Genomic DNA, 1153433 nt, shown 5'->3' with positions numbered 1-1153433 from the left:
TTTTTTTCATGTTTTAAGACTGCACTGAATTGTACACATGAAATAAAACTCAGAAGTGTGGCTTTTTGTTTGAGACCTTGCCTGCCAACTCATAATATTATTTCATGTCTCTGTTTTTGCACTTGAAGCGCAGGTAAGGGAAAAACTTCTGTAAGGTTCATCTTTAGATAGAAATGAAGAAACTTTTTTCTGTATCAGCACTAGTAGGCCATAGTATGAAATTAATACCGTCTGCAGGTTTTGAAACACAGAGCACACTCATTCCCTCTGGAGGGTGCAGAATTTTTTAAGTCTTTAAGGGGTTCTCAGGAAATGTTCACCCCAGTTCCACAACCCATAGAAACAGAAGAGGACATCAGCCATAAGGAGCTCATTATTTTGGGCTACTGGTATACTCTCAACTGCAGAGCTGACCTCTAGAAGGAAGGAAAGCTGAATCGTCTGGGAGCGGAGGATCGGGGCTGGGTAAGTTTCAGGAAAGAACTGATGTAAAGATTTCTCATCATTTCAAACAATTTTGGCTGAGATTTTATCTGATCTGAACATGGAAAACAACTAATAATAAGTTGTCTGTACCATTAATTCTCATTCCCCAAAAGGTTTTTCATCACTAATTTTAGAAAATAAAATTGTTTAAATTAGTTCATCTGTTTCCTTTGAGACAGAATGCTGAAATTTGAAGAAATCATAAGCACTATCAGAAGGAAAAAGTTATATTGTTTAAGTATACTATATAAAAAGACATATTCCATACTTTGCAAATATACATGCTTCAGTAACCATGTAAGGAGAAACACCAGTGTCCTGTCTCCCTCAGAGACCTGAAAACTAGGTAGGGTTTATTTTGCTCTATCTCAGGTGCAGCAGGGCAAGATAATATTGTCACACATACTTCAGAAACCTACACCACCCTGATGTTTTTACATTTGAGCTTCAAACTGAAGTTAATTTCTTTCCATTGTGCATTTAAGCAGCATTTGTCAATTGACTTTTTAAAAGATGCATTAATGGAATTTGGTAATAAAAATGGCACACAACAGGAAAACAAAATTTTAAACAAACCAATTGTACTCTATATTCTATGATAGAAGAAATGTAAACTTCAGAGAAGGTTACTCCTGAGAAGAGGCTCTCATTAATAAATCAAAAAAGAAGAGTAAGCAATACTGATGACATCTATACGTTTTTGTACAAATATACTTTTTCTTCACTTCTAACTGCTAAATAGCAAACTTGCATGCAACATTTCAGTTAGTTACAGAAATGTTTCTAGTTACTTTAGTATAAAGTAAAAGCAAATCACAATGCCTTTAAACTGAAAACCTGATCAGAGCCCATATCACATCTGTGTGATGCTGTGTGCTTTTTGCTGTCCTCTGGCCTTCCAGAATGAAAATGTAAAATCAAATTCTTCATAGCCTACAAGGAGCAAGACTTTCAAAGATGTGTAAGTCCTTTGAAGATTTTTAGTCAATAAAATTTGTATGCAATAACTGAACACGCATGGGTGTAAACAAGCATGTTTATGACCCTGCGTGACAGCCCAGACAAACACAAGTCAGATTCAGCCCAGAAGCCAGGTAGGTATATTCACACTACACTGCATTTGACCTAATATATCCTGTCAGCACAGGCAAGTAGCCTTGCCCCACAACAGCCCAACATAATGCATGTCTGTTCAGCCACACACACAGGCAGAGAAAGAAACTACCTGCCTACCTCTGTGTCAGCACGTACAATCGGCACATCTGAAAACCCTAGCTAAGGCTTACACAGCTCCCACTTATCTTTCAAAATGCACTCCCATGCGGTGCTTAAGTGCCTCCCCAGGCTCCTGTATGTCCTTTGGCCAGCACTGAAGTTATTCTGTAGGCACGAACTTACTCTTAGCTCACCCCAGACATGCCATCTGTAGGGAAGGAGGCCAGTGGCAGCTGTAGGTGGGCTGCGGACAATCCAGCATTAGACTCACCCACCGTGTTCCAAGTGTGGGGTTATACAAGGTTTCCATGTGTCCAAAAGAATCTTCAGTAGGTTGTTACCATAACAATTAACAATAATAATTTGTGAAAAGAACGTTGGCAAGTAACTTAGATATGTATCATAATTCATAAAAATGAAAAAAACCATGTAGATAATTCAGTAAAAGGATGGTTTTCTCACACAGCATTTGTCAAGAAAAAGACGTAAGACCATGAAACATGGGTTGCATTAGAGATCAATGTTCATCTCTGTTTGAATGGCTACTGAAAGACTTATATACCACACAGCAGTGAATGAAACCTTAGCAGAGGACTTCTAACTTCTGCCCTGCTCAAGAATTGTCCAGCCCTATGTTTAAAAACCGTTCAGCCATAAACAAAGTACTTCTTTCTGTTAAATCAATCTTCGCTCAAGACCTAAGATGAAGGCACAAGATGGTGCAGTGTAAATTGCTCTAGCATAAGGTGCTAAGTAGGGAAGTATGAATGTTACTCGTCGTGATTTTGTGGCCCCGCACAGATACCGTTCTATTGAACAGACCCGTTTCTCAGCTTACGGTTATTGTTCTGAGATAATATGATATGACAAGTCCAGATGTTTGAAACTGTTGCAGCAATTCACAGACTGGGAGCAATAAATTACGATAAAGGACAAATTTAATTCAATTTATAGAGGATTTGGCACTGTCAGAGGTATGGAATTTCTAGCTGAGTATAATACAGAAACCCTCACATGCTCTAGGGAACTTTGGAAGTGAACTAGTGCAAGGCAGAGGACATTGTTGTAAAGCTGGAGTCCTTTCTATCTGTTAATCAACAATCTCTGTATTGCATTGCTATCTCATGTTGTATTACTTTAGATTTGCCTAGTCTTGAAATAATTAGCAGAAAAATTCTTTATGAAAAATTCACCAGTCTTGTACAGACTCAAGCTCTTTTCATCCCATTCTGAATTTCAGAAATCCACATAGCATGAACCTTTGAGACCATGATGAGGACACAAGACCAAAGACATTATATGCTGCCCTAAACCCAACTTTTCTAAAGAATATGTTGTGCATCTGTTTCATATTCAGCCACCTTTTATGCCAAGTTAATCCATGAAGACCATCCATCCTTGTAACGATTGACCTAAGTATATTTTATATACCTGTGCACTATGGGACCAGAACACAACAGTTTAAGTTTCTTTGTTATTAAGGCTGTAGAGCCATAAAAGTAAGCTGATAACGTTTTCTCCTGATTAAGGGCAATTTAGAGTGCTACTGCTAGGACATATAACTATTCCTATACATACACCTGCGTGTGTGTGTATATATATGTCTGCTCTGAGGTCTGTCAGAAATAAGGGTTTATTGAAACACCTGAGCAACACGTGTGGCTGGAGATACGAGAAAGGAGTTGTATTTTTATGGTGATGATCTGCCAACAATCATATTCAGGATCTGCACTATTTTAGCTTCTTCATTCCCAACAGATGAAAGGCTCACTTCCATCGTACAGCTGGGACCGTTAGCAGCACTATCTTACAGACTTGTTTATATTATTCTTCCATGTGAAGGGATGAGTATTATTATAGAGTGAGACCAGACCTGTTCATTACCTTTTGAACTGAAAAAAAAATCTCATCAGACCACATCTCCCTGCCCTCGCCTCCTTCCTCCGTGTATGAAATAGTGTTTCCTCCTACAATTTATCCTTTCAATCACCAACTATAAAATACAAGAAAGGGAATTGCAGAATGGCGAATCCATTTTATTCTTCTACAAAACTTCTTAGCTGCAAACAGGTCTGCTGATATTTTTTAAGCACTGGTACATAAGGTGCAGACCATTCAGAAGAGTGTTGATATTTACCTGGCTCAGAATCAAACTGTTCTTTTTCCTTCAGGGATGAACAAGCCAGGCACCATCACAGGCCTTTGCCTTACCTCAGTTCCTTCAGTACCTTGTAAAAGGTTTGATGTCAAGGACTGTTTTAGCAACAGAGAAAGTACTTTTTGGTATTTGGAGTTATCCTAGAGGATGCATTCTCTATCAACATTTTCTCGGTAGGACAGCGCAAATATTCAAGTCAGCAGTGGCATTCATCCCCTAGCCACTATCAAAAGAGCCTAGCTTGAGTTCGGTTTCTATTCCAAAATTTGAATCATGACATTAAAATATTGCTTAAAAATGGAGACTGAAATATTCTCCCAGTTTGACAGTGAATCCTTAATAATTTCTCACTGAGGCAGTTGTGCAACAAAACTTGTGGGGAAAACATTATTCAGACCTGACTTCTCTAGCTTAATTCTGAGAATTGACGTGACAATACAGAACTTGTTCTAAGCTCAGGCTACATCATATCTACAGCTCCATTAGGCAATTTCCCTTTTAAAAAACAGAAAATAGATACATTTACTATAACTCATTTTTCACAAATTAATGTTGTTTATTCATTTATTATTCACCCTATTGTTACTAAGTAATAATTTTTTTCAGCATCTTTCTTGGAATCCGTGCTTACAAATGCCTGGCATTTCCTTTTTTAAATCATCCAGATTTTCAAAGATAATTATTCATGCTTCAGAGACTAGTTTTATTATTGACTTAAGTATGCTGCGCTAATTTTTATTAGGCCTGTCCAATGTGACCACATATATTTTAGCTAGGGATCCTTCAATCTGCTGCTTCTGTATTCAGAACTGTTGTTCTGTCTCTTTTTAAAAATACCTATACCATAAATTTTTAAACTACACACAATGCCCAAAAATTGAAACAGAGAAATCATTCACCAGTATCAGCTGCAGTTTGCGCTCCTACCCTTGTAAATAAGCACTCCTTTTTCTTCCTCTTACAATGACTTTCTAGAACTTTGCTACTTCCTTTGCTGTTCCTTATCTTTACTTTCTGTGGAAACAGTTTACTATTACACTGTTATGACAGCTGCTTTTGTTAGATGACAGTCCTTCTTCACTCCCTTCTCTGTCAGTTTGCCTTCCCAAAGACCTTTACGTATCAGCTTCTCATGTTTTCTGAAGGGTGATTTCTCAAGTAGTTTTTTCAGAGATACGTTTTCTTATAACTTCCTTACTTTGGAATAATAAACAATTTCACTGTATAACCACTTCCACTCAGACTATCATCAGTCCATTCCTAAAGGAGCGATCCCACTACTGGCATTATCATCATCTGCACTACTATGTAGCCCATGAAGTGCATCGTTAAGCTCCATGAGAGCTTCAATAGGGAAGAATAAAGTACCTCGTATCACCTTGAAGTTGTAAAAACAGCACCAGCCTAAAGTGCAATGTATTTCTATGAGCAGTTCGTATATCGCAGTCTTCTTACCAAACTGTGAAACTTGGTATTCCTCAGAAATTCAGCGTTAAACATAATGAACAAGATGAAGCTCAATCTCCCCTCTGATATCCCCTGACTTACACCTCAATGCAACTTCATGAGGAGTTTCCCTTCCCTTCTCAACCTTACTACTGCTTATGAACAGTATGCATAAAAAGAGAATTTTAAAAACAAAGACAGTCTACAGCCACCAAAGTGCTAATTTTTACAGAAAGGTATAACTAGGAACTCAGTGTCTGCTCGAGTTCCACAGCAAGGCTGGCTATTTTATCACCTTGCTATCTGTAGGGAATGGCATACTGTAGCCATAAGAGAAAACCAGAAGTCATACCCAAGTCCATATGCCATATGAAGAGCTACTGTTTCCTCTTTTACCAGGGAAAAGCCACCATCTGACTGACAGATCAATGATCGTAAATTCAGCAGCAAAAGATTTTCTTACTCTTTCCTCTACTCTTGGCTGCTCTCTCCCTGCTATCTCACATTGCCTTTAGCAGCAGTTCTGAGACACAGGCTGAGCAAAACTGTGAAAATAACACATCCCACTCAATGCCCCCATTTTGACCTAGGCTACAGGTTTTTCATATCTCTTTTCCTATTGGCAAACTAATTCCAACTGGAGATGTAACTATGCCCTTGATTAACCCTTTCTGGAGTGTGTGCATTGATGTGGGCATGTAAATAGATACCTACCTATCTCAATATGTGTGTACATAAAGAAAGGAGACTTATGCACCTTTTGTATTGCATAACTCTCCCTTGAATGCCAAAGTATTCTGCATTCTGAAATCAGCTTTACCACACAGCATTCACTGATTATAACCAGAAGGAGCCTTGTTTTGCTGTCCTTTGCTGTTTGTACAGTTATGTGGGGATGAGTTTTCATTCGGCTGCGTGAGGTTGTTTCTTTTGCAAAGCTCTACATAAGTTGTTGCCACTCTCGCGCTTCAATGTCATCACGTTGCATCTGTTATTCTTTTCTACTACTTCAGCATGAATGGTATCAGAAATTGATGTTTCAGGCATGAATTACAGAATATAATGGAAGCAAACCAAACAACACCACTCTCTTTAAACACTGCTAAACTGATATGATCTCTTATGGACTGAATTGTTACTGACAGGCTACTGTTAAATCTGTTTCTCTGTACCTCCCTGAAATCACAGTCTCTGTGATGGTAGGTATGTTTCCTTAGCTTGTAGACACATTTCCTAGCTTCTTTGTTTGCAAATGTGAATTCATTATTCATAACTCTAATGATTTCATTTCTCTTGCAGCTCAGCAACGTAAGATGCAGTCACCTGCATTTGCAACTGTCTTCCTTTGGGATGCAAAATGGATGTAATTCACCCTGTTCAGAATATACTTTTCTTCTTCCAGATGTGCACGTCATTACATAGTTTCATTAGGACTCTTTCAGACTTGAATAGACTTCCAGTTTCAAACCTTCTAATATCCTTGACAAGCATCCTTTCAGGCACCAATGACAGCCAGAGGAAACCCTGAGCAGGTTAAAGATGACTATTGAACTTTGGAGACAAAGCTGAGGGGTACAAGGGCTCACATGGTGTTATCTTTAGCCTTTCTGGTCAAGGTTAAGAGCCCAGGAAGGAGCAGAGGCGTTCAGTTGCCAACGAATGCACAGCTGCACAGCTCATGTCACCAGCAAAGACACGTCTTCTTTAATCACACTGCTATGTTTGAGAAAGGAGGAGGCTTTCCAAAGGTGTTTGTACACTAATGTGCAGAGCCCGGGCAACAAAGAAGAACTGCAAGTCCAGGCCAATTGTGGGACTACCACATGAGCGGAATCTGGTAGACCTGATGGGATAGTGCACAAACCGGGACAAGGTCACGGATAGGCAAAGGCTGAGAAGGACAGGAGAGCAAGAGGAGGAGGAGTCATGCTCTTGCGTCAAGGAATTCCAGTAAGAAACTGAAGATGTGTCTGTTGTGAGCCTCTTGGTCAAGATCAAGAGGAACAAGGAACAAAGGATCCCAGGGTCTGTTATAGATTACTTGGTCAAGAGGGAGAGCATGAAATTTTCTAAGAATAACTAGCAGAAGTCTCCCAGTCACAGACTCTCATCTTTATAGATGATTCCACCCATACAGCCATCTATTGGAAGAGCAGCAGCATTTTCTCAATGACATTCATTGCAATTTCACAACATAAATGCTAGAGGGAATAAGCTGGGTGATGCTCCATTTGTCCTGTTGCTCAAAACAGCAAAGAACCGGTGACAAATGTGAAGAGGAGGCTGAGAGGCATCTAAATGCAGTTTGTAGCTACTTGAAGGGAGTTACAAAGTGGATGGAGAGGAACTTTTCACTAGTCACAGCTGGTAAATCTCAGGAAAATCGGCACAAACTGTGATTTAGGAGGTTCAGACAGGATAGTAGAAACAATGTTTTCACCAGGAAGGTAATGCATCACTGGAACAATTAACCAGAGAGGTGATGAAATCCTCTGTCTTGGAGGTTTTCAAGACTTGAGTAGATAAAAGCCATGGCTGATCCAATTGCTTTAGCAATAGGCCTGCTCCTGTGGGATGTTGGAGTAGAGACCTCCAGTGGTCCTTTTTAACCTACATTTCTGTAACTCTATAACTCTATGAATCTTGCAAAACTTTGCAGGTTTATTCTGGAACTGTTGTATAAAAGTGTTTTCCTTTGTCCTTCAGCACATTCTATCCAAAAGAGGTCATTAAGCATATCTGATCATTCAATTTCTCAGCCAAAAGAATGAGAACTGATGAATTAATTTCTGCTAAATTAATACCTCATCATTGTTTACTTGGGTCAGAATAGATTTTTTTTTTATTCCTATTATTTTTTCTAGCTTTTTCAGAAAGTAGTTACATCATAACAAAATTAACTACACTATTAACACATTTTCCATGTACCAAACCCAAACATTTTGCTGCTGGGCTATACTAAGTCTAATTACATTAATGATTGATGTGAAAAGTGTATTTCTTTTTGGTGTTCCATTATAGTAAAGACTGTTTCTGCACAGATGTGTTGGACAGTACTTTTCCCTAGGGAAGCCAGTGTGATTTTATACTAGGCAAAATCAGAAATGTGTCTAGAAAATAAGACAGGATAAATATATGTGGATTTTATTGTGCAGAAAGGACAAGTCTGGAGCCTTTTTTCTGGCTTTACTTTACATCAAGGACTTAACACTGCAGAACAAGCCTCATTAGTAATCTTAAGAAAACAGAGGAGATGACTTATTCACAGTAAGCCAGTAGTACTGCCCTGAGAAGAATGTCATCTCACAGACGCATTTCCAAAATATAATTATGTGTATCTGTAACCTCAGGCTACTGCTAGAGACCAGGGACCTATCTTCTGAAGCAGAGGTGTTCATGAGGTTGAAGTGACAGCCTTTCAGGCATTTGGCTCCAAAAGAGCACGCTCCAGTCTGCCTATGACAGACTTATAGAGGACGTGTAACTGGTGTATATTCTGTTATGGAAGCAGCAGCTTTGAGAAAGTCTCTGGTTTATCTGGTGCTTTAACTAGCTGACGCTTCTGGTGTGGTATGTCCGCTATGCAGGAAATTCCAGCTCACTGAGGCTGATACCAACATCGTTATTGCATCAGATGTGTAAAAGGAGCAACTGTTTATGTGTTGCTTTGCATAGTAGAAAGTGGTCTACATGTCAAATAGCAGCATGGACAGATTGTTCAGAAATTAAGGAAATAGAGAGTGGGTTTTCTTGAAAGACAAACATAGGCATTGATTTAGAATCATCACTGAAGTGGGTCTCACATCTACAAAATTTGTGCAAAAATCAGGAAAGCACTGGAAAGTGGATAAAGCTGGTCCTTTAAATTACTTTCAACAAGAAACTCCAATCTTATTCATCCAATTATAAAGCGCACATTTCACCTGAAAAATATGAGAATAAACAAGGAGCACAGCAAATTAAATAAATGTGGAAGTGGCTTTCAGTTAAAGTTTATCATTCTCCGGTATTCCAGATACCTTCTGCAACACAACCTGAGAACAATATCTAGACAGCAAAATCTTACTGATAGTTTTCCTCCTTAACATCCACTTCACAAGAAAAGGGACAGCATTGGGTGGTGTACAGAGGATCACTATCAAACAGTGAAGCTGCAGAAATTATTCATATGGACAAATTTATTACAGTGGATTATGATTTTTCTTGCATGTACTAATTAGTCTCCACTTTCCTGCCACTGAACGCAGTTCATATCAAAGTTGATAACAACTGCAGATGTTCAGGCTCTTTAAAGCTCAGGTTGTCTTATCTTAGGTGTTTCTGTTTACCTCCGCTACAGTAATTAAGGGCAAGATCCTCAAAGATATTCAGGCACCAACATGAAACTGATGGAACGTCAATGTCTAAATATTTTTGCAGATTTTATTCTAAAGGTAAGCCCACATGTTTCAAGAACATCTGTGCTTCCAGCAGTCATTTGACTCCCCTCTTTCAGCCTACCAGCACTAATAGGCCATTCAAACATTGCTGGGAGGGAAAAAAGAACATCAAAGAATTCGTTTCTTGGAGGCCAGTACAGCCCAATGTTTTAATACTGCATTATTAGTCAGATAATATATTTCAGAACTTGGAAATTCCCTTGGGAAATTCTGATGCATTTACCTTAGCTTTTGGATTGAAACGGGTCTTGTCATTCATTAATACTTGCTGTCATATTTAATTTGAACACATTTGAAAGAACTTATCCCACCAACACCACTTACTGGCTTTAAAATGAGCGGATATGAGTACACCTAATTTATGATGGTCAGTGAGTTTCACCTAACTGGTTGGCACTCCTACATAAGGACCTCTAGGCTGGCGTGTACAATGCTGCAGGGGCAAATGCAGCTCACTGTTGCATGAACATGTGCTGCATTGACTTGTGTTAATAGGCAAAAGCTTGCTCTGCCTCTCCCAGTGAGTCTGTACTTGCATGACAGCCCCTCCTCAGAATATATTTCCCTCTGTTTGACAGTCCCACCTTCTCAACCATGCTACTCCAGCCTTTCTCATTCATTCACTGGTTCCACCACAGCAAAACACCTAGACGAGCAGGCTTTTCTGCTTTTTAAGGTCTCTATACAATTTCCATGTCTGTCCAGTACAGCTGAAGATAATGAAGAGTTACAAATTAAATGGCGATATATTGTGGTGGGTTTGACCTTGGCTGGGTGGCAGGTGCCCACCAAGCTTCTCTACCACTTCCCTTCCTCAGCTGGACAGGGGAGTGAAAATATAACAAAAGGCTCATGGGTGAAGATAAGGACAGGGAGAGATCACTCACCAATTACTGTCACGGGCAAAACAGACTTGCCTCAGGGAAATTAGTTTAATTTATTACCAATCAAATCAGAGTAGGATAATGAGAAATAAAACCAAATTTTAAAAACACCTTCTCCCCACCCCTGCCTTCTTCACAGGCTCAACTTCACCCCTTATTTTCTCTACCTCCTGCCCCCCTGACTGGCACAAGGGGATGGGGAGTAGGGTTTGCAGTCAGTTCATCACACGTTGTCTCTGCCACTCCTACCTTCTCAGGGGCAGGACTCCTCACACTCTTCCCCCGCTCCAGCATGGGGTCCCTCCCACAGGAGACAGTCCTCCACAAACTTCTCCAATGGGTCCTTCCCATGAGCTATAGTTCTTTACTAACTGCTCCAGCGTGGGTCCCTTCCCTGGGGTGCAGTCCTTCAGGCACAGGCTGCTCCAGCGTGGGTCCCCCACGGGTCACAAGTCCTGCCAGCAAACCTGCCCCAGCACAGGCTGCTCTTTCTGTGGGGCCACAGCTCCTGCCAGGAGCCTGCTCCAGTGCGGGCTTCCCATAGGGTCACAGCCCCCTTCAGGCATCCACCTGCTCTGGGGTGGGGTCCTCCATGGGCTGCAGGGGGATATCTGCTCCACCACAGACCGCCATGGGCTGCAGGGGGACAGCCTGCCTCACCATGGTCTTCACCACGGGCTGCAGGGAAATCTCTGCTCTGGCACCCAGAGCACCTCCTCCCGCTCCTTCTCCACTGACCTCGGTGTCTGCAGGGCTGTTTCTCTCACAAATTCACACTTCTTTCTCGCTGCTGCTCTGCAGAAGTTTTTCTCCTTCTTAAATAAGTTATCCCAGAGGTGCTTCCACCGTCGCTGATGGGCTCAGCCTTGGCCAGCAGCGGGTCCATCTTGGAGCCAGATGGCATTGGCTCTATCGGACATGGGGAAGCTTCTAGCAGCCTCTCACAGAAGCCACCCCTGTAGCCCCCCCGCCAACAAAACCTTGCCACACCAACCCAATACAGTACCAGTTGTGTAACTGGGCCAAATTCTGCAAGTTCTGACTTGGGCAGATCTCAGTGGGAAATTTGCCTCCATGGACTGTGGAATTTTACTCACAATAAACTCAAGGCTTCTTTAATTTACAAATAAAGGTATCTGACTCTTTTTAAAGTGATGACGTTTCACTTGGCCCATGGAGGGCATTTCTACAGCCATAAGCCTCTATGTTTGCCAGTCAGATGGCTCAAATCATCTCTGAGAACTGCATTCAGCTTATATTACTTTGAGACAAGCACTTATGGAAAAGCTGAGAAGGCCTAACTGAATACAGTTTTCTTAAAGATCTCTCACACTCGGTCTGCACACTTTCTTATCTCTTGAACCAGGATAGCAAACACTACAGAAGAAATTCTTTGTTGATGACAAAGGTGGAGTAGCTTCCCCATTTCCTGCACCTCCCCCACCATCCCTTATAGGTTGATCTTTACATCAGGACTAATACATTCATTTAGTCTCGCTTTAGCTCTGCTAACCTCACTGTTGCTTTTTTTTTTTTTTGGGGGGGGGACGAACTTAAGCAACTACAGCTGCTGCATTTTTGTATGTTTGGTTTTAAACATCCAAGTAGATTAATATTTCCTGGAAACTCTCTTAAGTGTCAGAAATTCTTAAATATTTGCGTAGTAAAAAGTGCTATCACTTATCACTACATAAGTTTTTGTTACCTGCCAAAGATTTCAGAACTTTGTGCAAGCTGGCAAGAATTCATGCGAAGACAGGAAATTATTAATAAAATATCACTGGGAATAATTAAAATATATTTCAAATACTCATCAGAAGATGTTTGATCATTCTTGTATTTTAGGGGTTTTCTGAGTCATATCCTTCCCTGTCCAGAAGATGACCTTTAAGTAGTCTTTTCTTGGATCGGTACAATCACAGCCAAGAATTTCATTACAGATAAGTATATTATACTCAGTTTCCACTGAGCATTGTTCTAAGTCAATGAGATAAATAGGATGACACAACATCATTTTCCTTAACTGAGCAACCGCTAAGCTGTGTATTGCTTTTATGATATGAAGGTATTTAATCAACACTTACATCCTACTAGATACAATTGTTACCACAAGAAATCTTATCTCAATACTTGGTGTCATCACGTGTGATGTCAGAAAGTATCAGGTGCAGAAAATATAGTAGTAGTATATATTATTACTAACTCGAATTGCATTACTCTGGGACTAAAATTCTGGGGCAAAAATGTTAATTTGATAGCTTTCATTCACCCTTTAGTATTTTTGCCCTCTCCTAAGATCACCAGGACTAGAATATCACTGAATGAAAGCTAAGAGTCTCCCATACACAGCATATTTTGATATGGCACTGCATCTAACATCTGTAAAAAGGATCAGAAATTAGGTGAGGTACATTCTAGGACAAAATATTGATTTTAAACTGGAAGAATAACCCCAGACCAGAACCACATTCCTAGTTGCTAGGTCATATCCTTATTAAGACAAAAACGTCATTGGTTTCCAGGTGACAATTTCTTATGAAAAGCAGAACCTGCTCCAAGCCTGGAATTTACTAAACAAATCCAGTGATAGCAAAGAACAGAATTAAACCTTAGCCCAGTTTCTTTCATAACTATCAGTAGTAAATAAAAACCTCAAAGCCCTGAGACAAGCCTTCAAAGAAGTCACTGCTTTGAGCTTAGCAAAATGTCAAGGTCCTATAATTTTGGCAGAAGCCTCCAAAGCTCCTTTCAACAGGAGAAGCACCATGAAATGAAGATCCCCTAGGTCTGCTGCTGTTATCAGACCATTCCACCTGTTGAATAGTATGCACAGAAAAGAGGGAATCACACAGCCCACCTCTCCTCACCTCACTATCCCACTTCCACTGCCCAGCACACTCACCTTTCCTCCTTTCCTACGGAATCCCATCTGCCCTTTTCTTCCCTGCTTCTGCTTTACTCCTATTCACTTTTCCCCACAAAGCAGTCAGTTCCCAAGTGTACTTTTGCCCATAGAAGATTTCAGACCCATTTCCTTCCAGATCCCTGGAATGCCATTCTCCCATTATGCAGACCAGGGATCTGCTGAAATACGGCCCTAAGTCTCTCCCAGCCTATGCACAGGATTCCATTTCCACAGAAATCAAGTGTAGGCACAGGGGGAAGGACTGGTGGACATATGGATCTGGCCTTGACATAAAGCTGGGAAATGGGAAAGGTCTCCACTCCTGGATCAGAGGACTAAAAAGTGTTCTCATAATTATGCATTTAGACATTATTTAGAACAGTTATGAGGACAAAGATCCACAATGCAAACTCAGTCTACATATTGTCCATCAAGCCTACAACATGCTATCTTCTACATACCTCCGCCTGGAGAATAACATTACTGGTGAAGGGACACATAAAGTTGCGATGACTGCCCAGCTGTTCTATCTGCAACTGAGAACATTTCTCAGTTTTGAAGTTTCCAGAACTGTCCACTAAAAATAAGACTGCAAAGTGTTCAACTACCTGCCATCATCCTGCCTCCCAGCTTGTATTCGGAAGTCAAGAGTAAAAAAGACTCCGTCTCTTTACATTTTTCATCTATTTCATAGCAAAACAATGTATACAAGACAAGTCCATGCTAAGAGAAAAGTTCACTGCTTGAGATCCCAGGTAAGTTCTGCTGTGTTCTTATTTTCTCTCTTGGTTTGCCATCACTAGCTGAGACACACAAAAATGAGCAAGCATGAATGAGCAAGTTCCTGGAATATGGAAAGTACAAAAAAGAGCAAATTTTACTATCTTCTCATGACACACACTTTGGAAATAATCTTGTTTTACCTCAACTGCCATGTTACTTACAGAATTTATGATAGAAAAGAACTCAAAACAACATGTCACGTGTTATTTGATGCCTATTTCCAGTAAGACTAAGAGATAATCATAACATTACCATATGTGTCTTGGCATAATGAATTTTGGCTCGGACCAGGACACAACTTCAGAGATGCACAAAATGAGGAAAATAAATCATGTGAGCAGCTGACAGCAATGGCTGCCAGCCTACCTCACGTGCATTCTGAAACAGATCCGTGATAAAATAACAGCTACTACAGTAAACAAAAGGATATATATCTACTACTTGCTATAAAAAGAGGCATTCAAGCCTAAAATTGTAAAGCAACAATGCACTTAGAAGTTCCCCCCCGCAAGGAAAATTTGGCATGAGGAATAAAAAAGCATTCCTATATAGGGATGGGTTTTAACAATAGACCTTGAAACACACAGATACCATTTACACAAATTCAGTGTTATCACACCAGTAAAACCTGGGCTCGAAGGATGACACACAGGTGGCAGGAGAACATTCATAACCTAAAGAGATAGTCAGCTATACACTGACTTGCCACCCCAAGCAGGAATGCTTAAAAAGCTGCTTCTTTTCTACCTTCTGTCTTGTATGGCAAATGCTGATTTATATTGGTCTTCTGGAAACAAGTGCAGAGAATAAACTCTGAGGCAAATACCAAAATTTCTTTCCATCAGGATGTCCTGAAAATTGGACTAAGAACCTACGCCAAAACTCTTAATTGAAATGAAGCATTTTCAGTTAATTCTGTTTTGTGATTAAATAAAAACACTGGCAACCCAAGGCAAACATGAGCAGTCTCCAACAGAGACACTACCGACTTCTCACTGTGAAAAATCTAGACTCTGTAGCTTTATTAATTTTTGCAAGCATATGTATGTGTAAACACACACACACAAAGACAGAACTCTGTGAAAAAGCTGGAGGACAACAACATATTAAATCTGTCATCGCAAATCATGCTAGTTCATTCCTAACCCATTCATGACTAACAGAAGAAAAACAAACAAACCAAATCCTAGCTTGATTACACAACCAGCATTTCAGCCAGAGCTCTATAATAAGGTGGCTTCAAAGGTCAGGCACATAAACTATGTTTTCAGAGGAGAATCCTACATAAGGATATCAGTTTTGAAAAGATTAATTCACCTTACAGATTGCTAGTTTTCCATGAAATACATAACTAGTATTTTGGAAATGAACACACGAGTTCAGCTCCTTTTACATCATTGCATTTGAATCTTTCTCAAGAGAAAAGCTCAATTTTAGAAACATTTGTTAGCTTTGTTTAACTCAGTGGTGACAGAATAAGAGCACGTTCACGTTAAAGCAGCTAAATCTTCTGTCTTCCCTAGGTCGCACACTGGAACATCTAAGCTGGAAGTCCAGTCTGAGAACCTTGAGTCTATGAAATCTGTGGGGAAAAGTAAGGAGATAGAAGTGGTCCTACCACTAGCATCTGTTGCTCAAAACTGAGAAAAATCTGGATCACAGCTGCGGAAAACAGCTCAGTCCCATTTCACATTATGACAGGTCTCCAGGGAATAAAAACCTGAAGGGTTATTCTGGCTATCTAAGTTAAGAAGGGGACTCAGACAGATTATACTAGAAACAATTTGAGATGAGGATATCTTATGAGTCATTTACTATAGCCCAATTCAAATTTTAAATTCAGTCCAAATTTATGGCCTTTTTGGCCATCTCTACTGTACTCCAATGCATCCTGGCGCCCACAATGCCTGCATGCAGTGTTGATATTGAGACCGTACATGGAACAGAAGAATTTTGAGTTCTAACTTAAAGGATAAATTCTCTCAGACCTCTCAGGTAGCATCTTGCAGGGGAGTCACTTTGCCAGACTGGAATCTAAATTTTATTGGTTTATGAGGTTTGTAATAATTTTACTTTATCCTTGCATGGCAATGGGGATTTATAGATCCACAGAAATAACACACAACAACTGGAAAAAGTTTACAGCTAGAGTTAGATGCGAGTCCCAGTCTGGATCTAAATTCACATGTTCCTCAAAATGAGATGCTACTGTTTGTTAGCTGGGTTTCACTGTCCCCTTCAGGCCTTCCTAGCTTCCATAACGCCCGAGTGCTGCAATACAGAAAATATTTTCAAACTTTGTCATGTATGAATTTGCACTACAGAAAAGAAGGATCTTCAAATAACTTGTCGCCAAGGTCTCTTCTGTCATCCTGGGAATTTTAAACAAAATTCCCTGGAGAACCTGTGAAAGTAAAACAAGTAGAAACAAAAATGTATTGGAAATTCCCTTACATTATGTTATTTTAAAGACTGACAAGTCCTGTGTTTGGTATGGCAGAATCTTCACTCGAAAACCCTAGAAATGAATGAACAAGCCCACCCACAACTTTTCCCACCCGTCTACTTTGTGGAGGTGCTTGTGACGAACAGCTGCATCAGCACACAGAACTAAAAGTCAGGGTATCAAATTCTGCGCATGGTTTTATCACATATAGCTGTGTAACACCTGCTACAAATGACACATTCTTCTGGGTTTTCTTGCCTGTAAAGAGGGGACTATAATATCTTGCAAACAGTGATACGATTCACCGCAATTAGATTCAAATTACAGAGTCAATGGCACCGTAAAGGAATAATGCCCAACTATTCCTTCTAATAAATATGATTAGAAAAGATTGCATTGGGATCACATCACTAAAGGACAATCTAGTGCTTATTACACGTAACTGCTAGCTTTGCAACGTGTGAGGGACGAATGTGAATATCAACACATCTATAAAAGTTCAGCAGGTTGGATCCTTCTTCCTTGTCAACATTTTTGAACATGACTTTTACTGAACGCAATCTGATCTGTTTGGAAGGTAAAAGCTAACTGTTACTGGGAAATAAATTGAAGATTAAAATCTTTATTGCCACCTCTGCTAGGAAGAGAGATGGAGCTTCTTCTGGGCAGAACTTCCTGAAGATCACTGCAGGTATTATTTAGTGGTGCTCCACCTCTGTCCTCTCCAGGAAGTGCCTGAAGGAGCTATTCCACCAACATAAGAGAGACTCCAAACATTAAAAGTCCAACTCCTCCACCAAATCACTGTTTCGGTCTGAATAACAGTTGCCTCTATCATTGTTAAGCTGAAAGGAATTTATTGTACCTGAAGGTGTACAGAGTAGAAAGAAGTGTTAACACATTTTCTCCTGCATCATCTTTGATAAAAATTCTGCATATTTAGAGGGTACTAGGACATACAAAGCTTTCTGATTTTGTATTATCAAGTAGAAAAGTACTATTATTAGAATGCTATAATTAGACTATAAGTATCTCAGCTGTAGACCTTTATCATTAATCAGGACACCATTTCTCCTGTGATTTATTTAAAGGACATTGTAGACCTTCTCCAGAAGGTACCTCACTCAGGACAGGGCTTCTATATAGTCAGATCCATCTTGGCTTTTCTCTTTCTTAAATCCAGCCTCTTTCTACTGTTATTTAAGTGTTGGATGTGACTAGGCAAAGGGAAGATCCTTCTCCACTGGCTCTGTTCATTGATTTTTTTTCTCACAATTTCTCAATGAATTGGTCAATAGAAAATGGAACTTTCTTAGAAATGCCTAAAAGAACTGTAGAGATAAATTCTTACCAGCACTTTTATACTGTAACATAAAATTGATAACTTGGTAAATTGCAACATTGGTACTTATTCAAAACTAGGTTCATCAGAATTCTTTTCCCCCCTAGAAACACTGCAATCAAAAAGCATTTTCAGCACTTCCTCTCTGCCATCTTCCTTCCTTAGCTTGAAATGTTATTGTTCGCTCTCAGCACAGCCCCTAACTTCTTCATTTTCAGGTCTGCAAAACACACACAAAAACATTTGCTTACGTGCTAAAATGTCCTGGTGGATAAGAGACTACTATGGACCCACCATTAATATTACTGCCTGGCTCATTGCATCCTCGTTTGTTCATCCGAAGAGCATTCCTCGCATTTACAACTAACATTTAAAATACACTTAATGGCCTTGTTAACAGACATATTCCATCTGACAGGATTTAGCCTGATTGAGTTTACCTACTGGCTGATGCTCTTAAACTTGTTCTAAGCACAGTCTGTGAGCCTACAATGCCTCATTGTTTGGCTCCTTATAGGTGATAATGAAATTGGCATTCAGTTCCCACTCCTGAATGGCTTCCATGAGACTCTGAAAAAGTTGTTTGCTACTCCTGGTATTATATAACCGTCTTAGTTTCAGCATGCATAAAGGCATGTCCTTGTCAAATACTTCATCTTCAGGTTGTATTAATAACTAAACATGAATCATGCCGGGTATTAGACAGGTTTGTGTTTATTCATGACGTACCGTCAGGAGTTATTCTAAAAACCAAAATTAAATCTGTTAGCTGAATACATTGTCAAGGCATTACCCCATGACACGGGCACCCCCTCATTTACTATGCAAGTGGCCCTGATGCACTTCTGTCTATACACAAGCTAACATTTCACTGCAAACTGAAGGCAGGATCACCAGCAGATTGCATTACCTCATAGATATCTTGCCTTGTCCAGCTGAGCTTTAAATTAAGATTTCAAAACTGCATGATCAGTGCTTAATAAACCAGGCTGCAAAGCACTGAGCTTCCTGACCCCAGTCCTGGAAAATACTGAATCACATCCTTAACCTTAAGGACACAAGTAGTCCCATCGATTTTAGTGGAACTGAGTACGCTGTTTAATGCCTACCTCTACCAGTAGCATCATTCAGCACTTTGCAAATTCAAGCTCATAAGCACTGAGCAAGGGATACAATGACCTTGAGTGTATATCTACCGTAAGAATAACAAGTAGCTACAACATACTACTCCTTATGTGAGACGTCAGTGGTTTGAAAATAACAGATAATAGTTTTTTAAATGCAGCTTAGTCAGAACTGTAATATTCTATAAGGAAAAAGGTAAGGAGCCTTGTACCGGTAAGCCAAAATAAGAGAAACAAATGTTCTGACAAACAACTTAAAATATAGATGCATACTTCACTGCAAAATATCAGAGATAATCACAAATCTATGCTGTTCCTGTGAACCTAACTGATAGAAGCTCTGTGTGTGGTCCCAGTGCACTGAACTGCAACTATTGCAACGTTCTGGACAATCACATTGATATTTTATTCCTCTTTTTGCTTACATTTATAAGCTGGAATTATTAAGAAATGCAAAGCAGCTCCTATGAACATATTCACCCACACAGAAAAATCTTTGCCAGATATTTCTACAGGTGATGAAATAAATTAAACCTTTGGCAACTTATTTCGATTTATTATGTTTGATACAATATCTTACCAGGAAAAAGGGATATAATGAGGCTTTTCTAATCAAGAAATATCTGGAACCATGAACAGTTTGTCTATCATCAGGCCTTCTCAAAAGGACCCTATTCTTCCATAGACTTCTGCAGTTCCTTCTTTTATTTTAATATGAAATTATTAAATGAAGCCCATGTATAAAATCATGACTTAAAACAGGATTTTAAGCTTTTAGGGCCAACAGCGCATTACAGACTATCCCAGACAGACATCCACCACATGTTCAAAGTGCCTGAAAACACTAGCACATCCCTCTTGGCTCGAAATGTACCTACATGGCTGTAGTCTTGTGTCATTTGCGTTCCTGAAATATTCTGGCCTGGGCAAGGGACGTTACTTAACCTGAGATCTCCAGAAAACCAGTGATTAGACCACCTGGCACCTAAATTCAATCGCTGAAATAAAAGTATGCTGAATGACAGTATTAGGCTCGCGGTGACTGACAGCACTCTTGTTAAGTGGCTGGGTGAGAAAGCATTCACATGGGGGTAGAAGGTTTGGGATCAGACCACTCGTGTCTGAACTCAGTGTCTTGACTCTGAATTCATCCGAATTCAGTCTCAGACTCGTGTCTGGATCAAGGACTCCTACCTTTCAGGCATCCTTTCAGGAATGACTGAGGCCAAGGCTCTTTCAGCCTCCTCTGCTAAAGCTCTTCTAATCTGTAAAGTAAAATAATTAGATTTTAGTCAGGATGGGGAGCAGAATTTGGGGCACTTCTCTTGTGGACAAGTCTCTAACCAGGCTTAGGAGCCATTCCCTACCTACATTCAATTAATGTTTTAAGTATCAAATAAAATTAACACCTTCAGCAGCACACACAGTTGTGCGTGTGTGTTGGGCGGCAGGTTTTCCATTGCCGCATGCTGTACCAAGACAAGGGATGCCCCTGAGGGGCTGCAGCACGTGGGCAGCCCACTTTTAGCCACAGACACCCCTGAGGGGCTGCAGTGCACAGGTAACCTACACAAGTGCAGGGGTACTAATTCAAAAAGCAGCAGCAGAAGACCAGCAGAAGCTTAGAGCGGCAGACCAAAATCTGCACCCACGACACCAGCCTCCCGCACCACTCCTTGCCTCACTAAAGGAATTTGTACGGACCAAGTGTCAATGTGAATGAGAGAATTTGAGACTAGGAAGTGTGGAGGATAGCTGTTTGGTTGAAGTTGAGCCTGGGGAAGGGGGAGGAAAGGTGTTTCTTTATCTAATTATGTTCTGACATGAGAACACGTGAGGCATGTAGGCTCACTGTGGGGTTCCTCTCGGGGTTTCCACACCATTGGCAACAGGATAAAAGTGTTGTGCTGCCAGAAGCATCTGTAAAGCAGGCAGGGCCACAGCACCTGAACTTGTCTATCTTGTGAATTCCTGCATCTGAATCCCACTTCTCTTCCAGAAAAGACCCTAATATTGGGTGACTTTAGCTTTTCTTGGCCTATAAAACTAATCAGGCTTCTTGATGAGATTCTCTAATTATGACATTCTCAGCCAGTTTCAACCTTTATTGGGCCCTTTATGTTTTCTATAAAACAGGAGTCAATTATGTTTACTAGTTCGTACTGACAATCATGGCCTGGTTTAGTTTATACTGCAGTCAGTATCTTTTTCTAAAAAAACTTAGCGTATCAAAATAAAAAAAATGAGTTCAGACAAATAGCTTTTTTACACTGATAGGAAAGCTTAAAGTCATTGAGGTCAAACAGTGCCCACCCCTGAGGTTTTTGGCTCCGGAAAGTGACTAACTCCTTCTGTGCAAATAAACAGACATCTATCTGTTCTTGCATCTATACCTTAATAAAATCTGTAAGCAGCACAGCTTAAAAGTTCCTATGAAGTGCAGCATAAAGCTGTGAAAAGCAACCTACTATTCCACTTTGTGCAGTAATTTCAACTGCAGACTGTAGAAGTCCAGCTGCATTACAATAAACAAACGAGCTGAAGGCTGCTCTGACTGTGCAGACAGTAGGCAGGCACACAGCTCGTCTTAACGCATATTAAAAATTCTTGGCACCCTAATGCAAACAATCTGCAATGAAAAAATACCAATATGAGCAATCCTCCGAGCCTTGCTTGAGATTCCCTTCTTTGCCCCATGATCCATCCTCCCTGCTCCTTCGGCTGAAATGCATACAGATGTTTATGTAGGTTTGAGACAAGGAAGAAAACAGAACTCTTTCTCACTGAGAATATTTTCAAGCAGTCTTTCAGAAGTGTAACACAAACACAGCACCAGCTCCCTTTGAACAACAATACTCATTATGTGCATCTGCAGCTGTTACACATGCTTTTGTATATCTTTGATGACTTCTAAGGAACAATTGCAGCAAACTCTGTTGGTAGCTACGTGTTCAGTATTAGAATTTGAGCTGTCATTTTAATGAATTAAATGGCCAGGCAGTCAAAACTGCCCTAGCTTGAATCTGCTAAGAGAAAACAGAGAGAATAACAGCCCTCGGGAGAAAACTTTCTTTTTATATAGAAATTCTGTTTCATCTAGGGGGTGATTTTAGCAATGTACCTTCTCCTTAAAGATCCACAGCTCTGAATGGCTCTGAGAACTGTAAATAATGCCAGAAATGCTTTTACATTTAAAGTTTAATTATGGACCTTATTTTTATCTTCTTATGCCAGACAAAACTTTTGGTAGTCAGCGGGTGTGCTGTACATCTAAAGTCACCTCCGCAAAAGAACACACAACCAATTAGAGATATACTGCCAAGCAGATTTGAAAAAGCACTTAAAACGTTTATATAATTGGAACTGGAAAGAAAATTTTAGCTATCTAAAATACAATTTCTATAAATGGTATTATGCTTCAAAAAAATGGTGTTAGCATCCTCAGTGTTGAAAATTATAGCAATAATTAGCTGGTAATTCCAGTTCACTCAAAATAGCATTTTTGCTGGCTATATAGCAAACCTGGCACTGAAGGCTCTGTTTCAGAAGTCAATATTCTAGGTTTTTCAATCTCATCCATTTAACTGATTATTAAGCTGCCACCCCATCAAGACTGATCTTTCCTTTCCTTCTCTTCAAATTCACTTAATTTATCAAGTTATAAAACCAGTATAATTTTATTCCTTAACTTTTTTATTCTCTGATCTTATGTGGTTAATCCAGCTAGCCTGGCTTCCCACAGGCAAGTGGATTGGATGACCTGTTGTGGCCCTGTCCAAATTAAATTATTTCTAGAATTCAATAATTTTGTCTTCCCTGGATGAAAATTTGATCAGAGACAAGCTTCCCTAAAATATACTCCAACTCTTCACAGTACATTTGTATAGTAGACATTCAGTTTTGAAAACTAAACACTCAGTTATTGTTGCAGTAAATGCAGACGGCAAGTGTGTTGCAGACAGCACTGGAGAGTACTCGTCTGTTGATTTTGCTCATATGTAACACTTTTTGCCATGAATTAAATCATGTTCTGTATCAAGTTTTTATTCTTTTCATGGAAGTTCCTAGAAATTTCATATTTACTTATGCATATAGCCTATAAATAAATATAGAGCCTTTTAAATAGTCTCGCATGTCTGAAACTGACTCTTTCCTATAGGTTTGTTTGGGGATAGGACTCCTCTGTAAAAGAATATAACAAATATTCCTATCTTGGAGCTTTCTTACATCAGTTTTCCTCTGACATTAAACCATGAGGATTTAAAATGCATAATGCATATATACAGTTACAGTGAAATAAACTTGGCGACTTTTAACCGTGTTTTGTTTTTATCTTGACTAATACATTTTTCTTGCCACTTCTTCAAAACTCCGTCTAGTGAAATATAACCTATTTCTCCTACAATATAAGTGTTACCATCATCATAAAGAATATTAAAAGTGAAGAAGAGAAAATGACATAATATTGCAGGAATTTTTTCATGTTGACAAAAGAGTAGATTTGGTGCAAACACGGAAAACTGAGTTGACTACTTAAAGATTCTTCATAAATAAAACACTTCCCTAAGAAACATTTAAGTTGCAACACCCAGAAAGTCCCAGAACTCCCAGGAAATGGATTGCTAACACCACACAATGACTAAGCTTTCTAAAACTGGTCTCAGAAGAATGAAGGTCAAAAGGAACTGAAAGACGACACTAATAGATTATGTGGTTTGCCTCTCCTCATCAATCAGTATAGCTATACAGGTACGTGGCTGTTACATGCCCTGTCCCATATCTCTCACTGTATCGGGACAAGTTATAGCTGCATCACTTTCTCACAGCCTTCTAATATCCTGTCTGACTTGTCATCCTTGCACTGTGTGACCTCTCAGGAAATCTCCATTCTACTCACCAAACATCCTCACTCCCATCCCCATGTCTGCATTTTTCCTGGTTCTTCTGCCAGGAAACCAATGCTTTTCCATGACCCAGCAGGCTGGATTTAGAGGGAGATCAGTTCAAATCTAGCACTGTTTATAAGGACAAATAATGATCTTTATACATTCAAAAACAATCTCTTGTAGCCTCTTAACCTTCTCCCAAAGTTCTAAACTGCATTTCTCCTCAGCAAGGCCAACTTAAAAAAACATGACCAAGTCATGTCAATGATGTTATAAGCCAAGAACACAACAAGAATTTTGAAAAAAATCGAACTGCAATGACATTTTCAAAATACCTAAATGTTTATTTTAATCTGGTTCTTGACCAGATTTCCCAGGCAAGTCTAAGACTGAAGTGACAGGAGGTGTACAAAGTCATTGGAAGTTTGCTTTCTTTTGGATGACATTGGGAATTGTTTGAAAATTCCTGCTATTCGATGAGAATTTCTCAAAGGACAGACTGAGAGCAGTCATGGGAGGAAGACTAGGCCTGAGGTTGAAGCAGTATAACGGGTCTATGGAAAACCAGGGTCACTTTTGCAACGTAGCATATATTTATATAAGGATATCATTTTTATGGATCATCCATCTTTCCAATCTGTACATCCACATCACTTCAGGTTTTGGCCCCTGTGGTTATTTTGTATCCCAGTTATGTCAAGCACAAGTCAAGCACAACCTCAGCTGAGACCTCCAGGACCTAGTGAAATACATACACACACCACACACATAAGAGAAGAAAAAGGTACTGCTAACTGCCCAAGTGAAAACTGAATTATCATACTGTGGTAATCATTTAACGAATGCGATTACTACGACAACCTTCTTTATGTCCTTTTAGGATTGTCAAAGTTTGAATTACTTCCTGAAATCAACATTCCCCAGTATTTCACACTTCTTTAATGCTTCCAGAATTAGGCAAATATTAACCTATTTTGGCTGAAATTTTGGAAGTTTGCTTGAGGACGATTAAATTATTACCTTCTAAGAGATTCTGACGTCTGCAAAACTTCATTTGAATAAGGCCAGTCTAAGCTCTGAAAAAATTTAATTCTCTGATGCTGAAGAGAGGATTGTAATAATACAACAGATCCTCTCTGCTAAGCATTCAGTCTGCACTGGGCATGCTCTCTCCCCACAGAGCGTTCACCTTTTACCTGAATTGCTGCACAGGCCAGTACACTCTATTTCATTTTCATTTGCTCTATTCCCCACACTTGCAGTCAGTTACCACGGGGGGGTGAGGACAAGCCAACCAAAGGCAATTAAATTTTCATAATACACTACTCAAATCTTGCCAATCCTAAAGCCAAGGAGACTTTATATCCCTTCTTCCTCCTATGTTTAAACCCATTTTCCTGTTTTTTAACAATCGTCTCTAGGACAAGATGGAGTGTGCCGAATTTCAGGAATGCCAAGATTTCTCTTTCAGCAGGATATTGTGGGTGCAGGGGAGGAGATGGTGACATAGTGTCAAAATTCAAATTTATAACAGAGTTGTGGACAACTTCAGTTCCTGAGTGATCATTGCCATTCCCTAGTAACCCACTTTCCTCCTCATGCTATGCCATTAACATTCTGGAATATTAATTAGTGGCTTTGAGGTCATCTCTAGCACCTCAACTATGTAAGGATTCCTCAAAATTTGGAAAGAAGAAAGATGAACCTTGTAAGATCCTGGGACCAGCTGCAGAAATAGATCTGTTTTGATGCAACCACATCTGCAAAAAATGTATTACATTATTTACACTTGAAATGTCTACATTTTTACCAAAGACTACAGCAAAATGTATGTTTATCTCTCAGGGGAAGGGAGTTAGAGAAGTGTCCTCTCTTGTAAAGAGACCATAATGTTCTCCACTTCACTGCGTGATCTTCAGGACAAGTATCAGATGGAGTAAGTATAGAAAAGCACAAACTGAAATACTCAACTCTAAGGATATGCTCCTTAGAATATCCTTCAGGCAGACAGAGAGCTGGAGCATGGAATGGGAGGGACGGACGCTCTCTGTAAATGATCCTTTGTGCCATCACTGGAAGAGCAACCCCTATGGCTGCTTCAGCCTTCTGGGCCTTACTGGACATGCAGATTTCTTCCTAAAAGGAAAGGCTTGGAATGCTCCTGAGAACTTCACAAAGATACCTCTCCCGGCGGTTACTGATGGTGTATTGCCACTCTGTGAGTTTGTGACATCTCCAAAGACCAGAATTACTCGAAGCCAGTTTTCTAGTAGCTGCTGCCTCCCATGAGGTGATGAGCTCCAGATATTATGACTCCACTAGTTCTGCTAATCACCCAAAAATCTGAGTTCTGTCTTTGGTACCTCTGCCAGAGGTTGCTTACCATTCAGTCCCAGACTGGGATCAGACATTTGACTTCCTCCCCTTATTTTTGATGCATATGAAAGATTAGTGCCTGATTTTTTTAAGTTTTTAGGGTTATATTTTAATTTTTTTTTTAATGTGACTAAAAGATTACCTGCTAAATGAACCAGAACAATGGAGGCATAGAAGAAAGGTCTTACTTGCTGTTGTGTGGAAGTACTACTTGCCACCACAGTAAAGTGATTATAGGGTAACTAATGAATGAGCTGTGGTGTGATAAACAAACCATTAAAAATGCTCGGATAAAAAGATTAAGGATAAATTCTGCCTTTGGAAACGATTATTTTTAAATATTGTAAATATTATTAATATTTTACCCTGAGAAGTACCTTAAGCAACAAGGGACAAATATCTAACTATTGCCAGTTACTTTATTTAAGTTACATTATTAAAAGAAACTACTGTTTTGAAAAAAGATAGCTCATTTGTAATTTTCGGAATTACAGGAATGGCCTGTCACCCAGTGTTTTCCAGCTGTATGCACAACGGTATACACAGATTCAAGGGCAGTAAGAGCGGTTTCCACTACACTAGAGTGAGCTGGAGCCAACTCCATTGTGTCCTTCTTTTTTTTTTAATCATTTTGGCATCTTATCTACCACACTTACGTTTCTGCTCTGTGATAAAATGTATGTTGCTAATGTTACTTTTGATCTTCCATTCACCTCAGGGGGCATCAGATGAAATCAAAGTTGAGAGATGTAACACCAACTTACAGGAAAGGCATGTGTAAAGGCATTATATAGATACTATTTACCTGATTTTGAATCATTTAAGTAACAAAAATAAGACTGTTTTTTCTTCCCAATCTTTATTTAAAAAATTTTAACAGCTTTACATTCTCTATAATCTGGAAGTATAAATTCAACCAGGACACTAAATCTGTATGCTTACTTTAAGTCTGAATAACCTTTTCAGATTAATAATAAACTGAATTTATTATTTTTTAAAAAAGGGGAAATATATATATATATATACGCACATCTATATGCATGATGAAGACTTCAGCACTTTCTGGAAATTAACATTTTCCTACCTGCAATTATTTGAGCAATTTCCCAGGAGACAGCCAAAATATGCATGGGTATTTAAAAAGAAGAATTAAAAATAAATTCCTTCTCAAAGAAAATTTTACTTTTAACCATTCTATTTACTCAGCCACAGCTTATCTGATCTAATTTGGTGAGATCTGAAAATGATTTCACTCTAGCATAATCTCAGCTGCTGAGTTACATATTAGATATTCTTCTGACAGGTTTAACCACTTATTTCATGACAATTATGTAAAGCGATCTGGTTTGCTGTAGCGTTGTAAAGCTAAGTTCTCTTTTTGCAGAAATTCATGGCAACACAGCACGAATATTACAAGAGTATAGCATACAATTAGAATTCTGCAGAATTGAAAAATATAAACTTAGTTTAAAAAGCAATCACAATCTGGGACAAATTGTTAATTGTAGTAACCTCTGGCACCTGTATAACAAGAAATGGCTGGAACCATGTATACTGATTTTAAATATAAAAAGGAAGAACTATTTCTCAGCAGGACGTTACAGAGAGATTTGTGACTAATTCAATCTATAAAAAAGCACAACAGAAATCATCCCCAGGTGAGAGAATAAGTTTGCATCTGGCTGGGAGTGAAAGGAATAACAGTTTCAAGCTCCTTTACCAACTACTGAGCACTTGCATAGCAGTGATAAAACTGTACTGGGGTTATCTCACAGCAAGCCACTCTTGATTCAGTGAACATGTACAGACATGCTTTATTTTTAGCATGGACTTAATCCACTCTGTTTCAATGAAAGCACTTGCATACACCCTTATCAGACTGAAGGACGGTGCCCTGCTGCATACTGATTCTGGTCCCTGTTAAGTCTGAATTTTAAATTACATGAAGGACATATACTGCTACTACAAACTAAGCCCACAATCCCTTCTCACCCCCTCTACCACACATTTTTAAAAACTTTTAAAAATGAAAGGTTTCATTGATGACCTATCAGCCTGCATCAAGATCCTCGAAGGAATTGCTTTCTTAACCGCTGGTTTGACTCAGATTCTGGCAGGAGGATGCAGCATCATATTTTTCAACCACCATTTTTTTCACTGAAGTATTTGAAATAAAAAATTCTCCTGAGCACAGAATAAAACTGAACCAGAGGTTATAAAGGAACAGGATGACCCAGCTAAAGAATCTGTTGGGCATTTTGGATTACACCTGGGTGCTAAGCATAAAAGCAAGGCATACAGCTCTCTAGAATGAAGAATTGTAGGGAAGCTGCCTTAAGGGGCAAGAACAAACATTTACCTATTTACAGGATCAGATCATGTGCCAGGAGGTTTGAAAGAGTTGGAGGAAGACTAGGATTCTCTGTGCAATGTTCTGCATCATCAACAGAATTATTTACTACGGAACGGATCCACAAAAGGGTTTAGCATCATTGTCACAGCACTTACCTTTCCACCACCCCAGGGAACTGACAGCTGTGAACAAGGCAATTCAGTTCCTGTTTCAAGGTGTTGCAGAGTTAAGCAACTAAAAAGGAGTTCCACAAAAGCAGCACATCATTTGGAAGGCATTTAAACCAACATGGAAATGCTTCCTTAAGCAACAACCCTTCTCCAGGACAGAGGCTTTTTTTTTTCTCCGAAGAGAAGAATACAATTCAGTTTTCCAAGATTTTTCTTGGAATTCCAAGGGTTCTTTCTTGGAATTCAAATGTACATTAATGGTTTCTCACAAACCACAGCTACAAGAGGCAGCAGAGTAGCATTGGGGATATTTTTTTTTACATGTTTGCACTTTGGGTGTCAAAATTTGGCTTTCCTACAGAACACGATGCATAAATTGCAGTTACAGTAATTCTCACAGTCCTGAATGAATTGACCTGTTTTTAGAGGGAAAGACTGTAAACTGAGCACACTCAAAAGGACAGGGCAGTGGAAAATATGGGTCCAATTATACAATTTTTACAGTCACTTTTTAAAGCAGAACCATATAATTTGAGAAAACCAGTGTGGCAGGTAGACAGCCTGAATATTTGGAAGGGAAAAGTTACTTCAGTAAGTGCACATTCTAGGAAAGGTTCTTTTTAACATTCTTCTAATCAATTAATTACTGTCAATTGCTTTTCACAGCATGCTGATTCTGGATTAGGACCAAGAATGTAGCTCTCAGTTACAATCAGACAGTCCCTTTCGTCAGTACATCAGACGTAATTTTAAAAATATGTCACCTTCAGGTTCCTGATTAAAAGTATTTTAGTAGTAACCCTCTCAAATTAAGACCTTAAGAATTATGGTTAGACAAGACGTGGAATTACACTGAAAAATAGTCAGACTGTCACTCCTCCTTCTGCATAGTCTGTGCAACTTTTACTGTATGTGATGAATCATCCAACTCGGGGTCCGGACACTTGCGGAGGGGTTGGGGGGGTGGAATCACTAAACAAACTAAAGACTGCAACTGTGTTATCTTTAAGATGAGACATTGTGCATAACTAGCTTGAGTGGCTGGAGTAATTCTGGCCCGCCACTCAACTACACATTGCATGCAACACTTGCTTCTATCTCAGTCAATGGAATTTGGCAGAGATCAAAATCAGGTCACCTTCAGCTTTGCTAAGCCTGGCCAGCTTGAGCAAGGAGTGACAAATTAACAAAGGAAAGTTAAAAAAAAAAATCATGTGTGTCTCACTCATCAGAAAAACAAACATCCTCTCCACTACCATTTCTTCGCAGACTGAGAGTACAATGATTCAGTAAATGACACATCAGGTAGAATGAAACTTTGGAGTATGTGTCAGCACACCAGGAAGAACGAAGGCTGTGGGGACACTTGGTTATTGTGTCCTCCTTGTAGCCTAGAGGCAGAATGAATAACCTTTAGACTAAACAGATTTTCATCAGGCTACCCAATAATATGAGCAAGGCTTGCTTGAAATTCTTTTGAGCATTTCATTATCCCAGTTACCCAGAATTTAAGGCCCTATAACTAGACATCATTTATGGCGGGTATTGTCACTATCTGGAGATTTTCATATTGCACAACAAAAGAAATACAATACAATCGTGAAGCAAGCATGATCCAACACTGCTGTTTAAGGCACTTATTTGAAGTAGAAAATTGTGCTGTAATCCTTTGGCATGGAAATCAGTCATCCCAGAGTCCCTGTCTCCTCCCATCTCTTTAAGCAGCTGTTTCAACAGCCTCTCCTATGGTCACTCATTTCATAGGGCAGGAGAGATGGGTTTAGAGTAAACAGTTCTCTTCCACAGGGAAATACTAAAAGGATAAGTAGTTAGTAGTTTACAATTAATACAAAGAAGAGTAAATATAATAATTTTATACAAGATACAGTCATTCACAAGATTAATAATCTTACCTAGATACTAAATTACTCCCACCTATCACTTAGGTATCCCACAGCATCGCAGTTTGCAACATCACAGAAGGCTATATATACAGAACTGGTATGATTGGGGTTACATCGGCAGAAGGTACAAGAGAAATACAAAACAATATTGAGTATTATTCAGTTTAAAAAACATCATCTTTTTCATGCATTCCCTAAAATACATGAAATTACTGGTAATTCCACTGGTTTCTGGCAGGTACCTAACACAAAGGAATGACCTTAGAGATGAAACACTGCAAAACTGATGGCCTTTCCAGATATCTTTCCTGTTGCCTACATATTTGAGCAAATAAAGATGCAAAAATAAGATCAGAGAATAAAAGAGATAGTAAATATAAAGTTATTCACATCCAGATTCCCCCACTTAGCTGCTTACACAGAATGGAGAACAATGGCAGCATCTCAGATACCAGGCTGGTTTGGAAAGGGTTTAAAAGGTGACTGGATATTTAACTTAGTCTCTCATTTTTGGGATTGTAGTAATATCCAAACAGATACAATCTACAAACTGCAAATTTCAGCATGAGAAGGTATTACCAGCTAGAGCTTTTGTCAGTGAGCTAACGATGTTATCTTCCCTCCTTTTTCCTAATAACAAAGTGGAAAAGAAATTACATTATCTGACCACACAATGTAGATTGTTTCAGATACCAAACTGCCTTTGAACTGAAATAGAGTCAGTTTGTGCTCATTTCAACAGAGCGACTGATGCTCCTTTTACTAAGCCAGGTCAACATTTCCTTGAAGTTTTCAAACAGTAAGAAATGTTGTGCACTTTGGTGCATGAATTTAGAAGGACCCAACGGTTCAGCCTATTCACACTACACACTGCTTCATTCCTATTTTCAAGCATCTGGGTCCCTCCACCATGCATAACGTGACATATTAAGAACCAACAGCGATTGAAATAAACTGTGGGATGGGACAAATTTGTACTGGTGAATTTGTTTGTTTCATGAGCTGAGGTCTAACGAAGAAGTATATTAGAAATGAGTCACTAGAGAAGTCATCAGGTCAGCTTCTACATGTGATTCATTCCAAAAGAAGCCACATGCCCGTATATGCCAAGGCCTCCTTTGAGAAAATAATGTATTTTGTGATTTATATTGTTTCTCTGTGTAAGTATTGGGCAATAGTCTAATATCAAACAGATCAGTTTTCCAGACTTTTAATTTATTAATAAAACATTAATAGGCAAAACCATGTAATTCAGAAAGCTGTCCACCACAGCACTTAACTTGAAACAGGAATGTAAGATTATCAAGTACTCACATGATTTGAGCAATACTGCTTCTTTTAAAGTGTATGTGAGTTATGGCTGTTGGAAGCATCTGTTTACTCAAATACAGTGTTTGGTAACCCTAGCAATAGTTTATTTATTTATTTAATGCCCCACAGGTCAAGCCCTCAAGCTTGTCAAACCGAGGGCAGTTTCTTAAACAGTAGTAGAGTCCAATAAAGAAAAATCGTTCTATATTGTTGAGTCTTGAATGGTGCTATGTATGTTCAATGATAAAGAACTTCGGTTTCTAAAATGCTGTTAATCTGGAAGATTTCAGCAGCACTTAAAAAACAAAACAAAACAAAAAGCCCTTGGAAACAAAATTAATTAGTCTGGTTGACTAACTGATTGATCTAGGAAATCCTTGCCAAACATTCGTGTCTTACTGTCTCTTCCAAATTTTAAGGGATTTTAATATTTTTAAATTACTCTGTAAAGAGACAAACACAGCATTATGCTGGATACCTCATCAACAGAAGTGTGTTTTAGGAACCATGAAATTTAAAACTGTTGTATGGCACTTTGCCCGTGACCTGTATCACTCAAAGCCAAGCATGCACACATGACCGAGAGGCCTGGCAGTAAAAGAAACACTGAGTAACATCTTGAAGAAGGATGTCACAATGCATGATTGATAAAAAGAGGACATCCAAGACTTCCTTCTCTTCTGAGATGCCTCCTAAAGCTCTTGCACATTGGTAATTCCTGAAGTTTGGTATCTTTCATCCACACACTGTGGGAAATGAAAATAACAGTTTATTGATTTGGTCTGCTTTCCTGATCAGAGAGTTGTTCTCCCCTTCCCTGCAGTTACTATCTAACTTCTGCTTTTTGAAGTTTTCTTCTCTTTATAACAACAAATTCAGAACCTCCTATAGTTTGAAAAATAGCAGTGCAAATGATGCTGCCATGGTTTAACTCTAGCCAGCAACCAAGCACCACACTGCCACTTGCTCACTCCCCCCTCAGTGGGATGGGGAGAGAACTGGAAGAGTAAAAGTGGAAAAACTTGTGGGTTGGGATAAGAGCAGTTTAATAATTGAAATAAAATAAAGTAAAACAGTAGCAGTAGTAATAATAATAAACAAAGCAAGTGATGCACAATACAATTGCTCACCACCCGCTGACTGACGGCCAGCCGGTCCCCGAGCAGCGATTGCTGCCCCCCAGCCAACTCCCCCCAGCTCTATAGGCTGAGCATGACATCATATGGTTTGGGATATCCCTTGGGTCAGTTGGGGTCAGCTGTCCCGGCTGTGTCCCCCGCCAGCTTCTTGTGCCCCCGGCAGAGCACGGGGAGCTGAAATGTCCTTGACTAGTGTAAGCACTGCTTAGCGACAACTAAAACGTCAGTGTGTTATCAACATTATTGTCATACTAAATCCAAAACACAGCACTATACCAGCTACTAGGAGGAAAATTAACTCTATCCCCACCAAAACCAGGACAGAGGCTTTTCTATTTTATTTAACACAAACTCTGACATCAGTTAATGACAGCTTGTGGAAAGGCTGTCCTCTGCAGGGGTGCCCTGGGGCAGCAGCACTGTTATTCCACCCCCGCTCTAGGGTCTGGAGAGCAAAGGGGTAGCACAGGGAGGGGAGAGGAGGCTAAAGAGCAGGGACAACGCCCTGGTGGGTGGGGTAGGCGTGACATGCTCCATCCCCTCCTGCCCGAACTGCACACCTCTCCCGACAGCTGACATGACTCTGCCATCCAGGACTTCCAAGGCAAAGGAGCAGAAACAGTGCTGGCTTAGCATGCAGACAGCTGAACAACCTGCAGTAGAGGCCTCTACCATGACAGGAAAAGCCAGGTCACTAACACTGCCACACTCCTCACAGACCTGTACCCCCTGCACAAGCCCTCGAAGGGCACTTCTCAGCACTCCTTATGGGACCTGACATTGCAAAGGTGGATAGTCACTGAACACCATCTGAATGCAAGCTGGCGAGAAAGGTCAACATTAAAATTGGGTGAGAAACCCAGGGCAAGAATTTGGAAGTGAGATTAAATTGACCTGAGTGGTTCAGAAGGAGATGATACATGACTAGGCAAGGGCCGGGACCAGAATAGAGATCTGGGTTTGCAGGAGAAATCTAGGACAAGACAACAATGAGAATGAGGCTGAAATGAAGAAACTGGAAAGCCAAGACTGGGACCAGACAAAGAATCAGAGTGGGGGAGAGACAGGACTGTAACAAAGACAGGCAAAAGGAGCTGAGCAGCAGAGTTAAGGCTAGCATAAAGTGGACACAAAAGCAAACATCTTCCCAAGGATGCTCCTGTACAAGGTGCAGACTGGGACCCCGGCCTCTGAATACCACTGTTTCTCTGATTTCTGAACATTCATCAGCAAAAACTCTGTAAACAGTGTATGTATCAAGATGATGGCAGGTGATGTTTCTGTATTTCCGCTCTGCTTCACAAAGAATCTACTTTCACCCATCCCTGTCAGATGAGGACTATGTCTACCTGTAGGAGAAATGAAAGCACAGGCCACATTCTCAAATCCTGTGCCCAAAATGAGTGGAAACTTCGGATCTTAATGCTTCTGCATTTCAGTTTCCTTTCTCTGATAATACCCTGCTCCCCTCTTACTGAAATATTGTGAAAAACAGTGAGGCATTCCAGGACATCAGAAGAAATCCACTCTGAATACAGGACAGGATTTTAATATTGTACATTAAAGTAACATGGGGCTACCCATTCAACCACAAAGCAACAGCAAAATTAATCTTCATGTTAAACGAGGCCACTTAGGTTTTTCTGTGAATTAGACAGAATGCTTCCGGAAAAAAAACAGCCTGTTTCCATACAATCAAAAATAATGGGCGTATGCCCACACGTAAGGAGGCTGAGGCTTAATTCAGGCATTCCCTAACTTTTGCAAGTATCATACTGCTCCTTTAACATCAGAAATCCTGCATATGCGTATGCATTTACTCTTAGATGGATGAGTGACTGTGAGAATCCATAGTGAACAACACAAAGATGAAACGTTAATCTTTCAAGGCCTTGTGAATAGCAACTTTATTACCTTCCCATTTGTGCTGGTTTTAGCTGAGAAGGGGTTAATTCTCTTCACTGTGGTGCCTGTGGTGGTCGGGGACCTTTCCAGCTTCTCGTGCTCTGCCACATCAGTGGGAGGCTGGGAGGGGCGGGGCCACGGCCGGGGCAGCTGACCCCGACTGGCCAATGGGATGTTCATTCCGTACCATGTGACGCCATGACCAGTATACTAATGGCGGCGGTTGCGGCTTGGGTTGGTGGGCAGTGAGCAATTGTGTTGTGTGTGGTTTGTTTTGGTGGTTCACTCACCTCCCCCTGGGTTTTGTGCCTCTTGTTGTTTTTCCTTTCCCTTGCCTTTTTGTTGTTGTTGGGTTTTTTAAAATTTCATTTTAATTATTAAACTGTTCTTATCTCAACCCACGAGCGTTACCCTTCTGATTCTCTCCCCCGTCCCACCAGTGGGGGAGTGAGCAAGCAGCTGTGTGGGGCTGAGCTGCCGGCTAAACCACAACACCATTTTTCAGAAAAATAAAAAAAAAAGAAAACTTACAAAAAGACCAAATGTTTGAAAGAGTCAAGAAAATACACAATGCTGAAAAGGTTATACTTCTAGTCAGACACTAATAATGTGTTTGATTGTTGTGGTTTTGCCCCAGTCTACAGTCAAGCACCATGCAACCACTTGCTCACTCCCCCCAGTGGGACGGGGGAGAGAATTGGAAGGGTAAAAGTGATGAAACTCATGGGTTGAGATAAAGACAGTTTAACAGGTAAAGCAAAAGCTGCGCACACAAGCAAAGCAAAACAAGGAATTCATTCGCCCCTTCCCACGGGCAGGCAGGTGCTCAGCCCTCCCCAGGAAAGCAGGGCTCCATCACGCGTAACGGTTACTTGGGAAGGGAAACACCATCAGTCCAAATGCCCCCCCCCTTCTTCCCCAGATTTACATACTGAGCATGACGTCACATGGTGTGGGATATCCCTTGGGTCAGCTGTGGTCAGCTGTCCCGGCTGTGCCCCCTCCCAGCTTCTTGTGCCCCCGGCAGAGCATGGGGAGCTGAAAAAGTCCCTGACCCGTGTAAGCGCTACTCAGCAACAACTAAAACACCTCCACATTATCACCGCTGTTTCCAGCAGAAATCCAAAACACAGCCCCATACTGGCTACTACAAAAAAATTTAACTCTACCCCAGCTGAAACCAGGACAATGATAGTTGTAGGAACCAAGTGACCTACATTTGCTAGAAAATAAGTAACCTTTAACCACAGGCACTTATGCTGGGCATTCAAACAATATGCAGTTTTAGCACGTGAAAATCATCTGCAGAGAGTTAGGAAAAAGTAATCTTGAAGACAAGGATTTATTTACCAAAGAAGGTATTATTAGTGAATAGCAAAAATATCTATAAGCCAGGAGTTATTTTTAGCTGAAAACAATTAATTTTAAGGAAGTGCGATCAGATGTGCATCAAGAATGATAAATGGAATGACGCTTTATGTACACATAAATGTGATGCAAGGATTGTAGTCTCATGTGATAACAAGGGAAGAACAAATGACTATGTTTAGCGGTACCAGTAAAACCAGTAGTTTCCTGTACATTAAACTCCAAAATATTCTAAGATCATCAACCTTGAAAAGACAAAGTGAGTATTTTAACATTTTCAGTAGATGAAAAAATAACATCTATTAAGGAAATTCTTGCACCTGGTATAAACATAACTCCTGCAATGCAACATTTTTGGCTCAGAACGTCCTGCGGAAGCTGTTCAGCCAGAACAGCATACGTAGTGTTCTAGATAGATCTGTGTAGCATCCTACAATGTTGATATAACATTGTTTTTAAATTGATTTGCATTGGTTATTCATGGTGCATTTGTTTAAACGCTTCAGCTCTAAAATGTCATATTCAAACAGAAAGCTTTTGACTACACTGGAGTGAAATACAAATTCCATAACTCTTGTAACAAAAGTGTGGCATGCACTTTCATTACAGGGATAGTCCTGTGAGGACTGCTATAACCATTTACAGATGAAGGACTTCAGGCACACTCCTGCAAGTCACCCAGGGAGGAAGGGATGGAGGTAAGCCCACATTCTTTCCAACCTTAACGATTCTGTGCTCTCATTTCTGAACAGCCCCATTAAAAAGAAACTGAATTAATTGAGCTCTTAATCTCTGTAAAACAGTTACTGTAAGGGCCTGGTTAAGGGCTGGGTTGTCCCAAAGCAGCTGCTCCAGCTGTGCCACAGCCATGTCCCACCCTGGCAGCATGTAGCTCACTGATGTACACCTCACCTCGCCCTCAGGCTAATGTCCTGTCCCCGGGGAAGTGCCCCCGCTGTCCCACTCCTGGCTGGGGCAGTGGGACAGCAATGAGATGGCCCTGGCTGCCAGGCCCTGCCACCCCCATGGGAATGCACTGTGGCTCCCAACTCACCAGCCCACAGGAAGCACCCGAAGAGCTACCATATAATCACCAGTTCCTCTCTATTTTGTTTTTTTGTTTGGTTGTTGTTTGTTTTTTTTTTTCAGGGCATTGTGAAGGTGGGTTCTTCCCAATACCAAGTTAATGAGACATGCCAAGCAAAACAGATTTTTTTTTTTTTTTCAGTGAAAGTCAATTTTGGTTCTAAACGAAAAGAAATATCCTTTTAAAAACGTTTTGTAGAAGATGCTGTTTCAGAACTCGTCCTCCCTTTCTCGTTTAAGGCCCCATTTATTCTGCTTCCACGATATAATCGGGATAAGAATATCCTTCCCCTGTATGAACACCAACTTGTAATGGGAACCAATAATTACAATCCATCATGGGAGATGCAGCTTCACAGGCAATTCTGGCCCAACAGAAAAAATGGGGAGATGAACCCTTAGACTTTGAAAAGAATTTGTCCCAGCCGCTGTAAATGTTGCATTTCTAGATGAATAATGACCAATTGGTGATCACGTAATCTGAATTCTGGAATGGCTTTCCAACTTTTTAAAGTATTTAAAGACCTTAACCCTTTTTTTTTCTGGTGTTGAAATAATTCAGGCTTAGTATGTAAACCCAGAGAGCAGGAATAGCTGCTCTGGTTAGCTGGAGTAAAAGTGCACCACATGTCCAAGGACAGTGAAAACTCTAGGAGACAGAACAGTAAAAATTTTAAAGAGCAAGTAAAAATAACTAACCGAACAAAGCAAGAAGTTGCCTACAGATACCCAGAATCACCTAAGGACTGCTGCAGCTGTTTCTCCTTCCCACATACAGAAGTTTTAGATAAACAAGTACGCCAGAAGAAAGTTTTGAAAGTGCAAAAAGTCGCAGAAGAGCAATTAGTCATAACCTAGTAACTACAAAGAAGGCAGTTTACAAGGAACAGCTGAATTTCCAGCTTTCTGCAAGTCAAAAATGTGGGTAGGACCTACTGAAATAACTTGTCTACGTGCTTTCTTGTGAAATCACAGGACTCGCTAGCCTTTGGTTCACCCTGAGAGGATTCCTTCAGGCTTCAATCACTAAAAGATTTTACTATTGCAATTGAAAGGTAAAGCAGGGCCTTCGACTTATCACAAAAAATGCAGCTGTTTTTCAAATGTTAGGTGACTATTTACATGCCGGAAGGTTCAGGGCAAAACACAAGTTAAAGGCATACTTATTGTCATAGCCAACATACAATTTTCTTTCCATTTATTATCAGTAAGTATATATCACAGTAATACCACCTCAGCTATTGATGATGATGATGGTAGTAGGAGCAACAATAATCCCCCACCCACATTTTGTGTCTCACTTTTTCCAGATTCCTATGCTTTATTTTTGTGGTTTTTTCAGAGGAGAGGGTTTAGGGGACTTTTTCCCTTCCATATCTCAGCCTCTAAAAATAAGGGTGAAAGGAAGAGTGGAAAAATGCTGGAATCGCTGATGGCTTCTGTGGTAAGATGGTGTTTGCATTTCTAGAAATTCCAACGTCACCTTAAAGAACTGCAACTCTTCAGCCAAGCCTTCCCTCAAAAGTACACCAAAATAGACCACGCATTTTTTTTCAAAATGTAAAGGGATTGCCATATGCCTTTCAAAATAATCTGATAGCAGAGATGTGAGAAAAAGAAACTTGATTTCTGCAGATTTTTTTTTTAATGCAACACCAGTTGTTGTTTTTTTTTTCCTATTTCAGTAGACATCTGCAGGGTTGGTTCGATTTTCCCCACCCCGCTGAAAGAGGGATTATCTAAACCAAAGTATTTCTTCAGAAAAAGATACTTTACTTTCCCTTTGAAAATGAGTCTTTTTTTTTTTTTTCTTAGAAAGCCTTTTATCTTTCTTTTTGCCAAACTTTGTAAAGAAACAAATTCAAACAAGATTGACTTACATTTCATATTACATACAATAAATACAAAGACTTTCCAGATATAGGCAGTGAGGTACCTGCAAAGTTCTGGTAACGCAAACTTTTGGCAGATAACGATGGATGATATATCAACTTCTTTTAGCACCACTAAATTGACTTTGTCAATCTTCAGCACCTTTGCCAATGTCTTTGTGCAAAATCTTAGAGGATTTTTTGTTTCAGTGGCATTATCACAGCTTTTACAGTAACCACGGTTCATCTTTACTTATTCTACACTACTTCTCTCCATAGAAATGCCGCCTCTTTCCATTTATCAATTGCTACTATTAGAATGCACTGATGACGGCAGTAGCGTTACCCCCTATATTCTTATCCTCTATATTTTTTTCTTGCTGAGAGATACCTTTATTTTCATTGTCTCTGAACAGCAGCTATACAGTATCAAGTATTTCCTTGGCTTTTAAGAGCATCTACCTTCTGGAAAACCAGAGTAAATTCTATTTATAGATGGATTTATTTTAGAGATAGCTATAATAATAATAAGCAATCCCTGACACCTGGTACCATCAATTAAGAAATTTTGGCCCTCTATTACTTACTAATGGATGAAGCATGAGATTAGTAAGTTCTTATCATTTTCTTGCCAGACTTATTAAATGTATTTTTCTTTAATTCCTTGAATTTCACTTAACATTTGTGATACTCAAATATCATCCTTCAAGTATTTATGTTGTCTACTTTATTTTTGCTATGTTTAAACTTCAGTCAAATTTTTACTTGTTTCATATTTTCTTTCATTTTAATAATAGTACTGCAGCAAACTGATTGCCACTACTGTTAGCAGTTAGAATCTTAATTTATGTCATTGTAATATCTTTGGATGTAATTTCTCAGCAAACTCTCTAGTTTTTATTGCTTTCTTTTGCTAAGCTTTTAAAAAATAAAATCTTGAAAATGCTCACATTCAAAGTTATAGTTGAGAATATATAAAAAACACAGGAGCAAACTTTATAAGAGAGATTTGTCTCTTCAGTCTGTTCTAATTGTATATCCCTTCTACTTCACATCAAACCTAGGTAAATTACACTTCCAAGAGTTCTTTCACATTCTACATGTCATATATAATTTTCCAAAGAACCATAAAGCAGTTAAGTCTCTGACAACAGATTTCACCAACAAAACATGAATCTGCTTCTGAAGGCAGCTACGTGGGATTGCAGCAGTCTAAGTGTTATTTGCCTAGTTTGTAAATTTGTTGTCCTGGGCAGTGACAGGTGTCAGCAGTCATTGGAGCAAAGACACATTTATTTATGGTGACATAAAAGAAAAACTTTCACTTCTAAAAATAGATTCACAAATCTGCTTTGGAGAGAAGCATTTTAAGAAATAAACAAACTCTAAATTTCTACCTCAGAAGTGAAAATACTGATTTCATTACAATTCCAAATCCTTCAAAAGATAAGGAGGACCTGATCCAAGCTGTTGCTCAGCAAAAATGAGGGAAACGGGCCTAGAAATATCAAGGGCCAAGAAACAGTAGCATCACCTTTTTCGGTTAGGAACTAAACCTGGCTCCAGTTTACCCCACTCAGCATTTTGACTAGTGAGTGGCACTGGTCCACTAACGTGCGGCTTAATTAAAGACATGCAAAATGCCACTAGTGACTTCCTGGAGAAAGACAGCTATAAAAGCCGTGTAAATGAAATCAAAGAGAAGTAACACCCAAGCGTTAGCGCGGATGGCCTACACTCTCAGTTGTGGTTTCTGCAGGGCAGGAACAGGTTGTTCCACAACCCACGGCTGTATTTCCTTAGTTCCGAAGGCTCGAGAGCTGGGCAACCCCTGCATATACGACAGCCTGATGTCGTGGTTTAGCGGCAGCTCAGCCCCACACAGCCGCTCGCTCCCTCCCCCACCGGTAGATGGGGGAGAGAATCAGAAGGGTAACGCTCATGGGTTGGGATAAGAACAGTTCAATAATGAAAATTAAAAGAAACAACAACAGAAATGCAATGTAAAGGAGAACAACGAGAGGCGCAAAGCCCCGGGGGAGGGGGGAAGGGAGGGGAGAGGGGGAACGAACCGCCCGCGCCGCAGCCGCTCGCCGCCCGCCGACCCGGCGCCGCAGCCGCCTCCCCGCTGCTGCTGCCCCCCCTCCATATACTGGTCATGGTGTCACGTGGTATGGAATGAACCTGCCATTGGCCAGTCGGGGTCGGCCGCCCCCACCACGGCCCCGCCCCTCCCAGCCCCCCCCTCCCGCCACGCGGCAGAGCGCGGGAAGCCGGAAAGGCAGCCGCCCCCCACGGTGAGGAGAATTAACCCCTTCTCAGCCAAAACCAGCACACCTGAGCACCACTTTGCTTCACAAGTGTTCATAGTGAATAATTTGCTTCTTCCTTACTGTATGCCACACACATGCCTGTTTCTGCCTGTCACCTAGTGAGAAAAACTGGATAATCAGAGAGGCAAAATAATGATAGTCTGGTTCTCCACAGCAGTATCGCGTTTCTTTGAGGACAGCAGCTGTACAAAGAAGGGACTGGCCAAGAAGATGACACAGCTAAGTTCTTTGCAAGTTAGCAAACAAGACTTGAGCATCCCTCAAGCCCTAGATGAGTAGATTCACGTTCTGCAACATTCATCCATCTACTCTGATGTAGCAGATGCCGGCTAACATAGCAGAGTGATCTGAAAAACATTTTTTTTGGTGTTTTTCATTTTCCAAGGGTCAATTTAAAACTTATTCCTGCTTCTCCAAAGATATCATCACATTTCCTGAACACTATTTTGAGTCTGAGATTCAAATTTAAAAGTATGACAAATAAAAAGCTATCTCTTTTTTTCTAAGTTTTACACATTTTCCACACAAAAACCATAAGCAGACATGATTCTGTTAAAAAAAAAAAGTCACAAATCCTTACCAGAACTCAGCTTGGAGCTTTTAATTATATCAAAAACAGGTTAAATCTCAGCTACTTTCAAAATTTGCATGGGATTGCTTTTCTCCTGTTTGATAGCAAACAACAAAGCAAAGATCTTCTTAAGCAATCTTACTTTTTACGCAAAGCACCATTCCAGTTATCTAACTGAAGAAGCCATCTGAGTGTTTTACCGAAGTGCCACGGTCTTCTCCCCTTACCAATAACCTTCTGGTTTGAAAGGCCAAGAATTTTTCTCAAACAGTTGAGGATTTGCTTGGACCTGTAAGTAAAAAACAAATTCCACTTGTCCAGTGCTGCCCTGAGGTAATTGTGGTTGGATTTTTACTTCTGCAATCTGGTTACACTTAGTATTATTCTTCCTATTTTCAAGTTTACATTTATGGAACTAATCTATTTCCAATAAGATCATTCACTGAAGCCCCACCAAGAATCCTGCAGGCTGGAACTTTCAGTGTTGTTTAAACTAGAGCCATTTTGTATATTATCCATTTCAAATCCCACAGTTTTTCATTGGGCACAAGAAGTTGGAAAAACATGTTGAAAAAGAATTCTGCAATTCAAGTTTACTGACAATTCAAAATTTCTGTTAGCCAGAAAGTTTTTTAATTCTTTTATAGATATGCTGATAATGTTACAGGAATTTAACATGTGGCTGCTGGCTATGACAGCGTACGTTTAAAATGTACAGTTTTTAAATTCTACAGCCTATGGAGACAACTTCATACTGTTGCACATTAACCAGATCCTCAGGTGCGCTTGTACTAGGTATAGGGCAAATCAAAAAGCCATGTCACAAAACACACATAGCACATAGCTTTGACCACTTTGTCTGCTTCCTGCCAACAAATCCATTTTCTTTCAGACTACTTCTGACATTCCAGTCCTCTGAGCAATTCTAAACAACCATTGTTTTCCAAACATCAGCATGCCACAAGAATGCTTTCTACTTTCCCCCTAAATACAAAATTTCTCTCAGGAAAATAACCCTGGCCTTATGTCGACACTGAACAATATTTAATCTTGAAGATCTAGAGGTCTACAGTCCTATTTTGTGATAGCAAAAACAGGAGGTTTAGATTATGAAAAAAAAATCAAGACATTGGATGTCAAATAATTTTTTTTTAATAGAAAAGCTTTTTTTGTGGGTTTTTATTTTAGTTAACTTATTTATCAGTCAGGTTTTTGTTTTCCTTCTATGGATCCTTAGGCTTGGACATACACCTCCAGAATACAAATAGTCTAAAAGGGAGCTTGGGGTGGGTTTTTTTGTCATTGTTGGGGTTTCTGTCTTTTGTTTCTTTGTGGGGGTGTTTTTTGTTTGTGGTGGGGTTTTTGGGGGTTTTTGTTGTGTTTTTTTTTTTTAAAGAGTGAATGTTCTAGTGCCTTGTCAAAGATGAAACTGGAGATTTTACCAGGAGTCCTTGATTTTATGTTCTCTCTAATTAGGTATAGTGAAGGCACGCCTAATCTGACTCAAATTTTCGTTACTCTGAAATGAGTTATCGCTTTCAGCAAAGCACAGCATTTTCTTTGTTTTGATACTCCTCATTCTGTAAAAAATATACTCCACAATTTTTTATTTTGATTTGTGCAGTGTTAGTCTTTATAACGTCCAGAATCCTTTACATCACTACAATGATACAAAGCCATTCAAGTGTAAATGACAATAAGGCCATAGTTTTCCAATCTAAGAAGAAGAAAACTGAGTTTTGTATTAGAGTTCAGTTCCATTAGAAAATTATAACAATTACTTCAAATGAAAACAAATTCTCTTTGGCTCCACTGGAGCTATTTTTCATTCAGGAGTTGCAGCCCATTAGAAAACAAACCTTATTAACAATGGTTTGAATAACAAACCTTTTCCACAATCTGAATTAACAAAGGATGTGGCAACTACTCAAGGGACTTTATCTACTGAAATAGTTCCTTCCCTGTGGCTCTAAACCTAGTTCTAGCTTAATTAAGTCTTGTTAGGCACATCTAGAGAAAGACACACAGTAAATGTATTTATCTAGCTGGAGAATAAAATAGATGGGTAGTCCATCACACTTTTTAAAAAATCTGTTGTTCAGGTGTAAATCTGTAAGTTTAGCATAGAAAAGACACCACAATTAGGAAATTCATGTCTGCCAGTTTTATTACACCCCGCAGTGTAAAATTTCAGACTATGGCACAGGGAAAGAACTAAGGTAAATGAATATGTTTTAAAGCATTTGTGAAAGACCTAGATGCTGAAAAAGCTCTATGACACAACATGAGAAAAAGAGAAAGATTAAGAACCATGAGAGATAAACAGGTTTTGCCAAGCAGGTATGGCACAATCTTAGGTAAAACAATTAGTAAGGGAGTAGCAAATACCTCATAGGATTGCTATTTGTATACTAACAAGGCTAGAAACATTCAAAAATACTTTGGGAATCAATTAGAATATTTTTGTTTCAGATTGTCAGAAAAAAACCATACTCAGGTTTGGAGTCCTGGCCAGAATGACAGCTCAATGTCAGGAATTTGGCAATAATAAATTCTCTAGGCAAAACAGTCCAAGGTAAAGCAAAGTACTTCTAATGAAATACTTTGCCCTGAAACACACATACAATATTCGGCAATGCTAGACCTTCAGTCTCTTAGTCTAATGACAATTGGCAAATAATAGTGTGAACATAACAAGAACTATTGAACATTATAGCCAGGCTAGTATTTATGTATTCCAGAGTGTCATGAATAAAAAATAATAATTTCAATAGCAGCACAGAGAGGTAACTTTCAAAATATACCATCGATTCAAACAAACGTAGTGAAAATGGATGTGATTTATTAGAAACATGCACTGATGGGAGAATGCCCTCCAAAAACTGTTAGTTCAGCATAGCAAGCATGAGGATATTCATTGGTCCACAAAGAGGAAAAGTAGATGTAAAATACTATAAAAATGTCAGGAGACACACTGCATAGGAGGTAGTGCAATGAGAAGGAGGAAAGTTATCTAGAAAGAATGTGCTTAATACATAGAAATTAAAACAATGAGATATTTTTGCTCACATTACTTACAAAGGTCACCCTGGAAAGCAAACTGAACATCAGTCAAATTCAAATACAAAAAGAAAAAAAAAAAAGGCAAGATTAGAAAGACAAGCATTTAACACAGACTGCAACCCATGGGATAGGTTGACTTCTTTTTATTTGTTGCAGGATAAGCACTAAGACCTCAATTTTCAGGGCTCAATAAAGTGTGGGCTTCAGCTGACTTTAGAGAAGGTCCAAAGACTTTTCAGAGTTGAGGAGTTATCCTGCCAACCAAAATTACTAGGGGCAGGATGGGTCTAAGTCCTTCCTAATAAAATCCTGTCTTTTTCACATAGAGTGACTGGTTAAAAGGGGTGAAAGAGTTACTGCTCTGTAAATTAATTAGATATATTAAAAATTATAAAACAGTCTAATAAAAATATTATTAAAGATAAGCCTATCTGTGGTATTAGTGTATGAAAACAATCACGCATTTAAGAGCATAGTACTCAAGAGATTTAAAGACTATCAATACAAAATAATGGATTAGACCCTGAAGATCCTACTCAGTCTTTCCTGAGGGAAAACTTTGAACAAATTTAATTAGAAAGTCTCTAAAATCCAACAGAGTTTAAGTAGTAAGATTAGATCCTGGCACTAGAGCGAAGCAGTATATTGACAAAGTTTTAATTTCAGAACAAGATGGAGTCCAAAAAGCAGAAACAGAAAAGATTCTATATTTCATTGCTTTCAGTTTCTGATTTGCCCCTCTGTAGTAAGGGCGTATACTTGCCTGCATTTTACTGATGAAAAACAGAGGCATATAGAGAAACACACCATTGTTTAACACCATTTAGATATTAAAAATGACTGGCATATAAATAATATTAAAATCTAGCTCTACGTGACTTGCTGTCAAACGGTTGTGAACATTGCAAGCACAGGACCACACTTACTTTCCAGGATCTCATATCTGAAAAGAAAGGAGAAGCAAGGGATAGTGACAGAGGCAGAAAGCAGATCTTAGCCTTTCTTTGATATTTTTTTTTTTTTGCAAGCAGGTGTTACATAGAACACCTGGAGTACTCCTCCTCTCCTTTTACACATATCAGTGTAGAAGATATCCTGATGATTCAGTGCTGGATTGTTAGACAGGAATCACAGATTTAGTAACTCTAAGTCCGTGAGCAGACAAACCAAGACATAAGTAGTTGTGCTAATAAATAAGTCACATGTCAATGGACTTGAGGGTCACCTAATCTGGGAACATCCCTTTGGTCTTCAGCAAAACAAGTGCCTTTAAAATTTCCACTGAATTTGTTTAGTACAGGTTTCAGCATTTTCTCACGTTCAACACTTTTTGGACATGAGCCAGCCATGCGCTCCTGCAGCAAAGGTGGCCAAGGCCTCCTGGGCTGGGTTAGGAACAGCACCTCCAGCAGGCTGACGGAGGTGACCCTTCCCCTCCAATCAGTACCGGTGAGACCACATCCGGAGTGCCTAGTCCAATATAAGAGAGACACTGAGCAAGTCCAACAAAGGGCCACAAAGGTCATTAAGAAACTGAAGCATCTCTCATACAGCATCTCACACACAAGGTGTGGTTGAGTGCTGCGACTGTCCAGCCTGGAAAAGAGCATGCTTAGTGGGGGGAATTGTGTTTCAGCGCAATCTGACAGCCTCACCAGCTAATACCTTTTGTTCTCAAATGACCAGCCTATTCATTTTAGATGCAGCATTATACTCATTGTTGGTTGCATAAGGACAAAGCCAATACTGGAGAAGATCTTTGGGTCATAACCACAGTCAACTCTGCAGTGAGAGCACTGCTGAACAAAAACAAAACAAAAGAAAAAAGCTTATACTGATGCTGAGGTGGTAATTTCATTATGAGAGCTGGATGTAGCAATTCTGTCTTAAGAACATTTTGGTCTTAAGAGCATTCCCACATCACAGCCTGCAACAACTTATGTAACTTTTTGTAGGTCATCCCTACAAACTGTTTGGAGAACATACCCAGTGAAGGACAACTGGCAAAAACTAGGTTAAGCTAATACTGGAGCTGGGTTTGCTGCACTGCACAGAATGGTTTCGGTCAGAAGCTAAAAATGTCACCACCAATACACACTAAAAGTTTTTCAGATACAAAGAGGTATTATGCTTTTTAACATGAACATTTTTATGACACTGAAAATGTCGTCTAGTGCCTTAAGGTTTAATTCTGCGCTTCCACTTTCTTTTTTTCCACCCCCCGCCCATAATTAAGATACTGTCCCCTTTTTTTCCTCCCTGCAGTGCATGGGTCCCATGGAAGAATTCCATAGAACTGAACAGAAAATAACAGAATTTTGTAAATATTTGGTGGCATCTTGTCAAATTTAAGAATCGTATCATTATACAGTACTTATAAATGGTGTAGGAAACAGAAGCTAACTCTTATTGCTGCAGCTGATGTATGTAAACCCCTTCCCATTAGTCAAAACACCTTTATCACAAAATATCAAAAGCTCTGGAGCTCAAGATAGCGAGGGTACCAAAAGAAAAATAGAAAGGAGACCTTAAATGAAAAAGCAAAGCTCCACATTTCAAGTCAAAGTTAATTCTGGCTGCCTAGTGATACACCCATGTACTTCTGACCAGCATGAGTTGAGTAAAGTTGCTCTGATTCAGTCACCCTATCTCAATTACTTAGCTTTTGTTAGTTTCGGTCAGAGCCCGTAATGCATTTTAAATTTTTAGAGTTTATTTTTGTTTAAAGAAAAAGCAAACTTTTTTTTTTTTGTCTAGACTATATTGTCTTTAACTAAAAGCTTCTGCTGAAATAACAGTAGCTGTGGGGGATGGATTCTGAAATCAGTCTTGTGTATAACTTCTTACATTTGACTTTTTGCTGAAAGCGCGATAAAAGAAATGAAGATAAAAATGATTTATGTATCAATGCCCAAGATGTTCAAACACTCTTACCTAGCACACGGAGCTGAAGCAAGTGAGCTCAGCTCACCAGGAAGAGCTGCCAAGTGAAAAGCGCTCCGTGCAATATTCCAAATCAATCAAAAAAAAAAAAAAAAATCAAAGCCACATACCCCGATTCAGTGGTTTGCAGAACTACTAGGATGCTGCAGCCTGGTGTGTTTGTAAGTGTTTTTGTGGGGTAATTGCATTGATTTAATCTCAGATCTGATACAATTTGAGGGTTAAGATAGTTGGCTCTAAGAAATAAACACAGTCCACCTACTAAGTATGTTTTCACTTTCACAGAACTGCCTGCTTTTGCAGCAAGAAGCCTCTGAGCAAAGCCCTGACATTTTCAATGTCGCTCTTTGAGTGGCAGCTTTGAAAGACTTACAGCTACCTCAACAGGTGGTCCAAGAGACTTGGCCAGGGACAAGCTAATGAAGATACATGATCATGGAAATATACTCCAAAGCAATTTACTCTAAGAATTGTATTAACACAGATTTAGTAACTCTAAGTCCATGAAGGCTCACATCCAGCCAGATAAGGCATGCTCTATTTTCAACTCTGCAAATTCATGGACTCTTCTTATGAGAAGATTTAGAATAGAATATATCTTTCTGTTTTTAATCAAAACCTCATTGTTTAATGAAAATAAACTTAGAATACTTGGGATGGAGTATCACGACCATCTGATAGAAAGACTAGGCGGTTATGTGAGGAAAAAAATTATCTTCATAATTTCACAGACATCAAACCAATTGAACTCAATTTAAAAGAAAAAATAGCTCACATTTGTTCTCCCCTTTAAAATCATAAGCATTAGATGATGGAGGCTCTGAACTCTGGAGTTCCCAAGCTCTGATGAACTTAGAGCACAAGGGAGCAGAAAATGGTGGATGGAGCCTTGGGTCTACTGACTGGACTAACTCAGAGGTAAAGGACTCTGATGATACTACTAACAGCAACTTAAAGATCCTCTTCTGTTACACTGTTTTAAAACATAGGTTTTAAAAAGCCTCACCCAAGAATAAGTGTTGCCTAGCTGCCCACTTAAACAAACAGATGATTTTTTTAAATTGGCTTAAATATCTATTTCCCCCCACAATTTCAGTTGTTTTCTGCAGTGCTAGCACTACAGGGAAAATCAGGACATTCCTGTCTTATATAAGTAACTTAAACATGGAAAAAGGTACCAAACTTCAGATTCCTACCCTGGGACTAGGTTTTTCATAATCCCTTCATAATTTAAAATCTTAGTTACGAATGAATGCAGTAAAGAGAAAAGAACCAATACCCAAAGGATTCTTGTATAACAGGCAAGCAAAAAGAACTACCATGAAGCAAAACGCAAGAAGGATATACATGAATAAAGCACAAGGCTCCTTTTAACAATATGCCATACCCCATTCAAGAATTTTGCACTTTCTGAGCTATATCTATTTCTGTTCAACACAAAGACACCCCTTACTTCAGTAGGAGTTGCATTAGGCTCTTAATCAGGAGCTCAGAGCCACATTAAAAATACCGGTGTGAGTTGGTTTTAAAAAAAGTATTTTTTATTGTGAAATGTTCCTTTGGACTTATTAAAGGAAAATGCTTTGTATTTTTTTTTCCTCCCAAAAGAATAGGCCCCAGACATTTGGAAAGTATCTGCTCTGAGTCACAGGCACAGGAGTCTGCAAAGTACCCCTTTATGCAATCAAAGGCACTCACCCTTCCAGTGTTATATGCACGTCAGTACATCAGACGCACTATTTTGGTTGTTCCACAGGCACTCCGAGTTCAGACACAGTCTTGACAAACTTTGCAAATCACAATAGCCTGACCTGACGCTTCAACCTCACGGGAAGTTGGAGCTTCTAAATGTTCCCGTGTCACTGAGCAGGGATCTCGGCACAGAGACTCAAACACATCAAGGAATCCTTTGAGTACTGAGTTATGAGGAGACTCCCTTCTTCTGAGTGAAGCGTCCAGGGGGAGAGACAACATATTTGCTGTGTTAGCTTTAGAAGTCATACGCTGTTTGCAGAAGGGGTTATCTTGTGTCTACACTCTCTGATCTAAGCTAATGTTTGTTTACGGAGACTGTAAAGCAGGAGAGCACGAATGTTTCACAGTATTACTTGTGGTCTCCTCTATAAAGGGGTCTTTGACACAACCTTTTGGGGCACTGGGGGGGGAGTAGTCACCTGTAACAGCCACATCAGGAGATGCCTATTTCCAGGAAAAAGTATAACTTTTGCAGGGTCTGAGCGATCATTTAGGTGTATATTTTGCTTCCAATGCTTTCATAGAAAGAGGAAAACAAGCCATGAATAGTATTATAGGTCAGTTCAATCATTTTTACAGCTGGTGAGCCCAATACCCAAAATCAAATACTCCAAACCATCTACTAGTTAAGTGGCTCCCAACTAATTTTTTTGCTTGCTACTACTCACCTTATGTGGTGTCTGGAATTTTTTGGCACATGTTTTCAGATAAAAATGACCCTCCAAATGTCTCAAATAAAAGGTGATACTTAATTAAAATGCTACTGGCAGAAATTACTTCTTGACCACAAAAAAATAGAACCCTCTGCATTGTGATACTCAGTATCTACTTCTCTAAAATGTTTTAAATTACTCATTCCAAAGGCTAAATTATATTTACTGGTAGCATGGACAGCGTTTAGCTGGTTCTTGTTACATTCTAATGTTTAAAGCATACTCCCAAAGCATAAGACTGCTCAGTCTCCCTTGGAGAGAGCCTTTGGATTGCTCTGAACTGTATATATAAAAATACATGTTGAGTTCCTCCAAAACTTATTGTTACTGTTAAACCCCCCGTTTGATACAGGAATTAGAAAAAGCCCTGAAAAAAATTCAGTATCAATAGCAGCTAGTCAAGAAGATCAAAGCAGATCTCCACTACACTAACAGGTAACAAAAATATTTTTGGTGTGGGGAGAGAGTGTTTTTGTAACTCTAGGCTACTTCCAGTTTCTGAGGTGTCTTCTGAGCATCCAGCAAATCTGTGATACGCATGGCCCATTCAGTTTGTCACCTGGAAAAGATAACCAGGAAATACTGCTCGTCTTGATTTATCAGTGTTCCTTTTACCCTGAAGTGTAGCCAGGAGTACAGGCCCAGTTGTGTACTGGGTGCATTAGGCCACGATGGAGTTCTCATGTACTTAGTTGCTTATCTTGCAAGTGTATAAATCACATTGACAGCCCTCAAAACCAAGGAAAGGCTACCATTTTTGCAGGCAATGCTTGCCTGCAATCAAGCCTTGGGGCTACCCTATTCATAAAATGTCAATCGACACCATTTCGTCCTACAATTCTTTACGTCTGACCACAGTGGTTTTGTGGGAGCACACTATGCTTCTCATACTACACTCTATTATTCAATGAGGCACAAATTTATAAAAAGAGCAGGGGGTCTCAGTACTATTTTAGCAATAGTATTATTAGCTGCTAACTGCTTTTCGCTATCTGGAATTTTTCTACGTTAGCTTCACTGGTTGGTTCACAAAATACTCCATGCACATTTTTTTTTCTTTTATTCATATTGTTTAAATTTCTCTGTGTAAATAGAAGAAGTCATGTTACAGTCTGTTGCATTTAATGATAATGAAACACAGGCTCTTTACTTTTAGCCCTCCATGCCTGCGAACACTGGGAAAGCACCCTTGCTTATAAAAAAATATTGCTCTGAGAAAATAATACTACCTGAACTACCCCGATGCTGTTGTACCATTTCCAGAAACACAGAGGAACAGGGTTTTTTTGAAGTGGTAGGGAAAGGCTGCTTTAAATTTGCTTTTACTTGTAATAATTTTATAAAGAAGTTATGAAAACATTTCAATAAAATCCCTCTAAAAACCATTATCAGGAGCTTCTACAGTGTCCTTTTCAAGGCCTATGCAGGCGCCATGCCTGATTTGGGTCTAACATACTTGCAAGTCACCGAAAGGTTGAGAATGCAGCCACATCCAAGAACACTTAATACACTATGTGATCTCTTGATACTTGAAGCAATGCTTTTGTGACAGCTCCAACTCCAAGAACTGCAGACCACTCAGAGCAGTGAGGTGTATGCCAGTATTTACAACAAATGGCTGATGTGTATGGAAACTGCCATCTCTGAGGACAGAGGGCTGAAGAGCTCCTCAGAAACTCCATCTCTGAAGCTGTAGCCTCTGATTGCTATTGACCTCAGGGCCTCTGCACAGCTGTACACTGTCAGTGCGTGATTTTAATCAACCCTTGTCCACAGGCGGTGCTAAAATTAAGCATGGTACTCAATTTTTTTACCAGAACAGGATGACTTCAGATCCTAGCATTTTGGAGGAAGAGAAAAGGAAGGGGGGGGGGGGGAGGGGAGAACAAAAAGCTCATCATATTTCCCCTTGGCAGTGCGCTTCAACTTTAATTATGCTATTAACATTTTGTACCACAGTTGTTCGAAGAGCCAGCTAGTATAGTGTGGAGTAAGTTTAGTGAAGTCGGTGGAGCTGTACCAGTTTATACCCATAACTCCAAGTTTCATCGTTTGTAAAGAATTTTTTCATTTGTTCCCTGCTGTCAGACGTAACACAATTTCTTGACGTACATTCAGATTCATGCACATTCTTTTGTTTTGCAATTTTTTCCCCCACTATTGTCAGTATTCAACTATATTTACATATTCCTCTGTCTCATCACTTTAGAGTCTAAATAACTTCTGTCCTGGATGTCCTGGGGGTTCATGGTGCCCGTGGTCTGAGTGTTGGTTACCATTGGGCTAGACTTTCTTTTACCGTAGCTTTTGGCTTTCTCAAAACACTAACCATCCACCTAATCTGAGAGTTGTGCCAAGGGCCCCACGAGTCCCCAAAGCTAAGGGCTGCTTGTGGAAAAATTCTAGAAGTAAACTTTTAAGAGATTGAGGAAAAGACTCCGGTAACCGATGTCAAGATGGGAGAAGACAGAAACATTAGGCATCAGGTTTCCACAAGATTCAAGGCCACCATTCTACAACTAGTTGCAGCTGGTTTTAGCAGTCCTTGCAACTCTGGTCCACATAAGAAGAATCCCTTCCTTAACATGAATATGGACAGCTAGATTACTTCTACTGTTTTTCTGGGTGAAAAACCACCTCTCCTGTACTCCCCTATTCCCCAAGGTTAAAATAACCTGCATCAGTTTGATGATGTGACGCTCCACACGCACATACAAAGACCTATGCAAGCACAATGGGGAGGCAGCACAGGCTCGGAACAGCTTACGTTAAGATGTGCAGCTGAATAGCCACAACTTGTGTCAGAGAGTTTGGTGAAGCAGGTGGGAGTTTCATTAGGCATATATTCAACAACAGATATCTTCACTGCTTTAAAGATTCATGGAGTGTGGGGGAGGAGGGCAGAGGGGAAGAAGTCCCATGTATACCTTAACCATTAACAGGTAATCCTGGCACAACTAAAATTTCAGCAAACCATGACAAAAGAATAGGCAAATGCCTAAATTTGTGCTCTCAAGAAACAATTTATCATTCTTGAACCACGTTTTACACAGAGATTTGGGATCTGGAGTGGAAAGTTCATAGTATATTCTTAATTCTAACATGCTTTGTGATGCCTTTCTTTCATCAACAGAACCCATGCCAGACTGAATGAAACATTCTTAATAAATGTTAATAATGAACTAACAGGCCCAGTTACCTAGCATCCTGTCCATCAGGCCTTCCCTCCTTTCAAAATGCAATCTTTAAACAAGATATTTAGCTCTTGTTTCCTCAAGCGCAGAGTGAAACCCTTTGTAAAGCAATGCTGAAGACCAAGTTGACTTGGATAGTTTCAAAACCATAATTCACAAAGGAAATAAAGAGTTTGTTCTCTTAAAAGGAAAGCCATGTTTTCCATCTGTGGGATAAAACATAAGCCCAATGTATCCTTTAGAAAAGTAATTCCTGAAAAATCCTCACAGAGTATCAGCATTTAATCCTGCCTTGAATATGTCCAGTTGGGTCACAGATATATATTCTTCCCCCCCAAAATCAAATGAATCATACTTAATATGATTCCAGAAGAAACATGCCTGATGCTGTTTCTATCACTGAAGATCAATTATCTATATTTAGTTTATAGTTCCCTTCCATTTTTCCAGTATGCTACTTGTTAAAGATTTAGTGTCATTCTAAGTGCAGGAAGAATTACACTGGTAAGCAAGTATAATTTTACATGCAGTGTAACATTTCAAAAAGGCTATATATTTGTTCACAGTTCTGGACCATTTACCCCAACCCTTTACTCTTTTCTTTTATGCTCAAGTATTCTTGCCTTTTCTGTATGAAGAAGCAAAGTGATTACATCCATGATGCATAAAGTAGTTCTGAGATGGGGGTTTCTCAAGGTTAAATAATATGATAATCAAATCAAGCTTTTGCTGGGTCCCTACAGAGCTTTGCAGCTAGGGCTGCTTCTCCCAACATTACACTTCCATTCCTGCAAAGCTTTTAAGCATGAGACCTGAAGAGATGTGTTAACTCCAGAGAGATGTCTGTATGTCTAATACTTTGCCCTTTTCTGTTAATGCAAATTCTTGTAAAATAACCGATTCTTATTTCTACTTTTCTTTCAGTCTTGCTTAGTTTCCATTTTTCACTTGCTAAAATTTCCATAAGAAAGCCTAGAACATGGCTTTAAAAGTTTTCTGCTTATTTGACTCCTAGACTAGCAAGAATTGGCTAGTACTCCAAATTCACTCCAAGTAATTGTTTTTCTACTGAAAACACTGGGACTTACCATAATCAAAACTTCAGATAAATTGTAAATACAGTTTAAATATACTAGGAGACCAAGCTACACCTCCACAATTTATCCTGACAAGACACAGGCAAAATATATAATGTTGATATTTAGTTCAGGTATATTTTACACAATTTCAAAAATATTCGGCCCTTACAATAACTTGGAAAAAAATCTTATACTGCATTTCTGTTGGATTTTTCAAAAATATTTGCAATTCCCTTTTTTTAAAAAAAACAAACAAACCACCAGAATTTTAACAGCATTTTCATTGTAAGTATTTTCTCTGTTTCTACAAAGTACAAAATACTTCCACACTAAATATTTCCTACTCAAAAGCAACTGGAACACTTACTGAGCCAATTTTGCCTATCCATATCTGCAAAGCAAGATGAAAAGTCTGACTGAGTTGTACCACATCGGTAGCCTTGCAGAACTATGCTGGCAAGATTATAGCCTAGAAAACCTAAACATGTAAGGAAGGTATTTTTGCCACGCGGCTGCTTTCTGACAGCATTTCTTAAAGTCAGCAATACAAGTTGTAGCTGAGCAATGCCATAGAGGTCATGCAAGAAGCAAAGGTTCAAAGCATAAAGTAGCGCTAGCACAGTCGTCTTGCCAAATGTGGGGGTACATTTAGTCCCACAGAGACGACTGTGGTGAAACCTGAAAGTCTTTTGTTCTTAAATCCATAATTTTGCTCAGAGGTTTTATTTTACACTACGTAAGACCTACTTTATTTAAGGACACAGTGTAAAACAGTGGCTTGGGTTCAACAAGCAAACTCTACAAAAATAATTAATGAACAGTTGTAGAAAAGTGTAGCTGTAACTGATGATGCCGTAAAATTAATAAGTGTTTTTCATGATCATACATTGTGATAAGTTGAAGATAATGTTAAATAAAGACAGCCACATGAGCTATTAACTGTATTCAAAAAAACAATGGGGAAGAGGTCATTTGTCAAAGAAAAATGACAAAAAAATTCCCATTCCTAAGAGTACTACAAGCTCAGGACAGTTTTAAAGTAAAGGAATCAAGAATAGTCTAAAGATGGCATCTGAATAATTTAAAACATTACAGACAAAAGGTGGACGGTGACAAATGTACTGATCACTTCTAAGAAGCATTGAAATGAATAGATGTTTTCAGAAGCAGAGAGAGTGGGTACTAGAAATGCATTAATGTATTCTGAAGCCACTGTACATGGATTTAAAGAACTGTTTAAACCTGCATTATTCATGCTCTCTTTGTTTAACTCAGTCACCTAGGATTGTACAAAAAATCCCCATGAGTAAAATATTTCAAAAGTTTGCACTGTTTGCAAGCAGGTAGTTATTAGAATTTGCTAGAACTAGAAAATTATTAGAAAATCTAACAAGTTCAGCTTTGTATAGACATCTCTGTAAAAGGTGTTTGGATTTATTTTGCCTTCATCAGTGATTCAAGTAAAGGCTTTCTCACAGTGTTTCAGCCATTTGTCATATTTATTTGCATTTTCATGACAGATCAGCTCTTAAAGGAAAGGCCTAGAAATCCTTATTTTTTAAGGAGATGAGACAGGTCTTCACAAGGTTTAAGTGAAATCGCAGTATTCAGAGATTTATCATTTCCATAACGAATTTAAGTTATTAATGTGCATTCTATTTTTCAAATATTTAAAATAATTTCCAAACAGACTTGCCCAAATTCTCTGAAAAAAGTTGATGTCTTTCCTGTTGGATCCTGTAGTACAGGGCATTCCTGGAAAGGAGGAAACTGGAGTAAAGAAAAAAAAAAAATTTAGTTCTCCTTAGTTCAAGGGACTAAGTTGGAAAGGAAAATTTGAGCTGCTCCTTAACTCTCCCAAACAAATTTGTTCATACTGTCTTTGTATTTTGTAGTAATTTATACTATCTTGGTGGAATATCTTTTTCCTTACCCCATTTCACAATTGGTACAGGTAGGTGGTCATAAATTACTCTTGCTATGACTAGGGTTAGCTCTCTCTACATCAGGAAGGAGCCAGATGTCTTCAATCGGCTTTTTTTAGGCTTTTGTTTAAAGCTATTTGAAAATGTCTTAAAATTTTTTACCCTTTACAGTGTGATACTACATATTCTGAAGCTGTGATTTAGGGATTTTGCCAAATCCAGATTAAAAGTCATCTGAAGTATTGCTGAGATCAGAAATGGAAAAGTAAAGTCTTAATTAAATTTATAAATTCATAATGTGTATGTATAATGTGTAAATTATACTTTAGTCTCCTTTTTGCTATCAGTATCTTCCTTTTTCAGTTTTTTGTTAGTGCTTTTTTCATCTTTTTACTGATATGATCAATAGTACGTTCTCAAAGGAGAACTGAAGACTCAGAGGCCTTTACACAAGTCATGGGAAACTGCTGCTACAGAGCCAAGGATCCATTACTTAAATGAGCAAATTGTGAGTCTCGTTTTTCAGCACACAGGGATAAGACCCACAGCAAAAACTTTACTTTGCTTCACTTCTTGGGTACATGCTCCTTTTCTCCTCTGCAGTACCTGGACCAAATTTCCTGTATTTTACCCTCAAGTAGCTGAGGGTGAGAGCGCTCCAGACCATCTAGCTGATGGCAATAAGAGTTTCTCAGAAAAGGGTTCGGGTTTATGCTGGATAGCAGCCAGGAACTGCTTCTCTTGCATTTCTCTCTAAAGGGCAACCTTCATGCTGTAATGTTGAAGCACCGTTAAATTGCAAACACTATTAAACCTCCTAAAGAAACATGTTAACATGCAGTTTAAAAAGTATGTAGAAACCCCATTTTTCCACAAAACTACGTTTTGCAGGCAGTAGAAAAGCAAGCCTCCATAAGCTACCACACTATTAGTATGACAACTGCTAATCTCCTACTGGACTAGGCCCTTTTCAGTGCCAGTGCAAGGCTAAAAACACCTTCTCTAAGGGAAAGCAGTCTACAGTCTATGCTCTTGTCCATTAAGTTTGTCAAGTATGCCAGCTGAAATGTTGGTACTTAGTATTGTACACTGTGGTGCTTGAAGGCTGGACAGAGAATATCGGCTTAACCATTTCAAGCTGAATTCAGAAGGTCATTTCAGCCACTCGGTTTGAAGTCAACATCGCCTACATGCCAAAAAGAATAAACGCAGCAGACTGTAAGGAACACTTCCAGAACCATTCATGGAAAAATATATGTTCAATGTTTGGGGATCCCAAGTCAAAAGCTTTTCCATATCTTCTGCATTGTGCAATGCTTGTTTAAAATACATTAGTTCAAAGTGTAGCACATGCAGATGGTTCAGAAGGGAGTATTCATACTACTATTTAATCTATGTTGATAGCTGCTTGAAATAGTTCAAACTGATCTCGGAGAAAGGGTTTTTGCAGATTTTGCTCAAAGTACAGAATGTACTGGGTAGATCTCAAGTTCCAGTGTGTCACCGACCCTCCACACAACCCTTAGCCAAAAATAGGGAATGGCTTATAAAGGCATGAGGTTTCTGAATGACAGCATTACGGAAATATGCATGCACTTTTTTACATCACAAAATCCAACTAAAATATAGCATATTAGATCAAGTCAAGCAAGGTCACAGCAGCAGCAAAATACTCCAATATTAGCTTAGATTTCGTATGAAAAACCAACTTATTCCAGGCCAAGTCTCTTTGGAAAACTGAGCCTGCAAGATTTTGTATGTATACTTTCATATGAATATACTATACCTCTTTTGCTCTTAAATCTTTTTCAGTTTCTAGAAACTTCAACTTTTTTTCAGCAAAGGCAAAAAGTTTACTGTTACAATAAATTTAAGTCTTCTAACAGCAGTTAAACAAGCTCAGTTACTAAACAAAGCTCTCACAGCATGAAGGACAATTTATAGGGACAAGGATTCACCCAGCATTACATAGGGCAACCACAGAAGTAGCAGCGAAACTCTTCACTTTATGGCTCCAGAGTTTATCCTCTGTATTCTCCAGACATCTGGTAAGCTCCACATGACATCATGTAGCACTGCCAAAATCATGAAAACTCTAAGTAGAGGGAAGTGGCACTGCTAACTTGTGAACTCCGGCTATGAATGTGCAGTTGTTCTGAGAATGTGACATTCACAGAGGCGACTGGATCCCAAACAACTGGGATATCATAGCTGACATATGGTGGTTTTTTTCCCCCAGCCCAGATTTTCACAGTATTTCTCTCACTGGAGTATCGCAGTTCTTTCTAGTATACCAGTGTTGACTTAGGCAAAATGAGATAAAGCTGAGCAAACGCAGCAAAACAGAAGTGAGCTGGGCCTGGATGTACATGTGACATGATGAAAGGTGAAAAAAGTGGGTGTGGGAAGTGTGAGGTAGCGACGTCTTTAGAGTCAAGCATTGGGTTCCCAAGGAAGCTCACTCCAGGCTTCAGAGGATTCTTCCCTAGAGTGCAAATGCACTTGACGAGCCAGGGTTGATTGGCTGCCTTCTACTTCAAGCAGGATGAGAAAGCTGGTCCAAGTTGCCCAGTTAGGCTTTATTATATGCCATCACATGCGTGATCCACATGAAAAGACTCAGAACAGACTTGTTCGAAATGTGACAGATTATTCAATTCCCACAAAGGTTTTCCCATTACTGCTGGACATTTAAGAATGCAAGACATGCACAACATCAATAAGATGCCCTTACTGTTAAAAAGCTACAAGCAAAGGACAGATTGCTTGTGCGGATGCTGCAGATTGAGAGAAAGGAGAAGTGGAATCTTTCTGGAGTGCCCTAAAGCTACTTCTGGCAATGGGAGAATGGTGACATTAGTAGAGATGTATATTTATTGGCATGCATATTCTTAGGGAACATTCGCCTCTGCAAACCAAGTACTGGGTAATAATAGATCTCATGCCCAGCCCTCCTTTTGGTACATCCACTATAGATGGGAAGAGAGAGCATAGCATCTCAAATTAAGAGCTTTATCATCAGTCAGTTTGTTGGTCAAAACCAAGCAGCGAAGCAGCCAAGGACCTAAACAGCCATTAAACCAAAGAAAACAAAAAAAAAGGAACAATTCATGCCCTGCATCTGTAGAGAATAAGAAGAAAGAAACATAAATTAACATTAACAAGGAACTGGTAAATCATAGTCTCATTGTCTTTTCTCCTTATGGTAATACCTTTTGGGCTTCCCAATACAGGAAAGACACCAATAAACTGCAGCAAGTTCAGCAGAGAGCCACCAGCATGCTTGGGGGCTGGAGCACTTACCCTGGGAGCAGAAGCTGAGGGAACCAGGCTTGTTCAGCCTGCACAAGAGACAGCTTTGGTGGGGACCCAAGAGCAGCCTGCCAGCACCTGGAGGGGGGAGCCAGCATCAGGAAGACAGAGCCTGTCTCTTCATACAACCATAGAGCCATTAAGCTTGGAAAGGTCTCTAGGATCATCAAGTGAGGACAAGAGACAAGAAGCATCATTTGAAACAAAAGAGGTCCAGACTGGATATAAGGAAGGTCTTCACCATGAGGACAGTTAGGCAGTGAAGCAGGTAAGGCCCGGAGCTACTTGGTTACTGACATCATAGTTGACCCTGCTTTGACCAAGAGATCAGACTAGAGACTTCTTGGGATCTTTTCCAACCTGAATTTTCCTACACATCCTTACAATACAAGGCTGCATTATTATGCATTTCAATTTGTGTATTATTGAACATCTATAGACAACACAGCTACCCATACTGTAGAAGCAAATTCTAAGATGGTTATGTTTGTACAAATATCTAAATATTCTTACATTAGTCAAGGATTCTACATTGTTGTTACATTTTTATAACACCTAAACGCCCCCAAAATAATTATAAGCACTATGTTTTCTGACATCTTTCTAAATATACATAGTAGCTACCTCTTATATTGGTATTTAATCTAGATTGAAATGTTCCCTCTAACTACTAGTCCTCCATAAGACTGACACTTCTTTCCATAAAAAAAAAAAAAAAAAAAAAAAAGACAGTCTCCATTCTGTTTTGGGGTTTGTTTTTCGTTTGGGTTTTTTTTCCCCAGCATTTGCTGTTTCTCTCAAGCTATGCCCCCAGGTTTCTCACTGCCCCACACTTTGCCTATCAAAATGCTGTTGAGCACATGGATGGAACTCAGGCTGCAAAAATGTGAAATTGAGTCAGATTTCCCCTTTGACAGCAGCTGGTTTTGGATACTAATGTAGGAAAAGTGAAACAAATTAGGCAAGCAGAACAGGAGACACTTTCTCCCATTAGCTTCTCTTCACATTAGAACCTCCCTTCCCAGATCTCTTCTGAATAAATACATTAATTAGCAAGATATTCTTGCTCAGCAACAAATAACCAGCAAATGGTATTAAAAAGAGAGAATGGCTAAAGCTTCAGCTTTAGATGGGGGATTCAAAATTGTCTCAAGACATTCTCTCAAGACAATGTCAAATGATCATCTAGCCCACTCACCCATCTCCCACACTGGACTGCAGCTTCCTTCAGTGCATTTCCTCCCATCCAACCACACACAGAGCAGTTTTGGTTCGACCCTCTATAGAGGGCTTGATATGAAAAAGACATAAAATTTACCTGCAATCCAGGTCCAGATTCCAATCTCACTGCCAAAAAAAAACCCAAACAACAAAAAAAACCCAAAACAACAAACCAGGGAAAAAAAGTAGTTCCTGGTTGGGACTCATGTCTCTAAAAATAAGCAGGACATAGACAGATTAAATTGCTTTTATAAGAAACCACAGGTTTAAAGACAAAACTTTGATAGGAAGGTTAATTGGCCAGCCTCTAGAAGGAAAGTATAAAAAAAAGCTCTAGATTTTTCCTCTTTATTTCAGATCACCTGTCAGGGCTTCTTTTCCCTGAAATTCCTCATAGCAGAGCAAGTGGCCAGATGCTACAAAACAGATTAAGCCACTAGAGATGCTATGCATGCAGTGTGGATGTTGATTTTGCAAGGAACAGACAAGGGAGACGGCTTATCAACTCCATTACTGTAATAGTTTCCATTTAACATCAGGGGCATAATGTGACCTTGAATACAAAAGCAAAGTTATCAGCCTAAATGAAGGAGAAACACCACCTAAGGCCTCAGTCAGGCCGTACTCATTTACATTTCTAGAAAATTAGGCCAATGGCATCCAGTTCTGAAGCTGCTGCCGGGTTTGCCAAGACCATATCCACCTTACAGAAGTTGAAGCACATTTGATCCTGCAAACACTGTCATAATGGGACCGCTCAGACTGGAAATGAGCACAGCTGGGCTTTTAATATATGGCCTTGAGCAAATCAGTTAACATCTGTGCCACGTACAATTTGTAGAATAGGAACAAAAATAGCAATCTACCTGGTAACAAATGTTGTAAAATGATCTCAGATCTGCAACACCAAGGAAAGCCAAAAGACTACTGAAATGCTTGGCTTTATCCACTGGAGCCAGCTGCTGATGTTACTTAAAAATGCTGGAGTTCCTCTTAGACTGATTATTTGAGGAACATTCCTTGTAGCACTTGGCCACGCAAAAAAACCTCACTGCATACTACAAAGTACTGGCTAAACAGAAGCCACGGATCATTTATTTGATGAATGCTCTGACATCTGTTAAATTGCACCTAAATTAAGCTGCTTCCTTTCACCTCCTTTTGTATGAAGATTTATATGCCCTTACTTCTTCAGTTAGGCAGTTACGGTATAGACAGAGATAGCTTCAAGAGATTGTCCCAAGCTATAACTGGCATAGAATCACGGAAGGCAATAACATACTGACAACATATATCCCCTGCTTTCTGGCCATCTTAAGTTACAAGCACAATTCTTAAGTTATTTACATTGGACAATGTTTTCAGACTGCGATTATCTTCGTTCGACAGCACTAGTACCCTGTCTACCTACAAGAGCCCCTGTACCGTCTGCACAAATACTGCTCAAAGTTTATACTCATTAATATTAACAATTAGGCAAAGTGCTTTTTTTTATTGGATAGTAAGATGATCAAATTTGAAAGACACCTATTCTGAGATGTTTAATTCCTGTCAAGGAATTAAGGCAATTTCATAACTAAAAAGAAACACCATTTAAATAATCAGCCAAACATCACTTTGATAGAGTTTTGTCAAAAGACCCAGATCTTCAATGCGATCGGAGATTTCATACTTACCCAAAAATGGGGCAAAAACCCAAGGACAACATGAGAAGAGGAAGACTTAAAAAGTGATGCAGTAGGCTTGTTGTTTGTTACCCGAGAAACGAAACGTTTAGAAAACAATAGAAAAGGTCATGCCAGTTGTAACAATGGTTGCCTTGAACGCTTCAGCTGTGCTTTGTGATGATACTGCAAGTATATAAAATGAAATTTAAAAGAAAAAAAAATAAAACCAACCACCCCACCACCAAATCTGATCTAGAAGAAAAGGAGACAAGCTCCTTTCATATATTTACAGTGGTATTTGCTCTTCATAGGATCTGTTTGTGATGTGCTGGTGTCCAGAGGTATCCAGTTCTGAAACACCTCTGCTAATGTGTCATTTTAATATCTCCCAAAGGAAAACTGAGAGTGATGGGAGAACCAAAATCTTTAAATCCTTTCCATATATTTTCGTTTTCCCAGTAAGACTAGTGGATGTGAAAAAATTAACCTTAGCAAACCAGAAGTTGAAAGGTTATCGGGGGCGGGGCAGGGAAGGGAAGGCAAGGTGAGGATGTCATGGAAAAACAGAGTCTGGTGGCCAGAACTGAAGGTGACCTTGATGATATTTATAGGACACTCCTCCCAGCTATGGGATGCAGGGCAACAGAAAGCTTGAAGAGCACTGTACTAGAAAAGAGTTTATTGCGTCAACTGACTTCTTTTCCAGGATACTATAACTAAGCCATACAAGAAGTGACAGAGGCACCTAATGCATTTCTGGCTGCTATCGTACTGCACCGGCAACACGTTCAGTATTGCCCGAATATGTATCTGGCATATGCGAGATCAATCAAAATCTTCTCTTAAATCTGCATTTAGGTCACGCTGATGGAAGGTTAAAGGGAAACAGTAATACGCCTCAGCTTTCTTTTTCTTATACTCATGTTCTTTTCCTGTGTGAGAATTATAAGAGGGTGAATACCTATACCCCAGTAAGATAAAATTTTGCACCAAATATCCTGCACAATTTCCACAACTGTCAAGAACGCAAACAAGCACTAAATCAGAGACTCTCTTGCTAGCCGACAGCAAGGTACTCAATTTTATCACTGAATTTAAAGAGAGCTAATGTCATTTCTTCTAAATACACAATGCAGTACAACACAAAAGATGCCTTTCTGCTTTCCTCAGATATTGGAACCTTCCTCCTTCCAGTTTTATGCTTTTCAAACACCAATTTCATCAAATTCATAGGCATATACGAAAAGAGACCGCAGCGGTTTCCCACCAGCCCAACATTTTTATTAATTTTTCAAGGTCCCTTAGATAGGAGGCAACATAAATCCTGCATATCGATATGGTTTTAGTAACAATCCTGGCAAAATGAAGACTTTTCCCCTCACACTGCAAAATGAGAAACACTTCAACACAACACAGCCAGGCCTGTTGCCGCCAAATGAAATAGGACTTTCATTACTCTTTTCAAAAGACTGGACTCTTTTACAAGAACAGTCCTCACATCACCTTCAGTCAAAACTCTTAATGCACAAGAACTAAACTCAAAGAAAAAGAAAGGAGTGAAGAAGGAGAGTTAAGATCAAAGTTTCAGAATCATTTTATTGAGTAAAATCTTTCCCCTAAAATCTCTCCAAATAATCCGTTTCACCAAATTATTTGTAAAGGCACATGAGAGAACATCTGACACAATCTCATATGGTGAGAGCATGTGTAAGGCATCTTTCAGATGTTTGGTCCACTCACCCTGCTTTGTCATTCTTTCTAGACTCTCTTGGCCTCCTTGGTGCCTATGTCTGACACAGCTCTGTGCCACACCATCTGCATGCCAGACTCCTCTAACCATGCTGAACCAGACAGCGAAGGACTGCAAGCTCTCCTGCGAGTGTGTAAGGCACTGTTCCTCTGGTGACCTTCTTTAATAAATTGCTCCTGGAATGTTTTTGTTTTGTTTTTAAACAAGGCAATTGAATCAACGTTCTTCACACAACTGGATTAAAGAACACAACTTCTGGGAAATAGCTGTTTTACTCTTTGGTTGAGCAAGAAAAAAGGAGGAGCTGGACACTGGAAAGAGCTTGACCTATTTATCACAGCCTGTTTACTACAGGCCACACACAGAAGACAGTGGTTTTAACCATCCCCCACCTGGTTAGAAAGGCTAATTTCCCATGTGATAAAAAAGAATTTCCAGTATACCAAAATTCCTGTAAGAACTTTGACATTAGTCTATACCTTAAGAATTTCTTTCAGTAAATCTTACCGACGGAAAATTAATCAGCAGACTAAACCCAAATACGTTCCGGTGCAAAGGCAAGAATAGCCAAAGGCAAGAGTCACCTCAGATGTCATTGCAACCATCTGTCACGATGTCAAGCCAAGCAAAATTGGTATAGTTAGGGGAGGGAGAGGTTACCAATAACCAAGCTGTGTGCTGTAAGTCAGCATGTGAGAGACTTCAGAGAAGGGAATGGAACACAGCATCTGTTACAGCATAAAGACATACAGACATAGCCGACTGCAGAACAAGTCAGCCACTTTCAATACCCATATTACCACACAAGGTCTTTCTGAAATATAAAAGTCAAACTAGTAACTTCGAAGTCTCACAAGTGTTTTTCTTATGCAAGAAGATAGCGATCCTGGAGTCTTGTGTACACTGCTAGCAGTTAATCTCACTAGAATAGAAGCGGTAACTGCAGCCTTTACTCATATGGCTTAGCACTAAGCCATCCTGGAGCAAGGAAGCAGTAGAAGGAATGGAACTGCTTTGAGAATATTAGTGTGAAATGGACTCTTCTGATGAATAAAAAGGAGCAAAGTTTCCCCAGATAACTTTGTTATTTATACTAAATTTTTATGGTGTGGACATTCACAGGTGAAGTCCAGGTCCTACAGACAATAACTGGGACATTTCCAGAGCTACAGCCTTCAGTTATGAAGAGTTCATCAATAATTATTCATGCATCAGGAATCCCAAATATACATCCATATATAACATGGATAAACCATGGCATGATGCATTTAACACAGGTAAGTCAACATATTCAACAGCTTAAACCATGTATGGGGGAAGTTCTTCCAGTTCATTAATGACTAACATTAGTCAGACCTAATAAGCAAGACCAAAGGGGCAGGGGGGAATCTTTGTGACAATTCACTGCCTTGTCTTTGTATTTATTAAACAAAGGTTTCTTGAGTTCCTGCTGTCTGCATAGCATTATTTTAGCCTCAGGTACAGGATTTCTTGAGGTTTGGGGGTTTGTTTCTTTAAAATCACAGCTGTAATATTCCAGACCCTGGAACTCACTAAGGCACGTTATACCTATCACTTAAAAAGAATATCCTACTAAAGAAAGCTGCAAGCAGAGAGACCTGATTTATCACAGCATTTTACTACAATTAAGTCGCACTTTAATAAACTGCTATGAACCTTTTTATCAAGCAGCTCCACATTAGCAACATTATGCGAATAAGAGATATTTTGTTATTTGGTGAACAAATTAGTAGATTCTGTTTACCACGCTACTCTTCCAAAATACAGAAATCTTAGGAATTGGATATAAGAGAACAAAAGATAAATGCAGTCTGAATATTGTAATTTTCAGTAGAAAAGTAGCTCTTCATCTCATAACTATATCACGGCAGCAGGTTTTGCTCAAATCAAGGTTGACAGAGAGACATTCTAAAACACCAAATGGTCAGTCAAAAGTTTTACTACATAAGGTCAAGCTACATCTTGAGCTGCTGTACATTTGTGCACAAGTTCTTTGAAGTCACGTTCAATTAATCAACTAAATTATATTTTAGGATGCTTGGTAACATTTCTATTTCAAGAAGGTAATTTCCCATCAAAGTTGCATTGTAAAACATCCATGAAACTCAAATGATGCAGCTACGCTACCCAGAAAAGAATTTTACTTTGGTTACTGGTATTACTAACATACAATGGTAAATTTTAGGCTCTGTGTCAGAAAAGCAATTAAGCCTGACTTTGATGAAATATACAATACCACCCAAACTGGCTCAAGCAGGATTGGGTACTAGGTGGAGTATCATTTTAATCAGGAGCGCTTAACACAGAATGACAGACATTCAAATAATCACAGTAAGGGTTTCTTAGTCTTAATACATGAACAGGTGAGCTCTGTCAACAGAGCTCCAGCCTCATGGCAGTACCCTTTCCACAGCAAGCAGTGGGACAGAACACAAGCACATGCTTTAGCCTTCCCAGTACAAAGTCTGGTTGTTTCCTCCAAGCTGCAGAACCGGGTCATTCTCTCTCACTGACCCTATTACGGAAACACCAAACTCCAGCAGGCAACAGGGGCACTAGGGCTTTAATTTTTCAAACCACCAAGCAAGATTTTCTGCAGCTCATCTGTCAACACACTTATTCCTGTGACATTTGGGGTGACAAATGTGGTGGCCAAGAATTTACCACAGCCTGTTTCCACTGCTAGTCCATTCACTTGGCTTCAGCTAAAACACTTAAATCCAAAGGACTCCACAACTAATATCTTCTCCTGTTTTAAATGAGTAATCTCTTACTTAATTGGTTGTTAATTAAAGGTTCTAGAACACCAACACTGCAGACTGAAGTCCTCTCTAGAGGCAGCATAGCAAGCCACAACACAGTTTTTCCTCAGGGCATCTTCTTGCATTTATCATGTCTAAGCAGACAGGTTTTGCCTCTGGGGTAAGAGCAGGGTTCAACAACTGCTTGGTCATCTCCTTTTTCTGAGCCTCACATGAAGAACAGCAATTACTTCCAGCTGAGAAGAGACTGAGAGCTAGGCAGCGGTCATCAGTGTATTAGCTCAGCTCTAAGAAAAAATCCTTTAAAATGACCAGACTACAGTAAGATACGATTTAACTAGTTCATCTGGAAAACAACACATATAACTGAAGGAAAAGGAAATGCAGCTGCTGCTTATAAATGACAAGCAGTCATCAAACCATTACGGTTCTCCTTTTAGTCTCGCCAGTTCCTCAGTTACTAACTGTTCCAATACAGTACAATAGCCGTAATATTGTATACAAATGCATTAATGCTCTAGGGAGATGTCCTGTTTGGAAGAACACACATTTTTACGTAGCTAACTTAAATAATCTCAGGTTTTCTTTTTGTTATCTCAGTACTGATGATTTACAGATTTCACAGGAAGCCGCCTATCAGCCAAGGCATGACTGCACAACCAAAGAATCTCCATATTTTAGGGAAACGTGTGGGCCAATTGTTTGTTGGAAAATGTACAGATGTAATCTGGGAATGCTCAAAGATTCAACGATGGGTTATTTTTTTTTTGCAGACACTCTGCTTCCACCGGAACTATGGCCTTATATGTAGAAACATGGGCTGTAACTTCCTCTGACGTGCAGCACGCTCCCATACATGCTTTCCCTCTAACTCATCAAGTTTTCCAGGCTGCTGCCCACTCTCTGATGAAAGGAATGGCACTACGCACACTACACTAATTCGTTCCAGTGCTCGAGACCTCACCAAATTTCACACCTACAAAGGCTAACACTTCAGTGTGTACTGCAGGACAAATATTGCCATGGATTTGGGCCAGGAGAAAGAATTTGTTTGGGTTTTTTGTTTGTTTGTTTGTTTATTTCTTCAAAAGAGCTGATGTCTTAATAAGATTTTTAAATTTGCTGTCCCAGAACGTGTGTGTCTCCTAAGGCGGCTTCTTGACTATGCTACACTTCAAATAACGAAGCAAGGAAGCTCAGGATACATCTATCATGACAATCAAATGATTCTAGAATGGAACAAGTGATAAGAAACACTCAAAAATAAAATCAAGAGTTTGCAATTTGTAACAAAAAGTCTATGATACAGCAAATAATTTTGACTCTGCTCGTTATCATAATAAATGCAACATTTCATCATATTCTGCATTGGTAAGTATTAGGAAGGACATTTTAATAATACGTTCCAGTGGCTTGCTCTTTTAATGCAATGAAGAAACAATCGATCCATGCTGAATATTCATCTACTATGCATGGGTTATTTATTTACTTTCTTTGTCTTTTGAAAAGTAAGTAACCCCCATAACACTTAATTATAGCATGATACCTAAGCTACTGAAAACAGCAGGGATGAACAGTACTGAGAAGTTATGGACTTCAAATCTGGGCAACCTCACTGGAATTTTAATATGCTAACTAGAATCATACTGGAAACCTGAACCTGTCAGAGAGACATTCACACGTAAGAAACAAGGTATGACAAATTCTACTAGTGAATTATACAACAGAACACAAATTTCATTGCTGGTTGTTCACACCATAAGCCTCTCAAACCAATACCCAAGTACACCCCTTCCTCTCCCATTTGTTTCCTCTCCAGACAGGATTCTTGCCAATTCTTCTTCTGTCTCTCAGTTATCTGTTTTCCTTTCCAGATTACCATGTCCAGACTACAGGTTTTATTTAAATCATAGTGCAGGGTAGTGGCAGTTCTCGAACTAATAGGTCAAGCAAACAATCTTTCACTATTCAGCTCCCCGGCTTACGTATTTTGGTAAATCAGTGTTCTGTAGTCTGATTTTTTTTTTCTCCTAGGACTTCTACTGGTTACTTTATTCCACATTAGCAAGACAAAACAAGAAGGCAGGTAGAATTTCATAATATCTTTGCCATTCTAAAGAGAGCGAACTACTGCAGCCTCTCGAGTGCTGGGAATGAACTGTGAAAACATAATGCCCAATAACTACTTCTGCACGTCTATGGCAGGTTCATTAAGCAGATTAGAGGAGGACAGTCCCTCTGATTACAAACAGGTGAAAAAAGGAAGAAAATACAGCTTTGGCTTTTTTTTCCTGAAAGTGAGGGAGGCACTAACCAATGCAACAAACCAATCCATCTCTCTTTGATCCTCAGTCATTTGTCAGAGGCAATGAAGGAAAAGTAAAGCAACAAAGTATCAAGACATATACTGTTCTACTGCAAATGTAAAAATTGCTTGTTAAGTAATAATTATTATCAAATAATAATAAAGAGTTACTAGTTACTGCTACAATCCTTTCTGTCCCCAGTGCCTCTGATACTGGTTGCATTTCAGGGTGAATCTCAGGGTGAAGGCTAGTTCAGCTGAACCCATAATTTCACAGAGGCGAAACAGCTGTTGCAGATTTAACCTATTAATACCACCACCACCACTTCACAGAGTTCTGGCCTTATTCCTTATAATAATAGTATTAGAATATTTGTTTTTCAAATCTGTTACAAGAGTAGGAGATCAAAGGGAAGCAATTAACAAGGTAAAACTTTGTTTACTGAGGCTTCTGTAAATAAATCGTATAAAATTTCACTCTCAAAATTAAACAAAACTTGGATCTGAATGCCATAACATGAAAAAATCTGCCTACAAATGAACTCTAAAGCAAGAGGTAACAAATAAGCTGTGGAGTAGAAAAGCAGGTAAATACCTAAAATTAATTGTTGATTGTAATTTTCTTTTCTCACCTTTAAGCCTGTCTGAACAACATTGTCACCCATCATTTGCATCCGCTATATGTTCAAGGTAAAGGTTTGAGTCTCAGCCAGTCCTAATGAGTGAAGCATTCCAACAGCAACGCGTCCACGCTGTTTGGACTCTCCCTCGTACCTTCACATTCAAGTAGCAGGGACCTGAAGCCAGGATCTCCTTTGCCTCCAAATCTATAATATATCTCCCTGGCTAATTTGATACAGGTAGACTTGGTGATTTTTAGGCAGGCCACAGGAAAGGCAATAATAAGAAGTCAATCATTAGTAACATTTTAAACTTTTTTCTTGCTGTTTTTCATAACATAATCCAAGATCTAAGCTTTTGCATTTATTGGCAATTAAAACATTTTTTTTTAAATAATGAAAATACTGATCATATTATGAAAATATTTCAGAGTTCATTTTTTAAAGAAAGAGAGAATGAACTTTTGGTTTAAAACCATTTTATTTCCAGAAGTATATAATATAATCTGTAGATAACAGCCACTGAAGACTGGCAGGTTACTTAGCATGCATATCCCAAACCTAGACAGATCATATATTTGTCCCTGAAGCACTTCCCTTTCTGCTGTTTAGCATTCCTCTTGCATGTTTTATGAGGGTTTAAATACATTAACTTCTGTTCATGCACTTTTCTGTGAAGCAAGAACCACCTTGTTTGGATGCCATTCAGTGTGCCTCCCTGTGCACTCTCTTTTATTTAGTGAATCAGTTTCAAGGCTTTATGTTGAGTGAAAAGAGAACCTTCCAAAAACTGTGAAGTGTCTATTTCCTTCACTTAACCTACATGATGTGAACCCGTGGAGGAAGTAAATCGGCACAGTTCAAACTCCCAGAAAACTATTTGGCAAGAAAGTGATTTCTTTCTGGTTAGCACATCACATTCCAGTCTAATAATGAACAGAAACAGGGTATCTAACCACAAAACTCAGCAGGTTATGGAATAGCATAAAGAAACTTCTCTTTCTCTTGCATGTACTTATATACCAGTTCCCTGAATATATTAAAACTTTATTTTACATGTTAAAGAGCAGTTATTTCCACTCTTTAAAAAAAAAAAAAAAAAGCTGTAAAACCATTGCTTTCAGAAGCACTCCAGCAAAATCTTGTCTAGCACTTGACACCACTTGTGCCCAAAATCCAAACTTTAAGGTTCTGTTCACAGCCTAGCACTATGAATGTGGGTAACGGGTTCATCAGTGTCTGCCTGGAGCTGCAGAAAGCCCAAAACAGCTCCCTACAGCATATTTATAACTTCATGAACAATTGTAACAGGAAAACCGTAACACCAAAAGTGACTGAACAGTTTAAAATACATGAAAAGCAGATTCTATCCTCTCATAGAATTGGCATAAAAATCCCTTCAGTTCCTTGAAGTGGGTGTTTCATGCAAGCAATGACTACTTCTACTTCTCAACAGGCAAAGGCATGGATTTACCAGTGGTGAATAATGTCCAGCTCATCTGATTGGATTTGCAGATGAGGGGGAGCAGGATATATCTGTTACTTCAACTTTAGCAAGGTTTTCAAGCACTCTCACAATATTCTCACGCCCAAGTAGGGACATCACTGTCTGAATAAGAGGATGGCTAGATGGGTGAACAGCAGATGCCTATCCTGGGATTATCTTGTTTAACATCTTCATCAACAATCTGGAGGACATGGTGGAACAAATGGGGTTTTGTCAAGTCTGCAGATGCCACCAAACTGGCAGAAACCAGACAACATGCTTGAGGGCAGGGCTGGCATCTAGAAAGACCTGAGCAGGCTGGAGGAAAGGACTCACAGAAAATTCATAAAATTCAACAAGGACAAGACCTGCAGCTGGAAAGGAAGAGGCTCTTGCACTGATGAAGGCAGAGACCAACTGACTGGGAACCAGCATTGCTCAAAAGGACCTGGTGGACAGGGAGGGGGTGAAGCAGCACACAAGGCAGCGGCAGCAGCGTGCCCAGCAGACAGAAGTGGCCAACAGCACCCCTGGGCTGTATTCACAGTAAGAGCCAGAAGATCGAGGGAAGTGATCACCCCCTCTACTCAGAGTACTTGTTAGACCATGTCTAGGTGCTGCACCCAGTTCTGGGCCCCCCAGTATATGAAAGACACGAATAAGCTGCAGCAAGTTCAGCAGAGAGCCACCAACATGGTTGGGGGCTGGAGCACTTGCCCTGGAAGGAGAGGCTGAGGGAACTGGCCTTGTTCAGCCTGCACAAGACAGCTTTGGGAGGACCAAACAGCGGCCTGCCAGGGGGAGGAAGATGAATTAAGAAGTGCTATTAGCTACCAACACATGTATATAAACATTTACAGTAAAAGTGAGAACCATGACCTCTCTCCAGAGGCAGCAATGCTTCTCTGCTGCACAGCCGTCATTCTGCTCTCTGCTGCATGAGTGAGATGGAATATCTAAGACAACAAGTCATACAGGAATGTCTTGGAAATACAGCTCAGCTTGGTTACACTCTCTGTGCTTATCTCCTGTGAAATCAAGCTCATAAAAGACTGGTGATAAAGACTCCAAAACAAGAAGCCATCCACAATTAACAGTAAGATTTATATTGGTCCTACAGAGAGCCACAAACATTCTCTGTATTCCAAGTACCAACTCCTAACACCCTGCTACACACCTATGGATTCACAGCCAAACACGCACTGGTTCACCCTCAAACAGGCCCCAAAGTTTATTACCAGAATTTTACCTTTTTCTTCTAAAGTAATTTGCTGTTCCACCCACACCCCACAGCTCCCAGCATCCAAGTTCAAACCAGGACTGGAACTTCTTGCCCCATACACCTACCTGAAAAAGCAGATACCAGTTGCTTTCAGCTCTACTAAGCCCCTAGCGGGGTATGTGGCAGAGCCTGAACTAGTTGTAACTGCAAGCAGTAACAGGTCAGACAGCCACTCCCCGATTACTACAGCTGTGAGACATGTAGCCTATGGTTACTGCAGCCCAGCTCCAGGGTAGTACCTGATGTAAGAGTCCCACAAGCATCCTGAAAAGCTGGGTGCTGTTCAATTACTTAGGCTGACTGCAACTGCTTGGATTCCTCCCTTCTACACAAAAGTACACCTTCCTCCTACTATGAAAGTCACATAGCAAATCTCACTTTTCCACAACCAGGGAACACAAGGGATGAGCAAAGCTACTCCAGTGTACCTATGGCTCAGTGAAAGCAACTCTACAGCTTTTCCACGCACTCTGTGCTGTGGTGGAGGACCTCAGAAGACACAGATGGTTTTGGAGACTTCCAGGCACGGCTAAGCTCCCTCTTTCCCACAGAAACAAGGTCCCACTTCAGCACACCCAGAGAGAGGCTTGCCTGAGCATTAGCTGCTCATGCTGCTGGAGAAGACAGTAACTCATCCCTCTAAGCACACCTGTACCTGCTCCCACCAGGCTGAGCTCTCTCCTGCCCCCCCAGCAATCACAGTAGCCAGTGGGGTACCCTCAGGGCTCACCGTTTAGCCCTTCTCTTGCCACTCACTGCACGCACAACACCTGTGCCACAAAAATTTAGTCAAAGACAGAAGCTCATGTGAAAACACCAGTATTTATTAAATTCTGCCATTTCTTTGGTATAGAAAGCCATAAATCAGGCAAAATTTTTCTCCCTGCTGTGATTTATCCTTACATATCATTTTATAGAGTAAAAAGAATACTTGGGCAAAATTTGGGAATCCTGGATGACAGAGGCATCTTTGATCTTTTTCTTGCTAATTCATTGGTTTACACAGAAGGAAAAATCTTCACTGCTGTTCTTCTTACAAAGTCTCTAACTTTGAAGAAACACTGTATCTTAACAATCTCAATAGACCTACTCATTCATTCTTTGTGCTTTCTACCATGTTTTTTTCTTCAGATTCATACAGTTCAGATAAAGGGTTTGGCTCTGCTTCCTATCAACAGAAATAAAATCAGAGATTTCCTTCCATTTGTATTTCCTCCTGAAGCATATTCTCAACACCTCTTTTACCTTAGCCCTTAACCGAGATATTTTGCATTCTTTTTATAAAGATTAAACAAAGAAACCAAACCCAAAACTAAAAAATCCCAAACCTTTTGTTCAACTCTGTAGACACCACTATTTTGATGTAACATAACACGGTTTCCTGGAATTCAACAGCTTTGCCATTCCTAGACATGCAATGATGTAACACCATGGACAACTCATTTTCAATCTCTCTTTCCCTTAACGGTTTCAGAACAGTCTGGCAGCTGTGACTAGCATGATCTGACATGAATAAACTTAAATGGAAGCTCTGTCACTCCCCTTCATATTTCTCTCCACTTCTTTGGTCAACAGGGTAAGGGCAAGGCACATGCTGTAAATGCTGAAGCTCCATTACCATACCTTACAGTTTTGCCAGCCAAACCTGCAAATCGTGTGGTAAATAGTGAATGAATAGCTGTTTGTAAACAGCTCCTAAACAACCCACGAGCTATGGGTGTCACATAAGTAGGTGAATACACAGCTGCAGCCTCTCTTTAGTACTGGATACAGTCTTTGTTCAGCAGCTGCAAACAGTTTACGAATTCAGAAAAAACAGCCTGTTCATTGCAAGCTGGCAAGCAGGAAACAGGAATAAAATAAGTACATGAAGAACCTATGTAAGGCTCACTGTTCACAGGATGAAATCACAGTCAGCAGAACGCTCCTCTGTGGTCCTGGCTGGTTTTGAGTAGTAGAGTTTAAGTTCTTAGCAATATCCAGTCACCTACTACATTTGTGCAAAGATACCATTTACCGCTGTTTTATCTCAGTTAACAGAAATGGGGTTGGAAGCAGTGGGAGACAAACTAAGGAAGACTGACAAGATCTGTGTCTTGTGTCTTTGACACGCTCTTTTCTGCCAACACAGGTGTCTCAGTGGAGCACGAGCATACGTGTAGGAAAGGGCCACATTACACACTTGTGCAATCAAGCTGTGTTGCACGCCAGGAAGAACCTCATCCGCACCAGCATAACCGCTTAGATTAGAAGGATCTTAACACATCTACTATTTAATTTCTCGGTGTTTGTAAAACACTTAATAGAGCAGAGACCCAAGTGGTGCCAGATTTTAGCAGTTTTGTGAAGCCTGTAGCATAGTAGTATGTTATATTCTTTGTTGTAATCAGTTTCATCCAACTGACTTTTTCTTTTCTTGAACACTATTATAAGAGTGCAGCACCAATCAATTAATATAAATAAGCTGAACAAGAGTTTTGAATATCTGCTGCTATATATTCAGTCCTAAGATATTAAAGTGTCCAACCTACAATACAAACAGGTTTTTTTAATATTCATGATTATGCCAATGGAAGCTTGGCTGTGATTACAGAGTGCTGCTGCACTAGAGGAAACTGTTCTCACCAGCGTGAACTATCTTTGGTGTCCCTTTTTATCAGTTCTGGCTCCAAATCCCCATCAAATTTGAGGATTATTTCCAGAAGAATCCAAAAACCTACAAAGTAAGTCATAATGAAATAAGGAATTATCCAGCAATTAGGGTTCTTGATAACTAATATTATCCCTTAAAACAGTAATTTCCTGTGTGAAAACAAACTGCTGAACTTTGCTTCCCTGAAGACTCAAAACAGGTTTTCTCCTAAGGTGATGATTTAAACTGTAGTTATCAGAGTAGTCAAAACAAACATACAGGAACCCTGGAGTCCTGTTCTCCTTTATAGCTGATCCACATTAAAAAATAAATAAATAGTCAATACAATATAGAGATGTTATCATTCTCATTTGCATGATCGTATACGTTTCAATGCAAGGACCCTTCTGTTATTTATCATCTATTAAAAAAGAACGACAACACTATATTCCAGTGAAAGTGTACAAACTTTGGGATATTTTGGTTATATTTGTGTTTTTTCATTTTAGTATCATCCTGGGACATTAGCTTTTAAAACTTAAAACTTCATCCTTTTTTTTTTTTTTTTTTCACATATAGCCAATTACATCACTGCAGAGGAGTCTCTGCACAGGAAGACTGCATCGATTTGTGGCCCAAAAATGATTGCTAGAATATTCAAACTCATTAGCAGTAACTACTGAAATTCCCTGTAATCCATGGTCAAGATCACCTGCAAATTTGGAATGTAAGTGAGATACAAGTAGGCTTAAGGTGCGACTGGGGGCCCCCTGTGTAGGACATAAGCATGGTGATTTTCACAGTCAGCAGAAGGAAAAAACACACCAAGAGTGATCACAGGAGACAGAGCTGGAAATCTAATCCAGAGCTCTTGGGTCCCTTCCAGCATCTTGTTCACTAGAACATGTTGCTTCCAACAAACATGGGCCAAGACGTGATTAACAAGCTATTAGCAAGGGAATTGTTGGGCATCTGTGGAAGCAAGCATAAGGTTCAATGCTATTTATCAAGAATAAGATTTACAATTCTGAGATTTAAACCAATCCATTGGTTTAATCTTCCCTAGTGTTTATGATAGGTTGATGAATGCTCATGAACTGTTTTCTATCGATAGCCACAGCTAACTAATAATCTCTAGAGTGAACAATAAACTGGCGTTATCTTTGATCTGGTTTTCTAGAGAAGGGACAACTAAGTGATCAAGATATTTCACTGTCTGTCTGCACTCTCCGCAGGAACTTTTGATCCTTCTGGCCATCTTCAGGCAAGTTTGAACATGGAGGGAATATCTTAAAGAGAGGTGAATTTTTACAAAAATCATTAAAATAGGTAGAAAAGAGAGGCTCACATTAGTGCCCTGGGAGAGACTGGCAAGCAGAATTCAGCTATTTTGTATCCTGGTTGGCAGCAGATAATGAGCCAGTCAGCAGAGGGTTCGAGACCAAAATATTCAGCGCACATGCTGTCACTACTCTGTGGGATGCTATAAGGAATGCAGGAGAATCTAAGATTATTTTGGTGTTGAGGATTAGGTTATGAATGTAAACTAGAACATAAACCTATATGAAACTGCACTTCCTTAATTTCACTGCTCGTATAGAGCTTTTATATTCCTTCCATAGTGGCAAGACTGTGCTAAACAATTTGTCCAGGAGGAAAAAAAAGAGAACGTCCCAACCTCAGAGATTTCCTAAGCTAGAAAATAACAGCAATGTCACAGATATTGCTGTCTGGGTTAGAATGAGATAACAAAAAAGTAAACGTTGCCAGGCGACAATTGTTAACTGCTATTTCTATTCCATCACTGTACATTCTAATTTTTTTTTTACCTTTCATTCTCTTTTCCACAAACTGTTTGAAAGCTTTCTAAAATAAAAGTAAATGTCAGCAAACTTTTCACTTCTCTTTTTCATTCTGTGTAAATAAACTTGAACTTTAGCCACAGCAGCTTTCACCTAATTTGGCCTTCAGATAACTCTCAGTTTCCCCAGCTCACTCCAAGATGACCTTTGCAGTCAGTCAGGAAATGTCTAGAGATTACAAGCAGTCAGTTGCTTTGATGCCCTGTAGAGCTGGTGCCAGTGGCAAAGAACACTAGTTTTTCTTTTCTTTTTAATCAGTTTTCAGGGAAAGAAAGTAAATTTTTTAAAGGGAGATTACATGCCCAGTCTTGCCTCTTTTAATGGGCTTGACTTCCAGTGACTACGACAGGATGCTGCATGACTACAGGACTGGATCCTTACATGTAATTCACACTACACAGGATTTTTTTCAACAGCTTCATACAGGAAACTCCTAAGACATGGATATGGACCAGACTGGAAATTAAGCAGTGTAAGTTACATATCATACCTCTCTTACCAGAGCAATGACAGAAACCACCTTTCCGAGCCTGTCTTTTCTCCCACATCTCACAGATCCACATTTATGTGCTCTTTGCCTTATGTTGCAACAGTTAGGGATTTGCAGAGTTAGGACAATGCCAGTTTTTCTCCAGGTAATAATAACCTTGCTGTTTTAAGATCTCCTTCACTATAGGCCTTGCATCCTACACATGGATTGTGCAGCTGATCCATGTGCAGAGCTCTCACTGGCATCACAGGGACTATCACACATAGTTCATACGCAGGATCAGCTTGTTGATCCTAAGGAAAATGAGAAGTAGTCTGTATCAATATGATTTTTCTTACTGTTGGACAACAGCCAAAATAAAAGTCTTGCTTCTGCTACTGTTTTATTTGATCTATTCAATCCTATTTCAGGGTATAAAAATCTGGAATATTTCAACAGCTCTACCAAAAGCAAGTTTTTGCTTCTGATGTGAGGAAGCCTTCTTTCTTACAGATGTGGCTGGTTAGTTTACCTAATGCACACCTTTAAATATAGAAGTGGTACAAATTCTGAAAACAATTTGTGGAGAAATCTCATGAATCAGCAGAAATGCTTTAAAGTTACCATTGGTATCCGGGTTCTGATAGTTTTGCTCTTGAACGAAAACAGCAGAGCTGTTGATAAAAACATCAGTCTTGATGGGGAATGAATAGCTTTTGGTATAAAGCATATGGCACACGTTCAGCTTTTTCAGGAAGTAAGGCAAGGGGACCACTAACATTATGAAAAGCCTGACCTTTCTCAGCTTCCACTTCTAGTCCTGACTACAGCAATTTGCTAAATCTCCCACCTGCATTTGAAATATTCTGCATCAGAGGCTTGTCCTCCTACCATTCCAGGGTTTTTCTGTTTATCAGGTTTGGGGTTTTTTGCTCTAACTTCTTACCAATACCCTGCCCTTCTTACCTAGGGCAGTCTGTTACTCTGTTTCATATAGCGAAGAAATGCCTGGCACGAGTCTGGAACTGACCCACGTATAAAGAAGCTCTTAGTCCTTATCTTTTATGCTGACATGCCCCTCTGCTGACACTCAGCTCTCTGCTCTATCCTCATGGGTGAGGCAGTACGGAAAGTCTTGACAGGAGGATTAGCTGATGAAAAAAAGCCCACTTAGCAGTTTGCAAGCATACAACGTTCATGCATACCACCAAGAAGGCTAGGTCCCTGGAAAGGGATCTATCTCACCTAGATATTGGTATCCCAAAGTAGACAACTTAGGCTAGTTTCGTCATCTAGGCTCCCTCTGTGTCAATGGGGAGATAAACAGAAGTCATCTGAGAGAGGGAAATCTGTCCACCTATCTTAGACGCCTGCCTTAGGAGGACATCTCATCCACCACCCTCCACGGACAATGGACGCCTGACGGTAAGATAGCTAAAATTAGTCACTACAGGGTTAAAAACAGAGAATTCCACACTTCCAAGAGGGAGAAGAATAAGCATCCCAGGAAAAGAGGAGGTTGCATTAAGGACTGTTCTTGCACTTAGTGTCAGTGATCGCCTCCCTAGCTCTAAACATTCAGAGCTGGACAGCAGAGGAAATAAACAACACATACTTCATTGGAACTGCATGGGGTGGGTGTACACACATTAAAAGAAACTGTAAAAACATATGGTCCATGGGAGCCAGGAAAGCCATCTGCAGAGGAAGTGTAGAAGAGAGCATGCGAAGCAGCAAGCGGCGAATGCTCCCGAAGAGCCGCGTGTGTCTCGCACAGCAGCACATGTGACACAAACCACATGAAAGAGGGCCGGCATTCTCTGCCGTCAAAACTGCCAAAACAAGCAGATGCAGGGCAAGCGGGCGCGACAGTATGGTCACAAGCACACATTACAGATGGAGTGGTAGAAGGAGAACATCTGAACTGCAACAAGCAGACAGAAGTAGAGCTTTGAACTCCAAAAGTAATTTTTGCTATCCGAAGCTGGGTCATTTTTGTCCTCTTCTATTTGCTGGTGTCTGAACTACATTGTGAGATCTTTGTGTTTAGTTCACGGCCGAGAGTTCCAAGCAGAGCCTAACAAATCAAATGTGATAATATGTCCTTTCTTGAGACAGGAACCTTGCAAACGCAAGCTAAATATAATGTTAGAAGCAACATTTTCATGCTAGCTCAGCACATCTGGTAGTTCCATTTGAAAAGAAAAAGGAAAACAAAAAGTTGGTAATGCTTTTGAAAGCCTAGGAAAAAAGCAGCAAGTCTGGGGCTTTTTTGTTGGGTTTGGTTTTTTTTTTTGTGGGGGTGGGAGGGGTGTCAGCTCTTATGTTGGATGCTGTTTCATCTGATCCTGCTCATCCATCTGAAAGTACTGCTGCTGTTGTTGCTTTGGTCTTTTCATGGAAGTAGAACCTGGTATCAAGGTGAGGTTTTAATCATTAAGGCTCAATAAGAACTTCTGAAATAAACTCAGAATAGTACAACCAGTTGGTATTTAGAAGAAACAGAACCTTTCTTCCCAAAGTCTTCAAACACTTTAGGGTTTGATATTAAAATCCCTATGTGTCTTGCCACTAAAATGATCTGCCAGAATACTCCAATTAAGTTCCAGCAGGAATAAATCTAGCACATCAAGTGTATTTAAGGATGCACCAACACTAGGGAAGAAAACTTATTTGCAACAGCCTCTACTACTATTTTTGTACACAATTGACTCCTGTCATTTCCTTCCCTGATGCTACATACTTTCATAAAAGAACAGAATTAGTTCACAGAAGTACTCAAGGAAAATCTCTGCCAAGATCCCACACCGTGAGCTGAGAGCACGTCCTTAGCCTGTCATTATGGAAAGTCCCTTGTAATTCATTCTGCTCAGGTTTTAGTAAGAGAAAAATTCAGTATTTAATAACCCCTCAACTGAACCTGGCTTTGTTTTGTGACATGATACAGGACAGGAAATTATACCTTTGCAAGTAATGAAAGAAATTCTAAAGATAACTGTACACTTGCTTTTGCGCTTATTTTACTAAGATACGTCATAAAGCTAAAAGAAAGGCTTAATTCGTGCTTTTCCTCAAAGCTTAATTTGTGAGACAAGTTTTCTCATTAGTAAGTCTCAAAAGAAATACTATACCAGTCCACCCAGTAACATTTCCCTCGGTTTGTGCTGCCTGAGCTTCCATTCATTGCATAGGCAGGGACCAGTGCATCCGGTACTCGGAGAAGGATGCCATCAAGTGTAGTTCAAGGGTTGTACTCAGACTGTAAATACAAGTAGCATTTAAAACTGAACGCAGAGCTTAAATGTAGGGCTTAGAACCCTCCAGAATATATTTCTTTCTTTTTGAGATCAAAGAAATAAGACATTATATTTACTTCTGTTGGCTGCCAAACTGAATAAATGGTGAGGTACCTGTTTCTCTCTCTTTTATGCAGTTAGGTACTCCTCAGTACGTACAAACACTCATGTTAATTACAGATCTTTCCAGCTCCTGAGTAAAATTCTTACCCCTTGCTATTTTGTTCTAATACCAAGCATGACACACTGTGGTGACAGCAGAGTGCTCCCCTCAGCACCCCAGCTCTGCCTCCACTGTACGATCCTCTCCGCAGCCTTGGCCCAGGCTTCAGGAGAGACTGCAAGGAGACTGGCCTCTGGCTCTGACTGCTACTGTAATGATTCCCCAGGAAAAAAAGTCCTTCCTTCTTTCTTTGGAATATTGTTCATTTGTCATAGAGGAATTCACTAAGCAGCACCAAAAATAGTAGGATCAGTACAAACATAGAAAAACCTTGGATCTCAAAAAAAAAATTCAGTACAAGTAAGAACAAACAATGACAGGGTTAAAAAGTAAAATGAGTTGGCGGGGAGGGATGTCAGAGAAATATAAAGAACATATTTCATTGACCAAAATATTGAGTAGCCATTGCTTGGCTTCCAATGCTTACAATGCACATCTGTCCTAAGAAGAGACTGTGAATCCTTGCCATGGCCTTATGCAGTAAGCTTGTTACGGGAGCGTATTAGTCGTCCTTTGTTTACTTTGCTGACTCTCAGAAATAGCCAAAAGTAACCCTAACTAATAAACAACCTTCCCCTCATCTTTGTAAACACAGTGATAAACACATATTTCAGTATCTCTTAGAATACACCATGAAGATAAAATCTGTACATGCACCTGATTTGGCCAGCCACTGCTCCTTTCACTGTTTATATGTATGTATCTTCTGGGGAAAGAGACCTTTCTTTTAAAGAACCTGGGCAGTCCCACGTCTGACTGACTGTCAGTAAATGTCTTCTTCTAGTCTCAAAAGTTAATAGATTTCAGAAGAAATATCTGCTCTTCAAATTAACACAAAAACACTCCAGAAAAACCCAAACCTCAACACAAAAAAAAAAAAAAACTCAAAAAGCAGCAAATCAGCATGGTTCTCAGGTCCTCAAATGAGTGCATGTCTATGGTCAGTGGGATAGGTATCACTAACATCTGAGTGGAGCCGTAAAACAGAAAAGGTCTTGTGTGCTGCAGACTGCGTGCACAGGAGAAGACTGTACACTGTAGACTGTAGGTCAGTTTAAACCATTTAACAACCTACCTCACACCTGTTATGTTTTTCTAATGAAGCACTATTATGAATTTTATTTAGACTTCCAGTTCCAGATTCCCCTCCTATAACATCACCTATCAGAGAGCCAAGCAGAACAAAATGGCCAATATGAAAGCATCATTCTACAAGGAGCTACTTCAGCATCTCGTGAATGATGAGGGGCTTATCAACTAAAGAGGAGAGTAAGCAACCAGTGAGAGCACAACAAAGGGGAAGTTTACACTCCTGAGAAACCTAACAGAGTTCCTGTTTCATGAGATGTTCTCTAGCATCATTACGCAGGAGTAGAGTAAAATTCAGGCCACTATAAATAGGACGCTGAACTACGATGAAACTGCATAGAACCACCACTGATGTATCTTTGCAACACTCCTTCCCCTTTTCCATCCATGGTAGCCAGATGCTGGACCCATATTTTCAACCAGCAAGCTATCTGGACTAAATATTGTCACAACCCATGCAGAAAATATTTCTTAGGCCAGTGATATTTTTTAGAATTGTTGGCCACTTCTGAAAACAGTGTAACGCCAGCACTAAGAAGCAGCAAGCATGCATGTATTTTCACAAATCCTCTTTTTTCCCCTTCCTCTTCCACAGCTGATGACAGAATTTAGTTTGCATCTTTGATACCAGTTTTCCATACATGCAGTAGACTACACTAATACCAGCTCCTGCATGCATGCTTGCATTCATTTGTTCCCGCGAGATATCCTTCCTAGCTTGCACCTAGGATGCAGCAACTGTTGTCTCACCCAATATAAGGTTGTTAATTCCTTTACAATGACCTAGATAATGCCAATTTGGTCTTGCTGACATACCAACAAGGTGTATCTCCCTAGATCTGTTTGTCTCCCCAGACAGTTCCTCCACCACTTCCCTAGACACTTAGAGTCAGGCTGGCTTTGCCCAGAATATGTCTACAGCCTCTGTGCTTCAGCTTTGATCTCCATGAACAGCGCCAGAGCTGGTCCTGCATTCTGCTCCTGCTCTGTGTTTACATATTTAACTCAATGCCTTTACAATGCTGTGGTAACAGCCAGCTCCCATCTCAGCCCATAGAGGAGCACCTCACAGAGCTACTGGATCCATTCCTTTGCGATAGGTGTACTTAAGCCTATATGGGTCATTTCCAGAGACATACCTTTGGGACAGGTACAGGGAAGGTTAGATGAGATTCAGACAGATTTTGGAGCTCCATAGAAGAGCTGGGCCTCTTCAGGTATGGATAAGAATCAACTGCAGTCAAGGATTTTTGCCCCAAATTCAGTCTTCCCCCTGTGTTTTGTAGCAGCTGACCTAAAGAAATGTCTCTTTATGCAATCTTATATTAAAAAATTAGTCCTGAGTGGTTAGAATAGTACCTATTACGTTTGCAGCAATGCATTGCATGCTGCTGTGAAAGATTAAAAATATACAAAATTTGAGTAAAACCTTTGAAAGCAAAATATCTGTGGAACACTAAGATTCTGCAGTGGAACAATAACCATTTTCATTGTCAGAAGTCCGCGTTCATGAAACAAACAGGGAATCTCCTTTTAGCTTTTGCCATTGGCAATGAAAAAATAGCATTTTTCAAATAAATATGCACAAAATCGCCACACTGTGGTCTGACCCAAAATCTGAGGCAGATTTGAATCTACATTTTTGAAAGACTTCCAGCTACATCTGAATTGATACTCCTAAAATATCCAGTTTGAAAAAAAAAAAAACAAAAAACCGCAGTTTCAAAGGACATGCTTTGTGTATGATTTAGTTCTAGAATAAAACAGTTTTTAAAACAGCAGTCATTGATGTTGGCCTAGTAGAGAAGAAATATAGTCAAGATAGCATTCATTATGACTTTTCATATGTGATTAATAGATCATATTTCTGCAATTATTTCTTTTGCATGTAGGTACTACAATCTTATACAGGACTATTGGGTTTCAGACTCTCCACAGAAACTTGAAGACAGCCAATACATTAGGCATCCTAATACCATAAAACGTTGCATCCCTGATATGATCCAGTAGCTACACAGTTCTGGGGAATCAGCCATAAAGCCCTGTCCCAGTGTCACCAGGTCAAAGTTTCTGAATTAAGGGGACTGAAATCTCAGTTGGGAATCTTAAATGAAGTTTAACTAACCTCTCACATTATTAAATGCACTATTATTTTTGGGGCCATGTTAAACATATATTTAGATCCCACAGATGAGGCTAAAACATATCTATAAAGCTACTTAGTGTTTGTTGAGCTAAGAAACATGAGAGGAAAAGAGGAAAAGGGAGAGAGAATCTGAGAGAGATGGAGAGGAAAATAATGAAAAGAAGGCACAGAGAAAGGAGGGAGAGAGACAAAGACAGAAAGACAGACCACGCTACTTCTTCAAGAGAGCAAAGTACTTCAGAAAGGGAAAGAGTGAGACATTATTTACAACAAGAAATTTTCACAGATAAGAGAAAATAAATGAGTCACAGTGACACAACATGATGGAATTTAATCCAGCTGTTTGTGTCCTATGGCAACCCTGGATAAGCAATATCAGAAAAATGAATTAGGAGATCCAGATGGCAATAAATATTATTCTCATCAATAAAGAACAGATGCCAAAACTGCTTTTGACATACAAATATTATTTTTCTGTGTTCCTATCCTTTGGCTATTACACTTTAAAGTGAAAGGTTGGACAAGACACTCTGGATCTCTTTAAGTTACTTCACATGCTACTCTTACTTTTTCGTATACTTGTGTTACTGTGTTAATCCCCTCCTGCAGATTAAGTACCATATGTAGGTACATCCTTTATTCTATAATGAATCCTTAAAACTAGTGGCTTTAAAATGCTACATAGGAGCAATTTTCAACAAATGCCATCTCTTTGTGGAGTGGTAATAGCATAGTAATTGTGTAGCACCATCCTGAAATCCAAACACTTTAATGGACATTCTGGTCATTTTTTGATCTCTTTGGAGCCCTCAAAACATCTGTGTGGAAATGATAATTTTCCTCAAAATTATGTGAGAAACTAAGGAAACATTTTCTGTTGTGAAAGCTAAAAAGTACAAACTAAATTAAAAAAAGAATGGCTCCCATTTAATCAAAATCAGAATTTATAGTTTTATAAAATTATATTTAATAAGCATTGTAATAAGAAAATAAAAAACAGCTCTGACCAAATTCAGAACTAACAATGCTGTTTTCCATTATGGAAAGGAGGAAAATTCCTTTCTTTATCAGCTACTGGAAAAGTATACCCTGAGCTAAGATAACATCTATTCGCATTTGCTTCAGAAATAGCACTGGATGTATTCTTCCCTGCGATGTTACTAAAGTACTTTTTATTTATTATTTTGTTAGCAGTAAAATTAAAGGATAATTAGAAATGTCAGAAATGCGTATTTAAAAAAAGCACAAATTAAGGCTAAAGAGGAAACCTAAGCTCTGATGTTTCCTAACAGGTGTTCAACTTCATCGTTCCAACAGGGTTGACATACGGGCAAGAAGGAGTTATGCATAAAAATCAGTAGATTAGTAGCTAACGTGCGGATGCGTCGTGTTCTTCCAGGCGTGCATAGAAACCACTTTCAGAATGCCTTCACTTCTCCATCATGTAAATCTTTATCTTAAGCCTTATTTTAAGGGGCAAGTGGCCATGAAGAGGTGCTGCATTTCAGCACCAAATGTAAAAATTCAGTCTAGGGGAAAACAGCTGCCAGTACCATCGATACCACTAGCGAAGGGGAAAGTACTGTCATTCCTAAATTCCAGCTCTTATAGCAGACATAGGTGTGCCTGGCAGTTATAGCAAAATATTGCTGTGGAAAGCTGAAAGAGACTCCGTGGAGGCTACCAAAGCTAGCATGCTGTACAAGTTAAAATGAAACAAGAGACCTCGCTGCTCCCAGTGGCAATGTGCTGGCATCCTTATTTAATGACAGGTGAAATAATAAATTGCAAACTGAGAAATTACACCTGCATGAGAAACACTTGTTTAAATAATAAATCAAAACAGAAATAATTGTAGGCTTGTTGTCTCTTCCCTACTGGAAATTCTCTAAAGGGAAGTACATACCTCTGAAATATGTACATAGGACTGAGAACTCTCCAGTGACAGCAAGCAGTGCGTTGCCATCTTTCCACAGCCATCTGCATGTAACTCTTTCTACTTTGAAATTCTGCCTAGCCGCCACATAGCTAAGAGATAAAAATTGAGGCATGCATCACGGAGATGTACCACAGAGGTGGCAGTTCAGATCCAGCTACAGAACATGCCACATGCTAGTATTTACCAAGTCCTGGTCTTCGCAGAAAAAAACATTAAGAAATGAGTTGAGGGGGAAGTGCACAGAACTAGTACAAGCTCGTCTTTCTTTTGGCTAGTCTATAGTAAAAGTGCTGACTGACAAACAGAGAGCTCTGTGTGGTACCTGGAGGTATAAGAGGTCCTTAGATGGCTTCCAGCAAACTGATCCAGCATTTAGGCTTCTGGATAAAACGAGTTGAGCTGAAGGATCCTCTCAAGAATGGGCCACGCCTGCTGTTGGTATGAATCCCTACTGTCCTGCTGAGGTCAGCTAAAGCATGCTGATATTCATAGAGGAAAATTTAGTTACATTCAGTCTGATACGTCTGTCACATCAGTATTTTCTCCATACTGACAAAACTGGTGTCTTAAAGCAATCTCCTTGGTGAAGGCCAAGCTTATAATGAACTTGACAGGAGGAAATGCAAAGTATTTTCTAGGGAAAGAATTGGTAACATGACGATGCATCACTGTAATTTCCTACCTTTCCCAGATGGATATTTTGTATTTCCCTTGACATTGGTGAGCTAATTGTATTTGGGATCATCTATTCCTTTTAAACTGGCATATATTTAATGCTATAATACTGGCCACCTGGATGTAACAAACTCTTTAAGTTTGTGTGGTATCTCCTGCAGTGCTTGCAAAGATACTTCAAATCATTCACCAAAATTAGCCTTAGTTTTACCTGAGAAATTTTACTTCCTATCTCAAATTCCTGCCTTTGCCAGCAGGAAACTTTATTTGCCTAAGCATAGCAGATAGTGTTTAATTCATATATGCCAATGGCAGAAGGATGTGTGGACAGGATTCTGTACACACAGAAATCTAAGTGCAAAATTACCAGTGCATATTTATCCACTGCCTTTCAATGCCTGTTCTAAGAACACAAGCAATCAAAATGAGGGAAAATGGTTTCCCTAGCTTAAACATAACGTAAAATATACAACACAGCTCAACCCCATTCCCAGAACATGACTGTGGACCAAGGAGATATATGCAAATGTAATAAAGACTGGTAGAGGTTTGAAGGTCGAAATACGTAGCTGAGCATTATTTCTTTGCATTTTGCATAATACCTTTGTAAGACAGGTTCTGAGTGCCATGGTGTTGTCAAGCCTTTCGACTGCACCAGGTCAATGCTGCTGTCGTTTTTAGGCAGCTATGATGGAGCAGATTCACCAGAAGCATATAAGAGGCCTATATACACACTGTAGTACTTTTTTGCTGAATTTAGATAGCTATCTGGAATATTTGGCAGCAAAGAAAGTATCAGTTAAAGCCAGGTCACTGTAGCATGAGTGAAACTGGCTCTGGCCAAAAGGGAACTGTTCCAACTTTTCTTTTTAATTGCTTCTGACATCTCATGAAGGAACTAAAACAACAGAGAAAAGCACTCTGGAAAAAGAAAAAAGTTGATTCTGTTTATATTTCAAATACTCTGGGGAGAAAGGGAGGGATGAATTTTCACCTGTTGCTTATTGCCAAGAAATATTACAAAGTCAAGAAAATCAGGCTTTTCAATATCCATCTTTTCTTGTTCCTTACACTCCAAAGCTGCACAAAGGCCTAGCACAAAGGCCTAAGTTCTTCATAAACGCCCTGTTTATTGAGACAACATTGTGGATAAGCCCTGAAGTTGATGATTTATGACGATTAGTGTCCACCAAGGGGACATGGGTCACAATATTACAAGCTCAACAAACATAAAATTCACAAAAGCATAACACAAAGGTATTGTAGGTAGTTTTAGAAATCAAGGTATCTCAAACTGTTAGTTAGTCTTAAAAGACATGTGACTGATTTTAACCATTACACTCATACAGCTGCCCGGCTCTGAGGAATTTTATGTGGTGTCGTGCTTTAGCCCCAGGCAGCAACCAAGCACCACACAGCCACTCGTCCACTCCCCCCTGGTGGGACGGGGGAGAGAATTGGAAGAGTAAAAGTGAGAAAGCTCGTGGGTTGAGATAAAGACAGTTTAACAGGTAAAGCAAAAGCTGCGCACACAAGCAAAGCAAAACAAGGAACTCATTCACGCCTTCCCACGGGCAGGCAGGTGCTCAGCCATCCCCAGGAAAGCAGGGCTCCATCACCCATACGGTTACTTGGGAAGGGAAACACCATCACTCTGAACATCCCCCCCTTCCTTCTTCTTCCCCCAGCTCTATATGCTGAGCATGACGTCACATGGTGTGGGACATCCCTTGGGTCAGTTGGGGTCAGCTGTCCTGGCTGTGCCCCCTCCCAGCTTCTTGTGCACCCGGCAGAGCATGGGGAGCTGAAAAAGTCCTTGACCAGTGTAAGCGCTACTCAGCAACAACTAAAACACCTCCACATTATCACCGCTGTTTCCAGCAAAACTCCAAAACACAGCCCCATACTGGCTACTACAAAGAAATATAACTCTATCCCAGCTGGAACCAGGACATGTGGTCAGATAATGTTCCTGTTGCGTAGACAGGAGTGTGTCTCATCCTATAGCATGACACTGTTTGCCTACCTGTTCTGACTTTTTAAGTGAAATACAGTGTCACACAAATGTTTAGATCACCACTCCTGAACTAGCTTTGTTCAAGTTAATACCTTCCACAGTATCTGTGTCAGCTGAGGCACTGCCTCTTCACACCGCAATGCAAAGAAAAATAGGGAGGCATTCAGGTCATCTAAAATCTAGGTGTCTAGCCCTTAATAGTTTTCCATGTTACCTTTATAACCACTGGAAAAAGACAGGACCACCCAGAAAGTGAATCCTTCCAGCTATCTTAGGCACTATCCTTTCAAAGAGATGAGTCAATTTCTGAAAGGGTCCATCCCTCTCTACTGTATCAAAGACATGCCCAGGCAACTAGACTAGATTAGACGCTTAACTTTCACAGTTGCCTAAAACTAGATGAATCCCACTTACAATGCAATACTGACAATTTCCTAACACACCAGTAGACTACCTGCTATTTTTTTGTATTTGAAGCTTTTCTCCAGAATTCAAACTATTTCCTCTCTGCGGTCGTGAGCAGATGGATACTTTGCCTAGCGAATGTAATTTTAAAGAGACCGTGCTGTCCTAGAAGGAGGGATGGTACCAGTGGTCTCTAAGCGCTAAACTTGTAGTATCAAAGTCAGATCTCCATCTGACTAAAAACACCAGGATTGTGTGTCCAATAAAGGATCTTTAAACTTTGTTTTTAGATGATGTTTTAATGTTTCCAAATAACTACCAGAAAGAACTTGTCTGAACTCAATCTGATCTTTCATATTACTGTACTGAGATTCTTTACTAAGACTGCTTCTTTGTGCTAGTAATGTTGTCCCTTTAGAAACTCCTGAGATATAGAAAGAAACTTCTTAGTTTGGTACCATCCACTGGGGAAAATCATGTTTGTGACTCCACTCTTCTGCAAAAGGGACTGTTTCATGAACAACCACAAACGTCTACGCATTAACATCCATCACACCCTTAACCTTTAGGAGGCTGCAAATAATTGTCGTTCTCTGGGCTTGGAGATTTCTGCACAGAATGCCCATTATTATTCAGACTTCTACTTCTGTTGTTTTCTGCTTTATACTACAGCAGGAACTCTCATCTCTCTAAAAACTCCAACAGAAGAAAAAGGAGAGCAAATGTCACATATTTGCTATATCAACTCATAAAACCACAACACAGACAAGAAATGGGTTTAAGCCAAAAAGGCTGTAGCCATATCCCAATCAGAGCCCTCCCACAGAATGAGCAGACTGAGATCCTCTGTTCTGGTCTGGATTAAATTCTGCTGTAGATGGAAACCATTTATACTGATTAAGAAAAGACTTGCCAGAAAAACACAACAACGCTGCTGAGTTCAAATTCACTATCTTCATGAATCTCCAAGTCCATAATGTGTCTAAGAACATGCAAAACTGACTGTACTCCTTGCAAGTAAATCTCTGGGGCAGAAGGCAGGAATGGGCAGACCTCCCTGTAAAACTCCTTAGCTATCCACTGAGTTGACAAATCAACACACAGACACCACTCTGTGCACTGCTTTTGCCCTAAACTTTGCTTTCTTGACCTTGTGCTACACCTGGTTCTCAAACTGGAGTTCTGGTTGCTGATGGTGTGATGGTGCTGATGTTACGGACTCTGATGGCTCCTTCTCCAGCCAGCCAGCCATTGGCTGCAGTTGAATTTTGCTCCTCTTAGACTTTGAATCTTGGGGGGGGAAAAGGATTTGTATTCGCCTGTTCAGCCTCTTATTCAATACATTTTCAACGGCTCCAGGCAGTTCAGAATTACATCACCTCCCAGCATGCTGTCCATTCAAATGAGGGCTTGTGCAGCCATCTTTAGAGAGATTGATGACTAGTCTCATTTCTACTGTTTGGTGATACCAGATCTACCCCAAGGGAAAAAACATTATTCATACCATAACGGCCATTAAATATCTTCCTTTATTTAAATTTACTTATGCTTATTTAGAGTTCTACATGTGACATCCCCCAAGACTGTCTTAGATGAAAGCCAATATTCTAGAAGATGCCCGAGTTAAAAGTTTTGTGTTTCTCCTGATGCTTTCTCTTCAGGCATCAATGTTTGCCTTAGGACAAGGAAAAGAGCTGGGTCAGGATACCTGAGGGAGCCCAGAACATACCCTGAATACTCTCACACCATCAGGTAAAATTCCACCTCTGACAGGCAGGTACTTTCCCATGGTATCAAGGGATTAGTAACAGCAAGGTCTGTGATACAGCAACCATCAAGACTACCAGACTCTAAGTCTTTGGCTCAAAACAGGCAAAAGTCAATGAGAACAAATGCAGGGGAATTTTTATTCAGCAAATATTTACTCACATGCTAAAACCAATGTTTGTTCTACCATTGTCTAGGTTCTCACCCTCTCAGTTTTTAAAGTTCTATGTATAGCTTTTTCATAGTTTTTAGTTTGTGGATGGGAGTATTTAATTAATGTAGATACAGACCTCTGGATCTGATTGGACCCCTAAAACATCTAGCATCACTATGAGGAATTTTCACAGAAAATTAAGATAAAACTAAGAGGCTCCAGCATCATCTAATATCAAATTTTAAATTACCTTAATCTTTCAAAATTGGAGAATCACAACGCAGTGCTTGGTCCCACAACTACTACTTCAGGGAACACAAAAAGCATCTCCTGCCTTAAGTAAGTTACCAACTCAGAAAAGACTGAATAGTCACATCACCCACCCTCCACATTAAGCCTCAAAATCAAATCCATATGCAAACACTGTAGTATTGGTGGTGTAGGTTTTACTCTAAACTGACTCAACTGGCATCTCAGTGGGAATTGCAGGAACCTAGGTCCACTACAAGGGAAAGAGTATCTTGACTTATTTATGTATATTAACATCTGATTAAAACAATTAAAATATTGAGTTATCCTGATTTAATAGAGCAAATTGTGACAAATATAGAAAATTGTGTCTGCACTTAATTTTTCTATACACCTGTGCTGATTTTGGCTGGGATAGAGTTAATTTGCTTCATAGTAGCTAGTATGGGGCCATGGTTTGGATTTGTGCTGAAAACAGTGTTGATAATGCAGAGATGCTTTTGTTACTGCTGAGCAGGGCTTACACAGAGTCAAGGCCTTTTCTGCCTCTCACCCCACCCCGGCAGCGAGGAGGCTGGGGGTGCACAAGGAGCTGGGAGGGGACACGGCCGGGACAGCTGACCCCAGCTAACCCAAGGGAAATCCCACATCATATGATGTCATGCTCAGCCTATAAAGCTGGGGGGAAGAAGGAAGGGGGGCACATTCGGAGTGATGGTGTTTCCCTTCCCAAGTAACCGTTATGCATGATGGAGCCCTGCTTTCCTGGGGAGGGCTGAGCACCCACCTGCCCGTGGGAAAGAGTGAAAGAATTCCTTGCTTTGCTTTGCTTGTGTGCGCAGCTTTTGCTTTACTTATTAAACTGTCTTTATCTCAACCCATGAGTTTTCTCACTTTTACTCTTCCAATTCTCTCCTCCGTCCCACCAGGGGGGAGTGAGCGAGCGGTTGGGTGGTTCTTAGTTGCTGACTGGGGTTAAACCACAACACCACCTATGAAAACAATTACAACATCTAAAATGTTATACTCCAGTCATACAAGTTTATCTGAAGTTCCTATACCTACTCTATTGAAATTATGTACCTTTCTGATGTTAACATACTGCGTGACAGACAGTGGGACCTCTCCAGTCTTCCTTCTGCTTTAGACATGGGATATATATGAAGAAGCCATAAAACAACAACCAGAAGTTCTTTACACAGAATAGGCACTGGTGCAAGCAGACGTTGTTCATTGATAGCTTTTCCTGAAACATGAGGCCTTAAAAATATTAGGTTGATTTAAGCACAAGTAGGAATTTACTGAGCCAGAAAAGGGTTGGGATTTCTTGAAATTCCTGTGGGAAATTTTCATGAGCCTCTTCACGTTGAATGTCCTCAAAGAAACCTGTAACCTCACCTCCTTTTTTATGATAATGCACATATTCTTGTCTGGGAAATGAAAGCTGACACAAGGGCTGAGGTTGAACTGCATATGCCAAAGCAGTACATGGAAACATTTACATGCCCTATTGATACTTATTTAAAAAAAAAAAAAGGGGGGGGGGGGGGAAGAAGGAAAAAAAGACACTACCAAGCCAAGTCTTTTAACATAAAAACAAGCAGCTACTATAGCAATTGGATTGAATCAAAACTGGGAATTGGCTTGTTTGTTTTCATCTTCTGCCTCCAACAAAGACAGCCCTACAGCCTCTTAGCACTGTAAAGGCTGGAAGTCAAATGCAGGTCTGATGAGAAGATCATCAACAAGCTGGCTATTGTTTTGCGCTGCCATATCCGGAATCAAACCCAGTTTGCCCAGACAGAGCTCCAACAGTTAGTCTGCTGCTACATTTTGCTTCTCTAAGGACTCTGAATCATACTATTCTTTTCTGTACTCCTCCCACATGCAAGGTCTCATATGAGGCAGCCCATCCTTCCTAGCAAGAAAGGCTGCACAGGATTCCCTCATGAGCATGTGTAATAATGCTGCTGAATTGGCTAAGGATGTAATGCGGAGCACCAAGAGACCGAGCACAAAGCCAGCCTGGGAGCAAAGAGCAGAGCCTTGAATTGCAGTTCCATCAAGCCCCATACGGTAGCATGGGACTAGGTCAGCTGTATATCAGATTACTGCCACGCTCTACAGATGATGGAATGCTAAGCAGGCAAACAGCCTCATTTTCTTGCATTATGTTTTTCTGTCCTTCAGGGAGAAAAAAAAAAATCTAGTTTAGCTCAAAAGATATTAGTTTTCCAATAGTATTTATCATGCCGATTTCAGTGATTTTTCGCTTGTCCAAATGATTCCGGATCACTTTTAGAAAATGTTTCTGAAATTATATCTTAGCTGAGTAGTAAGGAAGACCTACAGATAGTTTCTTTCAATTTTCTAAATGTAATTTTGTGCATATCAACCAATTATGACAAAATAACTGTTGATACTATCAATTTACATTTCTTCTAAGATGGCACAGGCTCTTCTATCTTTAAATCATTCAGGAATCAATTCATTAAGCTGTGAGAGGCAGACAAGGCAGTATGGAAGATGGTGGCACTGCCTAACAATGCACAGTAATAGCATTTTCCATGACACAGTAGTATTGAAAAATAATGCATTCTACTGAGCCTTAGCATTACACGCAGGGATTATGCTCAGAAGTTAGTCATGGTAAACTGTGGAAAAAACCCACCAGAATTATTACCATCTCCTTTTTAAGTGCAGAATAACATCTTTAAGAACTTGCCAAATAATTGAGATCATGCTTTTGTTTAAAATCAGAAGAAAAGATGTTTTAGCACTGAGGGAAAAACATGTGTTAGCCTTACAAGAGGCAATGTTATAAGGCAGTGTCAATGGATAGGGCAACACCCACTGGATTCCTACTCCATTTTGGTTTCATACCTGTGGTCTTCAACATTGCTAACTGAATCACTCATCTGGAATTGAAGGTCATTAACAGTTTTCAGAGGACAAAGTTAAATTATTTTTAGAATGTTTGCTTTAAACCATACCGTATTCAAAGGTGAAGTAATGCTTATGCGTTTTCAGTCCCAGGCTTATAATAAAAAAAGGTCCTGAATTTTCACATTTTATAGAATTAGGAAGTTTAAAAGTAACAACAGAAGCACGTAAGACTTTGCATTGTGCTGGGAAGTAGGCATTACAATCCCTTTAGCATCAATCTTTAATGAAAAACATATTCACATGTCCCTTCAAAAAACACTTCAATTGGAAGAGTATTCTGCAACATTTAAGTAAAACAGAAAAGTTTCTTATGGAAAAAAATTTTAAAATTATTTGCTACTTTAAGTTTGTGGGAAGCTGAGGTGGGAGGATTTCTGGCAGGCAGAAGGATCTTTGGGGGTTTAGGGAAGGTTCTTCTAGTCATCAGACTTGTTGAAAACCTCCTGTTTTAGGAAAGCTTAGTTTCGTTGTGTTCATTGGGTTTCCCAAAGGCTTTTCCCTACTCCAGGGAGTACCAAACTTCAGGGACACCTGTTGAGCTTCAGGGAACTCATAGTCTGATTTTTTTTTTTATATATATATACCATGTAGTGTCCTAAAGGGGAGAAAATTAATTATCTCACCATTATGGAGACCTGTTGAAGGATGATCTTTTGCCATGCTAATGGAAGAACTCTGAGATCTAGAAAGCCATTTCCATCTGTCATAGTTCTATGACTCTTGCATTTTCAGTGTGATGTAGTTCAAACGTTGTTGTCGTACAGAGAGAATGTAATCCAGAAATAAGTTTATTAGCTCTTTGAGGAGCAAGGATTCATGAATATGTACTGAAGACTTGCATTAATCCATTCTGGAAGGTCTTTTATAAGACACAAAAAGAAAACCATTTTTGTCCTCAGGATATAAAACAACGTTAGTTAAATTATATATATCAGAATGGAATAATATGAATTAATCTTTCTTAGATTTCTTTTACTTCTTATACCTGCAGAGATTTTGCAATGAGTTCATCATTCCCCAATAATCCTCTCTGTACCAAAGTACCTAGCTAATACTTGGGCACAACGCTACAGCTGAAGCATATGGTCCTTTCAGTTCTGAGTGAGACCGCAGGAATACAATAATCCCGTTTCATGTATGTCAAGGTATACACGTTTAACCTTAACAAGCCAAAGAGCCTGATACTGAAAGGAAATTAACTTTAAAATAGCTTCCATCTAAAATACTGCCAGGACAACATTTTTTCTGAGTCTTACTCAACACATCTGAATGCATTTAGGCTTTTAAAGTCTCACCAAGAAACAGCAGTAACAAACTATACGCTTCCTCAGTCCACTTAAAGTGACAACAGACAGAGAGAAAGGAATGGACATTTCAGGACTTTAACTTGTGCACTGGCATCTGATTGATCAGCTTTAGTACATATTTAAAACTAAGCAGACACATACCATAGACTGGGAAACAAAAGATATCCTGAGTGAGTAATCTAACCTGAAGAGTGCCATAAAAGCTGTGAAAGAAAAACATAAGAAACATTTCAGAGCAATGTGCTAGATTATTTAAACCTTCAGCCAGTGTTTGGTGTAGACACTAATTTACTGACGATTTGCAAGGGATCTGTCCTAGCTACATCTGGCTACAATGCATAAATGAAAAGCAAATGGGAAAAAAAATCTATCACATGCTATCATCAATAGCATCGCTTCTTGTCCCTGTACCACCTCAGCAACTAAACTACCAATGGACCATCATGCGCGAATGCTGTCTCCCAGCCCCTCTTCTTAGGGACGTGTGAGTTTGACTTTGTGAAAACTGATGAGCAAGGAAAGGGAAGCTGTGGGGAAGAGAGAAATTCCTGAAGCCAGAAAGAACTGGTTCCCTTCAGAGTCCAACTGAAGTGCCTGGAAGATGTTGATGGCTCACTGGAGGTTTACGAGACACTGTCTGTGGAAAGTTTTCTTTGGTTTTGTTTGGAAATCAAGCTTTTGCTTTGACTTTAGTAACCACATACAAAATTGGCACAGGAGACATGTCGGTGCAGATGGGCCAGGCTAGATTTCTGCCACTGAATGACTTAACTCAAAGGGACAATGTACCCTGATCCTGTCACACAGGAATTTTATCTCTTCCAGCTCTTCACAAATTCTGAGGCCAGTTTTCTGTTACTTTGCCAAGAAGCAAAATTAGCAGATTTTACTGAAATAAAATATGTGAGCTAATTGCTGATGATAAAAATGTTGATCTCACAGACAGAAATCGCAAACGACCAAGACATGAAGCAAGCCAGCTACACCTAAGGTCAGAAGAGTGCAAGAAGAGAGTGAGCTCTGTCAAATCTTTTGCAAAAGTTTAATACCAGTCTAAGGTTTGTTCACAGATGCCATATACTGTAGTAGCCGCTTACAAAAGGACAACACTGAATCCACACTGTTTATTAATATATACTTTATAACTTTTTCTTTTTCTTGTTCTTTCATAAACACATTGGCTGAGAATCATTATTTTGCAGCTGCCAGATGCACTAAATCTCCCAGCAAACTCACACTCCCAGCTTTAGCTTGTTCTCAAATAGAAGGCAAACGCTGTAAGAATTAATAAACAACTATCCTGCAAACTGAAAACGCCCGAGTCCTGCCTGGTAAAGTCACTCACACAGGATTGAAAATCAATTTGAGACAGCAGTTAATAATTACATTTTTTGACCAAGGGAGGAAGGAGTAAAGTGTGTTTTTCAGTTTCATTTTCTTGGGCAAAATTAAGACTTTTTAAAATATGACTTCTGAGTTTGTTAGCCTTCCCTGGGATATGCACAGTGGCCATCCTAGTCAATAGCATTGCTCCTCCAGAGGCAGAGGGGACAGATATGGTTATGGCAAAAGGGAAGGGATTTGGTGCAGCCACCAGACAGGAACACTCCTGAACTTTAGGAAAGGCTGACTCTGGATCTGGCATTTAAGATTTAGGCTCATTTCTGGAACAAACAGCTCTGCCGTAGACATTGCAACAAATGGATGAGTGATTCACTACAACATGCTGGCCTACAACAAAGTAATCGATTCTGTTTAGAAGCGGAGGTTCACACAGGAGCCTGCAGTAGGGTAGGGTCCCGATTAAAAGTTCATCAAAGCCAGTGGGAGAATTCCATTGGTTGTAAGTGGCTTTGAATCTAGATCAATTCCTCTCCATACTTCAAATACTCCTCACCCTCCCTCCAGACTTGCATATCAACAAGCAGACATGTTGGAGAAGCCCAGAGGAGCAGGTCGGGACTGGCAGGGCTCAGCAAAAGCTCTGAGAGAGCCCAGTCCCCTGCCTCATCTTGCTAGCAGCCTTCCTTTTGTTCCTCAGTGTTGATTTTCCCCCTTGTTTTCCACACTTTTATTTGGTCATGTTATTTGGATTTAAAACATTCTGGAAGTGCAATCCTTCCACATTTTTGCCTTGAAGACAATTATGAAGAAAGATATGTTAATAAGATTCATACTAAAATGGATTATATGGGGAAATCATGGGGGAAACTGTGACAGTGATGCAAAACCCACTGTGTGAAAATCCATTGGGTAAGATGACTTTCAGAATTTTCTACGAATACCCTGAAACTATTCTTTAAACTAACGCTTTCATCCAACAGCCGCTCACAACTGGGGAGTTTATAGGTCTATTACAAGCCTGCCAAGAGTACTGTGGTCACAGTCAAATCCAAACAGCCTCTCAGAAAAAAATCCACACTGGGACAAAATGAAATAAGTTTGGTTTCTATGACATTTGGAGGGAGAAGAGTGAAAGAAAATCCAGTGCATAATGAAAAATTGCCATCTGCCATGCTAGGAATGGGTATTTTCACTTCCCAAGACAAAAAACAATAGTCTGATATGAGGCTCTTAGTCATGACTGCAAGTGACTGTTTTGAGGGGGAGGTTGGCTGTGAATTTAAACATTAAAATCTAAATTAACTCACAAATCACAACTCTCAGAGCAAGTATTCAAGGACATTAGGGAGGGAAGATGCAAGATCCTGGCTCTGAACTGTAAGGCTCTTGCACAGTTCCCAGTGAAGGAAAAAAAAGAGAAGGAAAAAAATTAAAAAAAAAAAGTATCAAGAACCACACTATGAGTACAGGCAATGATTCAATGATTCAGCCCAAGGACAAATTTATACTGCAGCCCAGACCAGAAATGGGATAAATGTGCCAAACAGACATCTATATTTCAGCAGTTGCTATTGGAACTTAAAACATAAACCTCACTCTATACTGAGGTCTCCACAGTGAATACTATCCATGATCTAAATTTTCAGTGATGCCCCCTGGCCCAGGAGCTGGGAACTGGCAGAACAGGAAGGGGTTTGCCTAAGTGAAGAGCTTTACATTGATCTCTGTTGTGCTGAAGACAATTTCTCCTGTTATCTGTATCCACAGTTGGACAGTGCAAGTTGAAGAGCTATTTTCTTCTGCTCTTCAGAACCAATTGGACTAGACTTTGAGATCACTCTCAGTATCTATCACAGCATAGATGGACACAGTAGTTTCCTCAGGCAGGCCATTCTGATCTTTTGAAGAAATTGGTCTCTGCTGGTTTTTTGGCAGCAGCTCTCAATCTCTTGCCAGCCCAAATGACCTGCCAGCAGCATTTCACCATTGCCATTCTCTATGCCAGGCTCATAGCCCTGAGCTTTTCTGCCTACTGCTCATGCCAGGCCATTGTGCTCTGTGACACTGCTATGGGACTCGGCTCAGGCTCAATGATTCTTGCAAGGTAAACAAGGCCATAGACAATATGCTAAAGCGCTCAACTAATCCAGGAGTAACCCTGCTATTAGAGCTGTTTCTTCACAATGAAAATTAAAGGAGAAGGGGTGGGTAGAGGTCAGGAGCAAAAATGAAGAGCTAATGAACGTAATCCTGCCAGACTGATGTGACATGCTGTTTTGATTCTTCTGGAGGGTGTGGCTATGTGTGTGTGTGTGTGAGAGAGAATGCACACATCCTGAAGAATTCTGGAATACAGGAACTTTATGGCCCCAGAAATTTCACCATAAAGTCTGTATACATTGAAAACAGAACAAAATGCCACAGGACCAAATTTCACCTTTTTCTGGAAATCTCAGCCATGAGATCTTTGGCACCTCACCAAGAAAACCTTTACTTCGTGCATGGCATTTTGTGATCCTAATCCTTTAAACCTAATTTTGACCAGTGTGAGAACCTGCATCAGTCTTCCCTGTCAATGTAAATAACAAATACCTAGCTGAGGTCGTAGTTGTACTTCTTTTGAGTCTATCATCAGAATACATCACTTCCTTTAACAGGGACAAAAGCCAAGTTTCTTTGCTGGCCAATGACAGAAGCTGCACGTAATTTTCAGACACTTAAAGCATAAACGCTCAGCTTGTTCGGTGTCACATGTGCTCCTTCTCTAAAATCCAGTCTAGAAAAGAGATTAAGACATCCTGTCAATTCACATAAAGAAGATACTTACAAGGACCACTTGCTGGTGTTAACACATTAAGAAATTCCTGAGCGAGCAGCAGTTAGGAAGAGTCCTTTACTGCAAGGAGATCTTCCAGTGGCAACATGATGACTGAATTGAAGGATGGCGTTTTGACCATTGACTGTCCCATCACAAGGTTATCAAAAAGTACATGACTGGAGAAAAAATTAAAAGACCAGTTCTCTTTACCACGTTGAGTGATAAATCATATAATTTGAAATAATTATGAGTGTCAGTGTGTATTTGGCCATTTATTCCTAGCTAAGCAAGGTCAAAGATGATGTAAAAGACACGGCAAAGGTCTCCTTGGGGACAGTATACAAGTCTGATCATTTATACCCCCGATATACTAATAAGACATAAGAAAGCGTGGCACTCTAGACCACAGAGAACATTTGCCAAAACTACCTAGAAGGACTTCAGAGCCAAAATTTCCAACTCCAAAAAGTATTTTGACCTTCAGTTTCTACATGCTTTTGCAAGTCATTGGATTAAAGCTGTAACTCACATTAGACCATCAACGCTACAGCAAAACACCATCAAAAAACAAGACTGAGCAACGTTTGAAGTTTTCTCATACCAAGAGGTAGAGGTGAAAAAATCAGAGCAGGTTTCACTTACACAAACCCTTTGTGAGTCTAAGATGCTTCACACATTTTAAAGAATTTTACTTTTACTATCTTCCTTCATTTACTGTGTTCCCATCTCCTGTGAACAGATACCAACTTCTGACCCAAATGGAACTTCAAAACAGACTTCTATTTGGAAGAATTACCTTGCCTCAAAAAGCATAATACTATCTTGCTCAATTTAATAACAGCAACAAAACCCAATTAATGATTGAATCTGTGCCAAAAGCTGAGTTGGTTCAGGGTTTTAGCAGAAAAACCTGTGAAGGATTTCAGATAACTGCAAAGTCTTGCTCTTTGCAGCTATATTTACCCCTCAAACAAATTATCAGAGATATCACCAGATTCTAAACCGGACAGGGGAAAAAAAAATAAAAAAAACGACCACTACCAGATGAAAAATAACCAGTATTGTTCTCTAGCAACATAGCAACTGTTCATTATTCTGGCCATTGCAACACACAAGTAACCACTCTACTCTTCATATGATATGACACACTCATGCTGTCAGTGATACTCCTCCCATCTCAAGAGGATTACTTTGTATTTCTTTCTGAGTTCTTTTCAAAAACAAATATTTGTCCCCATGCTGTACATCCTGAGTGCTGATCCCAAACTCTTTTCCTAGGAAAGCATGTTCTAGTGTACGTTCTTTTGTACGAATAATTTCTACAGTAATCTACTTTCCTTTCCCCATGTGAATGGATTAAAGTTTTATCGGGCCCAGGGTAAAACCAAAGAGTAAGAATAATCTTACTGTCATCGTCACCAAGTTTCACAGCAATTCTGTATGCATGTTTTCCTCATTCCATCCTTTTCCTCCTCCCTTTTTTAGAAAATTAATTCCTCTACTTGCTGTCCCTCAGTCTGAAGTCTTCCCTGCTGCTCACATGAAAGAGTGTAAGTTACTGACTGTTGAAAACTTCAGCTGAAATGCAGCCAGGTCAAGATGAGGTTATATAAAAGTCTAAAGGCAATTTTTTTAGGTCACATTCTCAGCAGCGCAGATTCCAAATGTTTCAGTAAGCAGACTGCACTTAACACTCTAGCTGACGGTACTCATTAAATTAATGCTGTGTCTATAGACAGTCCTTAAGGTGCATTTCTACCATGCACACCCTATAAGCCCACATTGTACTTGTACCATTCCCAGACTACCTGTATGGCCAGGCGTTTATTTGTACTCATGCACAGAAAGGTAGAAACTATAAAGTAGTTGTTTTTCCCAAAATAATCTGATAACACAACTATGGCTTTTCATTATTTTTCCCCTCTCTGTATGGAGATTAGCTAATCTTTGAAATGATAAACAAAATGAAAAGCCTAGTCATTCTTAATACTTTATATTGTGCATGCTTCTTTTGCTTTCCTAACACCATTGCATGTGCCAGCTCTCATCACTGCAAGGAATCTCCCATACACAAAAGGAGTTTACTTTGTTTTCATCCTTAGTAAAATGTCCTCTACAGTATTTTAGTTAAGCATTCTTATGACTGGAGATATATCTGAACATTTTAGATGTGAAACCTCTTGGGAGCTCAGCAATACATTCAGTTTGGTAGCAAATCCTGATAAAACATGTATTTGCTCATAGGTTCAATAAATTAGATAGAGCCTATGACTGTAGGCACGAATGGGCCTGAAGAGAGCAACAATATAGATCTGACAGTAGTTGCAAAACTTACCCTTCAGAAAAAAATTACCACATTTTCCTTGTGCATTTCTTTACCTAATAAACTTATATAATACCGTACCATATGGCTGCAGATAATCTTTTTTACCTAGGGATCAGTATGCTCATGAGAATATTACAGCATTTTATGACTGTAGGGTGTACACTGTCTCAGTCCAGACCCCACCATGCATCACTCACTGTCCTGTGGTAGGTTTTTCAGATAAATTGGTCACACCAATGACTACAGTTTCGCATCATACATCTAGCCATACTCTTTGCTAGACTTTCAATGAGTTCTATCTCCAGCCAAAAACTAAGCTCTGAGGAACAAATGCTTTTCTTGCTGAAAACCTGGAAAGAGAACATAACCCAAAGCAAACTACAAATTACAGGAAAAAAAGTGAATTCTGTCACTTAGTCATCAGGCAAAAAAAGAGCGCTATACCCACACATATCTGCTTTCTGGTCTTACTAGATTAACACTCCAGTATCTTTCCCTGTGATTTTCTAAGCATCCCATCCTGTATGAACACTCCAAAAGGAGGAGATGATAACAAAGAGTACCGGTAAGCATGATTCAGACAGTCAGGATCAGAATCCAGGCTGCTGGAAACAGCTTGCTATTCCTGTTCTCATTAGTAACTCTCTATACCCCAAAATCTATACCTCAGGAGGGGCACGATTAGTAACCAGGCAGTTAGATCTAGGTTATAATGTTTAAATGGACCCTGGCAAGATGCTGAGCAGAGAATGCAGAATCAGAAGCCTCAAAAAGACCCAGGTAAATTCTGGACCAAGGATAGCAACTAATTTCTGCCTTAAAAATACCAAGCATGCAAAAAGCAGTAGGTCCGTCATTACTGTCAAATTCTTAATCAAAAGTATTTCTCTGCAAGGTTTTTTAGCAGGACATATAAAGCATTTCAAAGCACAAAAGAGCTTACATAGACACTAAAAAAAAAAAACCCCAAAGAAACCCCAACAGCTCTCTTCTACCTAGTCCTGCTCTCTGAGAGTCATCTTTACCTATCCCACCCTCCAGAAACCTCCCTGAGCCTCCAGTTCTTAGCCATGTCTCGTAACCTCACTCCAGATGCCTGCACAAGGTTTAAACTTTGTTAAGGCAGCTCAGCTGAAGCCTCCTCACCCCTTCCTGTGCCAACAGCATTGGTTTTTTAATGCAGTTTTGTAAAGAACTCATACAACTTATTACCCTCTTTTTCCCACTGGCTTTTTACTGAAATGAGTAAATAGACGTCTGGTGGAATCTGTAAAAGCAATGTGTTATTTGACAGACATACAAGATTTTCAAACTCTTCGAATTCATAACAGCATTATATCTTTTATAGGCTATATGTATTTCATGACTATCCTACTGTTTGTGCTATGGCTCTCACTGAAGAGGTGGGTGATCTGAGGTACGGTAAACTGATTTGGCTTGTCACATGGCAGGCAAAGCAAGTGAATGGCAATGCCCAGATGTGTAGGCTCTTCATCCTTTTTACTCCCACCAAATGTTCCCATATATGTTCCCTTCTCTTCCTTCTTCCCACTCAAGTTCAAATTTTTCAACTCCTACTTAACTCTATAGTTACTCTGTACTGGAAATTTCTGTGGTCATTTTGCTGCTAGACAAGTTTACATTTTAGTAATTGCCTGTGCAGAATTACACAAGCTGAGATGGCAAAGAATGAAGTACAAAACCAACATTCCAAAACAGGGTGAGCTTCCCACTGTAGAAATAACAATGGTAATTAAAGAGGGGTTTTGCAATTATAAAAATACTTTAAATATGAAAAGGAAATAAATTAATATACTCTTGGTGTCGCTAACACCCTTGCATGATGAAACAACTACAAGCTAGTGTTCTTAAAGTATCGTTTACAGGGAGAAAGTAATAAGCCCTGCTCTAAAAGCAGATGAATTCCCATACATGAATTAGCATTCCCCCCATAAATGTATCAATGCATGCATTATAAATGCTGTCAAAATTTCCCTTTTGTGGTTACAAGTGGTATGCCAATTAAAAACCCCATAACCTTTATATACATACTTTCTGCATTTCAGTTGTATGTATTCCGTTATACAGTCCTCTTTAACCTATTAATATACTCAGTATCTTGTTTATATATGAAGAAGTTCAAGACACAGAATGTCTTTTTTGAATGAAGAAAACTTCTCGTTTCTTTCCATCAGGATAAGAAGTGGCTAGCAATCTGTTCCCCTTAATAAGGATGTCATTCAAGACAAAAGAGTGTTTTGCTGACAATCCACTATGCATGAAAAACATGCAGCTTGTGATATAGTCAATAGCAGCTAGCACATTCAGGGTCGGGTCCCAAAATCATGGTCATAACTGGTACAGCAACATCTGACTACTATCACATTCTAGTTCGTTAAAGCTAATCCTCTCTCACAACCTTATGGTCATGCATGTTGGGGTGCAAAAAGGTGTGCAGAAATCCCTGTTTCCAGTTTAAGTTCATATATTTATTTGCTTGCTTCCAAAATTCAGAGACCTGAGCTGCTCAGAGAATTCCTCCACAAACATGCCTTTTGTATCATAGGCAATGGGGTTTGGATTTATGGGGTTTCCTCCTTCATCCTACATGGGCCACCTGACCTAAGATAACATCTTCCAAGAGAGAAAAAAGGAAGGCACAAAGGAGAATGCCTACTTTTTCATGCCAATCACACATTCCACTGCCTTTTTAGTTTCTGCCACCTGAAAGCTGTGATTAAACATGACTTCCTACTTGTTCGTAGAGGGGTTATTTTGTACGGCGTATCACTGGCTCAGAAACAAACTTCTTGTCAAACACAAAGCAACACAGACTGATTTATTCAGCAATACAGGGATGGTTTCTAGCATATGATGAACTGGAAAGCTACATGCAGATTTATTAACCCCAGAAACTAAATGTCTTCCTGATTTTAATTTTTTGCCTATTTTTATCTAAAAGCAGAAATACTCTGTTCATCTCTCCCTGAGGGTATATACTTCATTAAATGCAACAAGTACATACTTTACTTGCTTATGTTTCTGCAAGAGAATTGGAGGCTATACTTTATCTCTGGCTTGTGACTATTGTTCATGTTCTGAAATATGTTCCAGCAGTTCTGTTTTTCTTGCGTCTGTATGTTAAAGAATATTCTCTCTGCAGCATGGCAAAAAAAGTTGTTCACAGCCACAAAGCCAGCATTTGGTTTTGTTAGGGCTCTTAGCATATGGAGTATGTTTATAGAAAGGGCTGTAAGAGGAAAACATGTATGCTGGAATTCACACAGTGCCTACAGTTGTTTCTCAATAAGTTAATTCAGTGATGAGAGAGAAAAGCAGAAAGATAAATTAAAATTGTTCAAAAAGGATACGCGCTTTGGATCAAGAGTGATGCCTTTTAAATCTGTACATGCCTGAGAATGTGAGCAAGGATACAGATGTGCGCACATGCATGCAACAGTTAGCAATCTATAGGAGTATCTCTGCATTGACAAATCAGCTTTTTTAAAAAGTATATTTAGCACCAATCTGCAGAGGGAAACTTCGGGTAGGTAAAAGCTGCTAAGAGAAAATTGCAGTTGGTATTCTCAAATCTTGACATTTACTGCTTGTGAAAAATGTTAGGCTGCCAGTGTGAGGCAGTACAGTGCTTCATCTGCCCGCGGAGGATAATACTGAAAACAAAGAGTCAATGTTTGCCTAAATGGTCAATGGAGATTGTCTTGTGTTAACTCCAGCCATAAACTGAGCCAGCTAGACATGCACCAGCTGTGGTACAGAGACACTGCTGGTTAGTGCTGTGCCTGAGTTAATAAGCAGAGTTGCAAGGCTGTATATTTTACTTCAGACCTTTTTCCAAGACATAAGATAGTGTGTACTCATAGATACAGACACTTAAATTACGTTCCAATTTCTGCCTTGGCTTGATGTTTTCAGATAGGTTCCTTTGGTCAAAATTTTCCAAACAGCCTTAAAGTTTGGAAGCCTTCACCACTGCAGGAAATCAGGCTTATTCTTAGGAAGCAAATTGCTTACATTTGGCTGATACATCTAAAGCTGTTTTGCAGTAACACAAAGCTTGCACTGGCTGTTTTTGAAAATGTTACTGTCAAAACCTTCATGCCTCTAATTTCCACCCCTGCAACTGAGTTAATATAACTCTCTCCAAATATTTAAAGAATATTCTTGAATACTTCTGTAACAAATGCTGTAATACTGATAATAATTTCCAAACAGAAGATAAGCTTTCCTGGCTTGCTCTGTGCAGGTATATCAGATTCTTGGCCTTCACTTACCTTGGCAAAGTTGGCTAAACCCATGTTCAGATACAAAGAGTTCTACCCTATAAACAATCTCATATGCACAACAGCTAAAGTGACATTCAACACAGTGAAGACCAAGTCCTCTACCTAGGAACAAGAAATCAAATGCAATGTGAACACAACTGGCAAGACAACAAAAAACATTGACAGGACTTGAGGCTTGTACTAAACTAAAGGCAGAATACAGATTATTGATACAACACTGTTGCAAAACTAAAATTAAAGGAAAGAAAAAGTAGACCACTTTCATGCCAGCATATGCCACCAGGAATATTCTTTTATATAAGACAGTAATTGTTTTTCTTCACTAAGTCTTATTGAGGCTTCAGCTGCAGCATCGCATTGCATAAGCATTTTGGTTACCATGCTTTTCAAAAAGCTAATGAAAAGCTGGATAAAGTCCAAAGTGGAGAAGAAGAGGTTCAGAAAATATGACCTATGAAGAGAGATTGGAGAAATTGAGTTTGCTTAGTCTAGAAGACTGAGGGGAGTCATGATAGCAGGTTATCATCCATGAAAGCTTGCTTTTAAGGGGACAGTAACCAATCTCTCTATGTTCATTGAAGGAAAGACAAAAGGAATTAGAGCAATTTGCAATCAAGAAGACCATATTACGAAAGCACCTCTACAAGTAGAGAGGCGGAAGCAAATTGCATGGGGAAGCTGTGGAATTTTGTTGAACAAACGGTTTACGAAAACAGGTTGGGCAACTATCCCTTTGGGATGGTCTGCTATACTTAAGCCTGATTTATTGTAGAAGACTGGATTAGACAGACAGTCATCCAAGATCTCAATCCCATTTTTCCATTCTTTTTCCTCGCATTGCTGCTATCATTCTAGAGTATTGTCTGTAACACAGAACTTTTACAAAAACAAGTAGCAGTTTGGGTTCCTTCGTACTTGTATGCCATGTTGCATATCTTCTTACCTCACACAACCCTCTGTGCTCTGAGATGCCATTTGACAGCCCCAGTTCCTTCTCATACTGACAACCTCATCTATCCACTCTATGTCCTCAGTTCCCTGCTTACTTCACCTGTATATTGTCTGGGAATAACAAAGCAAACATTGGGGCTGGTTAAGAGTGCTTGCAAATAAGCATGGACGGAGGAGCTGACTGGCCATCTGGCAGCTGACACCCTCACCTGTGTAATTTGGGTTATCTTTCTTTACCCAGCTGCCCATTTTCATGTAACTTGTTAAAACTTCCTTAAGATTTCTGCTCCCCTGACAAATTTGTGTTTGAATGTGTCTGAAAACAGATTTAAAGTTACCAGGTGGGGAGGGAGAAAGCAGTCTGTTACACGGGTATAGCCAAACAGACATAGAGCATGATCACACACGCCTCATTTCCTTACAAAACTAGGCGAAAAAAACTACCCCTACTAACTCCATTCAAATCTAAGATAAAGTAATCTGGATGTCTATGTTCTCAGGTCCTTGCAACTATTTCCACTGACGTGTTCGTTACACTGAGGTGCTTGCTAACAAAGGAAGGCTATAAAAGAATATGCTAGGCTGTGAACTTAAGGCCCACATTTCCCACAGCCATTTCCTAGAGGATTTCGCTAATATTGAGTGAAAGCATCCCTAGGCAGAAAGGCTGTAGAGCAGTGCTTGTGCTCTAGTTCCTTTTTGTAGACCAAGCCTTTAGCCTCAAAAAGGCCATAAGAAGTTTTCCTCACTAAAGATTAAATTATTTGGTTTCTCTAATATTACTGGGAGTTGCCAGGTTGTCCTATTTCAGATATTCTAAGAAGTTTTGTTTCAGTGAACGTAGAGGTGGCTGGATAGTGGGAAAGATCAGGTTTATTTTTTCAGGGGAGGGAGGGAGGTATGTGCTAGATATCACACATATTTATCCCCTGGATGACTCTCTCCAGGACAGCTTACCCTACTCTACATGCTGTGCAACTAGGCTACACCATGGTATCAAACAAACTGCAAAGACAACTTTCTCAGAATTTTCTCCCAGTTCCCAAGAGTAATTAATGTGACACAGTTTGGGAGATGACTGTAATTGCTATAGGTATTATGCTACATGTGATTTGAATTTAGAAGGCATGAGTCACAGCCGGCTGCCCTGCTAATGAAAGATTGTAAGAACCTGATCCTGAAGAATTTTATTCACGCCAGTAGTCCTTATTCATATAAGCAAGTCAACGGGGCTAATGATGTATATCAAAATTACAGGAATGATAAAGGCTTTGCAGGATTCAACACTAGTGTTATGACCTCTGGGATAAAGAAAAAGCTAGACAGAATCTGAAATTGCAAGAAATGTCCCCATATTTTCTATACACTTTTCATCTTGTATGTACGTCATGCAGCTTGCAGTTCTGTTAAGTAGCACACTGCATGGGAGTTTCAACTGAGGAGAGTCAGGGATTCTTAGTCATAAACTTCATAGATCATTTTATTTGCTCAAAATAATCTCTTGGCAAGACATCTTACTTCCCTGCCCTCAAGGCATTGTTTGTAATAAAAGCCTGCAAATAACTATACCAGGCAATTCTGTTTTCAGTCTCCTTCCTCAACATGAAGCAGAATCTCTTCCAGTCTGCGTTCCTCCTAAAGTGTCTACTGTTCCTCTGTATGCGCGCTTTGTGCAGCAGCCACTGCATCAAACTGCTGCAGATACTTGTGCAGAACAAGGGAATGACTAAATGCCAGTATGTTTATTTTACAGCTCAACAGTGAAGTTCAACATTTGCCCTACCTTACTAACCTAGACCAAGCTCGTAACACAGTTAAACTGTAATATAAGATGCTCTATCAGTTTTCATAAAAGTAGAAAAAAGCAGACAGACACGTATGTTTTTACAACATGGAGATAACATGAAAGTCCTCTTTGGAAATTACAAAACAGGCTTTTTATTTTATATTTCAGTCCCTCCTAAACACTACTTTAAGCAACTGGCCTTTAAGAAACTCCCAGGCACATTACTTCCTAGCACAAAGCTGATCTTCCTTCTCAGGAGCTCATTACTGGTTATTTATCACCTCTCTTAGTTATTTTAAAGGCATGTCTTTCAAGTTGTGTAAAGGACAGCAGAGTCCTTTTTTAATATACATGTTATTCACTTTTTCTACCACATGACTGCCAGCAACACCCAGCTATGTATTGCACAGATCTTTCAATGCCTTTTTCCCTGACATTTGAAAGATACTATACAATATTAAATAATGGCATTATTAAGAGTGATCTACTGGACCTGTGAATAATTGATTCCTTCTGCCTAATTGAAAAAAGAAAAAGAACAGAGTAAAGGTTTGTATATGATATGGCATTCTGTTCAAATGTGGTTTCATGTAGTGGTAAAATGTATATGTTCTGTCTTGTATATAATCGGGTCTTGCCTGATCGTGTAAATCGAAGTCAATGCTAGAGATGAACGATGCTCTGTTTGAGAGGTGAACATAAACTTAAGTCTCTTTTTTACTTCTGTGCTTATCCTGAGAGGAATAAAAGCTCTGCAGCTGCTTGTTTACAACACACAAAAACACACTGGGACACAGACTGCTAATGGATGCAAATGAGCAGCTTTCATTCACTTCATGGGATCAAAGGTCCCAGTATATAAATGTACAAACATATACACTTATTCTCACCTCTGCTGAGCAAAACATCTGAAAACACAAGTCCACAAGTATGCTCTGAATTCTAATGAAAATCGAGGAAACTCTACCATGCGCTTGAATTTGAATACACGCTCTAGTGGTTCACTGACTAGAAATACTTCACCGAGGTAGAGACTAGGTGCCTATATCTAAGGTTACCTTTGATCCACTGCTGACAAAGGAAGTACATGAATAAGCCTTTTGTTAGGGAATACTAGGGTTTTTCCTCTTTATTCCTTCACAGACAAAGGAAACCCACTTGAACTGTGAAGTACAGTAAACGTTCTTAGTTTCAGGAATGGAAGGGGGGGGTATTTTTTCCTTCATACTGCAAAATCTATCTGTTTCTTAAAAAGGAATGCTTTTTCCTCCTAGGGAAAAAAGGCTTAAAAATTATTGAATGGCTTCACTTTTCCTCTGGTATTACAGTAGTACAAAACCGTATGCAACTCCTGTAAGAAAATTCTGTCCCTGCAGTTAATTCCTTTAAAGCGTATTCTTCTCATCAAACTGGAGCATCTTTTGCCAACCCCAAAATCTGACTAAGAGTAAACAACTATGCTGCACACCCATTGTAACTGAGAAGAAATTCAGCGACAAATATCTCTGCTTATTAAGAGGTTAAGGCTCAGATCAATAACCATTAATCAGACACTGCAATTTCCCACACATTTGTTGATACGGCAGCAGGTCTGCATTTGATGCAAGAACTTCAAAGACAAAAAATACCCAATCTGACTTGTGTTCGCAGGCAGCTTACAGCCGTGTTTTGCATAGGGAATACGCCTGCAAAGAAAGAACACTGATAAGCAGGGTATCCTTGTCACGCTCATAAGCACCAACATACTTTTTTTAACTGTCATTTACGTAGAGTGACTCTTTCGCAGACATGACATAGATTTGCCAAACAATGATGACCTGGATTCCACCCGGCAGGGAAGGGTTATGCCCTGCATTCAAATCTCAAAACGAAACTAGTTGGGTGTTTCTTTAGGAAACACAGAGCAACTCTAGGAGGGGATTCATATAGTCTTAAAATAAAAGAGATCTTCTGAAGACTCTGTTTAACAGAGGAAGGACCTAAGCAGCAAACCCGGACTAAAAGTCTGTCTTTCAGATGGTAGGCAAAATGGATTCCACCAAAAGTAAGCCAAAAGAATTTTGTGCATCATAAAAACTCTTTAGATCTTCGCTAAATTGCAAAATTCTTACAATAATAATAAACAACCCAACTCTCTGTATCTTCAAAGCTGTGCTATGAAGTTGATATATTTATATTCATATACTTTATAGGTTTATAAAAATGTATATTCTAGAGTTTTAAAGCTTTCCTTCTATGTGGCTAAATCATATCAGATAAACTCATGTGAATTGTTTTAATACCATGCACTGCAGTAGCATTGTTCCAATGTACATCATCTGTCCTATTACCCCTAAATTATAGTTTCAGCATAAGTTGTTATGATTCCTTTTTCTATTTATGTTACTTTAATTGGAAAAAAAATATTTCTGAGTGCTAGGCGATAACATTATAAAGAGATTCTAGATAGAAGGTCTTATCTAGAGAAAAGTTCACTTCTGTTACAGCAACTTTGTAGTTCTTTGTGGTTTGCCCTAGAACCAAACCATACTTGAAACCCCGCTGATTGATTCTTTTTTTTTTAATTTGCATATTATTATCATAGTGGATCTGCTATTCTTTCTTGTACCTTACTATTACGCTTATGGACATGAAACATGATACAATATGATATATGATACGATATGGCATTCACTTTGCTCATCAGCTTTCTGCTGAGGAGGAGGATACTGACTGCATAAGGGAGCAAAATAATCTCAACTAGTATGAAATGTGAGCTATTACAGAGCTCAGACAGGTTGAAAATCCAGCTCTATATTTCCTCCATTTTTGTTTCCAACATTGGCACTTCAGAAACCAGACTCTTATCAATACTCCGGCCCCACCCCTTCCACTGAAAATTAATCTGATTGCTCAAGTCAATAAAGGGCTTGCAAAAAGCTCTAACATTTTTCACTGAAGGCTTTATGAGTAAGCAAAATTACTCTGTGTACAATAACTTCAAGAGTCCAAAATAATTCTGCATATATCACCAATTAAATGAATGGTACTGCAGTAGAAATTAATAATTCAAATTTTGAGGGTATCATGAACATATTAACTAAGTCTGAGCCAATAACTGCAATGGAGCGAGACCACATTTACACTCACAGAAGCAAAACCATTACCAGTGTTCTCCCAAATACTTAACGTATATCCATTACTTTTTTCCAACTACTTTTCTTTACCGTCTCAAGTGAAGCAACGCTCAAAAGCTTTGGACTTGTAAATATTTTCTGTAATGAATAGTCAATGAAAATATAAAAGGACCCTGAACTCAAGAGAAAATAAGGAGAAGGATGTGACTCCAGGATTCACATCAAGAGAGTGAACTATGGATTAATCACATAAAATATCCATGCACTCCCAAGACCTGGCTACCAGTTTTAACAGAGCTCACATCCTTGAATACATCCAACTGACAACAAGTAAGTTCCACTAAAAGTGTTTCAACACGTCAGTCATCTCTTGCCTACTAGAGCAGAGCTCAGTGTCAACTTCTCGCATCAGCTGTAAGGGTGTAAATTGGTATTAGCTCCACAGAAGTTGATAAAGCTAGGTTTACGCACTGTGATAATAATTTGAACCTAGAAATGCAGGACATGCTGAAATTGTGGGTCAGAATTTGACCTCAGTCATTGTGGTGTATTTCTGGTGTAATCAGAAAGTTCAAAGTTGAATTCATGTTCTAAGGGCGTTCCTTAAAATTTAAAGTCGGGTCCAAATTACAAATCTCATAACAACCATAAAGCAGGAATATTCTGACAAAAAAATTACAAATTCATCCACACACCTTTGGATGAAATAAGAGATGAACTTTGGTCACTATTTTTCATTTTGAAGTGGATGGTTCCTGGTTGCCGGCCCCAGTGGTCTCACTTATTGTAAAAACAGTTTTGAGGTTCTCTCACTGCCTTTCAAATCTAGCCTCGTCTCGACTTACTGCCACATGAAGAAAAGCTCAACCATAACGGCCCAGACTCCAGGACACAAACTCACATGAGCAGCAGCCCCTTTGGCTTCCATGAGACAATCCATCAGAGAACCGCACCGGTATATAAAGGGCTCAGTGGGCTGACCACTAAAAATGACAACTACCCGTCAAACCCATCCAGGTAGGAGCAGTCAGTGCCCCCTTTCTTGCTGGCTCTCTCAATGATTTTTTTTCTTCCCTGGCAGAGCTCCCATCATCACCATCAGCTCTCTTCTGTCTCAGATTTTTGTCTTGAGACACTTGACCTTTTTCTTCTACGAATCATCATACAATAAAAAGGCCTACTTCTGATGGTATACTCTATCTCTTAAGTTCAAAGGACAGACAGTCATTTTGGCTTTACCCTAATATACACAGTTCTGCAGCTATCTCATTCTTCGGGTCAAGAATTTCCCAAGGCATTTCCTGGGATAATCCGTGGAGCAGCAATGCCTCCTCACACGTTAGCCAGTCCGACTGCCTGATGCATTTTACACAGTTGCGTTCAGAGGCCAGCTCAGTCACTGCTCAGGGTTGCCAAGCCCGCTCCAGTTTTCCCCCACGGCACACGCAATCGCCTGATGAGATCCTCCTCATTCACTGACACTCAGCTTTCCACAGGAGCACATGCCAAGCCTGCAGTGGCCGGGGAATGCAGAGGAATTAACCATTTTTGGAATTTGATTACTTCAGAGTCATTTCACATGCTCAAGTCACTTTTGGCCATAGAGTATGACACGACGTCGAGAACCTGCCTTTTTAGCCTGTAAAGCTTTCCTCTTACCTGAAACCTGGATTACCTGGGAAAGTCCTGGCCAAAATAGCGTTAGTCATGTTGATCATTAAACAAAGCGGCTACGGGAGATCCTCAGCTGCCGTACAGCGTTAGTCACCTCATCACCCCCTCAGCGAGGTCGGTAACCGAGGGTCCCCCCAGGCGCCCTTCTCCGGTGCCAGGGGGAAGCGGCGCGGGCCGGAGGCGCCGGGCTCCCCGCTCCCCCGGCCTGCCCCCCTCGCCCGCCAAGGCGCCCCTCTTCCCCCAGGGGCCCGGGCCGCGGCCTTGCAAGCGTGCACAGAAAGACCTAACAAGGGTTGTACGCGATTCCCCTTTTCGTGGACCCAATGTCCCGCGTGCCACCAGCGGGCAGGAAGAGCAGCTTTTAATTAAGCGTTAATTAAGGGAAAATTGCTTCCGTTAAGCGACGCGAGGCAGCCGGAGGCGGCGGTTTGGGCACACCTCCCCGCTCCGTCCCGCCGGCGGGCACCTACGGCGGGCTGCGGCCCCTGACAGCAGGGCCGGGACGCCCTCACCCCTCCGCGCCGGGCCGAGTCAAGGGGCCGGCGGGCAGGGCTGGGGCGTAGGGCGAGCAGCGGGACGGGCGCGGAGCGGCGGCGAAGGGGTGCCGGGGTGGTTCGCCTGCAGGCTCGGGGGACGAGTGGCCCCGCCGCGGCCCCCCGCTGCCGGCGGGGAAGGCGACAGGGAGCCGCCGGCGTCTCGCCCGGCGCAGGGCCTTGGGCGCCAAGCGCCGTACGAGCTCGTGGGGCGCCCCCAAGTGGCGCGGACGGGCGCGGCGCCGACCGGCGGCAGCCCTCTCCCCCGGCCGGCGGCTGCGGCTGCGGCTGCGGCTGCGGCTGCGGCGGCGGGCCCGTCCCCCTCCCCGCCCCCCGGGCGGCCCCTGAGGAGAGCTGCCCCCGGCCGCGGAGCCGCCCGCCTCCCGCTTCCTGCCCCGCCGCCGCTGATTGGCCCGCCGCGCCCCGAGGAATGCGAGCCGCCCTTTAAAGGCGAGCGCGGCGCCCGCCGCCCGCAGTGCCCTGGCAGCGCCGCCGCCGCCGCTAATCGCCGCCGCAGACCGGGACCCACCGCGCCGGTCGCTATCCGTCCCTCGCCGGGGCTGCCCGAGGATATTAGTCGCCGGTACCCGGAGGAGCGGGAGGCCGGCGCTGCCCGCCCGGATCGCTCTCCCCGCAGGTAAGTGCTGAAGCGGCGCCCGCCGTTGCCCCGGTCGGCGGGGGGCGCCTGCCCCGTCCCCGCTGCCTCCGTGGAGAGCCTTGGGAGCCGCCGGCGCGCCGGGCGGTGGGTCCTGGGTGCGACGGCAGCGCCGTGACTCTCCTCCCTTGTGCCCGTCCCCAGGCTGGTGCAGAGACAGACCTTGGCCATGGGGGAAGCGGCTGTTCTCCTCCTCCTCCTCTTCGTGCTCGGCGCCTCGGAGGCCAAGCGCACGGCAGGTAAGACCAGCTCTGTGCTGGTGCTCGGAGCAGTCGGGGAAGGGGGGGGGGGGTTTAAAAAAAAAAAAAACATGCAAACCTCCTCCTTGTTGTCTCTGTAGGCAGCTGAAATTGTGCTCGGTAGTGAAGAGCTCTAAAGCTTTCCGTGAACAAAAACTTTTTAACCTGAGCAGCAGGTAGTTGGGAACAGGAAACTTTCTCTCGTGGAATTTGTGTAACCTTCAGAATTAGACATGCAGAGACTCCAGGACTTGACTGTGTACCTGGTCGACCTCTGTGTGAGGCAGAGGACAGGAGGAGCATGATGTAGGAACTGGATGAAGGAAGGAATGGGGCCGTAGGCTGCCCTCGTGGTGCTACAGAGAGGCTGCTACCGTGCTTTCTGTCACCTAGCTGGGCTAAGCAAGCTCACTGTGGTAGCCTAGCATAGCAGTGTTGCATCTGGGCTTCTGCTGTTCATTTCTCCTCTGCCAGAGTCTAATGAGGTGCCAAACGGCCACTACCTTTGCGTGTCAACAGGTACCTGGCACTCCTGTGCTGACTGGCTCCTGCACAGGAATGCACACGTACTGCTGCGGGGCAGCTCCCGGTGGGACTGCATACCATCAGAGCCGCTGTCTGTGCTCTGATGTGGGGTGCTGTACCTCCTGTGAGATGCACTGTGAGCCGGTATGTTAAGCAATGCTGGGAGATATGTACCTACCCAGCCTCATCTTGTTCCCTGCTCATGATATGTGTTTGGATCTCTCTTCAGAGTCCAGGACCGATGATAACAGCGTCTTTGATCTCTTTGAACTCATTGGTTTCATTCGGAAGGGAGCTGGGCGTCGGGCACCTGGGGTGCACCTGGTGAAGGGACCAGAATCCTCCAGCCCTGCTTATCGCATTGAAGACGCCAGTCGCATCCCTCCTGTCCCTGACTCCAAGTTCCAAGACTTATTAGATGCCATCCATGCTGAGAAGGGCTTCATCCTCCTGGCCACTCTCCGGCAAGCCAAGAAGAGTAGAGGCACACTACTATCTGTGGAACAGAAAGATGGCTCTGGTCATGTCTTCAGTTTAGTATCAAATGGCAAGGCAGGCACCCTGGACCTGAGCCTTTCTGGTGATGGCAAGCAGCAGTTGGTGTCAGTAGAGGATGCCTTGCTAGCTACAGGACACTGGAAGAATATTACCCTGTTTGTACAGGAGGACCGGGCTCAGCTATATGTGGGGTGTGAGAAAATGGAGAATGCTGAACTAGACATCCCCATCCAGAACATCTTCACTAAGGACCTGGCCAGCAGTGCCAGGCTCCGTGTTGCCAAAGGGGGAGTCAATGACAATTTCCAGGTAAGACTTTCACTTATCTTTTTGCCTGGTATTTCCAGTCATGTGCCTTGAAGGTGCATAAGCTACTTGACCAGCCTAAATTGCTAAAAAGACATGGGTAATAGGGAGAAAGGGTTCTGCCACTGACTGGTTTGTGTACATCCAATATGGACCACCTCTCAATCCACTAAACTTTAACAATGGAGTTTGAAGGGTGAAGCATTAGACTTGCAGGGATAGAACTTTCTGCAGCAATAAAGCGGCACAGAAGCTTCTGACCAGGTAGTTGTAGCTTCATTGCCTAGCTGCTTATACGAGGTTCAGAAATTCATGGAGATTTTTTCTTCCTGCCTGGAGAGTTGCCAGTTTCCTTGTGGTCAAGGATGAGAATGTTAGGAAGCAGGGCTTGTTATTATTAAGGAGAATGAAGCAACATGTTTCACTTTGCCATCTGTCATGAAATTACTCTTAATGATCTTATATGACCTTAGGTGCCGACAGGCTCTCTCCATGTATATTGTACTTCTTTCCCTTGCAGTTGCTGCAAGTAGCTGTAATTCTTCCTCTGTCCACAGGGACTGCTGCAGAATGTGCGGTTTGTGTTTGGAACAACTCTGGAAACTATCCTGAGGAACAAAGGCTGCTCCAGCTGTAAGTTTGCAATCTTCTGAATCCAATGACCTATTAAAAATAAGATTCCTCATTACATTAGAAAGACAAGTTGAAACAGAACTCGGAAGTATGCTGAAATGCAGATCCGCATTGCATAAGAAATAAGATTATATTTCTGCAGGCACTCTAATGAATCTGGTGTCAGCTGTTTAGCAGGTGTTACCCTGGAATGATAAATGCACGTGGTAAAAAATGCATTCACTTCATGTGTGTTTTTGTCTCTTAGCCACTAGTGCAATCATTACTTTGGACAACCCCATCAATGGCTCCAGCCCAGCTATCCGCACTAATTATATCGGCCATAAAACAAAGGACATCCAAGCAGTCTGTGGTTTTTCCTGTGATGAACTAACAAATATGTTTGTGGAACTGCAAGGGCTCCGGTCCATGGTTACAACACTTCAAGACAGAGTTCGCAAAGTGGTGAGTGTTGGTTAAATTCATGGTACTTTTCATTAACTGGCACTTAGTGGATGAATTATAACCTGTCATTAGAGAGCCTGGATAAAAAGTAATAACTTTATGCCTTCCTTTTGTGGAAAAGTATGTTTTCTCTATTAACTTCTAAATATCTTCTCTCTGCTTCTCTCCCCTGCCTCCCCCTGCAAGACTGAAGAAAATGAACTCATTGCCAAAGTGGTCCAGATCACTCCTGGAGTATGCATTCATAATGGAATCTTGCACAAAAATAAAGAAGAGTGGACTATTGACAGCTGCACTGAATGTACCTGCCAGGTAATATTCTTCACATTCATAAATCCTCTGTATATAAATTCATGAGTTGAAATTAACAGATATTTCTAAATGACATTCTTTGTTTAGAAAGAGTGAATCCTACAGAACTGGACATACTAAAATAGCCAGCAGTATTCAGTTTATTTCATCCTTCTATAGACATCTGGTATAATGGAAGCTTTCATACAGTGTTACAATAGCAGTAGTTTAGAAAATTATACAAAACATGACTCTGATACAGCTGTTAGCACACTTTTAGTCCCTTAATTTGGGGAATGCCTGTGTTCTTTAAAAAAGCCAATGAGTAAACTAGTACTATAAATTTGTTCTATTGACACTGACTTCGATCAGCTTTGCTCTCTGGAATACTTTAGATCCACCTTCTGTTCTTGCTGAATGTCCTGTTGGCTCAGTAGGAAAAGACATTCTAGTACTCAGTAAAGGCTCTCGACAAACCTAGGGGTGTTTATCTAACAAATGCTTCTAGCTCTGTCCTATTAGCTGTTACAGATTAATGGAACAGCAATCCCTTCTGGATTTCAGTTTAGCTGTTTAAATCCCAGGATTACCTGGGAAGATATTTATGCTTTGTGTTCCCCCTTCTGTGGAATGTTGTAAAAGTACACCAAAACATACAGTTTCAGTTTCTCTAAACTCTTTGCTTGTTCCCTTTAACTGTATGTATACCTTAGCAAAAGCATCTTGGAGTACCAGTCTACCAAAGAGCAGGTTAACTAGCCTGCTGCTGTTTAGAAACTAAAGGCTGAGTATTTGTACACATGCAACCCAAGGCATCTCACCAAGTTCTACACCTGCTTCTACACATCTCTATATCTTTTGTCTTGTAGTCAGCAGATGATACTGTGACTTCGGCATTTGCCTCTTTTTACCAACCCTCTTACTCAATGTTAGCTGTAATTACCTTAATGTAGTAGTTTGCTCAGGGAGATTAAAAACAGCAATCATGAGAGCATTCTTCTGACCAAGCTGCTACCTTCAAGAAGCAAAACTACAGGCTGCCCTTTAGCTCTCATTGAGGTTGGGGGTGGGTGTTCTTACCCTGCCTGCTTGGCTTAAAGATCAAAGACCTCTAAGTACAAGTTATAGAGTTCATGGCTCTTGAGCAGAGTCCACTAAACTCATTTTATCTTTACCATATAATCAGCTTAAGTCCATATTAACTGAAAAGAAAGTTGGCTTCTCATTCTTGTTTCATTCCCTTGAAGTCTGGCCTTATACTTTAGGTATCACGTGGTAGTCTCTTACTGTAGCCAGAATCTGGTAGCTACTCTTGATCAGCTCCTGCAAAACCAAAATACTTCTGCTCGTGACTAAAAAATAACAGGTGAGAATGGGAACAAGATGAAATTTGACTAAAAATACCTGGGACTACCCTTAGGTTGTATTAGTTCTAAATGCAAGGGTCTTTGCTTTAGATGTGCTATTCAGTCTTTAAGTTCTGCAGGAAAGATCTCTTTAGGATTTAACCAGACTCAGACATTGTTTGTATTCCACTTGCTTATTGCAATTGTCACAATTCCTCATAGAACTCTGCCACTATATGTCGGAAAGTGTCCTGTCCTCTCATGCCTTGTTCCAATGCCACTGTGCCTGATGGGGAGTGCTGCCCCCGATGTTGGCGTAAGTACCTAACACCTTCAACTTCTGTTGTAGTTGGCTGCATCTAGCTAGATGCATACTGCTCTAAAGTATACCACAACTGGATAGAACACTGCACCACTGGAGTAAGGTTGACCTGATGCCTCTTTGAGGTTAATCACTTTGGTGATGCATGTGAGCACTGAAACATTTGAGTTTATGGCTCTTATCTTGTACAAGAAAGGAAGATGCATGCGGCTTTTGAGGACAGTTGTGTCCTTTTTTGTGGAGAGAGGGGTGGGAGAAAAGACTGTAAAAACCACATACCGGGAGTCTTATTTAGAGCTGTATCCCTCTGCAGCTAGCGACTATGCAGATGATGGATGGTCTCCTTGGTCTGAATGGACTTCATGTTCTGTGACCTGTGGGAATGGGATTCAGCAGAGAGGGCGGTCCTGTGACAGTCTCAATAACCGCTGTGAAGGATCTTCTGTACAGACTCGGACTTGCCACCTTCAAGAGTGTGATAAGAGATGTAAGTACTTAATCTACTCATACTGGTAATAAAACACAGACTGCTTTTATTGGCTTAATGTTAACAGCAAAGATTACCATGTAGCTCTTGCTGGGATGGATCACTGGCTTCTAGCTTTAAGGACTTAAGTGTATCAGGTAAAAGAGAGCAGGCGGTTAATGCAGTAAATAAGCATGTTTGGGCACTGCTCCCAGGGCAAAATTTGAGGCTGGTTTAGGTATGCAACTTCTCCAATGACAAACCAACTTGATCTGTGACGGTGCTGAGGCTATCCATGTATATGGAGTCTCTGGTACAGTTCTGGTACTGGCTGTGTCCGAAGTGCTGTGTAGCTGGAGTCTGTTCTTCAGAAAATCTAATAGACATCTCTTTCTTGTAGTTAAACAGGATGGTGGCTGGAGTCACTGGTCACCATGGTCATCGTGTTCTGTCACTTGTGGCACGGGCATCATCACTAGAATTCGTCTCTGCAATTCTCCAGTACCACAACTGAATGGCAAACCTTGTGAGGGTGAGGCAAGAGAAAACAAACCCTGCCAGAAAGATCCTTGCCCAAGTAAGTGTGTCCAGGTGGTAACTACTATTTGGTAGCTTAAATGGTGAACTTCTTGAGTAGTTGCTCTGTAATCTAGTTGAAGTAATCCCTTCTCTTTAAACTTAGAGGTGGGCTAGGTAAAATATCACAGGTTAGTTTTAGATGAAACTGAACTGTTTTCCATGGCTCTTCCATGGAGTCCATTAGTTCTGTCACTTATGTCTGAATAATTTCTGAAGTGCTGTCACTATGAAAGTCCTGAGTCAGGTAGAAACTAGTTCTACCACTGAATTTCAAGCTACACACTTCTAAATTCTGTCTCCCTTTAGTTAATGGCAATTGGGGACCATGGTCTCCATGGGATGCTTGCACAGTGACATGTGGAGGAGGACTTCAAAAACGTAGCCGTCTCTGCAATAATCCTGAGCCACAGTACGGTGGGAAGACTTGTGTAGGTGAAGCCAGAGGGACTCAGGTCTGCAATAAACAGGACTGTCCAATTGGTGAGTAACCATTCTCCCATAAACATCTGGAGGTTGCAGACAATCTTAAACACTGATTAAAAAATCTGACATAAGTCTGTACAACACAGGTGCTAGAAGTTTAAACCAGCATATCGGCCAAATACAGTACTGCAGCAGCATGGTAAGTGTCCCTTGTCTTAACTTGTCTTTCTGGTTTGTTTCTCAGATGGGTGCCTGTCTAATCCCTGCTTTGCAGGGACTACATGTACCAGCTCCCCTGATGGTTCCTGGAAGTGTGGCACCTGTCCTGCTGGCTACCATGGTGATGGTGTTCACTGCCAAGATATTGATGAGGTAAGAAGACTAGCATTTGCTCTTTGACAGGGAGTGACAGAAAATGGGAAGGGAGAATAAAATCCTGGTTGTTATAACACTAACTGTTGTTCTCCTCCATCTCAAACTCTTATTTCAGTGCAAAGAGGTTCAAGATGCCTGCTTTGTCTTCAATGGAGTGCACAGGTGTGAGAACACTGAACCCGGCTACAACTGTCTGCCATGTCCACCACGTTTCACTGGTTCACAGCCATTTGGTCGCAGTGTTGAGGATGCCATGGCTAACAAACAGGTATTGTCATCTTGAGAATTGTTCTGGGTTATGAAATCTCAGTTTTTAAACAACAAAAACCACCTATGCATTTTGGGGAAAAAGGATTTGTTACATTTAATAAAACATCCTTTTCTGATTTGGAACAAGAGGAGCATTCAGCAGTTTCTACTGGAGCTCAAAATGAGTTTTAAAAATCACTGTCCTCCTCAGCCATGGAGGGTTCAGACGCTATACATAATTTTAGGAGAGTAACTTAATCAGTGTTCATTTATGATCCAACAGTATGTGCCTTAGATATTTTAGTGCTTGGTTCCATTTGAAAATAAACAAGGCTTGAACAAGAAAAATAATTAGTGCTAAGACTGCTACTGCAGTTGGGGAGTAGAAGAAACTAATGTATGAGGCTTTTCTCTGTTTGAAAGATCTCTGATCAAAACAAGCATGTCCTCCCTATGTTTTATTTAAATCTCTGGGGAAAAATGGAGGGTAAAAAGATGTTTCCAGTGGATTTAATTTCTCCGTGGTCTCTAGGTCTGCAAGCCACGTAATCCCTGCACAGATGGAACACATGACTGCAACAAGAATGCCAAATGTAATTACCTTGGCCACTTCAGTGACCCCATGTATCGCTGTGAATGTAAACCAGGCTATGCTGGCAATGGCATAATCTGTGGAGAAGACACTGACTTGGATGGATGGCCAAATGAGAACCTTGTTTGTGTTGCCAATGCCACTTACCACTGTAAAAAAGTAAGTTTATCCTGTTTTCCCTTCTACTGTTGTAACAGCCTGTCTGTCTGAGAAATATACAAAACATGTTAGGTTTGAGGTATAAAGCAAACTTCTATCTAGTTAGAGCTATTAAACTATCCTGTCTGCAAAAAAAAGTGGTAAAAAAAATTTGTGTAGGGTTATCATTGCCAAGGTATTGCTAGGTTGCTTTTGCTGTTGCTTTAGATATTCCTGCAATATAGAGGGAAAAAATGAAGCCTGACACAATTATAAATGTTTGTTATAAATGTTCTAGGAAGACTCTAGTTTAGGCTACACCTAAATCAGCTTTGCTCTGACAAATATTTATCTCCAGGGGAAGAAAATGAGTAAGACTCTCAAAAGCAGCCAAATCATTTGTTTTAAAAAGTATTTGACCTCTAGCTTTCTAAGACTTACCCCCACAGTAATGACTAGCTAAAATGGAGAGAATTACAGTAAGATAACACCTACCTGATTGAGGTATTATAATTTTTGTCTAACGATTAGATCTTACCTGCTAAAACCTTTGTTGTAATCATGCCAGGAGTAAACAATCTATATACTTTTTCCTTCCTAGGATAACTGCCCTAATCTGCCCAACTCTGGGCAGGAAGACTATGACAAGGATGGGATTGGTGATGCCTGTGACAGCGATGATGATGATGATGGTATTCCTGATGACCGGGTAAGACAACACAAAAGAACAGCCTTTGAGAATGTAGCTCTGCTGTTCCCCTTCCAAAGGCTGGGGTCTAGCTTCTGACCTTAATCTTGAGGACCACAGGAAATTACTGGCACTGACAGCTATCCTAGGAACCTTTAAATATGCGTAACCATGCAGACAAACTTTCTGCAGCTGGCTGAGCTTTGGAAGTGAATCTTCACTTTTATTCAGCCATTCCCATACTCATGCAAGCAACGGGGTGTTTACAGATTGAAGCATTCCAGTTTTAACTGTTTCCCTGCCTTTCATTTTTGCCTTCATACAGCAGTACAAGCATAAGCAGAATCTGGTTAAAGCTTTAATTTGACTCTTTTTAAATCATGACTTTTCTTGCTCTTGCAGGACAACTGTCCATTCATCTACAACCCCCAGCAGTACGATTATGACAGGGATGATGTTGGAGACCGCTGTGATAACTGCCCCTATAATCACAATCCTGATCAAACTGACACTGACAACAATGGAGAAGGAGATGCATGTGCAGTGGATATTGATGGAGATGGTAGGTGGCTCCTTTAGATGGTTTTCTAGACACAGATTGATCGGATATACCCAATGTACCACTGACTACTAGATTTTCATCCCTGAACACACAAAAGTTCTCCTCTGGTTGTTTCAGGACATGAAGACTACTGAAGTAACTGTTACAGATAATGGGAATCTGCTTTGAAATACACACATTTTGGCACAGTTAAACTCTAGCTCTACTCTTGCAGGCAGTAAGAACAGAAGTGTGTGGCAGAGCTAGTGATGAGTCAAGTTTCAAAGCTTTCAAATGCTGCTCAAAATGCTTTCAGAAACACATAAAGAAGCATGTGGTGGCTTCATACGGTCCTTTGCAGCATTTACATGTCTGATTTTCATTCATGAACTCTCCTTAATTTTGCAGGGGTCCTTAATGAAAGGGACAACTGCCAATATGTCTACAATGTAGACCAGAGAGATACAGACTTGGATGGTGTTGGAGATCAGTGTGATAACTGTCCGCTGGAACACAATCCTGACCAGGTAGGGGACTTGCATTATATAAATAGAAGACTGGTATTATAAAAAAAGTATAGTATGTTGTGTATTGCAAAAAAATTCTCAAACAAGAAGTTACAGCTTAAATTTGGCTTGCCACAAACTATTCTTATTAATCTGCCAAATGGTGCCTTTATCAACATGCCCTCACAGTTCAAACAGCTGCTAGTAATTTCTGAAAAGAAACTCTAGTGAAGATCTGGGAGACTACTGTGTGTACTTGTCTCTTAGAAATGTTTACATTTTGTAGTTTTGTCAGTGGTCATCCTCATAGTGAGGACATGGAATTCCTGGGAGCACTGTATGAAATCTAGGCAGGTAGGAACTACCTTCTTTATAGCCGCTAGTGCTGTGGTCACTTAAACACAAAGTCACTCTTCAAACTTTGTCCTTAAGTTTGAAATGGCTGCATGTCAACAGTAACTTTTCTACCAGTAAGCTGAAGGCAGCACAGGTTGCTTTTCTTGAAGGAAAAAGTACCTTCTGACACTCTTTAAAATTGCCCTTAAAAATCTAGGTACATCCAGCCTCTCACACAACTTACTAGTTCCAGAATGTTTGAAGGCAGAAGTAAATAAAGCCTGTGCCATCCTGTCAAGTGTAAGTCTAAGTTGAATAGCTTCAGGGACATAACTGGAATGTCTGAAGGCTTAGAAAAGCTGTTGCAAATCAGTGGAATCTAGCATAGTATACTCATGTAGCCTAAAAGCAGGGTTACTTGAAGGATTCAAACAGATAATATAAAATGTCTTAGTCTTTGTTTGCTTTACTACTTTGCCACCTAAGGGTGGAAAACTGAAGATACTTTCAGGCAACGTTTTTCTTAACACTTTGAAACATATTAATATAAGACTCTAATGGTTTTTCAAATGCTTCTAATCAATTTTGTCAAGAAACCGTGTAGACTTCAAATGGCAGAATGAGTAGCTATTCAAACTGTGTGGTATGCTTTCTGTCTACATGAACACCAAGGTCACACACTGATGTTGACAAGACTAGACTAAACCTTGAGACAGCCTCATGGACGACTGGATTTTTTTTCCTTATTTCAAGAGCTGACTAAGCAAATTACTGGCTAAAATATGTGATCAGCAAGCACAGCAGTTCATGCAGTCTTTGAGCACTAAGGGAATAATAGTCTTGACTGAGTCAGAGGGCATGAAGAGTATTATAGGCTTTTATCATAAAAAAACCCTTATGATATGGTGTGGAAGCTGTAAAACTGAGACTTGTTAGGCTATGTTTTGATGTTACAATCTCTACTGGCTAGGTAGAGAGTATTCCCACACTTATCTGGCCCTTAGAACCAGGGACCTGCCAGAGAAGGTGGGAGGTAAAGGTGTTCAGTATGGTAGACTAGTGACAGAAGAGTCACGTGGAGAAAGGGAGAAGAGAAGCTGATGACCACACAGCTTTCTGCTGCTGTGGCTTCGAATTAAAACCAGGGCAACACTAAAGCAGCCCAAAAGCAGTTAGCACAGGCAGCTTTAAGCATATATTAATCCTAATACCTCACTACATCCATCTTTACTCCTGCTAAAGCAAACAGAAATCCCAGTTAATTCTAGCTATTAAGACTCCTATTTCAGCCTTTAAGTGGCTTTTTATAACATTCTTTTATTTTTTCCTTTTCTTAGGAAGATGCTGATTCTGACCGCATAGGTGATCAGTGTGACAACAACCAGGACATAGATGAAGACGGCCATCAAAATAATCTTGATAACTGCCCCTATGTGCCCAATGCCAATCAAGCAGACCATGACAAGGATGGAAAAGGTGACGCCTGTGACCACGATGATGATAATGATGGTATCCCTGATGACAAAGATAACTGCAGATTGGTTGCCAACCCTGATCAAGCTGATTCTGATGGTAAGATGGCCAGTATCATAGTATTACTTCAAGAGTATCTTCCAATAGTTTGGTGCTATATTTTTGGACAAAACCTCCAAGTAACAAAAAGATAGAATATCTGTACTGTTACAGTGCTCCTCAGGAGTAAGGAGCAATGTGAAAATGACCACGTGTCCAACTTATTCCTAAGTCACTGGGTGAAAAGGCATTTATACAGTAGCTGTTGTGGCTTCTGTAGTGTCTGACTGCTCAGGTACTGCTGGCAGACATCTGCAATTAAGATTTCAACCCAAGTTGTAAGACTTGAAAGCAAACACAATGGTGATATAATGGTGAAATTACTTCTCTCCTGCAGGTGATGGACGTGGAGATGCTTGCAAAGATGACTTTGACCAAGACAGTGTGCCAGACATTGATGATATCTGCCCTGAAAATGTGGACATCAGTGAGACTGACTTCCGAAAATTTCAGATGATTCCCCTGGATCCCAAAGGAACATCCCAAAATGATCCAAACTGGGTTGTTCGTCACCAGGGTAAAGAGCTGGTTCAGACAGTCAACTGTGACCCTGGCCTTGCAGTTGGTAAGGGAAAATGTTAACTGTAACAAGCATTATGCTGTTGGTTGTCTTGTGGTTGGGGGGTGTGGGGAGGAGGAGAGCCTGAGAAACTATTACGGAATTGTTCAAGAATTGTAAAAGAACAGTGCCTAAAACTTGCTCTTTTAATACCCGCATAGGTTTTGATGAATTCAATGCTGTGGACTTCAGTGGCACCTTCTTCATCAATACAGAAAGGGATGATGATTATGCTGGCTTTGTGTTTGGCTACCAATCTAGCAGTCGCTTCTATGTTGTCATGTGGAAACAGATCACCCAGTCCTACTGGGACTCAACGCCAACCAAAGCTCAAGGCTACTCAGGCCTCTCCATCAAAGTTGTGAATTCCACCACCGGTCCAGGAGAACACCTTCGTAATGCTCTGTGGCACACAGGCAACACTCCTGGCCAGGTAAGAGATGCACTTTGATAACTGCTCTTCTGCACTGTAAGGCAGGCTGTTCTTCCAACAAGTTGAACGCTTACAGGGGGGGTGTGTGCATGCTGATCAGAATAGCATAGTCTTCTTGGCAAAGACCAATAACTTTGTAATTATCCCCAATCATGCAAAATACTGTACAATAAAACAGGATTGCATGCTGCAGACAGGCTTTCCAGCAGCAGTGAATCTGTTGTTTCTGGAATTGGGGAGTAGTTTCCTATTTACATATTTAAAAGTAAATTTAAATGCAGTTGACTTCAAGAGCCTAATGATTTACTTTAAGGCTTAACTAGTCAAAATGATTAAGGCACCTTCATGTCAAAGTAATAGCTGTTATCTGAGGCCTTTGGTTAATAAAAAAAATATTCTTTCATAGGTGAGAACTTTGTGGCATGACCCTCGTCACATAGGCTGGAAAGACTTCACTGCATACAGATGGCGTCTTAGCCATAGACCAAAGACTGGTTACATCAGGTGAGCGTAATCCTTTTATCTTAAGCAATTATCACAAGAGAAGTGGATGTCTGTAAAGATGAGCCTAGCAGAAGCTTGTCAAAGATGGCTGACCTATTGTCCCTTTTAGGGTTGTAATGTATGAAGGGAAGAAAATCATGGCAGACTCAGGACCAATCTACGATAAAACCTATGCTGGCGGCCGGCTAGGATTATTTGTCTTCTCTCAAGAAATGGTGTTCTTCTCGGATCTTAAATATGAATGCAGAGGTAAGGAAGACATTGTGTATGTAACAGATCCTATATAAATGAACTGGTTCAAGAAAGCTGCTTTCAAGAAAAATAGAATGGGTGAAGAAACAAGATCTAAGAGGGAGAGTTCATCCATGATCTTTCATGGTTTGATCTCAAGTGAATACTGCAGGCAGAAACAGAAGAACTTCTTGATAAATTTTATACATTTAAAAGTTTTAACTGTGAAGAGTTTAAAGTGTGCTTATAGCCCGTTATTTCAAAGTATCAGAAATCCCTCTTAAGTTCCAGATATTAAAAGTATCTTGAATCTCCTCTAGAATGCTGACTAGAATGAATCAATATAACTGACAAAGTCCAATGTGAAAATGCAAAATATTGACTTTAGCAAGAAAGAGATTAGCCTCTGATGTGCAAAAAAAAAAAAGAAACCACAAACTGATTTGCTTAAAAGCAATCAAAGTAGAAGCTTGTCCATATATTGCAGTCTTACAGTTTAGTAGGGGTAAGCACCTATGACTAGTTCCAGGTGCACTAGTCTTAAATTGTGACTTCTTTATGTAATGGTTATATAGACTAGGTTCTGAAGTCTAACTCAGGAAAGTACCAAAGCACTTTCGGGTTTTTTTACAAATGTCTCTAGGGATTAATGTCTTAGACATAATCATATATAATACACAGAAATATTTAAATATCTTAATTTTTTATTTTTTCCACAGATCCATAATAACAAGGTTATTGGATCCAGAGACTATTTAAAAATGCTGGTATTGCACCTTCTGAAACATTTAGCCTTACAAATCCTGGGACCATTATATTATTCCTTCCTTTATTCTTTCTGTATAAATGTGGACTCAAAACGCATGACCTGCCTCAAGAGAATGCTTTTGAGAGAATGGCAGTGAGAACATACTTGGTATCTGACCTCTGCTGAAGTGGAAGGAAACAATGTGTCTTGCAAATGAGAATTGTCTTCACTGAACAAGAACACTTCTTTCAGTAGGAAAGGGATTTGTTTGCTGTTTATCACAGTGCAGTGTCACTGCCTCCCTAACTGGAGGTCCCATGGAGTAGCATTTTGTAAAACGAACATCTTTGGATGTGCTGTGGACTACTTAAACTGAAGACCTTTCATTGTGTGGGGAAAAAGGGTTTTGGGTGGGAGGGTGAGCTCTTAAGTCTCTATTTTTCTTTATGGGGGAGAGGAATTTTCTTAATGAGGGCTGTGCTACCTTGGTTTACATCCATTTACTCTTGGAGAAATTATTATTTTATATGTCTTATTTCAGATGGAAACACAGCTTTTTACTCTATTTGTGGTGAGCTAGATCAGCTGCTCTAATACACAGGACAAAACAGATATCCTAAAACTGATTTCCACGGTGGGAGAGGGAAGAGGATAAAAATGGCACACTGGATCACATCAGCTTTGGGGGAACTGGGATGTACAATTAGATTCAGTTTTTTCCTGATTAGATGCAGATCTTACCTTTTTTTAAAATGTTTTATTTCAGATATGGTGCCAGAAAGCACCGCTATCTCAGCTAGCACTGTGCTGTCCTTCAGAAAACCAGCATGTGCTTTCACTTTCTATGGTTAAAAAGGCACAAAAACAACAGTAATGAAAACATTCCTTTTCTACATGCCATAGATGCTTTAAACCCCTCACTGCTTGGGAGGGGAGGGGAAGGGGCCTGTAGATAAAATACTGAAATTGTAGACTATTTATTATTACATATTCTTGATGTTACGACTGAGGGGTTATTGATTAAAACAACAAGAAATGCGTCAAGACTATCTGCCTAATCATTGTTACAAGTCTTCGTGACTAAGATTGTAAATACAGATTATTTATTAACTCTGTTCTATACTGAAACTACAGGGGTTTAGTTGAGGGGGGGGAAAAAAAAATCTCGTCTGGAGCAGATAGTGGTGTTGTGTTTGTAACGAAGAGTGGTCTTGCCATAAAGGTTTCAAGGTTGCAGGGAAAAGTGGTGGGGTGGGGAATGGGATGTTTGTTTTTCTCAGTCTGAGCTCAATGTTGGCTTTTCCTTTCTTTGTGCAAGGCAGGTGGTAGCCTGGCAGGCAGCAGTTCTGCAGTACTAAAACTCAAGTACCTTTAGGTGGTAGCAGTTCCTGTCTCATCCATAGTGCTACAGATGAGAGAATGCCATTTACCATCTTAGGGGTTATTTAGTGCTGGGAAAACATCTGCAGTACTTGACCCACTGCCGTGGGCCTGCAGAAAACCAGAATACCTGCCCTGAGGAGATTGCAGAGAGGCACAGTGACTGCCATCGGCAACCATTCAAACCGGCTATTTGTGCTGCTGCACGCTAATTATTGTAACTAGTGATGAGCAGCCACAAAAGGAGGAATTCCTCGCAGACTAGACAGAATTTCAGGAGCTCCTTGCAAAAGAGGGAGAGGGCTTGATATACATTAAAAAACTGTTTTCCCCAGCAGAAGGGGCAGCATCCTTATACCTATAATATTTCCTTGTCTTTTCAAAAAAGGAAAAGCAATTAACACAGTGGAAGTTTTACGTACAAATATTACCTCATTGTTGTGTGACTGAGAAAAACCTTTGGATTAAGCAGAGTTCAAATGTCTAACAAACTTTAGAGCTACTGTAGTGCTAAAGTTAATGCTGTACATAGTCAAAATTTCTTTGCAGAAAATGTATTCCCAGTAAGGAAATGGCATTGGAAAAAAAATGTCAAATACGATTTCTAATGTTGTGTTATTTTTCCTGTCATCTTGTATACCATTGCTTGTATTTTTATAAATTATTTTTCTCATTGCCATTGTAATAGTTAATCACATAATTGTGTAGATATGCTATTTAAATAATTTATCATGAAATGCTACCTGTAGAGTTAGTATTTCTATTTTTATAAAATGTTTGCACACTGAACTGAAGATTTTTTTGCTTCCCTCCTCCCAATGTTTTTGCTAGCATAATTTTCGAAGAACATGCTTTTTTGTAAATGTTTTTTAACCATTTTCCATTTTAAAGTTGTAGAAGTTGTACAATAAAGCTTCTTACATACGAAGAACAATAAACCCACAAGGACATTTATATTTACACCTTTGTCCTCTAGTTTTTTCTTTTATAGTACTTCTGTGCATTGCTGGTAAGTTATTCATATCAAATCGCGCTTCAGTGCAAGACCGCCCTATACCCTTTGTCATAGTTTTAATGTAAAGGGCTGCACCTACACTTTCAGCCTGTGTATAACAGCTTCTCTACCTGAGCACATAGAGATTTGCCAGCTGTCCATCAGCCTCTACTAGTGTAGATACAGCCCTGGTGCCCTGATGCAGCCACAAGGCAAAACATTCTTTGAAGGGATTTCAATCACCCCAAGGCTGGCCTGTCCTGTATTTTTTTCGCATAAAAAGAGGCAGCATTATGGCTATTTGCTGGGGCAGATTAATATTTGTTAATGTTTCTTCTAGACTGAGATTGCTACTGTGATCAAAAAGCTGATGCTGCAGCACTATATCAAGTGCTGGAACATGCTGCTAAAAATAAGCAGTTAAGGCTAATTGCTCCATCCTTGCCTACAGCAGCAGTTTGTCTTGTGAGCCCTTTAGCAAAGCTAGGTGCTACATCAGGAGTGCTGGATAACCACGTGAGAAGTGTATCTAGGGGGTCGTGTGGGTATACAACATTAATCTTTGCATCTCCTTTTTCCGTGGACGAAGAGTCCTGCTTTATGAAGTTTTTTCCTATTTTTCGGTCACTAAACTTCTGAGGACAATGTGTATATCTTATTTTATCCCACTGAGAGCAAGGAGAAAAAAGACAAAGAATGCCTGATCTGTTACTTCCAAAACATGAGTGGTTGCTGAACTTCTGCCCTCACCAGTTACAGGATTGTCTGCTTCACTTCTCTGGAGTGAGATGTGGTGGTCTCTCATGGGAGTATAACCTGTCTAATCTTACCTGGGCCTGCTGTACTGTATCCTGCCGTTCTGGTCTCAAACTCTCTTCTTGCCTCCTGGGGTACCAAGAAGAGCAAGAGCTACATAAACCTAAGTTCCCACCTGGAGAAATCTTTTTACTGTACTTGCAGGAAGAATTAGATACTCTGGATTTAGAAAACCAATCAGTTAGTTATATAAACAGCTCGCTCTATATATGGATATATGTAGGTCTAACCAGAAGTTTAAAAAAGAGAACTGCTGCTGGTGTGGGGGAAGACAGCCTTGGCAGCCCATTCCAATAACCCCATCTGAGCCCAAGCCACACTTTCATACTAATTTATTGTATGCATTTATGTAGCTTGTATCAGTGTAGTATCGGAATTGGGGGCGATGCATGCTTTAGAATAGTAAAGGCAAGCCATATGCCTTGTATTAACCCATAGGTTGCTTGGGGAGTGTGAATGCAACAGGACACAAGAAAGAGCTATAGATGATGTAAGTTAGGCCTGTACCTGCCCAGAGAAACAACCTGGAAAGAAAAACTAAACAGGAGGAGCATGTAGAATGGACACACTCCACAGGGCAAAAACTCCGCAGGCGAAGTGGGACCCTGAGGTGTACCGCCACGTCTAGTGTTATTGGGTACTTGGCCAACTTTTCTGCAATAAAGCATCTTTGAATTTCATGCTCCTGCAGCAAGTGCAACGTTTTCTTACCACAGCACGCTCTTCTCCGAGCCCATGCAAATACAGTAGCTTAACTTTTCAAGTGGTCACCTGCATCAAACCTATGTTCACGAGGTGCAGTAAGTTAAACTGTAGTTATGAAGAACCTAAGGAGATAAAGACTGAGATAACCATAGGAAGATCTGCATCTTAACGCCAACAATGCACTTCTTAAGGATATTGCCATGATTTTGCAGTGAAGTCCATAGTATTGTAATTGGTTGATTTTTCAATATAAACTAATTTTGGAAAGGATTGCTGACACTATAGAAGACGAGAGCACCTTAGTATAACCACAAGGGGATTTCTAGCTCTTATTTCTTGTTTGTTCCACAAGAGAAAGAACAGGTGCACAAAGCTGTATGAATATGTAAGCAGAGTTAGGACGAGAGGAAGAGAACTCATTACAGAAAAGTGTTTTGCTTGCCAAAGTCTTAAAGATAAAATCTTCCATAGAAAATCCATAAAATTAGGCAAGTATCACAGAGAAACTTGGGTTTTCAAATTTAGAAAAATCCCAGGAAGCCCAGCCATCATTTGTCTCTAATTTTTCAACTGCTTTCCAATTCAAGAACTGCTAGCCTAGGCAGCACATACAAGAGCCAAACTGAGCGCTGCTTAGGTACTGTGTCAGTCTCCCTTGATGACTCCGCTCACAAAACTCATGTGGAGAGACCATTTTAGCATTATTGTAGAATGAGGGCAGAATGCCTCTGGCAATACCCTTCCCACCAGAACTATGCATACCAAATACACAAAGCAAACAATAGGAAAATAATGGCATAGAACAGTATTTCCGCAAGAAGACAGCAATTTTTTAAGTGGAAAAAATATTCCAAATACAAAATACCTGCCTGTAAATCAAAATCATTCATGCACTTGAGCACTCTAGAAATTAATACACGCTTGTGAGCATTCCAGTTTGCTTTTTTTTTTAAATGGATAAGGTACTGCAGATTCAATTGCAAGCAGTGAACTATTTCACATAGACTTAAATGACAGGGAGCCTTTTATTCTAACTACTGCACCTGGATTCCAGCCAGTCCCTCAATGAAACGTATAATTGGATAACTGTAGGTTATAGCATTAGTAGTATTCAAGTACCTCTATTCCATTTAAAAAGGAAACAGTTTTCCTGACCTTTAAATCTAGCTACAAATAAAAGAGCAATTATTTCTCAATAAATAAATCTGTTTAAAATTTTTTTTAAAAGGAAGAAAAAAATCAGTTATTATTTTCCTTAGATTTCAAAAACCTTGCTAATTTAACAACTTCCCAAACATCTGCCAAACCACCTTGTCTTCTGTGTCTACCCTTCAAACTGTGAGATTCCCAGAGATGGAGCTCTATTTTTGTAACGGGGGGAGGAAGCACTCTTGGAAGTGTCAACATTGGAGCAGATTTTGCACCTAAAAAGCAGAAGAGAGAGATCTCATTTAAACCTGTGGTTAGAAAGCCTTTCTAACAAGCAAAACAAAGCAAGTGGGTATATTCTCATATTACTTGCTGAAATTTTGTCTAGAGATGGTTTCAATAAAATATAAAAATTCTTATCATTATTGAAACTACAGAAATTGAGCTGGAAACAACACCCTGTCACCTATCCCTCCCTGACTGGGAGGTAATATTGCACCCTTTCTAGCCCATGAATTACTGGCATACCTTTTCCGCACTTCTAGACTAGTCCTTGCTGCTCCATCAGAGCATGTTCGAGCAGCCCCCTCCTCCCTGATCTATGCAGCAGATGATAATTTTTGTTTTCACTCTGTGCTCAGCATGTCCATTGACTCTGCAGGAGTTCAGCTCAGAAAGTGAGAGGGAAAACATGCACTACAGATCCTCAAAGTAGATACCAGCCATCGGCTGCCTTGGAAAAAAGCACTTGGCTGAGAACTTTTGTGGGGCATTTTCATCATCTTCTGTTTTTTTTTATGATGAAGCTGAAAGTTTTTTCACTCCTTGATAAAATCCCTTTAATTTAAACTTGAATTCTGGACACACAAGAATAACTTCACTCCTTTTATCACTGTTGTCTGTAGTCAACAAACTTTTTTTTTTTTTTAATCAGGATATTTAGTCTGTGTCTTCTTTTGAAATGGAAAAGACCCTCAACTGTTCTAAATCTGCGTAATACCTGTAACTCTGGACTGAACTTCTTGTACCTTTACAGTATACTGAAATCAACACTATAGTTCTTTAAATCATCCTACTCATATGTATTTATAGTCTATATTATATATATTAAATAAATATATAATTTCTATTTACTTATATATATACACATATCATTCATGAAGATGATTGAATCACCCTTATTTACCTCTTTCAGAGGAAAAGAGTATGGATTTTGTAATTTAAAAGGGCAAACCATGCAGCACCATAACATACCCACTAGAGTAAATCAATACCAACAAGCTGAGCGCCAGCCACCGTGAACACCAGCACGGTATGGGTATTACTGAGGAGTCTCAGTGACAATGGCAGAATGGTTTGGTCACATACGGTTTAGCAAATAGATGCAAGCACAGCAAAATTATGGGTATGTTGCTTTCAGCACTATTAAATAGTTGGAACAAAATTACCTGTCTTGCACTGTAAAGTCATAGTGGGAAATAAGATAAGGAGCACAAAACAGCACAAACCTACATGCACACACAAGATTTCTTATTCCTCAATACAAAACAGATCTCAAAGCCCAAAAGGCAGAGGGATAACTTTAAAAATTAGTCTCTTGTGCTCTGCTGTGTTTTGGGATGAACAGAACTAGGACAGACTGTAAAGAAGCCAGTTGTCAGAATTTTTTACCAAATACAACTGGCGCTGAATGAAGGTATGCGTTTTGGAAAACCTGTTTCTAAATTCTGAGTCAGGCAGCAAATGAAAATTCATTTGAATATCTTAATCATCACTGCTGCATCACTCCCCGTGGAGAAGCCACCGCATTCCAGGGCAGCTGGAATTCCAGTCGTAAGCTCGAGGGAGGGGTTATTGCAGGTCACAACTGAGAGACACTGGACAAAGGAAAACCCATGAATCCTCCTGGGCTCCACTTTCCTTTCACCCTGATATTGGTGATGTTTCAGCAAATGACCTTGCCACTATATTTTATATCATAACTCCATTATTCTGTACTGCATACCAGTAAACATGTTTTATCAAATTTATTTCCTCCAGTTTTACTTAAAACTGAAAATAAATAAATAAATGAGGGCTTGAACTGATATTTCACCTGTAACATCAGGCAAGAAATAAAATCTTCCCAAATGACCTGTTACTCAAGATAACGCAGTAGAAACCAAGCACAGATAAATATTAGGTCACTAATTTTTGACGCAGTCTCTGAGTTTGGGTACTGACCATAAGCACCTGTGGAATAGCATTTCATGAGCGCTAGGTCCCTGTGGTTTGCAGCAACTACAACTGGTGCAGGGTGCTCGGTGCTTCCCAAGACCTGAAGTGAAGTAATAGCGTTCCTGTCGGAATATACTCTTCAAGGCACTAGTTGTTCAAACTTGCCTGCTTACCCCTGAAACGCCAGATGTGAATAAAAGTTGGCTTCAGGAATATTTTAAGGCTTAGTCAGCAACAGGCTCTTCCTTGAGGGTGTTAGGAAAAGCTTTTTATAACAGTGAGATATTTAAGATAGCAAAATACACCAGAAAAGTAATAATTATTTATTATTTCTCTTAATATACTTTGTAGATATTCTACATACAAACTTGAAACAGATCTTAGTTTTTCTTCAAAAACTATCTGAGCACTTTAACACTGCTTTTGAGAAGGACTGTAAAACATGAATTCCATGTGAACATAACTGGACTGTGGTAAGATTACAGCCAGCGGACAGTCCTGCACACAGGCACAGAAAATACTCTCAAAAGAACTTTGTCACTATTGCTTTGATTACATTTATGTTAAAGAAATTATGACACAGACTTAAAACTTTTAAGGAAGATAAAAAATACATCTATGTGAGATTTGCAAAGCTCCATGAAATGTGCTTACAGCAATCCTATGAAGAGCAATGGGAACACCCAGTATCCACGGATCTGTTATTGCTGTTGCAAAACAAGTAAAAATATTATAAAATAAAACAATAACCAGCACTTGCTTGTCACAAATATAGTGTCCCATTTACATTTTAAATTTAAAGAAAGCAGGTTAGATTCTGATCTCTGTTATACCCACATGATTATCACGTCCTCAGGAGTGTACATCCACTCAGACTGGCAACTCCATAAATGAGATTAAAATCTGAGCCAATATGTGCATTAATTTAAACACTCAGATTAGTTCAGGTAAACCCTATGCGATAATGCAGCCATTGTATAGTTAACTTTGTATCCATACATCTTTTCTTATTGAATGTAAAATGGCTAGTATATTATCTGAGAAAGAATTTGTCCTTTTAGCTTGTGTCAAATGAGAGCTTGGCAGTGGGAAAATCTGTTGAGCTTCCTTTGCTAGAGACTCTCTCCCTTACCCCCAAATAAAAACCCTTTAAGAGGGAACCACTTTTTTTTTAATAATTTCTTCCTATTCTGACACTACAGTGCATGAAATGAAAAACTAACCATCAGCTCAGTAAATAAGTAGGAAATTCAGGAGAAATAGTAGTTAAAGAGTGGAAAAGCTAAAACTTGTCATGAATTTTTATTATTATCTCAAACACAAACCAGCTGTATTACCCTCCCCACAGCTAGCCATTACTATAGGGTTTCACAATCCAGTAACTGCTAGGGCAAACTTCTGCACTCCTTCACTTTTATTCACACCGAGCCTTCACAAGGGACTAAGATCTTTCATCACTTAGTTACACTTCTTAATCAGAGGATAAGGTTGCCTGCTCTATGGTCACACTCTTCGCAGGATCAAGAATCAGATGCAGCTGAGCAGACTGGTGCTGATGTTCTGATCCAGCAGAGGATTTGTGCAAGTCTTTACTGCCAATCAAACCAGCAGTCGAGCAGACAGCCCCAGGCAGAGGACTGAGTACGTATTTGGGTCCTTCACTGAGTCAGGGCTCAGCAGCCAGACAGGCTGCAAGCTCCAGCAAACCGACCTGGGATGACAGACGCCAGGTTTTAGCTAACTACATGAAGAAAGTAGATTGTGTGCAAAGGAGCAAAGATGAAATCATTATATACCTTTCACATGTTCTGTTGTAATGAAGTCTCATCAGTATAAACGGAACTTGCAAATTGCATTTTATATTTTTCATGAACAAAGACATGCACGTCTATCAGACACACAGCTATGCAAATGCGCATGTACATTTAGTTGTCAGATAGAACACTCCCAGGAAATTTAATGAAATGCAAGAGTTTATTTTGAAATCAAACTGCAACAATATATGATAATGATAATAAGTATCTCTTAAGAATAAATCACCTCACAGAAGTTTTCAGTGATGATAATTCATTGCCTTCAGAGTGTCCGAAAACCACACTTTTACAAAAACCGTTGTGTAAAAAAGCATATAATCACTCTCCCCTCAATTGTCAATCTTCACACCATCTGTAAAAAAGAAAAGAATCATATGCTGAACTGTTGTAAGCACAATATTATTTGCAAGAGGAAAAAGCAACAGCATTTCATGATACAACTTCTACTTAAAACTTAATATAGCCCCCCCCAAAAAAAGAACCTGTAAATAATTAGCAATTGACTCATACAACTGAGAAACAAAAGCCTTTTCATATCTGTATATGGGTAAGTCTGGCTTCTATTTATCTCCGTAAACATCACCTATACATACAGACATATAACCCTGATGCAAATTACTGCTTCTTTCAATAAGCAGGAATTACTTATCTCTGAAGGCATGTGAGAGCTTCCTTCAGATATATATATATACACACACAAATAGATATGAGTGTCATGTTTTGGCTGGCAACTCAGCCCCACACAGCCGCTCGCTCACTCCCCCACTGGTAGATGGGGGAGAGAATCAGAAGGGTAACGCTCATGGGTTGGGATAAGAACAATTTAATAATTTAAATTAAAAAAAAATAACAAAAATGCAATGGAAAGGAAAACGATGAGAGGCATGAAACCTGGGGGTGGGGAGGGGTGGAGATGTACCCCTGAAACAACCCGCCCGCGCCGCAGCCACTCGCCGCCCGCCGACCCACCGCCGCGCCGCTCCCGAGCCGCCAACTGCCCCCCTCCATAGACTGGTCATGGTGTCACGTGGTATGGAATGAACCTGCCATTGGCCAGTCGGGGTCAGCCGCCTCCGCCATGGCCCCGCCCCTCCCAGCCTCCTGCCCACATGGCAGAGCGCGGGAAGCTGGAAAGGTCCCCAGCCACCACGGTGAGGAGAATTAACCCCTTCTCAGCCAAAACCAGCACATTCTCCACCCCTTATTCCATACCATTTACACCATGCCCAGGTCCCATACGATCCAATACAACCTCACCAACCACCACCCCTGCCCTTCCCATCCTTTAACATAATACACAGACATCATTCCCTTAGTTCATGGACCTTCCCTGTAAAATGTCCATTAAAATGTCCATTGAGTTCACCCAGTCCATGACTCTGGGCTCCATCTGCCGTATCAGGCTTTCAGGGCGGGAGAGATGGTGTGTGTGCGTTGGGTTGCTGCATACCGAGTCAGTCATTGTTCCATCACTGCTGCACTTTGCTGTTTCATCTAAGTTGATCTTCCATGGCTTGGGAGGCTCGTACTCTGATATCATTGATACAACACAGAGGTGACACACAATATTATATAGCAGTTTGCATCGTGCCATTCAGTTCATTTCCTGTTCTTGTCCAAAATCAAACCCCCTTGAGGCACACATCGGACTCCTCCATCCTCCCGCATCACCCACCAAGTGCGCCCAGGTCCTCGAGCAAAAGCAATCCCACGAATGGCTTTGCCTTTGCCCAAGGCAGGAAGAACCCAGACTGTGTTGCCCAGCATACTTTTTGCGTGCGCTACAGGGACTCCATCCCCTTCCACAGTATGTAGGATTTCTGACTGGGCAGGGCCAGCTCGCCTGGCAGATCCCCTCGTGTTGACTAACCACATGGCTTTTGCTAAACGTGCACCCCAGTGCCTGAATGTCCCACCCCCCCTTGCTCTCAGTGTAGTTTTTAACAGTCCATTGTATCGTTCAATTTTCCCAGAGGCTGGTGTGTGACAGGGGGTGTGATACACCCACTCAATGCCGTGCTCTTTGGCCCAGGTGTCTATGAGGCTATTTCGGAAATGAGTCCCGTTGCCTGACTCAGTTCTCTCTGGGGTGCCATGTCGCCACAGGACTTGTTTCTCAAGACCCAGGAGAGCGTTCCGGGCAGTGGCGTGGGGGACAGGAGATGTTTCCAGCCAGCCAGTCGTTGTTTCTACCATTGTAAGCCCATGGCGCTTGCCTTGGCGGGTCTGTGGGAGTGTGATATAGTCAATTTGCCAGGCCTCCCCATATTTGTATTTCAGCCATCGTCCCCCACACCACAGAGGCTTTACCCACTTCGCTTGCTTGATTGCAGTGCACGTGTCACATTCGTGGATAGCCTGTACAATAACATCCATGGTCAAGTCCACCCCTCGATCACGAGCCCACCTGTATGTTGCATCTCTCCCTTGATGGCCTGAGGTGTCATGGGCCCACCGAGCTAGAAATAGTTCACCCTTTTGCTGCCAGTCCAGATCCACCTCAGCCACTTCAATCTTGGCAGCCTGATCCACCTGCTGGTTGTTTCGATGCTCTTCAGTGGCCCGACTCTTGGGGACGTGAGCATCCACATGCCGTACCTTTACAACCAGGTTCTCTACCCGGGCAGCAATATCTTGCCCCAATTTGACGGCCCAGATGGGTTTGCCTCTGCGCTGCCAGTTCTGCTTCCACTGCTGCAGCCAGCCCCACAGGGCATTTGCCATCATCCAGGAGTCAGTACAGAGATAGAGCACTGGCCACCTTTGCCATTCAGCAATGTCTAAGGCCAGCTGGATGGCCTTTACCTCTGCAAACTGGCTCGATTCACCTTCTCCTTCAGCAGTTTCTGCTACTTGTCGCGTAGGACTCCATACAGCAGCCTTCCGTCTCCGGTGCTTCCCCACAAGGCGACAGGACCCATCAGTGAACAGGGCATATTGCTTCTCATCTTCTGGCAGTTTGTTACACAGTGGGGCTTCTTCAGCACGTGTCACCTCCTCCTCTGGTGATAATCCAAAATCTTTGCCTTCTGGCCAGTCCATGATCACTTCCAAGATTCCTGGACGACTGGGGTTTCCTACTCAAGCCCGCTGGGTGATCAGTGCAACCCATCTACTCCACGTAGCATCAGTTGCATGGTGTGTGGAGGGGACGTTCCCTCTGAACATCCAGCCCAGCACTGGCAGTCGGGGTGCCAGGAGCAGCTGTGCCTCAGTACCAACCACTTCTGAAGCAGCTCAGACCCCTTCATATGCTGCCAATGTCTCTTTTTCAGTTGGAGTATAGCGGGCTTCAGACCCTCTGTATCCCCGACTCCAAAAACCTAGGGGTCGACCCCGGGTCTCCCCATGTGCTTTCTGCCAGAGGCTCCAGGTAGGGCCATTCTCCCCGGCTGCGGTGTAGAGCACATTTTTTACATCTTGTCCTGCCCGGACTGGCCCAAGGCCTACTGTGTGAACTGTCTCCTGTTTAATCTGTTCAAAGGCTTGTTGCTGCTCAGGGCCCCATTTGAAATCATTCTTTTTCCGGGTGACTGGATAGAGAGGGCTTACGATCAGACTGTAATTTGGAATATGCATCCTCCAAAAACCCACAACGCCCAAGAAAGCTTGTGTTCCCTTTTTGCTAGTTGGTGGAGACATGGCTGCTATTTTGTGGATCACATCGACTGGGATCTGACAGTGCCCATCTTGCCATTTGATTCCTAAGAACTGGATCTCTTGTGCGGGTCCCTTCTCCTTACTTTGTTTTATGGCAAAACCAGCTTTCAGAAGGATTTGGACTATTTTCTCTCCTTTCTCAAAAACTTCTTCTGCTGTGTTGCCCCATACGATGATGTCATCAATGTATTGAAGGTGTTCTGGAGCTTCTCCCTGTTCTAGTACAGTCTGAATCAGCCCATGGCAAATGGTAGGGCTGTGTTTCCACCCCTGGGGCAGTCGATTCCAGGTGTACTGGACGCCCCTCCATGTGAAAGCAAACTGTGTCCTGCACTCTGCTGCCAGAGGGATTGAGAAGAATGCATTAGCAATATCAATTGTGGCATACCACTTGGCTGCCTTGGACTCTAGTTCATATTGAAGTTCTAGCATGTCTGGCACAGAAGCACTCAACGGTGGAGTGACTTCGTTCAGGCCACGATAGTCTACTGTTAGCCTCCACTCTCCATTAGATTTCCACACTGGCCATATGGGACTGTTAAAGGGTGAGGGGGTCCTAACTGATGACTCCTTGGCTCTCCAGTTGGTCAGTGAGCTCATGGATGGGAATCAGAGAGTCTCGGTTGGTGCGATATTGCCGCCGGTGCACTGTTGTGGTGGCGATCGGCACCTGTTGTTCTTTGACCCTCAGCAACCCCACCACAGAAGGGTCCTTCGAGAGGCCAGGCAAGGTAGACAGCTGTTTAATTCCCTCCACCTCCAAGGCGGCTACACCAAAAGCCCATCTGTACCATTTTGGGTCCTTGAAATGCCCTCTCCTGAGTTAGTCTATGCCAAGGATGCACGGAGCCTCTGGGCCAGTCACAATAGGGTGCTTCTGCCACTCGTTCCCGGTTAGGCTCACTTCGGCCTCCAATACAGTTAGCTCTTGGGATCCCCCTGTCACTCCAGCAATGCTGATGGGTTCTGCCCCTATATAGTTTGATGGCATTAAGGTGCACTGTGCGCCGGTGCCCACTAAAGCTTTATACTCCTGTGGGTCGGACGTGCCAGGCCATCGGATCCACACAGTCCCGTAAGCCCGGTTATCCCATTCCTCCACCCGGCTGGAGGCAGGGCACTTCTAGTCCTGATCATGGCAGTCACAACTCACTTCCTGTAAATCTGAATCAAGAGTCTCTCTATTAAGCTCAGAAATAAAATCAGCACTTCTACTCCTCTGTCTGGGGACCTGCTCACTGGAAATTGGAGCAGCAGCTTTCCTGGAAGAACCTCCCTGAGTGATTGTTCTTCCTTGCAGCTCACGTACACGTGCCTCTAAGGTCGAGGTAGGCTTGCCATCCCACCTCATCATGTCCTCTCCGTGGTCATGCAGGTAGAACCATAGGGTGGCCTGTAGTGGGTATCCTCTCCTTTGAGCAAAGGGACACTTATTCCTAACAGCTGAGACACTACCCCATAGAGGTAGGGAGCAGGACATATCTTCTTTGAGTTGCTGGACCTCTCAGGACAGTTTCTCCAGAGCAGAGACTAGCGAGGAAGAGATATTTGCTTTATAATCCCAGAGTCTATCAGTCACCTCCACCACCATTGGTGCCTCGTCCCCTGTCCAGGACATCACTGCCAATGAGTTTGCATGTGAAGATGGTGCGCTCCGTACAAACTTCTGCCACACGGGTCATATGTGCTCAGCTTCATCTGGATCTTTGGATGACCGTTGATCATCCAGATCACCATAAATCACCTCAAACACAGCTAATTCCCTTAGATACTGGATGTCTTGCCCCATAGTTGTCCGTTTTCCTAGGCGATATGTAACATCTTCTTTAAAGGGCTACCTTTCCTTCACTCCGGACAGGAGTCGCCTCCAGAGGCTGAGGGCTTGTGTTTTTTTCCCAATTGCTTTGTCAACGCCCCCTTCCCCAGAAAGGGATCCCAATTGTTTGGCTTCTTTTCCCTCTAATTCCAGGCTACTGGCCCCGTTATCCCAGCACCGGAGCAGCCAGGTGACAATGTGCTCACCTGAACGACGGCTGAAATCTTTTCACGTATCTCGCAGCTCACTCAAGGACAGGGATCGGGTGGTCTCCGTTTCATTTATGACTTCTTCCTCCTCTCCCCGTGATGGCCCTGGTTCTTCATCATCCCGTTCTAAACGAGTTGACGTCCGCTTCCAATATTTCGTCTTGTGTATGGGGGTGACTGATACTGGCACGGGTTGATTCTCTGAGTCAGCTCCAGTACCTGTCGTGGGGGTTTGAGTGGCCGCGGTGCTTTTCCTGTGGGTTTGATTAGCTGCAGTGCCTGTCACTTTGTCTTTCAACCCAGAGACCTTCTCTTCCCCTTGGGAGCACTGAATACTGTTGAGCAGGGCTCGGTACGCGTGGGCCAGGCCCCGGCACGTTGCAGTTATCTGTGTCTCTCTGGAGTTCCCAGCGTAACAACATACTTTCTCCAAATATTCTACTAGTTTTTCAGGATTCTGCACTTGTTCAGGGGTGAAACTCCAAAACACTGGGGGTGCCCACTGCCCCAGGTATTTGCCCATGCTATCCCACGTGCCCTGCCTCTCGTAACTATCAAGCCTCGGGGCAGATTTCTGGGTGATATTCTCAAGTTGCTTAGTCAAAACCAAAACAACATGCCCAAAAACTAACAATAAGTGTTCCTTAACCACCCGAGGATGTTCAAGATACAAAAAGGTGGTTGTAATAAAGGCAGAGACATCATAGAATAAAGTTGCAAAGACACCATTCTGTATTTCCTCCATATAAGATCTCTCCGAGGAGGAGTTATAATTGCTAATTGCCTCAATGAGGTGGTATCCAAGGTACAGTAACGGTTTCAGCAAAAACCCCAAATACCAGATAAAGCTGAAAACCAGTGTTTGCATAACAAATCGCGTAGGCAAAACGTTACTAGTCACAGCAGAACAGAGCAGACTCAACAAACCAACACCAACCTTTAACACCAACTGCGAAAAGGACAACATGGTGCTGCGACCAGCATCTGTTGTTATCTCCAACCCTTGAGCCCCACGTTGGGCGCCAAAAAGACTGTCGTGGTGTAGCCGGCAGCTCAGCCCCACACAGCCGCTCGCTCACTCCCCCACCGGTAGATCGGGGAGAGAATCAGAAGGGTAACGCTCGTGGGTTGGGGTAAGAACAGTTTAATAATTAAAATAATAATAATAAAAAAAAACACAACAAAAATGCAATGGAAAGGGAAAACAACAAGAAGCATGAAACCCAGGGTGGGGGAGGGGAGGAGAGGGGGAACGAACCGCCAAAACAAACCGCCCGCGCCGCAGCCGCTCACCACCCGCCGAACCGACGCGCCGCTCCCAAGCCGCCAACTGCCCCCCCTTCATATCCTGGTCATGGTGTCACGTGGTATGGAATGAACCTGCCATTGGCCAGTCGGGGTCGGCTGCCCCCGCCATGGCCCCGCCCCTCCCACCCACCCCCACCCCCCGCCACGCGGCAGAGCGCGGGAAGCTGGAAAGGCAGCCGCCCCCCAAAGGCAGCCGCCCCCCACGGTGAGGAGAATTAACCCCTTCTCAGCCAAAACCAGCACGATGAGGTTAATAATTATGCTCTCCTTAAATAACGTATTACAGTAAACCTGTATCACAGACTACAGTACCATAATGACTGCGAAACCAAAATTCTGATAAACCAGTTTCACACCGTTTGCTTACACAGCACTACACAGTGTTTAAACCGCATGTAGCACATCAGAAAAATCAAACTGTTTGCAGAATATTATGCATATATGTTTAAATGTCCTTCAGAATTAAGACCATAACAAAGCGCAAATATGTCAATGTCTTTTAAAAATAAAAATACACCTGACACCTTCATCTGCAGATGTATTTGCCTTAAACTGGACTCCACTGGGAGCTCCATTTCTCCATAGAATTAGCACATCTAATCATGTCTGAACTAACAACAAGCCTACCTATAGAATACATTAGGCAACTTCACAAATTTGATAAAAATCACAACCTTTTGCTTAAAGCAGGGAATAATTGCTGAAGACAGAACTAAGTCACCTTTGTGGGAAACAAATTAGTTCCATGGAAAGGTATAAGGGTTTTCTGATTTATACTGTACATTTTCTCATAAGCAGTACATTGACAAAAATAATAAGAATGGACTGCTGCCTATTTAAATGCTAATTTTGGAGGTGTGTTTTAGCATTAGATTAATATTAACAGAATATAATAAATCTGAATGTAATTAAACTTACAGATAACTGCAAAACATTTGACACTAATGTAAAAACAATTACAATCCTCTGAAGTGGGTTTTATTTTGCACTTACTTTTACTGTGCCTAAAGATTACCTCTTCACATGATTTTTAAAAATCAGACACTGACACAAAGACTGATGAGGTGATAATCTGTGATAATGTCCTTGGTTTTGTTCTTATGTTTTTAGTAAAAATGAAAAGACTTAGAGACTCTGAAAACTCAGAACACTCCCCTCCCTGCCCCCCTAACAAAAATATTTGGAAAGCAAAATGACCATAAAACCAAGATGTTTATTAACCATACAGATTTGAGGTCTCTATGGTTGAACATTACTTAGCCACTACTGAAAAAAGATAATCGAAACACCCTACTGCATTGCTCTGACACAACACATAACAATGACTCAAAGATATTTAAATTATTATGCAATAATTGTTAACACATTCACTTTAAAGACTTTTAACACGTAATGTCCATATCGAAATCTACTTAACAGCTGAAATCTCCTTGTGCAATAAAATTACCTCATAGTGACTATCTCTACCACAACAGGTATGAACAGTTACCTGCCCACTTCACTACATATCAGCTACAGTGCAATTTATTATTATTTTAATATAGCCAGGTCACATTTGCTTCTATACTACTGCGTTTACATTATTAAAAACATTCAAGAAGCACTTGGATTTTTGTGTGAATTGTTATACCATCTATTGGGAGAATATCTGCTCTCCACAGAACAGTGAACATGACTTTCTACTATCAAAAAGATAATCCAGATGTGTTGTCAACACTGTTTTCCAGCTGACAGAATTAATCAACACCAGTATTATATTTTGTAAGAGTCCTAATCTTATAGTCAATTATGTCAGGGCAAAAATTTCAATAAACATTCTGTATTTTCTGTGTATTATTTTTGGCGCAGTTTTATAAGAGTACATCCTTGCCCCACCATAATAATCAGTGTGTACTGGTGCATACCTTTGGTGAGAACCTGCTTGGGTTTTTTTCATCATAATCAAAAGCCGATTCTAAAGGGTCGTTAAGAGTCTCACCTCCTTTGGTTTGCAGTGGTATGCTGAGAATGTCAGCCTCTGTGGATGGCTCATTGTTCAGGCTGATGCAATATAACGGTTCACCCAAGAAAGAAGGTTTCTTCAACCTTTTTGTGTTGAGTGCTCTTGACATAAAGTAACCTTCAGTAATACTCTTATCTCCCATCTTCTGTAAACTTTCTAGGTCATCAGATTCCTCTGTTTGGGCCAGTGAATCCTTTGATAAGTGACTATCAGCCAATGCTTTGCTGATATAGTAGCCAGGGATTTCACTTTCTGTGTTAACACATAAGCTTTTGTCTTCAAGTCCAGCCTTTTCCTGAGCTGTTAACATGCCTACAATATGGTCTTCAACTAACATTTTGGAAAGAGTAGTTGTGGAGTGAAGAGTGGAGTCTTGACTTGTGTAACAAGGGGGACTTAATCCACAAGAAAGAGATTCCTGAGACTTTGGCATGGTAACGTTGCTTATTGTTCTCTGAGGCTGCATACATTCTTCCAGAAGGGTCTTAAGCTGCTCTTCAGAGAGGCCCATTTGTTCTTCAGTCTGAAAAAAAAAAAGGGCAAGAATTTCTCTGTCAAAACATAATTAATGAAAAACAGTGCCATAAAACAGTTAGAGAGATACAAAAGCACTGGCAGAACTCTCAAATTGATACAAGTATTTTTCAATTCAAACTGAATTTAAATATGCATTTACATAATTACATCATTTATGTAGCATCCTCACTAGGTTCTAGATAGATTAGATGCTGAAAGTTAGGAAAGAAGTCTGATGTCCGCAGAGCACCGAGAGGCTTTGTTTAGTCTTCCACTAGATATCACTGCTTTTTCATTACCAAAGCACATACTTTTTCATATATCTTCGTTTGCTGTGTATACATACAGACACACACACACTTTTAGTTACTGAAAGCAATATAAGACATTGCTAAAAGACTTTCAGCTGTTGGGGCGATGCAACTGGGGTCAAAAATGGTTTTAGACCGCACCAGCCCCCAAAGGTGGTCACATATTGACTGAAGTATTCCCAGCTGCTCACTGTAGAAATGCAACATAGCCTCTCTCAACCGTGTGACAAAAAGCACATCAGCTACAGGATCCACCACATCAAGTATGTCCCATGGCATGTGACAGAAGAAAGCCCCATCTTCTCTACGACAGTTTTACTGCTTTCTACAAGCTGTCACTGCTTGAATAGCTCCAAGATGTATCTTTTCAGACTATTTCTTATTCAGACAGTGGCACACTCCCAATGTTTTAAACATGCAGGTTTCCTTTAGTGAGCCTTCCCTAAAATTTTATATTAAAGATAATGACTGATATTAGCTGGTAACGGTGAAGAATAGCAAAGTATATTTTGCTTAGAGAGGTTTGCAATGGGGAGTTACTTCTAGCCTTTGCAACGTTAATGCTGCTTGGTAATAGAGAAGCACAATATTCCCTGACAATTTAAAGATTATAATGAAAACTACAAGACGTATTTTAGATATGCATAATACATTTGCCCAAAAAATATGAGATACAGAACATATAATAATAATATGTTATAAATGTTACAGATACTATGCAGGATTTAATGGAAAAAGATGCTTTCTATGATCAAAACCTCGGTTTTATCCAACCTCCAAGAGACAAAGGGTCATCTGACAATCTGACGAACTCCCTAAGGCTGCAGTGATTCAGGTCAAACAACGATTTTATTCACTGTGTAATGACTATGACACAGAATTTACTTTACACTGTGCTAGACCATGGAGCTACTATCATTTCAGAGGAAAGATCAATATCAGATGTCTAGCTGATTTTTTTTTTCCCCTGAAGGTCTCTTATCCAACTACAGGAGTGATATAACCCTGTTTGATGTATATGACATGATGAGATCTCAGCCTAAGTAGCACAGGGTATACGGATTACGCCTGAAAACTGATTATTCATATTCATTAATGGGGACAGTTTTCCGTCAGGAGGGAAACAGTATTTCTCTGTAAAACTTCTTGTGGCTATTAAAAATTACAAGGTGACACTACAACGTGAATAACGAAGATATTTTAGGTTACTTTCAGTCACCATTCTGTAGGTACATGTTCAAAAATTAATAAAAGCTAATAAGTGCTACTATGGACTGATTACTTTGCAGTGCAGGCACTAGGTGATACACTTGAACTCAGGTTTATAGACTTATTCAACCACTAGTCTTTTCCTGCACAGACCAATTTCCTTCCCAAAGACACCTGGAGTTCACTCCCTACACATACAAAAGAAGACGACTGCATTAAAGAAATGGAGATGTTAAGGGCTTTTAAACAAACAAACAAAAAAAGCATGGACAGACTATCATTATATGTAGAGAACTTTATTTAGATGAACATAAAATCAGGTAATTATGTTAAGATTCAGTTAATCTTGGTATCAATTAATGTACTTTTGATAATATAACTGAAATCAAACTACAACTGTAATCACTTAGATAACAAATAAATTTAAATTTTAATCCTAGTGCAGAAAGTACTCACTGATGAAAAATAAGTCAGGCAGGGAAAAACAATTACGAGCAAAACACATAACAAATCAAAAATGAAGCATAGAATTTCTCAAATTTTCACTCTCAGTCTAATCTACTAGCCCATGCTGAATTCCTTACATTTCTTGAAGGAGTATTTTAACTTGCAGGACAATGTCTGTTTACAAGTAGTCGTTATTAGAATGGACTCACTATAAGAAACAAGACGCATTCACTCAAGCAGAGCAGCACAGTAACATAGTGGTACCACTACTGGAAGCACAGCTGCATCTAGAGGATATCCACAGAGCAGAATATTATGCTATGTAAACATATTTGTATTTGTATCACAGAAGATTGTCACATCTGGAAACCCTCATGGATTCCCACATGGTTTTGATTGTGCGGTTCTATACTAACATATTTCAAAGCTCTTGGCCAAGATCATTTGGAGCTAATTTTATGTTAATGACAGGGCAATTCACTCAGTCCAGAAAGGAATTCTGCATCTGGTGTAAATGAATGACTGAGTCAAAAATGAACTTAGTGAGGAAGATGATCTTGTCCTGTCTTTCTTCTGTCCTTTTATCCCCGCCAACCCCATCCCATTTATCTGCAATCTACTTCTCCTTGTCCAAATTTATTTTTTTCTTTTTTTCCTTTCACAAAAGTCAAATGGCTTGTATTGACAATTAGTTCACAAATTACCTTGATTATTACCAGAGGGCTAGGTGGGGAGAGTTAGAGCCTAAGGTGAATGGGGAGGGAAATGAGTATAATAGCTATAAAATGAAAAAGTTTGGTAACTTGTCGGCTTGTTTTCCTCCAGAGTGGCAGGCCTGAAGACAAAACACACGGCATAAAACGTTAGTTATTTTTGTTCTTTCTTTATCTCTTTCTCCCTTTGGATTGTTTTGTAAGACATGCTTGCAAGGATGCAAAATAAGGAAAGATAAGGTATTTAAAGTACCTCTCAAAAAATTACATTTTAAAATACTAAATGCTCACTGTTTGCAACTTTCTCGTGCCAAAGTCATTTTAGGGTTAAGGAAAAATATACAGTAGAGAGGATAGCTCTTAAATAGCCATCAGTCATCCACTCAGCAGCAGCAGCAGCAGCAGCAGCAGGAAATTTACATTGAAATGAAGGCAGAAAGGCTTGCTGCTGAAATCAGAAAACTGAGTTTAGAGAAACATGTAATACCCTAAGGGGAGACACCTCACACCAAAAAAGGCTGTGCATTTGCAACCAAATGAGCTTTTTAACTCATGCAATTGCATAATACAGCAACCTTAGGCATTTGCAAAGTATACATCTGCACACACCAGAAGAAATCCTGTCTCAGCTAACTGTACTAGCTTAGAGTCACAAGACCTGCAGTCAGTAATGCTGTCTTAGGGAAACACTAGATTCTACTTCTCCCAAGCTTTCGCTGCCCTCACTGTAAATAATTTACAACTCCTATACAGAAAAATACTTAAAGATATTTCCTTAAAAATACAAGGACATAAAATTAATGTAATTCAAAATGCAGAAACAGCCCACTAGACAAAGGAAAATGAGCTAGTAGGTCTGGTTCCCATTAGAAATTGGAAAACCTTTTAATTGTTCTGGCTAATTTTTAAGAGGACATTGAGTCCTATTCATCTCCTAGGCTTTTACCGTTAATGATCCAAAAAACTAATTCCTAGCCATGAGTTTAGGAGCCTGCTAATGACCTTTACAGTTTATGTGTGGCTAGTTTTTCACACCCTTGTGGCCCTTCTCTGACTGAAGATTTCTTTTTCATTGCTAAATTCCTCAGTGACATGGGTCTGTAGAGAAAACCTTACTACATGTGGTAGGAATGCAAACTTCTAGATCACCGTGGACAGACCTGCTGTGACTACAGGCTTGCAAGTCCAAAGCTTAAGGCTTGTTTTCCACATACACATAGTAACAGAAACAGACTAACGCTGAAAGGCCTGATCAGATTTCAGCATGGGGAGGAAGCTAGTATGTCAGGATTCTTTCTAATTATAGTAAATCATCATAAAATGACACACAGTAAATGAATACGCACTAGAAAGCCTGGACTATTTAAAGACTCACGTAGCTGGCATGTCTATAAATATGTATATTTTGTTGCTTAATCTGCAAGTATTACAATCAACAGTTCTCATGATACTTTATTTGCTTGAAACAATTTACTCTGATGCTCTAATATACTTACATTTTTACCGATGTGCAGGACTGTAACTGTCAATTCTAAAGTAACTACTCTCTTCCTGGTAAAAAGACTCCATTTTAAGAGTACACTGATCTATTGAGACAACATTCAGATTTTTGACATATCAGCACAGGAAAGTTTTATAAGTTTTAGTTATTTCATGACTCTTTAATAGTTTCTCAAACAGCTCTGTTCTGCTTTGAAAAGGCAATCCTTGCCTTGTATCTCTGCACTACTCAACTCAATGTGCACCATCAACTCCAAGGTCTCACCTTTATGCTTCACACTGAAGCACCATGCACTTGTCTATGAACAGCAGTGGGCAGTGCTACTGTGGAATGTTATTCATATGCTCTGCTCAAAAACATACACACCATGTCATTGTGGCAGAGCATCTTAAAATTTCCAGAAATGCTAAAAGCACAAAGTTCTTTTGCACCACAGAAGTCAGGATTGGTGTCCATAACTTGCAAACTAATTTAAATTGTGAGAATATGTCCTTATGAGACTGTTGTGGGTTAACCCCAGTAGGCAGCTAAGCACCACACAGCTGCTTGCTCGCTCCCCAACCCCCTACCCCAGTGGGACAGGGGAAGAGGAAAGGAACAGTAAAAGCAATAAAACTTGTGGATCGGGATAAAAATAGTTTAATAAGGAAAGGAGAAGGGAAATAAGGAAGAAAACAAAACAAGTGATGCAAAGGCAATCACTGACCATTTCCCATGGGCAGACCAATGTCCAGCCAGTTCCTGGGCAAAAGATGGGTAACTTTCTAGAATCCCCTCTTCCCTTTTTATTGCTGTGCATGATGTTATATGGCATGAAATATCTCCTTGGTTCGGTCAGGTTATCTGCCTCTCTGTGCCCCCTCCCAGCCTATTTTGCATCCCCAGTCTTCAATGCAGGGACAGAGCGAGAAACAGAGCACGCCCTGATGCTGTGCAAACACTGCTCAGCAACAGCTAAAACACAGGTGCGTCATCAGCATTATTTTGGTCACAAATCCAAAACATAGCACCAAACCAGCTGCTATGAAGAAAATTAATTCCATCACAGCCAGACCCAGTAGAGACCCATACACCCACTTTCACAAAGAAATCCTTCAGTGTCCTGCATGTCATGTTATGGCTTTCTATGCTTGCTTGTTTGTTTTAAAAACAACACATTATGAGAAAGAGCTTAAAGATTGTAAAAGAAGAAAGTTAACCTTTCCTCTGTAAGGCTATCTCAGAAGAGTTATTACAGAATGTAATGAGAGAACATGTAACCAGAGTAGATAAAAACATGCTAACAACTCAGTGAGCATGTTTCTGGGGAGGACAGTAATGTGTATGGATTTGGTGGTGGTAAAAATTTAGACTGGAAGCTAAATAATGGATTCAGAAATTAAGAGCTCCTTGTGCTACAATCATGGTTCACCATCTGGTGGTCTTGTGCTTACATCTAGTTTGGTTGCATTTGGGGAATTCTGTACTATTTCAGGAAAGACATAAATCTTTAAGAATGAACAGGATACCTGAGCCGTAGGAGAAAATCTCCTGCTTTTGCTCTTTTCCTGCTTCTGCTATCTTTCCTTCTGTTAGTTACATTTTCCCTTCTCTTATTTTTCCCACTGTTTCTGTTTGTGTAAGGGCAGAATGAAAAGGTCTGGTAATCAATTTTCTGTAGCTGCTGCTGCTAAGAGACAGAAAGCAGAGAGGACAGAAATATCTAGGCAAGAAAACCAGAGCACCAGAAAAAAAGAGGAAGAGATTAGTGGGCATCTGGTAACATCACCGTCTGAAAAGAAAATTCAACTTTTAACATCATAAGCCATCAGAACCACAACATCAAAGCCATTATCAGTCTCACAGAATCACATAAAATCTCCATTAAAAATAAATCTAAAAATAGTATAAAAATTCAGAAGATAAAATGAACTTTATTAATAAATTGGAAATAAAAAACCCTAACGGATTTTTTCCCCTTTCTCTGACAAAAAGAAATCTTAACAGACATCAAAAGGGTCCATAAGTTTATACAATTTTACTCTTATTTAGAGTAGCAAGAGACACAAAGAAAAGCAGGTGAAAATTGTGAAGGAGAGACATAGTAATTGCAGTGGTTCACTTCATTTAAGATAGTAAAAATAATTATGACAAGCTCTTGCAGGCAAAACTAATTTAAACATGCATATTTTAGTCATTACAAAGAGGCATAATACTTGTTTTTATTTTATCTTCGTCAAAAATATCCAGTCAATTGCTCGTGGTTTCAATGGGCAAATAATGAAAAACTGGCCTCCATCAGCTATGCCACACCCCGCAGACTTTAGAAAGAGAAAGCAACTGGTTGCCAGAGGTGACAGAAGAAGGAGGGAAAAAAAGGAAGCCAAAATATCTTTTACAATCATTTTCTTCTCAATTGATACCATAGATGCTAAGCTACATTACTTGCAGCCGCAGAGTTTCCATGGTACTACCCTAGGATATAATGAAGAGGCTTTGGTGGCTGTAAGTGTGAATTCCTTCTTGGAAGCGTATGGAAGCAATTTATAACTTTTGAAGATCCAAAAAGTTTTATTTCTGAATTTCTATAAGTTGTACTTTTTACCCTTCATTTTCTAAAGCTTACTTTCAATTTTAGTTTCATTTCATGGCAGCTTTAGATCTACAGATTGTAGAACACTTTCTAGGTGCCTGCATATTAGCAATTAAGTTTTCATGGACAACAAAATCTAAATTTATATGTCCTCACCGAAGTTGTAAGAAGATAACTTCAAGGAAACAAAATTTGAAAATTTCACACAGGTCTAAAGTTTCTAACATTCCTATCAGGCCTGTATTTATTAATAAAAAATATTTTTGAAGTAATGAAGATTACATCATTATTTTTCTCAGTTGTCTATATATGCATATATGTATTAGAGGAAGATTATGAATTTGAAGCTCCATTTTCATTAAGTGAACCAAATACAGTATTTATAAACTTTAGAACCTAAAAAGTACTGGATTCAAACCTAAGCAGTTAAAATATCAAATATAACTCATTAAAAACTCTATTTCCATTAGCATGCTGGCTTTTTCTGTCATTTTAGGAGCTAATGTAACATAAGACTTATGCATCATTGAAAGAGAGAGCTAAGTGAGTTTTGATTTACTGTTACAAAACAGTAAAACTGTTATAAATCTCCTATATTGTATTACCCAGATAACTTATGAATAGTAGGTTTTACACAACAAAACAAATGGTTGACAAAGGAATATCAAAGGAAATTCTGAATACATCGTGTATAATACCTGAATACAAAAGCAAGTAAAGGGTAATAGAAATTATTTTAAATTAAATTAGAAGTATTTTTCCTATTCAACTAATCTTTCCTAAAATACTGGTGAATGTGAAACTATGGCTAAATCTGGTAAAGTCTGACCTTCCTAAAACATAAACTATTACACATTAAATAAAAAATTATATTCAAACAAAAACAAGTTATAAAGAGTGTTTTATTAGTGGCTGGGAATTGTTACTACCTAAGCTGCTGAGTCTGCTGAGTTAAATGAATTGATAAGCCAAATTTTGATAATTACAGTGTCTTTCAGAGGTACTGAGAGATATTTTGTGCATTTGAATTTACTCTGTTTTCTTTAGTTCAATCCTGTTTCATGTGAATTTGAGAAACTGAACAGAAGCTGGAAGAGCAAGAAAATAGTTTTGATCTGATGATGAATAAAAACAAATGCAAGATGACATCTAGTATTATAAAATCATGGAGACTTTTCAAGCAATAGGATCAATCCACTAACTGCAGGTAATACATTCTATTAACAAGAAAGCAAGTAGCTTTAAACAGGGGTATTTTTTTAAAAACATTTCCAACTTCATAATGAAATCTGGTTCTGCCCAAGCGATATTCTAAAATGTTATAACATTATACTGTTCTCCCTTACTGCAACCAGTGTTTGTGGTGTTCTCATACCTCTTGCCCTAAGATCCAAATTCTGGCTGTAATTGTATAGCAATTTTGACTTATGTGTGTATTGTGTAATAGAAGTTTCATTAGTTAAGTTTCAATAGTTTTGAAATACTGTTGTCTTGCTACCGAATTATACTCCAACTTCCATCATAAGCAGCAGGGCACAAATTTCTAGTAAGCAGGAATCAACAAGGGAAGAGATTTTATATAAAAGGTAAGAACTACACTTCTAATTAAGCACACATTAAACTCTGTAGTTAAATGTGCATAGAGAATATTTCCCTGACTAGGACAAAGAGGTACTAACTTAATGTGATGGGTATATTTAATTGAAAATCAACATATCCTAACAGTCACTAAACAAAGAGAGTCAACTGTTCATTAGAAAAATAATTCTAAAGCTGCATAAACCCTGATGTAAACCCCCCTTGATTTAAATACTGAACTATGATAAAAGTCTCTGATTTAAATCACTTTGAATTGAAAATCCATCTACTCCAAGGTTGTCAACAGATGTTTTGCAAGAATTCAGCTCTTCTAACTTCAGAGTAGTTCAACGTTTAGCTCATCCACTCTACTGCATTTGTAGATAAACTAAGCACTGTACTATATGTGAGTCACTGTGTAATTTTTTCTCTCATTCCTAAAATCTTGCTCAACAAACGGATAGACGCCTAGTTTTAGAGAACTTCATTTCATACACTTTCAAGCATTCTTAGGTTAGAAAGCATGCTGTTTTTATTTGAACACACTGAACATATGTGTGAAATGGAAGACAAATTCCTGAACTGGTATTTACAATCCCTCATTCTGAACAAGACTCTCATTTTCTAGCCTCTACTGAAGAAGCAGAACTTCTGCAATCTAGGCTATTTAGCATTCAAAAACAGTTTCCTAAGCATCCTGGTTTGTGTTTTTAACTGTTTGTTATTAAGCATTTAACAGATTTCATTCCATAGAACTATATTCCTTGAATATTATTAAGTTGTGGCTTTAATTTTCAGCAAAGCCAGTAGAGTAGACAAAAATGCCTTGATGTGGTTGCAGCTGTTTTCTGTTACAAAAACCCATTTATTTTTCTTCTTTTGGTCATGTTGGCTTTTATTTTGCCAAGAAATAGATACAGTGTAGCATAATGGTACCACAGTATCTTATTATAGACACTTTAAAACCCTGCAACATGGTATCTTTTAAGATTTTAAGAATAATTACAGGTGGTGCATAATCTATTGGGGGAACAGAAAATGTAAATAGTAATAAAACTAAGGACCCGGATATTAGTTTCTTCGTATCGTAAGAAACTTCACTGCAAGTGCTAAAACACCACTAAAACTAACAAAATGCCTCCATCCAATAAGAAGGAAAAGAGGGAAGCCAAACACATGATCTAGATGACCTATGTAGTTAGGTGTAGTTTAGTCTCACTAAAAGTAAGGAGGACTGGCCCAAGGATCAGTACGCCACAAAGACCGACCAAAGCAACTACAGGCAGAAGCTTAAAAAAGAACACAATAGTTTGTGTATTCTAGGACTTCAGACTGTATTTCCTGAAATTCTTTAGGGGTGTCTTTTAAAGTGAATCTTATTAATTGGCCCTGTGTATCAACAGCAACATGCATCTCTGAATACTGACTTCTTCTATATAACATATATATGTATGTGGTAAACCTGACCTGTGATATATATTTTGGAGACTGAAATATTCCCTCCCAATAGTGGAAGATGTTATGCAGGAACCTCTGCTCTACGCAGAATAACAAGATACAGAAACCTGCAGTGTTCTCGAGTGAGGTAATACAGGTGGTGTACAATCCCAGTTATCCAAGTTAAGGGAAAAAGCACGCAGTTTCTTTACAAGTGTGGCTTTCTTACAGAGTTTTTGACTCTGCATTAAAATACAGATAACGGTATTTCTCTCTTTCACATTCTTGCCACCTAAATCAAGAGCCTCAGCCAAGTCCTAATGTTAACTGTAGTTCCCCAAGCTCCACACAGGCGCCAGAGAGACACCAGCACTTCAGATTGTAATTCAACCCAGGTAAAATGTAAAGAAAAGAATGCTTAGAGTTTTGCTTACAAATTATTGTTTTAAAACTGAAATCTTTCTGACACCACAATTCAAAGGACACTAGGTAGAAAGAGAATAAATGTGAAGGAGTAAAGATCAATATCACAACAGAAATTTGGTAAATCACAGAGAATTAGAAAAAGATAAGACACTACTTTTCAAAAACTTGTTTCCAAGAAATATGTCAAAGTACAGAATTGTAAAGTCACCTAGTTTTAAATAACAAGGCCCATAGTGTATCACACTGGCTTAGCTTTCATTGTCATCTTGTAGTTCATCCCACAAGCTCAATAAAAGCATGTACAATATTGCCGTGTATTTGGAAATGCAAGCACTCAAACACTGAGAGCCAGGACACCTCTTCAAAAATACTAGGTCTAGTACATCTGAAACTGTAATTTGTTCTTGTTTTGATCTTTTAATTGTTACAGTTTTAAAGAAAGGCTTGGTTTTGTCTCGTCTTTAATATGAGCAAAGATTCTAGTGCAATTATGGTAGTGCAAATATCTAGAGCTTTAACAGTACAAAAAAATTACACCGCTTGTGGGAAAAAGAAAGAGAAGCTGGCAATATTTGTAGTTACGTGAATTGCAAATACGGAATCCTACTTCAAAATGGCAGGACTATTATGTCTCTTAAAGAAAGAAAAAAATCAAGTTCCCATTTACTGTTCATGAAATGTTCCCTAAGGAACACTCCCTAAGGAACAGCCCATCGAAAAATTTATGAAACTGTCATTGCCTTCTAGAGAAAAATCACTGTACATGAGTATAGACAAACAAGTAAGGGTAGGAATAGTTTTGCCACATCACAGTCTCTGCTTATGGGAGGTCAGAGAAAAGAATAAAGAATTGGTTTGCTGGTAAAGAATTTTATTTTCTTTTTGTGTTTAGTGGGTTTTGTTGCTGCAGGGCAAGTGCAAAGTTTCTATAGGGAACATCGGGTTGCAGCTGTACTTGTCAATGTGGGCATATATTTCATGGAGTGCTGAAAAAACTTTTTAAAAAAATAAAGAATGATGAAGAATCTTTTTCTTTTCCAAAGAATGGAAGGGTATTTTGAAATGAGATACCTGCATCTGGCTCTTCCCTCTCCATTCAAAACGAAAACCCAAAAGCCTTTAGGAAGAATGTGATGAACAATATTGCCCCAGGGAAAACATTTTATCTGGAGTTTCAAGAATGCCTGCACCCGTTCTTGATTTCGAGGAAGAGGGGGCGGATCCTTTCAGTAAGTACAAGAACAGGAGTTAAACCTTGAAATATTAAAATATACATTACCAGAAAATTTACATTTACCACATAACAATAAGAAACGTTAAGACTGAGATAAAACAAGTTATTGTTAAAAGAATTAGTTACTTGATGTTTAACAGCTGTTTAAAAAAAATCAGAACCGTAAAATACTCATTAATTTTTTCTCTAACTACAAAGGTGACTTCAGTAGGTCTAGTTGTTAAAGTAAACCTTACTTTTGATCATTTACTAAAACCTTTATAGTTTTTCCTCAGGCTTGCCTAAGACATACAGGAAACGTGCAACAGTACCAATGACCATATTCCTGCTGGAACGATATTCTTCTATTATTATAACTAAAATCCATGTATTTTATGTCCTTGTCAGACTAGAAACAGTATAAGCATTATAAGACCAGGTAGGAGAGCCAGCCTCCTCCTTTCTCTTCTGGGGGGATGAGGAAAAACCTCACTGTTACTTTCGGTCACTAAATTTATGAGAGTTTTTAATTCTCTAGGCCTTAGAAATAAAAAACCCCTTTCAGCATCTTTTGCTGTTCTTTTTCTCAGTCACAGGTCCTTTCTCTTGTCCCAGAACAAAGACTTCTAGAAAAGTGCATGCATTGGAAATGTTGCACTTCCTTACTGCTATTATGCTGGTTTGTGTAATCAGCAGCACAGGTCTATATATCTGCATACAGACAAAAAGCAAGAAAGCCTTTACTCCCTTTACTGAGAGAGTAGGTTGATTTGTCTGTGGAGGCTATGAGCCAACAGGTACATAACACAACGTTGTGGTACGCACGTTCCCTTCCCTCCACTTACTCATTTCCTGGTAAACCCATGCCTGGTAAATAAGAGATGGCTACGTGCTTGTAACCAGAAGCAACGATGGCATTTAACAGGTCACACAACCACACTGGGTAGGCTCTCGTACTTACTCCTTGTCACCAAAGTGAATGCTACAAGCCAAGTGACAGATGTACAGGAAACCAGATGGCCCAGACAGGATCTACTAAGCATGAGCATACCAGCTTTCCTGCACCAGGGACAAAAAATTATTATGCTCATGCAGAAATCTAAAGGCTTTATAGTAAAAAGTCTCTGCTTAAAAAAGTAATGTCTTAATGATACAGGAACATTTTAGTGCTTGAATTTCTCACCCATTTTCTGCCAAACATGCTCATATGTAAAATTTATCTCAAAACATCTGTGTAAACACTGATTCTAAGAAACTTTACTTTTAGGGAAATTAACACAATTCTAGAAACAACAAACAAATTACCAAATGTAAAATGGTACAGCTGTGTGTAGCTCACAGAAAAGTCAATGTTTGCAGTTTGAAGTGTGTAATTACTATGGGAATAACTAAAATATATATTTAAATGAAGCTTGGGACAATCTCATTTGTACTCAATGATGTACACCACTGCACAAAAAGGAAAAAAAAAAGTCTAATATTTCCCCTAGTAAAAGACATGAAAGCACCAAAAGACTCATGTTCTTCAAAAGAAAGTTAGGTAAATTTATAATGCATTTGGGATACGGGTGACTCTACTGGAGCTGGAGTCTGTGTTGTGCCCATGAAGTCAAAGTTCATATGTCACTCATAAGATCTGAAAGATTAATTCACAAAAAGTCTGTGTGATCACATTACAAGGTCAATGGCTTAAACACAAAGCACTGTGCATCCCAGTTGCTTGGAACTTTCTTTACCGCGCATTGGAATGTTTTTGCCCAGTTGCTTTTGTTAAAAAAAACAACCAAAGCTCGTGGCTGTGCTTCTGATGAATTAATGATGACATTGTTGGTTTTACAGGACACTACACTACTCTCAGTTGTGTGGAATCTCAGCTACTGAATCAGTAGGCAATGACACAGCCAAGCGTTTTGTGTGCACCTTCCAGGCAGCTAGCAGAAAGCTACTTATTCATTAGGCTAATTAAGATAGAGAGTTCCTGTTGAAATACATTGAAAAAAAGAACAGATCATATCTTTTGAAACAAAAAGTAGAAGCTTAGGGTGGATGATAAATATTCAAAAGTTATAACTTCTTTATCCAAGGACACTCACTGCTTAGGTTAACATGCTTTTCCATTAGGCTTATTAGTATTTCAAAATTTTAAAGGAGTGTCAGGATAGACAGGCAAATTATTCAACTTAAATATACAAGGATCTGATTGAAACGCAGTTCATACATCAAGCTAAGACAAGTATAACAGATCTTCATAGAAAGATATGCACCGCTGAAACACATAGCTTAGCAGCAGTTTCTAGCATTATTGCACTGCATAAGATGCAGTAAGAGCATACTAGAAGAGACAGAAGCTCTAAGTATCTGATTTTTTATGCTAATGACAATAATAAAAGCATACATAAATATCTAACCTGTTGTTGTTAGAGACGTAAAAATCTACATAAATACCAAGACTGGACAAGCTGCAGTCTGGAAGGATGATGCTGTGTAGTAGTATAGCCTCTACAAGGTGATTACGTGTGTGCACACCAGCCTGGCTGGCACAACTGGAGAGCTCTGATTTGCTAAAATGCGTGAGTTTTAATTAAGAAAGAAACATCATAGTTCTGAGCCACACAATGATATTCTACCCTTTTCAGAGACATCAGAAATCCATTCCTTCTGGAATTTTAAGAATGAATTGTTGTGGATCTCACTGGTCTGCCTGGCAGGAGACGCAACCAACTTGTTCTTGCCTTGTGGAATCTGTTCATGCATGTATCCCCTTATGGAACTAAGCACCACTTGATACTGGAATTCTTTTAATGTGCCTGATGCATTTGTTGCAGTCTGTGTTTTACTTCATGCATTATTGGCAGTGTATTTCTTACATGGGTCATTCATTTCTAGTTTTATTTGAGCCAGTTTAATATTGGCTTGTGGGAGCAATAGGCTGTAAGTCCCCATACTAAAAAGCCATAAAATGGAGTATGGAGAGAATAACAAGGGCAGGGACAAGACATGGGTATTTTTGTACTTTATCCTCAAGTCACTCTTAGGAAAGGGGATTAAGGCACTTCAGCCTCCCTACTAAGAGCTGGATGTGCTAAGCACTAGGTCATAACATCTTGCACCTTTTCAGGGGTGCTCTCTTTGGCTTGGCTTTCCTCACGTAATAGAGCCGAGTTTCAACAACAGCCATGAATAATACTGCACTGAATGTGTTCTACAGCTTACTGAGGATGGATGGTTTTCTCTTCGAAGATCACAGATATAGTTTGAAACAGTGGGCTTACAAAGAACTAAATTTAGTTCTACCACTGCTAGGCAAATGTTTCAACCATCAGATATATGGAGTAATTAAAAGGGCTCTTCCTTGTTTGAAACAAAAATGTTTTAAGTGTGCCTAGCTTTACAAAAGTTCCTCTAGGCTTTAGATCTTAAGACACAGGCACCTGTCCGAAGCCCATATAAAATGCCTAAGCTACAGAAAAGGTCCAGACAGGTTTGGGTTTGTTTGGTTTTTTTTCTCTTTTCTCGTGTAAGTTAGCCATAGGCTGTTCCCAGCTCAGTAAACTGGCTGCTCTGAATATTATTCTAAACCACATAATCCTCATTCTGAACTGCAGAGAAAGCACAGGAATTAACATACATTCACTCAATAGAGTTTTAACTGACCTGCCCAAGGTGGGAGGGCAGAGAGTTAGCTGAGCTCCCATCTTTTACTCATGATACACCTTCTCTCAGGGTGCACTTGGTAGAAATTCACATCTTGTTTAAAAACAAACAAAAAATGTCTCACTAATGAAAAGGAACCAGTGATTTAAGTCTCTCTCACTTGTTTGATTTATATCTATATATGTGGAATGAGGGTATGCAAGTATGCATGCATATATCCACCATGCACCCTAATGAATTAATTTAATAATTTACTATCTTATTCACAAAAACAGAAGTATGAGGATGGGCATGGGAAGAGGCTACAAATGAAAACAGTACAAAATAATACAGCATTAAGAAGTTAGTAAGTGAAGTGGACACATATAATGCAAATTCCTATTCTGCAGTATTAGGTAGTCAATTACATAATTTTAAAAATCTCAATATTTGACTCTAGGACATGCAGAGAAAATCTGGATCACTGTATCTCCCAAAACCACAAAACAGGCCCATATGTTCATGAAACAAACCATATGGAAAAAATCCATCTTATAAAAATACCCAGGAATAACAAGACTCATCAAAGAATTCTAATAATTTCTATGAAGAGGAACTTAAGATTTATTTTCCTCATGACACAGGAAAAAAAGTTCATGCTGTAAACTTTAAAAGGTTACTCTGGAGGGAAAAAAAAAGTGTGGTGGATATTTGTTAATACAACAAATATAATAAGTTAAGAAAATAAAAGCACAGCTTCCCTTCTCTAAATGAAGCCTCCTTATTTCCAGCAAGCAGTACTTGGTTGAGAGTTCATAGAATCATAGAATGTCCTGAGTTGGCAGGGACCCACAAGGATCATCAAGTCCAACTCCTGTCCCTGCACAGGAAACCCCAAATTCACACCATGTCTCCGAGGGTGTTGTCCAAGCGCTCCTTGAATATCGCCAGGCTACCATGCCATGACTACCTCCCTGGGGAGCCTGTTCCAGGGCTCCACCGCCCTCTGGGGGAAGAACCTTTTCCTAATACCCTACCTAACCCTCCCCTGGCACATCTCCCTGCCATTCCCTCGGGTACTGTTATCAATCACCAGAGAGAAGAGATCAGCGCCTGCCCCTCCTCCTCCTCCCCCCCTTGTGAGGAAGCTGCAGACCACAACATCTCCCCTCAGTCTCCTCTTCTCTGGGCTGAACAAACCTAGTGACTTTAGCCACTCCTCATACAGTTTCTCCTCTAAACCCTTCACCAACTTCATGGCCCTTCTCTAGACACACTCTAGTGGCTTTATATCCTTAATGTCCTGTGGCGCCCCAGGACTCAGCTGGCCCACTTGGCTGCCAGGGCACGCTGGTGGCTCATGTTCAACTTGCCATTGACCAGAGCCCCCAGGTCCCTGCAGAGCTGCTCCCCAGCCTCTCATTCCCCAGCCTGTCTGTACAGCCAGGGCTGCCCTGCCCCAGGTGTAAAACGCAGCACTTGCTCTTGTTAAACTTCATATAGTTGGCGATTGCCCGGCTCTCCAGTCTGCCCAGATCCCTCTGCAGGGCCTCTCTGACCTCAAAACTGTCAACAGCTCCTCCCAATTTTGTGTCATCAGCAAACTTAATTAGTATTCCTTCCAGTCCTAAATCCAAGTCATTTACAGAGAGACTAAAGAGTACCAGCCCCCAGATGGGTCCCTGTGGAACCCCCCTAGTGACTGGCCACCAGCCTGATGTAACCCCATTTACTATAACCCTTTGAGCCCGACCCATCAGCCAATTCCTCACCCACTGCCATTACATGTTTATCCAGCTGTGTGCTGGGCATTTTGTCCAGTTCTACCAGGAGGGAATCTTCTGGATTTTGGCCAGCCCTGAGGGCCAAGTACTCTACTGCCTATGCAAAAAGGGGCATACTGTAACAAAGAGGGGAGAGAAAGGCTTGCCCTGCCCTGAGCGTTTACACCCGATTATAGCTCCAGTATAAAACCATGCCTGTCTTAAGTCAGAGCACTACATAAACGGTGCCAACAGTCCTTGGGACAATGACAGCTTGAGAGTCAGGGAACTAACAATCCATCTTATTTGATCTCTTGTCCTAACACAAAAATGAACCTGTTCCTAAATTCAAAAAACATCTCTGGCTATTCTGAAGCTGCTGCAAATTAAATAAGAGGAGTTTAACCTGCCAAACTTCAATTGCCACTAAAAGTTCTATACACAGTTGCTATCATTATTGAAATAAAGACCAAAGATACTTTACTCATAAAGGGGTAAATTATGCTTACCAGTTTCTATTCCTGGCTCTTCTATTTAAGTTTTTCTGTTCAGCCATTTACTGTATCTCAGTTTATCTATCTGAAAAAAATTACTATTTAAGGGACAAAATGGTTCAGTCAAAAAGCTTGACTGGAGAGCTCTGAGTTCCTTGAATAAAAAATACTAAATGATGGCAAGAAAGAATACCAGTATGGGTAAGCTATGTAATATTATATATGCTCAGACCTACAAATAACTTCGGACAATGCTGTGCTTTTATTCATACAAGTGATTGCAAAATTGAGATTACTGCAAAAAATTTAGAGCTTGAGAAAGGTAACCGCAAAAAATGTCAAAAAATTAAAAGTACATTCTATATTTCTTCTGAAAACAGAAACTAGAAAAAGTAGGACACCACAAGTGATTAAATGTTACTTTTTTTTAACATTAAAGTAAAATATTTTCTTGAGAATCATATGATGGTAAGATAAGTAAAAAAAAATTAAGGCAAGAGGAAAACATACTGATGAACAGAGCTAAAACAGAGAGGTGACATACATCACAAAAATGAAGGAATATTTAATTCAACCTCCTCAATTATTACTGCCTTCATAAAATATTTTGTATAATTTAGGACCATATACTTATACTACCATTTTCTCTTCACTTACACAAAGAAAAATAACAGAAGCAAATGGATTACAGCACACATCTAATCTCTCTATATGCATTAACACAGACTACAATCACATCTGATTAGTTAGTGCAGTTCAGTGAATCCTTTATTGCTACTTAATCCTGACTGCTATACAACCTATGATTGCCAACTATCTACACAGCCCCTATTGCACAGTATGTCCGACACCATAAAAGTATGGAACTGTAATTAAAATTACAGCATCACTAAACACACTAAAGCTATTCCTAAAGATCAGAGCCAAAGGTAGCTTTCTGAATGCAATTAGCTTGCACATTTTACAGTACTACCTGAAGAGAACATTACATTTTGAACATATGAACAATTCAGATGCTAGAAAATACCATGACGTAATGCCATGGCATATTGATATGCTCTTTACATCTGCATATTTCAGTATTCTTGTCATATAACTACAGGGAGCTTGAGTAAAGCCACAGAAGATATCTAGATGTGAGATTATATGATGGACCTTTTAACAGCATCAGGGAACTCACAGCCTCTGGAAGGTAAAGGGCAAAAGGTTTTAAAAAACTTCTTTTGCTTTCTAATTTTGGCTTGTTCAAGGTGTTGCTTGGAGGCAAGGTCCTTCAGAACCATTACAGAGTGGCCCACTGTAGTTTGACCCTCCTGCTCATCACCTCCCTTGGCATCTACAGATAAGATAAATTCTTGTAAAGCATACCTACTTGTATTTCCCTGCATGAGAGGACTTTTTTCTTGTAAGACTTAACCACTGTAAAACTTGAAGCCCTTTAGGGTTCCTATATATCCTGTAGCACTTTTACCTAGGGTATTCTCCCCAGAAAAGATAAATGTATCTAGACAGAATTCAACTCCTACAATTTTCAGACGTGCATCTTATCCCAACCTTGCCAAAAGTCAGGGATTACAATCATGAGACACTACCATGATGTAATTTGTAGAAATAAGATGTGAAGTATGATGGTCATATGCATGGTAATCAAAAGCTTTTAAAGCATTTCCTCCTTTCCTGAAAAACATTAAGAATACTGTGCTTGTTTGTTTTTATTCAGCATGAAACAGCCAACCAATATAGTATGTCCAATAAAATAATTAAAAAGTATTAAAAAAGAGAGAAATACAAAAACCATTTGTTTCAAAGAGGCTAATGTAAGTAGATATGAAATATTTAGGCAGATTTCTTCAAAGATATGAACACATTTTGTCAGATACAGAATCACAGAGTCACAGCATAGCTGAGGCTGGAAGGGTCCTCTGGGGACTGCCTAGTCCGAACACCCTGCTCAAAGTGGAGTCAGCTAGAGTAGGTTGCTCAGGACTGTGTGCAGTCAGGTTCTGTCTCTCTTTGAGGATGAAGACTCCAGAACCTCTTAACCACCTGTTCCAGTGTTCAGTCAGTCTTACAGGTTTGGGGTTCCCCCCCATCTTATGTTTAAAGGGAACGTCTTGTATTTTAATTGGTACCCATCTCTTTTTTTTCTGCAGGAAAAGATATCAAAATAATGCTTGTGAAGCATGATTTGTGAGCTAGTTTCCACCGATTGCATTCTGATTCTAGTCAAACTACAATAGACTTGAAATACTTACAAAGGAGCGTCTGAAAAAGAATCATACAATGCCGGGTATTTAATACTCTAAAGCAACACAAGATTTTAAAGCTCTTTCTTAAAAAAATTAAAACAATACATGCCACCATCAATAAGCTCAAGTAAGATTATCTCACATTTCATCTTGTAACACCAAGTTAATTAATCTTCCTTTAACAGTCTTGGTAAATCATAACATTTTAACGACACATTGTTCACAAACATTTACATCCTCTTCTGGGCTTGCTAAAGTTGCTATTTGCTCAACTACTCTAAAAAACCAAAATCGTCAAGCAGTTGTTGGGTTACATAAGATGGCTAGCAAAAACAAAGCTGCAAGAAAACCAGACAGACCTCCTAAACTGCAAGTGCATGAAAGAATGGATTAAAATAATCTGAGTTTTACACTGCAAATTGTTGTCAAGTTAAACGTTTACTTGAACTTTTTAGTACAAAACTGCTCTGTGTCAAATATATCGAATGCATACGCAAGTGTCAAGTTGTGTGTGGACTGCCATCCAACGGGATGGCTGCTGTTTGTCAAGCCATATACAAACTATCCTGAAAACAGCTATTAGCAGGAAAACCACGGCAACAGAGAACTCAACCCAGGCCAGCTATCATGGAATCTGTTCAGGATCTCCCAGACAGCATTTACAGTCCATGGTAAATCCACTCTAATGACAGCTCCATTATCAGTACTAGTACCACTGCTGCTTACAGACTCTCTGGAGTGAGAGATGGCACAGAGTGACACAACACTCATATTCCTCATGTTGCATTAATCCATACAGAAATTGGATACTTCTGCTTTATCTCCCAACCCTCTCAGGACCATGAGCCCTCTCTGCCAATCTTGCTGATCACTACCCTCAAATAAACTGTTTTTATTTTCTCCAGGTGGTTTTAAGGGCAGCTGATTTACCAAGCTCTTATGGATTCATGCTAAATATCATGTCTGTTCCCACAGCGTACAGGCAAGTGACTTAAGAGCCACAACCTCCTCCAGTTCACAGTGTTTCTTTCTTCAACCACAAAGAACAAGGCCCAGATTGCAAGTTCAGAAAAACTCAAGAGATTTCTAGTAAAAGAGTCTAGACATATGACATCTGCACAATAAAACTAAATTGATGCTTGCTATATCCCGTCATGAAATCCAAGTGAATCATATAGCTCAAAGTTTATTTTAAGCCTCTTAGCTGTGGCTGAAAGCTTTTATTTTATTATTTTAGTACTACCACTCAATTGACATATTCAAAGTCATTGTCCCTATTGCTTTTCTTTCTCTCTCCTTCTTAAAATATTAGTACAAAAATGAGAAGTTTGTCTCTCAGATCACTAATTCTACGAGTTTTCTTTGACAATGAGAAATTTACTAGACATGCCTTAGTAACCTAATAATTCCATATAATTAATCAGGAAATACTGTTCTGTAACAGGGTGGGGAAACACTGTTTTGTACCAGGGTTACATTTTTTCCTAAGTGATTCATTATTTAACAAGGTATTCACATTATGAAACCAACTTCAGGTCTCAGGTTAAATTAATACTGCATATCCTGAGATGCAATGAATTTTTAACTTCTATTGAGGCTTCAGGACTGCTCAGAGAATCAAATCCATACTTAATGCTTTCAGGTGCAACAGAATTTGAAATAGAATAAAAGATAAAGTACATCAAAGACAACATTTACTTGGCAATGTTATACAGACTGTTAAAACACTATGAAAAATAAATTACATTACACAGTACACATTGATCTATCTTCTTTTAGTAAAAGAATGTTTATCTTAATTCTCTTCTTTACTACCTGAGGATGTTTTACGCTCACTTCACAGATGACTGTTACTGGATTGCATTCAGATGTACAATCGTTTGTATTCAGCATTTTACAGGCACACATGGACTGACACTCTAAGGAAACTGTAGCCTCCCCATAACTCTTATGTGATGTACCCACTCCAGGCCTTGCAATAACAAATTCCTTTGAGGACTGCAGTTTCCCCTATTACTGCTGTCTGCCATGTTGTGAGTGCATCTAGCTCTAACTTGTAAGAAATTCTGTGACATCTTCTTTTGCCCTTATAGAAAATTAGGTATTTTGAAAAGAAATATGACAAATCACTGCAAGAAATCACATATTCCAAGCCTTCCAGAATTATTTAACTATCCTCATGCCATTTCCAATATAACTTTTGTCTAATGTCTTTTCAGGCCTCCAGTGGATGGAGGTTACATAAAAACCCTAGCTATTTATTGTTTCCTTAATACCTAATCTGGATTTTTTCTTCTTCAAATCAAGCACAATTACTCTTTTGTCTTTTCACTCTGGAAACAATTTCTTTCCTTCCACTTTGCCGAAGTGCATTCTTGAAGACTGTTACCACATCCTCCCAAGAGTTCTCTCACCCCAGTTATTTCCATATTGATTTAGGTATTTTCTAGGACTATGATCCAGGCACCTAGACATTGTTTGACACTCAAATCTGCACTCTCACCAAACGGTCCACAGCTCTTTTACTAAGGTTCACATGATGGAATGTGGGATTCCATCTGAGACCAAACCAACCTTTACAGAGCAGAACTATATCTTAAATTTTATATACCACAGTATGATGTTTCACATTTTTTGCAACGTGATATGAATCATGCAGTTCATGATCTGCTATAAACCTGAGCAGCTTTCCACCGAAACAGTTATTCTCCCTTGTATTTGTGCTGTTATTTCTAATCACAGCACCTTGCTGAACGGCATCTTAACTTTTTCTAGATCATTTCTATACAATCCTCATTTTTTCAGATATTGATACCTCTCTCAACTTTATGCCACCAAAAATGAATAAGCAGACTGCTCATTTCCATTTCCAGGTCATAAATGAAAATTTGGAATAAAACTAAGCCCAGGACAAATCCATCCAGAGCCACATTTCACTGACATTTTGACAGTGAACCATTAATATTTCTAGCCTGCTTGTGTAACTTACATTTACGCTAATTGTGTATAATAATAGATTATAATAGATTTGAACCCAACTTCAATCTATTTTTCTATCTAAATGGCCTCTGTCTGCTACCCTACCATAGGAAGCAGTCCTTTGTCTTGATACTATTTTTCTTGATGAATCTGCTGACTGTTGCATCCTTGTTATTTTTTCCTTATTTTAAAAAAATAAGCACTACTTTTGCCATATCCAGTCTCTCAGTAACCACTCTGGTGGCCATCTTTAATTTTAACTATAAGTTTGATGAGGTCCATCAAACAGATGATCTGAAAACACCCAGTCTACGTACAGGATCTACCCTGTTTTTTTAGTTATAGATAGAGATGTTAGTCCACTGATACTAGAAATAGCAAGGTTAGCACTGGTAGACAAATTTTTTAGCAGACTGATGAAAAAGAAAAGAGTTTTACAAGCTTTGTCCTAAGTGTGATTTATGAGATCTTTACTGAATGGCAGGTTTTAATCTTCCTTTTAGTACAGGAATTTCTAACATACCAGTTGCTTCCTTTGACATATCTTGCTCATTTTAGCTTATATAAAGCCTTAGCCTTAAAAAAATGTTCTCTCTAAATGGATGCTTTTTTCTTTTATATTTACTCATTACCTTATTAATGCAACATTATTAGCCCTTTTTATATGCCATCTTACTTGTTTACTTCAAACACACAGAGTCCCAATCCTTCCTTTGCAATTGGATTACCTTCACTTGTGACCTTTCCATTTTCAAATGAGTTTGCAAGTTAGGGAGGGTGGGAGGATTACTGTTTTTTAAAAAGCTTTCCTTTCAATCTGTATTCCCCTGAGATCTTTAGTTCTATTAGTTCTCAGAGTCTGCTTCTTGACATCCACTGTTTCTATTTTGATTTCTTTGCTAAACATTGTGAGTACCATCATTTCACTGTCACATCAATCAAGTTGCCTTTCACTTGGCCATGCCTAGCTGGTTTCTCGCTATTTAAAATTACATCTATAGAAACTTTCCAGCAAGTTGCTTTCTTTTTCCTTATCAAAAAAAAAAAGCACTGTGACATTACTAAAAGAAAAAAAAGTCACCAGTGAATGCTTGTTAAACTTGCTCTATTATACTTTTTTTCAAAGGATATCTGGCTAATTAAAAATTTCTTCATATCACCAAATTCTAGATTGTTTTGCTAACTGCTCACAAAATGCTGCAACATTTGTTCAACTTTTACTTTATCTTACTTTCCTTTCGGATTTTACCAGCTCATTCAGTAACTCCAGGTTGCTCTAAATTTTTGATACATATGCTGCTTCTTCCTGCTTCTTTGGCCTGCCTTTGAAAAGGCTATACCCCATTACAGTAATATTCCACTCATACGAGCTCTCACTAAAACACATCAACTCTATCACATACCTTAACCGGATATTAAGACTTCCAACTATATGATTTATTCAGCATAATTCTTGCAACATTACACTTACCTAACATCCACCTACCCATCTATGTTTTGCTCCTGCACCCCCCCACCCCAGCAATTCTCAAGAAACATATCCACTCTAGTTTCTAGACCAATTCCCGATTTGCCATTTCTGTTTACCTGCGGACTTCCATCGCTCATTCTGCCCCTCATTACTTTATTAATAGCTTGTAAAACATCATCCTATGGTCAAAAATTAATCCCTCTCTTGGCAACAGCAACCTACATGGATGAACACAGAGCAGGGGTCACCTGATGACTCTCAACAGCCTTTCAGCAACATCTCACATCAAAAATCCCAGAAAGCCACATGTTATGTGCCACACAAGTACTTTTGGCTAGTGAGTCTCCTCACTGCTCTCAGGGTGGAACCACCAACCATCACTACCTTTTGGTGCCTCATCAATGCAGATTCAAGAGCCTCACAGTGTTTGGTGAGATATAACTCCTCATTCTCAAATGCTGGGTTTTCATCTCCACTTCCTGCCTGGACAGCATACCTATTCTTAACCTCAACAGGTGGTTGGTTACAGGTGGAATACAATCTGCCTTCTCATTATATCAGAAATTGCAGTGGCTAGTTTCTCCTGTTAATGCCAATTTTACGGACTTTTCAAACCAGCTGGAATCTTTGTTCTTTGAATATACTGTGGCAGTGGATGTACTCATGAATATACTGTAACCTGACTAATCCCCCTTGTAGCTCTCTCACTAATTAGTGGGAATACATTAGAATTAATAAGAATATTTTAATAAATGTACCACTTCATCATGTTCAAAATGGCTTAAAATGTGGTAGTTTATTTTACACTTCTTTTTAAAACATCAGCCATACCTTGGCCTTTTCTATGCTAACACTCACATCACCTATTACTAATGAGAAAGATAACAAAATGGTTAGAAAGACTAAATAGTTGAACTGATAGTAAATTGCACAGGATTTTTTTTCCTAAAGTAAGTTAAAGACAGATATCACAAACCTGAGGATACTTTTAGAGGGAATACTAAAATTCAAAGATTTAATATTGCTTGACCTATATACAGCAGAAAAGAAACCTACCATCTGTGTGATCTTGCATGCTATAAGCAGAATCAGCTTCAACCCAGAATTTGTACAAGATTAACTGATTAACTCCTAGTTCATGACTCAGCTGACTTTTAAAATAAATAATGGATCTTTGTCTTACAGAGACGTGGAGGTTCTATAACATGATCAGCCTTATTTCAAGAGAGACCTAAAATTCCAGATTTTAGCTACCATGCTAGAGATGTCCCTTGGTGCTTTAAGCATATAGGTTTTACGTTTACCACCTAAAAAAGCCAAATTCCAGTTTGGGAATGTTCTTTCTATTTAAATTCTTCCCATAGTTTCCACTGGAAGAGATATTTGCCATAATTTCCTGCAGAAATTATAGCAACAGCTATATAGCAACATAGCAATATGAATATATAGAATACATAGAATATAGAATACATAGAATATATAGCAACAGCTGTTGCTATATGCTATAACCCTGCTAACATCTGTGAAAGGTTATGTTTAGTGGTTGGGTTTTTTTGTTAAATGTGGTAAAAGAGAGTAAATGTGATTCAGAAGTGCCAGGCATTAAGCCTAAGCAAAATGGAAGTCAGTATGGCTTAGTAGTATCATAAACTGGAGGAAGGGGGTAAACCTTTATATATTAAAAACATTGATAAACATATGAATGCAGTAATGTGAGGAAAGCCATTCCTATCCAGCTTGGCTCTCATTTGCTAGAAAAGTTTTCACCTTCATAATGCCCTAGGCTGACAGTCACTAGCAGGGCAACTAGCAATTTTGGTTTGAGTTTAAATAAGGTAAGAGTTGGTTATAATTGGAGAATACCCAATACAGGTTTCAAATACCTGTGCAATCTTTTACTTTTTTAAAAAAACACCTGAAGAGCATTGCAGCATTCCTCAAAACTACTTGCTGAGAAATAAATAGGCAAGCATTCAAACACGAAGCTTTTTCTTTGCAAAACACAAAATTAAGTCCATGGTGTAGCAACACCTTGTAAATACATCTCCTCTTAGTTTAAGATGTAGAAATTTAGAATAATAAGAATTATTTCTGGGAGAAAGGCAACAATTGCATGTGAAGTATTTCCAACTTCCGGTGAACATGCTGAAATGCAGCAACACATTTCATACATAAACAAGTTCGCCCTCAAAAAAGAAGCAAATTTGCCCAGAGTTGGAGAAGCAAAAATCTTAAAGTGGACAGTGACATACATGGTAGTAGACAATGCTCTCAGTGTTTATAAATACAAAATGAGGATAGAAAATTAAGATAAATAATTTAAACAAGAAAATATTAAGTAATCATATGCAGAGTATTTAACTATTATAAATGAACCTGATGTTAAAATAAATTTCATAACAAAGTAAACTTCCAGATCAGTAGTTAAAGAAATGAACTTTCATTTCAGAAATAAGTTGAAGAACATCAAATGTTTAGTTATTCAATGGATTTTAAGACTACCTTTTTATTCATATTCAGATGAGGTGAACATATGGAGAACTGAATACTCCAAAAGGCAAATCCAAGACAACTACAGAAGTGGTTGTTCAGTTCCTCAGCTGGGATTTAATACATACTCAGAGCCCTAACCTCTTGCTTCTGGTTTTAGCTTTGTCATATTAGAGGAGTGATCAATTTGACTTGATCCTCATCTACCTAGCAGAAGTGGTCTGCTAGCCCTCAGTTACTCCTCAGGATATCCAGAACAATCTGTCTTCTTTGCTCTTGATGAAATGGAAAGTTTGACTAGGTTACTCAGGGTTTTATGCAGTCAGGTCTTGAAACCCTCCAAGGATGGAGATGGAATGAGTTCTCTGGGCAACCTGTTCCACCACCTGGCTTACGTCATTGTGAGAAAGCTCGCTCTTTCATCCAGTTTGAATGTCGTGTTTCTCATTATGCCCAAGGTGTCTTTTTCTACCTCCATGGAGAGCCTGGACTCTCATAGGTGTTGGAAGGTTGCTGTCCGTAGCCATCTCTTCTCCAGGCTGAAGACCTCAGACTCCCCTCACAGGGGAAGGGCTCCAGCCTCTGGATTTCTCCCTGTTGCAGTTTAGTGATGCCTTTCTTGAACTGGGGCATCCAGAACTGTGCAGAAAATCTAGACGCAGTCTAACAAGTGTTGAGCTGAGATGCTAATCACTTCCCTCACTCTCCTGGCTCTGCTCCTGTGAATACAGTGGAGGATGCTGCTGGCTGCCTTTGCTGCCAAGGCACACTGCTGGGTCCCATGCAGCTTGACCCACTGTCCACCAGGACACCCAGGTCCTTTCCAGCGGAGCTGCTTCCCAGCCTGTAGGTCCCCAGCCTGTTCTGCTGTTGGCAGTTCTTCTTTCCCAGGTGAAGGATTTTGCTCTTACCCTTGCTGAATTTCATAAAGTTTCTGTTGGCCCATTCCTCCAGCTTGCTGAAGTTTCTCTGGATGGCAGCCCTGCCCTGAAGTGTATTGACTGGTGTTGCCCTGCCCCCCACAGCTTCAAACCTGACAAGAACACTTTTTATACTGTATTTTATAACCACTATGAACAAAAATAGGTCACCTATGTAAATAACGCTTCCCAGTTTCATCCTATTCTCTGGAAATACATTATCCAAGCTAAGAAGCCCATGACTAAGTAAAATCTAGACTCTCAGGCAAGTGTCCATATCCCCTTCCATCCCCAATTAGTAGCAAAATCATATTTAATCTTCTAAAATAATTGAATTTTATGCACTAGCCAAAGCTTTATATCCAGCTTAAACCAATTCTGACTATTATAACAAAAGAACCTGAAGTCACATGCCTCCTCTGCCTTGCTGGTTTTCTGCATTCATGCTTACTATACAACACAATACCATTAACTGATGTCACAGTAAAGGAATTTTCCTCCCCCAGAGCCATATATTCTAGAGAGGCGAGCATTCAGGACAAATACCAAATTCAGTACCCAATTGCAGGTTCATGCTGACAAAGACTAAAGAGAAGCAAGAAAAATTACAGCTATATTAATAATCACAGTAGCACTCCAAATAAAAAAAAAAATCTTTAGAGTTCATACTCACAATACTTCCCCACAATATGAAGCTAGAAGTGACAATGGGCCAAGCCTTTCTCATTGAAGGGAACTTGGGCAGAAATAACAATGTGTGGTACATTGACAGCAATAATGTAAGAAACAACAGGGGTTGAAGGATTAAAAGCAGTTTGAATTTAGACAATAAAGAAACAGACAAAGATACCAAAAGAATAACTTCACATTTTTTTTTTTAATATTTCTTAAAGCATTATTCAGTGTTCCACTGTGTGCTATTTAATTCTTATTCCCGTATGAAGAGAAGAATTTCATCAGGGTAGGTATTGTGATGTGCAATTCAACAAAGCATTGTTCACAGACATTGTCTATTCATCTCTGCCACCTGGTCTTCAACCCAGTCTTACTAATGGCAACTAAAAGCTTCTCAAGTTTAAAAGCTTTACAGGCTACAAGTGGAATAAATGTACACAGCCTCAGTGGAGCTTTAACCAAACAGGGATTTGTGCTGTGTTTTAAAGAAGCATGGAAAGTGGCATGCTTGGATTGACCTGAAGTGAAGATTTTAAATTTCAGGAATTGCAGAAAGAGTATTCTACTATTCTCAGATATCCAGTAGCAAAGTAATTATATAAAATACTGCTGTAATAGATAATGGCTCTGATTTATTAGATATGAATGCTTTTATACCTTGTTGAAGGATTCAGTAATCATAACTTCTATTTATAAACAGATTTTTCATTTCAAGCTGTCAGTTAACTCTCTCTTCCACTTTTTACCACACCCACAACAAATGTGTTGCCATTTACAATTTCAAATAAAGGTCTCCAGTGTCAATGACAATTAAGAAAATCATCCAGTCGAATGGCAGTAAGAAATGTTGAGAGCAATCTTTATAAAAATCATTTCACAAGCAAATATTTTCATAAAATAGATTATGATCTTCTGTTCCTGACTTATAAGTAATCTGCATATTGATTTGAAGATCCAGATCTTCAAAGCAGAATTCTAACACTCATTTTTTTAATGGCTTGGAAAAGATAATCAGGCCTGCTCATTTGGTCTGGGTACAGATTGTCAAGCTGTTCGCCTACGAGGGAAAAAAGTGCTTCTAAGAAGGTAGTGAGAATAGGGAAAGAATTTCCCATTCTGATTCTAACTCCTCTGCACAAAGGGAGAAAAAAAGCTCAAAGGAGATTTTAAGCTTTGCTCCTCTATTCTTACACTCTCCTCTCTATCTTCTCTACAAAGGCTAGTTTCTACAGTGACTAGAAACTAGAAATAAATTTCTTGCAGGAGACATGGAAGAGAAGGAGCATGCAGGGATCAGGGAGGGAGCTACATAAACTAAAGGAGACAACACAAAGCACGAGTGCTAATGATGGAAAGATATTTTAAGAAATTAAGGGATGAGTGGGTTGCAACCATCATAATGGTTTGGTGACAACACAAAAGAGACCATCGCTATTGTGGAGAAAGAAGAGAAAGAGAAGAGGAAAAGAATATGGCATCAGAACAGGGAAACAGAAGTTGATGTGGGAAATACTAAGAAATATAACACAACTCACATTTGAAAAACAAGGTGGGGGGACAGGACCAAAAACTATTTTCCACTTTATAAAAAGAGTTGATTTGCCCAAAATTTCCATCAAGAGCCATGAATCAGAAGCCACAGCTCTGCTCACCTTATCAATTGCTCTGCTATTTTACCACCTGAAATCACCTGTGGGAAAAAAGAAAAAGCATAAGAGGCAACCCTGCACTAAAAAAAAAAAAAAGGCAAGTCATCTAAAAACAAGCAGCAAAAAAAACCTTCCAGAAAACAGCATGAATGCTGAGTGTTCCCTATAACAGTGTCACCTATGCCAAATGAATGCTTTGAGCCTCTCGTTACTGGTATGCTCTGCCTAGGATAAGAAATAATATGACCAATGACAAACGGGTAGAGATGGATTTGCAACCCCTTTCACTCTGGCTAGTATTACAATGCTTTTAACATGATAATATTATATTTAATAATCAGAGTCAGCAGTATAACTGTGTCTATAATGGCTTCCTTTATGGCACAGTGTTACCTGGATGACTTCTAGTCACAAACTTCTCATAGACATTTCATACCTAGAATGACTTCTAAAATGTTAAGAGTCTGCCCTTAGCCACAGAGAGCTAGTCAACAGCGAATGTGGTGGCTTGTTTGGGTTTTTTTTCCCCCAATATGACAGCATTCTCTCCAGAATTCTCATTCTTTATTTAAGGCCACCTATGTAGTACTCCTCCTTCTGGACTTAACCACATGAAATTATTGAGCGTGATTTACTGACATGGTAATATACTCATGGTTTGAAGACAGAAATAAAGTAGTGCAATAAACTTATTTCCCTGAAATAGTCTAAAAAGCCAAAACCCAAAATCTATGGAAGCAATCAAAGGAGGATAAATCAAACTACAAAAAGGAGGCAAACTGGTAACGGTTAAGTACCCATGTTCTGACCTGAGTCGAGGGGTCTAGATGACTCAGTAAGTCAGTCCTAATAAAATCATCATTATCAATTACACAAAGAAACAGGTGTGGAAACTAAGTGTTTTAACCCTAGAAAATAAGATTTAGAAAAACTAATTAGGCAACCAAATTCCAATTACTTCAGTATGAACCGTGTATTTTAATTACTCTAAAAAATCTCCAGCCCCCAAAACCATATTTTTTCCTTTGAAACAGTCCATATGTCTCATTGCTACTTCTTCAGTCAGGAAGTGTTTGACTTTAGACATATAATTGGCATGAGTTAAGTGTTGTTCTCCCACACTTTTACTCCTGATGATTGTAAAAATTCCCATTGTTATTAAAAGAATTCCTTAAAAAGAGAAACAATAATAGAAGACAGAGGGTTTATGTACTCAAACGTTATTACAAATTTGACGCAATATGCACTGCAGTGTATCATAATCTTGTACCAGTACTTTGTACCCAGAGTTTACATGTAATAATATTGTAAATTTGAAAGTTCTCCTAACATGGAGAAAAAATGCATTGCTAACTATTTCTTAGAGACCTGGGATTTTTCCAACTGCTAGATGTCCTTTAGAGATTAGCACTGTGCTTTCTACAACGAGAGCACTGTAGACAACATGAGGGCAAGTATTCCCATGCTTATCCAAAACCTAAACTGCTTCTGAAGATTTCCTTCTAAATTTAAAATAATATCATTATGGACTGTGCATTTATATGGTGTACTTCTGAGCAGTAGTCAACAACTCGTCTGTCTTATTTTTTTGTCTCTATTTGTCATTAATATTAAAAAAACCAAGCAAGTGCTCAGAAGTATTTATATAGGACTTCATATTTAAAATCGGGTCTCTGATAACATAAAATGGTGTTCAATTAAATATTTTTAATGTTAGTAACATAAAACCTGGTCACATCACTTCATAAGCCAACCCAAGCATTTTACTAAAGAAGAAAATGAAGAGTTAAATTCATTATAAAAATGACAATGATTTGCTAAAATTTTCAAATCCTGGGTATGCAGTCACAGAGTTCATATTCATTTTATTCAAAATCCGCGACTTTGAAAACATGAGCAAGTATTAACTACAGAGTAATTGCTGTTCCATCACAGCATATCTGCTTCACACTGAATAATATCTTGACATTACTTTAAGGTATTATTTCCAACATCTTCATCTTACTACCATATTTTTCTTCTGAGAGAAGGCTGAAAACTACGACATAATACCGACAAATGCTATCAATGAGTAAGATATCAGGGATTTTTCTGGGTAAATATAAACTAGCATCTCCTTAAAATAATGATACATGTCTAGTTCATACGAAGAGCAGGTTATATGCACTGCTTATTTATATTACCGTTAGCGATGCAAGTGGACCTGCATTTTGGGCTCATTGCTGCTTTCATAAGTGCCTGATATTTTAAGTCTTAAGAATAATGTATTTAAATTTCTTAATAATATGATAAACTTACATCTTTCAACATGTTTCTGAGCATCTCCAGTTTCCACTATCACCAACATAAGCAAAACACATTCAGCAATGTGTTGCAATTTTATTTGCACTATGTACCTAACCTTGCTGAAGTCTAGGAATTACACATGCATGTAACGAACGCTTATAAACAACAACAAATAAATGAAATAAAAAATGCTAATAATAGGAGCAATTGACAGATTTAAATTATGACTTTTATTTCTTCCTTTCAGAAATTTAAGCTACATCTCGAAATTAATCCTGCAGCCAGATATACTCCTTATAGCTATGTAATTTAAGAAACAATATTAAATCTTAACAGTAAATCATCTTCAATATTTTGCGTGCCTTTGGTATTGAATTTTACATCTGCAGTTACGAAAAAAAAACCCACAACTGTCTTACTGTTACTCAGCAGGATAGACTCCTTTTTATAAGTGGAATTCTAGACATTCCATCTGTTTCCCATGAAAGTAGAAAATAGTTGGTCTTAAAGTAGTTCAGTAATAGTACATCTAAATTGTGTAGGTAGAAACCACATCCTGCCAAATATACCTGTAGCAAAAAAGTTTCTTATTCCTTTATACAAAATACATGCCCATGAATCATTGCTTAAGCAATTATATGATTTTCATATCAGAAGCCTGGTATTTCTTGACCAGTAAAGAGATAAACCAAACTTTTTAAAGTCAGATTTATAAAATGAGTGAATATAACAGACAACTACCAAATCAGAAACAAAGGAATATCTATCCTGTTTTCACTGTCTTTTCCACTGTTTTCACTGGCTGTTTTCACAGCCAGCCATCTCGGGGGCTATAGCTACCTTGCAATGTCTCATCTGGTCACGTAAAAACTCTTTGCACATGATTAGACTTATGCATCTGATTTATTATGTATACAGAATGGGCACTTTCCAATTGTGAAAGCAAATCTCCACGTTACTACGTTAAAACCAGTAACTACATATGCAAACATTAATTTGCATGCAAAAATGACTCTGCACACTGCGTATGTGTGCTATGCAGAGTTTAGTGATATGATAGTGTTTTGAAAATTCAGCCCTAGTTTCTGTTGCCTGACTAGGCAAGACAGCATTCTAAGCAAGAATACACATCTAAATACACACAAATGTGTACAAAGTTCATCTAATGATAAATTAAAAATCACCGAGAACTCAAACTTCATACACAGGACCATCCTAATAGTTCTGTCCAGTTTTCAGTGTAACAGGAGCAAGCTCATAATTAAGTTATTATCATACAGAAAATGTAAAAATCAAAGTATTCTAGTTACTATATGCAACCAGAAAATTGCCCTTTTATCCTAGAAGTATGGATTTTTGCTATGTTAAGAAATCTCTGCAATGCCCTAAACCTTTTGTTGAATTGCTTTTAAAAATTTTCTCCTAGGCATAGGGCACAATAAAGAATTCTGTTATTATTCTGTCACTTCCGTAATTTCCAGTAATGCAAATTACAGGCCTAATCCTAAATACACACAGGACAAAATTCAATCATAAATATTTGTTTGAATTCTTATTACAAACAGGGTCAGGCTTTATAATATCGATTTAAGCAGTGAAGACAGAACAACAAACCCTTATAAGTGAAGCTTTCTTTGTGTACTTGAACAATCTTAAGCATGTGCACATAATTACCACAAACAAAACCACCTGTTTTACCACTTCACAATAAATACAAGTATATCATGGAAATATCTATGAAACTTAATCTACACCACAGAAGCATCCAAATAAATATGTGGTCGGTATTTGTGTAAACAGAGCTATTACAGTTGTTCTGGAGAAGGAAAACAATTGAAAACAAAAGTAAAAAAACCCATTATGTATAGAAATATTATTATATGAATTATATGTCCTTCATACATGATATGAAAAAGAACTCTAATATTTCTCTAAAGCAGAACACTTCGAAATCCAGTATGAATTCTTAACACTTGATCACCTTTTCTTTTAAGCAACTTATAGTAGGTTTCCCATTTTATTAAAGACCGTGTTGTGTGGATGTATGTCAATAAACCATAGCCATAATTAAAGGATACCAAAAGCTAGAGATGAACTATTTGACATTTCAGACACACTAAGCCAAACTATCATCCTGCTTTTATAAACAATAACATAGGAGTTGGCTACTTGCATACATTGTTACCTCTTCCACAGAAAATAAGCCTACAACATTTCCTGCTAGTTTAGGTTTTTATATGAATAGTCCTGATAAGTCTGTCAGAATGAAGAGAGAATTGTGGTAACTCAAGAGGAAAACTCTTTCTAACATCCTCGATATAATAGCAGCTTTAACATCTTTGTGACCAATATTCCTTTTTCCCAACAAAACCAGTAACTTAACTCTGAAAAAATGAAAAGATAAAAAATAGATACTGTTCTGAGCTAAACATACATCATTGTTTTGTATCTGCTGTTTCAGCCTAATTATTATACTTTGAATGGCTGGTTCTTTTTCCTTGCTGCTTTGCACAATTGAGGTATTAATGTTCAAACACTACATACATCTTTTGACTTATCACAGTAAGTATTTTATTTTATTGATAACTTCACTATTTAAAAGAAGTCATTCAGAATCAAAGGACAGCAAAGCTGGTGAAGGGTCTGGAGAACAAGTCTTATGAGGAGAGGCTGAGGGAGCTGGGGTTGTTCAGTCTGGGGAAGAGGAGGCTGAGGGGAGACCTTATCGCTCTCTGCAACTACCTGAAAGGAGGCTGTAGCGAGGTGGCGGTCCGTCTCCTCTCCTAAGTAATACGTGATAGGACGAGAGGAAACAGCCTCAAGTTGCACCAGGGGATGTTTAGATAGGATATTACGAAATATTACTTCACTGAAAGGGTTGTTAAGCACTGGTCTAGGTTGCCCAGGTGGAATCACCATCCCTGGTGGTATTTAGAAGACATGTAGGTGTGGCACTTAAGGACATGGTTTAGTGGTGGACTTGGCAGTGTTAGGTTTGCAGTTGAACTCGATGATCGTAAGGGTCTTTTCCAACCTAAATGATTCTATGATTCTACAAAAACCTTCTTAGAGCCATACTATATGGAAGAGCCACCTTTTAAAAATTTATTTCAGTTTATTTCAAAACTATATATCTGATACATTCTATGTTGAACAAAAATATTTGTGATGTTTAGATAAATGTTTTGAACAGCTTGTACATTAGCAGCTCACTAGAGAAGTTCAAGATACAAGGCCACTGTTTCTATTATCACTAGTTTTCTTTTCCATAATTCATTGTGAAGACTACTGTGCTCAAACACAAAATATCTACGAAGAGGAAGATAAATGTTTTCAACAAATTTAATTTGGTTCAAAATCTTCTTTTTCAAATAATAACAAAATCATAACAAAGGATAAGGCTCTTGATTCTCCAACTTGAACATTTATGATAAACTCTGTTCTGAAACCCATAGGGATTATAACTCACTAAACAATTAGCTAGTTTACTTATAAAGATTATTATGCATTGCCATGGTTTCAGCTAAGATAGAATTAATTTTCTTCACTGCAGCTGGCACAATGCTGTGCTTTGGACTTAGTACAAAAATAATGTTGATAACGCACCGATGTTTTCGTTGTTGCTGGGCAGTGCTTGTACTAGTCAAGGACTTTTCCAGCTTCCCAGGCTCTGCCGGGGGCACAAGAAGCCGGGAGGGAGGGGGCACAGCTGAGAGAGGGGATTCAAACTGGCCAAAGGGATATTCCGTATCATGTAACGTCATGCCCAGTGTGTTACTGGGAGGGGCTGGCCAGGGGAGGGAGGCAGCAATTACAGCTCAGGGACCAGCAGCGTTGGTCAGCGGGTGGTGAGTGGTTGTATCATTTGTGTTTCTAGTTTTTTCCCTATTTCCCTTTTCCATTTTATTATATTATCATTATTATCATCATAATCATGATTATTATTTTAACTATTAAACTGTTCTTATCTCAACCCACAAGTTTTTTTTTTGCTTTTGCTCTTCCAATTCTCTCCCCCGTCCCACAGGCGTGGGGGCAGCGAGCAAGCGGCTGCGGGGTGTTTAGTTGCCAACTAGGGCTGAACCACGACAGTCCTTTTTGGTGCCCAGCATGTGGCAGGAAGGGTTTGAGATAACAACAGTTGCTGGTCACAGCATTGATTCATCTGCTCTCAATATTAGTATGTCCAATCTACACCACGCTGATTTTGAAGTACATGTTAAAAACTGCTGTTTGTTTTTGTAGTTTGCTGTGCTCTGCAGTGATTAGAGATGTTTTGCGTGGGAGACTTGTTATTAAAACACTGGCCTTGAGCATCATCGGTTCTTTGGATCTTGCATGGAAGCCGTTACTGTACTTCGGCTACCATCTCATGGAGACAATTAGCAATTATACCTCCTCCTCTGAGAGGTTTTTTAGGGAGGAAATACAGAATGACTCCTTAGCTACCATCTTATATAATGTCTCCTCCTTCATTACAACAACTTTTCAGTATCTTGAACATCCTTGGGTAGTTAAGATACATCTGGTGGTATTGCTTTGGCAGACGGGTTCAGTTCAAAGGTTAATAAGCAGTTTAAGAATATCATCCAGAGATCTGCCCCAAGGCTCAATAGCTATGCGTGGCAGGGTATGTGGGATAGTATGGGCAAATGCCTAAGACAGCGGGTGTCCCCAGTGTCATGGGACTTCACCCCTGAACAAGTGCAGAATCCAAAAAACTAGCAGAATATTTGAAGGGGCATCCAGTACACCTGGAATCGACTGCCCCAGGGGTGGAAACACAGCCCTACCATTTGCCATGGACTGATTCAGACTGTACTGGAACAGGGAGAAGCTCCAGAACACCTTCAATACATTGATGACATCATCGTATGGGGCAACACAGCAGAAGAAGTTTTTGAGAAAGGAGAGAAAATAGTCCAAATCCTTCTGAAAGCTGGTTTTGCCATAAAACAAAGTAAGGAGAAGGGACCCGCACAAGAGATCCAGTTCTTAGGAATCAAATGGCAAGATGGGCACTGTCAGATCCCAGTCGATGTGATCCACAAAATAGCAGCCATGTCTCCACCAACTAGCAAAAAGGGAACACAAGCTTTCTTGGGCGTTGTGGGTTTTTGGAGGATGCATATTCCAAATTACAGTCTGATCGTAAGCCCTCTCTATCCAGTCACCCGGAAAAAGAATGATTTCAAATGGGGCCCTGAGCAGCAACAAGCCTTTGAACAGATTAAACAGGAGACAGTTCACACAGTAGGCCTTGGGCCAGTCCGGGCAGGACAAGATGTAAAAAATGTGCTCTACACCGCAGCCGGGGAGAATGGCCCTACCTGGAGCCTCTGGCAGAAAGCACATGGGGAGACCCGGGGTCGACCCCTAGGTTTTTGGAGTCGGGGATACAGAGGGTCTGAAGCCCGCTATACTCCAACTGAAAAAGAGACATTGGCAGCATATGAAGGGGTCTGAGCTGCTTCAGAAGTGGTTGGTACTGAGGCACAGCTGCTCCTGGCACCCCGACTGCCAGTGCTGGGCTGGATGTTCAGAGGGAACGTCCCCTCCACACACCATGCAACTGATGCTACGTGGAGTAGATGGGTTGCACTGATCACCCAGCGGGCTCGAGTAGGAAACCCCAGTCGCCCAGGAATCTTGGAAGTGATCATGGACTGGCCAGAAGGCAAAGATTTTGGATTATCACCAGAGGAGGAGGTGACACGTGCTGAAGAAGCCCCACTGTGTAACAAACTGCCAGAAGATGAAAAGCAGTATGCCCTGTTCACTGATGGGTCCTGTCGCCTTGTGGGGAAGCACCGGAGACGGAAGGCTGCTGTATGGAGTCCTACGCGACAAGTAGCAGAAACTGCTGAAGGAGAAGGTGAATCGAGCCAGTTTGCAGAGGTAAAGGCCATCCAGCTGGCCTTAGACATTGCTGAATGGCAAAGGTGGCCAGTGCTCTATCTCTGTACTGACTCCTGGATGGGGGCAAATGCCCTGTGGGGCTGGCTGCAGCAGTGGAAGCAGAACTGGCAGCGCAGAGGCAAACCCATCTGGGCCGTCAAATTGGGGCAAAATATTGCTGCCCGGGTAGAGAACCTGGTTGTAAAGGTACGGCATGTGGATGCTCACGTTCCCAAGAGTCGGGCCACTGAAGAGCATCGAAACAACCAGCAGGTGGATCAGGCTGCCAAGATTGAAGTGGCTGATGTGGAACTGGACTGGCAGCAAAAGGGTGAACTATTTCTAGCTCGGTGGGCCCATGACACCTCAGGCCATCAAGGGAGAGATGCAACATACAGGTGGGCTCGTGATCGAGGGGTGGACTTGACCATGGATGTTATTGCACAGGTTATCCACGAATGTGACACGTGCGCTGTAATCAAGCAAGCGAAGTGGGTAAAGCCTCTGTGGTGTGGGGGACGATGGCTGAACTATAAATATGACGAAATCGAAAAGTTTTAAGACAACGTAAACAGCAGCAGAGTATCAGGCTATTCCCCTCCCCCCTCCTCCCACAAAGAGGTAATCAATGTAACTTGATTTTAAAATCTATGCCACAGGTCATAGATTCCATTTGATTCATTCAATATTTAGACAGGCAATAAATGCTGAAGGAAATTACCACATAAATAACATTCCTTAAAACTAGATGGGCCTAAGAATGAGTTATTTCATCCAAGCAATAACACTCATCCTGTACTCAAAATATAGAATAACAGTATTCTGCTCAAAATGAAAGGACAGCTCTCTACTTTATATATCTTCAGAAGGTAAATTGGTAAAAATCAGCCTAACAGACTTCTAAATGTTACTAATGGCAGTCATGAGCTATGAGATTATGACTCACTTTATCTTAGAACGTTACACTTACTGAGACTTTAGCAGGTCCCTTAAGCTTATTTCAAGTATAAGCTATGAAACTGCATGAGGTCTTTGGGTTTTTTTTTTAACCTTTTAGGCAACCTGATGCCCGAGCATAAACAGCATTCACAGACAGGACATGCATGCACATACAGGACCTACGCCTACATTAAACTAAATGAATTCCACTGTCTTGCATTGTGCACTTGTTTACATTACATCAAAATCTTCCTGCAATTTCAGTCAAACTTAATCTTTAAGTGTGATTTTTAATAAGTTCTTTCTCTTTTTTCTTGCAATAACAATTAACCAAGAATTGAATGTCTTGCTTCAAAGCAGAAACTACCTACAGTTTTCAGCTGTGGCTGACAACAGGCTGTTGTGTAGATGAAGCAAACTCATTGCATGGGGCATTCATTTCACAAAGTTGTGTTAATGATTAATTAGACTGCACTTGAAATGCTGTCCTATAGACAATGTTCAGCTAGTTCTGCCAGACCTATTGTTAAAATGACTAAATTCAAAATTTAGCTTGCTATACCATAAAACCCACAAGAACAGGCATAATTTCTCAATCTTGCATATTATATTGTTCTTACACTACATTGCCTACCCTCTTTTAAAACTTCCGTTAAAGACATCAGCAGTTTCATGGTATTAAAGAGCTCAAAGTCATTCCCATCCTTACTTCATACAGTTTTTTTCCTTTTGTCTTCATCAGATTTTGTCAAATTTAGAAAAGAAGTTTTTTTAAGGCAGCAATTTTTCTTGGGCAGTGAAAAATGACCTTCTAAGGCCTAAAGATGTATGGAGACAAATTAACACATAACTTGACTGTTCTCTCTAGCTTTCATCAAAACATAAAAGAGTTCACTGTATTTCTGTATGAGATTCTTGTACCCTGCACCAAAACTGTGTAATGACACTACTTATTTTAATCTAACCTTGAAGTTTATATAGTTAGTGAATTTGCACATCACCTGGCAGCTCATAGTTTCAAATAAGTTATTACTAGGTAAACCACAGAAATGGTTCAAAACAGAGAAGATTAAGAACAAACTGAATTAGAAAGTGTTTGCTGGATGCTGTGTTCTAGAAACAAAATGAGGGAAAGCTATAAATCAAGATTAAAATTGCCCATTAAAATCTATTATGTTCATAATAAAATTTGTTTTCAGTTATTTGCATGCTCAACTGAATTTATAAAGTAAACAATATTTCTCCATATTCAAAACTGAATAAACATCAAGGAACAGCACAAAACCACAGGTGGTAGCATCCTAATACTACAAGCAGGTGCTGAGATCTACCATTGCCCTGCTTAGTATGATTAGTCTACTTGCACAATACGAGATGCAAAGAGAAGAACTACAAATAATAATAAAAAGAATACAAACAGAAAGCCTGATAGACAATGGAGAAGGAAAAGCAACAGCTAAAGCTGTTCAGAGCACCTTCCAAGTAATCCATAAACTCTGGACTTACTCTAACAGATTCTACCAATGTCTTGGTTACCTGCATCAAATACTCGGTGTCACAGTGCCAGGTGTAATAAGTATTTTACTTGTATTTACAAGTATTTTTGGTAAAGGAATGACGAGTAAAGCTGAGAATTAATATCATTTAAGAGTGAAGGATGGTGGTGGAATGCAGTTTTTCCACAAGCAATATTAAGTTTGCCTCAAACACATTTTTCCCCATGAAGTATTATTTCCCATGTTTTTCAGGTTGGTTCGGTTTTTTAACATGGGATTACAGGAGTAATGTGAAAGTACAAGTAAGATTTAGCCTAATCACTTTCTACCTGGCAAAAGTCCAAATTAGTAGTATAATAAAATTAGTAGCTTGGAGTTGTTTTATCGTATGTATTTGCCTGTGAAACAAGCTCAATCGTGTATCAAACTAACTGCGACAGATCTCTAATGGTTAACCAAGGTCCTCCCTTCTATATTCCCAGCATCAATTAACAGTTTTTATCCACTGTTAGTTGTGTCCTCAGATAATTTCTGTCAACCACAGAAAATACTTTTGTGAAGGTCTTACCAAAGACCATTCCAAGCATGGCTGCTAAACTAAGCATTTACTGAAAGGTCTGAGTATCAAAACCAAGTAGTAACTTCAGCATTAAATTTTAAAATAACTCTGCCCAGACAGATCTCTATGACCACTCATACTCCCCTGTGAATTCCCTAAAGATACTGTGGGATTATGGCATGTCTTAACTGATTTACTCTCTAAGAAAATGCAAATACAAAAGAACCCTAATGAAAGTAGTTATATAGTAATTAATAAAAATATACAGACTAGATACACATACAGAAAATAATTATTTGAACAGTTTATCTAATTTTCTCCTCAGAAAGACCTTACAAATATGAGAAAAAGATAGGATTCTCCAAAACAGAAAAAGTCATTTAATGTCATGCACCATCTGTCTGGTAGATTGGAGGTGCCTTTTCCCCTTGTTTAACTATATCAAAATATACTCAATATGCTCACATAAAGATTACCCTACTATTTAACAATTCAAATATTTAACAATTCAAAATTCATCAATTCAAGTAACACCTTATTTTTATGTAGCACCTTTGTTTATAAAGGGCATTGAAGTGCTACATGAAGTGACCTAAATTGTCAGAAAAATAAGTCAACTGTTGAGCAATGCATAAGAGAGCGAGTGTGAAAGAGAATCCCCAACCAAACAACACACAACTGGCAGAAAAAGAAATACCTGACACTGAAGAGGAGTTTAAGTAGGAGTAATAAAATTAGTTGAGCTGGAATTGGTTCTGGCATTGGTGTTTATTTCTACTATAGTTTAATAAAATTCTGATATTTAAAAAATCTTTAAAATCCTATTATTTCAGTTTTGTTTCACTGTTTACACTGCCAGTTCCATGTCAAGAATGTTAAAGGAAATCCAAATTATATACTTGAAAAAAAAATTTAAAAAAAATCACCAAATCCAGAAAAACGTGTTTTATCCCCAAAGTACCTTGAAAATTGAGAAGATAGGAACTCCAATTTTATTGGCTTTAATATAATAAAGATACTTTTAATAAAGGTAATAGAGTCAAATAATACCTTGTAAGTTACTCCTCAAAGGTGAGACGTAAGCACAAGAATCAAAACCCTTAATTTTACTTCCCACCTTATTAAAAGATCAGAAGTTATCTCTGAAACAGCAGTTTGGCCGATTCACATTTTATCTATACAGAAAATAGTCTAGTAAAGCAAAAGATAACTAACTGTAGACTAACACTGATGGCAGGAGTTTATGGTCTAGTTCTTTTCCACGACACCAAATTTAAAAGAGGAATTGAAATCAAAATATTGCAGTTGATATTGCAGTTGTATTATCAGCTTTGTCACCAGCTCACCAAGATCCTGGCCATGTTTCTTTGTGTCCGCTATACCATTCATAACATATCCAGTTCTCTAAACTGCTTTGACTTCTGTAATGCAATACGAGGGGGAAAAAATTACATAATACTATTTTTCTTTTGAGGCTTTTATTCTCCAACACAATTTTTCTGATTTTAAAAAGCATCAGTCACATCATCTTTATTTTCCTTGCCCACTCTTGACACATGTAGTTACTTACCACATGGAGCAAAATGGCTGGTTTATCACTATCATCTGAGGAATTTGCATTTGGACTCTGTATTTAGAAATTTCCAAGGCTTCCCAAATGAGCAGAATTAACTGAATTAGGAAAAAAAAAACAACCACAAAACAAAAGAAAACAAATCCACTCATTTCAGCTCACTTTCCTACTCTTTCCATAGTAGTTTAATCCCATAAAATCCAAAGTAAAGCCTGTTAGATATAAAAGTGCAAAGCTCCCAATTTAAGGACTAGTTAGAACTAATTAAAGTAAGGACGCACATAATTTGACGCATTAGAATGTATGCTGAAATATAATTAGTGGCTATGAATCAAACCTGGATGGTTTAAACTAATTCGTGGAATGCTATTATGGAGACTACCTTGTGGGGAAAGAATGATCCTTCTGTTTGCACAGCAACTAAACAGCTTCAATTTACTTTTAAAATTGACATGAATAGAGATAAAGGCCCAGCATTTCAAAACGTGGCCTTCTAAATATAATCAGCCTGAATTATGCCTGTTTCACACTGCAGTACTTGCAACCTGGTTACAGGCAGCAGGGATAAGGCTGCACTCGGCTTTTTCACTGCTTAATTTATATGGTAATTATCACACCACAGCCAGAATGGAGAGCATCTGCCAAAACTGAAGGCCCCAGAATAATAAAACTGACATGTGCTGTGATATTGTTGAAGTGCTGACTAAGAAACTTCTTTTATCTGCTCTTGAAGCTATAAAATGGTATTCGTGTTATTATTAGCAGGGAATTTTAACAGGCTTGCATTGACAGCAATTATGTAACACATGCACAAAACAATGGAGTTTCACATCACTTAATAAATCCTTGAGCTCTCTTAGCTCCAGATCTCTCGCTGGCTGGATTTTATGGTCTGGTAGTTCTATCCGACCTTCAGAACACTGAAGTGTACAAACCACAAAAGCACTAGAAAATTATTAGAAACAACTGGCTTTTCTCCCTGTTAGATCTATTTAATGAAGAGGGCATGATGCATAATCATGGAGGTTAATTAAAAGATTTGCTCACTCACTTTTCTCTGTAGCTAAATGCTGCTGTGAACCCCTGGTATTAAAATAAGCAAGATATAGATATTACTTCTCCTACTAAGAACATCCTCTTATTAAGCAACACTTGCATTAAAAAAAATGCAACTCCTATAGCATGTAATAATTGAATTTGTTCTAATTTATTTTTTGTTAATTTTTATGAGCATAAAAACATGTCATTAACATAAGGAATCTACCTTTGCAGCTGATTTTCCTGCTGATGTTATCAATTCAGCTTCCAATATTATGCTTTATTTTTTCAGCTTTAATATATTGCACCTGAAACTCCTAGATTCAGTACTAAAGCTTTATAAACAAGCTAGAAACATTCTATTATAAAGGTTTAAAAAACAAATCGTCAGATATCAAAGTACAGGTAATTGGAAAATAATACAAAGAAGAGTTAAAAGGCCATTTCTGTATTGCAACTTATACTAAAAGATAAATTCCCATGGCACAAATTCTCCTTCCTCCTGTACAATAAAAAAATTATTCAATAGGTGTATCCATTCAAAAACAAGCAACGCTGTTCACCTTCAGAAATTAGACAGTCACTGAAAGTCACTTGGTAATGAGACAGAGAATAAATGAGCTAACAAAGTTATCTGTGCAATAATTTCAACCACTGAGAATTCAGTAATCTTTCTGTTTACAACTGGAAAGACATTTGTTTGCATAATGATTGTTTGCATTCATTCATAACGCTCCACTTATTTCTCTCTACACTTCATATCCTGATCTATTCACTCCTGATCTATTTACAGGTTACATTCTATGTGTATAGAGTTTGATTAATATGTGCATAATTTTTATTTCTAATCTTTCTCCACAAATCAGTCCATACTCTCTACATTCTACAGAAGACTTACTTTGGCTTTTCTTGAAATCACATTATTCAAGTTTATTTTTTATTATTATTATATAAGTTCAAGTTAGTGCCATGCCCTTCTGAGAAAGTACCCTGAATCCATTATCACACTGTACTTGAAATTACTTTTACAAACATAGGCCACAATTACTTCCTTTGTATACAATACCAAAAAGGTCACTGTTCTTTTGTTGCTTTACTACACTAAAAATTCTTAGCGCTTGTTGCTACCACTTTGAAGTCACTTCCCTCATTACTGCTTTCTAGCTTTGTCCCTAAAAATACTAGTAATAAAAACACTTGCCAGTATTTGCATTGGAATTTATTTCCCCAATCAACTACCTTAAATGAAAAATTAGTATAAGATATTGCATATGAGTGAAAATACTAGCAATAAGCAACTCTAATTACTTTCCCAGTTACTCAGGTATACCTGTTAGATATACGATAAATCCAAAAGCTTTTAAAGCGTGCTATATTTATATGCAAACCTTCTTATCCTAATATATGAATCTTTGTATTTTTTTTAATAGAAAGAGCACTAACTGCAAAAGCCTGCATTGGCAAAAGCTTCTTCTATAAGAAGATTCTATGAAATTGAGAAAGTTATACATATGGCTTCAACAAAAAGGGCAAAGTCCTGTAGACCTCTTACAAACCACAAGCTTCCAGCACACTCTCAATAAGATTCTATTACATGTAAGCAAATAGCAGAGGACAGGCACAAACTGTTTGTTTCCTATAGAATTAAGACTCTCTGCTGAGAGACACCAATTTTTCTTGAGATTTCTTTGAAGGAAAGCTTTGATTTACAATAAGAAAAGCAGCTAGGAAGAAAAAACGTCTGCTACAACCACATATTCATGTTTGTATAAGCAGTTACCCAGTTTTAATCTTTTTTTCCCCATGAACATCACAGAAAGTGATACCATCCAGAACAGTTAGAGTTAAATGCTCTTCTTAGCAACAGATACTGTTTGGTGTTCAATATATACATATATACACACGCACCTTCCCCACAGTATAATTACGCTTCTTTGCAATAAGGCATTAGAGAAGATAACTTTACTCAGAAGAAAAGAATATACCCTTTAACTGAAGACTATCAATAGTCCAGGCAGAAAATATTTGAGTGACGACTAGATCCCACCACAAAGGGATGGGAGCCCCCCGGCATGTCAGAAAATTAAGACAACCACGTGAAGAATGTGGAAGTGCTCTTAAAAAAGGGCAGTCACAGAGAGCACACAAAGGGAGACTCTTAGTATGGAGGTGTGTTTAATTTTGACTGCTTTTTGTATTTGGGAAAAAGAACTGACTACATTATTTGGTTTATTCTTGAAATTATTAAAAAAAGAAAAATTTTAAAAAACCAGAGCCTGTGAAGATATAGTACAAGCACTCTTGAAGGAATAATTGAAAAGTGTGGGACTCCTTCTATGGAAGGAATTAAAATAAACCTGTTCTTGCCTAAATATAATTATCAGTAGAAAAATAAAAATGGGTCATATTAAGAAGTAGAGGAAAACTAAATCAGACAACAGAAAAGAGCCAAAGAGAAGAACCTACAACCCTGCTTCTTTCAGAATCAGAGGACTGTGTTAAAGATTAGGATTTATCACAAAGTACGTAGCCATACCTCTTAGGTACACACAATCAGTGTAATGACAAATTACACTTGCCCAGAAAGTGATTTCTAAGTTTCAACCTACTTCCCCTTTTTAAGAGGGGAGACCTTGATGAGAAGGATATAGGCAAACCTGAAGAAAAACTCTCTTCACCACAGCCCTGAAACAAAGCACTAGATAAAACAAAATTCATGGTGTTAGAAACTATTAATCATATCAGCAATGAGATTGTCATCTGCAAAAAGGAGTTCATTTTGCATGAGAGAATCAAAGTATGTGCAAGCAGTGCTCAGAATGTTCTCTTCTTCCAGAGGACCATCCTGCCCATCACTGGGCTAGAGAAATATGCTCCTTCTCGTTTATGCTGGTTTTGCCCTGAATTTTGTGTTCCTGGATTAATATCTTAATTTCACCCCTGGAGAGATGATGTCCTTCCTCCTCTCAAACTTATAAAAAAAAATTATGTAGAGGTTGGGTCACTCTCTCATGTGAGAGTGTAACGTGCCGTGTCCTGCACTTGAGTCACAACAACCCCATGCAACACTACAGGCTTGGGGAGGAGTGGCTGGAGAGCTGCCTGGAGGAAAAGGACCTGGGGGTGCTGGCTGACAGCCACCCGAACAGGAGCCGGCAGTGTGCTCAGGCGGCCAAGAAGGCCAATGGCATCCTGGCTTGTATCAGGATTGAACAGTGGCCAGCAGGAGCAGGGAGGTGATCGTGCCCCTGTGCTCGGCACTGGTGAGGCCCCACCTCGAGTACTGTGTGCAGGTTTGGGCCCCTCACTGCAAGGAGGACATCGAGGTGCTGGAGCGTGTCCAGAGAAGGGCAACGAAGTTGAAGGGTCTAGAGAACAAGTCTTATGAGGAGCAGCTGAGGGAGCTGGGGTTGTTCAGTATGGAGAAGAGGAAGCTGAGGGGAGACCTTATCGCTCTCTGCAGCTGCCTGAAAGGAGGTTGTGGCGAGGCAGGGGTTGGTCTCTTCTCCCTAGTAACAAGCGATAGGACGAGAGGAAATGGCCTCAAGCTGTGCCAGGGGAAGTTTAGGTTGGACATTAGGAAAAACTTCTTCACTGAAAGGGTTGTCAAACATTGGAACAGGCTGCCCAGGGAGGTGGTGGAGTCTCCATTCCTGGAGGTATTTAAAAGAAGGGTAGACGTGGTGCTTGAGGATCTGGTTTAGTGGTGGCCTGGGCAGTGCTGGGTTAGCAGTTGGACTTGGTGATCTTAAGGGTCTTTTCCAACCTTAACAATTCTATGAAAGAAAATGGAGACAAAGCTACTGAGATGAAATTGTTGAAGGAGGTGGAGGAGTATAAGACAGATGCTAATTTCCTAGGTTGTGTTTCTGAAAGAAGATGGGCATAATCTTGATCATGACTGGTAACATGCTTTGTACTTATGGCTGCTTGGGTGCATTGGCATGCTTTGAGTATGTCTAGCACGCAGCGCCCATAGACAAAGGAACACTCAGTCTGGGAATTAGTAAAACTGACTTCGGCATGAGATAGGCAACCAGTATGAATACTCAGTAGCAGTATGTTAGATTATCTACGTAATTTTTCCATCAGAAGTTTATATGCCCTTAGCTCTTCTGATTCTAATAAGAGGGAATATTTTAAGTGAAGATTTTCTGGAAAAGGGACATCCCAACTTCCTAAGTAGTTTTTGATACTGGCCTGCACTGTGCAGCATAACTAAAAAATATGCAGTGTAATTAGACTATTCAGATCAACTTCCAAAGCTTTTCTCAAACCAATTTTGTTTGACTCTGTAAACAGGTTTACAGTGTTTCTCAGAAGAAAGTTATTGCATTCTTGCTAGAAATATTCTGTTGTCACCTCAGGAAACTGCTTCTAGAAGCCAAAAATCCATGAGAAATACTTCTAGCTTTCAACTAAACTTTGTCATAAACCCATGATTATCAGATTTATCACAGTATGCCATCAGTTTGTCCTAATATGTTAATTGCAATATCCATCTTATCTATAGATTTAATGGAATTTGTACACACCAAAAATAACTTTTTTCTTTAATACTATTGTAGGTGAAAATACATAAACTATTATATAGCTTAAACTGAAACATGAGATGTCAACACCAATGTTACAAATATTTACAATAAAAGTCACATCCTGCCAGGACATTTAAGATGTTTTTGGCTTAGGAGCCCCATGTGTCTGTCAAATAGTTTCATGCAGTTTACAAGAGTATCAGCACCCTGTGCATCTGCTATGTGCTTTACATCCTCAGCTTTCAGAGATGCTGTTTGATTACACATCCATCCTGGCCTAACAAGTTAAAGTCTCAAGAGAAGATTAAAGCTCCAGTACACAGTTTGTACCTGCAGACATACATTTATAAGACAAATATACAGCCAACAAATGTATATATTGACACTTACCATGGACTCTAGATTACATAATCGTCAACCCTAAGATGGAAAGATGCACTTCCATTACTTATCAAAAGATCAAGATGTTAATACTCACCCATAAAGGATAAGCTACACCTAAGTATATGTTGCAGAAGGTTTCCTCCATAGCAGCCCTGTTGTTTCTCTTTCATTTTGCATGTGACATCTAAGGGCAAAGTAGAAACAGCCTTCCCCTACCACACTTGCAGAGAAACAGAGGCTTTTCCCTGACTATTCTTCTTTAGTGCACAGGGTGTATGACAAAAAAAAAAAGGCATGAGGGAAGGAGGGCAACATTCAATTGTTTGAAAATATAACTGGGGGATGAAGGGCACTGGCCTGCTTTGAAGCCATGTGTTTATCTCAACCATGAACTGAAGACGACAGGTTGAGAGAAAGGGGAGTTACGAAGGAATGGAAAAGGGCCTTGCAAGTACGTACATGCAACCTGGTTTAGAGATGATGGTAGGAGAGGTCAGGGGACTGATAAAAGTATGCCACAGTGAAAAAAGTAATAAGCAAACACAAGAACACCATTACATCGTATTTGCTGAGGTCAGAGGGTGAGACAAAGTATATACTGAAAGAATAATGTAAGAGCATAGAAGCAAATCAGTTTTCATTAATTCTGTCATCTAAGACAAAACACATTTCCAATAAGCATCTGTCTGATGGCATCGAATTCCATTAATAAAGATAATTAAGTAGTGCAGTTACAGTTAAGTTAAATCATGTTAGAGACAGAAAACTGAAGGAGATCAAACGATTACTATAAATAGCGCTACATAAATTTAGAGGTAGGTGGCTAGTGAAAGATGGTTTGTTTGTTATTTTAAGATGGCAAACACCATAATACACAGAATAAAAAAAAGATGAGAAAGCTCAACTCTACAGAAGAAAATTAGATCATATGTAAGACATTGGGAAACAGAATGGGAACAAATGGGGGCAGGGAGGTTGGCGGGGGGAGACAGAAGTCTTCCTTTGCTCAAAATTAGGTGAAAGAAGTACAAGGAGGGAGATGCTTCTCAGTTTCCTCCTACATGTTCTGGTGCAAACAATTAGCAGAGTTGTCGTCTTACCTGGAAACCCTCTGCGTTTTGGGAGAAGGAGGATCAGTACATTGAATTGCCAGAGAACTTAACCATTCTTATCTAGAAGCCTATTAGGTTTAAAACAGGTCTCATTGCAGGTATCAAATTTCACTAGTGATTTCTCATACACAGTATCAATGCATAACAAATACTTATGATGCAAGCTGGCAGTGTTACCATCATATGCGTGTAGTTCAATTTAACTGGCTCCAGCATCTACATAAATATTATCTTAATAATTTTCCATATAAACTAGAGGCATCATTATAATTTTAACATATTAATATTTTAATATAATTTAGTACTAAAAATTTAACATGTCTACAAAAAGTTATTGAATTCTATTAAGTCTTAAAGCAATTTAGTTTTCAAATTATTTATTATACTTTTAGCAGCTGCTCCATTCTTGTTTACCGTACTGTGAAAAACAATAAATTGGAAATTTAATCATATGAGTGAAATATCTAAATGTTATCAATCTGCTATTAATCTTATTGCTTTCTTCATGTGTGTAGTAGCTGTTAAATGAAGAAAATAAGGTTTTCACACTAATATTTTCCCCCAGGTGGAAATGCTACCACATTTCATTCTGAAATAATTTTGTACAGTCACATAATGAGAACGAATTCTTGTAAAACTTTAATAAACAAGATCCATTCGAAGCTTGGCAACAACTTGGCAAGCAGCTTTAGGAGCTGGTAGACACTTTTTGAAGGAATAATGTAGAAAGTGGCACATCTCAACCTTACCTAAAGTTGTCCTTTTTCCCTTTATCTGGTGCAGTGAAATATGTGTTATGAAAATATTTTATTAAACAAGTTCTACTTTTATGGACAAACATATGCTTATTCAGAAACCATGATATTATGTGAATTGAAACGAAGATGTTTGCTATTTATATGTTACTGCACAGCATATCAGAAGAACCTAGAAGGACTACCAATGCACGAAGTAAAGTAGTCAAAAAATATGGCGATGTTTCTGTGGTCAAAAGTATTAGCAATTAATTTCTGCAGACACTGTGCTTGAAAATCGTATTACAGTTGACAAATTACCCTCCAAATATATGGTAGGACTTTATCTTGCCCTCTTCTTCCCTTTAAAGGGGAAGAAAGGAATTATGGTATAAGGAACAAATTATTATTTTCTGGAACTTGAGTAATATAGACTCAGGATGAGGTGCACTGAATCAATCAGTTTCACGGAAAAAGCTGGTATAAAATTTTGTATAACAAACCCCCTCATCATCCTGACGCAGAGTAAACCATGAAGTGGTTTGTGAGACTGTCTCCAGCACTAAACAATAATTAATTTTATCCTGAGGTTTCCTTCCCCACAGATATAGATTATTCTGCATCCAGAAGATATGAATCATGCTGTTTGGAGTAAGCTCCTGCAGGTAATCAAAGCTCTTGACAGCATTGATACATTTACTATTTCTCTGTTTTTGTTCTTCACCATCTACACCAATTTTTGTCTTCCTGCAAAGCTCAGCTATTCAGATAACAAAATATGTGTATTTCATATTATCTGATATTTAAAAGGATCTCTCTGGTTTACAACCACGTATTGCATTTGGCCACTAAATTGCATAAACTTGTGAAAAAATAAGTCCTAGAGATGTACGGACATCTGATGATAAATTTAAATTTAAGACCAGGCAAACTAGATTTAGCTTGTGTTTTAAAAGTACTTCCTGCGAGTAAGCAGATTTTTTTTTAAAGTAGCTATCAGTATCTCAGTCATGCTAAGACATAACACTATTTATACATGTATGCACACACACACAATTATATGCATATATATTCAATATGCATTTGAAATATTTTTGAATGTATATATTTAACCAAAACCCTACCGCAGGCATCTGTGGCTACATTTTGGCAGAAAAGGACCAGCTTCCAGTGTAAGGTATTTGAAATAAACACACATATAGCCAGCAAAGGTGAAACGATCTTCCTTAAGAGCTTACTTGGATGTGCATTTAAGCCTACTGTCTGCCATGAAGAAATTCAACACATCATCAACCATGCTACTGGAATATCACAAATGGCCAACTAGTAGAAGCCACAAGCGAAAATTAACTAAGTTTATTATTCTTTCTATATAAAATTCTTTTCATTAATGCTCAGCAACACGCATTTGGCAGCTGAACTTTTTTGTGAAGCAGCAGTTAACAATGCAATTCACAAAACAAAGATAAGCTCAACGGTTTCCAGGAAACTGAAAGATGAAAGAATGTGGAGAGAGTCAGCCGTGGTTTCAAATGAAGAATAAGTGAACTAAGGTCAAACTAAAACCTAAAAGAAATCCAGCAAGGGCCCAGAAATCACAGTACAGATACATTTCAGCTGGACTGAAATTTCACAATGCACTTCAACAATGCATACAATACAGTCTTTGGTATATTAATTCACTGGGGACAATTTTTTTCAAAATAAAGGAGGAACTCTAATTCCAAAGTCCTTAGTTTCATTACTTCAAGCATACTACTTAGCAGATTTTCTGGTTTTTGTATCGATTGTAAAGTACGTTAAAGTCTTACCTTCTGCCTTGTTTTGTGTGCCCAGTCCCAGACTTAGCTGAAACCATGAAGTGTCACAGCACACGAGGTAAGCACCTACTAAATAGCCTGCTCCAGAAATGATGAATGTATTCCTCCCCAAAAAGAGAAGGTGAGAGTAAAGCTACCATTACACAACTCCATTTGGGTAATTCATTTTGCAGTAGTAGAAGAAATACAGCATTCTACCATACACAAAATCGTATTAATAAAGTTACCTTTATACTACTCCAAGTTACTCACTAACACACAGAGCTGAATTCTGCTTAGTTAACCTATCCATAATTTCCACCTAGGATACAAAAACAAACAAACAAAAGAAAAAATAACAAAAACAACAAAAGATTTTACCCCAGGAATTGTTTAAAATACATTTTTTAAAGTTACCTTTCAGACATTAAATTTGTAAAATACTGTATTTTAAAATTATAAAGCCCAGTATAACCATGCATTCAGAAAAAACATTTCTAAGTGCTGACAAATCACATCCTCTGCTCAGAGAATTTATTTCCAAGTTTACACACAGAGAGTTAGTGGTTTAAGAAAGAGAAAAGGAGAAATTTAAATGCAATATGAATTTTAAACAGACAATTTAATTAGATAAGCTAGAAAAGTAACTGAATGTTACTTTTCTGCACACCTGGAATCTTGCCAAAAGTGAGAGGCAATCTCTCACAACCTGTATTTTATACCACAGAAATTTCATTTTCACCAGTAATAATGTCCCCTAGAACCATGCCTAGGCATTCTTCCTCTAACATACAGTAAAGAGTGCCACCTATTGAATAGCAAACAGTATTTCCAGAAATAATTCAATTATTCTGGAAACACGCCATCTACCTACTTCCCTGCCTCAACCCAAGCGTTCAGTTTAGCTTTTCATCACATAGTTTCCTGGTGGAAAGCAGGTTTGCTGCTAACGTCGTTACAGAATTGATGGCCATAGTATCCCTTTGTATAGGAACAAGGCACCCAATCCACACTGCGTAAGGGTTACCTGATTTTTAGACATTTTCACACTGAATAAGGAAAATTGTATTCAATTATGTATGTTGCATCAGAAGGAGATGCCATGCTGTATTGTCCGATCTTCTCTACTAATAACTGTATTTTCCAGAAATAAGATTAGAAGCTATCAAGGACACAAAACTAAAAAAAGCAGTATTTTATGAAGGCTGTTCTTTGTTCACACACACAAAAATGTACATTTTCTATATATTTTACTTTACTATTAGAAGGAAAAAACCTACTTTCATTCAGAGTTGAATACTACTTTATTCACCCTGGCAACCAAAGTACCTCGCAGAGGACCTAATACACAAATATTTGATATCCACATGCTATGATCTCAGAGTCATGCTACAGAGCAAAAACGGATAAGACGACGCAGTATGTCCCCTGAAAGAAGGTGACATACCAGGTGTTGCATAGCACATTGCAATGCTAGTCTGGCCCCGAGTTACACATTGATACAGAGGACATAGTCTATGTTTAGAAAAGCTGTTTATAAAGGCTATAAATGGTCTATCCATTTAGAGTTCTAAATACACACAATCTAGCCAAGGAAAAATGTGTGGTATGTTGCAAGTCTGCGTGTAATGCGATACCAAACAATACTGCTATAATCCAACGAAGACTTGGAAACGACCCATTTTTATACAAAATATTTGAATGAGTCAGCAGCCTACTGCATTTCCCAGGCCTGCTGTAGACTGTCATACAGTTAGTTCCCAGACGCACTTCCTCAGATTGTGTCTGCCTCATGAACAAGGTCAGTAGTGACAAAAAGCGATATAAAGGTCAATGACTAGGAAAAGATGACCGTATGCAGACTTATCTGTTTCCCATTAACCTATCCAATATACTGAAGTTCCACAGAATTCCACCAGTTATTTGCCTCCCAACTTTCAACTAACATAACAGTGTATTAAAATTACAGTCTACTGTTGTTTTGGTACTGTGAACTGACAAGATGCTGCCTTACTGTAGCCACACACACGTAGTGAACAGCCTTTAAAACAACCACTGCCTCCTTGGCTGAAGCCTTTGATCCCATACTCCATAAGTATGTAAAATTAACTGGCGTCAGGAAGAATGAGTCAATTAGCCTGTTTTTTTTTCCCCAACCCAAAGACTGGACTGCATGTAGTTGTATCCAAATTAGTTTTAAACCTGCTGGAAGTCTAATCATATTGGCTGTGCAGTTCCAGCACTGCCACCATAAACCCTGCATATGTAAATAGTGGCTGAAGTTTTTGCAACTGTAGCAACAGCGCCACCAGCAATTGAGATCATACCACAGTGGTTAGGCTGCTGTCTGAATCACAAAGTTTTTGATCCATGCTGAAGATCCCTTTTCGAGGGCCATAAAAGATAACTGGAACAGTATTTGTCCTAACTGATTACTGCAGAAGGTAAGCCTACTGCTGTAAAGACCTCCACAAGCCAAAGGTAGACTGCATGGATTTTTGGACTGACACAACAAACTCATATATTAATGCTTTTATGATTACTTGAAAAACACTGAAGTCAGCTACACACCAGAAACAAATTTCTACAACGCACAGTCATGAAAAATTACTATTTCCTTCAATGTCATGAAAATAAAGAAATATTACCACCTGAGAAATGCATAGAGATTTGTGATCCTTTTCCTTGTAGGATCAAAAAATCATCAGACCTGGTGCAGGGGGTGTGGGTGGGGTGTCAGAAGGACTCTAGTCCAACCTCTTGTTCAAAGCAGGGTCAGTTATGAGATCAGATCAAACACCTTACAGCTTTGTCCAGCCAGATCTGTAAAATTTTCAAAGATTGAGATTTCACAGACTCTCCACGCAACCTGCTTCCAATTCTTAATTACCCTCAGAGGTTTGGGGTGGGTTTTGTTTTTGTTTCCGGTTTTTTTTGGTTTTTTTTTCTTTAAATCTAGGTGGAACCTCCTGTTTCAATTTATGAATATTGTCTCTTGTTCTCCCACCATGTAACTCAGTAAAGATAACTACAGCTCTGTCTTCTCTGTAACATCCTCTTTGCTATTGGAAAGCTACTGTTAGGTCCACCTGAGTCATCTCTTCTCCAGATTAAACAAACCAAATCTCCTCAGCCTCAAAAGTTAAGTGCTTTAGCCCTAAATCATCTTGGTGGCCCTCTGCTCAACTTGCTCAGGTGTGTCAATACCTTTCTTTACTGGGGAGCCCAAAACACTAGACACAGTTTAATGAGTAACAGGTGGAGAGGAGTAATGACTTCCCCTAATCGATTGGCTATGCTCATGTTGATACAGCCAAGTATGCTGTTAACCTTCATCACTGCAGGGCACAGTGCTGGCTCACGTGTAGTCTATCGTCCAGAATGATGCCGGGGCCTTTTCAGCAGGGCTGCTTCCCTGTCCAGCCAGGCTCCACCTTGCGCTGTTAGAGGGAGTTATTCCTCTCTGATGCAGACCTCTGCATTTGTCCTTGACGAATTTCATACGGTTCCCGTCAGGCCACTCTGCCTGCCTAACTCCCAGTGAGTGACAGCCCTGCCCGCTGGCTTACAAAGCAGATCTAGTCATTTCATCAAAGGTGGCAATCAGGTTGGTCAAGCATGACTTACCCTGGGTAAATCCATGCTCACTATTCCCAGTCACCACCTTCTCCATTTGCACACCTCTTTTATGCCAATTACCTATACTGACGCCTTGATAATGTACCAAATACTTGGTGTTTCCTAGTAAAAATCCACCTTCATCAGATTACTCATGCCAGCTGCCATCTCACTTCAGTCTCTTGACACTACTGTACTACTTTGTCTTCTCCACATAGCACTTTCTATGGAGAAACAAAAGCTTTCTCACCTCAAAGCAGGAAAATAACACTAAACAAAGATGTTAATATCTTTAAAATATATGTATATCTCCAGGTTTTAACTGCTACTGCCAGCTCAGTAACGCAGTAACGTTCTTTTTAGGCTTCAGCAGTTTCATTCCGGCCTTCACCTGAGCAAGGCAAATTTTCAAAGTTTTGTACAAAGTTATTAAAAAATAAAATGTAATGAGATTTTCTTCCTGTTCCCTTAAGATGCTCTGTGATAGATTCAACATAAAAACAAATACTAACATTGGCTTTCAGAACAAACAACTGTATCATCTTAGGACTCTCCTTTCGAATTAATCTAATTTTTAATGTTTTATGTATATTTTCCCTAATTCTCTTCCATTTAGGCTGCTTTGTAGCTCTTTCACAATGGATCAAACAGCATGTTTACAATGTGTATTTGAAAAGAAGTAAAATGATTCCTGAAGTCCTTGAAGCTCCCCTGTCGTTAGTTTTTAGTTACATTTCCTCATTGTAACTTGAGAGTAATGTAATGAATTACACTCACCAAAAGAGAAAATAATAGTAACATATTACTTGAGGGAGGCACGTATGTTTTGGTTTGTCAGTCCTGGCTCTGTGACTTAAAAATAAACATAATTTCTGTTACTAGGTTGACAATAGGATCCTCTTGGATTTTAAATTGCCTTTTCTCTTTAAATTGCCTTTTACTCAAAGCAGGAATAAGGACGAGATGTGATGTACTTATTCTAAAACAGCAATGACTTTTTACTACCATTTTACTTAAATGCTGTGGTCCTAGTTTAAAGGCCCTTGCATCTATGAAATTCATGTATTAAATGAAAATTAAGTTACAAAAATACACTAGAACTAAATCACACAATAACTTAGTGTATACAACATTCCCACCAGATCTGGTCCTTCAAGGAATGCTGAATTATATGAGCCATAAAAAAATCTTTTTAGGATGTATTTATACATGATTCTTCATGCTATCCCCCTCTGGGGAGGAAGAGAGGAGAATAATTTCTTTCACTTTGAAAGACACTATATTAATGGGGAACATGCATTACAACTGAAAAATATGTTTCCCAGATTAAGAAAAACTATTTGAGACTTACACTTGTATATTTCTTTGGGGATTCCTTCAGGAATTTACATAAGGTTGCAGAATTTTGTTTTGTTTTAAGACATATGGACTGATAAACCCCAAAGTTTTCAAACTGAGGGGAAAAAATGCAACAAAAATAGGAGACTTACAAGATTTCTCTCTAGGGTTTTCAGTTGGTGATCTATTTCTTTCAGACGGTTTTGTTGATCACGTTGTTCCTTATTGTCTCGCAGAACTTTTTCACCTGGAAGTGCTTCTAGGCTTCTGTTTGCATAAACCAGAGACTCCTGACAAAAGGAAGAATAAACAGAAATGAAACATATGACTTCATATTGCTTCAAAGCCAGCTGAGTGTTCTTTTGATTTCCATCAGGAAAACATTGAAATGTTTAGAATAATGTGTCAATTTCAAATTTGGAAAATGCGTAATTTTTATTATGCACATTTTCAAACACAATAGCTAAACGTCAGGCTGGACTTACTTCAGTAAAGGAATTCTTCCCCTTCACATTTTAAGAGGAATTCCTTAGCTTCCAGAGCTAACACTTTGATGCTTAAATTCTACTACAACTATCACATTGCACTGAGAATCAGGGAGACTGAATGAGGGGTTCAAAGCTCGCTCCTGTTAACCATGCTGGAATCAGAATTAGGCCAGAAGCAAAAGGAAGAACTGAACTGACATGGCTATAGGTTTGGTCACTAGATATCATGGTAAGTGAGAAATAACCCTCTCTCTGTAGGTTGGAGTTAGATGCACAACCATTATTAAAGATTCGGGTTACACATTCTCACATCCTTAAGTAGCTTTGGATCAGGTTCTGAAGTTTGTATCGGTCCTGAATACATTCAAGGTTCAATATTACATGTAATTTAGATCACTAAGAATGACAAGTATTGGCAAAACAGCAAAGTTATGTTGCAATTTGAAGAAAATAGAGCTTTCTCTTGCAAACCAAAGATCCTATAGAAGAACCCAAAGAACCCAAATAATGGCAGAGGGAAAAAAAAACAACCAAAAAAACTCCTGTTAGTCAATTCAACCCAAAGGAACGTCAGCAACTATTTAATAAAAACACTCTATTCATTCTTATTTTCAGAAGCAGCTCAAGCAATCTTAATAAACACACACAAGGAAAAAAATTTCAAGTAGCATGTCTGATTGGAAAGAAAAACCACCATTGCAATTAAACGTTCAATGGAAAATTTCTCAACTATAATATACGAAAAGTTGTGAGCATCTGTAAACAACTTTTTCTAAACATCAAACAAATCTATGAGTTCTGACATTTAAACCAAACTATTAGCTACCGGAAAATAAACCTATTCGAACACACTACAAATCTTTGAATATATATTTACAACCAGCAATAGTTGGCAGTACCACAATGCTTGCAAATTTTCCTGTAACAGACAGAGATATAAAAAGCACCATCTATTAATGACTAGAATCTCTCCAAACTGGACTGGAGTTTAATGTGGGTGAACTAAAGCCAAATTCTTCATTTTGAGTGTCTAAAGCTAGGCTTCTAAATAAAGAGAGAGGTTTTTTAATTAAATATGATGCTAAGTGGCAAGAAATCTGCGTGACTGACATCTATACAGCACATAAAAAAACCAAAGGACTTATTTAAACTGGAGTTTATTAATACATGAAACAAGGATATGACCTTTAGAACTGCAATATAAATACAGAGTTGGCAAAGCAGCTCCAAGTATAACAACTGAAACTCCCTCTAATAAGAGGAATTGCTTTTACATGGCTTTGCTCTTCTGGTGATTTTAGTACAAGTGAAATTGTGAATGGAAGGGCAGGGAGGAAGATAATGGCATCATATATCTTTTTTCCTTTTTTTTTTTCAAAAAAATAACTTATAGCTATTTCTGTAATTACATTTCTAAATCCAATCTTTTGATCTGTGCATATATGCTCACATGGCAATGTCTCTAGTTAGTGCTCACCATGGATCAGAGCTGCAGTTATGATTTGCTTAAAAAGCAATGTTATGCGTACACCTATAAGAATATGCAACTATGTCATGGTACTGAGAAGGCACTAACTACTATACCATCCTTCCCAGTATTTTATTTTGGGAGCTGTATGCCTGGACTCCTGGTTGATATTTTTATATGAACTCAGCCTTCAATGAAGAACAGAGCTCAAAGTGCAAACAGCATCTCTGAAATTATTATTACTGAAATACCAGATAGATTTAAAAAGGTGACAGTGAGAGGAATTACAAAAATCAGAAAAGTTACTACCTTCACATTTTTTAATTTCTTTTCCACACCCATTTCTGGAGCCTAGCTTTATGCAGATCTTTGTCCTCATCTTTCAGATAGTTTCAGGCATACATGTTTCATTTTAGACAGCTCAACTGCTGCAAGCACTTATAAGCAACCTCTTGAACCTTTAGGTATCATAAGTTATTTTTCCTATCTATCTGATTTTAAACCTGGTTGCTTCTCTAGCAAGACAATATCGTTCTATCAAAAGAAATTCATAACTGAGATAAACACGACAAATTTTTCTCCATAAACTTTTCTTGAATATCGATCTCTGCCATGATGCCTAACCAATCCTTATCAAGAGAGTGCTGGATAAAACTTGAACTATGAACATTTACCAGAAAACAGAAGTATTCTTCATTCTACCATTTTCCTTTCTCTTCCAGGATTACATTCAACTTATTTGTTCTTCCCCAAAAACCTTAAGTAAGACAGAGCAATTTTAAATAATTAATTAAGTCGGCACCAGAACAAAGAAATGTTTCAGGGAGAAATACAGTTCTGATGGGAAACATTTCCATGTAAAAGAGAACATTAGTCATGGAAAAGCATTCCGAATCCAGCTGGACTCATTGCACAAAAAGATGAATCTGTACACCCCTCTGTAACAGCTCAGCTATGGTACTGTAGGATAATTAAAGCCAGTTGTTAAAGATTTCAGAGTCAGAGCATAGATCCCATATCCTGCCAAAAATCATCTACCAGTGGCAGAAAGCAGCTCTCCCACTGAGCCAGTGGTGATTAAGTGTTTGCATTTTGGAAGTCATACCTAATGCAATTCTTGGAAGAAAAGAATGTGCAGCTTTTATGATATGCAACTCTTAAGTGAATTTTGTTTTAATTACTTCTAAAATTCTGAATGAAAATCCAAACAGATGATTTACACACTAACAATTTTTCCCAACATTCCCCATCACTAATGCATTATACCCTACTCAACCACAACACTTGAAATCCACATCTCATGGAAACTAGAAAGAATTTCAGCACTGATTTTTAGAAGAAAGATTAATGTCACTGAGACCAGTCTCCTCTCCAAAGGAAAGGAAATTCATGTTCCAAAACAGACTTGCATCCTGTAACAAGTAGACTCATTCAAAACAAATTCTGTACATTCAGGAGTTTCTTCTTATCCCTCTCCTGGCACCTTAATTTAAAAAGCCAAACTTTAAAACCCCAAACTCCTAAGACAAATATTGCAATGCATTTGAATTTGCATTCCACAGCATCTGTGACAACATCTATCTAGCAAATACATTTACAGATTGACCTCAGTTATGGGAGAAGTACTGATACAATCTAAGCTGAAACTCAGAATAAAAGAAATCAATAGAAACTTATGAGACTTCAATAATACCAGATTATCACTATCAGTTTTGAATACTACAGAACCCCAGTCTCATCAACAAGACATTTTGTCTTTCACAATGTTTAGAGAATGTATGTGAGGGTTAATAAATAAGGTAATTCCAGCATACTTAATTCACTCTATTAGTAAGTTAAATGTGTCCCACTTTTAACTGGCTAGAGGATAACAGTCTTCCAGTGCTGACCTACTTCCTTATGTAGTTGCTGTGGTCAACTGAAGAAGCAATTGAAAATCTTGTCATCAAAACCTTGAAATTAAACCCAGCAAGGGGCAGACAACCAGAACTCCTACTGCCTTTGTCTTGCATGTGTCATTCATGCTGACATATCACAAAACAAGATCATCTTTTAGCAAAAACATCATTCAATTAGTTTCTTCAGACCCTCTCTGGGTAGGTATCATTGCCTTTGATCAGGCTCCAAAAGACATTCAATACAAAGACATCTGATATTGCTCTGTGATCCACCTATTTTCTGATATCAGAACAGATGGTTCAAGAATAACAAGTTTTTCAAAAAGCAAATTCATTAAAACTTACAGTTTATAACAATATTAGGGGATATTATGACTGTTTTAAAAAGACCATGAGCAGCAATGAACTTAGAACAACTACTTATAAAAATGAAATATGTCAATTTTCATCCCTGTTGACAGGAAGCTCTCTAAACTCAAAATAGTCACAAATTTCTCAGCTACTGCCACATGTTACTCCCTGTTTTTTTTGAAAAAGCAACTGTTAAAGGAATTTGAAAACAAAAGGTGTTGAGAACAAACTCGCATAACCAAATTCAGAACTTGACCTGTTGTTAATGCTCTGTGTATGAATTGAAGAGTGATTATTTACCTACCCGGGAACACAAGACTAAAAGCTAGACCTGGTACGAAGCTTCCACTGTAAGCAGTCAAGTTCCTGAAAGCTGAGACAACTATTTTGTCCTCCACTTAACCATAAAAAAAATTAGCAGCTGAAATTCTATGTAAATATAAACAAGCCCGGTCACATCATAGGGCCAGATACAATCAGGCTGCACCTATCAAATCAGGCGTCATGCAGAACTCAGCACTGACTTGCCTAAAGTCGGGATCACAATGCAACTAAGGCAGCCACTAGACCCCCTGCCCTCTGCTGAGAGCAGCAGCTCTGGACATGCAGAGAAGCAGGAATTAAGGCACCTAGGGGATTTTGGAGTCAATTGGGAAGGCACCTGGAAATCAAGACACTCCTGGAATTAGCTGCACAGTGGGTGGTTTGCTTTGGTTGGTTGTTTGGGGTGGGGTTTTTTTAAAATTAGTTTTGGATTTATGCAATTAGTGTCCTTCTAAGTTCAGTTTTAAATAACTACAGCCTGGTACTCATTTCAACTTATATTTATTCTGTTTAGCTCTTTTTCTAAATAGCCCCATGCTTTGGTAGCTTTCCTTGAAATGACTCACCTGTTTATCTGAATAAAACAGAAAATTACAAACAGAATCTTGTGTCTCCCGGAACTACAACGTCTAAAAACCTTTTATATTCTGCAAAACAAAGCTGAAGGGCAGCTGCTTTTCACTAATGAGGAGCAATTTACGGAATGAACTATCTCTTTTTAGTTGTTAAGTTTAATGTTGCAATAATGCATTACTCTTCAATAAGCATACACATAAACACAAGTTTCTGTTCAAATACTCCCAGGTTTTTACTTGAAAAGGAAACAGCAACAACCACGTTCCCACACAGAGTGTTCATTACCACAGACAGTCTCGCTAACTTCAAGCTGATGCCTCACAACAGCGAACACAAGATCCAGCAATCATTGGCAAACTCAGGTCCCTGAACCCGAGTTACTGGGTAACTACATTTGCATACGTGATTACCCACTAGAGGGAGTTGCTGTTTCACACATTAAACCCTAGTTGGTAAATTATCAACCTCAAAATGCCACCCACTCTCACAGCAACAGAAAATATTACTGTAGGTAAAACAAAACCTAAAGTTCAGAAATAAGTCAATACAAAAAATGACATTAAAGTGCTCTCTAGAAAAAAAAACAAAACAAAAAACTACACAAAGACACAAAACAACCACCCCATGGTTATTTTAACCATTCAAAGTAATGTTTCTCATACACTGGTAACCGAAAACAGTTTTGCCAGTGTACACTCCTACAAAACCTCTGATATGCCTGTTCTGGCTATAAACTGTAAGTTTTACAGAAGCAAACAGGTTTTGTGCAAATTAGTGCAAAAGAGGAACTACGGTATTTTATGTTGTATTCCCATTACATCAGGGGCAACATTACTGGGGCATAGAATAAATTGGAGCCTCTATGCACAAAATCAAACAATAATTTCTCAAAGCTCAGACCCAAAAGGTTCTTATAACTGCTGGCAAGGGAAAAAGAGAAAGGCCATTGAAAACAAGGGACATACAATTTCAGTCAATTTTCTACAATCTTTAACATTGTGTATTGGTAATTGCTCTTTCAGATCATAAATGAAGAGTCACTTTTGGAATCCTGAGATAAGAAGAAACCTAAATCTAATTCCCAAAGATGAATTATCATGGGTAATGTGTAATTGCACTGACAAAACCACTGAGGCCCTCACGCAGTTAAAAACATCTGAGTTACTAATTCTTGCATATGAAATTTCTTGTTGAAAGTATGGAATCAACAAATGTTAAAAACAAGACAGTTCTTGGATTATACACCACTCAAAATAGCAATATACTATTTTTCCGTATGATTTCTATAGCCAAAGATTTCACCTCATTCTTTGACACATATACTTTGAGAACAAATAGAAGATAACTAAATAGAAGTCCAAAAAATACAAATACAGATGCATGTGGTATTTTTATTTACATCAGACCTCAACACACACTTCAAACAAGAAACCTGCAACATAAGCCCTGTTCTGTAATATACCTGATAAATCTGGCTTGGAGGTTTTGAGCAAGAGCTGGAAGCAGCAGAAAAATCCCCATCAGATAGTAGTACTTGAAGCTTAATATCGATCTCATTTAGGTGATGAAATTCCATCGGTTCAGGTGTGTACCCTTCTCCTGGTGCTAGCCAGCCAAATACATCCTCCTGTTGAAAGATACAGAAAATATTTAATCTTCATTCCCAAAGGAAATAGACTTAAAAGGCAATTACACATCAAGTGTAGTTATTTTTCAAGTAAACTGTACTTAAGAATAAAATGTACGTTTTCATCCATCTCAGTATATAGCTGAAATCTGCCAATATTCATGTATCAAGCACACACAAAAGCAGGTATGGACAGAACAATTAGAGGCATACATTTTTCATTTTTAAATAACCAAGCAGTGACTTAAATGGACTTAAAAATACATATTTAATTTTATTTTTAGAAAGCATATGCATCTACATGCATTTTAAAAATGTAATAGTAAAAAAGGTGTTGTGTTAACCTAAACAGACTTCTGCTATTATTTTACTTGTTTCTGTGAAAGTCCAAAGCCTGTGTCCTCACTGACTCGCCAATCAGAAGCCCTGAAATAAAATTGCTTAAAGCCAGATGGCTCATCTCCATGCCAGCTGGCCAAAGAGCAATCAGACAGCTCCCAGGTTCCCCGTCCATTCTTCTGAAGGTTATACAACTCCCCTGGTCAAGTTCTCTTTATGCCTAAAAGAAGCACTTTGGACAGCTAACTCCTTTTCCTTCACTTTATAGCCTCTTAGCCAAGTTAGTCAAACCTTTAACAGTCTTATGCCATGCCATGCCTGTCATGGCTCCCTTCCATGGATGCAAATCCTTCCCTTGTTGCAGTTTCTGTATGTGTTCAATATAGCAGTCCCAGCTCCCTTTTAAAGGAATAACTGCTTGTCATGGTCTAACTTGCATACAGACCTTGCTGTCCAGTGCTGCACAGTAAGCATCACTTTATGATGCCACTGACATGAAAATCAATTTTAGGAGTGCTGTGCTCCTTTGCAAGATAGTGCGAGGATAGAGGTGAAGAGGAAAGTGTCTGGCAGATGTAGATCCACCAGTCCTAAGAGAGAAAACACCAAAGAACATACTCTAAGCTGACATTTTCAATGCTAATATTGAACTGGAAATGCACTGCCCTCAGAAACTGCACTGGAACTGTCCAACATCATCCTAAATCATTTCTGTTACGCCTTGCATGTCAGCACTCATCATTTGCACACTTGTTCTTGAGACACCATGTTACAGCTTAAGTCCAAGGAACTGTACATTGAGTTGAACATATAGCAAACTTGAGACAGCAAGATATTTTTTGCTTTTAAGAAAGACTAATGCAAGTAAACAGAATAAAAAAGTGAGATATTCTCAACTACATATCTCAGACTCCCCCAATGAACTTGCATGTCAAAGTCTGGCGGCAAATGCAGAGAGACATCTATTCTGGTACACACTCAATCACACCTGCACAGCAGCACACTAGAAATCCAAATGAAGTGGAACATAATCCACTACTTTCTGTTGCCTTCTGAAGGAAGTGGAAGCAATAGACTCCTGTGCAAGCCAAAGGAGGAAATACAATCAGTACCTATGTCTAAAAGGACAACCACTTTCCATCTAATAAGGAGTCAAAAAGAGAGAAAACCTGACCAAAACCAGGCTTGGAATGAAACTGCAGAGGCTGATGCTACGGCAGAAGCCACCAGGAGCCAAATCTCAAAATGAGGGTATGAGATGTAATGTGACACTTGCAATGCATCACCAAAGAAGAAAACAAGGCATCCATAGGAAAGCAAAGGAACTGCTCCAAGATGACTAGATGCTGCTCTTCTAGAGCCCCAGTATGTTATCACAGAAACACTGGGAGAGTCAGAAAGCAGAGTTGTTTCTCCTGATCATGATTCACATTAATCTTCCCTCTTGATAGCAGTAACAGGTGACTAACCAATACAATATGTGCTCCTAGTATAGACAGTTGCATATAATGAGTGAGCTTAGCCCACTTAACCCAAACAAACGAGCTCATATTCACAAACAGATGCAGCTTCTACACAGCAACCTGGCACTCCTGTTCCAGGAGTGTTTGTCCAGTCCAGACATTCCTGTCCAACACTTAGGGAAGCAAGTCTGCACAACCACCATTCACTGGGAATGAGACCAACAGATTACAGCTCTGTCCTGACCCCAAAGAAACACCAGGCAGGATCTTAGAAGGGCAGGGCAGGGATGCAGGGGAGGACATGAGTGTATTGCTGGTTTTCTTTCTTCTTCCTAACAGAAGAGGTCCAGCACCTTGCCCTAAGACTTCAACATCTGTCTTGCAAGCGATTCACGTCCACCACACCTTTACAGTTTTAAGATTAGTCCTCCAGCTATTCAAGCAGCCACATCCACACAAGAGGAAGAAATATCAGCTTCCAATTACAGTAGCGCTGCTATAAGGTCATCCCTGGTTCATCCCCAGTTCATCCCCATCACCCTACAGCACACTGGTTGCAAAAAGAAAAAAGCATACCCCAGACACCTGTCATAAATTACCTCCACACTAAATTTAAAATTTAAAAAAAAAAATTTTAAAAAACCCCAAAACACAAAACAACAAAACGCCGGGAAAAAAGTGTCATCTCTTTTATGAAACAAAAGCTGTTCTTCTAATGCTTTCTCATACAAGTATGATGACACAACTTGTAAGCCTGACCAGACATGACCTGACTCCAGAAGAGCCACTCAGAAATGTCTCCAGAAGCTTGCCCACTTCATGGAAGCATCCGTTCAGGTGAGACAGTGATCATCTTAAGTACCCGATGTGGCACTACGCTTGTGCCATGTTAATCACCCCCTAATCAGACACTGAAGAGCAAGCGCAGCACAAACGCACAGAAATGACTCTACAGGAGTCAGTTAAGCTGCAGCTGGGCTCATTAGCTACAGCTCAGTGTCTATATCCCATGCTCTCATATCCCATGCTCCAAGTATCCAAATTACTCCAGTAGTCACTTTACTCCAGGGTTAAATGGACTCACACATTCTCTTTTGTATTTTCAAGATGGATTTGCTTGGAAAATAAGCTTCTGTCCTCTCAATGTTTCCTGTGCGTTAACTCAGAACAATACTTTCATAACAGCACAGTCAGTGCTTATTACTGTGGAACATCTGAAACGAATTATACCCCTGCAGCTTTGACAATTAGATTAGCATGAATACGTACTTCTACAATATTTTAAATACTCATAAAACACTTTTTTAAAGAAGTGAGAAGTGCTGTTTGGATATTCTACATACTTAGTAGTACAAGTCAAATGAAGTTATCTAATCCATACTACACTATACAGAAGAATTAATACAGCATATCCAGCTCTGCTTTGATTGATAACCTCCAAAACCTTACTTTAGCCAATGTGGTTGCACCAGCTTTTTAGAAGTCAGAATGAAATAAGATTAAAGTAGCCATTAACTGGACAGTTACCTGGGACAACTTGAAGCAGTTGATTACTCAGTAGCTGACAATTTCCTCATGGTCTTTGTTATAAAGCAGCTACAGGAAATGCCTCACCCATAATATAATTCAAATGTGGGAGAGGAAGAATCCATCTCCAGACTAGACAGGTTTAACTAAGTAGTATCCTTTCTTTTATTGTACTTTGGCAATAGTTTTAGGAGCTGTTTGCTTTAAAGAGATCTAGTACAAACTAGCCTAATCCACAAATTACCATTCCCATTCTTGTCTATTGAATCAAGAACATAGAGCAACGCACGTCCTGTGTAGTGATCTATTTAATATCTGATATAAATAGTAAAATCTCTACAGACACATGCCCACATGATAGTGACATGTGCCAAATACAAGATTTGGAAAAATGTTATACTTTTCCATTGCCTTGATGCCTTGAGAATTGGTCAAAAAGGGTACACATTGCTAGTCAGTATTTGCATTAGCTATTCTGCATAAATGCCTCTAAATTTTGTGAAGGACACTAGCTTAAAGAAAAAGAAAATCCAGTAACTACATATTGTGAGAGATTACTTTTGCAATCAGTAAAATACATTAAAAAAAGCGCCACTATTCTCTAGGTCAGAAGGTTATGATATTTACTAACAGAAGGCTGTTTAAAACATCTTCACATTTTTAAATGCTGAGGTTTATCAAACGAAGGACCATCCCCTCATATTGAAACACATCCTTGATCAGGAAAGAAGAACAGAAAAGACGGTATTGCTGATCTAACACTAACCTTTCCAACAAGAGGAGGAAAACAAAAACAAACAAAAGCCCCACAGCCCTCTCCCTACAGTTTCTTCCTATTCAAAGGCTGGATGAAGTACTGTTTCAGTGGAACATTTTGTCACCCTTACATGGGATTACAATGCCAAACCTGTTGCAAGCATATCTAACAGAATACCTTGAACCTTTTCCTAAATGCACAGACAAAAGATTAATTAATGATACAGTGAGATTTAACTTGGTCCTTCTAATATAAAAACAAATTAAAAGGACAATAAAAGTCTACTCTCCTAACCAAAAGAACATTAGACTAAAGAGTCTTCCAGTGCATTTTTTAATGCCAAACTATGTCAGCTTAGTTAAACATCTATGTGCAATGTCATTAACTGATGAATATTTTACACAGATAAATAAGTCAATCTGCAAGCTTGGTGTTCATGTCCAAAAAATTAAATAAGTTCTCTATGTCAAACGAGGGAACAAATGTCAGGTCAACAGGAAGACTGGTGCAATTTTACAGAAGCCAAAGCTTTTCATCGCAAACACAAGCACTGAGCATAGCTGACAGTTTTAAAGCTTTGCATACCAATGATCAGCAAATGTTATGGTTTCTGCGCTTCTGCTTTAGCTTACTAACTGTGAAAGAACAGTTACTGTTAAAATGCTGCGCATTTATATAATCTTAGTCATTTGTCCATCAGATTTACCCGACTAATATGGACTACTTTACTTATATTTGCCCCACAAAGCTCTGAAAATGCCAAAACACAGTGTATATTTACTAGTTTCCCTAGAGTAAAGTTTTGTACGATGGACTGAAAGAGTTTTTACCTAGAAATCACAGTGAAGTTGGGTAAATCACAGATTTGTTTAATGTCACAAACCATGGGTAGGGTAGTTCTTTGTTTCCATAACCAGTTTGGATTCAGATGAAGAAAATCCTGAGCTTACCTCCTTACCCAATATCCTGAAACAGTAATTTATAAAGAAAGATGGATCCTAGACACATTTTAGAAAAAGTGTAATGAAGAACATCACCACCTTATTAAAAAATAACTCAAAGTAAAATAAGGGAAGAGAGAATAAAAAAAAAAAACATTGCATTAGCTTTTGTTTCTTTCTCTCACACACAAGCTGTTATTTAACCTACTGAAAAATAATTTACTCCAGATCATTTTTAGCTGTATGAATTAAACAGAAACTGGATCTTGGATATATTTCATTCATTCTACACAAAGTTCACATCTTTCTTCTTAGGTACTGTCATTCAGTATGTACTTCAAAAATGTTGTGAAAAAGTTAATAACATTACTACAGACTTAACATGATGTAAATAAATTAGAAAGGTCAACTAAGTTCTTTACACAAAGCAAGCATTCTCCCAATTTTCCTTCTTATTTATTGAAATGCAGTTTTCTCAAAGTGTTATATCAAGTTTACGTAGTTTGATGGTCATTCTATGAAAACACATATCTTTACCAAGTTTAATACTATATATAGTTTAAAAGTACTTTAAGTTCCTAGTATGATTCATTTTTTCAAACCAAATTTTTTCTTCCCATCCTAGCGGCCTTATGGTTACTTCCATAAAACAACAGAGACCCCAAGAACTCCTTCACTGTGACATTCCCCTCAAAGCAGTAAGAAATAACAGCCACCACCTAGTAACTGGGACATCAAACGACTATTTGACAGCTTCACATTACCGGGAATCATTTTGTGGCACAGACTCTCCTAGAAGCAGTGATTGAGGGGACAATCAAACACTTTTACTCTCCATGAGGAAAGGTATTTCCACCTACTTCAGCTCTTGCTATCCACTGCAGTATACTTAAGCAGACTTTGGCTGTTCACTTTTCAGACAGAATGAGTTGGATGCCACACAAAGATGTCATGTTATCTTTCTAAATGGGCACACTGGCTTCATCAACTTATATTTCCCCAATTGCCACACATTTTGAAGTTCATGTCCTCAAAAAACTCTTGGAGGTTTTTTGAAGTAGTTGCTGGCCTGTCGACCAAAGCCCACAGCACCAGCCACTCAGACTGATAGGCAGCCACCTCACATGTTATGCACAGAAAACAGGTCACCACCTTCTCTGCGTGTGCTCCTAAGGCTCCTCGCACCTGCGTCTACATCTTCTTTTAAGTTCTGCTGTTTTCTGAGGCCAGCACATCCATGTGTTAGTAAAACTAATGAAGAAGCCGAAGAAAAATTGCCCTTGGAGACAAAGCCAGTTGGATTTGTCCAGCTTTTCTCTCATATCTCAGTAGGTTAGTTCATGGTAAGACTAAAACAATCAAATTTAGATTTACTGTACAAATAAGCCAAATACAACAGGGCAGTACAAATTAAAGTCGCCATACCTCAAGACCTTGTAATTCAATTCCATCTTCTGCATCTTTCAATAGTTCAGCTAACCTTTTCCTTTCTCCCTCAAGCAAAACAATCTGGTTTCCTGAATTCTTTGCTAGCTGAAATATTTTTACAAAAAGAAAAAAATAATCAAACTTTAGAACACCATTAGCTCAAACACCACCAAAACAAAGTTTTCAAACTCTGTGAAATTGACATCCCAGCCTTGTTTATTGCCATAATATAAGTCTTCACTCTGACAGAAATACCTAGCAGCCTACATTTAACAAATTGATAATTTCCTAACAGTCTTTGACACTGTGGGGGGTGCGGTATTTGTCACTGGGTGAAAAAATCATTACAGGTGCTAGGTCTTTGCAGAAAAAAAAAAAAAAGGTGTGAAAATCCAGGCATCTATTTTCTGACAGAAAGCTATGCTTTGGAAATATGGATCCCATGCAGGCTATGCATGAACAACCTGCATACCTATTCCTTATCTATGCATGAGAACATCTTCCATTAACTTAACAATAAATACATTTAAAGAAAGTCTTAGGAAATATTTGCCCTCAAAACAAGCTATGTCCAGGCACAAACAGAACAATTCCCTTTCCAGTACTCTTCAGTAAATACATAGAAGGATTATTATTCCCACCAATATGAGAATCCAAGATGAGAACTATCTTATACAGTACTCTGCCATAAACAACAATTTCTAACAGCAAGATTTTTTTTCAGTTATGCCTCATTAGCTTTTAAGGTTCCTGATAAAGAAACCCAACTGTCTTCAGAAGTACTTATATACTATTTTTAGTTAACATTTAACAAAACGTTAATGATGTCACGCTTTAATGCTTACCTCAATGTTCTTTTTAATGAAATCCTGATTGTTTTTAGTTTTGCTATGCATTTTTTCTGCTTGATTAAGAAATTCATTTGTTGGATAATCTGAAGTTTGAGGAAGAAAAGTTGCTAAGTTATGATCATTCCTTTTCTGATTCAATGAGAGCTGTAATAACAGCAATCCCATTTAAACCTTTAGCAAACATAGAAAGTGGATTGACAAACTTTTGTTTTAATTATTTATATAAACTAAATTGCTATATATATAAAACATAGCTATTGTCAAAACCTAATCTCATTTTTAACCTTTTATTATATGAGATCATTCTATGTTGGGAAGGCTAAAATACTTTTGGATTTCTGACCTCAAAAATGTTAAACATGGTAGCTTTAAAAGCCACGGCATTCCTTCAAACCCTATCATTGTTTTAGTTTTATCACCAGTACAAAACCAGACAATTTTTTTGAAAACCACAGAACTATTTGGAGACATATCAAGTACATTTTTTTAAATAAAACAGCTGAAGAACAGATGATATAGTCAATATTATTATAACACAGCTTACAAAACAAATTTTGTTTAAAAATAAAACTTGTCATAGAGCTCTAAAGCTATTAAATAAACAGCCACATGATATTCTGACAGCATTGCATGTACATTTTTTGACAATGGGTTTCTACCCATCATGCAAAAATGGGCACATATTCTGTTTTTCAGAGACTTCTACCAGTTTTAAAACAGCCATTCCTTTATGAACAGCAAACATTTATCACATCAAATAATAATTCTAAGGAAATACAACCAACCTCTAAGTCTAAAAAACTACTTCAAAAGTAGCCACAGTACTTTTGACTTTTCTGGGAAATAAAGATTTGAAAAATGGGTGGGCTATTTGCCTACAAAACCCCCCTGAATTTAACATGTTAGATAATAGGCGGCTATGGAAGTTTACAGGGAAGTAACTTTTTCTGAGTAAGTAGACTGAAAGCAAACTCCCAACGATATGAAATAAATTCTATGCATCCTTTTACATACTACGGACAAAAAACCGTGCAACATTGTCACCAATCAGACTTACTCTCAAAATGGCAAGTAAACCTTAAGGACTGAGGTGTTGGATCTGACCAAGAAAACCCTGTCACTTACTGAAAGCATCCCAAACTATCTTTAACATTATTAGGTAATATCTTGAATCTGTCAAGGAACTGGATCATATAGGAATTTACCAACATAAATATGACAAGTTGTATCCTGAAATGAGCAAAACACACTGAACACCAATATAACATGTAAAATATATAAAACATTACTTTTAAGCTACATCTTTAGCTGTAGAAAATAAGCATTTTTGAGAGGGAGACATCATACAGAACATCTCAGAACATTTGAGTAAAGAAGGGACAGACATGGATCACCGGGACAAGGAATACACTGAAGATTACCGTGGGTAGGCAAAAGAGATTGCAGCTCAACAGATTTTGCATACAAGTTTTGGTAGATTTGGTACAAATCTCGATAAGATTGCTGAAGTAATATTATAAGACTAATACATACATTCTTCTTCACAAGTTAAGCTCCTCTTGTTCAATGGCTGCTTTTATGACAACTGTTACACAGAAATCCAAAAGCAACCAAAACATTAAGTCCCAGCTATTCAGCAACTGCATCAAAGCCTCCAGCAGAAATAGTAATTTATTTATTGTTCGTAAGTTGCAAGTGATCTCTATTTCATGTGTTCCCAAACTAAAATAATGCAGAACATCTCAAAATAGCGCAAACAACAACTCCCAGCCACGCCTGTACTGGGAGCCTTAGAAGTCACTACTGTCCTGAATACTGGTAATGAAAACAGCCATTGCTATTCAAGGACACTCCAGCACAACTGAGAAAGTGTGAAGGTGGAAGCTTTATTCTAAGGGAGGAATGAAGACACAGGGTAGGAAGACAAAAAAAAAAAAAAAAAAAAAAATCAAAAGCACAGCACTGTTCCAACCCAGTGTGAAGAAACATTTAGCAACACAAAATTAAGGTGACATACTGGTAGACTAAGACAAGTGATAATATGATAAGGGAGATGAGATTCAGGTTTGAAAAGGTAGAAATGCAGTCACATTCAAAAAAAGTGCAGAGATTTTGCTGCCATCAACAGTCCAACCTTGAGGAACACCTGTTTATCATATCCGTGTCATCTTAGGCAGTCACCAGGAAGATAGAATGGTAGATGACAAAGAAATAAACAATTGTAGCTGATATGAAGAATAGCTTCAGCTGCCTTTGCTATGTCACGACACATGGGAGAAGTTACTCAATCATACAAATTTAAATTTTAAATAAGAACAGAGGCACAAAAGCACAATTCCATTTATTTTGAAGCGTTGGACATGCTACACTACTACCAGCATCTGATACCTCTATTCAGTGCACATAAACAAGTGATGTCTAAAAGCATCAGCACAGATGTTTGATTTCTGCCAGAAAGCACTTAGTCATAAAAGCAATACAGCCTTTACAATAATCAGCATGACAAAACATAAAATGAGTTGTCTGAAGATGTAGGTTTGTCACAACATCCACACAATTTATCCAGAAAACATTAAAATTACAGAACAGCTGAAACTGTATACAGCACTGTTCTTAATTTTTAGACTCTTTCTTGAATATAACCCTAAAATGAAAGTTACAGTACCTTAGAATAACAGCAAAGACAAGTTTTTAAAGAATTTCCATGAAGAACCAGTGATACATTTTACAATGAATCAGTTACACACTCATCATTTTGCCATGAAAGAAAAATGGTTTTATAAACCTGAAAGTAAATTTTCTTAGCACGTTGAGTAAAATGTTTTAGATAAGTCACAAACAAAATTATTCTCCTTTATAATTTTTTAAAAAATAAGAATTGTTGCCATTCCACTAAGCAACCTTGCTTTTTCTGATTTCATTGGCCTAGCCACAAACGCCAAGCCTTCATTGCACATGTTGTTTTGCCATATCTAGAAATACAAACTATACAATTAATAAAGCTTACCCTGATTATGCTGGGTTTTATGGCAATCATAATCTTCTGGATTAATTTGTGTGTGAAATACCGAAGTACATATTTCCTCTTTAGCATGGGATGGATCTGCAAATAATTTTTTCAGTAAAATTTAAATGAAATGTATTTAAAGATGATCTAGTTTCATGTGTATCACACTATAAGATCTCACACATGAAAGTTAAAAACATTTAGTTGGATTAATTACATCACCACCATATTTCTCAAGAAATAAATACGGATGAAAAGTGTAAGGTGTGTCTCATGAATAATTATGCTGTTTCATATGGCTGTGGTTTTGTTTTTAACAACTACTCGCCATACAAGAGAAATAATTACATTCTAGAAGATACAGCCCAAGGCCGTAAAGTTCAAAAGCCTCTGCAGACACCATGTGGCAAGTCATCTAGAAGTTTAAATGAGAATAAAGTATCCAGATTTTCACAGTTGGTATCTGCCTGTGCACGAATTCCAAGTGGCTTAGGTCCAGGGTATAGTCTAGAAAAAGTGTTCAAACACCCTAGCATGCAAGAGTTATTTCAGTTACTCAAAAAAAATTCAGTCATGGTACTGATATATATCAACTGGAAGTACAAGTTAGAGCACTAACTCGCAGTCTATACTCTTGGCACTTACAGAAAAGGACTCATGCTGCAAGGAATCATACATATCACATATGAAAAATGTGTTTTTCATTGCGAAAAACACATCCAACATCCTGCAATAATGAAGTTTAATGGACTCAACTGAAAGCATGATTTTGTTACACAGAGCACAGGAGAATGAATTTAAGGCCATTTAATTAAATCCTGATTTACATTTCTGCCACGAGCGTGTCAGAGGTTTTCTTGTGCCCAACAGGCTGGGACACATAAGTTATTAGCCATTTTGTACCGAGATCTTGTGTTTGATTTCACAGCCACATTAAAAGCTATAATTAAATAGCTCCCCTATACAATTTATTTAATAATGCTCTTTATCAAATTCAAGCTCTGAAAAGCAAAATATACAAATTGCATTGCATTTCAGTATCAATCAGGGCAGCTATAAGAGCACTCAAATAAATAAGTAAATAAGATCTGAGAAGTAAGGCACTAGCATGTCACAGAAAATTCAAGATAAAGATCAAGTTAGAGGAAAAACAGAAATCTAAACTATGCAGTTCTGCCTGCATGGTACACCAGAACTCACATGATACACATGATCTCTACAGCAAGGAGTTACCTTTGAAGTAAAAGGGGAATTAAAGCATGGAGTTCATGAACAACCATATAGTCTTGCTTGTCTACTTTTTTTTTTTTACTGTATCATGACATCTACTGGAGACTTTTAAAATATCACCCATATCAAATTCTGTGTTCTTCCCTTAATAACCCAAACTTTAGCACAAAAATAAAAGCAGGTTACCTTGTAAGAATTAGATTTGTTGACATGTTTTAGCCAGAAATTGCTACTATTTATATTGCATGTGCATATTACATACATACTTCCAACATTCAAGCTCAGATTTTTACTCAGCAATAACGATTCAGACCTCAAATCCTTGTCTCCCCAACAAGAAAAAAAAGACAGGATGCACTACAATTCTGTTTCCATTCAACCAAGGTATACAGATGAAGGTCAAGATGCAAAATGTGCGTATGACTAACATTTCTGAGAACTCCAGCACTGAAACAGAGTTTTCAAACAGGAAATTTTTTTGAATCACTCTCGAGCAGTTTTGACGTGGTATATTCTTCACAAATTCAGTCTGGTTTTGTTCCCCCTGTCCCTCCCAATAAAAATGTTGTAAGCAGAATGGCCACGGTTTGTTCCAGCATCTCTGTGAGTAAGAGTCTAGTCACAGAAAGAAAAAAAGAGGACATTTTGAAATACCCAATATTTTCTTTTTCCAGGTCCATGAGAGCATGCACATCCCCTGTGCATTCCTGAAGAAAACTACCAATACTTCAGAACATGAATCAGTCTCTTGCTTTAGAACTCCAACGGAATCGTGTCCTCCTGACTTAGCAGAGAAAACATTCCGAAATAGTATTTTAAGTTTTCTTTACCTATTCTATCTATAGTTCTACATTCTCGGTATTCACTGTGATTTTGATTATAGTTAGGCTTTTTTTGTTAGGTATTACAGTCCACATTTCTCTGTGTCACTACTTGTTTACCTTTCCTGTTAAAGAACTCAATCCTTCTTTAGTAATTTGTCTACTTTTAATGCAGCTATAGGATGTGGTTTTTTTCCACTAATGTGTTTTTGTTCCACTAAGATGGAAGTGATTTGTACTAAAACACTAAAATGCAAGCATTTGTTCTTATCAGTGTGTTTATTCCCACTTTGAACATTTTTATTTCGATTGTCATATCATTATGAAACTCAGAAATTATCTTATCAGACTTCCTGGTCTTTTCTTCCTGAGAATAGTCTGCTAGCATGTTTTTAACATAGTTTCACTTTTTTAAACAGCCATCTATCCTAAAGTTTCTTCCCTAGAATTCTCAGAAAAAGAGCCAATTAAAAAAAAATAAGTTCATGTTTCATATTCATGCCTTTTGCTTAGAATCACACTCTATATCGTTTGATGATCCCTTTGACTCAAGTCTCTCTCACATTCAAAATCTTAAATTCTATTAGAAGTTAATTAAACATAACACAATCAATGTAAATGACCCATACTCCCTTTTGGACCATGTTCCAAGACCTGAGCTGTGCAAGCATCTTCCTGTTTTGTTTTCCAACCTATAACTCATTAGGTAGTATCATAATTTAGTCCCATTCTTCTGGTTCTTCTGTTAACAACTCCTAAAAAGGCTGAGGATATCCCTCCCTGTGGACCCGTTTTATTATGAGATCCTTACCATGGCACTGCCATTGCTTCCTTCTCACTCTCTCTCCGTGAAAATTTTCTCCAAGATACAAGTGTGGCAGGGCCCACATCCCTAGGTGTTACTTGGAAAAGTAACATTTTTAGGCCTGATATTTTTTAACTGCTTGCCCTTTGTACACCAAGTACTCCAGCCTGGCAAACTCTCACTAAGACCACCAGTAACCCCACATCAGTAACTTCATCATTTTGTTTGTTTACCAAAGCAATGTTGAATTCCTTGCTTACTGCCCAGGTGTTCCAAAATGGTAAAGACATCCAAGTTTTTTCAGCAGGTTTCCACTCTTCATTTTCCCTATACCTGCTATCATTACTTTAATTTACCAGTGTTATCAGTCATACATCCTTTCTGAAATCATCTGTGTTTGCCATTACCTTGAAAAACGCAAGCCTTACTTATCCTGGTTTTCTACACTTCTAGAGTAGCCAGTTCTTTGAAAAAATACAGTTTCTATAAACAAAATTAATGTTAAAGTACAACTTCTGCATTTGTGATAATGCAAAAATTACTTCAGTTAATTTTTCAAATATTCCCTTGATGTACTTTTACATGCAAATATTATTTTATTGTAAAGGTTTGAAAGCTTTATTTTTATTGTATCCAACAAAAATATTAATATTAACCAAAATACAGGATAATTATGTCAGGGTATTTACTTCTTTCTTACTTACCAGCTGTATCCTGCCATGATGAGATTAAAGCTAAAAACACTTTTGTGTTTTCTATCTCCTCGTGGCTTGCAGTGGTACTGATAGACTATTCAAAAGAAACGAAGCATAAATATACAGATACATGCGTACATTTACTTTAAAGTAAATACCTTAAAGCAAAATACATTGTCTGTTTCTCAGGTTTAATGAACTTCAGATCCTATTAAAAATTCCTTGCTCAGTGGCCACATTTACTTACTGCTTTGTTTTCTTTTGAGGCTATCTGAACATCTCCTAAAGTTATGATAAAGTCATGGTGGAACTTTAAAGCCTATATTATATCTTGTCTCTTACATGGAGACACATTTCACAAAACAAAGAAGTTCTGTATTCTATATATGGTTCTTGAGCCAAACCCATAGAAACTATGAGGTGCAGTCAAACCAACTGCAATCACGTCTTCTTCACAACTGACATTTATATTCATGTAAATTATACAATACTTAACCTCAGAGGAAACAATAAATCTTACATTTCGAGGCTTAAAGTGACATTTAACTGCTAGAGACCATGATAAGAATAATGTGAAGGAATTTGTGCTGTAGTGTTCTCGTGCCTTCTTCAGGGGCATCTCTAATTTCTTCAATGATAGACAGTACTAAAATAGATGGCCCTAAGAACAGTCGCACTAGAGCAGAATAAACGCTTTTAGCTGTGCGCTCACAGACATTACCTCTTGTCATACCTGCAAGTAGCAAGCTCAAGCATAGGACTGCTAGTAAACCACACCTAGACAGCTGTATATTTGGCTATTGGTCATACCAATTTTTAAGGACCACAGCCTTCTTTCAAAGCCTGCCTAGCCAGTATACATTAAAACCTATCCAAGACTACTTTTTAAGGTTAATTTCTTCACTTTAATCAGCCAACTGTGAGTTATTTCATTTTAAAATGCCTCTGAAATATGATAATTCTGTAATACAGTACTCTTAAAATATACTATTTACAAAATAAGCAGAATACTTCTAACCTGAAGCTCTTCCCAGAGCTTTGCCCTCATTTTTTTGCCTTGTTTTTTAATTGCTCTCTCCTTAAAATGTTTTTTTGCCAGTATTGCATCAAGTTTATTCATTTTCTTTATAGCTGCTTGAATCTGAGGATCTACATCTGTTTCTTCAGAATCTTCCACGTTGGAAGAGTTTGCTGTAGAAGAGATTTAAAATTAATGTTAGCTTGAAGCATTTCAACTTAAAAAAAAAAACCACTTAAATAACAACCATAGACAAGAGTACAATTATTCTCAAGCATATGTATCATGTTCACTTCTAAACCTGTTTGTAGCAGTGAAAAATATAAAAGTATTTGTAACAGAAGACTGAATCAAACTCCTAGCTGTAGCAGTCGGATATGCAGGTGTGGGGGAAGAAAAGCCCCCCATTTTGGGCAAGTGATTCGATTCAAATTTATAACAGAAGAGTGACAACACCTCCAAGGTATCAGCAAAGTCACAGATAAATAAGTTTAAAAATAAAAAATAATTCCTTCAGGCTGAATAGTAGAATACATGTTGAAATGTCATTCATTAAAATGCATAATTCTGGGGTTAAGAGACACTCTGTAATATCTCTACTTCTAAATGTTATAAAAGTTTCAGTCTTGACATCTCTCAGCCAAACCAGATTCTGATATTGGTTCCAGAAAAATGATCTTTTGAAAAATAGAAATGGTGAAACATTATGGAAACTACCATTATTTAATTAAGATAGATTTCTGTATTGCTTCTTTTTTTCCTAAACAGGCAGATTACAATTTCTGATCACTTTTAGCTTTTCCCCTTCTTATAGCATCCTCATGCTCTGCCCTCTTTTCTGGTCTAACTTAGCTTCCATAGCAAGAGTAGAGGAAACACTTGTAGCACTGTCCCTGTCCCACAGACTTCCAAGTTTTGGAGTCCTGCAATACTTTTTCATTTTCTAATCTTCGGAAGGTCAAATCCTTTACGTTCACTGATCGCAAGCATTTACTGTGATGAATTCGTCTACTTTATGCCATAAAAAGAGATGAGTGATTCAACAAGTGGAGAGCTATAAAAATCTAACTGAGCTCCAGGGAAGTCCCAAGGATGGAAGATAAAAAAGAGGACTTATTTCAACTGGCCTGAACCCAGCAGATGCATCTGGACCTAAAAGTACTGAGTGAAGCTTTGAAGTTGAGTTCAATCCAATTTCTGTTCTGAAGAAATTAATATTCTGTTAGATGACCAGCACTGCTGCACTAGGTATAATCACCACCAGGTTCTGTCTGATTAGATTTACCAGTCCATGTAAAACTTAAATACCATCATACCATTAAAGTGAATACCCTGTAACAAAATAACCTTTAAATAAAGAATTCATCCAACACCTCTTGAATATCACGACACAAATATATTTTCCATTTGTAATATCTCTTTATAACTCCGTAATATACACACAAACACACTATGATCCCAAACTCTCCTAGAAACATTAAGAAGAAAAAAGTTTTATTGCACTGTTCACTTTATACACCTACAAAGTAATACCTGCTTTTGCATTACTTAGTTTTCCTTGGGAGGGTTCACAGAATTTCGAAGTCTGTGTTTCAGTGCTATCATCTCCAGAATCTGAATTCAAGATACATCCTGAAAAACACAGGAAAAGGTCTTCACAATACAATGGATGTGAAATTAACTTTGAAAGATACTGTTTGAAATGTTAACAATTTAGAGACCAAAGCACATTTTTGTCAGTTAGGGATCCTCACAGAACCTCTGCAGTGGATTACTGTTTAAAAATTGAATGTACTAGTACACCAGGACTCATGTTAAACACAGGAGCAGGAATCAAGGGATTCCTTTTGACCTCAGTTCTGTCATGAAATCTATCTAATCTTGAAGGTATCCAAACTTCCTGCTTCACATACTGGCCTTCGATTCTTTATTTTTCAATAGTCAGAAGCTCTAGAAAGTTAATTTATTACCATTTATAGAATGCCAAAATAATGTCATCTGAAGCACTTTTACAAGCGCTTTCATTAAAATGAGATATTGCTTATTTATATTTAAACCATGTTATTAGTATTAGCACTGTTCAGTTGTTAAATACTATAACTTAGAACCATAATTTCCAGGTTTTTGGACTTGTGGACCATTAGCATGATAAAAAGATTCTAACAAATGATCACGATCTCTCTGAAAAGTTTGATAAAAAACACTTTACTGAAAACACTTTCTAACATGGTTCCACGGAACACATGCAGATGGCTTCTCCCGATCTTTTAGGCCATCACCAAGGTGCAGGTCACAGCTTAGATGCCACAAGACATACCCTGTGGAATCACTGCCAGTACCACTGTGTTTCCTTCAAAGAGGGATTCACACTAGTGAAGAGAAGTGAAGGTACGAATTTCAACACCTCCTTCTCTTCTAGAATTTTACCTATTTGCACCCTCTTTTCCCTCCACCAAATGAATTTTACCCAAACTATAAAAACATGATATTTGGTCTAGCTACAACACTAGAAGGCATTAGTCATTCCCACACCTGACAACTTATAGGGATTCAGTATACACTTCTGAAGAAAGAAGGTTGTCCTCTCCACTGTGGTTTGCTGATCTGTTCTTACTTTGTTGACATCAGATTTCTCGCTGTCATCACCTTTGTTTTCTTCTGGACAGCAGTCTTCTAGACTGCCTCTTTGATGACTACCAGCAAAACTGACAGGTGACTCAACCTACAAAATGCAAATTAATTACTACCATAAAAATAGAAATCTTTAGGAGGAAGAAAAAAGATAATCACAATAATCACATAGTATCACAAAGGCTAACAAGAATCATTTACTAGACTGCAGAGTACTACTTAAATATTGGATACCACATTAATTCACAAGCTCATCATTCCACAGACTGCCAGATTTGGGATTGCCAGTCTAGGAAATTATTCCAAAGGTTTATGCCATTTCTGCTGCAGCAGAGGGTACAGCCAACCAGTTAAGAGTCTGTGTGTACAACAGCCTCATCCATTGCCTGACATGGAGGGTGCTCTGCACCAAGTGGCATGCCAATCTCTTGCTCATACCATAGAGTTTTTTATAGTCTTTGAAGGGCTGAAAAGCTTATGCTCAATTCCTTAATCTAAAGAGATCACAACTTTCATACAATAGCCTATGAAGTTTAGGTCAGAACTTGGATTCAGAGTTATCTGATGTTAACCTTAATACCTGATTGTTATCCTATAAAAAAACCCATTTAATATTTCTGTGAAGCATCAAGGTATGATCCCATTCTACAGACAGGTGAACAGAGGTATCATACAATTGGTCTAATCTAAGTAAATCAATCTAAGTCTCTAACTCCCGAGTCCCAGTTCCTACATCCTAACAACCATATCTCATATCCCAGTCCCAAAATGAAGTTAACCCCAGATATTAGTTTTCTCAGAGGATGAAGGAACACATATATACTTCCAACAGACTTTGTTGAAAGCTCCCTGCAGCTGACATATTTCTTGGAATACTAAGAATTTATTTTTTTAAACTTTGATTCAAACATATCCTGAGAGAGCCCTGTAGTCAAAAATTCAACTTGTGAGGATTGCTCAAATGCTTTATTTTAATAAGCAAAATATTTTTTTTATGCCAATTTAAAAGCACAAAGGTGATGGAAGAGAAAATTACGCACATACTGGCTGAAGCATCAATAGCCTATAGCTGTGTATCTACACATTATTGCCAGAATTTCAAATGTTTTTCCTTAAAATAGAGTTTATTTAATAATCTGATTAAAGAGGAAGACAACCAAGCTTCCCAGGTGCTGAACAGCCCTTTTTGTAGCAAATATAAAAGTAACATGTATCTGGAAAAACAAACTTAAACATCATTGCACACGAGCATGTGGAGTAGCCCACATTCATCAACTTTCACATGACCCCTTAGCACACCTACAGAGCCCTGAACTCTGTATGAAGATAAAAAAGCAGAATCTTATTTCTTCAGCATTCTGCTAAGAGGAATCAAGCATAGACTTTCTAACCCGCTGAAGGCGAAAAGAATTACCTTTGGCAAACATGGCTCTGGTGTTAATAACTCCATAGATGTACTTAAAGACCTAAAATTAGGATAAGCTCTTGAGCTAGATGCAGGCCTTGACATTTTAACCAAGCTTCTATCCATTGTGACCTAGAATTGGGAAAAACCCAAAAATAATCTTCTAATCTACCAGTTTCATAATAAAGCAACATAAGCCCAGTAATATTCCAGATGTAGACTAAACAAGTTTAAAACCCTTTCTAGCAATTCAATGCTGAGAGGTCTTTCCAGTACAGCCTAGCTTGCCACTCATGTATACACTTTTTATGTATTTGTATATATATTATTTATATCATCAAGCCAACTAAAGTATTCAGATGTGCTTACTGTCAAAGAAACTTCAAGTGGATTAAATTTTAAAAGTAATCTTACAACAAAGGACATGTCATGGCTCTTTTTTTTGTTTGTTTTTAAAAACACCGGACTGGCAAAGTTAGCATCAACAAAAGAATGGGGGTATTTTACAGACACCTAGGACACATCAACTAAAGCAGCTAAGAGCTTTTTACATTCAATAGTTCCAAACGGGGCGAGCTCCCAGATCCAAATAATCCCATTCCCACTCCCAGTTCAAAGGTGAGTTTAACCAACAGAAACGCACGGTTCTCTGCAAAAACTGCATGAATTCACAGGAATTGTACCTCTGAGTACGTGACATGTGCTGGTAATTTTCGGGAGACCCAAGCGAACGCAACTTTTTATTTCACTACAAGAAACAGGACGAACTGAGTCGTGTGTACAGGTCCATAACATCACGATGCAGTATAAAGAAGTGGGCAGAAAAGAAAAAGAGAAACTCGTGTTTCTTCATTTCAGCTCCTGCCCCCCAGGCTCATTCACTGAGGAAGCCCCGCCGGCACAAGCCTGGGCGCCCGGTGGTTTTCCACAACCCAAGCACACCGAGCCAAGAAACTACTGGGTATTTACACTGTTAAATGCATTAGTAATCAGCTAATATTCACACCCCCAAGTAAGCATTGGTTAGACTCTTTCTTACTTCATCTTAAAGGTACAGCTCCTTTTAAATTCACTACACATGCTCAGGTTAAGAGGCTTATTTGAGTAGGGGGCTTTCTGACCCATGGGCGTGAGTTTTAATTATTATGATGAGGATAGTTCACCCAAAGGACACTTAGTGCTTACCAGGTCGGCCACACGCGTACAATATCCGATTAGGTGTTCTAATTGCCCCGAACGTCCTCGATGGAAGCACCGACTTCACGCTTTCTCACCCAGCCGAGGCGGGAGTTTTCCCTTTTGTCAGTTCCTCAGCCCTTCTTTAAGAATATTGAATGTCTATTCTTTTAATTAAAGATAGTTTAGTGTCCTCTTGGCTTTAACATGTACGAAGCCGAGTTTCTCTCAACGCTTCCGCGGGTCCTAGCGTCCCCGGGCCTCCGCCGAGGGCGGGCGTCCCCCGGCTCCGGGGTCTTTGTAACGGCTTCCTCCACGTTCCCGGGGCGGGTGAGGAAGCCAAAGATAAGCAATAGCTGAGACCCAAAGGATTCCGGAACAAAAAACGAAACATACAAACATAAAATAACCTCACAAGAGGTTTCAACAGACAGACAGACAGACAGACAGACAGACCGACCGACCGACCGACCGACCGACCGACCGACCGACAGGAGGAGCCTCGGCTCCAGGCGCTGCCCTGACAGGACAGCTGCCTGGCAGAGCTGCAGCTCCAGCAGCCCCGACTCCCACGCGCCGCGCCGCGCCGCACGGCTCCCCACACAGAGCCCGGCGCCCGCGCGGTCGCCCCGCCCTTCCCGCGGGAGGGGGGCAGCGCGGGACTCAACCGCCGTTCCCATGACGACCAACTCGCCGAACTCTCGCGAGAATTCCTGGATAAGGCTCCTTGCATTGGGGCCGTACCATTGTCGGGATGGGGGTAACGGCGGAGGCGCCGCTCTTAGCCCGCTCCCAGGGACGCAAATATGATCAAGCTCCCACTTGCTTACGAAGTCCGAACGGCGAGACAACCCCACTTACGTCTGTCTTCTCCGCCCTGACAGAAAGAAACGCTGTACGGGGGCGTCCTGCTCCTCCCTTCCCCCCGCGGGGAGCTGGGCTGTGCCGGGCCCGTTGCCGGGGCGGCGGGACGGCGGCACCGCCGCCGGGGTGTGGGAGCGCGGGGCGGGGAGCGGCTCCCGTGTCAGAGCTCCCGTCAGGGGCGGTTGCGGTGTCCTGGGGACGCTCCTCCTTCCCTGCGCCGATGCCCGCGGGCGCCGAGGTGCTCAGCTGCGGGGGGGGGGGGGCGGGCCAGCGCCAGTAACGGGAGCGGCGTCTTAAACCGCAGGTCGCTCCTAGCGAGCGTGTGCTGCCCGCGGAGTGAGTGGCGCGCGGGGACGGAGCTCCAGACCGGGCTTCAACAAAGATCTCGGTGAGAAGCGGTGGGCGGCGGTGCCCCCGGCCAGGGGTGAGGGCGGCCGGGGTCGGGGGGCGCCGTGCGGGGAGGCTCTGCCTCCATTCAACCTTAAAACGTGCGCCCCCGGGTGCTGGAGGCCTGAGCTGCGGCCCTTCGCAGGACAGCACGGCTCCCATCGCCGCGGTCTTTCCGCGTCAGTAAAAGAACAGTTTTTGAAGTGTTTAATCCAACAGAAAAAAAGTGCCTCTGTTGAGCATCTTAAACAATCCGTGTTGCGAGTTGTCGCTGTGTCATTTGGCGGTATGTTTGTCTCGTCTCCTGCATAAATTGTTACGTTTACTTGTAAACAAGGGTAGGTGAATTACTTTTAAATAAACTCGTTAAAACTAATACTGGGTTCACCATTTTTTTACCTGAATATTCACTGTTAATAAGGGATTTAATTAATAAGGGGAATGTAATTCCCTTCCTCATCCCACTCCTTTTCATTTCTTTTCTACATTTAAATAGGATGTGAGGTTTAATTCCTGTCTTCTGATTAACTTATGAAAACTGTAGAGACAGTTACTGCTGCCTACAGCCTCCTTCGATACCCATGTATATGTTAAAATCAGGTTTTCACTGGTGGCAAAACTTTACAAGAAACAGTTTGAAGAAACAAACTGCGTCTTGTTCAAAGTAAGGTTTTGACTGCCAATTTCCTTCTGCCAAAATAAATCTTGCTTTGCTGGGGGCACGTGTTTGCTGTCTGCAGTAGGGTTTTTATTGATGCTTACAGTATATGGCATTTTACTGTTGCATTCCCAGAAGTGCCAGTAAGAGAAGGACAATTTTTTCCTGGTATTTTGTGTAGTAATCGTGCGGTGTGGTTTACACTTAAGAGCTGAAGACAAATACAGAAAATACGCTAGCGAACCACATGTATTTTAGCCTCCTTTCTAAGCGTGCTGAGCTCCAGGTCTGTTAAAATTCTAACATAAATCTGCAATGGCTAATGCAGTACTGCAGTGGTGCCTGGAATGTGTGGTCCTTCCCAGATGGTGCAGGTCATGATTTGAAACAGAAAGAGAAGATTGAATACTTACATCCACAAGTTGAGTCATTAAGACCAGTACTGACAATGAGAAAGCAGTAGGATGGACAATATAGTTCAGAACTGGCTCAACTAAAATCTGGCTTTTGCTCTATTAGGAATTATATTAGGTATGAATAATGAGGTATGGAAAGCAGCTCGGTATAACTGCCCCAATATTTATTTATTTTTACAGTAGAGTGTATCTGCTTAACAGCTGACAGAGTTTGACTTGCTATCAGCTTCCCCTACTACAGACAGCCCACAACCTCAGAAGAGCCCAAGAGAGTGTCCAGCTCTGCATTTGATAACAAACGGACATAAAACTCCTTTGAAAGTGGAGCAGGAATAGGGTTCTTACTGCTGCTTGTCCACAGAGAATCAATGAAGCTTTTCAATGAGGCTGTCAATCCCAAGTTACAGATGGCTTAGCAGGGATATCTCAAATCACAGTCGATCTTATGACTTGTGAATGTTAGGTGTCCTAGAGAACCCAGAGAGGAAAAGTAGTTCATAGAATTCATCTCAGATCCTGCAGATTGGGCCACAAGAGTCTTCACTGCCAATAAGAGGACTGAACTTTGTAAATGTCATTAAATATTACAGAATCTCAAGTATTGTTCCAGGTGGCAGGTGTATTTGTAACGAAGCTTGAATTAGAAAAGGAGAACAAAGGGTGTGATTTCCTTTTTTGCCTTTCTGGGAATACATCAGTTTTGTTCCATGATAAACTAGATACCTCTCTGAAGTGTGGTGATCAAATAAAAAAAGGCCAAATAGAGAAAACCCTTGTGTCTAGGCAGGGCACAGCAAGAAAAGCACTCCAAGATGTGCTTTTTGTCCTAAAAGAGAGGTTATAACATGATCAAGACACATTTAGACAAGCTGTTTTGATTCTCAGAACACAGTCACCATAGTAACCAAACTAATTTATCCTTTTCTCCCTAATCCAATCAAGAAGAAACACAAATGAGGCGGGGATATATAGGGACCTTGTTCTGTTACTACTGCTTATCGTCATACTGCGGTGCTGAACAGCGTTTTAATACACAAATAGGCAGCCAAAACACTTTTACTGTCTCATACAGGTTGTAGGGCAAATTATCAAGACTTTGTTTAATGCTTATTAGTTATTTGTCCTTATATCTTTAATATTCTTTTGTGTACTCACCTGAAGTAGCTTTTCTTTACCACAGGCAATATTTTTAAGGTAGACTGTAACAGTTCTAGTACTCGGATCAGGACAAGCACAGCTAATTTTCATTACATTAATTCCCCTAAATGCTAGGGGAATAAACAGACCCTTTTCTTGCAAAGGCCAAATAGATTATGTATTAATATCTTTTGATGGGCCTGTGCCAGGTCAAGGGCAAAGAGCCAGGAATTTTGGGCCATATTCCAACTTTTCCAGGAGCCCTCGGTGAGGATGAGTAGAGTTCTGCAGTGTGCTCCATCAGCTATAGTGATCCAGCACAGTCACCTGTCGGCCAGGGAGAGGCTAAACTAAAATGTGAAGTCTAGAGTCAATGGTAAAACTTCCATGGTGTTTAATAAAGCCACGTTTTCATTCTTGGACTTGCATTGGGAAAGGTCCTGCCTTGACAAGATTGTCTTCCTCACTGCCACACCTTCTTTTGCTGGAAAACAGCAGAGTTCAGGAAGCAGGAGCTCAAAATGGATTGTGTTGTGCTGAAATGTCTCGGTGCCATGAGGTGGAATTTGCTACTGGCAGGTGCAAGGGGACCAAAGAATGAGATCCTACAAGTGGCTGAGGTCCTTCTTCCATGGCTTAGGATACGATCCAGGCAAAAATGAGAGGGTTAGTTTTACAGAAAATGGAGGCAAAGAAGATAGAATACTGCTTAGTTAAGTACTGTGCAGAAAGGAGTTTTTGGAGTAAGTCACCATCTCAGTGCATAATGTTTAGCCATAGGGAACCTCAGGATGCAGAACAGCTGTGTAGAGAAACCCTGGTTTGCGTTAACAAATGTGTGTTCAGGAACTGGATCAGACTTGTTATTTCTTATGCTTTCTTTAAAAAACAGTCCACTTTCTCCTCACAAAGAAACAAGAGAACTGCTCCTACGTAAGTGCAGAGAGGTTTTCAGTGAGGTGAAGAACGCTTCTGCGTCCCCCTCCTATATTGTTGTCCCAGAAGAAAGCAATCCCAAGAATCAGCCTCTGCGTACTCTTCACCACCTCTGACTGGTTTAGCAGCTTAAAAACAAAGATAACTTTGGGCTGGTCCCTGCTGTTCCCCCTCTGTGTCCTCCAGGAAGGGGAGGAATCAACTTGCTCATGAGTGCAACAATCTGCATCTGGACAAGATGTGTTTTGTTTTGTTGTGTTTTCCTGACCTGTCCACAAATTACAAATGGCTGAAGATTGCAGTGACTAACTTTGCGGTCCCAGGCTGATAGTTAAAGACAGCGTTATAACTTGTTTAGAAATCCTGCTAATATCCCTGCTTTGCACAGAGCAAGTCACTTCAACCAAAATAAGCAGCAGTCTTTTGAAGAGGTAAGAATGCTTAAAGTTTGAAAGCAGTAACTTCAACCACATCTTTTGAGGGGGTGAGTCCTTTATGGCCAAAAAAAAGAAGAACCTAAAACCACTGATTATCTCATACTGACTCCTACATGTTGGACACCTTCAAGAGTCGTCTGGACAGGGTGCTGGGCCGTCTTGGCTAGACTCTGCTCTTCCTAGGGAGGTTAGGCTAGATGATCCCTGAGGTCCCTTCCAACCTGGGATTCTGTGATAGGTGAAAGCACAATTACACAGTAATATATCAAATAAGATTAAAAGGCAGAGATTTTGCTTTTATTTATGTTTGCATTCTTTACCAAATTATGCAGTGCAGGGTCAGGTGACATGAATGAGAGGAGCTACCTGAGTTCTGTGGGACATGTGGTCACCTCCAGAGCTGGTTACTTTCACCGCAGCTCATGGGACAGCTCCCATTTAGCTGGAACCAGCTGCTAAATCCCAGTCCTGTTGATCTGGAACCACAGCCTGACTTTCCGTTCTTCAAGATACAGCCCACTGGCTCAGGAATATTTTCCCAGGAAACAGGGAGCAGAGTAGAAGAAAACTCACTACAGAAACCCAGTCAGCCTGTTCTGCAAAACATTATCTAGAGGTGTATTTTAAAGTATGTTTTAAAACCAGAACCAATGCATTCATTAAATTGCCACAGCTTAATAACAATTGGATCTGTTATGTAGTAGAAAGCTTGGGGAGTTCCTAGAAAACAACTGCTTTTCTCTGGAAGCTTACCCTAGTGTGCAAAATACATCGATGCCAAGTAGCCAATCAATAAAACATGATTTGGTGCTGAAGGACTGTGCGGGGTTTTTCTTTTTTTTAATTTGTACATGTCTGTTTGAATTTAACAGTATTTCTTGAGGATATCTAGGAACAATAAATTGGCATTGTCCCCATAGTCTTTTCATCCTTTTTAAAGGATGTCTTCGTTTAATATGAGCTCCATTCCCTGTTTCTCTCCCCTAAGTGCAAGAATAATGGGTTTTAACGTTCCTTCCTCCAAGTTTATTCTCCAGCAGTAAGATTTAGCCTTTAAATCTATTTGCAGAGCCCAAAGTACCCCAGGCTTTCATTTCCTCAGTTCCCACGGTTTTGCTTTGTACTTCACTTTCTTTCACCAATAATCTGGAGAGAAAAAATTATTTTACCAACACCTGTGATGGTTAAAAACAACCATTGTAACAAAAAAACCACTTCTGCTTATCTTTAATGTGATGATAAAGAAAAAAACAAATTTTTTTTTCATTTTGGATGCTGGAGAACATTTTGTCCAGTAGAAATCATTTGAACAAGCCAACAGACAGCAGTAATGACTCAAAGGTACAGTTGTCTTAGACGAAGTTAAAAGTCAAACTCTACAAGTCAAATATTCCACCTTGCATAAAAAGCCTCCTGAATTACTGTTTTCTGATGACAATTCTAGCACAGAGGCTGTATTATTAATTTTACACAGATTATTTTTTCTATGCAAAGATGTACTTTTGTGTATTTCTTCCACTTCCCTTAAACATTCACATTGATAAACTGTTGAAAAAGGGACTAAAATAAAACATTCCCAAATACTTCTTCAGGTATGGAAAATCACCTTATTTAATGTCTTGGTGAAACGTTTCAGTGTCTTCAGATATAACCTGCTAAGTACAAGCAAGTGTTTATACATATGTCATCTTTGAAAGAAAACGATATTTTTGTCTCAACAGTCAAAAACCACCACAAATCCCTTGCTTCCCAGCTACGATAAAAGTAAATTCTATGCAGTTTGGCTCTTCAGATTTATTGGCATTTTGTTCAACATGAGGGTTGAACGGGGCGAAATTAAGTTTGCTTTCCTCAAAGGGAGTTCAGATCTGAGCAACCATTTATCCACATGCATTAATCACAGATACTTTGACCTGTACCTACATCTAAGTGGGCCATAAATATTAAATTTAAACAACATATGTAAGGAAACTATTACTCATACTTTGCTTTTGAGGTTTGGGGGATTTTTTGAATCACATCTGTTCTTTCACTAACTTTGGAAAAAAACCCACTTGATTAAATTACTTTTAATCAACACTTTTTAAAAAAGTTTGCTATGGTGGTACTTCTGTTTGATTTCAGGCAAGATCTGTCTGCCTTCTCATCTCTGTATCTAAGGAGGAGGGCAGCCACCACCCATCTGGACCACTGAAGAGTGCTCCTCACTCCCAAGCTTGAGAGGTTCGTGAACTAGCACTGAAACCAAGAAGGAAATGGAGAAAAACATAATTTACACAGTAATTTATAAACTTTTTAAAATACATTTTTATTAAAACATTTGCTTTTAATGCCTTGTAGAAATCCACCACCTTGGAGCTATCAGAAGCTGCTAACTTTCTTCAAACATGTCAAAGGAGAAACAGGTACATCTCCAAATTCTGCTTAAGCAAAATTTTTTCTCACTTTTAACATTAACCGGTTGGATTTAGTAAGTTACTGTGAACTTGGCAAGATTCTTCACCTTGTCTTTCTAAAAGTGTGTGTTAAAGAAAACTACTTTCATAAACAGGTAGTAACTAGAGGTAAAGCTTCAGCATGCACCAAAGGGCTCAAGTACAGGAGAACCACACAGAGTACACCGATCTTACTAGATTGTGCTTTTAAGAAACTACCCACAGAGACAACAGTGAATGCATATAAGGAAGGAGGAAAGACTACTTGCAACTGAACAAGGATTTAAATGCCAGGGTTACAATAGCTTCAGGTCATCTAACAGACTGGTAAGAGTTTAAAATTCACACTCCACATAAACAAGACAATATGCCTGTGATGATGCTGGGGTGGGGTGGGGAAGCTGCAATACCATGCCTGAACTCTCATAGAAAGGCTGCTGTGCAGAGACCAGGGATGGCATGACTTTGATTGACTCAGGAGTTAGGCACCAGATTTGAAAGTCTCATGTTCATACATGGGTTGGTCCAGTCTGAGACGAGTGGAGAAGGGTGGTTGGTCTCTGTATCTGAGAAGGTAGAAGGAAAACCTCCCTACCTCTGATAATAGTAGAGCAACAGCATTAACAAACCTTGCCTTTTGCGGTCTGTTATCAGCTTCCTCACTCCGCAGTTCAATACAAGGCCACTAGCATTTCTGACCCTTTTCTTTCATTTGCTATCTTTCCCATAAGAAAATGGCAGAGTGCACCAGCAGATGAGTATTTTAAGGTTGACCCCTTGGTTACTTAACAACCCATACACCACACTGTTGGGACATTTGTATATGCCCTTTATCACAGGATCAAAGTGTTCTGTTTATGCCCTTGGCACATACATACTTGTTTACTGGAGTCAGGATTTGTCCTGCATGGTCTCCAATCCAGTTTTTACTTAAAACTACAAGAATACATGTGTTTCAAAAAACAGGTCTTTCTCAGGCTTGACACACACGATGATTTGCGTATCCTTGGCTTTGCTGAAGTTTTAAGCCAAAAATAGTGGTTTAGGTTTTAAAAAAGTTTTGATGTTTGGCAGACACTTGGTAATTAATTTGTGCAAAAAAGGCAAGTTTTATGTTTAACACTGATTTAAGAAATGGGCTTAACAGAAAACAGATGTATTTAACAGTCCATCTTACTTCATTAATGAAATGTGCAATACCTTGCTGTGTCCATTTACAGGAGGTTAGGACTTACCCATTTTGCATCTGACTTCTGCTCCCTATGGCCTTTACTGTGAAGTTACTTTGATACCCAGTCCATTTTAATACAACATGAGGTTTCCCGGCAAACTGACTGTCGTATTTCCATACTTCAGCCATTCAAGGTGTTGCCAAAGCCATGTGTACTTTCTGAAAGTTAATCAGGCAGGTATCATTGTAGGGATTGCACAGATAAAATTAAAGAGTCACCATCTTTTGATATATTATTTTCATGAAAACAAATTAATAAGGAACACATATATATGTTTCCCTTTTGTTTGTTTGTTTGTTTAAATTACATTTGGCACAAAAAAATCAGCCTGTAACAGATTTCAGCGTAACAAAGATCCATGGGATCACACATATAATAGAAGGTAACCTTCCTCTGTCACTTAAAGCTCCTGCTCTTACTAAGAATCCACCTTGGGAAAGATACTGACTTTATTGTTTTTGCTGATTTTTCTTTCCGCTTTGCACTTATTAGGCTGTTTCGTCTGGATTAGCTCTTCAGGGGTATTCCCCAAAGGAGGCAGGAGTCGCTTCTTACTGTTTCGGTTTTCTGAGAGCCACTGTGGAGGCAGCTCAAAGGGTCCAAAACCAAACTGCATGGAATACTTCTCATTTACCATATCAGCTTCTGTGGGCACAGCTGGTGCCACCTGAGCTGCAGAGTCTGCAATCGTCTGCGGTATAAATTTGTGAACCAAAGTCTCTCCTACCTCTAAACTGGTGGTAGGAATTTCTTTCTGCTGAAAGTCAGCAGAGCCAATGGATTTGGTCTCGTTCTCCTCATCTTCCATCGGTTTGAAGATTTGTTGTTGCCCAATATGAAACATCTCCAGAAGCTGGCTTCCCGAACGGACACTGGGCTCCAGATTAGCATCTGCAACACCACCTGAGGTGACAATGTTTCTCCTGCTGAACCTTCGGTGCAGCTGTACTATTGTCCCCACTAAGCACTTCCGTACAGATTTGTTAACAGTTAAAAATAACAATGGATTGGCCAGCAAAGAGACCTTGGGCAGCCAAATGGCAGTGAGGAGCAAGAAGACTGAAATATCTGAAATATTCAGTATGGTGCGGTAAATCACCAAAGTCACGTAGGGGACACTGCAGAAAATAAATATCATAACCATGGAAAGCAGCATGGCATGAAGCTCAGCTTCTCGCTGGGAGGCATAAGGGATAGAAATTGTATTCTGAGGGGTCCTTAAGGCAGCTATGATGACTTTTTTCTTCTGGCTGGCACTCAGTGCCCTGCGAATAAGAATCATAAAGAGAAAAGCCACAGCCACTGGTACAATCACAGTGGTGATGTTATAGATGATGACGTAGATCAGGTGGCCAAGGGAGTAACTCCAAGATTCAGAACAGGTGGACATGGCATAAATATCAGACACATTGGTCACAGCAAATGCTGGAATGCTGGCCACTACTGCATGGGCCCAGATATAGATAACCAGGTCTCGGGATTTTGCATCAGATATTTTCCTTTCCAAAGGATATAGAACAGAGTAGTACCTGTCAAAAAAAAACAACAACAAAACCAGCTGATACAGCGCAAAGGGTGAAGTCTATAACAAGCATAGTGCTTATGAGAAGCCTCTCAGGAGCTGTCCAAGCATGATGTCCCCAGATCCCTAACTGGGTTGCCAACTACCTGCTTATGAGAGAAAAAAAATCCCAAGCGTCTGCCTTTGCAGGTCTATCTGTAGAAAAAAAAATTGAATATTCAAACTTCAGGATCACATTACTAGTAGTGAACAATTCTTTTAATAATTGGGACTGTATCACTTTGGCTGATGTGCATGAGCATAATTTTGAAGATTTCACCATTTACTTGTACATTGGGCAGTATATTGCACACAGCACAAAATTTCAGAAAACACGATGGAGGCATAGACATGTCCCATTGAAAGGCCAGACTCATCGTTAATTTGAAAGCCTGCTTTATGATAAATTTTCTCGCTAGATATTTGGGAAAAGCTGCTGGTCACAAATTACATGTACCCACCTACTGGAAGTACAGTGGGGGTTTGTTTCGCATAAGCTCTGGTTGGGAAGGCCCTGAGCAGAAGAGTAGTCAAACACTGAATATTCTATGTGCATTTAAAAAAAAGGGCATCTCTGACATTCACTTCAGATTTCAGGCACTGATTCATGGTTTGTTTATTACTGTGGACTTCTAGGCTCACAGGCTTTTCATGAGAGACCTATCCTTTTACACTTATCATTTTAAGTGGTAGCAGTTCATGCTTTTTGTGAGGAAGATCACAAATTTTACTGGTAAAGGGCAAATGATATGCTGATATGCTGTTCCAGCAGCAACACGGGTGTGCATTATAGATATTGCATTTAGCAATACATTAAAATTGAAGTAAGAGACATTATCACTTTATGAGGGATTCAGTTTGGTTCTGTACAGCTAATGTATTCTGTGGTGAGACACAATAACAGACTAACAATAATTTTATCCAGCATCTATAAATCCACTCTTTTAGTAAGGTAAACTGTATTAAACCAGTACCTACCCTTCCTGAAAAATACCTAACTTACAGTCACTGTCAAGATGACAGAGCTGTCCATTTAGGTGAGATCAGTGACTGCTAATAATAATAAGCAAAATGAATGGAATTTTAAAACTTAGACGGTCCAAAGGGCCTCTTTTGTTTTAGACTGATCTTCTACATAAAAACCTCTCTGAACTAATTCTGGTTGTACTAATATTTAATTAAACATTAATATAAATGTTTGGGCTTTTTAAAAACAAATCTACATTTGAAATTTGAAATTGATGGACAATCTATGTCAGGCATTGTTAAATTCTTCTAACAGGCAACGTGTTTCAACTTCCACAGTTAAAAATTAGCACCTTGCCTATAGTCAGACATTGTCGGGCTTCAAGTTCCATTACTGAACAAGAATCATTAACAAGAAGAAAGAAAGGATAAAAACTTCTCTGAAGACAAATCTATTAAGTCCTTTATAAATGTCCAGAGATATCAGAGTAAACTGAAAAATAAAGGTTTTCAATGTTACAGAGAAGAATATTAATCCCAGTACATTCTGGAAAGAAGCTGTACACTGTGAGCAAAGCACTGGAACAAGAGCAGTTCATGTAATGGCACAAGACAACACTAAATAACATTTACAAGATTGATATGAAAGGAAGAAAAGGGTTTCAAAGGGAGAAAGAAGAAAGAAAAATCAAGGATGCTGGCAAATTTGATCTCTTACCTGTCAAGAGCAATGGCTGGAAAACTAAGGATGGTCACTGAGCAGAAGACTTTATGCAGAAACTTGGCAATTCTGCAGAAGAGCATCGTATAGATCCACCAGCAGCAGTGTGGGCTGGCACTGAGAGCAATGTCAAAAGGCACACAGACTAGGCTGGCACAGATCCCCGAGCAGGCCAAATTCTTAATGAAGCGGTTTGTTACAGATTTAAGTACTGATGTTCTGCAAGTTGACCACAGCACCATAATGTTACCTGTGGGTAGAGACAGGAAGGATGAACAAAGCAAAGGAAAAAAAAAAAAACCAAAACAACCAAGCAAGCAACCAACCACCCAAAACCCAACAACAATGATTTTACCAGATTTTAATGTTCCCTAGTACCGCAAATAAAAATATTTGTTTGGAGTTTGCATTTGCCAGGAGTCACTGATTTGAACCATCACACTGCCCAAACTAAAAAGTCTGTGTAATGGCTACCAGTTTTATAAATCAGATGACTGAAAACAATTACTCCCCAGCTATCTTTTCACGGCATCTAGTAATGAATAAATTAGGGAATTTGAGAAGTAACCACCTAAGCAGGATATCCAAACCATGTTTTTAGATGCTTACGTTGATTCCTGCATTAAATGAGCATTCCTGAGTATCCAAATATAAAAATTTGCTAAAGTGCTCATATTTTAATAACTAGTGGGTAATTGTTTTTTTAAACATAAAAATACACTGTAAGTAAACATAAACATATAGTTTTAATTGGTTTTTGTGTAAATGGATCACAGCAGCTTGATTTTTTTCCCACTAGCCACTTCATTGGCACAGACGGGCCCGTGTGATGCCACATCCAGAAGAAATTTGTCTATTTTTTTCAAGAGATTCTATACACAGATAATAACATGTAATTAAACAAATGAGACAGGCAAAAAAAAGAAAGTCTTGATGCACATAACTTCAGAAAAATGCACACAGAATGCAATCCACTGTGTCAGGTACTCAAGCCCTACATGCTTGTTTTAAATATGGTGAATGGATGGCAGTGGAGCAGAAGTACGGAGGGAAACTACCCTTAGCTCAGACACTATTTTTCCCTTATTATTGTATCTTACTCTGCCCAGATCTCAGGAAGAAATGACATATCACAGAAACAAATTTTCCACTGCGAATTTCCCAATGATTCTAAGTCACACAGCAACAGCACAAGAGTAAGTGAAGCAACCTGTTCTTACTGCATGCAGCTCTGGGCTCCTGCTTGCGCACACCAAGATGTCAGAAAACTCAAACTCAGAATATAGGATTTGATCTCTCATTTAAAAACCTGTCTTTAGCAAGATATTTGCTTTCTTTTTTTTAATTATGAAAAAAACAAAAAATTGCTACCAGGAAAAGAAAAGGCTTACTAGGACTGTGCAAAAATGAAGATGAATTAAATATTAAAGCCTTATCTTGAATGTCATAAAACACCCACAATCCTCAACGCTTTGGCCAATACTACAGGTGAAAGAAATGCAGACACCTGCTATGCGACCACAGAAATGCTTACTTGCTCAAAGTGCATTTTCAGCACAGAAGGACACCCAAAGACAGATCGGCCCAGGATGATTGCTGGTAGAAATCACACATCTTAACCACTTGCTGCAAACCTCCTGGAGTGCACTGAGCTCCACAGACCTGACATACATGGAACTACACCACACCTTGGCTCAGCAAAAGCTCTTTCTTGTTCTACCTTGGTCTGCTCAGACTGACATGTCCCCAGTCTTTACGGGCAGAGGGGAGTGATGTTGAGGGAGAGGGTGGTGAGAAGCAGACACCCCACTCTGGTTTCTTTGCTCCCTGTCTTCCTGGCTCTGGCTTTACTCTCCCAGGGCAGGTGATACACAAGTGGCAGCAAGCTCTTACACTGATCAGACTCTGTGGAAGACACTTTCTGTGGCACCCAAGCAGATGGAGATGTACTAGTGCAGAGCTAAGGAGGCAGGAGGATCTCTGCTAGCACAGCCAAGCGGGGCACGCACTTTCTATGTCATGTAACCTGGTCCCAGCTTTCCATCCATGCCTGCACCGACATCGTTTTGGTTCAGGCTCCAGCACCTACCTCTTGAACTTTTTAGAGCCGTCTTCAGACAGAGCTTTTGAAGATTCACTGACAGCAATAGGAAATAGAAACTTTCAAAGTGTGTTAGAACTGGAAGGCAGAAGATGAATGTGCAAGGTGACCAGAGCAAGTAGAAGGACACATTTTTAAAGATATGTGCAGATCATGTATTTCTAAGCAAGTTGTCCAACTGAAACTGAAAGGTGCCTCATGTTTCAGCTAAATGTCACATAAACATCATATCATAAAAACAGCACAAAAACATGCAAAGTTTTCTCAGGGTTTTCACAAGCGTTCTTGGTAAACTTACAAGGCATCAGAGCTACTTTCAGAAACCATTCGCCCTTTTATGAAATGATCTGACAAAGAAATGATGGACTCGGCAGTGATAGGTTAGTGGTTAGACTCAATGATCTTAAGGGTCTTTTCCAGCCTTAACGATTCTATGATTCTATGAAAGCAAGCATACTTGATATGACTCTCCCTAGCAATTCTTCACAGTGGTTTTAATGGAGAAAAATCTCTAGTGGAGCACCTATCTCTTGATGATACTATCCCCTAGCTAATCAATTTGAATGATTAAACACTTCTCTTTCCATAAGACACTAAGCTACAGACAGCCATTAATCACCTTACTACATGGCAAATCCAAGACAAAAATAAAATGTAATAGCTCTGTGCATGAGACTGATTAAACTATGTTCAAATTTTCATACTGAAGAATTACTGCAATCATTCTTTGTCATCCAGTTCGCTGTGCACCAGGCAAAAATTGTCCTGAATGACTGGTATTAGTGAATTAGTAAAAATCTCAGCATTGGCCGAATTATGCAGCTGTGCTCAGTGCATAGCTCATGTGAGAGCTAGTTGTTTTGCACTAACAGTAACTACATGGTAAGGGCTAGTGTCATCTTAATGAAATGTGATTCTCTCTTATTTCTCCTGGAGACGTACTGTGCAGTACCACCAGATCAACCAAAGCATAGCTACCAGCATAAAAATACTGCATGACAAGTCAACTCCATTTACTCTGCTGCAGCTGGACAGCATGCAGAGCTTAGCTTCCTATCTCCAAAAAAAGTTAAGTTGTTCTTACTGCATTAACAACTGCATGTTGTTAATACTGTATGTTGTTGACACCTACCAGAAGCTCTTTTGAGTGGATTTGATTTACGAGGCAGTCAGATTTTTTAGTGTTTTGGTAGAGTACCTACAAATATACACAATTAGAGAAAACAGCATCTTAAACTGTTGATTGAGATATGAAAAAGCAGCTGCAGTCCCCCACACTTATCTATGTTGACACTACCATTCTTTGGCTTGCTTTTTGCTCTAACCAATTAAAAAACCCCCAAGCTTTTATTGCCAAGTAGAGTTTTCCTTTGGTTGCCCACATAATATTGCCAGCAAGATCATATTCTTGTTCATATGGCCCATGTGTATCCCAAGTGGCAAGTACCAAGAAATACCAGAAAGTCAAGTTTAGCTTCTTGATAAAACAGTGTACTGTTTCAAGAGAAGCATGCAGTATTAACTTTAAAATCTACCTCACTGTCCTGGTTTCACCTGGGATAAAGTTAATTTTCTTCATAGTAGCTAGTATGGGGCTATGTTTTGGATTTGTGCTAAAAACAGTGTTGATAATATGGAAATGTTTTGGCTGTTGCTGAGTAGCGCTTACACTGGTCAAGGACTTTTTCAGCTCCCCATGCTCTGCCGGGTACACAAGAAGCTGGGAGGGGGCACAGCCGGGACAGCTGACCCCAACTGACCCAAGGGATGTCCCACACCATATGACGTCATGCTCAGCATATAGAGCTGGGGAAGAAGAAGGAAGGGGGGGATGTTTGGAGTGATGGTGTTTGTCTTCCCAAGTAACTGTTACACGTGATGGAGCCCTGCTTTCCTGGGGAGGGCTGAGCACCTGCCTGCCCGTGGGAAGGAGTGAAAGAATTCCTTGTTTTCCTTTGCTTGCGGCACACAGAGCTTTTGCTTTACCTATTAAACTGTTCTTATCTTAACCCACAAGTTTTCTCACTTTTACTCTTCTAATTCTCTCCCCTGTCCCACCAGGGGGGAGTGAGCGAGCAGCTGCATGGTGCTTAGTTACTGACTGGGTCTAAACCACGACAGTCCTTTTTGGTACCCAACATGGGGTTTGAAGGGTTTGAGATAATAACAGATTTGATTGGAATGCGCTAGATCAAATTTATAGCTGCTGTTTTTTAGCTTTTAATCGGCTGGCTTCTGTGCTTGCCACGGGGCTTGCTTGCCTTACTGTATATCAAAGTCTAGTGCTCATTAGTGGCTGTTTTTTGCTTTCACTGCTTGCTGTACTGCTTATCATCTGACCCTGCTTTCTATATATTGTGTCAAGCGTCTTATGCAAGTAACTTTTTGGTAGCTGACAAAATATTGAGTTACGTATTTACTATTTGATGTGTTTTAAAGAATGGAATCATCATATGGTTTTGGCAGGTGCTTAAGGCTTGACAATATATTCCAGAGGCAGTATTCCATCAGTTGTATTAAAAGCTTCCTAAGTTGCTAGGAGATATTCAGTCAATCGAACCACTTGCTTTCAAAAATATCTCTAACTCCTCAGTTATTACCAAAGTGCTTCTCATGAAATAATAATAAATTATTACAATGCCCTAGAGTAGGGGAGAAGCTAGGGGGTGTTTTGGGGGGAATTTTTTTTTTTGTGGGTTCGTTGGTTTGGTTTTGGGTTTTTTTGTTTTAATTTCTTTCATCTAGTTTGAATTGCATTGGTTTTATAACCTTATTTCCAAAGATAGTTTCACCTCCATTACAATTCATGTAAGTGAAAAATGGAAAAATAAAAGAAATCAGAGGGTTCCGGTTGGTGGAAAGAATAAAGTGTAAAAACAATATTGGTTCTAAGATGAGGAAGAACTCTTTAGACAGACAAAATAGTCAGAGCCTGAAAAGGGAAAAAAGGATAAGCAGACAGAAATGTCTACTTGGGACACTGCAAAATTAGTAAGTGAATATAACTCAGGGAAACATTCTTCTTCCACTTGCAATTATGAGTAACTTGTGTATCAATAAGCTGCTCTGATGAACCAGATCAGTTTCAGTATAGATAGGTAGCTCTTTCTGCTGATGCCTTCAAATCTAGTATTTCCCTTCATGCATCTCAAAGGATGCCCACTCAGAGAAGAAATTAAAACAGAAACTTTGCACGGTGTTAAATATTAACAAGCTTCAGAACAAAACTGCATGCATTTCGCATTTCACATTTCACTACCACTCACCATTTCCCAGCAACTCCTTTCCATGGAAGAGGATAACAACATTCCAGGCAACAACGTAATTCAACAAGCATTACAGCAGTTGCACTCTGAATCTTTTCACAATGTCTAGATGCACTTTTGTGTTCTGTATGTATTAGTCATTCACTGTTGTAACTTGTTAAAGATGTTAGTCTAACACCAGTATTCTCCTTGGCTTACAACTGTACTAGGCTGTTGCACATCCTCACAGGGGGCAAAGCTGTCATTTTCTACCACGGGTTAGTTTCTGAGGTGTTTTTGCTGGATAACCAGCTAAGGGATACATAACCTTGGATTCGAACTTCGTAATGGCATTGTACTGGTTAGCTGGGAGGCATCCAGGGAAAGTTGGAGTGAACAAGGAGCCGGAAAGCATCAATACTGCCTGGGACATGAGTGTCACTTAGAAACAACCACATGTGACAAAGCATACCCCATACGGGTTGCACAGAATTCCACTACTAAAAGAAAAAGACTAAGTACTTTTCATTTAAAAAGGAAAAGCGTATCATTGCCTCTCTCAGAGAATGAGCTATGTCTACATATAACCCTTACTACACCTGACATTAGTTAATAACCTTGTGAGTACACAAACTGAATGAGCAGGAGGTAAGTATCCAGTTTGTCTCTGCCTTTGAAAATTTCTCCAAGTAAAAAAGAGGAATAGGAAATATTAAAGGTAATATTGCATGAGAAGCAGCTCTTTTCATGTTAGAAACAAGCACATGTATAAAGCCTGCCAAAGAATGTCAGTTTGTTTTATTCTCTTATATTATCAATACTACCAATAATAAAATCAATAAAATTCAATAAAATATCTATGTATACCAATTCTAATGTATTCAGATCGAAAGGATAGTTGTTTCCAGTCATCCCCTACAATTTTTTTTTAATTGAGAAATACCACAGATAAGCGTCCACAGATTACAGGAAGTTGTACAGAAGTACATTGAGTAAGTAAATATAACAGCCCAACGTAGCATGCTGCCCAGACATCCTTCAAGCCTTTATAGTGTTTCAAGTTCACTGTATCTGTTAGGAGTAACATTCTCTGAGCATGAAACGTTATCAGAGTGCATTAGTCTGATTCAAAGCAGCAAAAAATATTTTTTCTCCTCTTCCGAGGTGTACCCTCCTCGATTTCACTGCCAGACACAAAGTGTTGATGAAGGCATCAACAGCTGAGAGTTTTGGAATACTAGCTCTTAGCAATAATTCAAATAATGAGAAAGATTCTTAATAGTACCTTTAACAAGCAGAAGGGCGATCCCCATGGAAACCAGCCTGTTATCTAAAACAAATGCATTTGCCATGCAGTCATCCAGAAAAAGAAGAAATCTTGATCTTTGCCGATTAACTCATGGAACCAATCCATTAGCTGGGTATGACATTCATCCTACATTTTTGTTAACATTAATCAGTACATAACTGAATCAAAACACTGACCACAATCTAGCAAATTCATCCTCCTCACAGCTTCCCTTCCTCTGCCTGCTGATTCCGCCCCCCATCCAAAGCGGGGTTCTCAGGATCCAGCCATCCTTCCCAGTCATGAGCCCCTGCACACCCCACCCACGCTCCGTGCAGTGTTACAGGTAAGGAGCCTGCAGCCCTCTTTAGGAAAAAAACAAAGCCGGAAGCAACAAAAAAGGTTGGAAACTGGGCTCTAGCCTTTAAGACCCTCCATTGAAAACAATTAACTGAAAAGGTCACAGGTTCTGTCAATGTGATGAACAGAAAAAACTTCTCTTGTTGAAACACCAGGATGATTACATTCCCAACCCTCAAACTCTCTTTTTTATTATTTTCTGAGGTATTTCAAATAAGGTGTTTTCCACAGAACTTGTTCTGTTGAAAGACAAACCTCACTCAAAAAGCATTTCACTGGAAACATTTTTGGCAACCCATGATAGGTAGCTATCAAATCCCCTTCTTATGTTAAAATGTATGTTTACTTATTCACCTCCAGAGGGAACAGGGGTGTATCAGGATACGTGTTGGCTTACATAGCCTGAAGAAATGCATAACTTTATCAGAGAATCACAGAATGGTTGAGGCTGGAAGGGACCTCTGAAGATCATCTGGACCAAACTGCTGCTCAAGCAGGGCCAAATTCTTGTACCACTTTATAATTCCTGTATATTTTAGTTTTTAAAGGTATAGTCATCAGACTGACGAAATTGCCTTTATAGATTGAAAAAAAAACCCCAAAGCAAAAAGTAAACTTCCTGAAACCAAATCCAACCTATTTTAACATTCTAGCTACCAACTTCAAAATTCAGTGATAAAATAACAATTGCACTCCAGTTTAAAAGTGTGGGTAATAGCTTAATTTGTTTTTTTAACGTATTTCTCATATTTTCAGTTTGTGTACATATGCAACCAAATGGTTTATACGCAAGATGAAGTGTCTGCTGCAAGAGAACTACCCTGGAACAAGGCTTGCTGTATACCGAACCTTTTTTTTCCTTCATAAAACCTGTGATCTCCTTAATTTTAAGATAATGTTTCTCATTCCTATTCTTATAATTCTCATTCACATGTTCCTACTTACATCATAAATATTGATTTAGAAGTACAATTATGTAAGAGATTTATCAGCATGGAGCTCTGGTCACTAAACTCAGCTCAACTGAACTACATCAAGCATGGCTTTGCCCAATGCAGAGTAGTTACCTGCAGAGCATTCCAGCACAGATGTAAATTGTATTGGAAGCCCTTTCATTTAGAGTCTGATACTGATCTACATGGTTTCTGTTCCCCCAAAAAAAGTGTATAGTTACAAGGCAGAAAAGATTTTAGGGAAGGAGGTAGTTCACAGCAGCCTAGTCCCAGAAAGCAAACATAAGATTTCCTTGCAGCAACAGGCAAGTCATTGACTTTTGTTGCAGAATTGCCTAGGGATAGTCCAAAGCCAACACCTGCCTACAAAATCCACTGGCAGCAGCTACTGTGACTTGTGAGGTGAAGATGGAGTAAAGTTAGAAAACATATGAAAAAATTTAAAATTGTTCTTACAGCAATCATAACTTGTGTGATATGATGGTATTTGTAATGTCAAAATCACTATGGCAAATGATCATTAATATAATTCCATTTGTGACTTTTCTTACTGTTGTCCTCAGTATTTTATAAATGTATTGTCTGTCTAAAGTAACTGTGTCATGCTGAAGGTCTTCAATACCCACTTGTATTTCTTTCAGATAAGGATATCTGAAGGGAGGTACGAAAGTGCTGCGCTAATAATTCTCCAGTTCTCCATACCCACTGCCACTTTTTCCCACCTCACTTTTTGTACTTACTGTCCTGTTAAATGGACAGAATTTCTGGGCAGAACAATCATTTTCTCCCTTTTGATAAACTACAGTCCTTCAACAGCCACCACAATCATTTCAGTCCCACTTATTTTGCTGAAGTACACTTGACTTGTCTGAATTCCTTGCCTCTATTTTAAAGCTGATGTCCTCAAAGAACCTGAAACTCTTCAAGCTCCTTGAAAGGAAAAAAGTTTAGAGTATTGCATCTGCAAATTCAGGGCCTTGGATTGTTCCCACGTCAGGAAAATAGGACAAATGTATAGCATTACCTTTGAAACCTAAGCTAGGAAATGAAAAACCTGAAAAAGAACGTCCAGATTTACTGCTCTAACCATAACAGGAATATAAGAAGTTATTAACTTTTTGAATCACAGTGCCTAAGGGACCAGCTTGTTTTACTTATTGCAAAAATATAACCAAAAGGTTTTAAACCCAAGGACTTTACATGCCCTTCCTGAGAGTCCCCCATGACATGGGGACCAACGTTTTTACCTCCTCTATAGAGGAGGGAAATAGAAATAAAAGAAATAAATATAGAAGAGGTAAAAATATTGGATGTCCACATCAACATACATTAAATCCTTAGCAGAAGTACGGGATCCTACATCTCCTTCACCAACCAAGTATCACATCTAGTGAACCATCTGGCCTCTCTTACACCAGGATTTGTGCCAGTCGCCCTCAGAGAGCAAATCAGATGTTGCTACTGAAACACTACAAGGCCTGGGATGCAAATGAAGCAGGTAATTTTCCTGAACAACCTGTCTGTCGATTCATCATCATCCTTGGTATAAGAATAGCTTTTGTTCCTTTGTTTTATAAAAAATGCAGAAAGGGGCCATTTTGAACCTGTATGTCATGAAACGACTGAGAGGATGCAACAGGAGCACTTCTTATGCAAGGTGATGTCAAGCAACACTGCAATTTACTTGAGCCCCCCTGACCACTGCGCTGAATCTAATTGTAAATAGCAGTCTTAACACAGGGAGCAAGTACATTTAAGATTTGTTTTTAAATGCTATCTGTCAGTACCTCTTTGTTTGTAGAGAGCCAGTAGCCCCGCTATGTATGTCCAGACACACCTCTTCAGACGCTCCTTTCTTCTCTGACCTCACCCACATGCACCTGCAATTCATATGCAGGCATGTTGGTGCTGTTAAGGAGACGTGGTCACTTAGATGTGACTTTTCACATCGCAGATGTGGCTCAACTTTGCTTCATATACCTGGCCAGCCCCAGTCCCTACTAGGTTCTTCCAGGAGAAGCCTGCAGGACCCTGCCCTCTCTGCGCAACAGGCCAAGGTCAGATCCAGGAGGAGACTGACAGTTCTGCACTTCTGAGGCTGTGGAAGAACTTAGGTCTTTTAGAGCAACTCCAGGCTTTGGCCCGCACTGTAAGCTGCTCCAGCATCCACAGCAGACAGGAACAACTTTCCATCTGGCACTCAGGACCTGACGACCTCCTGTGTCATTCAGAGCCTTACTCCCTCCTGCCTTCACCTTGATATCTGTACAAAATGCTACCAGACCACAACGCAACGTGGACATGGTCCAACAACATCGTGCTTATGCAAAATTATTTTTTCTGTATCTAATACTTTTCCAGTTGTCCACTCAAGATATTAAGGCAAAACTTATAAAATAAATTAGTTGCTGTGCCATATTGTAGTGGGGTGGATATGTGAGATCTGTACTAATACTATACAACCAACTGGACAATTTGACTAAATTACTGGTTAGCTGTTTTTCCCTGGCTTATTTATTGAGGAAAAAAGCAGAAGTACACACAATTTAAAATGGATTATACTTAACAGAGGAGCAGAGTTTAAAAAGCCTGTGGTAATCACTAGCAGTTGGAAGACAGACTTTCTATTTTCCTTGGTAATTGAGGCCATCTTGCATTCTTGATTAAAAAAAAAAATAATTCCTACCCATTAGCATCAATTTTCATCCTCTGTTGCAGCTGAAATTATAGAGTTTGTAGCTGAAAGACACCATAGTAACAGCTATATCATAGAGCAGAAATTAATTTCTGGCCTACCCCAGGGTCTCATGACCCTTTTTTTTTCTTTATGCAACTAAGAAAGATCTGCTGTTGTTTCTGCATCAGTTTGACTGTGCTTTCCTTTCTCCGAAGTGCCAGGTTATCAGAAACAAAATTTTATTCTTTATATAGCTTTGCCATGCAGCCATTCACCAGGTCACCAGATGGGCATATTTGCTCTTGCTTCTTTATACAAATGTGTCTTCAGATAGAAATTACATATGCTTAATACGTCCTGTGCAGTGGGATTAATTTACATTATATTTAGAAACAAGGTTTCTTCCCTCCCTCCACAGCTGACTCTGTAATGAATGGTTCTCTTGGCTCCTCTCAGCTCTGGGAATAGACTCAGACAATACTTGCTGGGAACGAGAAGGTAGAGCTGGGGACCCTGACACACATCTTAAGCACTGTGAGTTATAAACTGAAAAAAATCAGTATAACCCTGGAAAAGGAAGATAACATAGTCATTTTTACTGTAAGTCTCCTTTTCTTCCCTAGTGTTAGAAATACAACTAGCCATCTATATTTGGACTTCATAAGTTGCTGGGCACAGAAGAAGATACTCTACTCTGAAACCTGCCATAACACTGCCAAAACTTTGCCATATGTTTCCTTGCGCTAGTGGGGGCTTATGGCGTAGCACAGACTGATGACACAAACTCCCTCCTCAATCATCCATACACACTATAAGATTTTAAACTTGTGCTTTGCTGATAGATGCAGCTGAAGAGAATCTTTTTGCTGACATGGAATTTTCAGGTCTATTAGCGTATTAAAATCAAACAGATTTCAATAAGATTTTTCAGTATAAAAAAAAATATTTAAAGCTGGAACAACATAACCTAAAATTAGTTTCTAGTTTTATTTTCTGAAACTAAGAAATTATTTCATTGTCTTGCTACATATATGTAACCTGATAAGGTCTACCATGTATTAGCCATATGCATGTAAAAATTACATGAACCTAAGCCACATGTAGAATACAACTAACCCTATAAAAGACAGCAGCCACCATCAGAAAAGAGAAGAACCGTATATGCACATCCTACTTCTTCCACCAAAGAGCACTGCACACAGGCAGTGACTTGTTTGACTGGGGAGAATCAGCAAGTGGGTGTATCATATCACTTACAGCCTGCTGTGTTTTCCTATACACATATACAAATACATGCTCATTAGCAAAGCTTTCCAGGGTTCCTGCATCTGTTCTCTGCAGTCATCTGTAAAACAACATTTCTTGTTGTGACGCAGGCAGTAAATCCACAAATAACCAAGATGTTAGTTGCTGTATCGTTGACCTCTGCTTATTAAACATTCAGCCCACCTATTGCTACTAACCCAGGCATGTATTATTTCTATTTCAGCAGTTGGCTTTTGTATTCTTGTATTTCTCACCCACTTCTTCCCTTTTTCTTTCTTACAAAAATTACCATGTCACAATGGTTGGGAATGCTTGCATGATGCATTTGTGTAATTGCTCCTCTCTTGTACTGAATCATCCACTGTCAGCAGGTAAAAAATATTTCAGATCTCTCTATACCATATGCAAACAAACAAATAGAAAATAAAAATAATCCAGCAATTTCTCTAGGCTTCTGCAGATGAAGTAGCAACAAAAATGTATGGCAAAAATCTGTAGCGATTTCTGCTCTTCCATGAAGGAACTGAAAGGTGTCCATTTACAGATGAAACCCCTTCAGCTTTGTAACTCAGCTGCCTGATGCAAAAGTTTCAGTTTTAAGTAACAGCTATATAGTCTTGTTACCTTGAAAAGAAACATGGGCACATTTCACACTTTTCAGGGTCAATCTGGAGAGCAAGATTAAGTCTGCATATTTTACTAGTCCCTGGAAAACTGCCATGGCAAAACTAAAACGTCTTCCAAGATTGCAGAGCCAAAGGAAAAGCTCTTTTTAATTTATCCACAGGTGTCTGGCATACTTAACCAGTGACCTACATAAAAAAAACCAAAACTGTGGATCCTTTCCTGAGGCATTTAGAGTTTTGCCTGTAGAGATTTGCAACAGAAATACTAGGATCAGTCTGAATGAAACATGAATGGAAGCAAATGTGTGTTCATGCATCAAAAGAACCAATAAAGCAAGGGTTAAAAGAATGTCATGTATTCATAAAACAAGGACACCGCTGACCACAATAAAACCGGTAAATAGGGAGGAACGTGCTGTTTGCATCAGGACCAGGAGGCCTGTGCTCTGAAACGGCCACAGCAGGGATGACTAGTCAGCAGAGGACTCGTGCCGTAATATAGGAGGATAGCAAGGAGGCTGTAGCACGGCAGTCAGCCACCGCTCTCCTGCCTGTTCCAGCAGGAAGACAGGCTGCAACTAAGATTTCCAGAATGATGGAATGAAGACAAGGGGCAGCAACCTTGCCAAGAAATTAGAGGGGCTAATTAAGATCACATTAAGCAGGATTCTGAGGTAGAAGATCCTCCCATAGTAAACGTTGAGTCCTAGCAAGTTTAAAAGACCCATTCAAAAACCATTTCACTGTCATCCTCCCAATTCCACACAGGCAATCCAGACCGCTTGAACACACATGTGTTGGTGCTTGTGAGCGTGTGCGAGAGAATAATGGCTGAAACCAGTGTTGTTTAAAAAATAAAATCGTATTTCCCTTTTGTAAGATTTCACATCTGGTTTTGCTACACTAAATTCTTGTCGAATTTAAGATACCAGTTTAAATTTAGTTTTGCTTTTTTATTTTGTTAAACAGGAACCTCCTTCTACGTAATACTGGTAATACCCAACACCAATCCCAAAACATGTCAATGCCTTGAAATTTGGACATAATTCCCACTGATGGAGTTTGAATGACGAAAAAAGCTTAAATGATCTGAACTTTTACTCACAAAGTCTCAGTTACATAGTCTCAGCAACTGTTTGCAGCCATACATGCCCAGAGCCCAGTGCAGGCAGCAGGAATTAACCAGGGAACAGAATCCAGGCTACAATTAAAGCACCCTAAAAGAAAAACTCATCTTGGCTCCAAGGGCACCACAGTATTATGTTACTAGGGTTTTTTAATTTCACAGTACCCAATTTTACAGTTCTTTTGTCTGCTTCTCACCTATGTAGCTGCTCTTTTCCAGCTACACCCCTCGGTAGGATAAAATACATTATTCCTCCTCAGAAACCTTACCTTGTTTACATCCTTAGACCACTGTAACAATACTGCATCAGACAGAGGCCGTCCGAAGCAGTTCTGCATCTTTTCCTGGCCTTAGTCAATTTCATCTGTTGCACATGAAAAACTAAATTCTTCCTTACTGAAGTGTTTTTGCTAACTTCCAGAAGCAACCTTTAAGAAGCTATCAGAAGATTTAGGCTTTTTTAACCACACATTATTATTTTTGATATAGACAAAATTTTGATTGCTTCAAAACATGTCTTTTTGGTTAATTTATGAGGAGATTATTTTAATTTTTAGATAGCTTTTATTTCACTAATTATACTCGTTTGTATCAGCAATGACCGCAAAAACAAATTAATAAATACATTTGCAAATACAAATGCAAAATCATTCCACAATTAAAAAACCCAGAGTCACATTGTTTAGATTTGGAATGTATTTGGGTTGCTTTATTAATGTAAGTAACCAGACATAAAACTAGCACTGGAAACAAGCAAATCTCATTAAAAATATATTCTAAATGAATTGTGGAAGAAAAAAACCAGGACTGGTTAAAAAAACCCGATCAACAGTATTGTACATGGTGCGCAATGTCATGTAACAGTAAAAATACTCACAAGTACGTTATCAAACTGTCATTAAAGTTCCAAAAGCAAGCCATCAGTGTGCTTACACTAAGAATAAACTATAAAAGAATCTCAAATACAAACTAATGAATATGTATATGAGTTGCTTTCCTCGTGTCAATTCAACCTGCGTAGGGTGTTTTATTAAAAAAACAAATTAAGAAAAAGATGTTACAGAAATTCTCTTTTTCTAAGAGGCATTGTACTAAGCCATCCAGGTGTTAAAGTGCCAATGCAAGCCTAAGTAATGCTTAATGAGGAGGCCCTCAGAGAGCATATCGAGGTTACCTCAACTCTTTCTGATTTCCCAGTAGGAGACAACTTAGCAGCAGCAACTATTTCAAACAGTTTGGTACCAGATGTGTACTGGGGAAAACCACAACAGAATCACTCTGTACGCTTTAGAGACAAGTTTAATATAAGCAAACAGAGGGCTTCACAGTGACGGTCATTTTAGATTACATAACTGGTATAACCTCTCTTTCGTACTTTGAAAATTATATAAATATAGCAGGAAAAATAGCCACTTGTGTTCCAAAGTGCCTTCATTAAGATGTCTTCATTTTAGCAAGCTAGCATATGGACTTCTTTCAGATTCTGCTGAGGTGATCCCATTTTTGGGTTGTTTTTTGTTTGGGTTTTTTTTTTTTAATTATAATTATTACTGACAGACTGCAACACTCCAGTGCTCCCCTAGAAAAAGAAAAACACACAGCGCAGGGAGCTATATGACAATCCTCTGCCCTGTCCTGCCAACACGCTCCTGTGTATGGAGAAACCTGTATATGCTCTATATCCATGATCCATTTCGATCTTTGTGCTAACAACATAACTATATATATATATAACATATATATATTATATATAACATATATGTATAACAAACTATGACACTGCTTTAAAAGATTTAATTTATGAGAAGTGCTTTCAGAAGCACTTCTCTTCTAAAAGCATAGTAGAGGAAGACTCAAAGTAACAAACCTGGAATTAAAACAGTACATGTTCTAGACTGAAAGTAAAGAAAGAAAAAACAAAAAGCCTACAGCATTTTATTAAGAATCTACAATCACCTCTGGAGCCTACTCAATAAAACTTTAACTTCCAAAATTAGCAGAATGATGAAAAAAAAAATCATTACATAGGAACTCAAAGACAGTTGTTAAAAAAGGTTATTGTTAAACCCTGACTCATTCTACCATTGCCTGTGTGAGAAGCTCAACAGACCATTGCAGAACCTACACACTGAGGAGAGCAAAGGTGTCCCACCTGTATCCTAAAGCAGAACTTAAATGACTTAGCACTTCCCTGATTCCTAGAAAATTATTTTTAGTGGAGATTATTCATTTTTTGTTCATGCCTCAGTGGTCCAACAGCAAATAAATCAAAAACTCCTGGTATTTCAAGGATGGAAAAGTTAATTTACCATTTCAAGCTTTATTGGTAAAATATACTAATAGAGACATGTAACTGACAACTATGCTCATCTGGCAACTATAATGGTTAGATAAATATTTCATAAAGCACCTAGTGTATACATAAATGCAAAAACCAATGCAATTTTAATGTTTGAGTTTTATATAGAATCATAGAATCGTTAAGGTTGGAAAAGACCCTTAAGATCATGGAGTCCAACCGCTAACCTATCACTGCCAAGTCCACCACTAAACCAGATCCTCAAGCACCATGTCTACCCTTCTTTTAAATACCTCCAGGGATATACATTAATAATTTCTGTTACTGAACTGCTGTTTAATAGCCTACTTATAAGTCTTAATGTGGCAGCAGAGTAGCAAATACTGCCAGCACGTCAATAGCTTTTTCTGAGTTTAAATGGTTAAACTGAACAGTGCATCAATTAGTTTGTATCTAATTTGCAACATGTCTGGGTTTGGTTTTATTTAAAAAGAAAAGCAACCCTCTCCCAGGCCAAGTACTTGGCCAGTGATTTCTGCCACATGGCTCATTAGAGTATTAATGGCAGTCATGTAGCTTTATCTTCTGCAATGTTTTGAAACCACATACCACGGATGTGCCTGCTAGTGCACAGAGAGCTCCCTTACAAATGTCAGTGGAAGGCACTACTCTCTCAAGGCTGTATGTGGTTTTTTTATGATAATGATAGTCTGCAAAGAAAATATAAATTAAAAATAAATTTTATACCACCATATACTAAGAGATCTGTGCAATGACCCAAAGGACTATTTCCATTCCTTGGAAATGGGCAGACTTAATTGGGAAGCATTTTTATACTTTTTTTTTTTTTTGTCATTCCATTGATCTCAGGCTGCCTGATTTATGAATTAGTTGTAAAATATTTCATAACTAGCTTTCCGTTGCTGACATAATGGAGTCTCTGTAGGACACACAAGGAGACTTACATTATAAATAAACCTACTTAGAAAATCTAAAACCAAAACAAAATGCAGAACTGAGACCTGAAGCCACTTTTCATCATTCAAGCAATCCACTGTCAATGAATTTGGCTGTCCCAATACTTATTTAGAAGAACATGATCATAAAGCTACCTGACTGCCTTCTCAACCCTGCTAAGATTGTGACACAAGCACTGACAAGAAAGCAGGACTTGCAGGTCATTTCTAACTCTCGCTGCTATCGACAACTGAATGAGAGGAGACGATGGACAGTTTTTCCTCTACTCTTTCAACCCTTTCATCAGGTTAATAAGTAAGAATAAGTAAGAATAATGTCACCCATAAAAGAGGGGGGCAGGTTCTTTCTCTGAAATACTATCATGGTTTCAGCTGGGATAGAGTCAATTTTCCTCCTAGTAGCTGGTATAGTGCTGTGTTTTGGATTTGAATAATGTTGATAACACACTGACGTTTTAGTTGTCGCTAAGCAGTGCTTACACTAGTCAAGGACATTTCAGCTCCCCGTGCTCTGCCGGGGGCACAAGAAGCTGGCGGAGGACACAGCCGGGACAGCTGACCCCAACTGACCCAAGGGATATCCCACACCATATGACGCCACGCTCAGTACATAAAGCTGGGGGGAGTTGGCTGGGGGGCCGCAATCGCTGCTCAGGGACTGGCTGGGCATTGGTTGGCGGGTGGTGAGCAACTGCATTGTGCATTGCTTGCCTTGTATATTCTGGGTTTTTTTTCTACTTTATTTCGATTATTAAACTGCTTTTATCTCAACTCACGAGTTTTCTCACTTTTACTCTTCCAGTTCTCTTCCCCAACCCACCGGGCAGGGAGCGGGGAGCGAGCAAGCAGCTGCATGGTGCTTAGTAGCTGGCTGGGGTTAAACCATGACAAATATAAAGGGGGGGAAAAAAGAAGAGAGGAAGAGACTACACCCTGTGTGCATATCACACATGCCAAGTTCAAATTCTACTGGGAGTATAGCTTTAGCCTCCCAGAGGCACAAACTCAGAGATTTATCTGTATCATTCAGGTCACCATTTTTCATTCTCTCTGCAACAAAGGACCCAGGCCAAGCTGCCCGCAGACCCTTCTTGTGTTGACAGTTCATTCCTCACCTCATCTAACATCACTTTAGCATGATCAGCGTTAACATATGCCAGTGTCCCTCTCCGCAGCCTACCAGACGAACCAGAAGGCGTTATCTGGTTAAATCCTTATTTCCTTCAAACATCACATTTAGATGAACACTGATAATACAATTACTGGGTCCGCACTGCTCTGAAAATACATAAAAACTGTAATTCAGTGCAACTGGCACTAAAATTATTCCCTTTCCTCTATTCTAAGTTTTGTTAACTTAGTAATTGTTTTACCAATTTCATGTTGCTGGGAAACCAGAACAAATGTTGAAGAAGAAATGCGTGCCTCCTCTTCTTTGTCCACATATATACTCTTAGGGTAATTTTTTGTTTCTAAGAATTCTTTATCACATTTGAAAACATTAAGATTTACAAAGAATGCTTTCATGCTGTGTTGGGTGGCTACAATAGATATTTGTGGGTAATTTTCTCTCAATGTATCCTCTTTCTGCCAAATGTTCTGTTGTGAACATTATTAATTCAATTTACTTATTAATTTTCCATTTTCACCCTGTTTGAATTGTTCTTGGTTGGCTTTTTTTTCTAAATACATTTTCAATACCTATTACTAAAGCTATATTGGTGGAGTCATGTACATTTCATGGAATTGCTCTACAGCTGAGGCCTTTGCATCTTTTCAGAGGATGAAGCAGAAAAATAAAATCTCAAGTTACCACTGCAGTAAAACAAACACCCAGAAGAACCATGGCTCTGCAAAGTAATGAGAGGCAAAGATGGTATAGGAGGCAGTATCTTTTATTAAACCAACTGCAAAATATTGGGGGGAAGAGAAAGAGAGGCTTTCTTGGACATGAGAGTTGTTCAGTGATCTTTGATCAATATTATTATTTACAAGAGCTGTTTATTTGTTTTAGCACAAACCTGGTAGGGCATTTCTTACATTTACTGAAATGCAAGGAAACAAAATAAAGCAGAGTTTATGAAAAATGTGTATACTAAGTAGTCTTCAAAGCTAAGTTTTGTGACTCTAATGATGCTGTCATTGAGACAAAAACTGCATTAACACTGCACTGTGTACACTGCTCACCTGTTCGTTTGGATGGAGTTAACAGTACTTAGCTATTTTCATAGGCACTTTCCAGCATATTTACCTAAAAACCTTTACTCATGTGCCTTTAAACTTAATTTTATTTATTTGGATTATCATTGCACCTGCTCCACACAGTATCACACAGCCTGCAATCAGAGCAGGTGGAGGTAAAACTCCAGCGTAGTTGCATTTTTGGTTTTTTTTGTTTGGTACCAGTGGCAGGATCATCTGGAGTCCCTCTATTTTGCTTTTTGTGGAAAGTAGTGATTTATACTTTTGTGATCTTTAGCAAAAAATACTTTCAAAAAAACACAGGAGAACATGTAACAAATATATTAGGGAAATCTCTTACCTTCTTCACTATCTTGCTGTATTTACTGGGCCAAGAGAGGCTTAGTTCTAACCATGCTAGCTCAGTTGATTTAAGGATAGGACAATGAAAATTAACTTAATTAAAGACAATCTCTTTTTTACCCTGGAGAGGTTGGAAATTTACAAAAATCACAGCTTTAATAATGTTTTCTAAAGAACAACATTTCCTTTACTATTAAAAACTTACATAAAAGCAGAAAAATGTTTTAACAACACTGGAAAGGCAGGCCAACATTTCTTTTTTTAGAAGCTTTACGTGACCCCAAACTTCATTAATCTGCTGGAAACAAAAGAGCCTTACAAAATCAGCCTCTCAGTACTGCAACGTGCCACAAAGATTTTTGTTTTGCAAGAAAGAGCCATGAGGAGTCTGAATGCTTGTTTCTTAAGCACAAATCACTTCCATGACTTCATACCTTTGGATGCAAAGGATGACAAATACTTCACCCTACCTTGAGTCCATGCAGATGGGACAGAGCAGTCCCATTGCTCCAGGCATGACACTGAGCTTCCTGACACCTACTCGTCTGTGCAAGGAAAACCAAAGCAAACTCCTATACTTATAGTTCTGAGGTCCAAGTTTGACCCATGAAGGAAAATTCAGATCTGCCAACAGTTCCTGAACTCAGATGTTACAAAAAATATACGCTGCTGTCCTTGTTAGCAGCAGTAAACAAATAAAAGGTTAGCCAGCTCTAAAAGTCACATTTGTAACTTTTGAACACCTTTTCTATTCTAGTTTGAAACATTTTGCTCCAATGACTGACTTCCCTGTAAATCTTCCTATGAAAACTTCCATGAAAGGTAACCAAGGGCATTAGCATGAACTAGATCAACAGACACAGGAACATATGACCTGGTATAACATCCCATAAAACAGGAAGACGAGCAGCATTATCTACCTAAAACAGTGATTCACGGTAAGAGCTGACAGTAAATCAGCAAAATGTTTCTTCTCCAGACAGAACAAAATGCAGAAATCTCCCTCCTTCCTACTGAAACATCACCAATGCACCAGGGCTCTGAGTAACAACCCCATCTGCTTTTCTCCTATGCGTACATCTATGCAGAAGGAGCCTCTTTGACTCCAACACCCCTTTCTCTCTGCACCTCACTATAACTGCTTTTCTGTGTCACTTTTTACCTGCTCTAAGATTTTGCTTCTTAGGTAACAGAGCACAGAAATATCTCTTACCCCTCACCGTGATAAAGAGTGAGAAAGCAAGCCAGGCAGCAAGTGCCGATTTCCTCACCCATGCACAGGGGATTCAGCACCCACATCACCTTTCCAGCTCCCCGGGCGCAGCAGTGCAGCTTGTGCTAACCGCCACACCGAGCTTGCCGTTGCTTTCTCTTACCAGCTACCAGAGGGTGCAAGATGCTGCAGACAGCAGAGTATACTTTTTAACCTGTACTGTGCCTGAGTGACCAGAGCAGGGAGAGGGAAGCATATTACAGATGTGGTTGCACTGCCTGACGGGTTTTCAGCAAGCTACCGTGCTTACCACTTCTCTTAGCTTTTTAACTGGGGGCATAGATTGGGCAAGAAAGGCAGAAAGCAGGCCATCCTCTATCTGACAGAAAGGTGTTCGGAGAAGCACTAACCACTGCCACTAACACTCAGTAGGGTTACAGACATACCTTCACATATACTTAATGTCAGGTATTAACATTAATCCTGCATGCATGCTTTTTACAGTTATGTACAAAGCAAATTTCAAACAGGCTGATGATAAGGACCTTAGCAGCCCCGACACACCTCACCTGGGGCCACCAGCCCCTGCCCATGGCTCCAGCAGCTGCGTTCAAGCTCTGATCTGAGCACACAGCCCTGACATCAGGTAGGCTACAGGTGTGCCTGCCTCATGCCCTGTGTCTTGGGTGGATCTCAGACCTACGTCACTTCATTTTCCAGCGTTTAAAGAGATTAAACACTGTGTGCTGCCACCTTCCTCCTCCCTAAGAGAGAGAACATTAAAAAGATGGCAAATATCTCACACAGGACCTACTCTTAACATGTATGTAGCTTCTCTTTTTCATTTTGACCAGAGAAGCTCCTCCTCTATTCCAGCTGGGGTAGCTATCTCTATGGCTGGTTTCCTAACATGAAAGTAAGTTAAATACAAAAAATCAAAAGCTCTCATTTATACTTAAGATCAAACCAAGGTTCCCCACTGCTTCACTGAAAGCTATGGCATCTTCTAGTGTGTGTTTCTTTGGTAAGTATTGCTGCAGTACAGGTCTATAATTTAATACTCCCTGCTGACTACTAACACACTACCGGTATCTGTACCTGCTGTTACATGCTGCTGTTGCAGTAGTTACCATGCCAAAAAGACAATTCTCAAAAAAAAATATCTCTGATTGCACTCAAGAGGTTATGCAACAAAACAGAGTCAAAAGCTTACAGGAAAAAGGAGATGTGAGGGAACTCTTCAGTCTGACTGCTATCATCTTCTCCATAGACCACAATAATTTCCTGTAACCCACCTCCATATCTACAGTCAGATTTCAGTCCTTATTCCAGTTCTTTACGTGCTTTGCAACTATCAGAGTTAAAAAAGCACAGAATTATTTTTTTTAATGCATGCTCCTGTGATGGTCTCAGTTTATAATCAGTCTTTTGGGAACCCCTGAGCAGCAGCAAATTGTTCAAAAGACTCCCCAAGTCGTGGCAGAATTACTCCATACAGAGGTAGCATCCAATTAATCAGAACAACTGAAAGCACTCAATAGCCAGCAGGGATTTTCTAATTAAGACTCTTCCAATGTAGTGAATCACTTTGCAAATCGAAATTTATTTCAAAAATAACCTAGCTGAAACAAAAGGGGTGGGGGGGGGAGGGGCATAGGTGTTGTGTGTGGTTTGTTTTTCTTAAATCAAAAGTATATGAAAAATTTTATTTCTAGAGCTTCCAAAGGTACAGCCTGGCCACTGCCTAGAATGAGAGGCCAGAAATAGCTTCAGAAACTGTGATCACAGGGTTCCCTAAGTAGTCACATTACCTTTGGAAGTCACTTATGGCCCAATTTTGCAAGAGCAGATAATAATTCTGCTGGGTGACGTCCCAGCCTGATATTCAGGAGATGATGAACATCCATCTGTATGGCTTCTCAGGACAAGAGAGTCAAAACTGACTCATAATGTCTGACAATTTCAGCTGCATGGACACATATGCACATCACAACCGTTGCTCCTTCTGCTATTACCTTCACATACTCTAGCTTATTTTAGTGTTTCCTCTGCTCTTTGCACTTTAGATATCTACATTATAAGCTCTTCAGAAAACTTCAGGCAAAATGAAGAGTGATTTATACAGACATGCTGAAGGCTTCCAAACGCTGGGGAAGCACAGTTCTATGATGCACAATACAAGCTCATCTCAAGTTTAAAACTTAACTAAAATTATTAAGTCGGGGAAGAAGAAAAGAATAGAAATTAGTTCAAGACATAGCTAAGGAAACCATTCTAGAAATTAGAAGTCTTATAGATACAAAGTAAATTGTTACAGCAAAAAGCAAAGTTACATAGTCTTGACTAGTCTGAGCCTGGCCGCTGCCTAGAATGAGAGCCCAGAAATAGCTTCAGAAACTTTGTGGTGTCTGAGAACTTTCCATTCATTGCCCAAAGGATGTTGACACTGGCTTAAATGCACAAAAGCTTATTCATGAGGTCCATAACTGATGACAGGGAGGAGAAGCAAAGGGGTCTCAAGAAAAATACCCTCCCCTTGGTGTCCTTACCAGTGCAGCACATGATGATGGTGAAGATGATGTGGCCGATGATGACTTTCACTATGCTTTTCATAAGATGTAAGAACAGTACTTTCCATCAGGACCCACTCAAATGCCCCCATCCACACACACACTTCTGACGCTGAGCATTGCTTGAAGCACACCTCATCAGCTCTAAGAGCTGCACATCACTTGTTGCAAAGCTTTGTGTACCTATATAATTGGGAGATGCTTATTGGATATTTAAACAGCTATTACCTACTTTGATATTCTCAAAGCCTTGTTCTTCCACCTGTATTAAACTAAAGGTTACAAAACAAGAGGTTGGAGAAAGCAGGGGAAAGAAGAGATTTTTTTCCATTGGTGGCAATCACTTGTGTGTGTGAAATTAAAGATGTTAAACAAGTTTAATAGTAAAAGTATCAGAGCTCAAGAGAAATGATTGTGCTATCAGATTAAACTAAGTCGTTAAAGCACCTGTCACTTAATAAGGCCAGGCACCAGAAAACCTCAGCACGGTATGCCAATATGCTTGTCCTAAGGATGTGGTAGTTCAAGTCATGTGTCACTCCGGCACACCATGGCTGGTACTCCATTACCAGGTGCAAAAGACCATATGAACATTAATTTCATTTTAATCTGAATAGAGGTGCTGACACTGAATAACAGTGATCATTTAAAGCAGGTTTATATAAATGAACGCAAGTTTGTGTGTAAACATGGCTTACAAACGTTAACATATAAATTAGCTAGTATATTGCCTGAATAAGGAGAGACACCAGATAAAAGCTTTGCTCTTAGACATGAGAGATAATGTATTAGGTAAGTAATCTCAGCTATTACGTAGCAAAGCAAAAAATGTCTACAAGGATGGATAATGCTTTTTTTAAAAAAAAAACAGGAAGGCTGGCCTTTTGGGATCGTTTGCTATCTCTCCCAGAAAATCCATATTTAAAAGATGGCTATATAAACAGATTTCATTTGTTGTACAGCAAAAGTAGGTTCTTTAGCATGCTTGGATAAGTCAGTGGTAAAGCCAAACACATCAAGTCCATTTATAAAATAAAACAAAGGTATTTGAGAAATTCTATTCCGTAAAAGCAAACAATTAAACAAAAACCAGTGTCTTTAAAGAGCTGCTGCTACCTTTTACTGATCACAGAATTATAGAATGTAATCTATGTTGATCATGCTGTACCTTATATACTAGCAACCAAGAATATATGGAAATGGAACAGCTTTTTCACCACCTGAGGCCCCAGCACAGACTGCATAGAGCCATTTACTTTCAGTATGATATGTGTAGAATCAGTTCATGTTCAGGCTATCCTTAATGCTTGGGTCTACATGTTCTTTCTACCCTGCAGCAACATAAGACAGCCATCGTACCCCAAGCTGCCACACCAGCCTCAGAGATAATCTATTTTTGCATTAGAGCTGGATATACAGCACGGAAAGCCTACAGAGTCAGTTTTCAACAATTTAAAAAAGGAGTGGTCTCATTTTCCAGAGCAGTATTATGGGATAGATATGACCATACAACATATGAAGATGGCCTTGACTGAAGGCTGAAGCAGACTCAAAGCCTGCCTGTCTCCCAGTCCACAGGGAAGCCTTGCAGACAGCCTGCACGCAGCCTCACTCAGCCTAATTCACTTAGAAACTGACCTGACCCAGCTCTCCCTCTATTGCTCCAAACAAAAATCAAAGAAATTCTCTTTCAGATATAAGATTCTTAGGACTGTGAAGCTACCCACTTCTCTGAAAATAGTAGAATGTATGGACAGAGACTGTTAACAACACTTCATCAGTGATGCTAAGATACATGTAATCGTAACATTATTAACAGACCACTATGCAAATAGCTACCTTCTTTGTTAGCTCTCTACACGATATTAAATGAAGACCAGTTACTAGCAGCGTATATGGACACCAGTGCTCTAGAGCTCTATTTGGCCTTCCTAGACATTTCCACATATAATTTGTTTTAGACACTATCACACAGAAATGTCTTTGACCATGTAACCTGCATTTTTGGTCACAGAGCAATCACCTCTGACCATTGGATTAGCCCCAGAAAATATAAGGTATTCTGAAACAGCTACTTGTTCACAACTGTCCACATTACGCTGTAAGAAATTACTGCAGAAACAGAATCCAGAGAGTATTTCGGTGGTTTTCAGCTTCTTTGGAACCTTAAGTGCAATTTTACTTTCTTAAATGCTTAAAATAATCAAAATAAGTCCCCAGAGGCTGGTACCATACCACGCAGTATCAGCCTTTGCCAACTGCAAAGTACCTCCTTTAATCAGATTCTTTACTTCTGCTGACTGTGTTTTAACAACTGAACAAAACAAAAGGGTGTCTTTGCTGTCCTATTACAGAGGCTTGCTACAGTGAGAAAAATTGTAGTGTGCTGGCAATTTATTTCTTTTTTCAAATTAAACTGCAGATATAGAATACTGAACTTAGCCAAATCTAGCAAGAATCCTAGAGAACTGTACTGGATGAAAATAAGGATAATAGATAAAAATTTTTATAAGTGAAGTAAAAGAACATTCTGTAATACACTATTGAGCTCTACAGCTTTTTCTGTGAGTATTATAGTAATTCTGCCGACCTGTACATGATGTTCTTGCAATGTTCCCTTTTTCTATTAACGCATCAATGTTTGAGTGAAGTGGGCAAAATAAGAACTGCGTCTTTTAAAACACATGCTCCAAAAAATACAGACATGTTAAAGAGCATTATATGTGGCAACATCCCACTATAATTTCCCGATGATTAGTAGTCATATACACAGTGTTACTATACACACATGTGCAGTTTCCCGGACTTAACCTACACAAGATGGAGACACAATCTATCTGCAAAAAACAGATGGATGCTATGTCCAGCCATCAGAGGGTATTGGCGCACTCCAAATAAAATAGGATGTATGCTTATCTCTCTGTGGTGGGAGCACATGTAGCAAACAAAGGGCAATCAAACAGGGCAGGTGGCACAGCTGTTTTGCCCAGGAAAGTCAGGAACAGTGGGAAGGCAAGCAAGACTTCTTTTCATGGCCACGTGGTTTGGGGGAGTTTGCTGAGGGTGCTGAGTGTTTGTCAAGTGACTGCTGTGGAGGATGCGAGAGGCTGGGATGCCAAGAGGTCTACAAGATGATCCCTTGATCCTGAGAAGGGGCTGCGCATACCTGGGGCAGAGGCGACAACAGGACAAAAGGCTGAATAGCCGGAGGAGCACAGTGAACAGGGGCAGTCAAAACGGAAGAGAGCACTGGGAGCCTGCACTGGCAAAGGCACAGATGAGCTACTTCTCCACACACGCACGCACTCACACACGCACGCACTCACTCCTCAGTTTATCTCATACAGGCTACATCTTCCTTCACTGCTAAGCATCTTAAAAAGGGTGAAGTAGGAGGACAGCAATCTTAATCACTGAAGGAAAAGACAAGCTAAACTAATAAAACTTTTAAAAGCTAACATGTTAAGCTCAACATGCCAGTCAAAGTCCAGGAACAGATAGTGCTGCTGGCTGGAGAGCAGCACATGCAATTACCTATTCAGGGGCAAGCGTTTTGTATGCCTGTGTGTATACAGTACAAGGAGTTCTCAACCCTCATCCTCTTCAGACGGGAATGGCTAAACTGGAAGAGCTAAGAGAAATAAAAAGGTCCCAGACGAGGTCTACAGGGATGCTGTCGCATAGTCTCACCTCCACTGCAGCAGCCCTTGTGCTGGGGACACAAATCTCATGGAAGTACAGTATCCACCTGGGCAAGAGTGTCCTCTTGCACCCTGGGGGCGCCTGCAGTAGACAGGACCCCAAGGACGGGAAGCAGCAGTGGCCGGAGGTTGCTTTCCTAGGCACAGAGCTAGATGGCTTTGAGACATCGGAGAGGGAGGACTGCGCAGTAACCTGCTGTCAGGTGCAAAGGGAGCGGACCTCCTGCAATCTCCCAATAGCTCACAAAGAAGAACAGGGTCAATGGTCAGTCTGTATCAGTACCAGCGACACAGAGAAGTGTCAAAGGGACGTTCTGGAGGCTCAGTTCAGGTGATCAGCCAGGATACTGAAGCCCAGGACCTTCATAACCACTGTCATTAAGAGTCTCATTAAGAGCTTTATATGCTAAGGGCAAGGAGAGGTCTGGAGTCTCAATGCATGAATGAGATGGTGGTACTGAGAAGGAGGTTTTAGATATATTAAGAAATGGGGTACCTTTTGGGACAAGACAGACCTGTAACAGAAGGACAGGCTGGCTGTACCTTAACCAAACTGGAGTCAGGCTGAAAACCGCAGGAAGACATTTAAACTACAAGCTGGGGAAAGCCAAAAGCACAAAAGAGCACCTGATTCAGGCTGACACAGTCCCGAAGGCACTATAGCTAATGCTCCTCTGAAAAGTCTAAGGGAAATAAACAGCCTAATACAACAAATAGAAAAGGCAAATCAGACTACCCTCTCTGTTCTAGATACCCCTTAAAACAACAAGTATTAAATTGAAACAACAATAAAAACCACCCTACTTCAATATTTTCCACTTTTTCCAATTAATTCAGGCAAAAGCAGCAGAAAATGTATTTTAGCCCCTTCTATTACTGAATTTGTTGTTTGCACTACAGTATCAGAGAAATGATCCAGTTATGCCACAAGAAATACAGATACACAACAGAAGTCAGGCCTGCTGGAATCTGAACACAAGCCAAGTGACACAAGGTATGTAGGGAAAGATACAAGAGGTTGCACGAGAAGCAAGATAGCTTCACGTTTTATCAATCTTCTGGAAGAAATTGTTGAGTTCTTGCATGGAATTGCTTTGACAGACAAGAGAGTAAGTCAAAGGTGGTAGGGGAAAAAAAAAGCAGATTAGAACTAGAGTCTCTGTCCACCAAAAAAATTACAGGCTTCTTTTTCCCCCAAGAGAATTGGCAGAACAGAAGGAAGCACCGTATTTGTCAGGAACTAAGCCAGACTATTCATGATGGAGAAGAATGTAAATTACAGAGTTGAATATCATAACTAGTAAAGCATTTAAAAAGGCAGCAGTCAACAGCAATCTCCCAGCAATCCCCAACAACAGCAAAAGACTATGAGCAGAGAATAAGACAGACAGAGCTCTCCCTGCCATCACCATTTCAGCTTCACTACTGCTTCTGTTATTACCATAAGTGCCATTTGCATTGTCTGGCTGATCTAATGCCTTATCAAGAGAGGTTATGTGATTTCTTATCCAGCCAGCCTTCCAATCCAGGATATTCTCCTTATTGCAATGTTTCTATGGAAGCTGGGTGACTACAAGGCACCAGTTCTTGTCCCTGCTAAATCTAATTTAAAGATGCTAAAAATAAAAAAAAGGCTTACATGTAACTGTACTCTCTGGAAAGCAAGAGGTTGTACTTCCTATAGGGATAACATTTAATCAGCAGTGAAATGAAGAGAGGTGCAATAGAATAATTGTTTCACTGGTATTTCTGCCATTTGCAAACTTTATAGCAATACCTAGCCCACTCTCTGAACATTTTGAGAGCTCTTGCCATCTTAGATATTGAGACAGCAAGTATAGGAACCATAACACAGTGACATCCCAAGCCTTTGGACTCCCAGTTCAGCCATTGCCCCAGTGACCACCTACACTGGACACCCAAGAATGCAGTGTCATTTACAAATTCTGTGATGGTCCAGGGGGGTGCAGGGCAGGGATCAAAAGAAGTACTGCATGAAAACAAAACATTATTCTTGATCACTTGGAATTTTTCCTTAAATAGATACAGGATGTATATAAAATCCACTTTTGTTTTTCTCTGCAAATCACTTCACAATGATATTCCCACTAGTACACATACAATCTACTGTATGATCTTCAGAGCCTCATCACACCCAAATTATCAAAAAGAAGCGCCGTTTGTAGCTTACATTAGCAAATGTGATTACAGGCTCGCCTCCATGAAGACAAAGGAGTAGAGCCACACAACAGCAGGCAGGGGAACCCCAATAACCTCCTCAGAGAAGGGAGCCCCTGCACCAACGCCTCCCCAGGCTGTCGCAGGGGAGAGCCTCTGCCCCGTGGGGCAGGGGTGGCCCCCATCCATCAGTGTGTGGGAGACTCTCCAGGTCTCCTTTCAGACTGAGGTAGTTTAGCCCAGGTGTATGGGAGTCATTGTGGGATACACGGAATGAGCATTCTGGGATTGTACAAAACTTATTATGGGCTGTTTATGGTAAGGGGAAAAAGGTATGTAAAGGCAGAGTTCAGGGTAGTTTGGGGAGAAACAAGAGTAGGAAATTAGAGGGGAAAGGGGATAAAAGCCATCTATAAACTGGCATTTGGTCAGTACGCTTGTCTGACCATGCCCTGCACCTGATCCACACAGTCTATCCCATCTTCTCATTAAACTCCATTTCCAACTCTCCTCATGGCTCTCTGCTCCATGGGTCTGTGTGCATACTGAGGTCCAAGAGCAGTAACTGGAGTCAGACCATGGGACATCAGGGCCCACACATCAGAGCAGCAACAACCGGAGAGCATACGTTTGTGTGGGTGTGTATGTTAGTGTTTAATCACCACTGAACACCAAGCCAGACTAGCCAGCAAGTAAGATAAGATGCTTAGGAGGCGGTGTAGCCATAAGTCTGGGCCAGATAACCAGGGGACACAAGAGGGCTCTGAAAGTTGGCTAGCAGAGGACTAGAACATCCAAGCCAGCTACTGGAGAGACCCTGAGATTTGAAGGTCAGCAACTGGTGAGGTCATAGTTCCAGGCCAGCAACTGAAGACACCCATCTACATTTGTGTGTCTGTTTGAAGCAACTGGGAGGCCAGAAGATCCTGGGCCAGCTACTGGGTAGACTAGGTGTCTAAGACCAGCTACTATGGAGGGATCCATACTGATGTGCGCAGGTGTATATGCTTATGTATTTTATACTAATGGGCTCTCATCCTGAGCAGCCAGAAAGGGGAAGAAATGAGGACATTGGTGCTCTTTGTGTTTGCATGAGTGCTGCATTTTCTTTCTGTGTCAGTCTGTGTGGCTGCTCATGCATGTACCTACATATGTATTGTGTCCATGTGTGCCTCTTGGGAATGTGTGCTCAACCTTGCTATGGCTGGACGTGAGGACATGGAGCAATAGCACACACACCTCTGCTGGCCTATGGGATTCAGCAGCACCTAAACACTTACCAGCATTTTTCCTGAGGATGAGTGGGAGAAAAGTATACAATTTCCTAGACCTTTAAAAATGTTCCAAATAAGTGGCAAACTTACTTTTTCCAACACCGCACAAAAAACCAAATTGATTATTAAAGATGAACAGAAAAGAATAAAAACCTCATTTAAGTGCTCATGGCACCCGTTCAGTAGCAAGCGAATAAATGAGATCTGTAACAGAACTAACACCATTTGAAATTCTTCCTAAGCGCTTGGGTTCATTCATGCCTGAAATACTAACTTAATGCCCATAATATCCAATACAAAATCTTGATGTATCTGAACTTTCACTGAAGTTCAAAACAGTTAGGGATATACACACCAGCTGGCATTTGACCAATTATTACTCACAGTGAAAAGCAAAACATGACATCCAGACACTCAGTTAAACAGCTCTGGTTCACAGCTGTCATTGAAGTGTTCACACAGGGACTACAGACAGTAAAATGACTGGTATCAATCAGTTTCACCCTAAACAGGGATCAGTTTAATATCCTTGTCTCACACAATGTTTAAAGACATCGGCTAACTCCCCAGCACGTGCCTGAGGAACACTCTAGGATGCAGTATCCCCTGAGTACCAGGCATTTGCGTTTCAGGTGTCAATCACTGCACCTCACACATTTCCAGACCAGGTAAATTGTTATTTTCCCAACGCCTCTCTTGCAGTGCTACCTGAGTAGCCCCTCAGCCAAAGCCAGACAAGGCACCTCTGCTGAAGCACCGAAGAGAGGTCTCCATAGCAACACGGACCACAGAGGCTCTCACAACCCCTCTTCTTCACCTACTCCCCAAACTCAGTTTTTCTTCTGAAGAGAATTGCTTTGTAGTTCACCTGAAAACACATAAAAAGCAAAAGCAGAATATCTATTCCAGACAGACTTTATCAAAGGTGCAACCTGAACTGGGCTTACTTGCTGCGGGGTCCATTATTCCTGAGGCTTGGAACAACCCATGCACAAATGCAGGGTAAAATTACTACTGTAACATTATGATACTGTAATATGTTATTACTATGCAATTATTATTACATGCAAATACTACAACTCATATCATTACATTTGCCTGATGCTTCTTATTAGACTTGATTTTCAGTCACTTTTTGCTTTGCCAAACTTTACCTATTCCAGCTAATCAGCAACATTAATCTATGCAAAGTGCCTGGTTTAGATTATTTCATCTAGAACAATTCCAGTGTTCCTGACACCAGTAGAAATGAAACATCATCCTTCCCATCCCCAGACCTTCCCCCCCAGAGATGGTTCTACCCTTTTTGGCAGCAGGGCTACAATTTTTTGCTGGACCTATTGTAGACGTGCCCCTCATTCTTTAAAAGTTCTCTCAGTCTAGCCTTTAATCATGTACCTGCAATATTTTTACTGCAAGATTCCCTGCTTCCTTTTTTACAGAAGATGTCTGTGGCAAACTTCACCAGCAGCTACTCGAAGATACAAATATTTATTCCTTATGCTGGTATCATCTGCCTTTACAAACACATTAATCTCGACTGCCAGTTACTTGAGGATTGTACCCCAGAAGGGATCTATCCCTTTAGAAACCACGTGCTGTAATAATTCCATTTGACACCTCTGGGCATAGATGTCAAGACAGGGAGATGAAAATCAGTTTCAAGGGCAGGGAGAGGCTAGAGTCAAACAGCTCATGGGAAATTCTCAGGAAAAGGGGTGAGCCTGAAGCCTTGCCTCTTTTTGCTCTGCAGGACACTGGGAAGGCTCACTTTTCACTTCAAAATCTGTTATCTGTTTCAAAGTTTCAAAGACAAAAGAGAAAGTAACAAAGAGCCTCATTCCCCAAACCCCAATTAAGGCGCTGATCTACAAGGTCTGGGAAAGTTTCCTGGATTTGGGATTATTTGAGATACTTTCTGTGTATATTTTACTAACTGTAAGTTGCATGTTCAGTCTGGGGAGTAGACACTGGCACTGAGGGCATTGCTTTCTCATTATAATTTTCACCTATTGCCTAGTGTGGGTTTTTTTCCCTAAATGTCTGAAAAGAATAATTTTTTAAAAAGAAGAAATCTATGCAGTTTTATCTACATGGCTAACATGAAAACTGTGAACAGACTGAGATAACCTCAGGAGCACATGCAGACTCCCAGAGCTGGGAAATATGAAACTACAAACCATAATGGGATACAATCTTGCCTAAGCCTAACATGACACAAACATTCAGCTACACCCATGCTAAAATCAGTAAAACTACAACTCACATAAGCTCCTCCATTTAACTGCAGTTAATGATATGTAAATACGTGAACTGTGGAAAAAATCCATGTTAAGAGTGACAGTGCCTATATCTTGATCTCCCTCATAACTGTAATTTCTGGCCTTCCTTTCCCTTCTCCTGAGAATAACAGAAGGTGCTACTGTCCATTGCGTTTTGCCCATCAATTTTATCTCCATTTCAAGCTAAGCTCACTGTGCATGCTGGCTACAAGTGCTCTTTGGAGATCCTTCTCTTCATTTCCAAGATCCCATCCCACTGCTTGCACTCAACTGAAAGCAGCTGCAGCCACCTCCAGCGACCTCTCCCCCCCAACGCTCAGAAGTAATACTTCCTTCTGTCAAATGTTCGGTTGTTGTGCTAAAGTAATAATTTGTCTCTGCAGATTGATCTCTAATGGCAAGAGAAAAATATCCTTTGTAGAGCAATACTGCTCTATTGCCATATTCACTGCAAATCTGATCTCCAGACTTCTCTGATGAAAAGGAAGCTATTAAAAATTTACTCGCTTTAAAAGGGAGCCCTATGTCATCCCAAGCCTTAAAAAAAACAAGAAGCATCTTTGATTTGCCATTTATCAGTTAAATTTTCACCTGTTTAAAAGTCATTGTCCACATGTAGCCTTTTTCAAACTAGTGACAGCCACAAGAGTAAAAGCAGTAACTCCATACTCTTATTAATCAAATAGCTAATCTTTTTTCACAGTTTACATGTTCAAATACTCTATTTTTCATAAGCTGTTTATTCATAGGAGCCAAGAATATACTAGAGCTTTTTGCTGTTTTCTTTCCATGCTGGAGGAGAGGGTGGAGGGAAGAAAACATCTGAATTTAAAAAATACTATAAAATTCAGGTTACAAATTTAAATTCTTAAATCCAATGAAAAACAACCTATAAACTTTGCTCTACCCCTCTGACCTCACGCTGAAAGATCTGAAGCCTCTATTTCTTCTGACTGCGAGTGTGCGATGAGTAACGCCAATAGCATTGGTGATCCCCCTTTGCAGCCTAGCTGCTCTGCTTGCGTCACTGAAACATACTGCAGTGCTAGTTGCAGTCCCACCATGCTGCAGATAATCCTCACAGCATGCTCTGTATATTAGAAGCCCAAACAACCCGAGATATGCCCCAAAAAATGGAAGAGTGTGATCACTGCATGAGCTCCACCTCACAATATGGTCTTCACAATGAGAGAACAAACAAAAGAAAACCTAGAATGCACCCAGTTTACACAGGTCTCAGAAAGGGGAGAATGGAAAACAAAAACCAAGAACCACTTTCCTAGAGTAATATAACAGAATTGCTGTGCAGCATGCTTCTCAAATGGTGGCTTAGGGTCCTCTTATCTGTAAAGCCAATGCAGATACACCTGCACAGCCAGATGTTGCTCCCAGCCTTTTAGTCCCTATGGAAGAATCCAGGAAAGTCTCACTTTCCCGGCCCATTGATCAGAGTCAGTCAAATCATAGTCTTCTCTTCACCACAGTAGCAGGCAACAAAAACTGGCCTCCCCTTGAAAGGCTCCTGAACTTCCTGGTTTCTGTACTTGCCATACATGGTAGAAACAACCTAGCACAATGACAGGGTCATGGGCACAACCATCAGTGGCCTGCATTGCTCTGGGACATGCTGACCATTATGATAACAACAAATCCTACAAAAGCTGAAGCCTAGCTATTCTCTACCAAGAGGAACCAACTTCCACAAGCATGGGAACACAACAAATTTTCCTCTCTACCATTCCAATGGGACTTGTCAGTCCTCTTCCAAATAAATCCTTTCGCAATCAGCCAAACTCATCAAATCTCTTTTTTTGATTTAAATAAGAAAAAAAATCCCAAGCAGAACTTTACTCCTGCTCAAAGAGGCGCAACTTTAGAAACTGCATGAAAAATTGTGCTTTTGTTACGAATTTGTATCGCTGATGGCACTCTGCTACTACAGCAATAGGTGGCAGAACAACATTGTGAAGTGGACAGACTCAGAAGACAGACTGAAACAAGAGCCCAGAGGCAGACAAACAGGGTAACATGCCAAAAAAATCATCAGAATGGAGAATATAGTCGGTCTCCATCTTCAAAACTTCAGTAATTTGACAAGGCAATAGTTCTAAACCTAAATTTTATTTTATCCTTCCTTTTATCAACTTCACATGAACAACACCATGCCTTCGAGAGCAGCCATTTGAATTTGCCAGCTAAGGACCCTAGCCAGTATTACTGTGAGTGCAAATCATCACTCGCTTCCACAGGTAATCCTGACTTCATCATCTCAGCCGCATCCATTTGGTGGCATAGGTGAACTGGCCTGAAACACACGTTAGACAAAACAAAACAGTTCCTACGGTTCATACAAGGCAGTAAAAAAACCTAACCTGAGTCAGGCAGAACACACAGGACAGAACAGATAGATCTGTGCAGGATTAGTGGCAGTGAAGCGATCAATCTCAAAGTAAGCCTCTACCATTCTTCCATTGATGACTTCTACATTCCTTCAAAACAAGTTAGGACATGCAAAGCTTGAATCTCTTGACACCTTTTACCACACGGGATTAAGTGAACCGAAGGGAATTAGTACCGACAGCATGTGTTGCTTCTCATATCACGCCACTCCTGTCTGCATCATTCCACTGGCCAGAAAAATCAGCTTGGTGCCTTTCAGTTTCCCTCATATTTAAGGTAATGAAAGTTGCTGCATTACACACAGAAGTTCAACACATTAGCTTCCCTTTTGCTAAGCCAATTAGGGGCAGCTGAGGAGTCCAAAAACTAGTCATTCATATGACAGAGTTGACAGAAGCAGCAGAATTAGAGTGGCTTCTATTCTCCTACAGTAACTTTTTTTAGAAGCAACATATTTAATCATACTGTACCTGCCCAGCTATGGCCTAAGCAGACTACTGAGTACAACTCACCTGACCCCACACCAGAACCACATCTCTGCACATGCACTTGTCATTCCAGAGTTCCTGAGACACCCGCTCACTTGGTTTCAGGGAGTACCAAGTACACACGTGGATCAGAAAAGGAAAGTGGTAACAAGAGACATGGGTCTTTTCCTAGTTTTAATGCTGATGCTCAGCACGCCTGTATATTTTTCTGTAACGTCCTCCATACTCCCTGATCCAAGTACAGTTCAAACAGTAGAACAAGAAACAGCAGTGGCAAGCATTTTCACTGGTTTTTTTCTAGCCCTGCCCAGAGTTGACAGCTTACAGGCTAGGAAATGCCATTACTATGAGAACTGCCATTACTAGCAATAGAGCTGCAAAGGAAGACTGCATTAACAGGCGTTCTCGTCTCATACATACTTGCTACCTCACCTTGTGCATTTGGTAAATCATGCACTCAGCTAAGCATCACAGACAGAAATGGCTTGCAAGCCTTGAATACACTGCAAATCTTTCCTTCATAGAGGCAAACCAAGCTGCTGATCAGGGTAACTAAATAGGCCAAATTCCTCCCTCCAATGCCTCCTGTCTTGTGCTGAAACCTCGTGGTAGGCTACAGCCAACGGAGTGCACAATGGGTAACACCAGTTGGGTTCAAAGTACAGAGACACAGATTTACTTCATTTTATTCCTCAGGCCTTGAAAATTAAAATCGTAAGTAGTCTGCTAAGCAAAAACTTTTCCACAAGCAGTGGAAAAGCAACAGCAGGAAGTTTGTGCAAACAGACTCAAAGTCACATAAACAGCTATTTAAAACTGTAGCATTTAAGCACATTATGGCTTTATTACCTCAGTAACTCATGACCAAGTTATCTGAAGAACTCTCATCTCTAACTGCCCTAAATTATAAGTCAGTTTTAGAGTAATAATTTTGTTTTGTCCATTCCAAGCATGGAATAATCTGATTCTTTACAAAATCAGAAATTTTTAACAATGAAAACTTTCTACAAATTAGGAGAAAAAACAATAAGAAAAAAATCTGCCACTTAGCTGGCCTCTTCTTGACGCTTCTGGTCAGTTCTACCAGTTAGATCCTCTGATGTACATGCTAAGGTCACATCCAGGTTCAAGCTTTGGCAAGCATGTCACAACTACATAATCCCTTCTAAAGACAAACAAAAATTATAGAATCTAGTATCATTGTTTTTGCTACCCAAGATAAATAAATAAATTGAGGTTGTGCTTGTAAAGTAACCATAAAGAACAGTTTGACTCTTTCTTGTCCTTAGCAGGTATCATGAAATACTCACCACAGCACTGTCCTTTTACAACATACGGAAAACTAACACAAGAATTTCTCCTACCGTTACAAGTCTCCCCACACGTCTCAAATAAGCGTCTTAAAAGGGAGAGAAAAACACAGCGTACATCTCTTTCACAACTGACTATTGCTAACACATTTTTCTGCACAGTAGGAACCCAAAATAAATTCAGAACCCTGGCTGTGATTCTTCCTTCTTGGAGGACTTACACCTCTCCATGCTGTAGACTGCTGCTTATGTCAGACCCCAGTATTCATTATCAAGGCTGAGACATATACGTTTGTTCCCTTTCAAACTGGAAGCAGAAATCATTTCTCCCTTTTAAAAGGGTAATGCTATTTTATCCAATAGCAAAGTGGCTTGGGTGTTGACGTTGTAGGATGTACAAGTTGCACATCCTCCTAAATCAGAAGGGATTCAAACCCACACATCCTACCTCTGAGGAGAGTACCTCCCATCTCATGCTTTAAGAGGAAGGACGGTCCTAATTCCCCTCGAAGGGTTTCCCCTCTGCAAAGAGGAACCTGAGACTCACTGGACTGAAGAACTGCTCTTCCGTAGCTCAGCTGAGGAGCTTACCCGAGGGAGAAGTGAGCTGGATGCCACCCATGCTCTAAGGAACATGGCAGAGAACAAATGAAGAGGAAAACTTAATTAATGGCATTTGTGCAAGCATAAGTCTGAAGTGAATATCAAGTTGTTCTCCCCCGCTGATGCAGAGGTAGTATGCAGCACGTGCACAAGCAAAACTTCTGGTGGGTATGAGAGTCAAGCATGCAAGCACCGAAACCTTGAGACCTTCTGGAGATCAGGGCTTCAGCTTCTCTGTTGCTCGGTTTCCATTCAGTAAAGAGGGAGCAGCAGCACATTCACAGGGATGATATGGGAATACATTTTCAGAGACTCTGAAATTTTAGGCTGTTACAATAGTGTGTGCCATACCTGTTCTTAAAATACTCTTTCAGGCAGCAGGGAGACTGGAATAGGTGGCAATTTCAAAAAAATAGTTAAAATTGGTTTCCATCACTGTAAATTCACGAGGCCCACTGCTAAAATTTGACATTGGACTACTGCATTTTCATATTTAAAAAAAAAACACATTACTTCCTCTCCTGCTTTGCTCTTTGATAGGCCTGGAGAAGTTACTGATCTGGAAGCTTCATCAGACTCCCAGCCATCCAATCTGCACATAAACCCCTTACAACAGGTCCAAATCTTTTCACGGAGTCCGCCTCTTGAAATCGGACTGCAGGAGTACCAAACCATGACTTACAGTATCTGCAAAATTTATTGCTATGGTATTTTTTGGTTAGTTTTTAAAACTCTTAGCTGTTGAAGACATGATTACATGAAAGCGTCCATTTTCTTCTTCAAATAAAATTTGAGGATCCACGCTCATGAAAGTCAGTCTGGACATATGAGCCAAATGTATGCTCTTAAGACTCAAAACCCAAAAGATAAAGAACTAAAATTCTGACTTTTCTCATGCAAATTTTTTATTTTTAGGACACTATTTGGTGGTTATCAGTTTGTGCCAGGCATTATCCAACATACGGAAAAAGAGAGTCCTTTCCCCACACTACCTGTGCACTAACTAGAAAAAAAGCAAGAACCATGAGGATTACCCCCAGTGGATGGAGGAATGATTTAGGCCAAAAGATTCAGTGATTACAGTAATAACCAGTAAGTGTATTGCTGACCGAGCCCAGAGCTCAACCCCGTTCCAAGACTACGCTTACCATCTTCTTAGAAACTATTTAAGTGATATTGAGTATTACCAAGAAGAAATCAATATTAGAATTAATAACCATGACCACAGAAGAGGATTTTAGCTTTACTCAAGATCAGGAAAAACAAAAACAAATCCTTGATATTAAGTGCCAATGACCATCAGCAAAGTCCTATTGAACGCACCTAAAGAGGTGGAGAAAGTTCAGTCAAGCCTTGTGTGAAAAGCCTCATCATCATTTCCAATAACTATCTGTGAATGCCTTGGACAGTAGTGGCGTTTTACTGAAATCCAGCTTACTGATCTTCCAAACAGTGCTAAACTGACTCACCAAAAGGCTCATTTTTCCTTTTTTTTTTTTTTTGTGAGAAATTCACATGTATTCCTCACAAAACAATGTACTATAAGCACTTAGAAAGCAAATGTACACACATCTGTAGAGTTATACAGCCATATATATTATTCATTTACTACACACATCTAAAGTGCATGATTCGTAATTTAAGCGTAACAAGTAGGCAAGATCGCACATGGTTATGTACGTTTACAGCATACAATACTTCCAAAGGATTAATCTGAAATCTGCAGGATAAAATGCAGAATTACTGCTGTGTGAAACAGAAATTCAGTAAAACTTGTTTGAAACACTCCACAGCCTTCTCTGTGGTAAAGAGAACAGATCCCGTTACAGTTGAAAACAGGAGTATAATCAACCCATTGAATTTTTGCCCATTTAAACTCTGATAGGAAAGTTTACTATGTGAAACACAGAATGTACCAGTTCTCATCTGTGATGAATAGCTAACTTTTTATAGTAATAGCTTTTACACATCAGAAATCCACAAGGAACATAAAATCATACACCTGAGGACCTAAAACGCAAAAAAAAAAAAAGAACACTCACTAAGGCAGCAAATGATGCTAGTTACCGTTTGGTCTGCAGTCCCCGACCATAAGGACAAACAAACCACACCAACAAAAAACTCCAGCAACACCCACTCACCCAGCAAAGAGCCTACGAAGATGACAATTTGCACGGTGGTAGTGAAATGCCTGTAGGTCTGCTCCTCGCCGTGCTGCTCGCCCCCCGCGGCGCCAGCCTCGCTGCCGTTCCCGCCCTGCCACACCATCTGTCCAGCCGAGGCGTTCCTCATCTCCAGAGCTCTGGTGGCACCCGGGTACGGGCCATGCTCGCTTTCGTTCCTCGAGATCCAGCTTTTGTCGTACCCCATGGCGAAGTTCCTGCCTTCCTCGCTGCCACCTAATAACCACAGGTTATTGGGCCCCTCCCTTTAATGACTGAATGGAGCCCACAGGGAAAAAGGCGCTCCTGAGAATAAAGCCCCATCTCTGGCACTCGGAAGCACCGTCACCGCGTTTCTGTGTCCTGGAAATCAGGCTTGGTTTTTCACATTTCTGCCTTGTAAATCATGAGAGCCAGTTTAAAAAAAAAAAAAAAAAAAAAGCAGCAAATAAATCAGGCTCCTCCTTGCGATCAGCTGTCCCATATTTCTTGCTTCACAATACCAGTGTTTCCTCAGCGTGTTTTACAGCAACAAACGTGAATGAGAAAATTACAGTCCACACGGCAGCTCATCTTACCCCGCCAGGAGGTCACCTCGCGCCCGCCGCGTACGCGCTGGCACGCACACGGACTTACTATACATTAAAACCGGTTTGGAAAAGTTAATAGACCACAAGCTCTGTGCCCCCACTCCATGCTCAGCCTTGGTATTAGCTTCTCTCACAACCTTAAAAAAGACATCTCTTTCCCCGTGGCACATCCCCTAGCACCCTCTTCTCTCCTTCTGCCCACTCCTCCTGGGCTGAGACGTGGCTCCGTCCCGCGTCCCGCCTTGCTCGGCGCCACACTGGGCGCCCAAAAGACCATTAGACAGCGTCCAGAAAAGTAAATGACCGCTCAGTGGCTTCCACTGCACTCCTGCTATTTCTCGGGGAAAATTAATTTGGTTTTGGATCTCCAGGCAGGGGGCACTCGAGCCTCCAATCAACCGAAAAGCCTCCGTATGATCCTGCGTGACCCACTGTGAGCGCGCCCCGCAGCGAGCGCGGCCGGCGGTGACACCGCTGGTGGTACGTGCCCCAACATGCCAGATCGGGCGCCGCCGCTGCCGACCGCGCCGCCGCTCCACACGGCGGCCGCCCGCCAAGGCCTGCCGCTCGCGGCAGGCGGTGGCCCGGCGGGCGGAGCGGCACGGGACGGGGAGGGCCGCCGAGCTCCCGCGTCCGCCGCGCTCCCCCGTGGCGGCGGGCGCCGCCATCACGTGGCCGCGGCGCTTGCGGGGCCGCCATTTTGCTGGCGAGCGCGGCCGCGGGCGCTGTAGGGGGCGGGCGGGAAGCGCCTGTCCCGACAGCCCGAGCCCCAGCGGGGCCAGGCGGCACGGTGCCCGCCCGCAGCTCGCCCTCGGGAGGCAACAGCCGACTGGAAGCCAGAGTTTCTAAACCGGTATTTTAAAACAGTTCTGTAACTCTGAAGACAGAATTTCAAAAGAGAGCACTAACTTCTATATAAACATATTATTTGGTAAAACAGATACGTATATATTTCTAATACTTAATCTGCCAGGAAAGCTTCTTTATAGGCACAATAAGTTTGGGTTTTAATTGTGCAAAAAGTGTGCATCCATGTAGTAGATGCACATTTGCCTTTAATTCGAAGATTTTAGGAGGACAGCTAGTTAAAAGCCAAAAGGAGTTTTTCAGCCATTAGCCAGTGAATCTGGAAGTGCCCCCTGGAAGAACAGCTAGCCATGAGTCTAACCCCTGCGCAGCAAGACTTTTTCAGGGACCCCAAACTGGCAAAATGTGTTTCTGTGATATTGTAACCAGGGTGATGAAGTTAACCAACCATGGATGCTGCTGTACTATCCAACTGAACATTAAGTCTGGGGACAATCAGTGTATTCTTTAATCTGTATTTTAGTCATTAGTTAATCATTAATGCGAATCAAACAATAGACAATGTGTTTCTGTCAGAACCTCTCTTTTAAGGCTCAAAGCCTAATTTTTAGATCCCAAACCCTCGCTTTTAGGGTCCAAACCTCTGTTTTAAGGATTAAAGCCTCATTTTTTTAGGTAGCAATGATTCAGGGAATAAATGGTTGGGTGTTACTGATGCAAACTAGCGTAGCTTAACAAACGCTGGGGCCTGGAGCCAAAACTTAGCCAGGATAACGAGGTAACCTTAACAGGAACAGGATGAATAAAAATCGTTGCTTTGGGGGAGTCAGAAAGGCCTCAATATAAGAAGCGCCTAAACAAAGCTACGTTGACATTTGACCTTAAGAAAAGCAGATGTACAGAACCATAAAGATAAGGAACTGCAGAGCAAACACTAAACCAGAACAGACCATCCCTCAAGGACAGTATATACATGATCTCAGAACTGAGTTTGCGCAAAAGCAAGGGTTAACTAGCAGACACAGTGAGGAAGAGTATATCCTTCATCCAGAGACCCCTGACAACTACCCTAGATCTGACAGGGATGCACGTTAGGAGGAGCGATCCCCTGTGCATCCGCGCCATAAATAAAGAATGCCTGCCTTTTAACACTACATTGGTGTTACGAGGTTTATTCCCAATTTCGGTGGCAATACGTCATGTCTTCTGTGAATTGGATGGTACAGGAGAGAGCTGCGTGCTCTGCTGGGGTTCAGAGCTGTTCGCTCACCACAGGGAATCAGGACTGTCACCTCCCCATCCCACCACAGGCCCTGGAAACACTCAGTGCAGCCTATACTTCTGGCCTCCCAGCATTGAGGCCCTGCCCTTTGCTGCCTCCTCTCTGGGAGGGAGAGTCTGCAAACTCACTGCTTCAGGCTCTTTGCTAGTAATTCATGTCTCTTCCCCACTCCCAGCCTGGCCCCAGGCTCACTCACCTGCTTACCCTTTCCTCTCACACCTCACAGTTCATTCACCTTGTCCAGCCAGTCCCAGGTTTCCTTCACTTTCCCCAGGCAATAATCAGCAGATTCCACTATGCTTTCCCCTCATCTTTGTTTCCTGGGGCTCCTGTATCAGCTTTGTCCTCCTTGTGGTCCCACAACCGGGGCCAGTCTCTGGACCGGACTCAGACGTGCTCCCTTCCACCTCCAGCCACCAGCAAGGTGCCTTTCCTCAGCCAGCGCTCCGTTTCTTCAGCTCTTCCCTCTGGGACCCTTCCCTCCTCTCCTGCACTTCGCCTGGGGAGACTCACCTCCCCTCACCATGCACAGGGGGAAATGAAAGCACACTCTCACATTCCACATCATTAAATTTTAATGGCTAGATTTTGATGTTGCGGGATGTGAGAGCTTTAAATTTTGTCTTAAATGTTGGAAGGGAAGCTTCTGTCCAGATGCAGTCTGGCACGTGTGCAGGGCAGGTAGATTCTGCAGTCGTGTTCATTGTACTCTGCCAGTAAGTCTGTGCAGAGCATGTAAATACTGCCCCCCGCCACCACCCCAATACAATCTGGTTTACTTTATGCAGGTTTTCACAAAGCTAGCTAGCAAAGCCAGAGCACTGAAAAAGGTTGTCTCTTTCCCCTAACCCATCACATTTTCACACATCTGCTGGGGTACAGGGCTTCAAAAGAAATTCTTGGAATGTTTTTCTTATGATGTTATTTTTCACTGGCTTTCTTCTTGGAAACAATGAATCATTGTGGAAGAAATTAAGAGTAAAATAAAATATAGCCTGAGGTAGGCATCTGGTCTAGTAGATTTCATCCCAACTGGTTAAAATTTTGCCAAGTCATGAAGAACAGGTAACAGCTGGGCAGCTTTAATAATGCACGGTGTTACCTGACCCACCCATTGTTATGTAACTGCGGAGAAGATTCCCATGTGCTGGGCTGTGTGCCCCACACAAAGTGCCTGGAAAGTGTAAATCCATAGTTTCTGTTAAACAAAATTTTACTGAAGTTTCTTAATGACTTATTGCATCAATACTTCTTAATGACTTTTCATTACTTATTGCATCGTATCTATCCAGCTATCTGGCTGGAGAGCAGCTCTGTGGAAAGGAACCTGGGGGTCCTGGTGGGCAGAAAGCTCAACATGAGTGAACAGTGGCTGCTGCGGCCAAGAAGGCCAACAGGATGCTGGGTTGCATCAAAAAGGGCATCACCAGCAGGGAGAAAGAAGTCATTATCCCACTCTACTCAGCGCTGGCCAGGCCACACCTGGAGTGCTGTGTGCAGTTCTGGTCCCCGCTATACAAAAAGGATGTGGCCAGGCTGGAAGGGGTCCAGAGAAGGGCCACCAGGATGATCAGAGGACTGGGAAGCTGCCATACGAGGATAGGCTGGGAGAGCTGGGTTTGTTCAGCCTTGAGAAAAGGAGGCTTAGAGGGGATCTCATCACCATGTATCAGTACTTAGGGGGCAGCTACAAAGAAGACGGAGACTCCCTTTTTACAAGGAGTCCCATGGAGAGGACAAGGGGGAATGGACACAAGTTGCTCTTGGGGAGATTCCAACTGGACACCAGAGGAAAATTTTTCACAGTGAGGACAGTCACCATTGGAATGATATCCCCAGGGAAGTGGTTGACTCGGCCACGTTGGACACCTTTAAGAGTCGGCTGGACAGGGTGCTGGGCCATCTTGTCTAGGCTGTGCTCTTCCTAGAAAGGTTGGACTAGATGATCCCTGAGGTCCCTTCCCACCTGGGATTCTGTGATCTTAAAACTGGCAATTCTTGCTGTACCTTTGTGTGGGAAAGAAGATGAATCCTGGGGCTAGAAACTTTTGTTTCTAGTCTTTCTTTAACACAGACTGTAAGTCTGTGTTTATATGCATTGATAGATGAGCATACCCAACTGCACCAGGGGCTCAAATATAGCAGTTACTTCTAAGAAGTTAAAAGAAACTAGTGGACAATAACAGTGCTCCAGGTCACATTTGACTGTGCAAAAGGAGATCTTTCTTGTTAGGTAAACACTACGCAGCTTTGGTCATGCATTTCTCTCAAAAAAAAAAAAAAAGAGAGAGAGAGAAAAAAACTCTACCACTAAAGGCACATTCCAGGCATTCCCAGACATGGCAAGGAACAGAACAGCACCAGAACAGTGATACAGTTTAAGATTTGGTTTTGGTTAGATACTAATGACATTATGAAACTACCAGTTATTAAATTATAATCCAAGCTGGGACCATAAGAATTATGGAAAGATAAACAAAAATATTCACATAAGTCTTCAATTGCAGGACAAATTGCAGGCTATATAAACTATTCATTAGAGTAAGTCCCTCTGTAACAAAGGGTCTATTTATAACAAAAGGTCTGTATTCAAAGGTCAGAGAGTAAAGTGAAGATCACCAAAACTCAATTGATATAAACCCCATAAGTAGAAGAGGAGCATCAGAAGATTCTTCATGCAATTAGAAAAGCAAAGAAAAATTGAGTCCATTATACTGCAACAGTATAGAGATTTAAAATAATGCAAGTATGGCTCTGCAACTTATTTTACTTGTTTTCAATTAAGATGATGGAATTTGATCTTTAGAGGAAAGATAACTAATGGGGATCCTGGTATGAACATGACTAGTTCTGAGGCAGGAGAACTCAAGATTCAGTTCATTCAGTTCCAGTGGACCACACTTGTTTTCTACATTTCCTAACAAATGAAATCACAGAAGTATAGTGTATGAGTGCATGGTAGCAAGCTACAGGCTACTGTAGCATTTTTCTTTGCCCAGGGTTTACATACCAAATAGATGAGCTTGTATGTATGAATTTACTTGGGGGTTTTTCATTAAGATCCCAAAACTTTAAAGGCTACACACCTGGTGGCAATCCTTCTGTTCAGTAGTTACCACATGCAGTGACTGAAGAAAAGGGCATTTTCTTCTCTGCGTACCACTGCTCCTGACAAACCCCAACTGCCTCTCTCTGCAAGTCCCACGAGGGAGACCCTGGGGTCGAGGGGTGTGTTCGGAGCTCAACTGAGCCAGAGGGTCTTGCTGCTTGCTCATGCTCCGAGCAATGCTCAATGCAAGCATTCTTTTAGTTTCCACGTAGATTTGTATCCTGGCTCTGCCCTACATAAAATCCATTGTGAATTTTGTAGGGGTTTTTCCCCTTTGCAAATAATTCTCAAGGTCTAGAAAAAACAAATCCGCACAGTAACTACTCGTATTCGGTGCGTGTGTCTGTATTTGCAGATAAACCTGGAGGCACATCTTGGGGAAGCTCAGACTGGTGGGCATTAGGAAGAAGGTTCTTCACTGCGAGGTGGTCGGTCCCTAGAACAAGCTCCCCAGGTAAGTGGCCACGGCACCAAGCCTGTCAGAGTTCAAGGAGCATCTGGACAACACTTGTAGTCGTCCATGGTTTAGTTTTAGGGAGCCCTGTGAGGAGTAGGGGGTTGGGCTCCGTGATCCTTACGAGTCCCTTCCAGCCCGAGATACTCCGTGATTCTGTGAGGACGGGGCGTTCGGGACGGGCCAGGCGGGACCACGAGTGGCGACAGGGCTTGAGGAGGGCACGGGGGCTGCGGCGGGCAACGCGCCTCGGTCCCTCACGGGGTGGCAGAGCCCCAGAAAGGCCACCGAGAGCCGTCGGCTCCGCGTCCCCGCACAGCCCGAGGCTACCGCGGCGCCAGGGCGGCCGCCAGCCCGCCACTCCCAGGCGGACAGACCCAGCGAGGGCTGCGGCGCTGGTCCCGGCCTTGCTCGCCGCCGCCGTCACCGGCCGCGCCGCCAGGCCCCGATCCCGGTCCCCCGGCTCCTCCTCCTCCTCCTGCCGCCGAGGAGGCGGTGCCGAGCGCGGCCGCCGCTTGGGCCAGCGCCACTTGCAGTGTGGCAGCGTGGGGGCGGCCGCCCGCGATGGCTGCCGCCCGCCCCCGCCCGGCTAGCTAACATGGCCCGGGCGAGCGGCGCGCAGCAGCGGCCGCCGGAGGTAGCCGGGGAGCCGCCGGAGAGCTACCAGCTGCGGCAGGAGAACGAGCTCCAGGTGCTGGAGTCCATCTACGGGCAGGACTTTCAGGATCTGCGGCAGAGCCGGGCCTGGAAGGTAGCGAGGGGTGACTCCCGCGGCCGGCCCCGCTGCCTGCGCGGCGGCCTCGTTCGCCGCTCTCTCTTAGCGCCTCCCGCGCCTGCTGATCGCTCGGGAGGCAGAGCCGCTCTTTCCCCGTCCTCTCGGGCGAATAGGGAGCAGCAGCGGCCCAGCGGCTCCTCGTCGGTCGGGGGCGGGTGGGGGGGCGGCGCGACGCTCGCCACTGCTGCGGGAGGGCGGTGGGTAGGTGGCTGGGAAGGGGCGCGGGTGCCTCGCCGGTGTCGGGCTCTCGTGCGCCTTGGGCGGCGCGCCTTGCCCCTCCGGCCCGCTCGGGTCGGCCCCCGTCGCTGACTGCCGGGGCAATTAAGCCTCTAATGCGTTCGCGCTATAATTAATGCTGCGCATATAACTTGCCTTTTAATTAATCGTCACAGTTTTTTAAAATAGCCTCTTAATTCATCCCTTAACCGACTAATTACATACCTACTTAATTAATCTCATCTGTATACATGTTGCTGGTCTCTGCGTATTATATACCGTGGTTTACTCAAAACTGTGCTGTTTTCCACGATACTACCGTAACTTTCATTTTTATACTTTTTTTTTAAATTACAACTAATTAGTGCTCAAGTCTAGTACTCGCACCTCTCTTCCGTTTCTCTCGTGTCCACAGTGTCTAATCGGTAATTTTTTTCCAGCTGCATCTGTGGCACTGCTTTGCTATACCTGGAGGTACTGGTCGCTCTTCTTCACTTCCCCAAGTCGTTTCTTTTTACATTCTTTTGTATTTAGTTTCTACAAAATACACCATAGCCCCAGCTGTCTTTTTTCTGCCATTAAACCTGAACTTAAAATTCTTGCAGCAACCTACGACTTTTTTTTTTTTACATGGAGTTTCCTGTGAACGGTGTTAGTAATTCCTGGGTTTTCAAAAGTATTGCAGACCTCACTGCTTATTAAATGCATACCTCGACTCTTAACGTGTTCCTTTTCCTGCTGGAAATGCAAAGAGGGAAATAGAGGGGGTAGCGACTATCTTCTAAATTGTTTCCGTATTGGTTGGTCCGTGTGGTTTTATTTTCCTACCCGGTTGTCATATTACTGCGGTCTGGGGTGTTTTGGGGGTGGGAATGGTGTGTGTTTGTTTGGTGTTTTGGGTTGTTTTTTTTTAATTATAATTGAAAAAGTTTAGAATGTTTATATGGGCATGTTTGCTCTGATTTTGAGTAGGCAATTTGAACAGGATATGGGGGAAGGGCAATGCTTGTTAAAATTCTGTTCTATGCCAAAACCAAAAATATAAATACAAAAAAAATTACTATCCATTTGTTTGGCCATGCAAGGTTAATATAGTTGTGATGTTATAGTCTGTTGTCATGTCAGAAAATAAAATACTGGTGTTTATTAGTGATCTAAAACAAACACAAAAGCAACAACATAGTTCTTGTAACGAATGCTTTGATTTGTGATAGCCCATAAATACCTTGTATTATATTTATTTAATTTTTATCTACTACTAGCCCACAGTAAGCACAATACAAGGGTTTTATTATAAAACCTCCTTTTTGCCTAGTCTGAATCATCTTCCTGATAATTGTAACTACACTTATCTGAAGAATTTCTAATATACTGGATAGAGTGTCATAACCAGTGAACCAGTTCACTCTCATTGAGCCATGTCAATACATTAATATATTTTTTTTTATCGTTTGGATAGTCTAACCTGAATTCTGACATAATATAAGTTGTGAGAGTTATGTGCTTTCATTAAAACAAACCCAAAAAACCCTATTAAATCAGAAGTTTTGTTTTCCGTTTTAGGTACGACAACCTCCTGAAATCAATCTAGTTCTTCGTCCTCAGGGATTGACTGGTGCTAATGAAGTATATGCCAAAGTTGATCTGTGGGTCAAGTGTCCGCATACTTACCCTGATACGTGAGTGAATGTTAAAATATAACTTTTTTTCTCTGAAAATTTTTTCTGTTTTCCATAGTAAAGTGTAAGTTGAAAAAATGTGTAGTTTTATTTATCGCTGTCATTCTTGCTTTCTGCATGTCAGTATTTGTTAAGCCTGTGATACTTTATAATAGGCAACTATAAAATTCAGCACCTGAATTACATGTGGTCCTTTTGTGCGATGGAGAATAAGAGGGATGCATTTGTCGGTGCAAAACTGCACCTCCAGTGTGTAGCATGGCGAGATGTAAACACAGGTATACCTGCTAGCATCTTAGTACCTTTTTTAAACTTTTTTCAGCCCGTGGCCTGCTGAGAGACGGACTGAATCTTCATTTTTAAATCAGTCTGCTGTCTTAGTTGTATCTCCTGTTCCTGTTTTCTGCTGGATTGCCCTTCTGCAAGAGTTCTCCATAGTGAATTGTAAAATAAATTGCAATGGATCAACCCCACCCAGCATTTTGCATTAGCAAGTAGTTTCTGGCTCTGTGTTGCCCTGTGCCCCATTTCGTTTAGTCCTTACACCACTGGCTCTGTCCAAAGCATAACTTCCTCTAGCCCGTGCGTTTGTGCTGTGGCATGAGCAGCGCACAAGGGAAGTGCTCTTCCTTACCAAGTGGTAGCTCAGTTATACCCCGTAACATGGGACATAACAGCCACTCTAATTTCTTCAAATTTAAGATAGCATAGCTACAGACATTTTACTTGTCTTTATTTTATTATAAATACTTTTTAAATTTAGCTGTTCTTTATTTATAGCATATGTTTCTTCAGGTTTGTGTAACCTGTATAGTGGTGACAAATAAATTTTAAACACCTAAACATTATGTTAGTAATATTTTTAAAGGACTGTTATGTAAATTGCTGGTTAAGAGCTGAATTATAAGAGCCTGCAGGGTTTCTGTGGTAGTTCTTCTGTTAAGTATAACTGACAGGTAATCTGCAGCCAGAAAATTTGATTCTAAGGGATATAAAACAGTATTTCTGGCTTTAATCTATGTTGTGGATGTAACATGTATGTACTGCTTATTTGAGCATTGACTAATTGCCAAGTGACTATGAACTCCATTCCTTTTCCCTCACCCACCGTTCTTAGCAACATTCTGTTGCTTTTTGCACTCAGTTTTTCTAATGGGGACTTTTTTATCTTTTGTTGCTGTCCCACAGTGTCCCTGAAATACAACTAAAAAATTCAAAAGGCTTGTCAAATGAGAAAATAAATGAATTAAAATCCAGACTAGCTGAACTGGCAAAACAGCGCTGCGGAGAGGTAAGAGCTTTTCGCTTCCTCGAGAAATATACCCTGGGCCTCAGCAGTTGTAAAAACATGTGGTATATTATAATGCAATATGTCCACGTTAGAAATATAAGTTGTGTTGCTCCTAAGGAGGGAGAGGCTTACTTGCTTTCTTAAGTAATGAAATCTCAGCACGTGCATGCTCTTAAAATTCAGTCCATATGTAAACAGGGCAAGCTTTATCCCTATTTAAAGGCAGATTTAAAGGTTCGTGTTATTCTTGGAGTTACTTCACAGTATGAAAAGCAATACTGACTCTAAAATTGTGAGCTCTCTGCACTTTTCAGTTTTAATTTGTAGTAAGTAATAATGAGTTTAATTTGAATATTGTAAGTGACTATAACTGTTTAAGCAAACAGTGATTATGTGGGGAGTTTCTCAGTGTGATCTTGTTTATCTAATGCTGAACTGAAGGGCAAGAGACCTTAATTGTAACACCAGCCCAACAGTTGACTTCTGTGGTTGTATCACAGTGACACCATGCCATTGTGCCTGCCTTTCTGCTGAGTTTAGGAATAGTGAGACTTGACTTCTCCCCAAATAAAAAGAGAAAGACAGAGAGACATGTGAAACTTAGAACTTGTGTCCATTTTCAGGGATTGTATAAGTCTCCAGGTAGGTTTGGCATTAACGGTACCTTTCTATTGTTGCTGGGGACTGAAATGATTCAAAGAATTAGTAGCAAACATTGAATTCTTAGTGAAAACAGGATTTACAGTATGTTTCTTATCACTACTTAGAAATGTTAGAGATGCATACCTTTGATTTACTCAGTTTGCCTTTTTGAAATGAGAAATACACAGCTGTGGAAGTTGTTACGTGCTGAAATGGGGTAATACTCTGCTTTCAGTTTCCTAAGCCTGTCAGCTTTACAGGTTTGGCGGGAGTTGCCTGTGGTTCAGTCTTGTCACATCAAGCCTTTTTTCCACTTGCATACTGTACTTCTGTTTTGATTGTCACATTTTCTGCAGATGCTTTCAAAGGAACTGTTTTAGCCAGATACTTTTTTGTCCATTCTGTTCTATACCCAAGAATTTCCTCAATTTTTTTCAGTATCTTCGGAAATTAGCAGTTCAACAGTGTATTCTGGAATTTTTTTTTCTCGTAATGGCTGTGCTGTGGACAATTGATAGGAAATACAAGGTTCAAATTCTCTTAAGTAACCACTAAACCCTGCGATATATACTCAGTCTGCTCACAGCTGACCCCAGGAGAGCTACTGGTCTGGCCTGTAGGGATTTAAATCATAGTTCGATTTCAGATCTCATTGAAAGGAGCTACAAATGTGTCATGGGTTTTCCTAATGTTAGTTTTCCAAAGCAAGAATTGCGCTTGCTCCAGCAATGTGTGGGTACAGTTGTGAGTTACATGTCTGATACACATTTTTGATGAATGATATACACAGTGCAGTCCTAAATTATTTTCTCTGCAGGGAAAGGGAGATAACTGTTCTCTCTGCCTTGACAGGTGTTCTTTATTAAAGTGTATTCTGCAATATGGAAAATTTGAAAATACTTCAGTTACCTGTCAAACTGAAAAGCAGATTGTTTGTGGTTTTTAGTTATTGAGATTCATTTTCTTTTTCATACATGTGTGTGCATGCATGATCACCTTGACTTTTAGATAGTAACCTGGGAAAGGTATTTCAGTTTGTGCATGTCAAATATATGCATATTGTGCTATTCTTTCTATTCTGAATTGCCTCCTGGGTTCATTCTTACTTTCAAGCAGGGGATTCAGTGTTTGAGAATCTTCTAAATGTCAGCCTGTTGCAGGCTGAAGGTACACTTCAGTTTGGCTGTTCTCCCATCTGTACGTGCAAATCCTGCTTAGCGATGCTGCTGACTGCTGGGATGCATCTTTCTGATGTATTTTTCTTTAATTTTGGAGATATGGTGTTCTATTAGCACTATGGATTGCTTGATTTAATAAAGGGATGCTACTAGACTGATGAAAGCTGAAGCTCTGACAGGTCAATAGATCATCAGTGCATACCCAGTTCAAGTAAACAGTAGCTGAAAATTGATACCAACCTTGCAAACCATGTAGCAGAATTCAGCTATGTTTTCACTGCAGTTCTTATTTTAGTAGTTCTGGTTATATGGATGTGGAATGCCTTAAGTGTCTTTACAGCACTAACTGGGGGAGGGGCTAGTTTGCAGAGGAAGGATTGGATTTTGTGTTAGCAGTTGCAGTTTATTAATAAATAGTTCTGACAAAAAGTACTGAAATCTGATAAATTCTCCCTGGTAAGTAACAAAATCGGCAGTCACGCTGCTTCCGTATTGCTTTTTCAATTTGGGTATCATTTTACAATGTGATCTACTTGTTCTTTGAACTCTGCACATTATTCATATTTAATTTTTTTCAGGTGATGATATTTGAACTTGCTGACCATGTACAATCATTTCTCAGTGAGTATAATAAACCACCTTCCAAGTCTTTTCATGAAGAAATGCTAAAAAATCATCAAAAAGAACAAGAAAGACTGGCTCAGGAGGAATTGCGTAGGGCGCAAGAAGTTAAGAGAAGAGAGGAGCAGGAGGTAAGAGAAGTGTGAATAACCCTGTATTCTTAAAATCATATAAACAATCAGGTTTTTGTCAATCATCCTGCATAGCAGTGGGTTTTAGTGAATTAGTAACTTGTCAGACCTGTCAGTATGATTTGATCAGTATGTACTCTATGAACTATTTGCTGTCGCAGTTGCAATGTTTTAATGATGTCATTTTAACCCTGAGAAATTCTTATGCCTAAAAAAAACCTAGATGTTGATTCCTGATCCTATGAAAATCACTTATAAAGAGGACCTTATCCAAAAGTGTAAGCAATTGTATGTATTAAGTGCGCTCCATCTTAAACTATGAAGTATTAGCTAGGCAGATACGGAATTGTACCTTCTTTCACTCATAGCGTGACTGGAATGTTCACCATGACAGACTTTTCTAGAGCACAACAAATTTAATCTGAAGAGACCTTGGACCCACATACATTCTTCACTAGAAATGAGGGGATTCATCTAAGTCTCACAGAAGCTAGTAGTGTGGAGTCTCCATACTGTGGGAATATGGATAGAATAGCTCTTCTTTAAAAATAATGTTTTGGCTTATTCTTCTTACCTTTCCTGTGTATGAAACTTTATTGTTGGGTCTGTCAGTAGAAGTAATTTTCTTTTGTCTACAACTCCATTCTCCTATATCATACAATTGATGCTGTTAACTTCCTCAGGAGAGCTAATTTGACTTCTCTATTTTTTTATTCTTGTGAGGTCTGCAAGTCCTCTTTAACACTTGAAAAATCAGCATCATGCTGCCTTTTTTTTTTTTTTTTTTTTTTTAACCAGGGTAAGAGTGGCAGTTGCATTATATGTACTGTTGCATCTCTAACAATACAATTCATTTCAGCAACGTGAAATCCTCAACGAGATTCAGAGACGGGAGGAAGAGAAAAGAGAAGAAAGAAAAAAGAAAGAGATTGCCAAACAGGTATTCTTTCTAAGCAGGTGTGCAAGAACCATTACAATAACTTCTTCCCAGTACTGTAGCCTATGCTGATAAAAATTTGAGAGATTTACATGACCAAATTGTCCTGGACTTTTTTTTTTCATCTAGTGCTTCTAATAGATCTAGGTTCTTGATTATATGGGGATTATCTCTGGAATAAAATCAACTGTAAGGAAAAAAAGTTTAATATATTAGCATCTTAAGTGTACGGTCATGGATATTTTCAAACAGACATAGAAAAAAGCTAGTAGGTTAATGTTTCCAGTTTCATTGTAAAGAATCTTTACGTTCTTGCCTGTGGACAGTACTGAAATGTACTTTCTGAATCTCAGTACTTCTTCCTCAGTCTCATATGTACATTTATTATGAAAACCTATTTCTTCTGTGATCTGGGTGACTTCATAGAATAATAGTCAAGTACTCGTGTATCTTGAAGATAGGAGCAGCTTCTGTATTTATTTGGTGGTTTTCCTGATTTATAGGAACGTTTGGAAATAGCTGCTCTGACAAGTCAAGAAGATTCTCACAGGAGAGATCCTGCAGGACATAGAGTTGCTTCCAGTTTAAACGGGAGTTGTTTGGAACATGGAATAATAAATAATAAACACCGACCAAATTCTGCTGGACGTTCAAAGTAAGTATGTCAGTTTGCATGTGGATTTTTTTTTTCCCTTCAAACATTAGATTTCAAAGTGAAATTTGAAGGTGAGAGTCATGTGCCGTGTTGCTCAGCTCTTCATTTTGGTCTTCCCCCTCCATTCGTCCCCCTCTTCATTTGGCGTGGTTTAACTAACTTGTGCTGTGGAGAACTTGGGAACTTTCCAATTAAGAGAGTCAGCTTGGCCCTTAGTTTAACTTAGAAAGTATTTGGCAATCATTGGAAGGTATATTCAAGGCTTACCTAGTTTCTTAAAAGTATGCAATATGTTGGCAATTGCAGAAGAAAATTACTTTAAATCAGTTAATGAAGGTTTTGGAATAGCACAGTAAATTAAAGCTTATGTTCATCTCAAAACATCTGCTGTAAAGGTACACCGATATAAAGTTCTCTGTTGGAGGATTGGATAATGCTGATGGCATTTGCAGAACAACTTATTGGAAGGAAGATAGGGTTATTGGAGGGTTCTTTTGCTGGCACATAACTCATCTCTGTTAGGATTGGTGATATAAGTAGGTTGGGGTGTTTGTTTTTTTATTCATTTTCTTCTTTTTTTTTTTTCCCCCTTTCCTGTGTTCGTAGCTGATACAGCTGTCAAGGACAGTGGCGATATCCTGGTACTAATTTTCCTAGTTGTGATTCAGATTGTGCCAAAGACTTGTTATTTGGACTGTTGTTTTAATGGAAATCCTGGTATATTCCTGGTTTTTTCATGTGAAAACAATTTTGGAGTCTATAGATATTTATCAGCAACACTAGATACCTGAAGCAGTTGTTCTTTGATCTGTCCTGCTTTGACTCTTGCTGCCATCTCTTCCCTTTGCCTATCCCAAGTCATATTTGGCATTTGTTTCTGTATAGTGTTTGACAGTCCATAAATCTCAATTCCTACTTTCTTGCTAATCTTAGTATAACAAAATGAGACACTGTCTGTGCTTGTGGAACAAGCAGGTGTCTCCAAGTTTGTCACTACGCTTTAATGCATAACACATGCAATGGACTTATATTAACTTTCCACACAAATTCTTACATTATACATTCATATTTAAACAAAAAAAAAGGCAGAGTTAATTATTTTAACGATGGTGAAAATAATAAAAAAGGATTTTGAAAATTCTGTGTTGGTAGAGTTAAACAAAAGCTAGACATGTTTAGTTTTCTGAGGTCTCTTTTCATAAGAAGAGTGGTGCCATATTTTTATGTTTATGAAGCCTGAAGTTTTGGCTATTAGGATACAGACTTTCAGAAGATTAAAATCTAAAATAATTTCATTTATAAAATATATTTGAATTCAGAAAACCAGATGCTTGCTTTGTATATTTTTCTTTATACAGCACTTGTAAGAAGTTCCCTGTGGCATCTCCTTTCTATGTTTTACCTGTTTTGTGGGTTGTGTTTGGTTTGGGTTCTTTTTTTCTTTTGTTTTGTTTAATAAACTCAGTATTTCAGAAGAGCTTCCTCATTACCCTTCATATACTCCTGTGATTTCTGTATGTGACTGCATTTATTTGGAGGATGCTCTTGCAGTGGTGATATTTCTATTAATTTTGAAATAGATTGTACCAGGAAGTAATGGGGGTTGTTTTGGGTTCTTTCTGATCTTACGTGCAGCTCCATACATACATGTGAGGAGAAACACCCTAACCATACTTGCTTTGGAATTTTTTGCAAAGCTTCCCTTTCTTAAAGGAGGAGTTTAGAGTAGTAAAGGAAGCAAATGGGAAACCCATTTTAAGTTAGGAGAAAGAATTAAGGTAAAGCTAGAATGAACTTCCAAAATTGCATATATTTGCTTTTTGTAGTGTTTTGAAAGAGAATGCAAATTAAGTCAAATTTACCTATTTTTCAGAGCTGTAGTATGTTCACTTTTTAAAAAATTTTATTTAATCACTCCCCCTCCCTCCCCCCACCCCAACTAGGAGTGTCATACTAAGATGCGGAAGTTTTAAGGTTTGGATTCTGCTCCTGGCTTTGAGTATAGAGACCCAGTGCGGGATGATGTTGCCGCTAAAATGCTCGTTTTCCAATCAGACATATATCTTTGCACTAACTCAGTATCTTTGAAATTAATGGATATTATCATTGGATGCAGAAGTCTCTGGAACCTAATCCTCCTGCAGAATTGATATCTTTAGGGACTAGGGACTGCAACACTACTACCTTCTGAATTGGAAAAAAAATGTTCTGTTCACATTGCAGACGAGAACGCCAGCTTTCTGTTAGTAATAATGAAGAGTCCCCTGGAAATTACGAAGTTTTGAACTTCAGCACAAGTGGTGCCGGACAACTAATTGTCCATAAAGGAAAATGTCTAGGTAAGCTTAATTACAATTGCAGCTTCAAATCTGAGTTCTGTTTTTTCGGTTTGTCTTTTCTTTTTTGAGAGGGGGAACTTAAACAGTGTTAATAGGTGCAAGCAGCAAGTATGGAGAGAATATTGTTGTGGATGATGAAATGTCACAGTCAAGAGTGGGAGACAGTAATAGGGAAAAATGACGTTGTGATAAATATTCTGTATTTTCTTAGGACTGTTTAAAGGAAAACTTTGCTTCTCCAGATACAATGACATAACTGAATAACCTTACCAAAACGCCCCTACCTTCTCAACATTTTATATTCTCTACGTAACTAAAATAATACTGAAAACTATTTGCTTTTAAATAGCTAGCTTGTCAGAAACGGATGGCTACCAAGCAAGAAGTCATTTAGCTTTCAATAACGTGAAACCACAGGGTTAGAAATGCATACTTACTGTCTTTCTGTTGCTGCTGATAGCAATGGCATAAAAGCAGCGGTTTTAGCAAAAACATAAATACAGGCAACGATAGGAAACTTTCAGAGCTGAAAAGCCTCCTTGAAGCGCCCATATGAATGGACCATCAAATGTTTTAATTGTTCGTTTTCAACATAGCACTTCCTGAGTTGCAGGATGAACAGCCTCAAAATCTCTGGAGCAAAGAGAATGTTGTTATTATTCAGTTCAAGGATACACGATTATGTTACTCTGTGTAGAGTTCGGCATCTGCTCAGCAGGTAGAGCATTCATTTATTAGAACCTGATATTCTTTAAAACATGCAGAAGAGTTTTTTGCCAATGTGCTGTTGCTTTTATTTGCTGCTACATAGCAGTTTCATCAGACCTGATGTTTTCCATACCTACCGTGTAGGTATAGATCTTGTTCAGTTGTAAGTAGGTTTGTGTTTCTGAAATCATAGAAAGCAGGCTTACTGGTGTTTGTTCAGCATTTGCAGAAGCTCTTGTCAAGTCGTATAAACAAATGAAGCCGTGTTCCTCCTCTTTATGTATAGGCAAGGATGAACAGCTTGGTAAATCCGTCTACAATGCCTTGGAAATTCGCAGTGGAGACTTTGTTTTAATATACGAGTGGGTTCTGCACTGGCAAAAAAAGATCGGAAGGTTTCTTACAACGCATGAAACAGAAAAGCTTGAGAAGTGCAAGAAACAGGTAATGCCCATATAGTGCATTTGGCTTAATAAAGGTTAGGTGGGGTTCACGACTTTTCTTGAGTCTGCTAGTTTATGTTAAACCTGAGAGGGTGGTGATGAGCTTGAAAAATGCAAGTGTTTATAGTATCTGCACCGCAGAAGAAGATGCGTGTATTAGGGTAGTCAGTTCATTTACAGTAAAATAAATGGAAGGAGGTATATTGGCAAGTATGCATAAATAAAATGTTAAAATTCTGAAAAAAGAGGGAATCAAGCTTACTTGGCAGAAACCAAAGTTGTTCTTGCCCCTTGTATACAATACTTCCTTTTCAGAAAAGGATTAGAATGTAATGTATTTTTTATGTATTTTCTATATGTTATATATTTTAGTAGTGGTGTGTTCATGAGATATGACACAATGCATATAACGTTTTGTTTCTCTGACAGCTTCAGGGTGCAGAAACAGAGTTCAGCTCACTGACGAAGCTAAGTCACCCAAACATAGTACATTATAAATGTATGAACCTTAAAGAACGGAACGATTCAATTGTGGTGGACATTCTAGTGGAGCACATAAGTGGTTGCAGCCTTTCTACATACTTAGACAAAGAGACTCCCATTCCAGTTGAGCAGTTGCGCCATTATGTGGCCCAGATCTTGTCAGCTCTTGACTACTTGCACAATAATTCAGTAGTGCACAAAGTTCTTTGTGCTTCCAGTATCGTGGTAGATGCTGAAGGAAACGTCAAGGTGACAGACTACAGCATTTCCAAGCGCTTAGCTGATATCTGCAAAGCAGATGTTTTTGAGCAAACCAAAGTTCATTTTAGTGAGGATCGTCTTCCCAGCAAACCTGGAAAAAAAGGAGATGTATGGAGTCTGGGCTTGCTTCTGCTTTCACTCAGCCAGGGCCAAGTAACCAAGGACTATCCAGTTGCTGTTCCTACCAGTTTACCTGCTGACTTCCAAGACTTTCTGGAAAAGTATGTTTGTTGTGTTCCTGTATCTTTTTCTTTCATTTTTTAAAATTTTTTTAAAAGACTTGAACAGTTTTTTGAAAGAACAGCTAAATCCCTGTGTGTTGCTAGTTATAGTTTTAAGAGAAGAGGTGATTGCTCCCTCACAGCTCTGGCTGCTAATCTGGGATTCGGGAGAACAGGTCTGGTGCCCTCTGCCTCTCTGCCCTGCCACCAATTTTGTGTCACTGTGGATAAGCCATTTAGTCTGTCTTTTCTTCTGATTCCCATCTGAATGATAAAGGTGATAATTTCTTAAACATAAGGAGGCCTCTTTGAACATTTGGGCCTAATATGGAATAGATCTTTGAACAGTTCTCTTCTTCGTTTGCTATCAGATGTGTTTGCTTGGAAGATAAGGAAAGATGGACTCCTCAGCAGTTGTTACAACATAGTTTTATAAACATTCCACGAATGAAAACCCCTGTAGCTGAAGAAAATCTAGATGGTAAGAAACTTTGTTCTTCCTGGTTTCTGCTAAAAAAGTGGACTATGTCCCTGCAATAAAAGAAAAAAGCTAGAGCTTCACCAGACTGCGCAAGTGTTCTACAGTAACTAACTTAAAAGCTGGTACGGCCTTTAAGTTTTACATCCATGACTAGCTGGGGTGGACTGACGGCTGTTGTCTCATCAGTAGAAGAAGCAGATGCTTTAATTAACCTGTAAATTCATCCACGTCCTGCATGGTGTAAACATCAGACTTAACTTTGTCCTTGGAAGATGCTGTTCCAGTGAGACATCTTCTCTCACAGTGTGCTTGTGAGAATCAGTTCTGTTGTCCAGCATAATTAATATTAGTAATTAAAAACTGTATTTTAGGTTTATGCTTGTACCAGAGCTTAACTGTACACAGCAGAGCACTTCTGTATTTTAGGTTTTAGTCGCACTTGAAGTTACTTAGGTTTTATCTTCTTCCTGATACTTATTTGACAATCCCTTGTGCCTTATCCCCATACCCCCATTCTGCTATCGGTGGTAATTCTGATATCCTTGTTACAGATTCAGCAGGTATAGATTGCATCGAGACAGTTGTACCCAGCAGTCAGATGTCCAGCGCTTCATTCTTCACAGAAACACAGAGACAATTTTCGCGCTACTACAATGAGTTTGAAGAGCTAAAATTACTTGGCAAGGGGGCTTTTGGAGCAGTCATCAAGGTATGGTATAAAAATTATTCCCCTCTGTAGAATCCTTTTTGGGGATGTGTTTGTGTTCTCTGAAGGAAAACAATATATTCATTGTTTGCATGATTTTATTTATTATCTTCTAGAGTGCTGTGCCTGTCTTGTGGTTTTTACCTGGAATTGAATAGGCTGATAAGTTTTTTGTGAGAGGTTGCTGGGAGTCTGGTGAGAAGCCTGTCAGTATGGGGAAGCTTGCATTTGAATTGTAGGGATTTGCCAGGTGGAAGGAAAACTTCCTTCTCCATTAAATTATTCTAAGTCTGTCTCTACTTGGTAAGGCATTTATGAGCATTTGACTTTAGATTTATTTGAATTTTGCAGGTGAGAAATAAGCTTGATGGTTGCTATTATGCTGTGAAACGTATCCGCATAAACCCTGCCAGCAAGCAATTTCGGAGGATTAAGGGGGAAGTAACCTTACTTTCCCGCTTGAACCATGAGAATATTGTGAGGTATTACAACGCTTGGATAGAAAAGCATGAAAGTCCTGTTCCCACTGTGTCATCATCTGAAACAACTGAAGAGAAAAAATTGCCCACTAAAGCCGCTCTCTTCATCCTTACCACTGAGGAGACGAATGATGTGGAAGCTAATGCTCCTCCTCCTGTTTTGACAAGTTCAGTTGAGTGGAGTACTTCGTGTGAAAGATCCTCCAGCAACAAATTCAGCGGAGATGATCAGGAGTCAAGTGATGATGATGATGGTGATGGGGTGTTCTCGCATTCACTTTTGTAAGTAGGCTTCAATATTGGCACTGTAGGGAACATGAACAGAATTGGTCTTTTCCAAGTTTGTCTCTTATCATTCTCACTTCTTTTGTCAGAAGTAGTTCGCTGCATTTTAGTTGTGTTTACCAGCAGTCAGATATCCAGGGAGAGGAAAATTTGTAGCTAAAAATTGTCAGTGTATAAGGAGAATTTTGGGTTAGGCTCCTAGAAGTTTCTCAGCATTTGTGTCAGAATGCATGACTGCTTGCTTCATGTTGGACTGTCTTTTCCAACCTTGAGAGTAAAGTTTTAATAAACAGGAACAGAGGAAGGTGGCAAATCCTGAAAAATACTTGTCCTTTCTTTTTTGTTTTGATTCTTATTAACATATTCCATATTGTGTATGGACTGGTTCTTTCACTCATAGTTTTGTTGTTTGGGTTTTTTTTGTTGTTTAAGCAAGTAAGTAAACTTATCTCAGTTTTGCTTATTGAATACAGAAATTAAATTTTACTGATGCAAATATATACTTTCCCTTTAAGAGACTCGGCCATCAAAGGAAGTGTTGCTTTGCAAGTAGGATACTTTTATGGGTTTTGTTTTGTTTTGCATCTTTGTTTAAGGCATATGGAAGGTCTTCAAGAGAAGCCTAGATATTCCTTTTTCTCTGCAAATAGATTCCAGATTTCTTAATATTTCTTGGTACCCAAAACTTGTTTTTTTTCTTTCTTTTTTTTAAACAGGCCAACCACAGATTCTGAAAGCGAAATAATTTTTGATAATGAGGATGAAAACAGTAAAGGTCATCCTCCAGTAAGTATAAAGCCAGTGAAAATAAAAAGATGATTAAATAGTCTTTGGCAAGCAAACACGTCAGTTGGGAAGTTTTGTTTCATTTCTGGTGTTAAGTACAGAACCATATAAGGTTATGTACCATCAGAGTAAATGTCGTGCCATCATGAGCTGCATTCCATAGATATCAGTCTGATGCAGCTGATCTTGGTTCTGTTTCCCATAGTGCTCATTGAGCTAGATGTGAGTTGCACTTTATAGTCATGAGCCTGGTTGTTGCAGGTGCAACACTTCAGTACGTACATGATTTATCAGTTAACCACACAGATTGCCTTACATAATCTGAAAGTTGAAATTCTGTTCCACTTTTAGATAATATAAACCAATAAATTTTCTCATACTAGCCACTTCTTGGAAGTGGTGACAATACATGCTGCTAGCAGTCAAAAAGAGATGGGAAGTCAGAATAATGTGTAAGTTAATTTTAAGATTTTCGTATTGCAGCACTTGCTGTGAAGAGTCAGTACACTGTACTATGGTTCTACATCTGCAGCGTCTAGAATCTGTCATTGCCAAGCCTGGTGATCTGTCAGATGCTCTTATTACAACTTCATCCCCTTCCTCTTTCTGATGTAATGTACATTGACATGAAAAAGCTTTCAATATATAATTTAATAATATGACAGTGCATTTTTTGTCACTATATCTATAGATAACAATATGTCAAAATCGTTGGTTGGGGATGAAGGTTGCATTATTAATTCTGTTAAGTAAACTTCGTATATTATAGTTCCAGTTGTTTTTTTCTAATGTGACACACTTTGAGATTTAAGTCTCATCCAGGTCTTCTGGAATGTTTTTCCTGCTGTGTCTAATGATGGCAAAATGTTACTCATTCTCACTTTGAAAATGAGACTTGGGTCACACCTGTTCTTCTAGTTTATTTAGAAGCAGTGGCATTACAAAAATGTCAGTATATTATTTTGCTCTTATTCAAACCTATCCATAGAAGGTGAGTTCTCATCAGTGTGTTCCAGCTGTTAAAAAATAGTAGTATACATTAAGAAACCCTAGACGGCTTCCTATAGCTAACTGTTCAGTTACTTCTATTGTGATAAAGGATGAAGAAGGCAATGAAAAGAATAGCCATGGAGAAGAAGACAGGACACCAATCATTCAGACAGTGCATTACCTGTACATTCAGGTACAAATATGTTTGCGTTTTCAGATAAAAGGATACTGTTTATTCCAACCTGCAGAGATTAATTGCTGGTTTTCTTAAGAAAAGTAGTGACCTTTAAAAAATGCAAATGAGACTAAGTTCAATGTTGTTTTTGCCATCGACTGGTTTTCTGAAGGGCTTGGCTGATGGAAGACACTGTGCAGCACACACGGCTCGTTAGGCCTTCCGAGGCTCTCTAGTTGTGCCTGGAGAGAGCACAGTTTTGTAATGCCATAGTGTGTAATGGGATCGCTGGTGCTGCTTGTGTACGAGTAAAACTTGGCAACTCCTGACCTAACCTCAGAACAACCCAACCAACCAATCTACCAACCTTTCCACATCCGTGGCTTCCAAAGCATTGTTTTGCCTTGTTCTTATTACTTGTCCAGAATACCCATCCCAACCCCCTAACCGCTGTAGCTGATGTTCTTCAGTTTGGTTATGGTGTTAATTCCCCATGTGGAGTTGAAGTGCAGGGATGAATGTCACGGACTCCTGACAGATGTTCTGCAGAAGACCTTCATTGTCAGCTTTTCACTGCTTATATATCTTTTTGACACATTCCTCATGCAATCAGGCGCACAAACAATTTCTGTTATTCGTCAGCTAGCTCTAAGCACGCGCCTTATGCTACATTCTTATAGGCTGTTCTATTTGTGCTACTTCATTTGTATTTGCTTACTTAAATTCTTCTTGGCATTTCCCATGCTCCTGTCTGTTTTTTACTGCTGCATTGCTTCAGTTGAAGGACGTGTCAAACAATGCTAAGTTACTTGCAAATTCATCCCCCACATCTCCCCCTTTTTTATTTTGTATTAGCCACACATTTTTTACTGTTCTCTCTATTAATCGCTGCAAGCACTGACAAAAGAATGGCAAAATTAAAAGCAAAATTAGGAATATTATTAGAAATACTATAGCTGTTTTTACTATTTCGTTGAACCATCCTGTGATTCCCCATCGAGTCAACCATGAGTACCCACGAGACATGTTGTAAAGGCATTATACGCGCTGGCTGAGGACAGGCATGTCGACTCCGGTCCCATTAAGTTTGCGAGGGTAACCCAGACATTTTTTCGTGCTTGGACGGAGACCCACAAATGGCAGAGGCTGATGATGGCGAGGAAGGTGGTGAGGCCGCAAGCCATGGTTTCACTCCTTTTGCCGGAATCCATCGGGGAGCACAACCTGTGGAGACACAAGCATACCCTCTCCCCCCAAGTTATTAGCGGATGAGGGCCTTCCCACAGGCCCGCATTTAGATTTTTTATCATTACTAAGGGCTGTTCTGAATGTTCAGTAGACGTTAGAGCTTTGCTCATGGATTTATAGTGTTTTACTATAGGTGGGGTATCATCATTTTGGAATGGTAGTGACAAATGGTTCATCACGTATAATATTTTTGCTAATCAGTTGTGTGGGGTTTCTTGGCTATCTCCCCGTTTTTGTTTCTGGAGCAGTTGTTTGACTGTGCAGTGGGTTCGTTCTACTATAGCTTGACCAGTAGGGGAGTGGGGAATGCCAGTAACATGGCAAATACCCCGTTTGTGAAAAAAGGTTTTAAGTGATCCACTGCTGTAGGCTGGGCCATTGTCAGTTTTAACTTCACTTGGGATTCCGAGTGCAGCAAAAGCGGGTCGGAAATGGGCCTGTACATGTCTGCTAGTTTCGCCAGTGGCGGCCGTTGCCCATATTGCATGAGAGAACATGTCAACAGATACGTGAACATATTTAAGTCATCCAAACTCAGGAATGTGAGTGACATCTGTTTGCCACAGGTGGAGGGAATGTAAACCTCGAGGGTTCACTGCTTAGGTGGGTGTAGACGCACAGGCTTGATAGTCTGGGCAAGTTTGCACGATTAACTTGGCATCAGCAATGGTGATACACAATTGTTTCGCTAAAGCCTTTGCTGATTGGTGGAAAAAATTGTGAGAGAGTCGTGCTTGCACCAATACATTTGGTATGGGAGCGGCAAGGGTTACATTAGTTAAAATGTCAGCACGGGCATTACCATGTGTAAGAAAATCCGGTAATTGTGTGTGACTTCAAATATGAATTATACAATAGGGATATTTCCGCTGTTCGATTAAAAAAAGTAGTTCTTTAAATTTTAAAAATAGGGTTTGCTTTGTTATATGTTTAAGATGAGCTCTTTCTATTCGTTGAACCATGCCCACCACGTATTGGGAGTCAGAAATTATATTAAGAGGGGCGGTAGGCCAGAACTGAAAGGCCATTATGACTGCGTGCAGCTCCACTATTTGTGGTGAGCCATGGAGAATCTCGACTTCATGCTTCTGGACTCCGTTCTCTTCTAATGTTACCACTGCTTTGCCTGACTTCCCTGATCCATCGGTAAATACCGTACAGCCATCGACCAGCTGTCTATGGCACAATGGTCGGTTTTCTATTTTAACATTATAATAAAAGGTAAACATCTTGTGGGGGGGAAGATGGGTATCTAGCTTTCCACTAAAGCCTGCTAAGGCTAACTGTAGTTCAAGGCTATTTTGAATACTCCAAGTCAGATAAGTTTTTACAGTAGGTAACACAATAAGTGTTGGTTCTTCCCCTGCAAGCTCTACTATTCTCTCCCCTCCCTTTTTCATAAAGTTGGCAAACATTTATATTCATGTGGCAATGGTCTTGATAGGTTGGTGGGGTAAGAAGACCCATTCTAGGATAACGAGAGGGTCATTACGTCATGGATCCCACTGTCCAGTTATAGCAAGAGGCTGCTCCTCTTGGTTACAGACAAACAGTGTGAGTGGGACATCTTCACTGCGATGATGGCATTATTGTTTCGACAGTTTGTTGTTGATTATCTGTCGTGCTTGTTGTGCCTCTGGTGTCCAACTTCGTGGTGCGTTTATATTGGTGTCTCCTTTTAACAGGTCAAACAGGAGTAAGAGTGGCATTGTCAATGCCGCATTGGGTTCGAATCCAGTTAATATTACCTAATAGCTTCTGTACATGATTTAAGGTTCAAATATTGGCGGTTATTCCCACGTTTTGAGGCTGGATGGTTTGTTCCAAAATTTTCCATCCTAAATACCTCCACGGAGGTTCTGTCTGTATCTTTTCATGGGCTATCTGATGTCCTGCATCCTGCAGTGCTTGCGTTAAGGCCTGAAGGGCCTCTTCGAGCACAGTACGAGTTGGCCCCGCTAACAGTAGATCGTCCATGTAATAGTACATGTAAATATTTGGATAACATTGTCTAATTGGCTGAATTGCCATTGCAACATATGACTGACACGTTGTTGGGGAGTTTTTCATTCCCTGAGGGAGTATAGTCCAGTGATAACGATCCATTGGCTCCCCCTTATTAAGTTTTGGCACTGAAAAGGCAAATTTTGGAGGATCGTCTGGGTGCAGCGGGATGGTAAAGAAACAGTCTTTCAGATCGACAATGATTATATTCCAATGGGATGGAATTGGATGGAATTGTAGGTGATGGTAGGCAAGTCGTATTACTGCCGCATTGCTTCAGTTCAAGGACGTGTCAAACAGTGCTAAGTTACTTGCAAATTCATCCCCACATTGAAGTGTATTGCGTTAACTTTCAGAGGGGACATTGTATTTCACAGGAATGAAAACTTCCTCATTCTCTTCAAAGGCACTATATTGCGTATGCACTTTCTTTTAACAGAAAACAGTAACCTGCAAAGACATTCTATGGCCGTAACAGTAGGCACAAAATAAAATTCCTGCAGGTTTGCAACTTCAGGCTTTACTACTGACAGTATCTCCTTTGTGTTAGGAGTTAGACTGTTTCTCAGAAAAGTCAACTATCATAACTAACTCTTCTGTGGTGATGTGCAGATTTTTATAATGCACATAATGCTAGAGCTTGTCTGGAAGGAAGATGCGATTGGGTGGAATTAGATTTTAATAAGCTTGTTTGCATCTGTTAGGTTTATTCATAATACAAGCAGTTAAGATGCCAAGTAAAATAAAGCCAGAGATTCTTTGAAGTTTGGCTTAAACATACATTATGGCTTGGCTGGTTTCACCTTCGTTTTAACCTTTATGTTAGAAAATACACTACTCTACAAACTTGTACTGTTGTCCCAGAAAATGGGATAGGACCCATAAGTGAGTGCATGTTTTCTAGCTAAAAGACAACTCTCAGGAAAATTCCGAACAGCCAGATGTTTTGGTGATATTATTTGTTACTGAACTGTGTGTTACAGAACCAGGTGTTGATAGGCACACACATACAAGTTTCTGATGGTCTCTTGTCTTGACAAACTGCTTTTTCTTTCCTCTGTCCCCTACATATGCACAATGAAGATGGAGTATTGTGAAAAGAGCACCTTAAGGGATACTATTGACCAAGGATTATATGAAGACACCAGTCGGCTTTGGAGGCTTTTCCGAGAAATTTTAGATGGGTTAGCTTACATCCACGAAAAGGTTAGTAAATATGAGAGTTATGACCTGTCCATAATATCTCTGTTATCCCTCTTTCGGTATGGGTTTCTTCACATTCTGTTCACTTCTGGGCATTTATTAACAAGGTTTGTTCCTTGCCCTTTCCATTATTAGTCTGTTCTAAGGATTTAGAATATTTTATCATAAACTTGAAGTTTATTATGGACGACTACAGATTTTTTGCTTTGTCACAAAAATTTGACCACCTTTAAAAACGTTTTGTTAGGTATCTGGTAGCACTGAAAATTGTTTCTAGCTTCTGGACTACAGACTATAGTCTTACTTCAAAATTAATTATCAGTGACTTAACACAGTAGATTTCCCACTGTAATAAAAGATTGCAATACAATTTTCCAGTCTATTATAAAAAGAGTTTTATTCTTAATTGTGTTTATTGTTTAATATTCTGTGGGTCTTTTTTTTGTTGTTGTTCTCCTGCTGTAACAGGGAATGATCCACAGAGACTTGAAACCTGTGAACATTTTTTTAGATTCAGATGATCATGTCAAAATTGGTGATTTTGGTTTAGCTACAGATCATCCAGCAAATGCAGTAAGTACAGCTGAAGGTGAATGAAAAAAAAAAACCAACTTGAATTTGGTGTTCTAATAACATGAAAGATTAAAATGAAATGTAAAAACATAGTGCTCATTGGGCTTCATATTGTGAATGCCAGAAACTTCTGTATTTCTAAGGTGCTAGGATTAAACCATGTATCGCTAGCCAAAGCAGCAAGAAAAGCCAATATAAGCATTTCAAGTGGCATTTACAATATGTCTGTTTACCTGATTTCAGGTGGTCTCTAAACAAGAAGAAAATCACTCAGGTAGTTCTGCTACATCTGACTCATCAGGTTAGTTTACATAGTAAGTAAGTAAACTTAGGTTACATAGCAAGTAAACTTGTTCTGAATCATTTTAAACAAACGCTTATATTCCGCAGTCTTGCATCCTCTGCTACAACTTCCATTCATTATTTGAAAATAAAACTTTTTACTGGGGGGGTGTGGGGGGGTGTGGGTGCAGGGAACCAACCATCAGCTTCTGGGTGGGCAGATGTGTTACCTTTAATCTGGCAGTTTTGACTTACCTGAAAATGAATTTGCTTCCACTGCTGGCCTTCTGCCATAGGTCAGTGCTTTTCTCATGGTGAGGTATATAGAGATCCTGTATATCTGTTCCATCTGCACTTCTGCTCTCTCACCTGTATAGGATAATTTCAGGACTTCTGGGTTTTTTGTTTGGTGGGTTTAGGTTTTGTTTGTTTGTTTGATCCCTTCCATAACAGGCTAAACTTTGTGTTTTGAGATAACTTTAGTACATTGTGTGTCTTAAGATTAGTGTAATGGAAGTGAAATTTAGTTGTATCATTTGTGTGCTGACCTAATAATATTCTGTAAAGCAACAGATAGGTTTAGCTACTAGAGACAGACACAGATACTTGATATGTGAAGGTAAGAACTGTCTGTTAAGCAAACTGTTCTCAGCTGGGTCTCTTTCAGTAAGGGCTGCATTCCAGCCTGAGAGAAATGAGGACAGATGATGAGTGAGTTTTTTCTTTACTTTGATGCTGCATCTCTCTCCCGCTTTCTTGAAAGTAGTACTCTCCTCTTTTGCCCCATAGGTAATTTGACAGGGATGGTTGGCACTGCACTGTACGTCAGCCCAGAGGTCCAAGGAAGCACTAAGTCTACATATAATCAGGTATGGTTAGAGTAGACTTAATAAAAAGGTAGCATGGAATCTAAGGTACCAGGTACAATTTAGGTCATTCCTGCTCAACAAAGGTGAATTCAAAGTGGAAGAGGGTACGGTGGGACTGCTGCAATAAGCAAGGGAATGAGAAATATTCCTTTGAGAGGAGACCAAAGGTAGAAGGAGGTGGGCAAGTCAGTTTTTCTGCCTGTGCTGCAGTTGCGTGTTATACCATGACTAGGTGCAAGCGACTTCAAGTTGAAAGCAGATAATCATGGAGGACCTTTATAAATTAATAGGATATAAATCTTTCAGTCTTCAGTTACAGCAAAATGTCATCATAAGTGTATATTACTGTTCTGGACTCGTAGACTGATTTTGGGGAGGTAGGAGTGCATTTTGTCATCAGAGGGTCTTGTTTATATGCAGAGGCAAGCTGAATTTAAAGCAAGAATGTTTTCTTTTCAAGGTCCTTTATGTCATGGCAGTGCTGTGATGATAGAAGGCATTGAAGTGTACTGAATCTTAATGGATTGTGTCATTTAACAGAGAGTTAAAAAAAAAAAAAAAACAAAAAAACCCGCAAAAACAAAACCACAAAAAACCCCACCCCTTTCTTCAGCTGTAATATACTGTGAAATTTAATCAAAAGGGATGATTGAATTCTCCGCTATCATCTGCAGAGAATTCACAAGTATTATGTCTAAGTTTCCATTTTTTTCTTCCTTAGAAAGTGGACCTGTTTAGTCTGGGTATAATATTCTTTGAAATGTCTTACCATCCCATGAGTACTGCATCAGAAAGGATCTTTGTCCTTGGTCAACTAAGACTGGTAAGTACACAGATATAAAAGGTACTAATTCTGTGTATCAGTGAGTTTGTTAAGAGAAGTAAAAGGATGCGAAACATAGCAAAAATGTTTCCACAGGGAATGCTTAAAAAAGAGTTTATATAATAAAAAGAAGTGAAGAATAAAATTGGAGTGGGTACGGACATTCCCTTAATGCACCGTGGATTCCCTAATGTTACCATCAGTCAGTGTTCTATCTGTGAAATTAATTTTTATAGTGCAAAACATAAGAGGTGTAAATGTCAGATAAAGCTATCATGGCTTTAGTATGCCTAGGTTTAGACCTGGTGCGTCTCTCTCAGGAACCAGTTGGTAACTGTAGTTGGTAGATGCTTATGATTATGGGTTGTATCTTCATTGTACAAAATGTCATAAAAGCATTTCAGTGGCATTCTTACTCCTTCTAGCTCCGCAAGCTGAATTTGCCATGTGGGATTTTTTCTGCTTGTGCGGTGGTTTTTTTTTCCCATGGGTAATAAAAATGCTTCGTTTCTCTGTTTAAATATGTAGAACTTAAAAAAAAGACTGGTGTGAGCAAGCTGGACTGCCTGTTATAATTCAAATGTGGTTTTTGTTTTTTTTTATAGCCCACTATTGTATTTCCTAAAGACTTTGATGAAATCAAGCATGCAAAGCAGGTAATTTTGAAGCTGTTTTAACTATTAGGTATTCCCTATCAAGATACGTTAATTATCGTTTTTCCCACTTAATTTTAAATTAGTAATCTCTGCCAAGTTCTTAGTACGTGACATTAGAACAAAGTAAGGAAAAAAGTTCTCAGAAGAATATACTACGTTGACATAGAATTATACTTACCCACAAAATTCCCTGAGCAATCATGAAGAAATGCAGAGTTCGCAGGCATACCTTTTAAGCTCTGAGGGACAATTTTGACTTTTTACGCTCAGAAAATGGCAGCTATATTGCTTAACTCTAAACTTCTGAAAGAAATACGTGTCACAGAACAGAAAGAGGTATGCAAGCTAAATCGACTGCTCTGACTTCGAAAAGAGCTACCAAGGGCTGTTCTGGATCCTTCCACAGCAGAGAAATGAAGTGATAAGGAGCAGCGTAATCTTTTCTGGACCATCTAGACAACTTTTTCCTTGTGCTAGTGGACTCTTGTGGACCATTAGCATTAGCTTTTTGTCTGTTACACCTGTAAAGCAGCAATCTGCCTGTTACTAGTACCATAAAAATGTTTCTATCCTGTACAGTTTACTGAAATGTGCCAGGAAGATTCCCCCTTCTTTAATACCTGTATCTCTAAGATCTTTGTTGTTATGCATGTGATTCTGCTTTCTCTTAACTTTGTGCATAAGGAGATGCCAGATCTAGCATAACCCAGAACAGCAAAGGATGATACATATTTTGTCATCCCAGGAGGCACACTTCTAATGATTTGTGCTTTAGTAAATTTTATTCAGATTATAACACAATAAAAGTTATTTAGAATTTAATAAGCAAAGAATATCTACCTCAAAGATTCAGATCCTGCTTTTTTTTGTCCCCTGTAGAGTGTCATAATTTTTTTTTAATGTGATGTTACTAAGAAGTTTGTTGTAAATACTGCTAATACATACAGTTTTTCTAAACTATAAAATTTTGTTTTAATTTTTAGAGACTGGTTATTACATGGCTTCTGAACCATGATCCTGCAGCACGACCAACAGCTGTGGAACTGTTAAAAAGTGAACACCTTCCACCACCACAAATGGAAGAGTCTGAACTCCATGAAGTACTCCACCATACCTTAGCAAACGTGGATGGAAAGGCCTACCGGACTATGATGAATCAGATATTTTCACAGCGTATATCTCCAGCTATAGACTATACCTATGACAGTGATACGCTGAAGGTTTGTAGGTGTTTAGGGGATGCGGGGGGTGTTTCCCTTGTGTTGTATTTAAAAAAAATGTTTATACGGGTAAACTGTAACATGTTTGAGAATTGCGTTGTCTCTTAAGATTAACCTTCGCATTAGTTCCTATTTAAAGCTACAGTCTGTACTATATGGGCTTGAATAACCGCTTCCCATTTGAACCCTACATTCATTCTTCAGTGAAGCAACAAGCAGTGTTTGATTGCAGCAGCTAAAGCTTTAAGCTTATGTCCAGATGATTACTTTCTTTACCCTGAATTTCTGTCAAACCAACGGTAGTTGCATCTGATTGCCAAGAGAATGTGTTACCTCTGACTGTTTTCTTGCCCTTCTAATCATGGCAATCAAAGTAATCCTTTTTGGTTTCTCAACTTTTAAATCCTTCTAAATCTAAAGAAGTACAAGGTAACACAGTACAATAATACTTTGTATAGCCGTAGTTATTTATTATTAGGTAAGCAGCCCCATTTATTATAGTGGGACAAGATAGCAGAATGCTACTGCCTATATTACATGGAATGATTGCCTATATTACATGGAGTGTTCATGGCATATGAATTCATATATGTACTTTTTATTTGTGATGGTTTCAGGGTAGTTTTTCTATTTGGGCAGCCAAGATACAGCAGCATGTATGTGAGATTGTCAGCCGGATATTTAAAAGACACGGTGGGTGTGTTTACAAAAGTCATTCATTTCCTTTCTTGTGATTGAGTGGATTTAAGAGAATGGAATGGTTTTACTGTTACCACATGAGTCAGAAAGTATGTTCAGTAGTTGAATATCTTTTTGAAATTTAGAATTGTTTCTTGCTGTTATTTTGGCATCCTAGTAATAGCTGTTAACTTCAAATTTGAATGATTTAAATTTTCTACAGAAAGAACAGTGAAAAATCTTAATTATATCTTTGGTTGTTCTGATGAGTCTGAATGAGCTTTTAGAGGTAGGGAGTGTTATGTAAAATCTGGATCTGAATATAAGGCTAGCTCTATAGTGAAAGACCAACCAACCATCCATGTAGCACAGTAACCTCTCTTTGAACATAGCCAGAATGGGAATGGCCTAAGACAGAACATGGAAACGGAACAAGTGTATAGTGGTACTTTCAGTAATCATTGCTATGATTTGCTGCTCAGGAGCTTCCTAAGCCAGAGCCAGTGTCATGCTGTTTTGTAGTCTCTAATGGTTTTTCTTTCCAGGACTCTATCTAGTCATCAATAATAGTATTTGCTTAAAATCTAATTTTTAAGAGAGGAGGAAAATTTATGCACATGCTGTGACATTTGAGATGGTATAAATTGTACTGTTTTATAGGTGTTCATGATACTATTTTATATAAAAATAGAGAATTCTAAAACAGAAGCTGGGAGATTTCCTAATATATCATACCCTGATTAAGCATGATTAGGGTTTGGCAATACAAAAGAATGAGAAACTGAGAAATGCAAAGTCAGATAAGGAGAAGTCAAGTACAATTTTGAGACTCGGGATGCAACATGTCTCACCAATATTTTTTCTCTCTGGAAGCGCTTCTAGACCAAAGCAGTACTACTGGTATGTGTAGAGTTTCTAATCTGTTCCGTATGCACGCTGTTGTGAAAGCTGGTGTTTAAAGAGGGAGGGCAAGATGAGGATTCTCTGGGGCTGTGGAATTGGCAGTTCTCCTTCGTCTCTCTGGGCTGCCTGCTGAGCCCAAGTGTGCAGGGTAGAACATCAAAGTTTGTTTGATGGCTTTCTTTAAACGGTGGAAGAGGAAGGTCTATTAAGGGCACTTAAAATAATGTAATGGTATTGGTTGAGATTATCATGCCCTGCAAGGTTGTTCATGCACTTATAAAAAGCAGATGTTACTTCAGAAATGAGAGATAATAGTATTTTACTGGTTCTGTGCAGGAGCCATCAAGCTGCATACTCCACTGCTAATGCCCAGAAATAAAAAAGTATATGAACATAACGAAGCCTCGTATTTCATGGATCACAGTGGGATGTTGGTAATGCTTCCTTATGACCTCAGAGTAAGTAGTATCATCTCTCAGGCAAAGCTGGGTTTGAAGAGTGCTGTGGTGTTTGTAGATACCTTTGATTCACTAATCACAAACTTTGTTTAGGCTTACAGTCCTGACTGCTGAAGTAGTGTATCATCCAGTGTCTGTATACCTTAATGCTGTCCCCTTGGTCTTGACAGCTGGAGCCCTGACCACACAGGGAAGAAATAGACTTCTCTCTTTTTTCTTTTTTTTTTTGTTTGTTTGTTTTACATAGGTGAAAATAGTGCCATATTATAAATATGATAGATGTTGCTGCTGGTTTGTGGGTTTTGTTTTTTTTTTCTTGCACATATGAGAGACAAGACTTTCCCAATGACCAGTGAAAATTCTAATATTTCTGTCCCTTCCTTATTTATATGTCTTTATAGAGAATGCAGGTATCAGTCTGTCCAATTTTTTATGTTCCTCAAACAGATGTTGCCAAGGATCATTCTACTCTTGAGAGGAATTGCTATTTCTGCAGTTCAAATCTCACTGTCTGGGATTCCTCTCTCAGTAATACCCAGTTATATGCAATGCTGGCCTAATTAATTACCTTGCAGTAATTCATCTCCATTTTCATAGCCTAGTCAGATTGTTTTGTTTCAACAATTTTCATGTGTTTTGTTTTTCAGATTCCTTTTGCAAGATTCGTAGCTAGAAATAATATATCAAACTTGAAAAGGTAAGGGACATAGAGGTGGAGTTTTGCACAGATGCCATGCTTTATGACAACGACCACTGAATATGCTCATTCGTTCTTTAATGTTTCCTTTAGATACTGTATCGAGCGAGTTTTCAGACCTCGGAAGTTAGACCGCTGTCATCCCAAAGAACTCCTAGAATGTGCATTTGACATCATTACATCTTCTGGAAATAGCTTTTTGCCTATAGCAGAAACAATTTATGCCATTTCAGAAATCATTCAAGAGTTTTCAGTGCTACAGGTAGATTCTCTGATCATCCCCTTTGCTCTCTTCTCCATCCAAAATTTTAATCTAAGTAAATATTTAGTCTAATGTGTTTAAAAGGATAGTTCCTTTAAACTTAACAAGTACAGAACTGTTTTCACATTTTATCAACAGCCAGTTATAGAACACTGTAATTTAAGTCAAAAATATGTTTTGTATGTAATCTTAAAATGAAGCATAGGTTTGCATGCAAAGGAAATATTAATTGAATCCTTAAAGTGCCATTGAAATTCTGACAGGCAAGTGATTATTGTAGAATGGGACAAGCCTTGCCATTCTTTAGATGGAAGGTAAGGTGGTGGAAGGAGAGGTCTCAAGTTAGTGTACTAAATGTTCAGGAAACCTCTTTTCTTTCTTTTTTCTTTCTTCTATTTTTTTTTGTGTAAAGCAAAATGGAAAGCAAGTAAATTCTTTTCTTTTTTCTTCCTTCCTTTCTTTTTTCTTACCCTTCGTTAGGAAAGAAATTACAGTATTTACTTGAACCACACTGCCTTACTGAAAGCTATACTTTTGCACTGTGGGATACCAGAGGATAAACTCAATCAAGTCTACATCATTCTGTATGATGCTGTGGTAAGATACTGGTTATTAATCTAGTCTCTGTGATCATCACTGTAGAGTATCTTCTTTTGTGGAGTTATGTCTGAAAATGAGTAACAGCCCATTGCCAGCATAACAAGGAATATCCTGTTGATATATAAAAAGGCTGGATATCTTTGGGCTGTAAACTTATCTAATTACTCTTCTGTTACTTCTGGATTGGGATGTTTTAAGGTGATTTTTAAATGTGTATTTATGAGAGAATTATTCACTTATGTAATTAAGAACTGGTAGTCTATTCAATAAAAACTTTAAAATATATCTTAATATCATGTTGGTCTTTTCTACCTTATAAGCAGAGAAAATAGATGAAAGTAATTTGCATAATCATGGTAGCATTTTAAAATGGCATTTTGTTGGGATCTATTTCCTTTCATTTTATTCTTTTTTGTTGTTTATTCATTTACATAAGCATTTCAGTATTTATGCAGAAGCACTTTTCAACAAAGTTGGTATTTTTATACTTTTTTCCCTCCTTGAAACCAAGCCGAATACAGCCTCGCTACAAGATTGGTGGAAAATCTGTTACTTATTGCTTTTGTTCTTTTTCAATATTATTGCAGTTTGTAAATGCAACCTTTAATTAAAGGTATTGGAAAGTTGTGGGTTGGTGCTTCTCAGCAACAGTAATTATTTTTTTTGGTAACTCAGTTGATGAATATGTTTGAATCTGTTTCTCTTGTAGACTGAAAAACTAACTAAAAGAGAAGTAGAAGCCAAATTCTGTAATCTTTCTCTGACATCAAATAGCGTAAGTAATTTTAATTCAGTGTTACTTTGCAACTTAATCAACCGGAGTAAGAGAAATAAACTGTTATATCTCCTGTTCAGTATAGATTTGGAAGTGGTCTGGTTTTGTTCTCTGTTCTCTCTGGAAGTCAGTATTGCAAGTGTTGAAGTTTGTTTCTTATTTTAAATGTATTTTTCAGACTGTGGAAACAAAGGGTAAATGGAGTACTGTACAGTGATATTTAGTAAAACTAACTGAGAGAAACTTTAAAAAAAAATTGTCTGCAAATATTGATGAATGTGCATAAAGAGTTGGTGTTAGCCCTGACGAGACTTGTGCCTGTCCATCCCTTTCCTCAACTCACTAGGTAAAAACAGGCTGCTGGCAAAACAAGCAAAAAAGGCAGATATTTTACTCACACCAAGACAAATATTTTTCTTTTTTTTTTTTCAATGTGACCTATTACGAGCACTGTCAGTGGTACAACATATGTTTTTTATTTGATTTTTGTTTTTAGCTTTCTCGACTCTACAGATTCATTGAGCAGAAGGGAGAAGCAAGCCATGTATTTCCATTTTTGAACACAATGATAAAACAAAAGCCAGGTGTCACTCAGCTATTGAAGCATGGCATGAAGGATTTAGAGGAAATCATTGGTCTGTTAAAGCAACTTGGAATAAAACTTCAGGTCTGTAAAATACTCTGCTAATAAATGAATGGATTTATAGGCTGCTGGGCCTTGTAACTTGCCAGGAAACAAAGTAATGATATTTTAGGATAGAAAAAGCACGTCAAAGTGTCTTTCGATGTCAAGTAAGAATGCTGGCATTGATGATTTCTGCACCTTCCTCTTTAAAAGAAAGATGCATTTTCAGAATAAGACCTTTTCTGGTCAGAAGTCTCTGGCTTAATTTCTATCTAATGACACAGAGACTTTTTTTTTTTCTCTTTTTTTTTTTTTTTTTTTTGCCAACCAAAATTGAAGGCATTACCTAGAGTGTAAAGGAAATTTTTAAATTTTGAAACACACTGTAAATATTTCTAAAACTCAGAAAGCTGATGAATACGAAAGGCCTCCCCTCCTCCACCTTCCTTGAGGCTTGCTGATTGGGTTTTGTACTATGGGTCCCTTGAAATGCTTGAAGATTAAAGCATCGTATTTTTAATTGTATTTTAAATTTTTGGAGATCAGGAGTTTTCCTGTATGTCTTCCTTCGGTGAGAAAAATGTTTTCAATCTATACCGCTAATAGGAAATTAATTGTATTAACCAGTAATATTGGTAAAGGTCTTGTATACATATTCATTTTTATTTTACAGATTTCTATAAATCTGGGACTAGTTTACAAAATACAGCAGCACAATGGTATTATCTTTCAGTTTATAGCGTATATCAAAAGACGACAAAGAACTGTGCCTGAAATTCTTGCTGCAGGGGGCAGATACGATCATCTGGTATGTACTCATCTCTTTTTTTAATGAATTCAGATTTTCTTTAAAACTGTGAAAAAACTTTTTGACATTTTGCTAACTATTTTGGTCTTCCATTTTGTTTTTGTCTTGTTTTGAGATTCCACAATTTAGAGGGCCACAGATGGTAGGACCAGTTCCTTCAGCTGTTGGAGTCAGCATAGCTATAGATAAAATAACTGCTGCTGTTTCCAGTGTGGAAGATTCTGTAAGTCTGCTTTTTGGGCGGTGGGGGTTTTGTTCGTTTGTTTATTCCTAACAGTTCAGTAACCTAATTCAGTAGCCACAGGTGGGCAAAAAATAAGATGATCAGATGTGTTCCAAAGTAATACCATACTGAAATAGACAGCAGAAATCAAGATGACCTGTTCTCTTCTGTGTTTCTCAACATAGAATTATTTAGTAAAGTAAGAATTAGGGGAAGAGAGGATCTTCAGGCTTTACACCCTTCTATTTTTAATCTAAATGGAACATTTTTCTCAGCCTATGGATTGTTTCGGATGGAAGAGTACAACTGTAAATATTTAGGTAATAAGTATTACTTTGCCCCTGCCACTTCTCCCTTTATAAAAATATAGAAGGAAGGAAACTTAAGAAAATGGAATACTTTGTACAATGTCATGCAATTTCACTTGGCTGTGGAATGTGTATTTTATTACTTTTCTTTGTAAGAATAAACTAATATTGCTAAGCAGAGTGGGAAGGAAAGAACAGAATAGTTTAGGATACTTTGCAAGCTGAGGCTCTGCCAATGCTTTTTGTCAAAGATTAAGCTTCAGTAACTTTCAAACATGCTTAGGTAGATTTTGGCTCTAAAGGTGGATCTAACCCCTTTTTTTCAGCTTGATGCATTTTGAAAAACACGAGAATTTTTATTCTCCTTTGTTACTCTAACTGCCTTATGAAAGGAAAAGGTGGTCTTGTGGCTAATACTGTCCCCCTTGTTTTTACTTCCCCTTCAGGTTTCTGTCAGCTCGTGTGACCTGCTGGTTGTAAGTGTTGGTCAGCTGTCAATGGGTAGAGCTATCAGTATTGTTCAGAAACTCTGGACTGCAGGAATTCCAGCTGAAATAATGTATGACTGGTCCCAGGTAAAATTTCCATCTCCATGTGTTAACTATATTGTTGTTCTCTAAGATTAGTGCAGCCTGAGACCATCCTTTTTTCAATTTTTTCCTAGTTTTTATTGAGTTACAGACTTCTAAAACTGAGCATGTAGGGTGCTATTCAGGTGCAATAATGTTAACAAAGTCTCACTGGCATTGCAGCATTCTTCCTCTCTACCTCCCAGAGTATTCAGAAGTGTGATGGGGGATCTTTATGCGCCCCTCAGAGCACAGAGGAATTAAGTTACCTTCCCCGCTTATACACCAAGTGTGGAGAACAAGACCTGTTGAAAGCAAGGCAGAAAGTCGCATAATGAACTTAAAATTAGTCCAGTTAGCTCAAATTTGGACCTCCAATTAGGCCAGTTATGAGCTATGAGTAATGAGTCCATTTAGCTCCAATTTTTGGTTTTTCTAACCCCTACCATTCTGTGATTCTGCAGAAGATGTTCTCCAGAGGTCCCTTCCAACCCCTGCCAATTAAGTGAAGTGAGGATGCTTCAAAGCAGAAGTATATTTTGTACCAGCGAAGGCAATAAATTTTCCTTTCAATGAGGGCTGCAAGTAGGATCCCTGAATTAATGAGTTAATCTGGAACACAACAGTAGCATTTTAAATATATCATGATGGCTGAAGACTATCTGGTATAGAGGGGAATATTGATGTCATTCTACTGTTAGAAAAATGGTTTAGTAAACTAAGCTACTAGATATGCTGTGGGGTCCCCATGTAGTCCTGGAGAGATGTGTGGTAGGAGGGAGAAAGTGGCAAGCTGAGTTGTGCCCTTTTTTCTTCTCCAGTTGAAACCAAGCAGACCTTTAGCCACTGTTGCCTCACTGGAGTAGTGAGCTACATGGCAATGCTGCAGTCCCTTTTAACAGTGGTGGCAGTTACCTGAGGATTATGAGTCTGGTTCACCTTCAAGTGTGTCAGTTGGTGACTAACTAAAGAAACACTGTGCAGTTGCCCATTCTGAGGCCTGTGCTGCAGAGCAGTTTTGAGCTCACTCAATTGCCTGACTTTTTTGTAGTCTTTTGCCATAATATTTCTGACAGTTTCAATCCGTCAGAATTGAAAAAAAAATCCAGATCGTTATGCTGTTCCTACAATTACCCTGGGTTCTCTTCTTTTTTGTGATTCTGAAGGAATGAAGATTTGGGTAGCTCTTGCCTCTCTCTAATGCTGACATGCAACCTGCTGCCAAGTCAGCATAGCAATCCCTTCAGTAAGCTCAGCACTAAGAATGGTGTAAGTCAGCCCCAGGTTTACATGAAACCCAGCTGGAGTCAGCTTTCATGACAGAGTACCAGTCAGGCAGGACTGAGCTATTAACTGAAAGCTGCAGGCAGTGGGGTGGTAACTGTTTGATTGATGTTAAATTGCACATTTTTAATTATCTAGACCGTGCGCTTCTAGATCCAGCTAGCCCTTCCATGTGGGAACCAGGACTGCAAGGCCTAGGTGTTCCTCTCTGTCTAGTGTAGACTTTGACAGATTTCAATATTTAAGGAGTATTAGGTGTACAGATATACATATAATGAAGTTTCACCTCCTGGACTTGTCAATAAAGCTTTCCTCTTTCATAAGCATATTATATAATCAATGTGACGGCTGCATCTGAAGTTACTTTAATTAAGGACTTTGATTAGTTAAGTGATCATTTTATAATCTGTCAAATTTTTGTCCCATTCCCCTTCCCGTTTCCCTTTTAGTCCCAGGAAGAACTGCAGGAATATTGCAGATGCTCTGGGATTACATATGCGGCTCTTGTGTCAGATAAAGAAGGAAGTCATGTGAAGGTAAGTTTGGGACCAGAGGGTGCTTGGTGGTGTTTCAGATTTATAATCTGTCGTTCTACACTTTTTATTTAAGTAGATAGAATTCAGGTAAATACAGCTTCAGTTGCTAAGTAGCAGCTGAAGAAGCCTGCTTTTTATCCCTCCATAACACTGTTATTCACAGACCTCCTTTCCTCTAGGCAAGTCCAAAAATAGGTGGAAACATTGCTTGATTTTGAGTCATCAGTGTACTTAGGTGGAAGAAGTTTCTGTTATCTCTGATTTCTTTGAATCTACAAAACGAATTCGTTGACTCAGAGATCTTTCTAGCTGGCAGCTTTCCATGTTACAAAATGAATATAACTAAAACTTAAAGCTAAAAAAAAGCCATGTAGTTCAAACGGGCAGAGTCTGCAGTGCACTGCTCATCTCTAAGATAAGGTTAAGATGGAAAGACTGGACTGTGTCACAACATGAATTATCACCTTCTGTGCTCTGCTGCCTGTGGCCTGGGTACCTTTTTAGAAGTTAAAATATTCTTGTGAATCATTAGGAAAAAGATGATTATTCTTTGAATAAAGATTCATTCTTTGACTGAAAAAAGTAACCATTTGACAGCATCAGGCGTGACCATGTTACCTAGCCAATGTGCCTTACTAAAATATTGTTCCCTTATTATTCACTCTCCTTGTCATTGTAACAGAGATAGCAAATAACTGCAATAACTGTATGAACAAATAGATTTTTATTATAAAAATGCAATATATCAATGTCTTTCACAAGACTATTAGAGAGCATTCTTTTAAATATGGCTCTATTGAAGCAAAACTAACAAAGAACATGCTAATGAGGTGAATGGTGTGTTACTGATTAATCTCTTCCCAGGAAAGATGGAGCAGGTAATCTGAGTTTTGAATGCTTGAGTCTAACTCCTGCAAACTGAAAGGCAAGCCTTATTCTAACATAATTCCTTAACAAAAGAAAAAAAAGCCCAAAACCAAATATGCTATTATTAAAATGGTATTTACCCCTATAAACCATTCTGTTAAAAAAACTAAATAATCACATATTAAATACAAGTAGCCAAGCTAGTTTAAGCTTTGGGAATGCAGAGGAAATCAGTTGGGTGGAAAAAAAAAAATCTAATCAGAGAATTAATTGGTAGTGATTGATTGGTAATGATGGTAGCTTAGTACGTTTGACTGCTTCACCTTTAACGGGTGAATAATCCAGTTTGGTTTTGATTAAATTTGTTAAGCTTATTCATATGCCATTTTAAGAATCAACAATCTTAAGAACCACTGAACTACATCACAGGTGAAATCCTTTGAGAAAGAGAGACAGACGGAGAAAAGGATTTTAGAATCTGACTTAGTAGATCACCTGATCCAGAAACTGAAAACTAAAACCTGTGACGAAAGATGTAGTAGGTAAGTAGCATAACATGTCAACGTGAATGGTCAAAATCAGAAGTGAATGTATGTTTGCTTTAATGAAATAATTATAAGATATGTTCAGTTAAATATTTTATTTGATAAAGAGCTTTGCTGAATTCCTTTTGAGGGGAAAAGAAAACAAAAGGCTTGGTTATAGAATTTTATTGAGATTAAGAAAGAGACTGATCTCCCTAGCTGCTGTTACATGCAGACATCCATAATACTTCGTAAATCAAACGGCCATGTGGTTATCCAGCTCAGATGCTACCAGAACACCAGTACTGTCTGTATAGCAGGACTGCCTGTGAGTCCCTGTCACTGGCGAGAAGTCCATTACGTTCATGTACTGTGTAATCAAAGAATTAAAGCAGCAAATCCCTTTCATTCTGAGGCAGCATTGATGTGGTAAAAACGAAGGTGTAATAGTAGCACACGTGTACGCTTTGGCTGGCCCAAGCGAAAGTAACACCTGGCAAAGACTCAAGGTACAGAGCAACACCCCATCATCCCATCTTTGTTGAAATTACTATTTGTTGTCACCAGTAGAAGTTAGTACAGAAGTCACAGGAGAGGCCACAGTCACACCTGTGTGCATATGCAGTATAGCTGTTATTCACACATATCCCTTTGTAAATACATAATTATGCACACATCTAGATAATATATGTGTACATAGATATAGGTATGTACTGGCAGCAGGAACAGACATGATTTAGTCACACAAACTAGAATTCAGAAACCAACGGATTTGACATCACAGTATTTCTGAATAGACTTAATGATAAGAGAAATCATTAAGCTGGGAAATGCTTAACTCAAGCAGTAGTTTGTGCAGGTGGCTGACGTCTCCTGCTGCCCACCTCTTCATTCTCCTTTTTCTGGCCTCAGCCAGAGCCCTCGGCACTTCACAACTAACCTGATTCTCATGTTTGACAGATCTATAGCATCTGTTAGAAGCTGTGAAAGAAATTCATTCGTTCTAAGTTACCTTATTTCTAGATCCTGAGAACAGAATATAGAAAAACCTGTATTTGGTAATACTAAACAGAGGAATGCAATAACTATGATTGTAGTAACACTGCCAAATTTCTTTGTTAATGAATCCTGAATGTGGAAAGTAAAGGGATCCAAATTAATTATTGAAAGCTTCCTTGAATATGTGTGATCTTACTTCAATACTTTAGTATTATCTCACAGAAGCCTGTAAGAAGTGGTAAATTAAACTAATAATTCAGAGAGAATATTCTCATAATATATCCTAGTATTAAGATCTAAATCACTCTTGCATGATGGGGAGCCCATTTTTTCTTATCAATAGGAAGCATAAAGATTGCTTCCAGATCTGATTTTGTAATGCAATTTTGTATAATTTCCTGTCTGTTCCAGAATAGAATTTAATCTGCAGGTGTGTGCTGGGAAAAATAGCCATAAATTTCTTTATCTGTTGGAATGAAATAAGTATGTTCGTATTATAATCTGAAACGATGTCTTATTACAGTATTGCTTCATTAGTGTAAATTTGTTTCCCTAACTGTCTTTGTTTATTTTTAGAGAAACCTCAGATAATGTTTCAGTACCAAATCAAAAGGGATCATTTACAAATATTTCAGGTATTCAGTCTCCAGTTACAGAACATACAAACTGTTTCTCTTTCTGCTTAAAAACTGTTTTATAAGAAAATATTGCTGGAACATACATTGTAAAAGTATTACCAAAGTCAGAGCAAGAAAATGTTTTCAGCAGTGCCTCTGGTTAGAGACACTTCCTCTTAATCTCAAATGTTGTTCCAAGTGATCTAATCCTGAAATCTTCTCCAAACTAACAAAGTGCGGGCTCAGGCCAACAGACAGAATACGCCCGTACAAGCATTCATTAATGCAGTGATTTGGGGGAGGGGTGGGGGGAGCCAAAAACCATTAACATTTCCTAGCTGAGGAGAAGTTAAACATCATCCTGATGAAAAGTGGCATGACCTCTGATTGTTAAGTGTTGAGACACATGTACATTGACCTACTGTTCTATTAAGTTTTTTTCAAATGAAAATGCCTTTACATTTTTAGCTACAGATTTGCACTCCTTACTCTGATAATAGAAGTTTGTATATAAAGAGTAATATTAACTACTTGTTGTGTGGATAAAGTTTGGCACTTCTGATAATTATTAAGTACAGATATAGTGTGTGGTAACGGTGTTTTTTTTTAAAGAAACACTTTTTTTTCCCCTCTTTGCATAACAGTGAGGGAGAGGCATGGCCATGCTTAACTTCGGGGTTTTTTTGTGTGTTTATGTGGTTACCATATGTGGCAATTTGGATTTCAAAATAAGCCATTTCAAATTATAGTTATGTTATCTGGGGGAGCTGGGGACTGGGGTTTATTGTTTGTTTTCCCATTGACTCTGCTAGGGGACTGAGCATTAAACAGTGGGCCTCATTCTTGTAATAGCTTTTCTTGTTTTGATGCTAGGTATGCTACATTCCTCCGTAAAATTCTGCAAGCCATTTGGATTGTTTTATTAGTTTCGGGGAACACTGATGTAAAATACCAAATTTCTTAGTCTTACCAACCAGTCCTTCAAAGTCATAAGTGAGCATTTGAGAATTTGGACGCACATTTTTCACTGTCCTAGCTACTGACTAACACTGGGGGGGTTTAGCAGCTTTCAAACCCTATACCCTACAGATCTTAGCTTACTAATATTTGTGAATTTTCTGTTTCTTGCTACTCCTTGTATAAAGAATGAACATAATCTGAAACTGTGTGTTTGTATTTTAGGTGTATTTGAATCACATGGAACTCTTGTAGTGCCTAATGTTAGTGTTATAGCTCCTGAAAAATTATCTGCCAGTGCCAGGCGTCGTCAAGAAATTCAGGTACACACATATCAAATAAGTATTAAGAAGTAATCCTTGAAAGTTAAAGAATGGAAGCATTCATATTTTCACTATAACCTAACTTACACAAATACATCCTGCTTATTCTCTGTTCATAAAATAGACTATGAACAACACACAAGTTTGAAGGCAAAGATCACCTTTTTTTAAAATTTTGCATCTTGGGGATTATCTGTGATGTTGTGGCTCAGCCATCATTGCACATACACATTAGATATCTTACTTTAGTAGGAACAATGGTTCTGGAATTTTCCTGTTTTTTTTTTTTTTTAAATAAATGCTGAAGCATGTTAAAGGTGCAAGTGCAGCAGACTCTTTAATACTCTTACGTGTTTCATTATGTTGTCTCAAACTAAAGGCCTAAGAAAAAATTGCAAATTAAAAAAAACCTGCCTAAAATGTGATATTATAATAATGTAGAAAAGATTAAATGATGCTAGAAACAAATGCCAGAGTTTGCTCCTTTAGGATTATTGGCTTCAAGATATTTAGAGTACATGGTAAAACAGAACTGTAATTTTAGCCCATTTTCAGTCCAAATTTGGGTGTGCAACAAAAAAATCCTCCCTATAAGTAGTTCTCAGGACCCAAATAAAGAAGCAGATGTTATTTTCTGAGCTTTGAGCTAAACTGTGCTGTTTTCAGGTTTTTAATATATAAGAGCATTTTTCCAAGGTACAAAAGACAACCTAGTGCAAGGCTGCAACTGCATTTGTAAAGTGCTGCCTTAGCAGGATAACTAGCTTGCTCTGGAAAAAAGTGTTACAAGGCATGACCCATACTTTGGTTTGGCTTTCAAATTGGTCATCCTTCTTCAGCTAGAGATGAATCACTGTATCTAGTCATGGTTTCTCATGTTCCTCTGAAAAGTTATCTAACACCCAGAAACAGGCAGTCTTACTACATATGCAAGAATTCACGTTGTAATGTGCAGCCCTGTCTGCTTTAGTACAGTACCAGTATTAGCAAGTCTTTACCATTGCTGCAAGAGCGGCTCAGCCCCAGTCTCCTTCCTGTCTAGGATTATTGTGGAATTGTTACTAAAAATTATATTAAATGTGAATTTTAGTTGAAATATGATGTAGTTGTACAGTGTGTGTAGAAGCAGCCTCTTCTGTTCTCATCATCTATGAAATAGAAAATATGGTCCCAACCTGTGTCACACAAGCAGTGTATTTTACTTTTGCCCATCTTTTGTTGCCAGGTGCAAACAAGACTTCAGACATTCATTTCTAGCCTGCAGCAGAAAACAAGTGAGATTGAGATTTTAGCAGTAAGTATTTGGCAGAAGCCTGAATTAATTTCAAATTCTTAATTGAACTGGATGATCTGGAACAAACTACTGCCAATAGCTTCGCTTTAGAGACAGCAAATGAACCAAACTTATGGCTAAATAAGACCCATCACATGTTTCTCTAATACTTGACAATTATCTCGAATTGTATATATTGGACAGTTCCATAGAACAAATTTAACAAGTATTTAGTTATAAATTCTTAAGCTGTACCTATGCTAACTACCATGGTAGACTTGATAACTTGTTCCTGCTAGATTTGCTCTTACGGTTAGACCAACATAGCTTTTGTTTGTATATAGGTTTTAGACGTTGCTGCCCATGTCACAGAGGACGCTAAAACGGTGTATGCTTTCCAGGGAACATACTGCCTACTTGGAACTTTCCATAATGGAATCTGTCATGAACAGTTTGTTTAAAATGCTTAAAACCATGGTAAATTTCCAGTCCTATCAGCATGAGTGTTTATTTAGACATCAAAAAGTCTGACTCTCTTCAGTATAGCTAATCTCGAGTTGGCAAACTGATAACAGAAGATGGTTAAGCATTGATTTCTTGATGATGTTTTTACAGGTAGATCTGCCAAAAGCAACTGTGATACACTTCTTATCATTAGAGGTAAGCAATTAAGTATCAGCGTTAAAACTCTAATTCAGCAATAGATGATAAATTCTGTTCCTAATGAAGTGGAATGTAAAATTCAAAAGTCATTTTTTCCTTCAAGAAGTTTGAATCAGGTTTTAAAACTTGAAAGGATTTTTTTTTTTAACCCAAGGAGCTTGGCTGAGGCTAGAAAAATCTTTTTGTCAAATGCCAAAGTTATGCAAGCACCATTGGGACGTCCTAATCCAAAGCTCTGGTGTTTTTCCCAAGAAGAGTTAACAGAAGTTAAGTCTTACTGCTCATTTTCAGAAACCAATAGCCTTAACAGCAGTTTCAGCAAAGGTGTTTGTTGAAGCTGTTAATGAAGGAGGACTGAAAATACAGAGGCATTTGTTTTGAGTGCAGTTGCTGAAACATCTTAGTGCAGCCAAGATAAAAAGGGGATGTATAAGTATTATACTGACACCTTTAACAACTCAGAAACAGCTCAGTGAGGGAAAAAAAACGCTAAGGACAAAGCTCTTCTTTCCTCCAATGACAGCAGTAGCTTTGAAGTGAGAAGTTCTTACTAGAGAGATGGATGCCTCCCCACCCCTCTGAAAAACAAACTGAAGAATGGCATCCTGCCTGGATGGGTTTAGTGGGTTTAGTACTTCCATACCTTTCATCCTCTGCTCTGAAGCAATGCTTGTCTGGTGATCAGAACCCAGTGAAACATTTGAAAATATCTTCAAAATACTTACTTCAACCAGTCTATCCAAATCATGGAGATAGTTTATCACCTTCTACTTCAATTAAAAAAATAAAAACATACAATCAGCTTGCATTATTCACTTTTGACCACCCTTGCACCAGTTCTTATATTCTATCCAACACTGCAAAACTGATACAGCCCTCTTCATTGCTCACACCTCTTCATCACTAAACTATCTGTGTAAAGAAACCAATCGCTAAATTCTTAATACATTTTCCTAAAAAAAATTTTTTTAAATCAAGTTACACATGTTGTTTATATGAATTTTGTTTGAAACCTGTTTAATTAAGAAGCACTGACGTTACACAATGTTGAGAAGACTGAAACCCGTCAGAAGTATTTCTTCCACCAGACAACGTAAGACTCTATCATAGTTCCTTGTCAATTTTTTTTCTTAGTTTGATGGATCTAGACAAGCCTTTGACGCTACTGTGAGACAACTGATGTCACGATGGCCAAAACAGAGATGTTCATACTTACAAGCCATTTGTGATGAAATTTACAGTATCAAAATGGAAAAGAGGTAAGTTTGTTAAGCTCTTACCGGTATGTAAAAACATCTCAATTATTTCTGCATGAAAACTTCAGTAATTAAGCTGCTCTTAATTTGTTGTCCTCTTTCCCTCTCCCTGAGAAAAAAAGAAATATTCAGGAATTGTGTATAGTTCCTTCAGTACTACAGGAAGAATTTACTGGTCGTCTAATCCTCACTTGTAAAATATAAATTCTTGGCCATTTAAAGTTTTCATTTTTATAAGCCTCTTCAAGAAACTCTAAAATGTGTTCTCATTTACTGCTTTGTTCATAAAACTGAATAGCAAGCAGCGATATACATTCAGGTATACTGCTATTCTACTACGTAGTAACCCTCTTTCCTCACGGGAGGAACTCAGCTCATCTTTTAAAACTCAGGAGCACACTTAATTCCTCCTGCTTTGAAGGAATACAATGGGAATCCAGCACAGCTGACAGACTGTTCAACTTTAAGGAAACACAATGCATGCTCTCCCAAAAAGTACAGTGAAGCCCATTTCTGTTTTCTAAATGTTTTCACATTTATGTTCAACTAATAGTATCCTTGTTGGATTCTGGCAAGGCTGAAACAGATAGTCTGGGCACATCCAGTTTTAAGTCTCAAATTTTAAATTGTTGCATGTACTGGTACAGTTAAGTGAGACCTGGGGATTTATGTCCTATTGTGAGTTTAATTTATAGTAGTTTCTTAAACCTATGTTCAACTTGAAGGTACTACTTAACCTTTAAATTACACTAGAAAGTGACTTTGATTCCTTTTTCTTAGAGATGCACCAAAATTGCCTCAGGTTTACTAAGGCAACTAAATATGAAACATTTTCCTCCCTGTGGCTTGCAAGGCTGTGAGCAACAGAACTCAATCACTACATGTGAATGATATTCCATAGAACGTTGGGTGTGAGCATAATGCAGGCCCTGACGAAGTCTTCCTTGCAGCTGATGCGTGCACACAGAACGCTGCTTGGCCGTAAGCCTTCAGATTGCTCAACAAAAACTGAACAGGCTAGATAAATGGAAAGAGAATAAAGAGGAGAACTGCAGCCACAGCCAAAGGAACTAAAACTTACTGCTTTTCTAATGAATCTCTGCTGTTAGCTTATTGCTAAGATTTGTCACAGGTACTGTAGCTCTTGATCCTGCAGTTTCAAAGTTTTAAAATTCTCTTTTCCTTCCCCCTGCAGGGTTCCTGCACTTATCCTGTACAGTTACCGAGATGAATACAAGGTTTTGTTTTAGTGCTTAAAATGTATTTTATGGGCTGCTTTTACAAAGATAAGTGTTTTGTCCAAAGGAATTTCAAAAAGCTGTAATAATGCAAGCCTAGAAACAAACACCTTTTTATGTGTCCAGATTGAATTTCATGTGTAAGATAAAACTGTAAATTTATGTCAAAAAGTGCAAATAAACGTTTTATAGGCAATTAAGGAACAAGTCTGACTACAGCCACAGATGTGTATTGCCATGTAATTCTTGCCTCTTATGCCACAAATGAGTCAGCTGTCCAGGTGTAAAACTACTTTTACATAGTTTCAGAATGCCTTTTATGTCAGCACGCAACAGTAGGACCAAAATGAGAAACTCAGTTTGAGGATGAGAGAGGAGGAATTAGCTTCCAACTTTTAACTTTCAAACTTTTTTGAAGAAGGTTGTTTTATGTAATGAAAGGTTTGCCTACTGAGCCTTCTTGACATACGTATTACAAGCAATACGTATGTATTTTTCTGTTTAAACCTACTGTTTTAATTTCTATACAGAAGACGGTAGATTTCAAGCTGAAAGTTATTGCAAGCCTGGCTGCTTACGCTTGTCCTGCCTGTACTTTTGTGTTCAGATCAAGCGGCAGCTTCCCAGGAGATGAAATAAGACCTAATACAGGAAAAAACTTCTTTCAGACCTAAACCTAAGGTGTTTAAGAGAAACAGGTGTAATGAAATTTTGAACTAGCTTTCTCCACATGAGTTGTTGGATTAAGTTTGAAGTTAAAAGTCATAGCAATGACGGAAATCTTCTAATTCTGCAAGCTAAATTGTAACTTGACCCCCATTAGGACCAGCAAAGTGAGCAAAACTGAAGATGAGTTACAGCAGCCATAGTTAACTATGCGTTATATTTAAAGGTTGGACTAGATAATCTGGGATATTTCACAAACTACTTAATATACTGGAGTGAATAAGCAGAAAAATTAGGGATGTTTGGAACTAGACTGTTGTTTAGTTTACCCTCCATCCCCACCCTGTACCTTCTGTTTAAACAGCTTACTGTTGTAATGCTCAAGTGACGGCCTTCAGCACTGCAGGCTCACTGCACTAAGAAATACCTACTTACTTCTCCCCGTTTCTTGTAATAAAGAGGAAGGCAAAGTTAAAATATGTAAAGAGGTAACTTTAAAGACAAACCCAGTAACTTCTGAGAACTGTGAAAGTTGTACCAGGAACACACAAAGTAGCATCAGGGGAGTTAGTCCTAAAAGCACAGCTAACTGTACCATTCCGACCACTTCTCCAACAAAAGTCACATCAGTCATTACAACCAAATCCATTTCTCATTGCATTTAATATGAACAATTAAGTATTCACCTTTTACATCTGCTCATATGAATGAGCTAATTTAAGATGTGAAGTATGAAGAAATTCAGATCCCTGAATATACTGAAGGATGAAGCTTTTAAAAAAAACTTTAGGTGACATGAGCATTTTTTTAAGCCATGTCTGAAGGGAACATGATGCACAGTCCTGTCCTTCCTCCACCCTGAGCCAGGGTCAGCACAGCTGGATCAGCATGGAGCAAAGGCACAACTGCCTGGCTCTGCAAGAGCTCAGGCACTGTGCTGGCTGCCCTAGGGACACCTGCACTGCATCATGTACACGTCCCTCAAAATAAGACAAACAGGAAAGCTGCTGTTCCTGGTAATGCATTGGCACCCACTTTCCCTAGTACTACTGAGGCTTATCTTTAAAACTGGGTTATCTGTCACCAAGACGCCTGCTCCAGTCTTACTTTGCTCCTGGTACAGTGCATTTCTCTTCACCCTGTGTTACCCCCCAAACAGGTTTTACAGTGCCCACTTGTATAATATAATACAAAACAAACAGCAGTATAAGTACAAAACTAGTTGGCAGCTGAGTGTAAAGCTATTTCAGTATAACCCCGTAAATACTCCTGCTGTACAATTCACAGAAAGCACCTTCTGTTCTCAGTTTAAACAAAAGTACTGATCACATCCCAGTATCCTTCTCGAAGGAAAGCCAAGGACAAGTGGTAACCCAAAAAGAAATGGACTTTGCTTTCAGCAAGGGTCAAGTCTGTTATGGTAGGACATCGTTCCATCACTGGGTTGCTTTACTCTTCTTGTTTTTGCTTTTCTTGTCTTTTTTCTTCAAGCCATCCATGTTAGCTCTCAGCAAATTTGAATATGCCTGAAACAAGAATTGGAACCATTAAAAGCAAATATTAAGTGACAAGATGTGAGAGGTGACATTTTACATATTGCTAATGGATAGGTGTCTGCATTTTCTCAGTTAGAGAATCATGCTCTTACACCCTACACTGGGAAACTATTGTTTCTAAACCAGTGCAGAAAGTTCGATAAAACAAAACGGGATTTTTTTTTTTTTAAACAAATGCAGATGGATGGGTAGTCTAAGGTTAATCTGTATGCCTATTCAGCACTGGATCAACCTGTTCACAGCTGTCCAGTGTCTCCTACTAGCCTGTCCCCAACACCTACAGAAAAGGAAGATAAAATGCATACAGCACTTACCATCTGGAATTTATTTACTTCCTTTGAGCTCACCTGCAAAAGTAATACTGGAGGTTAACCAAGAAAACACTAGCTTTACTACAAACCAAGTATCAGTACGTCTTTACCCACCAGTGACCACCTGGTCTTTTTAACAGCAGTTGGATCGACTCATCACATTCAGTGGTAGGAGGCTGTACTGACATGTCATAGGACTTCACTGATGTAGAAAACTGAAAACATTCCTTACTCAAATAACAAAATCCTCTGGAGTCCATTCCTCCCAAATCCGTGTGTTTTCAAATGGGAAAAATGTAAAGAAACATTCTAAGGAAGGTTTTATTTACTTGTAGGGCCATGAAAACATGTTGCCGCCCAGATTCTCTCAACTATTTCTGAAAGTAACATTTTTCCGTGGGTTACATCACAGAGGAGAGCTAGTCAGCTAAAGACTTTTGCAATCTCTCATTCAAAGTGAAGACACAATAGGTTTTCAACTGCTAGTTAACATTTCCTGAAATGCAAATAGCTCTGTAAATGAGGAAAAAAAAATAGGTATGCTAAGCAAGATTAAGGCTTAGAAGAGTCTACCCCTGCCCACACATTCTCACCAGGACACAAGGATCCCTTTCCTACTGTTTCACAGTCCGGGAACATTCAGTTCTTTCCTAGGTTGTAAGAACCTTTGGTGATGCCATCAAGGTCTACAGGAAACTACCTCTCTGTCACCTGAGGCCTGAGCGTGGGTGTGCAGGACCCTTCTTCGCCTTGGATCCACACCATTTATCCTCATACTGCAGGTTCCATACCTGCCCTGTCTCCTTCTGCCTGTGTCTCTAGAAGCAGTTTCCCCCTTCCCTCCAAGTTCACTTGACTCAAAACACAATGGTCAAGGTTGCTGAAAACAGGCAGAGCCCCTTTCTGCTGTCCTGCCGTACCATTCTGAAGCAAAATCCAGCACAGAGAGCAAAACTATAAACTATGCATCTGTAATGCATTAAGACTTCAGGTAAGCGTACCACTTCAGGTTCCTGACTTCAGCTGTGTGTTGAGCTACCATATGGTTTCTCTGGAATTAAGAGAGTAGCTCTCATAATTTCATGTAAAGACTTAAAATATGGAGCATTAAATAAGAGACAAGTATGGCCACTAATCTTTCTAACCCAAAGCTGTCACTCACCACTGTGCTAATTTTCTTCTTTCCATCAGTTGCTCTTAGAAGACATTTGTTGTCTGCTGGTTCAAAACTTTCTACGTGGCCTTTGCGCGGGACTGGTTTTGTTCGGCCATCATCTGTATTGAAAGACAGAGAGCATGTATTCGTATTTCACTAAAATCACTGAATGCCTCCTGATATGTTAAAAATTATTCACGAGGGGATCTGTAAAACGTCTTGCAATTTAAGGCCATCTGAACTGACATTGCTGTCAAATTGTTCACAGACGCTTTCCTCCGTAACCCCATAAACTACATCTGCTAGGAAAAAAAGTAAATCCTTGCCCTGACACGTTGTATGAACTGCCTGCTTCAGCAGTATGTTGTAAATGCACGTCAAACTGCAGCCTAGGACACTCGACTTCTCAAGCAGTGCGAGCTAGCCAGAAACCAGACAAAAACAAGCACACAAAAGCAGCACTGACACTCTCCTTTTGTAGAAATCTAAGGATTTCCAATTATTGTTTAGGAATTGCTAAGTCCCAGTATTTCCTGCAGTTTGAAATACGTCTTCCTTCAAGGTTATTAGCACTGCAGCTGATTTGGCCATGTGACTACTCTTGTTTCTCAGAGACTCTGCATCACAACTGTTTCTTTTAAAATCCGTGCCAACAATACTAAGCTTGATTTAGATTAACACCTCTTTAATCCAGTAACATATTTAAAACTTACACTTCTTCAGCGTTATGAAAACACTCCCTGAAGTTCTGCACTTTTGGAAGAGCCTGGTAAGCTCTGTCAGGAACTGCAAGAGAAAGAGACCCCATCGCTGGCTGGAGGCCGCCACCACGGCGGTGGTTTATTTCTTCTCCCTGCAGAGCCCAGGGCTCGGCTGCCGGGGAGCAGCCCCGGCCTCGCCACTACCGCAGGCCGGGCTCTCCCCGCGCTGCAGCGGTAAGCGCCAAGGCAAGGCGACGCCCAGCCCTCCCCGCGCTGGAGCCGCAGGACGGGAGGGACCGGCCGCGGCCGGCCCAGCCCGAGGTTCTGACTCCGGAAAACGAGGTCTAACCCCCGCCCCCCTCGCCCAGACCTACCCCGGCCCCCGCGTGCCTTCCCGCCCTCCCTCGCCGAAGGCACCGGGGACGGCCGTGTCGCTCCCACGCCGCCGCGGCAGCCGAGGGGGCGGCTCCACGCGGGCCCGGCGCACCCGGGGCTCTGCGGCGCCCCCCTCCCTCTCTCCCGGCGCCCCCCGCGGGCCCGGCGCCCCCCGCGGCTCCCCGCCGGGCAGCCCTACCTGCTCGCTCTCCAGCAACACCATCCTGCACCACCGGCCGGAAGCGCCGCGCACGCGCGCGCACGCGCACCACAGCACGAGGCGGGCCCGCACGGGCGGCACCGCCCCCCCCGAGCCGCTCGCGCCGCTGGGAGAACAGAGCGGGCGGAGAGAGCCTCGCGGTGAGGGGAGCGCCACGTCAGCCCCGCGCGGCCACGCCACGCCCCGGCCCTGCCTCCCTTGGGGGCGGGATGGTGATGGTGACGACGGCTGCAGAGCCGGGCAATCGCCAACTATATGAAGTTTAACAAGAGCAAGTGCTGCGTTTTACACCTGGGGCAGGGCAGCCCTGGCTGTACAGACAGGCTGGGGAGCGAGAGGCTGGGGAGCAGCTCTGCAGGGACCTGGGGGCTCTGGTCAATGGCAAGTTGAACATGAGCCACCAGCGTGCCCTGGCAGCCAAGTGGGCCAGCTGAGTCCTGGGGGGCATCAAGCCCTGCATCGCAGCCGGGCGAGGGGGGGGATTGTCCCGCTCTGCTCCGCGCTGGGGCGGCCTCGCCTCGAGGGCTGTGTGCATCTTTGGGTGCCACAGGACATTAAGGATATAAAGCTACTGGAGAGTGTCCAGAGGAGGGCCACAAAGTTGGTGAAGGGTTTAGAGGGGAAACCGTACGAGAAGTGGCTAAAGTCTGCAGCTTCCTCACAAGGGGAGGAGGAGGGACAGGCGCTGATCTCTTCTCTCTGGTGATTGATAACAGTACCCGAGGGAATGGCAGGGAGATGTGCCAGGGGAGGGTTAGGTAGGGTATTAGGAAAAGGTTCTTCCCCCAGAGGGTGGTGGAGCCCTGGAACAGGCTCCCCAGGGAGGTAGTCATGGCATGGTAGCCTGGCGATATTCAAGGAGCGCTTGGACAACACCCTTGGAGACATGGTGTGAATTTGGGGTTTCCTGTGCAGGGACAGGAGTTGGACTTGATGATCCTGCAGGTCCCTGCCAACTCAGGACACTGTTATGACGATGGTGATGATGGTGATGTGGCTTAGGCCGGCAGGAAGGACCAGCCCTGCGGGGCCATGCTCTGGCCAGCACCACAGCCACCACAGCCGTACACCCCCCTGCCCTGCTGTACCCCCGCAGCTGCGCGGTCCCAGCCGCAGCGCAGGTTCCTCTCAGGCACGCTGCCGGCACTGGCAGCCCAGAAGAGCGGCACCAAGGCTTCAGCTCCTCCAACACTGCAGCAGCGCAGCCAGCCCACAGCGGGCTGCCTCACCCGGCGGCAACGTCCCGCTGGCCTCGCCTCGCCTCACCCACTGGCCATGGCTTGGGGTTGGAACAACAGCCCGCGCATAGGCCTCAGGGTGGCTACCGTTGGCAGTGCTCAGCTGCACAAGTCGCAGGGGTGGAAGGGTGTAAACCAGCTACAATTCCCTACTTCCCCTTCACTGGAGTGAGTGAGTGAGTGGAGTCAGACCACTGGAGTCAGTGTCCCCAGGCACCAGGAACAGCTTGCAAGCTGCCACATTAGCTTCCTGTGAAAACAGATTGGCAGCTGGCCGTCGTTTCCAGTGAAGTGCTGAAATGGCTGGTGCGAGGGGTCCTGGCGAGCGTGACTGGCTGAAGGCTTGGAGGGCGAAGGGTGTGACCTCAGACTCGATGAACAAGACCCCTAGATTTGTACAAGAAACAGCCAGCTAAGAGGAAATCAGCATGTGGGTGGGGTGAGAGGGCACTTCATACCCAAAATACTCAGAGCGCTTGAGGGGCAGATTCTGGGAAGGGGCAGTTTTCTGTCAGGCCCAGGTTAGTTGGTCTGGGAACATGTAGAAGCAGCATTTGATCTAGTGCCTTTTCATGTTTCTCACTAGGAAAATTGATTTCATTTTCCTCCATGGACCTAACAAAAGTGAAAGATAATGCCTCACATGCAGATAAAAGGGGAAAAGTGTTCTCAGGACTGATAGGTACTTGAGCCCCTGAAGAACTCATACTGTTCACTTAGGAGCTCAGGACCGCGTTCTAGACAGAACTGAAATACCTTCTTGCGTTATCATTCTCATAGTGGGGTGTTGTTTCATATATAAAGCAACACTTCATAATCAGAGAGACTAGCCACTCCAAAAGTCCTTTTTAGAGTTTGCAATCATTTGTTGTCCTTTTGCAGGTTAAGCAAGAGGCAGTAGAGGGTGCTGTGATTGCACACACAGAAATGAAACTGCCTAGAGAACAAGGAAACAAATACCCAAGAAGCACGTCATCACAACACGGCCATGGTTTATCAAAATCTGTCAGTTTATTAAATTAACTCCATTATGTTGGAGTCAAAGGAAGTGTAGCGATCCAACACTGACTTTCCCTAACTGTCCATGGTGTTATCCTCCTGATGTTTTTGCACTTGTATTATTTACAGTTGAGGAGGAAATGCTTCAGAAAAGTAGATTTAATTGTTTCTCATAGCATTAAAAATCTCATAAAAACTGATGCGAGGAACATATGTTAAGTCTTCTGAAAACGGACATTCTAACCGGACATGATCAGTGCTTTGGTCAGAAGTACTGACAGGCCAAAGCCTTGTACTGTTGTAGAAAGTGATGGTCCCTACCCCTAAAAGCTTACAGTCAGTGTCCACAGCAAGTGAAGACAGGTGGATGCAAGGACTCATTGCTGACATGTACTTCCTTTAGCCCTGCCCGGTTGCAGGAGCAGTCATAACAAACTCCTAATTACAAGAGGTTGTTTTGTCAGAAATCAGAGTAGGGTTCTGTTTTCAAGGGAGCTCTGAATGAGGACGATGCAATAGTGCTGCAGATTTTTATAGGCAACTTGTGAAAGAAGAGCAGAAATGGAAAAACTAAAACAATTGCAACATACTCCCCCTTGGAAGCTACCACGGTCACAGACACTGGAAGGCAGAAGTAGTGCATTTCTACTCATGCTTGCCAAAGAGAAGATGGGTGATCTCATAGCTGAAATGGGGGGACTACAACTCCCACCTGAATTCTGACTCTTGGGTTCACCAGAGGAGTCTTGTGTTGCCTTGAAACCTGTCTCCTATCGTCTCTGTACCACAGCTTTTCTTTCACAAAGGTGGAGAAGGATATGTAGTTATCCTCTGTACCTTTTACACAACAAAAATCCTCAATGCCTGCGGGATGAGCACCCTGGAGATTTTTTTTTTCCCCTTTTGCCCAAAAACCTCATCCCCCTACTAGGAGCTGCTTCTGTTGCTGAGGTGTGCCTTCGGTACGCTGTGGACACAGCTGTGCCCGCCTTAACATAGCTGAGGTACCAGTAGCAGTGCAGCTGCGGCATCAGAGACGGTACAAAGATGCTGGGCATTGACCTGTCTGGGTAGATTCTTTGCAGGAACCTGTAACACCAAAGCTGCTGGTTCTGCTGTATGCTGGAGGAAGGGACAAGGGAGAAGGGACCACTGTGAAGAACTTGAGAGAGTTGCATAAAGTTTACACTTTGCAAATCTGTTGTTTTATCAGACATTTTTCTGAAAATATATTTGTCTCACTACTAATAAAAGAAGTGGCTCCACTGAATTGCTGCATTTCTTCCTGTAAAAAAGAAAGATTTTGTGTGTGTGAGTTTATCTTCCTGATATTTGAAGTTGTTTTTCAAGCCAGAATGTCACAGTTTAATTGGGGGAGAAGTCTTCATCACAACTTGCAAGCAAGGTGAAAATGGAATATTTTTAGCGATTCTTTTCCAAAAAAATAAATGGAACGGGGAATGCTGACATTGCTTTACTTTTGCCAAAGGCTGCCAACACTCCAAGGGAATAAGCTATTCAGCTGGCAAAAAAGTGCTGAACAAACACTGAAGGAGCTAAAGGGATACTCCCAATCATGATATACTTGCTTTTCATGCTATCTCCTGCCCCAGTCTAGTGCCTTCCCCTTCACCCCCTGCCCTCAGAAAAAAAAAAAAAAAAAAGAAAAAGAAAAAAAGAAAAGACAGGTTGGATGAAAACAGTAGCAAGAGGAATTGGTGGATCCTGAGAGTTGGCAGGGGTATTAGTATTTTGTAATCTGATCTGTCATGTGACTAGAGCCAGGCAATAAAAATAAGTCTCCCACCAGCCCTCCTGTTTGCTCAACTTTATTATATGGTGTCAGTAGAGAACTACTTTTTTTTGGCAAAAATTTAGCAAATGAAGCCACCTGAATCATTAAATCCTGAAGGAAATCTGGCAGAGAACTGGAGGCGGTCATTGCTGCGCTTCCAAGTTTTCCTGGAAGCAAGCATGTGCTGAAGAGAAACAGAGAAGGTGAAACCCTCTCCTCTCCTAAATGTAGTGGGAGGGGCAGGAAGCAGACAACAAAATTATTAGAAGTAAATTAAATTCTTGTTCAGCCTTAGTAGAGGTTGGCAAAGATCTATTTGAATTAGCTAGAAAAGATTGCTTCTCGTTATGGGCTATCACACACACACAGATTCAGCTGCTGCACACCGCAGTGAGCAGAAATGTAATAACACACTGTAAATTACGGTTTGCTTACCACAGTGCTCAAGATGAGTTAATAACAGACAATGGCCCGCAATTCACAAGTGGATCATTTTGGTAATTCTCTTTGATCTGGAAGTTCAAGCATACCACGTCAAAGTATAGCTATGCACAGGAGAAAGAGTCAGTGTCACAGCAAAACCCCGGTAACAGCCTCCCCCTGTCCCTTACAAGTCTATCATTAGCACTGCAAAAATAGAGATGCACACCTCACTGCCTTGATGGCCTCACCAGATCTAAGATTAATGGGCAAAGGAAAAGCCTTCGAGAGCCAACATTTAACAGCTGCTGGTTGGGCAGAAAGACAATTAACCCTGGAATAGCTACCAAAACATCCCCAAGCCCTCTGCCAGGGAAATAAAGAAGAGACGTTCTAACTACAGCAGTGAACAGTTACTCTTTTTTTCTAGTGGTAGGTAGATTTCCAACACAGCAATTAGCAGGTGACATGGGTACAGGTGAATGTCAATCCCCAGATCAGGTCTTAACCTTCTTTATAAGTGTCCCTTGTGAAAAGAAAGAAAGGACATGCAAGGGAATGATTATCAGAGAGCTGTTGAACTAGATAGATATACGTGCACAAAGCGGTATTCTTTGCCTGATCAGCCGGTAACCACCAAAAAGAGAGATATTCTGAATACCTTACAGATTCAGACAGAGAACTAAACAAGGCATTTTTGAAAGCTCTTTCTGAGACCAGGATATGCCACCAGAAAGCTGCTGAGCCCCTTTTGAGAAGGCCAGCTTCCAAAGAGAAGCTCTCCACGAGAAACAGGGGGTGTCCTCTCCTGTCTTAGGAACCAGTTCATGTACCCTGAGCTCTTTCCCAAACGTTTCTGTTCATCTTAGTGAAATTTTCCTATTTTATTTAAAACTATGGTTTATTTACACAAAATGAGTTTCAAAGATAGGTTAAGTATAACCTTGAGTTCAACAGGCACTGACTTTCGTTGTGTAATAGCAATGTTAACGGTGATTTATAGTTTGTGAGAGAGACCAGGAAATAGGTAGAGATACGTTTCTTAAAACTCTAATGAACAACTTTACTGTTGTAGTGAAAACAAAAGCCTATCTAGGGTGAGACACAAAAAGATTGTTGGAAAAGGGCTTCATGGTTTTGAAGTACTGTCCAGATTTTAGAAAGCTTCTCTGTCAGGGAAGATAAGAGATGTATATTCACCGTATTGTTAAGTGTCTCACACATGCTCAAAATCGTTTTGTGACAAGCCCCTGTCTCACAAAAAAATGGGGGAAAAAAAGGCCAGAAGAAAGGCAGCCCAGATGCGGAATCGGTCGTCTGTACAACTGATGGTGTCGTCTGTGCTTCTCTAGGGAAACCCTGAGGCACAGCTCACCCTGGGGATAACGCAGCAGCAGGAGTGCATCCCTGCAGCGACATGTACATTATGAATCCATGGAAAATGCCATAGTGCACAACACACCTCTGGGAACAGTGAAATTAAAGAGGCAATTCAGTTAACTCCCTGAATATGACGAAGGGCCTAAGGGAAAGAAGCAACATGTCACCAGATGTGTTTACTTTTGAAGGGCATAGCAAAGAAAACAGTGTCACAGACCTCAAAAACCAAGGTGAAACACTGCAGTAAAACAGTCAGATTAAAAAAAAAAAGAGATGTGCAGGATGGGCATCCACACTGTGTTCTGAAGGTACATTTGTCCCCGTAACTTTCAGCTGCAAGCAGAGCAGAGGGAAGTGCAAGAACAGCCTGTTCTGAAGGAGTGCACCTGCGAGGTGACGCAGCTGAGCTGCCCTGACCCCGCTGCTGCTCTCCTCCAGCAGCCTGTCCAGTCGGCGGCTGCCTACTGCCACCGCTGGGAAGAAACCCCACACTGTGCACACATACGTGACCTGGAGACTGTGTGGCCGAGAGCGCTGTACCACATGGCAGAATAAGTCTTTAGAAGAGGCCTAACAATAGCATCAGTTTTGAGTCCAGATGAATGAGTCACTCATATAGAAACAAATAAAAATGTGCCAGAATATGCTCATATCCTTACAACACTGAGATGTATACTGTGGTTGAACTCCCAGTTTATCTTCTGCATGGACCAAATTATAATAGCTTGGTAGTTATACCTCATATTATTTGTTACTCTTAAAACTAATGTATTTTAAATTATTAGGGATGTGAAATTAATTTCCAGTGTACACCTCACTTATATTTTTTGAGGGTTACAGGGCTACTCAAATGGCAGACCTTGGTCTGTGTTTGAACCTGGAGTGAGTTTTAGAAGGTGTTCAGACGTGTCCCCTCCACCTTGGGGTATGAACTTTCACACAGTGGACTCAAAGGCTTTCTGCAAATAAACCAACAGATTCTTCTTCCTTGCAGTCCCCCTGGCATTAGTACAGCCCTAGCGGTGTTCAGGAGGTCAGAATTTGGGAGCTGTTAATATAACTCTGTCTTTGGAGCTGTAAACTATAAACCACAAATTCATTGGGGTTAAAACTTTGATATTATCTTTAAACCAACTTTGTGATATGAGCTTTCAGCGTGGTTTCAGTGGGTCTTTGTAAATCATCTGTGAACTCCAGTGGTGCAGGATCAGGCCTGTACAATACAATGCACCTTCTGGGTGCTCTAGAAATTATATTTACCAAACCTCACAGCTCATCTCTCTAGCAGGAAGAGGGTATATAGCCATCACTTCATTTTGTATGGCAGATTTCTAACCAGACACAGAATGTCTGGTTAAGAGCTGTGCAAAGCATCAGGAAGGTAATTAAGTTGGAGCTCAAGAGTAATGAGGTGACAGAGATCGGGTTGAGCATCATTTCTTTCACATCTATGTGTCCTACTTTCTGTGTTCAGAAACACAGAAATGCAGTTGTGAAAAATTTCTACCAGGCACTCCCAGTGAGGTTACAGGATTTTTTTTCTATGTGTGTATTTGAGAGATAGAATGAAGAATATCACACCAGGTAAAAAAAAAAAAACAACAAAAACCCAAACAAAAACCGACCAAGTCAACGGCAATTCTAGGTCAGCAGAATGTCACCAGGGAGGACAACATTGTCTTTGATATCAGAGAACACCAGGGGATGTGTAATTAGAAAAGGAGCCACAAGGTCTTTGCTGTCCTCCATTTGCAGTCTCCTCAGAAGGCCAGAAACCCAAGCGCTGTATATTCCCTTGATACCATGGGCTGTTGCTTTCTCAGGAAGAAAAGGGTCACCTACTGCCTCACCAGCGCCGTTTCCTGCCTCTGCTGAGGCCGCCCAGCGAAGCGAGACCTGGCTGGACTTCTGAGATTTAAGGATCACAACACAAGCTGCAATGCCTGTAAAACAATGGTTTCTTCACAGCCTGAGTGAGGATGTCTGACACAAGAGCAGCACGGCACAACAAAGAGACAATTAAGTTAGTTACCAGATGAGTGAGGTGACAGGGATTGGCTTAGACATTATTGCTCTCACTTCCATAAGCCCTAATTTTGGAAAAACAGAGACAGTTTTGTCAGTTACCGCTAGACATTTCCAGTATGACTACCTCCTTGTAAGAGCTGCCAAGCGTACCTTCTTATTCAAGCTTTACTGGTGTTCTTGCTCTTCCCTAGGGCACCTCCAAATGTCCAGACACTTTCTAGGAACAGGGTGGCCTGAGGAGGCCACTGTGTGAAGCCAGCAGCTGCCCTGGGCTTGCTGGGTCAGCGGCTGGAGGAAGCGGTTTCCTGTTTTGCTGGTGCTCAATGCCACTTAACAATAGGGGGAAAGAAAAACTGCGGGATCTAAGCACAGCAAAACTGTTTTCTACATGAGCTGTCCGCCTGCCTCCCTGCTCTGCCCTGGCTGCCCCCCACCTCACGCACCCACCCCAGCCAGTGGACAACAGGAGAGGAGAGGAGGCAGAGGCATTCGGGGCTGAGGCAATAAGGGCTCGAAGGCACCTCTGCCATATAAATGTCCTGGACCCCTTGGCAGCGGGTCTGAAATAGCAGCTGAATATTACTAGTTTGTATCTTTCCTCTTGTCTCCTATGAGAGAGAAAATGAGACCCATGTGCAGTACTTCTGGAGCATCAGTGTCAGCAAGAGTCACTCCTGCCTTCTTACAACACCTAAAAAAATCTCGTCCATCCCAGTAGATGGTTTTCAGTACCGTCCTGTGATAACCATTTCCAGCCACGGTCAGTTCATTAGGGCGGGAACAGCATTGGCAGAGATTCCTTGCTCTGCCTTTCTGGAAAACATCCCTCTCTAATGGTTTGCTCGGTGCCAAATCCTTAATCCACTCGTATCAGCTCACAGAGTGCCCTTACTCTCCTACTCTCCTCCTACTGCCTACACACTCAGGCAGCATCCCTCGCCACCATGCCAGAGTTCTGCTCTCAGGATCCCCATATCCAAATCCTGCCTCACTTACCGGCCTTGTTTTTCAAATGCATCTTCTGAGATTAAGGGTTGCAGGGGGTAGCTCTGTAAAGCAGGTTAAACTAAGCATTGTAACTGCAAGTGGAGTCACTCAGAAACAGGAAACACAGGTACCCAAACTGTAATCTGAGACTGTTGCTATCCCAGTCCCTTTATTTCTGCCTCCCCCTCTCTGTTTCTGAATACATGTTGTCTTCAAACGCACACAGAGCAGCAGACAGGAGCCCCAGGCAGATTGGAAGTCACCGGCTCTTTGTTAGTGCTCAGGCTATAGAAATCCCAGATGAGTCACCCCTGCTTGCAGTAGCAGGTAACCCAGCCATTGTCAATCAAGCTCATGGCACCTTAAATGCAACCCTGCCAAGGAAATTCTCAGAAGCAATGCAGGTATTATAAATGCAATTCCTCTGTTATTGCCTGTAGCCTTAAAAAAACCTGTAACAATAGAATCCTACAGCTTTTAAAGTTCAGGAGTGGCATTGCTTGAAGCTACAGCATGCAAGCATCGCACTAAGTTTACAGAATAGTGTGCCAGAAACCTCCACATGGAAGGATTTCTTTTGGGTGTTTTTTTTGTTAAGGGTTTCTTTTATATATATATATATTTTTTTTTTTTTTAAGGGAAAATTCACCTAAGAATCGCATCTGTTGGTTTGGGTTTGGGGTTTTTTTTTCCACACAAGTTGTGATTGGGTTATAGTGCCAGTAAAAAGGAGGAAAATTTCCAGGACTTAACAGTCAAGCACACAGTGAGGTTCTGCAAAGAGCTCAGTCAGTGAGACATAGTAATGTAGGGCATCAATCATGCTTAAACCTTATGATGACCCAACAGTGTTTTATCATCACCTGAACACAGCAGGAGAGCTAGAATTCCACTGAACTCCATTGGAGGAAGAGTGCTCTAGGTCTTTATGAAGAACATCACAAAAAAGATATGTTCAAGACCAAAAAAACCCTCCCACAAATCCTAGGATGAAACTAGCTTTGTCTATACTAAAGGTTTACCTAACATTATTTTGCAATCAGGGTATGATGTTCTCTGACCTTCCTCTTTGTTTTCCTAGACAAGATAGAAGAGTATCATTAATGCAAGTTTCTCAGAAGCGTCTCTCCCCTGTCATACATATTTATATATCCGTGCCTACTGTGTGCAGCCTGGGAGAATCCCATAGTGCTCTTGAGGGAGGATAAAGAGAACAGGGGTAAGCAGTGGCATGACACCAGCTACACACGGTGGAGTGGTGTCTTGAATGTTGTGTTGCACTCGGTGCTATTAGGACAAGTTAATTACCAGGTTAGGGAAAGACAATGAACATAGGAAACAACATCATTATTCAGCAAGACATCAAATTTTATCTCAGGTGCCTGTTACTCTTGCTCGACCAGTTCAGTTGTTACCAGTGTATTAGTCATCTGACCACACTGAACATCAATCTTTCACTCCTCATTACGCACTCAACTACAAGCTACAGAATAGGCTTGCTCTATCCTGTAATTACAATATATAGCTGTGCTATAAAATCTATTATGCCTGGAGGTCAGACTCAGAAACAAATTAATTAATTGCACTTTCTCCACTTCTAGGCTAAGATAAGATATTTTTTTTGCTACTTTTCAGTAAAAGGCTCTGCTTTTTCCATAACACAAATGGTTTGCCATAATAAGCAGCTTGTCAGCAAGAGACAAGGCAAGCAACAGGCATTTTATCATCACAGGGCGCCTGATTATCAGTATTATAAAGTTATCTTTTGGCAGAGAAGTCTTGGCAGTGAATGACTTCTTCAATCTGGGATTAGCAGTTCTGCACCAGGCTGGTGCCGAAGTGACAAGTCAGCCTCCTGGTGCGTGCCGTGGTGGAGCGCTGCGCGGGGGACGGGCCCCTCTGCACAAGGCGAGCGCTTTTCCATTCAGCTTGGCGACAAGGGTAGCATTTCATGCCTTTCAAAGGCGTACAAATTGAAATGCCGGATTTAAATCAGAGGCCATGATTTGTTGGATGGTGCATATCGGGGTGGCCTTTAGACTGTTTGAACACAAGAGTCTGGAAAAAGCTAGTATTCCAGTGGCTCTGTAAATAAGGATTCCCCTGCTCTGTGGAGGACAGGCTTCCAAACCTGGTTCCCCAAATTCTCACTGCTTGGGGATCAATAGTGTGACTGCAGCATGTCAGAAGAATGCATCCTGGGACAGATCTTGTCCTTGTGGCTGCTCTGGTTAGACAGTGTGGGTTCAGAGAGGTGCCAGAGAGACAACCCTGCCCCAGCTGAGAAAGATGCTTGTTCTCCCAAGAATGATTTTGCCTTTTCTTTTTCTGTTTTCCCACATACACTTTTTGGGAGTGTGTTTCAATTCCTTTTTAACTTCCATTTTTTCCCCTTTTGTTCCCCTCTCTTGTCCCTCTCCTGCCCATCAGTCACTCCTCTGTCACCAGTTGCCATTCTTCACCACCCCCTGCAGTGACTTCACTGAGACAGTGACTCGCCTGCCCCTGCTCTCGGTGCAGGCTGTCGCACTAATGCCAGAGCTGGGGTAGCCATGGCGCAGTTGAGCTCGAGAGGTAAATCCTTTTGTGCTTTTGCTATTCAGGACAGGACAGTTCTTACACCGTAGTGATGTGAGAAGAAACGGCGGTTGCTGAAGGGAGAGCTGCTGTGCTGCTTGTGGTGCAGCGTGGTGTTTTGGGGCAATGGGCCCAGGTTACTGTAGGAGCTAGGCGCTCCTATATAAAACAATGGTTGCCTTCCCAAAGCACTCACAGTTTAAGTGACTTTCATAAGCTAAGCATGCTCAAAATCTCTAGTGAAAGCTGCCACACATTCAAAGAGCAAGTTGGGGAAGTCACGCTCCCTGCAGAATGAAAGTCCCATCTCCCACGTGAGAAAGAAGACATGTACCACTTTCTCTCCTTTTCTCCACTGTTTTGCTGCTGGTTGTAAGCTACAAAACAAACACAGGATTTCAGGGAACGTTCAATCTGCAGCTTGTTCTCAGCTGATCCTGTTGCAGGGAGCAAGTTCCTGGCTGATTCACGAGCAGTAAAAATAAACACAGTCTGGGGAAGGCCGGGAGGAGGGAGGGAGACTGGAGGGTACAGAGGAAAAAGAAGGAGCTGCAACAGCTGGTGTTTTCTTTGCTGGTTCTTTTCAGAGGATTTAGGCAGGTTGGAGATGTAAGTGATTAATGAAGAATGATAACACCTCACCCCCCTCCTCCTCCTGGAAGGAACATGAGCCTTTATGCATATCGCTGGTTTCTCAGCTTTAACCTTTCCAAGATTTACACACTCCATCCACTCCAGTGCAGTGCTGTGGGGCTGACAGCACATCTGGGTGTATTAACTGTATGCTCTGCAGTTTTTACAAATGCTTAGGGTTTGTTCTCAAAGTTTGGAAACTCTGCACTCAAAGCCCCGAGACTTCCCCCGTGGAGCTGACCAGACTGAAGAAGATGAACGACCACACAAACTCAAGACTAGGGGTTTTTTTCTAGCTTCTTCTGTGCTTTGAGTAAAGAGCACAGCTAGATATTGCTGAACCCCAGTAAAACATGCCTCCATAACAACTCCCAGAGCGCTCTGGGGTAAAGCACATCTGGGAATAGCGTACAAGTAGCAGAAGTCCTTTTCTGTTGCCTTCCATGGGTATGTCAGCTGCTTTGCCAAGTACATCTAGGAATCCCGCCCTTGGCTCTGCTCAAGGGTGACCACATCACGGTGTGCTTCTGCTCTCTGCTGTGTGGTTAAGAAGTTGGCTTTCCTCTTGCCTTCCTTGCCCTGGAGAAAAATGTCCAGCAGAAACAGATGGGGAAAGGTGGATGCATAATTTCTGCCACTGATGAAAAGGAGTTGCGGCAGGAAGTTTAGTGTTATAACTTAAGGAATGAGGTTCCCACTAGGAACAGCATAAGACAAAAGTTAAGGAGCTTTTATTATCATTTGTCTTAAGCAGGGTTGATAGAGGCATAAAAATAATAATAATAATGTGCTAATGAAATTTACTGAAGATGAGGTGTCTCATCAACAGAGAGGACAAGCAGAATATCAGGGAAAAAATCTGATGACTTCAGAAAATCACAGCACGAAAGGTCATACACCTAGGCAGCAGGAATTCCTGCTGTAAAGACAAGGACATAGCTTTTGGAAGAAACAGTGGTGAAGAAAGACAAGGGTATTGTCATCCCTTACAGAGTAACTGAGCCACCAGCATGACAGAATCATGGAAGAGGTAAATGCAGTCACAGGATGTGTTAGACAAGGTATTTTAACTAATTAGAAAAGCATTGCTGCCATTGTGTAAGGCTGTATCAAAACATCATCCAGAACAACACATACAGTACTTTTCACCCATATTTACAAAGAAGATCAGAACAACTGATGATCAGGGAAATGAAGAGTCTGCCTTAGAAGACTATAAAAGAAACTGATTTTTACAACAACGAAACAACAAGAATGGATGAGCAGGGACAGGAGCCTTTAAATACATCAGAGGAGAAAACAACAGGGAGAGAACAGTAATTATTTAAACTAAAGCATGACCTTAGTTTGCTAGGTCGAGAGCAATACCAAGAATAAGATGGTATAAAATAATGACTAGAGGAACAAGCTTGTATAAAAATTTTCCATTAAATTTCACAAGGGGAAAATAGAGAACAAGCTTAGGATGAAGCTTCACAAATTATTAAGAGTGTTTTATGATGTGGAAGGCCCAGTTGGTCCCCTTCCACCTGAAGTCCTGGTGTGGACTTTATAGATGCATATGCATCAAGAACAGCATGGGTGTTTACTCACGGGCAATTTAATTTTTAATGATGAGGACAAGACACCGTTAGGTACTGGGGATGAGAACTGAAACCTGTCATATCTCGGTCCCTGGTTGAAATCCAGACCAGGCTGCATGTTGAAGGAGAGTTAGTGCTATATCGCCCAACTATTGGTTGGCAGCTTCTTTGGAAAATGAGCTGCTGTGCAGCTCCTCATGGGTGGTTTTCTGTGTCATGAAATCACAACCGCCAAAAGCAGTGATGGTGTTAAGTTTTGCAGGCAGTCTTTCTAGAAAGACCACAGATTGCCTGGGCAGGGAGAGCAACCAAGCCACTAGCTGGGTGCATTGTAGTGGAGGATGGTAGGTGGAAATCACGCAGCCATCAGCTGATGTAACCTGCCTTGAGTACAGAGAAGGACCCAGGTCCCTACTACTAATGACAAAGTGCTTGTTCATTTGACTTCACTGAAAACACAGACCAAGACTGAATGGCCATGCCCTGTTGTTGTCCCACTGCTGGTGCAGTCTGCCACAGCCTGCGAGGCACGTGCATTTACATACACTTTGCACACGTGTATTTCGCACATGCATTTACACACATTGCAAAGCCCCGATTTATGAGAGCACAAGCTATGCATTTGCCAGGCAGCCACATGGTGCTGGGTGCAGACATCCATCTCCTGCAGCTCCCCAGAGCACACCCGCACCACGTACTCATCTCTTGGGGCAGGAGGAGAGGAGGCCTGGTAAAGGCTGAGCTAGTCACAAACACTCTGGAGGTTCCTTCAGCTTAAGATCCAAGACTGGCTTTTGCCAAGACAAGTGCTGGCACATCCTGCAGCAAACAGGAGGGGGAGTGCGAGGGAGATGAGGGAGCAGGCTGGAGAGGGAGACCAAGAGACACAACCAGTTATAATTTTTCCTACTCTGCTGGCCCTGTAAGAGAGGAGGAATTTATAATGCACATACATACTCCAGGTTTTTCAAAGGCTGTCTTTAGTTGTATATCATATTTCCAGGGGTCAAGTGTTTATGCATTTTGTCTACAAGAGTAAAAGATGTGTATTTTTAATAGGGAGTGACTGATCACGAGTGAGCCGGAGTGCAATACACTGAAACAGAGGCAAGACTCTTTGCTTCGGCTGTGAGGTTAGCTAAACGGTGTAGGCTTTGTACCCCACCTTGACCAGAACTGGTTTATCAGTCAGACCACAACACCTTGACTGCATTGCATTCTTACTTCCGAACAAAACCAAACTGCCTTGAACAACACCTGATGAGACTTATTATGTTTATACCAGTTTTGAGAATTCTTACATCTTTTGATATGTAAATGCTTGCCTGTCTCAGTCTGCCCACATCACTTGTTTAACCCACAAGACGCTGCAGTTGCAGCGGCACACCACGTATCCATACAACATACGAGCCAATGATGCTGTAGCTTACCAGAATGGTGAGCTCTGTCATGACGGGCACTCTGCAGAGAAGGTCTCGAACACAACTGAACTTACTGGCTATCCGTAAAAAGTGATGTAGCTTTTATGAATGAGATTTGAAGGAGTAATGTAGTCAGATCTTTAATGTTGAGAGGAAGAGGTAAAATTAGAAGGCAATCACTGCATAGAGCGCTCTTTATTTACTTTTAGAAAATGAGAAATCCCAAGCACTGTTTGGATGCACACCACTGTGAGACTACAACTACAAGCCACTGAACACAATGTATTATCCAAACAGGTTTTTCTGTAGTTCCTTTTCAGGAGTCACCCTGACATGCCTACAAAGGGTGAAGAAAGGATCACTGCTTCAGAACATGGAAATTGCTTATGACTCATCTTTATTGAGCAAGTTTTAGGGAACAATGTGGGATTTCTTCTGCTAAAGCCAAAAGTCCTATTAACAGCCTACAGGGAAAACCAATAAACATTTCTCACAGAGTAAACTAACTGCTTCTCTCTCCCTCTGCTTTAGTCACCTCCTCTGAGGTATATAAAGACAATTTTGGTTTTGTTGATTAACAGCCTGTCTCAGCATTGATGGGGAGATGCTTCCCATAGGACAGCGAGCCCTGTAGTCCTTCAGGCTGCTTGGTTGGTTGGTCTGCACTGATCAAGCACATAGCAGACCCAACAAGCCTTGTAGCATTGCTGGTGCTGGCTCAGCTCTGTCTCCTCCAGACCCCCAAGTTGCCTAGTGCTAGGTGCTTGTTTTCCTCAGCCAGTTCAAGCTCTCTCCACTGAGAGCTGCAGTACATGGGGACTTTTTGTAGCCCCCTTAAAATAGACTCATACGGCCTGTCCCATCTTCGCCTCAAGTATCCTTCTGGGTAACCTACTGCATGCTACACGAACACAGGAACTTGCCGAATTACCAATTCAGTAAAGAGCAGGCCGAGGTGCAGGCTGTTAAATACAGACGATTTGCAAGAGCTGACAACGTGGTTGGCACAGCACAAGGCCCTAAGGAAGATGAAGCCCAACCTCAGTGTGAAACTGTGCCTGACTCCCGTGTTTGTTTGTATAAGGCAGGCAGCTCTTGAAGACAGTGTCATGCTTTCATGTGTGTTTATACAGGCCTAGCACAACAGAGTCCTAATCCAAACCGGAGCTCTTAAGTATCAGAGTAACGCAAATTAAATAACACTAATAATATGCTTTCCCTCTGTGCTCACCAGGTCAGGCATGAGGGAAGGACCCTTCTTGTCCTTGTTGGGAAGGACCAGGGCTTCACACCAAGCTGAGACACATCTTCAGGCTAACCTCAGCTTAGCGAATTACTGCCCGTCAGCCGAGCTGTGCTGCCTGACCTGCAATCATGTCTCCTGCTGTGAGGTGAAACATGTTAGTTTATACCGGAGAGAAAAGTTAATGTCATTTATCTTGTGTTTGCCCCAGCTAAAAGCACGTGTTTGTACAATTACCAGGGTTCAGCTAACACTGGTATTTTAGCAAGGCACAGCGACTTCGCTGTGTCAGAGTCTGTAGGGCCTTTTTTTATAAAACAGATAAAACTGAGTTGGTAGAAAAAAAAAAGCTTTCTGCAGACATTTGCTGAAAGCGTTTTCCCTAGTACTTTACAAAATAGCATAAGTTGCTGTCAAAGTTTAATGAAAATTTTAGAACTTCTAGCAAAATATTTCTGACTCCAAAAGAAAATGTTTCAGTCATTTCCATCTATTCTTTAATCCAGCATTATTATTGGCCCGCTTCCCACAAACAGAGTGCAGCAGGTAATCCTACAGACACAGAGCTTGTAACAGGGTTCACCTCCTGCCATGGGAATCTATTAGAGTGCGTGAAAGCTAAGGATCTGCGGGTCAGTGTGCATTTCACCTCTTCTAGTTCCAGGAGGCTGGGAAGAATTACTAAAATAATTAAAAATACACATCTACATCAATAATCAATAACAAAACGTTACTAGAAATTTGACAAACCATATTTGACCACTCACTGAACTTGGTTGACAGTAGAAAAACCACCTTCACAAATAAATATCCCTGTCAGAGAAACATAGTTAGATATATTATCCCCAAGTAATATAGAAAATATGTATAAAACACGTGCAGCATTCAGATAATTGCATCCAACAGATGTGTTCAGTTCGCTGCTCACATAAGGGGGATATCATTTAAGAGGAGACTCCAGACACTATACAAGATCAGCATTGTACCTTTTAGCACTGTTCTAAATAGGTAAAAGAAGGGAAGCAAGATTGTCACTTTGCTTATCAGCAACAGCTTTTTTTGAAGGTAAATGTTGAGAAAGATGAGCAATACTAGGAAAAGATTAAAAGTATGTCTCTTGGTAGGACATTTGTTGATCAGTTCTGTAGGTAAATGCACTGAGTTAATGGCCTCTTTCATATTGTAACAGTACCCTCAGTGCTATTTGCTTCCTCGGCGGCTCTCGGTCCCCTCCCCCAGTGCTGTGAAATGAGAAATGCGGTGTTTTTAATGACTGGAGCAGGAGGGATCTTGTTTTTGTGGCTGCGTCACCCCTCCAGGACACAGCTCAGAAGAAGTTTGTCATGTGGCTGAGCAGAAGCGATGAATGCAGGTTTTATGAAGTTCATTCCCCAAATACAAAGGAACAGGGGGAAAAAACCCACCACATTCATGGCTACAGGCTGCGAGAGTACACAGTTCACAGCACAAGCTCTACATTGATCACTGTCAAGCTCCTGGACTGCAGTGCACCTGCGAGCTCTCCCCCGCTCCCTGAGCAGCAAGCCTTTACCTGCACTCCCACCTCCACCCACAGCATCTCCCCCCTTACACATCTTCTTTCTCACCCTCTCCTATCCTAGCTGGGGGCATTCAGTGCTTTAGTATCCCTCTGATACGTAGCTTGGATCTGGAGAGAACTAAATCACCCCTCTGCATAGAGGCTTGTGAATATTCACCAGTCAATATCTGCCTGCCGCCCCCCCTTGTTTCCTCGCAGCCCTACTGCCTCCCTCACCTCGGGCATTGCTTCATTTCCTGTTTGCTTCCAGCAGCCGTCTCCTTTGCTTTAACTCTGTGCCATTATGCAGGCTAATATCAAACAGGTGGAAGAGGTAAACATTAAAAAAAAAAAACACAACTCAACATGCCCTTCCTCTCCTCAATAGGCACGATGATATTGTCAGGAAACGGGTAACAGCTGCAGGTGCTAGAAATGAACTACATGTATAGGAACGGCTGGAGTTTGTGTGTTGAAAACACATAGGCAGATATTATTTACTCTGAAGAGGGTATTTTAAATGGGTAAGCACTAATACAAGGTCTCCTTAAGAAACCACCCTGTGCACACTCCTGCTGTAACAGCAGCCGCCTTGCACTGACCGAGTGCCCCGAAATGAGGGTCTCAGGTCAGCCAGGCTGGCTCCCTAGCGATGGGGGGCTGCAGCAGGAAGGAGGCAGCCGGCACAGCCCCCCAGCACACATCATCACAGGGCTGAAACCTGGAACAGGAGCTGCCACACCACTGCCTCCCTGGCTGCGACCTTATCCCGGTCTCTCCCTAGCATGGGACTTTGGGGCTTCGTTGCAGGAAGGAGATGGCAGTACTGGGGAAAAGCAAGTGCTGTCCTGCTGTGCTGGGTCCATACACAAGTCTACACGTACCTACGTCTGCACACACCAGTCCTATCTGACCATTTAGGTTTTGTGAAAGCATCAGATGCTGGGCTTCATAGGTTAGGTGCTTGGCTTAACGATTTCACTACATGAGGTGGATCATTTAGTTTATTGACATCTATGTGACAATAACTGAAGGCACTTTCTTCCCTAGGAGGAAGGCGAGCAGGGCATGGTGATCTCAGGAGTCGCTCCCTTGGCTTCACTTGTTCACTCCAGACTGGGAAACCATATCCCTGAGCCCATTTCACCAGCTTTCTTTTAGAAATCAGTATCATCGTCAGCTGTCAATAACTCATTCCATTTACTGCTCTCAGCTGCTCAGGAGGACACAGCAGAGCCTAAGCTGGGTAAGGTTACTGTGTGATAACAGCGATTCTTAAGTCAAAGGATACAATGAGGCTCTCCCCAGACAGTGACGAGCTTTGGATTTCCTGTAGAAATGGGTGATTGTTTGTGCCTGTGTCTGTTTGTGCCTGCTGCTTGCGGACTCCCCCGCTCTTCTCCTCAGGTCGGTCTCCCCAGCCCCAGCCCCAGCCCCAGCCCCCAGCCCCCAGCCCCAGCCCAGCAGTGGTGGAGCTGCGCGGCTGTGGGCACTTGACGCTGATTAAATTCTGCTGACTGAGGAAGATGTCAAATTCTACCCAAAGCAGAGAGCCGCCAAGGAAAAGCTGCTTTTCTTTGCTTTTGACAGCTGGAGCCATGAATTTAAGCAGAGGTCTCACCTTCAGGCAAGTCAACAGCTGGGCAAGGAGCAGTCTTTCTTAAAGAGAAAGTGTGCTGTATTTTCTGGAGTCAGTGTTGCCAGGAGGTGAACGAGTTGAAGCACAAGAGAACATTTATGTAAAAACCCAGGTGCAGCTGGGTTTTTTGTTGTCAGCTTTTTTTTTTTTCTTTTTACTAGAGAAGGACCAAGTAACAAACAAGAAAGAGGAAATGAAAACACAGTCTTAATTCCCACCCTTGGTGTTTCTCTTCTTCCATTTCCCCTGCGGTATGTACAAGAAGGAGACACAGCCCATGTCTGCACGGGAAGTTCCTGAAGCCCTTTCCCTAAGAAGACCGCAGACTGTGTCACATTTACTTTTATATTTGTGTTATGGCCATGCTTCAGGAATCAGCGGCTCTGTTGACCAGCAGTGGGGTCTGTAAGACCTTTCCCTGTTTTTAAACCTGTCTGTGCACAACAACCATCCAAATCTCTTACTGCTGAGGAACTGTTCACTTGCCTTTGCAATGTCACACCTGTGGGCTCAGTTCAGTGGGCAGTGGATGGGAGTTCCCATAACAAAGTATCAGTGCCATAACTAAGTGCCCACCACTGCCAGTTATTACTGGCAGTATCACCTAAAAGAACAAGGAGTGAATGGTATCAAACTATAATTAGGCTTCACTCTCACTCTATACTTGCCGGGTCCAAAAGAGTAACTTTGTCACTGCAGGGTCAGGCTTTGCAATACCAGATTTTCAGCCCCACGGAGCAGAATCCAGGCCCCTGAGGAGGTTCAGACCTCCTAGGAGGCAGGGACAGACACAGCTCTGATCTAAGTCCAGAGGGAAATTCATGAGTGTGTGGTACCTTAGCAGGTGCAATTGGCCAAAATGTGAAATGCAGCAAAGCCCTGCTATTGCCCTTTCCTACCTCTCTGCCCCCCATAAACCCACAGCTGCTTAGAGTACTCAGGCTACTACACAAGAGATTTGGGGGTACTCCCAAGCTGTCTTGTTGGAAGGAACTTGAGGAAAGAATTAGAAATGAGTTTGACCAGAAGGAAAGTATGTAACTGTTCAGTTTGCACTCAGGTGGTAAGGGGCGTCCTGGGTTCCACATGCTGAACTCAGAGGTGTGTAATGCAAAATGCAGAAGCAATCCTGATGCAGGGTGAGGAAGCCAAGGCTGTGGCTAGGTGAGTACCCTAGCCAGTAGCATCATAGCTATGACCACTCTTCTTTCTGGCATAGTGAATCCAATCTTCTTTCCTTTCCCTGCTGGAAGACTTACAGGAGGAAAAATGTCCCACCACGGTCTCTCCCCTGATCATTATTACACTTTCTAGGGAGGTGGGAAATGTGAATTTCAAGCCCTTTGGAAGGGAATTATGTCTATCTCCCCAGTACCTTGGAAATACAAAATGAGAACAGGACAGCACTCCCCTTGGTTAGGATGGAAGAAGTCCTAATGGACTTTTAACAATGTTTAAGACTGCTGCTTACTTTGTGGCACCTAATGTATATCCTGGGAAGACTGCTGCAACTGCCAAGCTCTTGCGTGAAAACACAGGATCATCATCATCACTGTTGTTTTGAGGGGAAAAATGAACAAAAAAAAGCAGTAGGCATCATCATCTGGCCCAACAGCGAAAAGGAGGGAAGAGTTGAGAGAAGAAATGGTTTGTGTCTGGATCTCCATTGAACTTCAGTGTGGGGTAGAAGTCACACTTCTCTGACTTATGAACACTGAAGTGCTAGTAAGCATGTGTAGATATAGAACTTTAAGAGTGCTTAAATTGGATTTTTTGATGCTAAGAGTTGAAGCACCTATTGAAAGTAGGTATTTGCAGAGTTAAGCAGTAGCTGAGGTTATCGAAGTTAAAATTTAGGGTATAGGCACCAAATCTCCATCCAGACTCCAAACTAAATACAGGCAGGCAGACCTTCTTTGGATTTAGCCTGATCTATTCAAGCAATTTTTCCTAAATTTTTTCATCTTTACTTCAGCTCCACCAGTGGTAGGAAAAGTGGAAGCTCTTGAAGGTAAGTGATTGTGAATGTGTTGTCTTATTTATCAAACAGACAAGAAGCCAAACATAAAAAAAAATGTTTTCATAACTATTTTGTTATCACGACATCCAGGGAAGATAAAATTCTGCTTCTGCCATCATTCCAACTTCCACCCTAAACCTTCATTGAAACTTGTGCCAAATCTAAGCTTTCATATGTGTGTAAGCTCAAAGGTATTTGGGAAACCTGCAGAAGTTATATTTCAAGTAGAATAGAAAGACAGAGGCTACTTTCTTCTCTGCTTGAAAGCAAGAAGGCATGGAAATCTGGTGCCAGACTTCTTTCTGCCTAGTTTTACAGCCTCCTACTGTTCAGGTGGTGCTTTGTAAGAGTGGAAACTTGGATGGCTAAGTATTTTTCTGAATCTCATTTTTAAATGCTTAAGGAGCATCCACCATCACCATCTCAAGTAAGAAAGATCCTGGGTACAGCTGAAACCGGCCAAAGACATGAAATGAAAAAGAACAGTTTGTTGTGAGCGTTGCAGCTGGAACTGCCAGCTTTGTGATTTTAGAAGAGAAACTTAACCATCAGCACATCGTGACATTTTGGTGTGATGCATGATGAGGCGTGGGTGGGTAGCAATGCCACGTGTTGTTATTTCAATGCATTATCATCATCAGGGTTTACTGAAGTGTTGCTGTGTTTCAGCAGAACATCATTATCTCCTGCAGGAGCTTCAGCTCAGCCAATCCTACTAGGTTCACAGATTTTAAGTGTCTAAAAAAAAATCTACTTTGCCTAGATTTGCATCTTAATATTCCAGCAAACCAGATAGCTGGAAGCAATTTCATAGAAAATTGTTTTAAAAGGTAGTTTCTGTATACATTCATACTGGAGGCCTGATTCTCACTTCAGTCTTTTCAGAGGAGGGAAACATGCCTTGTTACTTTTGCAAATAATTATGCAGTTTCCATTTCAGACAATAATTGTAATTAAAGAATATATTAGAGAGAATCAAAACGGACTATTTTCTTCCAAAAAGGCAAAATGCTTCTAAAAAACTATCGGTTATGAATTATTCTTCTAACTCCCAGGTACCTTACAGGTGCAAAGGATGATCCTGCTACAGCTTTTTGTCAAGGAGAGATGCAAATAATACAATTAGCTTGTTTAAGACAATGCATCTAATCTTGAAATAGTGTGGTAAATACCACCTATGCCTTCCAGACACAAAGGTTTAAATTAACAGTAATGGAAATAGCCACTTTCCCTGCCACAATGAAAATATGGGGCACACAATGCACAAACTGAGCTGAATTTGAAAGAGAATCCAGAATATTTAGTCTGTAGTCATTTAAACTAGCATCTGTTAAACACAGTTGAGTATTCATTTGGATAGTAACTTCCCACACAGGCTGTGTCCTGGAACTGTGCTGAGATTATTTTATCTGTGTGAAGGACCCCTGTGTCCCTATTACCAGGAAATAGTTAATATTCTTTCCCACTGGGGCCCACATGCACCTGCACAACTGTGGTGTGTGGTTTCTTCTTGCAGCTGCATCTGTGACTCTGCTGCTGCCTGCGTAGAGGTTTTAAAGTGTAAATGGAGAGTTGGTGAGGCTACCCTTCAGCGGTAATGCAGCCTCAAGGGCTGCTGCAGAAGCAGTGAAACCACTCTTAGTAAAGAAGCACTTTCAGTAAAGCATGTTGCTCAGCTGTTAATATTACATCCTACCTCACTCTGGAAAATTCAAAGCATGTTATAAATGCCAGTTAATAATGTATCCTCACAATGCCATTCTGGAGATGCTGTCTGTTATTATCTTGATATTTCCAGAGGAAGAAAATTACACTGTGAGACCTAAACTATTTTTCCCTAAGGTCACTGGGAGCAAGCCTGTGGCAGAGCCAGATACACAATGCAGGTCTTTCCCAGCTCTGTAGTTTAGCTGCTCAGCCATTCTGCAGCTCCCTTAGTTTGCTATCTGAATTCCTCAAGCAAAAGGAGGACTGGTTTTGTCCCAATTGCTAAAACCTATCGTTCACAATGGCTGTTCCTTCTCAGGAATGAGAAGACTATGGGGGTCAGTAGTCAGAAGAAAGAGTTATCAGCTAGCCCTGGGCTCCAGGAGCGGTGATTAGGATCATCTGTTATTAACTGCAGACGCATGCTCTAGAGCAGAAATGCTCAATTCTCCACTGCATTCAAGATCTGTCTGGTGTGAGGGTGATATATGGGAGGGAAGAGATTGTGTTTGCTGATTCTACAAGGTGATGTGATTTAGGGGAGCTAGATGGTTGTTTTACTCTATCCCTTAAGGGGTCATATACCACTGAAGGATTGCCAGAACCAAAGGACTGCTTGCCCTTCACACTCCTTTTTTGCACCGTTCCTTCCCCAGCATGTTCCCCTGGTGTGGTGGGAGAGTGACAGTTGGCACATGAGCCAAATCTGCTGCTTTTGGGCTGATGGAGATTTTTGTCCTCCAGGCAACACTTTTAAGCCAAGGATTTAAGTGTCAACCTCACTTTTAAGAGAGTGCGTGCTGTTTTCTTCAGGTTCACAGTTTTCTGAAAAGGAGATTTATAGGAAGAAAATGAGAGTGCATATGTGTACCTTATCATGTAAGACAGGCAGACAAACATAGCTACACAAAGAATTACTGCATGCGGTTGTTGGTGCATGGTTGCGCAGGGAGTTCTAGTTCATGCATGCACAAAGCTGCTCCTTTCAAGCAAAAAGACTACTGGGGTGAGAGATCATGTAGGTGGAAAGAGACGTTGGCTGTGTTTTCTGTGTGTACCTTATGGTATAAAAATTCTCCCTGTCTGCTCTAACAGTAGCTGTATTTAGGTTAAAAACACAAAATGTCTTAGCATAAATCACTGAGGTTTTTCTTTCTTTCAGAGACTTGATTTCCCCCCTCCCCCCTTGCTTCTTGGCTTTGTTTTATTTAACCTGAAGTAAAAGTCTCCTGAATTTTTTGTGATTAGGAAAAACCTATCCCTCTGTTGCACAGCAAGTGACCTCACTTTATCTGGTTTAGAAGAACAGAAGTTTAAGGAAAGATTCCTGGGAAGTGTCTTATTACTACCATAGCCCTAAGCCTTGATAAGAACCCCATTGAGCTGATATACCCACACATATATATGTAACAGGTGGCCCCTGCTCCCAAACAACCTGATCCCAAGGAGAACGAGGCATTTTCTCACCATATTTAGATGCTATAAAGATTTTTAAACTCCTGCTCATAGTCTTCATGCACACAGTCAAGCCTCTGCTCAGCATCAGCTCCCACCACCACCTATGCTGTCTGAATGGCCAGGCCACACTACAGCAAGTTTAAGTTGAAGGAAAGAAAACTGAGGAAAAAGGCTTCATGGTCACCTGCCCTTTATCACACCCAGCATTCAAACATTAGAGCTTCCCTTAAGGAAATGACGGATCCACCTCTGAATTTCTGTTCTGGTACCTGGCACCTCTGAGGAGAGCGGCTTCATCATTAAGATACTAGATGTCCTGGGCAAGTCACTCGTCTGTGGAAGCTTTTCCACTTGTTTTAACTTATGCATAGGCACTCAACACTCTTGCAGCTCTCTTGCAAATAAATACCCTCTGCAGGAGGCAAGAAAACAGGGGAAGTGTTCTTTTTTATTCTATGTCTGGTCCATTTTAGGCAGAAGGCAAGGGCATCATCAGGAAAGGAAATGCTAGTGAACCTTTTGCTTCAACTGAGGAGCACTGGGATCCAACACCTCTTACTAGCCAGGCTGAAAAAAGGAGAAAGATTGCACTACTGATGAGTCAAATCATGGTGGGAGACACCCAGCTTGGACACCGACCTCAAGGAGAGCCTCACAGCTGCGAGCAGCAAGGGAACAGCAATCTCTTCCACTGCTCCGGCACTAAGGCACGTGGATACTTTTGCGAGTCTTGAGGCTAAAGGTTGCTTGTTGCCTGGCTTGGTGGCTCCTCAGGCCATTGCTGGAGTCTGAGATTCCTCCTCTCTAGCAAGGAGAAGCAGCTCTCCCGTTGCCTGGTAGGGAAAGTCTCAATGCTGGAAGGTTGTGCCTCATCCTGGGCCACTGCTGAGCTCTGCCTGGAGGTCAGGTGCTGCAGCATAGCAGCCTTCATCCTTTGTATCTGCAGATTGGCAGCCACAGGCTTGCTCCCCCGGACCTCAGCCGGTGTCACTTTTTATCTGTGCCCCATGCATTTAAAATCTGATATTAAATGCAATGAAACTGTCTGCCTCTGGTCCTATTGAAGAAATTCATACTACTACCAATAACACCAAATAAGGCAATAAAAGACATTGCTTAGTTTGCACAACCTTTTATTTTCCTCCCTAGAACTATTTTTAGTTAAACAATTTTCTGCCAAAAAAGCTCTGTCTGTGTCCAGAACTGCCCTGGTCATCGGCGCTGTTACCAGGGACTCAAGCTTTATGGCCCTCATAACTCAGGAGGGCGAAAGGTCGAGCTGTGGAGCCTTTGTGTCAGCTCCACATTTCTCTTTAAACACATGTGAGAGACAAAGCTCCCCTGAGACCCCCATGGAAACTACCTCCGGGGGAGGGGAGAGGGTGAGAGAGCACTGGCCTGGCAGATAAAAGCAACATCAAAAGGAGCAGGGAGCAGCTGTCCATCTGGAGAAGCAAACTTTTTTTTTCTTCTTCTTCTTTTAGGAGAAAGAGACTGTCTCAAAGGATAGTCTCAAAAAATTTTGCATGGAAGGAGGAAAAAAAAGAAAAAAAAAAACAACAACAACCAACCCACCGGCAAGGGGGAGGGCAGAAAAGCCCCTGCAGCAAACAGAAGGAGGTGCTGCTTGGCAAAAATCCCAGGCTGAATAATTTAAATCACTTTTAGTGCCTCCAAATGCAAGTCACTGCCTCTGTTTATAGAGTCACAGCGAGAGACCTGAAGAGAATACATTTCCCAAAGCAACATCTGAGCCTGGGAATGAATCAAAACTCACTGCATGCGCTGCAAACCCCCTTCCCTCTGACCAAGCTTTTGTTCTGTTGTTGGTTTGGTGTCAGCCTCCATCCTTGCAAGGAAAAAACCCACAGCTTCCTGACCAGATAGCTGAGCGTGTTTACGATAGGGAGGGTTTCACTGCACAGGGTTTCCAGTAGGTGTAATTGCCAATAATAAACAGTCTGCATATAGGTAATGGTTGACCAACACACCAACACAGGTGTAGTCCTTCAGTTTTCAAACTGACAAATTCCACACGGTTATCATTTGGTTTACAGACAGAAAACACTTCTCCCAGGCTATAATTATTAAAATAGTTACTCAAACACAACACATACTCACCCCAAAATCCAAAGAAAACAGCAGTCAAACTCAACAAATTCAGCAGCAAATCCCAGTCTGCATCATAAACAGGGCGATGGGGCTCTGCCCTTATTCAAGGGCTTCCCATCAAGTTTACTTGCACCTGAAGACACTTAAAAAGATGCTGACAATATATTTTCCCTGTCAATACAGGTGGAAAATACCTTTTCAAAAACAGAGAGCAATATAAAAATCAAGAAAGTCTAATTCTCATTTTTCACCAATCCAACTCTTTCAGTATTGTAAATTTGAAGGTTTGAAATTATTTGAGTACCCGAGATGATGCCAGGCTGAAACTGTCAGAAACTTTTAACCTCTGCTTCAATAAGGTGAAGATGTTGGAAATGATCTGTAACACATTTATCTATCCTGTGTGATTTGTAACATGAAAATACCCTGGAGCACTCATCAGCATCTCTTCATGCCTACCACAGCCTCCTGCAGCGTCAGCCTGGGGTGCTCCCAAAAACCTGTGGTGGCACCCAAAGGACAAGTGAGTGTGCCTGAGCGTGTCCAGCACGCCCCACGCATGCAGCGTACTGCAGGCAGTGCTGCAGACCTTGCCAGCCTGGAAGAAAAGAGCAGGATCTGTGGGGGATCTCATGGGAATGAGATGTCCTCCTCAGTGCAGGGAGAGGGCGATGCTCCCAGCCTGTACTGGCAGGGATTAGTTTAGCTGACTTTGAACAACAGGCACCTGTGGCGCCCTGGTACACCTGGAGAAGATGGAGCTCTCCATCTGCAGCACCACGGCTCCTGCGACACCCTCCTGCTCCCAGCTCAGGCGCTCCCTGCGCCCAGGGCAGAGCCAGCCCCCGCGCTCCTCACAGGGCCGGCTCCCACCTCACGCCTCCCCGCTGCTGGGATAATAAATACCTCACGCCTGAGCGCAGCGCGCAGCCAGGCTGCTCTCCCGCTCCCCGGCGGCACGTCCAGGGGCGGCAGATTGGCAGGTTGCTGGAGGAGGCGAACCTCACGGGCTGGCGGGCGGCCAGGCCCTCGTGGCCTGCTGCCACAGCCCCTGCCTCTCGCAGGGCCAGCCTGCCAGACACGTCCCCCCATCGCGTGACAGGCCACTGGGTTGTCTCACACACTAGAAAAGATTTGAAAGGTCTGCCTCATCACTGAGAGGCCCGTGCAAGGGTCCCCTTCTCTCTCTTCACCCAGGCCAGGTTTTAGAGGGGCTGGTAGATGAGCTTCCTCCCGGTTTTGGTTCAGAATTAGTGCCCACAGTACTGCAGATGACTTCAGATGCTCTTAGTCTCCCCTTCTTTCAGATGGGGATAACCTGTTCTTACTTTTTCTTGTGTTTTGCAATCCCCTACCGAGGTTACCTGGGCAGAGTCGTTCCCCTCCTCAGTGCCAAAAGGCACGCAGCCCAGGAGAGCCCAGGACCCACACCAACCCGCTCCCCAGGATGTTGGTACGGGTGAGCTCTTCACAGATTTCCATGCAAAATGCTAGTGTTTCTTTCGCACCTGAGGTGCATCAGTAGTTGCTGGCTGGTACAGAAGTCTTCTAGCCAAAAGCTGGGTTGCATGTGAGTCCCCACATGTCAAACTGCTACTTCCAGCCCTGCTGTTCCGGTATGTCTCCAGTCCCAGCTTCCACAGTGGGAATAAGCACAGAGCCTCTCCTTCCAAGCGGCCCTGGCGCCTGGTCCTGCTCGCAGTCCCACAAACCCTGAAGTTGGCTCGGATGGTCTTGGTGAAGAGGAGAGTGCTGTTTTTTCCTCAAGAGTGGGCTATCTGCCATGAACCACAGATTAAAATTGTGGTGAAGGCAAGGGCTGCCCATACATCTACATTTTCAGATATGTCCTCTTTTTCCACACATAAATATCTCCAGTTGGATCTTTGGGGACTTTTTTTTTTGTTTGTTTAAGCTTTACAGATTTCTCGTGGTTTTCCAAATATCTGGTTGGCCCCTCAGGTCAAAAGCCCCTTGCCACTTTGCAGCACATCTTAGCATCTCAAGCAGGTGCCCAGGAACCACCCCAGGGTATCTGGGACAGCCAACACCCCAACCCACACTTTTTGCACATGCACTGTGCTAAAAGTGCCACACGATGTAAGTCGGATGCACAAACCTACTATGTGTGTGCTGCCCAATATATCTCAATATCAATCTATCTAAAATGCAAAGAATAACTGTACAGGGCACATACACACATCTGATACTTCCTGGAAGCACCAGACTGACTTACACCATGCGCTTACTGTGCATCTGTCTGCAGAATCTGGAACAGAAATATGAGAGCCCTAGAGGAGAATTTGCTGCAAATGTGTTACTCAAGCCTACTTGGTCTATTCTTAGCGACTTCCCATCCATAGTAATGGGTCACATTACCAGGTTGGTACTTGCATGACCTCTTTGATTCCTCACGCTTATCTCCCAGCTGTGTCTAGAGCAGCGGTTTCTGGTGTTACTCACTGCTCTTGCGGCCACTTCTGCTCATGTGGTGCACACCATACCAAGGCTACTCATCTAATTTCCCCATGAGCCCATGGCACAGGACTTGCACCCCACACCTCCAGTGTCATTGGCAGAATTATTCCAGACATAGCTGAATGTAATTTTCATCCGAATCTGGCCTTTATTTTAACTGCATTTAGCCTGTGACTGTGTTTCAATTATGTTTCCTCTTCTACAGATCTTTAAAATATTTTTGTATTTGCACACTGTTGTAATGAGTGCAGCCCAGGAGCTGCTCTGATCAGCTGGGCAGAACGTGTGGATGCAAGATGAGGTGTTTCTGATGGCTGGACTGAAGCTGAGACATGTGCTTCTACCAGATAGCCATCTGAGTCCAAATCTTGCTCTTTTTAGCAAGCTTCATTGGAGCATGTAAAAAATTGCTTGTAAAAACAACATCTGAAAAAAATGCTTCCAATTTTAAGGGTAACTGTCCAGAATGTTAATTTAGTAAAGAAAGTCCCACCAGACCACGCACAGGCTCTGAAGAAAAGGCCCAGAGGAGCAAAGTGGACTGAGAGGAAAGCCTGAGAGTTTGTCAGAGCTCTGGTAAAAGTAATTTTCTTGCTCTTTCCTCATTGAGCACCTCCTGTGCTCTGCAGGATTTGAAAGACCCTGAAGAAGATTTTGTGGCCTGGCTCTGCATAATGAAAGCTCTAGTGTTAATGTGGCACCCTCATCAAGCACGTGAGGCTTTCCCCAGGGCCTCAAGGAGCCCCTTCCCTGACTCTTTGTTTTGTTTCGCTAAAGCTTTGCCTGTACTGAAGGGGTTACTGTCTCGTACAATATAACAGTGGGGCTGACTTGGCTGGAACAGACATTAACTTCCACAGTAAATCTGGCAGGAGCTGGTAATTACAGAAAAAGCAGCCAGGGGTCATGGCCAGCCAATGCTCTGGAGTAACAGAGCAGAAAATCAAAACAGAGGGGGAAGGGAAATCATATTCATCATAGTCTTAGGGCTGAGGTCGGTCTCCTCCAAACTATCAGGAGCCTGTCGTCAGTTGTTATGTTTAGAGGGAGCCTCTGGAAGATGAGGTAATAATAATGTTAAACATTAACTTGTTAGTGCTCCCGCTGCACTGGAAATTCACCTCCACCCCAGCACAGCTGGGAAGGGGGAACGAATGCGCCCTGGAAACAGCCGGGAATACGGTTTGCTAATTGCACTCCTGCATTTGTCCTGTTTCTGGCAGGTTTCTAGTGCTAACGCGCAACCCACAGGTTCCTGCATTGTGGGTCCTGCGCTCTGTCCTCCAGTCCTGCGTTGCTTCAAAGTCCTCCACCATACGCTTCTCCCCTTGTTGCTCTGGAGCGCAGGCAGTGGGGTGAAGGAGGTCTGCCTGACTGCAGCGCTGCCTCCAAGCTGCCAGGCTCAGCACGCGTGCAGCTCCTTGACAGGGTGGCAAAGACTTGCCTACGGAGCAGCAGCATGCATCAAATCCTGCATGGTGATCTGATAAATCCTGGGAGAAAAGACGACTGGCTGTATTACTGCTGTCCTATAGCTCCTTACAGCTCTGCACTCCAACTTCTCTCCTTTCAGCCTGATTTAAATTAGTGGCTGCTCCGTAGCTGTGGCTGTAGGCAGGCGAATGCTACCTGAGAGCCCATCCATGAAGGAGTGAGGTCATGGTGGTATGGGAAAGGCTGTAAAATGCAGGGCAACTTACAGATAAAATAGTTACTTACTCTCCTCTGCCACTGGAGAAGCCCGCAGCATTTCAGCATTCATTTGGGCTTCTGCCTGGACTCTCACATGCACACAAACCGTCACGCTGTCCTGCTGGGAAACCCCATCCCTTGACAGTTGCCTGGACTAAACAGACAACATCTCATTGCATAAACAGGGAGGAAAATGAGGCTTTATCCCTGGCCGTGATAAAGAATGGCACATACCCTCCAACGGCTGCCTGGCTTCACCCAGCCCTTCTGTAAACAGGGGGTATAAAACCTGCCTGAAAGTTGTGCTGAGGCTTAAATAATCCACAATTACAGAGCACTGCTGACATGTCCAGAAGATGAGAGCCATTAAAATGGAAAATTCAACTATCAGTGGTAATTAAAACAAAAGAACTTGGGGTCTAATGCACGGAAAACATGCATTAACAGATGCAGGTTGAGCTGGCCTCTAGAAAAAGTCATTGGCACAGGTTGTCCCATGTGCTTTGTAGACAGTGGCAGCCCCATTCTTCTTCAAGGGAGAAGCCCCTCGCAAGCTCCTGTGGAGGGGGGCCAGGCCAAAAGCCCCTATTCTGCTAGGCTGGCGTCCCAGCTCAGGCTGGGTGATCCTGGATAACACTGAAGAAATGGTTTGTTTACTCATTAAATGACTAACGAGGTGGCCCCTATCTGCCTCTGCATGTCGGGCATTGCTCGGTGGAGCAGAGATTCAGCAGGCAAGCAGCCACTGCTGTTAGATGTGGTGGGCTACTGAGTGGCTCAGGGAAGAGGCCACAGGAGCTGCGCGTGATGGCCCAAGGCCAGCCGCTTGTCAGAGCAGCGATTCTTCTGCTGGCACTGACCCATTGGCTCTATCCCGATCCCGTTTACTCTCAGAGGAGTGCTGGTGTTGCAGTAATCCCACAGTCAGTGTGCAGGGTGGTAAAACAGGCACCTGTAAGCGGATGTAACAGAGCAAAGTGTAAATTGTGGCTTTTTCAGATGCACGCTGTCTTATACCCGCCCTGCTGCATCTCATCTTTGTATTAATAAAAACCTATAAAAAAAGGACACGAAAGGATACCAGGCTCAGACCCAGAGCTACTGCCAGTAGCCACTCACTGCTGTGCTGCACCCACCACCTTCCAGGTCACCCTGTCTCAGCGTTCGCATTTACTTTAGCCATCTGACACACAAACAAGTTAGTTCAATTCGTGACTGTGTATGGAGGGAGCCTTGGTAGCTGCCTGTCGCTAGATGATGGGTAACCAGTGTGTGGCTTCGCTTACAGCGGTTGTGTTTCAGCCACTGGCACGTAGCTTACGGTGAGGAGCGTGGGCGAGAGGTAGCCCTCGCACTGGTGGCCTGGGGTTGCAGCCAGGTAATAACCAGGCTGTGGGCCCAGGCCATGCCGTCCCTGTGTTTCAGGCTGCTTGGTGGGCTGTGGTGCATGCCTGGGGCTGGAGTGCTGGCTCCTTTTCCTGTCAAGTAAGAACTGGGAATTACAAATATCTTTTTTCAGAAGATTTCTAGCCCATTTTTAGCAAGTCCAAGGTGTTAACTTAAGCTTCAGGTGTTCGCACAAACTCTGGAGTGCTTCTCTGAATTGCAGCCTGCTTCTGTTCTGGGGCACACCACGCCGCTCACAGACGATGTGACCCCATGCAGCTGCAGCCTGGGACCCAGCAGTGCTCTGCCACCCAGACTCCAGGAGGGCAGCTGGCAGCAGCGCCGGAGGACGCTCTGGGGCAGTCTGAGGGAAGCCAGCGCCGTGGCTGCCCACGCAGCTCTCTGTTGCCTAGGCACAGTTCCTCCCACGTAGCATTAGCAGGCATTGTTTGCTAGAATTAAATGTCTCTGAGGTAAAAGGTCCAGGTTTGGGCCTCTCTGAGGAGGGCCAAACCAAGTGCCACTTGAAATTTTTTAAACCGTAAAACGTAAGGACCCGCAAAAATAATGGTCCAGGAATCTTCAGAAGTTGTGGGAACAATTCTTACTTTAAATACAAGTGCAATTTTCTCTAACCTCAGTGTCATGATTCAGCATTTCTAAAGTAAATAATTTACAATAACAAAAGCAAGAAACTAAGAGGTTTGTGTGGGATCAAGGTAAAAACGAATTTTGCAATGTGAGAGAGATGAAAGGTAGATTATCATGAAAACAGGACATCCTGATCCTACCACTAAGGAAAAGCTGAATCCTCCACCACAAAACCTACTCTGAGTCATTGTTTAATGAACCGATCATTGCTTGCAAAAACTCAGCTCTGAGCTCTTTTTTTCAGATAATAAAAACAGTGCTGATATTTTTATATTGAGTTAATGGTCTTGAAGAAGAGCCACAAAATTGTACTTTGTTGTACAAACTCCTACTGAAGAGAAGTAAATCTGGAGGGTAACAAAAAGATTCTGGATGCACTGTTTACTTAACCACCCACCCCACCCCCAAACCTCTTCTTTCCCTCCCACGCGAGCACCTAAACCCACTTGTGTGCTTGTTGGGAATTACGAAGTCTGTTCTCAGGGTTGTGGGGTTTTTACAGTATGATTCAAAGAAAAGTAGAAACCGTCCTGCGCTCTCCTTGTGTCTGCCAGCTCAACCGACACTGAGAAGGATGCCAACATAGCTTAAATCTCAGCAGACCTTTACAGAGCTGGCTCAGTGTTTCTATCCACATTTTACAGCTGGAGAAACATGTTCAAAGGCAAGACGTCGACAGTACCAGGGTGCTTTTACAAAACTGATTTAGCTGCCCCAGAGTTAGCAAGATGAGCCCTGGCAACGACAGGTCTCCTTTTCTGGCAGCAGAGTCTCAAAAGATGGCTGAAAGCCCCCTGCCCACAGCTATCTCCCAGCCCTGCTAATGCTGCTGCTCCAGTATCAGCAAGAAGGGATTTCTATGAAAATTTTGTCTGGGTCAGGTAAACCTTAAGCGATTTGTCCAGGATCAGCATACAGGTTAGTGTCAGAACCAGGAAAGGTAGCTGAATCTCTGGCTCCCTGCAGTTAAGGATGTGTGTAGACAATTGGGCTGGGAGCTTGTCATCACCTCTTATGAGGAAAGTGAAAGGGGGAGGCCTCTTGGAGAGCATTAGTGCTTTTATTGCAGAGAGATATTACAAAAGATTGCACAGTGGAACATGTTCCAGAATCAGGAGGGAACTCAACCCTAAATCTTTTGATTCCTTTTGCAGCTGGAAACATGTCACAGCAGGATCCACTGCAGGTCCTAGTGCTGGAAAACAAATGGAAATGAACGGTACAAGAAGGTTTTTCTTATATAAAAACAGCACTTTTTTTTCTGACATGAAATTGTTTTCACACCAAGCCTCTACCTGACACTAGGAGAAGGACTGCAACAGGCTGAGGGATGGGTGGATGGATGTGGCATATGACATCAAGGTGGAGTTCAACACTCTATTGAAGAGATGTTGAGCTAAATGATACTGTTGATCTAAATTATATAAATCAGTATAATCTAAATTATACTAATTTACCGCTGTGTGACCCTTTTTCTCTCCCTTCGACTGGGCCTTCTGAATGCTTCCGACACAGATTTCCATACTTGAACCGCAATATTTCAGATACCTGCAACTGTAAAACTCGGTGAGGAACAGCCTGAGAGCTTGACTCCCTCACCTTGAACCTCCTTGAATGTGGTCAGGGCGTAGCCAGCCACTGATGTGTGAAAGCCAGCATTTGCTTGCTCACTCATTTGCTTTCAACCCCCACCCCCCATAGCCATTGAAATGTTGCTTTTGGCAAGAACTGGGGCACAGGGGAGGGACAATTACCACGAGCACTCATTGTTTGCAGAATGTTTTTCTTAATGCCTTAGAAAAAAAAGAGAAGGGTCAGGTTGAAAGGTCAGCCGACCTCTTTGTTTTCTTTGGAATGAGAGATTCAAACCCTTCAGAAAATGTTTTATTAGCTCTTCTGAATTTCACTTTCCGCAGAGGTTTTCTCTCCAGGCAATGTTTGGAGGCACCAGCAAGGAGTGCCCACGCTCATCAAGCTGAAGGTGATTTAGGGAGAAGAACAAAATCTGTGCCTTGGCAATGGAAAGCAAAATTCGCTTCAAATTTTGTTAGGAAAGGAAAAAACCACTCGCTCGCCGAGGAAGAAGGAGCTTGGGGAGCGAGCAAAGGGCTGCAGAGTCACTTTTACCTTAGCCTCCGGTGAGCATTAATGGGAAGACGCCTCCGTTTGACCCAACCATCAGCTACTCGCCGGGAGCATTTGCAGTCCCACGCATAGATAACGAATGGTTACGGGACAAGTCCCCACAGGCTTCATTCAGCATCTGGGCCTCCGCGGAGCCGGGCTGGCTGGCGAGGGCGCAGCCGCGTCCCGGGGGGCTGCGTGGCAGCCGGCGGGCACTGAGCAGAGTGGGGCTCGGGCTATGCCTGCGGGACCCCCTTTCTCCCGGTGGAAAAACACAGAAAATGAGATTCCTCTCCTTTGTGAAGGGCTTTCAAACCTGATGACAAAAGGCAGTATTCAGAGCTGGAAACTATTATTGTTGTTCTTGGGGAGCATTCAGTCCAGGACAGGTTGGGGATTCAGCAGCAAATAAGGGTAAGAAATGCCATTTATTATAGCATATATGTGAAATAAAAGACTTAATTCCCCTCATTTTGGTAACTTTACTGACCACCATATATTTGGTAAACTACTTTCTTTTAAACAATCCAGGTAGTTCCATTCACAGTAATGGCACTAAGAAAGACTGATTTCTTCCTCTTTTTCATTTCCAGGGTTGCACTCATTGAGGTGTAAAAGACATGGCCTCCAAACAGAGATGTTGCTGCAGTTAGGGCCATCAAAATGGTGTGCGACCCTTAGGGGTGGAGATCAGACCACAGTCTTCTCACCATGTGTGAGTGAGAAGAGAGTGGTTTAGCATACAGCCTCCCTTCTTCAGCAGACGCTGAAAAAGCTTGAGTTTTTCATTCATACTTCTCAAAATGCAGGAGTAGGCATCACTTCACCCTCCACCTATACTCTAGCACACAAGTGCCAAGCCCACCTGACATTGCTAACATGTTTATAGCTTATTGTGGGGATGTGAGTTGCAAACACAGGCATGCCTGTACACGGCAATGAGCAGACCCATGTCAGAGATCCAAGAAATAGGTTTAAATAAACCAGTACAACACTGGGTGAGGAAAATAGCTCAGGTCTTGGAAGCAGGACAGCTGCGTCAGCAGTGTATCCACACTGGAGGTAGCCCAGCTGATAAACCTGCTACTTGAAGTAGCTGCAGCGCTCATTCAGTGTGGCTGCTGGGCTTCCAGGCTCCAAGGTGATGGTGGGTCTGGTTTGGAAGAGACCTTGGGGGCTACTGCACCACAGTCCACAAAGCAACACAAACACCATTTCTTTGGATGTGGGAACTGGGGGGATGACTTTTACCAGCCATCCACAGTCCCTTCCTATTTACACCTCCTTCCTTAATGCTTCTGAGTGACAACTTCCATCCAGCTCAGGAAAAAGCTGGCTTAGCAGTGGTGCCCCACAGATGCCAGCCCACCCGCAGTGCAAGCCATTAGGAGGGCTTTCCTTCCTCAGCAGACCTGCCGCTGGATTCAACACCCAGCTGAGAAGACAAGCCCAGATAAGGCTTTTCTTTACAGAAGCAACCTTACTCCCTCACCCAGAACAGGACGGCCCAGCTGCATGGCCTGCCTGTCCGATTTGCAGTACCACCAAGCCCTGTTTCACCCAAGGACACCAGAGTCTCTGGGTGGTGGAGAGGACAGGGATGGTGCTCGCTCATCCTCTGTAGTTTCACCAGACAGGCATTTTGGTTGACTACCTCTGTTTGGAATGCCAGTTTGATCCCACAGAATAAATCTATGGCTTACAAACTGGAGCAGTGTGAGTTTTAGAGATAGGCACCCTACGTGAATACAAGCTATAAAAACAGAGTCCTTCCTGACCCTCTCCTCAGGCAGGGTGACCAACGCCCTGGCAACTCCATGAGCGCTTTGACTCTGTTACCTAATCTCCAGCTGTGGGCTCCGCGCCGTGCCAAGTCTCCTTTGGCTCTGTCTAGTAATAATCGTTTCTGGAGTCCTGCCAGGGCCTCCTGCCAGTTCCAGTCACACTCTGCTAATGCAAGAGGCAGAGTTTATTAATTCATCGCCAAGGCCCATTGTCTGAGACACTGCCTGGCTGTTTATTTACTCCAATATGGTCTGTATTTACTCAGACAGAGCAAGCGAGGGGACTTTGTTTAACTTTGCAAGACCTTCTGCTGGAGGAGACATGTGACCTTATGCAGAACTTCACATAAATGTTCAGAGCTCGGGAAGGACCTTTTTTTTTTTTAAAGTGTGGCCTTAAATAACACCGGTAGCCAGTATTGACAAACTGTAGCAAAGTGTAATCAAAGAAGGAAAACATAATAGAGTTCTCATTTCAAATACATTTGTGAGTGTTTTGAAGATAAAGGGAGAAAAACAAGCGCATACCCTAGGACTGAGGCCACGAGGTAGGGATTTGCAGCAAAAGGAAAGGGCTTTGCTTAAAGAAAGGGACAAGTCAAGACATGTTAACCTGAGGCCACCCCCCCTCCTTTCCACTGACCTCCAGCAGTGTGTGCCTGTGATGGGAGGTGGGAAGAGGCTTCTGCAGAGGGCACATAATATCACCTGGTGGCAGCATGCTGGCTGTGATATGAAAGGGCATACAAGGAGACCAGTTGTAAAGCCCAGTAAAGCTTCGTCCATCAGGAGGGTATTTTGTTCCGGGCAATGCTGCTGTATTGGCTTAACCCTCAGTGTACATTTCTGTTGGAGTAAAGGTGTCTTCTGCTAATGCAATTGAAGCTGCGGATTAAATATTGTGTTTTCTTCAGAAATTAAACCTATTTAAGGAACTTCTCCCTTCTTGTCCTTACTCTCACCTTTGCACTGCTCTCAGATGCACCTTCATTTGTTGCGAAATTGTGCTGTAGACTGGATTTTTCCAAGGATCTCAGTTTAGGAAAGAAAAAAAAACCCCAAACTTTTTCCTCCATGATGTATGATATTTGCAGTCCTTGGTAAAGCACCTTCATGTACATGTGCACTGGCTAAGCTCAGTTCAGAGAAAGGCTACTGTATTCTTTTAATTCTACTGGTTTATTTAATGTGATAAAAATTGTGCCTGCATGCATGTGTGTATACAAACATACACTACTTACATACGTGTGTATTTATAGACAATCCCCCTGGGAGATGAGGTAGGGAAAAATACAGCAATCTGAACAGGGCATGCTCTTGTCTGGCTTGTTTTAAGTCTGATCCTCCATGCTATTGTAACATGGTTTTGTATTTAATTTCCTGTGTTTGTAACTCAAGCCAACTTCCAGTGTTGCTTGTTGTGAGTGTTTGGGTTTCTCTGAGGGCCTTTCTTTTGTTGGAAAGTGTGAGCATTTTAACATAGCTGTTAACACTACACTAAAAAGCCTGCTCTTGTTTTCACTGGGGCAACTGCTGAAACACCCTTCTGCTCGCAGTGGAGTGAGTGGCGCTGGTTCCCAAGCCCAGCATCAGCATATCTGCACACCGGCCACCCCTCTGTCTGGGGACACTGTACAGCCAGCCCCTGGGGGGTGTGAAGTTTTGTATACACTGTGCACAAGTATGAAAGACCCATATGTATTCAGGGCAGCAGCAAGCCCGGGCTGTGACCGACAGAGCAGGTGGATTTAGTTCCTGCAGCTGCAGAAGTTTTCTTGCCGTCGCTGGATGTGCCCCCACCTCTGCAGGGAGGTGAGCAGGGCACGTTGTGCCGACTGCCCCATGCCACCGCTTCATGTGTTCATGCAAACCAACTAAATTTGCCCAGTTGTCAAGCCAGCGCGTTAAAGCCTGCGGTCTGTGTGCTCTTCTCTTTGGCCTGGCCAGCCAGGCATCTCTGAGCATGATCGAGGGTACTGCCTCCTCCCTACTGCCTCAAGCCACCCCCTAGCCTGGGCACATGCTTTATGCGGGGACAATCGACCTCCTAGCATCGGCAGCACCAGCCGCGGGACACTGCCTTTGCTGGGGGGTGCGTGGGTGCGGTATCGGTGGCTGCCAGCTGACTGCCTCAACGGCTCCGCTTCGGGTGATGCACCAGCTTGGTCCCGCTGCCCTGCCGTACCACAGGCGGCTGAGCCAGGCGGTGGCATGGCCACCCCTTCAGCCTCCTGCCAGAGGGGCTGTTTTTACACTGCGCTCCCTCCCGAAGTCTGCTGCTCCTGCCCGTCCTCCACAAGCCAGAGCTGCCTCTCCAAATACGCACGGTGGCTGATACCACTTGTTTGTTTACTGGAGAAGTTTTGCAATGGAGTGTGAAGAGAGGGGTGTAACTGTCAGGGCACCACGCGAGGGGCAGTGCCAAAACACTGGGGGGGAGCTGATGGGTGGCTTTATGCCTCTGTGCAGAACAGCACATGCTGCCTCCCACTGGTTTCCCTTTTCAACGGGAACCAGCAACCTCTATGGAAGGTGCCACAGAAGTTTGGGACCCTCTGGTCTGCTGACCTGTGTTGTGTGGAGCACATTATACTTATTAACCTTGAGCTGCGTTCTCCCAAAACGCCTGGTAGTGAGAGGATCAGTTCTTGGGAGGTGGACACCTGGGCTGGGCGGAGGCTGGCATTTTTCTGCCATACCCTACCAACACCATCACTCCTTCCGAGGGCTCTATCGGAAGAAGAGTAGCCCAGTGCTGTCAGTGAAGGATGCCCATATATATTTTCTATACCAGTGCATCTCAGTCCAGATTAGTGAATTTTCCATGCCTGGGCTGGTATTCCCCACTGGTTTATTTGGAGTAGCATGCAAATCCTAGAGGATGTGTAATCTTATGTTGACCATTGGGCCTCATTTGTGTATTTTATTAGTTAATTTTTAAACACTGACCTAGAGCTCTGGATCCATTTTAAAATAATCCAAATTATAAATAAACAGACTGCCTAGCATGGGCTTGGAACAATAAATCAGGAGAAAAACAATTAAACACAACAGAAAAAAATTGACCTTGAGAGAAAACAGACACTGAAAGAAGAAAAGGCACACCAACACATATTCTAGAGGGAGAGGCAGAAATAGTACAAGAGTGAAAGAGAAAGAAAGAAAGGTAAAGAAACTTCACATGCTTTTTTACAAAAAGGGTTTCATTCAGGCAATAAATAACACAGCATTAGCCCATACATCTCTGATAGGCTTAATTAAAACAGATTCGTCTCAATGAAAAAGCAGTCCTCTAAGCAGCTCTTCATAGTCACCTTCACTGGTTGTACCTGCTAACTCAGCCCAAGAGTAACAAGAAGAGCCTGTATGCATATCACATTAAAGATAATACACAGCTGAGCTTATCCCTCCCCGCCTGGGCGAAGGCAGCCCCGAGGTGGAAGGCAACCTGGGGAGCAAGGGTAGCCGGGGGGGGAGCAGGTAGCCACAGAGGGGAGCAGGGGCCATGCTGCCCTCCTGTGCAGGTAGCCCAGGCTCTTTGCTGCAGATAGGGGAGTGAAAAAGCAAGGGTGGCTTTCACATGGCCGGTTGATCTTCGTTACCTCTGAGTTTGGTGATACAGGCAAGGGTATTTTGTTCTCACTTGAGGAAATATGCTTAGCGGTGCAGTGGGTGATAACAATTTGTTGCCACTGTGGCCCGTTCACTCATGGACCTGAAATGTCATACCTACCGACAGTCTGTTTATTCTGGTACTGTCTCTCTGGCAGCAGCCAATATTTCATTTTCCAGAAGATGCAAGAAATCTTTTGTAATAATCTGTCCTGGGGAAAACTGCTTCTCTGTTGCCAATAGCAACAGTTTGATTTATGTTCTTCATATCTTTAATTTAATGTTGAAAGTCAACATTCTTGCACAGAAACATCTAGCTTCATTTACCCACTCTTAGACAAAGTAATGTGGCAGTGAGTCCCACAGATTAATTACATACTGCATCTGAAAAATAAAGGCAGGGCTTAGGTGGCCTAGCATATAACTGGACTAGTAGCGGTGTGGTGAAAATGGACTGCCACCAACAGTACCGAAGGGAGAGAAGTCACCACCAAGCCTCCCGATACATGTGCACTCACCGCAGATCTGCAGACAAAACGCCAAACCCTAGATATTTTGCTAGATCAGCTGGGTCAGAAAAAACAGGGCATCCCTCGTGTCCCCACCAGGACTGGTGTTTTCAAAGCATCCATCAAGCTCCTTGTAAAAGAGCACAGAGGCCTTCTCTTGAGCAAGGCGTGCTTGGAGTGTGCTGCCGCTGCAGTTGTGCAGTAAAACTTGCTCTGCTGAGACAAGAAGGGGAACTGGTGGTTGTATTGGTCCTTAATACACTAAGTTTATGAATACTGTGATTTAAGTGGGCTACCACAGTGGGTATTCCCTCAGTTGTCCATCCCTTCCCCTCCTACAAGCAGCAAGGCTGACACATGCAGCTGTGCTAAGCCCCAGGGATGAGTCCAACTCTTCAGAGGCACACAGCAGCTCCAGCACACCCTGTCCCAAAGCTTCAGGCTTCTGTCAGGGAACAGTTTAAACCTTCACAGGGCACACAGTGGGTACAGTACATAACATTAAGACTTTGCCCAGGATCCTAAAACAAATACTCCTTCCCCTTGATAGCACAATATGTAGACCTTGTAAAGACTAATGAGTATCACCAGGACGAGCCCACCTTGGCTCCTCTGCGCTGCAGAACAAGCTTCAACCTGGGCTCAGGAAGGAGGAGGTGGTCCAGGTCTTTTTTCCTGCCATTCACAGCTTGTCCTATGAGTTGCAGAGCCTTTCTGTATGCTGGTCCCACAGCTACACATGCTCTGAAGCTTGTTCCTGTCTTTCTGACTAATTTTTGTGACCTTTCTGCGTGGGCCAGTGGGTTTACCTGGCCCAGGCTCATCCCCGTGGCTTCCCACAGCAGCACCTCTCAGCTGAGCAAACCCACGTCCTGGGGTGTTTCCAGCTCTAAGAATGGCCATTTCAGGGGAACACACACTATTGTGCATCAGACCACACCTGACAGGGACACAACACCGTCAAGGCCAGCAAACAGAGGGGTTTCCCCATATCCCAGGCACTCCATGAGACAACACCTCCCTCTCCACCCACCCTGCTGCAAGCAAGGGAATTCCCAGTGGAACAAAGATGGACACCTCCAGGCCCCCAGCATCTTCACACAGGATGGAGGTGGTGTTTCAGGCTGGGGAAGCAGCACTCTAGTAGTAGGTAAGGGATTGCTAGGAGCTAGACAACTCCTGGATGACAGGGACTAAGCTGAAGTGCCAAAGCTTCAGTTTAAGTATTCCACCTTAAATTAGATGGGATGAATCGTGAGTTAAATACCAATTGTAAACCACTTTGGGATCCTTCCTGCATTGCAGTGAGCTGCACGGTATGGCTTTCCCAAATGTTTAACTAACAGGACTGATAGGAGCAAACATTCAAACATTTGCTCACATGATGTCTGCAGTTGTGAGGCTACCAAAGCACTTGGCAGGTTGAAGGGCAAAAGAAAGGGACGAACTGTGTGTATGGTGCATTCATGGTTGCTTCCTTCTGGGAAGCAATGGTTCGCCTATACCAGCACAGTGCAGCATCTCAGAGCATAACATCCCAAAGCATGAATAGCAGCAATTTGCATCAAGGCGTGCTCTCCACCATTTCCACAGGGATATTTACGTCCAATTAAATATCCCTGAACCCCACCACACAATGCATGTAGCACATTAAAGAATTACAAAGGGGGGCTTGAGCGCAGAAGCAGATGTTCTCAAACACCCAAGGTATACCCACACTGCAACCTAAAGGCGTGACCAAAGATTTTGTAGCTATGCAAGAGCTAGCTTTAATTACCTAGCTCAGGTACTGACAATGTAGCACAGATTAGCTGCTCAAATATTTACAGTTCTCTCGGGCCAGTTTTCCATCCTAGGCTGAGTCCCACAGTCTATGCGTAGACTGCTAGTTCTGGCAGACCCTACCTAAACCATCTTCCTAAACAGAAATGTGTGCTCAGCTTTTCACTTGTAAATCAGTGATTGGAAGCTGGTATGCTATGGCAACGTGTACAAAGCGATCTGAAAGTCCCAATCTATGTGCCACCAAGCTCTTCCCATCGGCCGCTTTTTTCCTGAGCACAGTCCATAAGAACCTTGGGCGAAGAGTCGCGAAAGGCAACCACGGACAGACTGCCCTTTCCGTCCTTGGCCTTGTGGATAATTTGATGCCTCTGGTGTGACGCATCCGATGCCTTCCATGGGTGCTGCATTTATGGCCAGCAAGTTGTTTGCAGATGCATGCGCAGGCTATGGGGTTGTGGACCCAGCACCATCTGGCTGAAAGAATTGCTGAAGCTGCTCTTGCACAAGGACCGGGGCGTTGCGGGTGGCAAAGGCAGAGGGTGCAGCTCTGCAGCGGGACAGTTGGTGAGGAAAAAACTGCTGCTTCAGCATTCACAGAGCAAACCAGAGTAATAAATAACTACTATAAATGGTTAAACTGGGGATTCCAAGTACCTGTAACATGATAATGTTTGGAAATGAACGGCCTCTGGAAGCACTGAGTAAACAGGTCAGAAGGTTCGGTGACTTCATGTATTGGAGAGACCAAAAATTACACATTACAGAATGAGGAGGAGCCAGATACTGCTCCTTGCTGACAACCTAACAAAGGCCAACATGGCAGTGCAAGCTTAATTTTAGTCAGAATTCAACACCAGGCTTTTCACAGTGGCCTCTGAGCACCTGCTATTGCTTTGTTATCTTCTTAGAGGAAAAGTTCAGGGGTTATTTTTCTGTTTCCAGCTACCTTTGCTGAGGATCCAGCTGCCTCAGTCTTCTTGCATAGGCAGTGAGAAGCAGTTATTTGCTGGGTCAGCTTTAGATCCCTGGCTTCTCTATGAATCTCTCACTGGGCTACTTCTATTCTCAAAGAGCCTTCTAAATAACATATACAGTTTCAAGCCAAAAGGGAATTATGCTGTCCAGGCAGCTGTGGTTTATTTGTGTCAAGGTGGGGGCACTAATGTGTATTTGGCCATTCGGAATCACAATTCTTTCAACGTCTTCTAAATCTCAGCTTCATCATTCCTACAGAAACAGTGTCTGGTAACTATTCCAACACCTTAACTATTAAATTGCTGGAATTGGTTTCCTCTTTCCCTGTCTTTGTGTATGCATTCTTTTTCTCCCAACAGGTTAAAAAAACCCCCATATACATAATTTCCCACTGCAGGATTAATATGACAAAATTTACCATTTTCATGCAGTGAAGAACTTTGATGTTAAAAACTTGGGTGCAAAATTATATCTTTGAAAAGTTGATGTTTCTATGCTGCTATCATTTCTCCAACTAATATTTCCTTCTGTTCTCTAAATTTTCTTTCCTTAAGGCTTTCATTTTGTGGCCTTGCCAAGCTGTCTATATTTTCTTAAATTCTCATTTCCTCTGGCACACGTTTCTTGCTCAGTTACAGTAACTAAAAAAAAAAAACCACTCAGAGAAAAAAAGATTTTGCACTGAGCCCAATTTCCAGTCTGTAATCTTCTTTTTTAATATTGCTTTACCACCCTCTTTATTCTCATGTTTCTGCTTGCTGCAAACTTACCTGCTAGGTTTGGAAACTATTAATTCACTTCATTTTCAGGGTTGTTCAAAAAGAACTAAAGAAGCAGCCTCCTGGTCCGACGCCTTTTATAAATTTCTGTTTGCTGTACAAAGGCTTAATTTGTGCTTTGTCCTTGCTGGTTACTCAGGGTGCCGCATCTCCCCTCTTACGCCTCACACTCTTTTTCACAGCACCAGCGTTTTTGTGTAACTCTGTCTCTTACTTCCTTCCCTCCTCCCCAATATAAGTGTGTGTGTGTGTGTGTGTGTCTCATCAACACTTAAGGCTAATTTCTGAAATGGATGCTGAGTTTTCTGGGCAAACCGATCACCACCCAGCTCAGTGCTGAATTCGGTATTCAGTGTGCCAGGTTAGACACAAAGATGTTTTGTATCTCAAGATTTTTTTGAGCTACATGAGTATTCCCTGCTTATGCAGGAAATGGCAGAAAAACAGTATTGGGGAAAAAAGCAATGAAAGTAGCACTCCTTTCTTATGGAGCGTTAACACCATAAATGAGGTGAATGACCAAAGATTTAATTTATAAAGTACCAGGACCAGCAATTTCCCCCAAAATACTTTCTGAAGTATTCTGAATCTTCACAATACTATGAAGAAATAAGTACTTTTCAGCCGTTATTTACAGAGATAAAGCAAGTCATCAAGATATTATTGCCCAGACTTTCAAAACAAGGAGTTCCCTCTTTGTGCATTAAGTTCTCTATGTGCTTACCATAACTGCAGACTTAATCACAGTACGGATGCAAACACATACATGGGAGGCATAGTCAGACACTCCCATTTCCCTGAAAACACTGCGCCTGTGCCGGTGGTGGAGGTGGGAAGGATGTCACTAATGCAATCTACAGCCAGGACTTGTAGAAGACTTTGTCAACAGTGGCAAGACAACATTGTTTTCCTAGGAATAGGAGGAGGAGGAACTGGCTGCACTGAATTGGGATTACCTGTGACAGAGCTGGCAGCAGAGGAGGACACCTCCTCAAAGGGGAGCAGGGAGACGAGCAATAGGAGGAGAAAGAGATCATCTTTTTTACACTTCATCTAAAATTGTAATTCTCCCTCTCCTTTAACATCAAAAAAATCTGGCATCCATCACCCACTTCCTTCAGACAAGGCAGCTTTCACTTGCTGATGCCCTTCTGCGAGGTCCACTGTGAAAGGTACCAAATCACTGAGGCAGCTCCAGGGAAACTCAGATTTGGGGCACAGAAAGGTGGAAGAATTGGAACTGGGTGAGCAAGCAACCAAGGGGAACTGAAAGACTGGTTTCCTAGGACCATCCAGAGTGCCTGGGGAAAGCAAGGTGCAGGCAGTGACCAAGGTGTAAATGCAGAGATCTCAGTACAAGAAAGAGCAGGTGGCAAGAGACTGCAGAGTGCTGCAGGCAAAATGAGGCCTTGCTGCCCCTTTGAAACCAGAGCATGCAAGGAGCAACTCTTTGCTCCTGGTATCTTTTAGATGTACATCACAGCTTGTTCTGGCAACTGAAACTTCAGAGCTGCTGGCTTTCGGCTGTTGGCTCTTCAGTCCTGGTGGGAGGAGTGGTGCTCATAAAGCTGGCTCCAGGCTTGTTTACTTTCTGTCAGAAAAAGCTGCTTCTGTTAGGAAAGTCTCTCTCCACCAGCCATCTCAAGTATTTTCAATAAGCTTTTCTGATCAAGAAATATTAGGAAACATGTCCAAAAGCCAGCGGTAAATCAAACTGCTCTACCTAAAAGCAAAGGACATCTGTTTTTGTCTCCATTTTAATATCTTTTGCTCTGGTGATGAAGGAGCTGATTCTGTTTTCAATTTTATGTATACTTATCATCTCGCTGACTTGAACTGCTGCAGAGAGGAGATGCTAAGCTCCAAGACGGGAATTACTTAGCAATAGCATCTCCTTTCAGAGACAAAGCAGGAAATCCCTTTAGGGCTGGGTTGGAAAAAAGGTGCTAAAGCATAAAGAGAAGGCAAACATACCCAGCAAAGCCCCTGAAGGTGAATCCTCCTTGGCTACAAGCCTACAATGAAAAGCTGTGCTCTGATGAAATCTATTACTTTATGAATGTAGTACCTGTAAAGTTTTCTGAGCCAAGCATCCTTAAGTAATTTTCTTGTAACTTCATTATTTTTCTGTATATATTCAATGCATTTCAAAGAAAGACCAAAATCCTAGTATCTAAGAGGTTTCTGAGGGCACTTACAAGCAGATCTTGGGAGACACCACCAGCAGCTGAGGTGCACGCTCTCTGACAGAAATGTTTTGGTGGCTCTTGCAGGAAGAGCTATAGTGACTATTCAGAGCTCTTCTTGAGAAGACCAGGTTTCTGGTATATTCAGAGATCTTGATGGGGAGTGAAAGCTTTTGATAACTCTATAGGAACTTGGCGTCTGTGCATTTTTCTCTCTCTCTCTGGATAAAGACTTGGCAGCTGCTCTGAGTCTATTTTAAACAAAGCCAGTGATTTCTGGAAAGATGGAAAACACATGAAGGGCACAATGGAAAACAAGCAGGAAACCTGACTGCGGGACAGAGGGAAACCAAAGTGATAAAGAACACTAGTTCCTCCAATGGCAGGCAGGACAAAGTCCCCTTCCCAGCACACTGCTGCCCTAGGCCTTCTCACTACACTGCTGTCACAGGCCCTGCTCAAAACTCGGAGCTTTTCCCTGCTGAGCTCCCCTCCCTTGCTGATGACCCATGCTGTGTGTCCCTTGTCCTGAGCACCCAGATGCTGCTGGCGGCAGGAGGTAGCAATCATGGTAGAAAAAGGGAGCAGGAGACACAAACAGCAATGCAAAGGCCAGGTCCATTACAAAAACTTTGGTACCCAAAACAAAAATAAGTTATTTACAAAGAATGTAATTATGGTCAAAGCCATACATCTGACCTAGGGCCAAGAAAGAACTGTTTATAACTGTTAGTACGTAGAGAGATGAACCTGTAATTTATGTATGCTGAAACATTATAATTTTTGATCCAGAAGCCTTCGTTCCTGTTGAAAATCTTAGTAACTCAGCCTTGGTCACTTGGATCATGTGGGATATCCATGCAAATCCTTTTACTAAGCTCAGTTTAAAACTTTACATATGTGTATAGTGCAACCAGCGGGACATGTCTTGGCTCGGTGACCTGTCCTGGGCTGCATCCCTCCTGCCCCTGACATGAAGGGCTTCGCAAGGCCATGCACTGGGAACTCCAACAGGACAATAACATAGACAAGCAACTAATATGTCCTCACATCTGTCTTTAGTTCCTGCCTACACAATCCGTATGATAAACTGCCTCTGTTGATTCCCATATACACGGAAGATTGCTATTACATGCTGGATAGTCTCTGTTTGCACTGTAACCTCTCTGGGACAGAGAGGCTATCTTTGCTTTGTTTTGGAAGGCGCCCAACTTGCTCTCAAGCATTCAACAAGCAGTCAAGAAATTATTCAGATGGAGAAGCAGAAATGTAACTTGCCTGGGCTTGATAGCATTTCTTTATCAGTTCCCCGTTCAAATCAACTTAGGCTGGCAATGACCAAAACTAGTGACTGTCTGGAGGATGTTTGGTAGCCCCCAAAAGCTGTTGCTCTTTTGTTATTTTGGTGCAATTCTTTCAGGAGATATCCACACTACAAAAAAAAAATGCTATCACATCTGCTACTGGTCGGTATCCTTAGAAGCCATCCCAAAAGATAGATCAAGGACTGAATAAGCATGAAAACTTTGGAGAGAGGATTAGATGAAGGATAAGATATATTATGTTTGGCAACACTAAAACCTACCACAAATTTAAAAATTGTGAGTCAGACTCAAGACAAACCCAGACAAAACCTACACTAAAAAACAAGGCTAGAGAATGCTTTTAAAAATCCTTTTTCTTTTTTGTCCTGCCTTTCCATTTCCAGTTCTACCTGCCCACTCTTAGGGTCCCTGTCAGTTTACTAGCATTGCCAACACTCAAAAATGTCTTGCAAGTGAGACAGCTTTGCTGCAAGTCAAACATCAGAAATCTTCCTGCTATTCTTGGCTCTGGGAGCAGATTGTGGTCTAGTGGTTACAAGCATCATGTCCAGCTGAAACACACCCATGTTTGGGTCATCTGCAAGACATGAACCATGGATGTCTGGCTGCAAGAGCATGAATTTCCAACCTTAGGGCTAATGAATCAGATGCTAACCCAAAAGTAGGAACAAGGTCAAATTGCTTCATGAAGTTCTCTTGTAGAAGGGTGAGAACATGGATTGTAGAAGGTCCTAATGTGGGATTTCCTTTTAAAAGTCTATGTAGCAAGTGGCTGAGACATAGCTCTTTGAATTAGAGATCTGTGTCCCGTTCCAAGTTTTGCTCGAAGTGTTCTCAAGCCTTCTAGCTGTGAAGTGGACCGTTAACCTACAAAGCCTTGGTATATGCCTCATCATGCTGAAAGACATCTTGGGCAGCATAGGTACTGTAACTGAAACTACAGCTGACAAGGGTCTGCCCAGGCCAACATCTTTTAATAATTTTTTCCCCGTTAACTGTCAGGAGGTAAAAATTGTTTAATCATCATGGAAATTCCTGCAGCAAGGGACAAAACCACATTCTTTGTGGCAGCTGACAACACTGGGGTAGGATAAGGAGGTTTGTGCTTGAGCTGTCTGTACTGTGTTTACCTGAAGATAAACAGAAGTCTCCAAACTTCCCACTGAGATTCCCACACATAAGATAAAAAAAGGTGGTACCAAAAAGGTAGGGCACCTTTCTTTGTGTGTTTTAAGGGCACAGATTCTAAAATGAGGAAGTGATGACCCATTTCTAAAACCAGTTAGGGTATGCTTTTACTCTATATAGAGCACACATTCCTTTACCTCCTCTGGTAAACGTACAGTGAAGTGTTGAACCTTTCAGTACAGCCAATTAATCACTAGCTGGCAAGATGAAGAAGTGCTCTGGACAAGTACCAACTCAAAAAAAAAAAAAAAAAAGAGGCATTAGAAACCATATCTTATCGCAGACAAAGAAGTGCAATGCACAGAAGTAATGTCCCATTATAGAACTGTGTCTATTCTGAGATTAACAAATGCACTACCCTATTTTGCACAGTGATGAGTAAGTAGGAGCACAAAGACAAAGGGAAGTTAACAGGCTAACTTTGAACTCTGCAACACTGAACTTTTAGGTGCCTACCTGCTCCATTGGCTCCACCGCCCCAAACCGGGCACCTGAGCAACCTAAGAACCTCAGGCAACCTAAGAAGCAGTAGGTGTCTAAGAGCAGAGGCCACCCAGGCTGGTGTCCTCAGTGGGGTGACAGCTGGGAGGACCACTGAGGCACAAAGAAAATAAGGGGAACGGTCAATAAAACACTGCTCTTTAGACTTCAAATACCTCACAGGGCAGCGTCCCTCAATATGAGTTCAAAGACTTGAACCATCAAATTCACTTGATTGTAAACAGGAACACAGATTTTTTACATTCATGCCATGCTTTTGCTAGCCCTATGATTGTTGCATTCATGCTCTTTCCCTGCTCTCTGGCCCAAAAAATACCTAAGCGATATAGCTCCAGCAGGAGAGGTTCAGAACAACCTAGCCTGACCAGACACGTGTGTAGGGCACTCCTCTGGGAGCAGAGAGCACCAGGCTCGGAGCCAGCCTGGCAGCAGATGATGACTCTGGATGAATGCTCAAATCTAAGATATTGGCTGACAGCAGATAAAGAATGACCTTTCCCTACATCTTTTGTGAACCCTGCTTTGGTGGTGTGCTCTCAAACAGGCTGCCTCAACAGATATCTCAAATGAGAGAGGCGGAAAGGCACCGTCTTACTAGATAACATGGGACTTCACAATGAGATTGGTCCTGAGACATTCAGTGCCTCTGGCAGAATTTTAGGCTTTTGGGGAACTTGAATGCGAAAAACCCTTCCAGGGTTAGGCAGCAAGCTAGATGAGACTGTGGGCGTGGACTTCAATACCGAAAGGGACAGGAAAGCACCTATGTCCCTTGCAGGGTCTTATTCTGTGTTTTATGTTACAAGAACACTTAACAACAATAATGCCTTTGTGTGGCAAGTTGGTTGACCGACTCCCAGCACCTTTAAATAAAGACCCAACTCAGTGGGGTATTACGAATTGCAAGCTGCATCTACCAGTGTAGGTAGGTCAAGGAGAGACCTGCTCTAGATGTGGGCTGTGATAACCCCCCTCCAGCGAGGCAGACTCACCCAAGCCAACTTCATGGGTGGTTGCTGCAAAGCCAGGTGTGCTGCTTTGGTTCTTCTTTTCCAAAGGGCAAGTGAACTACTACGATGGGAGTGAGGATGGTTTTGTTTCTGTGGGTGAGGCTACCTGAAAGAAAAGTGCCTAGTTCAGGTGGAGGCATAAGGACCACAAGTGTCAGCTCCAAATAACAGCTTACATCATTAAACGTGTATTTTTCTGATAAATCCCTGATTGATTAGGTATTTGTTCATGTTTGGGCACAACTCGAGGCACTGTTTGGTTTCCCCTGTTATCTCTTCCCAAGAACCGTGACTCACAATCATATTGGGAAGGAAATTAAGGGAAATGCTTTACTACACCCAACTTTGCAACAACCAATGTCATGTTGTTGCTACTAGTGTAACCCCAGACGGGGGTACTGCCACGCAGGGACACAGCCATGGCTGCCGGACTCGTGGCACTTGGGTGGTGGAGCCACATTGCTGCTCCCAGGACATATGTGCCAAACCATCCTGCTGGAGCCTCGGCCCCAAATCCCACAGGCTGCCTGCTCAGGGAGCAGCCTGGGGGGACTGCTGGGGGAGCCAGTGCCAGCAGGCAGGGGTGCTGGGCACCTCTGAAAGCCTGACAAATATCCTGGGTTAATACAGCTTGTTTTGCATGCTTGGACCCTCACTGAAGTCTTTGGCGGACTCAGTCAGAAAGGGGACGAGGGCAGCAGTCAAAGAGCTGGGCGGCAGCACTAACCAAGTCTTGCTGTGCTGCACCATGGCGGCTCCACGGATATAGGATTGTGCTGAGGGGAAAGGCAGGGCTTTCCCTGAAAGCTAGCTGCAAGTATGTTGAAGTCAGCAGGAGCTTTTGCCAAGGAGTTCAATGAGCTCTGGGGTGCACTAGTTATAGAAATGACTTTGGTAAGGTTGCCTTGAAAAGTGACACAAGGACATACAACTAGGGCGTTGGAATATAATGAAGAGAGAAAGAAGTTAGGATAGATATTGGGGAAAACCCTTTGTCAGTGAGATTTGTTAGTAGGTACAGCAGTCTCCCGTGGGAAATAGTAGAAAGGCATTCACTTGGGATGTTTAAAATTAGACTAATGAAAGTGCCAGGAAATATTCTATGGGATGCGTGCTCACATTGACAGGTAAAATGAGCCCTGTAACCCCGTCCTGTCCAAGGAGGGCTGTGTGCGAGCCCCAAGGAGGCTGAGCGAGCTGACTGCTGGCTGTGGAGCCCCGGGCTTCTTGGCATCAAGGGGAGCAGTGCGGGGAGTGCCAGCAAGCTGCCACCCCAGCACTGGACAAAATGGGCAGGGAAGACCCATCAGGAAGACACTGCAACCTTTTTTATAACAACAGCATCTCAGCACGTTCTTTCCAAATGATGAAAGGGAAGGGGGAGTGCAGCAGGTAACCATGGGTGGGGGGTCAGAGTAGCCGCCCTCCCCCAGGACTGCTCGGCCTCCAGTGGCACCCCCAGGAGAGCAGGACCCAGCCAGGAGAGCAGCAGCCCTTCATGGAGAGCTGCACCTTGCTTCCAGCACACTCTTCAGCCGGTTGTGCTTGCAGAGAAGTAAACCTGGCTCCAGCTTGATAGCCTGTTTCAGCCACCTGCAAAAACAGCTGTCCTACACTGTGAATTAACAGTATTCCTGCCCCTTTCCCTTGTGTTCCCAAACCCATCGCTGCTCACCGTTTCCTACGTGTTGGTGGTGTCCTTAGGAAGAGTCATTTTTCTCAAGCAGCCCCCTGCTTAGCAGTTGTGGCAGTAAGGCTGGTGCAAAGATGTCCAAAAAAGCGAATTTCTCGGTGGTGTGGGTGACCCTGCTGTCCTACACTTACTGCTGGCACAGCAGAGAGTCATGGTCCAGGACAATCACCATGACATAAGCCCCACTCCCCTACCTGTGCCCTTGCTGCCTTGGATTGAGTTGGCATGTCCCAATACCACAATGGACTGCTACAACAAATCATCTACAGTAATTTAAAAGGGTGGTGAAGTAAAATTAATGAAACAAGCCATTTCTCTATGGATTCCATTAGCTTTTCCCAGTTTTTTTATTTCTGTTGAAATTTTTGCAAAAACTTGTACTGCTATAAGAAGTCAAGCCTCATTGTTCTCTTATTAAGAACTAACTGTCTCAATTAAAACATAGTTTCATGATTGTTGCTGTCGTGATTTGAGCAGCAGACGTAAACAGGGTCATCTCCAGCCATAGTGGGTGGATGTTTAGTTTATAGCGCTGAGGTTAAGAGTGAAAGCGTGTGACTAAGAGCAGAAAACAGAGGAGCCTTTGTATACATCAAGAGCCCTGAGGCAAAACACAGAGAAGGAGAATGCTGACACAGACTTTAATGGAGAAAGAAAAGAGTCCATTATGAACGTTACAGAGAACATAATTCATTTAAGAGAAATCAAGATTTAAAGGACTTATAGAGGGGAATATGAATGCTGACGTCAGTGCATCTTGCCTGGTGGTTTGTTTTTGGACCCTACGTGTGTTAGGGTACCACGCATTGTGTCAGGTGGAAGACAACTCACTGCCAGAAATTATCATCCGCTCTTTGTTAGATTCCTGTTGGAAACAAGTTTCTTTTTATTCACACCTTGCAACAGGAACCAGCGATACGCACAATGAAGCAACTGCACCTCTTGCATTTTAACGCCAATCTCCCAAAACTGTCAAAAATTGCTTTCAGGATGCTTTTTCCTTCCCAAACCCCACCTTTCCATAAATAGGAGGTGGGGGGGGGGGGAGTGCAAAAGGTGGAAATGGAGCTGGATTATTTCTGAATTACTCAGGTGTGACAGCACAGAGAGAAGGCTGGTGAGCAGAGCTGCATCCAAACTTACATATACATTGCAGAGACTGCGGACGGGCACATTTACTGCACTGTAAAACAATGGTATGAGTGATTGGAAAATATTCCCCAATCCATATACTACAGTGGCTTCTAAACTTCAGCAGCCAGAGCCATGAAAATAGAGTGCTTTGTGCAGTAGCTTGCGCAACCAAAGAACTTTCTCGTCCTCAGAGTGCTTTATTATTTTTAACGAGACAGGCTGAGCACTTCCTGATAAACATTTTTTCCTTGAAGCAGTAATCCTACTTAAACTTCTTACCTTGTCCCTACAGCATACCGCTAGGAAGTTAATAACAAAACTCATTTTCCCTTAAAGTGCTAGTCATGCCAGTACATAAAATGAGAGACATGTTGTGATTGTCATGAAAGGGGCCATGGCTGGAAATAAATTGAAAGTGCCCTGTTAGTATGCAGGCTTAGTATTTTAAGCGGAAAGCTTTTCTGAAGTACATTTTCTAGGATATCCAGTTTTTTTCAAACTACAAAAAAAAAAAGAAAAAATGTATTAATGGCTGTTGTAATAGAAATGTTCCAGCTCCTAGTGTTTGGCCCTGATGCCCAACCCGACAATGTTTCCATGCACCCTGAATCTACTTGCCACAGCTGGGTGACAGACAGCAGGTCACAATAGAGCCAAACCAAAGAGCCACGATTAATCCAGGAGACCTCAGGGAAAGGGAGGCCATCCGTACATCTGTGCACTTGCCTTTGCTTTGAGCAAGGTGCTGTGCGTCCTGCTGCTTTGGCAAATGCTTCTGGGGTAGCCTTACAAACTGTTCATTTTTAAAAGCCATTCTTCTCTTTGATACAAGAAGTATTAAAGCTTTTAAGAGCAACAGTTTAACTAATGGTGAGAATTTAACCACATGAGAATGAGGAAATTCAGAGCCAACCCTCCCATCTAAGTCCATCTCACTTCTGTCCCCTCGTATCAGTGTATTACAACAGGCTCTTTCACGGTCACATGAGGCTGGCCAGGGGACACACTTCTCACTAGATCTAATACAATGAAAAGAAAAACTGTCTTTTTCCCCCTGTGGTCTTAGATGCACATGTGGCTTTTCATACCACACACATCATGTGTTCTTGGAATGAAAGGCCCTTTTGTAACACGCACACACCAGCCGAGGCAACTTAACATCGGGCAGGATTGTTAAGCGGGTTCCCTAAAGCCTCCCATGAACACTGGACCAGCAGCATCGCACTGGGGGAGGAATGTGGTTGAAGGAATTTGACCAGCTATATTATAAATAATTTGCGATACGTCGCCATTTCTGCTCCACCCAAGTTAACTACCATTACTTAATGGAGGGAGTTTTTCCCCTATAGAAACAGGTTAAAACTTAAGGACAGGTCTGATGATTACCAAAACATATCTTGCTGTCACTCGGGATGGCCAAGACAGTCTCGTGTCTGTGTTTGAGGACATCATTACCACTTTACAAGCCCTCTCAAAGCGACGGCCACCTTCCTCCACTGCCTTTAGTCTCCTGATGTAGTGAGAACCATATTTCCCTAGTAGGATTACCAAGCAATGAGTTTTTAGTCTCAGGTCCCGAGTGCCTTTGAATGTACTTGCGCAGGCAGTAGGTGAGCAGCCATCAATCAAAGGTTACATTTTGCCAACTTGGAGGATGCATCTCACGTATGCCTTAAGAGATCTTCCAGATTTGAAGCAGCAAGTTAGCCACGCAGCTCTAAGTAGCAGGAGTTCTCTATCCAGGTGTGGGAACATACCTCCTTGAAAGACTATTTCAAAAATTAAATTAGCCCAAGGAGAGCAATCCAATCTGGAAAGAAGAGTCTTTGTTGCAAGGCGTGGTATTAGGGTGCACATAAAATGATCTACCAGATACTTTCAAAGTTGAACAACCCAAATTGTATTGCTGATTTGGGTAACCCCAGAACGGGCCAGCTGTGTAAATGCCCTCCATCCCTTAAAAAATAAAGCAAAGACCACAGACAAAGAATTTAACAATTTTATTAAAAATTGTACCAGTTATTAGAAAAACAATCCAAGTATTAAAGTATTAAAAAGCACCAAAGAAAGAAAGCACAAAGCAAATATACTGCACAGATGAAAAAAAAAAAAAAAAAAAAAAAAAAGGAGTTTTGCCCAGTCACCACTGGTACAGGCAGGAGTCCTGGAGGCACACAACCAGGATAAACAAAATGCTACATTCTCACTGGGTCTCAGTCCATGGCAATGAAGGTGTGTGCACTTCAGGACTAATCAGGCAGAAATCTCACAGGAGAGCATCGGCTTTACTTCTGCAGCAGGACAGTATCATACTCTGGTGAATATCAGAAGTCAGAAATCATGGGGAAACCCTCCATTGAGGGAAAGTTTATTAAGTATATTGCAAATTCTAGCTCACCTTACCCTTTTTGTTTCCCAGATGAAGGACTCTGAAGTTTTAAAAAAGGGAAAAAAGAAAAAAAGTATCCCACCAAAGTAGAAAAGTTGTGCAGGAAGGGGAGGGAGAAAATGTGAATCCACATTTCACAGTACTCTCATCAGTGACTTTTACCTATAAACAAGGGAGACTGTACTACATGTCATTGAAGAGAACAGAAAAGATACATGATTAGTTTTACCAAAAAAACCCAACAGTCTAGACACCCAAACTCAAATTTGGTGGCAGGATTTTCAAATGCACGCAGTGGAAACAAGATATACGAATCCCTTGGGCTGTTTTGAAACTTCCCTTTTGCAAGCTTAACTTCTGACATTTGTTTAAGGAGATACAATGTTGTCTTTCCATCACACCAATCTCTCCCCCTTTTGTCATCAAATTTTCCTTTCAGAATAGTCTGATCAAAACCAGAGCTGAGGAATCTGTGACGATGCTCTCCTGGAGCTGCGTCCACAAACTGGGAAGACTCCTTTAGATTTAAGAATAACTTTATACATGCAAAATTTCCATAATAGATTTTAAAAACAGTTTAAGAATCTACCCTTCCCACCCCTCCATTCCCCAAAGGCAGCAAAGAGTCTGAAGACAGAACTGAAACATGGCTTTAAAAAACAGTCCACAGACATTAGGTTTCGCTTCCCAGAAACCAACTTCCAGCATGGGATTCACAGGAAGAGACCCTCCTTTCTGTGGCTAAGGGGAAAGGTGAGGCACGTGGAAGAAAGAAGGGGTAGGGGATGTCAGACTGCATTCAGTTTAAGAACACCCATGCGCACGCGCGCGCGCGCACACACACACACACACACACACACACACACACACACACAATTACATTCCAGTGCATTTGATGTGTTTGGTCTTTTCTGCTTTTCCTGGTGGAGAAGAACTGAGCTGTGTAACACCTGTGTGAACACATGCAAACCAAAGAAACAGAGACCACTGAAGTCTTTAGGAACTGTAAAAGATTGTCCTAGGATCTTTTATCAATTCCTTGAGGTATTTCTTCTTGCTAAAGCAAAGGCAACAGGTAGGCATTTTTGCAAATGATCACAAATGCCAGTTTGAAAGGCAGACTCTTTTGAAAGACATTACTAAAAACCTTTGTTGTCAATTTATGTTAATACTTGATAGCGCTTGGTCCATGTGCAGAGCTGCCATGAATATGAATGGCATTCCATGGTCCTTTTACTTACAATGCCACAGTAAATATTGCTGGTAAAACAAGGCAAGACCTCCACATACCTGCATTCTGTTTTTATCCTCGCACATACGCTGAGTGCTCTCCCTATTTTTCCCTTTAAAAATACCCTCAGTAGCACACCATTCAGCATGTCACAGTCTCACCATTCCCACAGCTTCAGCAGATATATGGGCAAGGACCAGTAGTGGTAGGGTGGAATTCATTGTAGAGTTGATGGGGTCACATTGCAACAACTGCCTCAAGTAATTTCGCTTTTCTTTAAAAAAACGAACCCCCTCCCTAGTCCAGTAATGGGCAGAATCTGCAGTCTCCCAGAAGAGTGCCAAGCCCCACGCTGAATGAAGTTCAACCTTGGGTACAGCTCCAGTGACTGCTATGGAGCAACTTGAGGACTGTAGTAACCTCACATGTGCACATCGCTCTACCTTTAATCCAGGCTTGGGAAGACAAAGTAAACATCCAGTAGAAAGAAAGATGTGCTTTTGCAATCACCCTTTCTACATCAAGAAGGATGGGGTTCCTTGCCTCTGTTCCCTTGTTGATACGCAGCTCCAAAGCAAAGGCTGATAAGGAAGTTAATTTCAAGACTCCTCTAATGAGAGTTTAGCCAACAAACATTTAATAACAACCAGCTATTTAAACTGAGATGTGTGATCAGTTATGCAGATTCAGTGCTACCAGGGATTATCAGGACCGTGGGAGAAGGCCACAGTCCCACACACAGATCTAACAGCAACCCTTTCCATGCAAATTCATCCTCTGCCCTGCCTGTGTTGTATCCTATTTACGGCAGTTTGCAGCTCTCCCTGGGCAGTCACTTTGTGATTACTGGCTCAGCTTTCAAGAATTGCAGGAGACAAAAGTAAAACTAACTATTCCCTAATAGCACCAGGCTTGCTGGATCCAGGAATGGGCAGGTCACAAAATATTTGAAAGGGTGGGAATTTGGGAAGGGATAGGAAGAACTCCATCCCTTGAGGAAAGAAAGCTGAGGTCTGAAGTCATTTTGGAGATCTGGGGAAGGCAAGAAAGATACTCAAGGCTACTGGTACCATCAGCAGCAGTTCAAGCTCTTCCTAAGAACTGCTCATTAAAAACAGGAATTTGTTTTAGGAGAAAGATCCAACTGTTCTTTCTAAATTGTTAGACTGTAGTTTTACAACACAGAAAGAAAGTGTTCCATTCCTTTCACCAAGACAAACTAGTATCTAAAAACCCGAGCATACTCCTTCGCCAACAGGACTTAAACCACGTTCCTTGGAACTGTTTCCTCAATCGACATATGTCCATGGCCACACTGCAACAGCTACTCTGTGGGGAAGTTCTCTGCAGTGTGTGCTCAAGGGGCCTTACTAACATGGAATGGGTGACAAATACATGGGTGCTGTGCATCTATGTATTTGTTGATAAACATATGAAATCTTTGGAGCACTAAAGCAAGCTTCTGGCCAACAGAACTTGGTCCTGATGGGTGATTTCAACTACCCAGACATTTGCTGGAGGAACACTACGGCAGCTCGCATGTCATCCACCAAGTTCCTGGAATGTATAGAGGACTGTTCCCTGGTACAAATGTTAGATGTGCCAACCAGGAATGAGGCGCTGCTGGACTTGCTATTCACAAACCGAGAAAGCCTGCTTTGTAATATCTCAGTTAGTGAGAGCCTTGGCTGCAGTGACCACAACATTGTGGAGTTCGGGATCCTGCTGAGTGTGCTGAAGGTCAGCTCTAAGACAAGGGTTCTGGATTTTAGAAGAGCAAACTTCAGTTCACTCAGGGCTCAGCTGGGAGGGATTTGAAAGGAAGACAAAGGAGCTAGTGAGTGCTGGGAACTCTTCAGGAACTTTCTATTGGAAGCACAAAGGCAATTTATCCCCTGCAAAGGAAAGGGAAGTAAGCAGAGCAAGAGGCCCCCTTGGCTCAACCATGACCTCCTGGGTCTACTCAAATCCAAAAGGGAAGCACACCAGAGATGGAGAAGTGGTGGACTATCCGTTGAGGGCTACAAGGGCATTGCCAGGGTGTGCAGAGGTGCAGTTAGAAAAGCAAAAGCCCAATTCGAATCAAAACTGGCTGTAGATGTCAACAATAACAAGAAAGGTTTCTTCAGACATGTCAACCATAAGCAGAAAAAGAAGGAAAACATAGGCCCACTGTTAAACAGAAAAGGAGAGTCAATCACCAATGATGCAGAAAAGGCAGAGGTCCTCAACAGTGTCTTCACCTCTGTCTTTACCAGCACTGTTGGGTCCCAGGCTTTGGGAAGGAAATTGCCGGTTGATCCAAACACTGACCCACCATCAGTGAAGGAAGAGTTAGTACATGAATTACTACAGGAGCTTGACCCCTACAAATCAATGGGCTCTGATGCCATCCACCTGAGGGTGGTGACAGAGATGGCTGACATCCTTGCACGGCCACTCTCCATTATCTTTGAGAAGTCGTGGAGAACGGGGGATGTCCCAGAGGACTGGGGGAAGACAAATGTTACCTACAAGAAGGGCTTGAGGGAGGATCCGGGTAACTATAGGCCCATCAGCCTTACTTCAATCCCTGGGAAAGTTATGGAACGAATCCTCCTGAGGGCCATCACAAGTCAAATGAAGCACGTGATTGGGAAAAGCCAACATGGCTTCACTAAAGGCAGATCGTGCTAGACAAACCTGGTGGCCTCCTACGACAAAGTGACTTGCCTGGTTGACATGGGGTGGGCGGCAGACATGGTCTACCTGGACTTCTCCAAGGCCTTTGATACAGTCCCCCACAGTCTCCTCCTGGAGAAATGAATGCGTTATGGCCTAGACAAGTGGTCTGTGCAGTGGGTGGGGACCTGGCTGACAGGCCGCACCCAAAGGGTGGTGGTAAATAGCTCCTTTTCCAAGGGGCAACCTGTCACAAGTGGAGTCCTCCAGGGATCAGTATTGGGCCCAATGTTATTCAACATCTTTGTAAGTGATCTGGATAACATCAAGTGTAGCCTGATGACACTTGTAGGCGACACCAAGTTGAGTGGGGAAGTAGACACTCCAGAAGGGAGAGCTGCTCTGCAGGAAGATCTGGATAGGCTGGAAGAGTGGGCAAGCAAGAACCTTATGAAGTTCAACAAGGAGAAGCATAAGGTCACGCACCTGGGAAAACATAACGCGGGAGTGCAGCACAGCCTGGGATGCACCTGGCTGGAGAGCAGCTCTGTGGGAAGGGACCTGGGGGTCCTGGTGGGCAGGAAGCTCAACATGAGTGAACAGTGGCTGCTGCGGCCAAGAAGGCAAACAGGATGCTGGGTTGCATCAAAAGGGCATCACCAGCAGAGACAGAGAAGTCATTATCCCACTCTACTCAGCGCTGGCCAGGCCACACCTGGACTACTGTGTACAGTTCTGGTTCCCTCTATACAAAAAGGATGTGGCCAGGCTGGAAGGGGTCCAGAGAAGGGCCACGAAGATGATCAGAGGACTGGGAAGCTGCCATATGAGGATAGGCTGGGACAGCTGGGTTTGTTCAGCCTTGAGAAAAGGAGGCTCAGAGGGGATCTCATCACCATGTACCAGTACTTAATGGGGAGCTACAAAGAAGATGGAGACTCCCTTTTTACAGGGAGTCCCATGGAGAGGACAAGGGGGAATGGACACAAGTTGCTCTTGGGGAGATTCCGATTGGACACCAGAGGGAAATTTTTCACAGTGAGGACACTCACCATTGGAATAATCTCCCGAGGGAAGGGGTTGACTCGGCCACATTGGACACCTTCAAGAGTCGTCTGGACAGGGTGCTGGGCCATCTTGTCTAGACTGTGCTCTTCCTGGAGAGGTTGGGCTAGATGATCCCTGAGGTCCCTTCCAACCTGGGATTCTGTGATTCCCACTATTTCCTCAAGTAGGTGAGACTGTAAGTATGAAGTAGCTGCTCTTCCCTAAGTGAATAACCAGCCTGCTTCTCCAAATCTACATGAAGCAAAATAAGACTTTTGGGTTGACAGAGCATATTTCCTTTCTCCAAGATATGCAGATATGGAATATAATTAAAATATATTATCAGTGGTTGTAAATCTCTGGCACCAGTAACCAACACGCATATTGCAGGAAGTCAGCCTTTGTCTAGCATTAGCTCTATGTCTCCAATGAAGTATTGTTGTTCAAGGAGATTTTAACTTGCGACCCTGGCATGACCAATTTTGATAAGCCTGTTGTTACAGCGGGAAATATGGACTGGCAAAGATGTGTCTTTCTCTGGGCCAAATGACTCTACCAAGGCAGGCAGCCCAACTGAGGAACAGTTTCAGATACTTGTTTCTCCATGTTAAGGAGAGTCTTACCCTAGATAAACTGGTTGGGTCCCAAGACCAGAAAGCGCCAGTACCAGATTTATCTTTCCAGCATCCAGAGAACAGGCCTTGTTGGCTTGTTTGGCAGTCAAGCCAATGCAGAGGGGAAGGGGAAAGCTCACGATTGTTTTTAAGTGTTAGATGCACTCATTGAATTTTTCATAGTTTGTAGAGCTGTTATGATGTAGCTTTGACTGTTCCTGATAAAGGGCTCCTGGCAACCAGTGGGAAAACGCAAGCGTCAAATCCCAGAGCATGCCGTATGGGCAAGGCGGCATTGTTGCATTGCTTCCTGAGCCTCAGCACTTCCACTCCTGCCTCTATAGGAGCTTCTGATTAGAGAGTCTTCTCCTTAACATCCAGCTTCTCAGGGGTCCCCAGCTCAATCTGTGCTTGCACTACCGCTCAGGCTTTCCCGCTCATTTAAGTCCTCGTTCAGCAATGACCAGCGTTTACTCCAAGCAGACTGTGCAAAGCAAGGTTTGGAAAGCCTCACCTCTGTCAACATGGGCAGAGTGGCTTCCCATACTGCTGCAGCATAGTCAGCAATAGCTATCACTTGTATCCCTCTGGGTAACTCTGTAGTGCACATGCTTAAAGAAACAACACAAAAGAAAAACCAATACCCCCTCCCAAAAAAACCCTCCCGCCCCCCTCTCCATAAAACCCACCCCCCAAAATATTGCTTGAGATTTTTATATGAATTATTAACCATCACGGACAAACATATTACTCTAGCTCTAGCTAGAAAAATAACATAGGAGGAGAAAAAAAGTTTTTCTCACATAAACTCTCCTTATGTTGAAAGAGAGTGACTGTGAAAATTTGGAAGTGAAAAAGGCTTGGGGACCTCTTTCAGGGAGCTAAAGCACATTTTGCCACAGTAAAGCAGGATGAAAATCAAGAGAACGGGGCTGGAAGAGAGGGAGAAAGTCCAAATTTAACTTGTGTTCAGCAAATTGTCACCAGACACTACAGTGCAATGATGAGATTATACAAATACCAGAGAAAGCATGAATTAGAGAAGGATATGCAGAGAGGGGTGGAGGAGAAAGCGTATGTGCAAGTAAACTACTCTTCCCGTACAGTAATGCTTATTTTTAAGAGTGGATCAAAAGCAGAAGAATTTCTCAACACCTGAAGTCGATGTTCGTAACAGGACTGAAGAGCAATTCTCTGGACAGCTCTCATATAACCTCATGCTGGTTATATAATCTGAGACCTACAACAAGGTGCAGTGGCAACATGGAAACAGTCTGAAGAAAATAAAGTCTGTATTGCTTTTCCATTTGTGTTTTACCCTAGCTGTCACTGGGTTTGTCAACTAACAATCTTTAAGGCTACAGAGAAGTAGCCATTGATATCTAAGGCTACTTCCTTTCTGCAGGGCAATTTACCTGTGCTGGGTAAATAGTGTCAGTCATATGGACAAACTTCTGAGTGCATACAAACTGGGAACTGTTAGAAGGTCTTCCCTGAAGTAATATTACTGCTGCTAGTCAATATATGCTTACAGCAGCCTCCAAACATTACATACAAAAGTAATGGACAGACTGCTTGTACGGTGTACTTGTCAGACGTTGTTAATTAATTTCCCTGTCACATCCTGAAGCAAAACTCTTGGATGCCTGGGACCTAAGCCTTCCTGACCCACCACATTATAGTAAGAGAAAAGAAAAACAAAACAAAAAACCACCCATCATAAACCTAATAAAAACATATACATTAACATTGTAGAAGAATGACGGTTGTGTCATATTACATGGTTTTTGGCTTCAAGCTGGCTCATGGGCACTGCAAACACTGAACTGGAAGCAAACAGTGGCAGAAACTTATAGCCACCAGCAGCCCCAGGAAGATTTAATTTTAAGACTGTTCTACTGAAACGATTTTGTCTGTTGATGGCAATGACAAAGAACAACTTCATGTGACAGAGCTGCAACTGGTGCCCGATAGAAAGATTTCAGAGATTTCTTTGTGATTATCTCTCACACAGGGTGCAAGGAAGTAAGCAGTAATCCATGCTTAAAACAAGTAACCTGAGGCATATAAGCTACTTGAATGTTTTCATTGCTAAAAAGAACTTTCTTTGTGGAGGAATTGAGCATCTCTGCTCTGGAAGATACCCAAAGTATATTTAGCGTCATCAATCCCAGACATCATTTTTAACTAGCAGCCAAAATGACACTCCTGCACTCTACCATGGACTAACACACAGGGCAGAGGAAGCCATTAGTCTAATACCTGCCTCCCTTGCACAGAGGTCACCGGCGTGGGGAACCAGCAGCAAGCTTTACCAAACACACCCACATTCTGGCTTTCCTTCGACAGTGTTGGACAAGAGCTCCCTGCCCCATGAGGCAGGCAGCAGCAAAGAAGAGTCCGTAAAAACCCCCAAACTTCAAGACCAGTATCAGAAATTCAGAGTCCTCACATCCGGCTGGCGGTGTGCAATGTCTCGCCCCCGAACCAGTGTTTGTTCAGTGCTCCCTGCAGACTGGATGCGACCTGAAACAGGCGGGCGAAGCTCACCTCTGCCCAGTGTGGTTCCTGTTTGCCTCCGTGTTTAAGGCCAAGTTGTGTAGAAAGAGAAAAAGCTGCCACCACACTTGATTTCTGTTCTGCTGATGCTGTAGAGGAGAACAGTTGAAGCAAGGTTATTTATATTTCTAAAATTGCAACATACCACTTCTCTTTTCCAGTAACAACTCAGTTACACTTTTCAAGAGCAGACACTTTAATCCCATCAGCATAACAAGGAGGTGCAGCAAGGGATGAGGGGAGAGAGCGAAATGATAAGTTCTCCAAAAATAATTGTAGCTCTAACATTACAAAAAGAAAAAAGCAGACCCTTTCTGCATTGTGCACAAGAGGATTAAACTTTTTTTTTTGCTTGTAGGATTTTGCAGAGTTTAGCCAAGTGCTGTTTTTAATCAGATTGGCTTCTGAGCCTTTCAAAAGCCCCAGCTGCATGAACAAACAACCTTTTTTTTTTTAAAAAAAAAGCCCCCCTTCACCCCAAAAGTTAAAAAAAAAAAAGAAAAAAATATAACTGGTGATCCATCTGTAAGTGATTTGACACCGTGAAGGTCAAAGGGTTAATCTTCAATTTAAACCACACTGCTGAGACAGCAAAACTCTGATTTCATCTAGTACAAGAAAACACATTCGTGCACACACACACTCCCCCACCCTCCCCCCCACCACATTTTCCTTCCCAGCATCTCCAAGATAATACTGCCCTTTTTATAGCCACTTTTGACAGTAAGCCATAAATAATCAGCCTTGGAGCCCTTTCCTACTGACTGGAGCCAATTAAACCTTAAGCAAGAACATACTTGAAAACACACAAAAAACCAAAACCAAGAGGTTATTTCAGGTCCCATTGTCAAGGAAGAAACATGGGAGTTGAGTTTCAGGGGGACACCAGACTATATAATGCAGCTTTGGAGCAGGAACACTGTTCCTTCTTTTGTTGTATGTAATCACCCCTGCAAAAGATTATACCCCCACCTTCCCACACTTTAATGGCATCTCATACAAACCGGTGGGTTTCTCTTTACATTGCCCAGCCTGAGATACTATTTCACCTCAATAACTGACCCCTCTATTAGAAGTCAGTCTTTGTTTTCTCATCCAGAATTCCATATTTGCTAAGCAGAACTGATCATTTCTGGAAAACAAAACAAACCAGCCCCAATCTTCCCCTCTCCCCCCTGCCACCCCATGCCCAGCAGACACAGAAACAGAAGACCAGCTTTGAACAACTTTGCCTCGGTACACAGGAGTTCATAAAAGAGCATTGAAGCACATTATATGAACAAGATGTTTCAACCCAGATTAGCCCAACAGGGCAGAAAAGCACAGTTGCAAGGCGTTCTTTACATAATCACAAATAAGAGAGAGTTGCAACCAGAGTTGGTGTATTGGACATGTGTCAACAGACAGCTATTCAAAGCCCTCTCAGACGGTCATTAAATTATGTTCATATTTCAGCGTGAGTAGATCTATGCCATTTGAATCACAAGCACACAAAAAACAGGCTTTGGAAAACCTGTGTTCATCTCACATCTTAGCAGTGGGCCATTCTTCTTACCCTCAAGACTTAACGGTTGTCTCCTGGATTTAGAAGAGTTCACACAGATCCCGTCACACATTTCAACACTACTATGTTTGGAACATAACCTACAGCCACTCTAGAACCTGGTATCATTTATTTCAGAGTAACCAACCCTGGGTTCAGTCCATACTGATTGCCCAGGCATTACTAGGTTTACAGGTGAAAACAATCTTTTATAAACGATCCCTAGGGCTGGGTTACAAAACCCTAATTTGGTGTCAAAAAGCAAGATGCTTTTTGTTTTGTTACTCACCTCTCAGTTTGACCAGACTTGTCCTTCCTCATCAAACTCCAGAGATTCTTCTTACCCTCCTCCACAGAACTACACTCCCAAACCTGCTCAAACATGCATGTGGAACCACAATGTCCCAATGACACCTAGATACCATGTTCTTATCAAGCTATTACAGCTTAAGCGGACTGCTCCTTAAACAGAGATCTTCAGGTAGCATGTCAATGAAGTGGCATGCAAGCACAATGCCTTCTGCATTTACCACAAGTAGGGATCTATGCTAGGAGAGCACCATGGACAAACATACTAGAGATGCTCTGAGGACAATCTGTTTTGGCAGATTATTTTATTCTACTGGCAGCCAAGAAGGTAAAGAAGTGTCTTACAGGAACTTAGCATAGGAAATGCAAAAGGATGTTTAAAAATTGGTATCAAAATCCTAAACTTGAAATACATCTCAGCCTCACTGGTGAACCCTCTTTAATGGAAGCTCTCATGAAATTTTACAAAACAGGTTAATTTGGGGGCAGACAAGAGGAGGTGTGGTGATCTGGTATGTGCAATTTCAGCTATTCCACACTGTCAGGAGGACAAATATATGTAAGAATCCCCATATTAATGCCCTGCTTCATGCAGGAGGCTGCTTTGGGCTCCTCATACACCATAACAAGTTTCTAAATATTCTGTCTCCTCTTTAAGTTTTAAATGCCACCTCAGAAGAAAAGGATTACTTGTCCTTTGCTGTGATAGGTAAAGGAGGCCATGCTCAGGAGGCCAGGGGAAGGATTGAGCTCATCTTCCTCCCTTTTTTTTTTTTTTTAAGGTGGGGGAACTTTTTGAGGAAGGTATCGGGTTTTGTTTTTATCTGGTAAATAAGAATTTTAGATCTCTACTTTCAGGAGGGCTACAGACCTGCAAGAGCACCAGTGGGATGTGGCATCACAAATCCTGAGAAAACTCTAATTTTTTTTTTTAGTTCATACTCTACGCTGTTTATTTCACTGCCTCTTGAAGCCACTTCTTTGGTACAGCATTTTTGTCCTTCTCAGTTAAAAATGTTTCTCACTATTTGCCTCAGATACTCAAGGAGACTTCCATGCAAGAGCAGAATAGGAATTATTTCACCCTGCTCCCTCCGCTTATAAAAAGCATAAGTTCTCAAATCACTTTATGAAGGACACTGACACCGTTAATTTTGTTTTGAAATTAAAAAATAGAGCACTAGGCCGAGGGCAGCTTTCCAAGTTTTAGTCCCAGACCTAGAGCTTGCATTTCCCTGGGTCTGCATTCAGCCAGCATTTCCTTCCATGGCGGTGTAGTCTCACACACACTTTCCCTGGCTTGCGAACTGAAACAGCCTGCTCACACTGTCCTCTCCTCACACTAGCGCAGGACAATGATCAAGGCCAGAAGTAATCTCATAAAGAAGTCATCTTTACTATTAATCAGGTCATCCTAATCCATCTGACCCATGGCATCATGCAGTCAAGCTGGTGCTTGTGCTGGCACAACAGAAAGGTCACCTGAGAAGAGGAGCAAGCTGGGGCTGCTTGCTTCAGTAGCAAGCCTAGCTAACAGGGTTTACAGAGTTATGGTTTCACTTCTGGGCTGATCTGCTTTCCATGGTACTAATTCAGCACAGGACAAGAGCCACAGAATGGAAATGGCTGATATTCTTTGCAATACAAATAGAGTAAACAATTTATGGGAAGAACTGTCCCAGTCTAAAAAATGTCCCTTTCACAAGTTTCAGTAGCTTTTCCTTAGATACGCCTGTGCCAAGACCAAAATAGTCAAATATCTCAGGACTGAGGGTTTTTGTGTGGTATAATTTACCTGCCAGGAAGGACAGAAAACCCAGGAGTGTGAGTCCATGAATTTGGCATCTCATTTTTTCAGATGTGATACGTTTCAAGTCAATTCTTATCGTCTCCTAAGACTCATAACCTTTGTGGCACAGGTTTATAATTTCCTAATCTTCCCTATGCTGATTTGTTCCTCATCATAACAATTTAATCCTCAGAGTCACTACCGCACAGAAGTGCAGGGATGAACACTTTGCCACCTCCATGTGGTAGCAACAGTATGAACATTTTAAGCTCCTTTCCCAAGACGGAAAGAAGCCCCTTTTGCCCTTTATACTAACTGTAAGTAAATAAGACCAGTCCTGTGAATACAGCAAGTCAACACAAAGCTGGAAACACACAAAACCATTTCCTATTGCAGCTGCTGCTTTTTAAAGGGGATATCCTTAAGAAACTGTCTGAGGCCTTAGCATGAATGCTTCAATGAGTCACAAGGAAAGGCCATTTTGCAGGAAAAGTGTCCTCTGCAGCAACAGTGAATTAGTGAAGTCTACTCCATAAACTCTGCTGAACCAAAACCCAGAATACTGGTAAACAAACACAAAAACCAGCAAGACTTTTACTGGAAGCAAATGAAAGAGGGACATGATTGACCCAACATTTATTCCCTCCCCAGAATTAATTCCTAATACATGTTCGCACCGTAAGCCTACAGATATATATCTGTCAAATAGCACCCCAGATGTCAAAAGCTTTTTACTCCTACCAAGCCCTTGCACAGGGTGATCAAGGGAAGATCAGGACAGGTAATACAGCTCAAAGACAATGTTGTCCCTCTGACACAGCTCCTTGAATCCTTGAGCATAAATGTTTAACAGATGAATAATAAGATTTACTTTTCCACCTGATATATACGTGCCATTAATATCCCTCCTTAAAAAAATGAAGAATACATTCATCACATACACATCGTATCTGGGTCTGGTACATTCCTATCACATATACAGAAGGGTACACCTGTCTACCCTCTTGACCTCATGGCCAACTTCTGACTTTGCTTCATGGCTTCCAGATGGTTAAGGGTCAAATTCTGATCCCATCTTAACTAGGATTAAAATATGGCCATAAATGGTACTGTTAGAGCAAAAGAAGAATAATGGTATATGTGTGCGTAAAAACATCATTCTTCCTTTAATGACTAATACAAGTATTAGCAATAAGTTGTTGGGACTTTATTTATTCACTGAAAACAAAAATACTTGCACACCGGGAGCAGTTGCTGACTCATCGCTGAAGGCTGTTTTGGCTGCCAGGTGGCTGGAGGCATTGTGCTACCACAAAATATGCTTTAGCTTAGAAAGACTAGAAAGTCACAGTCCCCAAGGCAACAGAGGTTACAGAAGGTGTCCCCTGCTGGAGCAAGAAATGCAGGCCAATGAAAGTCAAATACAAATCTTTCCAGCTGTGATTCCTAATGACCAAATAATAATGCATGTGTAAAAGCAGCAGGGAGAAAAAGGAGAGAGTAACAGAGAAAAACTGAAAGAGGAGCTTAGCGGCACGATTTCTCATGATGAGAGAGAGAGAAGGATGAGGATTGTCCTCAGGGATCTGCATCCTTCTGGCTTGCAAACCCCATGGCTCTGTTACACAGGGCTAAACTTGTCATAGAGGGAGGCATCATCTCAGGTACTGCTTCCTTTCTCAAAGCCTCCATCAGGCTTTGCGAAGCAAGATAAGCAACACATGTGTTTATGAAAAGAGGATGTACAGGCGCAGCAGGAGGGATGCGGGGTGCAGGAGACCCCCGAAACCCATTTAGAGGCTGCCCAGCCCAATCAAGGGGGGCAGCACTGACCCCTGCCGAGGCACTGGTCTGAGCAGCAAACGGCAACATTCATTGCCCCAAACCTGCTGCAGGCATAGCTGCGCAGGTGAGCCCTTTCTCAACTTTCTTGTAGTTCAAAAACAAACATGCAGCCACTCACGCCTTCCTCTCCAGAGCGGGCAGGAAGGGGAAGCAGACAGACACCATGGCAACAGCCAGCTGACGGCAACCTGGGAAGGGCAACCACCGGCCACTGTGTTCCCAGGCCCCCAGCCTTCCCCTCCTGCACCCCTGGGGGGCACACCGGCTTATTTTCCATAAATACAGTAAATAAGGGTCTTGCATTTCCATAGAGCAGCACCCGATACTGCTCTCTACCTGCCGCACAGGGTCTGGTGGGGTTTTGCCCCCATCCTGTGGGAGAGGATGAGGGTGCAGGAAGAGATGCCCAGACCTTGCCTCTGCACCCAGAAGACAACACCCTCTCCCACAGCCACAGCTGCAGGCAGCAAGTGCAGGCAGGTTTATTGACTCAGACCCCAAGCGTGAACTGAAAGCACTGTTTCACAGCTTACCCTGTTTATCACCTAATCAGCACAGGCCATGGGACAGACTGACCTTTATTTCGCATCAATTCCCTCACCACCAGAAGAAGGGAGGTGCTCCCAAAACTGCTTGGTGCATTGGCGACACGCCTTAGTCATTAAAGTGTACCTCAAGGTTTTGGTTAAAATAACACTTTGCAAGTTTTTGCAGGAAAATACCCTGGCAGGGGAAGGGGGCGAGGGGGGGAGCAGGGCCCTGGCTGGGGCACGGCACTGCCCCGCTGCGAGGGGAGCCCGCAGGCAGGCAGGCGGGTGGGCAGGTGCAGAGCTGGAGCCTGCGGGCAGAGCAGCCTCCCGTCAGCAGTTCTGATGACTCAGAGGCTAAATTTAGAGAGCAATATAAACACAGCGGCCGCAGCGCAAACACTGCCCGGCAGAGCCGCTCTCACGCACGGCCCCCTCGGCCTGCTCCTCCTCGCTGGCCGGGTCTGCGCGCCCTTCAGGGGCTCTCCTCGGTGGGTAGCTGCAGCCCCCATTGCCAGCGTCTCGTCAGGCGCTACATCAGGAAGAACCTAACCGGTGTTAATAGAAGTTGCCTCACTGCTTTTATTTTTAGACCACTATTCTTCCTGCTGTGGTACAGTGCTCAGAAAGATTCCTTTGCCATTGGCGAGGGTAGCTACCAAGGAGAAACAAACAAACAAAAAAAAAACCTAAAACCAAACAGAGCCTATAAAAGGCTAGCGGGACATTCCTCCTCAATGGCTTGAAACAAAGAAAGACTCTGCAGTTGGGCACTTGCTTTCCTGCCTTTCCACCATAAAATTTCATTGAGTAAAATACAAACATGCACACTCCTCCCTGTAAATAATCAGTCCAAACATCTCATCATCCCCCTCAGAGATGGCAGTATCTTAATAAGATTAACCAACCTAAGCCTAGGACTGGAGGCAGAATGACTGGGTTCCAATCAGCGATCCCTGCATGATCTCAGACAAGTTATAACCTGCATTTCCTAGCCTCCCACACTAAAAAAGAAGTGGGATATTACCGCAATTATTTCTTAATTGAAAAATAATTTCTCAGCTGTCACACTGCTACAAGCAGAAAGCACATTACCACTCACAGCCGGCATGGTGCTGCGAAAGCTGAGGAAATGCAGAAGAGCCTGCGGAGACCACTGGGGTTGTACAGGAAAAGCAGCAGCACTGAACACTATTTAAATCATACAGTGATACTGCAGGTAATGTTAGAAATACTGTAAAACAATTCACTTGTACTGTCCCAAATAATTATTGTGCTCTTTAATGTGGGCAACCTTGATATTTTGGGGTTATAGCCCCACTGCCTTAAGACACTGCAGTCCCATGTCCGGCAGGGTGAAGGATTCACAGCAGGACACTGCACAGAACTCGCAGTGCTTTGCTACCAGGCTCCCTTATCCTTCCACTTCCTCTACCAGAGCTAGGCAGGAAGTTTTGCTTTTTAACATTATCCCCTATTTTAAGCAGGAACAAAACCATAATATATTTGAACCTTTTGCCAGCTGAAAGCATAGAAAAGAAGGATAGATTAGGCTTCTGCGAGAGTTTTGTGGTTTTTATTAAACCGATACACAATGATTGTATATGACTGTTGCATCAAGAGTTCGCATAGCCCAGCCTCCAACAGCAGCCTTCTCTGGCTGCCTGAGGAAAAGCAAAGAGGGCAAGTACATGCAATAGCTCCCCCTAATACTCTTTCACCATCTAACTTGTTTGAGCTTAGAACTTCCGAGTCAGATCTGGTTTCTGTTTATTTAATGTCTCCTCCAATGGCCATAAAATTGTCCTGATTCCCCTTGAACCCAGATAATGCACTGGGATGCACAATATGCCTTGACAAGGAGTTCCATAGAGCTACCTATTGCATGGCAAATTATCTCATTTACTTCGAGCTGGCTCCTCCTAGCTTGACTTGATTTTGCCGAGTTCCTATACTGGGAGAAATTAAGTCTACCCATCTCCTTTATGTAACTTTTGATTTCTGGTTAATATTGCTACCCCCTTGCTTTGTGTCTTTTTCAGGCTTAGCAGTCCTAGTCCATTTTTTCATATGGAAGTTTCATCGTCCTTCTTGCCTTTCTCTGAACCTTTTCCAGCTCCACTGCATCATTTTTAGAAGATGGAAACCAGAACTGTATGTAGCATTCAAGACGTGAGAAACATGGATTTATACAGTGGCATAACTATGTCCTTGTTCTCAGCTTCCTTTCTTAACATACCAAAGAATATAATTTCAGATCAGATGTGAAAAGGGTCCAGCAAGTTTATGTTAACCTAAATATCAAGTAATCAGCTCCAGGTGGCGGGATTTCAGAACAGGTGCTAGGCAAGGAACAACAGGTTGCAGTATCATTTGTATGCATAGGGGAAGGTGCACTTCCAAGCACACCTCTTACTTTATTGCCATTTGTCAACATGGAAAAAAAAAAAAATCTAACATTAAGCAAAAAAAAAATTAAAGAAAAAAAAAATCTGCCTCCACTTCCTCATATCAAGTTCCTGACTCCACTGACTGTGGGAACTCGTCTTCCCCCCCATGGCACTCTCCTTTCCTCAAGCCTAGGATCCCAATTCCATAGCCCTGCAAGAATTCTGCTTTACATCTCAAGTCTTCGCAACCTCATAGCCACCCTATCCCTGCCCTCTAAACTGGGCTCACCCACTTCAGGAGTTCTCCACCTGGTACTCTCCCTCATCATGTTCCTGCATTCTCACCTGGAAATTCAAGTCCTGCACCGATGAGCAACCTACAGACAGCAGAGCTGAAGAGGAGACTCACTGCTTTGCACAGGAGCAGCAGTGACCAGCAAGCACTAGGCAGCAGAGAAGATCCTGAAATGTACTGACCTACCTGGGAAATGAATGAAAGCACTTACCCCAAGTCTCAAAGAGACTGCAGGTACAAGTAAAGTATGGAGCTGCCAGTGCTACACGCTCAGCTGCAGGACTGTTTGAGAGTCTCTGCTTTGCATTATTAGGAAGCTTCTCTGACCATTTTTCCTAAAATGTAAAGTCATTGTAAAGGACAGTTTCCTGCAAACAATTCCAGCTTAAAAAAGCAACTGTTAGAAAAATTCCCTGACTGTCCTCAATAAACGATGGAGAAAAGCCTGATGGAGTCTGGGATAAATGATGCACACATAGCGGTGCTTCCCGCTCTCTCATGCTGATAAGTTTCTGACAAGAGACATGGGCTCCCTGTTGCATAAGCAGAAGTGTCTCAGAGGAGGCCTTGATAACTCTCATGAGAGACAGAGGGGAAAAAATATGCAAAAGGTAACAAGTTTCACTTTCAAAGGAAAACAACATTTCCTCCTGGACATTTTCAGTGTCATTAACTTGAGGCAAACAGGTACGTGCCTAGCTGTCTGTCTACAGTCGGTATGGATGAAGGCATTCGGGCTCCACAGGTTGCTCGAGCCCTTTGCAGTGACAGTGAGAGAGTTACTTGCTGAACCAATTGGGGAATTTAGAGAAACAAAGTTCTCTATAGCTACATCCACAGAGGCTTTTTGAGCATGGTCAGCATATCTAAATCAATTGCAGGATTCCTGATGTGTTGGAAAAGGGCTTTGTTGTTGTTTGTAATGCACTTATTTACTCAAGAAAGCTCAGCTCTGATTCAGCATCTGGTTCTCATTGAGGCTCAGCTTTTTTTAAACTGAGCTTTCCACATGGGTTGACTGAAGCACAAGGAGGTCAAGAGACTTGTCTGAGGTCATACAGCAAGTCAGTGGCTCTGCTTGGACCAGAGCCCAGAACTGTTCAAGGCTACCACTCCTTGGCTCTTAAAGAGACAATTTTATCCCCTGTGAAGTGATCTTATCACCATGAAGAAGAGATGCAATAAAAGCAGTCACCCCTCAAAGCTGCAGCCTGCTTAGAAAGAGTTTTATTTGGAAAAGCCATAGTGTTCCAGTGTCTCAATGGAGCAAGTCAGACCAAAGGGGTGTGATACTGATATACAGTGTCATCTACTCCACTCTTGTATAAACCCGTGCTCCTATAGGGCAGCTTTACACTGCCGCTGCCGCCGCCATCCCTGGTTGTCTACTCCCATTCCCATCTAGCAGCGTGTCATGGCCTGAAATACACTGTTGGTTCAGCACAGGTTGAAGCCCCTTCTCAAGGGGAGGGACCTCAAGTGCACTCAGGACCTAAAGCAGAGCCCAAGCACTTGCTGCAGCCTGGACACATGGGATGCAAGCAGCACATCCCCACCAACCAACCAGCAGAACCCCTAAGCTCAGCTCTGTTCTCCATAACCTCAGAGTGCCCTCTTCAACCTCAGCCACAGGCTGGGCTACAGCTGACAATTCACAGATCCCATGGCAAAGGCACACTTGCTCCAAACCAAGAAGGAGGTGGCAGGCACTGGGTTCTCCTGCAGAAAGCACAGGTTGGCTCTACCTTTGTTTTCCACGAGCAGGGTAAGAAAAGCACAACAGAGGGAACATTGCCAGAAGGTACACAGCCTCAGACAGGTAAGAGGTACTATAGAGCTGAAGAAAACATAGATGGGTCTTGCATGTAGTTCTGCAGAGCCCTTTGCAAACTGGGTCAACTTGTGGCAGGCTCTGCTACTTAGGAACACTGAGCATTGCTCAAGTCCTTCCTGTAATAAATTCAGCATCTTAAGGAGATGAAAGCTGCAGAGTGCTAGGGAATGTTGCGTTATTGCTCTAGCACCGTTCTAAGGATGAAACCCCCAGGTTTTAAACTACTGTATTCAGTATTAATAGGATATGAAACCCTGAAAATGGTGTACATGCCAAAAGCAAGCATAGGTGCGGCCAACTTACTTATTCTTAAGAGATGCATACCCAAAAATCTTTTGTGTAGCCAAGAACCACAGAATAAATACCCCATAGCTCTGAGAGCCCAGTGAAGAGATAACAGTGACTCTCCAGAGTTCCCAGTGTGGGATGGGGCTAGACGGTATGCACAGCTCAGTCCAGCGACAACTCAGTGACGTCAACCTCAGCAGCTATTGCCTGCTCAGTTCCTCTCCCTGCCAGAGATGTATATTAACCAGCAGCCTTTGTGTCAACATAGCCTTGCTGCTGTAGAGCAGAATGGGAGCCATACTTGAACTGTTGGAGAGCCTTGTGGAACTCAAGAGCTGTGAGAGGGCAAATCTTGAGGTAGCTGGATGCACTACTCTAATGCTGAAAGCCTTTCCTTACTCCCACTGAAAGGGCACATATGTTTATTTTTCACGTGTTCACAGATAATATGTTTTGTAGGCTCCGAAAAGAGGCACAGCTTGTTGAAAACCAGGCTTGCTTTCTCTCAGGACTTCACAAGACCACACTGGTGTGACTAACTTTGTGGTATTCTAAATATGATAAGACACCACTCTGGAAAGTTGGTTTTGACCAAATGTTTGAGACAAGCTGGAATAGGGCACCCAAATCAGGGATTAGTTTCACAGCAAGATAAATGACTGCCCAGTTTTCCATGTCTCAGAGACTGCCCCTTCCAAACCACAACACATTGTGAACCAGTTCATGTGTCTCCAGGGGCGGACTGCTTGCTTCTTCAGCAACAGGCTGGGAAGAGTCACTGCACACAGGACAGAGGGGCTTCTACACAGACGATCTGTGCCAAAAGCCAAAGGAAATCCTCCATGCAGGGCTGGGAGGGAAGGGATTGGGCATGACAACAAAACACTCCACAGGGAACAGTGCCTTGGACACCAATATGTGGCTCAGTACTCCGTTTTCCTGACAAACAAGAAAGAATCCCTTAACAGATCCAAATGCCAAGGCCTATCCTAGGGCCAGGCTGCGGAGAACCACTGGCTGAACTATTCAATCCTCGGGTTAAGATTTTGGGTTGGGTTTTTTTTTTCCTGTTTTGTTTTCAAAATTAAATGGCTGAACGTCTCTCCCCCCAGCTTTACAACTTGTTGCTCTTCCAGTTCAAAGACAGCAGAGCTCCTCCTCTGCTGGCTGCATAGTCGGGTAGTGCAGGCGGACGGTTTTGTTTACTAACTCTCCCACATGCTTGGCTGACAGGCAGCTCGCCTGGGCCGGCAGCCCTGGCTGCGGTCCTGTGCATGGCACAGGGAGCCCTCGCAGCACTGGCAGCTGGCAGCTCACCACAGGGCGGCAAAAAGCCCAACCCAGGGCAGCTTTGGCCTTTAGTGGGCCCAGAGCTGGCTTGGGTGGCCATTCCCAGATGCATTTGCAAGGCACAGACATCAGATAGGTGAGCTCCCCCACCAGAGATGAAAAGGGTCAAGTTACAACCAGTTCCACCACTTCACACCAGGGCTCCTCCAGAGATGGTTAACCTTCCCTTTCCTGTGAGAATCTGGCTGGAGGGAGTGGGGTCTTCAGCTATCACTGATGAAAAGATGGCACTGGGGAAAACCCTGTTCAACCACGCACAACACGTGTTAAAAAACTCGTAGTAGCTCCTGATTCGTCCAGTTTGCTAAATGACATTCATAGCCCCTTCTACATTTCTATAGGCTAATCTTCCTTTTACAGCTTCTTTAATCCTCCCGCTATCTGGAGATGAAGAGCCCCAGAATTCTCTCATCTCATGACACAGAGAGGACCAAACCTTTGCCCAGCCAAAAGCCACATTCTCTCGGACCAGGACAGAGATCCTCACTTACCTTTGACAAGAGTTGCAACAGATCCCACAGTTAAAAGAGCACCAACTCACTTGGAGCGAGATAAGCTTTCTGTCCCTCTCTAAAGTCAGCAAGAGTGTCAGCTTCTTCATATGCAAGCAGATACACACTCTCCTTGTTGAGTTTGCATAGAAGAGGCAAAGTGTTGCCTACTGCCACTCCTCTGCCAAATTCTGCATGGGCTGGGATTTCCATTTCACCCTCCTCAACAGGGGAAGGAGGACAAGGATGAAAGAATAAGGGGGTTTAGGGGTGCTGGGTTTATTGTGTTTCTTTGAAGAGCATGGTTTGTGTTTTGTTTTGTTTCGTTTTTAAAGAAAACAAAATCAAGATTCTTAAGTGTGGTTTTCAGACCTGATGGCATCTAACAGCTGTCTTTTCTTGTGAGGAAGTTAGTCAAGTCTGAGACACTAGCTAGGACTGTCTGACAGAGGCGTAGCTAGCAAGTCTAAATATACTCCACAACATTTCAGACAACTACCCCCAGACAACAAGGAGTGTCAGAACGGACTCCAGGCTTGTTGTCATCTCTGAGATGAGGAGCTAATGTAAGCCACAGATGGCCACTTATGCCACAGAAGAGAAGACACCGGTGGTGAGGACAGTGGAGTAAAAGCTGTTATTAAAAGCAAGGGGTAGATCTCTGGAGAAAGGCTCAGTGACCCTGTTGCTGTTGAACTGGAAGAGCTGGAATAGCAGCAGCTAACACAGAACAGCTACCTTCCCAGGCAGTAAATGCAATCCCACACATTCCCTTCCCTCCACCTGCCAATCTTGAGGAAGAGCCAGCTATCTAGCATAAGCAAAATCCATCAGGATACTCCTGCCATTTTATTGCTGCTGGCAGTCTGCTGCCTTAGACAACAGCCTGCTTAGCAGATGCCCGGAACCAGTCTTCTAGAGCACCACTCTTGGGTAGCTGAACCCACACCTTCCCCTCCAGACACCCTACCCTCTGTATGTGGAGCCGGTGGAACTGGTCGGCAATGCACTGCAACTTCCGTGCAATCTGCACCTCGGCTCGTGCTTCCCGCTGACCTTCCTGAGGCTCCTCTTGGAGGTGCGGATCCAATGCAAAGCCAACTGGAGGGACATGTAAACGGTAACCAGCATTCCCTACAAAACAGAGATCAGAAGAATCATTCTTCCAGCGCAAAGAACAGCTCTTCTACCTAGTACAGTTTATGGAGGAAAGAGCTGCACATAATCCTAAATTTTTGACTCATGTTAAAGTCCAGTTCCTGAAGCCCAGACAATGCCTGTGTACTGTAAGCCTGCACTAAAATACTTGCTCAGCTTTTAAGTAGATTTATATCAATTAAGCAGAGCATTGTGTTGCTTCCCACAGTCAAATGACTGGTAGGATCTTATACTTTGTTCCTTTTGCTTGTTTATTCTGCAGTCAAGTGCTGAATTTTTTTTTTAATGACAATTTTGCAGTTTTACAAGATCTCTGCCTCAAGTTGTCTCCCATTAAAGGTTGCTGTATCTTCGCTGTCAGACTTTTCTCAGTTCTCTGGCATTCAGTGGGACTAATCTGAATTTAAGCTGAATCAGATACACAAAACTGAATGGTGTCCTGTCAGTTACTAGTAAAATATTGGATGGACATGCTACTTATTCAACAACTTTAACTCCAGTAAAGAGCCTAAAAGCTGTCCCACTAAGTGTAAATTTTTGCATTTCCCTCTTTCCACTGAGAACTTCTAGGAGTCTTCCTATGTGGATGGGACAGTACTACAAGTTAAAAAATGTAGGCAAATAGGATATGAGGTATGGTGAGCACTTAAACATCTAGCAGTAGAGTAAAATGTGACAGAATAAAGCCAAGAAGAAAAAGAGTGGGAATATCAAGGACAGCAGAAGTAACGAGCAAGTGCCTGGTTCCTGCAGTGGACAAGCAAGGGTAAGAAAATACAAGCTGTCTTTCCGGAGGGAGTAGGACCAAAGCAAAATAATTTTCAGTCCTTTAATAAAACGTCCTAATGAAAGAAACCTTGCTTGATTGGGGAAGTGCTAAAGGGACAGTTTCCTTGCTGTAAAGCTGGTGACACTGGAGTGCTCTTACCATAGAAGAGTCTCCGGGGCTCTTCAGTGACTCCACAAGGCAACATAACATCCTGACTGGAAGAGGACGGGCTGAGTGTTTGAGTTGCCTTGTCCTGCTGCTCAGGATGCCTGATACCGGGGCCACAGCAGTGTGTGAGGGGGAATAGTTGAAACCTCCCCAGAAGGCAGCTGTAGGACTGGTTCTGTGTGAAAATGCCAGTTGCAGTCATCTCACCAGGCTGACCTGCAAGTCCAAAGTCATCAGAGTGAAACACGTCATCGTCCAGCCCATCCAGGCTAGAATAGTCCTCTTCCAGGTAGCTGGGGCGATCCATTGCTCCTGCAATAAAGGGACATTTGAGGAAACAGCTAAGACAGAAGAACGTTGTCCAGGAGAGAATGCCTTCCGCTCCAACAATAAAACACAGCTTGTTTTTCCACGACTGCCTGCCTCCCTCCCTCCCAAGGCTGCCCATCTGCATGGGCAGGAGAGGCGAGTGACTCAGTGGTGATGGTCAGGGCTTTGTGGAAAGTCTTCAGGTGCTGGGCCAGAGGGAGACAAAGTTCACACGTGTCTGAGAGTCCACCTACAGCTCCAATTCCACAACTGGTCACAAGGAGGGAGACAAACCCCAACCTCAGCACACAGAAACTGAAAAGACATTGTTTTAAAAAGCAACCCTAATCCTTCAAATTGCCCATGGCCAGTCAGCTTCTCTGGGGTCTGCTTTGCTTTGGCCTGCCTTATTTGAACTTTTCGGTATGCCCCATTCACTTTCTCCCATCTATTACTTACTGATGAAAAAAAGCTCTTGCAACTGCAAGGCCAGACTTATAAGAAACACCAGTGGTTGCAAACCTCAAGAGCTGGCAAAGCCATTTCTGTGAAGCTCTTTATACCTTCTCCCAACTTCCCTTTCACCTTCTCATTTCTTTTCTCAGCTCATTTTAAGACATGTCCCAAACTTGGCAACACAGTCACGTCATGACCCCTCTTACCCTAAAGCCTTCATGCACTGTCACTGCATTAGGTCACCCTACTACTAAAGAAAAAACATTGCTGGTGTCAGCGTTCAAAGCAGGACTTCTGTAGCTGCCACAGTAAACAGCCCTGAGCTCTGCTGCAGCACAAAGCTGGACAAAGATGGTGGGGAAAAAACCAAACCAAAACAAAAAACCAAACCCTAAACCACTATTTCAGAGATCTTTGCAAACATATAGCAATTAGAAGCAGATTTACAAAAAAAACCACGAGTCCCTTTACTGTTACCTGTGCATCTAACCCAATTGGAAGACAGTCTCCTAAGAGATCCATCTCCAGGATTTCCACCCAGATCCAAACAAGGCAGTGAAATTCAACTCTTCATGTCTCTTCCTTTGCTCTGGTTTGCGAAGCATTTAACAGAACAGAAGATTAGCAAGAGGAATTTCAGGCCTGAAGGAGACATTAATAATAATTTTGTGAGGATGTATTCAGTGCTCCCCTTGGTACTCCCATCTCCCCCCAGGTGAGCAGGGGTCACACCACCAGCAGGCTACAGCAGACAACGGGACCCAGCGGTGCAAGGACTATCTGTGCAGGGCTCTAACTCGCGGGCACTCCAGTCATTTAAGCTGTGGCATCTCAGCAGTTCACTCAGCCCAGCCACAACTCCCAAAGAAGAGTTTGCGGAGCAGAACAGGTCCCAGCCCTACAGCTGGTCCCGCTCTGCCGGATGACAGCAGCGCTATCTCGGCGTAACACTTGTGATAGTCTCATCTATGGCTTCAGACAGCACACCGAAAGGCGTGCCAGGCCCTGAGGCGCAGGCACGGGTGATCTCCTGCCGGCGCTGCTGCTGGATCGCCATCACCTGACAGAAAGGCACGGCGATAACGTATTTTGTCTCTGCAGCAAGGTTTGCCAGAGCTCACCGGTCGCAGCCCCCCTGGCACAGAGGCACAAAGCTAGCCGGCAGACCAAACCCTGAACAAAAGAGGATTTAGAGAGCAAGGAGTTTCACTCGACCTCTCGCAATATGGTCCAACGTTTTCTCCAGAGCTTTTAGAAAATGCTGAAGCGCGAATGCCGAATAGCATAAAGGATAACTCACCCCACAGCGCACTCAAGTTCCTGCCGCAGTCTTAAAAGGCGACTGGGGCTGGGAGCCACCGGCTCCGAGAGCCGCCGCGCCTCCTCCTCCGGGCCCCGGGGGCTCTGCCAGGCGGCGGACACGGAGCCCGCCCGCCTCTTCAGCGCGGCGTGTCCGACCCACGGCGCTTCCACGAGGGAGGCGCCAGCCCCCAGGTCCGAGGCCGCCCCCGCGCGGGGCGGCCGCTCTGACAGGCGGCGGGGCCGGGGGCCGGGCGGCGGGCGGGCGCCGCGCGCACGTGCGTGCCAGCTTCCCAAAACAAAGCTGGCCGGCCTCGCCTCGGCAACGCGACTGCTTTTAACCCTTCTCCTTCCCTTTCCCGGCCCCAGCCTCGCCGGTTTGCCCTCGGGCCCGGAGGTTTGAACGCGGCTTGCTCCGGGGACCGCCGGGGGGACGAGACACCCGCGCCCGGCGCCTCGCCGGCCATCAGCCACTGCTTACAGCGGCAAATCGCTGCCTTCGCCGTGCCCGCCAGCCTCGTTCCCGACCCGCCCGCTCCCTCTTCCTGCTCCTGCTCCCCCCGGACGCCGCCGGACTCCGGGCAGGAGCCGCTTCGCTTCGCGCCGCCCGGCCGCTCCGGGGCTGCCCGGGGACGGACCCCCTTTCCCTGTCAGGATGGTGCCCAGCCTCGGCGCCCCGCCGACCGGGCCCTGCTGGCGGAGGAGCTTCCCGGGCACTCACCGAGAAGCGGGCCGGGCGTCCCGCGGGGACGGCGCGTCCCGGGAACCGCCGCGCTGCACCGCACCGCCCCGCCGCCAAACTGCTGCCGCCGCCGCCGCCGGGCGGATCGCGAACAGCTGACGGTGGCCCCGCCCCCGCCGCGCCCCGCCCCCGCCCGCTGGCCAATGGCCGCAGGGGGGCGGGGCATGCCGTGACGGGCAGCCGCCGGCGCGCGGGAGGTGCGCCCGGCCCGGCCCGGCCCGGCCCTTCCCGCGGCGCGCCGCGGCCGAGGGCGAGGGGCGGTGGCGGCACCGGCACCGGCGTCTCCCGCCTCCGCCTCCTCTCCCCGACCCGGGGCGGGCTGAGGCCGGCCGGTCCGGCCCCCTCGGGGGCGCGGCCGCCGCTGCCGCCTGTCACTCCACCAGCTCCCCGCTGGCAGACGCCGGTCGGGCGAGTGCGGTGGGGTAACTGCGGGTACCGCCTCCGCCGTTCTCCTAACGGGTGCTGGCTGAGGGAGGAGCCGAAGGAGAGGGCCCAGAGACGGGGCTGCGGAACAAGGAGAGCGGCCTTCGCTTAAAAACTGCTTTGCCATCCCTAGTCTTTGTGGGAAAATAAAGTGCTCCTCCCTGTTCAGGTAGGAGCAGGGAGAAAATAAGGGCTTTGTCTGTCAGCCTTCAGCGGGGCTCAGGGCTGGGACCAGGGTCGCCGGGAGCTGCGCTCAGCCTCATCCTGCCACCACAGCAATCGTCCCGAGCCGGGAGCAGAGCTACCGGCACGGCTGGGCTGGCTTTAAAACTGATGGGAGTTCGACTCCGACTAGTTACTTTCCAACAAAGTTGTTCTTCCTTGTCTTTAAATTACTCAGGAAGCTCTCCTTGGCTTCTAAAGTCTGAACATTGAAGTATGAGGATCATGCTGTGCTTTGCAGCTTGTCACGCTCCTTCCTGTATATGGATAATAAATGGGGCTAAAGAACTAAACGAATAAGTTTCTCAATTTCATAGAATTGAGATTATATAAATTCTCAACATTGCTTTCTGTGAAGCCTCCTCACTGAGAAGATGAAGAAAAAAGGAAAAAACTAAGCCTTGTGCTCCAAACAACAGCTCAGTGCCTTTTACCCTTACTCCGCCATTGTATTTATCAGTTCCCCTGAAATCAGTAGCCAAATCTCACCAAGTTCAGAGAGGCAGCACACAGCAGCACCCTGACGGGCTGTTTTTAAAGCCTAAGTAACAAGATCACTTGGAAGGGAGACTTTAAAACCTAGATGGCAGCTGAGTAATGTTAATTGCTGTCAAGTCTGCCACGCAGTTATTGAGGTTTGTAACTTAAACTCAGGGGACGGGTTAGATTGGAAACTGATGACCAGCAAGGTGAGGCAAATTACCACGGGTTCCTTGTATCACATGCTCCTGGCCAGTCAAATGCTTCAGAGTCACTGTGATTTTGGGTGAGGTATTTACAGTTGCCATTAATAGATCAACACGCTAATAACATGAACCCTTTCCAAGAACCCGTTTCTTTATGATTCTTGTCCAAGGGTTCATTTATGCTCTGTAATTTGCCAGAAGGCTTGAGCCTTTGCTTTGTTATGAGAAGATCTGCTCATGTTTGACTTGTACCTCACCACCAAGTGAGAAAAAAAAAAGACTCAGTTATATTCAGTAAGGGCGAGGATCCTAAATTAATTAAGCCTCATTGTCCACTTTTGATAGTCAAGGGAGTTGTGAGTAGGAGGGGAGAAGAATGCTATTTAAAAAAAAAAAAGCAACAAAAGGCATTCTATATCTTCAAGAGTTTCAAATTTTATCACACTGATGGTCAGGCCCTGGCAAAATGCCAGGTGCTGGAGGGCTACTTCTAATTTGAACGTACATAACTATAAATAAAAAATGAAGGTACTATGATTCCAACCACTTATGTCTTCCAGACTGAGTAATAACTGCCTGCTGGTTAGGCTCATTAACAGTAAAAACAGTACCTGATCAGCTTTGTTTTCATCTCACTGAGCTGCAGTTGGGGTCACACTTTATATCCCCAGAGGCTGCGTTTTGGGAACTCCTGCTGTGTAGAAAATGTATGGAAACTGAAATCTATGTATATAATCAGGCTGGATGGTAAGAGAGCTCAGGAAGGATATTTGTGCCTTTCAGTGATTAAAAAAAAAGATATGGCAGCATTTCTAAGAGAGGGGACTCAGAGGGATTCCTTGAGGAAATTAGACATTGTTAAGAAATGGCTCCGAGTAAATAGACCGAAACCAAGACAGAGACAGCGAGTCTGAAATGGAAAATTGTGAACCAGGGGCAAGTTATACCACCAACCTCACCACACTCTGCCGAGAGAGTTTCTATAACAGCATGGAGACAAGCTTCTTACCTGGGAGCAGGAGCCCCAGGGACAGATACTCTACCAGAGAGGTTTTGCTCATTAGTGTACATGGTGGCATTTTAGTTCAAGAGATTAATCTTAAATCACATGCAGTAGTGTCCCTGTGACATCTGTGGAGGGAAATATCATGCCACCCTGTAACCCTCCTGTCAGCCTACTCTGCTGCTCAAAAGGCTAGTGAACAAAATTGCTTCTTTTATTTAGTGTGTCCCCCCCTTCCCTATATGTCTTCAGAATTATTTCTTCTTATATTACTGACAAAATGCTACTGCCAGCATTGTGCTGTAATTGCAGAGTCCATTGTGATCTTAGGCACAGGTCTTGTGAGCTGCTCTGCCTGGGTGGGCTCCGAAACCCCCACAGGGCCAACTTGACTTTGATTGGGGTAGTCTTGTCTCATGCGCTTGGTTTTAATTTCTATTTTTCTATTTTTCTATTTTCCTACCTCTCATGGTTGGAATAGGGAAATTAAGGGTAGCCTCATGGATCATAAAGCAAAGGATGAACAAGAAAAACATTCTATTTATTTTGTTATCTTTAGAACATTTGGTCAATGGGGTATCTTTCAGGGAGCTCAATCTGAGTGCCTAGGAGTGGAAAACTGTCTTCTGCCCCTGACTCATTTCAACAGACTTACTACTGTGTTCTGCCACATTTTCCTGTTGTGTGAGGCGGAAAAAGCCCAGCTTGAATTTCAGGTTTTGACTGTCCTTGTGCATTCCTCATGTGAGCCAACCTCTTGGAGAAGGCTGGCCTCCATCCTGATGGAAGGGCTCACTGGGTTCAGTACCCAGTGCTGGTGGAAGAAAGTGTCGCACATTTTAAAAGGTGTACTTGGGAGCAGGATCACTTGCTGACTAAAAACAATAGTGAAAGGATGTTGCTGAAGGGAGCAAATTTTAAGGTAGCTGGCCAGGGTCGCTCATTTTCACTTTTCTGAAACGAAAACTGAAAGAATATTTTTCTCCCCAGATCATGGCTCTGCCTTGGGAACATCCTCTGTTGGGGTGCTGTGCTTAACTCCTACTGCAAACACTGAAGTCAGGAGTTAGCATTTTCCATTGAGCGTTTCTACTATCAGCCCTGCAAATTCACTCATGGCATTAGAGACAACAGGCTGAGGGAAATGCTGACAACTGGGCTTGAGGTGGGCACATCTCTATATATCACTGAACATGCTCGTGTATGTGGGGGTCATCCTGAATTTTTCCTCCCTGCTTTTTCTTTTTTTCTTTTTCTTTTTCTTTTTCTTTTTCTTTTTCTTTTTCTTTTTCTTTTTCTTTTTTTCTTTTTCTTTCCTTTCTTTTTATTTTTTCCTCTTTCTTTTTCCTCTTCTTTCCTTTCTTTCTTTTATTTCTTCTCTTTCTTTTCTTTCTTTTTTTCTTTCCACCCCTGTCACAAAGACTTCCTATATAATTTCATTTTCTGTGAGGAATTGTCCGATTCTACAGAGACTTGGCACAGAACAGAATTTCTACAGCATGCTAATGATTTTGGGGAAAGTTCCCTTGAAGATTTCTCTTCCCTTTAATTGAAAAAAGAGACCAAAAAAAGCATTTGTTCACATCTCTGGGTTTCTTCCATTGCCTGTCTTCTCCTCCTGATTCTGTACTCCTGTCTTATCTCTTCTTCTGTTTCCCATCTCATTCTTATGAGTTTGCGTCTCCTTCCTTTGTCATCTTTCCCTCTTGTATTCTGGACCAACTCCTGCAGCATAAACTCCCTCAGATGTTTGACTCTGCTACTGGGATTTTTTAAGGGGACTGTGCTAGATATTAAAGTAAAATCTGTAGATAATATTTACCAAGTTGCAGCCTCATTCTGTAAAGGCCTGATCCACTCCTTGCCAAAGGCAAAGGAAAACTGACTTCAGGGGAGTTAGATCCAACTCTAAAATACCAAAACTTTTTCAAGCACGATTGGTAATAGACACTGAAGACACTCAGGACTCAGCAGATATGCTCAGTGCTGGGCAGAATTGGGTCTTTCCTCTATATCACTGCAGAAGAATTATGGTGCTGTTGAACGTCACAGCTGGCTAATGTGTAACCTCGGGGCTTGACACCATGTTCTTCACTGCCTGCAAGGGCTCCCTGCCTGTATGAGACTATTTAATTCTGGAAATCTGTTGTCACAGGGCGACAGAATGGCTGAGGCTGGAAGGGACCTCTGGAGGTCCACTGGTCCAACCCCCCTGCTCAGGCAGGACCACCTACAGCTGGTTGCCTGGGACCATGTCCAGACAGCTTTTGAATATCTCTGAGGATGGAGATTCCTCAACCTCCCTGAGCAACCTGTGCCAGTGCAAATCAGCTTGGGCAGAAAATTCTTTTGAAATAACAAGTTCAAAATATCAGTAATACATTTTTGTTACTTTTTTTTTTACATTTCCCAGTCTATTTTTTCCATTGTTTTTTTAACTAATGACAATAATCAACCCTATCTCAGGGCATATACACAGAGTCTAAGTCTCCTGATTTTTCATTATTCTCAGTGCTACTCACAGGACATAAAAAAGAGAAGTCCTTGCAGAGTCAGGCCCTAACAAAGTACATTGCATGGGGTCCCAATAGAATACAGATGTATTAGTGTTCCCATCTTACAGAAGAGGAACATTGCATTTTTGTGTCATGCATTTTGGCAAAGAACAGCCAAAGACTGCATGTTGGGCTACATGGACCTTTGGCGGGAACCAACAGAGAGTATTGCATTTATTTTGGTAAATGCTCAGCGTTACTTCTTGAGGTTTCTTGAGGCCTTCTTGACCTCAAAAACATCCATAATTGGATGGAAAAGGGTGGAAAAACAGAGCTGGACTATACTGAATGTGAAGATAAAGCAGAGGAACGTGACCCCTAGTGCTGAGTGTTTATGTTTTCTATTGCAATATAGGACTGTTCACGGTGTTCAGCACAGTAGAGCATTAAATCCTAGGTGCAATAAAATTTAAACTGAAGCTAGAAAGTAAAAGTGGGAATAAAACCAGAACTGCCTAATTCTGCCAATAGTTCAAAAAGAACATTGTGCTAGAAGCTGCTGAGTGCTTCACATTATTAGCTATTTATTTAAAGTATGTTAAAAGAAAGATAAATATTTAAAATACAGAATAGAAAAATATAAATTTTATTTTGCTTCAGTTGCAGGTTTTCCTATCAGTTTCATAAAGCGCTTACAGGATGTTGAATATTCAGTCAACTCAGAATACCTTTGAGCAGAGTGTCTGGCTGGGGACACCGTTGTTTGTAAATTCAGGTCCTCCATTTTCATATGTAAATCTATGTCCTCTGCTTCATCACCCATAGAATATTCTTAAAGTACTTTTTGATCCTTGCCTGTATTGTATTCAGCCAATGATATTAATAACTCTCCTTGTGTTGGAAGTTTTTTTATAAAACACAGAAGTTAAAGATTGCTATGAAGGCAAAAAAAATCCACGTTTTGTACAAAAATCTCCCTTTGCTTTCTTGACTTTTGTTTTTCCTTGTATTAATTGTAAATATAGTACTTATGAGGACTAGCATAAAACTGAGGACATTTTTCTTCTCCCAGTTAACCCAGTGGCAAATCATCTCCAAATTCCAGTAAAACTAGAATGGATAGACTTTTACAGTTTGGGTAGGAGAAACCAAACAACTTTCTGACAAATCTCAGAACCTGGAAAACAAGTCTGAAAATAATTTGGCAGAACAGGATGCCTTACAATCTTCCGGAAGGAATGTCTGCAACTAACAATTCACCAGTTCATCGGGGTACCTCTAGTCCTTGTGAAAACCCATTTCCCACAGCAGCCTGGGGAGTTGCACCAGTCAGTTTTGGGAAGAGGGCTTTTTTTGGGTTTGAATTGTGAATGTGCAGCTCAGCAGGCCAGGGAGGCAGCACCTAAGAGGAAATGGAGCATTTTCTGTGTGATATGTAACAGGCATCATAGCTCACCTCTTCTCCTCCGTGCAGCCGGATGCAGCTCTCCTGGTACCAAGATCACAGGAAAGCTTTATCTGGAAAGGATCCCTCAGTTTGGCTCCCTTTTAGCTCTCCCCTTTTTAACAGCTGGTGTTTCCAAGAACTGAGTTGAAAGGCTGAGACAGGTCTTCATTTTTAATAACTGAGCTTCAGGTTCCCTGGGGAAAAAATGTCCTCCACTGGAGACAAGAAGGTCCTGTGTCACCCAAATTCTTTACTTATTAAAGAGAGAGATGAGATCCTCTTACAAAACTACAGTAAAGACTCTCCTTAAATCTGGAGAGGTATTAGCTGTTTCTTTCTTACAATCTTTGTTTAATTTCTATGGCCCCCTCTTGAAAATCCAGCAGGTCACCCACCACCAGGACTAAGAGGGCAGGAAGGGCCGCAGAGGGCAGGGCAATCAGGATGCCTGCATCCCGGCTCTGCCAAAGGCTCAACACTACTGTGGGATCCGCTCACTTGGTTTGTGCTTTGGGTTCTACAGGTGTACAGTATGGACAATACTGTGATGGAAAACATTCTGAGCTCCTTCAAAAGGTGCCAGCAGGTGGCAAATTGTATTCTTGTCCATTTTGTTAAAGGGAGGTTGCTTCCTTCAAACTCCTGTCCTCCTTCCCTGCCCGGTGTTGAGGGTGTGCAGAGACAGAGCAGATTGACGCATGTGGAAAACTCATAACAGAACATGAAACTCTCTGGACTGATTTTCATTATTTGCTTCCAATTTTTGTGAAAAGAAAAGAAAAACTGGGGGGTTGCTCACTGAAAATAGAGCAGTCTGGAACAAAAAAAACGAGCAGAATATGAGAATTGTCTCCTCTTTAAAGGGAGACATTAACATAACCGTTTCAAAAAATTCCATGGAAAAAGTGGTTTGCAACTGAATAAACAGCACGTTTCATTTCAAAGAGCCACTTTATTGAAAAGTATCAAACCCCAAATGGCCGTCTTTTCAAATGTCCTTGTGTACCTTGGGTAACAGAAGTCCCGCCTAAGCATTGCCTCAGATTTTAAAATCTTGCCCCAAACTTCCAGTTGGAGGAAAACTTAGGGGGAAAACCAAGTAGGGAAAACAAAAGGGGAAGGTTGAATGCTGATAGGGTGCCCATGAACTTGGGGCAATTAAAGCTTTTGCAAGCATTTCACATAGACAGCAGGCTGACTGCTGGTTTCAGACGAGTGGCAGGAGAAGAGGGCAGAGAAGGGGGGAGAAGCCAGGGTGAGCACAGCCAGGCAGCCAGCTGAGAGCTGTGGGTCCCACAGCTGTGGGTGGCTGTGACACGTGGGGCACAGGCAAGCTGTAAGCCAGTGGATAGGCAGTGCCCTCCGTCTCTGCATTTATGACTCAGGGTTGGTTTGTTCCCCCTTGGGGAAGCACCCTGCCTTACCCCCTGGTGCTGCACAGCCTCATGCCTGCCCTGACTCATTGCTCCCCTTCCCGGGCGTCTAACCAGAAGGACTGTTTCTGGTTAAATCAACTTTCATATTCTTTTCCCCCTTTCCTTCTCTTTTGTTACAGTTTTCTGCTACTTGTCCTTTCTCACATCTCTGCTTCTGTTTGCTAAGTCTGTCTCCCCTCTTGTCTTTCCTTCCTCTCATCTCCTCCTTTGCTGTTCTACCAGTCCCCTTGCTTTCTACCACCTGGCCTCATTTTTCAGTTGTCTTTCTCTTACTCTCTTCTGCCAAGGAAGGGGATGGGCGACTCTGGCCCCCAGCACCGCTGCAGAGGGTTACTAGCTGTAGCTACTAGCTGTAGTTGGTGCTTTCTGTTGTCAAAGCACTTTACAGATAGTACTGTTATGGTAACTGAGAGAGGCAGACCAACCTGTGTCCGACCTACTTTGTTGACAGAGAAGCTCTCATCTGCCTGCCTCATGATTTTTGGTATCCAGTCCAAGAAGCTAGCTGCCTCCCGACATCTCAGGGTAGGTTGGACAACTATGTTATTCCTACGTAAGATTTCCTTAAACATCTATTATCTCAGCATCTCACACTAGCTGATGCTTCTGCCCAAGGACATCCAGCAGCTCAGCAGCAGCGCTGACACGAGATGGTTGGACTCCTTTACAGAAGGCTGACTGTGAAGTGAGGTTCAAAAGCAAGGCAGCACTGGAATTGCCCGTCTTTTCAGTCACGAGCAACCTCACAGAGCTGGGTTGGTAGCCTGCAGATCCAAACTGCTGAGTCACCCTATTGTGTTTTGGGCTTTTTGTAAAGTACTGGACTATTTTCAAAGGGAAATCACAATGGAGGGATATGGCAGCTCCCGCGCTGGGCCCCCTGAGACCGCCGGGTCCCTGCAGAGCGGTGCTCGCCTTTGTGTGGCGCGGGGCTCGAGGAAGCCCACACAGCCCCACGCCAGAAGAATGAGCAGCTTGCTTCAATATTTCCTTTCAATTCACTGCAGCCACTTAGGGAAGGGGTGGATTACAATATAGGAGAAAGGTTACATCTCGTGCCTTTTTGTGTATCACTGTGCTGCGATAGCAATTTTTGAAAGGGTATTTTCCTCCACATGCACACACAGGCTTTCTGCTGTAGCTGTGTGTTGGGTGCTTCTCTCAGAGCTCCCAATTCCCAAACTTCTGCTGAAATCAGCTGGTTTCTGTATGCAAGCTCTAATCCTTATTAATTAATCAATAGTGTTTTAGAGCAGATAGCACTTTGGAAGTTTTTCTGAATAATTACAAATAAATTCAATGGTTAAGTGAAAGTAAAATTAGATCTGGCCTGAGCAGAAGGCAGATCGAGGAGTGAAAGATGGCTCAAAATGGATCTGTAGGGGATCTTAGGCAAAACACCTTGACTCGCTCAGGACTCAGAGTTTCTATTGCTAAAATAAAGACATAGTTTTACTCATCACCTGGATAACATTTTGGGATCTGAAAAGAAAGTGTATTAAAGAAGTGAAAAGGGTTATTACTGTATTATAGGAAAGGTAACTTTTCTTAATCTAAAACTGAGCTCTAGATTATATGGTTGTTTACCCCAGTTTTATGCCCACGTAACACTACTAGCTTAAAGGAATTTAATATTAAGCTATGCTTACTGAAGAACAGAGGTCATGGGCTTAGGTTTTATCAATAAATTCCATGCCATAAGATTGTCTACGATCTCAGTTTATCCATGTCACAAAACACAGTCTCTCCTCAACCTGTAAAGTCTTTATGCAAATAGAAGTGTTGCTTAAATTCCAGCAGGATGTGACAGTTTCTAGGCCTAAACAGTCTAACAGCAGCCATTGCAGCCCACCTCTATCTTCTTTTAGAAATTTTCTCTTGAAGTCTAGTGTTTTCTCCAGGGTGTCCCAGATTTAAGAGTATCCTACAAAAGGTTCTGCATGTTTTTAATGTATTAAAATGACAAAACCACCGTAATCCAGCCACGCTGATGCACTTGTATAGTGATTTTCTACTAGTATGAAAGCTTACAAATGAGAAAGTTGAAGCCCTTGTGTTTGACTATTCATGAAAAGTAAATAACTAGAAGATAACTAGAAGTTAGATAACTACTAGATAAGACAGAAAACTGTTTTTCTGAGTACTAACAGAAGAAGTCTGACTAGGTGACCTACAGGAATGGAAACAATACAATCTTTGACATCAAGCACACCTACACGTTAAGCAGAAGTCTCCTTAGCATGGCAAAGAAGGAATTTGAGGAAAAAATGCCATTGGAAAACTTCAACTAAAAATCACTTCAACTAAAAACTGAAAAATTGGAGTATTTCAACTAAAAATCACTTGTAGCTATTGTCAGATGACATTGTATACCAAGGGCAAAGGCTAATTTTCCTTGCATTAATTTGTTATGAACACGCCTCAGCTGTTCAGCACTCACAGGATTGAGGGAGGGCTGTCACCAGCGCTGCACGGTGAGAAGGGGTTTTGATATCTGGTGAGCAAGCGCACCCTCCAGCACGAACCAGGGAGCTCGAAGGATCCCTGGGGGAAGCTAAAGAAACAGACATCATCCCAGTTCACGGGTTGAAGGTGGATTGGCATGTGTCTGGTAGAAGTCTTCTAACTATGAAGAATACGCTGGCATGAGGGATAAACAAGATTGTAAAAACAAACATAACTACAGGCAGGCACATTAAGCTAAATACATTCCTAGTAAACCTTGCCTGGCTTCCACTGCAGGGGTGAGTTTGGCTTAGTGTGTTACCTTATCTAAGGCTGGAGCCGTGACATCTAATATGTACGGATATTAACACTGTACGTACTTGAAGCCTTTCGTTTATAAATGGACTGACAAATAAATTCAGTCTGGCATAGAGAAGTCAGGATTCCCTGAATTCGTGTGCACGTGTACGTGCCGTGTGGCACAACCTATACTCTCCATTTGTGCCTATATATAGTAAGTAAATCTACGCGGCGGGGCAGTGGGGGCAGGGGAGGCTTTGGCCCTGATCCATTACACCTGGCCTTTCTCGCGCACCATGAAAGTTTCATGTTGTTTTCCTCCGGTGTCTCCCGCAGCCTTTGTTCCTCTCAGGCCAGTGCTGACCAGCAGCCTCCCGGCCACGCAGGCAGCGAGTCCCGGCTGCCAGCAGGCTCCCTTGTGCTGCTCTTGCAACTTCAAATGAGCTGTCAATCAACGGCCTTGTTTCTTCGAAGCTTATCTCAGGCTGCTGAGAGGGGCCAGGACTAGGGATAACGTGCAAGCTGGAAGAAAAGACACCAAGAGCATATTTAAAGTGCTTTTTCAGTTTTACAACCAAGATTTTTCTCCAAATTATTGTCAAGTTCAAGCTCTCACTGTATAAAAGGTCACTCGGGATTACTGCATATAAACAAACCGGTACTTTAGTATGAAGGAAGAGCAGTAATCTCTACACCTTATCAAAGTCATCAGATAAACAGGACAAATCACCTTGCATCAGACTGGCTGGCAGGTCACCTTTTTTGGCAGAATGAAAGGAAGCTTATTTCTAGAGATGAGTCAAAAGTGGAACCATGTTGCTAACCCACAAAAGGTTTAGAGGGTTGATTACAAAACATGGTCTAGTTCTCCTTTAGGTACATCTTTATTGTGCTCATAACTCAGCTTCGTTACAGACCCATGGGGAATAGCAAAAGAAGCTGAAGGGAGCTGCAGTGAGCTCTGAGGCACCCCCACCCCCACACCCAGAGTCACTGAATGAGGCACAGCGTCCCGGGCTCCGTTCCGGCAGAGCTGTTTGAGTTCAGATTTGCAAGGCAGTCTTGTTGCCAGAGCCCGGCTGCTCTTTTCTGCAAGGAGACCAGACAGACTGTTTGAAGGCATCATTAAAACATCTCACCTGGACTAAGGCGGCACTGCAGATGTGTGGAGCTATTTCACTTGAAGTGCGAAGACCTGAAGGGATCTTCCCACTAATTCATTCAATTTGATAAATTCTGAAGCCAAACTGCTCTTTGTACCCTACTTGGCAATAACTTGTTAAACTTTTTCACTGCTATCGCTGAGACGAATGACTGAGAACTAACCTGAAGGCCCACCAATTAATGTTAACCAAGCAGCTTTGTTTTATACCTAGATGAAGATGCTCATGCAGCTTTAATTTGAGAATAAAATGAGAAAAAACACTTATATTTCAGAACAGCTGAAAAATAAAGGTGAGTGAAATTTTTTTACAAGTTGTTGTAGCAGATTCAAGTTGTAGGGGTTATTCTGGGGAGGAGTGGAAATATTTTACTTAATATCTTAGTTTCCTGAAACAGTTTTAACATAATGAAAAATTTTCATTTCTGAATCCAGGCTAACCCTAACTGTCTATTCCTTTGACCTTGTAGAACAAATCTTAGAAACCCTACTGCCCTATCGCATCTCCCTTGCAACATACCTGTCTCCCCAGCACCTCTGTGCAGTGAGGAAATGCCCCACCTTTTGCAATGGCAAGAAACTGAGGCCCAGGGAAGCAGGACTTGCCCAAGGCCACAGGGGAAGTCCGTAGTAGGTGAGGGACCATGCAGGCAGCTGGCACCACTCATCCTTTAACACCATTTACACCTTTGCAAAGTCAGCTACCATTCCAATCTGACAACATATTCTACCACTTCAGATAGTTTTGTACATGGGTTTACATGCCAGGTAGTCTTATAAACAGCTGAACAACATTGTCAATTCAAACAGTTCATTGTAAGCCTCAAGATATCTAGTGGCTTCTGGCATGCCCAGCACATGGACCAAAATATTATTTCTAACCATTGGTGATGGAGGAGAAAAGCTTGGAAGCAAGAGTCTCAATACTGAAATGCAAGAAGTCAGGTAGAATGAATCCTACACACTTATTACTTCTCAAAAACATGCATTTTTGAAGGAAACTCTTGCCTTTTTGTGGCTTGGTTCATGATTGCCAGGTATTTGGTGTTGCTAATACTGATACTCCCTCATACAACCACAGTGAAAACATGCTGTTAGCAAAGCTGGTTCTGTGATTCAACTACAACACCGGGAGATGGCCAGAGATGACGCATGAGGAGGCAGTGAGGTTTAGTCATCAGATAGGTGTGCAGTACATGAACACAAAGTGTTACAAATGAGTCTACACTTTTTATGTATAACCCAAACAAGCCTGACTAGACACACAGACGTTGAAGGGCTGGAAATTTAGGAAAAGTTGCTCTAAGAATTCCATTTCTTTTAATACGTGCCTTTGTTCACAGTGTGATCTACTTACAGGTGCCCTGGAAGGGATCTGAACATGGACTTTGCACAGCCTGACTGACTACAAGGCACAATGGCTTTCACACACTCCGCATCGCTGCCAGGCTCCTGCTACACCACAGTTAACACACAGGCTTTGCAGGAGCTGTGAAGCAGATGTGCAGGACCAGGATTCAAGGACGCCACTGTTTCTTGACATTTCTTTGGTGTGGGAGCTAACCACCAGCCATGGCATGAAGCATGTCTTCCAGCCTTGCTTTTGAATGAAAGTGGTTACGGCTGCTCTGTTTTGTGCCTTGCTCTAATAGTTAGGTTGGTTACAATGTCAAGCACATGTCTGATGAGCCACTTACTTGTGTCCAAAGGGATTACTACATTTAGGAAATAACTCAGGGGCCACTGTACACAGGTCCTAACTCAAGGCCACAAGTAAATACCCAAGTCCTAGGGAAGGGTGAGGCGCCACACATGCCCCATCCTTCCTGATTTTCTTCAGTATTCCCCTGCTCAGCACCCTGGCTGCTGTAAATCTCATTCCCAATACCAGCTGCTCCAGGGTGTTGGTCATCTAATTGTGGCTCACAAACTTAAAAGCAAGTGACTGTAAAGCAGCTGTGGAGATGTTTGGCAAAACCAAGCCTTACTGTGTCTTGACCTTGGTATATAAAAATGCACCTTTCTTCAGCTAATGTATAGTACCTGCTCTTAGGCAGTACAAACAATACCTTACCTCACTGGAAAAATCCAGCCAAAGCTCTTAGCACTGCTATAGCTGATGCCAGTCCACCATTTTTAATCCTACAAAGCTCAGTAGGATTTGAACACAGTTAAAAGCTGTATGATCTACTGTCTTGCTGACCCTGCCTGACCTAGCGGTCTAGTGTAAAACAAACAGCACAGGCCCACATACACGCTAGCTGTGAGTACTATGCACTAGGACAATGCAGCCTTTCCAGGTGACTCTGGCTAAATTCCTCTGCAACCCTCTACCCGCAACCTGCCTTGCAGGTCACGTGGATGCAACAGTGGCAGGTCCTGACTCTTAATAATTGATTATGTACAGGCACCATAGGGGTCATTCAGCTGCTGGGCCTTGTGCGCAGTCCTAGCAGCTGTTCCCCATTTCCAGCAAAGCAAAGGAATTTTCTGCGGGCAAAGCATGGCCCTTGGGCTGCCAGTCAGAGCACCCCTTTTATAGGTGAAATCTGAGACTTTCTGGGACTACAATGGAAAATCCCTTTCTAAATGTCATCTCTAATTAGTCTGTCGCGTAATTCTTAGTAGTCCAGAAAGACTCTCTGTCTGACCATTTGTACATTTAGAAACCCCAGATGTGGCCTGCCAGCTGTGCTGCACAGAGCTGGCTGCTGCTTGCTGGGTTCAGTAGAGTGATGCCAGTCATTGATCTTCTCTGAGGCATGTGAGCATAAGGGCAAAATGCTTCCTACAAGTCACAAGCAACCAACAACATCCCTAAGACTAGGCTTTGAACAGTTCAATTTGCATTCTCAGGGTCAAAGAGAATGAATCTTTCAGCACAAAAAGCAGCTTTACAGGTACAGGGCTCTTGTGTTTTTAAAACAGAAAATACTGTATTTTAAACGTACAGAATATCAGTGCCTTAAAGCTCAGGGGCCCCAAGCTCCCCAAAGCTTGAAGGACAGAGACCTGGACATTTCTTCTTGTTTAATTGCCAAATCAATTCAAATGGTGCAAGTCTCTCCTAATGTGCTTCACCAAAACTGTCTTTTGGGTTGCCGCTGATCCTTACAGGAGATTTCCTTTTCAAAAGGGTAGGATCAAGAACCTCACTTAGAGTAAATACATGTCAGTTCCTGAGACCTTTCCCTGTGGTTAGAGGAGAGCATGTCTTATTTAAAAGAAAAGTGAGAGAGAGAGGCTGTCTGAGTGGCAGGTAGCACACTGCAGCCCCGTGTGAATAATTGAAGTGGAATCTGGAATGCACACCGCCGTGCCGGGGACTTCTGGAGACCACGTCTCATCGAAATAACTGACTTTTACTGGAGAGGTCATGGAGAAGTTGCTGGTCCAAACCTCTGCAGTCTTGGCCTGAGGTGGAACAGAGATGCCAGTGTCAGAAGGGGCACCCCTCATAGCACAAAGTACATGGGATCTGAAAACTGGGCACCAGTCCAGGGCCTAAACACAGGCTTGCAAAGAGATCATTCAGTGACACCAATGGCAGCCAGAAGCTTCCTCCTGACATAAGGATGCTAGGATTTCTGAAACAGTGATGCCACAGGAGATGAGAGACTCTAGAAATCTCTTACTCACTTCAGCGTTGAACATCCCTGAGCAGAGCTGGCTGACATGATATTAGAAATACTTCCATTCTTTGGCACTGCAGCTTTAAACAGTACAGACAGAAATACAGCCTCACCAGTGTCACAGTCTAGAGACATACGGCTACAGTGGCCAACAATTTCTTCAAGTAATTACTGATGTTGCTACTGTGCTGGCTCAGTATAGGGCGATGTTTCTTCGCTGCACTGGGGGCATCACTTTTATAGTGAGAGACTCATCTCAAGAAGGAATTCCAATAGAAGTTTGTAGTGTGCAAGATGTCCTCGTTCAAGAAAACAGTGGAAGTCTTTGTAAGTACCCTCTTCTGCAAATGCTGTCCTTCCGCAGGCATGCTCAGGCTAGATTCTGAGCTGAATACGGGGCAGTTTGCCTCACGCTCGGTGCAGAACCCTGGTTGCTAAATGTCAGGCACCGTGGTTGAATGTCCTGGCCCCAGAACCAAAGCACAAAACTCTTCTCAATACTATCATCATGGGAAGAGTCTGTGAACCAGCGGGCCTGGCCTGGAAGACCAGGAGGAAAGTAGACCTAGGAAGGCTATGGAAACTGTATTTACATGGATCCCATTGTCCCAAATCCTTTACACGTTTTGCTAGAGGGAGTGCAAATGGTCTGTCAGAGTACAAGGGAACAGGACAGAAAAGAGGGATGACCTGGGCTGTCTCTGGATGAAAGCACTCAGAATTTTTTTCTAATATTGTATCTTTATGTGGGAAGATTTGATTCTTCCTCTTTTCCCCACATGTCTTCCAAAAATGCTTCCAAGCATTTCAGGAAAAAAAAAAAATTCCCATGGCAGCTTCTGTGAAAGTTTTCCTGGAAGGTAGTTATGCTTTTCTAACTATTGATCAAAATTAGATGGCAAGTATTACCACTGAGATAAAGATTTAAATCCCAATAGAGTTTTCCTAACTTATTTAATGCTAACAGGCGACTGACTACTTGTGTTCTGTGGAATCCATTCATTGAGACAAAATATATATCAAAGCCTTTCCAAGGTATAGGATTAGTTCACAAAACATTGTCAAGTTCAATCTTTTAGCTAAAGTATACTTTGCAAACTTCCTAGCTCTCTAATCAAATGGCATGGGAATTAGAATCCTCATCCTTGCTAATTTTAAAACGGGATAGCATTTTTGCTAATGAATTTTTAAAGTTTCGTATGTACAAATTCGCATTTTGCTACATACTCCCCTTTAAACCCAGTTTTCCATCAGCCACTGCAGGGAGACAAAAAGAGCCAGAAATATTATACCTATAGAGACCCAGACTGCCGCCTCTTGGGAACAGAGAAGAGTTTAATGGGATGGGGGAAAGCTCCTGTATAGCTACAATTGTAGGGGGAGAGAATGGTTTATTTAGTTGCTTCTCAATGACCTATCTTTCTTAGGTGTTTGTAGGATGCCCATCACATTAGTATGTGAGCTCCATCTCAACTGTCTGGAAGGTAGTAACAGAAAACTGCTATTTGATCTCACTCCTTTAACTAATCTCATCTATCAAGACTATGCTCAGCAGCTCAGTATCTGAGTACCTCAGAGAAATTACACAAAGCCAACAACCTTCTTTGGCATCTCCTTTTTGCACTGGAAAAAAGCAGCACTTACGAACAAGAAAATCCAGATCAGTACTGTATGATTCAGCTACACGCACCCACAGGGAAAATGCAGAGGATGAATAGGGGGAACAGAGCTGTTGTGGATAAAAGAAGCTCCACTTTCTGTGGAAATCTTCCAACAGCCACATCATAACTGGCCATTAATTATAACCCAGCTGATATAACTGATACAACTCTGCATGTTGAATGTTCAGCACAAATGTCTCAAGATGTTTAACAGATGGTGAAAAGCGAACTGCAGGTAAAATGTTGGTCCCAGTCTACTCAGACAGCAGCAGAGCCAGAGCTGCAGTCCTTGGGCCTGGATCCAGGACAATAAATTCTCTACACCAGACCTGAGGTAGCCTGGCAAGGAAGATTTTATGCCTCAGTGGGCTCCCTCAACCCACAGATTTACTATGGAAGCCACCTGCTTGTCACCTTCTCTCATGCACTCCCCTCCAAGCACAGATAAGCAAAACTCCTAATGACTAGGTTTTACCCAGGTGCAGCACGTCCCCACCCCACACACCAGAGACTGGGAAGGTGGATGAAATGCACCTGCAAATCCCCGGATCGACACCTGAGCAAGTTTCAAAGCTGTCTGTGGGCTGAGAAGGAGCAAAGGTCCCAGGGCTTTGGACTGGGTTCTTTAGTCTGGCAAGGATGGCTTTTTAGCAGCAGTCCTGACTCAAGCTGTCCACACACCCTCTCCCCTTCCCACCCTGTGCTACCCCCTCCTTGGTTTGCCAGTGTAGCTCTTTGTGGGGTTGGATGGTGACCCAGACTGACCAAGCAGCTCAGGTTTACTCCAAGATGCATCTGAAAGAGCAGCTCAGGGATAAGGACAAGCGGTTTGGGCTGTTTAAGCTAGCAGTCCCACCAGAAGAAACATTTGTCAAATGTTGCCATAGTTCAGTGCTTAAATATAGTGTTCATATACTGATGAGGCTGCTTGTCTCAGCTGCTCTCGCTGAAGCTTCTGCTATGTGGCCTGTTGACAATAAGTCATTTGCTACATAAATTCTCATATTTTCTATGCTTCAGATTCATTTTAAGGTCTGCTGTGATAAATGTCGGCCTCCCGAGGAATAACAGAAACCTTGATTTATGCTCTTACAATTACCTCTGTTAAGCAGTCACAGCACTTTAAAAAAAAAAAAAAAAGGACCTTAGAGTGGCCAAAGGCTATTCTGTGCACCTCCAGGTCCACAGTTCAAATGCCACATAAAGTTTAATTGCTTTCCTGATCTGGGTTGATCAGTCTTGCTCTCTGCAGCATGGCCCTTACTGCCTCACTTGCTGCCAGTGCCAGCTGAGAGGGGCTGGAGGAGTCTGTGCCACTTTATCTCCAGTCAGGCTGAGCCACCAGTGCCTGGAATTAATAAGGGATCATGTGCTCAACTTCTATAAATAAATGAAAGGGACAGAATCATCCCTAGGAGCCTCGTCACCTTTTAGGCACTCATGCATACTCTAAGTGCGCCGGGCCAGCACAACGGCTCAGGAACAAAATGAGCAATTAATTAAACAAATGTACAGTAACAGAGGTAATGGAGTAGCTATCCCCACAGTGGGAAAGCTTCCCAGGGCCGTCTCACCTGACCAAAGCCTGGACTAAGCCAGCAAGGTGGAAAGGAAATGTGTAAAGAAGAGCTAAGTGGGTTTTAAGAAGGTCAGAAGTTGTGACTGAAAACCAGGAATACCTAGTCCTGTCCTCAGGGTACAGACACATTAAGTCCTCAAAGGCTGTGAAACTTCCAGTGCACAGACACACCAAGCATGGAGTAACCTGAAACTGTTCAGCCCTGGGAGGAGAGACAGCCACCTCACCTTTAGGTTGGGCTATGCTGGGTGACCGCTTATCAGGTAAGCGCCATGCAGCTGGTGCTGGTGCCCCTTCAGTTCATTCCCAAGTTCATCATGTTGTAAGGTGGTGTGTCCCTCTCCTTGCTTACACCAGCAAGCTGGTGAAAATATTGGCTTGGGCTGTACACTGCAGCCACGGTTAGTTTTCTGCTAAGCAGGGGATAGTTATGTTGATGAGCTTTATTCTGCACTTCAGGTGCAATATCTCCCATCAAACAAGGCCTACAGCAAAGCATGGTGCCTCTGTGCAAAATTTGGACCAGGTGATGGAAATGTCCTTGAGAAGTATTAGGAGGTCTCACCATATGACTCTAAGATCTTCTTCTGTCTTTAAAGCTAAGACATCTGGGTGTCATTCACTTAGAATCAGTCCTAGTAACTTCAGAAAAGTACTGCAAGTCTCAGAGTCCAAAACGAAGTGGGAGAAAACATCCCCTGAGTCTTTCAGCCTGAGATGAATAACAGCATTGATTTGGGAAAACATGTTCCAGTACCAGTGTCAGCAATGTCTAAGTACCTCCAATGCTCTCAGTTTGACAGAAGAAAAGACTGATCTTTGAAGCCACATGACTACAGGCGATATGACTGAGTAGTCCAGAACTGCTGAGTGCATGTCAAGCAAGTGTTCATTAAACGTTTTTGACAACTCTTTGTTGAAACACTCTGGAAAACACTGATTTTAAGCAACTGTGTTACAAACACTGGCCAGCAGCTCTAGCGCAAAAGCACTACCTGAAATGCTAAAATGACCTGTGGATTTAACTTATTTCCAGCATAAATGTGGGCGCAGGACATGTATGGTCTTGGGTGTACGTAACCTCAGACAGAGATGCAAAACTAGGGAAATGTGTGATGAAAAAAATAGTTCCTAAAAATATCTTTTGGAAAGAATTAAATACCTGTTCATATAGTTGTCGTTGCACTCTTCAGCTGGCGATAGGTGGATTAATGGTCAGTCTTCAGGGAAATGCTAATTAGGGCAACTGGGAACAGATATGAGAGCCAGAATAAGACCAAGAGTTTTAGTCTCCACTCGTGTAGATGTAATTCCACAGTGATGATCTTGACTTCATTGGAATAGATCATGGTTTACAGTGCTGTGACTCGGTGGCCTGTCAGTCCCTAGGCAGGATATTAATAAAGGAGTTTTTTCTTTGATCTAGTAATAATGCTAATCTTTGTTCTAGAGCTACAGAAACTGATTGGACTGTATCTTCTATGGTGGGATGTAACCAGTGATGCAAGTGATGCACATTTCTCACCCCAGTACAGGAGACAGACCGATTAGAAACACACATACACACCCCCTACAATGGTGGTGTTTCAAAATAAAAATGTTATGTTTTCTGATTTCCATGAATAATATAGTTTCCTTGGAAAAATTCTCTGTTTTATCCATCTCTCTATTTTTCTATTGATGAACTAAAACTCAGTTTTGACTAGCTCTTTTTGTTACAGCAGTAATTAAGAATTTTATAATGTTTGTGTGTTCTTTATACCTTCAGCTAGTGCCTACACTCCATCAGGTACAGCATATTTGGTTGGCTGAGTACGGCATCTCTGTGCCAGCTTGTGACAGGGGAGACCGCTGCCTAGGAACACTGGGCCGTATTGTACCACCCTCAGCTGCCTCTTATACTGACAGAAGAAACTAAGCTCATCCCAACAAAGTAACCTGCAAAACAGAGGAAGCATGCTGATACTGTGATCTTCTCCATAGTTAACAGCGTTTTGACTAATCCCAGTGAATTCACAGCAAACAATATTGCCGCTGCCCTTTATCTCAGGCTTATAAAGGGAACATGTGGCTCTGATTTACCTTTTCCCCACACAAATTACTGCATGGGGGAGTAGCAAGGGAAATAGGAGGCTAGACATAAAAATTACCAAGCAGTCTTTGCTATGTCTAAAGAAGACCTCTAAGGGAAAAATTATAAGAATGGCAGAAAAAATGAGCAAGAAGGTTGCGATGTTATATTAGGTACATGCAAAAGCAAGAAAATGTTAGGGCAGGCCCTTGGCTGCTGTAAGCAGCTGTAGCTTCATTAAATAAATGGGGCCAGGTTGATTTACACTATAGGGGATCTGTTATGGTGTTCAGTGCCATTATAATTTCTAATGAGCGGTTTTCGCTGCTATTAATTCAGCTGGTATTAATAATTTAGCTTTTGGACTGGCCAAAATAAGCTCTTTTAATCACTAAGAATAAGATTCCAAATTGCCTTCTGAAGTTGTCTTTTGAGCCTCTGAAAGGTACTTTTGAGGACTGCCCTGACAAAATGCCTGAAGGCTGATCTGCATGTCTGCTTGAAAGGCCTGTCTAGACTAGGAAAATGAGCAGCCCTTACAATGTGCTAATGGGTACATATTGGTTAGCACATTTTAAAACACCAGAGGAAAGGAAGCAGATGCTCACTCGGGGTGTAGTGCCTTGTACACTGAGCTAGGTTAAAGTCTTGCCTCTGACAAGGAGAAATCGTACTCCATCCTCCCTTCATCTCCACTATCTGGTGCCCAGATGTACAGGCCTCCTCCCTGCTTTAAAACTGATGCCTTAAAACTGGACCCTTTCTATGAACCGATTCACTAAGCTGGCAGAGAACTGATCATCACAAAAGAGAAATGGATATGTTTGTGGTGGTTTAGTGAGTTGGATCAGCTGATGGAAGGGTGCAAACAAGTGCCAGAGCCGAGCAAGTGGCAGGAAGATGTGTCTGGGAGACAGGATAGGAAGGAACAGAAAATCTCCACCTTTCTTCAGCAGTTAAGTTGGCTCACTATACGTGGTAAAACTACAGTCTCTATCCTTGGCACCTGTGCTGAGCCTAGCAAGGAGGAGTCTAAATGATTGTGTGGGCAGATGATCACTTCAGTTTCACACCAGCCATTGAGACATGTATACAGACATCAGCTGGCTGCCTCAGAAACTGTAAACTGGAAATGAAGTTTTAGTATCACTCTCAATCCCCTCTTCTGCTGAACAATTTTCTGATACTTAGTCAAAACACAGTCTTTGCTCTTAAAACACGTGTCTCTTCACAGTTGGCTCCAGTCACTTCCACAGTTTGTTGACCTGACTCTGTGCATGGAGTACGCTTGCCTTTGGCCCCACGCAGCCTGTGTCATCCCACTGCAGCTCACCTAATGCACCTCAGCCCGTGTCCAGCCGCTCGAACCCCCCTGCTGCCCCTCTCCCTTCCATATAGCCTGTAGTATTGCCTCCTTTTCTTTTGTGCTACCTAAACCCAGTCTCTCCTGCTTTCACGCTTTCTATGAGCTTGATGTTTTTGTCCTCTACCTCCAGGGTTCAGACCTCTCCCTCTGCATCCAAACTTACTCAATTTGGGCCTTATTCACCTACTTCGGATCACTGTCCCCTCTCCAGAGCTCAGATTCACTCAGCCCCTGGCTCACAGGCTGTTGACACAGCTGTCCATACAAGTATCGTTCCTTAAGATGGATAAAAACTGATCAAGATTTGGCCCTTGGTGAATTTTTGTAAGGTATGCAGCCTATTTTTCATTATGGTAGGTGTATTTGTTCTGCTCCTTCTGGGTATGACAAGAGCTTGCTTACTTGGAAGCACAGTGCTGTGTGTTATGAGGGTGTCGCTGTTCATTTTGGCCTTACTCTGTATCCAGCCCTTCTTTGCAGTAGGCAGAAAAGGAGGGGTAAAACACCTAGCCCAGGGCACGAGCTGTTAGTTCAATATAAAGAGATTTACGTAGGAGCAATGGGAGAAGGAAACAGGCTGAATATCAGGAAAAGCTCCTGCCAGTGAGACGTGTTTGGCTGTGAAATCTTCTCCCAGGGGAAAGAGGTCAAAGCCTCATTGTTTGGAAGTAGAGCTGGTCAAAACTGTTTTTGGAGCAGCAGCAGCGGGAGTGGTGGAGGTGGGGAGAAGAGCAGCAGCTGTGCGTGGCAAAGCGACAGATATACAAGGGGAGGTGGCTGGATGCACAGCAAGAAGAAGCAGGAGGAGCAGGGCAGGCTGAAAGAGGAGCGGTGCATGCACTGGCACGAGGGACACAACAAAAGGAGTCACAGGCGCAGTAGGGAGCACAGACAAAAGCTGGAGGGAAAGCAGGGAAAGCAGAGGGGAAAAGAGGCAGGAGCAGCAGAGACGCAGCACAGGAAAGAATGGTGGGAAATGCTGAGAAGCACTGCAAGGAGCAAGCGTGCAGGGATGAATGACAAGAGCAAAGTTCATTTTGGTTTTGTGAACTCAGTGGCCCTGGCTAAGCAAAGCTAGAAGATATGAAAGGACAGAAACAAAGACATCAAATTTGTTGATGACACTATTTGAACAAGTCTCTTATCCTAGGACACTTTGTGCAGATTCCGTATTCTGCATCAGGATGAAATCAAGGCATTTCAATGCATTCCTTGACAAAGCCAGGGACAGGCAGAAGCCCCCAGCCCGGCAATTTGGGGCAGTACCTTAGAACGTGAAGGATAGGCCCAGGCAATACTCTGACGTTTCCCATCTTTTTTATGATATTTACTTGATGATATGAGCTGAAGGAGACTGCCAATGTTAATATTGCACTGTAGCTCATTGGCTAATGACTATTTTTTGTTCTGTAATTCCACATTTTCAGTGACATTTCATTCCTCTCACTGGAGTGAGCTCCCTGGCAAGCAAATCCTATTACGATATAAATTAGCTGAGGTTCTTCAGCCCTCCCTACCACATATTGTATTAAAACTCACCATTAGTTACATGGTGAAGCTCTTCACTATTGCAAAGAAGGAAATTCCCAGCTCAATTTCTTTCTCTGTAATATTATTAAAGTTTCCTTCACTCTAAACCAGGCTACTCATTTAATTTTGCTGAGGTTTGCTACGTAGTTTCTGCATAGATCTGCAAAGTAGAAAGCAATGCGTACACTCCAGCTTTGGCTGGTCTGCCAAAAACTTCATGTGCTTAACTTTTCCCTGAGGAGAACAGTGAAAAAATACAGGATCTCCCCAGGATCAAGTAACATAATGCACGGCTAGAGCTGCAGTGGAGTCCTGATGGAATTTACCCAAGATCCCAATCCAGGCCATATTTCTGCTGCCCTGTTCTAAAGACTTATTTTTATTTCTTACAAATGTTTTCACATGCAATCCACAATGAATATTGCTTGCTGAATACAAGACTTACCATCTTAATTCGAAGAAATTGCTGATAATGACAACATCAATTGCCTTCTCATTCTGCTCTTTGTCTTCATTGTTAATCCTTTCTCAGGAACGAAACCCTACTTGGATTACTAATGACACTCTCTTTGTTCTCCTTATTTTTTTGTTTTCCTTGCCTTCGGAGGGCTATTTTAAAAGAATATTCATGACAGAAATACAAGCTGGCAGAAATGCCATTAAAAGGAAAAGCTTTCTGTCCTCTTACCTCTGGTGCAGTGACCAGGACCTTCACATTAATGTAACTAAGCTGCCAGTTCCAAGGCTAAAACTGTTTTGTGGTAGTTCAGCACAAATGGAACCAATCTAATATAAATCTGTTGACGCTACTAGTGCTTTTTCACTCCACATTCACAGCAACCGAGATCAGGATCTGATGCCTTAGGTTGTCTGCAGGTTTGATCGAAGGAGTTTGAACTGACACAGATAAATCAGTTTTGTTAAAGTTCGGGGTCCCTCTGAGAAAAGAATGAATCAGAGCCTGGAAATGAGGTGCTGGTTGTTTGTTGCCTTTACCTTAATTCAGATCAGTTGACTCACTCTGAGTAGTCACTGTGTGAGTGCAAAATGACTCAGTCTCTCTTAGTTCCCAGTGGATAAATAAATCTCCAAGGCAATTTCACAGCTGGTAGTAGAGGTAATCTCAACAAAAAGCCCAAGTACCAGACAACAGGGTCACTTTTTACTCTCTGATTCTGAAATATTCCTGCATTTAAGGGTAGGGCAATCTTGATGGAGCAGGGCAGCTTGTTTGGTTAGCTCCAGGGCTGGGCACAGGGGTCCTTTACCCACCAAACCATCATTTTCCACTGCTGGTACTTTATCCAAAGACAACAGTGCCTCTCGGTGATGTGATTGCAGTGTAGCATAGGGCTGAATCAATACTCTGTTTCCTGCATTGGTATGCCACTGGTTCAGAGCAAGAACTCAAAATTAGGTAAGGAGGGCAGCCTTTGTGTCAGGAATGTGTTGTATACTTTATTTGTTGCAGAAGGGGCCAAACAGACAGGATAGGCCAGGAGTGTCAGGAAAGGCGAGAAGGGACTGCCCAAGGCAGCTGAGGCCTGCTTTGAAGAAATGGATTCCACCTCATCCGTTCAGCATCATGCAGGGAAAGACATTTCTTCTGGCTTCCAAATCTGGGATGCATCCTGCAAAGGTATGGAGCACTTACAGTAACTGAAGCCAGTCTGGGTTTTGAACATAAAATCCATTACAAGATGCTCAAGAGCCACCGAAGTTTGTAGAACTTGTTTCTTGTACAGGGTATGAGATTGATTAATTTTGTGGAGAAATGCTGGGTTTACCCTCTGTGGCTCAGCCTCTTATCCAAAAGATGAGAATATGATCATCTGGCCTTCTAGGTGCTGTACAGAAAAGTTCAAACTTCATTAACTGTGGGTAGAAAATGAGGATACTATGAACACAGAGGACACTGCGAAGAGATAAACAATAATTCTATATTGAAAGCAGAGCGTGTATGGTTTGTACAGTAAATAATGCAGAGGGGTATATATGGGATCAAGTGGAGAAAAGTAACTAATAAATAATTACCATTTCGTGTGCACTAAATGAGGTCTCCAGTCTTTAGAAAAAGCACAGTATAGTTATTAATTTAATGACTGTCATCATCTTTGCACACATGGACCAAATCAAGATAACGTACACATCTTGATTCTGGAAATTCCTGACTTTTAGTTTCTAAGTTTTCTGGTATTCTTCTAGCTAAGATTTTTTTTTCTTTAATGGTAAAATCCCTACACTTACAAAGAATACATTTTATTATTGTTTCCTTATTATTTCTTCTCAAAAACACCTGAAATAACAACTGTTAAAGAAATAATGTTAAAGAAATGCCAATACCAGTACCAATAACTTTCTGAAAAGCAGAATTTCTAAATGGATCGAACTTGACTAAGATTTGCTTCTCCTATACATATATACACAATGCCTCACATCTCTCTTCAGAAAAATCCAGTTAAGATTCTTTTCCCTAGTTTTTACTCCATTTTCGTTACTGAATCTGATCTTCTAAAACCCTCAGAATATTGATTTGCAATTATCATTGATGGGTTTTTGGTAATTTTGTAAGGTATGTTATTTCATAATACAATAAACCCCTGTACCTGCACCAAAATAATTTAATATATAACTGGGTCGATCAGCTAAAACTCCGTAGCGCTGCTCAAACCGTCCTACAGGTTTTCACTCTTGAGCCCCAAGTATGGCTATTGGTATAACAGTCTTGTTGAATAAGTTGAGCTGCATTTTTGGACGGAGGCAACTGCCAGCCTTGCCAATGGCTGTGACGTGCTCTGGTTCCTGTGGCACTGTGACCCTTCCCAGCGAGGTGGCACCCGGGGTGGCTCCCTCAGCCCGGCCGGCCAGAGCTGAGCTGAGCTGAGCTGAGCTGAGCTGAGCTGTGCTGTGCTAGCATCTAGCGGCCAGAGAGGAAAGTTCACAGCCACACTGGCTTCAACCTCAGCAAGGCTTTCCCTCAAAGAGAAAGTACCATTCATAACTACAGAAGCAAAGGAGCAAACTTCAGCTGGGGATTCTGCTCTGAGAATAAAGGAATTATTACTTTGTGAGAACGATTAAAAGGAAAGGTTAAAATAAGGTTGTATCTATGCCTGTTTGCTGTTTCACCCCATATACCTTCCTGTGCAGATGCTGTAATTATCACTTTGGTTTTCTGCATTAGGCAGAAAAGCTTAGAAGCTGCTAAGGGAATAGTGCTTTATTTAAATGTTTTGTATATTTTACCTCTCCCATGATCAAACTTGGTTTTCTTCTTTTCTGAATCATTTACCTGTGTTTTCTCAGAAGGTTGCAGTGGACAGTACAAAGCAGAAAGAACAGCTACAATGTGTTATTTTCCATACTGAGGCCATGCAACGTTTATTTAAAGGAGACTTAGTTGCAAACTGTGATGTATTGATTTTATTTTATAAACATCGCTTCTGGTCCAGATTTGTAGGAACTTGGTAACGTAACTGGAGCTGCATTTCCAGAGAGGAGAGTAAAGCAGAAGCAGAGATACAGTACAAATATAAATAATTCCTCATTCTGAACAGGCACATCTTCAGTGGGATTTTCAAACACACTCAGGACAGCCTTACTCTGTTTCCCTGAAAGTGAGAGCTCCTATTTTGTTGATCAGAACCAACACTAACAGCCACTGGTACTATTAAAGATAATTTGATACTGTCTCTTGGCCATAACAAAAATAGCTGTTCTCTTCTAATGCCAGTTTTTGCATTCAGGCAATGGCACAGATTTCAACTGAAGTTCTCCGTATTTGTATTACAAGGGCTGTGGGACTAAACAGGGAGTTTAGTCAATTCACCTAGACACAAGAAGTACATGAAGATCAGCGTATTAGGCTCAGAATTAAACAGAGAATAAAACTAGTGCTCCCGTCACAAGGAAAGTGGTCTTAGTTTTTCACTTTATGTATCAGTTACCCCTAAGCTTTCTTTTTTTGTCCCCCAAATCACCAAGTCAGAGCATCCAGAGAGGTTTGATCTAATGTCCATCACCTTAGATGCATTGGTTCCTTCACCTTAACTTTACTAACTATAACTAAGTAGACAAGCCTTGTGTGGGGAAGCATCAAGGTGATGGGTAGCAGGTTTATACAAGATGCCATGAACCCTTGGGGACAGGAAACTTCTAACTTCTGCTGGTACCACCAGTGGCAGCATTTTCCTATCCTTTGTTTTGTGTGCTCCTAAAGTAAATATCAAATGGGGGCAGAAGTTATTTTAGGATCCTTACGAAGGCTGTGTCATAAGTCAGGCAGCCCACTGGACTCAAATGTTTGTACTGGAGAAAATCCCCAACAGCAAGAAGCACAGTATCAGGCACCACTCACGCAGCATGTGCAGATTAGTATTTTGACCTCACAAAAACCTTTTTCAGACAGTGCAAGACAGTGTATCAAAGTTTAACTCACTAATAAATGTCACTAAATGCTCACTAATTAAACTGTCATGCTTGGATTCCTAAAAAAGTTACCCTAATTTTCCTTTTCTAGACATTATTTTGCTTGCGAATAACAATATTCCACTATACAACTGGTGATTGTCATTGACAAAAGAAAGGCAGAAATATTTGTGTATAGATCTTGAAGAAACACACTTATGGGATATATCTGAAGGTGTATGTATGTATAGGTATGTGTTAACACATTTAAGGTGGTGTGAGACTTTAGGCTGTTGGGAATGTATTTTTGTAATTTTTAAAGCACAATAAAAAGTACCTTCATTTACATAGACTGTAATGAATAATAATGCTGTAGTAGAGGGAACTAAACAAAAGAGCACACTTGCTATGGCAAGAGTCCCCATAGACTGTCAGTTTCTATATGTAATCCCTACCAGTTATATGGATATTTAGTTTGCGTGTCTTGTGAAATGAGATAATCATAGAGGTTTTGCCTCAGCCACAATCTGATACTGGTGTATAAGCATACAAACTCAGGGTGTACAACGAAACCACCATCTAAAACGTAGTTCATCTTAAAAATAAGCTGCTCATTTTAGACTGTTTCTTTCTATCACAGCATTGTCATTTTTAAAGTCAATAGGAATGATTTACAGTCTTTGCACCAACATAGAGGAAACACTCATCCATAAGAGAGCTTTGAGTTTCAGTCTTAGGGCTGGGAGTGTAAATAAAGTCAGGAGTTACTCTAACAACTTGTATTAAATTCCACTGATTAAACTAAAAAGCAGCCTGGCTCCTGGCAATCAGGATGGCATTATAATGGAAACGCACACTTGGTGTGCAGAGCTCTTCAAGAGAAAAGGGGTGATCTGGTTTGATTAAACTTAGAGAAATTAGCATCCAGAATATAGAGTGAGATGGTCACCCCCTATTACTCCTGAGGGATGAGAACAGAGTCTAAATTTTATTTCTATCCTCACTGTTTCTCATTAGGCTGCCTAGATAACTTTTTGCTGTTTGTTTGTTCCTTTAGTGAATTCTACTTTAATTGCATCACAGCCCCAGTGTCCCACACAAGGTTATGTGTTGCTAAACAACAACAAAACTCTGACAAAATAGTCACTGCATCTTTCAAGTGCTTGTAGCTGCAAGATATAGAGATGCTTAGTGTGACCCATGGTCACTGTCTCTGACGGTGCTTTAGTCTTGCAGTAATTGTGTTGAACACGGAGAGAGACACCAAACAGGATGTCATTGTCCCAGATGCCTGGGTTTTCTTTGCAAGAAAAATGGAATTGTAGACAAGAAGAAACTGGTATTTACCCAGTGGTGACAACGGAGAAACCAGGACTACACCCACTTGGACCCCAAGCCAAGATCTTTTTCATATTTCTTCTTATAAGCCTAACCTTGAGATCAACCAAATTCCAGATTTTTGGGGAGAAATTCCAGAAACAGAAGTGATAATTCTTTTTGTTTTGAAACAGGACCAAACTATTTATGGATAAGACATCCAATTCACTGCAGCACGTGGTACAGCGTGGCAATATCTTAGGCAGGACCACTGTTCCCATAGCAGTTACACATGGAAAGCTCAGATAGACATCAAATGTTAATCTGCAGTAACAGAATTTTAAAATCAAATAGAACAGATGTACTATGGTGTGAAAGTAAATAAAAATTTTAGTTACTTCTTTGTCAACAGATTAACTATTTCTCACAAATATCACATACAGTTTGTAAGTATGATGATTTTTTATGCAATATGTAATATACAACTTCTTGTTTAAATTGGTTTTCTTTGGGGGGAGAGTTGAAAAGCTTTAGGCATATTTTGTGTGTGTTTCTATTGCAAAATGATTACATCATCTAGTTCTGCCAAACCCAAGCTAACTTGATAAACATCTTCACAAGACCTCCTTGTTAAATGATGTTCTATGACTTGTGGAGCAGTAGAAAATGTGTTTGAACACACACCAGCTGTGTTTATATCAAGGCACTGATCCACAAGTTGATAAGGAACCAAAATATTCATTAACTTCAATGAGCACTTCCCTTCTTTAGAAGTGCATAATCAAAGCTATATGAAATATGGCCCAGATTTTTCAGAGCAGTTTTATGCACCTATCTTTCAGTCTTGTTTCGAGTCCATCTATTTAAAACTTTTTAGTTGATTTGGAAGAATAAGCTGTTATATTTTATGTGAGAAAGTATCCATAGTAATAAAACTATATAAGGACATTTTTCTTTAGAAATATTCAGCAACTATGGTTATCCAGCCACTGATACCAGGCTGCTCTACTGATGTACATTTGAAAAACATGGAAGCTCGATTCAATAGACAATTTGCATTATGATGATTTTTCTAACTTCAGACTTGAACTTATCCTGAATTTGTTGCTTTGCTGTCTTGTCCTGTAAAGACAAAGAAGGTCCACAGCTGCTATAACTAGCCATAGGATTGCTTTGGGGACATTTCGCAGGAGCACTGGAGCAGTAAAACAGACGCATTAGACCCTTCCCTCTTGCCCTTCACGCTGCTGGCAGGGAAGGCGATTGGGGACCAGCAAATGTAGACAGGACTCTCTGAGTCCAATGTCACTGGGCTACTGTTAGAGCAAGCTGGTACCTCTGGTGCACGTATGGTGAGCATATGGACAGCAATAAGCTAGGAGGAATATACCAGCCTGAAGAAAACACATTTTTAGGAGAACAAAAAAGGCCACAGTTAGACCCTAACTCAAGGAGTCCTACTTCATGAGACAGTGAGGTCATCACCTCCAACAGGGGTGAGTAGTTCTTCGGCCTGCAATAATTTTTAATAATTTAATATAAATTTATGTGGAGACGGTACATGGGTTATGCAATGAACCAGCTTAAACCCAGCTGGGAAAAAACACATGCTGGGTGACAGAATCAGAAATCAAGATCTTTTTGCAGATCAGAGATAAGCTCTGGAAAAAAATGAGAGAAATCTGATAGACAAATGCTGGTTAAAAGCTTCAAGCAAGAATAATAAAACATAGAAATACAGCTGGGGTAATAGTAGGCAGAAAACGGCGCTGTGCTGTTGTGGATTTTACCCTGAATGGAAGCCTTGCTGCTATGTTGCCCTGATACTAAGGTGATGATTTCAGTGGGACTACTGTTCTTGTGTCCAGACTGGGGCACCCTTTACAAGAAATCCATGGATCTGCTGGAAGAATCTACAAGGGCGGGATTAAAACAAAGTTATAGTTTCTGACTGTGTTTTGTGGACATCTAGGTATTTGTTATTCAATAACCTTTAGCACACTTCCTAGTGTAAAGGCCATTAAATTTCAACTGTTGCAACCTTCTTTATCAACGCCGTATGACGGCATCTGCCATGCAGGCCAAGTTCCTGAATAAAGGGCACCAAAGGTGTTCTGTGAAATTTTGTAAACCATAGTCACCACTTTCAGAGATTTTAAGTTGCAAAACACTTTCTTCTGTTACATGTGTATCTATTGGTACCTGTAAGTATGGGGAATGAAAATGGTGTTGTGATGTTTTTAGAGGAAAAAAATACATTTTAACTAGTGACGTAATAGCAGATGTAATGCTGCTCTCTGCATCATTAGGCATGCTTGTGGCAAGAGCAATGAGGGGCTCTAATTCTCACAGAAATTACAATGACTCAAAGATGTGATGCCTAGCTCAAATTAAATGTAAATGAAGACAGCTGATTCATCACCTATGGATAATTTTGGAGAAATAGTTAATTCTTTTCACTGTAGTGCCTGTAGTATATTCTTTCCATACCATGTGATGCCATGACCAGTATATTAACTGGGGCAGCTGGCACGCAGGGGAGGTGGTTGTGGCTCAGGGTCTGGCAGCACTGGGGCGGTGGGCGGCTGCGTCACGTGCGCTTTGTTCGGGTTGTTCATTCCCCCTCCGCCCCGAGTTTTGCCTCTCTCTCACGTTATTTTCCTTTTCGTTGCATTACTATTGTTTTTGTTATGATTTTATTTTAATTATTAAACTGTTCTTGTCTCGACCCACGAGCTTTCTCACTTTTACCCTTCTGATTCTCTCCCCCATCCCGCCGGTGGGGGAGGGAGCGAGCGGCTGCGTGGGGCTGAGCTGCCGGCTACACCACAACTATCCATTCAAACCCAAAGAAGAACATAATTGCATGTTCCTAATTAAATCAGAGTACTTTGTCCTAGAAAACAAGTGTACCTTGTTACTTTCAACAAAAATAAGTTTCTGATTTATATTCAACTGCAGATCAGAAATTAGGTCTTGTCATTATGTCTTTGGTCTTCCAGATCTGCTTATTTAGTTTTAGGATTCAATATATAACACTGGGAGTCTGTAGAAAGTACACAATATACACAAACCATCTGATGAAGTCCTTTTTATTTCTGAACAGGGAATGTTCATCTGTGTTTCCAGGATACTGCCACAAAAACTATGCCCCAAAACTGTGGGGACAGTTCAACACATGATTTCACTTTTTCCTAACCGATGTTTCTCTCCTTGTAGCACAGTTCTGCCCAGCAAACTACACCTTAGGGCTCTGACACATGCTTTAAAACCAGTCTTACCAAATTAAAATGCTCAAGTACTAGCTGAACAGTAGCCTGCTCTTAATTAAAATAAGGGATTGCTCTTGTTGCAGTATGACCACGAGAGGGCATGTCACCAGTTGTGATAAGAACGTCTCACTAGTGCTATACTGCTTCATAGAAGACTTTTATTCTTACTCTTTCTGTCTCTTCCAAACACACCGGGAATTTTGTATCCTTCTTTGTTAATTAAATGACATAATTCTACAGGCAAGTTCTTATTAATCCAATAATTGCTAGCTAAATAATTGCTAAAGTGAAGCAAATGAAGGATGAAAATTAGAGATGATCATTAAGCTAAGCTATATTGAGTCTATTCTCAGAAAAGGAAGCAGGGGATGACAGGCATACAGATGAGGAGGAGAGAAAATATTTCTGGAATAAATAAGATAAAAGCATGGAAAAAGCAGGAAAAAAGTATAATAGTTAAATTTTTATCTGAAAAAGTATAAATTACATTATCACAAAAATACAAATGTCTACACTTTTTAAAAGTTAAAAAAAAAAAAAAAAAAGAAAAGAAAAAGCCATAGTCTGAGGATGTAACATGAAAAAAAGTAAATGAATGAACGCAGTGTTGATTTTCCCTAAGTGTCATACATGATTTTGGCTTACCAAAGGCCACAAGAACAGAGCTGAAGAGATGCATTCAGGTGTCAGCTTCATCTGACAATTTAAAAACTTCTCCTCTCTGGCCTCCCCTCCCAGTTCCCACACAGCACAGGTTAGAAGCTGTGTTTTCCATGCAGATGTGCACACCCAACTGATTAAACTGTGGAACATTTTACCTACCCCTGAAGTGTTTATTCCCTACACTCATTACCTTCCTCTCTTTTTTGGCAAGGGCGAATTGCTTGAATGAAATTGTTGGAAGGTCTATTATTTTTATTTTAATTCTGATCATATTATCCTGTGGACTTTTCTTGCAACAGCAGTAGAAAAAATGGCTTTTGTTGCTTTAGAAATTAAATAACTGCTATTGCTGACATGAACAGGAGTTACAAGTTTGTAAGCAAGGAACAGCATACGGTATTATATGCAGAAGTAAAACTGGGTCAGTTAGTCAGCATGTTTATAATCTATTTTTAAATTAGATTTATGCTTGGCCAAAGGATTCTTCTCTGTCTCCTTTCCCACATGATAGTAGGCCTTTATAACTCTTAGGATGTTATTGAAGCTCATCAGAGGTACTTAGTTAATTGGTTCTTGTTAGGGATCTCTTCTGAATTTCTCTCTTAGAGCAGGTATTTAAAACAGTGGGTAATGCTTGTTTTACCTGATATTAGTTAGGGATGATGCAATTTGCGGTAGCAAGTTGCTGTGTTTTCCCATCACACTCAAAATCAGGGAGAAGCAAGAATAGACCTACTTTACCCACACTAATAACATTTTAAACAGTATTTTTATTCAAGCATGATGTTACTCAGTATCATTCAATAGAAAAACAAATTCCTTTTAGGGTCAGACAAGGCAAGTGTTTTGAGAAACACCCAAAAGGTCAGGTAACTGTACATCTACATGCATATGCACCAATGCTAAATCAGACATGCACATGCAGCTTAAATTCACAAATACCCTAAGATTTGAGGTCTGAACTTTGAAACCATGAAGTTATTTTGATGTGTTTTCTTTAACCTATATTAAAGAGTCATACACGTAGGTAGATGGATGTAGATACATACAGCTATAACCCAATTATCTAAATAAGGGGTAAGAGATTCACAGTTTTCAGCCCCTATTTGATCCAGTTTGCAACTTTGGGAAGGGAATGCTGTGCCACTTTGCAGTGAGTGTATATCTAAAAAATTATCTTTTCAGTGACCAAAAAGAAAAGTTTTCTATTCTGAACATGCCATGTGGGCTAATGAAGCATCGCAAATGCTACATGGGCTATTTAAACCTCCCGAGTTCACAATATCCATCCTATGAGCCATTCAATCACTTGGCACCTCTAATTCAGATCATGAATTCTAGGACTGTGTCTGCACATCTAAAAGGAAGGTTTTTCTTCTTGTGACTGAGGTTTCTTTGAGCTACCACTATAAAAATATTTAATAACAAAGAGGAACTTACTCTCTGTGCAAGCCTGACCTACATCCTTCCTTGTATTGCGCTTCTTTTATTAGGACAAATCTTACCATGAGCCCTCACCTGCCTACTAAGCTGGAAAAAAAAAAAGCATTTTGAGATTATGGCCTGTGTATAACTCCCTTCAAAGACAGAGCCGAGAAGCTGCTATTCCGGCTGATGCTTTCATTGCTGACGCAAAGACAGCTCAGGTTTGCCAGACAGCTGTGTGAGAAGGCAAGTAGCAATCAGCCTTCACCTCAGTGCAATCCAAGCCATCACTTGCTAGATGAAGGGAAGCTGTCAAAAGCCAATTCACTTCCTAGCAATCAACACCTGAAATCAGGTCAGTGACTTTGCAGCGTAAGACATTTCTCACTGTGCCCAAGAAACTGAAGTTTGCCTTGCTTGCCAGTCTCTCTTGATAGTCTTAATAAGACAGTGCAACACAGTTTCTTACGCTCGTTACCTCCTTTGCAAGCAAAATGCTGGAGGAGAGAGGTTTAGATGTTCCAGTTTCCTCCAGAGATGGAGCCATAGCCATGAGACTTTATACACTCAAATTTCAAAAGGTTTCTGATAAGCCAGAGATGATGTCAGTCCCTACATGAAGTCTTTTAACATCCTTTATGATGTATCACGATTCCCTTGTAGTTAATGTTATGTCCCCACCTAGATTACTAGACATAATGCCTCACAAGTACAAGGTGGTTCAAATCTAGCTTGAATCTTCTTACTTGGTAAAATAAAAAAGCCAGTAAGAGTGTAGAATTTCCTATCAGCCTCTACAAGACTTTCTAGGTAGTTTTAAACATCACAAGACACATGATTGCCCTTGCCCAAGGCAGAATTGTCAGAGTAGTGTGATATGTCATTCCTCTTCAGACACTTGGTAATACAATGACTTTACCAGAGTTTGAAGGACTAATGGTATATCAGCTGCTAGAACATATAAAACCCATCACCCAGCAGAATCCTGACTTTCTTACTCAGCACACAGGTCTTACAAGATGATGATGTAGCAGACGGTCCAAATAATACAGGATGAGCTCAGTAGTGCAAATGGTTTCAGTTAAGATAAAACCAAGTAATTTCTAATTCCTTTCTGAGGTGCAGACAATAGAGGATTCATGCAGATAAAAAGAGGTGGAAATTCTTGTATACAGGATATTTTCTGTAGCATTCTTGCTTCAAATTGCTAACCACTGCTCTGAAGAATCTTCCAAACACAATTTATAGCTGTCTATATATCTAAATATAAAATAGATCTCTATAGGGATTATCAGTATTATATTTATATACTGTTTTATAGGGTAGTGTTATTGATCTACACTGTCACTATCCACATATAGCTATAGATTATCAGAGATATCTGAATAAATATATATTATACATGTTTATATAGTTATATGCTTTATCTGTATTTTATTATAATTTATCTATTATCTGTTATTGCTTGCATCATTGTTTGCTATATGTATTTTAGTGGCTGTACATTTTTATCAGAGATATTATGTCATACACTGCAGCAAATCCCATAAAGCACTGGTAACCAGCAACCGTCTCTAAGGCAGAAAACGAGGGTCAGCTGGTTCAAAGCAGTGAACAAGCTACAGCAAATTTCCTTGAGGTTAGCAAGGCAGATGGGGTATGTTTCAAGTCAACTTGTCAGAGCAGCAGAAGAGCACTTGGTCAATAAAGTCTCAACCAGAAAAGTCGACACAGTACATCACACAAAACTGTAATGCCTTCTCCCAGTAAATTAAGACTGAACAGGTAAAACAGGTCAGGGATAAACCTCTGATTTTTTTCAAACCCCATCAAACATTTTATCATGAAGCAGTTGTGTACTGGATGCTGCACAAGCACCAACACATGCTCATTAGAGCTGGACAGCTTCTGAAAGGTCTGGAGAATCTGATAATGTTCAGGCAGCTAACAACTCACCCTTCACATCTCAGGGCTAGCTGCCTATCTTCGGATCTCATTTTTTCACCATGCTCCCTAGCGCAGGGAGACAGGTATGTGAAGACCACAGTCAGTAGAAGAAAAGGGATGTCTGAATATTTTCAGCTTTCAAATTGGGTATTAATTGCTTGTTTTTCCTCACCTGTGATGCTCAGCACACCAGTAATATCCAGGAGCATATTTATATAAAGGCTAATTCCTGTGGTGACTGCAAATGGAGAGAAACACTGGACGAAGTGTGAAGATAGGTGTTTAAGCCTAGACGATAGACCAAAGAAGGGAAGGAAGCTGCACTAGAGCACAGTGACTCACTTAATACTATTTACTTGCTAGAATAAGTAAAAACAATTTCTGTGTTGATGCTGAGAAAATGGGTTGCAACAATAAAATTGTCTTTCATGCCTTGCCTTAGTGGCCTGTATTAAACACCAAACTGTGATGAAGGCAGGCCTTGTCTTGGCTGGTTTCTTTAAGGGTAGTGTAAATGCTATTTCGATCAAAATATTTGGTTCTGTTTCAGACAAGTGCCTATAACTGGTTTATCTGATATGCATGCATCACATAACGCAAGTCCACAGGGCTGTGACATCCAGTGTTTTTTTATATGAATAGAGATGGTCTGTGGCTCTGCAGTTAAAGCATCCCCTGACCCAATAAAAAAAAAACCCTGATGTAGCTTTTTAGACAGAAATAGGCAATCGTATTGTCATGCTTTGTCTAACATAGTCTGCTGAATCATATTAATCAATTCCTCTGGAAAACCTACAAGTTCTACCAGAATTTGGCATACCTGCCACAGAAAGATCTTGTCTTGATTTAAAGAACTCAGATGGAGAAGAATCTGTTGTGTTGGATCTAATTACTATCTCTTATGCCTCTGTCTGGTAGATAAGGGAGACCTCTTATCCTAACTGAAACCTGTCTTTGTTTTTATTCTTCTGCCTTTTTTTGTGGTAGTAGCAACATCACAATCATGTTGGGTGGTCCATAGTATGCTGGTTTGGGCTGAGATAGAGTTAATTTTTTGTAGTAGCTAGTATGGGGCTATATTTTGGATTTGTGCTGAAACCTGTTTTGATAATACAGGGATGCTTTAGTTACTGCTGAGCAGTGCTGACAGAGTCAAGACCTCTTCTGCCTCTCACCCCACCCCACCAGCAAGGAGGTTGGGGTTGCTCAAGAAGCTGGGAGGGGGCACAGCCGGGGCAGCTGACCCCAACTGACCCAAGAGACATCCCACATCATGTGACATCGTGCTCAGCCTATAGAGCTGGGGAAGAAGAAGGAAGGGGGGACGTTTGGAGTGATGGTGGTTCCCTTCCCAAGTAACTGTTACGCGTGATGGAGCCCTGCTTTCCTGGGGAGGGCTGAGCACCCGCCTGCCCGTGGGAAGGGGTGAATGAATTCCTTGTTTTGCTTTGCTTGTGTGCGCAGCTTTTGCTTTACCTGTTAAACTGTCTTTGTCTCAGCCCAGGAGTTTTCTCACTTTTACTCTTCCAATTCTCTCCCCTGTCCCACTTGGGAGGGGAGTGAGTGAGAAGCTGTGTGGGATTAAACCATGACACATGGTTACTTTTGGTCTCTTTCAGGCTATCCTATACAATGCTGAATTCACTCAGTCAGTTTTCCAAAATAGCTCTTTCTGTTCAAGTAGTATGTCCTGCCTTTTTGGGCTGAAGACTTACTGTCTTCTGTACAACTATACTCCATTTCCAGTACAAAAGGATGTTATTTGCTGGGAGATCCAGAAAACTGTAGAATTTCCCTGCCTCTGTAATTTACTATGTTACAACTTTGCCTTCTGTAATCTTTTATAACAGTTATTTTTCCTTCAAACTCCATAGCAAATTTGCAAGTAATCTATCAATCTTAAAAGTAGATGTAAATCAATAGTCATGTTAAGTCTTGCTCTTTCACTGTGCAACACAACTTAGGCCCTGCAAAATCACTCAGCAGTCTTTTTCTTACTGTTTCAGCAGCCCCTCTTCTAAATTATACATTTTCAGTTAACATAAGCACTTATACATTTATTTTTCTATCCTTACTTTCATTCAATATCTACCCATACTACTGCTTCCCTAACCCACTTCAGCCAAAATGATCTAGGCTTTCATAAATATGTTGAACATTGGATTGCTCCAGTTGGACCAGGCTAGGAAGAAAATACAGGTGTGGCTTTGGCACATCAGAAGGGATGGTAGTCTCTTGCAACTTGGGAAGCGGAGCTGCAAGCTGTTAAAGGCAGGCTGAAGTGGCTTCAACGGCAACCAGAGTAACGGCTGCGGTCTTGGCTCACTGCAGCTAAGCCTCTCCAACTCATCCTTCTGGTTTAGATCTGACTTATTCCAGCAAGTGCATGCCAGGTCTGGTGATGTAGCACGCTAAGAATATCAAAGCCATCAAACAGTATAGGGGGGTCAAATTTATACTGCAGATAAGGTCAGCAGATGAGAACAGGTCAGGCATTAACAAACAACTCAAGGCTTTATATAGCCACAGAAATGCTGTTTCCACAATTCTGTAATTAAAGGGCAAAAGACATGCTAAAGCCCTTCCTTAGGAGGTACTTTAAGCTTGAGCAACCTATGGGCTACTTGCACCTCTGCAAGTTCCTTATTTGACTCTAGAAAAGCTCCTTGCCTAACTGTGGAAACTTGAGCTTTACACGTCTAAGATAATTCTTTAGTATTAATCTATGTTACTAGAGACTTTGCAGCACAGGGCAAAAATTAGAAACACTTAAAATCTCTGCCATTTAACATCCAAATTGAGGAACACTGAATTTTCTGGATTTTATCCTGCCTTGTATAAGTATGCAGGTCTGGGCTTGAATTTGCTTAAGCTGTCTTCAGAAATGTAATAAGTTAAAACAAAATTCTAGATTAATTAGAAGGGCTTGTTCTGGACTTTGTTCATTATTTCTGAATAGAGAAAGATGTTAAATAGGAGGACAACTTGTGTTTCTTATGTAGGCAAGTGTCTTAATGGTTTAATGAGTGAAAATGGAATATTCCCTTGGGGAAGGAGGAGCTTGAGTCACTCAAAATATAAATCTAGATTTTAAAAAATTTAAAAGATGGTAGGGGATAATCCCTCACTAATTTGGATGCAAAACTGGTTAAGTCAGTCTTGCCTTTCCCTGGTTTCTATGATAAAGATCACTTTGTATTGGGAGGAAATTCTGGGGAATAGCTCCACAAAGATCCATCTGAGGATGTTTTCCTAAGGAAAACAAACTTTCTACAGGATGCAACTCTAGAGATGTTACCTTTTTTCTTCCAGGCATCCCTGCCCCTAAGGTGGCTTTTCTCCTTTGGTACACACAAGGCTGTTTCATATTTACCCTGAGACCTGAGTGTTGGGTGGAGAAGGTCATGTTCTTTCCCAACTTGTTCTCCTGTTCTTAGTCTTGGTCTCCTGTCTTCTGACCCCTGAACTGTAAGACAGGAAGCCAGGCTGTACCAGGACCACATCTGTTTCAAAAAACCCATATCACTACTGCATGAAGAATGTTATAGTGGACACGCTCCACCTTCTCTGGTGCTATTACTATTGCAAGGTAACTTCCCATTCTGCCCTGTAGGACTTCTAGCAGAAAAGTGGCAAAAATGGTGGCTGATCAATAAGAGTAAATGGGCTAGACCCCTGGAATGTCAGATCAAACCTGTGTGATGCTGGATTATTTCAAATTGGAAGTCTCTCCCATGAAATCGGAAGGAATAAGGTATTGTGCAATCTTGGATTATATCTTGGACACTTGAGTGATAGAGTATTGACACAAGATGCCAATATATGCTTCTCACAATTCCACCCCAATTAAGCTGTCAAGAGATTTGTAGGACAGCAATCAGTCTGTATTGATTGTCTTCCAGGCATCCTTAAAGTTAATAAGAAAACAGATAAATCTTTTCCTCTGAAACTAAATATACAGGAAACTGAATATCCACTGCCAGAAGAAAAAGAACATTCAGTGGCAGTGACTATGTAGGTTCATGTTGTGCAGAAATGTGTTTACTTTGACTAGTTGTTTGTGGACTAGACTTCCCCTTCCAGGACACCTGCATGGTTTTAAACCATACTCTTGCACTAAAATTTCTTCATACATTGAAACTGAAAAGTCAACGCACTTTAACATGTGACAGTACAAGGTATAAGTGTCACGCTACTGGCACCAAACTTCTAGGTACAGGCTAATCTTTCATAACCAAGAGTTTATATTATAGACTCAGCTACTGCCCCATAGGTCAGGGCTTAGGCAAAAAAGCTTTGTTCGGAAGTTGCATGTACAGATGTACAAAGTAGCAGATCAGTTCATTCTGTCCCATATGGCTTTTACTGGTGATGGAGCAGGCATAAAGGTGACCCAGTCACAATGGAAGCATACTGACAAAGAAGGATATCTACTCAGCTGGAAGCCTCAGATATCACTGATAAGGTTAGCTGGGAGCAGAGATGTCTTTAAGCACGGAGCAAAAGCTGTGGTAATAAACTGACCTTCCAGGAAAGCAGAAGCCAGTAACAAGTGCTCCAGGAACTGGTGTCCTATGCCCACTTACCTACACCAAAACCATAAAAATAACTCGCTATCTACCCAAGATGAACTTCTCTGCATAAGATTTTCTGACATCTCCTGGACACACCAGACCCTCACTAAGGGCACCTGCCTGACTATGGACTCTGTGAAGCAGATCATCCATGAGGAGAGACTTTGCTGTCATCAGTTAGCCCCGGCCCTGGGAGCAGTTTGTGTTGTACCAGTAACACCTCAAATAATATATATGCATGCCTATAAAGAAATAATCATAAGTATATACTCAAAATTCTTTATTACAAATTACTGGTAAAGCCGGAAACAAAATGTCCGTGTCCTTGTGTATTATGTACTCCTGTGAACCCACTGTTCCAGTCTTGAAACATCTGTGGCTTGGGTAACTCTCACAGTAAGGAAGGCAGTTGTAATGTCACAACCTAGAGCCAAATGCAGTGTCACTCTGTCCATTATGGGGCACACTCTTATGAATCCTCCAAATTGCCTCATGGACCTTCAAGTCCTTTGTTTCCTACTCCCAGCTTTCAGGTATAAAATTTCAGCTCTTTTCTTCCTGTGTAGAAGAACAACTTTCTTCTTTAGCTGTTTTCTAAGGCATGTTTCTTCAGTTAAAGCTCAGCTGAAATTAGAAGGCTTTGTAATTAGTTCCAAACTCCACCTCTTCAGAACTGATTTGTTGCAATAAACCTTAAAGGATCCATTCACTGCAGCATTCAGCATGGGGGCAGAGCAAGTGCTGTGGCAATCACCGAAGGAGGGCAGAGCTGCAATTCAGTGTGGGGGCCAAAACTAAGCCTGGCATTAAAAGGCAAAGAGTTCAGTTGCAGGGCAAGCCCGGCTGTGCATGGAGAAAGGTTTTGAGGTTGTCAGTGTCTGTATCCCAAGAAAATGAACTCTGAAATGTCCTGTATGATAATCCAGGGTGTTGGCAGCCACTGGCTGCTTGAGGGCCCCAAACAAGTTACTACCACTTGAGTCTAGAGCTCTGGGACGTGGGGAGGCTCAGTGCCAGGACTTCAGGGATGCAATTTTTGACTTCAGCTTAGTGGTCTTGCCCTGCTGAGGAGGTATCTGGACTTAGAGATGTCAAGCTAGAAAGAGGGCAAAATGGACAGTCTAGTAAGAAGCTGTTAGAGATGCCACTTACATAGGGCAAATGTATTGTTTTGAAATATAAACTACACTATGATTATCCTTGCCCTTGAAACAATAGTTGAGGTTACATAACTGAATTTAAATACTTACTAATCTGTGCAAACATCACTGCCAAGTGATGGTGTTTCTCTAGAAGTGAAAGTGCTATTGTAACTTCCTTAAACAGCTTTTATTTAGCTGTGTCTAATGATATTTGATTTTTTTTAACTAGAATTTTCCATTGTGGCTAACAGCAGTTCACCTCAGAGGAAGGAGCATTACTGTAAACAGCACTCCAGGCAGCAACTAACATTTAAAGCAATCCGGCTCAAAGCAGGGCTTTGTGACCTCTGTGTGAAACACGAGCAGCTGTCAGCACCTTGTTTACTCCAGCATGTTCACTGCTGCTTCTGGCGGAGCTACTGCTACAGTTCATCTGTACATAAAATAATCAGGACAGGCATTAAGGAATAACTGTTTTGGTATAAGCCTAAAGCTATTAAAGCCTAGATTCACACCAAGAGCCATTTCAGAATATTCAAGTGTAGTAAGCTTCTACTCATGGACAAGCCCTTGGCATGGGGAGGAAACTTCAACAAACGTTTCTTGATGTGGATGGCCTCTGCAGCATTCCTGTTGCTTGGAGTCAGCTTGCTCAGGCAGACTTTTAGAGGGATGAACACTGACAACTTACCACTGAGGAGAATAGAAGCTGAAATAACTAGGAGCTGCTGTGTATTTATTGCCTGTATATCTGTGTGCTCCTCTAACACAACTGCGGTAGGGTGCAAGCTCTGACTAGTTCACAAACAGGCAGGCCATTAGCATGTGGCTCAGATCTCAGAGGAATGAGTGAAGTAATAACAGGACTGAATCAATAGACCCAATCAGGATCTCAGAAGGGACCCAAGAAGCTTTTGTAAATGAGATACCCCAGAAACTGGTAGAGGGAAGAAAGGCCTTGGTGGCAGCAAAGTACAGAGCCCTGTGCTTGGGGCTAGGCTGTGAGGAAGTGACTATTTTATCAGCAGTTTTCTGCCTATATTAACCTTGTATGTTAAAATCTGTGAAGCATAATGCTCAAGGTAGGATAAAAAATCCAAATAAAATCTGTTTTAAATGTGATCTTTAAATTTAATGACGACTTGGCTTATCCTATTAATTTACACAGGTCATTTGCTTTGGCATTAACAGCTCACCAATCTGGGTGCAATAGAACACATCAGGTATGTAATTACATAAGAAGCCCATAGGAAATGGGGAATAGCTACAAACATGGAGAGCTCTTTCTGAAAGTGGTGTTTCTTTCAGGTGTTCCTTCAGTGGAAGGACTAGAAAGAAGCCTTCCTGTAGAAAGAGTGTCTTGGGAAGAAATAGAACAAGTCAGGGATGTGTCTAGTACGTCGGGGCAGTGCCAGGGGACAGTAGAGTTTGCCTTCCTTCTTAACAGGTACCAAAGGACTAGAAATACAAGTAGCTTACCCTGCACTGAATCAAGTGGTGTGGCGGTGGAAACAAATATAAATTGGAAAGCTGTGCAGCAGGAATGTGTATATAGCATTATATAGGTTTTAATTTGTCATTGCAAGGTTAAAGTTGGATTTAAAAGTATGAAAATAAATAAAGCAAGACAGTGGGATCTCACTGTTCATTTTTCAATAGAAAATTTCATTGCATATATGACTGGTTTTGGTGGAAAGAACAGCTATTGCAATTAGTGCTGCATATTGAGAGTAGTAACTCACCTTAGGCCTGGGCTCTGTCATCAGCCTCTGCTACAGTGCTGATGCTCCACATGAAAAAACTAGGGATAATCACCTTCTCTGGGTTTGTTTTCTCACATAATTGCTGTATTGACAACAAATTTGAACTGAACTCTAAGTAATTTATATTTGTCTTTTAGTAGGGCACAATAAGAAGGATAAGGCACAACATTTTTGCCTCAGTCTTCACTGGCAACTTCTCGACACCTTGAGTGGATGAACCTTGAGGCAGGGATTGGAGACCCAAGTGCCTCCCACTGTAAAGGAAGATCAGGTTCGTGACTACCGAAGGAACTTGGACATATGTAAGTCTATGGGACCTGACAAGATGCATCTCAGAGTCCTGAAGGAATTGGCTGATGTAGTTGCCAAGCCACTCTCCATGATATTTAAAAAGTCATGGCAGAGAGGTTCCTGGTGACTGGAAAAGAGTACCCATTGCACCCATTTTTAAAAAGTGTAGAAAGGAGGACCCTGGGAACTACTGATGTGTCAGTCTCACCATTGTGCCTGGGAAGATCATGGAACAGATCCTCCTAGAAGCTATGCTATGGCACATGGAGGGCAGGGAGGTGACTTGAGACAGCCACCATGGCTTCACCAAGGGCAAGTCTTGCCTGATGAACCTAGTGGCTGCCTGTGATAGAGTGACTACATCAGTGGAAAAGGGAACTGCTACAGATGTCATCCATCTGGAATTCTGTAAGGCCTTTGACACAGTCCCCCACAGCATGCTTCTCTCTAAATTGGAGAGATATGGATTTGATGGATGGGGTGGTCAGTGGATAAGGAATTGGTTGGATGGTCACATCCAGAGAGTAGTGGTCAACAGATCAATGTCTGGACAGAGATCAGTGACTGGTATTCCTCAGGGGTCCATATTAGGACCGGTACTCTTTACTATATTAATCAATTACATAGTGCGATCAAGTATACCCTCAGCAAATTTGCAGATGACACCAAGCTGAGTGGTGTGGTTGACATGCCTGAGGGATAGCATACCATTCAGAGGGACCTGAACAAGCTTGTTAAGTGGGCCCATATGAACTTTATGAGGTTTGAGAAGGCTGAGTGAAAGGTCTTGCATCTGGGTTGGGGCAAGCTCTGGTATCAGTACAGGCTGGGATTGAGAGCAGCTCTGCAGAGAAGGATTTGGGGGTGCTGGTGGATGAGAAGCTAGACATGAGCTGGCAATGTGCGCTTGCAGCCCAGAAAGCCGACCGTATCCCGGGCTGCATCAAAAGAAGCGTGGCCAGCAGGTGGAGGGAGGTGGTTTTGCCCCTTTGTTGTGACACCCCACCTGGAGTACTGTGTCCAGCTCTGGAGTCCTCAGCACATGGATGTCTTGGAGAGGGACCAGAGGAGGGTCACAAAAATGATCAGAGGGATGGAACAACTCTCCTACAAAGAAAGGCTGAGAGTTGGGACTGTTTAGCCTAGAGCTTCAATAAAGCGGGTTTATAAGAAAGATGGGGACAGACTATTTAGTAGGGCCTGTTGTGATAGGACAAGGGATAATGGTTTTAAACTAAGAGGATAGATTTAGACTAGATATAAGGGAAAAATTTTTTATGACGAGGGTATTGAAACACAGGCACAGGTTGCCCAGAGAGGTGGGAGATGTCCCATCCCTGGAGATATTCAAGGTCAGGTTGGATGGGGCTCTGAGCAACCTGATCTAGTTGAAGATGTCCCTGCTCAATGCAGTGGTGTTGGCCTAGATGACCTTTAGAGGTCCCTTCTAGCCCAAGCCATTCTATGGCTCTATGAATTACCATTTCACTGAGTGTAATTGAGCCTGAAGTACCAGAATGGAAAGAAATACTTCTCTATAGCCCATTAAAATGTATTTAACTACAAGCTGAAGCAAACCTAGAGAGGTTATTGGTGGGGGGGAAATATACCGCTCTGGCAGCTGTCATTAGGCTTCTTGATCACAGCACAGTTTTACTTTACAGGATGCCCTGGATTTTGTGGTTCATCTAGTTCTATGCTTGCAGACTGAGTAGTGTGGACAGTACATAGGTTAGCCTGGAATTAGCTGTTGCACATGGATGTTGATGAGGTCTTCTTGGGTTGTACTCCTAGTCCCATATAGATTTCCAATGTTATTGTTATTGCCTTTGTTCATTTTCTCTGCCTGACTTTCCATCACAGTAGGTAGTTACAGTGCAGTTCCCTCTCACTGACTTCCAGAATGGAAATAAACTGGAAACAGTGTTCTGAATCCAATTCCCAGAACATCTAGGCACGTAAGATTCAGTTTTCTTTAATACCCCCTTTGCTCAGTAGTTCAGCAGCAGAATGGCACATTGCTTTTGACAGCTTTTCCCTTCCTCTTTGTCCTGTGGTTTACATAGTCGAAAAAAGCCAGGGGGGTGGAGGGAGGGAAGTGACAATCCTAAAGACAGCCTGAGCAGCAACCTGCCACTATGGGAGGGGAATTGGAGGGATTTTGATGCAGGGGAAACAGACCTATGGCAGGAACGAGTCCATGTGTTTCAGTGATGATGGCTGGTTATTTTCAGCACAGTTGTTTCTCACATTACTTCTCCTTAGCTATTTAGCCATCAGGGGGTAGCAGCCTGTCAGAGTCAGCATTCTCCTGGGCTGTTATGAAAACAGCAAATGCCATCATTGGTTTTCCACTGTGGGTGAATGAAGTGTTCAGTAAACAGTGTTCCCACCTAAGGCAAATTTTATATTATGTTGAGAGGTAACCATCACTCCCTTGCTGTCTTTCATCAGTTCACAGTATATTAAACAGCAAAACTGGTAACAACTTAAATAGCACCTTTCATCTTGATGAATCCCAAGGCTTCACAGGAATAGTTTCCCCTACTATTGAAGCACAGTTTTTAAAAGCACCCAGCAACACTGTAAATAGTACAGGGCAGGGGATGGAACACAAAAATGCTGAGTCCAAACTAAGCTAGCAGATACTTATTTGTTTATTGAATAGATCTTAGCAGTGGGTAAAAGTTTGCAGCCTCAGACACAAATCTTCTGAATAACCCAACAAATCTGTCCTATCCAATTTTGAAATTGCCCTCAAGAAATCCACACATCAATAAAAAGTTCAGAATTCACAGTCCATGTTTTACTTAGCCTGCTAGTAAATGATTTCCTATTTATTGCATTTGTGTTGTCTGTTTGATTTCAGTTGGGAAAAGGCACGAACCCCAGTAACGATGCTGAAGTAGACAACTATCCACTAAGGATCAGCCATGCCATTCTGCTTGCTGTGCAAAGACTTCATGCCTAAAATAAAAAGGCACTAGCCTTGCCCTAGATACATTACAATATAAGTAGGTACAGAAAGCAATGCTAGTGAAAACAGTAGCTCACTACTACTGGTAGCAGAGGTAGAGAAGGCAAACCAAAGCTTACAGCCAAAATCTTGAATAGGTATAAAATAATAGATGTAATTAGGTCCTAATCCTTGCCTTAAAGACAGAGGAACTACCATGAAGGAAATTGTAAGATTGCCTGAATAAGTTTATTTGTATGAGGTTGGTTCCTCTTATTTCTGGATTGTTTGTAACTTAGTAAAACTTAGTGTTAGGAACAGCAGAGATGATGAAAAGGTAAAGGTAGAAAATGAAAACTACAGATGAGTTGTTACTAGTGAGATAGAGGGACAAAAAGAGAGACATAAGAGCAAGGAAGAGCCCATGTAGCTGTATAAGCTAAAGATGTCAGCTTAGGTCAACAGAACTAGAAAAGGGAAGGGGAGCTACTTCATAATCATCTGGATAAGTAGGGGTTTCATGTCAGGGATGCAGAGCTGAAACCCTAATTTCTTCTGGTTTGCACTGCTCTACAGGGTCTCCTTTATCTGTAGCTGAGTAAGAGCTACTATCATTGTAGGTCCCTTCCAGCTGAAATAGTCTGTTCTATCCTAATAGCAACAGACAGCTGTGAAAGCTGCCTATGGCAGTTTAGGAGAATGAAATGGTTGTTTCCAAGGTGTGCGTCACAGGCTGCTGGGACTTAGAAAGCTTGTAATTATGAACAACTACCACTAACTTCAAGTCATTTGAACTGTTTTTCACATCATGCCTTATAGGTCATTCATACAAGAGTTCTTGGTCCTTCTCCAGAACCATTGCAGAAATTGGCATTGTCTCTCCTTGCTGGCACCATTCTGTTTATAGGCAGTCAGGGTGAGCACATGGACAAGCTGTTGGGTCTCTTTCTGACAGGCTCCTGTTGCTGAGGATCATGTTGTTCAGCTGAAGTCTACATGTCACTGGGAAGTAGCAAGGTTGGGAGTCGGGCTTTTTACCAGGTTTAGATGTTCAGCAGAGCTTTCAGGCTTGGACTGCGAAGCTGTCAGGGGTGGAGCTGAACACCGCCTAATAGGATTTTAGACAGATCAAGGATTTTTAGGCAACTGCTTGCCAGCTTTGTAGGAAGAGTACGGTTCTTTACCTGACCTTCTCTCTGAACAGCTCAACAGACATGATTGGCTACCTGGTTCAGACCTTGCCAAAAGGGGTATCAAAGTATGCTCTGCTCGTCCTCCCTTTGCTTCTGCTGGCAGGGGAGAAGAGTATGGCTCTACTTGAACCCCGATCCATTTAGTTGGATGCTTAGGCTGATAATTGTCAATATTAACATTAATCTTCGGTTTTGTTTACATCTAAATTCAGATCCGTTGGGATCTATGCAGAGCCAAAGTGTGCAGAGCACAGAAAATTCCAGAGAGCTGAATTATAGCACTTCAAACCTTTTATTGTATGGTATGAATAAAGAGGTGTTTTGGTCTGATCATTCTGCCTTTTGTGCAGTCTTCAGGACTATATGCCACTGAAAGTGTTTTTTTAAGCAATAATTAACATCTTGCTACAACTGAATTTACTATTGAAGCATTAATGTGCTGTGCTCCTTCAAGCCAACAAAGTCAAATGCCATTGCAAGCCTGAAGAATGTAAATTGTTTTGAAAATAACACCTGCAGTACTTGAGATAAAGCAGGGTAAGAGCTGATTATGCTAGGAACCAAGAGGGGTTCCACAAGGCTCAGGAACATCTTTCTGCTACTTGGCAAATATTAAATTTTTCCACTTCCAACTGAGAAAAAGCATCAGTAACCTGCTGATGAACAGCAACATGTGTCACTTCGAGAGAGTCTGACAGTCAACAGTACCTTCAGTATGGGAATCTGGCCCAGCTTCTACCACATCCAGTGCTGTGGCACTGAAATTTGAAGTATTGCTGCCATCTGCAGGGGCTCAACTTGATGTCATTTCCATGTTTTATTGCTGAGCTTGTCAGAAACAAAATATTCTCCAGAAACTTGCCAATCAGCTATGTCAGATTCCATATGATTACTTTTTGCTGTGTACCACCCTTTCTCAGGTCCTGAGGCCCAAACACCTCCAAACAAGCTTCAAACATGTTTCAGAGGGACTTCTTTGAGTCTGTACTTAGAATAACACATGGCAATTTCATTACATTCTCCCCCTTTTAAGGTGTGTCCTTCCTGTAAACTTATTTCTAGTGCTACAAAATAGACTCCTCTAGCCCAAAGTGAAAGCTTGTAGATCTGATAAAACATCAAATTTATCCCAACTGTTTTTCCCCAATGGAAGGTGCAATTGCTTACTAACAGGTAATCATATTCTTCTGCAAGCTTAATGCTAGTCTTGTACATGCTCATGGACTTGTACCTATGTGTATATTTTAAACAAAGCAAATTAGATAATAAGAAGAACCTGGGCTGAGGGAGGGAAAAAAGTTGACCAGATAGACCATAGTAAGATAGTATTTGGTGGACACTTGTAGGCTATGTGAGCTAATTTAAATCCAGCTTGACAGAAGGGTTGAAAATGGTGGTGCGTGGAGCTAGGTGCAATCCATACTGCTTACACCAAAAGCAACGGGAAACATTGGCATGAGGGTTGTGACTGTGATCGCGTTAAGGCAGAGGGAACTTGGTAACTGGGGGGAAAAGAAGGGTATTGAGCATTTGGTGTTCGAGTTGCATGTAAATAAGTTGTGGAGTTAGGTGTAAACCTGTAGGATACTAGAACGGATGAACAACTGAGCATACTGAAGAGGCACAAAGGCCACTGGACCTACTACAGACTCAACAGCACAATTCAGGAGTATGAGATGTAGCGCAGAGTTAAAGATACTAGGCAAGGCGTCATGAAGTCCTTCAGACCCCAGGGTTACAGAACTTGGCAAAACTTGCTTGTCAGAGTTTTTCTAGGCAATCAAACAGAAATGAAAAATAATGAGGTCAAACACTTGGGTGAGTATGAGTTTCAGACATGACCCCATTATGTCTGAGGTCCAAAGATGAAATAAATGATGGAGAGCCTCCACTTAGGTGGCAATTAAGAACACTGCTAGCTTTGTATCTGTTCTTACGCTGTGAAAGTGCTGGTTGCTGTGATCCCATTTTTCCTATCCTGAACAACAAGCACAGAAAACAAATGAACTACTGACTACATGTAGACTTCCTGGCATCTAACAGCTTGTTTTGCTTCTCACTTGAAGAGTTCAGTTTCAGGTCACTTTCTGTCTCTTCTTGATATTTTTGACAGGATTCTCCATCTACTGTACACTCGGTACAAGCTCACTTTCACATCAGAGATAATTAGGGTAGGCAGAAAAAGATTTTTCTTTGCGTGAACTGAAGACAGGATTAGAAAGCAATTCTCACCTCCAAATTTGTTTTATTTCATAACTCTCTTTTGCTTCTCAGAATGCCCTAATTTTATAAACAACAGCAGCTTGACTGTGGCAAACTTTAGCTATAAGAATATTTGAAGTTAAAAAGCTTTAGAAGCTGACACTAAGGAGTAATTTCCAGCTCTATATCTGCAGTGCCTAGTGATTATATTGCACGATCCTGAACCTGCTGAACAAAAAATAATAAACCTCAATCCTTCCCTGTTTACTGGAAATACGATCAGTAGAGTTCCTAAGCGACTGAAATAAGCCCAACAATGTTACTGTGCCTTCATCATAAAAAGTTACCTGAGTCCAAAGCAAGGCCGGACCAGTTTGTCTCCATTAGTTACAGGTAAGCACAACATTACTGAAAAAATGTATGCCCTTGCTATTTTGTATGTTTAGAATTTGCAAGCAAAGATGGATATGTTGCAATTGCACTCAGAAGTGTTAGAAAAGAGATTGGATGCGTAGGGTATTTGTCTTGATCCTGCAGTCACCTTGAGTGCTCAGCCCTCGCTGAAGTGCTGCATGAAGACAGATGGGGTTAATTCCCGAATGGGAGTAAAAGTCACTGCTGAAATGCAGCTGAAATACAGCTTCCATTTGTCAGTGGGAATGCTGTTGTGAGTATCTATACAAATTCAGTGCTAGGTCAGGAGAGATGACAAAGAACCCTTCTCAATCAAATGAAATTTATGGCAAATGGAGAAACAAGTCACAAACTGCCTTATCTGTTATGTAAAATGAAAGTGAATTATTAGTGATTCTTAGTCTAGAAGCCATATTAATTTTACCTTTCACCCAGAAGATGCATCGTCTCCTACTCCCAGAAGATTTTGCTCTCTAGACCAACACTATACATTGATTTTTTTTTTCCCCCCATAATCTGAGGGGATAAATCATTCTTATCTGAGCAACGAAAGCAGTACTCAGGGGCTTCTTTAATATGTAAGTACTTATCTATGTTAGTGCTGCTACAGAGGGAGAGAAAATTCTTTCTTGTTCTTACAGGAAAAATGTGTTATTTCTTCTTATCTCTGTTTTATATAGTATAGAAAAACCTAACTAAAGCTCAAGACTTCTATTTCAACTGCTGAAAAAATAAAACAAGGGGTCTAGACATCTCAGAACAGAAAGAGCCATGGAAGTTGGGAACTAACTCCACCTGCTAGGTCTCTAGTGACTACCCTTGCTTACACCATCCTGTGACATCACTGGGCACATCTTTACCTTGAGAATACAAGGCAAAGATGTAAGAAAATGCAAGAAACAGGATGGGAAAGTTAGAGAAAAATAGGGACCAGGAAAGAAATATGAGATAATGCTGGTGTTTGCGGTCCTGCTATGTATACCATGTTTTGAATAGCTGCTTCACTGTCTAGGTGGTAGTATCATCTCCAAAGATTTTCTTACCCTTTCTGGGGCAACTGTGCAGTTCAGTTTCATTTTCTAGCCTACAATTCTTTGCAAGTTTTCTTGCTCTGAGCTAAATTAATGCCTTTTACCACACAGAGCAGGAAACCCTAGTTAACAAGGGCTTTTTTCACAATGTTGGGACTAAGCATTTGAAATCCCTAAAAATAACTGAAAGTACCTAAGACAAATGACTGGAGCAGAAGGCTGGGAGCACTATGAATGTTGGAAAGTTGTTAGAATTAGAGATGTTAATATAGGGATTTATGAATCAAAGTATTGCCCCTTGATATGAGCAGTTGCCTGGCATTCAGGGCCTTTGCAGGTTGTTTCTCTGGAGCAGTACATCTCAATAAGAACATTTAAAAACAAGCTTTATTTTCCTGATGCTAACTGTAAGGAACAGCAGTAAGGTATGTCGTTCATAAACTCAGCAAGGCTTTTCTACATAGTACTTAAGAAAAAAAGACAAACCACAAACACAAAAAATGGTCTTGAAAAGCTTTCATCATTGTAATGAAGTCCCATTTCACTGCTCTCATTTATCCTGGATGAGAGGTGACTACCATGCACACTGGATTGCTCGAATGGCCAACAGACCCATGGGCCTCAGCAAGCTTCAGCACAGGTGCACAGATAGAGGCAGCAAAGCTTGGAAATCCTGGGGTTTAGAGAACTTGGGGAAGCCAGCCAGAGGGCTGATAATGTCCTGACAAGTCTGCTGGTGACTGGAGCACTGGATGTCTTCTGACCTCCTGCAGGTGGGAAATTCAGAGCTGTTCTGTGTTTCCATCAGGTCACAACAGTCATTGGGAACTTGTGAAGTGGGAGAACTGCTGCCTGTGTTCACTTCTGAAACACTCAGCAGCCCAGCAATCCCTGTCACTTGTGCTTGCTGCCACAGGGGCTGGCAAACCAGCTCAGGAGACTTGTAAATGCATGAGCTAGAACCATCTGAATTTGGGCACACACACAAAAGTGTGTAAAAAGATAATTGAGCTCTAGAATATTCTTTCCCCTGACAAGACTCGCAAATTGGACTTGCCATGAATATGGCTAGAGCAGTCTTGTATTCAAAGCAGGCCCCATTCCTGGCGATCGGCTGGTTAAATTGCTGCTGCTACTGCGATGCTACCGCCGACTTCCCCTGGGCTGGGCAAGCACTGTCACTTGGAAGGCAGCAGGCAAATGTCACTGCTATCTCATGACAGGATTCCTTTAATCCTTGGCATCCCCTTGCATGGTTGCTTGCTACTTAATGAGTTGCTCCTAAGCACACAGTTAAATGGAGTTGTAAGAAACTGAAAGCTCTCATTGCTTCAGCTGTTGCTTTGGCAGGATTTTTTCAGCAGTTTGCTGCCTTTGACAGTGTCTGGAACACACGCTGTTCTCTAGATATGACTGAGGCCAGCGTTAAACTGTAGATGTTGTAAACACAGATCCTGAATCTAGGCTTCAGCCAGTCAGTTCTGCTTTTTCCAAGAACTGGGCCATGGGCAATTAGATTAAATCCCTGATAAAGTTCACTTCAGCTATACATAAAACATGCAAATACACATCTGCAAAATAAATTGCATAAGTTTTATGCCTAGTTTTTCCTCCACAGGCACTTCTGCTCTGGACATAACAGTTATATAGTGGAGGGTGCACTGTCTGGGAGAGCGTGCCTGCCTTCTTAGAGAAAGAGAAAGCAAAGGGTGATGGAAATAAGCTGAAGAAATAACTGCCCCGTGATTAGGCAGTTATATGTTATGCTGGAGAAAGGGATTTAATCTTTGCCATAGAGTTACTAAGTGGTACTTATCAAATATTGGAATGTGGGCCACAGTTGTTAACACACACACAGTTGTGTGTGTTTATGTGGTGCTGGTGGGAGTCAGCGTGCCCCACAGACCTGGGCTGGCTCTGCCTGGAGTCATCTGTGGCACCTTTGACTCAATAGTTGAAACGGCAGTTCAAGCAGACTGCCCAGGGACAGCTGACAGCTGAACCTCTAGTCCAGGGACAAGGAACAGCTTGAGTATTTTCACTGAGTACATATCGTCAAAATGTGTCCATTTTCTCAGATGTCTCCTACCTCCTACTCTCTGCTGCAACCCCCCGCTACATTTAACTGCTATTTTCTACTTACTTATGTAAATTAAAAATTAAGAGCTCTTCAACTGTCATCCACTTCCACACCCTTTTCAAGTTCAGGCTTAGGTATCTCCCCGTCACTGCAGAATTTTGCCTAAGGCTTTCATTGTGTTCTTTAAAATCTCTAAGCCAAATAAAATATCATCCCTTTTAAAAGTCAGTGGGCAGAAGAACCCCAATATTAAGCATTTTGTTTAAATAACAGTGCAATTAAAGCTTTGTACCAGAATTAAGAGAAAGAATACAACTCAGGTCGGAGAATTCAAACATTTGGGGACCCTAGTTCCATTTTTTCAAGCCTTCAAACTACTTAGTAATCATTTTCTAAAAATAAAGAAGTAATGTTTTTGCCATCCATGTAGTTAGTACCAGCTGTCCAAGAGAAAATAAATCTCTTTATAGCCTCTGGAGCTTTAAAGAACCATCTATTTCAGGCAGAAGTGGTTTGCTGCTTCATGTTAGGCAAGGTTCCCAAATTTTCAGTTGAAATAATATCAGACATTTGCTCTTAAAGAACATTGGAACAGTGTTATTTACAACATTATTTTCAAAAGCAAATGACAATGTTTGCAGCTGAAAAGTTGTTCCAGCTCTGAATTAATTTACCACTTTCCAGTCAACCGAAACATGCATGCTTTCCAGTAAATCTAAATGTTTATGCAACTCCTAGGCCTAGTTTAATAAGCTTGGGAAGGTTCCCAGTACATGGCTGCTAACACTCAGATACTTGCTCATGACATAACTCATAAGCAAGCCAACTCCATCTTGCAGGCACAGCCACAGGAAAAGCAAAATGATCAGCTTTCTGTTAACCTATGTTGCGTCTATTTATCCAGCAGGAAAGGCCATGGACTTCACTCTTACTGGCCCACTCCACCATATGTCTGAGCTTGCCATATGGGTACTACAGCCACTGCTCCTGGTATGTGTGACCATTGCCATGCAGGCGCTCAACAAATCCCTGCCCAGCCCAGGGAAAAGAGGTGTGAGAGGAGGTTTCATCAATCTTTGTCCTTTATGGCCAATAATAATTGGCCACTTTCTGATCTGGGAGGTAGAGGCCAAGTCACGCCCATGTACTGGACTGCTCATGTGCAGTGAGTGCAGTGTGCTGGGGAAAGCATCCGGGCATCCTGGCAAAATAATAGCTGGGAGCAGGCTGCCACCACCCGCTACAACCACCTGCTCTCTAGCCACTTCCCTAGTTACAGCAAAGAACTAAAAAAGGGACCAAGAGCCAGGGGAATTGTTCTGCTGAGTTTATGGCTGTGGGACCCAGACTGAGCTCCCTAAGCTGGGCATGACAGCTCTTGTCAAACATCTAAGTACAACAGAACAGCTCTTACTTTGCTTATCTTTGTGAGTCATGATAGAAATTAATTCTCTATCTTTTATTTCCTGGTTTCTGTTAGAATCAAATCTATGAGGACAAAATAGATGAGAGCTATGCTAGGACAGCAGATGTTTGCAGAGGGAATGGCTCTTCTTTTATGCTCTTATGCTTTTCCCTGATGAGATGAATACAGATTATCAATATCACTTCCATCCCTCAGCAGCTGGGGTAGAGCAAGCCTCCAGTAAGCAGAAGACAGGAGAGTACAGCTGGGAGATTATCTCAGCATTGCTAGACCCAAGAGAACAAAGGTCCTTAGTCATATTGCAAAGGACTTCCATATGTACTATCAAGTTAGAAGGCTGAACAAGCACAGTTAAGGAGATGCACAATGCTTTTCCAGTTTGTCTTTTGCCATGTTTTTATTCCATGCAGAGAGGTGCATGGGATGCTCTGGGGAGATGTGTGCATGAGAGAGTGAACCAGTGTTTCCCCTCTCTCACAGATATATTCAGGAATCCACTCATTCACATCAATATTTCTTTCCCAGTTATGGTGCTGATCCTGCTTCAGACCCATAGGTTTCCTTGATTCCCCTTCACCTGGCTCCAGAAGGCTGTGCTCCCTGGCAAGCTGTACACCTCCTGTTCATGACCCTGGCTGCAAGAGCTGCCGTGTCCTGCAAACTGGCCTCGCTTCCTCCCTCTTTCTCTCTCATGTGTTAAGGCAAGCTCCTCCACTTCTGCATGTGTCAAACCCAGGCACGACTACATGGTGAGCATTACTCACTCGTGGGCAGCCCTGTCCCATGACCAGCTGTCCACTATTAAAAACCAGCACCATCACTATTTGTCTTGGGGAACAGTGTTCCTCTCCCAAAACCAAACTTTCTCAACTAAATCTGTTCTTAGCTGCCACTCTCTTCTGCCCTGGATGTAGATACTTCTAGAGCACCCCAGCTGATTTTCCCATGTCTCTTTGCCAGCAGTTTCCAAATTTCAAAAATAAAATCCTTCTAACCTTGCATGCCTGACATCATTCCAATGCCTTTGCAGGAATCAGTCAGACAGTCCCAATAGCACTGCAACTTTTTTCAGTTATTGCCTCTTCCTCAAATTTTTGAAGAATTTGCTAGGTCAAATGTGAAAGTACTCTGTGAAAAAACAAACCATGCACAATTCTTCACTTTCTGCAACCCAAAAGGTGCAACAAAAAGCTATTACTTAAGAAACCCAGTTAGTGTCCCTTTTGCTGTGCTGTAACCATGGTACCTCAGCCACAGCTGTGCCTGCTGCTCTCCTGGCAAAGGCTTTGCTGACTCACCAGCTGATTCACACAGGCACTAGCCTTATATGGCTTCTGAAGAGCATCTCTGTGCCTGTGTGTGGTCCCCCTGCATGCACCAGACCACACTGGTTTATAGCTGCTCGGTCTCCATCCCTAGAGCAGTTGGCTCTATGATGGCCACAGCCTGTAGAGGGTCAAACGAGGGTTGTCTTTGCTCTTTGCTGAACATGTGCCACCACAGGTCCAGGGGCAATATTTAAGATGGAGCACCTGAATGGATGCGATCTGTAGAGTTAACAACCTGAAAAGGATTCCTTGCCTCTCTTTTGGTGCCAATTGCTGCCATCTCCTCTCCCCTTCAATGAATGTGCACAGTTCCCGTGAACCCTGTGCAGCTCAGGCCAAGCATCAATATCTGTACAGGCTGTTATTTAAACAGAGTAACTGGCCATAAAACATTCCCAAATAACTCATACATATTCTGGTAAAAATGACGGGAGTTTATGGTGTAAGTTGTGGGGGCGAGTGCTGTTTTAGTTCAACGTTGTAAAATATTGATGTTGGTTTAGGATTTTTTTTCATACTACATCAGCCACAGAAAAAGAAGATAGCCTTCTCTGCCAGATGGACCATTATTCTGTAAACAAAACTAAAGGAGCAAGGGAAAGCTATAGAGCATAAGAGCAGAAAATGAGTGGCATGTGTATCTTGTTTCCATTTTCTTTTATTTTCTTTTTAGTTTTTCTCTTCTGCTTTTCCCTGTTTGTAATGTTTCTACTACTTGCAGCTTTTGTACCGTTTCTTTTAATCTTCATCTCAGTTACTTTTCTTAACTTAATAAACTACACATCTGTTCAGTCAATGGAAATATTATAGAAAAACAATGCAGAGCTTGATCTAAAATAGACTGAACCAAAACCAAGGAACAGTAGGGTTAGCAGGTTAACTGTGCACCATTAATTTTTACTTGTTTTGTTTTAGTAAATTTAATTTGCTGAGTGGCTTCTGCGTCTAGGCACTAGCTGTTGTGGCTTGGCTCCAGTAGGGTAACATGACCCCAACATGGTAATGCCGGTTTGGCTGCCAGCTTTTTTCCTTCTTATCTGGGTTTGTCTCTCACACAGAGGCTGATGGGAGTATCTGGTGTGTCTCCCCATCCACTTAAAAAATGTGAGGGTTGGTCCCTCAAATTACAACCCCAAACTGCCCAGCAATACCAAGCATTTGCATGGGATTGTCCCAGGACAAAATGAACTAGGATGCTGCTGCAGTTCTACTCTAAGTTTCTGTATATAGAGGAGAAAAAAAAAAAGGCTAGGAAAAGCTGATATTTGTAATAAGGGAATTGCATGAAGGAAAACACAATGGAAATGTAGATGTGTATAAGGAAAAGCCATCAACCTCTGAGAACTACATATTTGTCCTTAAAAGCAGTATATTGGCTAGGACTCTGGCTTTCAAAACTGGATTTGAGGCAGCACTTGAAGTAGTGACATGGGAGTGATGTTGCATAAAGCACCCATAAGAGGAGGTATACAAGTGCTATATAAATGAGCTATAGATGTATTGAACACCGCATATTAATGTTTAGTATCTGGACAGTCAGCTTTGGGATGTCAGTTCCTCATGGGGATGTTCTATGAACTTCCCCATGACATTGCACTCAGATTCAGACTCAAGGGTGTGGAGAAACATCTGGAGAGAAGCTGTGTGTAAGACACTGCAGGGTCACAGAATGACCCACAGTGAAAGTCTTAACACTCAAAAACATCAGTAAAAATTTCTGCCATATTATTCTCTATCTACCAAATAAAATAAGCCACCTGAATAACTTCTTGAAAGGGCCATGACTGTCTTCACACAGAAAAATTCCATAATGAGAACATAACTTGCTCTGGTGTCTTCTGCAGTCCCTCTTCTGAACACTAAGCAGCTTTGGTGTACCTGGCAGACTTGTGGCTAGCGGTGATTAATTCAACATGAATGTTCTGGCAGGGGAGATGTTTGGTCATAAAAGTGATGATGGATTGTGTTTCTTTGTGTAGTCCTTTTCTCCTATGCTTTTTGCTGCCAAGTTGTCTATGGTGTCAGAAATCCTCAGAGGTTAGGCTTTTCTAATGTGGCCTGAAGATCATCTGTTTGTGGATTACCAGAGTCAGTTACTTGGCTAAAAGGAAGGAAAAACATTTTCTTGGAAAAAAAAATGCGGATAGGGGTTAGGAACAATTCAGTTTTGCCCATGCTGAAGTGGAATTAGCTGCTCCTCCTCCCAGGACTACTCTTTTTCAGACATTGTGGCACTCCTGTAATGAGGTTGGCTCTGTCTCTGGATGAGTGCAGGCAGGTGCCATCAGCAAAGACCTGGCAGGGGCGGCGATGTCCAGGAGGAGAATGCTCAACAGTTACAGATAAAAAGTATGTCAGAGAGAAAAATTGCTGCTGCAGTTGTGAAATAAATAGTAAGGCAACCCAAAGGAGTGAAATCACACATTTGTGTGTGTGTAAAAAGAAAAAAAAATCTTGGCAGGATGCCCTGATCTCCTATAGACATATGAGAAGCAAGCTGATTCATAAATGGATTTTTCATCAAAATGGCATAATCCTCCTATATGACAATAAAAGGCAGTGAATGCCAGCTGAGAACACCTGAAGAAGAGGCTTTATTCACAAATACAAAATACTTAGTGACTCTAGAACAGTGCTGATAATATTTATTCTCTGATGCTTTTGCTGACAAAATTTCACATGTGAAGTAATCAATAACTCCAGATTACATTACGCAGGGAGAAAATTTATTCTTAGTGCCTGGGCACCCTTCTGTATCCTGAGATACTTCAGACTTCAAATTCCAAGCTCTTTTTCTTCCTCTCAGTTATTCTGTCATAGCAGCCTTCCTCTGAAAATGTGAACACCAGATTCTTCTTCTTCAGTACTCTGCTCCCTCCACTTTGCTGCCAAATTCCTTCTTCTGCCGTCCCTAATGGTTTCTCCAACATCTGGAGAACAACTCCAAGACTTTGCTAATTTCTGATACAGTTCCCCTAACTGCGCAGAGATAAACCAGCAGTGCTGGCTAGCAGTAAGGACTTTGGCCACCTAGGAAGCAAGACAGTTTTTCACTAGAGAGTCCATTGTTCCACCATGTTTTCAGTGGAGAACCTTCCCAGATATCCAAGTACCACCATCCTGCACTTCCCATCTACAGTCCCTAGAAACATACTTTTTTCAGATAACAATTCAATTACAGTTCAAAGTAGATTTAATACAAGTTTATTAAAGATATTGTGCACAAAAAATTATTATAACATAGCCTCTGTCCATGATGAATGTTTAGAGAAACCTCATTAAAGTGCCTTGCACTCTTGCAATTGCCTTTCATTTGATTATCTCAAAGCACTTTCTAAACAATTATAAAACCCTCACAGCACCTTGTAATGAAAGAAATGCATTGTTTACAATTAGGCAAACACACAGGCACTGACAAGCTAGAGCCAAAATTATCAGGCATGAATGCCTAAATACAGCAATTTGAAGCCCTATTTATTTTAGTAAGTGTTAAGTATATGTCTGCCACTGACTTTACAGAAACCAGAAGACAACCAGAAGGCTTGAGAAATAAAACTATTCTATTTAACCATATAAATACATAAGTAAATGCCTGACTTCAAGCAATACCTTCTTATGTTTAATAATGGTTGATTGTATTTTTTTAATTAAAAAGCACGCAAAAGAAATTTTACATCTCAGGGCCCTTTGTGGAATGATACCAAAGGATTTAATAAATGCTTTTTACTGCAATGAAGCCATTTCTGGAGTGGACTGTGACAACTGCTTCACAGCCCATAGAGACTTTGCACAAAAATGGAAAAGACAAGGTGAAAAACACTGTATTGACCTAAGCCTGCAGGGGGAATCTGGGTCAGGAGAATGCAGTGCTTGAGCAATGGGGAAAATGCCACTAATATTCATCTGAGCTCAGAAACAATCGAGGTTTACTTTCACTTGCAATAGTGAATTTAAGCAAAAGCTTAAGTTAGTAGCAAAGTATATGTTGATTTTTATTTATTCACATGATACTTTAAATGTGAAATGTATTTGTAAGATGCAAAAGTAACCTGGTACAGAAACTGTATCGCTCCAATGACTAACCAATGCTGAATTACTGTAGAAGTTAGGTAGTAAATATTCACAAAAAACTCTTCACAGTATTAACGTAGTGAAAACATTTCCAGATAAATTCACAGATACATACAGTAAAATGTGAGAAATTCCTGAGAATTTTGTGAGAAGAAAAAAATGTACTGACTAACCTATGTATCAGAAACAGCTTCTTATGCTGCAATCCAGTTCTTGCAGAAAGTGTCCTGGCATTAAGTACAAGAATCAGCATCTCATGTAATTGATTTAAACGGAAACACTATGTGATCTGAAAGTCATTATAAAATATAAGCTTATCTCAATTTATTTTGTTGACTAGCATCCATTAATATCCAAGGATACTACTGTCCTAAATACTATTCCAGCAAGAGAACTGCATAGCCAGTGAGGAAAAGGCTGTTTCCTTCTGTTTTCAGAAGAGCTTAAATATTATTAACACAACTGAAATAGCTTTCATAAAATAGCTGAGACAAGATCATTTACTTTGTGAAATCTAACAGTTGGCCAGTCTAAAAGAGATGGGTAGCAAAAGAGCTAGGTACAGACTTTACATGTAAGCAAACTAAAGAAGCCTTTCGTCTTGTAAAGTGTCTTATTTGGTAATTGTCTTGATATATTTAGTGCATAAAATAAAAGATTGTGAGCAATACTGGTGAATTTAAACAAACTCTATTACTTCTACATCATTTACAACATATTTTATAAATACGTCCCCACCAAAAAAAGCAGAGTGATAAATTTCCCGAGGATATTTAGCATATCTTTTATTCACACAAATCTGATACCAACAGACATGGGAAAATAATGTTATTAACAGTTGTCCATCAGCTGACATCTATAAACTTCTTAGGGTGAAAACAATTCTAGATTTATGATAAAAAATATGTGTTTTAAAAAGAATAACTAAAAAAATATTTTCCATATGTTTTCTTCTGGAATTAAGCCAAAGAGGAACCTACATCTTATTATATCGAATGTCACATCTGTCAAAATATCTTGCCACTTGTTTTACTGTTAAAAGCAGGTTAAATTCCATGGCTACTTATTTAATTTTTAAAATAAAATATATGGATGATTTTACCACTGGCGGATACTGGAGCAGACACAAACCAGGTACCAGGTATTCCTTCTGTAAGAGGAGGGAACCCTGCAAGCATTCTGACTGACAGCTATTGCAGTTCAGAGGATATTACAAAGCTCTGCCATAGGTCTTTGACCAAACTTTCCAAATACAGACAGTGAAAGCTAAAGTTAGGATTTCTACTTCTATTTTTAGGCAGCTCTATAAAAAAAAAGTAATATCTTACAAGATTCCATATCCCATTTGTCCTACTAGACAGGAGCAGCAACAATCGGTTTAGCAGTTTTGAGGCTGAGATCACCTCCTCTTCCATCACACAGGATGGATTAAAAGTCTTGAATCTGAAAGTTTAAATGTAAGCTATAGCAGCCATTACTTCTCACTTGCAGACATTACAAAACTGTACATTCTGTTAATGCATCTTAAACAAACTTGCAGCCACTTCTGGTCCTGGGCCCCGGGGCTCCTCGCAGCTGTGCTGCCAAGCACTCTTCCTCACACATTTGTGCTGCAGTGCTTCAGTTCTCATCTGTTGCCTTCCACTTGTCAAGTTCTGGTGTCTCCAGACTTGCTTGCCAATGTTCCTTTGTTCCCTCTATCCTTAGTGTAGGATAGCTACTCCAGTCATATCCCATATTCTGGTAATAAACCTCAATCCTATCTTGCAATATTCTCCATTATTCAAGACTTGGGGTCTCATAAAGTTTTAGCTGCTAATTTCAGCACCCCCTCTCCTTTTGTATCTGTTATATATTTACAATCTGGAATCTGCAGTCAAAACAGTATTGAATTGGGTTTTTACAAGTCAAATCCATCAGGTGCTCCAATCTTAATAATTTTACTCCATGGGCCTTTCTCTCTTTTTTTCCTTAAGCAGTAATTTGCAAATAAACCTACCAAGAAATGTAGTTAGTAACAATCAAACATACATTTCACAGCTGGATCTAAAAATACCAGTGAAGGATTTATACATGGCAATGAAGAACCAATTTTGTGACATTTAGAAGTTGGGGCTGACCCACAACAAGTGTCCTGAAATATTTTTGCATTTTCTTCTGCACTAGAAAATTATTTCTGAATTTCCATAACAATATTTTTATGCATCTTCCTAAAATGTGTAAGATGCATAAGGCCTTTTGGCTATATACAGTGTAAAAGTTTCTGCAAGACTGCTGTATACAAAAAGAACAATTAAGTAGATTGCAAATGGAGCTTCAAAGTCAACAGAAAAATAAACATGAACTGCCCTGTGTGCACCTCCTCTCATGGATTCCACTTTAAACAAACTACACACAAGACAATATGACTCAACTCATTAAAGCCTCCTAACACAACAGAATAATATCCAAGTTGCCATGGAATGCAGGTCATATAAAATAGTTGCACGTTAAAGGTAGCAGAACAGGCTAAGCTCTAGAAGACAGCTATATAATAGAAGCAGACAGGTTACATGCAGAAGAATATGAAGGCAAGGACTAGAGAGGAAAGACAAAGTTTTTGCCATCAGCTGGCTTCATGTAGGAAGGTAAGAAGAAATAAGGCTGGGAGGGCTATAAAAGGTCAACAAGACAAGAAGGCAGTAAAAACACGGCAGCAAATCCCCCATTAACAGCAATAACACAAATGGGAGATTGCCTTCGAAATCACATGCAGAATACACACACAGAACCGTATAGGTTGGAAAAGACCTTTAAGATCATTGGGTCCACCTGTGAACCTAACACTGTCAGTTCACCACTAAACCATGTCCCTAAGCACCACATCCAAACATCTTTTAAATACATCCAGGGATGGTGACTCAATCAATTCGCTGGGCAGACTGTTCCGAGTGCTTGACAACCCTTGCACTGAAGTAATATTTCCTAATATCTAGTCTAAACATCCCCTGGTACAGGTTGAGGCTGTTTCTTCTCATCACTCATTACCTGGGAGAAGAGACTGACCCTCACCTCACTGCAACCTCCTTTCAGGTAGTTGTAGAGAGCAATAAGGTCTCCCCTCAGCCTCCTTTTCTCCAGACTAAACAACCCCAGCTCCCTCAGCTGCTCCACATAAGACTTGTTCTCTAGACCCTTCACCAGCTTCATTGCTCTCCTTTGCAGACGTTCCAGCAGCTCAATGTCCTTCTTGTAGTGAGGGGCCCAAAACCGAACACTATTCCAGTGGTGGCCTCAGCAGCCTTGGGTACAGTGGGACAATCACTTCCCTAGTCCCGCTGGCCACATTAATTTCTGGTACAAGCCAGGATGCTGTTGGCTGCCTTGGCCACCTGGGCACACTGCTGGTTTATATTCAGCTGGATGTTGACCAACACCTCCAAGTCCTTTCCACACGGCAGCTCTCCAGCCACTCTTCCCTGAGCCTGTAGCATTGCATGGGGTTGTTGTAGCCCAAGTGCAGTACTTGACACAGCCTTGATGAACCCAATACAGTTGGCCTTGGCTGATGGATTCAGCCTGTCCAGATCCCTCTGCAGAGCCTTCCTGCCCTCAAGCAGATCAACACTCCTGCACAACTTGGTGTTGTCTGCAAATTTACTAAGGGTGCACTTGATCCCCTTGTCCAGATCATTGATAAAGATATTAAACAAGACTGGCCCCAACACTGAGCCCTGGGGAACACCGCTTGTGACCGGCCACCCACTGGATTTAACCCCATTCACCACAACTCTCTGGGCTCGTCCGTCCAGCCAGTGTTTTACCCACCAAAGCATATACCTGTCCAAGCCGTGAGCTGCCAGTTTCTGCAGGAGGATGCTGTGGGAAATGGTGTCAAAGGCTTTACTAAAGTCCACATAAACAACATCCACAGGCTTTCCCTCACTTACTAAGTCACCCTGTTATAGAAGGATATCAGCTTAGTTAAGCAGCACCTGCCTTGCCTAAACCCATGCTGACTGGGCCTGATCACTTGGTTATCCTGTATGTGCCATGTGATGCCACTCAAGATTATCTGCTTCATAACTTTCCCCAGCACGGACGTCAGGCTGACAGGACCATAGTTCCTCAGCCCTTCTTGTAGATAGGCATCATATTTGCTAACCTTCATTCAACTGGGACCTCTCCAGTTAGCCAGGACTGCTGATAAATGATGGAAAGCGGCTTGGTGAGCACTTCTGCCAGTTCCTTCAGTACTCTCGGCTGGATCTCATCTGGCCCCATAGACTCGTGTGTGTCTAGGTGGTGTAGCAGGTCACTAACCATTTCCCCTTGGATTATGGGGGCTTCATTCTGCTCCCATCCCTGTCTTCCAGCTCAGTTCTCTGGGTACCCAGAGAACAACTGGTCTTACTATTAAAGACTGAAGCAGAGAAGGCATTAAGTATCTCAGCCTTTCCCTCATCCTTTGTCACTATGTTTGCTCCCACATCTAATAAAGGGTGGAGATTCTCCTTAGCCCTCCTTTTGCTGCTAATGTATTTATAAAAGTATTTTTTATTGTCTTTTATGGCAGTAGCCAGATTAAGCTCTAGCTGGGCTTTGGCCCTTCTAATTTTTTCCCTGCATAACCTCTCTACACCTTTGTAGTCCTCCTGACTTGCCTGCCCCTCCTTCCAAAGGTCATAAACTGTCCTTTTTTTTTCTGAGTTTGAGCCAAAGTGCTCTGTTCAGTCAGGCTGGTCTTCTTCCCCGCTGGCTTGTCTTTTGGCATGTGGGGACGGCCTGCTCTTGTGCCTTTAAGACTTCATTCTTGAAGAGTGTCCAGCCTTCCTGGACTCCTTTGTCCTTCAGGACTGTCTCCCAGGGGACTCTGTTGAATCAGTTTCCTATATAGGCCAAAGACTGCCCTCCAGAAGTCCAAGGTCACAGTTCTGCTAACCCCCATCCTTACTCCTCCAAGAATCAAAAACTCAATCATTTCATGATCACTATGTCCAACACGCCCTCCAACCATCACATCACCCACAAGCCCTTCTCTGTTCATGAAAAACAGGTCCACGGGGTGCCTTCCCTAGCTGGCCTGACACCAGCTGTGTCAGGAAGTTATCTTCCACATGCTCCAGAAACCTCCTAGACTGTTTCCTCTCCACTGTAATGTATTTCCAGCAGACATCTGGTAGATTGAAGTCCCCCATGAGGACAAGGGCTAGCAACCGTGAGGCTTCTCCCAGCTGCTTGTAGAATAATTCATCTGCCTCTTCATCCTGGTTGGGTTGTCTGTCTTGTTGGCCTTCCCCCTGATTCTTACTCATAACACTCAACCCTATCATCACCATCACTAAGCTTTAGACAATCCAAACTCTCCCTAACATGGCTACCCCACTGTCTCTCCTACCTTGCCTATCCCTTCTGGAGAGTTTATAGCCATCCATTGCAGCACTCTAGTTGTATGAGTCATCCCACCATGTTTCCGTGATGGCAACTATATCCTAGTTTTCCTGCTGTACAATGGCCTCCAGCTCCTCCTGTTTATTGCCATACCTAAAGGAGTTGTTCAGGGGTGAAATCTGTATTAGTAGCTTCTGAACCCAGCACATCAAAGACTTTCAGGAAGGACACAAAAAAGACAGACTGGTATCCTGGTTTACAATAAGTGTATGGTGCAAAGTAGAGGTTGCGAGATGAAAGGCTTTGGAGTAGGGGCCACAAAGACAGCTGCACTTCCATCATCCTTGCAAATAATTTTTAGCATAAAGTACCTGTTTGGCTTTATGAAGAGTGAATTTTTCGGGAGTATTATACTAGAATTACTCTGCGTCTCTAGGCCCATTAGGGTTTCAGCAAAGTCTGAATGTGTAAGCTGGTATACATAGGCCTCCCACTGGAGTAAGAAAGCACCCATTAACATTGCCTTTGTAAAAAGGGAATATATCTGCTAATAAGCTGCGAAGAAAAGAAAGAAAATGGAAGGTGTCATAAGAAAATTTCTAAGACAACTTTCTAGTTAATGACTATAATGCTGAGAAAAGAATCACAGAATCACACAGAAAAGAAGGCTCAAAGTAAAAAGAAAAAGAAGGCAGCCACAACGTATGAATGACAACTGCAATGTAATGCTCTTCCCTTTCCTGTCAGGCACTCTTCTATTTGTTAGCACTTAGGTACCAATTTCCTCGTGCCTGAGATCATGTAGATTGCTAACCCCGTATAAGCAAAATGTTGGATCTGTAAAAGCCATAGCTGACTCTGTAGCTTGAGGTCTTTTGGTTCTGTTTTGGTTCAGAAAACCCATTGCTGAGTCTGTCTTTTGCCACATGCAGAAATAACAAGCAGAAGAATCTATGGGAAAAGGGAGGGGAAAGCACCATCGGCTCAGTTGGCAGCCATCTCTGCTTCTACACAGAAGATCATCCTTAACGCAAACCACCTACCAGGTTCCTTACAGCCACTTATATTACACACACAGACAGTACATTTGTTGAACAATGCATTTCAGAACAGCTTCATTGGTTTAGCTCCAGAATAAACTTCATGCTAGCATATGTTTTGGTACAATCCTTTTTACCCCATGTTTCCTTGAAGCAGGGTTTCAAAGACTGTTGAGACTTCTCTCTGAGACAGGAATAGACCACTGTTATTAAAAAATGCTAGCATCTCAGTAACAGCCTTAGATCCAATAAAGGAATGTCTTGCAGAAAACATGTATAATGATGACGGAATGTTATTATCATACAGTCACATCAGAAATCATTCAGCCTTTCATTGTGAAATGACAAAAACAAAGAAAACCAAGATGTAGCACACAAAACCATTACTACTTCAAGGAATGCACAAGCAGTGTGTGGTGCGACGCTGGAAAAGCAAGTCTAAGTATTAAAAGGAAATACCTCTCCTCCATGTCCCAGAAATGACATGCAGAAGTATTCTGCCTTTTCAGCTACACATCATTATACATTTGCTCATATTGTTATTAAATAGATATATTTTTTTAATTAAATACACATACTCCTCTATGATTCCAAGCAGCATTGTAAATTTAATCTAAACATTTCCTTTCAGGTAGCATTATAAGACTATTAAAGGGTAAAACCAGAAGTAAAATTGAATACTCCTTTTGATGTACCTGGCAGAAGAGACAATAGCTTACCTGCAAAAAACCAAAAACAAACCAAGAAAAACCCCACAGTAACAAAAGTAGCAGAAGGAATGAAAAAAAACCCAGAAAACAAAAAATAGTCAAGCCTCATTCAAAAATGTTAGCTATATGCAAACGTATTCTAAATATATAAGCAGATTCAGGGAGCCTGCCTATGCTGAAAGAGTCAATTGTAGGGGTTGTTTTCAGACTGCTCCATGCCTGTCAACTGCAGCCTCTCCTATCTTCTTATTAAATTCTTTTCTAACTCTCTCCTGGGCGAGGGACTCTATTCTGCGTGCATGTATGAGCTAGACAGCCTGTGCAGTCTTCATTAAAGATTTCAGTTGTTTTTATTAAAATATAAAGGGAAACCAAACAATCCAGCTCTTGACCAATTTATGAAATATCAAGAAATATAGACCAGATGATCTCTCTGTGTTCTTATTCAGTCCACATTCCTTCCTCCCTCTTCAACAGGGACTGGCATTTCAGCTATCCAGATGCTGCGGCATTTAATCAATGATTCAGTACACAGCCCATGAGATATGCCACAACACTTCAACAAGCAAGTTGTATCTCTCCATGGGGAGAGAGGATCTGAGTTTGTGTCAGTCTCTTCTTGTCAGTTATAATTAACCATACACCCATTTGCATACATAAATATTTATACACAAAGAGAAAACTTCCTATTGCTTTATCAGATCTTGCTTTATCACAGTGGATTCTGATGGGAGCAAAACACAATTTAGTTTTGTTAAAAACTCAGAGAGAATTTTGAATCTCATAAATAGGGAAATTATGGCCCAGATTTTCAGATGTTAACTACCTGCAGCTTCTGGGGACACCAGGATATTGTAGAAGCACAGTATCCCTTTCATTTAAAATACTGGGCCACAGCCTTAACACAGACACAGGAAAATGAATGACAGATTGCACAGAACTTTAATAAGATTTTTGGTTTTTTTCAGGCTTTAAAAAAAAGAGGAATGAACCTGTCAGGTAATGAGAGTGACAAGGAAGAAAATGTATAATGGAACTTCAGAACAGCCCAGAGTTACTGCCTGATTTGTGCTGGGGTGGGACCAGTTGAAGACAAACCATCTAAATAATGTATGTCACACCAAGTCACTGGCTAAGGCAGATGACACCTATAATACAAAGAATTCAGGTATTCTAACAATCTTCCTTTCCCTGCTGATCACTTAGATGGCATATGAACTTGGAAAAAATGTAGAATATACAGAATCACAGAATCACAGAATGGCAGGGGTTGGAAGGCACCTCTGGAGATCGTCTTGTCCTACCACCCGCTTGAGCAGGGACACCCAGAGCAGGGGCACAGGGGTGCGTCCACTGGGCTTAGTTTACCTGAGGAAAGGAATTTTTTTTAGAAAGCAACAAAATAACTTCCATCTGATAAGTTCTGGGGGCTTCTACTCAATGTCTTGTTAACATTTACCTAGTTCCTGGAAAAACAGTGACAATGTGAAAAAGACTACCAAGGTCACCAAAATGATAGCATTAATTGCCCACTTTTTAAGGCAGTTTCAGTGGAAGCATTTAAGGACCAAACAGACTAATTTCTGACTTACGCTCACCTTGCCCCGAGCTTCTCCAGGTCATGAATACACGCGCTTTATAACCTGCAAAAGTCCTCTTGCTAAAAAGGAACAATTCCTCCTGTCAGTTCTTCTCATCACCTAGATTCATGCAGCTTCATGCTTAGCCTCATCAGAAAATGGAACTACATAAAAACTAGGAACTTGTGACAGCAGCTAGCCCTCCTCTGCCTTCTACCAGACTGCTTACACCAGGACAAACTTTCTCTAATTAAAAATTTCTATTCATGTCGTGGTTTAGCCCCAGCCGGCAACTAAGCCCCACACCGCCAGTCACTCACTCCCCTCTGGTGGGACAGGGGAGAGAATCGAAAGAGTAAAAGTGAGGCAACTCATGGTTTGAGATAAAGACAGTTTAAAGGTAAGGCAAAAGCTGCGCGTGGAAGCAAAGCAAAACAAGGCATTCATTCACCCCTTCCCACGGGCAGGCGAGTGCTCAGCCCTCCCCAGGAAAGCAGGGCTCCATCACGCGTAACGGTTACTTGGGAAGGGAAACACCATCACTCCAAACGTCCCCCCTTCCTTCTTCTTCCCCCAGCTCTATATGCTGAGCATGACGTCACATGGTGTGGGACATCCCTTGGGTCAGTTGGGGTCAGCTGTCCCGGCTGTGCCCCCTCCCAAATTCTTGTGTACCCGGCAGAGCACGGGGAGCTGAAAAAGTCCCTGACCAGTGTAAGCGCTACTTAGCGACAACTAAAACATCAGAGTCTGCCATGGTTTTGGCAGGGATAGAGTTAATTTTCTTCCTAGAGCTGGTATAGTGCTGTGTTTTGGATTTAGTATGAGAATAAAGTTGATGACACGCTGATGTTTTAGTTGTTGCTAAGTAGTCAAGGACTTTTCAGCTCCCCTGACTGGGGCTAAACCCCAACAGCGTGCTATCAACATTATTCAGGACAATTCACTACTAGAAGGACATTGAGGTTCTGGAGTGTGTTCAAAGAGCAATAAAGCTGGTGAAGGGTCTGGAGAACAAGTCTTATGAGGAGTGGCTGAGGGAGCTGGGGTTGTTTAGTCTGGAAAAGGAGGCTTTGGGGAGACCTTATTGCTCTCTACAACTACCTGAAAGGAGGTTGTGGCGAGGTGGGGGTCGGTCTCTTCTCCCAAGTAACGAGTGGTAGGATGAAAGGAAATGGCCTAAAGCCGCACCAGGGGAGGTTTCCATTGGATATTAGGAAATACTACTTCAGTGCATGGGTTGTCAAGCACTTGGAACAGGCTGCCCAGGAAGGTGGTTGAGTCTCCATCCCTGGATGTATTTAAAAGACATGTAAATGTGGCACTTAGGGACGTGGTTTAGTGGTGGTCTTGGGAGTGTTAGGTTTACAGCTCGACTTGATCTTCTTAAAGGTCTTTTCCAACCTAAATGATTCTATTTGCTTGCATGTGCAATTGTTTTGGTCAGCTCCAGCTCTTCTTGACAGTGATGAAAACTGTCTTTGACATTGGCATAGATGACATTCCTGGCTGAGTAAAAAAGATCTGGAGAGAGGAATCAGTCTAGGTGCCTGGCTCCAGGTATGGCCATCTAGGTCATTTGCATTTGTTTTCCAAAGCCTGAACCCGCAAACCGAGATGGAAGTTATTAAGAACTGAAATTAAGAACTTGAAAATGTGCTGTTGCTGTGAACAGCCCCTCACTTGGAGAAGACCTAGAGCACACATCCGGAATTCTTGGAGAGAGGCTAACCAGGTGAAAAGGAACATGGCTCCAAACTGAAGCTTTCATTTAATTTTCTAGCTTGTTTTACTGCATTAATGTTTGGCTTCTGAAGTTTTAACATGGTTCCCAAATTTAAGCTTCTAATTACTAAATTGTCTGGTCTAAAGGCCATCTGTTTTTCCAGCTATCTCACATGATCTAAAAAAATATATTCTCTCTCTTTACAAGTTAGACCATGATGACCACCACGACACTATAACTTAAAAAACCTTTTTTTGTTGTTTTGTCATCCAAATGCCATGCCACTGATCATGATCTAGGATGGCCAGTCTCACCCTCTCTCCCTCATGGCTGTGAATCCCAGCGAAGTTCTACGTGCAGGGAACTCTGAGAGAGCCCCACATCCCCACATACTCCAGGGCACATCCTTACATCATCGTTCAGCCCCAGTCCGCAACAAAACACCCCGCAGTCGCTCACTCACTCCCCCCATCCCTGTGGGACGGGGGAGAGAATCAGAAGAGCAAAAGCAAGAAAACTTGTGGGTTGAGATAAGAACAGTTTAATAATTAAAATAAAATAGTAATGATGATAACAATAATAATGATAATGATAATATAATAAAAAGGAAAAGAGGGAAAAGAAAAAAAACCACAAGCGATACAAATGCTCACCACCCGTTGATGGATGCTGCTGGTCCCCGAGCTGTGATTGCTGCCTCCCTCCCCCGGCCAGCCCCTCCCAGTAACACACTGGGCATGACGTTACATGGTATGGAACATCCCTCTGGCCAGTTTGAATCCCCTCTCTCAGCTGTGCCCCCTCCCTCCCGGCTTCCTGTGCCCCCGGCAGAGCATGGGAAGCTGGAAAAGTCCTTGACTAGTACAAGCGCTGCCCAGCAACAGCCCAAACATCAGTGTGTTATCTCAACATTGTTTTCATACGAAGTCCAAAGCACAGAACTGTGCCAGCTGCAGTGAAGAAAATTAACTCTATCCCAGCTAAAACCATGACACCTTACAAGTGACATATCGTGACTCAGGTAATAAAATATTTACTGTAAGGGAGAGTGGGGTCCTTTTTACTGGCAGTAGCTGGGGAGGAAGCACTAGAGCAAAATATCCTGTAACAATTACATCATCTGTATTGTTAACACATAATGTGTGATCTTTGTGGAAAATTGGAAGGATATAATTAATTCAACGGAATATATGTTTAAAATGTCTTCTTACATGATATTAAGCAGTCAGACATAGATATCTAGGAAGAGATTAGATATGCAAATTGTAGAAACCCTCTGATTAGGGATAATTTAAAATTCAAGGTAAAGAAAATGTAATCAGCCTTAAGGTCACAGCTAATGGCAAAACAAGAACTGTCTGTCCCTGCTGTGTCCACAATGGCCAGCCACCAGATGGCAGGGACAGGAGTTTGATGGGGAGCAAAAAAAGAGATTTGATTGGAAGAAAATTATAGAGAGGCGCTCAAGAAATAAATTAAGGAAATGAAGGATGCTGATGTCATTAAACTGATTTCGTTTTAAATGCAAAATATTTCTGACAGCTCAGAGGTATCAATATTTTCTGACATAACCCTTTGTCATGGTTTAGCCCCACTCAGCAACCAAGCACCACACAGCCACTCGTCCACTCCCCCCTGGTGGGACAGAGGAGAGAATCGAAAGAGTAAAAGTGAGAAAACTCATGGGCTGAGATAAAGACAGTTTAATAAGTAAAGCAAAAGCCACATGTGCAAGCAAAGCAAAACAAGGCATTCATTCCCTCCTTCCCACGGGCAGGCGGGTGCTCAGCCCTCCCCAGGAAAGCAGGGCTCCATCACGTGTAACAGTTACTTGGGAAGGGAACCACCATCACTCCAAATGTCCCCCCCTTCCTTCTTCTTCCCCAGCTCTATATGCTGAGCATGACGTCACATGGTGTGGGACATCCCTTGGGTCAGCTGGGGTCAGCTGTCCCGGCTGTGCCCCCTCCCAGCTTCTTGTGCACCCGGCAGAGCACGGGGAGCTGAAAAAGTCCCTGACCCGTGTAAGCGCTACTTAGCAACAACTAAAACATCTCCACATTATCACCGCTGTTTCCAGCAAAACTCCAAAACACAGCCCCATACTGGCTACAACGAAGAAATTTAACTCTACCCCAGCTGAAACCAGGACACTCTTCCACACGAATGTTTGTCTATATGTACTGTGTGACCAGAATGTAAAGAAAGGAAATGGTTTTCCTAGTGATTTCTTGGCTGTTCTGCAGCCCACTCTGTCATACCACCACTTTTGGGGCTTCTTCAGGATTGTAGGTGCTATGAAAGAGAAGGTATTGGTAGTAGCACTAAAAGACAGCAATCAGAGTCTTCAAAGGACTGAATGGATTGGGGACTTAGAGCCACTACCAGGCACTGGTATCATCTTTAAGAAAGTCTTTTAAATTACCACCCTGACCTTCTCCCAAGTTACTTTCAATACTGGGTATTTTCTTCATTTTGGGGGAGGGATGATTAACATGAGACCTCAGCCAGCACGTTCTGAGATTTTTGTACAAGAGGCCTTGACCTGCGATTTTTGATATGTGGGTAGTTACCCACAGGCATGTGATACACGCTAATCTCTGAAGTGTAAGTGTAGTCATGCTTCTGCAGAAAACTAGTCCACACGTTCCATTACAATCTTGTGCTGCTATTTGCAAGCAAAGTGGCCTGGCAATTTCAGAAAAACTTAGGCAACACCACACAACTTTGCATGAAACACTCAGTAGGCTCTTTCAAAAATCCTGTTAAAAGCTTTCAAGTAATAATACACAGTGACATATAATTGGTTACAGTTCAGTGGACTGATTGCATTGGATTCAACAGCTAATTGCAGTTAGCCTTGCAGAATCAAGACACAGTTCACCTCTTTGTAAAGTACAAGACCTACCTCTGACGTGAAACAAAAAGAGCAAGCGTTTTTTTTCTGGAAAGCAAAAGTTACTTTTAGGAGATAAAAATGTAATAAAGAATAATTCAAAGACTGATCCAAAGAGAAATCACAGCATCTATGACAGCTGGGCTTAGTTGCTTAAGCTGAAAACCACGATCTGCAGCTGTACTGGCTTGCTGGGTGCGTCCTTTTTAACCTGAACACTCCTTAGGTGGTTGTAGTTCTGCTTTTCAGCATGCCCAGAACTGCTCCAGCTCAAATAACTTGCCATCTAGTTCTCATCTAAGCCTGTTGCGGTCCAGAAACCAGGCAGAGCATCACTTATGTCCCCAAGAAGTCTATAGGATGCCTATAGTATGCTTCATGTGCATTCAGAGCACTGTCCCACTCAGTGTCTTCAGTCAAATCAGTAACAACATGCCCAATTATTATATATATAGTCTAGTGACTAACACACTCACCCAAGAAGCAAGTTTTATACCCTTCAACCAGCAGGTATTCAAACCACCAGGTCCTACCTTCCAGGCCAACTCCCTAACAATCCTGGCTATCCCCCCACTTCTGCTGAAAAGAGGAACATAAAAAGGAGTGAATGAGCACTTAGCCTAGTGGTAGGGCAAAGGGAAAGGGAAACACTTCTGTTCTCTGTTCACCACCTACTGCATTTTAGAAGTTAATCAATTCTAGGGGGATCTCTGCTTTGCTAATATAAAGAACACTTATAGGCACTTGAGTCAGGCATGCACACTCCAGAAAGGACTAGGAAAGCACATTTACTTGTGTGCGTGTAGAAGTGCTCCAGCTCCACTTATGCAAGAGATGCCAGCACAGGCACAGGGAAGTGAAAGACAAGAGCTAACGCTGGGCACACAGTGCCTTTTCCCCTTCCTAAAACTCCAAATCTGTATTGGCTACCTGCAGGCAGCTCCTCACTCCAGCCGCTGCATCTTTTGTCTATTTTCCGTACAGAGAATCAAGGCATCTACGTCTGACTTGTAATTCCTGAGTTACGGCACCTTAGAAACACAACTTCTAACTTCCAGCCCCTCATCACTGTTCAGACCTGGTTTTAGCCAGGACACCACCTCACTTTTTGGGCTGGTGTGAACCTTTAAGGAAACAACAGTCAAATCACTTGATAATTTAGAAGTATTGTTCTTATGACAGCTTGCCTGAATTCTTGGTAAATCTAAGCACAAACTAATTCCAATTATATCACAAAAATTGGTACTCCTTAACTTCTATTAGATCATGGACCCCTTTTTAAAAAGCGATGTCAGACAGTGCCTGAATGCACACTTGCTGCACTAGAGGGAGTAGGAACCTCATCTCTGCAACGGGCAGCTCTGCCTCATGCAAGCTTCTATAGAAAACCTGCTGTTTAAAGCCGGTCTGAGCAATCAGGTTCCCGGCTACTGAACACTGAAGTGTAAAATAGGGACATTGCTAAGGATCAAAGCTGACGCTCTGTGTGGGAAAAAGGCTCTTCTGACTTTCTAAATATTCTCCACTTTGAACACTGCTAGCTCTTTCAGAATATTTCTTTCATCAAAAATCACTCATATTTATAATTACTTGTTTCTGATCCAGGATCCAGGTGCATGCTGTATATATGCCTTGCTAAGGTAGGAACTTCCTCACCTTATCATGATTTTGATTTTATACCTTAGAACAAAATTGGTTTCTAGTGTCAAACACCCTCTGACTTTGCTTCTTTGTATAGCAAACAGTCATCCACACCAGAGACTTGTTACAAATGCCTCTTCTAAAGATGAAATAAAGCACTAAATGGATAGTATAATCTGTTTCTGTCTGTAAATTACAGGCAAAATGACCTACGCTTCGTCAGTTAAAGTGGCTTTTCTTAGCTGGTTTAATCGCTACTAAAAAGCATTCATACACTTCCATCTGAGATGCTCTAAGAAAGGTTTTTCTTAGGAAAGAAAAATCCATCGAAATTCCTGAAGGAATCATTGAGGGATGAATTCTTGTGTATGTCTTTTTCCTTTACTGAGTCAGATGGATGCCTTCATCTGTAAAATTGTAAATGTGAAAAAAGAGGCGGAGCGTAACAAAGAGAAGGGATAACTTACAAAGCTACTTCTCATATATTGCTGCAGTAACTGTAGAAGAATATCCCCTACGCCATCAATAGAAAATAACATACTTCCACTCACAGAAGCATAACACTGGAGGGAAAGGGCACCCTACATCTTTGTGGGACTTATAATCAATCTTTTCATTTGCCTGCATTACACAAATCCATTCAATTCAAGCTCTGATTTGGGAAGCCACTTCTTTTAAGATTACAGGGCATATTTAAAAGACACTTTTAAAATAAATTGTAACTAAAGTTTACAGAATTCTTTGAGACCTTGCATAAAAAATATCTCCTAATAGGCTTTCTTGGTACTCTCATCCTAACCCTAGCTCCATCCCCAGACTGAGATTTACACCACAAGGCAGTAGAAGCACCCTGGCTAAGGTCTGCTCAGGGAAGCACTCCAGCAGCAGTCCTTGTCTGTCTTTGGCAACTTCTACTGAAGCCCCTTCTTATTTGCCATGCGTCCCATTTCTCATTCTCAGAGCCATAAACCTAACTTTACCTTAACTCTAGAATAATCCCAAGGCGAGGAACCGAGCACCCTCCTCAGGAGCACTTCCTGCCATTGCACCTGCCTGACTGGAGGTACTGGCCCTGTTAGTTGTTTCTTTTGATTTTATAATGGTTTTGCTTCTCGCTCCAAGCATTTCTCTGGTAAATTGTGGCAACCACCTCTGTTCACAGATACGCACGTTGCAGGTCACCTTACAAAAAGTGGGCTCTCTAGAGCATGCTCATCTCCACAGGGAGATGAGAATGCAACACTCTGCTGCTGACGTAAGCATATCCAGAAGAACAGTGTGATAACGTTCCAGCAATGCAAATATTAGGATGGTATTGAGCATGGCACCCATTCCTCTGTGTTTGCTGACCATCAGACTCGCTCTTGGAATACAGCATCAGGATGCTCTCAGAGGTGGGATCCAAGGAGTGTCGAGACTGGTGTGCCAAGGCCTAACACATGGAAGATATTACATATTATATATCATGACAGTTAAAGCACTCCTGTGGTGCTGTCCGGGAGAGAATTTGGCCGCAGAGTGCCGTTGTGGATGGTCCTACAGAACTGGGCAGAGCTAATCTTTCAATCTGATTCTAGTAGTACCAGTCTGAATGTTTCAAAGATGAGAAAACAAGATCTGAGAAATAGTTTCACTTAGATACCTTGGAGGAAAATTGAAGCTGTTTTTGTCTTTTGGTTAAGTTTTCAAAATGTCATTTCAACTTTTCAACTTTTTTCCAGCCGAGAACACTGGAAGTAAAGCTGAGATTCTGTTTCCAGGAGCTGGTAACCTAATAAAATATCAAATAGCACAAGATTTGTGATGAAACAACCATGGTTGTCATCTTTGCTGCTCTTCAGTCTTCCCTAAAACTGAATACCATTTATTTATATGAATTGCTGTGTTGAGATCGGTTGGATTATTCATTAAAGTGTTCCTGATCCTATACACTGTATATGTATCACACAGGCTTCCCCTCTGAAACCAAGTGTATTTATACCTATTTGCCAGCTCAAGAAATACAAAGTGCTATTGAATAGTTTATTAGGCAGAAAAAAGCCTCTAGAACTTATGTATAATATATTCCAACTGAGTGAATAATTTTTGTGAGAAATGGCTAAGTTCTGAGACACAAAACAGCTAACTGCTGCTAACTGATAGTCTGCTTTTCAGTGTGACTTGTGAGTATTTATGGAAGTACGTGTTTGCCTCCAGAGTATCCTCATCATGCTTGTAACTTTATTTTGAGAACACAAAGACCAAGAAGGAAATAATCCTTAACTTGATTGTTAAATATTCGACCTTATCTTTAAAATAAAAACTTGCATGCGGCTTTCAGCTAACCCCAGGCACCAGGACAGACTGGGAGTTGAGTGGCTAGAAAGCAGCTTGGCAGAAAACCCCCTGGGAGACCAGAGGCATAACTAGATGAACACAGCTATACACCCTTGCAGCAAAGAGGGGCAACAGCATCCTGGGCTGCGCTAGGCAGAGCATCGTCAGCAGGCTGAGGGAGGCGAACCATCCCCTCTACTCAGCGCTAGTGAGACACACCTGGGGTGCTGTGTCCAGTTCTGGGATCCCCTGTAAAAAGAGACAGGGACATACTGGAGAGAGTCCAGCACAGGCCATGAAGATCATTAAGGGAAAGGAGCACCTCTCATATGGGGGAGATGGGGAAGACGGAATGGGCTGGTTTTGGCTGAGAAAGAGTTAATTCTCTTCACAGCAGCGCCTGTAGTAGCCAGGGACCTTTCCAGCTTCCCATGACCTGCCATGTGGGCAGGAGGCAGGGAGTGATTGGGCCACAGCCAAGACAGCCGACCCCGACTGGCCAATGATTCCGTACCATGTGATGCCACAACCACAGTATTAACGGGGGCAGTTGGCACATGGGGGGCAGTTGCCGCTGGGGGTCTGGCGGCGTCAGGTCAGCAGGCAGCAAGTGGCTGGGCAGTTTGTTTTTGTTGTTCAACCCCCCTCCCCCCTCCCCGGGTGTCGCACTTCTCTCATTGTTTTCCTTTCCATTGCTGCTGTTGTTGTTATTATTTTATTTTAATTATTAAACTGTTCTTATCCCAACCCACGAGCGTTACCCTTCTGATTCTCTCCCCCATCCCTCCAGTGCGGGAGTGAGCGAGCGGCTGTGTGGGGCTGAGCTGCCAGCTAAACTACAATAGTCTTTTTTGGCGCCCAACGTGGGGCTTGAGGGTTTGAGATAGTAACAGCTGCTGGTCACAGCACCATGTTCTTGTTTTTGCAGTTTGTGTTAAAGATTGGTGTTGTCTGCTGTGTTCTGCTGTGATTAGTGATGTTCTGCCTAAGAGATTTGTTATGCAAACACTGGTTTTCAACTTTATCTGGTATTTGGGGTTTTTGCTGAAACTGTTACCGTACTTTGGATACTACCTTATTGCAGCAATTAGCAGTTATACCTCCTCCTCTGAGAGACTGTATATGGAGGAAATACAGAATGGTGTCTTTGCAACTTCTATGATCTCTCTGCCCTTATTACAACAAGGTTTTTGTATCTTGAACATCCTTCGGTAGTTAAGATATACTTATTGTTATTTTTGGGGCATGTTGTTTTGGTTTTGACTAAGCAGCTTAAGAGGAGAAAATTAAACAGCTGTCTACCTTGCCTGGCTTCCCAAAGGACCCTTCTGTTGTGGGGTTGCTGAGGGTCAAAGAACAACAGGTGCCGATCACCACCACAACAGTGCACCGGCGGCAATATCGCACCAACAGAGACTCTCTGATTCCCATCCATGAGCTCATTCACCAACTGAGGAGCCAAGGAGTCATCAGTAAGACCCACTCACCCTTTAACAGTCCCATATGGCCAGTGCGGAAGTCTAACGGAGAGTGGAGGCTAACGGTAGACTATCGTGGCCTGAACGAAGTCACTCCACCGTTGAGTACTGCTGTGCCAGATGTGCTAGAATTTCAATATGAACTGGAGTCAAAGGCAGCCAAGTGGTATACTTATTGTTAGTTTTTGGTCATGTTCTTTTGGTTTTGACTAAGGTTAGAAAGCAACGTAAGAATATCACCCAGAAATCTGCCCCAAGGCTTGACAGTTACGAGAGGCAGGGCATGTGGGATAGCATGGGCAAATACCTGGGGCAGTGGGCACCCCCAGTGTTTTGGAGTTTCACCCCCGAACAAGTGCAGAATCCTGAAAAACTAGTAGAATATTTGGAGAAAGTGTGGTGTTGTGCTGGGAACTCCAGAGAGACACAGATAACTGCAACGTGCTGGTGCCTGGCCCATGCATACCAAGCCCTGCTCAACAGTATTCAGTGCTCCCAAGGGGAAGAGAATGTCTCTGGGTTGAAAGGCATAGTGACAGGCACTGTGGTCACTCCAACCCTGACAACAGGCACTGTAGCCACTCAAACCCCCAGGACAACCACTGTGGCTTCTCAAACCCCCACGATAGGCACTGGAGCTGAATCAGAGAATCAAACCATGCCAGTATCAGTCGCCCCCATACACAAGGAGAAAACTTTGAAGCAGAATTCAACTCGTTTAGAAAGGGATGATGAAGAAGCAGGGCCATCATGAGGAGAAGAGGTGTAATGAGTTATAAATGAAATGGAGACCCCCCGATCCCTGTCCTTAAGCGAGTTGCAAGATAGGTGAAAAGATTTTGGCCATCATCTACGTGAGCAAATTGCCACCTGGCTGCTCCGATGCTGCGATAACAGGGCCAGTAGCCTGGAATTAGAGGGGGAAAAAAGCCAAACAACTGGGATCCCTTCCCCAGGAAGGGGGAATTGACAAAGCAATTGGAAAAGGGACACAAGCCTGCAGCCTCTAGAGGCAACTCCTGTCTGGAGTGAAGGAAAGGTATCCCTTTAAAGAAGATGTTACATATCGCCCAGGAAAATTAACAACCATAGAGAAAGGTATCCAGTTTCTAAGGGAATTACCTGTGCTTGAGGTGATTTATGGTGACCTGGACGATCAACAGTGATCCACAGACCCAGATGAAGCCCAGTGCACACAACCCGTGTGGCAGAAGTTTGTATGGAGCACACCATCCTCGTATGCAAACTTATTGGCAGTGATGGCCTGGACAGGGGACGAGGCACCAATGGTGGCGGAGGTGACTGATAGACTCTGGGATTATAAAGCACGTATCTCTTCCTCGCTAGCCTCTGCTGTGGAGGAACTATCCCAAGAGGTCCAAGAACTCAAAGAAGATATGTCCTGCTCCCCACCTCTATGGGGTAGTGTCTCAGCTGTTAGGAATAAGTGTCCCTTTGCTCAAAGGAGAGGATACACACCATGGGCCACCCTATGGTTCTACCTGTGTGACCATGGAGAGGACATGAAGAACCTACCTCGACCTTAGAGGCACGTGTACGTGAGCTGCAAGGAAGAACAATCACTCAGGGAGGTTCTTCCAGGAAAGCTGCTGCTCCAATTTCCAGTGAGCAGGTCCCCAGACAGAGGAGTAGAAGTGCTGATTTTATTTCTGAGCTTAATAGAGAGACTCTTGATTCAGATTTACAGGAAGTGAGTTGTGACTGCCATGATCAGGACTAGAGGTGCCCTGCCTCCAGCCAGGTGGAGGAATGGGATAACCGGGCTTACAGGACTGTGTGGATCCGATGGCCTGGCACGTCCGACCCACAGGAGTATAAAGCTTTAGTGGGCACCGGCGCACAGTGCACCCTAATGCCATCAAACTATATAGGGGCAGAACCCATCAGCATTGCTGGAGTGACAGGGGGATCCCAAGAGCTAACTGTACTGGAGTGAGCCTAACCAGGAATGAGTGGCAGAAGCACCCCATTGTGCCTGGCCCAGAGGCTCCGTGCATCCTTGGCATAGACTGTCTCAGGAGAGGGTATTTCAAGGACCCAAAAGGGTACAGGTGGGCTTTTGGTGTAGCTGCCTTGGAGACGGAGGAAATTAAACAGCTGTCTACCTTGCCTGGCTTCCCAAAGGACCCTTCTGTTGTGGGGTTGCTGAGGGTCAAAGAACAACAGGTGCCGATCACCACCACAACAGTGCACCGGCGGCAATATCGCACCAACAGAGACTCTCTGATCCCCATCCATGAGCCAGGGGAGTGAACGAGAGGCTGCATGGGGCTGAGTTGCTGGCTAAACCACAACACGGAACCAGACCCTTCTCAGTGGTACTCAATGAATGGACAAGAAGGAATGGACACAAATTGAAGTACGGGATGATTAAACATAAGAAAAAGATGTTTTACTGTGAGGCTGACTGAGCACTGGAAGAGGTTGCCCAAGGACATTGTGGAGTCTCCATCCTGGGAGATATTCAAAACCTGACTGGATACATCCCTGAGCAACCTGCCCTAGTTGACCTTGCTTTCAGCAGGGAAGTTGGAAAAGATGATCTCCAGAGATCCCTCGCAACCTCAACCGTTCTGTGGTCCCAAGAGTCAGAAGAGCAGAGTACAGATTTCTAGTTCACTGAAGTGAGCCTTACTGACTTAGGAAGGCAGATGGTGACTGTTCTGCTCAAAGGTGTAAAGAATCTCATTTTAGAATTTGAATTAAGGGAGAGTAAAGAGGCCAAGCACTTGCGAAGATCCTCCATTTATAGGGTCTGTGGAGTGAAAAGGGAGTTACAGCTTGCAAGTCATACTAAAGTAAATTGTAAGTCCCACAACAAAGTAAAAGTGGGGACTTCTTAGGAAAGAAAGGGATTAAACCAAGAAGAGTCATAGGAACTGTATGTTTGGGAGGACACAGCAAGAATGCAGTTTCACATTACAGCAATCATTCTCTCACAGTTCTAAGTTTAAAAATAACACCATTGTCACAAGGTTTACGTAGCGGTAAAGTTTCACATTATGCTGCTAATGAAGGGAACAAGCCTGTTCTTCTTCCCCTCCAACACCTTCTTCTTTTTTTCTATCCACTGTTTTCCTAATGACTGCAGTCATGAATTAGATCAACTCACGGATACAATAGAATATTGAATCACCAAAAGGAAAATATGATTACTCCATTAGTGCAGTTCAGTGACTTCGATGCTCCCTGTGGACATGTAGTTGCTAGAGCCAATGCAAGAGGGGATGGGGAAACACAGCTGTGAGAAGTAAAAGAAGCAGGGGCATCCACTTTGGCCATACGCTCAACTGGATGCCTGTGAAATTTCTTAGACACAAAAAAGAAAATATTTTAAATACTCTCTACCATGAGTGAGTTATTGGTGTAATCAGGCGCTTGACTGCAGTACCACCACACACCCTAAGACAGTATCCTTTACACTGTGCAATAGGATCATCAACAATACCTACCAAGACTTAGAGCTTCCCTAAAAGCCCTAGGCAATGATGGGCACAAAAGTACTTCCAAGCTGTTGCACATTTCAACCCATCATTACAAAAATCCATTCTACAATCAAGAACAGCATTGTATGTATTTAACACAAGTTGATGGCAAAAACCTACCAAAGCTTAATGATATCTGAAACTCAAGATCCCATACAGCCTTTGCCCTCACCATTACCTGTTGTGTCAGGTAGAACAACAGCTTATAAAACCTCACTTGAATTCTAATACTAATTACACTTTGTAGCAATATATGGAGTATATTTTAGAGTTTCTCTGATGTGAGCATCTCTACAGGCATCTTATTTGTAAAACTGATGATACGGTGAGGAAATAACAGGGCTTTTTCTACTTGAAAGACTACCTCCCTTATTCCTAGCACTGTAACAATAACAGAAAGAAAAAATCAGTTTGCTTCTACAAAGCTAAGCTGAAAATCCTTCAGAGGTCTCACCTACTAAACAGATATGTTTCTATACTTAGCAGCTTTTTAAGTTATACTGCAGCCTGATGACTGGAGACAGAAAAGCAGTTCCAGAGATATGAAGATATTCTCCTGAAATACACAGAAAATGAATAGTAAACAATCTCTACCAAAACTAAGTACAAGAAAGAATTACACTCAGGTCACATTTAAGAAAAGCATGTTTTCAAAAGGGTCCTACCTCACTAAAGTAAAACAAATATGTACTACCTGGCTTTATTTAAATACTGAATTCAAAGTTATAGGCCATCTTACTGTCATAAGCTGTGAACATAAAAAATGCAGTGCTGTTTGAATGGGAATCTAAGGGCGTTCTTGTGATGACAATTCAAAATCTGTGGCAGTTTAGAAATAATGTCAAACCCATTAAGCAGAGCCCCTGCAGAGCTCTTTTAGGGAATAAAAAGGTCCATGTCCAAGATAGAAATAAAGTGAAGGAGATTTCTTGCTCCAGGAGACTAATCCTTTAGACTGATGGGTCTAAACAGAGTTACTGGAAAACTGATGGAATAAAATTACCTTGTTTTCTCACTCGGGTAATTCTGTAAAATGAGCAGCAGCTATTGGTTACCCATTAAACCAGTGCTACTGTCTACATGAAGAGCCCTTTACAAAGTATAGCGGTGAGCCCATGCCTGAAGATGAAGCAATATTCCGTCTCACAAAATTAGATACGCTAAAAAGAATGGTAGACCCCAAGAGAATGGTAAAATACAGATGACTAAAAGTGCCATCTAGGAAGGCATTACAAAAACTGTATATATGCAAGATGTTTGTTCCAGATCTTTTGAGTATGTGAACCTATAATTATATTCAGGGGCTACCGTATATATAGTTCTGAACCTCTGTAAGTGGCTTGTAAGAGTCAGCTTGCCTAAACAGCTACTGGACTGGGATTGAAGACTTCTGGACACATGTTGTTTTGACTCAGTTTCCTAATCTTTAAAAGACAGGTAACGTCTTAATTAATTTCTAAGTATTTCAAAACATACAAGCAAAAAGTCATAAATCAGAATTATACAATACATATATATGCACACATTGTTAACTAACTAACTTCTTGTCACTCCTGCTTCCAGATGAAACTTCTTGGAGAATAAGTTACTTGCTGGAAAATAAAATTTCAAGTGATCCCTGGGTTTCAAACCTGACGAGTAATTACAGCCACAGAAGAATAGACAAAAATATAGAAATACTGCAATTAAATATGAGACAAGGTTTGTATGAAGGGGTAAAATATCAGTTCTTCTCATAAAATTGGCTCAAAGGAACAAGAATTTGACCATGCAAACCATTGGCGTAGTCAGCAATACCACCTTTTTTTCCAGAATTTGTCTCCCTTGGGACGCTGTTCCATGAGGTGTGGCAAGCCAATGAAACAGACCAAAGAGGAAGGTCCTTTACCACCTTTCCAAGTTTCCACAGGCCCCTGCCTCCCATTCACACTAATTGCTGTGCTGCTTCTGGCACTCCTCAGACCCACCTGTGAGTGAGTTTCCTGCCAGATTGTGTTAAAATCCTGCACAGATTTCTGCCATATGAGTGAAAGGCATTAGCTGATGGAGGAGTCTGATGAGTGCAGTGCCAGAGAGGAGTAAGGATCAAGTGTGGAGAGAGGGTGTGGGGGGTGAGAAGAGTGGCATAGGATGATGCAGTGATGCACCTGCAACTTTAAATCCACTTTTTTAGGTACAACACTAGGACATGGAATGCTAATATTTTCAAAAGACATCTAAATTTTTCTTTTCAGCATAATTTTTTTCTCTTTGGAAATTGCCAGTATGGCGTAATAAAAGTAAATCATCTAAGATATAAATTAAAATCAAAGCGAGAATAATATTTCATGTGGCGTTGAACTGAGTGTTCAGTACAAGATAACTTGCTAGTATTTCTTATTTGCCCAGAAACTTCTGCATTGGTCCAATAATCCATGAAAGCCTTTTCTGGTTGGCCAGAAAACAAAAAAATCAATTTTTCCAGACAGGCTTGATTCTGTGACAATGCTTAACTTCATTTATTTAACTGTCTTCATTAATGACAATAAGATTTAATGTGAGTAAATTTATTTATATAGGCTGGACTTAAAACTTCAATATTGACAGGTGGAGTAAAAAGGGAAAGAAGAATTTCAGTTAAGCAGGAAAGTGAGAAAAAAATTAATTTAGGTCATGAATATGAGTCTCTTTCTTAGAAGCAAGGCTCTGGACACAAACACTTAACTTCCAGAGTCTGTTCCAGTTTTAGATGAAATGTTGATTAAAATTGTGATTAGAACCCAGGTCTCCCTTTCCCCAAGTGATTTCTTTAATATCACGAATAGTCAGTCACACTTGGGTATTCACCCTCTGGCTTAAGAATAATTATTTATTTACTCAGCATACAAACCCTGTGAACAAGAGGGACTTGAAAGTCTTATCCCATCCAGAATAGCTGACAGCTTGCTGCCTAACACGCTCAGAGGTGTATATTTAAATCCAGATTTCACGCCAGTATTTGACTGGAGAGCTGAAGCACTATTGAATGTTCAGGTCCCAGCTGAATGCCCTGTCCAGGTTTGTCTTTCTATTGAAGTGAGACCCAAGTGTGAGCCCATATGCTGCTTCAGCAGGAGCCAAGCAGACTGTGACAGGTCCTTAATCAAGAAAACATAATACCACAGCATCCGTCAGCAAGTTGGTTGTAATGCAGCCAGCAGCTCTGTTTCCCACCCACCTCTAAAACCAGAGTAATAGTGGCTAATCTTTCAGACCTTGTCAGGACAAATACATTGATTGTGATATACTTGGGTACTAAGGCAATTGCTGTTACATTAGCATATTACAAAAGCAGTGCAAAAGGACAGATGGAAGTTAAGCCTATACAGGACTAAAGAGTGTCATGGAAATGGAAAGACATTTCTGGTCTGTTACTGGAAAGCTTGTTTTTCTATGTGTTTTTCTGCTTGAACTTTGATTAACTGTGGAAGAGGTAGATTTTTGATACCAACAGCCTGACTATATTGGGAGTTAAAGAAGTATCAGACGAAGCTGAGGTAACAGAGTTCTGGAGCAAGACTACAAAGCTACTACAAAGCATATCAAAGCATATCCAACGATATGCCTTATCTAAACCAAACATACACAAAGCCCTAATAATACACAGAGGCTGCGTATTAAAAACTTCTTGGATTTCATATGACTACATATAATGGCTCATAAATGTGCCATGTTATTTGTGACATCTGGTAATGCACAGGTGGCAAGCCTCTTTACTGATTTACAATGCAAAGATGTATACGCAGAAACAGCAGATAAGATACCGATTTTGTTCTTGAGGAGCAGAAGACCAAGCAAATTCATAGAAAATGAAGAGAGACCAAATCATCTCACCCTCACTGACTAGGCAGCAAAGATAGTACATGTGACTAGTTTTATAGGCATAGTCTATGGATTACAACAAAAAATATTTCCGGGGAAGGCATGGCTACTCGCATTTTGCTTGAATTTTATTTGTTGATATAGTTGCTAATGTCTGAAGGCTGAGAAACCCTTTGAAACCCACTAGCAGGGAGTTCAGAGCTGAAATACAATATTCTCAATAAATATTGGAGAACTTGCCTTCAGTCAGGCTGGCAGGAGGTTGGAGCTGCCCTTCTCCATACAGTATGCTCCTCTTCCTTAGAGGATCTGTCGTAGTATTTTTAATGCTTCTACTAAGTCAAAGCAAACAACACAACAAGGTTTCCTGCAGAAGCAAGCTGTCATTTTCTTTGCTTTTGGCCACAATATGTGATGATCATTTGCAGCTAATTCATTCTGAGATACTATAATTTAATTGTGGGCTCAAAATACTTACCTTCTCTTTCCTCGTTCTGCCTTATTTCATACAGTTTGGAGTTGTCTTGCTTATTAATCAAGACCAAGACTTCTTAAAGTTTTATTTCATCTCTTACATGGAAGCAAGGGGTAATAGAGATAAAGGAAAATAATGTATGGAAAGAACTGATTCAGCTCATCAGAATTCTGAATTTAGTTTACATCAGATCCAAAAGCATTTTCCTGCTTTTCATATCCAAGTCCTTAATGAGGCAGTTTTGTCAAAGTGAAATCTCAAAAATAGAATGTTCCAGTAAGATGTCTTTTAAATCTGTCTACTCTTTGTGTATGCTAAACTGATCAACTGCATTTCTAAAATAGCTACTGTTTTGCAGCAAACGAAGCACAGACAATTGAATGTGTCAACACCACTCATGTAGAGTCACACTAAGATTAATTTATTTTTGTCAGGCACCCGTTCTAGTAGTGAATCAACTGAACTGCATTTGTAGTCAGATGTCACACGTATTGCATTCCTATCTCAAAGAGCTTGGTCCTGCTCTCAGATGGGTTGTGTGCTGGAGGTTTGTCAGTAAGGGCTGCAATGACCCAGAAGAATTGATACTGAGGAGCTTCAAGCTTCTCATCCCTGCAAAAGTCCCCAAAGACTACCTTTGGCTGGCACCATTTCCAAATTATTCTGAAAGAATGGAAGCCCTTTTTTAGTGTACTGTTCTTCAGGAAAAGCCTACTTTGGCAGACTAGAATAACGACAGCAAAATATCTGGTGTTTCCTCTTCAGGGTGGTATGGAGAAATAAGACTTGTGGTAGGACCAGCCCAATGGATGATGGACAGAAAGATAATGATGATGACCCAAAAGGTAATTCTTTGCACAGGATCTGCAGGACTTCCACTGCTCTTTAGGGACGGATTCAAACCCTTGGTACAAAGCTGAGGGTATACTGCAATTTGGAACTTCACTGCCTGGCACTTCTTAAATTCTTTCTGGCAAAGTCTGGAGATAAATATATATGTCTGCATAATGCAACAAAACACACTGGTCCAACATGCCCTGGACAGAGACCTACAGAACATTCATTTCCAAAGGCTCATAGAGACAGAATGATTTCTTCAACTGAGCAGCAGAACAGTAACATCTGAAATCTCAGACAAAGAAGAGACAAGCTGGATAGGCCTGCTTTGTTTGTTAAATAGTTAGAAGATATGGGTTTACTATAACCTTTTCCTGGACAGGATGATGGGGAAGAAAGAGCTTTTGCTTTTATGGTCTTACTGGGTATAAGAGTAAAAAAAAGGACTACAAGGGAACTGGACTGGAGACGACTCATATGGTTGTCACTATCACAGAGCCATCATAGTTGTACCATATAAGCTCATGTAAACTTCACTCTTCCAGATGTTGTTGTTTTTGAGAATATATGCGGGGTTGTATCCTTGAGCATATGGTGCCATTTCAAAAGCTACACCACAGTAGGTAGCTGAGTAGGAGAAGGCAGTGAGGGAAAGAGGCTGTATGCACAGATGTCTGTCAGGGCCACCTTCCCTTCAGAGTTTTCCACACGCCTGTCATTGCTGCAAATGCCCATATTGCAGTTAGGCATGAGCTACGTCATGATATAGTTTGTTACCAAGTGGAAGTGTTAGCAGCTTCTCTCATTTTGTAATCTCACAGACATAGGCTATTTGCTTAACAGAGAAATCTGACCTTGCAAATGTTGGTGCTGTGGAAGGAGTAATGCAGTTTTACCGTAAGCAAAACACATTTTCCTTCCTACTAATAGTTAGGACAGTCACTGAAGCTGCGTTCCTGCTCCTGACTGGAGGCGTAAACCCAGAAATGGTTCTCAGGAGGCCTCTGGCAAAGATGGTGTGGCAAGGATGGACTATGGTATGAGCCACTAGGGCATTCAGATGGTTTGCTAGCCTTACATAGCTAAAATGTGGTGTATGTTCCATCTTTTCCCTAGACGCTTGCCTAAGGGAAGGGATGGTTTGGAGAAATCACCTCTTGTACCTTCTTTTAGAGTGATGAACATTGTTCTATATCAGTGGCTACACGAAAAATGTTTATACTATTCTTTTTCAAAATTTATAGATCAATAATGACATTGAAACATATCAGAAAGTAATCATGTATAATAGACTGACTTTAAACCAATGGCTGCATTGGAAAAGCTTTGTATCGTTATGTCTCAAACCTTACAGTTTCCTGACCCTTTATAAACTCTCATCAATAAGCTGGAGGTAGAAGACTGTTTCCCATTACTGAACCACTGAGCCAGCTAGTCTCTTGACCTTACTTGGATTTACACTAATGGCATAGAAAAAAATGTTCTGGATTCTATTAATCATTCATTAAGCCAGCTATTTCATTACTTCAGCTGGATCTCTACCAATGGCACACAGTTGAAGACCTATGTCCCACTACTGACCCAGCTAGCCAACCAATTCAAAATATAAAATAATAGAGTTAAGAAATTACATTTAAAGAGCCACTGAAAAAAAACAAACAAAAAGCCAAACCCCAAACCTGTGTGACAATGAAATCATAGAAATTATATTGAGCACCTATTCTAAATACAAAGTGTCTCTGGTAACTTTCAATGAGTTTTTAAATCATCCTCACCCACACTGCAATCAACAGAACAAACTGGTATGTTCCTGTGATCATACGGAAGTCTTTCTTTTTTCACCAAGATTTCTACAGGTAGCTAAACAAGTGCTTCTTGTACGGTCAAACTGCTTCACCCGAATAAGTAATTAATGTATGTCATTCTATAATGCTCGTGATAAAATCGGAAAGCCTACAATGTCAGCCAGTGGACTAAGACTACATGGCTGGAAGAACCAGCTTAATGGAAGGGAGCTGCTTAGTTAATGGACAGATATTGATAATTAACAGCTGGCATACAAAGCAATGCAAAAAAATCTCCTGAGGGGTTACTAAATGGAGTTATACTTCAGCGCTGACATGACCAGGACAAAACATGAGTATCAATTGTGTACTGACTTTGATGATGAAAATTTGTTTTTGTCTGGACACTCAACATGAACTCTGGTATGGACTGCCAGCATATTTCCTAGAAGGTCTCCCTACAGTAAAAGGTTTCTTCCTCACACACACTTGCTTCCTTACTCAGTCAAATACTTGAATGCAGGACATCTACCCATTTGCAACCTTCTCTTGAGCTATTATGAATCTACCATTATATTAACAATCCAGTTTGCAAGGATTTTTATACCATGATAATAATAACCCTCCTCCTGATTTCAGCTGCTTCTTGACTCAGTCCTTTAAAAATTTGTAAACTTATACTATCTCATTACATTAATACAATTCTCTACTACATTTCTAGACAAAAAATCTCCCACAAATCCTACTAGTAGGCGCTTATAAGCCAGGAGGTACTAATGCTAACGAACGTTGCCAGTGAAATCTGAATTCTGCTCCTCCTTCTTACCATCCACAAGAGCAACAAATTAACAGGCTACACGGGAGACTGTGAGATGCTCTGAATAAACAATACTGTTTTTAGTGTAGGGTGTGAGAATCCTCTGCAGGAAGCTACAAAATGTCAAGCTATTTGCTTGTACTTCAGATAATTTCAGATACGTTTGAGAAAAAAAAATCTTTTTGCCTTGTCTACAGCAGAACATTCAACACATAGTGACTGAACCCGTGAGGGAACAGCAGTATGAGCACCAGTGATGCAGTATATCTTCAGTAACCATGCTGTTTTGGGTTCAGGCTTACACCCACCCACATATGTTGTATTATACCATTGCATAACCAGAGATCTCTGGAGCCTGAGTTCTCAGTCTCTATGGCTGCACATACTGCAACTGCTGTGCCAATATAGAAATCCTGATATTGTGTGCAGGTGCACCACCCCATCAAAGTGCTATGACTATGAAAAGACATAGGGTATTTCTTCAGACTTTTGTTTTTGCGCTGGTAGTCCATCTAAGAAAATGATACAAAAGATAAAGAGGAAACTCCTGAGATGGTTTATTAATGTCTATGCAAATTACAAATTCTTTCAATAATTGCTTGTTAGTACTCAGTCAAAAGGAGAAAAATCCAGAGTTTGCTATTAGCAAGACAGTATTGAAACGTCAAGAGGAATGTCTGAAAATATAAACATCCGCTAGAGTCAGAGGGCTTGAACTGTTACAGTGGGTTATCATTTGCAGTTGATGATGTTGCTATTAAATGTGGAAGACATTTGCCAACATATTCATTCAAAATGAGTTTAAACATTTGCTTCCAGTTTCCCAGATCATACAGTTCAACTAAATCAAAGTAAAGATACTTGTTATGATACCAAGTTGTTTTATCTAAAGGTTTTATCTAAAGTTTTGATCTCAGGGGAAAGGGGAAGGGCTTGAAGGGGAAAGAAGGGAAGAGGCCTGAGAAGATTGCAAAAGCACCTTGTGAGCCCTGGGGACTCAAAAGTTGTCAGGAAAATTTTGTATCTCTATAATTCACACTAACCAAAAGAAAGGAAGATCACCACCCTTGTTGTCTACCTTTTCCCATTACCAGAGGTTTGAGGAATCGAACTGTTAACCCAGTGTGATCAGATGAAAATGACTTTGGATTCTGGGGCCAAGAGCAACTTGGTTGCGAGCTCAAATCCAGCCAGACAACTGGAAGAGCGAGCGACCGTGTATCTTCACAAATGGTTTATTCCAAACTAAACCCGGGTTTTAGGCTCAGTGCTAGCAGAGGGGCGGCCCTGCACCCCTCCCGCCTCGCAGCGTGTCTGGGTGCCGGCGCCCCAGGGCTGGCCTCGGCCCTGGCACGGCAGCGCCATCAGCCGAGCAACCGGGCTGCTCCGCGGGAAAAATATAATGCAGAAGTGTTGGCACTCGGCGGTACGGAGGGGTGCCCAGGGGCAGCAGGGGGTGAGATGGGGCAAAGCCGGGGGTACAGCCAGGCGGGGGGCGGCCAAGCTTCGGCCGGGGCACTGGCTGAGCCGGCCATCTCCCCGGGAAGCCGGCGGTGGTGTCGGGTGCGAGATGACAGGGCGCCTCCGTGGCCGTGAGGAGCAGATGCACCGCACCGGCTGCACAACCGGCTGCACAACCGGCTGCACAACCGGCTGCACCACCACCCCCGCCCCGCCCCGCCCCGCCCCGCCCCGCCGCCCCCGGGACGCGCCTGGCGTCACGCGCCGGCTCTGATCGGCGGCAACCGGCGCCGGGCTCGGAGCTCTCGGCAGTGGATCGGTACTGCCTGTGCCGCACGCAGCACGCCACCCTTGCGCTCGCGCCGCGCCTCCGCCTGCTCGCCCAGGCCGGCGCTGGCCCCGCCCATCGTCGGGTTGTCCCCGCCCCCTGGCCCGCCCCGCTCCTCCCCCTCCTCCTTTGCGCTCGCGCCGCTCCAGAGGCGCTCCCGCCCACCCCCCGTCAGTGCGGTGGCTGCGCCGGGAAACATGGCGTCGGAGGGGATGATTCTAACGAACCACGACCACCAAATCCGCGTCGGGGTCCTCACAGGTAACGGGCCGCGGCCGGGCAGGGCGCTGGGGGGAGAGGCGGGGGACGGCCGCTGCTCGGCGCGCGTTGTCAGGCCGGCCCGCCGGTTGCCCCGCCGGCCGGCTCCCGTGGCGCCGCTGCTGCGCCGTGCGGGCAGCCGCCGAGGCCTCGGCCCGGGGACGGGGACCCGGGGGCGGTGCTCCGGGAGCGTGTGAGGGAGGCCGGGCGGCGCGGGCAGCCGCTGCCGCAGGCGGGCGGGCTGCTGGGCGCCGCAGCCTGGGGGACTGACCCGGGGATAGCTCGTCCGGAGGGGACGGGGCGCGGGGGTGGGCGTCTGCCGAGGGGAAGGGGGGGTAGGGGTGTCGAGAGGTTGCCGGTCGTCCTCCGAACGCGGCGGAGCCGTGAGTGAGAAGGCGTTTGAGAAGGGAGCCTGCGGCCGGCGAGAGCGGCCCGGGCTCCCGGCCCCGGGGGTGCCTCCGAGCGCGGCAGGCCCCCTTCGGATCGCTCCTTCCCCTCCCCCTCCCTGGCCTTCACTTTCGGGGGGGTGTGGGGGGTGCCGGTGTGCTGCTGTTGCGGGAGGGGCGGGCGTGTGCGGGGCTGCCGCTCACAGCGCATGGATGAGCCTTAATAAAGCCCCGGCGCACGGCGTGCGGCGGTTGCACAGGGGGCTCCCGGAGCAACAGCCGCTACACACGGTCGGGGTTTCTTCGGCCTCTGGGGGAGCCTTTGCGGTCGTTCTGGTGTACTGTGGAGCGCGGCGCTCCGATGGAAGCGCAGGAATGCCCCGAAATGAAGCCCCGGCGGGGTCAAGTGTGTAAGGGCGTAAATAATGTTCTTGTTGAGGGAAGATGCGAGAGGTTTTAGTGACAATTTTGCGCGTCAAGCTCAGTAGCTTTTATGGAGAGCCTGGGAAGACATGACTGTTCGTGGAAAGCAGCGTTGTGAGCACGCCTAGGAGTCGGAGGGTGTCCGGAGTGAAAGGGGATGATGCATTCCTTGGAGAGAGGCCTGGAGTTAACCCGAAAGTTATTTATTAGACCCAGCGATACGTAACCCGGGGTCGGCCCGGGGCCGGGGCAGCGCGGCGGCGGGGCCCGGCGGGCGGGGGAAGCCCCCGGCGCCGCGAGCGCTGTTCCCGTGTCCGGTGCTGAACCCCCGGGGCCGGGGGCTGCCGGGGGCAGGAGTTCAGCCCTTCCTGCGAAGCTTTTCTCTGCAAGGCTGTTTTGACGATAAACCTCTGGAAAAGCAGGGTGTAATAGAAGTGGAAATCCGTGGCGTTGCTTTCAAATGTCAGGCAGTCATATCCTTAATGAGGGCAGAGCACGTTTGGCCAGACACAAAAGTCAGATTGGGGGAGTTTGTAGCTTTTCTTTCTGAAGGGTAGGGCATGCGTGGAATTACCTGTTATTGTACAAGTTAAAGCAAGAAGAAGGTGTCTGCTAACGGAATGCTCTTTGCCTATTTTTACAGCTTCGTGCTCTGTAACTTGGATTATTATTTTCAGCTTATCAGTGAGTTGTAATAATTTTCACCTGTAAATCTTCCCAGAATGCTGTGTGAATACATATGGTGTTACAATAATTTAAATAATTAAGTCCCACGATAGATTCAGATAATTTTTCATAATACATAGGTTTTTATTTTATATCATAAATCCTGTTTGAGCACTATTAAACTTTTAACTTTGTATCATCATTTGCAATTCCATTGAGAGGAGCATGTGTCCTGATTTTTAATTTTTTTGGTTGTTTTTAAAGGAAGATGAAAAGGTATAAGTAAATAGAGCAGTTTTTCCCCTTAATGCCATTGTTTTGAATTGCAGGCTGAAGAATTCTGGAAATAATTATTTTGCCATTTTGAAAGGGGACAGCTTTGTTTCTAACAGTTTTTCTAGCCCCCTTTTTTTTGTATGTTTGTAGATATGAAATAAAATTTTATGTAAATGTGTTACCTTAATATCATATATTTGGCTAAAGTTTTGCACTCTGGCATTTCCTTTAACCTCTGGAAAAGAATATGTGTACTTTGGAGGGTTTGGACCCCCTAGTTGTTTCTGCTGTTTCAGCTGTTGGAAGACAGAAGATTTAAAAATGCACTCTTCTGAATTTTTCTCATAGAAATGAACTAATAATTGCTTCTTGGCTGTTGTATGAAGGAATGAGTGTAGGAATGGAAAGGTTGGGTAGGAGAACTATTTTTTGGTTTAATCATTTAGAATAGCTCAGTGATCAGAAATGAGATAATTAACATAACATGACTTCTTTAGCTTTTTCTAATTAAGATCATAGCAATACGCTTGTTTTGTTGGGAGTATATACTTGTGGGCTTATCAGCTCAGGCGGACAGATTTATGTTCCTATTAGACCTGGTGTACTCAGTTTAGAAAGTACTGTTACTGCACTTTATGGTAGTATTCAGATGGAATTTAAATTTACTTAGGAGTAACTCATTTGCATTATTTTGGAGTGAAATTGTATGTTTATTTTTAAATGAGGACATGAAAAATTATTTGGGCTTGTTGTTAGTCTTGTCTGTTGTCGAGATTGATGCACATGTCCTCAGAGTACATTAATACAAAGTGAATAATGTTTGCTGTGTAGCTTAGTTTCATTGCATTCAATTTTAAGTTATTGTATTTGGTTTTGCTTAGTAGACCTTTGTGTTTGTGTGTGTATTTCTAGTTTCCTGACTAGAAACAAGCATATATTTCTTCATTTCTGACAAATTAAGGCAGGTGCAATGGATTAGAGAAACAGAAAGTTTGCTTACTGTTTAGCCAAAGTAACTTCTTGTGTTCAAATGCAAAATTATGTGGAATGCAGCACCTTGTTTTTTTTAAAAAATGACTTGTTAACTTCTTTTATATCCAGACTGTGAAGGTCTTCTAGGTAAGAGTCAATGAGAAGAATGGAGTCCATAATTAGGACATTTTCTCAATGTGAAAGAACTGTCTTCCTGAAATCTGGAAGAGTACTTTAGTGTATACAGCATCTGCTGACTTGCAGATGTCATTCACGTTTATTTTTCAGTCTCTACACAGAAGGTTTTACAGTTAAGCTTATTTACTGAAACAGGAGGAAATACAAACAGTGGCACATTACAAAACTGTGAAACTTGTTGTAAACTAGAGGGTTATGTCTTATGCTAGTAGGAAGTCTCCCTAGTTTGTGGATAGAAAATTGAGTTCTAGTCTTTGTGCTTATCATTTCAAGACACTTTGCAACATACAAAAATAATGCAACCATGAAAGTGCCATATTCAGCCCCAGTGTTAATGAAGTGTTCAGATTAAATATGCTGCTCGCTTAAATCCCAAACCTAGGTTTTCTTTCTTCTGTCATTGATACATAGTTCTGGCACGTGAACTAAAAATAGAGTTTCAGTGTTATGTTGTCATGAGGTTACCCTTATGATAAAATACATTTTGAAAGGACTGTGATGCTAACTGGGAGAGTGTTGTGATGGAGAATGTGATAGAAGAGTTGGGCTAACAATGGCCAAAGCTTTGTCATTTGCGTGTTCCAGATATCTTCTTTTAAAAAAGAAATATAGACAGAGAAATGAGAAAAGTGGAGTAGGTAAATAAGTAGAAAAGAGGAAAAACATCTAGACTTATGGTAAAGGTTGGATTATATGCATGCTCTGTCAGCCATGTTATGCACCGGTGCTTCATTAGCACAATTAGCACATTAGCACAAATCTTGACATGGACTTGCCCCTTGCAAGCCTTTCAGGTTTGGGCTGTCTCCAACAGTATGGTTGTTAATCAGTTACTACTGGTGTCAGGATATTGAACCTGGATTAGTAAGTACAGAGTTTCGTAATACTGAAGTTGGCTAGAAAAGGGAAGAAAATGTTTGCTGTGCCCAGAGTTGAATCAGTATTAGGTCATCCTCCAGTGGTGGTGATATTGGTAAAAGTTACATAATCTGTGACCTTTCTCGTTATGTGAGGGACTAAGCGGATCCTTGACCAGCACCGGCCAGAGAGATCGAAGCGATGTTGCCAGCCCCATTAGCCTTATGAAAAAAAGAGACTCTGGTTCTCTCTGGTTGCTCTTTTATTTTGCCCTTTTTCCTCTTTTTCCCCATTTTCTTCTTATTTACCTCTCTTCTTGTTTTCTGTCCAGTAAGCATCTAGTGTAGCAGGTCAAAAAATGAATGTATTGTTACATGTTTTTTTCAGAATATTCCTGATAAAAATTTGTCAACTTTGCACTTGGCTAATAAAGCTTCACTTGAGGTAGGTCTGTGAGAAAGTCATTACCAGACACAGACAGCATTTTCTATCTTTGCTCCTCTCTTCGTATTGTTTCTTGCTTGTTTTTTAAAAAATAATCTCAGGCTAACTTTCTTTTTCAGGATAGTTTTACTTTATTTAGTATTGCTTAAAAAGTGGTGATACAGCTTTTCACCTTTATGAAACATTTGTACAATTAAAGGGAGTAAGAGGTTTTGGCAAAATACAACCCTTCACTAATGATTTCTCCTTCAGGTGCTTTACTTGGAGGAACAAAGGAAGAATAAAGATCAAAACATTTTGAATGATAGTTGTTGCCATGGGTCTACGTAATAAAAGCAGACAAAGGTTTCTGAATGTGTAACCTCAGACCTTGTTTGGCCTCTTAATACTGCAGTGTGAAAGATTATGCTAGCGTCTTTAAGTGACTGAGACCATTTAGTTTGTTGAAATAACAGCGCATACACACAGTGTCTGAATTTATCACTTTGAAGAAGGCATTTTTCTCTGATAGTGAGGGGTGTCGTTACTTGAGATCATTGTCCAAAGAGATTACCTGGGCAGATCTCAGGTTCACCAATGTAAAAGTTATGTAAAAATTACGTTTGAGAAACATAGTGAACAAAATAGGTGGGGTGTCACAATGTGTTTGTCAGACTGTTTTAGAAATACATATACTGTCGGTTTTCTGACTGAAAATTCATTTGCCCCTCTCCTACTTTGCAGTACCTTCTCATGACTTTCCTCTAAGACTCTCCATTAATAGCACGCAAGTTGCAGGATCTTTTCTTGGTGGTAATGCTATTTACATTTTGGACGTGCATTGGAAGTTACGGTAAACTTTCTTATAGAGGTGTGGGTGGGGTGGTAAGGACTGACATTAAGTTTGCTAGGACTTACTGTCTAATTGCCCCAATTGCCTGCATTGAAGTTGGTTAGCTTTTTGTTTGTGATCTGCCTTTGTCTCAAAAACTACATCTTATTGGGCACTCATCTTCAAAACATAAATTCAACTCAGTAGCTTTTCCTGGGAGCCTCAGTTTTCTTCCAAAACCTTAGTTCAGTGAATGAATTTTAGAAGTAGAGAAATGCTGTACTTCCATTAAGAGTAAAACATTCTGGACTTTGAGCAACATTGATTTTTGTCTTTCCCCAACTGTAAGGCTGTCATAATGTTGAGTTTATCCATAGAAACTAGGAGATTTCCCTCTTTGCCATGTGTAGCCGTAAGTCTTCACAAAAGCATTTCTCTCTGATTTTTGATATGGCTATGATGATAAGCTTTTACGTCTAGTGAATGTGATTTATACAGTTGTCCAGTTTCCGTTTTAGAGTTTAACAGTGCTGAATAGGCACCTTTATCTTTTATAGTTAGAGGAAGAAAGTCCTGGACTTTTTTTCCCCCTGTTTTTTAATGTTCACTGTGGAAAAAAATCGGTGGCTGGAATCTCGCTGATAAAGCAGACTCTTCTACTTACCATTTAATGTGCTTGCTATAATACTGTTTCTTTTGAACTGAAAGGAGTGGGAAAACTGAAGTTAAAGTATGTAAAGCAAGAGATTATTTCCCAACTCTACATGGATGTTTTAGTTAGTACCTACTTATTTAAGAAATGGCCATTAATTTGGAGGTTTATGTGTTCTTAAAAAGCAGGGGTGAGAAGTCTTACTTAATCAGTATTTCTTGATTTGGAGTTTACTTACCCAAGTGCAGTTGACAGACTTCAGTCTTCGCCTTTGCGCTCCATGTCTGTAGTTCATATTTACCAGCACAGAGCTTATCCAGTACATTATGCTTTCATTTACTTTTCTGGGTTTATATTTTTCCCTGTTTCCAGTACTGCAGGAAAACTTTCTGTGCTACTTAGCTTAAAAATTAGCGATTTTATGAGAGCTAACTTAATTCTGGGATAACCTTTAGTTAGTTTGCTGGCTTCGTTGACTGGACAATAACAGAATACATGATTATCAGTCCATGCTTTGGAGACTCTAGCATATGAAAGCCTGATAAGCAGACACATAATTTCTCACCTTTAATGCTGATTTAGCCATATCTGTCTGTCTGTTTGCTTGTTTTTTCAAGTAAGAGCGTAGAGTGTCTTTGTTGAGGGGTACTTCTATATCATATTAGGATTTCATGCGTAGCTTTTCTGAAAATGTCTATCTTGAAATTTATAACACTTCAAAAGCAAAGAACTTCCCTGTGCAGTGCCTTTGTGAAGTGAAAGTTAAGATTTTCACTTTGCTTTTTCAGATGTTCAAACTGAAAAAAAGTTCTTTTGAATATGTGAGAAGATATTTATTTTTGGCTGATAGGGTTTAAAAATATTATTTTTGAGGTAAGCAGCTATCATTTTTGTTGTCTGCAATTTGTGAGACTGATATGATGCAACAGGAGGACATGACAACTAAAAATGAGAACAAATTTTAGGTCTTGTTAGAATATTTATAAAGTCTTAAAAGTTCTGATTAAATAAAATAAATAATTTACATTCTGTTCCTGTGTGTAGATGCATTATGCAATTCTTTACGTCTTGTACTGAAATGATCTTGTATTGTTAGTCTTATGTATGACAGAATTCTTCTTGAAAGTTTAGCAGAATGCCTGAAAAAGCTTTTCTTGGAGAATAGGAATGTAATAAACAACCATATAGGAAATGATCGGGTAGCAGCCTTTTCTATGTAGGATGTTTTTAATTAATAAAAAAGTAGCATAGCCTTTTAGGTTTTTTATTTTTTTAATCACAAAATAATTGAGAAAACTATGTTGAAGTTTACAAGGAACAGTAAGTGCATAAAAATGTGCTTGGGAAAATAGGCTTAATTAGGCAAGCATCTTAGAAAATCTCATTCTGCAAGTAAGACTTGTGTGTGATGTTTTGTTTACTACTTTTGTTCTTATACTAATATACTGAGGCTTATTTTATGCCTAACTTACTGGTCAAGTGCAAAGAAATTAGCATAAGCCCTGAAGAGTAACCTTCTATGTATATTTTGCAAAATCCTGCAAAACAGGGCTCTATGCTATTATGACAAGGTGGGTAAATGATATTAATGGTATTTTGTAAGGAATAAAATGCATTCTTTTCCTTGTATTATGATATAAATAGCAAAACTTCCACTAGCTGACTTCAGTGATTTAGTGAATAGCTGTATATTTTTGAGCAGTGAAGTGGTTTTTTTTGATATATACCAAGACCTGAAAGAACTGGCTCAGTGTTAATTTAGCTCCATGTGCACGTGAGTTACCTGGAACAGTAATCTTTAATAGTTTTATACTCAATATGACACTTCATTATGCATTCAACATACAAATTGTATTAGTAGACCAATATAGTAACATATTAAGTATTGCATACATATTTAGGACTGCAACTGTAGAAATACATATTTCTCAGATATACTTTTTCCTTTTCTAATTACATTATATCACTTCTGTAGTAGAGTAAGGAACCAGAATGCATGTGGGCTTTGAACTATAATATATTTTGGGCTTTTGAGTACTTACTGTGTGGTTATGAAAATCTTACTTTTCTTTATTGTACTGCATACTGTAGGGAATTTAAAATCTATGTGGAATATTTTTCATTTGAAAAATCTTTCTTTGTATGTGACTTTTGAGACCTTAAAGTGGGAAGTAGAAATTTAAGTATTTGATGTGGTTTTGTTTGTTTGGTTTTTGCTGGTGTTTGGGTTTTTTTTGGGTTTTTGGAGTTTGTTTTGTTGTTGTTTGTTTTTTTTAGTATATGCTGTGAGGGATTTAAATTCATACTGAATTCCAGGAGGTGAGTTGTTACTCAGAATCATTTTATGGGAGGCTGTACAGATGAAGAACATTACGCATTCTTCAGGAATTAGAATGAATTGCAGTGAAGTGTCCCAGGTCTGACTCGGAAGGGGAAGGTTCCTAGGATCTCTGCAAATGACAGAATAGGCAGAGATTACCATTAAAAAAACAAGTGCCCCCTTTTCTCTTGGCAAGCTGCTTTTAATGCCCTGGGATAGGCCATTTGGGGAAGGATTGATAGCAAGGCCTGAGGTGGAGTCTGTAAAGCCTTCATCCAGTAATTTTTGAAGAGACACTGAATGTGGTGCTAGTTAGGAATTTGGCAAACCAATATGCTTCCACTCTGCTATCTCACCCCTTGCCAAAACAATTTTCTTGGGATTATGAAGACAGAGCAGACTGTAAAAGGGAAGACATTGGTGTCAGGCTGGTATGTATCCTTTCACCTAGGTACTTGCAAATCTTGTCTTAGGAAAGTTTGAGTGTTGGTGTATGTTTCTGGAAGAGTGAAATTTCCAGGAATTTGAACAGATACTGGGTAGTTTCCCACTGATGTGGTTCTTTCATATGCTGTGGAGTAGTGCCATAGCAGTGTGGTGAGAAGTGAAAGGCTTACTATGTACTCCCTGTCAGAATCTTCATCTCAGAAAAAAATCAGGTGAAAGTGGCTAAAAGTAGGTACATATCTGGTGAGAAAAATGCCTGTTGTTTCCAGAAAAATCAGAACACCCCCCCCCCCCCCCCCCCCCCCAAAAAAAAAATTAAAGGGAATAGGTACTTCTCATTTCCTCTCTTTTTGGCTTCATTTTTTTTTGTTGTCTGAATACTCAAGGGGAGACATCAAATAAGCCTACAGCAAATCAAGGATCCTCAAAATCAGCTTAATTGGAAAAATAAGCTGTAAATTAAGCATACTGAGGATAAATGTTGTGAAACATATCTTTGAAAGAGAGCGCAGGAACAAATTGTTTCTGTAGATAATACTCAGAAAACCCCAGAGATGCTGGGGAAAAAGTCACAACAGATGCTCGTGTGTGTAACTCCCTCTGATTAAAACTTCAGCAGCGCTGTTATGCTCTGATTTAATACCTTAAGAAAATTGAGAGACTATTTTAGGACAAATGGTATATAAAGCAGAGTTTTTTGGGGGAATGTTTTAATAATCTCCAGGTTTTTCTCCTATTGTCACTATGATGTCCTGAAAGAATTCCTTCTCAGAGAGTCACTCTAATGATGTTCCTTTGCCTTGATAGATGTATATAGTAGATCAATGAGGTATAACTCCCCACCTGCTAGCTTTAGCTAAATCTAAACAAAAGTACTTCTAGTTATTGTAAAATATACTTGATGGTACTCTTTTTTAATGACTGCTTCAGTTGTACAGACTGAAAAGTCTTGAGGGGGTGGGGGGTGGGCAGATTTTCTTCCAGCCTCTGATTGCGAGGGATTCGAAACCATTCTGGACATGCAGACGTTTGTTTTGGCATTTATTTAGCAAAATTAAGAGACCAGTAAAATGTATGTAGAATAAACCAGGAGACTTAAGAGGCTGTTGAGATTTTGAGAGAAATCTCATACCTTTTCCAGGTAAATGTGACTACTGGGTAGCGCTGTATGGCATAATTCTTTGGACAGAAGGCAAGGCACAGAGCTTCAAGAAGTTGGGAATGGTCACATTAGTAAGATGTATATGGTTCAAGTTGGGTACATTTAAACTGCTCCAGAATATAATGCTCTTCTGACGTGTGATTTTAGGAACACGCTTTGTCCCACAGTAGGGAGGTAAGCTGTAAAACCTTAAGGTCTGATCTTGCCAGTTAAATTCCAGTGGGGTAAGAATTAAAACTATTACTAGTGTCTCCAATGTGCAGGACCTTCTTATCTGACTTAGACTTAGGCTTTTTTTCTGAGGATCAAAGATCAAAATGGAAACTCTAAAGTTCATGTTAAAAGCAACTGCTGAAAAAAGCAGCCGCTGATGAATTTCCTGTGATTGTTAAGCTTCAAGGATGCTCACCTGCCTGTTCCTATTTCTTTATTCCAAAGGATATAGCTGTAGTTTGTGCACAATGGCTTCAGTACGTGACTTTTCTCTTTGGCTAGGCAGCTGATCAAAGAGAATTAGTGAAAGTACTAGTTGTCATTTCACCATTGTTTTGTCAGAAAAGGGTTCAAGTAGACTTTTTTTGAGTGCTTCAATGAACAGAACATCTTTCTGGAAAAGGCATCTGAGGCAAATTTCTGTATAGTGTTAAACTGGGACATAATGGATTATCCTTAATGTTAGAAAAATCTCTTAATTCCTTGATAGTGTGTCTTATATTTGGTGATTGTTATGTGTAAGATGCTGTAAGGACTTATCAAATCATAAGGGAGACTTTAGATGTGAAAGAGTAATCATTTTCAGTATTTCTTACCAGAATAGTAGCAGCTTCTGGTACACTCCCCAATAATTTTAGCAAATCTTCATATTTAGATTATTCCTAGTATGCTTTCTCTGCACCGAACAAACACCGGCTACAAATGTTCTACCTGTACTTCAGCCTCTAGAAAGTAAATTCAGCTGTGCATATGAAAAATATGCAGACAAACACTTTAAAATGAATGGTTGAGATCTTATTAGCATCTAGAAAGTATCTAACAATTAGAGCACATTCAAGAGCTTCCTCTATGTTTAAGATATTGTGAAAACATCAGCCTGGAGCCATTTGAGGCAATAGCAAAATATATATTATAAATCATTGAAAGCATAAATTTAAACTTAACCCCCTAGATGCTGACATTCTAACTAGCAGCTGTTGCAGGGAAAAACATGCAGATGCAGAAATTCTTTACATTTGGGTAATTAGGTCCTCTCTCAATTCTGCAATGATAAGTAGATAATTAAAAAAAAGTCTTTGCTTTTGTGCTGTACCTACATAAGTCTATTGACTGTAATTCAGTAAGTTAACTTAACCTTTTGTGATTTAATTCAATTTAAGTAAAGTCTATGTTAGCAAGTAGTGCAGCCTAAGAGAAGCGGATTTGTAGAGCAAACCACTCAGTACTGGGGGCTTTGCATCCACACTGTTTCTGATGTTTTGCTTCACGCTAGCTGAAAAGCCTTGGAGTGAACTCTAATGGTTGGAGTGCGTTAGGAGCACTCTTGGAGTACATCTCGTTTAGTTTTGTCTGAAATAAATTCAGCATTTGTGCTTTGATCCTTCTCTGCAGTGTGAACCAAAGTATGGTGATCAGGGACTGTCAGGAGATAGCTTGAAAGCCACACTCTTGAACGAGGCAGAGACACTAGTATAGACACGCTATCCACTATTTTTTGCCTCCACAGGATTGTGTGTGCCTCCTACAATTCTTGTGCGTGCCAGAGAGGTCTTCCAGTGGGTAACGCTGAGGAGACTTTCCTGATGGTGGAAAGTATCTGATGGTGGCAAGTGGAAAGATACCAGCTCTTGGACTGTTCCTGTGCATTTTGTGAGGGTGATGTGGGCTATCCTTTGAATCTTTGGATACTCTGGAGAAAGTACATAAAGAGGTGTGAGAAATATCTTTTGTTAACTAACCTTGAAATTACTCTTAACTTAAGATAGCCTAAAGTAAAATTCAGTAGTAAGTAAAAGTATTTCAAGTGTCCAAAATACAGCACACAATTATAAATTTTTATAGAACTATAGATGAAGACATGACAGGAAAGGCATGTTTACACTAATGCTTAGTTTGAACAGGCTTTCCCTGTACCTAGCTGACTTGTCTGTTAGAAAAATACGTGCAGCGCTTTGGGGATTTTATCTTCCTGCATTCACTACATGTCAAGCTGTGTTATTCAGAGATAATTTTCTTCTGGTGTACTGTGCAGTTTGCTATAACTGGTCACTGCTTTAGACCCCAACAGGACTCTCTCCAGGTTTAATCTTATGCCCTGTGGAATTTTGGGCATGTCTCTATCATCACTGCTGCTTGTTTGCTCCTATGCTGCACTGTGCTGGCATAATCTGTTGTGTGGTTGTGCGGGCAGGGAACCGAAACAACTGAAACGTAACGTGTGAGAAAGAAGGGATCCTTTCCAGCTGCATCAGCTGTGTGATCTGGTTCAGCACCGAGCTCTGCAGACTTCTGCTCCAGTAGGTGAATGGTGAGCAAGGCTGGCAATTTTTTACCTCTACTGTCAAATTTTTTAGACTCTTTGTTTCTTTAGTACTCTTCCGTCCTGCCAGTTTTCACTCTGTGCAAAACAAATTTAACTGGCTAACCTAATGGAAAACTACTGTTCTTTTTGAGATATGAGTTTTCTGCAGCCTGAACAAATTGGATTAACTCGGCAAGGGACCTCCGGAGTGCCACCATAAGGGACCGTCTGGATTGCACAGGTGGGATAGGTAAGGGTGGGAGATGGGACTTCTGCTTTTCAATAAAGGAGTCTTGACACTCCTTTATCTACCTAAGTGTTGTCTCCTTTCTTGCAAGTGTTGCTTTGTCAGGCCGAGTATCTTCTCAGTGGTATTTGCTAGCTTGTCCTAACTGACAAGCAAAGATACTGCCTCCACTGAATAGCAAGCAGGAAAAAACCGTAGTGAAAGGAGGGAAGGATTTGCCCATTACAATAAATTATTTTGAGGAGAGGGTAAGTCAAGATATATTTTCCCATTTTACATGTCAGCTTCTTTGATTCATGTGAGTAGTAGCTAGGTGAGTGTGAAGGCCATGCTAGGCATTTTTACTTAACAGAGAGATGAACGTTTAGTGATTTGCATATGTTAGCTAACTAGAAAAGTTGAACATGAGGCTTAGCCACATTATATAAATCAAAACCATATCATAAAGTATAGCTTCTAGCAAAGAATGTAGAGACTGATGTTATACAAATGAGGCGTAAAGGCTGTTAATAGAAAGCAGACTAGCTAAACAGGGAAAATGATTTGCTTAATGATTATGCAGGTATCTTCAAGCATCCCATTCAGTAGAAAAGTTTAACACATCGCTTAACAAGGGCAAAATTAGGAAGTTGTTTTTATAAAAAGAATAGAGAAGTAAACCAAATATACCAAATGCTTGTAATCCCTCTCCTTAAAAATCCCTCACTGAGCCTTATCCAGAGTTGACAAGTATTGAGTCTTAGCAATTCTTTAAGATAAATTAATCTTTTACTCCATTTTATTAATGGTGAAATTAATCCCACTTAGAAAAGTAATCCTGTCCATGGACTCTCATTTATCCCAGCAAAATCGTTCATATATATGGTGAACAAAATGTGAACTGATCCAGATGATAGTATTTTGCCAAGCTAGTTTCCAATCAATTTCTCGCAGTTTACTATAAGTAAATGCTTGTGCCCGCACAGTAGAAAGAAGGTGGAATTTTTTTCTTTTGGTAATAATGCAGAAGGAAAACCGGTCTTTGGCCAAGGCATTAGTGCCCCATGTTCTTAGGGAATATACTGTTGTCAGGCCCTCAATTTGTGTTAGTACTGCAGTGCACTTGTATCGAGCTTCATTTGGAAAAATGAAAAGTTACACTCTTAAAAAGACTGAATGGATATGATCACATTTGGGAGCCTTTTGCACCACCTGTTGTCCACTGATTGGATTTTGAGAGTTGGTGACGTGAGGCTGTATACAGTGGCCCAAACCTCAATTGCCTTCCATTCACTTAATCATGTTCACAGAAGCATATGCTGTTTGTGGGATATTTCTCTTTTTCTTGGATACTAAATGATTGGCTTCTTGTTTTTGAAGTGATCGTATTACTTCTGGTGATGTCTGGTTGATTTGTAAATCTGCTCCTACTTTATTAATGTCTTGTCTTCTTTCAGGAGAACTTTAGATTCCACTTATTTTAATGACTTTTATTTATTAACCTGTATAGAACAATTGGGTATTTGATAAGGCTTCAGAATTTAATTATGGCTCCTATTACAACTGATATAAAAAAGAAAAGTTTGGAAAAAAAAGGGGTTGAGGGGGAAGAGGTAGGAAAAAGTACTCCCAAGATTTTCAGCAGTTCTTCTTTCCCTTCAACTCCTCACCGTTAACCAAAATGCTGGAGCACACTGCTTTCTTAATGACTGCAAGGGAATAAAGCATTAAAAAATAAACTTAGCTCATCTTTAAAAACAATGAAACATAAAGAAATAAGGCCAACAGATTGCTTTGCTGTCATTTTCTTCCATGCCTGACTTTTCATCTTTGCGTTTGATTTGAATTGTGCTGGCTAAATACTGGAAATGGCTTTTCAGCTCTTTTCAGCTATTTTTGTATTGAAAATACTTTTCAGTTACTTGTGTAAGTCTAGCCCTTTGTGAATCGACAAAGGCATACTTCCTTTGGGACTGACAGTAATATCTTCTGTTGACTGTAATGTGGCAAGTTATACTGAAGTCTTTCTTAGTGGTGTTGTTTACTCTTCAAACTTTTTTTTCCCTTGGGGTTTATGTGCCTCGATACAGAATTTGTTGATCAAATATATATCTTATGCAGATTAATTTTGGTGTTAGGTGAAAAAGTCAACCTCTGGAATGTAACTAGATGGAGAGTTTTCTTACAGAATTTCTACTAAATATCAAGTACTCACTCTCTTGGAACTTTTTTGTTTGGAACTGCTATGACTTGACATCTCCTGGAATCTTTTGATTTCAGTATCAGGTCAATATTCATAATTATATTTGTTTTCTCATCTGTTGTTTGTGTGTGGTGTTTTGGTTTTGGTGTGGTGTTGTTTGGGTTTCGTTTATTTCCATTTTTTTAAAATCTGACAGATGACGAGGCATCTCTTCCACTTTGCCTTGTTTTTCTGAATGGTTTCTAGGGCAACTCAAGGAAATACTTTTATTTCCCCCATTCCATCTTTCTTAGTATAGCTCTAGGAAGAATGTGTTTTCCATGTATAACTGCTTGTAAACTTTATCATTTTTGGTCATGATGTTAATGTTGATTCTTTCAAGACGACTTTTTTTTTCCCCCCTCCTCCCCTGTATTTCTTTCATTTTGCAGCCAGGGAACTTGCAAGTAGCCTGTTGTCCACGCTTATATATCTGGAGTACATACTGCTTTAATGTGGTACAGAGGAAGTCACTGGAAGACATCACTGAAGGTGATTGTGGTGGGCTAACCAGGTCCAGCAGCTAAGCCCCCATGCAGATGCTTGCTCACTGCCCCCAGGCAGGATGAGGGAGAGAATGAGAAGGGCAGAAGTGAGAAAAAATTGTGGGTTGGGGTAAAGACAGTTTAGTAAGTGAAGCAAAGCTCTGTGTGCCTTACTGATTGTCAAGGTAAACAATATCCACTGGTCTCCACTAAGCTACCAAGCCAGTAATTCCCTTGTAGAAAGTAGATTTTGTTAGGCTGGGGTCTGCCTTCTGCTGCATTTTTTTTTTTGATCTGTTAGGTAGAAAAGTCTGGTTTGCCTTTGCATGGGGCCTTCTCTCGGACAAAAAGTGCCTATAAGAAATTTTATAGCTTGTTCCACTAATCTATCTGCCCCGTTTCTTTAGGAATACTGGCATTTTATAGATCAGTGCAAGGAAGCAATATCCCACTGTGTGGCTTTACCATAGATTCTGGTACATTACCTGTAGGTTGAGGGAAGGCTTACAAACATCTATTGTCTGTTTACGCTGTTGGCTAGTTGTTTTCCTACAATTGGTGAATAGCATTTTTACTTCTCCTATGCATTAGCTTTTTATAGCTGTTCAGGAGCCTTTGGAAATTCATTTCCTTTTCTTGTCCCTTCAGTGGAATCAGAAATGGAAATTCAGCTTCCATACTTTCAAGGAGCTTCCTTTGCAGGGAAAAAAAAGTATGTTTTAACTGTGTTAGTTCCATTTATGCCTATGTAATATACCTGTAGTGTTCCTCTGTGCTGTTACACAGCTATCTAATGTCAATTACTGTGCATTGGTGATGCATCCTAAGATGCAGACTGGGTTTTTAACCATGTTATGTGAATGTAATTGAAGAAAATCCTTTTATTGGATGTCCAGATGAGATCATTTGAGTAAGGGCTTGATTTAAAGATGTTTAAAGCTCACACTATTGCACAGCTTGTCACTGTTCTGTGATTTATTCTATATTGTATGTAATTTCAGATATTGGATTGTAACTGATATCATTGCTTGCTCTGTAAATTTGCGTGAAGTTCTTTCTACCAGTGTATATTATTTATTTACATATTTTGCATATTTCTTTTATGTCAGTAGTACTTCACAAATACTCAGATAAAAAGGAAGTCTTGAAACTTGCATGCCAGATAGGCTACATCATTAAAAAAGAAAAAAAGAATGCTTTTTTAAGTCTGTGAGGACAAGAACTGATACTACACTGATATATCAGGTTCTTGAATAAACTTGGATTCACTCTTGTAGTTAGCTTTGGCTATTCCAGACTGACTTTTAAAATATGGCTTACTAGTAAAACACACTTCTTGGTTATTTAAGAATTACTTATAGAACTATTGTAATATAATATATGTTCGAGATCCCTAGAGGCTGCAGCAATTTGAGTATTAAGTGAGATGTCATTTATTAAATATGTGTACAACAATCTCTGCATCAAGGGCCTGCAGATTATTTTTTGAAAATAAAATTTAGTAGTTGAGAGATGCTCTTAGAACTCACATATAATTTTATTTCACTTCAGATATTCTGTGTCGAAAGCATGTGAGTGTTACAATAGGATTTTTCTGTGCTTGAATATTGTTTCTACCCGAGCCTTTTCACATTAAGTAACCAGGATCAGATGTCTTGAAAGCATTACATGGACACAGCTTTGTCCTTGGTCTCATTCTCTCTGGTTCCTTAGTTTTTTAGCAGGATATTTTAATACAGAATTTGTTAGCTGAATATCTAAAATTCTGTAGAGATAGAGTCTTGTTTACTACAGAACAGACAAACTATCAATTCACTAGTCTGTTCAAATTAGCTAAGGGAGAGAAGTGCAATTCTGTGTATTAGATGCATGCAAGTATATTTTTGTTGTATACTTTGCTCTAACAGAGTCAGGAGGCTTTTGATTTTCCTCATAGTCTGTTGTGATCAGTATCACCAAAGTATTACCTTTCTGGATGAGTGCAGTTGCTAAACTAAAGGACAGACTTGCAGTAATGAGGAAAGGCTGAGAGACTTGGGTTTGTTCAGCCTGGAGAAGAGAAGACTGAGGGGGGATTTCATCAATACCTATACATATCTAAGGCGTGGGTGTCAGGATGATGGGACTAGACTCTTTTCAATAATGCCCAATGACAGGACAAGGGGCAATGGGCACAAGTTGGAACACAGGAAGTTCCAGCTAAACATGAGAAAAAACTTCTTTCCTGTGAAGGTGACAGAGCAGTGGCACAGGCTGTCCAGAGAGGTTGTGGAGTCTCCTTCCCTGGAGATATCCGAAACCCACCTGGACGCATTCCTGTGCCCCCTGCTCTAGGTGTTCCTGCTCAAGCAGGGGGCTTGGACATGATGATCTCCAGAGGTTCCTTCCAACCCCTACCATTCTGTGATTCTGTGTAATAGTAGTCTAAGAATAATAGCTATGTATTTCTTCAACGTTTAACTTTGCAAACCTCTTAATTTACTGAGGCACTGCTAATATACTGGAAATGACATACATGGAGTGATATATTTTGCCTTCCTTTACGTCTGAGGTTTTACTTCTGACTGCATCCCTCCTTTCTCTGGGGAATAAGATTTTGAGATGAGAAGTTGGAAATGCAAAGCACCATTAGAAGTTTTAATTTAATGTGGTATTCAAAAGCATATAACAGTTTCTAAAAGAATGAACAAATACTTCACTGTTAATTTTTCATATTGGTCAACCTATGTGAACGTTACATTCTTGTGGTTTTAAGGGTGGATTGAAAAAATGACGGTGGAGGGAAGAAATAGTAAATGGTCCAAAAGTTGCAAGTTGGAAAGAAATAAAAAGAAAAAAGAACAAAATAAAACAACCTCAAAAAACCACCCTGCAGTTGACACAAGAGGACGGTTAGCATTAACATACAATGCAATGTTGGATGTTGGGGACAGATGAAGGTGTTAGACTTGTGAGGTGGATTTCATAGAATCATAGAATCGTTAAGGTTGGAAAAGACCCTTAAGGTCACTGAGTCCAACCGCTAACCTATCACTGCCAAGTCCACCACTAAACCATATCCTAAAGCACCATGTCTACCTTTCTTTTAAATACCTCCAGGGATGGAGATTCCACCACCTCCCTGGGCAGCCTGTGCCAATGTTTGATAACCCTTTCGGTGAAGAAGTTTTTACTAATATCCAACCTAAACTTCCCCTGGCACAGCTTGAGGCCATTTCCTCTCACCCTATCGCTTGTTACTAGGGAGAAGAGACTGACCCTCACCTCGCTACAACCTCCTTTCAGGTAGCTGTAGAGAGCAATAAGGTCTCCCCTCAGCCTCCTCTTCTCCAGACTAAACAACCCCAGCTCCCTCAGCTGCTCCTCACAAGACTTGTTCTCCAGACCCTTCACCAACTTCGTTGCCCTGCTTTGGACACACTCCAGCACCTCGATGTCCTCCTTGTAGTGTACTAGAGTTTGTGTGCTCCAGAGGGCAGAGAATATTTGGCTGATCCAGTTCTACAAATACTCATTTGGGGATATCGTGGTTCTTCCAGTGAATGCTGTATTAAAAGTAGAAGAAACTGAAATGAACCTTTATTCATTCTGTGGAGCAGTGCTGTTAAGAGCTACATCCCTAGCCATACACTTCTGAAGTTAAAAAGCTTCATGGCTGAAGGGGTGCCCAAATTCTGACAAGTCTTGTACTTCTGAAGGAAGATACAAATAGTCAGTTAAGTCTCTGTAACATTTCATAGGCTGTATCCAAAAAGAGGCATAGATATGGTGATGCTTCAATATCTTAAAATTAGCAGTTTGGACCATGTAGTGGGAGGGAAGAGAACAGGGTTCAAATGTTTGCATTTTGAACAAAGGTTGCGTTTTCTTTCCTTAGAGGGCAAGTGACAAAACAGAAACAGTCCATGGAGCAGGGACTAGAATCTAGGTCTTCGCTTGCAGTTGAGTGCCCCAGCTATTAGGCTACAGTATGGTCCTTGTTGCTGATTATCTGAATGCCATTGCATTTTAATTCTTAACTGGGTAGTTACCTAGCTTTAGCAGATAAGAAACTTGTCACCACCCAGCCTTTTAGTTTATTATTAATTAAAGCACTCTTCTGGGAAATGCGTTTGAATCCCCGTAGGCTAACAGGGAATTAAACCCAAGTTGCTTGCCTCTGTGGTACTTGCTGTAATCTAGTATGGATCTACAGGAAAAGTGCTGGATTGGTAGTCCCAAGCCATTTGTAAACATTTGTGCACCCTGCAGTGCTCTTACACAGCCCCTGCCACTGCCCTTTCACAGGTTGTGTGTGTGCACTGCCCCAGGTGTAACCTCTGCGTTACCTTTCGTATGAGCCTCGTGGCATGTGTCTTTAAGTGCATATGTTATCTCTATTTCTAGGGAAATCCTGTGGTATTTGTTGGATTGCTTTGTATGGGACTTGAGGGCCTGAATTTTACTTGTATGCAAAAATGCATTTACTATGTGCTACCTTGGATTCAGAAGCCATGCAGATGAGGAGGAAGTATCAAGATTGTTTATGAAGTATTTGAATACTTGTAACAGCAGGAGCAGTGATTTTTGTTGCCATTTAAATGAAAATATCGTAACATTCAGAAAGTTCTGGGATCACCCAGCCTGGAAGCTTTATTAGTACACCTGAAGGGATTAAGTTCCTGGACAATCAGGTTTTCCTTTCAGTTAAATAATAACAATTTTTTTTTTGTTTCTTCTTTTAAAGAGAAACAACTGCCTCTTCTACTTAGGAAGGTTCTGCTTCCATGATTTCTCTGATGTAGTCTTGTTCAATGTCTTCCCATAACAAAATTGGTTTGTGTAGGCTTTAAGAAGATTGTAGCAAGTAGGAAAAGAAAGCTCTCTAGCTGCCTTCCCCAAACCCTTATTTACATACCGTATGATTAAAAGAAGAATAAAGAAATAAAAAATGAAGTATGTTCTCCTCACCTCAGTTTTCCCCCTATACTTGATAAATAAATTCTTGACGTAGTTGGAGTGGATTTTTTAATTAGTTAGACTTAGTATTTTCGCAGTTATCATTTGGTATCTTAGGTTTTTTGGTAGTGGAGCTTCTATGCAAAATTGAAATTGTTGTTACTTAAAGTGATTGGTGTCAAGTTTTTCTGTATCTTTTTTGAAAAAACACACTGTGTCTTTGCTTGTCTGCTGGATTTCTTTTAATCTGATAAGGAAAACAGTCCTGAAAAACATAAGTGCTGGTATGACCTTGGCCATATCTTAGCTAGCAGGTGCCTTTAGAATAAGATGGTACTGCATCATAATTTCCTGATGAGTTACAGCATCATGATGGCATGTGCTCCCACTCAGAATCTATTTTAAGAAATGACAGAAGCACTTTCTTGTAATTAATGTTGTGCTCAAAAATACTGGATTGGAGTGAAGAAAGTCTACAAAGTAATGACATTCTGGAGATTAAAAGAGAACTAATGGAAAAGTAATAGTTTAATCTGTATAGTAAAAAAAATTAGCATGAAAAAAAAACAATCTAGTTTTCGTATTTGTCTATACATCTGTCCATATAACAGACTCGTACAACAGAAGAAATACTGAAGGCATCCTCAAAGAAACATGAGGCCTACTTTGATGGGTGGAACCTTCAAAAACTATTTTAAGTCTTACACTGTAATGGCTGTTAGAAATTGCAGCATGTGTTTTGGAAACTTATGATCAAATCTTCTGAATAGCAGAGCATCTGAGCTCTCTGCTAAAGGTTCCTATTTTGACACTGGTTTCAGTTTGTCAAGAAAATATAGCTCATTTTGGGTACAATGATTGTGAGGGGTAGGTCTTAGGATGAAAACTTTTGAGTACACTGCAAATACTGACCTACTCTGTATTTTCCCAGAATGTAAGGGTCCAGAAAATATTTGAGGATACTCTGTACAATTAATGCTTGTTGACTTGACCTTAATAAGGTGAGTACAGGTTTTTGTAAACCTGTTAATTCATATTAGCTGCATTTTAACTCAAGGTATAAAACACTTGTCTACATACACTGTAAATTGTTTGAGTGTAGCAAACCTTTTGTTATATATCTTTATAGAAAACAGGACAGCTTACAAACAGGACAGACACTTAGAAAACAGAACAGCTGTGCGCTACCATAATACAGATTAGTAATAATACAAAAAGAAAAGCCTGGTACTAAGCGGAATATTTTAAGTCGTGAGCCATAATGTTTTGTGGTGGACTAGCGTATTTATACCTTCTTCCTGTGCTGCTTTCCTACAAGCTTCCTGTTCTCTGAATGTAACTAATCCCAGTGTGCTATTAACATACCACTATTTCTTGAATGGCCTGTGGGAATAATCAGACTTTGGGAAATGGAGCACAGAGGGAATTGACTTCTCCTAGCTTGCTTCTTTTTACATTAACAAGGTGTAGATAAGAAATCTTTAGGTCTCTGCAGTCTTCTGTTACAAAATTAGGACACTGTATTTAATGAATGAGTGCAGTGAAGATGCGTGTAGCTAGAACTGCATGATTAAGTAATTTGCTATGATAAGTTTAAATGGCTATTACCCCAAAGTATGAGAGACTTCCAGCCTTTGATGTATGAAAATAACTGGTTTTGAGAAACACAAAATTCCTAAAGAAATTTGACCGATAGAGCAACATTATGTTTTTAAGGCTTAATTACTGGGGATCTGCTATGCGTAAAACTGAGGTTTTTCTCCAGTTGGAGGTTGATATGCCGGTTTTGCAAAGCATTCTGTTCTATACAGGAAGATCATAAAACAATACAATCATCCCTCTTTAAGTACTGGAATTCTACGTTTTACAGAGAAGGAATATTTTTTCAAGGTCCTTCCTAGTAGCAGGCTTGGCATGTTAAGAATTAATTCTGGTGGAGGTAGTGTAGTGATTCAATTCCGATCAAGGAATTCAGAATTACTCAGAAGATGCGGCTTCTCCATCTTGGAGATGGGTCTCCAAATAGTATCGTGTTTTGGTCATGGCTGGTTTTCGTGAGCAGGTAGCCTACAGGGTAATTCTTGGGTTTATGCTGAAAGATGTGTTGTGCACAGAATACTAACTTCGCAGGGGAAAAACCAAAGTAAAAAGCATGAAGAGAAACATACCCTTGATGACTGACTGAGAATTTCACGTGAGCTGAACACAAATGAAGGCATATTTGAGATATTTTTGAAGAAATACTCTAAGTGAAATAACTTGCTTTCCTTAACATGCTCAATATTGGTTTTTGTTCTGTTAAGCAGTTAGTCCATTAAGGTTTACCTGAAGGATGGAAATGTCATTGTTTTGGTCTTCAGGACCAGCGTAGCTTGAGGAATTTTGTTTGTTTACTGACTCTGTGTGTGTGGGTACGTTTCTGAAGCTCCATTTCGGACAAATCTGGGCATTATCTCATGGACCGTAGTGTGGAATGGGACCTATCTGAACTGGGGAATCCTTATGAGGTCAGCTTGTTAACCTGCACCTATTGAATGATTGCCTGAAATGTCAGTGAACAGTAATGTTTGCCTGATTCCATGGTGCTTCAAGCCATGCTCTGTTTAATCCACTTTATTTCAGTTTCTTATCTTCTTCTGTGTTTCTGAATTTGTTTTGTAGTGGTTATATTCTGTTACTTTTTTTGTATATGCTGTGTGTAGAAAAGAATTTAATCTTTTTTGAAGTTAACTATTGGTTTAGGAGATGTAAAGCTTAAAAATCCTGGAGGTGAATTTCACATTACATTAATGCTTTTTAGTTTCAGTCAGTTAAAATGTGTGCTATTGGCATTAGAAATTATGTAGTGCAATATTCCAGAACTGTTCTATTTTTAATTAAAGGCATTTATAATTTGTTTAGAAAAATGTTCTACTATGTTTTTTACTCAGGTAATCTAGATCAGGTAATACTAAATCAGCTGGGTGGTGGTTGCAGCATAGGCTACTTTGCTGGTGTGTCAGAAAAAAGTATAAATCAACAACAGGTCTGTATTTATGAAATGTTTGGTTTAACTTGTAGGTTTCAAGACTTGGGATACTGGGAATTCAGTCATGACAGTGTAATTTATCAACAATTTCTGTAGTCTGCTTGGGTTTTTAATGATGTTTTTCTTTACCATTAATAAAATTACTTTAAGTTCTCTACTGTAAAATAATAAATGAAGGATCTGTTTTTTTCAAAGAGAAAGTGGATTGACAAAAAGCAAATAACCGTGCTACGGTTACCTGGCTGACATAGCTGTACTTGCAGAGCCCATAGTAGAGACAGAGTGTCCCAGAAGGAGGTTTCTACTTGCACAGCTGTGTGCAGCCTCCTGAAATGACAGATGGAGACAAAAATTTGCTTTTGTCTGTACCCAATCCCAAATTTTTAATGGGTTATGTATAGTTCTTTGAAGGGAATTTTTTGCCTCTGCTCCTCTTCCTTCCACCTGACATAATGCCCAAGTTTCCTGAAGTTCAGATATTCTTCAAACTTATTTAAAAAAAACCAGAGTGTTTCTACTTAGAATGTGTTTGAAACATTGAGGAACAAATGCTTATGATAAAAAGAAGTGTTGGTATTTGCAATTCGGTATGACTTTTCTGCTTTTTATTCTTCTGGTATTAGCCTACAGTGTGACAAAGTCCTGTGTATTATGTTCTGCATACTTAAACAGAAGTTCTTATAGCACAAGATTTTGAGAGAGTAAGAAAAATTAAATTAGCAGTATCTTTTTTAGGTTGGTTCAGCTCCTTACTGATTCTACATGAGGGATTAGAGTTTCTTTTATTTCAGTCGTACAACTCCCAGGCTTTGTTCATGTTGTATACTGCAAAGGTAGTTGACCAGCCTTATGTTATGATAATTTCTCATGTACTAATGTATTTTGAATCCATTATATTTTATAATTGCATGATGGGGAGGGGGGGAAATCAGTGTGTTTTTGGTGTGTGTGTTTAGTTTTTTTTTAACAGTAGATGTCTTCTGGGCTTGGACTCACTTGAAGGGCTGAAATGCAAATACTGGCTCATTAAGTTGTATGAAGGACGTGAGTACCTCCTAGCATCATATTGCTCTGCTAATATCAAATGGTGATAAGTCAATGCTGTTATACTTAGTTTTCTTAATGTGAAAGATAATATTGATTTCTGACAAGTCTCACTTTTCATGTGAAAAGAATTTGAGCATGTATTTCAACTTGCTAGTTCAGTTTCCACAAATAGGATAAATTTTCTACTTTCCACCCTGCCATTTGTAAAGTGTATAATATAAGTAATCTTCTCATCGGGTGGTCCTGGCATGGTTTAATGTGCATGTGACACATTTTCTATTTCTCAGACTAGAAAAATAAAACTAATATCCAGGGGCAGGGAACATTTTTCTCCTGTCTTTCTCTGTGTTCAGTAGGAAAATGTAATTACAGTACTGTCTCAGACTGGAATCCATATGGTGTAATATCATGTTGTAATAGGCATTAGGGCTAGTTACTTAGTATTTTTATTTTTCCCATTCTTGCATGTCAGTTTAACTTCTTATTGAAACACAAACAAGACATATATTTTCATGAATTTTTTTAGTCAAATCCAGGAGTCCTGTTATTGCTTTTAATTTGATGTTTCTTGATAATCTTTAATTAGAAAACATCACATAAGTGATATTTGTAAAGAAACTTGAAATAGAATTTACATTTTCTTTTCTGTAGGGTTTAACCTGGAAGTTATGAAATCCTTCAGCGTCTATATTATATACAAACTTCTACAAATGGGTTGTTTCTGTTTTGTGTGGTATTGCTTTTTTTGTTGTTTTTGTTTTGATAAAACTGCACAAATATTTATGGATTAGAGTTTTATGTTAGGGTTTAGATGTTGCATTTATAGTTCAATGTAGTTTAACACTTGCATGGAGATAATTTCATTTTCTGGTGTGCCAAGGGTAAAGGAGGCCTCAAATATATATATTTATGCATTGTTTTAAAAAATAAAATCTTTTTCTCTATTTAGCAGCATGTCTTCCCTTGTTCAGTTTGGGTTTCCTATGGCAGAGAGTCTTATGCAATCAGGAACTATCACCTTATTTTCGAGCTTTTTGGTTATTTTCAATCAAATTTGATAGAGGGATAGCAGTATTGAAAATTGAAAATATGAAGATTTTAGACACCTACAAAATATCTTGCTTGGTAGAAGAAATGGCCGTAGAGGGAAAGCCCTCTGTGTGAGTTCATCCCTTCTGAGGCAACAGCAAATTCTACTAAAGGTACCTGGAGATGACACTTTATTAGTTCCGTCAATCATGGAAATTCTGTTTAGTGAATGATGTAGAAACATAAATACATAGTTTTTTGTTTGTCATCTTGTTGGTTCTTGTTAGGGTATCATGTAAGCTATATAAATATTATTTTATAATTTACTTGTTGACAGTGGCCAGTACAAAACATTTCAAAGTTACTGCCAGTTCACCTCCAGGGAAAGTAGTACTCTGAAGTATAGTAAATTGGTGCAGGGTGTAAGTGTGCATATGTAGTATCTGATATGGGCTTGCTACCTTTATTCATAGTAATGGCCTGCCCCTTTCAAGCCTACTAAGCTCTTGATCTCCATGGCACATTCTGTCGGTGAGCGTTTTGGAACAGGACATTGAGTGGCAGGACACTATGCTGCCAAAGGATATGTGACTGAGACTGAATGCATTTCGTTGGTTTGCAATATAGAATGGGAAATCAAAATGGGTTGTAAACAAGGAGACATGGCACCATGAAGCAAGCGGCAACCAGGAATCTGCACAAGTGATGAAATTTAACTTCAAAAGAAGAAAAAAAAAGACTCCTGAATTGCATTCAGTGCTCAAGTGCAAGACAGCTGAAAGTAGGCAGCTGAACTTTTTTTTCTCCAAAAGTAAGTGTCAGGTTTGATCTACGGTTTTGCACTAAAGGATTATAAACCCCACTCTCGGATTGCATACTTTTATTATTTTAAGGAAACTTAATGAGCAAATAAAAGATTATATTCTGTGTGTTCCAGCTCTTGTTTCTTCTTGCACAATTCATGAGTTCTTCTTGAGATTGCCTAAATATGGAACTGACACTTTTCCCTCCCGATATATTGTACTTTAAAAGCTTAAAGACAAAACAGTGTCTCAAGGTTTGTCTGACTTCCTTAATTTACTGTTCTTGTTACTATGACAAGTTATTTTTGTAGCTAGCACTCAAAATTTATATGCCATACAATGTCCATGGTCAAAAATTAAGTAAAGACTGAATGGCAGCTGGCAAGCGTCAGATCTGCTTATGCAATTCATAATGCCATATCTCTGTAGATGATGTTCTCAAAAAACCCTCTGTAATCTTAAAAAGTGTTACAGAAGTTTTAGAACATTAAACAGGAGTCATAACATTTTCTCCTTTATTCAAGTTGTATCAACATCAGGACTTTATCTGACTTTTCTTCTTTCTTACCTTATTGTAATACGTTCTCCCGTGCTCCCATCCATTATTCTCCCAACCTCAGCTATAATGTGCTGTTTCACTAACATCCTCTTCCTCACCCACTGCAATTACTCTTGGGGCAAAAATATAGGATAAAAAGTTGTAAAAGGAAATTAGTTTACTCCCGCGCAATCTGAGTTAAGATTACGCTGACGTAGAATGCAAAGACCAAAATTCTAGATGCTGTAGTTGAGTGCTTCTAGGAAAAGGTAGTTTGACAAGCTGTAGGAGGAGAAACAACTTTTCACTTAGGATGTGCTAACTACAGAAGATGTACTCTGTAATTTTTACCATAGTGAAGTCAAGTTCAGCTTGTATAAAAAGGGGAGGGGAAAAAAAAGCCCAGAACAAAACAAAACAAAAAATCAGAGCAAGAGTACTTAAAAGTAAGGCAACTAGCTAAAGGAAAGTCAGAAAGAGCAGCTGAATGCTTTGTGATGCTGTGCAATCTGTTTAAAGTAATTGTATTAGACTCAGAACTGGAACACGCAGCAAATGAAAAAGCTTCAATTAGCTGACCTCTAGCTACTTCGAATAGTGCAGTGTATTAGTCTCAGTTTTATCTAGATCAGAAGCTAGTGCCTTGCACCTTCCGTTCAGCCTGTGTACTTTTATTTCCATTCTGTGGAAACCAAGCTGTGATGCTGTGGAGTAGTCCTGTGTTCCCCCACTGCGGAACGGGAAAGTAGCCATCACACGAGCCGCTTCTAAGAACTGCAAAGTACTTTTGTGTTTCCCGTGGTTTTGATACAGTATCAGAAGACCAAAAAATAAAAGCTGACATGTTGAACCTTCAGAAGAAAGGAAGTAATTAGTAATAAAAAGATGTAGTGCAAAAGGGGAAAAGATCAGAGATGCTGTCAAGTTAAATGCAAAACTAAATAAGGCCATCTCAAAAAAGTTCATTCTCAGTAGTCTTGCTACAGGCATAACACCTAATAATAACCATTGTTCATGTATATCAGGGAGCAGAAAGCTTATCAGGTTGTTGGTGGGGCCAGTAAATGATCAAGACACAAAAGGAACAGTTGAGGAAAATAAATCAGTCATGTAAAAGTTAAACGCATTCTTTGCGCTAGTGCTCTGTACAGAGAGGGTGGAGGAGTTTACCGTGATAAAGTGTGTGTGGGTTTTTGTTTGTTTTTGTTTTATTTTTTAAACATGGTGTGAACCTCACATTGAAGGTTTTTAGCAAAAGTCACTAACTCTGATGTAACAGAACTTAGAAAGGGAGTGTTGTTTGGTTGGTATTTTCTAAGGGAATGCTTGGGGTCATTCTAGCTAGTTCAGACCAGGAAGTCTGAATTCTGCATTGAGCACACTTAAGAAGCTGTAGCACAGACCACTGTTTTCAGCATATCTCTAGTATATTGGGGAAGAGTTGAAACAGCTTTCCCTGAGGTTAATTCTTTTCAGTCTGATAGAGGTTTTTTGAAATGTCTCGTGATGCCCTCAATATGAGTGATACGATATAATAAATTTGCATTCTCAAAATGCTTCAAAAGACTCTTAAAGAAATTAAACTGTCCTGCAATAAGAAGCAAAGTCCTTCTACTTTTTAATAGTTGGTTAATAATTAGAAAAGTGTAGGAATAAATTGTCAGACTTCACTGTAGAGGCATTTAGCAACAGAATCATGTAGGGGTCTGCTCTGCAAGCTGTCATGGTTAACATAAAAGAATACAAAACAACTTCTGTGCTACTTATTGCTTCCCATATTACAAGGAGTAGGAGGCATAAATGAAATTATGAGTTAGTTTTAATTATACATATCATTACAATGGCTTCAAAGTTAACCCATACTCAGCTAAAATTTGTACTCTTAGTCTCTGTAGTAATAGTATGTAGTAGTGATCAAGTAAATTTTTACAGTAGGTATCAAAAGACTTTGCTTACCATTTTGAGAATCAAGGTAGCATGTGCCTTTTATATTTTTACACAATTTTATAGAAATTAGCACCTATATTTGCCAGGGTATGAAAAAACAGAAATCCACAAATGGCAAATATTTAGGGGTTCTATTGGTTTCTTTTTGAGATCTTGAAAAACACTTTCTTACTCTGTATAATACATTTGATATTGATAGCCAGCAGAACTGAGAATTTCATTTTTATTAATGATCCCAAAAGCTTGGTGGCCTTACTGGTAGTTCTAGTTTTAAGCTCAAGGTTATTGATTGGGGATCAGGAAGGAATTTTCTTACAGATTAGATTAAAACCAGTTAGACTCTTTTTGCCTTTCATTGTGGATGTGGTTCACTTTCGTAGGATTGTCTGAATCACTGGATGTGCCTTCTGTGTAAAAATAGGCTGCATACTTGGTGCCAGTCAAAGACAGAAATAGAATGTAAGGACTTGGGAGGAATTGAATGGTGAGTGTTGTTATGCTGCTTTGTGAGCTCCTTGTAGAAGAATCTCCTAATAAACACCAACTGTTACTGTCCCCAAATCTCAATTAATATGAATGCAAAACATCACACTTTATTCAGTCTTATTTATGTAATACAACCCTTTTTGCTTAATTGTCTGTCTTGTCTGTTTTTTTAAGATTACAAATTCGAACCTACCTTGGGACCACCAACTGCTATTGCAATGCAAGTTATATTTAGAATCAGGAAGCACTATCACTGTCTAATTTGTTTTAAAGTTACTTAAATACTGTTATAACTTTATTTACGCTAGAAAAAATGCTGCTTAAATGTTTCTAAACTTAGGAGCAGAAGAGCTTTGTGAAGACTTAGTACTTGCACATATTTAACATTGTGGTGTGAATTTTCCCATTCAGTTAAAACAGGTTGGTGCTTTCAGGGGAAATGAATATGTAAGTCTTCATAGGATTGTGCTTTAAGTGGTGAGGCAACAAGTGAACACAGTTGGCAGAGCACAAACCAGCAGCACGTGTTTATCTGTATAGTTGTCAGCTGGCAGAGCATGCAAGTAGTCTGTCTGCATTGCAGCACCTACAGAGCTAATGGCGAGCGTCTTTGTACCTTTAATGGTAAATAAGCTTTAGTTTCAGACTATAACAGATGTGCATCTTCTGAATTCAGTACAAATACAGATATGTAACTTCAGCTGCAAATTGCTTATACTAAGATTTTGTTGATGTTTTAAAAGATACTGAAAATCTTATACAAGTCTAGAAATATTTCAGCAGTGAACTATTTTAAAAGAGGAACTTGTAAACTCTTTAGTCTCATTTACCTAATATGCTAATTTCTCAGTGTTACTCTGCTGTGTTACGCTCTGCTACTTGTTTATGATTGGTATTGGTAACATTTATATTCAGTCATCTTTAGAAATTAAAAGCATGCATGTGTTTTTAGAACCAGAGTCATATATCCTGGTCAAAAACCAGGAGTAGCGAGCAGAAGGCATGCCTGGCTGCAGAGCAGCTTGAGAAATTGAACCTTGGAACTGTGTTCCACAAATGAAAGATTCAATTTGAATATGAAACTCTTTTCAATAAAGGTGGGGGGAAAAAAGTACAGCCAGTGTGAGGGTAGAGTGTGACAATGGTGGACAGAGAAAGTATCACCTGCATCTCCCACATGTTCTTTTGCCTTTAAAGATGAAGGCAGAATCTGTGTCATAACTAGCCTAGGTGTGAAATGCTGATAAGGCACTTGACTCATTTGGATCTGTTGTAGGCTGGTGTGTGCATAGTGTGTATTCAGCAATCTCAGACCCCTTAGAAGTTTCACGTGGTCTGAAATGCCTGTAAAGAAATAATAACCTGGACTACTACATTTGTTTTAGCTGTGCATTTCAGAACTCTAAGGTAGACCCTGGCTTATGCAGTCCATCTGTAGCATTATTCTTTCATAGGATTGTGTAGGAAAATGCAAATCTTAACTAGAACAGGGTTGCACAGCATGTTGGCCATCTGTAAACACTGGCTTCTTGCCTTCTGCTACAGACTTCACCCTAACTTTGGCAAGGAAGTAGAAGAGTACAGTTTTATTTTCATCAAGTAGTAGAAATTCTTGCCAGTTTAGTAATAGATGGATGGAAGGCTTGGCACTATTCTTGATGCCCATTCCCCTGCTTCCAACCTTGGCCTTGAGATTTTGGCAATATAAGCTTCCCATGCTGTAAATAACCATCATTCTAATCCAGTTTAGTCTCTAGGCATAGGAAGAATTTCTTAGGGTTGATATCAATTATTCAATGGGCAACAAGTTTAAGTATTTTCAAAATAAACGTTTTATCAAAACAACTCCAGCATTTTTAAAATGAGCATTGCTCTCTAGAATCCTGTCAATTCAGATTATTTGTCAAGGTATAGTTTTCCCTTCAGAGAAAGGGAAAACAAAGTCAGTCTGGTTCTTGCGCTAAGAAATTTTCCCATCATAAATTTGGCAGGGTATGGGTAGTTTTGTGAAAGGGAGCTGATGTTTTTCAGGAAGAGTTGCAGCTTGCAGTTCTGAACAAATGGAGTTTATTTTGCTTTATAGTCTGTTCTAAAGGTTTGAGTTTATTTTGCAGCTTTTTTGTTACCAGTGTTGGGTAGTGCGGTCATGGAGATCTTTAATACACAGAACAGGTCTAGAGTATATCCAGTCAGAGAATCACCTATGTTTTCTTGACCTCAAAAATATGTTCATATTTCATGAAAGTTACAGTTTGGAAACTGTAACTTGCTTGTGGTGCTTTTTGTGAGACCTATTTTAGGGTCTGTGTTCTACAGATGATGAAGGGCATTGGTTTAAAAAATGCAACCCCTTGTTCTGCTCATTTTTGGCATAGAGTTTTACAGTTAGTCTGAGAGGTGATATCAAAAGACAGTTTTGAGAGATCTGCACGTGTGAAATGTAAAACTTTTTCTTACAATGCTAAACATGCTTTTGGCACACCATTAAATTTTTGAAGTAGTAATTTTTGGGGAAAAAACTTTATAAATCTGCAGGCATTTTGCAATGCCTTTGTATATATTATTAAATATTATCAAAACAGTCAAAAGGTGATAAGACACAAAGGTAGAATACTGTCTGTAAGAAATAACGGATGACAGCTGTACATTTCTGTTACTTTATTCCTTCAACTTTCTTTGAGTTATTGAAGGTAGAACTGCATGCTGTTTTCAGTAGCTTTTCAGGGTAAGGAGTATGTCTGTTGCTCCAGGAATACAGTACTACTGAATTTTTGCTTAAACCTCTTGATTGTTATCCCTCTGACCACTTGACAAAATATGCACCAGTGATTTGACTGTAAGCAAATTCTTCTAAAGAACATTAGTAATAACTGTTGATTGCTATAAATTATGGAAAAGCCTGTCTAAATGTTCTGAGTACCTCTTCTGTGTTGTTAATGAAGTTATTTTTTTGCTGCATCATGGCTTTGCATGTTTGAAAGTCATTTTAAGGTCAGTTGTTATGGAAGGGTCTCAGTCGAATTTGTTCATGCTGTAACACAAAATACTCGTGCTTCTTAAAGGTCTCAGACTTGGATGGCTAATGAAATATCATATAATGACTCTTTTTAAGAGAAAAGTGACAAAAACACTTATTGGTTTTTTAAAAAAAATCTCTCTGCAGTCTCCTGAGCTCAAGCTTTGTTAATGTATTTACCTAGGATGACTGAGTTCCTTAACATTAGTTGCATTTTTAAAAGTAACTTGCTTACCAGTATATATTTGTAGAGGGGAAAATCTTGCCTACCTTGAAAATGAGTCATCATTTTCTCTAGATTCTATAAAACAATGAGCTGTCCTGTGGAATCATATAAATTGTTTGAATGGAACCTCTGGAGGTCTTATGTTATCTGGACAGCCAAGCCACATTTTTATTGTAATTGTCCCATCAAATTTGTAATTCCATTTCAGATAGTTGTAAGATGCTATTAGGTAACATCTTAGCTTCCTCTTTGCCAGGCTGAATAAGCTCAGCTCCTTCAATCTGTCTTTTTTGTGCATGTGCTCTGAGACCCTGACCATTTGGTGCTCTCTGCTGGAGTCTAATTTTTCAACACTGCTGTTAAGCTAGGGGATCCAAACTTGAGCGTACTGTTCCAGGTGCAGGGTCATGAGTGCTGAGTAGAAAGGAACAGTAATTTGTCTGGATCTGCTGGGCACTGTTCTAATTTTGCCCAGTCCTCAAGTTTCTCAAGGTCTCTGGGTTGAATCTCTGATATTGATCAGTTCAGCTACTCCCTCTAACTTAATGCCCTCCACAAATTTCCTGGAGTCTCATAATTCAGGTTGCTGATTTAAAAAAAAAATATAAAAATTGACCCCTTTGGTATTCTGTTCTTTACGAGCTGCTAAATGAACGTTAAATTATATATTGTTGCTTTTTCATCTAGGTGGTGGAACTAATTTTCGGTCCAGCTAACAGTTCATTCTTTCAGCCTGTACTTCTCAGCTTCCACACAATGCTGTTATCAAAGGTGCCAAAAACCTTACTAAGATCTGGTTACATTAAGTCCATAGCTTTCCCCTTAGCTATCTAAGCAGTCATGTCATTCAAGTAGGCAATCAGATTGGTCAAGTGTAATTTGTCCTTGGTAAAACTGTGTTGGCTGTTCCTAGTTACTTTCTTGTCCATCATGTGTTTGGAAATGGACCGTAGGAGGACATGCTCCATGGTCTTCTCTGGTACTTTCTAGTTCAGGTTGTTCGGCCTGTTGTTCTGTGGGTCTCTTCTCTTGGCCTTTCTTGGGGATTAGCCTTTTTCTAACCTTTAGGACCCCTCTAACACCCTCAACTGTAAGAATTTTTGATAGCTGATAGCAGTCTCATAATCATGTTGGCCAACATTTTCAGCTCCCTTAGGTGAATGCCATCTAGCCCCAGGGGTTTGAATACAACTTCACTAAGCATTCCTAAACTGTTGGTTTCCCTGCTCTTCCCCAAACCCTGTTGGTACCTGCAGTCATCTGGGCACAAGCTTTGCCTCTGTGAAACAGGATGAAAAAAGCATCGGGTATTTCAGTGTTTTCTGTATCATCAGTCACTAGGTTGTCCTTACCCATCCACCAGAAGACCCTGGTTTTCCTGGACTTCCTTTTGCCCTAACAATACCTGTAGAATCTTTTCTTGTCATTGTTTATGTTCAGCAAAACAAAAGTCTTCCTGACTCCCTTCCTGATTCTTGTCACTGAGTGATGCTTTTATTCTCCTCCTTTGTTGCCTATTCTTGGTTCTACTTGTATGTTCTACTCTTGCCATCTCCTTGTAGAGAAAGAGCATCCTATTCCTAACTGTATGGACAAGCAGATTTCAAATAGATGTGAAGAGCAGAGGAGAGAATGTTTTTAGCATATGCTTCATTAATGGAACTATTATTGGCATAGAGTTTTCATTTCGCTTGTCTATAATTAAACAAGATGTGACAAAGTGAAAGGGATTAATAAAAGTATCTCCAATAAACCATACTACTCATATCAATGTGCAGGGCTTGGAGAGCATGCTTTAAGCAGCTTTTTACATTTATATTTCTAGTCAGTCATGGGCATCATTTTACCTCTGCTAACTAGGAGAAATCTGCACTTGCTGTTGGAGCTGAATAGTACCAGTAATCATTAGACTTGAAAACATGGTACTTGAGAAAAATCAACTAAGGAGGAAGTTTCAGCTTTAAATGGCAATGGATTAATGCCTGTTAATAAAATCTAAGTATTCTGTGTTTGACTGTTGGATCCTATTTTAGGATCAGTGGCTTCAGTAGTCAATCTTTCTGAGAATAGAGATGTGTGATCTTAAAAGCATAAACTCTCCCCTTAAATCATGACTGTTCTCTATCCTTTAAAATATACTGAAATACTTACTATCGAAGTGTCTTTCTGCAATATAATGGTAGGCAACTAGGTCTTTGTTTTCTGAAGCGGACTTTGTGTTCCTGTTATGAATATTACCTACTACCTGTCCTTGCCTGAAGCACCCGTAGAATAAGCATACTTTGGGTGCGAGACCAAACTGAAGCTCTTCTGTTTCTTTTGTGCTGTCTGCCAACAATGGACAAGGAAGTCTCAGAGGAATTATTTTTCAGACAGGTAAAAAGGAGATCTGCCCAGCCAGAAATCGGACTGTGTCCCCAGGAGCCATGGTATTTACATGGCCAGAATATATATTATGTGGAAGAAAGTTAAGAATGCTAAGAATGTCTTTCAAATCAATACTAACAACGTAACTCCTTTGATCCTCTTTCCAGCAGAGGGGTTATTTAAACATAACTTTTCAGTCATCAGTAGTGGTAATCATCCTTTTTTCTTAACATTGAATTTATGTTGAATATTGCTTTCCTTAGTATACTTTACTGCATAAATCCCACTGGTGATACCAGTGTAACATTTTGTGTGAGAAAAAGAAAATATCTACTTGTTGAGTTGAAAAGTTTTCATGTATGTGTGAAAGACAGCCACATGTGTAGCCCTCAAGGGACAGGCTTTGAGAGAGTTTTAGTTTCTATTTTGCCTAAGTGAAAGCAAAAAACTATTTTCAGGGAGTTAGTTTGCTGTAACTAAGATCTTAAATCAGCTGTAAAATGAGCTTGTTATACTGAGTAGCTATTTAATGACACTTGTGGAAAATATTCTTTAAAAACTGGAATGTTTGGTGGTTGGGCAACTCAATTTCCTACTGATAAAGTCTTATTTTTAATAGTCTGTAATAGGATGACCTGCAGTTGCAGATGCTTTTGCCTTCATGATGTAAGTAACTTTGAATAAGGATTTTTTCCCCCCATGTCAAATATCTCTGTTTTATTTTTGACGTGTTTCTACCATTTTTATTTTTATGTTCTGCCTCTGTCTCTTGTACTGTTCTTAAAATGTTGCACCCAGACTTGCCTTCTGCAGCCGACTGACTCCCTTAGGAGGTCTATTTCTCCATTTGTAATGTTAAAAAAAAATATGTATATAACCAGTCCAGGTATTTTTCATTCATTGAAATGGTTGGCAAGGGCAGAAATGGACTTCTGATCTGTGGAGCATTACTTTGGAAATTTTTTTAAGGCAGGAATGGAGGCAGGAGTGAAGGCAGGAGTGACTGTTGGATGCCAGACTCTTAAGGGAGCTGTTGAGAGTCCGGAGCAGCCTCTGCTACATTCTCTGGCTTGTTCAGATTAACTTTCTCCTGAAGTAACCACGGTTTTTACAGATGTTGCTTTCTCTTATGTAATATTTGAAGTGGCTCTTCTTATTCCAGAGATCTTTACAAGTAAAACTTTCTATTCCAGGATCATTTTTCAATGCCTGGTGTTACATCTTGACTACCATGCACAAAGCTCTAATTACAGACAGTAAATTAGGCTTCACAACCTGTAAACTGTTCCAGGGACATGACTAATTTTTTAATGGCAATGCTACTAGAAATCACACAATGGGGATGTGAACGAGGCTCAGTGAATGTTAGTATAAAGATTAGTATTTCTGCTCTGAATTTCCAAGCGTACATGACACATCCTATACAGAATATCTCCTGAGTCATTGAGTCACATTTCAATAATAAACCCTGCTTCTCGCATCCCACAGTGGGTAAAGTTAGCTCTAGAACTCCATATTCTTCCTTTTTTTTTTTTTAAATTACTAGGATTGTGGACTATTGACTGTATCCTATATCACTTATTTAACTAAAATGTACTCTTTCTTGCTTGCAATTTGATAAGGAGTTGTCTCAGAAGATAAATCGTCATTGTCTGGAAAGATTGAACGTGAAATTATGACATAAGAAATTTGTTTACTTTTGTGGCAATTGCTGTTCTTTGGCTTTGAAATCCATTACTTCAGACTAACAAACAAAAAACTCTCCCCAGAAACCCTAATGTGCCTTAGTACGTCCTTCATCTGATCAAAATTTAAGACTTTTCCTGCACATATCCTGAGAGAAAGTGATTTAAGTTTTGTGGTATGTATGTGATACGAAGTTTCATGTCAATCTGGCATGTGCCTGACCATTCTGAATCCCTTAATCTGTGGGCTGAATCTCTTGCTTGTTAATGCAGACATGAAAAGCATGTCAAGAGGAATGTGTTGGGAAAGCAGGTATCCCTTTCATCCTGCCAGGTGGATACCTCAGCAAAGCTGTTAGAAGCTGCATTATCTGATAGGAAGAGATAACCTCCTTCTAGGAAGTTCATGCTATTCTAAAAAGTCTTTGGTGTCTTATGTTTCCTACTTTTCTCTCTGTAGTTGTGGAATATGCCTGAGATTATTGTGCCCTAGCAATGACTGGCTGTCATAAATGGCCCCCATACACTGGCAATCCCAGGATGCATCAAAATTGCTGAGTGGTGCTAAGAACTGATGCGTCATTATGTGACTTGGTACAAGGTCTGCAGTGGCTGTTGCCTGTCTTAAAGTCTAATGTATTTTTTTTTGCCATTGGTCTCTTCCCTTTTGGTGTGGAAGAAGTGTGATCATGACACGTATAGACTTCTGCCAGTTAATCCCAGCTGTGTACAATGGGTAGAAGTACAGTGATAGAAAATATATTTAAAACAAACTGCTTATTCAGAAGCTAAAATAGCTTTTGAAAGTTTATAATACCTTTGGGAATGCTTAACACACACCCTAATTTCAAGAAATAAGTCTCAAGAAAATAGTAAATAAAAGTAATTAGAAAAGTAAATAGCAAATGGTAAATAAAATGGCTAAATAATTAGCCATAGGTCAACAGGACCAAACTTGAAAGTTGTACTGAGATTATGAAAGAAACTCAGTTATACATTGAGAGGTTTTTAGAAATGTAAGCTTGTAAAGCCTAGTCTAAATATATAGTGCTTTGTCTCCCTCTAGGTCTGAAATCTAGACAAGTCAAGTCTCTCTTGAGATAATTCATTGAATTTGAAAACCTCCACTGTATAATAATGTCCGCTAATTCATTAGTGATGGTGAATCCTGAGAACATTTTTGGTGTGTAAGATTCTCACAGCATGTGCTGAGTTTAGCTTCTCTGTGTTAAACCAGCACTTACAATCCTCTCCCTTTTTTCTTCAGAAAATGTCCTAAAGTGGCCCACCAAAGGTAAATCATCTCTGAAATGTACATGGGGGGGGAAATATATATATATATGTATATATATAAACGGTGTTTTTTACTGTTGGATACAAGCATAGGTAGTTGCTGAAAGTGCTTGTCTGTAAGCTCTGGGTACTGAATGATTATTTCAAGGATATGTGTTCCACATAAATAAGCATGTTGAATCTGAGGGCTTTTTATCAGAAAGAAGCGATTTTGAAGCAGAATAGAACCAAGCTATAATAAGTAAATTACAAATGAATTGGTTTTTGCCACATGGTTGTTGCCAAAAACTTGGCTTCAACAGGTTTTGCACAGATCACTTTAAGTACTTTATTTGTATCTTGATGTTTGAGAACATCTGCCAGCGAAGAAGATAGCTGCCCATGTGTGTGTTTCTCTCCACATAGCATGGAAGGTTTTTGATATTAAGCCGTTTCCTTTCTACTCTTCTAAATCCAGTTTTGAGATATGCCTTTTTAGTCTGACATTCTAAAGACTGTTTTACCTGTTTGCTCAGATAATCATGCATGCCTCCTTCCCTTCTTTCCTCATGTGGCATGGCCTGACGTTGTGAGTAGAAGTTATGTGTTCGTGACTTCTCTGCTTTGTCCGTCTCCCCAAAACTGGGGATTTTTTTAATCTTTTGTCTTGCTCAAAGGGTCCTCTGAGGAAAAAGAATTTCCTTACATTATGTTTGCTTTGATTTCCTAAACCTCTCTGATCCCTGGAAAGGCTCTTTCAGTTTGGTAGCACTCGTTTTATAAGAATGAGGGAAATTAAACCTTTGTTCCTGAGTACTACCAAAAATACCCAGCTGCTATTTGGGCACCACTTTCTCTCAATTCTTTGGCCGTAATAGTGGTTCATTGATTAACAGTTTTTGGAGTGGATGGCCTCAAGAGAAAGTTGATATTTCCTTCCCCTTAAACGGTTCAGAATTGGGATTGAGGGAGATTACAGGTCAGTCTTATTTCCTGTCTAGTTTATTTATCATCTTTTTAAGCAAGCAATACATATGTTGGCATCAGCTATAATAAGCATTTTACATCACTGAGGTATTTAGTGGTGGTACGTATTCGCTTCGCTAACATTCACTAACATATGTAACATGGAAGAGGTCCTGGATAAGGAGGATGTAGGGTAATATTTTGTTTCACTTTGCAGTTTTGAAAGAGGTTGAGAGGGATGGAACCTACAAGATCACCACAAAAAATTTGGGTGTGGTTTTGTTTTGCTTTTGCATCATCTTACCATAGCATGACAGCAAAGACAAATCAAACTCACTTTACATACTACAAAGGAGTATCTTTGGGTACCTGGATAACGCAATATAAGAATTTGCAAGGTAGATGTGAACTGTTGTATTTGTGCTGAAGTTGTATGATTGCCACTGACACGATATTACTTGACTGATATTAGGAAACGTTCCTTGCTGACAACTTATTGAGTCATTCATGATTATTAACACAGGGACTACAATAAATACATATGGTTTACTGTATTTGAAAAAATGATTACTTGTGAAGGGTAAAGCTACCTATTCTTACATGTGTATTTCTACATGTTTTTGAGAAGAGACTGAAAAAGCTTTAGTTACATTTTGAAATAACCAAAATCCTTTAGGTGACTGTAGATCGTTAAACTTGCTCCAAATTGTGTCTCAGGGTTCTGTGTGTGTATAGGTTTATGTGTACACCTATATTTGTATTCAGATTTTGTTTGTTTTAAGTAGGCTGTAGGTATGCCAGATGTCAGAATTTTGGCAGGGAGAGAATTCCTGAAAATTGGTGCTGGTGTTAACCTGCATACTGTGAAATTCGGGATACCGCTTGATCATGAGAATGAAAATTCAGTTGTACAAAATGAAAATTTTGGATTAAAAGCTGGACATGAGCTGGCAATGTCCACTCACAGTCCAGAAAGCCAACTGTATCCTGGGCCACATCAAAAGAAGTGTGACAAGCAGGTTGCGCGAGGTGATTCTGCTCCTCTGCCCTAGTCTGGTGGGGCCCTACTGGGAGTCCTGTGTCTAGCTCTGGAGCCTTCAGCATAGAAAAGACACGGACCTGTTAGAGCGCATCCAGAGGGAAGGCCACAAAAATGATCAGAGGGATGGAACACCTCTCCTACAAAGAAATGCTGAGAGAGTTGGGGCTGTTTGAGAAGGCTCTGGGGAGACCTTATTGTGGCCTTTCAATATCTAAAGGGGGCCTATAAGAAAGACGGGATAGACTTTTTAGTAGGGCCTGTTGTGATTGAACAAAGGGTAATGGCTTTAAACTAAAAGAGGGTAGATTCAGACTAGATATAAGGAAGAAATTTTTTATAATGAGTTTATAATGAAACACTGCCACAGGTTGCGCAGAGAGGTGGTAGAAGCCCCATCCCAGGAAACATTCAGGGTCAGGTTGGATGGGGCTCTGAGCGACCTGATGTAGTTGAAGATGTTCCTGGTCACTGCAGGGGGGTTGGACTACATGATCTTTGGAGGTCCCTTTCAACCAAACTATTCTATGATTCTATCATAATGTCTTTATCCCATAACATATGTAGTCTTCATGTATGAGGAAAAGAGCACACAAGAAATCATGATGGTATATGTATGCTGTAAGGGATTAAAGAGAATGCTGTTCTAGGACCCCTTTTCTGCTTGTCTAAATTGAAGTAATAAGGGTAACTGCTGACCTGAAGACCTTATATGATCTCTATAAACAATGAGATGAGGATATGGTTATATTTTGGGACAGTTCAGCATTGCAGTGGCCTACTTCTTGTGTGGGCAAACTAATACAAGATTTTCAAGTAGAGAGCAGGAAACAATCCATTGACTGTCCGAGTTATTTGCCTTGAAAAATCACTGTGTGTTCTAAATTAGCTGCTTGGTTTTGGGATTATAGTAGTGTATCTCAAACTTCTGAATGTTCAGGAAATGATTTTAAAAAAAAGTCTGTTTAGATACAGTTAATTAGAATATGCCACTTTTCTTCCTTAGCCTTCTGATTTTTGATCTGTTGATTTATGCAAGTGTTTACCAAAAATGGAACTCCATAAAAATCCTGCCAAACACCTAAAGAGGTTATGAGTGCAATTGTTGCTGACACATTATTAAACCTACAGTGATGCATCATTACATTATATTGTGCATGGCTCATAATAATGTAGTTGGGTTTTTTTGAGAATCAGTGTTTCAGGTATATAAATTAATTCAAAAATTTTTTTGCAAGGAGGATTTAATATCAAAATGCTTAAGCTATTTGGAAAAATAAACATTAGGGTTGTAAAGCAAAGGTTCTTTAATTTTTATATGAATTCATATTTCCTGTCAAGCAAAAGGTAGTTCTTATCTTGTTAGCATTTTTATGTGTTTTCTTAGAAATATGATGCATTTGCATAAACATCCCAAAACAGATGACTTCTGGTAGGATTGCAGAGTCATAAACAGCTTTCTGCACACTACTGTTCTTTTTCTTTCTGTTTTTTTATGTGCTCATATTTCATTGCACAATGAAATAATCTTCAAGAACTTTGTCTATAACAAAACAGGCCAACTCTTCGTTCATGCATTCATATTAAATTGGAATGAATAGTAAATATGCATAATGTTTAATATTAGAAAAGTTAGAAAATATAGAGAATGAAAAAATATATAGATTGTAGAAAAGCTTGCGTACTTCTGGAATATACTTCTCTGCTGGGTGCTGCATAACACTATGTAAACGGCTTAACAAACTCAAAAAATATTTATTAGAAAACTGAGTGTATTAACATCAAAACAGTCAAGTATTAGAAGTCAGAATTAAAAGAGCTGGTTTTGTTAGTGATGCAAAACTACTGTCCGTTGGACACAATTTGGTATTAAACAGGAGCATAGAATTGTCTTATTTTGTCAAATCTTACATCTCTCTTCTCTACTATCCCGATCCTGAGAGTGACCAATTAGATGTGTCTCAGAAGTCAGCAGAAGTGTTCCAGAACAGGAGGGTCATTTATTTCCTCAGTTCTTCACAAACTTGATCTTTTTATAGGTCGTTGGCATATATTTTGAAATGCCCAATATCAAACTTCTTCCAAAATAACTTGTGTTAATTTTGAGACCTGTGTATTATTTGGCTGTTGCCAGAAAAACAAACTACTTTTAAATTGCTTTTTCTAGTGATGCCTAGCTGTGACAGCTTCCACACTTGAATCATACTGCATATTGATATATTTCCTTCCTGTGCTTACGAATGTTTTGTCTTGTTTTGAAGTAGTTGGGAAACACCTGAGATGCCAGTTCTTCTGTTCTCCATTTATTCATACCCAGGCGTATTAGATTTCTTTTCAGTAACTATGGTATCTTCGTAACAATTTGGACACATTTTTGCATAGATAACCTATGTGTAGTTTTTTAAGAAACATCTGAAAGGAACATGTTTATGCTGGCGTTGCAACAAAATAGTTGCACCTGTCATTGGTAATAGCTTCAAATTTTACTTAAGTTAGGAGTTCAGCCTGTTTTTATTTTGCATAACTATGTACATCTCATTATTTGTAAAGAGTGCATACTTTTGAGCTGATAAAAACCCCCTTTAAATTAGTGAAATTAAAAATTTTGAATGGAGAAGAGTCATGCAGAAAAAGTCTATATCACTTCTGAGACAGTGATACTTCTGAGACAGTGACAGTGTTTATTACCTGAACAACTTGCTTACTTTTACCCGTGATTTGTATCGTATTACTGTACATATGAAAATTTAGTGTCTTGCATCAAACTATGCCAAAAACTATAAATTTGCCAATAATTACTACATGTTGTGATATCTTCATTAATATGAAACCTATAACTGAATTTTTGATAGCACATAATTTGGATTGGATCTGGCTTTTAATTTTCTACTATGAATGGGTGAATCTAAAAGACTTGGTTTTCTTGGAGCATGTTTAAAAAATTGCCGTAGGCACATAAGGACATGTTTGTGTTGTGCAGTGAAGTGTGTTGGATAAGGTGGCGGAAGAGTGGAGTGTCCGAGCTAGCACCGGGCCTGGGAAGAGTGCAGTTGCATTAGAGTGGCTCTGTGCCTGAGGTAAGAAGCCCTCTCCAGAAGAAATAATGGCTTGTTCCAAGACAGTCTATCAAAGTCCTGCTGCATCCAAGAAATAGGCCACATAAATAGGGGTTCTTTGTGTCTGCCACCTTCCCTCTCCCAGCTTCGTACATTACTTTTTGGACCTTGAAATGTCATGTAACTTTGTAACTTTCAGTTTAAGTAAAGATTTTTTTTCCTTGCTCTACATTAATGTTCATATTCACTAAAGAAAACATCAAATATATAATTGCTATTGTTTTTTAATTTATCCTAATTAACATGGAAACAAAGATAGCTGAATGCTTACGGAGCTATTTGGGAATTGGTTGTCAGCCTGAAATTCTGGAATACCTTTCATCCTTAAGTAGTCAAGTGACTATTTAGACTGAATATCAGATACTGTGATAGGAGAATTTCATAGTGGATTTTTGGGTTCAGTTCATGCCTTTTTATTTTTGGTGAGTTTTATGAATGTGTATAAATACTACAGGAAGTGGGAAGTGAACGGCTTAAAAAACAGTCAGCTAGGTGTGAAAATATCTATGAGGAGAGTTAGGATGGTCGTATGGAGGGCATTGCATGGCAGCAGTCTCTTGTCATTACACAGAGCTACATACAGGGCCTATTTCCTATCTGTAAGTGTGTTTCTACACTCTTTCTAGACTCAACCACCTCCCTGGGCAGCCTGTTCCAACGTTTGACAACCCTTTCGGTGAAGAAGTTTTTACTAATGTCCCGCCTAAACTTCCCCTGGCACAGCTTGAGGCCATTTCCTCTCGTCCTATCACTTGTTACTAGGGAGAAGAGACCGACCCCCACCTCGCTACAACCTCCTTTCAGGCAGCTGTAGAGAGCAATAAGGTCTCCCCTCAGCCTCCTCCAGACTGAACAACCCCAGCTCCCTCAGCCACTCCTCACAAGACTTGTTCTCTAGACCTTTCACCAACTTCGTTGCCCTTCTCTGGACACGCTCCAGCACCTCAATGTCCTCCTTGCAGTGAGGGGCCCAAACCTGCACACAGTACTCGAGGTGGGGCCTCCCCAGTGCCGAGCACAGGGGCACGATCACCTCCCTGCTCCTGCTGGCCACTGTTCAATCCTGATACAAGCCAGGATGCCATTGGCCTTCTTGGCCGCCTGAGCACACTGCCGGCTCCTGTTCGGGTGGCTGTCAGCCAGCACCCCCAGGTCCTTTTCCTCCAGGCAGCTCTCCAGCCACTCCTCCCCAAGCCTGTAGTGTTGCATGGGGTTGTTGTGACTCAAATGCAGGTCCCGGCACTTGGCCTTGTTGAATCTCATACCGTTGGCCCCAGCCCAATGATCCAGCCTGTCCAGGTCCCTCTGTGGGGCCTTCCTGCCCTCCAGCAGATCGACACTTCCACCCAGCTTGGTGTCATCTGCAAACTTACTGAGGGTGCCCTCGATCCCCTCATCCAGATCATCAATGGAGACATTGAACAGGACCAGCCCCAACACTGAGTCCTGGGGAGCACCACTCGTGACCGGCCACCAACTGGATGTGACTCCATTCACCACCACTCTCTGGGCTCGGCCATCCAGCCAGTTTTTAACCCAGCACAGAGTGCACTTGTCCAAGCCGTGAGCAGCCAGCTTCTCCAGGAGAATGCTGTGGGAGGCAGTGTCAAAGGTCTTACTAAAGTCCAAGTAGACAACGTCCACAGCCTTCCCCTCATCCACTAAGCGGGTCACCTTATCATAGAAGGAGACCAGGTTAGTGAGGCAGGACCTCCCTTTCATAAACCTATTAGGACCATTTAAAAAAATGTTTTATTACAATTGCGGGTTTGCAGGCTGTGTGTATATTTAGTCTTCTTTAATTAGAGTTGTCTTGTCTGTTTCACTTGGTGATACAATATACCAGTGAGTTTTTCCCATCACAACTGTTTCCATGGAGATGAATAATGCCAATACTCAGTGAATGAAATGTGAAATTCATGGTGAGTTTAGAGGGAGAACACTAACTCTCACATCTTGGTGACTGGCATAATTATTGGGAAACTGAAATCCTGAATCTTAATGATACTGTATTAAAATGGTTTGAATGATGGCTTGAGTTTTCTGATTCTTTCATGACATCTGCTTGTTTTCATCCTTGCTGGTGTGGGTAAATCCTGACCCGCAGTAGTCTGGGTAAATCTGTTGGACCGGCAGGTGGCTGAGTTATTGCATGTGAAGCTCATAATTCTATTAATTGACTAGGAGAGGAGGTTGGGGGCTATGGAGGAAAACTAGTAAGGGAATTTCGAGTCACCTTTTGATGCTAAGTAGAGGATATGGTAACTCTAGTTTTAACACTTGCAAAAACAAGGGCAACCAGGCTCTTTTCTTTACATTTATTCCAGTTACCCAGACTATGCACATTTTCAGGCCTTAGATGGATGCCTAGCAATCTGCAATTTTTAAAACCTGAAGTTACCCCGTATTTCTCAGAATACTAGAATTCTTGGTTTCTAAATATCATAGTTCTACTTTTACTTACTATTTGAGGTCTTTCAAGCCATATCAGAATTTATTTTTGCAAGTTGGACTGTACAGCTGGGCTATTTCACCAGTCTGTAGGTAAATATTTGTAACTTTTTAGGGGAAATAATTTTTAAAAGGTTATATTTATATGCATTTTTCTTTGGAGGAAGAGTTTAGCAGTGATGGAATGTAAAACAGATAAGGAGAATTTATATTTCCACTGCTATGGGACTGGTGATCCCAGGAAACCAGTTGCCAGTTTCCACAGGTGACTGTCAACAGCAGATATGTGGAATCTGGTAACACGCTTCTTAAGCAGGCTTCACATTTGTGCAGTTTAGAAGGACAAACTGTTCTCTCAGACTATCTGCTATATGGATAATGCATTGCACTCATCAGCGCTCATGCTGGTTTCACCTTGCTTAAAGGTTTAGGATGCTTTTGTAGATCTTGTGATTTAGTTTCTGGTATTTTTTGCCACAGGATATTGTATCCTCTAATGTTTTATGTGACTTGAGACATCATCAGGTAAATTTATGGAATAAAAATGCCTGAATGCTGTTAAATACATAGATGCCACTTCTTGTTAAGGAAAGCCTTAAGTGAGAAGGTTGGGAAGCTGGGAGAGTGTTCTTGGAAGTGTTAGGATGTGATGGGTAGACACTCACTGAGGTATGGCATGGTGCCAAGATGCTAGATCCACCATGCCAGCCAGGGGAAGGTCTGGTTTCCTCCTTCCTGACCACAGAAGCAGGTTTTAAACGTTTCTTCTCCTTGGTTTTGTCACATGGGTACCCAAATGGGTATTTCTTACCAAGGGAATTTCAGGTTTATATGTTATTACAAATACTATTAGCTAGCAACTGCTGGCCTGGCAAAATCCTGCTCCTCAAAAGGTCCCCAGCACTCCCTGTCAGTTAACTCTGAAGTTTGGCTGTTTCTCATGTAACTGGTGGTGAAATCCAGATGTTCCTCATTGTGCCGTCTGTGATTTGTGTCACTTCTCACATTGTTATCTGTCATATCCAGCAGTTTCTCGTGTCCTTCTCTGTTAGCTTCATCTTGGGCCTGGGCCTAGTCAGCAGTTGGCTGTTTGCCTGCAGCCCTGACAAGGAGGTACAGGAGTACCCTTGGAAGGTCTGAATGGTCTCACTGTTCACACCTTCTTAGGTATTTGTTATTGGTGAGAGTTTGAGGAGCCAAATAATCACACAGAATCACAGATAAGCTTTTGCTCTGGCCACTACAGCTATTCTTAGTAAAGAAATCATGCTGTGATGGAGGCCAGAGGCTATGGTTGCATGACCTGCTCAATTCAGTGTGCTTCTGGGCCATTGCTGAACAGATTTCTCCCCCTATCGCAAGTCTTCCAATCTGTCTACCTGCTGCAGGCTCCCTGCTCGGCTCCCTGCAGGCACATAGACACTCTCTTAGCTGCCTTGCAGCTCTCCTCCCCTACTGAGAAGGTCCTACAGAGCTTGCCAGGCCCAATTCTCTTCGAGAGGCTGGAATTGAACCAGAGTGCAGCAACCAAGACATGGAAAACATACAACCTTCTTCTCAATTGTGCAGTATTTTAAATGAAATATATAATGTTGTAAAGTGCGACCAAAGAAAATAACTTTAAGATCAGGCAGAGTTGCAAGTGTTAATGACTGGACAGTATTGAAATTATTTTAATGATTCCATTGTACCCCATAATTCAGCATTTTATTCAGAACACCAGCCTGTAAGTGAATGTACCTCCCAGATACACTCCCTCTTGCTTCTTGCTTTTGTGTACTTTGTAGGGAAAAGAGCAGGAAGGTAGACTTCTCAATCATATGCAGCAACAGTAAGGTGAAATAAGAGGGGATTCAAGTAAGAATAATGATAATTCTGATAATAAATTTAACTTATGTATGGAATTTCATCAAAGTTTTTGTCGTGAAAAATGCGTAATGTAGTTTATTTCAGGAAGGCTGGCAAATGGGGCTATTCAGATATTTGGGAAGGGATGATACTGGAAATACAAACTGACAAACCTTTACTCCTAGTGGAAGCTGATCTTTAAAGGAAAATATCTAAATCTTTGCTTTGGCCCTATAAATTGACTCCTGTGCCTGGAGCCACAAATGATACATGAGCCCTAATAATTACAAATTATGTCAGGATTTAGAAGGCAAGCCTACTGATTTGCAAACTTCTTCAATGTAGCAGGTATGGTTTTGTTTGTTTTATTTTTTTTTTTTTACACCCTGTTGGGAGAAAAGTGTTAGCCATTGTAAAAGTATAAACATTTTCTGTTTAGCATTTGTACTGAGAAGTTTGCTAATCAGTCATCTTGCTGTTTTTGAAGAAATCTTTCCCGGCAGGGAAAGGAATCTCTGTTGTAGCAGCGGAGCTCTGCCTTGTTAGTAAAGACAGAAGTCTTTCATATGCATTTAGTGGCTCCTCACTGAAAAAGCACAGGATGATGTGAAGGATGACATGAAGGAAGGAATAGTGCTGTCTGTCATTGGTTCTTATTACAGACTTCATTTCTAACTGTAGCCTGTTATTTTCCTACAGCATGTTATCGTCCTACGTTGCAGTATATTATTTACTAATTTCACCAGGAGCCTTTGAGGTTATGGCTTTTATAGTAATTACAACTAACATAACATTTATATCGTGTACTACTCTTCATTGTGTGTGTGTGTGTCCAGAAATAGTGTGACTGTGATTTGTGCCCAGAACTGCCAACGTCCATCAGTCAGGTGCATAGTTTGGGAGTGAGCAACCTCTGTCTTCAGTTCTTCAGCTGAAGTAAGTTTTGTCCTTATTTTATGAGAGAATTTGCCTAGGAGGAGACTAATCTAATAACTTGCAGGGCTTTTAGCTTGTCAGAAGAGCAGGTGGTATATAACGGGTGTGCCAGGTCTATGCTTTCAGACTTTTCCGGTGGCAAGAAGCTGGGCACCTCTCATTCTTAGGCTGGGGTAGAACTGTTGAGAGTTGGCTTGGCAAGTAGCAGACTTCAATTCAGAACAAACAAGTGTTTCAATCTAACCAGCTCACATATTTCCCGACTGTGGCGAGAAGCACAACTGCTTCAGGGCAGAACCTCCTTAACTGTATTCCTATCAAAAGTGAGTTGAAGAATTAAAATTTCACAAAACAGCTGCCTGTCCATAAATGGCATATAAAGAAATGTCTTGCATTAAAACTTCATAGCAACAAAGAAGTGATAATCTGTGGACATTAAGCAAAATCTGCAATCTATATCGTTGCAGAAGCATTCTGTTAATTTGCTTGTCTGTCATTGTGTGAGATGTTATTTCTTTTTCTGTTTTATTTTTCCTCAGCTTAGGGAACGTACATCAGGTTCAGTAGATTTGATCTGAAGTTCCTTTGTGGTATTACAGTTGTAGATAAAGCAATAAAACTTTGGTGACAGGTTGCATGAGGAGAATTCCCCCAATATAGATGCATTTTATGCTACCTAAACCTTTTTGCTCATTTACTTTTATTAAATAACTTTCACTGTGTTGACAGAAGCATAGTTTTGCTAACATAACTGCATTTATGCTTGTTACGTTTTCTAGCCCAGCGCAGCAGTTGCAAATTGCGTTACTACCCATTCGTGCCAGGAAAAAGTGTATGCTACCAAACTGCTCTTAGTAGCTGGTGTGTTGGAATGTAATAACTGTTTGCATTTTAGAGGAAAAAATATCATAATGCTTAGTAGTCTTTATTAAGGAAACTCAATTGTTCACCTTCTCTCATCCTTTCATACTTTTTTCCTTTCCCTAGAAGATAAGTAAGAAGAGTCACATAGACCTAGGTTTTTAAATTACTTCATACTTGAGGTTTTGCTATTCAATATCTTTGTAAAACAGCTAAATGGGAAAAAAAATCCCAAATGTGCTGTTCTACTCCTTTTTGTGACAGAGGAAAACAAGAGCTGGAATTTACTTCATTCCTTTAGCTTTTTAACTAATCAAAAATTAGTCAGTTACCATGCAAAATTTCCCTAGAAGTTGTTTAGGTAGTCCAAATTCTGAAAGAAATTCTGCAAAGCAATTGCTCAAAAACACTGCTTTTTTCTGTGACATTTTAAGCCCTTACTTGTCCATGAGCTCTCTGTATCTTTTGATAATTTTGATAATTTTCTGCTTTCTGAACTGTTGCCTTTCCTTTGCTGTAATGATTCTCTTCTACTTAGAATCCTTGCAGGTGATTTGTTGTGCTAGTTTTGGCTGGGGTAGAGTTAATTTTCTTCATAGTAGGTGGTATGGGGCCATGGTTTGGATTTGTGTTGTACGTCCTGCTGAGCAGTGCTTACACAGAGTCAAGGCCTTTTCTACCTCTCTCCCCCCACCACCATCGAGGAAGCTGGGAGGGGGCACAGCTGGGACAGCTGACCCCAACTGACCCAAGGGATGTCCCACACCATATGACGTCATGCTCAGCATATAGAGCTGGGGGAAGAAGGAGGAAGGGGGGGACATTTGGAGTGATGGTGTTCATCTTCCCAAAGTAACTGTTACACGTGATGGAGCCCTGCTTTCCGGGAGATGGCTAAGCACCTGCCTGCCCGTGGGAAAGAGTGAAAGAATTCCTTGTTTTGCTTTTGCTTGTGCGCACAGCTTTTGCTTTACTTACTAAACTGTCTTTATCTCAACCCACGAATTTTCCCCCTTTTACCCTTCTGATTCTCTCCCCCGTCCCACTGGGGAGGGAAGCTAGTGAGCGATGGTGTGGGGTCTAGTTGCTGTCTGGGTTTAAACCACAAGAGTGTCTTTCACATCTTGCCTAGGTTTGTATTCCTTTCTTTCCTTTTTTTTTTTTGTCTTCACAAGGTCTGTTCATAGACAATGGTGGGGAGGATGTTCAAATAATTATCTGTAACTGTTACCTTTATGCTGCCAATTTCTAAAATACTTCACTACTGATGACCTGACCCCACCTAAACTCATAACCCACTGTCTCTAATATCTCTGTGGCTGTCCAGTCATCAGTTTAAACTCATGCTTAAAGTCTGACAGGTAAGAGAGAGGTTAGATAATTTTTAATTAACATGTAACCGTTGCTAGGCCTGACGACCAGTTTCACTAAAATTATTACAAAAAAATCACAGGTTACTTAAGCAGAAAGCAAAAGTGCAGCTCGCATTCTACATTTGTAAAACCGAAGCAGACTATTCCTAGCTAATTGTTATAGTTTCATGATATGTAGCCAAAAAAATAAATAAATCAGACTTTCAAAAGTATTATGTTGAGGAGAACAAACATTTCTGAAGCATATCACTGTATAAGCCAAATAACTTACTTTTATATATTCTTTCATAAGATTAGGGGTTATTACCTCCTTCAGCTGTAATGTATTCTGATGCTGACTCCGATGTTGTCTGTGCCACGTTACTGTTTTTTTTACTACTCAGCTCTCAGATTCTCTCTCAAACACCTTATACATTTTATCTGCTGCCAATTATGCATGGGAGGAAAATCTAGTAACTTCCTTTACGTTTTAAAATTCTTCTTAAGAAATTGCTTGAATATCTGAAGCTCAGACTACTGCTTTGGTTTAAGAGAAAAAAATCTTTGATCTTTGGGTGATGTCAAATGCTTCCTCCAGTCTGTCCCTGACTTCACAATTCAAACAGCATATTTTTAGCATTACTTTTCCTGTCTTAGTAGACTAGCCTTGCTTACGGTTTGGGGATGAATATTGGAAGGACTAAGAAAAATGCTAATACTTTTGAAATATTCTAAACAATGAAATGAGTTCCTTCTGGGCAGCAAAAAAGCTTCCTATCATGGGTTTGCTGCATACACGTGCTTTGGCATTGTTGCTTGGAAGTGATGTGGTGAAGGTGATCGTAAAACACGTGGACTGAGAGTGATCTGGTGTGCAGCTTATTCGCCTAGTGGTTTCTCACCTGCAGTTCTTTCTTTGACAGTGCTGTTACTAGGAGTAAATTCATTGTTTAGATGAGTCAAAGGAGGAAGCATTGAAGGCATGCTGCTCCGTCTGTGATGCATGTTGCTTTGTCTTGGATGTTTCAGCAGGTACCCTAACCACAGTGCTTAGCCCTCTGCATATCTGGGGTCTTGGGGAGTTTCTGCTTTTTTCATATCATGGGTCTTGAGGATTAATTATCCTCTAGTTTTCCTAGAAGATGCTCAGTCTTCCACCTGATGTCTCAGGTCTGCAGTGTTCGGAAAGTGCATTTGGGTCACCTGTATGAGAATTTCTACTCTTAGCTCTCACAGAAGATGCAAGTTCTATTTTAAATAAATCAATAAAAGAAATTGTAATTTCCTATGTAATAGTAATGACTTACTATTAATTTCAGTGTATTAATAAATGATTATTATTTTACTAATTTGCAATTTTATATCATAATATTTTACATAAATACTATTTAAAATAAAATACTAATTTACGGCTAATAATATTAGTAGTAAATAAAAAGTGACTTTAAGAATAATAACTTTTTCGGTTCAGCCTTAAAAACTGTGCATACTAATTACGTTCTCCTGGCCTGTTTGGACTATAATAATTTTACTATAGGCTGCCAATTTACTATACTGTTTCCAGATGGTTTCTTAGTGATGCAGAAAAGTGGTCTCACTGCTACTTCTAGTGCTGGAGCCCTAGCTGTTAGAACAGGTTCTGCAACCACTTCTGCACCCACTCCAGGCCTGGCTGCCTGTAGTCAAGGCCAGTGGCGCTAGACACAGATCACTGGGCTGTGGGTGGCCCTGGTTGCTGTCAGCAGACATGCTCTGTTCTAACCTGGGTGCTGCAGGACTCTGCCCTGTATTGGGAAGGTTGTTACCCTGCCTGACTTGCAAGACCTCTTTCACTTCAAGAACTAGGCACCATAAATAAAGTTAGCATTTAGCATGCTCAAACAAATGGAGACGGTTCTCTGCATACAGTGTAGTGTGTAACTTCTTGCTGTACAGCGTTGTGTGTACTAAACGTTTTATGTTCATGAACTTAATAAAAGAAGCATTCCGAAAATAAGGATAAATACTGCTTCAGGTCTTTGGAGTCTCTGAAAAGTTGGGGCCTGATAGAGCATTCTGTAGAAATATCACTACATTCTTGGCTTAATGCTTCTTAGGTGTCTTCTGTTCGCCACTGTAGGAGAACCAGAGTTCAACAGACATTTGTCTGACCCAGGACAATCACTCTTATGTTCTTAATGTAAGGTTATTTAAATACATGAGGAACAGCAATGGCATTGATGTTATAGAATGCTCTTGATCTGATGTTAAAGTAGTATTAAAAAAAGTTATCACTATCATTATCATACTGTTCTCAGTACAGTTCATTTAGGAACAGCAACTGAATTTTTTTCTCTGCAACTATCTTGTAACTGAACAGAATGATCATTATAAGACAGCAAATGAGGATGTGACATGCAGGATTAGCTAGGGAGCTACTTCACATTCTTCCTGACCATTTATGGGGATTTTTTTGGGGTGCTTTTTTCCACAAGGTTTTCTATCCATGCAGTGTTAAAAACCTTAGCATTTTAAAATTTAAAATTAAACCATTACTTAATCATTTATTGGCTGGAATAATAAGTACAAGAACAAGGCACAAATGATGCAGCACTTGTTTCAAGATAAGTTGTCTCCATCAGAAGTAAACATTAGTATGCTTTTGCTCTGCTCCTACAAATATGTCTGGTTTACGTGGCCAAACATTTGAAAAGCAAGAACAAGCCATAATAAAGAAGATTAATGTGAAAAGGAGAGATGAAATCTTCTGTCAATTTCCAGGTGAAGATACAGTTCCATTTGGTGAAGTGGACCTTGAATCTTCTTGAAATGCACTCCCAGCAATATAGTTTTTCCTTTTTCCACTGTGTCCTTTAAGGCTTGACCTACTCAGGAGTTGCATATATTTGATGTCCTATTTACATAAACTTAAACTTAGTAAGTTAGAAACTTTGCTGTCTAACTCTGCTTGGGTGGTTCAAGAGGGGGATCACACCCTTAATCTAGTATTTGAGAGGTAGCTAAAACTAAATTTGGCATAAAGCTATGGTTACAGTGAAAAGCTCATTATAACCATCTGGGTTTAGTAACTGGTATGTCTGATTTATATGTATATCACATTTAAAAAAAAAAACCAATAAAGACTTAAATCTTAGTTACTGACAAGATAATATTTCCTCTTGTTTTTAACTTTCAAAGTTGATATGTCTTCCCGGCACATGTACCCTTTCCTGAATTCAGCAAATTCAAGGCAGGGGGGTGGGGGAGGGGTAACCTTTTCGTGAAGTCTTCCTGTGTTCTTTCCCATCTAGGATGTTTTATATGTTGTACATTATGATCTACCTGTCTGATACCAGTAGGCTATTTTGAGAAATGAGGCTAATTTTGTTTCTTTATACATAGTTTTGCTATTTCTGAAGCAAACGCCAGCTGCTTTATCAAAACCCACGTTCTAATTTCTTTTTCCTGTTTCTTAAATTGGCTGAATTGGCTGAGTTTGAAGCTGGTTTAATATATTATTTGCATTTAAGACATGCTCTAGAATGAGAGAGTATGAGGAGAGTCTGTGTGGTTTTTAAAGTTTTTCTTTAGTGTAATCTGGTTCCAACCATTCAGCAAATCATTAAAACCAAAAATGATATTGTCATTCAGCTTTAATACATACTGTGGAAAAATGGGTAAAGCTTTGTTAATTTTTCTTACCCTGGTTTAACAGCTCTGCCATTTTCTTTTTGTTCATAGAATCATTAAGATTGGAAAAGACCTCTAGTATCATCAAGTCCAACCATCAGCCCAACACTACCCTATCTCCTAAACCATGCCCTGAAGTGGCAAAGAGAAATAAAATGTATTGTGAATATAGCTGAACCTTTTGCAAATGAGTCTTACTTTATTATTCTGAAGTACTCTTAATGTAGAGGAAACATCAAAATGCAATGGCCTTCTGTTTCTTCTAGTCAGAAAACACTGCGTACGCACAGTGTGGCCGACTCTGCTCATATATACTGTTCAGCGTTAAAGTATCAATGAGGAGCAAGGTGGTGGAGAGTCATCTACTATTTCTTAAAATCTGACAGTCTACAGTGGTAACTTAGGCTTGTCTTATCATTTCTTTATCTCTGTTATGTGTTTGAAATTATTGGGGTGATACTTCTTTTTTTTTTTTTTCTGGGTGACCACAACACTTTTTATATTATTTAGAAGAGAATTTGTATGTGTCTGTCCAAGTCACTGAAAGTGTTAATGTCTGTCTTACTGTAATCTGCAAGGGCTCAATGGATTCTGGGATGGAACATTTTGCTAGGGCTTTAGCTACCTCATAACTAGAAAGCTGTATTTCTTTCACTGTACTGAGTGACATTCTCATAGCTGATACGATATTTGATTCACAGAGTTCCTTTTGGTATAAATTAAACCAAGGTGTAAGTATACAGGAGGTAAATAATTCAGTATTTTCTCCTAACAGGTGATTTTTCACTTAACAGAATGCAGTGATTTATTGTTGTTTCACAGATTGAGGAGGGCAGAGTTACACATGTGTGCATGTGTCTGACTGCTTCTTCACAGTGCAGACTGGGTTTACTTATGGCACCATTGTACCATGGAGGCAAACCTATGCAAGGAAAACAAACAGCATCTTGCCATTCAGGATTATCTGCTTCCTGTGGGGCCATTGCTTTTTCATACCTCTTTGAGCTGAAGAAGCCTTGTGATTTTTTTTTGGAGCGGGAGGGATGTGGTGGTTGTGTTCCCTTAGAAAAGGTTATTTCTTATGTGTAATTATTCCTCTCTAAAGACTAAAGATTGCTTTCCATTCTCAGCTCTCTTCTTCGGAGAATTCTGATGTTGCCAAGAACCTTTTTTGTAGTAGCACGTGTGGTATTTTGAAACTGATACTTTACATCTGACTTTATCAATATTCTGAAAACAGCTCCATTTGAAGTGAAGAGGAATTTAAAAAAGGCAAGACTTTTGTAGGTGCTGGCTTTTTTTCTGGTTGAAAAAAAATCTGCTTGCCATCTCAAAGAGGGAAGGTTTTCAATATCTGTTGTGTTTTGGAATAACTGCAGGTGAGAAACCTCTGAAACATTTTTTTGAATTCTGAGATTGATATTTAGGTTCTTCTACAGTAATACAACAATAGTTAATATCAGAATACTTAATGTTTTCTTAGCATTTTGATAATGTAGAGCACATGTTCTACATTAGAGAAGTGGTTACTCTCTAACCCAAAAGAGATGTCTCAACTGAATGAGACACAATTCTCTTGCATTTTTGGAAGACTTAATAACTGGTGATAGCAAGTTTCATACCTGAGATTGTTCAGAATTGCTGAATAGAATTTTAAATTCTCAGCGTGAGAGAGCTTTTATGTGGCCCTGTGATTGATTGATTGATAGTAAAGCATTTTCAAAATATAAAAATGACTGCAGATAAAAGACTTTCTTTCCCTTACTTTCTCTCAAAGGTAGATATTAATGTCTATTATACTATCTCTCAAAGTCCATCAACTCAAACCTATTTCCCCTTTACCAATCAAATGTTATGGATATTGGTTGTGATTGGCCCAAATCAAAATCCAGTGAAAAACTGCATACATTAATCCCACCTGTAGGTTTGTATAAAGTATAGTTGTTAATTTACGTGACATGCAAGGTTTTCTGTGAAATACAAGCATGAGATACATAATATTTTAGAAAAAGTAACATGGAAAAACTTTGCACTGAGTGTTGCTATAAGTAGACAAGGAAACTGTTTTATTTCACTGTAAAGCAACTACTTGCTTATAGTTACATCTAGTTGGATGCCAAGGTATTTATTAAAAGGTTCTGATAGCTGTTGGGACAGAAGGCAATTGCATCTAGACTTCCAAAAGGTAATTACTCTTTCCAGAATGGTAGAGTTGCTCAGTAATCCAGGAGAGATGTTTTGAAACTGCTTTCTAAAAAAGCTGGTGATCAGCAATCTTGAGGGAACAAAAAGAATGAGGGTTTGAATCCAAATTAAGCAAAAGACAAACTTGTATGAGTATCACAATGCCCCAGTCCTTTTCTCAGCCAATATAAGGGTACAAGTCTTGCATAAGAAAGGCCCATGGGTTCCATGGACGGGAAGCGTCTTGACATCTGACTCATTGTGCAGAGAATGAGACTTGCTTTAAGATTAAGAGCAGTCTTAAATCCAACTTTACGTCAGAGATGTGAGCATTTTTTTTAGGATTTCTGTTAACCTCTCCTTGTAACCCTTGGGACTGGGAATATGTTTGTTTGGAATATTGCAAGTAAATGGTTTACTCTGACTTGTATTGAGGATGTTTTCAGACAGGACAATAGGTTTTGTTTGTGGGACACCCTGAAGCCGCAGCCGTTAAAACAAAAATACTGTACTTTGCCCTTGCAGTACTGTTCTCCAGGACTGAATGCATGAGGTAAAAGTAGAGCTGCACAAAGTTGCTAGTGCCAATGATGGAGCTGATAAGTAGAGTTCTCTGTGGAACAAAAGACTCTGGTAGTTGCTGTTAGGAAAACTCTTAGGCATATAGAAAGATAATAGGAAACATGGTTTTGCCTGTTTCTAACAATAGCTTTTAATTGTTTTTCTTTTGATATGAACATCTCTGAAGGTACTTAAAAAATTTGCATTCCAGGAAAATATGGGGAGAAAAATAATATGGTGGTGATACATAACAGGTGTTTAGCAAACACTTTTCATTTAGACTTTTTTTTTCCTTTGCTTTTGATTCAGCTGACTTTTGTAAATTGTGAATGGGAATTTTTGTACTAAGGCTACCCTCAGCGTTGTTCTCCTTCCTCTCCAGAAGTCATGTTAGTTGATTTCTAAAGCAGAATCCAGTTGTAATGCATAATGTGAAATTGAATATTAAACTCACATTTTCTTCAGGACAAAATGGAAGTGTCTGTTCCTATAGGATGTCTTACAAGGAGTATCTATAAAAGTAAAGCTATGGTAGGTGCCAGAAATACTTGTACCTGGAAGAATGCTGGTCAAAACCAGTAAGGCTTCTTTGGATGCCTTTCTGTTTATAATCTCAAAAGGCAATGTGGAGTATATTTCCTTAATTAGAGAAAACATTAAATTATGCTGTCAAAATTAAAGTACATGCACTTCCACCAAGTATTACTGAATCTAGGGGCCTTATTCAACCTTTAATTATGCATTTAAAAACTGTGTTAAATGTTGTAGAGGTTATAAGCCTCAGCACATCAAATTTACTAAGAGCCTGGATTTAAAATATCTGTCTCCTTAAACCTGATCATCATGTTAGTCTGTAATCATCAAATTTTTCCTTTCCTACAAGGAACTTCATTCATCAATGCTGTAAATAGGTAGCTATGCATTTCTTCATAATTTTTTTTTGTGAGCATTAAGCCTTCTTTACCATCCCAGGAGTACAATGGATAAAAAGTAACTTATTTTTCTGCCAGGTTTTCTATAATTCATCATCTCAGCATATTAGTTTGTCTGAAAGTGGAATTTATTTATCTTCTCTGATGTAGGGAAGCATTATTCCTTTCCACAACTGGCAAGCAGAGGAACGGACATTTAAAGTTTGTTCGATCAAAACTGTCACATTATTTTGATCACTGCTTTGAGACCTCTTAGTTTTCTAAATTCTTCATTTTAATAGTGTATTTCATTTCTTCAGTGTGCCTTGATGACTGTAGCTGTTGGAAATGCATGGCCATTTAGACAGGTTTACAGGGATGCCTGTGTCAGGTGCCACATGCAAAAGAGACTTGGCCCAGTGCTTCATAGCAAGTTGGTGGCAAGGATAGAAACAAATGCTCCAAGGAAGCAAATTCTTCTCTTGTCCAGGAGAGCTCTTCTGCACTATTGAAGTGTTATTGAATCACATTTAGAAGCTTACCATTTTACAAAAAAATGAAAGAGGCACTGAAGACCTAAATGTTGATTGCAGTCTGCAGCCTAAGCATATGAATTTTATCCCAGGAGTTTCTTTTGAAGTGGAGTAGAGAGAGAATCTTTTTCCTGCATAGTCCAGTCTTGTAAGTAGGTAACAGGGATTTTAAATAACTTGGGCAAACAGCCATATAACTGCAAAATTTTTATGCCTATCTTTAGGTAGGGATAGAATTACTGGGCATTTTAGTTTGACTAAAAGGGCAGTAGTCTTCAAATATTAGTGAAGGAATAATTCAAAATAGGGAGGTAGACAAAAAGTAGCATGAAGTGCAGCATTGACAAGTAGATTTTGCTAAGGCTAAACTTTCTTTTGTTAAGTAGACTGGATTTTTTTTTTCCCTGCACAGTAAACCTAGATCTGATTTGGCTTATCTTCAGTCAGACAAGTAGTAATGGTAGTACATGGGAACTTAGTTAAATTGGTCAGGCTTAGATCACTGCCACTTATCCTACAGAACTCCTTGATTACAGTGTCTTGACAATGATTAAATACAAAACTTAAACTTTATATGATGACTGAATGTGTTTGTAAGATGTATCTTGTTCTGTAGAAAACGATTGAAACATGCCACAAATAGAGGAGAACAGGCTTGTTGGAACATTGGAAGAATACTGTTCTAGTTTTGCCGAATAATAGCATTGTCATTGGTGCAGTAATAGCTGGGAAACACCACTGATATAGGTCAGAATATTATGTAAAAGAAAGTGAGTCCTCCTGGAAAGACATAAAAGGTTAAGGTGTTACAATGCACCATGCAAGTTTTTGTACGTGATATCTAGAAAAACGTGGCAATAAATTTCTTCTATCAGCTGAAAATGGCAGAGAAGGAGGAGTTTGAGGAGTATGTGTTGATTGTGAGAACTGTAGGCTGTCAGTGTGGTGTGGCTGAGAAAAAGAAACCTAAAAGATCAGGTAAGCCTTTTTTTTTAAAGCCCTGGGTAATAGTCTCTGCTTCAGGTCACCGGTGTTTATTTTGTCTCAGAGTCTTGGAAGGAAAAAGCCAACTCCAAACCCCAAACCAGACAGTTGGCAGTTACACCAAGCATGGCAGTCAAGTCCTCCTGGATCTGTACTTCCATATCCCTTTCCAGGATTCCTTTGGAAGAGTTACACTGTGGATGAGGAATCTACATAAGCGAACGGCAGACAAATTTGTATCAGGAATGAGATGCAGAAGACTTAAAGTAATTGGCAGCTGGAATAACTTTTGTCAAAACTTGCAAGAAAAGGGTGGGCATCTCTACTGAAAGCATGGTCCTTCTTTAGCAGCTGTAAGCAGCAGACTGAGCATGCAGGAGGAAATTTTCATTTGTTCAAGCTACATCTATCATTGTTGAAACAACTGTTCCCTCTCTGTTCTGGGAAGAAAGCTGTGGACCAGATTCTGCAGACTGGTCAACTGATCCCTGCTGACAGATGAATTACTGGGTGAGATTGTTTGTATTGTAAAATGATCAAACTAGATGATACAAACTGATACAGAGTCAGGAAAAACAACTGACTTCAAGTCTTCCTGTGCAGAATAATTTCTCTTGGAAAGATCAGAGATGTGTTTCAGCTATCAGCTAAACCCAAACATTTATGCAGCACCTGAGTGTAGTCAGTCAACTGCCTCTTACTAATTAATTGTTTTTCTGCCTCCCTTTCTTGTAGGGAGACTGGCAGGGTCGATGACAGTGTGGTTATGTGACCGTGCACTTCTTCACTGGGATATAAGAGAAGGTTTCAAAGCAAAATCCACTGGTGGTTTCCCTTTCCTTTGACAATGACTTTCAATTTTTTGGTAGCAGCAGTGAAAAGTTTAATCCCTCCTAAAGAAAGAAATTCATTTAGTCTGCGATGTTAAGGAGGAAACTAAGACTACTCTTATTCACATTTAAGTTAGAAAACTATTTCATCCAGGACCTCCAGGGATTCAGTAGAAACTGGATGATAAAAGGAATTTAACACCAGTGATTGTCAGCTAGAGCGTGGCAGGCTCTTTCTGTATAGTGTTTATATGCTCCCAGACTACTATCTAAAACATTAGAAATATTTGTGATTGTTTAAGGCAACAGCTGTTGCAATTAGTGGTGGGGTTATATTTCTTCTTTTAAGAAGAGGTGATAATGTGACTCACTACATAGAATGGAAATCTGTGTGTGCCCTTTCTTGGATTTTTTTGTCCAAAGAACAACAAACCTCTGGAAAGTGTCAACGCTACACATGAAGGAACTGAAAAAGTCAACTTAAAATTTGTAATTTGTCTCACACAGAAGACATCAGTTTATTTCATAATCCATTTGGAATACAACTCTTCTAGCAAAAAGAGAAGCAGAAATTAAAAACTAATAGTTTGGATCGTCTGTGTGAGCAGAGTCTTACAGTTACAAGTATTTTTGTTGTTCACAAATATTATTTACATGCCTGTTATACTAGTATCATAATCTTTCTGTCAAATCGTATCAGTTTCTTGGAGAGACCAGTCTGGTAGTGGCAGCCCAGTCTCCATTTGTTAGTAGATTTTTAAACTTGCCAATAACCAGGTATACCTGATATGGCCCAATAGAATGCAAATAGAACTAGTCATCCTGGGACTCCTTGTCCTGAGAATTGTGACAAGCTGGTAATGCTCATAAATTTCCTGTTAGGGAAGAACTGAGATAGCTAGGGTTTCTCAGAGGTTGAAGATCCAGAGGGAAGGGTCCTGGCTGATGGTCAGGCTACCAATGTTTTACCTTGCCGAGCAAGTATGCAACGTTACTTGCTACATGCTCTGCTAGAAAATGCAATTATGAAAGTGAGCGTTGGCATATTTCTGGCCATTATATACTTAGCTTAGGAGAGCACTATGGCAGACAGACTGGTCTATGCATGATTTTCATGTGTGGCTTTTGAGTCACAGATCAGTGAATAAAACTTGTAGTCCAAGAAAAACAGAAGATCACTCCCCAGGCTGGAAAGTGCTCATTTTCTGTTGCAGCATGGCAAAAGAATGATGTTACTAAGAGTTCTTGTGCACTGTTCTAACATCAGTCTTGTCATGTACAGTGTAGAACCCATATAATTTTATGGGACAGTTTATGCTGTAATTATTTATTGACTGTGGTGCAGCAGCACCTAGTGGTCAAGTTAAGATCAGGAATGAATTTTCATGGCACATGATCTCTGCTGGAAGAGCTTACATTGAAAATAGACAGAATGGGAAGGAGTAGGGTGCTGGAAGCCAAGGCAGAGACCAGGAAGATGGCTTATCACTTAGTCACTCCAGGAGAGCTGAGGGCCAACCAACAAAAGAGACTTAAGTCTCCATAAAGGGTCTAACTTCCTTTTTATGTAGAAACATGCTCTCTCCTAATAGCAGATCTTGGTAGCTCAATGCCTTTGGAAAGTGGATTTCTTGAGTATGAACATATCCATTTACTTCTAATCTTGGTTAGAAGTCTATAATCCTGATACGTTGGATGACTTTGAACAAATACTGCAGTCCAGCTACCTGTTGCCAAATGTTATCCTTTGAAATTCAGAGCATGGCATTAGGATTGCTCACTGCATCCCAATGCATGATACTTCTCTCACTTGGCTGCTCTAAAGCTAGAACTTCACAGGTATATATTGTGCATTAGTATTCAAACTGCATTGACTTCCTGGAAGGGGATCTGTAAAGAGGGTTTAGTTGAAAATTCCAGGCATATGAAGGACAAGAAAGTCATCAGGAGTAGTTAGGATGATTCACCAAGGGGAAGTCATGCTTGACCAATGATAAACTTCTATGATAAAATGACTGGATTGAAAATTGGTAGAATAGACAGTGATCAGTGGCACGAAGTCTAGTTGGAGGCCAATAACTAGCAGTGTACTCCAGGGGTCAATACTGGGTCTAGTCCTATTTCACATCTTCATCAATGATCTGGACAATGGGGTAGAGGGTATCCTCAGCAAGTCTGCAGATGACGCAAAACTGGGATGAGTGGCTGATACACCAAAGGGTTGTGCTGTGATTCAGAGGGACCATGACTGGAGAAAGGGGCACACAGGAACCTCATGAAGTTCAACAAGGGGAAGTGCAAAGTCCTGCACCTGGGGAGGAACAATTCCAGGCACCAGGACATGCTCAGGGCTGCCCAGTTGGAAAGCAGCTTTGCAGAAAGGACCAGGAGGTCCTGGTGGACACCAGGTTGAAGTGGGCCAGCAGTGCACCCTTGTGACAAAGGTGGCTAATGGTGTCCTGGCCTGTACTGGGCAAAGTATTGCCAGCAGGTTGTGGGAGGCAATCGTTCCTCTTTACTCAGCACTGGTGAGGACACACCTGGTGCGCAGTTTCCAGTTCTGGGCTCCCCAGTACAAGAGAGGCATGGACGTACCAGAGAGAGTCGAATGAAGGGCCACGAAGATGATTAGAAAACTGGAGTATCTCTTACGTGAGGAAAGGCTGAGAGAGCTGTGACTGTATAGCCTGGAGAAGAAAAGGCTCAACATATCCAAATATCTGAGGGGACTATGCAAAGAAGTCCAAGCCAGGCTCTTTTCAGTTGTGCCCAGTGACAGGACCAGAGGCAACTGGCACGAACTGAAACAGAGGAGGTTCCCTCTGAACATCAGGAAACACTTTTCTACTGTGAGAGGGACTCAGCAGTGGCACAGGTTTCCCAGGGAGGTTGTGGAGTCTCCTGCCTTGGAGGGAGTTAAAAGCTGTCTGGACATGGTCCTGGGCAACTGGCTCTAGGTGGCCCTGCTTGAGGAGGGGGGCTGGACCAGATGACCCCCAGAGAGCCCTTCCAGCCATTCTGTGATTCTTGATGTAGTATGATCTTCTGTAATTGGCATTTTATTGTTATGGGCTATTTTTCCTGGTCATTCAAATAGGAAGTTCTTAGGATGACGTTTTTAATCCTATGGAAGTCTGAACAGCTTTGAGAGGCTTTTTTATTTTTGAGAATTTTTTTATTATTGAGAGATTTTTTTGGAGATTTTTTTAAAAAATTAAATATTGTTGGGAGAGCATTAAAACAAACTTATAGCAAAAATGTTAGCTGACTTTAGTCATGATTCATTGGTCTTGGTGTTTCGACTCTTAGAAAACAGAATAGAAAAATCTTCTGAGAAAATTACTTTGGAGAAGTGGAGTTGCAGGTGATTAAGTACCCCTTAATCATGGAAAGTTTAGGAGAATAATTAATTAGGTTTCTGTTTAAAAAAAAAAAGCGCAGAAAAAGTAAATAAAAATAAAGTTTTAAAGGTGTTTGGAGCCACTTTAGATATTCTTCATGAGTTATTTGCTTAGATTTACAGATTTCACCTAAGCAGAAGTGTGTCAAGCAAGCAAGGAGGAGAAATTTAAGGACAGAAATTGAGTCTTTACTTGTGACACAAACATGGTATTCATGAAGCTCCTTTCTGACAGTTCTCTGAGGGTCTTAGACAATTATTTTGTATTGTGGAAAAACTTATGTGTAAAACATCATTCACTGTGTAGAATTGTAACAATGCTTGTGTAACAACCAATTAAATTTGCAAAAAACAGTGGAGAAAAATAAGATACAAATTTAATTTGCATTTCCAGTCTCACAGCAAAGACTGTATTTTAAGTCCAGCACACTCTCCGAACGATATCCTCAGTGAAGGAAACAGAAAGGCCTTTCTGTTGAAATAACCTTTTTTGCATGGGTGAGATATAAGAAACTAATGTTTTGCAAGTGTTGAGAGAGCCCAAGTGATTTGATTAATAAAGCCCTAGAAGCATAATAAAAGGAATTACTTAGAAGCTAAGAAATGACAGAAGAAAACTAGAACATGAAAGGCAACATGTAACTACCACTTTCTGCTTACATTTCTCCTGTCAAGCTTCCTAGTTGCTTGTTTGGCAGCTTTTTTCACACTTGATTTGCTTTTTGCTTTGCAGCATCAGTGCACGCCACAACCTAGAATTCACCTGCTGGTTCTTCCCGTTTAGCCATCACCCTTTTAGCTTGCCACGTTCACAGTTACAGGTCAATTTTTCCCATGATACCGATAGTGAATGTAGTTGGTTTGTTTGACTTTTAATTTTGTTTTCCCTGACTTCTGTCTACCTGCATACCTGTATTCAGTGTTTGAGCTTCCTGGGGCATGGACCATCCCTTCCTGAATGTCTGGAAAATGCTAGCACATTGCAGCTACTACCATTTACACAAAATAATCTCTGGCAAGCAAAAATTAAGAGGAAGACTAAGATGAGTAACTGTCTGGAAGATGCGAACTTTGTCAGTCAATCTGTTAAAACTGTTGGAACAGTCTGTATTTTAAGGGCAGGAAGAAGTCTTGTTTTTACTTTCCTAATACAGCTCTCGTAACTGTATGCTCTCTTCTGGAATGATTACTAGACATGGAATATGTATCTGAAATAATTTTCTCATGTTGTTTCTTCCAGAATTACTACCATATATAATGATGTAGGTTTTGTGGTAAGAGAGACAGAGATGTATCTAGTAATACATTTGTATATCTTGCTTTTGCAGAAGTTTGTGTTTGTTTGTTTTTTTTTTTTAATATTGCGCAACAGGCTCCTTGTGTTGGTATTTTTTAAAATGTTTGTACCCTACTGTAAATCAAAAGGATAAATTTTTGTCAAAGCTTGGAAAAATGTGTTAACTTCATCAAAGTAAAGTTTGTTTATTAAAAACACTGTTTCACCGAGTATTCAATAAACTGAATTGCTTAAATTGACAGATGTATATGAGCTTGTGAGTAAAGGAATCGCAGTAGCAATTATCTCCCGGTGCCATTGAAACAAAGAAATGTTTTGAACTTATCTTGCTCTTGCACTTCCTCTCCCCGTATTGCATACTTGTATTGCTCAACGTTTAGGATATACTCAAAGTTATGCAGTATCCTACAACAGGAACTGAAAAAAGCTGTATGTTGGAGTTCATTTTTATTTTTTTTCTTCTGTGATGTACTTCTGCAATCAAACCTCATTCTTACATAACGTTTGGCTACCTATTAAAATTTCAGACTCTTATATGAAAGTGTTATTGTTATGATTTGATCTTTTTTTCTTTAAATCTGAGTCGAAAATGTGAAATCATCAGATGCCTAGTTATGGACAAGGTTGTGAGAAGTGGGCAGGTTTCTTAACACCACTAAACAGTGCACATAAAGTCAGCTGTTGCCGTGATTGGAAACAATTCATATATAGAATTCTATAAATCAAACTCTGCTTCTTTTTCTCTCATTCTGACAGAGAATTAATAACTTGTGCTAGTCCTTACAGACATCCTGCTAGGAACAGCATCCATTTTTAATGATGAAGATATTTGCAGATGCTGAAATTAGAAAAAATTTGGTACTGCTAAGTGTTTCAAATTGGTATAATAGAAACATGTACTTCCTAAATTGTGTTGCAGGTTTACTATAAATAAATAACATTCACTGAGCAGTAGCCAAGATTTTATTAGTTTGATTTGTATCGACTGTTTTTAACCTGTGCTCTCTGAATAACTTCATCAGATAGTTGGATGTAGTCTGATATATCATTAGCTTTAGTAAGTGTTACTCTTAACAAGTTTACCTCTTAATAACTTCTCTACTAATCTTAATAACTTTTAGGGAGTTAGTACCGCTATTCAAAATATTTTTGTTTAAATGTGGCTGTTGTTCTCCTTTCAAAGACAAAATTCAGGTAGACTTTGTTATAAGCCTATGAGTATACAGGCTGAAGGCTAAGAGTGCAAATATTTCATTATGAAGAAGAGTGGCTGGTTTGAATAATGAAGTGCTTAGGGGCTGCATCACTCGCCTTGTGTCTGCTAGGATTCTTGTTGGGCTGTTACGCTATAGCTAATGCAAACAATCCCGTCTTTCACGTGGGTTCAAACTACACAAGCTGTGGCCTGGGAGTTGCTCTGAAGCAGGCTGCCTTAGTGTACACAGTCAGGATTTTGACTGGTTGTTTAGGGAGCGGGTCCAAATGTATTAATTCCTTTGCCCTCTTCATGAGCCCCCTTAGGCAAGAAAGTACTAGAAGAAGAAGCAGCAGCAATTGGTAGTGGGTAGGTGGGGGACAAGGAAGGAATGGAATTCCTGAAAGAAGCTTTTTCTTCTTTTTCAGAACAAATAGGCAGGATTGACTTTGCCTGCAGTATTTATTGTAGTTTTTGGCTGACATTACTGCATGTCAATAGCTTAGACTGTCTACTACATTCAAGTTTTACCAGATAACTATCAGTCTAGTCAGGATCCTTTTTTCCTGATAATTTAGCCATTATTTTATTTTACATTTACACTTCACCTTACATGAAGTTACTTCCGCTTCTGAACCAAACGTATGTTGTTTTAGTTATGCCTTAAAAAAGATTACATGTTGTTACCATTATTTCAGGCTTTGCCTGAATGCTCCTGAGTTGTTCTGTCATTCAGGATTTTTAATTGGGGACAATACCTACAGCCTAGGTGGGAACAGTATGAGCGGTCACACAGCAGCATGACTGGGGATGTAGAATATACTGATTGAAACCAAAAGGGAGATTGGAAACCTCCACCCCTTTTTTCCTGCCAAATTCTAAGAAATAAAGACTGTAAAATTAGAAGAGGAAATATGCTACAGAGGTGCAACTATTTAATTTCTGGAGCATTGGTGAAGGTGTGTCTGTGTGAATCCTTAGTCCTTTGTTGAGTAATCTTAAATATCAACCTATAATACTGGATTTTGTGTCATATTAAAGAGTGAAACAGAGCAGTTACCGTTGAATTCAGTGGGGTAGCTCATGCTAATGGACATAAGTGGTGTTGTTCATATACGTGTTGTGGTTTAGCCGGCAGCTCAGCCCCACACAGCCTCTTGCTCACTCCCCCACTGGTGGGATGGGGGAGAGAATCAGAAGGGTAACGCTTGTGGGCTGAGATAAGAACAGTTTAATAATTAAAATAAAACAACAACAACAAAAAAATGCAGTGGAAAGGAAAGCAAAGAGAGAAGCACAAAACCCTGGGTGGGGAGGCAGGGGAAGGTGAATGAACCACCAAAACAAACACCACTACCAGTCCCTGAGCTGTAACTGCCCCCATTAATATACTGGTCATGGTGTCACATGGTGTGGAATGAACATCCCATTGGCCAGTCGGGGTCACCTGCCCCAGCTGTGGCCCCGCCCCTCCCAGCCTCCCACGGCCCTGCCCCTCCCAGCCTCCTGCCCACATGGCAGAGCATGGCGAGCTGGAAAGGTCCCTGACCACCACAGGCATTACGGTGAAGATAACTGACCCCCTCTCAGCCAAAATGGTATGAGTGAGACAACTAATTCTGATGTTATCTTAAGATGAGGAGGTTTAGAAGGGAGAATTTTCTCTGCAGAAACAGCCTCTGGTGTTGATTTACCCACTTTTACTAGTTTTTCCTGCCTCTTCTCCATCTCCATCTCTTCTTACTCAAATGTTTTTTTTAGAAACTCACTTACTGCACTGTTTTTCTTTTTGATTTCTTTTACCCCTTTACCAGTTTAAAAGATGTATGACTATTTTCCTGGAAATTGTATTCTAGTGCTTTTCCTGACACAGGTTGTAACCATAGTTCTGGTTGCAGATTTCAGTTCTGCCGGGTTTGAACGTGCAATGTTAGCGTTAAGAGCTTAATTTTGGAAGAGCCTGTATAATTCTGAAACTCTAGTCCGAGGTATGCCCTTTACATCTATAACTGCTGCTGTACTGCAATTATTTTTCGTTTGTGGTGTATTTCAATTTTCTCTAGAACAAAGGTGCTGATTCCTCTCTTCCACCAATAGTTTAGATTTTTTTGCTGTAATGGTAGGTGATTCAGATCTTCTGACAAACTTTCTGAAGTTAAGAAAACTGAATTTGTTTGTAATCACTCATTGTCTCCAATTAGTTGCAGAGGAATCAATAAATAACTTGCTTTCAGGGTTTAACATATCTTTCAGATTACTCTCAGAATTTTGTTTACATTTGATATTGAGAGTACCTTTGCAACATGTGGTTTTACAGGAGGAGAATGGAGTGCCTGTTGGAATTCTGGCTGTGAAGTATTACAGTGCTGTCTTGGATTTACCCTTTCATTATTCATAGTCTATATGTCTTGACAGACTTTATACTCTTCATGAATTGTCACGTTATGTGATGACTTTTTATGATTTTGAAGAATATTTAACTTAAAAAAACCCCTTATATTTTAGAGTGATTGTACTAGGTGCTGTTACCCACTTCATTATATTAATTGGTAGGTTTTTAAAAAAATATTTTATTTCCATAATACAGGAGGATCCAGACAATGATATATCTGTATGTAATGTGATATATTAAACTGTATAGCTTACATAAAGATTATATAGCATATCCAAAATTATATATATAGCTGTGTATAAAGTTGAAAACACAAAAGTTCTTAAGTGAGTGCAGAGTGGGAAAAAAAACCTAATGAAAATATTGGAAGAGATTATATGTGGGCCATGTAGCTCAACTATTTTTTCCTTTTTGCATTAATTCTGCATGGGGGGAGGGAGGGGAGACAGTGCAGAGTTCTTTCTGGATCTCAGCAAGAAAGGCTGGCCAAGGAACAGCATGATAAAATTGCCGTTTTAGTAAGAAATACTAAAAAGAGGAATATAGATAATAAGTAAATCTTATGTCCCTTCAGAGGTTGGGAACCCCCTGTTCATGCAGCATCAGACAGTGCCCAGGTGGGTTTTCCCGCTGCCCGGATGCTGTTTGTGGAGATGTTCCTCTTCCCTCCCACAGTGCATTTTATTTTGTGTAACAAACAGTCATTTCTCCTCTACCTAGAGCCTGGAATGGCACCTCTGTCACAGCATCCACTGGTGCCACCTGGGGCATGCCAGCAGGTTCCTTTGCATACTCATGCTGGTGTACAGGCTTCTCCAGCCTTAACTAAGTACAAGGCCCAACAGGGTGTGCATGGCTGCCTTGAGATCACTAAATCCTCAAGTACAATGTCTTCTGCAAGACTTCCAATACAGCATTTTCCGTGGCGTGGGCAAGAGGACGCTGTTCTGCAGGGTTTATGTGGGGGATATGTACAGGGAAACACCCAGTGGTGGTTTCCAAGTGCAAATCTTGGTCCAACTAGCCAACTTTAATGTGTTTTGAGATTTTAATTTTGCAGTGGATTAGGCATTTGTTGATAAAAAGATGAAAAAGCCTCTGGCCCTTCAGTGTTAGCTTTCCCTCGGTGCTACTCACATATAGCTGTCAACAGATCCAATAACTTCAGGCCTGTCTGCCAGGTATGCATATTATTTGTAACTTTATACGGATTTGGATGAAACTTCTCAGGAATTTTGGCACCTTAATCCAAAACAAAGAGTACCAGGTTACTGGCTGAGCAGTGTGGCTTGCCCCGTTTGTTTTATTTCAGTGTCTGATCCTGAGAGCTGTCTGTAGGCATCCAGCTTAAGGAGAGTTGTGCTGCATTGATTCAGGCAAGCAGAAATACATGGTTCCCATCTTGTCTTTTCTAGACTGTTTTTGAGAACTTGCACTTCTGAAAGCTCTGGTGAATTTAGAATCCTAGTGACATGTGACTACTTCTGCTCTTCAAGCAGTACAGGGGCAAGATTTCTATCCTTGCAAAATTACTTTATTAAACGTATTTCTGAAACATTCCTATCAAATCCAAGCTGCTACTATGGCCTTTTTTTTCTCTGTTATGCAACTGTTTTTGTGTTGTAACACTGATCTCCAGTTTTCCTCCTTTCTTTACCTTACATTTTCAGAAAACAGCCGATTTATTATGGTGGAGATCAGATTACAGAAAACCAGTAGCAGGTTAAAACAGTGCGTAAAAGGTGGTGATATGAAAGTTGACAGAGGGAGAAAAACTTTGGGAGCCTGCATCTGAGACAGCGGTGGTATTGGTTGAATTTTACATACATTCAAGCAGTAGAATTCTACATACAAAACTCATTAAGTGATTGGGTTGGAAGTACTAGAATTTTGTATTAGTGATTTCTATTCTGTTACCTCCCATTAATGTTACCTAGCTTATCCCATTTGTAAGACTGCTCAGTCCTGGCAACCAGTAATGTGGCTTTTGTGGAATTAATTACCTTTCAGCTAAATAACAAGATTGCATTAATAATACCTGGACAAGTTAAACATAACACCTTAAGAAGGTTTGCTTTAAAGCATTTTACTAATGCCACGAAGGCAGTGAACAACAGTCATTCTTTTCTGTCTATTCTCTATACAAGTCTCTGAATAAAAAAATAAAACCTAATTCAGGGTCTTTACACCTTGAAGGTGCTAGACAGAGTGAGCTCAGCATACCTAGTTTGTCACCTGAAGTTTAGGGATAATGTATGTGGTTGATAGTTGGTTCTTTGACACAGTGGAGTGCCAACGGCAAGGATAAAAACTTTTTGCACACGCAGGCTTTTCTCTGGTGCTCGTCCAAGGCCATGGAGCAGAATCTCAAGTGAGAGTGCAACAAAGCTGAACATCTCCATTCTCTGTTTCAGCTGGAAGGTATTTTACTTTCTTCTGTAATGAGAGGTACAAGGAGCATGGCAGTCTTAAAAAAATAGTTAAAACCACGTAATGTCTGAGGAGAAAAAATGAAGTGTGGATTAAAAGAGGAAGAATCTAAAGCATGTCACTTAATTGATTTTTGGAGGTGACTAGGTGTTACAGTAATTGAGATGTTATAAAAAGAGGATTTTTTTTTTGAGCTTAGAATTTGTACTCGCTCATCTTTTCTCCTTCTGTCTAAATGAGTGTTTTAATGATTTCAGGCTTCCCAGGGTGTCTGGCTTCACAGCATGCTGCAATCACCTTGCCTTTGGCCCTGAAGGCTGAGGAACCCTCCAAAAATAAAAGGGAAAAGCCAGAAGCTGTCTCCTCAGCTTAGCATTTTATTATAGCTCTGCTTAACAGCAGAATTTTGTTGGATTTGGTCTCAGAATAGTGTCTCTCCAGTGAGAGCTTCCCCTGGCAGCCACTGTCTGCTGCCTTCTGCTTAGGAGCATCAGCTGGGATGCTGAGCACAGCCGTCTCCCTCAGAATTGCCTGCCAATACCCACTATAAGAGCTTTTTAATTACTTGTCCTGTATACTTTTGGCTTTTCAGCTAATTATAGAATCAAGAAGTGTCAAAAGCATGGTAATTCTGATAACTATTCTGAAGAAATAGATCTTTTTTCTCTTACAGCTCCATACTTAAAATAAAAACAAAGGAAACAGGCTGATAGTCAGGAAACTCGTAAAACTCTGAAAAATGCACAGGCAGATAATAAGTAGGGATGGTTTTCATTCTTACCAAGTATGGACGTGCTACTGAAATCACGAGGCTGAGGTAAACCTATTGTGTGTTTCTACAAGGCGAAGAGAACTGCTTTGTTGCGTGAGAAGATTGCTGGATGGGAAAAACATAGTGCTTTGTTACTTTAGGACAATGAAACAAATATCTCGTTAGTGTCACTCTAATGCTGAATATCTGTAGTGGATATATTTACATTTTTATTTGTAGACACACCTGAGTTGCTTTGCCCATACTTCAGTCTAGGTAGCTGATGTCGGTGTTGAACTAGAGGCTGTGTTAATGTGGTAGTTCAGTTCTAGCACCGACCTTGGCAGACCTGTCAGCTCAGCTTAGTCATAGCACTGCTTCAGTGGAGCTGGCTGGCTTTTGGAGGAACTCTGGTTTAGGTCTGGCCAGTTCAAAGTGTGAGTAAAGGTGTTCACATACATTCATTAGTCTTTTCTGTTTGGTTTTTAAATTATCAACAGGCAACTAGTTTAATCCTTTGCGCAGTCATTTAGAACTGCCGAGTGTATCAGTGCAAAAATATAATAATCTTGCTCATCTAATATGTCATTACATGCTGATTTTTTAATGATGAAACTTCCTTTGAATCATAAGGGAAAACCCTCTTTCTTCTCCGTGGAGTATGTAATACTCTGTAGATTGTCAATGGTTTCAGAAGACATCTTTCAAACTGTAAGTAGACTTTATAACCTGCTTCTGCCTCACAAAAGCTTTGATACTCTCTTTTCCAGATTATAGGTTAGTTTTATTATTTACTGATCATGAACCACATATTAGAATTAGTGATTTTGGACCTGTGTGCCAGAAGCAGTTTTCCATTTAGTCGCCTAAAAACATTTGTTTGAAGTTTTTTACATCGCTTCCACTCTGTACTGAAGTTACAGTGAGATTTTGACAACATCCATTTTTTTCTTGCTTGTTTCTGTTCCTTTAAAAAAAGAAAGAAAACAAATAAGACCTTTTAGAGGACATTTGAAGTGTTCAATTTGAAGTGCCTCTCCGTGCCCAAACTTAAAATGGAAACACAGAAGCTAATGCCCTTAAAAAGAAATGCCCTTCGTAAAACGAAACGACGAGCGCTTGTGGTGGGTGACTCTCTGAAGGGTACTGAGGCACCACCCATCTGCCGGCCTGACAGGGAGTCACGAGAGGTGTGCTGCCTCCCAGCAGCCAAGGTCCAAGACGTGGCCGAGAGGGTGCCACAACTCATCAGGGGAACAGACTACTATCCACTACTACTATTTCATGTAGGCATGAACGACACTGAGAGCCGCAACCTGGATAAAGTCAAGGAACATTTTCGAGCCCTGGGGGAGCAAGTGAAAAACATTGGCGCCCATGTGATCTTCTCTTCCATTTTGCCACTTCAAGGGAAGGGAGCAGCCAGAAACACGCGCATAATGTATATCAACTCCTGGCTACGTGGCTGGTGCCATCGTGAGGGGTTTGGCTTTTATGACAATGGGGTGTTCTTCAATGATGACAACATGCTGGGGAGAGATGGAATCCATCTGTCTAAAAGGGGTAAGGGAATCTTCAGCAGTAGGCTGGCTAACTTGGTGAGGTGGGCTTTAAACTGAAGGACTTGGGGGGTGGGATCCATTGCAAAAATGCTCACACCAGCATGTCCAACGGGGGAGTAAGTCAGGCCAAGCAGTGTGGTGACAAAGGTTCCTTAGCTGTTTCCCAAGAGGTGAAACAGAAGAGTAATCACCTCAAGTGTATGTACACAAATGCACACAGTCTAGGCAACAAACGGGAGGAACTGGCGCTCTGTGCCCACTCGGAAGGGTATGACATCATAGGAGTAACTGAAACATGGTGGGACACCTCAGACGACTGGGGGACTGCAATGGACAGTTACAGGCCCTTTCGTAAGGACAGGCAGGGTAGAAGAGGTGGAGGAGTTGCACTCTACATCAAGGAACACCTTGAATGTATCGAAGTCAACTATGGTGATTGTGACTGCTCTATCGAATGTCTCTGGGTTAAAGTCAAAGGGGTTGTCTCCAAGCAGGACCTCACAGTGGCCATCTGATAGCGACCTCCTAACCACGATGATGATGCCAACGAAGCGATACTTGGGGCACTAAAGCAAGCTTCTGGCCAACAGAACCTGGTCCTGATGGGTGCCTTCAACTACCCAGACATCTGCTGGAAGAACACTACGGCAGCTCGCATGTCATCCACCAAGTTCCTGGAATGTATAGAGGACTGTTCCCTGGTACAAATGTTGGATGTGCCAACCAGGAATGAGGCGCTGCTGGGCTTGCTATTCACAAAACGAGAAAGCCTTCTTTGTAATATCTCGGTTAGTGATAGCCTTGGCTGCAGTGACCACAACATTGTGGAGTTCGGGATCCTGCTGAGTGCGCTGAAGGTCAGCTCTAAGACAAGGGTTCTGGATTTTAGAAGAGCAAACTTCAGTTCACTCAGGGCTCAGCTGGGAGGGATTCGAAGGGAAGACAAAGGAGCTAGTGAGTGCTGGGAACTCTTCAAGAACTCTCTATTGGAAGCACAAAGCCAATTTATCCCCTACAAACAAAAGCAAAGTAAGCGGAGCAAGAGGCCCCCATGGCTCAACCATGACCTCCTGGGTCTACTCAAATCCAAAAGGGAAGCACACCAGAGATGGAGAAGTGGAGGATTATCCACCGAAAACTACAAGGGCATTGCCAGAGTGTGCAGAGATGCAGTTAGAAAAGCAAAAGCCCAATTCGAATTGAAACTGGCTGTAGATGTCAACAATAACAAGAAAGGTTTCTTCAGACATGTCAACCTTAAGCAGAAAAAGAAGGAAAACATAGGCCCCCTGTTAAACGGAAAAGGAGAGTCAATCACCAATGATGCAGAAAAGGCAGAGGTCCTCAACACCACCTTCACCTCTGTCTTTACCAGGACTGTTGGGTCCCAGGCTTTGGGAAGGAAATTGCCGGTTGATCCAAACACTGACCCACCATCAGTGAAGGAAGAGTTAGTACATGAATTACTACAGGAGCTTGACCCCTACAAATCAATGGGCCCTGACACCATCCTCCTGAGGGTGGTGACAGAGATGGCTGATGTCATTGCAAGGCCACTCTCCATAATCTCTGAGAATTCGTGGAGAACAGGGGATGTCGCAGAGGACTGGAGGAAGGCAAAAGTTACCCCTACCTACAAGAAGGGCTTGAGGGAGGATCCGGGTAACTATAGGCCCATCAGCCTTACATCAATCCCTGGGAAAGTTATGGAACGAATCCTCCTGAGGGCCATCACAAGTCAAATGAAGCACGTGATTGGGAAAAGCCAACATGGCTTCACTAAAGGCAGATCGTGCTAGACAAACCTGGTGGCCTCCTACGACAAAGTGACTTGCCTGGTTGACATGGGGCGGGCGGTGGACGTTGTCCACCTGGACTTCTCCAAGGCCTTTGATACAGTCCCCCACAGCCTCCTCCTGGAGAAATGAATGCGTTATGGCCTAGACAAGTGGTCTGTGCAGTGGGTGGGGACCTGGCTGACAGGCCGCACTCAAAGGGTGGTGGTAAATAGCTCCTTTTCCAAGGGGCAACCTGTCACAAGTGGAGTCCCCCAGGGATCAGTATTGGGCCCAGGGTTATTCAACATCTTTGTAAGTGATCTGGATAACGGCATCAAGTGTAGCCTGATGACATTTGCGGGTGACACCAAGTTGAGTGGGGAAGTAGACACTCCAGAAGGGAGAGCTGCTCTGCAGGAAGATCTGGATAGGCTGGAAGAGTGGGCCAGCAAGAACCTTATGAAGTTCAACAAGGAGAAGCGTAAGGTCATGCACCTGGGAAAACATTGCGGGAGTGCAGCACAGCCTGGGATGCACCTGGCTGGAGAGCAGCTCTGTGGGAAGGGACCTGGGGGTCCTGGTGGGCAGGAAGCTCAACATGAGTGAACAGTGGCTGCTACGGCCAAGAAGGCCAACAGGATGCTGGGTTGCATCAAAAGGGCATCACCAGCAGAGACAGAGAAGTCATTATCCCACTCTACTCAGCGCTGGTCAGGCCACACCTGGAGTGCTGTGTGTAGTTCTGGTCCCCGCTATACAAAAAGGATGCGGCCAGGCTGGAAGGGGCCCAGAGAAGGGCCACGAAGATGATCAGAGGATTTGGAAGCTGCCATACGAGGATAGGCTGGGAGAACTGGGCTTGTTCAGCCTTGAGAAAAGGAGGCTTAGAGGGGATCTCATCCCCATGTACCAGTACTTAAGGGGCAGCTACAAAGAAGATGGAGACTCCCTTTTTACAGGGAGTCCCATGGAGAGGACAGGGTGGGACGGACACAAGTTGCTCTTGGGGAGATTCCGACTGGACACGAGAGGAAACTTTTTCACAGTGAGGACAGTCACCACTGGAATAATCTCCCCAGGGAAGTGGTTGATTCGGCCACGTTGGACACCTTCAAGAGTCGTCTGGACAGGGTGCTGGGCCATCTTTTCTAGACTGTGCTCTTCCTAGAGAGGTTGGACTAGATGATCCCTGAGGTCCCTTCCAACCTGTGATTCTGTGATTCTGTCATTAATTTATGGAAATTACTGGCTGAATGGCTGGGCCCCAAGGGCAGTGATCAGTGGCACGAAGTCTAATTGGAAGCCAGTGACCAGCGGTGTACCCCAGGTGTTAATGCTGGGTCCAGTCCTGTTTAACATCTTCGTTAATGATCTGGATGATGGCAGCAGGTTTGCAGATGACACAAAATTGGGAAGAGGTCTTGATGTGTTAGAGGATTGTACTGCCATCCAGAGGGACTTCCACAAGCTGGAGAAAGAAATCAGCCAATTTGTCTCTGAAGCCAAGACCTGCTGGTTTTGGATAAGAACTTTCTTCATCCTAATACAACTCTTAAAATACATCTTGATTCAATTTTACAGGTATGAGCAAAGAAATTATTTTAAGAGTACAGTAATAACCAACACAAAACAACAAAGATTGTTGCCTTTCCCAGGGAAAAGTAAATTTGAATTAATGGGACTTTAAATGAAAGCCGTTGAGGTGTCCTGTACTCTAAAGCTGAAGTCATGGCTGCATCTCATATTTGTGAAGAAGAGGAAATGCTATCTTTTTGTCTGGAAATGTAAAATGAGATTATTGAGACACATTTTTTTGCACATTTCATTGACTTTCGTGGCTTTTACAAAATTTCAAGGCCTGTAATTACAGATGTGACAGCGGGCCAAAAATCTGGTATTCTTTAAAAAGGTTGTATGTACTGTCTAGGCTTTAGCAGATTGTTAAAAAAATTGTAATACAACTACTTGTATAGGAATGTTTTAAAGCAAATAAGCTGCATTTTGGACCCTAATTTTTAGTTTCTTTATTATTTCTGGCATCATAGAAAAAGTATATGAAGTTTTGCAAAGTAGTGAGATTTTCTAAATGTTTTGTATGTATGTATGTTTTTTATGAATGCTTGTGTGTACAGAGAAAGGGACAAATTAGCCAAAACTGCTCTGCAGGTCATGCATGGAAATGTAATTTGTATCTTTTCTATTGTAGATTTGTAGTATCTTGAGCTTGTCAGAAAGTGTAAGCCATAAAATAAGAAAAGGGAGTTCTCCAGTAACACCACGTTCCAGCCCCCGTGCTCTGACTCCCTATATTGTTCTTGATTTCTCCATCTGCTCTTCTATAGCCATCTGTTCACTTCCCAAAATAGCACTGCATGTCTCTCAGTTTAGAATTTTCCTCATTATCCATAATACATTTTAACTTCCCTTTGAATGAAACTCATTTTAATACTGATTTTTTTAATACGTTACTGAATCTTCACCCATTAAACAGTTTAGCACCAACATTGACGTTCCTAATTATGCCAACATGTTTTGGGATATTGAACATTAGAAATAATTCTTGGGTTTCTCTGTTTTCTGTTTGCTTAATTCTTTGCATTGTTCTAAGTATTACTTCATTTGGAACTAGATAAATACTAGATTATAAATATACTAGCAAGCTGAAAAGTGGTACAATGCAGTCATAGAGTCGGTAATTCCAGATTCATCCTATGTTCACAGTGATCCAAGGCTGTGTGCACATTGCTTGACTGACTGGCTGCTAATGGACTAGAATGGATAAAAGTCTTATCTTTGTAAGGGCATTAATTTGCCGCTCCTCTCTCCAGCCATTGATTTTCCCATACTTTCTGTCTTACTATCTTTGATGTCTCTAATTTTCTGTAATGACTTACAAACTTTGACATCTTTAATGTTCTAAAATTCACTGGAGTTTGGTCATCTGGTTAAAAACCAGTATTTGGAAGGAAGCCTGAGGGAAGGGGAAAAGGGAGATGGGCAGCATTTAAGTAATTTCCATAGGCAAAAGCAGACATCTTTACTGAAGAATTTAAAAACTGTTTTGTTTAGAATGTATGTCTGGCAGCCAGAGTTTTTCTGTCACAGCAATGCTGAAAGCTTTATGCACTTTTAAAATAGAATATTGACGCTTTTAGAAGTTTAGTTGCTTACCTGTTCCATATTCAAGGAACAATTCTTTGGAGGAGCAAAATGTCCTTTCTCAATGAACTGATGAGGTTACAGATATGGTCTTTAGTTGTTTAATAGTGATTATGCTGATAGTTTTAACTAAGGCATTAAGATTTTTTTTTTTTAAGGTACTTAGGAACATTTTCTGTCCCAGTTTAAAGGTGATTGACTGTGGAATGTCTAGATGTAGCAAAGGAATCGGGTTTCTCTGCACACATCTTCATAGTTCAGTTTTGGTTTTTTTTAATTACTATTTTCTTTGTTTTCCTCAAACCTGTGTTCCTCTATACTAGAGGAGAAAGTTCAAATCTAGCCCAGTATTTCATGGAAAGACATAAAGCAGTATTCTGTACCACTGCCATTTAAATATCTGGTTTTTTCTTCCCCTGTTGTAATGCCAGCTTATCTGGTTAGATGGGATTTCATAGACCTTCATAAGAGCTAATTTGGGGAAGAAATATGAAGTTGTTCAGATTTCAAACCTTTAAAGACAAAATGAGAAAGGATGAAGAATTTAGTTGCTTATAAGAAATTCTGCAGAGCAGTCAGTTGGCTCCCAGGAATCCATTCCAAATGTTGGAATTGAGAACTAATGAGCAGCACATGTCCTAAAAAACGCGTCAGCCAGAATAACTGGCGGCAGCTGATGCTGCTCAGAGTCACAGAAAGGCCAAGACTGGAAGAGATCTTTGGAGCTCCAGCTTCTCTGTTCCCTGACCCATCTCCCTCAAATGCCAAGACTCCCTTATTCTGTGCTAGTCCGCCTTTGTGGAGTGACGCCATGAGATAATCACGTGTGAGATGGCCTGTTGAGCAGTGAGGCAGTTCCCCTGCAGGGATATTCTGATATTGAGAAAAATTGGAAGAGATCTTTGTTATGTGTATGCAACTCTGAAATATTAAAATCTTGTAGCTGATTCTAAGAAGATACCGGAAAACTGAAAAAATGCTTCAATTAGGATAATAGTAGAAACTGAGATTCAGCTTTCACATGGCACAGATTATTTTAAAACCTCATCCTGCACCTTTTTGTACATTGTTTTGTACAATCTACTGCTGGAAACGGGGTTGTGCAGGTATGTCATCAGTGTGACCCACCATGGTAATATTTTTATGAATCTGCAAACTTCAGAATTGATAAAATTTTCTGTGTGCTCTTGCACGATTAAAGCAAATAAAGGTTTTACTGGTGAGGAAGGAGGGACAGCTCAGCTGGGATGGTTATAGCCCATCACCCTCTCAATCCCTAGTATCTTTCATCATCCATTTTGATTCTAGACACTTGTGCATTTGCAGTGCTGTCTTTTCTTTGGTGCTGCATCACATGTGCTACATGTACCTGCTGATGGCCCTGCTGGTCAGCGGTCCGTGCCTTATCAACTTCCAGAGCATGGAAACCCTAACTCTGCTAATGGGTTAGGGTATTGCAAATAGGCTTCAGCAGAAAACACAAAACGTGAAAATATGGATCATAAAGCAATATAATGCACATCTTTGTTGTTGACATCAGTAATTTTGTAGCGAGCAAGCCCTCATCATGGCATGGTTGACAGCTGACTATGATGTGTTCATGCATTTAAAACTGTTCTGCACTGTGAGGAGCAGAAATGCTGTATTTCTGCCTGGTGAAGTATTAACAAATTAAATTGTGGTAATGGGAAATGAGAAGCCTCAAATTAAATTTTTATATACCAGTTTCATTTCTTTTCATAGATGTCTTTGAAATGCTTAAAATGTAAGAGAGAAAATGCAGCAGACTACAAAATGGGTGGTGGGGGGGGGAAGGCTTGCATAATAAACAAGGAGTGTTCAAGAGTAGGGTCGCTCACTTTATTATCAAGATCCCCAATTACTTTTTCAGTAGAAGATTATGAAAAAAGAAAATATCTTGGTGTTTGAAAGTCTATCCAATGGTGGGCAATCCAGCCACTAGAGAATTTTCAACAACGCTAAATTTTCTGTCACTCTAATATAGTTTTTGATCAGTAATTATTTTAAATAGATTTACTAAGATGCTTCATAAAATAATGTCATACCATCCCATTTGTGGGAAAGTATATTAAGGATGTTTTGTTATGTATTTTGATAAAAGCACTGCTATTTATAGAACCTTAATTTGTGTGGTAGTTTACCATTCACCTATTTTTAACAACTGGAAATTTTTTCCATATTTTCATTCTGTAGGCCTTCCTGCTTAGTTTGTGCCACTACAGTCCTATGAAATGTGATGGTTGACTAAAAACAGTAACCCTGAAAGGAACTTGCGCTGGCAGTTTGAAATGCAAGCAGGTCTTACAAATTATTTTAATAGGACATGAGTGTTCATCTTGCTGCTTCTCTTGCAAAATGTAACTAGAGGCTGCTGATGTTAATGGCATCTAATGTTAATGGCCTACTCTGTTTTGGAAGCCAAGTTCTTATGTTAAAACCACAGTAAGTAAAATTTTAAAATATGAAATGACTTTTTATAGAGACACAGAATAATTTACGTTGGAAGGAGAGCTGTGAACGTCAACTAGGTCAGTCTCCTGCACAAAGCAGGTCTAGTAAGATCAGCTCATTCAGGGAGACCTCCAGAGTTTTGAACACTACCAAGGATGGAGAGTCCACAACTTTGCTGGGCAATCTTTTCGACTATTTGACCCAAACAAATTTTTATCTGTATCTCTACATATGTCTCCATATAAAAATATTTATGGATATGTAAAAACATAATATATATTTTATGTATTTAAACATAATTTAATATATATACCATTTATATATATAATTGATATGTATGTATATAATATAAATTTAAAGAAAAAATGATAGAATACAAAGTCCTTTGGAAAAGTCAATATTTTGTCAAAAAAGTTAAATTAAGATTTATTTATAAATGTGAGGTGTAATCACTATTTCTAGGATTTTTACAGTCAACAGTACCAAAAAATAATTTTTTCACTGATAACGATGTGTTAATTGTCATTTGATGAATAAGAGGAAAATTAGTAATCTGCAAAAATTCAGCACAATTGATTCACAATATTTGTTATGATTTCCTGATACACTTTTCTAAACGCACAGAAGTCAACAGTGGAATTCAGGAAATCTGCATACCAAACATGCATACCCTGCATACCTATAAATTTTAAGACTTTCTTTTTTTTTAAACGAGTAGTCACTTCAAGAAGAAGAATTCTAGAATGAACCAATAAATTGTGTGATGCATTCAGCTTCCCATCCACTCAACAGCTCATTTAAAAGGGAATTTATTAACAATACAGATCTCAGAATACACTTGAAAGAAAAGAAAAAAAATTCAGTAGAGAAGTGTTTCCTTCTTTCCCAATTAAAATAACATTGATATCCATTCCTATTATAATCTTGAAATGGCTGGTTTAAAATGTCACAGCTCAAAGGCTTCAGTAAGAACAAAAGTCATTCTATAATGACAGGAGAGACACCAAACTTTTCAATGGCATATACCATTTGTTTGTGAACCATGAGGATCACTAGTGGTACAGTAAATAATAATACTACTACTAATCATCACCATCCTATCATCCTCCTCCTCTTCTTCATTGTTGATCGAGCAGGGAGGGCTCAGAGCACATAAGGAAAACCAATATACATATATGACTTGAAGTTTCAAGAGGGCCACAAGGACATGTTATTCTTGATAGATCTCTTAAGAGTGGCAAGAAACGAGCCCTGACTATAGATCGTAACCTATTTAGCCTTTCTGAGGCAGTCACACACACATAGAGCCTGAGAATGTATTTCATAGCCTGTAATGCCAAGTGCCATAGCGTTCCAGCGGGCAGAGACACTGAACCTGGTGAGTCAGGCAGGAGGTGTCTGCAGCTGCCAAAGAGTGCTGCCTCTACAGGCTCCGTCAATGGAAACCTCTCAGTATTCTGCTGCTGCTCTGTTTGTCTCATTTCCAAGACCATTGCCTTGGCTGGGCACACGGGGCAGAAGCTAGTGAGGGGGAACCCTTGGCAGGATGCTCCACGTTGCCATGTTACAAATGTGGCAACTGCTGTGTTTCTTCTGAGCTGCAAGAAATATAAATGGAGAGGAGCAAGTGTTCGTGTGGGGTGTCGTTCTCCTACAGATGCAAGACCGTCTTGGTATGGTCCTGACAGCTGATTGATTGACTGGATTCATGGTCTGTATAAGCAAACATATGAGAGATGACAGGCTGTATAGTTTTTAAAAACTTTTCCCATTTTGTTGCTTGCTGTAGGCTTAGAGGTAAATATTATTAAAGATTTGGAATCGGCCAAGAGAGGGAACTAATGGTTATGAGTAAGCAGTTTAATATCAGTGTGACAAGATTATCTCCAGCAGATATAATTTCTTCTGTTCAGGGGAAAAGAAGATGTTGCATTTATTCGCATTACACAAACAGGGAGAGCAGCAAGGTGACAACCTTCATACCTTTGTGTTTAGAAATGACTGAGTCCCTGAAAGGGAGACAAAGTAAGTTAGGTAAATGAGCGACATGATTCTGACAAAAGTCATGTTTAGGTAGCTAAAACAGACAGGAGAAATAATCTAGGCTACATACCGCATCAGTAATTCTAATTTCATTGTAACTAATAAGGACTGCAGTTTTGAGCATAGCCAAAATACATTACCTCAGAGGGCTAGGAAGCACTCATATTTACTGCCTGACACATAGGGCTGAAGCCCTACAATTAAAGTAAGCAAATTTGAAACTAATAAAATATTTTTATGCAATTCATTATTTATCAGTTAATTGTTTGGTTTTTGTGGGCTTTTCTTTTTTTTTTAATATTTGATTGTAAGAGCCTAGGAAGCTTCCAGAAGAGACAGTAAACTGAAATAATCCTTGTATTTTCATCCTGTAATCAGGACCTGAAATCAAGGACTGGCAATCAAGGCTCCATAAAGAGTCTTGAATGTTGCAGCTCAGTGAGTAAACATAAACAAAGGTCCACAACTGTAAAGCTTGCTTCTCTTATAATTTCTTAACATATTTTTAGTAACGATATTTTTATTTTCTGTATGTTGGGTTTGGTGGAGCATATGTTTCAAGTGGTATATGAAGCACGTCTTCTAGTACTCTGGAATCATTTGAGGTGGTAATTTTAATAGTTGAATGAGAAAGTGATGGGTGGTAAAGCTATAAACACTTAGCTTTTTAACGGATTTTCAGGTTTTTCACAGCTCACTGAGATAAATGGCTCAGTTCCATTTATTCAAAGCTTTTTCAGGATTGTCTCAGTTGGAAGAAATGCCAAGAGACTTTGGTCCACACTGTGGTGTGTTGACCTTGGTTGGACACCAGGTGCCCACCAAGTCACTCTGTCACTCCCTTCCTCAGCAGGATGGGGCAGGGGGAGAGAAAATAAAATGGAAAAAAACTTGTGGGTCAAGATAAAGGCAGTTTACTAAAGCAAAAGCAAAGGCCACATGCAGAAGCAAAGGAAAACAAAAGATTTATTCTCTACTTCCCATCAGCAGGTGATGTTCATCCACTTCCTGGGAAGTACAGCTTCAGTACCCATAGTGGTGCTCCAGAAAACAAACATCTTAATAACGAATGCCCACCCCCCTCTTCTTCTTAGCTTTTATTGCTGAGCAGAGGTCTTACGGTATGGAATATCCCTTCGGTCAGTTGGGGGCAGCTGTCATGGCTGTGTCCCCTCCCAAGACTTTGCCCACCCCCAGCCCACTGGTGAGGGGGGAATGTTGGAGAGCCAGCCTTGATGTGGTGGGAGCACTGCTCAGCAGCAGCCACAATCCTGGTGTGTTATCGGCACCTTTCTAGCCACCAATACAAAGCATGGCACTATGAGGGCTGCTATAGGGAAAACTAACTCCATCTCAGCTAGACCAAATACAGCTGTTTTCAAAGTTTATTCGTAACCGTTAGGAACAGACACATGGAAACACATAATGGGATGGAGTCAATGTCAGTTTGACATTGACCTTTGTTTCTTTTATAGTTCTTTGTTTCATAAAATACAGGCTTTCTGGTGAGATATCCACTCCTCTCATGGCACCTGCATGGAGCTTGCCCCACTGAGATCTTCACCACTGCCACCAGTAGACACAGAAATGAACAAACTATAAACAATCTTTAAAATCCTGGTTTTTAGAACCTGTACTTCCCTCTGTAGGATTTGATATCAGCAGTTGTTCAGGGATGGGTCTAGCTGGATCTCTTACCTGTTCCAGAATGGCAGCTCAGTGTTTGGAAAGACCTGTGGTACATTTCCAGATTATTGTGAAGAAACACAGCTTCCCACCGCTTGAGATAATTGAGAAGCCCTGGGAAGCCAGGAAAAATCTGAAATGGTGTGACTAGATCAGCTTTGTCTGAATGTGACTAATATTTCTTCCAAAAGCTTGAGGGTACTTTAGATGCCTTTACGCTACTGCAGATCTGAGCTAATAAACCCTGCCATGGCTGAGTTGGCACTATGTAAAGTTACATTAGGTGTATCTATCTCCGTGTTTCCTGACCTAAGCTTAATAGTGGCTTTAGAGTCTATATAAAGTCAGCGAAGGTTCGTCAGGATATTTGCCTCAGTGCTAGTCCTGCTGTATCCAAGCTGACGCTGGTGGTGCTAATGTGGAGTTTGTGCCTTACGGTATGGGTTTAGCAGGGCTTATCAGTTCAAACTGAGCTCTTGCCAAAATAAATTCAGTAAGTCCATGGGCAGTGCTGTGTGGGCGAGTAAGACCTACCAGAAACAGCATGCCATAGCCTGGGTTGAACCCAGTGAAGCCAAGTGGGCTGTGTCGTTTGGTGTGTTACACTGCATGCTCAGTAAGAACTGTCTGCAGAGGTTTTCTTCTCCATTATCTGAGGTATCCTTTTACTTTTGGTAATGGAAAGTTGATTGTAAACAGAAAACTGTATGGTGGTAGTTGCTTTTTAAACAAGCTGTAGGATTTATCTTAATGCACTTTGTTTTTCTAGTTAGAGTTGACAATTTCTCCTTGAAGTTATTCTATTTTGAAACAGTGTATTTTGTACTACCACTTAAGAGTACTAGTACAAAAAAGATATCGAAAGAAAGTACTTAGTTTTGGACAAAGAGGAATTGTCCTATTTTTAAGGTTCGATTCAGGCATTTTTGTTAATACTGTTTTTCCCACTTCCATAAAGAATTTTGCCGTAAATTATCAAGAATTCACATTCAGTGAATTGAAATTGGTGAACACATGGATATGATTTACTTCATAAAAACTAGATTTAGGGAAAGGTAGTTAATGTAAAGTAGTTAAATACTGTTGAGATGGTAATTATTTATACTAAGGATATGAGTATTTTTACTAAATTTTATTTTTAACTCCTATCCTCATTTTAGATTATTAAATTATACTGTTTTGTTTAAAGATTTAATCTTCTAATGATTAAAGAGAAAAGCTTAAAGATTCCTTTGCATGAATGGACATCCTTATACCCAGTAACATAGATAGCTACAACTGAATCTTAATCTCAACATCTTTTCATCGTCTCTGCTACCAGAAGAAAATAATGCCTTGTATAGCTCAGTATGGTGCTTGCAGGGCCTCAGTTCAGAGCTTTGCGTATAGAGTTGTGCTAAATAAATTCTTATTGTGTAATTGCTTACAGGAGACACTTCTGTCCCCAGTGATTCGTTAGGCATACAGACCTAAAGGGGCAGGTACACCAGACTGAGTCCACGTGCTAATTTTGCCTAGCAAATAAAGGAGGGAATGTCTTTTTCTTCAAGTCCTTGCTTATAGTGGAGTTGTTTGTCCATAGTACGTATTTATGTCCTGGTTTATATGCTGACTGGCATTGTCTTGGTGTGATTACACCTTTAGGCTTTGAAATCTTACAGCTGCATATGGTTTAACTCTCTTCATTCAGGCTGCAGTTGCACTTGGTTGTCACTGGGATTTCTGCACTGTTATTAGCTCGTTAACACACTTCATATTGTCAGCTCTGTTTCCTCCTAATTTCTGTTAATCTTGGTTTGTGTCACTCCCCAGGTCCAGTACTGTGGATGAGCTTTATTTCCTTTCACTTGAATCCAGATGAACCCAAAGTACCACAACTGGCTTTATGGTCTGATTCTGGATTTCCTCTAGACCCGTTCCTTGTCTTTGCCTTTCCCTTGCCCTTCCATGTTACCTAAAATTCATACTGTCCTTCCTCGCAAGTCCTGTAGTGCATGGTTTTAGGTCTGGTTTCAGGGGACGCATCTTCTCAAACCATAGATGTGGTGACTAGGGGAATCCTCAACTTTGGAGTTGTCGCCTTCTGCTATGACAGAGTTTTAAGTACTTTGGGTGCTGGACAATGACCTGAATAACAGCAAACAAAGTAGCTTTTTTATTTTTTTTTCCCCTGTCCTTTTTTGCTATTTGTTTTTGAGGTGTTTTGAGGTTTGGCAGACTATGTTGAACTGTGAAGAAAACACCTCAAGTTCCTTGAGGATGACAAGTTACCTGATTTCTGGTGTCTGGGGCTGTATGTGACATAAGGAGAGGGAAGGAAGGACACTGAGGCCCTGGGGCCTGTTGGTTAGTCCTGCAGGATTATCTAAGCATCAGCAGGTCTGTATGCATTTAGCTGTGTAGCAGTGCAAAGGGGGGTGTTGCTGCATGCCATAATGTGAAGTGTGGTTTGTTAAATCCTGCAATTGATTGATCATGCAAACCTGGGCTCATAGGTCCATAATACATCTGTGTTTTGGGGACAGAGGAAATGGAGAGGTTTACATAAGAAATGTGGTGTTTATAGATAGAATGCATCATTAGGAAAGCGGAGTATTATTTTTCTTGTGATGCTTGTATTTCTTAATCAAGCTGGCAGATACACTGTGAAATGTGTTAGCATCTAGCATGGGCACTTTGTAATATTTAAAAGTGCATCTAGCTGAGACTGGTTGTAGACTTCATTAGTGTACACTGCAAGCAAGAATCCGTGTAGGCTGTTAAACTGGGCCTGTATAAAATGCTGTGAATTTTTTTCGGATGTTGTTAGCTAAGAAAATAAACGTGTTCTTTTCCTGAACTAAATAAAATATAAGAAATCTAAGATTAGGGATAAGAATATTATTTTTCTAGAGTAATGGAAAAAACTCCCAGACATCTGCAAAAGAAATAAGCAAAGCTGAAAATCAAGACCTCCTTGTAAAGATTGCCCTTTAACGGAATGGCTCTTGGCATCTGCTGTAAGTACAGCTGTTCTAGCCTGTGATAGAACTAACAATTTCAGAGAAATCTAAAAAGATGAGTTTTGCTTCAAAAGTACTTAGCTTTTCTGTCGTCGTCGTTGTTGTTGCTGTTTCAACTCTTCTGTTACCCCCTCTTAGACGTGCTTACCTTCTATCTTTTCCCTTCCCACCCTAGATTTTTTTACAGTTTACAGTGAAAGGAGGTGCAACAAAACCTTCTTATTGGAAATACTTGGGGGGGGGGGGAAACCACAAACTTATTTATTTCCAGTAAAAAGTAATGAGAGTCCAAAGGAAGCATTCCATCAAGCATTTAGTATTTTTAGCTTCAAGGAACTTAATTTTTTTTTATCAGGTACAAACAATTAGAAGTGTTGATAATGCTACATCTCCAAAGACTTGAGTGTCTTTAATGGCTTAATGTTTTTCTTCTGAAGTTCACCTGATCACTTGAGTGATCGCACTGGCAGGGTGATTGAGTTGAAACTCAAGGTTATTAGAATAGTAGATTAAAAACCAGTACAGAATTTGTAGCCTAAAGCTAGACAAATATTGTAAAATTTAAATGATCAATCGTTTGAAACAGGCATAACCCACTGGACTAATGGATACAGAGAAAAAATGGCTCATTTAATTGCCGTTGGAAAATGTGGGAAACCTTTGGAGGGTTTAGGTGTTCATAGCCTTCAGAGAAGTTCTAACAAATTTTACAGCATTAGTGACTGTGGCAGAGAAGGCCTCCTGTGTTCCACTACAATTCCTGTGTCATTTAATATATTATTAAATCTGTTGTGAACCAGCCTGTGACCTTTCCTTGCCCTCACTGTTCTTACAGAAAGATTATTTGTGAAATTTCAGCCCTCTAGCTGCTGGAAAATTTGCTCCCTATTTCTTATTATTTTCTCAAAATTATTTTCTTGTGCAACACTATTCTTTCTTTTCCCTCCGATGTTTATTTTGCTGGTGTATTTATATAAGGACACCAGCAGCAACCATCTAATGCTTTATTTTTGCTAAGCTAATCAAGAAAGCTCTTTTCACCTCCTCTGAGATCTCTTACTTTTCTTTATCATTGCAGTAGCCTTCCTTTGCATCTGGCTTACAGGTGGCATGGCAGCTTACCTGTGTTTTCTGGAAAAAAAATCATAGATTCACATATCTAAATTCTATTTCTGGTTTATGATCACCCCACTTTTCACTAGGTCACCTGAACCTTTCTCTTATCCTTTTTTATAGTAGTACATCTTTGTCAGTCTTTGAGGATACTCTTCTGGCAGTACTTAGTCTGAAGGGAAAGGGAGAGAAGACTTGTGCTGCTCTGAGATCCAGTAAAGCACAGTTTGATGAGATTGCTATGGGGCATTCTTAAAGGCAGATATTAAATTTTGTTGTCTTGAAAAAAATAGAGTTAGAGTTTCGCTATATTTCAGTGTATGACAAAAACTGTGTGAAAAACAAAGCAGATGACAGAAACATTCATCAGGTGTGAGGGGCGGATATATACAGGGAGCCAGACTAGTCACTGCAGTCCTGTCTTTAAAATCTGTGAAGTTGCGGTTGATAGTTTATCTGCTGTGTTAACCTTTACCTGGTCAGGGAAAATAGGGACAAATACAAGAAAGCTCTTGCTGGGTGGGTGAGCAAGAGGCAACTTAGGGGATTTTGGTGAATTGAAATAACCAGAATAAAATAAATATGTTCTTGTTCTTGTCTGCTTTGAATTTATATTTGGGAGTGAATTATAATACATGAATTGAAACTACAGCTAGTCTTGATACAATGACTAGTTCTGAATGCCCCGTGAAAATAAATTCTATTGAGTAAGTTGAAATTACTGGTTTGTTCTTTTACTTCAGACAGGTTGATCTCACCAGTGTGATTTGTTTGATCTGCAGGCTTCATGTGATAGCTTGCAGAAGCAGCCTTTGTCTTCCTTTGTTTTCATATCAGATTTTCACATTACTGCTTGCTATAAAAATTCCCACCAGTAACTTGTTCCAGACTGGTGCACCTCAGCCTTAGTGTTTCTGATGACAAGCATTTCAAAGGTAAAAGGGAAAATGAGCTCAAACAGCAATGTGATCAGGACCTTTCCAGCTACTTTAACTTTTCTGAAACTGTTGCTGTTCATGGTATGTTTTGTGGCAGTAGAAGTTAAGAGGTTATGTAAATGGAAACAAAACAACACTGACTTAAAAAGGCCCTGCTTATCCCTGGAATGCAATTCCTTGTTCTCATGGGGCAAAAAGAAAAATCATTTGCATCTAGACTTACGAAAAGTATTAACCATCTCTGATACTTATATCCTATACATGTTATTTTCACCATCACAATTTTTTGAACCATTTAGTCTTATTTTTCACCAATTTAATGAGTTCTATACTTCAAAAAGAAAAAATACAATCCATATAAAAAGGAGACTCCTTTCTTCATGTGGCTCTTCTAGCTCTTTTAATGCTCCATTAAATAAAATGTTACCTTTTTTTGCATAGCTCTCAGGTCAGAACACGTGAACCTGTGGAGGGGGTGGCATGTTTTCTGTCACCTGACCCTGCTCACACCTACGCAAATCTTTCAGTGCTCTTTATTTGTGTGCTGGAAATACCGCCATGCTTTAACTCAATTTAAAAAATTGTTTCCGCTGTGACATGTTTGCCCAGATGCTGCACAACCTACCTATTAGTAACTATGTTAAGGAGTTACAACCACTTTTGGTATTAAATAGTGGATTAAAACTGAAAGTGTTGCTGGTTTGTGATTTAATTTTCTTATGTCCGTTTAAAAATAGAAATTAAATAGGAAGGAAACTTGAAATTTAGTGGGCAGTTGGCCTTGCCATTTTGAAAATAGCTCTGAGATTATCTGCCTAGGGAAAACAAGGTTTACATGACCAAAGGATAGGCAATGTCATCCTTCAGGCTTTCCATTGGTCTTTCAGTTCCCCGCTTTTAAACCTGTTTAACCCATGTATGAAAATATAGTGGTAACAGGATAATTGAAAAGTAACCACAGTATAACAAAAAGAGTTTTTTAAGGATACTGTTATCTGTAAATTAAGTGAAAATTAGCAACCAGGCAAAAAGGAGACAGATTATTTCCCCAGCTGAGGAGAAGGCAGAGTGGTAGCAACTGGTGCTTTCACATGCATGGCTTCATATTAGCTTTATCTCTCTTCCTTTTGTGGGTATCACAGGGAATTTGGATTTATTCTGGTGATAGCGAATGACATTTAGGGAACAAAGATCACAAGTTCTTAGAAAAACAGCCTGCCTTATTTCTGCTGGTCACAAACAACATGTTTTCTTAGCAGTTACAAGCATTTACAATTTGCATGCAGACTAGCAGTTCTTTTCATTCTGTAAATACATCAGAGAAATTTGTGTGCAGATACGCAAATAGTGTAAGTGCTCTTAAAATGAATACGCTGTCTGCTGTAATCTGGTGAAGGTGCTACAAGATTTCTGTAATATGCCATCTTTTTTATGCATGTTTTCTGGTTGACATGCAGTCACTTGAAAAATATTACAATAGCAGAGAAAAAAGGCAGGATATTTCTCTCTGATGTTACTGTTCACGGGACAGGCAAAATACCTTAAAACTATTTTTAACAGTAAAAGAATCAATCTTTACGTTCTGGTACTATCCCATTCCTTTGCCTTCTTTAAAGTATGACTATAGGACAGGAATTCTGTGTCTGCAGAACAGGCTTTTGAAGAGAAATGTTCTGAGGTCTGAGAAAAAATTCTGTTATCTTCTTATATCCTAAAACCTAAGCTTCCTTAGAAGCGTTTGTTATGTCTTGAAGTCAACAGTATATACAATTATTATAGGTAAAAGTGGGCACTTGCTAGAGTGTGTATAAGATTAGGCCTATAAAAACAAAATACTTGAATCCTGCTACATTTGCATGCAGTGTGGCACAGAACCACCTGAATCTGAAGTGAGACTTCTGAATAATGCTTTACTGCAAGCAGAACCAGGCTAGAATACAATGCTGTGCCAGACTAATACTTTCCAGAACATTCCAAGTGTATTGAATATATTTTTGTATTTATCAGCTGCTGAATGAATCTTGTATAAAATCCTAAACATATAAATGATCCTATAAAAAGAAGGGTAAGGGAGAGAGATCTGCTATGGTAAGTGTGCCAAAAATACTATAGACAGATGAAGAAGTCCTGAGAAAAAGAACTGAACTTAGGAGATGTTATCAGTGAAAGACAAAAACATAAGAAATTGATGTCTTATACTTCAGTTCGTGCTGTTCGGTGTTGTAGTAATCCCTGTATCTTCAAATAGTGCATCACAGGTGTCAATGACTGTCTTTCTGAGTGTAGCACTATTATTATCAGGCTGGTTTTTATCAACAGGTGACCACAACTAGTGTAAAAGCAATTCTGAATTCTGAGAACTAAGAGGGAAATCTGGCACGTAATAGTAGTTTACAGTTTTCTGGAACTACGTATTTTGATATTGGGGAGGTAAACATTATTCATTTTCTTTACCAAACTATAGATAGCCCTTCAGTTTTTTGAGGGTATTGACTGCATTTTTTCCGAAAGCATATGGTATGAAAATGACCATTAACAGCTGTAGAATTGGAAGTGCTTTGACCTAAAGAGGGCTTTTGTTAACTGGGAATACACTCTGTGGGATAAGAGATTAAGTGACAGTTTTAAAGGGCTATATTGCTTTCAGATTGTAGGACATTAAAAAAAGCAAACTTCACAACAGACTATATCCTGCCTCCACCTGAAGAAAATATTAGTTTATCTTCAGAGTTGCAGAACTTGTCTTTTGCTTCTTGTTTTGGAAATCAACAAGCTAATAATCCATTTTCCTTCAGTATTGTCTCATTTAAAACTCTGTTAAAGAAAGCAAAGAAAAAGAGTCATATGGACAAACAAATGCCAACTGGGAAGGCTTCACAACCGTTGTAAACTGGATTTTTGCACATTAGCTTGTGAATGCTGATTTTAACCTTTTCATATAGAATTTTGTATGCTGTGTAATTGATAGGTGAGAACTACTACTCCCTCATTGGCTTTGCATCTCTGTTACTTCCTAGGTCTTAGACTAGATGGAGGTCAAAAACAGAACATCAGTAATAGAAACCAGGAGCTGAAAGTAGGAAAAATTTTGGGACAGTTGAGCTATTGCTAAAATCTCTTCGGTTTTGATAAATGTAACAGTAGGAGCGGGTTCAGTCTATGCCCATGACATTTGTCTATATTTAATTCCTTAACAACATTTCTAGTACCTTATAGGCTGTCACTGTGTGTATAATACTCCATGGAGCAAATGTGTTTTAGGGAGCTTTTTTTGCTGCAATTCTCCTTGTCTATAAGGAAGTATTTGTGGGGGGTGTAATACAGATCAGAGGCTCAGCTACTTAGCATATATGTAGAAGGGAGCAGCTAACAATTCTGTATATCTCCATAAACCATGTACTCAACACTGCTTAAAGTACTAGCTGTTATAAACTTTTAGTGGGTTAAAAGAATAAAAATTAAATCTTGAAACAAGACAATAAAATCCTTCATGGGTAGTGTGTTCATATGGATGTCCTATGCAAAACTCTCCCTTGCTTTAAAGACAAGAAGTTAGGCACGGCCTTTGTGTACATAGTACAGTTTGTGGCTGTGATGCAGTCATCTTCTGCCTTTGCTTCCCTCAAACCTTAAAGCACCATTGACCATCCCGGTCTTTCTAGCATACCATCAAACATAGTTTCACCCTCTGTCCTGTTTAGAATAAATAGCTTGCATTTCAATTGGAGTATACAATTTTTAAAATACATGCAGTGTTGATTTATGGTTTTCTAAGCCATGAGAAATGCCGTATATACTCTGCCTGATTGCTTCCACCCCATGTTTAGTGCTGAACACTTGTTTTCTATCCTGGGCTAGCCTTTGCAAGGATGTAAGGGAGAGTGGCTGTGCTTGTATGCAGGTCAGTAAAGTGCACCAAAGTCTTCCTGTAAGAGGTCTTATTCCAGCCTATTCCGCTGAGTTCCTCCCTCTCACTGGAAGCTCTCCTGTTGCTATCGCTGCTAGTGATTTAACTGGCAATTTTAGTTGAATGTTAGTTTTCAGAAATTTTATTTTGGTGAATATTAACTAAACTGTTGGAATTCTTGGTTGTGTTAAAACTGTACTTGAAATTTTTCACATTTATCTGGGGCAGCTATGTTTTCTGATTTGGGCTAGAACAGTAATCTAAAAAGAGGCTTGCTTGCAAATTTGCAGCTTGCCAGTGTTCTGCCTCTCATACAATCAAAAGGAAAAGAAACAAAAAAGGGTGTTGGGGGGAGATGAGGTTGATAAATTTTTCACAGTTTGTAGGTATTTGACTGATGTTGAGTCAGTCTTTTTAGCAAACACTTGTATTGCCCAGCTCTGCTAACTAGAAGAAAGGTTTGTAGTTTTCTACTTAATTCATAAAAAGGGTATTATAATATTAGAGTTATGTTCAGACAAGTGAGACAAAGGCAGTCTCTGGCAAATCTAGGCTTTCATTTTAAACATTTATTTCAGTCATTTTGTTTAATAAACTTAATGAGTTATACAGGCAAATAATGGCCGGTTTTACTGATAAAATAATTTTCTGTTTTCTTTATTTTCCCTTTTTAAAAGTTTTAGAACAGTTTAAATTGTTTCTTCAATTATAATTGTGATTACTTTTGATGAGGAGATTGGAGAAAAAATACAGCATATTTAGATTAAATATTTAATATTTAAGAAATGTTTGATTTGTCAGCAGTGAAAAAACTTTATCGACAATCATTCTTATTCCTGATGTATATTGTTGGCATAGGAGATATGTTGATACATCACTAGTGTAGAATTTATGACAAGCCAGTAGGTAAAATGTTGTTTACTGTTTTGTTGCCAAACTCAACACGATGCAAATACAAACTATCAAATATCAACTTAGCTAGGATTTTGTGTAGGCTGTTTGCAAATTTGCTGGTCTTGGAATTGCTCCTTTAGCGCAGGAGTTAGACATTGTAAATTCAAGGGTCTTGGGTTCAGTGCAATGGATGTGCATGGATATAAAAAATTTCTAAAGGCCCGGGGTGTTCAAGGTGAGCTTCCCCTCGCGAGAGGTAGGTAGCTCGTGTGAACTTAGTACGGTTAAATTTCAGTTTAGTATTGAGACAATTATTAACTTGCCTCAGGAGGAGCAAGCCAGGAGTTCTGGACTTTGGTAGCACAAGCACCTGCTGTTTAAACCTAAGGTCTGTGGCAATTGCCTCAAAGACAAGAGGCTCCCTATGATACGCTGCCTGGCTTTCAGGGACTGCATCTGACGAGCAGCTGTTAAATGGTGTTTTCAGAGACAGCAGATCAGAGAAGCTTAGGATATCAACTGGTTTTTACAGTGTTGAGGTGCAAAGCGGGTAAACCTGTTGATGCCATTATTGTCATATACTGTTATCTGTCAGGCTTTGTGTGAGAGCTGGGGCCAGCACCTGTTCTGTCAGCTACCCCAGCCCCTTCTTCTGGGACCACTTCTTCCAGAACTTGTCTTTCCCAGCAGGCTAGCAGGCTTCGCCCTTGTGAGATGCGCTGGCAACGAGGGGTACCAGTAGAAACGTTTTGCAGTTCTCTAGTGTGTTAGGTAGGTCTGTCACAGTGTGTATCACAATCGGTGAAAATGACGTATTTTGGGAATGATTTGCATTTTTTCTATGTGTGTGATGCACATGTATACTTACAGATGTAAATTAAAAAGAGTATTTTGCACTTAGAGGTAAAGAAGTAGGAACACTTGCTTTTGCAGATGATTTTAAACACATTCCCTTTCACCAAATGCGAGGCCGTGTTCTGTGTCAGAAGATGAGCTGTAATGCATTTCTTTATAAGGTCTCTTTTATCTGGCAGATTACCTTGCTAATTTTAGGGCAAATTGATCCTTATACTGATCTTGCCATATCAGAACCTCTGCATCGTTCAGAAAGTTTGCTGTAGCCAGAAATAACTGTAATTCCTTTGAACTGATGCTGATTTTTTAAAAGAATTTGTGTCACTACTCCTTTACCACCTCTCAAATTGACTGTGGCATTGTCTAGGAGAAATGAGCCCACTTGTGGGAATGGGGTGCGTGTGCTGAGAAAATCAGCCAAGAGGCCAAGAGAATGGATTTGGAGTTTCAGGTTTAAATCATGTTTGGTTTTTTTGTTGTTGTTTGGGTTGGGGTTTTTTACGTAGTAAAGAAAACGAAAGCACGCTAATACTCTTCTAAGATTCTGTGAAATTTACTGCATTGTCATTTCAATTTTTAAAGTAACTAGCTGCTTTACATGCACTTTATGAGTTAATTGTAAGCTGTTTGAATAAATTTTTGCTCCTACTTGTTTTGGCTATTGCTCATATTAAACACCTTTGCTAACCTGTGACCAACTGTGAACTTAAATGTGTAGCAACTCTCACTGTTTCTGATCAGGTACAGAATACTGACCAGTGCATGATTGAAGACTACTGTTAAGTGTACAGATATCTGTGTATACTTGTGCATCCAGTGTTTCTGTTTGAGACTTCCTTTAGCTGCAGGTGGAGAAGTAGTAAGGACACCAGCTGAAACTGATTGTTTCCACATAATCTGTGATATAGTGTTTATCGGTTTCCATTGAGTTGATTTATCTTTAAATTAGGTAAAAGGTCACTGAAAAATCAGACTTTATATCTGAACATTCAAATTACACCCAACAGCAAAAAGTGTTTCTAGTTGATCGAAAGAACTGCATTCTGCTCTTAAATTTCCACCTCTTTTGTCTCTCTGTTTTTGTTTTGTTTTAATTTTATTTCTGTTTTTTTTAGTGAGTGACAGTTGCTTCAGGAACCTTGCCGAGGATCGTAGTGGGATAAACCTTAAAGATCTGGTCCAAGACCCTTCTTTGTGAGTATCTGGCTTTTTTTGCTAAGCAAAGATAAGCTTCATGATATCCTTGTGAATAGTTTTGTAATTATATAAAGTAGTAGTATGATGAAGTACACTTAGTGCTTTAGTGACAATACGCTTGCCAAGTTGTTAGTCTTCAATACAGACAAATATTATTAAAACCACGTTGTTTTTTACCTGTTTCTGTTTGTGAACTAACATTCAGTGAGCACACATGGTAAAGGGTACAAGAGCAGTCGTCAGAGGTAACAGATTGTGCATGCTGGTGTTTTTATGGAGGAACTGTATGCACAGTGTTACCCCTCTTTCTTTAAGGAGGAACTGCGTACTGGATAATTATGTTATCATCAGTTATCTTAACATGTAGAATCACTTTTCTTTGTATCTGATTTCATAGAGCTGATATTTATTTCTTCCTTTATTCCCTGTTTTAATTCAAGTATTATATGAGCAGATGATCTGATTTTTACCTCATGGCAAGACTAGTGGTCTTCATCTCAGTGTTGCATTTTCCTCTAAAATAAAATTCAATCTCATGAGCTCTGAGCCAGACTTGAAATTATATCAAACCTTTCCATGTTTTTTTTAATCTCTTCAGTTAACTTTAGTACTAGCTGAAAATGTTCTTGCTAGTGTGCATAAGTGTACCACTTGTTATGAGGGAAGGGAAAGAGGGGAAAAATTCACATCTTTTTAACACGAATGATAGTGCATTCCACAGTGGGTCCTGACATGATAAGCCTTTACGCTGGCAGAGCACATTTTTCATTATTGGTTGGGAAGTAGTAGAAAATAAGGTATATTTGACGTCTTGTGTGAGTTACAGGGGATTTTTAGTAATGAAGTAGATGCAGAATTTATTTGGTCATGTCGCTACAGGTAAATGACATATATGCATATATACATGCATTCTTGGGAAATGTTCACATAATGCATGTAATATTTGATAATTTATACTTCTGAAATGAAATGATAGAGGCACAAGGGACAATATAACTGTTGCTTGAAATTAACAGAATGAATGCAATAGGTAAATTCTTAATAATTGCTATGAAAGTGTTGAAGTCAAGGCTATTTCAAAGGTCTTAATTTTAAACCAAAATTTGCCTTCTGACTGGTTTCTTTGGGTGGTTTTTTTGGTGAGAATCGTATGTGCCTTTTTCTGAGCTGTGGGTATGTGTAGGTGTACACGTAGTTTTGGTTTTGCACATCTGGAGTTTACTTTCAGAAAGAATGAATTGCCTTTGTTGTAGAATGATCATTTTCCTTGCTGTTTACTACAAGTGATGAAATCTTCTAGTTTCTTTCCCTGACCATAACTTACATGAAGAAGATTGTAGTAAATTATTGTAATCTGTAAAATAAATGAGATGGATTTCTGTTCTTATAGCATAAGAAGCATAAGTGACTGCCATGTAAACATTTTCATCACTTTGAAGGATTAAATAAAGTCTCAAAGCATCTGTTAGGTCTCAAGGACAGTTCATGACACTTCTATTGTATGACAGATTATAGCACAAGAGAAGTCTGCTTCTTCCTGCCTAATGATAGGAATGTATAGACTTTGTTTTGTCTTTCCAAATTGATATTCTTGCAGTTTTACGACTGAGTGCCTATTAAGTGTTCTTGCAACATGTGTCAGAGTGTGAGTGAATCTCCAAACTGAAGAAATGATCTAAGGCTATATTCACCCCAGCCTTTTGTAGGTGACTGTAAGGTCCCAGGGCATCTGAATTCTTTATCATGCAAAGGGCAATGTGGGGCTGAAGCATGAGAGTGCCAACCAAAGAGATGTTTTAACCTTTTTCTAAAATAAGAATAAAGTTTAATTAAAATCTTTGGAGTGTTTGGCTAAGATTTTCACTTATAGTGATACCTGAAATATCAAAATAATATTTGGTTCATCCTCTTACCGGTTTAATAGTTACAATTTAGGATTTCTTTGGTGCTCGTTCGCTCTGACTGCAGACAAATTGCCTCTTTTCTTTGTAATCTAATATCAGATACCAACATCAAATTTACATAAAAAATTCTGGTGCTTTCTCTGTGAATGGCTCTGTCACTCTGAAGGTTTGCAGTGCATTTGTAATGTATGACACTAAGAAAATAGTTTAACAAAGAGAGTGCAAGGGATTTTAGGTTCATTAGCATTTAAATAGATAATCAGTGTATAGTTTTAACAGGAGTTCATATTACTAGCAGATGATGGGATAGCAGCAGAGGTAGAAATACAGTATAACACACCAAGAGGATAAAAAAAAGTTTAAGTGATTTTAGATTAGGATGGTTTGATACATCATATAAAATGCATTTTGAATTGTGTCCATTTCTTGTGAGACTTAGCTACTTCAGCCAGTTTTCTGAGCTACATTGGCATCTCCCTTGCTCTTTACCATTCTTAGCTCCATCACAGACAACTTCTGTTTTATTATTGCAGAAGTCTTTTTTTGGAGGGCTGAAAGTGTGTCTTTTCATTGAAATGAAACTCTATAAAGATGGTATTGTAGGGTTTTTTAATTAGTGTCTGTATTATATCAAGTATGCCTAATTGTGAGCATAGCTGTTTTTCCCCAATTGATTTCCTGGCTAGAGTAGTCTGGACTCTGTAAACTTGATCTGCTTTCAATTGTCTCATTATTAGTAATAAATAAATCAGGGGTTTGACAATATCTTTCTATTTGTGTGTGTTTTACTCTGTCAGTGAAAATAGAAATGCTGCTTAAGAGAAAAACCCCAAGCATTTCAAATAAACATAAAGTGAGGAGTTACTGCCTGACTGTGGGAGAAGGAAGTATGCAACAACTTCAGAATTAAAACTCATTTTTGTAGTTAATTACAGAAAAGTTGCATTTGAACAAAAAGTTGATCAGAAGTTCAACTGTGAAAGGGTGATTTCAGAGTTAACTGCTGTTCTTTATTCATTGCAGTTGATCACAGAATCATAGAATGGTTTAGGTTGGAAAGGACCTTTAATGATCATCTAGTCCAACCCTCCTCCTCAGTAGGGACTTCTTCAACTAAATCAGGTTGCTCAGAGCCCCATGATGTCTCTGCTGTCTACAGTGTCCACCTTTGGACACAAAACTTAAAGATGTAGGGGTGTGTAGGAGAATGGTAAGAGGAGGAGAAAGTGCAGTGCATGACAGGAGTTACAGCAAACAACAGCAGAAGAGAGGAAGTATGAGTTGCCTACAGTATATAAAAGATTATTAAAGGGATTGTTCTTTTTGGCTGATGAGAAAGGATTAGTTCAATTTATAGCAGATGAGATTGTTTGGATAGTTGGAAAAAATTCTAAATGTCAATGTGATTAAAGAAACTGGAATCTATTTCTAAGAATGTCAGGGAGAGCTCTGCAGATTACAGTCTATGTATACTTGATCCTGTGTTAGTGTAGAGAGCTGGAAGACCAAATCTTTTTTTATATTCTCCTTTTTCCTTTTCTTCTACAAAAAAGGTGTCCATTCTGGCAGTTTGGCATCAGTGTAGTTAATATGACCAAAAACCAGATGGAACTTAATTTAGTTGCTATATAGGTAACTTAATGTGGCTACGAATATTCAAAGCTTGTGGTTTAGTTTAGATGATGCACCCACTCCAGCCCTGCCTACCATTCCAGTAACACATAAAAGATATTTAAAATTTTGCATTCTACAGAGGAGGTTTATCTACATGAGAAGACTACAGGTGTCTTTCCATGAATGGTCCTAAACAGCAGAGCTGTAGACAGCAGGTATAATTGGAGGAAATAGACTGGTAGTTCTTATATGGTGGTGCAGAGGTTCTTCAGACTATGTTCAGCTGAGGTAAAATGCAGTGGAACAGCTTAAGTTGCTAGCAAACTACTGTTTTTTTGTAGGGAAATCACAGAATCACAGGCTGGAAGGGACCTCAGGGATCATCTAGTCCAACCTCTCTAGGAAAAGCACAGTCTAGACAAGATGGCCCAGCACCCTGTCCAGACGACTCCTGAAGGTGTCCAACGTGGCCGAGTCAACCACTTCCCTGGGGAGATTATTCCAGTGGTGACTGTCCTCACTGTGAAAAAGTTTCCTCTCGTGTCCAATTGGAATCTCCCCAAGAGCAACTTGTGTCCATCCCACCTTGTCCTCTCCATGGGACTCCTTGTAAAAAGGGAGTCTCCATCTTCTTTGTAGCTGCCCCTTAAGTACTGGTACATGGGGATGAGATCCCCTCTAAGCCTCCTTTTCTCAAGGCTGAACAAGCCCAGTTCTCCCAGCCTATCCTCGTATGGCAGCTTCCCAGTCCTCTGATCATCTTGGTGGCCCTTCTCTGGACCCCTTCCAGCCTGGCCGCATCATTTTTGTATAGCGGGGACCCGAACTGTACACAGCACTCCAGGTGTGGCCTGACAAGCGCTGAGTAGAGTGGGATAATGACTTCTTTCTCTCTGCTGGTGATGCCCTTTTTGATGCAACCCAGCATCCTGTTGGCCTTCTTGGCCGCAGCAGCCACTGTTCGCTCATGTTGAGCTTCCTGCCCACCAGGACCCCCAGGTCCCTTCCCACAGAGCTGCTCTCCAGCCAGGTGCATCCCAGGCTGTGCTGCACTCCCGCATTATGTTTTCCCAGGTGCGTGACCTTACACTTCCCCTTGTTCAACTTCATAAGGTTCTTGCTGGCCCACTCTTCCAGCCTATCCAGATCTTCCTGCAGAGCAGCTCTCCCTTCTGGAGTGTCTACTTCCCCACTCAACTTGGTGTCATCAGCAAACTTCATCAGGCTACACTTGATGTCGTTATCCAGATCACTTATAAAGATGTTGAATAACATTGGGCCCAATACTGATCCCTGGGGGACTCCACTTGTGACAGGTTGCCGCTTGGAAAAGGAGCTATTTACCACCACCCTTTGGGTGCGGCCTGTCAGCCAGGTCCCCACCCACTGCACAGACCACTTGTCTAGGCCATAATGCATTCATTTCTCCAAGAGGAGGCTGTGGGGGACTGTATCAAAGGCCTTGGAGAAGTCCAGGTGGACAACGTCCACCGCCCGCCCCATGTCAACCAGGCAAGTCACTTTGTCGTAGGAGGCCACCAGGTTTGTCTAGCACGATCTGCCTTTAGAGAAGCAGATCTTTGAGGCTCTGCAACAAGGCAAAATTTCTTAAGCTGGTGCTCAAGGAAAGAGAGAAAATTGATCAGTTCATTTGACTCCTTGCTCAGGTGCAGACTGAATGCTATGCTCTTTCTTCCCCTCCTTCTCCACCCTCAGTACCCAATCTGTGCTTAGGAGAGAAATGTGTTAGATAAAATTCAAATGGCTGAAACTCCTCCTAGGTTCTTTACTACTGAATTTCCTCTAACTGTAAGATATTTAAATACAACTCTGAAGCATGACCCATCAGATCATCAGAGGGTTAAGTATACCTCCACCTACTTCAAACACAAGGTCTATGTGTAGTCATTCCTAAGTTTTAGGTGTTAGCATCACTTTATAAGATGATCCTTTCAGCTCTATCCTGTATATAGACATAAAGCTTATAAAATACATGTCTATACAGAAAGGAGGATGCTTTTACTCTTTCTGTGCAATTCAGTAGCTGCAGCTGCACATAATCACTGATGCACATTTGTTTTGGAAACATCTTCAGAGGTTCTTTGAGATGAACAGGATCCAAGAGATTCTGAGTAACTTCTTTCTAAACAAAATCACATCACATCTCCACTGATTTCTTCTCTCCTTCAGATTAGCTGACCTCAATTAAGAGAGGGTAGGTAAATCTAAAAGGTAAGAACAGGTAAGTTTTGACAGGAGATTGGAAGTTATTTTAATATCTATGTACTACTGAAGCTTTTTAAAAAAAAATTATGAGAAGAAAATGTTATTTTCCCTCCCTGTAATTCTATTAGAAAGACAACCTAAATGTTAATAATCCACGAGTTTAACAGGTCTGTGTTAGAAACTTCTGGATTATCGTTGAATTCCATTTGTCCATGACAGGAGATAGAAGTCTGACAGAAGTTGTATTTGTTACTGCCTTGTTGTATTTTACAACCTCAGAAGGAGGAGCTAAATACTTTTTGTGGGAAGTAGCTGTGAGAGCTATAGAATTTGTCACTTTATCTTAAGGACTGAAGATGATGAAGGAAGTCTTGAGGAACTCTGATTTTTGTCTTACTGAGGACCCAAGCTATACTGTAGGACTGAAGACCTGATAAGTATATTAAGTCTGTGGATGTAAAATGTCAAAGTGTTTCTCTTCACCTGAACGAACATGTCTAGCAGTTGTTGAGGATAACAGGAAGTATTGTAGTTCATTCTTTCTGGGTTTTGCTCATCATTTGAAAATCAGTAGCGTATTCTGTCTTGCACATTATGATGATACGAGTTCCCTCCCTCTCCGCTTTTTGTAGCCTTTCTAGTTTTTCAGTGCCTGTTGTAATACATGAATGTCATGCCTGTTTTCTTTATTTAACTGCTGGTCTCAGTAATGTAGCATAGAGAGGAAACATTTCTTCTGTAATCCTATCCGCTGTTATCTTGTTTTGCAGCAGAATTCTACTGGGAGTTCATGCTCAGTTGTTCGACTATTATTTGACTGTATTAGCACATGTTTTCCCTAATAGGCCTGGTGCTTACAAAAATCTTTCTCACCTTTCTTGTCTTCTGTTAGTGGGCTCGTCTGTAAGCATCAAGTGATTTTACCAGGTGATCTTTGTCAAGACAACTGGAGGACTCACTGTGGTAGCCCAGAGTATTCTGTTATGCAGAGGAGCAATACTGAGGTGTAACAGAAGTACAGCCTCTTTTAAGTATGGCATCTAATGAAAAAGTTGTGTTTGGCAAACTTCCAAAGATCTGACACCTACCTAAAGTAGTTGATTACGAGTGTAATCTAATAAGCACTTCTTAAAGTTGATAGAAATAGAACTGGCCTCATGGTATCTTGATGGTTTCTGATCTGTCTGGGGGAATGAGTGAGACAAGACTTTATCTGCTTCAACTGCAAGCAGCATTTGCAGACTTTGCCTGCAAAATTGTATTTATCCTCCCTTCAAGATAATTAAAACATGGTTACCTGAAGCGGCCACGGTTTCTTCTCAGGCCAGTTTCCCTGCTTGGCTTCTCCATAGCTCAACCAGACTCCATGGCATATATCACAGAGATTGTTCTGTAGTTTATGTGCCAAATAATTTTTACTTCCAGTCATATGATCAAGTCCCTAAATGTTTTTTACAGATATTTTGTAAGGCGCTCTCTGTTTAGGCATACTGATTATCTGAGGGAAATCTGCTTTTCAGCTTTGTTAAAGACCTCCATTACTTGCGCTTCAAGAAAAGTATTTTCACAGCATAGGAGATTCCTTGGCAATTTGTAGCAAAAATTGCTAATATCGCATGCGTTTTCCTTTGGCTCTTTAGGCTTAATGACTCATTAACAACTTCATCTGTCTGAAGCAAAAACCTTAGCAGCAGTCTGTGGCAAAGCAGAACATAAGAAAAATGTCTTTTGTAAGCACTTAGTAACTTTCAACTCTAACAAGTTTTTACCTCTTGGCCCAAAGCCGTCTCCTGTAAGATCTTTAAAGCGCCGTGTCAGCTTTATCTCCTAGCGATAGTTACATTCAGAACAAACTTGCCTTCTATCATCATACGGTTTCCAAATTCTTGGAAGGAATTTTCTTTCTTTTGCTCTTGCAATGCCCTGCAGTAGCCTGCAGTTAAGAAATTTAGGAGCTAATCAAGTAACTGAAAAAGCTGGTCTGGAACTAGAGGCTGTGCAGCCCCAGCACTGTGTCTGGGGCTGATACGTGTTGCTGAGGGGAAAGGGTTGTTTGCTTCCATGGCAGCTGCAGCTTGGGTGCTCCACCTGGCTTCTCAACTCTAGTACTAGTTTCATAATTAGTTCTAGTACTTCTCTGTGGGGCAGGGATGCGCTGCTTGAAGCCTGTTAGCCAGGAGTCTCTATCTAAATGTGTTCGGGGAACTTTACTTATGGGATCTGTGACTAGGGATCCTCCTTACTATTAGGAAGTTTTAAATTTAATGTATTTGAAATGTGCTCTTTTATGGAGATGTCTAAAGAAATGTTTGTTTTCTCTGGCTTGTTCTGGAACTAACAGTTATAAATGGATATGTGATTTTTTTGGAATAAGAAAGATCATAATTGGTTATGGAGATTTAGTAGATCATTTTCAGGGTTAAATTTTATGTTATTTTTATTAAATGTACTTGAACTTTCATTTAGAAATGAAAACGCTATAAAATATTTTTGAAAAGGTTCTAAAGAAAACGTGTGCCCTTTTTGATCTGTTTTACTATGTTTACTGTCTGATGTCTGAAAAGAAATATATAGGACACAGGTTGGAAAATGTTGATCAAGTTTCAATCTAGACAGTTTCACAAAAATGATGAAAAGTTTTTTCTATGCATGCTTTAAAGTTTGTTTTTAAAAGTATCCACTATGCTTGTCACTTAGAATTCATGCCAAATTTTTATTTTTCCAGGTGCAATTTTAAAATCCCTTTGTTGTAATACCTTACATTCTCCAGTAGTACAAGAAAAGAGCCTTAATACAAAGTAATTCCCTACTTCCCATCAGTGGGCAGGTGTTAGCCAGGCCTCAGCACACTGGAGGGTCACTTGGAAAGACAAACACCACAACCACTAACGGTACCCCCTTCCTCCACCTTCCCTTGAGCTTTTGTTGCTGAGCACGACGTCATGGTATTGAATATCCCTTTGGTCAGTTTGGGTCAGCACTGCTGACCCAGTGTCCCCTCCCAAGTCTTCACCCACCCTCAGCCTACTCACTGGGGAGGCAGATGGGAAAAAGAAAAGGCCTTGACACTGTGCAAGCACTGTTCGGCCGTAGCTAAAACATTGGTGTGTTACCAACACCGTTTTAGTCACAAATCCAAATTGCAGCAACGTATCAGCTGCTGTGAAGAACGACAACACCATACCAGCAGACCAAGTACACGTGACTAATACTACAGTTGTGTTTTTTCCCTTTGCGTTTGGAAGGAATATAGACAAATAGACAAGACTCCTGTGTGTCTTGGTATATTGAGGATCAGACCAAAATTACTTTATATGGAAGAAGTAGGAAAAATGAATATGTACCAAGTACTGTCACAGACTCAGATTTAAATATCAGAAGGCTTTTTTCTGTAATTATTTGCACTAATAACTGATAAGAATAGATTGGAGCAGAATGTAGTGTGTCATTTGGTTGAATATAATTTTACAGCCCATCATTTGCTTTTGAATTTAATGGCATGGTAGCCCAGTTTCCTGGGCAATATTGCATTTAAATACTATATTTAATATTAATAAATTATAATATATTAAAAATAATAGTCCATTTAAAATGACAGTCCAAGATCTTTTTTGAAGCTTCATGTGTAATGGTAAGGATTTCCTTGAGGGATTATGCTGTACATCTCTCTGGCTTTGCTTTCTACCTTCTCATCCAACCCAAATCCACCACAGCTTCTAGTTGCACTCTCTAGTCTTACCATAGTTCCTTCTCTTGCCTTTCTTGATCTTCTCATTTCAAGCTTCTTTTGGAGGGGTCTTTTTCTGATGCATTTGCCATTTTCACCAGCTTTCCACTTTCTGAGCATCTGTGACTCTCAGCTCAGACAGCCTCTTCCAAGCCTGTCTTGTACCTCAGGCTTCATCTGAATCTCAGCTAACCTGACTCTTCACCTGACCTTATTCTTCCTGACTCTAGTCTTTGTTTCTGTTTATATCCAGATCTTTTCTGGGTATTTAAAGGGGCTGCCTTCTCATAGAGTCTAGATATTGGAAAAAAAAAAATACCATGTGTATCTACAGGAGAGAAGGTGGTCCAGTGTTGATCGTAGGTTAACTTGCTCAGTGGATGGTTCTCTGAGAAGATCCTTTTAATACTCAGCAGTGTATTAAGTGTGTTTCTACATTCTCAGAAAAGAAAATAAGATATGAGGACTTACTAAAAAATCAGCAGAAGACCTATTTATATGACTGCATAAGCCTGGGATGTGCCAGCATCTTGACTTGTATTAACTTCTAAAAGGGGTATGGTATGGATCATAAGATTAAGCAGAGATTTGGAACAGCTTCCACACAAAGAGAAATTAGAGTAGAACTTTTTTTTTCACTTTAACCAAGAAACAATTTATGGTGGAGGTACACAGAATTAATAGCATTTAAAAAAAAAAAAGTCAGAGGCAATTATTCACTATTTTTCATGGATCAGAAGTTGTGACAGGAGAAATTCAGACAGCAGGTTTAGGATGAATAAAAGTACATATTTATTCAAGTGTAGTAGAACTGAATATTGCATAACTGATGTAACATTTTGTGGAAGGTTGGAGTAGAAATGATAGATACGAAAACTAAGTTAGCTGTAAAAGCTGATGATCTGCATGCAGCATCTAGGTCAGCAAAGCTGCTGAACTGAAGATGACAATAGGCAGTAAGTATATACCAGGGGACGAATCATGCTCTCTGCCATATGTTTATTCCCTAAGCATTTATTTCTCAACACCAGAAACATCATACTGAGTTGTGTGGACCTTTAGACTGAGCTGGTATGGCAATTTTTATATACTTCTTTCAGGAATAGTAGCTTCATAAATAGTGGAGCACATACAAACTTGAAATGTTTTTTCCATGGGGTTAGCAAACACTCATCATTGAAAGTAGAGTGGGCTTCCCTGATATGGCTGAATTTTAATTTGGAACTCCCAGTAATGGAGGAATAAAAAGCTTCTCAACACAGGGGTTGTAATAATTTCTTACACGGGAAAAAAATCCTCTCCTCTAATCTCACTATTAAAAATTACTAAATGTTCTTCTGAAATGCTCTTTCTTCTGAAAATCAATTGTGAGCTGACCCTCAGACATAAGTCTTTTTGCTGGAGAGGATACGTTTTGTCAAAGCTAAAAATACTTAAATGCTATGAATACTTGAAAGCCTTATTTAGAGGAGGCTTCCATGAAATTTGTGTACTTATTTGCAGTATAGATTAAGTTAGCAGGGAAAACAGTTGATGTGCTACTGAAAGATTATAATAGAACACCTCGCTTTGGATATAAAGGAAGCCTTTGTTGCACATCTTAGGAATGACTCTGACGTTGAGATACAGAAGATGGCTACCCAGAGATGTTTTTGTGCTTTTGTACAATGCTACTCGCTGTATTTAAATTCTGGATTGCTTTCTTAATTAGAAAGAATTTTCTTGCTGTCACTTGTTCTGGGGAACTCTTCAAAATCACTTTCTTTTTAGCACTGTACAGCAGAAATCTGTACAGATGGTGGCTAAAGAAGGAAATACAGTTATCCCGTGATAATTCTCGTGTCATTTTCATGTACACTTTTCTCATCTTCTTTCACTATAACTTGAATTTTACCATGGATTCTTCTCTTATGCTTTTCCCCTTTATCTGTGCTAACATATAAACATCACAAGAGCATAACCAGGACGTAAGTATATTTTCTATGGGTGACGACAGCCTTGAAGTTCAAAACTGACATATCAAGGGTTCAAAAATTACCTCAAGTGATTTTCAGCGGAGAGTTGTTTCAAAGAAACAGTTACCCTACAATGCTAAATGCTTCCCTTTATACCCTTACTAATTCTGTTTTAAGCTTTTTGCTTTTTCTTTATCTACAGCATCTCTCTTCTTACTTTGATCCCCTTCATTGTATTGTAATAGAAATTTTTATTCTAATAAAATTCTGTTTTCTCTTGGGTATTTGGTTTCAGATGTGAGAACGTATCTCATCTATTAAGTGATATTTTTGGTTGGAAATACAGTGTTTCTGTGAAATTTATTGGTGTCCTCATATAGGTGATTGTTTTAGAAACAGGATGCTCTGAAGTGTCATTTGACTGACATAATTGAATTAGCTATTTAAAAAATACACATTAAGAGATCTTTTTCTCCCTCAACCCCTCTTCATTCAGTGTTTCTCTCATTGTCACAAACATTCTGCACAATTAACATGCACTGTAGCTCAGTACAGTATGTGGAGATGTTCAGTAGCAAGTGTTCAACTACTAAGTAGATGATGGAGGGACTATTAAATGTGGCAATGCAAAACTGGAATGTCTCCTCTTCTCCATTGTAACAACGCATATTTTACTTGTTCCGTAGGGTTTTTGTTTTGGGATTTTTTTACAGATTATTACTTACTAGGTGGTGGTTTTTAGTCTACTGTGTTCCATTTTTCTAAAAGGTACGCTAAAAGATACAAATGTGCTTCTAAAATAAAGATACTTTTAGTGGGTCCTTTCCTTTTTTCTGCTAACATTAAAAAAACCCCACTTTTCTTAACAGAGCCTGGAAAGCCATTCACTATACAGATTTCTAATAATCCAGGAAATACATTAATATGTTATTTTATTTTCATTTTCATATACAGATAAAGAGAATACAGGGCAGTGTGACTGAGAGATTTTTACCAGTGTAGTTCTGCGATAGCTGCATGAGTCAGGACTGAGAAGCAGAGTGTGGTATCATGAGCAGCTGTTGTCTGCTTTGTGCCTGGAGCTCTAGCTGTACCTGTATCATCTGCATTTCCTTCAGGAAACTCTGTATTGTGCCTACTCTCCCACATTCGCAATGCTCTGAAAGTTAGAGAACAAAATTTGAATAAATTTTAATTCAACCTATCATAACAGTTCCATACAGATTAGAACCTCATTTTCATCTAAACCTGCATGAATTCCATGGGAAAATTGGAGGCTTCAGCAGTGTCATCCTATTGTTTCTGTTGCACAAAGAACCATTAAGAAGAATTCAAGAATGTATTTGAGTTTTCAATAATCTTGAAACATTAAAACTCTAAGATTGAACAGTTTTCAAAGAATAAGCAACAAACTCCCAAGAAAAGACTCATCCCTAGTGGCAACCATCCAGCCCCGCCTATCCATGCGTTCACACAGGTGGATCATCTTGGCTGTGTGTATATAAGCACCTGCAAACTTTGCTTTCCACCAACCTATAATAAACACCTCTACCCAAAACCCATCTAAAATGATTCTCAGAATCTTTACTTACAATACTTTACCAGTAACTATACATACAATGTCAGTTTTGAAAGTTTGTAAGTTAGTTGTACCGTATTCAGACTGTATTCTTTGGGTACAGTTGTCTTTAAAATGCATTATCTCACGATCTTTCGACATTGAATCCCTTCTAAAAACAAGAATTTGCTAGAAAAATGCAAAGAATTACAGTTAATACATTTTCTTTACACCTCTTCGTGGCTCAAGAACGAATGCTGCCTGCCCTGAGCCTTAGGCAGATAGCCCTGCAAGGGCTGTTCCGCATGTGAGGGAATGAAGCAACACACTTGGCAGACTGGTTCATATTTTAACAGTATGGCCTGTATTGTTCTTCAGAAGCTAACAACATTAAAAATACATGCTCAAGGAATTAATTGATGACCAAAAGGTAGGTAAGAATTAAAGGTTATGTTTGTATTCAAATATATGGAGTATCTATGTGTACTTCATTATTTGTTAATGCTTATATAGGCATTAATATTGGATGAACTAGTAAAGATTTGGAGATTTCAGAACAATTTGATATCATAAATTCTAATTTTTGCATTTATACAGATAATTCAGTTTTATATTGTGAAATAATTTTGTGAAGTATGTTTTTAAGCAGTCAAAACTGAGAAAACTTCACTTCTTTTCGCCAGTGACTCAGATGCAGTGAGAAGTGTGCCTGCTTCTGCCTGCATGGTTGAGCAGAACATTTTAAAGACACTTATGTGCAACAAAAATACCCCTAAGTTTTTCTAAACCTAGTAGAAAAAGACATTTTTCAGCTCAAGGTTTTCCTCATTAATCCCAGTAATAGAGTGAATTCTACATTTAAGATTCTTTTTGCTTCATCTTCCTTCCGGAGTTCCTCTTGTCGTGCCTTCTCCTGCACATACTCCAGACTCCAGCCAGCACTGTAGCCCTTGAACCCTCAAGCCTTTTAGTGCCTTTAGCCAATTTATCGTTCGTGTTAAACAAAAGGATTTATATTTTTTGTGGAGCTTGTGAACACGTACCATGCTCAAGAGCTCTTACACAAGATAAAATTGTCTTTGGATCGAAACCCTTTTTCCCAGGCACTAGTTTTTATTATCTTTGATTTGGTATTACTATTTTTATTCCGTAAATGAGGGAACAAACTTTATGTGAACAGTGCAATGACTACAGCATGTACCGATATAAACAAGCTATTTTAAAAATACTGATAGTAGTCACGTGGTTACAGCTGCTCAGAGCTTAGTATAGACTGAATGAACATCCAGCTTCTCAGGAAGGTTTTGTCATAGCTTTTGATTTCAGTCTCACCATGGCTGTACTGTTGCCAGTAGCCAAGCTTCTCGTAGCTCATGAGCTTGGGTATTTCTGCATAGTTTAATACACTGACATACTGTGAAGGGATAGAAGTAATCTGTGGCAAAACTAGCAAGCTAGCAGTACTTAAAAATACTTTTTTCTTTTTATTTCTCCAATGCAGCAATGACTTATCTTAAAATTTGTTTCAGTGGCATCTTAGCCGAAGATTGCACTTCCGTTTCCCAACAAAGAACCAATTGGCGCTTCCATTTTTAATGAGGTCTCAATACTCTCTATTTTCAGATGAGTTAGAACTGTTTCTGTCCAAAACCTAATTTCCTGTGGAAAGACAGGCTAATGAGGGCTGCCCACCCTTATAAATTGAGCGTTCCTGAATCTATCAGATGGACCTTTACTATTCACATCTTTTATTTCTCTCTGTCTCTCCCTCAGTGTTCCTCTTCATTTTACATAGTGGTGTAAATATACAGAGCCTTCTCAAGACCATGAATTTTTGGTGCTACTTTGACATATGAAGTGGTGGTTTCTTTGTACTATTTCTGTTCTTCTGCACAAGACAGGACACTAGCTGAATATTTTTAAGAGCTTAGTTTCCCAGATTATTAGTTACCCTAATAGCAAACTCCTGTGTCATCCTGTCCTCTGTAATACTATTCAGCTGGTTTTCTGAAGCCCTGTGTTGGAATCATCACTGGAGAAGCAAGAAGAGATTGCTGAAACTTCAGTAATCTTTAATCAAAAATTATTCAGGCACTCATTAAGGGCAAGTTTTGAAACAATGTATTTGGACAAGAACTGTGACCGTAAGTATATCCAAAAAGAAGTAGGTGTCCATAGTTGCTACAGTTACAAAGCAATATGTGTTTCTTAAACAGAGAAGTATTGTGTAATGGGAAAGATCAGACCACCAACAGCTTTATGACAAGGAGGTCTGTATACATTTGACTGCTTCCAGAAGTGATGTCCCTTCCTTCAGCAAAGTGGGACTCCATGCTGGTACATGTCCTTTCTATCTCACTAAAAGCTGCTCTTGAGAAAAGACTTTATCAGAAAATCTTTTGACATTCTCTTATTTTGGAACAGGAGAGAATGATCAAATAGTACATTCATATATATATATGCACTATTCAGATTTTACAGCTGCTTCTGTTGCCGCTTCATTTTAAAACACATGGAAGAAAATACTAGCTGAAGTTATTGATCATTAGCCTGGCGGAGTTACTGTGTTCAGCTCAGCAGCAGGTCTGCCTCTTTTCCTTCCTTTGAAGGTGCTCTTGTAACAATCTAATGAAAGAAAATAAGCCACCTCCTGCAGCAGCAAACTACAGTAGGAAAATCTCACAGTCACTGGAGGAAAGAATTATACTGTATGTTTCTCAGCCTTGAGAAAAAGAAAATGAAGGTTGAAGGGTTTTCTGCTGGACAGGGGGACAGCACAAGACTGGTCTTGGGGAAATTGCTAAAAGTGAGTCACACTGACCAGAATCTCATAATCAAGAGCCTTTCTAAACATTCCATTTCACAGCTATAGTTCATGTTTTCAAGTAGTAGAAAACAAAACTTTCTCTGACCGGTACTGTTGATTAGCTTGTAAAAGGAAAGGTATGTCATGGAATAGGCAAAATTTTGTTTCATGACTGCTATTAGTATGAAAGTCTGATACGGGTTTTTGCTAGTGTGGGTTCAATACTGCTTAGGATTAAGGTTGAAATACTAAATGGATAATTTAAGTGCTAAATGTACTATGCCAGTGTGATCAAGTGGGGCTAAAAATGCTTAGCAAACACAAGCAAGTGTTGCTGTCCATGAGGAAGAGGAAAGCAGATGAACAAAGTAATAAACATTTTGTACTTAGCCAGTAAAAATGAGTGAAACGTTGAACATGATATTAAACTGGCTAACCAAAAAGCATAGTATTTGATTGAATGTCAAAGCTTTCATAAAACCTGTCACTGAGGAACTTATAAAATTTTATGATGCACAACTATATTCTTGTTAATTGAATTACATGTTTTGGTGAAAAAGCTTCACTGGAAAATTATCAAGTAGCTGTTAACCAAGTTTTATATGAAGGATCTCAAACTGGTATAAATGAGTCATTTGCTACTCACAACTATTCATTTAAATCATTCTTGTGGAACAGTTAGCGCACTGTTTCCAGTTAGACTGTTATAACATGCAGCATATTTTATACATGTTATAATTAGATTATATAGTTCATATAAATTACATATTGTCTTGTTAATAGCTTTTTGACAAATAAGGATGAGCAAGTACTCTGTACTCTGAGCTGGCTGGTTGTAATGTAGATGTCTAGCACAGTGCTGAGTACAAGCCAACATGCTTTCCCTCTCGGCATGGTTTATTAGTTGTGGCTCCATGCCACTCTAACTGTGGTACGGAGCTGGCTGTGATCTGATGTGGGATGCTTGCATAGCTCTCTGAAAATAACAGATAGACCCAAGATTTTTTTTTCTTCCTTTGTCTCCTGTGTTTAATAGTTCAGTTGTTAATAAAAGCTCTGAGAATTCTACCAGAAGAGGTAATAAACATTTTAAAAAACAAGTAGCAAGCTTGCTACTTGTACCATTCAAGTATCTGTCACTAGCAATTGTTCAGTTAGGATTATTATTTTAATGAGAAGACTGCTAGTGCTTTATACTTGCTTTAAAGTAATTTAGTGCAAAACTGTGTCAGAGATTGAACAGCTCCGTAAAACAGAACTCTTCAATAATACGCGAGCTCCCTGAAGTATTTCTATATTACAGCTACTTACTCAGCTAAAGATTGGGGGGAGGAAAACTGAGTGAGCTAGAGAACCTTTATTCTGTGTTTGTGCTCGTGTATAAGTACAGTTCTGGGGATGAAATTGAGCTGGGGCAGGAGTAAAAGGGCGAATAAAGCTACGATACTGTATGAAGCGTGCAGCTGTAGAAGCTGAAGGTGGCAAGCTGCAGATAATTTTTTCGAGGATGGAGATTTTGTAGCTACTCCCTGACTGCAGTATAAGAACTAGAGGGACACTCTTAAAGTTCGCCGTTGGAAGTTATTTTGGAGCCAACAACTGCAGCCAAGACCACAGAGATGAGAAACATCTGATGCTTTGCTTGTATTTCTCCCTTCGTCTCTTTTCTCCAGCAAAGAATGCCTCTCAGTTGCATGATGTTTGCCTGTTAATGGACCTCTTGGCAGTTCCCTGTGGACCAGGTACAGGCCTCAGCTTTGATGTGTACAGTATCTTTGGCCTACTTTGCTTTTGTGACCTATTCAGTCTTTGGCTGTTCAGTTAGTCAGCAAAAATCACCAGTTAGTCCTTAACTTATGTGTATGCATGTGTCGGTAAAAGTTTTAAAGCCAACAATTTTTTAAGGCAAAAGTAAGTACCTTCCAACAAACCATATGCCATCACCTTATTTTTCAGAGAATAATTAGCAACCTAGAGATTATAATGTTATGTTATCAACAATATCTATGTATTGTTTGGTTTCTTCATCTTTTTATTTTCATACAAAGTTCATTTTACAAATCAAAATGTAATTTAATGTATCTGCTATCAGTGTAAACTCAACTTGAAATTTAAAACTCCACCTGCAGAGTTTATGCCTTAATGGCATATGTGGCAGAATTGGAGTCACAGTGCTCTACTGTGAAGGATTGGCCACTATGGAGTAAAGGTCAGCTGAACTGTGAGTTAATCAATATATGCGACAGAAAGATAAGCTTGGAATGAACATTTTTAGGTATCAGGCACTCAACTTTGACTTTCATTTGCAAAAGGCTTCTGCCACATTTTATTTATTCATTACAAATGATTTTGAATTCAGTACAAGTGGGTTTTGGACAAATTATTATATAAGACGGTCTTACAACGGTGGAACAAATTGTGAGAGGATACTTCTACTGAATATTTACTTTTCCATAATTAACATAAAAGAGGATATTCTGTTCTACATACTAAAGCATCTGTAATCTAAGCTTCAGAGCATGAGGGGTCTATTTTTAAAAAATATTTTTACGATAATTATTGTCTGATTTATGAAGAAAACTAAATGTGCACTGGTAATGTTTCTTAGCTTTGAAGAGCACTACTGAATTTGGAGAAGCATGACTTCTTAGCAGCTTAAGGTATGGAGGCACTGCAGCTATGAAATGTATCTTGACACTTATCTGGGGTAGCATTATGCATCAGTGAGCATTTAAACTCAGGTGATATGGCTGGAGGAAATATGAGCTAAAGCATTGACTGCTGTTGTGGAGGGATAGCACCGCTATTTTTCCTGACATGTTTTAGATGAAAATGTAGCTGACAATACATTTTATGTTAAAATAACCTAGTAAAATCTACCCATGTTGTTCTTCTAGGGACACACACACATATGACATATAAGACAAAATCTGGAGTTTTCTTTTAATTTGTAAATGCTCTTTAGTCCACCTGCTTTCTAGATCCACTTTTTAGGTTTTAAATGGAAGAGATGGTGGTCTTAGTTTCACAGAATCACAGAATGGTAGGGGTTGGAAGGCACCTCTGGAGATCATCTCATCCAATCCCCCCGCTTCAGCAGGCACACCTAGAGCAGGGGGCACGGGAACGCGTCCAGGCGGGTTTTGAATGTCTCCAGGGAAGGGACCCCACAACCTCCCTGGGCAGCCTGTGCCCCTGCTCTGGCACCCGCACAGAGCAGTGTGACGTATTCTCGTATTGGAGAGAATATGAGAATTCTCTTCAATATGAGAACATTGGAGAACACCCCAGTATGTTCTCATATTGGTGTGCAACTTCCTGTGTTCCAACTTGTGCCCATTGCCCCTTGGCCTGGCGTTGGGCACCAATGAAAAGAGCCTAGTCCCATTGTCCTGACACCCACCCTTTAGATATTTATAGGTATTGATGAACTCTTCCCTCACTCTTCTCTTCTCCAGGCTGAACAAACCCAGGTGTCTCAGCCTTGGTATCTCTCCAAGGGAACTGCTTGAGCAAGTCCAGGTCCTTCTTAAACTGGGGGGCCCAGAACTGGACACAGCACTCCAAATGTGGTCTCACTAGGGCAGAGCAGAGAGGGGGGATAACCTGCCTCGACCCTCTGGCCACACTCCTTTTAATACACCCCAGGATATTGTTGTCTTCTTGACCACAATGGCACATTGCTGGTTCATGGTCAGCTTGTTGCCCTCCGGCACTCCCAGGTCCTTCTCAGCAGAGACGCTTTCCAGTAGTTCAGCCCCCAGCCTGTACTGGGGGGGTTGTTCCCCAGGGGTTTTTCCTCCCCACGTGCAGGACCTCACACTTGCTGTTGTTGAATTTCATGAGGTTCCCCTTGGCTTAGCTCTCTCAAAATTAAATCTAGTTTACTTTTGTTTATTTTGATGGATATGTACTGAGCCTTCTTCTCAAGATAGGCCTTTCTTTCATTGCTTGATCTGATGCTACCCACCTACCTGTAAGCTCTTTGACCACAAATGCAAATCCAAAATGGAACAAAACCTTGTAAAGCAATTAAATTGTTGCATTGTCAGCATAATATGATTTTGCAGTTTTACCCGATGTTAAGGTCCTAAAATGTAATCTACTGATGTTATCTACAGTGGTTTCTCTATCAGTTCTTTATATGTTATCTCTTAACGTAACACTGCAGTTTAGCTCAGTACCTAAATTCAGGTACTAGTGAAACTAATTTCAGTACAGATTTGGGTTATTTCTGGGCTCTTCCGACTAGCTTTTTGTAGTTATTACTGATATTCTCTAAAGGGTGAGGGAAGGAAAAGGAAGGTTACGTAATAATAATCGCTTGTTTGGAGTAAAATCATAAATTGTGATTTGGCAAGAAGATGGCAGTTTCTTACAGTGGTTTGTTCATAAAGCCCAGCTATCTCTTTACACAAAACTCAAATTTTTTTGGGTGTCATTGCTTGTGAGGGTCATGCGTATGCTGTACTGTCTCCAATACCTGTCTGCACATAGAGTTGTGGTAACATCTTTGATTGCCTTTCTTCATCATGGCTCAGGAAGTACTGTGGGAAGTATTAGCAATGTTAGTGTTGGCAGTGTTCGTTATTTGTCTATTGATAGTCAGGTATTTAGCCTTCTAATTAACATAAGGTGGTTCTAGGTGTACAGTGTAAGCGAAATCATGGTGCTTAATCTTTTCGCATGTGAGTCTATTACCGCAGTTAACATATTGGCTATTTTAGATGCCTAGAAACACATCTAAGCTATCTGTGGCATTTGCCAGTAGGATCACAAGTTGAGCATTTTTCAAGACTGTCCTCCAGATACATGAAATTGATTGTTAGTGAGAAAAGGGCGACCAACATGGGCATGCTGGAAAATGGGAGGTCTCTACTGCTTTTAAAATTTTTTTAAAATCTGTGTGAAGTTATTTCTGAATACATGGTTATGTGACAGCTAAAACCATGACAGTGACCGAGACTTCTAGGCTAAATTTCTGACTTGGAAGAGATACCGTCCTGTCCCTTTTGCTGTTTTCACCTAGGCAAATTGGTCAGGGCTCACTGACATGGAATATACGTGGCAGCACTTAAGAAAGTTAATTACTTTAGAGAAATGTAAACTCCAGGATTCATGTTATCTGTTTTCACTCCTACTCACCTGTGCTGGAGCAGGAGCTCAGGAAGAGATAAAATCTCTTCCTGATCTGTGTTCTTCAGCTTGGAGACGGCTAGAGGCATGTTGAAGTTATCAGGGATATTATTATGGTCACTGTCACCCAAAGGAATATGATAGTAGGTACCTGTATATGTGCTCAGTAAGTTTGTGCAGTCATATCTTAAAAAAAAAAATCTTCAGTTAGTGTGAGATGGGTTCCACTTCTTTCTAAATATCTAGATACTTGTAGGGGAAGCAGTAATAAAGGAGAAGGGCTTAGGCAAAATGGAAGTGGAGGGGATTCTTCTATCTAACTTATTTTTACATCATACAAAATAGATGGCAGGAACAGATAGTCAGGACTCACAAGGTGACTTAAAGCTGCAAGTAAGGAATTAATAGCTACATTTTGCCAGTGGACTATGTTTGTGCAAGCTATTTAGAAATTAAAAGTAGTAAATTTTTTTAGGACCTGAATGAAACAAAATGCACAAATCCACATGTAATCAGAGGCCTCTTAGGTTGTCTAAGATCTGCATGTCCCCTGCCTACCATGCTTCTGAATATTAAGAGTCAGGTTGTAATGAATTCTGACATGAATAGCAGAGACAATACACCAGTAGTTTTTAAATTCATCTAGAAACCTGTTGTTGACATTTAAATGATCAGATGCAAAGATGATGGGAATGACAACTACAGAAAACAAAAATGAGTGCTGAAAAACCCTTGTAGCCAGTAATACATGAAAAAGAAAGAAATGTTTTTCAATTACTTGAGTTTAAACCTTACAGAAGTGTTTTACAAGAGGCTGTAAAGAATGCGTGATGGCTTCAAAAATAACTGTAAACTATCTGGATTGGAGATAACTATGTGAGACATACAATAAAAGTCTCACTTTCAGCATTGTCAGTAATGCTATTTGTCTATAGAAAGTTCCTCCTAGGTATGAAGAGGGATGGATCAAATATGGAGTTCTTTTATTCATATGACTTCATTCTGTGGCTGAACAGATTTTAATTTTATTGTTTTCCTTTTCACATTTCCCAACATATAGCGTACACTAAAAAAACCCAGTCGAGGAAGGTCACTATTTTAAGCACAATTTAGTTCTCCCATTTAGGCCTCACATGGCAATATATGTGTATATATATGCAAACACAATAATATATTAATATATTAAGGGAAAAGAAAAACAACTGCAAAATCTGCCTCTGAATTTCAATTTCTAGAGATATAAAGACATAACAAGACTGCCATTAATCGTATACTAGACTGTATTCATACTTTATCTCTCTGGAATGTGGTGGAAAGAAATGAGACATTAGAGCTTTGGGAAGGTGAAGCATTGTGTGAGCTAGTGTGGTAGCCCTTTTGGATGCTGCTTGTCGCTGAGACTCCTCTGTCATTCTTTTAATTTTGGAATTGTAGGATTTTTTTTAAAACAGTTATTTAAAAGTTCTGACAGTCTTGTGTAATCCCTGTGGTTTAAATTGTAAAGAACCAATTTGATCTAGAATGTGGAATGATCAGACCCTTTTGACATATTCTCCACATTTTATTCTTCCCGAGTTTGAGTCATCCTGCTCTCACCTTTAGTCCTTATTGATATTTTTTGGAATGAAGAGATTTTTCTGGATGCCTTTTTGCCTGATCGTAGCAAGTAGTCTGATTGCTCTTTTCAACCTGTGATCTGCATTTCATTCCAGCTTATTCTCCAACATCAGAGATCCCTGTGTTTCCATTATTTCATCTTTTGGTTTTACATATCTCAGCCAAACTTCCTCTCTTTTTAAAATAAACATTTAATATTTATTAACCTTGGAATAAGCATGCACTTGGACTTTGTGTGTCTAAGCATGCATCACAAGCATGTGAAAGAAAAAATATACACTAAAGATATTGGGAAGAAACTGGTGGTATTGTAGTGGGGTGTGAGAAGCATATACATGGGAAAAAATTGAAGGTTTCATGGTGGAGGGCATATTTTTTAAATCAATTTTTTGTTGGATACTAAAAGCCTATGGGGGAGGTAGCCAGTGTTAATTTATAAGAAAATAAGCCTTATTGTTTCCACTAGTTCTGGGTCAACTTATTCTCCTAGGAGTAATCTTCTTTTTCTTAACACTTGATTCCGATGGTCTTTGCTTTCATACAAATGTAAAAGAAATAGAGCTCAACTGAAATGACAGGAGTGTCAGCAGAAATAGCTTTCTCCTCCTGTATGAGTTTCTACAAGCTGTTATGGTAATTTACCAGTGGAATCGTTCCTCTCCAGGCAGACCATAGCAATCCTTATCATATTGCCTAAATCCTTTAATTTGCACTGCCTTCCAAGATAGGACAAAGTAAGATCAACATTTACTGTTGTCTTGGCCCTTACTATGAATACTTCATACAGTGTTTTAAAGACTTCAGTCTACCAACTAAATCCCAGCATGGATATTAAGTATATATTTATCTATCTAAATGGTGAGAATTTGACTGTTTTCATGATAATGATTTTTGTCTGCTTCTGCATGTTTTTTCTCTCAGGAAATTTAAAATCTTGCTCATGTTGTTTAATGAGCTGGCTGGTCAAGCATCTGATGCCCCGGTGGGAACCTTCAAAGTCACTGAACACATTTTTACTTAAATCTAGCTGACATTTCTGTCTGTTTGATTTAATGTATGATTTCCGTAGTTAGATTACCAATCAGATAGAGCCTAGTACAATCATTCCTCTGTGCCATAAACATGCAAGCATCCTGCACAGAAGTTGGCTTTTTGCTGTTGGTCCACACGGCAAGACTGTTTTCAAATTCTGCTGGTTTTTAGGAAGAGTTTAAAAGTCAGTTTTAATTAGAAATAAAATTTTGAACCTGTAATGAAAATTCTGAGTTTGTCATTAGTCTTCAGTATTTTATTCTCAGCCCAATTCAGATGCTGCACGTCTCTCTTTTTTTATAATCTGGTGGAACTAGGCTATTACAAACCATGAAATATTTGGTGTAGTGTATTTTAAGTGTCCTTTTCATCCATTTTGTTTCTTCTGGGGCCTGGTGCCTGCAAGCCCAAAATTTCTTGGGGATGTTGCCTTCCCTGCTCCCCTTCTGTGTCTTTATTAAGCAGTAGTAAACTGATAAACATTTTCAAAAGGAGGCAGTCTGCAGATCTGTCTTTTGGCTGGCAGCAATTATACCCCAAACTGCCCCATGCACTGTGTTAAACCAAAGATACCCCCTAGAAAACTGCACTGAGCCCTGAACTGATGTGGGTTTTGATAACTATATAGAGGTGTCTTTTAAGTTCATACGCTTTATGACATAATATTTTCAGTCTCCCCTCTGCCCCAAAAAAATCATGCTACTAAAAGGGGAGAGTGGCAATTGCCAAATGACATACGTATGACGTCGTCCCTGGTTTCTGATATATGTTGAGTGCGAAGATCGTTGTTGCCACTTTCCCAACAATTGTTGAGGTGACAGTATTTTCCTACTGAAGGTGCCTGAAAAATTGGCCACTTCTAATTTATTCTTGCTTTTCCTATAGTAAAGTAAAAAAAAAAAAGCTTTGAAGGGTGAAAGAGAGAAATAACATTTTTTTTTCCTCCTTAAAAATGATGGGTTTACGTAGTTTGTTTTTTTCTGTTCAGAAAAAAGAAAAAGGGCCAGAAAGCAGTGAAAAATGTGTTCTTATGCTTTTGTTGCTCCTAACACGGTGATAAGGTAGGGAATAAAAATTTTAAGACGTTGGGTTAATTTTCTTTTTCTCTCCCTCCACCCTGCTTTCATTTTTTGTGTGTGCAGTAAATCTTGGGGACACGGTGAAGCAGGGAATCCTGTAATTTTGGCGTCTTAATCCCAGAGCTGTTGTTCATGAGAGACGTGAACTGACAGAGGGCATGTCTGCAATCATTTTATTTCTGTGAGATTTCTGAGTACAGCATGTTGAAGTTAGCCTAAGATTCGGGGGAGGGGGGGCTGAAAGTAAGGATAGGAAAGGCTCTACTTATTGAATGCATTAAAAAAAAAAAAAGAAAATTAAAAACGGGCTGGATCTTCAGCACGTAATTCTACACCTTAGAGTAAGTAAAACTGACTTCATGAAGCACTTTGCAAGCTGTTCTGCACAATTCATTGCTGGCGTGTAGCCAGCGACAGGAGCTGCAGCCCAGCCTGCTTCTAGCTGCCAGCGTTCTGTTGTGTAGGAAGCGAGCCCAAAATAGCATGCCTTCTTACTACCTCCCTTCAGGGTGCTTTAGCAATTTTTCAAAGGTCAGTAGAAACTAGTATCAATTCAAGTAGTTTTGTGTCTGCTTTTAATGTACGCTCTTACAGGTAGTGGAGAGCAAAGTTACTTTAAAATTTCCCTGGAATACTCTGAAGTTTAGCTGTATGTGAGGATCCATGATGATTTGCTCATGTCTCACTGGTCAACATTAAGCTAGTGCAGTCGGGTAGGCTAAAAATATTGTCTCGGTCAGTTTGCTCTGGCAGGAGCAGTATCGTAACATGTATTCATTGAGTAGCCTGTGATAAAATGAATGTGTCCTCAGAATTAGGAATAGCCAGTCTGGCTCACAGTCATTTGACCTACTCACAAGCACAGTTTCTCTTGAATATTCTGGTTGGTTTGTAAATCAGTCAAAAGGTAGAATATCCTGATGGTAGATTAGAAATACATTTATGAGGTGGAAGATGAAGCAGAGTTTCACTGGGAGGTTTAGTGACAGCTTGATACCATCTAGACAGTGTGATCTATCTGAAGAAAGATTAATGTTAATTGAAGTGGCATTGGAGAACTTCAGCAGATGACAGCAGCCAAGCTGGCTACAAGCTATTTTTAGAAAATTGACTTCACTCCATTCAGTATGACTTCTTTATTAAGTTAACAGATGAATCAATAGCTCAGCTTCTTATGCAGTCTCTGAATGTGGAACTCTATGTAAATGTCATGTTCATATCTTTGGTGAGAATTCAAATTATAAAAGCTGACGAGTATCGATTCAGTCCAAGTGCACGAATGTCTTCCACGTGATGATGCTGGATGCTGTGTTGTTCAACTGGAGAAAAAAGTAATAAAATCTGTAATAAAACTAGAAAGTGTGAAAGTTGAAGAATGAACCTGCACAAAAATTGAGTCCCTGATGAACTGAATTCTGTCCCTTCTAACACGTTCTTTGCTGCGTTATATTCTAGTGTACAAAGCCCACAGTAGTTAATGTGTACTCATGCTAACTGGTCCTTTGCTTTTCTGATCGCAGCGTAATTGCTTCTTGAAACACCATGACCAGAAAAGGTAGTATAAAATGTTCTAACAAAACCAACCTGCAGAGTGAGGTTGCTCCTAAGAAAATGAAAAAATATATGCCATGTGCAAGTCCTCTGTCACAGACTGTGTATCATCCTGCGTTGAAATCTCCTGTGTGTAGTTGTCTGGCGTCTGTTCTTTCAGGTGTCAGTGATCAAATCAAGGATTTGCAGAATAACAAGCAAACTTCCAGACAGGTCACAACTGCTAGCGACACTTAAATGTAGTTCAGAGAAATACTTGGAAGTATAAAGTTTCCCTTAAGTTGGACATGCGGATTAATGCGTGGATTTTCAGTTTGCCTTGATTTTGCTGTTCTTTCTTACCATTCATCATAATGTTTTTGTTTTTCTCAGTAACTTCTGTGCGTGTGACATTGTGTTGTCCCTTACACTCTGGACTTCCTACTGACTGTGGGAGATTTGTAATAGCGATTTGGTAATACCAAACTAAGTGCTTTCAAATTTCTTTTCAGAGCATTTACCATGTGGTTGGAATGAACTGGGATTTATGACTTTTGAGTGAAGAATATGCAGCAAGTTTCACAAACAGTTCTGCCTCTTTAAGTTTGTTTGGCAAGTGAATTGTACGGTGTAATATTTTGTGTGTGAAATTCAAGCTAATCAAGACACTTTGCCAGAAGAAAAGCAGACTGTTTTTAAATTTTATCTATATGTTATTGTTCACTGCTCACAGGCTGCCAGTCAGCTTAAAACCTTTTTTCATCATAGATACATTACTATATAGCAAAAAGAAAAAATTCTATTCCTCACATATATAATACTTAAGACCAGTAAAAGAGTTCGGGTTTTGTTAACTGGATCCTCCCAGTGCATGTGATGCCTTTAAACTTCTGTGAAACTTGTAAGAAAACTTTATATACAAAGTCAAATGTCTTTATTATGTCCTGTATAGTACCACGTTTAACTAGCAGCCTGCTGCAGTGGATCTCTCTTCTGGGAGTGAAATCTAATGTTCTGAAATGAAGGAAGTATAGACTTCCTTAAAAACTTCATTTCAGCGCTGAGGCATTTATAAATTTTATATTTATGTGTCTCTGGTTCTCTTTCAGGTTCAAATTTGTTATTATTTATGTATATAGACTGGATTTTCAAGCTAAAGATGTCAGCGTAGGGCTGAAAATGTATTAAGATAGATATGGTGAACTGGAGCTGTAGATGAGCCATTGTTTATTTAAACAGTAACATAACTTTTAACATATCGTTCTCTTTGAAAAATGTGGAATTGTGGTTACTGACATTTTACTTGAAAATAAGCTACCATTTGGAATGCAATTTGCCAGATTCAGAGTATGTTAAACTCTTGACTCAAAACTTTGCAGAAGTATTTGCAGAAAATGATACTAATTAATGGTTTAAGCAAGCCAGATGAGTTTACTGAGTCAATTATTTTGATTTTAAAAATTTTTTTCTGATGTGTTACAATAAAGTGCTGAACAGTTTTGCTGAGGGTGGCCAATAAAGAAATCTGCCAGATGGAATTCCCTGCTGGTGGACTGCTGGCAGCAGAGGCTCTGTCCTCCCCTTCTGCTAGAGGATTGAAAGTCAATTAAGTTATTTTTTGGCTACTCCAGAGCATGGGCAGGAACGGATCTGAAGGAACTAAATAAAAAATGTTTCTTACGGACCTCATTCTAGTAGCAATAGAACTGGTCACGTGCAACGGTAACGTGCACTGATCTGAGTCATTCCTTATCACAGTATGATGAAGGAATCCTTTGTCGTGATGTTAAAAACAATTTCTTTTAGCTATCCCTGGAAACACCATTTGAACAAAGGTCAGATATAGTGAAGAACAAAAGCGCATTCGCACTAGCAAAAAAACCAATTCAGCACTCTCCAACTTTCAACTCCATTCATGATTAGTAGCAATGGAAGTTCCAGAGGAAATATGAGAGCGCAATTCCTATGCTTTAATTGTTCATGATGAATTTGAATGCTGTAATGTCTGGACCCTGTCTCTACCTTGGAAATCATAGTTGATATTACGTGGAGCAGCAATGGACTTCAGACTTTATTTTTCCTTTGCGGACTTCATCTTCTGTCTAAAGCCTTCAAATCGTTCATTTCTGATGGTACCTTACTTGTAGAGATACAGAAAGGCAGGACTTACGGGGTCAGGACTTAATGTATTTTCTGTGTAATTCTCTTCTCCCCTTTTTAGGTTGAGTAAACAATATGTGTAATAATTTCAAGATTCAATATAAGAAAATACATCCATGTAGAAATGCTGACAATTGGAAGGAAAAATTCCAGTAATAGGGAGATAATACAAATACACATTTGATAGCTGTCTGTTGCTTTACAATAAATACTTTGTTATGTGATTTCCATTTCTGTAGGACTCAGAAGATTACCAGTGTTGCTGTACAGAGCCAGCAGGGAGGTCATTAGTGTAGTTATATTTTTAGGTCTGAATTGTCACTATCAATGATACCGCTTCATGAAATAAAAGAAGCTATGTCTGCATGTCTCTAGGGAAAATGTAATATTTACCACCGTTTATAGTACATGCTATTCATGCATCTTCAGTATGTGAACTATTCTTTACCATAAACTTTTGCAGGATGTAGAGAAGTTCAGGAAATTCAATGTGGAACAAAACCCCCTATGTCAGTGTCAACTGTTGCACATCACCCACTTTTTATTACCAGTCAGGAACTCCAGAGACTTTTCAAACATGGAAGCTGTAGAGTCTGTGTGGTTTCTGAGGTCTGTACATGCAGGTCTAATTATAAAATGTCGGTTTCTAGAATTGCATTTGGATGTGTTTAAGACTGTGTAGCAGCTTAGTGAAATAGTGAGCACAAGGCACATCAGGCTTCAAATATTTAAACTTACCCATACGGCTTACAAAACAAAAAGGAGTTGTAGAATATGATGACTGATAGCTGTTAATACAAAGAATAACATCCTGGTGATGGTAATTCTGCTTGGTTGCCCTAATTCTTATCTTTCAGGCAAGTGAAGGACACCTTGTTTCTAATGTTTATGTTAAACACAGGATAAAGAAAGGAAAGGATTTTTTTTTGCTGTTGTTTTGGGGCTTGGTGGGTTTTACTTCTAAATTAGTAGGAGAGAGATTTGTGTTTTGGAACAAGTCGTGACACCATTAAAATGCTGTGCTTTGTGTTACTGATTTTGAGAACATCCTTCTGATTTCAGAGAACATTTTTCTTCTCCTTATTTCAGGTTGGGTGGGACTATATCTGCATACAAGATAGTGCCAGACGAAATAGAAGAAATCAAGGTACAGTATTACTGCCTTTCAACACTGAATTTCTTTGCTTGGAGAATTACAGAAATGTTACATTAAAAAGCTATGCTATTTCTTGCTGTGAAGTGTATCATGGGGAGGAACTTACTGTATAAGGCAAGATCAGTAGTCACAGGAATGAGTTTTCCCCCCTACTTGCTAAGGAGGCCTCATTTTTCAGCTCTTTCTTACTCATCTGGTTTTAAATGTTTGAGATCCTAGGAAACAGTGAAGGATGGGTTACTCATTGATCTTGGTTGTGCCAGCATGTAAGCATGGAGGGAGGATTGTATTGTTCTAAGTCAGAGCTATTTAAAGTGTTTGGAACAAGTCACCTCCTTTACTTGTTTCTGGTAGCTGTCTTGTCTTGTTCAGGTAATGGTTTTTTTTAGGTTGTAACTGAAGTCAGCCCACCTCTTACACCTGAAATGATTGAACTTCTCAAGCTGTAATACAATAGGTGTTATTTGTATGAAATAAGGCACTACTGGAAGTTGCTAAGACACACTAGCAGTGAGTATAATGGACAAATCTATATAAAATATGGAAAAGTATTATTTTGCATATATGTATTTTAAATAGCAGCTGGCAAACAGGGAGACTGAGTATTCCTGCAGTAAATATAGGGGGAGTCTTAACTTCTGAAAGGTTCTCCAAGCAGATTTGAGTATAAAAAGGAGAGAGGAGGAAATAAAAGAGAAAGCAACTGAGATTTTTGGAATGTGACTTCTAGAGAGGACAGAATCTTCTATGCATGATAGTTCAGAGTTATTTTGCCTCACAACTATCCCTCCCCTATTTAAACATTAAATATAAGGGGTTTCGTTTGATGAAATGTGCAAGAATAGCTCTGGCTTTAATATATGATTTACCCTAACAGGTTGCTGAATTATATTCACAGGAGTTGGAATATTCATGTTTTCTGATAGTCCTTACAAAGTAAACTGCTTGCTTAAATGGCAAAGGCATGTTCTTTATCAGGCAGAGAGCAGTAATTACTATGACAAATAAATAAGTCTCTGACAGCATTTCTATATGTTCTAGAAAAGGTGGTAGATTAACCTCTTTTACAGCTCAAAATGATTTATGAGGAAAACATGTATTGATTTTGTTAATTCACATAATTACATCTTAGGTAGAACACCATTATAAGCAGAGACTGTATCTCTGAGTTTATGGAAGAGGAAAACTCTGTAAGCCTTAATATACCTGCTGGTTGAAAAATATCTTTAGAAGATTAATTAAATGTGTGTTTCTAAAGGTACTAATAATTTTAAAAATAACCTGTATAATACATATATATGAGAATTTATTTATCCATATTGCAATACTTGGCAAATTTTAACATGTGCTTACAATGTTTCCGTTCTGAAGCATTTAGAATATATTTATCCTTGCATGTGAGTGTGATTTTACTATGTGTATATATCTACTGTGAGATGATATACGGTTGATGTATCCAGAATATTGCCTGTACACATGTGTGTATATGGTCAGTGGTGGGTATAATCGAAGCGGTGCATTCTGCTTAGCAAAATTAAGTAGTGTCTGGCATGCTTATAGGTATATGAATTCGGAGTATTTATGGCAGAAGTGATAGTCTGTACCCTAACTATCGTCATGCACCTTACCAAGGTTAGGAAGAATCGTGTGGAACCAGTCACCACTACAGTTCCTCAGCATCTCAGTCTGAAATGGGGTGGGATGTAACTTACCTTCCATAGATTTTTGTCATAGGTGCTTAGGTTCCTGAAGTGAGAGCGCTCAACAGGCAACCATATGAAGGTACCATCACAGGTTTCCCCCCTGAAAACTTTTCTAAAATGTAGAAATGTCTTCTGCCACAGGATCTTCAGGACCAGTGCTTCGCTAAGAGAAGCTTTCAGAGAAGGAAAGCTTTGAATGAATGCCGGTCATTTCTCCACACCAGTTAAAGCAATGGCACTTCATTTTCAGTACCTGCTGGTTTTAAAGTACTGCAGGAACTGATGAAAACAGTAAATATAGGAATTACAGCACATTTCAGAGAAAGTGTCACTGTTCCAACTTACTCTAGACTTCTATTCTCATCAGAATTGTTTATCCTGTAAGCAAGGGGCTTTTCAAACTTGCAAAAACTCATCGGCAGATTTCAGCCTTGCTCTTTGTCCACTGTAGTAGTATGTTGTGCCTAAAGAAGAGGTCTTCCAAGCCAAGTAATTTCATGTACATGGGGACTGGTGAGCAAATCAGGCAACACTGGTTTTGAAGAACATAATCTGGTTGAAAATTAAAGCAATTACATTTGAGGGGTAAAGAACAGCAGCAAACTTAACATTTCTTTATTTCTAGTTAATGACATCCATGACGAAATAGGAGTTGTTTACGATGTGGAGTTTGTCTCAAGAGTAAAGAGCAATTTGTGACTGTTACCAATGAGGGAAAGTGTGTGTGATGTGCCTGTTTATAGTTCTATACATCAACAGTAGCGTCTTATGGTTTATAATACCATGAGAGATGCTGTTTTTGACTGCAGCATTCCGTCATTACAGAGGGAATATGTGATGTTGTGAAGGATTGTTATTCCAGAGGAAGAGTCAGTGAATGGGAAGGCCAGTCATTAACAGATTTCTTAAAAAATACTTGGCTTGCTAGGATTTGCAAGTCAACAGCAGAAAGGAATTTAATTGTTTTGAGGTGTTTTTTTTAAGTTCTTCCCCATATGCTTTTCATGTAGGCATATGCATGCATCTCATCATCTAAAGACCAGAAATTAATTTGGCAGCAGGTGTTCAATTCATAAAACTAATATGCACAAGAAAGACATTGCCATTGTATTTTATTCTTGTGATACTCATGGTACGAGGCAGATATTCCAGTGTAGAGAACAAGGTTAAATGGTTACCTCCTCTGGTAGTTAATTTTAAGAAATGTAGTTAGAAATTTTTCTTAGTACTTGTTGTAAATTTGTAAATTTAGATGTAAAGCAGTTCTGGAGGTAGATGGGAATTTTTTTTAGTTCCACTATCCATCCTTTCACACAGAGACATACTTTATGCTTCTCCAAGAACACCCGTAATTCTTCTATAATTACTCTTTAAATGAAAGTACGTATGCATAGAGTATTAAAGACCACATTGATTAGGTTACTAGTCATGCTGGACTGTGTGTTGGCTAAAAGTGAGGGCGTGTCTTTTAACTCTCTTAAACACGCACTCAGAGTCTGACCCTCCAGTAGGCAGTTTCATTGTCCTCCTGCAGCCAGGAAAAGAAGGTTTCTAAAAGGATTTGCAAGTGTCCTGACCAGTAACAAGAAATAGACACTATTCTGAGATCTCAATTTGATGTATGAAATCCCTGATAAACTTCCAGATTTGGATCTCCTACTTGGTTCTCAGGTTTCCATAAAGGAGACTTTCTTATGGCCATGAATCAAGCTAGGACAATTGAGAAGTGGGATGTGTTACGTTAGAACAACTTTACCTCTCATCATATTTCCCTGTAATTAATGTTTACCTGACATACACACAGATATCTTCCCAAGTTAATTTCTAAATACTGCACTGGCAGAGTCAATCACTGATTAGTATTCTTTTTCACACTACATATGAATCACAAAAAATACAAATTACATTGTATAGATGACAGAAGGAACTTTGAGTTTTTTCTTGTTGTATTAATCCTTAAATGATTTTACAGACTTTTGTTGTTTCCATGCTGGAGAGAATACAAGGTTTGTGTGTGAGATGGTGTGACAAAATAATGAAAAACATTATGTGAAACCAAAAATTACTTTCCTTTAATTATTTGTCCATGCATATGTATTCATGCTATAAGCCCATATATAGAGTCACTTAGGCTAAAGATTTACCCCCCTTGCAGTGTTGATAATGTGCTCTTAGCTCCTTCTCCCCCCATGCCATGCATTTGTGCTCTATTCTTCTGGTTCTTGTCAACAGCTGATTATATTATATTGTATCATAATATATTATATTGCTTCTGGATGACTGTAATTTCATTACCTGTTGGTTATGTCAGTTTTTCTTCTTATTAGTCCTTTGTTGTTTTAAGTTAGTTTTGTTTCTTCTAAACCTGATTTTTCCTCTTTTTCTGGAAAGCTCAGTCTGTATTACACTGGGTTCTGTCTTAGAATCTAGGTTTTTGGTGCCATGCCTGGCTGTGCAAGTCTGAACCGCTGTCCAGGCACACTCACACCAGCAAAATATGAGCATTTCATAACAATACCTTTCCTATTTTGGGATTTCTTTCCCCACCTATGAAGCCAGTAGTTCTGTGTATCAGTTTTGACTCTTGGATTGTTTCTGCTCTCCCTTTGCTTGAAGGACAAGACTATTCTCCATGCTATAGCTAGCTATTGCTATCTCAAATTTTTCCATAGAAACTCCTTAGGGAGTACTCACTGAAGGGGCTTTTCAGCCGTTTCCCTCATCTTCTGTGGATGGTGGATACTCACTGCAATCACAGACCTCTCAACCAAAAAAAAACCTGTACAAAAAGAATGTAAAATCAGCGATGACCAAAGTGTGTGCATTGCTGTTCCCTGATTATTGACGAACAGGATTTAGCCCTGCCCTTGTGGATGTTCCCTGGTATTTGATGGGATTTCTTTTAGGCCCAGGCAGTTGCTGCCATTACCAGTATTACAGACATACTCTACTTTTCCTCTCTGCCTTGCTGCTTCTGTACTATTTTGAGAGATGTGCATGATGTAAATGGAGCGACCAGGGCGGGGGAAGCTAGGCATCCACTCTTTTTGGCATCTGGCACTGAAGAGGCCAATTGACTTTTTTTGATTGGGAAGAGACACTAGCAAGTATCTGGGGGTGGCCGACATTTCTTTACATCTGTTAGTGATCAAACTCTGATCACAATTAGGACTGCTGAGCATATCGCAAGCACTCCTCTGCTTTCCTGGCAAGGATATCAAATGCCTAGATGCTCTGGATGAAAAAGTACACTCACTAACTTTCCATGTGAAAATAGGAATTATGACTTCTTGTTTTCCTGCTGTCTTCCATCTTATGTTTCATAGGCTCTCTGGCCTCGGAAACTGCATGGCTCCAGAAATGACAGAGGAGACCACCTCACCAAGCTACCTTCCTCTTACAAGCTGTCTTGACTGTAGAAGATGCTGAAGCATTGTTATTGATTCCTGTTCTAATGTGAGAAGGACTTAAACTAATGCATTTTATATTGTATTGTGAAATTTGGTCTTATGAACATCCAAAAGAAGTTTAGCCTGTGCTTTGCAGATCATGGAATATTGCAGCAAGGGGAGGGGAAGGGCAGGAAGATAGTGCATCCATTTAAGCTGAAATACCATGCCAATGACACAAAATCATTTTAGTATTATTATTATTTACCTTCCAAAGCAAACAAAATAGTTCTATAGTTCTCCTGCAAAGAGAGAAGTATCTGTAGGATTTCATCCTAAAGATGAAGAAGAAAGAAAGGAAAGTAGCTGAAAGTTAATTTACAAGACAAACCAGTATATTGTTCACCTTTCAAGTCTTTCTGGGTACCCAGCATTTAAGCATTCTTGGTGCTGTTATTCTTAAGAGGGGAGATTAATGTGCATCAGGTTTTTCTTTACCACAGTCCTGTTAGTCTGTCAAATCTTTTTTCACTAAGTACGTTTAGAAAGAAACAAGAGATTTGAAATCTCTTGTTGTTTTCTATCATGAAAAAGATCGCTGATTCTCTCTGTGGCCAGAGTAACCAATTTTCTCTGACTTCCTCCTGGCTTTCTTTCATTTTCCATTTTTGCTAAATACAGATCTCTGTACCAGTCATTGCCTAAACCTAGTTAACTCTTGGGGCATCTTCTGACTTGTTCTAGCACAGTTCTTGTGCTTTTCATCTGACCCGGTATACTGGGCGATGTTTTCAGTGGCTTCCATTCTCATTGGAAAAGTCAGTTCTTAAGTGGGATGTCACTTAGCCTGAATGAGAGGAGAAAACATAGCTCAGCTTCATTAAGCAGCAAATAGCTTTTGGCAAGTATATAAGTAAATCGAGTTTATATAAAAGCCCTAATCATTTTCCATGTGACCTGTTACATTAGGTTTTGTTTGGTTATATTTACCCTATAAGAATGTATTCTGGTGACTCTTTTTCGAGATCTGTGAAGGAAAAGTAATGTTGTCCTAGTGTAACTGATAACGTCAGAATTTGTTAGGGGCTTGACTGAGTTTGAAGGAGGTGTACAGTATGATCTTTTCTTGTGGTAAACAGATTTCTGATAGTTCTTTCTTTTTATGATTGTCAAAATAGATGAATACTGGTACTGTATATATAGGAGAAAAGGAGATTGGGTTTTGTTGTTGTTGCTGGTTTGGTTTTTTTTAAACCTTCAAATTCGACAGCTATTTACAGGTAGTGTCTTATTGAATTATGAAAATCATTATTTGTAGAGAAATGAAGTGTAACTGCAAGTAAGGGCGTTGGTATACTGACTGATTGGGTGACAAACCATATGATGAAATTCAGTGGAGGTAAATGTTAACTGACGTGTATGAGAGGTGTGAAAAAATCCTAAATTTGCATGTAAAATAGGGGGCTCTAATTTGACTATTGCGATTCAAGAATGAGGGCTCAGAAGTGCACTAAGGTGGTTGCTATCAGGTCACTGTTCAGGAGCAACCGAAGGGAGGGGCGGCAGGGAAGGCTGTGCAGAACTGTTAGGAAAGGAACCAAGACCAGAATGCAAAACCTTTAATGTTATGTATAAGCCTCTGGTGCCCCACCATATAAAATGGTGCGTGAAGGGCTGATATCCTAATGACAAAAATGGCACATTAGGGCTGAAAAGTGTTTAGAGTCAGATTATAAAAATTATCTAATTTATAGAAGCACCTCCATATGAGGAACAGATAAAGAGACTGAGCAAAAAAGTGACGCATTTGGTTGCATTTCAGCAACATTCTTCCTTATTTCTACTGCACTTTTAAAATTAATTCTTATGGTTAATTTATGCAAATGTAAGACTGCCTGAAAGCAGGCGCTGAAGCTTTGACTGTATGCCTGCTATTGGGTCATAATCTACTGATTGTAAGGGGAGGGGGAGAAAAAAGAAGAAAAGAAAGGAGTTCCTAAGAACAGAAAGAATTCACTTAAAACTGCTGAAGCTGAAACCTTATCTGGTTATAACACAGCAGTCATCTCTCCTTCAGAAACTGGTTCAATAGATTGTATTTTTCTGGAAATGATTTGTAACTGGTGGACTTGCAGATAATTGTGCTACAATAGTGTAGTTTATTTTGCTTTCATAGCATGTTTTCAATCTATATGATTTCTAATGTTGTATTTTAATGGCTTGATTGGAAAAACACCGTTGGAAGATACCAAAGACTACACATGCCTCCCTGTGATATGCAAACTTGGAAACTGTATTAATAGAGTGATGCTCAGTACTCCAATGTGTGATTACACCTAATTAAACTTCTCTGATAATTAAAATGTTGTGGTGCCCTAATCCTATTAGTTACCTTATTGTATGTAAGGTCCAATGTCTTAAACAGAATAGGAAGCACAAAATATTTTTAACAGAAAACCAACCAAACACTTCCTTCAGTGAAGTATCATAAGGGAATGGTGTAAAATAGTATTAATAGATGTGTTGACCCATGTGGCTAGAGGCGTCTTGTTTGCTCAGATGCTTTTTTTTATCAGATGCACAAGATTCATCTAGATGAGATTTCATGCTGATGAGCTGTATCTAAGCACAGATGTAAAATGGAAAGCTTTTGAGTACGTTGGGTAAGTGGCTTACCTCATCTCTGACAGTGCACAGAGCTGGAATGTTGGCTTAACTGATGTCCTAAAGGCTTCCACAAATGGATGTAGTCTCGCTAAACAGAATCAGAGCAAAGTGTATGAAGTTAAAAACACCTTACTTAGCCCTAGCCTCCGCACCCCTAATAAAATAAATCAATAAAACCAATAAAATGCATCTTAACTATAGAGTAAAGCATTTGGTGCTGGAGATCCAGCATCCACATTGTATATTCTTTGATATGTTTTATTTCAAACTACTTCTAGTATGATTCTGTGAACTGTGTGCCTGTTAACAGCTGGAGTGGATTGCATGTGCTGCTGAAATCCATCTTCCAAATATGTTTTCTCTGAAAGGATTCCAGTTCATATACTTCAAGACTACTTTGTGATATGAACCAAAGTCTGGTAAGCAGAGAGCTGTCAAAAGTGCACTGCCATTTTGAACTAACAGGCTATGGTAGACATGTTCCCAGCCTCCAGCACATATATTCTCATACCACAATATATCAAGGTTACAAATAGTGTGAAATTAATAACATAGTATCATCATTACCAATGAAACACTATTGTCTGAGCTAAGTACTTATAGAGTGCAGTCATGCTGGCAGACTATTAAAAATCCAAAAAGATGGTCTAGACCAGTGGTCTCCAAACTTCTTGACCGTGCATCAGTAAAAAATTATTAGCATGCACCCACCAATACAGGTATATTATAATATTTTCTCCATGCACTCCAGTAGATCATAAAATCATAGAATCATTTAGGTTGGAAAAGACCTTTAAGATCATCAAGTCCAACTGTAAACATAGCACTGCCAAGTCCACCAGTAAACCATGTCTCTAAGTGCCACATCTACAAGTCTCTTAAATACCTCCAGGGGTGGTGACCTAACCACTTCCCTGGGCAGCCTGTTGTAGTGCTTGATAACGCTTTCACTGAAGAAATTGTTCCTAATATCCCAGCTAAACCTCCCCTGCTGCAACTTGAGGCCATTTCCTCTCGTCCTGTCACTTCTTACTTGGGAAAAAAAGACAGACGCTCCCCTTGCTGCAGCCTCCTTTCAGGTAGTTGTAGAGAGTAATAAGGTCTCCCCTCCAGCCTCCTCTTTTCCAGACTAAACAACCCCAGTTCCCTCAGCTGATTCTCATAAGACGTGTGCTCTAGACCCTTCACCAGCTTCACTGCCCTTCTCTGGACACGCTCCAGCACCTCAATGTCTTTCTTGTAGTGTTCAAGGTGGGGCCTCACCAGTGCCAAGTGTTACAGGGGCTCTATCACCTCCCTGCTCCTGCTGGCCACACTGTTCCTGATACAAGCCAGGATGCCATTGGCCTTCTTGGCCGCCTGGGCACACTGCTGGCTCATATTCAGGAAGCTGTTGACGAACACCCCCAGCTCCTTTTCTACTGGGCAGCTCTCCAGCCACTCCTCCCCAAGCCTGTAGCGTTGCATGAGGTGGTTGTGACCCAAGTGCAGGAGCCGGCACTTCATCTTGTTGTTCATACAATTGGCGTCCGCTCATGATCCAGCCTGTCCAGATCCCTTTGTGGGACCTTCCTACCCTCAAGGAGATCAGCACTCCCACCCAACTTAATGTTATCTGCAAACTTACTGAGGGTGCACTTGATCCCTTCATCCAGGTCATTGATAAAGATATTGAACAGAGCTGGCCCCAACACTGAGCTCTGTGACTGGCCGCCCACTGGATTTAACCCCATTCACCACAACGCTCTGGGCTCGTCCGTCCAGCCAGTTTTTTACCCACCAAAGCATATACCTGTCCAAGCCGTGAGCTGCCAGTTTCTCCAGGAGGATGCTGTGGGAAATGGTGTGAAAGGCTTTACTAAAGTCCACATAAACAACATTCACAGCCTTTCCCTCATCCACTAAGTGGGTCACCTTGTCATAGAAGGAGATCCCGTTAGTCATTACCCTGCACACACCGCACTTTGGAGACTGCTAGACTATTGAAATGATTTACTGGTGTAGGGAGCATCACAACAGTAAGTAATGAAAACCAGCCCTTATTAGCTGGTATCAAGATTGTTTAGTACTAATCACTCCATAGATAATAGAATTCTTAAGAGGCATTTTGAATTCTCCCTCGTAAGTTTGGTTTGAAGTCGTTATTTTACTTCTGTGCTTCTCATAGTTTACTGAAAATCAGCCGGCATTCAAAATTGCATGTGAGGTGTTTATAAAATTGCAAAAACCAAAGAAATGTTACTTGAACACATTAGTTATCTTAATGAAAATGCTCTTGACCATAGGTTGTTAAAAGGATCCAGAAAAAAAATGCAGGAAGAAGTCTATTCCACATTAAAATGGATTAAATAGCGACAGTTTTAAGTAAGGAAGCCCAGCAGATGTGTTAACAAGCTGAAGGAATTACTCCCCTGAAGTCTGCTCCTGTAACACAAGCACACAGGAGAAAAAAGCTTTCCCAAGAGCTTCCTCAGGTTTTTTTTGAGATAAAAAGACCAATTGTATTAATTAGCATTGATAACCACTGTATTTTATCTGGTTGTTTAGTTTGTGTGAGCCATAATTTATGGAACTATTTCTCTTCATGGCTTTTATATAAGGGAGCTAAGAAATTATGCCACAGGGTGGGGAGAAGATGGATACAAGTGCAGGGTGCAGGTGTTGCCTGATGGGGTCCATCTTGGGTGCAGGCATCAGATTCCTAGGGAAGTGGGATCAATATGAGCAAATTATCTCAGAAAGCAATAGTTGTAAAAAAGTGAAATTTGCTGTGGCCAAAGTCCCAGCATTTGTTATTCTGGAACATCTTTGAACTCCCTATGGAAGTGTTTCCTGGCATGTGCCTGTCTAGGCAAGAAAAATTATTCAAGTTAAACTCTAAGATTAAAGTTTAATGTTTCTTTTTTCCATTTTCCCAATGTTTTTGATATGTTCTTTTTCTGGATACCCCCGTGTTAAAATAGCTAGCATTTTGATTTTACTTACTGTAACATTGTTTCTGTGCCTTTCAGTTATAGTAGGATTTCAAAAATGATGTGACTTAAGAGAAGTGTATAGGGAGAGAATCTCAGAGAAATAGCTAAAGGAGAGAATACCACTGAACCACAGTAAAGGTGCAGCGGTTGGAGACTTTTACTTTTTAAACTTTCTCCTATTAAAAAATACATAAGGATTTCTAGGACTGATCTGTCAGAAACATTCGATTTCAGCTGCCTCATAATTCTGACGAGATTAGGTGGAATGTTACGATGGCAAAAGTAACACATGTATTTGCTTTTGCCATTTCTGCATAGACTAACATTTCTATTTTCTCTCGTGATTTATCATCTGCTTTGTTACTGTTGTTGTGCTCTATCAAAATAGCCTTGTATTTTAAAATCACAAATATTGTAACAGTTTCACTGTGTTGCTTCAGCAGCATCATGACATAAACCCCTCTGTTAACAAATAGACTGATCCCCTATGGAATTTATACTGCTCAGTTCTGTCGCTTTAAAGGGTGGTTCTGCATTCTTACCAGTGAAGTGGACTTGGTGGTTGAATGTAGTAAAATAAGTGAGAATTACCTAACATTTATCATTCTTGAAAATTAAGCTATTCCTTATGAAGATAAGAGCTTAACAACAAGATGTTTTTTAAATGTTGTCCTTTGATAAAACAGAAAACCACCATCTTTATGTATTTGGAGCAAGAAATGAGTTCTGTATTTTAATAAAAATTTCTAGGGAATAATGCTATATAAAAAAGGCAGTGTGTAAAAATAAAGCTGAGTGTCATTTGGGACACTGAAGCTAATGCTTCGGTTTCACAGAGTACCTTCAGGCTGTAAAAGACAACAGACAATTATCCTCAGGCTGTTTTGAAGGAAAGATGCCTATGCTTAAAATCAGGGAACTGTAAAGAACTGTTTACATACAAAAGCTTCAAATGTCTCTAAGTATTGTTCAGAACTGTGAATGTTTCTGTAGGTTAGAAAACTGAAGGGATGGTTGTGTTGCAAAAACAAAAAAAAAAGGGTATTTGTGAAGTATTATGCTCTTAAGCGTAATTAAAGCTTTCGCATGCCCGATATGCTCGCTGAGTTGACTTCTGAGACACTCAGCAAATGAAATAAGCACTAGAGGTGCACAGATAAAGGGAAGTTGTGAGGTTTTCTGTGATTAAATCTTTTATGCAGAGCTGCCTATGAAAAGCACTTAGGACGCACATTCTGACTGTTCAGCCAACAGTTGATCTAGAGGTATGAAGCTTCAACTATAATGGCACAGTTTGCTGCATTTGCCGTTTTGCTTTAAGTAAAACAACTGAGATACACCTCATGTATTTGGGTACCCAAGCACTTTTACAATGTATTTTTATATTTAAATATTTGGTATGAAGTAACATAGATTTTTAATATAATATTTGTGCATATGTTTTTGTGTTCAGGATGTTTTGTATTTCAATATTTTTTGCACAATTTTAGTACCTCAAACTCTTTGAAAAACAATTCTATATTTGGACAAACAGTATTTTAGCAGAGACATACTCCTGACAACAGCAAAAACTGAGCTAATTATGTTGCAGTTCATCTAAAACCATGGTGATCTCATAATAGGCAAACTGAAAAGTAGAAGGCAAAAATAAGGGTTTTCCTATGTGGTGGAATAAATAGCAAATTTCAGGTTATCTTTCATTGAAAAGATTTTTCAAATTAATTCTTCTAGCTCTCTACCAATGAAAACAATACTGGTCATGTTTGAGCACTTATATTGCCTTCTGAGGATGCCTAAATAATAGGGAAAGAAAGCCAAAGCGAATATTCTAACTATCCTTGTAATTATGTATTTTGAGTACGTTCCAAACATGGAATGAACATGTGATCAACTATCTTCAACTTTTATCCCTTTTTGTGGTCTTAATTAAGAATCTGTTCTATCATCAACAGGCACAACCTAATTCTTCAAAATTAACAAATTGGGCACAAGTTTTTCTCTGACCACACAATCTATTTCACTTAAGACACTTCAATTTGTATGTTTTGAAATCAGGAATAAGATGCAATGCATCAAGCTCACTGACAAATAGTATCCAAATAGCAAGTTTATTTTACACACGGGGTGGATAATAGCTTACATATACCAATAAAAAATAAAAATAACAAATCAATTTAAAGTTGAAACTGTGGTATAAACAACCCTTCTGCTGTCCCTTCTAGGAAAGGTTAATTTAAAATTGTTCTTGAGATCATTGCTGCTTCTCTTATACAAAACTCCCCATGAAAACCTGAGTTACCTTTCTCCTCCATCTTAGATTATCTGCAGGGAACTGAAGGTAGCATCCAAAGTACAGAGTTTGCAAAAGAATTAAACATTTTCTTATCCAGCCTCAGTCAGACACTGAAATCTGTCCAAAGAACAGGAATTACTGACGAAAATTTTTCTACAGGTCAGTCAGTAAGAAGTTTAATATCTCCATACAAAAATGTTGTTGTTATAATAAAAGGAACCTAAAGGGGTGAAGTCTGTCTGTTCTGTTAGCCTGCAATTATTTCCTGAGTAAAGTAGTTCTTTTGTCAGTACTGTAAATGAGATGGCCAGATATTAACTTGCTAGTTATGACCTTCAATTGAGTATATTTAAATGAGGCAGTAGTCTGCTGTCTGTGCCTTACTTTTATCATGGTGGTTATTCGTTTTTTTCTTAAACGTTAAAAAATACATGAAACTCAAATTTCCCAAAATCCAAAGAATGGGATAGAAAAGGAGCTGTCTGACAAAAAGTGGTTTTGTCTCTACAGTTGGTTTTCCTGGGTAGAGTGCTGTATACTGCTCATTACAATGAAATGTATTTGCTGTAGCCAGTGCTGTTATGATATTTTCGTGGAGATATTCTGAAATTTGGGTGACAGACAAAAAATACTTAGAGTTTCCTACTGAAAATATCTCTGCTTCTGGAGTTAGACAGAAGCGAAAGCTGAAACAACAACTAGAGACTTAATGGACTGCGAAATGACCTGTGACATTTAGGAAGGAATAGCTACAGTAGCTCGGAAATTGGCTTAATTTTTTAGAGTTGATTGATACGGATTGTTACAGCTCCAAACCCGAAAGTTTTAAGTGGACAAAGTGTCAAATACTGTGCTTAGATTCACGGGTACTAGTGGAAAAGCTCTTGGAATATTGCTGCTATAGGATTGTTGGATTCCTGGTAGACCTGATCTTTAACCACAAATTTATAACTCTTAGCAGAAGAAAAAATATCTTTGATCTCTTTTTAATGTCTTCAAATATCACAGTTATTACCAGGCCTGGAGAGAGAACTCTTACAGGGCAGAAAAGACTTACTTAATAATTGCAAGGAAAAAGCAAGGGCTTCTCCTTCCGTAGAGTCAGAACTGATGACTGTGGAAATGAAAAGGGAATTCTGGGTGTGTGTTTGTTCTGCACAGGGGAGGGGGAGTGTGATAGAGGTACGGTGCCAGGTTCTTTCTATATTTCAGTAAGAAAGGCCTGACAACAAATGGCTTAATAAAATGTCTGGTTTAATAAGGCAGAATAAGAGGAGGAATATGGATAGCAAATAGATCTTACTCCCTTCAGGTGCTGGGAACAGTGTGTTCGTGCAGCATCGGATCAACCCCTGGGTGGATTTCTCCACTCGTGAGAAATTCTTGCTGTGCTTTTAGATAAAGGAAAGGCCACAACGGTGGTGTATTCACCAGTACTGAGTGGGAGCTGCTTACAGGCTCCTCTCTTCCAGTGAGGTGGCCAAGGGGTTTGTGCAGCATGACACCGGCCTGAAGGCCACACTGGATGTGGAGCACAGCCCAGCCTGCTTTGGGAACTGCAGGGGAACTGTTATGTGGATCACCAACTCCTTGATATACAATGGTCTCCTGGTCAGGATCACTACAATATTAGAAACATTATAAACTGAACATTGTGTGGTCCTTAATTTCTGGAGGGCATTGCCCAGCTCTTGGTCACAGGTAAAATCTATTGCATACTCTCCATCATCCACTAATTCCACCTACTCGCTCTTACTGAAAACACTATCTGAATGACTGCTGCCTGTGTAGGCTCTTTATCACTCTCCAGCACTAAAGTGGCAATTGTCTCGACAAGGGAAAGCAGTAGTCCAGAGATAACGTGTACTGCATGCATCATAATTCTCAGAGTAGAATGTGTGGGAGATGATACAACTCTTGCAAAGGGGCAGTATAGTATTTTTGATTATTGACATGATGCCTTTATTGTAAATTGCATTGAAGAGATGATTGTAATTTGATTTTAACATGCCCAGAAATGTAAGCTTTGCAATTAAAAAAATGAAAATTACTTATATAAACACTTTCATGTAACAGACCATATGTTAGAGTAATAGTATATGAGGCAGGTGATACACAGTAATTTCTTAATGCAACTTTTTTTGGAAGTATATAAATAATTTGAGATTCTCATAAAGGTTACCATGTGTGTCTTCTTACATCTCTAAAATAATGAACAAGTACTTCCTAGTCCAGAGGGCTTTCCATGGTTTCACAGCTTTAGAATGACTCATGCTTTAGCAAGGAGGGTTCTGTTCCTGTGAAGCAGCAGACATTTCATATGCATAACCTCCAGGATGTCTGATTCGAGTGCATTAGTAACAATGGGAATGCACTTTTTTCACTAGAACCTGCTGTACCTACAGCTGAGCTCCTTAAACATTTCCATAATTACTGAGTCTCCCTGCTTATCCTTTTGGAAAACTACTGAAAAAAAAAGTGTGTAGCTATTCTGTCTCCATTCTTTTTCAAGGGAAACAGTAGGAGAGAAGCATGGAATACCCATTTATGAAAGTATTATGAATAATTGTGATATCTGTATGTTAATTGTATCATCTAAAATGTCATCTTCTAGATAGTTATGAAGATTTAGTACAAACTTTGGATAAAGTGAGTGAAAGCAATTTCAAAATAAATTTGACAAATACTTTCTGAAATACTTATCTCGGAAGGATTACTTATGGTGAGAAACGTGTGCTAAGATTAGCACAATAGAAATCATTTGAGATTTAGAACTTAAATTGTAAGAACACCTTTAAGTAAAAGGGACACTAAGATTTGATTTGTCTTGTCCTAAGTAGTTAGAGTTTATGAATCATGAATTCCTCGTGAAGGAGACGCTGTAAGGGCTTCACTCATCAATGCCTATTCCCTCAGTGCTGCAGCTTTTGGTTCTGGCACAGATCTTGGTTTTGCAACTGAAGCATATGGCACAAATATATTCGTTGCCAGAACACTTAATTAATTAAGGCATAATTCATTCAAGATTAAGTGTTAAGAGTACCTGTATAGATGACATGCTTTGCACAAGTGTTTCTTAATCTGGAATTAACAGTGTTTGCTTGAAAACTCAGTCACAGAACCAATAGTTGTGAATAGAACCAGCGCGTTGGAAATTGTGGGACTGGGAAGCATTTCTGAATATACCAAGACTTTCTCTGCAGCAGTCAAGAGACTCAGTATGATCGCTGCAAGCATTTGCAAGGATTGCTCTTCCTTTAGCAGAAAGCATTCTATACTTCTCTCATCCTGACAGTACTGATTAGTATTACTTTTATGATTCTTAAATTTTAGCAAGTGAGGTTTGGTATATATCTTTACAAAAACAAGAGATGACAAGTGATTCTGCTTAGAATCGCCCTTTCCAGCTCTTTTCATGTGTTGCTTTGAACTTTGTTCACGTCCTGGTTAACTTGTATGGCTTTGTTAACATTTTAAGACTAGATTGAGCTAGATCACTTCTATGAAGCAGTTGCTTTATTAAGCTTCTGTTTGCTTAATTTGCAGCAACTTTATCAAATTAGGCAGATTTCTTACAAAGCTGTCTCCACCTCAGTCGGTTCAGAAGGATTTACATTTTGTATTTTATATATATAATCCTTGTCGCATGACAAAGTGTTAGCATATATTTCTGCATAGCACAAAAAAAATTCCAAGAATTTAGGACCTTTGAAACAATGGAGATTACAATACAAAGAATTCTGCAAAAATGCTGTAGGTTGTTTGACATTCTGCATATTATTTTGCCTGAGAAATCTCTAATACCCATAAAGGCATGACTGCACAGCCTTAGTATCCTGGCAGATTTTAGCTTCATTTGTACCAGCTGCAGAAGCAGTTGGAAGGTAATTTTGAAGTCTCTTTAGGATTTTGAATGCTTTTATTACAACCTGACTCCAAGTAATTTTGTTGTTAGTATGTATCAAGAAAAAATGAACTACTAAAAACGTTCCAAAAAAGAAATGACCAGAAAGTTTCAGGTCTTAGGGAAAGAAGTCTTTCTAATGTGAGTTGTTCTGCATGAGTTTTCTCCTGAGTATAATAATCAGTTGAAATGTTTGATTGCAGTGGAATCAGCTAATGCTAAGACACCTCTGCAAGCTGCAGTGGAAGCAGAAGATAGCTCATCAAATTCTATGGTAACAGCTTTCAGCCAGTATTGTGTAATAGCTAAAATCCTTTGGGCCCATAAGAGGGATTCTGCATAGACTGAATCCTGAAAAGGTCTTCCCTTTGAAGAGAATGGCCTTTTTAGTTCAGTAATGGATTGTCTTATAAGTGCCAAAAGGTTCTTTCACTGCATTTTAGTCTTTGGATGCTTATACTCCAGAGTTCAGGAATAAACAACACCCAAGCAGCCAGGCAGCCGATTACTAGTTCATTCTATTATTCTTCTGTTGTGCTCTGTCTCTATAAGAAAAAAGCAAGGGCTCATAGGGAAAAGGCTTTTTTCTGTAATGATCACATTTATTTTCCATCGCCTTCAACAGCTGTCAATGTGTTGTTTGCATTAAGAACCATCAATGAATCTCAACTGATTTTTATCCTTTCCTTACCCCTTTTGAGAATCATTTATAGGGTCTCCAAGATTACTCCTACTCCACAGATAATGGAGAAGTGCAGACAGTCTAATCAGTTCCAGAATACTCCAGTCGTCTTTGTTTTCTTGCATTTACCTTTCTCGTCATTGCTTGCATATCTGTATCACAAGAATATATCAGAGCAGGATGTCCATACCTTCCTTATATTTGGAGAAATTTGGGACACTGCTTAGTTTTGGGTGAAGGGGCTTTCTTCCTGATAGTTTATTATCTTCTGGAAACTAAATCTAGCATTGATTATTAGACCTGGAAGGTCATTTACCATCTAAAAATGGTACTCTGTAATTTGTTCCATATTTGTCTGTGGTAAGAATTTTTCCTGGGGAAAAATAAATATTTTTGCATACTCACATGTAGTGACCTGATTTGTACCAGAATCCTTTCTCCATCAGCTCACACATAATGTTCAGGGTTCTCTACAAATACTTTTTTATTTCACGCTATGGTAGAAGGATGAACACAGATAATTCCCATGTAATTTATATTCAGGAAAGAGGTTTTATTGTTGGCTCAGCAGGCTTCACCAGGGCAAAAGAACACTTCTCTGAAACAATCTGAACAGTGCCAGGACAATCATAGATCACAATAAGATCATACCTTTAGTTGTTACGTTGCACAGCCTGTTCATGTGCTGGCTGGCTGGAAGCATCTTACATGTAATTTATGCATTATAATTAGGTGTTGGAGAATGAATACAGCAGATAGTCATCTTAAAATCTCTCAGCTGGTAAGGGGTTCACTACAAATATGTGGAATTTCAGTAAGAATGGCTTCTTCGTTGCAAAAGAGGGGCATCTTCTAGTAAATGTTGCTAGGCGAAATTGGAGCACTGTTCTGTATCCATACACTGATGATCAGAACAATGATTTTTGAGGAAATAGCACAGTCATAGTGCACTGCATGAGCAAACAGGGAGGTGCTTGATCCATTCAATATGTAGTAACTCCATCTATGGAATTGTTGTGCTCGCCATAAAATAATTGTTACAACCCATTATCTTCAGGATCTTCAAAATATGCTGCCACATCTTCTTAACAAATATTCCTCTAAATATCCAAACAGGCAATTGTATTGACAGTATATTCACCAAAGATTAATCTTTGGTTGATAACATCAAGAAATGCAAAGATTTCTTCTCTGGAGGGGAAAAGTATCTGAGTTGGTAGGGAGATGTCTTTTTAATTCCATGCGTTTCAGGTTTCTGGTTATCTACCAATACCTTTAGTCTCAGTCACCACAGTCACTCCATTCTGGCTTGAACAGTATTGGTACCTGGAATTCAGGAGCTTGTGAGCATCTGTTTTAGTCATTTTGCCTTTTTCCCCACATTGATCATTCAGACCAACAGACACATGTCTATTTAGGCCTCAGTTTTCATGCAGTGAAGTGTAATAAATTATTTGACTATTTAAACATACAGAACATTTTGGTTCAGGACAGGAAATGGGCTATAACCTTTACATGTGCTACAAAATGGAAATGGTTTCACTTCAGGAGGATTCCGTCTTCTGTGGGGACTTTGTTTCTCAGTACTCTAGAATATTAGAGCTGTTGGAAACTCGTGAGCCTAGTATATACCCGGCAGCTATTTCAGCACTTCATCCACCAGTCTGATAGCATGTAAATTCTCTTCATCCTACAGCGATGATCAGACTTCCATTTTAAATAGAAGAGTAAACTCAAATTTGGAATATTAATGGGATTCTTCACAGTCTTACTTGTTTGACATAACAGTGTTCTTTGTTGCATACAGAAGATGGTGACCCCTGATGTAAGTAGCTTAGACTCTGTTTACAGTCCTTGGTAAGATACAAGTGATGCTTTAGACCAAATCTCTACATTTCTTCCAAAAGTTTGAATTTTCATTTAAACCAGTCTAAATGGTTTAACCTCCTCTTCCGGTGGCGATTTGTCCAAAAGTAAGAAATTTAATGATCTTCAAGAGTATGTTTTGTAGATGGGTGTCTGTCAGGAATGACAAAATAATCCTGACCTGGAGAGAGAGAGAGAATAACTGAGATTCCATCCAGGCCCATTTTAGTATATTCTTTAGAATTTGATGAACTAGACTTCCCCAAGGAAATTTCTGTGAAGATACAAGTGACTTTTGCTGTTTCTATTAGGAGTAGCCTTTAGAGGGCCTAAGTCAGTTCTTTGCAATACTGCATGTGCTTTTGCTAAAATATACTCGTCGTTTTGGCATCTCATTCAGCTGCCTGGCTTAATGAAGCCATACAGCAATTTTTCTTGGATTAGGCCTGCAAAATGCAGCTTCTCCTTTTATGGTATATTGATTGTAAATTACCGGAATTGGCACAAATGTAGAGAAATATTCAGTAAAGTCAAACCTGTAGTTTTTTGGGGTGATTTTGCCGTGTTCTGACAGTGGGTGTATTCCCGTGCTGCTTTGTGAGATTTCTTTTGTAGTACCCGTAGGCATTGTATCTTAGCTCTTCCCTGGCTCTTCTTCAGTCTGTGGCAATCTTAGGACCCTCTGTGCCAAAACATTAATCAATCTCTAGGGTAGTCAGTTCTTGCTACTTGCCAGAGTAATGATAGCCATTAATGTGAAAGTGTCATCTAGACATGCGTACTCTATGAGAAAATGGTGTTTTCTGCACGATGCGTTTGTTGTTGCTTTGATCTCATCTCTTTTAGATTATTTGTTATATGCAGTTCCTTTGATTCCTTTCTATACTTTGATGAGGGTGCCAGGTTGCTCTCTCTGGTTGAGTATACTCATGCTCTCACACCTCACGACTCGGCTTCCTAACAGAGCTGATCAGGGTGCATTGAATTGTTCACGACTGAATAATCTTGAAAAAACAGTGCATTATAGTGGTTAATTCTCCCCTTTGTGCTCTTAAATTCTTACCCCTTCTGCTTGTGTCTATGAAAGTGGCACATCTGGTGACGGTTTTCTCAGCCGACTGCTGAAGTATATAGGTCCTTATGGCTGCCATTTTACATACTACCTGTATAAGAGCAGAGTATCTGTTCTTCAGTCGTCCAAAATTATTCTTGAAGTGGTGCCAAAGTTCCAGAGTAGCCAGGCAGTCAGTCCTCCAGTACCCGTTTCCAGATCTTATGCTCCTTTGATTGAATTTTATACTTCACATTCTTGATTTCATAAGGACTTTATAATTTCTCCAAACAGGTCCAAGTCTTTTAGTTTATTTCTTTACGTGTTGCACTGTGGGAATGTCCAGAAGTTCAGCTGACTTCGCACGATGATTGTTCAGATGGCTTTCTGACTCTGTGTGGACTCAAGGGACTTCCCCCACCATGAATAAAGTAAATTCTACTAGATCACTGGGCAGACTTAGCATCTGTATTGTATCGTATTTGGACATTTGCCGTAAGGCCACCTGGAGTTCTGCCTTTGCTTTCACCCGGCTTTATGTTAGTCCAATAGTATCCAGGGCTGTTTCAGCCTTCAGTGGAACGATGCTGCAGTTGTTCGTGGGAATCCTCAGGCCTTCTCCTGGGTGGTAAAAGGCAAAGGTAACTGTTCAGAGCGAGTCATTGCGGGAATGTACATGCAGACTCAAAGAAGAAAGGTTACTGGTCAGTAACTGGTGTTCTTTGAGAGCTATAGTCTGCATGTACATTAGTCTCCTACCTGCCTTTCCCCTCTTTCTGAATCTCTTTCAGGTTTGATTGTGCATTTAAGAGGAACTGAAGTGGTGGCGGATGCACTCTGCCCTGTATGTCATGCCTCAAGCAGGAAGAGGGGAGGAGCTAGAGCGCCCCTCCCGGGACACTCCAGGGCAGGCCACGAGCCCACCCCCTCTTAGACTATATGTATGGACTAAATGTCTCAAAGTACAGCAGCTGTTCGTTGGTAGGTAAATTTTCTATTCTGTATTTTCACAGGTAAAGCAGTAGGTTTTATTTTAAAAGCAATTTCATTCATTGACTCTGTGGATGATATGCATGAACAATACGCACATGGGGGAATTTAGACCACACGCTGCATTACACTGAGTAGCTCGCTGTCTCTTTAGTGCTTTCATCTCTTGTCTTTTTTCCCCTGTCTTAACAGGGGGAAAATCTATTTTTTAGATCTTTAAATATTTTCACTCTGTTCGTCATTTCCATTGACAGCTACACCAAAATTGAAATTACATAAGTTGTAGTATTACTTAAAAAGTAAAAGGAAATGATGTGTCACACAACTGTAGGTAAGTGTATGAACTAACATGTAAGATTGTATTTACTATTAGAAAATGAAGCTAGAAACTGAACTGGGTTCTGTAAGGTTCGATTATATTTTTACAATTATATTGTTTTTTAAAACTTCATAGTTACAGAAAAGCAAACATTTGAGTTTAGGCATTTTTTTCCACCAGTGGGTTCCTCCTCTGTTGTGTTGGTTTTTTTTAATCACAGAAGCCTTGTAGTAATTTTTTAATCCACTGCACTTCCCTCCCATTAAACAGAACAAGAAGACACAGGGTATAACCTGGCTTAAACTGGCGATGTAGTTGTCTCTGCATGTGAACAGGTACACTCAAATTCTGCAAGTGGTTATCTTCAAGTACAGTTTCTAAGAAGTGCAGGTTATGTGAGTTGAGGGCTGTTGTAGAAATATGATTCTTACGTGTTTGTACTTGGAGTTCTCTGAGATGTATCGCCTTTGCTTATATGACGGACATGCTTTTACCAGTCTTTTTGAGTTGTAGCAGTTAGTGTTGTCTTGACAACTCAAAGAAATTTACAGTTGGTTCTGTGGCTTTGCATTTCTATGTTTTCGATAAGATTAAGATGTAGCTTATCTGGGCTTAGTTACAGCCAGCAAAGTGCAGTGAGTCTTCTGATCTGTGGTGCATATCTGCTGTAGATGGGGATACACATAGATAAAATATTGTAAAGCATTCTAGTTTTAGAAAGTCACTGACGTGTGTGTAATATCAAGCTGCCTTTTCACATTCTGAGAAGAAAACCCAAAGTAAACAGTCCTTTAAACATCCTTAGATGAACATTAATGTATGCAAAGAGGAAGAAAATGTGGAAGAAGCTGTCTTGTTCTGCACAATTAATCTGAGAGTCACAGTTCCAAACCCAAGAATTTATATCTTGTGATAACAGGTCTTTGAAGTGCTGCTTTAATTAAAAAAAAAAAAAAAAAATTTTTTTTAAATCTGTCTATTATTAGTGAGCAGTATTGGATTAATTTAGTTGGTTTTATGCTTTTTTTTTGCTTTTCATTCCAATTGCTATTTTAGCTTGTAGTTGTAGGAAGAATCAGAGGAATATATATTAGATGTCAAGATTCTCACTGGAAAAATACAGGCAAGGAGGCATTATGTTTTTCTATTATTTAATTTTTAATTGGCTTCAAATAAATTCTTAAGAAAAACAGAGTTTTTATAACTGCTGTATACTTATTTTAGTAAGTAAACTTTATATATTTGAGAGAGGTCTTTTATGTGTGACAGAAATGAGACACATTGAACTTTGGTGCTTTTGCTAGTACATTTTTATTACGTAAAGATAAGCATGTGCGCATATATGCCCACACACATGTATATCTGCCAAATTCAGAGTAGACAGGAAAGTTGTTTCAAGAAACAGACATGTTTGGAAAATATCTAATTCTGACTCTTCTGACAGCTCTAAGTTCCATCCCTTCCTCCAGCCATCTGAGGAAAACTGTTAAGACTGATCCTTCCCAGTGAGTAGCCATGATTTCAAGACCGTAGCATGCACGCTAGGAGGACACCAACACTAGATCGGAACAGATTTTTATACAGAAGGAAACAAGACTAGTGCCTTGCTGCACATACAGGCTCATGGTTTGCATCTGATCTAGACCTTCTTATAGACTTTAATTCAATTTGTTAAATCATAAAATAAAATCACATTTTTTCATTGTTTATACTAAGATTAATATATCAAGGTAGTTAGCTTGATTTAAGAATCCCTCCTTTGTCTTTCTGAAAGGAAATTGGCACAAAACAGTTAAAACTGCACTTTTGTTTTGTGGAGTCAATCTTGTATGTGGCCTGTACTGTCTTTACCTTTTTCCAGTGTAATAGTTAGAATATTTTTGCCAGTCTTAGCCATTAAAAAGCAGTGCTGGCACTCCTAGTTCTGGTGGTTTGACCGGCCAACACTTCAGTGTTTGCACATGTCTCTGCCTGGCTTTCCCTACTTATTTGCATAGGTGACCTCTGTTGAGCATTGAACTTCAGTGCCTCCTTTTTTTTCCTGTTTTAGGGGTAATTATCATGAATAGTAGCTTTTAGAAGATGTGAAGTACTTTTTTAGGAAAGGTTACATTACAGGCTGCATAGGTATGTTGAACCTTGAAACATTTGATAACTGCAATTTATTTCAAATGGAAAATGCCTATAATTACATTTCCATTTAAAAATTAAGCCATTTATAGAGTACATTTTTATTACTTGCTTCCTTTAGTTTTGCATTTCAGTAAAATATTTGCATTTTATGACTCCTTTTAATAGATTAGCTTAGTATTTAGAAAACTGTATTTAGAAAAACAACAATGTAAAATTACTGTGATGCTGAAAAACTGCAAATACATCTGTAGAATCTTCAAAAGCCTACTAACCATTTTCAATAAATCTCAAAAGATTAAAAGGTCTATTTAGGCACACTGAGATATGTACTTGTATTTCATCCAAGTCTCTTGACTACAGTGATTACACTCTGAGCATAATTCTAACATATCTCATACTTTCTGCCTTTTGTTGGTGGGGAAGGAAAAAGCGGATGGAGGTGATAGAAAATGCTGAGTGTATTTCCATGTGTTTTAGTATTTCATTTTCTGATACTCTTAAATAATTTTGAGATTGGTTACTTGCAAAGTTGTTGCTCCACACATAAGAATATCTTTATGCCTCTGCGTTTCAGTGAAGCTTTCAAGCAATGAAAGAAAGATTGTGAGCATAAGAAATAAAACCTTCACCAGAAATAGGGCAAAAAATATGAAATTCATTCCAAGAATATATTAACTTTTCTAAGGCCTTCCCTCTTTTTGAAACTGAATGTTGAACTCAACTCTGTCTTTCCTTCAGTACCTTTCCTTTATGGGTATTCATGTTCTTGCATGGTCCCTTTTAAATTAATAGACAAGCCATGGTCAGCTGAATAGAGAAGATTCAAACTCCTAAATAATACAACAGTGAATAACAATTTGGTTACTTTTACTTTTACCTTTTCTTTTTCTTTTTTCCTGCTTTGTATCAGTGTGCGATGATGTGAATTTCTGATTCATGCAGTTATGTATGCTCTCTCAATGCCATAATATCCGGGATAATGTTTGTGGAGCTGGGGTCTGGAGTAGTTCAAGCCACACGACTAAAGGTTGTTATGAGACCTTAATGTGCCAATTCCTGAAACTCAGTGGTCAAAATGCCATCCAGTTTACTTAGCAAATCTGCAACTATGCAGACTTGCTCTTCTGTGATATGTTTTTGCCTATTCTTATTCACTATAATTTCTTTCATAAAAGAAAATTAAATTTATATTTAAAGTGGCTTTTTATACCAGAATTCTTATTTGACTTGGATTGCTAAGGAAAGTTATCATTATAACTTTAAGAACATATTGTTATATGTTTTTTCCTCGTGTTTTGAAACATACTGTCATAGAGTAAACACGACTTATTTGCTAATATAGAAGTAGTATAATTTTACAAAGCGTGTAGTTTGGAGATCTGTGCTGGACAACAGAGACTTTTGCATTTCTAAGCACTCTCAGTAGCTTTTCCCAGAAGCCACAATGGTCTTCCAGTCACGTACAGTTGTTCTGAGAACTTCTGGATTGTATGCATGTCTGTAAAACATCTTATACTTCTGTTGCAAAGTCCAAGGTAAATAAACTTATATTGTTTCATAATTAAATTTCATATTTAACATGGATATTTGTTCAGCAATTTCAATTAAATTTTAACGTATTTTAAAACGTCCTTCATATGTGATTAGTGGTGCATATAAGGCAAAAGAATTTCAAGTTTGCACTGTGCTAGAAAAATTTAGTGTGTGCCAAAATACCAGTCGTCTTTGTTAACTATAGAATTAATTAACCGGTTTCAATACTGAATATAGAATGGAAGAATTCTGTGTGGATTCTTTATGAAAGCCTGCCTGTTTATGTTCTTTTTATCATTTCTGTATTCTTTCCTTTTAAATGATAACAGTGTACATATATTCCAGTGGTTAAGGTGTATGAAAAGTATGTATATGTATTAAGAATTATTTTTACAATCCTTGTATGATGAAGTAAATGACGTATCGATAAGAAAAAAGGTATACATGTTAATCCCAGGAATAAGCACCATAATATTGATTTGCAGGAATGTATTCTAATCCTTTCAGATGCATAAACATAAGGGACTGTTATCATGCTCTCGCAGCAAAGTGATGGCAAAAAGTGGACAAAAAGAAAGGCAAGAAATACCATAGGACTGTAGCATCGTAGGAAACAATCAGTCCTAAAGACCTCAGCTCTTCTGTGTAGGCATTTAGTCCAATCCATGGGGACTATTTTTGTGTGCTTTGTAGTACTTCTGCTCCAGCTAAGGGCATTACTCATAGACTCAATATCTATGTGGAAGAGCAGTGTACAGTAACAGTAAGAGGACTGGAGGAGTCTTGCAACCTTTCTCAAGTTTAAATTCCAGGCCAACAGCATGCTTTATGATATTGTGTCAATGAATGGATGCCTCTGTCACTCTGAAAAGGAAATAATTACACATGTAGAACTGCTCTACTCCATTATTTAAGTGAAGCAGCAATCAAGGACAGAAACGTAGAGTGCCCATGATTGTAATAAAGCTTTATTTCAAGCGACTGCAAAATTTTACAAAGATAAGTAACCCACAAACCTCAGTTATCTCCAAAGATAAGGGAAGGATTCATTTCATTCCAGAAAGGAATCCTTATTTGTTTCTCCTGTTCACTTACTTGCAGAGGTTAGAGGATAGTATATTAAAGGAGTTACAAGATGCCCCACTTTGCTAACCGTGACCATTATGCATTCTGTGAGCAGGTTTCTTACGTGTCATGGCAGGGCACTGTTCCACAGAAATGACTGGAAAGGAACAGTTACTAGAAACACAACCAATACTCAATGATAAATATGAATAGCTGCTGGAAAACCCTAACAAATTAAATTATGATACATTTTCTCTCTTTTAAGTCCTTCAGATCAAGGATGTGGGTGGTTTAGTAAAAAGATGCTTGAGTCCTAGAATGTGTTTTAAATAAATACAGGAGGAACTGACCAAAATTCTGTGACCTGCCCATTGCAACTTAGACTAATGGCAGGTTTGCATCTTGGACGTTGAGATGCTTAAGTTACTTCCACAGAAGGAAGTATGTCTGTAAGCATTATAGGCATTCACTGACTGAAATGTTGGGCAGCGCTAGCTTAGGAGTGGCACCACAAGAATACATTTGTACAGCTTTTAGACTTAGCGCATCTTAATGTGACAGTGCCTTTATGAATTTGCAAGCACGTAACTGCAGTAAACATAGGGTCTCTGCACTGTGCCGCACACTGTAGCATTCGTTCCATAATTAATGATCTTTATTGGCCTTAATGAATTTATATGTGAAGACTAAGAACTCAGAGAAAGAATGAGGAAATGTTTTTCTGCCCTGGTGAAATCAATGCTGGTCATGAGAAAATTCAAACCATCATAAGTGAAGCTTTTGATGAGCAGTTTGATAACGGAAATAATTTCAAGGTAGGGCAGTGCATAGGATGTCCAACAAGTAGTTCCAAGCTGGGAGAGAGAGGGGGCTGATTAAAATAAGAGCTCTTTGGAACAAGAGATGGAAATAAATTTTATGTTAGACCCAGGGATTTCTTATTTACTTAAATGAGATAAATTAAATGTATTTAAAAGACAAAATAAAAAGAGGACAGGGCAACAGATCTAATCCAAAACTTAAGGAGACAACTGGGCTGACATTTTATTTGAGTGGCAGAAAAATATAATTAATATAATTATTCTCAGACTTCAGTGAAATCTGAACAGGTTAGGATCACAGTTGTGTGCTTTTGAAGGAAAAATGTGTCTAGAGGGACTGACGGTAATGACTTAATTTCTCTTTGCCTACCCTGACACTAGAAAATGACAGTTAAAGCCTATTTTAGGATATTAATTAGTAAAAATATACAGCTATTAATTGGTTGGGGTTTTTTTCTGGAGGTCTCTTCTGGCTTTTTAAAATTTGGTAGTAATTTTACAGTACTGTTTTCAGAGCCAGATACTGCATTTTGTATCCATCAACGTAATTCCATTGACTTGAATGGAGTGACAGTGATTTAGATAACCTGTTGACTTAGTCTCATTTTATCTTGAAAGCTTATCATCAGTGAAGCAACAGGAGAAAGATGCACAAAAAGTATTTAAAGACATTTTGTGTGGTTTAAATGTTATATAATAATAATTTTGTTTGCGTAGCATCAGTAAAGCCAAATATCGGGTCCCTGGCCTAGAGGAATTCCCATTTGAAGACACAGCAAATTCAGTTCTGTGCAAAGCCAGTGGAGAATCTGGCTGGACTGCTGGCAGCAGCAAAATGAATATGAGTAGCCTTTTGTCCTCAACTGATCACAGTGGTGCTTCCTTTTTCAGTACTTAAAAAAATCAATGAGAATGTTTTGTGGGCTAGAGAGAAAGTAAATAAGCTGAATATCAGTCATTTTTTCCATGGTATTAAAAGATCTAAGTGGTGCAGTTTTCACTTCTAATATACAATGAAATGCAAACTTAATGCCTCGTAGTCAAAGGTCTTCTTACTGAAAGCTTATGCTTCTTTACTATAAATAGGACTTGACAGAGAATTTTATGTCTGCCAAAGCACACTGATGGTATTGCAGTAATAGGCATTTAATTATTGCTCAGTTTATTTGAAGAGTTAGGATGTATAGATATTTCTTTAGCCTTTTGTGGGCTATCACATGACATTTTTTCCCCCTGTTAACTAGAGTATTATTGAACTGTAGCAAAATGAGAACAGAAGGATTTATTTTCTCTATAAAACCGGTTGGCATTTGGTGGGGTTTATTTTATCTAAAGATAAACGTTTCATTAAAAAAAAAACCAAACCACAAAATCTCACCTCTTGTTCTATATTGACAAATTTTACTTGACGATAATTTTAAAATATATAGAATATTAAGCTCTAACTTTGCCAAACACCATTTTTACACTGAACTTCTTTCGAGTATACTCTGAAATTTGTAGGTGTTCGAAGTCAAGCACATATGTTTCTAGATGATGACATAGAGAAGATGCCACCTCTTTGAAATAATTTTTCTGATGCATCTCTATGTTATTGAAACAAACAATATTAAGGCTTAAAATGATTTTTACTACTGTAAGTGACATTTTTTCAAAACATAAGTCAAATGTCAGACTTAATAGTTCATTTATGTATGGGTCTGAGACATTATATGTGTTCTTTTCTCACGCTTATGGGAAATGTTCATATAACCAGAAACTTCTGGTAATTGACAGCCCACCTAAGTAGAGTGCTTCCCTCCAAATGGGGAGAGTAAAAAGATGAGTGTGATTTTTCACAAAGACAAGAGATAACACAAAAGGCAAAGCGGAAGGAATGCATAAAGAAAGGAGAAATAAAGACAGAACCTTTGGCTTTGCCACTTCTTCAAGTAATCCTTGGATACATTTGCATGATTTGGCTCGCTGGCAGACACAAGGTCCTTCTACCTGCAATTTGGAAAAGGCTTGATATGAGCTTTCCCTCAACTGGAAGTTACATAGCAGTGCTAAGCCTGCAGTATATACCCCTGAGGATTAATCTAAATTGGTAACTCTTCTTAAAATGTTCTGGACAGTTTTATGACCATCAAGAATATTTTGAGCTTTTTGAATCAGTATATTGCTCAGATCTAATTTTATGATAAATAATAAGCTGCTAGCCAACAGTCGCTAAAACAGTTCATTCCTCCCCGGTATAATACTACAGAAATATGAATGTGCCCTAAACTTTTTCAGTGAGTGAGGTTTATTTGCTAGAATAAGCATAGCTGTCTAATTGATCTGACTGGTTTCCGCAGATGGATACTTTACTCTGTAATACATGAAGGTACTTCATGTAACAGCTAATTTTGAGCTCCAAGCAGACATTTTGCTGTTGTGCTAGCCCACAGTAGAGTGTGAAGGATAAGTGATATAATCATATTGAGACTAAATAAATTTTCTGCTTATGTCAGATTTTTATTACCCTTTGAAAACTTGTTTAAAATGTCATTTGAAAAAATGAATGCAAATCAAATTGAACACTCCTCTAGTACCATGAGTGCTCCCTTATTGTAAGTCATGGAATTTACATGACAGATTCATTAAGCTTTCTTAGTCCAGCCTTGGAATTGGTATACACAGTCCTATTGAGAAGTTGTAGGGAATTTAGAAAAGATTGTTATGGATAATCTTTTGTGTTGCTGCATCAGGTATATTATTGCATCTTTTAGTAGATAAGCTTACAAATATGTGGTTCTTGCTTTTTTCAGGCTATTAGAAAGTAGAGCACAAAACCCAGAGCCACTGTAATAAGAATCAACCATGTAATCTAAATTAAATGCACATGCTCTATTAACATGTGTCCAAGCATTATTTTCATCTCAAAATCAAAAAAAACAGTGATGTAAATTAATAACTGTGAATTCTGGTTTTCCATTTCAGGTCAAGAGATGGAGAACAGAATTTCAGTTTCCATTTCCAAAAACATTGTGATGGATACTTGAATTATTCTGTCATATGTTGGTTATAAATAATGGTTTACAATCTTTGAATAAAAAGTCAGGATTTTACAGTTCCCTGTATTTATTGTGTATGTCTCTGTTTTTAAGACATTTCAAGTCTTCAGGTGTTTTCCGAGATAACTGTATTCCACATATTACTTGTTATATCTGACAGGATTCATGTTCTCTTTCAGGAGACGCTGATAGATTGGTGTGATGAAAAGGAACTTAATTTGATTTTAACAACTGGAGGAACAGGGTTTGCACCACGAGATGTCACTCCAGAGGTGAGAGAGTCCTGGAATAAGAAAACCTTCCCTTTGGCATATGAGTCTGGGATAGGGGGCTGATATTTTTTGGAAATTTCCTCTGTAACTTTACTTTGCAGTATCTCTGGACAGGTCAAGTGTTACATAACTTGGAAGAAGAAAAGCAATAGGGAATATAATTTAAGAGAATTACTCTGACCTTGGGTTCTGACCCAAAATGATTTTTAAACTAAAATGTGGTTTAGTATAATGGATTTCCAGACCCCTTAAAAATCAAAATTCTGATGGCTTTTTGGTGTAATTTTCCTTAGCACTGCAATACAACACTGCTAAGCAAAATCTTGTGTGGTTTTTACTGTGTCCTGCACAAGGAAAAGTGGGATAAGAGAGATGCCTTAATTCTCCTTTGCAGGCTACTGCATTGACAACTACTGCATTATAGGTTATAGAGTGTGAGGGTCAGATAGCAGGGGGAAAAAATTCTGTGCAAAGCTGCTATTGCTTTGCTTGACACCAGGTTGTCAAAAAAAAAGCTAAACAGACACGGAGATGGAGGTAACCTGCGCCAGTAAATGTTGCACAGGAAATCTGATTATATTCCTCTTATAAGGAGCTAAGGTAAGGAAAAAAAAAGATAACCTAGTAACCTCATGGCCATGAGTTATAATATGAAATGACTGTGTGATTGCTGTTGAAGTGTTTTGGTATTTATGGTTCCAAATTAGATTAATATGAACTTTTAAAATCACATACTTTTTTTGGTTTGCTTGTGTTCACTAAAGGGCAGAATTAAAATTGAGTGCCTGAAGTGTTTATTTCCATAACTTACCATACTTAGGTTTCTCTTAAGTGCTCACACAAGTTTTCAGTTGCTTAGAATTGCAACTTGGAGTTGATGTTAGTTCATTGTAACATGCCTACAGTGCTTTTTACTTTCAAATATGTTCTGTCAACCATGGCTGCAGTTTACCTTTTTTTCCTTAGGAATCTAAAAATATTTTTTAATTTACTTTTTATAACGTTTGTGTAGCTAAACAAACATGTAAAGAAAATACTCCTGTAGGTTACTTCTGATGTTTTTAGATTATATACTAGAAACCTTAAGTAACTAAAACCTAAGAGTCTGTGTATCAGAAAACAGGATCAGTATGACCAGAGTGTGGTAGCTAGTGAAACTGAGTTTGCAGATGATTTGCTATCCTAAAGCAACACAAAAGTGAAAAGTGTGTTGGTTGATTTCATCTCTTTCTTGCAAGCTTCATGGTTTTGAAGGTTGTATTCCCAGCAGTGTGTAAAAAAGGGCTGAAATTCTGCTTCAGTTTTCCTGATTTATTACCTTTATGCAGGTTCAAGCCTAGGCAGTAGTGCTGCAAGAAGCATTGCAACCAGTGCCAAAAATTAGCCACAGATTCTCAAGCAGCTTTTGGGACAAGAAATAAATAAATGAGAACTCTGCACATAAACACCTAGTATTTTCCTTACATTGCTTTATTGCTGTTACTTAAACTAATCATTTAAGACAGGTGGTGATGATTTGTTTAATTAGTTTTGATGTTATAGTGAGCCATTTTTAAAATTATCTGAGTTGTTGAAGCATCTTTAGACTAGATAATAAAAGCACATTGATAGAAAAAGCATTACTAGCTTGTATTGAAGAAAAAATGCATTGTTTTTAAACATAATAGGTATGCAAGACTTCAGCTGGTTATAACAGAATTAAGTGCTCTGACTGTCAAATTATTCCTGTACTTAAAAAGAATTTATATAGGACAGTATTTACTCACTTTTCACTCACTTAAGTTGGATTAACTTGCAAGACTAAATTTAAATCACAGTGGAGAGGTTGAATCCCAGTTTTTATTACAAAGAGGCAGTGATAAGGTTTGTTCTTTTGATAGGGTTTAGTAGATAGTTCACTGAAACAAATGCTTTTAAGGGAAGCAAATTAGTTTGCCAGTATGTGTCATAACAAAAAACATATGAAGAAGTGTAAGCTCCGGACCATATTTTATGCCTTTTGAGTCAGTGAGAGAACCAATTCAGAATGGAAAATTCATTATGTCAGTGTGAAATGTGCAATAGCAAGCCTTCAGGAAAACTTGCATTGATGTAGGAAATGGGTTTAATTTCTTCTGTGTATGGTGTTCATCCAGCATGCTCTCCCCTTAGTATTGAACTGATAATGAAATGATGTGATCATGACATTGTGATATTAAGATGTCGTCTTTAAGACATGATTTTAAAACTGGTAATAATTCAGCCTCATACTGGAAGACATTTTAGCATTTTTCCTGAGAGTAGTCCCTCAGGTCGTATTTGAGCTGAAATAATTCAGTCCTGCTTCTCCTTAATCCTCCTGTACTTTTGATTAGAAAACATGTTTTTCTGCTTTCTTTTCTAAGCATAGATACATAATTGCTATTGTACAGTACAAGATAAAGCCAGTTTCTGAGAGTATTTACAGCCCAAAGAATTAATGTTAATTTGATTTTGTAATTATTGATTAAATTGAAATTAAGTGCCAAGCATCATATATCTATTAAGAATAACTTCTTGAAACTTCAGAAATTTATTATTATTTTTTTAAAAATTACAGTTTCCCCCCTCATTTTGCCTTTTGAACACTCTGTCGGGTTTGTACCAGGTTATTGCCGTTGTTTCAATGATGTGTAACGGCTTTTTTATCTTCTAATGGAATAGATGATTTTACAGGTGTTCACAATAACTGATCTTCCATTCCTGTCTCTGGTCCCTAAATTTATAACCTCAGTCTACTCAGTGGGTGGGGAGAAATTTTTAATTAGTTACAATGATTCACACTTTGACAGGTGAGGGTCAATTGGATTAAGCAGTGTGAATATCGTCGCCTGCTTTTATATGTGACTAGAAGTGATGAAATGCATGTGGGTATTTAAAGCCCCAAATTCACCCATTGGATGGATGAATTTGAAGGAAACCGTCTTGTAGATTTTATTAGTGAATGCTGCAAATGCTGCAATTCATCATCTATTACGGCAGTTGATGGTAGTTCACATTTGGACTAAAGCCAAAGTATACTTTGGCTTAATTTTGTAGCTACAACCACTTTTTTTTTTTTTTTTTTACTATCTCATTTTGCCTGTAATTTATGGGGGTAGTGTTTAAATCCATACTGGAAATGCTCATACAGGTGTTTGTTGATTTAAAAAGTGTTTGTTGCTGGACAGAGGTCAGGGATTTACATATGGACAAAGTTATTTAGGACCTTTTGTTTTGTATTTCCAGATGCAAATATTTTTTACTTGGAACTACAGCACTTGAGTGGTAGACAGTTCCAGTTCTTACAGAATGTTAATGATAATATACATTATCTTTTGTGAAAATATTTAAATAATGTGGCAGCATTTTCACCTATCACTAGGTATCCTTTGATATAGAAATGTATTTTCTCTGCTGCTGTTGGTCAATACAAGGGAGAAAAGTCAAGTCTCATGTATACAGGTGCTCTAACCAGTTTTCTGTCTTCTGTCTTCTCTATTTTTACATTTATTATTTTGCAAAACTGTACATCCAAATAATTCACTCATCTGCCCCAGCAGAGTCCTCTAGCTGTTTTCTTATCCTTCATCTATAGTGTATAGCTCGCAAGTCTTGTTTGCCCCTCCATGGGACTAATTTCATGTACTTAGACAATAGCAATAGAAGCCAACTTATTTTGCCTCAACTGTTGCTAGAAATCCCTGAGCTGTGTCGCTATGTGGATTCCCAAATAGTTCAGCACCACTGCAGATAACTGTCAGCCCTGAAATTTTAAGATAAGAGTTTAGAAGAGCTCTTTCCATCATGTAAAACCAGATGGATGTTTCCTTAGTCATCCTCCTTTTCCAATGCTCTGGAAAAATTATGAAGATATTGTTTGGTTCTTGCTGATTGTATGCTTTAATATTTATAGGCTGTTATGAAATTTATGTAGATATGTACTTGTTTTCATTTAATCTGTCAATATGTGCATATTTATTTATTCTTTCATCCAAGTTCTCTAGTCAATGAAAAGAAATAATTGTTCTCTGGAACTCCCTCCTATTTGTCAGCATTTTTCTGAAAAAAGGACGCTCAGAATGAACCAAATACTCCAAACCTAGGCACACAAAAGCCATGTCTGGAGAGAAGAAATTCTCTATTCTGCTGTGATATTAAGTCTTTGTATGTTCAATTCAAAATTGCACCAGCATTTTTATAATCGTTACCAATTGCAGATTTTCAGTCACCTGGCTTTTCCCAGTTCCCTAAGGTATCTTTCACTATTGCCGTTTCCCACGTTTCTCCTTAGAAGTTAGTCTGAATTTTTCTTGAAATTCCATTTTATTTCTAGAGACTATTTTAATGTCTGTATCCTTCCATTTCTCTGTCCCTTGTAGTGCTGACAACTTTCTTAATCTCTATTATTTGTAATTTTCATGTGTTCTGTCTCTTTGCTTTCCCTTCAACTTTGTTAATGAAATCAGATGCTTGTGACACAACAGCGTATGTCATGTTGTAGCCATACTCTCACAGCAATACATGGTCCCCCCAGATTAAGCCAAATCCACTGAGATATTTCAATTAACAACTTCCATGTAATAAGCAATAATTTAAATTAGAAATAATATGTAGGCTTTTTTCATCCTCCCTGGTTCAAATAGTACCTTTCCAGAGCAGCAGGATTTCTAGTATTATTCGTTGTGGATATGGGAGTACTTCTGTTCTTCTTCAGCAGCATTCAGCTGTTCTCAGTGCCGTACCAAAAACATCTTAGTGTTGTGACTGGGCCAAAAGAAACTAATTTTCTTTTTACAAACTGTCACTTCAAGATGGCTCCCTAGCGTGGAGGAATGAAGTCTTCATCTCACAGGGGACGTCAGTAATTTTATGGTAGGAATACTGTGAAATTGTACAACCTTTAATTAGCCAGGCTGTTGTTTCAGTTTTTCACCCTTCTATATTCAAGGTACCCTCCCATTTAATAACCTTTTTCAGCATTTATTTTTGTGGTCTATTTTAAGACTGTAGTTTTCTGTATCTCTCAATGGAGGTCTCACTCCCCATTAAGTTCTATTTCTGCGTAGAGCTATTGTCTAATGAAGTGTGCTGTGTATGTATGATGTCTGATCCCGTAACTTGCCATCAGACCTTTTGAGAACTAATGTTCTCCAGATTTCTTAGAAGATCATGTTTCCAGCCCAGCTTGCTCCTAAAGGGTCTGAATTTTGATACCTTGCAACAAATACGCTTAAATGGAATAGACTGCTCTGTGATAGACTTCTTCCAAATTCTGTGCTACCCTGTTAGATGTTTATCAACAACTCTGTAAGGTAGCATTCCCTTTTTCTTAGCCCTCCATACAGTTCCTAGCTTATATGATTAGGTCTTTATCTGGTCGGCTTTGATTTTTCAATAACATTGAAAAATTGTGTTATAAAAACACAAATATATTTGTGTGCCTTATTAATTTAATTTAAAAATTAAATTAAATAATTAGACTTTACATCTGGTTATTATAGCAGAACTGATACATTTAGCTGCAGAACACTTTTCACTAAACAACAGTTACCGGTTTCTTCGAGGAGCAGCCGTATACAGGTTATTTGCACTACCCAGTAGACCATGAGGTTACAGAATTACCTGTGTCTTGGGAAATGCCAAACTTATTTAGCTGACTTATGAAGTGCTCAGAAGCGTGCTTTCTCTTATCTTGTTTGAGTTTCTCAGGAAAACTTGGTAACGTGCCATAATCGCTGAAGAGCTCGGTTGTGCTATCATCAGCTGCAGTCACTGCCTGGAAATACCTGTGAGCTGCCAGGACAGCTATAGTGAGAAATGTGCAAGGGAAGGAAGCCAGATCCCTTTTCAGCTCCATTTACTCAAATATCAAAAAAAAAGAAGCCACTTACCCCACCCCAAACCCTGCCCCTCCCCCCCCCCAAAAAAAAACAAAAACAAAAACAAAAACAAAAACAAACCACAACACAGAGGGAGCATTCCTGAAGAATGCTAATTTTTATAAATAAAGCGAGTGTGGTAAATTCTTGGTATTCTGCTACATAAACAGCAGTTTTGAACATCTTTCCTTGTCTGTGTATCCAGCTGAGACACTGGATTGAAGGAATGTATGTGTCTCAACTTCTTTCTGTCTAGATTTCCCAACATAGACAAGTATGAAGATGGGGGGGGGGAAGAGGCATAGGAATACAGAGGATACTTTTGTCTCTGTATATGGGATTGATGTGTCTAAAATGGAAAGCTGCATATTTTTCTGACATTCCCATTTTAAAAAGTTTCAAATGTCACAGTGGATATAGAAAAAGGTAAAAAAAAAATATAATGACTAGGAGAGATTCTTTGTGTGAGAGTTACACAACTCAGTCTGTTTAGTTTATCATAAAGAGCACTGGGGTTTACGTGTACTTTCTCTGGGAAATAGTAATAATGCCTTTCTTAGTCTTCTAAAGAGAATTGTAAGAATAGCTGGTGATAGGAAGCTTGAGCCAGAAAAGTCTAATAAGAAAAACATCATAATGGAATGTTTTAATATCTGGGTTGGTTTGTTTGTTTAACAATGAGAGATTAATTACCCAAACAAATTCCCTAAAGAGGAGCTGTATTCTCCATTTTAATCCTGTCAAATCAAAAACAATTTATTGTGGGAGAGACGTCTTATAAAACTCAAGTTGTCTTGTACTCCTTACAGAAGTCATGGATGATATTTAATGAGTTTTCCTGTGCTGAAGACCAAGCTAGGTTCCAGCCTTATGTTGTGTATATGTTAAATGAGAAGATAGTTTGAATCAAATGGATCCTGAAATCAGTGAAGACGCAATTTTGTTTCCTGCATCTAAAAGGATTACAAGAATCGCTTCTCTGTCTCGTTTTTTGAAAATGCAAAACACTGATAATACTGGCTGAGGATATTTAAAATATCTTTTAAATTATTTAACTAATGTATTAACCTTCTGTGTAAAGTCAACTGACCATCATATCCTAAAGATAATACTAATAGAATTCCTGTTAAGCAGTTGGGCATTTTTGCCCATTTGAGGACCAACTTTTATTTGCTTTATCTTAGCTTTCCTTAATACTCTCAAATAGCAAAAAGAAGTTCGGGGTTTGGTCTATCAAACATGTCTGAAATACTTGCAAGCTCTGTTGAAAAGAAGAAAACAGTAGTAAAACAGCAGTAAGGGATTTGAATGTTTCATAGAATGAGGAGCAAAAGCACAGTAATGAGCCAGGAAATCTCACTTATTTTATCTTAAGTTTTGCAATTAAGTTTTTATTACAAGGTAATTTCAGAGTGGAAGCTGGAAGAAGACAGCGTATCCTCTGGGTGGACAAATGGTTCATACCCCCGTGATCCCAAATACTTTTAAAAGTACCACCAGAAGAACAATATGATTATAATTTACTTTTTATTGGGGTAAAGAGAAGTATTGTCCTCCACTTGGCATTACTGATGCCTTTTAGCCATGTTTTCACTGCAGGGACCACAGCTCATATGGACGTCTCTCTGGTAGTTTAAACTAACTGGCTTGGCTCCCATTAGCAGTGTAGCCTTAACAGCGCATATAGATCTTGCAGTCCTTTCTGTAACTGGGGAGAAAAATATGCCTGCCATCAGACTTCTGCATAATGAAATTTTAAATTTGGAACTTCTGGAATTTTTTTCCTTTTAGGCATTTCTAAAAATAGTTTCCATTAAAACATCTCTTCACAGCAGATAATAGGGAACTGAACAAAACTAAACATCAGGTTAAGGCAAAATAATCTTGAAACATTGTCAGGCCTGTAATTATGCAATTCTTGTCCCTAAAGTGTAAATTTTTTTCTGGTCATGGTCTATTACAAAGAGTTTAATAAAAGCTTAATACAGAGAAAATTAACAAGAGACGTATAGACACATTAGGAAGACTTGTCTGCGAAGGCAGCTCAAAGGAATGATAACTAGAGGGCAAATACTAGTTTGGATTTAAGATGTGTCAAAAATTGAGTGAGTTAGTCCTTTTGACATAAGCGCACCAGAATAGCAAAATGACTCAATATTAAAATAGTTGATCGTTAAAACTAATACTTATTGAAGAGTAGAGAATTTCTCATTTGCTCCTTGCCTGCTGTGTAGGAGCTCTTCCAGCCACCAAGTGGAAAGAAAGTAGAAGAGTCTTGGAAAGCAGCTGGCTTCAGCAGTTATTCTTAGCATTATAACTGGTCCTTTGCCTGCTTCTGCTAATTGCTACCACGTGGAGCAGTGAAGATTTAGCAAAATGTTAACTCAGTATAAGTGCCAGAATAGAAAAGAAAAATTATTATTGTCATACCCAGGCATGAAAGTCTTATCATTTATGGACAAGAAAATAATTACTTTTAAACCTTAATTGAGACCATTTACAGATAATTCAGCTTCTTGTCACTTCGTGCATATATTCTTTTTCCCTATTATTTTGTAATGAGAATACACAAATTAAAAGTGAGGTGCGTAATCTACCGTGGATTATTTATTATTGACGTTTAAACTTTCTCTAGATTTAAAAAGTCCACCCTCTCTTCCACAAATATATTTTTTCCTATGGTTCGCTGAGATCAGTTTGTCATAGTTCCTTTTCAATGAGCCTTGAAAGATCTCCCTTTGGAAAGAAGGTGCTAGCAATTTTGTTCTTGCTGCGGTGCAGTTGCTGCTGGCCACAAAATCACAGGATTTGATAAAAGTGCCAATGCATGCTCGAAGTACCTCGTACTCTACAGTATTAATGTTTACTCTGGTTCAGGCAGTGTATGCTGTTCCTGGCTGGTTTATGCCATTATTAATTATATGATGGAAATTACTTGGTCTCCTCTGCCTAAATTTCCTGTCATTCTAAGGTTCTAAGCCCTAATAGTAGTACTGGGAAGTTTGGTTATGGAAGTAATTCCTGTTCTATGACTCAAATTTCTAAATTTGAAGTTACACTAGCCTCTGTTATTCCTGTGCCTGGCTTGGCTGGAAGGAGAATGAGTGGCTGATACCCAGAGGATCAGTGTAAATGATGTTCCATCAGCTTAGCCTGTTACTACTGTATTCCTTAAAAGCTTTGTTGCTTATGAATACATGGTAAATTCATACAGATTCTGTCTCTGTGACCTTTCCAAATCCTAGTTCAGCAGCGCACAACAGAACTACGGATTCCTTTATTGTGTCTAAGATTCTCCATAGTTTGCAGGAGAGCGAAGAGTTGGCTTCTTGTTGCATATTATTGCCTTGTCAAAGTGAGATGTAGGTTTTCAGTATTACCAATAAGAAGTTGATGTGCAGGCAGATAAGTACATAGTGGACTTCTAAGAGGACAGAAATAGCGAGGCTTGATTCCTGGTTGGTTGACTTCTAGTTATTAGGAAGATACTTCCTAAGTAAAAAGACTCATGACTGAAATGACAGATGAACTAAATTACTGAGGTTTATTACTGCTGGGATTTTCTCAGTTCTTCCATTCCAGAGTTCATTACATGTTTCTGAAATAGGGCAGCAGCTAACATTTCTGAAACATGGTTTAATTTGTTTAAAAAACCAACCATGATAAATAACAGAGTGTTTAAGTTAAAGAGAAGCGGAGATTCAAGGTAAAAAGTGTTGATAAGCTTCATACTTTGCAATTCTTGCCATAGAAGAGGGTTATCCCCCAAGACTCGCAAGACCAATTCTTTTCATTAGAGTGTGGGTGTATCTAAGCCTACGCTAGTGATGCGTAACAGTTAATGACTTCTTCAGTTTATCTCACAAATGGCCGGCAGTGGCTAATGGGTACTCCTGTTCATCTTCACAAGTTATTTTGCAGTGGATATGGGAATGAGCTCACAAGACCATCCCCTTTCCCCTCTTACACACCTTGTGCTAGAGGTAAGTGTGGTTTTGGGGAATAAGGGTGGGATGTCATGAGATGAAAGTGATGTGGGCTTCTTAAATTTTTTGCAAACCTCAATAAAGGCATGTATCTGGGGATGGGCAAAGATTCAGCTGAATTCTTATTTTTTGCCCAAAGAGGTTACCCAGTCCTAAACTGACATGCTTTCCTTGAACTGGGAGTCAGAAATCCCTTTTCTCTTCTGTTTTTCTGCTGCAGAAATTCCCAACATTCCCATTATGTGGGCTCCAGAGAGGGGTAAGCAACATCTTCAATCCCACCCAATCATTTCCAAACTAATTCTTTGCTAGTATTTTTTTGCTTTTTTAATCATCATCAGAAGCAGTTTTTAGACACATTTTTCCCATTTGTTTGATTTTCTTGTGGATTCTCATATTTTTGTTTTATAGGAAGGTCCCATGGCCTCCCCAAGTGCTAGGGTCAGCCTCATCTGCTGTTTCCATTTGTGTGCTATTCTCCTGTGGATTTTCATGGTTCACTCTGATCTAATATTACCAGAGGGTGAGCATCTAGATTCTTGGGACTGTTACACTTGTGGTACCCTAAGTTACTGAAAAAGCACTGCCACCCTGCTGCCCTGTCAATCGGTTGGCAGGCTTATGTTTTGTCCTTGCCAACAGTGGCATCTGATTATTCATGGGCTTTGGTCTTTTGCTGCCTTGCCTGTCTGGGGACTGCCTGGCATTCACTACTCTCAGTCTCTCTACCTGCTGGCTGTGCGGTGTTGTCCTCCTTGAGAGATCTTGGCCCTTTGCCTGACTGTCTCGCCTTACCTCTTGACCAGCTAATTGCTTGACACTGACTACCTTCTGCCTTGTCCATCTGTCGAATGACACGGCTCGCCTCCTCGTTGTCCTTTCGATCTGATCGCACATGGGCGTTGGCCTTCCGCTGCCCTGTCTCCTGCTCTGAGTGCCTGGCATTACCTTCCTGCTGAGCGCATCTGCTGCCTTTGTGGAATTGCTCTTCTGCTGCTTGGCACACCTGCTGACTGTTGGGTACTGCTTTATCAACTTGCTGAATGTCTGGCATTTTCCTCCTGCCTTTTCACCTGCTTCTTGATTATAGCGTCCCTTTGCTGCTCTTTGAGTCTGCTTACTCACTGATACTTGCTCTTTTGCTGTCCTATCCATTTGCTTTTATGCCTGGCATTTCTATCATATTGTCCTGCCCACCTGCATAGATCTTATTTCTAAATATGCACCAGTCTGAAAAACAAAATGAAGAATTGTAAGGAATGGGGGAAAAACTTGTCTGGCTCCTTCATGATCTGATTCAGTTCAACATACCAGCCAAAAACTGATCTCAGTACCAGAATCCAGCTTTTACATAGAACTGCTCAAAACCCTTTCCCTCCTTACAAGAAAATAAAAAAAAAAAAAAAAAAAAAAAAGCTGCATAAGCTGCATTGTATTTAGTCTTAGCTTCCATCACTTCATTTGATAGGTGTATTACTGTTCAGTAATACTGTATTCAGAATTAAATTCAGAAGCAATTAAGTACTAAAACACATCACTAATATTACCTATAGTAATTCTCAGAATCCATGGAAGGTAGGTAATAACAGGGGAAATAAACAATCTGCTGCTGAAGCTCAGAAAGATTAAGATTTGAATGTAGAGCTGTATTCAGTAAACGCAGTGGATCAAAAGAGCTAAGTAAGAAATTTTACAGATCTTTTAATTTAACACACAAGGTTGCAGCTAATCTAAAAAAGCTATTGGATCAGTACAGTATTACCAAACCGCCGTGTATCGTAGTGGCTGCTTCCTGCTCTTTCTGTACTGGGAGAATAGTCAGTTGCCAGTTTACAGAAACCTTTTGTCACTCTCATACAGATTAAGAACGAGGACTTGACTACATCTGTAAGGTCCATAGTAAGGGAATAAATCATTGTCATAGCTTAGAGTAAGAAGCAGGATTCCCTGCCTCTTTAATTCAACTCACTTGACCTCTCTTTTCCTAGCTCTGCCACAGTTTCTAGCTTATTATGAATGTTCAGGGTTTTAATTATGCTTTTGAATCCAGCACCAACTAGGAATCGGAGAGTAGATTCTGTCATAACAAACCCTGTCATAATTCCGTAATAAAGTCTTCCTATGCTTAAAATAATTGTAATATTCTTTAAACTTTAGCTTTTACTCTCTCCATATTTAATATTACTACTTTTGCCATCTTCAGAGATACCCTAAATATGGGAAATAGTCTAACCGTAGAGGCAGGGCAGCATCCCTTGATTCAGTAGCCTCTTTCACCTGTGCGAGACCAGCTGTGGAATCAGAGAGAGCCGCTGTGGGAGAGCGCCTTGCTCCCATGCTCCTGACACCGGCTCGGCCCTGTGGAGAATGGCTCCCGGTGTGACAGACAATGTTCCGAGTAAGAGCCAGTGGGAACCTTCTCCTAGTTTTCATGTTAGTCTCTAGAAATCTGGTATACTCATACCCTGCTCTGAGGAACAGGAGGAACAAACTTCTGCCTTTACTCCTTTATGGTATCGCCTCTCCTGTCCTCTCTCTTCTCAGCCTTTCCAACCCTCCCTTGCTTCTCCAGGCATTTTTTTCCACAACTTTGTGAACTCTTAAAAGACAGTAGGTTGGCAGTCTCTCACTTCCCACCAGCTTCATGCTCCTGAGGGGTCTGGTGACAAGAACAGATCTCAGTGGCAATTCTCTTTCTCCAAGCTTTAACTCCCAGTGTTACTTTGCTGCTTCCCTAGGCTGTTGTTTGAGAAGTGACACCTGATACTGGAAGGGAGGAGGACTATTCACCTGAGCACTGTGGGGCTGCAGGACGCTGCTGGGACTCCCTTCTTATCCCCAAAACCAGAAGTCATTTTTCTGTGTATCATTTCAGTTATTTTTAATGTAGCTATTTAAAAATTAACATTACCTCAAAAAGCCAGCTAGTTTTCAAATATTATGCAGGTTATATAAACTTTAAACAAAAAAAAAACAACATCAGAAACTGCAGGTAAATAAACACAGTACTTCTTCTTGAATATATAGAATCTTCTTGGTATAAAATTATACCTACTGGAGAATTGATGCAGTGCTTTCTTAGGCAGCTTCACTGAAAATATGCAGGTAAATCACTTTTCCATCTGCAGTGATCAAGTTATGGTACGAATATTTTACTCAGTTAAAAAAAAATTATTTCAAGATTAAAGAATACATTGTACTTTTGTCTTATAAATGAGTCAAAATTTGGTTAAAGAAACAATGAAAAATTTACACGCAAAGCCCGGGGAATAACATCATCTCTACCAAATCCCTAGAACAATGAAATACAACATTATTGTGTCTTTTTTTAATGTTTGTTTGTTTGGGTGTTTTTGTTTGTTTTTGCTAAGGTATTCATTAGTCTGTCCTGTGCACTTTTCAACAAAAAATTAGCTTCTGGAATAGTCACGAAGAGTTACAATTCTTTCCAGCCTATAGAGTTCCCCCTTCCAGGACAACTAAATTTCCTGTTATCAGTCTAATTGTATCTTAGTTTTATTTCCTCTTCTTAGACTCTCTTCCTTCTTTACTATCTCTGATGAAAAAATCTTATTATATTTCTGATAGTCATTTCCTGAGCTACTATGTCTGAATCCTACAAATTATTTGACAGGAGAGTGTTTTTCATATATCCTCTTCTTACTTCAATACAGTATTTAAATTCCATTGAAGTTTTTACAGTTTGCTTTCTTTATTCTTCTCTGTTTTCTAATGGTACCCTTTCCAATGGTAGTCAGCATTGTAGCATCTAAGCAGCTAATTTCTTCAGCTGTTTTTGAAAAGAAAACAAATTCATAACTAATACAGGTCTTTGCTCTCAAAAAGAAAGACATGTATACAATTATTTTGTTACTCCTGGGATTTCCAGAAGGGGTTCCACTGCCCTGATCTACTTAACCACTGCTTTCAGTTTCAGTTTGTGTTTTTCATTCTTTTAAGAATAATGTGTCTGACAGTGACTCATATCAACTTGGAATTCAGATTTTATTATGTCTTTATGTTGATTCTGGATTAGGTTTGAAAAAATTATTTGTTTAATTTTAGACAAGAGTGCCTCAGATGGTAAGTGTTCTGAACAAATATGCCTTTTGGTTCATGAATTGTCATCAGTGATGAAGGCTTTTGCTGTCACAACTCATGTAAGAACTTACTGAAAGTGTATTGATGCTGAGTAAGTTCCAGTGTCTCTCTACTGTTACCTCTTTACTTAGCAGTTAAATAGATTTTTTTGGAAAAATGGGGAGATAGGTGCATAAAGCAGATGTAAACAGGAAGACAATACTGTTTTTGCGTGATTACTTCTGAGCATCACAGTTTGTAACCCATGATTTTTTTCTTTTATTCTGTTGAATTTATTTGGGAAGATTTAAACACTCCATCCTCTGGGTTCCCTTTTCATAAAATGTCCTTTAGACCACAGGCTAAGAAAAGGTGTTTACATGGTTACGATGCAGTTTTAACTGATTCCTTGATAATGTCCATGGCTTAAAGTTAGTGAATTTCCTTAGTAAATTAAACTCGTATATTCACTGAGTTCATACACGGGAGAGGACCCAGTCATCTATCTTTCAATGACTGTTGCATAATTGTTCACCCCAGTACGTTTTTCTGTTGTTCTGCCCAGCCAGTTTTTAGATTTTGAATTTGCTGGAGCTTCTTTCACTTCACTTGGGAGTTTGATGAAGTCAGATAGATGTCATGGTTTAGACATTTTATCTGAGACTGCACTTAAATTTTGTTTGAGTAGTACTTTACTGCTGTCATAGTACCTCATAGCATCACTAAATAATCTTTTCCACCCTTGCTGTTTTCTTTCAGGAAATATTTGTACACCTTAATTAGGCTTTTTCTTTTCATATTTTTGCAGATAGACTGTAGATAGACTTTATGAAATAAACTTTATTTTGTGTAGTGTTGCAATCATGTACATCACTCCAGTAGTGGATTTTGCAGATCTCAGAGCTGAATGAAACCTACACACTGCACCATTTTTTTTTCTGAGTTTTTGGGCTACAGCTCCCTTTTTTAACTTGTTTCAATTTCCATTTCTTCCTACAAGCTGAACAGTTCTTTCTTTCGAACCAGATAGTGCTTATATATCCAGTGGTATATGTAATTAATCCGTGAACAGCAAGGTCTAACACTGTGTTTTCTCTCAATCTCTTCTGCAATTCATGAAAGTTTTACTGATTTCTGCTGTTCAGCATTGGTGGTTCCTGGGATGAGAAGAACAGAGAAAGGCACAAAGTTCCTTTAGGTGTCTTTGTCTGCTAGGGATTTTGTTTCCTGCAGCATCTTAATGAGAAGTTGCTATTATCATCACTGTTTGCAGGCAAGAGGGAGTCTGTAACAGTAGAGTTTTCTTTTGATGTTTTTAAGCATAGCAAGGATGAATTTACTAACCTAGCTGGAACTTGTGAGTTTTTTTCAATTATTAGCTTGTCACATTGTTAAGACAACTTAACATTTTCCCCAGGAATATTTTGTGCATTTTTTTACTTTCCCTGTTAGCTTTTTTTAAAATGAGGATTTTTTTTTAAATTATCGTTTAACTCATTTAATCAGAAACATAGTATTGGGCAGCTAACCTTAGGTATAAGTTTATGTGATTTCTATGTTATTCTGAATTACTGTCTTTCATTGTGCATATACATCATATAGAAATACTGCTGTCTGATTTTTTACTTGAGTTAATCCGCTTAGAGCTCTGATGTTTGTAGTTGTTCTCTGAATCACTACCATTGCTGTGGTGGTGAGATGCATAGCATTTATTGCAACAGTCTAGTCCTGTGTATGTTTTAAGTACACAGAGGAAGAACTAACTTTTTCCCTGTGCCTATCTAAGAATCTCTTCTGCCTTACCAGTTGTTAAAAGCTACCACTTTTCTCAGTGATCCACTTCCACACTGCTAGTATAAAAATCAATCTGCTGAAAAATTTTAGACACAGAGTGAATGTTATTAAAAAGCAAAAATATGATTCTGCACAACATGGTCTGCTACTTCAAGCACAGCAGAAGTGTGTGTGAGGGGAGGTGCTTATATACCTATGTTGCTGTATCTATAGTAATGAAAAGGTGCTTAAACTATAAGAACTTCAGGGTTTCAAGGTTAAGAGTTGGGCAGTTGGGAAGTAAACTGACAGAATTTGTCTATACAATGCAAAGTTGCATTAATGTGAAAGCATTACTCTGTCACAGCTAAGGAGTGTCAATAAATGATTGAACTGGTTTTGGCTAGTGCATAAAAGATACTGTGATGTCTTCTAAAACTGGAAGAAACTGGTGTTTTGGATATGGAAATGTGTATAGAAAAGATCTTGGGAATAGCGAAATAAAGGGAAAGCTGGATTTCATTATATTGTTAACTATTAAGTATTGTAAACCATTCATTAAATGGTAAAAACAAACTTGATATATCTAGTATTCCTCAGCCAGTGTAGATTAGGAGTTTTGCTGCCTTCTATTTCAGTACGCTGTGCTGCTGCAGTCTCAACAAAGTACTTTCCATCTTCTCTTTAAGAAACCTTTTCATCCAATTGTTTCCATGAGAATCTCAGAGAAAAATAATGTGATTTGTGCCAGGAGTTAAATAATCCTGTATAGGAATTTGGTTGACAGAATGCACCGTAGGTCACTTTGGCTTTCAAAATCTGTTCAGTTCGAATGAGTGCATCATTCATGTGTACCTAAATCGACAACCGTTCAGAGTCTGAATGCATGAATTCCATCACTGGATCTCACTGAACAATCCTTTCTATGAGTTTTTAGGTTATGGCAGAAGTACTTTAAAGCTGTTCTTACTAGACATGCTTTATCATTTACTTGGGGACTAACAATGCTGTGTAAGGGAATCTTTAGAGAAAGTAAAGTACTTTTTGTGATTCTGGTATTGCCATGTTATATTCTTGAAAAATTATCCCTCAGTAGTCCACCCTTTATAGTGTATTTTAGGAAGGATTTTTTCAACATTGATATTTTGAGATCTGAAATTGTTTGGAGATGCTGCTTTACCTGTGACAGAAACTGTCTGGAGTTTCAGAAATAAGAATATTTCATAAGCAATATTTGTTCTTGGCAGAAGGGAGCAAATGATAGGAAAAACAGACAACATTCTCCACAGAAAAGAGTTGCACATCTCAGTCTCGGTAGCAAATGGGTTGGAGCTAAAGCATTGCAAAATTTTTTATTTAGAGGAGTGAAATTGCAAGCTAAAACTTCTGGTTCTTTCACTGCCCAAGAGACTGGGCAATTTCCGAGGAGAAGGCAACATACATTTCTACCTGGTGGCCTCATTGTTTGTGTGTACTGATGAGGATCTCTAAAGAATAGGGTCTATTCTCTTCCTGTGATACTAATATCACAACTAAGCAAATGTGACAGCTTGGTTTCTCTTAGGTAGTTCTAGATTTCACTGCTTAATATACTTCCTTCTCCCCACCGCCATATATAAAGCATCCAGTTTTGGCACTAGTTTTATATGAAATGAAGCTAACTGAGCTAACTGTACCCTGATTCACCTTTGGTATAGATATATAGTCTAGAAGATAGTACACATAACCAGAAGCACTATACAGGGTATTTTTGGGGGGACAGTGCTCCCTAGTTTTTGTACCATTAGTTATAGCTCATTACATTGTCAGTTGTATTACTTGTAGAATTCTTATTGATACTCTTATTGAGATATTGTAGATATTCCTATGATACTTCTCTCATTTCTGCTGTGTGATTCTGTGATTTGTAGAGAAAATTTTTCACTTCTCAGGTTTTGTTCCTCTTCAATTTTTAAAGAATTTTGCAAAAGTTATGATGCATTGTGTAGATTTTTACATTCTACAATAAATATAAAGCAGTTTGAAGTAATTGAGGGAAAACGTAAAAGAATAATAATGATTATGTATTTAGAATTTTAACAGTGTTTTTGTAATAGCAGAGGGGTGTCACTATCTTTACCAGCAAGTCTTCAGCTGTACTACTTTTACTGAACAGCAAGGGAGTCATTCTTACATGAAGTTGAGTTGAAGTGGGAAGTACAGCAATTTGCACGTGAAAAAGAGGGCTGAAAAAGGAAGTAGGTGCCAGACTGTTCTTTGGAAGCAAGTGCAGTGGCTTGTTTCCAGCTGTTGTTTTAAGAAGCTAATCCTCCTAACCTCCCCCCCCTTTGCAAATACCCTGCCTTTTGACACTGGCTTAACACACACCATTATATAGCTGTAACATACTGCATCTGGTGGGCTGCGTGCATCTTCATAGAGCCTAAATGCATTCCTCACGGTGCAGAAAAGCATTTAGTAAGCATCTTCTTTGATTAACGGTTTCTAAAAATGATTGTTCATTTTTATGACAATGTATTGGGGTGGGTAGTATCGTAAAATTAAGATCAGTTTGTATGGCATCAAATTTTTATATACATTTGCTATCCTAAAACTTTGATTAGCAATCAGGATTAAAAAATTATTATTAACAATATATATTAGAACTGATATTTAAAAGGTGCACATGGTTTGGTTGCCCAGATGCACCAATTTCATTAACATTTCTGTTACACAAATGGGGCAGTCAAATCACTGATCTACAAAGTTCGTGTAAATCAAATGCAACCGGGTTTAGCTCAAAACGTAGATACAAATGTACTGAGGTGCAGGAAAAAGTTAAAATTTCTACTGTATTGCTTTCTGTAGTATATTCATGTAAATTTTCATCTGCGTCATTGTGTATAAAAAAGTGAACCATCTTTCCCAATAACAATCGTTGGAGTCCAACTATTAAAAATTAAATATATTCATGGCTTGGTCATGCGTAAGTCATTGAGTATTGTCAGAGCTACCTCTACCAGCCAGTTGCTTTTCATGTTCATATACACAGTGGAACTGTACTGACAAAATCTTTTGCTGATACCAATTTGTAAACAAGAGGGACATCGAATTCGCCTCTGGCCTCTGAGTCTCATGTCATAGGCATTAGGTTGCAATAAATGGTACGATGGATCCCAGTGAAGAGAGTGAGGGAGTTTGGAGGGGGCAAGTTGCAGGCAGAGGGAATCAGGGATATCACAGAATCATAGAATCGTTAAGGTTGGAAAAGACCCTTAAGATCATCGAGTCCAACCGCTAACCTATCACTGCCAAGTTCATCACTAAACCATATCCTCAAGCACCACGTCTACCCTTCTTTTAAATACCTCCAGGGGTGGAGACTCCACCACCTCCCTGGGCAGCCTGTTCCAATGTTCCAATGTTTGACAACCCTTTCCTAATGTCCAACCTGAACTTCCCTTGGCACAGGTCAAGGCCATTCCTCTCACCCTATCGCTTGTTACTAGGGAGAAGAGACCGACCCCCACCTCGCTACAACCTCCTTTCAGGTAGTTGTAGAGAGCAATAAGGTCTCCCCTTGGGAAGAAACAGTGAGAACAGAGTCTGTATTTAATCTAATCTAACAGCCGTTGTTGCTGTGACACTTTTGTTCCTCACTCAGATAAATTCTGTAGGGTCATTCTGTGATGTTTGGGATCTTGGTGGCAGCAGAGTCACTGCAAATACGCCGAGAGTAAAAGAAAACCTCAAATCAGCATTCTTGTCCTGCAGAATTATTGTCAATGGAAATGGATTATTGGTGCGTGCAGATACACCAGTTTGTAGAGTTCATTTTTAGTTGGCCACATTAATCAGGGTTTCATCCACCTTTGGCTTGTGTAGATTTGGGTTGGGAGAAGAGGAGGAAAAAGAACATGTAATCAGGTCAGTTAATGGAGGATATGTACCAAGCTCACCGTTGGTAAGAGGAAAAGGCGATGGAGTAAGCCACCCTGATATGTTTAGACATGTTTTGGTTTACTTCATGTAAACTAATTCTGTAAAAGCCTGGGAGAGCTCTCAGTATGTGTCTGTGCATCTGACACACATAGCAGCATTTAACATCAAAAAGACCCAACAGGAACATCAAAACAGAGACTTGCCAGACAGGCTGAATTTCTTACTGTACAGTAGAATTGACAGAAGCCTGGGTTGTCGCTCCATGAGGAGGAACAAACACACACACTCATAGGGGCAGCACTGGCCTGATGTCTGCCTAGCTACCAGCACTCCATCCTGTGAGCCCAAACGTAGTGATTGGTGCTTGCTGTAGCCTCCTGTCAGTCATTCTTCACTGCTCTGGGACTATAAAACAGCTGATGAATTTTTACAGGCCTCCATCATTAGCACTCATGGATTACGTTGTTAAGGAAATAATGGCTGTCAGGCTCTTACTTTTAAGCTGCATGTGGCCAGGTTAATTGAAGTGGGTGTGAATCTGTAAAAAGCTCTAGAATGACAGCAAACACTTACTTCTGGGATCCACCCTGTCCAGAAGGAGCTATTCATTCCCCACTGGATGCAGGCCATGCTTGACTTACATGGATCTGTGACAACTGATTTGACATCAAGAAGTCAGTGATAATCATAACTGTGTACATGTGAAAGGACATGCAGAGATATGCATGGCATATCTCTGGCTGCAGCACCCCAATAATGTTGTTAGGGTCACTATATTATTGGAAAGTTATTAACTTTGGTGACAAGTTGAAGGACTTTTACAAAACTTCTTGATTTTGGTTGTTTTGCAGCAATAGCGTATGTGATCAGTTTTATCCATTTATCAAATTAACTGAGCAATTAGCCAAAGAAATTTTATTTTGGAGAACATCAGAGAGCACAGTTCCTGTCAAGCCTTTCATCTATAAAAAAGATGCAGAATATCACCACACAGGTTATTGGGGCAGGGAATAAGAAAAATTCAAGGAAAGACAGCATGATGGTGAGAATGAGTGACCCAAAACTGATCCTTATCCAAAAACTTTCCAACGTATTGAAAGAAACCAACTGCTGCAACAGGTATTTCTTATTGTACTAAGAGAGCAAATAGATAAGTGATTTTTAGGTGAGAAGCTCTAACCAGTCTAGCTCCATGTAAGCTCTATTTTCTCCCCTGCAAAACAAGAGTAGGGGAGTAAAGAATAAGCTGAAATAGCTGACTTGTGAATAGAAATTACAGGCATGTGTGTTATTTCCCGCAGAGGTATACTGAATAACCATGAAGAATATATCTCAAATCGAAGCTGAGAGATGCAATTTTTATTCCTGAAGTACACGCTTCTTATACAACTTGACAGGCATGACTGACATTTTTGTTCCATATTTGACTGATCTGCCTCCATAGTTCTTTGTCCAGTCATCTGAGGTTTGACAGTGCTCTGTAAGCAGTGTTGCAGAGTGTATGTAAGTGTTTCTTTGGTTAGACCCTTCCAAGACTTCTACTTTCAATGGAAGGCTCAAATAGGTAATGAAGTGTTATTTATGCTAGTTCTATAGTCTATTAAATATAAATTATCTGCAAATGTATCCATTAATTTGCATAAATAGCTTTATGATATGCTATCCAGAGTCATAGTTTTAAACATTTTCAACAGAGGTTTCAATGTGGACATTGTCTACCTGGACTTCTCCAAGGCCTTTGATACAGTCGCCCACAGTCTCCTCCTGGAGAAATGAATGCGTTATGGCCTAGACAAGTGGTCTGTGCAGTGGGTGGGGACCTGGCTGACAGGCCGCACCCAAAGGGTGGTGGTAAATAGCTCCTTTTCCAAGGGGCAACCTGTCACAAGTGGAGTCCCCCAGGGATCAGTATTGGGCCCAATGTTATTCAGCATCTTTATAAGTGATCTGGATAACGGCATCAAGTGTAGCCTGATGACATTTGCAGGTGACACCAAATTGAGTGGGGAAGTAGACACTCCAGAAGGGAGAGCTGCTCTGCAGGAAGATCTGGATAGGCTGGAAGAGTGGGCCAGCAAGAACCTTATGAAGTTCAACAAGGAGAAGTGTAAGGTCACGCACCTGGGAAAACATAATGCGGGAGCACAGCACAGCCTGGGATGCACCTGGCTGGAGAGCAGCTCTGTGGGAAGGGACCTGGGGGTCCTGGTGGGCAGGAAGCTCAACATGAGCGAACAGTGGCTGCTGTGGCCAAGAAGGCCAACAGGATGCTGGGTTGCATCAAAAAGGGCATCACCAGCAGAGAGAAAGAAGTCATTATCCCTCTATGCTCAGCGCTTGTCAGGCCACACCTGGAGCGCTGTGTACAGTTCTGGTCCCCGCTATACAAAAAGGATGCGGCCAGGCTGGAAGGGGTCCAGAGAAGGGCCACCAGGATGATCAGAGGACTGGGAAGCTGCCATACGAGGATAGGCTGGGAGAACTGGGCTTGTTCAGCCTTGAGAAAAGGAGGCTCAGAGGGGATCTCATCACCATGTACCAGTACTTAGGGGGCAGCTACAAAGAAGATGGAGACTCCCTTTTTACAAGGAGTCCCATGGAGAGGACAAGGGGGGATGGACACAAGTTGCTCTTGGGGAGATTCCAATTGGACACGAGAGGAAACTTTTTCACAGTGAGGACAGTCAACCATTGGAATGATCTCCCCAGGGAAGGGGTTGACTCGGCCACGTTGGACACCCTCAAGAGTCATCTGGACTGTGCTCTTCCTGGAGAGGTTGGACTAGATGATCCCTGAGGTCCCTTACAACCTGTGATTCTCTGAAGTAATATTTTCAACAGAGACAGTCTCAGTAATCTTAATTGAATTTATTATGACTTCTCAGACTCATATTTGCATTTTAGTTGAGGAGATAAAACCATATTACCATCCCAAAACTGCTCAAGAGTATATGAAATGCCTCAGGTCATTACTTACTACTAAGAGGTCAAACTTGGCTATTTTTAATACCTGAAAGACACAGATAAGAGGGTTTCTGAACATTTCAAGGACAGTAATCCTAGGTCTTTTAATTAAATCAGTCTGCAGTGGGTATATCCTCCAGAAGCTGCCTGGGAGGGCTTCCACAGGTTAGGAACTGAACTAACTAAAATTATATGGAGGCAAAGAAAGGCAGTGAAGCAGCAGAGAACTCTGTGAAACCAGTTGGCAGCAAGCAACCACAACTACGTCAAAGATGCCTAAAAATATATTGGTTGGTTTGGGAAGGTAATGTCCTAACTCCTATAAAAAAGCACTTAGAAAACAATCAAAACTGTGTCTTAAAATAAATTGCATGTATTCATATTGCAATGAAGTATAAGAAGAACTGCTTGGATAGTCATTGTTAGTAAGTCCTGAATAGTTCCGTGAAATAATTATTTAATTGTTAGTCTCCACTTCTCTGGAGTAGAAACTACTGTTTCATTTCAGTCCCGTTGTCTCTCTCCCTGCTTCCCCCACAGCCTGACACTTGAATTAAGTCATGTCTTCCTTCTGCTTCTCCTGAGTTTCTTCCTCATGTATTGTCTATCCAAGCCACTTTGTGTGATCTTATTTCCATCCTGCTTGCTTCGCTCACTTGCCCTTGCTCTACTCTCATCCCTGCCCTTCTGACAATCCTGCTGCTTGGACTTCCTCTCAACAGTTCGTCCTTTCTGCTTAGGCTTCCTTCTTCCTACATTCCCTTCTCCTGTCTAAACTACAGAACTCATCTTTCTTTGCAACCTCCAAGCTGGCCTTTCTGCATATCGGTCTCTCTCCTGAACTCTTGCTTTTACTGTCAAATGCTTCCGCTGCTCTGGAACCCCACACTTCCACCTCCATCTTGTACGCATCTGTCATTTTTGCACTACCACCTGATGTGGGAGAGACTGGGGACGCTTCCTTGCTGACATTTTAGAATTTTATGAAAATTTACTCTACTATTTTCCACCTACTTTATATACAGTCATCAGCCTCAAGTTTGAGAAGTTAGTGTATAGCTTCAGTCCTGATGAAGGCATCAGTGTACCAGCTCTGAATGAAATCTCCTCATCATTTTTTTCCTGCTTCTGCCCACATAGTAGTGTCGTCATTGCTGTTGTAAGAGAGCCGGGGGCAACAGCCTTGATTTGTGCTTCATTTTGTGCCAACACCATGCCCCCCTGCAGCAGGCAAAAGCTAGCTGATGGTGAGACTACCGAGAAAAATTTGCCCGTGAAACAAAGTTTAACAATTCAGCCTTGCTAGAGCACTGGTAAAATGTGAAGGTCCTGACTCACTAATTCTGTAATAATTTGCATGCAGGTAGATGTTGAAAATGTAGTTTTGCCATCTCTCTTCCACCCTTCCTTTGAACCTGAAAGAAGTATCAGAAAACCTGGCCACCCACGCTTTGGTACATTGTTAGGTGAAAAAAAAGAGTAGTTACAGATAGACATGAAGTATCTGTAGATCAGTGCAGCGCTGCTAATTTCATTCATATAGGTATAGCTAATTAAGAATGTGCTTCCCAGTGGAACGATGATTTCAGTTTCTGTGCATTGCACATTTTAGGTTGTGTTATTTGAGGACATCCCAAGAGTGGACTTCCCAGTGGCTGATTTCATGAGCAGATGTCACTGTAGAAGTTGTTTACTTAGCAGCAGCCTTTTCTGGTTACATCCATCCAGTCAGGCTGCAAATGTGAAAAAGGGAAGCATTCCCCTGTTCGTAGAATCTGCCTGCAGTAATAAATATAAGCATATATATTTTGAAACAGGTATTTTTAGAAACTTTTGTTGAGGGCTGTATTGCTGCTTGGACTTTCTGCCCTTTCAGATTTTGTTGCTTAGTCTATACATTTTTAATAATCACATTGCCTGCTAGCAGTGACATTTTGTGAAGGTCATTTTTCTTGTGAAGTTGGAGAATGGACTTGAATTTTATTGAAGAACTCCCCAAGCTGCAAGATCGTTGTTTATGGAGCTCTTTTGCGTCTTGTACTACCTTTGAAGCCTGTTTAGAATTTTAACTAATGATATCTTCAAAGTGTCACTGTGCTCAAGGGCAAAAAAGAAATCTCAAAATGCACTTTATATTTAAAACCACTTTTGAATAGCTTTGAAGCACAGTATTAGCTGAAATAAAAGACATAGATACAGACTTACTATATATGCACACGCAGAGGATTCCATATTTCACCAACTTTGTCAGCCAAGTGTCCCTTCACCATTGATATGCCTTTTTCTTCTATACGATAAAAATCATCAGGTCTAAGGATAGCCTCAAGAATTTTTAATGTGATTGATAATTCAATACCTCAGCAGGTATCTTTAAGCAAACTCCCTCAGTGGAGAGGTTTTTGTTTTGTCTACGTCATTCCTAGCCTCCTACTTCTCATTTTCCCTGAGTAGAAATACAGACACTGGGTTGTATTTTTATGCCGTTTCTGAGTAGAGGATGGCAGATACTAAAACCGATATGCTATGCTTGAAATAAAAAGGACTGTGGTGTCAGCTACAGAATTGAAAATTGCTTGGTTTTGTATAAACTCTGCTTCCCACAGCTGAGAACATACCAAGTTTGCTTATTAATAACAAATCTGAAGGTTTAATTGGTAGCTGTCTCTGATGTATTCTGGTACTGACGTATTCCTTTAAACCATATTAAATGTTAGTGGCAATGTTTGAGAATATGGCCACTTGAATGTCTGTACTATTCAGTATTCAGTACTATACTATTTTTTTCCCCATTTTATTTATTGCTTCCTGTGAGTGTTTTAGCTGTATAGCTTGTATAGGACTCCTGGATCCTTCTCATAGGGATGCTGTTGGGTTAATTCTGTCGTTTTCCTTCTCTATGACTTTATTTTTCTTTTTGTAAACTAGGAGCTTACTAAAGTACAAGGATGTGATTTGTAGTTTAATCTTTCCTGCAAAATAATTTGTCTGGTTTCTCCCATTTTATTCTTTTGCTATATCCAACTGCCAAGAAAATTTAGCTCGTTCAGAGTGTCCCTATATTTAAGATGTGCTTTTCTATTTCTATTTTGATAGCTGTACCTTCAACACATTGTAGTTTGGCTGGATGTTTTACAACGGATTTCACAGTTTTATGAGCATTGCTAACATTTTAGTTGTGCCAAATCGCTTAGAATCTTGTTTCAGAACCTGAAACAAGATGATCCACTGAACAGGGAGTACTGTGAGGGAAATGAAGAGAGGGTAGGACTGTAACCTGCCTTTGAGGTGCTGTGTCCTAACTAAAGTTAGAGGTTGGGAGACTGGACGGGTTGTGTGTTTGAGAAAAATTGTGTTAGGAAGTAAGGACAGAAGGTTATGCATGACCCAGAAAAAACAATTTTCCATCTGATTCCCTGTATAGAAAAAAGACTAAAAAGACAAGAATTTTCAGACTCTGCTTTCAGGCTTCTCGATGCCCACTGCATATGGACTGCTTGTGAATAAAAGCCACCAGCCTGTTTGGAACCGCTGTTTTGCTGACATGATCAAAAGGGAAGGCCTCAGCCTCTGGCCATTATCATTACCATTTTACTATCTGCCTGCCTGCCTGCTACATGGGCTTCCCTTTGCAAATTTTTTTTTATGTCTTCTGCTCGGACTGATTCACCCTTCTCGTGCCCAGGAAAAGCTCAGCGGGAAAATGCACATGAGATGGTTGAGGAAGAGAGGGCCGTTACATTTGGTCTTTTCTGTGCTTATTCCCAAACATTCTTTCCTTTCTGTTAGAGGGAGTTGTTATTTATGTGGTGTTGATTAACATTCCTATATATATAGGGTCCTGACTTAACATTTTCTATAGGAGCCTTTACAGTACAGCTAACAGTGCTTCTTCCTAAACCCTTATCTTTCCCTGTTTTACACAACCAAGAGAAAATTCTGTAACATATTTTAGTATTGAGAATTTATCAAGGACATCTTTTGACAGAAACAAAACAAAGAGATATTCTTACCCAAAATTTAGCTGGTTTCATATATTTTTTGTCCTTGTACTTTCACTCACTTTGCTATTTAATCTTTGATTGCAGGCCACTAAAGAAGTAATAGAGCGAGAAGCTCCAGGGATGGCCCTGGCAATGCTGATGGGATCCCTTAATGTTACTCCTCTGGGCATGCTCTCTAGGTAAGGCTTTTCCTACAAAATATGAGGTGAACTGTCTCCTTAGAAATACACATTGTCATGAAATTACTATACACAAATAACTGGAGATTGCCATAGTTATCAAGAGTAGAAGTCTTAACTTCAGTGAAGTGGCCAAATTCCAAGAACGGTAATCACATTCTTTTGTTTAATTCCCTTTGTTGTCTCCATTAGACACTGTATCCTTCTGTATTTTCTGTGCCAGGTGATTTGTAATATTGACGCATGCTGTTAAACAGCTGTCGTTTCATCCTAGAGCTGTGGCATTTCAGTGGCGAGTGAAGAATTCTTCTAAAAGTTGTTCATCAAGTACAAAATCCTTTGTTTAGCAAAAAAAAGAATCATTGATAAATACAAATGTATTGTTTTGATAATGCTTTTATTCCAGTGTCAGCAAAAGCTCTCTGAATAAATTAAATGGTATTTTATCCTATGCTAGAGTTGGTATTTTCTACTGAATAATTAGGAACGGTTTCTCTGCCTGTTGGTATTTCTTATCAGTGGCATCTCTAGTTATCCTGTATTGCTTTCTGGAGTTCGTTTTTATTTTATTCCTTCAATTTACCTCATTTTACCTATGATAGATTTAATAACATCAATACCTTTCATAAGTTAGTTTGTGCTTGCACATTATTTCAAGGCAACTAAGACACAATGGCTGTTACAGGTTTTTGGTTTCTTGTTATATAATGAGGGTATAACAAGAAAATAATTATATAAGAAATAAAGGAGGAACTTTTAGCTCTGCAACTTTGTATTCAGATACTTGTATTTTTGAAGAACATTTAGATGCGAGGTTTGGTGAATCTTAAAAGTATTTTAAAACTTCTCATATCACATGTCTGAAAGGGCAACATTACCAAGTTAACACCTTTAGATTCTGTCCAAATTAGCAGTTATTTTTTTATCTGATATAATTTTTTATATCATAGTGTGTGTTTATCTCTACCACAAGGAGAGGAAAGGTTAAATCAGCTGTTCTGTTTCTGATCAAGAAAAGGACAGCCATTTAGATGACACTACCAATTTTGATTTAGGATGTAGTGTGATCAGGACGGCTGAAAGGATGTGATAATGGTAGTTGAACCAAAATACTGGATTGCAACCCGACTTTTCTATACATATAGCAAGAAAGCGACCCTTAAACTACAGCTGCTTTCAATAGTAATTTATGACAATGATGGGAGATAACATTACAAAGATACTGCATGCAATCGTATTAGGTCTTAGAAGATTTCCCAGTGAAAACCTTTACTTCAGGACTAAAAGTAATTGGCATGCAAAAGGCTATTATTTCTATAACACTGTTCAGATGATAAAGTTAAGTACACAAAAATTATGAAATTAGAGCATTATGGTTTCTTGTGCAATCTCAGTTCTGCATGAACGCATGTGTGCGTTATGATTACATTTTTTTGTAGAATTCCTCTGCAAATGCTTAAGATATAGGAAGGAAATTTACTTTTCTTTGGTTTGGTTGTCCTATGTGTAATCCTGTATTGGTTTAGGTGCTCTTTATTCAGAATCATCTTTGAATGCAGACTCACTTCCTTTCAGATTTTTCTTACATTGTAAGACACAAATTGTTAATGTATTTTCATAGAAAATTCTGCAAATTGGAGTAGTGTTGTAATCCCCCCCTTACCATGAGAACTAAGGCACACATTAAGAGAGGTCAAAAGCATACACTAATTTAGGTACGTTGTTTGAGAAATGTAGATCCTAATTTTTCAAAGTATTTAACATTAAATGTCACTAAGCTTACCTCTCATTGACTTAATTTTGAAATGAAGTTCTGAAAGATAATTTTGCATGTAATTTATTTGACTTTTCAAAAAAACAAGAGCAGAGATTATGTTATGCAACATTAAGCTGACACTTCCAGAAATCACCTGCAGGTTTGGAAACGTTAGGTCCATCGTGTTGAGTTTTATCACATAAACTTTTAAAAATTGTTCTAAGGTATAGGCTGTCTTCCTGACTACGGGCCAGCATTAGGAAATGGTGACTTACTTTGTAGACTGGATGCACAGATACTTACAGGCAAATGAGGGGCAGTGAGCCTTCCATAGTTTGGATTCAGTCCCAAGGTCCAGCAGGGAGTACCTTAAAGCATCACAGACCTCTTTATGTGTTTCCTGGAAGTGTTTCCTTTTCTTCTCTGCGACCTTCCAAAACTGTCCTTGTCCCAGAGTTATTTCATCCCTTCTCCTGATTCGTCACCTGCAAATACCCATGCTGTGCCAGTCTTTATTGAGGCTTTTTAAAGCACTCTCCTCTCCTTCCCATCTATTCTGCTTTTAGTAGCATAATTTCTTCCCAGGGAGATCATGGTTCTTTTTTTCAAAGGAGATCATGTTCTCCATTCCTACTTCTGCATCACACCTGTATTTCTTCCCTCCCACATCCATTTCTTCCTTTGTCCCGCATCCTGTTTTTCCTTCCACTCCCTTGCTTCTATTTGTTTTCTTCTTTCTCAGACTTCTTTGTGTTTGGTGTTTTTTTTTTAATTTCTCTCCACTTTATCACAAGGCTGAGGATAACATGAGACTCACAGCATCTCCCTCAATTGTTCTGCATTTAGAGAAAAATCACTAATATCTCTCTCAAATCACCCAGAATGTATGCACATTTTGTATGCTTTTATGTTGTGAGTGCACACAATATTTTTTGCAAGCCATGCAGTTGTTAGGTACTTTCACTCACTTTTGCATGCTCTCTTGAGAAACTTCTGGCAGCTCCATTCCTCTCTTGAGCCACTAGATGTGACTATTGGCAGCTGAAACTTGTAGCTTTCAGGACAATGGCTGTTGGTTTAGTACTTTTTTATTACTGGTTGGTTGTACTGGTCATTTAGCTTATAATGTTCAAAATTATTTAAAGCAGAATAAAAGAGCCAAGAAGATGATTATTAAAGGAACTACCTGCCAAACAATTCCACTTCATTTTAATTGCTTTTTGCATAATAATTCCTTTATTTGAATCTGTCATAAACTGTATCCCATGTATGGGGTTTGCTGGATTGAGTTTGTACACTGTAAATTTGACTACTGCAACAAGAGTAAATGAGCGCATTTATCTCAGGCTCTTCATCTTTGTACTGCAGTAGAGTATTCCTCAACTACCTGTCATTGTCTCTTAACTGAGGGTATATGCTGTGCAAGAAATGAATATGGGAAAATAGAGGCTAGGAGTTGGGCAATATGCAAGCTACCAGTTGAAAATAAGACTTCTCTTCAGGCTGGCTTGACTGGTATCAAAAGTTCATTTGTGGCACAAAAACGGTCTCTGTGCTATTTAACTGTGAGCATTATGACAGCTGTCACTAGAATACTTGCTACCCTGCTAGAAAATGCTGTGCTACCAATAGACAACATTAATCACTGAGAATTATTTGTATAAGAAGAAATTCAGGGAAGCTGGCTACCCCACAGACCATGTCCTTTGGCTCAAAATTTTTCCTAATGCCCTATCAAGAAATTGTTTTCTTTTCTATTCTGTCTTCACTTATGGCTCATGGTGTTGTTTGATCAAGAGACTGTTACACAGTTTCTCTCAACTGTAGTCTCCGTATCTTTGTGGTTTGGTTTCATCCCTTTACATTTTTCTTATCCTTATAACCCAGCCCTGTGGTTTTCACCACTGATCTTGGAAACAGTGGAGAAAAGCAGGAGGCACTCTTTACAATGTCAAGACAAAATCCAGTAATTTTTTTTTTTCTTGAAAAATACTTAGCTAAAAGGAGGAAGAGGCAAGCTCTAAACAACAGAAAGCGTTCAGCACTTGGGTGTCGAAGTTCAGCCCTGCATCAAGACCAAAGGAATTCCCTAAAGACAAAAAAAAAACCCCATAAAATAAAATCAAATCTTCCATCTTTGGTAGTTGGTTTCATGTTTTTGAGGGGGGAGGAAAGACCGTTAGGAAGAATTAGATACGAGTTGCATCAGTGCAGTTTTCACTTCGGCTTCTTCCCTCTGTGCTTTCCTTACATTGCATCTTTAAAAAAAAAAAGACGACATGTTTGAATTAGTGCAACCAGCATGACTTGGTATTTTTACCTGGCAAGGGAAATAGCATTTGACACCATCAGTTACATTACAAAGGAACCACGCATCTGAGCAAATAGGGACTATACCAAAGAATGGATTAGATGCAAGTAAACAACAGATTTAAGGGAGCTACACAGATCTAAAAAAGATGAAAATCTAGCCAGTGTTTATACTATCAACTGAATGTTAGAGTCTGTCAGCCTTGTCTGATACTTTTTCAGCTCAGCTTCTCCTGAGCAAATACTTATACTTGTTAGATATTGAGTTTACAAATTCTGATAAAGAATAGAATTTCTTAAATGCACTGTTCTTGTTTCTACAATGGAGAAAGTTGCATGCAGGAATTTCACTCTGGGTTTCTTTCTTTTCAGACCTGTGTGTGGAATCAGAGGGAAAACTCTCATAATTAATCTGCCAGGCAGCAAGAAAGGGTCACAGGTAAGAAGTGTTCTTACTGGTCTGGTACTGAGGACCCATGATGAGTACCTTCCTTGTTCTGAATGGTAGAAAGTATCCACTACAACAGATTTTATAAAAGTGAATTGAAATGCATATTCATAAAGCTGAGCATGCCATCACTCAGTCAGGGATGATATCGTTCTGATCTGATTGAAAGTACTGTGTGACCAGGACAGCGTTTCCTGTACTGCAGGAGAGCGCTGACTGTAGCAGGCAGTGCTAATGAAGGGTCTAATGGTCCCTTACACTTCCTTCTTCTCTAGTCAAACCTGTACCTGATCCCTGTGTCGTCTACAGCTTCCGTGAAAGCTTTTTTTACACAGAAGCGAGAGGAAGGCCTAGTGTATGGTAGAACTTGCTGGAGTATGAAGAATATTCCCAATTTTGGTCGGGAAGAGGGGAAAAAAGGAACATAATTTTTAAGAGTCTGAGGATTTTTTAAAAATCTTTTGAATATTGATATCAGACCTTATACCCCTGATACAGTTTGTTTTCTTCCTGCATTTTGCTCAATTTGGACAGGGAAGTTAGGCTTTCTGGTTTTATTCATGCTTGCTTTCTGACTGTAGACCTGAGAGAAACACAATTAAACATCAGGAGGAATACTTTTTGTGTGTTAGTAAGGTTACATCTTTCCAGTGCTTGCTCTTTGTGTAGCTGGCTGATAGATCCAGAGAAACAGCCTTCACACAAACACTGTGAACCTGAATAGTGGGCTGTACAACCTGCTGCAAAACTGCTAAGGTAGATCCCCCATCAGTCACAAGAACGTATTTCTCCAGAGCTCAGACTTATGTCATGGCCTTGTTAAAACATGTCTTTACCTCTGACCTCTAAGAAACGCATACCTGGTAGTTTATCAACGTCTTCTGAACCAGTACCCAGTCACAGAGGAGGCAGTGCACTGCAGTGTTCGGAGGCACAGAGCTGAAGTCACTGTTGATTGATAGGCTTATGTCTGGGGATAAGTAAAGAATATTTATGTGGGCTGAAACCTGGACTGTGGGCTTCAGCCTGGAAGTTGAAGAGGGAATGGTTTGAATACTGTTCTCTTAGGCAGCCATCACAGGTTTTCAGATACGTTGTCTCGATGTTTCAGTTCAAGGACTCAGAAAGCCCTCCTGTGATTCTACCGTTCCTTAGAGCCTTCTTAAGAAATCTAATGAGACTCTGTAATTGAAAAGACATTTAAAAGCCGTCAAAACATGCAACAAGCATTGGAGGATGGTGGGGCAGGAGTACACCTACTTGAAAATCTTCCAGTTATGAGTGGGAAGTCATATGTGTACACATGTATTTAACGTGGCAAGGGGCCCCACATCTTTGAGAACTAGTGCACCAGTTAGAAGATTTTTTTACAGAAGTCTACACTTCTTTTGTTGAATTATGAAAGAGATCAAACAGCCTACAATCTCTAAAGGTTTCTGTTGTGTTCAGTAGCACTCCTAACATGCTAGGTACAGAAAAATTGTCATTTTCTGCCCTGAGGCACTCAGACTGTGAAGTTAGGTAAATTGTAGAAAGAGGATGAGGAAAAGAAATGGAAAAATGTTAATAAGTACTTTAACAATAGTTCACTATAAAGTAAGTAATAAAAAAAAAGCTATTCTGCTGGAAAAGAAAAAAATGTCGTATGATTTGATTTTACAAACATCTTTTTATAAACCAATGATTTATTTGTTCCTGTCATGTTGACACTCTGTTCTTTCACAATTTGTTTTAATATGGAACATCTTTAAAGTATCAGATTTCAGCTAAAATTTTTAAGATGAATAGTAGAGAAAGTTTTTCCTTATCAGGTTGGATCTCAAGAACCAAATAGGATGGGTTGTTGCCAGGAATTGCTCTCATTTCTGTCTTCAGTGACTTGCTAATTTCCTTTCCTTTCCATCGTATTAATACAGTCATATAAGAAGCTTATATAAAGCTATGAAATTGCAGCAGTATACATATTTCATGAATAAATTATTAAAATATTAGTAGAAAATGGCAGCAGTGTAAGTGCTCCATCTCAAAAACGGACACAATGCCAAAGGTGTTGTCTGCAGAGCATGTTTGTGTGGCCTGTACCACTGACTAAAGGTCTGTAGAATACTTCCATTTTTGTGTCGTTCTGTTTTCTTTTCTTTTTGCATTGTAAGAGGTATTTAATGTTATGAAAGAGGGCAAAGTGTGAAATTACCAGATGCTCATTGAAATCACTGGGTCTATGGCAATTGTCATAATTGTACTAACAATTGCCTAAAGCAATGAGTTTTTCAAATAGCAGGAGCTTTTGGAGTACTCGCTGGGAACCTATTAATCAACAGTCAAGCCAACAAAGCTTCAGTTCAGTGGTAGGAGTCGGGGACGTGCTTCTCTAATTAGTTAATCATTAACCTACCTTTTCCTGACTATTGGTCAGTTCACAGATTGTTGTCCTTGTTTACCACTTACTTGAGGTCTGCTTTTTTCTGAAGTGACGATGGTTGTATGCTTCAGTATTTTAAGCCGTTTTTAAAATAAAACTGTGGAGGCACAGTAAGTCTGAGGTTTACATTTACATTAGAAGTTATAATCCTTTACTATGTTTACTAATGTATTTTAATATATATTCATTATATACAGCATGTTATGCTCATCCAGTTTACTCCAGTTCTTCAGAGTGTCAAAATGAATGTTTAAATAATTTACAAATTCTATGAAGTAGTCTGACTTTTCATTACTCTTAAAGGAACAACTGAAAGGTGGGTTCTTATTTAGAAGCTTTGAGGGAATACAGTGTTTGAGAGTCATGTTTTTGACTTACAAAGTGGCTTATATAAACTAGTAATTTCTGATGGATGGTTTGCTCTTTTGTTTACTAAGTCATTTTTACTTATTGAAAACATTTGTTACAGTATCTATTTACAAAATATTTACCACTATTTATTTTCTGGATACTTTAAAATGTTGGAATACATTTTTTAAAATCTTCTTTATGCTTGAAACAAAACCAAAAACGAAGTGCAACAAAAGGAAAAATGTCAGCTTTCTCTGCCATCTTATATGTTCCCTAACTGCACTGCCATGGCGATTCATTCTTGTGACCCTGCCATCACTTTCCAATAATTTTTTTATACGCAGTCTGCTTAAATGACACGAAGACTCTTTATACTGAGGTGCCTGGGAGAAGGATTAGATAAAATAGTCATAAATTGAAGAAGGTAGATTCCAGCTGGATAAAAAGAAAAGAAAAAAATCACGTTGAGGGTAATTAAGCATTAGAACAGCTTGTCAGGAAGGGTTGTGGAGTCTCTGCCCTTGGATTTTTCAAGACTTGACTGAACAAAGCCCTAAGCAACCTGCCTGAATTCTGCCTTGACCCTGATCTGAGCAGAGGGCTGCAGCGTGTGATATCCTGAAGTTCCTCTTTGATTTGATGAAATACTAGTATATTTAGCAGCAGAGGTAGCTATATATGTATATGCCCATTATGGAACAAGGAGAACAGTTACACAGCATCTGCATTGTTGCTTTCTCCAGCCATATAAAATAAGCTTTCTAATTGGTTTTAAGATCATAGAGAAAGGAGAGGTTTAAAAAATATATTATTTAGGAACAGTTTTTTCTGAGGTACATAAAATTATAATGACAGCAGTGTAGTTTGTCATTCTTCCAGCATATAGGATAAGTCCAAGAATAAAAAGGGATATAATTAATTAAAAGTATAATTATGGAAACCCTTATGAATTGTTCTGTAATTGTGAAGGAACATAATAGGAATGATTTGAAGCTAATATCCCTGCAGGGATAGAGTTAATGTTTTTATTCTGCATTTTCATAGCATTCTGCCAACTGCTGTGAGCTGGTTTCTGTATTATGTATTCATGAAAATTTAACTCCTGTTTTCCAAAATTTTAATCCACTATTAGCTTAATTACAGTAGTCTCATTGTACAACTTACTATATTTGCATGAAAAAAGGTAAAAATATATAGTATGGTCCCTAGTTCTGGTTCTGAGGCTTTTTTTTACCCTCTATGAGAAATTGCATAAGGCATTTAAGGTTGTATTTATGATCAAGTGAAAAGATACATCTAAAGCCTGAATATCTTTTAAGACTAAATCTGAAAAATCCCTATTTACTTCTGCAGGTAACTTTTCACAGTCATTTCTCTCCTCCTTGTGCACAGGAATGCTTTCAGTTTATACTGCCAGCCCTACCTCACGCCATCGATCTTTTGCGGGATGCCATTGTAAAAGTAAAGGAGGTACACGATGAGCTTGAAGATCTACCTTCACCACCACCTCCTCTTTCTCCTCCTCCAACCACCAGCCCTCACAAGCAGACAGAAGACAAAGGGGTACAGTGCGAGGAAGAGGAGGAAGAGAAGAAGGATAGTGGAGTTGCCTCAACAGAGGACAGTTCTTCTTCACATATAACGGCAGCAGCCATTGCAGCTAAGGTGAGTCCGGGTTTTTTCCCTGAGACCCTTTAGTTTCTATCCCAGGTACTTTCCACCAATATTCATTTGCATGTTAAGACTATACATTGGCGCCTGTGTGGTCAAACAGATATATTTTAGGTACATTTTGTGGAAATACAGCTTCATAAAAATAAATCAATCCTGTTTTGGTAGGTGATATCAAATTTCAGTGGGAGATCCATATTGTTTATTATCTTGACAATTACATGCATTTTTATGGTACCATTCTGATACGACAGATTATTTGTAGTGCTTTTTTTTTATTCAAAGTACTCGCAGGCCTGAACATGCAAAGTCCAGTAGGTGGCATATTAAGGAATCGCAACAAAATTTTCTAAGGCAATGTTTTTAGAAACCAACATTTTCTTTTCAAAATCAATATTCTTTCAAAAAATAAAATGTTGGTTTCTAAAAACATTGATAAAAAGTGTTACAGACAGGTAGCAGGTTAAGTAAGAAGATATCCAGGCTACTGTGTTACAGTGTGCAGGTCTGCATAAGAGATGTGAAATTCTGCCACAAAACGAAATGTTATCACATTGTCTTTATAGCCTCGCTTTAGCCAGTAATTATAGATCAAAATTACTCAAAGCAAAATAATAAATTTGAGGCTACAAAAGGAAAAAATTAGATAGATACACTTGCAAATAATTTCAGGTCAAATTTTAAATATATTCCAAAGAAATATCATATTATTTGAAGCAACATATAAATATTTACTGCAGTTTTATGTCTTCAGTTTTCAAATTGAAAGACAATGTAGTCCTATGGGTTTGGAAAGGGTTTTTTCCAAACTGCTTTGTTCTATATTTACTCCACAGATTGTACTTTTAATTCCTGTTGTGGGAAATGAAAGTCTAAGTAACTAAAAACTGTATTACATAATTTCTAAACCAAAGCAGCAACATTCTAACACCAGAAATGTGAATTCAGGTCCAAGACATCTTGAGATTTCTAAGACTGGAGCTGGAGCTAAGACTCCAACTGCAGCTGGAGATCTCGTCCTTTTGTACAGAAAATCCTGATTACATACATCTTTACAGGGATGAATTAAGATAATTATCACTTGCAAGTTTGAGTTTTTATTAATGCAAATTTCAAATGGATTAATTTCTTTTTAAATAGGCAAAGAAAGATAATATGTGCAATTTTTAAAGGCAGAAAATACCTGAGATCTAAACTGGCTGTGTTCATACGAGCTTGGCATTTCAGTGTCACACTTGTTTTCACCTCATTCCCTTTCAGTCATTTGCTTGTATAGTTTCATGTTTTCCTGTCACCGTATTCATAGTTGTTATGTGTTGTGCATTAGAAGCATCCATCCTACACCAGTTCAGCTGTTATCATGGCAAAAGGTGAACAGCCCATCCCTGGTCTCATCAGTTCTTGCGATCGCGCAGCAGGCAGTGCGAGAGAACCGGTAAGAGACACTTCCAAGAGGCTTTTGCACTAACAGTAGCTAAAAATACACTGGCTGCCTCCTAGCCTACTGTGTGAACAGAGAGTGTTATTTATTCTAACAAAGACACATCAGTGCTATCTTTTGGAAAACATGCTACAGAAAATATTCTGTTTGAGATACAGGGCTAAACAAGGTAAAGTTGGTGTGCGTTGTCAGTTTGAATAATTTGGCTGCTGAGGCGATCATTGCTGTAAAGCCTCTGTTTCTGATTAGTCATTGGCTTTATCAGCTAATATAGTCAATAATTGAATATAATTAAAATAATCTTCTACAATTACTGCTTTAAAGCTATGAAATTTTGGTAACTTTTCGCCAATCGTTTGCCTTGCTTTGCTTTTTTCTCTCGATAGTTTGTCAACATAATACAGCATTTGCGCTGGCTGTTCATAGCTTGCTTTCATCACTTGCAGTTTCTCACTTATTTTTGTATTCTGTTTAGAAGTAGAATTTCTCAAAATCAGAAGAAAAGTCTTGAGGAGTCAGGATACAGTGGATTTATAAATTACTGGATTTTAGTGAACAGTAGGCAACTCTTTCAATGAATAGTAGAAAGAATTTAGTTTATTATAACCCAGGGGATTATAATTTGGGCTCTAGCAAAATACTATACTTTATTTTCCGTCTCCCAAAGGTTTAGTCTAGGCCTGAATCAGGATAGAATAACGGCTACAGTATCATTAGGAATGAAACGTAATTTACTGTATTAATAACTGTAGCTTAGAGAAAGCTAAGGAAGGCAGATGGCCTAGGGAGAGTTGTTCTGACCTGTTCATTTCATGTCAGCCACCAAATGGGGTGCAAGTTCTTGGGAAAATATGTCACTGGATTTGATGACCAGCGGCTGTACTTTCTTATTCCCTTAGGCAGATAGTAATTAATCTATCAGTCAAATAGTATTTAAAACATGTCTCTTCAAAAGTCGCTTAAGAAACGTGAAGGCTTTAAAGTTCACACACCTGATGATAAAACTATATATGTGTACATACAAACACACACACAGATTTATTCCAATAGGTTCATTTTTTTGAGTTGAGGTTATTAACCTAGAATTTGCACCATATTCTTCAGTTTCAGTAAAACAGCAAATTCAGCCTCTCTGAAGCATGCTGTTAAGCTGTCATCCAGGCTTCTGTGCCCTTTTGCAAATTGCTCGTGAGCTATTGTTCTGTGCCTTCTATAATCCAGATCAGGTTTTCAGACTCGGAGCAGGAAGTGGCTAGTTTCTCAAAGGGTTGTTGATTTTCTTTAAGCTGTACTTTCTCTATGTTTTTAAGACATTTTTGCTCTTGCATAACAATCATAGTAATTAACTATATGTATAAGTACAAAAAACTACAGCTTGTTTTCTTGGTACCTCACCAGCACTGCCAATCCTTGTTCCAGTCCTGAGCTAAAGAGAATAAAAAGCTTATATCTTTTCCTTTTTCCCCTTCTTGTCAACACAATCAGAAGACACAAATATTTAAACCGGTGTAAAAGTGCTTCTGGAAAAGGTCAGATCAGATAAAAATTGTAGAATCAATGACTGTTGGACATGGTGGATATCCTTCTGTGTAACTGCATTCATTTCTCATTAATTTCTTTCTCCATCAGTATGTTACAACAGGTTTTCCACCCCAGCTAATGCAAACAGAAGCTATTTTCACTGAACTTAGAGTTTTATTGTACCACATTGAGAGTTTTGAGAACTCTATCCTCTATTAAATTTGTTTGAAACTGGCAAATGAGTTGAAAAATTCTAGGGGGAGACATAAATACTCAGACTATGACTCTGTGAAAGTTTAAAAAAGTATTCTATCCAAAATGCAATAATATTCCTGCCCTTCCTTATTGCACATTTCCAGGCTCCAGGAAACAAAGAAATTTCTCATGATAAACCATCAACCTCTTTAACAGGCTTAACAAGAAGCTGCTTTGATGGGAGACTTAGATTGACTAAATTTAATTTCAGAAGGAAAGAAACTTCTTAAATGTAGGTGGGAAAAATGGCACATTCCCCATATCACGTCATCCCTTTCACTTACTGAATAGTGTATATATCCATTACATTTTTAAAAAATTTATGTTTATGCAGTATACATATTAGTACCTTCTCTGAAATCAGCAGCTTGTAGTGCTTTAAAAAGAACATTAATGCTGGTTTTAGCAATTCAACAGACTCCACTGTTGTATTAGAGGAATAAATCTATTGAGAGCAAAATTTGTAACGGTGAACTAACTTAATTCTCTCACTGAGATTCCGTGCCTGTGAAAGTTAGCAAGCTGAAACTTAGAGTTCTAGATAGGTTTATATATGGATTGTTTTATGGTAGTTGTATTTTCTGTGAAGGTAGTGATTAGAGAGTAATTCTCATTGAAATGAAATGCTGCAGTCACCTTTTCCCTTTATCTCCAGCTTCCTTTTCTGATTAATGTCCTGGCTGAAATTTTACTTAAATTGTAATTTTCTCACAGGCAAAAATTAGTACTTCACATGCAGTTCAATGGTGACTGGAACTGACTCAGTCACTTCGTTGCAAAGAGAGTTTTTATTCTGAAAAAGGTGATACTGAATACAATTTTAGAAGCAATGATTGATGGATATGGTAGATATTTTAAAAAAAATTTAAAAAAAAAAACCAGTTACATGCCTGAAGGGGATGAGACAATGTGTAATATCTTCTTACTCTAGAGTAACCAGATTAAACCCAGGGAGATCTGGATCATGGTATCATTTGCAAAGGCAATATTGTATTTGTATTGTGGGATCTTGGAGCATACAAAAGAGGTAATGGACAAATACACAATTGTATCAAGATATGTGCAGCTTTTTATCAGAGGAGGGTAAAGCAAAGATGTCTTATTTGAAGACTGAAAACTATACTTTCTTTTATTGTGTCTTTTTTATTTTATGCCTTTATCAAAATGAAAATTTTTTTGCTGTATTGTCCTTAGTCGTGGAGATTAAAAGGAAGCATTAAAAGTTGTAAGTAGTATTGGAGCTATGCCAATATAAAACTTAGGGATGTTGGTCCTTTTTTGCGTTTAACATATTTAAGATGGGATTTCAGGAAAAAAGATAACAGAAGGGAAATGCTGCTTCTGACTACAAACTGTTTGCATGATCAGAATATCATTCTGTTTACTTGTATTTATAGTATATCTCTAAGATACCATTTGCAAATTAGAATACTCCAAGTAGAGGCCAGTTGGGTACTGTTTCTGGAGAGGAATATATCCCCAGCAGAATCGTCCGTAGTGAAGAGAAACTCTGCTGAGTTCATCATTTATAGTGGAAATTGCAGCGTAAGTTACTTAGCCTTGAAAGATCCTCTGAGGAAAGTTGGGGTTTTTTAAATTTAAATGCTGACAGAAAGCGAGCAATACTGACAGCCAGGAAACACAGCAGTAGAGCAGAAAGCAGGCGGTTGGTGGCACACTGCGAACAAGATCTGTTTCCACACAACTTTCAAACACGCTATAAACATGAGAGTCTCTAATGGGTGGAGGAAGGTTTGTGGTGAAATAGGATCCCCTATGTGTAACCCATTATCTTTAAATCAAGGTTGCTAAGTTAGATATAGTCATTATTTATAGATGGGAACCAAGGGTGTTGAGGGGGGAAAAGGACATAAAAAAGCAATATTTAATGACTTGACCCTTAGGATTGGTCATTGTAACTGCACAGAGACAAGCAACAAAGCTGTCTTAATATTCCGACGCTGGTCCTAAGGATGCAACAGATTTTGAAAGTTAGGATTTAAACTTGTTCCTGGAGGTACTTCCAAGTGGCTCCTGTTTGCCCTACAGCCTTACTAGGCAAGAATGCTCAAAACGCCTACGTGCAGACTGGGTACAGCATCTCCATTTTAAAAAAAATCCTGGCTGGAAATGTCCAGTGTTAGTAGTTTGGCTTGTCACTGGATCTTCATCTCTTGCTTCCTTTTATTGTCTGCTACTGCTATTTCCCCCAAACATCGGGGTTCTTGTGGTGGTTCACTTGGAACTTGAGCATCAGGCTGAGCTAAGAAATTCTTAATGAGGAGAAATATCTTGAACTATGTGTATATGCATTCTGTCAAAGACCTTTGATTTCTACATTTTCTTGTCTGTTGTGATAGAAAAGTGAATTGCTGGAAGTAAGAGCAATCTGATCTTGTAGAAGTGCTGGCTCTGAAAAAGGAAGAGGTTAAAATCATGAAAATAAAATCGGTATAAACCTGTGTAGAGACTGTGTTATAGCAGAGTATCTGCTGCATTTTGTGTTGTAGAACTAATGTTAGAGATCAGTTCTTACCATTTTACACAAAAAATAAAAAGCTAATCATTATGTTAAACTAGCAATCCAGTCAATTGTAAAACCAGTGTGATATCTGCAGGACTGGGCCCAAATACTGCAGTAATAAGAAGTAACAGTCTTTCTAAGACTCAGTATATTAATGCTAAGGAAAGCTGTATTCTTAAATGCATTCTTCTACCTCTTTTCTTTGGAACTGGTGATAAAACTGAACAAAAGAGGCAGAAGATAAAAAATAATGATAGATTCATTTTTATTACTAAAAGTAAGACAACTTTCTCTACTTTGTAAATTGGTGTAATTCCATTTATTTAAGCGGCTTAATAATACCAGCTAAAGGATCGGTGCTGAAAATTCCAGCTTAGAAATAGCTGGCATTCTAATACCTTATGTGAAACAAACAAACAAAAATTTTATTTTTCCCGTCAGAATGCCTTTTAAACCAAGTGTTGGCTTTGGGTGTTAGTTTTAAGCGCCTGTACTCCCTCCAGAGAGGTCTGTAGCTTTTGCAACACAAACCTTACATCAAGAAGTTTTGTAGCTGAAATAAAGTCTTCAGTACATGGAATGAGGAGTATTTACTCACTGCGTGACATTTCTTATGAGAAATTTTCTGTCTACATGATGTTTCTTCAGAGGGGTTCAGTCATTGCTAATAAATGATTTTCTGTTCAGAATATTGTCTCCTAGTTAGAGAATGGGAAGTCTGCCTCCCTTCATGCCACAGTATAAATCACTGTTGGTCATTGTTGAGTTTGAAACAAAGGCTTAAGAGGAAAAACATTCCTTTCTTATTATTTCCTCTAGTAGTATGTCTGATTTATAGGTTTTTCAGGACAAATAGTATGTTCTATGCTACTTCAGTTAGAATATGATCTTATATATTTGCTAGGTATTTGTTACTAAAATTATGAGAACATGCCATTAACCACTGCCAGCACTGCGTATGAAGCGTGCAGACTGAGGAGTGGCGTATTCCTACATTTTTCGTATAAGGTTTTGAATAAGTTTTAAATACAGTGTATTTTTTACTCTTAATTCCATCTCTCTTCTTAAGATTCCAGATTCCATCATCTCTCGTGGTGTTCAGGTGCTCCCACGTGATACAGCTTCCCTCAGTACTACTCCTTCAGAATCTCCTCGTGCCCAGGCCACCTCTCGTCTCTCCACTGCATCCTGCCCAACGCCAAAAGTAAGTACATTTATGCCTTGCAAGCTCCATGCTCAGACATATAATCTGTCAGATTAATGTGTTGCCTCTGCTGACCAAGGTTGGTTCGCATGCAAGGGTTGTATCATTCTAAGTAACAGATAAATGCAAGGCAGAACTGTTCATTCCGTGTGTACTGTTGCACAATTTAATATGTGGGTCCGCCAACACATTATGGTTAGTGAAGTTTCATGTTAACTCTTGCAATAATAATCATGAATATCAAATTGTTAACACCCTGAATGTCTTTAATATCCCCAGGAACATAGATAATCCTGCCACTGAGTAACAACATTAAGCAAGTGGTATTTTATTGACAAAACCTGTGTGCAAATTTCTATCCTGGGCTGGGGCAGTTCTGTGCCCCACTTTATTATTGTTCAGTTTACGAGACTTTCAAACCAACTGGTTTTGCTCAAACTTAGATATTTGCTGCCTGACATTTGGAAACAAAAACCAGCCTAAATTGAATAGAAAGTTTTAATGCCAACCTTGTGGGATTATTCTTCAGTTCTTACTGATTACACTATACTATTTAATCATTGAGGTGAACTCTGCTGTGTTCTCTTTTTATCAAACTTTAAATAACATACATCAAAAACTAAGTGAATTGACCAGTGGCAAGGCCTGTAATGTTTACATTCAGCGTGATTCCTTTCAGCAGAAGAAAACTGTCTGAATTCGCTTTGTGTGTTCACATCACAAAGATCTTTCTGTGGCACCAGATGCTGACATGCTAATAGACCCATAGCAGATGGCGAACAATAACATTCTTCCTCATCTAATTCGTGATCCTTGAAGATTATTCTGCTTGCTGAAGTAATTGCCAGCATCTGCTAGTTCTTTCCTGCTGTCTCATTCTTTTCTGTCGGCAAACAAGATTTATTGGCATCCACCCATAGAAATGTTTTGGTTTAGCCTATGAGACTGTATTATGCAGTACTCACCTCCATTGTAATAGAATCAAAATTATTCTGATGGACAGCATACTTGACCGTCATTATATAGTCTACTTTTCTGACGAAGATGATCAGTGAATTCTATCTGCAAGCAGCTCCATCTTTTTTTTTTTTAGCTAAAAAATAGTCACTTGTCCAATGGCTTAAAAATAAAAGCTCAGAGCTTATTACATTAGAACACTCAGAGCAGAAGAGCAATACAAAACAGGGAAACGGCACTGAGTTTTATGCCTGTTGACAAAACAAAAGTGTCCAAAGAAACCAAAGCAGACCAGTAACAGGCATAAAAAAGAGACAGCGCTGCTAAGAAACAGCTCTAGATGAAGGCTATATATTTTCAGGAGGTTATCACAATGGAGTAAAGCTTATCTGTTGTGAAGCAGAATGCAGTCCTCTAGACTATGTTCAAAGATTCAGAGATTACAGGAGGAAACTACAAGAACTTTAAAACATATTAAAAATCTGAAACTCTTCCTTGGAAAATTAGTTGAGATAAGCTCTTGTAATTGGATCATGCTCTGGTATTCCGTGTTAAGCCCTGTTTTTCATGTATTACCGCAAAATCAGATTTTGTTCAAAATCTGTAAGACCACACCACTTTTATAAAGGAGCTGCCATGGAACATCTAGCTGGTCCAGCTTTTCTGTGATGTCTTTTGAAAGTGGGTGGTACAGGCTGATACAGAGAAATATCTAGGAAAGCCCAACTGGAAAATGAACTTGAAGGGTGATCTCATCTCTTCCTATTACCTAGAGGTAATAGGTATAAGTATAAGCTTAAATAGGTAATCAGTGTAAGCTGCTTTGCCACTTAGAGAGCTCTTGGTTCATTTTACTTATTACTTTAAAAAAAAAAACAACACAAAGACTACTCGTTACCTTTTCAGTCCTTATCAGTACCCTCAAGTTCTCAAACATCATCTGAATTTGTCAAGAAATTCATACTCTTCAAGATTGTCGATATGTCTAAATGTCTTCGCTTTGTTTTTCCTCCTGGATCCAGGCTTTCTAGTAATGCAGTATGAATTAAGTTCACACTGGTCCTCTTGATCCACACAGTGGATCTCTTTATTCTCACTAAGAATAAAGATAAATTGTACTTCAGCATCCAGTTGATATTCCAGGGTGTGTTTTTTTCTTCTTTAATCTGCAAACGCCTATCTTTTCAATATTCTCATGTGCTGGTTTAGGAACTCATTTCAGGGCTCCAAAACATGTAGATAGAAGCAAAGGAGAGGAAGTTTCGGGGGGGAAAAGAAAACAAAACACCAGCTCAATTTCGTTTTCTTTGATTATACATATTGTTTGGAGTGGTGGTCTAGCCATAGAGCGAGTGGCATGATACTTCTTTGTGAGTTACATATTCCAGTGTATTTTGTTGTACCATTTTCCTGTTGTATTTTTTTTGTCCTAAATGTACATAAACCCTTACATCTCTCTTACTGAATTTGCTGAATAGCAGAAAGTTGTGTGTGTGTCTCAGAAAAAAATCAAGTTTCTGCGATGATGGGAGCACAGCTATTGAATAAGCAGCAGGTTACTAATGCGTGGGGGTACTGGAGAGAAGGTATGGGAGAGTGCATTACTAATACTCTTCATTGATCTGTTAAAAGAAGTCTTTACCTCTCTGTAATTATATTTTTGAAAAACCTAATGTTGTTTATGTATACACACAGTTCATGTAGACAAAACAGAACTTTAATTTTAAATTTGCTTTACTGTTTAACATTTTATCTTTCGCATTTTCTGAAAATCTCTGTTCTTAACAAAGTAGTAAATGATGATTATTGAATTGGAACGTGCATATTTCAATCAGTACTCAAAAGTTTAATTTCCTGATAAAAGAAGTGATTATATTTTTCACTGTAGCCTCATGGAAGGTCAGAACTTCTCAAGACAAATTTCCACTGGGACTACTCTGTCTGTCATTAGGTACATCCCCAAAACTAAGCAAACTTGCTTTTGTTAGCTTTTAATAAATCTCTGTAGAACATCTTCCTTGTTCTCTAAATTGCGTTTCAGTTTCAAGCAAAATCCGCTGTGGCTCAGAGAGCATTTAAACTGTACTTATAGTAGATGGACTCATATATAGAGGCAATCTAAGTTTTACTCAGGGGAAAACTACACTAACAGTCCTCCCTTTTTCAGTCATTCAACCATAAAGTTGATAGTGATTGTGACAGATATTTTTATCTTCTACAATATAGTTTTGGTCTTTTTAAAGTTTTACTGCTTTCTCAACAATGTTAGATGAATTTACTGAATACTCACATGACAAAAATTTAGGATAACACAGTGCGGCTTGCAAGCTTTTCTTGTCATTTCCAATAGCTGCTCAGATTCTAAGATCTTACTGTATTTTTGTGTGTGTTTGTGGTTGGCATTTTTGTGAAGATAAATGCAATGTTCTTTTCAGATACAAAAGCAATACACTATCTAGTGTGAAAAACCTTTTACAAATATGGGGAAAATTTTTATGTTTGCATTAATAGTGACTCTTGGGGCCTTTTAAAAACCTACAGTAAAAAATTTTAGATCTGTAACTTCATATAACTTGAAAGAATATATCCAGAGGAACTGACTGAGTCATTCCTTCAAACTTCTGGTTTTGTTCTACTAAGAGTAGGTGATAAGGGAGGTGATATTAGCATAAAAGAATATTACAGCTTTCAAGCAGAAAGTCTTCGCTTCTCCACACATAAATGGTGTAATCAATATTTAATTTTTGGCAATGTTGTGTGTCAAAGTCAAAGGAAGCAGATACAGAAGACCAAGGAGAGGTTTTAGGTTATGACAAGGAATACATTTCAGTGACAAGAGGTGTTCAAAGTATTTCACTTTGCAAGATCATCAGTCTCACTGGTGTTCAGTTCTTCCACTTCAACGTGCAAAGTTTCTTTTAGTGTTGTCTTTGATCATGGAGGATCCTAAGGAATATAGTACTTTTAAGATGAGATCATTTTTTTTCTTTTTCCATCTTGCTACTTCATTCCTGACACTCCTATCGATTTTTTAAGTTACTCTGAATGAGTCAAAACTCTCAGTGGTTTTAAGTTACATCCTTACATATTTGTAGTTGTGATAGATAGCTTTTTATTCCTATATAAAAAAGGTCTTTAGGCTCTATCTTACAGCTAAAATGAGCAAGCAAGGCTACTTTTCTAAAAGGTTTTTAGATTCTAGCAGAATGGTCAGCTCATCTATCCGGTGCTCCAGCCCCACTTCTGTAGCACAGTACATTTAATTCTGCTAGTTGATTCTGCTCTTTGATCACTTTCTGTAACTTTCTGTAGCTGTCTCCTATAAGAACTGTTATCTTTATCATTTGTAAGTTGACATTCACTTAAAGACCTAATATTCCTGATGTAAAAAAATCTGATACTTGTAATTTATGTAAATGTTTCAGTTGCAGAGAATTTCTGAAATAAAAAGCCTATAAAAATACATTAAACAGTTTTTTTAAAAAATAAAAGGCTGGTAGGACTTATTTTTGTGGCGAAAAATATTTTCTTACATCAGTCGTCTCTCATTCTTGCTACCAATGAAAAATGATGCTTTGAACACCTTCTGTCATGAATCATAGCTTTAATGTTGAATGTGCACGTTGGTGTAACTTTTTCCTGCAAATTAAATTAATTAGTTACACATTAATACTAAACCTAATTATGGCTTATGTTTTCAGTCTAGTGTTGTGACTTTTAATATACGACTATTATGTGAAGTAATGACATTAGTCGATGGGAGCAGGTGGAGTTGGGAAGTTGCGTTTGCATCAATTATTGTTACAAATTTTTCAGTAGAAATATTCAGTATTTTTCAGCAGAAGTATGATCAGGTTTCTTACCAGAAATTCTTAGTTAATAATGAGGTGCTGTTCAGGACATGATTTGGCAAGCTGTAGTTCCATCCATAGGGTAGATATTTTGTGTACATTGAGTGCGTTAAATTTTGTATTTGTTATCTTGATTCCTACTATTTCTTCTTAAGGTAGTCATCAAGGTGAAAACAATATGGCAAGTATGTGAATATATTTTAAAGTTTGTACACATACGCTAAATTCCCAAGTAACAATTTTTTCTTTATTCTATTTTAAGTTTGCATAAGCTATAGTTTTTCTTACCTAGGAACTTGCTTGAGTAAGTAGCAAGTGCTTTGGCACAGCTATTTAGCTGTTATACAGTTGAGGAGCATGGAAAAGCGGAAAGGATGTTTTAAATTGTTAGGATGATCTGAGTAGGTGAAATCACACTCCGAGCACTGCAATGGTTTCTTGATTTTTTTGGTAAACCAGGTTGCTGTTCATAGACACATGGGCTTAGATAGATCCTGCTAAGAATTCCAATGTTTTCTTGATTATTTCTGGGGTTTATTTCCTCTTAATTTTTTTCAGTGCACACATTTCAGGATTACAAAAAAATATATTTAGTGAAAAGAGATGCTGAGATAATGTATATTGGAGTAGAAAGTAACCAGGGTTGCCTTAAGATGAGCAATTCTGCTTACTAATGCACGTCAGTCCACCTCCCAGGTTCTCCTCAATACAGTGCAGCAGTGGTTTTCAAATCAATTACTAATTAAGATAGTATAATATTTTTTATATAATGTTTGCCTTTTTTCCTTATTCTTTAAATGTATTGTCCTGACAAGTCTTTATTTTTATTTTACATTTTGGTTAAAAAAACAGGATGGTTGTTAGTTAAAAACATTAAATGCCACAGCTTCAAAAGTGAGACATTGTAACTAAGAAAGAAACAGCTTGGTATGCTTGGGGTATCAAAAAAAAACCACAAATACATCATAAATAATAAAAGCAGAGCCTACTAAAATCCTTTCTAAAATGGAAGGTTCACTTTGTAGGAAGGCTGAAAAATACAGGGGTAGGGTTTTTGTAGTTTTTTGTTAGTTCCAAAACAGATCCATCAACAAGTCTCCAGAGAGGTAGAATAAAGATTTGTGTCATCAAGTTTAAGCTGAATGTTGAATTTCAGTAGAGGTACTTATTTGGCTTAGTTTTATTTACTTTTTTCTTTAATATCTGTTTTTCAAGTAGCACCATATTAATTGTTAACTGGAGTCTGTATTAAATAGTATAGCAGTGCCAAAATCCAGTTCCCTTCCTTGTCTCATGCCCAAGAACTGTTTATAGCAGGGATAAAGAAGGATGTTGTAGTAGTTGGGGGTTGGCTACCTTTACCAATTCAGAGCATCCAGAACAATTATTGAATTCATAGAATCGGCTACTTTTCAGATCTGTTGTATACTGAATCATATAAGGAAACTCTAATGTGCAAAATTTCCCTATATTTCTCTTTCTTACTAACCAGCTGGTATTTTGTTAAGCTACAGAATTTCATTCTTTTTCCTGAGTCCAGTGAAACTTTCAGACAAGTCAGAAATAAGCTTCTTGGTCTTTCCCTGAAAATAGTTATTTTTTCAAATTTTAACTGTTCTGCTTGTGTATCCCTCCAGAAGAGAATAACCTTTCACTACAGACATCTTGGCTGACATACGTGTTGCATGAGTACTGATCTATGTATGCTTATGCTGCATCAGCTTGTCAGTTCCTCCTTGAAATGTTTTTTTAAATTATCTTTTGGAGCAAGAGGTTTTGGTTATTACTATGCTTTCTTCAAATGCCAAGTGATTTTTCTCAAATTCTGGTAACTTCAGTTTGGCATTGCTTTAAGTAAAGGAAAAGATGTTCATCCTTCTTGCATTAGTTTCCTTACCCACACCTGTTCAGTTCCTATCCAAAATAAATCTCTGGTTTTAACTCTGATGTATCACAAGATGAGGGGTTTTGGGTTTGGTTTGGTTTGGTTTGGTTCTTTTCCAAACAGCAATATAGTGTTACATCTGTCTTTCATCCAGTTCCTTCATTTAGAAATTACTGTGAATGCACCTCTACAGAAACATGTGCTAGCTCCATTTTCAATATATCTGGTTCTGGTCTTGTCACCAGTGCTCGTTGAGGCTGTTGGTGGCTGGTGATCATTTTGATGTCTTGCTGGAGTTGGCTTCTTGGAGCAATATTAACTTCCTGTCTCCATTCTCTTTTCCTTGGGGATATTAGTTCTTATTTCCTGTGCCAACTTCTTTCTTCATGAAATATGGTTTCAAGAGTAAAACTATGCATCTGTGTGCCGAATATTCATATAGCCACATGTTCTGTTTGTTGGAATTTGGTTTTCTGGTGCTCCTCTTTTTTGGTATCTCAGTCCCTGCTAATCTGTAATTTCAGCCATTCATACATTGACCTGATCTTAATCAACAGCTCAGGTATGGGCAGGCTTGCTTCTGTCCCTTCAGTGACTATTGACATAATAAATGGTCCACATCACTTACTGCTGTGTTCTTTCGTTGTGAAAGGATCAGAAATTTTAAAAATGTACTTGCAAGGAATAGACCATGATCCTCTTTCTTCTAGTTGCTTCTTTCGTATTTTAGTAAATATTTTAGGAACAGTGTAGCATAGCTCAATGCAAGATATTATAGGAGAGGTAGGTGATGTTATTTTAAAAAAAAGAATTTCAGTCTCATATCTAGGTACTCAAAACCACAAAGATACATGCATTCAGTAGTCTGTCCAGCATTCAGGCACCCATATATGTGTACCTACCTGGTATGGTCAGAATTCCTTGAAATGATCTATAGACTATGGGGCACCATCAAGTCCTCCACAAGTTCCCCAGGTTTCTTCTTATGCTGGTATCCATTAATGCAGTGTTGGATGTGCCTTTTATACTCTTTAGGAGCTGACAGTTAAGGGGATATTTGGCTCTCCATCAGGTTCTACCTCTTGAATATGTGAGATTTGCTCACTGGCCTGTGTTTTCCTTATCTAAACCTGCTTTTTACCTTTCAAACATCATCTTTCAGTGGCTCAACTCTTTGTTTTGGTCTGTAAATCATTTTAGGTTGTCTTGTTTTACTGAAGCCGCACAAAGTGCTGTGAACTAAATTAACTACTGATCTGTGTGCCATCAACATGTTTTTCTTAAATCCCTTCTGCTATGCTTTCTGGTGCTTCCACATCCATACATTTCCATTTTTTCACTACTCTTAATATATCTGTTAGTTATTCAAGGACTATTCTTATGCAGAAGTCTATATTAGCTTGATTAGCTTGCTATTGAAGCATCCTGATATCCTGTCATGCTTCTACAGATATGCAGTATAATAAAAATAGTCCATTTCAATACACATGCAACCCAAAGTGCTGTAAAAAGTGGTGGTAGTCTAGCAGCAGCAGCAGCAAGCAGTTATGTGTTCACAGGAGGCAAAACTAAAATTTAGACCAGGAAAGCTATTTCAAGGCATGCATGTTCCTGTGGTTCATGTATTTTCTGCAGTAAAAGTTTGCTGGTTCCATTGCAGATGTGGTTTAACTCCAGCCAGCAACTAAGCCCCACACCGCTGCTCGCTCACTGCCCGCCAGTGGGGTGGGGCAGAGAATCAGAAGGGTAGAAGTGAGAAAACTCGTGGGTTGAGATAAAGACAGTGTAATAAGTAAAACAAAAGCTGCGCGCGGAAGCAAAGCAAAACAAGGAACTCATTCACTCCTTCCCACGGGCAGGCAGGTGCTCAGCCCTCCCCAGGAAAGCAGGGATCCATCACCCATAACGGTTACTTGGGAAGGGAAACACCATCAGTCCAAACGTCCCCCCTTCCTTCTTCTTCCCCCAGCTCTATATGCTGAGCATGATGTTATATGGTGTGGGACATCCCTTGGGTCAGTTGGGGTCAGCTGTCCCAGCTGTGTTGCCTCCCAACTCCTTGTGCACCCCCAGCCTACTCATTGGCAGGACGCTGTGAGAAGCTGAAAAGGCCTTGACTCTGTGTAAGCCCTGCTCAGCAATAACTAAAACATCCCTTTATTATCAACACTATTTTCGGCACAAATTCAAAACATAGCGCCATATTAGCCTTCTACTATGAAGAAAATTAACTCTATCCCAGCCAAAACCAGCACAGAGAGAAGCAGGAATCTAAACCACAGACATTGCTTTTGTCATGGATGATGTAAATATGGAATTGCTTTCAAGTTGTAGGTTCTTTAGTGAGCGTACTAGTGGTGCCTGAAGTCCAGTTTCACTTTTGAAAAGGTTTTTAGGAAATAAGGGAGTTAAAAGTAAATTATACCTCCTGGTTCTATGAATCTTATCTCCTGTTTTGGACACTATCTAATACTATTTAATGTTGTAATATGTAACACCATCCAAGCCTGGCATACTGAAAATAGTTTTTCCCTCTGCATGGCTGACTCCAGCCATGTTTTAGAACCTCACTATCTCATTGGTCAATCTGCATTCAGTTGCCTTTGTGCCACTCTTGGCCTTTTAACTTAAATAAGGCCAATCTTTTCTTGATCGTGTATTCATTCCTCAAATAGACTTATAAGGGGGAGGCATAGAAACGTTCAGATTTCATTTTTATTAATTAACTAAGTCAAACTCCTTCATTTTCATCCTTGTAAAAAAGACTCCTTCAAAAGTCTTTTCCTGCATTTGTTGTAGATGTCACCTTCCTTGGAGTGATCAAAACTATTTATGCCCTTATACGGGATTTTACTGGTGTTTTGTACAATGGCTTTATAATCTCTGGGATTTTCCAACTGTTAAGCCCTTGCCCACGTAGCAAAGATGCTTGTTAGTTCAGAACTTGGTGTTAAATTTCAATCAATTTCTTTTACAGCAATCTTCAATGTTATCAAATACCTGCTGATGAGATTACTTCAGTAATCTGTAATGATGATGCCTCCTGTATTTATCTGAGAACAATCCTAACTTTTGTGTCAAAATCATTATTGAAAATATTAGATATGGTCAGTTTCTACATCACTCCTTTGCAAACTATGTTCATAACTTTTCTTCTGCCTGTTCCTCTTTCAGCAAAATATATTGTTACCTTCCAACTAGCAATTTCCTTGCCCTCCCAACAATTGTCTTTACTTCTATATGTTCCTGTCCTACATTTCATCTGTTTATAAAAGCCGTTGTCTCATCAAAACCAATACATAATTCTCATTGATTTGTTCCCCTATCATGTATTCTCATTGCTAACCAAATTCAGGCAAGGTATTATTTTTCATTACCTAGTTCACCGTTGATGTCTTCCCGACCTCAAATGATAGCATTTCTACTTTCTCTGTTTGTGTGTTTAAGGAATCTTTTACTCCTCATTTTAAATTCCTTTAACTCCATTTTATACTTAACAATTTCTAGCTTAGACGAAACAGTATCTTTTATTTTCATGTCTGCCAGGCTGTCTGTCTAGACCTAGTGGCCTTCTCGGCATGGTTTTTTGTTCTTCTCCACATAAGAAAACAAGAGTCCAAGTATTCAGTTTCAAGAATTTATTTTGGCTGTCTGTCAAAATATCTTCAGTTAGAATGGTACTTTTGCAAAAGGCTGATGAAAGGTGGTCATTTGTCTCCCTTGGTAGATAAAACTGTTGTCTGTTGATACAGAAAAGTGTATTTTTCAAGGTCATTCTTATTTGAATTGAGTACCTGCTCACTTTGGATCTATTGAAAATATTTCTCATTTGAGAGCAAATCGGTCTTCATATAGTAAAGCAATTAGGCAATCTCATTATAGTATAAAACTGCGCAGTCATTCTATGTCTTATGTGATAACAAAATAAACCTCTTCAAGAAGTTAGCTGTTTATCTTAAAAAAAAAAAAAGTTTGAATCTGATTGCAAGGCTCATGTAGACCATTGTGTGTGTCACATCTCCTGCTTTTGCATGGAGCTTACAAGATACCTTCTACAAGACATAGGAGACATAGGCCTTATCTCAATTCTGAGAATTTTTTGCAATAACTTTTTTATATCAATGTCTTGTTTGTGGTATCTTTTTTTGCCCAAGCAGATAGGCTTTCTCTTCTACTAAATGCTAGTTCTCAGAATCATGTTACTCTTGCATTTATAGGTCAGCACAGAAACGCATCACATGTGAATATAGTCATTCATCTATTTGTCTTTCCAAGACACAAAAGACAAGACATTGTCATTTAGGACTTAGCCTGAGCAATTGCTGTGAGAATTAAGAGTTTCATTCGTTAAGTAGATTCTGACATCATATTGATTCCCCAAGTTTTTGAACTGTAGCTATTTTTAGCAAGTATTTCCCCAGAAGGTTTTGAGAAAAAGCTACACGATGCTTTCTCTTTAGCATTCTTCTGCCACGTTCCCATGCACTAGTTCCTGGCTGGAAAAGGAGAACATGCACCCTACTTAGTATGTGGCCTAATGCTCTCATTTATGCCTATTGGTGTGCGTAGTCCTCATTCTATGCATCTCTATTCCTTAGGATAATTGTGGTTTTTTAAACAAGAACTGTGCATATATGTGTACATGTAATCTTTTATGACAGCTGAGCCTAGGTACTGTGCACCCATACCAGAGGAATATGTGTGCGCTATGTCAGTGCTGCTTTACTTGCTCTTGTGATGTAATTCCACTCTACCTGTTCTACGTGCAAGAAATGACAGTTTAGAGTACCTCAGATGAAGAGCAGTCACTGAGCAATGAGATGCCCTATAGCCAATTTATCCAGAAAGGTTAGAAAGCATTATTTTAATCCCTAACATACCAAGTTCATTCCATTAAATAGTCCCGTTAAACTGTAACAATCACCAAGCATCAACAAACAGTACTAGGAAATAAGGAAACAAAGCTGATGGAAAAGGTAATGGTTTTTAAAATCAAAAGAAGATTCATCACAATCTTTTGTCCAGCCTTCTCATAAACAGCCAATCTAAATTTGCTAACGCAATTCATTTTAACTTCTTTGTCTGCTTACCCCTCTAATTGCCTCCTTTCTCACAGTGTATGTTAGAAGCCCTTTATTTTGCAATTCATGTAAGGTTTAGGTCAGTGCTTATCCAACTCTGTATTCTGGAACTGCAAGGACGATTTAGTGTGTGCCAAATGCATTGCCTGTGTTTGAGAAAATTCTTATTTGGTTGTTCCACTTTTCATTTACTAAAATATTGATCATAGGTTGTTCCCCCTGTTTTAATTTTCTACGTGCAACAGGAAAAGGGAGAAGGCACTATAGTCTTCAGGGAATTGTCCCATTTTGAACATCAGCAATCAGTTCAACTAGTTTTGTTTGTGCCTTGAAGAGATTGTGTCAGAAAAGAGAGTATTTAAATCATGACAAAATTCTGATGATGTGTTAAAATGTGAGTTCAAAATTGTGTGGCTGTGAAGATATTCTGCCATTCACAGATGCCTCAAGATTAGAATATGTTCAGAAGGTTAATAGTGATGATGATTCAAGTGAATCCCCATATTACACTCAAAATTTGTCTTTAATGTCTGAAATGAACTGCCTCTATTTTGTTCACCAATTTAGTTTAATTTTAAAAGGCAAAATACATATTATCTCTTTAAAAGGGGCGTTTATGAATAGGGTAGAATTTGATTTCTTCAGTTAGGCTTCAACAGTATATTTGCTTTTTTGAAAGGAAAGGAAGTGGTTATTTATCTATTTCTGATCACTTTCACAGTAGCATTGCATATTCTTGGACAAGAATTTCTTTAGGCATTTATTGATATTTACATTTACTGAAACCTGCATAAATTTTAGTAAAGAGCTTCTTATTTATACCAGCAATAGTGATGACTGTAGGAGTGTATTTACAGTAAAAGTTTATGACAAATTAGGGATCCTTAAGGTGAGAAATTCAAAGCACTTACATATGCAACATACTTCTCTCCAGTGACTGTGCTGGAAACTGGGCCTCCCATCTGAATGCCCTACAGTAGATTTATGGAAATCATCCCGTAAGAAAGAGTAACATGTTTGGCAAGACTTCAAACCAGTTCCCTTTCAGATTTGCACCATTCATTACAATTTATTTATTAAGACTGCTTTTTTTCTTTTAAAAATAGCTTTTCAAACTGTGAGGAATGCCTTTAAGCAAGGATTTCTATGCATTGGTGTGGCAGTTCTTTGCAACGCTTTGCTTGCTCTGTGAAGTTCACAGGCAGCCTTCCTGAGCAATGATTTCATTCAGCAGCACCATCAGTGTGGACAAAGATTGACCTTGGTCACTTCCCAGCTTATTGTTCATATCTAGCCACTTAAAGGTTATATTAAGTTTCTGCAAAGTGAATTGAATCATGGATCTTTTAATCTTATCTTAATCTTCTGAGATTATCATCTCAGTGATTTCATTGTATGTTTCCTATAGCTTTAATGGCCCTTCCCCAGTATCCTTACTGACCTTTCTGCTTCTCTTTCATAGCTGAACTCTTCAGGATGTGTAGATGTGAGGAAATACATGTGACAACAAGCTTTACACAGATTTTCCAAACACAGCCCTGCCTAGTCTAAAGGATAAAGTACAGGATATTACAGATATTTGAGAACAAACCTTAAATGCACTTGTCCTCAAAGAGGTTTACTCTTCCCCTTAAAGTCTCACTGGCCCATCTGTTTTCAGAAAGATGAGATCTTCCTTGTTACACAGAGCCTGAATGCAAACATCTCTCCCTTAATTTTGCCACTAAAAGTGGTCAAAGAGAGCAAACGTCTTAGCTGGTTTGCATTATAACCTACCTGTTCCACCATCAGGTCGCTTCTAAGTGACTTAATTGATGAGACAGCTTTCACCGTGACCGCCAAGGTATCTTTGATAGGAGCGAGCTTAGTGTCTAAAAATATTTAAAGGACACTGTCCTCCACTGAAATATGAACAGCCTTATATATGCTGCAGGTTTTGGAACTTCAGTTCAGCTTAGGACAAGACAGAAGAGCAGCACATTCAGAACTGAATTGTCAGTTTAGGAAAGGTATATGCAAAGAATTCAAAACTTCACCACCTAGGACTTACCATGTTTTTATTTTTGCCTCAAATATAAACTTCTCTGCTTGCCAAGATGGATTTCTGATATATGCAACAGGTGTTTGAGTTTTTTAAAAGCTCTATAAAAGCATGAGGTGCAAATTCTGCTTTCCTTTGTGGGGAAAGCCAGAGAATAAATGAGGCTGCAGGCATAGGCAGGGAGAAAAGTATGCCGGCAGGCAGTGAAAAAATGTTCAAAGTGGGGCTGAAATGAGAGGATGTAAAGTATTGAATTGAGGAGAGATCGGATGTAAAGGTTGAGTGGTAGAGGTCTGGTATAACAGTATTTCTGGCGGCAGGGCTTAGTCATTTGGAGAAGAGTAGGAAGTATCTTTGAGGCAGGAGGCAGCAATAACTTTATGAGAAAAGAAAGGGCTGTGGTCAAAAGGAACTGGCCTTGAGTGGGTAGAAGAGTTTGGGGAACTTCAGCTGTGTGACAGGACAGTTGTGCAACTAAAAGCTCTGAGTCAAGTTGGGTCCAGAAAACCTACAGTAAAACTTGGTCCCTATATGTTTGTGCATACATGTCCCCTGTATAATAAAGTGATGCATAAAGTATTTGAACTTATTCTCAATCAGTTTGCTTGGAGCAGTCTGGTCTCGACAGCACGCAGCTCTCTGCAAGGCGAATTAAACCTTCTGATCACCAGCGTTCTTTACAATCAGTAGGCTCCCTTTGTATGATTTACATCCATTCCCTCTGAGCTGGACATGCCTTTGCCAAGAGTAGCCATTTGGTTCTGTTACTCATCACTTATAATCTCTTCATGTCTTGGTCAACATAAAGCCTGTGTATTTTGTTAACTGCATAGTGAAAGTAAGGACCTAACTCTCATATGCCCAGCACTCCAGTTTAAATTGTATTTAGGACATTAAGTCACTAAGCATAGTGGCATAATATGTAATGCTTGTACTTATTGTGGTCTGTTTTGCCCTGGCTGCACGTTCTACCTACCAACTTTTAGATTTTTATTTCTGACCATTCAATTTCACGGAAGTCAATAGATATTTTTAAAGAACTAGGCTGCCACATGTGGGTGTAAATTAACCAGTGTATTACAGAATCTCCTGTGTAAGGATGTGGTTACATTATCTTCGTCATTATGTGTGTTAACAGACCATTGATCCAGTGATATTAATGTACTAAACTCCAAAACTGCAAGAAAATTACAGTACTTTTTCCCACTAATTAGTCCACCTGCACTGTGTTTATTCCCTCATCTGCACATGGAACAGTGTGAGTAGTAGTGCCCATTTTAAAAAAAAATTTAAAAGTGGATAGTGTGAACAAAATATGTGTTGGTATGATGGTTGGCATTCATTACCATTTGTGTACTTATGCCTTTGTAGTTTTACCGTTTTCAAGGAGTGCAGCAACCCTAATAGGACACTTATGCCATACTGCAGTATAAAGCATAGGTGTGAATATGTTTATTGGTTGAGAATGTATGTCTTTGTTAGAGGAGCTTGCATCCCCTTTGTTTGAAAATGTTCCCCATTTATTTAAGAAGCCCCATCGAATTGGTGTTTGTCTGGGCTAAACTGCAGAAGTAAAAATATTTTCAAGTGCAAGTCTATTTTTCATGCATGAATGTGAAAGTTATACATAATGCATTCTTAAATTGTTTTTCTGCAATATTAAAAATATATTAAGCTTTTTCTTAGCAGTAGAAACTGCTCACTTGATGTAAAGCATTGTTCTTATTAGGCAAGAGGGTTCTAGCTGGAGTTCAGATTTCTGTATCAGAATTTTCCAGTGTTGATCAGGCAAGTAAGGGTTATAAAAATACTGCCCATATCAGTATTTTATTATATAATACTTGGATGTTGGCAGTCACAGTCCCTAACGTCAAATTTGTTGACAAGCAGTATGTAATTACTTCACTATTTAAAATCATTTCTTGCCAGCCATGGAATATTTACAGTTCCTTTTTCCTGGATGTCACTGTCCTTCACTTACCTCCAGCTTGTTGTATACCGTGAACTTTGACAAACTTTGCTAAGGGTCAGAAAAAGCATTTTCCATCTTCACAAGATTTAATCTCCTTGGATTCACTTCCCTGATGTGATCTGGCCAATACATAAAGTTTTTTGTTTCTGGCCAACTGATGTAAAATCATTCCCAGTTGGGTTATACTTTTGAGATACTTTTCTCTTAATATGAACTGTGTGAGAGATTTCAGGAACATTTTTCAGGAGCAGAATGGTGTTACAATATGCATAGTATAGCTTTTATGGTCTCTCTTCTCAGCTGGACCCACTTCTTCGCTGGTTGAATGCACTATATCAACCTGAAGAATTGTCAAGCTTTTGACAAAAAATTGCTGATGGTTCCTAAATATCCCTGTACTTAATATATGGTATTCTTTCAAAGCCCCTTCATGTGGGGGATGTTTGAATACACTGTGATTCATAGTTTCTCTTCTGTAAGTTTTTAACGTTTTTGTCTTCTCAATGCATTTATCTTTCAGATCATTTTAATGTTGTTTTAATATATCCACCTACCTTTTCACTGAATCATAGAACATCTGTTTAAGCTACATTGGATTGGAGACAGGTTTATCCCATTGTTCTTCTTCCACATTTTGCCTTGGTCAGTTGAATGGCCCTTGGGGAAATAAAAATTAAAAAAAAAAACAAAAAAAACCAAAAACAAAACCAGATTTGGAGTATATTGTGGAATTCTGCTGAAGGAAGTGGTCCAAAGTAGGACCATCATATGCACAGTTTTGCTCTAGATTTCTAGATTTTCTAGATTTCTTTCTTACCATGATGCCCTGCGTTTTGAGATGAAACAGTAACTGGAAGGAAGTACGGCAGGTAAAACTGGAAAAACAAGGGAAGTCGTCTTTTCTCATAGCACGTACAAACTTGTGAATGTCGCTGTTTCGCAGCCAAAGGCCTGTTTTAAAAAGGAACAACTTCATAAGCATTTATTAACAGTATGTGTAGTCACATTGACAAATACGATGCAAGCAACTTCCATGATTTAGGATTCAGTGGAGGATATTCATACCGCTGATCTTCACATCCCCTAAACCAAACAGGTTAGGAGCACACTTTTAACTACCTAACTTTAAGTAACTGACACAATCAGTTAGGTGCAGTGACAAGAAGCCATGGCTAGAAACTACAGGGGCTACTTCTGTCTGAGAAAACAGAAAATGTTTGTTGGCGCAGTTGTCAGGGATGAGTGGGATAACACACACTGGGGATGAGCGGGATAACGCACACGAGGGATGAGCGGGATAACACACATGACAAATGCAAAAACATTTATTTGCAGAGCCAGTGGTGTAATGTTCCACAAGTAATATTAATATTTTTCTTTGCTCACCATTCATCACTGATCTCCGCGGTAGATCAGCAAATCATCTGAACTTGATTTGGATGCTGTGTAGTATAATCTCATGCTTTTGATTAACATGATTCCAACACTACATGCCCAGGCCATTGAATAGGGAACTTAACACCTTGTTTGAAACTACTGCTGTAAAGAGTTTCCATTGCTAGTGTTGCATTTATTCAGTTTCAGAATCAAGTAATTGGATATCAAAAAGGCTTTGTCATTATGAACCATGTATGTATTAGCCAGGATTTTAGAAAAAAATCTGATGGAGGTTTGACTTTTTAGTGAATGTGGATGTGAAAACACATTTCTGAAAGCTTTAGGTCCTGCAAAATTCCAATTTCTTTCTCAGAAACAGTAAGCAAGGAAACTTTAGAGTAGCAAGAACAGGGTATATTATCAGAAAGGGGAAGGAGTCTAAGATGATAGTGCTAAGTATTTGAGGCTATTTCTCCTGTTGTCGAACTCTTCCTTTAAATAAATCCAAATAAAGCCAGAATCTCATATTAGCCAGTTGTTCAGAGCAGTTCTTTCTTTACAATGAGTGTAACTGCTGGTTTATATATAGATAAAGGTTAGGTATTTTAAATTCTTTTTTCTGGAGTAAAATCAGGGATGAAGATAAACAGGTTCATTTCTTACGGGCTCTCTTAGAAGGTAGAGGAATAAAAATGAAACCATGTGCAAGACTTCCGCTTAGAAAACATTAAGTGTCTGTTCTTTGGTACCCAAGTCTTTCATTCATCTCCTAACAAGTCCATAAGCGTATTTGAGCACTCTTCTTTGCTCACTGTTTGGTTCTGGTTTCCCTGCTTCTGAAGTTTTCCTCCACTGGCGTCCTATCTTACTCTGCTCCCATTGTAACTCCACCTTGTTCTTCAGATATCACGATAGGGACGCCTGTGGTTAATCTTCAGCTTTTAGCTCTACTATTATTCCCTTGTGAATAAGGAAGGGATGTAAATATAACGCATTTACCTTAACTGTCAGTGCATTATACCCTGCCAGTTTCTTGGAATGTTCCCTACCTAACACCTTTCTTGCCTCATTACTTGAATGTCATCATTCTCCTCCTTCAGAATGTTCCCAAACCCCCACATCTTTCAGGTAACATTTTGCCAGTAACTACTTAGTATTGCTCCTGCCTCATTTCTTAATCCACTCATTTAGCTTGTGTTGTGGTGTTAAAAAAAAAGTCATAAAACCTGAGGCACAGAGTTTTGTTTTCTGTTTTACTGGTCAAGTTGTTTTTATTAGTCCTATGTTTTGCTTAGAAAGAAGTATTGTTTTCATTTTACAAATGGGGGTAGAAAAATCAATTAACTCGTTTCTGGATCACACAAGCGGCCAATGGGAAGAGAACTATACAAAACTTTGATTTAGAACATTTACATGCACATCTTTCATTCTAATCTTTTCTAGCTACAAGTGTTCATCCATGATGGGGTTCTTGTTTCTAGCTGAGTTTCTGAAAAACAAGGAGTATATAATCCATGCCATTTTCTGAAATACTAGTTTGTCAGTCAACTTCTAGAACATCATACAGGAGGTGACCAGACAGAGATAGGATATACCTGAATTCCTTTCTGTGGCATTTGCCGTGGATTAAAAAAATGGTATTTTTATTCCTGCTGTCCCTTGCCTTCTTGGTAATACCTTATTTAATTCCCCGAACAGATGAAATATAGTTTGTGCAATACTCATATCACTCTGATTCATCCATTGAGAGACATCCATGTCGCATTCTGCAGGGTTCCTGTAGAAAACATGTTACCACATTATTAACTGTGCCATGGACGTAAAACAAGAGTTGACCTTAGGCTATCTCTGCATAATTTATATTCTCAAGCATTTATAATTCATTGCTCACAATGTACACATTGTGTATATATTCCCCTATATATTTTGAAGAAAAAAAGAGTGAATAATGTCAATTATATGCACCTGTAATATCTCCAATCTCATTTCTGACTGAATTCTAAACCTTCGACACAACTTGAGCAGCCATAATACCTACATTGGTAAGTAATAGAAGAAAAACTTCTTCCCTGAAGGGAAAGGCATACTGCTGTCACTCACAAAAGTTTCTGTGGTATGTAGCATTTTTGTTAATGTTGTGCTTCCATGTCATTATGTGAGATTATCAGCATTTATTTATTCTTATTTCTCATTTTTCAAACCAAAATCGAGTATACATTATTTTTGGAAAAAAGTTTCAGATTAGTTAAAGGGATTGGGGTTCTACTTGATTATGTCTCACTGTTTGGCACTGCTCGTATCTCAACCAGGGTATTGGGCCAAGTGTCTTTGCTCTAACTAGTCTTGCTTTTTTTTTTTTTTTTTCAAATAAGGTTTTTGGGGATTTTTTATTAGGAAAAATATAGCAACTAGGTTACAACTGTGTACATTTTAATTGAATCTGTCTTCTAAAGGAGACATATTTTACTTCAGAATTACAGGTTTTTCTTGGTTGATATACTTGAATTCCTTGGAGGTTTGCTTGGAGTCCCATCAAAACAGCGATGTGGATGGTCCACTTGAGAGATCAAAACAGATACTATTTTAATGCCATAAGACCAGGGAAGGAAAGCAGCAATTTACATAAATGTTTCCAGGGGATTTTGCTAGTGGACATCCTTTCAGAACTAAATATTTAAATTGTTAATCTATCATTTAGTTGCATTACTTTCTGGAGAATCTAGTGCGAGTGAAAAAAACCATTCAGTTGACTGTGTTTTGAATCTGGATTTCTCCATTTTCTATGGGTCAGGTAAAACCAAAAGGTGGCAATCTAACTTCTGGTTTTGCTAGTGTGCTCCAGAAAGCATAAAGCGTAGTTGAATTTCTATGGTTCATTCAGTCTTTGGCTTCCTTGCTGAAATTTCTTAAAGACAAGACAGTTACTGTGGTTTGAAAGGGTTCACCTCAGTTGAGTGGGACTTTGTTTTATAAAACCTGTGAAACAACCAACAGATAATAAAAACTTTCAATTCAGTCTTGATTCAGACTAGAAGGATATCACTAAAGTCATTTTTATTGTCCTCTTCCTCTCTACTTCAAACGACACGACACAAGTTTGATTTATCAGTTAGAGATTTATTTACTGGATTCAGCAATTCTGAAAACTTTTGCGAAGTAAAATAAAACGGAAGTTTTATTTTACATGCTTCTAACAGTACGAAGCCTTTTGAGCAGCGACCTCATTTGTTTCTTCAATCCTCTGCATCATCTAGGAAAAAAAAAAGTATATAGTAAAGGAAAAGCAATCAGGTAGGAGATGTTGGGGGAGAGGTCATATACATGGTATATTTAAAATAAAAATCTGATGTTGGTCTGGCATTAAAATTTTCTGTTTGGGCAGCATAATTTTTACCTGGGAATCTTGATAGCAGTGGCTAAAATCTTTAGGCCTGGGTTAATAGGAATCTGTATTGCATTCTGTCAGGTATCAATCACGATACTTGCCAGGCCTGCTACTCCCAGTTATAGTATGCTATGATCATATGATTTGTAGAAGGTATAGGGTGTTTTTTTCTTCAGTTAAGAGTTTTAGGACTTCATTATTCTTCATATCCAAATCAAATAAATAACATGTATTCTTTCAAAAATGTTAGTGAATTCAGCATGCATCATATGTGCCAGATTGGTAATATATTGAAATAAAAATGGTCAACAAAGCAAGTTTAAAATGCCATGATAAAGCATCATTTATTCCAGAAATTAGAGTCTGTGTCTTTGTCCTCTAGAGGTGTCTCACAGAGTCAAATTGATGTCTTGCATGTACTGCTAACTGATTGTGTGGAAATTTTTTTAAGTTCACTTTTTCTTTATTCTTCTGTCTTTTTTACCCATCTTCCCCCATTGTAGCAAATTAGACGGCCGGATGAAAGCAAAGGAGTTGCTAGTAGAGTTGGATCCCTCAAAGTAAATATGTTTCTAACATTTATTTTGCAAGTTTTCTTCTATAGCCTACACTTTTCCTTTTGAAGGGGGAGGTGAGGGGAGGGAGGGAAGGGGCTTTTCCATTTCTCACCATCCCATCACTTTTATTTCAGTATTCTTATTGCTGTTGGGTCACATTTTGTTTGTTTCTGTGCTACACATAGAGCAACCTACTGAAGGCAGGCTGCCAGTTTGTTAGCTTTGAATGTCACCACAAATAAGAGATAGTAACAACTTTCTTGAAGTGCCTGTAATTTGGTGATCATGATTAAACCACTTCTCTGATCTGTGTTGTTTGTTGTCTCTTAACTGCCTGTTCCATGGAGAAGTGACTTACTCATCTTCAGACTACTGCTTCCCATCTTGAAACAAAATTAAACTGTTATAGTGCTCACACTTTCTGCAATTAATTCTGCAAAGGACCATTACAAGAGAGTCGAATATTTCATGTGTATCTAGCCTTTAAATCAGAAAAAGACAGAGTTAATAAAGAGGAAATGAGAGAGAGATTCGTGTGAGGCTAATAGGAATGGAGCCACTGTTTTGCTAATAATTAGTCCCTTCTGCCTTTTTTATGTTTGTACAAACGTACTCAAATATTTAGAGCACTTAACCAAACAGGCAGATATCTAAATCAGTACCCACCACGCATAGTGTTACACCCTAATAAATGGTTTAAAAAACAGGACGTAATCTATACCAAGATGCTGACCATGTGCAGTCCAGGGCATTCTGTTAAGGTTCCATCTCAACAGTTGCATCTTTTTCAGCCATCCAATTTTCAGTTTTTTCCCCCTTTCTTTCCTTTTAGCGCTTTCTCAAGCACTAATTATTCCATTTTTCTTCTGCACTCTCCTTGCCTTTCTTCTTGGTTTTTTGATCCTGTGTTTTGGTTTTGTATATGAATGTATTGCCTTTGTTCTGGGACAAGCCATCCTCTCTGTTCTCTAACACTGCTCTACAGCTGCTCTTTATGAAAATGGTATTTCACTGAGCGTAAAGAAGGGGACGGGAAGGATTGGTTATGCACCTCTTTCCAGTAATGCCACCATTTAAATTGATCTCAGCATAGGAAAAGAAGCCAGTTGCTATTTGTTTATACAAATTCTAACTAGAGGCATCTGTAGCATTCCTCACTGTCTGTGAGGCTGTCGTTTTCATCTTGCATTTTGGGAAGAGGTTTTAGTTACAGTGTAGATGAGAAGAGCGCTGTGTATGAATGAGGCACCGTTCCAGTGTGAGACATTCAGGATCACTGAATTCACGTGGAGGAAAACACAAGACAGACACAGTTTCTATCTATGCTGTTTTTGAAAATTGTGTATGTAATTAGTGTGCATTTTAATGGGTGATCACATACAATTCTAGATGCATAATGCATATATATATATATGCAGAAGATGAGGTTTATTTAGGTGCTGGGATTCACCTATTATTTTTATGAACACCCACTGACACCTAATTTAGGGTTATTGTTGTCTGTACAACAAAAGTATCCGATTGCCCAGGATTTAATTTCTCAACTCAAAATATATATTTAGACACAAAATCTTACGTGAATAACCTTGTACAAAATGGGAAATACTAAATGAGGTTCCCAAACATGAGACTTTACCTCTAAAAAGTTATTTGTGATGGGAATAAATTCTAGAACACAGCCTTACCAATAAACAAGCAAATAAATAAAAAAATTAACAATGTAGCAGAGATTCAGTAGATTAGAATGATCTGTCCCTTAATGTTACAATTTTTTTCCCTGTACTGAAAAAAGAGCCATGTTAATCAAGCAAAAACTTCAGCTTCCAGGTTTACTGAACTTGTATGTCTGTGTTGCTCAAAGCACTTTGATGGCTTGAAATGTTTTGTCAGAAGCAGTGAGAAATGTGTTACGCTATGATTTATTAAAAAAAAAAACAACACAAAAACAAAGAACAAAAGGAAAAAATTACAAGAGAACAGGTTGCTTTTTCAATTCATTTTCTGATGTTTACATGTAGCTCCATCGAAAGCTGGAGGAGCTCAGAGATCACCTAGAAGGCAGTGTCAAAGGATGCTCTCTCCGAGTAAATGTACGATTTCACTCGGTGATCTGGTTTTTTAAAACTTCCGCTGGCTGGTAACACCAAATCTGATTGGTTTGTCCTCTCATCCCCATCTTTTTCCTTTCTCTCTCTTTTTCTCCCTTTGTGTTTTCTTTCTTTTCTAGCTGCGGTTTCATTTTAATGTGTGTGAGAAACCTGACCTAACTGAAAGGGTTTGTTTTAAAAGAATATCCTGTTACATTTTAGTGAATGCTCATCAAACTGCTTGGTTTTACAGCAACTAAAATAAAGATCCCTTTCCAAAACTGAGGTTGCATATCTAAAAGTTTCCTGACTGAATATTAAACTTAGCAACAAATATAATAGAAATCGTTCATTTAAAGGAAAAACGTATCTCTGCCAGTGATTGATAGCCTTACCTGAACTGAAAACTGTGGCTGATGGAAGGTAACCCAAAAGCATATAGGTTCACATATACCTCTGTCTTTGCCTTTAATCTTTTTGGGTCACTATTTTATCTCACAAAATAGGTTAATATTTGGTTGGATGTCAGCTATGAAAATTTTGTTGCATGGTTTTTCAGCAGACTACTATAAAAAATTCTGCAGCATATTTCTTATGCATTAGGTTTGTTCTTTAATGAAAGAAATCTTGAGAAAAGGATTAGGATCTAGCATATCAGTCGTGACACCCCTATAAAGTTGCCCATTTATCACAGACATATTCAATAAAGCAAGTCAAATCCAATGTAACAGTACAGACGGCAGTACCTCGTGTTTAGTAGTTCACCTCATAAATTAAGATCCGCTTTTCAGCCATTAACTCTATAGAAGTGCGTTTAACTGTGTAATTTAATGTATAATGAAAAATAGGAAAAAAAGGGACAGTTGTGAGCATAGTAGATGTTAAAGTTAGTAACTATTTATCTCTTTGCACATCCATCCAGTGAAGATTCTCAGAATAATTTCTTTAGATTCACGTCCTGTTTGTGTCTTCCATACACTATGGCTGTTGTCATTCTCAGTACTACCATTCTAATGCATAATCCACTACGATTATATAGTGCAAGATAATTTTTGTAATGATAATGATTTGAGAATTTTTACCCCTTTTGGATGCTTTTGCATATCCAGCTATGTATCTGACATAAAGTTGATTTCTGTTCATTGTGAAATAGAAGTCTGAGTTTATGATCTTTTGCAGGTCAAATACAAGGAAAGTGAGCTGTTAATATATTGCAGCTTTCTATAAAATAAATCTGATTAAAGGACTGTGTCTTCTCCCTGGCAAATCTTTAAGAATCAAGTTTTATGGGGGAACAAACTGTGTCGTACTTCAGATTTGGTGGTATCTCAAATTATTAGTCATAATAAAGACAAAGCAAGTTCCTTGATTTTAGATTCCTCACTCTTAAATTTGTGATTTAGTACCAGTGAGTAAATACAAAGACAGAAAAAAATTATGCCATGAAACTTTGTACTACAAAAAAGGTGTTCTGATCACACATTATTTCACAGAATGTCACATGGGGAAGGGTTTTAAATGAAAAGCATTAGTTAGACAAATTAGTTGTTATGAAATTGTCCTGTTCCACTGTGCCACTTTATCCGTTATTTCGTGACCATACCCTACACAATGTAAGGAAGGAAGTCGGATTGTGAGCTAAGCAATGTTCCATATATTCTGCATATGCCCTTTCAGTGTCTTAAAACAACCAGGACACATTGTAACTATAATAACATATAACTAAGATCCGCTGCTTTGTCACTGCTTCCCTGATTCATGCTGTAATAAGGGATGTTTTAGATAAGGTAGCATTTTAAAAGACAAATGGCTGACCAAAGAATAGAACAAATCCTTACTAAATAGTGGACGATTGGGGGAAAAAAATGGCTATCTGTTAATAGTTCATCTTTAAAATAATTTTCATCTCTTCTATACTGCTTTTGGAAAGGGATTTAGATGTAAGTTGTTAATACTCCTACAATGTGGCAAATGTATTGAATGGTGTGGTAGGGGGAGCATACGGTGTCTGATGGCCAGCCCCATAAGTGAAAATGAAATGCTATTGCACCATGGTGTGTACTATTAAGGTGGAACCTTACTTCCAGAATGAATTGCAAAGACACGCTGTCCAGATGAAATTCAAAGGCCATTGGAAATAGGTAGGAAACATTGGAATTCTGCAGAATATCCCCAATTCCACCAATAGTTTAAAAAGACTGCCAGATATGTAAAATTGCACTGAAAACTTGCATGAAAATTTGAGTTCATTAGGCAGTTTGGGGGCTTGAATAGCTTTCAAAGACTACTTTTAATATCAGCAGTAACACATAACCATTTACAAAAGAAATCTCCTGACCTGAGATTTCTTTTTCCATTTCTTCTTGAGATCATTCATCTTCCTTGCAGCTAGTCCAGTTCTTTTTGTGGCTTAATCCTTTGACCCCTCCCAGAGACCTGTGTTTGAAGCTGAACTTAAATATTGTTTAGAAAAATTAGTCTCCTGTAACTTGGACATGTGAGCGTTCCCCTACCATTCGAATTAATGTAGTAGTAGCAAGTAAGGGCATTAGCTGCTGACATGATCAACAGTGAAACAGCTGACTGGCTTATATTTTAGAACTCATAATAACTGCTAAAATTGATACCGTCCTAAGGGCGTGGAGTTCATCTGAGATTCAACAGAACAATTCTGCTTTGATCTCTGTTTTGAAGATATATATTTTTTTTTTTAATTGTGCAGGCTAAGAATTTTAAAAACAAGTTTAAATTCTGCATAAAAATATTAAGGAAAGCCCAACAGAAAAAAAAAAATTAAAATCTAAGTGTAGAAGTTCTACACAGAGTTCCCAAGTAATATGCAAAACAATTTTGTGTGGCTTTTGACTAGTGTAGCTCCAAATCAAAGATTCTGGTTCTGTTCAAGAAAAATGTTCTCAGAATTCATAGCAGAGGCCAGATACTGTCCATAGATGATGTTTAATGAAACCGGGATTATAATTTTTCATACGGAGCTGTATCTCTCAAAGACTACTGACTCCTGCATGCAGTGTTCCCGTCTTACTTTAAGTACCTGCCTTCTTTGATCATGATGAAGGATTACATTTACGGGGCTTTTGTTCCTGGTCTTAATACTCCATTATTAAAGTTCAGAGTCAAGCCAGTAAGGCCCTCAGACTAACAACAAATTGCTCTTGCAGCCTTTGAACTAGATTCTCCATTGGTGTAAATGGGCATAGCTCTCTTGAAATCATTCTCACAGTAGGGAATCTCTGTGACTGGCAACCTGGCCCCTTAACTTGAACGTTCATGGGGAGAAGGAGCCCAACAGCTCAAATGTTAGGACCTTAGCTTCACCTAAGGAAATATGTAGGGGTTGTCAGGTAGCAAACAAAACATGGAGAGCTGCCCCCTCTCTCAAACTGGCAGAAACAATCACTGGAGTTCGTATATGATAACAAATTTTAAACAGAGTGGGTGATAGATTACAGAATCGTCAAAGAAGCTTGGAAGAGTGTTGAAATTTAGTTTTAATAACACAGAAGCAATACACTTACAAAATACTGCGATCAGGTAGATGCTCAGAAATGGAAACTAGTTCACAAGAAAGCAATGACGTAGAAATGATTGGGAAATTATAAGTGTGCGGCACATTAAACAGTCTTATTGTGTGATCTTACTGAAAATAAAACAAACAGCAACCACTGTGTGCAGGAGTGTGGTATGACTGTAACCCTCTCCTCAAGAACATTAGATCATTTTGAGACGCAAACACTTGAGCGTACCTTCGATTTCATCACTATGAGAAAATGATACAGGTAAATTGAGACCCTATACATGTATGAATAGGAAAAAAATAATTTGGAGTGAGTGAGGTTAAGAGATTAAGGAAGATTGTGTGTGTGTGTGCTTAAGCGTAGGGAGAAATAAAATATACAGGTATCTTATTGAAGGGAATATTATAATTTTCTTCTATACAACTGGAACTATGCCCAAGAAAAGACTAAATTATTTAAATGGATTAAATACTGATAGCAATAAGACTGAAGTTAAGTGGTAAGTTTAGCCTAAATATTAATGAAAATATGCATAATTAGATCACAGGATCATTTGACAAGGAAAGTAATAGCATCCTACTTACAGTAGTTGTCTTAGAGGAGATTAAAGAAGTACACAAGTGTCTAGCTGTGCCCCATGTAAGTTAACATGAGGAGCAGACAAGATGAGCCAAGTTCTTCAAAACCTTGCACAGTAAGATTCCAAACCTCCTCATCGTCATCGTTTCTGTTTATCTACTTGCTGATACTTTAAAAACTGCTGCTGTGATGTTTCTTGCTGTTACTGCATTCTTGGGATCCACACCGGCCAAATCAAAGCTAATGGTTCTTGTTTTTCCATGCTGTTGCAAGACAAACCTGGGGAACAATGGTTGGACATTATTTATGAGAATCTTGCTTAAAGACTCAACCAAAAATCTTAGGTGAATAACAGAACCCCTGTTCTAAGCGAAGGCGCACCTTATCTTTCATAGACATCTTTCAAAGCACTGTTTCAAAGCTTTTGAAACAGTTTTTGCTCTGTCAGAAGGGGTTCTCTTTTTTCTGCTTCTTTTTTTTTTTTCTTTTCCTTTTTTTAACAAAATAGACTGTTTAATACTTGATTTCTTACAACTGCATTTTCTATTCTTTCTATTTGTCTGAAGAAATTTTCTCTTTTTGACTTAATCCTTCTCCAGATCATTTCACTATAAGAAAACATTTCATCAGCTGAAACAAGTGCTGAGTGTGTGTGAACATTTAAGATGTTGTGAAGTGAGTCAGATTTCCTTAGTAATGTTATCTAAAAGAACAAATGAAATATGAAACTAAATGCCAGAAAGGAATAAAAATATTTTCAGAGTATTGAAAAATTTTCAGTGAAGAAATAACAGCTCTATAGAAGCATATAATGGAGACATAAATGAACACAGACAAATGTGACTGTAGAATTTTCCTGGACGTTACATTTTATATTTCAATGAAGAATTATGAAATACAGATTTGAGATCAAAGAATATTCACGAGAGACTTTTTATGAGTACCATGTTCTCTGCTCAGTCCATCATAATACCTAAGTCAGCAAGTGGTCACTAATACGGAAATTCTTGCTGGGTTCATCTTTACCACAAATGTATCCAAACTGCTCTACAGATACTAATTTTGTTGAAGACTAAGGAAGTTTTGCTGCAGCTTCTGATAATTCATTTTTCCACCCCTAGAAAAACATCAAGAGGAGATTTTTAATGCATTTATAAGAACCATGCCTTTTTAAATCTAATTTATTAGGCTGCTTTTAGTCTCTCTTCAAAGACAGTTGTCATCAGATAATTATTAATCTAACAAAACGTAAGGGGAAAAGATCCAAAAACTGGGGCTGCTCTTTGTAATTGAAACATTAAATGTTTTCAACCAAAGAAACTATTTTTAATAAGTATAATATTGAGTTATGTCTGAGTGAATAATAGTGTAGAAAAATGGATCTCTTGTATAAACGAAGTGTTTCTTAAGCAATCAGTAAAACTGTAGTGTTACCAATTAAGTTGTGTTTGTGCTGAAAGCTTGTGACAGTGGACAGTGTCCTTCAAGAATCACAGCACTTTACATTGCTTTGGGACATAATCTGCAGATTTCTACTGACCTATATCTGGCTGTTAGTCATTTAACTTTGCAAGTTATTCTGGTTCTTGGGGCAGCAGGATTGAAGAAAAACCTCCTTTGTCAAAATGCTTGTTCTGAGCATCTGAAAACATAAAGCTATACAGGGAAGAATAGGGCCTCTAATGGGTTTTCACATTGTATCCTTTGCACAACTAGAATAAAACTAATAGGTTTAAATGAAAGAGATCAGTAAAGCTTCATCCTAGAATACCTTATTGTCCTGAGGACACTATTGTCAGTTACTTAGAGGAGGAAAGATTGATAGTTGTCTTCAGATTCATCATTAGTTTAAATTATTTTAGAAATACAGTAATTTTCTTTTCTTTTAAGAAGCTTCTACCTTAAAAGGCATAAATTTGGAGTTTCTGAAATAGCTTGTCATGGAAACTTAATGAATCCCCTGCTACTATCTCAGTGCTGGAACCACCTATACAGAAAACCTTCTGAGACCCTTACTGTGCCACCATTTCTTTTTTAACAATGTTTTCTTTTCCCCACTGCACAACCAGGCTCGGCTCCCTTCGTGCTCATCCACCTATAGTGTTTCTGAGGTATACTTTGCACGTGTTCTTTCACACAGTCGACCTGCTCACCCATCACACTTTTTTTTTGTTTCATTTTTTTTTTTCTTTTTTGCATTGCACTGTGCACAAGTGGGGAAAACTCAGCTGGGGGAGCAGATTTTGCATGATCAATCTGCAACCATGTTCAGCGTGGTTTTAAAATCACCATACCAGTCTGGGACCGCCATGATGTGTATTCTAGCTAGGCAACTGCTACATAATATATGAGCATAAATAATATAATAAAGGCATTTTTAATTATCTCTTACATTAAAACAAAAATAATAAACTTACAGATATCCAGGCTGCAAAACGCTTCACTGGTTAGTCTGACCCATTTTCAGCCAGTGAAACTGGAAAGACTCTGTAAAGATGGCCATCACATTATGATTACTAATTACCTGTCTAGATATAGATGGTTTTATGATATCTGAAGCTCATTATTAATTCCCAAAGCTCTAGCTTGGGTCACGGCCTGCCAAATGCATATACTTTTATAAATACTTCCATATCAGCCTCATGATAGTCTTCTGTAATAAGGTATAGTACCATCTTAGCAAGAAATGAAAAGAAAAATATGTTCAATTGTAATTAGGACAGAAAAAAAGGAAAAAGAGGTGAAAATAAACTAGAATTAACAACATCATGGGATAAAACCAGAATTTATTATATACTGCCAAATTAATGCCATGACCCACTGTGTAAAGATTAGGCTTCAGCATATTATTATAATTGATTGATGGATAAGTATCAAAGAGATGGACTTGAGGTTTTCTGCAATACTGAATCAGTCTTCAGCACAAAGTAATTTATTCTGTATTTTAAAAGAATCCCTTAAAGTTGGTAATATCTCATAAAAAGATGACATTTCGCTCTGTCTTAGACTGTGGGCCAAGCTCTAGACCTGATGTGAATGTTCTATTAATGAGCATCATACAAAATGCAGATATAAGGAGCTCACCTGCTCAATCACTTTGTCTCTAAGCCAGAAGATCTGTGTGTAAGCAATACCTTGCTCATGTGTGTCTAATCTGTTCTCAAAAGCTTCAGCTTCTCAAGCAATTATTCCTAGCACTTCCTTATCCTTAGTAATAGAAGAGGTTTTTGTCTAGCTTCAGTGTATGAACAGGCAAAAGATCTAATAAAATAGTTAAGAGGAAAGATGCTTACTAGTTTTTCTGTCATAGCTAAATAGTTGCTGTCTCACTCCACCAGGAGACAAGTTGTTTTAAAGCTAATCAAATATGTGCCCTTGAAGCACCTGATATGTATTCTGCAGTTTATTGTGCCTCATTACTGTATTATATGAAAGCCTCACAGTTTTTATCATGATTATCATCAAAACGCCAATATGGAATAAATAAGTAATACTATACACTTACACATAAAAAGACACTTTTTTTCTAAGCTAATACAGGAGCAAGAAATTAAGTTTAGTGCTCACAGATGCAAGACAAACGCCATCCTCACTCAAGCAGCCATTCTTCTGAATAATCTTTATGAAATTAAGAGGAAGCACTGGATCAGCAGGTGTTTCAGCTTGATGACACTTTGTTTCCAAGAATCCAGCGGTGATAGTTTACATCAGCAGAAACGGTGAACATGCTCTTTTGGATTATGAAGTAAATAAGTCGCTTCTTGCTTTGCCTGCAACTTCAGCCATTTGTCCTTTTCATGTTCTGGAAGGATCACTGTCTTTGAGAGAAATACAAACCAAGGTATTGTGGGTGTTGACTGGTCACTATGTATGGGTCTCCTGCTTGGTCCGATCCCAAAAACTGTTTTGCCTTCTCCAAAGCTACTAGGCTGTAGTACCAATTAATGGTCTTGGAATAGTTAGATTCTACTGCAACTGAAGAAAAAAACTGGAGTATTAAGTGCATGAAAACTTAGTGAACACTGTGCACAAAGGATGGCTTTGCAATTTGTAGTAAAGTCTGCTAGCTGAAGTATCAAAGTGACACTGCAAGACCGTACAAGCAATTCATCCTTTATACTCTGTCCAAAGGGAAGATCTTCATATCTAAAATGCAGAAAACCTGGCTACCTGGTCAACTGGATCCTGTGATGCAGTTAAAAAATTTCCAGATGATCAGAATTTCCTGCTTATGAAATGTACAGTGCAAGACCTAGACTGCCCCCTTTTAAACTGCGAACTGAAGGCATAAAAAAATACAGATAAGTTCTTCTCTGGTGGCAGGATAGCAGCCTGTGTGTTTTTGAACAGACTGTTAGAGCCAATACAGATCTAAAGGAACAAATGAATGGGAACTGAAAATCTTTGTGGCAGTTGTAGCTATTTGAAGAGGCAAGGAGGGTCTGGAGATTCTCTGAGGTCTGTAAAGGATTTGTAGTGTAGTTTCTAACTTTGTAAGAGGCTATTCATTCAGACATACAGCTTAATGTCAGGATGGGTGTCCAGCAATGCTCAACGTCATCTGCTGTTATTTTGGAAAATGGGAAAGGCTGCTATGAGTAAACAACATCTTGACCTCTAAATGATATGATAGAAAATCTCCCCAAATGAGATATTGTTGAACTGAGTCCTAAAGCCTGCCGTTAGTTGTGATCAAGGGGAAGAAAAGGAGTAATGTTTTATTGCATAATGTTTCATATCCAGGGGGGAAAAAGGACCACACTTTTGATAGGATCTCAAGGTTGTTTCTTGTATCTACACCTACTTCTGGGGTTCTTAGTCCAAGAAACTATTTTTCTTAAGCACCGAGTTCAGAGCTTCTTAATTTTATATGTCCAAGTCACCACCAAATAGCTTTGGACCTTCAGAGGACACCAGGAGCACAGAGACGAGAGAAATGGAATCAACGCTGTGGGAATTCAGCTGAACGTGCCTTCTGACAAAGGTACAACAAAAGATAAACGATTACCTGATATAAGCAATTTCTGGAATCTGTTTTTTGGAAATAGACATTGTAGATTCATCATACGAACTTTCCTTACAGTTATAATTGTTGAGAAAAGCTCTGGAATTGGATTAACTGGCTAAGATTGCCAAAAAGGAAAGTGAGGGATTTTTTTTTCTGCTGTTACATAGAAGGTCTTTGATTGAAGAAGTAAAAGATCTTCCAGCAGAAAAGACACTTGGGATCTGTGTATTCTGCATTGTCAAGAATTTGCGGCAGAATCTGCTGCCTGATTTTTTTCATAGAAAACATCCTTGTAGAGGCTATTTTGCATCTCGAAGTCCAATAATTAGGATAAGCTTCTTTTCACCTATTCCTTTTTATTGTCACCAGTTGTACTGGTGAAACTGTGGATATGGTCAACTGATGCCTAGTTGAGAGGAATGATCAGAAAGTTTTTAAAAACTTCTACTTACCTTTAGTTACAGAAAGGTTTTCATAGTTTGTTGAACTCCAAGCGTTAAAGGGTAGTAGTACTATATACCTGGCTCTAGTGAGCACCTTAACAATTCCGCTTGTCTAGAATGAGGTGCTGTCTTTGGTTCAATTCAATTAAATCAAAGTGAGTTTCTTTAAAAAAAATTATTCCCTTATGGCAAGAGAAGTAAAGCTTTAATGCTTTAAAATGGTATAATGCTAAAATATAAATTGATATTCTCTTTGAATTTCACAATATGCAGTAAAGTTTTTCCCCCTTCTTGAAAACCAGTTAGCATCATGCCTGTAATTTTTGGAAATGTTAGCGGGACTCCTTAAATGACTTTTCTAAGAGTAGAAATATGAATTACGAATAATGCTGATGTAGCAGTTGTGCAGTATAGTATGCATGTAATATCTATAAGTTACTTATTAGCCAGTTGTCACAAAACATAGTAATTTATTTTTTTATTAGCAGTAGTTCACTTAAATTGTTAAACCAGATTGGCTTCACTTACATTTTTAGAAGTACTCCGACTTCAGCTGGTGTCTTAAAAATACCGTACAAAATGTAAAATTAACAGATTGACCAATGAAGGTCCATAGTCTCCTAAGTTATAAAATTACAGTTTAGTAGTATTGTGTAATGGCCCCATTTTTTATCCTCATTTGTATCTCAGACTTTTTATTACCAGCATCTCTCTCTCTCTCTCTTTATCCTCTGGCTTCTGCATGCGCTATGTGTTTTGCTAAAAGCGTAATGAAGGAAACCTATTGATCTGCTTGGTAAAAGTGTAGTGGCAGTGAAATGTTTACTGCAGTGCTATCCCCTGCTTTCTTGAAAAAAACAAAGTTAGTTTCTCAAAGAGCAAGACACTCAGGTCTGTAGCTTGTTACGTGTTTTATTTAGCCTCATTGAATGGTTAGAACATGATGCTTTGTGTTGTGAAAGATCTGCAAAGTTTTATGTTAATTTTCTCTCCCACAAAATACATTATTTCCTTAAAAATAATTTTGGAATATGTGTTGGCTGCACACTGATTGATGGGATTTGATTGTATACTTATCATTGTTACTAAAGCAATAGAGACTTCTATTACGTTACCCGACAGTACAAGAACAGAGGGATCAGTACAGGGAATTAAGCGTCAGCAGTATTCAGAGTACAAGAGGAAATTGTTTCCTGCAACAGGTAGTTGACTTCAGAAGTCCATTCAGAGACTGCAGGAAGATTTTAAAGGGCTCAAGTTTAGTGTGTTGTATATAGTATACATTACAAAATCTTGTAAATAACTGAACCTTGTTTTTTAGAACTAAAGCTGGGTAAGAGACTTTCTCCTTCTGCTTAGGAGAGTTTGAATAGAAGGAGGTGCTGAAAGACAAAGAACTGCAACTCTGACCTTCAGGTTTTTACCACCAGCATAGAACCTAGAATTCAGTTTTAGGTACAGGCTGTTAAGTTCACTGTTGAAAGCTGTTGTAAGTCTGCACTACATAGCACAACTGATTTGAGGGTGGGTGAACAACTTATATCTGAAGGGCAGAGGGGACTACATTTGACAGATTCAGGAGCATCCTTGATGTAAGCCTAGCATTTTGAATTTGCTGCCTACCTGCAAATGCTGCATCCAGGACTTCCAGAAGGCTTTTCTGGCTCCAAGAAGGTATGCTAGCTTCTTTGTGCTGGCTTTAGAATGTGGCAACCCCTTGTACTTCATCATCCTTTTTTAAATTGGGTTTCTTAATCTTTTATCTAAAATATTTCTCCCTAGATTTCTAACCACTGGGCCAATTAGTGCAATTTTTGAGTTAGTTTATTCTGATATTACAACTTAAAACTTTCTGGAAGCAGTTTGCCAGATAAAAAATTTAGAAGAATGAACTTAACCATGATAATTGACCGTGCAATTGCCAAATAACTGAAATGGTCTTCAGTCAATTGGTAGGCACCCCAGAATGCTTTAATGTCAGTATTGTTTTTATAATTATGGAAATATTTTAATATAAAGGAAAATCCTAAGTGAATATCCATATATTATGTCTGAAACTTGAATTGCATATTGTTAAAGGTCTGTCTCTAGCACTATTTTTTAAGATCATGAGAATAACGGCAAGAAACGTATGACCTAATTCTAAGAAATGTAAATAGATTTGAAATACCATAGGTGATATTTAGACTTGCAGATATGATGAGTGAATTATATGGTTTTGTTACTGGTCAGATTATTAGGCTGGTTTTGTACTCGGTATTTATGCCTTTGACTTGTACATTTTTGAAAACATATTGTGCACACACTTGATTATAGTGGCACAAAGTTTTTGGGTTTTTTTTACATCAATTAACTTCCACTTCTGCGATATGAATAGATCCCATAAAATAGAGAAAGTGCAAACAAAATCAGTCACACATAGTAATTTCTGGAACAGGATTTCCTTTTTCTTTGCTTTTTCTTTTGTAAACTTTTCAGTCTGTATATCAGCTGGAGATTTTTTTGCCCCCCCCATACAGAGAATTTCATTCAACCCTTAAAATCACAGGATGACATAATTCAAGTGAAAAAATGTTTCAGGAGATGGAAGACCATGACCAAGAAGAGTGGACCTGTGCCTTTATTTTCTCTAACATAAGATCACTCTCATGGCACAAAGATTGCTCTTAGACAATTAAGGCTACGTCTTGGATAGGGGAGGCAAAATGAAGTAAATGTAAGCAGTTCCTCTCCGTTCTCTTCTCTGCTTTCAAGCAGAAGTCCAACAGATAGAGAACTTGGTTCTTGACATCTGACATAAATATACTGTTCTACTGAAAAAAATTGCTATATTAAATTGAGATTGTCCATCTCATTGCCTTATGAATCCATATGCTTCATAGAGATGCTCTTTGAAATTTGAAATAATGTTTTTTCAAGTTAGCTCTGTTCATTAGAGGGAATGCTGAGGTTTTCATATTGAAAATGGCTTTAAATAACTTGCCAGGTATGTCCTTACCTGGGTTAGGTCCAGGTATGTCCTTAACAAGATCCGCAGCTTAAAAACAGAAGTCAAAGCTTTCTATTTGGCTATTGCCGTTTAAAGAATTAGGTTTTTTCTATTGCATTTTGCTTTGCTAATAGTACTACCTTACTCTAGGCTTAAGAAAAATAAGTTAATTAGAATTCTTACTTTTAGGCTAACGTGGTTTCATCAGTGCACATTAAAATGCAAAAATCTATGAAAAGCCAGTGATCTAGTTTTCTCATTCGTAGAATATAGCTTTGCTAGTTGTATCTTCATTCTCATTATTGGGATTAGTAGGTGCACAAAATATCTCCTGTAGCATTCTCTCTGCCATACCAGAGCAGAGAATTGTTCTTGCTACAAAAGCTAGACGTCATATCAAGCAAGCCATTGATCACAGCTCATGAGTAAAAGTATGGCAAAACTTCACGTTACATCAGGAGAGAGAGTGCGTTACTGCAATAATCTGATCAAGGTGTATACGAATAACTTTGGTGATGACATCTTAGATATTTACAGTGAAACTGATTTTTAAAAATTCATTAAGAAATGTTACTATATTTGCACTTTAAATACAATTTATGTTTGTTTACCCACTGCTGAATCTCAAATTAGATCCATTATTAGTTCATACATTCAAAATAGACGCAAAATTTTACTTAATCCTATAGGTTCTCTGTGCATGGTGCTCACCTTGTGACTTCTGTGAAATAAAATTAGCCCTTCATATTAATGTTTTGCACTTATTTTGTTTTCTGCTAATAAGTTCAGTTCAAGCATTACGTTCATTTACAGAGGAGAGTGGTAAAATGGGATTTTGAATGGCATCTCATTTTATGTTACAGATTTTGGCTTAAAACTCATCTATTCAACTTCTCAAAATTGTAATACTTTTTGTCGATTTTTATTACAGTAACATGCATTTATCAGAGACAGAATAAATAAAACTCAAAGTGTCTATTTGGAAGCATAGAATCTAGGAAATTGAACAATAAAATCACAGCTATTCTCCAGATAATGTTATATACATTTCTTTATTCTAAAATTCAAGCAATTCAGAAATAAATTAATCCTTCCCTATTTGGAACTTTAAAGTTCTTTGCTCTTTATTTCAAGACTAGTCTCTATGTTTCAATTTTAAATGCATGTCTCTCAATTTTTCTCTTTCTTCTTCTACAAAACAGGGAGACATTTCACTCTCCCTGTTTGGAGAGTGAAATGGTAGAGGTGTGCAATCCTTTATGAAACAAACTAGATCAAGTCAGAGAGCTGTGAATGTCATTTTCCTTTTCATTGATTATAGTTTAGACTCATGTATGTAATCAACATTTGCATTTTCCAAAGTCAGTTTTGTCATTATTTCTCTATAATTAATCCATTTAAACAAAGGTGTGGTTTAGCCCCAGTCAGCAACCCAGCACCGTGCAGCTGCTCATTCACTCCCTCCTGGTGGGATGGGGGAAAGAATTGGAAGAGTAAAAATGAGGAAACTCCTGGGTTGAGATAAAGACAGTTTAATAAGTAAAGCAAAAGCTGCGCGCGGAAGCAAAGCAAAACAAGGCATTCATTCACCCCTTCCCACGGGCAGGCAGGTGCTTAGCCATCTCCAGGAAAGCTGGGCTTCATCACGTGTAACAGTTACTTGGGAAGACAAACGCCATTACTCTGAACGTCCCCTCTTCTTTCTTCTTCCCCCAGCTCTATATGCTGAGCATGGCATCATATGGTGTGGGATATCCCTTGGGTCAGTTGGGGTCAGCTGTCCCGGCTGTGCCCCCTCCCAGCTTCTTGTGCACACGGCAGAGCACGGGGAGCTGAAAAAGTCCTTGACCACTGTAAGCACTACCTAGCAACAGCCAAAACACCTCCACATTATCACCGCTGTTTCCAGCACAAATCCAAAACACAGCCCCATACTAGGTACTGTGAAGTGTCATGGTTCAGCCTCAGCTGGCAACTTAACACCCCGCAGCGCTCGCTCACTCCCCCCATCCCTGTGGGACAGGGGAGAGAATCAGAAGAGCAAAAGAACTTGTGGGTTGAGATAAGCACAGTGTCATAATTACAATAAAAATAATAGTTATAATAATAATGATTATGATAATAACAATAATGATAATAAAATGGAAAAGGGGGGGGGGGGAACAGAAACACAAACGATACAACTGCTCACCACCTGCCGAGTGTCGCTGCCCATCCCCAAGCCACCATTGCTGCCTCCCTCCCCCGGCCAGCCCCTCCCAGTAACACACTGGGCATGACGTTACGTGGTATGGAACATCCCTCTGGCCAGTTTGAATCCCCTCTCTTAGCTGTGCCCCCTCCCCTCCCGGCTTCTTGTGCCCACGGCAGAGCCTGGGAAGCTGGAAAAGTCCTTGACTAGCACAAGCACTGCCCAGCAACAATGAAAACATCGGTGTCTTATCTCAAAATTGTTTTCATACTAAGTCCAAAGCACAGCACCGTGCCAGCTGCAGTGAAGAAAATTAACTCTATCCCAGCTGAAACAGGACAAAAGGGTTTTTTTCCATTTTATTGTGCTGTACCATACCTTGGACTGTATGGCATCAAAACTGGCTTGATTAGATATAACTGTGGCATATTTTTTCCTAGACAACCGCTGTTTTCTTTTTTAATCTAGTAGCAAGCTGCTCACCAGCATACATTGTTCGGTATTTATTTGTTTGGGGTTTACTACTTAAATCAGTTTGTTCGGGAAGCTAGACATTAGTTTGTATTCTGTTACACTAGTAATAACACTCAGTGCAACTGATCTCTAGGTTCAGTTCCCAAAGCAATCTAAGTCTTCAGAGTCAGCTTCAGTAATAGAATCTATGGCAAATTAGTCTAGAATCTGAAATAATAATAAATCAAAGTAGATCAAAGCTTCTATTACATTGCTGTTACGGCTTTTGGAGTAATCACTGATGTAAAATGCTATACGTGTGATCTAATTTACTTGTATCAGTAGTGGACAGTGTCTGTTTTAACACACAGAAATCAAATTAGATATATACGTCAGTGTCAGTATCAGTAACATATAGCTTAAATGTCAGCAGGTTCCCATCAGTGCTCCCTACATTATCTTCCTGGTTTTCCACTTTTTCAAATGCAGTTTTGTAACATGGAAACAAGGTTTTTTGGTTAGTAGAACTCCCATAAATTTTTTCATTTAAGAACTGGAGGGGAGAAAGGATGTCCTTATTCACAGTATTTTCTGTATCCCTTTCTCTTCTATGAATTTCCAAGATTCAGAGCTGCTAGAAGCCCAACCAAATTAATATTCTGTTCTAAGGCACGTAACTTCTGTAGGGAGGCTCATGGTTGCCATTCTGCCGGACCTTGCAATCCAGACTGCCAAATTCAAGACAGCACTAAAGGAATCTTATCCTTTTGAGCATTTGAGGCTCAAAGCAAAATCCTAAATGCAAAGCCTCTTCCTGCATTTGTATTTCTGATCACTTCCAAAAATAATATATAACTTGGGTTTGACAGTATAGTTCTCAGTGCAGCATTTGCCTGATTCCAGCCTCTCCTTTCCATAGCTTATGAATCCTTTGAAATCATCACATTATTAATCCATGATGATTCTGATTTCGCTTTAAGGATTCTCCTCAGAAGAATATAGTCTGTGTTTCTGCCTCAACTCAAAGGCAGAAACCTAGCTTTTCATGCAGTAAGTTCACTGTACTGATATTTACTGCTCAGATGGATTCACAGACTGAAGCTTTATTTTCCTTACACTTGTTGCTTCCTAGTTGGAATCTTAACGTAAAAGAGCTTTATTAATTTTTATACTTGAAAGTGTACAAGTCTGAGGTTTTAGATTAATACTGTATACATCAGTGACTATATTATACAATATATGTAAGATTATCATTATCTGTGTTTACTAGTTTTTGCTCTTGTACTTGAAGCCCTTAAATTCGATGCCCCTAGCTCAAATCAAAATGTTAAGATTAACTAAAATCAACTACTTTAGAGTTATGCCAGTGCAGAAATTCTGATCGGACCACATGGGGAAACATATGTTTTGTTCCTGCTCATATAGTTAAAAAGTAGTCCAACCATTCACTTTAAAATGATAATAACTATAAAAATCTCTGACCAAAATTGCTGGCAAACACCAATAGAAAAAGCTGAAATTTAACTCTAAAGATACTTCAAAAAACATAACAAATTAGGTAATGGCCTTTTTTTGACTCTTTAGGCCTGAAGATTTGCTGGTCAGTTGATTGGCGGCTTTTGAAGCTTATCATTGTTTTCGTTTTGTTGTTACTGATTTTGTGTGTTAATATTCTTTTAACATAAAAATGCAAGAAACGTTACCTGTGTAGTCAGCTTCCAGGAAGCTAAGTTTGTAAGCATGAAATACGGGTTATAGGGTTTGTTAGCAATTACAAGTTTGATTCAGAATCCTTTGAGAGATGCTCTTTTACCCCGACAAAAGGGATGGAGGTGTGTAGGCCTTGGACCAGGTAGGAACAAAAGCAGCAGAAGCTAGAAGTTCCAAACAGGCCTCTGTCCCTTCCCCACCAACTTTTATTCAGATTTTTGACAATAACTAGATATTAAGAAAATGGATTTGTGTTTCCCAGTTGTACGGATGGGGTGAATGGTGACTACAGCTATCCTGCTTTCAGTTCAGAAGACATAGCTGTCTGCTGGAACAGAAAACACAACGCTGTAGCAGGGGGCCCTGAGTGGGTACCAAGGAAGACTATATTGGATTTTCTGTTTCCATATTAATGCAAACTTCATGTTTCATGCTGGAAAAAATCCTTAAACCTTTTTCAGGGTACTCATTTTCTGTGTGTCCTTCTTAAGGCACATACTGAGTGATGTTCACGTATGCTGAGCGTTCCAAATGCAGTTGAAATAAATGGCAGCTGAGGGGTTTTGCATTCTGTAATCCAGTTGTAGGCATGTCAAGTTAAATTTAGTCTAGATGTCTCAGTTTAATCTGTGTCTCAGTTTCCCATTTGTAAAGTAAGTCATCCCTCTGCTTCACAAAGATTTTGTAAAAATAAATTCCTTCAGGTGTATTAGTTTGTTTTATACTGCAGAACTGAGCACAACAGAGAAATCTGTAAAGGATTAAATAATTCCCCATTCAGAAGAGAGTTTGGATAATGTTTGGTAAGTGAAACGTGAAACTAGTTTTTTAACAGGGAGATTAAAATGAAATAGCCTTATCTTGTCTCATGCAGAAGCCCTGCTGAAAATAATTATGATGAAATCACAATGCCTACATGTCAAAGGAAAAATAATAGTTGCACACATAACATTGATGTGATACTTCCCAAATGCTGTGTTTCACTTCAACTTGCCAATTTTGCTTGACTATATTTAAATGAAGAATTTATTTTAAAAATCTGATTTTGAGGGTCACACCATTCAAGAAAAATAGTTTCCATTTTTGCAGTAATGCGGAAATTTCATTGTTTTATTGCATTGAAGTTGGCTGTTGCTGGGTCAACAGATAGAAATATGAAAAGAGTTGAAATTTCATTCAAAAGCAAAATACTTGTAATAGAAATGAAACTCTTAAAATGTCAACCTTATTAGTCTATGTCAAGGGTTGGAGAGTAATTTATGGGTTTCCTGAGGACAAGAAGTTTTATATATCACTTAAGTATTTTTAGTCCATCTGATTGATGGCAGCTTAAAAAGCTGGTTGAAATGGAATGGGCAAGGAGTTTAAAAAGTCTTAATGCTGGTCAGATAGGACAGAACTCAGACATCTACCGCATACTTGTAAGGCTAAGTGATTCATCAGTCAAATTGCCAGGATGTGAGATTGTATGAAAACAGGCAAATAAATTCCATTTCTGTGGCTAACTACAAGGACAACAGGAATCTTCGTCTCTTGTATCTGTTTGGAAAGAACACTTATTCTCTCTGCCTTTATTTACACTATCTACTTCTCAAACTGGAGAATATTTCCAGGGCATTTGGGGATTGTTTAAGATTTTCATTCAAACAAATAAAAGATCTTGCTCACAGCTAATAATACAAGTAGTAGAACTTTCGATTTTCTCAAGTGCAGTTCCCAGAGATCTCTTGTGTCTTACAAATCCCACTTGGATTCTGTTAGCACAGGTTTGAAATATCTGTTGGAGGTTGTGCACAAAGTGTTTGGCAATAATTTTTATGTCTTGATTTAATAAAGGCTTTACCTTCCACAAGATGCATGTCCTCTGTGTATTTGGGTATAATTAATACTGCTTCTCTGAACAAAACCAGTATGATCTTGAATAAGCCCTGAGCATCCCCTAAAATATCACAGATACCTGCTGTCTTTCTAGTGTTATTCATACAGTATAACGCACTCTTTAAGAACACAAAATCTAGCTCATGTTTACATATGTATGAGAAAAAAATATTTCATTAAAATTCCTGTGGAGAAATAAAAACTACTTCCTTTCTCTTTGCCTCTTTTTATTCTCACCTATCAAGCCTATGCTGCCAGTTTGTAGTAGCAAGTTTGCTTTCCTGTTAGCTTTCTGACCAGCTGTTTACTATTTTATCTCCTTTTTTGCTGTATACATCGTAGTTCTTCCTGTTTTCTCCTTCAGTGAGGTGTTCAGATTGCAATTTTAGTTGATGTTTAAGATTTTGTTTGAACCCTCTTCTAGTAATAAATGTACTGATTTTGCATCTCCAGGACAAGGTCAGTTTCTGTTGAGAGATAATGACTGATCAGGATTGTATTTGCATACCAGAAAGCTGCCCTTTGCCTTCACATTTCATTTCGTTTCAAATATTGGATAATATCTTTCTTTTTAATACTGCTCCTGTAAAAGGAACCGATTCAGCCCTCATGTTTCTGCAGTGTATTCATCAATCCACTTCCACTGTCCTGTTTGAACAGTAGTTAGGATGAACCATAATCTGACCATAAAATTCCATTTATGTGTTCATAGTCTACTAGGAAACAATGATCAAAATTAAATATACCTTTATGTGAAGTGCAGGTGACTAGGAAAAATCTCAGAAAAGAGAACTTGAAGATTACTTTTGTTCAGTGTCCAGTCTACTAAGCATAACACCTTGTAAGTGGTAAAATATGCTCCTAAAATTATTTTGGCTTCAAACTATTTTTTGCTTATTTCTTCCCACTGACTCCAAATGAGCAATCCTGTGTGTAGAATCCTACATTATTCATATTTAAATTTTTGTGAGATGAATCCCACCAGCAGTGCTGCTCCTTTTTAAAAATGTGTTTATGAGTAATGTCTGCTGCTAGCTAATTCTTTGAGCTCACTTCCCCTTTCAGAGGTGTTCTCAGTATAACAAGAAAAAATTATTCTGTAGTTTTGAACTGACTTTAGTCCTAATTTAGATAGCCATAAAGCATACTCTTAAGACCTTGCATATTCAGCTCAGTATAAAAGTGCTCTTTGAATAGGAATGTATGCCTGAAATAGGAAGATTGCATCTTGTAATAGGATTATTTAATCCCCAAGTAGTTTGTTAAATGTTTTCTGAAGTACACCGTTCCAGATATACTTTTCCTGTGAAATTTTTTTAACAACCTCATTTTTATATTCCATATTAATTCAATCAAAGCAATTGCCTCTGTTCTTCAGATTAGATTTAAAACAATTTTTCAATGAAACCAACCGATGTATTTCATTACATTTTTTAATTTGATCCTAGTTTAAGCTTATGGATATTGCTTAGAGTAACAGGCCAAAATCAATTTTTACAGTAGTTTTACACCAGTTTGAGACATTGTTATTCACGGTTTAGTTTTGTTTTATGTATTTATTTACAGACACTGTTTAATGCATGTTGCAGTCTTAGAGGGGAATAGGTATGTTAGGCAAGAGACACCATGCAACCGCCTACAGTTATAAATCAGGTCATTTGTGATTTGGAATCTACTTAAAGCAGGCAGGTATTTGAGAGACCATTCAAACGGCACGTGCATAGGGTATATTGTACAGAACTCAGATCATATAATTACTAATAAATCACCTGTAGAAGAAAGCAGCAGCATACTTTCCGACATCACACAGAATACTGTCTTCATAAAACTGCTGAAGTTTCAAGGAGAGGTTATATGAGTTATGCACTTTCTCACTGACAGCAAGTTGGAGTAGGTGCAATACGTCATAAACAGGCCTGCCTGGTGTTTATGGGGCAGGTAGAGGAATAGAGTTCTTAAACTGTTAATGGCTGCTGTGCTTTGCGTACCCTGTTTCCTTCATTACAGCTTGGCGAACTCATTCCCTTTGCTGTACCTTAGTCCTCTGTGTCTGTATGTACGTTTGGGTTTCTGCTGGTGGTTCCACATTCTGCATGCTTTCCTCACAGCGGAGCAATGTGCTTTCCCGTAAATGGAGAAGGTTATGGGTTAGCCTCCTGCAGGCTCTGTGTTCCTGAGAAACAGGCTCTTTCTGCTGGTGATAACTCATGTTTTGATGCCATTGTTCTGAATTGTTCTTCATGTTGTGAAACTGAGTTGAAATGTACTCCCGTAAGAGTTAGCTTTTCATATTGGGCTGGAAACCCTTCATCCTTGCGTAGTAACTTGTTTTATTATAACCAATGGTTTTTAATTGTACCTCCCATAATGAAGAGCTGACTTAATACTCTGTGCTAATCTTGTTATAACTTTAAAAAGGTAAGTAATTTCTCTAACCATTCATAACAGTCATGGTAAAGTGTTGAAGGGTTTTTAAATTTTTGTTTTTTCTTTATTTTTCACATGAATTTTTTACTTGTAGCATGACCTTTTCTTTGTGTCTTTTTCTATTTTCCTTGTAAAATTTTTTTTGTGGACTGATTTTTATTTGCAGCAAAACAGATTATATAGATAGAAATAAATCCAATGTAGTACAGTCATTTATTTCATTTTTCAGACCAAACATGATTGATAGATAGAAATTGTCAACAGGACTCTTTATTTTACCATTCCCTTAATTTATTTTCGAGTACTTTATTTCACATTCTATTTACTACTTCACCCTATGGGAGAAAGCTTACTCTGCATTCCAGCATGATGAAATTATATTTCAAAGAACATAAAATCCAGATTGCTTAAAAAACAGAGTAATGTGAATTGAATGCTTTGGGTTTGATCACGTTCTGCCTGAACTACGCAGGAGAATGGTACTGGCTGGTAGCCCACTGTGTCTTCTGCCAAGGTACCTTGTGAGCCAAGAGGCTGTAGAATGGACAAATAATAAATCTATACTTTCCTTGTGATAGGAGACAGCCTAGCTCATGATTTCTATAACTACCTGTGAATGAGAGTTATAGTAAATAATTCTACTAATCACTAGCCCCAGTCAGTCCTGGTACTATACAGTGTAATACAGATTCTTCACTTAGCAGTAGCTGTGAAAGAATACAGATATGTTTTTTTTTGTAAATGTCACAGATAACTAACTAGTAAAACATATAAATAATGACTATGATAGAAGGCACTTAAAGCGCATGACCCCGTTTATACAAAGCTCCATTGCTGCTAAAACTGTATGCCTTAGAAAACTGGTGGGTTTTATTCAAAATCAGTTTCGTTTAAAAATAACATTCAGGATATCAACGTGCAATTCATATTAAACAAACAAAGTATTATGTAATAAATAATTTTGGTGTCAGTTATGTTAAAACAGCTGTGAGCATAGGCTGGGGAACGATCAAGTTTAGCTGATCAAGCCTTTTATTTTATTATCATGGATTCCTCTTCCACAGCTGCTTTTAAAATTTGTGGGAAGCAAATTATTTCTCATACTGCATATGTTGCCCATCAGGTGAGTGATAACATGGAAACTGTAGGCTGGGTGTAAGAAATCAAGAAGTAAATTTAAAGTCTTCTGTGTGCACAGAATTTTAAAAATTACCTGTAAGAGGCTGCGTGTGAAGCCAGCTGTCTTTTGTTACCATTGTCATTTGGACACTGTAAGAGCAAAACTTTGTCAGCACGTTTTTTATATTAGAAGATTTGATCTGCAAATCTCAGCTGCTCTGTTCATTATAAATCTCTTGTTTTTGTCCATACACTAGCTCCACTATAGGTTGGAAGGGCTTAAAGATGAACTGAGGAGGAATAGAGGCTACAACTCGAGAGTAACTATTACTGCTCAAAGGAGCTGTTTTCCATTCGCAAACATTGCTTTGCGCTATGGGTTTGGGCTCCTTCTGTTCCTCCACTTTGTTGAAGACTCTCTCTTGACTTCCATTTTACTTCTTTAGCACTGTCTTTGTCTGCTAACATTTTTCCTCCTTCTCTAGTAGCTTTTATCTGTGTCCTTTGGATCACATATTTTACTTAGTTTGTTTTAGTAGATTGTTTCAAACGTTTGTGTTGTGTATTTTTGGTTTTTTGCCTTTTTCTTTAGGACTACGTTATCTCACTGAGTTTCATTCCACAGTTTGCTGAATCGCTTGGTTATTTTGCAGCAGGCCCATTCCTCGTTTTCTCTTTTCATACAGTTTTCAGTGAGAAATAAGAGAGCCTCTTCCATTTTAAGCAGTAGTCTTACACACATAGGCCCATGTCTCCTTTTGCACACACCATCTTCTGCCTTGCCACGTCCATCCTGCTTCTCTTTCTCTCTCTCTCTCTCTCTCTCTCTCTCACACACAATTTGTGCCTCTGTCTTGTGCTTTCTTTCCAACCATCATACCATCTTTTTGGTCCAGAATTGTCCTTTGGTAAATTACAGGTAAATTTTTACTTCTTCCAAAGAGAGTTCATGTCATGCCTTTGAAATCCGGTGAAACAACTCTGGGCCAAATTTGGGCATCATTAATATTTTGTTTGCAGTTTTCTTGTATAGTATTTTTGGTGGGAAGGAGGGAGGGTTTGGGTTTTTTCGTTTTGTTTTTTTTAAACGACGGGTTTTTTTCAGGGAAGGACACCATAACCCACTCTAAGTTGCAACATTACTTTCCATAAGTTATTCCATTACAATAAGTAGACTGTGTTGCGCTGTAGAATCCTATTTTTTTTCTGTGAATATACATTTGGGGCAAGCTGCTGTGGAACAGAAGAAAGAGGTTTAGAAGCTGGGGCACAGTTGGTTTCAGCCTTAAATGGTTGTTCCTTTCTGAAGACAGCTTTTGGGGGATTGAATGTGTACCATCTTCATCAGTTGTTAGATCATACATATTCACTTTCTAGGCAATTTTTCTGTAACTGCAAATTGAAACTGTAGTCTGAAAGACAATCTGGATTCCCTCCTTTGCTTTTTTAGCAGAGATAAATGTTCTGCAGGGAAATTACACCCTCAGCATCACCTGTGCTATTCCACGTCTTTCACCACCTGTACACATTTTTTCTTTATTAGTCCTCCCAATACATTTGTCACTAAAGTAAAAAAGAGAAGGATTCCATTCATAGTCTCTGAGAGGTTTGTCTTCCTGTGAAGTTTACTGTAGCTGGGGTTTTGTCCGCACAAAAACCTTTTATTCAAGTGTTAGCAGTTCAGGCAGCTGACCCGCCAGCAGATAGACTGCTGTCCAAATTAGTTGCAAAACTTGCAACTTCAGTATTATGATACAATGTGCTATCTCCAAACCTGAGAAGAAGTAACATAAGCTGACACTTCAGTATAGATAAAGTTTAAACTGTGCTTTGTTTACAGGACTGATACTCTTCAAAAACTTCTTTTTTAAATCTGGGTGGTAAACAGATGGAACTCTAAATATCCAGTCTTACTAGCTTATTAGTCCAATAGTAATCCTCCAGTTTCCCTGGAGTCAGAGTAATGTATCTGGAATAGCACAGTGGCAACTAAGCATCTAGGAAGAGGATTTGTTGAGAAGCCAGTTGTCATTCTCACGCAGTTACTTTTTAAAGCAGAATTGCACTGTAAAAATCATTCTGAACATAGCCTTTCTTTTAACCAAACAGAAACAACTGAGTGGCTCCAGCCAGGTGCTGTTTATACAACTGTGAGTTGCTTATACAGTTCCAAAGAAGTCTTATTAAATACTTCAGAATCAACAAAATCTAAAATAAGTATTTTAAACTTTTTCTATAATACCTGCAAATATCAATAATAGACTTTTAAAGCAGATCATGATAATATAGTTATGCTAGTATTTTGTCTAGTTGTAAAACAGGACCTAGATTCAGAGTTACTGTCATTACAGTTGTGTAAGAAAATTTTGTTTAAAACTGGAGCTTAACACAGAATTTTAACCACTGTGTTCTTCGATATTACTCTGTTACTGTCATTAGGCCATCTTGTTTCTTATGGTGGGGGTGGGGGTGTGGAATCAAATTGCTTCTATCAGATTCTGACCATCAGCTATTACCCTTCTGCTTAAATATACTTATCTCACGTAGAGTATGTAAGAATGCTGCTGAAAGTATGTACAGCCTCTGTCTTAGATCCCAGGAGCTTGCCCATTATATCTCTGTATTTTGCGTTCTTGTTAACTTCTGTAGCTCATAGACTCTGTGCTCTCTCTGCAGGTCCAGTCTAGGTGCAGCAGCAAGGAGAACATCCTCAGAGCAAGTAAGTACTGAAACTTCATCGCTCTGTTGAGAAACTAAGACTGCTCAGAAGTCTGAGTCATATCAACTGCAAATGATAGTTAGATGAGAAGAGAAGGATATGGTTGGGACATAAGTGGGTGTGCAGAAGAAATTTAATAACTGAAGAAAATGAAATTCAGTCCAAAGAGAAAATAAAAGTGTAAATAGCTCATAGTGTTCATGTGTTAATGGATAGTTGCCATTTAATTTTTTCTTCCAAGTTGTTCTTTTAATGACATGGAGGCCTATGTGTTTTGTGGTAATGTATTGTAAATGATCATGTGTGTGCAAGTTTTATGTACAAAAAGAATCAACATTCAAAGACAATGAAGATGGAACATCTCAAGTTGAATATATATGATTTTTATTTTCATACCTGAACATGAGATTGAGTGTTGGGTTACATAAAACCAAACTAAAAAATGCAAAGGTTAAGAATTCTGATTTGATCCAAATGACCTGTTCTTTAATTTGCACAATTCCTTTCCTTTGTTTAAGGGAATCTTTCCTAGTCTAGAATTTGATCCACCATATGTAGATATATATAAAAAACAACAGGAATAGGAAGTTGCTTTTGGTGATGAGAGAAGGCTGCCAGGTATTTTCTACCTTATACAAACAATTGACTTAGATGCTTCAAAGCTAGAACATTAGTTTGTCATACAAAATGCTGCTTAATGTAGTTGTTTTTAGAGCCATCTAACTTTTGACATTAGTGAAAGATAACTTGGGGAGATCTGAGTTGTTTAATGTCATTTACTTGTAATTAAAAAGTAACACTTAGTAATCTTAAAATGAAAAAATCATTAAAATTAAAAAATCATTATTTGTTTGTCTCTGGGTCTGTTTAAATATATGATACCTCTAAAAAAGGGTTAGGATTTGTTTGTAGGAAGAAATAGGGAGAGAGAAGGTTTAGTAGTTATGCATGCATTTCTTCCTTTAGGTTATTCATGCTAGTGTTAAACCTGAAGGGGCTCTATTTTTGAGTATTTTCTTGGCTTCTCTTGCAAAAATAATGGGTGCTACTTTTGGCATTGAAACAAAGTTGTCAGAGACTAGAGGATTTTATCTATTTTCAAAAAAACTGTGTTGAATAAGGCATTTCTCAGCAGGTTTTAGCAGAACCCTTGACTTAAGCAAATGACATGTATTAGAGATAGAATTCCGAATCTTAAGGTAGTAGTCTGGGCACCATTCAAAGCATTCAAGGAACTGAGTTAGTCTCAGATTTTCATCCTTAGTGTAAAATATCTTGAAGGGTTTCAGTTTCTGATTAACTGATCCTTTTATGCTCATCAAGACTTCTGGTATGTTTTGCGTGACAGGTAAGGATATACACTTTAGTGAACTCTTCCAACTACAAATTTCATTTTGTTTTAAATCTCTCTTTTGATTCTAGTTGATTCTAGGCCCTGTATGGGCCTTCCCAGTGTCTGACATAAATGCTCAATAGTGATAACTAAGTAATTTAATTTACCCCAAAGTGCTGGATTAATTTCAGTAAAGTGGTTTAAGTGAACATCATTGTGTACATCTACACATTGTAGCGTACATAAACTTGGTGCTCTCTTGTTGCAGGTCACAGTGCTGTTGACATTACCAAGGTAGCAAGAAGACACCGCATGTCTCCATTCCCATTGACATCTATGGACAAGGCCTTCATCACAGTTCTGGAGATGACCCCAGTGCTTGGAACAGAAATCATTAATTACAGAGGTATTTTAAGTTGGATTCTTTGTGAGGTTTAGGGTCATTATTTTCTTATTTTACAACCTTCTTAAGCACTTGCTCTTTAATTAACATTGTGAGGTGTCTGAGACAGTACCTTCTCCAGGAGAAGCTGTCTTAGGAAATGCCAATAATAGGAGCAGAAGTCTTCTTTCAAAGTCAGAAGAATGTTGATTGAGCTCAGTGCTGCTCCCTCAAGGAATCTGTAATGGAACTCTAATTGAAAATATAAATGAATTTTCTAGTGGTCTGTGTTAAATGCAACAAAGCTAAAACCTAGAAATGACACTTTGCCTCAGTGGTTGATTTAACACTGGACTTCTGTAGATGCCGAGTAGCTCTAAGTTGTACTGTGGTTGTTCACTCTGTTCTCTTACTGTGGGAGATTCTCACTAAACCCCCTTTCCAGTCTGAGATTAGTGATCAAATCAAAGGGATTATTTGATCACTTTGGTCAAATTTGGTCACTTTTTTCCATGTCTATGACTTCAACAGTTTGTCTCAGTCTGTTTTTCCAGATCCTACTTGGCCTACTAGTCATTCCAGATTTTGCCTCTTCTCATAAATGCAACATAATTCCCTTTCTCTTCTACCACTACATTTGATCCTTTTCTGGTATTTACTTGCATTTAATGTTTGTTTTATTGAAACTTTATAATCAAGGGTAACTGTTGTTGATTTATACAGTGAGGTTGTCTTAAAAGGCACTGAACAGCAGGCAGTATGTCAGACCTTGTGACTGTCTATACTCATAAATAAATGGGGTTAGGTAAAGCCATTTTCTGTCTTTAACAGGAATTAGCAGGGTACCTCTCATGTTTATTCATCTAAACTATCATCCCTCCTGAAATAGTGTGTTCATGATGTCTATTAAGTATCTCCCTTACTTCTGCTATCCCTTACACCAAACCTGGGCATTATCTGGGAGAGTGTTCTTGGCACAGAACAAAACCATGACAGGAATCATGCTGACAAGTAATCCTAAAGTAGGTAGGAAACCTCCTCCAGGGATTCCTCTGGATTTTCCAAAGGTACAATGGTGAGCAAGGGGGTAGTGGAACCACAAGCCTCAAGAGGGAAAATGTTCAGGACATTGGTGGACTCCAGATAGCAGAGAGGTACAGATGGTTTTAGAATGGGATATCCTGTCTTCTGGCTTGAAAATTTAAACTTTTCCTGCTCTCCACCAAATCTTTGTGCTGCCACAAGCCTTTGAGATGTCTTCATATTGATATACTGATTTAGCAGGCTGTACATAGAATCACACCTGTGTGTTTAGTCACTCCAAGAGGAGATCAGCACTTCCTTGTGCCTTGGTAGCAGGAAACAGATCTCTGAGAAGATGCTGCATATCCTGCATTCAGAACAGCACTGGATCAACAAGGAGTATGCATATTACACCTTGCACTTTCATAATGGTGTACAGATTAGAAGAAGGCATTAAGGCATAATTGCCTGAGTATAGCTGTTAGATCTTTTTGGATAGCTGTCAGTTAAATATCTTTCCTAAGACAGCCCTTTGTGGGCAACGGGATGAGCCACAGTGTTAGGTACATTTAGTCCAAATAGACACTATGTATACAACACTGAACTGAAATAAAAGATAGAAATCTGGCATGTACCTCCCTGAAAAATAAGAACAGCATATGTTTATTTTGCTATATAAGGTACTGTTAAGGTACCTCTTTGAGAGAGCTTTAAACTAGATGCAAAGGTGAAAGGGGATAAAACCAGGCTTGCGAGGGTTGAGCCTAGGGGTGGCATGCCTGTGTTGGAAAAGAGATCAATAGATCAACTGAAGTGCGTTTACAGCAATGCATGCACCATGGGCAATAAACAGGAGGAGCTGGAAGCCATTGTGCGCCAGGAAAATTATGACGAGGTCGCCATCGCGGAAACATGGTGGGATGACTCACACAACTGGAGTGCTGCAATGGATGGCTACAAGCTTTTTAGAAGGCACAGGCAAGGAAGGAGAGGTGGAGGGGTAGCCTTGTATGTTAGAGAGTGTTTTGACTGTCTAGAACTTAATGACAGTAATAATAAGGTTGCGTGCTTATGGGTAAGGATCAGGGGGAATGCTAACAAGGCAGATATCCTGGTGGGAGTCTGTTATACACCACCCAACCAGGATGAGGAGACAGATGAAGTACTTTACAAGTGGTTGGCTGAAGTCTCACAATCTCTAGCCCTTGTTCTTGTGGGAGACAGCACAGCAGAGAGAAAGCAGTCTCGGAGGTTCCTGGAGTGTGTAGGAGATAACTTCCTGACGCAGCTGGTAAGTGACCCAACCAGGGGAGGTGCCCCGCTGGACCTGCTGTTTACGAACAGAGAAGGCCTGGTGGGTGAGGTGGTGGTCGGAGGCTGTCTTGGGCTCAGCGACCATGGCATGATAGGGTTTTCGATTCTTGGAGAAGTAAGAAAGGGGGTCAGCAAAACCACGACCCTGAACTTCAGAAGGGCAGACTTTGGATTGTTAAGGCATCTGGTTAACAGAGTCCCTTGGGAGGCAGTCCTGAAGGGCAAAGGGGTCCAGGAAGGCTGGATGTTATTAAAGAAGGAAGTCTCAAAGGCGCAGGACCAGGCCGCCCCCATGTGCCGTAAGTCGAGCAGGCGGGGGAGAAGGCCAGCTTGGCTGAATAGGGAGCTTTGGCTGGAGCTCAAGAAAAAAAGGAGAGCTTACTGCCTTTGGAAGAAGGGGCAGGTGACTCAGGAAGACTACAAGGATGTTGTGAGGTTATGCAGGGAAAAGATTAGAAAAGCAAAGGCCCAGCTGGGACTTAAACTGGCCGCTGCTGTTAAAGATAACAAAAAAATGTTTTTATAAACACATCAGTGACAAAAGGAGGGCCAGGGAGAATCTCCCTCCTGTGTTGGATGTGGAAGGTAACTTTGCCATGAAAGATAAGGAGAAGGCTGAGGTACTTAATGCTTTCTTTGCCTCAGTTTTTAATAGTCAGACTGGTCATCCTCGGGATTGTCAGGCCCCTGTGCTGGGAGATGGAGATGGTACGCAGAATAAAGTCCCAGTTGTTGAAGAGGTGGCGGTCACCAACCTGCTCCTCCACCTGGATGTTCACAAGTCCACGGGGCTGGATGGGAACCACCCGAGGATGCTGAGGGAGCTGGCAGAGGAGCTCGCCAAGCCACTGTCCATCATTTATCAGCAGTCCTGGTCAACTGGGGAGGTCCCAGATGACTGGAAACTAGCGAATGTGACACCCCTCTACAAGAAGGGTTGGAAGGAGGATCCGGGGAACTACAGGCCTGTCAGCCTGACCTCAGTGCCAGGAAAGGTCATGGAGCAGATCATCTTGAATGCCATTATGTGGCACGTGTGGGACAACCAGGCGATCGGGCTCAGCCAGCATGGGTTTATGAAAGGGAGGTCCTGCCTCACTAACCTGGTCTCCTTCTATGATAAGGTGACCCGCTGAGTGGATGAGGGGAAGGCTGTGGACGTTGTCTACTTGGACTTTAGTAAGACCTTTGACACTGCCTCCCACAGCATTCTCCTGGAGAAGCTGGCTGCTCACGGCTTGGACAAGTGCACTCTGTGCTGGGTTAAAAACTGGCTGGATGGCCGAGCCCAGAGAGTGGTGGTGAATGGAGTCACATCCAGTTGGTGGCTGGTCATGAGTGGTGTTCCCCAGGACTCAGTGTTGGGTCTGGTCCTGTTCAATGTCTCCATTGATGATCTGGATGAGGGGATCGAGGGCACCCTCAATAAGTTTGCAGATGACACCAAGCTGGGTGGAAGTGTCGATCTGCTGGAGGGCAGGAAGACCCCACAGAGGGACCTGGACAGGCTGGATCGTTGGGCCGAGGCCAACGGTATGAGATTCAACAAGGCCAAGTGCCAGGTCCTGCACTTGGGTCACAACAACCCCATGCAACACTACAGGCTTGGGGAGGAGTGGCTGGAGAGCTGCCTGGAGGAAAAGGACCTGGGGGTGCTGGCTGACAGCCACCCGAACACGAGCCAGCAGTGTGCTCAGGCGGCCAAGAAGGCCAATGGCATCCTGGCTTGTATCAGGAACAGTGTGGCCAGCAGGAGCAGGGAGGTGATCGTGCCCCTGTGCTCGGCACTGGTGAGGCCCCACCTCGAGTACTGTGTGCAGGTTTGGGCCCCTCACTGCAAGGAGGACATCGAGGTGCTGGAGCGTGTCCAGAGAAGGGCAACAAAGTTGGTGAAGGGTCTAGAGAACAAGTCTTAAGAGGAGCGGCTGAGGGAGCTGGGGTTGTTTAGTCTGGAGAAGAGAAGGCTGAGGGGAGACCTTATCGCTCTCTACAACTACGTGAAAGGAGGTTGTAGCGAGGCAGGGGTTGGTCTCTTCTCCCTAGTAACAAGCAATAGGGTGAGAGGAAATGGCCTCAAGCTGTGCCAGGGGAAGTTTAGGTTGGACATTAGGAAAAACTTCTTCACTGAAAGGGTTGTCAAACATTGGAACAGGCTGCCCAGGAAGGTGGTGGAGTCTCCATCCCTGGAGGTATTTAAAAGAAGGGTAGACGTGGTGCTTGAGGATCTGGTTTAGCGGTGGACTTGGCAGTGATAGGTTAGTGGTTGGACTCGATGATCTTAAGGGTCTTTTCCAACCTTAACGATTCTAGGATTCTATGATACTGTAGCATTATTTTTTTTTTTACATAAAAATAGTTTTGATTTTTAAACTTCTAGTACAAAACAAAGTGAACAAATAAGTTCTTGAATTTGGGTTGTATTGATCATAGGCAAAACCAGTTATTGATAAGCTGTTATTTTTCAATTTTTTGTCCTTGATTGTATAAATATGTCTTATTCTCTTGTCATTTATCTTTATATTCATTTTTCTCCATCTCTGTCTTTTACACTTCAGAGTGAAAACTTATATACTGTTTCAGGCACTTTTGTGTTACTGACGCTCTGTTTCTGGACAGAAGCTGTATTTTCCCTAGAAGTTAGTAAAATGCAGCTAAAAATATTCTCCTAGGTAGACAGAGAGTAAGCATAATCCTCACATGCTACATGTGTGTTGATATATATAACAACATCACCATCTATTAATACATATACATGAGCCTTTGTGCAAACGTATTTATATCAACAGTAGGTAGCAGCCTTTTCATATATCTGATTTGTAAACTTCTTCATTAGAACTATGATGAAATGAGAACAAAGTCACAGCATATATCATTTCCTGCTGCAGCATGCTGTAGACAAGCTTTCATCATGTAATTTATTTTAATATTAAAAAACATTCAAACTAAGGACAAAGTGACAGTTTTGTGTTAATACTGATGATGTTACCATACCAATAAAGAGTGATTTTATTCAGTTTACATGCTCCTCAAAATGTCCTTACAGAGATAGAATGGAGATAATTGGTCTTAGCTAGGTGCTTATATTTTCTACAGTTTCATATACTGTAATTTGTCAAAAAGGCAATTTGATTGTTTCTGTTCTTATTCCACTACATGGGACTATGCTGTCACGGTAAGAGAAGGTATTCTAGTATACTTTATACCTTAGTTAATAGATATTTCATTTTGTTCTTTATGTTACCTGATTACATCAAATTTAGGCTGATTCTAAGTCTGAAACGTATTGATCGTTATTCCTGGCACTGTTATTCTTCCAAAAATAATGTTCTGAGCCTGCTGAGACACGTCAGTTATGACCCTCTTCCCTCCCACTCAAAATAAGAGAGTTAGGTATATGGTAAGATCATCAGCAGTAGAGATATATTCTTGGTTTAGTATTCACATAATTGTACCAACAATGAAAATATTAACAAAGACATATTCCTTCATATTTTTGCACTGTAGTGCAAAATTCTACCTCACAATTTATTTTTCAACAAGTATATACACTTTAGTACTGTAAGATTTCCTAATACATAGTATGAAATGTCAGGATTGTGCCTTTAGGAGACATCCTAAAGGACAAATCTGTGTCTGTGATATTGAAAATTCAGTTCTCTTAACCTACAGATTCAAATTGCAAGAGGAAATCTCATTTTCAGAAGTTCTTAAGTGAACACCATAGTGTTATACAGACAAATGCATAGGATTTTCTGTATGCACACACACACATATGTTAGTTTGCTAAAAAATGTTGATTTTGAAGGATACAGTGAATTAAGAATTAGTTATGTATTCCTTTATTTTTCAGTTAATACACCTGTAATTTCAGGAGACAATAAAAATGTCATCCTGGATGTCTAAATCCTAAGTAACTGTACCCAGAAAAACACTATTGTGCTGTGTTCATTTTCTTTGTTGTTTTGTGTCTTGAATTAACACTGAGCTCCTGAAAACTATCTTTCACGAGCACAATTTCTCTGTAAGGAAAGTGTAATGTTTAAAATTCTAGGATTGCAGTTTATTTCATTAACAAATTACCTAATTAATTTTAACCTGTCTTACATTATTAAACATATTACATAGTATTCATCCTCATAAATAAAGCTGCTGAATGTTACTCTGTACCAGTAGCCAGTACAGTCCTGGCTTTATTCTTGATTATGTCAAGGCATGCTGTAGTCTCTTAAATCTATTCTCTCCTAACAGAAGGGGGAGGATGAGTAAAGTTATCTTTTGAAACATGACTTTCACATTGGTAAGTGTATTGCTCAGTGCCTGTATAGATCATCCAGCCTCTTCCATATTAAAAAAAAAATTGGACAGACCTAAAACATTTTACAGAAGAAAACAAAGGCATCTGAAGCATATTTCCCACTTGCCATCATCAATATCTGGTATGAAGCCTCCAAATAGACTTTTATTACAGTTAAGTGTAGTTACCTGAATATTGCTTCATGGGTATGTAAAGTTGAGTTTTTAGACAGCGTGATAATGATTATTCTTCTGAAACTAAGAAGAGGCAGCGGTTTAACTGATAGTAAAAGTACAAAGCACATCCACACTTCACATGCTTAAGCCTCAGAATGGAACAGTTGCCTGATCTAGTCCAAGAGTCCTGTAACTTCTGTAGAACTTGGACATTTTTGTTCCACTGTTTATTCATTTTGAACTAGCTCATTATTTTGATAGCATTGCCTTTTCATATCACAGTGAAGCACTACCGGGCCAATATTCACAAAATGGGAGCAAATCCATCACCTCCAGTACAATACTGGTCTCACTGCTTTATCCCAGTACCAATACCCTGAGAAATCAACCTCACAGAGCCTTACCAGTTTCACCAGCTAAGCTTTAGAAAATACCCAGATTTGAAAAGTGAGTTGAATGTAATTCTCCATTTTGTGCTAGAATCAGAAAGCTATGGGCATCACAAGGGGCAGTTTGATGACATTAAAATATTTCAGAACATCTTTTTTAATTACAATTAATCAAAATAAGGTCGAACAGTAGATTTCTAAAATAATTGCTCAAATAAAGAAGACTACAGAAGCACTTCACATTGTCCTTTAATTGCTGACTTGCTTCATTTTAAGCGCCTACAGCTTCAGCAAATAATTCTTACATTTTTCTCCCCTTAATGAAATTCATTCCCACTACTGGCTAGCCATTTATTCCCTTCAAATATTGCATGGCAGAATGCCAAGAACATACTGTTCAACTTTGCTCTAATTGGTGTGATTCTGCATGCAGACAAGAAGTAAAATGAAGACACAACATGCCTGCTAAAACTAGAAGCATCACTTTTGTATGAGATTTTGTGCGTCTATGAAACAGAGAGTGTTTTTACTAAGACTTTGATAGCTGCCTTTTCTATGCTATAATTTAAATGTCTATGTCTGCATTCTCTTTTTCAGTGCAAGTGTACAAGCTTTCGTGAGCTTTCTAATAGCTTCTATATTGTGTATCACAGACAGTGATATGCAGTGATGCACAGACGTATTAATAGCCATCACAAAGGTGCTTTTCTAGTTGCTCTAACAGGTTTTATCAGCATTTTCATGGCAATACCTACTTCAAAAACGCAACATAAATATTCACCTCCAGCTGAAAGTTGATACGTATGGATGTGAGCACAATGACATTATAGTTGTTATAATTAATTACTAACTAAATCACTTTGTGTTAATAAGTTAAAAATTATCTCCATTACACTACCACTTCACTGGAGCTGAACATTTTCAAATCAAGTAGGTGCACTTTGTACCAAAACCTATCCATTTAGCATGCAATGTACGTCTCCTGCCTTCCCGGCAAATCCAGAACCACATCAATTTCCCTACCTGTAAAACAAGGAATGCACTTTATGTATGTCTCTTTGGCATGTCTGAAAGATCGTAATTTATAAAGTACATATCCATGCAAATCCTCCTGGCAGAAGTATTCATGCATCCTCTCCTTCCTTCGTACTTTCAGCTGGATATTACCTTCCTGTGCCACAACACACTCCTAAGAGTGGTGGCCTCCTTATGAGATGAGCTTCCCTTCTACTTAGACGTACTGGAATCGAGCTGATCTCAGTAGTTCTGACCCATGTGCCCCTTCCCGGTCCATCTAATCACACATGTAATAAATCTTTCTCACTCTCTCATTGTATGAAGGGGTAAGATACATATTTTCCACTCTGTTCCACATCATACTAAAAAAAAGCTCTTGCTGGCGCCATACAAGCAAACAAGTAGTGAACACTTGACTGAGGGTGAAGTAATTCATATCAGTCTCTACAGGGAGGCAGAGCCTCATCAGTCATAGTTGCTAAGTGAAGGGAAAGAGTATGTTTGAAACAGCTATTAAAATATTTAGAACTCTAACAGCATAAATTTACATAAATAATCCTGACACTTATGTGCACTCACCCTCCATTAAGCAGAAATGCTCTCAGCAATTAGGCAAAGCTAATCTATTTCAAAACTTCTTCGTCAATTTATGGAAGCTTGTCCATCATTACTGTTTATGTTGAGTCCTCTGGGCTCAGTCCATCCATCACCTCTTATGTTTTGCACACAGGATTCACTTTTGAAATGTTATTTTAAAAGCTTTTTTAAAAAGAACTTTTTTTAAAAAAATTAAATACAGGAAAGCATGTATTTCTAGGAGATTTCAGGAAAAAAAACTTGTCCTGAAGAAACAAATACTTGTTTCTTTTCTGTCTGATCCTATATCAGAGCTATTACCTCTGGGTTTGGATACTTGGCATTCAGATCTACTGTCAGCAATTTCGCCATAACCAGGAGCACAGACCTACTGAACAGTCTTCCAGCAGTACATTCAGACTCCAGTCTTTTTTCATTTATGTAGAGGCAGAAGTCAAAAACCTGAGGGATCTATTCATGTCAGATACATTTCATCCATCAGAGCACACCGCTGTTCACTGTTTTTTATCCCTTCACTAGCTGTAATGACATGGAGCACGGTCTTTTCTCTTTTCTAGATGGAATGGGCCGAGTCCTTGCTCAAGATGTATATGCAAAAGATAATCTACCACCATTTCCAGCATCGGTAAAAGACGGCTACGCTGTCAGAGGTAAACACTCACTTTGTAGACATGCAGTGTAGTGTTTGTAAAAACCCTTCATAACATCTTAGTTCATCTATTTTGGATCCAGCAATGGTTATTTTGGTTGAGACCTGATTCAGATCATTGCTCAAGTCACAGTTCCATAGAATGCAGCTCTCTCGAAGGAAGACCATAAAGTTGAATTCAGATCTTTTAAGTGGATACGTATGTACACAAGCAAATGTACATCCATATGTGCTCATACACATGCAGTGGTGCTGCTAGTGAGTTTACTGGAAATATAAAGAATTCAGGAGAGTAACAGAACATCTGTTTCTGAATGACAGATTTTTCTTCTATTCCTCAGTTGTTGATTTAATCAGGAATTTCTTACGTATCTGTTACTTTGCTGAACTGTCACAGATCCAGCTTCCTATTTGTGAATTATTTTACAATTGCATTAGAGAATTTTCAGATACATATCAGAATGTACTCTTATGGAGGCACCTCAAAAGAAAAACTCATTTTTACTTTGAAAATATTGCAGTTGCTGTGTATAAATAAAATGAGTAGTGTGACATTACAGAGCAAGCAGTGAGTGGTTTCCCAGGAGACCTGAATCCATCCTCTGCTTTCCAGTAGATGCTGCATGATTTTGAGCCAGTTGCTTCTATGTGCATCAGTTTTTTGTAAAGTAAGACTAATGACAATCACCTCAGATGCCTATGGAGAAAATTAAGATATATGTGATAGAGCATTATACTAGTAGTGATTTCATTGTGGTAGGGGTTGAATCGTCATAATACCGTGTTGAAATTTGGGCACAATAGCCAACTTTCTTGTAGGAACATTGAAATACCTTTTTTGTTACTGGCAGCTGAAACAATGGAAAGCAACTATCCATGAAATAGACTGTCTGCAAACCCAGGCAATGGATGCAGTCCAATAGTTTCCCCATGGATTTGATATAAAAATAGAATTCCAGGTCTGCAAGATGAGTTTGAATGCAGCTGTCTGTCATCTATGTGTGTGAGAGATGGGCAGACCAGACTGACCTGTAGTAGTGGCAAGAGAGTGCAGATGTAGCCAGAGAAATACAGGCAGTATAACACTGAGAAAAGCTGAGAGGGGGAGCTCTGAGTGGGACGTTGACTGACAAGGGCCTTGGGATCAAGTAAATGCTGTCTTGCAACCTGATTGCTATAGATAAGGGAAAGCACAAGTACATTCTCAGTAAATATGCAGAATGAGCAGAATGATAACGCAATCGTCAGCTTCTGTCAGAACCAACACACAAGACCCTAATCTTGGTGGTGGATTCAAATAGAGTAACAGTAAGGTACTTGAATGCATCCAGAAGAGGACAACAAAGCTGGTGAAAGAGCTGGAAGGCATGTCCTGTGGGGAGTAGATAAGGATTCTGGGTTTGTCTAGCTTGGAGAAAAGGAGGCTGAGGGGCAACTTCATTGCTCTCTAGAGCTTTCTGAGGAGGGAAGGTGGAAAGGGAGCTGCTGATCTCTTCTCCTGGGTATCCAGGCACAGGACACTTGAAAACTGTTCAAAGTTACACCAGGGGAGGTTTGGAACGTGCGTTAGGAAGCGTTTTGTTACCGAGATGGTGGTCAAACACTAGGAACATGCTTCCTGGTGAGGTCGTTGATGCCCCAAGTCTGTCAGTGTTTAAGAGGTATTTGGACAATGCCCTTAATAATTTGCTTTAACTTTTGTTCAGCCCTGAAGTGGTCAGGCAGTTGGGCTAGATGATTGTTGTAGGTCCCTTCTACCTGAACTATTCTATTCTATTCTTCTTATTGTTCTTGTAGACCTGTTATCTCAGGATATGAGAAACAAAGCTGTAGGCAGAAATAATATTGACTACATTAATGGATATTTTTTACAAAAAAACAAAGGATTAGCTTTCAGTCACATAAACCTGTCTGCCCAAAGCCTTGTCTACCGCTTTCAAGCTATATCAGTTGTACATCACCAATAAACTTCAGTTCTGTATCATTATTAATGGAGGAATAAAATCTAATTCAGTGCCATTTTATCAGGTTTAAAATAATTTAGCTATTAGGGAATTTTTTCTCTTCTTTTGCTGGATCATCCCAGTTAATTTTTTTAGTGAAGGTCTCACAACCGTATTCAGTAGTATTACATGCATTATTCAAAGACAGGTAGTTGAAGAGTCCTTTTCCACTTACTTATTTTAGAGTTTGTTCTAAAGCTCACAGATTAGGCTGTTTGACAGGCTTTTAAAGTTAAGTTAATCATGAGTCTTCAAACATGACTAAGTACCATAGATCATCGTCTGCAGAGTTGTAGCTGATGTATGAGTACAAATGTGATAAATCATTATACACACTGAATGGGCATCCTTCCTGAAAGCCATTCTTAATACATTAAGGTTATCTAGCTGTATAGTCAGGGCTTTTGAAATAAAACAGGAGGTATTAAGATAAAGGTAGTCACTGATTAGACTTCATCTCTGGGAAATCAACTTTTGACAGTTACAGATTTAAAATTAATAAAAAGACATATTTAAATGTGATCATACGAACCCAGTTTGTCAGAATGATATTGACAGGATGCCTGCTGTGCTTGGACAGGCAGACTTAATTGTGCTCCACTCCCTACGTGTTTTACACCATGGTAGAACCTATAATGCCCCTAATGCAACTTGCTGAAAGACCTTTGGGGTAGGCAGAACCTTAAACTTCGTTAGTAATGGTGACTTTGTTGTCCCTGTAAAAATAAGGATTTGGCTAAATTAGAAGTTCTAGAGGCTTTCAGCTTGTTAAATCAATGACCTCTGACTTTTAATTTTCAGAATGGCTTCATTGAAAGGTCTAAAGTAACTAGTTCAGTGCTACCTCCTAAAATTACAAAAAGGAACAGAACCCAGCCTTCTAATGTGGCAGTCCAAGTTGCATTATCTTAGCCCTAGTGCTCTTCAGAAAATGCCAAACTGTTATGGTCATCTACAGAGTCTGTAACCACTGCGTTTGTCCACATTTTCCTCCAAAGGCAGAGACAGAATTTAGAGGTGTCAATTTTCCGTTGTTGTCTAGAAAAAAGATAAGTGATACACTTAGAAAATATTATTCCCCTGTGTTAGTTTCACGTGGAAAGAGATCTGCTCATGGTGGACATTTTTACAAAAATAATCTCATGAACACTAAAATGTTTGCAAAACTTCTGTAACCTTTGTCATGCTGACACTGAAGAACTGAATCTTAGGTCGTTCTTTGGTTCTCCTGTTCTTAATTTCCAATGCCATCGTTTGTTTTGGTTCAGCCTTTACCATTTGTATTGTCCATCTTAACAGCTGCTGATGGCCCAGGGGATCGATTCATCATAGGAGAATCCCAGGCTGGAGAGCAGGTGAGCACAATTTGTTTTCTGGTTGTGTTTTTTTTTTTAATGTATTTTTCTTTTGTAAGATACTACTTTGTATTTTTACAAGCCTTTCTAGTGCTCTGAAACTCAGAATTCATGGAGGTGGCATGAAGTAGGACACAACTGTACCTAGCCTCCTGCTATGTGCCTTGGGACATGATTTCAGAAAGTGAGGTCATACAGTCACATAAGGAACTAACAAGGATATCCTCCAAAATACTTCAGAGCATTGTGCTGACATGTCCGATAGGAGTGCATACGGTAATGTTCTGCCCTAGTACAATGTTAGAGGACATAAGGTTTCTGGTAGCATTACAGTTCATAAACAGAGAAAAGCAAGAATTTAACCCCATCTTGCTGACAGATTTTAAAAAGGACATCAGCCCAATAGTTGGTTCCACAAGTTCCTTGCATATTGAGCACCTTAGCAGATACACGGATTGAGTTTAAGAGCAAGTCAGGGCAGCCCCTATTCATAACCTCCTGTGCTGTATAAATGTTCATGAATAGGTGCCAATTGGGGTTTGCTCTCAAACTCAAGAGTATATTTGCTAAAGTTCCTGTATTAATACTGGGCTTATAAGAAAAAATCAGTTGTGTTCAACCACTTTTGTTATCCTGTCAATTTAATTGTACCTGCTACCTTCTTTTCAGGAGAGTGTGGGTTAATCCAAAATGTTTCTCCAGCTATTTCAAGTCCCAGTTTATAATTCTGTGTGTTGTATGTGAAGTGATGCAGAAATGGAATAAGTAACAGGCAAAAAAAAGGATTGGTTTTAATGAGGGTTTTACAGTGTGGCCATTTTGACTGCTAAACAAAAAAGCCTTGAATAAAATAGATGCATTTCAAAAGTTATTTCAGGTTTTAGAAGTATTACCAGTTGCAGGTTTGTTCGATTTTTTTGAAAATGGAGTTGAACTGCCTTTAAATATATAATAGGCATTTAATTTGGCTGATCATGATAGATAGAGAGAACAGTGAAAATAATTTTTTCTGTAGTTCCCATCCATCATCATGAATTATACTTTGGTATGATAGACGTCTTCTCAATACTGACCTTCATATGATCTTAGATTAATTAATCTGTTATAGAAAATATGTAAAATTACTTTAAATACTAAAAAAATAAATTAATTAATTTCACCTGCCTGGGATTTTTAGCCTTTCTGTCTGCATTTCCAAGCATTGGTCCAGAGTCCAAAAGACTCACAACTATTTCTACAACCCTTTTTATGGTCACCATAAAATAGCAAGAACCAGCAGAGCAATCTGCTGAATTATCACTCCTATCATTATTCACCTGTCGTCAACATTATCATTTTTCTAGTTAAAAAATATCACAGTACAGAGGTGCTTAAAAACAGTACTGTTGAAGCTGTGTCTAATGGGGAGGACTGCCACAGGTTTAAAGGGTTTCAGTGTCCTAATCAGTTCAGCAGGTTTCTACAAAGGATAAAAGGGCAAATGGGAGCTTGCTTCCCTCCTGCAAAATTCAAGAGTTCACAAATGTTTCTCCACAGGGACAGTCTGTCGTCCCAGATTAATGGGAATGGGAATCCTCTCTGGCAGGGAACAAAAACTGGGTGGGAGGAGGCACGCAAAGAGAGACTAATTCTGGAAATACCAGTGGTGAGTTAGAAAAATGAAGCTGTCAACCTCTGAATAATTGTTCGGGTTTTTTTTCTTGGACCAACACATCTTCAGGTTCACCTCCCTCACAAGAATTATTTATAGCCTTGGAAGGCTCCTCGGTCTCATTTCACCCTTCAGTCACTCTCAGCAGCAACATTCTGCTTTTCATGTTACAGACCAATTAACAGAATGATTCACAGCAGGGAGTTCAAAATAGGTTTAGATTTGGCTTCTCCTGTAGGGAAAATGGTTATGTAAATGCTATGTAGTGAGGAAGAAAATAGGACTGAGAATTGCAGAGAGGCCATACAGCCAAGTTAGACATCTCTGTATCAATTTGTAGATTGTATATTATTCTCTGATTTTCGTTTCCAGATGGTCGTGTTTATGTTAACAACCATTTTTTATTTTGTACTGAGGAAAACTTTCGGACCCTGTCTTGCTTTGGGGACGTTAAAGCACATTTGAGAGTACTGGTCATGAGCCATCCACACAGCCTCTGTGTGAAAAACTCAACTGTGGGGAGCAACGATTTTCTTCCTATAGACTTGCATAGTTGGAGCTTGGCATTTCCTGGAGACATTTGTAAGAGGCCCTCTGACTAACCAGCTATAATATAGGGTGGAAGACAGACATTTTTCACCTTTCCATTAATCACAGAATCACAGAATCACAGGTTGGAAGGGACCTCAGGGATCATCTAGTCCAACCTCTCTAGGAAGAGCACAGTCTAGACAAGATGGCCCAGCACCCTGTCCAGCTGAATCTTGAAGGTGTCCAACGTGGCCGAGTCAACCCCTTCCCTGGGGAGATCATTCCAATGGTGACTGTCCTCACTGTGAAAATTTTTCCTCCTGTGTCCAATCAGAATGTCCCCAAGAGCAACTTGTGTCCATCCCCCCTTGTCCTCTCCATGTGACTCCATGTAAAAAGGGAGTCTCCGTCTTCTTTGTAGCTGCCCCTTAAGTACTGGTACATGGGGATGAGATCCCCTCTGAGCCTCCTTTTCTCAAGGCTGAACAAGCCCAGTTCTCCCAGCCTATCCTCGTATGGCAGCTTCCCAGCCCTCTGATCATCTTGGTGGCCCTTCTCTGGACCCCTTCCAGCCTGTCCTTGGGCCTTTTTACAAAAGGAGCATGAGTCATTGTAGATCACACCGGACAGGTGTAAAGATGTGCAAGAGAAAATGCCTGAGATGGGGGCTGTGATCAATAGATTATTTCCGGTTTTTATTCAGTGACTAACATTAAATAGATTATCAGTCGTGAAGGCAAAGGACAGAACCCAGTACCGCCCTATTCCAGGTAAATGTGAGATCTCAAAGGCCTTTAAAAGAGCTTCTGTGAAATTGTTGTACATTAATATGCTTTCTGAGAAGGAATAATTTCTTTATCTTCATAGTCTCTAGCACAGAAGGACACAGCCCTGGAGATTGATACACAAATGTGGTGGTTGACTTTGTTCATAAAGTTAACCTGATCTAATGCTCAAAGGACCAGAAAGTAATTAAATTTATGACCAACCAATTCTAAAAGCAATTGTTATTTTGTCATAAATTTATTTAAATATTTCACATCATTACACCTCAAAAAATTAACTCGTCTAGCAATAAACTCCAAAAGCATGGATAGTTACAGCACATTCTATCACCATAAACACTGATTCCTGGCAGAGTCCTAAACATTTTGTATTCTCTGTGGTTCTTGAGGCCCAAAAAACACATTTTAAATGGGAGAGTTTTTCATGCAATACATTTTTCTTCTAAAAATTGTCACTTAAGACATCAAAACAATATTACCTATTGTAATGTGCCTAGAGACTATATATACAACAATATGCAAAAGAGCTCCCATAATCCAAGCCAATATTTGTTTGTCAAAACCAAATTTTATTGTCAAAATAACAGACTAGACAAGACTACTATAAACTTCTAAGCATCTTCTGTATAAATGGCAGCATCTCAGCTATTCAACCACAGCTGCTTGCATAGTCGGTGGTGAGAAATAAATACCATTTTAAAAAAAGGTATTATTTTTGTGTCATCTGTTTAGTTAACTGCTTTAGGATAGCATGAATCTTGCCCTAAAAACACATTAACCATGACATATGGCAAGTGTGATCTTTTTTTTTTTTAGTTTATTTTAGCATTTTATTTCTGTTCTTTTGAAAGGATGTTAGATTTCCATTACCCTTAGAAAAGGGTCAGGATTCAATCAACTCCAGGCTCAGCTGTTTCTTGGCATATGTAGGTCACTGTGATACTGGTACACAGTATCGGTACCTGGTAAACGAGGTACAGACCATTTCTAGCCTCTCCCTAGGGCTTCTGTCCCAATGAGCAATCTTTGAAATACACACATTTCAAATACATCTCAGAGGTTATGACAGTGCTGGAACGGAGCAGAAGAATGGGCAAGGCAAACACAGCTTTGTGCAGCTGGAATGTTGGCCACTGGTCTAGAATTTGCAGATGTCTAACAACCTCCTGTCAAAAGTCATGGAGTGAATGGCTGATGGGTGGGAGCAGGTAATAGTGCTTGGGCAGTACTGCTTGCAGGTCTGTGAGTTGCTATGAAATATGTGCTAATCACAGCCTAAGAAGTCCTGGATGTATTCCAGTGCTGCATATGGAGTATAGAGACAGTGTGCACATGAATTATACATGTGACACATACAGAATATGTTGGTCTGATCACAGCTGTGTGGATGTGTGTAGCACATGTTCACTAATAACAGTAAAGCCTAAATAAGTTGGACTTACTGAAGTTTTTCTTTTAGTTATTTATTTCTTAAGTGGTTATGGTCAAATTACAGTTTTGCTCTGGATTTTGAAAAATATGTATTAAAATCAGCTACCTGCAGAGAAATTTTATTAAAACCATGTCATTAGTTTTACAATGTTGTTCTAGTATTTTTCTATTCTTTGTATTGCTTCTTCTGAAATTTTGTAATGTACTGTGATTTTACATAATTGTAGAGTATTATCAATTTTAGGCTTTGCTAAACTGACCCTCACAAACACAGGTATTCTATGTGAACTAGTGTTGACCTGTCTCAGCATGAAGAAATTTGCTTAAAAATGAAGCAGCTAGATACATCACTTTAGTTAAAGCTGCTGGTTTTCCATATATAGTGTGCTGGTAAAACAAAACAGAACAAAACCCCAGCCAAACCAAAGAAATTTCAACTCTGGGGACCAGAGTACTCTGCAAAAATATTTATGTACAGAGAACTACTAGATTTTTTGCTTATGTAAGTTTCTAGAAGGTCACCGTCTAACTGTTGTATTTCTAAGCCAGTTATTCTCTGAGTCAACCAGAATAACAATATATTGCTTCTTCTGAAAGTTATTTGATAGATTAGATGATAGATTTCTGTGATAGAAATCTAGGAGGAAAAATCTGAAGCCACCTAATATGTGACCATATGAAAAAAGCCAGATCTGAAGCAATGACCTGATGATCTTTAAATATATTGGCATTTATACCTGTTGATATCACTAGCAGTGTATCAAGTGTCATGCCACTAATAAGAATTTTGGTCTTTCAGATTACTTCCAGAAAGTTCAAATGGTCTGATTTTTCTTTTCAAAAGTAAATTAATCTTTGTTTCATTATTTTTCAGCCAACTCAGACTGTGATGCCTGGTCAGGTAATGCGTGTTACAACTGGTGCTCCAATTCCATGTGGTGCTGATGCAGTGGTACAAGTGGAAGATACAGAGCTCATCAGGGAATCAGATGATGTGAGTCACAAGTTAAATATAATTTTTAATCTATGTGCAGCAGAATATGGCTCGTGATACAATCCTGTAAATATGAAGGATAATCCTACAGAAAAGCTCTTCCGTTAATCCCAGAAGCCTGAGGTTTTCACATCAGTTCCTGGTGGCAATTCTACTCACTTTTTCAGGCTGTGATAACAGTACCACAGACCTACCTGTCCTGACACTGATTTTTATCGCAGTTGTTCAATGCTGACACCAAAGTATTAGGGAGAATGATCTGAGTAAAAGGCAAATGCCTCCTGAAGATCCATAACTAGAGTCTAATTTGAGTGCCTAGTGTATTCACATTTTAAAATCCAGAGTAGTGGCAATCAGACATTATATTTCCTTTTTTTCTATACAAAGTTCACATTTAGCAGTAGAGCAATCTTCTTTATATTTCAGGATCATCCTGAAACTCAGCAAGATGAGGACTTAAAAAGTTCTCCTAAACTCACCAAGTAAGAAGAGGAAAAGTTTTCTTAAAATACATTTTGATCCCAGAATAGTACATTGAAATATTACAGTGCAGCATCACTGGTGATGTAATTAAAGCTGAATATGATTTTCTGTGGGAAAGTGAACTGTTTTAAGTGCTGCAAAATCCATAGGATGACTTGGATTATTTTGAACTATGCTGTGAATGTTGTTCTGAATTATCAAGAGTTAGTCTCGTTTCAGCAAAGGTGAATTTGGTGGATTTTGGAGAATATGTTTTGTGCACATGCCTTACAATAAATACATATATTTAGAATAAGGAGTTTTATTATGTAACAGGGGAAGTAAGTGCCCCTGCATTTTTTTAAAATCATAATTAATTTCTTCAATAGACTTCTATGCTCCTTTAAAATGAAAAAAATTACTGAATTTAAGACCTCTGAAAACCAGGAAATTGATACGGTGCATATTTCCCCAGAACATAGTCTTGACTTTGTTTAATTTGAACAGATTTTCCAGCATACCTATAAATCCTGTTAGCGCCCTACCTCTCAGATGCTGCAAAATACCACAGAAAAAAATTCAAGTACTGTAGTACTAATTCTGGATACACAGTTGTCTTAACAAAGTAAAATGTGTTTTTCGCTGAAGCACAGGAGCTGTCCGTAGACAACTGTATCTTGAACAGTCCATCTTAGACTTCCTTTGTGTTCAGAGGGTTCCTTCTGAATCATTGCCTTCCCTTACCCAGCTGTGATTTCAGAGCACCATCATCATGTTTGCCATCATCTGACAGATTTTAAGGCAAGAAGATATGTCTCTTATTGACACAACTTCCAGGTTCAGTTTTGGAATGAAGTGTGTGCATGGTTCTCTGCTCAAATCAGCCTTTGCTCCTCTGCTGCTGTTCTGACAAGCTGTTCCACTTCGCCGTATCCCTATGCTGGCATTGCAGTTGCAGCTGGGGTGCAAGTAGATGAATTCTTGTGTTCAAAGCTGATGAAGACAGCAAAAACTGAAACATACTCTCATGATCCTTTCTCATGCCTTATTACTGTAAATGCATAGATTTTTACATCTCATGAAGTCAGCAGGCTGTCTAGGCTGGCCTTCATCACATTTATTGAGTCAGTCCTGCTTTGAGGTTACAGATGTGCATTTGTAGATTCTATCTTCCTGTAAAATACACCGTTGCCTTCACTACTTGTTAATCATTGAATTAGCCTTACTGAGCCAGCTTTCTGTGGCCATTGCCCACCTCAGCATGAGAGGACTATCACATTGCAGAGCAATATACATGATAACCTCTCATTTTCTTCTTCTTCTTTGGATGACTGTCTTCCTGGATTCCACTTTTTTCTGTGCATGTTATCCTCTGCATGTGAGACTAGATTATTTGGTTATGTGCTTAAACTGAATTTTTTACTGAATGGTCAGCCACCTTCACTTTACTTTTCCTGCCTGTAAGTGGAAGGTAGATCTCTTCAATTTCTGCTTGTCCTTGAATATGCCACTCTGCTAATCCTGTACATTAATAATTAGTACAGTTTTATTAGTATGGTTTTCTTCTCTCCTTTTCATGCCTGGGTGGCTACATATTTCAGGAATATTTTTCTTTTTAGTGTTAAGAACTCCTTCAGGGCTGGGATTTAACTGAATTAAATCTCTAGCTCAATCGGCAAGGAGCACAGTGGCGACAAGGGCGAGTCCCGTGGCTCAGCGCTAGATCGGGGCAAGCAAGACGGTTCCTCGTACCCGAGAAGCCCAGGGGTGAGCAGAGGGACCCGTCAGGAGCCGGCAGCTCTCGCGGGCGAGGCTGACGTGCAGCTGACACGACGTGGGGCCTTGCCACAAGCAACGGCGGGAGATTTAACCGGCCCGTAGGGAGCGCGAGCAACCAGAAGCGTGGCGACCAGGACGGGCAAACAGGGCGTGGGGCGGCAGTTGGCGCAGGCAGGGCGAGCAGGAGGGACGCCGCAGCCCGCTTGTAGGTCTACAGTTCAGGCAAGTGCTTCGGTCTCTAGCGAAATGGTGGGCACTCGCCTCAGAGCTGAAACCACTGTTCGTGGAGCAAAAGCCCCTGAGATGTCAGACGCATCCACCCAGACGGGTCTGTAAGAAAGGACACACCAGTACAGGCAGTGGGTTGTGGCAAATGCCCCAACCCCTCCCCTGACGAAAAGGTACCTGCACGAGGTGTGCACAGGTTGACGACCTGTCACGTCAGGTGGCCGAACTGCAGCAAATGGTTAAGGGGCTGCGCAGTGTTAGAGGAGCTGAGGCAGAGGTATGGCAGGTGGTTTCAGAATCATGTTCCTGTGGCAGACATCTCCGAGAATGAGGCACCGTGGACTGTGGTTACTCACAGAAGCAGGATTCCACATCAGCCTGCACCCTCCGCCATCACAATCAGAAACAGATATGAAGCTTGAACGACTGAGGACACCCATGAGCAAGGTCTGCAAAGTCCCCCAAAAGGGAAGACTGTACCAGCAACATACAGTGGACATTGTAAAAAGAAACGACGAGCGCTCGTGGTGGGTGACTCTCTGAAGGGTACTGAGGCACCACCCATCTGCCAGCCTGACAGGGAGTCACGAGAGGTGTGCTGCCTTCCAGCAGCCAAGGTCCGAGACGTGGCCAAGAGGGTGCCACAACTCATCAGGGGAACAGACTACTATCCACTACTACTATTTCATGTAGGCATGAACGACACTGAGAGCCGCAACCTGGGTAAAGTCAAGGAAGACTTTCAAGCCCTGGGGGAGCAAGTGAAAAACATTGGCGCCCATGTGATCTTCTCTTCCATTTTGCCACTTCAAGGGAAGGGAGCAGCCAGAAACACGCGCATAATGTATATCAACTCCTGGCTACGTGGCTGGTGCCATCGTGAGGGGTTTGGCTTTTATGACAATGGGGTGTTCTTCAATGATGACAACATGCTGGGGAGGGATGGAATCCATCTGTCTAAAAGGGGTAAGGGAATCTTCAGCAGTAGGCTGGCTGACTTGGTGAGGTGGGCTTTAAACTGAAGGACTTGGGGGGTGGGATCCATTGCAAAAATGCTCACACCAGCATGTCCAACGGGGGAGTAAGTCAGGCCAAGCAGTGTGGTGACAAAGGTTCCTTAGCTGTTTCCCAAGAGGTGAAACAGAAGAGTAATCACCTCAAGTGTATGTACACAAATGCACACAGTCTAGGCAACAAACGGGAGACACTGGCGCTCCGTGCCCACTCGGAAGGGCACGACATCATAGGAGTAACTGAAACATGGTGGGACACCTCAGACGACTGGGGGATTGCAATGGACAGTGATAGGCTCTTTCGTAAGGACAGGCAGGGTAGAAGAGGTGGAGGAGTTGCACTCTACATCAAGGAACACCTTGAATGTATCGAAGTCAGCTATGGTGATTGTGACTGCTCTATCGAATGTCTCTGGGTTAAAGTCAAAGGGGTTGTCTCCAAGCAGGACCTCACAGTGGGCATCTGATAGCAACCTCCTAACCACGATGACGATGCCAGCGAAGCGATACTTGGGGCACTAAAGCAAGCTTCTGGCCAACAGAACCTGGTCCTGATGGGTGATTTCAACCCAGACATCTGCTGGAAGAACACTACGGCAGCTCGCATGTCATCCACCAAGTTCCTGGAATGTATAGAGGACTGTTCCCTGGTACAAATGTTAGATGTGCCAACCAGGAATGAGGCGCTGCTGGGCTTGCTATTCACAAACCGAGAAAGCCTTCTTTGTAACATCTCGGTTAGTGATAGCCTTGGCTGCAGTGACCACAACATTGTGGACTTCGGGATCCTGCTGAGTGCGCTGAAGGTCAGCTCTAAGACAAGGGTTCTGGATTTTAGAAGAGCAAACTTCAGTTCACTCAGGGCTCAGCTGGGAGGGATTCGAAGGGAAGACAAAGGAGCTAGTGAGTGCTGGGAACTCTTCAAGAACTCTCTATTGGAAGCACAAAGGCAATTTATCCCCTACAAACAAAAGCGAAGTAAGCAGAGCAATAGGCCCCCATGGCTCAACCATGACCTCCTGGGTCTACTCAAATCCAAAAGGGAAGCACACCAGAGATGGAGAAGTGGTGGACTATCCGTCAAGAGCTACAAGGGCATTGCCAGAGTGTGCAGAGATGCAGTTAGAAAAGCAAAAGCCCACCTTGAATCAAAACTGGCTGTAGATGTCAAAAATAACAAGAACGGTTTCTTCAGACATGTCAACCATAAGCAGAAAAAGAAGGAAAACATAGGCCCACTGTTAAACAGAAAAGGAGAGTCAATCACCAATGATGCAGAAAAGGCAGAGGTCCTCAACACCACCTTCACCTCTGTCTTTACCAGCACTGTTGGGTCCCAGGCTTTGGGAAGGAGATTGCCGGTTGATCCAAACACTGACCCACCATCAGTGAAGGAAGAGTTAGTACATGAATTACTACAGGAGCTTGACCCCTACAAATCAATGGGTCCTGACACCATCCTCCTGAGGGTGGTGACAGAGATGGCTGACGTCATCGCAAGGCCACTCTCCATTATCTTTGAGAAGTCATGGAGAACAGGGGATGTCCCAGAGGACTGGAAGAAGGCAAATGTTACCCCTATCTACAAGAAAGGCTCAAGGGAAGATCTGGGTAACTATAGGCCCATCAGCCTTACTTCATTCCCTGTGAAAGTCATGGAACGAATCCTCCTGAGGGCCATCACAAGTCAAATGAAGCACGTGATTGGGAAAAGCCAACATGGCTTCACTAAAGGCAGATTGTGCTTGACAAACGTGGTGGCCTCCTACGACAAAGTGACTTGCCTGGTTGACATGGGGTGGGCGGCAGACATTGTCTACCTGGACTTCTCCAAGGCCTTTGATACAGTCCCCCACAGCCTCCTCCTGGAGAAATGAATGCATTATGGCCTAGACAAGTGGTCTGTGCAGTGGGTGGGGACCTGGCTGACAGGCCGCACCCAAAGGGTGGTGGTAAATAGCTCCTTTTCCAAGGGGCAACCTGTCACAAGTGGAGTCCCCCAGGGATCAGTATTGGGCCCAATGTTATTCAACATCTTTGTAAGTGATCTGGATAACGGCATCAAGTGTAGCCTGATGACATTTGCAGGTGACACCAAATTGAGTGGGGAAGTAGACACTCCAGAAGGGAGAGCTGCTCTGCAGGAAGATCTGGATAGGCTGGAAGAGTGGGCCAGCAAGAACCTTATGAAGTTCAACAAGGAGAAGTGTAAGGTCACGCACCTGGGAAAACATAATGCGGGAGCGCAGCACGGACTGGGATGCACCTGGCTGGAGAGCAGCTCTGTGGGAAGGGACCTGGGGGTCCTGGTGGGCAGGAAGCTCAACATGAGCGAACAGTGGCTGCTGTGGCCAAGAAGGCCAACAGGATGCTGGGTTGCATCAAAAAGGGCATCACCAGCAGAGAGAAAGAAGTCATTATCGCACTCTACTCAGCGCTGGTCAGGCCACACCTGGAGTGCTGTGTGCAGTTCTGGTCCCCGCTATACAAAAAGGATGTGGCCAGGCTGGAAGGGGTCCAGAGAAGGGCCACCAAGATGATCAGAGGACTGGGAAGCTGCCATACGAGGATAGGCTGGGAGAACTGGGCTTGTTCAGCCTTGAGAAAAGGAGACTCAGAGGGGATCTCATCCCCATGTACCAGTACTTAGGGGGCAGCTACAAAGAAGATGGAGACTCCCTTTTTACATGGAATCACATGGAGAGGACAGGGGAGGATGGACACAAGTTGCTCTTGGGGAGATTCCAATTGGACACAGGAGGAAAAATTTTTCACAGTGAGGGCAGTCACCACTGGAATAATCTCCCCAGGGAAGTGGTTGACTCGGCCACGTTGGACACCTTCAAGATTCAGCTGGACAGGGTGCTGGGCCATCTTGTCTAGACTGTGCTCTTCCTAGAGAGGTTGGACTAGATGATCCCTGAGGTCCCTTCCAGCCTGAGATTCTGTGATTCTGTTACCTGAAAAGTGTTCTTCTGAAAAGACAGAGAGTACTTTTAAAAGTAGCTCCTTGACCTCTAATTGTGGTAGCAGAACTTAAATATCATAGCAAGTGCTACCCAAATGACTGTAGAAGTTACAGGCCTGAAAGGAATTATATCTGTCCAGCAGCAAGAAAAATTCTTATTAACTTCCCAAATGCACGTAATTGAGAAAAACATGTCTACAGCCTTTTCATTTTGAGTTTTTATGTCACCTTTTAGGAACAAGGAGGCCGATGTGATCAACCAAAAACAAGAGTTAGATCCTACATCAAGACCGAGCATCAGTATATCAATATGGATGCTGGCTGTTAACAACCATCCGAGTAAACCACTCAGACATAATTCAAAATATATTAATACACAGCAAGAAGAATGCTGCCTGATACACACTAAATGGAAGATGGTCTCAGCATAATGCCATACCTTCCTGCAAGACCTACCTTGAATTATCCTGTATTCCTAAAGCATTCGGGGATATCCATCAGTTCCTTAAATAACAATCTCTGGACATCACCATGTTTTCCAGTCACACTTTCCACAGTGCTTTTCAAACCTGGAATTACTAAACCCCTCAAAAGCCTTTTTTTTTTTTCTTGTTTCCCCTAATCCACGAGTCCTAACTAGGACGTTTTCTGTTACTCACATGTATCATTGGCACTCCTTCTGATTCCCTAGAAGCTTCCTAGCTATCTTTAAATTTTACCAAAGATACAGAAAATTCAAATCTTCATGACTGGCCAACCACCCCTAGAGTGTCATAAAAATAAAATAATTCTTAGACTAACTCTTACCCCAGATTTTCATCACAAGCTTAAAGTGTCTTTTAGAGCTTCAGATGGGGATAAGGGAGATAAAAGGACATCCCGGGCACCAGCACAGCCCTTTTGGATTCTAGCTACCAAAAATAGTGCTCTGTTAAACAAGAGGACCAGGTATAAAGGAAACAGAATTTGCACTAAAAGCATATTTTGAAAACATTGTGATAAAGTAAGAAATCAGTTTTTCAGCATTGATGTTTTTGTTAGTCATTTCCTGGTTTTCATGGGTTTAAATTTATCCATTTTCACAGTAGGTAAACAGAACCACAATCTGTAACAACACATTCATTAACTTGAACTTTGGGGCCTTTAGTTTAAAGCACTTAGTTTGAACTCGGAAAATGCAGTCCATATCCCCTTAAAGAAAAGAGTCAAGTCCCAGTGTCTTGTACAACACTATCATTCCTGTAAAAATTCCAAATGACAACGAGGTGCCTTGTTTGTCTTGTAATATTAGTGTCTGATTTATAACTTTGAGGTACTTAAGGTATGAAGCACTACATGATAATGTAGAAAGAAAATCTGTTCCAGCCTAAGTTAGTATAGATTTAGTGCTATTGACAGGCTGGCACTATCTCAAAGCTGAGTGTACATATCATCAACCCACTTGCAGGGCTTATAAATTAAATATTAATGATGTAGGTCATTTGACATTTATTGGCATTGAATGAATCACCAAACCATTGAAATTCTGAAGAAGTAAACACAAATATTAAAGTAGGCATCAGACTTTTCAGGCCACTGTCTCATGTTCACATTAAATAAACATGATGAATAAGCCTCTTTCTGATTTGTACAAAGCTCTCAAGTAGGAGTTTCTGCTACAGGAATCTACATGAAAATCCTGAAACAGCTAGAGCATATAGCTTCTTCCTGCCTCTCTGCGGATGTAGTGGCATACTGTCTGTCAGACAAACGGTCTTTCTGAAATGCCGTCTTTTAAATTGTTCGAGCAGATCAAGTAGGCTGAGAGGTGTAGGAAGAATCCACTTGGTATACCAGATCGACAGACAAACATAGGATGTAACATAGGAAAGAGATATCAACACAGGGATCATTAAAAAAGGAATGTAAATCTATGTATTCAGTGCTGGGCCTTCCCTGGTGAGCTCATCAAAGAGAATTTCCTATAAAGCTGTTCAGTTTTAGCACACATTGTATTACAATCTTGACACATAGATCAGGAGAACAATGATGATGCTTAAACCATAAGGTCTTAGTGTAATGAGTATTGTAAACTGTGTAGAATTCTGAGAAATTAAGGCTGATTAATATTCTGGGAATAGCCCAGCTGACTGTATTTGATCTCCTTCTTTTTGTAGGGTACTGAAGAGTTAGAGGTTCGAATCTTGGTGCAGGCTCGACCAGGCCAAGATATCAGGTCTGTAAACACCCTATTTTATAAACAATAAAGTATCTCTGTAGGAGTAGAAGGGCTGGTGATTTTCATAGTGATTTTTTAACTATAAGCAGTACTGACATTTGACAATTTGACTAATGAACATCCCTGGACACTCCTAACCTGGAGCAGGACCACTCAATGAAAGATACTTTCAATCTCATTCTGTTTTTCTTTCATTTTTTTTTCTGTGCTACGATTTTCAGACCTATAGGACATGACATTAAAAGAGGTGAATGTGTGCTGGCTAAGGGAACCCACATGGGTCCATCTGAGATTGGTCTCTTAGCAACTGTTGGAGTAACCGAAGTAGAAGTTAACAAGTTTCCAGTGGTTGCAGTCATGTCAACAGGGAATGAGGTAAGAAAAGTATGTTTAGAATCAAGGTCTGAATTACTGTATCTTCTTTGGGACAGTGTTTTGGATAATTACTTCCTCCCTATTCCCAATTAGACTCACTTTTTGAACTGCAACTCATGCTGACATGAGGTATTTTGTGAGTGATACCCATAGCAGCTGCTTGTGTTTTCTTCCTTGAGGGCTCTCTCACAAGTCTCACACAGTGTCTTTGCCAAAGTTTTGGTAATGTATCCAACCATATGCCAGATGCTTTCCTCCTGCCAGCAACGGAACACCTGTGGGGTAGTTAGGTTGTAATTCATACTGCAAATCATGACTGGAAGGGTAATTTCTTTTGAGCAGCACTCTTCTGTAGCTATAGCGCAAACGGCAGATAACCTTTCTTTGGAAACTGAATAATACTATCGAATGTCTTGCTGTAGTATTGTGCCTTATTATTTTAATAGTAGTACATGTTGAAATCCAGACAACCTCCTGTTGGTAGAACTCCAGAACAACTTTCTAATTGCTTTATCTTAATTACATCAGAAAATTCATGTCAAGATTAACTCAGTTTGCTAATTGTACATATCTTGTGGGTTGACCTTGGCCAGCAACTATGCTCACTCATTCCCTTCTGCAGGAGGACAGAGAGAGAATAGGAAGAGCAAAAGAAAAAGTACTTGTGGGTTGAGATGAAGTCCGTTTGAAGTTTAAAGAGGGCATGAATTTAGACCTATAATTTTGACCGTCCTTTTTGAAATCCAGACGCAAACATATACCCAATAGCTGTATTCTCATACAGCTTGAACATGTTGAATTTTGAAAGATTTTGAAAACTTTTAATATGTTGAATTTTGTCATCTGGTGGTGTTCTTACAACTTCCACAACTCCAATGAAGGTGTAATGGGTACTGTGAGTGATGCTGAGGCCAGACTTGCTAGGACAGAATATTGCCAGATTTTATAACATAGGGTGGGTCATGCAGGAAACATATCGCTAACCAAAGAACAAAGTCAAAGACCTACAAGGATTGCGGGTGATGATTTTCTGAATAGTATCTTCTGTATGACTGAAGGTTCTTGCATGTCATTAAAGGGTCCTTTACTGATGTGGGCATGCTCTTTTGTATCATGTGTTAAAACAGATCCTGCACAGTGGGTTTGTTAAACATCCTATGGAAAGCTTCACAGAAGAAGAGCTGCTAGCCAAAGCATGAAAATTTAGCCATGCTCCACTCTTGGCTATTTTTACCTTACCACCTAACACTGTTGGTATAATCTTGACCAATATATTCTCATTATTATTATTATTATTTACCTCCGGCCAATATTGTGTTGTCCTTTTGTGTCCTACAAAAGAATTCCTGACATATTTAAAATACATGTTTACATATGCATGTTTTGTAGTTTAACTTCCAAAATATGTAACACATGTAAGGCGATTGCCATGCTACCATCTTGAGGGAAAGCTTTTCTTCCAAAACAGTAATTGATATAAGAATCAAGCTTTAAGCTTCTGTCTATTATTCCAATACAGATTGTTGTGTTTAAAAAACATCTTTACTGGTAAGTAGGCAATGAACTTCAAAATTTCTGTTAATGCCTTTACATATGGTTAGCAACATCAATGAGGTTCCTTTAAAACCATTTAAATAGAAGCAATAACTTGAAAAATTAAAGTTTTTATTTTGATTTCAAATGTTAGAGATGAGAAGCCAGGTACTCGTAAGGAGAAAGAAGGGTTTGCAGGCATGAACCAATAGAAACAAACTAAGCAACATGGAGGATTGACTAAACAAGTATATTACATATCATCTTATTAATTTAAATTCACTAAATCAGTTCACACATGTATTTTACAATATGTGTCTAAGAATATCTTGTCCAATCTGAAGAAGAAAATTCTCACTTGTGTAAAGGCACAGTATTCCAAGGAGACTGACTGAGAGTGGTTTTGGTTTTATAGCTACTGAATCCTGAAGATGACCTCTTGCCAGGAAAGATTCGGGACAGTAACCGTTCAACTCTCCTAGCTACAATCCAAGAACACGGCTATCCAACAATCAACTTGGGAATTGTGGGAGATAAGTAAGTACCACATGTTAGTAAAGATGTCACTCATATTCATGCGGCGCACTTTATGGCAGCCATGGTAAAAAGAAATACCAGAGAAAATGTCAGTCATTGCAAGCGTCACAGTGGTGTGACAGGGCACATCTTGGAGAAGATGTTTTACCTTTTTCATTAGAGAAATAGATAAGTCTAATATTAAGAGGAAGCATTTGATTAAAATTTTACTGAATGGTGTTTATCTTGCTTTGCCTTCTGTTTGTTGAAACATTTATTACTGCTGCGAATTTAATTTATTGCTGCAGTATCAACACAAGCACCATACCTAATACAAGTAAGAGGAGACAATTCTACAGCAACTGTACTTTTTTCTGATCCAATGAAGGAAAGTTTCTCTCAGAGTTTCTTTTCCATGCCAAAATTAATTTAGAGTATAAAGTTTTGTCAGATTCTGAGTAACTGTCTTTTGGGGAAGGCCCCACTGCTGGATGTTGCTCAGCTTTTCCAGAAATATGTCAAAGAATTTAAAGGAATCAAAATTCTTTTTCCTTTACTGGTCTCTCTACTTTGATTGCTACAGAGCAGTACCCTGTGATCAGTCTTTCTGTTCATCTGACAGTGATTGTTCATTGTTTCCCACTGATAGTGAAGTCACATCTCCTGTTGAGAGCTCTAGGATAAGTGATTGAAGCGTTCAGTCTTCTGTCCTTTGCAAGACCGTGCAGTGCCTGTCATCTATGGCTTGAGTTTCTCAGCATAATATATTTTCGCAATTTATCGAGCCCCAAGGGCTTTGAACAGGCTTTCTTGTTTCTCATTTTGGGTATCAAACCAACTGACAGACTGGATTTGATAGGGAGTTGTTCAGCTTCACCTCCACCTGTTTGAGAAAATGGGTATTCCTTGTGGGTAGTTAATAGTGAGGCCAGATCAGAAAGAAAAAAAAAAAAAAGGTACGAGGGGAGAACAGTGAATTTCAGCACCCACATTTCACATTCGTTGACGGCACATTTCCCAAGCAGGGAGGCAAGGTTACTGCTAGTGAACAGCTCATTTCAAAACCAGCCTTCCCTAGTGCAGGATTCAATACAAAACATCACTAGCTTGACAGAAAGTAAATGAATGGGCAGCCACTGCGTGGTTTTACAGTATGTGAATCAACCCGAATGGTGGCTCCAGGAAATGCAGTTGTATTTGAGGTATTCATACAGGGAATAAGACACACAGCAACCACAGCAGTTGTTGTGATCTTAGGGAGCACAAACTCTCTGGATACTCTCACTGTTTCCAGGCATCCTTTTTGCTACTCTGGCCTGGCAAAACTCCACTGCTGTTCCAAAGAGCAATAAATATCAAAAACCTCCTGCCCAAGAATTTCAGGTGGAGATTTCATGCGAACAGAGTCTAAACTCATGAGACAGTTCTTTCCAGGAATGGTATCAAAATGTCCACAATCTCTAGAGTGTTTTCTATACTGTAAGGACCCTTTTAGACTTTAAAACACAGGTAGTGAAGTTCTCGAATAAAACTATTATATCCAGAGATCAGGTTCTAGATTTACATGTCTGAGAAAAAAACAGACACAAAAAGGCTGTCAGCTCCAGAGAGTCATCTCTACATAAAAGAAGGATTGGCAGAGTTTTTCTCCAACAAAATATTGGAGGTGGAACTTCTTACCACCTGCATGACGAAAAGTTACTGCTAGTGTCATCAACATTACTGTCAACATCAATTTACATGCTGTCATTAACAGTGGGTTAATCCAATGGAAAAGATGATTTCCCTGACCACCTTTCTGGTAGCCCCTCTGGCAAAATAAGAATTAAAAGCTTCTTTGTTCTTTATGGCCTATGCAGAGTTTAACTAAAGGTCCTTGGTCAAAACTATAGCTATGGACTCCATTGCCTTCAGGATTTTTTTATGTGACCTCCTAGGCATGGAGTGTCTGTGAAGATATTTAATCCTGAAAACTCCCAGTAATAAATAGCAAGCAATTTTAGAATCGTAGAACCATTTAGGTTGGAAAAGACCTTTAATATCATCAAGTCCAACCGTAAACATAGCACTGCAAAGTCCACCTCTAAACCATGTCCCTAAGCGCCTCGCCTGCATGTCTTTTTGAACAACTCCAGGAATGGTGACTCCACCACTTCCCTGGGCAGCCTGTTCCAGTGTTTGACAACCCTTTCAGTGAAGAAATTGTTCCTAATATCGAATCTAAGGCACTAAGATTCTGGCACAACTCCCTGGCACAACTTGAGTCCATTTCCTCTTGTCCTATCATTTGTTCCTTAAGAGACAGACCGCCACCTCGCTACAACCTCCTTTCAGGCAGCTGTAGAGAGTGATAAGGTCTCCCCTCAGCCTCCTTTTCCCCAGGCTAAACCACCCCAATTCCCTTATCCGCTTCTCATAAGACATGTGCTCTAGACCCTTCACCAGCTTTGTTGCTATTCTTTGGGCATGCTCCAGCACCTGCATGTCTTTCTTGTAGTGAGATTTAAAGCCCAAGAGAATTTTTTACTGTTTTACATTTTACTTTTCTATATTTTTTACAAATATTTTGTGAGCCTTTTGTACATGTTGGATGCAACCTGAAAGCCAGAGAGCAAACATATATATTAGACAAAGGTCTGCAGCTTTGTTTTCAGTTATCAGAGAGGTTGATACTTTTGAATCCTCGCTATTAAAATGTTCAGTGTGTCTTGATGTAGTATACCTTGGCAAAGGTAATAAAAGTTCTTTTTAAACCTTTGGTTTCATGCTTGGAGAGTCACTTCTGCAGAGGTAGTTACTTTAGCTTATAGAATAGAAATAACAAGCTTCCAATTCTAGAGTGATTTTGTACTTTGCAGTAAGTTTTGAAAGAATTCAATACTGTTAACTTAGCCAAGAATGTTCCCCATCTAATACCAGGATTCTGTCTTAGCAAGTTTTCTGCCATTCTTCTCACACTCACGTGCCCAATCAATTTATTTACAGCAAAATGTATCTGCAGTTCTGTATCAGTCAGAGGGAAAATCTGATTATGTAAATTAGTTTGATAATAAGTACGGTATTATTTCATTATGTCATAAAGCTACCAAGAGAGTGTTGCCCATACGGATATTTCAGTATATATCTTTTGAACTAACATGACTGATTTGACAGAGTACCATGGCACTTGAACAAATGCAAGAGACTTACCAGAGAGATCTTACAAAGAGTACAATTTTGCCGTTTTAGTTAGCATGTTTATAGAAAAGATGAAAAAGCCTTCAGCATCTGTTATATGGTTTACTGGAGTTAAACCATAGATCCTGTGTGTTTGTGTGTGCTCATTTGTATGTGCAGTTTATTTTGTATGTATAATATGTATCTAGACAGTGAAAAAATGGAAGATTTTATAAGCCTACAATACCTACAGACGTAGTAAAAATACTGGCAAACAATACTTTTCAGAATGGAAAATTAAAAACTTGTCTTTTTTTTTTCAAAGGCATCACTGTAATGTATTTCTCCCTTCCTGTATTTCATATTTGGGGTTTATATACTTTTTTTTCCCTATTCCTTTTTGTTTATACATTTTGCATTGAGTAAATTTTTTCTGCATTTTACTGGGAATGTCGCTTGCTGTATACCATAAGTACTGAATGGAGTTTGAGAGAGCAGGTAATAGGGAGCACAGTTGAGTGTTACTGTCGCTGTAACAGGTCAAGTTTTTTAACAAGCATGGAAATTCTGTCAATCACATTTACAGATTTCACATTTACAATATTCAAGCATGAAAATTGTTTTAGAGTAGTATTTGCAAAGACAAACTTAGAGGTAAGTATTCCTATATTTCATTTCAGCCTATGAATCACTTAGAGGTGTTTAGGTGAGAAAATAGCTTATCCAGCTGCTTCAAAGCCCAGGACTGTGATACATGTAAACATGTTAAAACAGAGAATGTGAAAGGATGGGGAAGCATATGGAATGTCTGTGGGTGTCTGCAGAGTAGTTAGGAGCACTTTAAAAATGCCTTTGCCTGTTAATCGTATCTGAAGTTACATTTTGAACTGGCCACTCAAGTCTCACTTAGGCTATATTTGTATTTTCAATTGAAACCAATATTTTACTTCTTTTTGGGGCATTTTAATGATTTCTGAGATTGTCATTGTTTGTTTCTATTCTCAGAAATTGTACATAGATGACTCAATATTCAAAATTCAAAACAGCAGGTCCAAAACACATAGATAAAATCTACATTTAAAATCCTAGAAGCAAGCAATTGGAGAAAAGAACAAAACTGAAAAATGTGATACAGTTGAAGTTATGTCTGGCTAGGAGCCAAGGTTTTCTCTGTATTCTTAGCACATAAAAATGAAGCTGTCTGAAAAGCACACATCTCTGGGTAGAAATGGAAGATATTCCATTTGCAGAAGTACTCCAAACACAAGAAACAAATGCAAACCCAAAAAAAGGAAGAACCCTTCTGATGTTGTTCTTACTGTTGTGTCTTACGTCTTTGTCTGAATCACGGAATTACTTGGTAAAAAATTGTGAAAACAACTGGCCAGTTAAAACTGGTATTCCAATGTACTTTTGAGTGTTGTCTCATATAACATGACTACGTTAAAAAGGCTTCTGATTTCATTTCCTTTACTTATAGTCTATGAAGTTGTTTGGTTCTTTGGAAACCATCGATAAAAACAGGAGATACATCTCTAATCTGATCTGATCTGTAGAATTCTATGAATTATCAGGATATTTTTGTGTCTGATTATTTCATTTGTGTTGTTTGTATCCACTGTTTATTTAACGCTGTAAAATTTAGCCCTAGCAAAATCTGCTGTAGTGTGAGCCTCTCTTTTAGAAAGCCACCTTCCATTTTGAGTTTTCCTTCTATGAGAGACTCTCTTATTAAACTTGCTGACAAATTTTGATCATGTATTTAATGAATTTCCTCTGTTTTTACCTTTGTTTACATGAGTGCATTTTCCCCTTCTCCACATTCGTTTTCCTATTTTCTAATTCCCTTATCATTTTTCCCAGATGCATGTATAACATTCACTGCTTGCAGCTGCATTTTCATTTATGAGCCTGTGATTTCACAATGGAGAGAAACAATCTCTCTCTTCTTAGGAGAGAAATTTAGGAATTTTGCATTTTCTACTCAGTTGCTTTAAAAATTTATCAGAATATTTATAAAATCTGCAGCATATAAGAGCTTTTCTGCATTAGAAGTTACTAGTTTCTCATTTATATACCTCTCTTTTATGATGTATTTTTTGACATAGAGCTCGTAAGTGACAGGTAAACCCATTAAAATCACACTTGCTGTTGTGACAACATTACTGTATGATATCCCTAAAATAAAGGCTGTGAAAGAGTCCCTTCATATTTTGGAAAGGATACTAAGATCTCATTCAAGGATTTAGTCTTCTTGAATTTTATGTTTGCCATCCAAAAAAAAGTTTAAATCTTTTGTACTTGTGTGGGTTGCACGTAATTACCAGTATTATTGTTCAGATGGAACAGGGAGAAGAACGGGGAAACTGCTCTAACTCTAAAATTTCTCAGGTAATATCAACTTGATATCACATATCATCACATGAGTTAGACTATGAATTATAGGCAGAATTCAGCCACAGAATCCTAGCCTCTCCCTGCACCAGTTTAATGTCCAACTTGAGTACAACCAAATATGCTGCAGAGTCATTGCTAGTAGTAGTGTCATTTAACAAATGACTGCAAGAAAAGGCTTGTTAGAGAAAAGGCCTTAAATCAAATGTCACAATATTAGTTTTTGCTAAAGCGACTTCAGTTCTAGACCTGCTCAGAGAATGATGGTGTTACAAAGTGTGATCATAGCCTAATGATTCCAGGGACACTGGGTAACGGTTTGAAGGTGATTCAGGTATGGATGTCCTCTCTTTCACTGTGCCCGGTCAAGAAGAATATTCTCTTTTTCAAGCAAAAATATTTAATATCTGTCACAATTCTTGATAATCATTAGGGCAAACTTCAGGTAAGTTGTCATATGTGACAAGACACCTCATCTAATGCACATACTCAGAAAACACAAAGAAACATATAAGCCAAAACAGAGGTGAAAAAAGAACTTGTGAAACAGGGCAGTGCAAGTCCCAAGGGACCTTCTGTACCACTAGGAAGCTACGTAGTGTGACAGGTAATAAAATTTCTTACTGTAGAGGTGACAGGTGCAAAACTAATGCACAACAGTGTGTCATTCTCATAATTGTCCTCAACACAAGCATGGACTTCTTCCTCACTTAGCATTTATAGAATCACAGCCCAGTAGTAGAACATGACACTAAACAGCAAATAATAAAGAGGACAGAATACTATCAAAATCCTTCTATATTTGAAAGCAGAGGGAATCTGTAACTTTATTTGTTGGAGGGAAATAAAATCTACTCTAGTTTACTTTTGAGGCATATCTTAACATTTTAAAAATACTTGGAGACATAAGTTCTGTTTACAAGAGAACTTCAGCCTCTAGGAGCCAAAATATCATTCACTTAAATGTCTTTCAAACTCCTTAATATCTAGATCATATATAGGAATTTGGGTTCCCAAGTCACTGAGAAATTTTTGAGGATTGATATTTTACTATTAATACCCCAGAAGAAAATAATGAAAACTAATAAAGGCAGTAGATACAGAAAGGTCAAAGAAGTGGTGAATGTTGAAGATAGGTCACTGTGTCAGTGATATGAAAAACTTAGAAAACTGGTTGTTAGAATATTATTAATACAGCCAAGTATGAAGTGAGATATATAGGACTAAAGAATATAAGTAAACTTTACGAGATGGAGGATTATATCCTGGGAAGTAAAGATTTAGGAGAAGATTTGAGAATCACAGTGAATAGTCTGCATATGCATAAAGAACTAAGTCTCCTGCAGAATTAGGAGGTTATTTCTGACCTTACCTTTTTATTCCCAGGACAATAAGACAACAGTATATTGTATAGAATTCAGAGGAGGACCATTAAGTTTTTTAAGTGGATGAAAGATGGACCATATACTCCAACAGTATCAGAACTCAGGCTGTTAGTTCAACAAAGATATTCTTACAAGATGACTTGATTACATTCCAGTAATACTGAGCCACATGGGGAATAAACTTTGAATAAATTTTCTATTTCAGAGCAATGGCTAGATATTAAAGTTAGACTACTTCAGACTGTAAATAAAGCATAATTTAACAGTGAAAGTAATTCTCATTAGGAAACTATCAGATGCCTTGATATATATTGATTTCAACGCAGGATTGGATATTTATTTAATGTGCTCTACAGTTGAAACAGAAGCAAGCTCAGGGAGGTTCCCAGACTATATTAAATACCAAGTCAGACAAAATTATCAAAATTATTTCTCCTGGTCACAAATAATCTCTTAACTCTTACTTCAGAGAATTAGTTTAATTTTCATGTTATACTAATGGACAATATGTAGTAGAAGCACAAATTCAGAAGACCAGTACCACACAATAACACAGCAACAGTGATCTATAAAGACAGAATGCCAGTCAGAGCTCTCGCTGTTTTAATATGTGATACTCAAAATGAATTGGAAACTTTCTGGAAATCTCTAAAAGTATGCTTTTGATTTCCTTAACTCTGTGTAATTCATTGTGTCATTTAGAAACATCTGTAGTTTCAGTCTGCCTTTTTGGAGAAGAACATTGTGAGAGTGAGAGTACTCTTAGAGTTCAGCACCTTGCTGAAAAAGTTCTTGATTTTGAGACTGCTGTCTGTAATTGATGAGTAAACCAGAAGCTGGGATCACATATGAAATCTCAACGTGTTTTGTATGTCACTTCCTGACACAGTGGCCCTATTTAGAGAAACAAAGACTGACTTTGTTCACTGGCAATGAACAAATGAGGGACTGAAACCATTTTAGGAAATGGCTATCTTGGGAAAACTAACAGAAATAAATGGACATATAATCTGAATAGTTTTAATATTTTTCCATTACTTCCAAACAACATTAGTACACATCTGATCTGACAGACCCTTTCTGTGATGACTCATGAAGAGAAACCAGGCATAGATTTACAAGGTGATAAAGCAAATTTTAGATTTCATGTTAGCAGTGTCCATGTGCATGTGTAAAAGTATAACAATAGTGCAGGCACAGTGGTGCAGTCTGCTCAGATTCCTCAGTCAGACAGGATCTGTGTGTGCCCAGAAGTGATCTTTGAAATAATAGACTGCAGCTGCTGTGTGCAGGATCAACTGAGCCTGGGCTGAGGACTGGGGAGTGAGGTTGTTGTCTAGCCAGCTGAAAAGAAAAAGGGCTGAAGAGCTGCGTTGTGACGATTCATGACCTGGTCCATTTCAATCTTGAACATCTTATTTTATTTCTTTTAAAAGAGACATATATAAATCTTCATGTCAAATTAAGATTTTTTTCACATTTTACATTTAGATATCCTACATTTAAGAGTATAAAAACATAGATTTCAGTGTATTTAATATTTCTGTTACAAAGGACACTATCTAAAAGTTATTTCTTCCCAGTGTAACTGACTTGGAAGAAGTATATATAAAAAGAAATGCTATCTTCACAAAACAGGAATTGATAGCAAAACATTTATTGTTTTAAATAAGGTCTGATAGCAGTAGCTTTCTCAGGTTTGGTCATTTTTTCTAATCCCGCCTCTTGGAGCACTGTAGCTGGATATGAAGCTTCACATGAATGAAGTGGCATCTTTATTGACTATGGAGATATAAAATTAGGATAAATACCCTTTTCCCCTTGTAGTCAAGAAGTTGACATTTAATATGCTTTGAGACCCATTTCCTGAATGAGCTAGAAAGTGTGAGTAAAGACGTTTCAACAGGGCCCATCTCCAAATATTTTCCCATCATCTGTGATCATCCTTCCAAAATGTCAAGGTGTTTACCACTTCATTTTGCTTTGTCTGGTCAAGAGTAAAGAAGTTTCTCCATAGAATCTGCAAGGAAAGATGAACTACAGATTGTTGGCATGCCCAGCTGAGCCTAAACCTTTCCATAACTTCAGTCTTCATCCTTGTGAGAAGCCTATCCAAACTATAAACAGAAAGGGGTTCCCATGTACTCCTTTTCTCTCCCGTTGGCTGGCCTTGCAGAGAGGAAGCATTTCCCATGATAATTTTGAATATCCAGAGCCAGCAAGGGGGCCACAGCTGGGCACAGAGCATCCCTTTCACCCCAGGAGCCTCTCGCCTTCCCTGGCTCCTTATTATACCCCTTCTGCTTCCTTTACCCTCAGGAAGCCAGATGTTTTTAAAGAAGAAGGGACACAGAGCTTCCAGAACACTGCGGAGACAGGCCTACCAGATTGGTGAGCACTGTTTTTAAAACACTTGGGACATTGAGGCACATGCATGCTCACAGGCAGGCTCAGCTAGTTGTCTGTCAGTACAGAGCTAGGAGCACAGATTCTACCAATGGTTGCCATAGAGAAGCAAATGGTGTTTTATTCTGTCTATTAAATAACACTGCCTTGTCAGCTGAGTTCTTATGCACCAGTGCACTGTAGACATACATGGCTCCGCAACATTGATAGAATTAAAATTTTATTAATGCCAAGAATATTTACATTACTTGTCAGTAGCAGCAAACATCATTATTCATCAAGGCTTTTCCCTTTTAAAAATCGAGCAAAGTAGGAAGAAACCTGCTTGAAGGTAGTTGCAGAGTACAACTCCAGGGGAGTCACTGCTATGACTCTTCAGTCATACATGCATACTTGTTTTTCCATTACCATGCTGATCATCTCTAAAGCAGGCTAATTGGAATGCTTTTGAAATCTCTAAACTATCCACTATGCTTTTTTTCCAAAATACATGTACAATTATGTGCTAGGTCTTATTTAGGGGGATGGCTTAATAATATAGATTAATTTACAGAACTTACCTCCTATCATAGACAGGCCAAAGGGGCAGGAGTGATAACAGAGGGAGAGTAAATCACCTGTCATTTTCTCCATTAGCAAACAGTTTCTATAGTTTGATTCTTGTAGGAATTAAAAATAGGCAGAAAAGTAATGAAAAACCTATTGAAGGCTAGTACCTGAAAACTTCAGTCATGTGAGGATCCTCACTGAAGTTAATGGGCCTGTTTTTATAACAAAAGGTTTGAGGGTTGAGTTATAGCTTAATGTTCACTTTGCATACTGGAAAACAAGTTTCTGTGCTCATTCCTGAATCATTCTGCCATATCCTTAGTCTTCAAAAGACTTGTTCTTGTTCAGCAACTAGTTGTTCATGCTGAAGCCAGGTAGTCATAAATCTAGGTTTTCCTCATTAAATTGACTACAGAGACCAACCCATTAGAATCTTACACTATACTCTACACATCCCAAAAAACCTACAATCTTTAAAACATGTTAGGTAATGTGAAGAACATGATACAGACTCTCTGCTTTATCAGAAGTCGCTTAGAAGCTGGAATCTACCAGCAGGTGATCAACTTGGAATACCTCATATAAGTCCATTTACATATCATTGCTAATAGCCTAAATCTAGAGAACACATTAAATGAGCCTGTGGGCTACTCTAAGCAGTGCTGGAGCAAGACTCAACCAAAAACAACCCTTAGAATAAAGCCTTGCTACCCAAAGCATGAGCAATAAGAAAATGCATCTGCTTCCAGAGCAGGAGAAAATGCAGTGGGCATTTTCTTACACTAAAAAAACCTTTGTGCTCAAAGGAATATAGTCCAGTATTGTAGAGACAAATGAAGTTCTAGTTCCTTCCATTGACTAACAAAAACTTGACTTGCTGGTCTTTCTGTTCCTCTCTTCGCTTATTCCTAATAAACTGTACTTTACTCTTGAAGAATTTGTATAATGCCTTAGTAAACAAAAATTTTTACATTTTCTAAAGAATAGCTATTTTTTTAAGACATAGCTGATGACAGGGAATTTTAAAAGAATTATTTTATATTGTCTCTGACCTGTGGCTTCCAAGTAATTTCTCTTCTAGAGACAGACATTTTTCCAAGTGACTAAGTTACAATTCTGTAAAAGGTGCAGCTTTACAGAGGAAACCGTCATTTTGAGGCATTGCCTTTAGGGACTACATTTCTACTTGTCATAGAGACATCCATATTGTAGTTCAATAGCAGCTACACCAGTTTACAGATGGGATGAATTTACTTAAAATTCACTTAAAATTTATTTAAAATTTACTCTACTTATCATTGAAGCTAAAGTAAAATAAAAAGGTAAGAAATTTCATTATAACAATACCATGTCACCATTTGCTTTATATAAGCAACTGGCACCAATTACATCAGTCATAATATTTTACTTTCAGTTGTGTCAGTACAAGCCTATTTTCATATTTCATGAGTGCTCTGAAAAAAGTAACTGCAGAATTATGTTTACCCTTCAGACTCACCAATGCACTGTCATCATTACTGATGAGCAATGTCTTTGGCACTGATTATTGTATTGTGTGGTGTAATCTTCAGTCATATTATTTCAACCCAAACCCAACTACAACTGTTGAATATTTTCCACTCCAAAAGTGAAAATGTTTCAATGAATCCTTATAGATTCACTTCCTTCATAAGAAGGAAAATAAAATAGAAGCTATTATCTTTACCCGTGAAATCCCATCCAACTTCTTGGAAAAAGTAATGGGTCTCTGGTAAGTATTGGGGTGAGGTTCGTTGTCCTCAGCCAGTGAAATAGACAGGGATAATTTATTAATTAATGGAAACTAGCTGTTCTTAGGCTTCTTACATTCAGTGGACACACACTAGCCTGGATTTAGAGTGGATAAAGTGCCCACGGGTTAGTACAATGGCACAGCACCTGAAGACAACTGTTATCAAAGCTTTGATCCTGTTCTTCCGGCACCGATGAAAAAAATCGCTACAATTCACAAGCAAATGCTTGCAGATGAACGTACACAAGTTGCAGGCATGAATGCAATACAGGACCTAACCATCAACAATGTAATACCTTCATGTAGGCAAGCGCTCTGTAGTACGTAAGCACCTGGCTTCTACAACATGAGACATTTTCCTGTTGCGCTCCCATGGCTGTCTCTTTTTCTGACCTCTCTGGTCTTTTGTCATTCTGGCATATATACGAGTGGGAGTCTTCTGAAACTGTTCATGAAAACAGTGGAGTAAAATACGGTATCACCCAAATGCAGAGAAAAAGTTGAAAGCATTAGGCAGATCTCATGGTATCTTCAGCAAAATTGTTGAAGCTCTCTAATCAAAGTCTCTTTGAGTTTATAAATGTGACTTGAAAAAAATAGTCTGCAAAGTAGTGTTCTTATTTGCAGCAGCATCAATTAAAGGAGCAGCAAAAAGTAACAGAGACAGATTCTTTTATGTTGCTATCAGATAGGCAAAACTTCCATAGTCATGTTGAACAAGCCAAAAGCTACTGCAGTTATTCCAGCTTTCCTCACAAGCTGGCCTATATTCTTAGGGAAAACATACTGCATCTGTTCAAAGTGATGCACAGAAATACCACAGAAGGTAGAAGGAAGAAACATTATGAGAACATGATGAAATACACTGGAAAATTTTGAAACAAATACAGTTTCAGAAGAGTGCCCATATGTTCCTACATACATCATCAAAATCATATCTTCTTCAGCTTTAGAAAACCATACTAGTCAAAACACAGAATTCCTATTATTTTCAAATATTCCTTCATTGAATTACATTCATTGAATTACTTTGAAACACATTCATAAAATTACATTCAATATTACATTCTGCAGAAGTTGGGTTTTAGTTGGCTAATCCTGATATGGCATCCATTCACTATTCTGCATCTTGCAAATTACTGATATGCCAAATATTCCTCTTGGCCATGAGGTGAGAAGTGGGTGATAGACTTTGTCTTTATGCCTAGCTGCATTCACCTCTTCGTTTTGAAATCTGTCACCTCAACTGAATGAGCACAAGAAGAAAAAGGAGAGTTAATCAGAAAGGATCAAATCCATAACCCATCTCTCCTGAAACAGAAATGTCATTGAGCTTGATGAGATCTCTCTCTGAGTACAATGAGTACAGTCTCTTGGGTTTTTGGTGAAAGTTTTACTTCGGTAAATTCTTTTTGTTTTGGAGGTGTTTCGTCTTTTTTTTTTCTGAAATAGAACTAGAAGCTTGATTGGGATCTTTGCATACAAGGTGAACTTCTAGCAGGTCCTTGTACCTTAGTTAAATCTTTTCTTCTCCTGGGAGATCTGTTTAGCAGAAAAGAGACCTCGTAAGACAAAAACACTGGCACAGACCACTGTTCCTAGTTTGTGTGGGCATAGCCCACATGTGCGAAACTGAGGGTGCCTACAGATGGCATGTAGCCTTTTGAAGTTTACAGTCAACCGCTGTGGTTTAGAGGAGCAGCTGGTCTACTTTGGTCTTCAGCGTGATTGGTGTAGGATCACTGTTAGCACTTCAGTTTTCACTATGTGTCTGGGAAACTGTAGCTTCTCTGAATCTGTGAAGAATCATGTCTGAAGGGGTAATTATTTTAGCATATAAGTGAAATACTTGAGATGTTTTCAAATAAAGTAAAACAGGCAAGAAAGGTGATCCAGCTCTGGTTTTGTACTCACTATAGACGCTTCTGCATGCATCTGGTGCATTATGGTGCATGCATATCTTTCTGTGTCTGTGTCCGGTTTATCTGTAAAGCACTCAGGTTTAAGGTGCTAACTGTGATGGTTTGCGTGCACAAATTTTGCAAGCACAGGTTTCCAGAAGACCTGGGTTTATAAAAGTCTGGGCTGATGCATAGAAGAGTACCAAAATCACAAGTGTTTCTGTTAGTCATCCAACTGTAACAGCTGTGTATGGCAATGAACAACAAGGACTGGAAATGACTGTCAGGTAATGAGGTTAATTTGAATGAATGACACTACTCTGGCAAAGAACTGGGTAGAAATGGTCCTGGAAGTTAGTAATGAACTATGGATTTTGAACTGTGACAGTGGCTTGATAACCCAGTCCTAACTAAATGTTCCAGTTCAATTTTACAGCGATCACTCATTTTACTGCAGAGTGGTGGGTGATGCAGATCACCATTTGTTGTTATTTGTTTTCTAAATTAAATTATAAAACTGAGCAGTTCAATTACATGTATCAAACTGCTGTTGTTAAGGGTTGTACCAGAGAAAAGGCTGACAGATTTATAATTAATGACAGTGAAGCACAACAATAGGATCAACAGAAGTAAATTAACAGATGATTTCTATTTGAAAGAGAAAATTACACTGTAATTTAGGGTACTTCAAAAAATGGCACTTAAAACATAAAGAATTCTTTGGTCTTGACTGTGCTGTAGCTATTTCTTTTGAGAGACAGAAAGGAAATATCTTCTACATGGCTGATGTCTATTCTAATGAGGCTTGCATCATTTTCTTGTTCAAGCTCTTAAGGTCCTGTGTATCTTCAGTTCAAAGACAGCTCAGTAATCAAGTGCTCATAACAATTTTCCACAAACTAGCTTCGATAATCAGAATTTTTCATGAATCCAGAAGGTGTTCCTATTTTGGTATTCTGCCATCCTGCAAGCTCTCTCTTCAAATTAATGAAATCAAGTGGCATGTCAACTGCAATGTCATGCATCTGCTTACTGGATTCTATGCTTGCTGCTGTCACTATACAGCAGAAACCCTCCAACTGATATCCAGACTGTGCTGCTCATTCTGTTCCGTAAAACTCAATGAAGAGAGTCAGGAAATTGAGGTAGTAAAGAAGATACTCTGTTTATCAGACTGGCAAAATGAGCAGAGAATATAAAGATGTACTTAAAAGTACATGGACTTCTTATGCAAAGCATGTCTGCAGCTTCAAAAATGCATGTACAATACACATATTTGTGTAGACACAATCTGCTGTAGATGGGGATTTCTACTGTTACGAGAAAGTTTGGATTTGTGCATACTTGCCTATATGAATAGTTCTGTAAACTGTATGTAATCGTTATAGAACAAGTTTTCTTAGTTGTATTTACAGAAGATGCTGGGATGTGATATGAAACATACAGAGAGTATAATTTTTTTTATCAATTGCAGCATGTTAGAAAAGCACACTCCCTTCTTTTGCACAATGTCACTCTGACTTTGAAAATCACCAAATGAAACCGAACAGTTTTGCCATCTGGAAATGAGACTTGCCATCAAAATCTACTTTACATTGATTAAGGTATTCACCATTGTATTTGAGCACCTGTTACCATTCTGTCCATGAAGGAAACAAATCCAAGAATAGCACTTTCACAAGACATTATAAAGGATTTATCATAGTAAATTAGACCGTCACTCTAGCTAATCCAGTGTCCTGCCCCTAGCAATGGCCAAAGTTTCAGCACATAGCTTCTGATTTGTACCCACTCGGACAGTGAGTGCTATTTCTCAGCTTCATGATGATTTGTCACAGGCCTTTTAGAACAATCTTGTCCTGCTGTGCTCAGATGCCAAACTGATTTTGTCTATTCTTTCAGAATTTAATAGTCTTCAGTTATTTATTCCCTTTCCATGTCAGTCCAAAGGAGAAGCTGCTCATTGTTATACAATAAATGAAATGAGAAGTAGTATCTTGTTATCTGATTATATCACATGTGTCAATATGCAATTTGAATGATAACTCTCTGCATAAAATCCACTAAAGGCAAGGAAAATGTTTGCTACAGTGTTGATTGAAGATTACAGCAGATGACTCCTATAAGGAGTGTTTTGTGTTAATTGCAGAGTTGTGGAACTACCAGCCTCAAGTAGGATAGAAAGTTAGACAGACCTGAGTGGCAAAAAGAAATGCACCAAATACAGCAAAAAGAGAGAGGCCTATTGCAAAGGCAAGGAAGGGAATTCTGTAAATTTATCCTTTCTTCATAATAAAATCCAAACTAGCATAATCATTCAGTTCATGACAATAAAATTTCTATCACATTTTGGAAGAATTCAATGCATTTTGCAACTATCTAAACATGATATGCAGTGCTGTTAATTGGATAAAGCTTTAGTGGTAGGATTTTTAAATGTCTTGCATTATACAGATGGTAAAGAAAGGGCTATATTATAGAGGTCATTCTATTGGAAATGCTAAAAAAATGCACCAAGTCCAGCAATCTTGAACTTTTTACATGACGTGTAATAAAAACCTGAATGATGAATCACTCCAGTGGTATGCTACCCTCATAAACAAAGTGTGAGTCCTCACCTGGTTTGAGTTTGGACTTAGTTTGGGTTTGTTTTTTATTTTCTAGGTAATTTTATACACACACGCTCACATATATATGTATATTCGGTATGTAAGTAGGAGCACTTCCATTCTATTTAACTTTGACAACAGTTAAATACAGACTTCTTTGCTTTTTACTGTTCCTTCCATTATTCTTAAACCACAACCAAAAGCAAGTACACTTCATAATCCATAATTAGGATGTCCCCAGACAGGTGGTCTTGCTACCTATGAATAACTTTTAAATAAATAAGCAGGATAAAATGAAACAGCCTGGAGCAAGCTGCACAAGGTCCTCAGCTGCATCACAACCTAATGAGAAAAATATGCTGAAGGCAGTCTTAGCCTCCTAATAGTGGCATGAGTGTCTGACTGTCATCAAGCTTCAGGAAGTCTTATATCGACCTGTGTAATGAATCCATATTCCTTGCGGCACTCCCATCTGCACCTTCGTTGGCAAGGATTAAGATCTTAGATCTTCAGAGACTTTTCCTATTACAAACTATAATAATCTTAAGCAATATCTTATATACAGATCACTACTTAGGCAACAGTAGCGAACAACAGACTTGCTTCTTTCCTCTTGCCTTCAACAACTAGTGGAGGCTTGTGCTGGTTTTTGGATAAAATGATCCTGAGATTTCAGAAGGGACAGCTGAGAAAATGTCTCTGTTTCCTAAAGAACGAAGAAGGAGATGGTTTTGCTTGAGTCTGTATGTTTTATATTTTCTCCCAAAGAAAAGAGAGTTCAGCCATTCATTATAGGCCATTTAGAGTATCCAAGATACCCAGTACCCTAAAGAAAAGTCATGGAGACATGCCACAATATCTGCAGCCACTGTTTCCTTTAAAAGAAATGATATTGTATAATTCTGGTTGATTACAGCCTACACTATGGCACCAGCAATCTGCCCTTCTTTCTGCTGTAGTTTGTTGCCTACCTCTTACAAGGCAATATGACCCTAAAGAGTGGATGTAACCCCACACAAATAGAAAAGTTTTGCAGGATAACCACACTGTGATACCAAAGATGCTGCATCAGTCACTGGACATGGTGGAGAAAGGGTCTTGAGTCTTTCTGCCTGTAAGGCATAACCAGGGTAGAGGACACTTAAGGGCTCTCTGGTGAGGAGATGAGTGTGCAGGTCTGCATGCACTTGAGATATCTACTCAGTGAGGCAGCGCAGTCTTTCTTGTGTCACATAAATTATAGTGCACACAGCACCACATAACGCTAACTGCTGCTTATATTTCACTAAAACATGGGCAAAGACAGGATGGATAGAGGAAAGGATTGTTCTTTCTGAGACTTTTAGAAACACAGTCTCTGTTAGTCTCTGAAAGATCAAACAGGGCTTGCATAGTATTTCTGATTTTCCTGTTTCCGGTTCGAACCCCAGAATAACTGCAGTGATTCTGTCTTTTAATAAAATATAGCCAAAGTTCCCAAAGGACAGGCTACCTGTCATTTGCAGCCTGGAAAGCCTTGATAGCTGTTGTGGTTTAACCCCAGCCAGCAACTAAGCCCCACACCGCTGCTCGCTCACTCCCCGCCCCAGTGGCACGGGGGAGAGAATTGGAAGAGTAAAGGAAGAAAACTCATGGGTTGAGATAAAGACAGTTTAATAAGTAAAGCAAAAGCTGCGCACACAAGCAAAGCAAAACAAGGAACTCATTCACTCCTTCCCACGGGCAGGCGGGTGCTCAGCCATCCCCAGGAAAGCAGGGCTCCATCACCCATAACGGTTACTTGGGAAGGGAAACACCATCACTCCAAACGTCCCCCCTTCCTTCTTCTTCCCCAGCTCTATATACTGAGCATGACGTCACATGGTGTGGGATATCCCCTGGGTCAGTTGGGGTCAGCTGTCCCGGCTGTGCCCCCTCCCAGCTTCCTCGATGGTGGGCGGGGAGAGAGGCAGAAAAGGCCTTGACTCTCTGTAAGCACTGCTCAGCAGCAATGAAATTATTATCAACACTCTTTCCAGCACAGGTCCAAACTATAGCCCCATATTAGCTACTATGGAGAAAATTAACTCTATCCCAGCCAAAAGCAGTACAATAACTCATAATAGCATTTTGTAATTGTAGTGTGGCATTTAACTGAGGTGCTGTGTTCCAGGTGAAGTCCTTTATACAGTCACTAGCATTATTGCCCGAGTGTTCAATTGCCTTCTAAGAAGGAACAACCTCCTATGAAAAGCTTTCAGGATCATTTAAGTGAAATCATACTATTGAAAGAACATTACATACAGTCGTAGCAATTGGTCAGCTTCCGGTCAGTTCACAAACGTTAAATGCAAGGTATGCATTTAATGTATTAGACATTCTTTTAGATTCCTTTGGTCTTGTGGAAGTTGTATTACTGAGTTTCTCCACTGCATGCCTTGAAGCTCTGTATTAGCATCAGTACTGTGGTTAGACAGCTAATGCCCACTTCAAAGTTGCACTTTAGATTTAAAGAAAAAAAAAAAAGAGTTAAGGCACCAAAACTAAAATATACTCAGCTTCTGTCCTTCACCTTTGCAGTTATACTCTTTGTATGGAAGAATATCACAGCTCCCCTTACATTGTTTCTCCTGAAGGTAAATAGACACTTGAACAGGATGGATTGTGTTTTTTCAAGATGAATTGGCTGTACAGCTGGATTTTCTGCAGAACCCTCTAATGGACAAGATAAACAAAGGATTTACTCCCACTTTTCACTGATGGAAGTTTGAAGTGGATTCTTATCCCCATTTTTTGCAAGCATCAAATAAGCTAGACAGGTAGTACTGCAGCCTGCTTGGTGGCCAGTAATTTTCATGGTCAGGTCCTTTTGTATAGTCCTGTCAGTTCATCTAAATCTTAATTTGTATTGCTACCTACTGTGCAAATTACACACTTTTAGACACTTGTATTAGTGGCCTTCAGGCTGAGCCTAAAGTATCCCCATTCCTGTTGCAAAGCTCTTAGACAGGAAGGTGCCAAACGGCGTGGTATTCACTTAATGAGATTGCAGTTCTTGACTTGAATAGAGCAGTGTGGAGCCTTAAGAAGGAAAAGATTTTCTATTATTCTAGAGCTGTATCTCTTTCTTAAAATACATGTGTGTATATACATCTGTATGTGTGCACACAGACACTTATATACACTACAACTCGTAATAGTTCCGTGCCACTAATCTGTTTGCCTGTTCTTTTCTGTAGCCCAGATGATTTACTGAATGCACTGAATGAGGGTATCAGCCGTGCTGATGTGATCATTACATCAGGAGGTGTATCTATGGGGGAAAAGGTATGCTAAATTTAAGTATGACTCGCTACAATATATGTAAGAATTTCAAGCGACAGTCTGTCTTCAGAGCTTCTACCTTTGTATTAATATTTATTAAAAGGATCATACAGTTTTTTGGAACACTTAGATGTGAGTTAATTAAGAAAATAGTCTTCAGAGCTATCATCGTTCCCTTTGTTCTTATTACTGCACTATAGCAGACATAGTACAACCGGGAAGATTTTAATTCTTGATGTGAGTGATTTGCAAATGCGTTTTTATTTAAGGAATTATTTATGTAGTTATGATGAGGAAGGTTCTTGGTTAATAGCGCATGAAGGCAACAGACTTCTTTTTATTCTTAGATCAAGTAAAATGTAGGTCAGATAAAGCTACTTTGAAAAGCAACCTGAGTATATAAATAGCCCTTTCTTACTCAGCAGTTGTTTCCTGAACATGCCAAAGCTATATCTGTTACAAAAATAGTTTTATCACATTTTGCGCCTGATAGTCCTACAGAGGCAATACATACAAGACACAGTGAGCTGATATATTTGCCTTTTGAATCATTAACAGAATTGTTGATTGAGTTCCTGTTGGTAATCCCTGTGCCAAAACCATCAAAGAAAATAGGGATACACAGATGCTGGTGGGGCGTAGATGAACCTGCAGGACATTTATTAATCATGACTTATGCGAAGGAAAACTCAGATTACTTTTTGATCCCAGGCTGAATCTGTGAGTTTGGCAGGTAAAAGAAACATCTCTCCTTTTATAACTAACAGATACTAAAGGCAGTCATTGGGAGATGGCAAACGAGTGCTGTATTTGTCACTTTTCTGAGTAGAAATCATATTGTTGGATACGTCACGAAAATGGATAACTAGTTAAACGAGTGCCGATTACTTTCAATCCTGTTGTTGTCCTCAGTATTCCTAGAAAAATAATCAAGGACAACTGCTGCTTTTTAAATTGAGAATGTGGCGACATAGTGCAGACACAGAAATTATAGGAAGTGACTGGACTGCTGAATGGTCTTACAGGCATCTATGCCTTCTGGCTAATTTCTCCTCAGTCTGAATTTCAGGCAACGGCATAAAGTCAATAGGCTGACAGTTAGCCCTCTGATACTGAGCCTTCAACAGTTTTAATGAAATAACTGTGAATGTCCAAAAAGTAAATAGAAAGTAAACATGGGGTTAATGCAATCAATAATTGAGAATTCATGCCTGGCTGAAAAGAGTTGAATTTGAACACACACACACACACAGAAAAGAAAGAAAGAAAAAAAAAAAAAAAAAAAGAAAAGAAAACTGCTTCAGATTTACTGCTTCCAAAGCGTCTCTTCACAGATGACTGTTATGTCTTTAATCTCACTAAACACAACAGACAGGATACTACATCTTTAAGCACAGCAATTTTCAATAAAGACTAAACAGTGATTCAATTTGTTTTAATAACTGGATCAATTCATGCAAAATCATTTAACTTGAGCTAACACACAAGCCACCCACAGTTTTTCCTTTCTAAGGACTGTTAAACCTGACCACTGTCAATCAGACCAAGTCCCTAAGAAATTACAATAATTACAGTATCCTGGAAAACTATGATTTCTACAGTACAGTAGTGATTTCAAAGGTACTAGGAGATCTCTGCTGCTAGATAGCTTCTATGGCAAAAGTTAAATAACTTGATGATTTTAAGTCTTAACTTGGAACCATAAAGGTTTTTTTCCATCTTTGACAGAGAATATGTTTTAGTTTCAGGTAATTGTGGGGTCCTCTAAGTAAATATATTACTATGTCCTCATGGAGTCAGGTTTGGCACCTAAAATGAGTCTGTTCATCTTTTTAAAATACCTTCTGTCAAATACTGAAAATACCCCACTGGACTATAGCACTTTTGGGATATGAAAAGTCTTTCATCTTCATGTGGTATTATTTAATTGCTTTGAATGCTTAGATGATGTAAGCCACTTTGATGTTACTTAATCGATTTTCTTTTTTTGATTTTAAACAGGACTATCTTAAACAGGTGCTGGATATTGATCTTCATGCACAGATTCATTTTGGCAGAGTTTTTATGAAACCAGGGTAAGAAATCTTCTTACTTAGGCAGCATAGATGGAGGCTACATTGGGCCAAATATCCTATAGAAGTGCTTCAGTAGATTTCACTTCTCCACATGTACTACAAACCACATAGTAGATATATATGGGAAAAAAACCAATATCAGTCCTATTCAGATTAGTCATTATCCTTATGGGTGAAATTACCTGGAACAGAGAGATTATCTTTTATCAGTAAGAGATATGTCTCTGATAACTGTTGCAAATCAGATTTCAGGACCAGGGGGAAACCAGCATGGTATAAATGTGACCACAGCCTTCCCTATGATCACAGAGCTCAGATATTGACATTGTTATGAAATAACTGGGAAATACAAGGACACTTAACTGCTGGTTTGCATAATGAGCATCTCATTTCACTTAAAAATTTGCATAAGTCATATTCCTACAACCAAGCAATTTCTTGAGAGAGGTGGGATGACAGTAAATTTACAAAGTTTTATCTAATTGGCATATTGAGCACAGTAATTTTAAAGTAAATGCAGTCACACACACACACAGAATCACAGAATCACAGAATCACAGGCTGGAAGGGACCTCAGGGATCATCTAGTCCAACCTCTCTAGGAAGAGCACAGTCTAGACAAGATGGCCCAGCACCCTGTCCAGACGACTCCTGAAGGTGTCCAACGTGGCCGAATCAACCACTTCCCTGGGGAGATTATTCCAGTGGTGACTGTCCTCACTGTGAAAAAGTTTCCTCTCGTGTCCAATCGGAATCTCCCCAAGAGCAACTTGTGTCCGTCCCCCCCTTGTCCTCTCCATGGGACTCCTTGTAAAAAGGGAGTCTCCATCTTCTTTGTAGCTGCCCCCTAAGTACTGGTACATGGTGATGAGATCCCCTCTAAGCCTCCTTTTCTCAAGGCTGAACAAGCCCAGTTCTCCCAGCCTATCCTCGTATGGCAGCTTCCCAGTCCTCTGATCATCTTGGTGGCCCTTCTCTGGACCCCTTCCAGCCTGGCCACATCCTTTTTGTATAGCGGGGACCAGAACTACACACAGCACTCCAGGTGTGGCCTGACAAGCGCTGAGTAGAGTGGGATAATGACTTCTTTCTCTCTGCTGGTGATGCCCTTTTTGATGCAACCCAGCATCCTGTTGGCCTTCTTGGCCGCAGCAGCCACTGTTCACTCATGTTGAGCTTCCTGCCCACCAGGACCTCTGAAAACTGTTTCAGCATTGTTTTCCTTTATTGTAGCACAATTAATGAGTCTGGAAGTGTGCTTTGTAGAGAAAATTATAACTACATGTATTGAAATAGAGAGTTCCCTTTCACAGTACAGTAGCAGAAAGATGTCTACAGCCCTGCCTCACTAACCATGGAGTGCAGTTTGCAAGCTAGGTTGGCATGATCCAGTAACACAAGGCCAAGTGCAGCTTTGCAGAATGATTCCCTCTAGCCCATAGCTTTTGCCAGGGAGCAGAACAGAAAGTGGGTGTTTGCTGTGAAAACAGACAAATACTTTTACTGTCACTGCATAAAATCCAGTAAAGAACTGCATGTGGGTTTGGTGCTTGTGCTGCTACTCCCAACACCTCCCTTCCATAAAAGGTACAAGTGAGTTTAAAGCATGTTTCTTCCTGTTCTGGATGTAGCCCAGGCGTGGAAATTGCTCACTGCTTCTGTCATACTGCTACAACCAATGTGGAGAAGTCCCAAAAGCGGGATCTGCACTCCAGCCTCTGCTGCTGACAAGAATGGATAACCTGACTTAGAGAATTCAAAATATTAAATTCTGGTTCTGGCTTATCTGAAATAAAACGTAACTCTTTCTTCTAGTGATCCTCTGTAGACTTGTAGCAATAAACTCTTAATAACTAGCCAGAAAAGCTTTAAGAAGTCTTTATTTTCCCCAAACATCCATTTTCATTTTATGCCATCAGAAAGGTATTTCTTACTGCTATCAAAACATTTGGTCATCTAATCTTACTGAGAATGTAAGCACTCTCAGTTTCATCGGCTGTAGTGCAATAGCAAATACAGTGTCTTAGCATTTATTAATTCTGTCTTAAAAGGCCTTAGATTTGTAATTACGATATTGGGAAAAATTCCCTTGAGTAAGTTCCAAGAGTAAAGCCAGAATTTGTCTTGCATGCCTGTATTTTGATGTTTTGCATGACTGCAGAGTGATACCTGGGATTTACCGTTCCTCCACTTGATCGGAAAGTTGCTCAGCTAATGTAAGGTGGTATCTTGTCTAGCAGCACTGCCAGAAGAAAGTACTGGAAGACTTTATCAATGATGGTGTTGAAATCTCATATGGGAATTCAGAGTCTTCAGTAAATATGAATCGGCAATTAGATTTTTTGTACCTCAGTTTGGAGGGAGGTCTGGCACATAGTTCCCTTTATGTTAGAGACATTTTAAAACAGAAACGTCAAACGCCAACTTCCCCTGGTAAAACAAGATATTGATTAGTTCTAGCAGATACAAAACTAGGTAGTAATGATCCAAGTGTGGCAAATCTCCAAAGTTCCTGCTAGTCAGCAAGTATCATCTGCTGACCAGGTGGTAGTTGTTAGCTCAAGATGAAGCCAAGGAATTCAGCCTAATTATTGCTCCTGCAAAGTATCATTTCTAATGTTTAAACAGATTATATTAACATAGGTATATGGAAAACTTTTTTTAATAGATGAGTTCCTTTTTTGCCAGCCACATTTCTGAGCCATCACATTACTGTCCTATTTTTATAACCATAATAGCCCTGATAACAAGTCACTAAAGGTCACTCAGGAGCAGCTCTAAAAGGCAGAGAGAGCTCTTTACTGATAGACCTAGGTCTTACCTGACTGCAGCTCTGCCTGTGTATCTGAATTTGTTCATTTGCGTACTAGCTAGCTGAAATACTGCTCCGTTGTCACTGCTGCTGCAGACAATGGAGTAAGGGAGATTAGAGTCGTTAATGTTAGAAAAAATTTGGAGAGCCTTATATGGAAAACAAATACAGCTCTGTAGCTGCATAATTTCAGTATTACTTCTTTGTTAGTTGGCTTCTAGCATGAAGATGGATTTAGAGTTTTGATTACTAGTCGATCTGCTCTTAGATGTTTCCTCACCAGAGGCAGAATCGTCGTCTTAAAACTTCATAGCTGAATACCAAGAAAAACTAACAGTTCTGTCATCACAAAGAGAGCATTATACCCCCAGTATGGAAAAAGCAGCAGGTGCTAATGAACTGCTGAGAGAGAGAGATCCTGTTTTGTTTTCTTACCCAAGAGTTTTAAATAATAACTTGGCAGTGCTACATTAAGCGTTGGACTTGATGCTTTTAACGGTCTTTTTCAACCTAAACGATTCCATGATTCTATAACAATGTTCAGCCAAAGTCTAGTGCAGCTATTTAATACCTTTCCTTTTCCATAGCCTGCCAACAACTTTTGCAACTCTGGATATCGACGGCGTAAGAAAAATAATCTTTGCACTCCCAGGTAAGATATTCTGTGGATTACTTTTGTTCCTGTGCATAGACAACAGAGCTGAAACTGAATAGTGATGTTTCACGGCACCTGTGTCTGCTGTTGGCATCCCTAAGGAAGGTATTTGTAAGGTTTTCCCAGAAATTTCCAGAAGAGATAGACTCATAAGCATATACTAAGGAGTTCTTTCTTGTTCTTGCCCTCAGAATTTGCCAGTGTATAGGCCTTATGATTTCTTCCATCCAACAATTTCCTTGAGTTTTGTAAGTGGTACTATACAGGGGTGGTTTTTTTCCTACAGCTCCTTCCAGCTTCACAGTAAATATTCTGTGTGTTTAAGTCAGTGCATCCACCCTGAAGTATTGAAAACGGAGACAAAAATGAGGGAGTGCCAAGGAACATGGCACAGAATTTTTTTATCATGATCGTCCCGTGGAACCAAAAGAGGGCAGCATTTCCTTAGGGTTGGGGCTGTAAGTCTCTATCCTCCTAAATCAGGAGGAGTTTTATTTTTATGGCTTTGACTTTGCATGGATTTCTGAATACACAAGAAATCCTGTTATTGATAAACTGGTGGTTTTCAGATGTATCTCTAGTGCTTTTTCCCTCTCATGTTTTAGTTGTGCAGTACATTTTCTTCCAGGGGAGAGAGATCAATGGAGTGTCTGTCTGATCATACTATTTACTTTAGAACTGACATCTAGGGAAGTCCAGATGTGTAAGACAAGCGGTGTTTGACAGACGTTGGTAATACACCTCCCTTAGGAGTCAACTGAAAACATATAAATCAGTAGAATTCTCCTAAGAATTTGTACTGAAGCATTTTGCCACTCTGTAAGGGAATTGAAAGTTATTTTTCCATAGGTCTTGGAAACCTTAGTCATGAATCAAGAGCCTGATCAGCTAGGACCTATACCTGTGCACAATAAACCCTGCCCCAGCCCCAGACAATTCTAGGCATAAGACAAAAGGCAACAGAGGAACAGAGGCAAATGGTGGGGCCTGAGGAACATGGGATAGTTCTGGTCAGAGCAGGATTTCTTTCAACACACCATCAGCCAGAGAGGGTAGCTTTCAAAAGGTGTACTTGCCACACACCGCTCGAGTCTTGAATGAAATGTTTCCTGTACATAGCCTGAAAAGCTCTTTAGAGTCCTTTAGAGTGCAATTGCAACAAAAACATGAGATTGCTTTCAGCATTTCAGAGTGAATCAAGAGGGAGTCACCACCAACTGTTCCTTGTCCTACAGGCAACCCTGTGTCAGCTGTTGTCACCTGCAATCTCTTTGTTGTTCCCGCACTGAGGAAAATGCAAGGTATCCTGGATCCTCGGCCCACCATCATCAAAGCCAGGGTAAGAAGCTTGTCTTCTATTCAAAATTTTTCTCAAGATGTTGAAGCACAGCTCTTTGGGCTCTGAAAGGCTGTCTTGTTTGGGGAATCTGAGCCCTAGACTAGTTCTGTCAGGTTGAAGGAAGTTCACACAAACAGAGGTACATTCTCAATCTCTGTTAATGGTAATATTCAGTCCCATAATTTCTAAAAGTTAGATGGCCATCTAAATGGAGCAAAATATACAGATACAGAGGCAGCCATGTGCCAGTCAGGCAGGAAGGACGCTTTCCTGTTTAAAAAAAAAAACATTTGTTTTAACCTGTGGTAAAAACTGCAGAGTAATCTGGGAGTACCTAAAGAGTTGGATAGCTTTCTGTTAGCAATAGAAAATACAAACTTCAAAGCCTTTCTGTTCCTGAGTTATTTATATAAGTAATCCACATGACCCCCACCCTAGGCAATAGAACTCCCTTAAACTATTCATTTCACTCTTGCAAGAAACCATGGATATTGCAACTCTGTTTAATATAGATTCAAGGCATATTATTATAATGTATTATATTTCTATTTTCAATTCAAATAAAGTACCAAGGAACACATTACCCTTTATAGTTTTCCTAGTGTTATTGGCTATGCACTTTTCTCTTACTGCTTATCCTGTGTCTCTCTTTTACACTTCCTCAGGCATCCAGTTTTTTCTTTATCTCGCAGCTAAATATTCTAAAACAGAGAGCAATTTGTAGTGACCCTCACTTTTGCATGAATTTTCCAATATGGTCCATTAAATTCCATTGTGAGCCATCCCCTGTATATCTTTTCATTTCAAAGATATGCCATTTCCCTTTTGTCAGAGCTAGGAGTATTTTGAATGCGAATAAAATTTTTATCTTTATGCAGTGTAATCCAGAGACCAGAAATTCTAAAGCTTTTTTTCCAGAGAAATACTATCTTTAAACTCACAGTAAAGGAACAGCTTTGGAATATTCCACTTAGTGCATGTAGACGCCATCATACACTTTGATATTGTAATATCACAGTTGTATTTCCCTTAAATACTGCAGTCTCTACCTGCTACAGCATTTGATCTTGCACTAGACACTATTTGACCTCAGAATGCAAGTTTTTAAAAAGACTGGTTTTATGGAAAAACAACTGAGCAGATGATTCCTTTATCTTAGTGCAATCTGAGTGCATGAAATTGTCACCATTTCTTTGCTTCTTCTGCAGTTATCATGTGATGTAAAATTGGACCCCCGCCCAGAATATCATCGGTGCATACTGACTTGGCATCACCAAGAACCACTACCTTGGGCACAGAGTACAGGTTAGTGCCCACTCAGACAGACTGGCAGACACACTCGCACAGGTCCTTGCCTTCCTGCGTACATGTCTAAAAGCAACCAAGCCTATGCACCTGTTTTTCCTTATAACCTTCCTTATGCAGAGTGATTTGCTGACATACTTGTGTGCACGCTTACATGTACATTAGTATAAAATTCAGTCATGAAATTACGTGCCGACTTTACCATTAAAACTTCTTTCTTCTGAATAACCTGCCTTTACACACACACACACACACACCCACACACCCCCCACCTGTATGCTTGCATGTGTGCATACATTCCTTTTTACAAACATCTGCCCATGCTTACTTGCACTCACAGGCGCATTTGCTTACTTTTGCTCTTGTGCACATACTAAACAAACACAAGTTGGGGCATAGGTAGGGACAATACAAATAAAAGAAGTGTGATTCTAGCTGAACTGGAAAAGTAGAAGAGATAGCAGAGGCTGTATATGTTCTCCTAAAGCAGACTTTTATTAGTCATGTTTGCTACCTAGGGATACTTCTGGATACTCAGCTGCAGATGAGGTAAATACTATATTTGAATACTTCTTTAGCTGTATACTGCTAGAAGACCAACTCTGCCAGTTTCTCAACAGATTCAGGACCTTAAACAACTGTCTTTTTGCTACATCCAAATTATTCAATACAAAGCACTACGTCTCCACAGGGAAGACATTAGCTCAAATGCATCTTACTGTTTACCCAGAGAGTTCTTACCATTGACTCCCAAGATCACACAGCCTCTGACATATTTCCAGGTATAAGTCAAGGTATTACTTACTTCTATCACACTGTATGTCATTTAACTCTGTTTTGTTGTGCACCACTTCTTCCCTTACACATGCAGACTGTGTAAGGGCACAACTTTTTATTGCATTTTCATTTTTTGTCAGTACTACCAATATGATACTGTTTATCATCAGGACATGTTGTGAAGCTCAGTGTCGCACAGAAACCCGTTCTTTTGAGGCTGTATATGTTACGGATTTACGCAGCCGGCCACTGTAACAGGGTCTGACCCTAGGATCCCACTGAAAAATGGGAAGTCTGAGTGAAGGTTTCCAATTCCTTTTATTAGTTCTCAGGTTACAGCTTGAGCTGAGTGCTTCTGGAGAGGGATCCCTACCCCAGATCACACCCTCCAGTTATACCTGTACCGCCCAGCACGCGATCCCCGAGTCCAATCACTTAATTCTGGTCGGTGGCCTCTTGATTTCTTATTGGTTTTCATTGTCACTGGGCTGGCCTTCTTCTGAAGTTACCTCATTCTCTTGGAATTGTTTCCTTGGTCCTTATCTTCTTCGTTCTGCTTGCATCTGCCGGATTCAGCTAGTTCTGTGTTAGCAGCATTAGTTTTATCAAAAAGTTTACTCTCCATCAGCTCGTGAGGCCTAAGGCTTCGACTACTTTAGCTACTAGTGCTAAGCTCCTAATGCTAAACGAGACTATTCAGAGAGAAGAATACAGTTTCTATAAGGGTATATTAAATACATTCTAGACTGAGATGGTTTTAGTCTTTCTACAATCGGAATAGGTACACAAATTGAAAAAATATAGTAATTTTTTTAGGATTAGATATTCCAACAGAAAAGCAATTTACTATGACAAGATACGAGGTACAGGTAATGTGGAAGGCTGGCTAGGAAAGGAATCAGTAGAGGGAATGAGGGTTTTGAGAGCCAGAGCAACGAGAGGCCGACTAATTCTCCACAGAGTTCTCTGTTTCCATCCACCTTGGAAAAGCAAGATCCCAGCTCTGTAAATACATTAGCAACATCAACATCTTCGTAAGAGCAGCTCTTGTTTCCTGTGTGGCGTGTTGCAGCCTTTGAAACTAACTGAAAGCTTAACTGAAATTTTTCTCTCGCTCTCCTGTAGGGAATCAGATGAGCAGTCGTCTGATGAGTATGCGCAGTGCCAATGGACTGTTGATGCTACCTCCAAAGACAGAGCAGTATGTGGAGCTTCACAAGGGGGAGGTGGTGGATGTCATGGTCATTGGAAGGCTATGATGTCACCAGCAAGAGCGAAGCTTTTATGCATGTCCACATGTCATTGACTGTATCCTGTAATATGCAACGGCACAGCTAGTTTTTCTGATTTGGATAAAAGTTGATCAGTATAGTCAACATCTTGAATTATATTTCAAATGGAATTTAAATAAATACCTTTTAAAAAAAAAACTTTAAAACAAATCTAACAAAGAAATTTATTCTGATTATATCAAAGCAACTTTTCCTTTCCTTGCAATTGCTTTGTGTGTTCAATGCTAGTTCTGATAGCGGTAGCTTTTAGTAGACAGCAGTAGGTGCCTGCAGAACTTGTGTTTTTTCTCATCTTTAAGATACAACTACTTATGCTCTTAAAACAAGGCTGTCTGCTTATTTATACTAGCGTAAACAACACCTGGATTTCCCTTATTAGTATGCTTCATAACTGCTTCACAGAGAGCTTCTGCTTGTTCTTTATCTTGTGTCTCGTGTTGATGTGCACAGTGCCAAAAGCAGAGTGGCTGCACTGGGAACCCAATGAAGCCCCGAGGTTTTCTCACCTCGCTGAGCATTCAGGGATCGCTCTCGTCCCAGCAGCCACCCAGCTCCGTACTCTTGGGCAGTAACTGGATACCTTTTATTTCAACAAACAAAAAAATTGCTTCCTTAAGTGCTGACAGCCTTTTTAACCAATACATTTAAAAATGTACAGAACTGAAAACTAAAACAAATCAAAGACTGATCTTGTACAGATATTAGTGTTACCAGCATTTGTGTGGAAATTAAATCAGCAAAGAAATAAAACTAATGTTAAACAACTCTGTACCATAACATTTTCTGTAATGATATTGAAACTTAAATGAATAAAAAAAATCCTCAATCATTATTTAAAATTTCACCTGTTTAGCCTTGTTGTTTGAACCAAAAAAAATAGTCATTTAAGAGAGTATTTGGGGCGGGCGAAGAGGACAGGAAGGAAGGGAAAATAGGATATGAATCTAGGGCCTTCCCTCATGTACAGTATCATGACTGAACTGAAAATACAGAGTGAGCTCTCTCTCACTCGAAGGAGGGAGCATTTGCGGGGGTTTACAATTGGACTGGTCAAAGCTGGAGAATACTTTTTTTTCCCTCCATCTAAATTGCATAGCAGTTACAAAGAGCCCTTGTGCTGCTTTGTGTGGAATTTGATAGCATTCATACTTTTTTTCATTAGAATCTCTTTTTGATACTGGGGCTATTCAGCCCTTGCCAGATTATGTATTTTGGTAATGTCTCATTTCATCTTGGATTAAGACCGCAAAATGCTATCCCATCAACTCCATGCATGAAGCCAGAACATTTGTCTGTAGTATTTGTTGAAGACTTAGTCAGGGAAGACACAGAAAACTGGGTTTAAGTCCTGCCTGCCACAGGGGACCAGAGGTGTAGTTTTATGATAATCACAGGTGGCATCCCTGAGGCTGGTTTTAAAACCAAACTCTGCTGTGCAACAGCCTGAATACTCCGTGCACAGGCCATTGCAAAGGCCGAAGGCTGGTGGGCATACACAGCGTTCAAGGGCGCTCCAGGGGCTGATCTTTCAGAAAAATAGTAACACAACTTGCTGATCATATTTCTTTGTTCTGGACTACGTGTCCACATTTGTGAACGCTCCATGTAGCAGCAGGGTGGTACCAAATTAGATTAATGAATGCCTGTATTTACTGCATCAATATTGCAAACCACAGAAGACAGAAGAGAGAGGAGAGTTAACTCATCTCTGAGAAATAATGTAGAACACTGCCTTCTATAATCCAAAGGATTATGATATAGTTAGGAGTTATTATAGGCAGCGCATATAATGAAAATTGGAAACTTATAAAGGACACCAGTAACAACCACCTCGGGGCAGATTGTTCATGCAATTGGAGATGCTAGACAAAGATAAAAGAGAGGTGTGAGGAAACGTAGCCAGAAATATCTTGGGTTTGGTTTACATTAAAAACATACTCAAAACAAATGTGGCAGAGAAGAGTTGGCACAGTGCTGTGTATAATGCATGGCTCTGTTTAAACCGTATCTTGGCATCGTAACACTCAACTACCACTGTACCAAATAAAGCATTTAGAGGTTAATCAGGATAATTTTTTTCCAAATCACTGATCATATAAACTGCTTTAGCCACTCTGCTGTCTTTTGTAATCCCCTCTGTCCAGCATTCAAACTTCTATGCAAGAAAATAAGCTTTGCAGTTTCTGAGAGAGACGTTCACTGTCCAGCCTGCCCTAACTCTGAAAGCCATAGCAGTATGTTTGAGAGGTAACTGGGAGCAGCATAATAAATCGTTATTACAACGATGTCTCAATTATCAAGCCTAAAATCTGAAGATTTTGCCTTGGTTATTGTAATATAAATGGATATAAATGTGATATAAATAGATAAATTCAAATCACTTCTTTAACATTCCCAACTCATGGTTTCAGGAGAGGTTGGAAGCTTCAGAACAGAAATCAAGGACAAACGGATCTTCAAGTATGTGGTTTCTTTGGTTCAAGGACTGAGACTTGCAAATGGAAACATTTTAAGGAAAATCTTCACTATTTTTACTTCTCTAGATAAGGTTTTAGCACAATCAGAATAGCAACTTACTTAACAACAAGAAGCAATGCCAGCAATGACTGAAGATACGGTTGGTATTCCAGCATTTGTAGTTGTCTTCTTGTTGCAGCATTTTCTGCAGCACCTACACATGGGAATGATCATACGCAGCAGGCCTTCTGAGTCCCATTCGTCCACCTGGGATAATCCTACAGTGACCTACAAATCATGCAGCTGGGTGTGAAACATCATTCCAGAATTGGCTGTATTCGATCAGATAAACAGAATAATAGACCCTCCTCTTCCAAACACTAATTTCAAGACTTTAATTACAGAAATTACAATGCTAGTGCTATCTTGATATTAAAATATTCTAAACATTAAATGTCTTTAATCTGTAGGTGGTTATTACAGCTCTGTATGACTCCAGAGATTACTAATTAATGTGGAATCTTTAGCCTTTTTGATTCTTGAGCTGAAGGGTTGCATTTAAAACATATTACAACATGGATACTGCTTAAGGACAAGGTGCAACTGGAATCACCCTGCAGGTTCTTTGTCCCCCCAGCTTGCTGCCCTGCACCAAGTGCCTACAGTTGTCTTCTTTGACACATCTCAGTCCTTGAGACGTGCTGCTTGCCTCATGCCCTTTAAAGATGATCTTCAGGGCACAGACAGTCTGCACGTACCCTGCAGTGACCACGGAAGTGCCTAGTATGGTGACTGGATCCACCTTTTCCTTCCAGTTGCCTTGGTTCCAAGACTGTCAGTATTAGGCTGGTGCATGCAAGCCTCGTTGCCTTCGTATGGCAGCGGTGTTCGGGGCCTGCCTCAAGTCCTGCTCAGGGAAGCTCTTCAGGCTGACACCTCTGCCAGCACTTGCAGGGCAGGAACTATGTCTGAGAGCTGAGGCTTTAGTGGGACATGTTATTTTGGAAAGCAGATGCCAGGCTAAGATGGCCCAGCACTTCCTGTGGCCCGCTATTATGTTCTAATACTCAGCTTCTCAAAAATAGCACTGTCACCCAAACTGTGAGGTTTTGTGGTAGATAACGAAAATATACATTACCTCAAACAAAAGAAATGTATCACAACTTTGTTTTCTTACATGAGGTGTTTCCAGGAAACACTGAGGTGTTTCCAGGTACCTGTATTTTCAGTTGACAAAGACAAGACAAGTAAGGGCCAGATAGCAAAAAGCTGTGAGTATTGGTTAATGCTGGAGACACACCCCAGGAAGTGCTTAAAGATTCATCAGCAGTCAAGTTCAATAGCTGTTTTAAAGACGGCGCCTCCTTCTTGGCTATGTTTAGTTGTATGGTTGGATATATAGCTTTGTACTTACTTCCCTGTCAAGTGAGGAGTCAGAGCCCGATTCAGGTTACATTATCAAGCAGTAGACTGGGCTGACATGTAATGACTCTTATACTCTTCCTCTTACCTGACAGGAAGCTAAGAATAAGATGGAAGAGGGTAGATGTTGAAATGCTCAAACACAAAATTTGCCAAAAATTTTATTTTTCCTTAGTTGGAAAATTGAAACTAGTTTTTAATACCAAGGAAAAAAAGCATGAAAATTGTCATTTATGCTGACACTTTCCAAACATTTCTAATAGACTTTTATCCCAAATAAATTCAGGAATATATTCCTAACATAGTATTTCTTTCATGAGGTTATTTTACACATTTCCCAAAATACCAGGTAAGAAACACTTTGTTCAAATGCTTTCTATCCATGGTAGTCTCCTTCCTGAAGCTAGTTAAAGTCAGCTGGCATTACTCCCATGAAAAAGCTGAATTTTAGTACCACAGGTTAGACCGGGAAGGGCATTTATGCACATGGTCAAAGAAAGCAGAGACATTTCTAGGCGAGGGGGCTAACAAGGTCGTCAAAGTCACAACTACTGATGAAGAAAAAGGATTTGCAGTGGGGAGAACCATCCCAGCAGCTGATGATCACTGAAGCAACAATCTGTTGACTAGACACAAGGTATAGTTTCCCATGGCAGTATTTGGTCAGTACGTTGCAATTAAGTCCCGTAACCTCATGATGAAGAACATGATCTCTAATAACTGTCACTCCTGAATGGTTTGGCAACCCCTTCACCTTCCTAAAGCCAGCCAGTTTCAAAAGAGAAGACACAGCATTTGCACCCCTTCAGCATGAGCCCACCAGCAGCTGACTGTCTCTATTTACTCAGAGTGAAAAAATCCACATTGTTGTTTCTTCTGTGTTTTCTTTTATGGATTGTCTTCTGTGTTTTAATTCAAACTTGACTTTTGTTTTCTAGTAAGTATATCCCAGTCTCCTCCCAGAAAGGTGAGTCCCCGTGCTGGATTCAAACTCAGGATTGAAATGCAAACACTTCGTGGCTAATTCATGGGGAGGAAAAGCCTGTGGGTTTTGCAGATATTCCAGCCCCATGATGTGCTGCTAGTTGCATGTTTTCTGAAAGGGCTTAGTGACTCGCATTCAGCATTAGATGAAGACCTGCTCTGTGCATTCATGCCATATTGCACACAAGCTGACAAAGCTCTTGGAATATAAAGCCTTCAAAAGGGTGACACACAGATGCTCAGTAGCTCTCTAGTTGTCAGACTGGTCTGGCTGGGATTACTTTCTCCATCCCAGCACTCTACAGTAACATCCAGCATGCTCTGTCCCTATGCAAAGACTTCTGCATTTGCATGGACCCAATTTGGGTTTAAAAATACAGGCAGCCAACTTAATTTTTGCAGAGTTAATTCACAAGCAAAACCAAAACCTGCATGTACACCAGTAACTCCACAGATAATCTGAACATACCAGGGAAAGCAAATGCACTAGCATGGTCTTGATAACCAGCAATTCAAAAGTATCTTCAAGAAAAGTATAAGAGAAGATGGAAGGTAAGTATATATCCATGGTAAAACTACCTTAGGAACAACAGCAGGGTAAGATCTCAAAACCCTGATTTACTCTTTCTGTAGGGGCAGAACAGTGACAGATTGAGAGCCATATCCAGATGCCTTTGCTTCCATTTAAAAAAAAAAAAGGTCATAGTACGATTCTGACAATGGCACACAAAAACCTGTCCCACTGGACTGACAAGAAAGCATGCAAAGGGGCTTTTGTCAGTACCTGCCATTGTCTGTGTGGACTTTACTGTGGCCCAAGATGGTCTGAAAAGATGCCATTGCCAAAGAGAAATCAGAAGATCAGCAGGACAAATAAGAGTTTTACATCAAAGATGTAAAGCTTTATAAAGCAACATAGCACATTGTTGCCTGTCTGACAAAAGCATTTCCTAACTGTTGTGGCAAAGTAACCAGTGAGTTCATCATTTTGAAAAGCCGGGTTGTTTGGAGCACTAAGGGGGACCCAGTTCTGCAGCCATGGGCCGACCAGGCACTGGGTCAGGAGAAGCCAGCCTGGATGTTTGCAGACAGAGCTTCCTACACTGACAGTGGCTGGTACCAGCAGGAGAAGGCAGCTTCTGTGGGACTACTTGAGAAACTGCTGAGAAGGAGACAACATAATGCCAGCAGGTCCCCTGCGCTGTGTGGCCTGTGTGCTTTTAGATACATTTTTTTTAACAAAATGTATGTACCTTTTGCAAAAAAGTGGCTAATAGCTGCTAGCTCAGGAAGAAAGAGTATAATGCACAGCAAGAAGATACTGATCCATCTTCCAAAAACTGCCCCAGCATCCACAGTGTTTGTGGCAAGAAGTCCCACACTTTCACAGTGTGAAGCAGCATCTCCTCTGTTTCGTGCTGAATCTGCCACCTCCTAGTGCTGTTTGATGCCTCTTAGGCATCATCTGGATTAAGAGCCCTAATCTCTGTAGTCTTGCCCTTTGTAGTCATGTTCTGCCTCCAAGGGTCCGTAAATTGGATCATCTCTTTTGCGCCTCTTTGCTCCCTCTTCAGTTTTACTACATTCTGTCTGAGCCAAGGAGGCTGGAACTGCACACAGTATCAAAAGTCATCACTAGCTCATATAACCACAAAATGATGGCTTCCTACTTGTTCTCTACTTCTTAATAGTTTGTTTTTTTTTCCTTCGGTGCGTTTTTATGGATCTTAAAATACAGACAACCTTAAGGTCTCATTCTTAACTGGTAGCAGTCAAACTAAAAACAGTAATTGTAACAACAGTTCAAGAAAATGTTTTCCTCGTATGCATCATTTTATTTTTATCTGTGTTGCATTTCCTCAGCTATTTTTACTCACTTCCACTCAATTTTGAGCAATCCATCTGCAGTTCTTAGTCCTGGTAAATTAGTATCTTCCTTTTAGTTGCCTTTAATTTAATCTGATAAAAGAGACAGCATTTTATTGCCTCAGCTAGGAATCTGTTCTATACTGTGTGAAAAGACCTGCTTTGATGGCTTGATGGCTGTGCTATAATATTGATACTTTACCTTATTATGCCTGATCTTTTCTTGTGGTTTATTGCCAGCTGGATCGCCCACTGGTGCTGACAGGCTCTTCACCTGTGCTCTTATTTCAGGATGCTGTTGCATCACTTTGAAGAACTGTCAGCTGACCTAATAAATTCGGTACATGGTTTAGGTGGCACTTCAGGAGGCATGGTGGTGTTGGGTTGACAGTTGGACTTGATGATCCTGTCACCAAAATTGGAAATAAACCTCGTAACACCAATGTAGTGTTAAAAGGCAGGCATTCTTTATTCACGGCACCGAATGCATGGGGGCTCGCTCCACCTAACATGCATACCTTACACACCTTTCCCATGTGATTTATATAGACCAAAAATATACAAATTCATTATATCCACACATATTCAATATTATTCTCTTTGGTGATTGGCACAAACTTGCTCACTTCACATGTAAATTATCGCGTAGACTCAGTTGTCCTCTCCCATTGTTCTCTTCTGAGTAGGTGGTGTTACTTGGGTCGGTGGTCCGTGAGTCGGTGGTCGCGATCTCCCCCTGCCAGAATTACCTTTTACCTACCTGGTTCTTAACCTTGGCAGTCCTGGCCAGTTTTCTCAGTCCACTACATGGAACCACATTTTGTCATCCTCTTCTGACAGAAACACATTGTCTATTGTTTCATTTGCATTAATGATTATCTAGAGACTAAAATACAGATCAAAGAATACAAGGATTTGTCTACTCCATGTCCCCAGACTTAATGTCCAGCTGGATAGGGCTGTACAAGGAGTATAGCGACATCCATGGTTGGCTAATTCCATCACCCTGGTTACAATCTTAGAGGTCATTCCAACCTTAATGATTCTATGAAATCCTGTTATCCCAAAATGTGGGTTGGTTTGCCTGGTGTGCAAAACACCAAACTACACAGAGAGCAGAGGTATTTAAGTCATTTTTGTGCAAAGATTAGTGCTAGGTGGTAACCCACAAAGCTAGCACCCCGCACCAAGAAACTACAAGGCATTTATACAGTTAAATGTGTCAATCATGGCTAATATTCACATGCCTCAGCTAATAATTAGTTAATTTCTTTCTCGCTTGGATGTACCAGTACAACTACTCACTTTTAATTTACCACACATGCTCATAGATTAAGGGACTTCTAGAGGGGGGCAGTTTCTGGCCTATGGGCCTGATTTTTAGTACTATAACGAGGATATTTCCCCTACTGGGATACTTTGTTTTAGTTCTTATCTACATCCCAATTAGTTGTCCTTCTTGACTATACACTTTATCACCCCTTTCTCAGAGGCTTCTGAGGCGGGATGTTTGCTTTGATCAGTCTCTTAGCTCTCCTCAAGGATATAGTGGTAAAACAAGTGCTCCTCTGTCTCTCAGTTTCTGTCTCAGGCCCACAACTTCTGTTTTGCCAGGCTCACATAGTTCATTGCTATGTCTTTAGTGAACAGTTCCAAAAATTCCATTTTCTTAGGGATATCAATCCCACCTAAGACAAGACCATTCTCATGCATACACGGAGAAGCTGCAGTAAAAAAAAAAAATTGGCTTAATATTTTCCTATAGGTTTCTTGTATTTGGATGAGGGTGCTGCAAGAGGCATGTTCATGATGAAGACTGGTGGGCAATGTCTTGGGATGTGGCTCTGCAGAGCCCCGTGGTAAGTGCGTGTTCCACACTTAGGGCACTTAGCTCACAGGAACGTGTAGGTGAGTGAACTGGAGCCAACACCTATTACAGCCGGTTGTTTGTGGCATACCATGCCTTTCTGCAAGCACAGCCTGTTGGGGCTTTTGTGTCAGTGCTAGGTAGCTATTCCTCACTAAAGTTATTGAATAATGAAAATAAAAATGGCCTGAGAGCTACTTATCTGCCAGTCTTTCAGGAGGGGAGAGGTACACATGCAGATGCAAGGTTACTTGGACCCATCTAAATAAATGATAGTTAGACTGCGCTGTGCATCCATGATTAACTTTCTGTAATTTACTCCCTGCTGGCCAAATCCAATCAATTTGACCAATGTGCTATGAAAAACCAGAGAACAGAGCAGAAGACAGGATTTAATATGCTCTTGGCAGACTGCGTTGCTAAGGAGTCATGCTGCTGCCTTCTCCATTTGTTGGAGTTTTTCTAAGAGGTGGTGCCTAGGGTTAGATTAAAACAAAAACCCAACAAAAATAACAGTCCTTTGTTTAGGGGAGTGATGACATGCACACACACAAAGGGGCACAGAGAGGGTGGTAGGTGGGAGAACCTGAAAAAGACGCTGCCCGCTACTCCCAGGCCCATGGCAGGAGCCATCAGCCCATCAAAGGACCATCACCACAAACCAAAGCACAGGTGCACAATTGCAGGCGGGAACCCAAGTTAAGGACTCATAGGAACACCCTGGCTGGGCTTCTCCTAGGGCTGTCACAGGAGTGCCTCAGCCCTTGCCCAGGTGTGAAACCCATCAACATGAGGCAATGGGAGGGTTCTCACAACTATCTTTCAGACTATGGGAGGTTACTGCCTGGGCATGCAGGACTCATTATGGGATGCAGGGGAAAAGCATTTTAGGATTGCACAAGATTTAGGGGTTGTTTAGGAGAGGAACCAAAAGTGGTGAAAGGAATGAGTGTAGGGGATTAGGAGGAACAGATGTAGGAGTAGAAGGCTAAAGGGATAAAAAAGGGCTGGTCAAGCGTAAACGTACACTTGTCTGGCCATCCCCTGCCTGACCACAGGCTGTCCTGTCTTATTTTAATGACATTTATGTCATTTCTAACTCTTTTCCTGGGTGCGGACGAGAAAAGACCATGGGAGGAGCTAGCTACTCCAGGGGAGTCCCAGACGGCTACTGGAGAGACCATGGGGTCTGTGGGTCATATGAGAGCCATTTGTGCATGTGTGTGTCTGTGCATGCCTAGGCGTCTCGAGGGGGGGAGGCACCTGGAGAGACCAAGGATCCAGGACCAGCTACCAGGTGGACTCTGTGTCTGAAGCCAGATACTGCAGAGACTACAATGCATGTGTGTCTGAGTGAGGGGGCTGTATCAGCAATAGGAGTGGGGTTGCACCCTCAGGGGCTTATATGTCCAGGTGCCAGAAGCTGGGGAGACTGGGATCCAGGGACCAGATATGGGCCAGACTGAGTGTCTGAGCCCAGCTGCTGAAGGGATACAGATTGTACATGTCTATATTTCCCACTACTGGACTTTCATCCTGATCAGCTGGAGGGGGGAACAGGGTGAGGCCATCAGTGCTGTCTGTATTTGTGTGAGTGCTGTATGTATGTGATTTTTTTGTGCTGTACCTACTGGGAATACATGTTCAGCCTTATTATTGGTTGGACCTAGGGGCATGGAGCTGCAGCAGCCCCACTTCTGTCAGGCTACCAGATTCACCCCACCCCTCAGCCCCCTCAAAAGCCACACAAAACATGTCTCAAAAAACTGATCACAACGTCTTGCAATAGCTGATGCATTACCCTGAGACTGGGACGTTAAATACATGTCAACACATTATGGCAATGAGTGTTGCAGAGGCGCCTGACCTAGCTAGCACTGCCCATGCCAGAACATGCACATGGCACAACAGAGCATCATACAGTAATGCTTAGGGGTGAAATTGTTATTATCCTGCACTACAAGAGTCCTTGTGGCTCTACTGCTTCCTAACACTGTCTTAGCTCAGACTGTCATTCCTTTGGTATGGGCATGCCACACTTACTGCACAGTCCAAACAAGGGCTGAGCGTATGTACCTGTTTGGGGTAGGTAGACAGGACTTGCACCTTCCACGGTTCAGGTAAGAGCTGTGACCCCTTGACTGTGGAGTCAGTCTCCTCCAGCTCAGTCAGTCAGTTGTGCTGGTGTTTGCAGTTATGTTTCCATTGGCTAGAGAGGGAAAGGCAATTCAATGTTGAAAAAGGGCTTGGTGTGGTGGTGGTTTTGCTAGAGCAATGCTATTGATCCTTCTCTGGCCATGTATATTACACTGCTGAAATCCAGCTGGGAAAGAAAAGCACCGTTGTTTTCCATGCTGGATCAGAATTGTCTTGTATAGTGGAAAGAGCAGAAAGGATTTCTGCTGGACATTGTTATATCAATGCATAGTATTATCAGCCAGCCCAGCAGCTGTCCTGTTGTGGGCCCTACCTAAGCAAGGGTGGATATGTACCCACCAAAAGGAAGCTGTGTACCGGCAAAGGCAATTGCACAACAGTTCTTCAAACTCTCAGGCAACATAACTCTCATTTTGTAATATCAATTCTGTTTCAACCAGCCTAGTGTTCAGTCATGGCCTGAACCCTGCCCAAGCACCAGGCTGAGTTGGAAGCAGCAGTTTTATCACTTAAGGTGAAAAAGAGGAGGTAACACGATAGATAGATTGATTATGACATCACCTGGCTGATCAGAAAGGTTACTATGGCAAAAGAATGGAGAGAGAGAAGCTAAAATTTACAAACCAGAGTGCCCTGGTTTCAGCTGGGGTAGAGTTAAATTTCTTCGTAGTAGCCAGTATGGGGCTGTGTTTTGGAGTTTTGCTGGAAACAGCGGTGATAATGTGGAGGTGTTTTAGTTGTTGCTGAGTAGCGCTTACACTGGTCAAGGACTTTTTCAGCTCCCCGTGCTCTGCCGGGTACACAAGAAGCTGGGAGGGGGCACAGCCGGGACAGCTGACCCCAACTGACCCAAGGGATGTCCCACACCATATGACGTCATGCTCAGCATATGGGGAAGAAGAAGGAAGGGGGGACATTGGGAGTGATGGTGGGTCCCTTCCCAAGTAACCGTTACGCATGATGGAGCCCTGCTTTCCTGGGGAGGGCTGAGCACCCGCCTGCCTGTGGGAAGGAGGGAATGAATGCCTTGTTTTGCTTTGCTTCCATGCACAGCTTTTGCTTTACTTATTAAACTGTCTTTATCTCAAACCATGAGTTTTCTCACTTTTACTCTTCTAATTCTTCCCCCCGTCCCACCAGGGGGGAGTGAGCGAGCGGCTGCGTGGTGCTGGGTTGCTGAGTGGGGTTAAACCATGACAGAGAGCAAGACACATGAATACAACCTGCATTTTAAATTGGCTCATTAACACTCAGGCCAGGGCCCTGAGTGCACCAATAGATCCTAACTGCCCTGACCAGCCTCACCTGAGTTCTTCACCCACACCCCCTGCCCATGGGTCTGGGAGATCCACTTAAGCCCTGGCCTGGGCACCTAGTCCTTGTTTGAGAGAGGCTATAGGTGTATCTAACACCAGCTCTGACTCCTGGGTGGACTTTCTTGGATGTCTGTTACAGTCCTGTCTGCTGCTGCTCCTGACTGGACTCCTGGAACAGAGTCTCAGGATGGACTCTAGATCTGATTCTGCACATTGTCTTGCCTGTGCCTGTTAGCAGACCCTATTACCACCATCCTGCTCAGCCCACTTTGGTTTCTGTGGGACTGGAGGACTATGCCTTGATTTTTGAAGTCGATGCCTCTGCAGAGGTCATTCTTGCTCCCAGCTTATCATTCCTCATGGAGCAGACCAACTCTTGCTGTTCCCTGGCAACCTGCACTACATGGTTAATACCTACACAAAAGCCTCTGTCCTTAACAGGCCCTTAACATGCCTGTATTACAGGTCAATCCATGCTACCTGTTACCACTATGCCCTGGTGCAACCAAGAAATGGAGTTGCTGCCAGGACTGGTGAGAGCAAAACCCAGGTGATATATTGTGATGCTAGCAGTGATGGGGTTGAGTTCTTCCAAACTGCCCTGCCTCTTATGACAAAACTCGCTGCCTCATGTACACATATTCACGTACTGCTTCTCTTCATATCATCGCTTCTTAAGGAAACTGAAGCAGAGAAACCATATCATCAAGACTGTGCCTGATGATGCTGCCAGTCATGGGTTTCTAATGCTGGCCGAATTCCAGCGGGCTTCTAAGAAGGGACTAGCACGCTTGTGTCCTCTCTTTTCTTGGATGTACTCATCTGTGTAAGAAATGGATTGAACTAAGTGAAACAAGGTACGAATAGGAAGTAGACGTCTACTACATCTATTTTTTTAAAAACCCAGTGGCAGGGTATTTCTAGTCGTCTTGGCATTCTGCCACTTACTAAGCAGTTGTGAACAAATAGTTGACTTTTGTATCTACTTCGGTTAAAAGAAATTAGCTGTTCAATAAAGATTTATGAAATGTAATTAATGAGTAGGCTTGATTCCCCCCCCCCCCCCCCCAATAGTTCTATCAATATTATGGTACTTATTCTCCAGCTTTTGTGTTAAAGTCAGCCTGGTCAGCCGCTGGAGAATTTCTTCTTCAGAGCATCGCTTAAGTCCTACCCTCCTCTTGACTCCTGGCAAAAACATATGTGATCCAAGAGATGCAAAGATAGAAGTCACCATCTAGCACTGAGAACAGCCCAAGGGCTTCTATTGTTATTTGTTAAGTATATCACTATACTCGCATAAAAATAAATCAATTTTTAAAAATAGTATTATCTTAACAGTGGCAAAAATATACAAGATAATTTATAAGCAAGAAGAAAATACTGTGGTATAAAATAGCTTGTGCAAACTAGTGTTTGGATTCAGAGGCCCTTTTTACTTAAATAGCGAAAGAGGAGTCAAGACCTGTGAGAATGTCTTGCTAAGTTCCCCTTTGCACTTGAGATTGCATATTCTTAAAAATGTGTGTTTTGGAGGGAGAGGTTCTGCTTTTTAGTAGTATAATAAAGACTATCAAGAAGGATCATTTGTTTCTTTTCATAATCATCAGGGGTTTTATAACACATAAGCCTTTTTATCTCTATTCCCTTTAACTTGAAATTTTATTTTTGTTTTGTGGATAGGCAAAATGAATAACAAGTTTGATTTTAAGAGCATCAGTTCAAGTCAGGCGTCCATCATGGGTGACCTTCAGAGACTTCTTAGCCAAGGAGAATATGCTCCTTTTAGCTATGCTCCCATCTTCGAGAGCAAGTTTGTCCAGGTAAAAACTCATTCAGATTAAGTCATTTGGCATATCTTGCCAAATATCTGGCCCTTTTTTCCTCCCTCAGATCAACAGGTATTCTTCATTCATTTATTCTCACTATTCTTAATCTGTGTTTACTACACACATATGGGGATATGTTTCCCTTCTCCTATAGACTCATTCTGCTCATGCTTTAAAGGCAGAAACCCAGCAACAGCAATTCTGCAAATCAGAGGAGGAGGACAGTGTGTTGTTTTCACCCTTCCTTGTCAGCCCCTACTCCTTCTTGTAGCAATAGCTAGGACTGTTCTAGCAAATTTCACATTCTGTACTATCTTATTAAGGTTTTTAGCCATCAGTGTCAGTTCAACCTAGCCTAAATGGCAGCCAGCCTTTCCCAGACAATCCCCACCACTACCTACAACTTCTAGTATCCTTACAGGCAATATCACTGCCCTGCCTGTCGCTTACCCTAAGCACTGGCTGAAGAACCCTGCAAGACTGGCAACAGTCTACACACCTACAATACTGCATTCACAGTGTGTCTAAAATATCTGAATTCTATTTGGATGATGTATCTCAACAGTGATTTTCATAGGGTTTCATTACCTCACTTTGTGTAACTGCAACATCCTTTGGTCTTGCCCTGATTAATTCAGTCTTGCATTGGTAATACACATGCAGAATATTAATTAGCTAGACTCTGTTTTTCAAGGTACCTTTTGATTTATTGCTGCTTTATTTATCAGACCTCATTTACTATCAAGGAGGCAGTTGCCCTAACCAATCAACCCAAGAAAACAGCAACAGCACTGACTCATTTACATTAAAATGAAGGGAAAAGAAAAAAAGAAAAGCCTTTGATCTTTTTTTATGTACTGTCTCTCATACCTGGGAGGAGATTCTAGTAGATAACCACAAATTTAATGCACTGCCCTCCCTCAAAATCCTTCTTAGGACACACTTTTTTCTCTGATGCCTACCCAAACCAAACCTTGACAATGGTATATAATGTGATTTGATCATACTTACCAACTTATTCTTATCTCCTTCTCCTTTCTCATTTTGCTCTTTCTGTAATTTCATGTCTCACACATACATTACTTGGGATCTTCTTCCATTCTGTGTTTGTACAGCACCTAGCTGGATCCTGGTTCATAACCAGGTCTCATTAGCATCACAGTAATGCTGACAAAGACAGTGAATCACCAGAACAGAGTGCCTCTCCATCATGTTTACACTGAGAGAAATTCAAGATAATGGTACTCAAGAGGTTTCTGACCACGGCAATCAGATACCAAATGATTTGGACCACACAAGAGCCAGTGATTTCCAGTCGTCCTTTATCCTATTCAACTTCTTTCCTTTCTTTTCTTTCATACACTTTCCTGTCTCATTTTTCCACATTCCCCTCTCTCCTCACCAAGCCAGTATATAAGCTCTAGGGTCACCAAGTCAAAACACCACAAAATGTGTTGGTAGTATATTCTCTGAGAGATCATATGGCACATGTCAGTGTCGATAGGGCTTTTTTTGTTGTTCTTCAGGTTAACCGAAGAGGGGAACCAATTTCTGTCCATAACCGACCCAGCTGCGTGACCATCGGCATCTGTGCTGCCAACCCCTGTTCACCAATGCCCAATGCGATGCTGGTAGCACGCGAGGTGCCCGTGTCCCCACAGGAAAGTACAACAAACTTCTGGAAACTCTCAGAGCAGCCATCCCACATGGAACAGCTAGCACTTACCAGGTGAGTTAGCACTGAGAAGGGTTAAATATTTCTTTGAAGAGTAAATAAGAAATGTGAATATATTTCCCATTTCTGTGCAGTGTTTTCCTTGTTTTAAGGGTCAGTTTATTAACAGACCTCATATTCGCAGTGACTCTTTGTCCCAGCACTAGTACAGTAAAGTTAGGAGAATCACTGAAGTTTAAGTACACGCCTTTAGGCCCCAAGCAGGTCATCATTTCAGGCCAACACTACCCACATGCGTATAGGTAGATGATGACTATGAGTACTTAATAAACTTTTTTGTAAATATATCAGAAGCTGAAAGCTGGTAGGGAGATTGATGGTATGGGATTGTTGGGGAATAAGGTAGTGGAATAAAGGCATTGTAGAGAAGCCAACTTCCTTTGCCCCCATTCTGTGCACAGCAGCCCAGAGTTTCTTCCACAGTCATCTAGAGGCTCTAGCTAGAAGAAAGAGTGTCCAAACCCACTCAGCAGCAGCTTCTTATTCCAGTTTCTCACTTTTAGTCTTATTCTATCTGCAGGTCTAACAGACACATTATCTTCTTTGAGAGGAATATTCCACTTGTGCTTAATGATGAGTTTCCACCTTTCTTTATAGGTTCTTCCCCTTGAAGTTTGTGGAACTCTCTGTCCACAGCACAGATAAGCATCACCTCCTCTTAAAATTAGTAAATGGCCGTTCCTATTATCTAGAGCTCTATGCCCCGCCAGACCAGCAACAACACCTATTCCACCTGTGGCTGCAGCTCATCTCTCTCCTGAAACCCCCAGAAAATACCAGCAATACCGAAGTCAATGTAAAATGGAAGGATTTTGGCATGTGTCACAAGAAAGCTCTCATCCCCAACAACCCATCAGAAAACGTGAGTCTTTAGCAAATAGATATCAGAAGTGCAAGGTGACCAATCAGAAAGTATCACTTGTGCCAACATTCTTTACTATTTCTCAAGTCAAAGTTTTTGTGTGCTTTGAAGGAACTACAGTTCTGTTTATCAAAACAACCGGCAGTTGTAAACTCCCTACAGAATTTCAGAGCAATGGGAGTGAGGATGCTAGGCACACCATAGCCCGGATAAACTTGCAAATCAATAAATAGCATATTACTTGTGTTTAGTTTTCCCTCATAGTTGGGAGTATGTTCTTAAATGGTCTTTTTGGCTGAATTCCATAATCCACTGAAAAAAGGAAAAACATGGCACCGCTGAGACCCATGCAGGGGCTGACAACTAATAGCAAAGAGGGCAAAGGCATTTGATCCACTCAAAGGACAGAAAGAGAAAGTTCTTGAGGGAAATGCTACAGAGGGCAGCCAGCTAGACAGGCAGAAGGCAGCTGCTCACTGTAGCTAAGACAGAAACACAAAGAACAGCGAGTGTCAGCAAAAATGCTTCAGAAGGTCCTAGAGAGAATATCACAAACAGAAATTTCACTAAAGCACAGAAGGGACCTGTTAACTTAGAGTCACACTTGGAAGGTACTTGGATGGTTAATAGTTAAAGCTAAGTCCCAAGCAAACAACATTTTGTCAGCACAGGCACTGATGGGTCTTTATTTCCCACTTAAGCCAACGCAGCTCTCAGCCAAGCAGAGGCACATTCACAGGAGGAAGAAAAAACCCATGATCATATGGCCAATGCTAGGTGCTGCATGTACATCTTTTCTCTGCACTCAGGAGCTCCCATCTTTTCCCTGGCCGTGGGTAGCAGAGAGAAGGAACAACTCTGTGTACATACAACAGTAAAATTACAATGGGACTAGAAAAAATAGAATTTTGGAGAGATGAGAGAACTGTGAGAGATCATTCTTTCAAGAAAATTCAGTGATGAGCTAAAGGGATGGCTGAAGAAAATCTAGGGGAAAAAACAAGCATATTCAGATTAGATTTGCAGAAAGTATAGGGCTCGGATTTGGCTGAAGAATCGGCACAGCCACATCCCACAACCATATTGGTTAAGTCAAGAATGCACAGGTTGTTAAGAGAAAGTGAGTATAGGATTTATAAAATTTCTTAATTGATACTTTCCTGCTTCAACTGTTCTTATGTAGCCACATTTCTTCTAGGTTTTCTGCTTTCTCTCTTATCTGATGTCAAAGACTAGATCCTTGTACAACCTTCTGGACATAAGCTGGTGTGACATGAATGTTGACTCCTGCATATACAGCAGATGTTACTAGTGATTCAATATACTAAAATCATGCTCCAGACCTAGAATCTCTATCTTTCTTTGCAGAATAGATGTCTTATTTTTCCAGTCACACAGTCATCAGTATTTCAATACCTTGCAGTGTTGGCTGTTACTCACTGCTGACTTTTCTTTTCTGCTGACAGTTTTTAAGTGCGGATTTTTATTTGCATTATTACACCCTCCCTGCTCTCTTCATGTTCAGCCAGAAAGCCATCTGCACATGAGAGGCTTACAGGTATCCCTGGCTCAGATACTTGAAAGCAGGAAGCTTAGAAAGATTTTAGTAGGGACCAATCTCGAAATCTGGACAGGAGGGAGAGCAAAGATCTTCTTTCAGCTTCCCAATATGAGCAAAAAGAGGAGAATAACCTGGAGATAAAGGAGTCCTGGTCATCAATCAGAAGCAGAGAACTTGGACATAAAGCCACAAACAGCTCTCAGAGGTTAAGCACTGAGACCCATTATCCCCTGATGGGCTGCACAGTCACCCCTAAGCCAAAGCTGTAGGCCAATAATCACCAGCAAATTGATAACGTAGAAGAAACAGTAGTCTCTCTTCTAGGTACGTATATCACATTTCCCTACAGATGGTCTGTCTGACACAATTGTATAGCAGAATATTCAGTATATAGGGAACCACTATATAGGAAATGATCTTATCACAACGTTCCAGTTGTGCTGATAGCTCTGTGCAGAGCTCTTTTTTATGTCAGTTGTCAGTTGCTACTGTTAATCTTTAATCTGTTAATCTTTCCTTTTCCCTTCAAGGACAACCCACAAGATGTGCCTAACTCCAAAACAGAGGAAGAAGTTGCTAGACAAACCTCCTGCAACCAAGTTCCCCTCTCAGGTACAGTGGGTCCCACAGAAGAGAGTGGAAGGAAAGGGGAAGCCTTCTACAGCTCCCTGAAACCAACCAGGCAAGAAGCCACCATGCAGCCAAAGAATATAGAACGTCTGGATACAAAGAAGAGCAAAAGCACAGAAAAGCGGAAAACTAGGTATGTATGTTTGGAAAAAGAGTCTCATACACTTAGTTTCTGCTGCTGACTTTGAAAAGTAAAATGTGCCATACGTTTGTCTTCAGAAAATACATTATTGCAACCTTTTCAAGGTTACTGTGATTTTCCTAATGCTCTAATGGATTAGGAAGCTGAATAGTACAGGGTGGGTTTTCCAAGTATCCAAACTTTGGTTTCTCAGATGTTTTAGGTGCTTTTGAAAGACCATTCCCCCTGCCCACCCTCCCACCCACTGGGTTCACAAAGATGGGCAATCAAACATAAGTACATGACTGTTCAGTGCCCTAAGTGCTAGTGGTCTCCCTGAATGCTGAAGGATCAGCATACAGGCAGCTTTGATTTAGGCACCCACTGTATGATGGAATCATATAGCATGAGGCAGACTCCTTTCTGCCCAAAATCAGCAACATGTCCTGGCACCAGAAATTTGTCTTTTCTGTATCTCCTCACTGCCATATATATCCTCGTGCAGAAAAGGAGCAGATTTTTTGCCAGCAGTGTCACACAAACTGGGCAAGCAAAAGTTAGATGGCAAAAGGAAATGAAAACTCTGTCACTTACATGAACATCTGCATGACAACAAGGAACAAGACTTCAACATAATCACTTCTCAAGCTACACCTAGGCACAAAGCAATGCATTCAGGTGTATGCTCTGTTCAGATGTGTCCTGCGTAAGTGCAAGTCTATAACATTCAAATATCTGTGTTAGTGTGCCTGCACTTCAAAACAAGGCTTACTACATCATTTAGCTATACATGTTTCTACTGTGGACAGAAAGAGATTAATATATCACCTATTTAATACTGATCCTGGTACATAATTATATGACTAGGGTAACACCTTTTCCTGAGTTTGTTGGCAATGGAGCAATGTTTTCTTCCTGAACTTTTTTTTTCAGTACAAATACAACAAAGCAAAAAAGTGGAAAGAAATTACAGGCTTCAGGTATGTCACTTTTTCTTATATTTACTCACTTCCCCATTGCTATTCCTACTTCAGTAATAGATTAGAGATGCTGAAACTTCATGAGCTAGGAGTTCGTTAGAACAAATATTCCTGTGTCTACATTGCGAGTAAATCAGCACTTGTATGGCCATATTATTAGAAAGTACCTTGTGCTCATCCCCTGCTGTGATCACATCTCACCTTCCAGGGCTCGGTATCGGGTTTCTTCTAGAAAGGCCTTGAAGTTTGACTTATTTGGCTGATGGCAGCCATTGCAACTTCACTGCAAAATCAGATAAAATACAGCGTGGTGGAAAGGGTGAGAAAGCTGCATGCCGAGGATGGTTCAAAGAGATACCTCCTCTTCCAGTGTGCCTTAAGGCTTCCCAAAACCCCATGTCTAAGCATGGATTTACCTCCACATAGCGTTTCTGTGGTGTACTCAAGCATGAGGTCTGGGCTCATGTTTCAAGCATAACGTGGACCTGTTTTTGGAGCACGCTCCACAATGTCATGCTGGGATTAGCATTAGCGTAATTTCTGACATCCTGCGTTTCTGCACAAATCTCTACAGAATATCCAGCTGGAACAAGCAGGCACCTAAACACAGTCTTTATTAACCTTTACAGTTCCTTTTGTTTATACTTCTCCATTTCTTGTCAGTAATTAAACACTGTTATCTACGCCTGCCAAGGAATGAAAAAAACTGGAGCTACTTAGCTTATTGATGTCCCTTACTTTATGGCTAAATCCGTGATCATTCTGCATGTGAGTGAATCAGTCTCTTGAACAAAAGCTTTTATGGTCTTCCTCTGCACGCTCCCCCATTTGCTAAGTCGCAAAAGTTTGAATGAGCTCTTGTTCAATCAACCTCATTTTTTGTGAACACAATGCTACCAAGTGCTCCTCTTTGTAGATGGCTGGTGGGCTGCACGCAGTTCATTGTCCTAATTGCCAGTTGATGGTCTTAAAGTGACCTGCATGACCTGGAAGGAAAAGTATTTTGTTTTATTATGTGCTCTCATTTGACTGCTTTCCTCAATTTTTCTGGGTGCGCACATCTTTCCATCCACCAATACACATCTATCTGTCTGAAAATCTTGTTGCATCTCTCTCTACATACACTTTGGTACATTAATAATTTTTAATATCTCACTGTTATGTTCTTTTTCACTCTCTTCCTCTCTTACCAGCCATTCATTTAGAAATGGGGATACTGCCAGAGAGCAATGGGCTATGAGGAGACATAAATTAGTACACGCTCAAGAACTTATTTCAGCACCCCACATTAAATGGAGACAAATAATGTAATATTATTTAATCAATAATAACAAATTTGTGCAAAGTACTAGATTAATTATACTCTCATTTCAAATTAGTTTCCTGCATTTTAAAATAGTCTGTGACATACATATAGTGCTACAACACCTAAATTATATTTTACTGGGACTTAGTACTACAATATTGTATGCATTGTGGTTTTACTGTGAAAACTGTAATAACTGAGAAGTATTGAAGCAATCAGAATAGAAATGCTTCATATATTTCCTAGTACACACATACAACCATAATATCATTCTGGGAAAAAAAAAAATCTTGACAAATCCAGCATCTGGATTTGTTGCATTGAGGGAAGGGGACATGCCTATTTATTTCAGTCACTTCCCCTCCAGAGTTTTGTCCCCATTTTCTATTTATATGAACAATCACTTTTAGGTATTACTTTTGTAGTGACATATTTGAAGCATATTTTCTATAGGGACGAAAAAAATAGCTGACTGTATTTCCCATTGTTTTCTTTCTGTTGTCATCTTTCCTTCTTTCTCTATGTCTAACTCTTCCTTTTTCCTAGTTGCTCACAGCTTTTCAGCTTTCTCTCTGATCAGTTTTCCTGTTCCTCTCGTACTAGCTCTAGATTATTCTTTCTCTCACTTTCCACAGTCTTTCAACTCTACTCTGTGCCTCTTCCTCTTTTTAAACAGTACCTTTCTCCAAAGATGTATTCCTCCTCCTGTGCAATTGTGTCTCCCCTCTTTTCCTTTGTTTTCTGATCACGCTTCTCCTGGCCTGCATTCTACTATCAATTCCCAAATTTGCCATATTGAGGCAAAGGCAGTGTTTGCTCTTTCTGGGCTTACTTAGATCTGCAGACTCTGTTGTCTTCTCAACCTGCTGATCAGCTTTCAGTGAAGAATGGAAATGATCTTAACACATCCTCAGGCAGCTGAGAAATATGACAATATCAGCTGATACCAGCTACGCACAGGCTTTTCACACCTCTTAGGTGTTCTGCAAGGACTAAAGATGATTTCTGCTGTGAGGTGAGTAGGTGAGACAGCTCATAGGAGTGACTGAAGGAGAACAGCATGGGAGAGACTGGGAAAAGGCCAGTTTGGAATACAGAGTACAAATTCTAGTAAACTCCCCACAAAGGCAAATCAGTTCCCTCTGGTCTATCTTTTGTTGGTTTTTTTTTATCCTTTGTGGTTCTTGGTGTATGTTTATCTTCTCTGTCCTTTTCTCTCTTTTGATTCCTTGTGCTTTTTTTCTTTTTCTGCTTTCCTGTGCTGTTTTCCTCATGCTCATCATGTTTCTTTTCAGGAAATGAAAAGATTGGCAGTAAGTCAAGTAGGCTGCTTCAAGTAATATCCCAGGTGATTAGTCAGTAAAAAGGAATAAAAGAAAATAAAGCAAAGCATCCTGGACATCAGATGCAGCTGGAACAAGGAAAAGATGGACACACAGAAGAAAAAATTTCCCTGCAGTCTTCAATTCCATTCATAACCTCTTACCATTGTACAATTAACTATTAATGAAATACAAACTCCATATTCCTCTGTATTAGTTCACAACTAGCAACAACAAATAAATGTTGATCCTGGGCAGTGGAATTTACATTTCTCAGTGACTGAGACTGTTTTTTAGGGAGAAGACTTCTGGTTTGCAGCAGAAGGCAAAGAAATAGACACTTGCATTAACTTGATAGTGCCTGACTATGGCTCACTTTTTTTTATATAGGGTCAGGAAAGCTTTTAATGCAAGAAACTTTCAGAACATTGCAGGGTGACAAGTGATAGAGAGCAATATCATGGAATAGGCACAAAATCATACTCACACAGGTTTTATTTCTGACAGGGAACTTCTGGATGAATGTGGGCAAATCACTTTTCCTTTTTGTTCCTCAGATTCCTCATTTGTAAAAGGAGGATAGCTGGACCTTTTTTGAAAATCGCCATGCAATGTACTAATAAGAACCATTATATAGGATTTGGTATTGTTACTGTAATTATTGTTGAGACACTGTGAACACTGCTATCCTATTGGAATACGTAGCAGCATTTTTGCCAGAACATGCTTGCTGCACTATGAAGCATTTCACACTAAGCAAACTACCTGCTGCTGCTCTTGCTACCTGTTGCTAGGACATTTCTGTGTAGTTTACAGCATGTGCACTATTTTACTGAAGTTTTGAAGCGTAAGTTTTGCACAAGCATAGCTAAGGACAGGAGATGGAGGACTCAGCATACTTTCCTCCAAATGAGCACAGAGGACATACATAATTTACAGCTTCCAAGGAGACAATGCCAATCTAATGTTCCTTGGGAATATAAATTAACTGAATGCTCCTTGAGGGTAGCCCATGTGTAATCAGGTTCCAGCCTAGGATGCCATAAGAAACAAGTGGTGGCAAATTCAAATTTTAGTTATCACTCAGAACGTGAACAAGAGTGAAATACCATTCAGGATAACCGGAAATTCCAATGTTATTTTCCATGGTGAAAAATTATTTCTATAGTCTGTTTATCAAATGAGCAAAGTAGCAATTACTGAGAGGGAAGAAACTTTTAGGTGGTCCCTGAGAAAATGGTTGTACAGCATATTTTCTGCTCAACAGACAGTAAGTACTTGAATGACACAGTTTATGAAGTGCTGTTGTCCACTACAAGAACAAAGGTAAAATACTGCAAAAAGAAGGATCAGTAACAGTATTTTCACTATCATCTACACACAGACTGGCTGCAGATGCATCAGTGACTTCACACTAAAAGTGAAGAAGATGAAATTAAAATTGTAGAACACAGGAAAATTGATGATACATATTTTGTATATTCTTAAATAGACTATACTGCATTCAAAAGCTGTTTGCATTAATGAGAAACAATCATTTTGCTAGCACAGAGGTAATAACTATGACTGATTTCATATCAGATATGCTGCATATACTAAGTAACATAGAATGGGATGCAATAAATTCAAGATTTAATTAGGAATACCTCCCTCATAAGCTAAATACCATGTCTAGAGAAGCACTGCCTATGATGATAAAGACAAATTTAGTTTGCACCTGAACAACCTGCCAGTGCATAAGGCTACCATAGATAACTTAGTCCTAAGGAACAAGTCAAAATCCATCAAAACAAAAGGATCAGATGTCCAATCACATTTTGAGAAGAGTGATTTTCAGATAAAAACCAACGTGAGTTACACTGTCTTGAATTCTCAGAGCTGAATGTCGTTAAGTAAATCTATTTGCCCCAATGCATTTATCATAACAGAAGACAGGCTGATGAGCCAGGATGGAAGAATTAACAAAATACATTCACAAAAACTTACATTGTGCTGCGGTAAATGGGACAAAGATGCCCACTAAAACTCGTGACAGTTGTTCTGAATTCATTAATGTGGCAATGTGACACTAGAGTAATTCAGTTCTTCGGCATTTTGTTTCTTTTCCCTGACTGAACAGGTCAGTATAGTCCTTTACCTGCAGAAACCAGGGTCAGAATGAGGCATTATATTGTGCTGCCAAAAATAGTCACTCTTACATGCACAGTACCCTAACTTGTGGCCTAGCTGACAGACCTTGAAGAGACGGGGTGTAACAGAGGACTGCTGCACTGTGCAAATGGAACTACTATTCAGCCTCAGTTTACCGGAATCCAATCTAAAATGCTCTCAGTCAATGCTGCAAAGAATAAGGAACTTCAGAGTATTGTGTTTCTCAGGCTACAAGGCTGGGAAGAAGGCAGAATTGCCTGCATTGCAAATGCAGTAAAAAATACCTCTTAATTGCTGTGCCTGGAGCAAAGAAAAATAACATGGATGCTTGCTGGGTTACATACCCGAACAGTCTTATACTGAGCTGATTCAGGAGAGTGGTATGCAGTGTTGGCTCAGTGAGCCAGTGCAGTCTATCAGCTCCTCTGAAAGAAAAGTTACTGCTGGGAGAGTAACAGTCATTGGACATCCTGCAAGCAGGAGGGCTACCAAGCGTAATGTGTTTGACTGTGCTTTATAGGCAATACTGCAACATAGAGTGGTATTTGTGCAATACATTCCAAAACAGGTTTTTCAACTTTGTGTCAAGATGCAGATTCATGAGAATGGTATAGAATTGGCACTGCAGCTTATAGATTTAGCCAAGAATAATGAAGGCCATCCCTATAGCTCCACACAGCTATATGGAAATTATTTTTCTGTTAGTATCAGAACAATTTTCTTCTTCCTTAAAGACAATTGTGTGGCTGCTATTGCTTTCTTGGGAAAGGTAATTAAGTATACCTGTTTGGTTATGGCAACATACGAAAGTGTATTTTGGTGCTATCCTTTATAACTCATTTTCACAAATCAAGCAACTATCTGGACTATGACTTCATTGCTCAAAATGTGGCAATGGAAATCTATTGGAATCCTCTGTCTTTAAGGAAGACACTGCGTTGGGATCAGCATGGACTTCTACAAAGGGACTAGACGCCACACCTGAATTTCCTCTCTGCCATGCCACTCCAGATTTATACATATGATGAAATGACATTTAAAGGATTTTTCTGAGCATGTTCCTCAAAGAAAAAAATGTTGGTCTCATTTAATTTTAGTTTCAGAGTATTTAAAATAAAACTTATGCAGTTATGGATTCAGATAAAATACATTTTAAGCATTGCTTTAAATGCTGGAGAACAACAGATGTGCTGGCTGGCAATTAACTGCTCCAGATGTTGTTTATAATCTGCTGAAAGTAACCTCAAAAACTAGGGGAATATTCAAATGAAAGGTTTAAGAAGAATAATTTTGAAAGGGATTCTGCCTCATATCATATTTAGACATCCATGTGGATAAAGGTACCATATTGGCCACAAATCTTTTTGTGGCAGTAATTAAAGTATAACAGGGATGCTTAAGCTGAAAACCTACACCAAACAAGACTGGTAAATAAAGCATAGTGTGCAAGATGATTTCAGTGAAGATTTAGGAAAAGGGAACAAGAAGGAGAATTGTGTTATGTCTTACGCTATCTTACAGCTCTCTTACTGTACATCTAACTTGCTTTAAAGAAAGATTTACTGCATTACTGGTTTACAGAATACGTGAATAATATACTGTAGTGTCATACTTTTGACTGTTAAATACATAAGCTTAAGCTTGCCATTGCAGCATTATCAGCTAGGAGGGTCTCATCATTAACATAATTACCACTACTAAGCTGCCTTTCAGGAAGGATGATGACACCTGGAAAGAATCTGAAAACCACAAATGTTTTCTTCATTAGGATTTGCCACCTAACTATTTTCCTTCGGTGATGTCAACTGTTGAAACTTTTGTTGGTTCTTCCCCCAGTTTCTCACAGATCTGTGAGTTATCTCATAGGTTTTTATTTCTTAATGTACATTTATGTACATTTATAAGAAAAGAAACTCCAGAGAGTAACAAGTGTATAAATGAAAAGTGGGTTTTGCCCTCTATTCACAGATTAAAACAAAGTAACAAAAACAAAGTAAAACACAGTAAAAAAGTATGTGCAAGTTGGTACTAAGGCAGGTTAGCACTAAAATCCTGTCTTGACTTTGGGCTTTAGGATACATCCAGCCTGTAAACGGCAAGTCAGGAAAGAACAGAGTGGATCTTGATACAAATGAATAATTGTTATAAATAGCAAAGCAGGATTTTGTTTTCCAGAAAGACTTAAATATGTACTTTAGGTCCTTATAGATTTATTCAAGATCAAACCAAAGATGTAAAGTTGTGCAAGAGGAAGGCACACAGGTCACTGAAACAATATCCAAAAGACAGACAGGTATACCGTCATTAAGAAAGTAATATGAAAAATAACGGAAGAACAAGAATTAGCAAACAGATATAAAGAGCCAGGTAAGGTAATCACTAATCTGAGTATAACTTAACAGGGGAAGGGAAACCAGTGGCAAGAAAGATATTTTTTATTAACCATTATTTTTCTGTACTAAAAACAGTGCCCCAAGCTGTTACATTAACAACCTCACTTCCAGCCTTACTTTGGGGTATCCATCTTCTGGGAATGATTCCTGTTTCTGGGCTTAAGACCTCTCCTTGAAAGATGACTCCCAGACTTGAGACCTCTCTTCTGGAGATTAAGCTTTTTCTACAGCTGGACTTCTGTTGGGTTTACAACCCTATTTGTAAATACTGTGACCTTACCTGGAGTAGTGCAATTTTGGATCTGAAGGATTAAGGAGTGGCTGAGGACACTAGAAGCCAGAGAGGAAGATGTTTCAGCCACCCAGATGAACATGAATGGAAAGAGTAGCTACTGGATAGGAAGTAAGGAATAGTTCTAGATGCTATCAAGGAGAAAAACATGACCATATTTGAATCCTTGGTATTTGTTGTCCCAGTTCAAGGAAGGCTGAAATTAAATTGGATTACTATATTAATTTCACAATTCAGGGTTTCTGTTCCTGGGTTGCGGAGGCCAAGGTTTGGGGGTTTTTTTTGGTTTTGGGTTGGGGTTTGTTTTCTTTTTTCCTTGCTTAATGCACAATTTATATTCTAGACTTTTGTATTTCGCACTCTTCTTTGAAGCATGAGATACTGAACACAGCAAGCCCTACAGGTGGACTAGTGATGCTGTTACATTATTTCAGATGGCTGGTACATGTGTCTTACTTAGGGTTAAAACAGACACCACATCTGCAGTCAGGAGACATCAGATTTCTATAAATTGAACTGGAAAGACCACTGTGAGATATTGTCATTTCCCCTGCAACAGAGGGAATATATAGGGAGAGTCTGAGCAGGAAGGAGCTCACTTTCATTCATATTCGGTTAAAGGTGACATTTAAATGTGATTATCCAAGATATAAGCTTTCAATATCTAAAGGTCAAGGAGGGAAAAATCCTTGTGAAGGTCTCAGAGACAGGAGGAAAAAAGTCTATTTAAATAGCCGCCAGACATAAAAGTAGAGTGATAAAAAGAAGATAACACAGTTTCTCAAAACCTTGCAATAATAAAAGATCAAGAAGGAAAGGGATAATAAAAAAGGGTAATAAAAAGCCCACCCAAACCTAACAAGCCCCCCCCCAAAATCCCAAACATACACCCCACACTCCCCCCCAAACCAGCAGAAAGATCAAGAAAGAGGCTGGAATACAGACTCTGACATCAGGCAGGCAAGAATTCTTCAGGGACTGCAAAAAAAAAAAAAAATTTTGGCAAATAAAGAGGGAAGACACCAGCTTGGAAGGGATCCAAGATGAAGTTGGAAAAGAAAATAAATTTGCTGTAGAATGGATGTTCAGTGAGTTTAGAGATAAAGAATTTAAACATAAAGGGGAGGAGAGTACTGGGGCAGACAGATGGGGATTAGTTCTCCTCCAGCCTTCACAGACATAAGCACTGTGGCCACTGCGGCTCTTCTGACAGAGCATTCCTTTTTGCATCAGTCTGTAGAACCCCTCCTGGACTGTAAAGTGTAAATTCAGTTACACAGTGACATAAAAAGGAATTTTTACCTAATCCTTCTGTGATTTTTCATTCCCCCTCCAGAGGGCAATGGTTTCAAAGAAAACATTTTGTCCAATGTTAGGCTGATGCCTCAGCTCAAGTCAGAACTTTTTTTCTCTTTTCCATTGATTAGTCAGCCAGATTTAGATTGATCAACGGTTACACCAGCATCCTTCTAGCAGTGACACTAATTTATGTCAGATTCAATTAATAAAAGATTAACATTTTCCTTGTAAAAAAAATTTGTCTGTTGAATGACTGCATCAACTTTTAAAAGAAGGTTCTTCAATAATAAAGTTGTCTAAATACATTGCAAGCATGCTTTAATGTTCCATAATCCCTGATAGTAAAATCATAGAAAAATCATGTCTAAAATCAAAATGTTCTAGGATCCAAGCTCACAATATCACTTGGATATTTCTTTCCAGTTCCTTTCTGCTTAGAGATAATAATTGGAAACTTTGAACAAGAGATGGAACAGCAAGGTTATAGTACTTTGGTAATTTTCTCATTTCCTTTAAGAGCTGTCTTAGTAGATCCCAATATGAAAGAATAATTAGCTAAGACAAAACAAAGAAAGACAAAAGCTTTGATCTTCCCAATCATCTTTCCATTGTCCTTCCTCATCCTCCTATTCGCCCTCTTTCACAGTATCCATTCTTTTTAATTTGCATGTTTTGTTAAATTCAAGCCAAAATGTTGATTTTGTCACAGCAATTTTTGTGTTCTCTGCATACCAACAAGGTGCTGAACCTTGTCCATTTAAATTGCTAACACAATGATTTAAAAAAGAAAGGTTATCTGGGTCTTTACAAATAATGTTGCTGATCCTGTACTCTATTGTGAAACATTTTCAGGTATGACAGCTTCTTGGCCTGACAGAATATATTAATCTGTTGGATAGAATTAGCCAAGCACACCTCATTCAAGCATCTTATGAATGGATTTGCCAGCTGGGCAAGGGCTAATATTAGGGTTTGTGAAAGCCAAAGGGAGGAAGAGATTGGTTACCAAAGAAACAAACATCTTTAAGCAGATATATCCAAGAGATAACCCAAGCTCAGTCTTAACCTGGTCTGGCAACCCCTTCTGGCAAAAGATTAAAACTTGCAGCCACAGATGTAAGACAGTAAAGGAGAGAAACAGAAACTCTAGAACTGGTGTTAATCCTACTCTGCTCTATGACAAACAGCACAACATATTGAAGAAAATTCCCTTATCTGGTTTAAAAACTGGCTATAGGGCAACATACAAACTGGAGGCAATGAGATTTTCTGTGAGAGGAAGGAGAAATGCTGAGGGAAACTGTAACTAGAATTTGGGGAGGGGGATTGTCTGATCATCCCACCCTTGGATTTAGAAAAGACAGTAAACTAGTGATCAGTTTGGATGAGGATGACAACAGTGAACAGACAACTGGTCAACCTAGCTACTTTTTGCAGCCATTATATATTCTAGGTAAGTATCATATTTTGAAAAAGACCTGTCTGATTCTCATGTCCTTTGCCACAGCAGTCTGTGGCACATGAATCTTTTCTAAAGATTCATGTGAATTTTCACCATTTTCATATGATGGTGAAAAGAACTACACTTGCTGCTGCTCAGCCAAGAATTAGCAGTGTCATGTTGTCACTCCATTTTTATTTCCCAAGTAAATAATTCTGCAGTCTGCTGATATTTGTATTTCTTGCAGTGTTGCAGTTTTGCTCACTTGATGCAAAGACCCTTGCTAATGGTCAAAACAGAAATAGCTGGTTAAGCACAGTTACAAGGCATTGCTGCCCTGAAAACAGCGAACAAACAGACATCCTGAGCCACAGTGTGAAAAGGTAGAATTCATTCAGAGTTTCTTCTGCAGGTAGCTGGGCATTAGCATCAGGTCATCTGTCCTTTTCACCCAGTAAGAAAAGAAAACCACAGGATCTGGTTTTGGGACTTACAAATTTGGACTCTGTGTGTACCTTTAGAACGGATTCCAAGAAAACATGGTATTGAGGTAAAAGTATAGGAAGTTGAAAGTCTGAATCTGGATCCCTCTATGGAGAATGATACAGAGTTAAATGGCACAGATTTATAAATGGTTAAGCTGAAGCAAGGAGAGACAGGCTAAAGCAGGCAAACATTTAGGACTTTTGAGTGATCTAAGAAAGCCTTTATTTCTGGTCTTGTTAGTGGAAGATTTCTTCTAATGCCTCAGGCAATGATCTAGGCAGGCTAGCCTGAAAAACCTGGGGTGGGAATGCAGTTTTTTGCTCACAGTCAAACTAAACTGCAGTGCTGAAGATTGTTTACCTGGTCCTGTTAAACCCAGCCATGGGTACAAACAACCTGGTAAAACTATTTGCAATGCTCTGTTTCCCTCAGAGCTTCCAGACACTCTGTTCTAGGCACTTTCTGTGCCTCGGCCTCCCTCCACTCTCAGGCGGACTCTCAGATGAGAGCAAACATTTTTTGTCCCACAACAGCCCCCAGCCTGGCTAGGGCCTTTAAGCTTGGGTTGCAGCTTCAGCAGCAGCGAAACGGGAACGGGAGGATGATAAGGAGGGTGGAAGAGACGGGGGCTGCAGCGGCACAGAGCGCCCAGGTCACGCGTCAGCCTCCGCAGGCGGCAGAGTAGCGGGCAGGAGGCGGTGGCTGGAGGTGGGAGAGAACTAAGGAGCAGGCCGCAGTCCGGACAGACAAGCCTTGCTCAGGGCAGCGAGGCTCCCGTCGAAGTGCCCCTCTCCGCGGCGCAGGGAGAACCGTAGCAGCGCCTGAGACTGCGGGAGCACTGAGGCGACGGTCTCCCGCCATGACCCCGCGCCCCACCCAGCGGCGGCGGCCCCGCGCCTGCGCGGCGCGGCGCGGCCAGGCCAGGCCAGGCGGGGCGGGGCGGGGCCTGGCGGCCGGCGCTGGGAGCGGGCGCAAGGCCGGGCTGGGCTAGGTGGCGGCTGCGCAGCTCTGCGGGGGAACGCCGCGGGGTGCTGGGCGGCTGGCTGGAACTTCCAGCCGGCGGCTGGGCGGGAGCGTGTCGGCGGCGGCGAGGGAAGGACGGTGAGCGCAGACCCCCCCCCGCTTCCCGCGCCTGGCGTGCGAGCAACAGGTCCCACCGCGGAGCCTCCAAGCTCGGCTCGCCGGGAGCCGTCCCCGCAGGCCTGGGGGTCCGGCCGGGCCGGGGCCAAGCCGGAGGCGGCGGGGCGGAGCCAGGCTTGGCGGCTCCCGGGGGACCGCGTCGGTCCCCGGGCCCCGACGGGGCGACGGCCCGGACTGTGTCCCGGTCGGGAGGGGCGGCCCCGGCCGCTGGGACTGCAGGTGCCGGTGCCGCGGGGTGCCAGGAGCCGCGGCCGCCAGCCCGGGGGACGCCCAGCCGGCTTGAGAGAACTGCCCCTGCCGCTCCCCGCCGCTCCCCGCCCCCGGGGGTCGCTCCCGGGTGGGCGCCGCCAGCTTAGGCCCAGAAGTGTTAAGAAGCCCCTCCCGTACTTGGCTGTGCGCTGCTTTCTCTGCCCGACTGGGGGTCTGTGTTTGTGTTTCTGTTTTAATGAGGGGAGTTTTTCTGTTTGAATGAGGGGAGAAACTTGAGGCTTCCCCCTTTTGCACTTCTGATCCCCCGGCAGCTCGGTGAAGGCATCACCTTGTACTGATTTAGGAAGCTTTGCAGGGTTAAGTTAAAGTAGCTCTAGTATGAGCGGCTTCCAGTGTATTTTCTAGCCAGCAGTAGTTAACGCGCGTACTGGCTCAGAGTGACTTCGCTTTCAGAAAGCCTGTACTGGATAAAATTCTTGCAGCGGTGGGGCTTTCCTGGCTGAGGGACCGAGGCTGTGTCGTGGTAGAGACTGCAGGCAAGCAACAAAGAACGCTTTGGGCTTCATAAGGCTGGCTGTACAAGAGAATTAAATTAACTTGTATTTAACCCATTTGAAAAACATCGATATTAAAAACCAAAACAAACCCTGGCTAAAATAGTAACGTTCTTAGATGTTGGAACAGGTTCCTAAAAAACTTGAGGAATATTGAAGGGGTAAATGCCAGCTAGCACTCTGAGGGTTTTTTCTTTTAAAAGGTAATTCGTAAATCCTCTACAATGGAATTATTTGGGCATAAAGTAGCTCCACAGGTCACTTGGTAGAACAGGATACTTGCGTCATATGTAAGCAATGGTGTATTGATGACTGTAGTTAAACTTCTTAGAAGTGACTGGTGGTGGTCTTTTTCTAAGTGGCTGTTGCTTCAGTGCACACCTTCATATGCCTTAAAGGGATCCGTCTGCCTTTTTGGAGACTTGAGGTGTTTTACCTGCATTTGTCAAAATAAGATGGCTTCAAATTGTCTTTAAATAGGTGTCCAAGCATGCAATCTTTTGTTTTTAATCTGTCCTCTGAATTTTCACAAACAGTATATCTTTTTTTCTTTTTTCTTACAATCATCTTAGAGTTGTTATTACAAATCCAAGTGTCCAATACTTGAGAGTCTGGCTGTTCTATACACACATGAACTGTTTTCCAACATGCTGTGATCAAAAAAATTTCAGTATTTCACATGTTAAAGGCATCAAATATTTATATTGTAGCACTTTGTGAAGCAGTGTACTAGAATATTAAATTTAATTAACATTGTTAATAAAGTAATACAGAATTAAATGTTAATACATGATCACTTAACTCTTTTCGAAGTACTTCTTTCAGGTTTTACGTCCTGGTACGTGTCATGTTGCCTTGCAATGTGTGGAATAGCAGTGGGTGGTAATTTTTGCTATGTTGAATTAGGTGATGGTAAAGATGGTAGTTTTACTTAGTTGTTATTAAATTTCCTTTCAAAAGATCTGAAGTTACTGAGAAGTGTAAATGAAGATATTTCTTCACTAGACTGACTTAGCCACCTTAGGAATCTGCAGTCGTCACTCAGGCCATTGAGGGGTGTCGGGCCTCTTTCGTTACTCCAGCAATATGTGATGTGAAGTAGTAAAAATGCACTGTAGAGGTTAGCGTTCATACCGAGGGTTAGGAACACAGAAAGCTTAATGTAGTCTGAAGTTTGTATGAAACCATATATATATTTCCCATGTAATAGTTACATTTTCATTACACTTCCATTTGCGTCTTTTCAATTAAAATCTCTTGCTATAGTTTGAAGTTGCAGGCTTTAAAAAATCCTGCCGCATTTTTAGATGCAAATTCTGCTATGATGTCTCCTCAAAGACTGGATCTTAACATTAATGCCTACAGTTGTAACTACCTGTTTCAGCTATTCATTTTTTTCCACTTTGCACTTTTGATTAAGTGCATTCCTGTTCGTGTTAGGCTTTTAGAACACTGAAGGCTAAGATTTCAAACAGCCTGCTACTTCTTAGATAACAGGATTTGTATTTGTATTCATATGTCATATTTAAAATTCTTAAATGTTCTAGCAACTGGCTTTTTTTTTTTAAGTACTTTCTTAATGTGACACGTAGTGTTGCAGAAAGGCTTGACGTTACGGTATTTGGAACACTAGAGTAATTACTGCTTTGGTCATTCATCAGAAAGCCTCAAGACTTTTTGTAAATATTAATTAAATACTGCTGTATTGTTTTCCTTTTATTAACGGGCAAAGAAAGGCATTTGTATATTTGAAAAGGGTTGCTAGTGCGTCTGTCATAGAAAATTCATTTGGTGGAAACAGTTTATACTGTGGTTTAAAATCAGGTATACTGGCAAAATAATTTTTCTAGTATAATTAGCTTCTTCAGAGCATTCTTCAATACAGCAATTCTGACAAAAGTATTTTACGTAATTGCCTTCCTTTCTGTGTTCCTAATATAGCTATATGACAAAATGTTTTGAGTATAGTTCAGGCTAAAGTATGAAGCAGAACTCTTAAAAAAGATGAATTTATAACTACGTAAGTAGTTTATATATCAGGCTATTTTAATGGAACTTTTGGGGGGGTGTTTTAACTGGAGGTGATAAACTGTATGTCTGTTGGTAAAGACTTGCTTTATACTGCAAGGATGTCTTAATTTCATACTAATACATAGCTCTTTGAGATGAAAAAAATGCTGTAACTGTCAAAGCTTGTGTCAGTTAAATCAGAAAGCAAACAGATACCATTAGTAATGCACAATTGTACAAGGAGCGCTTCTGTTCTGTGAAGCAGGAAACACAGAAAGGCCTAAACTTGTACACTTCTTTTCTGGCAGAAAAATGATGTGATGTTGCATTTCTTTACAGATAGGTAAATTATTTGAGTACCTGTCGAGTATGTTGAGATTTGGGTTCGAATCCCTCTCCCTTTGGGAGCTGACAGATTGGGGTTTGAAGTTCTCCCAAAAAGCAATGCCTCAGCTGCAGGGCCACTGGGTGTTCGGGTGTGAGGTGCCAGGCACCAGCCAGTTTCATTCTTGAGGAGTAATGTTCACTTGCAAAGGGAGTGAATGGGGGGTGTAGCACAGGGACTGGCCGGCCAGAAGCATGATCAAGTACTAATTGATGATTTGAACCCAGGTCTCCTTGTTGCAGGCCAAGTGTCGAAAGGGTAGGCAAAAGGGATTTCTTGTTTTTGTCTTGTTTCCCTAGCATGGTGTGATATTCTGGAGACTTAAATGTCTGTTCTTTCTCTTCATGTTTATTCTTGGCTGACTTGGCCAATTCCTACTCATGTTGAGTATTAGACATTTGAACAGCATCTGTAATATGCCCTTTTCATTGTGGAATGGGGCATGGCTGCTTATCAGTGGGTTGTGGAGTCTAATAGGTGGCATGGTGTTTAGATTATGTTGTGGATCTAATTCTGCTTTCTTATAAGATGCCAAATAATTAGATAAAAAATTGTAATTGTTTCAACATACCTGTAATTATTATCTGTTATAAAAAGATTACCTCAATGCCTGTGTTTGCTTAAGTGATTTGCCTGTTTCATCATGTATCTGTTCTGGCTGGCCAGAATTGTCTTCTAAAGAAAAATGAGTTAATAAAATAGTTAATGGGATTTTATGTTAACATTTTTAATACTTGATTTTGCCTCTAGTCCTTCATTTTCTAAATTTCTTCCCTAGGATTAGAGAAAAGGCTTGACAGTTGATACATGTGAGAGTGCAGCTTGTGGTTGTTAATAATAAACTTTAGTATCTGAATTCATGATACTTTATCAGCATAGAGAATAAACTCCTCATCTCCCACAAAGTTCTAACAAAATAATAGGTTATGTAATAGAAATTCTGGAAAAATATAGTTCTTGAGGAAAAATAAGACAGGAACCAAACCATAAGTTTTGTTCTTGTCTTTCATCAGGATTCATCTTCTGCAGAAACTGTTGGAAGGTCATACTTGGTTATTTGGCTATAACAGCTGATTCAGAAGACTCTAAAATGGGGTTGGGGGTGGCAAAAAGTAGTTGAGAAGTGATAGGACAGTTCAATGGTCCTTTGCAAAAGGTATTAGGAGTACTCAAGTGTGGTAATAGTATGTTAGCATCTAAAGCACATACCTGTGTATGTGCATCAACTGTTACATGAATAGTGTGAATTGCCTTATTTTCATTGTGTGAAGTTATTCATTGGTATCTTCAAGCTCTCTGGAAAGTTGAATTCAGCAAAACTGGAAACCTTTGATAACCAGGAAGTGCCAGTGCAACCTCAGCAGCTGCTCTTTGACCTGGCAGTGGTGCTGGGAGGTGGCCCGATACATTCCAAGTCTGTTTCCAAGGATAAGTGTATATTTTTAAAGTCAGGAAGGAGAGGCTGGAAGAGAAGTATTCATTTAGGTACCAGTAGTGTTGACTGGAGTTCTGAGTACAGATGTATGTGATCAAAGGAGGGCAATGTATAGTAGTGCCTAAAAGAGTCACTTCTCATTTCAAGGGTATGCTATAAAGATCGCCAGTGATATACGTGTGAGCCGTTGCTGGCAGTGTGATGGCATAGGGTTGATTTGTGTTTAATGAGGTATATACGAAAGAGTAATGAAACTTGAAAAATTCACCTTGTTCAAGGCTGAAGGCAGGTAAAATATAACTGCTATCATACCTTGGTAAAAACACTATTGAGAGAAATTACTTCACTTTTGATGTTTCTCATCACCTGTCTGTTTCCATGAAGCCAAATCTTGATCTTTGTTTGGGTGGCAAGGAGATCAGCAGAGCCAGCTCTCATCTGAGTGTTCAAATGTAAACCCAAGTGTTCTTTTACAAGTTTCTTTTTTATGCGCCTCTGTGCATAAAGCTAAGACTTGACCTTAATATTGGATCGTGCAGTATTCCTGCAGTGTCATGGTTGAGAACTTGTGCTTGCCGTTGTTTGTCTTGTCAAATTGCCATTGGCTGTTAATGAAACTTGAGATAGATTAATAATGGATTAATGCAGTACACCCTGGCTAAGAAAATTAAAGTTTGTTTTGTAGAAAAACTGCAATACAGATAATTGCATTGTGCGCCATAGAAATTAAGTGCATGTCTTGTATTGGCTAAGAGAACATGTTGCTAATTCCTCTGGTATGCGCTTTTCTAAATGATCTCTCATCTCTGAAGGTAAAGCTCGTGCTTTCGGGTTAAGCATCCAGAGATTTCACAGATGAGGGTTTGGATTGTATTCGTTTGTATTATATTGATTGTACTTCTTATGTATGTATATACTTGTTTTCAGAGAGCAAATCTCATCTTCCTGGTGTCTGGAAGGGCATGTGATGTCAGCACACACACAGTCCTGTGTTGGTGGGAGAATATAGCATCTGTGGAGATCCCATGCTTTCTGCATAATCAGTTTCTGTAGGATCAAAGAGTGATGGAATCGCCTAATGTCACTATACGGTGGCATTTATGTTTTGTTTGAATGGTAGTAAAAGTTCTCAAATGCAGGAGAGAATGGAAGTGAGTGAAATGGAACTGGATGTACATATTCTAAAGGTGGTGATTATTGTTGTAGGATAATTAAAACCACCATAATGCAAGCTCTTACCATTTTATTTTTTTCCAGTAATCAAGATGAGTTCTAAATTAGTAACCTAATTACTGGGAGGAATTAGTGTCTTAGAGTGAAGTGGGGTTAAAGCTGATCAGCCTAGCATTGTCATCTTGGGCTGACTGACAAAATGACTTATGAGCTCAGCAGTATTGGGTTTGATTTTGACCAGCGGAATAGTCTGTTTCACATCTTTTTTTAAGAGTATGAACAGCACTAAAAATCCACTTGAGCCTAAGTTCTTGTTAAATTTGTAGACTGCTTCTACTGAATTATCAATTTAATTCTTGCCTGTTCATAAATATTCATCTGGTGTGTGTTGTGATCTTCTCTGGAGACTTTGTGTTGTCATCTGAACAGGCAGCCTCCCTGAAGAGGCAAGTTACTTGACTTCAGTGGAATGACAAGGGAAGTGGCAATCTGTGGATTCTTCAGTCAGGAAGACACTTTTCTGCCTTTTATCCTATTTTAATTTCTTCTTTCTTCATTGGCTCATCAAGCAAGATGTAAAGATTAAGGACTGAAAGTATATCCCAAGGAAAGCTAGGAATCCAAAAAGTAAATGTCACTTGTCCTTCCTCCCAAAAGAAAAAATCCTGAGGCTGGTTTTAAGATCACCAGTCTTGAATAGCTTTTTGACTGTTCAGTTATTTTGACATATTTTGTAGGTCAAAGCTTTCTTTAAGCTTGCCAATTTTCAAGTAAGGGGAGGTCAAAATGAAGTGCAATTAAGGGCTATTTCTTCTTGACTAAAAAAGAGAACTCTACATCTAATTATGATGTTTTGAAGCAGTTAAGAGTTATTTCAGCTTATTGCTTATGAAGTAATTTTTAGGTTAAACTGTTTATTTTTTTATATCAATGTCTTGTTTAGTAAGCTTATTGCTATTAGGGAGTATTCATATGATCAATTTTGAATAGTTGTGATATATTGTTTTTCTTTAGATCTTTCCTGGTTTAGTATGGACTTCTTACATTTTTGCCACTGCTTTTTTTGGCAACTTTTCCAGTGCTCATTTTCTTGCATTCTTTCCTTCTGCAGAACTTCAAACATGAATCTGCCTCAGTCTCCTCTCTCTAAACAGGGAAGATGGACAATGTTGCGATGGAAACAAAGGTTCTGTGTGTTGGATTACACCATTCCTATACTCTGTTAAGTCTTACGACCTTTTGTTTTCTCTTTCCCATCATATTATTGCCTTGTGTCTTAAGGTTGGATTGTTTTGTAAAACAGTACCTATACTTAGAATTTCTTTCATTTTGCAGTACTGTCCTGATTCTCCTTTAGATCTTCTGGTGCTTTTGTTCTCTTACCTCTCATTACAACTTTGTTCTAAGAGTGAAGGTAAGCAGGAATATTGTTTTTTGTGGGAGATGATAACGACTATTATCTAGTAGTATGGAAATCAGAGTAGTTCAGTGCCAGGAGCTCAAGAAATAATTCTTAGCAAGTGTGTGGTGGGATGATTAGATGTCTGTGAAGTGAAATAAAATTAAACCAGACTCAAACTTTCTTGACAGTTCTATAGAAGCTATCTATAATCAATGTATCAGTTTGTGCTTTCTGTAGTGTGAGTGGCAGCCAGAAAGACAATAAAATGCTAAATGTACCAGGAGAGGCGTTAAGCTGACAGAAGACATCATATTGCAGCTATGCAAAACCCTGCTGTTGTTGCTCTTGTGTATAATTCAGCTCTCTGCATTTAAAAGAAGTACATAGCAGAACTAAAAAAATAAGTAAAGGGCAATAAAACAATCAAGGGATGGAGACTAGAAGATACTAGAAAGACTGGAACTCTTCTGTTGGAAGGAGATGTGATGGAAATTTTAGAAAAAAAGCCATGGAGTCTGTGGATCTTACAAATGCAGGATGAAGTTGATTAAAATAGTAGGTTTGAACCAGGTTTTTACCTGAAGCTGGTACTTCACATGCTGGGTGGTGAACTACTGGCATTTATTGCCATAGGAGTTTGTGGAGGCAATCAATATCAGCATATTCAAAAAAGGAGTTATACAGATTCCCAGACAGCATTGATCTGCTGATTTAATGGTTCATAATTGAATAGTCAGGGGATGTACCATCTGATATCATGTAACAATTGAACTTGTGGATGCACAAGTTATCACTAAACAGCATGTCTGGTTGCCGCTGTCAGACGGAGAGTTCTGGGTTTGATGGACCATTGGTCTGACTCAGTATCGCATTTTGATGTTGTTATCCTAAACAGCCAGAAACCATGTTTTACACCTTACTGAAATTTGTTCTGTAAAAATGTGGTCGATAATCTCAGCCAGATACTGTGCTGCACTGGGCTACAACCATGTAACAAGCTGGTTTTTTGGAGGTTGGTTGGTTTTTTGAAAAAAAGGGGTAACCAAAGAGCTGGAAAATCTCAGCAAGCGATTAACAAAACAATATAACAGTATAATAATACAATAACTGCGAACACCTCTCTACAAAATATCATATTTAGTCTCATTTGGGATTCTGTGTTGATGGCTCTGTTTTCATCAGTAGACAATGTGCAGAGCTGGGTGGGGCCCTCTGTCATAAATGCATCTGCATGACGCTGAACTTGCTGTTTGCATTAGGTACTTGTTCGGCAAAGCAAAGGAATCTTAGCAGCTAAAAATCTCAAAGATGGGTGGGTGGAGACAATCTGCAGAAGCAAACAATTAGGCTTGTTTATTATGTACAAGCTCTGTTTGAAGCCTTGAGTGTGGTTTCCATGGCTGATCAGTGGTGACTCTTAATTTACATTAAACCTTATATGAAGTAGTGTTGTATGTGTTTTAATCCAAATAAAAAGTACTAGGATGGTAACTGTGCATTATGAATTTAAAGAATTTTACTGCGTAGGATGGATAAAATCTGAAACACCACTTCTGTAGTAGTAAAGTATTAAATGTGTGCATATATGTTTTTTTAAATTTAACAACTTGAGTTGCAAACTTGAATTCATGTATACTTCGTCTCCTAAGCCAGTTTCTGACTTCTGCTGGTGAGAACTTCATACAGTTTCTCCTTCTGTCAATACTTTTAAAGTCTTTTCTATACAAATATTTAATGAATGCCGCTGCATACCTGAGTGGCTGGGTAGTAAATGTAGGCTAGTTTGTGTTCCCTCTTAAAGGCACGTTGTCAAATCTTAGAAATACATTTAATGCTGTTCTTTCGGTATTATGTGTGTCTAGTGCTCCTTCTAACTTCTGTAGTTGTGACTTCATGTCATAATTAAAATTTCATGTAAAACCTCAGTTCCTGATTTCTTAAAGCTGATTTGAAATTGAGTATTCAGCCTGTAAGGTACATAACATGACTAATCAGTGCCTGTTCAACTTAATTACTAACTGTTTAGTAGTTCACATTGTACTTCTGACACTTTTTGGCAAGAGTGTGGTTTTTATTCTTGGATGGATTTGTGGCACGTGACACATTGGTTCTGGCTACTTTAGAAGAAATTTAGATTGCAACTATAGCTGTGGGAAATTTTGCCAGATTTGGTGATGTTGGTTTTTTACCTTTCCCTGCTCAGTTCCTCTGCTCTAATTCATCATTTGCAGAATTAGCAGAAGTGCTTATTCCTCAGTCATTTCAGTTTGTAGTGTAATATCTGACTCAAACTAAGATGCTTGTCTTTGTGCTAAAGTGGCTGAGGTGTCAGCACATGTTCCCTTCTGCTAACTCTGCATTTGGGATCAGTAACTTCTGATGGGAGCAGAGTCTGCAGTTGAGGATAGTAACTTAATCTGCCACAACAAGATTTGCTAGAGCTTGTATATCAACATCCTTAAGCTTGCTGTCCCTTCAGCTCAGCCTCTTATGCAGACTTATGTTCTTCATTTGAAAAAATAACACAATGAGAAATAATAATTTGCCTTACTCTATGATGTCTTTGCAACAAATTCCATGTCTATCTTCTGACTTGTACTTTGAGAAACCCATAAACAATCATGTTATTGCTGACCACTATACCATTGCTGGTATCAAGGATTCGTATATCATTATATTGGTACATCCTTACAGGTATATTTCTGAAAATTTTTATTTAGCAGGTAAAATCTCACAGAATCACAGAATTGTAGGGGTTGGAAGGGACCTCTGGAGATCACCTTGTCCAACTGCCCTGCTTGAGCAGGCACACCTAGAGCAGAGGGCACAGGACCGTGTCCAGGTGGGTTTTGAATGTCTCCAGGGAAGGAGACTCCACAACCTCCCTGGGCAGCCTGTGCCACTGCTCTGTCACCCTCACAGGAAAGAAGTTTTTTCTCATATTGAGGTGGAACTTCCTATGTTCCAGCTTGAGCCCATTGCCCCTTGTCCTGTCACTGGGCACTATTGAAAATAGCCTAGTCCCATCATCCTGACACCCACCCTTTAGATATTATAGGTATTGATGAACTCTTCCCTCAGTCTTCTCTTCTCCAGGCTGAACAAACCCAAGTCTCTCAGCCTCTCCTCATAAGGGAGATACTCCAGTCCCCTGATCATCTTGGTAGCTCTCTGCTGGACTTGCTCAAGCAGTTCCACATCCTTCTTAAACTGGGGGGCCCAAAACTGGACACAGTACTCCAGATGTGCTCTCACTAGGGCAGAGTAGAGGGGGAGGATAACCTCTCTCGATCTGCTGGCCACGCTCCTTTTAATGCATCCCAGGATACCATTGGCCTTCGTGACCACTAGGGCACATTGTTGGTTCATGGTCAGCTTGTTGTCCACCAGCACTCCCAGGTCCTTCTCAGCAGAGCCACTTTCCAGTAGTTCAGCCCCCAACCTGTACTGGTGCCTGGGGTTGTTCCTCCCCAGGTGCAGGAACTTGCACTTTTTTTTGCTGAATTTCATGAGGTTCCCCTTGGCCCAGCTCTCCAGCCTGTCCAGGTCTCTTTGGATGGCAGCAGAGCCTTCTGGTATATCAGCCACTCCCCCCAGCTTAGTATCATCAGCGAACTTGCTGAGGTTACACTCTATCCCTTCATCCAGGTTATTGATGAATACGTTGAACAGGACTGGACCCAGCACAGACCCCTGGGGAACACCACTAGTGGCAGGCCTCCATCCAGACTCTGCCCCATTGATCACGACCTTATGAGTTCTGTTGTTGAGCCGGTTATCAATCCACCTCAGTGTCCACTCACCCAACCCACACTGCCTTAACTTGCTGGTGAGGAGGCTATGGGAGACAGTGTCGAATGCCTTACTGAAGTCAAGATAGACAACATGCACTGCTCTCCCTTCGTCAACCCAGCCAGTCATGCTATCGTAGAATGCTATCAGGTTGGTCAAGCATGATCTCCCCATGGTGAATCCATGTTGACTACTTCTGATAACCTTCTTGTCCTCTGCATGCCTGGAGATGACCTCCAGGATGAACTGCTCCATCACCTTTCCGGGGATGGAGGTGAGGCTGACTGGCGTATAGTTTCCCCAGTCCTCCTTCTTGCCCTTTTTGAAGATGGGAGTGACATTAGCTGTCCTCCAGTCCTTGGGCACCTCTCCTGTCCTCCACGACCTTTCAAAGACGATGGAGAGTGGCTCAGCAAGAACATCCACCAGCTCCCTCAGCAACTCACAGGTGTATCCCATCGGGGCCCATGGATTTGTGAGGATCAGGTTTGCGTAGGTGATCTCTGACCCAGTCTTTCTCAACCGATGGTAAGTCTTCCTTTCCCCAGATTTTTTCTCTCTCTTCTGGGGGCTGAGATGCCTGAGGACCAGCCTTAGCAGTAAAGACCGAGGCAAAGAAGGCATTCAGTAACTCCACCTTCTCTGCATCCGGCTTTACCAGGACCCCTTCCTTGTTCAGCAGTGGGCCCACCATATCCCCAGTCTTCCTGCCTTTGGTTGCACTGGCTTTGGTTTCCAGACTCGCAGTGTAGAACCATGCAGAAATGCACTGCATCAGTTCAATATACAGAACCTCACAGTGTACAGAACCAAAAGCAAAAGAGAGACATTGGTGAAAAAATGGTAAGACCTGTTACTCAGATTGAAATATTGTGCATGGGAGCTATTTGAATGGGTGCTTAAAGTTTAGAGGAATAAGAAAGCATTAGAAGTATGTTTATGGGTTTAGCTTGTTAAAACTTAAATTTCTCTAATAGATACCCCATGTTTGTGTTCAGAATTCCAGAACTGGTTTTGAAAGAATATAGGTGCTTGCTTAGAATGATTCGAGTTAGTGGAGCACGAAGATATTAATAAATCTCATTGACTTCAAAAAATAGATTCTGATTTCAATACTTAATTTGTTTGGTGTTTGGTTGTTTTTTCTTCTGGACCTCAGCGTATCTTTAATCTGTTAATGTTGACCAAATATCTGGTAATAGTTAAATCTCTTCTTATAAATGTAGAATTCATCAAGAAAAAAAAGGTTATGAATGTTGATTCTGTTGGATATTCTTTTCTAGATAAATCTGAGTGATTAGTTTTCTAATATAAAATGTCAGCTGGCTTCAGGTTGAAAATGCATCCCAGACAGATAAGTATCTTCCAACCAATTGGTCAATTGGAAAAGGGCATGTGAAGCTTTTGGTTCAAGTTTCAAAACTCTCCTAGAAGTGGTGTATGAAGTCTGACCATCTATGGGATACCTAAAACTTCCCAAACTGTAGGATACCTAAATGTTCCTAGTTTTGCTCTATTATTTCTGCTTTGCAAAAATAAATTTTTTTGTTGCAGGCATTGTAGCCTTGATAGTGCTAAACAAAATTCCCTGCCTGCGTTGCTGAGATGATTTGCAGTCTCTGGGGTCCAGAGAGCTACAACTCCTCTCAAATGCTTATTTTGTTTTAAATTGAGTGATATAAAACTTTATTAATAGAGTGTCTCTGGCAAACAGATATGTCAGGATCATAAAATGGTTGCTTTGATTTCAAAAGTTGTCAATTTCTGCAGCCTTAAAGCAAAGATTTTAGACTTGGAAAATTAAATGCGTTATTGTAAGTATTGGGGTTTCTGGGTAATTAGTCTGTCTCCACTGACAATCACAATGGCTGCTGCATTGATCATTTTCAAATTTTCGTATGGATTTAAGGTATAACCTGACCTAAATTGTATTGTAATAATTCAGTTTGAAGTGACAAAACAGAAATAATGGATAGTAGAGAATCTATATCCCAAAATTTATTTCTGAAGTAGCTAATGGTAAAAAGTAATTATTTAGAAACTCCATCAAGACTCTCAGAAAATCAGACATACCTGCTTTGATTTGCCTCACTAACACAGTTGGTTGATTTGACACTAGAGATTAAACCCAGTGTCCAGACTTGCCAGTTGATTGCTCTGAGTAATTGGCATGTGAACACTGTTGCAGCTCTTGTTCAAGAGGTCAGTATTTTAATGGCATTATTTGAAAAAGTGACTACTGTTTCATATGCTCAGGTTCCAAACAAAATGGTAAAGTCACTGTAGTGTTCTTGGCTTGTTCAAGAAAAGTCTCTGGTTTTTTTGGTTGTGCTTTTTTTCTTGTCCCCTACTGAAAAAAACTCATTATTAAATGCTTCCTTAGGGCAAGAACCTATGTTCTCACTCTGCAAAATTAGAAAGCATAATCCTGGAACCTTGTGTTTTTTTCCTAGCATCACGCAGAAGTGCATGTAAGGAGTGCTCGGAGGGGTAGTAGAAAAGAAAGTAATGTGCAGAGCTGCTAATAAAAAACCTCTGTCTGTGAGGCATTAGTACAGTCATCAGAGGAGCTGCTTTCTGGTAAGGTACCAGTGCTGTTCACAGCATACCTGCTGGGTTAGAAGTTGGGCTAACTTGTTGAGCTTTTTAGAAAACTAATACTGTATCATATCTCTGCTACCCTTTCTTGATTTCTAGGCTTAGATGAACTCTAAAGCACAAAGACTTGCTTTTGTACGTCTGACAAATGGAAAATACAGGACTGCAGTGTCTGCTGTTACTTCTTGAACTTTCTTACGATAACAAAAATATTTCCCAAACTGATTTTACTTGCCCAGAATGCGACATTTCAATTCTCAGTTAAAATTCTGTATTAGTAGTATTTTTCAGTCTACTCAACTTTGACTGGAAGATCATATTAAGTGGCTTCATAGACTATATGGTATCTGTAGGAAGAACATTTGCATGTTCTAGTAAGTAAAAGAATTTAAGGCTGGTGCCCAGACAGTAGCCTGTCACCTAGCCAGGACCCTGCAGAGCCATACTGTGGGATGCGCTTCAGTGTCAGGGAGGGAGCAATCTGTTGTCTGAGAGCCCTCTTCTCTTTACGCGTGATTAAAATGCAGGTATCTGAGCTAATAAGTCATCAAGAACTTGGAAAGCCTGGTCAGCATAGCACAGACAGAAACTAAATTCAACATGGTTTATTAATTTCAGGCCACTGCCAGTTGTGCCAGACCCAGGATCTTCACAGGGTCACGTGATTTTTGTTTTCTCTTTTTTTTGTCTCATCCTCTAAATTTATACCTGCAGGCTTTGTCTTTATGCAAAGTTTCGCAGTCTCTTGCTGCTCACTGGGTATGTTGACTAAAATGTTTTTATTGCAGATTTAAAATGTATTTTGCTTCAGCTATTATACTGAGTGATACTTTGAAAATTGTGCTAGAAAACTGTTTTTAATTGAAATGTGGTCATGTCAGGCCTCTTGATTACACTCACCCCATCCGGTAGTTAAAAAAAAAAAATTACTGGTTGAAAAAAAAATTGAGAAAAATCTAAGGTCCTAATGTGCCTCCCCTTGAGTTGGGGAATGAAGGGAGTCAGGAGCACTGCTCTAACAATACTATTTAGATGCTATAGCTATATGATGGCTTGGCTAGAGTTATATCCTTGTATTTACATGTCTTTTTCAGTTGACACAGCTATTTGGATCCTTTTGTGCTCAGTCCTTAAAATCTTGAAGTAATGACTTGTTTATTTTTGTAAGCAAACAAGGTTTTTTTGTTCTTTTAATTAAAAATGCATGATCTAACTTCTGTAGGCTGGTCCTTATCTGTACATCCTTTTGTGTGTTTCCTTACTTTTTCTTATGTAAACCTTGGTGTGTCTCTACAACTTACACTACTGATCTTTAGACCCTTCTGGTTCTTTTAAGAAAATGAGCAAAACCTATTCTGGGTAAAGGTATGCATTGTTTTCTTTGCATAAGAAAAGCTGAAGCTCCCTAACTTCTATAAATTGTGTTGATTTATCTTAGAGACTAGTTTCCTTTTTAGAAGAAAGGATTAAGTATTTTCTTCATAATGAAAAAATGCCACTAATGACAGATAGTTTCAATCAGTTTTCAACAATTTGGGCAGACATCAAGAAAATACTGCTTAAATTGTAGCCTTCTTTGCATTGGATGATTTTACTAGATTGCATTCTAATTGATTCTATAATTTTCACTTTTACCAGACCCCAAAAGCTCCCATTTGTAAGTGGGACCCAAAAATCCTAATCCTAGTCTTAAACCCACATTTGTAAATTTCTTCTGAAATTGGGAAAGCAGATAGCATTCACTGCCATCCTAATTTTATCTGACACGCAGGGTAAGCATGTATCTTAATTTCTTTCTGTTACCTTTGGGTACTTCTCTATTCCTGAATCCCTTGTTGGTGATCACATGGCACTGTTCCAGAGTGGTTTGGGATTTTATTTGTTCTTTCATTTAAACACATGAGCCCATGGAACTTTCCTGTACACATTTTATCTGAGTTTTTAGGTATAAACTGGCTCTGCTATACCCAATAAGAATTGGTAACAATTTAGCTTTTAAAAGTCTGTAACTCATCAAAAGTGGCAGTCATCTTGGTCATGAAGAGATACCACAATTTTCTGTGCAGATGATCATAGAATCATAGAATCGTTAAGGTTGGAAAAGACCCTTAAGATCATCGAGTCCAACCGCTAACCTATCACTGCCAAGTCCACCACTAAACCAGATCGTCAAGCACCACGTCTACCCTTCTTTTAAATACCTCCAGGGATGGAGACTCCACCACCTCCCCGGGCAGCCTGTTTCAATGTTTGACAACCCTTTCGGTGAAGAAGTTTTTCCTAATGTCCAACCTAAACTTCCCCTGGTGCAGCTTGCAGCCATTTCCTCTCGTCCTGTCTTTTCTTACTAGGGAGAAGAGACCGACCCCCGCCTCACTACAACCTCCTTTCAGGTAGCTGTAGAGAGCAATAAGGTCTCCCCTCAGCCTCCTCTTCTCCAGACTAAACAACCCCAGCTCCCTCAGCCGCTCCTCACAAGACTTGTTCTCTAGACCCTTCACCAACTTCGTTGCCCTTCTCTGGACATGCTCCAGCACCTCAATGTCCTCCTTGTAGCGAGGGGCCCAAACCTGCACACAGTACTCGAGGTGGGGCCTCACCAGTGCCGAGCACAGGGGCACGATCACCTCCCTGCTCCTGCTGGCCACTGTTCAATCCTGATACAAGCCAGGATGCCATTGGCCTTCTTGGCCACCTGAGCACACTGCTGGCTCGTGTTCAGGTGGCTGTCAGCCAGCACCCCCAGGTCCTTTTCCTCCAGGCAGCTCTCCAGCCACTCCTCCCCAAGCCTCACATTAGAGCTTTTTGCTACTGAGAACGGGAGGTATCTTTCTCCTGGATTTGTTTTCTGCCATTTTATTCCACTAAGCTGGCTTGTGGAGAGCTCTAGTGATGCCAAAGCCAGTGTAAAAATGAATGAGGAAAGGGGCTTAGAGTAAGGTGAAGTTTGTCTCCATCTTGCAGAATCATATCCTAAGCTCAAGTGGGAAAACTGGTAGGAAGTAGAGGCTGTAACTCAAGATTGAGACACGTGTGTGTTGAGGCATGGGTGGTATGTATTGTTGCATCATGAAGTTTTTCAGCTGCACTGTTCCAGTGCATTGTGAGAATTAGCTGCTGTGAAATCTTGAAAAAGTATGTTTAGGAAAACTAGCTTTCTGTTTCACCTGGTCAGGCCTCCTCAAATTGCTAGGCAAGAGAAGGACCAAGTATTTTCAAGCTTTGCAGTGATGAAGCATGGACATACAGTAACTAGAGTTCTTGCTGCCTGTCAGAAACTAGAGATGTATATAGTTAAGGTCTGGATGAAGTTTCTTAACTGAAACCCCTTCTGTAAACCTCTCTTTCTTAGGATGACTGCAGTGAAGTGTTGTGCTGCTGCTATGGCTCTGGTGCTTCACATATTTGGAGTTTTCTCTGTAAAATTTGCTGCTTTTTCTTGTTGCTTACAGGGTAGAGGCGCCAGTCTGGTTATCATAATTTCTACATACATACCCTTTTCAGTTTAATTTTCATCACATTTCTTATACCTGAATCAGAGAAAATACTTTTTCTTTCCAATCCTCTGTCTTCCAGTGGACCACAGCTTTCACTCTCTACTGTTTGGCTGATCTCTTTGATATGGGAAACTTGGTGTAAAGGAAGTGGCAACTTCGTGAGCAGTGTATAGAAATGCTGATACTGGCATCGAGCCCTATATCCAGTTAGTGCCCTTGCTATCTGTTCTGTTGTCTTAGCCTTGCCCTTTAACACTAGATTCTGGTTTTTGTATAAGCAGGGAACTTCAAGTAATTCAATTTTGCTATTCTTTTGATTATTGCTTGAATGAAAAATTACTCTGGTTTCTCCAGTTATGAGCTTTTCTCCATATCATTTAGTTCTTGACTTTCTGCTTTTTCCTCCCCTGCATTTTCATTCCCTTGTCCGGCTTTTCTCGGGGAAAAAACAAGATCCATCCTCGCTAGCATTCATACTGTATGCAACTTCTGGGGGTGGTCTGTGGAGCGGCAAATGAAGTCTTGACACCTGGTTTTGCTGCCAGTTTGGAGGCAAAAGCGCTGAGAATATTTCAAACTGTCTTGACTGCGTCGTTGATGGTGAATGCCAGTATTTCTGGCACATTTGAGTAATCAGTGTTGCTTGCGATAACTTCATAATTATAACATCATAATTATAACACTGTTTTGCAGAATGCTGCGGTATTGTAGTGTGTTACCAGTGCAGTCTTGTACATAAGCCTGGTTGATTTGTCTCCACCTCTAGAGGAAAACACCTGTCTGTGTGATCCCTGCATGAGAGGGCAGCATCCAGGATCATCATTTTGCTGAAGGATTTACAAAGTAATACAAACTCAGAAGTTCGTATTTTTAGTTACATAAATATAAATTGAACAAAGTAGTACTGTATGGCCAGAGTGTTATGGTTCCTTTCATTCAAAGGATTAGTATAGTAAAACCTGTTAAAGGCTAATTTATTGAAGGCTTTATTCTTTAACCCAAAGAAGAACTGCCAAATATGCAGCTTACATTTTTAGATAAGCATAATTATGGGAAACTTGGATCTAGGGTTTTGAATTTAATAGCAGTTTATCTTCAGCTGGATGGCATCAGTGTGTTCTTATGAAGCTTAAACTTCTAATAATGTTGTTCCAAAGAAGTCAATACTAGGGTGGTTCTGGAATGAAACTAAACAATGATTAGTGAAGACGCTGCCACTTAAAGTGGTTATAAATGACACTGTTTAAAATTTATGTCATTGGAATTATTTTGGGACACTGCATTCTTGCTTTCTGATTCAGAAGTACCTGATGACTGATTTCTAAATATTGGGACAATGAAGTGTTGTGTTCTTGGAAGAAAAGATGTTTATCAGCTATGTTGGTGTAATGTGTATACACGTTTGCATCGCTGGTATGCAGAACTCAAACTTAATCTTCAGGTATTTAAGGGGTTGGGTGTGTGATTGATTATTCTAAGTATTGCTTGATAACTTTTTTGAACCTATTCTTAATGTCCAGTGCCCTTTTTTATAATACCTATACAATTTACTGCACTGAGTGGTGAAATGCAAAGATATCCTGCCTTCATCAGTTGAAGGTGTTCTTCCTCTCTTCCCATTTCCCATTACAAAATATCTGAATTGCTGAGGTCTGACATCAGCACCAGGAGGAAAACTTTGTCTGCTATAGAGAAGTGTCATTATCTTGCATCCATAAGATTTTGATTTAACTTAATTTTTATGCACAGTCATGTCAGGTAGAAGTGATGCCAAATATCTCTTTTCTACTTTTCTGTTGAGTAACTTGTTTCAGGTTTTATAACGGTAAAAAATATGTGTAAAAGGTAAAGTGGGACAAATTAGTGAATTTTGAACTTTAACGGAAAACTAGGAGGACTGGCTGTTCCTGGGTTGTGATTTTCATTTTCTATTGCTGTTACAATTTGCTTTATTGCAGTGGGTAGTAGTAGGTAATATGAGTTTATGGAACTAGTTTTAGGTTTCAGACACTTCAGGAAGTTCTAATGACAGGGCAAAATGTGGTGTTTTTTTTTAAGAGTAGTTGTGTACTCATTAAATTCAAGCAAATGTAAAGTATAGGTTGATGTACCTTTTGCTGTTTATCCATTTCACTGGCACAGAATATTCAAGATGGTTGAGGTTTGGTTTTTTTATAAGAAGCAAAAATTCAGTATTCAGCTTTCAACTCTCAAATTAAGGGAAGGAAAAAGGCTTTAAAGATGCTACCAAGGAAGGAAAAGGTGGTTTTTAACAGTACTGCTTGAAGAGTCATCTTCAGCTTGATTAGTTTAAGAAGTGAGAGGAAATGATTCCTCAAGTTCAAATGCCGTGTTGGAAGTTCATTGCACTAGAAGATTCACTCCATGATCTTAGGCAAAGAGAGGTTTCTGCTGAATTCCACCTTCCTAGGTTTTGAATCTTTGTTTCTTAGTGTGATTTGAGAGTTCCGTGGAGGGACTTAAATAACTTCGCTTACCAGTGCTTTTCCCTGACTTGTACAGTGATGTTTAGTATCTTAGTTCAACAGCTCAAGTGATGACATGGTTTTCTGGACAGAATTATTGCACCACTACATATGAAATAAGTTTACTTTCCTTCACTTATAAGAGTCTTATATCCTGTGAGTTTATCACGATTTTTAATGTTTTCTTAATAAAAAGAACCTCTGCTTTAACAAGGTTTCGGAAACTGAATGTATGTACTTTGATTTAGCAAAAGAGTTGAACTGTGAAAGAGCTCTGCAGCCACAGTGCTTCTTGAATTCTTGTTTGCAGTTCTTGAACTAAGTTTGCAGAATTGAGTATGTTCCTGTCAGGGTTTTATCTTAATTTGTGTAACTGACTGCCAGTATTAGGCCCAAGAGTCCACGTATATTTAATGGAAGAGAAAGAGACTGGTTTTATAGTGTACAGAGGGTTTCTATGTCTTCATAGCCCTTGTGAAGCATTCTCATGCATTTTTATTATGAAGCCTAGTCATGTGGCTTACTTACTCAGCATTTCATTTTCATATCTTCTAGTGAAATTTTGGTAATACTTCACATGAAGTTTTTTTTTGCAGGTTTCCCTCATGACCTGTGTTTTAAGTTACTAGATGGTATAAGTTTGTTCAGCAGTCTTGCCTTATAATATGACCAAGGAATCATCATGAGCTTTTCAGTCATGGTTGGCATTGTTCCTTAAGTTTAACAGATCTTAGTGATAAATACTGTGAAGGTTTGAAATGAGGGTGACTTGTAATTCTTGTCCATTTCCAAGTGGTCACCCATCTGTGAATTCCACTGTATAGATATATGTATGCCTGAAGTACAGGTACTTTTACTTCCATTAGTGTTTGACGAGTAGGTGTACCATTTTATGTCTTCTGCTGCAAGAAATCAAAATACAGATTTATCTCTGTTATTGCTGTCCACTTCTGTTTGGGAGGAAATATGCTTGCAGATAAAGGGCTGTAAAACTTGCATTTATGTCCGCAGTGTCTCAGGTTATGCATTTTGAGACACCAATTGGTTCTCTGTCGTGGTTACATAATCAGGAAGATGCAAGTGGTTTTAGTTGGGTGGGGCTTGGGGATGAAAAGCTCTTTCAAAATCAGTAGCTGTTGATGGTATATTTTTTTTCAGGGGAAGTTGATGAGTTCACACAATATGGTTTGATGAGATGAGGTTCCATTGGAGTTGGCTCTCTGCTGCTGGTGGGGGGAGTTTCTGCTTGTCTCTCTCCTCACCTCTTTACCTCCCTGGTCTCAGCTACTTTCTCCTGCCCCTTGTGCCAGTCCTGTCATCTTTCAGATTATTATGAGCTGTTGTAGCATGCCACTTTGACCAAAAACAAGCAAACAAAAATATTTTGTAACATTCTACAGTCTTGTTGAATTAGTGACTCATGGAGATATTTGACAAGCCTCAACGCTATCAGAGAAGGTATTGGCTGTACAACCCAGGCTAAGGGAGCAGTCAAGAGAAAGAGTTATGAGACTGCAGTCTTTGGGAGCAGGAGACTAGCCCAGCTCAACAGTCTGAGGAATCATACTGACAGTCAGTCTCTCTTGTCATAAATTCATGAACTATGGGATCTTTGTTTGGAAATATCCAAAAGTAGGGCACACTTGGAAGCCCTAGTCAGCTTTGTTCTGTGCTAGCAGTTGGGGAGTTAGCTGTGCAAAACATATGCATTGTGTGATTTCCCTGAAGAAATCATTGACACGTTCTGCAAATATTCAGTAACACAACTGAAAATGTGAAGAAATTCCACTATTTTGCAAAATCTGAACAGTTGTTTCAGTCTGCAGAGTTTTGAGTTCTGACTTTGCTACTTGTCTTCCTACTCCTCGGGATTGAGAAACATTCCAGCAGATTTAATGTACATGAATTCACTTGAGCATAATCCTTCTTTGCAAACTGCAACTGTGACCAGATATTTCTGTGGGGATATATTCACTGTAGCTATCCATTGAGTTTATCCTGTTTGAGGATGTTTTCTTTCTTCTCTAGTAGCAAGGGTTTCTGTCTTGTTTGTTTAACAAGGCACCTCAGCATAGTAACACTATTGAAATGGACATCATAGGAAAAACTGATACATACTGCATGGCTGGTATGCATTGCTTAGTGTCCTCCTGAAAAAGCAGTCACAGATTATGTTAATTAGAAAGATAAAACCTTAGGGAATTATGCCTATGAAGTGAAAATATTTCAAAAAGAAACTTCAGAAATTTATGCAGCAGGTTTTTAGGAATTTACTTAGTAGAACACTCACCACAATCTCAGATGAGTTTATGAATGACAAACTTGTGACATCAGAGACCTGAGTATCTAAAATAATTTGTGGGTTTTGTGTGTGTCATCATCCCATCCAGGTCCATTCTGTCCATGTGTTGTGTACTCCCCGCTCCCCCCAAAATAACTAGAGAAGAGCTCAAATGAAATGTGGATGTTCTGAGTTTGTGGTGCGTAAGTGGCTGTGAGTTCTGTAAAGTGCAGACTTCATCAGTCATCCAGTTTTGTGTATTATGTTCCATATTTCAGAATTTCAATCTTCAGCGGTCTCAACTCATTTTTGTGGTCAGAAAAAAATGTCAGAAGATCCATATCCCCTTCCCTCCCCACATACCTATGAGTAATATAGAGATGGAGCTAATCAGGTTAAATCATTAAGGACAATAATTAAAACAAACAAAAAAACCCCAACAACAAACCACTTTGCTGTCACCTATTCAGATAATACTGCAAAAAAAGAGTTTAAAAGAGAGCCCAAGGAGGAAGGCCACATAAAAGAGGCTGGCACATATATCTTTGTTACATAATGTTGTGAGACTTTGCTTTTCGAACTTGCAAAGCCTATAGCCCAATCATATAAAGTTGAGAGACAGTCGTGGTCTCTATATCTAGCCTCTTTTAAGACTGTTGAATTAGATAGCTAACATATCAGTATTTTTGGATGAAAGCCTGTGAGGAATGGCTGTCTTCCCCTTTTCTTTAGATGATGTTTCTAAACATGTTTATCGGACTCACCAGGTATTAGAATATTAAAATATAAGGAAGAAAATTATCTTTCCCCAGAATATTGTAAATATGGCTTAAGAACAACTTGCTGCGGAAGACTAAACTAATACCATTTTCTGTGAATTTAAATATCAGATGCAGAGTAAATTATGGAACATTGTATCTTCAATTTAATTTGGGATTAGTGTAGTTTTGGTTCAATCACCTCTCTGAATTGAAAGTGTAAATTACGTATTAGTACTCATGAACATTTACTATTAATACTATGTTTTACATAGTGAAGCAGTGGCAAGCATTGACATCAAAAACACCATGCTAAAAAATCCGGCGATTAAAATGAGACCAGAGTGCAAGAGAACAAGCCAAAAAGGTTACAATTTGAAGGGGGTGGGGAATCTTATTAGAGAACTAAAATAGCATCAGTATTTTTAATTTCACAGAAAATATGACCACTGTTTAAAACAGGCATGTTTACTTTTACAACAATGAAATCTGAAGTCTTAACTGTCTGTGAGTAGGTGATAAGAAATGACTGTCTTGTTATCATGCTTCTGGCTGTCCTTTGAGATCTGTTAACATCCCCTGGAATTCTAGGAATTTCTTTACTCTTCGTTTGTTATGCTTGAAGGTTTCTAAACGTTTGGAATAACTGCTAAACTGAGAATTCTTTTTTTTCACTGTTCTGTAATCTTTTCATTGCAGCCCATAGACATCCGTGTTATCCACTCATATCTATATGAAATACATGTTTCTTGTTGAGCAGGGATTGTTGGTGCTAAAGACTTGATTAGAGCTGGGTATTCAAATGTATGCATAGTGGTAGCCTATTAATCTGAGCTATAGTGGGGTGTTAGGGTTGTATGTGCAGTTTTAGGGTAATGTGGGTGTCAGACCACTTAATGAGCTGTAGTGTTGGTTGTTTCTGTGGACTACTTTTTGAAACTGAGGGTGTTTTCTTTTATTTCAGGTTTTTGTTAATTGGTGTAGAGACTGCCCTCTGCTGTGCTCTTCACCTGAAGGAGAGTTTAGGTCTTGTCAGCACTAGGAGTTGCTCATAAGTGTACAAAAGATGCTAAACTGTCACAGCTTTATTGATATTACAGATGGCAAAATACAAACAGAAGTTAAATAATGTAATTGAATTTAAAAATATGCTAAAATTACCTTGGCAAAAGTCTTAGATTTTTCTATCTAGATGTGATTTTTAGCAGTAAGCTTCCTGAAGTCTGATTTGTTTCTGTTGTCATTCCCTCTCCCCGGTACATCTGTAGTCACCCCAGCTGAAACTCTGTTCCACCTCATGTCTATATTTCATTTGGTCTAAAAAGCAGAAATTAAATAATGCTGATGTGTAAGTGGTGGTATATATTTAAAACAGAGAATTGCAGCATATAAGAAAGATATTTAGCCTTAGTGTTTTCAACAATTGTTTTTAATCTTGATCAGCTTTAGAAGCATTTTAATTATTTGTGTAACTGAGGAAAAGCATTTCTACTATAGTGAAAAGTCAGATTTGTTAAGACTAAAGAAAGCTGCTTGTGCAGTGGTTCTGCTTGACCTGTGCTATCACTTTCAACTGATTAAAGGGTCTCATTGTTGAGATACTAGTCAAGGAAGATTGCTGCTAATAGAGCATGCAAGGGGTTTTTCACAGAGAGGTTGGTAAGAAATTTAAATAAGATTTAAGTGTTCCTCCCTCTTCGTGTGACTGCTGTGTTATTTCTTCTATAAAAATCAGCCTGTTCAATTTCTTAAAGCTTAGATCATGCTTATTCTAAGGGGCATTAATTTCTTTAGACCTAAAAGAGCTAAAATATATTATCAGAAGGAATCTACTGTGGTGTATCCTATATTTCTCTTAAGCTGATTTCACTCACTTGAGTCACTGAGGCTGTGTATTTTCTAATGATTGCTGTAAATAGAACAATTGACATGCCACAGTTCAGGGTTTTTCTTGGCTTCAGCACTGCTGTGTATGGAGAGGTTTTAGCGATCTGCTGATAGAACTCGCAAAAAGTGTTTTTTTGCCCCTGCATTTGGGTAATTGTCTCGATTTCTAACAAGGCTGGAAGACAGGCTGCCATGGTCTCAAACTCTGGGAAGAAGCAGCCAGCAAGCCGAGGTGCGGTGTGGCATGGCTGGCGCGTGATATAAGTCCTGCAGCTCTTGGCCTGATCGCAGTGGGAGCTGACAAAGCTTTTGCCATGGGAACCAGCAGCACTCTGGTCTGGGGTGGGGTGGGGGGGAATGCTGAGCCCTGCAAATAGGGGGCTGCAGCTGCTGGCAGGGAGAGCCCTGGCACCGGAGGAGCCGGAGTGGGAGTGAATGTCACCTCCCTGGGCCAGATGAGTGACCCACTGCTATTTTGGACGTTTGGCAATGAAGAATAATACTTTGATTAGTGATAACAATTACAAATCTTGCATTTCTGCTTTTAATTTTGAGGCAGCAGAACTGTTTATCCAAACTCCGTTGTCTGCACATTGGGTAATTGAATTAAACATGGCCTCTTTTAGAAATATATCTAGTAGTCTGACATGACTAAAAGTTAGAACAGTGATTGTCACAGTAAGAGTGTTTTATTACACCGAATACTTATGTAAAACAATCTTTGGACGTACCTTAGAAAGCAGTTAATGCTTCTATAGTGAAACAGGTTAAAAACCACTCTCTAGTTTGTCAGGTGCAAATACATGATGAAATTATGATATATACTCTGTGTCATACTTTCATATAGTTTGTGCACAAAAATTGCAAAGGTATCTTGCATGTATTTTACTGCAGAGGTGCAGTTGCTGAAGAGAGGTCCGAGTGATGTAGCTGTTGATTGACATGATATACTCTTATTGGTCCATGTTTTTAAAGGAAAACACTTTGTTCTTATCGATTGTGTAGGTAGTAGCCCGGTATCTTTTGAAGTTGATAGTGTAGACTGGCCAGTTCTTGAGCTGTGACTTCTCGATTGTTGCCACTGCATCAACAGATAAACAAGCCTTATAAAATTAAAGGTGTCTTAAATAGACTTAAATAGTTCTTAAGTGTAATACCAATGCAATTCCCCATGTTAGCATGTTGAGCAATTTGTTTATACAATTTATAAAACTGGAATCTAACCTTAGCATCTGAATTTTCAGTTTCATCGGTTTCTCTGTGATTTAAGGTGCAAGTTAACATATTCCTCTTGTACAAATGTAACTTAGAAAGCACTAACAATGAAAATTACTTTACTTTTGATGGTTTGTTTAGCCCTTTTTGCTGTTGATCCACATCTTGCACACTTAGGTGAGTGTGGAATGTTAAAACCTCTTGGCATGTCTGAAAGCCCTTTGAAATACGTGTGTTGAACTGAGTTACTGTGCTTGACAGATTTTATAATGAACTCTGTTTGGAAATTATTAGAAATAAGTGTCAACTGGTTATTAAAGAGTTTTCGTCCAATACCAAGACTACACTAAAGCATCTAATTAGAGGAATAGTGTCAAATATTGTAGACTAAAAAAACCAAACAACCCATACCAGATGTCACAATCCTGAATGTGTTGCAAAGCTAGTGTAAAGATAATTTTTTTCCTATTAGAGTTTTTAAAATTAAGAAAAATAGTAATAAGCTGTCATAGGGTCTGTAACTTCTACTTTGGAAAACCTTCAAGCCACTCCAGTCTGTACGAGGTATTTCATGTACTCTTAAGCACCGTAAGAGATACTTGTGAGGTATTTTCTACCATAAATGCCAATCTTTAACTCTCATCAAGTAGTGATTAATTTTATGCTGTGCAACATGGTTAGTGTTGTGTTTTCTGTTAGTAATTGCCTTCCATATCTCTTCCAGTGAATCTTGCAGGTTCACTGAAATACTGTGGAAGAACTAAATTATGTTTGGGAGATGATTCAGGGAAAGCCGGGAGTCTTTTTTCCTATACTGAGCTTCCATTTGTGGAATTACTAAAGTGTTTTAGTTTGTTATTTTGCAATTTTGATGACTTAGGTTTTGCTTGCTTAGAAATATGAAGTACTGAGTAAAAATACCAGAAGACCCACCATTATGTGAGCCACTAATGATACATGATAGAGATTTCTAGCATAGTTTTATGCACATATTTTGTCAGTAATTCAGATATCAGGAAGCATCTTGTATGAGATTTTAATCTAACTTTTAATTCATTTCAGCAACCTAGAATTCCTCTTCCAATTGCTTTTAATTAATATTTTAATATACTGTGTCTGCCATAGTATATTGCTTTCAGCTGATGATAAATCCTTTGCACTGTGCCTGATATGAAATACGTGTATTTTGTTTATAATATAATTACAGATGTAGATTGGGCTTTTATACTCTGAACTGTTCCAAAACTAATGAAATTCAGTTGGAGGTGAGCACTGAACTCCTTTGCAGTCACCCAGAATTTGCAGATTTAATGAATTTTTAAAAAGGAACTATCAAGTATGATTATACTTCTAGCATAGAAAGACTTTTAAACACCACTGAAATGTAACACAAAACCTCAGCCTCTAGAAAATGTCATTTTTTCCCTTTGGAAGTTGCTGAAGTAAAAAAAAAATTAATTTCACTGTACAGAATTTAGTTGTTAAAGCAATTGGGATTGCTGTGGACACCAGCCACAGTCCCCAAGAAGCAAGTGAAAACGTAAACCACCTTACAGAACTTCTGTTTCTGTCCCTGTCAGTATGTATTTTATACTACCATCTGTCTTGCACACCAAGATGATTGTATTTATGTATGTTTATTCTTTGACAGAGCTTCTGGGGTCTCTGCTTTGCTTAGTGTATTCAGGGTGGTTAAAGAGATGTTAGAAGCCTCTCATTGTTAGGAGTCAGTATGTCAGTATGAAGAATGATGTGTGACTTGTGAAAATACAGTATTTTTAAGAATAGTAGGTATAGTTAGCAAGACAGTAGTTACGTTTTTTCCTTTAATTTTGCTGTTTTGAACTTGTACCAAAAATATGGTCCGTTTACTGTTCATAATTACTTTACAGCGAAATTCTTGTGTGATGCCCGATGGTGATCGGAGTTACTGAAATGCTCTTTCTCAATAGCTGTACTTAGGTTAGCAGTTCATACAAACTGTCCTCTGCAGGACAAAAATTTGAATACTAAAAGTAATCTGTGAAGAAGAGAGATGTGTTCTCCAGGACCGTATTGGTAAGACTTCCGATGTGAAGTTGGACAGAAAACAGTCATAGATCTGCTTTATTTGGAAAGATCTATATGTCATGTGGAAACGCTAAGGTTCCCCTGTTAGATATCGGCAGTTCAAAGGAAAGCAGTCAAAACCACAATTTAACCCTATTAAACTTTGAGCAACCCAACTATGTGTAATGCAGAGAGATTTTTACATACCTGAGGAGTATAAAAACTGCTAATATCAAGTTCTGATGTGGAAAAGAATTCTGTTAATTCCAACTATTATTCTATATATTTTATATATTATGTAGCAACAATCAGTATTATTGAGTATGTCTGTAAATTTTCCTCCTTAGCATAAGAATTAATGTAACAAAATAACCTCCTCTTGGGCTGAAAAGCTGGTTTATTGGGTGATCCACAACTCACAGAGAACAGACTTGGTATAACAACCTTCCCTTAATGTTGTTATCTTGAGATTTTTAAAATTGCAAAAGAAACCTTCAGAAAGAGAAGTCACGAAAACTGTTTCTGAAATTATGCATCACTTTTGATGCCATGCTTATTGGTTAGAATAAAATTTTCTGTTCCTGGTGCCTGCCTCAAGCTGAATCTTACTTTAATCTCAGCTACACCACACCTTAATTTGAGGACTGAGTTAACGTTTTATCAGTGTCATATTTTACATTTTAAATTCCTTAGGGCTGTTGTAGAGGAGAATTTCAGAGCTGATCTGAATATTTTTCCTTATGTGCTTATTTCATTTGTTACATCAGGGCAGTAGCATTTTCCCAAAACTGCTGGAGATGAGGATTTGTGATGTCTGAAGCAGACTTGAGACAGCAGAAAGAACTGTGGGCTTAGGTTTGGAAGGGGTCACCTGTTATCAGGAGTTATTTGATTACAGGAAGTTGTTCCAGCATTCCAGTCTTGCAGCATGCCTATGCTTTTATGGATACCAGCTACTTATATCTGGGGGGTCAGCTTTTGTGGAGTTGGTTTGATATTTCAGTAACATTAAATTTTAGGCTGCCTAAGTGATATTTCATATAATCTTTTGTATTATCTGAACAGAATGACTTTGCCTGCACTGTTTGTTTATTGCTTGCTTGAGGCACATCTAACTTTCTGCGATATGAAAAATATTTTCTATTTAAAATTCTCCTAAAACTCTCTTCAATTCTGATCCCAGTTTTCTGAAGATTGCTGTTAAAGCATGGCTGCAGGAGAACTCTAATGTTCTGTAACTTCTTTCTTTCTTAACTGACTTAACTTGGATCTTAAATACTGAAGGTAAGCAGCTATTATCACAGGCCACTTAAATGTCTCGGTTACTCTGTTCCAAGAATTTATATGCCCGTTGCATCTTGCATGGAGCTTATACTGAAAATGTAAGCAGTGTTATTAGTGGTTGCCTATTACTAATATTTGCCTTGGAATATGTTTTTGTTTCACTGGTCTTCAGTGCTGATTACTAAACTAAAGAGATTTAAACCTTCTATACACAGATGCATGAGTTTTTGTTGTGCCCTTTTTCTGACTTAACCTTTAAAGATACTCTTTGTCTTAAGTAGCTAGTACTTTTAAATTTTGAGGGAGGAAATGTAGCTAATCCCACCTTAAATATTTTTGATCAGTTATTAAATATTGGCCATCACTTTCATGTACTGATGTGTAGGTTTAGTGTGACATTATTTTGCCTGCACGTGATTATGTGTTAGGGTGGGATCTTTAAAGTTGTGGTTTACTTCTTGCATATTGTCAGATAGTGGTTTTGACTTTTTTTTAGTGCTGAGTAAATGGATATTATTCATTCCCTCAAATTGTTTCAATGCTTGTTAGTTGTACCATAGGGACTGAGGAATGCCGGTTTTCTTTCAGCTTGTCAGAGTTGAAAAAAGATGAATGTAACTTTCAAAAGGCTCAGTCTTCAGACAAGCTACGGGCAGTACAATGTGGATGAAAGAGAATCTGAATTATCTCCCACCCACAGTTTAATTAGTGCTCTTTGCAATTTTATTGTACCCAATGAGATTTTCCCAATGAAACTGGTATTTCCGTACAGTGAAGTTGCCTTTACAAAAGGGGAAATGTGTCTTTCTGGGGATCGTTTTGCTAAATTATCTGCCTTTCTCTGAATTTCAGAGACTGTTTTTTGATATGGTGCTTTATATAACCCTGTCTGAATGCTAACTCTGTGACTATTCTTTGAAAAGCTGTTCTTTTTAAGTTGGGCACTAACTGAAAGTTTTACAGGCACCAAATAATTGTGCAGTACTTGCAGGGCTAGCCCCAATACTGGGCAGCTTTTGGGCTTATTTTGTTGCTTGAATTTTTTCTGAATGTGGGAATGTTGAACATTGAAATAATTTTTATATATCAGTGCAGTGCAATTAAGTATCTTTTAAAGGCAAAAAATTTTTAGTACTGTAGAAATGCTTTAATGTTTACTTCTTGGAAGACCTTAGTAATAACTGGTAGTAGTGGCTAGACAGGGGAAAACTAAATAAAACTGTTTTGGTGTTGCTGTGTATAGCAGTACACTACTCCTTATGAAAATGAAAAGCTGTACTTACTTAGAATTGCAAGCTGGCAGAAATTTGTGTAGGAGTTTCTATTGCTGCCCCTCCAAAACAGTACTATTGATATTTAATTTTCAACTTAATTACAACATAAGCATCTTTCCCTTCCTCCTCCAAACACAAATATTTGATTTAAGAAAGTTGGTTGGGTTTGGGATTATTTTGTCTTGGTGCTTCCAGTGTGTAATAAAACTTTGAGATATTTTTAGTATGTCCTTTCAGTAAGTTAAAAAAAAAAATAAAAAGGAACTTGAAAAATTAAGCGTATGGGTAATACTGTACACAACTACTTGTTAATTTTATGACCTTTTAATTGGACACATTGAAGATAACATATCATTGGCCTTGTGATACAGAATGGCAATGTGGTATAAAACACATTGTTAAGAGCTTAGTGTGGTCTGGGGTTTTTTTTTGTTAATCAGGACACTTAAGTTCTTTGTCCTGAGTCATCAGGAGCGAGAAAGCAGATTAAGGTGTAATGAGTATAGTGGAATGTCACTGCTTGACTGTGGAAGTTAATTATTATTCTCTGTCAAATCTGTACCTCCGAGGATTTTCACTCTTGTATTTAATCCTTTCTGCTTTAATGCATACCTATAGGAAGTATTAAGAGTAGCTGCTAATCAGAATTGTCCAACCCTTATCCTAGGACTTTATCCCTACTTGGAATTGTGTGAGTGCAGCTTCAGTCTGCTTTATATAGTATCTTTTGGAAGAACTCTGCCAGACCTGTCTTCTCTGAACCTGGAAAGCAATGTTTACATAAATGCCTCAATTTTATGAACAACAAATGCAAATATCTTTATTTGTGTTTAACTTACTAAACTTCTTGTGAACATGTTGTTTATAACAAGTTATTCATATTTAGTGTTTGTAGGATCATAAGCATGGTTTGTGTTGGAATTCTTAAGAATGAAAGGATAAATTAAAACTGAGTGCGAACTTTCAGAAAACTGCCGATTTGCAGTTGTGTGTGCTAAGTGCAGAATCTCCGCTGCTTTGACCAGGAAATGTAAGAGGCTTCAGCATTAGTTTGAACAGTACTTCTTTTTCTAACATCGGCCCATGAACTTTACTAAAATGTGTGAAACAGATCAGTGAGGGTTCTGTAGTCCTTAGTAGGGGAAGAAGCACTGTGTAAATGTGGAGGAAAAGTTCCATTGTTCTGATGCCTTGGGACCAGGAGAACTGCCTTAGGTGCTTTCTTATTAATGCAGTTATTCACTAACTTTTTATTTTTAATATCTTTCATTAGATTTTCTTCCTGGATGTTTCCTCAGCTATCTTGTGAGGGAAGGAGAATGTTTTTGAAGTTATAATGGATTTCACACAACATCGTAATGAAAACTGGCCAAATAGCAGCATTTCTGTTTGAAGAGAATAAGAATAATTACAAATAATCATGACAACTTCTCATATGAATGGACATATTGCAGAAGATTCTGACAGTGAGGCAAAAAATGTGGATCTTGCATCTCCTGAGGAATCTCAGAAGCACAGAGAAATGGCTGTTGACTGCCCAGGGGATTTGGGCTCCAGGATGACACCCATGCGGCGGAGTGCTCAACTTGAGCGAATCCGTCAGCAGCAGGAGGATATAAGGCGCAGAAGGGAAGAGGAGGGAAAGAAACAAGAACTGGACCTTACTGCTTCCATGAGACTAAAGAAACTAGCACAAATTCCTCCTAAAACTGGAATAGATAATCCAATATTTGACACAGAAGAAGGAATTGTTTTGGAGAGTCCTCATTATACTGTGAAGACAGTAGGTAGGTAAAATTCAATGAATGAGCTAATGGAGAAAATATTTAGTTGATATTAATGTTCTTTTAGGCCACTGAAAATCTAATTTAGCTAATTCTTCCTGTAGAGATGTAAAGTCTTCTGGTCCTTTGGATTTGTGGTCATTTGCAGATTTATTTAGTCAAGTATTAGGCTATGTGCCTCAGCAAGTGGCTTTTCAGAACTGATCCCGTTGGGGAACAGTTAAATACACTGTGGATAACTAATGAATTTAGTGGATGTCTCTATCCTCTTTAGGCAGGGGAAAACCATTACTTAATACCCAAGTTTATAATGTTTGATGAAGCACAGACCAGAATAAGCAATGAATAAACACTTACTGTAATTTAAAATCAAAACACAAGAGTTTTAAATATTTTAGAGAAGCATGCTGTGGTTTCTTCTTATTCTGGCTGTCTTGCATTATCAATTCTCACTTAATATAATTTGCTTTTTTTAAGTATTGTGTTGATAGTGAAAATCTGCTTGACGAAGAAGTAATGTCAGTAATTTTTGAAGAAACAGATTCTGAAATTGTTCATTTCGTAGCTGTTACTACTTTAACTGTGCTTGTGTAGAAAGTTTCTAACCTTTCTTCCTCAAACATAAATATCTATCTAAAATATGGTGTGTCACCAGAGTGAAAAAGAGGCACTGGGAATTTGTAGGAGTCCAGTTCAGATTTCCAAATCTATACCTATTCTGAGATCCAGACTGCTTTAAAAAGGTGCCCTTTTTTTGGGCTGCACTAAAGATTCTTGCTGTTCTTTCTGGCTGGTAGTTGAGAACACAGAGTGACAAATAGCTATCAAATTGCTAATTTTTTTTTGTTTCATCTTTATTTGTGTGCCCGAGCAGCATTTCTGCTAAAGACATGGCTCTATTCCATAACCTCTAGTAATCCTTATTGTACAAATCCCTTTTTAGGAAAATTTAGGTTTAAGTCAGGAAGTCATCCTGTCCAACCTCTGACTGAAAGCAGGGTCAGTTACGAACAAGGCAGGTGTACCTTGTTTTAGTGCGGGGTGTGTCAGCTTCTGTCCAAGAGATCTGTTTGTAAGAAGCAGATTCTGTACTTAACTTTATGAAGTGTTAGATATTTGATTGTGAAATTCTCTTCTTAGAGGGAACACACAGCAGAAGATGCAAAGGTTGCCACCAAACACTAGAAGTGACTTCTGTTGGGACTTGCTTGGCCACAGTGGCTAAAAGCTCTGAAGACTGACTACAGGAGGACTTGGAAATTGGAGCTACAGAAGGGAGGAAAGCGTGTGACTTGGAATGAGAAATCTTGAGGCTTCATGCCAGAGATGCTGGGAACTTGGAGGGAGGGTTAGGTGGAAACCAATGGGTAAAGAAGCTCAGCATGGAAGCTGGTAGGAAAGAGATGAATGAGTAAAGAGTAAGGGTCTTATAAGCTTGAGAACCAGGAAGGGGCTGGGATAAACTGAAGCTGTTTGAACAGGAGAGACAATGGTGGAGAAATTACTGTGATTACAAAAGACTATTTTGAAAATCTCTGTGTGGGGATAAAATGGGTACAGGCTGTGGGAGAAGCCTGGAGATTTTCACAAATACTGTCTTTGACAAGCTGGAAGGAGGAAACTAGGTTTCACTCAGCAAGAAGAGGGGAAATTGGTGTGAATGGAAGCTAGGACTGTGTGAATACTTGATGTAAGAGGAAAAACACCGAACGCTGGAGACAAGAATGTAGAGGTGTGTATGTGGAAAGAGGTAAATTAGGAGATAGCAGTATATGGTATGAGATGCATTTTAAAGGAAAATTACTACATAATTTTGTCCACAAGGTCAAACTCCTCTTCACTTTTGTAATTGAAGCTTGGGTCTTCCCATTGTTCTGCTCTCAGCATATTTCTGTAAATTACATGATTTAACTAAAGCTATTCCTCTCAGTCTTTGGATACCATGAAAATCAGAAAATTAATGATGTCTGTCTCTACTTAAAGCATGTGCATAGAGCAGAAGTATTGAGTAGCTTGATGAGTAAATATGGTATGTCCTTTGAGCTAGAAAGGCAAGGAGATTTAGGAGATTTTATTAGACTAAATCATGATCTCCATACGAGCACCAGGGAGCTGAACTAGGGCTTCATAGGCATCTATTTCAATCAGAGGAGTCATGACATAATATTGACAGGCATACAAACATACTGCTGTTATTTCCTTGCCAGACAGAATTAAACAACAATTTGGATCAGGTAGGCTTAAAATGTAAGAAGAGATGATTTGTAATAGTTTAGCACTCCTGCTAAGAGTGGTGCTTTTGGTTACACTCAACTGTGATGTTGAGTTGTTGCAAACTTAAAAAAAAGTGTTCTAAATGAAATGCTATGATCTCTCAACCTGTCTAGTCTATGACTGAACAGCCATAGTGCTGTCAGAAATTGACTCATAACTTTGAAGTTAACAAAGTGCTTGCAGTAACTTGGCCTTTTCCAGAATTTTCCTCCACTACTAAGCGTGTCCTTTTTCCAGTTTCTGGATTAATCATTCTAACATCTGACACTTCTGCTGAATTTCAAAAGAAGCATTTTTTTTTTATTTCTGAAAACTGTCTGTTCCTGATCAGTCTCAGGGCTAAGGATGGTGCCTTATGAATATATATACACACACACACACTCAGTTATGGTTTCACAGAGAGGATTTGAGTCCATTACCATTAATACTTTTGGGTTTTTAGTGAATACCTGAATTGGAGAGGCCAGATTTTTTAGAAATTTACATATACAACTTTTTGGTCTCCAAGAAACTTGCTAGCCCATTACTTTGCTCAAAAAGAGGCCTGCTAGTATGTGACATTTCTTGCTGTTTCTGCTCGAATATACTGAATTTCTGATCTACACTGCTCCTGACTCTTTCCATCTTTCTACTTTTGCTGCCCAGGTGAGAGTGCTTAGTCATTTTCACAAATAACTAAGCTTTGTTAGGAGAACCCCAAATAAAACTGGGCAGGTGCTAGTGAATTACAGAGATGTTAAACTACCCTTATTCAGTCTTTTAGAATAATGATTTTAGTTTTGCTTTTTTGTGGGGCTTTTTTTGTTTGGTTGGTTTTTTGTTTGGGGTTTTTTTTGATGTGTTAATCCATAGAGCCTCTGCTGAAAGATATGTGTTTTAAATAAGAGTATTGACTGATTGTCTGTACTTTTAGTTTTGAAAAATGTTTCATTAGTTCCAGTGTCTAATTTGGCAGATCTTTGCCCAGTCTTTAATCTTTTCATCTTAAAAGTGGACTAGATTAAACAAATTGGATTTTATTTATAAAAATAAGGGGACACATAATCAAAATTATTTTAAAGGGCATGTTTATTATCAAAACAGTGTATGATTTAGACAGCTGTCTTAATGGAAATAACTTTCTGCACACCTAGAACATGGGCATATAAGTATTTAACTGGCTTTTTCACAGCAATATACTTCTATGAAATGCAGAATATTTTTTTTTTGTTTGCAACAGTTCATTCAGCTAATTTAGTTAATTTAGTTAAATGAGTAACTGACATTTCTTGTAAGTAAATCTTCTGTGGCTACAGTGAATGTTTTGGGTTTTTTTTTAGGGGAGGAGCTGACTGTATTTTCTTTTTATGCCTTGGGCAAAACTTATTTATAAATATGTATAAACTTTCAGAAATGGTTTTGGATAAAACAATACTCTTCTTAACCCTGTGATTCCAGTAATACATGGAGCATTAGAGTGCTAGTACCAGCACATACAGTACTCTAAACATCTATAAAAAAGCTTGGGAATGAAGATATTGGTGCTGACATGTAATAAAGCCAATTATATCTTCTTAAGTTTGCTGTTCATTACTTTTTGTTCAAGGTGATACACAGCAACTATTTTCTTGTTTTTCTAATCTAACTTGTTAAGCTGTGACCACAGGTCCTCCCCTGCAGTTGCATACTTTTGCCCTGGCAGTCTCTTGATTAATGCATATATCACACAGTGCTCAGACGCGTTCCAGCCATTTCATAGCCTAATGGGAAAAAAGGCTGCAACGCTTCTTGTAAAAGACGACTTTAAAAAATAGCCGACTGCTAATTGATCTGCGATTTTAAAAAACGGACTTGTTCTGCAAAAGAACCCTGTCATTTTTCTGTGAGTAAATGCAGATGTTAGTCTTTTACTGAACTTTCTTTACCTCAAGACAAGCCTTTCAATAGGAAATGTCTAGAGATGAAGTCTCATTACCTGGCTTTTTTTTTTCAAAAAGAGCAAAAGCAAACAAAAAAAAACCATGCACTGAAATCTAATCTCTGATTTAAAATTCAGAAACAAGAACCTAGAGACTGTTGGGCATGCGTAAAGGCAGAATTGTATGTGGTTTCATGTGTATGGTTTTTTATTAAGCAAGCGACTAAGAAATGGATTGCTAGCTTTTGAGGAATATTTCATTTCACTCCTTTCATGCATTACTTTTCTTTTAGAATAATGATGAGGGAGGTATTTGTTTGCTGTTTCATGCTGGGGGAAAGCATTTGGCATAGGGCTTTTGCATCCAGCACGGATGAAGATTCAGTGTAGAAAGAAATTATACAGGGAGGAGAGTGGTAGTTTGTAAAAAAGGGCAACGCACAAGAAACTAGTGAAGTGCTGAAAAGAGAACATGTTGAGTCATCTGGGAACAGGATGTCTTTATTATAGATACAGAATAAGATGTCTGTCTATATTTATATCTTATATAGATGATGTATTAGTATTGTGTGTGTACATATGTATGTATTTGAATTCTCAGATATATAATGGGGGGTAGACAAATCAGAAATAATTGAAAAAAATAATTTATGTATAGAAAGAGTTAGAAGTTAGGTTCCCCTCTAATGCCTCACTGGTTTTGCTTGGTTTTGTGTTGGGTTTTTTTTTTTAACCCAGTAATGGTAATAAATAGCAGAATTTTGGGTTGGTGTATTTTTAACTGAGCACGTATTAGTAGGAACTTTACAATAACATCTGACTGTTTTACACAGCGTCTTTTTTTAAGTGAACGCTTGAAAATAGTGCCCTTCCTCAGACTTGGGAGATTCAGTTGCTGAGATGCTTTGATAGTCTGCAAACTCCACTAGGCAAGACGTTTGCCAGCCAGCAATTTCCTTTTTAGTAAATATTCTTGATTGTGGAGTGTTCTTTAGCCTCCTTTCCAAATGACATTTCCCCCTGTGTGATAGGCAGTATATTGCGTATACGGTTTCCTAGTGAGACACTGGCTGCCTTAATTAGCCTTGTGAGCTGTGCTGAATTTTACCTGTGAAATATCCTGCACAGCCGGTATCCACGCTTTCTGTGCAGCTTTTGTCCTATTGCCCTTTGTTTCCTTGGTGGTTACAGGAAGAAGCCCTTGACCTTTGGTGGTAGGATGTTTTCAGCATGTGTGGAATGGTTTTGGAGGGTGTTTTATTTTTTATTGCCCTGCAGATAGTAAAGTACATAAGTATTATCTCTGTGTTGTTTGTTTCCTTTATTATAAAGAATACTGACTTGCAGACTCAGAACTGAAATTGTATATGTAGGTATCCTTTGTCCGAAGTCAGTCATTAAACTTGTTTGACATGGGTATTTTCTAAGGCTTTATGGTTTTCATGTGCCCATTTATCAATCATTTTAATCTTGTGCTCAACAAGTTTGAGTCTAGCATTGTGCCTGGTGTAGTGGTGAATTTGAGGTTTACAAATAGGTAAAGGAAACTTCTTGGCAGAATGAGTCCATGTTAGCGATCAGTATCTACTGTGATTTTCCATGTAAAAATGCAAATTAGCTGATGTCTTGATCGCCTTCCTACTTTAATGTTATTTAATTAGCTCATAATCTGTAAGTGAAGGTTATCTTAAAAATAATTCTCAAAGCTGGTATTTTGATACCAGTAAGGGAGACTGACCTCAGTATCAACTGACAGTTTTAAAATTCAGGATTTTCTTTGTTGTTCACTTTCTAAAAATACCAGGATTCAAAATTCTACCTTACTTGAATTAATCAAACTAAAAGATAGCTGACTAGCCTCTTGTGGCTGAATAGATTTTTTTTTTTAAGATAATGAGTTAGAATGCATATGTTATTTCAGGCTCAAAACATCCACTGTTTGGTCTGCTTGAGGATTTCTTACCTGGGTTTATATGCATTATAGGTATGATTCATATTACTTGTTTTAGCTAGTTTCTCAAGTACTTTGAGAAGTCACACTTTGCAGAAATTTGGATTGGTTAAAAAAATATGTAAATTTATTGACAGCCTTTGAAAAACACCCCTAAAGCATCTGATTAGTTCCTGAAGCTCAAGAATGTGGTGCATGTATAGTATTCTGCAAACATGTAGAAACTGATTATTAAAGTATGTTAAAATATTTTATGGTGCAAGCAGAACTCATGATCTCAGAGCTAAAAGGTGTGAAGTTCTGGTGCAGGTGACTTTCAGAACTCTGACCATAGATGATTTTAATCTTTACCTTTTTGTTTTAATGTGCTATGACTGAGCATAGTTTTATGTTTAGAAGTTGTGTAGTTTACTTATCAAACACTCATTCTGTAAGTAAGCAATATTTAGTTGATATATCATCAGCCATATGTGACAGATATACATGGAAAGATGCATCAAAATAAGTGAATATTCAGTGCATCAACATTAGTTTAGCAAAGGAGTTATTTTCATATTGCAAAATAGTACCGTTTCCCATTTAGCTATACATGAGTTGCAATTATTGGATCTTTTAAGTATCAGTGATTTCTTTCAAAGAACTGTTTCTGCGATAGCACTTTAAATTTAAACAATGTTTTCAGCTTTTTTTTTCTCCTTTTACCAACTTGGGGTCCTTTTCTTTGATTCAGATATCTGCTAATAAAAGAGTGAATAATGGATAACTAGTACATTTACATACATCTTTGATTAAAAACAGCAAAAAAATCTGAATATATAAACATTACTTATGATTTTTGTTAACTTGTATCTTATTTGTATTTTGTTATTTCCTACCTAGAAGTGGAAGAACTGTTAACTTCTCTTAAGCATATCCAGCACATGTTGGTAGACCCTCAGAGCCAAGAGGATACCTCTCTCATTTTACAGCTTGTTCAAAATACTGATTTTCAGAATGCATTTAAGATACACAATGCAGTTACAGTGCACATGAACAAAGCCAGCCCTCCATATCCTCTCATCTCCAATGCACAAGAACTAGCACAAGAGGTAGGTACAGTATACATCTCTGATATATTTGAAACCTATAATCATAGTTGTTGTTGAAATATGTACTTGTCAAGCTTGTCTGAGTTACTGAGTGTTGAATTTGAAAGGGATTATAATAGTCACCAATTGTTGTATCCGGTCTTTCAGGATTTCCAAACAGCAACTGGAAAAATATTTTGGGGATAAGAACTCCCTTTTTAGAATGGATATATAACAGAAAAGGTACTATGTTTAAACCTGGGAAAAGGGAGTGGTTATGAAAATCTCTTAACTTCAGTGTTCTTTATTCCAAGTGTTCAGGAGTTGAATTACAGTTCTCTATTGTTTCTTTGAGTTGAACCATGGGTCTTAAATTGGGAGGCATCTCTGAAAATACAACCACACTGGAAACAAGCACTCTGCTTTAAAGTGAGCAACAGATCCCATAATACTTAATTTCAAAGTTTTAGTTACTGCTGTGATGGTCAGATTACACTTAACGTTTGTCTGACAGTTGCTAGCTCTTTTATAAGACCTGATGTCTTTTAGAAATGATTAGAGTATAATTTTAGAAATTTACTTGAGCAAGATTTTTAACTTTAGTCTTTTCAGTCAGATTGTAACTGTTTGACATACTTTTACAATTTCAGCCAGGTTAACTACTTTCTTTGAGGCTTATTCACTTGAATACAGATGGGTCATAACTGTATACAATAGCTTTATAAGCATTAGTAGTAATTTACAGAAAAATGATCATATACAAAGTTGCTGGAACAGAATAAATTTCCACATATGGCTGGATGCAGTTAAGACCCTCTGAGGGGTTGCTCAATAACTTCATCTTCACTGTTCCATGGCATGGTGCATGTATATATTGCAGTGAAGTGTGGCTACACCTTATATGGATATACATTTGTTAACCTTGAACTAGCTAGCTTGAATACTGATATCAGTGCAAGCATAGCGCTGTAGTGTTCAGTAAAGCCAGATCCAGAGGCTGGTTAAATGCTCCAGCATTAAAGTGCTGAAGCACCCAGTGAACCAAACTTACCTGTTCAAAACTGGCACAGGTATACCAGTTGGAGTACCTGAGCCAGTATATCCATTCTGTGGTTGCTCAAAGGCACATCACTCCAATTTCAGTACGGCAGCAAGTTGATTTTTTTAAGTATCTGGTTTTCTTTCTGCCTGAAGCCATTTTTTTCAACAGCTCTTTCCACTCTTCTTCGTTTTTCTAGACTTTAACCTTGTAAGTCAAGGAAAACAGCATTGTAGCAAGCTTGAAGTTCCTTTACAGAAGAAATTACTGATTCTGGAGAGACATAATTTAAATGTTATCTAAAGGTGGAGTGTGGTGATTAAACTGCAGCTCAGGATTTTCCTGTTTAGGTTCATTATTAAGACTGTGCCAGAACCAGCTGGGAGTATTTTACATACGAGCTTCCCTCTGGCTTACTCATCAGCCTGTAGGCTGCTATAGGATCCTCACTAGGCTTCTTCGATGTCTGCAAGCCTGAAGGAACCTTTCTAGTTAACTTCTGTTTGTAAACTACTTCCCCAAACACCCACTTTTACACAGTCCTAGTTTGAGATTTCATTCAGATACAAGCCAGAGATTTTATGACTCTTCATTTATAATATAGGATGTTACAGATTTATCTCTTAAGAAAGCTGATTTTCCCCCTTTGTGGATATGATGTCCTCTTATTTGCTGCTTAATAGACGTTTCCGGGAAGAAAATATGCCTGGGAAAACTCTAGGTCTGTTTTCAAACTTTCATATTCCTCCCTATCTTCCCTACCCCTCACCTTCCCAACACATTCTTCTCTTTTTTCAGGTGATTTGGTAAATCCTAAAATCAGAAGGTGGTGCAAAGGCAGTTTTGTGTCTCTTAGCAATCCATGAAGAATGTTAAGCATAAAGAAAATTTTTCATCTAAAATTTTTAAACCAATGGAATTTTGTCATCACCCAGGAGACTATTACGTAAAAGCAAACATATACCTGCACTCAATTTGATTCTTCATCTCCCATCCCTGTCTTGTCCAGCGTTGAAATTCCTGAAAATTGCATATGTCTCTCCCCATTTTCAGATGTAATCTAGTTTCTCCATGATTCACCTCCTGGTGTATTGAAGTGACTTGTATTTTGCAATATGTTAAATAGCATCCTGAAATGATCGAGCCAGAAATTCAGGACAAACATTTCTGTGACTGACAGAAGTGTCTCAAGAGGAACACCTTGAGGCCTCCATTCACATCATTCTGGTACTTCCTCGTCTTGCCTGAATAGAAGGTCTTATGCTCGTTTTTCAGTTCCCTTATTCCTTTTGGAAAGGCTTCTGTATTAGTTAGGGTAGCAGCACAGGAGGAAACTACTTCTGCTTTAGGAAAAGTTGGGTTTGGTTTTTTTTTACCCTGACAAAGAGTCTAACTGCATGCCTAGGTTTTTTCTTGTACTGTGACTTTTGGTTGTGTCTTTTGCTTTTTCCATCCTTAAACATAGGTATGGGAAGCTCCCCCAGAAAGCAGTTCATTTACTTACTTCAGGGTGTTTTTGAAAAGACACTTGCAAAAGCCTGGATTTGAGATACTGATAACATCTTGATGATAAAAGCCACAAGACATTACAAGAAAGAAAAATAGCAGATGCGTGCATAACATTCATTTTAAATGGAGGGTAATGCTAATGTGCATATTTTAGTGCACAGGTCATCAGTGACAGTGTACAACTCTGAAACTGTTTCAGAGTGCATGTCCTAATTTAAAGCTACAGGCATGTTTTGTTTGAGGCTTCACAGTGTGGAAGAGAACCTGTTCTAGAGCTCATGCTACTGTAGCTCTAACAGGAAAAGATAGTCTGCAACACAATTTCATGTTGCAATGTGAAACATCCTCCCTTGAGAATAAAAAACTAAAAATTAATATTAAGTTGAAGTACACTTTTGGAAGTGTGTTTGGGGGGAATTACCGTCTCCTACACTGAACTTAATTCAAACAATTGTTTTCATTTATGCTTTAATTGATGATTTGCTTTTGTAAAACATAATGTGTATGAACAGTGTGTTGTGAACTTTTTTATTTTGATTTTTTAACCACTAACGATATATGAATGGAATGGTACCTTTTTACTTTCTAGTCCTCTTTAAGAAACTCTTAAAACTAGTAGAACACTTGTACAGTTAAATTTTTCCACTGATTCTGATAACCAGGCACCAACAACTCAAGATTTTTCCTTTTTTTTTTAAAGAAACTCTAATTGAATTTAAAAGGTGGAATGAAGCTCTTAAGCTTAAATTTATTTTAGAGAGCTAATCTTCATGTAATGTGGTATACTCCAAGTCTTAAGTAAAAATAGCCAGTAAACATCAAGTGTAATTAAATTGATTTTAAATCCATTTAAACTTGACCAAGATGGGGGCAAGGATTATGGGAACATGGTCTGAATCTTGACCTTGTAAGAATATTTGATGCAGCATTTAAGACAGTTTGTAATTTTTGGCCTGTAACAGCACATATCAAATACCTGAAGTACGTTCTTGCTATTAAATATACTTAATAGGCTCAATTTATATAGGCTATGTTTCTTAATGGTTTCAGGCTTGCTACTGTTGACTTCAAGTACTGGATCAGTACTCTTGAGAGGACGTACTGGAAGCTTGTAACTTCTGGTATTAGTGCATTACAATGTGCATTACATATTCCCTCTGACAGTCCTGCCCACCTGAGAGTAAGCAATAACAAGATTTTACAGGTGCTGTTAAATTCTGAACGTTTAATATCACTCCAGCATATGCCTCCAAATTGTGGTGTGTTTAATGAAACCAAATTGACAGCTTTTGGGGGGCTGCTTGGACTGAAGTTAACGTAATGAACAATAAAAACTAGGCTGAAGAGTTAAGGAAATAGTATTATTGCCACATATTTAGTGTGGATTGCCCATGCTATTCACAGTGTGTCACTTCTGGAATGACAGCCTATATTCAAATTTCTACATCTGATAAATCTGTGGGATTCATTACCATGAGTAACAAGGGAATCTGGTGTGCAGCTGTACTGATGTAATAAGTGGTATATATAGCAGTCTGAAGCATTCCTAGTGCTTCATTTAAGAGAAGAATGTTTATTATTTGCTTATTTAAAGGGCGGGGGAAGCTATTAAAGTTTTGAATAATGAAATTTGTCAAAGCAGAAATTAAGCTTGAAGGATATTCACCACACACAAAATGACTGTTTGGCCTGGTTGGTTGCTTTTCCCCTGCCAAATCCCCCACTCTGACCTTGCATTCAGAAGGTTGTCTGTCTTGCAGAACTTCCAAGTTGCTTTCTGAGTAGGTTTTTCTGTAAAAGGGTCATAAAGATAGGGTATATAAGGATTTAACACTTCTTGTAGCTTATTCAGGAAAGGAACTGAAAGTCCCTTGAAAGTTAAAGACCTTAAATAAACCTCTATAAGAAAATATTTTGTATTAGAAGAATCTCTTCTTTCAATACAGAGGAAAAGTTTGTTAGTGAAATATATGCTTTTACAGTGTTCTGTCTGCTGTATGGCATCCCAAAATTCAGACTAAGCTAGGGATAATAGCTTCCTGGCCACTTCAGAGGTATGACTGAGGTCGGGCCTATATGAAGCTGAATTCTTTCTGTTCTTTAGTGTTTTAAAGAAATAAGTAAAAAAGTTATTTAAATCTGGCTTCTTGTTTTTCTTTTCTAAGCTATACCAAGTTTATTTGCCATGAGGCATGTTCTACGGATGTCAGAAGGAAGGCTTTTGGAGGTTGTGCCAGGTTTATAGCTAAGCCCAGGATCTTGTTCCATGTGACAGTGTTTGGTTTGCAATGTAAGGATCTTGCTCCATGGGAACAGTTCATTTAGTCGTTTATGCTAGAGTTTAAAAGTATCTTTACTGTTTTCAATGCAGTCATCTAGTAGCATCCAAGAGAGTTCTTAGCATTTCTGTAGATAATTGCTCCTAGATACAGGCTCTTCAGGCATTTAGATAGTGTTAGATCACACAAAAAGCTTCGTTATTTTCACTTTGGAACTGGTGGTTTCTTGATTCTCTGTTCTGTCACATTACCTCATCCTTAAGAGTAAAAGCTCTTGAAAACAAATGTTTTCCATCCCACTGAAAGGTGCTGCTCTATGTATAATTTACTCATGATGTCTCTGGATTCATTTGTGCTTTTGGACTTGTGTGCCTTTGGCCAGATTAGGCCAGAGGATAATGGCCGTGGAAAGTATCTTCTTCAGCCTCACCTTTGGATAAGAGGGTCTTCCCTGTTCTTGACTTTCTCCATAAACATACTAGGGTTTTCTAATATTTGCAAGAGATGATGGCAAAGCATGTCTGGAAATTGTATGAGAAGGCAAACCTTTTCAGGCAGCTGAAGCTGCTTGAGCAAAAACTGCCCTTGCATTAATGTGAATTATTTTGGAACCAGCCAAAGAAACCCCATTTCCTGGGACCTTTTGAAGTTTTGCCTTGTATGCTGAGGCAGGGGCTCCAGGATGCATTGCAAAACCGGTCTTCGGATCTTCAGTCCTGCTGTTGGTGGCAATAGTTTGGGTGAAAATAAATCATCTCCTTTTGAGGAAAAGGCAGGCTAGTCATGTTAATGAGAAATTAGTTAATTTTAAAAGACCCAGCATATTCACATAGTAGACTTCATTGTGACTGATTTCACTACCATGTTCCTTTCCATAGTTTAAATTTTTTGTGTGCATCTCTGTGGTAGCTGAGCTCATTGCCAGTCTCTGGTATTGGTAGATCTGTGTGATGCATGGGATACCAGCTTAGACTTGGTAGATGATTACTGAGGCAGGATATGCTGGAGTAGTCCTGTGGTGTCACTGTATGTTTTCCTAATGTGTACCAGATTCAGTTTGATCAGTCAGTGTAACAATTATGTTGATATACTTTACTTTCAGTACAATGAATAATTGCAACTAGGGGTTTGTGCTTGAGTAGGGGAAGGAGGCTTGATAAATCACTGTGCAGATTAATAGTGTTACTACTTGATTTCTTTTTAGGTACAGAGTGTTTTGAAACCCAGTCACCATAAGGATGGGCAGGAGCTTAATGCTTTGCTCAGTGCCCCTCACATGCAGGTAAAACAAAATGGAACTTCTCATCTATGGGATGTATTTCTTGATGTTGTTTTCAGTATAACTTATTTCTTGCAGTTGTTTTGGGCTGACTGGACAAGGATGGATTTTATTTTACAGCTCTGCAAATCTCTTAATATTTTTCTAGGATGAGAAGTTTCCAATTTCCAGCAACTACTGGAAATTCCTAACCGAGTGTAGTGCATGATTGTGCACCGCCCTTGCTATATTCTACATGTATTAGAGAGTAATTTGCACATAAACAATGTAGCAGTAGATCAGTAGGGTCAGGGCAACAGATGAGCTGCTTTGCTTATCTATGTTTTTTTTTTTTTTCCTTTGACAGCCATTTCATGCTTACCCTAGGGAGCATAAAGGAAATTTTGTCCTGTGGTGGTGATGTAAATCCATGAGTAGTTTTCACTGCAGTAACTTCTTATGCCTTTATCCTCAGTCACATACATAGTAAATAAGTGTCTGGGTTTTTAGGAAGGAGAAGCTGCAAGTACAGTCACAGTTGTGTGTTCAAAGTTGCTTTTTTATTCTTTTCCAATCTGAAAGTTTTGGAAAGTATGTAGCAGTAGGTGCTTACATAGCTGTGATAAATTATCTTTATTTTATTGCTTGAGTCAGTTTGCAATATTCTGTAACCTGCAAAGACTATTCAAATTCAGAAAAGAGTTCGTTTAACTCTTATTTTGTGTACATATAAAGTGAGAAATTATCTGTAACTGAGCTGATTTTGTTTCACACTAGGCACTCTTACTGGCTCACGATAAGGTTGCAGAACAAGAAATGCAACCAGAGCCTGTGACAGATGAGAAGATTTATGAAAATGTTGGCATCTATGGAGGGGAGACAGTTAAAATAGTTCGCATTGAAAAAGCTCGGGACATTCCATTGGTAAGTACTGATACTCATTCAGTTATATATAAAGGAAGGAAGCTTTTTTGTCCTTTGGAGATTGATGTGAAAGTTTTGGAATTTGAAAGTAGAGGTGGTGTTTAACTTGGAAACACTTCCCTCCCTCCAAAATGAGAAATAGTCTCACAGATTATAAATTTGTGTGTATCTTCATATAGCAGTAGCTGCACTACTCTTGAAAAAAATATTTTCCATCCCGCTGAACCTGTACAACTTCTGTCAACTTGGGTTTGGACAGGGCTTCTTGACAGAAGTCATCGTCCCAAGTTTTGCTGCAGGGGAGCTTATGGCCTTGTGCCAACCATGTATTATTTTTGGTTTTCTTTTTAGCATCTCCCGCTTTCTATTTTGCATCTTTCAAATGGATGTTTCCTTAGGAAAATGTTTTTTTAAAAAATAATTATTCTTATGGTTGGAGCAATTTAATTCTTCAATCTTTAGTGCAGTTTAAAGACATGAAACCGGTGGCTTTGAGTTTCATATATAATAAATTTGGAATGTGTTGCTACTACACAGGGTGCTACTGTTCGCAATGAAATGGATTCTGTGATCATTAGTCGAATAGTGAAAGGAAGTGCTGCAGAGAAGAGTGGGCTGTTACACGAAGGGGACGAAGTTCTGGAGATTAATGGCATTGAAATTCGTGGAAAAGATGTTAATGAAGTTTTTGACTTGTTGGTGAGTTGTACACTTCTTGTTTGCCCTGCAAAAAAATACTAATTTCAACAGTCGGAACCTGTTGGCTCTACTTGTCATTTGTACTCCTATTTTGCATTAGTTTAAAAATATTTTCATTCTGATAGCTTGTGTTATATGTGGAGGGGAAAGTAATGATTTTTCATCTTTGGTTGAGTCTGCAATTAATAAATGTGTGGCTGTGTGATTGTGGTAGTGTCTGTATGGGATGGAGTGAATTTTCTTCGTAGAAGCTTGTGTGATGCTGTGTTTTAGGTTGGTTTTATACTGAAACAGTGCTGATAATGCACCAATGTTTTAACTGTTGCTGAACAGTGCCTGCACAGTGTCAAGGCCTTCTCTGTTTCTCCCTCTGTCCCCCGCATGCAAGCAGGCTGGGGGTGAGCAGGAGGTTGGGAGGGGGACACAGCTGGGATAGCTGACCCCAACTGACCACAGTGATATATCATGTCATATAACATCATGCTGAGCAATAAAAACCAGATGTTGAGTGATTGTGTTTGCATCACTTGCTGGGTTGGGGTTTTCTCCCTTCACTTATGAAACTGTCTTGCTGGGGAAGGGGAGTGAGGGAGGAGCTGGTGGGTGCTTATGCTGGCTAGACTTAACCCACCAGAAATTTTATCACATAGGACCTTTACATGACTAGACTTTTTACTATTTCCCTCCTGATAAACCCCCTTTTGTCTAGCCATTTACCAGCATAGACATTTTTCTGTTTGTTACAATTTTACCATTCATAACAAAATTATACATCAGTTCAAAAAGCAGCTAGTCAGAAAAACAGGCCAGAAATCCAGCAAGAACCAGTAAATGCAGAAGTATTCTCTCTGTCAAAGGTCCTGTGAGGTAGAATGTCAAAATCTGGGAATTACCAGTACTTTCTCTTGCCCAGTATTGTTCTTTTTTCATGCTTTTCCCTGGCACCAGCTGTTGATCAGTGTCCAAGACAGGATGCCTAGAACCTGACTATGAATCTTTGGTCTGATTACAGCAGGCAAGACCATTCTGTCAAAGAGAAAACACATGAAAATTACAAATTTTTTACAGGTTAACTTATAACTTTGATACAAAACATTGGAAATGCCCGCTAGCACTTATTTAGTACGGTCGTTGGGGGAAAAATGTGAAATATATTTAATAAATCTTTTTTTACTTAGTAGATCTATGCTCTATAGATAAATCAAAATCAAGACAAATACCTGCCTTCTGCTATAGGTTGCACTATTGCAGACTGTAGTTTTTAATGGATAGTTTCCACCTTTAGTTGGATTTTTTTTTTCTGAAATTTGCTGTTAAAATTTTTCAGCTAATGCATGGAATGAAGTCAAGTGGAGGGAAGCAGTAGCAGAAGTATGTGGGGGTTTTTCTAAGCCATTTAAAAGGCTCTTATTATTTGGAAAGCCTTCAATCTCCATGTGTTTTTTGGATTGGAGATACCTGACATTCTTCACGCTCTGTAATTGTCCCCAATGTATTTTTTAAGAGTCATATTTAGCTAAGTCCTGTGCTTCTGAAGAGAGTGTTTTGTAGATGCTTGACAGATAATTCAACTCTGGCAGTTTAGTTCTCTGCAGAGAGCTTGTTCTGCTCTTGAGCAGCTCCTGCAACCTAGAGTTACAGAATAAAAGATTTAAAACCACACCACACTAACATAAGAGCAAATTACTTGCTTAATTTTCTTTTTAAAAACATCACGTTTTTAAACGTATTTTTAAAATTATTAATTTAAAGTAATATTTTTAATTCTTTGTATGTTGTCTTCCGTATTTTGTAATATGGAAGTGAGGTTTTAAAATGCTTCAGTTCCCCCAAAATAAGCACAGGAGAAGGAAATTACTTTCCTTAGTTTTGCCTCACCACTTGCTACTCAAGTGATAATAAAATGTGCATGACTTTAGGCAAGACTATTCACACAATCACTGTGAAATTCTGTGCATTCCTTGTAGAACTATGCATGCTGACTGAAAACAGGATTCTCCTTTCCTGCAGTCTAATCATGTTATGCTCGGTTATGGTTACTTTATTTAAGCCTTAGGTCTGAATTTTTTGATACATGCATACACTTGGGTTTTTGGCAACATAAAATTGTGTTACGGCTCATTGAATGATGTATAGGAAGTGAGACACACGTGGACCTTGTCATGGGTTGGCACTTGCATTTTATCTAGGTATTTGCTATGTGTGCAGACACACGCTGTATGCAAGAGTATGCAAACAAATTAGAATTCTTTAAAGCCAGGACATTTATTATGTTCTACTTTGTTAGTAAGGTGATTGCAATATTTAATATTAAGTACTTTACAGATACGGGATTTGAGTGTGTTAGTTAATTTTTTAGACAGTGTTTTGTACGCTTTAATGGTAACAGCAATTTTAGAAGAATAATAATGTTTTATATTTTTTCTTCCCAGCATAGATCCACTGGTTCTGTTCAAAAACACCAACAAGAGAATATTATTCTCCATTTCTCCTAAGTCTCTCTACTTGACAGTATTGCAGCTGCTCCATTTCAAAGAGAAATAGTTTATGTACAATCAAGAATGCTAGGTTCTTAAAATCTGAATATCAACATTTGGCTTTCTAGACTGCCACTGAATTACTGTATCTGTACTATATCTTTTAAACCAGTTAAGGGGTAGATGATGTGCTATTAGGAACTGCCTTCTGTGGGAATTTTTGAAGCATTTTCTAAGATATGTTATTTATTAAAATTCTTAACCTTAAGCCATATTTTGATACTGTATATGAAGATTCTATTTTTCGCCTCAGGCTGACATGCATGGTACTCTGACCTTTGTATTGATTCCCAGTCAGCAGAGCAAGCCACCTCCTGCGAAGGAGACAGTTGTAAGTAGCTCTACATAAGTTCTTGAGCTTGGTGACACATACCTTGTTTTTCCAGTAATGCATAGAAAGTTCTTCTGTAGATCACTTATATTGTGGAACAAAACCAAAACTTAACAATTAAACTAATTTTTAAAATTACCAGACTAACACCTGAATTAACTTTTGGACATGATGGTGTTAAGCTGAAACTTAGTATGATTTTAACTCAGTTTCTTAAAATAATAAGAACTTATAAAAGTAGAACGGCCTGTGCTTCTGAAATTGTTTTGAAATTCTCAGTTTCTCTATTTTACATATATATATCAAAATTGGATTGATGGAACTTGCACATATGCTTTGGGAGGAAAAGTTTGTATACTGGAAACCTTGTTCATTATCTTTTCAGCTAATATACTTTACTTGAGAGAGCTTTAACAGTTTGAAGAAAGAATGCACAGATTTATATCATAGCCAAACAAAAACATTAATGGCTGGTGGCAAAAAAAATTTTACAAGTGAAACTTTACCTAAAGCCCAGCAAATGGGTTTCAATCTGTGTATTTATTAGGTATTTAAACAAAGCAGAATATCTCTGATACTTTTTGAATGCAAAGAACTTAAATAGTACCTCAGGGGTTTTTGTCTCCTAAAATGGTGAGGAAATTGCATAGACTTTAGAATTACAAGAGTTGAATTCAGGCCTTAATCTCCAACCTAGCACAACTGTGTGTCTTCCATTGTTAAGCTAAGTAATGATTCCATCCCAGTATCTCCTGTATGCCCCAGATAGTTTCCATTTTATAGGATCTTGGTGTTTTGATATATTGGAGCTCCACTGCAGTCATAGGAAGATGGGGTGTTATTCTTCAGAATTCAAAGGGGTTTTTTTTCCCTCTGTTTTTACATTTGATCTTCTACAGATACATGTGAAAGCGCATTTTGACTATGATCCCTCTGACGACCCTTACGTCCCGTGCCGAGAGTTAGGCCTATCTTTTCAGAAAGGAGATATACTCCATGTGATCAGCCAAGAAGATCCAAACTGGTGGCAGGCTTACAGAGATGGAGATGAAGATAATCAGCCATTGGCAGGCCTTATCCCTGGTAAATAAATCTCTAGAAAAAGCTTGACAGTTGTTCCCGTAGGCATAGGGGCAATATTTCAAAGACTCGTATACCCTTAAATATCCATTGCCTTAAATATCTGTGACTTTCAGCCTTTTGTAACAGAGCCGTAGTTATGTAATTCGCTTACTTAAAAGATTGACCTTGTAGGGGCATCTCCATGTATAGATGTTAAATGCAAAATAAAGCTACCACTTCCACTGCAGTTCATCTTTCAGGAGCTACTCTCTTCCTTTATTTCTCCACCTTGGGGACTCTGGATTCAGAGTTCCCTCTGCTGGCTGCAGCAGAAATATGGGCCTGCTTGTCCTCTAGTGAGCAGAGCGGCTGTTAGGTTTTTTACCATATCAAGTAGCTTATTTGAAAAATGGGGTGGTTTTTTGTGGTAACTTGTCTGGATGTTTTCACTTAGCAGCAAGCTTCAGTTACTTGTAACAGTTGTGCTTCCTTTCTAACTGTTGGGGGCCTCTGGGTAATAGGGTTTTCAGGCATTGAAGTCAGTATATAATTTTTGCATTGAAATATGTACTGCACTTTAGTCCATTAAAGATCTGCTGATCTGTTAAACAGAGTGAAGAAAAGTCTTTTCATATTCCATAGAATATCACACTTACTGTATAACATTTGAGTAAGTTGAGAGGAACACTGATTTAAATATAGGATAATTTTTTTTCAAGCTGAAGTTCAAATGATTTAGTAAAAATAGAACACGTTTAACACAAAAAAATTGAGAACCATATCATCATAGTGGAGAAATGTGGTCTTGCCAGTAGTTTCAATTTTCCAGGCAAAACTGTCCAGAATAGTACGAATGCTCTCTGCAAGTCTTTCCTGATTAATAAATTTTCAAAGCAATAAACAAGCTTCACAGCAATTTTAGTTTCTTTCTAAATTTCTCTTGTATGTCATATTCTGCTAGAACCTTCAGAGATGTAACAGCTTAGGGAAAAAATGAGCAAGTCATCATTACCAAAAAAGTCTGGAAATGGTTTCTGTGTTAACTGCTTTTTACTTCTTGTTTTTCAAATGCATTAAGGAAAAAGTTTTCAGCAACAAAGAGAAGCAATGAAGCAAACCATAGAAGAAGACAAGGAGCCAGAAAAATCAGGTTGGATATGTGCTTTCCAAGGTGGGGGTGGGGGGGAAGCGGTATCTAACTGTCATGAAGGTGCTAATTACTGATATCTGGAACCTTGTCCTTGTAAAGTTGTAGAAAATTCTTCCATTTTCTGTAATGCAAGTGGGACGATTCTTTGGAATTCTTCATGTTAAATACACGTCTGAGTTTAGCACTTTGTTGTATAAATCACATGGTTTTTCGTAACTGTGCAATGTAATTAGGATGATGTAGGGGAATTTAGAAAGCCCCTTTTTTCTTAAAGAATTTTATGTGCCATGAGTCAGTTGAAGTCCTTGGCACGCAACATTTGCTTAATACACCAAAGCGTTGTAATGAACTGAAGAATATTATGCCTTTTCAAAACTGGAGAATAAATTCTCCCCTTTAAAGATCCAGTTAGTGGGTGGCATAGGAAATTTTTTACTGTATGGGTATTTGATTGTGATGATTTTTATTTTGGTTAGGAAAACTCTGGTGCGCGAAGAAAAACAAAAAGAAACGGAAAAAGGTTTTATACAATGCCAATAAAAATGATGGTAAGCAATGTCTTTTGCACAGTGTGTGCACTTTGTAGAATCTTTTATAGTTGCTTCTAATAGCCTTGTGAAAAGAATGCTGAAATTCATGATATGATATTAGAAATACTGCCTGATGACATTCTGTTTTGGAGCAGTAGTATGGCTTGTAATAGCAGTTAGTGAAAGATGTAAAAGAAGTGGCAGAATCTGTAGTAATTTAGTGTCTTTATTAAAGACCAGTTGATAGAGGTAAAATTAAAAAGGCATTTTAGGCATAGAAGCACTCATAATTTTACAGTGATGAACCAATTTATTGTTGTTTTGTAATATCATCTCGCTCTGCATAATCAAGTTTAGTAAATGGAAACTTTCTCCCTGGAGAGTTTGTAGGTTATTTATACTATATTCTTAGAAAGGTACTTGGGGATTGGGATGATGATTTTTGTTGTTGTTGGGCATAAACTGTTATTCTTGTACTAAAACTTGTTCCTTGGCAAGAAAGTTGTTTCCTGAGTTTATGCTACTAATTACATCAGTAGTAAATGGAAACACATTTTTTTTCTCCAGAAGGGGTAAAAAGTGCCTCGTCTTACTGGGCAAGGCATGATCTTTGGGATTCTGTTGCTTTGGTGACTCGCAGTTAGATGCTGGGCAGAGAGTCAGGAGCCGCCTGAAACCTGATACTGCATGGCAGGCACTACATGCAACTAACAGTCAAGTATGTTGCAACTATTTTATTCTTCCTCTCTCGAGATTATGACAATGAGGAAATTTTGACCTACGAGGAAATGTCACTGTATCATCAGCCAGCAAATAGGAAACGGCCCATCATACTGATCGGCCCACAGAACTGCGGCCAAAATGAATTGCGGCAGCGACTGATGAATAATGAAGTGGATCGTTTCGCCTCTGCAGTTCCCCGTAAGTTCGATGGGCAGATAAAATTGTGTATTCTAAACATTGCAGTCAAATCCTCTTGTGTTGAAAATAGCAATTAGGAGTTTGTGGGTTTTGAGCAGGATATAGTCAGCTCTTGGATAAAGGACAAAAAAGGTACATCTTGTTGCAAAAAGTAGCTTTGGTAAGTCAATGCAAATCCAGTGTCCCGGCCCAGTGTTAGAGAGACATTATAAGACATGCATATATTTCAGTTCAAATAAAATTGGAGTTAGAGAAGTTTAAGGAAGAAATGGTACATTGATCAAAGAATTTTTAACCTACGTATCCTGCGTAAATTTAAATTTAGATGGCTTTAGTGCCTTCCCAAACCACTTTATAAATCAGTGGTTTTTACATTTTTAATGTCTAATGTACCCTAAATTAGGTTTACAAACAGCTTAACAATATAACTTGTGAACAACTGATAGCTGTTTTCACATCCAGAATGCAGCTGCACAGGTGAAACTATTCTTTTCCTTGTTGACTGGTTTGGGGTTTTTTTTTGTTGTTTGTTTGTTTGGTGTTTTGTTTTGGTTTTTGGTGTTTTGGTTTGGGTTTTTTTAATAGGTAATGTAAACAGGACCCCTAGATATAGGTTCAGCCTTTGGCAGCTTAATCTGTTCAGGGATATTTATTGCAGAAAATAAAATACTTGCATTTCTTGGATGTTTCAAATGCCTTTTTTTTTTTCCTTTTTCTTGGTTAGTAATGTATTTCCTAACAGAAATACTTATTTCTCCTCTTCAGTTCTACAGGTGTATCACTGTCCTGATTTTTGTTGCTCTTGTTTGTAGATACTACTCGGAGCAGGCGAGAGACTGAAGTGGCTGGCAGGGATTACCATTTCATTTCCCGACAGGCATTTGAGAGTGACATAGCTGCAGGGAAATTCATTGAATATGGAGAGTTTGAAAAGAATCTCTATGGTACTAGCATAGACTCCGTGCGGCAAGTAATCAACTCTGGCAAGATATGCCTTTTAAATCTTCATACTCAGGTACGGCAAAGCTGTTGCCTGTCATATTTTAATTGTAGAAGGTAGTGTGGAAATCTAAAGAGCTATATTTGGTTTATATAATATGGGTGTGCTTTCAAGGTCCATTCTTCTGTTTATTTCAAGTTTTCTTTCAGTAGTGTTCAGTTAACTCTATTTCGTGTGTTACGAATACAGCCTTCTTGTTCCTTGTTTGGAAGTGCACACATCTTTATCTCTGCTAAAGGTAGTAGGGCCCTTGGTTTCCAGATACTTAAAGCTGGTGAGAATTATCTGAATTGAAAAATTAATTAAAATAAGATTTGTGTCTCTCAGTCTTCCAGTCACTGTGTGAGCGCTGAGGTTTTTGAAGATGGAGAGGAAGTTGTTTGTGATTATACTTGGAAACTGCATTTTGGGACTGTTTATGCAGCTCTGTAACAGACAGGATTAAAGTACATCACATCAACAATATTGAAAAGCTCTTTAGCTGTGACCTTTTGTTTGTGGAGAAAGAACAGACAAACTATGCATGCAGACCTCAACCTAGAAATCGAGTCAAACATGGGAAGAGGCAGAGTCCTGGAACACAGCCCATCTCTAATACATGTGATATGAGGTCCACTGCTGTTACAGCTGCTGCAAAGGAAGCACCTAAAACTCAGACATGTCAGTAAAGTCTGGTAGTATTGAAGCTATAATTAGCCATCACCAGTTGGGACCGTGTGATACTTCAGACTAGCTCATGGGTGTCACAAAGCATGTAGTAAGTTGAAAATTCATAACTTCAAAAGTTGATCTAATTCTGTGGTTATAAAAAGATTTCTCAGAGACAAGTTGTTTGTCCTGAGACACACAGAAGGAACCTTTTGGAAAAATCAAACTACAGTTTGGTTCTTTTTATTTCCCATCTCTTAACATAAATTTACCTACCAAAAGTAATGTGCCAAGCCTACAGTAGTAGTGCATCTGATACCTTGTATTTTAATCTTCAAAACAGAAGAGGTTAACATGTAGTATTTAAAGTAAACAGTAGTATTTAAAGATTCTTCTCTCTTAAAAGCTGATACTATTCACAGAATCACAGGGGTTGGAAGGGACCTCTGGAGATCATCTTGTCCAACTGCCCTGCTTGAGCAGGGACACCTAGAGCAGGGGGCACAGGAACGCATCCAGGCGGGTTTTGAATGTCTCCAGGGAAAGAGACTCCACAACCTCCCTGTGCAGCCTGTGCCCCTGCTCTGGCACCCGCACAGAGCAGTGTGACATATTCTCATATTGGAGAGAATATGAGAATTCTGTCCAATATGAGAACATTGGAGAACACCCCAATATGTTCTCATATTGAGGTGGAACTTCCTGTGTTTCAACTTGTGCCCATTGTCCCTTATCCTGTCTTTGGGCACCACTGAAAAGAGTCTAGTCCCATTGTCCTGACACCCACCCTTTAGATATTTATAGGTATTGATGAAATCCCCCCTCAGTCTTCTCTTCTCCAGGCTGAACAAACCCAAGTCTCTCAGCCTCTCCTCATAAGGAAGATGCTCCTGTCCCCTGATCATCTTGGTAGCTCTCTGCTGGACTTGCTCAAGCAGTTCCACATCCTTCTTAAACTGGGGGGCCCAGAACCGAACACAGCACTCCAAATGTGGTCTCACTAGGGCAGAGCAGAGAGGGAGGATAACCTCCCTCGACCTTCTGGCCGCACTCCTTTTTATGCAGCCCAGGATAGTGTTGGCCTTCTCCGCCACAAGGACACATTGCTGGCTCATGGTGAGCTTGTTGTCCACCAGCACTCCCAGGTCCTTCTCAGCAGAGCCGCTCTCCAGCAGGTCACCCGCAGCCTGTACTGGTGCCTGGGGTTGTTCCTCCCCAGGTGCAGGAACTTGCACTTGCTCTTGCTGAATTTCATCAGGATACCCTCGGCCCAGCTCTCCAGCCTGTCCAGGTCTCTTTGGATGGCAGCAGAGCCTTCTGGTGTATCAGCCACTCCTCCCATTCCTTAACATTGTGAGGAAAATGCAATGTAGGTGACAGCTGTCTTTGATTCTGTTTCTTTGTTCTTTTTGCTTTTGGATACCAAAAGATATGTTCCTTCATGGACATTATGTAGAATATTCTTGAACAGAAGTAAATGTTTGGGTTCCATGAAGCTGAAAAATGTTGGAATATCAGTTTTGTAGGAAATGGTGACTGAACTCATGAGTGGTGATTATAATACTGTAAGGGTTAATTATACTGATGTTAATATATTGTACAATTGTCATTGTGTTTGAAGAGTATATTATCAATTATAGCATGTAAATAATGCATTTAGTGCCCTTTTCATGTGTGGAACTATTAAATATTTCATAAATCATATTTCTGCAGTCACTGAAGACACTACGTAATTCTGACTTGAAGCCATATATAATATTTGTTGCACCACCTTCACAAGAGAGATTACGTGCTTTATTGGCCAAAGAAGGGAAAAACCCAAAGGTAATATCTAACAATTCTTCTGAGACCACGCTGCTTTTTATTTCAGATCTAGAATGCTTTTGGTAAACCAATTCGTAAACTCTCTGTTTGGAATAGGGAGGTGGTACTGACAATGCATGGGAAGTGGTGTAGTTGAGATCTGTGTGCTCCAGGTGCGTAGGCAGACCATACTAAAGGAAGGGCTCGGGATGCTTTCGCCTACAGAATGTGAGAGGCATGCGGTAAGGGAATCCACTGCTAATTCAGTAATCCTGGGGCACAATGTTTCAGTTGTGGTCCCAGCATTTGGGTACAAAAATACAACTCTTCATTTCTAAACTGTGGAAAACCCAACTTTTGTCTTCAGGTAAACCGGAGAGTAATTCTAGGGAGCAAATGATTGTTGATCCAGTAGGATTAGTTTTCATGTTTCAACCAGAGTCATGTCGCTATCTCAGCTTACCCAGATCGTTTAGTTGATGAGAAGTTAGTACTGCAGAATGGAATTGAAACACATAGATTAAACCAGGATGTCTGAAAGCTCGGAAAAGGTCCTTACTAGCTTATGAGATACCAAGTGCTTATTGCTAGGATAGTGAAATCTGTTGATCTTCACCTTTTTAAGTGAAATCTACGCTACGGTGGTTGGTGGCAGCACTTTGCCACCATAGTATCTTCAAAGTACGAAATGAACATTATGCAGTTCATATCGAGGAAAAACAGTCTTACCAGCATAACTCAAGGGGACTCCTAATACGGCTGTTGGTCAGGAATTGTACCTCACTGTGTTCTATTGCTAGGTGGTTTTGCTGTCCTTGTTTGGTGCAACGGTGATGTATTGCCTGGATGTAAGATCTAAAAGTCTATTAAAGTCCAAGTATTAAAACAGAGGGCTTTTTCTTATTATTTTTCCTTTTTTTATTTGCCTGAGTCCAATAAAATTGTCATCTCTAAATGGGCATGTTTTCTTCTTCAGTTATGCAATGAATGAAACTTTATCATATGTATGTACTGCGTTTTTTTGTTGTTGTGGGTTTTTTTTCAGTAGTCAAAGAATCTATTTCCAATACAAATGAATACACTGTTATTGGCATTAAACTATGCCTGTTTTCTTCCTGATTAATTGTATTGGAGTTGTATTTATTTTAGTTGGGTAAACCTAGTGTGTTAAACCCCTTCCCCTGATAAAGAAAAGGGTATTTCTTGCATGTATGCCTGTATGTGGCTTTGACTTTAAGTATATATAACACCTAGAAAAAAAATCTTGGAGGCCTGAAGTGCCCTTTGAAAATATCCTCTTTAGAAAATATCTCAAAAATTATGCCTGAGTATTCCTTTATATACTACAAAAATAAGCTGCAGAAGAGAAAAACCAACACACTTTTAGAATCCAAGTGTAAAAAAAATTCTGAAGTAAACCAAACCATTTCTGCTTCTCCTTTTGCATCATTTATCTCTATCTGCAATATTCTTGCTTTTGACATAGTCCCTTCCAGCTCCCAAATCATGTTTTCCATTTTTTTGCAGTGTCACTTTTGCTATGGTGATTCAATCAACTTAAACGTATAGTTCTCCCTGTGGTTCTCATTGCTGTTTGTTGGTGAAAATATTTCAAAGATAGCTGTTGCCTTTGGCTGTTTGGTGTTTGTAGTGGTACATCTTCAGAGGAATGTTGTCTTGTTCTGCACCACTCAAACTCTTTCTCACACTCTCTCTGCCACCTCCAGTCTTTTTCAGAAGGGTAATGGACTTAGCAACCTAACTTGTCAGAAACTTAAGAGCCTCAGTAAGATGAATGTCATAAAATGAGCAGTGCTAGATCTTCTTCTCTTACTTCACTCTGGGACAGTTACTTACTGATTCACTATTTACAGCCAATCAAAGGATTGTCTTGAGTGCCCTTAGCTTTCAAATATGTATCATGGTGCAGTATTATTGTGAACTCTTCAATAGCTGGTAGCAATAACATGAAAATTTGTGTAAAAGACTTTTCTGAGTCGAGTTGTTACCTTTCCCTACTCTGTGGTTGTGGGGGAGAGGCTTACACGCATACATTAATTGTCTGGTTTTGATTGCAGCCGGAAGAGCTGAGAGAAATCATAGAGAAGACAAGGGAGATGGAACAGAACAATGGCCACTACTTTGATACAGCAATTGTGAATTCTGATCTTGATAAGGCATATCAGGAGTTACTTCGATTAATAAACAAACTTGACACAGAACCCCAGTGGGTGCCCTCTACCTGGCTACGATGAGAGAGCAGTTCCAAGGGACAAATGGACTTCAGTCAGTAATCTTTCCAAGGAGATTATGTGTAGGTCTGCCCAATTCTAGTATAAATGTGTGTGAGCTCTGGAGCTCAGTGGCTGCATCCTTTGCCAGTGAAATAGCCTATTAGTGAAAAAAAATTACGCTAATCAGCTTGTGAGCCAATTTAACAGATCTAAAGGTTGTCCAATTTTTCTTTCTCTGTAGTCTAGAAATGGAAGCCTTGCCAGTACTAAATTCTAAAGCTTTAGATAGATTTTTCTAGCAACTATGTTTATACATAAATCCAACTTTTAAAATCTAGAATCACCCCTAAGAAATCAAAGATTTTAAGTGTGTGTGTGTATGTATAGTCCATGCTGTCACATAGTTATAAATACGAATATTATTTAACACTTAACTTAATGACTTTGTGGGAGATTATGGTAGTTCAGGAGCATAATTCTACAGAACATTGGGCAGAGAAGTAATCTACACATCAAAAATGTAAATGTTAATATTAATGAGAAATGTCTCCTATTCATAAAATACACATAATGAAGAGGCTGCTTTGGTCGAGCTGCTCTGGGAGGCTTGAGTTAATATTTTAATTTTCAAACATTCCACTTTCTAATAGCACTGCAATTGCAAAATGTGTATAATGTAAATATTTCAATCCTTGTCGTTTTAGTCAGACTTTTTAAATCAGATTTGACTGCACATTAATTTTAGGTCCGATCAAAGGTGACTATTATATTGAACTTTTAGATGTGATATTTTTATGGAATTTTCTTTAAAACATATTGACTGATTGGAGCCGCAGTTTTCCACAGATCTGCAGCGATATTTAGAAAGGCAGAGGTTAATTTTTGTGAAAAATATATAGTTATAAGACATGCTGCTTAAAAGTCAGCTTAAGTTCTCACATTTTATACGGAATATCAACTAATATAGACTGATGTGTTGAACATTGGAAAATAGTGGGGGTTTTTAATCTCTGCAAATGGTTCATCTTGTGGCTGTTGGTCAAATGGATAACTAACTGGAATTAAAATAGCTGAATGTAGCTACTGTGTTATGAGTATTGTAATTCACTAGTGAACATATTGTCCTGCATTTGCTCAGTACTGCAGTGAAAGTATGTGTAAAACACTGGTAACTGGCTGAGAAGTCACAAGAAAGGGGAATATTTGTAATGGTTAAAACAAAAAACTTGAAACAAGTGACCAAAAGGCAAGGTCTGGCTGTATCCTAGTGTGTTCTGCAAAGCAGATTGGAAGATATCTGCATCCTCAAATGATTCTGACCTATGAAGGTTTAATTACTAAGGCTATGCATCTGCAGTAGGGCTGTTCTATCACTGAAGCTAACTGAATAGTAGTATCTTGGCTGTTTAGGTTTGGGGTAGCACAAAGAACCTTGACTGTGAATATATCTTAATTTTAGCTATAGTGTTTCTTTGTTCCTACAGGTAAAACACTGGAGTTATGTCAATGTGTAGTTCACTCTCCTGTCTGATGTTGAAAAAATAGTTGATTTTTTCCATTCTGTCTTGCATATATTCTTTCTTCAAATGTTAATGGAACAAATTCACACTGCAGGTAGAGAGCTCAAAGTATACAGCAGATGTAAAGAAATCGTCAGATAACTATCCTAGTTACTGAACTAACTTTCAGTACATTTTTGTACTGAAAAATGGAAGTATAGAGTGCATTCCTGACTTGCTAGAAAGCAAAATTATTTGCGGGTTTAATTAGTATTTAGGGCTGAAAAGCAATTAAGCAATTAGTGGGGATAAGTAATGACCCTTCAGAAAGAAAAGGGGTTGCAAACTTCAATATCTTTAGTTCAATTCAGTGCTAGAAATAATAACGTGCTAGCTGTTGGCCCAAGGGCTGAATATGCAAAATAATGGCTTTTTGTCTCACATTGCAGGCATGCTCTCAGTTTGATCCATAGTTATGACAACAACAATGTTCGGGTTTATTGGATAGTCAGTTTCATAGGTGACAAAATATTGTATTGATTCTACCCTTTTTTAAGAAAGATGGTTGTAGATATATTACTTTTTGGTATTGACTGTTTCGTAGTTGGACAAGAAGGTGGAAAGCTGTAAAGTATGTTCGTTAAGGGTAACCTAGCTCAGCTACGTAGGTACTGTCCAAATTCTTGCAGTCACCATCAGTTCAAGATGGTTGCTGAACCCCCTTAGGTATCATAGGCAGTGTTGGTCACAGTAAATCATGCCATTAATGTGTTTGATGTTCGTCTCACCAGTTTTTCTGAAATGGTGTACAGAAGCTGTTCTTATACAAATAAGCTTTTGAATGTAGACTTAAAGAATGTTGCTTGAAGTTCAGCTCTACTCTCTTAATTCCCAAGGCACACAGTACTCCCTGACATCTGTGTAGAGAGGTGCTATGGTAGTTCATAACCAATGTTAGCTTTGTCTCCTGCCAAAATGAAAGGCTTGAGCAGCACTGAGAAATGTACCTGGCGCTCCATCTGCTGCTCATCTGGTCCTGGAACTACCGTGTGTAAGAAGTTATTCTGCCTTCTTTCATGAAGAATGTGTGTTAATTTCCTTGAGAGTAAAAGAGACTATACAAACTTCACTGGTGAAACTCTTCAACCTTATCACAGGCTTTGTACTGAGCTGTATCAGTCTGAAATGAGGGTATCTGCATTTTTACCAGTCCAGATTTAATTAATGTTCAGTGAATTGCATAAAAGAATTTTTGAATGTAATTATATGTGACTTTTTAAGATATAAGATAGGGGGTTTCATGCCTTAAATAATTAAGGTAATTTTACTGAGACCTGTGGTTAGCCCCACGTTGTACTTTTATACATGTATCTGCACTCTGTATTTTGAGACCACATGAACTGCACACTAATGTAAAAATGTAAAATATTTCTAGATTTTAAATAAATCACTGTACAATTTTAATTCTTGTAGTGGATCTTGGGAGTCTTTTTTTCTGCCATTTTGCTGAATGTGTGAAAGATGCTCTGAGCCATCCATGCCCTAGAGGATGTTCTCTGTTCCTTCTGACACTGTGCATCAAGCGGGAGAGGTGACACATGTCCTCAGACCTACACTTCCTCTCTTTCAAGCTGGACCTGTTTCTTCTAGCAGACTATGGACTTATTATTCAGCTGTGCTGCCTTCAGCTTCAAAAGAGGAAAGAAAATGGCCTTGTGCTTCATACAATGATAAAATTACTTTTTAAAAGTGTTAATAGAAATCAATTTCCTTGCGTTTAACTACAGATGGAGGGTAAGTGCTGGATCATGTTTAAAACAAGGTGATTATCTGTAAGAGACTAGTAGTACTAGAGACAACGTACTAGTATTACTGCTATGGCATGTGTTCAGTGTGCTGATTGCAAACCAGTGTCTGCAGGAAAACAGCCCTTCAAACTGAGCAGCACTCAGTGACAGCCTGCTTATCAGCCACTCTCCTAGGCTCCCCTGGTCAGCAAAGGACATGAAGAATCACAGCCAGGATGGACTGCTGTGTATTCAACCCTGCTCTGCCTGTCAACTTGCTGTTTGCAATGAAGACTGCGAGGAATGTGTAGCTGGATAGTTGAGAAGGGTTTCTATGTGTTTGTGTCAGGAGGGAGGCACTTCTCCTTGGTTTCTTATCTAAAGCAGTAAAGGTTAAGTGAACGTGGGCAGGGGCTGAAGAGAGACGTGCCCAGTGCGGATTCTAAGTTGGGGGTAGGGGATGAAGCAAAGGTTCTGCTTGGAAATCAACATGACCAGCTTTTAAGACCACCATCTTCTAGTAACTTGAGCCAGACCCCAGATATTTAACACATAAAATTTTTACTTGTTTCTAGCACAGTACACAAGTTGGCAGACCCTAATTATAAACCATAGATGTTTTAGGCCAATGGTAACAATTGTGCAACAAAAACAAATCACAGAAGACTCTGGATTTCATCAACAGATTAGAAAACTAGAGTTGCCTTTACTAACATTTGACTTCAGCTGTGCCAAACTTGCTTAAGCAGGTTCAAGTAAGCAACTTGAACGTTAGCAGTTCAGCAGTAAAGAACATTACATGCATATCCCTCCTTAAATAATATTTTTTTCTCTGCTTGCACTAGGAAGGGGAGCAACTAAAAAGGAATCTGATTGGGCAAATCCAGAGCCATCCTGCAAAAACCACAGCTATGGACAGTCATTCCTACTAGGTGAAGAAACAGGCTAAGCATGCAGTAGAAGGCTTCCCTGACAGTAAAGCACCTTACTCATCTCTCCTTTTCCTCTTATGCTGCAGTCAAGTTCCCAGATCCCTAACCTCCCAAGACAAGTCCACAATCCATTCAACTCAAGACTTACACACCAACTGAGAAGCCATGTAAGTGTCATTGAGGCAACATGTCCTGAATTATACTGTAAATGGATGTTTTGTATTCTGGGTCCCCTGATCCATGTACAACAACTGTGCTGCATTACTCAAAGAGAAGGTCTTCATCCTTCTCTTCTGCTAAGAGATTGGCTGGTTCATGTTCCCCACCAGCAGCCCTCCGCAGCTCCCGTTCTTTCTCAGATTTTTCTCTCAATACCTTTTTCTTTTCCTGGATCTTCTTTAACCTATGAAGAGAGAAGTGTGGTTTACCTGTGAAACATATTTTTTCACAAAACAGGCTAGCAGCAAAGATGCCATACATCTTGGGATATGATAAAGCTGCCTGGAGAAGTTCACCAGGAAACAAAAATTGTGTAACAAATGGTAAAAGGCTTACATCGCTAGCTGCTGCCATTGAAAAACTTCATCTCTGTAGATTAACTCATTTCTTCATCCAAACTATAAATTATATTCTTGACCTTAAACACTGCATTATAGTACTCTGCTTGTCTTTAATGAAGTTAATTCTCCTTTAATTCATTTCAGGTTTGACATTTTTGCTTCAGGTAGCCCAGAACACTGGCCTCTATGGCAGAGGTGTCCTTAACGCAGAACACCTCAATGTACTGTATCCACTCGTTCCCTCTGGAAAAACAATAACAGCAGCTATGTAGGACCTAGTGGTAGGGATTCATTTGTAACTTTCAGACAAGTAATTGCAGATCTCCAAGCGCCCAGCTCTAGAATCTCCATGTACAGTAAGAACCAGGTCATGTTTAACAGTGTTTGCTGCTAGATTTGGTGAATAGTTCTCGTAAGTACCTTCTGAGGAATGGTTTATTTGAGAAAAAGAGACTAGCCTAGTCTTGTTTTAGATATTTACCTGTAGAATTCCTCTCGTTCTCGTTCATCCAATTCTGTGATGATGTAAGAGAGAGTACGCTCAATTCTGGGAATAATCACTAAAAAAAAAATACAAATAAGGACCTTGTCAGACTGCTGTTATATTAGCCAGAAAGTTCTCTAATGTAGTGCACAGAGGGTTGTTTAAAGTCAGTCTAGTAATTCTTTTGGCTAGGGGAAATTTACATGTCTTTCGTGGAAGATCATACTATTTCATTACAGACAAGGACACAAAACTCTTTTCTTCAGTAAGTCCAGGACTAAACTAAGACTATGAACATCACAGAATCTCCCATAGCGTGTTCTTTTGAAAGATGCAATGGAATCAGTAAGCACTGATCCCTGATTGTTTTCGATGGGGAAAAAGGACCTTACAGTGGTTAAAAAAAAAAGAAATCCTCCAAGAGGTGGATAAGATTTGAATTCAGACTATCTTCTTCCATCACGTTCTTTCAGAAACTTCAGTATATCACTTTTTTACTCACAAAATTATGATCTTGGTTTGAAAAAGCCTTCATGAAAACAAATATTCAAATATAACACCATGTAAGGGAAGAAGACATTAAACAAAGCTTTAACACCCAACTGGGCAAGATATGTGTCAGAATCACTTTTTGAAAGGAGGAAGCTGTTAACAGCACCACCGAAGTTATTTGGAAGGCTGCAGAGGAAACCTCTGCAGTCAAATTTGCAGAGATAAGCTGCAGATAAGGCCTGCACATTCAAAGGAGCAAGTCTATGAAAAACAGTATTGAAAAGGATGGTTTAGAACATGTACTGAAATACGTTATTGCATACATGCAAATATGATTAAATCTGAGCTATCGACAACTCAGAAAGGAACTTGAAATACTCAAAGCAGTCTGGATACTGCAGCAAAAGGAATCATGGCCATAGCGTGCATAGGTAGAACTTAAGAAACTGCAAGAAACAAATTTACAAGCAAGAACGTGAAAGATAAGGAATTCAGATGAAAGAAAAATACCAGAGTATTAATATTAGGACTGTTCTATTTCCTGTAACGCAAACCTGAACAGGTTACCAAGATTTTTCTCTGGATGACTGCTCTGCAATTCCATCCAAAACCAACAAAAAAAGTCACCAACTCTCTACTGGACACCACCATTACAGGTTTAAAAGCCATTATGCTAGCTCTTCGGATGGTTCTGTGTGTTAAGATGTTCTATCTTTTATTTCTAGTCAACAGCCTTCACCAAATGAGTCAAAGTCACTAGTAGAGACTCCAGAATATGTTTGTGAAATATCTGTTCTATAGAGTCTCAATACAACTTCTGATTACTTTCTCATGTTTGTATGTTCATTTATCTCTGTACTCCAGTCCATTCCACTGGGCTTTCAATTTTTGTTCTTTCTTAAAATATGCTTTGTTGTAATGCTTTCTGAAGAGTTCAACTATTAGAAATCCTACTAACAAGAAAGCAGTCAAAAGAGTGGCTTCCATGACCCTGCTCGTCATCTTGCATGGAGACAGAAAAATATCGTGTGTCCCAAATGGAAAAATACTCACCATGTTCAATTGCATTCACACGTCTGTTTGTTATTTTAATGGCTTCATCCAAAGTAACAAAGGATGTCTGATGGAATGGGATTAAATAATTAATACATAACAAGACAAATTCAGCATTTCCATCCATTCTATGCACAAAACCAAATAGCACTTGAAAGCCAAAGCCACGTCTGTAATGTAGCTTTACAGACTACATTCTTGACAGAAGCAGAAGTTTTTCTACTACTGTTACAGCACGCCAAACACTCGCACATGAGCAGTTACAAATGCCATCCCCCCCAAAGAAAGTTTCTTTTTAGCATTAAGGAATAAAAACTACTTTGAAGTAGTAACATGACTCTGGTTTATGACCAGAAAAGGTTTGCAACTTTGTACAGCACTGGGACTAAAGCAGTATAGTACGGCTCAAAGTATTAAGCTACAGTTGCTGAGACAACGTTCATTTCATTTCAGAACAGTGAGAAACCAACACTCCCCTTTTTTCTTCCCACTAACCTGTAAGGAGGCCAGTTCCACAAGCAGCTCCACAGCTTTGGCATAGTTCCTCTTCAGCTTAGCCAGCTGTTCTCCACCTCTGGCCAAGCCAGTCAGCTCATAGCCTGAAAACAAACAAAAAAAATCACTATTTGTTGCTATTGCTACTGTGGTGTTTTCTTACTAGATAAAAATCAGCCCTTTACAAAGTAAAGGGAGGGAGACAGCTCAGCAAGTGGCAAGCTAAACCTTTGCCCATTATTAAATTGCTTTATAGTGGTTTATGTTACTACAGATCATTGTTGTGTATGTCCACAGTAAGACCTACCAGTCTCAAAACCTGGTAATTCAAGACAAGTCTTCTCCTCATCTGAAAGACTCACTGATTTAGGAAATTAAAATCCACTACAGTCCCTAATAATCCCTCCATGTCACAGGAACAGGACAAGGCATAGTAGAGGTAGTAAGTACATCTATGCCTATGATGTAAACTGACTTATCAGCAAGACATGACATGACAAGTATTTTTATATTAGCATAGAATAGCCGTAAGTACACATAAGATAGAAAATACTTGTTTTGTACTTACTGTCCCCTCCTTCCTGGTAATGCTCAAAAACTGGCAAGGTTACACCTGGAAAAAGTGAACAAGAATGTGTGTAAGAGTATAAAGGGTCATAGATTTATTAAGTACAACTCACTTTTACCCATTCGCTTCTTAATACATTATGCAAGCTCAGATGCTTTGCTTCCAAAATCTTTCTGTATAGCTTGGAACCATTAAGTCATGCTTGTTCTGACATCTTAATATGGAACTTCAGAACTGTATTGAGATCACAGAGATCTAGACGTGAAAAATTCAAGGAAGTATTCTGTTTTATTCAGTGTTCAGTTTTATTGTGTTTCTGTTTAGCAATGTATTCCCTGTGCTTAAGGAATACTTTAAGCATTCAATCCTGATTTACCTTTCTTGTTTTCTTCATAGACAATTATTGATATTTAATTCCCTGAAACTTACTTAATTTTTGATACTTAAATTTCCTAATCTATTTTTCAGTAAAGCTCTATGAAAGTTATGCTTTGTCTAAAGATCTAGAAATTGAACTGCAGTTTATGCACACTCATTTAATTTTATGAGGTAAATTACTAAATATAAAAATTATCTGCTGTATGTGGGGAAAAAAACCTTAGCAAATTATCAGTGTTCTAACTGTTAGATGAATAAGAGAAATAAAGACGAGGAGACAGTGTTTGGATACATTCCTGCATATTTCAGAGTCTCCTCCCACAATTCCCTTAAGAGCTGAAATACTCATAGTCTGAAAAAGAGTCACCTGCTACATTGTCTTTTTTAGCTCTGATCTTGACTTGAGCTTTGTTCACATTTTGGATCACAGTGGTACTGTAAGGAAGAAAACATATATCTTAATCAGGAAAGCTGAAGTGGTTCATTAAGTTGTCATTATATACAAGATGAAGTAGTTACCAAATAGCTGTAAACATCTGGAAATTGTCTTCAGCTCAGTTCTCTAAGTAATTCATTGCACAGACTTCAAAGCTATCAGGGAAGCTTTGAAAGAAATAGTTTCCAGCAATGTTTAGAAATGTAAAAGATGCAGAGCCTGTGAAATGTAACTTTAGAAACGTCTTAGACCAAGCATACAAAGCATAGCTAAAAACTAGTGTGCTGGTTTTGGCTGAGAAGGGGTTAATTCTCCTCACCGTGGGGGGCGGCTGCCTTTCTGGCTTCCCGCGCTCTGCCGCGTGGCGGGGGCGTGGGGCTGGGAGGGGCGGGGCCACGGTGGGGGCGGCCGACCCCGACTGGCCAATGGCAGGTTTATTCCATACCATGTGACACCATGACCAGTATATGGAGGGGGGGCAGTGGCAGCGCGGGAGCGGCGCGGCATCGGGTCGGCGGGCGGCGAGCGGCTGCGGCGCGTGCGGTTTGTTCCGGCGGTTCGTTCCCCCTCTCCCCTCCCTTCCCCCCTCCCCCGGGGCTTTGCGCCTCTCGTTGTTCTCCTTTACATTGCATTTCTACTGTTGTTTCTTTTAATTTTAATTATTGAACTGTTCTTATCCCAACCCACGAGCGTTACCCTTCTGATTCTCTCCCCCATCTACCGGTGGGGGAGTGAGTGAGCGGCTGTGTGGGGGTGAGCTGCCGGCTAAACCACGACAACTAGCCAGTTATCTGGCAAATTACTTTAAAATATTTCAGTAACATTTGGTATAATCAACCTGTGCTACTTTTTTCCCCAATAAAAGTGAAGGAACGTCGAGGCTTTAATGCAGACCAAGGCCACAACATTTTTTTCAGTTGAGTTTGTATGTGTTTGTTCTTTCAGAACACTTAGGAGTTTGTTTACCCACTAACTCTATCATATTAACAAACTTAAGCTTGTATTACAATTCATCTTGAAGAATTCTAAAGTGTCTTAAGGTCTTGCAAGAACAGGTTGCTATAGCCAACTCTTCTCTTGAAGTTCAGTTTGCTTACAGAGTGGAATCTGACTATTGTTTATAGCTAAACATTGTGACTGGTTAGGACAGGAAACACCACCCTATCCAAATGAAAGGGCAAAAAGACTTTTCTCCAGCAGCACGCAGATTACTCTTGTGTCTGATCACTTAGTTCTTCCCCATTAATTGGTAGTACCACCAGCTAAATTGTTAACACTTCCTCAACTTTATTCCACGAGACCTCTGCATATTTGAATGAATTACACAAACACCCTAGTTTCAACTGTAATTTTTTAAAAAAACATCCTACTGGAGGGAAAAAGATTTGTTTCCCCTCTCACCTACATCCCTCGCTAGTCCTAGTGAAACAAGAGGGCAGAACAATTAGTAAAATATCTGTATGAGTTACTGGGAGAAAATAACACACATTACATCCAGCCCTCAAATTCACAAGAAAGATCAAAATAACAAGTAGTCCAATACTCTGCTATAAATTCTTGTTTCCCTACATTTTAAATTCCAAGATGCAAAAAGCAACACCTTCTCAAATGAAGTAAATTCTCAAAAAGTAAAACTCTCAAAAAGTAAATTCTGTTAATCTTTCCACTTTGTTTAGCTTCCAATGGAGTATACATTTTCATCATGTAAATTATCTTTCTCCTGCAGTGACGTCCCCATCTTTACCTAAAGGAATTCAGCTCATCCTGTCCTACCTTGTCCACTGTCTTTTTTAATCTTTTTAAAGTGCATTTAAGGTTTTTACTTTTTTTCCAAAAGAGAAATCAACAATTTGTTGATCACTCCTCCTCATAGGTAGGACATCCACAAGATCAGCAATCCTCACCTGAAATCTCCTGCGGTAAACTTTGCCTCAGCAAGTGAAAAGGCAGCTTCTCTCATCACCTCACCCATCAGCATCTTAGTCTGGTTAAAAAAAAAAAATAAGGCAGCAAATACAACACATATCATTACTTCTTTTCCAGGATAAATAACAAACAGCATAAAGAAAAAATGATAAATTTAAGAGTGGGAGAAGGTCCTGCATGTGTAGCTTATTCTCTAACTGTAAACAGTAATTTCCAGCTGACTGGCAAAAGAAAAAATTTTCACCTCCTTTACTGACCCAGTGTAGAACTCGCAGGAACGGCAAAAGACAATTGTTTGTCTTAATAGTAATAAAACTCTACTACATGGGGGTTAAACCACAACAATGAAATGGCGCAGCAGGAAAACACTCTTTCTTCATATTGTACTGAATATTTTGAGACAGCTGAAGTTGTTTTTCAGTGTACAGGTGTATGCTGTGCTCTCCACCAGCTCCATTTTTTCCCAATTTTTACACATTTGAAGCCCTTATAGCTAAAAAAACGTGCTTTCGAGAAGCAAGAGCCTTTGTGTATTAGACAGTCTATAGGAAGCAAGATACAGAGTGCCAAGAGCTTGTCTACAGTGTGGCAACAAAGCACTACTGATGACCATGGATATTGGAGGAGTTGCAGCCTGAACAGTACAACCAAAACCCATCTAGTATGGTAAAACAGAACAAGGCATACTAGGCTCTAGTGAGTATCTTAGATTTGTCATTCACGTTGCAAAGGAAGAAGCAGGACTCAGTGTTTCTTCATAACAGAACAAGGTCCATCTGGACAGAACTTCTGCTTTCTAGTGTACCTAGTCATGCAGGAAACATTATAGATCTTCAGTTATCTTCTCAAAACACAAAAATCAACAAAAAAATTGGGCTACAGAACACGTTAAATCCACTCCTAAACTATTTGGCTGCATCAGCACAAACTCCCTGTAACATAGAATAGATGATAGGGAATGTGGGACACAAAAGAAAGCAGAGCCTAGGACAGGTTGGAAAGAAGTGAAGAATATTAACTCTTACAAAATTTCTGTATCATTGGCAGCCAGAAAAGCATAATTATGCTCATCTGTCCTCAGCAGCATCATTTATGAAAAATAGGTTATTCACAAAGTTGTCCTACATTCCAGCCTACCTAATGAAGTTAGCAGAGCGGAACGCACAACTGTGCTGGTTTTGGCTGAGAAGGGGTTAATTCTCCTCACTGTGGGGGGCAGCTGCCTTTCCAGTTTCCGGGGGGCGGGGGGCTGGGAGGGGCGGGGCCATGGCCAGGACAGCTGACCCCAACTGGCCAATGGCAGGTTCATTCCATACCACGTGACACCATGACCAGTATATTAAGGGGGGGCAGTTGCGGCTTGGGAGCGGCGCGGCGGTAGACGGTTTGTTTCAGCGGTTCGTTCCCTTCCCCCCTCCCCCGGGGCTTTGCGCCTCTCGTTGTTCTCCTTTACATTGCATTTCTATTCTTGTTTCTTTTAATTTTAATTATTGAACTGTTCTTATCCCAACCCACGAGCGTTACCCTTCTGATTCTCTCCCCCATCTACCGGTGGGGGAGTGAGCGAGCGACTGTGTGGGGCTGAGCTGCCGGCTACACCACGACAACAACCAACAGAACAGAGAGATTTCAAATAAAGTGAGCCAAACAGAGGAAAATTCTAATTTACCTACCTCAATAATTTTCTTAAGGATCTGCCTGAATCGAAGTGTCAAAGCATCAGATTTTTTCTTCAAGAGGTTACGACCTGTTTGGGCTCCTTTCAAACGAGCCTTCATGATGGTCTGAGCCCTGTTAAACAGAGGAATAAAGAAAAATGTTCTGCATCATCTGAAGGGATTAGGAAAAAAACTTATGCAAAGTTTTCTGATGTGGACATGACTGAAATTATGAAGCAACAAAGAAACATCAATGCAGTAAAAAAGGATGGCCACTTTGGGACAGAATTTTATATTCCCATTCAAATGGGAATTTATTAAATTTATCTCCCTCGTCAGTGAGAATTACAAGGTTATCATCTGCAAAGTCAAAGATCATGGAAAACTGACACGTCATTTTTCAGCACTTCCATAATAGGAAATAAGAGTTCTCATTTTTCTTGATGACTTACAAGTACCAGAAATGCACCAGAAATCAAACCACCCCAAAAGGCCAGTGTCAGTGTATTGCTTTTAAGCTCTTTTACTGCTATGTCGTCTTCTCAGAATCAGAGAGCACAGTAAATTCTTCATGTGATCATAACTGTTGAGGCTGTTGTTCTGATTTTACAGAGCAACAAGATACAGCAGTTGTACATTCTGGTTTAAAGACAGTCAGAAAGTACAATGATTCCATATCTTCATATGCTGCACAAGAGATGTACAAGCTATTTACGACAATCAGAAGTAGCATCAGTTTAAAAGGGATATTAGTAAGCTAGCTGTAGTGTTTTATATCCTTTACTTCCAGTAGCACACTTACAGGTTTCTCATACAGAATTAGGAACTGAAGAAGGGTCCAAACCTTGCCTCTCTCTCTGCTGTGGAGTATATTTTAATTTGAAGAATCTTTTTGATTTAAGTTAACTAGAATAGCAGGAGCTATACTACAAAAACCACAAGCTGTGCTAACTTAAGCTACCACTTTGTACACGCAGGCACTACACACAAAGGACAATACTCAGGTCAGCTCTCTGTGAAGAGAAGCCTTATACACTTCCTCTCTGACCTTGGAAAAAGTAAGTATAATTAAGATCCTACCTACACAATGGAATCCATTCCTTTCCACATCTACTGGCATGTGATGAGAGTAGCTCCATTAATATCTACCAAACACGACTGAGAAGCACGAATACTTTCTGAATATTCATGATTAAAAAAGAAAACAACCAAAGTCAAAGAGTAAAAAGGCAGCTTTACTTCTACAACAAGCAGGTCTCTGTCACCGCCTTGAACTAACTTGTTTGCTCTGTTCACCACCTGCCAGACACTGGCTGTCCTTCTAGTTCAAGCAAGATTTCACAGGCTCTGAGAGTGCATTAAACAAATCTTGCTTACTGTCAAGGAGACCAAGCAGCTTCTGTAATTGATCATATCCAGCGCAGAAGAGGCTCATACCAGCAAGCAACTTCATAAAGATAGAAAAGCAAAACAAAAAAAACCCAAACCTTGTGAAATTCTGTTCTGTCAGTTAACAAAAATAAACTGTTGCAGAGGCAAGCCATCTTATTTTATCATCCTAACTCACATTCCTATCAAAACATAAGCCACATTATTGGTCTATTACCTCATTTGAAATGGGGCTTGTAAATATTAACCCTTTGTACATCACCACCTTCTTGCCACAATGACATATCAGCCCACAAAACCAGGTAACCTTTTAAAAGTGATTGAAGTGCCTCCTCCTTGGACATGTAAACTGAATGAAAAGAGCACTATCAAAGAGCCAGAGTGAGAGCAGTGACTTGGTATATGCAATAATTTATTTCTGAACTAAGTGTCACAGCAGAACCTCTACCATGTAATGTATTCATCTTTCCGTATAAACTGTTATTTCATATGTCCCGAGCTCATGTGTGACAATAACTTATTCTACATTTGAGGTTCTCTGTCCTGCAAGGCACGTTTTTACAAAGACTACATCCAGGCATCAACCCAACTTTATGCAAGAGGATTTTAAACAGCCTTTCACCTTAGGGCACAGTCTTTCTGTCCTGGACGGTTCTGAAGAGAAACTGAACAGCTTTACTAAGACAGCAGGTTTATTAGTAGAACAGTTCTAACTGTTTGTGTTTATCCCAGTGTTGGCAACTTTCTAAGCCTTGTCAGAGACATCTGATCTCATGACAAATGGTATGCTGTCAGGATCTGGAAAATTACTTGACCATCCACTGCACTTTACACATTTTACTTCCTTCTTTCTTAACACTTTATGGCCGGCCTCCTGTACAGCAGTATCATCTACTAAAAAGTGAAAGGAAGCTACGGTTCAATTTGTGCATTTTTTTCTTACACGTATAGTCTACAAATTGTTCTTTCTACAATCAAGGTTTGCGTAATTGCAACCACACACTGGAAGCCGCCTGCTCCTTGGTTCTGGGCCCCGCCACTACCCTCTGACGGCTGACAGAGCTCGTTTTGAGACTGAAAGGAGGGACTGACGGGGAGATCCAACTGCAGCCCTTACGGGCGTTGGACGCCGAGCCCGGCGGCGCTGAGCACCGGGGCCGCAGCGGACACAGACCGGCACGGCGGCTCCCAGGGCCGGGGCCCAGGCGGGGAGCGGAGCACGGGGAGCTGCTGCCCCGGGCACGGCCCCGAGCCACCGCCGCTCCCGACCCGGCCCGCCGCCGCGCTCGGGACACCGGCCAGGCCCGCCCGTCGCACCGTGGCCGCTCACCCCGCCCCGCCCCGCCCCGGGACACTCACATTCGCGAGGGGAAGATCTCGATGCGGTCCTTGCCCGACATGCTGGCGGCGGAGTGCGGGGCCCGCTCCGGCTGTTGCCACTGCCGCCGCTGCCGCCGCCGCCGCCACCGCCGCCCTCGTCACGTGACGCGGCCCCCCGGTCCCGCCCCCCGGCGGAGGAAGCACCCGGGTCCCAGAGCGCTTTTGGTCACGTGACCTCCCGCGTCTGTTTGTGAACCCCGGAGGTCTCTGGAAGAGGGTAGCGCTCTAAGCACAGGGCGGCCCTCTGCCTAGACGTTGAGACTCCATGGTCCTGGGGACGCGGGGCTGGCCTATCGCGTGCGGAGGAGCGGGAGCGGGGTGGGCTGGCACCTGCGCAGTGGGGCGGCGGCCAGGCGCACGCTGAGGCAGGAGCGGGTGCAGCGTGAGAGTCCGGCCTGCGAGCGTAGAGCGGGACCCCTCAGCTGTTACCAGGTGACGGCTGCGACCCTCTTTCTACCCCCACTGCGTCCTGGCCCTGGCTTGGCCCGCGGAGTCAGGAGGGGACTTGGCGCGGCTGAGGGCTTGGCCCGGCCCGGCCCGGCCCGGCCCGGCCCGGCCCGGCCCGGGCGAGGGGGAGGGGAGGGGTTTCGCGGGCGCCGCAGGCCGTGCTCGCGGGGCCCGGCCATCTCTCGTCCTCGCTGGGCCAGAGATGGGCCTTTCCCGGCCCGGCAGCGCCCGCCGGCCGGCCCGGGCAGCGCTTCCCTAGGTTCTCCGGGGCGCTGCCCCTGTCGACAGCCTGGGGCAGCCGCTGGTCAGAAGTCACTCCATTTTCGCCAGTTTCCGCGGAGCTTTGCGCGGCCGTGGGGGCTTAAACCTTTGCGGGGGCCTTCGTAACCTCCTGGAAAGATGATATATTTCCAGCGTGGGCGCTGTGCTGCTCCTGAGAGGCTTCCCACAGAAGGCCAAAATAAAAAATTTTGTTTCCATAAAGAGGAGTAGAGTAATCTGTGTGCGGAGCAGTGTTTGTCGATTCTTGCTGTGGTTGGGGTATGTTGCTTTGCAATATTTTTATTCTGTATCTCATAAGTAGAGGTGTAGAATCGAGCTGAGCTGCATGAAGTGGACTAGAAAACTGAACACTGAAGTTTTTATTTTTAATCTTAGAGTTCTTTGTTCAGTTTCAAATTGAATGAAGTTATATGAAGCCTTTAGACGAGTGTTTTCATAATCCTTTACTAGTGTCTGTTTCCCCTTTTGGAAAGTTAAGAATGGAAATAAGGATGGACAGGGTGTTCTGAATTGTAAGGCCATGCGTCTGTAGTGCTTGCCTTTACCGTCTTACTCCCTTTTCAAATTCTCATCTAGCTAGAAAGCGTTAGCACTGCTGTAAAGATCAAGAGTAAAACTTCAGAAGGTTTGTTGTACTCACCATTTTGAAGGAGTGATGCATCTGACTCAGCATCTTAGTCTCTCCTACTTCTGTAGGAAACTTTTTGTGTGAAACTTCTAGGCATAGATAAAAGGAATTGAACTAACCTGGTGAGTGGTGAGTATGTGGATTCATCATCAGGAAAATGAAGACGTTTAAGTGTTCCTTCTTATCACTACATGATTATGAAGCATTATTTTTGACCTTTTTTTGTACCTATAATGAAAGAATTCTGGTTTTGTTTTTCAGGGTTTTTTCCTCCTGACTAGCAATATGTTGAGGGGTGCTTTTTTCTTTCTTTTTTTTTTTTTTTTTTTGTAGTGCTTCATTCATTCAGGCGAGTTCTATCTTCTGTTATAATTATGGCCTTTGCTTTCTTTGCTGACAGGTGGCCTCTGAAGCAGGTCTTACAGGATTATTCCTAACATCTTGTGCTGAGTTTAGAAAGTCATCTTCTGGAGTGTAGGGTCTGCTCTGTAGTAGAAGCTTTACTCTACCTCTTACTTTCTTCACCTCTCACATGCTGTCTTAGTATGTGCATACAAATACCGTCATGAGCGCTGCAGGCTGTTTCTCTCCCGTCGCCTCCTGTTAAACTCTGATTTAGAATTTTATACAGCCTCGTGAATTTAGATGGATGCAAGGTGTGCAGTACCACCTTTTCACCACTTGAAGTCTCTTCTCTACTCTGTGCTATGGATAGGTGGTATGGCGGTTGAATTGGACAATAAAGTCTGGGTAGCAAGCTTTTTCTACTTTAATGCAAAAATTAGCATCTTAGAAAATTATTGTGGTAATACTAAAATACTAAGAAATTAAACAGTAAATTAACATTAGAACCCAAGTATGAATTGCACAAGCCTTATCCTAATTTGCATTTTTGTACAAGTGTTCCTCTCTATCCTCACCAGTCCTTGCTCGTTTTTTACCATGTTTGTAGGAGAAGTCAGTGATGTGTTGTGAAATAAAATCTTTATTTCTTTCTGCTCAAATTCCAGAATGCCAGGACTAAGCTGTAGATTCTATCAGCATAAGTTTCCAGAGGTGGAAGATGTGGTGATGGTCAATGTTCGGTCCATTGCTGAAATGGGGGCCTATGTCAGCCTGCTGGAGTACAACAACATTGAAGGCATGATCCTTCTCAGTGAGCTATCCAGAAGGCGTATTCGTTCAATAAACAAACTCATCCGGATCGGGAGGAATGAATGCGTCGTCGTCATAAGAGTTGACAAAGAAAAAGGTATTGGGGGGGATATTGTGGGCTATATCAAGACTGAATTACTAGAAATGCAGATAAGCCAGGTGGCTTAGGTATTCATTGTTTTGGTCAGGGATTTTTTTTTTTTTAAGGCACTTGAGCAAAATAGACCATCATCATGCCGTCTGATATTTGTGATCATTATTCCATTCCTCTGTGTCCTTTGGGCATTGGGTTAGTGAAGGTCAATCACATCAGTAAAGATTTGCTTAAGTGGGTCCTCACCAGCTCAATGTTTGGTCAACAAACCATAGTGAGGTGGAATTTTCTGTTGATATCTATGTGGACTTTCTAAGTCCTAACTGAAGAGAAGGATCATCTGATGTAGTGATTAACAATCTATATGGTAAACATCTAACACTTCCTGTCCATCCTATGCATTAACAAGTCTTGAACCTTGGCTATAAAGTAAATGACATATATGTAATTATCGTACCACATAAACTCTGCAGGAGGTTGGTTATAAGTTCAGACTGTACAGGTGACTTTGTCTTTTCCTGTCTTCTGATGTTTGAAGCTTTTATTCTAAAGGCTTTTAAAATATATTTTCTATGTAGAACATGTTGGATCTTGCTCGTACGGTTCCTTGCAGTCTTTAAAATCTATATCCAGGTGTAAAAAAATAATGAAAATAAACACTGAGCACATCTTCTAGAAACATGACTGTTGGTATGATGTTTCTCAGGTAATATGCTTTTCTAGAATACTTCTGGAACTGCAGTTAACTCTGAGATTAAGTAACAAATGACAAGATAAGAAAAAGCAGAGAGGAAAAACAAACAAGAAGAAACTTATTTCAGATAGATTTCAAATAAAATAAGTTTTCTAACATCTCTAATGAAAGGATACTTCGTCTTAGAAATTTATTTCATTCTCATATTAACAGAGAAACACACCTGGAATTCACACAGTGAATCTTTTATTGAATCTTTTGGGGAGCCTATAGTTTGTGAGAAGTAGGTGGAGGCCTTTTCAAATTTACTAAGAAATGGTTCAAAATACCTTTTTTCACAGACAGTTCTCCCAAAACGGTATCCAAGGAGTTAGAGCCAGAATTTGAGGCCTGGCCTACTTTATTAGGAAACCATTCAGAGCTAAACTGATGGAGTGCCAACCTTGAATGACATTGAGTTGAGCACTACAAAAATATGCATCAAACTTGCTTCTTTGTATATGGGTATGTTTTTTGTCAAAACTGTTTACAGTGACAGAAAAATGGATCACTGACAGCTGAAAAATGAAAATTTCATCCAGGTTTGCAGAGAAAACATTCTTATGGCAGTAATTTTAAAGATTTGCTATTATGAGTATTTACAGTCAAAAGAATAATACCCTAGTTTGGGTCATGATTTGATCAAATTCATTAAGGTTTGGTGTTACTTTCTGTAGCAACAGACAGAGGTAGCTTAGGCAAGGGGCACATCCTGAGCCAGTGTTTGTTCTTTATCCCTTTCTTTTTAAGCAGTTAGATGTAGTTTACACAATGCCTGACGCTTTCAAAATGGTCTTCCTCAATAGGTTATATTGACTTGTCAAAAAGAAGAGTTTCTCCAGAAGAGGCAATCAAATGTGAAGACAAATTCACGAAATCAAAGACTGTAAGTTGCTTTGCTAGATGCAGGCATTGTGTTGCCAGCTTCTTTCCTGAGCAACCAAAATGCACAGACATAAGATAATATGACAATAAAGTCTTGTTCTCATTTATTAAGCATACTGTGATTCTCATTTACCCATGCAAGTATACGTAATCGGGTCATCTGTCCATGAGCACTCTGGTAAGCTGCTTCTTAATTAATGGCCAGATCAGATTAATGAGTAGATGAAGTAATACGTCAGTTGAGAATCTGTGATGTAAAGGGGGAGGTTTAAATGATTAGAAATCTAAAAGCCTATGCTGGTAGCACTCTCTGGACAGGTTTTAATGAAAACCCATGCAAGTAGTTTAGGGCGTCTACTCCCATCCTTACTACTGTGTGGTCTTATGCTTCTGAGTAGAACACTTAACATTAAATATTACTTTGTTTCTAACTTTTTTCCTTTGTATGCAAATATACTCTCTATCAACTTGGTAACACTTTTGGCATCAGTTTCCATGAGAGAATAATTTTATCTTCATAACTACACAGGCTTAGGTTAATAAAGTGGTTTTGATATTTTTTAACTTCCTAGAACTGAGTATGTAGTTTGTTGCTAAATATAGGGAAGGATTGTACTGCAACATCATGCAGTGTTTAGAATCAAGACATTTTAATATTTTGTATTGTTTATTTGCATCAACAATTTTGGTTATGCACTTTGATCTGCAGGACTCAATTTTAAGCTGTACAAACTCATAGTAAGAGCCAGGCATTAAATCAGAGTGTGAGACCGGATAAGTGTGGATGGGTGGTGATTTGTTTTGGCTTTTCTAATACCCTTTTTGTGTTCAAGGTTTACAGCATTCTTCGTCATGTTGCTGAAGTCTTGGAGTATACAAAGGATGAGCAACTTGAGAGTCTGTTCCAGAGAACTGCCTGGGTATTTGATGACAAGTACAAAAGACCAGGATATGGTGCTTATGATGCATTCAAGCATGCAGTCTCGTAAGGATATTTTTTCTATTTCTAGGGCTTTATGTTATAATTGCAGAGAAGTATTTCCTGGAATAGATCCATCATAATGTTCTTTTTGGGCTTTTGTGGTTTCTGGTTTTTTTCCCCGGAGTCTGTATGTAGAATGTACTGGTCAAGTAAACCTAGTAAATTCTGACCTCAGTCTTCCAGGAGCTTATTGTAGGTTTCTCCGTCTTACTGCTTTCTTCAAGTTCCTAAAGCTTTTGAGAAAGAGGCTCAGAGTTGCCTTGTGTTTATCCATCTTTGAGTGTGCCGCTCTGTGTATGTCAGTTTTTTAAAAGTATTAATTGAATTTGATGTGGAGAAATACTCAGGCACTAGGTGAATGTGTTATAAGAGAAACATGTAATTACAAACACTAGAGAGATTTCTGTTGCTATAGATAAGCCTGCAATATTTCTAACAGAAGAAGAAGCAGCACTGATCTTAGTTTGTCTGTCAGAATTTACCTGTTCTTCATCCCAAGCAGGTGTTACCAAACATATCTAGCTCTGTGTCTGAAGATACTTTTACTCACAGCTGACTGTCACTCTTCCACTGCACCGGCAGAATTTTTCTTCTTTAAAAGCAACAAGCTGGCTTGTTACTTCTCTACAATTCCAAACTTAAAGAATGGGAATGGGATCATAAACATAGAAATGGAATTATGAACAGAAAGAGTTTGAAATTGTGATGCTAAGGGAATATGCACTGAGATAGATTGCTCTTAATTTTGTTTATGAAGTATGTTAGTTTAATTTGCTTTCAGAATTAACCTGTTTGGCTCCCCTCTAAAGATTCTATGATGAAACTGGCAACCCAAAAATAAATTTCTCAGTAAACATTTTCAATTTTACTCTTTTAACAGCACATAAGCTTATGAACGATAAACTTGAGTTGAACACTAGATGGCAGCAATAAAACTTCAGAAATTGTGTTGACTTCAAGCAGAGGGCGCTTGGTAGCGTTTTGATTAACTTAAAACCATCTCTGTGTTTCTGGGGAAGAGGCTTTTACTCGTTTGGACTGAATGCACTCTGTTTCATAGAATAATAATTATTTTTTGGCATTTACTTGTAAAGGGCAAATCTGGGCACATTGCTGCAGGAGGAATTCCAGATCATTCTGGAACTAGAAGAACAAAAAACTGTAGTTATATTGGCTGATAAAGTTTCTCTTAAACTCAGAAAAAATTCCAAACACACGATACCTGTTATTCAAGTTGGAGCACAAACTTCTGAAGCAGACTGTTCTGAAAACATGTTTTCATCAATAATGCCTCAAGATTTCTGACAACAGACTGCAACTTTTGTTTGTTCCCATTGTGCTCCTACATAAAGCTGTAGTGGTAGAGCAGAAAAATGTGGATATTGCTGCCTTCCTATGCTTGCTGAAGTGCTTTCTGGAGGCTTAGCATGCCCTCTAAGAATGTGATTTGCTATTTCTTTCTTAGTGCTTAGGATTAGTGTTTTGGGGTTTCACACAGCAGGATACTGGTGGCAGAATTTTAAAGTATATTTACCCTCTGATCAGTAAAATATAAACATTCAGGACATATTTGTTGAATGCCTACCAAATGCTCATGAAAGTTACTTGAGGATTTAACAGAATAGATTGTAAATGAGGAAACAGAATTTGCATGTCCTAAATCACTTCTGCCATATGGGTTCATATTTTTGCTGTGTACACACTGTCATATTTCTGGGTTTTGTTTCCTTATGTTTGGCCCTTCTACTATCTATACTTGGTATATAAAATCATGAAAGATGACACTTAGCAGCAGAGACCAATCTCCGCTATTGCCTCTGGGTTTTGGGCTGTTTTAGTTCATGTTTCTCTGCTAGTAGTATTGTGGGTGATCTAGTATTGCTTCTCAGAGAACTGCAACTCCTGTCTGAAGAACAGGAACAATTTTTGTGAGGAGCTTTTTGGTTATGATCTCTGTTTCAGATATATTTTGGATTAAATTAATACAGCAATAAAAAGAATTGACACCCCTTCAAACAAGAGCTGCTAATTTATATGGATAAGCAGCAGAGGAGTTTGCCTCTATAATCTCTGGATTTTAAACTATTAGCTTGTGATCTAAAAAACCTGTATTCTTTCTTTAGCCAAGAATATAGCCAGCATATAAGTATCTGTCTGTGATCCAGTCACTGTTAAAAACAGTACAGAATAACATGGGATGAGTATAGGTTACTTTGTAGAATGACAAAAACCTTTTATTTGAATGAAATGCTAAAATAATGGAAAAAAAAAAGTCAGATTCATCATGGATTCTCTTTCATGTGGTATGGGTTTATCTTCACACTGGAGGGAACATAAATACCAAGCAGCTAGATATTTTTCTCACTCTGTGTATCATGTGCAAAAAAAAATTCAGATCTTCCCTTTCAGGAACAGGTTGAGTAAACTACTTTTCTGCGTTGTTGTTAGGTGCTTCCAGTAGAAAATATTTTGGAAATAGATGTGTTTATTTTCTTCTAGTGTTTCAATCTACTCTTAAGAAACTTCCCTGTTTTCATTCCCTAGTAGATCTCTATGATTAGGCATAATAATTTTGAAATAGCACCAGAAGTTAATATTGTGTCATATTCCACTTCAGTATAATTTCTGTAATGTTGCTTTGCTTGGTTCAGAGACCCTGCAATCCTGGATAGCCTAGACCTGACAGAGGAAGAGAGGCGTGTATTGATTGACAATATTAACAGACGTTTGACGCCACAAGCAGTCAAAATCCGAGCTGGTGAGTTCTTTCCAGGTGTTCACTTAACACAACTTTACATATAAGTCAAATTAGTGAATCTTGTTGCAAACTATAAACTCAGTTAAAACTAGTGTTGGTGGTGCTGATATTTGAGTGGAACTGTTCTTCCAGACTTAAGACATCTTAATCAAGGATTGCTTGCGAAATCCCTGTGTGGGTTCTATCTCAAATTCCAAGGTGGTTTGGCTTTTAATTTTTCCCCTGAACTGCAGATTCCTTGGGATGCAAAGTACATAGACTGCATTATATATCAGGACATCATATTGTGCTGACACACAATGAATTTAAATATTTTATAGTTATAACTGCATCCACTATATTCTTTTAGTTATTCAAAGTGTTAAATTATTTGGTTCCCTAACAGGATGATTGATCTCTGTCAGCACAGCTAGGGCATGTGTCTTACCCACTTGTCCATGAATATGTGAAAATAGTTCTGACTTTGCTCTGGGTGTACTTCTAATTGGTTGATGGCAAACCATTCAGCAAGATATGTTAGCTCAAACATTGCATGTTTCTAATGTATTCATAAAACATATGAGCTGGTTTGTCTCTCATTAGCTTAGCGCGGGCAGAAAAAGCACGTCTGCACTACTTAAGAAGGCTTACTTTAAAACTGTAAATCTGGTTGTACAGCTAGCCAAACAGCCTGAAAGCGTGCCTCCTATTAAACAGGTAGTCAATGTATCAGAGGCACATTTTTTAACTAGATTGAGAAATTGCCTCTGCTCTGCGAGGGTATGTTGAAGAGCATTAACTCTTGTTGATTACTGCGGGGAGGAGAAAAGATAAGCTATGTCCGCATGACAGTGAAGTCAAGGAGAGAGTGCAAAAAGTAAGGTAATGAAAAACGTCCTTTACCTATTACTTTAGATCACGATGAGTTAACATGAACTTCAGAAATGTAGGTGGGATTTGATTGCCATAAATAGTGACATTGCTAATGTAAATAGCACTTTGTTAGTTTTGAAAATAAAGTTACTTGTTGACCATGTTCTCTTACTTCCTCTTGCCTGTTTTGTTGTGATGGGCTAAGTTGTTTTTAATTTTGCCTTCAAAGCAAGTGTAGAAATTTTCTATTGGCTTGTAGTGTCATCCTGAGGCTGACTGGGGTGCTCTTCTGTGATTTGTTTGTGATAGCTCAGAATTAGCAGGTGGTTGTTAGATACCTGGAAGTGAAACTAACTTTTCTGTGTAGATTAGTCTTGCAACATTGCTACATAGGTAGAGAAATCTACCTATTAGTCTTTAGACTAATCAGGGTATTACAGATATGAGTTCATGGATGTGCTTTTTCACGTTTCATTTTTCCTGATAGATCCTTAATTTTCTCTGGTATTTATTGCTTTTATATCTTAATCTCTCCATGTGAAATACATAATTATTCACAGAATCACAGGGGTTGGAAGGGACCTCTGGAGATCATCTTGTCCAACTGCCCTGCTTGAGCAGGAACACCTAGAGCAGGGGGCACAGGAACGCATCCAGGCGGGTTTTGAATGTCTCCAGGGAAGGGACCCCACAACCTCCCTGGGCAGCCTGTGCCACTGCTCTGTCACCCTCACAGTAGAGAAGTTTTTTCTCATATTGAGGTGGAACTTCCTGTGTTCCAGCTTGTGCAAATTTCCCCTTGTTCTGTCATTGGGGACTATTGAAAAGAGTCTAGTCCCATCGTCCTGACACCCACCCTTTAGATATTTATAGGTATTGATGAAATCCCCCCTCAGTCTTCTCTTCTCCAGGCTGAACAAACCCAAGTCTCTCAGCCTCTCCTCATAAGGAAGATGCTCCTGTCCCCTGATCATCTTGGTAGCTCTCTGCTGGACTTGCTCAAGCAGTTCCACATCCTTCCTAAACTGGGGGGCCCAGAACTGAACACAGCACTCCAAATGTGGTCTCACTAGGGCAGAGCAGAGAGGGAGGATAACCTCCCTCGACCTTCTGGCCACACTCCTTTTAATGCAACCCAGGATATTGTTGACCTTCTTGGCCACAAAGGGTGCATTGCTGGCTCAGGGGTCAGCTTGTTGCCCTCTGGCACTCCCAGGTCCTTCTCAGCAGAGACGCTTTCCAGTAGTTCAGCCCCCAGCTTGTACTGGTGCCTGGGGTTGTTCTTCCCCAGGTGCAGGACCTTGCACTTGCTCTTGTTGAATTAAATTCCCATTGAGTATATTGGTTGAGAGGTGAGTGAATGTGAGTATGTAATTTCGTATCTTGGCTCTTCAAAGCACAATGTAAAATGCTGTACATGTAAAGAATTCACAAAGGCTCCTACTTCAGCTTACAAGTCAAGAAAGTGAAATACCTTCCTCAGCTTTGGGAGCTACTGAGGTTCTCATTGTGGATAAACATTGGTGGCTAAAAAGCTTTATTAAAGCTTAAGTTAAAAAGCTTTAAAGATTCTATTGCTTTTGGTAACTGTAAAGTTTTATTATTTGTATTCTTCTGTCCTAGATATTGAGGTTGCCTGTTATGGTTATGAAGGCATAGATGCAGTGAAAGAAGCTTTGAGAGCAGGCTTGAACTGTTCCACAGAGAACATGCCTATTAAAGTAAGTTTCTGTCTTAATTGTGCAGTCAAAAGCGAAGTATTCTGATGCCCTCAGGTACAAGTAGCGTGCAATTGCTATTGTCACAGTCACGTAGCTGAGGCTGAGAAGCTGTGTAGTTGCTTTCTGATTCTTATTTATCAGGTACGTAACACAGTTCCTTTCAGTTGTGTGCTGCCAGTCGTTCCTGTGACTGTGCTGTGGCTTCCCAAGTTCAAGAAGCTGTATTTATTCTGTTCAGTTGATTAAAGTCTAGTATTGGCACACTACATACCTACTGCTCCTTTATGTAGCCTTAGGTAGGGAGCAACAAATTTTGTTCTCAGATATAAGATTATATAAGAAAAGGCATGTTTGCCACGTATGTGTGAGTATTGGTAGAATGGCTGCTGTGCCCAGGCCTAGTTTTTCTCCTCAACAATTTTAGGATATTGAGTGCCTTACTGAACACGTGTTTTCAAAAAACTTGAAAGTACTTCCTTCTTTGAAAATGGTTTCTTGTAACAAGGAGTTTACTTTTCCAGTCATCTTTAAAAAAAAAAAAAAAAACACAAAAAAAAGCCATCATACATTGTCACAGTTTTTTAATTGTTTGAAAAATTATGTGTTAGGCTGTTTTGCTGATTTGCAAAGTGGATATTCTCTCTACTTACCAATATTTGTCTAAATAAACATACTAGTAGAAGTAACTGATGTTGGTGCCGGACATGGGACAGTCTGTGCACTTTGTTATCTGTTATTTCCATCCAAGTTGTTTATACTTCTAGAAAGGGTTTTTCTAATGGGAAAATGTTTCTTCTGTGAATTTTACGCTCAGAACTGCATTGCTCACTTGCTTTTGAGATTTTTCTTTCTTTGTTTTAGTTGCTGAGTTTGCTTTTTTTTTAATTTCTTTTCCTCACAATCTCGACAATGTGATAGATTAATCTAATAGCTCCTCCTCGTTATGTGATGACTACAACAACACTGGAGAGAACTGAAGGACTGTCTGTTCTAAATCAAGCCATGGCTGTAATTAAAGAAAAAATTGAGGAGAAGAGAGGAGTCTTTAATGTGCAGATGGAGGTAAGAACACATTACATTCCAAGATATTTTTTTTTTCTTGCAACATTTTTAAAGTAAAGCAAGATCAGTATTGCTAGGAGAAGTTTTAGTAAAAAGTATTAAGAAACTAAAGAAACCCTAAACTTCTGTGTTTCTATACCAAAGATTCTAATTTTCCTGGTTTTTATTGTGTGACTTCAGGATGTATTTTTATCTCGTACTCTTTATGTAGAATCAGAGCCTAAATATATACAATGTATGTATATATATACCACACACACATATGATCTTTCTTAATGATAGTTTACCATGTTTTCTGTTTTGGGTTTTTTTTTTCAGCCTAAGGTGGTTACTGACACAGATGAGACTGAACTTGCAAGGCAGCTGGAAAGACTGGAGAGGGAAAATGCTGAAGTGGATGGGGATGATGATGCTGAGGAAATGGAAGCCAAAACTGAAGATTAAATCTCCTGAGAGATTTAGAAGAGAGACCATACAAAAAATTAAAGACCCCATTGCAAATGCTTTCAGCTATAACGCTTCCAGTATTGAAAACTTCAAATGCAAATACTTGAAGTGTTTTTACTGTTTTAAAAAGACCAATATGTGCAAGGCTCTTCTAAATAACATTTGATGCAGCAGCTTATACAAGTTGAATCCTCTGAAGGGAAGGTGCCCAGTCAAATTCAAGACAGATTTGGCCAGAGGGAGGTTGCAGCCCCATGCTTAACATTTGCGTACGTAACAATTCCTAATTGGTGATTACAGCTCAGTGCATCTGTTAATGATCTTTCCTGGGAGCACCAAAACCAAGTCAGCTCAACAGTTCTATACAGAATGTATTTGAGCAAATATTCAATAAATTTCTGGGCTATGTAACTCCCACGATTTTTTTTTACCCCTCTTTTGTCACATGGCCTAGAGTGATACAAATATAGAACCTGAAAGGTTTGATCAGTGGGTGACTCCCCTTTAACATTGAAAGGGTTTTCTTTTGTTTGCTTTAAGTCAAGCCAAGAATGAGTGGAACAAAATGTTTTTCTTGCAAGTTTATTGATGCAGACTTGTTTAAGACACCATTTCCTTTGGGTTTTTTTCTGTGTTTAGGGACTGAGAACTTGAAAACTTTGAGCGTAGCTTGTTACCATTCCAATAAACATAGCTGATTAATTAAAAACTACATATAGTTGCACTTTGCTCTTATAGGTGGATATAGCAGGAGCTTTAGTGAACTTACACTTCAAAATAGGCAGTGCTGTCTTCTGAGCTCACTGCTGCATGACCTCCAATTCTGCTTACCCTAAATCTTGTTTACACTGAACTACACTAGAGATATTCACTCTAGAAACAACCTGTTTATCTTCTCTGAGGAAGAGAAACAAGATGCTTTCTGTGTTGGAGTAGAACAAAAAAAAAATCCTGTTTTCCTTGTCTGTGGGAATTGAGGGAGAAGGAGTTGTTTTTATTCAAGTAACCTTTCCAAATTGCTAAATTTTTAAACACATATATATCTCTTTCCATTGATGTCCCATATTGCACATCTTTTTTCTTAATATTTTGTGCTGCTAGAGGAAAAAATGCATGAAAAATGAGGCTTTGAGCCATAACTAGGAATTCTTAATACTGCCACAGTACAAACAATGTAATTGCCACCTGGTGTGGCCACAGAAGGTAGTCTCTACTAGGGCATATCTCTATTTCAATCCTTGCTTGATCATCAGAGCTGTGCACCTTTACTGTGCAAAACCAAAAAAGTCAAGTAACTTGTAGTGTCACAGAATGTTGGAAGATATCTGAATGTGTTATCACAAAATGAAGAAACAAATCACTTTTTCTATTGTTATTTTCTTAAATTGCTGTCTTTTCAGATCACTAAAATAGTGATTTGGCTTCCACTGAACACAGTAGGGGGGTGCTCAGACAAAAGGACAAAGTGTTCATAAACTAAAAAGTCGCAATGTGATCTGTATGCCAAAATAGTGCTGTAAAGCAAGGCACTGAAAAATGAGTCACACATGCTGTTTCTGTGGAGCGTTATCAGGGGATTATAATTCGCATTATCTCTGAGAACTGTTTTGGTGAGCACCATTTCAGTCAGTAACTGAGGCAAAAGTTTGCTAAACCTGCTCAGTAACTATAGGAGCTTTTCTGATTAGAGCCTCAGCATGCTGGTGTAACAATTCTGTGTCAGTTTTGAGTGCCCGAAAAAAAAAATTACTGAGATGATGAGGACAGTAACAAAGCAGCTGAAGATAAATGCATTTCAGTCACTTATTACACTGGCAGCTAAAATCGGGTTCTCCTGTCACCTGAGAAAATCTTAACCAAGAAGCTTAAATAAAAGATACAAGACAACTTAGTGGATGTTTCTCGTGTGTTGCAGTAGCTGGAAGAAGGAGGGCTAAGATGGCGGCTTTCAAGACTGTTAGTGAGGTACGTGTAAGGAGGTGCTGAACCTGTGAAGCCCCTGCTGGGCCTCAGCCGTGCTGCCTCAGTTGCCATAGCCTGTGACTCAAGGGTATTTAGAAATTGTTGAGATGATACCTCCTATGTCAATGGGTCTGTTTTGTATGCATGGAACTGCATTTCCTTTCCAAGGGCTTAAAATAAACATCATGGGTTTTGTGTGAACATCTCTCTCTGAAGCATGGTAGCAGATTCCCGCTGTTCATTAGCGGCTGTCCTGTTTACTCAATTGTAATTGTAAGGCTGAAATCTCCACTTGCACGCATAGTCAACTGAAGGGAAAGATACAGGTAAAGCCGTGGACAGGGCTTGGCCTAATGCATTAGTTGTAAGGGTTTCAGCTAGACTTTTATATCCCAGATTAATTTTGTAAGACTGGCAGCTTGGAAACATTGTTACTTATAGCATCTGCTACGGACTTGTTAATAAAAAAACCTGAACAGAGGTACTGGCTCAGGTCAGGCGCACAGTCCTGTACCACAAAGCCCAGTGTCCTGTTTCCGATGAGGGGAAATAGTGGCTGCTAAAGAAGGGGTGCCCTGCTTTCTTGGGGCTGTGGTGGTTTGTCTGGCTTTTAATACAGAGACAATTCCTTGCTGTCTTCTGTCTGATTCTGTCCGCTGGTGGTTTTTTTAGATGCAGTGGAGCTGGCATGTTCTTCATAGTGGAATCTGCACTTTGATGTTTAATTTCTGATAGCTTTTTGTTCTAGAGTCCAGACAATTAAACAACTGTTTTCAAACACTGCTGCTTTTCTACAGTTAATTTAAAAAATGCTCTTACGTCAGAATACTTTTGAACACTTGTCATCTTTCACTTTTGTCTAGAAATGTTTCATCATTCTTTATTTTGATGTGGTTTCTTTTCATCTTATTTCATCCCTAATCCTCTAAAGGAACTAAATGCTTAACGGTGTCCTGCACCAGAGGCGTCCTAGCATCTTAAAAAGCTGCTTTGAAAAAGCTGGGTATATGTAATCACCCGTGTGCCACTGTTCACGCGATGAGATGTGATGGGCATCGCAGAGCATGCAATGGCGGTTGTCCTTTGGGCAGCTTCTCTTCATCAGCTGTTCGTGGCTTCCTGAGGGGCTGACCTGGAGGTACCAGCAATGTCTGTCAGGTTGGCCAGCTGGAATAGCATGGTCTGCGCTCGCATCTGGTTATTCCTGCCCTTACCTTTAACTGTGAGTAGTGTCGTACAGTCCCAAAGCCTGCAGCTGGCTCTTCCTAGCCATCCCAATGCAAATTCTATAGCATATAAAGTGCTTTGGAGTCTCTTGGAATGGGAAAATGTCAAGCACTCAACTGTGCTTTTTTGTTGCAATACTATGCCAATGTGGAAAACACCACTATAAAATGGATCTGAGGAAACAGGAAGTCCTTGCAGTGAATTTCAGGTTCCACAGAAAACCTCATTGAGTTTTCTGGAGCTCCCTGGATTTATAGGGATCAAAGCACATCCTTTTCTGCTGAGAGATTTCAATGCCAGAGCTTGCCTTCCCAGTGCACAGGTGAATGTGGCAACCCAGACCTACTGACTCATTTTACATTTTATGACCCTTTTCTCGCAAAGCTGTCTGAGAGATCTGTGTTTACTCAACCTCAGGGAGCAATATAGGGGCAATTTCTTAGCCTTGAATAAGTGCAGAATGAGACGGGGGAGGGGGTGCATGTATTGTAAGTATCTAAGGTATTGAAGAAAGTGAAAGCTCTAGATTACAAAAAGTAGTTGATACAAAACCTGTTGTTTAGCAGCTAGCTAGGGCAATATGTTTCACTATTCACCAGCAGTTTGACGGTAAAATGCTTCATTGCTAATGATAATTTTGCCAGGATCTGTCTGCAGGGTTGTGGGTGGTCTGCGTGCTGGAGGAAAAGAGCTTGCTCAGACCTTTGGTGAGGCCTGGTTATGGTGCAATTCCGAGATCGCTGTCTGAGCAAGAGACCCCTGCAAGCTTCTGCCTGTCCTCACTAGCATGAAATTATCTCACCCACCTTGTTATAAATTGCCTGCAGTAACAAGCTAAACAATGTGAAGTCAGACCTCAAATACCAAACGATGGAACACTCTATTCCTGGAGCTGGTTATATAAAGAGGAAATACACGCAGCAGTCATGTCTCTTGTGTACCTAGACTCAAATTTCCTTCTTTTTTTCTCAAGTGTAATTCTCATGTACAGAACATCATGAGCTGAGATTTTTCTTTTTCCTGCTGAATGCATCAGTGTTTTTTCCAAGATTCTGCTTTTGAGTACAACTTTTATTTTTTATGTGTGTATTTATGTGTATACACAGAGATGGAGATTATTTTTTAAATTAAAAGAAATACATTCAGTCCGTTTCTGCTATATTTTAAGGCCACAGTAATATAAAAAAAATTGCAAAAATTTCCATTTATATCTTTGAAAATACTACATACCTATAGCAAAAAATACTTTTCTAGGTGCCCTGTTTTATTGTACTTACTTTAGGTGGACTGAAGAATAAACACAACAGGGACATGACTTACGCAGCCAGTTGCCTCATGGCTGCCTGCCTTTTCCAAAGTGGCAAAGGGAGTGCAGTAGGAGCCACTCCCTTGGGGAACTTCCATATGGGCCGGATGCTTTTGAAATCTCAGCCAGCATGCTTTCTCTTTATACAGCAATCGATTTTTCTAACTTCAAGTAGCATACAGTCACCCATTGTCTTTTCCACGACCTCTGCAGGACCGCTCTCTGGGACACCTCCAGTACATTGTCATGTTTGAATTCTTTGGTGTCTTGCTTTTCCTTGCTAAAAGTTATAAAGAAATATTTGTTTGCTCCTTTCCTCCAGTACATGAAATTGTAACCAGTAATCTGATCCGGTGTGTGAAGACTAAGAGATACTTTATTCACATTTGTCTTACTGAACTCTGGACTTTTTACATGGCGAGTGCTTTTGCTTATTTGTTATACTCTGCACCCTGTTTCTTATCACAGCCCCTCGCTCTGCCCACACATTTCACCTTAATTTTGGTACAAGTCAGGGAATGCTAACAGTACAGCAGACTACTACTTTTAAACAGTAACACTGTGTGAAATACTAATACTGGGTTATTTCATCAGGACAAGATTTGATAACTCTATCAGACTTATCATGCCCAAAGCCTTCAAAAATGCAATAAACATCTAAACTCATACTTGGACACAAAAAAAGGCACCGTTTCACAGGTGCTCGGGTGTTATGAGAGGTCACTGCACAGTGTTCATTGATCAGACTGCTTTGCCCAAAGTCCAAAGAGTTGCTTATGTACAGATTTAGGATATTATGTTGAGACTCTTATGTGCCCAGAGGTCGCTGGAAGTAGAGTGGGCTTCTTAGGTAAAAATAAATTTCTAGCAAAATAAATTATTTTAAGGTTTGTAAAAGTCTCCTTGTAATCATAATATTCTGTATGTTACACTTAAGATGTTCTGATCTGTGGAATCCCTATGAGATGTGTTCATTAGATGAGAATTCTTAAGTGGTAGAGTTGATTAGTCTGATGTTTTGAGGGATGCAGTTTTATAATTCTGCTTCTCCCTCCCATGCAATACCTGACTTGTCATCATGTGGCTGCTTATATTGGCCAACTCACTCAGTGGTGTTTTTTTGCTATAGTAAATTCTGTGAAATTCTTTTCAGATCCTTTTTAGACTTCCCTTTGTTTTACCTCCCGGAGGGCAGGTAATGTATCAGAGCCAGCTCACTGTTTAACTAATGTCTCATAGGTAGGAAGAGAAGGAGAAAAAAACGAGGAAGGGAAAGTGCGTCACGTTGGAGTAGGAGGGTAGCAAAGAAAGATGAGCTTAAACAAATCGCATGCAGAGGAAGAGGCTGCCAGGGTTCAGGCGCTTCTCAGCAGGGACTCAGCTCTCTTCCCGGCTGGCCACGATGCAGGAAGCAGCTGGAGTTCTGAAGGAGGGCTTCCTCGTCAAACGGGTAAGTGCTCCGGTTCCTCCTCACGCAGTTCAGCTCAAATGTGGAAGCAGCTCCGGGGCAGGGAGTGGATCAAGCCAGGGCTCGTGGCAAGGCAGCCTGTTGGGCACTGGGTTTGAGGGGCTGCTGCCTGCTCCCAGGAAAGGAGCTCCTCCAGGTCTGTACAGATGTCTGCCAGCGGAGCTGCATGAGCTGCAGGTGTTCACTGCCCTCCCTTAAGTTCCCTGTTATTAGCATTTACTCAGAGGAAAGTGAATTAGCTATCAGGATTATTCATGTACCAGAAAGCTGATATGTCTGCACCTAGGGCACACCTCTGCAAAAAGCACGTAAAAAACTACCTGGGAAATGGCTACGTGGCAGCAGGGGAAGCGGCCATGGGAGGATGGAGAGAGGGAAGATGTTTAGACAGTCTCTTAATAGTTTGTGCCTTCTCTAGCAACCCAGCTAAGCAAGGTTTCCCATTTCATATGAGAGTATGGAGAACAGATTATTTTTTGAAGAGGATCAGAACAATGCAACATAGAAATGTGTTTGAAATAACTTTTCTTCCACACCCCTCAAGCTGCACTGTAGAAAATTTTAGCCAAAATGTGGAGAAAAGCACTGCAAGATGGTGCCACTGATCTCAGCCTTTCCAACGCTTCTCCTATAGGACCAAGTCAGTCATAGCTGGGACTTAGGGCAACTTAGCAAGGGACAGAAGCTGCTTTTAGTACCAAGACCCTATCTCAGTGACTAATATGGTCCTTGATTGCACACAAAAAAATGTGATTCAAAGGTTTGTTCAAAGCTTTGCCACGCCTTCAGAAATGCTTTGCTACAGTACGTGGCAGTGCTTCTGGTGCTAACATGAAGGTAATGCTTCATGGTCAGGAGCTCTCCTGGCAGGTCTCCTGGCCGGCCAGCCCCATGCCATGTAAAGCCATGCTCTATGCAGAGAAGGGCTGCACAGCCCAAGCTATTCCTCATTCTCCCTTCTGCAGTGAGGGCAGAGCAGTCCTAGCTTCTGCTCGCCTCACTGGGCTATGGTTGTATTTTGTGGCCCTTAGGTGACTACTGAATTCAAGATGGGAAGCCAAAGCACCAAGCATGTAGAAAGGAATCAGTTACGGGCAGCATGCTGAGCTGTAACTATCAGCAGTCTGTACAACATCACCAAGACACAGAGTTTGATATGAAGGAGACCACAAAGAAGATACCTAAAGGAAACTGAGGGAGAAGGGAACAAGGAATCTGGAGCAAAAAAAAAATGAGGAAGGGGTAGGAACAGGTAAAGAAAATGGACCATTCTTAAGAAGACAGCAGAAGCAAGGAGATGATCTAAAAGCATTATAAATGACTGAATTATGTATTGTAATGGATTATAAATACAAAGTAAATGTGTGGAAGTCAGGTAAAGATACAGAAAAAAAATGTAAGGCAACCTCCTGAAAAGGAGGACATCTCCAAGAAGGAAAGAAGAGAGCCATAGCAAAGAACACACTCTCCAGGACAAAGGGCCAAGGGGCTTTACAACAGGTGAAAAAAAACACGGAAGAAGGCAAAGGGAAGGAGAGCACAAATCCAAGTTAGATAAATTGTATTTAGTATAGACTAGAAGACATTAGAGCAAAAACGCCCTGGATTTTAGAGACTCATTACCCCACCATTTCTTGGAAATTGCTGTTTTTCCCCTTTACTCATAGAGAATTAATGAGCTTCAATTCCTGCTACAACTGGACCTTGCACATTCCTTTCCTCTAGCTATGCCCACCCTCTCCCAGGTGTCAGAGCTTCCTCTGCCCAGTGCTTCGCCTGCTGGCTGTAACGCGCCATGGCCTGTAGGAATGCAAGTCAGCTCCTCGCACTGCGAAGCTGGACCTGACACTGTCAGACAGGACTGAGCCTGTCAGTGCCAGCCCTTGCTGGGTTTGCTCTCCTGTACTGCCAGACTAAAGAGAGCCAGGGGCTGTTTACAGAGGGGAAAGAAGAGATTTTGTCTGTATTCTGGCATAACCCAGGAGGCATTTGACAGCAGCCTTCATTCAGTCTTTTGCCATTAAAAAGCATATTTCCTTTACTGGAAACAGTAGCACAGGGAACATGTTAGCCCAGGAGATTGGAGGCAGGTAGGATAGAAATAAACCACTTGTTAGCAGTAAAAGGGGATGTAAGGAAATGCCAATTCACCCAGCAAAGCACTCTCAAAACCACTTGGCACCTACAGCCACCTCAAAATGACAAACAAAACACATCAAACACCACCCAGGGTCACTGGAGAGAGGAGGAATTTGTCTCTGAGAGCCCTCACACATTTTGGATTTAGCCCTGTTCCTGCCTGGTGCTGTTGGTCGGCAGGTGTGCGCCTAAGTGACAGTTCTTTGAGATAATTCACGTAAGCTTTTGCAAGAAACAATTCTTGCCAGCAAAGAAGATGTCCTTTCTGGAGAAAGAACAAAGAACCTTTGTACTGCTTCATGATTTTATAGTGATGAAGCTGTGCTATTTGGTTCCTAAAAATGTGTGTTTCAGGGAGAACAGAACTCATGATGGCTTCTTGTGTTTCTTTTGACACAGTTTCCTGTCAGTTTATGGTATTTTCACACACCCCCAAAAAAAGAAAATACGGTCATTTCTCAATGCTCATGTTAAAGTCAGCTACGTGGATTTCTTCCCCTCTAGGGACATATTGTTCGTAACTGGAAAGTGAGATGGTTCGTTCTGCTTCAGGATAAGCTGCTCTATTACAAAATTGAAGGAGGCAAGAAGGAGCCTTCTCCAAAGGGCAGGATTCTTTTGGATGGCTGCACTATTACTTGTCCATGCCTGGAATATGAGAACAGACCGGTACGACTGGAAAAATCCCTTCTCAATGATGTTCACTTTCTAACTTCTCCCTAGTCTTTTCCTCTTGTCCTGACTTCTTTGATTACTGCAACCGTATCACTGGGGTATGTGTTTCCAGAATTAGGCTCAGCCAAAAGCAAGCTGCCATTAGCAGTATAACCAGGACCAGCAATGAACTCCCTTATTGTGCCTTTGCTGTTCCCTGTGCCCAAATCTGAGTCACAGCCATTAGCAAAAAAAAAACCAACCCAAACCACACCCTCAGACACACAGTGGGAAGAGTAAATGCAAACACATCAGTCCAACAGTGTGTGGAGGGAGGGCACAAACCGCTCAATAAAATCTGAAGACAATGGGAAAGAAAGGAAACTTATCTCTGGTAGTTGCATTAAACCCTGGCTCTGTTCACACAGTGCTCCCAGGCAGCCAGGTCAAATTCCCTTTTCCTTTGCCAATGGGATTTCTCTACTGTGGCAAGTTTCCAGCAAGGGAGCTCTGGAAGGGAAAGTGCCTCCTGTACTTCTCTGCTCACCCAGACTTCCTCTGAGTGGGGCCAGAAGGGAAATGACTCTAGAATTTGCTGACTTCTTCATTATTTTTCATGGCAGAAAGAGCCTAGGGAGAGTTTGTACTTGTTGAGAAATTAGAGGTCTGGATGTGAAAAAGCTCCATAGTCAGCAGCACAGTCCTATGTAATCCAGCATCTAGGTGGTCTGCTCTCTTGCAAGTACCACAAGCTCCATGCATGCCAACTCTTCTTGGAACTGAAAACCCAGGGATTTGGAGTGGGGGGAAGCAAAAAACCTCAGAGTTGAACCCACCACCCTTCTCGCCAAGAATTGTTCTGTACTGCTCAGGTGGAATGCCATATCAGACTTACTTGTCTCACTTGGGCCAGTGCCAAAAGAAGCAAAATGCAAGTGGAGGAAAAGAGCTAAATTATGTTATTGCTTTGCACTTTGTTCTCCACAGCTACTTATCAAACTGACGACAAAAACCAACACAGACTATTTCCTTGAATGTTGCTCCAGGGAGGAGCGAGACTCTTGGGCTTTGGACATCACTGGAGCTATTCATGCTGGTCACCCAGTACAGGTACAGGAGCTTCACAGAATGAAGAACTCTTTCAAACTGCTAGAGAATATCAGCCTCCAGTAAGTGTATATGGTTTCTCCTTCTGCTATTGCTGTAGTCTGCGAGTTGCCTGAGCTGATGGACGGGGAAGCGCTTCTCTGCACAGATCTCCTCCTGCGTGGCCAGCAGCCTCCAAACTGGCTGCTCTGCTCTAGGTTTGCACACACTTTTGCCAGGGCACAGGGATGCACTTTTTACTGACCAGCATTTTGGGGGGAGGCGGGGTATGTGGATTCTGCACAGGCATCTCACTGCTGGCTTGACGACCTTCCCAGTCAGCAGCAGAGGTTCTTATTGGGGAGATATATTACCTTGGAAGATGTAATGTTAGGGAAAGACTGAGCAATGAAATTGTTCATGCCATGTTGATGAGCTTTCAAAGCCAATAGCTGGAGTCCAGACTAGAATTTTTAAGGTACATCATGTTAAACAAGAGGGAATAGACAGATTATTAAGAAAGAGAAAAATTGCATTAATTTAACTTGTGTTGAGAAGGTAAATGGAGGCTGACTGTAGCTCAGTTTGAAGAGATCTAAATTGAAAGATACTTTGTGAGGCATCTTGTTTAGTGCTGCTATTGGGACAATAAAGTTTTCCTGCATTGTACTTGGGATAAAACTCATGGGGGAGTATCTAGACTGTTTCCCATCTTTATGTTGGTAATCATTAGGGCATCCCAGGCACTGACAGAAGTATGTGACAGTTTCTGCCTGTCTTTCTATTCTAGTGACGTTGTCCTGTGTTCTCTTTTACAGCCACATAGTGGAGAGAATGTGTGACAGTAGTACTGGAATTAAGCTGACCCGCAACTTGGAGCAAGGCAACAGATACAAAGAGACCTTCACAGGTACACCTGCTGCAGGCAAAAGAGCTTCCTCGCATCCGACGTGTCACATTGCGGTGACAAGGGAGCTACTGTACTGCCTTCCTGGTGGGATCAGTTGTGGCCCACTGGAAAGTTGTGGTGCAGCCAAGCATTCCTACACCTTTCTCTCTTGCTCTTTGGATATATGGAAGCACACGTAGGACCCCACACTTTTGGTCGATCTTGTGCTTTGTTGACAGTCTTTGTGATGGTGCCAAAATGTTTCGGCAAGCGAAGGCCTGTGTGGCAGGAGATCATCTGTCTCACCTTGGAAAAGCATGTTGCCTTGGTATGAGACCTGCCTTTCTCCCTGCAGGTTCTGCCCTGGTGGACTGGCTCATCTCCAATAGCTTTGCTGTGTCACGGTTCGAGGCTGTCACCTTGGCATCCATGCTGATGGAGGAGAACTTTGTCAAGCCTGTGGGAGCCCGCAGCACTGAGGCCACGCGCTACAGCGACCTCTCTGAGCAGTTCCTCGATGACTCCACTGCACTGTACATGTTTGTAAGTGATGTGGCTGCCAACAGAGACACCTTCTCTGCCCCTCACTTGATCTGGGGCAGTGGGAAAGGGGTCATGCACAGCGTGCAACCAAAGCAAAATACGCAGGCTGTGAAAGCAGACACAGAAGGAGCAGCTCTAGGCTTTCAGAAGCACTAACACTTTTGCTGGAGACAAATAGCTACATGGATATGCAGCGATCTACAAATTACATAATTAGGCATTAGAAGGGGTGTGTCCCTCGGGTGTAGTGCTGTGTCTGCATTTAACAGAGGCCATGCTGGTGTTCTGCTAACACTCAAGGCCACAGCTTGTGTGTAGGCTTTACAGATGTAACTTGCTGCTTGTAAATCTCAGACCTGCTGAGCTGAGCAGCAGGGGCATGGAGTAGAACTTACTCAGGACAAATGAGCTAAAAACAGCTCAAGGAAAATAAAATACAGAACTTTGTACTTAACAGTGTGTTTAAATTAAAAAGCGGAATCATCTTTTCCCTATTTGCAGGCTGAGAGCAGTAAGAAAAACATCAGTTCCAAGGAAGGGCTACAATTTAACATCTCTGAATTAAGTGGCACAATTGTGAAACAAGGATTCTTAGTGAAACAGGTAAAGTCTTCCAACCTTCACGGGGAAATGAGAAAAATTACAGCTTTTAGGGCTTCCTAGAGAATAAATATAATTGGTATGAGCATGGCTGGAGAGTTGTGGCCAGCAGAGCCAACTTGCCTGTCAGTACTGCTACCAGAGATCATATATGAAGAGTATCTAGTTATAACGAAGTGAGCTATGGAACTTGCTGCTCAGGCAGGATTAATTGGATATTCTGTATATATTCAGTGTATACTGAAAGGTGTAAAACAGTATCAAAAGCAAAAGTCCCGCACAAACTCCAAACCCTACCAGACCTGTTACCTTGACTTCCAAGCAGATCCATCGTTCCTCTGGTCTAACCTGTCACACCCCGGCCGTGTGAGCAGCTCTGACGTTCTGCTGGCCACCAACAAATTTCAAAGCTGAGTAGGCTGAGATTTGCATGAAGTGGACATTAACCTGGGGACAGTCACTCATGTACACATGGATGTTCTAGTGGTGGTGTAACCTGTTTTCTTTGGGCATAATTACCTGTTAGCCGGAATTTTTAACAGGATCCCACCTTTAGTCTGCAAGATTTAGTTTCTGACCCTTGCTACGAACAAGGGAGCGAGGATAAATCAAGCTGTTTTGGAGTATAACACAGCCGTCAGCAAAGGGAGCCCTACTCAGACCACACGACCATATTTCCACTCTGGAGCTTTGTACCCTGAGCTCCGATTTTTGTGGTGCAAACTGGATCACCAGCTGCTCCCCGAGCCTCCCTCCTCCGACTGCCAGGGTGCAGCGAGGGCTGGCAGGGGGCTGGATGCCAGGAGCTGCTGGGAGTTCCCACAGGGCCGGCAGGGCAGCTTCCGCATCACCGCAGGGCGTGAGAGCCGCCCTGGAGCCTCTCCTCATGGTCAGCAGCAGTAAGGGCAGACCCTGGCCGCCCCAGCCCTAGGCTGGCCCTGGGCCCCTCCACCAGACCTTCAGGAGCCGGGGGATGCTTTCAGGCCTGGCAGAGGCTTGCGGTGCTGCCCTGCACTGGCAGCAGCTGGGGGGAAAAGTGTGAAGAGCTGCAAAAGGACCTGACATAATCCCCTCAGAGCACACACAGCATGGGTTTTTAATCCAAGACCCATATTTAATCGAAATTAGGAGCAGGAATCAGGTACATAATCACTTGGTCCTGTCACTCTGCTTTCTTGGTTCTTAGCACAAAGAAGGGAGGGAGGAAGGAATTATCAATGCATGAAGAAGGTTGTTAAACAGAAAGTCCTGGGAGTTACAAAGGTGTCAGAAAACATTTTTCTCTTTTGGCTCCAAAACCTCTTATTTCAATACCTACTTAGGTTTCCCCTGCAGCCTGCAGCAAAATGGCCATTGCAAGAGGTATTTTCTGGTGGTAACTTGGAATTCTTCTGGTTTTGCAGGGGCACAAGAGGAAAAACTGGAAGGTGAGACGATTTGTTTTAAGAGCTGATCCTGCTTTTTTGCACTACTATGACCCCACTAAGGTATGTGAGCAGGGAGTTACTCCCCCAGAAATCCTCTTTCAGACATAAACATTATATGAAAATACAACTACACTGTAATGTTTCTCTCACCAAGATCTCCTTCCGGGTTCCTCTCTCCATTTCCTGGGGAATAAGGCCTCACTGGCTTTACCCTAGGAGCTTGTCCTTGTAGATTCTCTATTCCTGCATCTCCCCTCCTGTCTTTCTCCCAGTGAGATTCCTCTTCCTTAGCCGAGGGGTAGCAGTTTTCTTGGGACTGGTCTTTTGCTGTAAACACACAGGCTGGGACCATGCTCCCACAGGGATTCTTCCTGGGCTGTGATCTTTCTGGGCTGACATCCCACTGCTTGAGGGTCATACTGCTACTGAGATTTTATTACATTCTTATACCAACATTGAACAGGGTCTTCTTGATGCCAAAGTATTTATAAGAATTTCTGCTACTCAGTTTTAAACTTGCTCAGGGAATAGTAGAATTTATCTTAATGGACATAATAATCAATATGAGCAACCTAGAAAGACATGTGGGGCCATCAGCCAGATGTATGGGGTACCACAACACCCAACAGATTGCTAAAAGAACATGTATAGAAATGCTCTATGTGACTTTCAAAGAAAACACAAACAACACAACAGTGAAAAGAGCTTATGGAGCTGGTTCATTTTTTGTTGCCTGTTTCTTTGTGGGTTCTTTTTGCACTGCAATTCACCCTTGTAATGCTATAAACTCCAACTGCAGGACTGAAGATCAGACAAGAGAGCCAGCCTACTAGTGAGAACAGTCACATTTTTCCCATACAGTCTCAGTGAGAAGCTAAAAACTTGCAGAATTTTTTTTTTTTTAATATGGGTTATTATGGATAAGACTATACGTAAGCTCGAAATGTGATTGTTAGCCTACCCTCGATCTCCACCATTCCCAGCTGCATCAGAGAAACATCTGAGACTGAAACAACATAGTAATGCATTTAATTACATGTCCTAATTGATTTCTCTTGTGACGTGGGTGTTTTATTTCTGGAAGGACTGGCAGTACATATCCACCTTCACAAAAATAAATGATGTGCTATGTGAAATTATTCTAATGATTATATTTTCCAGCTAAGCCTCATTTCCTTTTTCTTTGCAGGAAGAAAACAGGCCAGTAGGTGGATTTTCTCTTCGTGGCTGTCTTGTCTCAGCTCTGGAGGACAACGGAGTCCCAGCAGGTAAGCATGAGCCTCTCAACTTCCATACATATATATTTATGCCATAGCAATACAGTCTTTGGGTGTGAGTTTGTGTGTGTGGCTGTCTGTATGCACAAGTAGGCTGTGCCCTTTCCTCGCCCCTTGCAAGAAAGGGAAGGGGTGTGTGATAGAAAAATCCCCATATTGCTGGGTTTTTCACACCAGAGGGGATTTTTTTAGCGTTATTTCCACATATCTTGGGTGTTCCCCTTTTCATGGGCTTTTCTCAGTCAGATGACCTCTGAGACAGTCCTAAAACACTGATTAATATTCCAGAGGTAACAGACAAAGAGGAAACACCTTCTTTTTGGATGTTGTTTAATTCAAAGTCTTGAGGCATCCCCTGATGCCACCCTTTTTTTTTTTGTGTCCTCTCTACTTATGCTGTTACCTTTTCCTTTTTGATCTGTTAGAACCCAAATGTAGGGAAGACATAAGGACAAGAACACAAAAACCAGTTTTGCTAGTGAATAGGCTTAGCTTAGGCATTTGTCTAGAACCTCAGCTTCACATGTAAGTGTTTCTGCTGGTAAAGCAATTTATTTTATGACAGTAAGCACAATGTGTGGAAAGATGCTTGAATACGGAGCATCTTTCTAAAGAAAAAAGACAGGGTCTGAAAAAGATATGGTCAAGGGTGGGGGGCCAAGATGAACAATAGAGCTCTCTGCTAAGAGGAACACGAAGATGGGTGGGACCAAATCTAATCTGCTACACAAACTGGTAGGGAGTCCATCCCTCCATTGTATAACTCAAGTAAGGTTCTCCATCTAAACAGCAGCTATTTTATATATGAAGCATAGTACACAGTAGTTCATACAGTTTATGTGAGGGATGTCTGTACTACAGTACAGACTTCTGCAGAAGGGAAATCAAAGACAAAAGAGCTTTAGATGTCTTATCCATGATAAAATGGAAAGGTCTGATACCCTAATTCACTAAATTAAAATTTTCCTTATGAAGCTTCATGTTTGCCACAAAGCATTTCTCTGTGCACCTTCCTGATATGTCATTTTTTTTCCTCTGCAGGAGTGAAGGGCAATGTGCAAGGCAACCTCTTCAAAGTCATCACCAAAAATGACGTTCATTATTATATCCAGGCCAGCTCCAAGACAGAGCGAGCACAGTGGATCGAGGCAATCAAACCACTGACATGAGTAAGGTGGCCTCCATGCCAAATGACAAGTCACTTTTGTGACCACGTTTCCTGCTCCCATTGTCTGGGAGTGTTGTTTTTCCCTTAGATAGTCTATTTTTGTTATTTGTATACCTATAGCACCTAGCAATTCCTGGCATAACAGCATCCTAGGTGCCTAGGATTCATGTAGATCCAGAATAACTCCCCACCAAGAACTTATCTAACATCTCTCATCTAACCAAGGTGGATACAGAAAAATGGGGCCTTACAAGAAAACAATGAGATATAATACTCCAAGATGGAAGAAAAGAACTCTTTTGTACAAGTATTCAGTCTATATCTGACAGATCCAGGTTGTGCTTTATTCTAAAGCAGAAATGTCTTTCTCCCTTCCGCTTTATGAAGGGGCTTATAAATTTAATTAGTTAAGACTGACTGAATTGAAGTCATGAAAGGTCCTTGTGTCTGAAGCTGCCTTTCTTGGTATACCACAAGAGTCTTGTGCTAAGCCACAGTCCAGCTGCCAGGATAATCACTATTGCAAAACAAACCAGGGGTCTGTCTGTCCATCCATCTGCTCCACCATTTGGTTCTCTCTTAGGCTGGAAATGACCAAAGCCCCCTCCTCTCCAGTACATAGGTTATTCTTGTGCTGGTAATGGCCTGTAGCAGTACAGGATTCTGAGTATCAAATTGGACCAGTGGCAGTTATTCTAGACAATTGCTGGTGCTGAATATATTGGAAGACATTACTCAGCCATAAAAGCAAGGCTTTTCCTCTTGATTATCACCGTAAGTCCATTTATGTGGAGCACCATTGGGACTGCGAACTCTAATTGCAGTTCTGACTTCTGCTTTTTCTATTTTAAGCCATTAAATTTTCCATTATTTGCCTAGTAAACTTCACTTAGATATTTCTAAATGTAAGAAAAAGTTCAGTGCAGTTGAATCTGCTGTGCTGTTTAGACATGATTTTTCTCAGAGGGCAGTGTGAGTATATCACAGAATCACACAGGTTGGAAAGGACCTCAGGGATCATCTAGTCCAACCTCTCTAGGAAGAGCACAGTCTAGACAAGATGGCCCAGCACCCTGTCCAGACGACTCTTGAAGGTGTCCAACGTGGCCAAGTCAACTACTTCCCTGGGGAGATCATTCCAATGGTTGACTGTCCTCACTGTGAACACTGTGAAAAATTGCCCTCTGGTGTCCAATCGGAATCTCCCCAAGAGCAACTTGTGTCCATTCCCCCTTGTCCTCTCCATGTGACTCCATGTAAAAAGGGAGTCTCCGTCTTCTTTGTAGCTTCCCCTTAAATACTGGTACATGATAATGAGATCCCCTCTAAGCCTCCTTTTCTCAAGGCTGAACAAGCCCAGTTCTCCCAGCCTATCCTCGTATGGCAGCTTCCCAGTCCTTGGATCATCTTGGTGGCCCTTCTCTGGACCCCTTCCAGCCTGGCCACATCCTTTTTGTATAGAGGGGACCAGAACGGTACACAGTAGTCCAGGTGTGGCCTGACCAGCGCTGAGTAGAGTGGGATAATGACTTCTCTGTCTCTGCTGGTGATGCCCTTTTTGATGCAACCCAGCATCCTGTTGGCCTTCTTGGCCACAGCAGCCACTGTTCACTCATATTGAGCTTTCTGTCCACCAGGACCCCCAGGTCCCTTCCCACAGAGCTGCTCTCCAGCCAGGTGCATCCCAGTCCGTGCTGCGCTCCTGCATTATGTTTTCCCAGGTGCATGACCTTACGCTTCTCCTTGTTGAACTTCATAAGGTTCTTGCTGGCCCACTCTTCCAGCCTATCCAGATCTTCCTGCAGAGCAGCTCTCCCTTCTGGAGTGTCTGCTTCCCCACTCAGTTTGGTGTCACCTGCAAATGTCATCAGGCTACACTTGATGCCGTTATCCAGATCACTTACAAAGATGTTGAATAACATTGGGCCCAATACTGATCCCTGGGGGACTCCACTTGTGACAGGTTGCCGCTTGGAAAAGGAGCTATTTACCACCACCCTTTGGGTGCGGCCTGTCAGCCAGGTCCCCACCCACTGCACAGACCACTTGTCTAGGCCATAACGCATTCATTTCTCCAGGAGGAGACTGTGGGGGACTGTATCAAAGGCCTTGGAGAAGTCCAGGTAGACAATATCCATCGCCTGCCCCATGTCAACCAGGCAACTCACTTTGTTGTAGGAGGCCACCACGTTTGTCAAGCACAATCTGCCTTTAGTGAAGCCATGTTGGCTTTTCCCAATCACGTGCTTCATTTGACTTGTGATGGCCCCCAGGAGGATTCGTTCCATGACTTTCCCAGGGAATGAAGTAAGGCTGATGGGCCTATAGTTACCCGGATCCTCCCTCGAGCTTTTCTTGTAGATAGGGGTAACATTTGCCTTCTTCCAGTCCTCTGGGACATCCCCCGTTCTCTATGACTTATCAAAGATAATGGAGAGTGGCCTTGCAAGGATGTCAGCCATCTCTGTCACCACCCTCAGGTGGATGGCGTCAGGGCCCATTGATTTGTAGGGGTCAAGCTCCTGTAGTAATTCATGTACTAACTCTTCCTTCACTGATGGTGGGTCAGTGTTTGGATCAACCGGCAATCTCCTTCCCAAAGCCTGGGACCCAACAGTGCTGGTAAAGACAGAGGTGAAGACACTGTTGAGGACCTCTGCCTTTTCTGCATCATTGGTGATTGACTCTCCTTTTCTGTTTAACAGTGGGCCTATGTTTTCCTTCTTTTTCTGCTTATGGTTGACATGTCTGAAGAAACCTTTCTTGTTATTGTTGACATCTACAGCCAGTTTCAATACAAGCTGGGCTTTTGCTTTTCTAACTGCATCTCTGCATGCTCTGGCAATGCCCTTGTAGCTCTCGACAGATAGTCCTCCACTTCTCCATCTCTGCTATGCTTCCCTTGTGGATTTGAGTAGACCCAGGAGGTCATGGTTGAGCCAAGGGGGCCTCTTGCTCTGCTTACTTCCCTTTCCTTTGCAGGGGATAAATTGCCTTTGTGCTTCCAATAGAGAGTTCCTGAAGAAGTCCCAGCTCTCACTAGCTCCTTTGTCTTCCATGGAAGCTTCCCATCGAATCCCTCCCAGCTGAGGGATTCGATCCTCTATATTCCAGGAACTTGGTGCATGACATGCGAGCTGCCGTATCGTTCTTCTAGCAGATGTCTGGGTAGTTGAAATCACCCATCAGGACCAGGTTCTGTTGGCCAGAAGCTTGCTTTAGTGCCCCAAATATCGCTTTGTCAGCTTCATCATCATGGTTAGGAGGTTGCTATCAGATGCCCACTGTGAGGTCCTGCTTGGAGACAACCCCTTTGACCTTAACCCAGAGACATTCGATAGAGCAGTCACAATCACCATAGTTGACTTCGATACATTCAAGGTGTTCCTTGATGTAGAGTGCAACTCCTCCACCTCTTCTACCCTGCCTGTCCTTACGAAAGGGCCTGTAACTGTCCATGGCAATCCTCCAGTCGTTTGAGGTGTCCCACCATGTTTCAGTTACTCCTATGATGTCGTGCCCTTCCGAGTGGGCACGGAGCGCCAGTTCCTCCCGTTTGTTGCCTAGACTGTGTGCATTTGTGTACATACACTTGAGGTGATTACTCTTCTGTTTCACCTCTTGGGAAACAGCTAAGGAACCTTTGTCACCACACTGCTTGGCCTGACTTACTCCCCCGTTGGACATGCTGGTGTGAGCATTTTTGCAATGGATCCCACCCCCCAAGTCCTTCAGTTTAAAGCCCACCTCACCAAGTCAGCCAGCCTACTGCTGAAGATTCCCTTACCCCTTTTAGACAGATGGATTCCATCTCTCCCCAGCATGTTGTCATCATTGAAGAACACCCCATTGTCATAAAAGCCAAACCCCTCACGGTGGCACCAGCCACGTAGCCAGGAGTTGATATACATTATGCGCCTGTTTCTGGCTGCTCCCTTCCCTCGAACTGGCAAAATGGAAGAGAAGATCACTTGGGTGCCAATGTTTTTCACTGGTTTCATACACTGTAAATTTAGATTTATATAGAAACTGAGACATTCTCCATAACACCAGAGGGTAGAATGGAATGTATGAGATGATTAAAGCACCCAACAAGCCTGCTGATATACTTTATATCTTCATAAAATTCCTCATGTTATCTGAGTACCTCTATCTGACAACCAGACTCTGCAGACCCTCCAAGAGACCTCTGAAGACAGCCTGCTATATATCTTCCCTGTAGTCACAGAGGAATTTGATAACCCTCTATCTGCAGAATGACCTCTTTGCACATTTTTTGTTCTTCAAGTTATGTACTGAAAAAAAAGTCTCTTAATCTAGAGACTTTCTCCTTCATCCTTTGTTATAACCAACCAATTATAACAGAACCAAAGGCAGCAGCTATGGTATATGCTTATATATGTATTAGAATAGCCATGTATTTAGGACTTTTTTCTAAATCTACAGCAATGAAATAACAGCACAACATTTACATATATTCAAATATTTAACAGAGCTGGTAAACAAGTTTGCCAGCAAAGATGCAGTTTTAATTTGATACAAGAATAGGTGATATAGTTGCAGCTACAGATACCATTTCCTAGGGCTGGTCCAGAGAAGACTGTGAAATCCACAGCTGTTGAAACCTTTCAATTCACGAGAACACTACCTGCAAGAGAGAGGGATGGTGGTAAGGCTCTCTACTGGTTGCTCTCTACTGGGAAGCACAAATGGGTTTGTGCTGACTGAGCAGAGCTTCCAGGAAAAGCAATTCTCTCGTGATAACATGAGCCTTGCCAGGGCCCACCAGAGTCCCTTATTCACTTAGAAGGAAATCTTCTGCTTCTCTTTTCCCAGTCCCACCACCTGCATACCCAATTCTTGTCACAAGGATAACAGCCACCCCACTGCAGAGGACTGACCTCCACCAGCTGGCACGTCTGGAGGGTTAGGGGACTGTAAGGATGTGAGATACTGCACAGCATCATAAATCTTGCAGTTTGGGAGGCCAAGAGAGTATCTCAGCAAAGGCCCTCAGATTTATCTGGACCAGCCACAGCTCTGTAATTGCCGAGTGCATATGAGAAAAAAAGTGTATGTTTTAAACACATCAGCAAATTAAAAAGATACAGTTCCCACTCTCTAGGCTCAGCCAGGAGAAAAAGATAAAACATTTCTCAGACAGAATAAAGTGCATTTGCCTCTTTCCTCTGGTGATACTGTGGTCTTCTTTTTTTCAAGCCACTTTGGTAAGCTTGATGTCCCCTGTGATCTGCAGAGCTTTCACCAGGTTCAGGGGCTGAATGCGGTGAGTGAAGTCACAGAGCTGCCGTCCATCAAGCAAGACTCGTATTTGCTGGTGCTCACATAAGAGCTCCATCTGCAATGGAAAAGGATGGGGGATGGTGTTAGACACAAGCAGAAGAGCTGATTTCACCAGCATGGACTTAGAACCCCATGTGATGGCAGTAGTGAAGCACAAAGTCTACCGGTTCTTCTGAAATGCCCCTAATAGATAACCTACTCTCTGCTGAGATTATACTGTAAAGCTCCTTAGAGTGAGTTCTCTCACCAAGACTAGAGAAATGAATGGCTCTCTCCCACTGGGGCTTGAACTCTTGCTCTCTGTGCCATGCTAGATTAGATAACCTGTCAATTTCAATAGTTAGCTATTTGAGGTCATACCCAGCCTTCAGCCTTTCTCCCCACATTTTCTCCACCCTAATCATGGTACCCCAGAAATTACCTTAAATGTGTCGCCTGCTGTAAATGGGAAGTAGGGAATAGTCTTCTCTTCTCTTCCCCATTTCCCAGCAATTCGTGCATTTCGGGTGATGGATTTGTCACTAAAATTAACTGTAAATAACAGCCCAACATCTTTGTTTGCATCCACTGGATCACAGAGCAGCGTCACTGAAAAGCTGAAAAAAACATTTAAATGACTGGGACTTTCAGAAATGTGGAAGGATGTGGTAAGCACATCAGAAGCCTATAAAGACTAGAGAAAGGTATTGGTTTCTTAGACTGAAACATGGGACTCCTACAGAGATTGTGCACAGGCTTAAAAGCTGCAGAAAAGGGTGAGCACAGGCCAGTCTTTGTTTCTCCTCTGGTTTCCAGTAGGATGCTAGTGATTTCTGATATTGCTTTCCCTCTCTTGTGACTGGAATCAAACACATTTGTGGGTGAGCCAATTCCAATTGTATCCTAAAAGAGGTTATGGAAAACTTTTCACCAGTGTTGCCTGCACTGCAGTTGATCACTGTAGTGTAATACAGTGTAGTGAATAGTGTAATTACAGCACAGTTGCTGTCATCCAGACTAAACACAGCAATAAACCTGCACCTCCTGTGCCAAAACCACTGGTTTTCAAATGGGGTTGATTCCAGCCCCCAGCAGACAACTGAGATGAGGGTTCAAAACTGCACTTCTTCCTGGAGGAGAAATACCCCTTGCGTGCCCCCTCCGGTTCACATTTAATAAGGGCAAGGAGTAGAAAGCGCTGGCAGTCAGGAAGTCCAAACAGTGAATCCTTTCTCACCCTTTTAATCTCAATCCAAGAGCAGGAAAATTAAATCGAGCTAAGAATTATGAAACTATATGACTTTCTTGCTCCTGAAAAGCACAGACCCTCAAGAAATCATTTGAATTTAGAAGACAGGCAGGAGCACGTATGGCAGGGGTGAAGCCCCCACCAGCCCCTTCACCTACCTCTTGGGGTTGGCGTGTACCAACCCGATGACCGTGAGTTTCATGGCTGGTCTCAGGCCACCTTTAATTTCACCAACATACTGCTCCACCTGCAGGGAACAGTGAAAATGTGCCGTGGTAACTGACTTGAAACACCTGCTTCAGTCATCTCTTACAGCTTGATTTTATTTTTACCTGTACAAAAGAACTTAAAAACATTTCATGCCTAAAGTACTTCTTACACTCTTGGTATAAATCCTGTCAGTTCTGGTATCTGAGGTGAGCAAGAGGGCCACTGCAGACAAACAATGGGTAACCAGGTGGTGGCTGCCTGACAAGACTACTGGCTCTGGCGGGCAGTTTCTGACGAAAAATGCCATCACTAAGACAAGCGGCTGCTGTCAGTGCTCCACCGGACCGATAAGTGTGACTAACAACACCTTGATGGTGTGCCTCAGGTGGCTCTGGGAACAGCCACCACTGACTTCAGGTGACTGACACCACTCCCCATGACCAGAACAGGTACTGCAAGCTCTGAGGCTGCTGTGATCCATACGTCGCACACTTGACAGGACCCAGATAGCTGGGTGTGAACTTACTGTGCCAGCTCAATTTGTTAACAGATTTTGGTAGGCTAACTGGATACCAGCAGCAGGCTTTATGCTGCGCCAGGTAGCCTCTGCCATAAGAGTACAAAGCCAGTGTAGAGGCTGCACTGCCGCCCCATTTTGACAGAAACGCAACCATGTCCTCACAGGTGATCCCAGTCACACAGGTCCCCATCATTTTTTCAAAGACCAGAAGATGGCTTCTCGGTGGATCTACTGGTGTGCCATTCACAGAGACCTGTAGTTGCAAATTCTACCCAAAGATCAGAGCTACATTTACTTGCTCCAAGTAATTCTCTAACAGCTTCAATGGTCAGTGGAAAAACTAATATGTGCAATGGCTGACATGGAAAAATAAAAGAGAGAGCTCGGAAACAAGTGATGGGGACGTTTTGAGACTTCAGTTTCAGAAATGGCTTTAAAATGCAAATGGCAGAGTACTGCACTGTAGCATGTAATCAGTCCCTGTGCAGTCACTTAGAAAGAAGCTGCTATAAAGCACTAAGCATTATTAGCAATTTGTGTAACACTGATAATATTCCAAGGCAATGCACAGAAGACCCTATTTTAGATAAAAAGTGCTTTATCATTCCAGTGTTCCAAGGTAAAAATTCAGACATTTTTTTTGCTAGAAGACCTGCACAATGTATGCATGGTTTAGTATTTTGACTATGAGAAACACTACACCAGCATGGAAACTCAAGGACTTCTGTTCACAGCAAATGGGCTTCCATTCAAGTGTAAGTTGCTATGGGTATTTCATACTTATTTTTAAATTTTGGAAAATATAACCAATGTTACATTTTTAAATTATTGAATGCCAGCTTGCTAACAGAAACGCAAATTTAAGGTAAAAAATATTTTGCCTATACTCTGTTTCCTAATTTCAGTATAATAGTTATATCTTCTGCTAAGATGATCTTAATTTATTTTCCCACCTTGATATTTACATCCAGCCACCTTTACAGAGTCACAGATATATTAATAAATCTCTAATTCCTAACAAGGCCAATATTGGAAGAAATTAATTTAAAAAACCCCAACAACTTCAAAAATTACAGCAAAACTGCTGATTTTTAGTAAAGTACATTTACCCTTGCAGAAGTGAGCTGGTGGCTCCAGCAGGTATGTTAGAATGTTATAAAAAAAGAAAACGTTAGCCACCTGAGATGTCTTACGTGAGGGAGCAGCTCCTCAAGTAAGGAGCCCGACTATAAGGAGATACTTTAAACTGGATAAAGCAATTGAAGAGCAGGTAGTAAGCATAAAATATTCTAGGTTAATATTCTAGGTTAAATAAATTTCATCCTCATCCTGGGTCCCACTGGATTCCACTGGAACCACTGGGTTCCACTAAAGCTCCTTCTTTGCCTACACAAGAGACAAGATACAAAATAATACCCCAAACTGAAAACGCATTCTGAGAAATTGTTTGCGCAGAGCTGCACCATAGTAAGTGCCATCATTGAAGACACAGGGAATCAGAACTGAATAGATCGAATGACGACCGCGTGGTTTCAGCACTTACAGCTCCTCCAGCATGGCTGAGATGAGTTCAGAGGCATGACTACCCACGCGCCATTTCTCTGCCAACATTGAGTTGTCAGTACCAGTGAAAAGTACTCAGGATGCCACAGGAGGTAATGGTAAAAACTCCTGCGGCATCTTACATGGTTTATTGGCAGGTCCCAGCCCGTGCACATGGACATAGCCCCCTTCCCACATTTTCTGTTCAGGAGCCCTGGGGACTCACTTGGTAACTTACTTTGGGATACCTTTCCTCCATCATCACCGCTCTGCCTCTTACACTTGCCTCTGCCGCAGCAGTCCCTGAAGGAGTTTTTATGTGTCAGGACAAAAACAAAAAGCCCGGAATAAAGGGAGGATGTTGGGGGGAGGCTTATCTCTGCCGAACACTGGCTGGACACCACCCAGCCAAGCAGCTGAGTCACAGCCCTCCTTGCCTTGTCCCCCGGGCGAAGCTCACAAATAACACAGGGCCGGTGTGGGTGAGAGGGCAGGGGGGCTGCAATATCCGGGCCCCGCCACCCTGCACCCCAGTGCCTGGCAAGCCTATGTCTGTAGCTATGCCTGTACTGGCACATTACTGAAATTAGCAGCTACGTGCTTTTACATAAGTATTCAAAATTACGTGCATGGCTGCACTTTGTATTTGTATATGTAATACATACAAATTACACGTTGTTTATTTATTTTGATACCATTTTGCGCCTCTGTTAAAGGAGCAAATACCTATGTAACTCATATCCCTATATAGACCTATAGAGAGAGCTATACATACAGGGTTATACACATATACGTATACACCCCTGTACATACACCTCTCTCTCTGTGTGTGTATACAGGTGTATGTAACACACGCCCATATACCCTCCCCTCCGACAGATCAATGACTTCCCGCTAGCCCCTCACACGGCACAGCCGCTGTCGTGAAGTGCCGCCGCGAGGCGGTCCCGCTGCGCGCCACGGGGCGGAGCTTCGGGCGGCAGCCAATCAGAACCACGAGAGGCCCAAGCACGGGGCGGAGCCGGCGTGTGGTAATAGGAGGCAGTGGGGCGTGTCGGTGGGCGGAGGTGGGCGTGGTTAGCGTGGAGGGCGGTGCTTGCGCCGCCTGGATTCCCGAGGCGGTGTCAAGCGCTCCAAAGAAAAATGGCGATTTATTTACATTCTGCCGCAGCTCGGCCAATGGGCGGGCGTGGTCAGCTGAGGCGGTGCCCAAGATGGCGACGCCGAGGCGTGGTGGTGCCGGAACTGTGCAGTAGAGCCCGGCGCTGCCGGAGTGACCGCGTCCTGCCCCGCCAGGTAATGCCGGCCGCGCAAGGATGGGCCCCGGGGGCCGCCGAGCCGGGACAGACTTTGCGGAGGAGGGCGAGGCTGCGGGCGGGTGCGCGGCAGAGCGCGCGGCCTGGGGCGAGTGGCCGCCGTCGCCCGCAAAGACAGTCCCTCCTCGCCGGGACGGGCGGCCTGGGGGTCGTGCAGCGGCGGGAGCACCGGGCGGGCCACTGGGCTGGGCTCCCCCAGGCGGAGCGCCCGCGGCGCGGTGGTCACGGCTGAGCGGCAGCCACCTTGTCAGCCCGCGGGGCTTCCTTGTTGGGCAGGAGCCCCCCGAAGCATGGCCTGGGCTCTCCGCCTGTCCCTGCCCCTGTGGGCAGAAGGCCCCAGAGGCCTGGCCTGGGCTCTCCGCTTGTCCCTGCCCGTGTAGGCAGAAGGCCCCAGAGGCCTGGCCTGGGCTCTCTGCCTGTCCCTATCCAGGGCATGCTGTCAAGTGCAAAGAAGTCGGAGGTGGTGCCCCAGCGTGCCCTTACGGCATCTGCATGTGTTACCCTACCCAGAGTCACCTGCTTGTCCTGGGAAGATGCATGCTTTTGGAAATGAAGAAGCAGTCTCCCTGGAGCAGCTTTTTGGGTTTTTCCGCGAGTGCGTACAGCATGGAGACTGGGAGCTTGCGCAGGCCTGTGTGTCCCAGCTGAGCCAGTTGCATGGGGATGGCCCTGAGAAGGTGGAAGCAATTCTTCAGGCTCTAGTAGCTTGTCCTGTGGGGGTGAGGTAAGTAAGGTACTGCCTTGGTTTGGTAGACTTGAGTGTGACATGGGGAGCAGCAGTTACTGCTGTGGGAGGTGAAATCTGGGAAATAGCACTTGCTTCAGCACTGAGGTGTCTTGGATGTGTCTAGATGTGCTGTTATCTTATCGTCGACATCTTATCACTGCCCAAGCACTTAGCAGGCTGCCCAGCCCACTGGGATAATGAGCTCTGTTCATTTACACAGTTGACATGGTGATTGATACAAGCTAAAAACTATTTAGAAGCATTTCAGAACTGATTTCTTTAGATTTTACTAAAGGATAATAATCAGAAGGAACATCTCCTGAAATAACGTTCCTTTGACACTGAGCTTTGGTTAATTTGGAAATGGAACCACCAAGATCGGCACTGTAGTTATTTAAAATGTTCCCTTGTTTACAGCTGTTGAAAGACGTTCCAATTTCAAAAAAAAAAGCTCTAAAAAGTTCAGATTGTGCTATTGATTTCTTATTTCTCTTGCACTGGATTTTGAAATGGCACTGATTTTGCTCAATCCTAGTTAGTTTTAGTCTCTGCTTTTCAGGTAGGTGCATATGAAGGGTGACTTTCTAGCACGTCAGAGAACATTGGCATTCCCCCTCTCTACGCAGATGGTCGCACTTCTTTGCATGAAAATTTGTGTAACATTTTGGTAAAGGTTCTAAGAAACAGTTTACGCTGACAGCAATTAAAGGGGTCTGGAGGAAGGCGTGCACATGGTTAGATAAAAATTGCTAACAGCTGTGTGAGACAAACATTTTTGATCTTTTAATCTTTGATAGTTGGGCTATCTAAAGCCTAACTAAAGGCTTTAGCAGTGCTGAGATTTTTAAAGGCCAATAAACTAACTTGTGCTTTTTGCTTTTCCTAGTCCCTTTGACAGTACTGAATATGTTCCCTAACTGTGTAGGTTTTGGAATGGGCATATAAGTACTGGAGCACATGAAAATCTGATGGAAACTAGAAGCATTCTTTGTTTGATTACTACGTTACTTCAGTTTTAGTTTGGACAAAGAGCTGCACTTGTGCTGCTGTGACCTAAAACTTAGTTTCATTTTTTCAGGTAGAACTAGACAGAACAGGAAATAGCAGTATTTGGTGAGCATTCAGATTTCGAAGAAATCTGCTGAATTACTCAAAGAGGGCTATACAGACTGAACTTTAGATCAGAAATAGATTTAATTGTTTTGAATCAAAGAACTGTGGCAGTAGTGTTGGTATTTGTCAGATCTAGAAGCAGTTACTTGCATAGCAAAAATCTTTGTGTTAATGTGTAAGTAATACCAATATTCTGGTTTCTCTGCATTCTCTTCCTGTCTGACTCATCTTCAGCTATTTAGTCATCTTTGGTTTTGTCTTGCACAAAGACATAAAAATCAAAATGACCCCTGACAGTATTTTCCTGGATCTTGGAGATAGGAATGACCTTGTATAATTGAGTGTATGTGCTTTTGTAGATGGGGACAGAATTCTAGCCCATGGAGAACTGCATGGCTTTGGCTTCTTGTGCTGGAAAAATGGCTTGCCAGGAATCAGGTACAGAAACATCTAGCTGACTTCCAAGTGCAAAATGTCTGCCTAGTTGTTTATTTAAGCTATAGGCTTTCCCATGTTTCATAGAATTAAGTTCTCAAGGTAGCTGGAGAGGTGCATTGCTTTTGCTTTTAACAAACTTGTCATGAAAAAACTGTTAATCTTCTCTGCACAGGAGACAGAAATTGGGATTTTTTTTTTTTGATGTTTAGGTAACAGAAGTTGGCATTTTAGCATTGAGCATTTCTGTAAATGGAAGGCATGTGTTTTTCACCTTCTGTATTTGCATAGCACCTTTCTTACATTAAAGATGATATAGCTCAGGCATCAGGCAAGTCTTTATAAGCTTTAGACGGTGAGGGATATTCTTTCTGTGTTGTGGTTTTCAGACAGGTGCAGTATGTTTAATGAGTAAAGGGGAAACTAGGCTTTTTCCTTTTTTTTAAATTGGTACACTGGGATGTGTGATCATACTTTTTTTTAAAATTCATTTGCCTGTGTCTCTACTTACACTTGCATTTTTTATTTTACCTTCTGAGGAAAGATGTCTCTGAGATTTTAATTCCTGACAAAATAACACTTCCTCTGTTTCCAAATGTACAGATAAATGGAATCCACTGGAGCAGGAGCAGAACCTAAATGTGGAATAATTGAGAATTAGGTATCTTCAGTGAGATATTTCAGTCTGTCTCAAAATGTTAATGAAATAATTAAGATTATGTTTATATGGTCATGTAAATAAATCAAAGTTTTACTGGCTAACGTATTTCCCATTCTTTTATATGTTGTTTCAGAAAACTGTTCTGGTTGTTCTTCAGAGAGAAACTGAATTTTTATTGTTCTTGGAAGAACTACAGAAAGATGTCTCTGAGGAAGTCCTGAAGGTGAGCTATTTTGTATGCCCTACTTCTTGTTAGTTATGCAGGATGTCCAGCTTTATCAGGATTTGGGATTGAAGTTAGTGCTTCCTGCTAACTTGACTACCTGAGATTCTAATGTGTTAATAATCTTCTAGGCAACTGAAAGAGACTGTAATTGAGATCCCTTTCTGAAGTTAATCCAATGTGCCTGCAAGTGATTCCTCTGGCTAGAGGGGAGGCTGTAGGCAGGCAAGGAACAAGCTTTTCTATGTGGTCTTCCTAACACACTTTGGTCCCGATTGCAGCTACTTGCCACAGTCTTATCTCTATAGATACCTTTAGTAATCATAAAGCTAAAACCCACTCTGAGCCAAAGTAAACCATAATCAGCAAGCACATTTTAGAAGTATGTCTATTCTCTTTTTCTTCCTCCCAAGATCTTCATTTTCATGTCCTCTGCACCCCTTTGCCACCTTCCTCGAAGTTTTTGGGTACCCTACTCTTACTACTGACGTTATTTGGTAATTGGTATGATGTGTGCTCTGAGGTCCAGAACCCATCATGCAGACTGATTTATTTGAGAAATACATGGAAATATGCAAACGTGGATTCAAAAGCAAGTATAGAGCAGAAAATCAGGAGGGTTACTAACTGTAGAACTGTCCTAATTTGGTGTTGGTTACAACAGAATTGGACCTGACAAGGTGTGTGGAATGTCCTCAGATGTTGCTTCTAGTCATATAGGTTCTAACTGTTAAAATATTTTTTTTTTGTTTGCCTTTTTTTAAGATGAAAATGAGCACTTATTATATTCAGAGGCTGTTTTCAGCTTTTAATTATGAATAAGGAAAAGATGTTCAGTATTTCTCTAAGGATACAGAATTAGCAATTACAGGATGAAAGCAAGCAAGGTAGACTTGACTGTTGATTAAAATAAATCTACCTGAAGTCTGTTAATGACTAATGAAGTTGTATATGTACCATCTAACCTCCAAGGTCATAAAAGACTCCACCATTGTCTGAAGTGTTGCACAGAAATAGGAGATTCAGCAACCTCATATCTATGTCACAGTTACTGTCAGAGACATGTTAGTAGGTAGACTTATATTTTGATGCAGCAAATAAAGAAAAAGATGTTGTGGACTTGCCTTCTGCTGCTAATATTATCACATTTTGCACACACCAACCACCTCTCCCCTCCATATTCCCTTAGTTGTCCCTTCCAGCCAAGGACAGCACTCACATAGTTCCAGAAGTGCGACAAGTGCTGCTGAATTGCTATTCACCTTCCCACCTGTTACTGGGAGAGCTAATTGGTGTTGGTTGGTTTGTTTGTTTTTCCCCTTCCTAGTTCTGGAATTGTAGGTTTGCTTCTGTTAGAAAGAAAAGATTATTGTTGCTTAAGAAAGAAGTCTGTGAGACGGCTTCTGAATCTGTTGGCCAGTTTTAACCAAGTTTGAAAAATTAGTGTTGATGAGGATGATGCAGTTGGTAGATAGATGGTATGAATCTGGAAAAGTAGGATTAAAAAAAAAAGACATTGTGCTTGTACTGACTTGCAAAGATACATTCACATCAATAATTACTAAGAGGTAGAATACGGTAGTGCTTCAGCCGTTCAATAGGAGCTTCCTGTGAACTAAGGTAACCCGCTTATGAGCGCATGGCTTATGTAGCGTAGTTGTGTATTATAGTATTCTTTACATTTTGTTACATATTCAGGCATATTCACCCTTCTAGGAAGGGTATTGGACAAATTGGATCATTATTAATGGATTTCATAGGTAATATGATGTTTCTGGATTGATTTATCTTCTTGCTTTCAAATTTCTCCTATTTTAAAAATAATTTATTTCATATTATTAATGGAGTTTGAAACGCTTACTTTTATTATTTCCCTATCAGGAACTGTTTGAAGCATTTGAGTGCACCCACAAAAACCACGTCACAGACAGGAAAAGAAGAGATGGCTGTTCTCACAGGTTCAGTTTGGATGTTGTTTCAGCTCTCCGGAAGCTTTTGCTGCGGGCTCCCCAGAGGGCAAAAGCACTGCTGGAGTTCTTCCAGGAGGAACAAGGCGCACACAGCTCCTCGTTCCAGCAGTATTGCTCTCTACAGAACATCTTTGTTGAATTTCTTCATGATTCCTTGAAATCTCTGCAGAGACTTCAGTGCAGTTCTGAGATTTCAGCAGAACTAGATCAAAGAGAACTAGTAGATACAATTTACGCTGCTCTTAGTATAGTGACTTTTGAGGTGGAGCATCAGGCAGATGAAGTACGGCGCCTCTTCAGGGAGCTCTTGGATGTATGCTGGGCTGAGGGGAGCCCACTGAGGGAGGAGAAGCTACTAAGCTGCATGCTGAGGAAACAGAGCCATGGCCTGTTAAGCCTCTATAGCAGTGTTCTCATAGAAAAAACAAGAGAAAAATTTCTGGTGTCAAAATCAATACGAAAAGGTTTGTTTCACTTTTTGCTTTTTTTTAATTACTTGTTTAACACAGCCATTGAGGTGTTAAATGGGCAAGTTGTCAAGAAGTTGGGCAGTGTCCTTGCTTAGGTGCCTTAACAAGCCATGGAGTCTTGTAAAAGATTATGCTAAAGTGACTTAAATTGGCATAGGTACCCCAGGGCTCTCCCTACGCTTCTGCAGTCTGTGCTGACTTCTTTTGTGAGCGCTTCCTTTACCACCCCTTGTTGTGCTCTATTTTCATCTGCTCAGCATTTCTCCTTCTGGAGATCTTGCTCGTAACTAGAAAATTGACTCTCCATATGTATATAAAGTTTTTATTGGTTCAGCTCCAGCTTGGGGTCATCTGTGTTGGGGGATGTTCTGGTTTTGACCAATAACAGTTCAACTACCTTAGTAATCCCAAAACATTCAAACCCCTTAATAGTGGAAAAGAAAACTTCTGGAAGTGGAAGATGTTGAGTGTGCCAATATCCCAGCTGGAAAGAAGATGCAATTTGGTTACCTGCTCGCTTTCCAGAGCCCAGCTGTTGTTTTTTGTACTGGTTATAACTTTACAGCTTCTGTCTAGCTCCCTATGACTAGTACATTTAGTTGAGCTTCTCATTTGAAGCTGAATGGTGAGTGGTGCCTGTGCGGTTGTCAGGAAAGTAGCAGGTGAGTGTGCAAGGAGGGAAAAGTTAGAATGCCCACCTTCTTTTGCTCGCCTCTGTACAGAGGTATAAGTCAGTGGGGTTTGTATCCTCTCTCCTCCCTTCACTCATAGGGATTGCTGAGGGAAGTTCAGGCTGGTGTGGTGTGGCAGACTCTGACATTTCTGATAATAACTACAGTTGGTGCTTCCTCATGGGGGGAAGAGAAATGGAGATATGGATACCTTCTCTCTCACTGGGAGTTGTTTAATTCTTGTTTTGCAACTATCTGAGAAGTTCCTGTGCTGCACAAGTCCTTCGTACGGCCCTGCAAAGCAGTGTAGTGTCTCAACACAAGTGAGAATTAATGCACTGACAGATAAGATGTGTATGACTAGAGAAAGAAAGGCAGTGTGACCTGAGCTAATGCAAACAACCTGTGTGCTGAACAGGCTCTTGCTATGTTAACAACTATCCAGACGGTTTCCCATCTGACCTGTTTATTTTCTGTCGAATGTCTCTGCTTGGCTTTCTCGTTATCCAGTAACAACATCTGAGAGCCTTAACTGTTAACATATAACAGCTGGTTAGTATTTGAGGAAATATTGAGTGTTTCTCAGTTTAAATTAATAGCAACTATGCTTCTTTCACAGGTACCCCTCTGTACTGGAAGGTAATCTTGTGATGTTTTTTAGGTTCACCTGAGCAGCTGGATACAGAGCGAACTGTGATGAATTTGTTTTCATATCCCAGGGAGGCTCCTTCTTGGAAGACAGCCTATTTCTACTGCTTAAGCAGCAGCAAGCACTTCCTGGAACAGATTCTGGTATGGCCATAAAATCATTAAGAGGAAAACATAATGGTGGCTAAAGACAGTCCCTGTATTGAGCATACCTTGGTGGTGCACAGAAGTGTTTTGTATTCAAATAGTGCTTAGTAGGGGTCATGACTTGTAGGAACAAGGAGGTAACTGGTGATAACTCGGCTGCTTTCAGCTGTGTGATGAACTCAAAACACACAGAGTTTTTGGAAAAGCTCAGCTGCATGCAGGCTGAAGTTTAGATCTTCAGGATTTAAGAATTCCTGTGTTCTGCTTGTAATTTTGGTGGATACACCACTTGATTTACCCCATGACCTTGAGCTTGTTGCTTTGCTTTGCTTTTCTGATGCTGGTAGACTTGGGGCAGTGAGACTAGTTTGCACAGTAAAATTCATGTTTTAAAGAGCTTGAAGACCTGGTGAAAATACTCGGGTATGAATTAAATTATTTGAATGTATTTACATAGATAGAAGAAATAGAATACAGGTAGGTGGTCACTGTTAAAGTGTGAGGTTTTAAGGTTGAACGTATTTCCACTTCTAAATAATGTGCTCATTCAAGTTTCTTGCATAATGCCCTTGACAGAGATATAATCAATAGAAAGGATGTAAAGATAATGTAGTGAGGGAGTGTGAATTGGCTCTGTAGTAATTATTTGAAATTATGTGTTTTCCCACATGACAGTTTTACTGAAGAGTAACCTGATGGCTTGGAAAATACAGGTTTAGGGAAATTCCGGATGCAGAACGTCACTATTTTAGTGAAGCTAATATTTATTGAAATGGCTACTCACATAACCTGTCAGGCATTATGGGTCTCTGCATTTTGGAAAGATAAATACTTTTTTTTTTTGTTTCCTAGGTTACTGCATTAACTTTACTGAAAAGAGAAGACTATTCAGGCCTGAACAGCTTATTGAGGAGAGAATTCAACCCCCTTAGCCGCCTCTTGGTATTGCTAGGATGGACTCATTGTCAAAGCTTGGAATCAGCAAAAGCATTGCTATGGACTCTTCACAAAACTCAGGTAAATCAGCAGAAAGCAAGTGGCAGTATCCCAGTCTGAGTCCAGGTAATGCAATTTGTTTGCAAACATATAAATTAAGTAAAACTGGAGTTTCCAGTGAGAATGTTAATCTTTCTCAAAATGGAATTAAAGAAGCTAAGATGTACAGTTGTGTGTAACAACTCTCATTGGACACATGCCTTTCTTCTTATTCCTCAGCTGTGAGGGGAGTATGAATGCCCAGGAGATTCTGAAAGCTTCTCTTGCATAAGCTCTTCAGCCTTTGCCGTTAACATGAGAAAGACATCAATGGCTGTTGATTAGTTTTGAAAAGAGCTGGGGCCATTTGGTCGTCCCTGGATAGTGACTAATTCTGGTCACAAATAACCCGAGTTCAGCAGCATGGTAGCTTGGAAATTTCCCATGCCTATTCTCCAAAAGAAATGATAAATGACAGGAGCGGTGACTGAAAGATCCATCTTGTTTGGGGGGAGTCTTCATCTCTGAAGAAGAGAGAGGGTTCTAACTCTGAGGGTGTAGTTGCAGTTCAGATGATGCCTGCCTGCAGGCAAGTGGCTTGGACGACAGAGGTGGGGAGACAGGGAGCCTTGCAGTGCTGGATCGTTGGGGAAGATCTGGGCTGGTATTGGAGTTACCATCTATTAGTAATAGACTGAAGGTCTATTCAATAGCCTCTGCAAAGTGAAAGTCTTCAATATGATTTTAGCAGGCAAGCATCTAGAGTAGAAGGGCACATGGAAAAAGAGAGTAACTGTCTGCTACCCAGTATATCATCTGTTCTAGTGCATGATTAGCTCTGGAAGTTAGTGTCTTAGATTGATACTAAGAAACATTAATTTGCATTTTCAAAGCTAACCTTGAAAAGGAATGTAGCCACTTTTCCACGGTCTGTTGGTGTGTTGAGTGGAGGCTGCCTGATTTTGATGCTCCTTCAGAATAGCCCTTTCTTGCTGGCTTTGTAATAAAACTGGCAACGTTCTGTACTTGAAAGTTACCATCTGGATAAAGTCTTATGAACATCCCATATGTGACACAGGCTTAGTTCTGCTCTCTGAGTAGAGGATTTGTTGTAAAGGGATTCTTTTATTTGTCTTTCTATTTAGGATCTGTGCAATGATTCAGTACTGAAAGATTTCTGTGATGGGCTGTGGGCTCAGGTGGAAGTTCTTGAATGGTGCATACAGCAAAACAGGTAAAATGATCAGAAGGACTTTCTCCAAACTGTCCTGCCAAATCTGCCTATTAGTCAATTTATGTATGCAAATAGAAATTGTGTTTTTTTGTGAATCTTGGCTAATCATATCCTAGTATGTCACAAGCTCTCGAAATTGCTTCATGGGCATTAGTTATGCTATTTGTTTTTCTTTTTAACTGCAATAGTTTTGTTGAATCAGAATTAGAGTGGGACATACATCTTTAAACATGGCTGAGACACCTACATATGGTTGCGCCACCTCTTTGTTTGTTCTCTCTTGCAGTATTACTATCCCAAGGAAGGCTCTTTTGCAACACTTGCACAGTCTGGATTGCCACACTGCAGTGTACTCTCTTCATCATCTCACTAATCTTCTGGCACTGAATGAAGATGATGTTATTGAGCTTCTTCAGAAAGTTCCTGCTAGAGACCAACAGGTGCAGGGTAAATGTCTAGGGTCCTGAGAACACAGGAAAACCCCGATCCATCGTGTATGTGCTGCTCAGTATTTCTGCCAGGAAGAGTCTATACTTTTGACCTACTTCTGTAAATAAGGAAGATAGCGCTTATCAGCTGTTTTGCGGAAGAAAACTAGAGAGCACATGGAAATTATTTTGGCATCCTTTTGGGGAGTAAATTGTCTCCCAGGAAGGAGTTGAGATCTCTTTGATCTCACAAGGACAGGTCTCTGGAAGCCTTTTCAAAATGGTAAAGACTTCACACAGGCTCGTAATATGTGCTACTCATTGTAACTTTCATACTGTATAATACCCTTAGCTTCAAAAGTAAGTGTGTGTTTTGGATTTCATCTGTCTGTGCACTTAAATTTAAAACTGAAGGGCAAAGAATGAAATTGACAACGTCACATACTATAACACCTTCATTTTTGGAAGGTATGAAATGGTTTGAGTTTTCTTTTTTTCTTCTAATATTAAGTCTTACCAAATCTACTTTAACATTAAAATCAGTAAGGCATACAGGCTGTGTTTACATCCCTCTTGCCTCACTTCTCTCATATTCCCATGTCCTGTTTGGTGCCTAAAATACCTGAGATTACTAAACACGTTAGTTACTTAGAAGTGACTCTCCTTGTACAGTCTTTTGATTGCAGCCTATGTCCAGGTTCAGCTGCTGCTATTTTAACACTGTTTTCTGACAGGACTTCTTGATACAGAAGCTTGGTCTTCCTGCATGTACCAGAACCTAAGAATCTTCAATTTTTTGTGCCTTATTCTTTCTGTGAATGGGAATTTGTACGTGTGTAATTTCAACCTGAGTTGCATGGAGGCTTTCAGTGATGGATCTTGCGCAGATTTTCCAGGTTGCCTAGTAGGAGGCAGTTTTCTCTCCTTCCAGTATCATATTGTTAAGATGTTGGTTTCCAGTTGTGTTTTTACAAGTTGTTTTGTTAAAATTGTCGTGACAGTTGTCTTGAATAGTCTTAAAAGACATAATGATTGAGACTCCCTATAGATCTCTGGTTTCAGTGTCCTGCTTTCTGAAATTAATTGTTTAGTTGTTGCTGCTGCTGTTCTTTGTTTTTGTTGTTTTTTTTAATCAGTTATTACATTTTAATTATTTTCTGCGTGAATTCTGCCAAACCGTTCAAAAACAGGAAGAGGCAGTACCATCATATCTTCTGGGAGCTGCAAGACTGTAGCAAAAGAACTCTAGCTATGGTCTAGCTCTTTTTTTTAAATCACCTCAATTTACAGAACTAGTTAATGGAAGACAAGTCCTCCCTCTCTTTTCAGCCCAGTGATTATTGTAAAATTCAGGTAATTCTATAAACACAGTTTAATACAATCTTCAAAATAATCTGCTTTGAAACTTCATGACTTCTCTCCTCCCTTTAAGTTTTGATTTGTCTGACTTGGTAGTGTTAACGGGCCTTTTTCTCCCTTCACTGCACATACTTCCCCTTCTTCCCGGCACACATCTGTCAGCTGCAGTAGTGAAACTGAAGTAGTGGTCCTGGCTGACAGGTGTGTTCAGGCACCCTTCAGATCAGTGCCTAACACTAGCTTTGATCAGCCACACTAACAGAAGAAATGATGGGCAGAACTTTCCTTGTGAGTTACAGAATTCAAGAATAAGGTGTTAATATTTCTGGCATAGGAAGAGCAAATGCTTATAGTTGAAGGGTAGTTCTTCAGTATCGGTGCCAGGAAAAGGGTTGTTTTAGGCACGGTGGCTGACAGACTCACTTTCCACAGGGGAGGCAAAAGTGTATTAAACTTGCATTTGATTACCAGTGTGTATCTTGTAGGAATAGCTAGCTGCACATACTCTTTTACAGAGGACTGTATGTGTTGGATCTCTGGCTTCACTGCCTGAAGTCCTCGTAAGACGTTGATATTGAAGCTTTTTTGGGTGCTACATATTACTTAGAGCTGCTGGTGAATTATACCATTTCTGTGGCCGTGTGGGTTCTGCAAAGGGTTCATACTTGGATGTTTTCTCAGTTCTGTCTGCTGTCTACATTATAGTTCCCACCATTGTTGCTGTTTAGAATTGCCTTGATAGGGAATAATTGGTTTCAAACTGTGCTCTCAGGGTTTTTGACTTTGCTCTGTAGTTTTTAGAAGAGTTCAGGCTGGTGCTTTTCTTTGAAATCACGCTCAAGCCTTCAAGCCTTGTGGAGGACAGTGCTGAAACACTTTCTAGGTAATGCTGTTAGTTTCAGTGTTTGGATGGGGACACCAGCAGTATATCAAATGAGTGCTTTGTTTAAAAAAAAAAAAAACCAAACCCAAACAAAAGAAACAAACAAAAAAAACCAAACAAAACAAAACCCCAAAACTTTGCTAGTGCTTCCCCTGCGTGACAATAGGCAAAGGGACGATCTACCCCTTGTATAAGAACATAGCAGAGTGGATTCAAGCATTAATTTAACACTGTCTGGGGTTTTGTGTTGTTGTGTTGTTTTTTTTTTAAAAACCTTTGTACAGTAGTTGGATAATTCATCTAAACCCAGCATACCAGAACATATGATTCTGTATTGTGTTCCTTGGTGAAGGGGATGATGATATGACTGTTACATAATTTGCAGCTCTCATGTTCTGTTGTACTAAGAAGTGATCACGTCTCTGGCATGTGACACCTTCTTTCCTCAAAAAAAAAAAAAGCAAAAGGGGGAAGGAGTGGGTGTAATATTTTTCTAAGTTGCCTTTATCATAAATGTGTGAAGAAAACTGTGGGACTGTACTTTTTTTTTAACCAATTCAGATTGTATATGATCTATATGGCCAGCCATTGTGGATAGAATCAACTGTGATATCTATTTATTAGTACAAATTTGTAGAGGTGGTGGTACCCTATTCTCACTATGGTCACAGCCATTCTACACTATCTCCCTACTTATCTACTGTGTGATAGAACAAAAAGTTCTAAGATGCTGGAACAAGACAGGTTCTGTCCCTGTGTTGTAAATGCAGCAGTGTAGCTTAACCATGTACCTCTAATGTGACTTGTCAATGAGCAGATTTTGATCATTCTGTGCTGCAGCCAGGTCCTGTAACACAAATTCACAGAAAATTTCCTTTTCAGAAGGAGATCCAGACCTGACTTTTCTGTGCCCCTCTGTTCTGTTGTGGGTTCTCTTCCTTTCTTTTTTTTTCCTCCCCCCCCCCCCCCCCCCCCCCAAACTAAAAAAGAGTAATGTTGTGACGTAACAGCGTAACAGCGAGACAGCAAAGCTGGGATGGAGGTGATACTGGGGAAGAAAGTCTGGATAAACATTGCTGTGTGGGAACTGCAGGAGAAAATTAACTTGTTTTCTTGTCTCCCTCCTATCCCCTCACTACCCTTCTTTCCCTCCACAGCGGCAACACTCCCTAACACCCTGAGTCAGCAACGCAATCTGGCTCTCTTTCGAGCATTTTGCGCCATGAAGTATGCTATCTATGCTCTCTGTGTGAATTCACATAAGCATTCCAAGTGCAAAGATTGTGTACGCAGCCTTCTTGGTGATATCCCTGAAGATGCAGCTTTTGGAGAACCAGCAGGTAATTGGCCTCCTTTTGCAGGTTCAGTAGCTTTAGCTTCTCCATTTTCTGGGCTCTGAATTATCACTTAGTATTGGGATAATATTGCACCCTGTGTGCATATATCTTTATTCAGTGGACTATGCATACTTTGCAAACAAGTATCATGGCATTTTTGGGGGGCATTATTACCTTTAGTAATAATAGATATGAGCGAGCTACCTGCTTTGTTCTAAAACACTTAAGGTAATTGTATTAAAAATATAGTGCAAAAAGACGCTGATGTTGGATATAGGATGGTAGTGGCAGGGATGCTTTTGTAAGAGCTTATGATTTCCCAGAGCTAAAACTGATTTAATGGCTAAAATGGGTGTAATCTGAGTTCACGCTTCATTACACAAGGTAGTAACTGGCATTACTAAGAAGGAGCCACATTAGCTTTTCAAATGTAAAATGTTGGATGTATATTTACTTGTTTTGTGGAGGAATGGTCTGAGCCACTGGGACAGTTCCATCGTCTAGGATTTTCTTAAAGGGCAAAGGTTGGAGGAAGGCATTCCTGGAAAATGTTGTAAATGTTCTTTATTTTTGTTTTTAATTACACAGATTACTCTTCAGTATTTCCTCTGTTTCTTGTGAAGTGTCAGCAGTTCTTAAGGAGTGTTCCAGCTCCTCTACGCCTGGAGGTTTTGGAGAACATCTTCTCCTTGCTTTTTGTTTCCTACAGTGACCTCCATACTGAGACTCTTCTACCTGAGGACTATGCAGAGGATGATCTTGACAAAAAGAGTACTGCTGTGAGTGTAGAAGGCAGTGCTAGTCGGCGGTCTTTCACCTCAGAAAGTCCACAGCACCTAATAGAGGCTGAAAAGAAATTAGAGAGGCATCTGCTGGCTGCTGAGACAGTTCACACAGATACCCAAGATTTTCATGACTCAGTGTTAGGTGGCAAAAGCTGTGAAACATCTAGGCTGAGGTGCCTGGATCTGAAACACTTCACCAGTGGCGTTACTGGATTTTTAGTGGATGTTGTGGCCATGGATGCCTTCCTCGCATTGCTTCTCAAGCATCTGGAAGAAATTCAGAGTTCTCTCCCATGGGATTCCAGTAATGTGCTTCGTGAAGAGCTGGAGCTTGTCGAGTGCTTGAACCTTTCTGCAAGCAGAGATGCCTTTGGAAGTCGTGTGTTACAGTTTTCCAAATACCTTTCTGAAGCTCACTGGCGATACAAGGTGGTGATGAGTAACAGAAATGCAGGTAGACCTTGTGTTTGGCACTTTCTCATGTATCAGTGCTGTACAGCTGTCCAAGCAGTGGTCTCAAGACTAAATTCCCCGAGCATCTTGCTGAGGGAGCACATTTTGGAAGATACTAGGAGGGTGACCTAGTTGGACACCACCCAGTTCTTCTACCATTCTCCAACAGGAGTGATCTCTAATCAGAAAGTTTGGGTTTCCTTTTTCTTTTTTCCCTCCCCTTTGTGGACACACCGCTTCAGTCTTTCTCCTGCCCCTTCATCACAAGTTATGCTGATAGTGCAGTGATATGAAGGATATGGTGCTGTGTGATCCAATGCAAGTCAGGTAGACTCATCTCATTCATGGACAGTGTGTTGATTTAGCCTAGTCTGGAAACATGTTAGGAAAGTGTATCAGATTATTCTGGGATGCAGACCGCTCCTCAAGAGTGGCTAGGACAGCACACTCAGGAACCTATTTCCCACCCTTCTCAATATCCTATAACTTGTTAGCCCTGCTACTGTCAGATTTCTGCTTGTTTCATAGTGTGGCTTATTGTGTATCTCAGACGGTGCAAAGTCTGTGTCCCAAGAAAGACTGGACAGTATGGACCTTAAATATTCCAAGTTTCCAAACTTGTTTTCAACTATTTCTCAGGTCTACCCCTTTAAAGGAGGGGGTGTGATGTGATGGGACTTAAGTTTGAGTAGGCAGCCCTCAGTGTTTCTATTGGACAGACAGCAGCTTTCTATAGGATTCTGTACTTTTGAGTCCTGACTTCTGACAAATGATGGCAACTATTTGGGGAATATCTTTGAGGGAGAGGTGCCTCACTTTTCTTGACACTGCATATCTTTTGGATTTTCTGTGTCAAGGGCTGGCACCCCCATTCCTTGCTCACTTCCAGAACTGTTGACTGAGTCAGGGTTCATACTACCCTGCATTACTGAAGACCCCAGTTGTTTCAGCAAAACCTTAATGACAAATCAAACTCTCTCATACTACTTTAGTTCTTATTCTTTTTGCCTTGTTTCTAACTGTTTATATACTTGGACTATACCTGTTTTTCCCGTGTAGTTAGGATTGTAGAATCATTCAGGTTGGAAAAGACCTGTAGTCACTAGGAGTGTGTAGAAGGTATAGTACATTCCAAGCAACATTGGATGTGGATGTGAAAAACACAGTATTATTTGAATTGCATCAAAATTACTTCAAGGTCCTGGTTTAAACTTTACTGCAGAAGAGCTCTTAGCTGACATCAATTGTGTTTCCTTTGGAGATTTGCCATCATAGCTCTACCTATGTAGATGTGTTGATAGATTCTTTAAGGTAGACAAATAACTGTTTACCACCTATCTGGACAGGCCATAATGTTTTTGCTTAAATATTTCACAGAACATCAGCTTGCAGCTTCCAGGAGATACTGCTCTTTAACCAGGTGCTCCAGCTTTAAGAAACGAAGTAGATCTCAAAGGTACAAGACAGGTGGGTTGAAAAAGTGACTTGGAGAAGTCATCTCTGAAACTTACGTAACTTTGCTGAGCTCATAGCTGAATGCAGTTAGATTTAATGGACTAAGGAGTAGAGAACTAGATTTATTTCCTTTAGTTTTCTAACTGGTTTGAAGTGTCTTAGTCCAGTTCCACTTGGATTGAGATTGTTTTCCTAAAGCTCACCTACACAAATAAAAGGTAATTAATTTTAAATTTAGGTAAGAAAATAACTTCTTTCATACATAGTCTGATTTGGGGCAGGGAAGAACTTTGCAACTACAGTACCAGTTCTTCCCTCTTTCCACTATATCCAATGACTGCTTGGTATATTTTCATTCCTATCACAGTAGCATCTAGGATGTGAATTTACAGGAACTTGTGGCTTAAATTGGCAGCCTTAGCAGAAAGTTGGGTTCCTCAACGTTTTTCTGTTTAGCCTTTAAAAGGTATGCCTGGTTTTTGGATTGGGTTGTTCCAAAATAAGAATCTTTAAAGCGTCTGACATGAGTTATTGATGGGCCACCCCAACATAGTCTCTTACCTAGTATTTTCTTCAAATCAGCAGTTTTTGCATTTATCAGACAGCAGTGATGGCTCATTTGTGAGATACTCTTGAATATCTTTTGCAGTTGCCTGATCTGTTATTTACAGTAAATTTTAATTACCTTGTCTAGGAAAAAAGTGCATTTAATGTGTTGGTTTTGATTTGTTGTCATTTTAGATGGGAAAGAGGGAAGTTCCGGTCCATCATTAGAAAGTACAAGTAGCGAGCTAAGCACCAGTACCTCAGGTATTATGCCACAAAAGTAGTATGTCTTGTCAATGTGTGTGATGAAGTATTTGCTTGACTAGTTAATGTGAATTACTACTCTGTGCAGGACAGAATTAGAACTATTCACTTGTCAGAGCTCCCATTTTTGGCTTTTTCTAATTAGAATAGTATGTATCTCTTTTGCGAGATGAAAATTATTTTTTCTCTTGATATTTTTGGCTTGCAGGAAACAGTATGCAATATAGTGATGTGCAAACCATCAAAAAAGTTAATAGACTGGTAGTCATGTAACTTAAAATGTTTAAGCATGCTAAATTGATTTTATATGTCCAATACTTAAGACTTCTCCCTTTATCCATTTGAACCAGTGCCCTAGAATTGTGTCCGCATTATGTAGCCGTTAAGCAGTGTTACATCTGGATGAGACCCAAACTGAAAGTTCTGACCAAATAGTGAAATATTAGAGAACTTCTAACAAGGTGCTTATGTTGACTTCTTTACCCTAAAACTTTCTTGACTCTGCTACTGTATTTTTGTGTTAAATATGTGAAGTACTGTTATCTGATAGTTTGCTGTTATCTGGTGATGTGTTTTTTCCATAATAGTACACTGATTAATTCTGTTGTCTTGCAGAGGGAAGTACCAGTAATGTGTCTGGGTCGAGTGGTTTGGAAAACAGGATGAGACCACATCAGCAAAACCCACTCATTCCTATGATGCTTTCCCCACCAGAATCACTGTTAGTTTCTTGTGTTTTGAGAGGAAACTTTGTAGAAGCCCATCAGGTAAATGAGCTGTGTGTATTGTATTTGTGCAATTATAAGTCTAATTTGGCATTGATGTTTGCGGTCGTGATAGCTGGTGAATTTCCTGCTGCTTCTGCATTAACAAGCATAGGGCTTTTGAAACATCTGCATTCCAAGTGAGTCACTTCAGAAATAGAAGCAAGTGAAAGGAACAAAGATATTCCAAAGCAACATCCCAAGGATGCTGGGGTTTTAAAAATTTGTTTTATAAAAATGCTTTCTCTAAACCTGGGTTCTCAAAGTGTGAAAATGTTTGCTGAGAGCTTGCCAAGTTTAGTGTTTCACCTGAACAAAGAACACAGAGTGCTCATGTGAAGCCTCATGCGGAAGCAGCATCTGAACTGCTTGCTTTAGTCAGTGAGTCAAAACCATGACACACTGCCACTTGTAAGCTTGGCAGTAACATGCAAATGTATTCCTTACCCAAAGTGGAGCCAAAGTGGTGATTATTTATTTGAAGGAGGTATGTTTTGAGGCTAAAGTCCCAGTACTAAAAACAGGCAGAAAGACTTGAAATTGATAGTCTGCACATCTGTAGTTCTTTGCTCCCTCACAGCTGTGCACACCTTTCTCTGTGGCTTTCAGGCTGATGCTCTGAGAAAACATCTTGAGGTGCATCAGTGATTGGATCCTCTGCAAGAAGCAGTGACCTGGCTGAGTTTCAGATAGTGATATTGGAGCAGTTAATACCATTTAAGCATTGCATTAGCAGCAGGTTACTGCTCTGCTCATTACTTTGACATCAAGCATGCCATTTCATCTTTTCCCTACTTATAAGGCCAAAAGAAGCACTTTGCTACTTTATCATCAGTGATACTGAAGTTCAAAGAATTCAAGCTTGGTTTGTGTTCTGTTGTTGGTTTGATAATAGGAACTTGCAGAGCTGTGCTTATCTACTCTGTGTTTGAATTTCTAGAAGGTATTCCTTGCTGAATAAGAATTTGTTTAAAATAGTTTACTTCTGAGGCCCAACTTGACAGATTTCTCTCGTTACATAGTGTGTTGAAATCATGAAGAGTCATTCTGAAAGGTGTGGTTTACAAAAATTAATTCAGCTCTAGCGTTGCAGCAACTAATAGCTGAGCTTTATAAAAACAGTTGAAAAATGTCTCTAAGGTCCTATTTTTCAGGCACTTAAACCTCTCTAGAAAAATCCCACCGTTTCAGCCTGTTGTGTCTGTGGGAATGTTTTTCAGTTAACGTTATCTGTTTCATTTTATTCCCACGTCTCCTCTAAAACCCCCCAAAGTTCTTTGAACTTTGAAAACTTTTTCAGACATGCTCTGTAATTACATCTATTATTATTTTTGAAAGGTGGCTTTGATGTTTAATCTGGATACTTCACCTTGCTATGGTGAATTGGTTTTCATGGAGCGCTACCAAGAGGTGGTACAAGAAATGGCAAGAGTGGAGCACAATATTGAGAATCAAACATCAGATGGCACTGGAGGCATCAGGAAATCTGGCAGTGGCCGTTCAACACTGCAAGCTATTGGGAATGCAGCAGCAGCTGGTAAGACTGGTTTTTTTGAGTTCTTGTTATAAAAAGTGAGGGAGAAGTGGAAAACAGGAGAAAGCATTTTGAATACTGTCATAATGAGTGCAACACGTGTTCAGAAGAGCAAGTGGTGGTTCTTTGACTTAAAAGGAGACTAAGAATGCTGAAACCTGCTGTTGATGCCCAGTTTATCCACTCTGCAGTAATTGGTCCATGAAGCAGGCCACCTATTGAATACTTTCCTAAAGGATTAAAGAATGATTATCCATGACAGGATCTGAGATAAATATGGTGGTTAATTAGAGATTTTTGTGTTTTGCTGATGCATATAGGTATGGTATTTTATTCGATCTCGGATGTTACTGATAAATTGCTTGCAACTTCTGGAAGTCTTGCCCCTCCTCTCCAAGAAAACTTCTGGATCAGCAACATCCAGCTGGAGCACACTGATCCTCTGCGGGAAGTCCTTGAGGACCTCAGTCCTTCAGCAATGGCAGCATTTGACCTAGCCTGTACTCAGTGCCATCTTTGGAAGACATGCAAACAGCTTTTGGAAACAGCAGAAAGAAGACTGTACAACAGCCTTGAAACTCGGGGTAGGCTTTTAATTTTGGGGTTTATCAACATGGGCCTGGGAGCAGAAAATGCCTCTCTATACTGTGTTGTTTGTGCTAACACCTGAGTCTTAATTAAATCTCATTTTGTACTTTCATGTTAGTTTCTCCTTTTTCCACTCCTAACTTTTATTTTTTTCCCTCTTTGCACAATGGCTTTTCCAGGCCACAGACCAGACTTTGTTCTACTACACTCTGAAGGTGTAAAGGGTTTCCCAGCACTTCTCCAGCAAATAAGTAAAATTCTCAACTATTCCTGCACATCACAAGGGCAATCCAAGCCAGGTAGTGTGCTTTGCTGATAAGATTTTCTGTTGAAATGTGCTTAAATCGAATTCTTGCCTTTTGTTGCAATGGAAATTTGAAATTTCAATTTTTAGCTTAGTATTTAAAACAAAAAAAGGTGGGGGGTGGGACCGAAGCTCAATTCTGAATAAACTGAAACACTTTGAGTTTCACAATCTAGTTGTATTATAATACAATTTTGGTTCTGTGGGCCTTTTTCTGTGCAAAAATATTTGTCTTTTTTTACAGTTGTGGTTTCTTTCTCCCTCTCTGTAGAGGTCTCAGATGAGAAAATAGGGAGTCATTTTCGATGCAGTATTGTAGACCTTCTGCAAGCTTGCTACCCTGCCTTGAATGAAGAAAGTATTACTAATGAAATTGTTTTATCACAAAATCTGGATCAAATCCTAAAAGCACTGACACATGTTGAACATTCTGTGGGTGAGTTATTTTTGTGATTGTGAAGACTGACAAATGGATCTACATTTTTGTTTTGGCCTGTCCAGACAAATATAAATCTAGTAGTAATGCTCTTTGACATATGCATAAATATGTATTTTTAAAAATAATTTTGCATTTATGATTTTTTAAAACTGTAATGCTTATATTCTGAGCATTTGTTTCCAGAGGTAAAATTTTGAACTTGCCAGAGAAGAAAGGAAAATATCGATGAGTACAGCTGAGGTTATTATTTGTCCTATTTTTCCTTCAGTCCCAACAAGGAATTCCTTAAGTGTATTCTAACCTGACAGCTTATAGATAACTGGGTATATCCTTACTGTTGCCTTTTTATCTCCTTTTTGTTAAAAAAAAAACCCAAAGTTATAAAAATATTGTAACATACCTTCCAATTTTCATAGGGCTATCATAAAACGTCTCATCCTTTTCTGAAGAAGTCTTCCACAGTTGCCTTTTCCCAGAGCTCACTTCATTATATAGCGCTGCAGTGTTTTCTTATGGTTTGCGTGTGGTGTTTTGGTTTTTTTTTTCCCCATTTTCCTGCAAAAAATGTCTAAGTGGCAAAATATTTAGAGATATTTGTATGTTTAATGAGCAACAAACTTAGGAGAGCTCTAAGGGCTTAATGTTATGGAGCACAAGGACTGGTCAACACCCTTGTTTCAGAATAAGCTTGTGTGTTAATGACACACAACTAGATATATTTTAGGCCTGCCTTAATATATTTCTAACTTGTTAGAGGAATATTTACCAATTTTGATGAACCATTGATGTATTCTGCTGTGAAAATTTCTCTTGCTTTCAATAAAATTATAATGCCCGGACTGAGATCTGTAATTGCAGAGAGGAAGTTAGGCTAAAGCATTTCGCCCTCCCTTCCCTCCCCCCCCTTTTCCTACCCCCGCTCCCTCTTCCTTTTTGTCATTAATACTTACTTGAGTCTTGGATGTGTCTCTGTTCTCTTAAACAAGACTTTAAAGGGAGCCTGCTTGGCACCTTGGTGGAGCAGGCCTCTCTCAAACCTACAGAGCTGGAGAAGCACCTGGTTTGGAATCAAACACAGCTCCTGCTAAGAACTCTTGATCAACACGTCCAAACCATGCCAGAGAGCCACATGCAGACAAACTTTGTGAAGGCCTTCTTTGATTATGTCACCACACTGGCTGCTGTTGTGTTACGAAGCCTTAATACAGAGCTAGGTAAGGGGTTTCTGCTGGAAAGCAAAGGTGAAGAAACCCAGATTGTGTAGTCTGGCCTGATTCTGGAAAGTAATTGTGCCAAAATGGTTTCTTGCCAAATATGCCTACTACCTGGCATAGTCAGATCTCTTGATTTGAACTGATCGTTGCACTGCTTTTTAAATTTTATTTCTTGACACCTTGGCCACCCACATCTAAGATAAAAATAGCTGATGGCAGTAGGAAAATGAGAACAGAAGTGTTAACTACTGAGCCAGATTCCACACTTCAGTTAAACAAAATAAACAACCCCTGACCTCCAAAAATTCTGATCGCTACCCTGTAGGAAAGATTGACTTTTGCATCCAGTGGATCAGCATGCTGTGCACTTTTCAGATCCCTTAGAAGCAACCAGTGCCCTGCCGCTCCACAAGGATAAGAAGAGGGTGTGTAGAAGGCTATGCAGAGGTAACCAGGTAGAATTTTTTCATAGAATCAGCAGGTGATGATGGTCCATGAAAAGAAAAGCACCATCAGCACATAAAGCTGTCAGAAGAACAAAACAATTCACTGTGCTAGGAGTGAAAAAAAACGGCTGTCTGGTGGTTTGTTTTTTTTTTTTAAAGTTGACACTAATTGAACTGCTGGTATAAAATACTACAGTACTTATATCAAAGAATACCTTCCCATCAGGGTAAGAAAAAACGGCAAAGATGTTTTCAGATGTGTTGGTTCAGCTCAGCTCAGGTCACTACCATGCCAACTGTAACTTCTGTATGGACATGGTTCAGTCCTCACTGACTAACTGCCAAAGCCAAAAAAATGCACAATATTTAAGGGCTGAGTGAGTTTTGGGGAAATTTTACTGTACTGGAAGATAAAATGAAAAGGTAAACGTAAAAGAATCTGTTCAGCATTACTCAACATAACTCAGTAGTGGATACAAAGATTTTTCACCAATACTGGCCAGGGTTTCACTCCTTCTGTAAAAATAGCTGTACATCTGTGAGTTCCCTCTGCCTTTCCTCACTTTGACTTGAACAGAGCATGGACTCTCTACTTTACATTTAGAGACTCCTCAGAAACCAGTGCTGCAGACTTTCTGTCTTTCACCATAAATATATGTTTTGGGGAAAGTTTGAAGTAGAGTTGCTAAAGTGGTTGAACCTAGACCTCGCTTAAAGCCCAAAGACTCTCCACCCTACCTGTTTTGGTAGTAGGTCTGGTAAAACGTGAGCCAGTGGTGCCAAGTTTGAGGCATATCATAAGCACAAATGCCTTGTAATTTACTCTGGATTTTACCATACTACTGTGAATGTGGACCTCTCCTGAATTTAGTCAAAGAGGTTTCAGACTCAGGCTCTTAAAATTTTTGTTTCTAAGTAAGATTTGGTGTATTCAGCTAATGTGTTTGGATTGTAATAAATGTTTTGATATTTTTTTCAAAGATATATCTGCAGAAGTGAAGGTGGGGAACCCTTTCATACTGTTACAGCAGAGTCCATCTCAGCTGCTCTCCCAGCTTGTGTTTGAGAGACAGGTTCATCCTGACAGGTTGGTAGTTTACAGATTATATACTTCTCTAGGTTATTTTGGTGTTGGTGACTTTGGACCTCAGCCAGGATTAAATTCTCCTCTGGCAACTTAGCCCAGTTAGTACAGCCTGCTGTTTCCCACCAGCTGATCACGTAATGCTGCAAGGATTGGTATGCAGGGAGGCGCTCAGTCAGTGGCTTCTCTACCAACCTGAAGATTTTTGATAGGGAAAACTGTAGCTCCATATTTTTAACGGTTACTGTCTGTTGTGAAGAGAGAGTGCATTTATGTGGATTTTTTTTTAAACTGAATGTGTGATAGTTCAGAGCAGCAGACTTGCAGCTTAGCAACGTAATAAAATAGACTAGTAGGGCTTCTTAAGAATACAGCTGGACATGGCTTTTGCCCTGGTCAGTAGGTAAACTGCATAATCTAAGGTCCTTCCATCACAGATTACTAAATTAAGCTGGCATGGAAAGTGTCTGATTTGACAACGTAGCTCTTGAAAAGATGAGCACTAATGGTGAACCGTTTTAGTATGTCACATTTAGGTGAAAGTCAATGTTTGAGCATTAAGTTCCTTTTCTTTAAAGAAATGGCAGCATAAGCTCTGAGTTATTGATGTCATGCTGTATACATTGTTTTCATACTGAGTAAATATAGGATGTGTACTCTTCCCCTGCATGTACCCAAGAAGAATATTAGGGGGCTTGTGTTCATAAAACATTTGGAAGATTTATGAAAATATGTAATTGTAAAGTACCTTTTACATGTGCTGGGTGAGCTGGTTCTGTTTTCAATCCTGCAGGCTTTCTTCTCTCTTGGCTAAAGAAGAGTTGAACTTGAATGTGCAGCAAGTTATTGTTAACTGCTGCTGTGAACCACTGTCCTTGTGCAGTGCAAGGCAAAACAGCCAGGCAAAGTCTCTTCTGACAAACATCAGCAACTTAGCACACCAGTGTGCCTACCACTGCCTGCCAGATGTTGAAATACCTATGCACAATTCTGCAGTGACCTCTGAGGATATCTCCACTCAGGCCCTATCCTCTGTGAATGACTTGAACCAGCACACCCTCACTGCCTCCTCCCTGGACTTCCTGAAGTCTCAGTCAAAGCTAATGGCCACAGTGGCATGTCTAAGTGCATCTAATATACAGAAAATTCCAAAATCAAGTTTATCTTGGATGGAATTTCGGGGCAAACGGGAAGCGCCCTTAGGTTTGGAACAGATTTCCAGGGAGTGTGAAGCGTTGTTGAAGGAGTTCCCAATATTGGAACGATCTCTTCTTGCTATGTTTGAGCCACTTCAGAATCAGCAAGAGGAAGGTAGCAGTTTGGCTATGGTTTTATCTGGCAAGACATATATATCTGTGGTTCTCCTAGGATTGCATTCCACCACAGCTGTTAAGATATTAATGGGAGTCTTTGAACAGGCTCTTGCTGCAAAGGATTGGGACAGAGCTCTGAGGGTCTTGGATCTGTATAGTCAGGATGTGGAAGAGCTGGTCAATGTGAAGGATGCCGTGCTGAGCTGTGCAACTGCTGAAGGTAAGAAGGATTAAGTCAGGCTTTCATCCTTTCATTTTTTTCTCTTTTTTATGAATACAGCCTGGATCAGGAGGTGGAAACTAATGTAGTGGTCCTTGGGCAAATCCAAAGACAGAAACAGATTCTTTCCCTTCCTTCATTCTAAATTTGCTTTCTCTGATGGTGTAGTTTGTTTTGCAAATGTGCAAACCCTGACCAATTTAGTACAATAGAACTGGAATGTATCTGGTGGTATTATTTTTATGTGAAGAGCTGAATTCATCAGGAGACATTAATCATAGTACTGTTAATGGAACATCTCTTACAGCAGTGTCATTGTCATATGTGAGAGGAGGTGCCTTTTGGAGTCTAAAGATAGTAAATATTCCATGCCAACTTCGGTTACTTCCTGAGAATCTGATGCTTGGGATGAGTCTCGCATAGATTTTTCAGCACTGTACTGTTTCTTTTGGTGATGCAATCCAGTGAGGCTGAAGTTTGTGGTTTTTTTTTTTGGGGGGGTTGTTTTTTTAAATTTTCCAAATTGTAGAAACAGAGTTTCAAACTAGTGGTTTGTTTCCTCCACAGGTAAGGATGGTTGGCAATACTTGTTCCCAGTAAAAAATGCAACGTTGAGAAGTAGGCTGGCCCTACGCTGTCTGGACAAATGGCCACTTGATGCCTGTTTGGAAATCCTAGCTTATTGCATTTCTGATTTGGATGTAACTGATGAACTAAAAGCCAGTCTGCAGAGCAGGAAGAAAGAACTTCAGGTTTATGAAAAGGTACAAAGTCATTCTTCAAGTAACCACTGAGTTGAAGTAGGCGGCAGGGAGCAAATATGCTTGCCCTTTGAAAAAATTTTAGCCCTTCATTCTTTTTTGATCATAACAGCTTTTCAAGTCTTTAATCTGAAACAGTTCATGTGTTTTCAGTGCTGTAGTGTCCAATTAACACTCTGCTTCCATCCTTCATAACTTACCTGCTCTCCTATTAGCATTCAGGTCTGCAAACATGATTAGACATAAACATTTGTGTGAGGCTGCGTTTTTACAAGGCGTTTGTTATTCCACTCTATACAGATGCTAGAGTTTCTGGAAGCTTTCCATGGCAATTTATCATTTTATAAGCCTAAGAGGTGCCAGTGTACCTAGGCATGATATGGAAGACTAGTGGTCCAGTGAATGTGTTTGTATTGCAGTCAGCTCTCCTAACTGCAAAGTAGTACAGATACCCAAGTTAAGTCAGAGTAGCTGGCTGGGAGTTCAGCACAGACTGAAAAGCCAAACAGAGCAAAAAAAGAAGTCATAGATCCCTGCCGAGCTAACTGACATTTGGCTCAGTTGTCTCTCTGTTAGTGCCAGCAATGTCTGCAGTATACATGTACTTTTTAATCTGAAATTATTGCCCTCTAGCCTTTTAAAAACATTCCCTTATAAATGTGCTCTGTGGAATGATACCACTGAAAAAATTGCATAGTCTTTTTTGGAGTGCTAGTGTATCACAACATCCCAGAAAAGGGCTAGAAATAAATGTGGGTCTCCTTTTTGACTTCTTCCTTGGTATGAAGCTGTTCTTGATGTGATCAGCTCAGCTGTTCTCTTAGACTTAATGATTGTTGTAGATAAAGCTTTTAAAATTTGTGCTACCCTAATATTACCTTTTTCAGATTTTGAATGTGCAAAATGAACCATTGTGGAATGACTGGCAGGATCTGAAAAAAGCCTGCACTGATGACCCCCAGGCTGTCATGAATATCATTCTGAAAGCAAAGGTTAGGTATTGTCCTGTGAATTTTGTTCAATAGGAATGCATTAAACTTTGAATAGATAAATTTGTTGAAATAACATCTTAAAACACCAATCAGTGGAGATTACCTTGGGAGGAAGAATTCCTTTACTCAGTTCTGTGCTACAGAAACAAATACAGGTCTGTTTAGTGTCACAATTTACGTGTAGCTAATAATGAAGTTTAAGTTACAACTCTTACTCTGAGATACAACTGGTTCTTTTCTCTTAGAATTCTGAAGACTTTAATAGCATGGCTTTTGGCATACTACAAGCTTGATTATTATATAAATATTGATACTGTAGATCTGTCTGTCTTTAAAAGTGTCTCTCTAAAGAGCTGACTCGCTTACTGTGAGATGAGAAGGCATTCTCAATGCAGGCTGCGACTCTGACAAAATTGACTCTCATCTTCCTCCCCTTGTCAATGTAATTATTTAGTTTTTGCATGTGGGAGAGGAGTCCAACGTACAGCATTTCTTGAAGTTGACCACAACTTTGGGAGAAACAGCCATATCAGACGGTAGAGTTTGTCTTTCTTTCACTTTTTCATTTTTACTTTCTTCTCTTTTTTTAAATTCTTTAGGGTTATGAGTTGTGTGAGGAATGGGGACATTTGTATCCTGTCCCAAGAGAAGACTTGATCAGCCTTCACCGTGAGCACCTTCTCCACTTATTGGAGATGGGAGACATGGAAAAAGCATTGCAGGTAATAGCAAGACTCTTTCAGCCTTACATTTGATAAAGTTAGAACTGTTGTTGCTCTGGGGGAGTCAGAAAGGCTTCAAGACAAGAAACACCTAAACAAAAATTTACGACAACAACATTTGACCTTAGAAAAGCAGATATACAGAACCATAAAGATAAGGAACTACAGAGTAAACACTAAACCAGAACAGACTATCCCTCAAGGACAGTATATACGTGATCTCAGAACTGAGTTTGCGTGAGAACAGAAGTTAACTAGCAGACACAGTGAGGAAGAGTACATCCTTCATCCAGAGACCCCTAATGACCACCCAGGGACACCAACAGACATGCACAAATGACATTTGCATGTGATAACGAGTTCTTGGAAACTTAATGAATATGTATATCCTTTCTTGGGAAGCTAATGAATATGTATTTAAAGCTTGTATAAGTTATGCAAATAACTCTGTGCGTGCACGCGCATTAGGAGTGATCCCCTGTGCATCCAGCGCTGCAATAAAGAATACCTGCTTAATAGTCATTCAGGCTATTGAGTCCTGATTTCGGCTTTTCATGGCATCATATCCGTAGGTCAAATAAGTTGAGAACTGTTTTCTTTGCCTTCTTTGTGTGTCTTTCATGGCCTTTTTGGTTCCTCCCTTAAGAGATGCTATTTGCTTAGATATGGTTTCAAGATCCTGGCTCTCCCCTTTTCGCCTAAGTGAAAATCTAGCTTGGCAATCTAGTTGTTGGACCATAAGTGTCACTTACGTGGAAATACAAGGCCCCTTTTATTTGAAAAACCATACTGAAGCATTTCTATGCTGCTTACGCAGAAAAAACAGAAGTGAAACTAGTAACAGCAATTGGTCAGTTGTGCTTCAGTGCCTAAATTAGTCAAGTGTGAATTCTTCTGGTTTTAATAATTATGGAGCTGTTGCTGATAACAGCGTAACATAAAGTGCAGGCTCTTTCAGACTACATAGCTTTGAAAATATTCTGGAAGCAAAGCGGAGACTTCTGATGACTATACCTTCTGTCCCATTCCTTGCTTAATTTTTTGCTTACTTTAAATTTAAAAATATTTTGATTAATAGATGGAGCAAATAGTCAGTGAGTAGTCTGTAAATGGATTATCTAAATCATCCTTGTATATGTAAGACACTTGTGCAAGTTAATTTGCTTGCTGGACCATTGTAGGGTAATAGTCTGTCATGGACTGCCTTATAAAGGGTACTTTCCAGGAATGTAGTAAGGATTCACTGTATTTTGTTGGGTTTTGTAGCTTTTACAAAGAATTGAAGACCCTGGTATTTGCCTTGCCATCAGTGAACAGTCCCTTGACCAGCATCCAAACTTGGCAGCGTCTCACTTCTTGGCTGATTACCTCTCAGTTCACTTCTATGCAAACCTGACAACAGCACGCCGTAATGAAATCCAGGCACTCTATATGGGATCAAAGGTGAGCAAAGCTCCTGCACTGTGGTATTAACAGCAATAAAGAGTTATATGCATAATTTTATAATACGTAATATATATGTAATATATAAAGTCTGTAGATTTCTATCAGAGCATTCTCGCCATATCGGATCTAAGATCCTGAGACTCAGGATCTGAAGGAAAGTTAAAGATGGCTTAAAACTTCTCTTCCCCTTCCCCAGCTTTGCAGTTGCTGTATTATGAGGTGCTCCCAAAATTATTATCATACTGTATTGTAATTGTACAGTATTTTTATTGTACAAAGTACATACAAGTTGTATGAAATTGTTATTGTAGCTATTAGTGTAGCTCCCAATATGAACAGAGCAGTCTTGTCTTTGAGCTGTAGGGAGTGGAGGAATGCACTGGTTAAAAGAGGGTGGGGGGTGGAATAAAACAAAACTGTGGTGTTTACCAGGACAGTTGCTATCTTTGTCCCAAGTGAAGAAGAAAGCATCTTCAACTTACTCTCTGTCAGCAAAACCAGGTGTCCTACATGCCCACCTGTATGGTGGTCATTGACACTTATATGGCATGTTTCTCCCAAGTGCCTTCCAAAGGTAGACAGTATCGCTCCTTTTTTTTGGATGGCCATTGCCTTTACAGAAGTCAAACAGGTGCTCTGCTCAGCCTGGGAACAGCTGCATTAACCAGTAGATTACCTTAGTTGGATGCATTATACATAAACAAAATGTAGTGTCTATTTTGTTGTAGGACGACAAATAGCAGCTTGCTCTGGTGTGTGCCACAACAGTATTTTGCTGGGCTTCCTCTTTCCTTACTTGTCCATTTTGAAGACGTGATTTAATTTGGAAAGTGTCCCTATTAACTGTCCATCTTTAGAATTGTTCTTATTTTCTCCTCTTGATGTTTACTCAAATGATGGAAGGATAAGGATTGGGGTAATATTCTTTTTATAAGCTTACTTTAATAAAAGAATGTGCTCAACCCTGCAACATCATATTTGTCACAGGGTCACAAAATGCTTTCTGCTCTTCAACTGCCTTTGAAATGAGGCAGCGTTTTACAGAACGGGAGACTGGAAGCTAAGTAATTTCTGCAGATCCATTTGGTAATTCTGTAACAGAAGTAGAAATAGGTCAGAGAAGTCCCACCTCCATTTTTTTTTGGCCTCTATATGTTATTCCATTCTCTGCATAAGCTCCTGTGGTAGTTTCTTATCTTTAATCTCACCAAAACACAGATTTAAAGGTGCATAATTTCAATATATGCTTTTTCCCTTGTTTCAGGTGCTGCTGACTCTGCCTGAGCTCTCCCATGTTAACTACTTCCACCTCTCCTCCAGGCCACTGCTCATGCTGGAACAGCTTCTCATGAATATGAAGGTGGACTGGGTAGCCGTTGCTGTGCAGACACTGCACCAACTCTTAGCTGGACAGGAAATTGGTTTTACTGTAAAAGACATTGACAATTTGCTCTCCAAATATGCAGAAAAAGCTCTCAACTTCCCTTTTGCAATAAAAGAAAAGAGATCAGGTGACTGTCTGTGAGAATGCTGTTTTTTCACTTGGGGAAAGAAGGGCCAATTTCCCCCCAGAATCATTTCACCAATCATAGAATCATAGAATTGTTAAGGTTGGAAGAGACCCTTAAGATCATCGAGTCCAACTGCTAACCTATCACTGCCACAACATTTTTAGATGTGTGCCTCCAGTCTTCCTCTAGCCCAGAATATGTTCTTAAAGTCTCTGCCTTTCTTGTAAGTTCTCAAGGACCAACAGCTTCAAAAGTTTCTTGGACTTTCCTCTGCTCCTTTTTGGGGTCTCCTTTCTTATATGATATTGTTCAATTTTATTTCATTCCTGTTTAATGCAGAGTCACTGATGATATAAGCAGTTCTAAAACCTGCAGCCAACTGCATCTTCCCCCAAATAGAATGGGGATCTAATCTTCCATAGTCTTTCCTCCTACCAGAGTCCTGTTCCTTTTTCCACATAAAAGGCTTTTAAACTTGTAGTCCTATTTAATGTTCTCAGCACGGTTCTCCTTTCTGGTTTGCCAATCCCTTCTCATCCATGTTGTCTTCAATTCTCCTGCATTTGGCTCTCTCCTTTCAGGGTTTTAGAACTGGAACAGCAGAGGGTGCTGCAGATCAGTCGATTGCTTTTGTTTTGCTGTATTAAAAGCACATGGCGTGTGTACCTATCTGTCTCTATTAATGCATACATATATCATACCAACTTGCTTTTTGCCTATTTCCAAATGTTGACTTCATGGTTTAAAGATGCTGCTTTTACTAACATAAAAGCATCACACTTATCTATCTTTTCCTGCCAAATGACCTATAACTTCGTAATTATGTTCCTTCCTCTGCAATGTGAAGCACTGAATATTTGCCATGAGCATCTTGTGTCAAATAATTGTTTTCACATCTGATACTTGTTCTGTGCTGTATGATTCCTGTGCCTGTCAGTAGTCCATTACTTTGATAAGGATCCCTTTTCTCTGTGTTTTAGGTGATTGAATTTTATATGGGTTTGCATGAATTTTTGTGGGCCAATTTTCGTGAAAACAGTAATTTGTAATTACATAGCTAGTCCTGTTTTCTGCTGATATTGTTGCATACTCCTGTGAATGGATTCTTCTAATATTTGTAAAAACAGGTAGATGGATGGCCAGTATTGTTGTCTGATTTTTTTTTTTTTTAACCTTCCCTTTGTCCTAGATTCTCTGATACGTATCCAAGAAAGTCTCAATCAGGTATTGGAGTGTGAAGGACAGGCTAAATCAGGATCATCAGAACTATCTCCTGTCAGCCTTACTGGTAAGGTTAAGACCTTGTTGAAAAAAAAAAATGACACCCTGCTCTTATTTGTTTTGTCCCCTATGTATGTGTGTCCCACTGTTTAACAGTAACTCAGGTTGCATTTAATGCAGTTTAGTAGGTCTCTACAGTCAGATGCTTTGGGCCCAATTAAAGAAAAACTTCAAGGGGAACAGCAAGTCTATGGCTTTGTTTTGATTTTTGGTAGGTATCTACAAAACGTCTGAAAAATCAGCACAAAACCTTTCCATTGCAAACCCTACAGGGAAAGAAAAAAGAAAAAAGGCCTAAACAGACCCTAGGAACAGGACTACATCTGTAGGGGGAAAAACTAAATTACCTCTTTGCCACAGCTAGGTTGCTAGTGGATTAATGGTGCTCCAGGTTAATCTTTGTGTCTTGGCTTCTGTATTCTTCTGGGTGTATAGGCAGAGGTTGTGGTACTTCTCCCTGTCTTCCTATTCTTTCCTCAGTGGCTTGTTTTCTTTTAGATCTTAACTTTGGTTTTACAGTGGAAATCTCATTAGTGTTGTATTTTTTTATCATCCTTTTGGTCCTTGATTTTTTATTTTTTTTTTTTCCCCTAGGATCCCTCCTGTCATCTGAGGGAAATAGCACACCTTGTATTATCTGTGAAGCTCCACTCACAGTCCTCAAACACAGATAAATAGAAACAAAATAATTTAAGCCAAAACAACTGAATACTATTTGTGGCTTAAAAACAGCCACAAATTCTTCTATAGGTTCTGTTCAGCATCTAATGCAAGAGATGCACTTTTCAGAGGATATATATTGTGAGAGTTGCACAGTCTTGTACTCTCAGGGAAAGATTTAGCAAGTGGTAGTTCTCAGCAAGTGATGGGCCTGAACATCATATTAATAGGATGTACAGTTTAGGGTGTCTGAACTGTTCTCTGATTCTGTATCCTGAACCGAAGACTCTTCTCGCTCTGCCTACGTGAAGTGACAGTAGCGTCTTCGATTGGGCTGTGTAGCTCTCCAGTTTTTCTCATAATGGTCAGCTTAATATCTGTATGTCATTACAAAACTTGAATGCATGTTCTCTAATGCTCTAACATTCCTTTGCGGTCTAGAATCTACTTGGATGAGCATGAATTAGCTTTACCAGAATGGAGGTTTTTTTCTTTTTTCGTTTAGTGTTCATGTACACAGAAGGTGGCTTGCAGGGCTGCAATGACATGTTGAACTTTTTAATTAGCCTGTAGTATAACTGGCTTACATCATACAAACTAAAAGCCTCTCTAATACCGTAAACTTGACCCAATGAGTGTTTCTTTGGCAAGGTCAAAGACCCTGAAGGCCAAAGGCTTAAACTTCTGCCTCTCTGAACTGATTTCTCCACAGCAGCTTGTAAAGGGGGCCAGAATAGGGAGGGATATGCTGTTGCTAGCCATACCACACCTCTCCTGAGATAACAAAGAAATGTCTCAGTCTTCAGGAATGTTAGCACTGGGTATCCTTAAGATTATATTGTATGCTATATTGCTTTTTGGTATCCATATACTGGGGTATTTTTTCCTTCCTCCTCTAAGTCTCAGCTTATGATACAAGAACAGATGTTGACAAGTTGTCTTAGACATATGTAATTGTTATGGTAAAGGTCTGTTAGTGTGTACTCTCGCTTACCAGTATTGAAGTACTATAAGTTTACATTAGTTTATAATTTTAGCTTAAAGCAAATATATTCCTTACACAATGTTATTTTGCCATGCCTGGTTGAAAGATAACGGTAGTCCTCTTGTGAGCCAGAAAGATCTTACAGCCTCAGTAAGTCTGTAGTGTTTTCTGGTATTCAAGACTCCATTAAACAGCTTAAATCCAGTTTCTTGGCCTGGCTCTTTTTTAAGGTGTCGCCATATCTGCAAGTCCCAAAGACAGAAGTCTGCAGCAGAATTTGTTTCCTCAAGAATTTGTGCCTCCTGAGAAGCCGCCACCAAAGCAGCAATGGATACCTGATGACACTGAAACCATATGTATGGTTTGCAAAAATGAACGCTTTACTATGGTAAGGAGCAAAAATTAAGTACAGACTTTCATAGAACTGTGACCTTAATATGAACACTTGCTCATAGCCTGTTTCCTAAGAGACACTAGCTACTTTAACAAGTTTGTCTGCATCAGTGTAGGCCTGACAAGATTGCCAGTCCTTTGATATTTAATATGTTATTGCTCTCTACAGCTACCTGAAAGGAGGTTGTAGTGAGGTGGGTGTTGGTCTCTTCTCCCAGGTCACTAGAATAGAACTGAGGAAACGGCTTCAAGCTGCATTAGGGGAGGTTTAGACTGGATATTAGGAAAAATTTCTTTACTGAAAGAGTGGTCAGGCATTGGAACTGGCTGCCCAGGGAGGTGGTGGAGTCACCATCCCTGGAGGTATTTAAAAGACAGGTAGATGTGGCACTTCAGGGCATGGTTTAGGAAGCATGGTGGTGTTGGGTTGATGGTTGGACTTGATGATCCTAGAGGTCTTTTCCAACCTTAATGATTCTAATGATTCTATATAGTTTCTATTTAGTGTAGTTGAGACTGGCAACAGTTGGCTTCTTGCAGAGTCTTGTGAAGTGATAAAGCCTAAAGAGGAAATCTGATCATCAGAGGGGACACAACTATGAGATCTCAAAAATGTGTAATAATAGCAGTATTAATATTTCCAAAGGCTGTCTAGTTGACTGTGCTGGCAAGAAGTAACATGAACATCATATAATTTAGATTACCGAGACAGAAAACATGATCTTTGCTGTTGGTTACACTTCTCTAAAATACGTTGTTTCATAGAGTACTTGAGCAACTGTACGGTGCTCTGAGAGAAGATTAATTTTGAGTTTTGCAACTATCCTGGCAGTGTGTTATCCTTTATTGCTTAGAAATAGTACTGTTTTCTCAAAGTATCTGTTGCTTTTAAATTTGGAAATTACTAAGATGGTGTCAGAAAGACAGTCCACAGCTTCTGACTTTTCCAAGAGATGATCTAATTAGTGCTGTGATCAAAATTGGGACAATTTAAATAGTGGAAAGCCCAAGACTGCAGCAAACTTGTTTTAAATACCTGCCTCTGGGTTTGGTTTTGGTTTTGTTTGCCATGCCCTCTCCAGAAAGAAATTGTAACAGTGAGAAGCAATCATTGTATAGTTCTGAAAAGCCTTATCATGCACGGTGTTTTCTCTCTTCAAATGGATTAAGTTTACACATGGGTGAAGGAAGATATAGGAGGGGACATCAGTAAATTCTTTCCGTCGCTCATCCATGACCTCTTTTGTGTAGTTTAACAGGCGCCATCACTGCAGGCGCTGTGGCAGGCTGGTGTGCAGTTCTTGTTCCACCAAGAAAATGTCAGTAGAAGCTTGCAGAGAAAATCTGTCTCGTGTATGTGATCAATGCTATAGCTACTACAACAGAGAACATTTGCCTGGTTCGGTACAGGACACAAGCATGTAAGTCCATCCATTCTAGTTCTCTTCAATTTCATGTATACAGCAGAGTACATGAGTGGAATGAGAGAGAAATAAGCATTTGGGTTTATCTGGATAATGCAATGACACCAGCTTTTTGGCCTCCAGTTGTCGGCATTTTCAGGTGTGGGTGTGGGGTTGTTCCTTATGCCTCATTTGTACTAATATGTTCTAATACTTTCTGTATTAGAAAGGACACTGGAGAGCCAAGCAACAGAGTCTTTAATTCTTTAGGCATCAATTGATCACTAAACCAAAGAATTGAATGCTTTGATGAAAACCTATTCAGCACAAACCACTACAGTGTGACAACGTTTCTTACAGTTTACTCAGCTCCTGGATTAACATCACATTTTGACTAGCTCTGCTGAACATATCAGTGTTTTAATGTTACTCTGTAATCCCTTGACTATGACTCCTTGAACCCCTGGGGATTCAAAAGCAAGTTCATGATTCGATAGGCTTTGAAACTGCCCTTAATAAAAAGGACAGCTGTGATGACAGATTTTTATGATGTGGTTGCTTTAAGCTTAGGATTGCACTGCAATCTGTTGTGTGTATGTTAGGCCAGCTGGTGAAAAGTGCAGCTGAAAAGAGTGAATTTTACTCTCTGTGACCCTTTCGAGCCTACTGATAGTGCCATAGCTGATACTGCTATCAGCAGGCTCGACAGGGTCACAGAGAGTAAAACTCACTCTTTTCAGCTGCACTTTCAGCTGCATTTCCTCTTTTCCTAGCAAGCTTGCAGATAGCAGTATCTACTGTGGCAGTATCAGCAGGCTTGCTAGGAAAAAAGGAATACTGTGCAGATCTGAAAAGGAGCCTCTGAAAAAAAAAAAAGCAGTCATCTCTAGCTATAAATCAGTTTGCAACAGAATGGTGGTTTACACGGCTAGATTAGGTCAGCAGAGCCTAGCAGTGAGCTTGAATGCCACCTGTCATGTTTTAAATGCTTAAATGGCTGGGGTATTTTTATACTTGCCCTATTTATGTATCAAAACCAACTAAATCTTAAGGAGTGAGACCTGGATGCCAAAACCTTCATTTTAGCTCTGACGTATTGTGATACTAGGCAGTTCTTGTTCTCCATGTGTGTTTATTAAGTGTGTACCACTACTACTTCTACAGAAGGTTATAAGAACTAATTACTTAGTGTAGTTGAAATACAGCAATGCAGGGACAGGATCTTAGATTTCCAGACAGTAGTGGGTATGGGCAGGGCAATGGGTCAGAGAGGGAGGGAGGTAGAGATGTTAGATTGTTACAAGACACTGTTCTGAAAGGGCTAGCCATATTGATCTCTATCTTAAAACTATGTTTTCCTCACTGTGCTGGAGTAGGCATGATGTTTCTTTCTGTCATTTTATTTCAGCAGAAAAGATCAGGACCAAGTGGAAGGTAAGGAATGGAGTAATGTTAAACTTCAGTTTTCTTTAAGTGCCTGATTAGCAGCAGAGTTAGAGATAGGAAGCTGATACATCTAGTTGCAGCTGAAGGATGATCAAAATGTCAGTTACAGAATATCACTGATGGGTTTTTTGCATCTGCAGGCTGAAATTGAGCATTCCAAACTTTGGGAATTGAGATTTAGGAGAGATGTCTGAGTCAATATTGAATGTGCTGGATGGGGACTAACGGAAGGAACTGAAAAACAACAGTTGGAGAATGCACTTTGCATACTAAAACAGTTAGTGAGAGGCTGTGGTATGAGCAGGAATTAATTTGCCCACTACCAAGCTTTGCTGAGTGATCCTCTTTTTGCAACCTACGATAGTACCACTCAGTACCTGTTGACAGGATTTTGTAACAAGACAAATAGCTGAAATGCAGTTTCCGAGCTGCTGCTTCTGGTTAGATCTTTCTCTTTGCCTGTAGCATTGCTACACATCACTGGGCCCATATGATTCATTCAGTAGGAGTGAATAAGGACAGTACGGAAATCCTCAGATTTAAGAGGGAGAATCTTTTATTCTGCTTTTCTAACTTACCTGAGGCTGTGATGAAGGTTTAGCAAATGTTTTCTAGCCTGGTTATTGTAATTATTTCAGTTTCCAGTTCAGAAATACCATTTTTCTTTTTTTTATTCACTCTTCAGTTTTAGAGTTACTCAACACTCTAACAGTCCTTCTGTGAATTTTTCGACTTTTTAAAAAAGTTTTTCCAGGGATAAGAGGAAGTTGATCAGGGGAAGGAGTAACAAATCAGCATTATTCTTAGTTTCTTAGCACTGCGGGATTGGCCATTGTTTTTCTGCCAGGAACCACAATCATAAGCTTGAACATCAGAGGGCTTGTGCATTCTCAGCTGCACACAGATGGCAGACAACATTTAATTTGTAGCTATTCTGGGTTACTAATTTCAAAACAAACTTTCTTAATCTGGAGGAAAGAAAAAGACTTTTCACAGAAATTACATTTCTTGAATAATTTGATCAAAACTCCAATTTTCTACAGTACTATTTTATGTGAAAACTCAATATAAGGGGTTAGGTCATCTTCTCACAATCTTTTGTCTTAAAGCTGCTGGACTATATGTTCAAATAACCTGAATTCTAAAAAGAAGTTACAGGTAGTTAAGTCAATTTACTCTTTCTTTTACAATGGGTTTTTCAGTTTCCCTTTTTAGTTGTAAGCCACAGCTCTCAAATTTCCACTTCCCTCCTGGTCAGAAATATTTAATAACTTGTCTGAGGGAAGGCTAAAGACGGGAGGTTGCTGTGTTTGATGTCCAGTAGGATAAGAGTTGGATAATTATTTGAAGATGTGTTACTGGAGCCAGTTTTTGGTGACAGGGTGTTGGTAAAGGTGGGAGTAAGTTTAGGTACATTTGGCAGCCTGCTGAGAGACGGAAATGTTTATGTAATCTGTGTGCTGGACATGTGGTGCTGGCAGGAAGTAGCACAAAGAGAGGATTACAGATTACTTTTACGAAAGCATAGGGATATTCTGCGTGATGTGTCCTTGGCCAGGTTTGCTGTTTCTTGTACAGTGATTCTCCCTGGCATTTTCTTTTTGGCTGCAGAAACTTCTAATAGTGAATATTCCACAGTGGTGCGAATACCCAAGGGAACTGAGCTTGAATGGATTTTTTCCCTGAATGAAGAGGAGAATGAAATAGTGCGCAGTGAATTTTATTATGAACAGGTGAGGTCTGGAGAAAGAGTCCAATATAAGCAGTTCCCGGGAGAACTACTTCAATACCCATGTTTGTCTGTCTTTCCTTGAATTGTCAGGCTCCCAGCTCTTCCTTATGTATTGCCATCCTTAGCCTGCACAGTGACAGCATAGTGTGTGGCCAACAACTAATAGAGCACTGCTGCAAATTGTCCCAAGGGCTCACTAATCCTGAGGTGGATGCTGTTCTCCTTATGGACATCATGAAACAATTGCTCTTCAGTGCCAAAATGATGTTTGTAAAAGCTGGAAGGAGCCAGGATCTAGCTCTCTGTGACAGGTGATTTATCAGATGTTCACTAGGATGTATGGAGGTATTGTCAAGACGGTTATCCTTTTTTATATGGGAATGTAGGGTGTGAGGGTTGTTTTGTGATTGTACTGTGGGCATTTTAAACAAGAGAAATTCGTAATGTAAGAATAATGTAAATGTTCAAATGGTAGAAGTTCAAGTAATGTGGCTACATAATTACTGAGAAAATTCTCAGAGTAGGGAGAAGTAATTCACAAAGAATGGGGTAAATATTCTACTTCTGATAGTGTATCTGCTTTCAATCTATATTTCAATATAGGATTTTAAACCTGCACTTCCTGAGAATGAACATTTTACTTTACTCAAGTTTACTCAAAAAAACCTTTACTCAAGTTTTGTCCTACAGAGCTTGAGGTGGCAGGTGTAATATATAAATTTTACATGTACTATTTTGATTTGGTAACATATAGCTGGCGTCTGTGATCGGTGTCTGCCAGTGTTCCGCTGAATGTGGCAAAAACGCCAATAAAAATAGTCTGAGTAGGGTAGTATGATGGATAGAGACACCTGATATACTGGTGATCAGGAACCACTGTTCTAAGAGTTGTCTTTGACATAAAGTTCTTTAAATGTATGATAATAATGAAAGTATATGTATTTGTTTAACCTCTCTGTTTTCTCCTAGCTACATCAGCAAAGTGGATGTGTTGAATATTTTGGTTGCTGCTGCTTACCGTCCAATACCATCTTTGGATCAGATTCTTCTCCCTGCAGCAGTAACAAGATTAAGAAATAGGCTTCTGGAAGCAGAGTACTACCAACTAGCTATAGAGGTAATGGCAATGGAGGGATGTCAGTGCTAACAATCCTTCAGTAGTAGCTTTTGTTTTTCTCCCTCCTGAGGTCAGATGGATGTGGTGTGTGAAATGGACAATATTTAAACAGTTACAGACTGGGATTAAGTTTTTAAATAAGGAAGAAATTATGTTCTGAACACTGGAAAAAAAATTCTGAGAAGGAAGACTCTTGCTGTGGAGCAGGCTGCGGAAGGGAAGGGTAGGAGCCTTGTTTCCCAGTACAATTAAAATTCGAATGGGCTAACTAGAGGAAAGTCATTAAATGGAGGAATCTTGCATCCAGTAGAAGGGCTGAGACATCCTTTGTGGCAGGACTTTATCTGAAGTTGTATGTTTGATTTCATTTGTCTGTAATGCCACAGCAGATATTAGTAAGGCACCTTTTCCAAGTGCTTGCCTGGAATCAGCAATGGTGGCAAATCTATGTAGCAGAGCTCATCTGGTGTGGTTTATAATCTTCTGTCCTCCTCCTGCTCCCAGGATTTTCTAAGCCTCTGTTTATGGCATTGCAGTTTGTTACAAAAGGGACTATGATACTACAAACAGGATCTGGAGTTTTAAGGGGTAATAAACAGCAGGAATAGATGACCTATTTGACTAAAAATGGTTCATGTTTAAAGGCAGGTGGTCTACTAAAGCAAACCAGAGAGAAATTTGATCAGCAAAGTTCTGAGAAGTAAAAAAATTACCTGGCAGTTCACGAGGCATATTCTCTTTTGTGTGTTTTGTTTTTTTTTTTTAACCACAAACCTGATGAATAAGAAAAGCGGGTGTGAAAATGGCATGAGTTGTAAAACTGCTGAACTGAAACTTTCCAGTTGCTTAAACTTGGACAATAAACAATTCTTCTGCATTGGGAGATCATGAGCGTTTCAGCGGTTGGCATTTTGCGCCAGTAATCTGGAAATAATCAGCATGTCTTTTTCGTTTGTTTGGTGTTTTTTTGTTTGTTTGTTTCAATGGGAAACGTGCTTTAGGAAGTGAAAGGTCACAATCATAGACTGTGTGATAAGCCAGTTTTCCTGTTTTCTGTACTGGGACTGTGTTGTAATATTAACAAACAGTTTTTAATTTAGGTTTCTACAAAATCTGGACTGGATCCAGGTGGAGCATGGCATGCTTGGGGCATGGCTTGTCTTAAAGCTGGAAATCTAAGTTCAGCGAGAGAGAAGTTTAACCGATGCTTAAAGCCACCTGTGGATCTAAACCAGCTGAACCATGGGTCAAGGCTAGTCCAGGATGTGATACAGTACCTGGAGTCCACAGTGAAGCCCATATTCATTGCGGTAAGTGTTCTGTTCTGTCTGCTCTGCAGGGCTATACAGAGCCGAGTATTGATGTTTTAATACACACCATACGCCAACGCATGTTACAATATCAGGTGTTAGGTTTCTTTCTTTCGTCATAATTGCATATTCCAGACTCGATATTGTTGAGACATTGTTAGTTGATTCCACACAGTGAATTGGTGGCTGAAGCCAGGTCATAGGATTTTACAGTAATTTGGGATATACTCAGTGGAGGGGAAAGAAGCTGTACTGGTTAACATGTTACTACTACAGTCTGAGGAAACTAAACTCAATCCCAGTGATGTTGTGATGTTGCGGTAATACCCTTTTTCTACTGAAACCCGGATAACTTTGCAGGAACTCAAGGGAGAATTTACAAATGCTGTCCCACTCTTCTTTCGTTGTCAAATAACACTGTTACACGGTTTGGCATTAGCTCTGGAAGTCTGATAAGATACCAAGAAAAGTTACTTTTAGTACTAAGTAACTGCAGAATGATAGTGATGAAAGACCTCTTAGTAGTACAAATTTTAGGAGAATAAAGCCTGTTTGAACTAGGTTATTGGAGTAACTGTTGACAGTAGAATGTTGTTTAAATAAACAAACCTCCTGTCCGTCCCTGGAAAAAGCTGTGCTAGCTACAGCAACATTCAGCACCTCTGTTGATAGGAGGGTTCCAATCTAGTGTTTATGAAAAGCATTACTGGAGTCTTACCACTCTAAAGCAATATCTATTTTAAAGACAACAACAGAAAAACTTCAGGGCTGGATCACAAGATCTAATTGAAAAGAAAGTTTTCCTCTTAGTCACTAACTATCGTTGATTCTCTGTTTTAACGGCAGGATGATGATTACTTTGCCACATTGAGGGAACTTGAAGCAACTCTGAGAACAAGAAGTCTGTCTCTGGAGATGATCTGTGAGGGGAAGATTCAACACAACAGCTACTATCAAGAGTGCTTGTTCTATTTACATAGTTATGGCACTAATCTGGCAATAATAAGCTTTTACATGAGACATGACTGTATGAGAGAAGCACTGCTTCACTTGTTAAATAAGGTGAGTAATCTAATTTGCCATCACATAAATGGGAATTTGAAAATTAGCTAATAAGACTTCAAGGCCAGTCTAAGATGGTAATGAGCATCGTGCAGCATTCTGGATGTTTTTCTGCACAGGAGTTTTCTGAGGTCCTAAATGTTGTTATATGAACTATCCAGTGACTGACAAGAATTCAATGACAAAAAAATACATTGATCTTCACGTCTTGTGTTTAATCTCTCTTTCCCATTGTGTTGAAACAGTGGCTTCTAGAGAGTGGAAAAGTGCTGCCTTTTTTTTCTTTTAAGAGCCCCTGTATCAACAGCACTCTGCCTTTTCAGTTTGGGCTTTCTTTTTTCCTACAAAGCTGAAAATCTGGGAGTATGGTTACACAGTTCAGAAGAGACAAGGAAGATTTTGAATTCCAACAAGCCGATAACAGTAGGCGCTTTACTCTGTATCACAGTGGATCTGTCTATTGTTTGTTTAATCAGACACCCATGTTTGTACTTCGGTAATTGTTAGGAATATAAGGGAATACAGGATCATGTTCCAAATCACAGAAATCTAGGGAAACAAAAAAATGGTTTCCAGTTCTGCCTTAGGAAAACTGCATAACATAGGAGGGCTTGAGAATGTCTGAGGGAAATAGTTCTGCTGGTGGTAAATTACAATTAAACCTAGAAATTATTCCAACAAGGCTCTCACTAATTCATGGAGGGTGCTTACTAGGAGGTGTGGAGGAGATGTGAATCCATTATATCTCACCAGCTTGAAAGCTCTAAGTGTGGCTGGTTTTTTTGTTTTCTTTAAGTTTCTGTGCTTGTGTTTGACTTACTGATTTTGTTTATTATTATTTGAAATAATTTTTATTGAGAATGTATGAAACAGCAAATTCCATTATCTTCAGTCTGCTTATGAGCTTATTAATAGGAAATTAAGTTGTCTTACAAGCTCTGCTTTCTCACTGTATCAATAGCGGTTCTAAGCTCACGTACTCATCTGCATATTAAATTTACTTTTCAAATGTGTCCTTTATGCCAGTTTAAATTTGCCTTTAAAGCAAAGTTGCATATTTTTTCAATGTTGGTGAAACAAACTGTTTAAGTAGCAGATGTTGAAAATGCTCTAGACACACAATTTGATATGGAAATTTGGGTAAGGAGACTGGTAGTGATCACTCAAACTAGAGAAGAAGGTTTGTTGCCTTAAAGCTGTAAGGTACTAGTTTTCTAATGAAACATTTTGCAGTTGGTTGTTTGGAAACATTTTATGTGTACAGGTTTTGTAAATTGTATCACACTGAGATTTAAAAGAATTTTTTAAATTCCATATTGTGTCTTAAAACATTTATGCAGGTCATGCTGTCACACATGCTTCTTTCCATAGTACCATAATATGTGAGGCTGCGTTTCTGGGACCATAGTCAGGAGGTCAAGGGAAGTAAATGTCCCCCTCAGCTCACTACTTGTGAGGCTACTGAGCCTAGTTTTGGGTTCCCTAGTACAAGGTAGACATTGTCAACGTGGAGCAAGTCCAGTGGAAGGCCAAAAAAGTGATTAGGGGCCTGAAGCACATGATACATGAGGGGAGTGATAGAGCTAAGTTTTTCCAGCTTAGAGAAGGCAAAAGGAGATCTGTGCGCTGTTTTCAGCTACCAAGTGGGCAATTATAGGGAAGATAGAGCCAGGCTTATCTCATATGTGCACAGTGAAAGGGAAAGAGACAGGGGATGTGATTTGGAGCCAATTCCATCTGGACATAACTGGGCATAACTGCAAATTCCAACTGGACATAAGCACTTCGGGGGGTTTTTTGTTCTTTGGGGTTATTTTGGTTCAGTTTTTTTTGTTCATTTGGGGGGGGGGGGGGGGGATGGTGTTTTTTAGTTAGTTTTTTTTATTCGGGTTTTTTTGGTCTGTTGTTTGTTGTTAGTTTTTTTTTTTTTTTCTCTAATTGAGGATGTTTAGACATGGGATCTGGAGCCCAGAGAGGCTACTGAATTGCGCTACTTGGTCATGCTCAGAACTTGACTGGACAGGCCCAGAGCAGCGTGACCTAACTTGGAAGCCATTCTTTGAGTGGGGGTTTGAACCAAATGACCTCCAGAGATATCCTGTCTAGCCTAAATTATTTATTAATTTTATCTCTCTGGCTTCAAACTCCTTTATGTTGTGTAAGGAAAATCAACAAGCCACACTGGCTTTACTTCAAGCTACCTTTCTGATGTTTGTGTAGGAATCCCCATCGGAAGTGTTCATTGAAGGGATCTTCATTCCAAGTTACGAAAGTGGAAAGCTACATATGTTGGAAAACTTGCTGGAAACCATTGATCCAGGATTGGAGAGCTGGGGGGTCTACTTGATTGCAGCCTGCAAATACTTGCAGAGGAAGAACTACTACCATATTCTGTACGAGCTGCAACAGTTCATGAAGGTAAGATGAGGGTCAGTGCTGTATATTTCAGTGAAATCTTGAATACTGTCAGACTTTTGGTTATTTACTTTGGTGTAAATCTACATGATGGACAAGTGTATTTTTGCTACTTTCCAGTCCTAAAAAACAGATAGAAAGGCCTGAGCGAAGCTGACCTGCTATGCATTTGTCATGAACCTGGCACATTGCAAAAGCTTAACTACTCCTTTAAAGAAAACGGAGCCACTGTTTGCTTTATATAAGCACTTTAGTGGAGACAAGGATCAGTGAAGGTAGTAGACTTTGGTTCATCTTAGTGTTCTGTGCATTTCTTCTAGGATCACGTTCGTGCTGCCATGACCTGCATTAGATTTTTCATTTATGGAGCAAAGTCTTACACTGAACTGGGAGGCAAACAGACGTGGCTTCTAAAGATCAAGGACCATCTCAAAGTCTACCTGCAGGAGGTCTCAAGAAGTTCAGGAAGGAAAAAAATGGCATTCACTTTTCGGAAGAAAATGTCTTCTACAGATGTGTCGAGGTATCTGTAAACAAGAAGCTAAGTTACAGGAAAGGGAAAATTCAGGCTTTTGCTTTCCCCCCAGTGGCTGTGTTTTAAGTTGACTTTAGCTAACATGTGCTAGCTGCGCCTGACCCAAATCTGACTTCTTATGTAGCTGCAAGTATAGGATTCTCATTACCTTTTCCCCCAACAACCCAACCCAGGAAAATGAGCAATTGTTTCTACTAAAAATATCAGTCTGTGTATCGTCTACCTTCCTTCAATTTACAAACCAAACAAAACTCTACAACTCTTCTTGCTTTTACTCTTTCTTTCCTCTCCACAAAGCAGCTTTGTGGTCCTTAGCCACCTACCGGGGTTAACTGGCAACATTTAACTATGTACAGGTTACAGGCTGCAAACATAACTAAGTCACTTTATTCAAAAGTTGAAGTGTAAATTTAGCCAGATCTCTCCTGTACTTGCGCTTTTTAATCTTGGTTTTCTTAGGGGCTTTTTTCTTTTAGGCTAGACTAACTTAAAGGGTGGGGGGAATGTGTGATGAGGTGGAAAAGAGGGAGCAGATAATTATTTGGGACACGGAGCCTCTGGCTGACTTTGAAATACTGTGCTCACTCACTGCGAACAAGTGCTCACCTTCAGCTTGTGATGTATGTTGAGTGCACAGATCTGAAAAGTATCTCATTGCTGAAGGCTTGACTACACAAAAGACAAAGTAAAAAACCTAAAATAATTATTGTTTGGAAATATGTCTTATTTTGAAATGTGTTCAAGTAGTAAGTTCACACAAAGAAAAATCAACACTTTCTTTATTTCAAAATAAAGTGAGATTTTTTTTTTTTCCCTATCTAGGCACATCAATACAGTTGATCTGCAGATGGAAGTAACAAAGTTCCTGCATCGATGTGAGAGCTCAGGAACCTCTCAGATGACAGGTTCCTCCTTGCCCACACTCTTTGGAAACAATAACATGAAAATGGATGTTGCTTGCAAGGTACTTATTGCTATTTCAAACACTCTTTATTATCGGCAATACAGTTGATATATAGTTTGAAACACTTGGGACTGCAGCAGTCTCTGGTACTTTTTATGGGCAGGTTGTATGTGCATGTATGCAACCTGTGTATGAAAAATCCGTCTATTTCCTCAAAGTGTCAGGGAATGCCTGAGAATGTAGAGCTCCTCTCCTCAAAATTGAAACTTTCAGAGGCAGAGGATCCCAAATCCAAATAGTAATGTGCCTTTTGACTATATGTCCTGTTGTGTTTTGAAGCAAGGCAAATACTGCTGTTGTTCTAACCCTTCTTAACTTCAGCTCAGCTCCATCTGGTAACTTGCCCAGTGTCCCACAGGGAATCACAGTGTGACAACAGACTCCATACTTGCTCTGCTTGTTGAGGTGGTGCCATTATCTGTTGAAGTAATGCATTGTCTTTTGGTCTCTGGGCGAAATCTGGAAGCGAGGAGTTATTTAACTGTAGGTAATGAAAAAGGAATGTACATCCTCAAACTTGTCTATGCCTCTCTTTTCAGGTCATGTTGGAAGGCAAAAACATTGAGGAAGGGTTTGGGATTGCATTCAGAGTCCTTCAGGTATGGAAACATTTGATACAAGCACTATTATTGCAAAAGAAACTCCTGCAAGCAGCAATTGTTTAAGCTAAACACTTTTTTGCAAAATGTGTTTTAATCCCCAAAAGGAAAACCTCTGTGAGACTAATCACTAGTTCAAGTCTTAAATGTCCGTTTATTTGGAGGAACATTGGTAAGGAAATGAAGATGCTGCTTCAGCGGACACTTCCAAACTGATTGGCTCCTACAAAGGAATTAACTACAGCTTTTCCTTTGCTGTGTACCTTGTTTGGTCACTTAACTCTGGCAAACCACAATCACAGATGTGAGTAGAGAGCTCTGACTTGTTAGCTCTCTGCCGTTCATGATAGCCATGTGAAGACACAGTGAACAAATAAGGCCAGGGCTGTCTCTGTACTATTCTCCTGGCTGGGAGAGCAAAGCCAATGGACTGGAAACTCTCTCTGGGGACCTCTCCTTCCTCATGTCTGGATAGAAGTTGAGGTGCTTATCAGTCAGCATAGCACATGAGCCTCCAGACTTTTCTGTGTGTTTCTCACCTGTGTATTAGGAGCTGCTAAAAGACTGCATCAAGCAGTGCAGTTTACAGTTGCCTCCTGCCTGGGACAGAGGGTACAGCAGGGCCACTTCTGGACAGAGGTGCCATGCTGAAAGAGTATTTGTGGTTATGGCAGGCCCTGCTCCTTCTTTCAGGTCAGGATGTACCAGGTGGAACACCTGTTTGTAGTGAGATAGAGAGCCTTAGAAAAATCACACTTCTTAGCAGCAACAGCAGTCACTACCCCCCAGTAAAAATGGAGTGGTGAGTCCAGCTGCCTTGCATCACTTCCATTTCCCTCCTGTTTTTTTTTTTTTCTTTTCTTGCCTTATTCATGGCAGGATCAGCCCACAGCTTTTATCATCTCTTCCTTCATATGGGAGGTGTATGATGGTTGGTTGCTTTCTGTTTCTTGGGGTACATAAAGAGTGGCTGCTGGTGGGGTGGCTGGAAGAATAGAGTGGGAGCTTGCTAAGTGAGGGAGAGGTGGCTAGGGACCTATGAAAGATCTTTTGCCAGAAGAAATAAAACTGATTTTTTTTGCCACCCCTGAAAAGGAGGTGGTAACAGTGCTCTTGTTCTTGACCAAAATGAGTTTTACCAGTCTGATCACAGAAAACCTTTAAGCCAGCCCTGAGCAGTGGTGACTGGAAAATCAGAGACGCCCAAAACACCTTTGACTTGTTGGAGCATGGTGTAATATTTTGTCCTTAGGAGAAATTGTCTCAGTTGTATAGACTCCCTGTGAGAAAACCTGCGGAGAACATTTAACATGTTGCTCTGATGTTCCAACTACCTCTAGGACTTTCAGCTGGAGGCTACAGAAGTGTACAGCAGAGTGGCCAAGCAGCTGGTGAAGCAGCAGAAGTACAGTGAGATCCGGCAGCTCCTCAAGTGTGTCAGTGAGTCTGGAGTTGCAGCAAAAAATGATGGGGATAACATTATACTGAACTGTCTAAATGAGTTTAAGAACATTCCTGCTGAGGTAATTCTAGCCTCCATTATGTCCCTTTTGAAGTAAAATGGGTGTATACAATACAGGCTAAACGAAAAGCATCCTGTGCTGCTCTTATAGTGAGTCCTTCACATCATCTGGCTCTGTACTCCAGGCATTGTTTAAAGGCAGGAGTGTGTGGTTTGCCTTATTCAAGCTACTCTGAGAGAAAATGACAAGTAGCTATAGCATGCTCCTACCCTGCCCTGCCCGAATAAGTACCCATGATGGGGAGAGGACCTTTGCTTCACAGGATCCTGCGAAATGCTCGTGGTTGGGGTGGGTGGTGTTCCCTTCAGTGAGGCTTCCCTGGCTAACACAGAGTATGTGTGCAGGCAGAAACCTGCCTCCGTGGGAAACAATTTTAAGATTCCCTTTGCCTGCCGCAGTGCCTTTTTCCATCCCAGTGAAGGAAGGAGATGCCCTCTGTGAAGGTCTACTAATCAGGCTAGGGGATGCAGTCCACCCCTTGGGTCAGGTTGGGCCATGGGGGCTGACTCCTGCTGGGGTGCAGAGAACCTACAAATTCATGCAACACAGCTATGTCTGTGGGGGACTCCCAGGCTCATAGCATTCTCTAGGGGTACCCCACAGACATGGCAGGTGGGAGAAGCTGTGATAAAGGGGAGAAATGGACTTTGTGTTTTCTACACCTGCAGCACTTGCAGTTGGGACTATGCAACCATCTAGCTGTGATCTCAGTAGCCCTTCCTGTATGCGGGGGTTTGGTCCCTGATGGGCTAAAGGTTTGCAAACTGTAGTCACTCTGAATGTGAACACCTTTTATCTTCTTTGGATGCAGGATCTTGACAATCTGATTCAGGATATGGACAGTGATGAAAACAAGGTAAGTAAAAGTACAGTAGAGGAACTCCTTTAGCAAGAGCTAAACAGCCCAGTCTTGGTCTGCAGGCTATGAGCTCTCTTTCACTGTCTCCTCTCTCATCCTTGCTCAAGCCAAAGTTTTGAAGGCCACTTCCTAGATTGTAGAAATCACAGTGAATTCCTCAAGGCTGTGGTGTTTGTAACCATAGAGCTGTGACATGAAGGTACTGATTGATGTTGTCCCTATTAGTTTCTTGACAGCCCTCAGAGTGAGGGCCTAGGCATTTGTGGTAGAGGGAGTGAAAGTATTTCAGAGAGGTGCATTGGTGGGTTTGTTGGTTTTGTTATCCAGTTTTTCACATAGGTGCATGTAGGTTTGTAGTAATGGCTAATGAGGATCAACATACCTCCAAGACAACCAGTTCACCTTATTGTTTCAGGATTACACTATCTTTGTTGTGATTGAGAGTTAAATAATAAAACTTTTCCAATTCTGATACACTTTTTTCTTTGAGGAAGTGAGGCCTAAACTACTTGGTTTCTTTGTTAGCTTTCATACCAGCCAAGCCACTGGAGAGTCACAGATAAGCATGCATCTACAGTTCACATATTTATAGAGGAAGAGGCTGTGGCTCAGCATTTGCAGATTGTTGTAGATCCTGAGTGGCATAGCTGGGAATAAAATCTTCAGATTTGTGACTGCCCTCTGTCCTGCTCCAACTGACAAACTCACTGTTGTATGTAGATTGAAAAATGGGCTTTCCATTCTGCCTTCATGTAAGATCTATCACTGAAAGCTGTGAGCTGTTCTAGAACCAGAAATAGAAGAAAAAGACTGGTTTAGACTATTTGCTATGAGGATATGGTAAATTAATGCACAAGATAAGATTCCTGATGTTAATTTCATGGTGATAGAGTAAAGAAGTTTCCCCAAGAGACAAAATAAACTACAGCTGTCTATCCGTCTTTTACATTGGGATCTGCTCTATGCCGTGCTCTGCTTCGTAATAGGCTGCTACGACCTTGTACAAAATGGTTCTGAACTAGGTATTTCCAGTGAATCCTTGCTTAAGCTTGTCCTGTTAGTTTCCTACAGCTTTCTAACCAAGTTCTGACTGCCTCTTCTGCTTCAGATCCAAGCCTACGTGATGTGCAACAAGTTGCGTTCTGCCTATCTAGTCTCGGTGAGACAGGAGAAGACCAGAGCAGTGCAGCTAGTCCAGCATGTGCGACAGCTGGCTGAGGACAGCGGTGATGACGTTGTGAAGTCTATCTGTGCCCAGTGGCTCTCAGTGCACCAGCCCAAAATGAGAAATCGGCTTCCCCAGGGTACGAGGAACTAATAAGTAATTGACATTCACCATCATACAGAAGGGGAAGGCTGCAAGACTGCTTAAAGGCATGGATTCTTGGTAAAATGGAAGCCTCTTGACTGATGTTGGTGGCAAATGGATGCTGCTAATGTGCCTCTGGTGAAAGGAAGGGAACTAAATTACAAGTGCCAGTCCTGTATTTTGACAAAAGGTCACTACCTCAGGGTGTTTTTTGGCTATCTTTTTGGTGGGGTGAGGGGTGCAGTTTCAAACTGAGCAAGCAAGAATTTAGACATGATCTCTTACACATCTGTTTCTGGTTTGGGGTGGGGTGGGGTGGTGGCTTGGGAGTGGGGGTTGGGTGTTTGTTTTTTTTTTTTTTTAAAGGTACTGAACTTGATTATATGGGGGTTTCTATTTTTAATCTAGAAAACCTGTGTAGAGAGGACAGAAAAATACCAACTCCAGGTAGCCTAGAGTATAAAACTTTTTGTGATTATGGGTTTTCTGTAAACTTTTTCAAGACTGGGGAGAGTGTCTATTATGAAGAGTGAAACGCAGAGATTTTTTTTAAGCCTCTATGCAAACCATTGCTACTCTTCCCCCCACCCCAGTAGTACAATGTGCCCAGTTTCTTTAGTTCATTTGAAAAGGTAGGACTGATTCTTCATGGCAGGTTTCTACTTAACAGTTACACTGTCTAATGTGTGCCGTACACAGGGCACTTTAGCCCTTGCTAGGTGGATGAAGTTACAAAGGGCATATCCTGCAAGGGCAGTACAAAGGAAAAATGATCCTTTAAAACAGTTGAAAAATCATGTACCTCTTTCCTTGCTCTGGTAATATCCAATAAATTGTTGTGATGCAGCTTTATCACTGAACAGTTGCCAGGAAACTTCCAGAGTTTTTCATCAGTTATAGCAGACAACATGAATAGAGCAAGGTGCGGTAAAATTCAACAGGCAAACTGTATCCGTCACACAGGGATTTGTTTGTTTGTTACCAGAATAATCTGTCCCTGTCAGGTATGATAGAACACCAGATGAAATTTTTATTAACTGGGCATACTGTATAGACTATACTGACGGGCTTTGCTCTGGAAGCGTTACATTAACTCAGTTTTATGAAAAAGCAGGAATCTTTGTGTAATGGCTGTGTTCAGGGATGCTGAAAAAAGCAGCTGCTTCTCTGCAGCTGTGACAGGGACATGAGGAATGGGCAGAAGAGGTAGACAGTAGTAGGACCTTCAAAAAGAAACAGAACAAAACATGGCACTCAACAGCAAACACGAACTCTTGTATACATGTATTTCAGCACAAGACGTAGGAAAAAATTAGTTCACTTTTTTAACAAAAAGTTGTTTACTTCAGAAGAAACAACAGGTTTCTTAAGTGTAATATAACTGTAAATAGCTTCAGTACGTAAAATAATTGAGACTGTCAAGAGTTTTGCACTATCCCCAAGCTCACTGTAGTGACAGAACAGACTTCCATGGTATTGGAAAGGACTTGGTCCACCTCCTTTAGTATTTCACGAGCAGTGCCCCACTGACACAAACACCTGTCTTGGAGGTGCTCCGCTTACTAGAGCAGGGCTAGAAAGGTCTAAGCGAAGCGGTCAGAAATGACCACATTTAGCTTTCAGAGTCTCCTGACCACAGATCTGCTCACTAATGAGATAATGCAATACTAATGAAAGCCGCTTTGTTTTCTTGGGCACCCTGACCTAGCTTTCTATCAGATTAGAGGTGTTAGGCTAATGCTAAAATGTGACACTATCCATATCTTTGATCGTTTCCAAGTTTCTAGTTATGGGGAGGAGGGTTTACTGTTTGTGGGTACCCAGATCTGCATTGCTGTAATACCTACTTCTGCTTGAGCTCCTTCAGCTGTATACAGCAGAGAGAGAGCGGAGTTTGCCACACCCACCAGTCAGTTCTGTACCTGCCTTTCTTCCTGACCTCTTTGCACTGTACCTGATGCACTTTATATAGTGTTTGTTGTAATTTGATGGTCTAACCTGGAATCATAGGGATCTTTCTCGTACCAGCAGAACTGGAATTTTGATCCTGACTAACTGCCTTGTGTCACAAAGAGTGCAATTATCACGGGGCTTTAGATTTTTAAGCATCAAAAAGGGATTGTGTACTGCCAGTTAAAAAGAATTCTCTATTAATGACCAAGGTTTGTTTACAATGAGAAAAGAGAATAAAGTATTATGACTGTTAACATATCTTCTGTTTGCTTTTTATCTCTGCATAGCTGCGGATCTCTTTCTGGCTCTGTATTTTGCTTTTGGCTATACTTAGCGGAGTAATTAGAAGGGGGAGAATTGTTCTGTCATGCAAAATCTCTCTGCTACACACAGTGTCCTCAGCATTTAGATCAATTGGAATATTACCTCTTTAGAAGTCCTCACAGTAGCTAGCTCAGCCTCATACACGTACTCTTACAAACCAGTAATCCTCTTTAGAGAGCTCTGCAAGTTAATCGAACTCTCCCTTGCAAGGCTCCCTCTGAGACAGCTAAATGAGCTTTAGTTCTGATTGTACAGATCAACCGAGAAGATATAAATGACTCGCCCAAGGTCAAAAACAGTAGTTGTGTGTCTGTGGAAAGGTGTGGTTTTATGTCTTATGTTAAACCTACAATCAGACTTCTTTGAGAAGAGCATTGACCTGCAAGGGCAAAATATTTCTGCCTAGAGACACTTTCTGCTTTTTATAAAATGGTTTCTAGTGCTGCTGATTCGCAAGATCAGAGTCCCACACAGAGAAAGCAGGCCAAGCCTGCAATGCTAGGTAGTGTTCTGCTGCTACATTGTGGTTGTGGATTTAGCTTCATACTCAAGATGAAGCATAACGAGGCAAAAAGGTAGAGTGACAGGGAGAACCACAAAAGAACCACAAAAGGACTTTGAAAGGTTACCCAGACTGAGTTCTCTACATGAACAAGGGAGGTGCCAATAACAGCAAGGCAGGTGCAAATAACAGCAACACCAAGTAAACTGATTCAGTATTTCTGAGCAAAGATGCAGTCTCCTGTTGTAAAAGGAAAATGGCTTTATTTAGTATTGCTCAGAGGTAACATAGGACTGATCTGCATAGATAGCATCCAGGCAGAAAGAATTAATCATAAAACTAGCATTTGTTTCCCCAGACTGGTACTTGGTCACAAGTGGCATGCTCATATGCAAGTCCAAAAAATTCCAGATTTTTTCAGAAGCAGAAGATAATCCTATGAGCTGTGGCACTTGTTTGCTAAGTGCTTAACTTTCAGAAATAATCTCTGTGGGTCACACTCTAGCAATGTGCACCAAAGTGGCCTTAGAGTTCCAGGGGAGCAGTCCCATTGCTATGTGGGTTGACCCAGCTGCCTTTTGGAACCACAAGCTGTATGGTGCTGCAAGGTCAGGCTAGCAGCCTTGGCCAGATGAGGCCAGTAACGGCTGGGCAGACAAATGCAAGGATTTCTGTGCAAGTCTTATTTTTCTGTCCTGTAGCTAACTTGACCATAATGTCAAGATAGTCCCAACCTCTGCTTCAGCTATTTAGCTCCAGGTAGTTTGTTGTCATTTAAAGCTAAAGTCTCAGCTGAAGTTCTTTAATGTTTAATATAGTTGAGATGTTCTTTATTCATTCTGCTCTCTTTTCTAGGTTCTAAAGCCATTTAAAGTGCAGCTGGGGCTTTATTGTGACAACTTTTACACCATCTTTGCTCCATGCTTCACAGGAGATATTAGTTATTTTTACTAAAGTAACTTGCCTATGCATAATTGTGCCACTCCTGCAGCTTTTAACCTCCCAGTCACCAGCACTGGGACCTGGGTTCTCAAAAGATACGCCAATCCTCGAGTTAACTTACTGCAATCAATGGGCATTTGGGGCCAAGATACTTCAGTGGCTAGGGTCCAGCTTCTTACAGATTCTTTTAAAGAATTGATTCCACTTCAAAACTTTAGCTAATGCTTGGTGCAAAAAGGCTAGCACATGTTTGTGTGCTTGAGGGCATTTGTATTGCATGTAATTGCCAGAAAATCCAATATCCTAAAGTACTTTTACTCTGCCAGGTCTGATAGTAGGAACTGAAAATAACCTCATAGATCATAAGTTAAGTCCTACCTTTTTACTGTTAGGAAAAAAACTTACTTAAAGGTAATTCTTTGTTAACTTCATAATCTAAACCTAAGACTGCAACCTCCATTTCTATTCTAAAACCAGGCTCTTGGATGAAATACCAAGCAAAGGTTGCACCCTGCCTAGGTGCTCTAATTCTCCAGCTAAGAAGTAGGACTGGTTGCTTACAAATCTCAATCCTTAAGTATAATATTGCAGGATTTCACGTTCAATTGTGTCCATAGAGCCATCATTAGGGCAGCTGAAGCATCGGTGTTCTAGTCATGAGGTCTCTCAGCAGTGCTCTTCCCAGGACAAGCGCATTGCCGGGCTTAGCCAGGTACACACAAGGTCTGCGCTGCTCAGTCCCACTGGATGCTGAGGAGCTCGCAGCTCACGCTCCAGAGCTTCTTTGCTGTCTCATCATCCCGACCCCGTGGAGATACATATGCTGGCTGGCAATCACTGCAAGAGGAACATTTTTTAAGTCCAAGATCTCCATCTCCATTAGCACACTGACATGTCTGTGTTAAGCTGACAGAAAGAATTCCCTGATCTTCACGACAAATTGAAAAAAGCTGGGAGGCTAGCCAGCAAATGAGCAAGGGTTGATGCTAAGCCACCTTGAGAAAATTTCCTTTCCAGCTGGCTAGGGAAGAGTCTCTCCCAATGCCACCAAGAACTGGCAAGCAAGTCCAGTTCTCTCTGTTGTTAAAAAAGTTGTTTACTTCAGAAGAAACAACAGGTTTCTTAAGTGTAATATAACTGTAAATAGTTTCAGCATGTAAAATAATTGAGACCGTCTCAACTCTTAAAGAAACCTATATATGCTCTACTATATACTCTTCAGTTTACATTCTCATTAATACCAGTAAAAAAGGGCTATAAATGTTAACCAAGCTTAAGCCTATAAATGTTAACCAAGCTGTTAACCAAGATTAAGACATCTATTTATATATTCAAGTCTGATTAAGATGGTACAAACTCCCAAGTGAAGAGCAGACAAAGTCATTACAGAGACTAATCTGGTCACATATCAGAAGAGGAAAGCACTGCAAAGACATGGGCTCCAAGAATATCCATGTGTTAAAAAAAAAAAGAAAAAAGAGATGACAAATTTTCACGTTCATTTCCCAAAAATGGTATTGTTACACTGCTCTACACCCAGGGGAAGCTGACAGATGCATCTGCATGCATCTGTTCAAATGGCAGTCTTCAAATCCAGGATGATGATGACTTGGAACGGCTCTGGGCTGTAGTTTTGGTGAGGGGAAAAGGCATGACTGTGCAGAGTCCTGGAGTAAGTCAAAGTAGTCAAGAAAAAACAGGGTTTGTAGAGGGAGCTACACAAGACAGCAGGACAGAGCAATAAATCTCCCAGCAGGCGTCCCTCCCAGCTGGTGGGTCTGTCACACTGGAGAATGGAGTTATTTTGTCACATGCCACTCCTGAAAAATCTTACCTCCAGGCTCTGCAGCACCATTAGCCCCCCAAGCTCCCTGGCACCACAGGCCCCTTCTGCTCCAGTGGGGTAAAACTACAAAGAGAACCAAAATGGCCTTCCCAGGATTGACTCAAGTGACCTCATTAGCTAAACAGCTCTACTGAAAAGTGGTTTGCCCAAGTCGCTGGGAAAATCAGGATTAGCGCTCTGAGCATGTGCCAGCCATTCCTGCACTTCGAGTACAGTCATATTCCTAGCACCGAAGGACCTGCTACTGTGTGACGTGTTGCACAGGTCAGGGATTTTGTCTAACATGATATCCACTGTATCAGACCTGGACAGTGTAATGCTCTAGTATTTGTCACCCTCAATCTTATCAGCCAGCCTCCTACCTGGTCCCTTCTTAATGAAGAACGACAGGAAGGTTCCTTTTCCCCAGCCAACAAGGTTGCCTTCCATAGTATGGCACTCCATCAGCTTGCACCCACCTGAAATACTGGCCTGTCACAGAGTCTAGCTCTTCTGCTACTGCACAGTAGACACTGGTCTGAGCTCCTTCCCAAGGTGTCTTCAGGAAGAATGAAAATATCTTCCACAGCCATGACATTACAAATGAGTGCCGGACCAGCTCAGAACGGACAGAACCAGGATGGAGTGCGTTTGCTGTGACTTTAGTGCCTATGGCAAAAGAAAGTAGTCCAGGACAAATCTGCATACATCAAACTGCCTTTAAAAAAAAGGGTAATATACTCCTCAATTCTACCTGCAGCTATTCTACAACTTAAAGAAGTCTGGGCATGGATACAGCAAGAGTAAGTGAAGGCCTCTGTAGTTACTGCTTGCTGGAGCATCCCCTTCTCCCTTCCAAACACTGCAGTTGCTACATGTCTGCTGCAAAACAATTAGCACCCAGGCCCTCTAGCACAAACAGCAGCAGCTTCCGTCAGGCCTTTGAGAACACCAGCTTCTTTTGATTTACTAATTTCCTAGACAAGACACTGCTTCTGTTTTAGTAACATAAATACTACTTAAGCGTGTAGTCACATGGCTGTGACTGAAGAGGTAGTGTCTAGTCCTATGCATCTGTTCTACAGGCCATCAACATTTAAGGCAGCTCAATATGCATTAGCTTTTCTGTTGGAGACTGCAATTGTAGTAGTTCTTCTGTTTTTTTCAGCTTCCACCCACATACCACAATTGTCTGTGTGGATGCAGCTAGTTTTTCACAAACTCCAAAGAAAAATGAAATGCATTCACCTGTGCCAAGCTACTAAGCTCCTCTACCCTGTTGTTGTAAAGGCAATTAGTGTTTTACATCTCCTGGTTCTACAGAGAGGAGAGATCTTCCTGCAAAGAGCTGTCAGTAAACCTTGCCTCAAACCATTTCATTTCTGCATAGCCAACTTCCAGACCTTTCTTCAATCCACTCTCCTCATCCACGGTGCTCAAAAGCCAAGTGGAAAAACACTCGCTCTCCTCTGGCACTTGCCTTGCAGCCGCCTTGCCAGCTCCCGGGTGAAGAGCACATTAGCCAATTTGCTGTGACAGTAGGCGAGGCCAGGATTGTAGCTCTTCTCACCATGGAGATCATGGAAACGGATTTGGCCTCCATGATGAGCCAGTGAGGACACGTTCACTATGCGGGCTGGGGCAGACTGCTTCAGACGCTCCAGCAATAGGAAGGTCAAGAGAAAATGACCTAGGGGTGAGAGGAAATGTCATCCTTTCCTGAAGTGTTCCCCTGCTGGAATTTCAAAGTACTTACAACATTGCTTACATGTTATGTCTTACTCCTGCCCTCATTTCAAGTCCAGGGAGAAGACCACCCCTCCCTGACTCAACAGCTAAACTTTTTTGAGGCCATTATGTTCTGGTCCTCAGCTTCAAAAAGCTGGAGCTGTCATACATTTCAAATGTCCCAGGTAACATGTACAGATACTTAAACTGGGCCCATGATAAGCAAATACATTGCATTGCATCTCCAGAACTCTACCTTTGGCCTTCCATCCTTCCCAAGAAGGAATTACGATGAAGAGAAAATCTGAAAGCAGGATTTTCCTCTGGCATCTTGCCACAGATATTGAATGCAAACATGACTCCACTGGTCTTACCAAGATGGTTGACTCCCAGGTGCATCTCAAAGCCATCAGCAGTCTTGGAGTAAGGGCATAACATTACCCCAGCATTATTAATGAGAATATGGAGTTCCTTCTCCTCTGCAAGAAACAACAGATATCCTTAAACAGGGAAACAGAGACCAAAGACGAGAAGGTGGCACAAGTCAGCAAAAAAAAAACCTCATACCTGTCTGAGTTGCAGCCACATCACCACAATAAAATAAGGATAAGTCTCCTACCACAATCTAGCTCACGGCCTCTGACAAGCCCCTGCTGTGGACCGCAGTACCCAACACATTACAGAGATATGCAGGTCAGGGATTTGGCATTTGCTAGAAGAGCAGAGAGCAGTCTCTGGTAAAATACTGAAAGGAAGGATCTAGAGACGGTACCTGCTAGAAACTTCTCAGCAAACTCCCGGATGGACTTTGTATCAGCCAAGTCCAGTTTTTTCACGATGACTTGCTGGTTCCCTGTATCAGCTCGGATTTCACTGGCTGCAGCTTCTGCCTTTGCTATGTCTCTGCAAGCAACAATCACTCTCGCACCTGCAAGGGAGGGGAAAAAAGCAGGAACAGAAGCTGAGATCACCGGAGTACACTGGATGATCAAGGCCATGACAAGGAGGCTGACTACGCACAGTGCTTACAAACAACGTATAGTTTCTTTAGGGAATTGGCATCAGTCAGGGGAGCAGCTGGGAGGGACAAAGCCTTTCCTGCCACGTTGTTAGCTCCGATCCAGCCCCAAGCTGTTTTCAGACCAGGAAAATGCACATCTGAAGTGCCTCTGTCCGGGTTCTCCGAGGTCAGGAGTGTGTGCCACAACACTGGTATGATTGGGTTATATCTGCCCCTATAATGGGATCACGAAGCTAGGAGCTCATGAAGATACTTGGGTTCCAGCCAGAGTAATTTCTAACCGGATTGTGAACAGGTTGTTTAATATTCTTTCCAGTTACCCAAAAAGCATTTAAACCAAATTAGCTTGAAACATGAATAACTAAAGCACACAGCAGCGGGCCTATAGCATTTCCAGCTTCATACAAGCAGAACCCAGCGATACCAGGAACCTCCCCGGTCCTCTCAAAAGAATTGCAGTGCTGAGCATTTTCATGTCACAGGGCATGTTTTTCGGAGTTCAAGCAATGAAACCAGCTGAGGAACTGGGGACTCGCACCTAGGTGGTTACAGGCTCTGGAGAAGCAACGCTTGGGCTCGCCTGAAACAACTTTGGAATCCAACTCGCTTAAACATAAAATACTCCTCCCTTAGATCCAGAAAAGGGACTATTGGTGCACCGCACACACACACCACCCGCGCGGGGATGGCCGCTGATGAAGGCCGGCGACTTGCCTCTTCGCGCGAGGTCCCTGGCAGTCTCCTTCCCGATGCCCGTGTTGGCTCCCGTGACGATCGCCACCTTCCCCTCCAGCCTAGCTGGGGACTTACACTCCCCTCCGGCCACATACCTCCTGCAAGAGAGGGCAGCGGTCACGGCGGAGGCGCGAGAGCAGCCTCCCTCCCCTGGGAGCTCGGGTCACGCCTGAGCCCCCAAAGCCCCAGCGCCCCCCGCCACCCTCCAAATCCCGCGCTTTGCAAAACCCGGCGGGGGCCGGCCCGTCCTGGCGAGGCCCCACCCCCCGGGGCCCAGCCCCGCCCCCGTCCCGCCCTTGCGTCAAGTGGGACCACGGCTCCCATTGGCTGCCGCCGTCAACTCCAGAGAGGCTCAGCCAATGGGTTCCGCCGCAGCGCCCTGAGGAGAAGGCGGGGCCCGCCCCTCGGGCGGCCCGGCGCGGCGGCCACCTCCCTCCTCCGAGCCCCGCCGGCTCCGGGGCCCGGACGGAGCCCATGGTAGGTCCCGGTCGGGCGGGGGCTGCAGGGGGCCACGCGCCGCTGCCGGTGCCATGGCCGAACCGAGCCCCGCGAGCGTCCCAGCCCCTGTCGCGAGCGCGTCAGTGTCACTGAGGCACCGGAGCCGGGGAAGTTCGAATAACGCCCGATCCCAGCGCGGGCCAGAGGAACGGAATCCGTTTTACTTATACTCCCGTCAAACAACCGAGCGGGAAGAGCTGACCGCCCCGAGACGCGGCACGAGCCAGCTCCGCCCGCCGCGCTGCACATACACGCGCGAAAGGCCCAGGCACCGCTCGGTGAGACGCACCTGATGTAGGGCGCTGCCACGAGGAGGAGGACAGGGACGGAGACGGCGGCCCCCAGCGCCACTCCCCAGCAGGAGAGCATCCCCGTCGCCTGCTCCATGAGCACTGCCGTCCAGCAGCCGCCTCGGGCACGCCCCTACCGCGGCGGCCCCGCTCCACTCGCCTCGGCTCCGCCCCACTCACCTCGGCCCCGCCCCTACCCGCCGGCGGCGGCCCTAGCTTCCCCTTCACCAGGCGTTTCAAACCCGAGGGTCCCGGTACACTGGGCGGTATCGCCTCCTTCCGCCCGCACCCTCTGAAGCGCGGCCTAGCGGCACGGGCCGCGGCGGACGGGGGCGTGGCGGCGGGCGGCTCCAGCGGCGGAGGCCGCGGGGACTACAACTCCCAGCAGGCAGCGCGCGCCGCGGGGGCCTCTCGCGGCAGCCCCGGCCGCCGTCTGACGCGCCGTGTCGCCGCTGCCGGCCCTGTCGCCTGGTGTGTGGTGGCCCCTCTCGCCGGGAGCAGGCCGAGGCCGGCTGCCCACGCTGCTCCTTGCCGGGCCGGGGCGGAGCGGTTTTGCCATCGGGCGTCGTTCGGGGCGGCCGGCGGGAGCGCCCCGTGAGGGAGCGCCCTGTGAGGGAGCGGCGGAGCGTCATGGCGGGCCGTGGCTCTGCGTCCTCGGAGCACCTGGAGCGGCTGCACGACATCTTCCGAGGGCTGCACGGAGACCTACAGGGCGTCCCCGAGCGGCTGCGGGGCAGCGCGGCCGGTGAGGAGGCGGCGGCGGGGCCTGGCGGTGCTCCCCCGCCGGGCGGCTTCGCTGGGTCCGTGCCTTGTTTTTCAGTCGCTGCCGCATCCCGGCAGCTCTGCTCTGCAGTGTTAGGCCCGGCGGTGCAGAGCCCCGGCACGCAAGCAGCGCGGCAGGCCTACGGCTTCTCTCCTCTAGAGCAGCTCCTGCCCGGCAAATTTCAACCCCGCAGCCAGACGCTGCGGGGCTGGGCTTTCGGCTGCAGTCCCGTCTCTGAGGAGGAGTTCTTGTTTGGGTGTTGTTTCACGTGGTTTCTAGGTGAACTGCCTAAACTGCAGGGCTCTGGGGTTTGTTCTTTTCTTTTTTGGTCGTTGTTGAACTCTTGTTTAAAATTTCACCCGCAGAATTAAAAGCAGTTTTCATTATCACAATTGTCTACAGCCGTTTGTAGACTTACTGGAGAAGGTTTGCATTTTAAGTGACTTTCAAAAGTCTGGTTTGTGCATTACCTACCCACAGACTAGAAAAAACTGTCAAGGTACACAAAGTTAGTTTAGAAGCAAAATTTTATTTTTATGGGTATTCTTTATACCATACCAGTGGGTAAAACGCTCTCATGGAACACTTCTCTGTGGGACTTGGCATTGTGCTTGGCAGTATTCTGAGAGCTAGGAAGGGAAGTGATCTGACACAGAGAATTTTACCAATGTCACCAAATCTCTGTGATTAAATACTTCCTTTGTAAGAGAAGCATGATATGCAGTTATCATGAAACTGCTGTAGCTCGACTTGGGTTTTGTACCACAAGCATGAGTATGGGCTGTCAGCCACGTTCTGCAATAGCCTTGTCATTCTCCCCAAGTTGATCAACTTTGTGTGTTCAGGTGTAAAATTATAAAAATGGTTTGGAATATGCCAGTCTGTGCTAGATAACACAGGCTATGGAAAGCTTAATGTTCCATTTCATACCTGGCTTTCTGTTTAACAATGAGCTAAATTCAGGGTCATCCTCATCAGCATTTCCAGAAAGTTTGTTACAAGAAAGATGTGCAGACCTGCAAATGACAGCTTTCAAAGCCATCTTAATTTCATTAGCAGTCAACAAGAATAAAAAGCATAAAAGAAGAAATAGCTGTTCTTGGAGGAAATCCTTGTTTCCTTGTAGAAAGGAGAGTGGTCAGTTTCTTGGTGTAGTAAAGGTTTGTCAGGTGTCTGGAACTAGTGTGGTCTTCAGCAATGAATTCTGAGCAGTGGCCTTAAATGGAGTAGTTACAGGCAACAATTTCTGCAGTGCTTGTACATTTATGTTTTTTTCACCAGATTACAAATAATTGCAAACTGATTTTTCAGACATGCTGTGAAATTTTAATATGACCATTCTATTCTTTAGATTTGTTGCTGCAAAAATCCTGGTAATGTTTTGGAAAGTATTTCTAATAGAGTTTAAGATAGGTCAGGAATTTGTCAATCTGATGGAGGCATTCCACACTCCTAATGTGCTTTGTTTGTGTCTCATACACCTGGGGAGCGTGGTGTATCTTTATTTTTTTGAGTTATCTGATCCTGCGAACTTTAGGAGGCAGTAAAAGACACCTTGCATCCTCTCTTAAGATGATTGGCACACTCCCAAACTCTAGGGAGGACAGAATCTATAGTCCTTGGGACATCTTTGAGCAGCAAAGGTTTGGAAATGCTGTTTCATTCTATGTGAACAAGTTATTCCTAGCTCTAGAAGCAATTTTTTCCCTTCCGAATTTATAAGAAGGCATTTTAAATGGCGTGGATCAGTTTCAAATACAGCTTCTTTCCTCTAAATTAATTCAGTTAGCTGTACTTGTCAACTGAATCATTTTCTAATGGGTTGGACATAAGTGTGGGTAATGTTACTGTGGCTTAGGTACTTCTTTCTTTTACTGCATTAAAAAAGTTCCTTCAATGCACTTTGAGTTGCAGTTTGATTCTGAGTGGTGTGAATTAAACAGCTAAATATATTCTGGCATTTCTGTTTGGCCAGATCCAGTGTAACGCTTTCAAGCCACATTACCTGTTTTCTTGTTGGCATATAGACAAAGACATCTCCAGCCATTGCTACTTGACTTTTAGAAGCTGACGTTTCTGAGGCTGCTTATTTATAAGTGCAGTGTCGGCTTCATCTGCTTGGGGGACACAGAGGAGGTAAAATACTGCTTTTTTGGGGATTGCACCAGGCGTCAATTAGTTTGAGACAGCAGTTGTTTTAAGAGGGCACTACTTAGATTGGATTAGTGAAATGGCCTGTACGAAACAAAATGCTGACTTCTGTAGGGTGTTTTTCTGTAGTCCATGTCCATGATTTCACTTGCAACCCAGCTACACAAGTCATTGCATCAGCACAAATGTATGTGATAGCAGATCATGGAGGAAGTTGCAGAGAGTGTATTTAGGAACCTCCTAAGTCAGCATTTCCTTCTGAATTAACTGAGATGTGAGACTGCATTTCCTGGTAGCAGTAATATGTTAACAGTCATAATGTTCCTCAGTCTGTAATAGTTAGATGTGCTACTTGAGAGGATAGCTACTTGTTAGATGGTGGTTTGGAATTCTGTCTTAAGTTCTCTACAGCTCCTATTCTGGGGCTTAATAGGAATTTGAACTGAAAGGGAAAGGCTGCAGCTCAGGCATGTCATGTATATGAGAAAACTGATACAAAAATATTTTGATAACCCCAAACTTTTTAATATTCTCTGTTGAGAGCTTGGTGATTTAAAAAGTGCCTTTGCAGAGGACCATATTTACAAAAAGGTATTATCAAGTCAGTTTTTTACTGCAACAATGGTTTCATAATGTTATCTTTGATTTTGCCTTTAAGTTAAATCAGAGAAGTTTTACCAAGATGACTGTCTGCATTTTTTGCTGCCCAAAATTTTATTTAAGACTGAATTATCCTCCCCTGAGAGATGAATAGGCTAGTGCATATTTATCAGACTTCTGATAGAATTTGGTTTCATCCAGCACTACTCTGCAAGAGTTCTCTGGTGGTCATCTTCAGTGCTTTTGCAAAAGTTTATAAAACATATATTTTTTGCGCCATTCAGAAAACAGGAGTTTCAGAATTCTCTTTTCATTGATTGTGGATACTAGAGAGGTATGATGGTTTTTTAATGTATGCAAAATAAATGTCTTAGGTTTGTTTAAAAATAGAATAACAGCAGTGAAAGCTGTGCTTTGGCCTTCAAAGCCCTAGATACAAGGACCTTAGCAAATGACTGTCTCAAGTAAAATGTCTAGTTTTGTTGGCTGATTAAACAAGTGATGTTATTCCAGAAGAGGGGGAAGCATTTGGGCATTAACCTGTGAACCTGCGGTGATATCTTGAAGGCATCTTTAATCTCTGAGTACTCTAGAACACTTATCCCATTTGCCTAGTTAATCACCACAAGAATGTGGAGTGCCCTGTCTGTCAGGAACTTCAGCGCTCACTTGGAAATGTGGATTGACTTGACGTCCTGTTTGAATCCAAATTATAGTTTCAGCCTTCAGTAATCTTGCCAGAGTTGTGCAAAAAAAGAGAAATATTTATGAGCTGTTTACCCAACATATCCTCTTTGCTATCCTTTCATGATAAATGCTTTTCAACACACAGTTCTGTCAGCGGAGATTGGAGGGTAATAGGTCAGAAAAATATTCCAGGTTTGAAAAATTACTTCTTTTGTCTACCAGAGGTAGTGGCTGACATTTGGAAGGGTAGCTTCTGCTCTGTCCCCCGCCCTTTTTGGATAAGTTTCTGTAAAAACAGGCCATTCCTGTTTGAGGTAAATTTTGACCTGGCGTCTCTGGAATCAGCCATCTGTGGCAACTTCCTTGTCTATATTGGGTTGAGTTCTGTTGTCGTTTCACTATAGTTTATCTGACATACTACTTTTTGCTTTTTGTTCCACAGAGGAGAAGAAAAAACTAGTTCGAGAATTTGATGAGAAACAGCGCGAAGCAAATGAAACGGTAAACATGAGTCTAGACTTCTGGCCTTTCTGACCAGCTGAAACATGATGCCTTAAAAAGGACAATACTTCCAAATTTTACTCTCTTTATGGTCCCTGCTGGCAGACAAATGTGTTTTTTTTCGTGTTCATTGATCTGATAGCTGTGTCTGTGTTTGTCAAGACCTATTTATACACATCTAGACAAATATTCTTTACTCCGTATTTTCTGAGTGCTCGTTTTGCATATCACCTTCCCTATGTCAAACAAAGGAGAGCGATAGAGGTGCAATTACAATTGCTAGAGATTGTAGGGAGGGCATGTAGAGAATTTTTATTTTCCTGGACCTGCACACAATAAACCCCATGACTTGTCTTTTTAAGCAAGACATTATAGATTAATCTTTTTTTTCTTCTTTTGAGTCACAGTTGAACATTCTTTTGAGAGAGATGCTTTATTCTTGTAACTTCCTGGGTCTTATTGACACGTATCTGTGTAGGTGATGTATGAGATGTAGCGCTAATATTGCGAGAGAGCTTACACTGGTTGACAGCTTTAAGCATTGTGGATTTGTAACAACTGTTGCCAAAAGTTGACGTGAAAATTCATGCAGCCCCAATCCTAGGATTTACAAATCCTAACTCCAGTTGCCAGACCTGATGTTCAGAGCATGAATTTAGTGGCGTGCCTATCTATGCAGTCAATCTCTTGCATAGACGTGATGAGAAGCTGATACCCATCCTATAAACGCTTAAACAATAAGAAAGTGAGAACTGCACATTTTGAAGTTACGGAGTGACGTTTCAGAAAATATCAAGCATTTAAGCTTGGCAATTAATTTTTTTTTCCCTTTTCTTTGTTTATTCCTTGAGGCATTGTGTATCTGAAGATCCATGTGGGCTAAAGAGCATTAAGCAGGCTGGTGTACTCAACACTAGATGAGGGGTGTAGGGTTTGGGGCTAATTTTCCCCCCCCTCCCCCCAGTCACATGAAAACATGTGAATTCCTTCATCTGGTGGTGAGTTTTGAGTATAGCTGCTGATAAGAACAGATTTGGTGCTTTAAAAAATAAACATGTTTTCTTTCATTAAAGCTGCGGGAAATGGAGGAAGAACTGAAGTATGCTCCTCTGCCTTTCCGCAACCAAATGATGAGCAAAATCCGGGCATACAGAAGAGACCTCTCCATGTTCCAGAGAGAGATGAGAAGCACAGATTTGGGATTGGGCTCTGGGAGTCAAGGCAATATAAAATACGGAATCTTCTCCACAGAAAATGAAGAGAGTGTGAGAATTAGATATAAACTGTATTTATCATTCCTGTGATTGTTTAAAAAAATATTCCAGATGTATTGTTTACAGTGTTTCTATTTAAGTCTACTTCGCTTCTGTGTTTGTATAACTCCCACTATATCGCTCTGCACATAACATGGGTATCTTGGGGAGGAGAAAGAACACTTGGAACTCAAAGGAGAACTTTTCTGTTCTAAAACAAAGATATGAGTATAATTGAAATGGAAGCCCTTGAATATTGTGCGGTTAGTAACTTATACAACATTACATTCTGTACTGAAATGCATTATTTAATTATTCCCCTACAGCAGTGAAAACACAAAAGTGGTGCTACTGACTGAGAAGAAAGGTTAACCAATCTAGTTTTAGTCTCCAAAACTAGCGAAGTGTATGAATCGTGCACTGCATAGATTTTTCGGTATATTTCTCGTTTAAGCAATCTCGGTGTAAATAATTTCAAGAAGATATCAGAAGTCATCCTCTAGCACTCTCGCACTGCAGCGGCACATCCATAGTGAACAGAAATGCACCAATTTCTCTCTTTATTAGGTATGTTTAGATATATTTGAGCTAGTGAGACTCAATCTGCTTATTACCTTCAAAGGGCTGTCTTCTGTACAGAATGTTCATGGAGGCAGGCTTGTTGTTTGTCTGCCTTAGATAGGGAAGGTTTGAGGGAGACTCTTTCCTCAGTATCTCACCCTGCTGTTGCTTGGTAGATTTTTGCATTTGATTCCTCCTGATTGGCTCCTTTAAAACCTGAGGGCAGGGTGGTAGATTAGGCTTTCTGAAGCTTAAGAAAATACTTTATTTTGAGCTTCCTTTTGACCCCAAGGTCAGCAAACATTTCTTATCCTCCAGCAGAGGCTACCAGCATGAAAAGAGGATCTTTGTTACTTAGCAGTCCATCTGTTAGTGCTGTTTGTTCCTAATCATTTTGACTGTGTAAACTCCTAACGATCTCCCTGGCAACCAACTGTGAAGTCACAAATAAGACTGAATTTAGATGCGAAGGGAAGGAAAAGCTAGCATCTGGAAAGCAAAGATATTATTTTCATGTAGGTGCTCTTTCATGGAAAAGTAAGTTGCTGCAAAGACAGGTTTTTGTGACTGTTTTAATTCTTCAGTTGTGTGTCCTTCTTTTTCAAGGTTTAACCAGATTGGGCCATAATCTTACAAGGTGAACAAGAACTCTTTCAAAATGAACTGGGCTACCTCAGTTAACATAAGAAACATATACAGCTAATACAAAGGGATGGCCTATGGCATCACATCCTAACTTCTTAATACATCAGAAGCCTAATACCTCTCTCTTTGTACTCAATACTTAAGCATACATTGTTTTTCAGACTCATCTGCAGTCACAGAGGGTGCTGCTTCTCCAGGGAACAGACAGCCTGAACCGAGCCAGTCAGAGCATTGAGCACTCGCACCGAATTGCTGCTGAAACGGATCAGATTGGCACCAATATAATTGAAGACCTTGGGGAGCAGCGGGAGCAACTGGAACGCACCAAGAGCAGAGTAAGCAGGGAAACTGCTGTTGGTGTTGTGTGGAAACAACCTGATGTTAGCTTAGTAGGAAGTGTGTGCCAGTCATGACCCTAGGAGATGTCCTTAGGTGTGGTAGGCCAGCTGAGGTTTCTACTCACCAAAGCGAGGCCGCCACATTTCTACGCTGTGCTCGTAAAATGAAAAACATTGCTGTAGAAGGGCCCAAAGCACAACGGCCAAATGTCTGCTGCTCTTTCTGTGCAAGGTTGGATATTAGACCTGTAAACCACTGCTAAAAAAAAATAGAATTAATGAAAAAATTACAGATTTAAAAAAATGCTGAGGAGATGCCCACCACTAGGTTTAGATTTGGGAGGCAGTTAGTAGGTTCTTCTAACGAAATGAAATTTAATAGAAGCTTAGTTACTAACCTTCCAGTATTTGTAGATTAGCTAAGGAGAGAGAAAGTGGTGTCAGACAAGATGGTGTTCTTCCTCCTTGGGTCAAGAAGCTCTGCTCCTACTGTGGAAGCTTTAAGAAGCAGCTCATTGGTTTTGTGTACACACATAAACAAAACTGAGAATTTGATTTTTGAAGGCAGAAACTGATGGGATTTTCTGTCTGTACAAGGGATCCTGAGCATAAAGCTTGTAGGCAAGTGACTTGCAGGGGGACACTGAGTTTGGCAAGTAAGCATGCCCAGCCCAAACAAAAAGCATACCCCTTCACCTGGGGGTTATCTCTCCTCATTGCAACAAAGCTTGCTGCTTTTTCATTGAAGTAGCTTTTCAATCTCACAGAATCACAGAATGGTAGGGGTTGGAAGGCACCTCTGGAGATCCATCTTGTCCAACCCCCCTGCTTGAGCAGGGACACCTAGAGCAGGGGGCATGGGAACGCGTCTAGGCGGGTTTTGAATGTCTCCAGGGAAGGAGACTCCAACTTCCCTGGGCAGCCTGTGCCACTGCTCTGTCACCCTCACAGGAAAGTTTTTTCTCATATTGAGGTGGAACTTCCTGTGTTCCAACTTGTACAAATTGCCCCTTGTTCTGTCATTGGGCACTACTGAAAATAGCTTAGTCCCATCATCCTGACACCCACCCTTTAGGTATTTATAGGTATTGATGAAATCCTCCCTCAGTCTTCTCCAGGCTGAACAAACCCAAGTCTCTCAGCCTCTCCTCATAAGGGAGATACTCCAGTCCCCTGATCATCTTGGTAGCTCTCCGCTGGACTTGCTCAAGCAGTTCCCTGTCATTCTTAAACCGTGGGGACCAAACCTGGACAGAGCACTCCATATGTGGTCTCACTAGGGCAGAGCAGAGGGGGAGGATAATCTCCCTCGACCTTCTGGCCACACTCCTTTTTATGCAGCCCAGGATATTGTTGGCCACCTTGGCCACAAGGACACATTGCTGGCTCATGGTGAGCTTGTTGTCCTCCAGCACTCCCAGGTCCCTCTCAGCAGAGCCACTTTCCAGTAGTTCAGCCTCCAACCTGTACTGGTGCCCAGGGTTATTCCTCCCCAGGTGCAGGAACTTGCACTTGCTCTTGTTGAATTTCATCAGGATACCCTTGGCCCAGCTCTCCAGCCTGTCCAGGTCTCTTTGGATGGCAGCAGAGCCTTCTGGTATATCAGCCATTCCTCCCAGCTTAGTATCATCAGCGAACTTGCTGAGGTTACACTCTATCCTATCATCCAGGTCATTGATTAATACGTTGAACAGGACTGGACCCAGCACAGACCCCTGGGGAACACCACTAGTGGCAGGCCTCCATCCAGACTCTGCCCCATTGATCATGACCTTATGAGTTCTGTTGTTGAGCCAGTTATCAATCCACCTCAGTGTCCACTCACCCAACCCACACTGCCTTAACTTGCTGGTGAGGAGGCTATGGGAGACAGTGTCGAATGCCTTACTGAAGTCAAGATAGACAACATGCACTGCTCTCCCTTCGTCAACCCAGCTAGTCACACCATCATAGAACGCTATCAGGTTGGTCAAGCATGATCTTCCCTTGGTAAATCCATGTTGGCTATTTCTGATAACCTTCTTGTCCTCTACATGCCTGGAGATGACCTCCAGGATGAACTGCTCCATCACCTTTCCGGGGATGGAGGTGAGGCTGACTGGCGTATAGTTTCCCCAGTCCTCCTTCTTGCCCTTTTTGAAGATAGGAGTGACATTAGCTGTCCTCCAGCCCTTGGGCACCTCTCCTGTCCTCCACGACCTTTCAAAGACGATGGAGAGTGGCTCAGCAAGAACATCCACCAGCTCCCTCAGCAACTCACAGGTGTATCCCATCGGGGCCCATGGATTTGTGAGGATCAGGTTTGCGTAGGTGATCTCTGACCCAGTCTTTCTCAACCAATGGTAAGTCTTCCTTTCCTCAGATTTTTTCTCTCTCTTCTGGGGGCTGAGATGCCTGAGAGCCAGCCTTAGCAGTGAAGACTGAAGCAAAGAGGCATTCAGCAACTCCGCCTTCTCTGCGTCCTGCATCACCAGGACCCCTTCCTTGTTCAGCAGTGGGCCCACTGCATCCCCAGTCTTCCTTTTACTGCTGATGTATTTAAAGAAGCCCTTCTTGTTATCTTTGACATCCCTGGCCAGATTTAATTCCAAGTGGGCCTTGGCCTTCCTCGTTGCATCTCTGCACACCCTGACAACATTCCTATATTCCTCCCAAGTGGCCAGTCCCTTTTTCCACATACTGTGAACCTCCTTCTTCTGTTTGAGTTTCTCTAGAAGATCTTTGCTCATCCATGCAGGTCTCCTGGCTCCTCTGCCTGACTTCTTCCTCCTGGGGATGCACTGATCTTGAGCTCAGAGGAAGTGGTCCTTGAATACTGTCCAGCTCTCTTGGACCCCCTTGCCTTCCAGAGCCCTAGCCCATGGGATCCCTCGTAGCAGGTCTTTGAAGAGGCCAAAGTTGGCCCTCTTGAAGTCCAGGATTGTAATCCTACTTGTCACCCTGCTTCTACCTTGCAGGATCCTGAACTCGACCATCTCATGGTCACTGCAGCCAAGGCTACCCCCAACCCTCACATCCTCAACTAGCTCTTCCTTGTTTGTTAGGATAAGGTTGAGCAGCACATCTCGCCTTGTTGGCTCCTCCACCACCTGCATCAAAAAGTTGTCCTCGATGCTCTGTAGGAACCTTCTGGATTGTGCATGGCTCGCCGTGTTGCTTTTCCAGCAAATATCAGGGTGTTTGAAGTCCCCCACGAGGACCAGGGCCTGCGATTGTGAGGCTACTTCCAGCTGTCTGTAGAAGGCTTCATCAACTTCCTCTTCTTGATCAGGTGGCCTGTAGCAAACACCCACAACAGTGTCACCCATATTTGGCTGTCCCTTAATTTTACCCACAGGCTCTGAACTTGTTCTCCTTCCATTCCAAGGCAGAGCTCGATGCATTCCAGTTGCTCCCCTCACATAAAGAGCAACTCTCCCACCTCGCCTTGCTGGTCTGTCTTTCCTGAAAAGCCTGTAGCCATCCATGACCCCATTCCAGTCATGCGAGCTGTCCCACCATGTCTCTGTGATTGCAATGAGATCATGGCCCTGTGACCGCACACAGAACTCTGGTTCCTCCTGTTTATTCCCCATGCTGCGTGTGTTGGTGTACATACAGGCATTTCAGAAAGGTGTTTGAGCATACATTTCAGCCAGAATTTGATTTGCCCTGCTCCCAGGTTTGTGTTGGAGAGCGGGGAAGGAAATGTGATCTTAAGATTTGTAGGTATAGTTTTAATCTGTTCTTTAATAGTCAGACTGGTCATCCTCGGGGTTTTCAGGCCCCTGTGCTGGGAGATGGAGATGGTATGCAGAATAAAGTCCCAGTTGTTGAAGAGGTGGCAGTCACCAACCTGCTCCTCCACCTGGATGTTCACAAGTCCACGGGGCTGGATGGGAACCACCCGAGGATGCTGAGGGAGCTGGCAGAGGAGCTTGCCAAGCCACTGTCCATCATTTATCAGCAGTCCTGGTCAACTGGGGAGGTCCCAGATGACTGGAAACTAGTGAATGTGACACCCCTCTACAAGAAGGGTTGGAAGGAGGATCTGGGGAACTATAGGCCTGTCAGCCTGACCTCAGTGCCGGGAAAGGTCATGGAGCAGATCATCTTCAATGCCATTATGTGGCACGTGTGGGACAACCAGGCGATCGGGCTCAGCCAGCATGGGTTTATGAAAGGGAGGTCCTGCCTCACTAACCTGGTCTCCTTCTATGATAAGGTGACCTGCTTAGTGGATGAGGGGAAGGCTGTGGGCGTTGTCTACTTGGACTTCAGTAAGGCCTTTGACACTGCCTCCGACAGCATTCTCCTGGAGAAGCTGGCTGCTCACGGCTTGGACAAGTGCACTCTGCGCTGGGCTAAAAACTGGCTGGATGGCCGAGCCCAGAGAGTGGTGGTGAATGGAGTCAAACCCAGTTGGCGGCTGGTCATGAGTGGTGTTCCCCAGGGCTCAGTGTTGGGGCTGGTCCTGTTCAATATCTTCATTGATGATCTGGATGAGGGGATCGAGGGCACCCTCAATAATTTTGCAGATGACACCAAGCTGGGTGGAAGTGTCGATCTGCTGGAGGGCAGGAAGGCCCCACAGAGGGACCTGGACAGGCTGGACTGATGGGCCGGGGCCAACGGTATGAGATTCAACAAGGCCAAGTGCCGGGTCCTGCACTTGGGTCACAACAACCCTTTGCAACACTACAGGCTTGGGGAGGAGTGGCTGGAGAGCTGCCTGGAGGAAAAGGACCTGGGGGTGCTGGTTGACAGCCACCCGAACAGGAGCCGGCAGTGTGCTCAGGCGGCCAAGAAGGCCAATGGCATCCTGGCTTGTATCAGGATTGAACAGTGGCCAGCAGGAGCAGGGAGGTGATCGTGCCCCTGTGCTCGGCACTGGTGAGGCCCCACCTCGAGTACTGTGTGCAGGTTTGGGCCCCTCACTGCAAGGAGGACATTGAGGTGCTGGAGCATGTCCAGAGAAGGGCAACGAAGTTGGTGAAGGGTCTGGAGAACAAGTCTTGTGAGGAGCGGCTGAGGGAGCTGGGGTTGTTTAGTCTGGAGAAGAGGAGGCTGAGGGGAGACCTTATTGCTCTCTACAGCTACCTGAAAGGAGGTTGTAGTGAGGCGGGGGTCGGTCTCTTCTCCCTAGTAACAAGCGATAGGACGAGAGGAAATGGCCTTGAGCTGCGCCAGGGGAAGTTTAGGTTGGATATTAGGAGAAACTTCTTCACCGAAAGGGTTGTCAAACATTGGCACAGGCTGCCCAGGAAGGTGGTGGAGTCTCCATCCCTGGAGGTATTTAAAAGAAGGGTAGACGTGGTGCTTGAGGATCTGGTTTAGTGGTGGACTTGGCAGTGATAGGTTAGTGGTTGGACTCGATGATCTTAAGGGTCTTTTCCAACCTTAACAATTCTATGATTCTATGATTTTTGTAATTAAAAATACTATAGGTCTTCAAGCGTGTCAGTCTATCTACAGTTGTTCAGACCCTTGACATATGTTGTAAGCCTTTCAGGCATTGTGTTCCTGAATTGTATTAAACACACATTCCAGCTAGAAGCAGTCTTTTCTTCTGGCTTGGTCTTTCATAGCAAAGATTGGAAATCTAGGGCACTTGGAGTGGAGTTGGTAGTTTTCTTTCCAAGTCGGTCCAGTCCAAGGTAACAGTACAGGTTAGAGGGCCAGGTTCACAGTTGAGGGCAACAGCCTGAGCTCCTCTGGGAGTTGGGTGGCTGTGTGCTGCAATGGCAAGTGACCTGGCTTACCTTCCCTGGAAGCTTTGGAAGTGGAATAGTGAAATCGTACCCAGAGACCTCCAGTGGCCATACGTTTTGAATCCTGACTCTGTCTGGGGGACAACGGCTTGTTCAGTTGTCTGTAACCTCAATTACGTGCTGCTATATAGCTGACGGAGAAATGCTTGACAGTTCATTTCTGAGCATTACAAAGCTGAAATGGATTATCTATTAACAGTTTATATCCACTGGGTCATGTAGACCTGTCAGCACAACATGGTTGGTTCTTTGCTAGCCATTGAACAGCTTTTCAACCAGTGCCAGAAATGCACTGGGGAGAACAGGCCAGTGTCATTTGCTCCTGGTGGCAGCAACTAGAATAATGAAATGAAATTTAATGAAAGGCGCTAATAACAAGTTTGTGATACTTGCAGATTAGCTAAAAGGGCACAAAGTGATCCTAAATTGCATATCTTTGTATGTATCTAAGGGGCAGTGTATGTGAAAGTCTAATTCCCTCCCTAGAAGGGAGAAAATGGTTCCAGCTTGCGTGTGCCTAGAGAATAATGTTGTCTCTGAATTTTGAGAATATGTGGTTAGCCTTGGGCCCATTATTAGCTGCAACATTCCAAGGCCAGCTACTTCCAGCTGCATCTTTATGGAATTGCTGCATACTTGTTCAACTTGCAAATAATGTCCCTTTCTTCTTAGTTGGTGAATACAAGTGAAAACTTGAGCAAGAGTCGCAAGATTCTGCGTTCTATGTCCAGGAGGTGAGTAGTGTGACTGACACAGACCTGCCTGTGGCAGGCAGCATTGTTGCTTCCTGGTTTCAGGCAACAAATGAAGAAGAGCATGCCAGCAGGAGCTTTGGGCAGGTTTGGGGGAATGTGTGCCCATGTGCAGATGCTAATTTGTGTTTTCTTCTCTCTAGTAATTACTGGAGCACAGGTAGTTGAATGCTACTGCATCTGTGCTGCTCATGTAGGGTAATACAGGGTTTTTAACCATACCGTGTAATAAGTGGTGGGGGGGGGGAGGGAGTTGGATGTAAGCAAGTTACAGCGAATAGTGAAAGATAACTTTAGACACAACTCCTTGTTATTCAGGTTGGAAAAAGCTGTGCCATAAAGCACAGCTTTAGATTTAGGTGTCTGATGACACAGATAAATCTGTTTAGCCCACAGTAATGCCCTAGAGTAGCTAGGCAGTTGTATGAGACCATATACTAAAGCCTTGGCTGCTTAACTGTGTTTATCTTAACTATGGTTTAATTACCCTCATAGACTCTATGAACTAGTTTATTTGCAGTAGGTACTTCTGGCCTAACAAGCTTTCCTTCATACCTGTTGCCAAAGGAAGTTACAATAACTGTATGATTTTCAATAGTAAAAGTATTGTATGTTATTGAGATTGTGTCATTTTACTACAACTACATAGTTCCAAGTTTTATATCTTGGGTTTTTTTAGCACAATAAGTTATCAGAGGCTTTTCCTCTCTGCTTGAGCAGAGGAGTAGGTATGTATAGAGCAGAATGATCTGCCGTAGTGGGGGAAGAAGAGGAGCAGAGCTGCTACTGTTGAGGTGTAAGAAAGACAAGCAGAATTTCCAGGAAAACATGAGTAGGAAACTGTCAAGTTTGTCCCTTCCTGCTTGTTAAAAGCTATTTGAACAGCACTTTGTGGTCTAGCTAAAACAGGGAGTGTACTTCTTATTGAAGGTAGGATGGTGACCAAATTATCTAGAATCTTTTTTTCCCCTCTTGATTATGAAAACAAAGCTATCTTGGATTTTTTTTTTACTTTTTAACTCTAGAGTAACCACTAATAAGTTGTTGCTGTCAATTATCATCATCCTGGAACTAGCCATCCTAGGAGGTGTGGTCTACTACAAGTTCTTTCGCAGCAGATGAACCTTCATGAGCAGGATGAACTTTTCCACTGTTGAGGAACCGATGGGATGTCTGTTCTCTTTGAGCACCTAAGGATTGAACTGTCTGATGAGGCAGACAGCATGTTGGCTGAAACTGTACTGACACTAGAAAGACAGAGAATGGGAGTAAAAGGAAAAGGCAGAGACAGACTTGAACTACTGGTAAGATTAATAAGAAGGTAATAAATATTTTATTGTCTCGATTTATATATATTAGATACCAAGATTTATTTGTTTAGTTAAGTAAAGTAGCCACTGATCAGTGGAAAAGCTAGTTTATTTAAAAACAGAGAAGTTAACAGTATCGGCCAAGTGTTGACAATCTATCCCCCCAAGGGCCTTGGCAGAGCTCTGTAATGTCCAGTGTACCCAATGCTTTGGATTCTTAAATCCTCACTTGCTCTTCACTGTCAGATTCATCTGGAGAACTGGGTGTTGGGAGTTCATCAAAAGCAGTGTGTGCTCCTTCCCTTGTCTGCCCAAAGCACGTTGCAATCACATCAACTGCAAGACTAGCAGTTGCATTCACTTCCTCTTGAGAAGCTCCAAGCAGTGGATTGACTTCAACCATGTCTACAGCTGAAAGCATTCCTGTGAAAACAGTTCACAGCATGGTTACTATGAAAAAAAGGGTAAAATCCCTAACAGTGATTCTTATGCAGCTTTTCATTCATTGCAGCAAACCTGATACTTGTCTAAGGGGTAGAGTAGGCCACAGGCTTAAGTAGAATTGGCTCAAGTGAGGGATGAGGTTATCACTCCTAGATGCAAGTTTGTGTTTTTAATTTGGTTCTTTCTTATATTGTCACTACCTCACTCATCCATGCTTTTAGCATTTAGTTTGATGTTCCATATACACTTATGAGGGGAATAGTTTTTTAATCTTGTTTGCTCCCAGTCCAAAAATTAGGGGATATTATAGTTTCACCTAGTATTTTCTGCCATCCTACTCATGATTCTATTGAATCTGTTGTCTGGTTGTGATGTGTTGTTTGTTGGATTTTTTTTTTTCCTTCTTCCCATACCAACTTTCACTGCAAGTAACTCATTTCATTGTTTAAACAAACAAAAACTCCATGGCATAAGAAGGAAATTCCTCAATATATTGAGTCAACTGCAGCACACTTGCAAAAGCTTGATTTGCTAGCCTTCAATCCTACAGAGCTGTTTGCATTTTTTTTTTTTTTAAATCATGGAAGCCCATTTTTACATCTTACCTTATGTGTTTCAGAGCAGGGGACAGTGTTACACAATGTATTAACAACTTGGTCATCTTATGTATTTTATTCACTTTTGGTAAGTTGACGGTTAAGCTGCTTCTAACACCTGGGTCACTGCCCAAACATAGGGCTGCTTTTCCCCTTACTGAAGGCTGAATTGGCTCTGTAGGCACCTCAGGTTTGGCTACCTTTATCTTATTATCTAGTTACACAGGAGAAACAGAACCAATATGAGCTCTGTGTAGTTTGTCCCATCCTTGCTCAGTCCAGTGCTGCTGGTCAACTCCTACCTGTGTTGTGTATTTCCTCTGTGATGTACATGCCTTCTCTGTAAGTTAATCCACCCAGAACAGGAGTCCCAGTTGCTGGAGCCAGTGAGGGATCAAAAGCATCAATGTCAAAACTCAGGTGGATTGGTCTCTGTCTCCTGAGGCAGAATAAACCAAGAAAAGCTATCTCAGAACCCTGAACTTTTTCTACATTTATTTCTTACTGTCCAGGCTGATCAGCACAGTAGCATCGTGCTCCATGATGCTAAAGGTCTTAAGTCACACACGGTGTCTTACATACATTTGGAAAGGACTTTATTTTGTTAGTATCTTTGGACTTGGAAACATCTCTTAGCTCAGAACTTTCCCCAGTACACATTGGGAAAATGGAAGTTTGACTTTCTACTTTTACTGAGCCTCTGCCCAGGTCTGATTTGGCTGAAGATAAGTACTTCAGTTCTAACCATCTTATCCGGTATTTGTCTCCTTAGCTGGAAAAGCACAGGGAAACATACAATGTAATCCAGCCTTTTCTCCTTTTGTACAGAAAGCCAGGGTGAAAGGCTGAAACATCGATTTGCGTGGCATCTAGGATGGAGGAAACATGAAGCTTAAGGATTTCATAGACAGCTCATCACAATGAATGGGGCATTCTGCATTTTTCAGGTCAATAGTTGAAGGCTGCCTCCAAACTCTGCCATGTAAGCCTAGCTGATGAAAAAGCAAAGGATAATCTCAAACCTAAAACATTAGTTAGTCACTACATGATGTCTGGCAACCTGTGACAGCTTAAGAAATTGGACACTGCTTGTCCCTCAGATGAGCTGTTTAAGTGGTAGCATGAGTAATTCCAATTTACTGCAGATGCTCAGTAGGGAGAAGCATCTGGATTAGCAACTTCACTTGACACAGCTGCAGCCAGGAAGGGAGGGCAAGCGCATCTTTAGATACAACAGCATGCAGCACAGATCCATGGGCCTTGCTTGGCTTACAGGACTTCTGTTCTACCCTGTGGTGAGAGGTCACTCAGCCCTGATCCTCTCCATGTGTCCCTAGACCAGCACTGATCCTGATAGATCAGGGAGCCCTGATAGTTCAGCAAACGTGAACAAGGGTAGCAAAGACTTCAGCACTGAACTGAAGTGGTTCCAGTGCATTTCAGTAGCTGAACTGAACATGGCAGTTGGCATCAGGACAGCATCTGTAGCACAGTCTAAGGAGGAAGCCATCAAGTGCTTCTACCTCAGGCACTAACAGTCACTACATATGTTTTTAAAAGTATAATGGATACCTTAGACTCCAAGATGATTCAGACATTTTGTCAAACTGCAGCGAAGTGCAGAATTCCTCAAGAAACACAACAAATCATGTAAAACAAAGCCATAACTCTAACCTCTCTTGTAGCTTTTTGCTAAACACTGTAAAATGGTTCCAGTTCAAGATGCAGAAGGAAAGTAGATATTTAACAAGTGGATGATAAGAGTAGTTTAAGACGGATAATAGTTTCTTACCCGCCCATGAGTTGTTCAAATGTTCTTTCCATAACTTTCTGAATTCCAAGGCGATCAATATCCCTCATGGAAAAATACTGGATTTCATAGTTCTTCAAAATGTAGCTGTTAAAATAATTTTAAAAATTATTACTGGCCTAAGCTTAAATCTAGCAGCCTTTGTGAATGGAACAGCCAGATGGGAAAGCAGCTCATGATTTCAGCCTTTAGAGAAATCCTTTAATCTAAATCAACTTACTATTCTGCAGGATCCACATCCCTCAAACCAATGTACACGATATCAGATGTTGAAAGGCAGGGCTTTAGCCAGGAAAAGCCAGGAAGTTGTGGTACCTGCAAGCAAAGGTTTGGTATTAGATTAGTTTAATGACATATATAACAAAACTGTATTAAACCGTATTTAATGCTTGCCTCAAAATTTTGTATTTATTTACAGTATCCTTTCTCTGTCTAAACAGAGATACTTCACTTGAGAGTCTGGTGTCCTGGTTTAATCAGTCCTTGCTTTTGTTGTACCCTTTTACCTGAGTTGAATGTTAACGAATGAAGTTTTTACTCTTCTGCATTTTCCAGTTTGATGAGGAGGAATAAACAGCCCAACTCCACAAGCAATAGGTAATTGGCATCAGTGACTGTAAGGGGGAATGATAAGAAACTAGATATTCGGATGTAGATCACTTAGTGCATTTAATGATAATGCTACGTAACTTAACCCAGTACATCATACTTAAGTGGAAGAATAAAAACCAAGGCGTCTCTGTCTTTCCAGAAGAATCACCAAAAAGTCATGCAGACTTTGTTGCAAGAATAACATCAAAGATGGACAAATTCAAAGTGGGAAGAAAAAAAAAAATTACAAGAAGTTGGGCCTCCACATTGGGCTACATCGTACTGATTTTTAATGTAGAACTAAAGAGAGCAGGTTTAGGACAGCAAATGAAGGATGATGAGGTCAGTTTTTCAGCTTTGGTAATTAAGTAGTCATGGTATGCAATTATAAAAATCCTTCAGTTGGTAATACCTACTAATTTTGCTAGTACTTTAAATTAACTCAAGTTTCCATCCTTCCTCTCCCAGCTCTGAAAATGGCTACAGCTAACACAGCTGTCAAGCATTAAGGCAGCTTTGTTTCCCTCTTCTCAGTTACAACATTTGGATTTGTTTAAAGGCTAACACATCCATAGCTCTAATAAATGTTACTCTGGGGAAATGACTTAAAACTTTTCTGCAGTCATGAATTCAGAGTAAGGATAAATGAATTGGAGACCACCAGGAAAAATAATTCAGGTCTCCCCATACCATAAGCTGAGCATAGTGTTATAATATTGTCAGATACTCTCTAGTGTCAATGATTTAGCAGATTTAATACTGCCATTTTTAATTACACGCCTTCTTTATTTAAAGAGAATGGAATGTCCCAACTTCCTTTGCTAGGCTCTGGTTTTACTTTGTTGCAATAGAAAAGGAGTTGCGGATAGTACAGGCAAACAGGCATCAGAAAAAGGTACAGGCATTTTCAGGGTAAGTTATTAATAGCAGTTTATGAGTTTAATTTGAATGGCTGCGAGAGCCCTGACACTAATGCTCAGTTTGAGGAATGCCAGTTAAAGGCTTATGTTCATAAAGAGTTTCTCTTAAAATTAATTTTGCTGTTTTAAAGTTTTTTTAAAAACTCTGAAGTGCCACCTTGCCTTGCAGAATACCAGGCAGTGCTCCTGCGAAGCTGCCTAGACAAACCAGTAGCAGCTGGCAGCCTGTGAATGGCCTGTGCAAGCAGCACCGGGGGTTTGTTCTACAGCAACCTGGCCAAATACTTTATTTCATAGCCAGATGCACTACTTTTATACTTCATGGCGTCTGCTACATGGAGACACAATCCAGTAGAGCATTGACCAAGCTTATTAGCCCTGGATACATAAGGGCTTCTAAAAAAAGATGAGAACACCTAAACTGAGGGACTTGAAACAGCCCTGGGGAGTTCTTGGCAGTTGCTGCCACATCAGTTTACCCTGTAATGTTGTGCCAGGACAGCTGTTTGTGGGGTCACAAAGTGAATAAGGGCTAGGACATGATGTGTATCAAAAACTAACCAGAGTGCTCCTGAGTCAGTTCTCGTGCAAGCCCACAGAAAGTTACAGCAGCTAAACGGAGTTGCTGGTGTGGGGTCAAGAACAGTCTAAGCAGGTTGTGCCACCAAGAGAAACATATGTTGTGCTACTGCCTCCATCTCATAGTCTTGTAATAGGGAATGAGGAACAAGGAGCCTGGAGATGCTGGAAGAACAGAACCAGTTAGTAGAGATGGGCAATGAATCAGATAGGACGCATGACTACATTTTATTTTGCGCTCTTCTTGTATCCTCAAAGGAGCTGTTGTTTCTCTGTGCTTCTACAAAACAATCTAGACAGGGAGCCAAGAGCTAACTAGTCTTCCTGAGACTATTAAGTTGATGATTAAGTCTTGTAAGTCAGAGAGAGTTTGGTATCAACAAGGGAGTCCACCCAGAGAAGCACACACACAGAGGTGCATGGTGGGGAGGGGTTGCTCAAAAAACCCCTTCACAGCATGAGTGAAAGCAAGGAAGGAGATATGCAGGGCTCACTGCAAAATATCTCTTGCCCTCTTGCACTGCTATCCTCTGTGCCCTTTGACACAATCAAAACCTCCTTGAGAAGCAAAAAGTGCAACCGGTTAGTTTGTTGTTGTGAGGTGTTACACTTAGCAGTAGGACTAGAGTAGCCTTCAGTTTTAGGATTCAAAAAGAATCCTTGCAAAGCACTCAGGAAAAAGAGCAACAGTAAATATTTTTGTCCCCATTGTCAACACAGATGCTCTAGTGGATGAGAGTGAGCCATGTGCGCCTGTTCACACGTAAAGGTTCCCTCCAGCAAGTCAGATATGTAGCCAGGCAAGCTATTGTTGAAGGCACATTCTACTATTGCTATTTAAAAATTTATACTGTGGTAGAAGCCGCCTTGCACCAGCAGAGCGGACATTGGCTTCCTCCCTCTAAGGAGGAGTACAATAGGGTAAGAAAAACCTCTAAATGAGTGCACACCTGTTTGCAAAGTGCAAATACAGGCTGAGGGGCTTGTGTCAGATGTTTCTGCGTAGGCTTCCTGACAGCTAGAATTCAGGTGGGCTTGTCCTGAGATCTCATAACCAGCACCATAGCTGACTAACTCACCCCTAAGTATAGACTAATTGTACTCTTCACTACTGCTGCTGGCCAGAGGCCTGCTCCCCCACTGACTGCAGAAAGCTCCCAGTATTCTTTTAGTAGCTCTTCAAAAAAAAAAAAAATTGCTTTTCTGTGCTGCTGAAGAACTGGAGCCCTGCAGACCAGAAATCAACTATGTATATACAGGAAGCAGATTAAATAATTTTGTCATACTGACAAAAAAGGAAAGCAATATATCTTATTCTGCCTCTCTCCTCCTTCCTCAGCTATCAAAAAACTTGACTTTGTTCTGTTCTCACCAAGACAAACTGTTCACCTTGGGTGAGCTCCAAAAGTCACAAAATTTTCTTTTGCTCTTCCTGTCTCTTCTGCAGAAGTGGGTGCAGTTGCCAAAAAGACAAAAAAATCACCCCCTTTAACTTACAGGCAAGAAACTAGAAATACAGTAGCCTTTTATATTAACCATCTTGTGCCCTGGGGATATTTGAAAGAAGCCCCATTAATTTTGCATTATTTTGGGAATTCTAGCATGTTTGTAGAGACCATACTAGAATTATTAGAAAAAGCACAAAATTGACTGCAGGATGGAGTTAATGCAAAAGAATTTGCAGGAGAAAAGAAGAGCTGCTTTACCAGATGACAGTAATCTCACTATGCCAATAGGTAAGAGCGCAATGGTATCTTCAGTAGCCATAAAGATGTTAATATGTGCTTGGTCGTACTTGGAAGATACATACTTCCCCCAACACAACACCCCCAAAATTTATCAGGGTGGGGGATCCTAACAGAAATGACTAGCAGTGCAAAGTGCCAGAATAAAATCGAGTCAGGTTTCCTGCAGCTCTAGCATCCATTCTCAACCTGTGGTGGCTGATCCCACTCTCCAGCCCAAGCTTCAGCAGAAGCAGATTGTCATACCTATGTTCCCACTGCAAATGCCCCAGTTACTAACGCTGCACAGGCTGTCACTGTTGAGTCTCCAGGGGATGCTACAGGTACCTGTATAGGGAGATACAGGCCACAGCTAAACCAAGAAGGATATGCAGGCCTCGGGTCAACCTCCTGGTTGGCATCCTGACAGTAGCAAAAACTGGTCATGCACATTCCACGTACCCAGGGGTAAACAGCTCTTTGATAATTTGACCTCATTTCAAGACAAAGTCTATCTCTTCAAAATCACCCTGAAAGTGGGTACAGGTACTCTGATTTGTAATATTTACCAGTGGAGCCAACACCAGAGCAGCCAGTTAGGAGAGATCAGGCAGAAACAGCCCATCAGGCCCCAAGGTTGTCAAAACATGGAAGAGCTAAACCAAGCAGAAGTGCGCACGGTGTGCGGGAACCAGCTGTCACTAGGGGTGAGCTGGACACAGCTTGCACAGGCTCAGCTCAGGGAGGTTCCCTCCTTTGCTCACTTGGTGGAATTGCTGCCATTGCACAGCCTCCACACCAGCTCTGCTCCTTACGCAGGAACGGCAGCATGGTCGGCTGCTACACAGAGCTTGTGTGAACGCTTGCTTTCTGTACAATGCATGAGGTGCTAATACAATTAAAAGCTTCTTCTCATTCTTGTTTCTAAATGTGTCTGTGTATATATATTTGCATGTGCACATGTGCATTTGTGTATAGGGGATGCGTATATATGTACATGTGTAAACACAGAAATAATACATATTTTTGCTTATACTCAGATAACAAAAGGTGTGCATTTGCAGCAGCTAAGAAAGCACCTTACACCAGAAAAAGTAAAATGCTCTGAGGATTCCAATGTAGGTGAACTGTAGAAGCAAGATACTTACTTTATCTTTGAGCTCTCTCAAGAGAAATGAGAGAGGTTGCCCATGGAGGCTTCCAGACTGAGTTGTAAGAGGGGTGTTGATATCAGCGTGTGCATCCACCCAGATCACGCCAAGGTGTGGGCACTGCCGTGCATGGCCGCTGACAGAACCAAGTGCCAAGCTGGAAATAGAGTAGCAAAGTCTTTAGTCACCAGTTCTCCTTCAGGACAATGGGAAGTCTCTGCAACTTCAGTCAGCAACGTTGTCATGTTTCAGTACATCAGGCATCTGCAACAGTAAAGGCTGCATCCCATACAAACTGCATGGCATGCCACTATCATTCTTCCAGGAGACTCCAAGTAACTTTATAGGTCTATATACTTATACTGACAGATGAGAAAGAGCTCTTTTCTCTCTCCACTGGCACCCTTCCCACACTCATAACTTTCACCTGGTCTGGTCCAAATTCTCGCTTAGATAATCTAGTGTGCTTACTTATCAATTCTGCTATTCACCTGTTTTTTTTCATTCCAGTCATGACATCTTCCACACCAAATCACTTACATGCCCTACCTTCTTCAACCAATTCTCAGACAAAAGGTTAGTGAAAAAGGGGAGAAAGATTCACATGTTACAAGATCTATTACAAAATGGTCTGTGTGCAGGCATTACAAACCCATCCTGAGAGTTGAGGGGCAAGAGACACCATTACTGAACATCCAGCAATAAAAAAAACCCACAAGAACTCCTAAAGGGACCTGATCACACAAACTTTCCCAAACAGGAAAACCTCACTTGCATGTCTACAGAACACAGAACAGTCTGGAACTAAGCAGTACTGTCTTAGAAGGTCAGATTTTTGTAGCTCTCTTCCATGTTCCACCCTAAAAGCCCCAGCACTAAAATAAAAATGCTGCTACCCTATGTTATTGCCAGGAAATGACCCCAGGTTGTTCCCACCATCCCCTTATCTTTTTAATGGCGCTCTCATACTCCAAGTATCAACCTGCAGTATGCACCACTACTTGCTTCTAGCTCAGCTCACCTGTGATCGCCTCCTATAGTCACACAGCTGTGTCCAGCAGCCACTGCTCTGCTTACAGCATCAGCCAGTACCTGGCTGGCTAAACCCACTGACCGGGGATATAAAATCAGGTTGTTGTACAGTTCGTCATTGGGAACTTGAGTGAAATTCAAATCTCCAAAGTCGTACACTTGGCATCCTGGAAACACAGCAGCAAAAGGAGAAAGTGAGTTACTTAAATAAGTGCCCAGAGAAATGTTCAAAATACAGACCCCTCAGAAAAATCAAGTGGGCACACATGAAAGGATCAATGGGAAGGGAATGGATTCATTTGACTATTTGCATGCCCTTGCAAACAACCGTATCACAACTCTACAGATTAGGAAGCTGAAGATGGTATTGTTGCTTTAATTCAGCAGCGAGGTAGGACAGTCATAGAAAGTCACCTAGAAAAACAGTTTGGCTTTTCAAACTTATTTCTTGGTAATTTTAACATGAAAAAGTACAGTTTGTATTGCCATCTCCCTTCCCAGTTAAACAGATTGTATACAGCCTTAAATGAGCTCAGTTGCTCAAAGTGCCTACGTGTTTCACTAACTATACTTGAGTCCTAGCAGTCATTTTCCGTTTTCAAACCCCACAACAATCCAGACACAAAAGTGCCACATGACCAATAAAGAAAATTTTCTTACAGTACTTCCAGTCAACTCAGAGGATGCACTAGTGCTTTGTAAGAGAACCTGTCCATTTTCTCAACGCAAGATGTTTTAGAAGGCATTTTAATTCTGGGGCTTTGATCCCAACCCTCTCTGAGATCCTGTCATTGCCTGTTACAACTTAATTGGCTGTTGAAGCCTGACACCATTCTGGGTCTAAGACTTAGCCTTTCCTAATATGTATTTCTGTTTACTTACTGTGAAGTAGAGTCACTTCACAGGTTAGGAAACAAGGGAACATTTCCAAGTGTTGCTTCCCCTCCTCCACCCAAGTGGGAACATATTGATCAACTGGCTGCATTTTAAGTTTAATTCTCTTTCATGTCCATTATAGAGCTTATCCTCTGAAGCTCTGCTGTCTGATACCATGTGCTTTCTTAACAGTCATTTAGAAGCCAACATTTCTAACAGTATGTCACAGGCCAGAGCCTCTCAGTTTCAGGCAGGCCTGTGGCTGCAGGCACTGATAAGGACTGTAAAGGCCCCAAGGTATTAAGCCACTGCTGGTACAGCTGTAAATAAGTCATGACCACCCTGAATACCAGTCATGCCTGTCCCATTTGTTCCTCAGAACCACTAGTCTGTTTGCAGTTCAAAGCATCCAGGCTAGAGCTTTACATTCTGCCTTTAGCCATCCTATGCCTAACAGGGCACCTTGAAAAAAATTAAGAAAATCAATACCAATAAACAGCCTCCTTGGGGCTCTGGTCTTCCTGCTTAATTTCCATTAAGTCATTCGTCTAGTATCTAAGAAGCAGGGTCTCTGATTTTGCTCAGTGGAAATAAAAGTAACATTGAGGAAAAACATGTCTTTATTATAATTTCAAAAGGAGTTTTGACTGGTGAAAAAATGAGGGAGAATGGCTGAGTCATTTGTGAGAGTTAGGTGGCTGGGAAATAGGGAAGCATCCTTTTTATAGCAGGGACATAGATGGACATATGTCAGGGTATTTGCTAGGAGAGGACATGGCAGCTGAGCGCTGCCACTTGACAAAAGATTAAATAAGCAGTCTCAGCAACTCTGTAAGAAAGCACATTAGCTGCAGAGACTTAAAGCAGTAAGCTGGACCGCGAGATACCAACTCCCTCATTTTCAAAAGGCAACACAGGCATACAACAGCATTTTTTTCCCCTCCTTTGGTAATACCTAATTAGCCACTAAGATTGCATAATTTTGAGCCCATTTAGTTCAGATTTGAATGCACTGATCTCCCATATGACCACTACATTTTTTACCCTCTGTTTCATTCTGCTGCTGTGCACAATCAGAGAAGAGTTGTGAGTTCTGAGAGATGTTCAATGAATGTCAAAAGTCTAATTTTTTTTTTAATTCACATCTTCCTGCAAGGCTACTTCTCACTCATATGCACACAGCTACACATTTTGAAGTTTGATGAAAGTACTTGAGTGTCCCCGGGAGACAAGTTTTGGAAGTAAGACTTCAAGACATTGCATCATTCAATAGGTATTAAGAGCTTTTAGAGGTGCTGTACAAGTTAATAATATTTGATCTAATACCTCTGGCATCTGTGGGAAGTAAATCCGCAAATGGGAGCTGTGTTCAGCAACTTACGCAGTGCAGGACTGCACATTACACAACATAATGGGAAAAAGGACTACCACTTATGTTTTGTTCTCTCTTACAGGACATAAAAGCACATCACAATATTTCTACCCATTAAAAGATGAAAAAGAATGAAAAGAAATTCTATCATTAAGCTCCGTCCTGAGATCAGTGTAAAACAAAGAACCGGCCATGCCACCTTTCATAACACTTAAAGGAACCTGTTAAGATTCTTCAGGTTATGCTCAAAGCAGGCCAAACATGGCAGATTCTAGCAAGTGTGTGTGGGGAAGTAGCACTTGTGTTCAAGAATTTCCTTCTTTATCCTGCCCTCCTCCCAACCCCCATTTATAAGGGAAAAAGACTTGTTTCAGCTTCTGAATAAAAAAAGCCATTCATTTCTTACAATCACATGAGGTTCATACAGCTTACAGTATAGGTATGTTAGATGGACAGACACATTTTTGGGGTCCAGAATTCTGGGATGTCATCTGCCTTTTGGACAAATGGTACTCAGATCTCCTGCATTAAGTAGTCTCTCTCTCTAGTTACGTTTATAAAAAGCCTCATGTCTGTTAAGACAATAGATGCCTTCGGTTTTTGTTGCCATCTTCAAAAGTTCATTGTTCAGATAGAGTGCATAAGCCCTGTAGCAGCTTTGTGCTTCCCTCATTTATTTAGGCCTACTGTTTTTATGTGCTTGCAGAGGATAGCTCAAGTTTCCCAGGGTGATAGCCATTGGATAGTTGGCTGAAAATGTATCTGTTTAAGAACACAGTTAATCTCAGAAGTATGCACTAATCCAATCCTCAAATATTAATAATATCTCTTCTTCCTACTTTTAATTGTGCCTAGAGTTTTAGAGGTTATGATTAAATGACCTTAGGGCAAAAAGAAAGCTTAGTGAAGGGATAGTACACAAAAAACAACCCCCAAAACACAACACATAAATATGTGTATGCACATGCATATACACACTTCTAATCACTTCAGGATACACGGTTTATCTATTAGGATTGACCAGATATTAGAGATGAACTCAACACGTGCATTTCTCTTAATGCTTATTGAGCAGCAAAGAAAAAGAATTTGTCAAATTATTAAAGTAATTATGGATGTATTTTCTTAGCTTTTATTTAGAGTGCCTCAGGCATTAGTCTAACACTTACAGACCTGAACTGTTTTTCATTTCATCTGCCTGGCTTGCAAATAGTTTTCCTTTAAAGAATTTAAAAAGCTTAATCTTTCTCAACTACATTATTTTGTCCAACACAGAAATTGCTAAATGGATAGACATGCTACAGTGCAGTGGAGTCTGGTGGATCTTGCTGTTACTTGGCCATTAGTGAAAGATTTGTATAATCCACCACACCAAAAAATAAGCACTTAATTTCTTTGGTAGTTGGGGCACTCCCTATTTTAAGACACTGATAGTTATAAAATAACATCTTTTTGAATCAGCACAGAAAATGAGCATGAAGAATATATTAGGGCCTTTTAAAAGGCAGTAGATCCAAGTTCTGAAAACTGAAAAAATGTGGGCAGATAGGAGAGCCAGCTTCCTTGCTTTCGTTAGAAAGCACAGCATCCACACCATTTGTCAGTGCCACAGATCAGGTCTAGCCAGGACTGAAATTCTTTTTAAATGTAAGAGCTACAGCTCTTACAAACTAAACATTACAAACATTTTGCTAGTAACTAAATAATATTAAATTAAATATTATCAAAAGAAACTTTTTGTTCCACTTTCAGGCTCTAACAGAAATTACATGCAAGTGAAAAATACATGGTTTGATTCATTATTCAATTATCAACAGTGCAGAACATTTATAACCACGAAGTCCATACAAGTCAGCTTCCTCAGCACCCTGGCTCAAGAGGAAATCACCTTTTGAAGGGGGTGGGAACAGGACGGGACACACACGGACCAAACAACCCACACACACCCCGCCCACCCCCCAAAAAAAAAAAGAAAAACCTAAACAAACAAAAAGTAAAACATAAAAAACCAAACCAGGCTTGATTCACCTAGTTCTGTTAGAGGAGCTTGAAAGACATATCAGGGAGATGGAGGTGTCCATGGGAATATGGCCACAGAGTATAATTACATAAATAAGATGCATATATGCACAACAGCCCTCCTGTTAGTATGAGTGATTAGTGTATAAAGGCAGCATGCATCTCTTCCACAGCTGAGGAGTGGGATCCTCAGCGGTTCAGTGTCCCCCTCTGACAGTTTCATCAACAGGGCTGCTTGGGGGCACATTTCAGCTAAAAATAAGTTAACTTGAAATAGTTTGTACAGTAGATGTTCCCTAGGTCAACTTCTTTCGATGGAAGACGTTAGGGAAAGGTCACACAGGCATTCAACCAGCAGACCAGGGGAATGGAGGGCAGTTGTTTCTTCAGCCTACACAGCCAGAACCAGAACTTTACCTGTATCTGGTAAAGGAAATCAGCATTTTTCATAATTCGGAGCCAAACTTGTACTTAGGTAGAAATACAAATTAAGAACACCTTTAAGAAAATAAAGTTTCCTGCATGCCTTTTCAAATAAAATATCAGTGTAGCACTTGGGCTCAACTCAATGATGCTTATAAATGGGACATAAGATGCCCTTTAGCAAGCTGTATGACAATGGTAATGTTCACCTCGTATCATCTTAAAAGCCAGTCCATTTATTCAGTCCCCACAGGAAGCAGCAGTTGCTATAGCAAGTAATTTCCCTGGACAGATTTATAGAAAAATTTTCTTCTGTAAAAGCAAGTGGCTCATAAGTCTGGGGCATTTAACCTGAAAACATCTGGGCAGCAGCGAGGAAAGCCGCCCCAGCCTCTTCTGCTGGGATGCTACACTAGAGCCAGAAGCAGCAAAGTGCTAGGAGATTCAGCTTTGTAAATCCAGGCTGTCTGCTGACATTGCCCAATGGCATGCTGCTACAACACTGTTATAATGACTCTCATAGGCAGCAAACAGGAATTGGAACAAAAGCATGCGGAACACGTGGTAGAAATTATCTCCTGACACTGCCTGTTTATACTGCGTATTTGTGAACTAGAAGTAGAAAAATCCTGAATAAATGGGAAAATTATATATTTCCTCTTTCTGGTTTCTAAGCCCTGCTGACCTGCTTTCAGAGGAGTCTGGAAATACCACTGTTACTACATCTTACTTCATACTATGTGCTACATAAAATCCGTCACGCAAAAGCATCACTCCCATGAACTGTTTTCTCAGATTAAAGCCCATTTAAGTGAATCACCACAGACAGAAGGCTTTGCTGGAAGCAGTGAGTATTATGAACAATGCTGATAGACAAACTTACTTTCCTTCCTGTGAAGGAAGCAAAGGGCTACATGCTGTTACTGTCCTTTTCAGTATAAACTCATTGGCTTATGGTATGGACTTTGTAATCCTTTCTCAGACACTGTCAAAATGTTGCATAAGAGCAAACAAAAGATCCAGTTCATTATGACCACTGCCTTCTAAAGCCTGTTTTAAGACAGTTTTAACCCTCCAGAATTATCTGGGGAGTGTGTGTATAAAAACAATTATCTAAATGAAGGTCATACTTTTGTTTTACATGAATATGAAATTAGGCTACCAAGGTTCCTGCTGCAAGAGACAGACTTCAGCAGCCTAATTTAATCATAACTTTGTCTGGAAGTTCTTACACGGTGTCTAATTCTCTTTGAACAGAATATATATCTGCTGGAAGAAATCTCTTATTAGATAAATATTTGATGGCTCAGTAGGTTTCTGCCAGCACTAAAATTTCACTTCCAAAGAGGGAAGTTCATGTCTCAGATCTTTCCTGTTGGCATTCTGAAAGGTCTAGTTCAAGATAAAGTTTCTGTATAGGTACCTATTTAAAAGGCTTCAGCAACAAGCAAAACCAATCCCAATTGCTACCTCAAGTGTGTAGTCTTAAGGCATCCTTTACATAAAATGAGCCAATAAATATTTTTTCCAACACCATATCAAGCAGCCACCTGTTTTCCTTTTGATAACTTTAATCTCTTATGAAATCCAGTGCACTTGACCTGAAGAGGTCTCCAAAAACGTCAATGTAGGGTCATTGGGAAACATTTACACTGTGGCTTGCATCAGAGAGGAGACAAGGGCGGAGCTATTGCCATCTGCCACTCTGCTGGCAAACCCTGTGTAAATTCTAATACCCTTCAAATAAGCTTAACCCAGAAACAGTTCCCAATAGCAGGAAAACAACTATGTACTTACAGCGATCAGAAGTCATAATACTAAAGCAGCTCTCCTCAACAACAAACACCTTGTGCTTTAGATTGGCATAGAAGTAGTTATTATATTCATTAACCCAGACACTTGAGAGGAAGGGAGAGCAGAATATATCAGAGATTACTGAAGCCCTCTCCCCCTCCCTCTTAGCAGCTACAAGAAACTAAGATCAGGCCAGCTCACTTCTTCATATTCAAATGAAAGATGTGATTTATTTTTTTTTGTATTTGACTTTAGTGCCTCATTGCCTGCTTTTCACAAGGTGGTTTTACCATGGAAATTTCCATGTTCCATCCAAAAACAATCCTCTGTATCACATTCACATAAGCATGTAGCTGCCATAGGTGTCTTGGTCCTGTGAGTCCACAATGAAAGGCAGGAATAAAGTTTCAAATGAGGAAGTAGTAACAGGTTCTGTGCACCATACAGCAGATCAAAACCCAACTCATTACCTAAAGTTTCACCTCTGTCATTTCCCTTTTTGCCCCTCTCTCTTCAACACCATTCATGGTAAAAAAAAAACCATCATGTGATCTGAACTTATTCCAATCCATAGATAGTTTTATGGGTACAGAAATTCAGCTATGTATTAGAACTAATTTTATAATATAAAACTATCAGGGATGAAGGGTATTGCCATAAACCCAAAGAAATACAAAACCCCCAAAAGCTCTGTTGTTTGGTCTTTAAATCTCATCTCCTTTTATTGAAAGATTAGGAAAAAATAATCAGTTCAGGTTTCCTGATCTGCATCAGTATAGCTTAAATATTTTACATGTATTTAATCTGAATTGATGCAAGGAACAGTTGCAATTAAAGCTTCTAGTGAACTTTGCTCCAAATTAACAAAGTCTCTTTTAAAGCCAACTTCATGGATAATGCACAACCTGGAATATGCACCAGCCAAATGGGAGAGGAAAAACCAACCAAACATCAAATCAATGACTGACAAAAAACTTTTTATTCCAAAACAAAAACAAGCACATTGTGTCCTCCTCCAACATGGGGGAGGGAAGAGAATCAGAGCTGACCTACCGCAAGGAATGCTCTGGCTCCATGTACTTTCAGTGTCAGCATTCTTGTTGTAACTTCTAAGGCTAGTTGTAATCATGCAAATATCACAGGGTACAACACTCAAAAGGATAAACTATAACTGCTGTCAGAGCACACTCCCCCACTTCTAAGAGCTTAGCTTCCCATGCTCAAGGTGAGTTAGCTGATGAGGTCTGCTGCAGAGAACCAGCCTAGAAACAGCTTCAGTGGAGGCCTGCGAAACAGCTCTCCTCCAAAGCCTCAGCAGGGCTCCTTCTGCCTGCCTCATTGTTTGTCAGCTCCTGGCTGCCCTCCCTCTCAGAGTGGAGCAGCACCTGCCTTTGATGCATTCTGACAACTGGCATAATTTCACAGATTCACTGCAAATGCCAGTAATGACCAGTCCATTTGACCGTGCTTTGATTTTTGTCAAGCCACTTGTCTTTGAATCTAACCAGTCACGGCTAATCGACATTTGAGAGATAAAACAAAAATAACAGTCTCTTGGATCTCTACCTGTCACTGTATAAATAAAAATAGGTCATTTATTCTAGTTCTGGAAATAAGCTGCAGTAGCATGTTTTACTGATTTTATTAAACAAAGGTGTTTGTGCATGCTTGTGTCTGAGGGAAAGGAAGGAAAAAAGAGGACTCCCATTTACCTCTTCTGTCCTGGAGGAAAAAAGGGGGGAGGGTGTCCTTGGGTAAAAACAAAAAAGGGTATTCCTATTTCTGCTTTGTAAGGCAGAAGACTTAGCTGTTAGTCTAACATATCTATGGTATATCCTAACCCATTTTTTCCTGAGAATGTTCCTAGTAAATTGATACTTAGCTTTGACAGTACCAACAGCAGATGTGATCAGTAAGAACCCATGAGCATTTCTCATCTCAACGATGCGGAGATTGAGCTAAACAACATGCTGCTTAAAATGCCAGCAGTTATTGAAAAGCTTGTCTGATTCCCATTTCAACTTTATCAACAGCAGAAAATGACAGATCTTGTTTCTAACACAAGTGGACCTTCTCAAACTACAGTCTGTATGTCAAATCCTAATTCAAATATAGGGCAAGCAGAGTGGTACAGTTTATCAAAGTCTTCAGGGATACAGGCAACTCTTTAAACACATATTTACTGGGTGGGCTAATGAAAATTATTTTACCAACGCTGTAACTCTTGCCAGTCCACATCTACTGAACCCCAGCACCAGAACTTCCTCTTAAACTCTTCCCCCGAGACGATTTAGAGAGGAAAAAGGGGAGATATGAAGCAGCTTCTACATGATTTATTGTTAAGACTGAAACTAACCATATGAGCAATGCTGAAGAGACAGCAAAGTTGCATTGCTATTTTTGGCAGTAGATGTCAGTAGAAATCCAATGGTTTTAGGCAAAGCGGGAGCCTATCTCCAGTCACATGGGGATTAGCAGCTCCATTCCTCTTTCAGAGGAGGTTACTCCTTTCTATCTCACTACCCTGACCTCCTGAATCCTATTACTGAAGAGCTTTGTTCTGGTCAAACAAAAGACTAATAATATGATGGTCACTCTGACAAGTCTAGCTCTACTTCTGTCTGTAGGCCACATATCTCTGCAGTCCACTAACTTGCCAAAACAGCAACTCAGATCCAGCCTTTGTTAATCCATTCTAGAGTAATCCAAACCCAAGTTTGACTAAACTCAGCATCCCAGCCACCTCCAGCTCTAAATACTCTAAATACGGGGGGGAGGGGGGAAGAAATCAACAGGAGTCAGTACTTGGGAAGACATTGTATACTCAAGTTCTTCCCATGTTAGCAACAGGAGAGGTACTCTAAGTCACCTCAAGGGCTACGGTAATCAAAACAACAGCTGTCTATTACTTATAAGAATCTGAGAATGATCCTTCTCTCCTTCAGCAAGGGGACTAGGCAACACTCTGGATTTAAGTTTGATCAGAATCTCTGCTTAATCTGCAGCCAACATGAAAGGTCCAAGAAATCCTCACTTTAAAGAACTTCATAATTTGCATCTTCTATAGCTTAGGTCAAGTGCATCTTGTCATCTACCTTCCCCACTCCTTCCCACCAAAAGTCCAAGAGCCTCCACATATTGCACCCGTTTCTCTTTACTGCCAGAACAATACACAGCCCTGCAAGCTTTGTATCCTCACCTCCCTGATGCCAGGGAGTTAGAGGTCTCTACTTTCATACAGAACTTTTACTTCTTTGGCAAGATGGAAGAGTTCTTTAAGGTGTTAATATCTTTAATTGCCCTTGGGGGAAGGAGCAAAGCCAAAAGACAAACACCACCAAGGTGAATAAGAAGCCTCACAGCCTTAGTCAGTTATATTTTAAGTTATCCCTGGTACATACTTGCACACCCACCGTTTTTGGCTTGGGAGTTGGACTCCTGCTACATTAACACTCTTCCTGAGTATACCTCAAGCTACTACACCAACACAAAACAGTGTTCTCTCTGCTTCTTAGAAGGGGAAGAAAGTCACTCTGGCTGAAATTCATCTCTGACAGCGGTACAGACTAGCGATACCATCTGCCTTTGAGCTCCCTCCTCATATTTCAGCCTAAGCATAAACAAGCTGTTCATAGGTAGTCATCATTTTAGGCAGCTAAGAATTTATCATATCATGTAGGTAGAGTCACAGTCTCTTTCAAGGGAGGTATCCCCCCTCACCAAAAAATAGAAAATGGAGTAGCAGCTCAGGACTATGGAAGAATAGAAATTAAAATAGGGTGAAAGTAACAATAAAATTCCCTCTCAAAGATACCAGCCAGTGAAAGCAAAATGTAAAACAGTGCAAAAAGGAGGAAACAAAGGTCTAGTGTTCTCTCACTCTGATGTGGCTTGAGCGCTATCAAGGAAGTCATTAAATCAGGCATAGAAACATATGAAAAGCCACATGGTTGTTTGCTATTCTAAGTAACGAAGTATATGCACGTAGGACTAGAACAAATGCAGTGCACAGACCTTATACCTGAATGCTATATCTCAGAAGAGACTTCAGAGCATCTTCATTTTATGCAGGCCAAATTGAACTTGAATATATGAATAGGAAATGAGTAAGTTAACTTTACAATTTCAGGCAAACAGAAGAATCTGATCATCAGAAATCTCTTCCACTTGAAACAAGCGAAGGCAATTTGATTTGAGAGTTACAGAATACTGAGTTTTCATTGCAGGAACACTGCTTTTTTTCCCCCATCTGTACTTCCTTAGACTGCCCATAATCCACCCTTGCTCTTCTGCTGGGAAGCATCATTCCACAGGTGGCCTCATGCCTGGTTCTAAGCTTGTAATGACAAGGAGAATCATGTTTATAGCACTCCCTCACATCCCAGTGGAGAATGGGGGCATGCAATAAACACACACTCCTCTGCCCCCAGCTCCAACCCTATGGACACAAGTGCTTCAGAAGTAGCCAATATGTGTGGTAGAACAGAAGCCCTGTATCTTAGATAAATGTTATTTCTTTTTAAAAGGAGAAACCTGGTCTGCTGCAGTATTATTTACCTGCTCCTGGAAAACAAACAACAAGGTCCCATGAAAACTATTAGTTCTTTTAACAGAAAAGTAGAATATCCAAGTTAGTAATGAGAAAAATACTGTTGCTGTGTTGTATTCTCTAGTGTATGACAAGAAAATTCAGTGTTAGAAAGCAGCTAAAGTTTTACTGCCAGTTCAGCATACCACAGGAGGCCGAGCAATGGCACTATTATCACATTACAGGCAAAGCTATCCAGCCACCTGTGAGAAGAAAAATAGACAGTCCATACACAAAAACAATAATCTGATAAATTTCCATGAACTACAGATGCGTGCAATACAAAAGGTTACATGGTAGTTTCTTCCTATATCTACCACCCTACCCTCAAGCAGATCATCTTTGCAAGATAAACAACTCCTCTTTGTATGCTGGTAACCGCCATTCTTTCAGGATGGGCCCTCACAGCAGAACCTGTTACAACCCATGTGCCACCTGAACCTGTTCATAAGGGAGCTGCAGAGATTTCAGAAGCAGTAAAGATCAACACCAACAACAAAAAAACCCCAAACAAACAAAACACCCTAGAGCAGTGGAAGAATACATCAGCAACAGGAAACTGGGACTGCAGTAGGAAGGAATGCCAGAGCCCTTAAAAATTGTAATGGAACAGCAAGAAAATATCTCCATGCGCATTATTGATTATGGACTCCTTGCTCATTAAGCAACTACACAGTAAAATTAATTTTTACCTTCTGCTTATTTTTTAGTTTAGCTTGCTTCATTTCTATCCCCACAACTTTTTGTTACTGGAATTCAGAAAGGGCTTGTATCATCCTTTCTTTCTACCTTCTCCAAGTTCCTACTGAAGTGAGCTTGTGTCATGGTTTTTTTTTCTGTTGGTTTGTCTCTCCCCTCTCCAATTCTCTAAGAATTCTTTTGAAGTATTAGATCTGAAGTGCTTGAAAGAGAATCCCAACCCTTCCAATATAGAATTTTGTTGTTGATATAAAGATAAACTACTCCTACAGTCTTGCCTAGAATAACATACCATCCTTTCAAATCTGGAAACCCATTAGTTTAAAAGAAGCACAGTAACATCCAGACCTGCTTTTATTTCTGCATATAAGACCTCTTTTAGACTCCCCCTTCCGTGTTTGTAGAGGTTGTAGGTCATGCTCACTCTCATTCAAATATTGCCAAGAATGGCATACATGTCAGCTTTGCACAAGACAAGACAGGAAAAAATGTCTACCCATTTGATTGCAAACTGGGAGTTTTCAGTCTGTGAATCATAAGATACACAGGACAAGCCTACAGGGCTGCACAGAATAATAGCTTCTGCTTTAAAGAGGTCTTGTAATTCAGAATAAATTCGATAGAGGGTTATTAGGCAATTATATTTCCTCTGCATGCGTTTAAATTCCACTAACTCTAACCACACATAGAGCAGATAACATAGTTCTTTCTGTAGTCCACTGCTGCAATCCAGCCCCATCACACAATTTTCCATAACCCTTTTTAGATTAAAGGTTCTCCGAGACAGAATTCAACTTTACGTGTTTCTGCCCTGAATGTCCTGTTTCTAATGACTGTGCTACAGTTTTTCTGCAGCTCTCGGCTTGTAAAAGCAATAGATGTGAGAAGTTAAAACACAAATAAGCATGTGGATTTGCTTCAGTAACAGTAGCAGTAAAAAGACCAGAAGCTTTCCATTCACACGGTGCTATTTTCAAGTGCTTTCAAAGCAGAACTTCAGATGAGAACCGATACAGAAATCCGAGGATCTCTCCAGAAAGTTCTGAATTTCATCATATGAAAGTATTCACATATTTTAGGAAGAAGGTAAGCAGCTGGTAATGAACGTGGAAAAGGCAAACACGGGACCTGAGAAATCGAGGAACACAGTCAAGGGTCTTACTTGGCTGATACACTGAGCGCACATAACGTTTTAAATGGCCTCACGTTTCTCTAGCTTTTCTTAAGTCAAAAGGGGAACAGCACACGTTCTGTATGCCAGTAAGGCGCTCGCTGTGCCAACAGAGAGGATACGCGGGTACACCCGAGCGTTTCCGAGAATGCGGCTGACACGGGGGTCGGTGAGGCAGGAGGGCCGAGCTCTCTTTGTTCCGGGAGGTCCCCGGTGCGGCTGGGCGTTCCTTCGGCTGCTCCAGGCGCACGCCAGGTGGTATGCGGCAGGCCACCCCCTCCCCACACCGCAATTTCTGCGGCGGGCATCGCCTTTCCCGGGGGCACCGGGGCCTCAGCGGCGTTTTGGGTTTCGTGATTCACTGGAAAGAACCGCTTCCACCCCACCCTCCGGGCTCGCAGCAAGCGAGCTGAGTCACGCTTCGCCGAGGAGCCCAGAAAAGGATGCCCTGCCCGGGGAGGGGGAAGATGAAGGCAACCCCGCAGTCCCCTCCACCCGCCCGGCCCCCCGCCGCGTCGCGCCTCACCGAGCCTGGCCAGCCGCTCCACCAGCCCCGCGGCGCGGAGGGTAGCGGGGCCGTGATCCACTCCCCGCCGTTTCTGCGAGACAAAGAGAAGGGGGATGTGTTAGCCCGTGCTGCCTGCCACCAGGTACGCCAGCCCCGCCGAGGGGAGCGGAGAGGAGCCGAACAGCTGCGGCAGCCACCTGCCCCCTCGGCGGGGCAAGGGGTGCCTCTTCGCCCGCTCCCGCCGAGCCACAATGCCCACCTGCCCCCTGGAGAGCGGAGCTCCCACCAGCGCCACGGAGTGCGCCTGCTTGGGCAGCTGGAGCCCCGCGTCCGCCTGCTTGCGTAGGAGGAGCCGGGCAAAGCCGCTGCGCAGGGCCATGACACGAAAGCCGCGGAGCCGCCGAGTGATACCACCTCCCACCACCGCTACCGCTCCTTTTAACGAGCTCCAGCCCCGCGCCTCCCGCAGCCGGCTCCCGCCTCCCGCCCCTCACACGCCCGCGCCGCCCGGCCAACGGCAGCGCGCGCGCCCGGGGGTGTGTCCTGCCCCCCGCGGCCCGGGGCGGGAGGGGAGGAGGGGACGGCCAGCGGCTCCTCCGCAACGGCCGACGCCCCACGCGCCCCGGGGGCTCCCCTCCCGCCGCGCCCTCTCCTCCTCCTCCTCCTCGCCTGGGTTTTTTCCACTCCCAACTGCCACCTCCCCGTGAGGACCCCGGGCCGCTTCACCTCACTGCCGGCGGCAGGCGGAGCTGCCAGGTGTCCCCCCGCCCCGGGGCGGCGGTACCCTCACCGCCCCCTCCTCGCCCTGCCGGGAGGATAGACACGAAGCACCGGCCAGGCCCGGGAGAGCTCTCGGGGAATAGCCTCCCTTGATACTCCCCATTCGGCCGCTGCTGCGAGAGACCTGGCCCGGGGTCTGGGTGTGAAACGGAGGAACCCCCAACCGCCCCAGCAGCGATCACACACGGGGATGACCACCTCAGCCAAGCTCCCTGACTGGCTACACCAAGCTCCTGAGAGTCACCTCGCAGGAATGCTACTCCCTGGACTGACTGAAGGAAACACTGGGGTCACACTCTTCACCTGATAACCTTGATAAAGCATTAAAAAAAGACACCTCTCCAGCACCCGCCTCAAATACCTGATCTCAGGGTGAGACAATTCATAAGTTCTGAAAGCTCTCATTGTTCCTTTTCACAGCGCAATTGAAGGATTACAGATTAAGAAATCATTTAAAAATTCGTAAATGACCCCATCCTTCCCTTCCATGATGAGGCAACATGACTCATAAATGTGCAACCTTAGCAGACGCTTGAAAGCAAGGCTGGCAGCGTGCATGAGAAGAGAGATGACAGGGCACGAAATGTGGTAAAATGTGGTTTTGTGTCACTTGCCAGTGACACAAAAAAAGGTCCTGCATACTTCTCCATTTTTCTCTTAAGATTTCCAGGTCACCCTCTCGCCTCTGCACCTCAGTAACTTTTTTTGTTACGGTGCATTCCTGTTACAACTCGTCGGGGTGCTCACACTTCTTTTCCCTCCTGTCGCTGACCTTCTCGCTCTTCACATTGCTTTTTCTTCTTCTAGCCCCTACTCCAATTTTTCTCTCCCCTTCCCCCCGTTCCCATCCTGGCAGTGATTCAATGCCCCTTGGCTTCTCACATCCGTTAAAGACTCCTTTGCTGCCCTTAGAAGAACCAGTGAATGGGTTTCTATATGTGGCACTCACCCAAGAGCTCTGAAGATACCATGAAGTAAATTGCTCACAGAAAGATGATATGTGCAATTAAAGCTAAAGGACACACTCCGGGACTGTGGGAGAGGGGGAACAAGTGAAAAGTGCAAAGCCGTTAGGACGGCAGTTTGGGAATTAGAGAGCTGCAGCTTTATGTCAGTGCCAGGTATGTCATACGAAGTAATAACTGAAAACTATTAAAAAGCACAATACAAAGGCTCATTAAGACTCTGTAGAGAAAGCCAAGTCTCCAATTTATTAGGTACTTAGAGGGCAAGGAACTAGAAAACACTGGTTTAAACTTCGAAAAAAAAAACACTGAAAAAAACCCCAAAGAACTTCTAGTAAAGGGTGGTACAGACAAAAGGTGACATTTATGTAGTAGGAATTAGTAAAGGCAAATGGGGTAACCCCCCCGCCTCTCTCTGTCATGGCAAGAGACGCGAACACACCGCCACGGTGTTTCGAAAACTGTTACAAAAAGAAGCAGCGAGCTGTCAGTTACCAACATCTGCAAACCGCGGAAGCTCCCAGTGCCGGTCAGGATTAAGGAAAGACGCCGCCTGGCGAGGTTTAACCCTGGGGACAACCCGGCGGCGGCGCCCCGGGGGCAGAGCGGGGCCGGGCGCGGCGGGGCCGGGGAATCAGGGGGCGGGAGGCTGCCGGGGGACGCCGTTTGGCAGGGGAGAGCTGTGCTCGAGGCTCCCCTCCTGAGCTCACCTCAGCTAAGGCTCCTCCCGCGCGGCCGCGCTAACCCCGCGCAGCGTCCGCGGCTGCGCTCCGCGCCCGGGCCGGGCCGACCCCGGCTCCGCCGCGGGGCCGGGGCCGAGGGGTGGCCCAGCGGGGCCCGGGGGAGCGGGAGGCCCATTAGAAGCAGCCCCACCCACCATTCTGGGACGGTGGCGGCGGCGGAGGCTTCGCGCCCCGCGAGCCCGCGTGAGGCGGAGGAGAGGGAGGGCAGGCCAGGCGCCCGCCGGGCCGCACCACCCCTTCCCGCGGCGAGAGGAGCGCCGGAAGCGTGTGGTTGGACCCGTACCACCGAGCCGGGCAGGGCGCTCTAGGCTGCTCTGCGGTGGTTCCGGTGAGCGGCATGGAGGAGCGGCGGTACCGCTCGGCCTCGGGGGCGACTATCGCGCTGCGGTGCCGCCGGCACAGCGGCTCCTGCCGGGAGCTGGCGGTGCGCTGCCCCCGCCTACAGCTCCGCTCGCTCAGCGCCGCCACCTCCGCCGTCTGGTTGGCGGCCTACGGCCTCTTCGTGCTCAGCCAGGTACCGACCGCCCGACACCCCCCCCCCGGGGCCGCCGCGCACCGGCCTCGCCCCTTCCTGCCGCTCCGCGGCTCGAACGCCGGCCGGCGCCAAGGCCCGGCGGGAGCCACGCAGCCACTGCCGAGCCGCGCCCGGGACACGGGCAACGCGGGCCCAAGAGGGTGTCTAGAGGCGGCGGGAAGGCGGCCTCCGCGTCTCCCGGGCCTCCTCCGTGCTGCGGGAACGGCGACGTGGGAGGTGGCGATAAGAATGTGGTGATAACGATGCCAGCCGGTGTCCGAGGGCCCACAGGCTGCGGCCCGGCTGCTCTGGGTGGCTCCTCGGGTGCCCCCCATGGTTTGTACGGTAGACGTGCGTAGGGGTGTAGCACGTTCTTGTGAGTCCAAATCACAGATATTTACTTAGAGAGATGAGTTGCGGGAATCTGGAATAAAGGATGTATTGAAGAAGGTGAGTGATTGTTAGTCCCCAAAGGGATCTTCCCAAGTAACTTGGAGGCCACTGCACCGTGAATGTCTTCTACCTGCTCATGTTTCACAGCTGAGGCAATAAGACCTTGGCAGCAGAGATTTCAAAAGCTGCTGATAAATCAAAAATATTAGCTTAGGTATCTGATCTGTGACCCATACTTGCAGGGAAGGACCAGACCAGTTATCTTCAGATTGGAGTCAGGGGCTTGACCGAAGAAGCTGGTTGCTGTGACAAATCTATGACAGTTGCACTTCAATTTTTTCAATAATCTTTCCCAAGGAATGAAGACAGAGATTGCAGTGTGAGTCAGTTGGGAGGTTTCTGATACAAAAATATGGTTCACATTCCTCTAGCTGAAAGGGAAGCTGTGTTTGAGTGTTATTTGTTAAAAAAGTGTACACCCCAGCCAGTGGTTACTACCCCACCATCCTCCCGCTTGGATTTACACGTGCTCACGCAGCTTGTATGCAAGTGACTGCAATCCTTCCTTTCTGCCAGGAAACCAGATCTGAAAGTCTCTCTCTGTGTGGATTTCAGTGTCTGTAATTCATGACTGGGTTTTTTCCCATGATGACAAACTTACAGAGAAGTCCTACATCCTTTCTGTTTGCAAGTGGCCATGGCTTCTTCACCTCACATGGAGGTACAGGCCCAGCCTGAGTGGCACAGCCAAGCAGTCTGGTCCTTTAGGAAGTGTCAGTTACAACTTTAATTCATGGGTGTGCGGCCTGGAGCTCTCTAAAACATGTCCCAGAAATAGGTTGTAGGTTGCGGACCTTTAGGATTTATTACCAAGTCTTCAGGTGACTTACTGTTGACTATAGTTTCATCAGTCATATATAATTTTATGTAACAGCAATCCCAAGACTGCAGCATGCAAAAGATGTTTGTCCTCAGACACAGCACAGAAAAAAGCAAATGTTCTTTAGATTGGTATTTAAGGCAGGAAGAGAGACGAGGTTTGAACAAGTTTAGACTTGCAGTTTGTAAGAAGAAAACCAGCAGGCCGCAGGTTTTCCCTAAAAGATTTTTCTTCCCCTCTGAGACTCCACCTTCAGTTCTAGTAAGCATTTCATGACACTTCTCTGTCAGTGATATCACCTCTATAGACATTTGTATAATACACTGTCATTGATGCAACTAGCTGGTTTTGGTTGAGATTTCTGCACTCAATTTACAAGGCAATAGAATTTTCTCTCAGTTTTCAGTTTCAGCTCCCAGTTCTTTCAGACCATACTGTGAAGAGAGAGACTTGGAGAACAAGTCTTATGAGGAGCGGCTGAGGGAACTGGAGTTGTTTAGTCTGGAGAAGAACAGGCTGAGGGGAGACCTTATTGCTCTCTACAGCTACCTGAAAGGAGGTTGTAGTGAGGTGGGTGCTGCTCTCTTCTCCCAAGTCATTAGTGATAGGATGAGAGGGAGTGGCCTCAAGCTGCATCAGGGGAGGTTTAGATTGGATATTAGGGAAAATTTCTTTACTGAAAGAGTGGTCAGGCATTGGAACAGGCTGCCCAGGGAGGTGGTGGAGTCACCATCCCTGGAGGTGTTCAAAAAACCTGTAGACATGGCACTTCGGGACATGGTTTAGGAGGCATGGTGGTGTTTGGTTGATGGTTGGACTTGATGATCCTAGAGGCCTTTTCCAACCTTAGTGATTCTAGGAAGACTCATTTAAATCTCACTACACTCATTACTCCACCTAAGTAAAATTGCCTTGTAACTGTAGCTTTAATATTATAATTTACTGTGCAATAGTACTTTCTCTAAAGCCGTGTTCAATTAATTGTAAGACCAGAGATCTGTCTTTGCTTGGCTTGTGTTACAGAATAGTATGGTGCTCTCTGCTGCTATCTTCATCACGCTGATTGGACTGATCATATACCTGCACTTTGTGAAAATTGACCAGGAGTCCCTGTTGGTCATTGGCTCACTTGGCATTCAGGTGACTTCATCCTATGCTTCAGGGAAGGAGAGCACAACCTTCATTGAGATGGTTCAAGTGAAGGATGTGGTTATCAATGAAGCCATCCATATGGTAATCATATACAGTCTTTTTTCTTGTGTATCCCTAGGTACAATCATATCCAGTATATTTTCATGAGCATGGTTTACCAGAGCAATTAAACACAGCACCATCCATAGCTTTACTGACGTCAGGAGCTATGTTTCAGATTTCTCTCTTTATCCTCTTATCTGTTCTCTCACCTCTAAAGAAGAACTCAAGTGAAACAAATAACCTCATAAAGCCAAATCCATCCCTTAGATAATGCCGCTGACACCAAGCTAGTGGTTTTAGCTCTTTGTGTTGTATTGTTCTTACAAATCCTGGTGCCAAACTCTGTAAGTAGTCAAGAGGGAGGTAAGAAGATAGACAACAGGAGAGATTATTTTCCTTTTGCTGGGGTTTTCTGCAAAGCTCCTGTAGAAAAGCAGACCTTACTCTTCCAGCATGTGTGTGTTCTTTTCAGGTTAAAAATTTAATAAAAAAACCACAGGTAAAATTATTTTTTTATTGTGTGAAGGTAGAAAAGCTATAGATATGAATTTGTAGGCTTGACTGTGTCCTGGGGTGACTGGCCTTCAGCCCAGTGAGCTGAAACAGATCCTCCTTCTGTGATAACTCCAGGCACTTGGATAGCATTTTCAAACTCCAATGATTTTGTCTGTTTGTCTTGTAGCAAAAAGTTATCTACTACCTGTGCATCCTCCTCCAGGACCCTGGAGATCCTCAGGGAGTATCTGAGGTTGTGCCACTCTTTCAGGTGAGTTTGACTGAATGGTGGAGAAATCCAGATCTGTGGTTTCTGTGTGCGCACCAGGTGTCTTGGCATATCTTTTCTGCTCCAGGTGCCAATTACATTGGCCTTTCCCTGGCTGGGCCTTCAGGGTGGGTCTTGCAGAACTGTGGAATGGGTGGTATTAGAAGTCTCAAAGAACTACGTACAGGGGATTTTTTTTTCATTTGCCCTCCATTCAAAGAACATGGAGCTGTGTAAATATGAGCCCAACCAGGAGTCTGCATGAACTAGAAGTCTTTGGCTCACGTAGGGTACTGAGGACTCCTACAGCTTTCTGCATTGCTTTATGCTCAGCGTTACCATCATAACTATGGCACTGTGCTGCAGTTGATTTTTCTCTCAGCTCTGTGTGCCAAAAGCACCCATAAAAAACTCCTTGGCATTAGAATGACTTCCCATGTCCCACCCGTTGACAAAGATCACAGTACAAGCTGTGAGCAATTTGCTTAATGTATAATAACTTGTTTGCTTTACTATTACCCTGTCTCTCCTTTCTCTTCTCGTGCTAACTTGTTCTGACTGTTCATAATCCTGTTTTTGGGATGGATTTTCTTTCTGCATGTACATGCTTAACACAACAATGCCCTGATCCTTGAGCGGTGATAAGCGGTACAGAGGTACCGCACATCTGAGACTGCTGAAATTTATAGCCCTTCCTGTCCTTCTTAATTCACCTGCTCATTCCTGTCATTTTCTGCTCCACTTCCAGTTTATCACCGATACAGTTAGTCTTCAGCTGAAACTTATGGGTGTAAATAGACTATTCCATCGATAGTTGTTGCTAACTCAGTCCCACAATTGTAAAGACATATACTAACAACAATATAAAGTATTTCACACATAGTCAAGGGGAAAAAAAAGGATTTGCTGGAAATCAACTAACAAGTTCCAGAGAGCTGCAATCAGGAACCGGTTTTAGTTATACATGCTCCTTTCCAGCTTCAAAGAGGCTGCCTGGCATTTGTGTAGTTTCTTTTTTTTTCCTACCTCAATTCTGAACAGTTTTATTTTAATGGAAATATCTCAGTATTGGTAGGGTTGACTCCACCAGTAAAGGAGGTACAGAAAGAGCTGTGTCAGTCTGCAATTCATTACCTGTCAGTAATTCTCACTTTAGCGTGCAAGTTAGTATGTTACTTAGTTTTGAAGGAGCAGTAATTAGTAACTTTGTTGCATCTCCTTCATTGGATTGCTCTAAGTTATGTCAGCCTTCAAAAATACAATTTACCGTGTCACTGAGCCCAGGAGCACTTCTGTGCTGAACTGACCTATTGTTCTCTTAAGCAACACTTACAAGGAGAGGCATTTGATGGACTTTACACAGCAATGCTGTTTTGGGAGCTCAAAAGTCATGGGACCACAGGGGCTGTGGGACTGGGAAACTTTCACCTTCTTGCTGGTTTTAGTCTGGTCCAGGTTAGAAGTGATGGAAAATCATTATACTTTGACCACCATTTGCTGTTTGTGTGAAAAGAATTGATGTTTTCAGTTAACCCGTTGTCCTTTTGTTGACAGTACTAGCAGAGGCCAAGGGCCAGGTGTCTAAATTCCCTGTCCTGAAGGTAGATTTTTCAGAGTGGAGTCTCCTGGGATGGTTGATTAGCATATGGAAGTCTGTGGTTTGGTAGGTCTCTAGAGGGAGTATGGCCTAACAGATGGGGTGGTGGGTTGGGAGGTGTCGATGTGTCACTGTGATCTGTGAGCTGAGAAATGGGAAGATTTCTGATTTGGTGAGAGATTCAGGCTAACTGCAGAACAGTACTGCATGTTTTGACCTCAGCTTTATGGACTGGCCTTCTTCATCACAGAGCAGGTATGGCTTATGGAACGGCTTTGCGTTCCCGTAACACCAGCTCACACACATCAAACACCTCCCAGACTGTGACAGATTATTTCTCAATGAACATGTAAAAAGAAAATCTATTCTCCATTGACTTAATGTGAGAAAGCTAATCAGCTACAAATACTTGGCTGTTGTATTTCTGATACATGCATGCTTCTGATAGTTAGCTGTCTCCACGTTCCTTTCTCTGCCCAACAGTCTCACTAGTGGGAAGTTAAATCTTTCCAGATCTTTTACAGCCAGTTCACAGCCTGATTCTCTGTTGTTTGACTTAAATTCTAGAGCTCAAAGCCACGTCTGGACTGCTTGACAGAAGTGTACAAAAGTTGTCAAGAAATCCTGGAGCAGAGGAAGACAGCTCCGCAATCAAGTGAAATAAAATAGTAAAAAAAAATGGAGGCAGCAAACTTGCAGCAGGGCTTAGAGACAGATGGAAAGGCAAGCAAAACTGCCCCATGGCTTTTTTTTTAAATTAGATGAGTAGAAAGTGGTGCAGCAGTACAGTGATGTTAGGGCTAATGGCCCACACAGACTCACAGAGTTGTTACAGCAAATGTCAGCTCAAGCACAGAAGTGAACCTTGAAATCCTCTTCTGTGAAGACAGGTGAGCAGAACTTTTTAGTCTCAAATAGAAAAGATTTTTCCTTGCCTCTCCAGAAAAGAATTATGGGGAAATAGGGCCAAGGTAGGCAAAGAACATGCATCAAACATTTACTCTTTTGTGGATCTGAAAATTATTATAAACTCAAACGTCACCTTGGCCAGACTGCCAAAAATATGTTTTTCTTTCTATTAAACCTTTTGGTTGAAAAAAAGCATATACCACTCTAAATACCAAAGCTGACTTGTGGGCTGGGATGGTAACTTCCTGATCCACAGGAGAATTTCAGAAAGAAAATAACAGAAAATTAAAATATACAGTTGCATTCAGTTATGTTTAATGAAATAAACATAGGAGAGCAGACTTTGACCTCTTCAGGGATTTGCTTGAAAGAGTCCCATGGGATGGGGCCCTAGAGGGAAGAGGTGTCCAAGAAAGTGGATTGATTGTCAAGAATCATCTCCTCAACACTCAAGAACTGTCTGTCCCAATGAGCAGGAAGTCAAGCAAAAATACCAGGAAGCCTGCGTGGATGAACAAGTTGCTCCTGGCAAAACTCAAACAGAAGAAGGAAGTATACAGGAGGTTGGAGCAGGGATAGGTAACCTGGGAGAAGTACAGCAACACTGTCCGAGATGCGGTTAGGAAAGCCAAAGACCACCTGGAGTTTAATCTGTTGAGGGATGTCAAAGGCAACAAGAAGGACTTCTGTAAGTACGTAAGTGGCAAAAGGGAGACAGGGAAAATGTGGACCCATTGCTGAATGGGGCAGGGGCATGGTGACACAGGACATGGAAAAGATGTGGCATTAAAAGGGCCACCTCAGTTGCTCTGAGAATATGAGGAAAATGTGTTGTTGAAAATTATGGTAATGACTATGCAAATAAAGTTTTATTGATTTGTGCTCTTGGGCGTAACTTAAGGTTGGGAAATTCTTCTTTGTTGTTGAGCTAAAAGTTACTGTAACCTTTAACGGGTATTTTTCTCTTTTTTCCATAATTCCTTAGTAATGCAACTGAGACAACTGAAGTATCAGAACAAGAGCTAAACCAGCAAGTTGGCAGGAGCCTAGGCATCACGCTTAATTTGCATACAGTGCTGTACTATGCTTGTCTACATAATCTGTATTTAAAACACATGGCGACATACCATCATGGAATATGGTAGAGATAAAAGTGATTTGGGTTTTTTTTCACAGTGCCATGAAGTTTGAAAGACACAGGTCAGCTCATGTCATAGGAAGTATTCTGGTTGTCCAAGTGAAAGGCAGCAGCTTGGGGATGTGCCACTGGCTTTGGGGTAATGTTGTCTAGGTTACTTCATTTTTTATGGTTTTATTTCTCATAAATACTTCAAACATTGGGGTTGATCAGATTTTTAATTCCAGTGCTGCCCTAATATAAGTTGGTAGGTCTCTCTGAAGTTAGTGAAGCTGCACCCTGATGCAAACAGTGTTTGGCAGCAAGTCCAGGTAGAAGTGGGAAGGGTGTATGTTGGGGCAGGCCCTGGGAGCATGACTATGTGAAGGACTACAGCGGAGGTCCTTTGGCTAAGAACCATGTGGTACACTCGACTTGCGTACGGCTTGGGGCGTGGTTTGGCCAGGTTGTGTTTCTTCATGGGGAGGAGAAATGGTCAAGGCCCCTGAGGAGCACTATAGCAGCAGCAAGATTTGCTGAACCGTGGGGAGAACGTGCTAGAAAATAAATTATCTCTCAGCAGAGTGGACAGAGTCTTTGGCTTAAGAGCGTGCTGGGAACATTGACTGTGCTGTAAAAATTCCATGAAGTCCTGAGAATGTGCACTGAAGAAACAACCAAGTAGCTGTATCACAGGAGGAAGCCTGGAAGATTGTTTTAGCCATCTTTTGAAGGAGTGAACATCCCATGCCCATGGGAGTGCACTTTGGTTATCCGCTAAAGCTGAGAGAAGATCAGCAGAGAGAAACAAGGAATCAGACTAGGGCACATTTGCACCAGGTGTGTGCCTGGATACCAAACACAATCTTTGTCCGTTTTTGTTAACATAGAGACTGTTTTGGCTTTTAAAATAGTTTCTTTCATTCTGAGAATAATACAGTTTAATTCATGATAACTGCATTTTATTAAGAACAAACAGAAATCTCACAGTGTCTCCCAGACAGCCTTTTGCATACACACAGCAGTTAAGAAAACAAAGGCTTTTGTCATCTCATTCTATGCTGCAGCAATAGTCATTGCCAAAAGCATTGGTTAAAATAAAAATTCTTTTCTCTAGCAAAGAATCACACAGAATAGGTATCTACACAGGGTTGGTTGGTTGAAGTCAGGTAAGCTATAAATAGGAGGTATATGTGCATCCATCAGTGGGGTGGTCCCTAAAGTACTCAAGTATTGGTGAATATTTTTAAGAAATAAGGAAGAGAAAAAAACTTCTATATGCCATGCTTTGCCATTTAAAGTGCAGTAATGGCAGAAAACAATGAGCTTCAGGACAGCTCTTGCTTATTCAACTTCTCTGCTTCCTGTTTGCCCTGGTACAAGTCTGGAGGACATGAATGTTAGCACTGTAAGGTAAGTACAGCCTCTGAACTGTGGAGACTTTTATGCCTTGAGCATCCCCAGCTCCGATGACGGTTCAGCTTACCCTGAAGCAGCTTTGTTACAGGTGGGATACAAGAAGCAGGCTGCCAGACAGACCTTCAGATAGAGGAATTGTTAGGCACAGGTGATGGAGTGAGGAGGAATAATGCTCTCTGTATTCAAACTACTGTAGCTACACTGAGATCACTCTCTGTGTGTTTGAGAGAGGGAGGCGGGAAATACATACTGTTGACCACTCCAGGACATATAGTCACTTAAAAGTATCTAAGGAAAAAAAAAAAAAAAAGACTAAATACTGTCTCAGAATTGGTTTTGGCTCAGAAAGCTTCTACCCTTTTCTGTAACTTCAAGGGACAGTCCTTAAATTCGTAACAAGGGGGCACATTATAGTATGTGCAAGTCAGGTCTCCATTCATACAATGTTTTCCTCTCTTATGTCTGCCATATTGTCTCCACAACCCTCCATGGGGTGGTTTGGGTGTTTGTTTTTTTTTGTTTGTTGGTTTTTAATGTTACAAAGATGCTGATCAGGGATTGCTTGAAATGATTTTTGTCTGTCCCATGCTCTTTTAATTTGTGTCTTTGCACCCACCATAAGCATGAAACAAAAACTTATTGAAGTATCAGCTCCACTGTGTGCATTAGTTGGATGTTTCAAGGTTGGTGGCAGGTACTAGGGAATAAAACCAGTGGTATGGTTGGTTTGTTCATTTGCAAATAGCTTTGGTTTACTATTGCTGAATTCTTTCTAATGGTTGGATTCACACCGTTTTAACTTGGGAAAGGTGCCCATGAATGCATAATTATTATGAAGTTGCATATGGTACTTAGGCAAATACAGTTATTCTTCCTCAGCTTTTTTAGAACGCTTATCAAAATAGCTGAACTCAAAAGCAAGGTAGATTTAGATTTTTCAAGAAGAATTGCTATTTTTCTTGTTTAAAATCTCTTAACCTTCTCAATTATAACGAGGTTCCTTTGAAACATCAAAAAACCCCCATTCTTTAGGAAAGTCAGAAGAACAATAAGTACACATTTGCTGACTACCTCCTCCTTGCTGTGGTAGCATGAAGGAAGCAGGAGTTTGAAAAGAGCAGCTTCTGTCAAGTCAGAGGGGCAGAGCTGGGTTGGGAAGATCTGTTCTATTTGCTGAAAGACAGAAAAAGTACAAAACTTGCTTGCATTGTCTTCCTTTGTCTGAGAGGATGTGCAGTTTCAAACACATCCCAAAACATCTACAACAGTCATTAACAGAGTCCTTGAAAATGCTTGTCTGATGGTGGAACATTTGACACATTCAGCCTTGCACCAGAGATCTAATTGTTCATCTGTTATGTAGAAGAGCGTCGATTCCCAAACACGTCAGTCCTAAGGATCTAGGGCATCATCTGACACTGTTCCAGTCCCAGTCATTCTGAGTCCTCGAAAGGCAAGACACAAGGTTTCCACCTTTATTTAAAGTTGAAAACATTCTTCAGTACCACTGGACTCTTGCTCTGTACTCCCTATTTCAGGTCTGAAGTTACAGCATTATTCTCAGTTTAGTTCCTCTTCCTTCTCAACAGTGTCTTCTTTCTTTCTTTCATGTCTGGAGCAAGGCTGTGGAAAGTTTCTGACTTTCACTTTTACCATCGGTTTCAGGGAGGAGTTGTTATAGCTCTAAGGAAAATTAAACTGTCCTCTTGGTTGCGTTAAGCAGTTGCATAAAAACTGTAATAGTCTCTGCAAAAAGACTATCTTAATAGTTGTTTTGGAAGTGGCAACATTGAATGGTAAAAACTTTAATATAATAGCTATTCACAACCAAAGCATAAAGCTGAAGTTATGCCTAAACTACCTGATCAGACTGTCATGTTAACCTTTACACTCTGGTAATAGCCTTTTCAGTGTAGATCTAGTTTCTGATGCAGTGATATGCAGCTCCTAACAGAGGCAGTATTCAACAGGATGCATCCTTGTAGAGGGTTCATGCCACATGCCACAGTATCCACTACCACCTGTATTTACTTTTAGGAGGACTGTGTGCTTAGCCTGCTGCAGTCAGATTCAAATCTGCACTCAAATCTGCCTCGCAGAGGTTGCAGCCTCATGCAGGTAAAAAGTGAGCAACTTGGGGATTGATGTGAAGAGATTATTAGAAATAATGGTAGTAACTGAAAGGGGCTATGATGACAAAAAGAGGTCACTAGGAGTTTTAAGAGCTAGATTGAGATTCCAGACACAGGGTGTGCGGTGATCTAAAGGCAGGTGCAAACCTGAAAGTGGGAGGGATTGAAGAAAATGTATGTGCTTGTAAGCAAATCAGTAAGATAAGGAGATGGAATAATAATGGGTGCCAGGAAAGAGAGCAGATGTAATGTGACTGGAGCACTGTGCAGGCAAGTGACCTGAGGCATGGTATTTTGGATGGAGTGTGGCATGGAAAGGAAGCTCCTGCAGTGTCCCCAGAATCAACATTTTAAGAAAAAGGACACTGGCTCTACCCATGCTAAGGAACTTTGTCTAATATTATGGAAAAAGAATCAGAGCCCACATTAAAGTAAGGTGTGTAACCAGCAAAATCATAGTGCTCTGCAATTCAGTACAGAGCAGTGCAAAAAAACCAACAAAAAAACCACCACCAAAACCAACCACCAAAACAAAACACCAAACCCCCAACTAAATTAAAAAAAAAAATAAAAAAAATCCCTGAAGTCCTTTGGAATGAGCTCTCAGAGCAGGGTGGGCGCCTTAGCACTTTGGGGCAAGGAAGGAATAAAGCACTGACTTTCAGTCTCCCAGAGCTTGTTAGCAGGTGTTTTGCTTCGGGAAGGCTGTGTAGAAGATAGGAGGGAAGGTGTGGAACGGTAGTTAATATAGCTGGCAATAAGAAGTGTTGCTTCAACAACCTAGGGAAAAAAGAAAATGATTAACTCTAAGTCAATGAGAGGTAAGAGTGCCCTTTGATTTTTAAAATCTATTGACTGCATAGCCATTTGCAAATGGCTTTCTCCCATGGAATGGTTTAGCTTTGAAATGAAGGTCGGTCTTTAAGAGTTAGGTAGAATGAGTCTCTTAATTAAAGGTTCCAGCTTACAAGGGATTTGTTGTATGTATATAGCTAGTGCAGCAGCCACAAGTGCCAGTCCCCAGGCCTTGTACAAAATGCCCAGCTGTGATGCTGCCAGCTGAAAAGAAACTCGCTGTTCATTTTGTAATTACCTTTGGAATTGCCATTGTGAAAAGGAGTTTTTCAGTGCTGTTTTTTCCAGAACTCCTTTCTTTCATTTGACTGACTACAATCATGAAGTCATCTCGACAGCCTCCAAAGGTCAGCACAGAGGAGTATGAATAAGAGACCTTCAAGTGCTGCAGACAGAGAGTTTGAAAGAGTCATAGTTCTGTAAAAGAAAAAATGGCCACCTTAAACTAATATATTTGCTACTTATCGCAAGAATACCAGATCTCCAGCAGTAAGAGGCAGTAGAGGTAATTGGCTCTATAGGTAACAGCTGGCAGAGAAATCTCAAATGAGAATTGCATTTCTAGTCTCCTAGCTTGCTCAATGACTCACTGCTTCAGAGCAAAAGTCCAAACTTTGTTATATCCCAGATGGTGTTAGCAACGCACATATCACTGAGATTTTGCAAGATTTGTGAGCATGTTTGCTGCCCATCAAAGAGGCAGTTAGCTGTTTCATGAAACCTTACCTTACACTGTAGCTGTAATTTTCCTTTGTTTATGTAGCATTCAAACATAGCACTGACTTCCCTCATCTCTGACTTCTACAAATTAACTTCCAGACCCATTTGAAGTTAAAGACAAACTTTTAGTCACTGTACGTGAACTGAGGGGAATGTGTTTCTGTTGGAGGTAAGTTATTTTTCTTAAACAGTGTTCCTCACAGTACCATAGTGTTATAATCCAGAATGCTGACACCATCTTCATTCACAGCTATCCACACTGGACAGTCTTCCAATGAGGAAGGCAAAATAGGCTAGAGAAAAAGAAAATTATTAATTGAGATATTTCTTGACCACCACGCAATGATGTCTCTGACATAAATCTTGGGTTTTAAGGATAAAGTGAAGATATGAGAGAATCCTACAGGCTTAGTGGTCTGACCTGGTTTGAATTTTAAGAGGACTTCTCTCAAAATCTAGAATAACATTTTCAGATTTTAATAGAATTTTGGGACTAGTGGCACAAGAGATGCAATGATAATGGAGGCTTTGAGATTAATTAAATTCCATCAGTGTAGTTAAAACGGAATTAAATGCTAGGACAGAGCAACAAAACGGCAGTTCTGCTCTGCTCTGGTTCTTATACTACTCCATCAAAGGGCCACAAAAATGATCCGAGGGCTGAAGCACCTCTCCTATGAGGGCAGCCTGAGAGAGTTGGGGTTGTTCAGTCTGCAGAGAGACCTTATTGCGGCCTTTCAGTACTTAAAGGGGGACTTATAGGAAGGATGGGGGCAATCTCTTTAGCAAGGCCTGTTGTGACAGGACAAGGGGTAATGGTTTTGAACTAAAGGAGGGTAGATTTAGACTGGATATAAGGAAAAAATGTTTTACAATGAGGGTGGTGAGACACTGGCACAGGTTGCCCAGAGAGGTGGGAGATGCCCCATTCCTAGGAACATTCAAGGTCAGGTTGGGTGGGGCTCTGAGCAACCTGATATAGTTGAAGATGTTCCTGCTCTCTGGAGGGGGGCTGGACTAGATGACCTTTAAAAGGTCCCTCCCAAACCAAACCATCCTGTGATTCTATGATTCTGTGATCAGGCAGGCAGTGAAGCATCTGGGTTTCTGAAATGCCAGTGCATTCAGAACCATCACATCAATGCAATTTTCATTCTTACAGAATTTGATAAATGTCTATCCATTATCTGTTAAAGATGAGTTATGTGTTGTTATGGCTAATGACATGACTCTTTCCTGGGAATCTGCTATTACATGGCTAATGCTGTTTAACTACTGAAAAGTTATAAAATATGTTAATCATCAGAAATATCAACATTATTTGAATTCTGGGTGGAACTATTCTGTATCTGATTCTTCAGTGTCACCAACCTCTGAAAGAAGGTTGAAAGAACTGCTGAAAGAAGAAATAATTGTCTATTTGAAAACTTCTTGTATATTTACTGAAGAGGTCACTTTTCGTCCTTAGACTTTATTCCATAACTATAGCAGCTTTGACTTCAAAGCAAGAGACATGTAACTATGAACAAGACCTATATCAAACTTTCAACAGAGAAGATTTCTGCTGAGTTGGGGGAAGCTGGGTAATGCCAAAACAAGACTTCTCAGACAGCCACTATGTGCTAAGACATTAGTTTGGGCATGGGTAATAGGTACAGAGCTCTAGCCTGGGATGGGCTGAGGGGTGGTACAAGCTACTGGGAGAAGCACTCCCTCCAGCTGCTCTTTGCTTTCGGGCTGATGCCTGCGGGCTAGCAGCTTACTCAGGATGTGCTTTAGTTTTTCTGCGACAGGACATTATCAGTGCTTGCCTCTCTTGTGTGGAAAGGAAAGGAAAGCCAGTTCTGACTCAAGCAGAGAACAAGTCTGGAATACCCATTCTCCTTTTAGCTAGCATCAGCTGCCAGGCACGATTTATGGGGAACCCTTCCCTTCCACCCCCCCGCCAGTGGTATGTAAATAGTATCTTTTTAACTATCCCTTTTAACATTCCCTTGATGACCAGGGAAATTCCTGCCTGAGAAAGCTTTGGTGAGGTTTGTAAGGGGAGTTAGTACCCTGTACTATGGTCAGCTGATGCAGCCAGGGAACCTTCAGTATTTATTTACTGAACACTAGCAACCCCTAGTGTTTAGAACATGTTTCTCTTCTTTCTAAACCTATGCGGTACCAGAGCTGTTCATTCAGAACAGCGTATTGTTCAGTTTTTCCCCTTCCTGAAGTAGAAGGATTTTCAACCCCTGTTACCAGAGATCATAGGTATATGTCTGATCAGATAGTTTACTCCCAGGAACAGGAGGAAAAAAGTGTGCTCCAGTTACCTTAGCAGCAAATATTCTGGTTCCAAAGAGAGGCCATTTCCGGGCCACTGTCAAATAAATTCGAACGCATTCTGGTGGAGAGCATCCCTGCAGCACCATCCACTTCGCCGCCAGCCTGTCAGCCAGTTGCCTTTCAGAATCCAAGCCACAAGACAGCCTTATTTACTAATGGTCTTCCAAGGAAAGGTGAGTAAAATAGATGTCCCTCTCATTCCAAAAGGGCTGTCCCACACAGCACTATGAACAGGGCTGTTAGCCCTGTCAGTTGAGGGTTGTACAGTCTGAGTTTCTTTTAGCATTCTCTACTTCCACAATTATTTTAGTACTAGTTATATTGGAATGCCCAGGAATCCCAGTCTCATATGGCTTGCTGACTGGTGTCTATATTAAACAACTGTAACTACAAACACAGAGGTAGCTGTTAGAGTAAAATCCTGCTCCGCTTGCCTTACCATTAAATGATAGTCTCACTTTCGTCTTAACTGTATGCTCTACATGGAGTGGCAATATATATTAACTCACTCTTGATAGGGCTCACTAGGGATGGTTTGGCAGCTATCTTGCTACCTGCAACTAGAATTTGCTTCCAAAAGGAGGTAATTGTGTTAGTTCCACCACTGCATCCCTAAAAGCAGCTTTGGATCTGGAAGATTATAATTCTCTTTCATTAAAAGAGTTAGAGCTGAGATCCATGGCAGCATCTGAACTCTGTATTTGAATATTTGAGATCTCTGCCCTGTGTGTGAGAATTTCCAAGTCAGAATATCAAAAAGCTCTGCTAAAATATGTCCTACCAGAATTACTGCATGGTCTGAAGCAGCCCATACATGCTGGCTGTATGGTTCATTGCAGATGTTACGCATCTGGATTCAATTGACACTTGGGGGAAGGGTAAAACAAAAATTAAGAAATGGAATTAATCTTAGGCTTAGGCTAGAGTTTGTTGGAACTGAGATGCCTAATTTGGAAGTTCAAGGCTTAAACTTCTTGTCTGGGGAAAATTACTTGGTGATTTGTCTCTTTTTGTATTAGTTAACTGCTAGTTTCTTTTAAAGCCACCCTTTCCTGACACTTGTGTTTTGTTTAAGTTTCTACGTCAAATAACCTTGACAGGACTCCTTGAAACTTCTTAATTATAAAAGCAGAATTATTGCAAGTAAAATGTGTTTTCAGTGTGAAGTACAGAAGAGCAAACAATTTACCTGAGCTGTTCAGGAGTAATGTTTTGCTTGTAGCATTTGGGGTAGAATTTATCTAAGACATGGTGGAGAAGATGTTGCATTTTTGATTGTGATGTTCCCCCAGGACTTGAAGATCCGGGTTGATCCAAATCTCCATATTCCACCTAAGACAACGTTATAGTTTATAGTGCAACAGAACTATGAGGATTTTAGTGCAGTAGAACATTCCATGAATTCCCATATCGATAACTACTGTGTTTACTAGCCACACAAAAAGACACCATCCAGCTAGGGAATTTTGTCTACAGCTTTTACCATAGTAAATGTATATAACAGAGCAACTACTGAGGACATGACTGCCCAAGGAATTCTTTACTGATCTACTAAAGTGAAGCAAGACCTCAGCCAGCTACTTGTTGTAGGGAGACATTTCTGTATAACTGCCAAGCTTTTGGGATTTATTTTCAATTGGCCAATTAAAGCAACAGCCTATATGTAAATCGTTTGGACATTTACAGCTCCTTCATCTCAGTTTACATTGCTTTAACAAATGCAACAATCAGTTTCAGCTCAGTAAGAAACTATTATCCTGTGCTTATCATGCCTACAGCTCATACTGTGTGTTTTAAGTGGTAAAATGCTAAATGCAAGCCTGGAGGTCTAATGGAGGATCCTACAAGATGCTCTTCCTGAGTAAGAGGCTATTGGCAGGGCAACAGGAAAAGTTTTTACTATTAAGTGGAATTCTAGTAGTGATACTATTTCCATATCTCTACTAAGGCACTACTTGGAGCAGTTCTGGGGATAGTCCAGCCTCACTTTTTTCCCAGTATTTTTCTTCACAAGGAAAGGAGAGGCACTCCTATAGCAAATTTCCCTACAGCAATAGGTGGTCTAACAACATATGTATGCTGGTGTAATGTGTTTGGCATGGTACATCTCAGATTATAGGTTTGATAAGAAAAACACTTTTGATGTAAAAGATAGCTGCTTAGACAAAGATATTCAATGTATAGCTGTAGTCCTTGGAGGACAAAAGCGAGGATTTCTGCCCATAGCCATACTTACCTGAGCCATCAGAGCCACCATTTCCAGAGCTAATTCCTTATTAACAAGAAACCTTCCATTGGCTATTTCATTGCTGACTTGGAAGGCCAGTAGCAACCGCTCCCGGTCTGTCTCACCTTTGGACTGACTCCGAAAATACAGCCTAAAAAGCAGAGAGGATTGTGAAGGTAAAAGATATTGTGAACTGAAGGCAGAAGTGGGAACTTCAATCAAGGTGAGTAAAAATAAAAGTGGGGTGGTTTTTTTTCCTCCTCCAAAGTGAACTTCGTGTATTGTGAGGGTACTGGACAGAGATTTGGAAGCTGAGGTGTTTCCCTTATGAACAAGATTTACTCAAGGAGGCTCAAAACATGCTTTTTAACTTTGGAAGCCATTTGCATTCTGAGCACCAACTGCTTCAAGACAGTGAAGCCTTATTAAACACAAGTAAATCAGTGTCTGTCTGTCCCCATCAAGCGCAGACAGGCAATATTTAAAATGTGTCCCTCTCTGCTTATCACAGAATACAGAACTGCCTCTGCTCCACCTGTGTAAACTTCTACATGACAGCCTTGTAGAATTGTTATTTTTGCCAGCTTTGTTTTGACCACTTGCACTGATACTGTTGTTAAAAAGTTTTCAGTTTGCTTCAGCAGGAAATAAGAGACACACTTAGCAGGCTTTATTTCAAAAATTGAAGAAGCATTCTTGTAAATCAAAGCTTCCTACTATTTTTTTATTCTGTTCACACTTGCAATTTTTTTGACCTGATATAGCAAGATAATTAATTGGTGTTGAAGACACCAACTTGGGGAATGCTTCCCAGAACCATTCCTAATGCATGCCTGTTTACAGCCCACACTACCTAATTCAAATATTAATTTACAGCTGCACCTATGACTATGCATTCCACAATACCACACAAGATATTCATTCCAGAGGATCAGTTTATTTTTATGCCAATCTAAGAGTAACACCACCATTAGGGCCACAGTGATCTTACACATGTCTTATCAGAGTCCTTGGTGTTAGAACAGCCCAACCTTGGAAAGACCCTTATCAAAACATCCTTGCTGTCCAGTCCAGGCACATTCCAGTCCAACAAAACATTACTGCAAAGTTTCACTCCTGAAACAAATGCTGCCTTCTGGGTCAAAAGCAGTAACTTCTGCTTCCACCTCTGTTACAGCAACTAACAAAGCTAACAGAAATTTGTTTCCACCATTACAGTCAACAAAATCTTAATACATTCAATACAGGACTTTGTCCCTTTCTGGTTCTGGCCTTTGTTTTGCTCAACACAACTCACATGCAGAAAGCCATTCCTTATTCTCACACACAGCTCTCCATTCACTGTAATTCAGAATTCCTGTCTGTATTCTAAATGATGAACTTGTTCCAGGTTTTGGTTTACATCTTTGTTTCATACTTTCATTCTTATCATGGGCACTGCTGCTCCAAGTATCCTCTACAGCTCGTGCCATTAGGAACATTATTATTGTATCTTTTTCATCTTTGTGATTCTTCACTTAATTGCAAGTTTCAGCATACTCGTTTTCACTGATGATTTTTCCCCCAAGCCTCTCTTCTTCTCACCTAAAATGCATTATTTAATTATGTTTTAGGATCTTGGCAAATGAAGTTGTGCCAAGTATGTCTTATTGTGCTCCAGCTCATTCTTAACACATTTTAAGTCTATTTGGCTATTGCAAAGTGTTTTGGGTTTTACCTGTAGGCCATATGCCCTCTTTTACACAAGCCACACACAAAAGTAATCACATCTTGTGTAGGATTTGAATGCACCTTAGCCAGAATAGTTTTGGCTCTAACAGTACAATAAATTACTGGACATCTACAGAGATATATCCAGTCTAGAAATGTTTAATTAGTAGCAGTAGAGAGGCCAACCAATGAAGCACAGTACCTGTTCTTATAGGTCAACTTCACAATTCTTGTGCCACCTTCATATTTCCCAGGATGCAATTCTTTTAAGGCTTGTTCCCATTTAGAAATGACATCACAGATCTTTAAAAAAATACATTAGAGAGAGGAGAGAAAAACTGAGGTGAAATATACAGTCAAGGCTTGAGAGGAAAGCAAGTGAAAGAAGTATTGTGGAACACAGAAGATAAAGAAATAGACTGGATCAGCATAAACACAGCCAAAAGTGGCAAAACAATTCCTTTTTCTGTTGCACAGTATGTAAAAATTAAAGCGTTTCAACTGAAAACTCCATCTCTATTCTGCAAGGGGACATCTGTAAGCGAATTCTGGTCTGGTAGCAACACCGTGGCTATGTCTACGTTAGCAAGTAGCAAAGCACAGGAGGAATAGATCTGCACAGTGAAACACCCATTCCTAAGACTATGCCCACACTATGAGTTTCAAAGGCTTTTCCTTTGGACAAGATTTAGTCTGATCAAATGGTCTGAAAGCCCACTACTATGTTGGATCACATCTTCCAGTTCATATTTCACATCAAAAGAATCCATTTCGTGCTCTCCAATGCTGCTCCTGATTGTGAATCAAAGCATGGCTAATAGGAATGATTGGTAGGTTTGCTTCAAAAGTGCTCTTCTGAGCCAAACTAAAGCACCAACATATCCTCTGAATAGCAGTGCTCTACATGCTTGGCTAAACCAAACCCTTGGATGTCAATGTCCAAACTTCGAGAACGTTTGGTCCTGGATTCCAACTTTGTAGCTCAGACACCTTTTTACTAATAGCACAGTTAATCTCTTTAGTTCCATTCATCTTCTCTTGATTGTTCCTGTTCTTTTACAAGTGGTCTAATAAAGGCCCCTACACCTCTTCAATAGCATCTCAATAAAAGGAATGGGAACATAAGAAGGCACATGAAATAATCGGATACCCTAATCCTCTCTTAAGAGGCTACTGAAGTTGCCTTGGCAAGGAAATAATAACCAGTGCCTTTGATTGTCTCAAACTCCTTTGTTTACTCTAATATCTCATCTCTCCAAACAGTGGTTCCATTACCAGCAAAGCTCCAGATTATCTGACCTGTATCAGGCCATGAAGGCAAAATATATATTTTGGCACTGTCTGTAGTAGTTTCCTCTTCAAACCATCTAATTTAAAGTTATTGGCACCTTCTCCCTCCATTGCCCAATGTGAAATTTTACACTGTGTAAAACTGAATGTTTATGTTCCTTATAGGTATCAGGGCCTCCTCAAAGTTGCCACTACCACTATTCCTCCATCAATGCGGTATGACAAATTATTCTCCCAAATTTGTACCAAAATCTGATGTGTCTCATTCATGGCCACTAGCCTGCTCACTTAAGGCAGTCATCCAGCTGGAGCATGGGTAAAAATCTCCATATGAAAGACACAGATGTTAATATTTTCCCTGCTTTCCTTTTCCCTTAATCTGAGGCACTCCTCTCTTTTTTAAAAGTAAGGGCTTACTCAGTAGAGCTTTCTCCCCCAAGTACACTCATCAACAATGAAAGCCTGAGTTATCTGGAGCTGGCAAGGAGATACTTCATAATCCAATAGATGAGATTTATATAGACACGCCAAGAGACTCAAAGCCTAACACAAATTTGTCTCAATTAGGAGCGTCACGTTTGATGTTAGTTGGGATATCTGATCACGCTAGCTAGCTTAATCGTGTTTTAACTTTGCAGTCAAGACAAATTAAACTTTAATACGTGCTAAAATATGATTTAAAGACTTTTTAAAAATTGATCAATTTATCAGCTACTAAAACAGAACATGCTTTCTTAACGAGTATCTCAGACTAGACTGAGCTAATTATTGAATCACAGAATCATTTAGGTTGGAAAAGACCTGTAAGATCCTCAGGGCCAACCATAAACCTAATATTGCCAAGCCCAGCACCAAACCAATTCCCAAAGCACCATATCTACCTGTCTTTTAAATATCTCCAGAGATGGTGACTCCACCACTTCCCTGGGCAGCCTGTGCCAGTGCTTGATAAACCTTTCAGCGAAGAAGTTTTCCCTAATATCCAATCTAAACCTCCCCTGGCACAACCTGAGGCCATTTCCTCTCATCCTATCTCTTGGGATAAGAGACCGACCCCCACCTCACTACAACCTCCTTTCAGGTAGCTGTAGAACACAATAAAGTCTCCCCTCAGCCTCCTTTTCTCCAGACTAAACAACCCCAGCTCCCTCAGCCTCTCCTCATAAGACTTGCTCTCTAGACCCTTCACCAGCTTCATTGCCCTTCTTTTGACACACTTCAGCACCTCAATGTCCTCCTTGCAGTGAGGGGCCCAAACCTGCACACAGTACTCGAGGTGGGGCCTCACCAGTGCCGAGCACAGGGGCACGATCACCTCCCTGCTCCTGCTGGCCACTGTTCAATCCTGATACAAGGCAGGATGCCATTGGCCTTCTTGGCTGCCTGAGCACACTGCTGGTTCATATTCAGCCAGCTGTTGACCAATACTTCCAGATCCCTTTCCACCAGGCAGCTCTCCAGCCACTCTTCCCCCATCCTGTAGCACTGCATGGGGTTGTTGTGACCAAAGTGCAGGAATTAATATCTCATCTCTGAATACTAATATAGATAGACAATACTCAGGTGTATTTGATCTTGTTGCATTAAGAAAAATTTATTAGCCATTTAGCAGCTCTTCAAAGATGATGCTGAATGTAGCAGAGGAAAAAAAAAATACCTTCATGTTGCCCTGCAGACAGTGTTCCAAATTCCTCCCAGAAGGATCATCTGTGAACAGAGAAAATCCCATGTGGGATGGCTTTCTCATTCCTGTCTCCTGGTTCAGTCGCTGGATGACTTCATCAACTGTTGAGGAACCATCAAAACCTACAACCTACAAAGAGGAGTTAATTGAGGATGACTTTCAAGAAGCATGGCATTAATGGATATCACAACTAATGAAGCCTGGTTTCCTAAAGACTGGTGTCTCATGATTGTCTGCCAGCTCCAGTAACTGCACTTGCATATTGTCTCCCTTCACGCTGCATTCTTTCTGAGACACTTAGGACATCTTTCCGTTTTCCCCAGCTAGCTTTTCTTCCTAAGACCAGTACAGCCGGGACTGGATACCTTTCGTTTTCTCAGGAAAAATGGCTAAAACAGCAAGGAGAAGAAACGGTGTCTATCTCCCAATATCTGATACGTATGAACACTATGGTGCCACCCACCCACATGAAGGAGGCAGGTTTTGGTGCAGTCCTCTGGTGCCCAGACAAAAAGCAGCTGTGGTGGCTCACCTGGTAGGTTCCATTCATGAAGTGCACTGGGATGCTGAAGGGTAGTGAGTGGTGGTAGGGATTTCTCAGCAGGATGGATACAATCTCCATCCGGGAGGGCTTGGCTTCCCGTTCACCAGTCTGCACAGCGCGGTCTACTGATCTCTGGCAGTAGATGGCATACTTGCCTATTTCGCTCCTAGACAAAGAGGTGGAGATAGCCATGTCCTCTTCCATTTCCCATGCCGTGACTAGAGCATTCCTCCCTCAGGCTTTTGCTCAAGCAAAGATACATTTCTGTGCAGATATACTAGTTCATCTCAACAGACTAACAGCTAAAGCGAAAAGCTACAACATAAACCTGAGCTCTAAGGATCTGTAAAATTAAGGTAGACAATGGACTCTCTGGGAATCACAAGAGCATTCCCTGCTCCTAGATGGGCTGGACATAGTATAAGAATATCCTCTTCTGTACCCTGTTGCCATCATAGTATCCATTAAACCAAGACCTGTTCACCCTCAAACTCTCTGTTATGCCAGCAGAATTTAGTTACTATCATGTCAAGTCCTGATAAGGATTAATACTAAGTTGTAATGCATTAGTCTCACTTACAGGATTATATAAATTGTGTTTATCAATTTACATGGTTATAAGCTTCTCTAAAGCCGGACAGGAACAGTCAATTACACCTTTTACAAAAATGCTGAGAATGTATATACTGCTTAAGTTCTGAAATTGAAGGATTTATATGGATTTATAACCGTGCTATCACCTTGCAGGGGAAGGGGAAACTACTTCCATTCAGGATGCCTTCAGGAGCTCAGTACATGATTATATCTCCAGTTAAATCTCTGTAAGCAACATGGAAGTCAGGAGCTCTGGCTTTTCACTGGCATTACAGTGCTTACTTCCCCAGTAAAGCATTTGATTAATTTTCAGATGGAGAATCTTGTTTCTATGAGAAGCTGTTGTCTGGCTTCCAAATGCTCCTGAGCCCTGTATCATCTTAGCCTAGAACTGTGCCTCCTTTTCCTCCTCTCAGAGACTGGATATGTCCTCTAAGGTCACCTTTCATGAAAAACACTACCAAGAATGCAGACCTAGTGTAAATCTAGACTATAGGCAGTATGCAGTGTAAACACTCTAGTGTCTTGTTTGCTGTATGAAACAGGGAAAGCATATCTATTTAACTGTTCAAGAAACAGCCATAACTACTCCATCTAAAGAGACACAAGTATTCCTAAAGCTAGGCTGAAGGAGCTAAGCCGAGTCTTGTTCAGCAACTGCTCTAAATCTAATCTAAAATACAGATGAATATAAGCACTGTTTTTGTAATTTCTGTACATTTGTTTCTAGCCCTATTGTTTCATAGCTGGATTGTATAAATACATTTCCTCTTTGCTTCTGCTTAAAGTTTGTTTGTTGATAAAGGTACTTTTGGGCTAAGAACCTGGCAGACCATCAGCACAGTAATGCTTGAAACTGATGCAATGAATCAGTTTCGCAGAGGCCAGCACATCCTTATGAAATTCAGTAGTCCCAAACTCAATAGTCCCAAACAGTAGAGCCGCTCCTCTTCTCAGCTGAAGTAGGGACAATGGTAATGCACAGTTTGAAGAGATGGTTTCTAGTAGTATCCAGAAGATAGGGCCCTAACATGTTGCCTTAGCCCATGGAGGGAGAGCCTGAACATCAAGGAGTGCCTCATATCTGTATTTTTGCTTCTGAGAGGAAATAGAAAATTTGAGGCAGTGTATAAGAAAAGAAAAAAAAACCTTGATTGAAGGAGTACACAGATTTCCTTCACAATACCAGGAGACTTTTAGCTTGAGTTCCAAGGCAGACTCAGGCTGAGTATTTGTTAGAAATGAAACCACTCTTTTACCTATGTCTTAGCAACAGTATATTCTTGCAATAGACAATGAGGTATCTCTAGTTGTGACCTCCCCGCCAAGGACACAGTGAGATATGCTGAAGACCAGATCACCACAGAAACAAAGAGCACAGCATGAACACTGGAGAACAACTTATTGCTGTAACAGTAGGTCTTGCTCTGTTTTCTTATAGGGAAAAGTGTTACACACTAAAGAGGTAACAGAAAACAGTACTATATTTCAGGTTTGTTAGTATTTCCTAACTTTTTATAGTTCCCCGAGTTGTTCTCTGCCTCACTTTAGTTCTGTCAGTATGCCTGCTAACCTAACAGCAGAATATAATCACGTAAAATTGTAATAATTCATTCTAAATAATGATTGACACAAAGACAAACCAAAGTAAAAGAAAATATGTACCTCCAGTTGCATTGGCAAGAAGTTCTTTTGCCCAGTATAGGTCACACAGTTTTGTGAAGTAGCTTAATATAACAGACAAATTAATGTGAATGACTGAAGGCGGGCAGCTTGATACCATTGGGAATCTTCTGTCCCCTCCCTCAACTTTTTTGCAGGTGTGAGTTACAAAATTGCTTCCACCTTTATCAGTAGTGGATGCAACATACAATCAGCTTAGCAGAAGAAAATGATGTTGCAGTCTTTACCTGGGGTCTGCATGACGCTGCAAGTGCTGTTTGATGTACCAGAGGAAGTGATGTTGAGGCAGGAACAAGGGAGCGCACAAAGCCAGGAGTTGCCAGCACTGTGAACATAAAACTGGACGTGAGTCTTGTTCTGTTCTTCTTGCCTATTGTCTTTCACAGAATAGTGCAACCAAAATGTTGGATGGTGAACAACGCTTTTGGAAGTGACCATTTTTAGACATGTAATTCAAGATGCTTCAAAGGGAAGCAATGGTCAGAGGACAGGATGCTCTTCAATATCTCAACCTGCACTCTTAGAGGAGGTGTTCTAAATCATTAGCCACTTTTGAAAACACTAACGTAGCCAGAGCTGAGTGAACGATTAAGACTTAAATTTATATTTCTTTCCTATTTGCAACTGCAAATCATAACGAAGAATACACTGGGGGATTTTTTTTTAAATTAGACCCATTATTCTTCAACCAGATTTTATTTTCTCATTTGAGCTGGGAATATTATAACCAAGTATCTACATTCACAGTATAACTTATTCATTTGAGTTACCCAATAATTATAGTGCAAAAATCAGATTTCATGCTTAACAGTAATATTCATGATTTGCATGCTGTTGATTAACTAAAATGGAAAACAAAATTAATACCATGTGGCACTTATAGCTAGCCGACATGAGCTGTCAGTTTTGATTCTGAATATGGCCTGAATAGACCATTTGCAACTGGTAAATGGTTAAATAAACTAAAATTCATTTTGCAAGTAGTTACATTCTCAATGTATTTCTTTGCACAGAAGTGCCAAGATTCTCTTTCCTCCAGCACACCTTTAGCATTTGCACAATTTTATGAAAACCAGTCCCATTCCTTATTATTAAAAGCATGGAATTAAATAGAAAGTATTTACAGAGTGGAAGTGACAAAAGAGGAACTGACCTGAATGATTGAGTGATTCTGGGGCTGTCGGCAGCTGGTCTGTTTAACAAGCTGACAGTAAATTTCATTCTGCAGCTCAGTGTGCGTCAAGCAGACCTGCAGTGCTGTCTGGGCAAGTGACACGTGGTAATCAATAGAGGCTGCCTCCACAGGGACATTGATGAACAGCTGACAGGACTGTAAAAGTGTGGAAGTTAGTCAACACCGTGAATACAATGACTCTTCTCTGCTACTTTCCAGGACAGGGTATCCAGGTGTGTTACAGACAATTAATGAATTCTTCTAAACAACCCTGAAAGGAGGGAGGAGAATAAATACTTAATTCCTGTCCCTCCCCTCCCTCTTTAGTCGTGGCAACTAGAAAATTCACTCAACCTCCCCCAGCCTGAGGGCTCACAAGTCAGCAAGAGAATTGAGGGGAAAACATGCTTCCTGCCTCCCATGCCTGTGCTTTACCTTGCTAAGACTGTCCAATCTTACTGCTGATCTTACACTTGGGGAGTGCAAGGATAAAACCTCCAATGGCTTCACCATTGGTCTTACTGACAACAACTGAGTTTGCCAATAATTCTATTCCATTCAATCCAGCTGTTGGAGAGGAAAGAGGAAGATAAGGCTAACTTTGAAGCATAAAGCCTGTGAGGGACATTGCTTCTAAATGCAGATTCCCTACAAGGAAAATTAAACTTCCAGAGAGTGAACCACACCTAATATCTGACTGTCCCCTATTGTAATTACATGACCCAGCAGGCCTGTCTAAAGCAACCAATGCTGACGAGTAAATGTTGTGATGAACAACGTGACCAAACAATGTTGTTGCCCCCACAACAGAGCAAAATAACTGAACACGATGCAATGTCCCTTTAAATACCTTAAAAAGTTTCACAGCTTCAGTCTGTAGAGCCTCAGATGGCAGAGTGGTGAGGGATGTGTGCAACCCATCTTTACTGTAGCACAACATAGGATGTTTCCACAGAGGAGAATCTGAAGAAAAATGACAGTATTCACATTGAAAAGGGGCCTTGCTGAAATGGCAAGGCACCCGAGGAAGCAGTACTTCACTAGGCCACATTTATCTTTGGTGCAAAGCCTGCCATGAACAACGAGTCACCAGCAGCATTAGCCATCAGCAGAAAGAAGTACTGCTATCCTCAATCCTGCTGTCAGAGCTTCTCATCAGCTGGATTCTGGTGAGAAACTGCTCAGCTGTGTGTTCAAGCAAGAGACACAAACTCTGCCAGGGCAGCTGCCTGCAGTGGGGATCTTTGTTTGCAAGTCACTATTCAACAAGGTTCCCATATAGGCCTAGGAGTACGTGAGTGTGCAGAAAAAGAGTATTAAGTAAAAATGCATATGTTAACACACATTTGGGAACCTGGTGCATAAACAAATGAGCAAGTATCAAAGATGAGGAGGAACAGATGAGCACGGATGTATATGTGAGGATTTACACATGCAGGCAGAGGAACAGATGCAATGGCAAATGTGTGTGAGTATTTAGAGGAGAGAGCATGCGTTTGTATGGTCAAGATTCCCAGGAAATGAAATCAGGACCAACAATAACAGGAAAAATGAAAGCTCCAGTTCTTTTTAATTTGAATTAGTGTTACAGAAGTTTGCTTTGATAAATGATGCGACAATGTGATGGACTTGTCTAGTTTCACTACAATGCCTGTATTCTCTCTGGAGATGTTACTGCAGAACTAGGGGAGAAGGACGCTATATCATACGTTGTTCTACTGAGAATCCCCTTCCCTCACCTTTGGCTGGATTGAAACTGGGAATTGAAATTTCCCTTCCTTACACTTTGCTACTGTGGAAAAGAGTTTATGGTTTCTACTTACTGGGGTCTCCCTCTGCATCCAATAGTTTTCCAATGAGCTGTTCATATGATGTGCCCACTGCGGCATTACTGCTACCAGCTGCCACAGTCAGATGGTACAGCCAAGTATTCTAGGCATAAGGATGAGAAGAGTAGGGGTCAATGCAGACACTGTTTTCTACAAACAGTTCAGTCTGTATGCCCCATTTGTCCACCAATACCAAAAAGATTCTTCTCCAAAAGGTCTGCCTTTTATACCTTCTCCTGTTTGGTGCGAATGAGTAAGTATGTGGGACTCTGGTCCTGTGGGTGAATCACCAATGTACAGTGGGATGAGAGAAGTCCTCCACCAGTGGCTTCATAATCTTCATCAGAGTCACAGGAACGGTCTACTTCTTCCACTTTGGACTCACACATTGGCAGATGCCCTAGGGGACACTATGAGGAAGGGAAGCAAGTCAGGTAAGTACAGCTAATCTCCCACTATGGACAGGGAACACTGGGAAAGAAAACCCAGGTCAAACTGTTAGCAGTTCTCCAAAATGTAAGGAATAAACTATAATTCAGTGTTTAACTAATGTAATTATAGAAATCTTTCATTTCTATAGAATCTCTTCTGCTCCATCAACTGAAGTACTTACAAACTGTGTTACTACTTCTATTACTTTTCTTGAGAGCGCATCTACAGGTCAGAATGAGAATGCAAATAAAAAGATGGCCTTTCCCATAAGGTACTGTTTTCTTCCCATTACACTTGTCAGTTGTGTTTACATCATTGTTTCTGCAAGGCTGCATGTGTTTTCTGATGGTCAGTTTCTCAGTATCTTGAGCCACTGTTTTCTGATCCTGGTCAGACTTTCTGCTTGCTACTGGATAATAAGTACTTTTAAAATTGCATAAATAGGTAGATTCAGACAAACAGAGGATATCTGCTGTGCTAACTCTGGAAGTCAATCCCAAGTATGAGTCACAGTAATCCTTGATATTCTAAAACTTGGGTTTCAACATCACCAAGACAAAGTAATGGACCACTGGGCCAAGCTTCCAGAAATGGAAGCACAATACACTGATTAAATGACCTCCCTCATCCCATATTGTTGTTGCTGCTTATTTTCATGACAGTATGCAAAATATATCAGCTGCTATATAAAAGTCTGCTATAAAGTCTTCACAAGACCAAATGGAGGAAATGAGAAAGATATACAGTGATCTGAGAAAGAGCAGGCACTCGCCTTTTCGGTCTTTTGTCATTTTAGCTTTAAGGAAAAAAAAATCAGAGAAAACATTGATTCTCTTTGTGGAGCAGATGCTGTTAGAAGAAGAGAGGTACAACCAAGGAAGAGCTTGAAGTATGAGACACAGAAGCAGTAGAAGGAAGGAAAGCATCATGAGAAATAGGAAAGGAGGGTTCAGGAACAAAAGGGGAAAGGCATTGCCTTATCTTCATGATTTCGGTAGTAGTAGAAAGTTTTTCCAATCAGTGCACACCAGACCAGCTTAGAGTGACCATGCTTGACCTGTAAGGAGGACAAAGAAATACAGGTTTTTAACACCAGCAGTGTTGCTGGAATGATTTTCTAGGATTTCAACTTTCGATTCAATTCTCCCTTAAAGCCTTCATACATGATTTGTTCTATGCTAATAAGAGTTCCTCTCAAAACACACAGGGCACCACTTCCAAAAGCAGATAAGTACATCCCACCTAAGTAGATGGGACATAGGTGCTTATGGAAATGTGTCTAAGATTTTGTGAAGTATTTTACTCATTCAAAACGACCCATCATTTCTGTATCCTGAAATACAATATTAAGAATAACCTTTTTAAGATTATAGGAATGAATCATTTCATCTCAGCAGGAAAAGACCAGTCAACATATAATCTAGGTATCTGTTTCCTATTGCAGAGGAACAGGCTTCAGATGCAGGTTGTCTTTAGCCATCTTTAGAAGCTGACCAGAATTACATTTAAAAATTCATAGTAACTTGGTATGCAAAACTGATCTATGGAAATGGCATAAAGCATAAGAATTTGCAGCCATTGTACTTTGTATATTTTGTACTAATGCGCATGCAGTCTGTTATAATGGAAATAAATGCTAACTTGGAGCCATACAAGCCATTTCTTTGAAACTCTCCTATATCACCAAGTTAAGATCAATTAAATGTGACATTTAACAGCATCTCCTGTTGGTTTTTTTTATTATGACATACTGTCATAACACATGATGAAGAAAAACATACATAAGCTAGATATGTGTTATTACTTACTATTTGACAAAATCATTATCTCTCAGTAGCTTTGTTTGTCCTATTCCTTATAATTTATACAAACGTTCCTCTCTGAAATACAGAAATCTGCTGCCACTTTTCTTTCTTTCCCCACTCTTCTAGGTAGTATTAAAATAGTAATTTCTTGCTGACATTTACTGTGCAAACCAAGAAGCTGGTATACTATCAATACTGAGCTAAACTGAATAAAGTAAGAAACAGTATTTTACCTTAGTGAGCCAACCTTTCACAGTAGGTTTAGCGTCACTATGAGGAACACCAACAGGACTGGTCACCTGCACTCTCAGGATACTCTGTAGGACATTAATCCATTCCTCCAGGATGTTGGGAGAGTCTGCTGTCAGGAAGTAGGTTCTCTTTTCTGTCATCAGCTGGAAGGAAAAGGTGTAAGTATAAATCTGCACACCTACAAATCTTTTCTTCAGCTGCTGAGTTTCATTATCCCATACAGGTTTTGTTGTTTTTTTTTTTTTTTAAAAATGTGCTAATCCTCAAAGCCCAAGTGAAAGAACTGAAATGCAGATTAATCAAATTCTCATGAGCTCTCTTGCTGTTTCTGTTTCATATTGTGGTTTGTCTCCCTTCTCATCCTTTCTTGTTTCTCAGTGCTGCTGCTAAATTTTCATTTTAAAGGTGACTACAGAAATGGAGTTTTTTGCTGCCTTCACTTTGTATTGCATTCTGCCTTCAATAGCTTGTGACTCTTTGAGAGGGAAGAGGCAATGAATTTAACAGTATTAAGACATAGCAACTTCAGTTCCATAAGGGCAGAAGGTAGCTCACCTTCAGGCCATATGCCTTTCTGTCACAGTATGAAAGAAACTTTAATGCTGCCTTTATAATGAAGTCCTCTAACAATAATGGCTTAAAACTGGACCCAATGATGGGCTAACTTCTAATTCTTTGGAACTCGAATTCTAATAGGAATCCAACACTTCAGTCAGGCTGGAGACCTTGTGAGAGGAGTCTTTCAGACAGAGGAGATCCTAGGTACTATCTGGTTTTATTTTTACTTCTCCCACAGATTTCAAGCTCTTAGTCCCAACTGCAAAAAAGAAAAGTGCTATGGTGTAAAAAAAAAAAAACAAAAACAAAGGCGAATTTCTTTCCATTTCAAAAAGCTGTATTTGGGTTACAATTTAGCTCTTTCCCCATTATTTATTGAACTAACTGCCTGGCTTGTGCCAGGCAATACAGGGGCCAGATAAAGTTAGTTCATATCAATTGAGACACTACTATTCAGCCTGAACTAAGTGCCCTCTCACCCAGCCACTGAGTGTGTGGTTATCTGCAGGATGAAAAAGCAACGCTTACCTGGAATGTTTGGGACCCTTCACCTCTGACAATTTGGCATGAGGAATTCAGGTCTATCTGCCCTTGTGGTTTGTGGATAACATCACTCTGAGGAAAGAAAAGCAATCAGCTTTTCAGAAGGGAAAAATCTCACATGGGTCTTAAGAGTACTTAAATACAGCATAATATGCATGTGCAGGTTGGAGTCTGCATTCATGAGCTGGAAAGGGCAGCTGAAGGTTGCCAGGTTGTATTTAAGACAGTGTGATCTCATTGCAATCATGAAGCAAAAGTCTCCACAGTAGTGGAAGACAATATAACAAGGGTAACGATGACAAATACTGTTTCATGAAGCTCAGACTGATCATTAGGGGAAATAAAAAACACAAAACCAAAAACCCCACAAACTCTTTCTCACTGGGAAGGCAACACAACACCAAACAGGTACCCAGATAGTAGCTGAATTTCTGCCTTGGGAAGTTTTCAAGATTCAGCTAGACAAAGCCATGGGTGGTTTGCTCTGCAGCTGGTGACAGATGCTCTTCAATGTGTCAGTTGGACTAAGGTTTTCCAGAAGTTCCTTCCAACCAACAATCTAAATTCTGCATATTTACGAAATTATTTTTTAAATATATTTGTGTATGTAATATATAATTTGCTTGTGAATTCTGATGAATAAACCTACTATTAGAAATAAAGATGCATTGTGCCCTAAGGCATAATAATAATAAACAATAAATCTTCTCAGTATTTCTGACTTGTAGGCAAAGATGTGTATTTACATAGAAATATTGTGTAATTATGCAGGTATGGAGGAAGTTGCTGGGTCCAAAAGAAAAAAAAGTATGGAAGGTGAATATCCCTAAATAGATTTTTCTGTGATGTAGCTAAGTACAGGAGAATAATGAAGGCCAACAATAAATATATTCTATTGTATATACAAATTGTAACTGCATACTGCTAGAATTTTTCGAATAACATAATTTGAAAAAGTTGTGAGATATGGAAAGTATTTGGAAAGGTTTAAATGCACAAACATGCTCTCTCAATATTGTTTCACTGATCATTGTAAGACAGCGTTTGCACAAAAGCTTATTTTCAATTTTATCCTAGTTTTCTAATATTTCCATGTCCATGTGGGAGGGTGAAAAATGAAAGAATCCAGCTTTCTTCCCCTGAAAGTTGTAGTTTTCCTCAGAGCCCCATATACTGACTGATGAGTATGGATCAGTGCCCTCCTGGTATTGTAATTTATTTTTCCTTTATTTTAATTTGAAACATGACCATAGCTGGGCCATGGTATGCCTTCTGCTTGTCATCATCTGTGTGAAGTTAACCAGTAGGTGCCAAGCTTCTGTCCTTGTGAACAACCTTTCACTTCTTGGAAACTGCCACCACAAGGAGCTTCCCTGCCTAAGCAGAGACCCACAGTTGAACCTGTGGGTCAGACAAAGCTCTTTGGCAGGACATTTTGGGGGAAGCTTGCCCATGGCTGCCCACTCTGCCAGTAGTATCAGCCTGGAACTGGTTCTGCAGACAGCCTTCCCCTATGCCTCCAACACAGGAGTAAATGTATCCCAGTGACTCACCGGAGACTTGTAGTACATGATTTGTCTGTTTCTTAGAACAAACCATCGTCTCTTCCACATCTTCACCTGGCTGCCCATTTTCAGCAAGTAACCTGATTTCTCCATGGGTTCCTGGAGGGCGAAGAGCAAGGGGTAGAGAAGGTTATCTTGCATCTCTCAAAATACAAATTAAAGCGTGCTGAAGTCAAGATCAGACATTTGCTGCATCTCCATTATTTTCTGCTTTACTCTGCCAGATGGGAGTAGCAGCCATCCAAGATCAGTGTCCTCTGCTCAACCTGAAGAGAGCCCTAGACTATCTGTGTAGCTGCAAATACCACATTGTGTTGTTTTAGTAAAGGCAGCTTCTCAAGATCACTTCACTGATTGTTTGATGCACTAAAAACTTATTTGTTTTCCTACCATAGCAGCGATTTTCCAAATAAAAGTGAAGGCTATCTCTAAGCCATGATTAGAGTCCATTCCTTGTCTGCTTGATCTCTTACATTCAAAAGTACAGAATTTAATGCTGCCCATGTTTGAGGTTTTTTTCTAGGCCAAAATACTCTATCCTTTCTCCTTCTTTCCTCTCAATTTCCAAACTTGTTTTGTCACAAAAGTGTAAGGCCATCATTCAAGTAGAATATGACTACAGGAAACCAATACAAGCCATCAGGAAAGAACAGAGCCCTTAATGCTTATACTTTTCTATAACCACGTAACAGAAATGGCACCTTCTTCTAAAGCATCAAATACTTGTATCTTTTGATACAAACCAGCAGGACCAACAGCCCAGTCTATTAGAGCATCACTTTGCAGGGGATAACTCAATATATCATAGTTATGCGTTTTCTCTTTCAAGGCCAAGGCTCTGTTTGCATACCTTCACAACTGTGAGGTAGGAAGACTTACAGTGCAGACTCCACCATCAGTGGAATAGGAAGATGTTCGCTGTAGCTTATGTTCTGGCTCTGAACAGTCACCATCCAAGGAGCAGGCATCAGGAGGGATGGCGTAGTCACTCTCAGAGCTCAGTGAGGACATAGATACACCTGTTCAAAATACAGGAAAGAATGAGAATCATGGCTAGACAGAAGCATTCACTGAACACTACACACTCTGAAAAAGTCTGAGTTCACCATTAAGGCTTTTTTGTTCAAGAAGAACAAATCATATCATACTTTGGAAACTCAACCACAACTAACCAAATTCCTGAGATTTTCCACCCCACCCCAGGAAAACAAGTAGTGAGAGTGAGTTTTGGATAGTGACAGTAAAATAAATTTGTTGCTGAATAAACATATATTTTAAAAATTTAAAAAGTAATAAATCAACTGACTTGTTATCTAAAGCATCTAAAGACATGCTGTTTCCAGCTTGGAAATATCCCTTATAAAGTCTCAAGCCCCTCTCATTCAAACTAAAGAAAAGGCTCCCTTCACCAGCAACGGGGCTTTGCTTTCTGTGAATCTTCCACCACTGGTCCCTGGCAATGCACAGACACAACAGCCAATGCATCACAACAGAAGTTAAGACTACATGAAATAGGATTCTATTTTATTGACTACCAATTGTAATGAAAATTCCACTCAAGGATCCAGTTTAACCTTCCCAGCAGTCAAGAAAAATTGTTCTAGCCAGGACCCAAATTACATGATGTCTCTCAAAGATAGGAAAGATTTGCTTACCGGTCAAGAAATTAACAGCCAGTGACAGGGACAAAAGACATTTTCTTTAATGCATCAGTACTAGCTTGCTTACAAGAAGTAGTCACAGAAAAGGTATGGATGGCTTCACTGGATATGTGATGAATCTGGGAGATCAATCCTTCCCACAGTCTTAGCTTAGCAATTGCCTGGATGGAAATCTGCCAGTGGTAAAAACCCATCTAAGAGGACAGGTTTCTACTGAGTAGCTGTTGACATCTGTACACATTCTGTGAGAACTCCTTATTAACATCACCAAGGCTGAGCATTTGCCTTTCCCTGATGATGCTGTTCAGGACATATTGCCTCACCCATGAGGACAGAGTTCATGCTGCTCAGTAGCAATAGTCCCACTTTACCTCTCTTCACTGCACGAGGGCTGCCTGGCATGCTAGATTTTCTGTTCTCAGATCCAGGAGTTGAAGTCCTGAAGCTAGCATGGGAGCCACAGTCGTCATCGGAGCCTGAAGACTCATCTAAGAAAGGCACGTTGCTGATCTGTGTGGCTTTCTGGAAAACAGACCTGTATGATCAGCGTGTGAGGGAAGAGTTTCCTCAGGACAACCCCTACTCAATAAGGAGACAGAGCAATCAGTGCAGGCCATTTGTTTTCACATTGCCTTGACCATTACTGTCTCAGGGCTCCTCATTTCCTCCCTTTCTAGTCTGAGAACTTCCAAACAGATCAGACTAGAGAGTCCAGCTTGGGTCTCCTCTGGTTACACTCTCCTACTGCTCCACAAGCCCTGTGCTTCCCCATAAGCTGTCAAGAGCCCTCTTCCATTTCATTCTCTAGGCTACACCCACTATCACCCCCTAGGTTTCTGCATCCTCAGAGTGCACACTGCAGCTTCCTGGACAAAAATGTGCTGCCATGTTCTGTATTCCTAAATACATTTATCATCTGCTACTCTTTCTACATTCTTTTGATGTCCAGTACCTCCTGGCATTCTCTAATTTTCTTTCCTTTGCTGCACAGCTTCACCTCGTTCTCTCTCAAATTACTGGCAGCCCTGGACCATGCTTTTCATGAGAGGAAAGTGATGTAACTCCTTACCCCCTTCAACGTAGTGTAGACTGGCACTGTGACATTTCTGTAGATGAGACAGGTAAATGGCCCAGAAGTTGAACGTGAAAAATTGGAAACTGGGAAGATTCACAGAGAGATTAAGAGAGTAAATAATACAAACTGGTGAAAAGGAGTAGGTTTTAATGGAGAGGTACATGTATGCGTGTAAGAACATATGTAGCCTCTTGGAACATCAAATAATGGAGACCTGCCACCTTGGACAGTTTAGCCTGAGAAAGGCAAGGGGATATGTTATTAATTACATACAACTCCCAGAGACAGCTGCAATGCTTCCTCCATTTAGCCTGTAAGATGTTTTACCCACCCTGTGCTCCCCATGGTACAATGGCAATCCAGTGCACCACATCCAAACAGGTAAAAGCTATAACAGGGGAAGGTGATGGTGAATCACAGGACTAAAAGCAGGTCACAGACATGCAGAGCCAGAACACTGTCAGTGGAAGTGAAGAAGGAGATAATGGAGTCCCTGAAGATGTCACTGAATGCAGGTGCTCAAACAGTCCAGCACCAACCATCCCTGAGATCGGAGGTATCCTTCTCCCTTACTTTCTTTATCACGGCTACCTGTGAAATCAAATTTAGTTTGAAAACAGGCAAGGAAATAAAGAAACATGAACAGCCAGAAGCTCAGGTCCCACACTGTCAATGTAAACTCCCTCTAAGGATGGGTCTTGTCTAGAACTTACAGCAGCTGGAAGTATCATTCACCATGGCCACTTCAGACAACCTCAGGCCAGACTTGGCCACAGCATAGATTCGACTCTCCTGGAACAATAATACCATGTATAACAATGGTCAGACAAATACATGATTCCTGTAAAAAGAAATGCTTGTGTCACAGAATGTTATCACAATCACAGCTTTGGGCAGGAAGGAGGGGTCCTCTAAGAAAGACTGCTCTATTCCACCAGATGTTGGCTGAATGACTGTTAGTGGAAATGTGCATCTGTGTGTGATCCCCTGAACCACAACAGACTTGGCTTGTAAATGCTACAGAGATGATATCCATAGACTGGAACACCTACATGGCAATTATCAATAAATGACTATTTCATAACTTGGAAGAAGCTGTTTTTTCCACTTTATGAACAATGCTTTAAAATTAATCAAGAACAGCCCTAAAACAGGACAATTTACTGAGTCACCACCTGCAGATGATTCCCATTCTCTGATAAGGGAATGAAAGAAATGCCTGGAATGATCTCAATAAGCCTGTGTCTCAGTTATAACTACATATGGAGCTTTCAGTTCAAAGGATCTCCAAGTGCTTTGCAAAGGGATAAAAATTCCAAGGGGGGAACCCAAGCCTGTAAATAAATGCAATGTTGTGATTAAGACATCAGCCAGTCTAAAATGCATAAAAATCAAGGCTAGGAACTGTCTTGCTGCTCCTTAAAGCATACAGCCAATCGCTATCAGATAACACACAACACATACACACAAAATTACCTAAGACTGCGAAGTCAAGTACACAAAAAAAGAAATTACAGAATTAGTATTTTCTGTATGTGTATGCATTGCAATTTAGTCTCTAATGAAATATTACATGCATTTTTTCCCCCAGACATTTCCTATCTAAGACACATAACAGACATTTCTTACTGATTACGCTGCTATTTAATATCCTATTCATGCTTTAGTGTGCCCTACTGGGATAAACTTACTTGACTGTGGTATGAAGACAAAATAATGGATTTTTCCTGTACTGTTCCTGACTATAATACTGCAGTGCTTCATAAACATTAATAAAAAAATTTACAAAAACCCTAGGCGGGACATGATGGGTACTATCGCTATTTTCCAGAAAAGGAACTCAGACATCAATTTTTTGAAGTATCCTATATGTTTGGAGTAGCCATTTCAAGATGTCCAAGACCTCACCTTTTGTGAATTTAGCACCTTATAACATTGTTTGTAAAAAAAACAACTTAATACAGTTGCAGCAGAGAAATGCTCCGTTCTTCTTTAATCAAATTTACTTGCCAAACTCAAGTTAGACATTCAGAAGATGTGTGTGGAGCTGATGACCACCTGTGAAAAATTTATCTTAAAGGACTAGAAGAACGTTACATGGGAACTCTAGATTATATAAAGGAATAGCAGCCAATCTCCAAGACGTTTTTCCCTCCTTCCAAGTGAGTATACTGTTCATGACACCTTTCTGACTTCTGCAGCAAATAAAACAGACATCTTGGAAACTGCAGCTTGTTTTACTACACTATCCAGCTTCATCCCCAGCACAGTTCCATATTATGGACAGAATGAAAAGAGATTCCTCTGGAAAAAAAGCTGTGATTATATTGGGGTTTAAATTAGTATCATGAAGGATCACAGTAATGTTTTTATTTTTAACTAAAAGTAAATTTAAAAATTAAGTAAAAATTAAAAAGATCACAAATATTGTTAAGTTTCATATAAAAAAATCATAAAACATGAAGGTTAACAGTGAGTGTTTGATTTTGCACCTTCAGTAAACCACTTGTTTGCCTATGCCTTTAAAAAAAGGCAAATTGAAAGTAACGGAACTATCTTTTGATACTACATTGATTTCCACCAAGTTTATCAGTTAGATTGACATATTAGCAAACAACCCAACCATCTGAATTAACAATAACCGAAAGCAGTAACAACAGACCTCTCTCTCACGTGAAGTAAGCAATAAGACACATATGTTCACTTTACCAATGGTTTTCACATAATTTTCCTAATAGCAGCAGTATACCATGAGATAGGAATGCTCAGATCTCATCCATGTATCTATTCTAGTATTCACAGCTTTTTGACCCTGAAACTATCTGGTCTGGTCCATTCACTCGCATTTATGAGTCACTTTTCTATCTTAAACACATGACACCAGAACTAAGGATTAATTTTTGATGACCTATTAGGATAAATCACAATGCAGCACCTCTTGACTTTCATTTTTATTCCTATGTTTCTTGAGTACTATTTTCTTCCATAACTTTTTTTTTTTCCTCATAAAGAGAAAAAAAAACCCAAAAATTGTCAGTGGAACTAGCATGCCCCATGTTCTGGAACTGTCAGACTGGGTCATTCAGAAATATGACTGATGTCCACAGGAAACAATTGCTTGAGACCAAGAGCTATTGTAACTTAACTACTCAGTGCTACTCAAAGATTAGCAGCACTTCTCAGATTGTTGTCCTTGCATTTCTTACCCACGATGGGAATCTGTGCAGCGGTGGCGTTGGAGGTTTACCTCCTGGGTCAAGTAAGCCAGCCTCAGAACTCACAGCTTCACTTTGACCTGCAGTTAAGTGGTTGATTTCTTCACATGCTCCAGCTTCTTCCCTCACCGGGCCACGTTCTGCCTCCATCTTCTCCAGTACCTCATCATCAACGTCTGTGTCCTTCACTTGCCCATGGCAGACTGGAGAGCTTGTTATGGGCTGGAAAGTGCTAGCCTCTAAGCTCATTACACAATGGAAAGAATTAGCCCCTGGCTGTGGTTGGCTATAGTGTCTCTTGGCTAGCTGGATACTGTCTCTTGGTATGTTGGGAGTTCGTATTTTTGGAAACGTCATACTACTGCCAAGGCCACATTCCCTCCCTGGACAGAAGGAATGTGCTGTAACAGCTGATGTCGACACAACCAGGGATGGCTCAGCAGTTTGGAGGTGGCCCTCAAGCACGCTCATTACTTCTCCTGATGAAGATGAATCCAGCCGATGGGAGCGGAACCTGGCACTCAGATCATCAGAGGAGCAGGTGCTGTCCAAAGCCACTTGTTGCAAGGTGCTCACAGTGCTATGGTTTCCTTCTAAAGATGACTGGAAAGTCAAAGCCTCAAGGATTCTTGTGGCCTCAGTGGGAGGGTCCAGTGATGTGGGATCAGAGCACCCTAACCTGCGTTCAGAACTTACAGCTGGGAATACATCTTTCTCTGCAGAGAGATTCCAGCTTGATCGGTCAGACATGAGCTTCAGCGTGCTCTGGGAAAGCAGAGTTTTAGCCTCTCCATTCTCAGTAAAGGTGTCATTGGCAAGGACTCTGTTTGCTGTAGAGAGGAGATGTTTAGTAGATCCTGTCTGGCACACCTGTCTGAAACCAGGTGCAAGGACCACAGATTTCTGCTCTGTCATCTCAGCAAGAGAGGGTTGTGATGCTCTGGCCTTCAGAGAATTACAGCTCCAAAGAGATTCAAAGGGAGGAATGCTGGTCATATCTACAATGGACGAGAACATACGGTTAGGGCATTCAAGTGCTTTACTGTTTAAAGCGTTACTTGCTAGTTTAAGCTGTTCTTATCAGTCTCATTTCAATAGCACCCTGGCCTAGTTAGGACTATACAGAATGGAAAGAAGATGGCTGTGCGCAGCAATAACAGAAGTGCTATATATTTATAATTGGAAATAGTACAGAAAAGATGAATAGGAAATGATTAATCGCTGTTTCTTACAAAAGTATACTTAAGGGGCACCTAATGAAATTATCAGGCAGTGCATTTGAAATTTACAGAAAGAAGGGTTGTTTTCCAAACAAAAAAGGAAACAGAATCCTGTGGTGTCCAAAAGATAGGCCAGAAAAAGTAATTTATCAATGGTACAAAGAACAGTTTAGACCCAAGTTCTGGCCTAGGAACTTCCTAGAACACTGACAGAAGAAGCTGGAACGGTACATGAAAAGAAGGACAGCTCTACTTGCAATATTTTCTACACTCTTTCCTGAAACACCCAGAGCCAACCAGGAGTCAGGATACTGCCCTAGGCAAGCTTTCAGTCTAACTCAATATAGCATTTTTACTCTTACCTATCCATGATTATGCTTCTTACTTATCCACAATTATGATTCTTACCTATTCACGATTATGCTTCTTGTTATGCTCTTAAAACAGCCATGAGAAGGAAGTGTGCCTATCCATACACTACTTTCTCAAAAGCCACTTCAGTGACCAGAAGTCGCTAAGTCACTAAGCAGTCACTTAGCATGGCTTTTTACTTCAATGGACGTAAAGGGCCTTAAGGCATCAAACAAGCTGTTATGGTTCTTCCCATTCCTAGAGGCTAGATGAGGCTTCCAGCGTATGAATGGAGACCTTCTTAACCATCACACCAATCAGTGAGATTGCTTTCTTTTCAAGAACTTCCCTGGAGCTTTTTGCTATCATTTTGTGCTATATGACCCAAGCAGTGCTTTTTGCCATCAAGTTTTATAACAGTTACTTACACACTTTTGCTGTAAAAATGTCACTTTGTTTATTTTATCTCTGCCTCTTGGGTTGCTATATTAGAAAATGGCATAAATGATAGATCCTAGATTGCCTCCGTTGTTCTTTGTCTGTTTAGTACCTCTACTTTATAATTCTACTTTCTTTCTTTCCATGATTACTAGATTTAAAGGCTATCTCCATTCTACAGGTTCTACCAAATAGCAGCTTTAGGGTATGAGAAAGTATGGATAAAACTTGGAATGGCAGAGGATGTTACTCCATGTTATGATTTTGATTGACCCTGGCATTTATATACTGCCTGACTGAAAAGAACCAAGCTGTAAGATGCTTTGAAAACATGGGTGAGCGTGACTCTGCACAGCTATGGCTGAAAATGCTGCCAGAACATCAAACTCTACAGGCATTGCTTAACCACTAACAGCATTTACAAGCAAGTAGAAACAAACTGAAGACACAAAGTAACAGAGGGAAGGGCAAACAGCAGAATAAATCACTGTTGATTGAGGAGAGGATGAAACCCGCTCTTGGAAACACCTGAGAAAAAGACAACCACGAGAGCCTGACCTTGGCACTGGAGTCACAAGGAACTGAATGCTAACAAAGCTATTCCTAACACATAATGCTGGCACACACAAATCCTGGCACATATCTTCCCCTGCCCCTGAGTTAAATCATTAGTGTAGACTGAGAAGAGGCCATTCTTTTAAATATTATTGGTATTTTTGCAGCTTCCTAGATGTGACAGGAGATGAAATAGGGGAATCTGTTACCATTTGCATAGCAAGCAAGAAGAGATTGTTTCTCTGCAGAGGGCTCTGAATTCAGCCTGGCAGTGAGACTAGTGGGGGATAAGAGGAGAGGACAGAGCTGTTTAGTGCCCAGAGAGTGGGGATCCAGGGAACACTTAATACCAGATTATTAACGCAGCTTACCAGCCATTCTTTTTGTAAACAACCAGAGCCAGAGGGGATGAGAAAAACCCAGTCATAAAGCATTTAGCTAGAAACATGGTGGGATTTAAAAGGAATTTTGCTCTATACCCTTGCTGTGGAGTGACAGGAATGCGAGAAAGACTTCTGCAGGAACGAAAAGCCCCCTGCCTGCATGCCCAGTGAGGTTCTGGAAACTAACTCATCTTACTGTGACCAAACCAAGCTCATTTAAAAAAAAAAATAGAAAGAAAATGGTTAAGAGAGAGTTTCTTCTTCAAAATGTGTTGTGATGAAAGGTGCTGATTTCAAGCCCTGGAAACCAAAAGTTCTCCATCTATCCACCAAGCAAGAACCACAAAAGCACAAGCACTGTGACCAGCTTTCTTCAACCCAACCTGATATCACAGAGGAACCCAGCTTCTAAAGGCAGACCAGACAGCTGCTGCCTTGGCCCATTCAGTCCTCAGTTACTCAGCTAAAATGCCAGCACAGCTTCTGTGGAGATGAGGGTAATTTGCCTGTGGGGGTAAAGTGACATACCTCAGGGACTTCTACCCTGCACCTCTGAAGTGAACTGATAGTTTTGCTATGTATTTCGATGAGTGCTTTTAATTCAGGAGCTCAGTGGCTTACTTTAATGGTAAAAAAAGGGGTCGGTATTCAATTGCTGGTGAGAAACCAACTAAGAGTTTTTAAGGCAGGTAAGCAATGTTATTCCCATCTTAAAAATGGACCCACTGAGGAACAGAGCAATTGTACTGCTTACTGTCACGAGTGCTAATTTCTGACAAAGTTAAGAATACAACCCAGGAATGCTGACTTCTGCTCTTGTGGTGGTTACTAGGCTACAATGCCAGGTGAACACATTTACCTTGCAATGTATCCTGAAGGGCTTCAATTTGCTCCGTCAGCCTCTGATTACAGTTTTTCAGGTGGTAGTTTTCTAGCTCAAGCTATGAAACAACAATAAGAAAAACAGAAAAATAATGTAAAATTGTGTGTGCGTGTGTTCCACAGTAAAGAAAATATCTTCATCTTTATTACCTTCAAGTGTCTGAACAGGAAAAGGAAAAAAGGATGGGTGAGTCTACCAGTCACCCTGAAATCCTTCTCCTCAGCAGCTCCACTGGACAACCCACTTAAACACTTTGCCATGCTTTATCAAATAGCCTCCATATATACTATTTGCACTTCTCAAATAGGTCTTTTAATTTCCTTCCATGTTATCGTTTATCATTGACTAATGTTCCAGAAATAACTATCATGAGAGAAACAATCAAAAAAAGAAAAAAAACACCATTAAGGGTGCATTTACATTTGCACTTAGTACACAAGTGATTCTTTGTAAATTTGCCTTACGTCTTTGCTTGAAGTATCTCAGCATACATTCTTAATGCAGCAGTGGTGCGCCCAAAGAGGCTTCCCTCTTGATGGAATCAAAGTTGAAATTGCACCCGTGGTGCTGTCTAGAGCAACCCATTTGCAACACAAGTGCAAAGTCCTTCAGTTTTCAGTGGTCCACTTGTGCATGGTATGCACCCAGAACCAGCATCTGGCACAAACTTCCTTGCCCATAAAGACACAATGTGAATGTATGGTCCTGGATTCACTGCAGGTCACAGCAACTCAACCCCTGTGCTACCTCTTTTGTGCTGCACCCATCATGCACCTTAAGTTATCTCATACAGGAGAATGAGAGAAGAACAACATCTCCGTGAATTATCTAGGCAATCTAATAAGATTAGAAAATCACATCATAACACAATTAGCGCCCACAAAGACTGGTTCTTCCAACTCCAGCAAATCCCCTTTCTGGCATAAACTGGGAAATCTATGGCTTTAACTTGGAATAGAAGGGAAAGACCAGATAGCCCCACTCCCAGTTGTAAACTATTACTACATCTTTAAAACTGCACGCTGACACACTGCTATCTCTCAGTTTTTCTAGAAGGTACTGAATTACACCCAGATAGAGGCATAAGTCCACAGGATGGCTAGGAGGGAGAGGTTAGATATGAGAAAATGCTGGGAAGTAGGAAAACAGCATTAGTCAGAAATGGCAAACTAAGGAAGAGGAAAGGACATATGTTTGTGTCACAGCTGCTTTGTCAGAAAAAGAGACAGAACCTGCACACAGAGGAAAAAAAAAAAGAGGGAGAGGCAGATAAAAGCTAGGCAAAACCCACTTGTGGCTAGTAAAACTTCCTCAGAGATTGCTTTCAGACATTAGTGACTTCACAGTCATTTATAGTTTGCTCAAAGCAGTAAATAGCCCTCAGCAAGAGGGACAAACCTAGCCCTGCAACTGCGTGTGTATAAGGCCAAACAAGCAGGAAGACTCTGTGGCAGATTGACTGTCCTCAGACTAATGTCCTACCTAGAAGCCCACTGGCAGTGCAGCCACTGTACCTAGTCATAGGCTTTGAAACCTGGCAGCACAGTAAAGACCCACCTCTCTCAGCTTACATGTTACCCACTCTTTGATCTTGGCAGCTTTCTCTTGAACAATTTTGGCTTCCTCAGTCCTCAGCTGTTTCTGTGCCAGAAAAAAAAAAAAAAAAAAGATTAGATTCATTAGCAGAGTACAACTAACTGTTCAGGAATGAATTAAACATTGAAGCTCCCATTCCAGATGTCAGATTTAAGACTGCTATTTGGATATTATTATTTAGCTGGCCTCTGAAAAATCAGGCTCTAAATTGCCTGACATGGTCCCTGGAGTCAAATTCAGAGGGTTGTTTGAGTTTATTGTGGAATAGCAAAATCCAGCTCAGGTAATGATTGCCCACCTACCACAGTTTCAAGTACAGTCTGTAACTTCTCCTGTTTTAGATGGTTTTGCAATGTTGCTGTTGAGCATCTGTAGTGCTCCCCCAGCGTACACACACATTGTTGGCTGAAGTTAATAAGAATTAAGCAGTGCCTGTAAGTGATTTATAACACAGTAAAATTCTTTCAAGCAAAAGGGGCTCAATTGCTGCAAGCACAGGTATAGAGTGTAGACTTTAAAGATGCATGAGATGGGAACCAATACCAACAATGTATTTAATACACACACAACACTGTCATTGAGAAAGTAAAAAAGAAAGAACCCAAACCAAAAAAACCCACACAAATGATAGCAGACTCAGGATAAAAAAGCTCCAAAACATGACATTGAACATAACTTTTGCAGCTCTATTTTCTCAGCTACATTTTTATTAATTTTCTGGGAACTTCCTTTGAAAGATGCTGTATTGATACGATCATCTGAAGCCTTCTGTTCACCTCCTGTGTGTCTTCACCAGAAGCAATGTCACTGAAAGGTTTCCTGTCTACATAAGGATTTAAATAACTACAAGGAGAAATCAGTTCCAGGAGCAAGGGAGGTGGAATATACTCTGTATGGCACATTCAGCCCTAGTTTCTCTAGTTTAATGGACAAAGGCAATACCTTCTGGTAGCAGTTGGTGGTTTCCCTGCTAGAATTTTTTTTTCCTGATGTGAACAAATACCAGTAATTATGATAATAACAATGTCAGTGCTTCCCTCCCTTTTTAAATTTTTCACACTGAGGAGTGTGAATTCACTTAATGAATGCCATATAAACACACAGTAGACTGCAGGAAATTCCCCACATCTTCACATTGCTTTCAATTGCCGCATTCATTACCACAACTGCACATTTAAAAGCTTTTATTCAAATATGTTTGCTGACTTTAAAATAGACCCTGGCAACATTATGGGTAGCAGTAACATTTGTAGTTGAGCATAGTGAAATAAAACTAATAAAATCTGATGCTTCAAAAGGAGGTTTTATCTAGTTTTTCCCCCTGAATATGGCTGTATGCATGTTCCTAATCATCGGGTACCAGCCTTTGCTGGAGTCAGAATATTAGATATGGTCTGAAATGATCTAGCCCATACAGTGGATCTACCATAGGCCTCTGAATATCCACCACATGGGTAATGCCTTTGAACCCCTAATGACCTGGACTTGTCTTAGATCAGGGACCACAAGGTAAAAGACTCAATATTGCTATGCTACATAGTGAAGTGCAATGCCAAGATTTTATTCAGGGTCCTAAAGTAGGATAGTGATATGACGATAGCTTTGACACAGAGCTTAATAAGCCCTGCCTCCAGGCAGAACCAATTCACTCAGGCATAGCACCTGTAGACACAGTAACTGTGATTTAAGATCCAGGAGCAGTTAGAGCTTCTTTGTATCCCATGCTATTGTGTGGTCCAGACGCGATGCCAGTGTTCTCTTATTAATGCTCTGAACTCCACAGCTCTCCCCACCCCAGCAAAAACAAATAGGATGCCTTACTTAGGTGGGTGAGTTAAATTGAAAATGTAACTGAAATGGCAAAGTATTTTTTGTGTAAAATTCTAATGAGCTATTTCCATTTAAAAGTAATTTACTTAGTAACATCAAGAATACCTCACTCCTTATGTTGCATAGACCACAAGGCAAAGCCTTTACTAGAGCTGAAATACAAGCCCTGCTGTAGATGTAGCTCCTTCCTTCCAATGAAGAGACTAAGAACTACCCATACTGGGAAACAGCTGCTCTTTTATAATGAGAACATCTGACAAGAGATGAACTACGCTAAAGGACTGCTGGAGACTGGGAAAAGTCCCTTCCCAAGAAGCAGCATATGCTAAGTTAGAGATGGGCTACATAATGATTTTGCAGAGCTACCTATATTCTATCAAATATGATACCAAATACTGTGGCCAAACTCTAGCATTATAATTTAGGGTGTCAACACTAACACAACACTAACATAAGTCCTTTGAGGACATTGACCAATCTCCCACAATGAAGAGACAAGGGCTACTGAAGCTAAATTGATGTTTTGGTCTGAAAAGGGAAAGGAAGGAATGGATCTTGCACTGAGCAGGGCATCATTTTACAGCTGATCTGAAGGCAACTGAGAGGCTAACATGTAACAGAGGCATAATCCGTATCTTTGAAACATGGAGTCCCTCCAACTTATGAAAGCTACAGGTCTCCCTGTAGAAAATATCTTTACCTGTTTTTCTAGCTGTTTCTCTAATCTGTTAATCAGATCTTCCTTTCCTTGCACTGTGCCCATCAGCTCTTGGTATTTCCTATGCAGAGTGCTGTCTGATTCACCAGTCTTCACGTTTGCTAGTTTTATCTTCTCTTCCATAACTCTGACCTGTAATGACAATCAGAGGGAGATAAAAAAACAAAACAATGCAAATGAAGGAGGTACTTGTTTAGTGGTAAGACCCTAACTGAGAGTATTTGTGGGTTTCATATTTTTGAAGTTGGGAAAGGAAGGACAAAAAACCCCAAACCTTCAAGTCACACTTAGCTTATATCCACATATGTGAAGAGAACATTGTCCATTCATTTGTAATGCTGAAGTGGTAACAGAGGCAAACTGAATCACGAACAGATAAACCTATTGTGGATTGTGAAATATTTGAAATGTGAAGTTGGGCAAGGTACACTGCATTTTCCTCCTCTGCAATACTACGGTCAGCTTTTTAGCCCAGTCACTACCAAGGTATACTCTACAAAGCCCTGGCCGTTTGCTTCAGATCAAGATTTCTACAGGGATATGCACTATGGAGTTCCTTTCTCCTATCTCCAGCTTAGACCACATTTTGGCAACTTCTGGCTTTCTGACAAGTGTTTTCTCCAGACCTGCTAAGGAGTTACCATGTTAGATATTTCAGTAGCTTTGCCTATTTTTGAGCTCCTGCCACAGCCCACACTTGTTCATGTCAGCAGGAGAAGCACTAATGTAATGCTCCTTTACTACAAATAAAGTTTCAGTGCACTAAAATCTAGCTTCTGCTGAAGCCTTTCAGGTTTTGAACAAATTTTTAAAACCTCTTTGCTTTCTTCAAAACCTGTCTCTCGATATGCCAGTGTTTTATCATTACCTCATCCTACTGCAATGGATTATAAGACTTCATTTCTGAAGGTGAATGGACTTCCACCAACTTAACTCAAAACTACTAATCGCAGGATTTGATGACGGGAAAATATCTGGTTCCAACACATCCCAAAGCGAATGAATCTGCAAAGAAACCAACTCCAGATACTATTAATTTGGCATGAGTTTGGAACCAGGAAGGCAGAATGTGGTCAATGATCAGAGCGCTTCAGAGTCTGTGCAAGAGTTACTCATGCTCTGTTGAGCAGCCTACACTTCATATTTGCAGAAGCTGTGTTTTGTCCTCCTGTCTGCCTGCATTAGGCTGAGAAGCAAACTGCCTCTTCCTCATACTGAATTGGAAAGGTAGGCGCCCAACATCCAAGCCAGAAAACTAAGCCTGCTGAGTTGGATGTGTTTTGATTAGAGTTTAGGGTGATTATAGTAAAAAGAAATGGCCCCTCCTTCCTGTCTGATGCCCAAATGCTGACTCTGTACTACAGGGGACTGCAAACATGTGGTTTCCTTAATTGAGGTTGGCAGCTACAGGGAGCCCATTGAATTAACAAACCCACCCCCCCAAGACTCCTGGGGAGAAAAATAACAAGGGATTTTACACTTGATGTAGAGCTCTTTCATTTGTCAGCTGCTTCTCATTCATGGTGAATATACCTGTTAGTGGAAGAAGGGAATGGTCCTACTCCTTACACTGTCACTTCTTCAGGCTTTCAAGCAGTAATGAAGCATTTCTCTAGGAACACTTATCTCTAGATGTGCATAAGGCTGTTGGAAAGGCAGACCCTACAGCTTTGAGGGTTGCTAGTCTTTAGGACCTGCCAACACATGGCTGCAAAACTGCTGGTTGTAAGTGAGCAAAGGCAACCCTCATTTCTGCTGGTGGCAGGTGAGTGAAGGCAACCCTCATTTCTCCTACACCTCCCAGACAAGTTCTCCCTTTCTTGCCCATTCTCTGACCTGGTTTGATTTGCTCTCCATCTGCTCCCTTGCTGTCGTTGTATCTTACCATATCATGAACACTACTCCTGTCATTGAGGTGTCCGCTAGCATGAAGTCTCCTTCATTGGCCTGAGTCAATAACAATATTTCCTCCTGGTATTGTCACGGTGACAATGTTACCTTTGCCTGTCTTGGTTGGGTGTGGACTTACTTGATACCAGTCTCAAAAAGAAATCTTGTTCTTGGCGGACAATTGCTGATCTAGCATAGAGGCCAACAGCATGGTGATTAGACATAGCATCTTTCCTATATTTAAGCTGGTCAGAAAAAAATTTTGACATCAATATCAAACTGGCATGAAATAGTACATTCTGCAGACAGAATACCTTACCAGGTACTTCAAGTTCTTGATTCCTATGCAATATGTTTCCTAGTGCTTATAACATTGCCTATTCAGTCCTTCACTACCGAAGTCCTCTTTGACAGCCATTCTTGGCTATCTTGCACGGCTCTTAGTTCTGCACTTTGATCTCTGACTCAGTGCTCAGTCCTGCAGCTTTTGCCCAGCTGGAGGGAGATGGTTCACTTCAAACTTTCCCTTCAGCAGTGGTCTACAGTGATGCAGGAGCTCAGACCATCTGGCCCTTCCTGGCTCTTTTGTTTTTATAATACTCCTTACAGCACAGATTATACAACAGTCTGCTTCCCAAAGGTCCATTATTCTTTATAGTCTGTTCACAAGCTGAAGTCTCTCCCCCTCTCTCCTTCCCTATTATTCAAGAAGCATAGAAGGACTAGCTTACACAGTATGCCTAATTTTTAGATTATTACAGTAATATGCAATGAATCTAGCTCTTACTGCTTTTTTCCATGGGCTCCCGAGCTAGAGCAGTAACTACTAAAAAGAAAGTCCAAAAAACCTGATAGGTCTCACAGACACACCTTTACTTCTCCCACAGAACCTCCCCTACTTGCAGACAAGTCCTTACCAGTACTTTTACTTATTTGTTTCCTGAGGACCTGCCAGGCAGCTCTATCTCTGCACTTTAATCCTCAGGCACAATACCCCCTTCCTTTTCCATAACCAAGCATGCCTGTCATGGATGAGGGGGTAAAGGCTGTGAAGCTGAGAGGCAGATATAAGGTCCTGGTTTTCACTTAGGGTTGAACTGATTTAGGTACCTCTTCATAGCTCAGGCTCAAAGTCTGGGAAGTAGACCAGAGGTTGGTCCACCACTGTAAATCAATGTTTCCCTAGCCGAGCACAGCACTGCAGAGTGCTGTCTGTATGCTAGACTGCAGGGTATTTAGAGTAAGTTCCTGTCTGGCTTGTACCAGAGCAACAGTATGAGAATCTCTTACCTGTTTCTCTGCGTCCTCAGCTCTTTGCTCTGCTTCTATCACTCTCTGTTCCAATTCCTGCATCTTCAGAGCCAGAAGAGAAGGAAGGGAGAGGAGGGAAGAAGGAAAAAATTAATATCACCTGGAAATTTGCCTGTTTTACTCAGGAATCATCTACTTCTTGTGCTAGATCTTAGGCATCTTTTGGGTTAACTGGGCAGCTTTGATCGGGGGGGGAAAGAGAAAAAAAAAAAGCCTTTCCTTTGACCTTTTCCAGTCTTCTGCCCTACTTTGAATTTACTAGAACTGTTTTCTCATTAGTGAGCTTCATCATTCATTACACAGGTCAAGGGAATAGTCTTGACCCCATTTCTACAATTTACACACCATGGATTGTCCCTGCAAGAAGCCTGTCTACAGCACACCATCTTTCCCATTTTTTATTGCAGCTACATTTCATTCACATTCATAAATAAAAATGAATACATCTTGGAAAGCTCACAGCAGGTTCTCTATGATGCTACATTATAACCAACAAATACTTTGCTTTGGCTTCAAAAGCATCGCAGGCTCATAACTGATAAGATTAAAAATGTTCCTATGCTTTTTTTGATTTTAAAGAGCTTTGCAAACTGACAATTCTGTGATTCTTTATCTGAGCATTGCTGCTGTTGAAGTCAAAGGACACTGAATAGAATTTTGTTCTAAATGTATATAAATCACTTCGTTCTCAGTGAAATGCAGATGTACCTGGAGTTCCTCTAACAACTTACCACTAGAGCCCAGCCTTTTTCTTTTTTAGTAGCAACTTAGGATCTCATTCAGTGCTTGCAAGGTTGTCTTCCACCACCTGCCCTGCTTTGATGGGTCTCAGATTTAAGCCCAGTAATACGAAGTCAGTGACATTAAGTTTCATCCACTAAGCTGCAAAATTTGTGGAATGCTTTACAGAGTTTCCAGTATTTACTTGTGTTCTACTAATGAATGGATAACATAGAAGCAGCTTCAGAAGATTAAAAGAATCATGCTTCAAGCAGAAAACAAACTATAAAGGGAACTGAGTTCCTTTTCTTTCCAATGCATTTTATGATTCTTGATAAAGCACTGGAGCCAAGTATTCAGGTTGGTCACTATGAGAAACAAACCAATATTTCTGAAAATGGGACTTATTCCTCTTGGGCCAATCACCCAGAATGGAGATGTCAGCATTCCTGTGTTTCAATTTCTCTTCCTTCAGATGGGAACAAGACAATTTTCATACATACACATTGATTATAAGAGCAGACAGGCACCTATTGACAAATGTATCATGAAGTAACATATATGCATAAACCTCAATGGCCCTATAAGTAAAAAAGCCATGCCATAACAAATTTAAACCATGAAGATCGGAAAGTACTATGTTTAGCATGATACCTGTCAGGTTTCGTTTTCATTTTCATGAGCAGTCAAGGACATCACTGTTTATGGAGCTTAATACCTGAATCAAAGACACTTCTTTGGCAGAGGAACAGAGAGATGCCACAGAAGATTGCACAAACAGCCAAAGCTTCTCTGACCGAATACCCAGCCTGTGAAAGTATTGGTAGAGACCGAGCTCAGGGCAATCTAACACTGACAGCAGTGGTCTGGGTTATGACATGAGTCTGTGTCCATTAAGAAGAGTGATCTACCCATGCATTTATCTGTTAGTCTCTGCATAGTCATCACCACAGACAGGTAGCAGCAAAACATATTGGTGAAAGAGAGATGCTAACTGGGGACATAATACACCTTGTGAAACAAAGACCATTTATGACAGTAGCTTCAGAGTCAACGGCCTCTGCTAGTTTTCTGATGAATTGACAGGGTCTACATTCACAGCACAGACTTTAGATGAATCTCTGAGGCTTTTCCCAAAGGCTATGCTCTTAGATGAATAACTCAGTCCTCCACAAGGTGGGCAATCTCCATGAAAGACTCAGGTTATTTTAAGAAAACAGCACTGTTCTGATAGAGAATGCACATTGAGACCGCTCCTGATCACTAAAGAGTTACAAAACTTCTTGTGCAAGCAGGGTGACCTGGCTAAGTTCCAGTCAAATCAATTACTTTTGTCACCCTAACTCCCTTCATAGCCTTAAATGAACTTGTACTTTTCTTAACTTCCTGTACTACATTGTTGGGTTGTCCTACTATGAACTATTAAATAACCGCGGTGTTTCTCAAGTACACAAAATGATTACTTCACCCATCCCTGCTGTCAGCCATCTCACTGGGGCACATTCAGATTTAATACACCCATGCTTGTAAGGCTCTTTCAAATCCCTCAGTGAATTAATAATAATGCTTGGTATTTACATAGGTCCTTTCATTCAAAATGCTTTATAATTTGACAAATACTACTGAGTAACTTGACCCAGGTCACATTAAAAAAATAATTAGTGACGAAGCCAAATTCAAGTAACTCTTCCCCCAAACATTAGCCCAGAGAGCTTGTATGGAGAGAAACCAGCCCAGTTGTATAGCCATGCTTGTGTGAGACAAAACAGGATTTTTCAAAATGCTCATCGTTTATTGAAGTAAGAAATAAGCAGGTGAAAAGCTACCCAGATGCCCATCTAAAAGCTGCAAAAGATCCTCCTATCAACCATTCACACAGGCTTTCCTTCTCCTGATGGCTCAGAACACACTAAATAAAATTGAACAAAAAGAGTCCTGCACGGCTCAGCCTCTTCCTCCTCCTGTTGTTCTCTTCCAGGGCTCACTCCTAACCAGGTCATCTTGCTGCCAAGGCAACAGCCTGCTGCTTTGCTCACCAACAGAGGAGTATCCCTTTCTTTTTGTGTGTACCAGAAAGTCAGGGTGGAAACAACTGTCCATTTCCAGAGAGACCAGATCCCTGCTGGTGTCCACAACAAGGCACAACCCAGGGGTCTCATACCCTGTGGGGGTCTAGTAAGGTGGCAGAGCTTTGCCTCGGAGGTCAGGGGCTGGGATCCCTCTGCTGCGTCCACCCAAAGTCAGGCTCTGCACAGCTTGGGCAGCACTGCTCGATAGCTGTGTCCAGGCTGGCAATGTGGAAGTTCACACCACGTGAACTAGGGCACTGGCAGTTAAACTCTTGGGTTTTAAATTCCTCATGTTCTGAACCGCAATCTAGATTATTCAGTCTAAGCAGATTTTAAAAATCTGAAGTATTTAAACTGTTAGCACGCATTGTTTAAAATGTTAGCATGCATGAGTAGTTGGGTTTTTTTTGGTGAGCTAAAATAGTAAGATCTGCCTTAAAATCATAAACTTGATTATAAAGCCTCATTGAAAATGTGGGGGGATCAGGTTTCCAGGTCTTTCAATCAGCAGCTTCTAGACCCCCGAGAGAACGTAGCTGCTAAGCAAGTACCACACCCCTTGTTCTTCACTTTCACTGGCAAAATCACTTTTTGGGTGGTGTTTTTTGTGTGTTTTGTTTTGGTTTTTAAAAATTATTTTTCCTGTTGCTGCAAACCATATCAGAGGATCTCAGGGCCAATGCTCACCACAGGTTGGCAACACAGCTTCAAACTGTGCCCATTTCACATTTTTCAAGATCTCCCCCCCCTTTTTGAAAATGCAGTACTCTCAAATAAGTCTAAATCTCTTCATTCTCACAGATGGAACTGCAAGAAAAAAAAAAATCACAGTTGCTATAAAATATATGATAAAAATCCCTGGAGTTGGCATCACTATGCATAAAGCATGTGCATCCTCCTTCAGTTCTGGATCACCACCTACCAGAGGGGAAGAAGGATGCAGCATGGACAGGAGCCCCAGTTGCTGTGACTGCTGGGGAACCCTGTGGCAACTGAGGAGGAGGGAGGAAGGGTCTCTGGGCAAGTTGTTGCTGAGAAGTTGGGAACCTGAGGCACAGGACACTTCCCAACAGCAGTGTTCAGCATAAGCACTGTGTACTGAGCACCTATTCTGCTGCCTGGAGTCCACCTGCATCACGAGAGCCTGCTGGAGCTGCCCCACTGTCCCTGAGGCTCTCCCCTTCCCACATGACATTCAGGGTAGGGAACTGCAAACCTGCTAGCTCTTTGACCCTTCAAGTAAGCCTACAATGGCACTGTACAAGTAGTTACAGAGTAACCTGATCACTGAACCAGGCTGCTCCTTAATCTTAACAAAGGGAACATCGCTTTGACTGAAAGGCTGGATTAATGGCAGTAATGCCAGGCCCCTTCCTTGAGGAGCCCCCCTGAAGCAGATGACAATTTCATTCTCTGCCATGGCCCACAAACCTCCCTAAAGAGATAGTCAAAAGATGTCTGGTAAGTCTGTTCTCCAAAAAGAAAGTTTGATAGGTGGGTTTCTTTGTTTTGTGTGGGGTAGTCAGGAAGTTTCTCAAAGCAGGAATTAATAAAGCACAAGGCCACAGATTCCATAACGCAGCAAGTGTAGATTGCTGCACACAAGTACTGGTTGTCTTTACCAGACCTAAGCCACATCTATACATGATTTTTTTAGAGGTACCTTTATCTAAATGTACTTTATGACCGCTTTCAATGCTTTCCAAGGTAAGTAATCACTAAGGTCCATCTCAGAAGCTACCTTGAAAAGATGGAGAAGGTGCTTAGAATTGCATAATTTCTTAAAATATGAAGGGTGGAATGAATGTCTCATGTAGTATATGGCATTAGTGGAAACATAATAACAGTGAAAGCAAGGATGAAAATTGCTCCACTCTGAGGTAGATGTCATTTGGATATTTTTACAACCAAACCTAACAAACAAGAATATACACATAAAAGTTACATAATAGAAAATGGAGCAAAAGTGAGCTTAGAACATATCTGTCGTCAGATACAGCTTAAAAGCATTTGGAGTAAACTCCAGTCAGTTGTAGAGATTTCAACTCCATTAGCAAACTGTGACTGAAAGAAACTGTTCACACTTTCCAACAGTAATTGAATATCTGAGCAATCTTGGACTGGACTGGACATTTTGAAACAAAGAAGGAACCCCACAGCAAACTTGATTTTATGCAAGTTAGAGATTAGTGAAAAGGTTTAATTCAAATTGAAAAATAACTCAAGATAAAGAAAAAGCACCAAAAATCCACATCATGATAGAAACGAACAAAAAACCCAAGCTACAAAAGCCTCAAATCTTTGCTAGCCTTCTCCCCTGGGAGCTCACCCAGTGTGCTTGAAAGACTGTTTAGATTTAGATTGTTGCTGGTACAGTGTTTTCCAGCAGAATCCAAATACCCAGTGATTTTCCAGTAAACAAGGCCAAATACTTATTTTCACCAATGCCACTTTACACCACTCTGACAGGCACATCTCTGTATCTCAAGCGATAAGCAGAGTGCCATGACGTACTGTGACCAAGGAAGAGATCCCCACTGCAAGTAACAGTTTCATTGGATGGCTCAGCATTTAGGGATTTTTTGCCTTTATGCCATAAGTCAGTGCAAAGTAGAAGCAGCCACCACTGCCTCACCTTCTCAGCTAACAGCTCTCGGATCTTGCTTGCCTGCAAGCGGAATTTGAAGAGCTGGGACTCCAATGCAAGGCATCGCTTTTGCCAGTTCATACAGCTGCTGTTCTCCACCCTGAGTTCTGCCATTGTAAAGTTGATCATCCACTTGGGATGTTGTCTGAAGTGCTCTAAAAATCCTACAGAAGAGAAGGGAAAATATGTATTTTAGACCAGCAAACTTTTCACCCCTTCTGCCTAGTCTTCCTTGGGTCATCTTACAGGACTAGTAACAAAGGCCATTTCTTCTGCAAGCAGAAGATGAAATGGTACTATCCTAAGTTATTGATATTACCTTCTGCCTGAGGTCACTTTTAATGGATAACAGATAAATATTCAAATCAACTCTTTACCTTTAGAGTTAATAAATAATTTACTAATGCATCATACCGTATATTCTACAGTCTTACTGCCATCCTTACAGCCTTGCTTAGCATCTACCCATAGACTAGGAGTGTTTTTACTCCTGAGTCCTTTGTACCAGTATGGCTGTAAACTCTGAAGTCACTAAAAGTGACTCTTAAAGGTAACTCAGATCACACACCCATTATTAACTTGGGGCACCAGTGCCTTGTCTCATACAGACCGTGTTAAAAGGATGTGATGTATGAAGCAAGAGCGTTCCCAATCCCTAACTACTTGACACAGTCAGTCTACAAAAAGAGTAGCTGTACCACAGTATCTAAACAACTCTTAAAACGTAAAGAGATCCCAGCCAGGAATAAGCTAGGGCTGAAGACAAAACATGCAGGTCTATTGAAGTCTGTGTAGACATCAAGGGATACACACAGCTCCACAAAGTGGAAAAAGCTGTGGGTTATTTTCCTACTCAGTAACTGTTTAGACATTTCAGACACTTTGTGCTCATTTTAAAAAAATATGTAAAACATAGGTAATAAGTGTCCTTAAATTCAGGCATTTGTGAGCACTCACAAACAGTTTTATAATACCAGCTCAATGTGTGCAGTCCAACAGCCAGCTGTATACAGTTACTACAATAACAAATGTTTACAAAGCCAAAAAAATTAGTTCATCAAAACACTGAAATCCATACTTATTAAAGGGACTTCTCACCTACTGACAGACAAACTTGGTCCTTTCTTGAACTGAGACCAAAGTAACAGGTCAAGGCTTGGGAGAGAGAAGTGAAGTCACTCAGTCTCATTGCCTTTACATCTGTTTTTGCAAGGTGGAAAAGCTTAAGATATCCCTCTAGTTGCACCCACTTGCCAGGGCACCTTACTCGTATTTTGCATGTGGGATTCAAGTTACCCTAAGTATACATAATAGCGTACATAACACAACAAACCACTCTATCCAGCTCTATCCCTGCTGTTCTGAGTTAAGGAAGACATATTTTATGCCCTTTAGGTACAAACATTACCTGTAATTTATTTTATACGCAGGATGCTTTGTTCAGTAACAGAAAGTCTTCCTGGCAGTGAGTTGCCTGCCTTTCCCATGATTTGGGAAATGCTATTGCAGGTCAGAAGGTAGGTTTAAGTAAAACAAGGAAAAGGCATGCTCAAGGTCTGCACTGCAACACTGAAAACACTCTGCAATAGGAAGGAAGACTAGCATTCTATAAGCAGCAGACCCACAGCTTTACAGATATAGAGAGACCATCCTTTTCCACAGCCTAGTCCAGCACATCCATCTAATCTCTAGCCTAGCTCCTCACCATGCATTTAACCAGGCTACTTGTGGCACACTTCACAACACTGTAGAGTTTCCCTCTAAGGATGAACTATCAGTCCTTCTCGAGTGCACTAGTCATGGAAGGATCCTACAACACCTAAGTTTGTCTACTGCTCTGTTCTGGACATAATACTTCAACTCTCAAATTAAATTCTGTTCTCTTTCATATAGGCATAAAGAGATTTTTAGTCTTTATTCATAGAGTTTAAGTCCAAAGAGGACATATAAATTAATGGGATAATCTCTAATGGCACAACATAAACTGAGCCTGATATACCACACAGCTTATGCCAGAGCAAAAGTAATTTCCTCAGATAGTCCATAACTTCTGAACTAAACAACTTCTTTAACTAAAACACCCCATTCTGAATAGGAAGTCTAGGGCTGGGGCAGATGTCCAGAATCACCGAGTCTCATTCCTTCTCACCATAGGCAACTGCATCATATAATCACTTTTATAAATGAATGCAGCCCTTCCCTAGAACTGTGCAGGCAGTTTTGCTCCCTTTATTCCTGTTGTTCTAGAACCTCACCCCTCTAATGAGCCGCCTTCTAATTACCAGCATAAATATAATAACCACCTTCTATCTGTTCATTCTTGTTGCCTTTCAGCTTAGATAGTTTTTCCCTCCCTCATATTTACCCCTTGGTATATTTATAGCTATCAAAAGTTTTTCCTTAAAGACCTTGTTTTGCAAGGCTGAAGGGGCTCTTAGCCTCATAAAAGCTCACCACTCACTCTCCCTCTGCACCTGTTCCAGCTTTAGTGCATATCATATAAAAGCGTTGGTTTTTATCTTTCTCACTCCCTTTCATAGACATGGGTGACCACAGATGCATCCAGAAGGCAACACGCAGCCTCAACAAAGCATTTAGTACTTTCCACTTCCCTAGGAAACACTTCACTTGGTTGCATTTGCCTTTTTTGCAAAGACATTACACTGGTGGTCGATACTCACAGACAAGCCAACACAACTGGAGCAGAGGAATCTCAGCTGGCTTTGCATTTTTTGCAAATCCCAGACATAGGAGTGCAAGGGGCCCATTACAATGATACTGGAACAGATTAATGAAGCACAGATCTGTGCCAGATCTCCACAAGGTCAAGAATCTCTGTACTACAGTCCATTGCAAAATTTAACAGGCCCATGGTTACCCTATGGTTGATTAGTATATCCAGATCTTTTCCTCCTATGTTGTTTCTAAATAGTGCTCTCTCAGGTTTTGTGTCCACTTTATTACTACTTCTAATGTGTGATTTTACTTTGCGTCATTAGAGCTTACCACATCCTCGCTAATCCCCCAGGCCAGTCAACTTTTCTGGTAAAACACCTACCTTCTAACAGCCCCACCCTTCAGTGCAGTGTTGTCACATTCTCTTCTGCTGTTTCTTTGCCTATCTCATCATTCTACTAATCCCCATCTCCTCCACTTAAGCTAAAAACTTCCCCAGGTCTCATCATATCAAATTATTTCTGAAGGGCAGATAGTAGAATTATGGCTTTTCCTCTCCTCAACAAAAAATTTACCCTTTTTCAGAAAAAAAGATATTGTAATATAACGTCTCACATTTACCCCTAAATAACAATTTTATTTACAACTTCAAATTTATTCTCAGTTCTCATTTACTGTTAAATGCATCATTCCTTCTCCCCCATTCACCTAAACGTAAGCAGTTAATCTACACTTTATGAATTGCAATACCAACTTTATGTTGATAGACTGACTTTAAATCCTTGCTACTGGGCCTGCTATTTCATATCCTTTTTTTTTTTTTTTTGGTAACTCTTAACCATCTTAACCTACTAAATTCTTTGATTCCCCTCCTCCCCCAGATTTTCATATCAGATAAAGAATATATGTTATCTAAAACTGGTTGCTTTTTCCCTTTGGCATATGAAGAAATTTGGAATCACATACTTTCGGGAGTAGTATTCTTGCTTTAGGAACTTGGAAAATAAGAGGCAGCCACTTTGTTCAAACAAGGTGAGATTTTGAAATCTTCATTCTTAAATGCATAGAGATGCTTTCTGAAGAGAAGCTTGATTTTCAGTGTTAAGTATCAAACAACTTCCAATGATGATAATGGGAGCTACAAAGTCCTTAGAACTTAGTGGGGGGAAAAAGTGACTGGAACGACTGCTAAATGCAGACATGAGAATTCTAGTTCTGACTCTACCTGTAAATTTTGATCAACATCAGAGACAGTTCTTACACTAAATGCTATATGCAAAATAAATATTTGTATATTTACTTGGAATACCCATATCCAGTTGTAATTCTGATGAAGCTGAAATTTACACCAGAACGTCATGGGGGTTTTTGGTTTTAGACCAGAATCAGCTGACATCCGAGATGTTGGTGGATCAAGACTAGAATTCAAAACACTTCAGAGACTTTGCATATTTCCACCTGAAAAGCCTTCTGAGAATAAGAAGCAATTAATCAGCATTAAGACTTTCAGGTCTTTGCAGCTTTGTTCATTCAAGGCAAACAATGCAGACAAGTGAAAGAGTAATTCTGTATTTCAAATACGAGTGTCTCCTCAGCTCAGGAATTGGTTTACCCAGGTTTTTATCGGGGATTCAGTCTGCACTGAAGGAGTGCAGTCCTTAGCACCTGCCAGTAAAATGCACCAGACCCTGCCTGAACACCAGAGCTGAACACTGGTCTAACTTTCAGCTGCCATCTTACTACAAAAGAAATTTGATAAATGTAACTCATGAAGGGAGAGAGATTTCCTCCCATGTCACTGCATCAACACCAAGAGGGTCAGGAGCATGGGTGATGGTGAAAAGTCAGTGCGGAAACCCTGTACTACAAATCAACTCCCTGCCCCCTGGGTCACCTCATTTTCCACTTCACAACCAGTTTCACCACCCAGCTTTTTAACCCTGAGGCCACATGGGAATTGTTCAGCCACATGATGGTCATTTCCTATCCAGTGTGGCCTAGGACATGCAGAGCATGGGGAAAAAAATGACGTGACAAGCTGTAGGAAAAGCAAGGTTTGGCAAGGGCCAGTAGAAGGGGGGAAAAAAAACAAAACGATTCACTCTATGTCAGTGCAGGTGACCGGACTAACAGAAGTGCCACAAGGCAGGATGAGCGCTCATGGTTTTGCCGTTCTGCCTCCAGAGGTCTTGCCCACCTAGGCTGAACGGGAAGACAGAGACCACAGACGTCCATATGTTTATTCTTGGGCTGCATTTTTCCCCTCCTGTCGCCGTTCCTCCCCCACGCAGCTTCAGGGACCAAAGTCCAAGACCCGAAGGCAAACCTACTTATTTCAAGCAGCGGACCTCAATTCACAGAGGTGACACAACATCGCGCCCAGACGCCCCAGTCAGCCCCCTCACCGTCACCTTGAAGGAAGAAAAGAGCGGAGGGGAAAGGCTGCGATAGCCCACCCTGCACAGACCAGCCCTCCCAAGCCCCCGACCCACAGCGGGCTCGGCGGACCCCCTCGACAGCGAGGAGGGGGCCCAGGCCAGCGGAGCGCCTTCCCTCACCTCGGCCGGCGCGGGCGCCCGGGTCCGGCGGAGAGGAGCGGGGCTGCGCGGCGCCGGGCGGCAGGCAGGTGACCGGCACGGCTTCTGTCTCGTTCAGCACTTGACCATTGCCTCTGCGTTTTCCTCGGAGCGAGAGAGCCCCGCTCAGATATCAGAGCCAGCCCTCCCGAGGAGTGCAGGAACTGACATCACCCGCCCCAGGCTTTTAACCCCTTCTCGCCTCGGCCGCGAGGCAGGTGGAGCTGCGGGCAGCGCCCAGCCCCGGGTACCGTGGAGAGTAGCCACCGCCGCGCTCTGCCCCTGGTGAAGACATTTCCCTCCCCGCCCACCCTGCAACCGCCGGGGCCTTACCGCTGAGGGCGGGGTGCGGAGAACTGGCCGGTTCTGACGGGTCAGCCCGGGGCGCCCGCCCGCTGTCCCCTCAGGCGGGAGCGCTCCTGCGCCCCCCTCCACCGGGGCGCCATCTTGTTCTGCTTTTGGGCAAAAGCCGAAGGGCGCTGGCGGACCCCCTGGGCAAAGCTCCTGGCGGCTGCAGGCTTCTTCCTCGGGCCTGCCAAACAGGCAAGCCTTGGTGCCTGGGATCCTCCCCTTGCAGTTATCTCCCGGCCTCCAGAGCTGATGGTCCCAAACCACCCCCAGCCCTGAGGCGCCGCTGTGTTTTCTGTGGAGCAGCCAGGTGGGGAGCTGGCATCCCCGGTGCCATGTTGCCCTCACCTCCTGCTGCAGCTCTGAGGGGCTGGTGGAGCACCCTTCACTGGTTGTAGGCAGCCCCAGGGCATGGAGTTGGTGCCAGGGTAGAGGTGAAAACCAAATTGGTGTAATGATGGCTCTCCTGACCAGAGGACGCCATCCTGCCCCACATACTCAGGCCATCTCTCACACAAAATGGCTCAAACAAACAGGTCTGGAGCTTCAAGCATTTCTAATGATAGCTGCCAGCATACGAAATATTTTATTCAGGGATAGGGCCACCACTTACTGAGCTACTTTACATGCAGTATTCCCTTATATGAATCTATATTGACTTATATGAATATACATCACCTGTGTTACTCAAAGAGAGCTGGCAATCTGGCTGCTGAGGAAGACTGGCCGCTGGGAGCGAGGGTGTGCACACAACCTTGTGCTGCTGCTCCCGCCCTCTGCCCATGCCTGGGCTGGCTGCACCCGCATCTCTTCCTAGAGAGCAGACCAGGGTGGGCACGTGGAAGCAAAAGGGACTGGAGCCAAATGGGGGCTCCAGGATCAACATCCCCAAGGCTTTGGCCCTTAGACCAGTGTGTTTCAAAGTGAAAGGTCATTCTGGTTCAGGTTTAGCAACTACTTGTTATTTATTCCATCATCAGGCACATTACTTTCATCAAAAATACTTTTAAAAACTTCTCTGTAAAGCTCTTCTCAGTGGGGGATAAAGACAGTCAAGTTGACATGTGTCTCTGGATGATTTGCACATGCCTTTGACATGGCCTGCTTTGCCACCATGACAGGTGGTCTCATCTCATCTAGACTGTGAGTGTGGCTTGTGAGGTAAGGGCTGCATTGGAAAGATTAGTGATTATGAGAGGCCCATGAATGCTCTGAAACTGCTTTCGCTCTTGTTGAGGCTGCCCATGCAAAACAGGGCAGACTGAAATAAACAGGCTTAAAACAGTCTATGGAGGAAGCAGGCGGGAGAACTGAACAAAATTATCTTCTAGTACAGTAAGCAACACTCTTTGCTAGGCGTGGTTAAACAAGATCTTAAGTGTGGTATTGCCTGGTCCAAGATCTGCTGCTTATTACACTTTTGTTGTAAACTCCTTCCTCAGATTGACAGTGTGCTTGCACTAGTGTCTCAGCAGAGAAACAATGGGTAGCAAATCACCTACTACGCACAAATAAAAAGACTGATGTGCTGTGATTAAGTGAGTAAAATATTGAAATATAAGAAAAAAAATAAGATCAAGATTTGAACACTGGAGTGACTAAAGGAAGACTCTGAAATCTATACCTCATTATCCAAATAAGTAGTCAAATTTCCAAAGACTTTGTGGCTTTGCAGTTCCCTACAGATTGTTTCACTTTAGATCTCTCATTGCTTCCAGTTTCATGGGAATTTGGCTGAATGAAGCTGCTTGTCCTCTCTAGCTAAAAGACAAAGGATGCGTTACAGAGCTGGTTCAAGCAGAGAGCAGGATAGCACGACACAGAGATGGCCAGAAAGCCAAGTGGAGACAGGCAAAGAGCTGAAAAGAAACAGGCATTCGGCGAGGAGCTCTCCCATTCAGCCAGCCAAGCAGTGACAGACAGGAATACAGGCAGAGATGGAGCTGGCTGTTGGGACAGTATCAGCCAAAGAGATGTTTCCAGCAATTCCCAGTGGAAGGGACTCCAATTGCTTACAATCCTTATGTTGTGTGTGTGCCTGTATTAATCGTTACTCCCTGTGATCATGGAATTGTAATAAATAACCAGAACCAACACGATCTGCGGCTCCCTGTAGGTATTTCAGAGGGCAAAAGGTGGCTTCATGATTTACAGAGTTCCCTCCTGAAGGCTGAGGCTGGCCAAAGACAAAATGGGAAAAGGAGCTATTCCCTTCCCGCTCCCCATCCTATTCCAGACTCCTTTCAGCCACAGCATGCAACCACAATATTTCTTAATCTGAATTTTATGAGGTATTTTTATTCTTCACTTAAAGGCACTGGTCAAATTCTCTCGTTTGCACTGGCAAAGCCAACAGGATTGTATCACTAACTGAAATGACAATCTGGCCTTGTGTTTTTCCCAGGCAATGAAGCTTGACTGCCAGGACATTCCTCAGCCACTGAACTTTACACAAAGTACCTCCCGAAGAATTGCCTGCACGCACCTTGCTTTAACCCCTGGAGGCCCAGAACCATATCAGCACTCACACAACTATGTGCTGCTATTTCTTTAATGCAGATATTCTACTAAGATGTGCTTCCTTGTGCCTTCGGTTGCTTCTGTTAAATTATTTAACAAAATCATTATTTTTAAAGTTTTAATTAAAAATGTGGCTTCTGTTAAATAATGCAAATAGAAAAATAGTTTTGACTTCAGAGGGAGAAGGTTGTAAGAACAGCCAGTAGTATCTCACAGTTCCCAAGTGATTTCCCTTGGCAGTTATCTTTTATATGTCTGTTCAAGCACTCTATATCAGGTCTGCACAATTTGCAGACAAATCATTCAGCAAAAAATTAAATTTAGTCTAAACAGCGAATATCTTATTGAGAAAACAAACTCTCTGGCTGTTCCATGAGAACTAGCTTGGCACTGTTAGACTATCGCTATCGCAACACAAGCACAGGCTGCTTTAGTAAGAGCACCATATCTAAGATACCTAAACAGAAGGACAAAAAGATACACGAGAACAAAGTGTCAGAAGAGGAGATCAGAGAAAACTCTGTCTCTAGTAATCAAAGTTGTCATAGTTCTGCAGGTGGAAGAAAGCATTACATTCCAGACACAGTGCTGCTGAAAACTTACCAAGGGGCAAGGACACCAGCCAGACCAAGTCCATGTATCAGAGCCCCATGAAGGCTCGATTGTATGAGGATCTTGCACAAAAACCAGAGAGTGCCTTGAAGTACCTGTCTGAGGTACTTGTCTCTCTCGACAGGGAACTTAGGCTTCATATTGTAGTTCTCTAAATTCCACCTATGTTAGAGGCTCAAAGGTGTTGAAAATGGCCTTTGTGCCTAGTTCCCTTACTCTGTTTCTCCTGGGCTTGCAGTGTGCCAACAGATGCCACACAGACATGCGAACTCCTGGCTTGCTTCTCTCCTAGTCAGCAATGACAAGTTCATGCAGCAGAAAATAAGAAACTGGCAGCTGTGAATCACCTCAGTGCATAAACTAGTTGCTCATGGGAGGACCCAGTGGGAGGGCCAGGAAACCATTGACCTCTAGTACTTTGTCAGCTGGTTTTGATCATGTTATGGCCATCTTGTCACACTTCACACACAGGACATGAAGACACCCATGTGTACTATTCAAGCCAGAACTTGAGTGAGCGCATATGTTTTGTATATACAGTCTTGACTGGCACAGAGCAAAACAATGGAGAATTCCCATTTTCCTTAGGAAGTCATCCCAGGGGTAACTCCAGTGTTAGTATTAATAGCTCACACCTTGTTTCATCTCTGTATTTCTCCAATTTCATCCTCCAAGTACCAGACTGTGTTAGGTCTTTTTCTGGTGGATTAAGAAGCCATCATTAGTCTGTGACAAAAAACTTCTCTGTTGTAAAACACAGAGTTTTAACGTCTCTCACAATAATTAATGTTTTCTAGTGCTTGTATTCTCATAGGTTTATCTAGATCATGGATTAGCTTAAAAAGTAAATTTGGGATTGTTACCAGTGTGCCTTTTAAACTCCTGTTCCAGGGGGGAGAAGAAAGGAGGACAGCACGTGGGAGTCTTCAGGCTGAGGTTTTGTGTCCTCTTTCTGTATCTCACATTGGCAGGTATACAGCCCATATGGTTCTCACATACCACAGCACACTTTGAATCTTTTTCTCAGTCCACAGGCTACAGCAGTAACTGCTGTGCAAGTGATACCATACATGATATATCTCACAAGAAAACTGTATCAAGCTTAGATGCTGCGACTATGCAGACAGAGCTGCGTCAACAGCACTTGCAAAACTGAATGTTGCTGCTCTAAGGGTGAGGGGCCTGGCTGCTCCTGCCGAGGAAAAGGAGGCATAGAAAGATGGAGAGTGGAGCTGGGACAGGGTGCTGAAAGAAATCAGGGAGAGCCCTGGAGAGCTGGACCTGCTGCTCCTGCAGCCCCAGTCGTGTGAAGGATGGCCACAGTTCTGCTGCTGCAAAGTAGAGTCCACATCCTTTGACCCATCCTTGAAGAGCAGCAGCAGGTCTGGCCTCTGGGAGTGTAGTACAGGCAAAACAGGCAGCAGCCTATGGCCATTTTGCTTCCCCAGGTTTCTGGAAGCACTGTGCAAAAAGCTGCACTAGGGAGAGAGACCCAAACCATGTGGAGAGCAGGGAACAGATTAGAGGTTACTGGTTTGAATTCAGGCCAAGTAATAGAAATAAAAATGTGCTATCCTCTGTCAAGCAGCAGCAGTGACAGCTATATGGACAGACTGGTCATCTCAGCCCAGTTCTTAAACATCAGCTGTCTGAGGGACATGTTTACTAGGAGTGAGCGCTGTGGAGGCAATAGTGTGTGCTGCAGGTTGCCAGAGGACCTCCATGGGATAGCACAGACCTCTGTTACTGCTATTGTCAATTATAGTTCTGCATCCACCCATTGCTGCAAACAGTTCCTCAGCAAAAAAAAACAACCCTCAGACCACAAGGGATCATGGGGGGTGAATTCATGTCTGGTTCCCACTAGAGCTAAGAAAAGGGTTGTTGGATCGGAGAGGTTTGAGTAGGCCAGGAGAAGGGGTTGTCCTTGTCCCTGCTGTACCCCTATGGTAGATCTGGGGTGATATTCCAGAAGTGTTAAATCAGTACTTTCAGTAAAGAGTAAAGTAGGTCCCAGCTTGCCCTCTGTTTGGGTGCTGATCTGAGAACTTCATCATGGGCACCTGGGGCAGCTCTGTGGTCAGAACAGGAGAGGCTGCCCAAAACACTGTGCTCTGATGGAGGGATCCCTGCTCCTCCACAGCCAGGAGGGTGGCCTGTACTGGCAGGGAGTGGGGGAGAGAAGACACTAGTAAGAGATGGGGTTAGTCTGTGGGAAGGGTTTTGGCTGCCTTCCCACTCTTGAGCTGAAGTCAGGCCTACAGCTGCCAGATGTCAGGATGGGGTGTGGAGAAGAACACAGATCCCTGCCTTAGGACTCCTACTTGCAGAGTCTACATTGCTGGAACCAGCGGGCAGGCTCTCCTCCATGGGAGTGCAGGAAGGCTATAGAGGTTTTTGGCTCTTTTCCTGGTCTCACACTGGAGCCAGGCACACAGCTCCCAGATGTTTGTGATCTCTGCTCTGGGATCTTTCAGGCTTGTCAAGGCATTGCATAAAGGGAGGAATTATTTCACTCCCGCATGGCTGGTGGAAATGTCAAGAGCCCCCATGGACATCCCTCTGCTTGCTTTTCCCAGGAGGGGTCACCTGCAGGTAAGCAGCCTTGGAGAGGGCTCTGTCTCTCCACAGGTGAGATCCCCAAAGTACCCCTGACAGCTGCAGTTGCTGAGCCTCCCTGGCATGGCTCTGTTCCTGCAAGTTTCCGTGGTGATCCACAAAAACAGCAGCAAAAGCACAGATCTCTTTTGGAAGACAAGTAATAGGATGTGGTAGTGCCTGTGGCTGGGGAGGGGGGACAACCTTGCTTTCATACAGTTGACTGGGTTGTGGGGTCAGTCCTGGGGCTTCCCCCTGGCCAAGTTGGCAAAGAGAGTGTTGCTGTACTATTCCCAAAGGGCCAGGAGCAGCTTAAAGCAGTAACTGCCATTTGTAGGTGTTACAAGCTGCCATAGGCAGGTTCAAATGATACTGAAAATTGGTTTTAATGGACAGCACTGGCACATGATGGCAATGGGCAGCCTAAGCAAGCAGTGTCTGATAGTACTTTGACTAGATGGGGTTAGAAGGAAGCATTGATGAGGAGCCCAGGATGTGCCACCATGTCAAACCTTTCATCTTGGTCATAGAGGGAAACTATCCATGTGCAAGGAACAAATTCACAGTCTTTCCACCACAGTGTCGTGTCACCAAGACTTCACCCACTGCCCTGAAGGTCTCACCCTGCCTTCTTCTCCATTATCAAAGTGCTCAGTGTTATTCAGCACACTCTTCCCCATGCAGTTTGGAGGTGCCAGCCTGCCTGATACCCACCTCCTCCCCTTGCACACACCAACAATTGCCAAACAGTACAGCTCCCAGGATGAGAGGACATGGAGGGAATGGGTGGAGGGGTAGCTTTTCCGATTTGCATAGTTTTTGTGATGCACTTTAAGATTTTCAGAAAATTCTGGAGGAGGGGAGTGGTAAAACTGATAAAGGATAAGGTGGCTTTCAAACACAGCCAACAAGCATCTTAAAAAAGAAACTTAATTTTGTGTGCCTCTGCCTATGGGCAAAATGTTCTTGGCTTGCTTTCAAAGGTGCTGGGAAATTCAAGGGTTGGGTATCTGTGAAAACCAGTCTCAGGGTACCTGCAACAGGGTGACCAGAAAAAAGTGCCAATTTTGAAAATGTCATCTTAATTTTTTTTTCATTTGTAATTTCCTATCAATGAGCACTCCCTGAGAGGCTCAGGGATTGATCTAGAACTTGACTTTCACTCTACGCACAGCTTGAAGCAAAAATCCTTGTAAGAGACAGCTGTCACCTTGGCTGTAGATTTCAGTGGTGCTTCGATTTCATTGCACTGACTGCCGCCATATGAGAGCCTCCCACCCATTTCCTCATGCTGTGCTCCCTTGCCCAGAGTCCTGTGAGCCTGCAAAGCTGCTTCTGAAGTTGAGGTCGCTGCCCAGCCTCTCCCTGTGTCAGTGATTGCCTCCCCTGCCCTAGGGCAGCCCTGTAACTTCATTCCTGGTGTAGAGATGTGCCGTGTCTCCTTGCACCCTCAGAAACCCGCGCCAGGATGCAGAACAGCGCTAGACAGACAGCTAATTAAACAGCTCAAGCAGCTCAAACACAAAAACTGGGTTAAGACCTTCTGCAAAGGATGTCATGGGTAATTTTTAATTATTTGTTTAATTAGTGTTAATTGCACACAGTAGGAGGTCAGAACTCAGCCTGCAAATGCTAGTTGGCTGGGAAGTGCGAGTTCTCCAGCCATTCTGGAAACCCTGGTCGAAGAGCAGGAGGGGGATTTGCACTTGGGGTCATGATGGTGGTGACAGTGGGTGAATGAAACTCCGGGGATTTTTTCTGGAGCAAAAGGAAGAGGAGGACAAGAAGTATGGGGAGCTCAGCTGGGGAGCCACCGAGAGGGCGAGCAGGCACCCCCATCCCCTCCACACTGGAGAGGCTTCAGCACACACACCTTGCTGGCCACACTGGCACTCTCCCTTGGCAGGCACAGGCAGAGCTGTCCCACCGGCAACGGCCTTCTTTGGATGTTGAAATTGGGGTGCTTCAACTCAACCTTCCCCTTTTTGGGTTTCTTTTGGTCAGAAGCGCCTTTACATTTGTAGTCATTATCAAACATACTGACGATATTATGTATTAACGTACCTACCTATGCATACTTATACGTATTATCTGTATAACTGCATAATGTCTAACATGTTACAGTAATAGATTTATTATGTAAAACCACAATAGCGCGCAACCGCCCCCCGACGCCTCCGGCCGGCCGTTACCGCCGGAGGACGAAAGGCCCCGCCCCGCCACCCCCCGGCGCTGTGCTCTGGCGCCACCTGGCGGCTGGCGGCGGCGCGGCGGGCGGGTTCCTCCGCGCGGTGTTTTACTCCAGGCTCCGCTCTGTGGAGGAAACCCAGCAAAAACGGGCGACGCCTTGGTCTGGTGTGACTTTCCTGTGTGTGCATTTCCCGATGGGAAAATGGGCTGTGTGCAGGGACAATTGGGTGCAGAGTGAGGGGGATGCATCTTCCAGCGGGGTTGCCAGGCTCAGCCACACCTACCTGTTCCCGTAAAGCCCTCTGTCATTCTTCTAAAACTGAACATCACTAACATGCACTCTTTTAAATTGGTTTTCAAATTCCTACAAGCACAAAAGATTTATCTGGTAATATTTTCAGAAAGAGTTCACAGCATAAGGCTCTTAAATGGAGGCCTCATTTTAAACAGAAAAGTTCCTCCACCCAACACTTAAATTGCATCCAACAGAAGTGTCCTCATAAGCCATGAAAGTTGAGCTGGCTTACAAAGAAAGGGAACAGTACACGAGGTGAGCCCTTGTGCTTCCTTGGAACTGCATTCAGCCGCTGGCCTAAACACTCAGCGGCTCTCAATTTGTCTCTTTACAATTTAGCAAGTGCTGTCTTACCAGGGAAACAAACTTCCCAGAGGGAAAGTCAGTCATTGCCCTCTGACAGACATAAACACAACTGTGCACCTGCTCTGTTTAGGCCATCTGCTAATTGCAGCTAATATAGATATTTCTTCAGCTGAAATAAATAGAAAACTTGGATCAGACAAATGTGAGCTACACCACGGCTGCATCGTGGTGGTGCAGCTCTGAGGAGTCAGAGGGGAAAGGGAATATGAATGGCCATAGAGTTGTTATGGGCTCTCTGGTGGAGGGGTGCTAAGACTCAGCCCCAAACCACGTCTCTGAGACATTGGATGCACATGCTATCATATAATCCCGACTCGGGGGCACCTGGGCAGTTATTCCTAAGAAGCAGATAAGCATTGGATTGTTTTACCAGATAAACACATGGGACTGTGCGGGAAAGTAGGAAAGGGTGTTCCTAGGGCTATGTTCAGTACAGGCATTAGTTCAAAGAACTGCTTTTCTCGCTGGTGCAAATCCACTAAGCACCTTAAGACTTTTTTCTAATTCTGGTTAAAGCTGGACCCACTCCCACCCTTACAACAGGTCAAAATTCAAGCCTGATGTTTCTATATAAGACCCTTGTCTCCTCTCAGCCTTGATTTTTTCTCATAAGGACAAATTAACATTAGAGTCATTACCATTATGTTTGCCCAAAGATTATTTAGCTTCTCAGAAGACATCACAGAAATCAAAAACTGTATTAAACCTTTTATAAATTAAGGCCTTTAACAAAATGTTTTTCTGCTAGATCAAAATTATGTGATTCTTCTAATGAGCAAAGCTAATGCCATCACTACTGCAAGAAAGGGTTGCTTTTACTTTTAAATCTTGGAAAGCTTTTGAGCTTGTACTGCTAGCTTTACATTCCTGCTGCAAAGCACTCTGCAGCCATACAGAAATGCAGAATACTGATTCCAGATTTCTATAGTCTTGTCTGAAGTCAGTGCCCATAGTTTACTATCTAGGCTTAGGCTGACTAGATTTATATTTAAGGTAAGCCTGCTGTCATAAAAAATACTCCGTGAATTGTAGGCATATAGGCCTAAAAGGAGAGAAGGTTCAGGACATCTTCCATCAATTTTGCTGCACAGGATCAGGCAAAATCCCCCTGCTTGCAAGAGGTTATGCTCATATGGGTTTGTGACTGGGTCATGTCTTTCAGCCTCTGCAGAAGATCGCAGGTTTTGGATAGCAGCAGCTGTGCTACTGCTGCAAGTTCATATTCATTCCTCTCAAAGACTTAAATCTCTGGGAACTACCCTGAATTTCCAGTAGCTGTTTACTCCATTATCACAAAATCAATCACAGATGGTGCTTTTGATGCTGGCAGGTTGGAAAAAATAATCTCTTCTCTTATATCCTGAGCACATTTGATCTGGACTGACTGCGTGGAATCATGACAGCCTGTCATCTTGTCATTGGTACAGAAACACTTTCCTGACTGCAGCTAAAGTTTGGGCAAGGATGAACATTTTCCTTTAAATAGCAAACTTCAGCCTTAAATAGTTACACTTTGCCCTTGCTGTTTGGCTCTGTTGCATACCAAAGACTTAGCTCTTAGCAACATGAAATCCCATCCTAATTAGCTTCTGTTTAACAATACCACTTTGTACCACTCTCAGAGCGCCAAGCACCTTCTATTCTGGGACTACAGAGCAGGGGAACATTTCATATCAAGCCCAATGAAGTTCAAGACTCTTTCTGTGAAACGTGATTTTTTTTTTAAGTGTAAAGTAATTCTGTGTATTAAACCTGAGCCACTCTGTGTGAGTAAAAGTCACACTCAAGGAGTTAAAGACTATTAACCAAACATACCCCAGTGTAAGCATACAAAACTGCTGTAAGAAGTTCTGGGAAATTCAGCAGTGTCATAAATTCAACATAAATTGCGCATGCTAGATGTAAAACTTGTATATAAGTGGTTAGGTGGTATAATTCATTCCAGTTTGATGCTTGGCTGGAAAGAAAAATGTGTATTATTTACTCACTGGGGAGTCAGTGAGCACGTATGAAATAGAGCAGCTCTCACACATACAAATAAGCCATCCTCTGCCATTGCATCAACACTCCCAAAACTTCCCAAGACTTTTAGGACCAAAAGTAGCTCTGTTTAAGACTATAAAACTCTTCAAAAAGAAGTAAAGTCTTGGCGTACCTGACCCTTTATCTCAAATAGCTATAGACATGAAACTATCTCAAATAGTTTCATGTCTCCTGTCAACATTAGTGTGTTTTCTGATGATAAAACTTCCACCATCAATTATAGGACTGCTTATTTGATCCATTGTTAGAAACTGTTCATGAACAGACACACAAACATCGAAGAGGAACTAATAAGAAACCTTACACTAAAACCTTAAAAACATTGGCATGACAGTGTAACCACCTGAATGTATAGGGCTGGCTTTTATTCCTTTTTTTTTTTTTAAATGTAGGCCTGGAGAATCACTTGCAGAAAGCATCAAGACCCATGAACCTCCCTAGAATAAAAAATAAACCAAATGACATATGCAGCTCTGCCCACCATAAATGCCAATGGCTAATGATGATCATTCACACATGTCATTTTGCATTTGGTCCTTTTTTATGCTGTTATAAATATTTTACTTACCTTCCAGGAAAGTCCTTGGATTCAAGGAAAGTTTCTTAGCTGAAGCTGTCCGACGACACACAGAGTGACAAGGCCAAGCTATTTTTCTTTTCAGCCTTTCAAGAAAACTTTTTACCATCTGTTTCACTTACTATCCTTGAAACTTTGACCTAATTTCCACCCCACAAATTACTCCCCATTATTGACAATAATGAAGACTCTGTGATGACCCCAATTAGGTCTATATGCTTTGAGTTCTAATATTTTGCGGTTATACAGAAACCTGTAATTTTCTGTACATTGTGAAGTTGTGTGACCAACGTGTTCACATTCTTTAAAAGAAGTCTTTATATCTTTGAAAGTGAACAAAAGAACCCCTTCTTGAAATGGGTTTGGTGCCTCTTTTAAAGAAAGAACTCCACTATCATATGACACATTCTAACCACTGTAGGTAAGTATAAAGCAACCTGAAAAAAACCCTTTGCTCAGAAAGCTTTGCTGAGATAAACCTAAGGCTGCAAGTTTGAGTGGATATTGGAGTCACTGTAAATTGGATTGGTCTTGGTTTTGATATGTAATATCCAGCAAAGCTTTGTTTTTCTGTTCCCTGTGCCCATAAAGCCCTGGAGACAGGGACTGAAATTTGTTGAGATAATTCCAGCATGTTTTGGTCTTTCAAACTCACTGGCATGCAGGATGCAGGTATGAAGGATCAGTGCACCCCCTGACCTCCCGCTCTGTGTGGATGAGAGACAGCTCTGCAGAGCTATCACATTTGCCTCAGATGATAGAGCTAAAAGACCATGCACTTAGCCAGCTCTGGAGTCTGAATAGGGGATAGCTGGTGGATGTTGCTTCCAGATAAGATTGTCGGAAATTATTCAGTGCCACAGAGGAACATGTATTCGCTCCCATCAGTGACCTAGTTTGTATTTGTTACTCAGCCTGGCAACCCGTACTTTTTTTCAAACTGTTACCTTTGCATACCCAGATATCAGCATGGACAAAAGTCACAGAGGAGCTGTTCTGATGCTGTAAGAACTTTCTGCAGATTATTTTCTCTCCCTCTGTCATCCAGCAGGTGGGAGGAGATCAACACAGACAGTGAAATATAGGGCTACTGGTGGATTGTTTCCCTGGGGATGCCTGATTTGCTTGTGCACAGCTACTCAGAGCATATCCAGTTGCCCTAATTTTCATACAACTATCTGCAAGTGTTAACTTGACGGCTAAGCTGCCCACCTGGTAATAAACTTTGGTGATTTTTCCTTATCCTGATCATGGGGCAAGGGCACTGAGAATGCAGGGAATGTAAAAACTGGGAGAGAGAGAAAGGTAATGGACCTGTTGTAGTGTAAGTGAGAAGTGAGGGACGACAGTCTGCCCATGGAAACATGGCTTGTGAATTCCTAGTTTATCTGAGTTTTATTTGTGCTGTGGTGATGTTTGCAGGTAAGTAACAGCTAAATGTCCACAGAATTATGAGTGAATATATGTTTCATAGCCAATGTAATATAGAAGTTGTGGTTCATGTCTGGGATCATGCTAGAGAAACAGCTGATTTGGGCAATATGTACTATTTATTTGTCCTCTGGTCTTATTAGGGGGTTGAGAAGAACATCAATTGATGGCTACATCTGTACATCCGAAACTGGCTCATAAAGAACCCTTAATTGCTTGTATTAGTATAGATATCCCTGAAGAAAAAAGCCTACTGAAAATCTAGCTGACTCCAAAAGGATTTTATAAGCTAATATAATTTTGGCTGTGTCAAACTGTGATAGAATATTTCTTCTGAGTAGCATGCCCAGGCCAATGCCATGCCTTGTTACACCAAAATTTAAAATGGCTTTGAATCAAAAGGCAATTATGGCTTTTTTTCTGAAGAAGCAAAATTCAGTACTAGCCCTTTTTCTCTCAAATTCTCCTTCTATTTACTTGTATTTTTCATTTGGAAGACTATAAAAGAGGAAATTTAGTTCCCATTTGCAAAGACAACTCTAAAGAAAACTTCTGAAAGCATTTGATGGCATAGGTGTGACAGAGGTCAAATTATGAAAGAAGTGAGATTTACTTATGCATCAGAGCCTAAGTTGGGCTTCTTTCTGACTCTCATTTGTCCAGTTTAGGATCTGTCTCATGTAATTAGTCAGGGTGTTACAAAACAGAAAGTACCTAGTTTGACCAGCAGTCTGGGATTATTTTCCCTGACTTCAGCTACCCAGAAGTCAAGAAACAGGCCTGAACTACTCATCTGGCTCCATTTATCATCAGTAGAGACAGGGGAACTTGTTCCATCTCCTTAGCATGGTGTCCATCATCATTCAGGAGTGTCCACCTCTCACAACTGACTAAATAAGGAATTACAGCAGATAGAAAGCAAAGGATCAATATTCTTGTAGGTAGAGAATAGCTAATACATAATGAAGTTACTGGGATGTAATGTAAGTATATCACATTAAGAAATCGGGACAATCCTCCATGTTTGCAGCACTGTTAAGAACTGGATCGGTCCATAGATGAAGAGTCACAACTAATTGTGCAGACGACTTTCACAGCTGAGGAGCTGAAAGGTGCATCAGGACCTTTGCTCAAGTACCAGCTCACTTGATCTATTTTTGTGCTTATATTTCTGACGTTGATTTCTCATTACCAGCATCTCTCATTCCAGTTGTAACTGGAAGTTTTGAAGGATGACTGGGATTGTTTGGTATCTGGAGCATCATTTCTGGTCTCTTCTAGAATAGAAAGTCCTATAAATTATGGTTTTAAAGTTCACTGGACTGGATATTGATGAGCTGGCATTTGTAGTCAGTGTAAAATATCTGATAATTATAGATTACAATTTGACAGAATGTCTCATTTCTTTTGGACATGTCATGAACTAAACATTCTTCGGGGCTACTTAATGTCATGAAAGTCTTCACAAGAAGTCTCCTTAATAACTTTCCAAAATGAAAACTTACTCTTAAGACAACATCATGGCCATCCCTATGCAGTCAATGCATAGGTGATGCCTACTGATGGGGAGCTTTGCTGTATAAGATATAGATGAATATTTGATGAAGTAGTTATTTATTTAGCATATCTGTAGAGACAGACAGCCTTTTTCATGTGACTTTTCTTAATCATCAGAAAGATTTGGGACAATTTGGCTCCTACTCGTCCTGACCTGCTGACATTTGTTGGGATCATGTGTTTGTTGTGGGACTGCTACAAGGACAGTGACAAGATCCAAAATGAAAGGAAGGAAAGGAAAAAGCTACTATTAAAAAAAGTGCAGTTAGCTCCTTGTGTATCACTCTGATGCGTTCTTCATCATATGCATGTATGTGGCAGCTGAAATGATTATGAGGTCAGGTGACTGCTCATCCAGGCTTCTGGGTATTATCTTCAGTCCTGTGTCATGAACTTCAGATAAACTTCTCCGTGCCTGAGCCTATCTGCTTGAATGGGAAAAATATTCATACGTAATGCGTTCTGAAAGTGACATAACAAAAATAAGGTAACAGTGAAATATCAGCTAAGATATTCAATGAACAATGCAAAAGGACCCTATTTCTAGTGGAGCTGTTGTGTAGCTCAGCCTTATGGACAAACTGACCAACGTCACAAAGATCACAGTATGGGGGAATTCTTCAGCTGTTTATATACTGCTGCAAAGAGTGGAGGTAGCAGCACAAAATCAGAGATATTCATTGTAAAGAAGAAAATTAATTTAACCAGCATTCTGAAAACTGTTGCAATGATTTATACAGTAAAATCTCTTGTTTTTATTTGTTTCCAATGAGAGAGTGAGTAAAAGAGGAGTGGAAGAAGGAGGCAGCATAAGAACGATATGCTCTCTCTTAAGGACAACCATTGAGTATTTTGGAATTATTAGTAACCCAGATCCACAGGTGCTTTAATGCGAAATGGCTCAATGTACTAAATAATAACAAAGCATAAGGTACCATTGGGGAGGAAGAGTCTGTCAGGGACCACCGACTCAGGTTAGAGAACAGGACAAAACACAGCAAAGCTGAGGAAGAGAAACTCAGACAGAAAAATATGGAAGATAACCAGAAGCTGTTTAAGAGTCACTGGTTTAAAAGAAGTCTCATTTTCATAAGCATTCCATAAGAAGGCACAGTTAGAAAATAAAAAGCCTACACAGCGATTGGATAAAATGGGAAATATATAGCAATCAATATAAAATAGAAATTATATAATGCAAAACTGGGGGCGGGGGGGAAGACAACTGAGGAAAATCATTGGCTGGCAGGCCTTAAGACAATAAAATGAGTTAAGAGTATATTAAGAACAACAGAAATCTTAACAAGGGTACATGCTGCTGCTGGATGCAGATGATGAAGTGATAATGTTGCAGAAAAGACAAATATTCAATACATATTTCTGTTCTGCATTTGGAAAGAAGAAAGATGATGCACTTATATCACTTGGGCTGATGAAAAGTTTTCCACTCCATTAGTGACAAGGAGGAATGTAAAGTATGTACTGGGGGTAAATATTTTAAAATCAGCAGGTCTGGATAGCTTACATGGGAATACTAATAGAGCTTATTTAACCAATCTCTAGCCTGCTGGTATTGATATTTCATAAATCCTGTAATAGTGAGGAAATATCAGAATACTAGATGAGTATCTGTTCTATGCCAATGTTAAAAAATGGCAAAGTCAAAAATCCTAATAGATGTACATCAGCAAGGCTAATAGTAGCTCAGGGAAAAAAAAATTAACCGATAGAGAATCCTCTGACAAAGAATAAGAAAAGCTAGGGATGTATTTTCTAGCATCAAAATAGTCTTGAAAAACAAATGTCACAAACAATTTAACCATCCCTGCCATGAGCAGGAAGATGACTCTTAAAGTACTTTCTATCCCTACCTTCTGTGGTTCCATGAAGAGGTAACATGGTTACCAACAGAGAGTCCTCAGTGGACAGGAGTGAATATATGCATGGGATGTGAATTCTGCCAGACTTTATTTAATTAGAGCAGGCTGAATCACCTAGCAGATCAGACATGTTCAAGTAAAAAGCCTTTTACTACAACCAAATGCAAAGTTACGCATGTGGGAACTAGATAGGAGATTAGGAGATGTGTAATCAGAAACTCTACCCTAGAAAACAGTGCTCTGAAAAGGATCAGGGTCATCAGAGTACGGAGCAGTTTCACTCCAGTGAGATACTATGGCAAAAAGGGTGAAATCAATCCTTGAATGCATAAACATGGGAATAGTGAGTAGAAGTACTAGGCTGCTTTTCTTCTGTTTGTGGTACTCCTGAGACTAATCATATGCAGGATATTTATTTTCAAACGTTGTTGAAAAGCTGGGGAAGGTGCAAAAGAAGCTTTGTAATTATTTAAGATCTAAAGCAAACACCTTATTGTAGAAGACTTACGGTGCTCAACCTGTCTGACTTACTGTAAAGAAGATGACTTGATTTATGGCTTGATTAATGAATTGGTACTGTTGGAGGTGTAAAACACTAGCAGGAAAGGGCTCTGAGCAGACTAAGTCATACTGAGGACTGAATGCAGGAATTATAAAGCCAGACAAATTGAAGTGAAGAATGAGACACAGAAAATTATTAACCACTAGAACAAGCTAATGTGGTGAATTCTTCATCTCCTTATGTGACTAGATATTTTTCTTATCAGCCTACAGCCAACTACAAATCATCAAGCATGAGTTATAGCATTTAATACTGGAATATATCCATGAAAATTAATGGTCTATGTTATCTAAGAGGTCATTCTAGGTGATAGTGATCTCTGAGATCCATTGGGCTGTAGGACAGAGATATATTTATTATTATGACGATGTCAATAAATGGTAGCTAAACATGCAACTTTCCCTCTGTTCTGCCCTTTAAGTGCTGCCATTTAAAGATAACAAGATGAATTAAGGTTGTCAAGATAACTAATGAAACTAATGAAAGAAACTGGAGGACTGTAAAAGGGTTAGGTTTTCCAGAGGATGGCCACTTTACTCGTTGGACTGGCATAATACATGGGAAATACAAGTTGCTGGGTGACTTACTTTCCCCTTCTCTGTTCCTCTGTCTAGAAACGTCTTTCTTTGGCTGTGACATGCACCTATGGCAAGTAAGTAACCTGCCTCATGCACACATTGCATTAATAAGAACAGCCAAAGTATTTTTGGAAGACATGAATGAAAGTGGAGATGCTAAAAATAGGTTCTTATCCAGAAAAGTAAAAAAAACAACCCACAACATTGTCATAGCAGGCAATGTTTTTAACATTATTTCGATGCGTGAATATGGGAACCTCTTTTGCCAAAGTGATATTTGATGTTTGGATTGCTAAAATGAATAAGCATGAGTTGCTGCTAATTTGATCTTGAGAATCCCTGTAGTAGCAACCTGCATATCTGGATGCCTAAATGCTTTTAAGAATTGGGCCTGTGAGAACTTCCATCCCATATAATCCCAAAGCACTCTGGAGGCCTCCATGGCTCTAGGGCAAAGCATGGGTGCTGATATGCACAGCCTTTCAAAATAACAGTTTAAGAAAGAGAGTGAAGCATCACTAACGCATCTCCAGGGGAAATTCAGGGAATGAAGAATGGAGTAGGACAGGGTAGATAACTTGTATTTATAGTAGATAGCTTATCTGACAGATTTAGTCACTTCTCTTGCTGCTTCAGCACTGTTTGTGAACAGCTTTTGTTCATCTCGGATGTTTTTGTTTTTCAAAAAGCTCTTGGCCTGTGGAACGTTCTCGAGCAGCTCATTGTTAATATTTGATACATGGAAGTAGAGAGTCAGCCACGATTTTTAGCTCTGAATTGCTTTTATGTATTCCTTTGACTCATCCACTTTCCACATAATTTCAAATCTCAGAGGAACACTTTTTCAATTTCATTCATACTATTTAATTGCTCCCAACCTTCTTAATTTATCTTTTTTTATATTGTAACCCATGTCTTTTCCATCATTTCCCTTCATCCATCTCCTCCTCTCCCTGGTTTATTATCCTTACTTGACTAATGTTTGAGAATTGTATTTTAAGTGACTTAGAGCAGACACTTGTCATTTTACTGTTGTGCAGAGCACTTTGCATATAAGTCATGTTGTATAAATAAAAACTACAGCTCCAGAAATTAGTCTCTCAATTATATTTTGCAGTATAATGTGTACAAGAGACACTATATGAAATAGAATTATTTATTATAATTATCCCACCTCTGGTACTGACATTCAAAAGCATTTTAGCTAAATCATGTGCCTTCTCTTTTCTCTATCTCACTTTCTTAACTAGCTCAGAGTTAAAGGATCTGTCAGTGAAGTGCTAGGGTTGTTTGGCATTACAGAAAGCCTCCAAATGTAACACCTCTCTGCTTATCCTGCTTTCTACTGGTGTGTCTTAAAGCCTTCTAGCAAAGGAAATGTGTTCCCTTTTACAGCTGGAGAAACAGAAAAACAGAGGTGAATTTGAGGGCATTGAGAAGGCCTGAAGCATGTCTGTGAACACAACCCAGTCTCCAGGGCTCCAGTCTCCTGGCATTTTTAATGGGCAACACTTCTCCACAAAACAGATTATTGGATCAAGTTGGGCTGCACATGTCCAGGTTTGTAGAGTGGCTTGCTTCTCCCCAAAACAATGTTTGCATTTTGTTAAACCTGGTAAAATAAGAGAAAACAGAATTGCCTCCAAACCCTTCAGGATCTGTAATTTCCACATATATGGTGCTTGCTTTTATTCTGCCCCTGTCTCCAGAAGAGGGACCATGAGGGATTCTTTTAGTTATTTTCATTAAAAATACAAGCAAATACAGGCTTACTTAGTCAGACGTCAGTCATGCCTCCGGTAAATCTTGCCTCCTGCTTGTTTTAGAAGTCTGAGGCTGCTCTGTTCTGATGGACCTCTCTGGCATATAATCCACATGAAGGCAAAGGTGGCAGGAGGTAGTAGAGGATACTAGCGCTCTGCTGAGCCATTTATCTGTCAGTCCAGAGATGATCCCTGAACAACATCCCAGAGGAAACTCAAAAGTTTTGGTAGTCTCTGTGAAAATGTCTTGCTAACATTCATTCCCATGGATACCTTGAATGAGAACACCCTTTTATGGGGCTTTCCCAAACAGGCTACCCTGACAGTAAGAGATGCTTTGCTGCATGGCACTTTGGTAGCATCTCTTGGGAGTAAAAGTTTCCTATCCACCATGTTTGGTTTCAGAGACAACCTCTCACCAAGCCAAAAGGTATGGCATGTATCTATTACAGTAAAATGTCTTGAAGGAAAGCAGTGCAAAGCTAAATGGTCATGCAAACGTTACCATTTACTATTCCTTGTATCTAGAGGAAAGAATACACTCTGAGTAAGGGAATTATTTCAGCAGTGCCAGAGAGAAAGCCTGGAGTTTTCAAAGATAGCACTGGGTACATTGGGGATTCCTACCCAGCCTTTAACATTTTGAGGCTGATCCCAAGGACAGTACCTTACGGACAGAGACTGGTACATGCATGGTTAAATGAACAAATGTTTAGAGGGCTTCAGCTTTGGGGAGAGGTACATTAAGAACCTGCATGGACCCAACTCCTGCCTCAGTGCCTTTGTGAATCAAGCACTTTATCAGGAGTGGTGAATATGGCATTAGTGTCTGAACCCATAAAAAGAACCCAAGTGTATTCTGATAGAGCCTACAGGGGATAAAAAAAGCCCCTCGTACATGCAGAAGAAAGAAGAGAGGAACCCATCACACCAAGGAGTCTCCTCCAGCTTGAAGGTATCACGTTTGAAAATTTCCTTCACATTTTCTTCTGTAAACTCACCAAATCTGTTTATCCACGGCCTCACCAAAAAGAAAAAGAGACAAAGGAAGCAATTTCCATGTTATTGAATTAAGACCTATGCAAGCTGACCTGAGACAGCATGTGATTTGTGGTATTCTTCAAAACGTACTTCCTACTTCAGGGATTTGAAGAACATTTTTCACCACTGTGACTGTGGGGACCCTCAGGGAAAGAAAAAAAAGTACCTTCTTTAATTTCTTTGCAAGCTTCAAGATAGCTCTTGGTTCCTCAGTTTTCTGCTTCTCTAAGCCTGTTTTGGATGTACATCTGTGAGGGGTTTATTAAATAAACACAGAGCATCTCCCCTCTCTTCTACATAATCAGGGAGATGAAATTCCCAATTTGCAGCTGCAGAACCTCATCACGCAAACAAGGAGAGAAAAAGCCAAACCTCCCCAAGGAGGGGAAACCCCTGATTTCAGCTTGAGAGGTTTTAAACAATTGTGATGAAGTTTTCCATGACTGATGTCTCCTTCAATGCGCTGGCTGGAGTCAGACTGAAGCAGGGCTAGATAGAGAATGGGGAGTGTTATCAGGTGAGATTCCTGTTTCATTTGCTGCAGAACCAAAGAGCATGTAGAAAGGGAGGTAGGAAATGAGGGTACGGGTGATTTAATGAGCCCGGTGGTTAAACCCTGCTCTGGAAAGCTGGATCCCATTTGTCATTAGCTCCTAAGCAACGTCAGACAAGTCACTTGGACTAAACTGGTAAGATTAATGGAGGTTCCTGATTTTCAGGTGCTCCTTTTTCTAGACTGGGGCTGGATTTACAGATGGGATAAGCATCCACAAGTGGAATGAAAACATAAGGAGCCACTAAATTCTCTGGGAAAAAAAAAGATGTTATGAATCTCAAATTTATGATTCCTTTTAACTGTAACATATCTAGGCTTCAAAGCTCAGTTTGCAGAGTGAGATCTTACCTCACTGGGAATGACTACACTGGCAGTAATATCTGTGATGCACTCAGATACCAGTGTAGTGAACATATTAAAGAGTTCCTGAAGTAATTCTTTTTTCAGTGTAACAATTGTGCCATAAATCAAACAGAAATTACGGTGAGGGAATAAGCACTGCCAGACACAAAATGGATGAGTGAGGAACCAGCTTGGGTATTACTGCACTGCACTCCTTAGTGTGCCCACATACAAGAGTACAGTAGCGAGCAAATATGATTATGCTGCTTTCCGAGATCTTTCCACCTAAATGAATAAATCCTTCCAGAACCAGACAGGATGATGCAGAGACATCTGAGCTGGCTTTGCGTGCACATGTAGAGGAACTGGATCTGGTGTTATATATGAACTGTGTTATTCTAGATAAAGGCAATGCACACATGAAAGGATTATGAGATCATTAACATGATCAGCTGCATCTCCTGTGCCTGTTCACAAATGTCAGCAGAGGGGCTAGAGCATACTTAGGTCACTGCAAACTCTTTTCCTCTTGGAGCCAGCTTCCTGTGTACAAGCCTGGATGTTCTGCAGAGCATGGTGCTCGTTCCCGGCACCAGGCCTTGGAGAGCTCAAGCCTCCTGGTGAATGCCTGACAAAAGAAATTCTCTGTCCTTTGTCCCCGAGGTTCATCCTACTCCCACTTTCACCGTATTATAATCTCAACTCCGTTGGGTTTTTTTTGTCTTCTATGACTAGCTCAGGCTGAAAGAAACAAGGCTGGACAGAAAAATAACAGCTTTTCTGGACCAGTTAATGCAGCTGGTGAGAGCTGAACAAGCTCTCAGGTGTACAGCACCACCACCAGGTGCTTGCTCTGACATTTCTCCCTCCTGCCTGTCCCCTCAGCACAGTACAGCGTTTGTCTTCATCCTCTCACCCCTGCCTCACTGCCTCCTCCTTCCTCCCTTCTCATTCTGGGAGCCCTCTCCTTTCTCCTCACCTCCTCCTTCCTTCCTCTGCTTGCTGTGACTAGACAGAATACAGATTTATGTGTTCCCTACGTGTGCTTCTCATTTTTTCCAGTCCATCTCTGGCTGTTGATTTCTCCTTCTCGTAGGTGAGTGTATCTCTTAGCTCTCTTCTTCCTTTCTCTTTGACCTTTCCTCTGCTCCTTGTAAGGCATTCTCTCCTCTCATGCTGTGAAATGTTCATCCTGCCTCATACTGTGAAGTGATCTCTCTCACGCTCTCTCTCAACTATGTCTCTAGCACAGCCCTCAGTGCTTTCTAAAGGATGCTATTTCATAATAAATACATAAGCACTGCATCAGGCTGCTGTCTTCTGTAGCTGCCTTAATCTGATACGGTATTTTAAAGGTGCTTCTTAGAACATCAAAGATGCCTTAGCTCTCTTAGCATTTTCCTTCTCAGCTCTGTTGAAATATATATATAAAACAATTGGGGTTTTTTCATCCAGCTTGAGGTCACCAGCACATGCAGTGCTGGCCTATTGTGTACAGCTCTGTTGCTGAGGTAGGGCTAGCTGTGCATTATTCTCCATTTCCCCTTTAAAATGCTCCATCTTTCTGATACTCCAGCTCTCGAAGAGAGATTGTGCAATCAGGTGACTTGGTGACAGGCTGGTTTGCTGCATTGTGGTATCCTTGGAGCAGCCACGGTGGTTTGTACACAGAGCATCCCAGGCGAATGCTGACGGGAGCGCCAGCCACTAACCTGGGCACTCCGGGGTTACGCAGAGCTATGCAAAGCCGCAGCTTTTCAGTGCGTAGCATCCGCTAGCCCTGCAGTTTTGAGGTTGAAGGAGCAGCTTCTCAAGGGAATACCTGCTTTTGAGAGAGTCACTGTGGCCAGACATCTTGAGAATTCTTTGTTATAATTGCCTCAGGGCCTGCACAGATCCAATATTGCCTCATCATTGGGACCATTTATTATTTATATCAGAAATGATGAGTCATTAAACAGAGGTCACAAAAACATCGTTATTCTGCTAAAAACATTAGCTCATCATTTCTGCTACTACAGGAGGTAGGACAGACCAGGAAATCTGGTGCCTGTGTGAAAGAAAATGTGGACTGCATCAGAGGCCCGGGAAGACCAGAGAAGAGCCCAAAGTTGGTAGCTAATTAGGAAGGGCTTAAAGACAGGTCTCTGGGCTTAGGATCAATCACCACTTCTGAGTTTGTGGCATTTGGGGCTGCCATTTTACCCCACGACAGTTTGATTTCTCCCTCTGTAAAGGAACAAACCTAAAAATCTCCCTCACTTCTGCCCGAAGACTATAAGGCACTTCAGAGGCATTAGCTAGCTAGTCCTCACTGCAGTGAGCTGCTCTTACCTCCATTTTTTCAGAGGCGAGCCAGAGGTACACAAGGGTCATTTGTTTGCTCGTGAACTGTGGTTCAGGATTGCAAATTCCTGATTTCTAATCCTAGAAGAAGGCATTTTCTCCAGCGTTCTCATGCCACTGAAGAATTAATGTAGCACAAGAAAGGATTTTAATTTATTTTCCTACCTATGCTTTAAATTTATTTTCTTACTCCTCTTCCTCGGGGAATTTTCTGAATCTGAAGAGATCCTTCTGGGTAGAAAAACACTTCTCGTAGAGATTATGTTTCACTATTTTAACAGTGAAGCTGCAGACAAATATTTCCTTTGATAGCTGTGTTTGATTTCCTGCACTGCAGGGACTCCTGTCAGCGTCCAGATCCAACAACAGGTGCATGAGGGTTACAGCCCTTAGCTGCTAGGGGATTTATTTGTTTTTGTGACAGATTTCTTCGGAAGGGTAAATACGAAGAATCTGTACCATGGGCTCACTGGCCAAGACGCGTCGCTGCATCTTGTGCTCGGCCACGGCAAACACTCCAGGCTTTTTTTGGGGGAGGGGGTTTTGGGCAGGGTGTTCCCGCCACACACCTGAGCACACACCGACAAACGCCGGCAGGGTCCGGTTCTCCTGGGGGAGGTACGTCCCCGCCGTGGGCTGCTCCCTGCCGGGTTTGGGCTCGATCTCGCCCGCGGATGCCCGCGGGCCTGGGGGGATCCAGCCGGCCGGTCCCGCCCGCTGGGCGAAGCGGCTGCGGCCCTGCGGGAGGGCGCGGGGCCGGCGCCCCGCCGCTGGGGAGGCAGTGCGGGGCAGAAGGGAAAGAGTTAAGGGAGGGTGGCGGGGCAGGCCGGCTGTCGGAAGCGAGCATGTGCAGATTGCAACCGCATCCATACCACGGGCGAGTGTCACTGGCACACTTCACCTCCCGCCGCCGCCGGCCGCAGGGCACCCATGGACCCCGGTGAGGTGATGAGCCGCGGCGCGGCCGGGAGGGCGGGAAGGGGGAGGCCGAGCCGAGCCGCGGCCCCGGCACCCGCCAGCTGCCTGCCCCCCCCCCCCCACCCCCGCCCGCCCCACCGGTAGATGCGCGGTGCCCGCGGCGGCCTTCCCGCAGCCCGCCGGCTCCGGCGGGGGACGCGATGCACTGCGATGCGCTGCCCGGGGCGGGAGGCGGGGGCTGGCGCCCGGCGCCGTTGTTTTCGCTTTCTGGCGGCAGGAGGGGCCGGCGGGCGTTCCGCCGGGAAGGCGGGCGGGAGGCGGCCTGAGGCAGACAAAGGCGAGGGCGGCGGTGCCCGGGCGGCGGAGCGCCAGCCTCCCTTCCCGCGGGTGGCCCCGGCTGGTCGGGCGCGGCGGGGCCTATGCCCCGGCTGTCGCCCCCTCCCGGGGAGCGGGGCTAGGCGGCGCGGCGCGGCCTGAGGGAGCGGCGACCCCGGGGCGCCCCCGCCGCGGGCTGGGCCCCGCCGCTGGGCTGCGGGGCGGGGGCCGTTTGCTCGGGAGCCCCCGGCCGGCCCAGCTGGAGGTGCTGGGGGCTCTGGGGGAGCGGGGTGCAAGAGTTGATGAAATTGGAGCAGCTTTTTACCGAAAAGTGCCTGTTTTGGACAAAACGGAAGTGTTTTGGAACATCTTTTTGTAGTAATTTCAGTAAAACTTTTATTCCAGCGAAGGAGGAATAGATCTGAAGCAGCCCAGCATTTGCAGAGCGGAACTGGGAGGTGGGGGCTGGCAGTGGTCCTTGCAGTGACTTTTCTGCAACCTTGTGAATTACTCATCTGTAATGCTGGGAGGTCAGGGACCCATGTATTATGATCAGTTGAAAATGAAAGTTCTCCTTCCCCCCCCCCCTTTTTTTTTTTTGTAATTTAAATTAGCAAAAATATTCAGAATAGCTGCCCATCCTTTGCACTAGGGTTTTGAAAATTACCTCTAGGATGCTTAGGAGCAGGGATGCTGGGAGGCTGGGCTGTCCCTCTCATCTCAAGTCGGAGTTTTATGCTAGGGCTTCCTGCAGAGCGTTTGGCATTGCTGGTCAAAAGCTACTGGGGAAGTAGAAACTTGTTAAGACTCCTAATTACATAGCAGAAGCAGTAAATGAAATATTTAGTATTGTTCTCTGACATAATTTGACAGGTTTGTCCCGTTTCCCTCTTGATTCTGAGGAAAAAGCAGTCCCTGCAGGAGCTGAAATTTTTCACGGGTGAGGTGGTAACAGCACACTGCCAGAGCTGTGTGTGTCAGGGGTTCGCAAGAAGAACAGATTACCCACAGAGCTCTGTTCTGTGGTTTCCAGGAATGCAAACACAGTGATACGCCATCAGTTAGAGATGGGGCTAGCTACTCTTTGGTGCTAAATAGGAAGTCCTGAAAAGAAAAATTACCATAAAATTATTATGAAACAGAAAAGGAAGGCTTACTGACATGGAGTCATCGATGCCCATAGCCACTTTCGGCCAGCACTGAGGAGAACCCTGCAGGAGGTCTGTAAGACACTGATGCCCACAGTATGTCCTGAAGGACTTTCCTGAATCCCAGGGCCTTGTCCCAGTGGGAAGGTATGAACTCTTCCATGCAGGGACGTCAGTTTTTCTGTGTGAGGTGACAACAGCTCGCTGCTGTGGATAAATTAAGATCGTTCACTTGATTTGAAAGTTGGTATTTTCTCCCTGAGGAGCTTTGTGCGTACGTCTGCAGATTTCATAGTTCTGTGTTGAGGTTCCCACTGAAGAACATGGGTGTCCCCCTGTTTGTATAAGGGGAAACTGAGGCACAGAAGGGTGGCATTTCGCAGGTAGATGTGAAATCGAAACATGGGTTAACTCCAAATCATTTGGTTTAACTATTAGCTCTAGCAGCTTTCTAAACAAATGTCAGCAGGAGTGTTAGAAGCAGCTTATTCAGTGTCTGTGAAATATTTTGAGATCCTCTGGTCACAGGCATATTGAAAGAGGAAGTAGTATAGTCTGGTGGAAGGGCAATGGAGGGGCAAGCAGGTGTTGAGGTAGAACTGCTTGTGACTGTGTCACATCTTGCTGAGGCCCTGGCAGCACATCTGTAGCCTTGGTCAGGCTTGCTGTTCCCACTCCACTGTGGGGTGATGGTGAGGGCAGAAAATGAGCTGCTTTGTTGGGAGGGTTCAAAACTTGGCATTCTTGTGGCAAGATCCCACAGCAGTTTACAGAAACGGTCAAGAGGGGCTAAAACAAGAGTTGTGGGTATTGTGAGTGTATTGACATGTGGGTTGAGAGTAACCTAGATCTCTGCATACATATGGAAATGATACCTGATAGTGGGGACTCTGCGGTTTTGCTGACACTGACGTAACGTGATGTGATGCCGAGCAGTGAAAGGCAAATTTAACCTTGAAGAGAGATGCAGGTTGCTGACTTCGAGTGTAAGCAGGGAGAGGTTTTTGGGTAAGGTGGTGGACTCAACAGCATCGAGGGTCTTTAAACTGAGATATCTTTTTACAATCTATACTTTAATTCAGCATCTTGGAGAGGTCCTAAGGAGTGAAGATGTAGGGATCCCTTTGGCCTTGTAATCTGTGGATCTACTTATTTCCACACATCAAGAGCTCTGGAGTTGTTTTGCAGTGTCTTAAATGTGTTTCCAGTGCCTGTCCATTTGGTTAAGACAATGACTGTGCTCAGCTCGCGTGCATCGGGGTTGCCAGCAGTCACTGCATTGTGTCCCAGAAGGGTATTTCCTCTCATGGCATAATTAGCCAGATGAATTTAGATTTTGCCTTCCTCTGAAGCATTAGAAATGAGCCACAATCAGGGACTGAACATGCCAGGAAGGAGGAGGTCTGGGAGGAGTGGGGGAGAGGGTTAAGGAGAAGAGACTGTGCATTCTTCCCAGGGGAAAAAAACCCATCTTTTTGCTGTCATCACATGCCTTGATGGTAAGTCTTGTTTGTATCCTCAGAATTGTACTTATCACAGAGTCTGAGGCCAGACTTCGTAGCTTTTCTCTTTCCTATGCAGCATGGGATTGGTCACTAAGGGTCATCTGTGTGAGACTCATTTGAACAGTCCTTTGCCAGTTTTGGAGCTGCCACACTGGCTGTGGCGTGATTTCTCGAGCTCTTTGTTCATGGTATGCAAATCTCATCTCCTTAGACTAAAGGACTTCTGTCCTTATCCAAGTTACTGAGCTCTGTTGCAAGAAATGGCATGAAATTTTAATAAACTGTGATATGCACGAGGTTTGACTAGATTTTAGGCAGCGTTCTTTCTGTTCTTAAACTTTCTGACAGCAGGAAAGCAGTTTTTCCTCATGGAAGATGAAGGGAAAGTATCCTGGAAAAGCTCCTAAAAAAGAGAAGCCTAATACATTAAGGAGGCTTAAAGGGTAGTGGCATGAAGGAGACCTGCTTGTTCTGATGGTGAAATCATAGAAGTAGTGGGAAATTTTATCATTGCCAATGTTACCTTAGGATTCTTTGTTTCTGGATTGCCTTTAATAAATGCCGTGTTTAAGAAAATGAAATGAAGTTGTTGTGTTGTTTTGTTTCTTTTTTCAGACTTGGGCAGCCTGCTATTACATGGTAAGACAAGAGAGGTAACAGGGTGACTAATTAAAGGGCAGCAGTGCTTCATTCCCTAGGGCTAATTATTCTATAGAAAATGGGTCAATTACTTAGAGAAATTGTTTGCCAGCAGGAGGCAGGAAAAGGCTCTGTTCCCATTCCTCACCTTCCTTTTGTGGGAAGCACTGCCCAGCTCCATAGGCAGTTGCAATACCTTGGTAAGCTTCCAGATGCCAGAGACACGTCCTGCAGACGGGGAAATGGCACCTGAACAAAAACATAAGTGGTCCCTTCCGGCCTGTGTGTTCCTGTATAGCTGCAAATGAAGCAGTGCCCAGCAAAGGTGTTCCTGGGCTGGGTCTGGGGTGAAAGGTGTGAAGTTGAATGATACAAGTGGGGGTTCCCTTTCAAAATGAAATGTGTCTGCTGTGAAGGGTGAAGTACGATATTTTTCCTTACTTCTGAAAGAAGCTTGATCATCTAGGTAGCTAATGTTTTCCAATGTAAAAGGTATTACCTCCTTGTCGCTTGCTTGGTGTGGGTTTGTAAATGGTCCCTTTTTACTTCTCGGGTCTGCTTCCTGTATGTATTTTAGTATTCTCTGGTGAGTCTATCGCCTGACCCTGTTGCTTGCTCTTAGCTCTGTAGGCTCAGTACAGACCGAGCGGGGAGGCAGAGGGCTGGTTTGCCGTGTACGTCAGATGTAAACTGGTCCGCTTTTCATATTTCTGTGATGGTGCATGGGGCAGGAGTATCCAGATGATTTCTGAGCTCCTAGGTAAGGTGGTTGTACAGGCAACCAGAAGGAGTCCTGAAAGAAAGCCAAGCTGGGCAAAGGCTTTGGCTTTGTAGGAACAGATTACCAACATCTGTGCCAATTGGGAACAATGTGCTCTTTCTGGTTAGTCAGAGCGCTACATTCCTGGTTGTAAATGATACACCCAATAAAGTGTAGTGCGAGCCAGAGCCTAGGCACCTCACAGTCCAGCTAAAAGAAGTGGAAAAGACATGTCTTTGCAGGTGCACACTGCTCTTAACGATGTCCTTAGAGGCTAAATAAAAGTTAGGCTGGTTTGGAGATTTGTTTGTAGGCATATCTGAATGAGAATACTAGTTCAGAGGTCTCTAATCATTGCAGAAAAGGGAGAAGCATTTTCTGTTACCCTTTCTTTTGTTCTGAGTTTTCATCAGTGTCAATGCATGAGAGTTTGCCACAACCTTATATCAAAACTCCCCACCACTCACAGGCATCTGTCAAAGCTGGATTAGACGACTGAGGGAATTTTCCCTACCACAAATGCCTGCGGTGTTGCTTTCATTGCATAAGATCCAAGCATTAGTAGTCATTAGATAAGTGTTGGTAGCATAGAGTGGCG

The 1153433-nt window shown here is 40.6% G+C and overlaps 18 protein-coding genes, 3 long non-coding RNA genes and 1 other non-coding gene across 67 annotated transcripts; 12 read left to right on the top strand and 10 right to left on the bottom strand.

The window, feature by feature from the left end:
* The first annotated feature begins 116099 nt into the window (after positions 1-116099).
* On the top strand, positions 116100-130979 carry THBS1 (thrombospondin 1). Its single transcript, XM_075103204.1, has 22 exons — positions 116100-116267; positions 116430-116524; positions 117279-117856; positions 118411-118486; positions 118734-118930; positions 119117-119242; positions 120790-120883; positions 121203-121376; positions 121756-121932; positions 122241-122414; positions 122602-122729; positions 122848-123000; positions 123514-123732; positions 124313-124420; positions 124802-124961; positions 125349-125467; positions 127120-127354; positions 127692-127919; positions 128075-128346; positions 128753-128850; positions 128960-129099; positions 129801-130979. The coding sequence occupies exons 2-22, from the start codon at positions 116455-116457 to the stop codon at positions 129806-129808; spliced, it is 3534 nt and encodes a 1177-aa protein (XP_074959305.1). The 5' UTR covers positions 116100-116267; positions 116430-116454; the 3' UTR covers positions 129809-130979.
* An 8066-nt stretch (positions 130980-139045) lies between these two features.
* On the bottom strand, positions 139046-233282 carry FSIP1 (fibrous sheath interacting protein 1). Of its 6 annotated transcripts, none has more exons than XM_075103198.1 (13): positions 232290-233152; positions 231114-231236; positions 229601-229790; positions 228602-228700; positions 227069-227241; positions 226060-226144; positions 222500-222595; positions 219487-219575; positions 218639-218746; positions 212022-212186; positions 205607-205744; positions 147876-148422; positions 139046-139256 (listed from the first exon to the last, which is right to left on the bottom strand). In XM_075103198.1, exons 2-13 carry the CDS (start codon positions 231228-231230, stop codon positions 139234-139236), a joined length of 1830 nt encoding a protein of 609 aa, XP_074959299.1. In that variant the 5' UTR covers positions 231231-231236; positions 232290-233152; the 3' UTR covers positions 139046-139233. The 6 variants fall into 6 exon arrangements, with proteins under 6 accessions (XP_074959299.1, XP_074959298.1, XP_074959296.1 ...); XM_075103197.1 differs by lacking the exon at positions 139046-139256 and adding an exon at positions 140202-140434 and having other exon boundaries at positions 228617-228700; positions 232290-233282; XM_075103195.1 differs by lacking the exon at positions 139046-139256 and adding an exon at positions 140202-140434 and having other exon boundaries at positions 232290-233226.
* An 81-nt stretch (positions 233283-233363) lies between these two features.
* Positions 233364-252523, top strand: LOC142061771 (uncharacterized). The gene is made up of 4 exons (XR_012662238.1): positions 233364-233532; positions 239240-239338; positions 239456-239520; positions 251781-252523. It is a non-coding gene; the product is annotated as an uncharacterized LOC142061771 (long non-coding RNA).
* Positions 238315-284978, bottom strand: GPR176 (G protein-coupled receptor 176). Of its 2 annotated transcripts, XM_075103203.1 has the most exons (4): positions 283653-284978; positions 244028-244280; positions 241510-242311; positions 238315-240940 (listed from the first exon to the last, which is right to left on the bottom strand). In XM_075103203.1, the coding sequence occupies exons 1-4, from the start codon at positions 283879-283881 to the stop codon at positions 240911-240913; spliced, it is 1314 nt and encodes a 437-aa protein (XP_074959304.1). In that variant the 5' UTR covers positions 283882-284978; the 3' UTR covers positions 238315-240910. The 2 variants fall into 2 exon arrangements, with proteins under 2 accessions (XP_074959304.1, XP_074959303.1); XM_075103202.1 differs by having other exon boundaries at positions 239327-242311.
* A 4850-nt stretch (positions 284979-289828) lies between these two features.
* On the top strand, positions 289829-332936 carry EIF2AK4 (eukaryotic translation initiation factor 2 alpha kinase 4). 6 transcript variants are annotated; one of them, XM_075103193.1, is made up of 39 exons: positions 289829-289915; positions 292470-292585; positions 293774-293876; positions 296275-296448; positions 297308-297388; positions 297889-298040; positions 300264-300379; positions 301374-301531; positions 301960-302495; positions 302867-302976; positions 303528-303685; positions 304034-304443; positions 305163-305232; positions 306332-306415; positions 310733-310855; positions 311321-311425; positions 311669-311726; positions 312497-312576; positions 313298-313399; positions 314005-314055; positions 315039-315275; positions 315893-315968; positions 317193-317314; positions 317962-318011; positions 318105-318273; positions 318754-318870; positions 319583-319648; positions 320145-320315; positions 320947-321081; positions 321197-321304; positions 322059-322187; positions 323915-324001; positions 325298-325410; positions 326968-327026; positions 328191-328288; positions 329514-329582; positions 330177-330221; positions 331359-331483; positions 332676-332936. In XM_075103193.1, the coding sequence occupies exons 4-39, from the start codon at positions 296278-296280 to the stop codon at positions 332728-332730; spliced, it is 4596 nt and encodes a 1531-aa protein (XP_074959294.1). In that variant the 5' UTR covers positions 289829-289915; positions 292470-292585; positions 293774-293876; positions 296275-296277; the 3' UTR covers positions 332731-332936. The 6 variants fall into 6 exon arrangements, 5 of the variants coding, with proteins under 5 accessions (XP_074959294.1, XP_074959291.1, XP_074959290.1 ...); XR_012662237.1 differs by lacking the exon at positions 289829-289915 and adding an exon at positions 289943-290666 and having other exon boundaries at positions 325261-325410; XM_075103190.1 differs by lacking the exon at positions 289829-289915 and adding an exon at positions 289943-290666 and having other exon boundaries at positions 321007-321081.
* Positions 332937-334028: 1092 nt separating this feature from the next.
* On the bottom strand, positions 334029-337872 carry SRP14 (signal recognition particle 14). The gene is made up of 5 exons (XM_075103194.1): positions 337683-337872; positions 337121-337193; positions 336414-336526; positions 335255-335287; positions 334029-334910 (listed from the first exon to the last, which is right to left on the bottom strand). Exons 1-5 carry the CDS (start codon positions 337704-337706, stop codon positions 334821-334823), a joined length of 333 nt encoding a protein of 110 aa, XP_074959295.1. The 5' UTR covers positions 337707-337872; the 3' UTR covers positions 334029-334820.
* Positions 337873-358563: 20691 nt separating this feature from the next.
* LOC142062304 (U6atac minor spliceosomal RNA) lies at positions 358564-358678 on the top strand. Its single transcript, XR_012662419.1, has one exon. It is a non-coding gene; the product is annotated as a U6atac minor spliceosomal RNA (small nuclear RNA).
* A 41249-nt stretch (positions 358679-399927) lies between these two features.
* On the bottom strand, positions 399928-419539 carry BMF (Bcl2 modifying factor). Of its 8 annotated transcripts, none has more exons than XM_075103183.1 (5): positions 419338-419412; positions 417795-417959; positions 416544-416864; positions 415428-415591; positions 399928-401885 (listed from the first exon to the last, which is right to left on the bottom strand). In XM_075103183.1, the coding sequence occupies exons 3-5, from the start codon at positions 416857-416859 to the stop codon at positions 401784-401786; spliced, it is 582 nt and encodes a 193-aa protein (XP_074959284.1). In that variant the 5' UTR covers positions 416860-416864; positions 417795-417959; positions 419338-419412; the 3' UTR covers positions 399928-401783. The 8 variants fall into 8 exon arrangements, with proteins under 8 accessions (XP_074959284.1, XP_074959289.1, XP_074959282.1 ...); XM_075103188.1 differs by having other exon boundaries at positions 416769-416864; XM_075103181.1 differs by lacking the exon at positions 417795-417959 and having other exon boundaries at positions 416544-416768; positions 419338-419539.
* Positions 419540-422514: 2975 nt separating this feature from the next.
* Positions 422515-433525, top strand: LOC142062291 (uncharacterized). Its single transcript, XR_012662413.1, has 4 exons — positions 422515-422857; positions 427522-427595; positions 431192-431270; positions 432337-433525. It is a non-coding gene; the product is annotated as an uncharacterized LOC142062291 (long non-coding RNA).
* A 78721-nt stretch (positions 433526-512246) lies between these two features.
* GPHN (gephyrin) lies at positions 512247-820874 on the top strand. Of its 11 annotated transcripts, XM_075103168.1 has the most exons (25): positions 512247-512384; positions 608077-608155; positions 637592-637649; positions 668267-668359; positions 678445-678483; positions 695048-695142; positions 699581-699647; positions 703822-704094; positions 705428-705535; positions 710911-711045; positions 732098-732154; positions 759248-759290; positions 760892-761029; positions 770373-770465; positions 773767-773822; positions 779095-779214; positions 787821-787879; positions 788104-788257; positions 790206-790327; positions 809696-809783; positions 811782-811855; positions 815255-815319; positions 816558-816661; positions 817870-817966; positions 819869-820874. In XM_075103168.1, exons 1-25 carry the CDS (start codon positions 512321-512323, stop codon positions 820000-820002), a joined length of 2415 nt encoding a protein of 804 aa, XP_074959269.1. In that variant the 5' UTR covers positions 512247-512320; the 3' UTR covers positions 820003-820874. The 11 variants fall into 11 exon arrangements, with proteins under 11 accessions (XP_074959269.1, XP_074959270.1, XP_074959274.1 ...); XM_075103169.1 differs by lacking the exon at positions 678445-678483; XM_075103173.1 differs by lacking the exon at positions 705428-705535.
* LOC142061763 (uncharacterized) lies at positions 737192-742229 on the bottom strand. The gene is made up of 3 exons (XR_012662236.1): positions 741921-742229; positions 740771-740840; positions 737192-739470 (listed from the first exon to the last, which is right to left on the bottom strand). It is a non-coding gene; the product is annotated as an uncharacterized LOC142061763 (long non-coding RNA).
* Positions 820875-851453: 30579 nt separating the features above from the next.
* Positions 851454-913802, top strand: PALS1 (protein associated with LIN7 1, MAGUK p55 family member). Its single transcript, XM_075103148.1, has 14 exons — positions 851454-851613; positions 883216-883729; positions 890728-890936; positions 896947-897024; positions 897778-897924; positions 898462-898623; positions 901414-901491; positions 902391-902574; positions 903632-903703; positions 904180-904251; positions 904987-905154; positions 905967-906169; positions 908516-908626; positions 910684-913802. Exons 2-14 carry the CDS (start codon positions 883363-883365, stop codon positions 910858-910860), a joined length of 2028 nt encoding a protein of 675 aa, XP_074959249.1. The 5' UTR covers positions 851454-851613; positions 883216-883362; the 3' UTR covers positions 910861-913802.
* Positions 913803-914669: 867 nt separating this feature from the next.
* ATP6V1D (ATPase H+ transporting V1 subunit D) lies at positions 914670-926026 on the bottom strand. The gene is made up of 9 exons (XM_075103158.1): positions 925856-926026; positions 923123-923240; positions 921428-921507; positions 919455-919522; positions 918710-918754; positions 918142-918245; positions 917647-917713; positions 916099-916177; positions 914670-915460 (listed from the first exon to the last, which is right to left on the bottom strand). Exons 1-9 carry the CDS (start codon positions 925894-925896, stop codon positions 915319-915321), a joined length of 744 nt encoding a protein of 247 aa, XP_074959259.1. The 5' UTR covers positions 925897-926026; the 3' UTR covers positions 914670-915318.
* A 3-nt stretch (positions 926027-926029) lies between these two features.
* On the top strand, positions 926030-938634 carry EIF2S1 (eukaryotic translation initiation factor 2 subunit alpha). Its single transcript, XM_075103157.1, has 8 exons — positions 926030-926308; positions 928244-928485; positions 930022-930101; positions 930934-931085; positions 933734-933840; positions 936316-936413; positions 937332-937475; positions 937794-938634. Exons 2-8 carry the CDS (start codon positions 928245-928247, stop codon positions 937917-937919), a joined length of 948 nt encoding a protein of 315 aa, XP_074959258.1. The 5' UTR covers positions 926030-926308; position 928244; the 3' UTR covers positions 937920-938634.
* Positions 938635-943674: 5040 nt separating this feature from the next.
* Positions 943675-958854, top strand: PLEK2 (pleckstrin 2). Of its 3 annotated transcripts, XM_075103150.1 has the most exons (10): positions 943675-943867; positions 946529-946693; positions 947666-947847; positions 948583-948674; positions 949009-949196; positions 949698-949799; positions 951200-951283; positions 952413-952491; positions 953542-953669; positions 958505-958854. In XM_075103150.1, exons 1-9 carry the CDS (start codon positions 943748-943750, stop codon positions 953667-953669), a joined length of 1140 nt encoding a protein of 379 aa, XP_074959251.1. In that variant the 5' UTR covers positions 943675-943747; the 3' UTR covers positions 958505-958854. The 3 variants fall into 3 exon arrangements, with proteins under 3 accessions (XP_074959251.1, XP_074959250.1, XP_074959252.1); XM_075103149.1 differs by having other exon boundaries at positions 953542-958854; XM_075103151.1 differs by lacking the exon at positions 946529-946693 and having other exon boundaries at positions 943718-943867.
* Positions 958146-962821, bottom strand: LOC142061761 (galectin-related protein A-like). 2 transcript variants are annotated; one of them, XM_075103167.1, is made up of 5 exons: positions 962711-962821; positions 960359-960447; positions 959394-959568; positions 958849-959027; positions 958146-958316 (listed from the first exon to the last, which is right to left on the bottom strand). In XM_075103167.1, exons 1-4 carry the CDS (start codon positions 962732-962734, stop codon positions 958884-958886), a joined length of 432 nt encoding a protein of 143 aa, XP_074959268.1. In that variant the 5' UTR covers positions 962735-962821; the 3' UTR covers positions 958146-958316; positions 958849-958883. The 2 variants fall into 2 exon arrangements, with proteins under 2 accessions (XP_074959268.1, XP_074959267.1); XM_075103166.1 differs by having other exon boundaries at positions 962699-962785.
* A 710-nt stretch (positions 962822-963531) lies between these two features.
* ZFYVE26 (zinc finger FYVE-type containing 26) lies at positions 963532-1015714 on the top strand. 6 transcript variants are annotated; one of them, XM_075103142.1, is made up of 42 exons: positions 963532-963768; positions 964299-964512; positions 965988-966066; positions 966858-966947; positions 968829-969381; positions 970720-970850; positions 971706-971870; positions 972974-973062; positions 973349-973509; positions 976890-977072; positions 977658-978308; positions 979685-979774; positions 980504-980572; positions 981188-981339; positions 982675-982873; positions 983191-983454; positions 983638-983757; positions 984034-984198; positions 985245-985415; positions 986843-986948; positions 987739-988478; positions 989046-989242; positions 990127-990231; positions 990831-990953; positions 992220-992396; positions 993664-993910; positions 995100-995198; positions 997067-997224; positions 998481-998650; positions 1000041-1000066; positions 1001690-1001811; positions 1001901-1002121; positions 1002780-1002927; positions 1004028-1004237; positions 1005084-1005299; positions 1007520-1007717; positions 1008035-1008237; positions 1009072-1009213; positions 1009753-1009812; positions 1011153-1011335; positions 1012147-1012191; positions 1013303-1015714. In XM_075103142.1, exons 2-42 carry the CDS (start codon positions 964322-964324, stop codon positions 1013510-1013512), a joined length of 7629 nt encoding a protein of 2542 aa, XP_074959243.1. In that variant the 5' UTR covers positions 963532-963768; positions 964299-964321; the 3' UTR covers positions 1013513-1015714. The 6 variants fall into 6 exon arrangements, with proteins under 6 accessions (XP_074959243.1, XP_074959241.1, XP_074959242.1 ...); XM_075103140.1 differs by having other exon boundaries at positions 985188-985415; XM_075103141.1 differs by having other exon boundaries at positions 984007-984198.
* On the bottom strand, positions 1014772-1023608 carry LOC142061753 (retinol dehydrogenase 12-like). 4 transcript variants are annotated; one of them, XM_075103153.1, is made up of 8 exons: positions 1023321-1023524; positions 1022513-1022631; positions 1021550-1021705; positions 1021152-1021256; positions 1020530-1020739; positions 1019529-1019718; positions 1019059-1019133; positions 1017985-1018061 (listed from the first exon to the last, which is right to left on the bottom strand). In XM_075103153.1, exons 1-7 carry the CDS (start codon positions 1023416-1023418, stop codon positions 1019079-1019081), a joined length of 933 nt encoding a protein of 310 aa, XP_074959254.1. In that variant the 5' UTR covers positions 1023419-1023524; the 3' UTR covers positions 1017985-1018061; positions 1019059-1019078. The 4 variants fall into 4 exon arrangements, with proteins under 4 accessions (XP_074959253.1, XP_074959257.1, XP_074959254.1 ...); XM_075103152.1 differs by lacking the exon at positions 1019059-1019133 and having other exon boundaries at positions 1014772-1018061; positions 1023321-1023608; XM_075103155.1 differs by lacking the exon at positions 1017985-1018061 and having other exon boundaries at positions 1023321-1023525.
* VTI1B (vesicle transport through interaction with t-SNAREs 1B) lies at positions 1023564-1059072 on the top strand. Of its 3 annotated transcripts, none has more exons than XM_075103161.1 (6): positions 1023564-1024066; positions 1027965-1028023; positions 1029097-1029288; positions 1030644-1030817; positions 1037243-1037304; positions 1038348-1038667. In XM_075103161.1, exons 1-6 carry the CDS (start codon positions 1023952-1023954, stop codon positions 1038442-1038444), a joined length of 699 nt encoding a protein of 232 aa, XP_074959262.1. In that variant the 5' UTR covers positions 1023564-1023951; the 3' UTR covers positions 1038445-1038667. The 3 variants fall into 3 exon arrangements, with proteins under 3 accessions (XP_074959262.1, XP_074959260.1, XP_074959261.1); XM_075103159.1 differs by lacking the exon at positions 1038348-1038667 and adding an exon at positions 1058945-1059072 and having other exon boundaries at positions 1023730-1024066; XM_075103160.1 differs by lacking the exons at positions 1037243-1037304; positions 1038348-1038667 and adding an exon at positions 1034556-1034743 and having other exon boundaries at positions 1023730-1024066.
* ARG2 (arginase 2) lies at positions 1038622-1061393 on the bottom strand. Its single transcript, XM_075103162.1, has 8 exons — positions 1061189-1061393; positions 1060948-1061020; positions 1047469-1047646; positions 1046445-1046604; positions 1041703-1041797; positions 1041465-1041569; positions 1039975-1040111; positions 1038622-1039055 (listed from the first exon to the last, which is right to left on the bottom strand). Exons 1-8 carry the CDS (start codon positions 1061306-1061308, stop codon positions 1038850-1038852), a joined length of 1074 nt encoding a protein of 357 aa, XP_074959263.1. The 5' UTR covers positions 1061309-1061393; the 3' UTR covers positions 1038622-1038849.
* Positions 1061394-1063506: 2113 nt separating this feature from the next.
* PIGH (phosphatidylinositol glycan anchor biosynthesis class H) lies at positions 1063507-1070562 on the top strand. 2 transcript variants are annotated; one of them, XM_075103165.1, is made up of 5 exons: positions 1063614-1063931; positions 1065604-1065774; positions 1066228-1066437; positions 1067081-1067164; positions 1069326-1070562. In XM_075103165.1, the coding sequence occupies exons 1-5, from the start codon at positions 1063755-1063757 to the stop codon at positions 1069425-1069427; spliced, it is 744 nt and encodes a 247-aa protein (XP_074959266.1). In that variant the 5' UTR covers positions 1063614-1063754; the 3' UTR covers positions 1069428-1070562. The 2 variants fall into 2 exon arrangements, with proteins under 2 accessions (XP_074959265.1, XP_074959266.1); XM_075103164.1 differs by lacking the exon at positions 1065604-1065774 and having other exon boundaries at positions 1063507-1063931.
* Positions 1070563-1071720: 1158 nt separating this feature from the next.
* On the bottom strand, positions 1071721-1124366 carry PLEKHH1 (pleckstrin homology, MyTH4 and FERM domain containing H1). 4 transcript variants are annotated; one of them, XM_075103146.1, is made up of 29 exons: positions 1124282-1124366; positions 1118685-1118860; positions 1113240-1113302; positions 1110042-1110191; positions 1107473-1107556; positions 1105892-1105973; positions 1102077-1103083; positions 1099584-1099662; positions 1098865-1098953; positions 1098167-1098317; positions 1097014-1097153; positions 1096123-1096233; positions 1094555-1094641; positions 1093450-1093611; positions 1092388-1092468; positions 1091210-1091389; positions 1090974-1091082; positions 1090001-1090113; positions 1089130-1089306; positions 1088204-1088301; positions 1085688-1085865; positions 1085129-1085284; positions 1082384-1082484; positions 1080481-1080622; positions 1079434-1079576; positions 1078232-1078361; positions 1076117-1076203; positions 1075429-1075575; positions 1071721-1075115 (listed from the first exon to the last, which is right to left on the bottom strand). In XM_075103146.1, the coding sequence occupies exons 2-29, from the start codon at positions 1118823-1118825 to the stop codon at positions 1074939-1074941; spliced, it is 4365 nt and encodes a 1454-aa protein (XP_074959247.1). In that variant the 5' UTR covers positions 1118826-1118860; positions 1124282-1124366; the 3' UTR covers positions 1071721-1074938. The 4 variants fall into 4 exon arrangements, 3 of the variants coding, with proteins under 3 accessions (XP_074959247.1, XP_074959245.1, XP_074959248.1); XM_075103144.1 differs by lacking the exon at positions 1124282-1124366 and adding an exon at positions 1123931-1124105; XR_012662235.1 differs by lacking the exon at positions 1124282-1124366 and adding an exon at positions 1123931-1124105 and having other exon boundaries at positions 1071733-1075115; positions 1075429-1075607.
* Positions 1124367-1153433: the final 29067 nt, after the last annotated feature.

This window comes from Phalacrocorax aristotelis, chromosome 9 (assembly GCF_949628215.1).
Source record: "Phalacrocorax aristotelis chromosome 9, bGulAri2.1, whole genome shotgun sequence".
NCBI lineage: Eukaryota > Metazoa > Chordata > Aves > Suliformes > Phalacrocoracidae > Phalacrocorax > Phalacrocorax aristotelis.
Note: the sequence above shows the minus strand (reverse complement) of the source record. Positions and strands in the feature narration are given on the sequence as shown.

Excerpts from the sequence above, each read along its gene's own strand:
- PLEKHH1 (XM_075103146.1), bottom strand. The coding sequence starts at position 1,118,825 with ATGATCAACTTTACAATGGCAGAACTCAGGGTGGAGAACAGCAGCTGT. Across the intron at positions 1,092,469-1,093,449 it reads TGAAAGGTTGGCTCACTAAG|GTCAAGCATGGTCACTCTAA; the intron begins GTAAAATACTGT and ends TCCTCCTTACAG. Across the intron at positions 1,076,204-1,078,231 it reads CCAGAATATTTGCTGCTAAG|CCTATTTTGCCTTCCTCATT; the intron begins GTAACTGGAGCA and ends CTTTTTCTCTAG.
- EIF2AK4 (XM_075103189.1), top strand. The coding sequence starts at position 290,514 with ATGGCCCGGGCGAGCGGCGCGCAGCAGCGGCCGCCGGAGGTAGCCGGG. Across the intron at positions 305,233-306,331 it reads ACAGTAAAGGTCATCCTCCA|GATGAAGAAGGCAATGAAAA; the intron begins GTAAGTATAAAG and ends ATTGTGATAAAG. Across the intron at positions 324,002-325,297 it reads AAGAAGGAAGTCATGTGAAG|GTGAAATCCTTTGAGAAAGA; the intron begins GTAAGTTTGGGA and ends ACTACATCACAG.
- GPR176 (XM_075103202.1), bottom strand. The coding sequence starts at position 283,881 with ATGGGGTACGACAAAAGCTGGATCTCGAGGAACGAAAGCGAGCATGGC. Across the intron at positions 244,281-283,652 it reads CTTCGTAGGCTCTTTGCTGG|GTAACATTATGGTGCTGTGG; the intron begins GTGAGTGGGTGT and ends CTCTACCCACAG. Across the intron at positions 242,312-244,027 it reads CCAGCCATTGCTCTTGACAG|GTACTACTCTGTTCTATATC; the intron begins GTAAGAGATCAA and ends TTTTTTTGACAG.
- LOC142061761 (XM_075103166.1), bottom strand. The coding sequence starts at position 962,734 with ATGATGGAGGAAAGGTATCCCAAAGTAAGTTACCAA. Across the intron at positions 960,448-962,698 it reads ATCCCAAAGTAAGTTACCAA|GTGGAGCAGTATGTTGGTGA; the intron begins GTGAGTCCCCAG and ends TGTTCCCTGCAG. Across the intron at positions 959,569-960,358 it reads GTACACGCCAACCCCAAGAG|CTTTTCAGTGACGCTGCTCT; the intron begins GTAGGTGAAGGG and ends TGTTTTTTTCAG.
- FSIP1 (XM_075103195.1), bottom strand. The coding sequence starts at position 231,230 with ATGGATAGAAGCTTGGTTAAAATGTCAAGGCCTGCATCTAGCTCAAGA. Across the intron at positions 228,701-229,600 it reads GAATCCCTATAAGTTGTCAG|GATGTATCTTGAATTCAGAT; the intron begins GTGTGGGAATGA and ends TGTGTTTTTCAG. Across the intron at positions 140,435-147,875 it reads ACCACTGCAAACCAAAGGAG|AGTACGAGCCTCCCAAGCCA; the intron begins GTGAGACTCTTA and ends CAATGATATCAG.
- SRP14 (XM_075103194.1), bottom strand. The coding sequence starts at position 337,706 with ATGGTGTTGCTGGAGAGCGAGCAG. Across the intron at positions 335,288-336,413 it reads AGAAGAAAATTAGCACAGTG|GTGAGCTCAAAGGAAGTAAA; the intron begins GTGAGTGACAGC and ends TTACTTTTGCAG. Across the intron at positions 334,911-335,254 it reads AAGTAAATAAATTCCAGATG|GCATATTCAAATTTGCTGAG; the intron begins GTAAGTGCTGTA and ends TTCTTGTTTCAG.
- GPHN (XM_075103168.1), top strand. The coding sequence starts at position 512,321 with ATGGCGTCGGAGGGGATGATTCTAACGAACCACGACCACCAAATCCGC. Across the intron at positions 608,156-637,591 it reads CTGGTCCAAGACCCTTCTTT|GTTGGGTGGGACTATATCTG; the intron begins GTGAGTATCTGG and ends TCCTTATTTCAG. Across the intron at positions 815,320-816,557 it reads AATAATCTTTGCACTCCCAG|GCAACCCTGTGTCAGCTGTT; the intron begins GTAAGATATTCT and ends CTTGTCCTACAG.
- EIF2S1 (XM_075103157.1), top strand. The coding sequence starts at position 928,245 with ATGCCAGGACTAAGCTGTAGATTCTATCAGCATAAGTTTCCAGAGGTG. Across the intron at positions 928,486-930,021 it reads AAGAGTTGACAAAGAAAAAG|GTTATATTGACTTGTCAAAA; the intron begins GTATTGGGGGGG and ends CTTCCTCAATAG. Across the intron at positions 933,841-936,315 it reads AGCAGTCAAAATCCGAGCTG|ATATTGAGGTTGCCTGTTAT; the intron begins GTGAGTTCTTTC and ends CTTCTGTCCTAG.
- ATP6V1D (XM_075103158.1), bottom strand. The coding sequence starts at position 925,896 with ATGTCGGGCAAGGACCGCATCGAGATCTTCCCCTCGCGAAT. Across the intron at positions 918,755-919,454 it reads TAAAAAAGACAATGTAGCAG|GTGTAACCTTGCCAGTTTTT; the intron begins GTGACTCTTTTT and ends CACTTTTTCCAG. Across the intron at positions 917,714-918,141 it reads TGGAACTGGCCTCCTTACAG|ACATCCTTTGTTACTTTGGA; the intron begins GTTAGTGGGAAG and ends CCATTCCATCAG.
- BMF (XM_075103181.1), bottom strand. The coding sequence starts at position 419,524 with ATGCCCCGCCCCCCTGCGGCCATTGGCCAGCGGGCGGGGGCGGGGCGC. Across the intron at positions 415,592-416,543 it reads GCCCCGGAGACTCTTCTATG|GGAATGCTGGTTACCGTTTA; the intron begins GTAAGAGCACTC and ends TCTGTTTTGTAG. Across the intron at positions 401,886-415,427 it reads ACCGGCTCCACATACAGAGG|CATCAGCAGAACAGAAATCA; the intron begins GTAGGGTGTCTG and ends TCTCCTCTACAG.
- VTI1B (XM_075103161.1), top strand. The coding sequence starts at position 1,023,952 with ATGGCGGGCCGTGGCTCTGCGTCCTCGGAGCACCTGGAGCGGCTGCAC. Across the intron at positions 1,030,818-1,037,242 it reads TGGAACGCACCAAGAGCAGA|TTGGTGAATACAAGTGAAAA; the intron begins GTAAGCAGGGAA and ends CTTTCTTCTTAG. Across the intron at positions 1,037,305-1,038,347 it reads CTGCGTTCTATGTCCAGGAG|AGTAACCACTAATAAGTTGT; the intron begins GTGAGTAGTGTG and ends TTTTAACTCTAG.
- LOC142061753 (XM_075103152.1), bottom strand. The coding sequence starts at position 1,023,418 with ATGGAGCAGGCGACGGGGATGCTCTCCTGCTGGGGAGTGGCGCTGGGG. Across the intron at positions 1,020,740-1,021,151 it reads CCTGGGAGTCAACCATCTTG|GTCATTTTCTCTTGACCTTC; the intron begins GTAAGACCAGTG and ends TCTCACCCCTAG. Across the intron at positions 1,019,719-1,020,529 it reads GCTGGCAAGGCGGCTGCAAG|GCACTAAAGTCACAGCAAAC; the intron begins GCAAGTGCCAGA and ends CTTTTGCCATAG.
- THBS1 (XM_075103204.1), top strand. The coding sequence starts at position 116,455 with ATGGGGGAAGCGGCTGTTCTCCTCCTCCTCCTCTTCGTGCTCGGCGCC. Across the intron at positions 118,487-118,733 it reads GAACAAAGGCTGCTCCAGCT|CCACTAGTGCAATCATTACT; the intron begins GTAAGTTTGCAA and ends TTTGTCTCTTAG. Across the intron at positions 120,884-121,202 it reads GTGCTGCCCCCGATGTTGGC|CTAGCGACTATGCAGATGAT; the intron begins GTAAGTACCTAA and ends ATCCCTCTGCAG.
- ZFYVE26 (XM_075103138.1), top strand. The coding sequence starts at position 964,322 with ATGCATGCTTTTGGAAATGAAGAAGCAGTCTCCCTGGAGCAGCTTTTT. Across the intron at positions 970,851-971,705 it reads ACTTCCTGGAACAGATTCTG|GTTACTGCATTAACTTTACT; the intron begins GTATGGCCATAA and ends TTTGTTTCCTAG. Across the intron at positions 1,009,813-1,011,152 it reads TTGCATTCAGAGTCCTTCAG|GACTTTCAGCTGGAGGCTAC; the intron begins GTATGGAAACAT and ends AACTACCTCTAG.
- PLEK2 (XM_075103150.1), top strand. The coding sequence starts at position 943,748 with ATGCAGAGGAAGAGGCTGCCAGGGTTCAGGCGCTTCTCAGCAGGGACT. Across the intron at positions 947,848-948,582 it reads CTAGAGAATATCAGCCTCCA|CCACATAGTGGAGAGAATGT; the intron begins GTAAGTGTATAT and ends TCTCTTTTACAG. Across the intron at positions 949,197-949,697 it reads CCACTGCACTGTACATGTTT|GCTGAGAGCAGTAAGAAAAA; the intron begins GTAAGTGATGTG and ends CCCTATTTGCAG.
- ARG2 (XM_075103162.1), bottom strand. The coding sequence starts at position 1,061,308 with ATGGCCCTGCGCAGCGGCTTTGCCCGGCTCCTCCTACGCAAGCAGGCG. Across the intron at positions 1,061,021-1,061,188 it reads CTCCGCTCTCCAGGGGGCAG|AAACGGCGGGGAGTGGATCA; the intron begins GTGGGCATTGTG and ends TTTGTCTCGCAG. Across the intron at positions 1,039,056-1,039,974 it reads AGAGGAAATACACAACACAG|GAATGCTTTCAGCTGTAGAC; the intron begins GTAGGAGTTGAC and ends CTGTTTTCACAG.
- PIGH (XM_075103165.1), top strand. The coding sequence starts at position 1,063,755 with ATGGAGGAGCGGCGGTACCGCTCGGCCTCGGGGGCGACTATCGCGCTG. Across the intron at positions 1,065,775-1,066,227 it reads TGAAAGGAGGTTGTAGTGAG|AATAGTATGGTGCTCTCTGC; the intron begins GTGGGTGCTGCT and ends CTTGTGTTACAG. Across the intron at positions 1,066,438-1,067,080 it reads TCAATGAAGCCATCCATATG|CAAAAAGTTATCTACTACCT; the intron begins GTAATCATATAC and ends TTTGTCTTGTAG.
- PALS1 (XM_075103148.1), top strand. The coding sequence starts at position 883,363 with ATGACAACTTCTCATATGAATGGACATATTGCAGAAGATTCTGACAGT. Across the intron at positions 890,937-896,946 it reads CACAAGAACTAGCACAAGAG|GTACAGAGTGTTTTGAAACC; the intron begins GTAGGTACAGTA and ends ATTTCTTTTTAG. Across the intron at positions 906,170-908,515 it reads TTTTAAATCTTCATACTCAG|TCACTGAAGACACTACGTAA; the intron begins GTACGGCAAAGC and ends ATATTTCTGCAG.